This window comes from Sciurus carolinensis, chromosome 13 (genome assembly GCF_902686445.1).
Source record: "Sciurus carolinensis chromosome 13, mSciCar1.2, whole genome shotgun sequence".
Classification (NCBI taxonomy): domain Eukaryota; kingdom Metazoa; phylum Chordata; class Mammalia; order Rodentia; family Sciuridae; genus Sciurus; species Sciurus carolinensis.
Window position 1 is genome coordinate 70,851,502 of NC_062225.1, and position 1,091,327 is coordinate 71,942,828.

General features: G+C 42.4%; 9 protein-coding genes, 6 non-coding genes and 4 pseudogenes across 26 annotated transcripts; 7 read left to right on the top strand and 12 right to left on the bottom strand.

Annotated features, from left to right (window-relative positions):
- Window positions 1–8,081: 8,081 nt before the first annotated feature.
- Window positions 8,082–686,321, top strand: Alk (ALK receptor tyrosine kinase). 3 transcript variants are annotated; one of them, XM_047523055.1, is made up of 29 exons: window positions 8,082–9,628; window positions 198,892–199,011; window positions 217,469–217,633; window positions 368,177–368,378; window positions 502,463–502,590; window positions 564,999–565,130; window positions 573,182–573,313; window positions 575,566–575,666; window positions 591,370–591,539; window positions 608,066–608,160; window positions 608,331–608,459; window positions 631,877–632,039; window positions 641,985–642,135; window positions 648,222–648,353; window positions 649,106–649,250; window positions 650,678–650,860; window positions 652,024–652,122; window positions 652,606–652,758; window positions 653,715–653,819; window positions 655,782–655,968; window positions 657,018–657,108; window positions 657,216–657,280; window positions 658,880–659,009; window positions 665,614–665,711; window positions 671,926–672,018; window positions 674,454–674,555; window positions 680,587–680,721; window positions 681,320–681,410; window positions 683,521–686,321. In XM_047523055.1, exons 1-29 carry the CDS (start codon window positions 8,974–8,976, stop codon window positions 684,208–684,210), a joined length of 4,842 nt encoding a protein of 1,613 aa, XP_047379011.1. In that variant the 5' UTR covers window positions 8,082–8,973; the 3' UTR covers window positions 684,211–686,321. The 3 variants fall into 3 exon arrangements, with proteins under 3 accessions (XP_047379011.1, XP_047379009.1, XP_047379010.1); XM_047523053.1 differs by lacking the exons at window positions 8,082–9,628; window positions 198,892–199,011; window positions 217,469–217,633; ... (9 more) ...; window positions 641,985–642,135; window positions 648,222–648,353 and having other exon boundaries at window positions 649,240–649,250; window positions 650,678–650,786; XM_047523054.1 differs by lacking the exons at window positions 8,082–9,628; window positions 198,892–199,011; window positions 217,469–217,633; ... (11 more) ...; window positions 649,106–649,250; window positions 650,678–650,860 and adding an exon at window positions 650,597–650,614.
- On the bottom strand, window positions 539,375–541,011 carry LOC124963372 (phospholipase A2 group XV-like). Its single transcript, XM_047523057.1, is given in 1 exon segment — window positions 539,375–541,011. A coding segment is annotated over 1 exon segment (1,257 nt). The 5' UTR covers window positions 540,689–541,011; the 3' UTR covers window positions 539,375–539,431.
- Window positions 686,322–692,038: 5,717 nt separating the features above from the next.
- Window positions 692,039–794,407, bottom strand: Clip4 (CAP-Gly domain containing linker protein family member 4). Of its 4 annotated transcripts, none has more exons than XM_047522559.1 (16): window positions 794,277–794,407; window positions 744,150–744,297; window positions 731,874–732,013; window positions 731,039–731,132; window positions 729,684–729,845; window positions 727,817–727,935; window positions 725,029–725,265; window positions 723,504–723,639; window positions 717,116–717,256; window positions 713,352–713,441; window positions 712,288–712,431; window positions 709,096–709,230; window positions 706,050–706,173; window positions 702,466–702,530; window positions 698,578–698,650; window positions 692,039–694,308 (listed from the first exon to the last, which is right to left on the bottom strand). In XM_047522559.1, the coding sequence occupies exons 2-16, from the start codon at window positions 744,280–744,282 to the stop codon at window positions 693,987–693,989; spliced, it is 2,115 nt and encodes a 704-aa protein (XP_047378515.1). In that variant the 5' UTR covers window positions 744,283–744,297; window positions 794,277–794,407; the 3' UTR covers window positions 692,039–693,986. The 4 variants fall into 4 exon arrangements, with proteins under 4 accessions (XP_047378515.1, XP_047378512.1, XP_047378514.1 ...); XM_047522556.1 differs by lacking the exon at window positions 794,277–794,407 and adding an exon at window positions 749,744–749,942; XM_047522558.1 differs by lacking the exon at window positions 794,277–794,407 and adding an exon at window positions 748,318–748,506.
- Window positions 766,299–766,813, top strand: LOC124962903 (biogenesis of lysosome-related organelles complex 1 subunit 6-like; annotated as a pseudogene).
- On the top strand, window positions 783,378–791,958 carry Pcare (photoreceptor cilium actin regulator). Of its 2 annotated transcripts, none has more exons than XM_047522553.1 (2): window positions 783,378–787,108; window positions 791,754–791,958. In XM_047522553.1, the coding sequence occupies exons 1-2, from the start codon at window positions 783,390–783,392 to the stop codon at window positions 791,956–791,958; spliced, it is 3,924 nt and encodes a 1,307-aa protein (XP_047378509.1). In that variant the 5' UTR covers window positions 783,378–783,389. The 2 variants fall into 2 exon arrangements, with proteins under 2 accessions (XP_047378509.1, XP_047378510.1); XM_047522554.1 differs by having other exon boundaries at window positions 791,757–791,958.
- Window positions 794,408–804,945: 10,538 nt separating the features above from the next.
- Window positions 804,946–869,755, bottom strand: Togaram2 (TOG array regulator of axonemal microtubules 2). Of its 4 annotated transcripts, XM_047522975.1 has the most exons (21): window positions 869,595–869,755; window positions 869,211–869,381; window positions 849,174–849,300; window positions 847,233–847,346; window positions 845,756–846,043; window positions 844,826–845,016; window positions 843,868–844,055; window positions 839,026–839,072; window positions 837,104–837,273; window positions 834,392–834,542; window positions 833,992–834,156; window positions 830,621–830,774; window positions 829,781–829,886; window positions 828,342–828,577; window positions 827,001–827,159; window positions 820,660–820,777; window positions 820,160–820,254; window positions 818,368–818,560; window positions 817,271–817,487; window positions 808,673–808,759; window positions 804,946–805,628 (listed from the first exon to the last, which is right to left on the bottom strand). In XM_047522975.1, the coding sequence occupies exons 3-21, from the start codon at window positions 849,199–849,201 to the stop codon at window positions 805,291–805,293; spliced, it is 3,045 nt and encodes a 1,014-aa protein (XP_047378931.1). In that variant the 5' UTR covers window positions 849,202–849,300; window positions 869,211–869,381; window positions 869,595–869,755; the 3' UTR covers window positions 804,946–805,290. The 4 variants fall into 4 exon arrangements, with proteins under 4 accessions (XP_047378931.1, XP_047378929.1, XP_047378930.1 ...); XM_047522973.1 differs by lacking the exon at window positions 869,211–869,381; XM_047522974.1 differs by lacking the exons at window positions 869,211–869,381; window positions 869,595–869,755 and adding an exon at window positions 859,671–859,845.
- Trnaa-ggc (transfer RNA alanine (anticodon GGC)) lies at window positions 831,792–831,865 on the bottom strand. The gene has a single exon. It is a non-coding gene; the product is annotated as a tRNA-Ala (tRNA).
- LOC124963790 (U6 spliceosomal RNA) lies at window positions 857,795–857,899 on the top strand. Its single transcript, XR_007104825.1, has one exon. It is a non-coding gene; the product is annotated as a U6 spliceosomal RNA (small nuclear RNA).
- A 17,217-nt stretch (window positions 869,756–886,972) lies between the features above and the next one.
- Wdr43 (WD repeat domain 43) lies at window positions 886,973–932,060 on the bottom strand. The gene is made up of 18 exons (XM_047522982.1): window positions 931,810–932,060; window positions 924,455–924,592; window positions 921,730–921,851; window positions 918,581–918,701; window positions 917,434–917,573; window positions 914,415–914,517; window positions 911,561–911,625; window positions 909,709–909,880; window positions 907,750–907,836; window positions 906,214–906,345; window positions 904,332–904,463; window positions 898,681–898,767; window positions 896,932–896,963; window positions 895,924–895,987; window positions 891,796–891,909; window positions 890,946–891,015; window positions 887,841–887,890; window positions 886,973–887,743 (listed from the first exon to the last, which is right to left on the bottom strand). Exons 1-18 carry the CDS (start codon window positions 932,032–932,034, stop codon window positions 887,555–887,557), a joined length of 2,043 nt encoding a protein of 680 aa, XP_047378938.1. The 5' UTR covers window positions 932,035–932,060; the 3' UTR covers window positions 886,973–887,554.
- LOC124963321 (cofilin-2-like) lies at window positions 894,192–894,678 on the top strand (annotated as a pseudogene).
- Window positions 905,848–905,925, bottom strand: LOC124963809 (small nucleolar RNA SNORD53/SNORD92). The gene has a single exon (XR_007104838.1). It is a non-coding gene; the product is annotated as a small nucleolar RNA SNORD53/SNORD92 (small nucleolar RNA).
- LOC124963808 (small nucleolar RNA SNORD53/SNORD92) lies at window positions 907,170–907,247 on the bottom strand. The gene has a single exon (XR_007104837.1). It is a non-coding gene; the product is annotated as a small nucleolar RNA SNORD53/SNORD92 (small nucleolar RNA).
- On the bottom strand, window positions 917,992–918,076 carry LOC124963810 (small nucleolar RNA SNORD53/SNORD92). The gene has a single exon (XR_007104839.1). It is a non-coding gene; the product is annotated as a small nucleolar RNA SNORD53/SNORD92 (small nucleolar RNA).
- A 9,677-nt stretch (window positions 932,061–941,737) lies between the features above and the next one.
- Window positions 941,738–953,670, top strand: Trmt61b (tRNA methyltransferase 61B). The gene is made up of 7 exons (XM_047522582.1): window positions 941,738–942,507; window positions 945,293–945,395; window positions 947,472–947,662; window positions 951,697–951,788; window positions 952,387–952,613; window positions 953,264–953,341; window positions 953,431–953,670. Exons 1-7 carry the CDS (start codon window positions 941,809–941,811, stop codon window positions 953,472–953,474), a joined length of 1,434 nt encoding a protein of 477 aa, XP_047378538.1. The 5' UTR covers window positions 941,738–941,808; the 3' UTR covers window positions 953,475–953,670.
- Spdya (speedy/RINGO cell cycle regulator family member A) lies at window positions 950,410–985,738 on the bottom strand. 2 transcript variants are annotated; one of them, XM_047522584.1, is made up of 7 exons: window positions 985,654–985,738; window positions 979,733–979,982; window positions 976,388–976,446; window positions 974,177–974,262; window positions 969,855–970,026; window positions 959,790–960,087; window positions 950,410–953,827 (listed from the first exon to the last, which is right to left on the bottom strand). In XM_047522584.1, exons 2-7 carry the CDS (start codon window positions 979,962–979,964, stop codon window positions 953,736–953,738), a joined length of 939 nt encoding a protein of 312 aa, XP_047378540.1. In that variant the 5' UTR covers window positions 979,965–979,982; window positions 985,654–985,738; the 3' UTR covers window positions 950,410–953,735. The 2 variants fall into 2 exon arrangements, with proteins under 2 accessions (XP_047378540.1, XP_047378539.1); XM_047522583.1 differs by lacking the exon at window positions 985,654–985,738 and adding an exon at window positions 981,070–981,120.
- Window positions 985,739–993,956: 8,218 nt separating this feature from the next.
- On the bottom strand, window positions 993,957–1,033,904 carry Ppp1cb (protein phosphatase 1 catalytic subunit beta). Of its 2 annotated transcripts, none has more exons than XM_047522335.1 (9): window positions 1,033,794–1,033,904; window positions 1,033,437–1,033,576; window positions 1,013,585–1,013,716; window positions 1,011,114–1,011,344; window positions 1,008,183–1,008,287; window positions 1,006,355–1,006,426; window positions 1,001,220–1,001,371; window positions 998,441–998,575; window positions 993,957–995,777 (listed from the first exon to the last, which is right to left on the bottom strand). In XM_047522335.1, the coding sequence occupies exons 2-9, from the start codon at window positions 1,033,486–1,033,488 to the stop codon at window positions 995,673–995,675; spliced, it is 984 nt and encodes a 327-aa protein (XP_047378291.1). In that variant the 5' UTR covers window positions 1,033,489–1,033,576; window positions 1,033,794–1,033,904; the 3' UTR covers window positions 993,957–995,672. The 2 variants fall into 2 exon arrangements, with proteins under 2 accessions (XP_047378291.1, XP_047378290.1); XM_047522334.1 differs by having other exon boundaries at window positions 1,033,728–1,033,835.
- On the bottom strand, window positions 996,436–996,508 carry Trnaa-agc (transfer RNA alanine (anticodon AGC)). Its single transcript has one exon. It is a non-coding gene; the product is annotated as a tRNA-Ala (tRNA).
- Window positions 1,010,587–1,010,931, bottom strand: LOC124963008 (elongin-C-like; annotated as a pseudogene).
- A 39,239-nt stretch (window positions 1,033,905–1,073,143) lies between the features above and the next one.
- Window positions 1,073,144–1,074,176, top strand: LOC124963259 (peptidyl-prolyl cis-trans isomerase A-like; annotated as a pseudogene).
- Window positions 1,074,177–1,091,327: the final 17,151 nt, after the last annotated feature.

The window sequence follows — 1,091,327 nt, forward strand, 5'->3', positions numbered from 1 at the left end:
TTTTGATTCCTGAAACTAGATAGCTCTTCCTGTTTACAAGAATATTCTCTCTTGGGCTAAGATCTAAATATTGACCACTGATATTATATACCCTTGCATCCTGTCTGCCTTGAATCAACAATGATTGATATATAAAACCTTGACATATCTACAAAAAATGAACATTGTTGCATCTAAGCTACTTTTAAACTACCTCTGATGTCCTCTTCTGCTGTACAGCAAAATCCTAATGGACTCCATGTCCAGACTGGTGACTCTGGAAAAGATAGTCTTTGGACCTGGGTTTCCCCAGTGCTGTGCAAATCCATGTAGGTACTCAGTTCACAATAAGGGGCAGAAGCAGCGGACATTGGGGCTGTGTCATATTGAGATGAGCAAGGCCAGTACTGCATACCAGTGCTGGGGCTTATAGAACAGTGTCTATGCAGGGTCTATGCAGAGAGTCAGTTCCAGGAAGGACCATGAGTGGGAAAGGGGAAGTCCTAGCTTGTCTTGATTTGATTTGTCAGGAGCAAAGTCCATCTCAAGTTTGCTTAAAAAGTGAGGTGTTCGTTATAAGGCCACAAGTCTTATGGAAACTCTAAGTTCTTAGGATAGGGGGCATTTTGATATTCCATTATGAAAATGACTCAAAGGTCAGCTCCATGCAGTCTCTGTGCTTCCTAATTCAAATTTCAACAGAAAAGCTAATTGACTCAAACTATCCTGGGGTTGGTTTGTTCATCTCTGAAGTCTCTTGTTTGTTTCAGCTATGGTTATGGCTTAGGAACTTAGTGATGTCCCCCTGACACCTTGGCTGTGGGCATAGTCAGAAGTCAGGGAAAGGGAAGCAAAGATAGGCATCTCTAGTTCATATCCCTAGGAGAGAGGAACCACAGCTCATGTATACACAGCTGGACAGGCAAGAAGTTGACTTCAAGGAACACACTTCAGAGGAAGTGTATGACCTTGGGGAGTGTCCTGTGAATGAAGTTAAGAAATTGTGTTTTAAGAAATTGGTGTGACTTGATCACAGGCAAGATATGATTCCTTCAATGCATTAGAAGAAATAGGATTCAGAGTGAGGGGGGATTATTGAGAGTGAGTTGATGCTGAGCTTCTGGAACTCAATTCTTCCTAGGTAATACTAAGATTGCTGTCTAAACTTTGGCTGAGCTCAGTCAAAGGTATTCAGTCATCCCAGGGTCCAGATAAGAAAAGAAAGCAGAGACTGAGACCCAGGCAGGATAGCACAGAGGTAGAATGATATTTGAGATAAGACTGGTCAGTGGGAACTTTTCTTTGATCATTAAAAGAACTAAAGCAGGTCAATTGGATTTAATCTATTGTCAGAGATTAACTTGCTTGTGGTCAGTCTGATCCATCACATAGACATAACTAAGCTCTAAGGCACCAAAAGCCTTCTCCACAATGCCACTAAAAAGTCACAGGCCAAGGCACTCACGTGCCTTGGTTGAAAATCAGAAAGAACTAACAAAATGGTTACATGGATACTGCAGCTGTGGTTTGGAGCCCTTTAAAAGACTCTCCAAGAAGATTAAATTGATAACCAAATTATCCCAAAAATCTTTTCTTTCATCTTCCTTAGCCAAAAAGGATATTTAAAAAGGCAAGGACAGATAAGATAGAAGCAGGTGATGAGACCAACACTTGTTAGTTATAGTAATAGCCTTGCCCTTCTTCCCTAATGTGCAGGGCTTCAGCAAACATAGGGATTGGTGTGGGTACACAGTGGTGATCATGGTTTGCTTTTATCTCTCTTCTTGTTTCCTCTCTCTTTTGTAGATGTAAGGTTGTTTATAGTTTCCAGAAGAGACCTGCCACTCTTTGGTGTTTGGAAAAGGATTTTTGTGCATGACACCTCTTATGTCGTGCCTTAGGAGAGATGAGAGCACCGAGTTCTCTCATTGCTTCCACAATGAGGTATGTACAGACTGGAAGCAAGTTGAGGAGAAGCTGTGCTTTGCAGAGGTGGCTGGGCTCTCCAGCTTGACCAAACACCCCCCACCCAGCAGTTCAGTAAGGTCATTTTTTAGTCTGGGTAACTCTAGTCTTCTGGACCCTTCCTGGTCTTACTTTTCTTTGGGAATCAATAAGGCTGTTTGCTAGATGTTTCTGTGTATCTTGTAAATCCTTTCATTACAGGGGTGGGACCTTGTGAATATTTCCAGCCAGAGTTGTGAGTGGAAGTGACAGGTACCATTTCTAGACTACAGTATTTACTTGTTGGTACAAGAATCTCCAACTTTATAAGAATTCCACTCCATCAGCCTGGATCCCTAAAAGACTATGATGATCAGAGCCTTCTGCTCCCCAGAAATGGACATGGGTAGAGATGAGTGTATTCCATTGTTTTTAAGTTACTGATCTTGTTTTTTCTGGGGAGGGAAGGGGGAAGTCAAATTCTATTATCATTTTTTATATAAAACTAGTAAAAGCCATTTGAAAAAAAAAAAAGAAAAAAACCATAAGAAAAAAATCCCCCCACAATCCTGCCATTCTAATAAATCTATTTTTCAATGTTTTCCTCCAAGTTTTTTGTTTGCTTATAATTTTTGGTCAGGTGTAGCATAGGTATAGATTCAATTCCGTATTCTGAATTTTTAAATTATATCAAGGTCCTTGACAGTAAAAACCTAGACTATATTATTCACTACAATGTCTACTCTCTGCACATCATGCAAAGCCAGCACATAGTAGGTGCTTAATAAATAATTATTAAATTAATATTTAGTGACTTTTTCTCTCAGCATGATGGATATTAGAAGATATCTTTTATATGACTGGCCAACAATTGCAGGCCACAGGTTCAGAGCTCACGTTTGTTCACAAGCAGAGATACCTTTTAAAGATACCTTTTTTTTTCCCCTCTGCCCAGGAAGTTCACTTCTGTGTTCCCTGGAAGCTCAGTCTCCTTCTAGCACTTGTATTTCTGGTTCCCAGTCTCACATGAAAACTTTGGGTCACTTAATGAATCTCACACAGGACTTTAGACTTGTGTCTGAAAGACTACATGATTCTTCCTTCTAATGTGATATAGGAGCCCAGGTAAATCAAATGTTTTTCCAAGGTCACATAGCCTCTGAGAAGCCAGACAGTGATTATAATATTCCCATTTCCTGAATACAAATTCTTGGTTCATTTCAATGTGTCTTCTGAGTTCTGATTCTTGCTCTTGGCACTGGGTTAGTTACTCTGGTTTTGGGTTTCTAAATGTCTTAGTGATAAGTTTCCTCTAATCTCAACTCCACTGATTTTTCTCTTGCTTTTTTTTCCCCTCCCCTGCTCCTCTTTTTCCTCCCCTGCCACTCTTTTTCCTCCTCCTTTTCCCCCAACCCCTCTTGCTTTCATGCCTGGGTAACTAAGACTTATTGATTTATTGCTGAGAATCATTTGTAGGTCAATCCATTTATCCCAAGGCAGTCGGAAAGTCAAAGGTCAGTCTGATCACTGACAGGTCCTTATAACACAGTTTCCTTCAGCTAGATCACATCCCTATCCAGTCCTTACATTTGAAATCTGATCATCATTACTTCCTTCCTTTAGCTTAGCAAGTGCCTATCATGTGACATGCTCTCAGAAATTTCACATTTGTTATCATAGTTAATTCTCACAAAAACTTCATCAGAAAGAGGTTATAATCTACTTTTAAACCTGAGAGATAAGGTCCAAGAGGTTAAAATCTTTGTCTAAGACCATAAAGTTTTTGTCCAAGACATTTCTAAAATCTATTTAAAAATTAAAATTAGCCATAATAGTATATTTTGTTTAAAATGATTTTATAAAATATCTCCAATTAAACAATAATCAAGGTGAAAATTGACTAATGAGAGATTTTACATATCTTCCCATCATTAATATTTGAAATGTGGCGTGTATTTTACACTTACAGCACATTTCAATTTGGAGTAGAAGACCCACTTCAAGTGTTCAGTAGCCATATATGGCTAATGGCTACCATATTGGACAATGAGTCATGAAACTCTTCCACTAAACTAGTTATTATCTTTTTATAACTATCAAAATAAAAATCAAACTTTTTACCATGGCCTTTGTAACTCTAAATGAACTGAACCCGAGCTGCCCCTCCAGTAGTATGTCCCCATTTAGTATATTCTGACTCTATTTACCTCTTACTGTCCTCTGGACATTCAAACCTGTTGTCATCTTGGGGATTTTGCATTAATATTCCTCTGCTTAGTAGATTCTCCCTTAAGATTTTGCAAGATTACCTCCTTCCCACCAAATACAAACTTACTTCCAATTTAGCCTTCTCAAGGAGGCCTCCTCTGACTCCTTAGCTCCCCTGTTGCTTGCCCCCTAGTCATTGCCTGCTACACAGCCCAATTTATTCTTTATTTTATTATCTTAAATTACCTTATGGTCTTGTGTATTTATTGTCCTTCTCCCAGCATTGGAATTTGAGCTTCAAGAGGTGAAGGACTCCATTTATCTTGTTGAGAGACATATTTCTAGAACATAGAATAGCATTGTGTATATATTAAGGTGCTCAAGAAATATTTGTTGACCAGATGAACACCTGACTTAATCAGTGCTGTAGGTCCCAGTCAGATTTTCCTATTGTGAGTTGTGTTTTGTCTTAAGTCATACACCCTGAATTTAAAATGCCATTTTGATTGTCACCTCCCTTATTGAAAATTCATAGTCCCCCCTAAGTTGTCCCCTTTGTTTCTAGAAAATGGAAATTTCCCAAGGAGGATCTTGGAGGTCTCAGTGCTCTCCTGTTCTTTTTATTTCTTGGCACTTGGTCTACTCCTCTTCCTCCCCTCCCAGTTAACCATCCAAGTCATCTTCAAGGTGACCTCACTTGTCTCCCCAAGGCTTCTAGTGTCTACATATGCCCTCTCAGCCACTCCCACCCACTCTGTCTCCCTCTGGTTTGGGTTTTGGCTTTTTCCTCTTTTCTTCTGTCCATTTCAGTGTGTTCTATCCCATCCGTCTCTCTTATGAGGTCACCCAGGGTTTAAGATGTCCGACTTCTTACTCCGTATCCAAGTTGAGTTCAGGTAACAAATCCTGTTTCCTATATAACCTTGTTGTTGAGAAGTTACTTCTCTTGAAATTCCATTTGTGATCTGTAAAATGGAGGTACTATTGCTTCCCCTCATAGTGTTTCTGTGAATATTAAATGAGATAATGTATGATAATTATTTTGAAATATACTGGCTCATAAGAAGTGCATAAGACATGCTAGCTCTCGCAGTTCATACTTTTTATCTTTTTGTCTTTCTTTCTCCCATGTGTTCTTTTTAAATTTTTTGTAGTTGTAGATGGATAGAATGTCTTTATTTTATTTGTTTATTCTTATGTGGTGCTAAAGATCAAACCCAGTGCCTCCCACAGGCTAGGCAAGTGCTCTGCCACTGAGCCCCAGCCCCAGCTCTCCCATTTGCTCTGAACTCTTCTTTCCCATCACCTTTTCTTTTGATGGCGATAACATAGGATAAAGATGTCCAAATTATAGCTGTAGGCATGACAAAAAGGCCTAATTTGTCCCAGTGGGATGTGTAATTTGGGGGGAAAAGAATCACTGGTTTAAATTCCAACTCTTATTTACTTGCTGTTTGACCTTGAGCAAATTATTTTGCCTCTCTGAGCCTCTCTTAGCCTCTGTGTTTCCATATTGGGAATAATAATATGTGTCTCCCCCACCAAAAGCTCTTCATGTGATGTCACTCTCTCTCTCTCTCTCTCTCTCTCTCTCTCACACAGACACACACACACACAGACACACACACACACAGACACACACACACACACACTCACACACACACACACACACACACACACACACACACACACATATACCCTACAGATGCATATGTATAGTGCCCGAGTATAGGTCATCAATACCCATTCCTGTCTTCTTTTAAAAATTATATAACAAAAAGAGAACAATATTTTTGAGATTTAGTGTAATTTAATCTACAGGGAAAGGCACTTGTCCTTCCTTGGGAGACATTATAAAAACATGAGAGTTAATTGAGACCCCTGTGGCCACCGGTGCAAAAGCAATGTACAGGGTGGGACTTGTCAGGGAGACTGCTAAACCCTGGAAGCTCATCTGAGCTGCAAGCCTCTGCAGCCCCCTGGTGGCTGAAGGTTTCAGCAGTTGAATCAGTCTGACAATTCAAAAGGAGTTGATTTGCCTTTACAGAATTATACAGAGAAACAAGGGATGGAGCGGAAAGTGAAAGGACTAGCATTTTAGTGTTTTTCATATTTCAGGTATATTTTTACCAGTGTGCAAACCAGCAAAATCTGATGAAAATCCAAAGACACATATTCTATTTTAACCTCCATACGCTCACCTTTTCCTGTCTTTTTCCCCACTCCCTTTCTCCCAAGGTAGGAGCATTCTTTCTTCTCCTTGAGTTAGATAAATATTTGCCTTTAAACTTGTAAAGTCAGCTATTCAGTCTGAATTCTAGGGAGAGGCCAGATGCATATATAGAGCCAGAAGCAAGTTATTTCAGGAAGTGATATTCTGTGTCATTAGGTCTTCCTTTGGCCAAAGGTGATGCCACTGTGCTGGAAAGAGTCCCTTTCCTGGGAGAGCAGGGTCTCCACTTGGCTACTCCTCCTGTGGCTCAGTGAGCAAGATTCCACCAGACCCAGTGCTCTGATTCTGAGGAAGCTCTTCTGCTGTCAATCTTTGAGCTGTGGCTCAGTGAGCAAGATTCCACCAGACCCAGTGCTCTGATTCTGAGGAAGCTCTTCTGCTGTCAATCTTTGAGCTGGATCAGGAATCTTAACTTATTCTTAGTTCAGAAAGTTAGCACCTGGTCTGACAATCAACCTTTGAGAAGAAGAAACTGAGGGATTTGTGTGAACCAAAGATTATACTTTTGCCTGTGGTTCTAGTCAATTTGCTTGTTATAAACATCATCTGAATTCTGTGTTGGCAGCTTTTGAGGGACACATGGAAAAAGAGATCAGAGGTACAGCCTTTAAAAGTTGCTAAAAGAAGTCTGAGGTTCTGAACTCTCACTACCAAGGATGTAAGCAAGAGTGCCCCATCCTATTCCTTCCAGTTAACTCACCCCTGCACCTTCTCCAGTTATTCATGGAGGGGTATGACAGAGTACTGGTTGAGAATGAGTAAGGCCTTGGGGGTCACATACAACCGAATGACTCAGGGGATATCAATTAAGTTCTCTGCAACTCAGTTTCCTCCTCTGTAAAACGATTTGAAAATATTTGCCTTGGGTTGGAGATGCAGCTCAGCAGCAGAGCGTTTGCTTAGCATGCCCAAGACTCTGGGTTCAATCCCCGGCACCACAAGTTCACTTTACAGAGACTAGAGGAGGTGGCACATGTTTAGATACCATTCTGAGAAAACGGGGTGACTGACAGAGGTCTGGAATGCATTTGTTGTAGATGAAGAACAACTCTCTGCAAGACCTCGACCCCCGTCGCCAACTATTCCTGTGTGAATTGCGGGACCGCTAGGCTCCTAGGTATTCGTTCAAATAATGGAAAAGTCGGAGAAAATTCTGCTTCACCACCCTAATACAAGTTGGTTTTGGATTTAGCGAAGTCGCGCTGCCACCCCTCCCCCTCCTGCCTTCCATCCATCTCCAATTTTATTCCGGAACCTGCTTCTCTGAAGTTGGACCCGTTTAATCTATTAAATGCATAATTAGGGAGAGTGCTTGATTACAAAGATCTCTTCCAGTTTTCCATTTCTTCAAAACACGTTCCTGTCCGCAGGAGCAGAGAAATAGGGCAGAGAATCTGGCTGGAGGAAAGGAATCAAGCACGAGAACTGAGGGAGGGAAGGAGGGACGGACTCTGCTTTTCTCAATGAATACCAAAGCCTCTGCAGATTTGCATAGGGAGCCGACCTCGCTGCGCCATTGGTTGGCGGGCATGGGCGGGACGGGGCGGGCTTGCGTGAGTCTGGCGGCAGCAAAGAGTTGGCGCGCGAGCCCCGCCCCTGGCGCGGCCCCGCCCCCTCCCGGCGCGCGCTCGCGGCTCCGCCAGCTGCAAGTGGCGGGCGCTGGGGCAGATGCGATCCAGCGGCTCTGGGGGCGGCAGCGGCGGTGGCAGCTGGCACTCCGCGCTGCCGCTGTCCGGGGAGTCGTGAAACACCAATACGCCTTCCGGCCGCCCTCTGGTCAGCCACCTGAAGCCACTGGCGCTACCGACAGGTGAGGAGGGGACAAGATTTCGGGTTCCCTTGCCCTGAATGCTTTCACTGCTCAGTTGCCGCTGGGGCCGCTCTGTTGCCTACGAACTCGGAGAAGCCAAGACACGGACGACAGCAAGGACGTTGCAAACTTGCGCGGCGGCAGCCAGAGCCTTGACTCTACAACACTGAGTCTCCGATTTAGGTTCCAGAAGTTCAGTAGGCAGTGCTGTCCGAAGACTTCCTGCAGCAGAGGTCACTTAAAAGGGTACTAGGAAGCAGTCCTCTTCGTGATTCTCGCCCAGACTCTGGAAGAAGAGCTCAGAGGAGCCGAAAGGGAGACTGGAGGCGGCAAGGGCAACGGGTACCAGTTTAGATCCGCGGTTCCCAGCCTGAAAAGTTGCGGAGGGTTGGAGGCAGCCAGGAGAGCTGACAGACCCCAGCTCCGGCCGCGGGGGGCAGGAGAGGACGGTACCCAATTGCCACCTCCCTTCAGCCGTAGTAGTTTCTGTCATTCGGGAGCGCAGCGAGCTAGAGACGGGGGCGCGGCATTCAGCACGGAGAGCAAGAGGCATAGGGTCCAGCTGTTGAACCCAGAGCGTTTCGTGTTCTCTGGACTCGCCCCCGACTTCCAGCTCCGTCTTATTCAGACTCCTGCTTGCCTCCTTGAGCTGGGAGAAAGCAAGGGAATCAAGATCAAATGGAAGGAATCCTTTAAGACCAAGGACTGTTTGGAGCCCCTTCCTGTTTGCGGAAAAGCGAAGGCCAAGGCTGGGCCGGGAGAGTCGGGAGACTAGTATAAACAGCCCTTCTCGGACGGGATGGGAACCATCCGGCTCCCGTGGCTGCTGCCGCTGCTGCTTTCAGCCGCAGCCCTGGGCTCCACGACCGCGAACGGGCAGCTTGCGGGCTCACTGGCCGTTGGGGCACCGCTGCAGCCCCGAGAACCGCTCAGCTACTCGCGCCTGCAGAGGAAGAGTCTGGCGGTGGACTTCGTGGTGCCCTCGCTCTTCCGCGTCTATGCCCGAGACCTGCTGCTGCCGCCGCCATCCCCCTCCGAACCGAGGGCTGGCCGGCTGGAGGCGAGCGGTTCGCTGGCTCTGGACTGCGCCCCGCTGGTTAGGCTGCTGGGGCCGCCTGTGGCCAGCTCCCTGTCCCCTGCCGCGGACCCGACGCTGTCCAGGGTACTGAAAGGTGGCTCGGTACGCAAGCTCCGGCGCGCCAAGCAGCTCGTGCTGGAGCTGGGCGAGGAGGCTATCCTTGAGGGCTGCGTTGGGCCCCCAGAAGAGGCGGCTGTGGGACTGCTCCAGTTCAACCTCAGTGAACTCTTTAGCTGGTGGATCCGTCACGGCGAAGGACGGCTGAGGATCCGCCTGATGCCCGAGAAGAAGGCGTCGGAAGTGGGCAGAGAGGGAAGACTGTCAGCGGCGATTCGCGCCTCCCAGCCCCGCCTTCTCTTCCAGATCTTTGGGACCGGTGAGCAGCTCCCGCCAGAGTGTGCTGGGATTTGCCTTTTTAGTTACATCGATTTTCAACCACTATTATCTAACCTTACCCTCACCCGTTTTTCCCAAACAGCTTCTTAGCCCTCTTTCCTCATACCTAAAGTTAGACTGTACTTTATTTTGTTCCTGAAGGTGACCACTCCCTAAGGACCTTCCTTCCTCTTTAGCAGCTGAGTTGGGAGAAAAGTTTCCTGTTTCTGGTATAATGCCCTCTACGACTTAGACAAGGTCCAAGCCAGAACTAGTTACCTTTCTTCCTGGAACCCTAGAATGGTTGAAACACTCCTATTATTTCTAAGGTCCAACTTAGGACTACATCTGAAAACTATTGTCCTTCCTCTCTCCGTGTTCCTCTTCATGGTCACCCACAGATTTGGGCAATGTTGTATAATTACTTGGGAAATATAAACTTTCTCTTCATATTATCAAATGCCTCCCAACTGTAAACCCCCTCCCCTGGTGATTGACTCTTCTTTGTTAATTCCTTCCACCACCCTCTACTCTTACCTCCAGTCTGTTTTACACTCTCAGACTATCATCTTCTCAATGTCCTGGGAGAACCTCAGAGGAAATAAGGAACAGGCGACAGGAGGAGGTGTGGAAAGAGGGAGGGAAGTTGTAAAGATTGTCTTGCTTTGGGGAAGTCACTATGAAGCCAGGGAGGAAAAATTAGTTGGCTTTCTTGTTTCTCTTCCCCTTCCCTCTCCTCCTCCCACCTCTGATTTTTAGCTTGAGTGTCTGCAGCCGCAGCTCTTGATGGTAGTCTCTGGCAGCCCTGTTTCACTGCAGATCTCTCTGCTGGAGACTCCTGAAATGAGGTTTCTGTTTCATTTACTCCCTCATTTCTACCCATATTCACTGAGTTGGGTCTGCGTGTGCAGCACTTACTTCTAACTCTTCCTCCAGTATTATTTGACTGGAAAACCCGGTAGTTTTGAATGGATGTTTCTCTTGTAAGACTGCCAACGAAGAACTCCTGAATAAAATATACCATGTAAATGAATGAGCAAAGCACAGAAGAGAAATCATGTTTTTAAACAACCTACACTAATTCCATTGAGAAAACCCAGCTTCTTTTCTATCATTCTCATCATTAGAAATAAATGAAATTCTTATGCTCCACTGGCTACTAATATCTAGTATTAATTGAATGGAAAGCATTGAAAAATGGCCATTGTAGAGCTACAAGTATCTCCTCATGCATGTCCCAGCACACACACGTACTCCCCACACAGTCAATATTCTTATGCAGCAGAGATACTGAGAAGCTGAGGTTCTGTAGTCATTGTGCAAAAACATCCTGGTATATGGTCTCCAAGAAAAACCAAGAGTAGATGCATATTTCAGCATTTGAATTAGTGGCATTGGCATGTAGAAGGCCCCCTGTGATCAGTACTGGATTTTACATACTCCATAGTAAAAGGTAGGGTCTGATGAGTTTGATAGTGCCTCAGTGAACTGAGAGAGAGATTGATACAATTGTCCCACCAAGGATACTTTTGTAAAGAACAGCTGGGTTTTAATGTCATTTTGCCTTTTGTGGTTTATACACATAACATTTTCTTTTAGTGCCCAATGTTTTGTGATAGATATAAAAAAATGACTTATTTCTCTGGAAATGAAGATATTCTTCCATTTTCATGTCTATGAGCCTTTCTGGAGCTTCCCCCACCACCTCTTGTTAAATGACCATAGGCCACAGCAGTCTATAGTAACTGTTGTCACACACAGCCCCAAACTTGCTAACTATAAACATGCAGGTTGCAAGAAGCTACCAGTGGGTGTTTCTGAGAGTCATATGCATAATGCATTTGAAGAATATACTACTTCATTCAAGCCCTACATAATGAGTTGATGCTACTACTGAGGGGGGAGTTTCAGACAGAAAGGAGTATTCTCTAAGAGCTGCTCTGCTACTGACATAGGAAGTAGTGAGCATCCCAAGTCTTTCCTCAGCAGCACAGCCCATTTGGCAGCTGGACCAAGCTCTTATGCATCATTTGACACATCTAGCAATGCTGGTTTCAGAAAGAGCCAGGATTCTGCCGTTAAAAGGCTAGAAATTTTGGCCAAGCATTTTTCAGTAAGATTGGGATCAAATGATTATTGATGGGATCAAATAAGACACTAAGTGTAACTGGATGAGCTCCCTATGACCTCCAGAGAGACAGACAGCTTATTGAAAAGCAGTTCAGGCCTTGTGGTGATCACACTTGGAACAGGCTGGTCCCTCCTGTCTCTGAGGACATATGCTGTCTGCAGTTAGGCAGCTGGCCATGCAGGACTAGCCTCTCGCTTTACCATTTCCTCCCTAGCCTCATTCAGATGCAGTCTCCATTGTAGACCTTCCCATGGTGTGGACACACACTGCTATAATCATGTTTCATGTTTGGGGTAATGTGAATTCTTGTGGTTCCATTTCTTTTCTTGTATGAAAATTCAGGCTTATGTTCTGCCACAAGGACTGATTTTGCTGTTTATCCTGTTTGGGAAAATGGGTTTATTCTTTTTACATAAGCTCTGATTTCTAGAAAAGACATAAACTCTTCGGTAGCATAGGATCTTCAATCATACAATGGGAAAGTAGGCAAAGCTCAATTCATTTCTTCCTGCTTCTGCCCAAGGGGCTGGTAGTCTTGTCTAGAGGGGAACAATTGTGTGGTTGAGGCTATTTATGGGGAGAGAAAATGAGGAATGGTGGTTTTGCCATCCTTTGTGGTGAGTGGCCTGAAGCAGCCTATTTGTCTCGGATTGAATATTCAAGGTTCCTAAACTTGAGCAGGACCATGACTAGGGATGTGACAAAAATGGAAAAGTACCCAGTAAGAACAGAGAAAAACCTTTGTATTGCTTGTGGTTTGGGTTTTCTGAGAGGTCAGAAGGATGCCTGAGAGGCCTTATAATGAATGACATGCCTATGCTTTTTTTTCTTTGTGGGTTGCTTTGAATTCCTAGAGGGGATCAGGATTTCAGTCTGTAGCAATTTCCCCAAACAGTCATCCATGGGGAAGAAATACAGAGGCAGTTGCTGGGATTGTATGACTGGTGATGTGTCATCCTGGGACAGCCCAAGTCACATAAAAGAGGTCTACCTGGGGGCTAAGGCATTGCTCATAGCCCTGGTTAATATTCTGGCTTGTAGGTGTCTTGATAGCTCCTTCCATCTCCCAGGGGAAGGTCTAGAGGATATTGTGGGATAGTAGGACCTGTTTCCCAAGAAGCACTCCCTCCCCGCTCCAGGAAAGGGGCTACATGACTTGGGTCTTTACATGTGCTGTGGAGAGTTCTAAGCAATTTAGAGGAGAGGTATGCAATACAATACACCTGACCCTTGACACACGTATCAGTCAGTCTCTTCTTCCCATTTCATCTGGAGAGGACAGAGAAAGTAAAGGAAGATAGGAAATTTGAGCTCCCAGAAGGGATATCAGTTATTGGAGGTGAATTGGGAGAGTTGGAACTAGTCCAGAGAAGAGCAGAGTGCTGATTTAAGAGTTGAAGGGACTGATTTATGATGAAAGATGAAAAGAATTAAATATATATGGCTGAGTTAAGTGGTGATGGAGGAAAAGCCACCGTAACAATCCACAGATCTTGGAGGAGGGAGACTGGCAGTTAAGGAGAGGAGTTATTTAGTGTGGACATAGAAGTAATAGGATGAGACTTGTAGAAGGAAACTTTAGGTTAGATATCAGGAATCTTATTTTCTGAAATTGATATTCCTCTGACTATGGAATGGAATTCTAAGGGAGCAGGGAGTCAGGTGAGATGTGGGTCAGACAAGCCACATTGTTCATAATTAATAAGTTCTATATTTTTAAATGTTGAGAAGCCACAACAGGCAGGGGATCTGGGATAGGGATTGGCAGAGTGAATTAGGACCTTTTGGGATCTAATTCCTGAGAGTTTTTGGGCATTGGTGCTTCTAGGGGAAGAGAAAAGAATTGCATGAGTATTTCTGAAGTTGGTAGAAATACTTACAATTATATTGTTAGTGAAAAATACTTTTAAATTACTAGTTTTATTCTTCCCTACCCCCAGATTAAACACAGAGTCTTTCTCTGGATTATGGTCTATAGAAGCAGTGGGAGAAGGTACACTTATTAGAGAATTATGTATCTAAGACACATCTTTAGGGATGTGTATGTGTGTGTGTGTGTGTGTGTGTGTGTGTGTGTGCATGTGTGTGTGTGTGTTTGTATGTATGTGTGTATGTCACCGTCATTGTGCAGGGTCAGAGACCAGGGTCTTGAGAGGATGAGATTAGTTCTAGATTTGGTGAACTCCTATTAGCTACTGGAAGATTCCTCAAAATTTTGAGACTAAATATGGCTATTCCAAAGATGAAGTTTGTCCACTTCCAATTTAATATTTCACAAAACCACAAAAAATAAAAAAAGATCCATGAGAGGTTTTATGGGGTAGGGGACAAGAGTCTTACCATTAATAACAATGAATATCTTTAAAGGAAGTTGAGTGCTGAAGGTCACAGGAACTGACCCGCATGTGTGAGAAGAGAGGGGGACCTGGGTCAGCAGAAGTTGCTGCATCCTGCCACTCTTAGGATTACTGCCCGATAACCTCACTTCATGGGAATTTGCCCAGCCCGACCCATAAAGGACATTTTGCTTTCCTTTATAACCATTATTAATGTCCTGTTACAGTCGACTGGAACTTCACAATTTATAAAGTTCTTTCACATTTATTATTTTTATTAATCCTATAGTAGCTAGGGCAAGTATCTGCTTTATTTTATAAATGGAGCAACTGTAATGCAAAGGTTGAGAACACTTTTTCAGGTTTGGACAGGTACCAAGCAGTAGACCTGGAAACTTCCATTTGTGCATCAAGAGGTTATGAGAGGCTAGCTGCTGACTAGATACTGTCTAGAACCACACTTCTCCTGGTCTTCTAATCAGGCATTTTCCACTGAGAGGATCAATTCAAGATGCAAATTCTGAACAACCAAGACATGTAAATAGGTGAAAAGCTTTCCCATTGTGCTTTTCAGATGACCATGCCACGAACATTTGGTGGGCAGTAGCCATGACTTGGAAAAGTTCCTGAAAATATTTGAGACCATTTATCCTTATTAAAAAAAAGGGATAGTAATAGTTCCTAAGTGTTTCTAAATGGGGGTAGTAATAATTCAAGGTGTTGTCATGGAGATTAAATTAGATGATGTGTGTGAATCTTTAACCAAATGCCTGATGGATAATGAAGTGTTCCATCAGCATGAATCATGATTTTTTTCATAGCAGTTATATTCCATCATCTATTCCACAAGCTGTACATTCTACAACTCTCAGAGTTTCATGTACATTTTTGTCTATTTGAATGGTGCCATCCAGAGTCGCGTAATCCCTATGTGTGACCACATGTGGTGGCCTTGGCAATAGCAGCGATGCTATGGGTTCCCCACAGCTTCTTCCTGAAACTAGCTTCTTACTCCCAAGAGATGTGAGGTAGGATCCATGGGAGGTGAGGAGAGTGGCCATTGTGGTAGTATCTATTATCTCATCATGGAAGGCTTTTTTTTTTTTTTCTCCTAGAAACATGGAAAAGAAGGAAGATTGAAGTGTGATATTTACTTCATTTCTATCAACACGTATTCTCTTGTGGTCTTTTGACCTTGGATTCAGTCCAAAGATTCAAGCATTATATTTACAATTCAATTTATTTCCATAGAAAGACACCAAACCTTAACTTTGTGAGAATATGAAAGCTTATCCTGAGAAATAGCAAGAAATAGACATTATAGAATAGAAGTTTTTAATTGGTGAATCTTCCTCGACTGAGAGTGATCTGTGCTGATCAGGCTCTGCCATTTCCAGAAAGGTGCAGGACCACTGGCCTCTGGGAACTCCTTTATTCTAATTAACTGGGCTGTGTGCTTCCCTTCTGTTTCCAGCCTCACCATTCATTATCAAGTGCAAGACATGGAAGAGAGATGGACAGTACCAATGGGTTAATGGACACAAGCCCATTATGAGCAGTTAAGACTTTAAGATTCCCTGAAGACATATAACCCAGGGACTTGGTTGGGAGACTGCCTCAGGAAAGTGCTTCAACCTTAAAAAAGGTTGTTAAGCAACCACACAGCATTTTGTAGGTAATGATTTTTACAAGCCATAGCTGAGCCCTTGCCTCCATCCTTACACTTGATAATAATTTACATCTCCAGAAGACGCACATGCACATCATCTCTGTTTGGGAGCAAGGAATGGGGCATGTTGGTTGAATGGTTGTAGGTCCAGGGATCCTTTGAAAAGAGTTAAGAATAAAGCTGTCAAGGAATCTCATAGATGTTTTCTTCCTTAAAGCCATCACATTGCCCTCTGGTCTATGAAATGACCACTGTTTCTTAACCTTTTGATGACTTTGGTTCTTTGGTCAAAGTATGAAGGAGGAGTAGTTCAAAGAGAGTGTTGACCTGGTGGTGATGTGGTGAGTGGGTGGGAGGTATCCACCACCATTTTTGGTGAGCTGAATTTCTCAGAACAACTTTTTTCCCATCATCATTTTAAAATGAATTTTCCATCTGGCTATTCTGGAACTGGGTCCTTATCCAGGGAAATTCTATCAGCTTCCCTTCGTGGTATGATGTACATGTTCCAGAAAGTTGTAGGTCCCAGAACAGGACAGGAGAGCTCCCTCGGGACAGGTTCACCCAATCATTTGGTAAATTAAGTCTTATTTTTTTTGTATTTTACCTTTCTGGTTAAGTAATGGCAGGTGCATGAAGAGATAGGCAGTTGGAATTTCTTCCAGTAAGGAAAAGGCTAAAGGGAAGATTTGAAAAAAGTTTGAATGCAGAGAAGTCTGAGCATTGCAGTCATTTTCCCCAATTCCAATCTCTTATAGCAATAAATCTACGTGATATTGGGACACAGGAACCTTCCTTTTAACAATAGAAAGTGATTTTTTTAAACGTGAGATTACAAAAACAGTAGAGTACATTGAGAGTACTAATCTTGTGCATAGTTTGATGATAATTTACGTACATCACATCCATATAATAACCACCGAGATAAAGATATCAAACATGTCTAGCACACAGGAAGTTCTCTGCAATCTTTTTCCAATCTGTATCCAACCCCATACCTCAAGGTAACCATCCATTTGATTCATAAGTCATCAGTTAGTTGTAACTATTCTTGAATTTCATGTAGATAGGATTTATACCATGTATCTTCTTTTGTGTTTAAATTGTTTTACTAAACGTGGTTTCTGTGATATTCAACCATATTGCTGTGTGTAACTATATTCTTTTTATTGCTGTATTGTATTCCTTTGTATGGGTATAAATTGTTTCTTTCTTACCCCCCCTTTTCTTTTACTAACAAGAATTTGAATCTGTGGAAGAGTTAAAAGAATCTATCCCCCCTAAAATGCATAAAACGCATCACAGATCCGGGGTCAAAGTCTGGCTCTATCATTTACTGAACCAAGACTGTTTGTTTTCTTCTCTGTATACTTTAGTTTTTTTTAACCTGTAAAGTTAGAACATGTAATATCCAACTAAGGGTTATTTTGAGGATTACCTGGGATAAAGCATGTAAAAGGTCCAGACACATAGTTGATGTTCAATAAGCGTTAGTTTCTTTCCCCAATATTTTGATGGTATTTTTTTCATTTGTGGCCAGATGGATACTATAAAAAACTCTTCCCGAAGCAGGTAAGGGAAGTTTTTATAAATGAGGTCATTAGCCTGCAGAGGTAAAAGTAACGACCAAGGACTAAGAAAGGTACATGTGATAATTATAATCAGTTATTTTATGTATTAATAAATGACTTAATAAAATAATTTTTATGTTTGGCTTAAAATTAACAGAGAAAATAAACTATACAATCAATAAATAATTTTTATAACTCTTCAGTCTTAGGTCAGTTAATACAGAAAAGTATTTTATAGTGTGAGGAAAAGTTAGACAGAAAAGTAATTACATTTACCTAAAGAGAAAGACAAAAATGACTGAGAATTATAGAAACACAAGTGAAGAAAGTGAGAGAGGAATGTATAACATGTTTAAGAGGCAACCCAGGAAAACAGAAGCCATGGATTATCTTTGGGATGCTGAGAGGCATACACATGGAAAAAGAGACCCAAACTATGGCAGAAAATGAGATGGGGAGGAGGGAGAGAACCCTTGATCATTTTTAGCCTGGAAGGATCCTAATGTCAAACTCTCTGAACCTTAGACCAATATTATATAATGATTATTTTTAGCTTTATTAAAGTTTAATTTACATACAATAAAACATGCCCATTTTAACTGTACAGTTTGAGTTGTTAGATAAATACATACTTTTGCGGAACTACCACCCTAATTAGGATGGAGAAAAATTTTTTCAAATCCCTTAAAGATTCTTTTTGACCTTTTGCCATGAACCTCTTATATTGTCTGATATAATAAACTTCTGATTTGATTTCTACCTCCACAGATTAGTTTTTATCTGTTCCAGAGGTAAATGAAAAATTGAAGGGTTGCATATTCTCTTTTGTGTCTATCTTCTTTCACTTATTATAATTATAATGCTTTTAAGATTTATCTGTGTTGTTGCATGCATAATAGTTTGCTTTTTTATTGCTGAATAGTGTTCCACTATGTGCATACATGGCACTTTGTTTATCCAATCCTTATTTAATGAACATTTCCAATTTGGGGCTCTGGTGAATAAAGAGGTTAGGAACATTTTATGTACAAGTAATTTTGTGAATATATATTGTCAATTATTTTACATCCCTTGTAGAATTAGTCGGTCAGATGGTAAATATATGTTTAACTTTATAAAACACTGCAAAACTGTTTTTTAAAGTGTTTGTGTTATTTTTCAGTCCCACCAGTAATCCATGAGAATACCACTTATTCTACATTTCTGAAGATACTTGGTATTGTCAATATGTGGTGGTATCTCCTGTGGTTTTAATATGCATTTCTTTTGTAGTGAATATCTAATATTGTATAGTAAATCACCCCAAAAGTTAGTGGCTTAAAATAATAACTTATCTTCCACAGTTAGGAATTTGGAAATAGCTCACTAGATGATTTTTCTTGGAATCTCTCATTAGATTGCAGTCTGATATCAGAGAAGGCTGCAGCTTTTTCAAAGTTTGGCTGAGGCTGCAGAGTCCACTAATAAGGCAGCTTGCCCTTGGGGTTGGCCAGCTTGTGCTAGCTCATAGTGGGAGGTCTCAACTCTTCCCCAGGTGGTCTTCTCCACAGGACTGCTTGAATATCTTCAGCTTCCCTCAGAGTGAGCATCTATAGAGATGATCACATAAATTTTTCTCTTTATTTTGTAAATTTGATAAATTTTATTGTTTGATTTTCAAATGTTGAATTGGCTTTGCATTGCCAGAATAAACCCACGTGGTCATTATGTATTATCCTTTTTATATATTGTTTTCCTCTGTTATCTTCATTCTGCTGTAATTATTTACTTTAGATAGTATACATGTTCAAATATTAAATTTCCCACTAAAAAATAGTTTATCTCTCCTGAGAATTACATTTCCATCCATTTTCCAGAACTTTTATTTTTACCTTCTGGGCTTCTTTCAAGTCTTTGATAATCCCTACATCTGCATCATCTTCTTATTGGCATCTCTTGATGATCCTTAGTCCTAAGAAATGATCACCTGGTTGGGGGGCACTCTTTGTATGGTGAGCAATTTTAGAATGTACCCTGGAAATGCTGAATATTATGTGTCTTGGTCTGACCCTGGAATGGGGTTTGAACCTTAGTTTTGCACTCAAAGTCTTTTATTCTGTTTTAAGTCTATCTACACATGCATTACTCAGGTCAATAACAGGGAGCCCTGGGCTGGTTCCTTCAGAGAATTAGTTTTCTCTTGTAAAGTTAGCCAGGTTCAGGTATTCTGCAAAGCCGTAGACAGTTAAGTATCCAGAGAAATCCTTTATTTTGGGTCAAAAACCCAGAGAAAGGAACTTTGTAGCTCAGTGAGTATGGAGATATAATTCCTTTTTCCTTTCATCTCATGATGGTGATCCCTCAGCAGAGTCAGCATGGCTATCAAGGTCAGCAGTGGAAACGCTGGTATAAACCACATCTTACGGGCCAGAGGACTGGGCAAGGGGGCTGCTTCTGGTCAAAGAGTACCGAGGGAATCTCTGTTTTGTTTCTCCACATCATCTCCCTGCCTTCCCAAGGGTCGCCTTGGCTTCCCACTCAAAGGCAGTAACTACGTAGTAGTAACACAGATAAATAAAGCTCTGAGTTTAAGAAGAATATTCAAGAGATTTGGAAGAGGAAATGTGCTCCATGTATTTTTTTTTTTAGCTCTAGAGTCTATTTCCATTTTTATTTCTTTCCTAATTATCTTTATGTTTTTCTCTAAGTCCTTGAACATATTTATAATCCTTCTGCTAACTATATTATATCTTTCATTTCTACGTCTGTTTATATTGATTAGTTTTTCTCTTGGTTATAGGTGGTCACTTTTTACTGCTTCTTTGCATATCTGATAGTTCTAGATTGCTACTGTACATAATAAATATTACATTGTGGAGTGTGAGGATTCTGTTGTCTTCATTTGAAGACTATTAAGGTTTCTTTGATAGTTATTTTGCTTGCCCATCAAGTTGATATTTTCGAGGATTGTTGTTGAACTTTGAGAGGGGAATTTAGAGAAGCCTTTATCTCATGGTTAGTTTAGGCCTACTCTTATGGCTTGGCCTTTTTGGAATCTCCACCAGATGCATCAGATGTTCAATAAAGTCCCTCCACTCTGATTAGTAGGCACCTAAACATGTCCCAAACCCACGGGCTATGGAAGTTGATCAGCCTTCAGTTCCCTGGTAGATATTCATTTTTGGTAGCTGTACTTTGCTCAGACATGTGGAATCTCATCTCATGAATGAACAACTGAAGTTCAGTCAGATACTCCTGGGGATGTGTGTGCAGTTTTATGGAGCATTCTCCTACCTTTTCTCATTCTTCTTCTCCTTTTCCAATTTGCTTCCTGGAAATACAAGCTGCTCCCAGCTTCCCAAACTCCAATCTCTGGTCAGTGAGAGCATGTGCTCTACCTAGGTCTCTCCTTCCTGTGTCGCAGTCTGGTAAATGCCTCCACCCAGAGTCAGGGCAGTTGCTATGGCCTACCACATTTTTTTCACATTTTTAGATTATCATCCTGTGCTGCTGATTATCCAATCACTGAAAACACTTTTTTTCCCATATATTTTGTCCATTTTTACAATTACTTGTGTCAGAAGGACTAGTCTGGTGTTAGTTTCTTTTTCATAGCTGGGAACTTATATGATGAACTTTCAGATCATAGTCATGTTGGCCAGTCATGTAAAACCATCTGAGAGGTACTCACCAAAGAGAAATTAGATAAAAAAAAACATCTTTTTTTATAGCTGTCTGTAAGTTTGGACTTTTTCCTGAGAAAATTTATTGGTTCAGTTTTTTTTTAAAGAGTATTTACTAAGTTGAAGGAAGTACATCATCTCTTCCTCCCAGGAGGAGATTACAGACAAGTTGGGGAAAAAGGCAGAAATGCAAATAAATAACTTTCATAAAAGGCAGTCCTTGAATGGTAAACAAATGGTACAAGTGGTCATAGTGGTGCAGTGGAGGCTTGGAGTGGTCACTTTCTGGTGGGGAAATGAAGGACAGATTCGTTCTGCAGTTCCAGATGCCAAAAACCACCTTGTTCAAGGCAGATGAACTCTGCTTGTTTAGTCCATGTGGGGAGGGGTGATGTTCCTCTGAGACCAGAAATTATAGCTCTGGAATTTTTGAAGCAATAAGTGTATTGCCTTTCAGCAAGGAGTCAGGTCAAAGGATGTCTGTTGAAAATGATGAATTTCTTTTGGGATTAAGATAGAAGTTGAGTTAGAAAAACATTTACAGAATGAGGTGATTTGAGAACAAGTAGGGTCTTAGAGGGAATGCAACATTTTACTTGGAAGGAATAGGGTAAAGGGCTATTTAATATGGATCAATAACACAATGTAATGCCCAGGAGAACAATTGATTAGAGAAAGAAAGAGAGGATGAAGAAGAGAGGAGAAAGGGCTGGACAAACAGACACAGAGACAGGCAGAAAAAAGGATAGTGTGTGTGTGTGTGTGTGTGTGTGTGTGTGTGTGTGTTTGTGTGTGTGTGTGTATGTGTTTAGGAAAGTAGAACTAGCCAGAACAGAGAGATTTAAGAAATGGTGAGAATCCTGAGGATAGGTACTAGGTCAAATGTTGTGAATTAGATGTAGGGCTGGCTTATTTAGCCTGGAATTTAAATAACTTGATAAAGAGATCAGAAGGCACTCAGGTCTCCCATTGGGAAGATGCATGTTGATTATAAATTGACTACAGATTCTTCAGTGAATATATTTTTTTGTAGTAGGTCTCAGACCTGGACCACTGAGAGAGCTGGTCCTGAAGTGGAGCCCTGAGAGGCTGGTGCACTGCCTTTGGAGTAATGGAATCACAGCTGGGTCAACAAAGGCCCAGCTATATGGCAAACAAAGAAGAAGGAACCAAAAGTCTAAGGGTTTCAAATGGGGGCCTTGAAGACTTGTGGTGCTGCTGATAAAGAAGATGACCAGGAAAAGCATGTGGTCTGAGGGGACAGTGACTTGCATGATAACAATCACATCATGACATCCATCTGAAGATGAGCTTACCTGGTGTGTACATAAAATCATGGCACTGAAGGTGGGACAGGTAAGAGGTCAAGGCTGATAGGGATATGGGAGCTATTCGCACAGACTTGATGGTTTAAGTCTTGAAAGTAGATGAGTTTTCCTGAGAGAGACAAGAGAGGAAGGAAGGTCACATCTTAGATTTCACAATTAGACAAGGGAATGGAGTCAAGGCTGCCACCAGAAAGAACTTGTTTTTTAAAACAAGAAGGAGGAGAGACCTCTGGATCCCCTCTGAGAGGTCCAGGAAGCTGAATGAGGCAGATGTGTCAGATGGAGTAAAAAGGCCATTGTGTTTGGCCAAGAGAAATTCCCTAAGATGCCTCATGGAGAGCAGGCTTAGGTGGGAGAGAGTCTTGAGAGAGTACTGAAATGAAAGCAAAATATGCCTAAAGTAGTTGTTCAAGCTCTATCTGTGAAAGGAAGACACAAAAAGGTAAGAAAATGAAATATCTTTGATGTTAGAAGATTCAGCAGAATGGAGAAAAATTTTATTAAGGAGAGATGAAACTTCAGAAAAGCTAAAGTAAAGGCGATTTCAGGAATCAGAAAGAAAGGGGTTTCTCCCAGGTAGCAAGATCATTCAATCTAGGCATTGACAGTCCTTAGATTCCATTCCATCCAAGCCCCTGTCTGCTTCTGGAGTCTCTTCCAGAATTCTTTCATCTCATTAAAAAATATTTATGGGGATGCAGAAATCAGTATTTTATGAGACTGTGCTGTACTTGTGGAATAGATCTGCTGGGAAACTATTTAATAGCGACTGAGTTTTACTGCTTTGTAACTTAATATTAATTATAACAGTCACCCTTGGACAAAAATTACTTAATTTAATCCTCACTGTCATATGGTAAAGTTTATTTTAGTATTATCTCCAATTTCCAGATAAAGAACCTAAGCCTCAGAGAGGTTAGGCAACAAGGTCACAGAGTTGTTAGTGAAGGACATGATATTTGAATCCCAGCCTGTTTAACTCTATGCCTATGTCTGTATGTCTTATTGTTCTTACTTGTGACTATAATTCTGTCCCCAAGTATTGTCCTTTCCCCAACAGGGGTGTTCTTCCAATGTCTGAAGTCAGTTATCTCAAATAACCTGAATATTTTCCTTTGTGTTCTTTTCTTCCTCCTCTTCTTTCTCTCCATTTTCTTTTCTTTTCCTTTTAAATTGCTGGGTTCTGCACAGAGAATGATAAACAGAATGGACATGAGCTTTGCTGTCTGGGTTTCTGGACTGGTGAGGGAAGCACATTAAATGTACAAATGAACAACTTAAGGTTTGATGACGGGTGCCGTGAAGGGAGCAAATGCCCTAGTGTCTCTTGTCACTCTCATTCAGAAACTAGGTTTCAGAGCTCATGGTGCCTACTTCTTTCCTCCTGATGCCCTCTGCTCTTAAGGTGTGGTCTTCAAACAAGGACAGGGTGACTCTCTGAGCACAGTGAGGCCCTTGAACTGGGAGACCTTGTGTTATGGCAACTTAGAGGAGGAATGGGCAGAACCTTGGGCAGGAGGACCCCAAAGAAAGAACATAGCTTCCTTCTCTGAGACAGGAAGTCAACTGTGCTGAGGACGGCACAGAGGCAAGGGCTGGGGGCCCACAGGGTCAACCTGTTCCTCCCATGGAGTATGACCAGAGGTCATGCTAGGTAGAGGTTGAAGCCATGCCTCCCCTTACTTTCCATGGACCCTACTTTTCCCTTTATGCTCCAGCCCCTGTGCCCACACAGCTGCTTGACAAATGCAGCTGAGGGAGAAAGAACACAGGCTCACTAAATATGCCTGTGTCATTGTGCACAGCTAAGATGGAAATACGCTACAGGGAAGCTTTCTCTCCCTCTCTTCCTTCTTTCCACTGTGCCCTTCCTCCTCTCTTCTTCCTTTCCTCCTTCCCCCTCTCCCCATTCCTCCTTTCCTTCCATCCTGTCTGCCTCCTTCCCTTCCTCCTCCTTCTCTCTCTCTTCCTTTCTTATATAGTATTAGTCTCAATACCATAATTTGGGAGAATCTGGTTGGAGAAAAATGTCATGAAGCACAAATGCAGATTTGATACAACTGACCTTTCTTCCCTTCAGAACAATAAATGTCAAATAGCTTAAAATGACAGCCAGGATGGCTAGAGATTATTTATGTGCTTAAATATTTAGGCAAGAAACATAATTTAGACTTAAGCCTAATTTACATAAAGATTCTGACCTATGAGAATCTTAAGCACTTTTAAGGAACCATTGCAAGCAGTGATGTTTACTTTTCAGAACACAGAAAATGTGAAAAATCAGAACAGAATGAAAGTGGCAAATGATCCTTTAGAGATAATGAGGACATTTGATAACATCAAGAAAGTATTTGGTAGCACAAAATTGTGTTTGCATTTTTCATATCTGAGTGACGTGGCACAGTGGCATCCAGAGAAAGACTCACAATCAACATGTCCTCTGCTTTGATTAAGTACAGAGTATTTCATAGGTGCATGTTTACTTGTGTTATTTGTCCTCATTTTACTGAAGACATTTTATTGTTAAAACAGAAGGAGGGAGAATTATCTTGCTCCAGCTGTGTAAATCCTGATAGAAGTCTAATCCTTCAGCCCAGAGTATAATTCTCTACTCAACCTCAGGCTCAATTATCATCAGAAGCAGCAGCATTCCTTTCAAAGAGAATCTGAAAAGGTGGGGTTTCTGTTTTGTTTTTTCATAAATTTGTGAAAATTAGTTAACCCGCAGACTTCTGAAAGGAGATGGTGTTGTACTGCATTGAAGCAGAATCTGGAGTTGGTTCTGGAATGGATACCAGGCTCCAGAATGTCCCAGTGACAAGTTCTTAAGCTAGTAAGACAACAGGTCAGTTTTTCTGCCCTTGCCACTAACAAAATAGATATCACTATAGTGCTTGCTGAATAGGGTTCTTAGGAGGCGTGAGATAATTTTTAAAGTTTACTACAGCACTTAGAAGGTGGTTAAAGCATTGATGACATGATCCATTATTTTCTAACTTTTTATTGCTGTTGTTATTGATAGAAGAGTCCCTTCACTATATTCATGATTTCCTTTCCATATCTTCTTTACTAGGACCTAGGTATGTTTACAATTAGAGTTTATCTGATAGAAAACATAAATAAATAAAGAGCTTAAAAGAAATCCTTAGATATCATGAACCACAGCAACCTTTTTGCTCAAAGAATCGAAGTTGTCCAAAATCCAACTCTGTCCCATGGTGTATTACCTAAGCATTCCATATAGAACCAGCAAATTATTTTATTAATTCATTTATTTTTGTCAAAGTCTTTCAATTAAATCCATAAAGAGAATTTCTAAGCTCTTAAGATATTAATTATAAAATCTTTTACTTTCATAATATAAGAACCTCTTGTTTCAATAATTAATCATGAAGTATGAGAAAGTATGAGTCGAAACATTGGAAGAAAAGGAGAGAGTTCTGGACCAGGAATCATGAGATTTGGTTTTCATTTGAGGATGTGCTGAGCTGCCCCATTTGAACCTGGGAAAATCACCTGAACTTCCTGAGTCTTAGTTTCTGTAATATCAAACAAGTGAGTTCTAATCTCTATCCTTTTCATATGAAAATTCTGTGATTCTAACCTGTTTCCTGGGCTTATGCTGAAGCATTGCTGGGAAGAGATTATTTCTAAAATCAGTTTAAGGGTCAATTAGAATTCCAGAGAGCAGTGATAAGAAATGATAACCTTCTCTGATTCTTACATAATTGGTAAGCAACCAGTTATGATAAGAACTGTTTAAGTAATACACTTTAGAGACTAGGATAAGATTAAAGAAATTTATTTTCATTTCTGCCCCAAAGGAAGACTCGAGTTATTCTGGTACATCTCTGGATATATAGTAAACTCACCCAGTCTGCTCTGTTAATGGTTGTCTATTGTAATCATTTTCGCCAGTCAGATATTGATGGTATGCGTAGAGGCAATCAATCAATTAATCCATAGGTGTAGAGATAGACTGGCTAATTGAGAAATAACTACCCACATACATATATCATAAAACCATCTTTCTTCTTCACTACTTCATTAAGTTTCTGTTAGTGTTGGAACTGAAGGTTAAGGAAGTATTTGACTCATCTATCTCACTGTGAGGGATACAGAGGTGCTCAGTGGATATTTGCTGAATCGATGAAGGAAGGAATAAAGAATGAATGAGGGATGTGGACATGGTGCATCAAAAGAGCTACTTGAGCAAGTCCTTTCCATGTTTAATAACTCTCACCCCAGTGGACCCAGTGTGTGTCTTTCAAATCCACTTGCTCACTTCTTAATGGCTCATTGACTCTCCTTAGTTCAGTTCTCTATTCAACAAATAACCACTAAGACCTTCTGTATATTCAGAACTTTATAAAGGGCAAAAGCAACAGTTGTAAGATATGGTTCCTGACTTTCAACAACTTATGGTCTAATAAGGAAGACTGAAAACATGGAATTGTGAGTCAAAAGTTGGGGGTTCAGGACTTGAAACAACCATCAGTTAGTTTAATGATCTTCACTTAAACTCTCTGAGTCCTAATGAAGTGAAGGTATTGATACCAACCCTACAGTCATTGAGGGGATTAAATAATATATATATATATATATATATATATATATATATATATATAAGCTAGTGCACTATGAAATAAAAATCACTATATACAATATGCCAGCTATTCAATTAAAAATAGTACAAGATGGTGTGGACACAGGGCTAAATGTGTCTTGGAGCAAAGAACAGTGAATAGAAGTTTCCAGAGACAGCTGAGTCTTGCTGGGTCTTGGAGGATGAGTAGGATTTTGGATAATTAGGATAAGAGAATAGCATTCCGGGTGGGGAGCATGGAGCACAGAGTGTGTGTGCATGACTACATGTGTGTGCACACGTGTGTGTGTGTGTGTGTGTGTGTGTGTACAATCAATCCAGTTTGAGTGAATCAACTAGTTTCCTGGGGTATCTAAAATGAGCCTCATGCTCTGCTGGGCCCTTTGTGAAGAGGAGGTTTTGTATTAAGTGCCTTTGGATGGGCAGGATGAGGTCAGGACCTTGGAGAGCAAGCAGGGAGGTGGTCAACCTCACAGCAGCAAATAGGCAGCCCTTGGAAACATAAAGTGAATAACATTCTAGGAAGACAGAACTCATAATATAGTGTATGTGGTTGAATTTGTACGTACAGACTAGGGTCAGGATTCTGGTGTGGGGATGGGAAAATCTGGAAAGGGGTGGAATCAGTGGGATGGCAGAGAAAAGGACAGCTCTGGGAAAATCTCATGGGCCTTAGGGGCAGAGGCAGATGAAAAGGAATCCAAGATTTTCTAGAACTTTAGGTGATCAAGGTTAGAATAATAATGATTTAGTTGATAAAAAGAAAAAAAAACTTTGGAAGAAAAGAAATTGGGAGGATGAGTTGAGTTCCATTTGTTCCTGGGGAGCTGAGATGGTAGCCCTGTCCTGTAGGCAATTGGAAATGTGGTACTATGTTGGGAGTGTAAGAAGTCAGGGCGCGGCATGGGGATACGGGAGTCATCAGCACGAAGACTTCTCATAAATTATGCACTTTGCTTAGAACTTAATTTCATGTTTTTTAGAAGATAAGAGAAATGAAAAGCTTGCTGAATTATGGATTATGCAACTGTATTAAAAGTAATTCTCTCTTTCTCCCTCCCCTCCGTCTCCCTGGTGGATTCTGTGTTCTGTTCTTCCCTCTGATCCACTCCCTCTTCCCCTAATTCTTTGTAGATGGAGGGACACAATAACCTCTACTTCTGTCAGATCAGAAGATTGTCAGTGACGGGATTAGGTGATTGGGAATGTTCACCAGAAGATGATCCTCTGGGCATCCCTCCCACCCCCAGTGCTTTCTGGATCAGACGGATGGAACTTCCTCTAGTGGAAAAGCAACCATCTATATTTATAGGAGGAAATGTTTAAAGAGCTAAATCTTCAGTTCCCTGGACAGTCCCGTTGTTTGATTTGCGGCTTTTCTTAAGTAAAGTACTGATTCTCAACAAGAGAGGAGTTGCTTGGGAGATAATGTGATCAGATGAAGTAGGGTTTCCATACCTGGTGGATGGGCTGGGAGCCAGGATTCCTTTCTTGGCATCAAGCTTTCATTTGTGGTTTGATCTGAGTTAGCAAAACCAGTGAGCAAAGCTCTTAGAAGTTGAATTTTCTTTAGTTGAATCCATTTTCTCCTCCCCTTCAAAGAGAAAAATCTACTGCAATTTAGTTAGACATACTTAAGCATTACCTGGCAGGGAGAGTGTCAGACTTGACCTTATATAAGCTCATGATGGGACAGGGAGATCCATGGTGTTGATGCTAATTGAACATCTATTATGTTCCAGACAGTTTACAGACATTCTTGTTTAATCTTGAGAACTGCAGTAGATAGGTATTTCCAATTCTACTTCACAAATGAGGCTCTGAGGGACCAAGTGACTTACCCAGGTTGTGTGCCTAGTATATAGCTGCCTCAGGATTCGATCTTAAGTTTTGAAGTCTGAAGATCCCCTTCTTGTTCCAAGCTTGTGCTTCCTTCTTATTCGTGTAAGGGAAAACTTTTTTTAAGGACACTTGATTGCATGCTTCCAGAGGCCTATGGAGTAGTGAGAGAGAATCTAGTAGTCCTCATGTTTATCTCCTCCGCCACAGCCTCCCTTTCCCCTTGTCCCCTTTTCCCTTTCTGTTTCTTATACTTCTGCTCCTCTCCTAGTGGGATACCTTCTTCTTTTGCATTTCTCTGTCTTGAGGTGGACAGGTTACAGGGTAAGGGAGAGTGGTGAGGCAGTAGAGTGTCTGGTCCTTCCTTTTCCTTGGTGTCCTGTGCACTTTTCATTGACCTATGAAACCCTATGGAGAAGATGTAGAACCTCTGATTTTGCTACCTGCACTAAAGCTTCTGATTTTCACTGTAATTGCAGACAGACATTTGACTGAACTCCCTACCACATGCAAGGCACCACAGCGGGTATTGAAAAATTATTTTGGAGTGACTACATTGAAAATTCCTTCATGTTAAAATAAAAATGTGCTTAGTGTTGTCTAGTTAGAATTTATGGGCCAAGAATAAAGGAGTGAGGAAGAAAGAGGAGTAGGCAGCAATTCTTCTAAGAGGCTAATGGGTTTCTTGGTATAAAAGGCAAGGTAGGCTGGAGGCGTGGCCCTGGCCACCTGCCCTGGGCCCTTAAATGGTGGCTGCTCATCTGAAGCCCTCAAGTGTGCAGGGCTCTTTGGTAGGCAGCCCATTTCCACTGACATCCCTCAGGTGGCAATGCCATGCATTTTGTCTTCTTGCCTTTTTCTCCTCTTCTGAAATCTAGTACATGAATGAATCAATGAATGACTTGGCCTGCCATCAGAGTAGATCTGGCTATGCTTTCCAAGGGCTATTAATCTGGGAAAAACAGGGAAATCAGAGTGGGACAGAGTTCCTCAACATACTTTCAGTGCAGCCTTCCAGAGAAGTGTTGCTAATAATGAGGATTTTAGGTCACTGAGGAGGTGAGGCCGGTCTGAAGATTGAGCTGAGGTGCATGAAGCATTCACCACACACTTAGCACATTGTTCAGTGAAATACAGGTATTCTTAGCACTATGGCCATGCTGATCCTCATCCACATCAGCTAGAATGCTTTCGGCTGCAAGTAACAAAGACTCAACTAGAAGTGATTAATTCTTGAGTGGGGTAGAGATTCAAGTAAGAGGTTGAGAGTTCATATGGCTCTCAGGGTAGGTTAATCAGCAGCACATGACCAGGTCAAGGGCCCAGGCCCATTCTGTCTTTCCAGTCTAACTTCCTCAGGGTTGGTGGCACTCTTAGGGTTTCAGGTGGCTTCAGAAGTTCAGGTACTTCCACACACAACTGCTTGCAGAGACAGTTTTAAGAATTATTTTTCTAGTGGATTTCCACTGCTGTCCCATTTGCTAAGGCTGCCTCATAGGACAATGCCAAAATAAATCACTAGAAGAAATAATACCATTCACTTAGGCTCAGCTCTGTGAGTGTGCATCAGAATCACCAGGAAGGTTTGTCAAAACAGACATGAGGGATTCCCTTTCCCAGACTTTCAGTTTCTGATTCAGTAGACCTGGGGTGGAGCCTGAAAATTTGCAATTCTAATAAAGTATCTTGCTGCTCTCCGAGTCACACTTTGAAAAACATTGACTTATCAGCGACCTCCTAGGTGGGGCAGTACACCTGATGTGCACGGACGCCCCAAATCTGAACAAAGTTGAGGCTCTGTTAGCAAGAAGGGTGGAGGATCTACCTGACAAATAACCACATCATCATTTAATTTTTGGAGTTATAGATGTGCAAAGTATTCTATATGAAGCTCTGGTCTCCCTCCGAGTCATATCTTCTTGGGAATGCCCCCTTCATTTAGGACAGTCCCAAGGAGTATGTGGATTATGAACTCAACTCAGCTGCAGACAGAAAAGTGTACCATTCTGGCACACAGGCTGGTAGCAAACATTTCAATTAATAGACCATTGGATGTGGTGGAGGTGAATTCTTTCTGCTTCACCTTCTCTTCTCCCTTTTCCTTCTCTTCCTTCATCTTCACCAGAAATGTCAGTGTCATCAGAAACATCTTTCAGAAGACCAAATTCTTCCTTGCCCTGAAGTAGGCACACCCAAGTTTCCCATATGGGGGACATTTAGCTCCTTGGGCAGCACAGGGCCGATGGCCTTTAGCTAAAAGCTGAGCAGCCCCAGGCTTAGCCATCAGGGAACTTGGTACTGTGGTTACTTCTAAATGAGTGCTCATTATTGATGCTAATTGAACTTGAAGTTAATGAAAAAGGATTATTTTACAGGGCTTAAGTCGAGGCCAAAATTGTTATTACAGGTTAATTATTCTCCTTAAAAGGCGCCATTACGGCTATGATTGTTTTTTATCAGCGGTTTCTCTGGTGCTGAAAGAGATTTCTTCGAAGGCAGATTCCTGATATAATTAGTCACCTCATCTAATTCTTAATCACCAATCATTTCTCTCCAGATTAAGGTTAATCAAAGGTGTATGGGTTGGACACTTGGCCTTAATTGCATTTGATCAGTTTCAAAGAAACCCTTTTTTTCTTCTATTTTTGGTTAGGTATGTGGCATTTTCCTGTAATTTTAAACCTAAAATCTGGCAGAAGGAGTCAAAATGGGCTCACTGAAAACACCTGCCTGTTCTGCTCCTCATGGTAACGGGAGATGGGCACATCTGTTTGCCTGGGACTGGGGGAGGTGTGGGGAACCCATGGCAAAAAACTGCTTCCTCTGCTCCCTTTGTTTTCTCTCTCATTCCTTTTATTCTTCTCTTCCTCCTTCCCATTCCCCTTCTGGTCTTGCCTTCACTTCTTCCATTTTTTAATCTCATTCCCATGCATGCTCTTGATTTTGCCCTTGGATTTGCCTATGTTCTATTTCCTTCTCGAGCAAGGTGTAGGTAGCAGTACCATGCTGCTGACCTAGCAAGGAGGACCTGCCAGAGAATTCCTGCTGGAGAGTCTCTGGAGGATGTGTCTTCTCAGGTGGCCTCTGCCCCTCCCTTCCCACCGCTGCCTCCCACTTTGATGGCTGTTGTAGTCAGGTAGCAGAACAAATGCATGTTCGCTTCCTCCCTACAAGCACTTTTAAATTTTAAGCTCTATTTATAAGAGTAATACATGAATGTATTCTCCTCACTTTTTAAAGGTAGAGTGTGGACCTCTATCTTTAGTTATTTTACCTAAGGTTCCCTTTGTCCAAAATATCAACTGGGCTCCTCCTTCCTTGTCTGGAGATAATCCATTTTAAAAGTTTGGTGCATATTTTTACAAGTATTTGCTTTACATTTACATTTTACTTATAGAAACCTACTTACGCAATGTAATAACGATCATATATTGAGTACCTAATTTTTATTGTTCTATAGGATGGCATGGAAGTATACAAAGGTGCTACATGGAGAACGCACATTTTGCCTTGCTAGGGTGGCCATAATAAAATGCCACAGAATGGGTGGTTTAAGCTACAGATATTTGATTTTTCACAGTTCTTGAGGCTGAAAGTCCAAGATCAAGATGTCAGCAAAGGTGATTTCTCCTGAACTCTCTTCCTGGCTTGCAGATGGCTACTTCTTACTGTGTCCTTGAAAGACCTTTTCTCTGTGCACATGTACCGTAGGTATCTCTTCTTCTTATAAGACACTAATCCTATTGGATTAGGGCCCCACCCTATGATCTCTCTTGACCTTAATTTTCTCTTTAAAGGCACTATCTCCTAATACACTCACTATGGAGTTAGGAGTTTAACATATGTATAAGGGGCAACACAATTAAGTCTGTAACAATACTAAATTTACCCTCACAGTTCTATGCCTTTATAAAGATGTTCCTTCTTGCTTAAGGGAAGAAGTAAGGTTACTGTTTCCCCTTCCTCCCCATCCTAGGAAATGCCTTTCATAACTTATGCTTTGTGCAGGTATCAACTCTTTAAAACACATTTCCTCTGTAGCCTTGCTCCCTGCCTCCACAAGAACACCTACTCCCTCTCTGTGTTTTTCTACTACCAGTCTCACCTTCCCATTGCAGGAAGATTTTATGGATTCTATAGGATCATTCCATAAGTGTCCTTTTCTTCAGGGTAGAGAAACCTCTGCCAGAATCTTCTAGCACTAAGCACAATGCCTGGGAAATTCATAGAAGGCCAGAGAAAGGGACCAACCCATAACCACTAACCAACTCCTTTCTTTATCTAGACTTGTTGAGAATACTAGAAAGCCATGGTTTCACTCCTAAGGTCCTCCTTTTGAAAACCCATTGGCCAAAAGATAAATCTCAGGAGAGCTGATACACCAGCTGATAAGCTGGTAATTGACCTAATTGAGGCTCAAAATTAACTGTTGAACAGAGGTGGTTATGTTAGGGTATAAGAAGGACTATTAAAATGCAAATATAATCTAAAAGGAATAAAATAAGAAACTATAGCCAATCATGCGACACTCATTTACAAGGTCCATGAATTATTTTCCACATTATTTAACCAGCTACCCAGCAGGTCTGAAGGCAGCGGTATAGGATGCAGCCAGACCATGTTGTAGAGGGGTCCACAGCCAGGGCAGGGATCCTTGGAGTGGCTGGTTCCTGCTTCTATTCTCAATTCTCTCTCCACCAAACCATTCAGTGTTAGTAACTTCCAAATCATAGCCCTTTCCTTTTTAAGAAAAACCCTTGTTCATTTCCAGTGACTTTTGGAATGAAAAAAGAATTTCTAATGGAATCCCAATTCCCTCCACTGTGGTCTGTCACCCATCCACAGTGCAAAATGCCAGCAAGGAGGCCATCTGAGTAATAACTTTCCTGGAGCATTAGGATCAAACCGGGGCCCTCGTGTGTACCACCGTAACTTGCCAAACCCGAATCCTGCCTTATCTCCAGGCACAAAAGCCGCATTAAGTTTTAAGACCTGATTCAAAAACACATTATGGATAATGATGACATCTTGATATTAAGTCTTCAGAAAGGAGCCTGAACACAGGACTTGACATATTGAAGTTTTACCATGGACAGAAATGGATTTTATGGTTCCCATTGATTGTTAAGCAAATACTACATCTGTCTATAGGAAATATTGACCCCAGAAGTGCATTTTAAGAGTAAGATGTGCATGTGGTGTGTGTGCATATTTGAGGCATCACCATCTTCACTGATACCAGCATTTTATCTGGTTTTTCTCCAAATGGAAAAGCAAAATATTTGAGAATTTCAAGGGAATTCAGAGTTAAAGAATATATTGCATTTAAAAAGTTTCTTAGGAGTAAGAATGTGATATGAATTACTTTGCATTATCCTAATTAAAAAAAAAATTTCCTCATTCGACAAAACAAGAAAATATTGTCCTGGGTTAGAAATTGTGCCACTTGGGCTCTTGTTGGTCTGTCTCCACTGTTGTAGTTTGGATCTGGAATGTCACCAAAGGCTCATGTGTTAAAGATTTGGTCCCCAATGCAGCAGTGTGCAGAGGTGGGGGCTCTTGGGAAGTCATTGGAACATGAGGACTTTGACCTTATCAAAGGACTGATACACTGGTGCGTTAATAATTTGATGGCATTTTTGGGAGAGGTGGAGGCAGTAGGAGCTGGGACCCCGTTGGAGGAAGCAGGTCACTGGTCACTGGGGGTATGTGCTGGGAGGGTATATTTTGTTCCCATTGCTTTCTCCTTCACTCTCTTTGCTTCCTGGATACCACTGAGGTGAGCAGTTTTGCTCCACCATGTCCTTCTGCCATGATGTCCTGACTGACCACAGGCCCAGAAACAAGGAAGCCAGCTGACATGGACTGAAACCTCTGAAACCATGAGTCAAAATAAATCTTTCCTCCTTTTTATTTTTTGTACTAAGGATTGAACTCAAGGTTGCTTAACCACTGAGCAACATCCCCAGCCTCCTTTTTATTTTGGCACAGGGTCTCGTTAAGTTGTTTAGAACCTTGCTAAGTTGCTGAGGCTGGCCTTGAACTTATGATCCTCCTGCTTCAGTATCTGGAGCTACTGGGGATTACAGGCATGTACCACTGTGCCTGGCAAATCTTTCCTCCTATAAATCGATTTTCTCAGTATTTTGTCATAGCAACAAAAAAGGGGACACACCTAGTAACTAGTCATCTCAGCTAAGTTGTTGATGGCTTAAAAGTTAACACATTGGGTGTTCCCTCTGACCTTCCCTGAGAAAGTTAAGTTTAACCTCAGTTTCCCATATAACCCTCCCAACAACACTTCGAGGGGAGTAGTGTCATTTTTCCATTGCACAGAAGCTGATAGAGATTAGTCGCTTGCCCAAGGATCTTAATGACCTAGTGGTGGAGCTAGAACTTGTGTTCAGTGTTTGCGTGGTGTTAGCCACCACGCCATTCTTCCTCCCCTGAGTTCAATGCCACCATCCTCACCAGCTGCAAACACTCCCTGAGTGCCTACCGTGAGTCTCCTGTGGGTGAAGGAAACAGATATGGCCCCTGCCCTCAGAGTCTGCAGACCAGGACAAATAAGTTATCTCTGGATTTCTTGATCTTTTCTACCATGGGAAAAGTATTCAGATCCTTGACAGCACTTTCAACATGAACATTTATGAGTGCTTAAACTATTTGCAGTGACTTCTGGTTTTCCATTTCTTTATTAATATCACTGGCCACACACTTTTACAGATATTATGGAACTAGAAACCTATGTAATCTAGGATCACAAAGTCTGGGCAACAGTCTGTTTATTGTGGGCAGTATCGTATGCCAGGGAATTCCGACTCGAAGAGAGCCTAAACCCTGGTGTTTGATTTGTTGAGGCTCAGAATGGATCCCGGAACCTGCCCAGCTGTGAGAGTTAACACTTCGCCATGTTGAATCCCAGCGAATCCAGTGCAGGAGGTTGTTAGTTAAAACAACAATAACAGCCCCAAAAGAATGAATATTTATGCACTTCTTTATAGTTTCTCAGGCCCTTCCACATCCATTATCTCATTTGATAAGAAGGAAAGAATAATGGAATGAACTGGAAACCTGCAGACATATAAAACGATATTGAGCCTTCAAGGGAGAAGCTGTGAGCCATGAGAACAAGGAGCGGGGTCACTCGTCAGAAGCAGAGGGCTTATCTTTAAATACCTGATCAGGAAGGCAGCTGAGCAGTAGATAAATGTAAAAAGGGCCATGAAGCTGAGAATAAATGGAACAATCTTTTTCTGAATGGAAAGTAGCTGAAATTCGAGGGCCAGGGAAGGGGTGGGGTGGAAATATGCTGAAATTATGGCCCCAAAAGAATCCCTAAAGCTGTCAGGCAGCAGAGATGACAATGGCACATCAAGAGTGACCCGGAATAGATGGGGCAGTAAATCAAGAGGGGAGATGTTATGGCCACCTCCAGGCACTGCAGTGTCTAATGGGGAATGAGCCACAGGACTTTGTAAAGCTGGGTCTGCTGGGCTCTGGGTGTGACGGAACTGGCCATTTCACCCTTAGAAAGGCTCAGAATTCAGTGTGCTTTAAAAAATGTGCTTGTGGGTGCTTAGATCATTCTGAAGATCCTCAATTCATGTTTTCCCTCTCTCAAGAGTCTACTTAAACGAAAAAAGACTATATTCTGTGGGGAAGCAGAGTGCGTGTCCGTGTGGGGGTGGGAGTTCTGCAGAGAGCCAGGGCTGTGGCCTGGACGGTCTTAGCTTCAGCCCCACACTTGCCACTTTCCTGCTGCTCTCAGCCTTCAGGTTTCCCCAGCCTCAGTTTTCTCATCTGCAAAATAGGGACGATAATGTCTCAATCATTGCTCCATGTCAGGATCAAATGAGATAGTGGCAGTGAGGCACTCAAGGTCTGTGCAGAGTAAGTGAATGGGGGCAGTTATAGAGGGGAGGAGAGGGTGGCCCTTCATGCAGGAATCACAGCCCAACAAGTGGAGAGTTGTTCCACTTGGTTGTGCTGCACGAACGACCTCTTGATGCTTGGCCACAGCTTTATTTCTTATTTCTGTTGCTTGTTGGTGCTGTGGGATGGTTGCTATTGCTCCGCTCCAGGCAGTCAGTCAGTTCAGATCTGCTTGACATATCTTCTCATTCCTGAGTCAGGATAAAGGGCACCTCCCATCTGAGTCTCAATCATCTCAGGGCAGAGGATATTAGTGCAAGAGAGTCCTTACAGCCTGTTTGGAATGGTACACTGCCCCTTCTACATATGTTCCAATTGGCAAAGGACATCTTGAGGCCCAGGCCAGTATCAGGGAGGCAGAGAGAGGAGACTCAATATTTGCATACAGTAATAGAGTCTACCTTAAGAGCTGTGCTTAGGCCCATGACTGGGTGTAGAAAGTCATTTGAGTGGGTCAGGGTGGTTGGTTGCACCTAATCAAGCTGCTCTTTCATGAAGCAGAGCACATGGGATCAGAGAATCAGCTTTTGCTAAATCTTTCTCTTGACTTTGACATTATGTAGAGAGAAGCAGAGGCCAGGGGGTCTGTGCCCAAGTCCTCATCACTGTTCTCTCTGGTCTTGCTGCAGCCTCGCCTTCCTGTGACATCACATTGACCTCAGCAGCATGCAGCTCCGTGCTGATGGGAAGCCCGTGTCTCCCTGAGCAGTGGGATGTAAATGTTAATACTTGTTTCCCAGAAAGCATCGGAAGTCAGCATTTTTTTTTTTTTTTTGTAGTTCTTATGGTTCTCCCCAGAATCATAAAGTGTTCTTCTTTATAGGCCTCAGATTTGTCATTTTTAAATTAGATGTGGTACAGTGATCTCTAAGGCCATTTCCAGTTCCTATGGTCTATAACCATAATGAGTTGACAGCGCGTAGGAGGCACATATGAAATACTTGATCTGAAATTTACTGATAAATATAAGTGTAAACCTTGATCTGAAATTTACTGATATACATTGTGTTCATTTAAGGTGCACTGCATTATTCACATTACTATAAATGTGTGATTGTCCCATTTTCTCCAGGTCTCCTGTTACCCTTAGGTCATGTTTCTCACACTCACCTCTTTCTAAAAGTCTATTGTAAGGGCTACAAAGTAGGCTTAAAACGTGCATGCCTGATCATTCCTTCCCCTTTCCCAAAGGAATGACTTTCAAATACCATATGACAGGTGTATGGAAGAAGACATTTTAGGACAAGAAGGCCCTGATCTTCCTTGATTCCAATATGAAACAGATTTATAGAGCACCCATTTGGTTTTCACCTAGCTATGTGCTTTTATTTATGCTAGCTCCCTTAATCCTTACCAAACCCCCTGGAGGGAAATATTCCCATTCCTATTTTAAAGATGAGAACACCAGGCTCCAGAAAAATTAACTTACCCAAAAGTGTTCAATCAGGCACAACAGATCTCAGATCCAAACTCAAATCTCTTTCACTACAATTTACATTCTATTCTGTTCCCTTTTCATTCCATTTGGATGAGTTGTGCTCTGAGCTGAGAGTTGCGGAGGTGTTTTAGTTAGCTTTTTCACTGCTGTGACTAAATGACCCAACCAGTCCAACTATGGAGGAGGAAGAGTTTATTTAAGGGCTCACAGTTTCAGAGGTCTCAGTCCATATACAGCCAGCTCCATCGTGGTGGAAGAATATGGCAAAGAGAAGCAGTTCACATGATGATCAGAAAGCAGAGAAAGATTCCACTCTCCAGATACAAAGTATATACCCCATAGCCACGCCCCCAATGAGCCACTTTCTCCAGTCACACCCCACCTGCCTCCCATTACCATCAAGTTAATCCTATCAGGGGTTAATTTGCTGATTATGTTAAGACTCTCATAACGCAATAATTTCTCCTTCAAACTTTCTTGCATTGTCTCACACATGAGCTTTTGGGGGACACAAGATCCAAACCATTAACAGGGAGTGTCTCTTTCCAAGTCCTGAGCCTGCCTCTGGACTGTGTGACCCAGGACAAACCCGATAGCACAGGGTTGAGGCAAGGGCACATTAGCCACTAGAAGACCTTTATTTTTAGATTTAAATTTACAGCTTATTAACTCAATGACTTTGGTAATCACATGTGCAAAGTAGGTCTTAGCATACCCACCCTGCCTACCTTATAGAGACTCTGAGGGAGTTTGAGAGAATATATAAATATAAGCATACTTTGTTAATTGTTTAATATTATTCAAATAAATGGTACTATTGTTGGTTCTCCTTAGAAGAGAGTGGGACCAAAGCTAACTGTCACTTCCACTCTAAAAGAAAGTTCTGCGCAAGAAGCGAATCCTACCCCCAGATATGTTTATATTGAGGGTCCCAGGATACAGGGCAAAGAGTATCAGTTTGGTAGTTTTTTTTGTTATTTATTTATTTATTTAGCAGAAAGGACAAAAGAGAGTTTCAGACTTATTTTTAGAAAACTCAGTGCGTAGAAATCCAAATTTCTACCAAAGGCATTTAGAGACTTGGGTCCAGGCTTGTTCAGCTCTGGAAACTTCTACTTTTTTTCATTTCCAGACATTGCTTAAGTTAGGTACCAAAAGAGGTGACCAAATAGAAGACATGCCTCCTCCATTGTAGTGACATGCAGCCTGACTGGAATGGGACAGGCACACTTAGATGAAGCAGCTGAGCCATAGTGCACAGGAGCAGGGAGGGCACAGGGTGTGGGGTCTATGTGAAAAGGAACCCCAAGTTACAGACTCAGCGGAGCTTGCTTCCCTCCTGCTTGTTGCTCTGTGTTCAGCCCAAAGTGGGAACAGCCTGGAAACACTTGTTTAAGGGCAGGGAAACACATGTTTTGAAGCATTTCTCTATATAATGTATTTGTAAGCATCCTGCTGTCTTGTTTTATAAGCTTGCTTTCACAGTGGAGTTCAGTAAAATAGCTGTTGCTCTTTTAACAAGCTGGGTCATAAAGAGGTGAAATGACTGCATGGTCATCAGGGATGACCATAGACGTTCAGAGGACCCTGACCCCTGTCCACCATCTCCTCTTCTGCTTTCGTTCTCTCTCTCTCTCCCTCTCTCCTCCCCCCCCCCCTCTCTCTCTCTCTCTCTCTCCCTCTCTTTCCCTCTCTCCTCCTGCAGAGACACCATGGTACAGCTCTGGAAACATTTTGTTCTATTCAAATGTGCTTAAAAATGAAAAGGAAAAAATCAGAACTAAAAGAGGAGGCTGCCAGGATAGGTTTCTATTCAAAGTCACGTTTCTTTTACATTAACTTCTACCCATGGCTTTTAGACTGCATCTGGATGTGAACCTGCCCCCTTCCTTATTCCACCACAACTCCTCTCTTTCGTCAGTTTATACGCTGAGATTCCCCTTAGGACTTCACTTGACAAAATGTTCTGATAAGAACAAACAGCTCAGAAATCCCACATTTACACCAACGAGTTCCCAGAAGCCAAAAGAAAGGGGAGCAGGATGTTGTAGTAACACTGTTCTGATTGTGAAGAAGCCATCTTAGATACTGACCTGTACCTCGGTTTTTTGATTTTTCCAAGTCCTTTCAAATGAAGATGTGAAAGATGCAAAAACTGTGGGTATGATAAGAGGAAGTTCTTCTCGAACAGAGACATGTCTCAGAGTGCTCTGGAGCTAATTAAGGCATACTAAAAACAAGCGTAGGTGAATTCTTTCAGGTAAATTGCAGTATAGGTTTGGAGACCACTGGTACCCAGTGCCTCTGAGTTCTGAAGTGGTTCAGTAGTCCCTGGAAGTTCTGCACAGGGCAAAACCTGCACTGGTTTTGGGGAAAAAGGGGGAAATTTCCTTTAAAGAAAATATGTCCTGTAGAGCTAGAAATGTATCACAACTGAGAATTGATCTAAAGGTCACCAGGTTGTATCTAGGGGCTTGTATTTCCTTTAATCCTGTTTTGAATTGTATAATTTCTTAAACAAGTAAATGTTAGTAAACAAAGTTGTACTAAGACTGATCATTAGTTTACAAGCATGCCTGTAATCCCAGTGGCTTGGGGAGGCTGAGGCAGGAGGATCACAAGCCAGCTTTAGCAACTTAGTGAGACCCTAAGCAACTTAGTGAGAACCTGTCTCAAAATAAAAAATAAAAAAGACTTGGGATGTGGCTCAGTGGTTACGTGTCCCTGGGTTAAAAAAAAAAAAAAAAAAAAAAAAAAAAGACTGATCATTAGTTCATTTGTTTAATACATAGGTTTTTTTTTAATAGAAAAAAATATCAGTTTGACCATGTGCTCTGTGTCCCCAGATCTAACCCTTCACACTTAGGAACAACTATGATATTTGGATATTTGACTTACATTGGCATCAATGGCATCAATATTTACTGGTTTGCTACTAAGCTGAGTCACAGATATTGTCTGAGCCTCAAAGAGATGACAGACCACTGGTGAGTTCTCTTATCACAATCATTGTTTTGGACTTACTATCAACTCAAAGTAGATGGCAGAGGAAAAGTTACCCAAAGGTGTTTTGATGACCTGACCTGACATTCTTATTTGCCAAAGGTTTTCCCTTTAGCCATTTTTGACTCCCGTGTGAAATCTAAACACAGAGATGTTTGTTTCATTTGAAATAAAGGTCTTTGAACATAGCAGTCCTTCCAGTAAACATGAGAAAAGATTGGCTGGCTCAGTTTTAAGTTAAATGAAGCTTCCAGAGAATGAGACAATAGAAACAGTAAGAGACAGGATTTTGGTGCAATGAAAGATGCAACATGATGGCTTGTCAAAACCCCTCCCACTCAAAGTGTGATTGACAAAATGGCAACCTCAGCATGACTCGGAACTATTTAAAATGCAGAATCCCAGGCCCAGCCCCCGACCCGCTGGACCAGAATCTGCCTATGATTCTCAGTTGTAGTTTGGAAATGTGGGCTTAAATCCTTTTGCTCCTCCTCTTGTTGGGAGGTAGTGGGCACTATGTCTCCTCTCCTTAAATCTGGGCAGGCTTATGACTGTTTTGGACAATAGTGTATGGCAGAAGTCACCCTGCATGACTTTAGAGCCGATGTCAAAAAAGATCATGCAGCTTTCTCCTGGTTTCTTGAGCTGCTCACTCTGGCAGAAGCCAATGGCTGTGAAAGATGTCTGAGTACTAGATAGTCCTGAAGGCACTTTGATCAATAGTCCCAGCTCAGCTCAGACTTCCAGTAATCTTGACAAATTGTCAGACACACAAGTGAAGCCACCTTGTAACCCTGGTTGCTTCTGCATGGAGCAGAAGAGTGGCCTCACCAAGCTCTTCTGGAATTTCAGAAACACAGAAATTCTCAAGATAAAATCAAGTGGTTGTGTTCAGCCACCAAATTTTGAGGGAAGTTTGTCAGGCAGGTAGAGTCCTGGGTCTGCTCCCATAAAATGTGAAAAACACTAGACAAAGTAACAATGACAAGTCACTCAGGGAAATAGTCAAAAAGCAAGGGGCAGGGGTTAGAGGTTTCTATTTCAAGTGGGGAATGTTCCTCCTTCAGTCATTCTCTTCTCAACCTTACTGTGTAAATCATGGGCAGTCTTCTGATAAGAATTTGAAATGACCTCCTCAGCCAAGTGTCTATTCTATCAGGTATGGAGCCCGGGGCTGTGTTATGTCAGCTAATCTTCATGATAATCCTTTGAGGTAGGTAGACTTACTCCTGTGTTGTAAATGATGGAACTGAGTCAAAGGTGGTTATATGGCTTGTCCAGGAGGGTCCGGCTGAGATTAAATGTAGTTCTCTCTGACTTGAAGGTCCCTTTTCCCCAGGCTTTAAGGACTGAAATGCGTTTGTCTTCAGACCAGAAAGGAGTGTTAGCTAAAACTCTTCTCCCTTCTCTCCTCTTCTGGGAGGAAAGGACCAAGGCTACTGACACCAGGCCAAGTGTTGGATTTTTCTTTTTTAAAAATTTTTTAAAATTTTATTTGTTCTAATTAGTTGCACATGACAGTAGAATGCACTTATACATTTAATAGATCATACATAAATAGAATGTAATCTCTCATTTTTCTGATTATACATATTGCAGGATCACATCGGTCATGCAGTCATACATGTACATAAGGTAGTAATGTCTGTTTCACTCTACTATCCTTCCTACCCCCATACCCCTTCCCCTCCCTTCGCTCCCCTCTATTCTTCTCTGTCCCCCCAACTCACATTGTGAATTAGCACCCATGGATCAGAGAAACATTCGACCTTTGGTTTTTTTGGGCTTTCTTCTCTTTTCATATCTTCTTTTTTATATCTCTCATTCCTCTGATGACGAGCTAACACCCATGATATTGGTGGGTACACAGTACAGGTCACATGCGAGGGGTTGTTCTAAGACAATAGGCTCAACTGTAGTTAAGTGGCCTAAGGAAATTCCAACTTACTCTTGAAGGAGAGTGTAGTAGGTCCGATCCTAGTTTTAACTCCACGAAGTTTGAGTTATCTTCTCTGTTTTCATCTTTTGGTTGAGAAATGAGTTTTCAATTCAGTGTCTTCTGCCGAGCTCCCTGTGAGCCTGATGTGATGCGGGGTACTGCTGCGGGTACGATGTCGCAGCTCCCACATACTCATCTCCACATGCTCAAGATACCATGGGCAGGGGACAAGGGGTGGAGAAGAGGCTGGGAAGGTCAGGAAGTTTTCCTAGAGAAGGTCCTGATATGGGTCCTGAAGGAGTTCATCAGACAGTTGAGGTTAGGAGCAATCAGGCAGGAGGCTACTCAGAGGAAAGGCCTAGAATAAGGAGAAGACAGGTTGGGGAATGCAGGGCAGCCTTAGGCTTGGTTGGTGGGCAGTCAACCTGTTGACCCTCTGAGGGACAGTAAGGGATTCTTTAGTGCTCTTTCCTTCTTTTTCTCTTTTCATCTTTTTTCTTATCTCTCTTCTCTTCCCTCTTCCTTCCTTTCAAAAGGCCCAGTTAATGTTATTGTTGACATTAAATTTACTTGTTCTTCCATTTCTGACTGTGGAGAAAAGTTGGGGAATTAGGTAGAGTTGCCAAATTTGGCAAGTAAAAACACAGGATGTTCAGTTAAGTTTGAATTTCAGGCAGACATGTCCCATGTCTAGAATGTTTGGGGTGTACAACAAAAATTATTGGTGGTTTATTTGAAATTCAGATTTAGCTGGGTATCCAGGATTTTATTTGGGAACTCAAGGATTAGGGAACTACAAACAATCCCTTTGACTCCTCATGTCTGTTCCACAGGTGAAGTGATACCTCTTTTATATTATCCAGGTTTTATAAACAAATGAAGGTTCAATTTAACCCCTTGTAAGAGTTTATGTGGAGGCATTATTGTTTTGTTTATACATTAGTTTTTGTTTCTATTTTTTTTTAAATGACCTGCTTGCCATTGGTCTCGATTTCTTTTTGTCTACTTATATCCTCTTAACAACCATAGTTATGCCTGACAACTGTTGTTCTTGATGTCTTTCTTCCTCAAGCCGAGGTCTGCCTTGAGAGGACACCACAGCTCTCACATGTCATAATCCTTCACAACTTCTTCCACCTCTTGGCTGACTTGGGAGTTATTGAGTTTATTTAGACAATCTCACACAGAGTGCCTGTTAGAAGACAGACAAATCAGGTGGGAGCTGTGGTGTGAGATGGGTCTTCCCCACGCTGCTGAAGAGCTAGGGGTCAGGGGAGTTGGGCATAGCATAACAGGGACGTCACCCCTTCCCAGAACTCCAGTGACTCCTGGTTTCAGGAGGTTGTAAGTTGTTTCCCAAGTTGATGGCAGTAGAAATTATAAAAATTGGAGGGAATGTGGAGGAGCATTTGCAGTGATAAGAATGACAAGAGAGTGATTCATTTTGACCTGGAGAAGGTGATAGGATGGGGTAGTTGGGAAACTGGGAGAAGTTCCTTGGAGCAGGTAGCTTTTCAATTGAGCCTTAAAAAGTTGGGTAGAACTTTTGCCCCGCTCTTGCTGTGGAATCTCATCCGCTCTCCCAGTCCCAGCCTGCTCCTCTGTAAAGTGTAGAGCAGCCCCTGGAGGAGGCGGGAGACAGCCAGCAGCCTGTTGTGTCTGGATGAGCTGACAGGAAAGACCTCCCCGTGGGCACAAAAGTTGCTGCCCTGACAACGCCATCACGCCCTTTGCTCCAAAGTCAGAACAGTTCGCCCCATCTATCTTCCTGTCTTCCTGTAAGACCTAGAAGTGCCGCTCTTTAAAACTCGGTGAAAGCACCAAGCTGCCAATCAGAAGAGGAAGATCATAATTAATGATAATAGCCTGGTTTTAATTATAGCTATTTAGCAAGTTAGCAGAACAATACCAGTAACACAGTTCGACACTGAATGGGTCGGGAGCAGCCGGCTCTTTCCCTCAGCATTCACAGTGTGCCCCTGGAACTCTGCAAGGCTCAGCTCCCTGAACTGGAAGGGCTGTAAGTGGAGCTAAGCAGCCTGCAGTCCCCCTTCCCCAACGTGGGCTTCCTGTCCTGCTGGGTTTCATACAGTCTGCAGTTGTATCTGGAGTGAGCCAGTGAGTGGTCCCTGAGGCTACAAGGCTAAAGATAGACCTATATTCTTTTGAGATGGAGACAAGAGCCAGAGTATACTTTTATAGTGAGGCCCTTTAACGGAGCCATCCATTCTTGGCTTAGCTCTAGGATTGACCTAGAATAAGACAAAATTGGCTCTGGAAGGGACCTTAGACATTCTCTAATCCAGACACTTTCAAACTTTTGAAGACCAGAAAAGCTGGCAAATGAAGGGAAGGGGCGAGAGAATGGCCATAAAGCTGTGCTGCCCCGCCTCCATCTTACCCATGGCTATAGCCTGTGGTGGCCCCCTGAAACCCTTAGGATCCATTAAAGAAATAGTCATCATCCTCATTTTTAAGGTAGGAGCACTAGAGAAAATGTGACCTTCCCACACTCAAGCATTTAGATACTGGGTGAAGTAAATCATAGATCTCCCTCCCAGGCATATGACCTTATAAGAAGCTATCTTTGGTTATTCTATTTGCACTGAAAATCCAAATCTATCCATAGATTCCTTGGCGGCCTATAACATAGGAGCCGAGGTAGGTCTTTGGGCTGGGGAGAGCCACTGAGCTGAAGACTTTTAGGCTGAGGCCCATGCGTTGGGGGTCATAGCTTTCATCTCTTTTCAACAGGATCTGTGACCTCCAATATTTAAGAACCACTGCTCTGAGGTTGCGTAGCAAGTCGGTGAAGGGCTCTGCAAACACTAGGCTCAGCTTCCTTCCCAAGTCAGATCGGCACCACTGACCTGCCTTCCCATCAGCCTTCCCAGCTGGTGCTTCCTATGTCTCAGCTAATTCCAAAATGACCACAGACCTCATCAAGACAGAATCTGGCAGGCTGCAGAGGCATGGAGCATGATGGAGAGGAGCCATTCCCTCCATGGCAGCCAGGGGATTTTCACAGAGAAATGACAAAATGGCCTTGTCATTAATGAGGCAGACATCTCTCCAAGGATAGGTTGGCAAAAGAGATGGCATTTCCCAATCCCTTTTCTGACAAGAAATTAGCCTTTAACAGATGCAGAGGAAATCTGTAGGATGGAGTTCTTGGATCTGCTTTAAACCTGCCATGGGACATTGGCAACTGGAGAAAACCATTGCAGGTGACAAAGAGTTGGATTAGCATCAGATGACAATGAAGTAATGATTTGTCTCTTTGAAATCATTCAGGTGGCCTTTCTTCTCTTTGACATATTTAGCCCATGAAGTTTCAGCCCTGTTAGTTATCAAATTTGCAGAAAACTTCCTGATTGCTTCTTAACACAGGAAAGAGAAAATTTTTCCTATAAAAGAACTTTGGCCTGGCAATCCTCTTTCTTCTTCTGATTCATATGTGGGCATGTCCTCTGTGTTTCAAGGAAGGATAATGCTGCTGTTTTGGGGAGCAAAGGGATAGAATAAGCTACCCCATTGAGTCAAGCTAAGTGGATCCTCATCTAGGAGGTAAATCCTTGAGGCCCTGTTTTCCCTGTTGTCATCTCCCAGGATGCAAGTGGAAGTACAGGATTGGTTTGGGGGAGAGAAGACATTAGACCAAGGAGTTGGAGCAGAATTGTTTAAAACAGGTGGACAGCTGGCAGGCAGCTATAGATAGTCATGGGTGAGACAAGGATGAAGATCATACTCATCAGTGAGTTCACAGGTTAGTTCTATTTTCTTGGCAACACCTCAGAGGAGGGAGCAGCACGTGGCTGCCTGCTTACCACATCAATGACCAGCTCTTTGAGACGCGCTGGCTGAAACTAAGAGGATTTCCTTGAAGTGCTTTGTCCAAAGATTGAAGATTTCTAGGTCAGATTCTCTCAGAAGCCAGGAGATAGACTGGAGGAGGGATTCCCATCCTCTGGATTAGATCAATGAGTCTTGGTGCTGCTATGCAGGCCCAGGCTACTTGTGGACAGTAGACCTTTTGTCCCAAACAGTATTGAGTACCCTGGTTCACTGAGTTCAAAGGACCTTGTGACTCAGCAGTCTCAGGATGCTGGGCTGGAATCTCCTTCCCTGGAGGAACTAGAACTCCCCCAGCTGATCTTCCTGGTTTCAGTTCTATTTCTGTCTTACTGTTTGGCCTCTCTGCTTAGCCTCTACCCAACCAGCCTGCCATGTTTTCGTGAAGATTTTGCCCTGGACTCTCTCTTAGCTCCATCTACCAGCCTCACCTTTTCCATTCTGAATTCCTGGCCACTGTTGTCTCCTGATACCACTTCCTCTTCAAATTGGCACCCACCCCACCACACACACCTACCAACGGTAATGCTCTCTAATCCCTCAGCCTAGTTTTATGCTAGGCCAAGTTCCCATGCTTGGAATGATATTGGCTCCTAATCTCAAAAAAGTTTCCATATCATGGTGATTGTTGACTCATTCTCTAGAGCAAAAGGGAAATTCCTAGGCCTCAGAATTTACCTGTGTCCATGGTAATATTGAGTTATCCAAACAATGTTTTGCTCTGCTTATCTCCCAAGTTGGGATGGATAGGACAATGGCCCCTATAGATTGTAGTAAACAGGTGGGTCCACTACCCACTGATCTGGTGGTCATGTCTCTCCTCTGGGTCTGGGTGTGGAGGTTGGCCACTTAGAATCCCACTGGTAATATCAAGTTCTGAGCTGGGTAAAGTTGCATTAGAAAAATCCCAGGAGAACAGTTCAGTCTATTTGCCTAGGGACGATGGTCAGAGAACAAAATTTAGGCTGGAAATTACATATGAGGTCTATGGTTTACCAGCTGCTGAAACTCAGGCAAGTCATGTAACCCACTGAGCCTCAGTTTCTCAGTGTGTGAAATCAGGATAATTGCAGGAATGTTGTGAGGTTAGCAGAAGAGTTGCCAGTGCTTTAACACAAGGCTTGGCTTATAGTAGTTTCCATTATTTTCACTTCACCTCCTGGAGACCTCATTTCCTAAAGACCTATAACTTTTTTGTCTTTTCTCCTCAATTTTTGTGCCTTCTGCTCTTCCTCAGTGTATAGATTACTGCAGTTCCACACTAATATTTCTCAGTGGCAATCAAGTCCCTTTACAAATGGTAAACAGGTGGTTTCTTGATAAACAAATACTGTGTACTTGATTTATCCTGCAATCCAACAAAATGAAAGAGACAGCTTTTTATTCTGTGTAATAGCAGAAAAGCGATTTTTATCAAACAATGTTCTACTCAGCTTGTCTCCCAAGTTGGGGTAGAGGGATAATGGCCCTTCAGACTATAGTGAACAGGTGGGCCCATCACCCTCTGATATGGTTGGGCGTGTTTCCCAGGGGTCTGAGAAGGAGCCCAGAATCCTAGTGTTGGGTGGAGGGGACAGGGGCTTCCTTGGCTCTGCTTCACTGGAAACCAAGGGACAGCCACCATCCTAAGGGGACAGAAGCCTCCTGGATTCTCCCTTAAAAGCCAGGGATAACTATATAATGAACAACTCTCTTGCCCTGAAGGCTTGATTCCTAAACTACAGACAGGCAGAATAAAGGCAGTGTGTGGGAGGAGGGTGGAAGTAGAATTCTAACCCATAATTTGCTACTAGGTTCTGTGAAATTATGAACCAACTGAATAGTTGGTGGACTGAGGCTTTGTGAATTCATTCCATAAATAACAGACTGACTTACCCAGTGAATGAACGAATGAATGATCAAATGAGCAATTATTTATTTAATAGCCACTCTGTGCTCAGGCATCTTAGGCAATAGGAACTAATCAGAACAAATCTGTTGCTGTTGTGGTGTTTCTGTTCTACAGGGAGTGCAGGCAGTAAGCCATGAAACAGCGTGCCAGGTGGTGATAAGGCTGGGGGGGAGAGGAAGCCTGGGAGGGGACAGAGAGTGACAGGGTGCTCATTTGGGTAGGGAAGGCCTCTGTGACAAACCAATAAAAGAGCAGAAATGGGAACGATGTGAGTGACAGAGCCATGAGGATATTGGAGGAAGAGAGCTCCACGCAGAGGGGACAGCAAGTACAAAGAGTCTGAGGTGGGATGTATTTTGGTCCACGTCAATCTCCAACTTTAGTTTCTAGATGGGAAGAAAGTTACCTGTTTGTTTCTGCTATGTAAATGTAACATGGTACAGGTTAAAGGAGGCATCCATCCTAAAGCAAATTACTTCACTGAACCTTTTTACTCATTTATGGTAGAAATGTGTAGTAAGCTCCCTTCTAGCTTGGAGAGTCTGGTTTTTATCATGGGTACTGAGGGGTTAGGTATTGTAGGGAGAATCCAGGATCAAGAAAGCTGGAAGCATGGACAAGAAAAAGATTGGACAGAGCCTGAGAGTCAGTTCAAGGTAGATGGAGTCTACTATCACAGGAAGAGTCCAAAGGAAGGTTTCACCACTACCATCCTCATCTTTATCATTATCATTGTTATTACCACCATCACCACCATCCTCAGCATTGCCAATGTAATGAAAGTTTATTGTGTGCTTGATATTGTACTAAGCATCTTCTGTCTTACCTCCTTTAATCCTGACATTGATATTGATATTATGGAGTTGGGACTATTATTATCCCCATTTTGCAGATAAGAAAGCTGCACATCAGAAAGGTAGAGTAACCTGTCCAAGGTCATATAGCCTGCAAGGGTAAGGGAAAGATAGAGAGGAGAATACAATCTCAAAAGGCATCCAGAGGTCCAGAATGGGGAGAACATCAGCAGATAGAGCAGAGCAAAGCAGACAGTGATAGGAAGGGAAGTGCTTTGTTTTAGGTCCAAAGCTCTTCTTGGCTCCTTCTGAGGGTCTGACTATGGCAGCCTCCTGTCTGGTGTCAAGGGTGAAAACTGGGATCTTGAGAAAACAGCAGCTCCCAGAAGCCACTTCCTGAAGGAACCCTTAAGGTTCCTGTGTTGGATGTACCATGCACTGAGACAGACCATGAGTTAGACAATTATGCCAATAACTGGTCTTGCAGCTAGTAGGGAGAGGGGGGTTGACTAGATGATCTTTGAGTCTCTTCAGTTCCAACACATCATAAGTCTGTGAGTTTGAAAGTCCATGCAAAAGGGAGGTAGGAAGGTGAGCAGGCAAGCTACAAATGGTAGTCAGGTAGCATTCAAAATGAGTGACTTCACTTACTAAGATTACTTATTCCTTTCATGCCTGGTCTCCCAAGTTAGGAACTCACCCCTAAATATGCTGTAGAGTTTCTTCAGTTCATCTTCTTGTCTACATTCCTATTATGCCTGCTTGGCTTGGTTCTGCCTTCGTGCTGGACTGGATGTGGTAGCAGGTTCTTACCACTTTCCCTGCCTCCACAATTGCCCTGTCTCACCAATTCTCTACCCTGGATTAGGATGAGCCTGGTAAGACGCAAACCTGAGAACCTCCAACACCTCTGCAGAGGGCTGCTGAAGGGTCCCAACCAGGATCAGGACCAAGACCAGGGACAAGGTAAGATAAGAATCAGCCCTGGTCCTCAACATAGCACTGAGCTTCTCCCTTGTGAATGAGCCAAGGGTGAGAGAATAAGCCAGAAGCAACAGGAATTCATACTGTTCCTTAGAAGGCAGGCATGAAGTCCAGTTCATAGTCAAGGGAGATCGGTTAGGATGGAAGGAATATCAAAGGATTTATAGACATTTTAAAATCATTGCATCTGCTTTTTCTTTTTTTTTTTAACTGTGGGAACCAATTAAGTGGTTAACTTTGAATCCTCAGATGCTCTTCTCTAGCTCTTAGAATGCCACTAAACCATGCAAGGAAGGCACTAGATCAATGTTTGTTCATTAATTTAGGAGGAAAGGAAAGAATGGGTGGGCAAAAGGATGAATAGGTGGTCAGAGACTAAAAAGCACCTGAGCCTAAGAGATTCAAGTTTAATTGATCTTAGGTGAGATTTGAACATACATATGGTGTGCGTGTGTGTGTGTATGTGTGTGTGTGTGTGTGTGTATTCTTGTTTTCTTTTTCTGTGGTGCTGGGGATCAAACCCATGCCCTCAAGCAAGCTGGGTACTCTGCTACTGAGCTATGCCCCTAGCTCTGCACTTATTTTTTAAAATTATTTTTATTGTAGTAAAATATACATAATAAAATTTAAGATTCAAACCAGTTTTAAACGTATAATTAAGTGACATTAAGTACATTTACACTGTTGTTCCATGATTACTACTATCTATTTCTAGAGTTGTTCATCACCCCAAATAGAAACTCTGCACTCATTAAACAATAATTCCCCATTCCCCTTCCCCAGCCCCAGGCAACCTCTATTTAACTTTCTCTCACTATGACTTCAGTTCTTCTAGGTGGAATCATATTTGCCCTGGTTCATTTCTCTTAGCATGTTTTCAAAGTTCATCCACGTTGTAGAAGTATCAGAATTTCATTCTTTTTTAAGACTGGATAATATTTTGTTGTATGTATATACCACATTTTCTTTAGTCTTCATCTGTTGATGGGCACTTGGGTTGGTTCCACCTTTTCTATGGAGAGTGGTTCTTCTATGAACATGGTATACAAGTATGTTTGAGATTTCATGACTTTCCTCACTTTGGGTATAAACCTAGGTGTGGAATTTCTGGGTCGCATGCAATTCTAAGTTTAACTTTTCAAGGGACTGTTAAATGCACATATCTTTTAAAGAGCTCTTTGGGTAATTCTAATATGCAGCCAGGGTGAGAAGGACTGACCAGAGGTGAAGGCTGCCAAGGGGTTCTCCTGATGGATAGGGAAGCAAGGAGCTAGGAGTAAAGACAAGTCTTTGTAGTTAAGTCAAGGGGTTAGTGTCTGTATAAATTTTCCTCCAATGTCATTTCCAAAGACTCCTCTGATAAAGGAATTAACTAGGTTTGAATCCAAATCTATTCTTGTCCTCCTTTGTGACTTCCAGGAGGATTTTCTGAAAATGATTTCTGGTGTATCTTTTCTCCCACTTGGAAACCTGAATCATGTCTACTTCCCATCTTTCTTCCTAGTATGTTGAAAAATGACATTGGTAATGTGGAGACAAAGTCCCTAAAGAGTGTTTGAGCAACACCAACACTATTTCCTCCGGATGCATGTGGGCCGGGAGGTCCTGTCTGTGGCAGAGCAACTGCCTAAGGTAAGGATTTCAGCAGTGTCCCTTACTTAAAACATCTGACTTTTCATGTTGGTTTCTGAGTTGCTCTCAAGAGGGAAGAAAATGTCTGATCTGATGTATCTGATATTTCACTCAGTCCCTTTGGGTTCAGCTTGTCATTGCCGAAGTTCATTTCAAGTATATCAGCCTTTGTTATACCAACAGAGCATTTTTTTGTACTGGGCTTAAGTTGACAGTTGTCAAGTGATGCTTGGCCCTGTGTGATGGGGGTGTGAGTGGAAGTGGGGACCAGTGGAGGAAGTCACAGAGAAGGAAATAATCTTGCAATCATTTGAAGCCACCACAGGAAACACATCAAGTGCTTCTGGATGCACAAACCCTTGGGCAGTGGGACTAGAGGATTTGTCCATAACTTCCTTTACTTGGGCAGATTTGGTCAGTAGTTAATGGATGCTTTGATGGTGGAGTAGCTTTTACTGAGGGTTAGGGTGGTCATTGCAAGAATGACCCTTTGTGGAACTGATATTTCTTCCACTGCTAAATTTGGGTCATGCTGAAAGTACTCCCGTACAAATCAGAGTCCCATGATGCATAGGGAACCTACTTTGTTTTTCAAAGGCTATTGCTTTGTTGGGGACATTAAGAAGACTCAAAGGGACTTTGAGGCCCAGAGTGGAGGGAATTAACAGGATAATCATACTATTCTGGATGGGTATTCTGATTGTTCTGGTGGTATTTCCATATCACAGGGTACCCCAAGGGTAGCTCCATCTCCACAGGCCTCTGCTTTGTCCAGGTAGAGGCCACTATGAGGCATCTACTTCTCCCATCTGACTTCCTTTAAGACTCTGTATTGATACCTGATGTTGAATTCTCTTCCTAGAACCTTGCTAATTTAGATGCCTTTTGGACTCTCTCTGGGCAGATGTGCAGCTCCTTGGTTTGCTCCACTGATTTTCATTGCCCCTGTACCTCCTGTCTCTGATCTGGATCAAATCCTGAGCACAGTCCTTATGCCTGTTTCCCCATCACCAACACTGGGTTTCCCCTTCCCAGCATCTGTACCTGCCAAATGCCAGGATTCTGGTCCTGCCTCAGCTTCTGCTGCTCCGCTGGCACGACTGTGCTGACCTGGCATCAGAAGCTCTCTGGATCCCAGCATGCATCTTCCCTCCAGTCACTTCCTCCACCCCTTACAAATGTCCTCCTGGCTCTGGATATGATCTTGGGAGTGTTGCAGAGAAGAGGCAGCTGAAATGAAGTTATCGGATTCTGGACTTTTTATCATTAATCATGACAAATGATACTTGGATCTCTTGCCTGTTTGAAATGGGAGCCCATAGCACTGAACTGTCACTTTGATGAAACATCAAAGTCAGTGACCAGAGCCAAAGCCTGGAATGGACACCATCAGTAGTCTTGATTCCTGGAGGGAGTGTGGACAGGGACACAGCAAACTGAGGAACCCACACAGCCTAAGCCACTTCTAAAGAAGCCTTTGGGAATTCCCTGGGGCTCTTCCAGGGAGAAATGCTGTGTCTTTTAAACTGCTTTCTTTAACCTAAAAGTGAGAAGGAGAGTTGCCTTTGAAATCTATAGCAGAAATTAAAGAAGTTTAAAGAAACATGTATCTTTAAGAAACCTTAGTGATTATGTAGTTATTCTACCTGTTTTGTCTGTTTATCTGATGAGGAAACTGAGGCCTGCAAAGATCACACTCTCTTCCAAAGGGGACACCAGCTGCATACCCTACCCAGCTCTGTTCTTCAATTCCTTAGATTTGCAAGGTCCCCTGTCCTCCAGAATGAAGGATGTTTCAATATCAGTTCAGTCAGCTCCATCAGTGCTCATATATTTTGGGATGTCTTTTCTGAACACATCCAGAGCTTAATCAAGAAGAGAGTAGGTGGAAAGTGTGAGGTTTCCCAAAGCTTACATCTGTGGGTCGGTGCGTGCAGTGTGCCATGAGATCTTTATTGGCTGAGTCCTTAGTGACACCCAGCCTAGGGATGGAGGACACAGACCGCAAGGTTTCTTTAGCCAGTAGGGCATGTTAGAAAGTACACCTCTCTGACAGGTATTGTGGTTTCCCTCCAACCCAATGAAGCAGGTACTTCTTCAAAGATAATACGAAGATTTTATTAGACTTGGTCTAGGATTGGATGTGAACTTGCTGTATGAATTTGGATATTGCTATCCCTCTCTGTCCTTCAGTTTTTCTCTTATGTAAAACAAGGGAAGTTGTTGATATCTAAGGTCTTTGTGGAAGCACTGTTCCATGACCTATGTGATACTGTGGAGTGTCCAAGGCCACAGTGCATGTTCAGTGCATGTTCAGTCCCTATGTGGGTTGCAGCTTCTTATGGTCGGGAATGTAACTGAAGCCATTGGTTGGGAGCTGATTCTAGAATCAGAGGTTTTATTGCTATTAGATGTGAAGCCTGCCCTGATAATTTTTTCCCTTTCCATATTGCTTATGACTGATCCATCTAAGCCATTGGCATTTTCTCAGCCCAGGACCAGCCTTAGACTCCCCTGTGTTATTGGGTGGGCAAGGGTAGGAGAATCCTACCCTTATTCCCAATATTCCATAGGGAATATTGCTATTGATCCCATGAGGTCTGTCCAGGACATTCTATCCAGTAAGATTCAAGGAGTCAGTACAGGATAGTTGCATAGGTGTATTATGGTCTGGACACTGCTTAACCATAGAAATATCCCAGGGGAGCCCAGATTAGTAGACAAACTTCCGGTAGGCCAGAGGATGCCATCAGGGGGAGCTGGTTGGAGGCTTGACCCCACTGGGAATCTCTCCTCTGCAGTCAGGCATCCTGTCCTTAATACTTGGCTTCTATCAACTTTCCTGAAGCCAATGGGGTTTATGCCAAGGCACATGTGAGAGATCAATGCTAGATCTCTCTGTTGCCATAAGAAGCTAAAAAAGGGCCATGAAACACACCCATCCTTAAGTAAATACTGATATGTGAATGACCTGGCTTCCTCATACCTCCTGCACTTTCCTCCAAAGGTGGGAGTCTGAGCTGTGTGTGCCATGATCCTGCCTGACCTTGTGGTTCTTGTGGGCAGTTCTGCTTATCAGAGACCTATGACACTTGTCTCCTCCTACAGGGAAACTGGGACCCAAAGCTTGATAAATTGCCCTAATTTCTTTTTTTATTTCCTGAAAATACTCAGAAATGTACAGAATAGATAAGGAAATTCACCAGTAATCCCTATAGAAAATCAGCACTGTTATTAGACTTTTTTTGTTGTATAAACTCATATATTTGCATATTTTTATTTATTTAAAATTTGATTACATTTTTCACATCATTAAAAACTGTAAACATGGTTTTTATAGATACATAATATTTTCTAAAATAGATATGTAATAATTTGTTCAACTAGTCCTCTAAAGGTGGAAATTTACCCTAAATTGTTTTTGAGTTTTTTCTTTTATTATGCATGTTGCCAACTTACCTCACCAAAGGTTTTTTAAATGTATACTTCTTCCAGCAATCTGAGACTATTCTGCTGACAGTACACCATTATTATCACTTTGCTATTATTATAGATGGAGATCATTATTACCTCATTATTATTTTAATTTGAAATTCTTTGATAACTCATCAAACTGGATATTTACCATTTGGATTTTCTTATTTAGAATTTTTCTGTTTGTGTCCTTTGCCCATTAATCAATCGGGATCTTAGTGTTTTTGCTCTGTATGTTTGCTTTTTGGTATTTGTTCTTTGCTTATAATCTTGCTGCAGATATTATTCCTAGTTCATTGTCTTTTAATATTGTTTGTAATTTTTGGCATGCATTCTAATCTATCACTATTTTCCTTTGTAATTACTTTGTTTCTAAATCTGGAAAGCCTTTCCCTGCAAGAAAGAAAGTATACCTTTATTGGTATTCTTTTTTTGTCATTTAACTTTTTTATATTAAGTTTTTGATTCATATTGAATTTATTTAAGGTAGAATCTAAATTGATTTTCTTCTAAATAGTTCACCAATTGTTCCAGTATCAATTTTTAAATAATTCTTCCCTTCTGTACTTACTTGTGATACTTCTTTAACTTTTATTGAAGTTCATTTCTATGTTTTTTTTTTCTTTTGTGCTGATCTCTGTTGGGAGTCACATTGAGACTATTACATAGTTATTAGATCAAAGGATATAAAAGCATGTCAATCTTAACCTGACCATTTCTCCTCCCTGTGAAGTTCCCATGGATGATATATACACAAGGCACAGGTGAATCAAGATAACATTTTATTATTAACTGGGGCAGGACTCTATACTTTCTCTGTTATCTATTGTTATGTGACTACATAACAAACCACTTGAACTTAGAGGCATAAAACCACCATTTTATTATGTCTATAGATTATGGGTTTGAAGTTTGGAAAGGATATAGTGAGGAAATTTTGTTTCAGCTCCAGTGTCTGAGGCTTCCACTGGGAAGTCTCAAGGCCAGAGTAGAATCATCTGAAAATGAGTTTACCCTCTTGTCTGTTGATTGTTGATAGCTGTTTGCTAGGACTTCAACTGGAGCTGTCAACCAGAATACTTGAATGAGTTTCTCCATGTGGTTGCTTGGGCTTCATCACAACATGGTGACTGAATTCCAGGATTGAGTATCCCAAGAGAACCAGGTAGAAGATTTACTGCCTTTTATGGTTTAGCTACAGAAGTTATGTAGAATCACTTTTGCCATGTCTAGATTCATAGTGGAACATCAACCTTACCTCTTGATAGAATGCGTGTCAAAGTCACATTATAAGGAGACCAAGTGGGAGTGGAAATACTGTTGTGGCCATCTTTGGATGAAGGTAGAGTTCACCACTCTAACAACCTACTAACAACTCTAACAACCATGAGGTTTAGATTATTTGTTCTGTTTGCTATTTTCTTCTCCTAGATATCTACATGGCTCACTGCCATGTGATTAGTAACTTAAAATATTTGCTCAAAGTTACCTTCTCAGTGAGATCTCTCCTGACCACTATTTAAATTTGACCTCACCCACACCCAGGAACTCTGTTATTCTTCTTTATTTTACCTTTTTTTTAATCACACTTACTAACATGTAGTCTAGTTGGTATGATAATATAGTTCATTGTGTTATTTATTGTCTGTTTCTCCTCTGTAGAATATAATCTCTGCAAGAGTAAAATCTTTGTCCATTATGTTCATGGATGTCTCTCAAGTGTCTGGGATAGTGATTGATATATAGTGGGTACTCAAATTTATTCAATGAATCAATAGATAAATGAAGGGCAGGGGTTTCTCATCCCCTTTTTTCTCCTGGCCACCTCCATTCTTGGGACTCTTCTAGAAATCAAAAGAGAAACAGCCCATCCCTTCTCCTTCCTTTTCCTACCTTCTTTCCTTCCTACTCCAACTCTAACTCCGTAGCGTTTCTGCTCATTTCTTCCTCTCTAATGACTAGTGCTCACTCTGCTTCAGCCTAAGTGGGAAGTCCCCACCAGGCTCTGAGCCTCCAGGACAGACCCGCCCTCTCTAGCCACCTTGCCCTCTACCTGATTCTGCAGGGCCCAGGCTTGCTTGTCCTTCACCTCCTGATGGAAGTGAGGGCTCCCCTATTTGGTAGCTGCCCACTTCTTCTATCCTCCCCACTGTGGCTGAGGCATCACCACAACGTCCACTCAAGCAAAGCCAGGAGCCTTGATCCTTAAACAACCTCAGGGTCATAGAGGTCAAGTATGGGGCCCTCTGTTTGAGGAAACGGAAGAACTCCTCCACAGTTCTAAAGAACAGCAGGCAGAGAGAAGGTTCATTGATAGGTCTCAACTCCCTTCTGATGGGATGGCTGTGTGGCTTTGCAGCTCTAGATGCTTCTCGGGCTCTTTGTGTTTCAGTTTTCTCAAAAGGGATTAAAAAGAAATCTCAAGTTACAAGACAATTGCAAGTCCTCAAGTTGTTAGGGACAACTCAGTCTTATTGCCATTCATGAATCAGTTGAATGGCATTTTGTTGAATGTTGCAACAAAATGGTTGAATGTTTCTTTGGGACAAGTGAACCTTGTAATTTGGTCAAATTACCTTCCAGAAATACTATTTTGACTATTTTTAATACAGAAGTTACATACTGAGCAAATAACTATTTTGGTTAGGGTTCTTCTACTCCAGCTACCTTCATTCCAGAGAACTATTTTGACAATCTTTTTCTTTATTTTTTATTGTTTTTTTTTTTTTTGGCTATTGTTTTTAGGACTAAACTTCCTTGAAGGGACATGCAAACAGAGAAAATAACTTTTACTTTGCCTCCTTTGATGTGCTCATTTGAACTCTGGGCCTTGATAAAATGGGGATTGTTTTCTAGAAGGTTCCCCTTAAACCCAGCATCCTCCTGTTATATAGTGGGATATCTTGTGAAATGTGGAGCTGGCTGGAGGCTTTCTTTATGTAAATCTATTAATCCTTTCATCACCCTGGAAGCTGCCATCCAGTGCCAGCCAGATAATGAATTTTACCCTTCAAATATTTAAATAGTGTATATATGTCAGCCAAAAGGCAGAAACAAGCTTGTTTAGAAGTGCCAAAAAGAACCAGGTATGCAGAGTTTGGACAGGTGCCCTGGGGTCCTGATGCACACTGCTCTCTGTGAACCTCAGATTAGATTAGCACAGAGCCCTGAGGAGTCTTACCAGGGCACTCGCCTTGCCACATGGCCAAAGCAAGAGTTTTGGAGTTTCCAGCAGGTGAATTGGACTCCACCTGGCCCATTTTCAATAGGCCTTTCAGGCCTTTCCCTTCAATCCCGTCTCTGTTTCAGTATCTCTCAACTCCTTTCATCATGAAGTTCTTTTCATCTTCTAACTGTAATTCCTCCTCAAGTAGTTTCCCTTTACTCCCTGCCAGCCCCTGGTAAATCTGCATATCATAGTGATCAGCCTGGGGCACAGGGATCTAGCACATAAGTTTAGCCTGTAAATAGAACTGGAGTTTAAGCTCCTTATTACCATAGAAATTAAAAATTCTTCCACTCACATGTAGGTTTGGTCCTTAGACAGGACCCACTAAACCCGCTGGCTCCTCTTGGGCTATGAGAGCTCTACACCTGCCACACATAGGGTTGGCACCCTCCTCTGAGAGGCATCAGACTCTGCCAGCTCCCCCTACTTGAGGCCCCCAGCGCATTGTGTATTGTGCTCTGCAGGCATGGACAGATCCACTGCCCTTCCTTTCTCTGCAGTTATCAGAGCCAGGGGGAGTGAGCTGGGTTTCTAAAGCTGCCCTGGAGATGAGTGGTGGTGTGAAGGAGGAAGACCCCCTCTCTGGAGGGTGACATGACCTCATTCCACTTTCTGTGTAACCTGAGGAGCCCCCTGGGCTGCTCAGTGTTGGTCTGCAGTTTCCTATTGCTTGTCTTTTTTTGTCCTCTAGAGAAAGATGCTGCTCTGGTGGCAGTTCTAGAGACAGTGGAGACAACCATTTAGCTTTTTTAAAAACATGAGGAACCACTCCCTGCCAAGCAGGATTGGATCCCAAAGGTGCACTACTGCAGAGACTGAAGACAGGGGTGCCCCCAGAGGTACACTTGAACTCCAGGAGAAGGACCCTGGACGTCTGGAGACCTGGCTTCAAGCTCTGACTCCTGCCTTACTGGCAAAATGGCTTTGGATGATAAAAACAGTATCAATAATGATATCAGTTATGATAATAAGCACTTCTACTTTGAAGCACTATGTGGCAGGCAGAATGTTAGATGATTTTACATGTAATCTAAGTAGATTTGTCTTTTCAACTTTCACTCTCCTTATACTAGACAGACTTTTCTTCAGCTCGGCTCTTCTTCCACCACAGACCTAATCCCTTTACCTGTGTGGCCATGGTTGAATGATCTCAGGATGGATGTCTGTTGAAAATGAGCCCACAGTTCTTTCCCTGGGAATCTGGGGATTGAATGAGTCGTGGTGGGAGAGAAAGAATGTGAATCTGTGAGTGGATGGCAGATGGTTAAATGTAACATTCAGGAGCATTTGGGTATGTAGAGGAGGCCGATCCATACATGAGAAATAAACAAAGCAGATTAGAGACAAAAGAAGGTAGTAGAGTCCCTGGAGCTCTCTCTGCCCAGACTCCAGTTTGTTCTGGATGCCCAGCTGTTTGCCAGTGACTGGGTTTTATGAGATTGCCTGTATCCTAGCAAAATCTTCCCTGCTGGGTTGGAGCTGCCATGAATTGGGTTTCTAGCCATTGTGACAAAAATCCTAGTAATCCACTCCTTTTGTGCAAAAGGAGAGAGCTGTTGTCAGAATTAAATGAGACCATGTGTCTAAAGATGCTTTGTGCGCTGTAAAGGTCTATTTAAAATTTAAGAGATCATTGAAGGAGGAGGAGGACAACCATGAGAACAACAATGATGATCATAATTAATATTAGCATGTAACAATAGAGAAGTTAGGCTCTATATAAGATTCGAGAAGAGGAGAATTTTCCAGTAGAAGTCAAACGATTCCAGCGTTACCTGATGTTGGCAGAGGTAGACCTGGGTTCCATGAGGGATCCAGTTGCTCTCTGGATGACTTCAGAACTGGTCCAGACGTTCAAGCTCAGGGAGGGTGGAACTGGGTTTCCTTTGAGAAGAGCCCTGTCAAGTGTTACCTTGGGTCTGCCAGAGGGGATGGCTCTCCCTCCCAAGGAAGGATCTTTCTCCTTCCTGGTCCTGGAAACCCTGGACCCTAACTCTAGCCCCACTACCTTGATCTGGCTTTGACCAGCTGCTCAGGGAGAGCAGCAGTGCTAAGTAACAGTCCCATGGAGGGCATGTGCCTGGGGCAAGTCACTCAAGGGTGACAAGGAGGTCATAGCAATGTTGGAAAGCCTTCATTGAACCTGACCTTGCCTCCTCCACTCTCTGGCTTTGTTGGTCTAATTGTTGGCTTCACAGTTCTACCCTGGGCACATGGGCATGAACCAATTGAACTCAGCAGCACCAGGCCAGCGTGTGGCTAACAGGACTTGGCTGACATCTCTGACACCTTTGATGGATATCAGCCCTGCCTGATCTCCAGTGTCCTTCAGGGGAGAGCTTGGAGGTGTTTGTCATCATGATGTGACTTGCATGTTGAGCTTTTATTTCTATTCCCATCTCTACTAGGAAAAACACAGTCATTTCTCTAAGGATGGGACATGTCCTTGCAGGCTGAGACTGCCATCATCAGAGACACCCTGGCACTGGAGGCCATTTGAAGCATGTGAGGAGGGAGCTTTTTCTACTCTGATAAAATTGACCTTTCCTTTATGTTTGTTTTCCACATTATTAAATGAGATTATCTATGGGGGGAGAAATACAGGGCAAATGCATTCACTTATTCATTCATTACTTATTCAATGAATATTTATCGACTATGGGCCAGGCACTGTATTAGGCTGTATCAATATAAAAGAGAGACACATGATTCTCAGTATCCTGGGACATGCATTTTAGTGGCAGGAAGAGACAAAAACACTATGCAGAAAAGGAAAGGAAAAAAATTCTGTACCGAAGCAAGTGCTGCCAAGGAAACCAACCAGGGACAGAGGTAAGAAAACCAGAAAGGCACTACTGTGTTAAAACCTCCCTTGCCAAGACCCAAAAGAGGAGAAGGAGCTGGTCCTTCAAGAGAAGAGTGTTCCAGACACACAAATGGTGTGAGCAGAGACCAAGGGCAGGAAGAAGGCATGTTTAAGACATGGAATATGGCTGCCGTGACTGAGGGAGGAGCAGCCTGTGTAGGTAACCACAGGAAAGAGCACAGACTGGGAGTCAGAGTCCTGGGGTTGAAGCCCAGCTCTGCTCATGTACTAGCTGGTTGGTCTTGGAGCAAGCCCTTCATTTGCTTTGCATGTAGACCTAGAGCTGACATTGGAGGATCAGATGGTAGATCTATTTTTAATTTTTTGAGGAATTTCCATGCCAGTTTCCATAATGGCTGTACTGATTTACATTCCCACCAAGGGTGTAAAAGAGTTCCTCCTTTTCCACATCCTCATCAACCCTTATTATTCCTCATCTTTAAAAAAAATGATAGTGTTAAATTGAATTTAGTCTGCCTAATGTTGCTTCCACACATATTTTAAGTTTGTCCTGAAGATTTCCCCATACAGAGTGAACTGCAATCTAACTAGATGTGTGAACGATTTGTAATCTACCCTTATAACAAGTAGGTGAGTCTCAGCCAATCAGAGCAGCTGAGCAGCAGGCAACCCTAGGCAGCCAGTGATTCAAACCAGGTTTAAAAAAGACAAACCCAATCTTTAATCAATCTGGCTTTCTTTGTATCACAAATCCCTTTTCTGTTTATAAATGTTATCCTACCACCTGACAGATCCAGAGTCACTCAAACCTATTCTGGTTTTGGAGGCTTCCCAGCTCTGGAATCATTTCTTTTTCGATTAAATTTTGTTGAATTTAATATCTCTTAAGTTTTTCATATAATCATAGTCATCCTATCAGGTGCAAGGTGTTACTGTGATTTTAATTTGCCCTTTCCTTGATGGTTAGTGATATTGGCAATTTGTATGTCTTTCATTAAGAAATGTGTTTGCAGGTTTTTTGCTGGGTTGTTGTTTTTTTTTTTTTTTTTTTTGTTTGTTTGTTTTTATGTTTTTCAATTATGATCATTGAATTCCTTGGATATTTTCTGTATTAGCCCTTTATCAGACATGGGTTCCAAATATTTTCTACCCTTCCCTGGGATTCTCTTCACTGTATTTATTGTTTCCTTTTTCTGTGCATATACTTTTTAGTTTAATGGCTCTTCATTTGTCTATTTTTGCTTTGTTGTCTATGTTTTGGGGGTCACATGCAAAAAAATTTTTATTTAGACAAATGTCAGAAAGTTTTTTCCCTGTGCTTTCTTCTGGTAGTTTTACACTTTCAGGTCTTGGTTTTAAGTTTTTAATCCATTTTGAGTAGGTTTTTAAAAATATGGGATAATATGAGGTTCCAATTTCATTCTTCTGCATGTGGCTATTCAGTGTTGTTCCCAATAAATGATGTTGTTCCATCATTTATTGAAAAGATTATCCTTCCTCCCATCATATATTTTTGGCATCTTTATCAAAGATCAGTTGATCACAAATTCAGATGTGGATTTATTTCTGGGCTCTCTTTCTGTTCCATTGGTCTACATGTCTATTTTAGTTCTGGTATCATGACATTTTGATTACTATAGCATTGTAGTAGATTTTGAGATCAGGTAGTGTGATGTCTCTGGTTTTGTTCTTTTTGCTCAAGATCGCTTTGGCTATTCCAGGTCTTTTGTGGTTCTATCTGAATTTTAGGATTGCTTTACCTATTTCTGGGAAAGATGCATTGGAATTTGGATAAGGATTTTATTGAATCTGTAGATTGCTTTGAGTATTATAGGTATTTTTACAACATTAATTCCTCTTGTCCACGAATAAAGAATCTTTCCATTTCTTTGTGTCTTTCTTAATTTCTTTCATTAATGTGTTGAAGTTTTGATGTGCAGATCTTTAATCTCTTTGTTTAAAATTATGCAAGTATTTTTATGCTATTGTAAATGGGATTGTTGCATTGATTTCTTTTTCAGATGGTTCATTATTAGTGTATAGAAATGCCACTGATTTTGTAGATTGATTTTGTATCCTGCAACTTTACCAAATTAGTTTATTAGTTCTAACGGGTTCTTGGTGTCTTCAGGGCTTTCTATATGTATGATGATGTTATATGCCATGTCAATGTTATTTCATTCTTTCCTATTTAGATGCTATTTATTTATTTTGCCTGTTTGCTTCGACTGGAACTTCCAGTACTATTTGGAATAGAACTTGGGAGAATGGGGATCCTTGTCTTGGTCCTGATCTTGGAGGAAAAGCTTTCAACTTTTCATCATTGAATATAATATTAGCTGTGGGCTTGTCACATATGGCTTTTACTGTGTTGAGATACATTCCTTCTATACCCAATTGGTTGAATATTTTTATCATGAAACAATGATAAATTTTATCAGATGCTTTTTCTGAATCTATTGAGGTGATCACAAGATTTTGGTCCTTCATTTTGTTAATGTGTATATCAAACATATTGATTTGCATATATGTTGAACCATCTTTGCATCCCAGGGATAAAGTCCACTTTTAATGTGCTGTGGAAGTGGGTTTTTTCTGTTTGAGAATTTTTACATCTATGTTAATCAGAGATGTTGACCTATTACTTTCTTTCTTTTTCTCATCTGAATTTGGTATCAGGGTAATTGTGGCTTCATTAAGTGAATTTGGAAATGAAACTTTATCTCCAGTTTTTTAGAAGAGTTTGAGAAGGATTGATACTAGTTCTTTAAATGCTTGATAGCATTCAGCCAGGAAGTCATCAGGTCCTAGACTTTGCTTTGACAGAGAGTTTTTATGACTGATTCAATCTCTTTACTAATTTTTAGTCTATTAAGATTTTCTAACAGAAACCAGTAACCCATAGTGGTAGGTTATATATATAATAATCCAGTCTTTTTAAAAAATATTTTTTAGTCATCAATGGACCTCTGTTTTATTTATTTATATAGAGAATCAAGCCCAGTGCCTCACACATGTTAGGCAAGTGCTCTACCACTGAGCCACAACCCAACCCCAACAATCTAGTCTTAGCAGGTGAATATTTTATCAGTTTCTTTGGAATATTCCAAATTGTTGTCATATGATTGTTCATAGGTATCTCTTATGATCCTTTGTATTTCTGTGGTATCAGTTGTAATGTCCCCCCTTTCATTTCTGATTTTATTTGAGTCTTCTCTCTTTTGTAGTTAGTCTAGCTGAAGGTTTACCAATTTATCTTTAAAAACAAAAATCAACTCTTAGTTTCATTGATTTTTTTTCCCACTGCTTTTCTAGTCACTATTTTGTTTATTTCCACTCCGATATTTCTTTTTTTCTTCTTTCTGATAAAAACAACTCTGAGCAGGGTGCAGTGGTGCATGCCTGTAATCCCCCAGCTCAGGAGGCCAAGGTGGGAGGATTGTAAGTTCAAAGCCAGCCTCAGCAACTTAGTAAGGCCCTAACAACTTGTCTTGAAATAAAAAATAAACTCATCTCAAATAAAAAATAAAAGGGATGGCAATTAGGCTCAGTGACTGAGCACCACCCCTGTGTTCAATACCTAGTACCACAAACAAAAAACAAAAACCAACTTTGGATTTAGTTTACCCTTCTTTTTTTGGTTCCTTGAGGGGTGATATTAAGTTGTTTAGTTGGTTGTGTGTGGAGGGGTACTGGGGATGGAACCCAGGACCTCACATGTGTTAGGCAAATGCTCTACCACTGAACTTCACATTCAGCTCAGTCTTTCTTCTTTTTTAATGTGTTTATTGCTTATAAACTTCCCTCTTAAAAATTACTTTTGCTGTAACCGACAAGTTTTGATATGTTGTGTTTCAAATTTTGTCTCAAGATATTTTTTAATTTCCCTTTTGATTTCCTTTGACTCATTGGTTGTTCAGAAGTATGTTGTTTTATTTCTACATATTTATGAATTTTTTATACTCTGGACTCTTTTCAGATTGTATAAATCCTTTGCCTTTTACATATTTGTGCATTTTCTGAAATTTCTCCTATTAAAGATTTATAGTTTTATACCATCGTGGTCAGAAGAAAATATTGGATATGATTTCAATCTTCTTAAATTTGTTAAGACTTGTTTTGTAGCACAATATATGGTCTCTCCTAGAGAATATTCTGTGTGCACTTAAGAAGAATGAATATTCTGCAGCTGTTGGATGAAATGTTTTATATATGTCTGTTAGGTCCATTTGGTCTAAAGTGTAGTTCAAGTGCAATGTTTCCTTATTGACTTTCTGCCTGGATGAGCCAAGAAATCTTGATAATTACTATTGCTATCAAATCCTTGTTTTCCTGGCTTATTTTCTGTTTCTTTTTTCTCTTCCTTAACTATTTTTTAGGAAGCTTCTAGAACCTCAGGATCATACCCTTCCTCATGGAAAAGCAAAGGGATTCTTAAGAGCTGGAGTATAGAGTGGGGTTTGAGAAACACATTAAAGTTGCCATTTTTTCAAACAAATACCCATCACATTACAGGAAGTTCTATCATTAAGAATTGCTTCCTTTTAGATGAAACAGTCTCATTTGCTACAATACAAATAAATTTGGAGGTTATTATGTTATGTGAAATGAGCCAGGCACAGAAAAGTGCCCTGTGATCTCACTCATGTGTGGAATCTAAAAACATTGATCTGATAGAATGGTTACCAGAGACTGTGGAGAGAAGGATGGAGAGAGACACAGGGACAGGTTGAAAGACTGAGTAATGGGTACCATGTTATAGTTAGATAGGAGCAAGAAGTTCTGTGTGCTCCTGCCCACTAGGGTGACCATAGATAAAAATGTACTGTAGATATTTTTCAAAAGCTAAAAGAAGGATTTTGAAGGGTTTCACCATGAACAAAAATGACACTTGTTGGAAGATACAGATGTTACCTCTATTTGAATATTAAATAATGAATATGTGTACTGGAGTATTATGGGGTACTCTGTATATATGTCCAATTTATCTGTATCAGTTAAAATTTTTTAAAAAGACACACATTGTGGTTTGTCCCATGAGTTTTAGAAAGCAAAAATGCACAGGTAAAAGACTAGGGGAGAAGTTTTAAACAAGGGACACTGAGGCTGGACTGAAATGATGAGGAATCTTCAGTTCATAGGCCAGAGACACAAGAGCAGTGACTGATGTCTGTGACTGTAAGGACAAGGAGGAAGCCATCGTACATTGTGTAAAGTTAAGTGGAAACCTACTGTCATTATGTGAACAGAAATCCCACAAATCCTATTACTTAAATAATAGTTGATGAATAATTGATAATTGATAATAATTCACCAAGAAATAAATGGTTCAATTCAACAGGTACCACTGAGTGTTAGACCTGGGAGTGCTAAAAAAAATTTTTAACTAAACATTTTATCTGGAGTAAATTTAGATTCATATGTAGTTATAAGAAAGTACAGAGAGAGCTTGCAATATCCCTCTTATTCAGTTCCCCCATGATGACATCTTGTATAATAATGATGTGCAATAGCACAACCAGGATATTGACATTGATACAATCCAACAACCTTATTCAGAGTTCCCTAGTTGTACTTGTACTTGTGTGTGCATTTGTTTAGCTTTTTGCAACTTTATCACCTGCCTCATTTTCTGTATCCATCTCCACAGTCAAGAGATACAACATTTCCATCACAAGGACAGGTTGCTCTTTTATAACCACTCCCACTTTTGTCCCACCCCGATCCTTAACGCCCAGTAACTGCTCATCTCTTCTCAGCTCTGTAGTTTTGTCATCTTAATGTTATACAAATGGAGTCCTAGGTACTCTCATGTTTTATGGATAACAAGACCCAGTTATGGATGAGGAACATCCCTTGAAGTGGTAATTGAGCCCTAAAAAGTTGAACTATCTCCTCTCACAGAGCATCTCTTGTAACAGTGGGCTACATGGATGTCACCTGCAAAATTTGAAAGTATACTGCACATTCCTTAGTCTGAATCATTTACAAACAAGGTGAATGGATTTGAGTCCAGTTCTGACTCTACAGACATGCGCACTGGGCTCCTCCTGCACGTTCCCTACCTCTAGGTCTGAGTCCTGTATTTGCTGAATCCCATACCTACTGCCACCTGCCCAACACACAGCTAAGGTGACTTGACTAAAAGTTAAAAACAAAGGACCCTGGTATAACACTACAGAATCCTACAGGCAAAAATGACCTCAAGATCTAACTCCACACTCCAGCTAACTCAGCAACTTCATCTGGGAGAGAGCTTCTCGTGGGTAAATCTAAAGTGCCCTCTGGGGGAACATGGCCTGTTTCTTTTCTCCTCCACTTGCGATGTTTCAATGATTGATGCTCTACTTTCCTGGTGCTGGCTCCCTTGCCCCTCAGCCTTTTTGTGCACATCAAAGGTAGACAGGGAATTCCACCAGTCAACCCATGGTGTGCCTGTCTCAGAGGAGCCAGGCTCTGGGAAAAGAGCCTGGTGATAGAATCACAGGGATCCGGGTTAAAATATCTTTTCCTATACCGCCTGACTGTGCAACCTTGAGCAAATTATTAACTCAATCTCAGACTTAGTTTCTTCTCATGTAAAACCCATCTCCAGAGGCTGAGGTAAGAGGTAAATGAGATCACATAGATAAAATACCTGCTCCTTGGTAGGCCCTTTCTCCATGATGACTTACATTACTAATTGTGATTTTAGTTAATTTTACTGAACACTTACTATGTGCTGGATACGTTGAGTACTTTGCCTGCAAGATTCATTTTTACTCCTTTACAACAACCCTGTGATAAAGGTGCTTTTATTATTTCCCACATCAGTGCTGAGGGAGCTGGGGCCTGGTTCAGTCACTTGCACAAAGCCACCGAACTGGAAAGTGGTAGAACAAAAATTCAACCCCTGATTTTTCTGAAACAGAAGGTCTGAGTCCTAATCCCCAACATAATGCCTTCGTTTTCCTCCTCCTTCCTCCTTCAGAGAACTTCAACACATTAATCAGGCAGTCACCTCACATCTTGGTTGAGAAGAGACGACACATCAGTAAGGAGAATATGCATATTTCAACTGGAAGGATCCACAGTACTGCTCACTTGATGTTTATGTAATTATCATGAATTTCAAATTAATGTCATCTGAATAAATGGGGTCACACATTAAAGAAACAAAACATGATCGTTAGGGTACTTTGGGTTTTAAAATTTGATGATTCTATATACATAGCAAATTACAAGGAAATAAACAACTAAATAATTGAAGAAGGCTAGTTTTGATCAGGGCTGTTTCCAGTGGCCAGAAGCCATGGCCTTGCTAATATGACACGGGCAAGACCTCCACCTGTCCCATCTTCTCTGACCTTGAGGCTCTAAAGCTAGAGCAAAACTTACGCATTCCTGTAGGCACTTCTTTGAGGGAGACATGGAGATAGTTGTCAGTGTGTTGATTCCTACTAATTAATTTTTAGGAGCTCTTCTGTTAATTTTTCCTAAAGTTCAAGGGTGTAATCCTTGAATATTGACCAATTAATTAAAGGTTATGCATAGGCCCATTAATCAGAGTTCTCATCTTTACACTTCCATAACCCCAGGGGTATGTGGCAGCCATTTCTTGGTAAAAGGAAGAAGAGTAAACTCTTCCTGTGTCATTCCTCAGAAATGACGGTGACCCTAGGTCACATGGGCAGCAGCACGGTGCCATGCCAGGAATAGCCCAAGATTCTGCACTGACTCAGATATCTCTTAACTGTGAGCCTGGGGTATTCAGTTATAGAAAGGAAACAATGTTTCCATAGAGCAGCTGTGAAGATTAAATAAGATAAGGTATGCAGAAGGTCAAGAGTCCTGTTCCTTGTTGGTTCATTCCATGAATATTGAGACCCTTTAAGTGCCGGGTCCATGCCACACACCAGTATCCCAATGAATTCCGGTCTTTCCAGTGGAAAACTTTCCTGCCTTCAGGTAGCTCAGAGTCTAATGGAGAAGGTGGACCCCCCAAAAGTCACAGATATGACTCTATACTGTTCACTTAAAAAGTTGTCAAGAGGGTAGGTCTCATGTTAAGAGCTCTTAACCACAATAAACTATATACATACAAAAACTAGTGTATTTAACCACAAAAGGTATACATACATATCAATGAGTTATTAGTTACGCATTTAGAATATTTTCTGGTCCAGAGGATGCGCTATATAAATGTGTGTTGAATAAAGAATAGTTTCAAATATTAGGGCTTTATTCCAAGGGAATAACCATGGGATGCTCAAAGATTTAATTGCAAGGATGTTTAACCCCAGGATTGTTCATCTAAAGTTGGAAATAACCTAAATGTTTAACAGTGTATGATTAAGAAACTAAATTATATTAATCCATAAAGAAGAGAATACAGGGAATGTTAATGCAGATAGTTGGAACAGTGAAGGACAATTAAATTAAATCCATCCATGAGGAGTGAGCTTTCTCAGCTTGTGCAGGGTGGAGGAGGATGTGGAGGGGAAGAACATTCCAGACAGAGGGAACTGGAAGAGCCAAGGCTAGGAGGTGGAAGGGGCTTGGGAAGTCTAAAATATAAACCCCAAATGAGGCAGAAGGAGGCTGGAAGGGAGAGCATGAGGCTGGAGAGCCAGCAGGGTTTCCCCCAAGCCATCTGAAGAAGCGGAGGTTACATTCCAAGTTCCAGGGAGGTCTTTGCAGAGGTTGAAGCTGGTGGAGGACCATGCCAAGAGGACTGCTCAGGGCTTGTAGGGAGAGAGCAGATGGGGAGAAAAGAGGTGGGAGCCAGAGGTGGCTGAGAGGTCGCTGTGGAGGCTCAGGGGGGATGATATGGTGGTGTGGCAGAGTGTGGCAGGGTGTGGGGGTCAGGTGGGTAGGTGGGTCAGTCTGGTGAGCTATTTGGAGTCAGAATCATTAGGACTTGCTGATAGGGTGTATATCCAGGTGAAAGAGGTAAAGGATTAAGGATGAAGCCTGGCTTTTCCGTTTGTGTATTAGGAGGGATCAAAGTGTCATTTGCTAAGATGGGGAAAGACTGGTTCGTGAGCAAGAGTAGGGCTCAGAGGCGTGAGCCAAAGCAAGTGAGTACATATGGAGGGAGGGAGTGAGCAAGAGCCAGGGAGTGCATGTGCTCTGCGGTCTCTTTTCTTTTACAAGGGCACGGATCTCAATGAGGCACACTCCACTCTCATGACCCAATCACCTCCCAAAGGCACCACCACCAGGTGCCATCACACTGGGGACTTAGGCTTCAACATATGAACTTTGGGGGACACAAAAATGCCGTCTATAGAAGCCGACAAACATTTCCATTGGGATGTGTACCATCAGGAGTTGTTACTGAGTGACTTAGGAGAGGAGTGATATTTGTAGAGGAAGGTTCTAGAACTGCTGGAATTCTCTGCTGAGCAGGAGGTTCCCCCAATTCTAATCCCTTCAGCTGGGGCTTGAGAGCTCTATCCCAGAGCATGGAGAGACCTGCTCCATGTCTCCAAATTTATCGTCAGCAGCTGCCATTTTTTTAGGTCTGCCGGTTTGGCCCATCTTGGTGGGTGTTGATGGGTGGAGCTTCAGCTGGGTGTTGAATCTGGAGGGGCTGGGGAGGGCCGCATGGTTTCATTGTGGAGGAGAAGGCTCACTGGCTCTTCACTGGCACATCCACTATCTGTCTGAAGTTACCTGGGGAAGGCTATGATGCCATGAGCAGGTAAGAAGTATAGTCTCTCCGTCCTCACTGCCTTGGCTACCTTAGCAAACCCCCTCCAAGGAATTAAACTTGGCGCTAGGGGTTATGGGACAAATGCTGCATATGGGACTGCATTTCTTATTCCAGTACAGGCTTCTAAGGGATCCGAAGAGAAAAATCAATAAGAGTTTTCATTCTGTTCTCTATCTTCCCTACAGGCAGATATGGCCAAAGCAAAATAATAATAAGGAAAAGGTTCTCTTTGGGTTGAAATGTACAAAGATGTAGGTTCTGTGTCCCTTGTGCTGCTTACCACCAGTCTGAGCTTTTTCTGAAAGTTCCTTGGATAGCCTGAATCTCAGCTGATCCATCTGTAGAGCAGGAGAATCCTGAACCTACCCTGCCCCTGAACCAGAGCGGCTTTAAGGATGGAAGTGGATACCCAGTGGGAAGGTGTTTTAGTGATACCAAGTGCCATATAAATGAGGGGTACTTTGTTTTCATTTATTCAGCCAAGTCTTTCCCCTCATGAAATTTAGTTCTGGTGTGAAGGATAAATAACAGGAGTCACCAGGCCTGGGCCCGTGGTTCTCAAGTGTGATTCTTAGACCAGCAGAAGCAGCACCTGCGCAGGAGAGAAAACCAGACTTCCGGGTCCTGTCCTAGACCTGCTGAAGCAGAAAGCCCTCCCCCCTCTGCTGGATTCTGATTCGCACCCAAGTTTGAGAACCACTGGACCAGCCATTTGAAAAGGTGGTGCCTGAGGAAATGACTTTAATAAAACCTGAAAAATAATCAGAATTTGGCCAGGCAAAGAGGAGAGGTGGGGAGTGAAGGATGTTATTCCAGAGGAAGGTCCTGGGGCAAGACAGCTTGATCCTTTTAAGAACATGAAATAAGTCCATGGTGGGCCCAAGGAAAAAAATAGCAGGTATAGATGGGAAGGCGTGTGAGGGACCTTATAAACCAGGGGAAGGAGTGCAGTTTATGCCCAAGTCAATTGGAAGCCATTAAAGGGTTTTGAACCAGGGAAGGGCTTTTTCTGGTCAATAACATGCTATTGTAATTTTAAAACATTTCCTTACAATCCAATAAAGGCAGTTAATTGTCTTAATTAGAGCTTACACTCTAATGGGGGTGGGGGAGGCCCAATGTAACTGTCAGGCCATTCCTGGGGTATATATTAAACACTAGTTGTTTGTTTGGCCTGTTGTTAGGCATTGTAAAGGAGGCAGAAAAAGATATGCCACCTCCTTCCAAGGGATTAGTAGGCAAGGTGAGAAGATAAGACCAAGGCACACACAGGCCCACCTGGTGAGCGAAACCAAACATCTTCACCTTAAGCTCCTAGCAGCCCAGGTTGACTGTGGCAGGATTTCAGAGATGGGGTGAAAGAAATACTGACATTGTCACAGAAGGCTTCCTGGAAGAGGAGAAGATATGAGAGAATGACCTTGAATAGAGATCAGAAGGGTTTGTCTGCATGGAAGGTGGGGCTGGAACTGGCGGGAAGAGCAGGCTGATCCCAGATAGTGTAACCAGGTCTCCAGAGAGGAAGGCCCCCAGTCGGCCCTGTGGGCCCCAGACTATCCTGATGAAGCCGGCCTTGGGGTCATGGTCAAGGGCACTACTAGGATGCCTCCAGCAGGGTGTTGGGGCTGTTTTCTGCAATCGTTGCTGACAATTCCTTTTTCAGTCTCTTCCCCAGGTTCTGGGAGTCCCTTATGCAGAGGATTTCGTACTTGTTTTTAAAGTTTTTATTGAAGTATAATCACAGACAAAAGTGCACAGATCCTGGGTGCACAGGACGAGCATTTCTCCAAATGAATGAGACTGTTACCCAACTTGGGTCAAGATGCAGGACACTGCTGGCACCCAGAGGTCCCTTACCACTCTCATTCCCCTCTGGGCTCATCCCTTTCCCATGGGAATCACTATCCTGACCTCTAAGGTGCTTCTCCTTGTACTTTATGGGGTCTTTGTCTCTGGCTTCTCATCATTGCTCGTGAAGTGTATCCATATTGTTGCCTACAGTCATCGATTCTCCCTCTTTGTACCCATCCTGTGAATACGTGGCCCTGTATTTTTCTGTCCTGTTGATGGGCATCTAGGTGGTTTCCAGCTTGGGGCTGTCATTTCATTGCATTTTTAATCGTTGATTTGGGGTTTCCTTTATAGTTTGCTCAGATTCCTCTTATCACTAAATTCATTTCCTCTGTTGTATGTGTTTGGCAAACAAATAGAAAGGAATACTTAAAAAAAATTAACAGTGAAATCAGAGGGGCTGAGGGGGAGATCAATATCTGTACCAGAAAGCCACCTCTTCCTGCTCACTCTCCTTCCCCTCCCTTCCCCCTCTTTCTCCCCCTTACCTCTCTCCCTCAATTTCCTACCCTCCCCCCGGCTCCCCAGAGAACCTAGGCTAAGGGACTCTGTTGCAGCCAGCTGGAAGGTGCTGACAGTCAGGTACCAGCAAAGTTGAGCAAGGTAGATTGCTCTCAGGAGCCAGCGGAGGGCAGGAAATGTATCTTACTCATTTTTATAAATGGCTTGATGTAGGCACTTGGTAAATGTTTCTTGAATGAATGAGTTTCTAATAAAATAAAGCATACCTGTCGCCTGTGAATCTATGATGTGCCAGGTAGGCCCTGGGAACACGGTGTGGTATAAAATCTTCCTCTTGAGGATCTTTCAAAAAATACTTGGTGGAACCCTTGGCCCTGTGCCGGGCACCTTGTGGGCACTCTCCATCTCTTGCCCCCTGTGACTCTCACACAACCTGGGAAGTGGTTACTCTTTTTACTCCCTGTGTAGATGGGGAAGGTGAGGCACAGCTGGACTGAGTGCCATCTCAAGCTCATAGGGCTGGAGATGACATCCAAAGCCAGCAGCCAGGTTCCAGTTCATGCTCTTTACACCAGAGGACTGAGTGCGGCCCACAGGAAGGACTGTGAGCAGACAGGGAGTCATCCCTGTCCCCAGGATGGCTGGTGGGGAAGGCAGTCTTTCAGGGAGGTGTACCTCCTGCGGAACCTTGAAGAAGGTGACACTGAGTAGGGTGGAGAAGACAGGCAAGTCCTGTGAGATGAGGAACTCACTTGAGTCCCCTCCTGGGGGGCAGGGGGTGAGAAGGTGAGCGTTCCAGGGAGGCTGCCCTGGGGATGGGGATTGTGGAGAGAGCAGAGGCATGTCCTGATTGTACTGGACACACAAGCTCTAGGAACGTACTGTGGCAGCTCAGTCCACCGAGTGCTGCCGAGATAGAAACTTCATGTTCCAGGACCTCTGCATCTTGGCTCCCCGGTGGCCAAATCTCTGTGGCCCTGACTGGACATTTCATATGGGCTCAACCTCCCTCCCCAGCCAGTGTCTTAAGTCAGCTACTGACCATGGCCCACAGAACATGACCTTACATAGGGCCTTCACCCAAACCCTCAGAGCCATGCTGGCCTGGCCTTGCCCTCCCGGCACCCATTGCAGGGTCCAGCCCCGGGCAGCTTTTGGAGTCGGGACCTTCTGAGAACTTCTTGCTTCTCACAGACTTGAGAGCTTAGCCTCCGCTCCCCGCCCTGGGTAACCCTTGACAGCGCACATATCCATTAACATTTATGACAGTTTAGAGGCTGGGTATTAAAACGCTATGCAGAAAGCCCTGCAGGCTGCAGAATCGCTTTAGAATTCTCCAGCAGTTTGATAATTATCTTGAAGACAGTACAGTTTGAAAGCCCACATCTGCGGATACGTGTTTCCTGATTCTTTTTTCAAGTCTAGCTCAGTGACTCTCAAACTCGAAAAGCCTTTCCAAGTAAGGTGGTCCACATGGGTACGCAGGCTGCATTTTCCAGGCAGTTTATAGGATTTTCAAGGACAGTTGGGAATCTGCAATTTTTGCCTTTTGGGTCAACTTAGCACTGCTAAGGTGGTTGGGAGTCTCCCTCTTGCCCCTCCAAGAGGGACTAAAGCCCTGACACTCAATGCCCCTAAGTATCAGGGGTCCTGGCAGCTGTGTACCCAGCCTCAAAAGCAGCCTAGAGGACCTTCTTGAAGAGTTGGAAATCCTTGACACTTACGGAGGTTCTCTTTCCTCTCCTCTCCTCCTCTGGTGGCTTCTTACCCCTCCTCCCCCGTGTCATTTCTCCTCCCCTTTCTCCTCCCTGCCCCCTGCCCTTCCCTCCTCCTCCTCCACTTCCGATTCTCTTCCTCCTTCCTCCCCCCCATCATCTTCTCTCCTATTTCTCCCCTTGCCCCACCCCATGTTTCTGTCCCTGAGCACAGTACCAGCACCACACACAATCCTAGAAAGTTTGATCCATGAATGAATGGACACTGTTCTTTGGCTTCAGAGGAAATTCTTTTTTTCAATCTGGTACGCTTGGAACTAGATTGTCATGTTCACCTTTCTGTCTTTTTCATTATTCCCTGAAAGCACAAACTCAATTTAGGCTTTAGTGAAAAATGAAGAGCATTAGACCAACCTTTTAAAATTGCTTGGTCAGTACTTCCTGCTTGCCTGTACTTCACGGTGCTGTCATCACCGGGTAATTATAACATTAAGTATGTACCTGATCAGCAAGTTGCTTTTAATTAAAATCCCCTATTGGTTTCCTAGCACCTTACAGCTACTGGAGCATTCGTTCATCTCTCCCTGGGCTGCTGGCAAAATTTCAGCTCCAGTGGGGAGCAGTGGTTCAGAGACCCAGGTCAAGGTATACCCCATCCATCCCCTCTCCCAGCTCTTTCAGTAGTATTTTTATCAACTGTGTGGTGAGAAGCTCATTTGCCCACCTCTAGAGGAAGAGGCCACCCCCACAAACAGAGGTACTGAGGCCTTATAGAGGGAGGGGGAAGCCCTGCAAGCGGAGCTGGACCAGGCTTGACAATCCCTAACCCACGTCCAGTTGCAGTGAGATTCCTCCTGTGCCTCTGTTGGCGGGGTCACCTGGTCGCCCCTGTGTTTCTACACAGGGAAGATGGCACTGGCGGCGAGACCATTTTTACTCCTATTCCCTTCACATCTATTTACAAATTCTCCAGTTCAGCAAGAGTCTAGTTCTGCAGTCAGGTAGATCTGCTTACAAATGCTGGGCCAAATAACCTCGCTTTACTGAATTTCCTTTCCTCATCTGTAGCATGGAATGATAATAGACTCTTCCTAGATTCTTTTTTTTTAAATTTTATTTATAGATGGGCACAATACCTTTATTTTATTTATTTTTATGTGGTGCTGAGGATCAAACTCAGTGCCTCATGTATGCAAGACAAGCACTCTACCACTGAGCTACAACCCCAGCCCATCTTCCTAGACTCTGATAGGCTTAAATGATGTATGTAAAGAGCTTCACATAGTTTATGACCCTTAGTAAACTCCCAATAAGTGGTGACTAGTACATTATTACTAGTACTTCCTAATAACCACCCAGCAAGGAGGTTGCCTGACTTTCCATGTCTCCAGGGAAGACAGCAGTCCCTCCTAGCATGTAGACCATCCTTCAAGGTCTGGGGAAAAGGTGGGTCTTCACACAGCACTGATCATGGTCTCCTACTTTTCATGTGATCAAAGTTATAAGCACCACCTCATTGAAAGCATTCTCTTGTTCGAGTATTTTCATGCCTACTGTACACTAGTATAGATGTGAACCTCTTGTTCTCACAGAGTGTGTGTTCTAGAGGAAGGCAGGCAATAATCAAGTATATTAATAAGTGGACAAGGCGATTTTACATAGAGATGAGTATTGTGAAGACCAAGATAGGGCATTGGAACAGTAGGTGATTGGGGAGGGGCTGCTGAGAAGAGCAGACAGTGTGAACTGCCTAGCAGGTAAGATGGGAAGCAAATGCAAAGGGACAGAGGCAAGAATGAGCCCAGGTGCTTAAAGAACAAGAGTCCAGGCTGTCTTGCCTGAGAGAGGTCAATTCCAGGTGAAATCCAGCTGACCAGCAGGGCCAAATCGTGAGAGCACACAGATCATAAAGCACCATATACCCAAGTCTGAAATTCAATGTTTTTTGTAATCATGGACCAAATGTTTGTTCCAGACTATAAGTGCTAAGTACAACCTGGACCATTGGAGAAGCTTCCTCCAGGAGGCAGGATTTAACTTGAACCTGGAATGGGAAATAAGTTTTTACCTTATGCTAAGAAGAGTACCAGCAGAATCCAGAGCATAGATGCTTTTTAAGAGGAATTTGGTGAGTCACATTTCCCCAGATGTGTCTTGGAGCACCAATGCTGGGAGGTCCTCTTCAACCAAAGATTTTAGAAAAGTCTTTCAAAAGTCTGGAGAAAATTATAACCTAGATTTAAGTCTGAAGGTTAAAAACTGCCATCAAATGGTGGGGAAACTCTTTCAGCAAAGATAATGTTTTGTCTTTTAAAATCCCAAAGGTCCCAAGTTTACTTGACCATGATCTATCTTGCTTATTTTCAGAATTCATATTAACATCCCCAGAAATAAAGTATCAAGGAACAGTCCCTGGAAATCACTGTTGAACAGAAGGCCAGGGTGTGTGCAGGTCTGCGGGGTCAGTGGCTCAGGCCCAGATCCTGGGTGAGTGATTCACCGCTTGTGCCCATGGTTGTTCATGCTGATGATCCTCTCCAGCCACTCTGATCACACTCAGAATCAACTGTGCCTTACTGGTTGCAAGTCACTTGCTTTAGTGTCACTTCACTAGCAGGGCAAGGGAGTGCCTGGAAAGAGGAAGTGAGTAGACATGCGTTCGTGACCCCCCCAGACATGGCTGTCACTGAGCTGCTTGTGAAAACACCCTCAGGCCTTAGACAACAGCCCTGTGAACCCCCAGTGTTGATCGCAAAGGACCTTCCACCTGTCAGAAGCTTTCCTTAGGATGGGTGTGGGGCTGTATTAGGGCCGGCGATTGTGTTCTCAGCTCGACTCTGCTGCCGTAGCATCACATATTTTCCAACTTCGGGCTCTAATTTCCCTGCTGGTGATAGTGAACTTTGTCAATCACTTGAATGACTCCATTGTTCTTAGGCTCATGGATCTTAGAGATGGAAGGGATCTTGGTGATCCAGCCCACTCTCCCAATAAGATCCAGGACAATGGTTCTAACACTGGAAGATCATGGCCTCCTTTGGGAATCTAATGACAGTTGTGAACCTAACCCAGAGAAAAATCACAGGTGGTTATTCTAGTAACATTTTACCTTTCTGCCGTCATGGTATCCCTTGTAGTTGATATATTCTGTAATCCTTTCTTGAATATCTATTTAAATTCTCTTCATTTTCTCCTTTTGTTCTTGGGAAATGTAAAAGCATTCTTAAAAATGGTAGACACAGCCTTGAATGATTTGCCCCTGTGCCCACCCCTTGACCTTGACTGGCACCACTGGGTCTCTCTGCCCTCTGTTTGCTGCAAGTTGGGCTGCAACCCCTGGAGGACTCGTGCTCACCATGCTCCTCCTTTCCCCAGGGACTTTGCATATGCTGTTGCCTCATCCTAAAATGTCTCCCTTTCCTTGTTGCTTAGACAGCTTCTTATCCTTCAAACAGCAGCCCCGAGCTTACTTCAAGGAAGTTTCCTTGACCTTTGTCAGCTCCTTTGTCAGATTATCCATCTGGTATTCCTTTCAAAAGTATGTATTGTGGTTGAAATTCACCTCTGAGATTGACTGATTAATGTCTGGCTTCCCCAGTTTCATGATATCCAGGACTAGATCTTTGGTATCAAACAATGTGCTTTGCACGCTGTAGGTGCCCAGTGTGTGGGACAAGGGGATGCTCTTTGGTTGTGAGTGTTCACTATAGCCCAAGGAAACCCATTCCATGTCCCAGGGTTTCTGTTGGCTTCTTGTTTTGATTAAGTCATCATTTACTCCTTGTGTCCATTATACTGACAAATTATGGAAGGTTTCGTCCTTCTAAGTAAATCAATGCCTGCTTCAGTCTTTGCAAACTATTGCCCAGGGCACTACAGTACAAATTCCCTGTCATGGATCCATCTACAGGCAGAACTTGGACTTCACTCTGCCCGCCCTCAGGCTGCAGGAGTCCATGGTAACCACATCCATCACAGCCATCCTCACGTCCACACTTACATTCCCTTCCCCTTCTTTCCCTTTTTCTTCCCTTTTCCCTAGCAGTTATAGAAGCACACTCATGAGAAGTTGAGAATACAAACACACACACACACAAACACAAGCACACAACTCCTGGAGGAAATTATATGTGTGCCTGGTGGATGGTTATAAATCAGGGCACATTTTCACTACCAATGATTCGAATTCATGGTGAAACCAACTCTGCCTGGTGGTGGTGGTACCAAGACCCTTTCTAGCAAATGAGACCTTCACCTCTCTGCATGCCACCCCCCTTCATCAACACAACCTCAAAATATCAGCATGACTCAAGTCTTAAACCACAACATCTTTCTCACCCAGTTACTCTTATCTGTTCAGCCTGCCTCTGCCACTTGATCAAACTATGTCCTGCAGACTTCATACAACAAGAAGAACCTCCCCTCTGGAGTGGTGGAGGAAGCTGGAGGCCTTCCCATTCTTCATTTCCTATGTCTTTACTGCTGGGACATTTGCCTAAACTTCCCACTTCCCTCAGCAGCCTGCCACCCAAAGATCCAAGACCTTCAAGGCCCAATTTCCAGATGCAACTCACTTCCCTCCACTGCAAGAGACAAATATGGATGGTAGTAGGTATAAGAAGGAATGTTTCCACAGCCCCAGGAGCTCAGAGCACACTGCTCCTGTTGTTGAGATTCCGGGTTTTTATACAGCACTTGGTGAAGCTGCTCTGATAAAAATGAACCCTAACTGCTCAGGACTTCCTGGCTGTGTTATCCCCACCTGGTAGGTACCAATATGTGATCCCTTTTGGAGGATGGCAGTAATTGGCTGCTGCTGTTGCTGTCAGCAATTTCCAGAGTCCTGACAGCCCCTATCCACAACTAACATAGGAACTTAAGTGTCTGGCCTTGCAGATTGTGGTGATAACTTGTGTACTGGGCAAGAAGGTTCAATGTCAAGTGAGAAGAACAGACACGTGGGACGTAGCTGTGTGACTGGTGGAACCCTAGAAAGAATGATCAGGGAGCCCCTGGAACTCCCCATATTCAGATTTACTTCCCAGTTCCTGCTTTCTCAGGAATGTGATGTTGGGGACCTCATTGATTCCTGAGGTGTCCTTCCAATGAATCCCTTGTTTTTTGAGTTAACTCAAATCTCTGCTTGCTACAGGAACCTAACTAGAATTTCTCCTGAGATCTTTAATGTTTTCTTTTTAACATAAGTAAAATATAACAGATTTACTCATGACTATCATGCGACAGAATCCTTAAGGCAGGTTCTGATTCCCTGGTCAACTCTAACTTCTGATTATTTACTGGGATAAGGAGAACAGTGAGGAAGGGATGCTGGGGAGGGGGATGATTTTAGGAGGCGACCTGCATCACCTACATGTCCTCACTCTACACTGTGGCTGGGACAAGGTGGTAGAAACTGGGAAAAGTGTGAAGGAACAGGTATCAACTGGGTCTTTCATGAAGAAAGGCCAGCTAAGCCTTTGATTCAGAGCAGAGCTTTGTTTTTTGGATTAATTAGTTTTGATGGCTATTTTTGGAACCTGAGAAAATAGAAGTTTATTTCCCTACTGACTCTGCCTGTTTCAATTTGGCAGACAGATTTCTTCACCCCCTTTTGTGCTTCAGATGGCACTGCAAGGAGCAGCCCTGGCTGCTGTTCAGTATAAATGCCAAGGGCTCAGCACAGTCACCAGCAGAGGTGGCCTGCCATTACCCAGAGGACCAATAGAGGGCGCCCAAGAACACTGAGCAAAATTTGGTGGAAGTCATCACCAGAAGGTTGAAGTATAATGGCAACGGTTATCTTGGCAATTTCATAAATGAACGGGTAGGACTGGATGCGCATGGCATGGAGTAAACGGAGAAGCACCTGCCATGAATGCACTAGAATAAGTTGCTGCGTGGAGGACTCTTGGATTAGATTAGCTTTAAGGTCTCTTCAGAACACGAACCACATACTACACTGAAACAGCTCTTCTGGAATCAGCTGAAAGAGCTTTACGAAGGACTGGTATGTTGGTTGTGTTAAAGCTTTGAGTATGTTCACTGTTAACTTGGAAAATTTTGCCTAATATCTCTAGATATCAGTTTACCTATTTTAAAAATGATGGGGTAATAATTGGGTAGTGGAATCTAAAACCTTTTAAACTACCACCTTCTATTAGTGCAACTTACAGCAACTATGTTCAGGAAAAATGTGCTAGAACATGGATCTCCCCAAAGGAAGAGAGTTCATCCTGTCCTTCAACACTGTCCTAACAAAATGGTTCTATTATACATTTAGAGTGAGGGTCAACAGGGAGTGTACTCTGATGACTAGTGAGTTAAGACAGTATGGTGTAGATGAAAAAGAGCAGCCACTGTAACTGCAAGACTTAGATTAAAGCCTTAATATTATTTGCTAGCCAATCACTTTTACCTCTGAGTTTATTTTTTAATAACATTGGGATAATCCAAATACCTAGCCTACTGCAAAGTGTGAAGGTCGGATAAGGTAATGCAATAAAAATGCTTTGCATTATACAACATATTCAGTTACTAATAGATATAATAATGGTCCAAATTTTAGTGACATAGTATGTGTGAATAGCTTGGATTTTTTCTTTCTTAAATTTAATGTCCATATAAACCGTATTGTGGGCATAGTTTTTCTTGTCAATTTTTAACAAAATAAATTAGAAGATAAAGAAATATTCCTGAGGTGCTAAGGGAAACGAATTGATTTGCAATCTTGGAACAGAAGGTTGTTCAAGAGACAAGCAAATCCAGGTGATTTGTAGCCAATATTGAGACTATGTTGAAGTAGGAACTCAGCTGTCTTAATCACTTATTCTATCATTTGTTGCTCAAAGGTCTAGGAGCACAAATTTTGGAATTGGGGAAAGAAATAGAATCTCGTGATGGGATTGTCTGTCTATCCATGTCTTCAAGCATAGTTTGATGTTTGCCTATTTGCCTGATGCCAGGTCAAATGCAGGAGGTAATAAAAGATGTGTAGGATATCCTCCTTCCCTTCAAGGAAGGATATTCTTCCTGTCACATATTAAGTGATATAAAAGGAAGAAATGCATGATTTTTGTTTTTGTTTATTAAATGAGACATATGTTGAAGAGGCACTGTATCATAGTGGTTAAGAATAAACGCTATGGAGTCAGCCAGTCTTAGAGTCTAACCTGAAATCTAGGTAGACTAGCTGTCTTGAGCACATTACTGACTTCTCTAAACCTTCGTTTCCCGCTCTATAATTTGTGTGAATGCTGTCTATGTGGAAGAGTGGCTATAAGGATAAACAGACTGATGTGTGTGAAGTGCTGCACACTGAGTAGCTCATGGTAAGCTCATGGTCATTACTGCATTGGCCTCATTGTCATGACTATAGACAGACATGATACCAAGTCATACTGCATTTCACAGGAGAGGCACCAAGAACTATGGAAGTTCAAAGGAAGTACTCAGCAAAGGCTTTGTGGGGAAAGACCTTTGAGCCACTTGGAAAGTGAGAGAATTTGCCTTTGGCAGGGAGAAGGAAAAGGTCATTCCAGAGGGACACAAGCAAAGGAGGAATGCAGAAGAGGATGTGGCCAGTTCTGGGAATGGGGAGACCACCATTTTACCATGAACAAAAACCTTAATGTTGTGATCTACTTAATGTATTCATTCTGACTTTGAAATTTTCATACAGATATCTTGCCATGTCTCTCTGTGTAGGAAATTGCCTCAATTATCCTAATGCTTTGCTGGTTTGAATTGGAAGGCAGTTATGTGAAATCTTGAAGATGATGAAATTGGTTTTCTGGAACTCTCAGCTGCTCTTCTTCCACTTTTCCATCTCACTGGAGCCTCTCACCCTGCCCTGTCACCCAGAATTTCCATGTACTTAAAGAAAATCTTCATTTTTCTCATTATGAAACTAATATTTGTTTATTGAAGAGAAATTAGCACTCAAGAGAAAATCTATCTCTGTGACCCATATGGTCTTTGACCCTAGCCGTTCCTCCCTAAATACATCCTTAAAAAAGGAACTGAGATAAATTCACACTAAAGTGGAATAGTTCTCAATGTAGCCTCATTTAAGTGTTCTTTGCCATTTTCTTGGCATACAAGTTCAGGGTAAATGATTAGAGTTATCAGTGGAACGTCAGTCATTGGTAGGCATATAAGGAAGTCATTTGGGGTGGCAAAAGGGATACTAATAAAAGTATGCCATACCTGATCTATCAGGTTCAGGGTTCAGTGTTTTTATAATTTTCAAAATATTGAATTGAAAAATAATTTATATACCACGGAAAACAACTCTTTTGTGTACAGATGGGTGAGTTTGAACAATTGCATGCACCTGTAAAACCCTCCTCCCTATCAAGATGCATAATATTTCTATAACCACAGAAAGATTTCTAATGCTCCCTATCAGTAATTCCCTCTTACAGAGGTAACCTCCATTATTTCTTTCATGTCGGGTTCCTACTATCTGCTCTAGAACTTCACTGAATGGAATGGTATAGTACAAACTTCTTTGTGTCTGGCTTCTTCACTGAGGAAAGTTCATACGTGTTGTATGGACGGTAGTTCATTTCTGTCTACTGCTGGCTAGTATTCCATTGTGTGAATAGTATACTAGTTGTTCATACATCCATTGATGGAAAACTGGATATTTCTGGTTTGTAGCTCTTATGAATGAAGTTGCTATGAACATTTCTGTATAAATAATTTGTCATTCTAATGCTTTTGATGACATTTCTTAGTATGGACATCTTTGTATTTGTCATGCTGAGGTTTTATTGAGCTTTTTAGACCTAGAGATTTGCATTTTTCATCAAATTCTGGGAAAATTTTGATATTCCTTCAAAATTTTTTGGGACTTAGCATAACTTGTTTCTCTGATTAATATTTTCCCCTGGGTCACTGTGCCTCTGTTCATTTCTTTAATTTCTGGCCTGTTTCTCTCTATGGTTTGTTTAGTTCTTTTTGTCTGTTCTGCAAGATCACTGATTTTTTTTTTCCCCTTCTGTGGTTGTCTTCTGAGGATAAGTCTATCTAGGGAATTTTTAATTTCAGATAATAGATTTCTCTGTTCAAGAACTACAGTTTGATTTTTTTCTTACCATTTTTCTTTTGATTTGTGTTATTTTCCCATTAAGTTCATTGTTTCCTTAAATTATTTGAATGTATTTGTTATCCAAAGCAATTAATTACTAATTTATTCCTTTTTTCATCATTTCTGCTTTGTTTCTATAACCTGACTTTTCTCTTGGTAATGGATCACATTTTCTTGCTTCTTTGCCTATCTGGCAATTTTAAAATGTATGCTGGGACATGATTGATGCTCTATTATTGACTGCCTGGATTTTGTTGTCTTCCTTAATAGGTAGGTGAACTTTGTTCTTTGGCGATTCCTTTATTTGTGAATCAATTTCATCCTTTTGAGACTTTTCTTTAAGCTATGTAGGGATGCTCAAAGGCTGTCTTTAATCCAGGACTGGCTTATGTCTACTCCTAGACATGGACTTTTCGGGGTCCACACTACATTTATTGAATGTCGTTGGTAAGAAAGTGTCTCCCAGTGCTGTGCTAGCTGCAGTAGATCCGGAATACAATCTAGAATGGGAATAGGACCAGTTATCCTCTGATCATTTTTTTCCTTTGGTAGGTATTTTCTTGGCCTGTGAAGTCTTGCCCTGCACATGTGCAGGATAGTATTTATCCAAAGTCTCCAGGGAACTCCTGTACCGATCTGTGAATCTCCTCCTTAGCACACTTCTTTTCTTTCTGGTACCATATCCCACAAATTTCAGGTACCACAGTAGATTTAAACCCAAGTATCTCTCTCCTGGTCTCAGTAAAATCATGTTTTGGCTTCCTGTTGTGACACAATCCATCAAGTATCCCAAGATAAAAAACTGGGTCAATTGCCTTGTCTGGTTCCCTTTCTCAGGGGTTGCAGTCTTTTGCTGCCTGTTAATCTGAAAGCAGTTATTTCATACATAACTTTCAGGTTTTATAAATGTTCACGTTAGCACATATAGTTCTACAGACCAGTTAGTCTCCTATCTTGACCAAATTGAAAGATCACATAAAGTAGTTCTCTTCATTCATTTGTCACATGGAGAAACCAAGGCATTGACCATCGATGATTTAGGATCTCTGCATTACCAACCCATGGGAAACCTGGAATAGTGACAACTTTTTCAGCTCCTGTTTTCCCAGCCAACCACATAGTCTCTGGCTGAAAGTATCTAAAAGAAGGTTATAGAAATAAATTGATATTCATAGAAACTAGAGCCAAGAGATCTCAGGGTTCTAGGTTATGATTCCCTGCCACTGTCATTTGTAAACTATTTTCTTATTCTGGGACCAAGATAGTTTTGAATATCCTTTTAGTTTGGTGGGGCCCCCAAACTCACTCTGGTTAGTGAGTGGTGAACAGAGGTGTTATGTGTCAATTCTGCATTAACACTTATTGATGGTGGGTCTTCTAATCTTCTCTCTCTCTTTTTTTTTAAATTAACATTTTTATGTTTATTCTTTTTAAAAATTGTATTCATTCTTTTTAGTTATATATGATACCAGAATCCATTCTGATATAATTTTACAAGCAAGGAATATATCTTATACGTGATGGTGGAATTCACTGGGAATCACATGAGAAAATTGTGTCAGATGCATTCCACTGCCTTTCCTTTCCTTATCCCTGTTCCCTTCCCTCCATTCCCCATTGTCTAATCTACTGCACTTCTATTCCTCACCCCCACCCCTTATTGTGACTTAGCTTCCACACATCAGAGAAAACATTCAACCTTTGGTATTTGGGGACTGGCTTACTTCACATAACATGATAGTCTCCAGATTCATCCATTTGCTGGCAAATGTCATAAAAGCATTTTTTGTTATGACTGAGTAATATTCCATTGTACATATATAACAGATTTTCCTTATCCATTCATCTATTGAAGGGCACTTAGGTTGGTTCCATAGCTTAGTTATTATTAATTGAGCTGCTGTAAACATTAAAGTGGCTGTGTCACTGTAGTTTGCTGATTTTAAGTCCTTTGGGTATATACCAAGGAGTGGGGTAACTGGGACAAACAGTAGTTCCATTACAAGTTTTTTGAGGAACTCCATACTGCTTTCCAGAGTGGTTGTACCAATTTGCAGTTCCATCAGCAATGTATGAGTGCACCTTTTTCCCCACATCCTTTCCGACATTTATTGTTGCTTGATAATTGCCATTCTGACTGGAATGAAACAGAATCTCAATGTAGTTTTAATTTGTATTTCTCTTAATTGCTAGAGATGTTAAACAATTTTTGTATATTTGTTGACCATTTGTAATTTTTCTTCTGTGAAGTATCTATTCAGTTCCTTTACCCATTTATTGATCGGGTTGTTTATTCATTTTGGTGTTTTTTGAGTTCTTTTCAAATTCTGGAAATTAATGCTCTGAGGTGCAGGTGCGAAGATTTTCTCCCATTCTGTATACTCTCTATGGGCTCTTGTTTCCTTTGCTGTGAAGAAGTTTTTTTTGTTTGATGTCATCCCATTTATTACTGATTTTATTCTTGAACTTTAAGGGTCTTATTAAGGGAGTCCGTTTATGAAGCCAACAGAGTGTTGGGCCTAAATTTTCTTCTAGTACGTGCAGGGTTTCTGTTCTATTACCTAGGTCCTTGAACCTCTTTGAGTTTTGTTCAGGGTGACAGATAGGGTTCAATTTCATTCTACTACAGATGGTTTTCCAGTTTTCTTAACACCATTTGTTGAGGCTGTCTTTCCTCTGATGTATATTATTGGCACCTTTGTCTAATATAAGGTAACTGTATTTTTGTGGGTTTGTCTCAGTGTCTTCTGTTCTCGTCCATTGGTTTTCTTGCCTAGTTTGGTGCCAATACCATGATGTTTTTGTTACTATAGCTCTATTGTATAATTTGGGGTCTGATATGGTGATGCTTCTGCTTCCCTGTTCTTGCTAAGGATTACTTTGGCTATTTTGGGGCCCTTGTTTTTCCAGATGAATTTCATGAGTGCTTTTTCTATTTCCATGAAGAATGTCATTGGAATTTTGATGGGAATTGTATTGAATCTGTATAGCACTTTTGGTAGTATGACCATTTTGACAACATTAATTCTGCCTATCCAAGAACATGAGAGGTGTTTCCATCTTCTAAGGTCTTCCTCAATTTCTTTCTTTAGTGTTCTATAATTTTCATTGTACAGGTCTTTCACCTCTTTTGTTAGCTTGATTCCCAAAGTTGGTCTTTGTGTTTTGAATGGGATGATTTTCCTAATTTCTCTTTCAGTTGATTTGTCATTGGAATATAGGTATGCAATTGATTTATGAGTGCTAATTTTGTATCCTGCTACTTTGCTGAATTCATTTATGAGTGCCAAAAGTTTTCTGGAACTTCCAGTCTTTGGGGCCTTCCAGTCTTTTCATTTTATTGTGGTGATTGGCAGTGTTCAAGATGGTGACTCTATCATCCTGGGTCTAAGTAAGGTGAGCAAAGACTCCTTCCCAACTTTAAGTGGACAGGTAATATGAAAATTAAATAGTCCTCTGTTGGTTAGTCTGCTGAGATGGGGGGGGGTTCTATTTTCACAGTATAACAGCCTATCTTGAATGAGATACAGATGATCTTGACACAAGTTGATCGTTGCTGGTTGATTCCCCAGATGTAGGCCCTGATATGAGAATTAGTGAGCACGCAATCTATTACAGACATGTACCCACAGGAGGATTCTAAGAGATTGTAGGGATGCTAAGGGAAGAAACTAAGTTCAATCGTAGTCTGAGGCAAATTTCCCTCAGGCTGCATTCTGATCTTGCAAGGGAAGCTTGTAGCACAAGTTGTACCTTGTGTTGTGCAAACTCAAGCTAAGGGAGCTGGGCTTCCTTATGCCTGCACACAGCCAGGGTCAAACAGTGGAGTGGTGCACCCGTGTGGTCCACACTGTGATCACAAAGGAGGAGGAAAAAGCTCTGTACTTTCATTTTCAGTTCTGTGTAATGGGAAGACCCATAATCCTTACTAAGAATGGCATGGAGTTTAAAATGTGCTGTATGTCATTTGAAGGTGGATATGCTGGTGATTGTAGTAGTCTCAGAAGGAAATGTCTTTTCTCCCTAGGTCATTATATCTTAACTGTTATTGTACGTACTATAATCTAACCACTGACTTTTACTTCCAAACATTCCCATTCTCTCCTACTTTCTCAACCCCTGAATCAACTTAAAGCAACAGAGAACTTTGAAATTTGCCTTCAATTCTTGTTATTTATTATTTGCTGGCAGCCAGCAGGATGCTCAGACCCGTTTGCTATACAAGAAGACATGGATCAAAATTGCTTGTTTCCTTGTCACGGCTTGATTTACCCACTCACCAGCCCTGCCTGAGTGATGCTGGTTGCCTCCTGATTTGGCTTAGATTGCAGGGCTTTGGGGAACTTATCTAATGGGTGGCTTTCTTTACCATGAGAGCTGAGTGAGTTACACTGCCTTTGTTCTCTTTTGAAAGGTAAAGCAAATGGAATTTTGCCTGCCATGATTTGAAGTTGTGTGCTCCTTTTGCTGCAATTGATTGTAGTTTGTACTAAAGGTAGATAGAAAACTCTGGTTTTTATATGTTTTGGTGGAAGATAAAAAGACTTAAATTAGCTTCAGCAAAGTGGTTCAGGACCAATTACTAATTAGGGAGCATAGAAATGTAACTATTTTTCTTTCCCTCCTTTTAAAATTTAATTTAATTGTGTGTGTGTGTGTTGTGTGTGTGATTTCCCTCTTACTCACACCTCTTTCTTTGTCAGTGCTGCTGGACAAAGTATTTCATGTGGCAATCTCACTTCTTCATCTTGATTTTTCCCTGATAGGTGGTCCATTATATTAGAACTAGAGTTTGTTTACATAAACTTCCCTATTAACTTTGGAAAACATTTGCTCTCCCCTTCCACCCTGTCTAGTAACTACATGCTGGCAATGCCCTAATTGTTGATCTTTACCCTAGAATTTTCTGCCTCTAGCTCTGTCAATCCATTTACCACAATAACCTGTCAAATCAGATGAGAAAATTGAAGACATTGGCTATTTGGCATTGTGTCAAGCCTACAAATCCTGGCTAACTCAGCTGAATTTTTTCCTTTTTGACTAATTGGGTGAGCACCATGTAGACTTGCAAACATATGTGTGTTTGGCACTTTCAGGCAGAAAGAAGCATTCTCAATTTTTTCCAAACAGTATTGGATGAGAAGTCAGTGATTTTGACCTTACCTGAATGCATGACCTTGCTGAGTGCATTATCTAATGTCACTAGTATCCTGAACCTAATGCCACTAGCATACTTTATATCTTAGGATTATTTATTTAATGTTATATCAAACATTTGGTTCTTTGCAATTTATTAAAATACCTTTGTATACCTGCCCCCATTTTATCTGCCCAACCACAAGTCCTGTTGACTTTGCAGGATTAAACCATTCTTCCTGGCTTGAGAAAATGGGCAGGTTGGCCTGGAAAGCAGAGTTGGTATTGCTAATGACAACATCTACCAGAGTCTCCAGAAACCATGACATTCAGCTTCCAGGGAAATGGCATCCAAACTGTTTAGAACTGGAATTATGAGTTGTGCTTATTATTTTCTGAAGAAAGAGATGCTGTGTGCTTGAGACACTCACTGCTCAAGGAGATCCGGAGTAGATCTGGGTTCCAATCCTGAGTTGGTCCCTTATTAACCTATGTTAGCTTGGGCGAATTCTGCATCTTTGAGTTTGTTTTCTCGTTTAGAAAACAGGGGTTACATTTCTAGGACATGCGGTCTTGCTGTGAAGATCGAGTGACACAGTGCATGGGGAGCATCTGTTCTGTGCCTGCCACATAAGAAGTGCTCAATAAAAGACCCCTATTTGTACAGAGTGATCCTTTCTAATAGGATTCCTTCATTATGTTAACTTCAGTCTCTTTTAGAGAGCTTAGAATATGGAAAACAGATGACTTTGAATTCCTCAACCCAACCAGTGGAAATTCATATGACAGAGCCTGAAAGACCATTATGTTCAAAGACTGCCCTGATAACATGAAGGCAGCCAGATTTTCTTTTTTGTCTAGCGTCTTCCAGATCCAGGGCCAAGCCTCCATGATGCTGCATTATTGATGGACAGTTGATTCTTTCACAGGTGCTGTGGGGGGTGATGGAGGAAGACAAAAGATTCAGGGTAGAACTCCCTCTCCCTCATTCTTCCAATCAGATGCGTATAGATTCCAACAGAGAGGAGAATCGGGGCCCAAAGTTCACTGGCCTCCTGAGCATGGGGACGTCTAAATGACTGGAACCAGAGGTCTTGTCCTCTAGCAAGTCTGTCTCCTACAGGATGAGTCTACATCCCTGTCTCAAGTGCCCCCTGGGCTTGCCCCCCGCCACTTCGCCCTCCTTCTTGCTATGCTCTCTGCTTCTCTTAAATGTGCTCTTCCTATATTTCTTTGTCAAGTCAATTCCTACATATCCCTTAGAGCTGAATTCAAATGCTGCTTTCTCAGAGAAGGAGGCCTCTCCTGACCTCCCAGATACAGCAGCTTCCCCCACATGATCTCAGAGGAAAGTAACAATTTGGAATTTATTTCTGTGCTTACTTGATTCGTGTCCACTAGACTTTGAGGTCTGTGGGGGTAAGTACTGCCTTACTCTGAGCCTGGAACATGGTAGGTACTTTGTATGTATTTGTAAGCTGCATAGATAAATGAATGGAAATTAGGAAGCAGGCAAAATGGCCCATTATTGGCCCAGTGTGCTCCACAGAGACCATATGTATGTATATATGCACACACACACACACTCACACACACACACACACACACACATATCCACAGCATAATAAGACTTGACAGGGAAAGCTAGCACATTTGTGTAAGTCCTACTTTGCACATGTGCATTCTACACATCCCACCATTCCAGGCTTCCTGGTTATTGTTGGTTGGTTTGCCTCTTTGAGAGACCCACTCCTTCTCTTCACTTTGGTTCCCTTCGTGGGCACACCTTGCTCATGCAACCTCCTGCCAGGCACCCGTGCGATGGCACACGCACTCCCAGATTTCTGAAATTCCCATCTGCTTGCCTGACCGTCATGCCTTGCAGGTGTTCCACCCTCTCCTTTCTTGCCTCTACTGGAGAGTCCTGTGGAATTGTATCTGAACATTCTGGATCCCAAGGTAGACTCCATGATATTGAATAAGAGGTCCTCTGCTACCATCCCTGGCTTGTCTATTTCCACTGAGATGACAATGCTGACAAGAGACTCCACCTTCCAGTGTCACAGTGGTGACCCTTCTTTATTTAACATTTCTTTCCTATTGCTGAAGGTTCTTGAGAAACCTAAGTATACTGAGATCTTTGAACGATAACACCTTATCCAGTTAGAGAGTGTTGTGAAACTCCAACTTTTCTAATATTCTCAGAATTAAGCATGCAATGAAAATGGTTAGCCTATTCACAAGATATCGGCCATTAACCCAGACAGATGCTCACAAATAATGCCTTGCACTCACTGTATAATAATGAATGCTATTAAATATGAATGACCTCATTTGTCCTCCTGGCATGCATGTCCCACAGAGAGTGACACACATATATATCACCATTTAGCATCTGGGGAAACTATACCCTGGACAGGTTAAGTGATTTTTTATCAACTCCCAAGGCTAACTACTAAGTGTTGAACCTTGAGGAGGCATTGCATTTGGGGGACTTGTGCCACACCAGCTATAAATTAGACTGAGGGTAGGATGAAAATCCAAAATATAGGGAATGATCTAGGCCAGCATTTTGGGGCTGGGTCAGAACAGAATGCAACATGAACAGTAGTAGGAAGAGAGGAACTGATCAGGAACTAGGAGGTTTGCCTGTGGTGGGGTTGCCATGCCAAAGGGGAAGGAAAAAGAAGCTAGGAAGCATGCCTCCCCAGGTTATTACATTTATGGATTCCCTGGGGATCTGGTTCAAATATACATCCTGATTCAGGAGGTCAGAGGTGAGGCCTGGGACTCATTGTAATGGTGATGATGATGCTACCAGTACTGAATCACCCTGAATAGCATGGGTCTCAGGAGTCCTGGGATGGGACTGGAGTGGACTTTGCACCAGCAGGGCCTCTCCTACCTGAAGTCTCTTGAGAGCCCCAGATCTAGTTCCTCAGTGGGGTCTTGCTACATCTTAGAACTGGGAACGTAATGACTGTGAGTGGTTCTAGAAAGAGACCAATGATTTTTCTCCTAGGCTACATTAGCAGCAACCCTACTTTCTTGAAGATGGAATCCCCCCACCCCTGCACTGATTAATTCAGTTGAAAGTGGGAAGAACTCTGCTATTGGTGTCTGTGAAGGACAAAGTGTGTATTTGTTTGCAGCTTTGAAAAAAAAAATGATTGAAAATAAGTTTTCCTGAAGGTATTTACAGCCAAGAGCTTCACTAAAACATCCACTTCACGTTGAATAGAAGGGGTGATAGGCTACACAAACACTCCATCTTCAGCAAGACAGAGCCAAGTCTACGTTAAGCTTCTCGGCAGCCAGTGGCTCTGTGCCACTGCAGTTTGCCAAGGGAGTGATGAAGGATGCCCAGATTGGAGAGTAAAACCTTGGGAGAGACAGCAAATTATGGCATCAACTTAATGGAAATCTCAAATCTTCACCCAGAGGCTGACAGCTCCTGTGCGCCCATCATACCAAAGTATTTACAGAAACTATAGCTACTGAAAAGATCCAAGTCAACTAGGAAGAGAACCTCCCAGACTAGGGCCATGTTAGGATGAGGAGGAGAAACATCCACTCATAATTTGGGGCAGGGGGTTTCAGAGAATCTGAGACTCTCTTTCTTGGATTCCTGGGCTTTACTAACAGAACTCAGAATTACTAATTTAGGTTCACTGTTCACTGAGGAGTAATCTGATAAATAATGTACTGAACTTCTTAGGTGGAAATGATCTTAGTCAAAGTCCCACCCCATGCATACTAAGGCAGGTCCCCAGTCTGACTCTAAAAATTAGTCCTTCAAACATAGGTCTGAAGCACATAAACTGACTTGGTAATCGTCCTGGCAATAGGACTGAGAGTAAGAGATGTTCTCATTCTGTTTTTACAACCACTCACCTGGATTGCTTCCCACCCAGCTCCCTGACTTTGGAGGGGCCACCAGAATCTATAAGTTCAGGTCCAAAAAGTCCCAAGAGCATAGCTGCATTAGTTCAGCTTTTTCTACTTTTCATTATAGATTCTCTTGCAATACAGTGGGAAGCTGTCTTGAGCAGGAACCAGTTATTCAGTAGGAATATTAAATAACATAATATAGGATCTGAGCCTACCAATTAAGTCCCTGACCCTGCCCTTGACCAACAGGGCTCACTGAACAGATTGGATTAAATAAGGGAAATAATAACCAGAAAGCATCTCTAATTTATAAACTAGACAAAGAACTCATCATTTGGTAGCAGCTCTTAAGCAGATAAAGCCTGTACACTTAGAGAGCATCACATCATTCCAGGGAGCCACAAGAAGAAAATGTGTTTCTTATTGGCCATGTTGGACTTGACCTTTCCTTGGAGGTCAAGGGTTTTTACATTCAACAGGGGAGCAGAAATTAAGCCTCTTGAATAAATTCTTAGTCTCTCTGGACCTTGATTACTTACATATAAAATAATCTTGAAGAATTTCCCTTCTGGCTCTGATATTCTAATTTTTCTGGGCTGGAAAAGCTATGTATCTAGAGCTGCCTCTGAACCATGGACTGTTCTGACACCATTATTTGATGTCTCTAAGCCTCTCTTTTCCCTCTAGCAATATTTACTCCATCGAATGTCTTATGATCATTGGTTGAAAGATACTGGATGGAGACTGATTTTTCTGTTAGTCTCCAACACTTGGATTTGGATTCATATGTTTAGAAATCAATCTCTTGTAAGGGTGCAGCTGCTGAAGGCAAGTCTCTTTAAGTGTCACACCATTAACATACCCCTTTAAATGGGTTTGAAGTTTGACATCTGACTAATACCAGCATGGCATGTATGCTGTAAAATTGTAGCCACGAGCTTAGGAAAACACATTCTGAGTGCCATTCTAATTCTCTGTTCCTCACGGCAAAGAAACCAGATGATACCCTCTTTTCAGTACCCAATCATTGCATGGGGTCCCAAGGAGGGGTGGCAAAGAGCCAGGGAGGGTGAGATCTGATTTATTGCTCCAATTAATCATGGAGGGCAAGACAGTCATTGCTTTGATGTTGGACTTTCTCCTGGGAAAGTGTAAGAACATTATTCTCCTCATTCCTTGCACACCAGGAACATTCGCTGCTGCTTCAAGCACAGAAAGGGTTGCATAAACATTTTAATATTGCATGAAGCTTGTATAAGACTGACTGAGTATGTGAATGCTAAACCCTGACACACAAAGAGACAGAGCTGGGTAAAGACCTAAGATTTTTTTTTTTTTTTTTTTTTTTTTTGTCAATTGGAGAGGCTGTCTAGTAACTCGGAGTGTTTCAATGATTCTCATCATAGGATTCTGTCATGGTAATATATCAAAGCCCATGGTAGATCAAGCCCAAACACCAAAAGCTACTGGCACATTTCCTGTTTTTGCTCCTCACCTCCACAGAAATGTTCTAAAATCATAGCTGCTCTGTCTTTTTCTCCAATAATTGGAGGTTTTGCTGTTGGATTTCTGTAACCCCACATGTAGAGGCTGGCTTCTTGGAGATTTCAGAACTATGGTATATGTGCCCTCCTACAGAACTGTAGGTCATGCTTGGGAGGAGCTGGTTGAACATGGTAGCCACACCTGGACACCTGTCACCTGAAAGGACTCCAGAAAGCAGTAGTATAGGGCAAACTTATCTTGGTTTTGGCTGAGCATTCAGTGGGCCATAAGACCAAGCCATGGCTCTCCAGCATCCTTGGGTGAGGATTCTGTAACCTTGAGAATGTCTTTCTTTTTTTTTTTAATCTATTTTTATTGTAAACGGGATACATGTTGTTTCTGTTTGTACACAGAGTAACAGCATACCATTTGCACAATCATACATTTACATAGGGTAATGATGTTTGATTTATTCTGTTATTTTTTCCTTCCCCCCCATCCCTCCCACCCCTCTTATCCCTCTTTATAGTCCCTCCTTCCTCCATTCTTGCCCCCCCAACCCCCATTAGTGTCATTATCCGCTTATCAGTGAGATCATTCAACCTTTGGTTTTTTGAGATTGGCTTATCTCACTTAGCATGATATTCTCCAATTTCATCCATTTGCCTGCAAATGCCATAATTTTATCATTCTTTATGGCTGAGTAATATTCCATTGTATATATATACTACAGTTTCTTTACCCACTCATCAATTGAAGGACATCTAGGTTGGTTCCACAATCTGGCTATGGTGAATTGAGCAGCTATGAACATTGTTGTGGCTGTATCTCTGTAGTATGCTGATTTTAAGTCCTTTGGGTATAGGCTGAGGAGTGGGATAGCTGGGTCAAATGGTGGGTCCATTCCAAGTTTTCTAAGGAATCTCCACACTGCTTTCCAGAGTGGCTGTACTAATTTCCAGCCCCACCAGCAATGTATGAGTGTACCTTTTTCCCCACATCCTCTCCAACACCTATTGTTGCTTGTATTCTTGATAATCGCCATTCTAATTGGGGTGAGATGGAATCTTAGTGTAGTTTTGATTTGCATTTCTCTTATTACTAAAGATGGTGAACATTTTTTCATATGTTTGTTGATTGCTTGTAGATCTTCTTCTGTGAAGCATCTGTTCATATCCTTAGCCCACTTGTTGATTGGGTTATTAGTATTCTTCGTGTAGAGTTTTTTGAGTTTTTTATATATTATGGAAATTAGTGCTCTATCTGAAGTATGAGTGGCAAAGATATTCTCCCACCCTGTAGGCTCTCTCTTCGCATTGCTGAGAGTTTCCTTTGCTGAGAGAAAGCTATTTAGTTTGAATCTGTCCCAGTTATTGATTCTTGCTTTTATTTCTTGTACTGTGGGAGTCCTGTTAAGGAAGTCTGATCCTAAGCCAACAAGTTGAAAATTTGGACCTACTTTTTCTTCTATAAGATGCAGGGTCTCTGGTCTGATTTCAAGGTCCTTGATCCATTGTGAGTTGATTTTTGTGCAGGGTGAGAGATAGGGGTTTAATTTCATTCTGTTGCATATGTATTTCCAGTTTTCCCAGCACCATTTATTGAAGAGGCTATCTTTTCTCCATTGCTTTTTTTTGGCACCTTTGTCTAGTATAGGAAAATTGTATTTATTTGGGTTTGTGTCCATGTCCTTTATTCTGTACCATTGATCTTCCTGTCTATTTTGGGGCCAATACCATGCCGTTTTTGTTACTATTGCTTTGTAGTATAGTTGAAGTTCTGGTATTGTGATACCCCCTGTTTCATTCTTCCTGCTAAGGATTGCTTTAGCTATTCTGGGTTTCTTATTCTTCCAGATGAATTTCATGATTGCTTGCTCTATTTCTGTAAGGTACATCATTGGGATTTTAATTGGAATTGCATTGAATCTGTATAGCACTTTTGGTAGTATGGCCATTTTGACAATATTAATTCTGCCTATCCAAGAACATGGGAGGTCTTTCCATCTTCTAAGGTCTTCCTCAAGTTTTTTCTTCAGTGTTTTGTAGTTTTTATTGTAGAGATATTTTACCTCTTTGGTTAGATAGATTCCCAAGTATTTTTTTTTTTTGAGGCTATTGCAAATGGAGTTTTTTTCCTCATTTCCCTTTCAGCTGTTATGTCGCTTGCATATAAAAATGCTTTAGATTTATGTGTGTTGATTTTATAGCCTGCTATTTTGCTGAATTCATTGATGAGGTCTAGAAGTTTTCTGGAGGAGTTTTTTGGATCCTCTAAATATAGAATCATGTCATCAGCGAACAGTGACAGCTTAAGTTCCTCTTTTCCTATTCATATCCCTTTAATTTCTTTAGTCTGCCTAATTGCTCTGGCTAGAGTTTCAAGGACAACGTTGAATAGAAGTGCTGAAAGAGGACATCCCTGTCTTGTTCCCATTTTTAAGGGGAATGGTTTCAGTTTTTCTCCATTAAGAATGATGTTGATCATGGGCTTAGCATAAATAGCCTTTACAATGTTCAGTTATGTTCCCACTATCCCTATTTTTTCTAGTGTTTTGAGCATGAAGGGGTGTTGTATTTTGTCGAATGCTTTTTCTGCATCAATTGAGATAACCATATGATTCTTATCCTTAAGTCTATTGACATGATGGATTACGTTTATTGATTTACAGATGTTAAACCATCCTTGCATTCCAGGGATGAACCCCACTTGATCGTGGTGCACGATTTTCTTAATATGTTTTTGGATATGGTTTGCCAATATTTTGTTAAAGATCTTTGCATCTATATTCATCAAGGATATTGGTCTAAAATTTTCTTTCCTTGATGTGTCTTTGCCTGGGTATGAGGGTGATATTAGTTTCATAGAATGAGTTTGGTAGGGTACCCTCCTTTTCTATTTCCTGAAATACTTTGAGAAGTATTTGAATGAGTTCTTCTTTGAAGGTTTTGTAGAACTCGAGAATGTCTTTCTTATCACTCTGTTCCAGTCCCCACCACCTGGAAAGTTGCTCTTTTTGCCGTTCCAATTCTAACTTCTCAGTATCTCCCAGATGCTTCCTTGTTTCTCCTTCTCCAATCCAGTCCCAGTTCAACTCATTTCCTGCTGGTATCACTGCACTGACCTCCAAGTTGGCTTCCTTTCTCTTCATCTGTCTAGTCCCTGGTACACAACACAGTTTGAACACACACACAATAATGTTTTTAAAACAAAACTAATTCCATCACAACCATGCTTAAAAATGTTGAGTGATTTCTTTGGATAGAAAGTCTCATTCTGAGGCTGGAGGCTCAAGCCCTCTTGATCTGCCTTGCTGTCAACTCTCCAATTTCATCTTCCACCCCACCCTGCCTTGTGCGTCACTCACGGTCCAACCCCATTGGCTCTCCTGGAATGTATCAAGGCCTCTCATTCCTCTAGGTCTTCATACTTTGTGATATTTGTTTCTGCTTCTCTTCTTGGTTGGAATTTCATTAGGACATAGACCGAACTTTGCCCATCTTGCACATTGTTAAGCCTCTTCATCTAACAGAGAGGTTGGTCACATAAAGGACAATACCTATATGAAGAAAGGCTGGATGGACAGATGAAGAGATGAAGGAAAGAAGCAAGCCAGTGTCCAGAAGAATCTCTTTCTACTGTAGCTCCTCCCACTGAATTCATGGAGATCAGAAATGGTAGAGACCTCAGGAGAATGTAAACATCAGCTTTGTGTCATAGGCGAGGAAACCAAGGGTCTGAGATTTCCCTTAAAGTCACCCAACATCACACTCATTAGCTGGGGTAGGTCTAGAAACCAACTTTCTCAATATCTGTTCCAACATTTCTCTTATATTCTGTTTTGTATCTGCAATGATTTCACATCCATTGTCTTCTCAAACTTTAGAGATAGAATCCTTTGGAGATTTTCTAAGTGAGGGATCTTACTGAGGCTCAGAAGCAGAGGAACTTGTTCCAAGTCAGATCTTACAAACTGCCAAGTTCTAGAGAACAGGGATAGGCATCAGCTACTCAATCAAAGCTATTGAGAGCTGAATTGAAGCAACTCATGAGGCTTGTGACTTTTGACTATACACAAGGCCAGTTGATGGCCTCCAGCAAATGGTAGAATTAGATTTGGCCATGACAGTTTCATGCTTCCCTTGACCCTTCTCCCAACTAAAATACCAGCAGATGTTAAGTAGTGGTCCAAGACAAACCAGGGTGGGTGCCCAGGCCTTTGAATTCCAGATCTACCCTTGGGGAGTGATACCTCACCTCATTCACCATTCTGTGCTTTGACTCTTCCCTCAGCTGAATCAGGAGGTCCCCAGGGCCTTGGAGCTGACATACTGGATTACTGGAGAAAGTTGCATAAAATCCTTTAGGCTCCTTGGGGAAAAGGACAATGTAAATTATAGAAATCATTATTATCCCTGTCTTCAGAAGGCCTGGTTTCAAGTTTAGAAGCTAAAAAATGGGGCCTGATGAAGCTTCCTGAGATCCTTTTACTTCCCAAAAGGCCCAAAGGAATGTCAGGACAACATGTGGGATAACTACCCATCAAGCCCCAAGACCCCAGTCCAGGCTCATCAGGGAAGTAGCTGCAGGAAGGGCAGTTCAGACAAGACTGATTTCCCACATAACTGTGGCTGGCAGGCAGGAAATTGAGTTTCCCCTCTCCCCCCAGGCCTGAGGAATGGGAACAGCAAGGAGACCAGGACAATTCAATTTGTGAAATGCATTCCAGCGGTCTTCCAATTAGTGCCAGGAAGATGTCAGGAGCCGAGTGGTCTGGAGAGACTGAACCCCTACAGATGCATTTCATCAGGGGTATGTGGCTAGGGCTGGGGGTGGCACCGACTTCCTTCCTGTGCTTATTTGTGGGGGTTATTCTTGGTTCTCCCAGGGCAAGGGGATCTGAACCTCTCATGGAGAGGCAAGAACCTCTGAGTCCTGGATTCAGTCCTTTTCGCTTTGATCTCCTATGTTAAAGAAATTTGTTAGGATTAGTGCTGGTCTCCCCAAGAGTCTTCTAAGAGGAGATTCTGGAGGGGATGGGAAGGGAACAGAGGGAGCATGCAGAGAGAAGAGAGGAGAGTGAAACCTGGAAGAGACCCTGGCGGGGAAGAGGTCTGTTTGCTGTGCCTCTCAGGACCCCTCCCTGGACCTGCACACTGAGGGTGGGAGTGTGGGGGACACTCCATTATTCTCACAACCCTCCTCCTCTTTCTCTGGTACCAGTGGGTGGCAGAACAGAAGGTTCTACCTCTGGAGCCACCTTCCCCGAGTCCCCCTAGTGTCACTCCCTGGTGCTCTTCTGGTGGAGCCTTCAGCCAGACACCTCCTTTACCTGGCAGGCTCCAGATGGAGTGGTTATATTCTCTTTCCTCACTGCTTCCCTACCCCTATCCCATGACGACAACATCTGTCCCCAAGGGGAGTACACCCAGGTTAAAGGCCATGTGGAACCTGAGCATTAGGAACAGAGAGGAGAATGATTTAGGAGCATTACTCTCCCCTTTGGGTTCACTTGGCAGGTCCTGTGCTTGGTCTCCAACATGACATCATCTCCCTTCTGAGAGGAAAATCCATTAAGGGTCCCGTCCAAGGTGGCAAAATGGTCAGTGGTGAAGCGGGATCCACTGTGGCCTTCAGGCTCTGAGGTCTGTGTACTTTAAGAATGCTGAGGAGGAAAGGCTCCACGGGTCCTTCTGTTCTCTCTCGGCCTGGGACTTGCTGTTTTTCCAGCTGGATTCCTGCTCTTTCATTGCTCCCTCTTGCGCAGCATTTAGATGTTCATGTGATGTTTACAAGTCCAGTGTGTGAGTTCTCTGCTGTTGCATAACAAATTTCCCTGGAATTCCATGGCTTATAGCTACAATCTTTACTATATCTCACTATTTTGGTGGGTCAAGCATCCAGGAACAGCACAGGTAGATAGTTCTGGATTAGGGTCTTGCCTGAGGTTACAGTCTAGCTGTTGCCACAGCCATTGGCAGGCTGGGCTGGAGCTGGGTCAGGACCTCATTCTGCAGGCCTCACCATGGGGCTGCTGGACTGAGCTTGTGACCTGGAAGCCAGCTTCCCCTGGAGCGTGTAGTCAAAGAGCAAGGTGAACCTTCTGTAATCTGACCCTGCGAGTCACATGCTGTCCCCATGTTCTATTCCTTGGCAGCCAGTCACTAAGTCCTGCTCACCCTCAAGGAGAGGAATTAAGCACCCTCTCGGGAGGAGTAAGAAAGAATTTGCAGACGTATTTAAAAACTACCACAGCCTGATATCCAAAGCCTCCCAATCTTAAGGATACAAAATTTCCACTCCCATACCCAGTGAATATAGGAATTGCCTGTTCCTCACCTACATTGGGATCCCAATACCAATAAAGACACATGTCATCCTAGCCCTCGAACACAGGCTGATTTGGTTTGGATGTGAGGTGTCCCCCAAAAGCTCACAGGAAGGTTCAGAGGAGAAATGATTGGATTGTAAGAGTTTTTACCCAATCAGTGAATTAATCCCTGATGGCATTAATTGAAGTGGTAGGGTGTGGCTGGAGGAGGTGGGAATTGGGGGGTGGCTATGGGGTATATATTTTGTATATGGAGAGTGGAGTTTCTCTCTCTCTCTCTGCTTCCTGATGATGTGAATTGCTTCCCTCTTCCACACTCTTCCGCCATGATGTCCTGCCTCACCTTGAGCCCCAAGGAATGGAGCTGGCCTACTATGGACTAAGACCTCTGAAACTGTGAGCCCTCAAATAAACCTTTCCTCCTCTATCATTGTGCTGGTCAGATCATTTAGTCACAGTAGCGAAAAAGCTGACTGAAACACAGTCTCACAGAGAGAGGAATGTGAATGATACGAGGTAAGCGGTCACCTCTGGTGGCCTCTTTCAGTGTCCTGCTGACCCTACAGAGTCCAATATAGGAGTTGATGCTCGTGGAACTCAGCCCTTTAGTCCAGCAAGGCCACCACCAACAAAATGCATTCAATTGCTCTGGATTTACTTGTTTAAGCCCTTTCCAATTGCCTTGACAAACATTTCCATTTAATTGGTCAGATCAATTTTGTAAGTCACATTTTATGGCAGTGATTTTTTTCCCACTTACGATGTGGATATATATTCAGGATTGAAAACACCAGGTGAGCAGTCTTCCTCTCATGGCAAAAATAAACCAGGTCCTGTGTCAAGTAGTATTAACTGATTTCCTTCACGCAAGAATCCTGTGAAGGAAGTGCTGGCACAGATGAGGAGACTGAGGCTCAGAGGTTACATAACACACCCAACTTCAAATAAGCAGTGGCTTTACACATAACCCCAGACAAAAAAATGGGAATAAAACTGTTTCTCAATTTGTAATGTGATTATGAAGCTTCTCCTAGAATCCAGAGGAAGCTGCCAAAATGCAGATTCTGAATCAGTGAATGCCTGTTGGGGCCCAGGAGCCTCCATTTTTAACAGGTTCCCATGTTATATGGCTATACTTTAAATGTCAAGGTGTCCCTTCCCTTCCCCCACATGTCTTTTCCTTAAGGCAAGGGTTCTCCACTCTGACTGAATTTCAGAATCACACAGGTATAGAGTAGAGGATCGGGATGTTAAAAAAAACAAACGAAAAAACCTTCTGTCCATGTCTTACCCTCAGATTCTGATTCCCCCAGTCTGGGGTATTCTCACAGAGCAGGAGTGTTTTTAAAAGCATCTGAAGTGATTTTCATGTGCAACTAAAGTATAGAACCAATAATGTCCTAGGAATAAATCTGCATATTACTAAGAACTTGTCTCTGTGACCCTGCACAGGACTCACTTCCCAATGCAGATACCCAAGCCAGGATAGCCCTAAGTAGAGACTTGCAGCGCCAAACCTTCTGTCTATAACTAGGCTGCTGGAGGCATTGGGGCAGAGCAGCTTGGAGCTGCATTACTTACCCACGGCATGTTCTTAGAGTGCTAATGGACTGCTTTGCTTTGGGGGAGAACAGCAGGCGCTGAGGATTCAGACTTGGGAGCTGGGTGGGTCCAGAAAAACTGCACACTGATCCTGGCCAGTGTGTATTGGGCATGCAGTGCACGCACTGCCCGGGCTTCCTCTAACGTCTCATTTTGCATAACACTTTTGTTTTCATTATGCCTAAATTTGGCCTGCCCAGAGACCATGATTAAAATGAAAACCTTATTCTAATAGAGCTGGGGAGATGGAAGAAGAAATCTAAAAATAGACCAAGGAAAAGGAAAAAACTCAAATGGTATAATGACCGAGTTGGTTCAAACACACATACTCACAGTCATTTCTTTTGGAGAGAGAAAATAGCAGTGACATTCACGCAGGTGTTTGTATAATCCAGGTCACATCAAAACTCTTGTCTGTTTTACACATTCAAAACCCTGGGAAAAATGGAAGCAAACAGTAATAGGGCATAATAAGAGGAATAAAGTCTGTCTTCTGCCTCACATGGAGGAGTTTGGAGAGCCAAGGAGTATCTATAATTCACTTTGTTCCCTGCGGAGAAATGCTGAATGTCGAGAGGAAAAATACCGTTAATATTTGAACACAAAACCCGAGGAAGACTGGCCGTGGGCACCTGGTTTGGGGTTTCGTTCCTTCCTTTCTCTGTAATTAGATAAACCCGACCTGAAGAGCACAGCTCAAATCCAGCTTCCTCTAGGAGGCCTCTGCTATTCTCTGGGTCTAAGTTCCCAATATTCCTTCCATTTCCCCCTTAGGGGACTCTTTTCTGTAACTTTTGCTTGATCTGTGTTTGTTTAGCTGTCCCACATCTCCGTGTCTTTGGGTGTGTGGAAGGGATACTTAATATGAATGAATGGAAGGGTCCCTGGGAAAGTCATTTAAATTTGGGGGAACTTCTGTTTCCAAGTGAGTAAAGTGTTGGTGGAGATAAGTTTGGCAGATGAGCATCCTCTCTGTCTGATGCCCCATTTTGAAGGTTGTCAGTTTCCCGGATTAGCATTCCCTTCCCCTGGGAGAGAGTGGTTGTCTTGGCAGACAAGTGGCAGAAGACCTGGCCCAGACTTGTTGTTCGAAGTTAAAGAGAAGGTCACGAGAAAAGATATCATCTATAGTCACATTGCTTAGTTGTCTCTGGTCTTGTCTCCCCACCACACCCACAGTGTGATTTATGATTCGTCCTACTTCACACAGATCCAGAAAAGCTGAGCTGTCAGTTGTAGCAGAGAAATTACCAAAGGGATTAAGATCAGAATGTGGGCACCCCTTCTAGGGTGATATACCTCACCTCCTCTTTTATATAAACCTTGGACCCCCACCAGATTGGCCCCAGAGTAGATCAATAAATGGCCGTGTTGTACTGTGAACTCAAATTCCGGGCTCTGCTCCTTACCGAGCTGCAATTCCTTGAGGAAGGTACTACTTAACCTCCCTGTCCCTCCACCTTGTCCCCTGTAAAGGAGGGGGAATGATTTTTCCACTTCCTAGGTGGTGAGGATGTAATGAGTTAATACACACAAAGCACTTAAAACGGGGCCCAAAGTAGGTACTCAATAAATGTCAGCTCTTTATTACTCTCTCTGTCTCGCATATTCTCATCTCTGCCTCTGTGCCTTTATTCATGAGCTCCCACTTCTCTATTGAAATCTGATTCAGCTTTCAAGGCTCAGCTCCTTATAGACCATCGATCACACCCTGTCAAGCTGGGAGGAGCTGAACAGATAATTGAATCCAACCCCCTAATTTTTACAGATGAGAAGTCAGAGGCACAGAGAGGCACAACCACTTGCTCAAGGTCACAGAGCTGGCCATAAACCTGGAGGACCGTCCCCCAGGTTTTTCCTTCCAACTTTCCAACATAGGATAGCCTCCCTCTTTGGAACTCAGGGCTGTTATTGTTGACATCTTTCCTTTGATTCTTGCTCTCTTGTGAAGGCTGGCTTTTTTTGGTTTTGTTTTTGTTTTTTAAATATCAGGATATAATTAATGATCTCTTTTAGAATAGACTTTCCTGATGAATCTTGCATCCCTACCTACTGGCCATGTTCCTTTGTACAAAGTAGCCATTCAGCAATGATAATAATAATGAGCTATATTGAATTAGAAGGTCATTGTTTACAAAATGTTTTCATATATATTACTGTCTCACTGATGCAACAAGGCCTCAAGGCAGGGGTTATTTTTATCTCCTCTAGAGAGGAGGAAACAGGTTTAAGAAAGAAGGAGACTTTCTTGGAGCCACCTAGCCAACACAGAGGGGGATCTGTATCTGCAAATGCCCCAGTTATTCCTTCCTGTCCAAATGAATGCACTTATTTGTAAATGTTTCATGTGGATTTGTCTTGTTTCCTTAGCTAGAAGGCCTGGGCCGTGTGTCAAGAATTCTTTATCTTCTCAGAGTCTACAGTCATCACAGCAGGTTCACAATATTTATTTGTTGAAGAAATTAGCCATGGTTTTCCACTGCTGCCTCCAACCCTGAGATGGGGGTCTGTCCAACACACACATCACTCACTTGACTGTGTGGCCCTAATCCACTTGCTTCCTAGCCTGTTTCTCTTTCTTCCCTGTAAAATGTAGTTAATGCTACTTGCTTCCTTTCAAATTATTTCCCGTGCTTTGAGAGCAGAGAGCAATCTGGACATTAAACACTTATGGACTCCTTAAGCTTATAGACACAAAGCAGGGAGAAAGTGTATATGGAAGTTCCAGGGGCTCAGCCTTCGGACAGAGTGCTTCAGATTACATTAGGAAGCAAAAGTTGAAGGGAACAAGGGCAGGAAGTAGGAGGAGGCCCCTGACCCACGCCTGTTCCCTGTTTCCTGGATCTTTAATTATATCCGTATTTCATGAATTAATGATGTCACTACCGCCTTAATGTAATTCATTAAAGCAGTTGATTTCAGCAACCCTGTGTGGCCGCCCCTGTGAATCCCATAAGAGAGATCTCTCTACAATCTAACAGCAGAAGTCCTCCAAGCAAGACCTCTCTTCTCTCCTGGAGGGTCCAGTAGCAGAAGGCGTTCACCGAAGAGTCCTGATATCTCCCCAGCTGAGTGGCAACAATATTTTTAACAGAAAGAACCATTTCAATTAAGCCTATGGTGGACCAGGAAGAGCTGGGCCACTTCAGTGAACAGCCTGTGTCCCCCATCTTTATTTTGAAAATTTATTTTAAAGGAAGGTTAGTAGTGACTCTGTAAAGAACTGCCAGACACTGTGCTAAATCTTCCCCAGACTTGGACCCTCGTCCTCACAACCCTAAGGTTGGCTATCTGCACTTAACAGAGGGCAAAGGCTATGAAAACCTAAGGAACTTAGGCAACGGCATACAATTATTAAATGCCAGAAGGATTTAAACCCAGTTTAGACTGCTGTACCAGGAATCTCTGAGGTTCCAGGATCAACTTATAGAACATATTCCTCCATTAAGAGCCTGCAATATAACAGAAAGTAACTTAGGTCATTCATTCAGTCTAGATTGAAATAGGTGTTTTGTCGCTCTTGTTTGGGGGTTTTGTTGTTTTTGTGGTGCTGGGTCAATGCAAGGACCTTGCACCTGCAATGCAAGTGCTCTACCACTGAGCCACATCCAACCCTGGAATAGAGTGTTTCTCAGACTCTGTATTCTGTGATTCTGAGGCACAGCCACCACCACTACTGTCATTAATATTCTATTACTGCCTCGAGAGCATGCTAGTTGTGAGGTTCTGTGGCATCAGTATTAGCCCCATGCACAGAGGAGGAGACCTAGGTTCAGAGAAGTTAACTTGTTCAAGTCCATATAGCTAATAAGATAGACCCAGGAGTCAGACTCAGGCATGCCTGATTCTTCTCCCTAAGCAGAGGTAAGGTACAGGGTTGGAGAATGGGTGTGGTTCATCTCCCTCAAGACCACCCAAAAGAGCACCACTGGGCCATCTCTACAGAAACCATAGCTCCCTCACTTACAGTTCAGTGTGACCCGAGCAAGTCATTTATCCTTCCAGGCCCTTAGTTCATCCGTAACATGGGATAGCAACAGTACACCTCCCTCACAGGGTTGTCATTGAGTTGACGCATGCAGAGTGCACAGAACAATACCTGACATTTGCTGAGTATTAGCTGTTTTCTTTTTTTTTTTTTTTATTTATTTATTTATTTTTTTTACGTTTACATAGGGTAATGATGTTTATTATATTTTTCCCCTCCCCCCCACCCCTCCCACCCCTCCCACCCCTCTTTTCCCTCTACACAGTCCTTCTTTCCTTCATTCTTACTGCTCTTCTTAGCCTAACTCTAAACCTAACCCTAAACCTAATGCTAGCCCGTCCCACCCCCCATTATATGTCCTCATCCGCTTATCAGCGAGATCATTCGTCCTTTAGTTTTTTGAGATTGGCTTATCTCACTTAGCATGATATTCTCCAATTTCGACCATTTGCCTACAAATGCCATAATTTTATCATTCTTCATTGCGGAGTAATATTCCATTGTATAAATATGCCACAGTTTCTTTATCCATTCATCAACCGAAGGACATCTAGGTTGGTTCCACAATCTGGCTATGGTGAATTGAGCAGCAATGAACATTGATGTGGCTGTATCTCTGTAGTATGCTGCTTTTAAGTCCTTTGGGTATAGGCCAAGGAGTGGGATAGCTGGGTCAAATGGTGTTTCCATTCCAAACTTTCTGAGGAATCTCCACACTGCTTTCCAGAGTGGCTGCACTAATTTGCAACCCCACCAGCAATGTATGAGTGTTCCTTTTTCACCACATCCTCGACAACACCTATTGTTGCTTGTATTCTTGATAATCGCCATTCTAATTGGGGTGAGATGAAATCTTAGGGTAGTTTTGATTTGCATTTCCCTTATTACTAGGGATGTTGAACATTTTTTCATATATCTGGTGATTACTTGTACATCTTCTTCTGTGAAGTGTCTGTTCATTTCCTTAGCCCATTTGTTGATTGGATTATTTGTATTCTTCGTGTAGAGTTTTTTGAGTTCTTTATAGATTCTGGAAATTAGCGCTCTATCTGAGGTATGGTTGGCAAAGATATTCTCCCACTCTGTAGGCTCTCTCTTCACATTTCTGATAGTTTCCTTTGCTGACAGAAAGCTTTTTAGTTTGAATCTATCCCAGTTGTTTATTCTTGCTTTTATTTCTTGTGCTATGGGAGTCCTGTTAAGGAAATCTGATCCTGAGCCAACAAGTTGAAGATTTGGACCTACTTTTTCTTCTATAAGATGCAGGGTCTCTGGTCTGATTCCGAGGTCCTTGATCCATTTTGAGTTGAGTTTGTGTAGGGTGAGAGATAGGGGTTTAGTTTCATTCTATTGCATATAGTTTTCCAGTTTTCCCAGCACCATTTGTTGAAGAGGCTATCTTTCTCCATTGCATATTGTTGGAACCTTTGTCTAGTATGAGAAAATTGTATTTATTTGGGTTTGTGTCCATGTCCTCTATTCTGTACCATTGATCTACCTGTCTATTTTGGTACCAATACCATGCCATTTTTGTTACTATTGCTTTGTAGTAGAGTTGAAGATCTGGTATTGCAATACCCCCTGCTTCGCTCTTGCTACTGAGGATTGCTTTAGCTATTCTAGGTTTTTTATTCTTCCAGATGAATTTCATAATTGCTTGCTCTATTTCTGCGAGGTACATCATTGGGATTTTAATTGGAATTGCATTGAATCTGTATAGAACTTTAGGTAGTATAGCCATTTTGACGATATTAATTCTTCCTATCCAGGAACATGGGAGATCTTTCCATCTTCTAAGGTTTTCTTGAATTTCTTTCTTTAGTGTTCTGTAGTTCTCATTGTAGAGGTCTTTCACCTCTTTTGTGAGATTGATTCCCAAGTATTTTATTTTCTTCGATGCTATTGTGAATGGGGTAGTTTTCCTAATTTCTCTTTCTGAAGATTCATCACTTATGTATAAAAATGCATTGGATTTATGAGCATTGATCTTGTAACCTGCTACTTTACTGAATTCACTTATGAGATCTAAAAGTTTTCTGGTGGAATTTCCAGGTTCCTCTAAATATATAATCATGTCATCAGCGAATAGGGATAGTTTGAGTTCTTCTTTTCCTATTCGTATCCCTTTAATTTCTTTGGTTTGTCTGATTGCTCTGGCTAGAGTCTCAAGGACGATGTTGAATAGAAGCGGTGAAAGAGGGCATCCCTGCCTTGTTCCAGTTTTTAGGGGGAACGCTTTCAGTTTTTCACCATTTAGAATGATATTAGCCATGGGCTTAGCGTAGATTGCCTTTATAATGTTTAGGAATGTTCCCATTACCCCAATTTTTTCTAGTGTTTTGAGCATGAAGGGATGCTGTATTTTATCAAATGCTTTTTCTGCATCTATTGAAATAATCATGTGATTCTTAACTTTAAGTCTGTTGATATGGTGAATGACATTTATTGATTTCCGAATGTTGAACCAACCTTGCATCCCTGGAATAAAACCCACTTGATCGTGGTGCACTATCTTTTTAATATATATTTGTATGCGATTTGCTAAAATTTTGTTGAGAATTTTTGCATCGATGTTCATTAAGGATATTGGTCTGAAATTTTCTTTCCTTGATGTGTCTCTGTCTGGTTTAGGTATCAGGGTGATATTGGCTTCATAGAACGAGTTTGGTAGGGTTCCCTCCTCTTCTATTTCATGGAATAGTTTGAGGAGTATTGGAATGAGCTCTTCTTTAAAGGTTTTGTAGAACTCGGCTGAGAACCCATCTGGTCCTGGACTTTTCTTTGTTGGTAGGCTTTTGATGACCTCTTCTATTTCATTGCTTGAAATTGGTTTATTTAAGTTGTGTATGTCCTCCTCGTTCAGTTTAGGTAGTTCATATGTCTCTAGAAATTTGTTGATGTCTTCAAGGTTTTCTGTTTTGTTGGAGTATAGATTTTCGAAATAGCTTCTAATTATGTTTTGTATTTCACTCGTGTCTGTTGTGATGTTTCCTTGTTCATTCCGAATTTTAGTAATTTGAGTTTTCTCCCTCTTTCTCTTTGTTAGTGTGGCTAAGGGTTTATCGATTTTATTTATTTTTTCAAAGAACCAACTATTTATTTTATTAATTTTTCCGATTGTTTCTTTTGTTTCGATTTCGTTGATTTCGGCTCTGATTTTAACTATTTCCTGTCTTCTACTACTTTTGGTATTGGTCTGCTCTTCTTTTTCTAGTGCTTTGAGCTGTAGTGTTAAGTCGTTTATTTGTTGATTTCTACTTCTTTTTTTGAATGCACCCCATGAAATAAATCTTCCTCTAAGTACTGCTTTCATAGTGTCCCAGAGATTTTGATATGATGTGTCTTTGTTCTCGTTTACTTCTAAGAATTTTTTTATTTCCCTCCTGATGTCTTCTGTTATCCATTCATCATATAATAGTGTATTATTTAGTCTCCAGGTATTGGAGAAGTTTCTGTTTTTTATTCTGTCATTTATTTCTAATTTCAATCCATTATGATCTGATAGAGTACAAGGTAGTATCTCTATCTTCTTGTATTTACTAACAGTAGCTTTGTGGCATAAAATATGGTCTATTTTAGAGAAGGATCCATGTGCTGCTGAGAAGAAAGTGTATTCATTCTGTGTTGGATGGTATATTCTATATATGTCCGTTAAGTCTAAATTGCTGATTGTGTTGTTGAGATCTATAGTTTCTTTATTCAATTTTTGTTTGGACGATCTATCCAGTGGTGAGAGAGGTGTGTTAAAATCGCCTAGTATTATTGTGTTGTGGTCTATTTGGTTTCTGGAATTGAGAAGGATTTGTTTGACGTACGTGGATGAGCCAATGTTCGGGGCATAGATATTTATGATTGTTATGTCTTGCTGATTTATGCTTCCCTTAAGCAGCATGTAATGTCCTTCTTTATCCCTTCTGGCTAGTTTTGGTTTGAAGTCCACATTATCTGAGATGAGGATGGATACTCCAGCTTTTTTGCTGTGTCCGTGTGCATGGTATGTTTTTCCCCATCCTTTCACCTTTAGTCTATGGGTGTCTCTTTCTATGAGATGAGTCTCTTGCAGGCAGCATATTGTTGGATTTTTCTTTTTAATCCAATCTGCCAGTCTGTGTCTTTTGATTGATGAATTCAGGCCATTAACATTCAGGGTTATTATTGTGATATGATTTGTATTCCCAGTCAATTGACTCATATTTGTTTTTGACATGATTTGGTTTCTCCTTTATTTGGCTATTCCTTTAGGCTAGCGCCTCCTGTTGCTGATTTGCATCGTTGTTTTTCATCTCTTCCTCATGGAATATTTTGCTGAGAATGTTCTGTAATGCTGGCTTTGTTTTTGTAAATTCCTTTAGCTTTTGTTTATCATGGAAGGATCTTATTTCATCGTCAAATTTGAAGGTAAGTTTTGCTGGGTATAAGATTCTTGGTTGGCATTCATTTTCTTTCAGGGCTTGGTATATGTTGTTCCAGGCCCTTCTAGCTTTTAGGGTCTGGATTGAAAAATCTGCTGATATTCTTATTGGTTTCCCTCTGAATGTAATTTGATTCTTTTCTCTCGCGGCCTTTAAAATTCTGTCTTTATTTTGTATGTTAGGTATTTTCATAATAATGTGCCTTGGTGTGGGTCTGTTGTAATTTTGTATGTTTGGAGTTCTATAAGCCTCTTGTACTTGGTTTTCCATTTCGTTCTTCAGATTTGGGAAATTTTCTGTTATTATTTCATTGAATAGATTGTTCATTCCTTTGGTTTGTTTCTCTAAGCCTTCCTCAATCCCAATAATTCTCAAATTTGGCCTTTTCATGATATCCCATAGTTCTTGGAGATTCTGTTCATGATTTCTTACCATCTTCTCTGTTTGTTCCACTTTGTTTTCAAGGTTAAATATTTTGTCTTCAATGTCTGAGGTTCTGTCTTCCAGGTGTTCTATCCTATTGGTTATGCTTTCTATGGAGTTTTTAACTTGGTTTATTGTTTCCTTCATTTCAAGGATTTCAGTTTGGTTTTTTTTTCAGTATCTCTAACTCTTTATTGAAATGATCTCTTGCTTCCCGTATTTGGTCTTTTAACTGTTGATTGGTGCGATCATTTAATGCCTGCATTTGCTCTTTCATCTCCTCCTTCAATGCCTGCATTTGCTCTTTCATCTCCTCATTAGCTTCCCTGATCGTTTTAATTACGTACATTCTGAACTCCCTTTCTGACATTTCTTCTGCTCTGCTGTCATTGGGTTTTATTGATGTAGTATCTAGGTTTGTTTGGGACATTTTCTTCCCTTGTTTTCTCATAATGGTCAGTTGTCAGTGGGACCCTGAGATATTGCAGTTTTCCACTATTGGCTTATAGTGTCCCAGTAGATTTCCAGTGTATCACCTCCCAGCCTTCAGTAGCCTGATGTCTTGGAGGAATCTGATAAAGCAGCTCATTCGAAGAATACTGCCCCTATCCCCCTACTGGTTCCACGTTTTGGAACTGGCTCTGTGTGGAAATGCTCTCACTGTGGGCCTGCACCGTGCAGCTGGCCGTGTGGGAAGAGCCCACTGCCAGAGTGTGGAAGACTACCTTGGGAAGACTCAAGCTGCCCTGCCCGGCTCTGCTAAGCCACCTCTATCTGGGCCTGCCACCCGGGCTGAGCTTTACCCAGTGGGCAGACTCACCCGTGGCTCCACTTCAGTCCGAGTCTCTCAATGCCTCCCCTTCTTAACTCCTGGGTTGTGGAGCGACCAGAGGTGCAGTCTCCCTCTAGGCCGCCATCTTGGATCGCCCCGTGAAGAGAGCCCGCAGCCAGAGTGGGCAGAGCCGCCTGAAGAGGTCTCCGGCTGCCCTGCCCTTATCCCTGAGGCTGACTGCAGATCGAGGCTCTCCGCTGGTTCTTTGCAGGAGTACACTGCACTGCAGGGGCTCCGGGACTCGGAGCCTGCTCTGTTCAGACAGGCTCTCACTAGCGGGCCAGTTCCGTTCCGAGAACCTGGAGAAGCTGGCTGTGTGGGCGGGGCCCACCGCCGGAGTCTGTTTTCTTTTTTCATATCCCTGACCTTGTGTTCTTGCTCCTGGGGAACTCAGCCACATGTCTCTTCATTTCTTGTGCCATTGTGGAAGAAATGCACCCCAGGCTTTGGAGAGAGGTTAAAAGAGAGCTGCTTTTGATGTTACCAAAACATTAACTTATCCTTTCTTAAGTTTCTTTCAGCCATGACAGCCATGAACTCAGTAGAATTCAATTCACTGAAGTTCTATTAGTTGTGGATCTGAATAGAAGGAACTTTCTCTGGAAACTGCTCATGGGACTGACAGTGTAATGGTATTGGCCTTGCAATCGGGGATTGAAGAGTTCCAGGAGAAGAATATGCTTATTTTACTGAGCAATTTAGAGCAGCAGGTGTGGCTATTGTAGAGCTCAGGATTGGGTCTCAGTTATAAGTTGGTGTTACTACAATGGAACATTATTTTTACAGAGGCAGGAGTCCCTTATTTTGGAGAAAACATAACCTATGTCCCTGCAAGTTCTAGGAGATTTATTTATTTATATTTAATTTTTTAATTTTTTATTCTAAGTAGTTATATATGACAGTAGAATGCATTTATGCATTTGGTAAATCATATGTAACTGGAGTATAATTTTATTTACTTTTATGTCTTTCTTTCCTTTAAGTAATGAATTCAGTTGACTGTCTTGGGGGAGACATTGTCTGCCTGCTTCTGGTGCAGCAAGACTATGTGACCTTGAGCCCTGACAGGGTTATTTCCTTAGACTTCTTTCCTTCCTCTTCCTCTGTTTATTTCCTGATTCCTTAGTGCTCAGAGATTCTGCTTTTGGCACCTCTGCTGTTCCCTTCTTGGGGTGATGTTTTTGTTGGTATCAGTATTGGCCCCAAGCACAGAGGAGGAAGCCTAGGTATTCACACTCCCAAATCAGCAAATGCTACTGATGAGAGCTTACCCTCTGCTCCTTTCCCAAATTGGGTTTTAAAGCATTATCATCACACTCTTCTCCCACCCCCACCCCCCAAACCCCTGCAGGTATAGGAAACATGTAATTGGCTTTGGCTTATGTCTCTGATGGTCCCAGCACAGTGAGATGTGTGAAGGAGAACTGGGTGAATGTGGACGGGGTTGGAAGACTGCCTGTGGGATCCAGTAGTGATCTGGGTCTCCTGCCTTCCCCCTCCAGGACTCATATCCCCCCTGGGTAATATCCTGTAGGCTTAAGGAGGCAAAAAGGACATGAATTACTGCTTTTTAAAATAGGGGTTTACTTTGGCATCTTCCATATTTGCCTGTGTTTTCTCTTCCTTCATTTGTCTTCCCCTTTCATCTTCTGCTCCATTTAGACCCAGGCCTTTATTCTATTTGTGCCATAATGTTATCACATTAGCATCACAGAATCAGGAGACATTTGAACTGGAAGGGACTTATTATCTACTATCCAGTAAGGTATATAGATTTTATTCCTTGTGCCAAATTTAGCCCACTGATAGAGGTTGTTTTCTGTTGTGAGTCTACATCTGAGCTCAGTGGCAGTAAGAAACGGGATTGATTATTTATGTCTGCCAAGGGCATGGAATGTGGGAAGCAAGAATGCTTGTACTTGCAGATCCCCAATTCCATCCACCTTATGGAGAAGGTAAGAAAATTGAGATTCTGAGGATTAAATGACTTTCCAAGGGTCAAGCTTATATGTAGCTATGTTGAAATTCAAATCCAATCTTTCCCCCATACCTTACCCTGGGCTTCATTTCTGCAACGAGTTATAAAGTCTTGAGGAAAAAGAAGAGAATTGGCAATAGCATGATCTTTGAATCCAGATCATCATCAGTAATGGAGAAGCAGAGAGACGGCAGGTTCTACAACTCAATCTATTCTCCTCAGCTTGGTCAATTGTAAAGCTGTATTGCTTTTGTGCTGGAGATTCACCTCCTTGGTGTGAAATCAGCTTGTGGAGAAGAACAAGATATTTCCTGTGTGAAGCTAACAGCCTGTTGGAAAGTCACATGTCTGAAAAGTTGAAAGTTCCCTCTCTATGTAGATTTTGGAATCAGGGAACACTCACTGGAAGGACTACTAAATTTGATCTAATCCACTCCCTTTGAGAAATGGATCAACCTCATAAAGACCCATTGTAAATGTTATTTTAAAACATCTCACCAGTGGTAATCTTCCCACCTCTCATCAGTACTTACTGGGAGGACCTCTCCATTGTGCTAGCTCCTCAAGTTACTTCCACGTCTCATGCTCTTCTGTTCCAAAGGAATAGTTTAAATGTGCCCTCTCTACCTCCCTCTCACTCCCCTACAAGTTGGCCTTAGCCCCAGCACCTTACGGATGTTCTTAATTTGTGTGACAACATAGAGTTCTTACACCTCATTGCGGAAAGACCTTGTAGAGTCCGCTCAAGGCTTCCATAACCAACCACCTCAGACTGGGTGTCTTTAAGAACAAAAATTTATTTTTTCAGTTTTGGATACTAGAAGTCCAAGGTCAAGAAGCCATCAGTGTTGGTTTCTGTTGAGGCCTCTTCCTGGTTTGTATATGGCCACTAACCAGCTGGGTCCTTATGTGTGACCTTTGCCCTGTGAGCAGAGGAGGGAATGTGAGCGAACACTCTAATGGCTCTTCTTCTTTTAAACCCTTTCCTATCAGATTAGATCCCCACAGTTATAATCTTAATTTCTTCCTTTAAATATAATCGTGCTGTGAGGGATAGGGCTTCAACCCATGAATGTGGAGGAAGCACAGTTCAGTCCATGACAGACCGTTAATATAAGGCATTGTGATGGCCCTTTTGTTAGCATAGGATCTGGGGCTTAGGAAGTTCAACATCTTGCACAAAGTTGCCAGACCTGTCCGTGCTGAAGCTGAGAGGAGAACCTGAGTTTTCTGACTTTGCCTCTAACCTTTTCCCATTGTTCTCCCAGGTCTCCCAAACAAGTCATCCCTGACTGAAAAAAATACAATAGTATTTTAATACCAGTTCTATCTCCTTGACATTAGACAATATGACTACATGCCAGTTCTTTTTTAAATGATGACATTTCACAGTGATCAGGAAGCAGTGAGAGAGAGAGTCTCCATTCTCCAGATACAAAATATATACCCCAAAGTCACACACCCCAGTTCCAATTTCTTCCAGCCACACCCTACCCTGATGGGATTGATTCACTGATTGGGTTAAGACTCTTACAACCCAATCATTTCTCCTCTGAAACTTCCTGCATTATCTCACATGTGAACTTTTGGGGAATAACTCACATCCAAACCATAATAAAACCACTCAAGCAATCCCTAGGAAAATTTCAAACTCTCCTTATGGCTCCTCTGAATCCTTACCAGAATTGTCCTTAATGCTCTATTCACAGCCTTTGGATCTAGGGATTTAATTTTTAAACACTTTTTGAAGCAACAAGCACTACTTCTTGATACCAGATCACTGTGATGTAAGGTGCTTCCCTCTACCACACTCTTCTGCCATGATGTTCTGCCTTACCTGAGGCCCCAAGGAATGGAGCCAGCGTTCTATGGACTAAGACCTCTGAAATAGCCCTCAAATAAACCTTTCATCCTCTATTAAAAAAATGATGACATCTCTGAGAATAGAGGAAAAAAAAAAAAAACAACAAAAAAAAACAAGCTCAAGCTCATTTTCTATTAAACTCTCGACAGTCAACCCAGAAAAATTTTGGGGCCTCTGGTCAGCAAGAAATTTGTGGGGATTTTTCCCTACCAACAACCAATCAATTTTTTAGTGAATATCAGTTGAATGTCCTTTAATTCAGTTCAATTCTGACATCATTTGGAAATAGAATTGGATCACAGGTTGAGGACTCAGTCTGGGCTCGGTCACAAGACTGCCCAAACTTGTGTTATGAACTGATGCTAATCACAAATAGGTTGTCACCTATACTTCTGACTGACTGACTATAAATCAGAGTTCCCAATGTCCCCTCCTCTGGTTTGATTAATTTTCTAGAATGCCTCACAAAACTTAGGGAAACACACTTGCTGGTATAAGGATATTGCAAAGGATACAGGTGGGAAGATGGAAGAACTCCACGGGCAGAGACTGGTGGGGAGTGGTGTGCAGCTCCCATGCTTTCCCAGGAACTCTAGAAATCTCCACATGTTCAGGGACCTAGAAGCCATCTAGCCCTTTTGGGCTATTACATAGGCATGTAAATGAAATCATTAACCATTAAATCATTGAGCGTTGGTGATCAACTCGGCCTTCAGCCCCTGGACAGCTTAACTAGTTCCTGGATTTCCTATCTCAACTTACTCATTATAACTGCATGATGTAATGAGTTGAAGACCCCAACCCTCTAATCATACCTTGGTCTTTCCTGTGACCAGTCCGCATCCTGCTGCCGGCCATAAATCAACTCTTCCACATACAAAAAGACACCATTTTGGAGATTTCGAGGATTTGGGATTTTTATGCTCGGAAACGGAATGAAGACCAAATACATATTTCACAATGTCACAAACATTTGAAATTAAATTGTAAAGGAGAAAAATATTTCCCTTAAACCACTATCTTGACAGTATCACTGTTCTCCCTTGTCTGTTACCCTTTTTCATCCCTCTATATTAGACTCAGTTGAAATGAGTCGGTGGGGTAGCCAATCCATGGACTTGTTAAGCTCTTAAAACCTATGACTTGGGAAGATTCTAAAACCACAAATACAAGATCACAAAGTATAAACTGGCTGGAGATGGATTGGTCCTTTTCCTGGGAGGATGGATTGTCCAACAACTACTTTGTTGCTGTCTTCAAAAACCATCTGGCCAACATTAGTTGCTGTTTGGAATGTTCTGGCCTTTTGTATGTCTCTGGGTGGTAATCCTTGGAATTCAGGACAGAGAAACAAAGATATATCCAGTTCCCCACCAAGCCTATCCACTCACTGTATCTGAAGATAGGAAGTGGGTGCCATTGGAGTTTACAAGCTCTTCCAAATGTTCTGTGCCACCCCTGCTGGGGTTGTTAGGAAGCAAGGTGCCAGAAAAATGCATCAAGCAACTGCAGCCCCCTCCTGCTTTTAAACCAAGCTTCCTCTCTGAAAGGCAGCGAGGTAGAATAAATATGGTGGAGTCAGGTCAAGCACTGTTCACTCCCAACCCTGCTATCTAGTCATTCATTCTTTCATATCTTAAATAAGGTCTCAGGTTTCTTGCTGCCTTTGTACTTGCAACCAGAATGACATTCAATAAGCCACTTAACTGACTTCTAACTCTCAGTATGGTGGCAGTGCTAACAGTCATCTTGCAAGACTGTTTGGAGAGTTAAGAAAATAATATGTGAAAAACCTAAGTACAATAGATGGCACATAGTAGGTTTCCAATAAACAGTAACTATTAATATAAAATTGCATTCTGCTGTGTGATGGCTTGTGTTTACATTGCCAGGTATAAAAAAATGTCCTTCATCTACACTGCTCTTTAAAAGTCACATACTCCTGGATGCTGTTTAGTTTCTGCATAAAGTTTACATTTCCCTGGTGTCATCAATAAGGGACTCAATATTTCATTGGTTTGATAAGGCAATCCCTGGAAAGGCATTGGGATTTGGGAATAGCAGGTGATTATAGATGGGGCTAAATTATTTACTTCATCAAAGTGTCTCTGGGCTTTATCGTGCAGGACTGTCATAGGAAGCTGTTCATAAAGATAAATAATGGTCCCTTTAACTCAGGGATCTGAAAGGTCACTGGGGCCGTGGCAGACATGAAGTTGTGTTTGCTGCATACATCAAGATGCAATTGTGTGTGGATGTGCTGCATGGCAAGCAGCCGAGGGTGGACTCTCTCTTTCTGCTCTGTATTCTGGTCATGCAGGGCTGCCATGTGGAGAGAGCGATCAGGGCTCTGGAGGCCCAGAATCCTATACTTACACCAACCGGTGACTAATTCCTTCTCTGGGGGAACATTCAGGGCAGCAGGGATTGGAGAATGGACCAGCAAGTGGAGGGTAATGAGTAGCATATCCATTTTTCTGACACCTATCTCTAAGGGATCCAGGAAATTAGTGGAAAAGAAGAAAAATAAGGCAAAGTAACTAATTCCATCAGGGTCATGTGATGCACCCCAATGGGGGTCAATTGACTCTTGGTTGCAGGTTTTGGCTGAAGAAGAAAAGAACCAACTCCAGCTGAAGCAGGTGGGATCCAGAGCATCAGAGAAGTCATGTGGCTTCTCCAAGTGCCAGCCACTTTTTGGATCTGACTGTCTTTCACTTTCTCTTCTCCTTTATAGATGACTGTATCTCTGTGCCTCTGTGGGCAAGTCATTTTCTGCCCTGGGCCCAACGTCTATGTTCTCCAAACTCTAGTCACATCTGTGGCCTCCTTCATCATCCACATGCTGTTTATGTAAGATATACTTAAGATTTTTTCAAATGGATGCATTTTTAATTTCAATATATTTTTGAGACATGGCTTCACTAAGCTGCTGAGGTTACCAGGGTTGACCTTAAACTTGTGATCCTCTTGCCTCAGCCTGCAGAGTTGCTGGGATTATAGGTGTGTGCCACAGTGCCTAATAAATGTATTTTTAAATAAAAAAACACATCTTTATATGAATATAGAAAATACTTGATAGGTAAAATGAAAACCAGACAATGAGATTAAATTCTTGCTGGTTGCTTTGGTCAAATCAAAGTCTATTCCTGAAAGTTGCTTTGTCTTTGTTATAAAGGGAGTTTGGCTAGTGTTAGGGGTGGGTTGAGGACATATTAGTACTCAGTTGGAACTTCTTTTTACTGGAACACAGAAGGGTTAAAAGAGAATTGAAATTGAAATAACTTTCTTACAATGTGATTTAATGGCTTTTAATAATCCATCCTCGTGTCATATAAAGATTTCCTGGACCATCTAAAATGAGATGTCATTCCGACAGTGGTATGAATTCTATATTGTGGGGAACACTGTACTAAGAACATTTGGATCTCTTTCAACTCTGACTTTTCATCACCTCCCTCTATTCTCTCTAATGATCACTTAATTAATCATTTATATTTTCACCTTTCCTTCTACTACTTGCTTACTGGCCTGTATTAAGCTGGTATTTACCTAAACTGCTTACCTGATACTTTGCACCTTCAAAAACCTTCCAGGTGCTAATTAAAAGCCATTGACACTTTCACACAGCAAATTACTGGAGCCTGGAAGCAGGCCAAGGAACAGGCCCCTGAGAATCCCTCTGCCCGCCCCTCCTGGCATGTGCTGGGCCCTGGAGCACATTGCCCTCCTGAGTGGAAGGAAGCTTCCTCCCTCGCTTTCTTCCCGAGGGCTGCCACCATTCCAGTGAGTAATGTTTTGAGACAGATGCAAAATCGATAGCACAAGACTCACATCGCTCTGGTTATCTTCTATTCTTTTTCATTCAACCTCCCTTGGCTTCCCCAGATGAGAGTCTGGGGAGAGATTCATCTTCTCCCTTGTTTCTTATTATATCACTGTTGTAGCCACAGGGACAAGAATGACAGATATTTCTAGATTGTCAAGGGAGAGATAGGAAAGATGAGCTCTTTGAAAGCACCTGACAACTTGCCTTAAAGACCCTAAGCACTGTTTGTGGGTTTTAAAAATACTAAAGTTTTAATTGTCATCTTCAATCTGCCCAGATTGTAATCCTTGCTGAAGATGGCTCCCCAGTGAAGTTTAAAAATACTCTACTGGTCCGGTTGTCTGAGATCCCTTTAATGACAGTATGTACGTGTGCTGGTTCCCTGGCAGTTGTTCAACACCGACCAGTGGTCTTTTCTTCCAAGGCTCCTGCTTCTTACCATCATATAACTTGATACTTCTTTGGTGATTCCTTATTTTTGCTTCCCAGGTCTTAGTGACTCAGCAACAGCCAGCTGCCCATGCCTAGACATTTCCCTTGTGACAGGGAGAGCTGCTTCCAATTAGCCCCACCTGAGCTCTTTATGTTGTCCCCAATTTTTCAGCATCCTCATGGAAAGCTTTAAATATTCATCTTTTTTTTTTTTTTTTTTTTTTACCAGCCCCAATATTTTGGATCACATCTGGAAATACCCACATTGTTCAGGTAGAAAATCTGGCCAGATGAGGTCATAGGAAGGACTGCTTCCACTGGACCTCAGTAGGTTAGTGCCCCAATTCACCAGTCACTGTGCCATCTTCAGCTAAAATTGTATTTGCCCACACTGGCTTGCAATTTCCTCTCCCCAGATTCTAATTGTTTAACAGTAGGATCTACAACTATCTTCCAGTTTTGCTGGGGTATCCTCAGCTTTCTCTTATCTCCTCTTAATCTTCCTTTATCTCACTGACCCTTTTCCTTCCCTTATAAAACACTATTAATCTTTCTTGGATGCTGTTAAGAAGCTGGTCTCAGGCCCTCGGACTTGGGCCACCACAGCCTTCCCCTAGTAAGAGTAGCAGGCACAACACACACAAACACCAGGGGCCTTGGGTCTGTCATTCAGCTCCCTCTACCCCTGTACCTCAGCCTTGAAACCTCCACAAAGCATTCAGAACTTGCTGTATGTTTTCATATCACAATGATGGTGAAAAAGTGTGCTGATGTGTTTGGATTCTCATTAAACATCTGGGTACAGCAGGCTCCCCTTATCCATGGTTATACTCTTTCTGGTTTGTTACCAGAAGTCAACCAGGGTCTGAAGATGCTGTGTGGTACAATAAGATATTTTTAGAGAGACCGGCCACATTCACATACCTTTTATTATGGTGTGTTGTTACAATTGTTCTATTTTATTATTAGTTATTATTGGTAATCTCTTACTGTGCTGCATGTATAAGTTAAACCTTGTCAAAGGTATCTATGATGGGACAAATCGTAGTATATACAGGACTCAGTGCTCTCTGTGGTTTCAGGAATACATTGGGGGTCTTGGAATGTATCCTTGTGGATAAAAGCAGACCACCATGTTTGAAAGCTCCTGGAAGTTACTCATCTACTAAAGCCTGGGGCTATGTAGCTTCATCTTTAGTTTACCCAGGTTGTCACAGGACACGTGTGTGCATGTGTGCACACAGATACAGCATCTGTCTGGTTCACCTCCACACTCACATGTACATGCCTGGCCGAGTGTGTTAAATTCCTTATGGATTGGGCTCTGTAATTGTCAGCTAGTGCCTCTGTCTACCTTCCCCAGAAATATGAAGGTAGCGGTCTGATTGGGGAGTGGAACAGATGAAGACACAGGGACAGAGCTAGCATCCAGATACACACCAACAGCGGGGGAAGAGGATGGCAATGGTCATTTAAAACTGCCCGTAGGCGCTCATGCCTGTTTATGTAGGGCTCCTGCCTTGTAGCCCTAGATGAAGACTCCTGTCTGTCATTTCAGCTACCTCCGACAAGTACTCTGTGAAGTGGGCACTATTACTGTTCTCATTTTATAGGCCAGGGGTCTAAGGAGCAGAGTGGGTAGGCACATTTTCCAATCCGGAAAGTCAGAAGTAGGACTAAGCACCCCTGTCACTGGCAGCACCTTCAGCTCAACCTTGATATTCCTTCAGAAAGTAGAAGGCCTCAGAAGCAGAGTAGGAGTCACAGGTCACGGGTAAGGAGGTCATTATTGGCTCAATAACCTCTCTGAACTTTGGTAGGACTTGCTGAGTGCAGGCAGTCTTTCAGTGTGCTTCCTTACTGTCCCTGGCTGTGGCCATGGCTGCATAGGACATGAGGGTATGAAAGCTCTTTGTGACCTATAGAATACTGGACAATGTGAAGCTTCAAAGGCAAGTCCATACCCACCCCCCCGCAGGCCCACCCCACTCTCAGAGAGCTCATTAATTCCAAGTGAAACGCAGTGCCATCAAGGTGGCCTGCCCTGGCCTGAACCTCACCTGAAGCCCCCAGTCCTTTGTTTGTGGGGCCACTGGCAACAGGCAGCTACTGTTCACATTCACTTGGAAATGCACCTTTAAATTCTGTAGTTAGCTCTTGAAGGATGAGATTACTGTTCTGAAAATGTTCTAACTGCTGGCTTCACAGATAGGCAGGCTTTTACATTTTGCAATGCAATAATGAGGGGGGAAGAAAGAGATTTAGTTTTCCTGGTTTGCCTCTGAGTATTGCCTAATTGTCTTGAAAAACAATTGACTTGGTGTTTCTTACTTGGCTTCTAATACTAAGCATACATATATTATGTCTCCCAGCTTACTTATCTATTTACCACTGTTGCTTGGGGAAAGTTAATTTCTTCTCAGTCTGAGTTATTTTTTAAAAATGCATCCTTTAAGGAACACCGAGGCTAAGCCCATATACTTGTATGGGGCAGTGGAGATCAGGGAAATTTATTGAGGCATGGGCCCGCAGAATGTCTTGGAGCCCCTTTCTCCCACCCCCGACCTCCAAGCTTGAGATTCCATTATCTATCTGCATTACTGTCTTAAATCTACATTTCACTATGTAGACAACCGAGACAATGTTTATTCTACATGAATGAATCAACCCTGGTGCAGTCAATTTATTTCTCTTAGTAGAATAAAAAGACAATTTCCACATGATGGATCTGATCAGACATCAGCAATCTGAATTAATGGTTCAGAAGGTGAAGACCAGCACCTTGACAGCCCAAAGTTGTTTTTCTCTCTAGACAGAGACACAGTGAAGACTCTTCAACTTTCCACACCTTGATATGAAGAATATCCCAATACAATAATGGACTTGCACAAACAACCAATTATATTTTTATGATGCTAATAGCCAAATTACTGGTCATTTAATTATTATTAAACCACCAGTTGAATTCAAACAAACAAGGATTTGCTTGACTGTATTCAGTATTTCCATAATGGCTTGTGGGAGCTCTGTCTCTTCTCGCCCATTCTCTGTCCAGATCTGACTAATGGTCCAAGTTGTTCAGAACCTCATGTTAATGGAATCGTGACAACGGCAGACTCCTTTGGTCTGAATTACGTGGACAATTGCCCAAATTGCCACTTTATTTTGCTGGCATAGACACAGCTCGTTGAGAGTGAGTGTCTCCCTAGGTTGCTTTAAAGAAAGATTTGGCATTTAATAAAAGCACTTCCTTACATGCATAAGGGTTCAAGCCATTTAGATAATTAAGAAAGAATTCCTTTGAATACATCTTAACTATTTTTTAAAAGTTCACTTATATTTTTAAAACCCCATTTAGGTTATTTGCAAATTTACAGGAAACAGAGAAATTGGACTTAAGCCAAATTGCATGGCTTGGGAGCCAGTGTAGAGGGCATGCTGTAACACTAAAATATATCTTGGACTTTGTTTTCAACATCCTCCTCCTGATTGTTGTTATAAGCCACAATTGCTAACCCGACAAATTGGTTACAGTGCTTCATTCCCCGTTCTAGATATAGGTAGCAGTGAATCAAATAATGATGAAAAAAGCAAAAATTCTGAGCAATCTACCAGCTTGATCATCAACTCCTGAATTCAACATTGCCTATCAAAGGTCTTTTTCCTTTTCTTCCCCTCCATCTCCCTCTCCCCGCTTCCCCTCCCCTCCCCCCCTCTCTCTCTGTTGGCTAGACCACTGACAAGCCCACGCAATGAACTGCTCAACTTTCTTCTCTCATTCGTCTCCATACCTCACTCAATGAGATTAAGTGGGTGACTATTTTGGAAGACATGTGTGGGTTTCTTATGTGACTGAGCAAAACATTTAACTAAATTAAGTTTGGTAGATTTTATTTTGTTTTGACAGTTAAACCTAGTCAACATTTGAGCAGGACTATCTTCTTCCATAGTATAGCTTGCCTTATAAGACTGGAGGTAGCTTTTAATTTAGAGTCTATTATCATGATCCTCATCATTATTTATGTCCTTCCAGACCTCAGGGTTAAGAAGCTGTTAACTCTGTCATTTCCCAAATGGATTTTCCCACAACTGAGTTGCAGTATCTTTTTGGAAAGAGTGCTGACATAAGAGACAAGCGACCCAGGATCCTAGAGCTGACTCTTTGATAATAACAGAGATTCCAGGCTATGAATTCTCAGCCTCAGTTTCCTCAATAGGAACTGATGGATTACTGAAGGATTTCTAGGGAGTCTTTTAACTTTAATGATCTGCATGCTCCTGGCAAATGGACAGATAAATTTCTTTTCTTCTAGAAAAAATTTAGACAGGAGGCAGGAATGGAAGTAAAGAAGGCAATAGCATGGACTCGAAGCCAATTGCTACTGAAGACTGTGTGGCTGCTTGGATCCTTGAAGGCTGAGCAAAAAACCCAGTGTGGGCAAAACCTGTGTGTCTTAGCACAGCATTTGTAATCGTTAAAGTAAATGAGAAAGCTGAAGCCTTGCTCAGTATAGGTAGCAACTAGAATACTCAAAAAAAAAAATTTTTTTTTAACCAAACAGTCTCTGGGACTGAGTGATAGATGACTAGTCATTGAGCTTATAAAATTCTGTGCATTTTTCAAATTAGGTGCAATGAAGGGGAACTGTAAATTGGGAAAGCAAAATGGGTTATTGTTTCCCATGCTTCTTGTTTTATTCACTTACTCTAGGTGGAGGACATCTCTCACATCACCTGCTAGTTGTTATTTATTTTCTTTATTGTCCATCAGTTAAGTGGGGGAGGAGTATCTCTAGACTCCATGGCCTTCCCTGGGTTGAAGGTTGGGTCATTTGTGGTTTTGTGGGAGTGGGAGGCAGCTGCCTCAGTACCTGTCCCTGTGAGTGCCTTTGAGGCTGCTCCACCCTTGCTCTGAGGAGGACCCAGCTGATCTAGATGAGGGTAGGGTGAGATAGGGGTTCAGCATTAGGAGCCATCAAGAGGGAGAGAAAGGTACAGATCTGTAGGCAGCCAGGCTCTGTCTTGGCACCATACATCAGAGATGCCAAGCCACTAAGCCGGGAACTATTTCAGCTCCCAAAATCATCTTGCTTAGGACCCAGAGGCCCCAAGCTCTGAGGATGTTGTGGTTCTCCTTTCCACATATATTGCTTTGTGGCAGACTGGGTGGTGAAAAATTTGGGCCAAAGGACTTTCTTGGTCTCAAAGTAAAGAAAGAGCCTGCTGTTTTGACTGATGTATAGGAAACCTGGGCCCTTCTGAAAGATCCCCCTATTGCCAGCACTTCCAACCATAAGTTCCCAGCGGCCATAATCCTAATACTTCTTTGGGGAGAGGATGGTTGTCAGGAGGTCATGACCAAAAGTCTCCATTGACCCTCTGTTCCTGCTGAGAATCTTGTTCTATAACAACTTCTTCTCTGCATAGAGCTAAGTCCTCTTTCCAACTCACTTTTATGTAATCACTTTATATTGCTTCTGAAATAAATAAAACCAGTGAATGCTTTAGATTCCTCACCGGAGCTTCAGAAATTCTGAAAATGATGAAGATACATGCAAGAATTTACACCTTTGCTCAGAAGCAGCTTGGGGGCTCATTAAATCTGGAGCCTTTCCTTTGCCCAGCATATTGGTGGTGAGACCTACCATAGGTCCTGGTCTGGGATGTTAATCCTTCCATCTCTCAGCCTTGTGTACCCTGCCCCATAGGTCATTCTCTTAGACTCAGTTCAGGATCGGCCCATTCTGGGCTGCCATCATTTTTAGGCCACTGAATGCACCACGCTGATTTATAGCTGTTGTTTATTCACCTCTCCTACTTGGAGGCAGGATTCTGTACTATTCATCCTACTCTGTACTCTTATGCTACACAGTGACTAACACAGAAAAAACTCTGAGCCCTGGGACACTGAATGATGAGATGAAAGTCTGAGATACTGGCCCCAGTCCTGGTTGTTGGTCGTGTGCCTTTTTCAGGTCCAGTTTTGCATTCCTTGATCAGCCAAATGGGATTTGTTGATGACAGTATAATAACATGACTTTCCCATCTTGAAGTTTCTCTTATTATGGTTTTTTAATCCATTTCTCTATTGCCTTATTTTTGCCAATTTTCACTCATTAAAAAAATAAACCAATAAAATGCATGGTCCTTATGTGCATCCCATCTCTTCCCTACAGTCCCTTCTGAGCCATTTTGATGTCCAATTTGGTCCTCTGGCTGGATATCAATGGATTCGCTTGAAGTATATTTTTTTGTTTTTTTTAAAAATTAGATTAGAAGTTTCTAAAAATGTTTCCTCTTCAGTCATAAGAGAAGGGGAAGAAAATGATGGAGAAGAAGCTTTGGAGTGTGTCGGTTTTGTTTTAGTCTAGCTGATGGGAAGGACCATGGTGGAGCCAAGTGTCCGGATTTCAGACATTTTCAAACCCCTCATCTCATTGATTTTTCACAACAGTTCTGTGAAGTAGTTGGAACAATTTTTCTATTTCCATTTTAAAAGTGGTAAAATGGAAACTCAGAAAGGTTTAACAGCTTATTCAAGTTCTTGTGCGTTGAGAGCCCAGAGAAAGGAAAGAGCCAGGTCCCCTGACTGAGTACTGTGTTCCAGCTGCTATACCAGATGGTCTCCCTGTTCCCTCCCTCTTCTGTTTTTCAGGAAAACTCTCCAGAAAGGTTAGAGTGCTTTCTTCTCTAGAACCTAGCTTTCTAGGCACATCCCTGGGGAATATGGGTAAAAGTTGGTTCCCTACCTAAAGGGTGTTTGAAGGACAAAAGGAGTTCCTTGGATTATTGTCATCCTGCCATTCAGGGTCCATGGAGACATGACAGGTTCTAGGTATGTAGAGATGGCAGTTTATGATGCATGGTCAAAGATTGTTTTGCCTCTGGAGAGCTCCATCTTTATTTGCATGTGAAATTACATTTGCTAGAAAGAGCTGGACACTGGGAACAGGACTTCTATAATTTGCAATGGGAAGAGCAAATTCTACGTTCAGTCATGTGTCAATGATGGGGTTACATTTTGAGAAATGTGTCAGATTTTTGTCCTTGCTTGAACATCATAGCATGTACTTAAACAAACTAAGATGGCACCATGCTACTAGGCAATGCAATCTTGTGTCACTACTGTCACAAAATGTCATTATGCAATGTGCATCTATATTTTCTATCCACCACAAAATCTCTCCTTGTCATATATGGTTTCTAAATTCTGACCAGTGATTCACATTCCAGTGATATTTGAAGTCACATATTTCCAACGGCAGTAGAAAAGAATTCTCCTTAGATTTTCTTTTAATAGAACTTATGTGAATCATTTTGTCCCTGTGATTGTGCTTCCCAAAGTGGAAAGGAGTTGGTGAAGGTATTAATTTAATGGTAAAACACCCCAAATATATTCACACATGCACTCAAAAAAAGAAGATTTTGGCTACGAAATTAACAAAATGGTACAGTTTTTTTTTTCCTTCAAACTAAAATAATAAAGGGTATTGATAGGAATCTGATCCACGGCCCTTTACCTCCTCTGATCCAGGATTGATGGTAAAGCGAATGCAGTTCTCACCCTTAAGATCCCTGATCATTGACCCTCAGGCAGCTGCTCTGAGCTCTGGGACTAGCATACTGACCAGGGAGTTCTGAAGCTTATCACCAACTGTCTTTTGCAGCTAGTCCTACCCACTCATCTTTGGTTCCCTGATACCCTTTGGATGACCAGGGCTAAACTTAACCCAAATTCTCAAGCATTTGACTATATAAATTAACAAATCCAGTGACTTGGTGACAGTGAAAAACTCCTCACAATTCTCTGCTCTTTGAAAAAATAAGATAATTATTGAGCACCCACTGTTATTTTTTGGATGTGATGTGTCCCCCAGAAACTCATGTGTGAGACAATGCAAGAAGGTTTGGAGGAGAAATGATTGGGCCATAACCTTAACCTAATCAGTGAATTAATCCCCGATGGGATTAAATGAGTGGTAATTGGAGGCAGGTGGGGTGTGGCTGGAGGAAGTGGTTCATTAGGGGCATGGTTATGGGGTACATATTTTGTATCTGGAGAGTGGAGATCTCTCTCTTTCTGATCATCATGTGAGTTGCTTCCCTCTGCCACTCCCTTCTGCTATCATGTTCAGCCTCACCTTGAGCCCCAAGGAATACTGCCAGCCTTCTGTGGACTGGGACCTCTGAAACCATGAGCCCTCAAATAAACTTTTCCTCCCTAACAATTGTTCTGGTTGGGCCTTTTTGTCACAGCAGCAAAAAAGCTGACTAAAACACCCACCTTGTGCATAGATAAGGACATGAATAAGAGTCTCTGATTGAAGGAGATTTGAGATCTAGTAGTAATCACTTGATAACTATTTGGTGAGCACTTCTGTGCTAAGCACTGTCCCTGGCTTTTGGGCTTTCCTGGTACTTGAGAAGACATGGCAGGTCCCTGCCTTGGTGGAGTCTATAGTAGGGGAAGGGAGGGAGAAAAATCGAACAAGCAATGATAGCAAGGAATAATAAACAATTTGAAGGGGAAAGGAGAGAGCCAGGGTGACTATCTTACAAACTGGGTGTTACGAGAGACTCAAAGGCAAGAAATCAAATATAATTGGGGTGGGGGGAGAAGCAGAGATTAGAGGATGATTCAGTGAGAAGAATTTGAAAAAAAAAACAGTGTTTGAAAGATCCATGATTAGGAGTAGGAGGATAGCTTTTTTGGTGGAGGAAATAGCATGAGCAAATGCAGGGAATTGGGACAGTAGAGTGCGCTCAGGAAGAGTTGTCTGCACTACTCGGCATGCAAGCCAGTGAGGCTATCAGAAGTCAAGCTGCAAATAACCTTTAAATGAATTTTTTAAAATCTTGAAAGAAGTGATTCAAATCTAAAGATTTGTGTAAAGTTGCTAGGTCCATCTACCCTTCTGTTAATATTTTCTAACTCAACATTGTGCCACATAATCTCTTTAAAAATATACACATATACTGTCTCTATGTGGTTGTGTATACAAATACATATACACACGTATTTATGTTATAAATATGTATATCTGTATGTGTATATATACATATATACAGAGAGGGAGGGAGGAAGAGAGACCTGCACAAATTAAGATGTACTTACAAAAACTGATGATTACAATGTTACTATGTAGTATAATCTTATGGAACCATTGTCATATACATGGTTTGTGTGTGTGTGTGTGTAGTGAGAAGTAGAGATTTTATAAATATGTATATTTAAATGCATATGTATATAATTGTATTGTTATTAAGCCACTTGATAGTAAGTTGGGAAATCATGCCCCTGTGTGTATTTCTTAAATCCAAATTGGTTTTATTTGCACTTATTAGTCTACTTTAAAAAATTATTACAAACTGAGCATGATGGTGTATACCCGTAATCCCAGCAACCTGGGAGTCTTTGGCAAAAGGACCCCCAATTTTGAGGTCAGCCTGGGCAGCTTAGCGAGAACCGGTCTCATAATAGTTTAAAAAAAAAAAAAGGTAGGGGGCTCGTTGAAGCTTGGATAGAACAGTTGTCTAGAATGTGGGAGGCACTGGGTTCTGTCCCAGCACTGAAAAAAAGATTATTACAGGTAGCTCACTCCCTGTTGCAATGTTGTGCACTGTGCTTCCCATCTCAGGGTTTCCTTTAAGGACATAGTCCCATCTTCACCTGTATCTTCCTGAGCCTTGAAATGAACAGCTGGAGAATAGCCAGGTTTCTTGGAGAAAAGAAACAAAGTTTAAACAACTCCAAAGTCATTGGCAGTCTCTGCTGGGTTGAGGCAGACAGGGCCATCCGTGCTTCCCGCTCATATCTCAGGACCTGAAAGAAAATCTTCTCTGAGGCCCAGGAGAAAATGACATAAAATGAATCCATTCTGCTGTCAGAGATCATAATGAAACTGGAGAAGAGGTACAAAATCAATTCATTCTTATTATAATTTTCAGATTGCCATCTTCCCGTTTGTGCGGATGCAGGTCTGATGGCTCAAATTGGTCTTTGGAATATTAAGGAGCTTTTTTGGTCCCTTAATATTGGCTTATCAGTTCTAGTAATTTTACCTCCCAGAGTGAAATTGGCTGCTAACATTTGGAGGAAATCCGTGCTGTATTTTCTGGTAAGTTTTGCTGATCGTCACCCACCGGGCTGCGGCAAATGTGCTTCTGGTTTATTAGGAAGAGAGCTGGGACACTTTATCACAAAACCGCTGGTCATTCCAGGAGCTCTTCCCCAGCAGAGAGAGACTTTGTCAAGGCTTTGACTATTTTTCTCTCTGCATAGTACTGTAGCTCTCCTCTTTAGAGAAAGTCTTCCCATTTGACTGCTAGGATATAAGAGAAAACTCAGGGTGAGTGGTTCAAAGACCTGTACACCTGTAATCCCTGGAATGTGCATCTATAAGCGTTTTATAAAAGTTTGTTATTTTAATTATTAAAACAACTATTCTTAAAGCAATTTTGAAAACAGTAAAATTGTCCATACTTCTATCAACCCAAGACAACTATTAAGAATTTAATGTTTTGTATTAGTCTTTGTGAGCTTAAAACGGAGTTGAGAATATATTCCATGCATTTTAAAATGACAACATCTCCTAGGCCATTCAAAATCACTTTTGTTAGTGGTTATAGAGGATCTCTTGGATATGTGGTAATTTACTTTATCATTTCATTTCTTGCTTCAGGAATTTGGTGCCTATCCTAGTTCTGTTTTGCTTTGTTTTTCCTATAAAGATCGTAGAAATAAATAACCTCATGCAAAAAAAAAAAAAAAAAAAAAAAAGCTTTATATGTATACCGGATCATTTTCTTGGGATGGATTTCAATAAGTTAAATTACCAGGTCAAAAGGTAGGAACATTTTAAAGGCTATCTATATTTGCCTTCAGAGAGTTTTTAAAAAATGTTCTCCCAGAACAATTTATACTCCCACTAGCAGTGCAGAAGAATGCTTATCTCAATGAACACTTGCCAGAACTGAATATTACTTTTAAAATATATTCTAATTTGATAGGTAAAGAAAAAAATGTCATCTTATTTTAAATTGAAATTTTTTGCTTGCTAGTGAGGTTGAACAATTTTTCATGTTTGTTCGCCATTTGTGTGTGTGTGTGTGTGTGTGTGCGCGCGCACGCACGCACACGCATGCATGAATTTTCTGTTTATGTCCACATCCTTTTTTTACCTACTAGTCTTAGTGTTTTTCTAAATTATTTGGATGATTTTCAGAAGTAACCCTCTGTCTACCCTGTTTGTTATAAGTTATTTTCAATTAGAAAACCTTTTATGGCATTTTATGCAGTTTTAATATTTCACATGGTCAAATATTCTTCCTTTTTCTTCTAATATTATTTATTGATTTTAATTTTGAAGGTCCTCTCATCTAGATACACACACACACACACACACACACACACACACACATAAAAAATGCTTTTCTATTTCCATTGAGTTTAGTTTTAGAATAGTTTGTATTTTTTTTATTCCATCTGCCTTTTATGGTAACAGATGACTTGAATCAAGGTTCCAAAAGAATTTTTCCCCAAACAGCTCATCAGTGGCTGCCCTAATAATTATTGACTAGCCCCACCTTCTCTATGAAATGGAGATATTCCATTTATTATATGTTAAATTCTTACAAAGATCTACCTCTGTTTCTGGAGCCTACATTCAGTGCCACTGGTCTGCTTTGGTAATGGCACCACACTTCAAGGATACAAGCTTTAAAAATCCCCCAACGTAGGGTAAGAGAGTCCCCATTCCTCCGTTTACTTTCTTTGGGTTAAAACAAAGGAATTTTAGAATCAAGTCCAAAGATATTTTGGTTGGAATTGTTTAGACCTATACATGAGCACCATCTTTTCAAAGTGCCAGTTTTTATTTCCTAAGCTTATGTTATGATCAGCATTGCTGGTTCCTAATCACATGTGGAAAACACTGCTACCGACCTTCTGTTCACTGAGATAGACGTTCTGAGTGTTTGTAAAGAGTCCTGAAGTGGGACGTTCCAAGTTTCCTGGAATTTCAATTAATTCATCATTAATGATGAAGACTGTCTCTGAGCCTATATAGGGCAAAACAAAAATGATTGTAAGTTTCTGGGTGGATGAGAGGCCTTCAGTACCATCTGGGAAGCGGTTATGGGTTATGCTGAGCATTTTGCTGGGTGCTTTGCACACATTATTTAATAGAAAAAAATTAGACCAAATGAAGGGCCTTGCACTGAGGTCACAGAGGTAAGAGGTAGACCTAGACACAAATTCATGCCTCTGGAGCTCCAGGGCCTTTGGCATGCTCCATTTCCTACACAGAGACAGGTCTAAGGTTCAGGGTCTTAGAGAAGACTGATTCTTCTGTTCCAATGTCCTTGCATCAGAAATAGCAGATAGTGATGGTCACACTGATGATTATTTACCCTTGGAAAAAGATGATCAGATTCATCTTTCTCCCTAAATGGAAAAATGTTCACAAAGTCTTAGACCACAAAGGAGTATACTATTAGGTACTTGGGCACAAAAGGATTTCACATAGATTAACATTTTTTAAGTCCCATCCATGTCGATTATGATTGCATAGATCTTCCTCTTGGGGACTTGACCTGGCATCTAGTCTTTACAAGAGCAGCTCTGCTTTAATCTACTTTCCACTCTGCCACTCTCCATCCTCACAAGATAGTCTAATTATGGCAGATGCCGGGTTGTGAACTGTGGTTTACTCTTCTTAAAAAAATGACATGAACGTTACTGTAATCATTCTTTAGCTGCATACATTAGAGATTCCTTCCCCAGAGTCCCAAACACTTTGCAAATATGATCTCATTAACCCATATGCCAAACCCCTGTGATAGGTCAGGCATCTTGGTGGCATTTGGGAATTGAATTATGCAAAGAGAAAGTGGTCTTTTCAGGAGCTGCCCGCCAGTTGGAGATAGGCTCAGGATTAACATGGAAACATAGAACTGCACAGGGCCCTATATGTCACCTGGTCTGACATTCTCATTAAATAAATAGGGAAACTGAATCTTGCTAAACTCCACGGTTCTCATCCATGGATATATGTTACTATTACTTGGGAAGCTTTAAAAAAATACCATCATCCAAGTTTCACCATAGAGCAATTTAATCAGAATCTCTGGGACCTCCCCATTTCAATGATTTAAAAGGCTCCTTCAAAATAGCCATGGTTGAGATTTAGCTAGACAAAGGCAGATACAGGGAAAGGAGCTCTTCTGTCCAGCTAGGAGTGGGGATCTGTCCGGGTCTTCACTTTGCCATTCTCCACCAAACAGTCTGGTATGTGGTAGAAGTTCCTGAGGTCTTAGTCCAGGCAGGCGTCTCACAGGAGGGAAAGGAGGTGGCGACTGCTTAACTTTGTACTTTATTTCACCAGCAGAGGCACATAGCAAAGCTGTGGCATCATGGTGTAGCAGTGAGTGGCTGTGTGGTTGTGTCAAACCAGCCAACTAGACAAAATCGGATCAGCCATTGCTTGTCTGGTTGCCTAAGTGAGGCCACCACTTTTCTAAACCTTACCTTTTACCAGGAGGTGTGATCATATTTATTTTCTTTCATAAGCTAAGTGCCAAGAAGCACTAAAGATTCTCAGCACTAGCCCTGGAAAAGTATAAATGAAATCATATCATCTGGCATAACGAGGATTAGAGATTCAAGAGTTCCTTACAGCATCTATACAGTAGGTATCCAATAAGTGCTAGCCATTATGAACTCATATTACCTTAGTATATTGCAATAACCTGGTCTCAACCAGATAGACACAAATGTGCACATACATACACATATATAGTGTGCTGGTACAAAGTGCTTTTAGGCTTGGTGTTTGCAAAACTTGGCTAAAGTAGTGGAAAACCTGGCTTAAGTTCTTGGGTTCAAGAAACAACCAGTCTACTAACTCTTTTACCTTTAAGAAAAAAAAGAAAAAGTGACACTATAGAGAGTGGCTTTTTCCCTGTAAAGTAAAATGCAGTTTATTTTAGGCTTTATATGAGGTATGACTGTAATAGATCTCTTAGTTCCTATTTCTTAACCCTCCAGGACCTAAAGCTTAAGCCCTTTAACCTGCCATCTGGGATCCCTCCTGCAGCCCAGCTCAGGAGCTCTCTCCCTCTCGGTTCTACTATTTTTTTTTTTTTTTTTTTTTTTTTAACCAGCCTGTCAGTCTCGCTGAGGTCTCTGAGTTGCTGTTTCGAAGCAGCTCAAGTCTGGTTTGGTTGCCTGTGAACCTTTCCCCATCTCTTATTCAGAAGCTGGGCCCTGTCTAGTTCCCTTTCTTTCCCTGTCTCCTAAGTCCCTGAGTCCCCATACAACCTCTAAGTTCTCTCAGTCCCAGGAGTCCTGCTTTTGTATCACACAAGCAATAAAAATGGTTAGGGATAGAAAGTGAGTGATGGCCTGGCCCCCGGGACAGGCTGCTGGGGTTCTGTCTAGACCTCTCTGGTCTTGGCAGTTGGATCCCTTTCTTCTCTGCTCTGATGGGGGATGCTGTGTTAATTCATCCACTGGACATCGTCTCATTTCCTGACTTCTATGACAGTCGTAGCCCTTCTTGTCAAGAAAAATGTCATGTCAGGTGCTGTGGCCACATGGCTAGACCATGACCCACTCTCTGCAAGTTGTCAGGATGCCCTTCAGTCATATCCAGATGGATGGATGAGCTAAAAAACTCCAATGGTTGTCCCTAAAGATAGGTCACAGGCTAAGAGCCGGAGAAGCTACTACAAGGCAGATTTTATCAACTGTAAGCACTGCTTGCTTTCAAGGAACTTCTCGCCTTCTTAGAAATCTGTAATGTCTGCAGCAAATGATGATGTGTTTTAACTTCCACAACTGTGCTTATGTGCCGCAACTGACCATTATTTTTATGTACTAATACTTTCAATAAAGGCATCGATTCAGCCAGATGTGGTTGGTGAATGCTTGTAATCCCAGCTACTTGGGGGCCAAGGCAGGAGGATTACAAGTTTAAGGCCAGCCCTGACAACTTAGTGAGATCCTGTCTTAACAAAAGGGGGGTGGGTGCTGAGAATGTAACTCAGTGGTGGAGCACCCCAGTGTTCAATCCCCAGTTTTGCCCCCACCAAAGCCATCAGTTCTAATCTTGTTTTAATAGAATTACTGTTCAGAAGAGAACCCAGAGTATCACTGGTGACTTGGATTCTATTTTTCCTTGGTTCAAGATGTGATTGGTCATTGAGTTTCACCCACGTTTCAGCATCATTCAAGTCTCTGCCTTAGAGCCTCAGTCCCATGTGCTCTCTTACTGAGAGAACAGCTCCCTGTCTGTGCATATACTGCTCTTTGTGGAATGCCCTTTTACTGTTCTCTTCCTGGCCAATTCTTACTCAACCCATACGTCGGCTCCCAAGCAAAACCTTTCCTGAGTTATTCTCTTTCTCTGTGCCTGAGTACCTTTTGTTCATGCCTTGGACCACTTATCATTCTGCTTTGAGCTCTTAAGAGGCCCATACATCATTTATTTCCACATATATTATGTGCATGATATGAGCCAAATAAGTGCATACACTTTTAAGTGCAAAGTAACATGCATGGGCCTTTGATGGCTCTCTATTATTTTTGGAATCATGGAAAAACATTAAGTGCCTTGAGGAATTAAGCCCTGATGAATTCATCTCTGGATCCCCTACCCAGCCCTAGTCTTGTGTCAACAACATGGTGGTGGACAGTATGGTTCATGTATTCTAGATTAATGAGCCATCACCAGCTGAATTGCCATGATGCCAAAGTGCCTTATCTAAAAATGATATTTGTTTTGATTGGATTGAACCTGATATGGAACATGTAGAAAACTGAACTTCAGGAGACTTTCTGTTGAATGAACTTCCATTCCCTTTTCAAAGCTCTCAGGGAAATTCTCAGAGCATTCATGAAAACTCACAGAGGGAAGGGAAGAAAAGGAAACTTTTTTTTTTCAATTTGGTACCAGGGTTTGAACTCAGGGACACTTAACCACTGAGTCACATCCCCAGCCCGTTTTTGTATTTTATTTAGAGACAGGGTCTCACTGAGTTGCTTAGTACCTCGCTGGCTTTGAACTTGTGATCCTCCTGCCTCAGCCTCCTGGTACCTGGGATTACAGGTGTGCACCACTGCACCTGGCAAGAAACTTTTCATTTGCATTTATTTTTTCACCTGGACTTTGGGCCGCCATCACTGAGTCCCTGATCTCTTCCAGTTGCCGCCGTGTGTGATTCACCTTGTCTTCTAATTTCCTAGCCCAGTGTGGGATACAGCTGGTGCTTTTCAAATGTTTGCTCAATGAAATGGCCACAAGCAATCTCGACATCATTCAGAGAAGCCCTCTAGCACCATCTTTTCTAACACACATTTTGGTTTAACATCGATCACTGTGGATGCCATTTCTTCTCTTGGAGAAGTTATTTGTTCAAGTGCAACTCACTCGCCTTTGGATTGCCCTCTATAAAGGATCCCTGACAGTTGTTGCTTTAGTTAGATGCTTTAGTTAGATGGAATGAGGTGGTTTCCATTTTCATATGGTAGGAAACTGCCACTTGCGCTGGTTCATGAGTAATGGTTAGAGCTGGAGGAGGAGCCCTTGTCTTTTTAGGACTTGATAGATGTTTTTGATAATGTAAGGGAAAGAAAGAAAAGACAAGATGGGAACAAGTGGGGAGAAAAAAAAAAAACTAACCTAGCTAAAGAAAATGAATATGAAAAAAAAAAAAAAAACTCCAAGGGACATAAAAATCGGTGACATTCATCATTAAAAAAAGGAGCATCAATCACTCTCAGTCTCATTTTATTTTCATTGTGTGCATGCATGAAAGCACAAGTGGAAATGACAATGGCGAATAACTTCTAAAAGCCACTTTATCCAGGAACAGTGAATAAAGGAGATCTTTAGTTTCAACCTCACAGATAGTGAGAAAAAACTATCAACTCTAAAACATTCTCCCCCAGCTGAATGAAATTTCTCTGAATATTTTCTTTGCTTCCTGATATCAGGGGGATGGAAGAGAAGGTACTAAGGGGCAGACCGGGGTGACACCAATGTGGTTTGTGACTTTAGCTAATAGTAAATTCATTTTCCCACTGGAGGATTCATTTGAAGTCCCATCGGCTTTCTTTCTGGGTCTTAGCCTTGAGATCTGCACAAATTTCTATGTTTCGCTTTTTGTTTTACACTTTTTCCCGGGTTACGTGGGCTCATACCTCTGTAACTCTCCTCTGTTAATGCAAGGTTGTGTGAAAGGTCATAGACAATGGAACTTTTGTAAATCTAATCATCTTTCAAATGTATTCTGGAGCTTTCTATATAACAGAAGCCAGGCCGGGGTCTTGGACAAAATGAAAAAAAAAAAAAACTAGCAAATCTCACATCTAGTTCATCTCCTTTGAAAGGTAATTTTTTTTTTAATCACCCATTTTCTTAAAGCTGAACCTGACTCTCCTGAAGCAATGGCTGGATGTCTGCAATTTGCAGGACATCAATGTTCTCTTCTGCATTGGCTCCACCTGTCCTCACACCCAGAGAGAACTGTCCCTTGCTTGTGTCTGACTCCTTGTGCCTGTTAACGTGGTACACCCAGGGTGTCAGCAGTGCTTGGAGGAAGGTATGGCAGAGTCACGTGAGAAACCTGGCCGGCATCTGGGCCCTGCTCTCCTGATGTCTTAGTAAGTGTCCCTGTGTTTGTTATACCATCTGTCTGCAGCAGGGTTCATCCTCAAACGTGATGCTTCCTGTCAATGATTGAGGGCAGTTCACCTTGATCCTCCCTGACTGGGTGAGGATCACATTCAAAGTCGCTGATGGATGAAGATGTCTTCACACCTCCTCTGGCTCAACTATACTTCATACACTAAAGTGGAAGAGGGCACTGGATCTGTTGATAAACAATTGGGAGAATGGTTTAGGAGGAAGAACAATACAGCAGAAAAGCTGGTTTGGGTGCTGGGGTTCAATCATAGTTCCAATTATTAGCAGTGTGAACTTGGACCAGTTCTTGAATTTCACTGAAGCTGTCTCCCTCACCTGTAAAAAGGACATATTAAAACTAACCTCAGAAAGCTGCAAATACTGGAGAAAATGTGTACACAGCATGATAGGTGATAAATAGGAACTCTCATTATCATTAGTGTTTGTTAGCACCAAAGTTTTCACTTCATCTTTGTTTTGTCCTCACCATATCCCGCTTTGTCTAATCCCCCCAATTTGCTATTATACTTCTCTTGTGGTTAAAGACATTTTCTGTTTCCCATTCCTTCCTCCTTCCTCCTCCCTAAGAACTACACAATTTCAAAGCTCATATAGCTCTTGAAGAGTCTCAGATGCAGCTCATGCCACAACTGAAGCCCAAGGGGTCTGCCATCAGACCCAGGATCCCAATGAGTGGAAACCTGGGGGACCAGAATGGATGCCCAGTCTACTTACTTCAGGATGACTCCATCTCTGGGGGTGAACACATGAGGGACCTCTATCCTTAGGGAGCCTGGTGAGGACAGGGATGTTACAGTTCTTAGTCTCCCTAAAGGATAGTGTTTTTCTTCTTTCTAACCCCTAAGGAGCAAGCATTTTATATTTCAAAACTCTTTCATAAAACAACTAAACCAACTCATCCCCTGGGAAAGCAGAAATCAGCTGAGATTTCCTATGAAATTCTCTTGTCATTCGAATAGACTGGGGATATTTAAAAAAATTTTTTTTTCTAGTAAAAGAATCTACAGTTGCTCAGCATGGTTAATACATCATGAATGGACAGTAGTGGGCCTTTGATCTAATCTTTGTGTGTCTGATTTCTCAATAATAAATGGGATTTTGTTATGAGACAGGTTGACACTTATTGAGTTTGCTTTTTATTGGTCCGTGGTGAGTTGGGAGCCAGCTGGGGCTGTGTTCTCTTTTCTTAGTTCTCTAACAAAACTGTGACTTGACACATAATTGAACAATGTTGCTTAGGCCCTTTCAATATTCCAGGCATTGAAGAGAGAGAAAATTGTGTTCCATCCAGATCTGGGAGAATAGCATCCAAACTAAACATCAGGTGACAATTTAGCATAGTCGTGACTGATATGATCCGTCACAAAAGAGAGAAGAACTATTGATTATCATGCTGATAAAAGAAAAACACATCCCAGAGAAAAATGGTGGGGGAAAAAATAGGGAACCTATAATGTAGCCAGTTGTTGTTAAGTCACAGCCCTTGAGTAATGATAAATGCCTCACAGTGGCTCAGATTTCTTTGAATCAGCCTAGAAATGGAGCTCAAGCCTGAAGCACTGGGGACAGGCATGAGACTAGAGAAGGCTCTTTGGAGTAATGTTAATGAACAGCAGATTGGCTCAGACAATAGGCTATCTTCCCAGAATGTGGCTGGAGGACTCTCAGCAATGGGCCTGAGAATGGGACTGGGGAAGAGGAGCTGGCATATGTGTCTGGAAGCTCATTTGTCTGCACTGTTGAAGTGGCTGGGCAAGAAGCACATGAAGATGACTCTGGGGGGCCATAAAGGCATCTGGAGCTTTTCACATCAGGGTAGGTCACCGGTTCAGCTCAAACCTTGACTGCTGGAAATTGTTACTGCTTGACGACTGATGGGAAATTAGGTCTTGGCTTTCAGTTGGTGACCGAAACGTATTCCCTATAATGGGTCTCTCTTCCTGGAAGACTGACAAAGGCAGGAAAGGGCAACAGGTATGGAATAACTCAGATGCCAGAGGGCATTCTGCAGGATGGGGAGGGGACAGGTGTGGGTAGGTGCAGGGAAGGAAGCAGAGAGGAAAGACTTCATTCCTCCAACCCCGGAGAGAGTGTGAGTCAGGCAGACAGCTTGGGGACCCTAGAGAGAAAGTTGACCAGGGGAGGGAAAGCGGAAGTACTGAGGAACAATATCAATCAAATTATATTGTGATAATGTGTGCATGTATGAATATGTAGCAACAAATACCACTGTTATGCACAACTATAATGCACCAATAAAAACTAATGGAAAGAATTAAAATGATTAAATTGAAACACACACAGACACATACATATACTTTAGGTCTTAGGCTCTTACAAAGCAAAAGCTCTGACTCTTAGAATTTAACGACATTTTTTCCCCTTACTTTTGTCACCCCTCCTCTGAGGCAATGAGGTTGAGGAGGAGTCATATCGCTGGGTTAGAGGAAATCTGCAGAATGTAAAGCGTATCAGTTAATTTCTCCAACTGTTAAGCCTGCTCAACTTTATCACTTGTTTTTCTTTTGGCACTTACTCTATTCCTGGGCTTTTATTTTTAGTTTTTTAATTAAAAACTTTTTTTGAATGTGTATTTACTTTTTTCATATTTCTTGTCAGTGCGTTATAATTGTACATAATGGTGGGCTCTGTTGTTACACATTCATACGTGCACACAATGAGGTGACGCAATGTGGCCAATCTCATTCCCAGTATTTCTGGACTTTTAAAGCCTGCACCTTGGTCCATGGGGTGGACTCACCTGTGGATCCAATGCTTCCTGTCAAGAAGAAACTCAAAGAGCTGAAAGTCTGTTTTGTATAGCAAGACAGGGGATAGGAGACAGACGAAAGAGTCCATAAAAAGCTTAACTAGAGAAATTCTCTTCCTTTGCTCTTCTCTGCCCGTCACATTTTCCTTTGCAAAAAAGGGGACAGAGGAGGGGTTGGGGAGATAGCTCAGTTGGTAGAGTGCTTACCTGTCAAGCATAAGGCTCTGGGTTCAATCCCTAGCAATGAAAAAAAAAAAATAGTGGGGCAGGGCATAGGAGTGTTAGATTTGATGATGAGCTAATATTTTATGGCTTACAATGGTTTGGTCATGGGGTTGGAAGATAGAAAATTTTAATATAGCTCATCACCCATCAAAATAGGTATGCAGTGTCATTTTTATATAAATGAGATGATGTTTGCTTTGCATATTATAATGATTTGCTGCCCCTTTGAAGATGATCTCTTTCTACAAAAGTGTGCCTAGAGTTTCAGCTATGTGATCGCAGACGCATTTCTTCTCCTTGGTGGTGAGGAGTCTTGATTGTGATACGAAAGGCCCACGAGAGAGTAGGGCGGTTTGTATGCTTGAGCTATCAGTAGCCCCAAGAGAAGCTCAGAGCGTGGTTTCCCCTTGTCGCTGGAATACAGGGATTTGTGTAAAATCTTAAATGCTAAGTACAGTTCTTGGAGGGGATCGTGCTGCCCAGGCAGAGGGTGAGATGGAAAACAAAGATGATGCTTTCTGGAACAAGTTTCTGCTTCTGCTGCCCCAACTGATGCTGAGTAGCTCTTGTGTTTAGTCTCAAAGTAAGCGGGTGTGTTTAACCTTTTATAAGTTTCTCTCTCAAAACTTCTTGGACTCCCTGGAGACAGTGTCTGAAGCATCTTTGTTCCCTTCATTCAGAGCAGCAGTCAGACACATATAGAGGCACAGAAAGGCCTGTGCAAAGAATGAGTGGAAAGGAAGAACGGTACTCTGTAGCTCTGTCTTCTCTGAAGACGATGGCTGGCATCTTGGTGTACTTTCCCACCTGGCACGTTCCTCAAACTACAGATAAGCAACCAGAAAGTTATCAAAGAACATTTTGCTGAGTAGGTGAGAAACAGATCTTAAAAGTGAGAACTTAAGACTTCCATATGATGAAAAGGCCAGAGCTTAGTCAACTGTAAAGATGCTGGATATTTTTGGAGATCCTCTTACCAGCATCATCTTCTTTAACCAAATGGGCTCTTCGTTGTGACATCTGTTTCCCAGCACTCCATGGGCCATGAACTCAGCAGAGGGTGCTGCTTAGATTCCCCCCAGGGTGTTCAGGAATCAGCTTTCCCCACCTGATTTCCTCCTGCACATTCCTGATTCCATTTGACCCTGTCATGTTGCATTTAGGGCCGATCAATAGTCTTTTTAAATAAGCTTTGCCCTTTGAAAACCAGCCCTAAGCACTTTGCATTCCTTTCCTGTTTGAAAAGTTCAGTTTTGTTTCATGCTCAGTTCTAAAAATACCCCAGTGAGTGGGAGAACCAAGCTGTGCAGTTCAAAGCTGTTCCTATAGGTGAGGGTAGGTGAGGGTCCCTGGGCTTGTCAATGAGCTCATTGGATGAATTCATCACCTTCACACCTTCAGGAAATGCGCTGTGTTAAAGACAGAGTAAGAAAGTGAACATTCTGTCACCTGGCAATCTCAGCTCAGTAGAAAACAGGAGGGCTCTGTGCTTCACAGACCTGGCAGGCACCAAGAGCCTGAGAGTTGTTGAGGTGCTGGAGTCCAAATGGCTGCGACGTGTTTCATAGAAAAAAAAAAAGGTTTTTTTTTTTTTTTTTTTTCTTTTCAAGGTAAATGTGGTGTGGACATGGTATTGACTACAAGTCAATTGATAATCTTCAGCCTTTGTTTCTGATTGTGCGTGTGGAGATCAGGAGTCGATATCCATTGTCTTGCTGGGTTGTTTGGCCCACAGTTGATGCCAGTTATTTGGTTCTCAGCATTCCTGAGATCAAAGAGTCTTGTGCCAAAGTCCCATAAAGGCCAGGCTGTTTCTGGGTGTAAGTGAAATAATGTTACTTGTTTCCTTTGCTTTTAATTGTCCCGAAGTAGCTAGCAGAGGCCTAATCTCTGTTTTTATTCTGTCCGTAGAGAATGAAGGCACAATGAGATACAGGCTATTCAAGCACTAAGCTTTTACATTCTGTTTATCTGATTCTTCTGTCTAATTAAAGTTACCTTCTACACTTGATTGGTTTTTAAAGCCCAATATTTGGCAATTAAACCTTCTTTATTCTAACAACTGGGTGGCACTTCCCTGAGTGATTTAGCACATGATGTATTATCTACAAAACCAAGGACTAGCTTCCTTGGGGAGACTCTTTTGCAGAATTTGATGTTCACTGACTACTCCAAAGACCCACCAAGGAAGCTACAGATGGAGCCATGTGGATTCAACTCAAGGGTCCATGTTGCCGGTATAGGAAGGGCCTTGCTAGAATTGGGAATCAGGAGACATCATAGAATTCCCAATGAAGCCGTTCTTCTAGAGTCTCTTCAAAATCTCCCAAGATGCTCCCTTTTTTATCTGTGTCTGTTGGCCATAGCCAAAGAAAGCATGGAGGGTGTTGGTAGAGAACATGGCCAGCCCCATTATAACAGCACTTTAACCCAGTCAATCCTAGGCTGGATACTGGAAGACCTTGGGGCATACAGTTTCCAAATAGGCCTTGTTAATACACCGGAGGAAAATTCTTTTGACTTGGCTCCTCCTGGGAGCCCAGTCAAATCACCACAATGTCTTCTTTATTATTCTGTGTTCTCTCAGGCAGGGAAACCGGTAGATGGACATGTGAGGGTCAAGGAGATACCACATTGTAACCCACAGCTCCCTGCTTACCTCAGAAGAGTGGACCCTGTTTCCTATTCAGGTTTGTTTGATTTTTGGAGAATAGACTTTTAGTGCTTTTTCAGGGAAAAGAAGTAGTTGAGTCATCTTTCCCTGTCATAGGAAGGAGGATGCTAAGCAGATGACGGCCATTTCACAGAGAAAGGATCAGTGTATTTGTTGACCTCTTCCTCCCCACGGATTCCTGTTGTACGAACACATGTGGGTTCGCACACGCATGTGTGCTGATCAGCAAATCTGAGTCGTCTAGGAACACACATGCCACTGCTTCCCTCTGCTGTCCTGATCCCACTTGGTGAGAAGGCATCTTCGAGGCCAGCATTTGAGCCAAAGCTTATTGTGTGACGTGGCCCTTCCTGGGAGCCCGGTCCCGTCACATAAGGTGTTCTTTGTTTCTTTGTGTTTTCAGTCTTTTATCCTCACATATGAGCAGTGCTTAAGGGAGGCTAAATCATTGCCACCAACCAGATCGGATCCACCCTGAGGTGATTAGTGCTGCCACCTGACATGAGAGGTCTGTGGTGTGCATCCTAATGTGTTTGTTTTCCTGTGCTGAGAATGCAAATGATTCGAGGGGTTTCTTCTAGCCTCTTCATCCTTTCTTGAGGACTCCCTGGAGCTGTTGAAGACCTGCTGCAGTAACCACGGCATGTTGTAAGCTCTGTAAGCAATACCTCTCCCTGGAGCTGAGATGTCCTGCTACTGGAAAGACTGCCACATCCAAGTGTTGCTGTGTTCACCAGGTGGGCTGTTGTGTGGGGACAGCACAGAAGACAAGGAATCTGTAGGGAAGATCCCTGAGACTTTTGTTTTGGTAACTTTTAGCTGAGATGGTTCTGGGGTGAGCTCACAGGCTTGGGCAGTCAGAGATGGAAGGATCCTAGTCTACCCTTACTGTGTGACACAAAGACAGGAGACAGCTGCATCATCCAGGAGATCGGGTGCCTATAGCATATCTAGCTTCATCCTCACAGGCTGAATCAGAATCTGCATTTTAATAGGATGCTCAAGTGATCTGCAGGAACCATAGAGAAAAGAGCCAGACCCTCCTGTTATGGGATATACTTCTAGTGAATATCCCTCTGAGATATACTGTACTAAGAAACTGCCCAACCAGGGCAAGGGGAAGGAAGACTTCTGGCAAGAACAGACCACGTGGGCTTCACATGCTGGGGTCTCTCGGCAACAGAAGGATGATGTACATACCACAGGCAAAGGAATACATAGTGACAGGAGAGGTTATAGGGAGTTCTGAGCTCTGAGCAGATGCAGATTTCACCTTCTTTGACATTCAAAAATCTTTTCTTTCTCCACACACCAGCTGCCCCAGACTCTCCTCAGGTGCCCATTTCTAGGTTGGGTTGTGATTTTCAGACACTCTGGTCCCTAAGAAGTTTACTGTATACCCATTTCCCTACCCCTGCCATAGAATTAAAAATAAAATAACAGTAAACTCTAACAGGTATGAAAATGTAGTGAAATTCTGATTTTTCCCGTGGATGAATACTTTGATCCTAGCTTTAAAATAGCAAACATGTGTTTGATGTGGGAGTCCCCTCTAAGCCAGTGCCCTGAGTGCATATATAGACTGCCACTGGATCGCCAGATCATGTCTTCCCTGTGGTCCAAGGAGACATGTCTCTGAGACTCATGGGGCACCAAGGTCCTGACTGTATGGCTCCTTCCTGGTTACAGAGGCAGTTGTTTATAAGTTAGGGGCCAGCACCCTCTTTTCTGTGGTTTCCCTGGAGAGGGGCTACTAACAGGTCACAAGTTATCCTAGATCTGCCTCAGCATAGTTGGTTCCTTGAAAGAATCAAGAAAATGTTATTGACTCTCAGAACGCAACACATACTAGGACCTGTTTTGAGTGTATCTATATCTTATTCTCTGGAAGCTGATGAAAAATAGACCCAACTCAGATTTGAAATGAACCAATCAACTACCTTACTTGCTAGGGATCAAAGTGGCAAGCTGACCACCTGATCAAGGTGCTGCCATAGGTGACAGCAGATAAAGGGAGAGCTGCCTTTCCAAAGGCCATTTACAACCTGCTGTCCATCACTGATTCTTGCTCAACACCAAGTCAAGGTTGAGATTGGAAGAAATGAGTAGGGGGTTAAGAATCATTGCTCTTTTCAGTCAATTTTTAATGAATATCCTTCTCATCCATGTTTAAAGAGCCAGCTTAATCATCTCCAAGTCCTGTTGGCAGTAAGCTCTCCTTTCTGAAGTTTCATTGCATTTGTCATATCTTAGTTATATATTATAGTTTCGAATGTCCTGCTTTTTGGAGGAGGGTCTCTGAGCTATTCTCAGCAAGGAGAAAGTGACTAGCATATGTCTGATTTGGTGAAAGGTCTCTGATACCATCAGTAACACAATTGCACTGCTTCAAAAGTGAAAATTAGAAAACGTCTCTTTCCATCACTGACTATGTTGCCTTAGTAGACCTGGGAGTTCCCTAGGTTATGTCAGGTGATTTTCAAAATGAGCAAGAATTTGTGAAACAACCCACGATGCCATAACCTTTTCTTGTCACAACCTTTATGGTTCTCACTTCAATGCAACACTTCCTCACTAAAACTTGGAACTATAGCAACTGCTAATTTTGTCATTCACTGAGTGATTATTACCCACAGCCAGCTACCACGCTAAGAACTTTACCATGCTAATTCACTTAATCCAATAGATTCCGAACAGGTTCCATTACTATCGCCATTTTACAGATTAAGTAACTTTACCAAGGCTGTCTAGCTAGTTAGTGACAAAGCAGGGATTTGAACCCAAGAAATCTGCCCGGAAGACCCCATGCAATTAACTAAGCACTGTGCTATCAAAGTTATAAAGAGAGAGTTGCACTCTGTCTCCTTATTCCATTGGTTTTCCTGCAGGGAGAGGGCAACTTCTCATATGGTGCATGGTGGGCCGGGCTGGGGTGTGACATCTCGGTCATCCTTCATATGGCATGCAGGTACTTTCTCCCCTAGTGGCATGGCACTCCCTCTCTCTGGTTCCTTTGGTTAGAAAGATAACAAGACTGTCATTTGTCTTTTGGTCAAGTGTCATGGTAAGAGAAATAGTTGGTTCCAGTGAAACATTATCCTAACTTACAAGTTGAAGAATGGGTAGCTTGGAGTTAATCAAATTCTGAGAGTTGGAAGGAATTTTACAGGCTCTTTCATCCAAATTCCCATCTAATTCATGACTCTCTATAACCTCCCATCAAGTATCACTTTGTATTTTGGTTTATCGTTTAATCAGTCAAAGGTAATCTTGGGCTTATTGACATTTCCCATGATAAAATAAGAAATCTTTTCTTTCTCCATTCTGAATCTTCAACCTGGCTTTCTTGTTCCATCTTTTCTCTTCTTAGAACCTATTTGTCTGGTTGACAGGAGCATCCAGGTTAATTATATCCAGAAATAAATCTCTTTACTCAATTTTAGAATGATTATGTAAATTTAAGTTAACCCATCTCCAAGCTAGAATTTTGAAGTCATCCTTTTCAGCAACCCTTGGGTGAAGTTTGTTTCAGCTACCGATTTTTCTAGGGAATACAATTATGTTATCCATTTTCAAAGAGAGACCATATGTATGCAACAGATACTGTTTAATTACGGTCTTCAGCTTTCATCTGTCTGGTCCACAGAGCAGAGTCTTTTGCATTCTACTAGAAGAAATTTCCAGACCCATGACATTCTATTTTTACCTCTTCGTCTCACCTAAGAGTCCAAATGTCAGCACTTTGTGGAAGGTGCACTGGGCTGGAAGCCAAAACAATCGAGTGAGTTCTGGGTTGGATCCTGCAATGGGACCTTGGTCAAGGCATTAACCTTTGGGAATCCTGGTTTCATCCTTAGGAAAATGGGCATTCTGCCAGCTCTATCCTTGTCATAAGGTGATTGAGAGGCTCAAAATAGGGAATGTATGTCAGAGCATTTAGCAAACTATAATATAGCACAACTGTGTAAGGTCAAAGCCCTGGATTGCAGAATGGTTATGAAATGGGGAAGGGGGAGCCAGAGAACAAGATAACCCCAAACCTTCAACTGAGCAGTTGACTCTGGTCTATCCAGAGTGTGTCTGTAGATGTCTGGGAGGGGTTGAGATTAAGTTGCCTGAGACCTAAGCATTTCTGTCAATCAGCAATGTGTCAGTCAGGAAGTTTCAAGGCAACAGGGAGCAGAGAATGAGCTGACAGTCATTTGTACAAATTTAATGAACACTAATGAAGCATCCTGTTTGGAAATAGCAACCAAAGATAGCATAATTCAAATCTTACCTGAACCATATCGGGAGCGGCATCAGCCAAAAGTGTGTTCCGACCACCACTGTGCCTTGCCCCCAGTGGCTCTGAGCACTGGCAGGTGCCTTATTTTTATCTTTTAGATGTTTTCTTCAATACTTTGGTTCTTGGTTGTATATTATCCCACTAAGTTATGTTTTCAAGGTTTTATAAATCTGGTGTCAACACGGTTCTCAGACCTCTTGAAGTCTTCACCTTAAACATGTCTTCAGAGATCTTCCTCCTCCTCCCTGTTCCCGTCAAGATTCTGAATTAATCTCCTCCTCCTTTGAAGTCTTATTGCTTTATGATCTTTTTGAAAAGAATAGAATTTCATGAGGAAACTCATGAAGCAGAATTCAGTCATGAATGCATATAGTGCTTAATGTAATAAATATTTCAGTTGTCATTTCCATTCTGCATCCCAATGGGTGGACGCTTTCCTTGTATTGCTCAGAAAAATGAGTGTCAGTTATCAATAATTCCTAACTTTATGCTGAAGAAGCCCAACATTATTGGGTACATTTTGGCCCCCATGCTCGTCAACCTACTACCCCTTAGGGAAACTCTCCAAAGCTGCTCTTCTACAATGTCAGAACTGAGACCCTCCCTAAGGGCAGAGACTGTCTCTTCCTAAGTAGCAGAGAATGAAGAGAGGAGGGTAGAAGTCATTTCCAAGAACATAGGTCTACCTGAGGTATTGTGATGGCTAATTCTATTTCTAGTCAGGATTCCTCAGACCTCACTCTGAACAATAACTGTAGGTACAGTGGTGTGCTGCTAAATGTTTAACAACCAGCTCTCTGAAAAGAGAAGTGTGTGTGTGTACCTTTACATTATAAAAGATGTGCAGTGTACAATTTGCAAATAATATTCTTTTCTTTGAAAATTCAAATTGATAGACAACATAAGGTTAAAATTAACAAAAAATATAGCTCCTACCTCAATGTTGGCTGATATTCTAGAGGAATCCCCCTCCCCTTTCCCTTCTCCCTCCGTTTCCTTTGCAGTACCAGCGATTGAACCTGGGGCCTTGCCGTGTTCGGCAGGCGTTCCATCATTGAGCTACATCCTCAGCCCCCATTTTCCCAGAGTTCTGAGAAGAAAGAAGTGTTTCCACCTCAGTTTAACCCCACGTCCTTACATTGCCTGTTAAACCACCCCTCTGCTTTGAGCACAAGAACAGACAGAGAAGTACTATTATGGTCTGTGAGAGGAAGGGGACCTTGAAGAACTGAGATTCTCTCTCTCTCTCTTTTTTTTTTTAAGTTTGAATATTTTATGAAATCATACACATGCCCATAGCTTTAAAAAGCAAAGGGTGTAAAAGAACTGTCATGAAAATCAATAGTTCTCTGCCTCTTATTCTTGATTTCCTCTTACTCTATAGACCACTGTCAATTCGTTAGTTGATTTTGCAGGTATAAACCTCCATCTCTGGCTAATGTGCTTTATAGCTATTTCTCGATTGGGGTTTGACTTTCCACAATGGGAGGTGAGGAATCGAGTCCCTCATGCTTCACCCCTTCCCCTCCCTACCAGACTTGCTGGATGTGCCTTCCTATTCCCTCCTCTTTTCTAATAGAATTACATTTTAATTTCGTACAAATCAATATTCATTGTTTATATTACACGGCATGGCGAATGAGATTCATGGCTAAGCCTTTACTTTTTCTTTCATGCACAATCTTTGACTTTCCCTGGAGGTTTTGTTTTTGTTGTGTTTTGTTTTATATTTACATTTAGATTACATTATATCCTTTTATATTAGCTTAGTTCCCTCTGAATTTATCGCTGTTTCTGCCCCCAACTCTCAGCCAGTTGTCTAGATTTCCCCTGTGCTTCGGATGCCTCTGTTATCCCACCGACCTCATCTTTGATAAATCTCTCCAGAGGCTCTTAGCCCTGCTCCCATCTGGATGGGTTGCTCTCTGCCTTCCTGGGTCCTCCCTCCTGCCTCATCCCACAAGTTCCCTTGGCTCCAGGATTGGACCTTCTTTTCCAGTGTCCCCCTGATGCTGGAAGAACGCATCCTCAGCTTCCTGAAGAGTATGGCAGGGAAAACATCTGGGGTCTTGGATGACCGACAAAGTCATTACTTGACCTTCCTAAAAGTCATTTCAGAGTTTTAAAGTCATCCCTCCATTGTTTCCTGCCTTCTGGCATGGCTACTGAGAAGTTCAAAAATCATTCAGATTCAAAAAGTTTGGAAAGAAATCTGTATAATTTTTGTCTGGAAACCTTTTTTTTTTTTTTAAATGCTAAGGATTGAATGCAGGACCTTGTGATGCTAAGCATGTGCTTTACCAGTGAGTTACACCTTGCCCCTGAAAGATCGTTCGTGCCTTTGTCCTCTGTGTTTTAAAATTTCATGACACTGCCTTGAATCGAGTTTAGTTCATCTATCTTGCAATGTGGATTCCTTTAATCTAGAAATTCAAGTCTTGCAGTTTAGGGACATTTCCTTGCATTACTCTGTGTTTAACTTCCTTTCTGTGTGTGTGTGTGTGTGTGTGTGTGTGTGTGTGTGTGTGTGTGTGTGTGTTTGTGTGTGTTGTTCTCTTTTTGGAACTTTTCTTCTTGTTTTGGTACTGGGGATTAAACCCAGCAGCGTTCAACCACTGAGCCACATCCCCAGTCTTTTTGTTGTTTTGTTTGTTTTGTTTTGTTTTGAGACAGGGTCTCATTAAGTTGCTGAAGGCCTCTCAAAGTTCCTGAGGATGACCTCCAGTTTGTTCTACTCCTGCCTCAGCCTTCTGAGTCACTGGAATTGCAGGCATGCCCCTCAGTGCCTGGCCTGAGACTCTTTTTATTTGCATGCTGAGCATTCTAGATTGGTTACATATTTTTCTTATGTTTCCTGACTTATTGTCTCTCTCTTTTATCTTATAACCCTCTGTTGACTTTTCCCATTTCCACTATAATATTTTTAATTTCACCAGTTCTGTTTTGCTGTCTTAATGTTCTTTTTTATGCTATCCAGCTCTTGTTTTCATAAATGCAATATATCTTCTTTTATGTCTCTCAGGATATTAAATATATTCTGAATATAAAATGTTTTCTTTGCATAATTCCTATTAGGTTGCTTCTATTCTGTTTGTTTGATTTCATTTCCATATTTCGTGTTAGAGTTTCCCTCAGATATCAGGGACCTCTGGTTGCTGATGGTAGTGAGAGTGGGACACTAATAGGCTGTGTCTGATATTCCCTGGACCAGGGAGTCTCCATTTCTCCCATTCCAGAAACTCAGTGAACCTCTAGCCTCCTGGGGAGGAGGAGGGATTTGTGGGTCCCTGTGCATCTTGAATGAACTTTGATGGAGGCCTCTCTGCTGGCTGTCCTTCCCTCCCATACTCCTTGAGGTTGCACAGGCAGCCTTAGTCCGTTTCAGGGGTTCTGCTTGGAAAATAGGGCTGCCCTTAGGCCTCCACGTTCAGGGCCAAAGCAGCTTTCTGAGATCTGTTCAACCAGTTGGTTATTACTCCAGCCATTCATTTGCTGCCATTTTCCAAATGATTGTTGTGGCTCTTGTCTCCCTCTCATTGTCTTTGTTATTATTTCTGATAGCCTCTCAACCCACGCTTGTTTCATGCACCTCTTCTTTCATGTGTTAGAGTTCACTGTAAACCTGTCTGTTCTCTTCTCAGAAGAGGGAGTGCCTCTGAGGGACACCTGAATCCCACACATTTCATTGCCTCTGTGCTTGACAGGGTGCTGAGCAAGGTGGCCCTGAGGCCTGTGCAGTGGCCCAGTTAGGTACCAGCTTGGTGCCAAGCTCACTTGCTGGGGGCCCCACTCCATGTGCTCCGGGAGCTTATGGTTGGTGCTGTTTTCCTCCCTCCAACCACAGGGATGTCAATATCTTAATGGCTAAAGAAAGAAGTGACGATCAAGCGGTAAGCTTTCCTTGTTCTTCCTTTATTAGGGAAAAGGCATGGAGGGAGATGTAAGCCAGCCTAGAAAGGAAAGGCTTGTGGGTAAAGGAAGGCTGGTTGAGTGTGAAGGACAAAAGAGACTCCAACCCCTGTCCATTTTCTTTGCCTCCTTTTATATGAAAGATTGTTTTCTGATTATAAAACAGGACAAACTCAATGTGGGAAATTTGAGAAATGAAGTGTAAAGAGAAAGGTGCCGATAATCCCACTGGCTTTAAACATTGGTATACACACGCATCATTTGATGTTATCTGAATTTGGTAAAAACTATCTCCCTTCTTATTGTTTAAAGATGTTAGGTAATTATTATTACTTTATTAAATTTTGGCCCATTTTAATATTTTAAGTTTTAGCATTTTAATTGATTATTCAGAACTCCATCTCTACATGTGATCAAACTTTTTTTTTTAAATTTATCTTTTAATTGTTTTACAGACTGCATTTTGGTTCATTGTACACAAATGGGGTACATCATTTCGTTTCTATGGTTGTGCACGATGTAGATTCACACCATTCATGTAATCATACATGTACATAGGGTAACGATGTCTGTCTCACTCCACCATTTTACATATCCCCTTCCTTCTCATTTCTTTCTACATAATCTAAAGTTCTCCCATTCTTCTCTCACTCCCCACTACGTGATCAAACTTTTGTTGTGTCTTTTCTATCCATTTACTGTTTTCCTTTTGACACCTTCTGAGACACAGACATTGTAGATTTTTATGTAACCAGAGCTATCCATCTTTCTTTGCAATATCTTCTTCTCTATTAAGAAAGTATACTAAGTAGGTTTTCTGAAAAGAGGACATGAAGAGGTTTATTTCTCAATAAAACTGTCTGCTCTTCCTGAAGTCGTTCAATTGCCATTCATTAAGTCCCATTTTCTGGGACTCTGAAGTTGGCTCAGAGGCAGGACATAAAGCTCAGGCTCTTCAGAGCTCTAGCTCCCTCGCTCAATCTTTCCATTCTTCTTTTCACTATTTTCACAAAGAGGACAGACGTGCTGTCTGCTGGAAGAACCACAGACACCCCCACAGGTGCCATCAGATCGCTAAGCCGGGAAAATCCACGTTGGAGCCTCTTGGGTGGCTCCAGCTCTATCCACCACAATGTGAAAGTCACGGGACCCTCCCCAGAGGACTTGCTAAACCAAGAAATAGCAAAGATTCCTCTGGGCACCAGCTGACAGCCGGACAGTAACGAGTCATGTTTCTCTCCTTGTAGCTACCTAATGAGTAAACATCATGACTTCCCCCAGACTGGGGCGTGAGGACGAGCAGTGCTCCTTGGAGTTATGTCCTTTCATCTTGCCTGTTTGACATCCCTGTTGACAGGACTCGAGATGCAGGGCCAGATGGTGCTGGATGTGTTATACAGATGAGTGGCAGGAGTCCAGGTGTGCGGAGTGGGGAGAGGAGGCAGGGAGGAACTGGGCATTCCGTCACTGGAGTACACCAGAAAGAACAGTTCCAGCTGGGGTCTGTCTCTTCTCGAGAACCTGAGTGATTTATGCTCAGCTCGGATTCCAAGATGCCTATTACTAAGGGCCCAGGAAAATGCATACATGCATCCTAATGACTTTATCTGCCATTAGGTCCCCTATGAAGAGAGAAAGTATAATTCTTGGTGGAAAGTGCATTGTGCTGGGAGTCAGAGGCCAGGATTTGACTCCTAGGTGACCAACCATTCTGGTTTACCTGAGACTGATGAGTTTCCTAGCACATGGGTCATTCCATTTTAAAATCACCACAGCCCTGGGCAAATTAGGATGGTTGATCTCCTTATCTAGCTATGTGACCTTGACTGTGCCCTTTATCCTACTGAGCCTTTCTCATGATATCTGTCCCTGCTCTGCCTTTAAAGAGTTGAAGTGGTGAGCATCACCAAGATATTGGAAAGCAGAACAATTTATTAATTGTTTGTCTTTGAGCAAGTTATTTAACCTCTTTAAGCCTGACCTTACTGCCTGATCTCTATAATAGGGGGGATACTAGTGAATACTACATCAGTTTACCATGAGACACAAATGGAAAATGGAAATTAAATGTAAATTCTTGCATAGAGTCTGGTACACAGTAGGTCCTATTAAATGTTAGCTGTGGTTCCCATTAGAACTGAATATAGAACATTATCAAAACTAGACTACATTGGTGATATTACTGGGAGAGTTTTGGATTTAGGAAAGTCAACTCCACCCTTGTTGGGTTGTATTGCCCTTCTCAAGCGGAACCAGGTAGAATTTCTGAAGGATGGAACATTCAGAGGCTTCTAGAAGAACCTCCAGAGCTTCTTCCAAATTAGGAACCACACTCAGACACTGGCAGTAAAGATCACCTCTTCTTCCCCTGGATGTGGGTTCTGACAGGGGTAGTTCTCCACTCTTTGTTAAAAAGTAAGTGCTGCAGAGGAGTCCAGGTGGAAAGCGTTAGGCATAATTTGTATTCAGCAATCATTTATTGAGCCTCAGTTCTGTTCCACTTGGATGTGAAAATGAGGAAGACTCAGTTCCTAGGCTGTCCTTCAGGAGTCATGGTCCTGTTGAGGAGACATCTATGTGGCTATAGGTCACAGACATTTGTTTAGGTTCCCCAACTGTGATGTATGCACCATGTGGAGGGGCCCAGCAAAAGTACTCACTGCCTGGCAGGTGTCATGAAGAAAAAGTAGAGGATGATGGGAAGAGATCAAACAATGCTTAAATATGAGTGATACATGAGATCTGTATGGAGACTATGGAGTGATTCCTGATGGCTCAGGGAGAGAATGATGGAAATTTGAATGCTAGGCTTGCAGGACTGAGAGATTCCAAGTAACTCTGTAAAGGAGTTGGGCTTTCTGGGTGGCCCACAGGAACCAGCCCAAGTACTTAAGAAGGAAAGTACTTAAGAAGCAATGAAGATCATATTTCTTAGTCTGAACCATTGCTTTTTCCACCCAGATTATATATAATTATGTTCATCATAACATTGTTTATGCTAGCAAAATCAGGAGTTTATATGGCTTCTGTTGAGTCAATTATGCATTGATACAACAAAATACAATACAGTTATTTAAAAGCATATTAATGAATATGTATTCGTTGTCATGAAAAGACTTTAATAAGTGGGATATAAAGCAAGATATATCATTTCACATTATCATTTAAAATTATATGTATATATCACAGTGGTATTCTGCAGCCAACTCATATGAACTCATAAGTAATTTGTTAGAATTTCTTTCCAGGTCCAGGTTCAGTGATATCATGTTGGTAGCCTGAAATCAGCCAAGCAGAAGTATTTATCATAGAAATTGGCAAATACTACAAAGCAATGCTTATTTTCTTTTAACAGACAACTGCTGATTAAACACCTTCCAGCAAACTACTGTATATACATAAATATTGGAGAAAAACCTGGATACCACTGACTGGGTGGTGAGATGAGAAGCGATTTTCTTGCTTATCTGTTTTTTTCAAGTTTTAAAATCAACATGCACTACTAAGGTAATTTTTGTTTTAATTTTAAGAAAGAGAAAGCTTACTCTGGTAGCAATGTCATGCTGAGGGATGGCACAAGGAGATCAATCAGGAGGTTATTTCAACAGTCCTGTGAGAGCTTTTGAGAGCCTGAATTGTGTACTGCTAAAGCAAGGGAGAGGTGGGAATTGTCATAAAATTCCTGAAAGAGAGGCCACCCTATAAACTTCAGATGCTTCAGTCATATTCAGATGAGAAATTCATGGAGAATGGATACTTGGGCAAAACTTTTATGCAACCAATGCAAGGACAACCAGAAACCAATTTTATAAAAATGGGGCATCCATGGGTTTGAACATGACCTTCATTCTAGCATAAAATTTCAAATCCTCTTGAAACCTCATTATTTTTGAAGCTGATGACAAAAGCAAAATGGCTGAACTTGAATGTCTTTGCTTTTGTGAGTCCCTGCCCACCCTACTGGGGTAGATTCAGCCAGTTGCAGAACAAAAGACATAAGCATGCGAGACCCATAATTCATTTTCCTCTCCATAGTGACTTGCATAGTTCCTGACTAGGAGTGAATGCTCCAAGAGTGTCTGAAGAATGAATAAATAAAATATGGGGACTCCTCAGTGATGTTCTGTTAAAGGTCAAAATGTTTTCCTGATGCATGATGTTGACTGATATTCGTGGTGACGGCTCCCACCATGGCCAAGTTCAAGCTACAAGTGTGGTCACCAAACTTGGTATTGGAAGGAGATGAGCACAGTGGGCATTGGGAGCCTGTAGGAGCTGGCTACAGCGCACCACGGGCCCCCTTGGCATTCAGCCCACCAGTGACTACCCCCAGGCACTTTCCCGACTGTACCACCCTCTCCCCAGACACTGAGAGAGCTCTTGTATTTCCCTGGTTGTACTGTTTTCCCAAGGCCTGACTCTATGGACAACGTGGAATAGATGTTATGGTCCTGTGTCTAGGTTGCCATTAAGGGACTGGCTCAGAATAGAGAAGCCATGGAAACACTGGATTAGGGTTGAGGGAAATCTGGGTTCTGGTTATAAGTGACCACAGGGAGGTGGCAATATGTCTCTGGAGCTCTCACCTGTCTCTTAGAGATTAGTGATCTCCCCTGCCAAGGTGGCTGTGAGAGCAAAATAAGGAGGACATAAGTAGAGGCACTTTTCAGGGTCCTTAAAAATAAGCGTGTAATCATACATGTGCATAGGGTAATGATGTTTGTCTCATTCCACCGTCTTTCCTTCCCCCTGCCTCTGATGATCAAAATGCATTCTGCTGTCAGGTATAACTAAATAGAACAAACAATAAAAAAAATAGATGTGGAACACTGAACAATACTGTTTCTTTCTCCCCTCCCTTCTTTCTCTCCTCCTTTCCTTGGCACCCATCTTCCCAAAGTGGCCTGAGCCATATTGTGTAGGTTGCATATTGTGTAGAACCAAGACTTCCTTCCAATGCCTTGGGGTTAGGGGATACGAATGAATGCTTGGAGATCTCGAGGGGCTGAGACAAATCACAAGTAAGTGGTAGAGCACTGCCCTCTAAACTGATAGGGAAGGGATAACAGGACAGCTCCTGCAAACCCTCTGTGACAGCCTGTGACCTGTCAGGCAGGGCCAGCTGGCTTTCTGCAGTAGAGAGGCTCTGACAACTCCAGAGGCAGCTGGGTCTCCAACGGTCCAGGAACATGGGGGCTGAGCCTGGTTTCATGGAGAAATACTTTCCTGATTTATGCAGCACTTTTTATTAACTGTCCTATTTTATTTGTAGCCTGGGAAAATCCCTGTCCTTATAGTTCTTGAGGCCAGGATCTCCATCCAAGCTGAAAGATGCCCAGGGGTCGTATCTGATAGAAAAGCTAACTCTAAAAGCAACTAGAAGGAGAACACTGGCATTTGTGATGGTAATACTACTATCTGGGCACCATTCCCAGAGTGACCCTGCATGATGAACTCTTTTACCCCCATTATGCAGATGAAGAAACTGAGTTTTAGCAAAAGCATGCAACTTGTCCAATGTCACATGTTCTTTTAAAGAGGCACTCTTGAAAGATTCTTGGGGCTAGGGAGGGACTTAGAGCTGTCACTGAGGCTCCTTGAGTGACGAGGACACCATCTAGTTGCTTAAGCCTCCCGAATCTTCCTTTCCCTTCTGTTTCACAGTTCAGAAGCACAGTGGACTATGTCTACAAGTGCTGCTATATTGTAAGGGGCCGAATCATCTCAGCCATACCAGAGTCCCAGGCAACTCTTTATTATTGTTATTTTTCTCCCTGAAATGTGGATCTGGCATGACATTTTTCTCTCGTCAGATGAACTGAAGGCTACAAGTTGTTCCACAATATATACTCATGTGGTGACTGCAAAAGCAACCCTCTGCTCAGCTATTAAAATAACCTTCCCTCGTAATGGATTAGTTATTTCAGCAATGAGGCCCATTTGAAGGGAGATCATGAGATAATTGACTGTCAAACAGTTGAGCAATGTTAAGGTCAATTGTAGTGGAGGGTCAATTCGTTGAACAATGGGCTCGCTTCTGACAGGCTCATAATGTTGATAATAATAACTTTGGTTTAATGGAAGTGTCAATGGTGTTAGAGAAGAATGAACTATTAGATGTTCAGATTAAGTATTGTCTAAACTCAGAAGGTTTTGGAGACGGTTTGGTCATAACAAATGCAAAATCCTCGACTAGGGAAAACCCACTTTAAAGAACAGCTGGATTTAATGTCAAAGGCAAATGATTTTCTTTCCCCCTTTACCGATTGACTTGAATTTACACTGTGCAGATCGTGATTATTCCCCGACTCTGTATTTATAGCTTCTCATTTGCATTTTCCAGAATAATTAAGAATTTAACCTAGAATGGGCCATTTTTGAGTAGAGGTGAATGCTTTCTGATTTTTAAATGAACCATCTAAATTAGCTACTAAATATACATTGTATTCTCCTTGCTTCCTGCTTAAAGTCCTTCTAAACTTCTGGACTCATTACTGCAACCCAGAGGGAGAGATTGCTCACCCCATCCAAAAGTCTTCGTCTAGGAGGGTGACTCTCATCCACAGAGGTGAGCTTAGGTAGAGGATCTGAGATCTGGTGTGGAGCCAGAGGAAAACATGGCAGCCTCTTGAATAGGTTAGACACCAAAGGACTCCTCAGCAAGTTCCAGAAGACAGCAGAAGGGTAAGGCAGTTCCCTATTCTTTCCTTAAATTCCTCTGAAAATCATTTCCAATCTATTTAGCTTGCTTTGCCGGTGCTGGCTCTGACTTTGTGCTTTTAAAAGGATTTACTCCTCCAGGAAAAGTGTACCTTTGTGCACTCCTGAGGTAACACTGCCCTCAGGTTCAGTGGAGAAGGGAGAGGACTAATCCTCAGGAGTGCCTGCTTCTCCAGGCAGAGAGGATTCATGGCTTATTGCTTCCATTTAATTCAAGAGAGTAGGGGTTCCAAAGGCCAAGCCCCATGCCCCACATTACAAAGTGGCTGGAAAAACTGGATGCTCAACCCATATCTCTCTCTCTCTTTAAAGTCTGTTTGTTCTTCCTCTCTAGTTCACTCCCTGCCAAATTTGTAAATGGGTTTCATATCATGAGGGCCTCTTGGTTCTTCAGCAAGGAAACACTGTATCTGCTCCCTAAGTTTAACTTTAGCTAGCAGGCAGGGAATCTTCAAGGCCAAGTTGATCCTGCAACAGCAGGATTCTGCAAAAATTGTTTAGGGTTCACAAGATAGGGAAGGAGTTGTCTCTGGGCAGTTGGGCTTAGTGTTCCTTGGCCAGCACAGGCAGAATGGTAGAGATGATTTATTAGAACTTCCTGGGAAACCTGTGGGCACAGGCATTTGTTTCTGTCCTTAATAAGGGGGCTGAGGTGCCATGAGGGTCTAGATGGGCACACATCTGGAAACAGGCAGAAGCTCCTTCAGCATTGCAGGTTGGAGGCAGAGTGCACTGAGGTGTGTTGAGAACAGCTCATCTGGTCTTACTGTACATTAGCAAGTTGTCTCCAAAATTCTTTGCATGGAGCTAGAGAGAGAGAGAAAGAGAAATAAAGACAACAACAGAAAAAGGTGGTGGAGGAGCTCACGAAAACAGAAAAGGAGGACCAACAGGGAGAGGGAAGGAGCAGTACAGGGGAATGAAATTGATCCAATCATGCTGTCATATTGTGTACATGTACAATATGTAACATGAATCCCACTGTTACTTATAATTATACTGCACCAATAAAAGGAAAAAAGTGTTCAACTTTAATAAAATAGATATTTAAAAAATTGACTATTAAAAAAAATCTCTGCATAGTTGGGTTCCAGGGTCTCAAATATCTCTCCACCACAAACAAAATTAGCCATTACAACAGTAATGTCTGTAATATCCATTGTAGAAGAGCCAGCTGTCAGTCAAACAAGGTAATCAGTAAGTCCACTGGTATTCACCTGGACCAGGGCTTTGGTCAGGAGATTGGGACTTTATGGAATCTGATAGGTCCATTTTAATTTGAAATTTACTTGGGACATACTGGGGAAGGGCAGGCCTTGGTGAGGTCCTGCACTGGCAGAGCCTAGCAATACTAATAATACTCCTTGCACTTACCCTTGCACATGTGTTCCACGTGTGTTTTCTCACTTTATCCTTACCTGTAGGACATAAGTGCTACTATCTTCCTCCATACTACACATGAAAAAACTGAGCCCTTCAGAAGTTAAATAGCTTACCTGAGGTCACCCAGATAATCAGTGTTGGCACCTGGGACCCAGGTCAGTCAGTCAGACTAGAGACAGCTGAGCACAAGGAAGGGGACATATATGTGTGAAGGGGAGCATTAGGATGGTTAAAGGGGGAGGCAATTATGTCAACTTCACATTTTTACTTCAGTTGTGCTGGAATTCTTATAGCTATAAAGAAATAAATTGAGAGGGAAAATTCCCCAAATGAGTTGTATATACCCTCACTTTCCTCCCTCATAGTTAAGGGTATCAGAAAAGATTCTCAGTTTAAATGGTGATCAGCCATTTCTATGTGGGTTGCTTCTTATCTAGAAGCCTGATATAAAATTCACAGCCAGAGCAAAGCAATTATCAAAGCTAGTTCTCCAATATCAAGGGGGAAGAGAAAATAAAATTCTCACAAGCTCAATGAACAGACCTGTCCTGAGGACCGTCTAGATGGCACTTCTTTAGAATTCATGAATGACAGAATGAGGCCAAGCATCTCACCTGGCCTGAAAGCAGGAGTAGAACAGTAGCTAAGTAAAATACTTTTAGCTTAGTCACACTTGCTGTGACAGAAACAAGCAAAAAATAATTTCACCTCCATGAGAATGATAGGCAGGGATTTAAAAAAATAAAATCCCATAGTACATCCTTTGTTTTGGCTTCAAACATGCTGTTGATAGCAGCTGTTACCAGTGTACAGTGTGTTTATTGTTGAGTAATTATGTTTTGCTTTCATATTGGCAAAGCTATTATTTGCACCCTTAGGAGCAGCGGACATCTTGTGTGCACAAATGAATTAATGTGACAATGGCTTTCAACTTTGGAAGCAATGACTTATTAATCTACGGTGTTGTTAAATAAATATTCAGATGTGTTCATCATTGTGACTACCACTAATGTCTTTCTCCGGCCACAAATTCCATGAGATCGTGTAACCCAAAGGACCAGATTATAGGAAGAGAGAGAAAACGTATGGTCATCTCTCTCATGATGATTTTGAAACCTGTCCAAAAGCAAGAGAGTGTTTCTGATTTCAAACAGCCAGAGCAGTCAAAACTAGACATCAGAAACTCTCCAGAGAGCATGTCAAGGGGAAGATTCCTGCACTATATCCTGTCCCCAGAAGACTAAATCAAAATGACATTTCTCTCTCTGGACATCACAACGTGCATGAACATGCATGCATACACACACATACCCAGGGATCTTTGATTTCTCTAGAACTTCCTAAGGACCTGGCAAGGTCTCCGTCAATAGTATTACTTGGCTATTTTATTACTACTTATCATTTCCTTCATATCAGGCACCATACAGTTTGTTAAATCACCCATTAAATTGGCTAAATGAAAAAATAGACAGAAAAACTACGTTAGGTGAAGGATAATGAACATTCTCAAGAAACAGGAAGGTACAATAACAAAGACAAAGGTCTTGTGCAAGGATTTGCAGGCTTCCATTCACTGATTAACTTCAGAAAAGAGGTGAGACCTGCAAGCAGGGAGAAGCCAGCTTAGGGGGAGAAATGGGATGGGAAATGAAAGAGTTCCATTTTCTTAGCAAAAAAAATTTAGCAAATATTTCTGTACACTCATTCTTCCATTAAGTGAAGTGTGGATCGTAGACAGGAGGGAGGGAAAGAGACATGGCTTGTGAGGGGAGGAGAACCTGGCCTTTAATCCTTAGAGAAGTCAAGTACACAAAGAGATAGTAAGAGGTGTGTGGGGCCTGGTAGGGCCTGGTGAGAACAAAAGGCCAATAGGCTTTGCCTCCGACTCCTCACGGCAGATCTATAATATCCAGAGGACCGGAAACTTGAAGGACTGACAGGAGGAAATTCATTTTGACTGAAGTCTTTTTAATTAGAAAGAGAAGAGAGGAATACACAATAAGAGGCTAGGAAGGGCATTCTTTCTGGGATGGATGATGGATATGGTCAGAGCAGAGCCTGGGAAGGAAGAAGGAGCAGAGAAGAATGTCAGGGCCTGAATTCAAACACACAGAAGAACGGGAAGCAGAGAGGAAACCAAGGGGACTTTGACTATACGATGCAAATCCTGTTCTTCTCTGACACATTCCATGAACATGGAAACCCTGAAGTCACATCACCATCCTAGACACAACTAGGCCAAGCCAGGTCTTCAGAAAAGGCTGAAGCAGTGCCTTGTCCATGAGGAGCCAGAGTTGAACCATCATGCTAAAGCGATCAGTTCCGAGGCCTGCAGGAGCTGTTTCTCTAGCCAGTGTAGAGCTCAAGATCACAGCAAGCCCTTGCACGTTCCCGTGTCACAGTGCTGGCAAGGTGTGAATTCTGTCTCTTAAGAATGTGTGAGAATTTTCTGGGTGCAAAGAATCAAGATCTGAGTCAGATCATATCTGCTCAGTACTCAGAGCCCTTAGATCAGAGATTAGAAACTGATGAGCCCTGAGAGCTAATGAAAATTTTATACATTTCTGGAAGTTGTAAAAAACAAACAACAGTAACCAAAACCAAGACTGTGCCACAGAGAATATATGTGGCATGCAAATTCTAAAATATTTATTCTCTGGGTCTTTACAGAAAAAGTTTGCTGGCCTCTGTTCTAGAGTATTCCCACCACATTAGAAAGTGACCAGAGTTCATTATGGATTACAGGTGGCTTTGACAGATTTGACAACCACACACAAAAACCCAACAATAGCAACAGGATACCCACATAATATTTGAAATATAATAAGTAATGACTTGCTGTTTATCTCCAATTCAAATGTAACCTAGCAGCTTCCTGTATTTAATCTACAACCTACATACAGGACATAAAAAGGTGGTATAACCAGAGTATCAGCTGTGGAATCGGACTGCGTGGGTCCTGTTCCCAGCTCTGGGGCTTACATAACTGAGTGGCCAGTCAACCTTCATGCCTTAGCTTCACTGATAACTTGTGAGGAGCCTGGAAGAGTATGTGGCGTGTAGTAAGTGTATTAGAAGTGCCACCTGTTATTACATCCTCTCTTCCCAGCTACCCTCTGAATTCACCTCCCACACTTTGCTCCAGTCACAGTGCTCTCCTGGATTCTACCTTAAAGCCTTTGCACACATGACCTAACTCTGCCTATAACATTCTTCTCCCTTGTGTTCTGTGGCGTTGGTTCACTCTCTCAGAGCAAGCAGGATTCTGCTCAACTTCTGTCTTGTGGAGAGAACTTCCCTAGCCATGCTGTCACTTCATAGTCCCTTCTGCTTTACTTTGTCTTCATAACTTCTGACATCATGTATCTGCTACTTTCTCATGCACTTCTCTCCCACTAGAATGTCTGCTTCCCAGGAGCAGCTTCTTACTGATCTTGTTTGCTCTTAGGCTCCTAATCCCTGGTATAATGGCCAGCACGTATTTGGAAAATAAATAAATGATATACAGTACTTCACTGAGGCACCTGGTTCACAGTCAGAGAGGCTGCTACAAAGACATCAACACATGTTTGCAGAGGATTGACTAGGTACTACGACAGAGTGGTGGATAAACAGAAGGGGCCCCTACCCCCTGTCGAGTTTGCAGTCTAGCTGGAAAGGCAGAGACCACACAAACACTTATGAATGATGAAGAACAAAATTTGGAAAGGGCTGTCAACAATGCATCCTGGGAGCCTCGAGAGCATTTTAACAGGGAGGCCAAGGAGGGCTTCTGCCATGAACGCTCCTCTGAGCTGAGCCATAAGGAAGATCAAAATTTAGCCAAGTAGGAAAGGGGAAGAAGAGCATTAGAGTCCAAGGGGACACATGGTCCAAGGCCTGTGGGCGAAGTAAGCAAAGAATGCTCAAGGAGCACAGAGTCCAGGACTCCGAAGGGGACGGGGCTCAGGATCGCTGTGTACAGTGACCTGTCAGTCCTCAGGGAGTGCAGAGGTTTTGTGCTCTGCCTTGATGCTTATGTTGACTCCACTGAGGTAGATCTGGGCTGACAATAGCCTCCTTGCATATACTTATCAAAACTTGTGTTTATTATTTTTAAGTAATTTTAGCTCTGGTGGAAGGGGGTGAGTGGACAAGTCTGAGGATTGACCAGGGCCTGGCTATGTGGCCGTAGCTCCTTTCCTGGTGCAGGTTGACTACCTTCCCTGAGCCTCCGTTTTTCAATTTATGGAATGGGGAGGTGGTGTTGAGATGACCTGCGTACATAAGAGGATTAAATGAGAAAGGACATGATGTGCTCATTTTGTCACCTGGCCCATGCAGCAAGCCCAGAATAATGAAGCCCTGTCTATTATTTCCTCCCTTCTCTAGCCCAGCCTTCTTCTGCATGGCAGGATTCATTCTGAGGAGAGGAAAGATTTGAGGTGCGCATGTTCCTTCATGTGCCCTTTGAAATCCCAGTGTTTTAACATTGCACAAGTAGGTCCTCTGGTAAAATAGGTTCGGCAAGAATTCCTTCCACAAACCAACAAGGTTCCTTCTTGAAGCACTTGCCAGGGGATTTTTCTCACCACAAAGCCAAGAATGTGCAGGTGTTTGACACACTGGAGCTTCCTGGCAAAGTCACTCTGTGAGGCTATAAAGGTCTTCCTACAGGGCCACTCACCTATAGGGACTCAAAGTCCATGAATATAGGTTGAAGGGATAAAGAGTAAAGAAATCTTGTCCTCTAGGGGAAACAGGGTTGAGGAAATAGCCTCCAGCCTATGGTATTGGAATGGTATCACCTCTGTAGAAGACTGCCAGGGAGATCCTCAATGCCTCCCCATCCCGAGGTTTAGTGCTCTTAGAGAAGGTACTGGGGGGGAACTTTCACAAATGTTTCTTTGTAGACCACCAATCTCAAAATTGCCTTCCATACGTGCTCCTGGAGTGAGGTCTTATAAAAGAGGCTTCCCATCTGCCTATGCATGCTGGTATCCAGCATCTTCTGAGACTATTTTGTCCTACACACTTCTGTACTCCTTTTCTTCAAATGGATTTAGCAGCTCTTGTCAGTAGGAACATGTAAACTTGAGTTATGGCTCAGTGGTAGAGCAACTGCCTAGCATGCCTGAGGCTCTGAGTTCCAGCCCCTCTACCACAACGACAAAATATGGTAACCCATTCAAAAATTAGATTCTGATTGATTGGCATTATCAGTAACTACTAAGGTCTATCTACCAACATGCATGGCGTATCAAAATTCTACCTTAAAAAGAGATCTTCATTCCCAGATAGGCTTTGAACGCTGCTTTGAAATATTTGTTTTTTCCTCCTCATAGATGAAGAAACTGACTCAGGGAGTGACTGGGATCATGCCTAAAATCATCGAGGGTAGACAGAGGCTGTGGTACAGTAGTTCACGAAGTATGTGAGGGGGTCACTCTTCAAACCTCTCTGTCTTCCTCCGAATCTACTGCAGGGAGATGCAGTCAGGGCAGAAAGGCTGCTGTGTTCTGTGTTCTGTTGAGCTGGCTCATGGTCTCCCTTGGATAGCCTGAATTCAAGGCTGTGTTATCTGATGAGCCCATCCTGTGTTTGGGCTGGCAGCAGCCTACGGTGGGGCAAGAGAGAGCACAAAGACCAGCACTAGGAGTCGGAAAACCTGGACTCTACTCCAGCTCAATCATTCATCATCCTTGTGGATTTGGGCCAGGCAGTTCATTTCTTTTAATTGTTTTTGTTTTGGTTTCAACACACACACTCTGTAAGATGGGGGGAAATATGTCTTGCATGTCTTACAAAGACGCTAAGAAATAACAAGATGTAAAACACTTTGAAAACATTTAAAGCAATTCAGCCAGACTTAGGCTGTGTTTAGGTGTCAATGCCAAAGCAAACGGTTCCCTTTCTGCATGTGGAGCATCAGATTCAAGGCCTGGAATTGTCAAAAACTGACCGGAAAAAGTTTCTTGGAGTCTGTCAAGGGCACCCAGTTATGGTTCAGTCAAGTTTAAACCTTGGGAAGTTGCAGAATGAAATTGGAAATTGCCCTGGGTAATGGAGAACCAAATTGGGCCTTAGAGCAGGTAGCAGGGTGACTTATTTTTTAATGTTTCCAACATGAAAGAACACAATTGATTTTTTTCCTCCTTAATCCCTCCAACTCCCTAGCTTTTATTGTTTCTAAAATAAGATAAACCAAGCAGGTGTTATTTTAGCTCTGTAAACAATCTTTATTTTTCTGGCCGATAGGAATAGAAATGGAGAAGGAGACCAGGCTTACGAGAGGGGGAAGCCAGGCAATCAAGGAAATCATTGATCTTAACTTAGCCGGCTCCCACCACCTCTGCAAATGCTCACAGTGGTCCTGCTCCCCCCCATAACTCACCCTCGGGTCTTTGTCGATACCTCATGAAAGTGCAGAGCCTCCGGTGGAGAAATCTTCAAGTACTCTGGTTCTTTGCACGGATCAAATCACACTTGTTATTTTTTAAGATTAGTGGCAGTTCCTAAAATGACTTCACTTTCTCAATCCAGGCAAATAATTGTCAAATGATTTTATTTTAATGCTTCAGTGCTGGGAACATTGAAGGGGTTTCTGTTTTATTGCACATTCCAAACTTCCCAACCTGTTTCCTCCTCCCTCTGTGTGTTTCTGCCACGGGCAGAACCATGTGAGCTTCGAGGGCCTTTTCTGAATCAGCAGACAATCAGCAAGGTGTAGACAAAAGGAGAAATGGACCTCAGTGAGGGCCACCGGCTCTTGATCCTGGACTGAGTGTGAGCAAGTGTGCCCTCTGCCTTCAGGGGCTTGTGGCACCTGGACACGTACAACATGGAAAGAGGCCCTCTGGCCCCTATGCAGGCCCTGGCAGACACCCAACTGGCCACTGCTGCTGCGGAGACCTCCACCCAGCAGAGCCCCATCCCTCTTCCCCATCTGCAGTCTTGGAGGTTGCAGACTTGGGTGTATTCCATGTCTACTTGGAAAGTTGGTTCAGGGACAAGACTGTTTTACCTCCTTCCTACTTTAAGGCTGTACAATGCTGGTGCAGCAGTGAGGGCAGAAGCAACAGGTATGGAGGATGGCTAATGTCTGGTGACAGACAGACAGACAGACCTGGGTAGATGGCGATTACTTTGTGTTATTACCTTAGCTTCTAATCCTCAGTTTTTCTTACCTCTAAAATGGGGATAATAATATTGACACCTCTCAAATCTCAAAAATGTTAGCTGTTATTACCATCATTGTTATTTTTACGATTACTATTAACAATATTACTAGTGCTTACATATATTTCAATCAACAAAGTTTAACACTTATGGTTGAACCAGAGGACAGAATATTTGAGCTATCAGCTATTCCTGCAAAACCCTGAACATGAGGATGCAGGGGGTACTTGCTCTGCCTCTACCTTCCCTGGTCACCTCATGGAAGATGGTTACTGCCTCAGAATTGTCCCCAAGTTTTGGTAAATCAGGGTTTTGGATAAGCAGGAGCCTGAAAATTGGGGTCCTAAGTTCCCTAAAGAAACCAATTGTCTGGTGTTCAGTAATCATTAGGAATACAAGAAGTCACTGAGCTGCGCATGCCCAGTAAGCACGCAATTTAAGGCTTTCACCACCGTGGTGACCACAAGGGCAAACTTTCGCAGCCTCTGCTTCTAGCACACGCCCCCTCAGCTGATGAGCTGTTTTCCTGCCGCCTTTTCCTTGAAATTCTTCTCCAGGCTGGCTCTTCTGGCAGGGTGCCCTCATCTCTTCTGACTAAAGCTCCCCTTGAGATATTGACACAAACCTGCTTTCAAGGGCCCAGAGTTGGGCTGGGATGTAGCTCAGTGGCAAAGCGTCTGCCTTGCATTCGCAAAGCCCTGGGTTCGACCCCCAGTTCCAAAAAAGACAAAAAAAAGGGCCCAGAGTTGTTTAAGAGGAGGGGGTCCACTCTTCTGATGACTATAGGTCCAAGGAGAATGTGAAACAAGAGGATTCATTTCTCCTCTCCTTGTCTTGTGGAATCTGGGGAAGAAACAAACTAACAAGTAACCATACAGACAACCTGTTCTGCTAAGCTGAGGCTTTCCCATGTGGGTCAGTAAATGATTGAACTTACCAGGTTGGAGGTTTTATGGGCCATGGAAAAAGCCATGCCTACTACCTGTAGATAATTACTCATGAGATTAGATTTTAGTTTTTATTATGGAAGCAATCTTTCTTAAGAGTACCTTTTTGGAGGTATTAGTGGTAGATTTCTACCACTTTCTATAGGAGTTTCCCTTCTGTTCATCAACAATCAGGTCTCTCTTTAGGTTTGGACCTGAGTATCCTTTCAGGGATAGAAGGCGTGACTTGCTTGAGCCATGAGACCTGGTTAGTAAGCAGCCCCACATCTTTCTGAGGACCTGAAGATACTTATTTAGCTCTGTTATTCAGGATTAAGGGAACTTTTCTTCAGAGCGTTTGTTCTTTGAGGGGATGCTTAGCACCTGAAGACCTGTTTTAAAAGACAGCCAGCCGCCAGCCTCATACCCCCAAGGAATATCAGAATGAGGATGAACTGAAAGCTCCTCTGGGATTTCAAAATGATGACCTTTCACCTAGACTGGCATCATCAGCATCCCCTGGAAACTTGCTGGCAATGCAAAACTCTTGAATCCTACCCCAGATCAACTAAATCAGAAGCTCTGGCATGGGGCTACCACTTTGTGGTTTAATGAGCCCTCCAAGGGGTTTCAACGTACCTTAAAGTTTGAGTCATTGTCCCAAGTGGTCAGAAGTGGATGCCAGGTGAGTTGCTTCTGCCTTTGTGATAAGCCAAAGGACACACACTCAACAAGATGTCCTTAGCATCTCTTAAAGTCCCATCCACCAAACAGCCTTCTGCTGAATCCCTGGGTGCAGAGTCCTTATTAATATGCAAATACTGTGGACCCATTTTATATTTGCTGAATAGAACTTTGAGATTGGTGGCCTGGGATTATGGCCATTAAGCATTCTTCCCAAGGGCTTCTTACACCCAATGAAACTTAAGAATGACCTCAAAGCGTGTACCTCAGATCAACAGCAAGTTTATTACTTGGGTACTTGTTATCAATGCAGAATATCAGGCCCCACCCCTGACTTAATTAGAATCTGCATTTTCAACCTGATCCCAGGTGATTCATATATATATATTAATATTTGAGAAGCGTTCCCTTGGACCATATGCTTGAAGCATCTGCTGTGTGTGGGCAGCTGATTCATAGTTTAGTCAACACAGCCTTGAGTGGAAAGTGTCATTCTAGGATAAACCAAGGCACCTTAAAATATTATCTATGTCCCAACAGGTCTTGACTCAGCTCTCTTGGAGCTTGCCTTGGATGTCATTAACAGGGCAATGAATGTCTTTTCAAAGTGCTAGAGAGTTGTCCTATACCTGAGAGTCAGATTGAGGAGTACTATGTGGATCTTTTATTGTGGATCTTGCACCTTTTATAAAGGAAGCTCATGTGACTACCCTTCCAAATTGCTTTTTGTTTTCCCACAGAAGACAGGGAGATAGTCTCATCCATTTATACCTACTACCTAGCCCAGAGAGGCAGAGATTTAGGATTCACATGACTCATTTCTTTCTTTGTAGTTAGTTTCATGTGACTTTTCCAGAAAGGCCTGCCAAAGTCTTGTATACCTTTGTGTGTTGAGGGTAATTTATGTTTTCTTTGGCTCTTGCCACTTTAGAATGGAAAGCTTGGCAGTGTTTCCTATGACAAACTCAAGCCTTCCATCAAAAAAGCTATTGGCATCAGTAGATGAGAAGTTGAGGGGGCATTCAAATAGACAACCTCTGGGAACCCCTGAGGTCAGGCACAAAATACCTAGACCTGACCTCTGAATACCTCTGGCTTATTTCTTTTTTACTTTCCCAGGAGGAAGATGATCAGGCTGAGTGTTTTTTTTTGGTGGAGTTTTCCTTTGCTGGAAATTCTTTAGAGTACTTATTGAATGTTCATTCTGTGGTAGGCCCTATGATGGAAATTGAGGAGATAAGGACATTTAAGATGATGATACTTAAGGGGGATCAAAACATCAGCCCTCCCTCTGAGGTCCCCAAGATGCTCTTGTCCCCTTACTTCAACACCTAGGTACCCTGAAGGTGACCCAATAGTATCAATAAAGAATGTTCTGAAACTTCCATTTTTATCAATGTGAGGAATAAATTCATTCATCTTTCTTCATTCATTCATTCTCTCATTTATTCAACAAGTATTTTTTAATGCCTTCTACCTGTAGATAATTATTCATGAGATTTGATTTTAGGTTTTATTATGGAAGCAATCTTTCTTAGGATTACCTCTGTCTGAGGGTGAGTTTTTAAAGTTTCAGACAAGTTGAAACATACTTGTGAACCGAGCAGTGGTTAGGAGAACAAATGGACTATATTCCTTTTGGTTTCCCCAAAGGCAGTTTGAGGGAGGTCAAGTTGAAGTTCTAAATAAAGAGGCCTTTCCTTCAGTTAGCGCTGGTCACTTGTAGAATTGAGTTACCCCTTGGGACTGATTGAGGAGAGGTCAAAGGATAGGCTGCCACAGCCAGGGGCTTTGAAAAGTGACCTAGACTTTGTGGCTTCCTAAGTAACTTCCACCCTTGAGATCTTGTGAGAACCATAGGACTACATGAGATTCACCTCGGGGACTTTGGTTTCTTTTAGCCTGACACCTACATGGCTTATTCCATTATGTTTCTATATAACCATAATGAATAGAGGAGTTTGCAACTGCAAACTAGCTTCTAATTTTCTCTCCAGATATGGGAATATGGTTCAAACACAGTAGACTGATAGAAAACTTGAAAGTCTTAGAATACAATAAATATCTCAAAGCCAGCAACTGGGAAAAGTTATAAGAACTTTGCTTCCAAAATGGTTCTAAGACCTAAAGTTGTGGAGGAGGCAAGCAAGCATCCAGATTCTCACTAACCTGGCTCCAAGTTACCGAAGCATGTTATACCGCACAGAAGGGGAAGTTGCTGGAGGACGCATGAGAGCCAAGTGCTGCATTAAACTTATCCCTGGGTGGAAAATGAGAGCTTAGAATAATTTAGATCAAGTAATTCTCTTATTTTAAGAGTCCAGGCAAAGCTCAATCTGCTGCACCACTCCATATTTGCATTCTGAAGATTCAAGAAGCTCATAAATGCTATTATAATTTGGGTTCCCTATCACTAGCATGAACGGACTCTCCACACACTAAATTTGTATCAGGAATTTGTTGTCAAGTACTCAATCCTCATTATCCACAAAAATTAATTCTTTAAAATTGATTTCCAATCACATTGTATAAAATCGAAACTTTAAAGAAACCCATAGTTGGCAGAATATTGCCTTATAGCTAAGAGGATGGTCTTTCAAGTCAAACAGACCTCAACAAGAACCTTAGCTTAACTTCTTTCTAGCAGTGTTAATTGAAGGCAAAGTACAAATCTTATTTGAACCTCTTTTTCCTCATGAAAAAAAAAAGTGGGAATAATTCTAAGGCCTATGCCACCACGTTGTGGTACAGATTACAGGAGATAAGATTCTTAAAGAGCTAGAAGACTGTGTAACTCATAGTAAGTAATTTGCTAAGGACACTGTTGTTTTATCTGATTCTTCCATATTAAGCATTGAGGGTGTGAACCTGTGGACCTAGCATCCTGAGGTCCAAAGTAGAAGCTCTGTCGATCTTTAGATTTCACAGTCTAGGATCATTCATCATTCATTGTAGGATTTATTCATCCCACAAATATTTACTTAGCACAAACTCTGCCAGGCTCTATGGCAGAAGTCGGATAATGAGCAAGTGACTAAGTAGGTATGTCATTATCTACTGGAATAAACTCCATGAAGAAGCTAAATAGTGGGCAGAGGTGGAATGTACTAGCACAGGGGGACCCACTTTGGTAAGGTGGGCTTTATAAGATGTCATTTAAACTGGTTTGAAGGATGAAAAAGATCCTGCCAGGTAAAGATCCGTCCATTAGCACATGAGGTAGACATGATTCTATCAGGAACACTCCACCCAAGATTAGAGTATTGCCTTCCTCCTTGTGGACAGGAAGTAGACCTGGCCAGCAGCTAGGAGAAGGGGGTCGTTCACTTCATTGCATATGGCAGAGGGTTCCATCATATCAGAGTTGACTAAAGTTCAGCATTCTCGGGGACATTGTGTAGTGCCTGCCCACTGCTGAGAAAGTGTGACTTGTCAAAAGATAATGGGTCCATTCCTGGGATGGTCCCTGACTCTGCCACTTTCTAGTCAAGTAAGCTTAGGCAAATAATTCCTGAGTCTTTCCTCGTGTGCAAAACGTTGAGTACAGCTTCTGTCACTGTATTAAAATCAAAATGAAAGAATGCATCCAAAACAGCCAATGCAGTACCTGTAATACAGAAGAGATGACTAAACCAAACTTTCCTGTGGGATTGTTTAAAACAGTGGAAACATAGTCCTCTCCATTTGGTGGAAAAATAAATCTTTGGCATTTGCGGTGATTTTAAAACATGTCTGCAAATTCTTTAGCAACCCCCATTGAAGACTAGTCTTATTCCTTTCTCCTTCAACATGAGCTTGCTTGGGTGACTCACACCTAACAGTACGTGGTGGAAGTGACAGTATCCACTCTGCGGGTATGTTGGAAAAGGCAACATTGTTTCTATCAGGCTCCCTCTTTTTGATAAGCCCCCTCTTGAAACCCAGGCACCATGCTGTGAGAAGCCCAACAGGCCACAGGGGAATTTTACTTGGAGGAGTTCTAGCCATAACCCAGGTGAAGTTCCATACAAGAGCCAGCATCAACTAGCAGACCCTCAATTAATGATAGCCCCAGCCTTTGAATACCCAGTTTATCCTGCATGGAGAGAGATGAGCTGCTTCAAGCAAGCCCTGCCCATGTCACAGATTTATGGACATAATAAATGTGGTCATTATTTTAAGCCCTGAGTATTGGGGCGATTTGCTGCTTAGCAACAAATAAATGGAATGCACAGTTCCCTGTCTTGGTCCAACTCATCTCCTACTTGAGAGTCTCTCCCACCACACTGGTCACAGAGTAGCAGAGATTCATGAAAGGACACTATCCTCATTGGATCTTGTTCTTCCACCAACAGCCTTAAAGATTTTGGGTGAGTAGTTCCTCCTCTGTGGGCCCCAGTTCTCTGCCATGTATGGAGAGTTGGATTAGGTAATCTCCGTGGGCATCTGTAGTCTCAAGATCATATAGGAAACTAATATGGAAATAGGAAAAGCCATATTTTGGATCGTAAGCCTAAGTTTTGTGTTCTCCAGAGTCCTCTTTGTGAGTTTTCTATTGAAGACAAAATGGTCTAAGCACTCTTGATTCGCAAGGGAGGTTTTGTACTTCCGGAGACCTGTGTGTGAACCATGAAATGGGTGGGCGTGGTTGGAGCCTTGCAGGCCTGTCCTGATCCAATTGTCTAGTAATTCTTACCGAGTCCGACCGCTGCCCAAAAGGGACCTGCTGTCCTGGAGGCCCACTTAACACCTTCAATTCTCTTGAAGCTTAAACAAAGACTGGCAGGCCTCAGGCCAGCAGTTTTAAGCCCCCATCTGTTGGGTGGTTTCTGGCAGATGGTCTCTAAAGGGTTGTGTGTGTTTTATCATTTCAGTTTCTTCTGCAAAGGGATTTAAAATCAATTTAGGGGTCATGTTCAGGGACTTAGTCAAAACTACAGGCTCCACGTCAAACAGGAATAGGTCCTGGGGGGCTCACTAATGACAAAGGGAAGGTGATTCAAGCTGTTCCACAAATCCTTGTTCTCACCCCTTCCCTTGCAGAGGCACCCGTGTTTCTTTTGAAGCCTCTTCATTTACTCTTGAATTTCATTTCATGGAGGTGAGTCTCGCTGTGTTGTGTATGTAGCTGTCACTGACTATTCTGGGCTAGAATTCTCTGATGAACAAAAGCCAATCTGAAAGAGGTTGCTTTGAAGACCTGGTTTCCACGTTGAACATCACACCTCTAAATGAAACAGGAAATTCTTCCCACTAAAGGCAACTTCTGGGTAAGCTTTGGAGAGAAAAGATAAAAGATTGTATAGGCTTTAGAGATTTCTGCTAATTTATGGAATATCGATATGGAAAAATAGATTGCTTTCTCACTCTCACCCCCACCCATGGATAGGCAAATTATGAAACTCAGTGTCAGGAAAAGTTAATACTAAGAGCCCAGCATGAACACAACTTGTTTTCTTAGTCTGTTTGAGGCTGCTGTGATTGGATTAGATTCCTAGGATATTGGGTTTTTCTCTCTTTCTACTGCCTGGAGCTTGGCCATTATTGCGCTATTTGGCTGAGGTATTGCCAAAGTGCAAGAGGCATTTGTCGTTATGAGTCATTAACTGAAGGCCAGCAAGCACATCCAGGACCCTGTTCTTCTGCTGACCTTTGCAGCTGTCACCTTGGTGGGGGCTGCGATTGTGTAGGGAAGACTGTTGCTGTATGCTACTCTAGCTATATGCTGCTGGCGTTGTCTGAGAGCAAAGGAAAATGATCTCTTTGGTTTGGAAAACAGATGGAGATTGTGACACAAGTCATCCATTCTCATGTGGCTACAATGGGAATGGTCAGGTTGGACATGTCAGAGGTCTCCTACCTGGGGTCCCTGCTTCAAGTTGTGGTTGGTGGCTTCTCTTGGTAGAAGCAGTGGACTAGAAGGTCAGTGTCCAATGTTGGATCTTCAGCTGGGTTGAGGATCTGACATATGATATAGGATATGGGTAAAGTCAGAGCCAGGAAATCTGGGAAAGTCAACCTAGTCCCATCTATTATGAATTCGGACACTCAGATCAGACCTACCTACATGAAGGATTTGCACACAGCCTATAACAGAGGTGGGGCTGTCCTTTCCTCTCAATGCCAGCTCAAATCTCAGAGTGGGTCAAGCAACCTGAACACTCAGGCTGTTGATCACAAGAGTGACCAGAGGAGAGGTTTTCACTATTTGCCCCTATCTACCATGGCAAAAGCAATTTGGAGTGTTTACCCCATAGGTAAGTGTCAGGCATATTACATTTGAACCTGGCCCTGCACTCTCGCTGCAGCAAGAGGGCCCTGGGCAAAACAAACCTTCCTGGCCCCTTCATCCCTTTCACGCAGGCTCTGCCTGAGTGGAAGCAGAAGGCCCTGTCCTGTGTTCGAGATCGGGCTCAAGTCCAGGGAAGCCCTGTTAGCAATTAAGTTGTTGGTGTGACAGAGGCAGATTTCAGATTTTGTACTGAGAAAATTTAGATGTTTTTCATGGGTGAAAGAAATCTGCCAGTCCCAGCACTTTGGGTAACTCTCCCTCCAGTCCTCCAAGCCCACCTCCTCCAGAGCCCATTTCGACCCCAGTCTTACTGTGGCCACCTTACTGACTACAGTTCTTCTGCAGTTGCAGCTGGATTCCCACCTCAGTCGACCTGTGTGGCACCTTCAGCTTGTTCCAGAGAGTTTAAAAAAGGGACTGGAGACCAAAGAGGCTTTTGTAGGAAGAACCATCAGGGGTGATTCTCAAAGCCTAAGAAAAAGATTGAGCTTGGCCTCTGTCCGCTTCCCATTGACAGATGAAGGTCACTGAGGCAGCTCAGCTTAAAAACAGAAGGGATCTGGCCTTTTTTAGATTGTGTGTGGGTGTGTGTATGTGTGTGTAGATGGGTTAGCTTCAATATGCAGACTATAGAAAGTTTTCTCAAATTTTTAAAATAGACTTTAAATTTTTTTTTTTTTTTTTTTTTTTTTAGAGCAGCATTAGGGTCACACCAAAATTGAACAGGGAATAGAGATTTCCCATATGCCCTCTGCCCCCAGGTGTGCACAGCCTCTGCCACTACCAACATCCTGCACCACAGTGGTACATTTGCTATGTGTCACTCCAAGCCCATAGTTTACACTGGGGTTCACTTTTGATGATGTACCTTCTATGGATTTGGGCAAAGTTAAAATGACATGCATTCACCATTATAGTATCATTTAGAATAGTTTCACTGCCCTAAAAATTGCCTATGTTCCACCTGTTCATCCACCCTTCCCCCACCCCCACAAACCCTGGCAGTCACTGATGTTTGTACTGACTTCATAGTTTTACCTTTTCTAGAAAGTTGTACTGTTGAAATCATACCGTAGATAGTCTTTGGATTGACTCCTTTCATTTAGTAATATGCATTTTCGTTCCCTCAATGTCTTTTCCTGACTTGGTAGCTCATTTTTTTAGTGCTGAATAATAGTCTGTTCTCTGAATGTACCATGATTATAGGAATATTTAAAAATCAAATACGCTTATGTTGACATGATTCTTCTGTTTGTCATTTAATATTGACACTATTCATTACTATTGAGAACCTAATGCTTTCTCTCACTTTTAATATGCTCACTTAGTATCCCTGTGAAGTAGGTAAGAATTGTCATGGTAAAAAGAGAACAAGATAAATAACAGTGTCTTTCTCCCTGTCTTCAATTGTCCCTCTGTTTGTCATTTTGTCTGTCCTTCTGACTGTCTTCTATATATGTGACTATCATTCTCTCTCTCCCTCTTGGGACCGTTTCTTCCTTTTATCATTAAGTAAATATTTGTTCTCCTACTGTATGGAAGGCACTAGTCTTTGATAATTCATGAAGCTGATAGAATTCCTTTGTACCAATGTGGAGCTTAATGGTCAAGTAAACTGGCCCTGCAGAGGCAGGGACAGAAAACTTCTCAATGTCAAAACTGGAGACTTGAAATGAGAAACCAGCCTCTGACCTCACATCAAAATGCAATAGCTCTCTGAAGTTCTACTGAAGTAGAGAATGAATATGTATGGTGTAGGCATTCAATAAATGTTTGTTGAATTGAATGCAATAAAAATGATAAAAGTGACATTACAAATGCATTTTTTTAAAACTTCATTACATGTACTGGAAAGTGTTTTTGACATTTTATCTACATTTCTCATTGTGTGTCTGGTGCCTGGCATATATGATAGAATTCCTCACAGTACCATGTTATGAATCACCAACTGCAGAATCAAAACCCATGTTCGCCTCCAATTATTTGATTCTAATGAGGGAGAGTGAACTCACATTAAAACAGACATTGATTTGTGCTTGGTATTCACAATATGCATTTCATAAAATCTTTTAACAATCATGTAAGGCAAATTTTTCATCCCCATTAAATTTTGTAACAGATGAGAAAAATGAGGCTCAAATATGTTAATCTGCCTCAATCACATACCTGGTAAATGGTAGGGTGGAAATGTAAATCCAGGTTTATTAAACTTTATAAACCATGTAACCATGTTCTTTCCAGCCTTCCCAGCACAGCCTTGAAATCGTATGTCACAGAAATTGTTGTTTTGCTGTGTTTGGATTTGCTGTATCAATAGCAAATCTCCTTGTATATTCTAAGGTTCCATTTTGAGTCTCATGAAACTCTTGGCATAATGCTTCAGATTGCCAAGAGGGGCAGATGGCTCCTGGTTCTGCCACCACCTTCTCACCTCCATTTGCGACTATGAACGTAATCCCTACAGAGGATGATGAATCTCCCTTTGATAATCCCTGGCGAAATTTCAATTTTTCATTTGACACCCCTTTCTCACGTTGAAAAGCCCTAACATTTACATTTCTTAGAATTCTCTTGGTCTTAAAAACCTGGCAACAACCTGTAACTATAGGCAGGTCTTGTCTCATGTGCCGCGTGGTCACCACCCTGTCATTCTGGAGTGACAGCAAAGCAGTAGCTGACTGTGTACATTATAGAATTTGCCCAGTGTGCTCATAAGCTAAATTATGCTATCAAGACATAAATGTGGAAGGCCATTTTATGATAACAAGTAATGATACATAAAGTATGAGCATGATTCCTCTGCAAAGGAGCATGCGATTTGTAACGTGTCGTTTACAAAAACAAAATCCATCTGACTCTTTCCATGAACATGGACTCTATGCTTCATGAGGGCCAGGCCACTTTGGTTTGATGTCTCTGTGTAACCACGTGTAACTCCTAGGTGTAATGAAGGGCCTTTGCCGAACACTTGAATGAATGTTACATGATCTCCCTCCCTGGAGGCACATTAAAAAGAACTGCCGAAGCCGATGATCTCTTCCCTTCTCAACCCCTCCTGTGCCAAAATCTGGGTTCAAGGACCTCCTTAGACACACCAGGCTCGCATTTCTACCCTTGTTCCCTGCTGCTCCCGTCTTTCTCCCTCTTAGCTTAGTTCAGTTACCCTCCTCATGACCTTTCTATTCTTTCTGGGTTTAGTTCCAACTCAAACTACTTCCATTCCCCGTGCAGATGTGCTGTATGGTTCTGGGGAATCATCCCAGGATATTTCCTAGTTGCAGATACTTAGAAAGGATTCTGTAAAAGAAAAGAGACACCAAGATGGGAAGGATGGTAGAGGTAATACCTCCCAGCAGACTCTCCTTTTCTGGGCAAACCTAGTTCATGGCAGATGTCTCTGCCACCTGCTTGTTGTACTCTGGACTCCCTGGCCTGTCAGTTCTTTTCCTGAAACAATATAAAAACTGAATGCAATATTATCAATGTGTTTCACCCACTGTGGAGCCCAGGGGAGTCACTGCTGCCCGTCGTATGAAGGTTTTGCTTCCAGTTGTGTCACTTCACATTGGAATTAACGTCTTTTTAGCTGCCATGCTGCCTTGCTAGCTGTACAGAGCTTGGGGCAATCAAACATCCAGACCCTGTTTGTTTGTTTTCTACATGAAATGTAAAATCAGCACCAACTGCAATCCCCCAAAACACATTCTGTGGTTGCATAGAGAATAATTTTACATTGGTCTTCAAAAAATACTTCATATTCATCAGAGCATAATGAAAAAATACAAATACACTAAGCTACCCATAATTACATTATGCAAAGATATCTACCCTTAACATTTTGATGTATAGCCTTCTAATCTATATTCCATGCATTTATCTCTAGTAATCACCTATATATTTTAACCAAATTAGAATCACACTATTTATATTTTTTATAACCTGCTTTTTAAACTTAACATGTTAAAAAACCTCTCTGCAACAATAAATTCCTATAGCATCCTTTTACTGGATAATATTCCATTTTAAGGATGCCACAGTATATTTATCATCTACTTTTTACATTCAACTTTTTTCTAATCTTCAATGTTACTAAGTACAGCAGTTGTTATGCTTTATATCTGAATGTCCCCCAAAGCTTGTGTGTTAAAAGTACAGTTCTCATTTGCACAAAGTTCAGAGGTAGGTCCTTTAGGCAATGATTGGGTGGTGAGGTCTCTGACCTCATCAGTGGATTAATCCATTTGATGGATTAATCATTTAAATAGATGTACTGGGAGGTGGTAGAAACTTTAGGCAGGTGAGTTATAGCTGGAGGAAGTAGGTCCCTGGGGATGTGGCCTTGAAGACTGTAGCTGTCCTGGGCCCCTTCCTCCACCCCCTCCTCCCTCTGATTCAGGGCTGCCATGAGCTAAGGATCTTTCTTCCACCATGCCCTTCTGCCATAATGTTTCTGCCTTGGAGCCAGTCAACCAAGGACTGAACCTCTGAAACTGTGAACCAAAATAAATCTTTCCTCCTCTAAGTTGTTCTTGTCACGTATTTTGCTCCCAGCGACAGAAAGCTGACTAACACAGCAATGAGTATCATTGGGTTAAATCTTTGAACATGTTCCTAGTTATTTCCCTGGGAGATTTCTAGAATCAAAATCAGTAATTCAATTGATAAAAGACATTTTAAGATTTTTGATACATAAACAATTGATACTTTAGGTACTTTAATGAGTTTTAAATTTCATCCTGGATATGGGTTAGATAATTTCAAATCTTGACTCTGTTCTCTGTGGCATTAGTTATCTCTACAAATTCAATAAGCATTTCTTCCATGTCTTGTTATTGATGTTAAAAAAATATTGAACAAGATAAGATCACTCATTCTATAAATATTTGTCAGAAGATAATACTATGAAGGCACTCTGCTAGACCCTAGGGTAAGGGGAGTAGAAATTCAGTATATAAGCCTTAAACTTTGTTCTTTTATTTACTTACTACAGGAAACATTATTCTATTAATAAACAATTTGAGTTTTTTTTTGTTAAACTTGTTCACTCATTTCCATTTTCTTATGCACTAAAATATAAGCTACTTTGTCAAATTTTAAAATACACTGTCAAAATGGAAATAAAGGTAATTTGGCATGAACACGACTTTCATTTTTTCCACCCTGGATTTAAAAAAAAAATGACTCATGGCTTATTTTAGTAAATTAGAAAAATTCAGAAAAGTATAAAGAAGAAAATAAATGACTCATAACCAGACCATTCAAAGACAATTACTGTTAATTGGCATATTTCCTTCCAGGCATTTTCTTTGTATATTTTTCACTAAACTGAGATCATACTATATATGTAATTTTCTAAGCATATAATGTAAACATTTCCCTATGTTATCAAAAACTCTTTGAAAACATTATCTCTAATGACTCCATAATATTCCATCATGGCAATGAATTAAATATATAGAGTTTGATGGTTAATAGTGAAAGCTTTGGAATAAGACAGCACGGTTTCTTATTCCTATGCTGCTGTGGGATAGCTTATGATCTCAGGCAAGTTCCTTAGCTTTTCTGTGGACTCAGTTTCCTTACATGCAATATGGGGATGAACATAATTTTTCGTTCATAAAGGATCTGTAAAGAAGACATGAGATAACTCAAGTAAGATTTAGCTATAAGCAAAACACAAAGAGCATGCGATAAAAGCTATTGTTGTTACGATGACTATTGTCTTAGTCATTAGACCTATTGCTAGATTTTGTTTCCAACTGAGAAACATTTACTAATATAAAGTCACTGAAGACTGTAATTGTTCACAAACATTTTTGTAATTTTGAAATATTTTCTTAGGAAAGAAAGTTAAAAGTATAAATAGTCTTTTTAAACATTTATTTATTTACTTATTTTCATTAACTGTTTTTTGACAGTGAAAGTGTAAATATTCTTAAGATACTATCTATTATCAAAACTACTTACCTCTCCTTATCAATAGTACAGCACAGTGTTGTTATTCTAAAAAGGGAAATATTTATGTCCAATTCAGTATCACCTGTGGGACTTTCTGACCTCTTGTCTCTCCTCTTTCTTACCTATCCCATTTTCCCTTTCTGAGACATGTGAGAATCAGATTGTCTTGGCATTTGAACTCTTTAACCTCTTAATTTCTTCCTATGCAAAATGAAACTGTCATCACTTCTTTGACAGGATTATTGTGATAAATAAAATTATATTGCATAGGAATTTATATGTCATGAACATTCATTGTTAGCCATTATTGCATTATAATTTTAAAATAACATTGAATTTATAATTATAGTCCTATCAGGACAGTAAAAAAAAAATCTCAGTGTTCCTTATCATTGATCCTAATTATTTAAAAATGTTTTTGAGGTTTAATTTGCATTATTTGAATTATTAAAAATTATTTAAAATATCCTCAAATTCAATAAAAGCAGTATTTCGGTGTTTTAATTTGCTTTTTCTTAGCTACTAGTGTAGTTGAACTTTTGCCAAATATTTATTAGCCACTTGTATTTCTCTGTATATGCATGTTCACCAGGGAGAGGGAGAAACAAAGGAAGAGAGGAAGAGAGAAGGTAATCAAGTCGATTTATTTCATGGGGGCAGGTTCTTTGTCTTGTCCTTTCCGGGCTGGGAAGTTACTCTTTTGATAGTAAAGGTATTAGTCTGACCATGTCTTATTGCCACTGAACTATTTTTATCTTGCGATGGTCAATATATGTTTCTAAAGATTCTATGTTACTTGGTTAATTATCCATATTAGAATTTTGCCAGAGAGTATGGCCCTTGATGTTCATTGTTTTTTTTTTTTCCCAATTGAAAAAAATAATTGAAAACAAAACACAGCCAAATCTTTTACTTCTGGCACAACTTGAAATTCCAGAATTGCTCTGGACTTCCATTAGGTGACAGAGATTTGCAGCAGTTCCTTTTGTCTGGGCTTAAGTATGAGTGAGGTACGATGAATATAAAAAGCATAGTATACCTGATCTCCAGTCAGTGAATTTTGGACATGGGATTAGAAGGCAATCAAGACCTGGGCATGGTGTTGATTCCATGCCCTGTCCCCTGCTTGTTCTCCAAGTCCTCTAATTGGGTCCCTACCTTTCTGTCCATGGCTGAGTTCTCACCTTGGTAACCTGATTGACGCTTTACTGGTTCCCAGATTGATAGCCTACCTGGCATCGCTAGCCTTCCTAAGAATCACTGCTCTGGTTCAGGCATCTGCAGGCCCCTGGCTCAGCAGATCCAAGCTCCCACTGGCATCTCTTCTGCCCACATAGCTCTGAAAATCTGCCCATCCCTGTGGATGTGTCTGTTTCTCAGATCTTCACCCACTGGCTACAGACTATGTATCTTTCATAGAGATCACATGATTCTTCCCCAGAGTTTTAGAACTCAGGTCACTTAATGGCTGGGACCAAATTTTCCTGCATGTAGTTTAATTGTAAATTATGTTTTTGATAATACAAATAACATTTACTAAGCACTCACTCAAAACCAGGCATTATGCTGAGTGGTTCATAAGCACTTTCTAATGACATTGTAAGGTAAGCATGTAATATTCGTGTATTATGGGTCCTATGTTGAACGAAGACAGCTTGCCTGAGGTCACACAGAGTCTTAGTAAGTGGTGGAGCTGTGAGTTGAGTTCAGGTCAGCCTGATGTCTGAGCTCATGATCTCAGCTCTAAGATTAGATATGGTGCCATCTGGGATTCCCCATCTGGCCTCCTTTTCTCTTAATTTAATTTATAACCCCTTTTATAAATCTTGTATTTCTCTATCTCTATACCCAATGGCAGTTCAAAGCTGAAAGAGGCCCTAGCTTCCATTTCATTCTGCTTGGGTGACATCAGGTTTTCTCCTCCCTTCTCCTTCCCTTCTCCTCCCTGTTTGATTTCCAGAGAATGCGGCTGAGTTACTCATCCTCAATGGCTCTCCTTGCATGATAAGAGCACCCCCAACCATTCTGAGATGTTTTGGTGTCAGGCTCTCCTATTTGTTCTGCAAGTAGAGTTCTTTTGACTCACTTCCTAGCTTCCTTCCTGGCAGGCTGCTTCACATTCTAGTGCTTCTCTCTGTTGGGTTTATATCCACTGCACTTAGAACCATTCTTAAAAGTTGGGAGATCAGTGTCTTTATCTTTGGGTCTCCCTGTCTTAGTCTACTGGCTGCTAGTTTTTAAAATACCATAGAGTACTTGGCTTATAAACAACAGAAATTTATTTCTTACAGTTTTGGAGGCTATAAGTCCAAGATCAAGGTTCTGACAGACTTGGAGTCAGAAGGAGGACCCATTTTCTGGTTCATAGATCGTGCTTTCTTATTGTACATTGCATGGTGGAAGTAGTGAGTCCTCTCTTGGGTACTAATAAGGACACTAATCCCATTCATGAGGACTCTACCAAATGTCCCACCTCCTTATACCAATATATGAAGAGGGTTTATGTTTCAATATATGAATTTTGGGGGATCACAAACATTCAGTTCATAGTACTACCTAACACTCTGCAATCCATAAATATACCTTCTGCAAGTCTTCTCACTTCAGGGGTGAGCTCTACCGATTGGAGATATAATTGCAGGAAGCCACAGTTAGAATATATGGAGTGTGTGTTGATAACTTGCTTTCCCCAGTCTCTTTCAGAGTCTGGGCACTCCATGTAAGTGAAAAAGTAGCTTTTGTAACTGATTTTATTCCTCTTTCATATTCTGACTCTAGCAGCTTCTTGATAGTGGTAGATTTAATAGTCACAGTCTTTACTATTTGCAAGTGAATCCAAATTACTTGGTATATAATAAATTGTCATTTTGCTGAGATAGGAATTTGAAAATGTCATGCTATTAGTCTGGGTGTGGTTGTGAGTCACTTAGATGGTAATTTGTTGTTTTCTGCCTATTGTGATAATGGATTTTATGGAAGTAATGATATGCTACAACAGTATTCATGATGGCGGGGATTCTAGAAGTCTATGGATACATCCTGGACAGATATCAAGGATTACATTGTGGCTAGGCCTGGGGCAAAGTGAGGGCTCTCATCTCCTCCCCTTCCCTTCCCTCCCACTGCTGGGTATGAACAATTAGCAGGGAAATGACTTCACTTTCCTACAATACCTTTGCAGGTCACTGATGGAATCTAAGAGTTAGGAGGGCTTTTTGTGCCCAGTGATAGCAATAGAAATAGTGTTGTTCACATAGCCCAGATTTCATTCTGCTGCTCCAAATGTTTTCACCACTTAGTCCCAACTGCTTTTCTTGAGCTGGATTGACATTGTCCAGATGAAAATGAAAATCTTTGTTTTGCATTTGGAGATATTAGGGGATTTGAGGAAATATTTTCATTTTCCATTCAGAGCTTTAATATTATATAGACAGTACCTGCGTGTGACCTACACATATCTAATATAATCTTTTATTCAGCAGCTCGAAGATTTAGTTTCTTTTATATCTGGTGCTGGCAGACACCATGTCCCGTTGTTGCCCAGAATCTCCAATGACAGCAAGACCTGGGAAGTCTTAGGGAGATGAAGTGCCACTTGCAGAAAAAGAGTCCATTATCTTGGAAACCACTTCTGGACTCATTGCTCACAGCAATTTCTCAAAGTTTATACTCAAACCTTATAAGGCTCCTTCTGCCACCATGATTGAAGGAGCAAGGGAGGGAGCCAAGGCACTTTGGTTGGCAAAGGTCATCAGTCATGATGAGCCCCTAATACTGATGAGACTTCTGATAAGATGCTCATATGATGACAGATGAGGCTATGGACAGCAGTTAACTCAGTCATTTGTAATCATTATTTTTTGGCCATTCAATAACCATCCTGTGAAATTATTTTCTGAATTTCCCAGGATTAGAGAAAGGAGTCACATTTTACCTCTTCCCTTTGGGGAAGGTTCTTAGCGGTAATGCACACCTGCTGGGACCTCTGTAAGCTCCAGCTTCAAGACCCTCATTCACCTCATCACCTGATTCATGAAAGTGAGCACTGTGGACATACCTGCTCTCGTCCCGTTTGTGGCTATCCACAGAATAAGCCCAAGGAATCTTCTGCAGCCAAGATCTTTACTGTTGTTTGGAGATGTCCCCAGGGAAAGATGTAGGGCGATGGTGTGATCTGTCACTTCTTGGGATTTGACTGTGGCCAGCCACATCTCTTAGTCCGGAGCCTCCTTACCCAGCAGAGGGCAGAGGTCTTATAAGTGCTCCAGGTGAGCAACAGGTGTACAGAGACACTGAGTGACTGAGTCCCTGAGCGCTCTGGGAGGTTGGGCCTTACCAGGAGTGGCTCAAATCCTTGTGCCTGTTACCTCTAAACCACATGTAGCCTCCTGTTTACCCCAGTGGGTCATATCAGTATTTTGATTTTCTATATATATATCATGATCTAAGAAAAGGTTGGGAAGTACTGACTTAACCACTCTGATTTTCTTTTTCTTCCTCTGTAATTTAGATTTTTTTCCTTATAAAACCTTCATGAGGATTAAAAACTTGAATGAAGGAACATTAAGAACTTTCATGCATTTGTAGGATATGTTGCAGGTCAGAGATAGTACTTTATCTCCAGTTTTTCCTCATTGTCTGTCCCTTTGAGAATGAGATGGAGTTCCACTTTTCTATCCCTTCCAAGTCATAAAATCAATGTACTGTCCCTGCCATTTAGGTTCAAGCACTGATATGCATGATTTCTCTAGTGTCTGCTTCTTATGACTCTTGCAACATACGTCTCAGAGCAGAGGGCGCTGACTCCTCTGCCCGCTCATGCTGAGGATGTTCGCCACAGGGTACCTGCCTCCTTCTGGTCTATTCTGCATTCGCAGCCTAGCTGTTTCCCAAATCCACATAGAACTTCCTGCTACCCGTTAGTCTCTCCAAGCCTGTCCTGCCTTTAATGGCAGGTCCTTGACCAAGGCAGAGAGCATCCCCAGTTTCCATATTTTCAGCATCTGTGCACCAGGGTGTGAGCTGACTGGCATTCCTGTGGGTGGTTCCAAAGGATCATTTCTCTCAGCTCTGCAGACAGATCTCATGGATGGAAAGGAGTGTTCTACTGTCTTCCTCAAACTGCTTCCCAGCCAAATGCTATGTTGAGTGAGTGAAAACTCAAGTCACAAAACAACGTACCATAAAATGTTAACATTGATCCGTGGATATTGGAGTGGGTATTATTTTTTTTTTCTATATGCTTGCCTGATTTTTTTTTCCCAGATTTTTTTATAGTCAAACCGAAAATGTATTTTAAATTATATTTCTAAAAGATGTACTCAAGATGTACTGCATGAAGGCAAATAACAGCTCCGACATTCCTTCACACTTGCTGGCTCCAAATTACTGCCTCTACTTTCAGAGCCAGGCGATTTGGAGGGGGTGGAAGCCAGGAGGGAGAAGGGAAGAGCAGCAGTGTGGGCCATTGAATTTCCTCTCTTCAGACATTGCTCTGGCAGCTAATTCCAGGGTGCTCATCTGTATGGTGGCAGCGTGACGTTCATGTTTTCCCCAAGGTATTTTATGGCCTTTTTACGGTGGTGCTGTGAATAACTTTCTCTCAGTAACTTCCAAATAGTGAAAAATACCAGATGATTCTCTTTGATCTCCTCCACTCTTCTCTTCTTTGTTTCGTCTCCATTCCATAATGTTGGCCTCCTCACTGTGCTGTCTCTTCCTTCTCTTTTTTTCCTCTTCTTGGCACTCTCTTCCCCTGCCCCCTTCCCTCTTTGCCTGTCTTTGCTTCATCTTTAAAGCAAAATAAAATCTGGTGGAGAAAGCCAGGCTCTGACATCCTCAGCCCAGGCCACAGCAAGTGAAGTGCAAATCAGGACCTGCCATTAGGACCCAAATGGCTGCAAATGCAGATCCAGGGTCAGTTTCAACCCTTCCCTTTTCTAGAAGATGATTTAGGTTTCAGAGCACAAGGCAAGACTGGAGTCTGGGGTCTGGTACCTGGATTCCAGGCCCCTCCAACTGCCTAATATCAGAGAATAGGCAGAAAGGTGACTGTAAAAGCAGATCAGTCCTGCTGAGGGGGTGGAGCCATTCTAAGTGACAGTTCTATGTCATCTTCCTGGTTAACCTGGAGGGATCTGTCATTCCAAGGAAAATTCCTGCTGTTCAATTCAATGTCCCTGTTCTCAAGGGCAATCAGTACAATCTCCTAGGAGTTCTGTGCCAGATAGTGACATTGTGGTTGGTCCAAACATCTAGATTCCTCAGTGGCACCTCATCTCTCTTGGTGGGGAGTAAGAAGCAGAGGCTCTGGACTGAGAGAGACTTGGGCTTGACCAGGCTATGCCTCTCTGGCTTCCCACTCTACCCCACTCCCTTTAACTGGTTAACTCTTCTCCTACTTTAGGGCTACAACTGCAACATGGGATCTCGGTGATGGGATCAAATCCCTCCTTCATACGGTTTCACAGGGCCATGTACCTCTTTTTCATAAAACATACCAGTGCCAAGACAGTGCAGAGATGCACGGGTTGTCTGGAGAGCTGTCTGCTGCCCACCCATGCTCCAAGTTCCTAGAACTCTGGGAGGCTGGGTTTACCCGCCTCTTGCTGCATCCCAGCTATGCAGGGCAGGGCACCACACATGGGAAGATGCTTGGTAAATAGTAATTAATTGAATTAATCTTAGCTCCATCCCTGTGGATTCCAGGGCTTTGAGCATATTACTTAGCTTCTCTGAGCCTAGTTCCATCATTAGAAAATGGGAATAACAATCCTCCATTCAGAAAATTGTGTGACTCTATGTGGAACAGGGGGACCCAGTATGGGCTTGGCATGGGCCCAACATGGGCACAGCATGGGCAGAATATGGGCACACATAAAATATTGGTTCTTCCTTAGTTGCCTAACCCCCGGAGCACTGTACAGCACAGCAATTTAAAGCTTTAAAGGGCAAAAATATATGTCTCCCTATTTCTTTCCAACCTTCTTTCCTACTACCTTCTGGGTTCAGGTGAGGCACAGAAAGAAGGAAACAGAGCAGATTCCTGAGTTCTGGCTATTAAGATGACCTTGAGTAAAGTATCGTCCTTCCTGTGTTTCAGCTCCTGTCACATAGGTGACAGGAAGACATAGATAAATAGTGGGTCCAGTCCCTCCCAAATCCCTCCCTCTCAATCTCTGCAGAGAGGTCAAGAGTAACACTGACCACTGTTGTCACAGTACAGGATGGATGGAAACAAGAAGGGGATGAAGTGTCAGAGCGGGGCAGAGCGAGTTGGCCTGTTGGCCTGTCTGCTTTCATACACACGGAGTTTATTGTTGCGGCGCAGGTGAGCTATGTTTTAAAATGGATCATCCATGACAATGCCCCTTAGTAACAGCACAAGGATTTCTAGTGTACCTTTGTTCAAAAGAGCCTGAGGGCTTTGTACGTACTGTCTCATTAATTCTCTGAGCGTCTGTAAAGTTGGATGGGAAAGCAGGATGAGTTCTGTTTTATATGCAGAGAAACAAAGCTTCAGAAAGGTTAGGCAGCTTACCCAAGGTCATACAGTAGCATCATCGTTCCCACGAATCAGGTCTCTGTCTGGCACACCAGCCTGCTAGAGCACTCCGCTTCTCGACTCTGGAGAGGTGTGTAGACGTGAGAGGTCTGTGTGCTGAGCAACGTGGAGTTGGAGTTGTGGTCTCTTGGAAGATAGACTCTTTCCTGATTGATGAGTAGGTCAAGAGGAAGTTAGTAGAGTTCTTTCCCTCTTCTTCCTCTCACCCAAGGAATTCCTCTCCTTGACCAGCCAATGCCCCATGAGATGGGCCCTGGGCATCCCAGCCCATGGTGGTTGCCATGGAAACAGTGTTAGCTGAACCTGAGGCCCTGGAGAGCCAGCTGCTCTGATGGAAGGTGTGTGTTACCGAGTCTCCTTCCTGGTTGACCTGAAGGGCTCTGCCATTCACAGTTAGGAGAATACTGTAGCCTCTGTGATCTGAAAATCTCTTTCTGCTGTGTTTAATTCGATGTCCCTATTCTCTGGGGGCGTCAGCATCATCTCCAAGGGGCTGGTGTTGCAGAGTGGCATTCCTAGTTGGTCCATACATTCAAAGACTGCAATGTTATGTTCTATCCCAATGCTCACTTCCATGTGACCTTGGGTAGGGCAGTGGTGCTTTCTGAGTCCCAATTTCTTCATCTGAGAAAGAGGTTAACTAATAGGGTCATTGTGAGAATCGTGAAGGCCATCAGTGAGACCTGAGTCATGTGAAGGTGTAAGTAGCTATCATCTGCTCTTTCACATTGGAGCTCGCCTCTTGTGGCAGTAGGCCACGCCCTGCCCAGGGTCCTTGCTGTATGAGCTCAATGGTCACCATGGTAACTGTCACTTCCCAATTTGAAACATCAGGTCAAGAGAAGAGTCAGTTGTCCTTGGATAGCTTCTAACCTCCCATCTGACATATCCGGAGACTGCTGGATCCACAGTGGGTGATCAGTGCTACGAGGACTCCCTTACTCCATAAGAGCAAGGTCTTTTGTTAATGGACTTGATTTTCCAGGCTGCCCATCTTCATGTCACTATCAATTCATTAATTATTTAGTGCCTGGTAAAACTCTCTGAGATCACAAGATGAAAGGCCTAGTGGCAGTTCAAAGTCTTTCTTTTGATTATTATTCTAGTCAACATATTTTGGGGGGAGAAAATAGGCTTGAGATCACAGTGGAGTAAATTTCATCAAGAGTAGCATACAAGCAAACCACAGAAACGGACCCAGAAGAGAGCCTTGTTGCCCTGCTAACGGAAGGTCCTTGCAAGGATACAGGTGTGTGTGTGTGTGTGTGTGTGTGTGTGTGTGTGCGTGTGCGTGTGAAGAATTAGGCCACCTGGACAGTGATTCCCTCTCCATGGCATTCTTGGATTAGTCAAAATTTCAGTTAGTCTCCTATAGTTGCCGAAAGCCAGTGAGTCCACCCTGGTTAAGGAGAGTAGGGCCAATGACCAAGCACAGCTGGAGCAGGGATTCAGGACAAGTGAAGACATGGCAGGGCTCACTGGCTGGTCAGGAGCAGCTTGCTTGGGACACAGGTCATCTCCAGGAAGGTCAAAAGGTAGTGAATTGGGACTTTCCAAAGAGGGATAAAATTCTGAACACGGTATCAAATATCATACTACCTTCATTATCGATGTCCCTGAATTACATCATAAGTGGTCTACCTAGACATATTATCTCACCTGACATAACAGGTGTTTCTCTGACCCAGGCTTGCCTCTGCCCCTGCATGAGATAGAGCAACAGCCTCCATGAAAAGTTTTTCCAAATTTTTTCTCAATTTATAATTTAAAAATTATAATTTAAAAATTCAACATAAGCAACAGAAATTTGAAATTTTAAAATGAAATTAATATACCATTATGATCCATTGTCCTAAATACCCAGTGTAGCCTGAGCAATATGTTTAATAAATGGCCCGATTGCCACCGTCGTGAGGGGCAATAAACCCTCAGTGGTCAAGGAGGCAGGGGTCCTAGATCAGACTTCATTTTGACAAAGTCTGAAATCCAACTCAACTGCTTTGACAGGGCTTCAGCTCAGGGACTGGCCCCTGAACAAAGGGTATGATTTAAGAAAGCAGGGGCTGGAAAGGACATTCTAGGTAGATTAACTTGGACAAAAGTCTGGAGATGAAGGTGTAATGGGGACCAGAGAATGTGAAAGGATGCTGGGTGGGAAATAAACCTGCAGAAGTAAATAGAGGCCAAAGTATTAGGGCTTTCAATTACCTGCTTTGCCAATCTGAGCAAACCTCTTTGTGACTTCCTTTTTGGTGTGTCTCTAGTCTCAGGTAACAGACTCCCCAAACTGTTAGGGACAATGCTGACAGTTTCCTTTGTTTTGCTGTCAGTATTCCCAGTGTCACACTAGAAAAGGGGTGCCTGCTTACGTGGTGGATGATGCGCCTCTCCACTGAATGACTCCCTGGTTATACACAGGTCCTCTGGGGCCTGGGAGAGGCAAGAAACGTGTGTCGAAGCGCTGACTTGAATGGTACAGGGGAGTATTACGGGGGAGCAATTTCTGCTTCAGGACTGGAGCTATCAAGAAACAGCACAAACATTCCTGGCAGGGTGGGCGTGGGACTTAGAGAAAGGTAAAATGGAGTAGGGGTGGTTTAATTCCATTCAAATTCCGCCCCTGACACTAATAGCTCCTCTCTGAAAGAGCCAGCTGGAAGAAAGTATGAAAGCAAATTATGGAGAACCAGAAACCTAGGAACCAGAGGGACCCTAGGCAAACAGCTCACTGAAACCTTTCATTTTGCAGTCTACAGAAGGTGTGGGGAGCTCCAGGTCTTTAGGACAAAGGGTGCATCTGCTAACTCTCCCACTTCTTTTCTCTGAAATCACATCTCTATTTTTTTAGATGAAATTAACTGCCTGTTGCAACTCCAACATGACTACTAACTGTAGTAGTCATGTAAATGCACTGAGAAATGTTTCTTTGTTGAACAGGTGCGGGCTCAGCTCGGTGAATGCCAACTATTTCCCCTAGACTGAGGTCCCCAAAGGAGGCCCACCCTATCTCCTCACCAGACCAGGTCTGCTTACCACTGTTTGACATCTGGATGACTATTTATTGGGTCACATTAAGCTTTGCATTGTACGACACAAAATCATTGTAAAATAATGCATTATTAAGTGTGTTTTCAAATAAAAGGGGGAAAGGCTAGCAGGCTGTCACAGATTGTTTTATTGTTGGGAGGAAAATAAATAAGGTAAAATGTGAAGAGAAGGTAGGAGCGGTTCCAAGGAGTGTTTAGAACAGCAGCATTTGTTACATTTTATTGATGTAGGTTTGTAAAACATGCCTGATTGTGAACCCGGGGCATTCATGTAAATAACCATCCCACTCGCATAATTCTTTATTTCTCATGCTGACACAAGTGTGATATGCCCCTTATATTAAGTATGTTGGCTTAGGAATAAATGGACACACAGTGAGATACGTGAAAATAAAGACTGAAAATGGAGACATTGCTAATTAGCTAAAATTTGTGCAGTTGAGTTAGTGGACAGTTGGCAAAGTCAATAATTAACTAGTGAATAATAAAGAAATAGCTCTTCGGGAGCATTTTTATTTCTGGACACTGTATTTATTGATACAAATCTTCAAGGTATAGAAATGCACCAAGACTCCCATTCAGTTTGGATTCTAAAGTAGAGATAGAAGCACAAAACTTTAAGATTAGTATAACTGATACTTAAGCGCATCACACACACAGGTTGACTCATCTGGCCCTTATAGACCCTAGGAGGTTTTAGAGCAGGCATTATTCCTATTCTTGCCAGCATTTTCAGACAACTGAGGTTCAGCAGAGTGTGTGCTTAGCCTGAAGTTAAAGAGCTGATAAGTGCCAGCATTACTTTCTTCAGGGCTCTGGTTTCATGCATTGGTGAATATTTATTGAGTGGATACTATATGCCAGGCATAGGGACATAGCAGTGTCCAGTGTGGCAGGTGCATAATAAGCAAGTGAATATACATGACATCTTTATGTAAAAAGTAACACAACGTAGTTCAAGATGATAGTGACTTATAAGTTCTAGCTAGACATAGTGATCAGGGAAGTGCCTTCTGAGATCTGGATGGAGGGAGGAAGTGACCACATGCTTCTGAGGTGAGGAGCCTCTAGTCTGAGAGAGTTGCCAGTGCAAAGGCCCTGAGGTGGAAATGTGCTTGATGAGTCTGAGGAATAGCAAGGAAGTCAGTGAGACTGAGCTACAAGAGCAAGGGGAAAATGGCTGGAAATGAGATTGGAAAGACAACCAGGGGCCAGATATGTGGAGCCTTTAAGGGCAAGGCCATCACAAAATCTTGGAAGCTATTCCAGGGCTGCATTGTCAGTCTGACTGCTATATGGAGAGGTGACTGAAGGGAAGACAGCCAGGTATTTGTAAGCCATGAAGGCGAGAGGTGGTGGGAGCGAATACAAGAAGCTATAAGGTTGGAGAAGAGCTGTCAAGATCTGTTGGTGAGCTGGGCTCGGTGGCTCACACCTATAAGCTCAGAGACTTGGGAGGTTGAGCAGGAGGATTGTAGGTTCTAAGCCAGCCTCAGCAACTTAGTGAGGTTGTAAGCAACCTAGTGAGACTGTGTCTCAAAATAAAAAAGAAAGATGGTCTGGGGATGTGGCTCAATGGTTCAATCCCTAGCACAAAAAAAAAGTTGGTGAATTAATATGAGGCATGAGAAAAAGAAAGGAGGCAAGGATTCCTTCTTGGGTTTTGGCCCCAGCAACCAGGTGAGTATTGGTATCGGTTTCTGAAATGAGGTTTAGGTGAAGAGTGTCAGGTATAACTCATGCACTTCTGAAATGCTTACAAAATGCAGATTTCAGGCAAGTGTTGGATATATATTTTGTTCAGGGGAGGCAGAGATCCTGGAGATACAAATAGAGTAGCAGTATTACAGAGGTGGTATTTAAAGATATGAAACTGGATGAGGTCACCTTGGGAATGAGTTTAGATGGAGAAAGGTCCAAGTTCTTTAGCTTTTAGCTATCATTGAATAATAAAGCAAGGATACCCCTGGGTTATTAAAAAGAAAGATAAAATTATTTACTTGTCAGGTAAGGAGAAAGTCACTAAGGAGTCCTGAAGGGTGAAAAGTCAGGGTTTTAAAGCTTAAGAAAAGGGTTCAGCGTGAAAGGATATGTAGGTTCCTGTGGGCTTGGTTCAGACAGGCTCCTTCTTCACTGGTCAGCAAGGAGTTAGGTGCTGGGTGACTCACTGTTCTTCATTAGCTAGCGCCATTGTGATGAAATGACCGTATTCTTAGGCAAAGTGCTAGTGGACGGTGGAGAATTTTCCTCCTATACAATCTGGGAAATGGGGGAGAGCAGGTAAGAAAGAGTGAGGAAGACCTACCGCTGATGTGGGAGGTACCCAAGGAGTAAGTGGCCATCAGGATGTGAGGTCTCAGGGATCAGGGAGGGATCAGTGGGGTCAAATGCTGGGAGGGTAAGATCTGGTCTGAGACTTGTTCATGGTCTCTGCAGCCTGGAGTCACCAGTGACCTTGACCTGCAATAATGGCAATCATCTTGATTTTACTGTTATATAAAGAGTGTGGGGAGGAAAGTAGAGACAGGAGCCAAGACAAATCCTTTGACGAGATTTGGAGTAAAGGAGAACAGAACCAGGGATAATGAATGAAGAAGAGCGCGAAAGTCAAGGAAATGATTTTCTTTTCCTTTTTTTAAGATGGTACATGTTTTCTACAGTTGAGAAGGACTCAGTACGGAGGGTAAATTGTTGGTGCAGGAGGTAGGGGGACGGTTGCAATAGCAGAGTCCTTGAGAAGGGACAGGATTAGCCCCTGAGCGGGGAGGTCAGCCCTGCTGAGGAGTGTAGACACCTCATCCTTCAGAACAGGAGCGACGGCATCACGTGCAGGGCATAGTCAGCACGTGGATTTGCTGCTTTTTCCTCAACGAAATAAGAAGCAAGGTCGTTTGCTGAGCATGTGTAGGAATGAGGGAATTGGAGGAGTAAGAAAAGTTAGAAATAGCTATTCTGGAAAGAGAGTGAATTGAATCGATGAGGGAATGCAGTAGGATTTTTGGGCAGTCCTGAGGGTTTTCTTGAGGTTTCTGGTATGAATTTAAAGTGAGACTTGTCAGCTTCATTGAGTTTCCCTCCTCCCCTCCTCCCTCCTCTCCCAGTACCAGATATCCCACGACAGTTGTGGAGGAGGGAAGAGGCAGAGGAGTTGAGAGAGCACGCAGGGGAATTATCACAGAGATGGACGCTAAGCTGAGGACATAGAAGGATGATGCTTGGTGACAAAAAGGTCAGTGTCAGCAGTTTGGGGTCTTCCCTCTGCTTTGACACCCTGCATTGCCTAGAAAGGCCTCAGAACAAAATGAAGCAAGTTTAAAACCAGTGGCCAGTCAGTGGTGCCCTCAGCTGAGGCATGTTCCGTTCCTCTTCTCTACTAGGCCGTTCCTGGTCTGCCTCACAGGGGCACCTGGTAGCTCCTCCTCCCATCCCTCCCCTCCCTTCTACTCTTCTTCCCTAGGGTCCAAGAGGCATTCTACTTGAACCAGTGGGTCTTAACTCACATCATTACCCCTGATTCTGTGTTGGTGAAGCCCCTTCCACTCTGGATCCTCACGTTTTCCGGTGGAGCACCCAAAGGGCAAGCCCGTTCTTGCTTAAACCGATTTCTTCTCATGGCATGACTTCTCCTTGTGCTGGAACACTTCCTTCCCACCAGGAGTGTGGATGGGGAGGGATGAGGACTGTGAAGGGAAGACCAGACTCTGCACCCTGCACCTGTTGGATGAAGAAGTACTTTCTTCTGTACGTTCTGAGGTCATGCATATTCTGTGAACTTGGCCTAGGACTCACTGGTGTCCCAAATGTGACAAACATCTTCATTTGTGTAGGTTGTGCTTTTCTTGGTCTTCGTCTTTTCAGGTGGGGAGGCTGATCCTTTTGGTTGACCCCTCCATGAGTTCCCCAACCTCATCCAGCTACTTATTCTAGCTACCTCCTCTAGGGATCATGTGGGGATTCCTGTGGGCCTAGAATTCTGGGAGTTCCTGCAAAGGCAGGATAAAATATTCTACTTTGTTTTCAGAATTTGACTCTGAATACCAAAATTTGCCCAGCAAGTTATTGCCATTTGGTGGATCATGAAAAGCTTTAAGCTCTATCTGTAGGTATTAGCTACAGCGATATCCGTATCTCCTTTTCAGGTCATGACTGAGCCCTCAGAGACCTTCCTTTTGAATGCTTTCATATATATATACATGCACACACACACACACACGTGTGTGTATTTGTCCCTGATTATATTACTTGGCCCTCATCCACATCAAACGTCATCTGCCTTTCTGTGCCCACTCTTAGAGACATAAGTGCTTCCTGTAGTCCAGCCCCATCTGTTTGATCCTTCACATCCAGGAAGAAGTAAATACCATTCCCAAATAGAGTGTTAAGAACAATGACATCACTTGGAAACAGGGAAATATAGCTCAGGCTCGTCTTATTGTTGCTTCAAAATTACTTAAAATTTGAGCTAAGTCGGTGACTCAGACTTAGAGATGCAGGCTTTTATTCACATGGGAGTCATTGCAGGGACTCGACTGAACAGTTTTCCCAGCCCCTTCACCCTGTTGTCCTGTCGTGGAGTATGCTCAGTGGTGATTTGCAACCTTAGGCATTGCCCATGGGGGCCCTGCCAGGCACCGTGGTGCGCCAAGGACCACCCTGTACTGGTCTAAAGGGCCCAAGCAGGGTAGCAGAAGGAGCGTGGGCTTTCACATCAGGCTGACCTGGTCTGTGGACTCTGTTCTCTTGTTTGCTACTGACTTTGGCTACAGTCAAGGCATCACACCTGTTTAAGGCTCAGTTTCCTCAGCTGCAAAGTGAGGACAAATAATAGTACTTATTCACAAGGCGATTGTAAGAAGTAGATGATCATTTAAAGTATTTGGTATAGTGCCTAATTCATATGTACTTAAAATATATTACTTATTTTTTAAGTCTAATAAATTTAACTCTGCCCAAGAAAACTCATGTGGCCTTGGGTTCAACTCTGAGCCCCACTGTCGTCTATAAAACAGAGTTGAAGTGACAGTGAAATAAGATGACTTCTCTCTGCAGCTCCCTAGCAGTAACTTCTGAGTCCTTTTGGTGCATTTCCTCTGAGTCATTTTGTAGAATTGCTACACAAAGTTGTATCTGGCACTGGCCAATTTAGTTCGGATCTCTTAAATCAGAAGTGAGAAGAAAGTAAAAACTTCTTGACCAGGTACCTAGGAGCCAGCCATTTGCTATTCCAATTCAAAGTTATGGCAGATAGAGGTGGTAGAGGTCAGGGTTTTGTTGTTGTTTGTTTGTCTGTGTTTGTTTCAGAACACCCATCCTGTTCCATTTGCAGGGACACATGGCCCTGTGGTCAGCTTTACCAAAATGCACACTTTTAGAAACAGCGGAGGGGGCTGAAAGCAAAAGGTTGCCACGGGCAACCTGGCAGAGAGTTCCTTAAAGCGCATGAGGGTCGGGTTGATGCTAAAAGGAAGTCGGAGGGCTAGGGATGTAGCTCAGTGCTAGTGTGTGCAAGGTCCTGGGTTCAATCCCAGCACATGGGGGAAAAATGTTGGAGACAGGAATAAAGGACCCAAGGAGCCAGTGTTGCAGGGGTTCAGAAGAAACTGCAGGGCAGGCAGGCTAGGAAAAATAGTTCTGCTGTTCAGCTATTTCTTTCTCTTCTCCCTCTTCTTCACAAAGTCACTCCAACTGAGTTACCACTCAGTAGCAAATCAGCCTACACATGGTAGAACATGACCTTTGGGTGCTAGCTGGGCTCAGTTCTAGTTTCCATCCCTTGCCCTCTGAGTCTCAGGTTTTGCACCTATAAAATGAGCATAATCATTCCCATCTAAGAGAGTCACTGTGGGCATCATGTGGCATTGTGTGGACAAAGAAGCCAGCATGGTACCTGTCCTATGGAAGCTGCAGAAGAAACTCTGCTTCCCTCCTTCCCTCCTCCCCTCACTCAGTCTGGCTACACATCCATCTGCTAAACAGAACTCATTCTCAAATCCTTCCTTCTTTAACAGAAAAAGCTTTGCCTGCCATAAAACATTAGCAAATAGTGATTGAGTCAGAGATTTTCTGGAAAGAACTGTATAAGAGCACACAGCATGTGCTCATTTGATTTGTAGATATATTGTAATGATTTTCACCACCCAAAACCCACTGGAGGTACTATTAAGGAATGGACTAATGCTGCTCTGCTCCTTTTTCCTCAACCCATCTTTCTCTCATGCAAATCAGATACATTAATCCTTTGTGGCTCCCTGGCCTCTTGGATGTGGGGAAACCCATCTCCTAGCATCCCACACACCCCCGCCCCCCACTCCCAAACATAACATAATTGTCAAGTATTCATAACTTCAGAGTGCAATTTCAGCCTTCTCATTGATAAGGCAATAACCCAAGCAAACAACATTAGATGAAGTTACAAGTCTGAGCATAAAGCAGAGAGGGAGACATTATTTGGGCAAGATGAATATAAGTTCTCTATAAAGTTGCACAAATTCTTACAGGCAGTATAGACTTTGGATAGAGCTCTTAGACCAAGTCATTAAGGTGCCCGTCCTTCTAGTTCATCTTCCAGAGATCCTCTGCATGGCCTTGGTCACAGTATTCAGACACCTTAGATCTTGCTGCCGTTGGTAGAATATGTACAGCAGGGTCCTGAGGTTACCTGGGTCTACTAGTGTCTTGGTCCTTTTCCCCCTCATCTTTCCAATGAATATGGTGAAATCCCCTGTGAATGTGTTTTATAGTGATGAAGATATTGAGTGACAACTCTAAGTCCCATCCTAAGGGCACAGATCTGTATTCTCTTCTTTGTTTTTATGTCCAGGTCACAGCTCCTTGGAGCCAGCAACAAGCAAGCCTTCTCCTCCTCCTGACCATTTTGTGTGGAATCTCACCTGGATAATGAAAGATTCCTTTCCTTTCCTGTCTCATCGCAGTCGATATGGTAAGTGCATTTTGATAGTTATTTGTGAGGCACTATTGCTATCTTATTGTCAAGGACACTGTGAATTTCAGTTTGTGACTAATGGTGCTCCAGGGATCCCTGGGCCCCTTACATACAAAGAAATCTGACTGTGCCCCCCTCAGTCTCCCAGAGACACCCATTCCAGTTGCGTTCTGCATACTGGAGGAAGCCAAGAATTTCTTTGCTCTGTATCCCATCCCCTGCCAGCCTGTGTGGCACCTGGTATTCTCCTACCAGTCATTAGATGCATTGCTTATTTTCAGCTTGACTGTTGCTTTCTAGATATAAGGTTTTAACCTGCGGTGTTTCTAAAGATCATGCACTCTTGAGAGAGGATTGTTACTATGAAGGCCACAGGTTTCCTTCAGTGACTCTCTTACATTTGGGTAGTTTCCCAAACATGCAATTTGATATTATTTCAACTCATTTGATTCTGCAGTACCCTTGGAAACAAGGAGAACAGGTCCAATTTCCATTTTCATAGATGTGGAAACTGAGCTTAATATGATCACACAGATGGGTTTTTTAGCCACCAAGTGAGAATTCTTCTCTTAAATTCACTCCTTTTCTCAGGAGGCCACCTAAGCCTGCTGGGTCCTGTCCTAGGAGCCCTTGGGAGGCCATATTTACATGGCGTAGAGTTCCTTATTCTCAGTGCTTAGTATAACAGCTCATAGCAGCTGGGCTTCTGCAGCGCAAAGCAAGTTTGGAGCAGAGCCAGTACATTTCCAGGGGAACATTTTACTTTCTTTTGAACTCCTTTAGGTGAACCCCAAGAGGGCAGGCACTATTCTGTGTTTGTTCCCCACCTTATTCCATCACAAGGACAACACTCTGAAAGATTTGTGTATGATGAATGAATTCAGAAGGCCTCTAGAGATGGAATTCTCTCATCAGGCCTGATTCAATTAAGTATTTATGAACCCAGCACAGCACTGAGTTCAAGATTCCCTTCTGGGCATATTTACCTATTCCTGCTACTCATTCTGTGCCCTTGGGCCTGAACTATTTAAAATGCATCTAACAGAGATGTTCCACTCATGGTAGGAAAGCTCCAGTCAGAAGTCTGCTGTCCATCATCTATAACACAGTTAGTCTCGGTTCGTATTAATGGTACCTTTCATTTCAGACTTAAAAGAAACGAATCTATCACAAACCCTAGGGCAGTTTAGGATGATACTCTGTGCTGGGATGTTTCCTGCTCCTCCTAAGCATCCCCAGAGGGAAAGAAGGATCAGTGGTTCTCAGGAGATTCCAGATAAGAATTACTTCCTGATTATATTTAAGCCAGACACTGTCATCTTCTGATAAGGGCAAGTGTCTATAAATAATTGAAATCTAGTCCTTTGTATCCTTAATGCTTTGTAACCAGATTTGTAATACGACTGGTCTTCAGATAACACTTTTGAGTCTGCTCTCAAAGTCACTCAGAATCTCTAACAGGAGGGCAACTGTATGAGATATAGCATGTCCAAGGAAGGCAGATTTGCCTCCTGTATGCTACCAAGAGAAATGTTTGTTCCCTGTGGAGCATCCGGAGAGATGCGGGTGGAAAGGAGAAAACCATGACAGTTGATTAAGCTCCACCTACCACTGCTTGGCCTACTTCCTCTCTCTCTGAGTCTCACCCTCCCTATCTGTAAAATAAGGTAGGGCAACTGAATAGATCTGAATCGTTCTCAAGACCCCTTTCACACTCTCCTTGTGCCCTAGGACCTCACGATCCCCCTTCTTGGTAGAGAAGACTCAAACCATTGGCCAGTTATTGCTCAAATGCTGAACAAAGGAGCCAAAGTCAGTACCATTATTGGTATTGATTCATGGAGGAGGAAGAGCTGATTCTTGATTGGTGGCTCCTTAACTATGTGTGGTAGTGATTTTGTATCCTTTTCATCTTCCTGCCATATTTAATTCAGCTGAGACTTGTACACCTACATCCCCCGCTCCACACACACATCACCACTAAATCTGTGCTGGGCCCACACAAGATACTGGAATAGATGAAATACAAAAATGAGTAAGACTTGGCCTTGACCTCTCAGAGTTCTTAGGCTAAAGAAACAATTCTGTAGGCAGCTAGGCCCTTTGCTATGGAGAATGGCCTCTGTGGGTTGGCCTCAAATCCTAGACATTAAGGACTCACCCTGAGACCCATTGCTGTTCAGCCTGAAGACAGAGTTAAGGTTAATACTCCCATTCCCTTTAGGGTATTTCGGGGGGCTCAGCCTACATGTCTATGAACCAAAGAGGCCAGCAGGCTGGTAGGTAATAAATCCATACCTTTCAACTGCCAGGAAAGACATTTTAAGAAATGTTAACAACTTCATTAATTTTAAGGCCTCAAACTTGGGCAGAGAAATTTGACTGGAAAATTACTGCCTGAAGGGATAGTTCTTCAGACAGTGAGAAGTCCCCCAGCCTCAGCAAGTCGGTAGAGGAGTTTCACGCATGGCTGGCTGGCTTCTGCATCCTGGTGGGGAGGGGGCAAGAGTGGCATCAACAACCCAACCACAGGCATCATGATGGACAGCGCAGGCCGGTCCTCTCAAGCAAGTTGTCCTGTCCTGAATTGAACGTGGCTCTCTTCTCGCTGGTGTTTTATGAGAAGAGACGAGGTGGAGAAGAGGCTAATAAGATTTACTCACCCCCAGCCTGTAATTATCTGCTTGAGGAAAAAGTTTGACCTACCTTTTTGAAAGCTGGCCATATTTCTTCTAATTTACGTTGGGGTCTTTTATGTTGTGTAAAATATATTCTCTTCAGTGGCATTCAGTATGATTCTAGTTCTTTCTTGCCTCTGTCTTGAATGAGGAGAGCCTGCTAATTTCATGAGCACGAGCAGAGAGCTGTACATTTCCCCCGCAAGGCTTTGAAAGGGGAGGACATCCGAAGAAAGACTTTCTTTGTTTTTCCTTTTATCGTCAGCTCTGACACCTTTGGACTTATTTATAGGTCTGGCTAAAGGATTAGGCTCTAACTGGCCTCCAAATAAAAATCTGTCCCATCAGGTCACATTAGCTGCTAAGAGATTGAGGTCACTGGGCATTTGAAAAGGCAGTTTTGATCACCTTGAGTTCTGGAGTTTCTGAGACAGATGGTATCCTTCCCAGCATTACTTCATATTTGCCTACTCTGGGTGTAAGGAGAATCAGATCAGCATTTCAAGCAGAATGACCACAGGTTCTGCTCCAGAGAAACAGGAGAAAGGGAATTTTCATCTTTTAAAAAATTGTTGATAGTTTGGCAAAACCGTTCACAAGCATTTTTCACATTTAAGTTGTGTTATAAAATTACAGTAGGTGGAAATTCCTTTTTATCCCATGTTTACCAAAATGTCCATTGAGGGTCAGAGGAGTTTATTAATGTGCTCTCCAGCTAAGAACAGATGAGCAGGAGAAAAGAGTGAACCCAGGTTTTCTGACTCCAAGCTGAGGCTCTTACTGACACATCACAAAGTAATTAAAAGATGATCCCTCCAGGGGGGACACTCAGACTTCCTGGGAGACCTGGGGTTTGGGACTGAAAGATCCGTTTGATGTTTAAGACCTTGGGTAGCCGTAGGACCAAGACTTGATGTACCCAATTTAAGAAGAAGCAGGCTAGGTAACTCACCTCTCCCTAAACATGGTGGGTAGTCTTGTATAGTCTCTCCTCTTTTCCTCTCCACCCAGACTACAGTTTTGCTTATAGGTTGAGTTTAGTCTCCCAGAAAGGCATGTTAAGATCCCAATACCTTCTGTACCTGTGAATGAGATCTTATTGGAAGTAAAGTCTTTGCAGATGTAATTTAGTTAAAATGAAGCCACACTGGATTAGGGCAGGTCCTGATCTCACAGGACTGGTGGGCTTATAAGAACACAGAGGCAGAGACACACACAGGACACAAACCATGTGGTTATGGAAGCCGAGGTGAGAGTGGCCATGCTCCGCCAAGGAGCACCAAGGTTGCTGGCAACCCTAGAAGCTAAGAGGAAAGCATGGGCCAGACTCCCCCCAGAGCTTCAGGGGCAGCACGACCCTCCCAGCACCTTGATTGCAGACTTCTGACCTCCAGTGCTGTGGGAGACCGCATGTCTATTATTTTAAGCCACCCAAGTTGTGGGACTTCATTATGACAGCCCGAAGAAACGTATACAAATCTTTATCCCTCCAGCTCCCCAATGTCCAGAACATCGACTCCTAGAAAAGAAAGTATTCTTCCCAGTATCTGAGCATAACAAAGCCATTGTTGGACTTTGAATAAAAGTTCTATTAAAACTTTGTCTACTTTCTAGTCCATGGGGACTTATCCAATTTAGAGGCTGGTGCTTTGGAAAGAAAAATTAGACTTTTTAATTACTTTCCCTGCTGCTGCCACCACTACCACCCATCCTGCTAATGTATCAATTTCGTTGATTGAAAAGACTGGGTAAATTAAATATCATTCTCTCTCTCTCTCAAAAAAAAAAATATTAACCCAACACAGAATCAAAAATGGAAAACAAAAAGGCCCTCCAGCACCCTGTGGGATTTCCTCCGTAGCTCTGGCAGGAAGTCAGTTTGATCACATTTCTGAAATGACATATTTAATGTGGCTGGTCGCGATCAGCCATTCCGGCCCTCGGGAACCTGGCATCAGTGAAAAGCAGCTCCCAGATCCCTGGTGGTCTGTTGTCAAGGCCCAAAGCTTTCTTTCCAACTCCTCTGCTCCCGACAGGCCAGGTCAGTTTGTGTTCTGTTCCCAGCCCTGCTCCACTGAGCTGAGGAATCAAGTTCTTTCCTGGCTCATGCGTCTGTGTTTTTATCTATAACATGGTAAGCAAAAGGCCTCTGGATACATTCCCCAGGAAGGCTGAGTCCCAAGGGAATTGCAATGCCGGCGGGCATACAAGTCCCAGGAGCAGGAACCATCCGTCACCTCAAGCTCCACTGACCTGCTGGGAGTCAGTGAACTCCATCCATGGACATTCAATAAAAAGCAGTTGGCCTAGGAGAGACAGGTTGAGAAGGCTCCTCTTGGTCATATACCTTTAAGACGAAGATGTATAAAGCCATTCAACAAATATGAACAGTGTGTCGCTAGGCTAGTGACAAGTTGAGTCAGGAGAAGCAGAAAGAAGAGAATGGTAGACAAACTGATATGGATGTGGATAAAGCAAAAGAAATCCATTTAAAACAGCTGTCACAGACAAGACAAGACACTGGCATGAAGGAAGAGACAGATGCAGGGACTGAGGCAAGGAGGGACACACGGAGAGAGAGAGACAGATAGACAAAGTGGGAAGGAACCTACGGCTACCTGGCCTCCTTTCCGGGGATTCTTCCTCCCACTAACACGGTTTCGGCTCTCGTACCTGGACAGGCGGCTCCCTAATTCTTGCTCCAGTATCCACCTCCCCCGTGAAGAACCCTCCTGCATCCCACCTGACTAGCATTTCTCCCCATAGCATGCCTCCAGAAATAGAGAATGGGAGGGTGGGTGTAAGCATTTGTGGAGCACCAGCTGTATGCTGGTTGTGTTGTGGGCATGTGAGTGATAAAGACGAATGGGATACATTCCCTTCCCTCAGGGAACTCTGGAGGAAGAGAAGAACATGGCTGCCCTATGACAAATGCATGCCTGTTCAAAGCACCTGGGGCACAGAGGTGAGGAGGACAGCCAGCTCTGTAGAGGACCCAGGGAAGCAGATGTTCTGAAGACAGAGACAGCAGAGTCGGGGCTTGGACCCCAGGATCACTGAGACCAGTGCGGAAGGCGGTCGGACAGGGGATGCTTGTGCAGAGGCACACGTGCGGGGACAGGTCAGGTTTTGTGATACGGGGAAAGAGGAATCAGCTGGGCGTGCTCAGGGTTTGGACAGGAGCCAGCACAATAAGCGCATAGTAAGCTATGAAAAAGAGGGGCAAGAAGGAGTCTGGAGAACGCTGGATAGGGTACTGGGCGTCTACTCAGGAGAGCTCAGTTGCGTGATTAAGTAAACAGACATGCCATTCGTTGAAACAGAGAAGGGGAGAAATATTTGGCAAGGAGAGTTGGGGACCAAAAGACCTAGAGGGAGAGGAGAAAGGGACTAGATCCCTACTGAACAAGTCATATTTGAAAAGCCTTCAGGACCTCCAGGCAAAGATGGCCAGGAGGGAGTTGTAAAAACCTAGGTCTTGGAGGAAAGAAGGGAGAAGGGGATCATTGGCATCAAGACAGGTTGAAGCTGGAGGATGAAGACCCAAAGAAGATCCAGAGAAAGAGGAGCATGAAACATGGAAGTGAAGAAATAGAGAGGAGAACCAGAATATGATATAACCACAAAAGCCAAGAGAATGGGGAATTTTTAGTTGAAAGAGCCACTCCTTATCAGTTGAAGCTGTGTAGAAATGAGGTAGAACGGGACTGTAAGAGACTTCTTCCTCACCCTGCTAAACACCTTATGTGTTTTGTGTTCTTCTTCTGTTCCCCTTGTTTTCTAGCTTCTTATTCTCTGTCCCCACTTAGTGCTTTCTGTCCCTTCAACCTGTCTTCCTAAAGCCTACCTGCTCCCTCTGGCAAGGGCCAGGTGAACCTGCTGCCTGTACCACAGAGCTTTGCCTGAGCTCCTAGGCTCTCCAGATCTTACTTTCTCCTTGGAATTTTTTGATGGAAAATTTTGATAGGATTTTTTATACCAAGAGGGGTGTTGTCCTCCCCTCTTGAAATCAGATTTTAAATAGTACAGGGACTATTTCCTGATCATTCAGATTCTCCAAGAAACCCATAGGGTGATACCCATCTCATGAAACAGGCCTTTCCTTCTGGTTCTTTTCAATGAACCACTCTCCTAGTTTGTAGCTCGTCTCCTTTGTGGTCCAAGTATAAACTAGTTCGCCCCGATAAAGGAATCATATGTTAGTTTAATTTACCTAACTGGAAGGTAGAGAAGATGCTGCACACGACTTTTATCTGTCTGTCTGCCTGTCTATCTTACATTCAGTCATCCAATACACAGTAACAACTTGACCTGCTCTCTTTGCCCCTGCCTGACATAGAGATTCTCACCTATTTAATTTTTATCATAGACATGGTGGGTTCAAACATTTGGAAGTTACTTCTTAAATACTCACTGGATGATGACATTAAATGTATGTGCAGTACCCCTAACACCCCAACAGTCCCATGGAGGGAGACTCTCTCTGGGCCCAGTGACCTTGGGTACTTACAAAGAAGGTTTATTCTGTCTTAGAAAAGATGTGTGTGCCTGTCAGCTGTGTCATGCCCAGCAGCTGGTGACCACATTATTACCTCTAAATTAGACCAGCCTGCTGGTTGTGGACCTCACTCTATCCTTGTAATCTAACAGAAGGAATTTATATAATGTCTCCCCACAGAACTTCATACCTCTGACATCACACTGTTCCTAGTATCCGTTATTTGTGGTCCTGCACCTCCATTTTTCTAGACTATAAACATGTAGAAGTCATGGAATTCATATCTTTTTTTTCTTTTGCATCCACAGTACTTTCCCTAGAATATTCAAATCAGTCACATTCTCAATAAATATACACTAGAGCATAATATTTGCTGAACAATCCATAGGCAAACTAGAAGTGAACTTGGGTTTCTCCATTCCTAACCTAGAGCTTTCCAGCACCTGGAGTTCCTGTTTCAGGAAAAGGCGGGGGTGTTCCCGTCAGCCCCTCACTTGTGAAGTCATATTAATTGGTTTCAGGAAAGAGATGTGTCTAAAGGGAGGACAGTTCCTAGACTGGACTTACTTTGGTTTCGAATTCAAAGCTGTGATTTTAACAACTTTGGGCAGGCAATTTTTTTTTCTCCTCTACTCAACCTAAAAAAGCATATTCAGCAGACATGAATGAGCTGAGGAATTTTTGTTTTGACAGCTTTGGGACATCTGAGATATTGTATACAGAGCATTTCTAACCAACCTAGAAAGACATGTGTCCAAAACATATGCAGGAAAATGACTGATCAAGAGTGAGAAAAATGAGAGGAAATCCTCTTAAAATGAAATAATTTGTCAAGAGCAGCCTCAGATGCAAAACCTCATGTCAGAAGAGGCTCAGATTAACAGGACTTTAACCAGCACATTTGGGAAGATGACTAAAATAATTTGGTTGGTGAAAGATTGTGAGCTATTGGGGCCACAATATCTGGTCAAATAGCCTTGCCTTACAAATGAGAAGACTAAAACTGAACGAGATCATTGTTCTCCTCAGGGGTAGTGGCAAAGCAAAGTTTAAAACCCAGGCCATCTTCCTCGCAAAGTTCACCCCAGCTGTAATACAGGGAGGGATGATAGTATTTTTTCTCAATATTATATTTGGCCTTACTAATGATCTCCTCACATGTCAATCCCATCTACAGTTTCACACATCTAATCATCTGAATGCCTTGGGGCTCTGTCAGTCTAACAGGGTTGTGTTGTCCCAAGGACTGTTTCAGTTTGGGGTTAGTCCCTCCCTGGTTCCAGTCAATCCATTACTAGGCTCAATCTAGCTGCTTCACTGTCATCTGGAGAGCACATTAAAAACTAGATTCCCACACGCACCCATGTAATCCCAGCAACTTGGGAGGCTGAGGCAGGAGGATTGTGAGTTCAAAGTTAGCCTCAGCAACTTAGGGAGGCCCTAAACAACTTAGTGAGACCCTTACTCAAAATAAAACATAAAAGGAGCTGGGGATGTGGCTCCATGCTAAAGTACCCTGGTTTCAATCCCCAGTACTAAAACAACAAAAATAAAAATAAAATTAAAACCCTAGATTCTCAAGGTCCCTGAACTGCATGACTGGGTTTGGAAACCACAGGTCTTTAGTTCACTATGCATGGCCTAGCTAATTCTCCTCTGCAATAGCCAAAAGTGTGGTCTACTGCTTCTGTTGGAAGCTAAAGCACAGACTGATGAGAAAAGAATTTCAACTTGGGGTCCCAGCTCTGATTCCTGTGAGTTTTAGTACTGAGTCACCAGTCAGTCCACTGTCTTTGACTTTTTCACCTGTAAACTGGAAATGACCATGATTCCTGATAGACAGTATGGTTGGGAGGTCAGACTTGCAGGTGCCCAAAGCACAATTGGTTCACTGTGCTTTTAAAGAGAAAGAAGTCTTTTTTTGAGAGGATGGTGGTCTGGGTTTTGGGGTCATGACTCTACACGTAGAAGCTTTCTGCTTAAAACTCTTTAAGTCTCTGGTTTTGCCTTCTCAAATCTGAAATCATTTTTATCTTTAATCATAATACTATTCCACGCAGCCAACTTCAAAATCCATGATACAATTAGACTAAATTAAGTACTATTAGTTCCCTGACAATCTTGAACAATCTTATTCCCTCCTCTATTCTCAGCAAACTTCCTAGCTAAACCTTCGCCATCTGTCAAGATCTTTTCATCCTTCAAGTTGGAATCAAGAAGCTGCCTGTTCTTTGAGCCTCTGGCCTCCCGGGCAGTCTCCCATGTTCTGTGTCCCTATGGCCTTACCAGGTCTGCCTATCTCAGAGTTAGATAAGGGTAAATCCATCTCCCCCACTGGACTGGGAGTCCCTAACAGGCTGAGTCCATCCCAGGGCAACCTGGGTATCTGCTTGAATTTCAAGATCATCATCAGCTGGCAATCCCACATTCACAAGCGACACTCAGGTTATGTCTCTTCAGAGACAGAGGAGTAAGTGAAGAGGGCCATTTTGCGCATTCCAAGTTTCCCTTGACCGTCAGCTCCTGCTGTGACGGAGGCCACACGGCTCTTCAACATTCTTGTTTCAGGAAGGCCATTCAGACAGCTGCGGTATTGAGCAGTGGCGGAATCTGGTAGGGTTTCACCATGACCTCTGGAGCGAGCTTTATTTTATCAAACCACCCCCCAACCCACTGTGTGTGTGTACCGAATGCATATTTTCTAGAAATTGCAAAGAGAACACTGGACTGGAAGTTCAATCTGGGTTCCGGTCTCAGTTCTCTTACTTTCCCAGAACCAAGGGCATGCCACCTTGATTAAGTCACTTTATCTTTGGGGGCCTCAGTTTTTCCATCTCTAAAATGAGGAGCTGGGCTAGCTAATTGTGGTTTTAATTCCTTCCCTTATTCTGTTCCGGATTGCGCACGGAGTCTCGTTTTTCTGTAGTACTGACGGCCATGGCCGAGAGCCATGAGGATGAAGCTCTCCGCGCCTCTCCCCGCATTGTGCGCAGCCGTGTTCACGCACCTCCCGTGCGAGGCTGTGTTTATGTAATTGATTGATTGAAGGAGACTTGGCCCTTCTTCGCTGCAGCTTGATTATAAGTGAGCAAAACAGATGTCTTGCATTGGGTGATTGGTTCCCAGATGCATTCCAGGGAGCAGGGTGATGGGAAGGAAATAAATGATTTCAAATTCTGGGGCCTCATGACAAATGAATTGTGCTAGTAGGTGGGGACAGAGAGGGATCAGATTTGGTACTTAGGGTTAGGAAGTGAGTGACCAGATGTTGACGGCAGCTGGTGGATTAATATCAAAGGTGACTGTTGGGCTAAGTGCCCCCTTAGGAGCTGATCCAGGAAGGAGGAGCCACTGCCCTTTTTCATCCAAGACTGGGATGGAAGGTAGGACTCCTGGGTTGAGCATGTGATCCCTCAAGGGTCCAGGTATGGTAGAGCTGAGCTTTCAACGTGTGCAGCCTGACTCTGTGCAGGGTATGTGCTTCTCCTTACTCCCTGCACTGCCTCCCAAGGCACCTTGGTGCCCCCCACCCAGGAGTGGATAAAAATCAGGGACAGAGGAGGGTGGCACCTATTCTAGTAGGCATTCCCTTGGGTCATCCAAGGTCAAGTCTGTTCAGTGGATCCCTAAGTCCCTGGTGACAAATCTCAGGCACAGAGACATGAGGCAATGTGCCTGCATCTCAGGACCATGGGAATGAGGCCATTCATCTGTATAGCTAAGAAAGCATGTCAATGCTTATTAACTTATGTGAACACCACAGCAGAAGCGATTATTTATATCATCATCATTAGTGTTCAAATTCTCCCTGATTTAAACATGAGGGAACCAAGACTCAAGTGGGTAAATGAATTGCCCCCAAGCACAAGGCTAATTGGCCCAGAGCTGGGAGGCTTTCCAAGAATTCTCCAGTGATCTTTCCCCTCCACTCCTCGTCCAATGCTTTCTTTCACCTTGTTCACACTGTAGTTTCTGGCCTGTGAACAGACTTGCTCACTAGCAGGGAGCTTCCGGCAACCACCACAAAGCAATTTGTCGACAGAAGAGTACTTCTAGGATGAGAGAACCCAAAAAGCCTTTTTGGAGATTAGTTGAGCCCTCCAATCATTGGGAGATACTTGAAACCTAGCCAAGCATGTTTTTGCCAGCTTATTCCAGAAAAAACAAACAAACCAACAAACAAAAAACAGGGCCTGGATTTTTGGGTATTTTCCTAATTACTTAAGTTACTGCTTTGTTTGTTACCCACAATTTTAAATAATGACAATCATCATCACGGGGTTAGGAACTGAATTTTAGTAACAATTCTACAACCATTGTGTATTCTTTGGCAAGTCCCATAATATCTCTGTTTTCAGTTTCTTTATCATAGATGGTGTCCAAGGTTCCTGTTCACTAAAAGTCTACTATTATGAAATTTTGACAAAGCCCTTGTGCCTCAGAACTGGCGGCTATGGAGGGAGTTCCCCTGAGCTGGGTGCAGGCCTACAGGCCTGACAGTGTTTAAAAAGCTGGTTTCCCAGGCTCTATTTAATGAACTGTAGCTTCCAGTGCAGATGCCTCTAAAGGCCAACTGTAAAAGAATTGCCACATATGTCTGACACTTTGTGTGGTTCTTTATTGAATACACAAAGCAGGCTTGACAGGAATCCACTGGCATTTGTGTACGCCAGGAAGCAAACCAGCCCAGCTGGATGTGCCCGTGAGTGGAGCCTGAGGAGGTGGAAGCTGTGACAGAGACTCTGACATTCAGCCAGGCCAGGCTCTGTGCTCCCTGGGGAGGTGGTGTTCCCATGGCCTCCACAGCCAGGGGCACTGCCTCCACACTGTGTGTGACAAACTATAACCAGGATGTGACCCCTGCTAAGCCTTTCCCCTTGCCTGGGCCTTAGTTATTTCCACCTGAGTAATGGAGAAATGGTTGACTTCAAATGTCATCACAAGTTCTAGTGGCCTCTGATTCTGGGATTATCACCAAAAGGTCACACTGGCCTCACCATGGTACAACAAAATATGAAGGAAATGGACACCTGCCATTGTCATCTTGAAGCGGGCAGCTGGAATACCCCACACATGTTATTTCTCACAGTAAACAGAGCATGGTTATGTGAATTCCGAACCCTCCAGTCCCCCTGGGAACTTCTGCATTCTGTGGCATCACCTTGAACTCTTTCAGCGGTTATGGGAAGTTAGTGTTATCACTGGGGTCACCGAGGCTCAGAGAAAATGAAAGTGTCCCCCATCACACAGCTGAGAGGTGGCAGAATTTGAGTCAAATCTCAAGTCTGTGCTCTACACCTGTGAAATAATCATGGTGATATTAAAGTCATTTAATGAGAAAGACATATGTGGACATAGACATAGAGGAAAAGATCATGGGCCAGTCAGTTAATACCAGGCTGTTTGAATCCCTGCATTCAAATATCACGTCAAGATAATTAGAGATAGGTAAGCATTAGCAGGAAAGTAACCCAAAGACAAAGGCACAGTCCTATCACCAGATTTTAAACAACCAATAAACCTGGTAATTTTGTTTTCAGGTGCAAATCCAAGAATCCAGTTAAATGAACCCTGTTTTGGGCTCCTGCTGAACAGACCCCAACAGCCATGGAAACCTTGCACAGCCCAAACTCACTTCTGTCATTGGCACACAAGACCATACCCAAGGAGCATGGCACAATATCCTGGAAGATGTTGGGGACACCTAGATGGGCACTTTCAGCCCTGGCCTGTGCTGCAAGTGTGACCTTGATACACCCCCAGGGATTAACATTTGGATCTTGACAATGTGTACTCTGACTCACTCTTCACCTAGGAACCCCAGGTCTGACTTTGCACAAGTGGTACCAGGGCCTTCCCAGACAGCTAAGATGTTCCTGCTCCTGCCTTGCCCCTAACTTGGTCCTGCTTGTCCCTTTAGGGGTCCAGTTCCTTGCCTGCCTCACTCTGAGTCTTGACTCCTACTGCTGACTATGGCTCTGAATGAGGGAAGCTCCTTCTTCAGCCATTTAGACCACCATCCCCTGTTTGTGAGACTGAGGTCAAGACCCCAGGCACCACAGGAAGCTTGTCAGTGAAAGACCATGCAGTTTCTTCCTAGCTCAGGGCCTCAGATGTGACTTCACTTCTCTGAGTCTCAATGTCTGCACCTGTTAAATAGGGATAAGAATTCTGTCTCTTTCATATGGATCAAATAAGGGAATAAGGTTCCTGGCATGGTGTTGACCCCAGTGAGCCCGTAGTATGTGTTACCGATTATGAATACCCTTCCTTTGGGTCTTCAGAGAGCTCCCCTGCATGGAGGTCCAGGGTCTATACATACACCCCTCAGTGCTGCCAGAAATCAGAAAGCAAGTCAGACCCTCAGCTTCACTTCAGAAACACTCATGGTAAGAGACAAAAGGAGATTCATAGGCCCTTTTGTATGACTCTTATGCATACAATCTCTTTTATATGACTGCAATATTTGCTTCCAAATCTCGTGTTTGACCACGGCTGAAAGACATCATTCAGTGGGCTCCTGTAGGCCTGCCTTGAGGAGGCTGCTCCTTGAAACCCTGCCACGCGTGTTCACCTGGAGAATGATTCGTCTTGAAGGAGAGTCTTGAAAAGCAAAGGTAGCCACTGGTCCTCAACCTTGAAAGGGACTCAGGATGACCTAGAACACTAGTGATTTACAGACTGAGAGTTAAGGGAACATAAAGAACATTGGGTTTACAGATTGAGACTTGGGGAGCATAAAGAGCCATTTTGGGGAGCCTCAAGTCAGTCTGGATACAAAGGATTGTTGGGTTTTTCTTAACCCAGCCAAGGGGAGATCCAAGTGTCCAAAGGGCATCAAGTCTCCCTATGATCACTCTGTGGTGTTATGAAGAATACCTGGAATGATCCACAATCCCTTGAGTGTCCAGGTGTGACATGTGGATGTGGTTGGGAAGCCCCGTTTCTGCCTGAGCAGCTGGTACTGGCCCTCCAGGCACAGGCCAGGGCTGCTTTGGTACTGGAAGCCTCACACCCTCTAGAGACCCATCCTCAGGTTCAGCGTGTTCAGAGTGGGTGGTCCCTGCCAACTCTTCCCCAGCCACGGGGTTCTGATAAGGGGACCAGGCACCTGTTTGAGTGGGGCCACCCTCGCATGCCTGTCATCATTTACCATAAATTTCTCCTGAATGGCCGTGTTGCACAGGGAAACAGTGTTTCAAGCTGACTGTCAACGAATCCAGGTTTTGAAATGCAATTCCTACCTGGTACAGTTTCAGGATGTAGGTACATATTAATAAAAAAAAAAATGGGCATGCATACACAAACACACATACACACCCTCAGTCACACATTCATACACTCATCCTAGGATAGACAGCTTTAAAACTTGCCTGGGTTTTTCTTCAGATTGAAAATCTAGAGACAAACCAAGTTCCCTTTGAGTGTGAGATGACAGCAGGCAGAGAGTAAGGACCAATGTCGGTGGGTTCTGTTGTGTCAGGGCAGGAGGAGACTAAGGGAGTCTCTGGCCTTCTGAGGTGGAGGCCACCACAGAGATTGGGTGATCCTTTCCTTCCAGTTTTCAAGTGCAGAAATCCAGGTGTAGAAAATGTAGCAGACCCGCTCCATGCAGGGCCTGGAACCACCCTTTCTGCCCCATTACGGACGATTTCCATCCTGTCACTCGGTCCTCCTCTCAGCAGGCAAACCAATTCCAGAAGGCTCCTTCGACTCACCTTTTTTCCATGATAGAAGTGACATGAAAGTCAATAGCAGTGATTTCAACTATGTGGTCAGCAGGTTTCTGAAAAGTGTCTTTTTCTTTCTTTTATATTTTTAATTGGCACATCATTATTGCAGCTGTTTCAGTGGTCAGATTCCACTGGACCAAAACAGGTATGACTCATAAGGTTGATATCTCTGGATCCTTCTGAAGGTCACAGTCACTTTGCCAAATGGGCCTGACACTGAGAAAATTTGGATCTGCCCCCAAGAGTAGTGGATAAAGCCTTCATGCATAAAACAAGTTTGCAGATTTGGGGTCTAAGAATAACTGAAGGAAAACACCGCATATGTCTCTCATACTTTGTTGAATTTAATCTGAGGCCCTGGATTGAGATTCTGAAGTCATGGAGGAGTAATGAAGGGTGCTGGGGCTGCAGCATCTTCCATCCCTGGGTCTCATTCTGTTTCTGCCTCTGGTTGGTCCTTTGATCTTTGGGGTCAACTTTTAGGGTCAACTTTCTGAACTTCAGTTTCCTCATCTAGAGTAGAAAACATCATCTACTTCTCTGTTGTTGTGCAGATGAGACATGGTGACATAGGAAATGTATGCAGCACAGTCCTGGCAGACAGAAGAGGGCTCAATGAGCATTATTTCCCATCTCTTCATTGGGTGTTGCCTGCCTCTGCCTTTGGGTTGCTTCCACTTGAGCACTTCCTGAAGCCCTGGGTCCCTCTGAGAAAGACTTCACGGTCCCTACCTCTCAGGCCCAGTCAGCAGAGGGTTAAGGACAAGGATTCAAGAAGCACCCAAGGTTCTAGAACCTTAGAAAAGGCCCAAGGAAAAGAGGCTTAATCTGGTGTTATTAGAGAAATCGAGTCCCAAGTAATTATTGCCCAAAAGGCATTGAAGGAGGGAAAAAATGTGCATCTCAATGTTTTATAAGAAATTAAATCAGAATGTAGAAAAGCCAAATTCAATTTCACCCAAAATGAGCAGTAATGTTAACTTCATTCCTATTTAAAGCCAGAGACTACAGCTTTGACAACTAAAGGGAGGCTGCCTTGGAGCAAGAATTTCAAAACAAACTCATTTGATAATCAGGACATTTGCATAGTCTGTTTCACTAGGCAGAGCCTGGCCCGAGCACAGCCGATTATCAGACTCTTGGAGTTCAAAGATCCCAGAGTTGCTGATACTCAGTGCTGGAAGCATATATTCTGTTGTCTGTCTGTTTAACATGGCCACGTGGCACATTTGCCAGGCAATGTCTGATTTGGCACAGCATACCTCTGTCCAAAATAGAAATTGTTCATCTTTAATTGGCAGAGGCAACTCAAGAAAGAAGGTGGTTGCAGACGTTGACGTTTTGAGAAAGGCCCTGATAATTGTCAATGTGGGGTCGTGGAGAGGCTGCTCGCTCTCTCGTCTTCTCATGTGATCATGCACTAGTGTGAATGTCACTTTCTGGTCCTCCCCAGAGGACCCATGTGTCATGGCCATGCCTTTCCTTTTGAAAGTCATCCTGGTGTTGCAAAATAGAAAATGCAGAACCAATTTTTTCCCTTGTATTCTGCTATCAAAAATCAGGAGACTGGTAAGCAAGTTTTGAAGATAAAAGCCACCTGTGATTTCTGGAGGCCAGCTGTGTAGCAGCAGCTCAGCCCCAGAGTCAGGGAGAAAGTCTCCGTGCAGATAAAGTATCAGGACAGCAAGTGGCACCAACCCCGGGTGAAATCTAAGCATTTCAGCTTGTCTTTATAAAGGTGATTGTCGGATTGTGAGAGGGCAAGTGGTGTAGGAGGACAGCAGCTCCTGGGGAGCAGCTGGGGAGCATAAATCGCCCCTGACTGAGAAGCAGAAAGATACTTAATGGAAGTGTAATCGAAGGATTTTTTTTTTTTTTTTGCACTACTGGAAATTGAGCCCAGGGCCTGATACACACTAGGCAAGTGCTCTACCACTGAGCTGCATTCCCAGCTCACAAAGGATGTTTTTCTTCTCCTCTAAACTTAGTTTGGTTGGTGTCAGTGAGAATTATTTTACTCCCACTCCAGGGCAAGGCCTGCTGCCTATGGATGTGATTAAAGGATCATCCAGTCACCAGCTGTCTGCACTAGAATCAGCCCCATTTCTCTGCTGCGTTCTGAAATTCTCAACACCAGACTTGTCTTGGAGATGGGGGAAGTAGTGGCCCCAGAAGCAGATGTTAAAAAGCACACATGCTAATTGGGAGTTAGCACCCATTAGCACAGCCACACAGATTGATTTATCAAATTAGCTATAACCCTTTGGAGAGCAAGGATTTGGGAATCTTAAAAAAGTCAAATCAAGAAGGAACTTTAGAAAACATCTGCTCTAGATCTTCTGTTTAAGGACCTCAAAGCCCAGAGAAGTTGAGTGACCTATTCAAGGTGACCAGTAAATCACTGGCAAAGCTGCAGATGCAGCCCAGGTTTTACTTGGTGCTTGTTTCTAGAATCATCTACTTTACAGGTGAGGAAAACAAAGTCTACCCATGAGAAGTGACTGGCTAAGCCTGGACTGAAATGGAATTCCCCTTACTCCTTGTCCAATATTCTGTCCTTTATTATCACATCATCTGTTTTCATAACTCTGACTGAGGAGACGGATAAAGTAATAGGGGTTTAATGACTTGCGTTTTGGCCCATCTTCTACTAATGCATCAGCAAGCTTTGAGAGTCTACCACCTGTGAAGTACGTCAGCCATCTTGGATAATGGACATTGAGTAAGGAGGGGAAACAAGAAGCTGAGTGGCTTGTGTACCCTAAAAGTGGGGCCAACATGGAATGATTGGGACACAAGGATGCTCACAAAAAGATCATAAATGTCCCAGAGCATCTCTCTTCCTGCCTCTTTCTCATGATTCTCCTTACCCAATGACTCTCCCTAACCTCTCTTCAAGACACAGTAAACTGTGGTTCACATCACAGCCGTGGCCTCTTCCCTGTGGGGAGGTTGAGGGTGGATTACAGGGCTGGCAAACAACACTTTCCACATACCTTGAGTTCCCTTTGGCTCATTTCTTCTCAGGGTGTGGCCCAACTTGGATTTCCCCTGAGCTTCAACTGCTTGTAGATGAAACATTCTACCACAAGTGCTTATGCAAACTTGGGAGGTCGACATTTTCATCCCCGATGTGCAAGTGAGAAAACTGAAGGCCAGAGAGCTTATTTTTTCTTGACGGCAACTTCCAGGCAAATGTCAGAGCCAGGGTCAGATTCGTAGTGAAGTGGTTGCTCAGGTAGGCACTACTCATTTGACCTGACAGCAGGTAGCCTCTTAGGACATATTGTCTATACACAGTCAGAGCTTCTCACTGACCAACAGTTACCTCTTTTTTCACCTACCCTCTTTGTGGACACCTGCCATCCTGTGAGTTCTAGAAAGGACACATTTTCTTCTCTTAAGCCCCCTCTTACCAGTATGGAGCCCAACCACCTATGGAATTGACAGGTGAAGGTGGGGAATGAAAGGTGGACAACTTGCTGGCATGGAGGGGCCACATTTGGGAAAGAGTTTGTTCCACTAACCCTTGGCTATCATTGCAGGTCTGGAGTGCAGCTTTGACTTCCCTTGTGAGCTGGAATATTCTCCTCCACTGCATGACCTTGGGAACCAAAGCTGGTCCTGGCGCCGTGTGTCCTCGGAGGAGGCCTCACAGGTGGACTTGATGGATGGACCTGAGGCACAGCATTCTAAGGAGATGCCCAGAGGTAAGTCTGTTAGCCACTGAAAAGGGTCCTGGATGGGCCCAGGTCAGGAAGGGATGCCCATTTCTGCTTGAAATGATGAGGCTTCCCTACCCTGCTCTGCCCTGCTTCCCTTGAAACCTACCTTTAATATCTGTGTCTTTCCGTGGCTTCTTGGACCTTGCAAGGAAGGGAGAATGAAAGTTTGATTTTAAGGATCAGTCCAATCCTTTATGTTTTACTAAGTAACAGAAATAGCATTTCCTACCTCTTTCATATAGCTCGCCTAAGGTCAGATATAGGAGAAAGTGCTGATCTGTTTGTTTGAAATGAGGTTGCCAGGTAAAATACAAAGCACAGAGTTAAATCTGAATTCCAGGTGAATGACAAATGATCAGCATAGGTATATCTCATGCCATCATTGGAATATACTTATCCTAAGAGCTCTGCCAATCATACTAAAAAATTCAAATGTGATTGGGTGTCCTGCATTTTTATTTGCTAAATCAGTCTGTCTTAATTTGGGAGTTACTGTAGAACTGGGTTAAATGCTTGTTTCAAAGCCATCATGAATATTCAAGCAGCGTGCTTATTTTGCCTGGTGCTTCTAGTAGTCCTGAGCTGCTCAGAAACATCCCCTTGTGAATTTATCAGGGCCTGAAAAGTTAGGCTCTGAAGTTCCGGGTATTTGTTACTCCTTTGTGGCGTTTTAGGGGAGGAATGTGGAGGCACTGAGCCCTAGGCCAGCCTTGGAGTCTCTTCAAGTCAAACCTTAGGGCTCCCAGTTCCTTGGACTCAAAAAGCTCTACCAACCCCAAATTGACAAGCAGCATTTCTGGTTTTGTTTTTTTTTTTTTTTTTAGGAAAAAATAATAACTAAAATGGTAATAGGCTTACTGCACATTCAGAATAGCACTTTGAATTTACAAAGCACTTCCGCCTACACCATCTCATTGGATTTGAATTCTGTGAGGGAAGAAGGGCAGATGAGAAAGCAAGGACCCAGAGGAGTTGAGTAACTGCCCAGGATCAGGATCACACGATTTGAACTCATGTGTCCAGGTCTAGACGCCTCCTGTGATGAATCCTAGACAGGGGCATTTTCCCCACACTGTTTCTGTCTCTGTAGCAAAAACTATATGGCCAGAGTCTGCCTCAAGCCATGTTCATGAGCGTGATTATCTCAGGCTCACAAAACCAGAGGGTTAACAGAGACAGGGCTCAGGTGAGCCGGTGGAGGTGGCAAACAAATAATTAATGTTCTCAGGCTGATAGTGTACATCAGCCTTGAACTCCATCATGACAACAGAACTGTGAGACACCCTTCCTTTTACACATTCTCCTGGGCTGACCCTTTCTGCTTTTTATGACTCTCTTGAGATTGCTTTATGTCGATTTATATTTTAAGCTACTTTCAACTTGGATACTGATGTGTATCGTGTGTGTGTGTGTGTCTGTGTGTGTGTGTATAGGTGACTGGGTCTTAACCCAATAATGCATCAGAATCTTCTAAAGAAATGATTTAAAAATATACTTCTCAGACCCCATAACCTAAGATTCTGATTCTACAGATTTAAAATGGAAGTAGGAATTTGCACATTTTAAAATTTTAGTATGAGATGCAGCTTGTGCCAAAACTCAGGTGTAACATATATGCTCAGATGAAAGATCACAATAAGACCAGCACCTTTGTCCCCACCACCAAGCGTAGGGATTTGAATGCTATCAGTCCCTTTGCCGCCTCCTGTCTCCCACCTAGATCACAGACTTCTCTCCTTCCTCAGAGGTAAACCACCACCAGCATTTTATGTTAATCATTCACTTGCCTTTCTTCACAGTCTTACCACCTATGTATAAATAGCCACAGTGAACACATTGGTTAGGTTTACACATTTGCAACATTTTAAATGACATCATCCTGTCCTTTGTTGATTTGTCCATTTTGATACTTGCAGTTGTGGTTCATTGTTTTGGTACCATATTGAATCTACTGAATGAAACTACCACCGTTTCTGCCTTTTACTATCATTGAATATTTGGATTGGTTCCAAATTTTTGAAATTACCCAGTAAGTGGTTTTGCACATGTCTCTTGGAAGACATGTATGTCCAAGAGTTTCTCTAAAGTATGTACCTAACAGTGGAATTACCGGGTGACTGGTAGGTAATTCCATAGGTGTATCCTCCATTTCACTAAGTCTATTTTTCAAAGTGGTTGCACTGATTTATACTTTTCCAGTCTTGATGTATTAATATTTCTTACCATGACTTCATGTTCTCAGCAATAACTGGTATCGTTAGACGGTCATTTTTGTCCATCTGTCAGGCAAAATACGGTATCTCATTATCATTTTAATTTCCACGATTCTTTTTAAAAACATTTTTTGTAAGTTTCTCAGGTGATTCTGAGACATAGCTATGCTTGTTGTACTGTGGACCTGGACTTCCAGATTCACTCCTATTTAGCCACCACTAGGAATATCTTTGGAAACATGTATTTTTGATCATTGTAGGTTTTTTAAATATATATATATTTATATTCTAGGGATTGATAGTGATCACAGTTCAGTGAGATCAAGAGAAAAGGACAAGTGGCAATTATGTTCTTTGGGAATTCCACAGACTTTGTGGAGTCAGATGTTATGACTTTGAAAGTCGGTACTTTTTAAATTTTTAAAACAGCGCCAATAAATTGTGCATTGCCACTTTCTGACCTGCTTCTTCTCTGTCTCCTACCTTGTGATCTCCAGCACGTGTGTATGACACTGAAAACAAATAAGGAGGAGAGAAGGGAAGGGAGGAAAAATAAATGCTCAACTCTCAGTGTTCCTCAGTGTGGGAACACGGACACCTTGATGTTTTTATGAAGCTTCATCTCAAGGGTCAGTACGTGCACTGAATGCCGACCTTCCCCCATTAGATGAGTCAGTCAAGACCGGAATGTCCATTTTTAAAGAAAATATTGTCAACTTCCATCTCTCTGAAGCTGTGGCTTTTACGTACAGTGTGATAGTCTGTAGCGTTAGAGTGGCATGAATAACCACAGCAAAGGCCACTGTGTCTAAGCGGACCTGCTTCATCACACTTCAGGGGACGGTGTAGCCTGGGGACTCTCCCACTGACAGAGACCTTTTTTTTTTTTTTTTAATAGACCCTAATAAAGGGGTCTTCACTCAAACAGCATGGACCAGTCATGGAAGCAGAGGGACCAGCTTCCCAGCCACTGCAGTGACTCCTCCTTCAATGACACTCAGAGGTGTTGAGAACTTCCATAACAGGTGTCTCATCTCTTTTGGGGTCAATACCCTGAAGTAGGGTTGATTCTCATGAAACAGGCATGAAATGATATAATCGTGTCCCTTGCTCTTCAAGGAAAGGACCAAAGGTACAGGAAGAGAAAATGACACGCCCCTTCTGTACAGTGACAAAGCAAGTTTCCACCTTCCAACCCTAACTCCCCCATCTTTTGAGCCTCAGTTTCTCTGCAATTGGCAGAAAGCTTGCTTGTAGCCGATATAAGGAGGAGTGATGGGGTGCCCTTTAGGGTAATGTAGTCACTGTTTTATTTATTTTTTAATGGAACATTTATTGGTTGGCTGGTATTTAGACGCTATTGCAATATGTCTTGTCGGGATAAAGAAGGGCCAGAGGAAGGCAGAAAGATAATACCAATCATAGATAATGAACTCTAAGAGTATAAATTTTGAAGGATTTTAATTTATGGCCCCTATGGCTGAGAATAATAAGGGACATACAATTCAGAGCAGCAAGATAATAAAAAGTGGATCATTTTGATGGAACACAATATTATAAATTAATAAAATCTTAAGGAATCATCAGGTTGAGGCATTCTGTGACTTTTTAAGAAGTGCCAGGAGCATGTTTGATGTCTACTACTTCCAATGTTCTAGAATGTAGTCAAGGGAACAATTTTTCTTCTTCCAGAAAGCCAAAATTTTGGTCTCTAGCAAGAACCCTTGCTTTAAAATGGAAAATATGTGATCAATCCCTTCTCGAACCCCCTTCCCAGCCCCTCCCTCTTAAGGATGCACAGGGTGGATGGAGAGGAGCTGTGAAGAGTTTCAGGCTCCTGTACCCGGACTCTGATTATCAAGTTCTTGCTTTATTTATTATTGGTGGGGGCCTGGGGAACACTGCTACTGGGATTCCCCCATTCATCAAGATGGTTGAGTTTTCACATGGTTAAGAAGCATTGCCCTGGAACGAATGAAGATGCTTCCAGACATGGCCAGAGAACTGAAATACCAGCGTGGGGTTACTGTTGGACACTTGGGTGTTAGTTTCCTATAACCACTGAAACAAATTCATAAAAACTGGTTGGCTTTAAAAAGCAGAAATTTATTCTGTCCCCGTTCTGGAAGTCACAGTCTGGAATCAAGGTGTCAGCAGGGTTGGTATCTTCCAAAGACTCTGAGGTCTATCACCCTGGCCCCAGAGTAATTGATGTCTCTGTTCCTTCTCTAGTCTCTCTCTCTCTCTCTCTCTCTCTCTCTCTCTCTCTCTCTCACACACACACACACACACACACACACACACATCAGGGATTGAACCCAGGGGTGCTTAAACACTAAGCTACATCTCCAGCCCTTTTTATTTTCTATTTTGAGACAGGGTCTCACTAAGTTGCTTAGGACCTCGTTAAGTTACTGAGGCTGGCTTTGAACTTGCAATCCTCCTACCTCAGCCTCCTGAGCAGCTGGAATTACAGACATGTGCCACCATAACCGGTTTCTAGTCCTTTAAGGAGTCCCCTGGGGCAGGTTCTCCCTGCCCACCCACCTTCTATAATGAGCTGTGCTGGTCAGAGGTCCCTTCGCCAGGAGGGCCTCATAAGTCAGGTCTATCCCCTCCATTTCCTCTTAAGTTTCAAAGGCCTTTAGTCTCTTTTCTCATCATCTACATGGTTTGGAGAGGAAAGAAATCATTTCTGGGTTGAGTGTGACTGACAATACCAACTCTCGAAAGTCAAAATGTATCTTTATAGAAATTCTTGATTCCTCTTCAACAGACATACCTAAGGTACAGCATTGCAACCAGATCTTTCCTACCAGAAATCTAAAACAATTATCTTGATGCTGTCATTTATCTTGATTGAAAAATGAGAAATAATTTACATGCCCATTATTAACAAGGAATTTGTTAAATAAAATATGGAATACTTAAAATATCATGCCACCATTACATTCACACTATCTAAAATTATTTAATAATACAGGAACACTTATGAAGGCCTATTATTAGGTTTAAAAGGTCCAACAATGTATATAAAAGAAATTGTTTAAAAAAGAAAAATCCATATATGTATACTAGGGAAGGCGTCTATAAAGAAATACACCAACATCATACAGAAGTTATTTCTAGATGACTAAATTGTCAGTAATTCTTTTGCTTCTATGTCCTTTGTTATTTTTCAAATTTAAGCCCATGGACATGCATTACTATTATAACGAGATAAAAACATGCTATTATTTCTTAATATAAGGGAATCAAAAATTCTCATTTGAGACTGTATTCCATTGAATTATTTCAGACTTTTAGGGATGAAAATGTTAATCATTTTATACCACAATGACCAAAAAAGCCAGAGCTTCTGACTGGGAGACAGTCAGCAGACAGACAGCAGGCTCTTTTCCTCCTTCCTGTGCGGGGGACAGCACACTGGCCATCGGCATTGGCTCACGTATCCAGAGCATCCTTTCTTCCACCTCTTTCTGCTTGGTGTGTCTTTGAATGGTGAGAAAAGGTAGTTGTGGAAACAAATGAGCAATGGTTACAGGAATATACTCAGGGGCCAAGTGAAGCATTTAGGCAGGAGTGGCATAGAAATGTCCTACGTTATTTCAGTCCTTGTCCCTGCATACTCACCAGAGGGCTCTGGGTGTTTGTGCTGGCCTTCCTTCCTTCCTTCCTTCCTTCCTTCCTTCCTTCCTTCCTTCCTTCCTTCCTTCCCTCCCTCCCTCCCTCCCTCCCCTCTTTTTTTTTTTTTGATTCATTGTACACAAATGGGGTACGACTCTTCATTTCTCTGGTTGTACATGAAGTAGAGTCACACCATTTGTCTAATCATACACGTACATAGGGTAATGGTGTCTGTCTCATTCCATCATTCCATTACTTTCCTTCCTCTTCCCCCTCCCCACCCCTCATTTTCCTCTACACAGTCATCCTTCCTCCATTCATCCCTGCCCACTTCCAGTCATGTGTCATCATCTACTTATCAGAGAAAACATTTAGACTTTGGTTTCTTGAGACCAGTTTATCTCACTTAGCATGATACTCTCCAGGTCCATCCATGTTTCTGCAAATGCCATAATTTTATTCTTCTTTATGGCTGAATAATATTCCATTGTGTATATACACCACAGTTTCTTTATCCATTCATCTATTGAAGGGCATCTAGGTTATTTCCACAATCTAGGTATTGTGAATTGAGCTGCTATAAACAATGATGTGGCTACATCACTGTAGTATGCTGATTTTAAGTCCTTTGGGTATAAGCCAAGGAGTGGGATAGCTGGGTCAAATGGTGGTTCCATTCCAAGTTTTGTAAGGAATCTCCACACTGCTTTCCAGAGTGGCTGCACTAATTTGCAGCCCCACCAGCAATGTATGAGTGTACTTTTTTCCCCACATCCTCTCCAACACCTGTTGTTGCTTGTATTCTTGATAATAGACATTCTAATTGGGGTGAGATGAAATCTTAGAGTGGTTTTGATTTGCATTTCTCTTATTACTAAAGATGTTGAACATTTTTCCATATATCTATTGATTAATTGTAAATCTTCTGTGAAGTGTCTGTTCATTTCCTTAGCCCATTTGTTGATTGGGTTATTTGTGTTCTTGGTGTAAAGTTTTTTGAGTTCTTTATAAATTCTGGAGATTAGTGCTCTATCTGAAGTGTGTGTGGTAAAGATTTTCTCCCACTCTATAGGCTCTCTCTTCACTTTTTTGATTGTTTCCTTTGCTGAGAAAAAGCTTTTTAGTTTGAATCTATCCCATTTATTGATTCCTGCTTTTATTTAAGAGTGAAGCAGGAGGTATCACAATACCAGACCTTCAACTATACTATAGAGCAAGAGTAACAAAAACAGCATGGTACTGGCACCAAAATAGACAGGTAGACCAATGGTACAGAATAGAGGACACAGAGACAAACCCACATAAATATAGTTATCTCATACTAGACAAAGGTGCCAAAAACATACAATGGAGAAAAGATAACTTCTTCAACAAATGGTGCTGGCGAAACTGGAAATCCATATACAGGAAAATGAAATTAAACCCCTCTCTCTCACCCTGTACAAAACTCAACTCAAAATGGATCCAAGTCCTAGGAATTAGACCAGAGACCCTGCACTAAATAGAAGAAAAAGTAGGCCTAAATCTTCATCATGTCAGTGTAGGTCCAGACTTCCTTAGCAAGACTTCATGCCTTTCTTTTGACCATGACTCCTCATCAAACTGGGATCGCTGTGTGGATGTGTGACCTCTCGTCCCTGCCCCTGGAACTCACTATGGAAGGCTATTTTAATTCTCCGGTTCTATTTGCAGAAATGTGTCCTTCATCTCCTGAGCAATGAAGTCTTTAGGCCTTAGATCCGACCCATGCACAATCACATCAGTACTCTGTAATTTGATTCACTCTAATGTGATTCTAGCACCAACCTAAGTTCAGCTGAACTGCAAAGAAGGATTTTGCCTTAATGAACACCTATGTGTCTCAGAGGTGGGGTTGCTGGGCAGTGCTGTTCACCTCCCTGTCAGACACCTCCAGGTTGTGGCTTCCTTTGTCTTCTAGAGGTAGCCTCTTCCTGGGAGGGGATCGATTAGGGATGTCTATGAACATTATATCCCTTCTTAACAGAACAGTGTAACCTTACCCAGAGGGCAATGGAGTAGACATGTAGAGTAAGGAAAGAAGAACAGGAGTTGGGAAAGAAGGGGTTAGTCACTGTTAGGGACTTCACCTGAACTGGTTGGGTCTTAGGTTCATCGTCTGTAAGTAAAGGTCTTAGACTAGATTGTCAATAAAGCCGTTTCCAGCTCCAATATAAATGATGATCAAATAATTGTTACAAAATCTTTGAGACACAGAAATCCTACCAGCTAGGAAGAGAGACCTCTCCTTAAGTTTTGGCCTGTTTCTAGTATATGAATACTTAGGTGCCCTAGATCACCATTTGGACCACAGCATCAAGATGGGAGCTTCGTAACCATGTGGCACCCTGGGAGGAGGAAAGAGGAACTGCTGACTGATTTGAGCACCTGAACTTGCCTAGTTAGCTCCTCGAGGCAAGGGAACCTAAGTAGAGATAACAGTATAGTGCTGAAGACTAATGTGGTAGACAAAATAACACATGCACATCCATACACGATGTCCCAATCCCCAGAATCTGTGGATATGTCACCTTAAATGGAAAAAGGTACCTGGAAGATAAGATTACTCTGAAGTATCCAGGTTGACCCAATGGATCCACAAGGGTCCTAATAAGTGAAAGGAAGAAGCAGGAGAGTCAGAAGCTGAGAAGGAATGAGAGGACGGAAGCAGAGGTCAGAGAGAGAGATGCAAAGACGTTACACTGATGACTTTGAAGATAGAGGAAAAGACCTTGAGAAAGGAATGCAGGCAGCCTCTGAAAGCTGGAAAAGAAATGGATTATTCCCAGCATCTCATCTAGAAGGAATGCAGCCTTCCATCCTGGAGGGTAGACTTCTGACCTCTAGACTGTGAGATCACAAATTTGCATTATTTTAAGCCACTACGTTTCTGGTAATATGTTACAGCATCAATAAGAAACTAATACAGGTGATTTGGGTCAAGTTGGGAGGAAAAGTGATATGCTTTGGGGGCCAGGCTAAGTGCTTACATGGGGCACCATTCTAGAAATGGTTAAATTCAGAGGATTGACTGGACCTTGAAGACAAACTGACTCATATTAGAAGGTATCTAAATAGTCATTGCTGGGAGTGCAGTCTCTCTGCCCACTCCACTGTGAACACAGCAAACCTCTCTGTGGACCAGAAACTAACCAGAAATGCCCACCAATAGCAGCAGGACTGAGACTAGACCTAAGCAGATGTGTCTGGAAGTTTAACTCTCTAAAGGAAAGAAGGTCCAAAAGCAACCCCAGGGAGGAGGCTGGATTGCAAGAAATAGATAAACCCTTAGCCACACTAACAAAGAGAAGGAGAGAGAAAACTTAAATTACTGAAATTTGTGATGAAAAAGGAAAAATCACGACAGACACCATTGAAATGCATAACATAATGAGAAGCTACTTTGAAAATCTATACTCCAACGAAATAGAAGATATCAAAGACATTGACAAATTTCTAGAGACATATGCTCCTCCCAAACTGAACCAGGAGGACATACACAATTTAAACAGATCAATTTCAAGCAATGAAATAAAAGAAGCCATCAAAAGCCTACCAACCAAGAAAAGCCCAGGACCAGAAAAATTCTCAGTCATGTTCTACAAGACCTTCAAAGAAGAACTCGTTCCAATATTCCTCAAAGTATTCCAGGAAATAGAAAGGAGAGAACCCTTCCAAACTCATTCTATGAAGCTAGTATCACCCTAATACCCAAACCAGACAAAGACAAATCAAGGAAAGAAAACTTTAGACCAATATCTCTGATGAATATAGATGCAAAAATTCTTAACAAAATTCTGGCAAATCACATACAAAAACATATTAAGAAGATAGTGAACCATGATCAAGTGGGGTTCATCCCAGGGATGCAAGGTTGGTTCAACATCCAGAAATCAATAAAGGTAATTCATCACATCAATAGACGTAAGGTTAAGAATCATATGATTATTTCAATTGATGTAGAAATGGTGGGGTTGGAGTGTTACCTTGGACAGAGCCTAAAGGAAGCTTTGGCGCCTCCCCAGGACAGTTTCTATGCAGCCCTAGCCTGGGGTGGTTGAAGAAGACGGTGAAACCACATGGGTAGGTCCTGAGTAGGTTGTCCACTAACTCAGGACAAGTCGTGTGTCCTGTCCCAAATAAAACTGGCAAGAGGTACAAACTGAAAAGCACTTTTCCATCTGCATCATGTTCCATTCTCACAGGATGGCAAGATGGAGATTATCCGTGTCCCTAAACTACAGGTGGATAAACCAAGTCTAAATAGTAAGCTTCAAAGAGAGGAAACTGGTCTCTCTCATTCACTGCAATATCCCAAGAACTTAGCTCAAGGCCTAGTGTTATGTACACATTCAGTATTTCTTGACCCATGATTAGAAACAGAGAGATGAAATAAGTGGACCAAATCACTGAAGTTGGTGTTTGGCAGCGTCAGATCTTGAACTGTAGGTTTTGAACACTAAAATCCATGTTCTTTCCATTTTATTAAATCTGCCAAAATGCGGTGTTTCGCGTGTCTGCTCCTGGAAAACCCATCCACTTTAGTTGTCTGGCAGTATACTTCAGGCCCCATCCACCTGCCTATGTGCCAGAGTGTCTCTCTCTGTTGGGACAGAAATCACATTCATAGTGGTGTCTGCTAAGTGAGGTGTCTTTGGAGGGGTCTTGGGAAGCCCACTGTCACTGTTTTCTTTGCAGGCCAGAGGAGGGGTGCTGCCTTAAGCAGCTACAACATAAATGTCCCTGTGCAGGCTACAGCTGCTGCAATCAGCGTGAGAAAGTGGAATCGGTTACTGTGACGATCTAGGTTGTTCACACCAGCCCCGACCTTTTAGAAACGGAAGGAGCACTGTGCCGAGTCAGGCTGGTAGACCAGTCTCAGCTCCTTAACTGGCGAATTGAGTGGGTGGGACCAGATACTCCATAAAGTTATATGGACTTGTCTGTCTTATTTCCCTCCTTCCTCTTATTTAGAAGACTTTCTTCATGGTATTGGGATTTCTTAGTCTCACTGATTTCTTTATATCAAATGGATTAGAGAAGACTCATCCTAAAGAAATATGGACTCTGTTTAATAAAAGCCATGAACCACCCTGAATTTACACCTGAAAAGATATAAAGGAAAGCTAGGACTTGCAAAGCATAAAATAAAATTCTCTGGAATGGGGATAACCACAATGAAATTTTACTTAAGAGTAGGAAGATAATCTTTACTCATTTAAGATGAAGAAAGATTAGTTGACTCTACGCTGAGATCTTGGGGTCATTTTACTTCTTCGGCTCTTTTTATTGACTCTTACAAAAATCAATTGAAATAATGCACAAGAGACCATCCTGTAAACAAGAACGTGGCATAGAGAGTAACGGCCCCAAAGTGGTCATCTCAGCTAGTGCAACCTGGAGTGGATGGTGCTGCTCTGACTTGGTATAAGAGCTTTGACCAAGCATGAGGCTTTTTTGGCCCAGGTGTCTATGAATAACACACCTAGGGGTGTTCTAAAACTCAGGACTTGGTGCACATGACAGTGAACTTGTGAGAATGACAGCCTGCAGTTGCTATAATGACCATGCATGTTTATGTAAGGAATTGTAATGAGCTCAGTGTCCAGAACTCCCCACCAAAGCATTGAAGAGAACCTCTAACCTGGGGGCTGAGGCTGTGGTTCAAGTGATTCTTATCTAAAACATTAAGGTCTATTTGATTCTTCCTAATTCTTGCTCTAGGAGTCTTAGACCTGGTTAATCAAAATACGTTTGTCATGTTATCAGGTCTTTCCTAACTGAATTGTATAGAAGCCGTTAGTGTTTGGAAATATGCTAGATGCTGTTTACCTGTTAATGAAGCCTGTTATCTCTGTGGCATGGCTACTCCCTGTCTCTGTTCCAGACCCCCACTTGTGTCTTTTTTGGTGACTTTCTTCAATCCGTTGTGATCATCATTCTCTGTACTGGAGGCAATGGGAGAGGCATTTGAATTAGGGTGGGAATAAGGAATCATTGCAGGGTGCCTGAGAGTGGGCTTCTGGTTATGTAGTGCCAGGGGACAAAAGCAGAGAGATATTAAATTCACGTCTGGAGCAGTTTGGGAACCCCTGTTTAATCCCCTCATCTCCAGTATTGACTGGGCCACACAAGTACATGGTATTGTTGAAATATCATTCTTCAGATTAGATACTCCTCCTTTCCTAGGAATTCTTTTTTTTTTCCTTTATTTGTTAACATGGTAATTTACACCCTTAAAGTTTACCTTCTATATAGCGTGTACTCAGGGACTCCAGGATGGGGGTCCTCAGTGCAGTCCTGTTGTCCTCTCCTGTCCATGAACTTCACACAGAGCATGTCCTATTTGAAGCCTTTAACTATCAGTTAGATCAAGAGCCCTGAGAGTATTTTTAAAAAGTAGAGCCATATAACCCAATAAATACATAGGCAAAACAACTAAACATGAATGTTCATAGCAGCTCAATTCACAATAGCTAGATTGTGGAACCAACTTAAATGCCCTTCAATTGATGAATGGATAAAGAAACTGTGGTATATATATACACAATGGAAAATTACTCAGCCATAAAGAAGAGTAAAATTATGGCATTTGCTGGTAAATGGATGAAGTTGGAAAATATCATGCTAAGTGAAATAGGCCAGACCCAAAAAACCAAAGGCCAAATGTTTTCTCTGATAAGTGCATGACAATATATAATGATAGGGGTGGCGGGGAGAAGAAAAGAATGAAGGAACTTTGGATGGTATAGAGGAAAAAGGGGTGGGAGGGGGTGGGGATGGAAAAACAGTAGAATGAAACAGACAGTAGTATCCTATATATATGTATGATTACATGAATGGTGTGAGTCTACATTGTGTACAACAATAGCAATGAAAAGTTGTACCCCATTTGTGTACAATGAATCAAAATATGTCTGTAAAAATAAAAAATATTTTAATAAAAAAAAGAACTAAACAGACACTCCTCAAAAGAAGAAATACCAGTGGCCAACAAACATGTGCAAACATCTCTAGCAATTAGGGAAATACAAATTAAAACTACATTGAGATTTCACCTCACTCCAGTCAGAATGGCAGTTATCAAGAATATAAGTAACAATAAATGTTGGTGAGGATGTGGGGGAAAAGATACACTCATATATTGTTGGTGGGACTGAAAATTAGTGCAACCACTCTGGAAAGCAGTATGGAGGTTCCTCAAAAGACTATGATTGAAACCACTGTATGACCCAGTTATCTCACTCCTCAGTATGTATTTAAAAGATTTAAAATCAGTATACCACAGTGAGGCAGCCACATTAATGTTTATAGCAGCTCAGTTCACAATAGCTAAGCTTTGAAGGCAACCTAGGTGCCCTCCAACAGATAAATGGATAAAGAAAATGTCACACACACACACACACACATACACACACACACACACACACAATGGAATGATACTCAACAATTAAGAAGAATGACATTATGGCATTTGCTGGTAAACGGATGGAACTGGAGACTACCATGCTAAGTGAAATAAGCCAATCTCCCAAAGTGAAAGATTGAATGTTTTCTCTGTTATGTGGAAGCTAATCCAAAATAATGAGGGCAGGGTTAAAAAATAGAAGATCAGTGGAGTAGATGAAGGGGAATGAGGGCAAGTGAGGATGGATAGGACAGGAAAAGCCAGTAGAATGAATCTGACCTACCTTTCCTATGCACATATATGAATATACCACAGTGACTCTCACCATCTTGTATATCCATCAGACACTAATTTAAAAAAAAAAAAACCTTATAATAGCCAAAAGATCAGTAGAGTAGAGGGAAGGAAACAGGGGAGAGGTGAAGGGGCAGTACTGGGGACAAGTAGAATAACTTATATTCCATGCTTCTACAGTTATGTCAAAATGAATCCTAATCTAAAAGAACCAATTTTTAAAAGTAATTAATGCTGTCAAAATGAGGGTTTTAGAGAAGGAAAGAGTCTCAATCTTTTGGCTAGACGTTCCTCTAGAGGTCACTCATTACTGTTCAGCCCTCATGTGAGTGCTTGATTCTTCTTTCTCTGCTATCTGTCGCTTTACCCTCTCCCTTCTATCCCTACATGAGCAAGGGATTAATAAAGAGCATTCCTGTGACTGTGCTGGGTCTGCCATAGCCCAAATCAGGAAATCGAAGGGGCTTTGAGGAGAGGAAAAGCAGCAAGAGGCAATGCTCAGGGATACACTAGGCTATAAGGCACTTCTGTGCAAAGGAGAAAAAACCTGCTTTCTCCAGGTTTCCTGGCTGGAGGAGCTAGAAAAATGTGGCTATAGCTCAGTGCTAGATAGAAGTCATGGTTGGCATGTGTCCTCTGTTCCTATTTTCTCTTCACTTTCACCCCCTGCTCCTCCTGTCCCAAAGTCTAAAGCATCCTTCTCATGTACAACTCTGGAAGCAGAGAAGGCAGGACAAGGGGATTGGCAGGCACACGGGCTGTAGGCTTGCCCTACCAATAAAGGCAAATTCAGATGTCTGTTGGACTTTTGTGTGAACATATAAGGATAAATGGAAAAAGCATTGCTTGCTAGAGAAGCAAAGCTTAGTTGTCTAAATTGCTAAGAGAGTTAAGGTAATTTCAGAAGCCTATGATAATGAAGAAATCATTAAAATAAAAACTTCATGTGATGGTAGAAAAATATCTTAAAAGATAAGCTGAATCAATTGAGTTCTGTGTTCCTGAGGTCAACGAAAAGATGGCAACTTGCTGCCCTTCAAAAGAGATCCAGGTGCACAGATGGAGTGAAAAAAGAATCCTGAAGGAGTCCTACATCTATCAGAAGCATTTAGAAAATCTCTGTGGGAAACCCAATTAGCAATACTCTTTCCCCAAGTTCCACAAGCAACAACAGCAACCTGCAGCTTCTTTTCCAATTCATACTTTGATAAATGTATGAATTAAGTCTTTGAGCTCATTTACCCTAGAGAAGTAAAAGAAAACAATAAAATCAAAATAGAGGAGAAACAACCAAAGGGCGTGACATTAATAAAGGCCATTTGTGCAAATGTCTTGGGCCAGCTAAGTTAGAGAATTTAGCCTGCACCAAGAAAGAAGAAGAGGGTATGAAGAGAAGAAAGACAACGTGAGCCAATGCTCAGGGATACTGCTAAACTATAAGACTTCTTTGTGCAAAGTAGGAAACAAAATAAAATAATAATTTAAAAAAACCAAACCCCAAACCCTGACTTCTCCAGGTGGAGCAATTAGGAAAAGATTCCTTTTCTGGATGGTTGCAGCCCCATGCTAGAACTCATGTCTTGACAATTGAGCTGAATTTCAGCCCCACCCACACATCACTCCACACATTGGTGTAGGACACAAACCACCCAACTATTATGCAGTGACCCTGTTCATTTTCTCAAGGATTACTTTTTGTCAAGTATTTATTATACATTGCCCTATTTGAGTTTCACAACAAACCCATGGAGTAGTTTCAAAAACATGGTGATTCATGTTTGATACTGATTCGAATGAAGTTCAAAGAACTAAGATGAGATAATACCTTCAGCTATGACCCAATGAAGAGACTGGTGAATCCTCTCTCTCAAAACCACCTACAAGTTTGGACAAAACTGACATAAACAACTATTTATCAAAGACATAAAACAATCTGAGAAGCATTTATGCTTTCAAAAATTTGTTGAAGTACAGGTAAGAACTGTGGTCGTCTGTAGGGTTCTGACCTGGTACTACTTCTGTCTATTCATCTGAATCAACACAGAGGGCCTGCCAAAGTAGAGTAGACAATAAGGAACAAAGCTTTCCTACCACATTGAAAGGCTGCTCATTTGATCTGGAAGCGGGTGGGCAATTAACATGCTCAGTAGTGTTATAGGTGAAAGTTATGATCTTAACAGTAGGTAGGATGGGGACAAGTTAGAGAAAGTAGTAGTGTTCTATTAGTCTCAAGTTTGGGTCATGGATGGGGCAGGCATATGCATGGCTAATGCTGTGGATATTCCTTATGGAGATGGACAGGGCCCAAGCTAGAGACAACCTTTGAGCTAAGGCTGTGTGCATGTGCAGAGAAGACATGAAAGAACTCTGTAGCCCAAACAGTGAATGCATTCCTTAACCCACACACAGATCTATGACATATTATAGAGGTCTTACTGACTCAAGGAGTCTAAGCATATCTTTTATACAAATATTTGTAGACCACTGAATTACAGGGATGAAACCATAGGAAGCCAACCTTTAAAATAAAAACGAGTATATGAAAGAGTATCAGCAAGGACACATCAGCAGCCACACATTGCAGGGAAGACAGCTCTCACAGATATAGCTCAGACAGGTTATTAAACAAAAACCAAACTAACTAGCTACAACAACATAAAATAATACAACAATAACCATGAGAAAAAAACTCACAACAATCTTCATGGGAAAAATCAGAATCTGAAGTTGCTATAATATATTGCCCAAAATGTTCAGTTTTCACTAAATAATTAGTATACATGCAAAGAATCTGGAAAATGAGCCCATAGAAATAATTTCTGAATGTCCTCGTACTAAATTTAGAAAACAAAGCCTTGAAAAGAGCTATTGTAAATATGTTCAAGGAAAAGAAATGTTTAGGGAATTAAAGAAAAGTATGACAACAATGATCAATATTAATTAGGAAATTGAGAACTTCACTGAATAAACAATTTTTTTAAAAAAGAGCAAAATGGTAAATCTTTAGTCGAAAAGTATGGTAACTGAAATGAGGGGCTCAACAGCAGATTTAAGAAGACAAAAGGAAAACATGAAAGAATGTGAAATTAAACCAATATAAATTTCCCAGTATGAAGAACAGAGAGAATAAGTATTGAAAAAAATTTCTCAGACCTCCGGGACAGCATCAAACACTTAAATATGTGTTTAATGGGAGTTCTATAAGAAAGAAAAAGGGGTAAATTTTATAAAAATAATGACTCAAAGTTTGCAAGTTTAATGAGACAAAATCAATTTATACATCCAAGATATTCATCAAATTTCAATTAGAATAAATACAAAGAGATTTATATCTGGACATATCCAACTGTTGAATGCCAAAGATCTTGTAGTAGCAAGAGAAAAATAACTCATCATGTACAAGGGAATATCAATTATGATTAATGACTGACTTCTTATGAAAACAATGCAACTCAGAAGATATGGAATTAAATGCTCCAAATGTTTGAAAGAAAAAAAGAAATCACTGATGTTTCTACATCCAATAAAAGTATTAAAAATTAAGAAAAATATATAATTCCTAGATAAACCAAGACTGATAGAATTTGTTTCCAACCAATTTGCTCCATGATAAATAATGAAGAAAGCCCTTCAAATTGAAATGTATAATACCTGGAGGTAATTTGAATCCCTGGGAAGAAATAAAGAAGGACCCCAATGGCAAATATGTCAGATAATATAAAAGATTCAAATGCTTTTTCTCATTTCTTCTTTAACATCTTTAAAAGACATAAATTCATACAAATCCATAATTATAATACTGCATTGTTGAATTTTTAACATATATAAATGTGTACATGACAATAATAACACAAAAGATGAGGTATAGAATGGAACATGCTAGAACAAAGTTTAGGACAGCAAATGAAAAAGTAGAAATAATTATATATTTGAATGACTATGTCAAGAAAAATTCTCAAATTCATAAACCTAAGTATCTACTTTAAGAAATTAGAAAAATATCAATAAAACTCCAAAGAATGCAAAAGAAAGAAAATAAAGATTAGAGTAGTAATCAGTGAATAGAATACAGAAAAGCAATAGTGAGAATCAGTGAAACCAAAAGTTGGTTCTTAGAAAAAAATCAACAAAATTGACAATTTTTTTCTCTAGACTAACCAAAGCAAAGAGAGATGATACAAACACCAAGTTGGGAATGAAAGAGGAAACAACACTGTCAACCCTAAAGAAATTAAAAGATTATAAGGGAGAATTTTAAACATGGTTTTACCAACAAATTTGACCACATAAGCAGCAAAATGCTGACTAATACAGGAATGATATACAGTTACTACATAGAAAAATTAAAGAATCAAAATAAATTGTATTGGCTTCCTGGTCCTTGATGCCAAGAAATTAATAACTTAGATGAAATGGGAAAATTACTAGAGAGACAAAAATTATCATGACCAATTCAAGAACAAACAGAAAAATCTGAAGAGACCTGTAATAATGTAATAAGGAATTTGAACTACTAATTAAAAATCTTTCCAGAAAAAATTCCAAATGCATATGTTTTTACTATTGAATTTTACCAAATATTAAAGAATAAATAATCACAGTTCTTGACATACTCTTTCAGAAATAGAGGAATGAATACTTCCCAACTCATTCTATTTCTCTTATACTAAAGCTGGAAAAAAGACAACATAAGGAAAGAAAGTCACCAACCAGTATTTCTCATTGACATAGAAGCAAAAATCCTTAATAAAATATTAGCAAACCAAATCTAGCAACATTTAAAAAAATAAACAATACACCATGACCAAGTTGACTTTCAGAATCCAGGGTTGGTTTAACATTAAAGTCAATCACTATACTATATTAACAGGGTAAAGGATACAAAACATATGATTATCTCAAGAGAAACAGAAAAGGCATTGATAATGTCCAACACTGATGTACAGTAAAATCTCTTTACCTGCTAGGAATGGAAAGGAATTTCCTCAACCTGACAAAGTGCATCTGTGAGATGCTCCAACAGCATAATTAATGATGAAAGACTAAATTAATTTTTCTCCCAGTATCAGAAATAAAGCAAAGATGTCTGCTTTGTCACTTCAACATTGAACCCAGCCAGTAGAATAAGAAAAAGGAAGGAAGGAAGGATGGAGAAATTAAAGATATGCAGATTGGAAAGGATAAAATAAAATCACTTCTGTTAGTAAGTAACCTTATTCTTTATGTAGTAAATTCCAAAAGAATTAACAAATAATAAAACTAGTAGAAAAAATAAATGAATTTATCAAGGCACAGACACAAAATCAATATACAAAAATAAATTGTAGGGGCTAGGGAGATAGCTCAGTTGGTAGAGTGCTTGCCTTGCAAGCACAAGGCCCTGGGTTCGATCCCCAGCACCAAAAATAAATAAATAAATAAATAAATTGTATTTCTACATTCTAACAAAAATTCCCAAAAATGAATTAAGAATGTTTTTATTAACTTGTTCATTGATAAGAAAATCAAAAAAGAAGAAAATACTTAGGATAAAATTTAACAAAAGAGATTCAAGTCCTGATCATTAAAAATTATAGATCATTGCTGAATGAAAGTAAAGATAATGTGAATAAAAAAGAGAAACATTACATTCTTATGAATAAGAAAAATCAGTAGTTTCAAGATGGCATTTCTTCCCAAATTGATATATAAATTCAGTATAATCCCTATCAAAATTCAGCAATCTTTTTTATAGTTTAAACTATGTATAGAAATACAAAACACATATGAAATAGACACAGCATTTAAAACAAACACATTTGAAGAAATTACACCCCCTGATTTCAAAATTTACCATAAAGCTAAAGTAATAAAGACAGTGGACAAGAAGAGGCATATATATCAATGGAACAGAATTGAAAGTCTGAAAATAAATCCTTAATTTACAATCAACAGATTTTTTTATTTTTTAAATTTGTTATAATTAGCTGTACATGACAGTATAATGCATTTAAACATTTTGATAGATCATAAACAAATGGAATGTAATTTCCCATTTTTCTGATTGTACATATTGTAGGATCTTGCAGTCATATATGTACATAAGGTAATGTCTCTTTCACTCTACTATCCTTCCTACCCAAAACCCCTTCCCCTCCCTTCACTCCCCTCTACTTAATATAAAGTAACTTCATTCTTCCCTAGTTTCACCTGCTTATGATGAATTAGCATCTGCATGTAAGAGAAAACATTCAACCTTTGATTTTGGGGGGTTTGACTTATTTTGCTTAGCATGATATTCTCTAGCTCCATCCACTTACCAGCAAATGCAATAATTTCATTCTTCTTTAAAGCTGAGTAGTATTCCATTACACACAGACACACACACACACACACATGCACATACACATACCACATTTTCTTTATCCATTCATCTGCTGAAGGGCACGTAAGTTACTTCCATAGTTTAGCAATTGTGAGTTGAGCTGCTATAAATATTGATGTGGCTGCATGCCTAGGCACTTCACTGGAGGAAAAGTCTTTTATAGAAATGGTGCTAGTTGGAAATTTTAAGCAAAAAATAAACTTAGACCCTTACCTCACATTACATTATACACAAAAATTAAAAAGAATCATGGATCTAAATGTAAGAACTAAAACTATGAAATTTCTAAAAGAAATAAAAAAACCTCATGACCTGGAGTAGAAAAGTTTATCAGCCATAGCATTAAAATCATAATAACTAAAAGAAGAATTAATAAATTGTACTTCGCCAAGATTCAAAATTTTTCTACTTCAAAGGAAAGTGTAAAGATAAACCATGAGACTGGGAGAAAATATTTGCAAATCATATATCATATAAAGGAACTGTATGCAGAATATATAAATAACTCTTATTATAACTCTAATTATAACCTAATAAGTCTGGAAACCAATTAAAAATGAGATTCATACCACTTACCTCAAAAGGATATAATCAGAATTAAGCAAGATAATGCATTAAAGATCCCTTTGGTATGGTGTTTGCTGAACAGTAAAGACTCATCCAGTGGCAGTGATAACTGTGCCAAGTGGTGTTATCACTGCTTTGTAAATAAACCGTGGTTCCCAGAAGGTAAAGAACTTGTCTAAGGACACTCAGAACAAAAGTAGCATGGATCAAGCTGTAGCTAGAAATGTCCAACAAGAACCGAGAGGACATTACAAGTAGATTCCATACCAGGTGAGTGAAAGAATTTCCTCCTGAGACATACATCCATCCTTCAAAGCCATGAGGGATGAAGGGTTCCCCCTGTGTACCTGCCCCATCAAGCACGGCCAATCTAGGACTTCAGGGGAAGAAGAAGAGGGAAAAAGCAACCTGTGTTCATAGACAACTCTCATGAGCTCAATTCTTACTCTTTCTTACTTGATTTTCATTAATTGTCTAAATATTATGATAGTTTATTATTGGTATTATTTGAAATAGAGAAAAATTGGAAATTGCTTTAAATTGTTTAATCAACAGGGAACTGGCCACATTAAATAGGATTTATCCACAACAAATTTAATGATGAAGGTAATACAAACTGCAAAAAACTTTAGAGAATTTTATACTGATATGGAAAGCTAAGTGAAGACTGTAATATGCATATTATAAGCATATTATGGCCTCATTTTGGTTTATATGTGTTATTTAAATATAGAAAATATTCTGGTGGTATGTTTATCAAACCATTATTGTCAGTTACTTTGGAGAGTGGAATTTTGGTTGGAGAACCAGGAGGAAAACATGCTTTTGCATTGTTAGATTTTTTTCCACATATTTCTTTTATAATTAAAAACTAAATGAAAATAAATATAACATTTAATTTTTTTATTTAAACATTAAAATAAAAACAAAGTAAATTTTTTAAAGTTACAAAGTTAGTAAGTGGTATGCTCAGGACTTGAACTCAGATCTGTACCTTCTTCCACCATATCGTCATCTCCCAGAATGAACTTGAATGAGAAATCAAGAGGATCTTCCTGAGCCTAGGTCATAAATCATTGACGCAGTTGTCAAAAGAGGCTTCAGCATCTCCTGTTTGGTAGACATGCAATAATGGGCAGTGGTCTGGAATGGTTTGGAAGGGTGATCAGAGGCATTGTCCAAGTGAGTTCTGGAAGCCTCTTTCTCATTCTTCCGTCCTTCAACAGAATGAGGAAGCACCATTTTGTTGAGAATTTCAAGTTAGGTAGCAAATTGTCAAAGCAGGGGATTGAGGGGAGGGGAAGGGATCCTAGAAACAACCATCCAGTAATTCAATCCCTGTTAATATAGTGGAACAAATATTAAGAGGAAAAAAATACTATCTAGGATAATAGAATTATGAGCAATAAGCATTATGGGTTTTAAAAGAACAAATCATGCCAGACAAAGTTGATTGCTTTTTTGATTAGTAGACTAAGGGAATAGAGTAGATGCAATATATCTTGATTTTAGCAAAAGGTTTGATAGTGTCTCATGAAATTTTACTCAGGAAATTAATTGAAAATGGCCTAGAGATGAGCACCGTTGCGTGAACTCCGGCGTGGTAGCAGGGCTGCGGAGAGGAAGGAGGCACGGCGATGCTCGGCAGTGGGGAGGCGCGGGGCGGGGAGTTTCAGGCCAGGGGTCAGTTCTATTTAATTATTTCATTACTTCTCAGGAAGAAGAGGAGGCCGCGCTTACGTGAGTGAAATTCGCAGTATATCTTATCTGTGAACCGTAATGAAAAGAAATCCTTTGAAAGCTAGCCAGTCCGCGCAGCTTCCAGTCCCTGGGTAGCCTCGTTCTGGGTCCCGGGAGAAGCATGTTGATGGGAGACAACACCAAGCAGGCCCAGAATGAACTTCAACTCCCACTCCGAGAGATAGGTATAATGGCCTTAGCTAAGAGTCCTTTCTATTCTGGCCACCACATCCTTATCCTGCATACCCTTGGGGGAACTTCACCTAGAAGCCCTCCAGCTCCTCGGAGCTCAGCAATTAACGTTATAATCAATTATTTATTATCTATTGTGTACCAGGCCCCCATGGTAGACATAAAAAATAAAGGATGTATATATATATATATATATATATATATATATATATATATGGCATAAAGATAAAGAGAGTTCATGGTTTGGAGTAGGTAACAGACACATGAAGTAGGCAGTGGTGGTTGCTGTGATCCATTTTAAGAAATATTTCACAGAAAAGTCCAAGGAGGCTCAGAGTATCATTAGGGAGGAGGGAGGCTGGGAAAGTCAAGGGTTGTTGAGGCTAGCTTCAGAGAGGAGGTGATTTTTCACCAGGGACTTAAAAGACAGGCACAATTTTTATATGGGGTGGGGAAGAGATGGATGATCTAGTCTGAGGTTGGAGAATACTGGGTAAACTTGAACAAGTTTTGAACCTCCGTAATGATCTAACAGACTATGCTAGTAATCACATCAGCCCTAAATATATTTGTGAGGACAAAGTGAGAAGTTGTCTACATGGTGGGTAGCAGTGCTGAGCATTAAGACTCAAGAGTTGGAGGCCACGATGCTCCCACTGCTGATGGGTGGAGGCATGGGGAGAGGTGGGTGAACTCAAGTGGACCTGAGGATGGGGAGATGGGTTTCGAATCAGCTTGTGCAGAAGGACCTTAAAAGACATGAAGAATCCAGACATTGCTAGGCAGGCAATGAGAGGGTATGATTGGGTTTATAAACAGAGGAACAACTTGGCCAGATCTTGTCTTTCCAAGATCATCCCGATAGTGATGGAAGAAAGACTATGAGGAGAAAGTGGTCAGTGGAAGGCCAGCTAAGAGGCTACCCAAGTGACAGATGAAGACTCAAACCTACTCAAAGAGAAGTGAGAATAGAAAGAAAGAAATGAATCTAAGGTCAGTTTTGATAGCAGAATAAAAGAGAATTACTATTAACGTAATTGTATAGTTTGGGCAAGTGGGTACTTAGTAATGCCATTATCTCAGAGATGGAGCTTAGCAACAGACAAAGCAGATCGAGAGGTTTGTTTTTTAGAATCCCCTAGGAAGTTTCTAGAACAGACTTGTGCAAAGCAGGGCTACGAACTATGGTTCAAATAGCCTTCTCATCATCACTACCTTTGCTTAGAGAAGTGAGATATCAGAAGACTAAGCTGAAGCCATGTCTCTTGACTCTCAGTAGCTGGCAATGCGAGCCCTTTAAGGACATTGTAGGAGAAACATTTCAGGAAGGTTTACCTGGAGAAGAATTGGGAAAACTGTGCCAATCAGGAAAAGATGAATAAGGAACCAAGAAACTAAGGGATTTCCTAGCAATATTACCCTTCCCTCTCACTTTGTTGTTTCTACATAACAAAGAAGGGTTTTTCCTCTCCAGGTACTTTCAGCACAGAGTCAGATTTTTCTTTATTTTTTTACTTGACATATAGGCAAACACTAGAGAGAAGCATTATTAATACCCTGACCTTAAACACATTAGGTTGCAGACTAGACCTGTTAGCTGTGACTTTCCCCCATTGCTACACAGAATAAAGTCCAAACTTTTCCAACATCTGATATCCAAAGTTAGATTTCATCCTGATTTCTTTTAAACATTGAACAGAGAGAGGGGAAACTAGTTAAAGATGTGGCCTGATTCACTGCCTGTTTGGAGAAGATATCCATTATGTCTTTGATCTGAGCATGACTGTGAGTCACACGTAAAGTGACCCTGTGAGGCTACACTCAGTCAAGGGAAATTGCCTGAGGGTCTCACCAGTGCTGGTATTGCTCACATCCTTTCTTGGGCAGAAGTTGTTGAGGGCATGTGGGAGGGAGTGAGGGAGGATGGTGGGAAGAGAAAGAGAGGGAAGGCAATTATTTTCAGACCAAGAGTTTCCTTTCAGACTCTTCTTTTCCAGCTTCCACTGATTATGTTTACTTTGACTCACCTGAAGTGATTAATAAGAATGTGACTTCAGGACAGAATTTTATATCCATGTAATCAAGACATTTTTACTTAAACTTTTCTCATTGTCCCAGAGACATAACCTAGAAGCCATTTTGGAGTTATGTTTTATGGTTGCTCAGGAAGATGAGTACCATGGGTTTTAATGAGGAAGTTAGGCCCACAGTTTAAGTTGGCTCTGACTTAGGAATTGCCCTTTAAGGAACATAGTAGCAGCTGAACCTGGGTTTATGGGAGTTGGTTGTTCAGAGAGGGTGTGCAGTGAGGCAGTATTACTCTAGTAGTCAAACCTGGCCTTGAATCAATGTGTGACTCAGTCTCCAGCTTCTTGTCAGTCATTCCACAGCTCTTGAGTAGCTATCAACTGGACGCTTCTCAGCCTGGAGGGAAATACATAGTGAAGATACAATACTTGTTCTAAGAAGTTTATACTTTCATTAGAGTGATAAGGCACAGACATCTAGGTTGAAAACCGTCATAAAAGTGAGCATACAAGTTTCACTTGGGAGGAAACTACCTTTATTTGGAAAAATACCTTCATAAGAATTGTTTGCAGAGTGGCAGAGCTGAAGTTACAGTTGTCCATATTTCTTCATAAAACTAATGAGGGGTCATTTCCTGAAAGAAAAAAAAGAGGGGAACGAGGACCTGTGAAGCCATCTCTGATCAGTCCTTTCTGGAGGGACGGTTGCCATTGTAGGCACCGGCATGCCTGATGCGTGTTTTGAAGTTGTTTAGATTTCTCAGTTATAAATTCCCCCTCTTTATTGTTTTTGCCCCTTTCACCACAAGTTTTATAATAAATACACAAATTGTCTTTTTGGTGGGACTCAGGAAGGGGCCAGGTTTCACTTCTGGGCCAACTTGTTATGAAATGTACATGAAATTGGCACAAATGAGACAATCTATGAATCTGAAGTTGGAAGTGGCTGTGAACGCCTGGGAATTTTGGAAATCTTAAGAGAATTTTAGACTTCTACATAGAATTGGAGGTCAAGCTCATCTTTTCTAAACCTCAAAGTGCAGGGAGGCAGCCCTAGTCGACTTTTGGGTTATACATATATTAAAAAGTTATTTATAAAAGACACAGTATGGGAACTGGGGTTGTGGCTCAGTGGTAGCACCCTCGCCTAGCATGCATGAGGCACTGGATTCCATCCTCGGCAGCACATAAAAATAAAATAAAGGTATTGGGTCCATCTACAACTAAACAACAACAGAAAAAGACATAGTATGATATTCGCTAAATAGATGGGGAATTCTCAGCTGATGGGGAATTTCTCATGCACACCTCTGTTGGACCTCAGTTTTCTAAATGACAGGGATTATTCATTTCAGTAAGTGTTTAAGTGGATATGAAGTGGTTACAAGGATTTTGGAGTCAGACTGCTCAGTTCAGATCCTGCCTCCATTCATTGTCTAACTTTTGGAAAGATACTTTATCCTTTCTTTTAGGGTACTGTGGATTGAAGTGCAATCAAACAGGAACCTACCTAATAAGACTGCAGGGATTAAATAATAAATACCTAGCAAGGTCTAAGAATAGCACCTAAGACCTAATTATTTTTCTTTTTCTTAGAATTCAAAGTGATTTCATACCTGTGTGTCCTCACAACTTTGCCATATACTATTCTTATCCCAATCATAGAAGTGAAAACATTTACTCATTCATTCAATGAAAATGTAATGAGCCAGACAGTGTGGTGAGTTCTGGGGATGTGTCAATCATAGCATCAGTGCAAATTATAATGCCTCTCTCTTCTTAGCCTCTGACTTAACTAGTCCCTAACTAGGTGAAGAGAGGAAGCAGTAGGGTTGGCATTATGTACCAGAAATTCTCCTGACTCTGCTCCCTGCAGCTGTATGACTTAACCAAAGAACTTAACTTCCCAGAACCTTGACTTTTTCATCCATAAAACAGGAAAATATTATCTTCTTGTATGGGTGTCAGGAGGATTAAAGAATCAGTGGATATAAGCTCTCTAGAATAATACTCAAAACTCAGTTAATATTGGTGTCTTTCATCTCTTTCTATAATGGTGAGTCAAGGAGCCAGAGAAGAACAGAGGGTCATAAGTGCATTTGCCCAGGAAGACATCAACAAGAGCACTTCATGGGTGAAGGCCCAGGATGAGCACCCCAGGTTCCAGGAGAGCAGCATGTAGTCTACTCCTTTCCTTTTGTATCTACGGCAGCACCTCGAGGTGTCCGTGGAGAGGGCTGTGTAATCACATTCAGGAAGACACATGAAATATGGAAACCCAGGAGATCCCAAAGGAAAGCAGTGTGCTCTGGGACAGCTGTGTACACTGAACGAGAAGGAAAGTTCCAGCCTTCCCTCGCTTCCTGCCTGACTGCCTCCTTCTACCTGTTCTTTCCTCTCCATTTTGCCTTCCCTTCCTCCTGTGCGTCTTTTGTTTTTTTTCCTTCCCTCATCACTCCCCCTCTCCAACACTCCCTTCTTTTGGAAAGAGAGCACAGCATTTGTCGGAGGGTTGACAGAGTTGGGTGGCTGGCATTCAGAGGTAGCGCTGCCCCCATGGGAGACTTCCAGGTCAGAGCAGCATCTGGAGGGAGCAGTGGAGCCTTTGCAAGAATGGCCCACCTGCCTTGGCCACTCTTCTTGGGCTGTTTGTTCCAGACTACTATAAACAAACTGGGCTCAAGTGATTCAGCTTTAAAATGTTATTTCTATGTGTTCACAGTCAGTCCCCATCCTCTCCTTATTCAGTTGGTACTGCATCTTCTGGATCAGGGTTTAACACATCACCAAGCAGCAAGCATGTCTGGCAGTCCATGGGCACAGCCCTGGTTGGGTCCCAGGCCCCAGAGGGACAGACTCCCCATGACTCCATTTTCCACAGTACTTCAGTGGATTATTTTCTAAGTCTTTCCCCAAATTGTGTACATTAAAGGGCTGTTTTATATTATATCCTGAGAAAAGGAGTGTCGGTATATTACAAGACAGATTCTAGTGAATAATACCAGAACTTAAATTAAGGAACTTAAATTAAGAAAAGAGGATTTATAAGAAAGGACCATATTGAGGCAAGGGAGAAAGGACAGAAAGAGAAGAGGAAAGACAAGAAGAAATGAATGTGGAAGGAAGAATATGAAGTGCAGCAGACAGGAAGAGAAAGCTGGAGGAAGGAAGATCATCTCTAAGAGAATGATTAAATTGCTTGTATTAACTTTTTTTTTTTTGAAGACCAATACCCCAAATAAATATAAGTACATGCATTCATGCATGAATTAAAACTTTAAAAACGAATATGCTTTCCAGATAGATGTGTATTGGCCAGCAGAAATGCCTTGTTCTAGAGAATAGATCATTATGAATGCAAAGACGGGTTGGATTGTGTGGCAGGCTGGTGGGCCTGTTTATTGATTTAACCTCTGGGTTCTAGTTCAGCTCCGAGACCCTAGTTGATCCCCTTCCTCCACCTGGATGTCAGTCTGCCATATGTAACGGTGGTTTCGTGTCCCACCTTTTTTAAGGGGTTGCCTGTTTAAAGTGTGGTCAGGTTTGATGACCAGTCTGGTGCTAAGTCACAGCCAAGGGCTTACGGTGGGGACCTCTCCCATCTCCTCCCCTACCTTCCCACAGCAGAGGAGCCTGTTCCTGGGAGTAGTGACATCAGCCTTGCATAATTACCTTCTTGGGAATCTCACCTGCTGATTTGTCACAAGATCTGAAAAGCTGTCTATAAATGCAACACTTATTTCATTAAGTAGCATTGTTCCCAGTGAAACGGAAACTCTCCCTATCAGTCACTAACTCTTCTGTTTGAGTGGGTTTAGAGGATCCCAATCACTTCTGTTAACTACCGATATCAATGAATACAAGTACCAGGGGTGCGGGAGGAGAGGAAACGTGTAGTTCTGGAATTTGGCTAGTCTTTAACTTCCTGGTCTCTTAGTCAAGGGGAGAAGAGGGGAGGGAGGCCCCTTTTCTCCAGTTCCGAGACCCAGAGAGATATATGGGTTGGCTAGAGATAATGAACCCTTCCCTCGTTTTATTTTGTTCTTTTTTTTAAGGACTTTATAATTTTGAATAAAATACAAGAAATATAAAAACCATACCAGCCAAACAGTAGCTTAAAGTGGCTCAAAGAGAGGACGAAACGTAGGGTTGCTGCTTCAGTGTAGTTTATGAGCCTCTTTATCTTGGTCTGTTCTGGAAGTGAGTATGCAATAAACATTATATATGTGTATTATGTATTATGCAGCACACATAATTAAGAAAATTCGTATCACTTAATCCACCCTAGAAAGTAAATATACCGGTATTAATATGCAAGCTAAACAAAATGATATTCATCAAACTTGCATATAATACATGTCTTTAAAAATGCTAGTATTCTTTGAGACCAGGTCAACTCTGTGTGGGTGTTTAGTCAAACACTTTTCTAGCCCTAGCTCTCTCACTTTGAACAAGGGCTATACCAGGCCACTATGTTCTTTCTGAAAGGGTTGTTCAGAATCATCTGGCAGATACTTCACTTTTCTCTGAGAAGGGATATGTATTAGTCAGCTTTCTGTCACTGTAACAAATACTTGAGATAAATCAACTTATAAAGAGAAAAGTTTTATTTTGGCTCACAGTTTTGGAGGTTTCAGTCCTTGATTGATTGTCCTCATTGCACTGAGCCTGTGGTGAGACAGCATATCTCTGTAGTATTATGTGATAGAATAAAACCACTCCCTTTAATGGCCAGGAAGTGACAGAGGAGAAAGAGACCAGGATTCTTCAATCCTCTCTTTAGGCTTCTTTTAGGCCTATGATCTAGACCTCCATGAGACACCCCCTCTTTAAGTTTCCACCACCTCCAATAGCACCAATCTGGGAACCAACCTCTAACACAAGGGCTTGAATCCTAACAGTAGCGGGATGAATTAATTAACTCAAATTCTTAACATTAGAAGAGATATCCAATGAGCATCTTTCCATGCAGTTAGACAGTTCAAGTGGGCTAAGAAAAACCCAGAGAGATTAGATACCCTTACCATGGCTTCAGAGTTGGTCAGTGGGAAAGGTCCTATAATCTGGACTAGGATTTCATGCTCATAGTAACATATCACTCTGCTTCTCAAAGGTAGATAGAGGCTCATTTTAAGTATGTTCAGTTTCTTTGTTTCTCATGGAATGACAGTCCTTCGACTCAGGTCTAGTGGACAGTGAGGAAGAGAGAAGCTCACTTTTTTTTTTCAGCTTTGTGATTGGCTCCACCTCCTAAGCCAAGAACAGGATGTATGCATGGCCTATAGAGACACTGGCCATCTCTCCAGCTGTTCAGTTGAGCGAGACAGATGCTCTGTCCAGCAAGTGACCTGAAGTGACTAGCAAAAATTAATTAACTTGCTGTGGAACTAATAATAAGCTGATGGTTTGTTTTTTCTTTCCCTAATGCCAGTTGCCAAAGAATTTTTCATTAGAGGGTTGAATGCTTCCTTTGTAACCAGAACAGACTCATTAGTTACAGCTCTATCGTGGCCAGAGAATCAGACAACAAATCATTGTCTCCTCTTCAGCCACCATGACCTAACTTGTCATCTTTCATTGTCTCACTGGGAAGACTTTCTCTCCACCCTCACATTCTCCATCCTTTCTTCAAGATCTCTTTCAGAATTGGTTTTTGAATATACCTACCCACAGACCCACAATTTTGTTTTGTTTTATGTTTTTGGCAGCAGAGCTTTTTTGTGTGTTTACTGACCCAGGCATTTGTTGGAAGAGAATAATCATGGCTGCTATGTATCCATACTCCCAACTTCCTCAGCTTCTTTGCCCAGGCACCTTTGGCTGGAGCTGCCATCTTTGGTCTTTGCTACAACCCATGTACAATCCCCATTTTGCAGATGAGGTCTTGGAGGCCCACAGAAGACACAACTGGTATTAAGACCAGGACTTCTGACTTCAAATTGGGAACTTTGTCTAACTTCCACAGCTGCCTCACAGTCCCTTGTCTTGGCAGGTTTTGCATTCTTCCTCACTCTCACCTTTTAGTGATTACCTTAAAGCCAACAACGAGTGGGTGGTCGAACAGGGGTACTGGGTTGCAAAATATTCACTCAGTTGGCTCATCTTCCTTATAACTTCACAAATCTTGCTTCAAGCTGGGAGCTTAGCTTAACTGATACCCTAGTCTTTCACAAAGACTGTGTGTGGGAGCTCAGTGAGAAGGAGAAAGTGAGGAGGATAGATCAAGGAGACCACCTGTTTCTCACATAAATTGGAAAAAAAAATGTTGCTAAGATTTCTTCTCTGAGCAATTTTATTCCATACAAAAAGGGGTGAATTAGATGGTGAATGAGTCTCTGATGGAGACTCATGGGGTTCAAAACTCCAGATCTACCTATACACAGAGTACAGGTTGATCCTTTCCCACTTGCTGGATTCTGAATCTCTCCTCAAAAAATGCAGGCTCGGGGTCAGACTGCCTAGCTTTAAATCCTGACTTCACTACTTACTGGCTGTTTTACTCTGAACAGGTCATCTAACTTCTCTGTTTCATATTCCTCATGGATAAAATAATTTCATAGGGTTATTATATTAAATATATATATATATATATATATATATATATATATATATACATACATATATACCCACATGCATATACACACACATTCATACATACACATCCCATACAAATGCCTGGCACACTAACTATTTAATAAATATTAGCTTGTACTGTTACAATTAGTGGGGAGTTAGATTTTAAATTTTCTTTAAATATGTTCACCTGAATACAAGAAAAAATGTCTGTACATATGTTAACCAGGTTTAAATACATACTTTTGGTCATTAGCTCTCCTACTGGTGTTCTGCAGAATAGAAATGAAAGTGCTTCAGTTGGGATGGTTTAAAAATATTCACATTAGAGTTGGAAGGAATCTTACACATTATTCAGGCAATCCCACTACTATTCCAGTAAGGATATGAAAGCTAGATTTCATCATAGACTTTTGTCTTTAAGAATTTCATGTATATATGTGTGTGTGTGGCTGCACACAGATGTGTGTTTAGGTTAGGCTTAATGAGGTATTTAGTGTACAAATTTACATTTGTTAAATTCACTTTTTATATGTATAGTCTCATGAATTTTGCTAAACGATGCAATCATATCAGCATACCACAAATAAGGAAAAACATTTCCATTATCAAACAATTCCTGTTATGCTTCTTCTATGTATTTGAATTTGTATATACATATATGCATTTGACTTGTAGACAAAATTAGAGGAGGAAGTTTATGGATAGAGATAGAAGCATTTAGTGACATAGAGGATCAAGTCCTTTGACCTAAACTCCACTTGCATATGACCATATGTCAAGTGGCACAGAGAAATGCATGAAGGATTGAGAAACTGGAGATTTAACCCAGTCAAGTTGTTTAAGGTCACTCCTTCAGGCAAGAGAAATGAATGTCTACTTCATTTTCAATTTTTTTTTCCTACAAAATGTCTAGAACTATTATAATTGTTCAAAAGCAATCCATATTTGGGAGCTTATATTTCAGTGAACTTGATCTCTGAAATGAATTGAGAATTGATAGCTCCACTGTGAGGCTGGTAGAGTCTAGAGATCCTGGACCTGGGACCAGAGGACTGTTTTCTTGCCTTGTGTGGTCACTGGTGAGTCTTCCTAGGTCTCCCTGGACTCAGAGGGAGGACCTGGTGAATTCCCCATGGAATCTGTTGCTGGTAGGATTTCAGTGTTAACATGGAGTTTCCTAAGATGCTCTCTTCAGTATCTTTCCTAGCACCCAAGAAATGGGCTTGGAAAAGGTACCATGAAGAGCTAATATATTATCATTTACCATTCCATTGAACATCATGGTCTTTTCCCAAATCATGAAACACAAAACCATTCAATTAGGTCCAAAAATGTACAATTCCCAGTTTCTCCAAATCCCTAGTTTATTAATGTCCCTGATTTAGTACCTACTAACATTTCAACAGTATTCCAACACTGCCCCAAGTCCACCCACAGGAACATCCTGAGGTCACCTTTCTCTAATCCAAATACAGAAGACCTTAGACTTCGAAGGCTTGTAAATCAGAGGCAAGCATGGCTTCTTCCTTTTGGTTTTGGCACTCTCCTGTTAATATTTTTGGACATTTTCTGATTTCTTTTCCTGGAAAACAGGTCTTTAGCAGCTCAGATCCGTTCAGTTTTCTAAAGATGTCTGTAGTTGGTTAAACAAAAGAACTTGTTTTTTTAGCCTACAGTAAGCTAACAATGACAGAAGAAGCCAGTTCATCATCTTTTCTTTATTAACAATGTCAGAGTAATTGATGAAGGCTCTTTTTTTTCAACCTTTGGTATATTTTTTAAATGGATTGATTCTGGGGCATTTCAGTTCATTTACTAACAGTGTCTTAAGGAGTGGAATGTGACTATAATCAATTTTCATTATCATTGTGTAGCTAATAGGGCTAAAAATAAGAACTCTTAATTTGCTATGGCATGATTGATTACCCAAGAAGAATATGGAAATAACATCTTTTAATATGCCTAGAGAGTTACATTAGACCTTTAAAATTTTCATCTTCAAAACATATCACTTCCTATAATTTTCTATCCACTAAGTCAACAACTTGGGACTCATTACATTACTTTTCTCAAGCTCCTAGACTCAATGGGTGGTCTCCAGTTTTAATTTTCATTTTCCACATTACCCACAAACCTCATGACCCAAGATTTCTTTTTCATAGACTCTCCAACTCTGTTTCACTGTGAGCAGATTTTGGAAGCTAGATCCTGAAGATCTGAAGCAGCTTACTAGAGCACTGAGTAGAGAGCTTCTCTCTGAGCCGTGTGAGATCTGTCACACAGTTGTCATGATAGTGTGCTAAAGACAGAAAACTGAAGATTATAGGTCTCATAAGCAAAGTGCTGGGCTAGGAATAAGGAAATACTATGTCTAGTCCCAACTCTGCTCCATCAGCTAGGCTAGAGTCCCAAATTTAAGACTTGGCCTAGCTGATTATTCAGATAAGACTTCCTTATCTGAATGCTGACTTCTTTATCTCAATACTGACATCAGCCTGTCTCACAAGGTTGTTGGACTATACCAGCAACACCATGTATATAAATTCACTTTTTAAATTTATATTATTTTTATTATTCCTTTTCACATGCTTTTTCTCCCCATTTTGCATCAACTGCCCCTCATACCATTTATCTTTCCCAATTTCTTTTACTTCCTCATAAAATTTTGGTTACACTTTGTACCTGCTAAACAGTTAATAATTATACATATCTGGTCCTTAGGGAGATATTGGGGCATTTAATCCTTACAATAACCCCATGAGGTATTTATTTCCAGAATCCAGTTACAGACAAAGAAACTAACATTTGAATGGTTAATTTAGGTAAACATGAGGCAGAGTTATGATTCCAATGACGAGAACCTGGTCCTAGGTCACTGTTCTTCAGTGAGGTGCTTCTCAAGTCTAAAAGGACACTACTTCCTGGCCTGGTCATATTAGAAAAAAGATGTGATGCATTCAAAGACAACCAAAGGAATAGGAACTGGACAAAGTCCCAAACTGGTATATTAGTGACTTTCATCAATGTTGAACATCAGTGTTTCTTGTGACTTTCAAACTTCTGGGAAAATTTCATTATGGAAAATGGTAGCATTCAGTGGACACTTTCACCACACTCCTTTTTGATTTTAAATCATTATTGTAAAAGAGAACTTTTATACACTTTATTAACCAAAGTCAATAATTTGCTATACTATGGGCAGAAGACCCTATGCCAGGATTTCCCAACCTAAGCACTATGATGTGATGCGAATTATGAGAAGGAATCTCAAAGTTGATCTGTGGACTAAAAGGATAAGATGCAGATGCTTCTAGGTGCTGTTTTGCTTTTATTTTTTATCCAGATGCAATAATAAAGAATAAAATTCAATTTCATTTAACAGCATTCCTAAATTCACAAGACAGCCGAAGCTCTCTTAATTAACCTTCGCTTTACCAAGGCACTGTATTAGCTGTTCCCTCTGTAAAGTATCTTGATTGATGCCTGGAGCAGTCTGTGCCCTCAAGGTCAACAGGCTATTCTCTACCATACCTGCACACCTCTGCCATCAACAAGGAAGTTAGCTTCCTAAGAGTCTTTTGTATTCATTCTAAAAGTTGCCCTGTAAGAAAAGAGTTATTGTTTCTACGAAAATTCACTTAACTACTTTGGAAAGATTCAAGAAAGGTAGGAAGTTGCTGCTGAAGGAGGGTCACTGTACAACTCTAAGGAGCATTCTGTGAAAGTTGCCTCCTTGAGTTGTATGGGGCATAACTGCAAGTCATCATGGGAAGGCCCTTGGCTTGGGGTGAGATGACTGCAAAGGTTTGGATAGATAAGTGTAAGTATCTCTAAGAGTCTATTGAAAATGTTCTGCAAATATTTTAGGTCCTTCTTCCCTTTTCTATAAACCCAAGCTGGAAATTATAAATAATGCATTGAGGATATAATAAATGTAAGAAAGATAACACACAAGCACAGCACACAGACCTTTGGCTTGGCCCTATATCAAAAGATTGGTGTATGAATATATTTGTGTTTTCTAGTTCAACTAGAATGTCTCAGGTCTTCTATTTTATGATTCTCTTATTTAACTAGTTTTTTTCTGAATAATACTTAAACTGCTCATTCTTAGCCTTGGCTTATTCTGCATGTTATCAACCAGCAGATATTTGAAGTACAGCCCCTATCATGACAGACAGGGTGGTCTAGATGTGAAAAGTCTTGAAGTTACAAAAGAGTCTTTTTGGTGGTACTCAGCTAGTTCTTAGCTGAGTGCAGGGCTAAGTAATGCCATCATTGTCAAAGAGGGGGCTGAGATTCCTGCAAACAGACATACCAGTTTCTGAGCATGCCACAGACTCCCTGAACAGCTCACACCACTGTTGTTTCAAGAACTCCAAGTCACTGTGAGGCGACTAGCAGACTCTGCATTCTCCATAATCATGCCCAATTTTCCAATTGAATTATCGCATGATTTAATTCATTTGCTGCATCTGGAGAGCATCAGCATTGTGCAGCTGTTGCAGCTTCAAGAGCTAATTGTTGCTAAGCATATTAAAAGTAGTCCTATTGCAATGCACTGGAGTCAGAGGGGAGGGGGTGCAAACTTTCACTTCCCATTTTCCTTTTGGTTGAATCATCACCCAAAGAGCCTGAGGGGTTAGCAAGCATTTAAGCCCTGTTAACATGGCGACCTCATCGGGCATGGTTACTGTCACTGGATGAAAGCCCTTAAGTGAGTCAGACACATCCAGATACCAGAATACACAGAAACCCGAAAGCTCTATTTGGCATGTCTTAGAGAATCATGCCAAATAAGATTAGGTTAAAAACTAAAGGCCCTGTTGCAGGAGAGGAAGCACATCACCAAAAAGTACTAGGAAGCCCATTGTTGATGAAGCACCAAGACATCTAAAGACTCCCAAACTTAATTCCAATAATAAGCAACCTGCTACTGTACACATATATTCAGTTCATTTTGATATGTTGCAATAGAGTTTATCTACTATGTGTATAATCATGTGAAGGCTTGCTTCAGTTTGAAATATTCCCTGATATTCATCTCTAATCCCTTGTTATATGGTATCTTAGAGTCAGGAGTCTGAAACTCCTAAAGTGAGGAGTCAGGCATGGATTGGGTACTTCCCCTTCTTCCTCCACTTCCTTTGGTTCTAAGGATGTGTCATTCAACTGCCAAATGGTCTCAGTCCTCAGCATAGATTCATATATTCGTTCTTAAGTGAAAGATAAAAATTATAAGTTCATGAGAAAATATCTGGGGTATTATGTCTGAGCTAACAAGGAAGAGAAGTAGACCTTGGGGGCACCACAGGAGGTTAGAAGTGGAGCAACTAAGGGAAAAAATAGAGTCCAAAATGGAATATGAGGACAGATTCCAGGAGAAGGGCAGGGATAAGAGCATGAGTTTGCATCCTAGTATCTTCAGGGAGGTTAAGGGGGAGGCTGTATTCTGAATAGTGAGATTCCATCCCCTGTTCCTCTCCCAGGCAACACAACAGGGAAGTTAAGCTTATGACCCCCTTCTCAGGAGAAATTAGGAAGTTTGCTCTCTGAGGAAACTGCCAAGCCTAAGAGAAGGATCTATGGCAGATACTTCTTGAATGGTTATTTCCTGGCCTCATCACTCTTCTTTAAGTTTAAAGGGCAACAGCCCCCATCCATGCACAGAGATTTCAGTTAATGTTCAGTATTTTCTAATTTAAATAAAACAGGACAACCAAAGGTCACCAGACAATTGGTGATAGCAGTTCTAACAAAGATGTAATGATTAAATCCCAAAAGAAAATTATAGCAAAAATTTGAGAGATTTTAGTCAATATTAAATTTTATACACATGTACATACACACACAACTTCAGAAAGTGTCAACCACAACTTAACTCCAGAATATAAAAGGCACATACATAACTGCAAAATTTTAGAACACTAGAAAATAAGAAAAGATCATAATCTTTTTAAATATTTAATATTTTTATTTTTTAATTTGTTCTAATTAGTTATACTTGAGAGTAGAATGCATTTTGACACATCGTACACAAATGGAGCACAACTTCTCATTCCTCTAAATGTACATGGTGCAGTCCCACCGGTAGTACAATTATACATGTATAAAAGGAAATAAAATCTATCTCATTCCACCATCTTTCCCATCCCCACACCCCTCCCCTGCTCTCCTTCCCCTCTACACAGTCCGAAGTAAGATTACAATCTTGCAGAGTAAAAACCACAGGTCACAAACAAATGAAAGGAATTAGACTATTATCTATGTTAACATCTTCAACTTTGTGATCTAGAAGTTAGTTGATAAGTGTATTCAAAATCCCAAAGGAGAATGATTTCCAACCTAAAATTTCATACCCAACCAAACTGTCATTCAATGTGCAGTTGAGAATTATTTCATATATACAAAGTCTCAAAAAATTTAGTTCTTATGTATCCTTTCTTAAAAGGATACTGGAGGATATGTCACATAAAAATAAGGGAATAAAACAAAGAATAGGAAAGTATACAACAGAATTTAGAGGACCCGTCCCAGAAGAAAGAAAAAGAATTCCCAGAATAATGGTCAAAGAATGTCTTGTAGGCAATTGAAAGTGTTACATGCTGCAACATGACTGGAGTTTGAAGCCATAAGTTAAGTAGCCCACTCACCTAAGCATAAAAACTATGATTTTACTTATGTGAGGTATCTTGAGTAGTCAAATTCTAGAGTCAGAATGCATAACAACCATTTCCAGGAACTAGGGGTTTGTGAAAGCAGGGAGTTAGTGTTCAACAGGTGGAGTTTCAGTCTGAGAAGATGAAAAGAGTTCTGAAGGTGAGTGGTCGTGATGGCTGCTCAGCAGTTGGAATGCACTTAATGCACTGGCTAGTGGTTCCAGTGGTAAAACTGATGTGGTACATTTTGCCACAATTTTAAAAAGAAAAAGAAAGTGTTTGCTCTAGAAAGTGGGGATTAGGAAGAAGGGACAGCTGCTTTCTGTAATAAGCCTAGAGTGCCAATTGACATTTTAAATGATACGTAGATAATAGTTTAATAAAATTCAACTTTAAAAAACTCCTTAAAACTAAATCTTAGTTGTGACAGTCATCCCAGTAAAGGTAATGAGCAAAGTCAAGGAGGCATGAAACAGAGGGGGGACACCGCCAAGAAGCGCCATGTTCCTGAAGGGCATTGATCATCTGTGTAAAGGAGCTGCAGCTTCATTCTGTAGACCAGTGTCTCCCACAGCGTGGTGCACACTTACAGATGAATGTGACCTTTGTAATTTGAATTGTTATATATTTAGCTGTAAGATTCCCTTCTACTCACAATGAAAGATTTATTGGTTTTTACTTCATGGTGGTAATATAGTGATCTTGATTCCCTAAACTAAATTTAAATTTTTAAATGTGACCTAATTATTAAAAAATTAAGTGAATAATAATGAGTGAGGCATATAATTGTGGGGAAATAATCATCATGAAGGGGTACATAGATTACCAAACTAGAGGAAACACTTCTCTTGGCCATGGGGACCCCTCAGGGCTTAGTATAAAGAGGAGCAACCAGACCAGGTTTGTGTAATGGGTTGGTCAGGGGATTATGAACTGCAGTCTGCAGCTCCCTGGATTCTCTAGAGACTGAGGCAGAGACTTTTGCAGTGAGGTAGGAGAGAAAGAGAGATGCAAATGGAGATTCTCTATTCTGTATATGAGCCTTCTGTAATTAAAAAGAAGTAACCACTAAAAATAAAAAATCATAGACCACTGCTATAGATTATTCTTGTGTAGGAATTATGAGAGGAAGCCTGAGACTGGGGAGACCAGGCAAGGAGCTGTTGTAAGTGGCCTAGCAGGAGACTAGGTAGGCCAGGCCTGGGAGTATACAAGGGGAGATGCGGATGGATTAAAGACCTAGAGCTACTAACTGAAAGCCCAGAATTCTATCTGGGGCAGCTCATCTGAATTGTAAATATAGCACATATTAAGGAATAAACAGCTCTTAGAGAATAAGCCTTTTCTGCCAAAATACAGAAGTGATGACAGAGGTTCATTGCCATATTGAATTCTTCAGCAGTAGTTACATTATTAGGGACTGATTTTGCCAAGCCTAGTAGAGTGTGAAACTGGAAGCGGAGCAGCATGTTATGGTGGAAGGAATCGGAATTCAAAGTCATTCACTCATTCATTCACTCTGCGACCATTTATTCAACACAACAGTATGAAGGACTGTCCTTTCCACTGGAGACCCATCAATGAACAGGACCAACATCAATCCTGGCTTTCTTGGCACTTATGTGCTCATGGAGAGAAAGAAAAAATAAATAAGTAAAACATGCAGTATATTGTAAGGAAATGAGTACCATACAAAGTCATAAACCAAAGAAGGCAGGAGAGGTGGGGGCAGTTTTTTAAAGGGTGGTCAGTTAAAGCCTTTTGTGAGGGTGGCATTTGAGCAAAGATTTGAGGGAGTAAGGTAATGCCCCTGTCTAAGGGAAGAGCATCTGGGCAGTGGAAACAGAAAGTCCAAAGGTGCCCAAACAGAAGAATGCTTAGAATATTCCAGAAGCATCAAAGAAGCTTATATGGCTAAAGCAGAGGAGGGCAGGATAGTGGCATGAGATGTGATTAGGTTTCCGGACAGGTTGTAAGGGTCTTGTCAACTATCATAAGGACTTTGGCTAAACAAAAATGGAAGGTTCTGGAGAGTGTGGGGCAAAGGTCTGACATGTTTCTATGTGAGTTTCAAAAAGGTCCCTTTAGCTGTCATTTTGAGAGTAGACTAGTGCCACAAGTACTTGATGCCCATAGATGTATAGGAGGCATTTGCAAGACTGTAGGCAAGAAAAAAGATAATTGTATCAAACACTAGCAAAAAAGATGGGAAAAAATGGTTACTTGAGGTAACATTGGGCTATAGATAAGAGAGGGAGGGAAGAAGAGGGAGAAAACAAAAGAATGAGAATGGTTTGGGCTGGAGGGATGGAGTTGCCATTAATTGAGGTTAAGAATAACTATGGAACAAACTTGAGTGGGTGGATCACAAATTTAGGTTTTGACATGGAAAATTTGAAACACTCAATCCATAACAATATACAAGTAGCAGTCTTAAGAAAGAGCTCTCTCCTCCAAAGGGATACATGGCCCTCTAATAAACTCAGGGGAGTTGTCTGGGCTTAAGACACAACCTGATAAGCCTTCATGAAGGAGGTATTGTTTAAATCCATGAGACCGCATGAGATTCCTCAAGGAAATGAGCATTACTAACCAAGAGTGGAAGTCCAAAGGCTGAGCCCCAGGCAATGTCAACATTAACAAGTTGAGGAGATGAAGTGAAAGAGATTGTGGAGAGGATGGTGAGGTAGGAAGAAAAGGAGGAGTCCTGTGTCCTGAAGTCAAGTAAAGAAAGTGGGAAGTGGCTAGTTTTAGATAAACGCATTGCTGGTCAAAGAAGAGCATCTGAGGTCTGAGAACTGACCACCAATTTGACCACACACTCCATGGTGGGAACAGCTGAGGGGGAAGGAGAGGGCAGATTCTGAATCCCTGGGCTCTGGTCCATTCACCAAGATCCTAAGGGACTTGGAAAATCACACAACTTCTCTGGAGTCAGTTTCCTCCTCTGTAAATTGAGGAGATTTGAACTAAGTCTCCCCAAATCATTTACCTTTGAGCTTGAAAATGCTAACATTTTATGATGATTCTAGTGAAATAGGTTTTATTCTTTTCCAAAACTGATACCACAAAAGTGTCTGGATTCTGAAGCCTGCATATGGGGCTTCTCTTTCCCCAGAGTAGAGGAAAATGGAGGGAGTATGTGCAACAGTCAGACTGAAGCCATGTTAAAGAAGCCAAGATGCTGTCATTTAAGACAATTTAACATGCACGTGGGTGGGCACACAAATATGCACACAAATTTTCTGACTTTTCCCACAAGGAAAGACATTTCATTTCTATCTGCCTTGTTGTTTTTGTTCCATGTGTGATATTGATCCTATTTAATTAAGGTTTCCAGACTCTCATTAAAGAGTTTGTTTTGGTAATTTCCTGAAACGAAGCCTTTACACTTTGATAACTCCACCTTTCCAGTGGATGCACTTACCTACTACCACCTGGTGGTAGCAAAAATATTACAAAATAAAGTGAAAGAGGAAAAGCAGAGATTCCCCACTCCTCAGGATTGGACATAGGTGTTCTTTGGCAATCTTGGCTTTGGGACAACTGCAAGGTCTCTGAGGTCTTGGGATTTGAAGAACCTCATGGAAAACTGACAGCTGGAATAGCCTGGAACCTTAAAACTCAAACCTAGTAAAATCTAGACAAACCATATGTTTTAGTCAGCTTTTCCACTGTTGTGATTTAAAGACCTGACCAGAACAACCGTAGAAGAGAAAAGTTTATTTAGGGGCTCATGGTTGCAGAGGTCTCAGTCCATAAGTGGCTGGCTCCCTTCCTCAGGGCTCCAGGTGAGGCAGGACATCATGGAGGAAGAGTGTGTCAGAAGGAGGCAGCTCACAGGAGATCTGACAGCAGAAGGAGAAGTCTTCACTTGCCAGATACAAATATATACCCCAAAGCCATGTCCCCAATTCCCGCCTCCTCTAATCACACCCTACCACTTCAGTTACCACTCAGTTAGACCCTATTAATTCACTGATTGGGTTAAGACTCTTAAAATCCAATCATTTCTCCTCTCAACCTTTTTGCATTGTCTCACACAGGAGCTTTTTAGGGACACCTCACATCCAAACCATAATAACCATATATTTTCCAAATATTCCCAAGGAATGAGCCAAGTAAATCAAGGCCATGAAAATGAATCTTGATTTTCTGAAACCCCCTTAACTTCCTATTTAAGAAATTACTCAAGAATTGTTTTTTAAATTTACCTTTCAAATAAGCACTTTTAAAAATTATTTCTATGAAGTGTCCAGTTCCTTAGCCCATTTATTGATTGGGTTCTTTGTATTTTTGGTGTAAAGTTTTTTAAGTTCTTTATAAACTTTGGAGATGAGTGCTCTGTCTGAAGTGTGTGTAGAAAAGATTTTCTCCCACTCTATAGGCTCTCTTTTCACATTATTGATTGTTTCCTTTGCTGAGAGAAAGATTTTTTGTTTGAATCTATCCCATTTATTGATCCTCGCTTTTATTTCTTGTGCTATAGGGGTCCTGTTAAGGAAGTCTGGTTCTAAGCCAACATGATGGAGATTCCAGTCTACTTTTTCTTCTGTTTGGTGAAGGGTCTCAGGTCTAATTCCTAGATCCTTGATCCATTTAGAGTTGAGTTTTTTACAGGGTGAGAGATAGGGGTTTAATTTCATTTTACTGCATATGGATTTCCAGTTTTGTACAGGTGATCAACAAATATATGAAAAAGTGTTCATCATCCCTAGTAATTAGAGAAATGCAAATTAAAACTACCCTAAGATTTCATCTAACTACAATTAGAATGGATATTATCAAGAACATAAGCAATAATAAATGTTGGCATGGATGTGGGGAAAGAGGCATACTCATACACTGCTGGTAGAGTTGCAAATTGGTACAGTCACTCTGGAAAGCAGTATGGAGATTCCTCAGAAAACTTGGAATGGACCCACCATTTGACCCAGCTATCCCACTCCTCAGTTTATACCCAAAGGACTTTAAATCAGCATACTACAGTGATGCAGCCACATCAATGTTCATAGCTGCTCAATTCACAATAGCTAGATGGTGGAACCAACCAAGATGCCCTTCAATAGATGAATGGATAAAGAAACTGTAGTATATATGCACAATGGAAATTTACTCAGCCATAAAGAAGAATAAAAATTATGGCATTTGCTGGTAAATGGATGAAGTTGGAAAATATCATGTTAAGTGAAATAGGCCAAGCCCAAGAAACCAAAGTCCAAATATTTTCTCTGATAAGTAGATTATGATATATAACGAGTTGGGGGGAGAGAAGGATGAAGGAACTTTGGATGATGTAGAGGAAAATGAAGTGGAATGGAGTGTGGGATGGAAAGATAGTAGAATGAAACAGTATTACCCTATGTATATATATGATTACATGAGTGATGTGAATCTACATTGTGCACAACCATAGAAATGAAAAGTTGTACCCCATTTGTGTACAATGAATCAAAATGCAGTCTGTAAAAATAAAAAAATTTAATAAAAAAAAAGAAAATCATTTCTAATAGGTGTTGAGCTTTTTGTTAAGGTCTTCCTTCTGTGTTAGATGCCTGGTTGCTAAAGGTATAAACATCTCTAAAATTACAAGCCAAAATGATGGCTAACAATTGAATGCCCACATAGTGAAGGTTCTGTTTTCCCCAGAGAGTAGCATGGAAACAACTTTAATTTGTAAAAATTTTGGCTGCTGCAAAGACACACCAACATGAGTATAATCTCTCTGTTTCTGAAACCAGAGGAAAGGTAGAAGCAGCTCTAAGGGAGAAATAACAAAAGATAGTAGGAAACTACTAGATTTCTATCACCAGTGCCTCTGTCTCTTTCCCTCCCCTCCCTTTTCCTTGCCTACCTGACTCTGCTGAACCAGTTCAGAGAAAAGGGTCTTAGTTATAAGACAGAACCACAGTAATGAATGGCATAAGAAGAGGGGTGTTCTTCCCAAGAAGTCTATATTGTTCCAAATAACCTTAGGACTCCAACGCCAAATCAAATGAGGGCGATAAAGATGTTGGAGTTTTTCTCAATAAAAAGAAGAGATTAAATATCACATGAATTTAAGATCCCTTAAAAGGATAAGTTGCCTGGATATTTATTTCTTGAAATTGTTCTATATAAATGGAAAAAGTTTCAAATTTTACTACTTATTTGTGGGTGATGATTTTGCTAATCATGGCAGAAAATGAGAGGAAATGCTTAGAAACCAACTAATGATGGAAACATATATACTGCCCTTCAACTTTATAAGTTGATATAGAATGATATTAGAAACCATGGGAAGCCTGAATTATCTTAGTTGAAGCAGGAGGGAGGGGAGATGAATTTGGGGGTGCAGATAGGAAATGATTAGCAATTCAGCATTGGCAAGGGGAACATGTGGCATGTCCGAATGATGTCTTAGAGAGTGCCATAGCGGTCTTCAAGGTCCCCTTCACGTCAGAGTGGAAGAACTCATGAAGTTCAACTGTGGATATTTTGATCTATGCCTCCCCACTTTGGATGCAAACTCCAAGCCAGAGAAGTAGGATTATGTACCCCCAAGTCTAGAGTGAACTAGTGCAGAAGCACGATGAGAATCTGGGCCTCCCAATCACCAAGCTGGCATTCTTCCTCCCCATGCTTCAGTGCATCACTAAGCCCTTCCTGAGGATTAGACTTCAGAGGTATGTCTGATCAAGGGCAGGGAAAGCCACTCTGAAGGATGGATGGGTGGAGCTGTGGATTCGTAAGGTGACTTCAACTCCACCTTACCCACTTTAGAACATTCAGCTGAACACCTGGGGTGCTTTCCTTTCCTTTCTCCATCCAATCCTCTGGCCTCAACAACTCTCACCTCTAGACCGATGATCCCCCATGTCATCACCTTCAATCTCTTCCAGCTTCCAAGTGTATATTTCCAATGACTGGCTGAACATTTCCTCCTGAATTCGTACTAAAGCTGGCTAAACTGAATTTACTGCCTTCACTTCTAAATGACTTTCTTGATGCCTTGTGTAGTACTGTCACCCTCCTAGACACCCAGATCCCAGCTTTCAGCATTGCTTGTACTTCTTTCTATTCCCAGAAAATCTGATAAACTACAATCTAGTTAGATGCCAACTGCAGGCCCTTTTATCACCATAGATCCCTGTACCCATCCCTTCCTTCTCTCTGTCTGCTCTGATCCCAGGTCCTCACCACCTTCCACCAAGCCTTTTGAGATGCCCTTGCTATGGGTTCCCTTTAGTCTTCTACTAGTGTTTTTCTCCATGAGCTCAGACTTGACAATGTCACTCTTCTATCGAGGAAACTTTCAGGAGCTCCTATTGCTTATTGAATAAGGTTCGAATTTCTTAACCTTAAAGTTAAACCCTCCACAACCTTTCCAATGTACTTTTGTATTCCTGCAAGGGCCACTCAAGTCAACTTTGCTGTGCCTGGATGTTCACACACCCTACATACGGTGACCACTTTGATTTCACACCTGCTGCTCCTCTTGCTGTTTCTCTTTCTTTCTAGTGTCCGCCCTTGAAAATTTAACACTCACACATATTATTTTCCCTTTTCAATGTATATTTCTAAGTCATCATGACCCCCAAGAAACCTTTATTATTCTCCCTGTCCAAAAGAATTCTCTCCTTTGTCTTTCTTCCACACTGTTTTCTCTTTCTCTTTAGATCTTCACTTGTTTCTTTCTGTTAGGTATTATGATGATTCCTAAATAAGCTGTGAGTTCTCAGAAAAAAGAAAAAGGATGGATTTAATCTCACCTAGTATGATACTTAGGTTATCACATTAGTTGGGCACTCAATAAATGTTAGTTTAGTGAATGATAAATGTTACCAAAAACATTCCTGAGAACATAGACAAATTGAAAGCAAATGAAGATATCTGGAAATTACTCATGTAATACTGATGGAAGAAATTACAACAAGTTTTTGTTGTTGTTACTTATATTATTTTTTGCTTTAAAATAAAAGGGAGGAAAAAAAGGCAAAATTCAGATCTGGGATAGGAGATAAACTATGGAACATAGCCAAGGACAAGAAGAACCCAGGAAGTTAAAAGGGAGAAGGATATACAATATCCCTGAAGGGAAATTTATGTAGAGTCAGATTGGGAGTTAACCTCTGATTATCTACTATTTATATTTTTTAAAGAAATATGCACAAGATTTTAGTGCTTCCTCTTTTGTTTGTCTCCCAATATATGCATGAGCCAGCACAATTCAGGACTTGATTTACCTTTGCTGATTTGGCTTCTTTTCTCTGAGCTTATTTATGGTAGAGAGAGGCACTGTGTCCTTGCTGATAAAGGACAACTGAATTGCATTCTAGGCTCAGCCAGTAAGTTGCTGTGAGATTTCTGGAAGTTTGGCTTCTTCCCCAGCTGCCAAGTTTTCCTGAACTATAGGAAATGAGGATATGTGAAAGGTAGACTAGACTAGAGTTTCTTGAATTTTATTGCACTTTCAAATAGCCTGGAGGTCATATTGAAAAAGCAGATTCTGTCGCAGCAGATCTGGGGTAGGTCCTAAAATTCTACATGTTAAACATGTAGAATTAAAGAAGCTCCCAGGCAGACCACACTGAATACCAGGATCCTAGACTTTTGAAGATGGAATGAACCTTAGAGCTCGTCCAAGCCAGTGGTTCACAGCCCTAGATGACCATTGGATTTACTTGACAGCACCTTAGGTTCCCAGGCTGCGTACCTAAGAGTCACAGAGGGGCCCCAAAAGGTGGGGTTTTAGCGAGTTCCCTAGTTCAGTCTGATGTACAACTGGGTTTGGAAACCACAGATTGATCTGATTCCCAATCAGGGAATGACAAAACTGAGGGCCAGAAAATACTTGACTTCCATGAGGAAAGATTCTATTAATATGAGAGAGGTTTTCCTGAAAGAACTCCTGTGTACTTTGTTAGCCAAAGTGAAGTTCCTCTTTAATGTCACAGAAATAACTGGATTCTGAATGTGCTTTAGTTCTTAAGAGTTACTAGCATAGAAGACCAATTTTTTCTGCCTCTTTTAGAATGATAAATTCTCTAGATTATTTTAGTTTGGTGCTAATGGTAGGGGGTGGTGGTAGTGGTAAGGAATGGCTATTAAGCAATTATGCTATTCAAACACATCATCATTATTATTACCAAGATGAGTGGACTCATTATAATTGAACAATAAAAGCATGAATGACTTTGCATTGTTATTAGTGTCTGTCTCAGGGCCCCTGCCTTTCCCAGGGGCTATTGCATGCAGCAGATAAGATTCATAATGTACCGTACTGGCAATGCTAAACTTGCCAGCTATTGGGTGGATTTTCAGAATCCGACACGGTCCTCTTTTCTTCCTGGTACTGACCTTTTGTTCATTTTAGACTCTTGCACTCAAATAACCTACTCGTTGGAAGACTTGGTTCTCGCCAACTCCACTCTTGTTGCCTTCCCTCCCTTATTTCACACTGCAGCCAGTGAACATCAAGATTATGAACTGGCATTTTATTTTATTTTATTTTTTTGACTCTTAGAAGAATTAAAGAAAATTATTTTTAATTCTTTTTTTTTTAATATTGTAAACAAATGGGATACATGTTGTTTCTCTGTTTGTACATGGCGTAAAGGCATACCATTTGTGTAATCATAAATTTACATAGGGTAATGTTGTTTGATTCATTCTGTTATTTTTTCCCTTCCCCCCACCCCTCCCACCCCTCTTTTCCCTCTATACAGTCCTTCCTTCCTCCATTCTTGCCCCCCTCCCTAATCCTAACTCTAACCCTGACACTAACCCCTCCCACGCCCCATTATGTGCCATCATCCACTTATTAGCGATATCATTCGTCCTTTGGTTTTTTGAGATTGGCTTATCTCACTTAGCATGATATTCTCCAATTTCATCCATTTGCCTGCAAATGCCATAATTTTATCATTCTTTATAGCTGAGTAATATTCCATTGTATATATATACCACATTTTCTTTATCCATTCATCAATTGAAGGACATCTAGGTTGGTTCCACAATCTGGCTATTGTGAACTGAGCAGCTATGAACATTGATGTGACTGTATCTCTGTAATATGCTGAGTTTAAGTCCTTTGGGTATAGGCCAAGGAGTGGGATAGCTGGGTCAAATGGTGGTTCCATTCCAAGTTTTCTAAGGAGTCTCCACACTGCTTTCCAGAGTGGCTGCACTAATTTGCAGCCCCACCAGCAATGTATGAGTGTACCTTTCTCCCCACATCCTCGCCAACACCTGTTGTTGCTTGTATTCTTGATAATCGCCATTCTAATTGGGGTGAGATGGAATCTTAGTGTAGTTTTGATTTGCATTTCTCTTATTACTAGAGATGTTGAACATTTTTCCGTATGTTTGTTGATTGCTTGTAGATCTTCTTCTGTGAAGTGTCTATTCATTTCCTTAGCCCATTTGTCGATTGGATTATTTGCATTCTTGGTGTAGAGTTTTTTGAGTTCTTTGTAGATTTTGGAGATTAGTGCTCTATCTGAAGTATGATTGGCAAAGATTTTCTCCCACTCTGTAGGCTCTTTCTTTGCATTGCTGATAGTTTCCTTTGCTGAGAGAAAGCTATTTAGTTTGAATCTATCCCAGTTATTGATTCTTGCTTTTGTTTCTTGTGCTATGGGAGTCCTGTTGAGGAAGTCTGGTCCTAAGCCGACATGTTGAAGCTCTGTACCTACTTTTTCTTCTATAAGATGCAAGGTCTCTGGTCTGATTCCGAGGTCCTTAATCCATTTTGAGTTTAGTTTCGTGCATGGTGAGAGATATGGGTTTAGTTTCATTCTGTTGCATATGGATTTCCAATTCTCCCAGCACCATTTGTTGAAGAGGCTATCTTTTCTCCATTGCATATTTTTGGCCCCTTTGTCTAGTATGAGAAAATTGTATTTATTTGGGTTTGTGTCCATGTCCTCTATTCTGTACCATTGATCCACCTTTCTATTTTGGTACCAATACCATGCCGTTTTTGTTACTATTGCTTTGTAGTAGAGTTGAAGATCTGGTATTGCGATACCCCCTGCTTCACTCTTTCTGCCAAGGATTGCTTTAACTATTCTGGATTTTTTATTCTTCCAGATGAATTTCATAATTGCTTGCTCTGTTTATGTAAGGAACATCATTGCGATTTTAATTGGAATTGCATTGAATCTATATAGCACTTTTGGTAGTATGGCCATTTTGACAATATTAATTCTTCCTATCCAAGAACATGGGAGATCTTTCCATCTTCTAAGGTTTTCTTTAATTTCTTTCTTTAGTGTGAACTGGCATTTTAAGTCGCTTGCTTGAAACCTGCCAACAACTGCCTATTTCTTCTTGGATAAAACACATATCCTTAGTAAGGCTTCCCAGGCCCTGGATAAATAACCAATTCCTTCCCCATTCCCAGTCATTCTTCTGCTCCTTCACACCATACTCTTTTCAGTTTCTGGAATGTTCTAACATCTCTCTCACCTAGGGGATTTAAACATGCTCTTTCTCCCATTTATAAGACCCTTTCCCTTGCTATTTCCTCCTCATCCTTTTGATCTCAGCTTTAATTTCTATTTCTCAGGGATCCTTCCTGAACTCCAACAGTAATCCAATGATCCCTAGGCATCCCTTTCCATAAACCGTTCTTCACTGGTAACAGCATCTACACCTGTAATTACTTGCTTATTAACTTTATTCCTACACTAATGATAAATCCCTAAAGGGTGTGTTTGTCCTTTCAAATCTAATTCGTCATTGTCCAGCACATACTAACACATACCTATGCATCCCATAGGAGATGCTTAGTAGTCATTTGCTGGGAAAATGAATGTAAAACTGCTAAGCACTTGAACTTACAAAATACAATGACAGGGACATAAGGAGAACTAAGGACACTGAGCCTCCCCTGTCTCATTCCCAGAGTTAGGTGCTGAGCTTCCTCTTCTATAGCCTTATCTTCCCCATTCCTCCAGAATATGCTTAAAAAACCATAAGTGATTAAAAGCTATTTTCTCCATTAAGTTGACCATGGAGCCCCAGCATATTGGATCTCTGTTTCTCAGAACTGCTCTTGGACTAGTCTGGAACGACACATGGGTGAAATTGCAAACCTCAGCACTGTACTTTTGTGGAGATGTTGTTGAGACTGCTGTTTACCATACCCCTTGTGTAAAGTCACTCCAAGAACTGTCTCTTTTAGATTTAAATGTCAGGAAGAGCTTTACTTCCATGGGGAACCTAGTGTTTTCTTAAGTCTACTAAATTCATGTGCCACATTTTTCTCTCGCAGGTTTGTCTGCCGAGAAGCTCAGGGTCATTCTCAGCTCAGCTTTTGCAACTGCAGAAGCCTATGTCTCACACACCTGGCAATAGAACTTTGTCCTGGTCTTGATATTCTATTCTAAATGTATTTCCTCTGGTCTTGATTTATTAAATTATTTACAGCTTTCTATGTTAGAGAATGAAGTCTTGTAAGTTTCCTCAAATCCTTAGTGGAATAGGGCAGACAGATATATGAAAGAAAAAATTCATGAGGTTATGAGAAACATCCTCTTTATAGTGAGGGGGTTCCGTCCTGCAGGTGGTACTGGCAGGAGCAGTGGACAGGGTGAATACTGCCGGACAGGGTGAATACTGCCGGCAAGGGTTTTCCTCAGCCACGCAAGGTCATGGCAGGATTTCTAGGGGAGGGACCCTACAGGAATGGAATGTAGAAGCAATTTTTGTCCCTTATATCTTTCTGAAGCTATTATCAAGTATCCTAGAAGTGTGAGTAACTCTGTTTGGGGTCTGAATCCTCTTCTGAGGGTGTCTAAATAGAGTGAGCTCAGTAATCTATACCTAAAATTCTCCATGATGCTAGATTCCCATTGGGATGCACTGTCCTGTTATAAGGTCAGAATTAGAGTGTTATCATAGGCAAGACTGGAATTTCAACCACTTCCCACTCACCTATGTGCTCCACATTGCCATGAAAACCGTATTTGCCTTAGGAATCTGGCATTCATTTCTACCTAGAAGGGAGACAGAAGCAAGCATGAGGTCCAGTGTGCTGGATGCCACGTAAGCACTCCATAACCACCCTGGAAATAGCTCATTCTCTGCATATTATATAAGGTAAAAAAAGGCTCAGAGACAGACTCACCCAAGGTGAGGTTCACGTTCAGTTCAGCTCTGGCCTTGCATAGGGCTAATTCTACACTTGTTCTACAGCCCTCTGAGAAGACCAAGTGAGAGCAGCAGAAACTGTAGAACAAAAGCCAGATTGTTCCATGGGTAAGATTAAGAGCCATCACATGTAAAGCTGGGCAGGAAGAAGAGAAAGGAAGAGACATGCCCCCTGCCCCAGAACACACCACATCTACCTCCCTCCCCATCCCATCATCTTTGGTGGGTAGTAATAGGTGACAACACATTCCCCAACACCTAGGCTCTCCTGGCTCTACCCATTCTTGTCTCCACAAACAAAATGAAAATTGCTTAGGAAAAGAGCACCTTTTTGGGAAAGAGATGGTCTTGGAAGGTGGGTATTAATCACCCATGTTGATATTGGTAAGCGTAACTACATACTGAGGTATCATCATGCACTGTGACCTTCGGAGGCATGATCTCTTTTGAATTTCACAGCCACCAGCATGGTAGCTATCATTATCTCCCTACATGGCAGGTGCAAAACTGAGCCTTAACCAGGTGGCTGTAGCCATGCATTACCAAGTCTGAGCCCAACTGCCTACCTCCACTCTACAACATTGCTGAAATGCCAGAAATGGGCAGCAGAGTTCTTGAAGCTTATGGTGCCCCTTTAGGGAGAGTAGAGTCAATAAAGAATTTCACAGACCTCCACAGAGCTCTGATTTGGACACTAATTCTGTCTACTCACTTCACTGACATGAACATTGACATTTTTTCCCCAAGTTTCTCACAAAACTCCATGTTGGATTTAATTCCCACGTTCAGTGTTGGTGGCAGCTATATATATTTTTATTAAACTTATTGAGCTATATATTCATGTGCAGTTGTAAAATAATGTAGATGTTACTTCCTTTTTACTCAGTTTCCACCAATGAAAACCTTTAGTATGATTTCAGTTTCCATCATCAAAACCTTAAGTATAATATCACGACCAGAATAGTAACCTTGACGGTGTTAAGATAGAGAACATTTTCAGCACCATAAAGTTGCTGTTCATTGGGATGCTTCCCTCCATCTAATTCCTTCTTTAACCCCTGGAGACGACTGATCTCCTCTCCAAATCCACAGTTTTGTTAATTTTGAGAATAGAATCTATATCATATACAACCTTTTGGGATTGGCTTTTTTCACTCAAATTCTTTGGAGATTCATCAAAGTTTTTGCAAGTAACTATAGTTCATTTATTTTATTGCTCAGTAGTATTCCACTGTATGAATGTACCACAGTTTGTTTAACCATTCATTTGTTGAAGAACATCTGGGTTTCCAGATTGGAGCGGTTATGAATAAAGCTGCTCTAAACATTTATGTACAGGTTTTTGTGTGAACTTGTCTTCATTTTTCTGGGATAAAGTCCCAGAAGTGCAATTGCTGAGTCCTATGGTTAATTGCATGTGTAGTTTTATAAGAATGCTAAACCGTTTTCCAGAATGGCTTTCCTATTTTGCATTTCCACGAACAATGCAGGAGTCGTGTAGTTTCTCTGCATCCTTTCCTTTCAAATTACCTAAATTTAATCTTAATTGCCTCTTAAAAGTCATATCTCCAAATACAATCACATTGGATTTTAGGGGTTCACTGTATGAATTTGGAAGTGGGGACACAATTCTGTCCCTAGAACCATACCTCTACTAGTCCCTTACCCTAAGAGGAAGCCTGTCTCTCTCTCATCTCTCATAGGTTCAGTTCAGTATCATTAACTTTTGTTGACCTCATACTCTGTGCAGAGCAGACAGCGTGGCAACAGAAGGAGTAGTCTCTGACCTTTGGGAGTTTACTGCTTAGTGTGGAGGAGAGACATAGAGACTTTCTGTATGAAACTGCCCTAAGAGAGACATCTGGACCCGCATCCTGGCTCCACCAGTTACTAGTTGTATGGGACCTGTGCAGTTCACTTACTCCCATCTCTCAGTGCTGATTAGGGGCAGTCCCTCTTCTGTACTATACTACTGTACTATACTAGGTGTACTATAATTGAATGACATATGTGTAAGATTTGGAAGGGAAACACTCTAATATACAATGCATGGTTGTCAAGTGAAAGAAATGGTGAAGATATATATCAATAGAGAGGAAACTGAGGCAGGTTACATGAGATGGGACTAGATGGCATTGAGGGCTAATTAATAGATTTAATCTTCAGTCTCCAGGCAGGATAACTGTGTAGTTCAGTGCATATTTTATAACTTTCAGGAAACCTTCACATCCATTTTCATTTGATGTCTAGTACTCTGAATTACACAGGTCAGATACTGTTTTTTCAGTTTAAGAGATAAAAAAGAAGAAGAAGAAAAGAAAAAGTCTAGCAAGATGAACTAATTTGCCAAGATTCCCCAGCTAGTAACTAGCAGAGCTGAGATTTCTAACTCCTATTGTAGTCCTTTGGTCCCATCCCCATACACCAACCACAGGAATACACAATCCAGGGGGATGGGATCTAGAAGTAAAGTTCTTCTTATCCTCAGGGATCCACACATATTACTAGGACGAGCAGTGGGGGCTCCTCCTTGTCAGCAAGTTCTCCTTGATTGATCTGAACCGTCTTGAATTTAGGAAGAGTTTACAGCTCCTACCTAATGTGATAATAAAAATCGAAATTTCCTTTGATTTGTCAGTTTTGTTTAATTTGAGTTGCCCTCATCATAAGATATAGCCTGGAGGCCAAAACTGTCACCTGTTCAGTAACATTAATGAGGATTTTTCCCATAGTAATTTCATTGAGCAAAATCTGTGATATAGTGACTGCCCCGATTTCTTCCTGTACCTTAAAGTTCCATGTACAACTGTGAGAGTTGGGTGTTTACTTTCATTTGCATTAAGTCTCTACATGTTCATTTAGTGAAGTTTCACCATTTTATCTACAGATCTGTGGATTGACTTTATTTTTAGACTCTTTCACATATGTACATACCTAGGTCTTTGACTTTTATGAAGAATCTAAAGCAGCGCCTGCTATACAAATTACACCTAGCTGTATCTGTCTATGGAAGGGTTAATTATGGATGTTGATTTATGGTAGCTTATGGTCATGCTGGGATCTGTAGGACTTGCCCACAAGTAGTACTAGACATCAGTAGTTATCTAGGCTAAGAACCATGTGGCATAAATGCCAAAGTTCCTCAAAGTTGTAGATAATCAGAATTCAAAATGTAGCCTGTAGTAACTCCAGTATGAAAATATAACTCTTCATTAAGATAGCAAAGCATTAATCTAGGAAGATCACTAATTCCTGGTGGTTGGTATTACTTTTTTATTGATAACCTTATGCACAATATTTTTAAAATTATATTAAAATACCCAGTAGACTTAGGTACTTAATAATTGCCAACCTTGATTTCATCTTTTTCTTCTCCACTTTCAAAAAATTTAACATTTTCTCTCATTTCTAATAGATTGGGTGTCAAAAGTCCCTAGGCTACTATCTAACTCCCTGGTACTCAGAATCACAGACCCTGTAGCTAGGCTTAATATCACTTGCAAAAATGGAATAAAATTCCTTATCTATGATGGTTCTATTAAAACCAGAGAATCTCGAAGGTCACCTTTTAGCTATTTCTTTACTCTCTTCTTTCTTTGCAAAGAAGGGAAATTTTCATTTTCTCCACAGTGGCTTTGGCAGAAGCCAGAAGAGAAGAAAACCCACAATCCACTTTGGGTACCTCCGTGTGCATCAGTAGCTGTTGTTTTCCAACCAAGCATCCTTCTACCTCACCCTCTTCCCTGCCAGTTCCAATGCTTTAAGGCACATTAACATAGAATCAATCAAGCTTCTGTCCAGACTTTGTAATTGTGGCACCTGAGGAAGACAATAGATATCGACTACCTAAAAAAATAGTATTTTGCTATTAACTATCAGGACTTTTTATGAGAAATGGTGGAGTGAAGCCACCCTGCACTGAATTCTTCATCTGTCCACCACTGCAGCATGATTTACTGCCTGCATCTGTAAAATGGGAATCCTAACAAGACACACAACCGAGGACTGTTATCAGGGTTCACCGAGATCCTGTGTGTGATGGCTTAGCATAGTGTCTGGCAACTCAGTAATGTTAGATATTTTTATTGTTGTTGTTATTGAAGGATAGGTAAAGGTTACTAAGGGAACAGCAAATGCCTTGGATTATGATTTCTTGGAATCTGTGCATGGTGTAACAGACAAAATTATGAGAGCAATTTAAGATTATTCCATTTAGATTCTCGTCTAAACCTTAGCTTTAGAAATCCTGAAGGAAGCTATATGAGAAAACTCTGTGCTTCATTTTAAGAAAGATTTGGACACACAAAGCTATTGTAGGCCAATGTGTGTCTGCTCACTGTTATGTGTCTACTTAAAGAAACACCTGCAGTTAGAAAACAATTTTCCATTTTTGCCGTTCTTTCCTTTGAATCCCAGCCCATCTAGCATGTATATACAGAGTTATTCCATAAAATACAGTCAAGGCTTAAATATTTAGTATGAAAAATTATTTTAATCACAGTTAACAGGCAGTAATCTTGTAGGTTGTCTTTGAATGCGGGGCTTTGTAAGCACACAGACATGTGTGAGGGAGGAGAGTCTCTGTGGAGTCCAGGTCTATATCTGACTCCATTGATTTAGCGTATACATATCTAGACAGGACAGTAAGGGCTTCTTTCAAATAATGCCGTGCATATGACCTTAGAAGGTAAATGTCTTTGCCTTCTAATCACTGCTATGGGAATCTTAGTCTCCATTTTTATTTTGGTTTCTTGCATCTTCTGTACATTAGAAAGAATACCTCACTCTTTCACACAAGATTACTCTTTTTTGGGAGGTTATTCCACTTTCTAGAAAGAAAAAACACACAGTGTCTTACACATACTAAATCTGCATCCTATAAATCTCTTTATTAGAAGTTTTGTTTTGGTTTTAGTTTTGAATAACCTCTCCTTTAAACTTAATTAACTTAAAAGTTACTTGCATTGAATTGTTTGGGATTACACATGAACTATGACAAAGAATTTTTACAATCTGGTCTCTGCCAAAGACTTGGTTTTAATTATTAAGGTAGCTAGACATATTTTCTGACTCAAGCATTTTAAACAGAATTCCACTAAGTTTTAAAACAGAACCCAACAACACCAGTGTCTTTATAATACAACATAGTCAGTATTTGCTATGCAATAACGAATAAGTACAGCATAATGCTTTGAAGTGGTACAACTGAATTCTGTCCAAGAAAACTCGTCCATATGGTTCCTCCAGCTCTTGAATTTGGCTGAAATCCTAAAACATTCTCCTGGTAACTGTGGCTGCTTATACATTCCAGTCCCATTGAGTCAAGAAAAATTGCACTAAAATGAAAATTAGCTATATAGCATGTTTTAATGGAGAATACATGTGATTCATCCGGAAAATGCTAAGATTATATAGAAAATGTGTAAATTTTACTTGTAGTTTTGTGGGAGGATTTAATGCTCATGATTGCCTGATGATGAAGGCAAATGCTTGCAGTGAATCATAAGAGGTCTAAGTGGTGCTTTTATTGTATTGGGGGGTCTCAAGGAAACATATCTGTGAATTCGTAATGGAAGTCAAAGGGAAAAGAATGCAGCTTAACGTATACTTTTAAATTTTACACATAGCTGTTTGGGGATTGCCTGAGATACAAAAAGTAAGATCAAGCTTTACTGAACATACCAATTCTTCATCTGAAGAATTCTTAAACTGAGCCTCGTTGATTTCTCAACTGAATGCTGAAAGAGAATTAATGATATTTCCCAAGCCAAATCCAGGTTTGATGCTCCAATTCTTTCCCCTGTTCAGCACTTTCTTTCAACTTGGGCCCTTTGCAATGCCATCCAAAATGGAACAAGCTAAACTTTCCTCTCTTTAAACACACAAGACCTCTTCTTGCTTAAATGGTAATGAATAAATTACTTTCTTCCGCCTGACAGAAAGATGAATTGTTTAACACTTATTATGCAGCCATCTACTTAAAGCTGAGATTACAGTTCAATTCATATTTGATTCATAGAACTTGAAGTATTCATCATCCCACCCCCTTCTCCCCTTTGAAAGGTCCTGGGACATCTTCCTGTTGTAACAAACAAGACGTGACTCATGCCTCATCTTTCCTCCTTCCTGCCAGGGTCTTAGCATTAAAGCAACCAGAGATGTGTGTGCAAGAAATGAGACTTAAGTTGGATGGATTAAAGTGTCTCAATTCCCTGGGCCGTTGCTGTTCACACAACCTAAATACAATAATCATCTTCATCTAATAAATTAGGGAGTGGAAATGGGCTACCAGTCATCTAATGCAGAAATTTGCGCATCTACAGTGAATGGCATGTGGGGGGGAGGGAGTGGTGAGCAGGCAAATGCTCTTCCTTGCAAACAGTCCTGCTTTTTGAATGCATGGAATGATTGTATTGTCCTCTCTGGGTACTGTGCAGAGGGCAGCTGCGGCTGCAGAACAGGGGTGACTTTTCTGTTATAATTGGGCAAGGGAGAAATCTTTTACAAAACAAAACCACGGTGGTCTGGAAAAGGCTGCTGCCTGCCATCTGAGAGTATCTTGCCCAGCAGAGCCTCTGCGTCAGTCAGCTGAGCTGTGAAGCTCTGGCAGTGCCTGGCATTAAGCATCATTAGGGGATGATGGGCATGATTACCTGGCACTGGTATCTTTCTCTAGAAACTGTAGCCAGCCTCCTAGAAACAGGTCTAACAATGGCAGCAGGCAGATTTCAGTGGTTTGGAGGATCCCCTGAGGCAGGGGAAGGAATAAGAGGAGATTTTTTACACTGCTAGTCTCTCCTACTCCTCTGAATCTCCACATTCTGTCTCTGCAGAGATGGAGGGCTACGTCTTGCTGGAAGCAGTCACATAGCACAAAGAAAGCACATTGTCTTTGTTTCCTTTGGCTGCTATAACAAAATGCCACAGACTAGTGTCTTAAACAACAAACATTTAGGCTGGAAAGTTTGAGGTCAGGGTGCTCGCACACTTGGCTCTTGACAAGGACTCCCTTGCGTGCAGATAACTATGTTCTCACTGTGTCCTCACTGTGTGGAGGGAAGAGAATACAAGCACTGATCAGTTTCTCTTCTGAGAAGGATACTAATCCCAACCTAGAGACCCCCCACCCTGCCCCATCTTGACCCAACCTAACCCTAATTCTGTCCCAAAGTTTCCATCTCCATGTACGAACACACAGGGTGTTTGGACTTTAACCTATGCATTGGGGGCTAGGGGGAACACAAATATTCAGTCTAGAGCACAAAGCAGTGACCATGCCTTTATCTACCTTGCTTTCCTGGCAAACCCACATTTTAAGATGCTTTAGCGATCCTTGAAACCCTCCCAATCTTATCCTTAGCATGAAGTCCCCAGTGCACATCTGTGCCAGCACCCCACAAGTTCAAGTGCCTCTTCCCCATTGGGCAGGGCTCAAGCTACATTCCTCTTTGTGTCTCCAGGGCCTGACCTGGTTCCTGGTCCCAGCAGCAGTCAGGGAAGGCCTGTTGGGTGAGGGAGGGAGAGAAAGCAGGGAGCATGGGTGAACAGGAAACAGGTTCACCCACTGACTTCACCACTCAGCACCTTATTTGTCTCTGATGTTCTGTGGTTATCAGTTTTTTGATCTGTGAAATTGAAATAATTAGAATTGCTATATTGTAGAGCTATTGAGAGACTCCAGTTAAATGCCTGGAGGGGAAGAGTTTTGTAAATGGTAAAGGATGCTTTGTTTCAAACACCGGAAAGCTCTTTGGGAATGCATGCATTACGTTAGGCATGTGCCCACATACATGCACACTCTCACACGCACACACACGCAAACAAATGTGCATGTATTCATTCTTTGACTTATGGGTTTTGAAGTTGAACAGAGAGAATTTGGAAGTTGAGCTACAGCTCCTCATTGAGTAGTGTTGTCTTTAATCACTAATTTTCTCATTTTGAAATCAAGAAAATAAATAGAGGATTGTTGGTGAGGATAAAACAATATAAAATGGTGACACAGATTAGCACAGTACCTGGCATATGATTGACTGCAGATGCTCCTCCTACATCCCAGAGCCGCCAGCCAGGCCACTGCCTCCCCCCTACCCCCATACTGCCCCAGCGCTCCTCATGACCTTGCCAGTCATGATGGTAGACAGAGATCACTCACAGTTTGGGACATCAGTCATCTTTTCCCTGGGCGGTAATCTGGTCTCCCCAGCTAGTGTGTAGGCTTCTAGAGCTGAGGCACCTTGGTCATACCTGGCAGCAGACTTCACGCAGTGAACACCCTCCTGAGAAAAACCTGTCCAATGCAGGGCCTTATTTACATTGCCTTGGATGGGGGTGGAGGTCACATGAGAAGAAAAAGGAGCCCAAAGTTCTGAACCTCACGATGGCTTCCTCATTGCCCTCCTCCATGGTGCCTTGGGAATGGTCCTTCCAGACCCCCTCCTCCATTTTTCTGAGGGAGAGTAAGAGGAGCCCTCTATTCCGGGCCTCTCCTGCCCACTGAGCCCTCGCTCCCCTAGGATCTCTCTACTGGACATGTTAAACCTCCCTTCGAAGTATACCTTCTCACACAGAAACGCTTACATGGGAGGCTCAAGGAATTTGAGATGCTTGGGTTTTGTTACAGAAGATCTCATAGTAGATGAACTCAGTTAAGGGTACTCTTCCTTGAGCTCCGCAAGCAGGCAAAACACTGGTCTCTTCTCAACAGCGCCCCCTAGCCCTTCCCCCAGAGCTTGGAATAGGGTCCCTCCAGCCAGAGCAGAGACTGGATTCTGAGGAAGAGGTAGCAGCAGTTTCACCAGCTCCCCCGCCCTGCTGTGTTCATATTTTACAGACTGAAAAGCAGGACACATGGTTTGACAAAGGAGTTGTTCCTGACTAGTGAATTGATGTCTTTCTGTGAAGAGTCTTGCTAGGATATAAACATCAAATCCCATATGTTACACATTACAGGGGATATACTTTATTGAAAAGGAAAAAAAAAATACTCAAGCAGAAATACAGTTTTAGTTCTGTGTGTGTGTGGGGGGGGGTGGGTGTGGGTGTGCACATACACACACACACACAGCAGGTAACTTAGTACTTAACATTTTCTTTCAAGACCGCTCCAGCACATTTAAACCAACAACTGTTGCAGACATATGTCACAAATAAACATTCAAAGAAAGATTTCCACATCGTTATTTAATTTTTAAAGATTTTATAGAAGATATGTTTCTATTATAAAGGTAATATAAGCCCATTATAGAAAATTTTAAATATTAAAAATTTCATTCATGTATTTATAAACTTCAAAAAGCTACATGGTTTTATTTTCTTCCAAACTAGGGATAAATTTTATATCACGGTATATCACGGTACAGTCTCTACACAGAGTTTGCTTGGGTTTGATTCCAGGCTCCATCACTTATCAGCTGTGTGATTTAGGACTAGTTACTTAACCTCTCTTGGCTCCTACTCCCATGATGTATAACAAGGAGACACTAATAATGCTTACCACATAGAATTGTTACAGGATTTAAATCCCATAGAAGATATATATGTATTATATACACATATTTGTGTGTGACATATGACATATAAGGTATATAATTCATATTTACAAGTCATATAAAATTTAATATGTGAAGTATTAACTGAACCTTTTATATATTAGCTATTATTTTTATTTTATGAAGTTTTAATAATCTTATACATGTATGTTTATATCATTTTGATTAAACATTTTATCATAACTCTTCTCCATATTTGAGATAGTTTTTCATAGCCATGATTTTTTAATGGTTGCAAAACAAAACATTAGATTATGATTTAACCATTCTTCTATTATCAGACATTTAAGTAAGTTCTAGATCCTTCTCTTTTAAATAACACTGCCATGAATATATCATGGAGATAATATTTTCATAGTTTATATTATTTCTTTAGAATGGATTCCCAGAAGAGGAGTGCCAGGGTCAAAGTTTATAAAGTTGCTGTCGTTCATGATTCTTCTTGCCAAATGGCTTCCCAAAAGCCTTGAATCAATTTATATTTCTACCACAAAGCAGAAGACGAGTGCTTCACCTTACTCTCACCAGAACTGATTTCTATTTTTTTTTTTTAAACCAGAAAAGTTTATAGGTAAAAAAATGGTTCATTCACAATAAACCTTGCTTGGCTTCCTGTGTGCCAAGGACTGGGTCTCACTGGGGATACCAAGATGGAGGCTGTTGGTTCTGCTCACGCTGGAGAGGAAGAAACTGGGAAACTGGAAATGAAACCAATTACAACCTCTGCTGAGAGGTGCAGGAGAGAGCCATGCCCCTCTGGGGAGTCAGGGGTGGCCTTCTGGGAGGGCCAGGCTTAGGTGGGTCTTGAATGAAGAATGGTAGCTAGCCCCAGTAGAAAGGGGACAAAGGCTTCTTCCATATTAGGAGAGCAGCATATGGAGGAGGCTGGCTCATTTGGGGAATCCAGGAATTGGGTGTGGATCTATTTGAAGGAGTGTTGAGAGATGAGACTAGGTTATGCGCAGAAGCTAGGTTCTTTTAAAGGTATGATCTTTAATGCATTGTATTCTTTTTCTTGTTTGGTTGGTCGATTTTAATCATAAAAGCAGCCTCAGTAGAACCCTGCAAGAGAGTTTTTGATTGCATGTGAACAGATTTATCAACTGGGTCGCCCTATGAGATGTTAAGTTCGCGGTCAGCATGCTTTGCTAAATGAAATCAGCCTGTGAACCTTCAGCGCCAGAGTGTCACTAAGCGGAGTCAGCCTGGACTGCAGCTCCTCTAGCAGCACAGTGAGGTGGGCAAAGATGACCTTCAAAGTCATCCACTGACCTCACCTCACCCTCTTCATGCCTTACTTCTTCCTGTCCCCATCAAAGATTTGAGACCTGTGCTACCCAGTTTCCCTCTAAGTAACCTCCCTCACAATGCCACAGAGGATTGTTGGGTCAAACTCATCACCACTGAGGTGCTGGTGAGTCACTAAGAGGTCCAGTCCTCACCTCTCCAGAGACATTTAGTTTTTTGAGGTGGTCACTTGGAGATAAATATTCTTGCAACCCAACACTCTCTAGTGGTAGAATTTCAGGTCAAAGGGTCAGCAAGTGGCTGGAGTGAGGAAGCAGTTCCTCCTCAGCCGCTTCCCAGAGTGGAGAGCGAGACTTTGTGCAAGTCCAGCCTTCCATCCCACTGCCCAGGATTGGCTTCAGGCCTGGGATTGCATCCTTCATCTTGTCTACATGGCATGTGGGATGATTAGTGTCCTAGGATGCAGGTTAAAACCCGGATGATGGCCAGGGGCTGAGAGGGAGAGGGCTTCTGAGAAGTGGCCACAACTCTATAATCTGAAGCACATCTACCTTTGTGGCTAAGGTAGGAAAAAATAAATAAAAAGATATCTTTTCTATGTTCTAGGTAGAAAAAAATTCAACTAGGGCAGTAGGTTTTTTATTTTTTTTCCCTCACCTCAGGAAAACATCGTAATTCCCTCCCAGCAGATTTCCTAGATCTTAAATATCAACTCAAACATTTATGCATGAAAAATTAGAATCCATGAATGATGCATGTATTCTGGAAAGTCTCCTCATAAATCACCCCTCCCTCCTTTGGAAAGTCCCAGGATGGCAGCCAAAGCCTCATCTTCAGCCCCTATTTCAAAGCCACCTGAGATAAAATTTCCTATTTGTTTCTGACGTGCTCGCCCTTTGCATGTTCAGCCTCCCGCGTGACAGATAAGTCTGCTATTATCTTGTCTGAGATATTGTTCTTTTACTTGACCAGATTACAGCACGATTGTCAGTTTGCTCTTTAATAATACGACTTCACAGGGGATTTGTAAGGATTAATGAAACAATGTTTGAAAACCACTTTGAATTTGTATGCACTCTTTCTTCTGAGGCTTGGGGGGTTATTATTTCTTAGTGTTTATACTGTATCTCCCTGTAAGAAGTTTTAAATGCTTGGCAAACATTTGGAACAGTTTCAGTTAGATGATGAAGCTGTCAGCTCCTATGGGTGGAAGGCCTCTGAGACCATCCAGTATCACCCTCACACTGAAAGAAGTCCAAGGCCAAAGAACTGGGTCCATATACCCAGCGACTCATAGCCACTTAGTGGTGGAGCTGGGTCTAGAAACCAGGTGTCCTGGTGCTCGCTTCAGCTCTTCAGGTGTGTTACAGGTTGAACTGTTGCTCTCCCCAGTCTCCACTTCAGAAGCTCAAGTCCCAACCCCAGTACCTCAGAACGTGCTGTTTGCAAACAGAGTTGTTGCCCATGTAATCAGTTAAGATGTGTAGGAGAGGAGACTTGTAATCCAGTATGACTGGTGTCCTTCTAAAAGGGGGAGATTTGAACAAAGACCAACATTCAGAGAGAATGCCCTGTGAACATGAAGGCGGCCATCTGCAAATCCAGGAGAGAACCCTGGAAGAGAGCCTTCCATCGCAGCCCTAACAGCACCCTGATTTGGGCCTTCGGAGGAAACTGTCAGGCACTCAGCTTCTGTTGTGGTACTTCCATGCAGTAGCCCTAGCAACAAATAAAAAGCCTTCCCTACTTTAAAAACTCATGATTGCCTCTGAGCAGATTAAGAGACTTAGGCAGGTGGAAAGGGAGTCACTGGTCCACGACTGGCCGGCCCACAGGAAGCCAACTGATAAACCAGACTTCTGCAGCCCTTGTCTTCATGCGCCCCAGGGTTCCCTTCCCTAAGGGTCGCTGGAGTTGGGCAGCCCTGGCTTGATGTCCCTCAGAGGCCCTCATCATGGATACATCCCATCATGATACCCCAGTGCCCCAGGGGCTGCTTCTTGACATCCTCCATTCTTCTCACCATCAGAAGGCAGCAGTAGAGCTGAGTGAGGGCAGCAGCCCAGGGACCCTGGGTACAGGGAGTTGGACACCCAGGTGGGGTCTTCAGCTAGGAATGGGTGGAGATGGTTCTGAAAGACTCAGAAGTTGTTTTCCTAGGATACAGCATACCATTTATCAGGGCTAGGTTCCCAGGCTCATCCACCAGGTCCATGTGAGTCACGTTCTAGAAACTGAGTACAAGCAGCACTGCTTCTCTAGGAAGTCATCAGTGACACTGGTAACCATTTTTAAAGTGTTATATTTTTTAATCATCTTGTACATCATAATTAGTAACCACCAATTTCATAGTGTGGGCAACTCTACGCTGAGAGATGCAGATGGTGGGGAGAGGAAAATGAGGAGTATGGGTAACATCTTTGAATCCTGGGATGGAGTGGAGAGTTCGCAATCACTACTCGCAGGACAGGAGTAGAGGAGGGACCTTCTTTCTGCAAAACGATGGCCATTAGGTTCAGAGACAGGAACATCGAAAGGAGGTAAAAGAAGATGGCAAAGCTCATGCCTACTGACCTTGGTTTTTCAGTAAAACAAACTGATGTATGACAAACTGATGACAACTTGAAAGGATCACTGAGTTTCAGATTTGAAATTAAAATTGTCTTATAGTTGTCAGAGACACAAACTTGTTTGTCCAAGGGCAGAGGCCAGTTGTTTCAGAGAAAAAAAGAAAAAGAAAAAGCTGGACTTTGAACCTCAATTCTGGTTCTTAAAACACTACTATAATTGCATCTGGATTGGATTTTGAGGCTGACCTTTGATCAGAAACATTGGTTTCCTGAGATGAGGCCTCTCCCTCAATCAAGGCTGATTTGATTGCTTGGAATCGAGCTGAATGTTGGTCAGGAACTAAGCAGCTTCTGAAGTCTGGCTCAGTCCCTCTTGCAGTCACCATACTGACCTCCAGGAAAGATATTGAGGTGTGAGGCAGACTGCAACCCAGCCCCTCCCTTGGGCCCAAGAGCACCTGCCTAAGCCAACACATGAGGACAGGAGACTCCAGCCCAAATGTGACACCAGGAAAGACAATTTGTCACACGACAGAATGTGCCACCCTTTCAATGAGAAACAAGTAGACAAGTCCCACTGTCTCCTAAGCCCTGGGAGGGAGGAAAGACAATGGTAATAATCACTGGCCTGCACTGGTACATTGTGCAGCAGTGAGAAAGACCAGTCATACTGTGGTATTAGGGGTTCTACAATGGGAGAGAGATTGCACTCCTTTCCAAATCCAAAAAGTCCAATTGGGGACATATAGCCAAGGAGCAGAATGAGCGGGTCAAGGGTAGGGGGATTCTTGCTAAAGTAATTTAAAAGATTTCTTACTACAACTGGGCTGGGCAAGGAAAGGACAGGATGGGGACCAGAGTCAAGAAGAGGCCTCACAGGAGCCTGACGGAAGGTTGGTCAAAGAGGGAGACTTTGGGAGTCACAAGTGCTCCGTTGGTGCCAGGCACTGGGCTGTGCCCTTGGAGATACAATCCTCACACCTCTTATTAAGTAAGAAGGCAATAGCGGAGGAAACTGAGGTTTGCCCCTTGCCCAGGGCCTACAGCATATCAAATGTTAGAATTGCATTTGATTTGGGGGTCCTCTGATCCCCAAGCCCAAAGTTTTCCCACCACATGAAGCTACTACTTGTGAACCACCCCTTCCCTCAGAGATGTTGGTAGGAAGAGAAGACACATGTTTAGAATCATTCACTCAGACAGGAAGTAGGGGACCACACACTACCATTGCCTCACCTCTGAAACCCCTTGAAGCTTGAATTTTAAATCATCCTCCCCCTTAGCAGAGTGAACACTATGGACGTTCAAAAACTAAGTCTAATTCCTAGATAGAAACTTAAGCAAAAATGTTTGACGATTCTTACCCTGTCCTTTTCTTTTTATTTAATTGTTTTTTTTAGTTATAGCAATCAGACAAAAGAAATGAAAGGAATATGAATAGGAAAAGAAGAGTTTCAACCTATCCTTATTTGCCTTCTTTTTTATTCACTACTGATGATCTCTTCCTGTCTCTAGTCTGTCCTTCCCCTAAATTCCGACAGTAGAAATTCTGTCGCTCTCCGAATTTCAGCTCACATTCTTCCTCCTCCATGAAACCTCCAAGGAATTATGAGCTCACTTTCCCTCCTGAGAATGTTCATATCCTCTCTTGCTGTTACACCTGTGGCTACTCTCCACCTTATGACATACATATTCAGCGGTGTCTCCATGGAGTCCACCATGGAGATGTCAGCCACACCAGGGTAGGGCCCATCTCTTCATCTCTGACTTAGTGTCTTTAAGTAGAAGTCATTTAAGTGGGGTCCAGGCCCGGCCCCTGTGTGGGATTTGAGGCCATGCACTAAATGAAATTTGGAAATTCTGAAAGGCCTAAGGGCTCAAGGGTTGCTGTCACATCCTCTTTATTGTTATCTAATTTGACCCCTTGAGATAAAATGTCAAAGGAACTTCTCGTTGTTGAAGGACTGTTTGAAGACCCCTATTAAAATAAACTGCCTTGGAGGATGCACTAAACCTTTAGCGCCAATGGATACCTGCTGGGAATCCTCAGGAGTAACAGTTATCAGCACAGGTGCAGAGTACCTACTGTGTGCCATATGATGTGAACTGGAAGAAAAGTGCCAAGAAGAATAAAACCCAATCCTTGAGATTAAGAAACTTCCTGCTCTAGCACTGGGGCCTGGGGTTGGGTAGGCACAGGAACAGAGATAATCGATTATAATAGTGATAAAATGTGAGAAGAACTCTGAGAATAACAACATTGGGAAAGGAGAGGTTGTCTGTGGATGGACAATTTGTAAGAGGAAACAAAGGGGAAAGAGGGATTCTGGTCCAACTGAACCATCAGGATGATCAGATCTCACTCAGGAATGGTGGAAGATGAGGAATTTGATCAGTGGGGGATTTTGGCAGGATTCTTGCTAAACTTGTGCTCTTGGAGGACATGCCCAAGGATGAAGCCTAGTTAGTTCCAGAGGACTCTGGCAAAAATTTGGCCAAGAAGAGAATCTGTCAGTCTCCAGATCAACTGGAATGATGGAACTGCCGTCAGCCTAGAGAGAGGGGAACCTGGAAGAAAAGAGGGATCTGGATGAGCCTGTGAAGGGACAGGGGCTGGAGAAGGAAGAGTGAAGGGAGCTAACTGTAATTGAGCCTTTCCTGGTGGCTTGCCATCATGCTGGCACTTGAAATGGGTCAAAGGTATAGTTGGGAGGTAGAGGTTACTCTCCCTGTGAAGCACGTTGAACTTCCAGGTGGGGAGATGATGCAGAGCTGGCAGAAACCAGTTCCTGCAGATGCAAGTGCCCGCTGGAACCCGCTGTAGCAGTTATGCCGAGGAAGGGCTGGGAAGAGGTAGCCTTGGTCAGCGTGTACCTGAGGACTTGGTGGCCCAAGAGAAACTGGGCACTGGTACTGGTATAGGGAAAGAGCCACAGGAAGGGTGGCCCTGCCCCCAGTGCCTCTTTCTCTGAGCTGACATCCCTGAGTCTTTGTCACACTGGATTTCCCAGGAAGAATCAATGCTGGCTGGAAACAAGATAATGGAGGTAGGTAGGAAACACTGGCTCCTGTCTTATTGCTCATTAGTCCCTAAGCTGTGGAACTCACCTTTTCCCTCATTCACTTGAAGTAGATCTGTCTCTACTTAGCCAGAGGGAAAAGCAAGTCCAGCTGAATCTGCAAAGCTAAGTAACCAGGTTACCGCAGGGCAGGAGTAAATCAATCTAGATAATCACATTTGGCAGTATGCTAAGCCATTTTGCTTGGACAGTACAAATTCATTTTATGGTAAAAAAAAAAAAATGCTATTTATTTGTTGTGGAAAAACACTGAACTCTCAGACATACTACCTGGTAATCAAGATTTCCATTCCATGGAAAACAAAGTTTTCTTAGTGGGGGAGACATAGATGTGTAAGGTATTTGCGTACCTGTGTGATATAATGCCCCAGCTAAAGATAACATGTCAGCGGACATCCACGAGGAGGATCAGCGTCCAAGCCCATCAACTGTGTTTCCATTTGTACTTGTGATTTCCAAACTCGTTTTTTTAAAAGAAGGACTTATGCCTTGAAAGGAAGTGTCAACATCTGAAAATGTTAGCCAATTTGATTTCCTAAGGAGAAATGCAAAAGGGATCAAGGTGGTTTATTAAGTTAAATCTCAAATAAACCTGGACAATTAAAAATGGAAAGGCAGCCAAACCTAATTAAAAGAAGAAGAGAATGAGAAATGCCAGACATCTGGGATAAGTTTATTATTACATTTGAACACTAAATATAGCTCTAGGCTTCCTTGTGCCTCAGACATTCAAAAAATAATTTGGGTTAATAAAGTTTTTTAGGTTCATTTGCAGAAAGCCACTGACGACGGCAGTCATGGCAGAACACTTACGACTAAACAATTAGCATGGGATTGAAATGCACATGGTCCTAGGGTTCATCAATTTGTTCTCAATGCCGTTCCTTCCTGAGGAAGCACATACTCAGGCCACCCATTATGCACAGACACCCAGAGTGAAGGAAGATCATATTCCCTAGGTTTTAGATTTGTTTTGATTTCTTTCTCCTCAAGCTGGTCTGTGGTCATTCTAAGGGAGATGCTTCCAAAGGAAGGCAGGAGGGAGCACAGCAAAACTTCCCTCAGTACCATGAGCTCACCAACCTTGAGAACAACCCCTTAATAAGCATAGAGGGACTCTGTTCCCCATCATCCCCGTATGTGAGCTCAGCTAGCAAGAGAAGTTGCTATCACACACTCCAAGAGCAGATTAATCTTCAGGGCCTGGGATCCAGTAGAGAGAGAAAAGTGGGTGTCTGGGAAACTCAGGAGTAGGGACTGGAAGAAGGATGTAGTGAGAACTTGCCCCTGGACCAGCGTTGTTCCCCACCAGCTAATATACCGCTAGTTGACCTCATAATCACTTTGGGAACCAGAGAGAAATGATCCATGTGTGAAGCTGAATGCCTGTATTTGTCTTTAGCACGGAGCCCTGTAATGTGAATGTAACTGCCAAGAAAGCAGAGGGAAATGAAATTGACCAGGGACTTTGATGATCACCCAGGTAAAGATGAAAACAAACAGACCCACAGCTAAAAGTGAAGGGGGAAAACTACATGTGACATTTATACATTCTTCATTTTTTAATTTCTTCATTTTTAAAATCAGTGTTAGAAGACGACTGAGATGGTAAGCATGAAGGCATTTGAGAAGTTCAAAGGTAGCAAACAGCCTAAACACAAAGACAGTGGGGAAGGGAGAAGAAGCATGGGTCCTGGTTTCCACCTTGGTGTCAAGACCTCCCTGACACTTCCAGCCCTGGGATCTTGATCCAGTCACACAACTGGATTGACTCCCATCAGGAAGCCTGAATTGATACTACAGTGGGACAATCTAGTTACTGTCCTTCATTCATCATCCAACCTCTGTTTCTTCAGGGTCAGGCTGAGATGGTAGGCATAACCATTGATTCTAGCAAACAAACAAAAAAACCCAGGAAACTCAAACTCTACCCACCTCACAGGATTATAGTGAGGATTACACGAAGCCAGGTTTATGGAGTGTTTAATTTTTGATAGACACGTAGTAGATATTGAGTAAATGTTTGCTGAATCTGAAAATATGCAACCACCAGCCCAAGGTGGAACCAGGTAGATGCTGCCCACCTGCTTTCGGGAAGTTAGAGTCTGGCCTTCCATCCCCTCCAGGGCCATATCCTTCTGCAGCCTGTCCCTCCCTGGAGTCTCCAGACAAATTGCATTTGGTCTGATGGGCTACACTTCTGTGTGTGCCTACCCCTCTCCCACATACTGCCAGTATCAGTGATCCAGATCCCACAAGGAAACTTCTGTTCTACCTTGGGAGCTGTAGCCTGAGAAATGGGCTCCAAAGGGAATCTGGGAGAATTAATTAATGGTCCCAGACACCTTTAATAAATTTTTGAGTAGGGTCCTGGAGAAAGTACAGTGTCAGCAAGTCCAGACTGATTTCAGAATAAGTGAAATACATTCAAGTAACAAAATTCACAAGCAGAACTACAGCATGATTTTATCCAGAGTCATTTTTTTAATTATTGTTGAGAGGCAGAATCTAGTTACAGAGAAATGATTTGATGCTGATGCCCAGATTCTAGCTGTAAAATGAGATACAGGGTAACATTTGCCCAATGACCTTTTCCTTCTGCAGGACAATTAATAGATCTTATTTTTTGTAGAGCTCTGCTCTTGTCAGTTTAAATCCAGCTTGCCGACCAAACTGGAGAGAAAGCTTTGTCTCCAATAGACCAAGTGCTCCCTTCCCCTGCTGTCTGGAATCAAGTTTGCTGGCTGGTGTGAGTGGAATTTTAGCTTTGTCAGGCCAGCATTGGAGTGGAAATAATAAACATTGGACTCGAATGAAGGGAAAGCAGAAAGTAGAACTCATCTAAGAAGAATGGAGCCCTTTAAATGAAAGTGCATCTTTCTCAATAATAAGAATTCTAATGTTCTCAGAGTCGTTATTGTAATAGCTTTCTTCGGAGTATGCAACACATTAGGGAATCTGAGTTGGAGCAAAGGACAAGCAGCCCAGAGTCATTTGTCCACGGAGCCCACAGCAAGTCATTTGCTCTCTATATACCTCGGTTTCCCCAGCCATACCCTGATAATGGCGGTACTTTATACTCCTGTTGCTGGAAATAAAAAATAAAGATTTACTAACCTATGTTTACTATCAAAGACAACAAAGTTATACCATATCTAGGTATAACTATGAATAGAATAAATGCTCTTTTCTACATTGACAGGCCTATTTGAAAACCTGAAAAATAAATGGAAGATGGGATTTTCTCAGAATGGGTATCAAGGGCAAAACCAGGACCAATGTGTAGAGGACTTAGGGATCAGGTTTTGGCTCTACATAAGAAAATTTGTTTGAGAATAAATAGTTTCTGTTGATAAAAGGGGCTCAAGTGAAGATAACTCACATGTGACAGATGTGGGGGGGATTCCTGCATTGGTACAAAATGGTGGGATGATATGACATTTGAGATGCCAACCCAATTGACAATTCTGGGTTCTAAAATATTATTCACTTTGGATGAGTACATAAGTGAAAGAAGATCTCTAAACAATAGCTTTTGCTATTTCTCTTCTGTGGGCTACCAGGATGGGAAAAGACCCAGAGCCCCTGCCACTCTGCCTGCCATTGAAATCTTCTCAACATGGAAGGCTTATGATGCTTTGGACTGGGCACCACCAAGGTGGACAGAAATAAAGTTGCCCACCCAGATAAGACATAGGCATTAAAAACCGGTAATGAAATTAAGAGAGACCAGACAGTAGACACTGGGATACCTCACAAAGTACCCAAGATATCTAACTCTTAAGAGTTGACATTTAGAGAACAGAGTAAGTTGCCTTCCATACAAGGGGTAAATTCATTTCCTGCAGCAGAAGTCCTCTAAGATTTAATCCTTCAGGAAGAAGTTGGAAATTTAAATTTATATGTCTTTTGGGTCCTCTGTCTAAGATTTATGCCCTCAGGAAGGAGTTGGCAATTTAAATATACATGCCTTTTAGAAGGTCATTATGATGGTGGTAGCAAGAGGTCATGGAAAGAGCCTGATCTAGAGGCCAAAGAGTGAATTGTCATTGTCCTTTCAAAGCTAATCTTCACTAAAAAAATAAAAAGACTCCATAGAAGCAGAAATGAACCCTTTGTGCATGCTGTCCATCATGGTGCCTGGCACTTAGTAGAGACTCAGTAAATGACCAGATTTCTAGCATCAGCTCTATTTTGTATAAACCACGTGATTTGGGACAAAAGACCTAACAGCAGCTCCCCCAGCTATGAAATCATGGTGAGCCCTAAAACCCCACGTCAGGCAGTTCTCACCTCTATTCATCATAAAGTATTTCCTGAATGTCTACAATGTATCTTGCAAGGTTCTAAGCCCTGGGAATATAGCAGAGAACAAACATTCACTGCCTTCATGAAGCATGTGTTCTAGTGAAGGGAGACAGACAGCTGACAACTAACCCAGCAGATGTAGAAGACATCAGATGGTGCTTAGTGCCAAGAAGTAAAGAAAGCCCGGTAAGGGAGCACTGGGCAGCAGGGGTGAGGGCAGGTATGACTTACACAAATATTCATGGAGAGTGGCCTTGGAGGACCTCACTGAGAAAGTGCTGTTTCCACAGAAACATGCAAGCAAAAGCAAGTGGATTTCTGGGGAAAGAATATCCCACACAAGGATAGAGATTGAAATGTGAGGGTCATCAGCAGGCCTTTGGTATTTAAAGCCACAAAACAGAAAGATCATCAGAAAAAGAAGAGAAAGTGAAAAACAAGGGCCTTGAGGCATCCAAAGTGGAAGTCAGGAAGATGAAGAATCTCAGGGCAATAGCTGAAAAGGAGGTAGGAGGAGAGGCAAGAGGCAGGAGGGTCCCAGGAACCTAGAGAAGAAGGTATTAGGTGGAGGAGGGTGATTATTAGCATAGAATGCTACAGATATTCTACATACAACCAGCACTGAGCTTTGACTTTTTGGGTTAGCCATTTGGAGGTCATGGTGACCTTGCAAAAAGTGATTTCAGGGAGTGGTAGAGAAAGCCTGGTTAAGGAAAGAAAATAGGAAGAGGGAGCTTGGAGGAAATGAGTATAGATAACACTTGGAGGAGTTCTGTTGTAAATACCACCAGAGATATGGGTGGTTGCTGAATGAGAATGGAGTTCCAGCGAGGGTTTTGTTTAGTCAGAGAGTAAGGTGAAAGATACATTTCTCTGCTCATAGGGATGATCCAGTAAAGAGGGAAAATAAGAAGGCATTGCAGGGAGAATGCTGTGCCCCCTGGGAGTGCTCCCAACTTCTTTGTACACCCTCCCGGAGTGGGAGACAGGGCTCCTCCCTACCCCTCTGACCCAAGAGGAAAACCACAACCTTTCCCTCTGAAGTCATCTGCACAGCTGTCACTAGACTGGAAAATCTAAGTAAGGCCTGTCTACAGGCTTAGGAAAAATAGAAAGAAAATCAATTCAAAGCACAGTAATAAGCAACCAGATTGGTGTTTTACCGAGTGTGCTCCTTGTGCTCTGTGAATGCTGATAGGGTCAAGTGAGTCTGAGCAATGCTGAGTTAAACAAAGCTAAGCAGACATGTGTGCTGCAGGACTTCTTGGAGACTTTCAAAGGCTGGTGAACACTGTGTATTCCCAAGAGGGGCATCTGATGTGGAGAATTTCTCCCAATATATTTGGAGGAGTATCATAAGATTAGTTAGCACCATAAGGCATACAATATAAGAAACAGTTAACTTGACTAAGGGTCAGCAGATTTTTCTCTAAAGGGTCAGAGAGTAAATATTTTTATTAAGGCTTTGTGGGCCATAGTCTCTGTTGTGACTACTGAACTCCACCGTGGTACCAAAAAGAGAAACAGCTGTAGATAATAGGTAAGTGGACAGGATGGCTTTGTTTCAATAAAACTTTATTTACAAAAATGGGCAACAGGCTGGGTTTGCCTAGAGAACCATAGTTGTTTGCCAGTCATTGAGTCAGATAATTTGTTTGAAGGGATGAGCTCATTCTTCTTCAGGTATGCCCAGTTCTGCCCAAAGGGATGCACAGCTAGCAGGTGTGCCTCCATAGCAGAGGCTGTTGTTTCTTTATCTTTCACTTAGGAGCACCCTCAAATATACTTAATTTTTTGATGTTTTAGCAAGGAAATCTAAGATCCAGAATGGCTCATCTAGATTCCCATGTCCTTTCTCAGATCTTTTCCCCTTCCTCATGATTAATACCAGAGGTAACCACCCTCTGTGCCATTTCTACAAGACAAATGTTTGGTTCCAAACTGAAAACAACTCTTAATGATCCAGATAGTTGTTTATCCAGTAGGCTTTTTACTTGCTGTTTTTCATTTCCTCATTCCTAAGAGGGAAGCCAGGGAAAAGAAATGAAGTGAGTGTTGACCAGATTGGCTGCTTTGTGTCTCTGTGTAAAGTTTTAATGGAAACAGTAAACTTGGAAACATAGCATATGAAGAATGGTTAGAAAATGTTGGTTCATTGACTCTGAAAAAAGAAGACTGGTAAAGGTTATAGAGACATGGCAATGGTGGTGATTTAGTGAGATGGTTCTAGGGCTGTTTCATGGAAGAGGAATTTAACTTTGCCTTTGGGACCAAGGGATGGAAGCAAGATCATTCAGTCAGGCTTAACAGGGAGCAAATTTCAATTGATGATTAGGAGTCACTTCGATTTTGTCATAGAGGTGTGGAGGCAGCATCCTGTAAGCATCCAAGCAGAGTCCATGGAAGGGATGCTCAAACTCAGCTGTGCTGATGTGTCTTAGTTTGGGCTGCTACAACAAAGTACCACACGAAGAGCAGTGTAAACAACAGACATTGGAATCTCACACTTTTGGAGGCTGGAGAGTCTGAAATTCGCGAGTTAACATGGTGGGTTTGTGGAGAAGATGCTCTTCCTGACTTGCTGATGGCTACCTTCTTGCTGTATCTTCACATAAGAGAGATAGGAGATGGAGGGAAAGAGAGAAAGCATGAATCAGTGAGAGAGCTAGTTCTGGTCTTCCTCTTCTTGAAAGGACACAAGAAGAAAGGAGGGCCTAATTACTTCCCTAACACCCACCTTCAAATATCATCACACTGGGGGCTAGGGTTTCAACCTGTGGGATTTTAGGGGACACAGACGTTTAATCAACCAGCTGTACAAAAACTGGACAACCTTTTATGGCCCCTTCTAATCCTGAGCATTTGTAAGATTCAAGCTATTGAGTTGAACATGGATTCCTTTAGACTGTAGGTTATTGTTTCCCCATAGCATCCTGCTGCTTCCCTGGCCCCTAGTATCTTGAACATCACTTATCTTTATTGGTTGGAGTGAAATAGGCAAGAATATTCTAACAGCAGTGACTGAGGCAGGGATCGCCAACTTTTGAAAGACACAAATTAATACCAGTGTCGTCACTTTAGCATAGCTTTGGTTTGAGGAAAGAGAATTGAGGCAAATGCTTCTAATCCAGGGACAACTGTCTGCATGGACCTGTGGCCTTTGTTCCCATGTCAGAGATGTAAACAAGAACAAAAGCGGATCTGAGAGCCAGCAACATAGCATCAGAACATGAGCTTCCTGAGGTTGCTGCATTTTGTAACAGAATGAAAACCAAACTCAACCTGGACACAAACAGGATCCATCAGGCTCCTTCCAGCAGAAATGTTTTTATCCCTTGAAGTGTCTTTTCTCAAGGAGGTGTTCAAAGTGGCTTTTAACAAAGTGCCTTTTATCCCAGGTCCTCAGGATATTTACCTATCAGGGATATCTAGAAAACCTACTGTGGCGGGTCAGACTACACTCTGGACCGTGGTTTTTGTAGTCTTTGTTACCAGGTTGAAAAAATTCAATAGTAGACACCCTACAGGAGTTCGAAATATCTGAGTTTAATCCCTGGCATGTATGAACTTGAGCATGGCCCTTCTCTGCCCTTTTTCTCTGTCATAACTACTCAACTCTGCCATTGCAACAGGAAAGCACCATAGACAATATGTAAATGAACGAATGTGGCTGTGATCCAATGCAGCCTTATTTATGAACACTGAAATTTGAATTTTGTATAATTTTCACATCATGAAACATTTTTCTTTTGACTTTTTTTCCCCAACAGTTTAGAGGTGTAAAAAAGCATTCTTAGCTCTTGGTCACACAAAAAACAAGAAGTGGGCCAGATGTGGCCCAGGGTCTGTAGTTTGTGACCCTTGTGCTAGTCCCTAGGTGCACAGAGGGAACCTCAAGGGGCTTATTCCTACCATGTAGCACTTACTTATGGGAGAAATGGACACCAAGCAAAAATTTGAAGAGTTTTAATGTAATCACTAATTGCCTAGGAAGGAAAATAAAGGGTGTGATGGAGAATTATAACACTGAAATTTTATTTGAATTGGGGACTTGGCAAGTCAAATGGGAGCAGAGATTGAAGGATTTATTCAGGAACAAACAGATTAAAAATGAAAGAGTTGCAGACAGAAGGGGGTCCTAGGCTCAGTTGAAAACTGCAGTGGTTTTCCCCTCTGCAGTCCTATGTGTAAGGGCTCCACGATGTTTCCAGAGAGACTGTGGCACCAAGCCTGCCGGGTGAAGGGAGGGAATGACCTCTTCTCCAACCAGGGCTATGGCCATTGTGCAGCCACAGGAGAAGAAGAGCCCTCCACCTTCTGCAGTATGATCATGTGTTTCTGCAGAGCTTCAGCCTCTGTGTCCCGCTCATTATCATGCCAATTCTCCCCCGGGTGGCAGGTGAGGGGTCTCACAATATAAGTAAGCAAAACATGGTTCTGTAGAATGGGGAGTCAGGTCCCTGAGTTCCAGATCTCATTCTGCCACCATCTTGTCATGTGACACTTGTCACACCCCTTAAACATCCCTAAATAGAAAAATAAAGGGATTTGTTTTTTGCATCAAGGGTCTCAGGGCAGGTGGCCTGTGGGAGCTCCAGCCTCCTTCAACCAGAGCAGCCCCACTTATGTGTGTTGTAAATGTCAAGCCATTCATTCAAAGCTCTCTGGAGTCGTTGATTTCTGGCTCCTTCCCAGACCTGGCCCTTGTGACCAGAGTCCCTTCTCTAAGTCTCTGTGTTGGATCCCAGGCTAGGTCTGGGGCCCCCTCAGGGCAAATGGACCATGGAAGTGACCTGTAATGAGAACCAGGGAAAGTCAGGCTATTTTCTCCAGAGAAGTGATGAATCTTACCCTGCTGGCAAAATAGTAGGAACACCCCAAATTGCATACCCAGGTTGTTCAGCTTTCAATTGCCTCAGTGAAACCACAGGCAATTCGTGACATAAACTTGCTGGTAGCCCTTTTCTGTCCCAGTAACTTAGCATTTTACCCTCAGGCACTTACACCCTCAGGCACTGAGCCAGGCTGAGTTCTCCTCCTGTCCTACCTTCAGGTGTCTCCAAGGCAGCCCTGGGGCTCCTCAGCTCTGTCCAGCTTGAACAAGCTTCCATCAGAGCTCCAATCTCCCCCTCTGTCCTGATGGGCCAATAATCTTTGCTCTGGGTCTGGTGACAAATGTCAGGACAAGGATCTGCATCTTCTTCATTGTAATCTGTCCAGACAGTGTCTCGAAGTGCCTGAACTCAGCACCCCTACCCTGGATATTCCTAGAACCATTTCTGAGACTTTTCTGCCTGCTGTTTCTTCAGGGATCTCTTTGCTCCGTTTGCTTCACTCTGTAGAACACTCAGAGAAGCTGAGTAAGTGCCATAATCTACCTGTGCCCTCCAGGTAGCTTCACACTGAGAAAAACACCACTAGTAATCTTGACACTCCCATGGAGATGAGTAGAGTCATTAGAATCCAAGTCACAAGGCACACTGGCTTCCCTGGCTAACCCTCCACCCCCTCCCCTGGTGCCACATGACATTTTCATTCACATCCAGCATAAGGTACTCAACCCTAATCTACAGGCAGAGGAGATGTGATTATCCTCTCTAGCAGGGGAAACTGAGGCACGGGATCAAGCCATCAATCAAGGGTGGAGGTAGAATCACATCTCGATTAAGTATTAAATACATATTGGGAAAGTGCATTACTGGGCTCCTATTCCTGGTGCCCCCTGATGTTTCTGTATTATTCATAGTGGCCATTTGCCAACCTCTGAATTGGCTAGTTCAAAACTGCTTTTAGAAAGGGCATCAGAGAGAGCAAATTTTTCTACATATAGGCAGAGCTGTGTGCAAATGCAATTCTGGTTGTTTTGAGCTATTTTACGGTGATTTGAGCTCCAGAAAGGAATTATAAGACAGGTTACAAATCCAATTCTGAAACCTTTAACCCAATATAGTTGGTAACCCAAGCAACCCTCTCCTTTCCACCTAGGTGGATATCCCTCTGGGCTTAGCTGCTAAGAAATTGTCATTAAGCAATCTCAATAGAGATACTGAGTCCTTTCTTAGTCCTTCAAGCTAAGCTGCCTATTTCTAAATGTTTAGCCTGAGCTCTCTCTGCCATACCTCCTCTGCTCTATTTATTCTGATTTGCAGTTTACTACCCTACCCAGCTCTTAAAATACCCCCAGCCCTTCCATTTGGATTCTACCTCCAGCTCCCACAAGGTTCGGCTCAGCCTGAATCCTCTGCGCTCCCAGGGCCACGCCCCCTACCAGGCAACCGTTGCTATACACCTGTAGCTGCTGGCAGGTGCGCAGCCTCCCGCTGCTCAGTCTGCGAGGTTCCTCTCGTCCATCTCCCAGCGTGTTTCAATCTATTTCTCCCCCTTGCTTCTCTTCGAAGGCCAGGAGCTACCTATTAAACCTTCCTACATGAATCATGATTTAAATTTCTTCTTCTACTTTTACAGTTTTTCATTTCCAAAATTTCTAAGTGTTTTCTTTTGGCTACCACCTCTTCTCAACCCACAACCATCAATTCTTTTCCATGGATGCTATTATCTCCTTAACTCTGAGTTTTTAAAGACACTTCTTTAATAGCCTGTTGGAGGTTAGCCTGTTACCTCTGTTCTCCTGTGAGTTCTGTTTATTGTCTGACCATCATAGTTTCTCTTCCCACACAGGCCTGAGGATCTTTGGTTTTCAAGCTCATCTTGTACCAGAGGTTTCACCTCAAGGCATTCTGGGTGTAATGCCTTCGGGTCTAGTGGGGCAAAGCTCTAGGTTTGAGGGGAAGAGGCTCCCAGCCAGGCCTGTGTTGGCCACTGGTCTGACCCAGTCCTGGATGGGTGGTATGGTTTTAAGTCTGTCCTTGCTGGTACTGGTGTGGGCTCTGGGTCCTGGTGTCACTGGGTGTCACTTTCCTCTCCTAGATCCAGGCAAGCTGCTCAAAGCCACCTCCAACCTTAAGAGAAATTCTCACAGTTTAGTTCTTCAGTGAGAATTGTGACCTAGCCCCAAGTCTGGTGAGGGCGGTCTTGACCTTACTACCTGCATAAAACATTGGTCCAATTGCCCATTATGAGTTCCCTTTGTTTGTCCTTCATTTGGAGTTTAAGGAGTCCCACATTGGTCTTGTGAAAACTCTTTCTTGCTTTTTAGTATGATGAAATATATATATATGTTTGTGTGTATGTATGTATATATATAAAACATATATATATATATACATATACTTACCCTCATCACACTTACATTATTTTCTACCCTCTCCTGTGTTTGGTGTGGGAAAACGAGGTATCAGTTTATGCTCAGTTTGCCATCTTGAACAGAGTTCAAGTTCAAATTCTCTTCCAGTTCAGGCAGGTCCCTGAGAACCAGCATTTTACTGTGGAGCCCAGCACACAAAGTCCTGGTCACATTCATGCACCCAAGAGCCAACCTTTCAAACAGCTTTGTCTCAAAACCCCCTCAGTTCTTCCCAATCCCAGCCTCCAGTCTCCCTTTAATTACAACTCCACATCTCCTACTCAGGGATTTTTCAGCTTAAAAACCTGTTAACAAGTGAAAGAGTCACCATCCTACTCCTGGCAGTAAGTCTCTCATTGACTTGGAAACATTAAAAAGTACTTAAGAGCTCACATTCTTATTTTATCACATCTGGGATTGTGCCTTATACTAAGGATGTTCTTGTTGCACCACGGGCTTTTCAATTACATGGCTCTCCTCTAGGACAGAGTGTAATATTTTTTTGCAGACTCAGATATTTAAGTGAATTTTATTGTCAGGTTTTCTTTGTAGTCTTTTTAAAGCCAGCCGCAGTTTCTTAAGCTACCTCGGAGGGTAACTGATCTATTGATGACACAGCTGTATCTTTTTACGGTGTTCCACACCATACGGCTTAAGTGCCTGGACATCGTTATTTTAAAGTAGAGAAAATTTTTTCTTGGTCTGTGATTTTCTGTGTCCTTTTAGGTAGAGTTTGAGGTGTCCATATATTTTAAAATAAGAAAGAAAAGAGATGGCGTAAGGTGCTTTGTGATTTAAAACAATATGTATTTTTATTATATGAATTCTATGTTTATAATTTTTACTTTTCTCAATTGTAAGAGTTATTCATGTCCATGATAGAATATTCATTAAATAAACAAATTTATAAAACTGAGAAAATAAAAATTGTTTCTAACCTGGAGACTTATAATCATAATTAATGTTTTGAGGTATTTCCTCCCAGGTTCTTTTCAGTATATATCTATATTCCATATTTGGAGTCTGGTAATATATAGTTTTATAGCCCACCATCTTCATGGAGTGTCTTATAATTCTGAAGCCAAACCCAAGTGTCCTTTGCTTTCTGGGCCCATTTGTTGTCCCCTTCCTCCTTATAAGATGTGAAGCCATGAGCTTTCATGGAATCCATAACAAAAGGAGTTAGGAGAGAAACAATTTGCTGTAGGATCATGGAGTACCCTCGGGCCACCTCTGGTTTTCTAAATTTGTGTTCCCTTTACAGAGTACTCTCTGGACTTCTGTTTTCTGCTCCAGAATGAGGAGCTAGAACAGGAGGCAGAACCCAGGCAGAACCTGGCCATGCTGGTCCAGGTCCCCTTGGCAGACACTGGCATTGATACTCCACCCTCCTCACAAACACCATGCTCAGTCCCCCACCCCCACAACCCCCACCCCCTACCTGCCCTGCTGCCCACCTACCCCTGGAACTGGGGAAGATAAGAGAGCTTTCCATAAGCTTTCAAGGTTTTAATTAAACGTGACACTGGCCAAGCATCAGTACACGTTAAAACTTTTATTCAAAGTACTGCTAAGGTTCACATTAATCAAGAAGCCACATCTTCCCTTAATGGATAGAATTACTCAGTAGATCATGAGAATCAGTTAAGACCTCAGCTGTCAGATTTTTCTCCCTAATGCAAAATCCCCTATGAGTCACCTTCCATGTTAGGAATTAATGAATTTACTAGTATTTAATTGGTTATGGGATTTTAAGAAAAGGTTACCTGACTTTATTGAGGAATTTCTAACGATTCCATGGCAAACAGAAAGACTCTACCCCAAATCAGTAGTGTGGGCTCATACCCTTATTTGAGTTATCGTCTTTCACATGATTTGAAGTATACCAGAGATGGTGGATCTGAAATGACCCCTAAATCTCATCTCCCTTGCCACTGTGCTGACAGGGGCCACCTAAGTGGTCTCTGATTTGTGAGGCTGGCCAGGCCTGCTGTCCACTACCTAGGTCACTACCTGTCAGGAGTTTGGATTTCCGAGACTGTCCATATCCTTCCAAACTCTTTCACCCAACTTTAAATAGAAGCTGCACATTTCCCAGATGCTCTTCTGTGACCTTAAAGAATTTCATGAACTTTATCTTATTCCCAGCCTTGGAATGAGTGGGTTGTGTGTGTGTGTGTGTGTGTGTGTGTGTGTGTGTGTGTGTTCGTGTGTTCATTGCTAAGAGCTGTAGATCCTGACTGGCACATAGTTACCCAAACTAAAGACCCAGAGGATTAAAGTGGAATATTCTCTCTGGAGAGGAATTCAGTGCCTGTCAAGGCTCCTTCAGACTTGTGCACAAGGAGTAATGATGAAAAACCTCATGGAACACCTCATGAGGTCTGAGCTTATTCAAGGTGCAGCAGCTGGCATGGAATCCATAGTGTCACTGGAGGGTCCCACCCGCCATGGGTGCTCTTTATTAGGAGACAGGGCTGCCTGGGAATTCTCAAATGGCCAGAGTCCTTTCCACCATGTAACACTCTTCTAGAGTCTCTTCTCAAAGACTGGTTTGTCTACAGACAGTCCCTTTCTGTTAGAGTTTCCCACCGGATATTATGATCAAGCCGTCAATCCTCAACATGACTCAAGGCCCCCAGAATCTGGCCCTGCTCTCTTCGCAGCTTCTCCTCTCTTCTTCCATTCTGGAATTCTACCATTTCTTTACAGATCCTTATTGTCCTCTTGCCTCCCAGACTTCAGACATATGCTCCCTCCACCTGGAACCCTTTCAAGTTAAATAGAGAGGGTTTGAGGAAAGAGCTGCTGATTTGCTTTGGACATATTATACATGGGAGACAGCACATTTGAAATGTCCATAGGACACAGAAGAGTAGAACATGGGGAAGGACCCCAAGCAGTGGGTCCAAGAGTCATTTTCAGGGAGTACATTTGAAACTATCGGTGGGAACTTAGGGGCAGGTGCACAGGGCCCAAAACACAGCCTCCACTGGGGCTTGGAGAAAGAAAAATGTAGCAAAGGGCATGGCAGGGGCAGGTCCACCTGGAAGAGATCAGAAGTAAGAGGGAAATCACAAGAGTGTATCATTGAAAATATGAAAAGGAAATAACATGCATTGAGTGACCAGTAAGTACCAATACTGTGTTGGGTGATTTACAAACATGTAACCAGAATTCAAACCAGCTCATGATGTCTGTCTCCAGCATCTCCCAAGATGATACCAGTGCAAGAGACAGAGACAGAGGTCAGCAGGGTGAAAACTGAGAGCAGTCATCCATCTAGCTAAAGGAAATCACTGACATTTATCAACAGGTGCAACACTGTTGAAATGAGAACTAGTTTTTTTTTTTTTTTTTTAATAATATTCACCACCTTTGGGGCATAGTAGAAGCAGCACTGGACAAATACAGAGGTTCCATTCTTTACTCTTCCATTAATGAGCTAAGTCACTCATGTATTTGAACTCAGTTTCCACAATAATGAAATCATGTACATTATTAAAGGTCTTGGTTTTCCAGCTCTTACTGGGATCCGTAATTCCAATTCTGTTCATTTCGCTAGAAAGTTGTGTGCCTGACATGCTACAGGAGTCAGAAGCATTGCTTGCGTTGCTCACTGTGTGTGAACTAAGTGCCCAGAATGGTGCCAGAACCTATAGACACTAAGTGTATAAAAATAAATATATGTGTCATATAAATAAATGCAGTCATTTTCAATAATTTAACATAAAAGTATTAGCATTGTCATGTTGGGAACTTGAATGGTTTAAGACTGTATGTTGACATCAAATTTCAAGAATAACAAAGGTAAAAACATCATTCTGAAATTCTTAATATAAAATTAATATCCAGATGTTTCATTTTCGGTATGAGAAAGCGTGAAACAAGTTGAAATTGAGGAGGTGGGAGGGAAAGGAAGTACAGGAATCATTGGTCTAAGTTGCTCTGCCTTTGAGATAGTCTAATCAGAAAGCTGGAAGCCAGTCTGAGCCTTCGCTAAAGAGGAAGAGCCAGGGTATCAGGGCAATTGGAAAACAAGAACAAACCCAACAGCAAACATCCCGGACTGCGGGAGGACAGTTCAGCGCTGCATTTTAGGTAGAGCATTTTAGGTTGTGCTGCAAGCATGGAAGATACAGACTAGGTATAATAACTTTTGTTTATCTTCTCTTTTTAGAAACAACCAATATTTTCTTTTCTTAATTTATTTTATTTTATTTGTACTAATTAGTTGTACATGACAGTAGAATACATTTATATATTTTGATAGTCATCTATCTGTGGAATATAATTTCTCATTTTTCTGATTATACATATGGTAGGATCACATGGGGTCATACAGTCATACATGTACATGAGGTAATAATGTCTGTTTCACTCTACTATCCTTCCTTCCCATACCCCTTTCCCTCCCTTCATTCCCCTCTACCTAATATAAAGTAACTCTATTCTTCTCTGTTGTGAATTAGCATCTGCATATGAAAGAAAACAGTTGGCCTTTAATTTTTTTGGGTTTGGCTCATTTTGCTTAGCATGATATTCTCTAACTCCATTCACTTACCTGCAAATGCCATAATTTTGCTCTTCTTTAAGGCTGAGTAATATTCCATTGTGTGTGTGTGTGTGTGTGTGTGTGTGTGTGTGTGCGCCACATTTTCTTTATCCATTGATAAAGGTTGGTTCCATAGTTTAGCTATTGTGAGTTGAACTGCTACTTTCCCAGTTATAAATTAGTCCCTGTCATGGTAGAACATTTTTAAACTATGGAACTATAGAAAGAAGAAAATAGAAACTACCCATAACCTAGCTAGTATCATTACCATCTTACTACTTGGAGTGTCCTTTCTAGGATATCAGTTTTTGTGTACCCCTCAAGCGGAGGTTGATTTGGCCATTAGTGGGGGACCAGCAGGTGAGAGGCCCCCAATAGCTTAGCTCTGCACACTGCACCTCTGCCTTCTGGGACAGGAGCCCAGGCTCAGTCTTCTGGCCTCCTGGGATCTTGGTGGACTCTCTCTTACTCAGACCTCCCCTTACTGGGTTCTAGCCCCATTTTCTTATTATCCAGCCAGCTTGTGGCTCCCAGAGAACAAGACAGATGCCTCATCTCCGTCCACGTCATCTGTCATGGCCCAGGGCTCCCCTGCTTCCTGCCTTCAGTCCTAGAATTCTCTCAGCTTCAGGAAAACTTTTCCCTGTGTTTTGCCTTGGAAGCCACTACTTCGTCTCATCAGACTTGTTTCATTCACTTATTTAAAAATCAGTAATATTCTCCCTTTACTTAAGGAGGTTTTCTCTTTCTCCCCCACCCTTCTGCCTATGCTTTCTTATATGGAGAAACTCTAAATCCCTTACCACATCCAAGAGTAATCTCAAATTCTGCACAAGACAAGTAAGCGAATTCGCATGAGGAAGCCACCATATGGTGACCTGACTTCCACTTGGCTCACTCTGAAGCCAAGCCCTATGTTAGCAAAAGTAGAATTGTTTTCAAATAACTAAACCAGAAGAAAAAGTGGGAAATCAACTTAATGTTTCTCAATATTGAGCTATTATACTTCATGTAATCTAAATATTCAAATATTCATCTACTTGACATCACAAAGAAGAGACATCTGGGTGGAGATTGATTTTTCCCTTTCTGTCCAGATGTTTTTATGGTGTTAAAAAGTTGGATGCATGACTTCCTTTCCACTTGAAATAATTTCTTGTAAATACTCTATTCCTTCTGGTCCTTCCTTTTACATCCCTTCCAGGGATTTCATTTCATTTTCTAGCCTTCGTTGGCCCCTTCCCCTATTTTTGTTTAGAAAATACGAGATCTTGAGTTCACTTTATTTTTCTTTTTTAAATTTACTTTTATTGTAAACAAATGGGATACATGTTGTTTCTGTTTGAACATGGAGTAACAGCATACCATTTGCGTAATCATACATTTACATAGGGTAATGATGTTTGATTCATTCTGTTATTTTTTCCTTCCCCCCTCCCACCTCTCTTTTCCCTCTATACAGTCCCTCCTTCCTCCGTTCTTGCACTCCTCCCACCCCCCATTATGTGTCATCATCTGCTTATCAGTGAGATCATTCGTCTTTTGGGTTTTTGAGATTGGCTTATCTCACTTAGCATGATATTCTCCAATTTCATTCATTTGCCTGCAAATGCCATGATTTTATTATTCTTTATAGCCGAATAATATTCCATTGTGTATGTATATATATATATATATATATATATATATATATCACAGTTTCTTTATCCCATTCATCAATTATATATATATATATATATATCACAGTTTCTTTATCCCATTCATCAATTATATATATATATATATATATATATATATATATATATATATCACAGTTTCTTTATCCCATTCATCAATTGAAGGACATCTAGGTTTCTAGGTTGGTTCCACAGTCTGGCTATTGTGAATTGAGCAGCTATGAACATTGATGTGGCTGTATCTCTGTAGTACGCTGATTTTAAGTCCTTTGGGTATAGGCCAAGGAGTGGGATAGCTGGGTCAAATGGTGGGTCCATTCCAAGTTTTCTAAGGAATCTCCACACTGCTTTCCAGAGTGACTATACTAATTTGCAGCCCCACCAGCAATGTATGAGTGTACCTTTTCCCCCACATCCTCTCCAACACCTATTGTTGCTTGTATTCTTGATAATCGCCATTCTAATTGGGGTGAGATGGAATCTTAGTGTAGTTTTGATTTGCATTTCTCTTATGACTAAAGATGGTGAACATTTTTTCATATGTTTGTTGATTGCTTCTAGATCTTCTTCTGTGAAGTGTCTGTTCATATCCTTAGCCCATTTGTTGATTGGGTTATCTGTATTCTTCGTGTAGAGTTTTTTGAGTTTTTTATATATTCTGGAAATTAGTGCTCTATCTGAAGTATGAGTGGCAAAAATATTCTCCCACTCTGTAGGCTCTCTCTTCGCATTGCTGAGAGTTTCCTTTGCTGAGAGAAAGCTATTTAGTTTGAATCTATCCCAGTTATTGATTCTTGCTTTTAGTTTTTGTGCTATGGGGAGTCCTGTTAAGGAAGTCTGATCCTAAGCCAACAAGTTGAAGATTTGGACCTACTTTTTCTTCTATAAGATGCAGGGTCTCTGGTCAGATTCCAAGGTCCTTGATCCATTGTGAGTTGATTTTTGTGCAGGGTGAGAGAGAGGGGTTTAGTTTCATTCTGCTGCATTTCCAGTTTTCCCAGCACCATTTGTTGAAGAGGCTATCTTTTCTCCCTTGCATATTTTTGGCACCTTTCTCTAGTATTAGAAAATTGTATTTATTTGGGTTTGTGTCCATGTCCTCTGTTCTGTACCATTGATCTACCTGTCTATTTTGGTGCCAATACCATGCCGTTTTTGTTACTATTGCTTTGTAGTATAGTTGAAGTTCTGGTATTGCGATACCCCCTGTTTCATTCTTCCTGCTAAGGATTGCTTTAGCTATTCTGGGTTTCTTATTCTTCCAGATGAATCTCATGATTGCTTGCTCTATTTCTGTAAGGTACATCATTGGGATTTTAATTGGAATTGCACTGAATCTGTATAGCACTTTTGGTAGTATGGCCATTTTGAAAATATTAATTCTGCCTATCCAAAAACATGGGAGGTCTTTCCATCTTCTAAGGTCTTCCTCAATTTCTTTCTTTAGTGTTTTGTAGTTTTCATTGTAGAGATCTTTTACCTCTTTGGTTAGATTGATTCCCAAGTATTTTATTTTTTTCGAGGCTATTGCAAATGGAGTTGTTTTCCTCATTTCCCTTTCAGCTGTTTCATCGCTTGTGTATAAAAATGCTTTAGATTTATGCGTGTTGATTTTATAGCCTGCTATTTAGCTGAATTCATTGATGAGTTCTAGAAGTTTTCTGGAGGAGTTTTTTGGATCCTCTAAATATAGAATCATGTCATCAGCAAATAGTGACAGCTTAAGTTCCTCTTTTCCTAATTGTAGCCCTTTAATTTCTTTGGTCTGCCTAATTGCTCTGGCTAGAGTTTCCAGGACAATGTTGAATAGAAGTGGTGAAAGAGGACATCCCTGTCTTGTTCCCATTTTTAAAGGGAATGGTTTCAGTTTTTCTCCATTAAGAATGATGTTGATCATGGGCTTAGCATAAATAGCTTTTACAATGTTCAGGTATGTTCCTACTATCCCTATTTTTTCTAGTGTTTTGAGCATGAAGGGGTGTTGTATTTTGTCGAACACTTTTTCTGCGTCAATTGAAATGACCATATGATTCTTATCCTTATGTGTATCGACATGATGGATTATGTTTATTGATTTATGGATGTTAAACCATCCTTGCATTCCAGGGATGAACCCCACTTGATCGTGGTGCACGATTTTCTTAATATTTTTTGGATACAGTTTGCCAATATTTTGTTAAGGATCTTTGCATCTATATTCATCAAGGATATTGGTCTAAAATTTTCTTTCCTTGATGTGTCTTTGACTGGTTTGGGTATGAGGGTAATATTAGCTTCATAAAATGAGTTTGGTAGGGTACCCTCCTTTTCTATTTCCTGGAATACTTTGAGAAGTATTGGAATGAGATCTTCTTTGAAGGTCTTGTAGAACTCGGCTGAGAATCCGTCTGGTCCTGGGCTTTTCTTGGATGGCAGATTTTTAATGGCTTCTTCTATTTCATTGCTTGATATCGATCTGTTTAAATTGCGTATGTCCTCCTGCTTCAGTTTGGGAGGAGCATATGTCTCTAGAAATTTGTCAATATCTTCAGTAGTTTCTATTTTGTTGGAATACAGATTTTCAAAGTAGCTTCTCATTATGTTCTGTATCTCAGTGGTGTCTGTCTTGATATTTCCTTTTTCATCACAAATTTTAGTAATTTGAGTCTTCTCTCTCCTTCTCTTTGTTAGTGTGGCTAAGGGTTTGTCTATTTTGTTTACTTTCTCAAAGAACCAACTTTTTGTTTTGTCAATTTTTTGAATTGTTTCTTTTGTTTCAATTTCATTGATTTCAGCTCTGATTTTAATTATTTCCTGTCTTCTACTACTTTTGCTGTTATTCTGTTCTTCTTTTTCTAGAGCTTTGAGCTGTATGGTAGGTCATTTAGTTGTTGACTTTTCCTTTTTTTCTGGAATGCGCTCCATGCAATGAACTTTCCTCTTAGTACAGCTTTCATAGTGTCCCAGAGATTTTGATATGTTGTATCATCATTCTCATTGACCTCTAAGCATTTTTTTATCTCCTCCCTGATGTTTTTTGTTATCCATGTTTCATTCAATAGCATATTATTTAGTCTCCAGGTGTTGGAGTAATTTCTCTTTTTCATTTTGTCATTGATTTCTATTCTCAGTCCTTTATGGTCTGATAGAATACAAGGCAGTATCTCTATTTTTTTGCATTTCCTAAGGACTGCTTTATGGCATAACATATGATCTGTTTTCGAGAAGTTTCCATGTGCTGCTGAGAAGAAAGTGAATCTGCTCATTGATGGATGGAATATTCTATATTTGTCTATTAAGTCTAGGTTATTGATTGTGTTATTGAGTTCTATGGTTTCTTCAGTTGGTTTTTGTTTCGAAGATCTAGTTAGTGGTGACAGCAGTGCATTAAAGTCACCCAGAATTATTGTGTCGTGGTCTATGTGATTCCTGAAATTGAGAAGGATTTGTTTGAGGTACAGGGATGCACCATTGTTTGGGGCATAAATATTTACTATCATTATGTCTTCCTTATTTATGGTTCCCTTAAGCAGTATGAAATGTCCTTCTTTATTCCTTCTGACTAACTTTGGCTTGAAGTCCACTTTATCTGATATAAGGATGAAAACCCCTGCTTTTTTACTGAGTCCATGTGCATGGTAGGTTTTTTCCCATCCTTTCACCTTTAGTCTGTAGATGTCTTTTTCTATGAGATGAGTCTCTTGCAGGCAGCACATTGTTGGGTCTTTCTTTTTAATTCATTCTGCCAGTCTATGTCTTTTGATTGATGAGTTTAGGCCATTAACATTCAGGGTTATTGAGATATGATTTGTATTCCCAGTCATTTGGCTTATTTTGGTTTTTAAGTTGGCTTGGTTTCTCCTTTGAGTGGTTTTTCTCTAAGGTAGTTCCTCCGTTTGCTGAACTCCATTATTGTTTTTCATTTCCTCCTCATGAAATATTTTGTTGAGAACATTCTGTAGTGCAGGCTTTCTATTTGTAAATTCTTTTAACTTTTGTTTGTCATGGAAGGATTTTATTTCATCTTCAAATCTGAAGGTTAGTTTTGCTGGGTATAGAATTCTTGGTTGGCAACCATGTTCTTTCAGAGCTTGAAATACGTTGTTCCAGGCCCTTCTAGCTTTTAGAGTCTGGGATGAGAAGTTGGCTGCTATCCGTATTGGTCTCCCCCTATATGTAATCTGATGCTTTTCTCTCGTAGCCTTCAAAATCCTCTTTATTTTGAATGTTAGGCATTTTCATTATAATGTGCCTTGGTGTGGATCTGTTGTGATTCTGTGCATTTGGTGTTCTGTAAGCCTCTTGTATTTGATTTTCCATTTCATTCTTCAGGTTTGGGAAATTTTCTGATATTATTTCATTGAATAGGTTGTTCATTCCTTTGGTTTGTATCTCTGTGCCTTCCTCAATCCCGATAATTCTTAAATTTGGTCTTTTAATGATGTCCCATAGTTCTTGGAGATTCTGTTCATGATTTCTTACCATCTTCTCTGTTTGGGCAACTTTATTTTCAAGATTAAATATTTTGTCTTCATTGTCTGAGGTTCTGTCTTCCAAGTGGTCTAGTCTTTTGGTGATGCTTTCCATTGAGTTTTTTATTTGGTTTATTATTTCCTTCATTTCAAGGATTTCCATATGGTTTGTTTTTCAGAATCTCTATCTCTTTATTGAAATGATCTTTTGCTTCCTGCAGGTGCTCTTTCAGCTTATTGGTACTATCATTCATTGCCTGCATTTGCTCTCTTATCTCATCCTTTGTTTCACAAATCATCTTAATCATGTATAATCTGAAGTCCTTTTCTGACATTTCTTCTAACATACTGTCATTTGATTCTATTAATATAGAATCTAGATTTGCTTGGATCATTTTCTTCCCTCGTTTTTTCATGTTGTTCATGTATCTTCCCCTCTAGCAGTGCAGATCTGGGGTATTACAGATTTCCCCCATAGGCTTATAGTGGCCCTATAGGTTTCCAAAACCCTTTCTTTAAGGGGAGATCAATATTAGCAGTGCCCAATACAGACACTATGCAATCCTAGACCAAATAGCCCCTATGAGGACTATAACAAAATTGTCATAATAAACAGAATGAGTTCAAATATTATCTTCAGTAAAACAAACAAATTTGCAATAAGGTCTGCAGTTTCAAATGAAGGACAAATAGGATGCAGAGGGATGTAGAATATGGATGTAAATGGGATAAGAAAAGAATATACAGAAGTTCTGGATAATAGAAAGGGTGAGAGTGTAATCAAAAGAAATTGGATGTTAGCATGCAAAAGAGGGAGAAAGAGACTCTGAGGGAACAGGTAAACAAAAGGAAAAGAGAGCAAGAAAAGTAAAGAAATAAAACTTAATTTTTTTCAATAAGGAGAAAAAAGAAAATCTACAGTATAACAGTCATATAGTAATGAAACCTCCCAGTCTTCAGTAGCCTGATGCATGAGAGGTACCTGACAATGAGCTTCAAGCCTCCAGCAGGCGTCTCAGGATGGGATTTGCCCCACCTAAAGATCGGAGCTCCGGCTTCCAGGATTATCCAAGATGGCTGTTCTGGCTTTGAAATGTGTTGGCAAATGGGGAGCTGCAGCTCAGGGTGTGGATGTGGTCAGCTGGAGGTCCTGCAGCTACTGTAACAGTGAACTTCCAGGCAACAGCAAGCAGCTGGTGCTCCACTGGTGGTCAGCAATCAGTTTGCTGACTGTTGTCGGACGATCAGGAGGTGAACCTCGTGCATTGGGTGATGGATAGGTGTAAGGCAGGTGACAGACAGGTGAGAGGCAGGCAAATGGCGGATGATAGGTGCTTGACAGTGAGCAATCTGCACTCAAAACACACATCGATATGCTGGCAGACTGCAGGTGATCACAGCAGACAAATGGGGTAAACAGCAGGGGATAGATAAGCAGCAAAAACTGCCTCACCAAGAAACAGATATCCTCTGCTTGAAACCAGAGTTACGGAGCGACAAGGAACACAGCCTCCCTCTAGTCCGCCATCTTGGATCACATGACCTTATCTTAACTCCACTTTATTCTTTTGAGAGAAGCCAAAAAGAGAAATAGAAAATTCCCCCTTTCCCCATACTGGGAGGGACTGCAAATTAGTGCAACCAATATGGAAAGCAGTATGGAGATTCCTCAGAAAACTTAGACTGGAACTACCGTTTGACCCAGCTATCCCACTCCTTGGTTTATACCCAAAGGACTTAAAATCAGTATACTACAGTAACATAACCACGTCAATGTTTATAGCAGCTCAATTCACAATAGAATCTATGGAGCCAACCTAAGTGCCCTTCAACAGATGAATGAATAAAGAAAATGTGATATATGTTCACAATGTAATATTACTCAGCCATAAAGAAGAATGAAATTATGGCATTTGCTGGTAAGTGGATGGAACTGGAGACTATCATGCTAAGTGAAATAAGCCAATCTCCAAAAACCAAAAGCCAAATGAATGTTTTCTCTGATATGTGTATGCTAACACACAATAAGGGGTAGGTGGGAGGGAAGAATAGAAGTTCACTGGATTAGACAAAGGGGAATGAAGGGAAGGGACAGGGGAATGAATAGAAGAGACAGTAGAATGAATCGGACATAACTGATCTATGTTCATATATGAATACATGACCAGTGTAACTCCCCATCATGTACAAACACAAGAATGGGCAGTTATACCCCATGTATATACGATATGTCAAAACACTCCACTGTCTTGTGTATCTAAAAAGAAAAAAGAAAAAAAGAAAATTCCTCCTCCCCCACAGACACCCTACACCCATATCTCCAGTGGAATGCTAATTAATATTTAACAAATTATTATCTAAAAATGTGAGGTGGTCTCATCTATAGTGTTTGCCTAGTCCCTTGATGTAAATATCCCTCCTGTGACCAACTTTAAGCTATTGACATGATTTTGCAGAATGTGGAGTTGGGAAGAAATATATAGTTTACACCATTATCTAGTATTTCTACCAGACAGATACAATACATGTAAGATATATAACCAAATCTGTGACCCCCTAAAGATACCAGTAAATCATTAGGAAGTGATGAGCTGAGTTTTGGATTATTTATTTACCTTTGTTTTTACTATGTATAATTTATTTAATTCAGAATTTCTCAACCTTGGTAATGTTGACATTTTAAACTGGATGATTCTGTGTTACTCTGTGATTATGGGATGATTAGCAGCATCTCTGATCTCTATGTACTAGACACTAATTATGCCCTCAGTTGTGACAACTAATAAAACCTCTATAGACATTGCTAAATGTCCCCTGGGGTGCAAGATCACCCTTGGAGAGAAACACAGATTTACTTCTAAGTTCATATAGTTTGAGAGTGTCTGTATTCAACAATGTTCTCTCAAAATTCCTGAAAATTGCACAATTGGCTTTGAGAGTTGATATGATACTACCTGCTCTAGTATACTGATGGCTGCCTGGTCCACGGGAATCAGGTCATAAAAATCCAATAATGTTTCACAGATTCATAGCGTATCAGAGAAAATAAACAGAGGGAGGGTCCGCTACACTTCCTAAAGTTTTTGATTCCTACATATAACCCATCTTTATATGCAGAGCGCCATCTTTTCTTTCTTCGTCTGTGGTTTCCTTTGAATTACAGTGTCTTGGCCGATTGCCTAATTTTCTTGCAAAGTGCACAGCCCTAGAGTTCCCTCTAAGGCAAATGTGATTTTCTGCTCTGTCAAAGTTAAGAACCTCCCCTAGGTCCTCTGTGCTTTCTGAGAAGCCCGCTTGGGGTGGGGGGTATGCTCTAGGGCAAAGTCAGAGTGAAGTAGGTCCAGCTCCCCCATTCTCAGGGAAACTGTCCTAGGGCAAGAAATCCAAGTCTGCCCCAATTCTCCATTTCCTGTTTCATCTGCAGGCAGTGACTTAGCCTTTGCGAAAAACTAAAATTGTCTCCAACCATCTGCCTCTCTGGGCCTTCTCTGCCTTCCTGGTCCCTGCCCCCCACAATCCTTCCTTCCTTGTACAAGTTGGCCTTCAGCTTAATCCAAACTCCCACTCCACATGCCCACTGGGCACTGGGGTAACAGAACCTATGGATGTGTGAACACCAATTCATAGCCCTCAGTCCTGTGTGTCATCAGAAAATAATCTGTTATGGGTAGGATTTGCCTAGGGCACATACTAGTTTCCTGGGGCTGCCACAATCAATAACCACAAACTGAGTGGCTGAAAAACAGCATAAACGTATCCTGTCATAGTTCTGGGGGCTGGAATTCCAAAATCAAGTTTAGCAGGGCCACATTCCCTCCAAAGACCCCAAAAGAGAATCTATTCTTGCCTCTTCCAGCTTCTGGTGGTTCCTGAGTCTCTGTTTCCATCTGTCATTCTTTCCTGGGTTACTGTCTCAAATTTCCTTTCCCATCTCTTAAAAGGATACCAGTCTTTGGATTTAGGTCTACTACCTAAACTTAATCACATCTGCAAAGACACAAAATGCAGTCACTCTTGCAGTAGAGCGTTGAGGACCAGTACATATTTTGGGGGTCACACAGTTCAAATCACTGAAATGGTTGTTTCTCTTCCACAAATTATTTAACTGGTCTGTCTATCCAACACTGAAAACAGCCAGGAAATGAGAAGAAGTAGACTCTGTGGACTCCTGCTCTCCCTGTCCCATGGTGTGAGAGGGAATGAATACTCTTGCTCTTTCCTCCCACCAGTTTCCTACTGGAGAAACAGCCCTGAGAGTCCATCAAGAGCCACACTTCCCAACCCCAAGCAGCCTGTTCAGGCAGGGTAGTGTGAGCAGCAGAGAGGGTTTTCAGGCCTGAGCTGCACAGGGCAGCCAAGGGGGTGTGGCTGAGGCTGGGGAGAGCCTGAGAGTGTACTGGGGACAAAGGATGGAAATTGGGAGGGATACAAAGGACAAGAGGAGATCCCAGGCCAGCAGAAAGGATTCTAGGTACATAAAGAGGTGCCAGCCGCAGGTACCTCAGAGGCCCTGGGCCTTCACCCCCCACACCACTCCCTCAGTCCCCTCCACCCCCGCCCATGAGACTCTGCCCTCTGAGTTTTTGGAGAACTGGTTCTCCAGTGATAATATTCCCAACCTTTAATGTCAGCAGCCTTGACGTTGCACCTGAGTTAGAGAGTTATCTTAAGAAGATTGGCAGAAAGGAGTCGTAAGCCATGAAGGATAAAGTTGGATATATGAGAAAGACCGCAGAAAGAGTGAAACCCCGAAAGAACGTGGGCACTGGAAAACACTGGGAAAGCCAGAAGTACTCATTTCAGCTCTGATAATAGCAGGATTGAGAAAGCACAGCCACCACTGAGAGAAGGCCATGGAACGTATAGAACCGAGGCTCTAGAAGTTGATTTTGAGGAAAAAAACCTATTACTTTGTCTTCCTTCTCTTATAGGCAACCTTTTCCCTTTTGCTTTCTCCTCTCTCTCTCTCTCTCCCTTTTCTCCCTGCTCCTTTGGTCCCTTGCCTCCCTCTTCTCTCTTTCAGTGAGAAAAATCCAAACACAGTCCGAGGTGTTGCTTTGGAGCTCCGTGTTGATTTTCATCTCTTTAAATTCCGGAGAGCCCATCTTCAGCCAGGCGCCTCTGGTGTTTGATATTCTTGCTCTTTCTAGTCATCAACTTTAATGTCTCTCAGCCCTGATGTGTAATTGAGGAGGTGGCCCTTCCCACCTGCCTCCCGGCCGCCTCGTACCTGTTTCTCTGCATTGCTTTCTGGTCTCCTGTTTGTTTGCCATCTCGACTGTGGCAGCCGGGATGCATCAGTGAGCAGCACCCTCTTTTTTTTTTTTAATATTTTTTTTAATTGTCAATAGACCTTTATTTTATTTATTTATACGTGGTGCTGAGAATCGAACCCACTGCTTCACACATGCTAGGCAAGCGCTCTACCACTGGGCCCCAACCCCAGCCAAAACCACATCATCTTTGAGGTTCCAAATGTAACAGGAACTTTAAGTCTTTGAAGACTTTAAGGCTTTCTAGTGACAGAAAGGGGAAACGTGGAGAATTTAGCTTGTCAGAAGCAGGAGCTTTCTAAAGGGCCTGATAAATGAAATTAGTTTAGATGGGTGTTTGGTTTAAATATGGGTGTGACTGTGTTAGAGAAGAATGTATGTAATGACATTTGTTAAAGCAAAAGAAGACCAACTTTACTGAGGACCATTGCAATTGGTGTCGGGATGGCCTCCCTCTGCTGTGGGAGAGAGGTTGAGTCAACTCCCAATTAGCATGAGTAAGGGGGAATTTATAGCCAAAAAGCATGGTGGGGTCAATGGGTAGTATACGATAAAGAGGATACAGTAGGGTACAGGGGATCCTGGCTAAGCCAAGCTAACAGGATTCTTGCTGAAGAGAGGCCAGGGTGATCAGCTATTACAGGGGGTTAGTGGAGGATGAGGAATACAGTCAGATATGGAAGGTGATCAGATTATCAAGAGTAGAGGGGTTTTGCTGAACTGAATTTTCAAGGTTCTTGCTAAAACTGGATTTTTACAAAGAAGTGCCCAGATGGGCTAGTTTGATCAAGGAAGGAATCCTTGTCAACTGAAGATGAGCATGAGTTTAGATATAAAAAATTTAACCTTTATTTTGGTCCCATAGTTTAGCTACTGTGAGTTGATCTGCTGTAAACCTAGATGTCCTTCAACAGATGAATGGATAAAGAAAATGTGGTATATACATACAATGGAATATTACTCAGTTTTAAAGAAGAATGAAATTATGGCATTGGCTGGTAAATGGATGGAGTTGGAGAATAACACGCTAAGCGAAATAAGCCAAACCCAAAAAACCAAAGACTGAATATTTTCTCTGATATGTGGAAGCTAATTCACAGTAGGGGTTGGGAGGGAGAGGGAAGAAGAGAATAACGTTATATTGGGTAGAGGGTAGTGAAAGGAGGGGAAAGTATATGAGGTTGGGAATGATAGTAGAGTGAAACAGACATTATTACCTCATGTACATGTATGACTACATGACTGATGTGATCCTACAATACATACAATCAGAAAAATAAGAAATTATACTCCATTTATGTATGATTTATCGAAATGCATGAATGTACTCTCATATACAACTAATTAGAACAAATAAAAAATTTTTTAAAATTTAACTTTTAAAAATGACCAACTGAAAACAAACCCAGAACCACATAATTTGGGCCCAATGGTGTAGACTAATTAGTGCAATACAAATGAGTGATTGATTTTTAAGGAATTAAAATAAAATAAAACTACCAGTAGCATTATGTTCAGAATAATTCAATTGTTCCATGTTAAGAATGCATTCAGTCTTCTTAGCGTGCCTTCAGGTCATAATTATATGCATCAGTTACCATTGTCCTATAGATTATGGAATTGTTGGCTGATAAAGAAATTCTTTTGACGACAAGCATACAAACTAGCTGTCACTGTGTACGGATCACGTTCCAGGGGTGATTTTCCTGCAATGCATTCAGTAATGTCTTATTCTCTAGCACATTAGAGAGCTTGACACCATGACCCCCAATGTCCTTCCTGCCTGGCATTTGGACAAGTTTCCTAGAGGCACTTGGTTGTTTGTTTTCTGTTGTGCCAAAGTGCTTCTGCCTGGCAAGGGGACACCTACTTCCTGGCAGTACTTCTGATGTATGGAAGTGCTTTATGCCAGTTCTGGAGAGCAATTAGAGTCTTTCTGGCTGAATAATAAGATCCTGAAGATACAATCTACTTATCCATAAACCCGGGAATACCTGTGTCATGAAGGAGAAGTTCCAACTCTGCAATAATGACCGAGGCAGCCAGGCTCTGGATGTTGTTAGAGTCATAGTTTGAAGACAGCAGACTGTGTCACTGAGGCTTCTGTGAGGTCCACGACACTCAGAGCTGTCATCCTAATGGAAAGCACAAATCTCAGGACTGGATGGACCTTCTTATGGTCCCAGGTCTACTGTTCCTCAGCTGGATGACCTTGAGCAAACCACTCAGTCTCTCTGCTCTGGAGTCCTCGTGGAGCCCCTTCGGACCCCAGCTCCTTTGCCAAACCTTTCCTGCAGGGCTGCTGTGAAGACATTTTCCCATCTGAAGAGGGCTGAGGAGAAAGGGAGGGGATCCTTCATCTTCTCTCATTGGGCAACTCAGAGACATCATGGCAGCTTGTTCTGCTGGTGACCCTTGATTGTCAGTTATTTCACGGAAGACCACTTCTCCTACCTGGAGAAAGCAAATCAGAATGCAAGTGAGGGAGAACAACATTATTATAGTGAGAGAGTCAAATCTGCTTTCACTTATAAATAGGCATAAATCACTCGCAAGCCTCGGTGCTTTATTATCAGTAGGAAATTACTTATGATACATCTCACCTGTCACTGCTGGAGCTGTGGTTGAACTGCAGAGATGCTAGTGTTCTTCCCCCTCTAGGGCTCTCAGACCTCATGTGTGTGTGCTGGGTACATAAATACAAATGTCGATGACAACGATACCCAGGGTGGGCCGAGAGGCACCCGGCATGCTCACCAAGGACTTAGAAAAGCACAGGGGCAGCTGCAACCTGCGACCCCCTCCCCCAGCGAATAATGGTTTTTACACTTTAAAGGAAGAAAAATCCAAAGATGAAAACTATTTTGTGACAACTGGAAATTATATGAAATCCAAATCTCTGTGTCTATGAAGTTTAGCTGGAACGCAGCCAAGCTCGTTTGTTTACACGTTGTGTGGGGCCACTTCTGTGCAACAGCTGAGTTTGGTGTTTGTGCAAGAGACACCATCTGGACCACAAAGCCAAAAATATTTACTAACTGGTCCTTTACAGAAAAATTAATTGCCAACCTCTGGAATAGTGGGTGACTCAACTTACCTCAATCCCCAGTTCTGGAGAGAATAAAGAGAGCATTTAATTCCCCTCGCATCTCTTTCTCCATGAAAATCTAGGATAACTCTATAACGTATTGCCCCCGTGGAAACCTAACAGTGAAAGGACACTGTGAAGAAAATGAGACAGTCCTGGGAAAGCTGGGACACTGGGATCACACTATTTTAAATCCCTAGTATGAACAAGGCAGAGTAAATTTGGGTAAGGTAGGGATGGAGGGCTTTGACAAACTGAAGGATTCATTGTCTGGCTTCCTGAGCTAGGCAAGGGGACTCTTGACTCAAGAATGGAGGGGAGTGCCAGGCATGGTGGCACACACCTGTCATCTCAGTGGCTCGGGAGGTTGAGGCAGGAGGATCACGAGTTCAAAGCCAGCCTCAGCAAAAGCAAGGCACTAAGCAACTCAGTGAGACCTTGTCTCTAAATAAAATACAAAATAGGGCTGAGAATGTGATCAGTGATTGAGTGGCCCTGAGTTCAATCCCCTGCATCCCTCCCACTCCAAAAAAGACAAAAAAAAAAAAAAAAATCACTCCCCCCTACTCCAAAAAAGAAAAACAGAATGGAGGGGAGGGCGGGAGTCGGGAGGGTGGGACTGCTCTGCAGAGCTCTGCTTTAGCTGCCCACCTCTTGGCCCTGCCCCAGGCCCTCTATGTTTAGTCCATATTTTGAAATTGCTCTACATTTTTGCTTTTGGAGCAATCAAGAACTTTTTTTTAATTTTTATTTTTAGCACATGAAAGAATATTGAATATAACATAAGTATTCATTCAGCTTCACCACTCACGATCTAGTTATTTGTCTGGAAGTTCAGGAGTTAAAAAATCAGAGAAAGAAGCCAAGCTACTGACAGTTCCATGTTTTCAGGGAAACTCAGAGCAAGATGCTAAGTATTTGCAACTGGCCGGAGAATTCAGCTGAACAGGAAAGGAAGTGGGTTTTCAGAGACTGGGACAGCTGAATCCTCCAACTGCTTATCTTGGGAGAAAAAGAAAAGAAACAGCTGATTCACTCTTGCAGGGGAAGAAGAAACGATCTCTCAGAAAAGTAGGGTCGGTATCATCTTGGGCTTTATACTTCATTGTGAGGTATAAAGTTGTGCTAAAAAATAAGCTTAAACCAGTTATGACAGATACACATAACTTACATCAAACCATAGCCAGGACTCAGATTGTTGCACCAAGAGACCAGGGGCTTGGTCTCTGTGCCCAGCTCTGAAACACAGGACCATCCTGTTCTTCTTCTGCACCCAGAGAGAATATATTACCACCTCTTCAGTTGCCCTGGAGTATGGCCTAGTCTGACGCCCTCAGAGGCTCATGCTGTTGCTCAGTTTAGGAGGCGCAGGAGCAGGGAGATGCGGGTGGAGAGCAGTGGTCCAGGACCGGCCCTCCTGGGGCAGGTCTCTCTGCACCTACCTCACCCTCTCCTATCCTCCCATTCCAATGCTCTTCTATCCTGGATTTTGTCCCTCTGAGTCTAGGACTCCGCTAAAAGTCTTGCAAAATTATCACCATGAACTCTGGGTACCAACTCAAGGATTTTACTTCCCTGGCTTCTGGTTTTTCTTTCTTTATTTAAATCTGGTAGAAAGAAAAGGGATCCGTGTATAGTGGTAAAAGTTGGGCACTGTCCCTGGATGTTAAAGGACCACATATTGTTTAATAGGTGAGAGTGGGGAAGATAGGCCTTCCTCATTCTCTTCCTGTCACTTTGCAAAACTGTCACCTGCTTTCTTTCTCCAAAGAGGTGTGCCTCATGAATGCTAAGTGTCGGTCCTATATCCTAGGTTAGATAATAGAGCCCCTAGCCCAGATCTCAGGAGAAAACTAATGTATTATCCTGGGCCCTGGTCTCACACCTTCAACTACAGTCCAGAATATACCAAGGTTAGTCCTGAATTTTCATGAAATACAGTTAAATCTAAAAGATCAGAGCATTTTTTAAACTAAAAGAAAATATTTGTGGAAATTTATTTCATCCCCAAATGTAGATAAGGAATAAACTGAACAAATCGGTTGAGATGATAATATGAGAATTTAAATCCTATAATCAGAAAGTTACAACAAAATGGAAAAACAAACCCATTTCCCAAAATAATAGGCAAATCTTTGATGTATTTATACATAAAGAGCCTCACATGAATAAAAAAGAAGCATTAATACACCCAAAATAAAAATGGGCCACTGATATATGAAGTAACAATTCAAAGAAAAATACATAAAAAGGATGGATAAAGGGATGAAAAATTGTTGAACTGACTGGTAATCAAACATACAAATAAGAAAAGCAAACCGTTTCAGTTACTAAATTAGCAAAGGTTTTAGTGATAGTAACACAATAATTCCAGTGAGGTTGTGATAAAATAGGCAAGCTCAAACAGGAATGTAGTCTGGGGCAGGACTCCCTAAAAAAAACCATGTACACTATTGACCAAAAGCCTTAAACATGTTTTATATCCTCCAAGTGACTAATTCCCTTGGAAGTTTATCCTAAGAGAAAAATTAGAAACTAGAGGAAAAAATACATTCTAGAAAGATCTTTAATACAACAGTTTAATAGCAAAAAAAAAAAAAAAAAAAAACCTGAAAACATGCTAAAAGCCCCCAAGAAAAAAAGTTAAAATATAGAGGATACTTAAAATCAAAGAAAAATGCTCACAAATCTGTGTGGGGGGGGAATAAACAAACTTATGTGTAATGTTTGATTCCAGTTTTCTAAAAATGATTATTATTAAAATAATTATTTTATTTATTATTATTATTAAAATTATTTTATTTATTATTATTAAAATAATAACATTGCATGACTCTCTGTAGGTGTGGAGATTATGGTTAATTTTTACTTTCTTCTTTGAACCTCCACTTAGAACATTTAAACATTTTTAATTATACATTCACACCTTGCCTTATTCTAAAAAGAATTTAGGGTTTAAAATATGAATAATTGAGCAAAGTAAAATAAAGCTAATTAGGAAAGCTGAAGGAGAATACATGGAAAAGAAAATTACTATGAATGTTGAAATGTCCTCCATATGAAAAAAATATTCCATATAGCATGACATACTGGATAGAGGAAGATACACATTTGATTGTAGGTTTCTTGGCATCCTGCACAAAATGTGAAATGCTCTCAGTTAGAAAGTTCACAATGTGTCTGATGTAAAATCATGGCTTAGCAAAACAGTGTGGTCTGAAGCTATGACCATGGAGAAATGTTTTATATTTACCCTTAAAGGGAGGCCAACCCTCAACAGCATCAGAATAATGATCATTGTGATGGACTCTAGGTGGCATTGCTTAGAGTGACCCTTACATATAGTCTGCTGTCACCATACTAAGGGGCAAATCAGAAAACATTTTGATCATGTGACTCAACCCAGCAGTGAACCTAGGATGCCTACAGCAGCCCTTCAAGAAAGGGTTCTGCAGATCCCTGATCGGCATGTGTTTTCCACAGTCATGTGGGCTTGTGGATGCCCTCCGACTCCAAATACCTCTCAAGAAACTCTGAGCACATTACCAATTCAAACTGTGGTTATCAGATTTCTTTGATTAATTTCTTTGCAGAATTCCTGTTAAGGTCTAGGTGAACCAGTCATTAGCTACTCAGATTTTCTTTGGTAAAAATTGCCAAGGAACACTCCTTGCTATAAGACTTAGCAGAATATAACAAATAATGAAAGAGAAAGTTGGGTCTCATGAAGGACTGGAACTGAGCTCCTCATGTACGTCTTGCCCTTGCATTTAATCCTGCCAGATTTGACTCAAGGGAGGCTCCTAGGGACTCCTCGTGGAGGCCGAACTTTGATTTGGTGGGGTTTGTTGTTAGTATACTGAGTGTGGGAGGGCTCTCTCTTTCCAGCCTCCACCCCTCTTGCCCCACCCCACCTTGCTTTTGCCTTTGGTATTCTGCACCCCCCACCACCACCACCAATGCTCCAAGATTCAAGAAAGACACAAGCCAGGTTTTGTTGTTTCATCCTATAGCTGGCGTGTCCAGGATGCAGAGCTGAAGAAGCGGGTGACTATTGATAGAGGAAATAAATCAGGCCTTTAATTAAATTTATGTGATAAATACATAGTTTGTCTCATTTATTTAGTAAACAAATTTAGGCAGATAATGACAGTTCAGCAGGAGACTGTACAGTGCCCCAGAGGCTGTGCCAGCTAGTACCCTCTTAACATCCAACATTTTCTGTACGGGAGCTTACCTGGTTCATCACAAGAGATGGAACACCTGACAATGAGCAAGAAAGAGAGGCCCCTGGAACAGGGGACTGTCTTTCCATGTGTGGCTCTGAAAAATCAGAGAGGAGTGGCCCCAAAGCAGAATCTAGGGAAGAAGCAGTTTCCTCATCGTAATTGGAACTGGGAAAGGAGGAGAACTGATGGAATATGTTTATCTTGGCATTAAAACAGGAAACATGGATCAAGAAAGACTGAAATTAGAATCAAGACATGTCTGACTTGTGTTCTTTGCAGAGAGGAATCTGCTTTGACTGGAGGTCTAGTGAAAAGACGAAGTTTGGTGACATCAGGGAAGTTTTCTTGAATTAGTAGAGGCATCCTGCATGGTCCCCCATTAACCGGTGGTCACCTTTGGCAAGTCATCCTGCATCTGTGTGACTTAGTTCCTTCATCTCTAAACAGACTGATAATGGTGAAAGGAACTCTTTGCAACATAATGCAAACATTCAGTTTTATTATAGTATATGAGTGACAGTAGGAAATGGTGTGGTGGGAAGACATTCTAGATTAAGAGTGCTGGGCTTGAAGTCTGAGTTTCACTCTTCGTGTGACGATGTTGTTGAAAAAGTTCTGGTCTGCTCTGATTCAGTTTCTGACTCTTTGCATCTGTGCCTGGTGCCCACCCCTGCCCTGCCCCCAGTCCCTCTCTCCCTCTCTCTGTGAACCAAGTGTGACCACATCTTGGAGGGGAATCTGGATGCCAGGTTTTGGGAATCCTGTTCCTCAGAATTACTGTGCAGGTGAAGGCTATTTGGCACATCAGCACAGACACTAACCAAGTTCGATGGCACCACGGATGGCTTTCACTTGCCACTTCTGCCCTGCAGAAGCCTGACAGGCACAGGACAGGAGAGAACATCCAGGGTCAGGTATCTGGACTCAGTCCCAGGCCCCAGGTTTTTTTTTTTTTTTTTCCCAGTTGCAGAAAAAGAAATTATTTTAAAATAATCACAAATAATGCCACCAGAAACCCTTTGAGTTCTGGTCTATGCCAGAATAAAAATCAAGGGACACATTCACCAGTATGCAGTATGGCAACTACAGGTGGGGAAGAGCATTGAGATTCTAGGAGAGGAAGACAACCAAGAACCAAGAGTCTTTGGCAAAAATATAAAAAAAAGTGATGTTATTATATTCATTTCATTTATGTTTACAAGGATTTTTATATTTCTTCTAATTAGTTACACATGAGAGCAGAATGCGTTTTGACTCATTGTACACAAACAAAGCACAATTTTCATTTCTCTGGTGGTACACGATGCAGTTGCACCATTCATGCAATCATACACATACTGTTTGATAATATCTGTGTCATTCCACCATCTTTCCAAACCCCATGCCTTCTTCCCTCCTCTCCCCTCTGCCCAATTCAAAGTGCCTCTATTCTTCCCTTCCTGACCCCCCATTATGGATCCACATCCACATATCAGAGAAAACATCTGGCCTTTAGTTTTTTGGGTTTGGCTTATTTTGCTTAGCATGATATTCTCTAAATCCATCAATTTACCTGCAAATGCCATAATTTCATTCTTCTTTAAGGCTGAATAATATTTCATTGTGAATATGTACCATAATTTCTTTATCCATTCATCTACTGAAGGGCATCTAGGTTGGTTCCACAGTTTAGCTATTGTAAATTGAGCTGCTATAAACACTGATGTGGCTGCATCACTGTAGTATGCTGACTTTAAGTTCTTTGGGTATAGACCAACGAATGGGATAGCTGGGTCAAATGGTGGGTCCATTCCAAGTTTTCTAAGGAACCTCCATACTACTTTCCATTATTATTGCACCAATTTGCAGTCCTATCAGCAATGTATGAGTGTACCTTTTTCCCCACATCCTCACCAAAATGTTATTACTTGTATTCTTGATAATTGCCATTCTGACTGGAGTGAGATGAAATTTTAGAGTAGTTTTGATTTGCATTTCTTTAATTGTTAGAGATATTAAACGTTTTTCATATATTTGTTGATCGATTGTATTTCTTCTTTGAATTGTCTGCTCAGTTCCTTAACCCATTTATTGATGGGGTTATTTGGATTTTTTTGGTGTTAAGTTTTTTGAGTTTTTTTTATATATCCTGGAGATTAGGGCTCTCTCTGATGTGTGTGTGGTAAAGATTTTCTCCCTTTCTGTAAGCTGCCTCTTCACGTTACTGGTTGTTTCCTTTAGCTGAGAAGAAGGTTATTAGTTTTAAATCCATCCCATTTATTGATTCTTGATTTTATTTCTTGCACTTTAGGAGTCTTGTTAAGGAAGTCAGCTCCTAAACTGACTTGATGAAGATTTGGCTCTACTTTTTCTTCTATTAGGTGCAGCATCTCTTCTAATCCCTAGGTCCATGATCCACTTTGAGCTGAGTTTTGTGCTGGGTGAGAGATAGAAGTTTAATTTCATTTTGTTGCATATGTATTTCCAGTTTTGCCAGCACCATTTGTTGAATGGACTATCATTTTTCCATCGTATGTTTTTGGTGCCTTTGTCTAGTACGAGTTCACTGTATTTGTGTGGGTTTGTCTTTGTGTCTTCTATTCTGTATCATTGGTCTTCATTTCTATTTTGGTAACAATACCATGCCGTTTTTGTTACTATAGCTCTGGAGTATAGTTTGAGGTCTGGTATTGTGATGCTTCCTGCTTCACTCTTCTTGCTAAGGATTGCTCTGCCATGGCCCCAATTTTAGCTCCCAGACTAAAATCATTAGACTGGTTTTATAAGCTCCTGCCTCAAACTCCCACTCCAGATTCTGCTCCTGAAATACAGAACAAAATCCATCCTGCATTTAGGAAAACAAAATCCCACATAGAAAGAAGGTATAGTGCCCAAGCTTCCAGAATTTGAGATGGAGTTCCCAGGATCTGCTCAAACGTTCATTCCTCCACTGCTTCAGCAATGGGACTGCTCCCTGGACTGAGCCACCTGGTGTTTAGTTCCTTACAGTTCCAGGTGCCCTTTCTATTCTGCTCCTGCAAGCGTGGTTCTGTCTATGTCTTCTCTTCTCTAATAAAGGACAGCCACCAGCAGATTAGGGACTACCTGGGAGCTACCTCAGTGTCTTCACAGTACTGGCCCCATGACTGGCACAGGCAGGGCTCACTCACTGTTTGAGTGAGTGGCCAACTTGAGTCTGCACATAAGGTTGAGGTAGAGGCGGAATCTGGCAGCAAGCACCACTCAACAGCCCGCTCTTTGAGGCCAACACATACTCCTTCATGCCCACTTTTCTTTTCGTCTTGACCTCTCCATACCTTTCCCTCTGCCTAAGTGACAAAGAAACAAGGCGGGATAGACATTTAAGCCATCTCCAAGCAGAATCGTGGCAGAGACAAATACCTGGTCTTCTCAGGCATTATTCCAACATGCTAAGAATGAAAACAATAAGAAGAGAGAAGAGACTCCTTTCTGCTTTGGGGATTCAGAAGCCAGGCCCCTCACTTTACCTTAGTCATTTATGCTGGTTATTTCCAGGAACTCTGGGTCTTGGTCCAAGTGATTCCTATTTCTCTAGCGTTGACCTGCAACCAAGACCTCAAGGGACACCAACCAGCCTTCCTCTTCCCAGCTTCTCCTTCTTCAATGCTCTGGCAGCAGCGCCTGTCAGGAAGTTGGCACAGAAGAGTGGTCCTAGGGGGTGTTCCCTTGGTGCTGGAGTTACAGGTGCATTCCACCAGGTAGGGCCCTTCCCTTGAGCTGTCGCTCTGTACAAGCCCCACCTACTTCAGGTAGTTCTTTAGCAGAACCACATGGTATAGACTTAGAGACAAGCAGAGGACCTTGACCTTGGGAAAAGAGACACCCTGTGGTCACCCATACTGACTCATCCCCCCATCCTGGCCGTTGGTACTTCTTTCTCTCTGCCTGAGAAGTGAGGGAGCGTTGAAGCCATCACTCAGCAAAACATCCCAGGGTCAACCACCACTGAGCCCTGGGCATGAGCTTGCTGTTCCGCTTCTTGGATTCCCCTCCACTGGACACGTTGGGTCCCGTCTCTGTTCAAGCTGCACCGAGCTGCCATGTGGACGGCGACTTTCCCCTCCACATCTGTTTAGCATAATTTAAAAATCACAGTCCTTGCACCTACACGAGCAGCACCACATGTTGTCCATCCTCCTTATTATCCCCAATTAAAGTGTCGCCTGGTGTCTGGATTTTCTGTGTTCCCTCTAATAACAGCTCTAATCTGACTCCCAACCAAACTTTGGGGGAAAGCACAACAAATGGGAGGGGTCTGTGCAAACCTGGTTTCCCCTGAGTCACATGTGAAAGGGGACCTTCGCTGTGGCTGGCCCTGAAATCCTAAGCTTTGATAATGATGGCATTCAGATGCCAGGACTGGTCTTGTGGTTTGGCTCCTGTGTGTGACGGAGACAGGGAGAGCGAGAGAGGACACCAGAGCGAGTACATCTGGGCTTCATTAGTTGAAATGTAATTTACAAAAGGCAGCTTTTCAGATGTTGGGATAATCAGTAGGCTGTTACCGAGGTAGCGCACGGTAATCACGGGTTGACATGAGCAATCCATGCTCGGTGAGATAAATGGGTTTGACTGGCAGGGCAGCGGTTGGACTTTAATAAAAAACAAATTGAATTTTTTTTCCTGTGGCTTAATATAAGGATCATCTGGACATATGCATAAAACCGACACAGTAGCAAAAACCCCTGGCAGAAAGAAAATGCCACAGTTCTGGGTCTCAGAGCCAATTTCTGTGTTATAAATTCTGCGGATGTTTGGGCAGTGGTTGAAGCTGGGGTGGGTGGGGTGAGGAGGAGAAAGGAATGCAGGGACCTCTCAGCCCAATCCCAGCATAAATCACAGAATAATGGACAAGTAATTTAATACCATTCTGAAGCCTCAGAGTGAATCATTGCTTTTTCCTACAATGAGTCTGGGCTGTGGTGGGTGAAGAACTTGAAGCTGTTGACTTCTAGAATTATGCCCTCTCTGGGAGCAATATATCCACGTGCCTCGCGTGGCCAAAATGGAAGTCTTTGCGGAGGGGTCTGTTAACCTTTCCTCTACATATGTGGTCTCCAGAGCACATGGAACCTTCTGTTGCCCACACTGTCTCCACACCCCAACAGCTCCACGCACCGTCCTTCCATCCCTCAGAGCACCTGCTCCTTAGTCTGATGAGTTGATTTCATGGACAGTTTCTCCAGGCCTGGCACATAGTGAGTGCTCTTGAAGAAGCCTCTGGATGGCTCATGTATGCTGAGTTTGTTTGCAGGGCTTAAAAAAAGAACAAAATATCAACCAAGTATATAGAGGACATCGCTGAGGGGATGTGGACAGGCTGCTGGGGATTTTTTTTCAGAGGACAATACACGTGGTCATCAAAGTCTGGCTAGACTTTTTTAAATCATGTTGTTCCCAGGTGGACAAGAATTTCACCTTGTTGAATGTCAAATTAAATAAGCCATGAGGATCTCGAAGGCACCTGAAGTTTGGAGAAATAGATCCCTATTTTTTCTGGCAAGTGGATAAACAGCCATTGGTACAAGGATGAGGTCATCTTTAAAGGTCAGACAATTCTAAAGCTGGAAAGGATATTAGAAATAATCAATCCGTAGATGAGGCAATTCAAAGACAAAATTGCCTGCCTGAAGTTACATGGCAAATGGGCTTGAACACTGCGCTCTGGGCTCTTTGTGTGGTATTTCTTAAAGTTCTTGGGTTCCAAGATGCATTCAGCTGCTTAGGGATGTGGAAGACAGAGCCTGGCAAACCAACCACACCCCAAAACATCACTGTGCAGCAGCTGCTACTTCAAGATGGTACAGTCTTCTGTCAACAGTGCCAGACTTCTCCCTTCTACTCGGGAGTCTGTGGTTGTGCTTCCTGGCAACACCAGCGGGAAAAGCGCAGATTGCCTGAAGGGCAGGCTGGATGGGAAGATGTGGACTAGGTGGGAGAGGCGGCACCAGTCTGGGGTCTGAACTCGCCAGCTGATAATCTTGGGCAGGTCTCTTCAGTTCTCTGACCCCCAGACTCCTTCGACTGTGAAACAGGGACAAGAAATCTACAATCCCTGTGGCTTCCATGACGTATTATACGTTTCGCTGCAGTGGAATCCCCTATTCCAGATGAACCCTTCATTGACCCCACACTCCAGCAAAGAGAGAAAGAGAGATGGTGGGATTGTTCTGGGTGTGGTCACTCCTCAACCCAGGACTCCACAAAGCATGCCTGGAAAAACACTGGAATAAGCTCTCAGCGTTATGAATGGCATGCCTTGTTTTCCTTTGGCTATGTGGATCTTTACTATTTTACTTTGCTTTGTTCTACTTTACTATATGGGACTTTACTATATGGACTATTATATGAAAATTTCAGTGTTATGTGTGACTGTGCAAAAACCCAACGATGTAACCCTAAAAAGGTATCACCAATGGAGACCTCCAAAATGGGGTGTAACCAATCAGAAGTAGCTTAGAGCAACCACACCCAACACCCCCAAGTGTCTTCCACCTTATTGAGCCTAGACAGACACAAGAAGAACTATAAGAAGACATGTCAGAGAGCAGGGGACAGGACGGTGGAGAGTTGAGACCGTGGGCAAGCTGAGCTGAGGACCAGATGAGAAGCCACCAGCCTCTGCTTCCCCTGTGGTGAATTCTCCACACACCCTCTGGGTCAGAGCAAAGCTGGCCTTAAGACACGTCAGGTGGTGGGCACTGGCATGTTGGATGTGAGATTAGAGTTAGGTCAGGACTAGAGTAGATCAAATAAAGTGTGTGATTGTGTGCAGCGAATAAACCAGCATTTGAGAAATTACCTGACTCTCATGTCTCATACTTTAACGGCTTATGACACTCAGGCCCTTGTGGCTTCAGTGGTTTCCAATTCTTTAAGAGCCTGGACTCAGGTGTTTGAACAGAGACCATGTAAATACAGGGCACATACCCTGCGACACCTCCTTTAGCTATAACAGGTCTCTCTCTTGCACCTCTTCCCAGAGAAGAGCCCAGTGCAGCTAGTAGGTGCCTCCCTGAACTTCCTGGTTCCTCTTTCCTCCAACTCACCTCTGATTCAAGGATTGCAGACCTTCTCCTGTAAGAAGAGAGCTTCTGTGTGTCTTGAGAGTTGGGTTAGACTGTCTGTTTGAATCTATGGAAAAGACTCATCACCTGGCAATTCACATGAGAACTCGGACAGAGATTCACCAAGCACATGATTTGGTCTCAGAGGAGTGTTCCAGGCCATGGGGGAAACATGAAGTTGTAAGGAGCTGGACCATGGAAAATGTTGTACTGGAAGAAGTCTTGTGATGAGCAGTGATGCAGGGAGCCGCAGCATCCCCTTGGACCAGACCCTTGTCAACTTTCTCTACCTTCACAAATTCTTCACTGCCGTGGCCCTGAATCTCTTTGTGGCTTTACCAGCCTGCGTCTCCCTGGGATCCACTACTATTACCTGTTATTTAAGGCAACTACACTCATTCCCAGCACTGGAATGGTTGTGTATTTCCTCCTTGCCTTTGTTACACCTGAGGAAACAAAGGCTGTCTGGATTATTGAGTGACTTGCCGGGTGGAAGTCAGGTACACAAGGACCATGACAAGTGTCCTGTGCTTTAAGCTCATCTGCAGTTAGTGTCTTTATTTTCAAATGAGGAAACTGAGGCTCAGAGGGCTAAAGCAATGCAAAGAGAATTTTGAGGTGAGCCCAAGATCTGAACCCAAGCAATTAGAGCTTATAAGCTTCCAGTGCTTCTTCCTGCAAGAACATAGATAAAGCCTCGGACTTCTGAGGAAGGTGACACACAGGCTGACAGGCAGTTAAAAAGTCCTCTAGAGGACCCGTTGGTGGGAGCCTTTAGGGGCCTCTGCCATCAACTGATGGTTTCGCCAAGGGCACTGTGGGGGATTGTTTCTACAATCCAATCAGGGAGGGACAAACATTGATGTAGCATCTGCTGAGGATGCAGCCCCCACCATCTCCAGGTTGGCATTGACACTGGCTACCTGCCAGGTAGCCTGCAATCAGAGGGTAGTGTGCACAGCATTAGGTAGGAAGCCAAGCGAGGGAGATGTAGATGCTGCCCAGACTAGAGTCTGCAGGGCGGCCCTGAAGGAGCAGGAAAGAGCGGCTTAGGCTTTTGCTTCTGGTCTCTTGAGAGCTTAAAGGGCAGATGAGCTTGGGACAATGCACACTTCTAAGCTGGAGTGTTTTTTACTGTCTTGTGATTATTTGGGGATATACTTCCAGCACATCATAGTTCTCTTTTTTCATTCATTCATTAGTGTCTAAAGTGTCCCTCTATTTCAATTCATATGGCCTTGAACAGCAAAGTCAGCCTCAGTCCCTTACTCTACAACCCCACAATCTTATAGCTGGCTCTTGTCTGGAGTTCTTCCTGTTCCTTCTCAGCAGCAAGACATGCAGGAACTGATCGGCAGGTCTGGACTGGGGAGACTCAGGAGGTTCTCAACTATGAACATTCCAATCTCATCGCTGTTCCCAGAGTTCACCTTTCATGAGCACATCAACCATGCCCCTGATGCAAAGCCCCCGGATTCCATTCTGGTCCATGTTTGGTGACCCTGGGCAGGCTTGGTCCACAGAAACACCATTTTAGGGCCACAGCACTGCAGTAGAGCCATCTTCTGCCCAGAAACTTTCCAGAGGACTAGGAACTCACTTATCTGCTGGTAAAATTGCCAACTTGGGGATTCGGCACAGCCTCTCTGCAAACACAGGCGTTGAATTACCCTGCTCTTAACAAATGGTTGCCCAGCTCTCCTAAAGCTGCCAACACAAATTGAATTGTGTTTTTTCATTGGTGTATACAGTGGGTGTGCTCCAGAGCCAGCACTAATTTCCCCCAAGCAAGATAAATGCACGGACTTGAGCCTGCCTGCTTACATTCTGTCTCATTCTAGCAAATTAAAATGTCACAGAGCTACAGCGATCCTTTAGGAGACACAGTCGGACGGGGGGCTGTGGTGGGGGCAGGGAGCCTATCATTTGCTCTCACACTTCCGTGCAACCTAGATGACTAAGGAGAATGAAAACTGATAAAACCTGGTTAAAACATTCACAGCTTGCTGTAAAATAAGTCTGCAGACCGGTGGTGTCGATGGAATCTAGCAAGAAGCAAAAAGCTATTATTTGGGGCAGTTTTCTCAAGAGTTATTTTTACATGACTGGTGTCCTTGCATGGATTTCCATCTGCCTCCTGTTCATTCTTATCACTGACTGCAATCAATTTGCTTTAATTGAGTTCTATGAAAATTTTCACCCAGAGTAGCCACTTCATGAATCAAAGTTCATCAGCAAACAAAGTTCAGGTGATCAGAAATGGAGTTTGATTTAGAGGCTCTCCGAGGGGAATTGCAGTAAGAAATGGAATTGTGTGTGTAACTTGAATACTGCTGGTTGCGCCTACCTGAACTCTCTGAAGTCACTGCAGAAGGGTATTAATAATGTAACACCTGCTACTCACACGGACTTTTCTGGCAGGCATCTCCCAGGCATCCACATTCCGGCAAGCTCACCTCCATCCTGAGGAATGGGTGTGTGTGGGTTGTGCCCCATCCCATTTTCCAAAGCAAAGACAGACCCATAAGCACCTCCCTCGTACCCAAGCAGTAGCTGAGAAGAGTCCAGAGCTGCCTCCCCTCACAGAAAAATGGTGGAAAACACTGACCTGCAGGAGCCCCTGCCTCAGAGAAATTCTATAGACCCTTTACTCACTCCTCCCCAGGCCCCAGAGATCAGGCATTTCTCACCAAATCTTCATTAACAAGGACCTGCCAAGAGGCACTTCCTGTGAGAAGCAATCGGGGAGATGTAGTTTGGAAGCTGAAATATGAGACTTTCTGGGACATTTCAATGGTTTATAGGACCAGCAGGACCAAACATAGGAAATCAAGGCTGTCCCAGAAAATTCAAGATAAATGGCAGCCAACCCAGAAGGGCTTAAAATCAAAAGCAGACAACACCGACACAGATGGGCAGAGAGAGGCCCACGGCGGGGACGCTTACCCCCTCGCATCCAGGCCGGTTTAGAAAGAGCTGTGGTCGTCTTGATCTCGCTCGCTTTCAGGGAGGTGGAAGGGGAAGAGAGGTCATAGCCTGGCTTTACCGGCAGGCAGCGGGGCTGAGGTTCAGGGGTGTGGAGCAGCAGAAGCAAAGATCTAGGATCGACATACAGGTCTTCAGACACTGGAGCCATGTCCTAGCCACTGGACCACACTCTGTCACCAGCCAAGATACGCACAGTGGAGCATGCTTTCTCTGTTCCAACATCCATGAGCCCTAAAACGAAATTCTGCTGATGGAAGTTTCTGGCCAGGGACTCTCCTCCCTCAGGGTCCCTGCACTTGTTTCTCCGTCTATCTGAAGTTCATTCTCGCATGTACCCATGTCTCCCTTTGCATCCTTCAGGTTTCTCTTCAAATGCCAGTTTATCAGTGAGACCTTTTCTCACGACCTACTTGGGCCTGTCAAATTGGTCCCTCTTGTTCCCTCTCCTCTTTCCCTTTTTATTTGTGTATTATCTGCCTCCTTCCTTAAAATCCACTTGTGAAAGGTGAGACTTTGTCATGCTCATTGTTCCACTCCCTGAGTCTAAATCAAGTGTTGGCGGCTTCCAGAAAGGGCCTGATAGTAAAATTTTTTACTTTTTTGAACCACACGCTGTCTGTTGCAAGTATTCAAACTTGCCATGGAAATGTGAAAGCCCTCAACAATATGTGTCTGAATGGATATGTCTGTGTCCCAATGATATTTTGTTGACAGAAATTATAATTTGAATTCGGTGATTTTTACATGAAATATTTTTTTTCAACTACTTAGAAATTTCTTTTAAATGTTACCTGCAGGTTGTACAAAAATAGATATTCACCTGAATTTGGCCCTGGGTCCATAGCTTGCAGACCACTGTTCTAAATCAATGATGTACAAATACATAACTGAACCTCTTCATGGCTGATAAGTCTTGGTCATCAGGTGTTTAAGAAGCAGAAGATACCCTGAGAGTGTTCTGGAAGTAAGATAGGGCCCTATCTTTGCAAGCCATTGTTTTAAATGTGAAAGGAAGGAGGACTGGAAAGGAACTGTAAATTTCTTTATCAGAAAAAGAGAAGCTGGGGGTTATCTTATGTTTCCTGAAGTTTACCCTAGAAATCAGGCTTCCTCATAAAAACTGCCTTTGGACCTAAACAGAGACAGGATGCCAAGTCAGAAGTGGGCCTGAGGTGGGCAGTGCTGCCTTGGAGACACTGTGCTCCAGAGAGATGCAAGGATACCACCATTCTACTCTCTGGGGCTGGGAGAAGGAATGTACTGGAAATGGAGAGAGGGCAGAAAAATAGGCTCCTCCCACAGCCCAGAGAAACAAGGAGGGTCAGAGGCACTTCCTCAAGAGGAGGGGTTTGAGAAAAGTCTCCTTTCATAAATTCCAAATTTTGAGAAGCACTGAGATAGGAGCTGAAGATGATGTGCACATGGTCCTTCCCTCTTCTGAGTCGAGAGGGGCTCATTAAACACAATTCCATTCAATTTGTGATAGTTGTTATGAAGAAGAAATAAGGGTTCCATGAGAATATAATAGGTACCCAGATTCGGGAGGGGTATGGATTTGTCTGGCAGAAAGGCATTCATGGCGCTTATGAAGAACCCCAGGGGCATGAAAGAACCAGGCCAGGTGAGTTCAGGAACTGAGCCATCAGTCTGGCTGGACTGTGAGAAATGAGGTGGGAAAGGGGTGAGGATCTTCCGGTGACAGGATGCCCAGCTCCCTTGGGGCCTTGAGTACCTTCCAGGTTAAGGAGTTTGGGTTCAATCTAAAATTCTTCATTTGAATGGTCAGCCACCTCCCTGAAGGGCCCACCATCTTGAGTTCTCCATGAAAGGTTCAAGGCCTGGCAACAAATCCACCTCACAGGGCAATTTCTCAGAGAGGTCCTCATATAGACTCAGGACTGAACAAACCCTCAGCCGCAAAGTGACATCAGTTGAGATATTCTAAATAAAGCACCACAATTTGGAACTGAGATGTCAGACACCGGTCCAGACTGTTTTCCTTCTGAATGTAATAAGACTCCACCCACTGGCTGGGTCTGGTCAGGGCCAGAACATTCTTCAACTGGGTTTTCCTTGTGTTTGCAGGTGTTCTTGTTATAAGCCACTTCTGTGTGTGACTGAACCTCTCTCTGCAGATCTCTGGATGCCTCTGGGTGTCTCAGACTTCACTGTGTGGCTTTGTAGGTCCCTCTGCAGAACTATTCAACCACATCTTTAGCGGAGGGTGATGGAAAGCACGGGGGGAGACCCCCCTCTTCATTCATATATTTTCCCCTTCCAACCTCCTCTTCCCACTCCTTTTTCTCTTTCTCCACTCCCTGAGTCTCTGCTCTGTGATTACCCATAGTATAAACAGGAGATTTTATTATTTTGTTAAAATTATTTGAAAAGATTTTATGCTTCCTCTTTCTAGTTCAAAAGGCTGCTAAGAGAACGGTATTCTGTTTGTCTTTCAGAAATAGGTCAACAAAAGTTTTTCTTTGTGGATGAGCCCTCACTGGATAAAATGTTCACCATCTGCTCTCTGCACAAGGATGTCCTCTGCAGGGACCTCTATTCCTGTTGACATCACTGCTGACCAGCAGCTTTACCATAGAGGTCATGAGGAGACAGATCATCTCTGCCAGCCAGAGGTGCTGAGGACCCTGTCTCTAGATTCAGATTTTACCAAGTTCTGGGGAAGAGATTTCTCCAAGGGTTTAGCCTCTGAGTTCACTCCTGCTGAGACTGTCCCCACCCTAGTGGGAGACCCAGTTGTTTGCCTTAGGTGACCCTGAGAGTCTGCAAATACTTTCTATTCTATTTTTCTCCACCCAAAATACTTCCAGAATTTTCTGCCTCGCACTGTCAGTCTGAACTGGGCAAACTTGCCAGGCTCCCTTGGAAAGGAGGTCCTAAGAGTTAAGCCAGTTCCTTATGCACAGATGACTACATCACATATATCAACTCTTCCTAAAACATCAGTTTCAAGGCCTAGTGTCTCTGCGGTATCTTGAGAATTGATCACTCCTAGTTGTTTGTCTTCCTCTCTGTAGAAATCTGTTAGAATCCTAGGTTTTAATAGTTGTTTCCTGGATATAAGGGGTTTAATTGTGCAGCTCTTAGCATGCCCTGGGGACTCTAATGAGAAATAAATAATCCTAAGCAGCCTCCCCTAGGAATGAAGGATAAACTCTACGCAGAGGCTCTGTGGCTAAGGAGATTGGGTAATTGTTTCAACAGTGTTAGGCTACTCCCCAATTCACTAGGAGTTTCCTTTAGGGCTAGGGTCATTTCTTATCCTTCTAGGGTCTTTCCTGATGTCCCCACAGTCTGGGCAAGGATGGACTCTGTCACCACTTGCAGAGTTAGTGCTCAGTAGTAGAATCGGTGCTGCCCCCAGAGCCCTTTTGTGCTCCCTCCTGGTTTCAGTGATGGCTAAGGAACCCTGTCGGCTTTCTTGTGCCTCTGTGTCCTCATCTATAAAAGGAGACGGTGTATCTCGACCTCATTTTGGAAAAGAAAGTCACATTTATTGAGCACCTACTATGAGTCACATCCTATGCAAGGTAATTTGCCATGTGTTGTTACCCCTAAACCCACAAGGCACATTTTAGTGTCCCTTCCATTTTATAAACAAGAAAACCAAGTAGTGCAGATAATAAGTTATAGAGGTGGAACCAAGTGATTTCATCTGTGTAAAGACCTAAGTGGGTCCTGGAAGGGCTTCATAGGGTCTTCCCTATGAACTGCTTCTGGAGGCCAAGCTATTTGATTATCAAGCCCCTGCTCCAGGGAAGAATGAGGGGAAACTTCATTGAGACAGGAAGAGGAGGCTTGCATGCTGAATGAAATTCAAGTAATTTAATCCACATGCGGGTTCAGATTAACAGTCTGTGTCCAGACGGCTTGAGGGGGTGACGTGTTTGGAAGCCCTCTGGGCACTCAGTCTCTGGCCTTACTCCTTGGGCATAAAGAGAGTTCTGTGGAGAGTCCAGGATGGGGACTCCCAGCAGTGAGAAGTGGAGGAAACCAGTCTAATTTTGGAGGATACTGCCATAGAGCTCATACAAGGGTCAGTGTGAGGAGCTGTCATTGACCAGGGTTATGCCACTGACAAGCAGTTGCTTAGGCTACCTGAGAAAATACTGGCAATTTTACATCAATTTTATAGAGAGAAAACAGGAGCCAGAAAGGAAGAAGCGTGTCTGTTAAGTTCAAGTTAACTCTCTTCCTCTCTCTCACCGTCTCTCCTAACCAGTGACCCGACCACCCACAGTTCCCGTCCCTCCCTCTCTCGGAAGCTGTGGGATCAGTGGGCACATACAGCAGGACGATGAGGGTGAGAACTTCTGCACCCAGGCTCTTCCTCTCCTGGAGCCACCGTGGTGTGTCCAGGGACCACTGAGGAGCCCACATTTGAAAACCCTCTCAACCTACCCTTTGAGTTGCCCCCTGAGAAATACACTATGCCTTTGAATTCCAGACTGAAGCCCATTCGCGATCAGATTTTCTCTGCCCCATCTTATTCCCCTGGTCGAACTTAGGCAGTGACACTTGTAGCCGCTACAAAATGTGGCAGTTGGGGAAAAAAAATGTCTCTATGCTGTTGACAAAAGAGGAAAGGCACTCTGTTCAATCAACTGTGAGAGAGACTGAATTATTTATACCGCTTTTGTCAGTCACTGCAAAAGGTAATTTCATTGCTGAATTTTAAGTTTTTCATTAATTAACCACTTTTTCAGTTCAGTGCTCCCAGCTAGGCATAAACCCACGGCAGAGCCATTTCTGAGGAGGGCCAGGGGCTAGGCGGAGGACTTGGCTTTGGCCCCACTGCTCCCCGTGACATATGGATGTTTCTGTGTTTTTGTTTTTCTGCAGTTACTTTGACCGTGTGCTGGTACAGATATTGGATGTTTCATTTAAGACTCGGTCTCACCCAAACTGTCTGCAATTTAATATGTCACAATATATACGTTGGTAAATCATCTCTGTGTCATCTTTCTCAACGTTCTGTTATTAAAGCCCATTTTTCATGGTAAAATATTCCTCCAAGAGATGGCACGAGGTACACATATCCCCAAGCCCAGTATTTAATGCTAATAGGCTCAACCATCTCTGAAAGTAAACCAGGAATTGAGAAAATGTAGCAGAATGAATCAGGGAAATGCTTTCTTGGAAATGGAATGGGATTTAGACTAGAAAGGGGATTCAAAGGAAAGCTGACATTTTATCTGAACTCTCCAGATAATTGCTTCATCTTTTCCACTTCTCTTGCAAAGTACAAACCCAGCTGGACTTGCCCTGGGAATGGTTTCTGTGAGTCTGTGCAATAATACCCCCTAAGGTAAAAGCATGCAAAGTTTCCAGGACTTTTACAAGTGTGGCAGTCAGTTAATAGTACTACGTGATTGTGAAACTTCTGTCCAAAGACATCTTTGGGGTAAAAAGTCTTTCAAATATCAGTCCTGCTAGAAAGAGAGTGGATGAAAGTCATGTTCACTCACAGGAAAAGTGCTGGGCATGTGGAGAAGAACATGAACCAGGTCCCAGGCCATTTATGAGGAACTGGAAAGAGATATAAAACATCAGCAGATGCTGCTGATTGACTCTTGAAAAAGCCAGTCTTTCTAGGGCTTCACCATGTGATCTCACTGTAGAAATAAGCAAGGACAAGTAATCTGTTAACAAGGATATATGGAATATTTATTGAGTCCTTCATATGGTGAAAATACAGACACCCAGTAGGATAACCAAAAAGTATTATCTGGATTCTGTGGCCTTTGGTCACCCAGACAGGTTGGTTTTCTTAAAGACCTGTCTTTCCCTATGAATTCTTCATTTACACAAACTACCACACACAGTTTCTTGAATCTTAAAAAAAAAAATCATATAGTTTAATAAAAGTAACATTTATTATAGAACATCGAGAAAGTAATGATAACTAGAGAATTTACTCATAGCTTATGACTTAAAGATTTCCACATTTAACATTTAGGTGCATATCCTTTCAGGCTTTTTTCTTTGCATATATTTATGTACATAGTTTATATATCATTCTGCAATTCTGCTTTCTGGCTTTTTTATTACATAGAAATATATCACATTGGGATTCCAGGTCATTCAAAGCTCTTTTTCAGTTTCATCTCCTATTCCCATTGTATGCATGAATCACTTCATTTAACCACAGTCCTTTTTATGCCTTTTATGGTTTTTCTATTTTTTTTTATATTAGAATCAATAGTTTAAAGAATATTCTGGAACCTAAATTTTTACACATCTCCATAACCATTTTCATTAAGAAAATTTTTGATTTGCTTTGCTGAGGATAAGATCTATGCCAAATTTTAAGGGTAAGGGTCTTGCCACATTTTCTTCCAGAAATTATCAGTTGACACACCTACCAACAATATATGCAGTAACTTGTTTCTCTGAATTCTTACCTTGGTTCCTTGGACTTCTCAAGAGTTTACTTCTTAACAACATGCTCAGTATATTTGGAATAACCTGCCCCCAAATACCATCAAAGTTCCATGCAGATCTGAGTGAATACACTCAAGACATCTTACTTATTGTATGGGGATACAGAAACTTGATTTTACTACTCTTCTTGGTATCTAACAATGAGACAAGCTAGCAACCCTCATTGAAGCTCCAGAAAACTCTATGTATAGCTCTAAGATGTACAGATACGTATGGTGTGGCTGAGCAGAGCATCTGGATTTTTTTTTTTAATGACCAATGAAGATTCAGTAAGTGGCCATTACCAACATGTGGAAATAAATTGGATACTCGTAAAGGGAGCCAGGCAGGGTGGCCATGCAGGGTGGCCCTGGCTCTAGTCTTCACCTGCTTTTCTGGTCTGGCTTTCCTCTCTGCAGGCATATAGCTCAACCAGGTTTAACTTACATTAAGAGCAATGCCAAGTGACACTTTATAACCACATCGGAAGAATCACTCAAGGCAGTAAAAGCTGATTGGTTTCTGTCATGTGAAGTTCTGTGTTAGCAGTGGTCCCCTATACCTGCTCCTAGCTTTTCTCTTTTATCTTGTTTTCCTCCTCCATCTTTTTAACTGCTCTAATTTAATCTCGCCAGCATTGAACACATATTTGAGAGGTAATAAAATCCTTTTAAGAGTAAAACAGAGTTTATGTTGAGAATACCGATATCAGTTTTGCAAGGTGCTGTTAAGTTGCTGCTGTGCAGGGTTGACCTGGAGAGGTGAGGCTAGCTGCTTTTTCTTATCACTTTCCACGGGAGGAGCCAAGCCCAGGGAAACATGGCTGCTAGCAATTAGGAGAGGTTGGCCACCGCCTTGAGGAGTCTCCATTGAATAATCTGACCCAGAGGTGGATCCAAGAGCTCTTCCCATTTACTCAGGCTCTATTCAGTGGCTCTCAAACACGACTTTTCTACAGTCCACCTGCTCGATGCCTGATTTCTAACATTCTTCATTTTCCTTTTGCCTTCCATTGCCCATGACGCCCTTACCAACTGCACCCTTCACTTAAGCTTGCTAAAGAGCTAAGCAGGGTCTTATGTTAGACACCCATTTATCTCCCTGCCCTTTTGTGCCCTTCATGCTCACCAGCAGGCAACTGTCTGCTAGTAAGACCCAGATTCAAATCTCAGTTCTGCCCCTGAGGGTCTTCAAGTCCTTGGCTTTTGTTCTTTGCCTCAGTCTTTTCATCTGCCAAAACCAGTACAGTAATTTTCTCTCTTAGGATTTGTGTAAGTATTCAATGAGAATATATTAGATCATTTGTCACAACTGCCCATGACCTCAGAGGACACTGCTCACATTGTCATCTGGAACTGTGTTGAGCAACAGTACCTTACCCAGATCTGTTCTGGCATAGAACAATAAATGGAAGCTGCTGTCATTACTACAGTTTTCTACTTCTTTCTGAAAGTAGCCTTAAGTCCTTAGCTGTCCTGTTATCCTTCAAGGATATTCTAGAAAATGCCCCTACTTGTAACTGACCAGCAAGCTTGGGGTCTCAGGGAAAGGTTAGCTCCTGCCTCTCTGGGAAGATCCATGAAGGGTAGGCCTGAAGGCAGATAAAGCCCTTTCCTTGATGGAAGAACAGAGGGCTCCTGAGGGCTCACCTGGTGCCCATCATGCAAGCAGAAGAGTCTCGTAGAAATGTTACTCCTGTGGGAATAAAACTGGTTCCCTTGCTTAAAACCTCCTCCAGTGGGCCACCAAGCTTTGCATGGAGCCCCTTGATCAGCTGCTGTGGTCAGAGTTTAAACTAATCAGACCATCAAACTGTGACGTTTCTGGGTCGCTTCTAAAAACAATGCTCTCCAACGGTTCATCCCAGGGATTCCCAAACTTATCTGCATATTAGAATTTCCTTTTTTTTTTTTTAATTTCAAAGCCCAGATCCCATGCAGGTCAAGTAGCCACATTCTTGGGGATAGGACACAGCCATCAGTATTTATTTTTAAATTCCCAGGTGGTTCCCATGGCAGACCAGTTTGGGAAACACTAGTTTAGCCTAAGATGGAAAGAAGGTCAAGGGTATGCAGCAGCTCGGGGCCCAACTGGCTATTCATTACCTGGTCTGCCATAAGTTCCCATCCCCCACCAGGTTGCTGGGAAATTTGCTATGGGGTTTGTTTGGGTTTTGATCATGAGACTATTAGGTCTTTTTCTGAGGCAACGTTACCACCACAAGTTATGACCACACGAACACTTCAAAGATTAAAGCAACAACCCCAAATTGATAAAAGTGGCTCAGCCTGTCTCTGACTCACACTAAAGCCTTAGATGCTACCCACCCTTTTGGGGCCTCTGGGGCCTCACTCATAATGATCTCAGTGTTTTCTCCAAGTTATACATTCTAGGACTTTACAAATACACATGCTTTTAATTCCCTTCATTTATTTTCTAAAGAGGGAAGGGGAGAGAAAAGGGAGATAGTTGGAAGGAGAGGCTGACTAACCCATTGTGAGGCATCTCCTCAAAATGACCTCAGTAGTGACAAGAAATCTTCTAGGAGATGGGCACTTCGCCATATGGTCTCAGTAGAGCTAGTAAGCAAAGTCTCTTCCCTTATTAGAGACAGGAGGTAATAGTAAAGATCCTTTGTTCCAGGCCCAGGTTCAGTACGCTGGGCTCATCCATTTTTGTTGAAAGACCCATTTGGTAATGTCTTTTCTGCTGCTGATTTGATTTTGTTTTGATTTTGATAGTTAAGATAGATCAGACAGGTGAAGAAAGTGTCGGCATTCCTTGAGCCTTTGAGAGTCCAAGTTGGAACAACCTACTTGCTGGGCCAGAAGGATTATGGCAGGGAGTTGTGGCGAGGTAGCTGCCCACAAAATCATAAATTTCTCTCCCTTCACCTTGTTTGTCTTTTAGCCTCTACCATGTCAGTCTATAGAGTTTTGCTGAGTTCAGGTGAAGGCATGACCTACCTGAGCAAAGTCACTGTGGAAGGGACTTTAAGGTTTAGAAAATGGTGCTTTTCAATGACTGTCTTCAAGAACAGGCAGAATGACTCTTCCTGAGTTTTTCTAGTGCTCCCCTGATCCTCTCCTAATTCCTACATCAACCTTCCATCCCCCCTGAAGTTCATCGAACCTTTCTGAATAGGAACAGGTATTTCCTTTTTATTCTACAATCCAAGTTACCCCATCACAACAAATCAAAAACGTTTATGTAATAAACCATATGTAAAGGCACCCACCTAGGTACCTAGCACAGATAATGAGTATTCAACATACATAAGTTGAATTTGAAATGAATTCTTTGGAGAGAGATGTAGGTAATTAAACTGGCTAAGAATCTGGGCCCTGTGCCAACAGAGAGGAGTCCAACATGGCCATTGCGCTTTGGGAGGCCATGTTTTTTTGTGCGCGAAGCCATGTAAGGCCCAGCTTCCGTTCTCAGCCTGGAATCTAAATGGCCTATGCAGATGGGGGATGTGATTTACTTTTGATCTTAGCTTATCTTTGGGAGCCAAGTCATTACCCAAATAGAATGTGCCCTGTCTAGGATAGAGCCTACCTTTTCAGATCTGCAGCAGCCCTTTGTTGAGTATTGTCTTTTTGCTATTGTCCCCAAACTTTGGTCACTGAAACACTTGGTGGAAGACTAATAGTTAAGAAATAAGTTGAAACAATGAGAATTCCATTCTGTGCTGACAGTCTCTCCATTCTAGTAAATTGGGTCCATATTCACTTGGATGAGTATTTTGTGAAGTGCTATACTCAAACGCTTAAAGTTTATAGATGAGAAATTTCAGGAATCTAGCTTTCCATTTTTTCCCCTTCTTCCCTCTCCTCTTTCCAATTGTTCTGCTATTGAGCCAATGCGGTGTGGTGGTTACATTACTAGGACTGTAATGGCCTTATCAAGGAATGTAATTGTCCTGCTGTACTGGCCCTGGGCAGACACCATCTGGAAGATGAGCATTTGGAGGTTTCACATTTTAAAGGGGAAATTGTCAAACTAGTACTGAGAGATGGTTACAGGTCTAGGAAAGGGGCCATGCAGTGAACAGATCAAGGGACTGGGGATGTTCAGGGTAGAAAAGAGAGAGGTGGCAGGTCTTGATAGTTGTTTTTAAATAGTGGAAAAACTTTTGTGTGGGACAGGATAGACTGACTCAGTCTTGTCCAGATGGCAGGATCAAACTCCATAAGTGGACATTAGAGACTGGCAGGTTTGAACCAGGACAAGGAGAGACACATCTAACAGCAAATCTCTTGCCTAAAGCAGAAGGAGCTGTCTCATGGTAGCATCCCTCTTGATCCAGCAAAAGTTGGATGTGAAGGAAGTGTCTAGTTCTGGCTTATGGGGAGGATTGTGAAGTGTGCTTGGCTGTGGGATTCTGAGTTTCCCCCTTATCCATCTCATCCTCCTCCTCTTTCTATTAATGCAAAGTCTATCATTAAGGACTTGCTGAGCAAGGCCCTGAGTTGTTGATTCTCATTAGACTCTATTTGAAAACCTTTCAAAATATCGTTACCAAAACTAGGTAAGTCAAAATATCTCAGAGTGGGAATGCAGGCATCTACATACTTTAAAGGACTTCTCCCCACTGTGCCCATGTAGTTTTCATGAGAGTTAGGGCTGAGAACCTCTGATCCAGTCAAGGACAGAATGTGATAATGACCCTGTTCCTCCCCTCCAGGCCACTAACATTATGCACTGAACACATTGTATGGATATTGTGGTTAAAAATAAAATTCAGTCCAGTCTTAATAAGTTAGTACCATTTAAACATAGATCCTCATAGACACTTTGAGTAGCTTATATTAACTTAGTTTAGCAGAGAGCACTGGCATTGAGAGATTAAAAGAGTGTATGGCCATTTGGATGGACAATGAGTGTGATCTGTTTTCAGACATGATGGGTGTGCTACTAAAACTAAACTTGGCTTCCCCTTATGCTCCTGTGCCTCAACTGGCAAAGGGCCAGCACCTTCCTCCACATCTAGTCCAACGCCCTCTAATCACCAGGGTACTGTTGTATCATCAGGGTACAAAATGGTGGCAATCTGGGCTATTTTCCCCTCTTTCAGAACCTTTTTAAGGATGCAAGGTCTGTTACTGTATAAGGTTGGCTATAAGTCAAGCAAAGAGGAAGGACATACTCTAAAATTAAATGGAGGGATGGGGATCTTTTAATTGATATCATGGGAACTTCTCGATGCTGTCCAATAGGAATATTGGATGTAAGCTGCATACAAATTTAGAAATTTTTGAGCAACCATATTGAAAAAGTAAGGGGGTAAAATTAATTTTAATGATGTATTTTATTTAACCTGGTCTTTTCAAAATAGTGTTTCAACATGTAAACAATGTAAATAGCATTTCATTAAAGTTATATTAAGAATTATTACATTTTAATGAGAATAATAAGTGCTTTAAAATTACATTTACATTTATAACATATTATTGATATTAAACATAATTTACCTACCTCAGAATTTACTCACTTTAGGTATATAATCCAATGATTTTTAATAAATTTACATAGTTATGCAGCTATCACCACAATATAATTTTTTAACTGTTCCTTTTGCCCCAAAAAGAAGCCTTCAATACACTTGCAGTAGTTCTCAGTGCCAACCCCAATCTATTTTTTTGTCTCTAAAATATGAGGTCATTTATGTCCATCTGCTTTCATTTAGCAAATGTTTTTGTTACTTATTCATGTTGTAGCACACATCATTCCTTTGTACCTTTCTTCTGCTGAATAATATTCCATTGCAGATATACCACAATTAATTTACTCACTTGTTGATGGGCATGTGAGTTGTTCCACTCTTTGACAACTATGTTTAAATCAAACTGCTCTGAACATTCACATAAAAAATTTTACAATGAATCAAAATGCAGTCTGTAAAAATAATAATAATAATAATAATAATAATAATAACGAAGACACACACTCCAAAAACATTTTACATAGACTTACATTTTTATTTCTCTAAGGTAGCTGCCTAGAAATGAAATTGCTTGGTATATGTTAACTCCACATTTAACCAATTTTTAATTTTTTATTTTATTTTATTTTATTTGTTCTACTTAGTTGTACATGACAGTAGAATGCATTTATACATTTTGATAGATCATACATAAATAGAGTGTAATGAAATTCTGGCATTTGCTTGTAAATGGCAGGAGTTAGAGAATATCATGCTAAGTGAAATAAGCCAAACCCAAAAAACCAAAGGCTGAATGTTTTCTGATATGTGGATGCTAATTCACAATAAGGATTGGGAGGGAGGGGGAAGAATAGAGTTACTTTATATTATGTAGAGGGGAATGAATTGAGGGGAAGGGGTGTGGGGGAAGGAATGATAGTAGAGTGAAACATTATAACTTCAGGTACATGTATGACTGCATGACCAATGTGATCCTGCAATACGTACAATCAGAAGAATGGGAGATCACACCATTTTAAGAAACATCAAAACTGTTTTCCAAATAATGAGATACTTTACATTTAATAAAACTACGTCGTCCAAGTCTCCTGCATGTATTACACTCTGACACATCTAAATGTGGACTAACATGTTACAAATGCTCACTAACCACGTGGCACCTGAAGAGTCACTGTCTGGGACAGTACAGGTCAAATGTCTTTGCCAAGATATCTCATCTTGAATCCTAATCCAAGTCAGAAGACTGTGTCCTGAGGGCTAAGACACACATACATGTAGCATGCACACACTTTTCCCAGCCACACACACCATAAACACATGTGCACAATTCCACTCGCCGTTTCTCCTCAATTGTGATTTATTCATTTGCCTTTACAGAATGTCACAATAATTAGATTGTGCTAAATAAATATGCCTTACAATAATTTATCCATGTCCTGCTGAAACACATTTCTCATGGGACTGAAGTGATAAATTAACAGAAATATACCCCACAAAATGAAGATATAGAACCTCATTAAGGATTGATGGCAAATATTAAGAATGTGGAGAGACAACAAAGATTAGAAAGCTGAGCATATTAAAAATCATGTCATAATTCTGGGGTCTCTATTACTTGTCAGGGAGGCCGCATTCCGCGGAAAGCCTCTGTCACGCAGGAGATGGGGCTCTCCTCCTGCTCACTGCCTCACCCTTATCCAGTTACCCATGATCTCAAGATGGTTGCTCTCTGGATTCTCTGAATCTCTAACAGTCTTTGATATGATTCTGACCTTCCATAACCACCTACAGAGTGAGGTTCTAGCTCCCTCAGATGGGCTTCCTGCAATATACACATTCTTGGAATGACCATTCAAGTTCATTTTGGGGTCCCTATCCCATTTCCAACAGCTAAGCTGAAGTCCATCCAACTTTTCAGGAATTTCTCTGCTTTTAGATCCAGGTAGACCTTTCTGAACCCTTCAAAGTGTATCCATCAAATATTGACTAGAAAGATAGCCTGCCCACTTCTGCATGTATGTGGTCATGTTTATGGACAGAAAATTATAGACAACCCTCTTAAATGTTTAAGGAAGTTATAAATGCCCTGAAGTTTCTAAACCTACAGTCCCTTTCAGTTCAATTCAGGAGTCATTTATGGGCATCTACTCTGCTAGAGGACTGGAATAAATTCTGGAGAGAATGAATGCTGAGTGGATGAATTGTGATTCAGGATCATGGGAAGAACACATGCCAGCTAGAGACATGGGCACACCGTCATAATAATGCATTAAGTTTTAGAAAATATTATACACAAAATTATAGGCTAGAGGAAAGGAGAACAAGACACACTTTGAAGAAGTTGGACAGGACACTCCAGAGGATCAACCTTTGGGCCTTGATGAGTGAGTAGGAGATTTATAGGTGGAGGTGAGGAAATACAGAGGACATGGTGTGTGCAAAGACTTGGTGGCCTTGAGGAGAAGGACACCCTTGGTTGACGGTGGCCATCCTGTGGACTGGGGGGTCCTAGAGTAAACTGAAAGACCTGAGGGCAGGAGGTGTACAGACAACCTTGCACCAGGCTGCAAGTTTTAGGCTTCATTCCCCAGGCAAAACTAAGAGCCAGAAGAAGCTCCTGGGAGAGGCAGTGAAGTCATTTAGCCCAGGACTAACCATGAGATGAACAGGACTCTGTTAGCTTGGGATCAGAATTTTCCAATTCTAAGAGGCTTTCCCAGTCTACAGTTCTCTGATGATGTAAATTATCTCAAGTCTTAAACACAGGCTACAAACAAAGAGACAGGCTCTTGATTAAGGACAATCATGGAATGATGGCCAGAGATGCCAGAAGGAAGACATTTTTAGACAAGATTTAGTTGACATCAATCTTTTCCAACAACCAGAAGACTTTTTGAAACAAAAGGAGTCCAACAAGGAGTACAATGTAAACATCACTAGCCACAGGGAAGAGGAAAGAGACAGTCTTTTATCTCTAAAGGAGCTAAGTCCTCTCAGCCTAGAAGATTCCTGTGACGGGACTTCAAAAGAGCAATGACAGCAAGCTCTGGTTCCCTGGGTCTACCTGGAGGAGAGGGGACAGGAGATTGGACCTATGCAAAGGTACAGCCTTAGACTGATAAACTAAAACCCCAGCTTCGTTACAGTCAGGGCACCACGACCTGTCTGTGCCTGTCGTTTGTTCTCATTTGTCTTTCCATTCCATTCCCTAAGGACAAGAAGGGTGTCTATACTCTTTTATAAACCCTGCTCAACATGATGCTACATCTAGGAAGTGCTTCAGATGTTTCTTGACCTATTCATGAGTGTCACAAATGAAGAAGAATGCCCCATTTGGGAGTCCTGGGTTTCATGTTTTGTCTCATGTTCACCTGTCAATTAAAAGGTGCAGACCCATCTCTGCTACCCGTTCCCAAACTAGTGACCTTCACATCTCTCTTGCTCCAGGATCTACCAGTGAGCTGGGAGCCCTGAGCCCTGAGCCCTGAGCCCTGAGCCCTGAGGTTCTGTCGAGAGTCATTTCAGAGGTAGTTCTCTAAGAGAGTAGAGAACTTTGGCTAAAGTAGGAACACCTGCCTTGCTCATGACCATTTGGTTCTCAAAAATCAAGCACTTTCAATATGCCTAAGTACTTCCAAATGTGCTATTTGATGATTTGCTCCAGGCTACTTATAAGCAGAATTTAGAGGACAGGTCTCAATTTCAGGGAGATACTTAGTTCCCTTATTCTTTTTTTTTTTTCCATTAAAGAATTATTGCATTTGTGGGTTTTTTTTTTTTTTTCCTAGCCATCAATCAGTCAGTGAACATCTACCTGTTTAGGACCTACACAGTACTTAAAGAACAAAATATATGTGCTTTTATTACACATTTGTGTGACAAATATTCCTATCCATGGAATAGACCAAAAACTTTATGAAATATAATAGAAAAGAGTCAGATAATAAAACTGAAGCTTTTGTATAGATATTTTTGATTTAACTAGTTCGTATGAAAAGAAGAAAGAAATCAAAATATGGAAATGTAATTTAGACAAATTGTCTGGAGGAGGGATATTTACAGCTTAAAACATAGACTAAACAGTGTGAGTTTAAAAGCTCCAAATGGAGGCTACCTTGTCCCTTGAGGCCTAGTTTAACAAGCCTGGAGAAACCTAGGAAATGTCATCAGCATAAACCAGCGTAGGTAGAATATTGATCCAAGAACCCGAAGCTGTATGTCATTTCCAAGTTTAAATGAAACCTGGGTAGTTCTCAAAGGCCCTACTAAAATCACTAGCAAAACCTAAGACTTCTCTATAATAACTTCTGTGTTTGAATATGAGTGAATCTGTGAACTCACAATGGCTGCCTTGTTTCCCCTGCCTTACCCACCATCATTTGGCTCTCTATGTAGTGACCATGACCTTGAGAATTTGTTTCTGCTGTGTTCTTGTATTTTTCATCATTGGAAGTTGCCTTGACAGCAACACAATCACTCAGGACAGGCTTGTTGGTGACAGGCGTGATCATGATGCTATTGAGGAGAAGGAACTGTTACGGAGCTCTAGCCAAGGGTCAGACTATGCACCAAGCCCTTCTATATTGGTTTCCTCTATGAATCTTCTCCAAAATTCTGTAAGAGGATTTTATCCCTGTCCCTATTTTATAGATGCTTTAAGAAACCACATACCTTGTCCTACAGTTAAGATTGCACCAAAAGCCAGGCGCTGTGGCACACGCCTATAATCCCAGAGGCTGGGGAGGCTGAGACAGGAGGATCTCTAGTTCAAAGTCAGTCTCAGCAACTCAGTGAAATCCTATGTCTAAATAAAATACAAAAAAAGGTTGAGGATGTGGCTCAGTGGTTAAGCATCCCTGGATTTAATCCCTAGTACCAAAAAAAAAAAAAGATTGCAATGAATATGTTAGAACCAGGATTTGACCCAAGTGCTGATAACCACTGCAGGGGTAAAGGGAACTTCCCCTTTGCCCTCTGAAGGTTCAATAATTTAGTCTACCGAAATAAACTGATGACAGCTTAGCAAGAAAAAAAGTATAGGGCTTCCTTACATGCATGAGACCATCGCAGGATAGTGATCACCCAATAATCAGATAGGGTTTAGCACCTATATACTCTTATTCACAGGGAAGAAGGACTAGGAGGATATGGATAATTCAGAGTTAGAGTAAGTGATGTTCTGGGGAGATGAATGGGCATGAAGAGTAGGTCAAGCCGGGCATGGTGGTGCATGCCTGTAATCACAGAGGTTTGGGAGGCTGAGGCAGGAGAACAGTGAGTTCAAAGCCAGCCTCAGCCACTTAGCAAGGCCCTAAGCAACTCAGTAAGACCCTGTCTCTAAATAAAATATAAAACAAGGGCTGGAAATGTGGCTCAGTGGTGAAGTGCCTCTGAGTTCAATCCTCAGTACCAAAAAAAAAAAAGAGTGGGTCAAAATCCTAAGACAAGTTCATCTGGGTTCCAGGTGTGGCATCAGTTCTAATCTAATCCACATGTGAGTTAATCCTCTGGAGGATCTGGCCTTTAGGTGATCAGAGAACTGCAGAGAAAGTCCCCTTCCTGCACTTCAGGAGGGAAAGAGGGGCAGAAAACAGTGGCAGAAGATCAGAGAGACCCTGGTTCTCCTTTAGGTCCAAGCACTCAGTGTGCCGCAGCTGCAGAGGTGGGATATCATTTTCTGAAGCCCAGCCCCACCTTTGCCACAGCACCTCCCAGGGAGGCTGTGACGGGAACCAGTTGAGCCATTGCAGGTTCAAAACCAAGTTCTGAGAAGGACCCATTTTGACCACATCCTCGCTCAGCAGGATATATCTGCCCAGGATTCCAAATTCAGCCTCTCCTGTTGGGATCCTTCCACCTGGCATTTCAGGTGGTTTCTTTCCACTCAAAACTGTACCCATAATGCCTTGAAAAGACATTTTTTTTTCTTCCACCACCAATTTTTTCCCTAGATTTCTAAATATTTAACAGTTATCCTTTTCATTTTCTTTGGTCATAAACATCTGACCAATCTTTGGCCTGTTTCTCTCTTCTTCGTCTTTTGATTTTTGATACTCAAAGCATTCCTGCTGTCCAAAGAAATTGACAGTCTGCCCCCGTTGATTTACCATTATTTCCTGTGGCTATTGGGATATAAGATGCAAGATACCAACAACTGCATCTTTAGGTTGTTTCACTGGGTCATTTCACCATCCACTTCTTTAGCTGTGTTTTAGTTACAGAATTTGGGAATTGAGGTCAACGTCAATCATATTCATTAGACTGAAACCAAAGGGGGCAGTGAAGAAAGGGAGGGGATGGGCAGAGGTACAAGCAGACAGTAGTTTCTACTTCTAGAAATGGACAAATCAAATACTCACAAGTTAACTGTTCCCAGTTCAGAAAAACTGGATTTAAATTTAATCCCTGTAGCTCCATGATTGGTAAGATTACTCAGAATGTTTCAGCAACCTGATCTGAGATCCTAAGCCAAAACTCAAATACCCACAGAAGCCTGACATGGTAAGATGGTAGATGGCCACTGAGCTCAGCCTCAGTGATGGGGACCTTCAGGAAAGGTGAGAATGGGGGAGAGCTGGAGAGGCATGGCCCTTAGAAAGGGTAGCAGATACTCAAAGCCAACTAGCTATTGCCACCAAAACCCAGGCCCAGTGTGGTGGTTAGGTTTTCCTTTAACTTCCCCTCCCTGGAGCAGCTTGATAAGCAGATATTTATATGATTATGGCTTCTTGATTTTTTAACATTGATGACTAATCCAAATTTAAAAGCCAGTACTTGCCCAAATCTTGGACCAGACAAAAACCCATTCACGAACAATCTACTCTGAGGGCAGATGATTGGCAAGCTCTTTTCTAAACCTTCTTATCCTCCAAGCCTGCCTACTGTTTTGCAATTTAGATCTCTTTGAAATTTAGGGCTTTTTTTTCTCTCTCTCTAATAGCTAAGGAAGTCCTAAAGAAATCTTAATTTACAATACAAATTCAATGACTCCTCGCTTAGGTTTTTTTCTTTTTTTTTTTTTCACTTAATGATTCCTATGAATATAATTATGCTTAAAATTTTCAACCAATGATTCATAAAGCAATTGGGCCCCTTTAATGTGATTATTCTTATCAAATATTATTGAAAGTAATACTATGGAAAGCCATTATAGAACGCTCGAGTTCATAAATATAAGAAGGCAAGTTGGTAAACTTTATATATAAGTTTGAGAGCATAAAATCGCTCAAGTCTCTTACATTAAGAATCAAAATTAAAGGGTGAAGAATAAAGAGGAGTATTTACTTTAGCAAATATAATAGAATATAATAGCTAAAGGGTTAATAACCTAGTTTTGAGATGTTCTTACAAATCAATGAGGAAAACACTGTGCCTCTAATAGATAACTGAACAAAAGGAATGAACAGATGATTCACAAAAGAGGAGAAACAACCAATTAAAGAACATATGGGGAAATGACTCAACCTCACTAGTAATTAAAAGCATGCAAATTGAAACAACAAATATTATATAATTCCCAGTTCAGACAAGGGTTCAATGAAACAGGTGCTGCCTTGCATTACTGATAGGAAAAAAAAAAAAAAAACACCAAATCCTCATTGGAAAGCAGTTCTGTAGTTAGTATAAATCAAGAGTTTAGTTCTGCGAAGCAATATCGAGCTCTATGCGCTAGACATTGAGTGTATGCAAATGACAGAGGCACACCCCTATTCTTGAGGATGAGCAAATGTCAGAGGCACCAAAAGCATGTGGCATATGCATAATTAAGAGCCCAGCCTGAGGGTTCAGAAGGTGTTTGGGTCCGTTTGTGTTGCTATACCAAAACACCCGAGGCTGAGCCATTAATAAGTAATAGAAATATATTTCTTACAGTGCTGAAGGCTGGGAAGTCCAAGATCAAAGTGCCAGCAGTGTTTGGTGAGGGCTGCCCTCTGCTTCAAGGTGGCGTCATCGCACGGCAGAAGGGATGGAAGAACAAAAGGAGCCTAAGCTAGTTCCTTCCAGCTCTTTAATAAGGCACTCATCCTAAATCAGTCCCCCGAAGGCCTCATCTCTTAATACCACCACAATGGAGATTACATTTCAGCATGAATTTGGGATGGGATACATTCAAACAATAGCAGAAGGTTTATTTGAGCAAATGATCCTGAGCTGAATTTCAAGGGTGATTAGGATGAAGAAGGCACATGAAGGAGGACAGTGGGAGGGAAGAGAAGAATGGAAGGTACAGTGTGGTGTCTATGTTAGTCTAGGGTGCCCAGAAGAATGGCTGCAGCATCAAGGGTGAGGAGGAGGAGCCAGTTAGGAGACTGGAGAGGAAGATGGTTCCATCTGTGGTCAGGCAGAGTGAACTGCATCCCACAGGCTGTTGGAGGTAGGGGAGCAGGGAATGGATGCAATCAGATCAGTGTTTTTAAAAATCATGCATTAACATTTGTGTGGCTGTGTCACTGTAGTATGTTAATTTTAAGTCCTTTGGGTATACACCAAGGAATGAGATAACTGGGTCAATGGTGGTTCCATTCCAAGTTTTCTGAGGAATTTCCATACTGCTTTCCATAATGGTTGCACCATTTTGTACTCCCACCAGCAATGTATGAGTGTACCTTTTCCCTACATCCTCACCAACATTTTTTCTTGCTTATATTCTTGATAATTGCCATTCTGATTGAAGCATGATGAAATCTTAGAGTAGTTTTGATTCTAATTATTAGAGATATTCTAATTATTAGAGTAGCATTTCTATAATTATTAGAGATGTTGAACATTTTTTCATATATTTGTTGATCAATTTTATATCTTCTGTGAAGTGTCTGTTCAGTTATTTAGCCCATTTATTGATTGGGTTATTTGGGGTTTTTTTGGTGTTAAGTTTTTCAAGTTCTTTATGTATTCTAGAGATTAATGCTTTATCTGAGGTGTATGTAGTAAAGATTTTCTCCCAGTCTGTAGGCTCTCTCTTCACATTATTGATTGTTTTTTGTTGTTGTTGTTGTTGAAAGGAAGGTTTTCAGTTTGAGTCCATTCCATTTATTGATTCTTGATTTAACTTCTTGCACATATAGCAGCTCATTTCACAATAACTTAACTATGGAACCAACACAGATGCCCTTCAACAAATGAAAGGTTAAAGAAAGTATGGTGTATATATGATGGAATATTACTCAACTTTAAAGAAGAATGAAATTCTGGTATTTGCTGGTAAATGGATGGAGTTAAAGAATATCATGCTAAGTGAAATAAGCCAAACCCCAAAAAATCAAAGACCAGATGGTTTCTCTGATATGTGGAAGATAATTCACACTAAGGGAGCAGGGGAGAGATATGGAAGAATAGAGTTACTTTATATTAGGTAGAGGGGATGAAGAGAGGGAAAGGGGTATGGGGGAAGGAATGATGTAGAGTGAAATAGACATTATTACCTCATGTACGTGTATGACTGCATGACCCATGTGATCCTACAATATGTATAATCAGAAAAATAAGAGATTGTGCTCTATTTATGTATGCTCTATCAAAATGTATAAATGCATTCTACTGTCATGTACAACTAATTAGGACAAATAAAATTTTTAAAAAGAAAAAATCATGCATAAGAGACATTGTGATTTATTTTCTTTTAATTTATAAAGTAACACATGAAAACAAACCACTCAATTTAAAAATGGGCCAAGGACTTGAGCAGACATCTCCAATGAAGATATACAAATGGCCAATAAGCACATAAAAAAATGTTCAGCATCACTAATCATTAGGGAAATGCTTGTCAAAATCACAAGGAGCTACCACTTCACACCCATTAGAATAGCTATTATTTTTTAAAAAAGTAAATTAACCAATGTCAGTAAGGGTGTATGTAGAGAAATTGGAATTCTTATGCATTAAATGACCTGCTGCTATGGAAAACAGTTTGGCAACTGCTCATTAAACACAGAATTACCATATGACCCAGCAATTCCACTCCTAGGTTTGCACCCAAAAGTACTGAGAGCAGATTCTCCAGCAAGCTTGTATCCCAGTGTTCATGCAGCATTATTCTCAATAGGTAGAAAAACCCCAAATGTCCATCAACAGATGAGTTGGATAAACAAACTGTGGTACGCACAACAGACTCCTATTCAGCCTTAAAAAGAAATGCAATTCTGATACATGTTTCAAATTAATAAATCTTGAAAACATTATACCAAGTGAAATAAGCCAGATATAGAAGAAAAATATTGTAAAATTCACTTATCTGGGATAGGCAAATTCACAAACAGAAAGCAAAAGAGAGGTTACCAGGGGCTCCACGGAGGGAGAAGTGGAGAGTTATTGCTAATGGGTACAGAGGGTTTGTGTGGGATGATAAAGAAGCTGCAGAACTGGACTCTGGTGATAGTTGTTCATGCCACTGATTTGTACATTTAAAATAGTTAAAATGGGAAATCTTATGCTGTATATATCAGGTCACAATCAGAAAGACTTTTAAAGTAAGAGATGTTTTGGAAAACTCAAACAATACAAAGGAAAACACTCTGCCACCTGGAGTTATTCAGTTAACACTTTGGTGAATCTCCTCACTTGTTTTCTTTTTCTAAAGGCAGATTCATCTATTGATTGCCTTTTACAAAATTGGGGTCACCCTATGCCTGCTGTTTTGTCACTGCCCTTTCTGGCCAACAGACTGAACACAGTAGGTATTTTTACAGCATGATGATTATGGATGTCAGCTCTGGAGACACACCAGGGTTTGTGATTTGATTCCATTGCTTGTTTGGTCACCAGCTGTGTGACCTTGAGAAGTCACCTAACCCTTAGGCTTGTTCCCTCCTCAATAGAAAGGAGATGTTAACTTCAGACACATAGAATATAATTTCTAAATATGTATAAGCACAGTGCCTGGTACCTAACTGATACCAAATATGAAAGTCATTGTCATTCATATTTAATAATTCTCACCTATTCTTTAATTTTTAATTTGTTCTAATTTGTTGTACATAACAGTAGAATGCATTCATACATTTTCATAGATCATACATAAGTAGAGTGAAATCTCTCATTTTTCTGATTATACATATTCAGGATCACAATGGTGATGCAGTCATACATGTACATGAGGTAATAATGAATAATGAGGTAATTATTCACTCTACTATCATTCCTTCCCCTGTACTCCTTTCCCTCCCTTCACTCCCCTCTACCTAATATAAAGTAACTATATTCTTCTCTATCCACATTGTTATTGTGAATCAGCATCCACATATCAGAGAAAACATTTGACCTTTTGTTTTTTGGGTTTGGCTTATTTCGCTTAGCATGGTATTCTCCAATTCCATCCATTTGCCTGCAAATGCTATAATTTCATTCTTCTTTAAAGCTGAGTAATATTCCATCTTATGTATACACTACATTTCCTTTATCCATTCATCTGTTGAAGGGCATCTAGGTTGGTTTCATATTTTAGCTATGGTGAATTGAGCTGCTATAAACATTGATGTGGCTTTGGCTATGTCACTGTAATATGTTGATTTTTAAGTCCTTTGGGTATAAACAAGGAGTGGGGTAACTGGGTCAAATGGTGGTTCCATTCCAGGTTTTCTAAGGAATCTCCATTCTGCTTTCCATAATGGTTGCACCATTTTGCATTCCCACGAGCAATGTGAGTGTACCTTTTCCCCACATCTTTGCCAACATTTATTGTCACTTGTATGCTTGATAATTGCCATTCTAACTGGAGTGAGGTGAAATCTTAGAATGGTTTTGATTTGCATTTCTCTAATTATTAGAGATGTTGAACATTTTTTCATATATTTGTTGATCGATTGTATATCTTCTTCTGTGTAGTGTCTGTTCAGTTCCTTAGTCCATTTATTGATTGGGTTATTTGGGTTTTTTTGGTCTTAAGATTTTTAGTTCTTTACATATCCTAGAAAATAATGCTTTATCTGAGGTACATGTGGTAAAGATTTTCTCCCAACCTGTAGGCTCTCTCTTCTTTAATATTTTTGATGGCTTTATGTAGCACTTTGTTACATAGATACACCATATCTTACCTAAGAAATCTTCTATGTTGAGCATTTACCATTTCTAAATATTTGCTCATGTGAATCATGCTTAAAAACTTTGCCAACGAGTCTTTTTAAATAACTCTTTTCTTTAATGTACATTCCTAGAAAGGGAACTAAGTCAAAGAATACACACAGTTCGAGGTTTGTGATGCACAGTTTGAGGTTTGTGATGCACGTGTGTGGACTAACCCTCCAGAAAGAATGAAGACTATAATAGTTACAGAGGCAGGAAAATCACTGTACCTACAAGAGCAAAAAACAGAAAAGGAACTAATCTAATTGTCTATTGTCTAAGCTAAGTAGTTTAAATGTGATATCTGCTTATTAGAATATGAATATTTATAAATATAGCTGCATATCCTACACAAAAGCACAGAGAATTCTTAGACCATAATGTAAGTTGACAGAGCAAGATAAAAAAGTGTGTTTAGTAGAGTTAGAAATGTTAAAAAAAAATCCTATGCATATGGAAGAACATAAAACAAACAAAATAGAAAGTTTGAATAGTGGGACTCTAGATTGCTTAATCCTCTTACCATTTTTTTCTAAATTGTATTTAATGAGTATAGACAATGTTTACAATGAAAGGAAAATAATTTTCCTGGGAGAGTATGATTTATTCCTGTATTTGAAGGTTGTTAGTGAAATTTAGTTTCATACTATAAGTAGATCTTTAAATAAGTACCCATAATAATAATAAAGCCCAAATTTCAATTTTCTGGATGAGAATTTTTCAGATACAGTATCACCTTCTTAAGCCTTTGCTGTATCCTCAAAGACCATGGAGCTTGGGCATTTCTGTCACCTAGTGCTGGGATCAGCAGCAAGATCAGGCAGCTGTTATTCCCCAAAGGAAATGAATCTTAGTTACATTCTGCCTCCAAGAGTCCAGCTGTCTGGGAAGGACCAAAATCTGGGAAAGGCCCTCATTTGTTCAGTCATCTACATAGACCTCAGGCTCTGGACCCCTTGGTCTGCACCACCTCGAGCTGACAGACAAGTTAACTGATCTCTGAGTCTCTGTTTTTTTTTCACCTAAAAATGGGCACAGTAATCAAATACATACCTTGGAATGTTGTTGTGAAATCAAATGCAGTAAGACTTACAAAATGTTAATATAGTGTTCACGACATGGTAAGCACTTGAAAAATATTAGCAGGTAAGCAAGGCCTAGGGACATGTAATTACTGTAGTTCAGTTGGAAGAGACATGGATTCAGAGTCAAGTGACCTGGATTGTAATAGTGGTTGAAGCTCTTGCTTCTCCAGTGGCCTAGGGCAATATACTTAATCCATACAGCAGTGCTGTTCAACAGAAGTAGAATCTGAACCAAAAATGTGTAGAATTTTCTGGAAACCACATTGCAAAAAGCAAAAATAAACAGGTGGACTTAATTTTAATGATAGTTTGTTATTTAACCTAAAATATCTAATATTATCATTTTGACACCTAAAATAAACAGGTTAACTTAATTTTAATAGCAGTATGTTTTAACCTAAAAAAAGTCTAATATTATCATTTTGACCCATAACCAATATCAAATTTACTAATGAAATTTTGTATATTCTTTTTTCTGTTCTAACTCTTTGCAACCCAGTGTGCATTCTGCTGACAGCACATTTCAATTTGGAAACTGAGTTTTCAACCAAAACACTTGATCAGTATTTCATAAAATTTTATATTTGAAAAATTAGACTCACATACTCAAGTTGCTCCAAATATATTTTTCTAATAATTGAATCAAGTATTCATTTTTAAGTTTAAATTATTTAAAATTAAATTAAAGATTTCAGTTCCTCAGTCTCATCAACTGCTTTCCAGGTTCTCAATAGCCACACAGCTGCCGCTGGGGACAGTATCTGTTTCACTGGGTTGATGTAAAACGGTTTGTGTGAGAGTTTTATAAATCATAAAATGCCATCCAACGAGATTACTTCTCCTCCAGAAGTCACCCCACTAATGAGAGGTGGCTCAGGGACCAGAACTGGGCCAGGGTAATTCACTGTAATTTCCACACATGGTGATTTGAAATTTGAACAATACTCATCTTGATACCAGCTTTCAATTTAAAAAAAAAAATGTAGCACACAATAAGAAAGACATTGTGCATAACACAGGACGCATGAACCTGGGTGAGCGTGAGTGTCAGAGTGTGTACATACAGATCAGCTGCCCTATTTCCCAAAGAAGAGTCACAATAAGGATGCCTTTAAATTTCATCCATTTCTTCCTTCTGCTTATCTCCTCCTCCTCTTCCTCTTGTCTCCTGCTGATTTGATGCTGGTCATGACCCAATAAATTGATTTCATGGCCCACTAATGGATTACGAGCTACAATTTGAAAAACGCTGGTCTTAAGAGTCCAAATATCCAAGCATTTAAAAAATTGATTTGTTCTGTGTTGTAAATAATAGCCCTTCTATAGCCACCAGTCAGTTCTAAAGGGAAAAGCACCCTCTCCCGTATAAATAAAAAGTCTGACACTATTTTAGATAAGATACAGGAAATAAATGAATTTCCCCCCTTTTTTCTTCCATATCATTTCTTTATCCAGCAAATGTTTACTGAGGGAACACTGTCCTCGGGATTGTCCTAGGCATTTGACAGCCAGCCTAGGACAGACAAGATCCCTGCACTGGGCTTCAGTTACCATCAATATAGGCCCTCCATAAAGTGCCTTAGCCAGATGAGGATCTGGGCATTTGGTTTTCTCATACCAAGAACACCAGAGACAGGCAGTTCAGTCTTGGTGCAGATATCAGACCACACTATCAGTGACCCGAGTCTCATTACTCCCCTATTCCCTATGCTCATGCTCATCACTTCATGGTCACAAGATAGTTGCCACGCCCCCAGGCATTATATCCATGATCCAGGCATAAAGAAGCAGGAAGCAGCACAAAGGGGAAGTTTCCTCAAGAGCCTCCAGCACATAGGGTTACCAGTTAAAACAAGATGACTACTTAAATATGAGCTTCAGATAAACAACAAATTATTATTATTATTATTATTGATTATTATATTATTAATTATTTTTAGTATAAGAATTCCCCATGCACTATTTGAGACATATTTGTTCTAAAAGATTGTTCATTAAGACAGGCACAGTGGCTTACACCTGTAATCTCAGTAACTCAGCATGCTGAGGCAGGAGGATCGTAAGTTCAAAGCCGTCCTCAGCAACTTAGCAAGGCCCTAAGTAACACAGTGAGGCTCTGTCTTTAAATACAGTATTAAAAAGGGCTGGGGATGTGACTCCGTGGTTAAGGGGCCCCGTTCAATTCCTGGCACACACACACACAAAATTGTTCATTATTTATCCAAAATTCACATTGTACAGGTATTTTTATTTGCTGAATCTGGTAACAGTATAAGTACAATTTTGTTTATATTTCTCTGCTCAGAACTGTGTCACATGGCAACTCCTACCTGCAGGGAAGGCTGGATAAATCAGGTCATTTTTTTTTTAAACTTCCAGTCTCAAGAAAAGAGGAGGGCAAGAAGGGAAGAAGTGGATCTGGGAGCCGAGTGGGCTGCAAGGTGGGACCTGCCATGGCCAGTTTCTTGCCGCCCTTTCTTGTAGATCAACTGAGCCATTGGATTTTAATCTTCGGTCAGTGTGAAGCCACTGCGGGGTTTAGAAGAGGAGTGGCAATCCAGTGGTGTGTAGCGCAAGGCAGTAGCTGCTGTGTGCAGATGACGTGGGGGTTGGGTAAACTAGAAGTAGAAGACCAGTTAGAAGAAGCCCAGGTCTTTCTAGAACCTTCGAGAACTCAGCCTAACTGCCTTTCCATGCAGAGTCCTTGCCGTCTGGCACCTGCATTTCCTCTTCTGAACAATGCAGAGGATTAGGGTGTCTCCGAGTGCCCCATCCGGCTCTCAGAGTGGCAGGCAAGTGACACGGCACACGGCCCTGCATCCTCAACCTCCCTTGCTTCTGGGCTACACGGCTTGGTTATTAGTTTGCCCGCGGTTCATCCGCCTTCAGCAGCAGGGTGTCTGAGAGACATCTGCGGGATGTCAGAATTTATCATTATGAGTCTAGGATCCTGGGAGACTCCTGCAAGGAAATGAGTGCAAACATGCTTTTCAAAATTTTTAATTAAAATAAAAGTCAGTGAAATGCCCTGAAAAATAGCAAAAATTTAACAAGTGGCATGGAAGATTTTTATAGTGTGACATGTAGGACTTACAGCAAGAGTTGAACAATCCGATCCCAGAGCTAAGAACCCGAGCAGGAAAGGGAAAATTCCATCTTGTGCTTCTTTCTTTCCAAAGTGGATTTTGTCCCACAGAACTGCTCTGTCCCCTGACTCCCTGCCCACCCTACTCCTCTTGCAACCGGTGCTGTTCTCTCTCCTTCCTCCAGTTTCTCATTGAATTAAATCAATTGTTTCTTTCTCATTTCGTTCCCCGTTCTCGCTCTCGTCAGATCAAGTGCTTTTCTATTTTCCTTGAGGATTACCAAAATGAACTCTTAGGGAGAAAAAGGTTTCTCAGCACTTTAGCTTCTGTTTCCTCCTATTTATTTGCTTTGCTTTTTATTATCTTTTTCTGCTGACATCCCAGGACACATATTCAGTATGTAGAGATCATTGACTTTCCCTGGTCTTCCTAAATGAAAATCTGTTGCTTTAAGAACACCACCTATGTGTCTCCCCTGAGCTTGGTTTATTCTTTTTAATAGGGTCACAGATTGAAAAGGAGAGATATAAAAATATATACCACATACATGCCCACAGATTCCCATCCACACGTGTGCATATACGTATCTATGTGGGCACCCATTTATCTCTCTACATACATACACACCCAAAACACATTACTACTCATGCGAGCATAAATATCTCTGATCACTTCTAGGGCACTTTTGCTTCAGTTATCTTGGGCCTGAGAGGTTGTTTTGCATTTTGCGTTTATAGAATTCCACTAAATGTGCAAATATATCAATATTTCTAGGCTACAACTGAATTCATTGTGTTAAGATTAATAACACTATCAGGAAAACTCAACTCCCTCTACCTCCCCCCTCCCTTAATGAACACACTGGTTTTTCTAATCATTTGATCACAAAAACTGATAGCATTTCTCTTCCAAATGCTTCCAAATTAAGGTGCAGAAAAGCAATACATTTGAGCCCTGGTGGTAGAGGGTAGCAGAGCTAATTCCAAATACATCACATGGAGACAGAGTAAGACACTCAAAGTGCACAGAGGCCAGACCTCGCACATTCAGCCACTTGCTGGGGAAGCAAATCCCTTTGCACTACTGGTCTGAACTTCCTCACATCTAGGTGAAAGATTGGACTGAATGATTTCCAAAAACCTCTGCATCTTTGGCATTCTGTATTTCTGTTACCCCATTATTAGGCAAAGCATGCCTATTCCTTCTTCTAAATTTCAGAATTCTGCTTTAAAAACTAAAAACATGAGTCAAGACTGCGTAGGATAATAGAATTCAAATCTGAAAACTAAACAATAAGGGGACTCTTCAGTGGTTCCATTTGCTTTGGCCAGTTTATAAGACCACATGAACAGGGAAGACCCTCAAATACTGCCTAGCTATCATGGGGCCACACTAAGCCTCTGAGAGTGAATTTAGATGGAGGATGAATCCTTCATCTGTGACCTCTGAGCACAGTCAGAGAGAAGAGCTTCTGCTCAGCCTGAGCCTAGAGATGTGAAAGTGAAGAGAAAGGAAAACTGGAGTCCGCGGTGCCCACAGGGCATTTGACCGAGGACATCACTGTAGGTTTCTAGCACACACTGGCAGATACCCAGTATTCTCCCCCACAGGGATTCTGAATACCTTGCTCCAAATCCCAGATCCACCACTAACATGCAGTGTGACCTTGGACAAGTGTTGAGTGCCTTTGCTCCCTGGTTTTCTCCCCAGCACAACAAGCAATTAAGTGATGTGATCACCATGTTTGCTTTTATCTCTGACATTCTCCAAGTCGGATATGGAATGTAGTAGCAGGGTTTTTAAGTCTCCTCTGAGACAGCAGTGCAATAAGTCAAAGGAACCTTTCCAAATGCATGATTGTGATACAAGGAGTCCTGATCGTGTTGAGAACAGCTGGAAAATCAGAGAAGACAGAAGAGTTGGTTTAGATAGAGATACGAGGTAAATTGGATATAGATATATTATTTGCCTTTGCTTTGCCTTCTTTTTCCTGCATATTTTTTTCCTCTTACTTTCCATAAATGGTTTCTGTAACAAAAATAGTCTGGAAGAAGGTTTCCAAAGTATGTTCCACGGTACACTATACATAATGGGAAAAGGGTTCCATGCGCACAGGATTTTGGGCAATGCCTCACTTGATGTTCCACTCCTAAAGAATCACAACTCTTTTTTCTTAAATTTATTTTTATTTTAAACAAATGGGATACATCTTGTTTATCTGTACATGAAGTAGAGGAATACCATTTGTGTAATCATACCTTTACATAGAGTAACAGTTTTTGATTCATTCTGTTATTTTATTCCTTCCTCCCACCCCTCTTTTCCCTCTATACAGTCCCTCCTTCCTCCATTCTTGCCCCCCTCCCACCCCCATTTTTTGTGTCATCATCCACTTATCAGTGAGATCATTCATCCTTTGGTTTTTTTGAGATTGGCTTATCTCACTTAGCATGATATTCTCCAATTTCATCCATTTGCCTGCAAATGCCATAATTTTATTATTATTTATGAATGAGTAATATTCCATTGTATATATATATACCACAGTTTCTTTATCCATTCATCAATTGAAGGGCATCTAGGTAGGTTCCACAATCTGGCTATATGAATTGAGCAGTAATGAACATTGATGTGGCTGTATCTCTGTAGTATGCTGATTTTAAGTCCTTTGGGTATAGGCCGAGGAGTGGGATAGCTGGGTCAAATGGTGGTTCCATTACAAGTTTTCTAAGGAATCTCCACACTGCTTTCCAGAGTGGCTGCATCTAATTTGCAACCCCGCCAGCAATGTATGAGTGTACCTTTTTCCCCACATCCTCGCCAACACTTATTGTTACTTGTATTCTTGATAATCGCCATTCTAATTGGGATGAGATGGAATCTTAGTGTAGTTTTGATTTGCATTTCTCTTATTACTAGAGATGTTGAACAGTTTTTCATGTATCTATGGATTGCTTGTAGATATTCTTCTGTGAAGTGTCTGTTCATTTCCTTAGCCCATTTGTTGATTGGGTTATTTGTATTCTTGGTGTAGAGTTTTTTTGAGTTCTTTATAGATTCTGGAAATTAGTATTCTATCTGAATATGAGTGGCAAAGATTTTCTCCCACACTGTAGGCTTTCTCTTCACATTGCTGATAGTTTCCTTTGTTGAGAGAAATCTTTTTAGTTTGAATCTATCCCAGTTATTGATTCTCGCTTTTATTTCTTGTGCTATGGGAGTCCTGTTAAGGAAGTCTGATCCTAAGCCGACATGTTGAAGATTTGGACCTACTTTTTCTTCTATAAGATGCAGGGTCTCTGGTCAGATTCCAAGGTCCTTGATCCATTGTGAGTTGAGTTTTGTGCAGGGTGAGAGATAGGGGTTTAATTTCATTCTGTTGCATATGGATTTCCAGTTTTCCCAGCACCATTTGTTGAAGAGGCTATCTTTTCTCCATTACATATTTTTGGCACCTTTGTCTAATATGAGGAAATTGTACTTATTTGGGTTTGTGTCCGTGTCCTCTATTCTGTACTATTGATCTACCTGTCTATTTTGGTACCAATACCATGCTGTTTTTGTTACTATTGCTTTGTAGTATTGGCATAAAAAGCCTCTTTACATCTGGTGTCCCCAGGAATCCTCACACTTGTTTGATCACAGAGCTTTCCCACAATTCCTATTAACACCATGTGGGCTGTTGTTCTGTGGAAGGTTCTCTGGGTGCTGGCACAGTTCTCCTGCTGCAGGCATGGCATTTTCACTGTCGCTGAGTCTGGAGCGTGCATTAGTATGAGGCCAGTACACATCACGTAGCACTTCCGTCCATATTCCAACCCATTAAACTTCTGCCGTGCCTCAGTTCCCACCTAACATGAACAGTATCATGATCAACTGGATGAGTAATAGCTTGTAATAATGATTTAATCATTTATTGCAGTGTGGACAATTAGCCAATGATGCCAGGATTGTGTTTTATTGATTGAGATGGAAATTCATCCATCCATGAATTTGTTTATTCATGTTCTCACTCAAAGAATATGATTAAGAGGCAGAAAGGTGGATTGAGCACACATTTGTCTCCTCTCCTGAGAGCCAACTGAAGTTGCATTAAAGAAGTCAACAGAGGAATAAATTCTGAATAGCAAACAGAACAGGGAGGAGGCGTGAATGATTTCTCATGCACAGAAGGAGACAGAAGCTGTCCATGGTGGAAATATGGTGGACGTAGCCCAGAATGTGCAAAGGGGTGAGAGCAGGAGGGAGCCCACCTGCTGAGGCCTCACCTGGGGAGAAGCTAAGCAGGAAGAGGAGGAAGGAATGTTTCTCTGGTTAACTGCAATGACCGCTACCCACTTTTTGATCCCATTTTTTCAAGAGCAAAAGGGATCAGGTTCTTAACTGTAGGGAGAATTTAAAGAAGAAGAAAAAAAAATGTCTCTGAAAGTAGAGTGAAAGAATCAGAGCAGCCAGTGGGAGTGTTCATGCCCAGAGTGACATCCTTCATGTCCCCAGGGAACAGGCACCTGCAAAATGGTCTGCCCCTAACACTTTCCATTAGCCAAATTCTGGCATAAAGAACAAGGAGCATCTATTGCATGTAGTTCCTAACAGGCTTCCCAGTCTCTCCTGTTTAAACCTCAGGGGCTCAGCAAAGATTGCTCACATACCATCAACCCAGCAGCATGAGAAAGAAAGAGCGATGCAGAAAACAGAGATAAATCACATAACAAAAGTTAACTCAAAAGATAAAATGCTTCAGAAAGATTCAAGACTGAGAATATGGGGAATTAAATTATCAGAGAAATAAGAAAACAAGATTTGCCCAGAGATGAAAGTGATGTGTGTTTTCTGATTTAAAGAGCCCATCAAATGCCACCAGACCTAGATTCATTGAATGAAATTTCAGAACTTTGAAGAAAGATTTTCCAAATTTCCTAAGAGAAAAAAAAAAAAAGGATCAACTACAAAGAAATTACAAATAAAACCAGCAACCGACTTTCCCTTGATCCCACTGATACTAGAAAACATTGAAGTGAGGCCTTTATAGGGCCGTGGCAAAATTTCTAAACTAGAAACCATAGCCAGGAAAGCTATCAACCCAATGCGATAGTGGAAAAAATATGTCAGATATTCAAAGATTCACAAAGAAAATTCCAGTCTGAGGATGTCTCCTAAGGATGGTAGACTAACATAAGAGCCCAAGAGTAAAGCAATTTTAGAATAATAGCTGTATCAAAGACCCACAAAGCAACTGGTATGGATTAAAAGAGGACATCAGTGTTTTCAAGGAGAAGGGATGGTTTTTCAAGGGATACATACAAGTGTTAGTGATACAATGAGAACAGATATAAAATAAGTGAAAGAAAGAAAGGAATTAGACATTCCCAGTTTTGGGGGGGAAACCTACCCAAATAAATCCTAATGCCAACATAAGGCAAATTAAAACATACCACTGTTTTAATAAGCAACAATGCAATAGAGAGAGAGAGAGTGAGGAAGAGACTATACATTTGATCCTGCTGATACTGGAAGCGTTCTCCTTGGAGTGGGGCATATTTTTGGACCTATAGAGAAGACTAAATATAACTCTTATTCACTTCAGTGAAAAAAAATATAGTCATCAGTATAAAAGGTCTGTTTATTGATTTTCAATGTTCAGCATCAACCTACAAACAGAACACAAAAGCTTTACTCGTTCTTACACAACCTTGACAAGGTAAATAAAAAGTGCAGCTGGCTTGGGTGGTTGCATATGGCAGGAGACAAGTACAGGAAAGGGTGCGAAGGACAATAGTCTCATCTCACAGCCAGGTCTTGGACCCGTCTGACGGAAGCTGATGGAACAGGCAATGGATGTTCCATGTGAGGTTAAACAGGAAAACAATAAAAAGAGAAAAGGTGATTTAAAAACCTAGGACATCTTAAAAGTCGAAATTAGAAGGGGATGGTGTCATTTCCTTTTTTCACCTTCGATGTAAAATGTCTGTGGCTCTTGCACCTAAAACTAACATGATCATCATATTTAGAATTACAAAGGTGGCCACCTAAAGAAATTAGAAATCCGTAGATTAAATTAGAAATTCCTTCCAGTATTTGGGACTTGGTTGGGAAGAGAAGAGTTTGGAGACAGTCCTCTAAAAATTATTATAAGCTATTCTACACTCTTTGTTTCATTGTCCTGTGTGTATATTACTTTGATTTTTTAAGATCATTGAGTACTGGCCATATGGCAAGCATTGTGTTAGTTACCAGACAGTTAGAGATGATAACCAGCCTTGGAGCAGAAGCAGCTACAGAAAGAAATGACTAGGACAGGGAACACTTACTAGGTTATATTTGTGTAAACTGGGAGAGCAGAAGACAGAGCTGGGAACTGCAGTTTGCATCTCAGCAGGAAAGTTCATGGTATATTTGACCAATTGATTGAAACTGTTGGTATAGAACCCTCAGAGAGGTGAATTAAGAGAAGAAGTGTTTAGGGCTTAGGGACTTGGAGACTTGCCTCAGTTCCTTTACATTGATAACATTCTGGTCAAGCAGATAGAATTACTGACAGTTTGGAACTGCAAGAATCCTTAGAGAGACTCTATCCAACCTTGCATTTTATAAACAAAGGAAGTTTGATAGTGGCAAAGCAAGAGGACTGAATTTCAGCCCTGCGTCTAAGTTTGGTCCTAGGTTAAAGGAGTTCTAGGCTGAGAAGACAAGCCTCTGACAGGACACGACATTCTCACATGTCTACCACAGACCAGGCACTGTCCTGGCTTCTTGGTGCACGCTACTTAATTTAACGTCATAGCAGTCATATAAGGTAGTCATATAAAGTAGACTATACCCATATTAAATTTGATCAAACTAAGATTTACCAAGCTTAAATAATTTGTCTAAGGCCTCTGGAGAAAGACAGCCTGGATCTGAAAGATACTATCTGACCTCTAGGTTTATGACCTTTGGCTGCTGGCTGGCAGTGTGTGCCCAGCTTATTGAGATAAAATAGTACCTCCTTGTATCATGACCAGAAGTAGAAATAATAATCATTTCATTTTTAATCATTGAACATATAAACACAATCCAGTAATACAGGGAAATACCATCCCAGCACCAAGCGAGGAGGGCTCTCTGATCTGCCTCTTCACTCCCCCATGACCACCCTGGGTGAAGGTCTAGGTGCTGCCAGGCCATCCTTCTTAATTAGAAGGGACCCCAGGAGTCTTTGCTTAGCCCCAAGCTATTCTGAGCAAAGTAAACAGGAAACAGAAAAGAGGGAGAGGAGAGATAAATCCTTACTGACTTTAAAAGATTTATACTGACAATATCCCAAGGAGCTTATGAAATGTATTTTTTCCTTTTTTTCTCTTTTGGTGGAGGAAAACTGCTGATGAAAAGATAGCTCTCAACTATAGAGTTTCATTGAGAGTGAAAATACTTTAAGCTCAGTCTTTTATTGATAGTCCGGTTGCACAAAATAAAATTCATATAAGCATCATCTCACATATTAGAACTAGAAAAATAATCCATCTTCCAGTCAGTTTTGAAAGAGTCCCATTATTGAGGTACTACATTACTGAATTACAGAGGCAGAATTTACATGCTTCCCACACCTGGGAACCAGGAGCAGGAAGGCAGGAGGAGCTGCAAGCCCCCACACGCCAACACCTTCAGGTTGGTTTTTGAGGTCCCCGTGTGTGCCATGCGCACACACATGAATGCTTGCCTTCTTTCTGAGGTAAAAGGGGGAGTCCCCTTGATTTAGTCCACATTCTTTCCTTTAGTTGTTCAAATAACTGCTGATTTCAACCCAAATTTCTACCAACTTGAATATATTAGAGCCAAGTCTCAGACCAGGGTGTAGCTATTGCTCTCTTATGTGTAAATAGCCACATAGGACTTGAAACAGGTGCCATCCTGACCTCAGACCATATCCCCAAAGAGTCTATAGCAAGACTGTGTCACCAGAGATCCCTCAGGGACCCTCATCTGCTCTGGACCGATTCATACTAATCTAGAATTGGAAACCCCAGTCATTTCCAGAAACCATTCTCCAACATGGCACCTTAAGATTTGCATTTAGTCACATCTTTGTCCTTCTGTGGACTGGTGGTAGAGGACAAAGTTGGGTCAACTAGCTCTCCCCTTTTCTCCACATCAGATCAGCATTCTCTGATGGTATTCTTTTCCTACTCAAAATTTCAGACTCTCTATTATCTACAAAATAAAATGGATATCTTCATTCAGGAATGACATGTTCCCTGTTCTGTTACCACCACCTACCACTCCGACCTTCCCCACGTCCCACTCTTCTCTCCACGTGTCCCCCTCTGTAGCAGAACATTCTCTAGCTTTATGTCTCTACTCCTTTTCCCTTCACCCTGTGCATGCTGGTTCTGCCAATATCTTTGTTTTCCTTCCCCTCTAAGACCTTGCTCGAAGGTCTTTTCTTTCTGAGTCTTATCACCTGGACCTAGGCACCTCCCCAGGTGTTTCAGCAGCATTTGTGTGATGACTTTCTAACCTCTACTTCTGAGTACAGGTCTTGCTGCCTTCTCTTGACCCCTACTAGACCCCCTGGAGTCCCTTCAAGTCCAGAACTGTGACTGGTTCGTGTCTGTTTTCCCACAGCAGAGCCTGAATGTTTGCTCAAAATAGGCATCCAAGAAAAGGGCCGTGCGAGCATAAAGAGTAAGGGAGGGTGTGAATGTGGATTTGGTCCAGGGTCCATCTGCTCCTGTTCCTCCCTAACTGCTCCTCCGAGTTGCTGAGCTACACACCCTGGACACAGATACCATGGTCATATTTTAGGGGGAAGGACACTGTGTAGGGGGAGGAAGATGCCAGGGAAAGAACACTGCTCAGAATTCCAGAGACCTGGCATCTGGTCTTAACTTTCTCACTAAGACTTCAGACAAATCATGGCCCTGTTTTGAGCCTCCAGTCTGATTCTCTAGAAAAGCAAGGGATTGTGGTAGATGATCTGTCCACCTCTGAGTCTGTGGTTTGAATCTCTTTCTTTCCTCAGTGCCCATGACAAGAACACTCCCTCTCCAACACGCACACATGCACACTCTGTAAGTTAGGGATAGAATAGAGCTTATTTACTGAGGGCATTTTCCAAATGCCCCTAAGCTGTGTTCAAATGTTCCAATAGGTACAGAGGGTTCATTTCCTAGCACTGCCCCCACCCCCTGCATCCCCGTTGCAGTTCAGAACCAGTCTTGTGCTAACCTCATCTTGATCCTAACCGGAAGTTACTTAGACCCACTTTGAGAATATTGCAAATCTCTAATTCCTGACTCAATGCCTCCTTCTTGGAAGATACCATGCTTCTGGCAGGCATCCATCTTTTATCTGCATCACTCTTTACCACAGGCTGCAAGGTCATTTGCCCATGTGGTAAACTGAGTTATCTATAGAAGGAATTGCGTGGGACGCTGGTTTAAGAAGGTTGAGCACTCGTTAGCTGTTTTCCACTGGGGAAGTGGGGGATCACATGGAACAGATTTCCACTGCAGCAGGAGCAGCATCTACTTCCCTGTAGAAGTGGAGCAAGTAAAATGAACGCATCAGAAGGACCGTCTGGAACAAGTGTCTGGTGCTCCGCTGCTATGCTGATGGTAATCTCTACAAATGTAGGTTTTGTGGAGGTCATTTGGCCTGTGCTACCAGAATCAGGGTTGGCTTGTCCCACAGGGAAACTCGGCTACAAGCATGGCACCAGGGAGATTTGTAGAGCTTTCTTTGTAGAAACCAGTTACAAATCCACATGCCTCATAGACTCAGAGTTGAAATGGATCTTAAGAGATTGTTGAGTTCAGCCAACACTTCTCACCTTATCTTACAAACAAGGAAACTGAAACCTGAGACAGTAAATGCTTTGCCCAAGATCACTCAGCCGGTAAGGATAGGAGTAGAAGTTCTTTGAAAGACAGGTTTTGTTCCTGTTTCACAGATGAAAAGCTTGAGGACATGGAGCTTGTAAGTAACAGAGCTGAGGCTAGACCCTTGGTCTGACTGATTATAAAGCCAACTGGGGAAATTGCTGTCCCATTTTATCAGGTCTTAATAATTGCGAAACAAAACAAACAAACAAAAAAACAACAACTAACAAAGAGGAGAGCTGAGTGTGTGCAATGAAGGTGAGAAAGGTCTCCAGCATCTCTGACTTTGGATGCTCTTGATCTCTGAGTCCTACCACAGAGCTGCTGCTGGTCCACCTGCCAAGAAACACCTGCAGATTCATTTTCCTGTCTCCTTCCAGGTTCCTTCCTCCTCCTCAACACCTCCGCAGACTCCAAGCACACCATCCTGAGCCCATGGATGCGGAGCAGCAGTGAGCACTGCACACTGGCTGTCTCGGTGCACAGGCACCTGCAGCCGTCAGGGAGGTATGTCGCCCAGCTGCTGCCCCACAATGAGGCTGGACGAGAGATTCTCCTGGTACCCACTCCAGGGAAGCATGGGTAAGTCCTTCCAGCATCCAAAACTGATTTTATAAAAGATGATTTGGTTTTTGGCTGCAAATTTTTAGACTCAGTGACGTCTACTTAAAACTCACAATTGTCCTTTAATGGGTAGGTCCAGATTGAACCATTACTGCTAATACTCCCTGGGTAATGTCTTAGGCATTGATCTGTGGGTCCCCCTGACTGCCCTGACTAGTGGTCCTTCCAGAGGCCAGAGGACCAGCTGTCAGAGTGGGCATTTAATGTGTAGATGTTAAAGATATTCATTTCCCAAAGTCCAGATGGAGCCAGAAGAAAAGAGCTAAAGAGAATGTTAAACAGCTGAAATTAAAATAATTTAAAATGCTAGAAATGGAGTATTACCAGCAGAACTTGGGCAGGAAGGGAAAAGACAAAATACTGTGGCCACCCAAGAAGGTCTTACCATGGTGTGGGAGAATTAATTAGGGATAGCACACTAGTGTTAATTCAGTAGAGATTCGAACAGAGCTTTGTACTAGAACCTCTGAGGCACACACAACCCTAATGGTACACCCAAAGCCTGTGACAGCAAAATCCTCTGAGATTCTCCCTCACTCACTCAGAGTTTCATCAGGCCTCTACTAGGAGTGACATGAAAAATCTAACTTCATTCATTTCATCATTATAAATACTATCCCAGGTTTCAGCTCAGAGGGGCCCCAGACTTGTTAGCTGTGTCATCAAATGGTAAAGGATCCTTCTTTGTGACATGTTGATAGAGGAAGATCCCAGGTTTGTAGTTACGCTTAGACTTGGCTTCTTCTAAGAAAATGCCTTTTCAGAGAGGTCCCATCTGAATGACAACTGTTAGCCGTCCTCCATTCCCCTGGTGTGCACGGAGGGGAGTTCAGCCTATTGCTTCTCCAATAAGGTCATGTAAACTTCTTGGTAATTTCTTGGCAGTCTGCTCCCCACTGTCCCCTACTGACCCATCTATTCCATTGTGCTTGGAAGAAATATAAGGGACTAAAATCCCAGCAGGAAGGGCACCTTGGCATCAGAAAGGATGCTCTCCCCATACCTAAATTCACATCCTTCCTCTGGCCTTTGAAATAACTCTCTGCCTGGGGGTAAGTGCCTCTTGCCCTATAAACCAGCAATCAGGAGTGCAGGTAGCTGGGCTTCCCACTGCTTTGGATGAGCTGTCCTCTGGCCCCTTCCAGCATGTCCTCTCCTTCCAGTAAGTAACCCATGGGCAGGGCCTGTGGTGGCCTGTGCTGTGGTCCAGTCTAGAGGTACTTGCCCAGGTTTATGAGCTGTGTGTTCTGACTCAACCATCCCCTCGCCACCTAGCCTGGCAGAGACAGGAAGCACAGGCTGTTCCGGGCTGCTGAGCCTGCAGGCAATTCTTTGTGGTGCTGTGTGGGTGAAACGGGCAATTACTAATGTCCCAGGGGCAGTGGAGTTAGAGACACCCTGAAAGGCAGGCTGAGAGTGTCCAGCAGTGCGAGAGGAACAGGGCCAGGGGCTTTTCAGCACCTCCTGAATGGCAGTGCCAGTTCTCCTCTGCAGCAGAGCCAGGGGCTCAGGAGCTCCTCCTTGGTATGACTAGCCATAGGGACTTGCAAAGGGTTTTCTCCTCTTTATCTTCCTGTGCTGACAACTATTCGGTAAACCCATTTAGCATATGAGAAAACTGAGGCAGAGAAAGGAAATAGAAAATGGCATGGTTCGAACTGGATTCAGGGTCTCCTCTCTCTTCATTTGTGCTGTTTTCAGAAAAACCAAAACCACTCAGCAGAATGAGCCCAGAGGCATATGGCACTAGTGCCTTTGGGTACTACCTTCCTTCCACAGGTAGTGAGAACAGGTGGTGTGGGCAGGCCATGAACTTCATGTCGAGACTGCCATGGCCACCAGCTCAAGGTCCACCTAGCTGACCAGCGTATCCTCTTCCTGAGGTGACTTTTCCATAACCGGAAGGGCTGACCTGTCCTCTGGAGGGTGTGAATTGAGGCACAAGAGGGGGAGCAGGGTTATACTGGGGTGAATCCAGGGACTCCACTTCAGCTAGGGCTGTCCATATATCTACAGGAGCTCTGCCATAGGCCCAGGTTCTCTGAATCTCAGGTATAGAGATGTCCTCCCTTAACTCCGGCAGAGCCATCTTAGAGTTTAGTGATGAGCAGGAATGATTCCAAATTTAAATTAAAGATGCCTGGGCCAGACTCCCCACTTCCCACAAGATCAATGCGGCTAGGGTGGAAGGTGGTTGCTGCAGGGATGATCAATAGCCCACTCGCTGCATCGAGGCTCTGGGCTCCCCTGGGCATCCTGGCAAGCGGCAAGACTCGAGGCACTGCCCAGCAAATCAGAGAGCTCTAGGTATTTGTATAAAGTTAGACCAGGCTTATTTCAGTCCCATGTTGTTGACATTTGGGGCAGAACAATTCCTTCCTTGGGGGCTGTCCTGTGCATATTTGCCGAACCCCAGGTTTCCATCCAACTGAACGCCAACAGCACCTCCCCCAGGTGTGACAATCAAAACCACCTCCCGGCATTGTCAGATGTTCCCTGAGGGGCAAAATCACCCCCACTGAGAACCACTGAGTTAGACAGACCTTTTGGATCTGGGAGGAACAATGAATTTTACCTGGTTCATCCTCCTCAGGTGTGGGGACTAAGGATCAAGGGAGGGAAAGGACTTGCTCTGAGTCACATCATAAGTTTCATTTTTTGGTAGCTGAGTGTCTGAAGTCTTACATTTGGGTTTATGCACCAATCACTGTAGCAGATGCCGGATTACAAAGATATACAAGGCCCAGTCCCTACTCTTGAGTAATAATACCTATTGCTAACATTTGCTTAGCACTTCCTAGATCCATTGCCCCCTTGCTGCTATGCACATTAGATGCTTTTTCTTATTTAACAATACAATCAATTAGATTATTGTTATTATTACCCATTTTCCAGATGAGGAGGCTCAGCCAGTCCAAATAACCTACCCAAGGTCACAGACTAGACAGGCTGGGGGATTCAGGACCAGCCAGCCAGACTTCAGACTCATTTTATCCATTGCTGTAAGAGCCCAATTAGGCTGTGGTGGTACAGCAGAAAAAAACAATCATAACACACAACTGAATAGGAAGCCCTAAATCTAAATCCTAACTCACTGCTCAGTTGTCAGTTCAATGAATAATCATTTCTTGAGGACTTTCTATTTGCTAGGACAATCAAGGTACCTGGAATACAAAAGGCAAACCCCTCTATCAAGATCGTTCTATGGCTTTAGGCAAATCCCATTCCCTCTAGAGCCTCAATTTCCCCAACTGTAAAGTAAGAATAATGATGCTGGCCCTGCCCCCATGCTGTTATTGGATCAATGTAATATAGGATGAAAGAAATTTGCACACTCTAAGTATAATGCAGACACATAAGGGGCTATTATCGAAGATCCTAATGTGCTTTGCTTTGCTCAGAGTTTGCGATCATGAGGGATGAGATTTCTCTGCTTTCTGATTATGAGACACTGCTGCATCCAGAATCCAGTGGTTTGCCTCACTCAAAATTCACTTCCTTTAATGTCAGAGATGACCTCAGGAGCAATGTGCTCAGAGCATCAAGGGGGACACAGTGATATCCTGGTGATGTTGTCTGTGATGATTCCAAGTGATGCGGGCTTCCTCTCATAACAGGAAATGGTGGTTTGGGGACCAGTAGTTAGAAAGCAGCATTCAGTGTTTGCAGTCAGAAGGGAGGAAGTTGTAATAGGAAAGTCATCAGGGGAGATCCTGACTCAGAGGAGTGGGTTGAGGAAAGTCACGCCAGACGCAACTGAGTCCCCAGAAACCCCTGAGTCGTGAGCCTACCATGACAGCCCTGGGCACAGCAGCTGCCTGGAAGCACTGGGAGGCAGAGAAAGGCAGGCTGGGACACACGGCAGCTGCTCCCTTCCAAGTGGCCTGGAAAGCAGCAGAGGGTACGAGGTCTAATGATCCTCAGAGTATGAGCAACAGTGTCTGCCAAGGTGGCATGGCTTCAGCAGCGTTCTCCCAGGGGTCAGACAGACGAGTGCTAAGCCTGCTCATCTGCCCCACAGAAGGACCACAGAAGCAAGGAAACAGAAAGCAGGGCTGTCAGACAGCCCAGACCTGGCTGGCCATACAGTCAAACAGGCATAAGACATCAAAGCTAGAAACGAGTGGCCACAAAGTCCCCATGAATTGAATGAATGTGATAATACCTATTTAATATGGTGAGTTGTAAGATGGCAGAAGGAAAATGGCTGACATTATGCCTGACTAGCAGGTGCTTAATAAATGCTACCTCCTTTTCAGTTCATATATTCTTTTCACAACCATGGACTGAGTGCCTTCCAAGGAATAGATGCCAAAGATGACACAGCTGAAACATGGTCACAGCTTTCAAGGAGCATTCAGTCCATTAAGGAAGACACAGTGAAAGAGCAATAGCACATGCTTATGCTGATGTTTTTAATTGAGGCCCAGAAATATTAAGACCTTGAGCTCAGATCAGCAGCAGGCAGAGTCAGCACGGGTAGCCTGGCTCTGGCCTCTGCCCAGTGAGTGGCCTCTGCACCAAGGTGCCGTCCTCATGTGCTTTAGAAAGATGGATCCAGCGGTGATGTGTGACATAGTGCCCTTCCGGGTACAGGAATACAAGCTTGAGGGTTGGTGTTTGGGTCCATCAAGACAATCTCCAAGGGCTCCTTCCTGGACACCTGCCTTTCCAAGCACACAGCTTTCTCCTGCAGCTGCGGGGTATCTGGGGACTTTATTATGTGTGACCAGACCTCACAGTGTGTGGTGGGCGGAATTGGGCCCTGAGGGGATAGAAGTTGTCAATCACTTGAATTACTAATACTTGAAAAGACGTTTTAAATCTAAAGGATTTGGTGACACTTGGGCTCAAGCCAAGGCATCAGGGGCCTTTCACAATGCCAAAAGCACCCTTGTAGAGGGTGGGAAGGAACTGAGATTCTCCTCTGGGACAAGCCTCACCTTTCCACATGACCTTGGCCCCTGGACCCAGAAGATATTTGAGTTCACTGCCCCCACCACATCAGTTTCCTGACAGGGAAGCCGAGGCCCAGAGGTGTGGCATGATACGATGAAAGTCAGATTGCACACTGGTAGCCAAACCAGGACTCATCTCTTTGCTGGCACTTGGAGCCCTCCCACGCCCTCTCCTGTGGGCATAGCTACAACGGAAGCCTTGACACCCACTGCCCTTGGGTAAAAATCTGCAGCCATCTGCCCCAGTGAATAAAGACCTGGGTGGGGACTGGTTACTCACATAGCTGTCACTCTTACTTAAGCCAGTCAGTTCTGACCCAAGATCCCAGCTTTACAACCAGTAACGGTGCTAATGGGAGGCGTGCCAAAGTAATGTAATCCAAAGAGATCGATCTGTGGGCCGCAGGAGGTGCGGTTTCAGGCCTGACTTCGCAGCTGATTTTCAGCAGGGCTGGGAGCCTCCAGACCACTTCCCCACCACAGCCTGACTTGTCAAGTGGCGACCACAGCGGCGCTCTGCTGTTTCTTCCACCCCTGCAATGCCAGTCGCCCCTTCTCCCGATGCCACCTAGACTGGGCCAGCAGGAAATTATGCTCTCCACCTCTCTGCCTTTGGGTCCTCCCAGTCTGTCAGGACAGGCTCTCTCTCCTGACTGCCAGAGACCTTCTACCCTCAGGGTAAGTAGACAGGGTGGCTTCAACAGGCTGAGGGATGGTCTCAGCGTAGGCACAAGTGGAGAGATGCCAGAAGGCATCTGCCTCTGAAGAGATCCCTGATTGCTTTTCCCAAAGCTGTGTCGGAGTTAACTTCAGACCTCCCAGGACCATGTGGAAAGTCTGGCCTGCGTGGGGAAGTCGGAGCCTGTGGCGTTCAGCATTGGCCAAAGTTCTCCTCAAATCCTGCCTGCATGATGAACAGGATCAGGAAGAAAAAAAGGTGATCATTTATTGAAATTGATGCCCCCGAGTGGCAGTGTCACAATGATTTAATTTCAGGCCCAGCTTTTTCGTACTTTCAAAGTCATTCATAGTGTCAGCTTCTCTCTTTTTCCCCTTGGTCTGAATAACACACTAATAAATATACAATAAGGGCTTTAATGTCTAGGTGATTTACACTAAAAAGAGAAAGCCATTCAAAGGCTTTAAAGATAATTTTTAAGAGCCTTAAAACTCACACCCAGGCTTGTCAGGGGCATATTTCCCGGATATCCTGTCGCAGGAACAGTTGTGTGACTGAGTTCTCTGAGCACAGGAGGTGATGAGACTTAGGGCCTAAGTGTTCCTACAGCTTGGGGGAGTCTCTGAATGTCTGCAAGCCTCAGCTTTCTTATCTGTGAAATGGTAATAATCGTGCGACCTCCTTGGGTCATCATGAGGATTAAGTTAGAAAATCTGCAGATCGGATGCTAAAGTGTCCCTCCACCTCCCTGGCTGTCCCTTGGAGAGGTCCAGATTGCCCAGGGTTGTGGAGAGTAGGTATAAGAGAGCCAAGATTAGGAATAACACATGCTCCTCATTTCTTGAAATGACCACTTGTATTCCCTAAGAGGGACCCTGAAGTACCAGTCCCACTGACTTCTCCAAGATTTGCCAAATTCCTCACCATGAGGGGTGCTTATACTGAAATAACTTCTAAAGTGTTAGTCCTCCTTGGGGGAACTTGATCTTCTGCCATTAACATGGTAGGTCTCAAGCTTTGATGGTACAAGTCAGTCACATATTTTATAAAATTCTTATGACCGAGTCCCATTCTGAGCCGTTCTGATTTTATTCATCTTGGCATGGACATGAGCATATGTATTTTTAGAAAGCTCTAAGGGGATTCTGGCATGCATCAAAAATTAAGAATCATGGCTAACGTCTCTGTTTGAATTGGTTGATCACGTAAGCTGGTGGCTTTCTATAACCCTTTACGAACTTCTAAGTAGGAAAGTGGAAAGGAAAGCTTAGAGACGTGAGCTGAAGGGCTGGGCAGGGTGGATAGTCACTTTTCGGCCATCTGTAAACATAGTTGGACAGGCTAGTAACAAGGCTGTTTGACCCTGGCCTTATCCTGGGGTGGCTGGGTGTATCTCAGGCCAGGAATGTGGCTGGTGTTCTCTGGTGGGTGTACTCACAATACCTCTGTTATTCTGAGTCCAAAAGGGCTATGGCTCTGAAAGCCATAAGAGATTGAGAAGAATATAGCGTAGACTACAGAAAAGCCAGACCAGAATCAAAGAAAGTCTCCATCCCCTTTGTGCTTCTGAATGTCTGGCATTGACTCTCCTCCAAGTCCAGGCAATCCACAGAGGCATGGTCCTCCTACGTGTCCTCAGGAGGCATTGGTGGCGAGCGTCTGTACGGTCATTTCATCTTCCCTCAACTCTGAGTCCTACACATTATTCTCCTCACTTTACAGACAAGCTAACTGAATCTCAGAGAGGGTTAGTAATTTGTCCACAGTCATGGGCAGCACAGGAGAACACAGATTCTTCTTGGTTCTGTATTCTTTTCTCGGCATTTCAGCAAGAGGGCTTTGCAGGTAAACCCTGGCACCATGCTGGGCTTTGAAGAAACTGAGAGCTTCTCATTCATTATGAAAAACTCTTTTCAAGGACACTCCTCTGACATTTGGCCATCAAATCCTGGGCCCTAAACCTTGAGCATAGAGATCTTGGCTTATACATTTGTTTGATTCCTCAGCGTCTGGCATATAGTAGGTGTTCCATGTTAGGTGGAAGGAGCTCTTTACAGTAGTTCTATGCTGCAACCTTCTTAAACTTAAACTCTGGGTCTAAAAATTAAAGCTCAGTCTGAGATCTCAGAAGAGTCTTCAATCAATGGAAAGATGAAAAGCACGTTCTCCCTGCCCTCTATCCACACCCAGGGAGAGATGCAACCCTCCCTGGGGCTCAGGAAACAGCTGTCAAAGTGCACCTCAACTGTGAAGGTTGCCACTAAGTACAAAGGACAATTCCTCTCCTGGCAGGTAGAACTTTTACTCACGATTGCGTTCATTGATGGGCGTCAGAAAATAAATAAATAAAATAAATGAAAAGACCATCAGCTTCTGCCAGATTTGACCTTCAAGATTTGAAAGCAGAAGCCTTGTAGTGGGACTCTTCGGAGATGGTTGCTTTTGTTTCCTCCTCTGCCCTGGATATGTGATGGATGGAACACCAGGAATAGGAGAGAATTGCAAATACCTATAACCCCTTGGTGTGTCAGAATGGCATCCAGGCAAATCCCATAATGATAAATACATGTTGTATACAAAGAGAAGTCAAAATGGACAGAAACAATCACTTCTCACCTCACTGAAGTTCACCATTTCCCAGTGGGAAAGGAGATATTCAAATACAGGGATTTAGATGATAGTCCACTGGTATCAAGAAAATTTTTCATTTATTTGTGCACTCTTTCAACAAATATTTATAAGCCTTACTCAGTCCTAGGCACTACTGGGACTCTGGTGGCTCCTCCTGTTTCTAAGCTCACAGGGAGGTCTGGAATTGGGCAACAACAGATAATTATGGTGCTGCAGGGAAGGGGCAGTAATGGTTGTTGTGCGTGAGTGTCATGGGAGTGCTGGTGGCCTTTGGACAAGGGGGCCCAGAGAGGAGAACTTGAACTGGTTCCAGAGGGAGAAGGGAGTTGGTCAAGTGACAGTGAGAACAAGGTATCCTGTGTAGACAGCTCGCCTGCACCAGGGCCGGGCAGCCTGAGAAAGTAGCCACAAGCTGCGTCTGTGGGATCCTTTGAGTTTGTTACTTGGAAACCACCTGCTCCCCACCCTGTCCCCTCACGTGCATGTGCTGGCTTGTGTAGTGACAAAACTCAACCCCTGCCATTCAAGGCAGTCTCCAAACAGAAAGTCTCTTCCCCAGACCTCACATCCCCACCACCTCTGCCTGGAGCAAATGTCCTGGTGCAGAAGCTCAGAAGACCCCCCCTGGGTCTGGACTCTATACCTTCTCCGCCTCTCTGCTGGAAACTTCCTCCCCATGAGGACTCCTCCTATGTAGGATTCATGTGTGCAACAGGGTTTTACCATAGCACAGGTAGAGTTCAGAATACAAGTTATGAAACTTTTTGGTTATGGTTGGCTCAGATTCCAGAAGTTTTCTATTATTCCTTCCCTCCCCACTTTGCAGAAAGAGAAGCTGAGGTGGTTATTCCTCATGGATTGTCCTTCACCCCTTTTCCTACCAGAGGCCCTTTTACCTTCTCCAGCATTCAGAACAATGTCCCTGCCCCTTAGAAGTTCTGCAGGGTTTTCAAGCAGCACTGGGTACCAGTGCCACCGGGCAGTCTTGTGAGAGTCACCACTGGTTACTGGCCTGTCCCTTCTGATTATCTCTAGGGACCCAGTGTACTCTTCTGTTGGCTTCTAAGTGCCTATGCACAAAGGATAGGGAAAGGATGAGGCTGTCACGTGGGGAGTCACTCAGTTCATCCACCCTCCCCCATTCTCAGCTGGCATAGAGACAGGAGAAGGAGGAGGAATAATAGTAGTAATCACACAATAATAGCCATATAATCACCTGGTGCTCACTCTCTGGTGCCAGGCATTGTTCTAAGTGGTTGCCATGCCTACCCCCATTCAGCAAGGAAGGTGCTCTCATTATTTTTCTCAAAGTGAGGAAGCTGAGGCTCAGTGAGGTTAAATAACCTGCCCAGAGTCACACAGCTAGTAAGAAAGAGACTGAAATTGAACCCAGGTGGTCTCATGCCACCATCCATACTCCCAGTCACTACTAATGGGCCTCCCTATCACCAAAATGTATAAAAGCATTTTACTGTCATGTACAACTAATTAGAACAAATAAAATTAAAATTTTTAAAGGAATAAATTATTGTGAACCATTATTTATTCTTCATTCACATCCAGCTGCATATTTTTCTGTGATTATACAAATATAATCCTTCCAATTCAAAATAAAGGATAAAATTCTAAGTCCTTGTTCACAGAAGTAACCCATTCTAGAGAGTGGGCAGTCCTGGGAACCTAGTCAAGTAGGCATTATGCCCAGTACTACTGAGGTTCAGAGAGTCCACCTAGGGACCCAGGTCTCAGCTGTCCTGTTTCCTGAAGCTCTATCCAAGGCCCAGGCCCATGCCTTCAGAAGCCAAGTCTGTCCGTGGTGACAAGACAGGACCAGGTGATGGAACCACAGCTCTTTCAGTTGAATAGAAATACCCAGACAGCTGGTCCTGGTGGCTCAGGAGTGTAGATGCCCTGTGGCCTGCACAGTAGCCCAGTTCCACTTGCCTTTACTCCTGGCCTCAAGGTAAACGTCTGTGTTTCTGATTCCCTAGCCTGCTTCTAAATTTCCCTTTGCCCCCTCTGTTTTAATAGTACCATATGAACATGCGTAGCTAAACTTGCTTTCACAGAAATGCATTTTCTCATGGTTCAGAGCCTTAGTTAAGAGTTGTAGCAACCATTGGATTTCAGCTTTAAAAGACTACACACAGATTTGGTGCAATGTCTTTTCCTGAGAAAATCTAACATCGCTAAGCACAGTGAATGAGTGTTCCCACTGCTTTCAAATTACTGACAATTTCCCCTCTGCCAATGGGTGAGTCTAGTGATGTAAGGAAGGGGAAGGCACTTGAGGGAGACTGCAGAGTGTAGTTGAGATGGGGCTGGGCCTGGGGCATGAGAGCTGCTGCCATCCATTGCCAGGGGCCTGGGATAGTTCCCAAGTGTTCCCAAGGACACAGGTTTCTGAGGGTCCAAATGGACCTCCACCCTGAAGCCAAAATGTCTGTGAATAATGGGAGTCCAGGGAAAGAGGGCAGGGCTGTGCTGCCAGTTTCAAGACTCAAACTTCCAGTTTCAAGAGAAGGAGTGGGAGAGAGAAGGCAGAGTCAGGTTGCTTTTCTATCACATGCTAATTCTGTGGAACAGCCCCTGAAGCCCTTGAGAATAACCTCAGTGACTCTTCCAGGACTTTAGGAAGTCCCCGGGTAGAACATATCAAGACCTTGATGAGACAGCTGGCAGGTGACTGTTGCAGGCTATTCATCTGCCTCCAACTGTTCATAGACCCCTGTCCAGCCAGAGTCAAATTGGAGCTCCTTGCAAGCCTGGCACGTGAACCGCTGATCTGGCCACCCCTCTCTGGAACCTGGCTCAGCCCACCTCTGCACACTCTGAGCATGCATATTAAACCTTCACAGACCCCCCCAAGTGAAGCAAACCATCTCAAGTTCTCTTGCCTCCCCCACCTTCCTGATCACCAAGAACAACCCTTCTGCTTCAAGAAAGCATATGGCTCCTCTCCCACAGCCTCTCCTAAGACCTCAGACCCATTCCACTTGGTTACAGGATCCTATGCATGAACATTTCTTGCCTATCCCACATCTAGTGCTATAGTACTGGACCACACTTCTTCCTTACATGGCTCTTGCACCAATAAGGCTCCCCAAGAACAGGATGGGATTGTATCTCCAGTGCCTAGCACAGCACTTGACTCACAGTACCTGTTCAGAGAATGCCTTTTGGAATGAACAGATTCCTGTTCATTTAGACCACACACTCTTTGAAGACTAGAGACCTGGTTTAAGAAAAATACATCTAGAAAGTTCTTAACCAAAATTTCATCTCTATGCTCCATAACAGCTCACTTCCTTCTATGTCAGTCTAAATGACTGTCCTCAGCTGGATCATCTTCATCTGTAGCCCTGACCATCCCACACTGACAAGCAAATGCTGGTCTACGTGAGCCTTGGCTATGAGATTGTTCTGATACTCTCGATTGCCCCTTCTGTATTTCTTTTAGTTCCTCCAATTTTCTGGGTTATTTCCTATTCTTCCACTCAAGAATTCTACTTGGTATTTTTCCCCCAATTCCTCTTTCTCCTTAAAGGCTTACTAGTCTTTACACTACCACTTAACTACGCAGACTCCTGTTCAGTGTTTTATCTTTTCAGACAAGCTAGGGTGAATTCCAATTGCATTCTCTCCAACGGTTCCTTAAAATATTTCCTCTGTTATTTTGTTTTTCTCTCCCAGGACTGAAATTCCTCCCTGGCTGCATGAAATTCTAATCAGTATTCTATTGGTTGTTTGCCTGCAGACCTTGGGCTGACCCCTATTGTCTGGAGTTTTCCAGTTTCCTTCCCAGTAGCATGATCACCTTCCCTGGGAGTCCCCTAGTACCCACTGGGTCAGCCTTTCAATAGACCCAGACTACTTCCATTTCTAAAAACCCTTGCTTATCTACCAACTTCCTTGATTAACCCTCTGCCACCTTGTCTAACATAAGACTGGTCTCTAGGGTTTGGACATCTGGTGTTAGCAGGTTCATTGTACATGGAACATGAGCCAGGAAATTTAGTGATTGGCAAAACCAGAGTTCAGATGGAAATAAACCCCTGCACCATATGCCCATAGCCCTTGGGTCCTTGACTTTCATTTGTGGCTGCTTCTCCAATTTTACATTCCCACATGACTGTTCATGAGTTAAAAGTCACAGTCCACCTAGTAGAACTTGGAATATATTTTGATCATAGAATCATGAAGCATTCAAGAACCTTAAAAGTAATTGAATTCAACCTCTTTACCCCAACTACAATCCAATATCAGTACCTCTTCTGATATTCAGTTAACTTGGACTTTCCAGGCTCCAACCAACAGGATGCTCACCATCTTGCAAAACAAATCACCCCTTTTTAACTCTGTGTTAGCTCTTTGGAAGAACTTGAGAGTAAGGCTCTTGGTTTTATAACTTTAGAACATTATTGAATGTCTCTGAAAAGTTATTCAATATTTCTAAGCCTCTGTTGTTTCATCCATAAAAATATGGATCGTAGGATCTTTGTGAGGCTGTCGCCTTTAACAATGACAACAAATGTGTATTGAGTGCCTACTGTGTTTTCAGTACTAAGGTCTGTGATTGCATTTGATACTGCAATGTCCTAGGAAGTAGTCTTATGATAATGTTTATAAAGTACCTAAAATTATTTCAGCACTCAATATATTGGTCGACCTTTTATTTGTCCTGCGGAGTCACAGAATAAGCTCACTTTTCCTAGCAAGGCTATTAGTCATCCCTTTCAGGAGAGTTTTCATCTCTCTTTTTTTTGCAGGCTAAATGATTTGTTTCTCCTACAGCATATTTTCCAGGGGCCTGTTCTCCAGATGTGATCTCATCAACACAGGGACCACTGGTCTTCAGTCATGTGGGATCTCCTTGGCTGATGCAGCTGAAGTGTGGCTTACTGGCTCACTGGCTGCATCCTGGCCACCTGAAAGTTGGCACCACTTGGATTCGTGAATCCTGTGAGAGCATTTCACAAAAACCATTTCTTAGACTATTTGTCTTTCCTTCCCAAGGGAGAATCCTCAAGGTTCTCATGCAGGCGAAGAAGGCCTTTCTTGTTTGCTCTTGACATTCCCAAAAATGTCTGATGCAAAAAGAAATTTCATTCTGGCCCCAGCTTCCACGTCATCTTGCTTTGTTTGTCATCCCTGTAGCCTGCCAGCTTTGCCCCTTTGTTCCCCTAATTGCCAGAGACATTTTTATACTGAGTAAATTGCATCAGGCTCACTGCAAAATGAATCAATTTGGGAAGAGTATGAGCTACACTGTTGTCTTAAGTGTGCATTAACATTTAGATGCGTTATTTAAAACAGGTCTGGGGTTAATGCCAGGGAGACAGCCTCATGACTATTCTGACTCATTCCCCAATGCCGGACTCCGCAGAAGGGAATGGGGGAACCCTGCAACCCATCACCAGCCCTGTCTTATTCTCCGTCTCTCTAGGGAGGGCTTGAACTGGGTGGAATCTTTTAAAAGCTCAGATTTGGGGATGTAATTGACAAACTGAGTTTGACCCAATGATCTCAGAGAGAAATCAAGACTGGCGAAGAGAAAAGAGAACCTCTTTCATTATACATCAGATACACTCACATGAAATTCAGGTTTAAATACAGATCACACGGCCAGAAGTCTTTGGAGGTAAAACCAAGCAACAACAAAGCAGAGGCACAGTCCACCCTCTAGTTTTAAAATTAAATAATGTTATGGAACTGGTGAGAAAGCAAAGCTACAGTCCCGATGATCGGGTGGTGATTTGATGAGCTAATTCTTTTATCATCAAGAGAGTCAGATAATATCTCCATTAGTAGCAGAAGGTTTAAAAATTGGAGAGAGCGGCAACACCAGGACAATTGCCTGATTTATGCTTTTTCAATCACCTGGGCTCATGGCCTAAACTGGTAATGGACTCCATCCATCAAAAAATTATTCTATCTGGCATCCTGGTTTCTGAAGAAATCTGGACGTCCTCATAGAGAATTGGTTAAATGATTTAATGTGTGCGAAAGCTCTTAGCACAGTGCCTCAGTAAAAGCTGGTTGAATCTATTCAGTCTATTTTAATTATATGCTCGAGATATCATGATCCATTAGATACACAGGAGAAATAAAATATTAGTCGTATAATGAAGATCCTGAAACCCCGAGATGTATAACTATCAGCAATGAAAGCAGGCACCTTCTTGGGGACGTTAGCCTGAAAACCTCTCCCCCAGGACCCCTTCTTTCTGGGCCCCTAAGGCTCTCTGTGAGCAGCAGACCCAGGTTCCTGAAAACTCACCAGCCATGTGCATTTCTGTCCTTTCTCCCATTAGTGCCTCAGCTTTGAGGCATGTGCTGTACTTTCGTTTCGGTGTCCCCAAAGTCCAAAACAGTGCCTGATGCAGAAAGAGGTATTCAATAAGTGTCTGTTGACTGAGCAGTATAACAATACCTAAAAATAGTGGAATGCTGATTTGGGAGTTGAGACTGGGGACAGGAGTGGTATCTAAATGCATTTGTGCCAGGCAAGCCTACGGCAGAAAGATCGCTGACCAGAAGCAGGAAACTGGACACGTTCCTTGCCAACTGGGCTTCTTGGTTTCAAATGACAACGGCTTCCATTTTTAGCACTTGGCATATGCCTGACATTATTCTCAATGTCTTTACCTTTTTCTATCCATTTAATACTCAGACTGGTCCTGTGAGGTAAGGTTTTATTACTATCCCCATTTGAAAGATGAAGAGATTGAATTTGATTCAGCCACACAACTAATAACAGAGTTGAAGCTTGAGCCCACAGAGTCTTGCTCCAGAACCCATGACCCCTGCACTACATGATATGATCTCTCCAAAAGAGATGTGAAGAGGTGTACCCCCGCCCCAGCAAAGGATTTCACAGTAGCCCTATCAGGTAACATGTCAGGTGAACGGGGGCAGATACCAGTGAGGAGAGTGTCTCCTCTACGTGTCCCATATGAAATAGCATCTCTACAGCCTACCCAGTGGGCCCCATTAATTTAGCTACCACTGGGGCCCCGGAGGGAGAGCCCTCTATTACCCATTTGGGAAAACATAGTAAAATGATCGCGGGCTTTCACTGCAAGCAGGAGACATGTTTCCTGCCCAGCCCTGCATCCTGAGGACGTGAATGGGGACTGGGAACACACCCATCTGATCTGCCCACTAACCAAGTGCCCAGCTGTGCACTTAGTAGAGGACTTTCATTCTATTCTTAGGCAAAATTGCATAAGAAACCACCAAGAGAAGGGAGGCATGCATAATGTATTACTGGATAAACTGAGGCAATAAGGAGTTGTCTGCACGCATTCTGTGCCATGCCAGAGTTCAAGCTGAGCCAGGCCCTGGGCTCCAGCTCTCACTGACTGAGCTCTCACTCAAATCACTGGACCCTGATCTCTCCCCAGCCTCACCCCATCAATGTTGAACTGGCCTTTCACAACTGTCTGACCAGGACTTCTAAAAGCTCCAGAAGAAAAGTGAAAAAAATTTCATTTTTCCAATTCACTTATGAAGATATTTTCCTCTAACTGAACTTTCCCCTCTGTCCTCTGTCTTTGGATGCCTGCAATGAATGCTTGAAACAGGCAGCTGCTAGGATCAGAGATTCATAGACACATCTGAATCTTTTGCACTGCAGCTATTTTATCAGGAGCTTCTAAAGCTAGTCACAGGTTGGTTTTGATAAGAGCAATGCTAAGTCCCACCAGTTTTGTTATGATTAATAGACTGCTCATGTGATTAGAGAAAGAAAATTATTTAGCAATTGTCAATTCACAAAGAAAATCAACAAATGTGTTTCTCACAAGGTCATGATTCCATTTTGACTCTCCTGTCTTGGCAGGATCTGACCCCATGGTCCATTCCCTCCCCTCCTTCCCATCTCATCCAGGGTTGCCCTTCACTTTGACTTCATTCGCTCATTTCCATAGATACTCCTATGTGAAGAGAAATGTGTTGGAGGGTGGAAATAGAGCTGGGGATAAGCAGAAGTCATCATTATCTTCATGAAATTTACATTCTAGCACAGGAAAGGAATGTTACATTGTAATTACATGTGTAATTATGCAATTATGCACCTACTGTAGTGATACATGGTGGAAGAGTAGGTTTCTGTGTGTTCTTGTAAGAGGTGACTTGACCATACCAGAGGATAAGGGTAGCTTTTCCTAAAAAAGAGACATTTGAACTGTTTCTGAAGGACTGGTGAGAGGGACAAGACTCTTTCTAGAAGTGGGAGCAGCATTTGAAGGTCCAGAAGGGAAAGAGGTGGCACAGTTTGAAAGAAACCAAGGAAAACTTGCATTGGGGACTGAAAGAGAAGTGGGGTCTATTTGGAGATGGCAGAGGGTTGATCACAAACATTCAGTATCATAATCTTTATCTTGAGAGCCAACCAAAGCCAGTGTAATTTTAAGAATAGGACTTGAGTGAGCTGGAAGTAGGACAGGAGTGGGATGGAGGCCTCTGACCTTTGCAGAAGCCTAGGCCATAGTCCTGACTGGAGAGAGTCATATAGACAGAAGTGCAATGGACAGGTTAGTGATGGACTGGATACAGGTGGGAGAGAGAGCAAGGCTTTGATTTTCTTGTTTTGATTTTGTTTTTATTTTCTCTTTTACTTGACCAATTGGTTGGATGCAGCCATTTGATAAAGCAAGAAAAAAACTAATAAAGGAGGCACAGGTATGGAGGGGTTGGAGTTTACAGGAGAGTTCTGGGTTGGAGGAAGAAACAGGAGTAATTCCTGGTAATTGACTGGTAATGAGTCATACACCTAAACATAAACCCTAAAGCTAAAAAATTTCTAGAAGGAAATTTCTAAAAGAAAGTCTTTGAAAATCTGGCTAAGCAAAGGTTTCTTAGCACACATACTATAAAAAGCATAAACTATAAAGCAAAATATTGATCAGTAAGAATCTACTAAAATTTTTAAAATTGGCTCCTCAAAGAATTCCATTTTAAAAAGAAATAGCCAAGTCACAAAAGGGAAGAAAATATTTGCTGGATCTGACAAATAACCTGTGCCCACCAATTAGGAAATAGGCAAGAGATTTTCATAGACACTGCATAGAAGGAGATCTACAAATGTCCAGTAAGCAGAAGAACACAGAAAAAGATGCTCAATATCACTAGTCACTGGAAAATTAGATTGCTAAAATTCAGAAGATGGATCCTACCAAGTGTTGGCAAAAGTATGAAAAACTAGAACTCTCATGTACTACTGGTTAGAAGGTAAAATGGTATGACCACTTTGGAAAACAGTTTGGATGTTTCTTTTAAAAGTAGACATATACCCAGCCATTCCACTCCTAGATATTTATACAAGAAAATAAAAACATACATCTACATAAAAACTTGTGTATTAAAATTTATAGCAACTTTATTCACAGTAGTACAAAACTGGAAACAACCTAATCATTCATCAACAGGTATGTAGATAAAGAAATCTATGTCATGGTGCATTATCCAGTACTAAAAACCAAGTGAACTATTGATACAGCAACGTGAATGAATCTCACAATCATTATGAGAGAGAAAGAAGACACACAGTAGGGCTTCTTATATATCATTCCAGAAAATGCAAAACGGTTCTCTAATCTGTAGTGCTAGAAAGCCAAGCAGTGGTCACCTGGGGAGTAGGGCAAGATGGCAGCAAAGGCAGGAGGGAATTTTGTGGTGGGAAGGGAAAGTTGGGCATAATGGAAATGTTCTATATTCTCAATATGGCTGTGGTTTCCTGGTATAACGGTTATTATAAATCATCAAACTATGGACTTTAAATGGATGTCATTTACTGCACATAAATTATACCACAATAAATTTGACTTTTAAAACATACCTAGAAGAAAGTGGGAAGACCAAAGAGCCAAGAGTAAAATCTGTGAGAAGAAATGAGGAAGTAGGATGTGCAGACAGATAAAGTGTGCCAGGAAGCTTTCAGTGTGTAGGGTTAGTAAGAGATCAGGTGGCAGCCAGAGTAGCACTGAGGTCAAACCTACCTCTCTGTGTCCCTCCTGTCCATCTGACATGCAAGGCTCAGAGACACAGCAAGATGCCGCTGGAGCTCCTGGCCCCCCATTCTTGAATCACCTCCCTGGAGAAAGCTTCCCAAGATACTTCAGTTCACGCTGTTCCCTTCTTTTCTCAACTCCTTAAAACTCGCTAGACTACAAAGCAACACTCTCATGTCCCACCTGCTCAGAGGATGCCCGGAAGTTGTTCTACTGTACTCTTTGCATCTTAGTCTATCAATAGCCAGGGCTATCTTTGTTCACAAATTGTAGAGGCGTTTCTGGTTTCCCTAAAGAGATTGTTTTTACAACTAGTTATTGAATTTTTACTATATGCTAAACATGTTACATATATTGTATATATTGGATACTTGTAAAACCCTGTAAAGTAAATATTATTAACTTCCATTTACAGGGAATAAAACTAAGGCTCAGAGAAACAATTGTCCAAAGCAATAGAACTGAGATTTGAACTCAGGTCCTTCTGAGTTCTAAAATCTATTCATAAACATCATAGAAACAGGCTCCTTCAGGCTAGGGCCATGTTTTATGCTTGTTTTTGCACAATTGGAACTGGTGTGGTGCCAAACACATTGCAGATGATAAACAAATATTGATTTATTTGTTGACTGATTCCCTCAACCTGTATACACTGGGGATTGAACCTGGTGCTTTTCCCTAAGTTACATCCCCAGGACTTTTTATTTTGAGACAGGGTCTAGCTAAGTGGCTGAGGTTTATCTCAAAATTGCAATCCTCCTGCCTCAGCTCCCAAGTCACTGGGGTTTCAGGTGTGCACCTCTGTGCCCAACTCAACTAATATTTTTATGCTTTAAAATAGCAACCACCTGCCACCAGGGACTCTTAGGGGACTTTAAGATGCTAATTACTAGGGATATTTTATTCTTGCCAGAGCAAAAGAAGGAATTAATTAATTAAGGGAACCCCAGAATGGATGGGAGGAGTGAGAGGTGAGTTAGCTTCTCTCTGCTCCTCCATCTGCTTTATCACATCAGAGACTTCTTCCCCATATCCAGAAGAGAAGTCATAGGAATGTTGGGAGATTCTGGCTATTTCCACTGGTGGCCTTGGTCCAGTCCCAATGCAAAACCTTCCATTACATTCATGACCCCATAGGGAATCCTGGGGCAGGCAGAGGAAACTGAAACCACTACTTGGTTTTTCCTCTTCTGATTGCAAAGTGGCTAGTCCCGAACCCAAATCGCAAACAGATCACAACTGCTAAACACAAATACTACCCCTCTGTTGTCTTGAAATAAAGCTCCCTCTCTAGGGCTTTCTTTCTTTTAAAATGTCTCTCCCCAACCCTACCTTTGTTCTTTGTGACTCTTTGTGGTCCCAAAAGTCTGCATTATGTTTGTTTGCCTAAAAGATTTTTTTTATTGTTTTAAAAGACATTCTATTCGAAATAAATTGGACCATAAAAAGAGAGATGTGTAAAGAAATCTAGGATTCCAATTTACGCGTCCTTGATTTTTTCATAATTTGAGGTGAATCACTTGTCTTTTGATGAATTCATGGGGATAAGGATTCATTCATGAATAAAGGTTTCCAAGGATTCATGAGAACCTAGAATAAGATACTTGCCCAAAAAGTAGAAAAGCTCTTTTATTCCACATTTTAGACTTTATAGTCATAAAAATGCACGAGAGAAGGAGGAACTGGAAGGGATTGTACGAGTGAGTGCTGAAAGCTTTCACTGATCTAATTTACTCTTAAAACAGCCTTCTCCATGGTTGAAGGAACCCTTGTTCTCCCCATGATTTTCTACCTCAGCTACATTTTTTAAAAAAAACGAGCTCCTTTTAATGTATCAGGGGAAACCAGGGATAGATTGAAGATTTCCGTGAGAGATGAAGCTGATGTCAGCGATGCTGAGAAAGGTCAAAACTAGAAACGCTATTTAAACACCGAATACCCAGAAATTTACTACTGGTTGCTTATAAACATTCACAAAAATCTCTGCCCTTTTCTTCCAGCTGTTTTCATCACAGGGAAGTTTCCCACACAGACCATGGGCACTGTGGTCAGTGTGTGTGTGTGTGTGTGTGTGTGTGTGTGGGGCCCCAAAACAAGAGTGTTTTGGTAGCAAGCCTTGGGTCTCCCTTCTCTGTCCACAGATAGGGTACCTGCACACACTACTCACATCTCATTTCAAATCCTTCTCCTTTTCCACTAAAGTAAAAATACTTCTTAAATCAGAACCGCTAAGAGGGGAGCCTGGGCATCTCTCTAATAATGCACCCTTAGGTGACGCCTGTGGTTGGAAAAGCTTGGAAAAAAACTGAACTTCTGGCCAAAACAGAGCTTCTCGATGTTTATTGTGCTTACAAATCACCTGTGAATCCAGTCAAAACACAGATTTTGATTCAGTTGGTCGGAGGTGGGACTGGAAGTCTAGATTTCTCACAAGCTCTCAGCTGATGCTGATGTTGCTCTGACCTGACCACTTGGGGTAGTGAGGTTCTAAAAGGAAATGCATCTGAATGTCCACACAGATGTTAATCAAGGCCAGAGGCTAGAACAATTCAAGAGAGAATGTGTGTACTTTCTGCTGTCCTTGCAAGTTGGCTGATAGAAATTCCTTTCAAGAAAGCCAGCAAGACCCTGCAAGGTGGCCATTTATCAGTGCCCTCACCAAGTTCTAGATCAGACCTTCACTTTTGCAGGATCAGGCATGCTCAGGACTTGAGCTCACCACACTCCCAAAATATACATGCAGTCATTAATGTGACTTTGAAATGTCCAGTAGAACATGTAACAATTAATGTAAATTCTTCCCTTGGACAATCAGCTCCCCAAGGACAGCCAAAATCCTATGTTGTACCAGCTGGTGGTGAGTAGGCCTGCAGAAGCCTGAGCCAAGTGGCTTTAGTAGCCTCTCTCTTTACTGTGGGGCTCACCTTAAGCCAGGTCTCAATCAGCTTCTCCTGTCTCCCCTCCTATGCTGAGAAGTTCCTTCTTTTCTAGAGGTTTGGGTTCTACTTTCTTCATCCGTCAAACACTAAACTCTCCTAGGCCCCCACTGTCCTGGGCACTGAGACCACAGAAACATTTGTGAAACTTCAGCCCTGCTATCTGCTTCTTTTAAAAAATTATTTTAATATTTTCATAGTGGTAAAATACATATAATGTAAAATTTACTGTGGGAACCCTTTCTAAATGTATGGTTTGGAGTGTTAAGTACATTCATATTGCTGGGCAGTCGTCAGCACATCCATCTCCAGAACTTTTTCAACATCCCAAACTGAAACTCCATACCCTTTAAATAATAATTCCCCATTTCTTCCTTCCCTAGCCCCTGGCAAACATTGTACTTTCTGTCTATATGAATTTGACTCTTCTAGGTTTCTCATATAAGTGGAATCATACAGTATTTGTCCTCTGGCAATTGGCTTATTTCATTTAGCATAATGTCTCCAACATTCAAAATGTTGAAGCATGTGTCAGAATTTCCTTCCTTCTTTAGACTGGATAATATTCCATCGTATGTATATACCATGTTTGGTTGATCCATTCATCTGTTGACAGACACTTGATTGCTTCTACCTTTTTACTACTGTAAATAATACTACTTATGAACATGGGAATACTAACATCTCTTTAAGATCCTGATTTCAGTTTTCTTGGATAGGTAACCAGCAGTGGAATTGCTGGATCATATGGCAATTTTGTTTTCACCTTTTAGAGGAGTGACATCTTGTTTCAGTAGTAGCTGCACCACTGTACGTTCCCAGCAGTACATTTGGATTCCAGTTCTTCCATTTCCTCACCAACACACCTGTCTGTAACTTCAAGCAGCTTCCACACCTGTAAGCAGGGCCATTACTCCAATGTCCCACCTTAAACACACTCCCAGTTCTTCTCTGCCCCCTCCAAATCCTTCTCAACTTCTAAATCCAAGTCCCACATTTTAAAAATATCAGACATATTAACCCCTGATGAATCATAGTATATGTACCTGAGACCATCCATATTTTCCCATGATGATAAGTATCTCATTCTCTAATCACCCCCTATTGTCCTATTAATAGTCATATTCTATGCCCCTTGGTTTTTCCTAGCAGTAAAAGCAATTGGTATTTGTTGTAACTTGTTTAATGAAATAAAGAAAAACAAGAAGCATGCAGAATCAGAAAAAGGATTAAATGCTCAAAGTTTGATTCCATATCCAAAAACTGTACATGAAGAAAATAAACTGAGTCCTATTGTCCCCAGAAAATCATCTCTGGCAGAGCCTCGGTAAGAGTCTCTGTGAACACCTGGTTGGACATCCTTCCCTCGGCTGCAGTCACCTTGGAAAGCACTGACCCTAAAGATCATCTGGTTAGGAGAGATGGCTCTCCAGGGAAGACTGAGTCTGGGAGGGTAAGCCACAAATCTGTAGCAAATCAGAATTCATTGGTTCAGGGGATTGCTGTAGGAGTGTGTGTGGGTTTTATTACAATGTCTGAAGCCACTTATATTACACAGGGCTGTTTTCTTCCATATCTATTCACCCCTTGGTGAATACAGGTAAACAGCCCCAATGGGGCTTCTCCTGGCCACTGAAGCAAACCAAAGGTATTTTTCCCCCAATTAATCTGTCCCATTTGAGTTTGAACTCTTCTCAACCTCCCATTGTCCTTTCTTCAGGGATGCTATCGTGCCTCTTGGCTGCCTTATATTATAGAAAGAGCGGAACAGTCCATGTTGGCCTCTTGAAATGAGGGTTTCTTGCTACTCCCTGAATGCTGTGGATTTATGAGGTGACTGTTGTGGTCTCTGGGTTGCCCTGCACCCATTTATTAACATGAAACAATTCTGTGAAGCCTGTAGCCACACAAGCAGGGCCTAAGAGAGCCAGGGGCCCAGTTCCAGTGCCCTTTCAACTTTTTTCAACCAAAATGGGATTCCAGTTATCTCAGGAGTACATGATCCAACCTAGAGCTCTTCCCAAGTTCAGTGAAACCTGAGAGAAACTAGACGCTCTGGCAGGAAAGAGACTTCTAGGACATTTAATACAACTTCTACCTGGAATTTGAAGCCCCTGCCAAGTACTAATCAGTCTACATGAAACTCTCCTTAAAGATAACTTTCTACCCCCAAAGATAGTTCAATCATAATTAGTACACTCATTCTGGAGCCACTGATACCCCAGGAGGGTGTGGAAGAGCAGGTCCCTGTACCCTGGTCCCCTCTCTGTAGTCTTGGAGAAGGTGTATGTGATGCCTAAGTGACCCAGAGGGGTAGAGAACAGATCTCAGAGTATACTACCCTGTAGGGAATTCCTCAACTTTCCTTCCCGAGAATCCCAGAGCAGTCCAGTTAGGCCATACTGAGTGACCCAAAGGCTTTTGAATTACTCTCAGCCCAGATGGCTTTCCTTAACCAGGTTCAATTACTAACACACCTCCCTGGCAGGAACCACAGTTCCTTCCTTATCCCAACAGGACCGGACCCCTGGGGCGACAGCCCTATTTCAGGCCCTCATTACCTCTATTGACCTTTCCTTCACTTTACACCTGACTGTCGAGACGTCCATCTAAAATGCCAATCTGAGCACATTATTACTCTGTTGAGCATCATTTAGTGCCTCCTTATTTCCAGGGGGGTCAAGTCCAGCCTTGCTGATGAAACCTCGGGGTGTCTCCAGTTCCTCCCTGCTACTGTGCCCCATCTGCCTCTCCCCACTTCAAGCATCACCCAAGGCTATGCTGCGATTCTTCCTGATCTCCTCCTTTGCCCCTCACCTCATGTCCATGGTGACAGCAAATCCTGTCAATGCCCCTTCCAAAATACCCATTTACCCCCTAACCCCCTCTCTCCCACCACCTCCATACAAGTCACCATAATCTCTCACCTGATACAATGGTAGCCTCCTAACTGGCTCTAGCCAACTTTCCCTGTTTCCACTTTTGGTCCCTTCTAAATCATTCTCTAAATAGCAGCCAGAGTAAACCAAATTATGCCAGTATGCCTCTTTACTATATAAACCCTTTGGTCTCAGAATAAACTCTTGGCCTAAGACACTGAATGGCCTGACTTTGCTTACTTCTCTGACCTCCTCTCACACCATTCTCCCCATACTTGCTTCCCATTTGACTTTTCAAGTCTTAGACTCTTTGCACTTGCTGCTCCCAACATGGAACACCTTTCCTTGGTTCTATAATTGTCATCTACTACTCATCACCTGGGTCTCCGCTAAAATCCCGCCACCTCAGGAATGCTCCCTGTGTGTTTTTCTGTCTTAGTTGTCTTCTGTTTAGTTGTTTTACCACTACTAGAAATATACAATTAATGAAAGTCTCCATGTCTAAGTCTGAGCTGCTCCATTAGTGTAAGAATCTTACCTGCCCCATTATAGCCACAGGATCACCAGCATCAAATGCAGTTCTTAGCACTGGGGTAGGTTCTCCATCAACATTGTCCACTGAGTGCTACGTGAATCCAGCCCGTGCTACTTCTCTACTCTTCATCTTCTACCACTCCTCAGCCCCTACACCCACATTACAGCCATGTTACCTGAAATTCTCTGAAGATTCTGGCTATTTTATGCCTCTGTGCCTTTGCACACATTTCTGGGCCAGGGTTCTTATGTTGCTGTGTCTCCCTAGAAAATTCCTCTAATATAAATGTCACCTCCTCTCTAAAACCCTTCCAACTTCCCCAAGCAAAGTTCATCCCCAGACCTCCATGTGCCAGGGTACGGTGCCCATGCATCCATTCTTGCCCTTGGAAACTTGGTTGAAATGATCATTTTCACAGCCTTACCTCTGTAGTCTGGATATCCCTGTGGAAAGAGTTTCTGCCTTCTCCATCTCTGCCGACCTTCCTCACAATCAAGAACAATGGAACACATTAACTGCTCAACAAATATTTGTTAAAAAGACAAATGAATTGAGTGGAAGAGCAGTCCCTGGCTGTAAATTCAATAGATCATGTTACCAACTCCCTGGTAACCTGAGTGACTCATAATGCCATTTGTGTCTCGGTTTCTTCATTTGCAAAATGGGAATAATAATTTATTAACTCCCTATTTTATAAGGTTTGTTTAATAATACATTAAAATAACAAATACAAAAGCAGTCCAAAAACATAAATTCATTCATTTAAAAATATTTATGTAGCCTTTTCTCAGTGCTGAGGCACTTGATACACAAATCTGAAGACAAATTGGTAGGGTTCTACTTGAAGATTGCATTATTGCTAATTAGTTACTGCCTTTAAAGACATGTCTACCTCTTGTAGTCTTGGTTCTTGGTCTGCAGCCTCTTTGCATCTTTGCATTAATCTTTTGCTTGTAGATTCACTGCACACCTGTATATTCTAGTTTTGCTGGAGTTCTCTGCATGCTTTTCAACTGTAATCACGGCTGAATGATTCCCTCAGCAATCCCAGTTCCACTTCAAGAAAACTGTCAGCAGTACACACAGCACCCGGCCCATCCATCTGTGTAAGAGATAATGTAATTCTAAGACAATATTTAACATTGTAGGATGAGGCATAAACTCAATATGTTTTCAGGCAGAGTGGAAAAAAATATGTGCCCCATCTCATTAATCACAATAAGAATGAGGGATGGGGCAGATACCCAGGCCTGTGCTGTTCCCTCCAAGTTAATCTGTCTTAATACTAGGCCTTTGATAAAAAGAATGCCCATGTCGTTGTTCTGCTTGTTCATTGGCAATTTACATTGGGGGAGCTCAAGATTTATGGAGTAACAAGAATTTCTCAGTAATAAAAGCTTGAGTGATCCATGCTGTATTTGGAGGTAACTTCTACTGCAAACACTCTCTGGGGAAGAAACTTCAAGAAAAAGATTTCAAGTTACGCATTTATAAAACTGATCTACTTGCAAGTACTTATTGAGTTTATTCATTTGCTCATTCAACAAATCTTTACTCAGCATTAATTCTGCCAAAAGCTCTGTTTAGGGTTTGGGGACCACAAAGGAGCCAGCACTGGTTTGTAGCCTCAAATGACTCACATTAGGGAAGATGTAACTCCAGGGCACTATGTGGGCTGTAAGCTCCACTAGGGCAGGGATTAGTTCCCAGTGTGTGCCTGTTCCTATAATAGACCCTGGAAAAGGGAAGATCATTTAAAATATGTTAAGTAATGAGTTTTCATCAACACACAAATGGTTAAACAAAATGTGGTATATACATACAATAATGGAATATTATTCAACCTTAAAAAAAATTCTAATGCATGCTGAACAGGATGACCCTGGGAGACATTTCAATACATGAAATCGACTGGTCACAAAAAACAAATATACTTACTACATGGTGCGACTTATAAGTAGTGCCTGAAGTATTTAAACTAATAGAGACAGAAAGTAAATGGGTTGTTGCCGAGGACAAGGGAAGGACGAGGACAAGGGAGGACGAGGGAAGGAGGGAGTAGGAAGTTATTGATAAAGTGGTATGAAGTTTCAGTTTTGCAATATGAAAAATTTCTGGAGAAGATGGTGGGGATGGCTGCACACCCTGTGAATACACTTACTATCACTGAACTATTCACTTAAATGACTAAAATGCTTAATTTTATGTTTATGTATATTTGAGTATGATAAAAAGTTTGTAAAAAAAAAAACTAGCAAGAAATCCAGAGAGAGCCTGAGCAAAAGATGTAATAGAGGCTTCCAAGGAGATGCAGCCATGGGAAGGACCTTTGCCTTCCCAGCAAAGGTGGAAGAAGAAGGCATAGAAGAGTCCTAAGGATATACTCCAGTGTCCCCCACAGAATAGAGTGTCACTCCAGTGTCTTCCCACAGAGGCTATGGGAAGAGTGGTGGGAATTCACAGCAGCAGCTGACCAGTGAGGAACAAGTCAATGAAGGGCTGGAAAACTTCAAGGAAGCCCTTTAAAAGGATGATATTAGCAGACCAGGAACCTTTGGATTTAACAACTAGGAGGTAACATGTGACCCTGGTAGAACATCTTCAGAGAATCGTGGACATGGAAGTGAGGCTGCAAAGGGTGAAATGCCAAGTGAATGGAGAATAAGACTTTGAAGTTTGATACAAAGGAGAAATGATTGTAGAAATTTGAAGGAATCTCTTGAGGGGAGAGAAGGAAGACTCCTGATGGTCTGAAGGAAGACAGCTAATGAAAGATCTGACCAGTTGCAGGTGAGACAGATTCAGCAGCAGACCAGAAGGACACGCTTCCCCAGGAGCATAGATAACACTGATGCCCATGAAGTCCAGCTGGAAGATGAGGAAATCAGGATCCAAGAGAGCTTGGAAGACATGGAGAACTCAGGGACATGGGTTCTGATGAGGGCAAAGCTCCAGGAGAAAGAGCTAGACCAGGTGGAAAGAAGGGAACAAGTGGCCAGTGAGGAACACTGGAGTCTGGAACTGTGGCTGTGGAGCTGCTGTGTGTTGGGACAGGGCCCCAGGAGATGTGCTGACAAGGAGGGGCACCACCCAAGCTTAAGTCAAGGCATTTTGAGGACCCAGAATGTGGAGAACGTTAAGATGTTCCCAGTGAGGGTGACAGACTGATGAGGTGGAGACAGATAGTAGATGAATAAGAAAAGCAACCACTGGGAAGGGAGAGGATAGGAAAAGGCAGGTTCACTAGGCCAGACAAAAAGAGAAAGAGCTTGCTGAAAGCCAGAGGCACTGGAAGAGGTAGTCAGCCAGGAAGACTGGCAGGGAGTGGGCTTCACGGAAGAGGGTTCACTGTGGGGAACAGGTGAGGCCACTGTGAAGGAACAAGGGACAGAAGCGGGAAGCTGAAGTTGGGGACTTTTAGTCTAAACAATAATATTGAACTGCTGGATGAAGAGACATGTGAGAGAATTCCAGAGAGTAGCCTCAGAGAGGCATATGTGAGGTGACCAAAGATTTAGAACTTGAGTGTTTGGGGAACAGGGCATCCCTCAACCTGAGCATGGAGGGAGACCAGCAGAACACCCAGGTTTTGGATTCTCAAATGCCACAAAACCAGAACATGAGCATCTGCCTTGGGAACCAAGGACTCCCGCTTCTAATTTGTAAACCTGCTAGTCTGGATACCAGGGTTTTCATTCCAATTGCCTCCAACCAACTTCATGAACATAACCAAAAAGACTTACACCTTTTCTTTTTTTCAGAGGAGGAAAAGTTTACTCTGGAGTCTTGGACTCCTTTTCTGCAAAATGGGAGTGTTTGAAACAGGCGATCTTCCTGCTTCAAAATGCCACACTCCCACTGAATCCGTGTCCGTGGCCTCTCCCCGCTGCTGTTTCTGACTGTGCTCAATTAGAATGATGATCCAACTCCACTTTCTCCCCACTGGTGGGAGGAATAGACACTCATTAGGAAAAAGTGCTTTCCTTTGGCTGAATGATAATGCCCTTACATACTTATCTCAATCAGAGCAGCTGTGAGCACCAACAGCTCCTTCTTGCAAATTAGAAAATGTCCCCCAGCTCTTGGCACACAAAAGAGCAAAGACAAATGAGCAAAAGGCCATGGCTTGGCAAGTGGAGTCCCGCCACACTGGGGCACCTCTACCCCTCTGCAGGATGCTCCAGCACAATGCTCACCCTGTACAATACACAATGGCGCCCTTGACCCTGCTTGATGACCAAAGTATCATCAATGGTAGAGTGCCAGCACTTCCATTTTACAGATGAGGAAGCCAAGACATAGAAAGCTTCAGTGATTTCCCTGTATCTCCAGCCCTGCCCCCACTCATGTACCCTATAAATGCTTTGGATTCCCAAAATGGATTACATTTCACAACCATTCTGTTTTCATGTTTTCATAGTTATCAGTGAGTGTACTTCCTTGCCTAAATAGCTTGACACTTAATGAAGGATGTCTCCCTCTTCCCCCCATCCAGTTAAGAGTGCCTCCCCTTCCAATTTTCAAACCATATTTGGACATTCATCATATCACTCACAGTCAAAATGCCATCTCATCTGGAAGGAATATAGCTGCAATATTGGGAGAGCAAGGAATAAATACTGAAACCCATAATTCTTTATCCTCCTCTCAGCTCCCATAGGCACTTACTGAAATGCATTTGGCCAAACTCGGGGGGAGGAGGAAGAAAGGAGTCCTAAAGAATTTAATCGTAATAGCATAAGAAATTGTATTTTGACTCATACCATTATTACTTATTATAAGTGATAGTATTATAAAGACTTCAGGAGCTCTCAATTAGTTTTGTGTTTTTGGGCTTAAGAGAAAAGAAAAAAATTAAATTTACTTTCTGGACCAAGAGAGCAATAATCATTTTATGACTATATTCATTTTCTTAGCCTCAGATGAAAAAGGTGACCAGGGACTAGTTATAACAAATGATCAGACCTTATTTTCCAAGGCCCCCTACATGACCAAAACAATATGGTTTGTGGATTTCCATGCCAGCACAATATTGAACTTAAAAGGAAGAAAAAGACTCTGTCTTCAAGGGATTTGCCCTCTTGATAGGAATATGGGGTCTAGACACACAGAAGAGTTATAATGAGTTTTACAAAGATTTGCAAATCGCCATCCAGTGCTGATTAGTAGAAGGCAACAGAGCCTGGGTCCACATGGAGCGTGTGGAGGACAGCAGGGAGCCAGGGAGCAGTGGTCAGCAGGAAGGGGTGCAGGGCTGTGAGTCCATGAGGTCCTGGTCACCGGCACAGGGCCTGACACCGACCAAGGCTCTGTTCAGATTTGCTCAATGAACTGAGGCAGAGCATCAGTGGGTGAGGAGGGAGTCAGGTGTGGCCAATAGAGAGGCTAGTCTGCAGAGACACGGGGACATCCCCAGAACTCTCATGCAAGTTTTGTGTCCTCATCATGTTCCAGGCCACTGTAGGTTCACCAGTTTGAGCTCCTTATTATGACATCCCTCTTGGGTAGTGGCAGGAATGGAAGTCAGCCCACATGCCAACCCCATTTAGCAGGAGTTGCCTCCAGATTTGGCGACAGAAGGAGTCAAGGTTGTTAAAAGGGACTTCCATGGGTCAAGAGTGCTCAGGTATCCACTTGGCAAATATTTACCCTCTCTATTCTAGGGGATTCCCATTGATTAGAAAATAGCATTAAGTTAAAGGACAGCCAGAAACTCACAAAGTTGTTTTTTTATGAAACTAGGAGAAGGACATACAGTGGAGTAGGGAAAGGTCTCCTTCCCTTAAGCCCTTAAGCTATTTTATTTTCATTTGTTGTAAAATTGTCAGAATATACCAATTTTAACAGAAAAAAAGCCTCGTCGCTACCACATTCTGGAAAATTGACATAAAGAATGTAAAAACCCACAGCATCTGCAGTGTGCATACCCTTAGATGTGGCATCCCAGTGCAGGACACACACTGCACAAGTGTATACAGCAGCCCTGAACCAAGATATGAGTCTCTGTTGTTTATACTTGATGTACTACCCTACACCTTTTATGAAAAGTGAGTTGCAGATGAGTGGCATTGAGTTTTTACAGGATCTTAAAATTTGGGCTGAAAGTTTTGCATCTGATGTGATAGGTGGACAAAAGGCATATGCCATTCTTAAATCAGATATTTAAGGGTTGCATAACTGTAATGCTTTACACTTTATAAAGCACGTTATACTTGAAAAAATGCTTCAGGTAAGTTATTTAATTTGATTCCTACATGTAGAGCTATAGCAGATTCCTGAGCAAAGAACTGGCATGGGACACAGAGGTTGGGGCCTGGAAAAGTTATCCCAGTGTATAAGTTTTACAAAGCTCCCCTCTTTTAAAAAGGGACTGTGAGGTTATGCTCTTTTCCTGAACCAGGTTTGAATCCTCTTAACTGAAACTGAAATGTGCATTTCATTATTTAATTTATCAGCATCTTGAGTCGACTTGCTAAATCATAGCTCCATTCATTGGCTCTGCCAGCATAATTAATTACACTGTGAAACCTCCTGACAGCATTCTCTAGGGACTGAGGGGAAAAGACTGAGCAGGAGAAAACAGAAAAATCTGGGTCAATTTTCTAAATATCCATCATAGGCTTCTTCAAGCTGAGTCCTTTCTCTCTAGTTGAGTAACCTTGAACAAGTCACTTTCTGAGGTTTCTCATCTGTCAAAACGAGGAGGTTGGTATAAATTATCTTTATCACTAAAGGCCCCAGGAGGAGAGAGGCGGTACATTCAAATTGGATAATTTGAGATATTTACAAAGGAGTTTCTTTTCAAACATATGGGAAGGCAGAGAAGAAAACCACCAGAATAGAGCAGGACCCCAGGGCTGGTAACCATGAGTCACCACCAGCCCGGTCCTGAAGGGCAAGTCATGGTTACTAGAATCCACAGGGAGACCTTGAGAGGGGCAGTCACCTTAGCTCGGGCACACACTGTGTGATGCCTCAGGAGTGCCACAGGAGAGGTGAACAGCCCAAAGCCATGCTCCTCCCTCCCTCCGGTCTCCTGCTACGTTCCCATTGGCCAAACCCAACCAGAAGCCAGAAAGCAAGGGAGTCTGGTGCACTCCATGCAGTTCAGCCTCCTGCAGAGAGAAGGGGAGCAGAGGAGATGGCAGTAGGGACATAGCCGGAGTCCCCCACCCCACCCCACCCCCACCTGGCTCTGGGAACCTGCCTAAGGCACAGCGAACACCCTGCTTCCCATCATGCCCAGTGTTAGGAGTGGTAAAAGAAATTATTTTTAGTAGAAAAGATATTAGCAACTTGGGGGAAGAGGTCATAAAACAAAGTATGCTGTAGCAGGTAAGCAAAATACATTTGTAAAATGAACTGATGTGAAATTTTAAAAAATAGTTCCAAATGAGATTGAATAGCAAGGAACTCTGAGGTTACAGGCAATCTCTCTCTCTCTCTCTCTCTCTCTCTCTCTCTCTCTCTCTCTCTCTCTCTCACACACACACACACACACACACACACACACAGTACAGAATCTCTATAAAACTTTACATTTCTCACAATAGCATGGAATCAATCTTGGGACTTCAGTCTTAAGACAAAAATCACCGAGACATGCAGGTTCCATTTTAGGTCTGGGAAGCCTTGAAGGAACCGCTAGTCCAAGTCACCCCTTTGTGCTCCAGGTCAGCTCACCCTGTAACCGCAGAGACTCACCAGACACCCATGTAGACAGGACAGAGCCTCCTGTTGGAGCCGTGCCCAGCACCTGCTTACCTTCTGCCCCTTTATGACTCTCTGCCCTGCTCCTAGTTCCCTCCCATCCCCATGCCCTGCTGTTGCTAAAAATCTCAGTACCCCAAACAAGGGGGTGGGCCTTCCATGGACCCTCTGATTGGCTGAGCTCTCATCATGGTTGTCTCCTGCAGCTTCTGTCCAAGGGATTTTTAGCTGGGTCTTCCCTTCCCATCAACAGAGAGCTTCAAGGGAACTAACACATGCCGAGTCTGAACACCTCAAGGCTTAGAGCTGTGCTCTTGATGCTGACATTGCTATCAATAATGATAAAAACAAAACTCCAGGAATGCAGCATTTTCTAGAAGCCAGGCTCTGATCTTTAAATACATTGGCTCATGGAACCCTCCCCCAACCCAGCAAGTTGGGGAGTCTGCTTCTTATTGCTCTTAGGAGGAACCCAGGAGGGCCCCCTGAGCCACTAGGCAATCTGCCTGAGATTTCACAAGTTAGCAGAGGGACCGTGCATCCTGCATTACCCCACTACCCGCCTTCTGCTCTGAGAGGAGTCTGTTATTGGTGGGACTGTGTCACTAATGGATCCCCACAGCTCTACCTGGTTCCTGGCTGAGCCTGTTCAGCCAGCTTTCAATGTGCTCCCTAGACCTGGGTGCTGAAAGGCCAAGGGAACTAACCTTTATCGAGGGTACACAGCAGACAGGCCATATTACTTTGTAAAGTAGGAATTGCCATTACACAGAAGAGGAAATCAAGAGTTATTCAAGGAGAAAAGAGCGATGTCAGTTCTGTTTTGAAAGTTAACATTTTCACGACATGCTGCTCCCTCAGAGAATAAAAGAGAACACAGGGAAACTTGGGAAACCATCCTACTCAATCTCTTCCTGATGTGGTGACTTCCTGGAAACATCCTAACACTAAGGACCTAAGGACCTGCACTGCCCTTCCAAGGCAGCTCACTCTGACTTGGGACACTGGAGGAAATGCTCTATATCACTGTCTAATGAACATGCTAGGGCCTTGGCTAGGTTGGGGAACAGAGTTTAGAGATGAGGGGAGACCCACCAGGGCAACTGGAGATAGCAAAATCTCAGGACTGAGCTACTGAGAGAGAGCTGTTTGAAAATCCGATGAGCCAGCCTTCCAGTCCTATCCCAGTGATGGATTTAAATTAAAAAAAGAAAAAGAATGTTAGGACAGGGCGGAGGACACTAAGACATTAATCCATGCTCCTCACTATAGACACTTGAGTGACTATAAATCCACTTAATATTGTTATCAACTAATCTGGATCTATCTTATTACTCCAAAAGAAAGCAGGAGAGATTTCATCAAAAGCTGAACTGAGATGCAAGCTCTCCACTGCATTCCCCAACCCGCTGAGTGCCAAGCCTATCAGAAGAGAAAATGAGATTTGTTTGCATGCCTGGTTCTGAGTTTACCCACAATGGCTTTTCAATGATCCCAATGTTCTTTCCTAAATCCTCCCAAACCATCTGGTTAGAAATCTGTTTTTTAAATTTGGTCAAGCATCTATGACAATGCTACTGCTAGGAAGATGACTTTTTCAAATCAGAACCCTTACCTACATTTACTCTGAAACTGGCATCTGCATAATCGGGCAACCTTGGGTTACCCTAGCCTGGACAAGCACACCCTTGTGTTGTATCTGGTCTCAAAAATCATCTTTAAGAACCTTTATGAATTGGGCATGGTGGTGCACACCTGTGATCCCAGTGACTCAAGAGGCTGAGGCAGAAGGATTCCAAGTTTGAGAAGAGTCTTGGCAACTTAGTGAGGCCCTGTCTCGAAGTTGAAAAAAATTAATAATAATTTTAAAGAACTTAATGAAACAGCAGTTCCCCTGTCTGTGCTCTTAGTTTCATTCTTAGGCAGAATTACTGGGCCACAGTGAAGCCATCCAACCTGGGCTAAGGGTTCACTATTTACCAGGAATAGCTAGGCAGAGGAGATACACAGCACTGAATAGGGTCCAGTCTAGGTTGATGTGGAGTCTCATACGCAGGCCCTAACTCTTTATCCCGTTCTTTTTAAGCAACCTTGAGCTGAACTATCAAGGATCTGTCCTTGTCTCTTCTCTCTGCAAAAGCAAGGACTGTTTTATTTCTCAGTGCATCCCCAGTGGCTAGCTCCATATCTTCCATGGAAAACACACTCAAATGTATACTTTTTACAGTGATTACAATGTTGAAGACGGGTTGCAGCAAAAAGAAGCAGCCTAAAGATACATGGGTTTCTGATTCAGAAGGAAGGGGCTATGGAAACACATTAAACATAGTATTGCCAATTAATATGATCGAGTATTAGAGCGAGCCCTGCAGTACCATAATTTGGGATGGTAATGGTAGCATATTCTTCCAGTCAGACCAAGGGTGATATTTCCCATGATTAGCTTTTGATGAATCCTTCTGGATAGATATTTCATTTACAGCCTATACATTTGTCCTTAAGAGTTTAATTGATTATACAATTTATAAGCATTAGAATTGCTGTTATGTAAATGAATTTCCAGCATCCAATTCACCTTTAAAGTAATTAAGTTAAGTGTGGTTAGTTAAGAACATTAGACACCTATGAAAAGCCCCTGAGATAAATTTGGCTTGCTCAGAAGAGAGGGAGGACTTGGTGTCTCTCGCCTTGTTCTGCAACTCTCCTGCATTCTCTGCAGCCCCTTCCCATTTGTCACTGCCTCCTCTCCTGCTGGCACTAACTAATTTGTCAGTTAAAGGACACGCAATGAGTGAAAGCAACAACCTGTTTCATAAACAAGTTTAACTGCTTCCCAGAGAAACCAGAGGGAGTCCTGCTCCTTGCTGAGAAGCTCCTCTTCTCAGTTTTTTGTTTTCCAGATTTGATGGAATAATATAGCCCCTGATATGTGTATTCAACATCAATTTTAAATCAAAGCTCAGTTGCCGGGTCTAGCAGATCAGGGAATTGAACTTACATTTTCCTACCTGCTGGATGAATGAGGAGCAACTCCCACTTTCCATAGCAGTCCAGGAGAGGTGAGGAGTGAAGAGATAGGCCAGCTCGGCTTCCATCCAATCCAACTCAATTCATTCATCCATTCATTTATTCAACAAATGCTTATTGCACATATAGTATGGACCTGGCTCTATTCTTAGCACTGAGGAAATGCTAATGGATCAGACAGAAAAACCTGATTCCACAGGGGCCTTGAATCTGTACTCTGCCATAACCATGTAAGATAGTGGATATGTTTCTGCAGTTCCCTGAGCCTCAGTTTCCTTCTCCTTAGAATGGGAATGTTAAGAATAATATTGTTCAAAGAATCAAGTAAGATGATAGCTATTAAGTACTTGTAGCAGGGGTCTTAATCCTAGATCCATGGATTCTCATAGGACTCTGGATAGAATCGAGGGGTCTATAGACTTGGATGAAAATAATTACATCTAATTTTAACAATTTCTCACTATAATTTAGCATTTCTTCAATTGTGAATATATTCAACCAATCTATCAGTTCAGGATAGCAATTTATGTGATTTTGTCACCAATGGAAATCACAGAACAGTTGTTGCAGAAGATCTTGAAATTCCGCTTAAGTACATCACTACTTCAAAATGACAGATGTTATTAGGCCTACCACAAGATACTGTTACTTAATGTATTAATAAAGGATTACATATATTACTGTATCATAATTTTTATAGCTGTATTTCACTATAATTCCAGACAACTATATTTCAGTATAATTGGTTTCCTTTGTAGTTCTATGTATTTGAAAATATTCTCCAAGAAGGAGCCTCTAGGTATCACCAGACCATCAAATGGGCTCATAACGTCCAAAAAAACAAAAAATGCCTGACTTAGACATTATACACTACAGTGGTTCTCAAACTTGATCATGTTTGGGGATCCCTTGAAGGGTTTTGTTAAAATAAATTGCTGCCTCTCCAACCCCTCCCAAGTGTCTCTGACTCAGTAGGTCTGGGGTCAGGTCTGGTAACCTGCATTTCTTACAAGTTCCCAGGTGATGCTGATGCTGCTGAACCAGGAACCACACTTTGAGAACAACTGACTCAAGTATTTAAATGATCTTGCCCACATTGATCTAGCACATGAACACTTTTCAGGTCACTGAATCTGAAAATTGCTGCTATGTTAGCAACTTTTTATATAGCATCACTACTATGTTAGTAGCAGTAGTTGCTACTATGTTAGTAGCTGCCAACAATCTGGAATAACACACAATCTGACTGCTAGCCAGGCCAGGCTGAACTTCAGCTCTTTGTCTGCCCATCAACAAGGTCTTGTGACCCTACTGCCTGCAGGCTCAGCAGTCCAACCCCCACCTCCATATCTTGCTCCAACTGTGACTTGGTAGGGGCAATTTAAGAATCATTGAGTATTTTGGATTTAGAATCAAGGAATATTGCTGCCTGCCCATCTCTAACCCTTGTCCCTTGTACCCAAACATGATACCTGGCATCTGTTTTATTGCATGGTCCAGGAACCCTTTACTCCTTAAATAAGAGCCTGCTTCACTGCTCAGGATTTGGATTCCTAACCAAGATGTAGGACAACAGCCATGTCCCTGCTTCTATAGATTTCTTACCTCCCTACATTTATGAGCATTACCTGCTACTGGTCTTCTTGTTGACCTATTTCTCTTTTCTGAGGACTGCTTCCCCTGTAGAACACCCACAAAAACAGTCATCTACTGCTATGTCCTTCAGATATCAGATCTTGTGCCTTTCCCATGATCAGTACCAAAGATAGCTCCCCATCCTAGAGTAAGAATCTGTGGTCCATTTTTCAGCCTATCTCAGTTAACTCAACCTCCTTGAGTTCACTGTGACATACATTGTGCCCCAGATAACACATTTATCCCACTTTGCTATTTTTGGGTAGTAGGAAGCATTCAGATTAACATAACATCTTTGGAAGAGCATATACTTGCAAGATATTGAACTCAATTAATCATTTATCAAGTATCTATTAAGTACAAGGCATCATGTCAAGCCTTAGGGATAAAAAAGGGGGAAAATTAAGGCACAGACCTTGTTTTAAGAAACGCTGAAGCTAATATAGAAGTAAACATATAAATAAATAATTTCAGTCTCCTTTCATCTCCTTTGCATGTTCATTTGCATAGTTCTGCTCTAGTTAATAATCCATCTCAAATTCTCCTTTAACTGGACCTTTTAAAAACTCTGATAATGATCAGATTGGGATTCTCCTTTGTCTGTCTTTAGCCCTCTTGCTTTGTTCTCAGAACTTGTAGCCTCCCTCAGCACCCCAGCGATTGCTGGCGCTGAGTTGGCTAATAAAGTGATGTTCCTCTCCTTTGCTCCATGAAACCAAAGTAATGAACTTAAACAAAAACAATAGCCTTCCCAGCTGGAGGGTGGTCAGACTGTGCTCAGAAGGGCTCCACTAAATCCTACCTGGTATTCCCACTTCCAACCCCACATCTCCCTTTGAATGCATACTGAAGTTATGGAGTTCCACTGAGACCAAATGACGTTAAGTCATCACAGATCATCAGTAATAAATAAGAGGTGGAGACTATGTGTAAATTATGAGCTAAAAGAAGGCTAGAATCATTTCGTTTCCATTCTTTCCTTTTCCTACCCAACCTCAGTGAAATTTATGAAATGTGATCATGAAGGCTCTCTGATCCTAACTAATATTATCCTGCCCAAGCCAGTCCTTCCACTCAGTACCATCAGTCAGGCCAGGGAGCTTCCTGACATAGCCTGAACTATGGCTGTTCTGCTCCAATGCCACTGTGATTAATTAGACTTTCAGGAGAACTGGTGAGTCATCAGGGTTTGAGTCTCAGTTTGGGGGGTTAGGGAGTGACCCCAGCATTCTGCTGAATACAATAGCATGATGAAATACTACTTACATAACAGGAAGTAGAGAATGGTGACAGATTACTAAGGAGAAAATAACAGAACTTTCCAGTTACCTGAATAGCAGCCTGCAAAACTGAGAGAAGGCAAATCATCTAACAACTTATAAAGATACATATCCAAAGCACCTGCCTTGTCCAGAGAACTGTCCTGGGGTTACCCAGTACTGTGTATGAGGTGATGCCTGCTGCTATGAAGTTGAGTCCAATAGGCAGAAAGAATGTAAGGAAGTGTTAGTGTGTATCTGTAGTCCGTGCCTGGGTGGATAAGTATTACGGAAGAGTGCAACAGAAACACATCACAAGCCAAGAAAATGAGCTGAGCAGAGACGATCAAAATAATTCCAACCCCGCTGAGCCCTTCCACCTTTGAGTGTGTGTGAGCCCCAGAAACAAGCACAGGAGATCCCAAACCTTTGGGGACAAGGTAGATACGCAAGTTGAAAGTTCTAGATCTGGCCCCCATCTGTAGCCCTGATTCTGTCCCACTAAAATGACGTTTAGGTCAATAAATGGATAAGAAATGAAATGTCTAGTTCCCACTAAGGTAACTGGTACATAGTTGGCATTCAGTAAATGTCTCCTCCTCAACTGATAACTTATCTAAATATCACATGAGACAGAACAAGATGGAGATCAATGACCCCATTTTCAGAATAAAATCTTGAGCCTCAAAGCATTGAAGAAAATTGCCCAAGGTCACAGAACTGTTAAGCTTCAGAGACAGGATTTCCTACCTGGAACCTGTTGCTCTCTGGATGGTATACCAGGTTGCCTCTCATTTCACATTTTCATGCATTAACCAGTTTAAATAGAAGTAATTAATTAACTATTAACTATTTATTTACTTATTTCTGGTGATGGGAATGAAACCAGGGTCTCACTCATGCTTGCAAGTGCTCTAACAAGTACAGTCCTCTTTTCCATCAAAGTCAGAGTTCATACACAGCAAGATCCTGATCAGATGCAACTGCTTCTCCTCGAAGTTCAAACTGGGACACGGAAGAACAGTCTAATCTTTTTGTTTCAACTGAGTCCTATGCCCAGTGGGTGTGGGAGGTCTCTCTTACACCATTCTCCTGCCTCCCCTTCCATTGCTGCCCTGCCTGCAGCCCAGAGCTGGTAGGAAGTACCCATTCAAGCCACCTCCCCACATGGTAATCTATTCATTTCAGTCCCTTTTGAGCCACAATCCCAAACTGGCAATTCTTAGAAATGCAGTTTTGTCGACTTTTCTGATGACTGTAGAGTTCAGGAAGTTAGAGTATTGCTTTTTCATTAATTCTTATTTCTAGAAGCTCAAAATGGCACAGTCCCACTTATCAGAGGGAACTATTCCTTCCAACTCTACTGGAAAAGGTATATGGATAAGTTGGCTGACATTGTTTTTGGTCATTGTAATTCTCTCAGGACTCCACTTAAGAAAAACTTACATTTTTGAAATTGCTGTCATTTAATTCCATAGGCAGTTGATTTAAGCTTCATATTTTTCCCATTAAATGAAAATTAAATTAAGCTCATTATTGTATTAGACAGTCATTGATTGTACCCACTTTGGTTTTAATTAAATGATACTATTCATTATTTCCTCCTCGGTAGTGCTTTTAATTTTCTTTGGTATATAATTTGGGGTAAGAACAGTATCAGTAAATTGTCCCTCATAAATAATATTAAAAGAGAAAGACGTACCAAACACACTGAGGAAGCAATTTGAAGGCATTTGCTTATTGTTTTTAATTTACTGGTAGTATACTTATCAGTGAATACTTTTCCATGTTGCTTCTTTGTGATAAAACAGGGCATGCCCATATCTCTCTTAAACAGCTTTGACTTGTGCAGTTAGTGGCTGACTTCAAGACGTCATTGATCTTAAAAATGTGCTGACTTTATTGCAACACGGAAGCTATGGTCCAGGGGGTACATGCTTGAATTTCAATCTAAGAACATTATCAGGCTTAAAAAAAAAATTGCCCAGAGAAGTTTTTTGTTTGTTTTCTCTATAACATTTATAAAGCACTCTTTTCATGCCAAATAGTTTCCATGGGTTCTGAAAATTCATGGGAGGAGACAGAACCATAGTCTCTGTTCTTCTGGTACTTTCTTTTTTTTTTTTTTTTTTTCCTGTTAACATTTTGTTTTTATTTATCTATGTACTTATTTTTGTGGTACTGCAAATCAAACCCAGGATTTCATGCATGCTAAGCAAACACTCTACCACTGAGTTACACCCCTCGTCCAAATACTTGTATTCTGAAAAGATAAGAAATAATACTAATATGTACTGACCCCCACCCCCATCTCCCAAGAAAACAAAATTTTCTATTTTTAACCTGGTGACTGTGGTGTGGGCCTTTCCATGAATCTAGACATTGAGCAAGATATTTTATAATACCCTGCTTTAAATATATCATAATGATAGATAGCAGGGAAATGACATATCGAGCACAGAAATGAATAAAATGCATTGGCAAATTTTAAAGCCTTATAATTAATCCCTGATTGCAAGAATTAATAACTTTTAGTCTTAAAAAAGTAAAACTAAAACTCTAGAAAACAAAACAAAATTGGAGATGGTGTTCAGTGTGTACTTAGGACTTGCTAATCTTGGGGGAAGAGGAGGGTTAAAATACTAAAAATGAATTAAATTTAGTTTTGTCTTCAAAACTAATTATAGTTATATGCATATAAAAGTTTAAGGGCTGGGAATATAGCTCAGTTGGTAGATGGCTTGCCTCGCATGCACAAGGCCCTGGGTTCAATCTCCAGCACCACAAAAAAAATTTAAAAATAAATAAAAAATTTTTAAAAAGTTAAAGAGTGTTTCAAAGAATAGAAAGATAATTGACAGTTTCCAAACTAGAGATGAGGATGCAGGAAATATACAAAGTTTATTGATCTAACAAAAGGTAAGGGAAATTTTTATTAAAGGAAACATTTTTTTAAAAATTTTTAAATCATGATGGCAATTGATAGAAAAAAATCCAATATGTGAATAATTGCCCCCCAAAAGTAAACTGACTAAATTCACCTAATTAACAAGGCAGAGTACCACATTGAATTAAAAAGACAAACAGAACGCAACTGTCTACTCCTTACAAGATGTATACCTAAAACAAAACCAAAGAGTAAGATTGAAGATAAGGAGGTGGACAAAGACCTATCATTGGACCAAAAGAAACAATTACTATTAATGAAAAGGAAACTTAGCTGCAAAAACTCATAAGGATGAGACAGAAAGGAGCAGGGAGTCTTGCAAGAAGATTTAGTAATGGAAAACTTTCATAGACTCAATGGACTTGTATGTATAAAACCTGAGAGAAAACTTGGAGTTACCAGCAGTCACCCTATCAGAATGTGGAGATCAAACAGAAAAATAATTTGTAAGTCTATAGATTTGAACAACAAAATTAACAAACAGCATCTTCTTATGAACATAAGAAGTCCATGGACATATGGAATGATTACAAAAATTGGCCACATTCTATATCCAAAGGAAGTCACCATCCTCAAGACATGCCATAGGGATTGTGTTCTCTGACCACAGAGCAATTAAATTAAAAGTAATAATAGAAATAAAAGACTAAAAACAATGACAACATATGTCTGAAAACATAAAAATGCCCTTCTAAATAACTAATGCATTAAAGAGACAATTGAAATGGAAATTGCTAGATATTTAGAACTTGGAGACAATAAAAGCACTAATCAAAATTTGTGAATGCAGCTACAGTGAACTTAGATCAAATTTATCACCTTATGTATGTTTTTAAAAGTTGAAAGATTTAACACAACAAGCTATATATAGAAAATCTAACTAAATATAAAGAAAAAGTAACAAAGTAGTTTACAAAGCTAGTTCTTTGAAAAAAGTAACAATTGAGACAAAAGAAAAGAAATCAGGCAATAACTAGACACAAGAAAATGTTTTTAAAATAAATGAATAAAATGATTTTTTATCAATAAATTTGAAAACTGGATGAAATGTATAATTTCCTAGAAAAGGATAAATTACCAATATTCAAGAAGAAATAGAAACTGTGAGTAAACTGATAACCATTAATGAGAAGGAATCACTAATAAGCCTCCTCCAAAGTCATACAAAGGACACAAGACCCACATGCTCATATATGCAACCTTTCCTAACACCAACCCAGAAACAGACAGATCCTTTTACAGGCAGTTAAAAAAAAGGCAAAACTACCCAACTCATTTAATATGGCCAGCAGATTCTTAGTACCAAAAACTGCATTAAAGACTTTATACTATTTTACTCAATACCATAAGCCCCAGGTAAAGTGCTAGCAACCAAAATAAAATCATAGTAACATATGGATTTGCTTAATAGTACTTTATTTTATTTTATTTGCTAACATATATGTATATAATGACCTAGCAGGATTTAGCTCAAGAATACAATAATAATAGGATCAACAACTAATCAATAGGCAACGTCATTATAGCTCGCCAGCTAGCTAGCTAAAATACCTACCTATATAATTATGTTACTGAGGTCAGGATCATGACTACATCTGTGAAGAAAGTCAGAAGCATGGGATGCAGGAGGAATACTCAGAGAGACTTCAACTGATATTATATGCAATTAAATTAACAAAATTTAAGGCAAAATAGTAAAAACAAATGATTAGATAAAGCCAGGTTGGGCACATAAGTGTTAAATCTTTCTGTATGTATTTCTATATGTTAAAAATATTTTACAATTAAAATTAAAATGTTATATAGGGGTCACCTATCTTGAGGTCTCTCAAGCTTGGATTGTCCATGAATCATTTGAAAATCCTTTTGAAGCACAGGCTCCCATTCAGTAGGTCTCTGGGGTAGGGCCTAAGTTTCTGCATTTTTTAAAGCTGCCAGACTACACTGCTGCTACTGTTTGTGTTCAGACTATACTTGGAGGGATGAGAGCAGGTCTCAAACCTACATACATGAGAATTTGCTGGGGAACTTTAAAAAGACCCCGGGGCCTGTGTCCCTCCCGACAGATAGATTCAATTGATCTGAGGTGGTGCCTAGACCCTGGTATTTTTGGAAACTCCTTAAGTAATGCTAGTATACAAACATGTATGCTAAAGCCATTAGTCTACATGTTTTAAAACCATTGAACTAAGGTATTCTCTCATTTTGTAGCTAATAAAGCTAAAACCCCAGGAAAGGCAGATGCTTACCATGGTCATACAATTTGTTAGGAACTAGAACCTACTCCTACAACTGCTATTTCTGCTCTCTTTCCAAGTACAAATTTGTACTGCCATCTTTCCCAAGGTCTGAGCCTTTGGGTCTCTTACTCTAGAGCACCTGTTGCTCATTCACTGGTCTTAGTCCAACAGCTGTACAGACCTAGCCTAGTGAAGGAGAATGGGCAGATCCTTAATGCACAACCAGAAACTCTCTAGGGGATCTTCCTGCTACAGACTGGTATAAAGCATGCAGTCTCATGGAAGACTAAAGAACTTTCTTCTCAAAGACTGGGTCTGAGTTTTTCAGTTTGGGGCGAGGGAGTGTTGCTTTCTCTCATACAGCCATTCCTGCTGTCTCATCAGTTGAAGCACCAGATTCTTGAAGTTAATCACATTGCACCAGCCACTCGTTTCTGTGCAGAGGATCAGTTATATGGTATGGCTACTGAAGAAGACCAAAGTACGTGGCCTCATATCACACTATTGGTGTGGTGCCAACTTGCAGCCTTGGATAACCCTTCCCAGGTGTTTCCAAACTGCCGCGCTTCTCTTTGAGTCTTCACCTATCTTCCTTACTAAACTACCCTGACTTGATACCTCCTCCCTCAGATACAGGTATAGACATCTTTCTCCCTCTGTTCTCCTTCATCTTGAAGAAGTGGGATTTATGCCTCACTGTCCAAGTTCACTTCCATACACAGAAGCCTAGAACTTGAGACTGTTTAGAAGTAAAGAGACTAGAAAAATCTTATAGACCTACACCTTCGTTTTATGAAACAAAGGCCCTGAGTGGTAAAGTAAATTTCCCCAGCTCATGGCAAGCTATGCAGTAGGATATCCCATTCTGATTGGCTGGTTCCTACCCTTTCCAAGCCTAGAGAGAGTCTTGATGACCCTATTATGGATTGGATATGAAGTATCCTCTAAAGGTTCCCGTGTTAAGAACTTGGCTTCCAATGCAGCCGTGTTCAGAGGTGGGACTTTCAGGCAATGATTGGATCATGAGAGCTCTGATCTCATTAATGGATTAATAATTTTGTGGTATTATGGGGAGGTGGTGGAAACAGTAGAGGGTAGGACATGGATGAAGAAGTGGATCTTTGGGAGTGTGCCCTTGGGACTATGTCTTGTCCATGATCGCCTTTTCCCCTTTCCCTCTCTCATTCTCTCTGCCTCTGGGCCACCACAACGTGAGCAGTTCTGCTTCTGCACACTCCGTCCACCATGATGCTTGGACTCCTTATAGGCCCTAACAATAGATATAACCTGTCATGAACTGAAACCTCAAAAACATGAGCCAAAACAAATCTTTCCTTCAAGTTGTTTCTTCCAGGTATTTTGTTCCAGCAAGGAAAAGCCAACTAACAAAGGGCCCCAATGCTACTGGGGTTCTCATTCCCAGTATTGGTCTGAAACCAGGCCTGTCTCCAGGGAAGGAGGCAGTGGCTGGGCAGAATTTACCCAGGCAGTCTTGCCAAAGAATTGTGCCTGGTCTATTTGAGGTCCGTGGTCACAAGGCAGGAAGAGAGTCACAATTGGCTTGATTAGAGAGACCTACTGCACTTGACCACATTCTTTCTTTTAAGGCAGGCAGGACATGGGACAATTAATTACTTTCTTTCTTTGTGGGAAGAACTGAGGCTTAAGAGCTTTTGAAAATCAAACAGAAAGTCATTCTGTTGCAGGGTTTTAAATAGTACCTTGACCCTCTTTCCTGAATATAAAGTAACCACTATATCAATAACCCTTCTGTTCGCTTATCACTTTTCTGGACAGGAAAGCTGTGAACCATGTAAAGAGAAAAATGACAGCTGGAGAGAGGAGTCCCAGAAAACCATATTTAAGGTACACAAAGAAGAAAAGTTTAGACTCAAAAACTATTAAAACTGAAAAGACCTTAGAGACAGTGGGTCCAACACCATTTTTAGGTGACAAAAAATGGAAGCCTAGAGAAGAGGCTTTGCCAAAGTCAGAGATTCCAGAATGCTCAAGGAACACAGGGACTCAGAGTCTGGCAGGGACAGATTAATGAGTTAAGGTGGACCTTTATGTATGTAGTGTGTGCTGATAAAATAGTATATATAAATTGATTTTGGGTAAAATCAAATTAGATATGAAGTCTATTACAGGAGCTTGTACTTTACAGGAATCCTAAGATAAAAAACTGAAAAAAAATATATAATTTTTTTCTCTTCTCCTTTGCTCTTCTATTTTAAGTCTGAACTTGCCTACCAGGGAGTTTCTTAAAGTTGCATATATGTGTAATTTAATGAATTCTTACTATTTAGTTGTTTCCCTACTAAGATGAAAATGATGAAATAGTAAAATAATTAAAGCACTAAACTGCCACAAGGACTCCACATTGCTAATCCAGATTTACCCCTAACCAACTACGTGGTTTTAGTGAGTAACCAAAATCCTGTGAGTCTTTATTTCCTCACCTGCTGTTCTAGAACAATCACTTGGGCCTCCCCTTCACTAAATGTGGAGCTGGTCCACAGATAGGAGCATGGGTCTCCGCTAGAGGAATGCGCCATGAAATTTGAGGGGTAACTCAGAGGACCGTTCTCAATCTCTTTTCCTTCCTTAGGATCTCAAAGATCCTAAGCTTGGTCTCTGGTCCAGCAAGTGGTACTAACTCAGAGCTCATTAGAAGGGCAGACTCTTAGGCTTCACCCAGATCTGCTGAATCAGAGTCCGGAAGTTCTCTGGAAACTGTGCATTAAAGTGTGAGCTGCAGCCATAAAGAAGAATAATATTTCATTCTTCTTTAAAGCTGAGTAACATTCCACTGTGTATATATGTGTATATACACCACATTTTCTTTATCCATTCATCTGCTAATTCACAATGGGGGGATAGGGAAGAATAGAGTTACTTTGTATTATGTAGAGGACAGTGAAGGGAGGGGAAGTGGTATGGGGGTAGGAATGATAGTAGAGTGAAACAGATCTTATTACCTCATGTACATATATGACTACATGACCAATGTGATCCTACAATATGTACAACAAGAAAAATGAGAGATTACACTCCATTTATGTGTGATCAATCATAATGTATAAATGCACTCTACTGTCATGTACCACAAATTAGAACAAATAAGAAGAAATTTTAAAAAAGAATAAAATTATGGCATTTGCAGGTAAATGGATGGAGTTAGAGAATATCATGCTAAGTGAGATAAGCCAATTCCAAAAAAATCCAAAATCCAAATGTTTTCTTTGATAAGTGGATGCTGTTACATAACAGGTGGGAGGGGCAGTAAAGGAAGAATGAAGGAATGTTGGATTGTGTATAGTGAAATGAGGGGAGGGGAGGGGATGGGGGAAGGAAAGATGGTGGACTGAGACAGACATCATTACCTTGTGTTCATGTATGATTACACAAATGTTACGACTCTACATCATGTACAACCAGAGAAATGAAAAGTTGTACCCCATTTGTGTACAATGAATCAAAATGCATTCTGTTGTCCTGTATAACTAAATAGAACAAACAATGAAAAAATATAAAGTGTAAGCTGTATTGGTTGAGGTCACCTCACCCAGTTTCCCCAAGGATAGCTGGTTCCTCTTGGGAGCTTTCCCTGTTTCTCCTTGTGCGCATGCCTGTGTATTGCTGGAAGGTGCCTGTTGGGCTCTTGAAGGAGCCAACCAGACCCAGTTCTGCTTTCTTTCCTGTGGCTCACTGGCCTCTCCTCCCGGCTGCTGTGTAAAATAAGTGGGTAGGTTGACTGACGACAGCAAGAAATGCCAACATGTTCCAGGGGAAAGGGGATAATAAAAAGCAGAGATAATAAATATAAAGAAACAACCACCTAGGCCCACAAAGCTTAGAGATAAACTGTCTCTCACAACCTAGAAAACTGAAAAGACAGCATTTAACACAAGTCCAAATGGCATGTGCATATATATGTGTGTATGTATATAATTATATAAATATATATATGATTTTAAGTGATATTTTACTTTTAATCTTGAAATGTTATAGACCTACAAAAAGTAATATAACAAATGTAACAAGTACCCACGTACTCATCCCCTGTAATTAATAGAGATTATTTTACCCTAATTGCTTTGTGCGTTTCCCCCTTTTCAATAGTACTAAATCCTCACCCTATTCTGCCTTCATTCTGTCACTCTCCCAAAGATTCTAGGTTTTATTCCACATGAGATTTTATACTTCCCCTACACATGCATGTGTCCGTAATCAGTGCACATTCTTGTTTTTAACATATCTTTTGAAATTAGTATTTATCACGCCACATTATATTTTGGGTTTTCTTTTCCCCGGTGGTGAAATATGAAAGAGCGTATTCATTCTCCTTTAATTTCTGTTTAGTGTTTAACTGAATGAATAAACAGGGAGGGACAGTTTGGCTGAAGGGAATGGGAGGGACACTAAGAAAATTCAAGCCAATTTTACTTATGTCTTAATATACTGTAGATCAAAGTGTGCTTGTACCAGATTCCAAGAATCCCATGCTCTTATCCTGATCTAAATCCATCTCTTCTACCCCTGAGATGAATGCTACCCTCTAGCTTTTCCTAACTTCTTCCAAGGTCATTGCCAGAGCAAAAAGCACCCGTACTGCTGGGTAGTAGGAGGAGGAGAACAGGGACAGGCCACCCTCAGGACCCACAGCCAAGCTGCCTCATATTCCCCTGTAGAGCCCTGTGATCTTCAATCAGTGTCCAAGACTGGAGAAGCCTCGACTCCCTGCACCCAGTAACACATGGGGGAAAATGCAAACACTTTATTGCTACGATTTATCCTAAAGGAGATTTGCAAAGCTGCATGCCTGAGATTTATGGTGTAGCATCCAGAGATTTCATGCACTGTATTTCTCATTTATGGGCCTCAATTTAGTTAAGAGAAAAGAAGCTTTCTAGAGCAAAAACACCCTAAAGCTTTGGTAAAATGGGATATTTAATTAATTCCAAAATCATCAAGCGGGTAAAGAACGTGTTTCAGGGCTATGCGTTCAAGCATCCGTGGGCTCGCTATTAGCGCCCTCCTATGTCCTGGCCAAGAGCTGTGAACAAGAGGGGCTGAGGCTGTGGCTAAGGACTCAGAGCCTATGACTCTCCCTGGCTGCAAACCTGGTGAGTCCGGGGTGGGACCTTCCTCCAGAAACGCTTAGATCTGCCTGCTGAAGAGTGAACCTGAATTCAGGCATATCGAAGGAGGCGTGCAGGGAACTTTGGGTGACCCTAGGCCCCAGAGATCTCTTTCACACACCTCCTTTCTCCTCAGTGTGAGGAGGCTCAGTCTCACAATAGCTGAGGTATTCTTTCTCTTATACCAGCCTGGGGTACTAATGCTCTGATAAGGAGACAGGATGTCATGGCACAGCCTCATTCAATGGCATTCTCCTGGTGAGTCACTTCCGTCTGTCTCGGTTTCTTCCAGTGCTCTGGAATCAGTCAGTCTCTGCCTGAACCATGACCAAATTCACTAGTTAGGTGTCCTCTCACCCCTCTGCACTTGCCTATGCTAGTCCAGCAAGCGGGGACTCCCTCCTTCTTTACCTTCCCAAATCCTACCTGCCCTTCCACACCAACCTTAAACACTCAGGCCTTCCTTGAAGCCTCTTCCTAGGCATTTGACCTTGAATAACCTCTTCTTTCAAATTTATTACTTATCATTAATATGTATTGGATATATGTATTGGACATCTCTCCTAAATCACATTGTGATATAAATTGATTTGTATATGCAAATAACTTATTAGTCAGTCTATAAGAGCCCCGAGAACACAGAATAAGCCCTTTGCTTCACATCTCTCCTAAAGTTTAGCACAGAGCTGGGGTAGTGGAAAAAAGGCAGCAACCACCAGAGAGGGGAGTCTCCACCTGTCCAAGGCACTTTTTCATGCACACGGCGATGAGCACACTTGCCCACCCTCCCTTGCCTTGACTCATAGCAGACCATGAATGTGAAGGCAGTTTTGAGGCTGCAAAGCACTTTCTGCAAAGTAAGGACCATGCTAGTCATGTGCATAGAAAATGTGGTTTGTTGATTGACTCTAAATGAAACCTGGAGTGAGAGTTGTCCTCTCCCAGAGATCAGAGGAGGGAGACAGGGACCATATTCGTATGTACGTTTATATTCACATGTGTAGTTTGTATTCATATTTCTATTTGTGAGTATATTAATATTCATATTACTTTCTATTGGGTCTAGAGCCAAAAGCAATGAACCTGGGGAGCTCTGGGAAGCTGAAAGCGAGACAGTCTCTTCATTTTTTATGGATGGAGACACATACATCAAGAGGGGCAGCGCTTTGCTCAGCTTATCAATATTGAACTCAGACTCAGGAAAAATAGTCTTTCTTCTTTTTTTGTTTAAAATCAATGTGCTATCTGCTGGCAAAAGATCTTTCCTTGCTTTGCCTATCTGCTCCCACCCAGCAGCTCCAGCTAGGACCCAAGATTTCAGATTCTAAGTCACATTCAGATTTGGATTGCCTTTCCTGACTGCCAACCATATGCTGGCCTGGTAAGCAATCTGCCCCAAGTCATCCAGTCACATCCTAAGTCCCCAGATTGCGCCCCCACTTGCCCCTGAGTGCCCCCATATCTGCCATCATGCACCTCTGAAACTGGCAGCAGGTTCAGATTTATGACTGCAGAACTGCTTTTTCCCAGAGCTGGAAACGCAGGCCCCTTTGGGAGGTCATCCCTTTAGTCCATGATCTTCAAGACCTGGGAGCCACGTTGGGTTATTAAGAATCATATGCAGTCAGGCCTCTGATAAAACAGCTCAAACCAAGCGTGGGGGCTTACTGAGTGACGTCAGTCGGAGAGACAGAAGACATCCGATGAACAAGCTTTCGTGCTAAGGGCTGACCCAGGCAACTGCATAGCTTCAGTCTTGCTGCATCCTCCCCACAGCTAGAGCTAAGTATTGCAATTTTCTATAATATGGAATCTCAGAAAAGTTAAGTTAATGTGCCCCAGACCACACAACTGGTGACAGAGCAGTTTTCTTCTTTGTATGATACTACCTCTGGGTAGCGGGACAGGGACCAGTAAGTGTGTTAATGGTGATGTCTTCTCCAGGCCTCCTGGCTCATTCCAGTCTCTTGGACCCACTCCAACCTTCCACACCAGGAATCATCTGCCTGTCCCTCTTCACCTACCCAAACCTCACCCAGGCTGCAATGCTCAGTTCATCTCTCACTCATGGATCACCTCTTCCTGTGAACACAGCAACTTTTGTTATCTGGGTGTCCCACATTCTATACCTCCACCTCACCCCTCCTGCATCCTCTGCCCAATTGATGTGGGGTCCACCTCCCCCTCATATCACTGACTGCCTGAAGGCAGAGGTCAACGCTCAGGAGAAACTTGAAGTATGGAACCTATGATGGAATAGGCTCGCTCGGGTTGGCTGGAATTCCACTCTTGGCATTTATTTGTTTGGTATAACAGTTTATTGTTGCTAAAAGGGGAACTGATTATGCACGAAACCTTATTAGGCATTGTGTCACTCTTTGATTTCACCTTATGAAAGCAGTTTTGATGAAAAGAAGAATCAGCGTGAGGACCACTGGAGTTGTCAAGGACAAGTAAAAAAAAGCTGAAGAAAGAAGGACACTGAGGGAGGAAAGGGTAAGAAAGGCCAAGAACAACTGCCCATTGTGGAAGTTGACCTAAGGGTCAGAATAGTTGTTGATGGACTGGGCAAGGACCGCAAAACAGGAGAAGCAGAAGAGTTCCTAGGAGTCATTGAGACCTGTTCCTGAAAGTTCCATAGGAACCGTTAAGATCCATGGGAGGCAGGGGTTGTCTTTTTAAAACACAAGTTCAACTGTGTCGCTCTATACTGCAAACTCTTCAGAGCTGGGGTGGCAGCAGCCAGCCTCCATCTCCACCAGCATCAGCCTCGCCCATGCCACACACCCACTAACAGATGCAGTCTGTGGCTTTTTTCCTGTACAGTAATGATTCGGTGCCTGCGACATCCCAACTATGACATCCCAACCAAGCCTTTAAGGTTCAACTGAAACCGAATTTCCTTAGCGATTTCTTTACAGTTCTTGTCCTACTTAGCTGTCCCCATGCTGTGCCCCCAGAACTATTCTTTCAATGTTTGCTGCCATTTATAAGTCAACATCTTTTGGTGTGTTTTATTCCTTGAAAGGCCACCCCTCTCACCCCAATACACTATCAGCTTCACGAGGGCAGGGGATCGTTCCCCACGGTGAAGCATGTCCCTGTCTAATACATAGACCCTCAGTAGATACTTATTAAGTGACTAGGTAAATGCAGTGTGCTAGAAGGTGAGGCACCACAGATGTGGAGATGGAGATGGACTCTGCGTGCGCCGTGTGTACGGTCAGCCTGGGCCGGGAGGGAAGGCCGCCTGTCTGGGGGAATGGGGAGGCGCGATGGATCTTCCGGGCTGGGCCCTGCTTGGTCCTGCCCTGTTCCCACAGCTCTGTGAGGTGCACAGTGACTTCCTTGAAGCCCTGCCAGTGTACACCAACTATAAAAAGGCCACTCAATCAATACCTGGAGAGTCATTAGAACCAATTACCAGCAACATGTCTCACATCTAATTTCTGCAGTGTGACACCACACTGAGAAACCGCACAGGGTGAATCCCGAGCTCCGGTAAACCTGCCTGATCTTCTCCCACCTCTCTCCCGGGACCCTCAACACCCTGGACCTCAGCTCATGTTCCAGGCTTTCCTGCCCCTGCTGTAAGCACCTTCCCCTCTACCACCCAGACACTTCCCCTCCTCAAAGGGCAACTGGCTCACTCTGTGTCCCCACCCACATCCAGCCCCTTCCATGTCACTGGTTACCTGGGTGGAAAAAACACTTGAGCCATCTACCTAAATATGCGGTGGTCGTCTCTGCAGAGTTAAGTTTTTAAAATGGTTTTTAAAGTTTCATTCTTGATACTTTGATACACTTTCTCCTTTTTCCTTAGTATCTTTCTTTAGAGTTATGTTTACCAATGGGAAAAAAAAAGTTGATGCTTAAAAGTGATCACAGGGCCTGGGGCTGTAGCTCAGTGGTAGAGCGCTTGCCTAATACGTGTGAAGCTCTGGGTTCGATCCTCAGCACCACATATAAATAAATAAATAAATAAATAAATAAATAAGTTGTGTCCATTTACAACTAATAATATTTTTAAGTGATTATGGTTATTTTGCCTCTTAACCCCTAGCATACTACTTTGGGATTGTCCAAGCCATAAACCATGTCTCTCTCTTTCGTGTGTGTGTGTTTGTGTCTTTGGTGTGGTTTTAGAATCTAGAACGTGCTCACTGAGTGTCAGATGAATGAGTGAATAGAATAAATACATGCTTGGGGAAATGAGGGCAGATGAGTTGGCGATCGAAGACAGGGATCTGAGCCCGTCCCATCATCTGTAAGGTGGCCACATAGCCTACTGGCCTCCTGCAGAGTCTTGTGACCATCTCCTCCCTCCTAGCACAGCAAGCACTGTGGCACGGGCTGCTTCCTGGCGGAGGTCCCGGCCCCACTGTCTGGCTCCTCTGGCTGAAGCAGCCCTACAGGGGATGACTGAGACTTTTTGATTTCATTGCAGTTGTGGGACTTGATGTCACCGGTCACATTTGCCGCCTGTCTGGGATTTTATAGACCTGCTTTCTGTTTATTGTGCTGTCAGTTTGCAGTTTCTCTTCCAGCGCTGGGAGCCTCCCAAGCATGAGGCTCCTGGAGACCAATGAGCCTTCATGGGGCCCGGGGCTTTTCACCCCATGGGAGCCAGCTGTGCTCCTGGCTGCCTTAAATTTCTAGGCACATGTTCCAGACCTTTGAGAGGCCAGGACCAAACAGAGACTGGCCTGGGGGCTTCCCGGATATCTAGCTAGAGAGAGCAGGGGATTTAGCCACTCACGGAGGGAGGAAATGTAATGATAGCAGGCAGCAGCTGCTCACTCAAGGCTGTCCTGGAGGTGCTTGGGCATAACTTCCCGCTAAACCAGAGCAGCCAGGAAGGTTCCCCAGGACGTGGACCTGGAGGCTGGAGGGCCCCTTCAGAGTAGAGAGGGGCCCTGGGAAAAAACAGAGGGAGAGGCAGATCCTGCCGCTTATACAGTCTGTGACCTTGAGCAGGGGACTTCTTCCTTACCAACTAAATGGGTCTGTTACCTGAGACAATTCAGCAAGGAAGCCCTCTTCTTTCCCTGCCTGCTTTGAGCTCGGAGGCCTGGGATGTGACTCTGGTTCAACAAGGAGCTTCCTCCAGGACTCGCTGCTGGGCCCCTGGCCTCTCTTGAGCTCTGCACCACCCCACAACCCCTAGTTTTGTGTCCACTCCCCTCTCTCCCAGGCTGAGGCTGGGCACTGCACTGCCTGATGCTTCTCCAAGAAGCAAGCGGAAGGGATCAGAGATTTCCACGGAAGAGTTGACAGCAGACTGGGGAGAGAAGAGGAAAGAACACAAGAGCGGGGACTCCAGATTAGACAGAGGAGCCGGGCGGCTTCTGCAGGAACTTCAAGGGGTCCCCTAAGGTCTCTCTTCAAAGGGATGCCAGAGCCTGGGCCCTGACAAGTGGCAGGCATGGTGGACAGGCCTCGGCCGGCAAAGCGCTTTGAGCAGATAATTAGTTCAGGCTCCTGAGCTCTTCTGTCTTCGCCTTTCCGCTTGGTCTGATGAATCACCCCTCCCCACACCTGCCTCCTTCCCCCCACCTTTTATCCCTCTAGAAACCCAACCTGAACTAAACTTCCCCAAATCCAACAGAATTAGAAATGAATTCAGGAGCAAGCTTCTGTGCTGCGAAGCTCTTGTGAAGGAGCGTGCATTCCTGCATCCACAATTTTTTCCCAGAGGCAAAATAGTCAGAGAGTGTTGCCATAGACTTAGTCACACCGTAACTGGAAACTGACACTTGATTGCTACACAGAGCCAGTAAGGCAGGCATCTGGAAAAGGTTAGACACACACATCTCCCTTGGAAACAGAATATCATTTCTGTTGCCATCTGCACCCCAGCCACCCTCAGTGGTTCTCCATTTCATGATCTAAACTCATATAGATAGATAGATAGATAGATAGATAGATAGATAGATAGAGATAGAGATAGAGATATATAGATATATGTACATGTATATAATAATAACCACGCATCACTGGGTGAATTTTTACAAAACGAAATCCTTCATGTAGCTGTTCCCTAGACCAAGGTATGTAACATTATCAGCACGGGAGAAGCTGCCCGATGCACCCCTCAGTCAGTGCAATTCACCCTTAAAGATAATAACTTGACTTCTTTTACAAGAGATTGGGTTTTCCTGTTTTAAAATTTTTGTTTAACTGTATATGAATAATTATATGAATATTATTAACTACTTTATGTCTGTGAGATATTTCCATTTAGCTGTGGTAATTCAATTTTCATTGTATAATATTCTGTTGTATAAATATGCCACAACTTAGCCAGTGAATTAGGTCGTTCTTGTACACGTCTTTTGATGTTCATATGTATGCATTTATTTTGAATATTTACTTAGGAGGTGAAAAGCATGAATCTGGTGAGCCTTAGAAGATATTCCTGAATGATTTGCTAAGTCAACTATTTCAACTTGTTCTTCTGGTAGTATATTTAGAATATGCCCCATATTCTCAACAACTGGGTAGTGTCAGTTTGTGTTTTGCTCATTTATTTTTAGCCATACTGGTGGGTGTGAAGTGGTATTTCACTATGGTTTTTATTGGCATCTCCCTGATGAATTAATGATATTGAATACCTTTTCATATGCTCACTGGATATTCCTTTTGCAAATATTTTGCCTTTTTATTGTCATATTATTTGTATTTCTCTTATGGATTTTAGGAGTTCTTTATATATTCTGGACAAACGTCCTCTATAAGACGTATGCCTGGTGAATATTGAAAATATTTTCTCCAGGTTGCAGCTTGGCTTTCCATTTCTTTGTCTTGTAATGAAAATTTTTTCCAACTCACCATTTTATTTTTCTTCATGATGAGTGCTTTTTGTATGGTGCTTAAGAAATCTTCACCTACCTCAGTGTTATACATGTGTTCTTCCATGAGATCTCTGGGAAATTTTTTATTTTTCCTTTCATACTTAAGTCTATAATTCATTTGGAATGGCCTGTTGTGTTGGCATGAAGTAGAAGTAGAGCCTCAGTTTTTCACAGAATGGTCCAGTTGACCAAGTGACCTCGGTTGAAAAGATCATCCTTTCCCTATTGCATTACAATGGCATCTTTCTTGTTAGTAGGTGATTATAAATGTAGATTTCTTTCTGGACCCCATTCAGAGTTTTCTATCATCTATCTTTGCACCAATACCACTCTGTTTTAACTAATGTATCTTTATAACACGTCTTGGGTCTGTACTGTCAGTACACCAAATGCATTCTTCTCCAAGATTGTCCTTGCCATACAAAGTCCTTTGTGTTTCTATGTATATTTTAGAATCACCTTATACATTTCTGTATTAAAAGAAAACCTTCTGATATATTGATTTGGATTATGTTGAATGTGTACATTAATTTGAAGAGCTTACATCCTTACAGTTTCTAGCCTTCAGACCCTTGGCATAGTATAAACAGCCTTTTATGTATTTAGATCTTTCATTTCTCTCAATAACATCTTGTAGTTTTCTTTGTGTTCTTGTTTCTATTTCTTTAGTCTTATTTTATGGGACTTTTAAGTTATTTTTAAAATTTCATTTTTCTTTTGTTACTAATATTTAAAAATACATTTTTGTTGTATATTGACTTTGTATCCAAAGACCATGGTAAGTTATTAACAATTTTAGAATCACTTACTGATTTTAAGAATTTTAGGTTATTTTGGATTTTCTCTTCTCCTATCTAATAATCTTGTCCTGTCTTTTCCAAGTAGTATATCTTCTATTGCTTTTTCTTGCCTTACTCTGTTGGTTAAGAAAGCTAATGAAGTAGGTACTAAAAGAGTGAGTAGCATCAGTTCATTCAACTTAAATCTTTCAATATTTCATTATTAGTATGATGTTAGCTGTAGGATTTCCACAGAAAACATTGATTAGATGGAGAAAATTTTCTTCTGTTCCAGTTCCTACAGTTGTATAACAAATTATCCCAAAATGTCACAGCAAGGAAAAACCATTTGTTAGCTCACACATTCTGGGGGTCAGGAATTGAGAGAGTCCAGTAGGGAATGCTTGCCCATACCTCACAATGTCTCGGGCCTCCACTGGAAGACTTGCAGTTGAAGAGATGGAATCATTTGGAAGTTGGTTCACCCAGAGCTCTGGTGGTTAGTGCCAGGAGCTGAATGGAGGCGTCTGCTCAGACCTCTCCGTAGTCTCTCCATCCAGGCTAACGCAGGCTTTCTCATCCATGGCAAATGGGTTCCCAGGATGAGCATGCTGCAGGAAGGACGGGTGGGAGCTGCATTATCGTCAATGATCCAGCCTTGCATTCTCTTCAATGCGGTGGTCGCAGCACCCTGCAAACTCTGGGAACGTGTGTGGGGAACAGAAATACTGCTATAGCCATTTTTGGAAGAATACAGTCTGCTTGACCAACCTTTATTCCAAGTGTGCTGAGGATTTTAATCATGAATGGGTGAGGAATGGTATGAAATGCTTTTTTCTGTATCCATCAAAATGATCGTATACTGTTGATCCTTCTTTGTATTAATGTAATAAATTATACTGATGGAATTTTGACAATTAAACCAACCCGGTATCCTGGAATAAGCTGAACTGGTTTTGATATAGTATCTATTTTATGTATAATTCACATTGATTGCTAAAATATTACTTGGGATTTGTGCATCTATGTTCAAGAGAGATTGTCCTATAATTTTCCTCTTTGTATGTCTTATTAGCTTTTATTATTAAATGTTATGCTTTTTTATAAAACAAAATGAGAAATCCCCCCACATTTTTTTTTTTTTTTTTTTTTTTTTGGTACCAGGAATTGAACCCAGGGACCTTCAACCACTGAGCCACATCCCTAGCACTTTTCTTTTCTTTTCTTTTTTTTTTAAATAGGGTCTCACTAAGTTGCTTAGGGCCTTGCTAAGTTGCTGAGACAGACTAACCTTGAACTTGTGATCTTTCTGCCTCAGCCTCCTCAGACATTGGATTATAGGTATGCACCACCAACCTGGCTAATTTTTATTTTCTGTTAAGGCTGAAACTGATTTTAATGCAACCTTAAATATTTGGAAGAATTCACTGGTATATATACTGGAATATACTTTGCGGAAAGGTGTTTATGTATCCTATTAACTCATTAGTTACATATTTTTTTGGCTATGTTGTTAGTGGTTACCCCAGAGGTCATTACACTATACCTTAAATTAATGTGTTTGCCTTCCTGAACAAGGCAAGGGAAGGCCTTAGAATATTTGGTCTCCATTTACCTCCATTGAGTCTTCTGTCCTCTTACTGTCAGGTATTTTACAGGTAGGCGTATTTTAAATATCTCAAGATAAGATTCTTAATTAGCCAGGTCAATTTAAATATTCCCACATTGCTTCCCTTTCCAGCATTCTTCATTCCTTCTTGCCTTACTGAAACTCCATGCAGAACCACTTTCCTTTTGCTTCAAGAATTCGTTTTAATGTTTCTTTTAAGGAGGGTCTGCTGGCGAAAAAAATTCTCAGCAGTTTTATCTGAAATGTCTTATTCCACCTTCATTGCTGAAAATATTTTTGCAGGGCAGATAATTCTTAGCAGGCAGTCATTTTTGTTCAGCACTTTAAACATATCACTGTTGCCTCTGTTGAAAAGTCGATTGTCAATTCTATTGTTGCTTTGAGGGAGATAGTGTGTTCCTTCCCTCTGGCCCTTTTTCAGATTTTCTTTTTGTCTTTGATTTTTCAGCAGCTTTACTGTGATGCAAGTAGGTGTGGTTTTTTTCTTTTTGTTTTTTGTTGTTGTTGTTTTTATTCTGTTTGGGGCTTACAAAGAATTGAAAAATTCTCAGTACTCAATGGTTTCCTCTGTCCTTTTTTCTCTTTCCTGCCTTTCTAAGACTTCAAATTACATGTATTTTTAAGACTTTTCATGGTCTCTCACATATCTTGGACCCTTTTCTGTAATTTCTGCATTTTTTTTCTCTTATGATCCACCTGGGTATTTCCTGTTGACACCCTCCCCCTTCCTGTTTACTAATTCTCTTTTCTGCTGTGTCTAGATTTATTAACCTAGGTAATTATTTTTTTCATGTCTAGAATTTCCATCTGATTCTTACTTTATGGGATTTTGTTCTCTGATTAAAGCCTTTATCTATTTTCTTGAACATATTCTTCCTGTAATTATTTTTGAGTCTATATCTGACAACTCCAATACCTATAATTTTCCTTCTTGTCTGCCTTCTTATCTTTTGTTATCAAAGTTATGCTAACCTCATAAAATGAGATGGGAAATCTTCCTTAGTTTTCTATTTTCTATTAAGACTGTGTGAAATTGGCTTTACTGGCATCTTTAAATATTTGGATTTCAAGATCTAGTTTTTTCTTTTGCTTTTTATCTTGGCTTTGAGTCATCTGACCTTGTTTCCTGTCATTGCTGGTAATATTTTCTGAATTCTAGAAGCTCTGGATGGTGTTGTTCTTCAGTGAAGTTTCATTTTCTCTCAACAGGCAGAGCACCTCGATCCAGTCAGGATTGGATGATTCAGGGCTGTGGAGTCTCAGTGAAAGACTGGGTAGAATTGACAGGAATCAGAAACTTATTGAAACCTGGTGGGAATTGGGGCGATGATGAACTGGTGGTCGGATAAGTCACACATCCTGAGGCCAGGGGACCTCTGTGACAAGAAGGATAATGCCTTTAACAGAGCTGTTAGGGGGACCAACATCAGGAAAGAGGAAGGAAGAACTGGATAACCACAGAGGTAAACCGTGCCTCTGAAAGAATTCCTGGGTCTAAATAAACAGTGGTTTTTATCTTTCTGGGACAGAACCCATTTAACATGGGTCTAAAATTAAAGTGAGAGAACTCTCAAAGTATGAGGCTAATAAAAACTGTAATATATGAAAACCACCTGCTTCCTTATTGGAGCCACTGATTCTGTTCAGTAACTGTCAAATTTGGGGCTCTGGGTATTGAGAGGTAAATTTGGCACAAGATCATGGCGGTGAGCCCTGATTTGGCTAATTCCTTGTGCTGGCCCAACCTATCCACAGATGTGGAATGGCTCTGAAAATTCATCTTCTCATTATTTTGCTGACCAGGTGCCTGCTTCATCTCTCCAACTGGGGATCAGAGTGGTTTCCTTCAGGAAGGTTTCATGGCATCATCCTTATTTCAGGCCTCATTAGAACTGGCCACTTCCAAGACAGATTGGTCTGTTCCATCGGTAGCGAAGTAATTACTGGTTTGTTTGGTGCCAATTCAGTTTGAAGCAGCAACATTTCTGTTAGAATAGGAGAGAGATGTTGATGTGCATCAACTTATTTTGTGCTCATACTTCCAGTCACCTGGTATTCTTCTCATCTATACCTCCATGGCTCCTCGGTTTCACCACAAAATATACCTATTGACCACCCCCAACGCCCCCGCCCGTGTTCAGTATTGATCTAGATCAGCGTTTCTCAAACTTTTTCATCTTGGTACTCCTTTAAACACTTCAAAAGTATTGAGACCCCAAAGATTTTTATTGATGTGAGTTATATCCATTGATTTTTTGTGTATGTGTGTGTGGTGCTGGGGATTGAACCCAGGACCTTGTACATGCGAGGCAAGCACTCTACCAACTGAACTATATCCCTAGCCCTTATCGATTGATTTTTATCAGTAGACATTAAACCAAGAACTTTTTAAATAAATATCTATTTATTTACAAATACTATTACTATTTATAAATTCATTGCATAACACACTAGCATAAATATCCTATTCTAACGAAAAGCAGATATATTTATCAAAACTGAGCAAATTTAGTGAGAAGACAGGCACTGTTATACATTTTTAAAAGTCTATCTGATGTCTGCTTTAATAAAAGCCTCTAGAAACCTCTACTATACGTTCTTGAAAGAATGTGTATGAAAGAGGCAAATAATATCTTAGTATTATTATGAAAATAGTTTTGGCCTTGGGGGCCCCCTGAAAGGGTCTCAGGGTCCCCCAGGGGTCACTAGGCCACACTGTGAGATGCACTGATTTAACTAGACTGATAGGCCTTCTCCAGAAAGAGAAATTCAGAGCTCGGTCTCAAACCAATCATCCTCTTAGCTTTTTAAACCAGAATTAGTAGAGAATGTACTTGGATTCTTTCAAATTACAGAAATCTCAGATAAACTAATCAAAGTTGGGAAAGGAACAATAATTGACTCTTATAACCGAAAAGTCTAAAATAAAGGAATGGGGCTTTCGACAAATGACTTAACCAATCAAGTGTAAGCTCAGATTATCAGATGTAAAATATATGATCTGGTCACTTCAGTGATTCAGATAAGTTACCTGCCTGTCAAATTAACCATCAAGTGATTGACTTATGATCATTTGATATACTTTCAGTCCACAAGCCTTGGAAGAAACACTTTGGCTTTTTTCTGCCTCACTTTCACCAAATGGGAAACCTGTAAGAGTGTTGTTGGGTTGTCACACCACCGAGAAGCCATCGTTAAACGTGTTGCTTAGAAGAGAGTCTCAAACTCAAGGCTAAGTCCTGTGGTACATCACAGGGGTGCCATGGCTTCCAGCCTATTCAAAATTGAGGAGCCCTCAAAAAAAAAAAAAAAAAATCTAATAATAATAGCAATTTTTTTAAAAGTCAGAAAAGTAAGTTCCTGTGGGGGAAAAAATAAATAAAAAGTAAGTGTATAAAGCAATATCTATATAAATCTCATTGTGTCCATAATGCAAATAATTTTTTTTACAATACTGGAATAATGCAGGTAAGTAGGAGCAAAGTTACATTAGAGTAGGAAAATGGTACCATTATGGTAACTTGAATCCATAGGAGTAAAGAAAACAGAAAAAAAATTGAGAAGCCATTGTAATGACTTCCATGTAGTAGAAATTAATTCTTAACCATGATTGATTTGGGGGAAGAAAAAAACGTACTCGCGCTTTAAAATAGATTTGCACCCTGGTATCATTTACATGTGTTTGAAAATTGTACATTGTACATACATTGGTGAGACCTTCATTCCCCAGATAAAGTTTGGTAAAAGAGAGAGAATGAGAGAGAGAGAGAGAGAGAGAGAGAGAGAGAAGAGAGGTGTGTGTGTGTGTGTGTGTGTGCGTGTGTGTGTGTCCCATGACTTTCTGGACATAGACAATGGACTTGGAGAACCATGATGTGTTAGACAGGTTTGTGAGGTTTTTTTTCCCTGAGGCCTATGCTGATGTTTTTATAGATTTCTAAATAGGAAGAAAGAGAGCTTTCCACATGATTTCCAGGAACCCTGGGGCAATGATGGGCTTCAGACTACTTGAGTATTTTTGTGTGATTTTGTGTTAGCTCTACCTATGATTTGTTAGCATGCATTCTCTTTCTTCCTTTATTTCTTAGTGGGTGTTTTGGAGGATTTTGTGTTCATCTTAAATGTCTTAAAATCTACCCTTAAACACTGTCACTTCTTGCACAGTACTAAGATTCTTATATTAATCTATTTCTAATCCCCACCTCAACCTTTGTCCTATTGTTGTCATACATTTTCATCTACATATAAAACCCACAACGCATTGTCATTATTTTTGCTTTAAACAGTCAAAGATTTCTAAGGGATTAAAAATGAGAAAAATGTGGCTTAAAAAAATTTACCTACACACTTCCCATTTCTAGCATATTTCATTCCTTTGTGTAGATCTAATTTTCCATCTGGTGTCGTTTTCCTTCTGCCTGAAGAACTTCATTTCATTTCTTATAGTGAAAGTTTCTAAATTTTTATCTAAAAAAGTTTCTTCTTTATTTTTAAAAGATGTTTTGCTGAGGATAGAATTATAACTTGATAGTTCTTTCTTTCAGCACTTTAAAGATGTTTCTCTATCATCTTCTGGCCTGCAAGATTTCTAGCAATGAGTCAGCTGCCATTCTTTTATCTGTTCCCCTATATATTGTGTATCTTACTTCTCAGGATGCTTTAAATGCCTTTATCACTAGTTTTACATAATTTGATTTTGATGGGTCTTTATGTGATTTGTTTGTTCAGATTAGATTTCATTGATCATCTTGGATCTGTGGATTTATAGCTTTCAACAAAGTTGGAAATGTTTCTATTCTTGTTTCTTTAAGCAGTTATCTCCCGTTTCCGGGAATCCAATTATATGTAGTTTAGATTAGACTGTTCAATGTTATCACTGAAACTCTATTAATGTTTTAAGTCTTTTTCTCTCTGGGCTCTCTATTGGATAGTCACTATTACTTCAAGTAATATTGATCTTTTCCTCTATAGCAGATTTTCTCAACAAAGGCACTATTGACATTTGGGGCTAGATAATTCTTTGCCAGGTGTACTTTCCTGTGAATTATAGAATATTTAGCAGCATCCCTGGTCTCTACCCTCTAGACAACAACAGCACCCTCCCCCCATTTGTGATAACAGAAATTATGTCCAGACATTACAAAATGTCCTCTGAGAAAAAAAATTAATGCTTATCAAGAACTACTACCTTATAGTGTCCAAATTGCTCTTAGTCCCATTCATTATGTTTCTTATCTCAAGAATTGCCACTTGGGTCTTTTTCAATCTTTCATTCCTCCCCTGATATGTCCATGTCTTCCTTTACATTGGGTCAACAAACTACAACACGCAGGCCACTGGTCTATCACTAATTTTTATAAATAAAGTTTTATTTGAACACAATAATGCCCATTTCCCAAAATATTATCATGGTCACTTTCATGCAGTTATGTAGTTGATGACTTGAAAAGCCTAATATATTTAGGTATTTATACTCTAACTCTTTTCAGGAAAGGGTTTTCTCATCCCTGCTGTACTTTATTGAGTATATTTATAAAGTCTAGAATAACTATTTTATGATAATTGTTTACTAACTTATCTGTATCCCTTCTGGCTCTATTTCCTTTGACTGATTTTTTCTTCTAATTGTGGGCCAGATTTCCTTCTTGGAAATCCTAGTAACTTTTGATTGGATGCCAGATGTTGTGATTTTACATTTTAGGGACTTGATTTTGCTGATCCTTTTGTTTTAGTCATTTTTTTTTTTCTGCTGTCACTTCAGGACCTGAACAGAACAAGTGTAGAAGAGGAAAAGTTTATATGAGGGCTCACAGTTTCAGAGGTCTTAGTCCATAGAAAGCTGGCTCCATTCCTCTGGACTCAAGGTGAGGCTGAACATCATGATGGAGAGTGTGGTAGAGGAAAGCAGCTTACATGGTGATCAGGAAGCAGAGAGAGAGTCTCTACTCTCCAGATACAAAATATATACCCCATAGCCATGACCCCAATGAATCACTTCCTCCAGCCACACCCACCACTTCAGTTACCACTTAGTTAATCTTTATCAGGGGATTAAATCACTGATTGGGCTAAGACTCACAACCCAATCATTTCTCCTCTGAACCTTCTTGCATTGTCTCACACATGATCTTTTGGAATACACCTCACATCCAAATCATAACACCCTCTGAGAGTATTGAATTTTGTTCTGATATACTGCTACATAACATCTAGATCTATTTTATCCTTTTGAGGATAGTTTTTAAGTTTGCTGTGTCAAGTTCAGCATAGTCTTTATTCTGAGATTAATTTAACCCTACTATTATTTTTTTTTAGTAGGGAGTTTCTATTTTATTTTTTTGAGGATGTGTGAATACATCAAGGGTATTTCTTTTTTAATTTTTATTTGTTCTTTTTAGCTATACATGACAGCAGAATGTTTTTGTCCTATTATACATACGTGGAGTATAACTGCCCATTCCTGGGGCTGTACACGATGTGGAGTGACACTGGTTGTATATTCATATATGAACATAGAAAAGTTATATTTGATTCATTCTTCTGTCTTTCCTATTCCTATCCCCTCTCCTTTACCTTCATTCCCCTTTTTCTAAACCAGTGAACTTCTATTCTTCCTTCCCCCACCCCCTTATTATGTGTTAGCATCCACATATAAGAGAGAACATTCAGCCTTTGGCTTTTTGGGACTGACTTATTTCACTTAGCATGATACTCTCTAGTTCCATCCATTTATTGACAAAAGCATAATTTTATTCTTCTTTATGGTTCAGTAATATTCCACTGAGTATATATACCATATTTTCTTCATTCATTCGTCTGTTGAAGGGCACATAGGTTGGTTCCATAGCTTAGCTTAGCTATTGTGAACTGAGCTATAAACATTGATTTGGCTATGTGACTATAGTATGCTGATTTTAAGTCCTCTGCAGCCTTACTATTATTAAATTGAGACTCTGCTAAGGATGCTACTGAATAGCCCATCAATTAATAGGACTATCTACTCTATTTGGTATAAAGATTACTTATAGAATTGACTCTAGGAATTGTTTACCTGCATGCTTATATAAATTAGTACTCAGTTAAAGACTCAACAGACCTCTTCTGCGGATCCGCAGACCTATCTCTTCTCCCCACCACCTTAAGTTGGGCACAGTCACCATGCTCCGTTTAGTGTCATTCTTTCTGTAGTGCAGCCTGGAAACTGCATCCAGACAATCATCTGGGAAAATCATAAGCCTCACTTCATTTATTTCCCTTCTCTTAAGGATCATATCCTTGTGCTATCTGTTGTTCAATGGTTGAAATCCACCACTTTATATAGATTTCCAGTTTTCTAGTTTATAACAGAAGAGTGATCCCCAAAGTAGAAGTCTCCATGAGGAGCTTTGAATAAACTAAGAGCAGCAGCAGGCTTTTACATTTAAAACTTTTTTTCCCCATATGAAAAATACCACACCTATTCCTGTGGATCTGTGAACAACAGTCGTCATGTCCCTGGTATTTCAAGCAGTGATCTATTTGGAACACTTCTGCTTGCTGCAAGAGTCAATCCAAGACAAGGGATTCTTGTCATAAATTCTAATTCCCTCAGATATTCAGAATTAGACATAAATTCTAATTCCCTCAGATATTTCATATGAATAAGAGAAGTGAACTCCTAAATTATGCTGTGCAAATCCACCCAAATTTTCAAAGAAGCAAATAAAATTATCATTCATGAGATATTGTTGGTTTTGTATGGTTACATGTTAGTTTTAGAGCAGATTTATGGTATAGATTTTTATATTTATATGTTATATGACTACTTTGATTATACAATAAGCCCAAATGTGCTATAATATGTTCAATATATGTCTTCCCATTTTATGGGACTTGGATCATCCTTTTACTATTTTAAATGATGTTACATTTTGCTCTTGTGCCTTGTTATTGGCTATATTTATAATTAATTGGATCCTAGATTTTTGGCTCAGAGGTCAACATTTTTATGACAGAATTCCCATGGGGAAAATCAGAATCACTGTATAATGATTTGCTTTATAACACTGTTTTCAGGGACATATTATAACAAAAGTTGCTATCACTTTGAGAAGGTTTCAGTTTTAACTCTTGCATTTCTCCTCAACTTGGTATGTGGATATGCCTTATCTCCTCAACTGGGAAACAAATGCTAAGAAAAATAATCAGGTATTGTACTCTTTGCACCTACCATGTCTTATATATAGGAGGAAAGCATAAAGACATAATGCTATTTTATTTCAGACTTTTATTTTAATCATCAAAACTTTTCTTGAAAGCATATCTTCTATGAAAGTCCCAATTTAGAAGATAGATTTTTCAGGAATTCTCCTGGGTAAAGCGAGATGGGGAACCCAGACCCCTACCTGCCAGCTTCCTCCTCCTCCTATTGTCTCCTAGTCATGAAAACCCTTCATCGTTGAGTGAAGCTCCAGAGTGGAGGACTTGGACTCAGTCCATCCGAGCTCAAGCCCAGGACCCACGATCTACTTGCTGAGAGAGCAAGTCCCTAATCCTCTTTGAGGCTGTTTTCTACAAAACAGGGACTTGAATAATTATATTGCTTCCATATCGGTTAGGAATGCTTTTAGTTGAAAATAACAGAAAATCCAGTTTATAATGATCTAAACAAACTTATTTTTCTTACTTGAGAACAGGTTCAGAAGTATGGAGTTGCTGAGGTTTTGTTTTTAAAATTTGTTACTATTGGGGACCTCAGCTCTTTTTATCTTTCCATCCTACCACATTTAGCACTTTTGCTTTTTATCCTTGTTTGTTGCTTTGAAGTCACAATATAACCACTCATTAGTAATTTCCAGAAAGAAAGAAGGATCAAAGGTGTTTTTTAACTTCTGGAAAGTTAAAGGGAAATTCTTCCCCAACTCACTTCATTTTGTATCTCATTAGCTAGAACATGCCCCTCCTGAGTCAATCAATTGCCAAAATAACCAGTTTGTACTGCATAAAAATTTTCCTGAGGATGAGATAGGGACTCTTCTCCCAAGTTTCAAGGAATCTCCTTCCTGACTCTTGAACACATCAGGATCCTATTGTCAGAAGATAAGTAGTAGAAGAGGAGTGCCCACTGGCTTGTCCACGTCTGCCCACAACCTACTTGATAAGAGCTTAGAAGGTTATTGTATGCTTCAAATATGTTTGTGAAAGTGATTTTCCAACAATGGAAGTGCCATATGAATGAGAATCTTCATCATGCTAACTTCTTAATAAATGTTAAGGAGTGAATGAAGAAGAAAATTTCAGCAGAGAATAAGAATGACCCTGAGTATCTTACATCAGTGATTATCAGAGTATAACCCCATGATGCCTCCATTAGACAATAACAGAAGTATTGGTCATTTAAAATATAAATTTGGACCTACTAGAAGTGAAATTCCAATGAGTCCCAGGAACTTGTATTTGGAAACATTTCCTAAGTGATCCTTATGCCATTAAAATGGAAAACCATGCAGCCCTGCAAGATGGGGACAACCCAGTGAGGCAGAGCCAGATATTATTGGGTAGATGTGCATCTGAGTGGATGTTCTGAAGCATGAAAGAGGGGAACACCAAACAAAGGAGGAGATGGCTGAATCATAACTGTGCCTTCAATTTAGCACAGCCCCTAACTTGATGTAAGCACTCAATAATGTTGGTCATGTTTATTATTATTGACAATTTTCTCCAGCACCAGGAGACCTAGACTTTAATGGATGCCTCAGCTATGGTTCAGTTGTTTGGTCACCATCTGTGAAATGAAGCCACTATCATCGAGGTCTGCTTGCAGTAGACACCATTGAAGTCTCCTAATTCAATCCACAGGGAACAACAGGATATTTTCAATGCATTCTCTAGGTCAATAAAAAGGTTTCAAGCCTCAAGATTGTTTTGAAGGCTTTTGCAAGATTGATGCAGTATCTCTAAAGGGTATAGAGTCCCTGGAAAGAAAGACAGCAAATTCAAAGAATAATGAGTGGCATCTCCTTAGCCCAGAGTGTTGGGAAGGACAGATGATGAATTGCTACAAACCCTTAGCAGAATGCTTATTAGTTCATGTGACACAATAACGTAGCATGAGTGAAGTTAAGTGACTGGGTGTCCCTGAGCAAATGTTTTCCTGGTTGGTTTTGAAACAAATTAATCAAGTTACAGGTGATCTTTCTAGGCTGTGTTTCCTAAGTTAGATAACTGGACCCAAAATGATTGTCAATTGCAAATATATGATGAGTTCAAGCAGGAAGTTGACCTCGTCAGAAGACCCTCTCCATATATGTATACATACATACGTATGTATATGTGTGTGTGTATCCACACACGGTGTACAGTATGTACACACTATAAAAACATTGTGGGACCAAGTGCTCAACATGGTCATGGGTTGAAAAAACAGATTTTATGTCTCCATTTGTCATTCTTGTAATCTTCTCTTATGAGCTGAGCATACCACTAGGTTTGCACAAAGGTTATTTAAGAGCAGCCTCTGAGACCTTCCTAAAATGTTAGGAACACTGTGAGGATGCTGAAAGATGAGGGTGGCCAGGGGAAAATTGTATGAAGTTTTTTTTTTTTTTATCTTGGACAAGACCTCTCTAGTGTTTAGTTTCTCATCTGTGACTTGGGGATAATGCCATTGTCAAAGAGTTGTGATAAACTAATGGATATAAAGCACCTCATACCATCTCCGACACTTGGGAGGTCCTTGACCCACCACTGTTAATTTGACTTTTATTTTCCTCTATAACTAGATGTGATGGGTTTGAAGAGGTAATTTGAGCCTGAACTCTCCAGTTCATTGGGTTTGAAGGAGGAACAGAGAAGGCTGAGAGCCCCGGCCTGATCTAGTCAGATGCCTGGTAGGGCTCAGGGCCCAACACCTGCAGGCTATAAACTGTCCCTACATAGAGGCAACAGGTACACCAAAAGTCAGATTTGGAAGAAGCCCTGGAGAAGCACTCTTTGGCATCATTCCCTGAAGCCCATGTCCCACCAGTGAGAGAACCCTCCCCACTCCTCATCCGGGGACATGGCGGCTGGCTTACCCCATCACTTGTTTCTGAAGGTCTGCTGAAACACCACTCAGCCGGGTGGGTCCAACTCCAGTTCCCACACGGAAGTCAAGCTAACACTGAGATGTTGGCTGGCCTAGTGGATTTATGTAAGAGAGTACTTTCCTTTTATTTTCAAATCCAGAAAAGTATCTCTCTACTCTTGTTTTAAACTCAAGAGAAATTCACAATGGCCCTCATGTGGGCCTTTCTGCTTTTGAGTGTGCTTCAAGAACTTGGTTGTTTTTAAGGCATATCATGGAAGAAAGCAGGGTCTCCGGAATGACCTATGATTAATATCTTCCTTCTTTGTGCTCATGGTAGGATAGAAATCTCTCTCCGTGTGCATGGTTGCTCTTAGTTCTAATCTCCTGACTGAGAAGGCAAGGAAAGACTGTGTAAGTCTGTATTCTGTATCCAGAAAGAATCCAATATGTATAGAATAATTGCTATGTGGTGGGAGTTAATCTAGATATTTTGCATATAGCATCAAAATAACCCCATTTTTATTGTGGTTAAAATGTATGTATGTACATATGTATGCATGTATGTATGTATGCATGTATATATATATATGCACACACATAAATATATATATATACATATATATAAACACACACACACACACACACACACACACACACATATATATATATATATAACACAAAACTTACTTAAATCATTTTAGGCGTGTACTTCAGTGGCCTTAGGTACATTCATGTGGTTGGGCAGCCATCCCCACAATCCATCTCCAGAACTTTTTCCTCCTGTGAAGCTGAACTTCTGTACAATAACTTGTTTCCCTTCCTCCAGTTCCTGGCAACCACCATTCCACTTTGTCTATTTTTGATTACTCCAGGTCCCAACTATAAGCAGAATTACATTGTATTTGTCCTTTTGTGGCTGGCTCACTTCACTTGCTATAATGTCTTTGCGGTTCATCCACATGGAGCATGAGTCGGAATTTTCTTCCTTCTTAAGGCTGAAAGTATTGCATTGTAAAATGCCACATTCTGTTTTTCCATGCATCTGCCAGTAGACATTTGAGTTATTTCCTCCGCTTGACTACTGTTAACAATGCTGCTATGAACATGAGTGTACGATTGTCTGTCTGGGTCCCTGCTTCCAATTCCTGAGTCTATACCCAATAATGAAGTCGCTGGAACATATGGAAAGTCTATGTTTAACTTTTGGAGGAACTGCCAAATCGCTTCCCACGGCCACCACACCATTTTACATTCCCAAAGGCAGAACACGAGGGTTCCAATTTCTCCACAACTTGTCAACACTTACTACTTTCTGAGTGTTGTTGGATAATAGCCATCCTAACAGGTGTGGAGTGGTATTTCCCTTTCTAGGTGAGGACACTGATGTTCAAAAATGATGGGTAACTTACTCAGCATCAGGTTCTTGTTAAGCTAAGAAGGCTCCATTGTAATCTAGAAGGCTGCAAAGTTTTTGCTAAATCCCTTCCACCAGCACAATGCTAGGGATACAGGATTCTTGGTAAAACCACACAGAGAGCCTATTTAAGAGAAGAGCCTGGTTGAGTCTCTTCTCATTTCCAAGAGCCACCCAAGGATGGAGAGCCTATCTCTGCACATAATTGCCTGGTCAAGTGCACAGCCGGAAATTTCAGGTTCTACAGTTATAAATAGAAGCTTTTGAAATCTTGCTTCTCTTACTTCTCTTGGTCAGTCAAGTGGTTTTTGACCTTTCGTTCTTGCATCTGTACTAAGGTTCCCCCAGGGACTTTGTGCATGCTCATTTCTGTAGCCAATTAGATTGTTTTGATTGTGGAGTTAACAAAACAGTTCTTATTTGAAACCTGAGAATGAGAGAGACACAGACAAGAAGAGACAGAAATAGAAGCAGTGAGAAAGAAGAGAGAGAGAGGATTGTAAGATTGGCAAGGCACAGCATTTTGGCCGTTTAAACAGCTTCTGTATCCATCCCTGGTATACAGGAATCTCCAAATAGGAAAACAGACTTAAAGCCCCACCTTGCTGCTCTCCCAGGGTAGTGGTGGGCTTCCCTATCTTCATCATGCAACAAATGGAACACCTAAGGTTTAAAAGGGCAAACGCCTCGACTGACCCCACAGCTGAAATAATGCAAGAGAGGACCCAGATCTGCCGACCATACCCCAGGGCTACCTACACACTCTTCCTGCTGGCCCTCTGCTTCAGCACCTTGTGAAAGAGAGAATGGCCAGGGCCCTTCCTCTTAAAGTCTAGTCTATCTCATCTTCAAAGTCCATTAATAACAGGGTGGAAAATGGGACAAAGAAGGATAGATTAGATGATGTCTGAGACCCTTTTGAAGAGTTTTGGATAAGAGAGAGCTGGGTTTGAGTTTCTGACATCATGACTTTACTACTGTATAAATTAAGAGCAGTGAATTCACCTCTCTGAACCTCAGTTTCTTCATCGGTGAAGCCGATACATTAACCTAAGTTCATAGGATTTTTCTTATGAATAAAGAAAAGATTGTATAACTAGATCTTAAGCATATGATTAGCAGATGATGTATGGAATTAAAATAATATACAATAAATTTCACTATCTGTACTGGAAACACACCCCAGATTTTGAGCCCTTCTTGTGTCCTTACATTTGGAGGACAGCACAGAATTGTATATACCCTGCAGTTGTATAAATTCAGTTCTGTAGGTCATCCAGGATGGGCAGCTGCCCGGAATCAATCTTGCTCCTGTTTCCAGCAGTCTATAGAGGCCCACTTAAGCAGGCCTTTAGGACCCACGCCTTTGACTATGCCAGCTTCCCTCAGCAGTCAGGGTTGTTAACCTGCTCACCAAAAGCTGGAGGATGCTCTTGGGAGGGTAATAACTTGTGAGCCCAGCCATTACAAACAGTCCAAGTCATTACCTACTTGAACTAAATCAAGTTCAATCAAGTACCTAGAATGTACTGGGTGCTGGGTGCTGGGTGCTGGGACCTGCCTTGGTGAGAGCCCCAGTCCTGTGTGGTTCGTATGGTGTTGTTTAACATTTTCTGCAGATTGGACTGAAGTTTGACATCATTGGGAGAAGATTATAGAAGGGATGTCTCCTTTCAGTGCATCACAGCAAGGGGGTCCTGATGTCGACATGTGTTACTCTTGGTGATACTAACCATCCTGGGTTACCAGTGGCAAAGTTAACCTTTGGTGAAGTGGTGGTTTGATAGAGTTCTCTTCTGGAATAAAGCTACTGTTTTCCCCTTTTAATTAATTCATATCTTGTGGGAAGATACTTTGAGACTGAAAATACCCCGTTTCTCATCATGCCTTTACCCACAAATTTTATTACACACAGTTTTTTGAGCATTTCCTTACTCAGGAGGCTTCCTTTTATTAGGAGTTAGACAAGGAAAAAGTAATAAGATAAAGTGGATGGGTTTTAGGTAGTAAAAGTGACAGTGTAGGAGGTGGAGTGAGAGAAGGAGAGAAGGGTCTCCTTTGCTGGCACATCAGGGAAGTCCTCCCTGAGAAGCTGACATTTGAGCTGAGAGCTGAATGACAAAAAGGCCAGCCTGGGATAGATCTGAGAGAAAAGCACTCCAGGCAAAGCACACAGTGAGAGTGAGGGTCTGGAAGCCTGGAAGAGCAGGGCCTATTTGAAGAAAGGAAATCAGCCAGGCATGGCTAGAATGACGTGAACAAGAACTAGTGGCCTAGTGGCAGGGGACATGGGCATAGACGGTGGAGAAATCCAGATAATCCAGATCAGGTGGGGTAGGGAATTGGGACATTGTCCATGAGCATTGCAATTTCTTTCATTAAATATGTCCCCTCTCTGTTCTTGTCCAATAGGGTAGTCATTAGCTACATCTCCTACTTAAATGTAAAGTTTGATTGATTAAAATCAAATCAAATTTTAAAATGCAGTTCCTTACATACCAGCCACATTTTTAGTGCCCAGTAGTCACTCTTGTGACTAGTGGCTATCCCTCGGGATGTCACAGATGTAGAACATTTCCATCATGGCAGAAAGTTCCATGGAACCACATGGTTATATTCTGCAGGCATTCATTATGGTAGTTTCTAGAGAAGATACACAGATGGATGAGTTATAATCCTTGTTCTCCAGCAACTTCAAGGTTAGTAGACAAATATGCAAATAAATACAATGCCAGGCAGTGTGGGTTAAGAACTATGTTTGGTAAAAACTCTCCATGAAGAAGCAGCACTTAGATGTCTAGAAGGATGATGGAGATTCTTCTGGGTTGAGATAAAGAAGTTACTCCTGATGAAAGTTTGGTATGAGCTGAGATTTTAGAGACAGCAAGTGCAAAATGAAGATTGCATTAATCTAAATCGGCTGGAGTTTGGACGCATATAGGAGGAGGAGAGAGGGAGATTAGCAGGTATGTGGGTGATATGGTGTGAGGGACATTGGAGCCAAACTAAGGAGTTTTATCTTCATCCCAGAGGCAGTGGAGGAGCTATTGATGGTCGTATCCAGAGTAATGTTACCAGGGTTGTGCTACAGCAAGAACAGGCAGCCCACCATCTTCGAGTTGGACTCTGGTTAGGGAGAAACAGACCACAGGGAGAGGTTTGGAAATCTATCTGCCACAGAGCAGGAGTGAGGTTATTCCCATTCTAGTATGTATTTTACTGAAATCTAAAAGCATCCCAAGGCACAGGAAGATAGGTTGCCTGAAATACAACATTTAAAAATAAACCTTGAGATATGAAAATACACCAGTGACTCTTTATAGAGAGCAAACTTCAGACTCACGGAATTTTATTAAGTAATTTGGCTTTAAAAGAATATGGTGGGTGTTTATTCACCCAAATGGGTATTTTCTAAACTTTAGTGCTCATAAAAATTACCTTGGGCTAGATGTGGTGGTGTACACCTGAAATTCCAGCTATTCAACAACTGAGGCAGGAAGATCATAAGTTGGAATCTTAGTAGTTCAGTGAGACTCTGTCTCAAAACATAAAAAAGGCTGACCTTGAGCAGTTAGTTTTAATGCAGAGTCCTGGGCTCCATCCCCAGAGACTGACTTAATATTGTCATGGATGGGGACTAAGAATCTGCATTTCCATACGAAGATGCCAGGATTAGGGTGGTCAGTGACCTGAGGAAAGGTGCCTGAGAAACATACCCAGCCCCCCTTCCTTTTAAGCTTTTTACCCTCCAGGTAACAGGTTCCCTTTCCGTTCTTTACAGGGTGTAGACCTAGGAACACGAAGATGTCACTCTCCATTATGCCTTTCTCTCCCGCCTCCATGAATTAATTAGTAGACTTCAGAGAAACACAACACATTCTTTTTCATTTACAATGTCTTTTTATTTTATCAACTTAATGAATTATTCCTTTATGTTCTTCTTTCCCCAAAAGCTGATTTCCAGAGCTTCATCTGTCCACCTTTCATCAACTGTTCTTCATATTGAGATTGGTTTTGCTCAGCCCTGTCTGTCTTTTACAACCAGAAATTGTCTCTGAGCATAAGGATCTGCTGGAGTCACTTCTAGAAAACCTGCAGGGCTCATCCCTGGGCCCCAAAATCACCACAGTGAGCACCTCCTCAGGGCTCTAGCCCACTGGGACCACACACACCCCGTTTAAAGTGGGGTTATTACCAAAGCAATTTTGCAGATGTAATTGCTCAGTCTCTGAGGGTATAAGTGGTGTCCTCAAGGGTTCACAGGAAATACCTGAGTTATTTGTAACCTTGGTCTCTGAACCCAGCGTCCCATAGGTTTTGTTCTGCACCAGATATAGCCTTGGAGAAGGTAGATGAAGGTAGGGAAAGAAAGGTTTGGTACAGCTAATGTTTTTCCCCAAGGTCACTATAGATACCCTAGGAGGGAGCAGGAGGGTGAGTCTTTTCCCCTTTGTCCTTGAGTTTCACTTCTGCCATCCATTTCCAACTCTGGCACTGCTGGTTTATATTTCTTCAACGCCCTGTGCCCAAGCATCCTCAGCACTGCCAGACAGCCATCCCACTAGCCCATCTTCAAGACCAGCCTTCCCAAGGCATAGGTACCCGTGAAGTCCAGGGAGCGATAATTCAGGATCTTTTCTCAGATTCCAAACAAGTAAGGATTCTCCACAACTTAACTCTACCCCTTTCTTCCAAATATGTCACATTGCAGACAAAATTCTTAAGAAAGGATCCTCAAGATTTCTTTGGCAACCCATGCCTCTGCATAACAGATGGGGGTTCTTAGACCAGAGCCTCCTCTGAACAGGCAGTTCCTGTTGAGAAGTGACTTGGGAGGGAATAGAACTTGCATGAGCCCTCAGCTCCTGTGGCTAGTCTCTTGGGGCATTCACCTCTCCCCAGGGCTTCTCTGCTCCAGGTGAAGCATAACAGTTCTGGACTGTGAGTGGCAATATACCCCCTGCTGTATCTGTCAGAGCCTTCATTAACAGAGACCCACGCACAGTGCTGGGCAGAAACCATTGTGCAAATATAATGATGAATTTGCCAGGCAGCTTGCAGAAAAGTTCCAGGACCAAGACCACCATTTTGGGAGGCCACTGGGCAATAAATATGCTTTCCTGCAGGCCCTTGGGGACATGGGTTAGACCTTCGGTCATGAAAGGAAGTTCAGATGAGAAATTTAAAATATATGATTAGATGTCTGGTTTCCCACTATAAGAGCAGATTCCATAACTTTTCCATCTGGTATCCCTCAACTCTGGTTTCTGGCACGTAGTACATGCAAAATATATATTCATCTAAATGAACAAACAAATATATTAATTGTACAGCATGGCATGGTATAACAACTTTCTGCAGCCAGTCATGCAAAGAGAGAAATGTTTGCCCTCTATGCATGGCAGATAGAACTAGAATCCAGCATTCCTGGCTACAATTTTGAAAAACAGAAAGCAGAGGGGTTTAGTTTTTGTTTTTGACAATGAGGACCTTGAGAAGTTGAGATTGGTCAAATGTCTTGAGGGAGGCAATGAAAACCCCACCATGGAAGTCATTTAAGCCAGAAAACAGGGAGAATTTGTAAAGGTGTTCTAAGGTAGGCAGATTTGGAGGGGTGACCGGTCTAGACACCTTTAAGGTTTCTTCCAACCTTGAGACTCCGCTTTCAGGATTTGTTTTTATTCACCTGCATGGCTGCTTTATTGGTCTGAATATATATGGGGATATTTTTCATCTTCCAAAGTAATCCAAAGGCAGCCTCTCCACTTACCTAAGGAGATTTTGGTGGGAACCGTGGATTGACTTATAGTGTGGCTGACTCGCATGTTGTGTGATTCACTGTGCTCTATAGATGCCCCCAAACACATATATCATTGTGTCTGCCGTTCCAAGATGACACTGTTATTTCCCCACCTGTGCAAATACAGCTGTAAAAAATGATGCATGGCCAGCGGTCTCTTCCCCAGAGTGTAGACAGAGCACACACCCTCTGCCTGAACACGCCCACAAGGCACACACACCCTTTGTGAATTCCAACACTCTCTAGCTCATTAGAAAGAGAAGAAAATTGCAAATGAACTCACTTTACCAGCTAAACCAAACCAGCCTCCCTTGGGAATCACTGTGCACATTAAGTCTGCCATCTACAGAAGCTTCTGTACCCTCTGAGGTTCCTCAGAAAATCAAAAAGGTTTCCAGCAGTTTCAGTAAACACGTAGGCTCTGAGCCTTCTCTCTTTGTTAGGATTTGATTCAAACTGTGTCTGCTAGCAGTGAAATACAAAACGGGGGGAGAAACCAGTATGGTATTGCTCTGAAATGTTTCACCAAGCACCACGGGAAAGAATAATAAACCATAAATTGCTGCATCTGGCCTTAAATTTATCAAGAAAACAATGATGCAAGAAACCAAAACTGTTACTTTCCTTTGTCATTTAAAAAGAGAGTTTCAATCCTTCACTTTCTGTTCACCCTTTTACTTTGCCAATTGCAAAAGGGCAGCGAAAGCAATACCCTTCCCTCTGCCTTTCATTCAGCAAGCAACTCTGCTCACAGAGTCATGGAAATTTAAGCAGCAAAGAGTTCGTAAAAAGTTGAGAGTAGTAAGGGCCTCCATCCGCAAAGACAAGATATGTGCATTAGAAAACAGATCCAGAAGCTGATCCTGACCCTGAGGTTGACCATGACCCTCTTAGATCAATCCGAAGCCCCTCCTGTCTCCCCTGGTCACACTCTGTACCAGAAGTGCTATCAAATTGTGTCATCACCTAACAGAAACAGACTGTGGAGAGAAGGTAGGGGTCTGACTCCATTTTTTTTTCTTCTATGTGTGACCAGCAAGCCAAGACCAGTTCTGTTAGCTTGTGCTCATTGGGAGCAATCTCCTTGGACTGCATTATAATAAACACATGGGATTTTCCTCCCTCCCATAGCCACTGCTTGCTGTGCTGCTCAAAATAATTTCTCAGTCCAACAAAAGCACCACCTGTCAGTTGACCTGCTCTGCATGGATTCTGTGTCCCTACCACACCCAGATGGTGTTGTGGATTAATCTGATTGCTCTCTGCCCAGGGCTGTTGCACCTGCCAGAAAGACTTCTGAAAAAATGTAGTGGACAGTGCTAATGAGCAATGGCAAGAGGCCCTTGGTTAAGTAGAGAGGATAGCCCAGTGGTTGTTCAGTGTCCTAGGAAATGAACCAAATGTAGTATGTCTTGGTAACAAGGTCAGAGGATATCTGGAGGCTCTCCAGGTACAACAAGAGACCCTCAGCTGACCTCTCTGCAGCCTGTCTTCTCCAGGTACATTAAAAGTCTCACTGCCCAGGCCTCACCCCTGAGAGTCCAGGGAATTTCCTGGTGTGGAGTGTGAGCATGGATGTTTCAGATCTTCCCAGGTGATTTAGGGTGCATGATTGAGAACCTCTAATCCAGACTCTAGGGGAATGCATGAAGGTTACATGGTACCCTACCCAGAGTTTAAAATATGTGTAAAGTCCCTCTCATTACTATTATTATTATTAACCCAAAGGCTATTGTGGTAATATCTTTATTGTAATCCCTTGGAGGAAATGGCCTTGTCTAGAAATTTAATGTCCCCATAGGAGTTTCTACTCAGGGTAAGTATTTACAAATGTAACCTGGCTTGTTACAAAGACCTCTAGCAGGTAGTGAAACCAGTCTTGAAAATCAGAATTGGGTCCTCGTTCCCCTAGTGTTGAAGATTAGATACCCGAGAAAAGCTGAGGCGAGAGAGAAAGAAAATTTTATTTAAGAAACACAGAGAAGTTGGGGAGTGGGGAGAGAGACTCCTCCGGAGAGGAGAGGGTGTTCAGAGCTAGTGTCCCAGGAAGTGGAGGTATCTTTCCCCTTTTTATATATTTCAGATTTCCTTTCTTCTCATGCCCCCTCCTCCCACCCTGCCTACCTGACCAAAAGTGCAGAAAAGGAGCCACCCAAGGGATATTCAGTAACAATTCCTTGCTGGGAAGAACAATTCCCTGGAGGCAGGTGACCTTGGCAACAGGTGACTGAGGAGGGGAAGTACTCTGGAGGTATTAGCTTTTTATTTCCTTTTGAATCAGTCCCCATCTTCCCAACCCAATCATTCATTATCTATGGGGTCTATCTGTCCTTGCACCAGTCTCATTCCCCCCTCTGATTAAGGGAACCCCTACTGCTGCAGGGGAAGTGGACAATGGCCACTCTGGCTGCTTCAGGCTGGGAGGGGGCCACATGAGGCAAGCAGTTTGGGTTTCCCTTTGATGCATGTTTTGGATCAGTGGAGGAGTCCCTGGTTTGGAAGGAACATTGTAAAGTCATCTAAGAGGTGGGTGCTTCTATGAAAGAAACAAAAATATATGATTACTGGAATGAGAATAATACAAAATAAATGTCACAGCCTCTAGAACATGTCAATGATAGCATGATGATGATAGAAACCAATAATTTTTTGCCAGGAGGTGCAAAGTTAAGTAGTTCCCACGACCCCCAGGGAGAACATGGCCTCTTTGGGGAATGTAAATCATCAAGGATATTACATTGTCAGAGTTATCAGGAATGTAAACACAACACTTAGTTTTTGTAATGTCACAGATGCCCCCATAAGATGTAGTTAAGATATCTAATGTCACCTGATTTTTGTAAAATACCTTTCTACAGGCATAACTTCAGTGTTTAGTTGAAATTCTTTTATTTCTGTTACTTTGGGAGAGCAAACAGAACAAGTCTGTTTATGTAGGAGGTTAGGATGATCTGTAGGCCTTGACAAACAAGCTTTTGACTCTGATAGTCTCTTTTAATAGTTAATAGCACTCCTGTGGAAGAATCCTTTTTCATAGTCTCCAGTTTTATTTACCATTGGTGGGGCTGACACAAGCATACTTCTTAAGTTACATGAAAAGAACTATTGTCTTTCCTTTTAAATATCCAAGTATGGCTATACTTTGGTTATAACTGTTTTGCTAGGTGTTTAAGACCAAGCAGGTCAAATTGACCTTGTTCCTATCTTGTTATTGTTAAGTCACCTGAGTTCCTTCAGAGGTCACTCTTGGGAACTAGTGAGCAGCCTCTTAGCTCCTCTAGTGCCATTTGCCAGGATAGGTCAGGGTCTTGTTGACCACATGGCTTTTCTTGGAAGCATTAGGGGCAATTCCTTCTCCAATGACCCTCCTCTTTGCAGCATGTGAACTGGTAGGTTTTCTGTTCTCCAAGGTCTCATTGATCCCCCTGATGAGGAGGTCATGTGGCCCAGAGTTTTGAAGTCCTCAGAGAAGTTCCCTTGTTCCCTGGGTTTAAGGTGATTCAGAGGGGAAGAGCCAAATATTGGCTATTTTTCTTGACCCTTTGACTTCCTTAACTTTAGTCTCCAAGTTTTGGTTTTAAACATCCAGCAATCCAGTTTCACCAGTCTTAAAGTAAGTGTACTGGGTTTAATGTCTATAAATCTACAGTTATTTACCCCTTCTATTTAATTGGGGTCAGTATTAGTATTGAAGTCAACCTCACATCTTGTCTGCTCTATAGGTGATGACCTATTATCTCAAATTAACTCAGGTTGTTATATTGAAAGTTGTACTTTTGTAAGGCCTTAACAAATAATAGTTATAAATCTTTCAAGGAAAATACAAAATGAAATTAACAAGAGTAGAACATTTTAGTTCATAAAATAGCTATAAACCAAGAAACAATTTTTATAATCCCAAATTTTTACTCCAAACTTTAGTTTGAAGAACACCAGCTTGGTAAAATGTTCTTCTAAACCTTATATTTTAAAGACCTGCATACTTGGAAGATATGAATATATCTAGTATAAAAAGAATCTAGTAACAGTACCACAATTAAACTAATGTTCTTATATTTACCAAGTTTTGCTTTTAAAGAAAAATTCAGAATCTGTAGAGTTAGTGTACTACTCTAAAATAACAGTTGTTTAATCAGAATTGTACAAACCCTGATTTCTTTAAGACTAGTTTCTCTAAGTAATAAAATTGAACAGATGCAAGAAATTATCTTGATAGAAAAGAGCAGATTAATGTTTTAAGAAATCTTTGTTACTGCAACACATAAAGGATTAAACTTTGGTTTATATCAGTACATTAATATGTGACCTTAGGAAAAAGCCTTAAATAACTTTAACTGATTGTGCTAATTATATATAACCAATTTAGTTACACACAAACTTTTTGAAATATACCCTCCACAAACCTTCTGTAACTTACTTAGATGTTCTACAAGCTCTTGCTTTACCACACAAAGATTTTCTCATCCAGAAACATTTCTTTTTCCTTCTACCTCCCATACTAAAATATATTTCCATATCTAGAACCTTCTTATTCCTTTCCTAGCTATTGACCCCTTTTGTAATGAATTTTGATCTTTCTGTGGTGAGCCTCCCATTAGTAAATGAATTTTGGGGGGACGGGGGGATCTGGCCTCACTAAGAATGGAGGATCAGAGTTGAATCTAATTTACATTTTTGACATGATTTGGGTTTTTTGTTGTTTTGTTTGTTTGTTTGTTTTTAATAAGGTCTGAGAAGTCTTAGGCCTGCACATGGGAACCTCAGACTATTTCCTTCCTTTTCACAGAACAGGCCAAGCTGTAGAAAGGTATTAAAATTTCCCTCTGATGGCCATGATTCTCTATTGGATAGTTTGTATTGAGACCATATTTGGCAGCAAAAGAACAGCAGGGGTAATGGCTGGAATAGAGAGTTTATGCTCACTATAGGCCAAAGGAATCTCCAGAAGGTAAGGAGAACATTTAATGGTTGTCAGACATTAAAGCCCTTTTCCCAGAGGAATCTAAGCCAAAGGTGAATTGAAAGGCTGTGGGTGTAATTCTCCCTTTTTGCAGTCAAAGAAGCTATTGGAGCACACAGGAACACAGAAACAACAATGCAGAGAATCCCTACAGGCTTAATAGGAAAACAAAGGGAACCCAGGCATTTCCTTATGAACCACTCCATGTCCCTCTCACAACCCTGGAGTCTGAACAGCGAGAGTCTAATCAATGAGAGGTGGGGAGTGCTTGGGAGGACTGAGCACGGGAGAGTGCAGTATGGCTCATACAGAGGTGCACGTGCTCCTGGGGGATTTCCTCAGTGCTGCTTGATTGACCAGTGCCACAGGATACCCCATAAGGGCAGTTGAGGGAGTAGGTCAGCAAAGAAACCTTTAAGATTCACTGAGTAGTGGCCCTGGGCAGAATCTTAGAGTTGATCCAACTCTTTGTCTGTCTCCAAGCATCCAAAGGCAAACTGAGATTAGGGATACTGTCTACTGATACCAGATATGCTCCAAGCCTGGATGGGATAGTGAGAACCAGCTTTGGCAGAACCCAACATGCCTGACCCACAGGACAGGTGATTAGGAGCAACCTAGGCTGTGAATCCTGTCACCCAAGTCTTGCAGGATGGCAACTTGCACTAACTGCATTTAATTAGCCAATGGGTACCCATTATTGTCCTCCAGGAAGAAAGAAAGAGACAGAAAGGCAAACCTCAGAAAGACAGAGGTTACTTCAGTGAAGATCCTGAATGAGCCTCCATCTGAAGCTGGTTTTGAAAATCAGTACCAGGTCCTTGTTCCCTTAGTGCTTAAGATTAAACACCCTAGAGACACCAAGGCAAGAGTGAAAAGTAAATTTTATTTAAGAAACAGAGCAAAGAAAGGGTGGGGGAGAGAGAGAGAGAGACTCCTCTGGAGAGGAGGGGGTCCAGAGCTGGTGCCCCAGGGAGTGGAGATGTCTTGCCCTTTTTTATAGATTTCAGGTTTCCTTTCTTCTCATGTCCCTTCCTCCCAACCTGCCTAGGTGACAAAAAGGACAGAAAGAGAACTGTCCAGCACCTTTCCCTGTTTTCCATATCTGCATGAAAATGCAGAAAGGGAGCCACCCAGGGGATATTCATTAACAATTCCTTGCTGGGAAGAACAATTCCCTGGAGGCAGGTGACCTTGGTAACAGGTAGCTGAGGAGGGGAAGTGCTCTGGAGGTATTAGCATTTCATTTCCTTTTGAATCAACCCTCATCTTCCCCACCAACCATTCATCATCTATGGGTATTTCTGTCCTTTGCCCTAGTCTCAGCAGGTCAGCTCATTTTTTTCCTTCCCAAGCCCATGTGCTCATGGATATATGCCATGACTATCATCTGTTTGCTGTGAAGAGTCCTGGAGTTGATCAGGACACCTGGGCTCTTGTCTTACTCTACCACCTTGGTCAAGTCCTGTCCCTTCCCCAAGTCTCAGTTTATCTATTTGTAGAACAAGGATATCAAATTTGGGGATTGGTCACTATAGGTCTACCTGTTTTAACTTCCTATGACTTTCAAAGACTAATTCAACAAAATGTCCTTTGTTGTCTGCTAATAGTAGACCCACCCCAGGAGTAATGATATGATTCTCTTTGGTATTTGGGAGATGAGAAGCATCAGAGGCACAGAGAAAGGTCAGGGGCAAAACTGCCAGGCTTGTTTGGAAGAATGCTAAATATTACATACCAAGTGCCTGGGAAAGCAGAGATAAAATGAGGAGGGGGAGTAGGAGATTCTTGGTGGAAATGTCAATTGGATACAGCTTGTGGAGAGCCTTGGGTTTCTTGATCAGACCAGGTATTTGGACTCAGTTCAAAGTGGAATCAGGCACCACCCATGAAAGTTTGAAAGGAGACTAAGGCCAATGCTGGCAGCCATGTTGCTCTGGAGGTCTTCAAGGATGGGCTCAAACCTCACTTGTCTTCCAAAGAGTAAGTGCCTGGCACCATGATGATTAATTAATGAATAAAAGGTTTTACTTAATAGATGTCAGCTATCCTGATGAAGACTACAAAAATATATATATAATTATAATGCACCAATAAAAAAAGGCAAAAAAAAAAAGAGTGCATAGCTGATAAGTTAGGAGATAAATGTTAGTTTCCCTAATATCCATATTTTTTTAAACATCTGGAAGAGTAACTGAATAAAATATTTCTCCTGATTCTTGTGATGATATAAACAGCCCTTGGCCACCAGATTTTTCTAAGCCAACACAGGGACACTATTTGCACATTATTTTGTATGAAATGGAGTCATTTACATACATTTGCATAGTGCTTTCAAAAAGCTTTAATTCCAAGTATGTCAAATAAAAACAAATTAGTGTAATCTACTGCCATTGTATGGCAGCCCGGCTTTGAGATCTGACCACCCCCACTCAGTGTGACCAAGGGTAAACACACAATAAAGTCTGAGTACAGGGGCCTCTTTGGGTCAGGGTGAAGTTGTGAGCACCTGGACCATGTTCTGCAGTTCCCAAACCAAGTCCCATTTATATCCCTTACTTCATTAAAGCCTCAAAAAAAAAAAAAAAAAAAAAAAAAATCCTATGTGCTTGGTAGGGATGGGATTGTAAGGAAGTTTTTAGTCAGGGGATTATAGAGTTTAAGTGACTTGCTCAGTTACACACTCGTAAATGGTCATGCCTAGATGTAAACCTAAGAATTCCTCTTGGACCTCAGAGAATGGATGCTCAGAGGATTGATTCAGAGTTGCCTCAAGAAGAGGTAAAATATTCCCACTTGCTGCTGATCCAGTGTCTCCTCTTTAGACACCACACCAACATTGGAAGTGGTATAAGGGAACCCCTGATGGTACAGGGACAGCGTCCCCCAGCCTGTATGCATATGGCCCTAGTAATTGCCTTTTTATCATTTGAGACACTTATTTGAAAGTTATGGTAATGGGGTGAAAATATAAGCAGCTTACAGTTTACTAGAACATTAATCCTCTGGGGATGATTTCTCTTCTCCTCTGTGCATCTCTGTGGGGCCTTCTCCATTGCATTAAGTAGAAATTATTTTTAGGCTTTTTTCCCTGTGATCTACCATCACTGGTCCACCCTTGCCTAATGATGAGTGTCTGCATTTGCTAAGATCTACAGAAATGTTTCCAGGCAGGTCCCCATAGAGGGCCTCAGGTCTGAGGTTGGGCTATGCAGCAGCAGCTCAGGGGAATCAGGTGGCAAACCATGGGCCGTGGAGCCAGGCGGAGCTAAATTGGAATCCTGGCTCCTCCATCTGTGATCACTTGACCTTGGCCTCTCTGATATTCAGTTTCTTCATCTTTAAGGGCAATCATGCTTCTGTGCCTCCTAGATACTCAAAGAGTTGTTTTGAGGCTAATTCTGTGAATCTGGGTGATTCTGGCCTGGACAGGCACAGTCAGATCTGAGAGCTCAGCTGCTTCCAAGTCTCATTCATCCACCAGAAACAGAAGGCACAGTGTCTACAGCCCCATTTTATACTATTTTTATGGTTTCAAGTAAACTTTACAATGTTTTATAAAATCAGAAGAAAAAAATAAATGCTTAGGTTGAATAAAATTATTTAATATGTAGTTTAAATTTATTTTTCTTTATACTCATGCAATTATAAATAGAATTTTTAATATGATTTTGGGATGAAGGGTCCCATGAAGACCAAAGTGCTAGGGACCCCCCAAAAGTCACGCTGAAGCCCTGGGTGCTCCCATCCAATCTTCTGGATCTCCGGGCACCCATTCTTCATCTGCTCAGTGTTCATCTGCTCATTTGCAGAAGTGCATCCAAATTAGCCAGTTGTGGGCTGACCTATCCCCCAACCTCTCAAGAGGCCCAGTGAGAATCTATCTTTCTAAGAAGGTCAGGTTTATCAAGTGACCTTTGGTTTGTTCAAACTCAGCCACTCGCCTGCCCTGCATCTTGATCCAGTCAGTATTACTCCACAGTCCCCATATCCCCTCATGTTGCTGTCCACAACACTCAAGGACCACAAGCCAAGCAACAGGAGAGGAAGGAGGTGGGCAGAACTGGAGGTCCACCATGGACTCAGTATCCCATGGCCGCACCCATGGCCGCACCCAGAGCCTCACCCAGGAACCGTTCAGGAGGGTGAATAAATACCTTAATGGCAATCACATTGTTCTTTTTTTTTTTTTTTTTTTTTTTTAAAGGTGGCAGGACTGAGGGAGACCAGGACACAGATGGCTCAGGCATCGCAGCTTGGGTGGCCCCATCATCAGGGATCTGCATTCAGCAACTTTGGGGAATCTGGAATTATAATTTTTATTTGGGCTTCATCATTTTAGTCAAGAGAAGGGAGAGGCCAGGTCAGGGAATGCTTCTCAGGAGCCATGTTAAACCAAATGCCAGAGAAACAGAAAAAATCTTTTCACTAAAACCACATAATTACCTTTCCTCTTTTATTTTGCAGTGATTAAGAGAGAATTAAAAAACCCTCAATCACATTGTTCTTTACCATGGTTTATTCAGTATCAACAGTCAAGAAAATAGGAGAACCAATGGTGAGGCACCATGTGGCTTTTGGTGCCTCAGTGTCTCCATCTGCAAGTCGGGCCTGCGAAGAGCAGCTTTGTTAGAGGAATGGGAAGAGGAGCAAAACTGTGGTTGGGAAAGCATAGAACGCCCCCAGGAAGAGTCATCCTGGCTAGGCTCGGGGTCATTATTAGCATGATCATCAGTGAGCTCAAGAGTCTCAGAGTATCCAAGGCAGAAGGACTTCCTGTGATTATAGGGCTAAACATCAACCTCCACTTCCTTCCTAAATCACCATCCATTCATTTCATCACTACAAAAAGGACCCTGGTTTTCTGTTGTTCTCATTCTACACCCACAATCTGAAGGGCCCAGTGAGCCTGAGATTGGTTCCCTCCGGAGTCCAGTCCACTCACAATGGCCCCTGCAGGCCTGCGAGTTCATGGGGAGGAAACAGGGGCAAGGAGAGAAGTCAGCAGGAAAAATGGGGCAGAGGCAGGTCAAGAGGAAGAAGCAAAGTACACAAAGAGAAAAGATACTTAAAAAATGTCACAGGGACAGGAAAGGATGATCTCCACTGTCTAACGTCACTCAAGGTCTGTGTCCTCATTCTGTATTCCACAGCCATACTTCCAGCACAACACTCAGGAAACACTCCCAGAGCCCCTGCACCCTGTCACATTGCAACTACCGTATGGCAAATGACCAAGCCAGTGGGACAGCCACGCTTTGAATTAGAAGCCGAGGTCTCGGAGCTGAAAGGGACCTTGGAATCATTTGTCTAACATTGATTTTTTTTCACACTTGAAGAATGTGAATCCCAGAAGCTTACAGTGCTTACTTATTCAGGCTTACACAGGGAAGACAGCAGCACAAAAGCCTAGGTCTTTTGGGCTAGCGTTCAGTCCACTGCATGGGCACACCTGCCACTCCTACCTGCTTGGGAGTCTAGGTATGACTTCACTTTTTACTTCTCCTTATGTCCACCAGGCCTGGAAAACAAGTACTAAATCCTGCTTTACGAGTGAGGAAGCTGAGGCTCAGGGAGGCTGAGGGAGACTGTTCAAGATCACCCAGTCAATGTAGCACAGCTGGTGTGAAACCCAACTCCTGACACCCAGTCAGCGTGCTTCCCACCACCCCACACTGCCTCAGTCAATTGTCCAGCACTCTGTGGTTTGGGCTATTATGAAGAAGCCAGGATTCCCATCCATATTTATAGGAGAACTGCATTCATGCTTAGAAGTCTCAACATTTTTTAAAATTTATCAGAGGAAAGAAAGTAACAATGGAGTTGATGGGCAATTTGTGTAATTAACACCCCAAAGCTCCTAGTACTATAAGGTTTTGGATTCAGTACATTCTCCCGACAGATGCTCTTTTTACTGGTCAAGTGGCATTATCATGAGGATTCTAATGGAGGAGAAAAAAACGCCTGCCAGAGGAGAGTGGAGGGTAGGCATGATTTGGGCTTATCATTAGTGACCCTAGGTATGCTTCAGGTACCTGTGAGACTGCTTCCTGCGAAGATTTGAACGATGAAGCCAGTGAGTTCCAGAGAAGGAGTTGGACATCTGTTTCTCAATTAGTGTTAATTTAGCTTGTTTGGAAATGATTTGTGCCTGTACAAGACAGCATAACTAAAAGTTGTTTTCTTTCCTATGACCATAACTTTTTACTCATCTCACAATGGGCCAGATGGATACATCAGAGGGCGTTGCTGGGCTGCAGAGGAACGGTGGATATTCCCGTTCCTGCCAACGTTTGAAAAGACACTGTTACCCCTTAATCTCAGTACAATCATAATATTCAAATCAAGGTCTTGAGAAATGCCCAGCCCCTTCTGAAGCATTTCTTAGATGCCATAATTGGCTCTTCTGTGGTTTTCATGCCAGGGCTGATGTTGGGGTGGAATACACTGCTATAGTCATGCCAGTGATTAAGGCATCCACATGTTTCCAGATTAGCAGGAAAATAGCCAGTTCTCCAAGTCCTACTAGTCCCTCATCACTTCGCCAGCTGCCCCACTCAGTGGGGCCTGGTGAGCACTGGTAAGGAGGTGCCCTGGCACCCAGATACCACAGACCTGTCAGTTAGGCCCCGGGGTTCCTGCATGCCTGCCCCACTCCTACTTGTCTCCCAACCATAGTGAGCCCTGCCCTGCTGAGAGAGATGGCTTCCCTTACAGTTATGCTGGACCCCACCAGGCAAATGCCTACTCCCAGGAACACTGGGAAATGGGTTGCTAAGTGATTTTAATATCACACTCCGTCTTAGAGTTTCTTAGTGAGCTTCTCAGGGAGACCTGAGCTGTTCAGAGGAACCCATGCAGGAATAGTATGCTCTGTACTCTTGTTGGCTCTGCTGTTGACATAGACAGGCCCAAAGAGTAGGTCCTGGCCCTGGACAGGGCATGCCAGCACAGGGGCCCTAGAGGACATTGCTGGAAGCTGACCACCCAGACCCTGCCTGCAAGAGCTGACTGGGTCAAGTGTCATGGGAAACAAGAGTCCTCAGTTGATTTCTGAAGCTGGAGGCTCTTGATCTCAGGTTCCAGGGAGAAGCAAGAGTCAGAAAATCCAGGAAGGCAAGAGAGAATGAGAAAGGGACAAAATCTAAGTGGTTTTGCTCCTCAATTCAGAGCTCATGGGTACACAAGGGTCTATGAATTCTCTGTGATAATTTAAATGATATGTTTTCATTTTGAGGATAATCTAAAGGAAAAACATTTTCTCCTCTACTCTTTGGGCTTATATTTTCAATCATTTTGGTACCCCAAAATGGTATTTAAATTGTTGTGATACATGAAAAAAGAAGTGAAGTGGATTTGGAGTTTACACCCTTGAAGGCCAAATGATCTCTTGGTAAGAGAAGGATTTGTAGCAGGTGGTATCCCAAAAACTCTTCATCACATATGCCGTGCAATATGGGCATATCAACCTGAAAAGACCAGTGTTGGTTTTCTAGGGCTGCTGCTAACAAAGGGTCGTGCACTAGATAGCTTATTCTCTCCTGGTTCTAGAGGTTAGAAGTCCAAAATCAAGGTGTGTCAGCCAGGCCATACCCCAAGCTGAGACTCTGGGTAGAGTCCTTCTTACCTCTTCCTACTTTCCTATCATGGATGTCAATCTTTGGTATTCCTTGGCTTGCAGCAGTATCACTCCAGTCTCTGTCCCTGCATACATGACCTTCTCTGTGCATCTCTCCCATCCTTACTGACACCAGCCATGTTGCATTAGGGCCAGCCCAGTGACCTCACCTGAACTTGGTTACATCTGCAGAAACCCTATATGCAGCCACATTCACAGGTGCCAGGGATTAGGATTCTAACACATTTTTCTGGAAGACACAGAACCTGAGCAGGAGTATTCTATGCTCTGCTTGCCCTGTGAGTAGTGACATTGTTTCAGTAAATAGTGCCTTTCATCACAGCAAATTGATCTGTTCATTTGAACAATGTGGTTTTGTACATTTCTATTGACTTTGCATTAAGTAATTATTGAATTATTATTATTATTTGGGTTTAATAGTTATGCTAGAGCTATAAGCACAGGGAGTTTATATTCACTCTTATCTTTTATGCTGCACATTTTAAAATAGCATTCTAATACATAATTTGTCAGCTCAGGTAGTCCTTCACAATTTTCCCCTATTCTATTTAGAGTAGCTGCATGTCATTTCAGTGCTAGAGCCCCTGGGGTCTAGATGAATTCCAGGTATGGGAGAAGACTGTGCTTTTCCAAAACTTGTTTGTGTGCACAAATACAGTAAAAATAGCTTACATGCTTGGGCACACACAGTCAGCTTTCCGGTTCCCTAAAGGCCAGTGTATCCCTCAGGACCAGCAAATACTCCACGGTAAATTTCAGGTTTTGAAATGGTTTAGAGCCAACTTCAGTTCTGAGACCATTAGAGCCCTCTATTCCCATGTCTCTCAGTAGAAGGATCTGTGCCAGAGAGGGCTCAGATTCTGGGTTAGAGTCCCCCAGTCAGGGCTGGTCTGGAGATAGCCTACTCTGTGGACCTCAGGGTCACTGTGTCTGAGCTTTGTCTTCCACGTTCATGTCTGATAGAATTGCATGGCATACCTGTGAGTGCTGGGACAGTATCAGGAAGACAGGGGCCTCTCTTTTCTTCTTTCTCTCATTACATATGTTCAAACTAACAGAATCTCTGCACCACCATTGTTATGGTTTGGGCGTAAGGTGTCCCCCAAAAGCTCATGTGTGAGACAATGCAAGATGGTTTAGAGAAGAAATAATTGTGTTATAAGAGCCTTAACCAATCAGCAAATTAATCCCTTGATGGGATTAACTAAGTAGTAACTGAAGGCTGGTAGGGTGTGGCTGGAGATGGTGGGTCCTTGGGTCATGTCTTTGTGGTATATATTTTGTATCTGGTGAGTGAGTCTCTCTCTGCTTGCTGATCATCATGTGAGCTGCTTCCCTCTGCCATACTCTTCTTTCATGATGTTCTGCCTCACCTTGAGCCCCCCAGGAATGAAGAAGCTGTCTATGGACTAAGAACTCTGAAACCATGAACCCTCAAGTAAACTTTTCCTTCTCTATAGTTGTTCAGGTCAGATCTTTTAGTCAGAAAGAAAACTGACTAAAACAACCATGGGCCTACATAGTATTTAGAAAACAGATGTACTCAGTGTAGGTAAGAGAGAGAAGGAAGAATGGAGAAACAAATCGAAGGAGGAAGATGTGTGTGTGTGTGTGTGTGTGTGTATGTGTGTGTGTGTGTGTGTGTGTGTGTGTGTGTGTTGCTGTGGATTGAACCCAGGGCCTGTGCATGCAAGGCAGATACTCTACCACTGAGCCAAATCCCCAGACTTGGGAAGAATATCTTAAAGGGGAAAAGAAGTTTTCCTTTAGTTTCTGTGTGCATCCACCAAGATTCTCCAAGAGTCAAGGAAGAACAAAACTACATTTAGTTGTTTCCTCTTCAAAACAGGCTTCCAATGGGGCAATCGCCAATGGTGAGCCCAGAAAATCCCAACACCCTTTGATTTCTTAAGGGTACTACTTCAGTCAAATCATAGGATTGGTTATAGATCTGATATTTTTGACATGCCTAAGTACTTCTCCCATTCCTGCTGAATTTTGTGTCACATAGATCTTAGGGTGCATGCTTCCTAAATGGTTTAAGGAGAAAGATTCCAGATCCATTTTCTCCTCTGGCTGATCTGTGATCAGAGTGCACAGATGTTTCATAAAACTTAAAATGACTAAGCCATTTGCCTCAGGTGGTTAATCAAGCAGGTTTAAAGAATTCCAAGGTATCAAGGAACCACAAGTGCAGAGTGGAAATTGGATTGCAGTCACAGATACGGTTTGGCCATTAAAAGCTGAACTTGATGGGCTAATAGAGAGTTATCAGCTGATGAGCGAACATCAATATGATAGCAACAAAATTGGCCTCTGTTGAAAGGGGCTTTTCTCAAAGACCTCATGGTACCAAGTAGAAGATGAACTCTTGATACCTGCCGTAGCTCAGTTAATAGCTTCGGCTAACTCAGATTAATTTAAAGGAGCTAATGAAAATGATGTAGGAGAAGAGTTTGGAGATAATAATTTGATGCTGAGATATCAGTGGAAAAGTGATGACATTATAAAACTAGTCCCCTGGGGGAATAGGCAGAGAGAACTGGGAAATGATAAGGAAATGGAGGGTTCCTTTCTCCTTTGTCAGTCCACCATGCCTCGCTCAGACAGGAACATGTGGCAAAATTGATTGACATTTATCAGTGTATTAGTCTTTCTTTTTCTTTCTTTCTTTCTTTTCTCAGTTACTATAACAAAATATTTGAAACTGGGTAACTTTGTAAATAAGATGTTTATTTAGCTCACAGTTTTGCAGGCCAAAAACACAAGATTAGGCAGCTCCATTGGCTTGGCTTCTCATGAGGGCCTAATCACTGATGGCTTCATGAAAGGAATGTGTGAGGGAACCAGAAAGCAACTTAGGGGTCAAGCTAAGGCTGTTATAAAAACTCATTCTCATAAGAACTAACTCGGAGGTCCCATGTTAATCCTTTCTTAGGGCAGTGTCCCCATTAACCCAAGGACCTCGCACTTAAAAGTCCTGCCTCTTAAAGTCCCACCACCTCTCACATGGTCACATTGAAGACCATACTGCAAACAGATGACTTCTTGGGGGACAAACCACATCCTAAGGATAGCAACCTGTAAGATTCTGACTACATTTTTATTGAATTACCATGAAAAATTAACTATTCTTCTGCCTTTTCTTTCTCCTGTCATTTGTTTCTTCCTATCAGTCTTTGGACCAAATCTTAGCATTATTAAGCCTGTATCTCATACAAAAATTAAAAATGAAAACACCAAAGATGAAGGTAGAAAGATAAAACCTTAGTGAACAAATGAAAACCACCTTTGATACCTTCAGGCTCAAAGCTGCCCAGGTCTGTGTAACTGACTGCTCAACACTAGTTCCTCAGTTGCATTGAAAGAGAGGGAAAAGCTTGTGTTGCCCTTGGAGTCAAATTGACCTGATTTCAAATCTTACTCCAGCTTTTATTACCACTGTTTTCCTTGAATAGACTTCATAAAACATTCCCAAACTTCTGTACAGTGTTTTTAAAAAAATTGAGGGAGTGGGCAGTACTTCTGTATGTTACTGCTAAGCTAGAAGAGAATGTGGATATGATAGCACCTAGCAATGAACTTGAATTTCTAAGACCTTTTGATGTTATGCTATTCTCAGTGATCTTCTTGTTCATGGCATCTAGCAGGACAACCTCTGATAGGTGTATAAAGACATTTCTCTTGCATTAGAATAGTGGATCTTGGTGACAAAGACTCCTATGAGTTTTTAGAAGTGAGCTTTGAAGTACCAGACTGGAGAGCTCAATAATTTCTCAAGAATTTAATCATTTGAGTACTAGGCACGGGCTGGGGAGATAGCTCAGCTGGTAGAGTGCTTGCCTCCTAATCACAAGGCCCTGAGTTCGATCCCCAGTACCGCAAAAAAAAAAAAAAAAAAAAGAGTACTAGGCACACAGTAGGTTTAATACATAGTTTGTGTTATGAATGAATACTGAATAGTAGAGACTCTATTTGTTCTCTTTAATTGATTAGTTCATTTTTGCTTTGTTTTATGTCAAAGACAAAAAAAAAATCTATTGGTAGTCAGGCTAATGGTCCACTAAATGGGGAAGTTCCAAGGGCTTTGCTGGATTAAGGTCCAGTGTTTTCTTGAACTGCAGTGGCCTAAACGGCCCAGAAGATCTGAGTGCTTAAAATAATGGTGAGACCTTGGGGAAACCAATTCTCTAGCTCTCAGTTTCCTTATCTATAAAATGACAGCTTTGGGCTAGAAGATCTCTATTACTCCTTTCAGTTCTAATGATCTGTGGTCCAAAATTGACTGTTTCCTTGCAAATGGATCCCCCACTGACCTAATGGGAAAAGGCACAATTACCTCCTCATTCAACCATGAAACCAGAGATGTCCATTAGAATCGGAAGGCAAGTCTCTGTTGTAAGTGGTATGGGTTGAGGGGCTGATCAATGCCTTTCTTTTGTGGGTTAAGTGTTATTTTGATAAATATCTATCTTATGAATTTTAATCATGTGGGTTGTCGGCACTCCTTAAGCTCTTAAGACCAAACCACTGTTATTACTTATTGACTGATTAACAACCAGGTCAAAGAAACAAGCCCCAAACTTGGCAGTTGCAATATTAATGATGCAACTCGAGTTGCTTCCAAGTCACGCACACTGTGTTCAGGAAGAAACACATTATGGCAAGCCAGGACTTAAATTGATGAACATGTTTCCATTTTAACCATGCAAATCATTCATCAGAGAGCAATCAATATGAATTTGATATTCTTAGGCGACAAACCAGGGGTGAACCTGGGTCTCTGGACTAATTCTGCTTTCTCAACTTTCAGAAAGGGAATGAGCTATCCCCAATATCCCACACTAGCTCAAATCCCATTTCATTAGGCCATTATGCTCCTCTGTCCTTTTTTAAAGGACAACGGGCCTCCTTGGAGTGTGTCACACAAATATAAAAAGTTGAGATTAGGAGTTTTGAAATATGCAATTGAAAACTTTATGCATTTCCTTTTCAACCAGAAATGATGCAACAGGGATTCTGTACAGGTGCAAGTCATGAAGTGGTGAGGAAGGTTTCCTTTATGAAACTCTGGGCAAAAGCCAGCCTCCCTGCTCCACACTTTGCCTTTCCTCTATGAAAACTCATTGACTAGTTTCCAGCTATTGGGAAGTTGGGTTCAAAGAAGCTCAGAGTTTTAAAATACCTTGTTGTAGGTATTCAATTAAAGTTGGTCCAAGAGACCCAGAAAGTTATAATTGCAGGCAGGATGAGGTGTGATGTTACAGATGGGGAAGCCACTGGGGTTACATTGCCTTGGTGGATAAAAAGTAAAGAGATGCTTTATCTCCTAACCTTCAGCAAAAGAGTGAAACCCATCAATTAGTGATCAAGCATTTCTTGGTACCTGCTTTGAGCAAGCACTAGAGGTAAAAATTTGTTCACATTTTGTATTCTCTCAGATATAGAATCAAGTCTCCTAACACTGCTCTCATGATTCCTCATCAAAGCCCTGTAGAATCTTGCTACTCAAAGTGTGATCAACATCAGTATTACCTAGGAGATTGTTAAAAACATGGAATCTCCGGCCCCACCCCAGATCTACTAAATTAGAATCTGTGTTTTAACAAAATCCTGCTGTCACGTACATGCACCTTAAAGTTTGAGAAGCACTGCTGAAGATGACAGGGGTCTGAGAAACCAACAGTCATTCAAAGAGTGTTCACAGGGGGCATCCACTATTGTCATAATGGCCCTTTATAGGCACTGAATATTGGCACATCATTTGGAAATAATTTAGGAATTCTCTCTAAAGGCCCAATAAAAAGGACATTTTTTTGTTTATTATATGAAACCATGGATGGTATAGCCAGAAAGGATTTTACCAACTACCTATATCTTCCCAATGCAGATAAGGAAAACGCTGAGCAGGGGAAATGATCAATGGTACATAGCTAGTGAGCAGGAGAGCTGGGGCTAGGACCGGGGTTTCTAAACTTATTATTTAATGCTTATTCACCTCCACTTCACTGAAAAATGAAGACAGAAGCTGAAGGGCATGTCTGGATGAATCACTTACAAATCAATTGTTGTGCAATGCATCAGATCAGTCAGTAAAAAATGGCTGCATCTAATTTTCCATCAGATGATCCATTGCTTAGAATCAAATTCTCAAAGGGAGAAAATGGAATCACAGGAACATGGCCAGTTTATACCATAGGTAGTACCATAGATGAGTCAAGGGCAGCATGGAAGCTGACCAAGTTCAATCATCACATAAATAAGCTAGTTATCATGCAGATCTGAGGTTATTCATCCCCTGACTATCCTGGGGCATAGGTGCCAAAAAGAGGCCTGCCTGTAACCTAGGCCTCAAGGATAGAGGGAGTCTCCTCAAAGTTTCTTTTGTGCCTCAATGTCCTTCCTCAAGTCCTATCCTTCAAAGCTTAGCTAAAATGCTGGGAATGGAATGGAATGAAATAGTCTCTTTTCTATTGGCCAGGGAGCTCCCAAAGACAGACTGTGCATCTGATTCAAATCTGGGCCCCCAAAGTGCCTGCTACACAGTAGGCCCTCAATTCTCTCTGTTTGGTGGGACATTTGTGAATCATAATTCTCAGGCGGACTCAGCTTCTATCACAGGAATGACTGCAAGAGTTTCAGGGTTCCCAAATCTGCTGGCAGATACAGTCCTTCCTGACCATCTCCAAAATCCCTGTTGCTGTTCTTGCTCACAGTTGGCAATGCTACAGATTCCTCTTACCCTGACCTCCACTGAGTCAAGGGACAAGCAGGCAGTTTGCACAGTATCGTGAGCGCAAAGAAAATTTAACCAAATTGATTTGTCAGTCCCTGTGTGCCTAGAATAAGTCATTATAAATGGAAAAAATAAATCACTTCAGTGATTTTTATTTGTGATTTGGTTTTGGCTAAAATTCAGAGTCAGGCAGTTACAAAAGTCAAGAAGATTGACTCCCATCTCCTACTTAATCCATTAGCCTGAAAGTTCAGGCTGGCACACTTGCACGCTGCTGTCTTCTGTCCTGTAGACACAGACAAAAATACACATTAATGACTCTTAGGGGACACAACCTGAGAGCAAGGTATCTTCCCATATTTATCATTTGGTTTGATTTTCCAGCCTCCTAAGTCCCTTCCTGGCCGAATCAGAAATCATTTGATTGAATCACCTAAATCAATTTTCCTTTCCTTTCAGCTAGCATATTGTTGTCCTTTCTGGCTTCTCGCCTGCACTGATCCTCTGGTGCCTGGCTTCTCCAAAGCTCTCTTTCATGGAAGGGATGGTTTCTAAGAACTCTTGCTCTAATCCCTGGGTCAGAGAAAAAAGCCTTCCTTCCCTGTGCTGTGCAACCTCCTCTTCTTCACCTTGCATGTCCACCCAGCTGCATTCTGTCTGGAATGCTGATAGATTGGATCAGGGCTACCCTGGCTCAGATTTTTCCTCCTGAGGTTCCCAGTCAAGGTGCCCTGAAACAGGAGATGAGGGGGCTCGCCAAAGGGAGTGCTAGGACCCACACGCAATAAGTGGCCTGTGCCTTGGCTCGTTCGTTTCTCCATCCATTTGTTAAACAGGAATCATTAATTGTCCTCTTTGTACCAAGCAATAAGCACTGTCACACTCTGGGTGTACCCATGGACCCTGTTTTATCTCTACAATGGAATTCGTAGCAGGACCTTATTTGATTTTTTAGGAGTTGCTCTAGGGCAAAGGTTGGCCCACCGTGGCTTGTGTAAATCAGCCACCTGTTTTTTGTGAGTAAACTTTTATTGGAACACAGTCATACTTACCTGTTCCATATTTTCTGTGGTTGTTTCCTTATGGCAATAACTAAATTGCATAGTCACATTAGAAACCATGGCCTTTCATGGAAAAATTTCCCTGCCATTGCATTATAGCCTTCTTTGTACATTTTGAAATTTGATAGTTTTTTTAATTATGGAGTTGTAATTCTTTATGTATTGTTGATACAAGTCCCTTAATCGATAAAGGATTTGCAAATATTTTCTCCATTCTGTGGGTTGGCTTTTCACTTTCCTAATGATATTCTTTGAAACACTGAAGTTTCGAATTTTGATAATTCTAATTTTTCTATTTTATCTCTTGTTGCTTGTGCTCTTTGTTTCATACCTAAGAATGCATTGCCAAACCTGAGGTCATCAAAATTTGTTCCTATGTTTTCTTCTAGGAGTTTTATAGTTTTAATTTTACATTTAAGTTTTGACAATTTTGAATTTATGTTTGTATATAATATGAGGTAGGACTCCAATTTTGTTTTATTTCATTGACTATCCAGTTGACCCAGCAAACTTTTTTAAAAGACTATTGAATTGTCTTGGTATCTTCTCAAAAATCAATTAACCATAAATGTGAATGTTTATTTCAATTCTATTCCATACATTTGTGTATTTATGCATATGCTAGAAACACATTGTCTTGAACATAGTTGCATTATAGTAAGTTTTAAAATCAAGAATTATGAATCCTCCTACTTTGCTCTTTTTATTGAAACTATTTTGGCTAACAGGGTCTCTTATAATTCCACATGAATTTTAGAATCAACTTGTTGATTTCTACCAAAGAATCATTTGGGATTCTGATAGAAATTGCATTTAATCTCTCTCTATATATGTATATATGTGTGCATATGTGTGTGTGTGTGTGTGTATTCCCCATATATATATGCATATATATAAATAAATTAAATAATTTCTGTTCTAACAGTATTACATCTTCAGATCTATGAACATGCATAATTTTCATTACTGAGAGTTTCTTTCAACAATGTTAGAAAACAATATAGTTTTTTCAGAATGTGTCAGCTTTCTGTTACTGTAACAAATACCTGAGCTAATTATTCTTACAAAGAGAAAAGGGTTATTTTGGTTCATAGCTTTAGAGTTTTCAGTCCATGGTGAGTTGGTCCCACTTCTTTTGGGTCTGTGACAAGACAACATAACATGGTGGGGAGTGTATGGCAAAGCAAACAATTTACCTCATGACTGGAAAGTGAAAAAGAGGAAGAGGAAGAGACTGGAGTGCCACTATCCTCTTGAAGGGCATGCCCCAATAACCAGAAGATCTCCCTCTAGGCCACACCTCTTAAAGGTTCCACCACCTCCTAATAGTACCACACAGGACTAAGCCTTTAACACATGGGCCTTTGAGGGATACTTAAGACCAAAGAGTAAGTTTTACATTTCTATAAAATTTATTACCATTTAATTTTTTGATACTATTGTAAATAGGATTGTTTTCTTAATTTCACTTATAGATTGTACATTGCAATTGTGTAGAAGTGCAACTGCTTATTTTATTCTGAAAACTTGCTGAATTTGTTTATTAGTTTGAATACTTACAATATCATGTCATTTGCAGAGAGATAGCTATCCTTCCTTTCCAATCCAGACATCTTTTGTGTCTTTCTCTTGCTTGATTGTCCTGGCTAGAACTTGAGTACAATGTTGAATAGAAGTGACTTGAATTAATCCCTTATCTTTTTCCTGTTGTTAGAGGAAAGCATTAAGTCTTTCAAAACTAAGTGTAATGTTGGCTGTACATACCATTTTATTAGCTTGAGGAAGTTCCCTTTTATTGCTTTTTGTTACATATTCTATCACAAAAGAGTATTGGATTTTGTCAGATGATCTTTCTGTGTCTCCTGGGGTGATTCCTGATTTTGTGTTTTATTCTACTGATTTTGTATATTACACTAAATTTAATATACAAATATACATTATCTTACAACAAATCCCATGTGATCTCATAGCATATAATTTTTTTATATCTTGCTGAATTATGTTTTATGATTTTGTTGAAGTTATTTGTATCTATATCCAGAAGAGATCTTGGTCTGTTGTTTTGTCATATCTTTCCAATTTGGGTGTCAGGATCAGTCTAGTCTCATAAATGAACATACAAGTGTTCCTTCCTCTTCTATTTTTTTGGAAGAGTTTGTGAAAAAAAAAATGGTAGTATTTCTTTAGATATTTGGAAGAATTCAGCAATGAAGACATCTAGACCCAGAATTTTCTTTGCAATTATCTAAGAAAAATCAATTAAATTTCATTATTTGTCATATCTATTCTTTTTCTTTTTGAATCAATTTAAATAGTTTGTGTCTATCTAGGAATTTGTCTATTTCATTTAAGTTATATAATTTATTGACATGTAGTCTTTTAATTGTATCTATTATAATCCTTTTATGTCTATAAATTTGGTGACAATATTCTCTCTTTCATAGATGATTTTAGTGATTGAAATTCTTTTCATTCTTGGTCAACCTAGCTTTGGGTTTATTGATTTTTTGATACTGGCAAAGAACCAAATTTGCTTTTGTGAAATTTTCTCTATTTTTTCCTATTTTATATTTCATTAATTTTTGCTCTAATCTTCATTATTTCCTCTCTATGATTGATTTAGACATAGTCTATTCTTTTTTTAAGGTGGGTGGTAAGGTTGTTGATTTGAGAATTTCCTTTTTTAATACAGGCAACTGATCTATAGATTTTCCTCTAAGCACTTAAGCACTGCTTTCTCTGCTTCCCCTAAGGTTTGGTATGTTTTATCTTTATTTTCATTCAACTAAAAATATTTTCTAATTTTCCTTGTGAGTTTTTCTTTGACCCACTTGCTCTTTAGAAATGTGTTCTTTAATTTCCACATATTTGTGATTTTCCCAAGCATTTTTCTGCTATTAATTTTAATTTTGTTCTATTGTGGTCAGAGAAAATAATTGGTATTATTTCAATCCTTTAAATTTATTGAGACTTTTTTATGGACCAGTTTATGGTTTAATCCAGAGAATGCCTTAATGTGCATTTGAGAAAATTTTGTTTTATATAGAAAACATATAGATGGATCTTGGTTCTCCCCCTGCCTGACCCCCCACACAGTCTCACATTTCACCATTTGGTCTATTCACGCTTAATGTTATTGATATGCCTGATTTTATATCTTCCATTTTATCAATTTTCCCCATGTTTATGATGCCTTTTTGTTCTTTTTATTCCCACATCATCTTCTTTTTATTATGTTAATATCTTCTAGAATAACATTTTAATTTACCTATGATTTTTTTCCATAACCATTTGAATTATTTTCTTAGTAGTTGTTTTAAGGCTTACCATATACATCTTCATTTATCAGATCTACCTTCAATTTATGCTAAATTCTGGTGAAATTCAGAAACATTGCTCTTATATAGTTCTATTCTCCTTCATTTTTTCATTTAATGTTATTACTGTTATGCATATCACAACTACATATATTACAAATCCTACAATAAATGCATTGTTATAATTATACTTTATGTGATTTTATGTCCTTTAAATAAACTTGGAGGGAAAAGAGGAGAGTGAGCAAGTATATATTTATAGTGTTACTTACATTGAGAATCTTATTTACCATTTCTCTTAATTTGTTTTCGTGGATTAAAATTGCTATCTTGTGTCATTTCCTTACTCCAATTCAGCCTTGTTGACCTCATCTTTGTGCTTTTATTATCAAATATATTTTATTTCCATATGTTATAGTCCCCAAAACACAATTATGAACATATTCTTTTATATGAGTGCTTTTTAAATTCATTAAAAGAAGTAAGGAGAAAAATATACGTTTAAAGTGTTTTTTATAATTACAGTTTTTTTTTCCACTAGTGTTCTTTCTTTTTTGTGCCCATGTGTGGAATCACTATCTGGTGTTATGGGCTCTTGTTCTGAAGAAATTGCTTCAGTATTTCTTGGAATGCAGGTCTTCTAGCAACAAAAGTTCTGATTTGGTTGATCTGGGAGTGTTTTTATTTAATCTTAATTTTTCAAAGATAGTTTGACTAGATATATGATTCTTGGTTGACAGAGTTGATGCTTTTTACCCCCAGAACTTTGAATATAATTCCATTGCTTTTTAACCTCCATTGTTTCTGAAGAGAAGACAGCTGTTAATCTTACTGGGGTTACTTGGTAATTGTAGAGTCATTTTTTTCTTGTTAATTTCAAGATTTTCTTTTCATATTTTTCTTTCATTATTTTTTACCATGAGTCTGTGTTTGGATACTATGAGTTATTATGTCTCCCAAAAAGATACGTTAAAGTCCTGATCCCCAGTACCTGTGAACGTGAACTTAATTGATTTTAATGAAGTATAATTTTCCACAGTTAATGCTTTTAATGTCATACTTCAGAGGGCACATCCTTGGGCATATGCAGTCATCTTAGGATGACAGTAATTGCAATAGGGTTCTCTGTTTATTTCCCTATTCTCTGTTAAACTGTCTGCTTCTATTGGCATCACACCCAGATGTTGGTGTCCACAAACAAATTGTCAGCTGATTGTTCCATAGTCTTTGGCAAAGTTTTGTATTGCTCCACACTCCACAGTCTGGTTCAGTTAAATGTGAGTCCCTTTGCAGGAATAGTTTTCGAGGTCAGTGTTTGAAGGTTTGGGGTGTTTTGGGTTTTTTTGTTTTGTTTTGTTTGTTTAACCTCTCATCCTAAGAAATATTTTGGCTATTTCATTCTGTGTTTCTCTTTTCGTAAAAAATAGCTCACCTACTATTTAGATCTTTGCTCTCCTGAATTTACCAGTCTCTTCCTGATTGCTTACCAAAAAAATTACCATCATTTTTTATAGCATCGTTAGGTTTGAATTTATTCAAAATGTTTTACTATTCATAAGTTCATTTCCTTTGGGGTAATCTTTCTTCTTGTATTCTGCTTCTTTCCCAGTGCAAAATCTGAATCATAGCTCTGGGCTGGGGCAGAGAGTTATGGTCTACTTCTCTTAGAATGACACCTTGCTTTCTGGGTATTTAGATTATCTTCTCAACTTGCCTCTTTCAACTTGGAAACTTCATCCTACAAATGAGCTGTAATAAGGGTTATCAGGGCCTCGTATTCTCTGCATGCCATGTCCAAGGTAGAAACTCTACCCTGTAGATGAGAGCTAGCCAGAGTAAAGGAACCTTGGTCTCACCTAAAATTTAGTGACTGCCATGTGTAGCTGGGGAAGATGAGAAATTCTGTGGTCTTTTTCTTCTACCAGAAGAAAAGAGGTTCTTGACTGAACCTTTCTAGAGTGGAGTTTCTAGCATGTGGAGTTGGGAGGGAGACCAAGAGAGCAGATCACAGTTCAGATGTTACAGATTCTTTGTTCTTACTAAATCTATTAAAGATTTTCTTGAATAAATGCTTTCTGTTTGGGTATTTCCTTAGGAAAATTTCCAACATGACTGTGTTTTTAACAATAATGTTCACCAGATAGGCCTGTTTCTCTGGGCAGCAGAGTTTTTATGTCACCATTCTGAATATGGAATCCTTTGCAATTCTTTTTTTTTTTTTTTCTTTTTCTCTCTGCCATACCAAACAATGAGCTCCTTTAGAAGGAATCTGTGTCCAAATAATACCTGCCTACATTGACTCTGTGTCAGGAACTATCATAGGTATTCTGTAAATTTTTATTTCTGATTTCCTCAATAGCAAGTTTGTTATTATCACCACTCCACAGTGGAGGAAAATGAGGACTAAGAGGTTATGTGACTTGACTTAAATCTTACTGGTAGTAAATGTTGGGGCCTAAAACCCAAAGCAAGTTTCTTTCTCTAAAGTCCCTGGTCTTCCCACTCTACAATGCTATCACTGTGTCTCTAGCACCTAACAGTACCTAGGCTACAGGAGCTAACTGAATGAATGGAGAAGTCATAAGTGAATGAACAAATAATTGAACTCTTAAGCACATGAAATCTAAGAATGTCAGTACATGACTATCTTCAACCCTTTCTCATTTTACTTTCAGGCTGATCAACCTACCTTCATGGCAATTTCCCTGACTTTGCTAATTAGTCCTTTTGTCTTAATGATCATCATAATATATAACAACACCCTTAGTCCTGAATTCACTAAATTAAATCACTTGGGATTATGTAGCTACAATGTCCTAGAAATATAATGATAAGCCGTCTGAAACTTGTAAAGAAAAAAATCTTCCCTTTGAGCTTATTTCAGTGCCAGATCATAGTAGTATTCTTTTGTACTACTTGATTTTTGCATAGTTTGTCAGTTTAGGTATTTCTGGGTCAGTTATCTTTAATGCTGTATTGTGAAGAAACTCAGGTCAGATACACCATTCACACTATGATTGTGTCTGAGTCTATCTCTAACAAATACGTTTATCTATTGGACTCCCTAAAAGTTGAATTAGTAGTTTCATTCCAAAAATGAAATTAATTTTTAAAATTCTACTTTATATTTCTCTCTTCCTTTTTCTGGCTTAGAATTAAATTTTCATTACTCTGGCAACACATGAATTTATTCTCCTTGTGATAATTTCTATGAATACATATCTGTATGTAGGTACCACATGAAAAAAGTCCTGAAAATCTATGTTTTCATCTTACCATCATGGTTACTTCTAGGGATGGTAAAGGGAAGGGTAGAGTCTGCTGGTTGCAAAGAATGTGAGGCATATCTGAAATGTTTTAATATTTTACAAGGAAAATGTATTCTCTTTCTCTATGTATTCCCTCTGTTCATTGTCATTCTTAGTGTGGATGCATGAGAGTGTGTACATACCCACATGTGTATAAGGTAAATTGAGAGTGTGTGCATACCCACATGTTTATAAGGTAAATTCAGTCAAAATTTCCTAGAGGGGAGGTACCCCCCAGTTTCCTGAGGGGTCATTCACATCTTCTTAATTTTTCTCTCTTAAACAGGAGAAAAGGGGAATCATTATTCTCTGTGCCTTTTTCTACTACAGTGTACATTTTCTATTAGCTTGGTCTGTTGCAGTTTATGGCAATTTTATTGCTTAGATTATTTGCCCAGTAAACACCAGCTTGATCATGAAGAAGCAGAGAAAATTGAAGAGGTGCTTCCAAAGGCATATTCTGTTACCAACAGCAAGTGGCTTCCATGCTTGGAGATTCAAGCTGAGGCAGTCCATGGCAGCCAGGTCAGGATGTGGCATGATCCAGACATTCATTCCGACTATCTCCCCTGCTGGCACCAAGGGCCACAGTGCAATTAGACCAGAGGACGGGCGCTGTTAGCCCGGCTGTGCCATGTGGTGGAAGGCCCAAGGACTTGAGGGTTTCTATCCTGGTACAAATCTTAATTATCTCTATTACTAGTCAAAGGGCTCATAGGCACGTCAGTTTCTTTTCAATAAGTCTGTTTCCTCCTCCTTACCCACTCCTCCCCTTCTCCTCCTCCTTCTTTAAGAATTAAATGAAATGACACATGAAAAATATGAAAGAATATAGTTCTAGGACAGCAGGGGCACATAAAGTGGTATTCCATGACTGACTGCCAGTTTATTTTCCATCTGCTCTCTATTTTTCCTAAAACATGTGGGGAGCAGTTTGCACCCATGCCCATCTCACCTGGCACTGTTGGTAACAAAGGTAAACCCCATAGGTTAAACCAAGCCTTGATGCAGGGGAAAAAAATGTACCAAGTGCTGTTCTGATGGAGGTCTGGAGCTGTCATGGGCCCAGGCAGAGCTTCTGAAGCCACTCCTGAAAATCTTTTAAGGTAAAAGGCTTCCAATATCTGGAGGGCAAGGAAGGCTTGGGCCCCTCAGCCATGCCAAAAGCCTCCATCCTTTAGATGAGGACTCTCATGAAGAAACAGCAGCTGGCAGGCAATGTCACTGGCCGGTATTCCTTATTCCATAGGATGGGCTGTGTGTAAGTGATATCTAACAAGTCTCAGGAAAACAGAAAGAAAGGCTGAATAAAACCCCCCTGAGTGTGTGTTGCTTCCATCAAGCACTTCCTCAGAAAGTAAGCACTAGAGAAGCTGGAAAAGGGACAAGTCATGCCATTCGGCTCAGCCCCTGACTCACTAACGCCAAGGCAATCCTCAGCTTTGCAGGTGAGAAACCTGGGATTAGAGAGGCCTCCTAAAGAATCAGGGCTGTTTCTCTGAGTAGATCCCCACCAATTTGGGACCTGTTGTCAGTTATGCATGAGACTGTCCCTCTGACAAAGGGGACTGTATTTGTGTTAGGGAGAAAGTCAAGAGACCCTTAGAAACCCTCCTGGATCTCATCTGCTTTTGCCAGGTTCTTTGGGTTTCTTCTGAAAAGGACACAGTTATCATGAACATTCTTTTCAACCTTTTAGTTCTATGATTCTGGTTTAGAGGGGCCGAGCTCTTCCTTCCTTCCCTACAGTTTTCTAAAAGACAACCCTGGTTTGGGCCTCCAGACTCTCATTCCTTGTCCTCTCCTCAATAACAAGGCTTGTGGGGCATCAGTGGAGAAGCCTTCTAGGAATGGAGTTTTCTGGGAAAATTTCCAGAAAGTCAACCTAAAAGCTAATCCTGTACACTCTTGGGGGTTAAGAAAGAGAGGTTGACTGAAAGATGAGTTACTTTCCTAGAGTTTCTTGACAACAAATGCTCTTCCTCAAGGAGTTGCAGTGGGGTATCCCGTGGAGTTTGTGATTGTAGAACGGGGCCCTGGAGGAGGTTCGCATACAAGGCTCTTCTTGACCCCCACTGTGGCTGCCATCTGGGCAGAGGTACTCAGGATGACTGACCGGCGATGATGTGCTGGTCTCTGAAATACAGGAGGCAGCCAGGCTGGACAGGAAATGGTGAACTGGGAGTCTCATCTCTGATCTAGTGCTTACCTCTGCTGTGGTCAGTGGCCGGTCACAGAATCATGGACTGTTAGAGCTGGAAGAGGCCCTAGAGATGATATCCAGGCCTGCACTTAAAGGAAATAGCCTTTCCTAATTCCTCTTTCAGTCTCTCCTTCAGGGGGCCCATTCCTCTTAATGCTCACAGTTACCAGTACTTTTCAACACATTATAGGTGCTCAACCAATGTGGAAGGAATGAAAGTACCTGGTGCTGGTGACCTGGTGGCATAGCTGGGATTAGTATGCAAGACTCTCCTTCCTACCCCGCCACTCAGCACTGGGCACTGCTTTGCACATTCAAGCACAGGCACCGGCAGCCAAATGCGGGCTCAGGAAAGGTGGCCTCTCGCCTGTACTCAATCTGGACAGCTTTTCCTCTCATTGCTGTGCTGACCTCTGGATGGCAGGGGCTGGGGCTCTAGCACCAGCAGAGGATATCCACTGCCCACTGGATCGGAGCCAGTTTCCCCTTTGGAAGCCAAGACAGATGGAACCAACTGTGCTGCTGTGCCTGGGTCGAACTGAGACTAGCAGTGTGGAGGCCAGAGAGACCATGGGCCATCAGCAGCCCCTCAGCCATAGCTTCCCTTGCCAAATCCCGTGAGGTGCAGCCTCCATAGCGGATTCCGTGCGTCACTGCAATGCACAGGGGCAAGTACATAATGTAAAAGTCCACGGTCCACCCAGCATTCCATTTCTCCAGACTTTTAAAATAACAGGCTGCAGGGCTAGCATTTCTCCTCTCTGTGGTTATTATCTGTTTCTTTTTGCAAAGCAAGACATTCCCGTGAAGGGCGCTGGGACCGTCAGGCAGGTCATAAAGGGTGACAAAGCAGAAAGAGAGTCGCCCGCAGTCTCCTCTGCCAGCGATTCACTCCGCCTGGTTATTCATCCGCACAGAGGAGTCGTGGGCCTCACTCTTAAATGGCTTCATTCATGATGATTGACTTCGGAGATTTGCCAGTGCCTTTTGCAGAATGTTAAGCAAGAAAGAATTTTTCCCTATTTTGAACCAGCTATGCCAGGAGGCCCTGGTTTCACAGGCCTGGGGTGAGGGAGGCTGAAAGGAAAATTCCGTCCTCCACAGGAATGCTTTTCTCAAATGAGAATAACCACTGAATAAAGATGGCAATGAACCTGGAAGCAGCCTCCTCAGGATTAAATTGATGTCTCTTAGTGCTCAGATGTATTTCTGAGCAATTCTAAGAAGCTTCGAAAACCTTCAAATACCTGTACAAGTTTGTCTAATAAGATATCTTCACTTCTATTAACTCTCTTTGGTCCCTAGATTCCAGAGGTTGGGAAAGATCTGAACTTCACTGTTGTTCTTTAGAAGTTCAATGGCAGGTGGATTTTTTATGATGCCTTGGAGTTCACTTAGGTATGGAAGCTATGGCTGAGAATCTTTCTAATAAGATTCTCAGCACCCCCATCCACACCTTCTCCAGGCAGAGTGTGACACCTATGGTCACTTCCCAATGTGGATCTGTTACAGTCTTCACAGTCCTCTCATCTCTATCTTCCTCACTGCTGAGGCCAAAACATCTTTCCTGTGGATGACTTTATGTGCATAACTTTCCTGATGAGGACATGTCCTGAGCTTCCCATTGACTCTCCAGTGAAAACCAAGCTCCTTCATAGAGTAGTTCACTCCTTTACAACCAACCCACCATTCTCAGTTTGTACCTCATTAATTCCAGCTCTCCAACACTTCCTCATACTTGTTTTTCTACCTGGAAGGCCCTCACCTTCCATCTCCACCTGTCACATACCAAAGCATGCTCTAGGTCATGAAAGTTTTGAGAAATCCTATTTGGAAACTCCTTATATTGTTTGAGTAAATGTCTTCCCTTCCCCACTGGAAAATAGGATTATTAAAAGCAGGGACTGTGTATACTTTTGGACTTCTATCCTACCTTCTCACCTTTGAAGCCTACTGCTCTACATATTGAATTCACTTTCAAAATAGTGTTTAAGTGATAAGTAAACATATGAGTAAATATTCAAAGTACTTAAAATCAGCATACTATAGTGACACAGCCACATCAATGTGTATAGCAGTTCAACTACAATGGCTAAACTGTGGAACCAACCTAGGTGCCCTTCAAAAGATGAATGGATAAAGAAAATGTGGAATATACATATATGATGGAGTATTACTCGACTTTAAAGAAGAATGAAATTATGGTATTTGCTGTTAAATGGATGGAGTTGGAGAATATCATGCTAAGTGAAATAAGCCAAACCCAAAAAACCAAAGACCAAATGTTTTCTCTGATACATGAAAGCTAATTCATAATGGGCGGGGGGGGGGGGGGGATGTAGGGAAGAATAGAGTTACATTATATTAGGTAGAGGGGAGTGAAGGGAAGGGAAGGGATATGAGGGTAGAAAGGACAATAGAATGAATAGAATCTTCCTCACTACTGAAGTCAAAACATCTTTCCTGTGGATGACTTTATGTGCATAACTTTCCTGATGAGGACATGTCCTGAGCTTCCCATTGACTCTCCAGTGAAAACCTCATGTACATGTATGACTGCATGACTAATGCGATCCTACAATATGTACAATCAGAAAAATGATAAATTATACTCCATTTATGTATGATTTATCAAAATGAATAAATGTATTCTACTGTCATGCATAACTAGAACAAATTAAAAATAAAAAAATATTTATTAATTCTGGACATACTTTCCTTTAACCTTCAGTCTCTATTTTCCTATGCTACTCAAAGCAAAGAAACTCTTCTCTAAAAAGAAAGATTATAAAATGTGTTCCTAATCTTGTTTTTTTCCTCTGGTTTCCTAAATTGCAAAAATACTTTAAGAAAGTAGAGCATAAAAAATTAAACCTACAGTCTGTGTTTTCTGTTCTTAGGAATTCCCAAGGAGTATTGAGGTATATGGATTAGAAAACATCAGAAATTAGATCAGTTAGAGTATACAAGAGGTTGACTACTTTTTGGTTGGGGTGAATATTTTTTAATTGCAGAGTTGACTCAGCCATCAAAGGTCATAGATTGGGAAATCTAACTCTCTGTGGTTTGCACAAATAAAAAAAATGTTAAAGGACTAAAATAATTCAACCTGTAAAAGAAAACTACTTCTTGTGGGTTGCAAGTATAGAGTTTTCTTTCTATTGGAGCCACTAAAGTGAATTTTTTTTCTGTGTCCTGACAATCTCTCCAAAGTCAGATAGTCTGTAAAAATCTTTAGTTCCTTAATTATTTTTATAGAAACATGTTCTGTTAATAATACTAAGTCCTCTATTGGCGTTTATAAAAATAAACAAACATTCTGTTCAAAAAAAAAGTATTAAGCCCTTAGAAATCCCTTCTGGAAAACTCAAAACGAGATCTCTGAAGCCTTAGATATATTTCTTATTTCTAAACCCCAAAATAGAATTTAGTCATATTTCAAATTAAGAATCAGGTAGTTACTTAAAGAAATAGCTTAAAAATGACTTTCCTGTAAATTGGAGTTACATTTCCTAATCCCATTCTTATAGAATTTGCATGTAAGGATTCAGAGACCTGGCAGAGATTGGGAATTTGTATAGAAATGACTCCCAGACCCTCCTGATCTGCACCCTTAAGTCCTACGTACTTTTGTTAGTGCAGGTTCTCCAGAAGAACAGAATATGAGATAGAGCTATCTAGATATCAAAAAGGGAAATTCATTATGGGAATTTGTCTATGTGACTCTGGAGGCCAAGAAATCCCACAATGGGTTGTCTGCAAGCTAGAGGAGTAGGAAAATCAGTTTGGGTCTAAGAATCAGAGGAGCTGGTGATATAACCTCTAGTCCAAGACTGAAGACTCAAGAACCATAGTGGGGGAAGGCACTGCTGGTCCTGGAGTCCTGTGTTAGTCAGCTTTGTATCACTGTGACCAAAATATCTGGCACAAAAACCTTGGAGGAAGACAGGTTCATTTTGGCTCACAGTTTCAGAGGTTCCAGTTCATGGTCATCTGGCTTCAAGGCAGAAACATCATGGCGGAAGGTCATGGCAGAGGAAAGCTGCTCAGCTTATAGCAGCCAGAAAGCAGAGAGAGAGAGAGAGAAAAAGAGGAGGAGTGAGGGACAAGATATAGTTCCTAAGGGTATGTCCCCAGTGACCTACTTCCTCCAATCATGCCCTATCTGCCCACAGTATCTACCTCCTCCCAGTAGTCCATTTAAATTAGTAAGCCATCAAGTGGATTAATCCACTGATGAGATTAGAGCTTTCATGATCCAATCACTTCCCAAAAGCCCCACCCCTGGACATTGCTGAATTAGGAACAAAGTTTTCAACACATAAACTTTTGGGGGACATTCTAGATCAAAACCATAACAAGTCCAAAGACTGAGAACTAAACTCTCCTAAATTCAGATTAGAAGATGAATGTTCCAGTTCAAGAGGAAAGCTAATTCATGGTGCTTCCTCCTTTCTGTCTTATTTAAGCCTCCAATGCCTTGGATGATGCCTTTCTCCATTAGTGAGTGCAGATCTTTACTTGATCTATGGAGTAAGATGGGTATCAGTGCTGATCTCTTCCGGAAACATTGTCATAGACACATCAACACTAATATTTTACCAGCTATTTGAGCATTTCTTAGCCCAATCAAGTTGATAAATAAACTATCACAATCCTTAAAACAGTGGTTCTGACTGGGAATCTATCTCATTTCAAGCTTAAGGTAACTCTTTGCCCCCTACCTTCTATAGTGCTGTAGGAACAGTGATCTGAAAGGTCAAACCGATCAGGTGGGGAACTAGGGGAAGGATAAGGACCTGAGTTCAGACTCAAGCTTATGTTAAAAAAAAATGAAAAGAGTTCTCAAGGAAAACACACCAGGCTAGGTGACCAAATAGAGTTTCAGCTAAAGAAACTGGAACCAAAAATAAAGAATATACCTTTGGGGCACAGTGGAACAATAATGGGGTTGAATGCCAACTCACCTTACCAGCCATATATTTTGGATCTGTTAGCATCAGTGCCTTCCTTTATTGAATGGGGATAATAATACCTCCCTTGGAAGGTTGCGAAGATAATTGGTAACCTAGAGAAAAAGACAAGTTTACAATAAAGGGGACCTGCTATATTTTTGCTTTATTTGTATTATCCCTCATGAATCAGGTAAGAGTTCAGACCCTGGTATTCCAGATGGTGAATTGTTAGTGAGAAAAGGAAAGGTAAAACTGTGACCAGAAGCATGCATTTCTTTTCACATGTACATACACAAGGGTGGGAAGGTCTGCATATATGTGATTTATGTGCCTGAGTGACCATGTCCTGTGTATCCACGCATGCCTGTGCATGTTCCTGGGCCCAAAACCACATCTTCATGCAACACTCTCTGGAGTGACTAGAAGTTTTGATAACTTCCCTTCTTGTGCAGGCTGCCTTGAATATGGCACTTTGAGGATCCCAATTATAGACTCTTGTCTCAAAGCAGCCTGGAAAACATAAAGACAAGGCTCACAAACATTGTCTCATTAGTTCAGTAAAACCTTGCTAATTTACCCTAATTGTGGGGAAAGATCATTTGCATGCGGGAAATGTCTGGAAGGGGCCTGCTTTAATAAATAGACAGGACTTATTTGTAATTAGTGGTGCCACTAGCACACAAACAATCAATGTGCTCATGTCCTTAAAAACCATTTGTTTTTATAAGTGGGTTGTACATGCCCAATGTCATCTTGAAGCTGCTAATGCAAAGAACGACCTGGGAGCAAGGGTCTTTTATTTTCTTGTTTCCCAAAAAACAGCCACATAAAATGTGGCCAGAAGAATTAAGCTAAGATCTACTTGCAAGGAGAAAGGGAGACAACGAAGGCAAGGCAGAGGGTTTTGGCAAGATTCAGGACTCAGAAGACCTAAATTCTTATCCTGGCTCAGTCCCCAGCCTCTCAAGTTATTTCATCTTTCCAAGTTCCCTTCTCATCTTCCAAAAGAAGGAGTTTAGCTGAATGGTCTTCCAGAGTTTTAAAGTCACAGCACTTCAGAACTGTAGCAGATCATCCAATTCAACCCCCCTCAGTTTACACGTGAGCACAGTAAGTATTCTCCTCTGAGGTCCCAAACAACCTTATGAAGTTGACCTTATTTTTTAAGTGGTGTCTGGGACTGAAAATAAGTCTCAAGAGAGGTCAGCTGGAAGAACTTGACCCACATCACATTTTGAGCTGAGAACAGATGAGCAGCCAACAGGGTACACAGGAAAGGCACATATGGACAATGGGGTAGAGGAATGGGCAGGAGAACCCCAAGATCAAGTAGCAAAATAGGCCAGCAGTCACCTGTGAATCAGGCAGGCAAGTGGGAAGTCCACTAGGAATCAAGGACACAAATTCAAGTCTTGTCAAAGAAAATTAAAACTCAGCAAGAATATTGGGCCCTGACTTCAGGTCACCAAAAAAGAGGATGAAGCTTGATAGAGAAGCATTTGTACTACCATGGTGGAAATTAGAAGCCTGCAAGTCCAAAGATATTTCCTCTGATTGAAGGAGATCAAGGAGCCCTGAGCTTGTGAATTGCTTCCTCCCCTGTAGAAAAAAAGCAGAGGGACAGGCTGATGATTGAAGGAAGCTGCACGGAGAGAAGTGCTTCCAAGTAGCAGGAAACGCACTGCTGATGACCCACGTGTGCTCTCACACCAGAGCTGGAGCCAAAGATTTGAGTATCATCCCCACGGAAAGCAATGCTGAGCTGGTGACAGTGAGTGGGCTCTCTGTATAGAGCATAGAGGAGAGTAAAGGAAGGTCAAGGACAGTCCCAGGGAACACCCCCTCTGGTTGGGTGAATAAATCCAAAGAGGACCTATCTTCCTACCTTTCTAGATAATAGTGAGGACAGGTGGGGACAAAAAGGCAAATGGCATTTTAAAAGAGACAAGAATAAATACGGGCTCACCTTCTTGGGTTGCATATTCTCGAATCCACCCATCCGTGTCTCTCCTTCACTTCCATTATTGTTCAGCGATGAGGTGGCATCTCCATTGTCTCCACAATACAAACTAAAACAAAGCAAGGTCCCGGTCTTCTTTTTCTTCAGCAAGCAGCGTGGGTTGAGATGTGGAAGCCACAGAAATGAATCAGCCTCTAGGTGCAGAAATTTGTGAGTTTCCTTCTCCCAGGGCAATCCCATTCCAAGAGAAAGATTAGCAAGTCTGGCTCTTTTCTGAATTCTGCTTTCTAACTGTGCATTCTCAAGTTCAAGACTGGTGACCTTGAAGTCATCTGGGGCAGCAATCTTAGAAAGGTCTGTCTACTTCTCAAATGCCCCCCTTCTCAGCCTGAAATTCATAGAACTAAAAATTCTCACCTATCCAAACTCCTCTGCTTTAAAAAAAAAAAAAAAAATTAGTAATGAGTCCAGAAAGAAGAAATGCCTTGCCCAAGGTCATTAGTGTATATAATGAATTAGACAGCATTTCGCAAATCAGAATATTGGTATGAACCTCTTTGAAAAGAGAAAAGACTATTTTATGAGTCCCTGAAATGCATGCTTATGCCTCTGGGGAACCCCAGACTCCAAGCTAAGAAAGTACCAATTAGTTCAAGGTGCCTCCTGAGGGACCTGGTGCAGATATGTTCCGTGGTAAGTTCCAGGTGGCTCATTGTCCTTTCTGACTCACTCCTCTCCTGAGCTCCTGGCAGGCCCTATAGACAGGACTTTCCTTGAGTACTTTTGCCTTCAGGAATCTTCTAAGCCCCATCCTGTAACCTGCTCACTCTTTTTCTCTTGACTTGGGTGATACAGGTTTTCCTCTAATTCTAAGGCCTCTAATTCTGAGGGCCTCTGTGACTTCCTGGCTTTTATAACCACCCCTCTCAGAGTTGACCTTTACCAGGCTCTCAGATTGACCCTCGTTTAGAAGGTGAGGAAGAAGTACATGGAGGAGGTTGCCAGGTGATGTGATGGCCAACTGGGTGACTATAGCATGACACAAAAAGGAGATACTGTGCAGTAGAAAGATCGTCACTGATGGCACCTGGACTCATTTGCAAAGCCTGCATGGAATTGAGACAGTGCCCAATTCATGAAACTTCTATATCAGGAAGTTAAAATATTCAACCCCAGAAAGTGGGATAGAAAAGATTGCCGGATCACAGGGTGTATGGGTATTGATTCACAGCACATGAGAACTGGAGGTACCCAAGAGAATTCTAGACCTACTTCCTTCTTTTGCATATAAAGACATTCCCAGAGACCCAGAGGGACCTGCCTGGATCTGTGTAGATTAGGAGATGAAACTAGGTAATGGTGAGAGCAGTGGTTTTAAAGCCAGGCAGATCTGGGTCCTGAGTTCAAACTTCACATCTGTTACTTGCTGTGTGATCTTGAACAAGTCACTTAACTTTCCTGAGTTTCTGTTTTCTCATCATATTAGACCCACCTCATATGGTTGTGGCAAAGATTAAATGAAAGGATGACTTTGGAGTACTTAATACCTTGTCTTCCATTGGTTGGCACTCAGTAAAAGTTACTGTGAATAACAACAAAGATGGAATTAGAAACTCAGGTCTCCCTTATCCTTCATCCGGATGTTGCTCATCTCAACAGTAAGAGACTAATCTGATTCACGGATTTATTTACTGTCAAATCAGCAGATAATATGCTCTGTTAAAAGATAAAATAAACTACCACAGATCCAAAAGTTATGAATTCTAGGCAGTTAGCCATGTTTGCAAGAGAGTTAAGGGATAGTTCTACCTACCCAGGATTGAAGATGAACTGTAAGTGACATGGATGGGCTTCACTAACAAAATCAGATGTGCTGCTAAGGGACAGCTGATGAGTGGACAGAACCAGTTATGTGCCACAGGATGGGAGCGAGAAGTTCTGCCTCCAGATCATTATTTCAGCCAGTTCTTTCCTGAAAATTTGAATGTTTTAACTTCCTGATAAGTTTCATGAATTGGACACCGTTTCAATTGCATGCAGTTTCTGCAAATAAGTAGAGGTGCCTCCAGTAATTGGTGAGTTTGGATTCAGTGGTATGAGACCTCTGAGCCAAAGAGGGGCCTCGTGTTCACTGAAGGCAAAGTAGAAGACAGGCTGGTAATTATTCCACTCATGCAGCCTCATAGAGTTTCATTCGTCTCAAATCCTAAGGAACAGAAATGGGGAGGTGGAGGAGAGGGGATTTGGGGGGTCAGAGTTCCTGGAGAAGCCTGGGGAAGAAACGGGGTGGCAGGTTTGACAGAATGATGTGTTCCTTTTCCTCTTTTTTTTTTTGGTGGAGGACCACCAACCCTCCCTGCATTGCATCCTGGTGGAGCAGTAGGGAATGACTTGTCCCAAGGTCATGCTCATCAGTGATAGGGATGGAGAAATGTCACTCTGGGTCTTGTGGGCTCTGCAATTATTCAAATGCTTTGCTTATAATACAATCACAGCTCCTAGCTCTGATTATTGGCATCATCAGCATCATCTACTAATGGGTTTTGAGCTCCTCTGAGTATACGGTATTGTACAAGATACTAAAAGGTGCCAAAAACAGACTTAGAAATAAAAAAAGAGGGAAAAGTGCAGAAAGTGGACCAAACCAGGCATCATTCTGAGTAGCAAGATCTAAATCAGCCTGAATCCATTTGTATGAGCTAATCTTAAAGGGCCAGGGCCTCCTAAGTTCCACAAGGGCATTAATTATTCCAGAGTCTTCTTTATCATTCTTGTCGTCATTATTTCAGCTGTCTATTTTTAACTAGAAGTATTTAAGCTTCCATTAGTTTTCCTTTTATCCCTTTTGTTAAGTAAACTTTCTCTTTATCACCCTTCTGCCTCTCCTGGTGTGACTATCTGCAGGGTGGAGAACTAGAAAAATCTAATAGAACAAAATGAATAGGTAAAAGAGGACTTGCCTCCAAATTGGCCAGGCCTTGCTGTGTTTGCACAGTGGCACCTGCATACCTGGTGTTTCTACTTGATGGCTCCTTAGGAACTCAGCATAAAGTGGGGAGACACACTTTGCTGGAAATGCCCATCACCCCAGCGTGAAACGTGCTCGGCTCGCTGCAGAACTCCAAACAGCTGTTCTGCTGCCTTTCATGCATGCGCTTTTCAGCTGATGGTGGGAGACAGAATGCCAAAAACGTCTTCGTTTCCACCGAAGACATATTGTAGGTTAGAAGGCAGGCGGCTGCTGCTGTATTGAAAACCTGCTCATCAGAGTTTCTAAAAGGAACGAATATGAAAGGTTCAAATGACCCCTTCAGGTTTTCTCCATCTAACCAGGCCCTGAGCTCTGCCTCTCATTAATCTTTAATGAACAACAAAGAAAATGTGTTGCCGGCTAATTATTGTGTAGGGTGGCAGATGCTTCGTCCCCAGAGTCATATCATTTAAAGGGACACTGTCAAAAAGAAAGTCTTATTTCAAAACAAATTCCCTAACCTATAACATCATCTCTTTCTTTTACACATGAATTATTCTTCTTTTAACATTTTTACTAGTGTGTCTATCTGGAGCATTTGAACTTTAAAATTCTGAAGCAATCAGGTGCAGGGATCCCAAAACACACACACACACACACACACACACACACACACACACACACACATACACACACACACACGCACACACACATTTTCTGTCTCCTCCCTTTTCTTTGTGCCAAGGCCCCTACCTGGAATGTCTCTCCCTACCTGCACTTTCGAATTCCTTTTTCTCCAATTAATTTAATCCTGTCCCATGCTGGGCTGGATTCTTGACTTCGAATTTTCTCAGCATTTAAACACTCTCTCTGTGAAAACTCTTGAATGTAAGTCCCCTAGGGCAAGGGTCACGTCTCCTATCCATCCAGTACCTACCTCCGTGCCTGGCACACTCCTTGCTCAATAAACGTTGTTGAATTCAACGAAATTGCTTATTATGTGCCCTGGGCTTATTTGCTTTTTATTTCAAGCTACTCTTCAGTCCTCACAGCTAAAAATTCCTCGAGGGTAGAATTCTTGTCTTATTCTCTCTTGGTTCTTCTGCTGAAGCACTTACCGCAGGTTTATGGAGCAGGTCCTTCATGTGTTGAATGGCCGTGTTAATTGTTTAAAGTCACTCTTATATCAGTTTAGCCTGCACTATAAAGTGTTCTTTTTGAATAAACATTTACAAGTTCTCAGTTTAAGAGGAAACTAGGCCGATTAGATCTCTTTTTTTAGAGACTTTTTTTTTTTTTTTTTAAGATTCAAATGCAAAGATCTCAATGCTGTATTTTCAGGATTTTGTTTCCTTTGGGAATCAATCAATTTTTTAATTTAAAAATATCAAACTCAGTAACATATTATCCAAGTTGCTGTGGGAGGAGTTTTGAAAGCTTTACAAGAATGTGACAATTCCAAAGACTATGGGAATCAACACAGACTTGTCTAGAACAAGCCCTTCAAGAACCCTCAGTGGAGTCAAGAGCTTGGTAGGAGGGGGTGGCTGAGAGTGGGTGTGTGCCGAATATCTAGGTGGGGCAATCCACTTGACAGTGTTTCCCTCAGTATCCTGATAGGTGCACCCTCAGCAAACGGAACTCTTTTATCCAAAGGTTCAGTGCCTGAGCATTCCATGTGGAAGCCTGCCATAATAAAATGCTGGAAGATCCTGCTTTGGCCTTTGGCACGTCCTTGTTTTAACGTCTGTTGAGCTGGTGGCAGAGAGGGAATCTGACATTTACTCAGCAACTACCACATTCCAGGCACCGTGTGAGCCGCCAGATGTGCATGATTGCATTCCACAGAACGCTGGGTCAGCTGGTGACTTAAGGCTTGGAAGGAGAGTCAATGCCACAAATGACAGAACTTGTATTCTGGAAACTATCAGTTAAAATTTTCTGCAGGAAGTGGGATGGTCCTGCCCTCAGGGTCAAAACACTGAGCTCCTTTGATCCACAACCTGTAGGATTTAGAAATCTAGTTTGATAAGAGTTTACATGGAAAGGATTGAGGGTTAAGGTGGAGAGGGATGGAGAGGAGGAGAATTTACAATGAACACCTGTGAAGAGAGCAATGGTGTGTTGAAGCTGCCTGAGAGGTCATGTAAGAGGCTGCAGGTGAAGAGCCAAATCCCAGGAGAACAGGCCTGCGTACTCCCTGCACTGGCCAGACTAGTGCAAGATACTGTCGTTGTCCTAGTATCCAGGGGCCGAAAGGAACCATCCAGCTGTTTTACTGCCACCAAATTTTAGAGGAACACATGAAAAGTAAGCCCAGTGAGAACAACCGTATCTAATGGAACTGACAGACTCCAGAACAATAGAAACCTATTGCAGGATATGTTGTTGTTGTTGTTGTTTTTCTGGGTACCAGGGATTGAACTTAGGGGCCCTTGACCACTGAGCCACACCCTCAGCCCTACTTTGTATTTTATTTAGAGACAGGGTCTCACTGAGTTGCTTAGGGCCTCACTTTTGCTGAGACTGGCCTTGAATTCCTGGTCCTCCTGTTTCAGCCTTACCAGCTGCTGAGATTCCAGGCATGAGCCATCACACCTTGCATAAGCTCGCTCCACTCATTCTGCCACTCCATCCTTCTAAGTCATACAGAGTTGATAAAGTAAGGAATCATGAGCAAAGGGGTGGAGCAACTTGCCCGAAGTTTTTCTCTAGCAAGTTAACTTTTCCAGACTATCCATCCAGCATTCACCCTCCAGGACCTGCTTGACCAGGATAGATGTTGAGGGGCAGAGGCTGTGAAGAGTTTGATCTGCAAGGAAGTCTACAGAAGTCTGGGGGAGGCCAAGTTTCCCTCAGACTGGCCCAGAGAGGCCCGTTCAAGCCTCTGGCTTCAGCAGAGCTTGGGCTGAAGTTCTCTGGGGAGTGGTTCAGCCGCGTGTCGCTCCAGCCCCTTCCTTTGCTGATCCCCTATGAAGACAGGGATGTACCACACATGCACCCGGTGCTAACCTGTAGTTCAGCAGCCCAAACCTCAGCGCTGCCTCTGCTCCCAGAAACAATACCCTCATTATCATTCATTATTTCTACTTCTTAGTATTAAAACCCTTTTAATATGGCATTGAAGACCATTGGGGAGTTCTAAATTTCATGTCAGACCAGGATTTATGGGCCAGTTCTGAAATTTTACCTCTGGGCTCGATAATTGCAATTCCCTTTTAATCGTTCTCGTAGACACCTCTGTTAAAAGACTTCAGTTATTTCCACACGGCAGCCCATGGGACTCGGGCAATCTGAATGCTCCACTGTGTCACCTCCTTTTGGAGGCCTGCGTGTGAGACTCTAGCCATGCAGCTAGGAAGAGCCCAGGTCCGACTTGCAGTCCTACCAAGGAGCCCTGGGGTCCTCTGGAGGGTGTTGTGAGTTTGGGAATTGTGTCTCCGTCTACCCCAGCCCTACCAATCTCTGGCAGAGAGCAAGAAACAGATGTGTGCTCATTTTGAAAACTGTACAATTCTGTGGACATGCAAATGAATGTTGGGGATCCTTCCACGGGAAATAACTTAGAGGAATATGGTGCTGGGAACTCAGGAGGGCCAGGGAGGGAGAGATCCTTCCACTGAGCTCCACAGAGCCCTGGGATACTTTGGGGAAAATAAAAGCAGATGCTTTCTGGGGGGGATGTGGACTTTTGGCAAGAGACACAGAACCAAGGACAGAAGGAGAAAAGAGAAGCAGCAACAGCCTGCAGAGAAGCAGCCATGCCATGTGGGGAGAGAGGAGCAAACTGTTGTCCTGCTCCCCAAAGACCCGGATGGATCAGGCTGTTGTGAAAGGGGCTAAGAGGATGCTGGGGTGGAAGTAGCTAAAGAAACCACCTCAGGAAAGCCATTTAGTACTTTGTAACTGGTGACAGCAATTTGTAAGGCAGAAATGCACAACTCTGTTTTCAGTCACTAATTACAGAAAGAAGGCGTGGTTGAGACCAAAACATCTGCTTCTGTTGGGTGACAGCGAGCTGAGTGAAGGACGGAGCTCAACTGTGAACAGGGGCAATGAACCTAAGGGGAAGAATAGAGAATCCAAAAGTCAGGGGCTCACACACAGATGATATCTGTCCTGTCCTCGGGTAGTAGTGGCCAAGAGGGAATGGGACTTCTCAGCCTGGTGAGCAGGTGTCCCCAGAGCCTCCATCAGCAGCCCTGTGCGGTGACATGAGGGGTTACCTGCATTGGTAGGCACTACCTTTAGAAGGCTAGATATCTAACTGGAGTGGACCCAATGGGCTGACCCAAAGCAAGAAGGGTCTTCCTCATGCAGAGCGTGAACTTCCTGAAAGAGCAACGGACTAAGCTGGTGCCTCCCAAATGGACGTGGTCATCCCAGGGTGTGCAGCATGAGACGCTGGGGTGCTGCTAACATGGCTTCTTGTACGTATTACTTATTATAAAATAAGGCATTAAATTGCATTAATACTGAATATCAAGCTGAAAGGAGTGCGTTTTACACTGGAGGAAAATAAATAATAAACTCTCTGAATCAGATGATGTGGTTAATCCCAAAGGATTCAGTGGCATATGATTTGATTCAAGGTGGGGTTCCAGACCCCAGCCCACCCTCAAGTCCACACCACAGCCATCCACAGAGCCAAGTAGCTGCAGATGAAGTCTAAGGGGCCCCAGTTGCCTTTGCTCAGTTGAGTGAGAGACTGTAAGGACCAGGCCCAACACCACCCTAGGATCCTAATGTCTGAACTCTTGTCCTGCCTGAAAAGTTGCATTTCACTTCCTTCTTCTTTCCATGTTTATTTTCTGGTTTGAAAAATGGGAGAAGTTGTGCCTCATCCCTTCCTCCAAGAATCGATGTTCTTTTTCACCCATGTGGAAATGCCAAGCAAGGAGGAAACTCCCAACCTGAATTTGTCCCAGCCCTCCTCACCCCCACCACACACCAGCCCGCATGTCCCCCTGCCCTGCCATGACTCTGGAAACAGGAGACACCTCACCGATCAGGCTCCAACATGGCAGGGAAGCCCCACACTCTGGGACACTTGGGTTTCTCAGGAGTCTTCCAGGGATGGAGGAGAGACACCCGGCACCACCTAGCTCTTCCTCTGAGTGGCTCTTCAACTCTTCGTTCTACTCTGCCCAGCTGGGTGACAAAGGAAAAAAGAGCACCCTGTGCCTGTCACCCAGGGTGGCTATGAGAGTCAGATGAGAGAGGTGTGTGTGTGTGTGTGTGTGTGTGTGCGTGTGTGTGTGTGTGTGTGTGCGCGTGTGTAGAAATACGAATCCCTCAGGTGGGAGCAACTGTGCCAAGCTGAGGGCTTCGTGACTACTCCAAGGAACACTCACCCTATAAAACAGCCTTCTGCACTGAGGATCCCTCTCTGCCCTGAGCCTAGCCCGGGTTGGAATCTTCTGATGCACTAGGAAGGACTGTGGGCCCTCAAGAAACTACTCTGTCTCAACCATGGCTGGGATCCCTATGGACTCTGAAGCTGTGGGAATCTGAGTGTGGCTCCAAGTGTCTGATTCCCGTCCTTCCCCGTCCCATCCCCTGTTGCGTCTCAGGTTGCATTTGCTTCCATGCAAAGCTGGAAGTTATGGACTTGGAGTTAGGTAGGTTTAGTTTGGAATCTCAGATCTGTTCCTTACTCTGCCTAGAATAAGATAATTTGTCTCCTGGAGACTCAGTTTCCTCATCTGTACAACGAGGGTAACAATTTCTACCTCTTACAGGTACGATTAATTCTCTTAATAGGATTAAGTGAGATAATGTGAAGAATTCCTTTGCAGTGTCTGAAAGAGTGTCAGCTGTGTTATGGGCATTATGGTAATTATGATCTAATGTCAATGCAATAATTATTACCATCACTGTTGGTATGACACTAAGCAGCAGGTTTCCAAAGTCAGAGACTCTTGCAGACCACAGACCCCTTCTACAGCTTTCAGATCCACCCACGGCAGCACCTGCCACACAGAACTCACTCTGCAACTTGAGGTCATGTTCACTAGCTGCCATATTCAGAGGTCAGTAGCCATCTGGGGCAAAGGCTCAGAGCTGGTTTGGAAACCACTTTTCCCCAGCAGGGCTGGGGATGGAACCCAGGGCCTTGTGCATGCTAGGCAAGTACTCTACCACTGAACGGCACCTCCCATCCTCAGAGCCATTTTGAATGGAGTTTCTGAGCCATCTGTAGAACTTTAAAACCAGAGCTCACATGAAGCCAGAACCCGTGTCAGACTCCATCTTTCCAGCCTAGGCCACAGTTTCTTCTTGAGTCCTTTACCCTTGGAAGAGACTGGAGGCTGGGAAGGAGAAAAGGGTTTCTGCTCTTCCACTCAACTCCATAAAAATGTGCCAAACAACTAGACACCAGCTTCCATACTCTATAAAGACCAGGGCAAAGAGGTGGATTTTACAACCTCAGCTAAAATAAAAACCAATTTTTATTGACTCTTTGGAGGTTTCCACGGGTTTGTTCACCAGTGGCTGTGGTGACATTTGTAAACAGTGTGTATCCAGAAAGCCCTTTCTTGAAACAATTTGCATACATGTCTTGGAAGCCACTTTAAGGATGATGGCCTATTCCTGTTTTGTAGGGGAACATTCCCCAAACCCTTATCAACTAAATGTATCACTGAGGGCTGAAGCAGCCAAAACCTAGAAGCCTGCCCTTTCCTGAAAATCACAACTTCCAGTTTATAGGGCCAGGGAGAGTGTCAACGGATTCTGAGTGTTGAGGGTTTTCTTATTGTAAATATTCAGTCAGAGACGATTCACAAGAGGAAAGACTGGCCTGGGCCCGGGGTCTCCCCCCTAGCCCAGCCCCCGCAGAGGTCTTCCTGGCTCTTTCACGTGCCTCTGTTTCTGGTGCAGGCTCAGAATCTCTTAAAAGTTTCAGGTTGTGGTTTTGAACTGGCCCTCTAAAGTCATGTGAAACTTGGCAGTGGTAGTTCTAGCCCCGGAAAAGGACTCCCAGGTGAATGCACCATTGGCACCATCTCAAGGCCTCTCAAGCGGTTCTGTTCACCGTGTTCTGGAAGGCTCCCACTTGGCTGAAACATTAGAAGCCCGAGGTTCAAACTCCATTAGTTTCTTCAAGCATGACAGAGGTGTAATGTTACCCTGGTGCACCTAAGGGGCCCGTGGTTCCTGGCTCTTAGCAAGCACTTCCTCCTGTCATTCCACAGAGGCACCTTCCTGAGGGCATACTCCTCATCTTCCTGAGGAGATACTATTCATCAGCAAAGCAGAGGTAAATGTGTAGGAAAATGTCCCATGAAATTTCTGGCCCCCAGGAAAATGGGTCTGCTCTGTGAGAAACGAGTGGTTTTCAGCAAGGCTATCTGTCTGTTTGGGTCAGCTATTTCACGCTGTGACTAAATGATCTGACCAGCACAATTTTGGAGGAGGAAGGGTTTATTTGAGGGCTCATGGTATGGACTTCTTAGTCCATAGAAGGCCAGCTCCATTCCTTGGGACTTGAGGTGAGGCTGAACATCATGGCAGGAGAGTGTGGCAGAGGGAAGCAGCTCACATCACAGTGATCAGGAAGCAGAGAGAGAGAGAGAGTCTCCACTCTCCAGATACAAAATATATACCCCAAAGCCACACCCCGATTCCAATCTCCTCCAGCCACACTCTAGCACTTCAGTTAATCCCACCAAGGATTGATTCACTGATTGGGTTAAGACTCTTACAACCCAATCATTTCCCCTCTGAACCTTCCTGCACTGTCTCACATGTGAGCTTTTGGGGGACACCTCACATCCAAACCATAACACTGTCCATGTAGGTTATCTGTCCCTGGACCCAACATCACACAGAGATGATGCCATTCACCCCCAGCCTGTAAAAATGCTTTGCAGTTTGTTTCTGCAGTTAGTGAGGATGATTTTGAACTACCCACCTGGATTAGTTGGTGAGGGTTGCCATAACAATTTACCACAAACTAGTGGACTAAGCAATAGAACCTGATGTTCTCACAGTCCTGAAAACTGGAAATTTAAGATCAAAGTGTCAGCCTGGCTGCTTCCTCCTGAGGACTGAGAGGAGAACTTGTTCCAGCTTCTGGTAGTTTGCTGCTTAGAGACCCATCCCCCCAAACTCTGCCTTCATCTTCACGTGGCCTTCTCCCTGTGTGCACATCACCTCTGTATTCAAATTCCCCCTTTTTATAAGAACACAGTCACTGCACTGGACCCACCTTAATGACCTCATTATAACACGATTACCTTTATAGAGACCCTACTTCCAAATAAGATTACATTCTGGAGTAACAGTTAAGACTTCAGCATCTCTTTGGGGCAGGGGTATATGTGGGGACACAATTCAACAAATGACACTGCGTTTCCCACCCACACTACTAGGACCAAGGGAGTGCAGTCAATAATAGCAAATGTTGCCACCCTTTTTTTTTTTTTTTTTTTTTGGGTGCTGGGGATCGAACCCAGGGCCTTGTGCTTACAAGGCAAGCACTCTACTGACTGAACTATCTCCCCAGCCCCCGCAAATGTTACCACCCTTGATGGACTTTTCTAAATCCCCAGGCAGGATTAGGCACCTCTAGCCCTTGTTCTCCTCTAATTACCTGATCCAACCTGGGAGTTGTGATACTAAGTTGAGCCTGGAATAGCAAAGACAGCTGAGGAGATAAAGGGCAGAAAATGGATTTGGGGTACAAAGAGCACCAGAAGCAAATGTACAGAGGCATGAAAGAGCCCTGGGATGTGCAAAAGCCAGAGGCAGGGCCTGAGGATACTGGAGAGCCCTGTTCACATTTGGGCTTTAAAGAGATTATTCCAGACACAGGTTGTAAAATGGAACCCTCCTCTGGTTGTAGAGTGGAAGTTGATGTGTCTACGGGGCTCAGTCCTTCTTGGCCATGTGAGAGGATTAGACACAATGATTTCCAAGACATATGCTCGTCGTAACATCTGTCAACCCTGAAATGACATTGTCATCCATGATGCTTGCTGCACTACAGGATAGGTGCTGTGTAGCCGAGCTTGGGAGTCCCCTGCCTCAAGGAGCTCAGGACTCCAGCCATCAAAGCCTCTGACAGTTACTCCCCTTCCAGGATAGCCACCCCAGAAAAGGGACACAAAAGGTGCAATGGGCGATTACAAGCTGTGGGTTCTTCTTACCCCATCTTACCAGTCCCCCTCCCAGCTTTCCTGGCTGACAACTTCTCCCAGTCCCAGCATTTGCATGTGGGACCATTGTTCATGACCAAGGCCACCCCGTGATGCAGTTTTCAACACAGTGACTTGACTTGGCCCGAGATTTAGGACTGAAATGGAAGCTCTGAGCTTGGGCATCTGCATTTTGCTTGGCTCAGAAGCCTGTGTTCTTATTCCAACCAATCAATACATTAGTGCATTAAATGGCACTTAGGCTGCCTCTCTGGGGAGCAGGATGAGCTGCTGGGAACCCTTTGAGCATGGGCAGGGAAAACTGTTTCAAGGCCGGGAAATCCTGGGACAGGGCTCTGAGTGGGGCACCCAGGATGGATGCTCCAGCCCAACCCCACTCAGGTCGCAGGGTCCAGCAGAAGGCAGACGGGACCGAAGCGGGATCCTACAGAAACAGCTGCCTGCCAACTTTCAGTGCTGTCTCATCCTTCTCCATGGGAGTGACATGTTTAAAATCTAAATAAGCTAAAAGAAACTGACACACTGATTTGACTTTAAAAAAAAAAAGATTGTATTAGAAAAGAACAGATGGTGCAGAACAGTTACTGGAAGGAAGAGAGTTAGAAAAACAGACTCCAGGTTCCCACTGGCCACTGGTGTTAATGCACCCACACCTCCTTAGAGAAGGAATTAGAAAGGCAAAAAATGATCACCTGGGACTCTAACCAGAAAAGCCACCAACCCACCCTGCCAGAAAGATTGTCTGGCAAGTTTGTGGAGTAGGAAACCCTACTGGAATTCCCTCGCTTCAGTAATTCTTCGTGGTTTCTGAAATACCAGTGCCAAACAAACTCTCCTCTCACTTTCTCTGCCCAGATTCCAGCCAGTGTGCCCTGCAGCTCCCTTGGGAGGGGTACTGAGCAGATGCTGGAAGAGTGGCCAGCATGAGACTTAATCCAAAATTCAGAGACAGGAATTTCTGGATTCTCAGGGTGGCTACTCTTGATTTGAAGCTTTCTGTTACTTGATTTTTTTTTTTTTTTTTTTGGCCTGGATAATCAGTGTTCCTCCCCTTTAAAAGAAGAAGAAAGTGCTAGTGAGTTCCCTATGTATTACTTTATACAAACCAGAGCAAAGAAGAACCCCTCTTAGACGGTAAGATTGGGATCAATAATCGCTTGGGAATCAACTCACATCCTGAAACATTTTATTTTAAACTGCAACTTCGAAATGCATGCTAACCCACCAATTTTTGATGTAAGGTCAAGGCCTTTGCTTCCAGGGTGGTCTATTCTTTAGAGTTCTGGGTCGTCATTAACATCAGTCACATTCGTGACTCCTCGCCCTTGATGTTCAGGTACAGTTTCTTTAAAATGAAAATAAGGTTAAAATACTTTTAAAGTGTTCCAGAGGTTTTCCGAATTTTTTTTTCAGCACATAATTTACTTTTATTAAACAGGGTATTATCTTTTTATTTGTACACATTTATATCGGTGCATTATAGTCGTACATAATGGTGGGATTTGTTGTTACATGTTCATACATGCACACAATACGCAATATAGTAACATAATTTGACCAAGCTCACTCCCAGCATGCCCCCTCCCCCACTGCTGCTCTCCCCTTGATTCCTTTCTTCTACTGATCTTCCTTTGATTTTCATGAGATCTACCCTCCCCCCACCTTTATTTTCCTTTTTTCCTCTCTGGCGTCTGCATATGAGAAAAAACATTCGACCCTTGATCTTCTGGGTTTGACTTATTTCACTTAACATAATGGTTTCTAGTTCCATCCATTTTCCTGCAGATGACATAATTTCATTTTTCTTTATGGCTGAATAAAACTCCATTGTGTATGTCTACCACATGTTTTTTATCCATCCATCCACTGATGGACATCTAGGCTGGTTCCATCATTTGGCTGTTGTGAATTGTACTGTTATAAACATGGGTATGCAAGTATCACTGTAGTAAGATGCCTTTAATTCTTCAGGATAAATATCAAGGAGTGGAATAGCGGGGTCCATGCCTAGTCTTTTGAGAAATCGTCATACTGATTTCCAGTGTGGTTTAATTTACAATCCCACCAACAGTGTAAAAGAGTTCCTTTTTCTGTACATCCTTTACAGCATATAGTATTAATTATATTCTTGATGACTGCCAGGCTTTCTGGATTTTTAAGAATCTTTTTCCTGATCTTTTGTTGCCCCATTCACACCTATTTCAACAGCAATTATTTGTAGCTGTCTTATCAAAGTATGCAAAAATTTCTCCTGCCTATTGCATTTATTTAATGAATACAACTGCTTGAACAAATTTGTGAATAAGCACAACTGATTCTCAATGGGTGCATAACGCGAGTGATGGGAATAGAAGTTGCCGGGGTAGTAAAGAATAACATTCAGTAACCTTGACCATTCACAGGGAAGAGAGGGTTCACTGAATATAAAACATGCAGTTTGTGCTAATTCAACAAGGAAATAGGCCATGTGGAGGCCCATTTTTTACTATAATTTTTCCCTACAACTCTGGCTCTGAAGTTTGGGCACAGAGAGGGTTAGGTTAGGTAGCTGACCTGAGGTCACACAGCCAACAGGAAACAATTGAAATTATGAAGCAGGTGGCTAACTCCAGAGCTTCTGTTCTTAATCATTATATTTCTCTTAATAGAAGGAATGGAAAAGGGAGGGAGGGAGGGAAGGAAGGAAGGAAGGAAGGAAGGAAGGAAGGAAGGAAGGAAGGAAGGAAGGAAGGAGGGAAGGAGGAAGGAGGGAGGGAAGGAAGGAAGGAAGGAGGGAAGGAGGGAGGGAGGGAGGGAAGGAAGGAGGGAAAGAGGGAAGGAAGGAGGGAAGGAAGGAAGGGAGGAAGGGAGAAAGGGAGGGAGGGAAAGAGAGGTCAAGAAAAAAGCCCAAACCACTAATTTTTGCTTTGTTCCAAAGCATAAGAGAAGAATTAGGGAAACAGTTTAGGACACTTTCTCAGTTTCTATCCCAGGAAAACTGGGCCACCTTCCAGGGTCTAGCACCCATACATCTCTGATGAATTATATGGCTTTCCAGCTGCCAAATGCTGTCTCAACCAGTCACCATGTGGCTCCAGGGGGGCACCCTTAGCCTCAGGGCTCTCCTCCATTCCGGCCCAGTGGGAACCAGACCCTGACTCAATCTGAAGTCTTGTCCTCATCCAGATCTGATCCTCTCTAGAAGTTCTGGAACACTGTAAAGGGCAAGTGAGTAGCAAAGTCAAGGGTACCAGGATAAGAGACCCCACGCCACGTGTCACACATTGTTATTACAGAAAATTAACAAGCAACAAAGGCCCTTACACCAAAATCTGGCATTTTTTCCCCTGCTATTTCCCATAAAAATGCTTTAAATGCAGGCTGATTTAATGAAAACGATAAAAATTGTGCTGAATGGTTTATATTTGCTGCAGAATTACTATAAAGTATATTTTAAAGAAAACTTGAAAGTTATGTGTGTTTTTCCTGTAGGATAAGATTGGGGAAGAGATGTAACTGGCTTTTCTGTTTTGCTCCCCGTATTGATCTGGATCGACTCCCACAGGCTCAGTTCCTTATTTCTAACAAATCTTCACACCTTCACACTTGTCCAGGCTCTCGTCAAGAGAGAGCCTTAGTAAAGACACATGTAGAGGAATGTCAACAGTGCAGCCTGAGCCATGACAGGGTCATGCTTCATAATAATCATCGTCGTCATGTGACAGAGCTCTCTGTGACAGGGACTTGGCTGGTTGTCTTATTTATGTGGCTTCTGTCATCCTCAACCTAACTCATGGCATTGGCTGCCCCAGCTGGAGGGTCCATCACCACCTAACTGACATGGCTTGTCATGGCCAGTACAAAACACAAGGAGGGCCATATCTTGTAGCTTCAGGTCCCCAGCTGAGTTCACCTGTGCCAGAAATTGCAGCAAAGCCTCAGGAAGACAGATTCTGACTTTAATGAACTTAGAAGGGCAGCATAAGGTGGTATACATACAGATTATAGAGTCACACTAACCTGCATTGAAAATTTAGCTCTATGCCGAGAATACATAGGCTGTCAATTAAACATCAATGATGCTTTATTATTGGTGTTGCTGCTGTAGAGCTTGTTCACATGAACTTGGTCCAAGCCTGACCTGCATTGGTAGAGAACATCTACACATGAGATGGGAATTCTTCTGGTTGAGAACTCAGGTTCTCCAGGTCTCAATTACTGTAATTTTCTGGTTCCTTCTAATTAGCTCTTGGCAAATGTGGGGCCAATAGCCATGTGATAAAACATGCAGTCACATGAGCCACCTCCTTCCCAGAACCCCCCAACTCCCCAGTCCTTAGGTTCCTCCTAACAGGGAAGGCATCATCCTTACTCAAATGGTTGGCATAAACTTATAGATAACTTCAGTTCCATTGCCTCATGAATTTTGGCCAAGAATGTCAGAATCTTGCCTGATTTAATGGAAATCTGCTCATGCACTTGTCTTCTCATTCATCAAATACTTTTTGAGCATCAACAGCGTTTAAGATGCTGGAGACACAATGATGGACCATCCATCCCCAGCCATTAAGAAGGCGGGAGGTGAGACACAGAGGTCATGCTTCCTGCAGAAACCAGTGAAAAACATTCACTCCCGCCAAACTGGAACACCTGTTCTCTGAACATACACGGAATATGTGACCTCTGCTCATGGCCCACGCAGTCCCCTTCTGCATTGCCCTTTTCTCAATCCCTGTCTCCCGCCCTTTGCAGCCTATCCTCAAGATCCCCCGTCCTGATCACCTAGTCTGAGACCTCACTTTGCCCTCTGTGCCTCGGCAGCACTTAGTGCCTGCCCCCCTCACCTAACCTGGATACCCTACCATTTGTGTCAATTTCAGTACATAGTTTTATTTTTTTTTCTCACCAGTCTGTAAGCTCCTTGAGTACAAGCTAAACCCTAAACCCAAGTGTCCCCAGAGAACCCAATCCTCTCTCTGGTGTGCAACAACGAGAAATGGAATCTGACTCAAATTCTAACTGAGAAATAGGCACAAAGCATCTTTCCACTTGCTAGAAAATGATACGGAAAGTTGCAAAGGCAAAGAAAAGATTTGATCCTAAGTGAGATAGAGGCCCTTGGAGGGTTCGGAGAAGAATGTCAATCTGCTACCATAGTCAAATTCTAACATGTCTTCTTGTAAGAGGTAATTTCTTGGGGTTTTATTTATCCTATGACAATTCACTTAAGTTTTTCATTTGTTTAAACAAAAAGGGCAACTGCTATTGAGAAATTGTAAATGCTTTCCCACCCTCTTTTACCTGCATTCCACCCCACCCCTCTACCACAACCCTACACCTTGAATCTCTTAAATGAGTTGAGCTACAGATATTTGCATGAAGCAGAGTGATTCCATGAAGAAAGCTGCAGTCTTCTGTAAGCTCCCCTTACTGAGGCCCTATCGTGTGCTTAGATCTGCTCTAATTACTTTGCAGCTTCCTTCTCACCGATCCTCATCCCCTTTCAACAAACTGGATGTTATGACCTCCATCTTTAAATCAGGGAAACTGAAACTCAGAAGTTAAATCCCTTACCTAGTGGCTTAGCCAGTAGAGCGGGGAGCTGAGATCTGAGTCCAGCCTACCTCATACACGGCAGCTGCCAAAGCATCTCAGAAAGCGCCTTCAGTGAGTGGCTTGCAGGAGGCCAGGGCCCCTTTTGTGAGCCAGCTCTACATCAGTATTATGCCCACTGGGATATTGCACAGCAGGAAAGTAAAACACGTCCTCCGTCTTGTCAACTGCCACCCATGCCCTCACATGCCATCACAGAATGCCCCTTCATATCTGGACTTAAAATAACTTGCTTCACCCTCCTAAGTCACAGCTGCCAAACCTTCAGTCACATCAGCAGCTTGCCTTGTGGCAGACATGCCAGTTTCCTTTAAACATATGGAAAGTAACCTGGTAGGAAGCAGTGGGAGTCTTAGAGATTCTTTTGTTTCTATGTCAGCTCCTTGGGAGCTTTTGGTGGATTTTCTGACAGTATATGCCACCATCTGGCTGAAGTGTCTACCCTCAAAGTCAGACTGGTGATCCCTCCAGTAACACTAAATAGACTCATTCTTCTCTATTTCTAGGGTACGAAATGCTATTGAGTACAGGGGCTGGGTCGGTCCATAAGTTGCATTTTCTCTTGTTCTTATGATCTAGGAGCAGTACTGGTTTTTTTTTTTAATTTTTAATTTTTATATTTTATTTGCTCTAATTAGTTGTACATGACAGTAGAATACATTTAACCTTAGGTCTGTAAGTAACCCAACATGTGACCCTGGGCAAGATTGTACTTCCCCCAAGAAGGTTGGTACTGGGCATCTTTGCAAGAATACATCTGGATTTTATGACTCACTGTTCTTCTCCCACCTCTGTGAGATATTATTTGTTAATTACAGCTTCTAGGACTTTCATCAAATATTTTATCACTAGGACTCCTGCAATCTGATAGAGAAATACAGACATGAGAACAGTAAGGGCCCATAGAGAACTCTTAATTCAGTGTCCACGTTTCACTAATGAAGAAACTAAAACCCAAGGAGAGGCAGAGATTCACCCAAATGCAAGCAAATCCAAGAGCAGAATTCAAGACTCAGTTCCCAATTCAGTGGTTCTGTATACTACTTCTAGCCTCTGGGTCAGAAATAGACTTTGATATTCACAAACTAACCTTCCTGCCTTTTTTAATGGCCTCTGATTTGTTCATTAGGAGGAATCACTCAGCAAAAGTGGGTGGTCAGTTTTTTTCCCAGAATATTGAAATCAAAGATGCTTTCCCTGCTTCAAAATACCGCTGATCAGAAAACATCCAAAATCTCAGGCATTTGGAGAAAAGTGCCTTGTTTAAAATCATCAGGCAAATTAGAGGCAGAGGAGGCAGAACTGGAACTGGAGAACTCCAGAGAGACATGCAAAAGATAATGGATTGTGACAGGCTGTCCATACAGTCCTTCTGGCTTCCTAAGGTCCAGGTGGACACCCTGCACTGTCAGATTGATTGATTGAAGCACCAGTGCTAAGAGGGTCACAAATCCCCAGCACATGGATACAGTTGCACTGTTTCTAGGAGGCTCTAGGTCAGAACGTAACCTCCCCAACCTCCCCCAGTGCATGCATTAGCGGAGTTGCCACCAGCCAAAGCAAGGACAGCCAGACCCTAATGAGCCGGTTTCAGACCACTGGGATGTAAGCAGAGAAAATGGAGGCAGGCAGAGGAAAGAGCTTGGATTTGTTTTTCACTGGGTTTTGGCTGTCTCTTAAACAAATCTGACCCTAGGTGTTAGTTTGCCCTCTTCTAGTCCCAGCTTCCCTGGATATAAAATACATGTTTGGCAACTGCTCTGAAAGTTATTAAAGTTGCAGCAGTAAACTATGGGAGGCCAGAGAATTTCAGACAAAAGTTATTGCATCGGTAACTCAGAAACTAATTCCTAAAACTCCTGACACATTTATCCAGAGGGCTAGTGCCAATATAGAAATGGAAATCATTGTCAAGGGCCACTGTGTACCTGGAATTAAAATCCATCATTCCTCAGAGCAGAGAGCTACGATTTTGGCAGAATATGAATGCTCATGCCTTTCACTACCATCCTTCCTCGAAAATAGGGTCCTTTATGTTTCAAAAGAACAAGAAAAATTCGACTTTGTTTTTCCTTAAGAACCCCTCGTTTACGTTTTCTTTTCAAATATTTCTTTCCTTGACAGTCCCGCATTTGAACCAAAAGGACTCCTTTTCCTTATTCAATTGCACCGGTTTTATTTTGGATAGAAATCCTGCTGGGTACAGTAACGGAGAACAAACTTTACAGCAGCAATAACCCCTTCTACAGTATCTATTGTGGGGAAACTTAATACACTTTTATTAAATGACTGAGGAATTGACTCCAGTGATCTGAATTAACTACAGAAGAGCAGAGAGGAGGGGCAGAAATACTTCCTTCCTTCAACAGATACTCCCTGCATGCCCAGCAACATACCAGGGACTGAAAACATAAAACTGCCATCAGGAGCACCGCTTTGAGAAGTCACTGATTGCCTTGGGTGACACATTCATCAGCCAACAGCTAGCCAAGACAGCAGAGATCCCAGGGGACTCAGTGCGAGCAGGCAAATGTGGAAATGGGCCCCTGGATTTACCACGGGAAGAGTGGCAGGAAGCCTCAGAGTTATAAATAGGCACACACTTTGACTCAGATTCTAGGACTGTCCTATGGCAGAACCTAGATAAACGCATGGCTAGCTTCAGCACCATTATGACGGAAACCGGAAGTAATGCACAAGTTGTTAAAAATGCAGTCAATGAGAAGATATATAACCTCTGTTTGCTGCCTCATGACATACCACTGAGCAGGCCAGGGCAAGCACAGAGAGCATGTACAGTACAGTCTCATTTATGTAAATGAGAGCTGGTGGGTTGCTCACCGAGCTCACGACTGTGTCTACGGCTGGACAATGAGGTTCTGGGTGACTTTTCTATTTTACAACTTTTCTCAATCATCGGGCTCTATTTTTACAATGAGCATGACTTTATATTTGGGGGAAAAGGTTAAATTTTTTTTTAAATGAAAAGTTAGTTCTCCACCTAAATTCCTTACCACTTATACTATCATACCTAAGCCCACCCTAGGGGTAAGAAAATATGGAATGCTGTGATAATTTCAAGGGTGGACACCTAAGTCAAGTCCATCAATTTATACATTTTAACTCATCAAATTATATACTTTTAGAACATGCAATTGATTGTATGTCAATTATACCTCCATAAAGTTGTTTGTTGAAGGAAGAAAATAGCCCAGATAATTTCCATCCTCACTCAAAATTGTCCATATACGCATATACATATGTGTGTGTGTGTATGTGTGAGTGTATCAATGTTGAAAAGTAAATTTGATGTTCTAATCAGTGACAGGAGGCTATTCCAAGAGGTTAATAGTAGGAGCAAGGTGTAAAAGTGTTCGGTTAGCTTATTCTCTGGTCTCTGACGGTGTCAGTGTCCTTGATTACAGATGGATGCTGAGCTCACCATTTGACCTGCTTCTATCTTCTTCTGATTGCACTTTTTTGCAAAGTCCATGTCAATCTTAGGTACCTTTTACCCCAAAATACATGCTTGGTTGCACTTTAATTTTCCTGCAGTAAATAAATAGCTCTTGCTAGCTTCCCGTAAGTAACTACATAGCAGACCTGAAGGTTCTGAGACTGGTATCAGATAAAATTCCAAAAACCAAGTGGTCTTTCCAAAGAGAATGATAAATAGACTGACAAATGTTTTGAAGACTTTACCTCAACTCTGCTGCCAGCTTCTTTCCATTATGTAGATTCTTCCTCTATAAGACTAGCTACTGAAATAGTTCAAAGACCTGCAATTGCCTTAAAAAAGAATATGACAAAAGATATGCCTGTGGCCAAAGTGGGTTTGAAAATTGTGTCTCTGCGTTAGCTGGACAAGAAGGAAACAAATGTTTACAGGCTGCTATCCGGGTCATCATCCCCAGGACTGTGGGGTCGGGGGGCGGGGTCCATCTCTTGGTGCCTGTGAAGAATGTGAGCCCTGAAGTCGCTGCATGACCCTCTCTGCAGGTGGGGCAGTTTCTCATCACTGTTTTTTCTATGCTTTCCTCCTTTGCTTTCCCATGGAACCAGTTGGACAGTGCTGCAGGGAAGAATTGGGCGCCCAGAGAACCCATTCCGAGTGGCCCTAGAATACATTTCAAGTGGAAACCGAAGTCTGTCTGCAGTGGACTTCTTTGCCCTGAAGAATTGCAGCGAAGGTATCTGAACCCAGCTTACCCTCCATTCCTTAAGAACCTATTGTTATTTGTGTGTTAATAACCTGCAACTGTGCTTAGTTTGGAAGGTACACACTTACATACCAAAGTCCATGGTGCTTAGGAGCTGATTCTAAATATTACCAAGTGCACCACAGACCAGACGATCCATTTTCAAAGATCCAGAATAAAATGATAACTACTTAATCTAAAGCTGCATCAAATAGAATCTGGTCTTTGCTAAGTAACATAGAAGCTTAACTTCCCTGACTGACAAATGTTTATGATTATTTTTTAAAATATTTTACTATGGAAAATTTTAAATGGACACCAGATAATATAATGGTGTGGTGAGCCCCCAGGAAGCCTCAGTGCAACTTCAACTGTTATCAAGATTCTGCTGTTTTTGCGTCACCTGTGTCCCTACGCACTCCTCATCCTCCCCATAACTTAATGCTAGTTTGCTTTTTCTTTTCTCTGAGGTTAAATTTGCAACTAAGTATTATAATGGTTTTACTGAAGCTATTATTGAGAGACCACATGGGAAATTGTTATATGTGAAATCTTTAGCTTATTTTGTAAAAGCCATTAGGGTAGGGTCCACTCTTGCCATTGAAATCCTTTTATATAAGTCCCACATTGTGAATTTATTTCAGGATCTATTACCGAGAGAAGGTAATTTGTTGGGTTTTTTTTTTTTTTTTTTTCTCCTTTTTTCCTTTGTTGCCAGGAAACTCTGAACTAAATGCAATGCTCCATCACGGTAATTATATCTGTGTAATTACACAGATATAGGTTTTTGATAAGCTCTTCTCCTTTCCTCTGAGAGTTTTTGATCTTCTGTTCCTAGTTTCAATATTGTGTTTTACATGTAACTCTATTAAACATTACCTCAACTCCGATTGCGAAGCAGGATGGCATGGATCATCAATAGATATATGAGGATGGTTTTCCTTGATTCCTCAGAAGACCCAGCCATAATTATAAGCATCCTTTATTCCCCAGATGTCAAGGGTAGATGAGCTTTAGTTACACCAACTTCAGGAAGAGTCGTCTCATTATTGCTGTATGCCTTCCTTTAATTCCTGACTCTACCTGGAGGTCGACTGAAGGGTGCTTTAACCTGGGCCGTGAAAACTGTGGTCTGAGGGGCCAAAGAATGAAGTGCATATGGGAAGGAAGTCCAGGGTGCTCTCAGACCTAAATTTCCAGTTTTGACTATTTCTGAACAATCCTGAAGGCCATGACATAGAGAGGCCCTCTGTTGCCTGTGGAGGCCTGGATTTGAACCTGGTGCTTCTTGGAAGTGGGGTAGGACAGAGACACCCTTAGTTCAGGAGCCCCAGTGGGAACCCTTCTCCTTACACTGCTATAGTTTCTCATTCACTGGGGGCCTCACAAGAATTTTCACAAATGACTTTTATTGTTGTTTTCGTTGTTTTAATTAGAACTAAGTCATGTGTGGGGAGAAGATAAATCGCCACAAGATGATAGATTGAACTTTAGTTCAAGTTGAAAATGTGGTTGACCTGTGACACGGGGCGCTGTAGAGAGACACATGGTTTGGAAGCTAAACAGGAGTTTGGACGTGTGTTTCTGTGCTCGTGAACGTAGGGATTTGTAAATGTCTCTGGAGATCATCAAACCTCGCAGATGTCAAGGGTCTATGTACCTTCCAAAAGAAGCCATCTGTTGAAATGGAACCAGTTTTAAGAGGAATGTGATAGAGAGAAGGTATCAGTTTCCAGAACTGGCTTATTTCATTTGAGCAACATTAGGAGAAGAAAATAAGAGACTTTAAATATCCAGATATTAGGCCCAGCACAAATGCTACAAAGATTTCCTACCCTGCAAAAATTCTTTGTACATTCAAATTATGAATTTCAACAAATGTACCAATTTTTTGTTGTTTGTTTGTTTGTTTGTTTTGTTTTGGTATCAGAGATTGAACCCAGGGGCACTTAGCCACTGAGCCACATCCCCAGCCCTTTTTTGTATTCTATTTAGAGACAGGGTCTCACTGAATTGCTTAGGGCCTCACTGAGTTGCTGAGGTTGGCTTTGAAATTGAGATCCTCCTGCCTCAATCTCCCAAGCTGTTGGGATTACAGGCATGCCCCACCATACCCGGCTATTTTTATACAGATATTTTATCCCTTACCTTGTAGCTCCCTCTCACCTATAAAATCTGTCCCTTGGAGCTTGTGTAGCATTTGCAGTCAGTCTGTTACAGAGCTTAAGAGACCTGTTCCTGGTCTGATTCTCTACCCTGATGAAACCAATGGAGTTGACCTCTTTAAGCTTTCTCTAATGATCCAGAAAATTGCTGCTGGCAGGCACCCTCTTAGGGGAGGGAGAAGACAAACCTGCCTCTGATTCCCCAGGGAAGGCACCATGTTCTCCTGGTCTACCTATATTCCAGGATCCAGGCCCAGAGGCTCCAGATCCAAGGAGAGATGATCCTCATGAGGAAGCAGTTGTTCTCTGCGCTCCTCCTCTCACTTGGAACATGGCCACCAAGGGGTGTGAAGAGATTGGTGAGGCGTTTGAGAAAGAGCAGAGAAGAGCAAAGTGATCCCAGAGTTTCCTTAGAACTTCTGACTCTCCCTGCCATAGTAGAACAAATTCAGGTGGTGTGGGCAAGTTGTAAGCATAGGAAGCAGCCTAAAACTACACCCACTTATTTAAAGGGAAGGTCTTTTTATGGGGTTTTGTAGGAGAGGCCTATTTGAGGACTGCGATGTAGACTAGTATCTGTTTTCTGGGGTCATTGCTTTGGTTATAATACAGAGAAGAGAAAGGGAAAGAAATAGTACCTTCCAGAGGCAAGCAAACCTGGTGACATGCTAGTCAGAGCTGTAGGTGTTTCTAGTCTATTTTCTGAAGAAACTTGGTCTCCTGGTAAAGCAGCACAGATAAGGCATGAAGGGAAGTACAACTAGACATCCTTATGGCTCTTCTTTGGTCCACATGAAAAGAGATGCCATTTTGGTTTATCTGGCAAAGACTCACAGGAGACACTGGGAAAATTCTCCCTGCAGAGGTGAAAATATCTATCTGTTGATATCACCAGGACAGTGGCCATGCTTATTTCCTCTTTAAATCTTTACATCTATCACAGCATGCTGAGTTAACGTGGGCAGACTGCAACTGGCGCTAACCTTGATGGAGCACTCCCAAAGTGTCAAGCCTTGTACAGCATGTTGTCTCATGCAGACTTTAACATAAAAGTTAAGGCCATAAAGCAGGATGGGCCTCCTCCTTTTACAAATAGGGAAACTGGGTTCACAGAAGTTTCCATGGTTGTTCAGTTGGTGAAATGTGGGGCCAAACTGGATCCTAAGTGAACCTGACCACAAAGCCAGTGTTTCCATTCACAGTCCTCTGCCATCTCGGTTGGTGTGCAGAGGCTGGGGTTTTATTGATTACCATATTCCTCCACTCCATGGGCCATAACCTTGAGACCTAGGCTTGCTGCTGCCTCGTGTTCTATCTGTTGCCGAGTGCCACTATCGCAATCTCTTGCATTTGCCCTTCTGACCTTGTTTTCTTAGCCAAGTGCCTCATTTTCTTACGTTCTTCCTATATGTCAACTTGGCCTTTGGCTGTCTAGTGCCACCACCATCTCTTCCCATCTTGCCAGACAGACCTCCTCAGTATAGCATTTCCTTGTGGCATTCACATTTGACTTTGGTCACTCCTTATTCCCTCACACATCAGAAAGTAATCAAACATAGGGGTTACACTGAGCCACCTCACTTGGTTTCTGGGACCAGGAAATGTCATTTGCAGGTACTGTAATTCTGTTTGGAAAACATTGCTGTCTGCATCTAAATTTAGTAACTGCTTTACAACTGTTTCCCAATTAGCCATTTTTGGATCCTAACTTGAGGTTTGGGACCTTGTCCTATATTTCTATTATTTCTTGAGGGAGCAGTTAGCTCAGTACTAAACACATAGGAAATGGAACATAAATACTTGTTGATGGATTGGTTAATCAATCAATTAATAAATGCTGTTCCTGTTTTATGGCCTTGGGCTATTGCCCCACTACTGTGAGGAGAAATTGCTTGGGATAATTTTTTCCCTGAAAAGTCAGCGAAAGAGCAGTTTGTACATTTGACACAGCCAAAAGGAACATCAGGCCCCAGAGACACCCTGGCCTGGGCTCTCAGGGAGCCCTTAGCCCATTCACAAAAGCCTTTCTTGAGCCGACAACCCAGGACAATAGGATTGCAGGATACTCATTAGACCTCTGAGCTTCAGACATGCCTACAAAAAAATCAAAGGCCAGAATAGGCAGGATAGGTTTCTTGAAAAGGATTTGAAAAGGACCAGCATGCCTCTGAGCATCTCACAAAAATGCATGATTGCAGTACCTAGCACTTCTGCATACCAAGTCCTTTTCTGAGTGTATTTTTTATATTAACCCAGTTCACTCTTTCAACAATGGTGTAAGGTACACATCATTATTATCATCACTCCAGTTATAGGGCAATCAAGGCACAGAGAGGTAAGTAATTCCTCCAAAATCACACAGAATGCAGGCGATCTGCTCCAGAATCCGTGCGCTTAGCTACCACATCTTGCTGCTTTCTATGGAAGTTCACTGCTAGAAGCACACCAGAAAGTATCTAACCAAGACCCAAAGATTGTCCCTGAAATTTGACCTTGTAAATTACTGACTAGTCGAATGTGCTTTTTGCTTCTACCTTATGGTTAAGTTCTCAGTTTTTCCACAAAACCCATTCACTATTTCCCTCTCCCTGCCCAGATTGCTCAAAGGCAGAAAGAGCCCTGCCCACTGGTCAGCATGATCTCAAGGGGCTACACAGGAGCCCACCCATGGGAAGCAGAGAGTTGTGGGTGATTCCTGCCTGAGCCTAAGTGTGCTTTACTGCAGGTCACCAGCAAGAAACATCTGCAGGTCCCCAGGCCCGAGCCATGCTCAACTTACAACAGATTCTCAACAAGAAGCAATCTAGGCCCCTGACACTGCTGAGACACTTACATACACATTACCTCTGATTTATCCATTAGAGAAGGTGTCCTAATCTCCCCAACCCTACCACAATGAGGAGTTACCCCACTAATTTTTCAAACTCAGGAATAAAGAGGAATGCAAGGTGTCACACAGAGTCCCACTACCTCAGATGCCTTGAAACACATGTCCCCAGCATTAGAGGACAAATATCTGAACTTCTCTAGGGCTGCATTAAAGTTATTTAAACTAGATTCAGCTTTGAGAGGCCGAATCCTTACTTCAAAGTCTTATACAAGAGTCTAGGATATATAATTATGCAAGTAGAAATGTCTTAAGGAAATGAGGGTAGGGACCCAGCACCCATCATCACACAATCCTTAACATTTTCCATGATCGGTTTTCATGAAATACAACTTGAGGACCACTGGATAGTCTTTTCTTCAATGCTCCTGTTAGCTCCAGCTCTTCTAATGCTATGATTCTGTCCTTATTTAAAATATGAAAGACAAAACTAGTTACATTAGCCATGTGTTCTTTAAAAGTTCAGGAACTCTCACCAGGCTCTGATACTTGGAATGCAGGTCATTTTCTCAAGGCAAGCTCTTTCTCAGATGGGTTTCGAGACACTAGGCACTTAGTATGAATATTTATAACAGTTAAAAATGGGTGACATATCCCAGCCTTGACACCTCTCTTTCCACCTACTGCACCAAAAACACTAAAAGGCAATGGAGGACATCTTCTGTAGGCCCAGTGGGGACAAGAAAAAAAATAGAGAAAATGAACAAACATATTCTAATTTTTGTCCAGCCATGAGGAGCCAATCAGTGTTTGGAGTAGGCTCCAAAAATCCAGCTGGGTAAAATGAGGGATTACTTCATGGGCTCCTGGCAGCCTGGCCCAAATTGGGCATTTTTTGTTCCAGCAGCAAGCAACACCCCAGCAGGATCCTCGGTCTGTGTTTGTAAATGGAGATTACGGTGACATTCTGTCTTGGGGTTGCCAGCAGAAAACTCTCTCTTTATGTAGCAGATTCATCTATCCCTCCACCCATGCATCCTCCATTCATTCCACAGACATTTGCCCGGCAGATACTAAGCTGAGCACAGACAGACACCGATATAAAATTGTTTCTGTCTTGGGCAGAGTTTTGGTATGGTGACTTTAAGTTGTCTCTTCTTTGTACAGAAACTATTCCCCAGCGGGCATCCCTGACCTGTATTTATTTTGCGACGGAGGAGTTGACCAGGTGCTCCATTTGTCAAGGTGTCTTCCTCCAAACTAGTACCATTTTCCTTTCTCAGAAAGACCACAGAAGGAACACTGAGTCAGCAATCAGAAGTCCTGGATTGACGTCCCCTGCCCCCTTTATTTTCCATAGCCTAACCAACTCTTCAGAGCCAAAGGGACATTAAAGGTCTCCTCCAGAATTGACACATTGACGGTTTTTTAATTGAAGGTGACAATAACAGTATGTCAATGGTTGTCCTGGAGTTGACCTTGACAAGAGAGTACATGGGAAGGTGACCTTGAACGTTCACTATACATGAGGCCGTGGGCTACCCAGCCTCACGGGCTGGACCTTTCCTGGCCTGAAGTCTTTAAAATTAAGTAAGCTGCTCCCTCCCTGTTGCTCAGGTTCTTATGGAGAAGCTACCACTCAGAAACTAATTGGCCGCTCTGACACCTGCTGCAAAGCTTGGCAAAGTTAATTAACAACCAAATGCCAAGGTGGATGATGGGAGTCACACGTTGCCAACCTGAGAGGTGCCACAAATGGAGTGTGTCTCTTCAAGGGACTGAGTCAGCTCTGCAGTGGTGGGGTCCATTGCTCAGAAGTGAACCCAGAGGGACATCACAGCCACAGCATCCAAAAGAGCCCTGTATGTGGTTGGTGAACTCTCTTTTCACAATACTCCTTCACTACTTATTTCCAAAGTCTCCTGGCCTTAATTCATCTGTAGACTGAAATATTTAAGATGAGCATTAAAATTATGATTTCATATAGTCACTCGGATCTTCTCACATTTCTCCCAACAGCCCCCAGGCAAGCTTGTTTCCAATGAGATACTTCAGTGTGCTCTGTGGAAGTCCTGCACGTCTTCCAAATCTCAGCTCAAATACTATTTTCTTAAAGAATTCTCACTTCCCAATTATGTTCCCATACATTTCTGTTTTAGAACAATCTATTACACTCCCAAGTTGCTTGTGCGTTTCACTTAATAGATGTTCCTAGAATCAAAGACGGTTCTGTATTTTTAATCTCTGCATCTCAATTAGCAACGAAGAGTACACTGTTTTCATGGTGAGCGCTCTATAAAGGTTTACTTATCCCAGTAGAAGAGAAAGATTACAGGCTTTAAAATCAGAGAGAATGAGTGTGGAATCCCAGCTCCATCACGTCCCACCTTTGTGAGCTCAGAAGCATTTCTTAAATCCCTGGGTTTTGGTTTTCTCATCAGTAAATGAGCTAACAACACATAATTATAGGGATTTTTGAAAATTAGAACAGATATTGTATGCAGAGCCCCTGGCTAGTGCCTGACACAATAAATACTCTCCAAGATCCCTTGATTAAGCTGAATCCCCTCATTCTGGAACCAGAGCTGAACAACTCTGCAGTTCTTAGAGGGATGTTTGCAGTCTCAGCCACCTCCTACTTTCCATCTGCACCTCGTCAATCCAATTCTAGCAGAGACTGATAGCCCTGATCTGCTTTCTGACCTCCAAGGCTGCTACTTCTCTTTCCCCACCAGCCACCCTTTAACATCTGGTAGAGTTGTTTTCTTTATCATTTTGTGATTGAATGCCCAGACTTCTTTGTGCCATGCAAAGGAATAATACTGTTTAATCCTCTGAGGATGGTTGGAGGTTGGGAAGTCATTTGGACATACTTATCACACTTCCTTTCTCCCAGAAAACTGGAATCCAAAACAGCCAGGCCAGAGTGCTGGAACCGGAAGGAATTTTGCTGGCCTCTCTTCTCCCCACCAGTGCACAGTTACTGTTGGCAGACTCCCTTACTTTGGAATGGCTTATTCATACTCACTACTAAAGCCAATTACAAATGCCCACAGAATGCTTAGGGACAATAATGATTGCTTGGAAGACTATTTTAAATATCCGACCATTGGAACTCACCAGGAAATGGAGGCAGACACAAAAGATTTTTAAATATAAATAAATAAGGAATGAATGTGCTGAGGTCATTGTTCTCCCAGAAGAAAATTACTTTCAAATTACAACTACATAAAAGAAATAATTGAAAAGATTAATCACACTAAAATAATTGGTCTATTTTACAAGTAATTTGGAGCAATATTCAGTCATTGACATCAATGTCGAGTAGTAAAATAGTAATGAATTTCATTCTCTGACTAATGTATTTATTTTATTAATGGTACTAAATGGTGTTGTTACTGCTTATAAATATTTCATAACTTTTAATTCATTAAAATGTTCAAGGAATTTCCAAAAGTATTTATTAGTTTTAAATCATTCTTAGTATTCAATATGCAATCGCCACTCTGCCCGGGTAATTAAAAAAAATTATTGTTTTGGGTAATGGGAATCTCTTTGAATGGGGAGGATTAAGCCCCAGTTATTAATGAGACTGATGCTCCAGTCGGGGATGAGTGAGGGGCTTAGGGATCTGCTTCTTCTCCATGTCATTAAGATCCCTCTGCAGCCATGCCTTAAAATCAATGACTGTGAGGCAAACAGGGTGGACCCAGATAAATTATTGCCAGAGGAGATAAGAGTAATGTCAGTTTAGACACTGGTTTCAATCCACCCCTTCTCTCACACCCTCTCCACCCCCCTGGAACAGCTGACAGCAGCAGAACTTAAACATCACAACCTCACTTCCTGTTTCTTTCATTCTCCAAAGGAAACCATAGAGAGGGAAATGGCCGAAAGGCAACAGAAAGAAGAGCAAAGAATAATAGCAGCTTGAACCATGAAAAGATTTAGATAGGATTTGGGTAAGGAAAACACAGATTTGATTTCTGAGGCATTTGGCTGCTACGCAGCCATGACATAAAGTATTTTCATTTAATTTGTGTGAGAAATGAAGATGGTGATGTCTACCCCAAGGTCCCTGTGAGAATCAAATATGACAGTGTGTGTCCCCCCTGACAGCGGCTAGCTCATGGGTTAGTTCTAAGCCTCCCTACACCAGAGTGTATGGTTGACCAATGAATGGCCTTGGCAACTCTTCTCTGATAAGAACTTTTGGTAGGTGTCATCAAGAAAAGTGGACCAATGTTGGTGGCTATGCCATGCGGACTCGCCAAGATGGCGCTTGGCAGCCAGCCAGAAACTGTTTTGATCACAACGGCAGTACGCGTGTACAGGTGTTCCGGAGTGCTCCTGCTCGGGCCTGCTCGTGATTGGACAGCTGGCTCCTCGCCTGATCTCAACTGGTGTGGCCCCGTCCTCTGCCTCTTGGAGGGAATATAAGCGGGCAGTAAGTAGAAGGCGAGAGCAGCAGCTAGCAGAAAGAAGCAGAGAAGCCATTAGCAGAAAGGAAGAAGAAGAAGCGGCAAGCAGATAGAAGCAGCGAGTAGGGGCAGGGCGGAAGGCAGATCGCAGAGTGGAGAACTGAGAACACATCTTTAGGTTGCAGATCACAGATCGCAGTAGGCGGGACATATCACTAAAGCACCTTAGGTAGACGCAACCTTAGTTCACAGGATGCAGGACGCACCTTTAAGAAGAAGCAGCAGAACTAAGAAGATATGGATCTCTTAAGCAAAGTCTCTCTTTCTCTCCGATAAGCAAAGCCTCTCTCTCTCCTCTTAAAGCAAGTAACCCTTATTTCCTCTATCCTCTATAAACAAGCAAGCAAGTAAGGAAGTAGCTCAGAAATTGAAGTGGCTCAGTTTCCAGTCACCACCCATAAAGACCCGTGCAAATTGTTGCTGCAGGCGGTGACAAATATCCGCGGATTTGGTACCGCAAAGAGCCAGCGACAGACCAACAGTGAATTAGTACACCCCAATGGACAGGGGAAGTCCAGGCTTTCCCGGAAGGAGTACCAGGGCTCATCCCTGGTCCCATAAGTCTGAAATTAAGCTCCCTGTAGTACCTCTAGATCCTCATCTGCAGGGAGAGGTTGAAAACATTTGCCATGGGCAGAGTAGGAGAGGCCAGTGAGTAACTTGGGGTAACTGGGACAAGTGCCTCTCACACCTAGATATCGTACCTGTAGGATACGTGGTGGTGTTCTGGAAGGGGGTCAACCACAGAATTGGTAAGGTACATCTTTCCAGAGTTTTAGTTTTACCAAAAAGATTGGAGTGGAGAGACATTTTCATATTAAAACCATCATGATGATATATCAGGTTCTAATGCAAACTACACACAATTTTTAAGATAAAACATGACCTAGGAAAGACCTTTCCCATTCATAGGAATACTGGAAAGTGACTTACCTATCATCCCATGTAGGGTGCACCAGGGGACATTGGTGAAGTATCACTCCAGGGGGACAGAGGAATATGGTTAGGAGAAGAAGGTATAGCAGGCCTCAGGTTGCCATCTACAGAGCTGAGGCCAGAGGGGAAGGTGTCCTGTCAGTGCAAGTCATAGGTGGAAGCACAGTGGGCAGTTCTGAGGGGACACCAGAGACTAGAATTGGGGCCCAAGGTCCCAATTAGGCAGAGAAGACCAGGTCTTATCATTTCCTTTAAGAACAAGGCCGCAACATCCTGCTGGACTCTAAGTTCCAAGCACATGGGTAGATGGACCTTCATGGTACCCTAGGGATCCTCTGGAGCCACTAGTGAAGGGATCCAGAAGGGCTCTGCAAGGCTACCAGCCCACTAGGGTGCCTTTTCTGCTCTAACAGGAAGGATGAGCCATGTGACTGACCAACAGAAGACGAGAGGCTCAGTTCCTGAAATTGACATACCGTGTCAGATTCAAACTCACCAAGTGTTAGATTTGAAAGTTCCCCTGTGCATTGGCCTAAAGTTTCTTAAATCTTCCCAAAGGACTGAGTTGATTTTATTGTTGGTGTGGTTGGGTTTATGTTTTTGTTTGTTTGGTGGGAACAAAGGAGGGAGTCCTGAACCTTAATCTGAAGACCCTGCCGACACTTTACCTCTTCTCTGCCCAGACGCCTGAACAGAGCTGCTCACACCAAAGGCTATGGGAACCACCTGCCAAAATCCTGCAGAGAGGAGGACATTGAGTGGGGGGTGGCGGGGAACCTTTTGCTAACTGAGGGACATTGACTGGGAGCACAAGCGATGCACTGCTGGGACTTGGTGATTTTTCTCTTGGCACTCATGGTTATTCTAAAGTTTTGACATTCTCTGTCTTCAGGTTATGCTGAGAGCATGGTTTTTGTGGAACTTTATTTTACCCTTCTTGTTGCAATTTGTTTTGGGAGGAAACTGGGAGACAGTTACTGGGCAGCTGCCCAGAAGGTCCCTTAAAGTACACTTTGCAAACCACAGAGCAAATGGTTTCTGAGATTCCTACTTCACTCAGCTCCAGCATTCAGGATTCTGTGATCAGCATTTGGGGGGATGTGAAATCTTTTGGATTTTGCCACTTCTGTGTCTTCATTGCTCTTAGCCAGCATTTTGTGTCTGTAAAGCGATTAACAAACATTGACTAATTACCCTTTATTAATCATTCATGCAACTGGTAGACCAGAGTCTTATAATTTTCTTCAAGAACACAGCTGCAATATCCTGTCTGGACCCCAAGTCCCCTGCACGTGGGGTAATGGACTATCATGGCCACACTGGGTTCCTCGGGAGCTCACCAAGGGAGGGGCCCGGAAGGTGAGCAGGGCTCTGTGAGGCTACCAGCCCACTAGGATGCCTTTTCTGCTCTAATTAACAGGAAGGATGAGCCACATGGCTGACCAATAGCAACTGAGAGGCAATAAGCTTTAATTAGAGGATTCTTCCTGGAAATTCACATGAACACATTAAGTCTGTTGTCTTAAAAGGTCCAGAGAGGTTGAATGCCTAAACTAGTCCTTTCAATCATTTGCAAAATTTAAATATAAAAAAATACTGGCTCTGGACAAGAGCTCTGATTAGCTCCAGTGCTACAGGGACAGGTGGCCCCAGTCTAGTGTTGGAAAGGCAGCCAGTCTATATCCCATTGAGTCTGATCATAGGTCTGTAGTTCAGAAACACACAGTAGGGCAGGTGAATGAGTTACTGTGGACAGGAGCAACAACAGAACTGCCCCTGGAGAGGGCCAATTTGTCTCTGGGAGTGTTGGGTAGCAAGCAAGCCTCATTCCCCAGAGGTCAAGGAGAGCCTTGAGTGGATCAAAAGACTCTGTCCTGTGGACCTGGGCTTATGATATGTAAATCTCGGGTGAGAACTTTCTAGAATTACACTTATGTGGATCAGAGCAGAAAGCAGAAAGTTTTCCTTCTTATCATCTCAGGATTAATATCTTTCTTGTTAGTGCTCAGATACAAACTCACGCTCACTCTACAGCGTGCATGCGTGTACGGATGTGTGAGAGCTGTCCTCCTGTCTTCTCTGTTGTTCTTCTCCTGACATGGCCTTGTGCTGCCTTTCTGACTGTGGCTGTGTGTAACGCCAAAGCATCTAGTCAATTCAGTCATTTTGTTGGTTATTCTGTGGGATAATAAATAAATAAATGCAGACGCTCATCTTCTGCCTGTCTGTTTGTTTTGGCATCTCATGGACAGCCTTTCCCACGTCTCCCCGCCCTCAGCTGCAGCCTCTCTTCGTGTTTCTCTCCCAGACTCTGGGTGTCTTTGTCTTTTTGCTCATCTCTGAACTCATTCTCACTTCTTGACTTTCTTCTTTTCCTTTGTGTGAGGGGAAGAAAACCAGACTGTGGAACTGGCTGTCTGATCCCTGTGACCACCTCAATTATAAGAGAAGCTTGCTGTGTCCTGGCTTCAGGCATAGACCTGAGGCTCCCTGTCTGTGGACAGGTGGCTGAAATGATCAGATGGGCCACCCTGGGGCCCAGCTCCTAGGTGTGCACATGGAATCTTCTTCTCTTTAGACGTAGGGTCACTGAATCTCTTTCCATTCCCCCGTTTTCTCTTCTCCTGTTTCTTTCTACTCTTTATATGCCTGTCATCACCTCATTAAGAGACCACCTCACACACATATCCACACACACACAGGGAGGGAGTTTGTGAGCACTGGGACAAGGTAATCCTGCCAAGTCTTTAGTTTAAATTTTTTTAAATTTTAATTCACACACAGTAGTTGTACTATGTATGTTATAGCTTGACAGGTCCATACACCTGTGCAATGTGTCATGATCAGATCAGATATGTATAATTGACCTATCACCTCAGACATGTATCATTTCTTCACATCGGGCTCATTCAAAATGTTTTCTACCAGTTATTTTCAAATATTCAATTAATTATTATCCACCATAGTTATCCTACCATGCTGCAGAACATTAGCAAGTATTCCTCCTGTCCAGATGCATCCCTGTACCTATTATCCTTGCTCTCTCCATCACCTTCTGCCCCAACACACTTTCCAAGGTTTGGTAATCACTATTCTATTCTCTACTTCTTGGAGAGCGATTTTTCAGCTTCTATATGTGAGAACACCATAATATTTGTCTTTCTGGGCTTGACTCATTTTGAAGGAGGTCTTAGAAAAGGCTGAGACCTTTCCTAGCATGGATCACTTCACAAGGGCAAAAATGAAGACAAATAAGAGGGTCAGTATTTTCCACTATGGGTCTAGAAATTAAGTGGCAATGAGCTCGTGGCTACTGGAAGCTGGGATTGCTTTCACTACAGAGAAGATACTAGAAACCAGCAATGACATCCTGAGCAGCTGTCTTCTGTTCTAGATCAACACAGCAGAGTCTAAACTCACTGTTGAGTGCAGGAGATATTTTTCCCCCTGTTTCTTCCCAGTCTTTAGTAAAGTCATGTGGAACATTTCAACTTCTCTTGGTTGTGCTCCCAGAGTTTTAGTCTGGGATTCTGCCAGGATTTTTAAGGGTTCAATTGTTGACCCCAAGAACAGATTGATGATGGAAGTGGTGATCCATAGGATTCTCCATGGAAATGGCAAATCTCAGAAAAAGAGGGAGGATGGAGGGGAAGGGAAATGGGAGAAGGCTATGAGATCAATTCACTCCTCACCCAAGAAGTTCAACTTTTGTGCCCAACCTGTAGGCCCTAAGCTTGCACTGGTTAAGAAAGGAGCAGTTTCCCTGCCTGGTAATGTCCAGATGTGTACTCTGGGTTCCTCATTTCCCTACCATGTAGTATTGGATTTTACAGCAAGCATCTATACTTCCAGAACTGAGGCAAGAGACCTAGACTCTTTGGATTTTTTTAAAAAATTTATTTGCCTTTCCATGTTATTATATTATCTGGTGTGACTTCATTCCAATCTGCTCTGGCATCTGAGGTGCCACCTACCCCTATCTGCAGTTGGTGATATTAATGATGAAAAATGGAAAGGAAGTCACAGAGTCACCATTTGGTGAGCTTCTTTTGTCAGGCATAGAATTCCTTCCACTGCATCCCCACCTTGGCCCTTGGTCCCGACATTCTGACACCTTGGCGTGCTATGAGGACAGCCCGATGTTTGGTGGTGAAGCTTTCACAGGTTCAAGCAAGGCTTCCTGTTACTCAGGTGGATCATCCCAGCAGTATTTCTAGTTTTACTTCTGCTTCTGTTATTTTCCCCTCCTGCTAAATTGTGAGACTAAAGTGAAGTTCTGCATCTCCAATGTTTAACTCCAAGCCTGGCACACTATAGGGACTCTAGGAATTTTTGGAGAGTGTTGAATGAGTGAATAAATGTATGAGCCAAAAGGACAAGGCCTGGGGAACTGTCTGTGAATGCAAAGCAGAGTGGGACATTGAGATCAGTGGCTAGAAAATGGAGAACAGGCAAATATATCAGCATTTGAGATCATTTCAGATATCCACTTACTTATGTGGGCACTTGACTTTATAATTATAGACAAAGACAAATAGACCCAGTAGTGTAAGCTTAAATTCTAGATTCCCTGTGGCCGATAATTACCATAAAAATAATTACAGGAATGGACCTTCGTGTACACACCATCTAGAAACTTCCTCCATACAGGCCCAGCACTGCCAGGACTTCCTCAGAGGTGATCAGCAATATCTGCACCCACCTGTGCTTTGTTGGAGGTAGGACTCTGTCTCTGCTCTGAGGATGCTACAACAGAATCTAACACAAATGTATGAACTGTAATCTGTCACCTCTCTTGCCCTTTGGGGCTTCAGTTGACTATACAATTTTTCACCGTTGAAAATCACAAGCTTCACATAATTTAGTACCAGGAAAGGGCTTAAAGGATTTTTTTAAAAATCTTCCCTCCTTCTTTATTTTACATATTAGCAGAATGAAGCCCAAAGTAGTTAAGATTTTACTGGTTTTATGTGACAAAGGCATGACTTTTGACCTTCTAGCCCATTGTTTCTCTCGTCTTTCCTTGCTACTTCTCAACCTTGGCAAGATTAGAAAGTCACTTTAAAATCTGCGTGTATTTTGTTGTTGTTGTTCTCACCTGTGAGCTTGGCTCCTGATCCTCACCATCCAGGACAGAACCTGGCACAGACTCGATGCTCAGTCAGTGGTCTGTAATTGAAATAAATGGAATACATGGCATCCTGATTAAGTATCAAATGGGTGATAAGCATACTGGGACCTTATATTTCAGTTTGATTTTCAAAAAGAGACCAGTTCAAATAAGCCCAGAGAAAGAGCATATTCAAGAAAGGGTCATATCCATCACCTTAAACATTTATCATTTCTTTGTTGTGAGAACATCCTAAATCCTCTCTTCTAGCTATTTGAAAATGCATGCTTTATTGTTAGCTCTGATGCATTATTGTGCACTATAACAATAGCTAACAATACTGAGCATGGAGCCCCAGAACTTACTCCCCTTCTCTAATGGATATGCTAATCACCCTGATTGGATCATTATACAATGTATACATGTATCAAGATGTCACATTGTACCCATAAAGATGTACAATTATTATGTGTCAATAAAGTCAAAAAATAAAAAGAGAACAATGGTGAGAGGAAGAAAATCAGACCAGTTGTGATAGAAGAGATTCAGTCAATTGGAAAGGATTTAAACAGCATATAAAGGTTGTAAAATGTATATTTTATGTACAAAAATTAAAATTAAACTTTGAAGGAGAACCTCCCTTTTCCATTGATGGCAAACCATTTAGTGTAACCAATTTAAAGTACATCTGATTCTTGGGAATTTTCTTCCTTCTTTGTGGATAGATAAAAAGAAAATAGAGGATTCTTCCCTTTTTTATTCTTCTTTCCATTTCTCTGGGTTTAACTGGAAATGAGAAGCCTTCTGTATCATCTAGTAATAGAGTAGCCATCTACTCCATGGTGTCTTTGGCCCTCCTGTGAGTGTGACTGAGGAGGCCTTGCTTACAGGTCATCTGGTCTACCTGAATCACTGGCTCCAGCCACAAAACTTCTACAGGTCTTCCCACATCCTATCAGCCTCCTCAGGCCCCTCACAGCAGGCTCTGAGACCCTAGAAGCTGTTTCCTTCTGCCCTGGGTTCTGGGTTCTGTCTACAAAGAACCTCCTGGCTCTACCTACCACTCCCGGGACTCTCCTGACTGAACTGAGACAGCCCAGAACTATCTCAGGGTACAGTGTCTGCTGTTCGCAAGGCCCCTCAACCTTTCTGGTCTTTCTCTCCTTCCCACACCCCAGCAGGTACGGTCCCAGCTAGGGAAGGCAAAGGCCTTATGGTCTGGCACAGCCACTGTCTTGCTCTCTTTCACTCCCAATCTGTATTTTCCACACCATTGAACATTCTGCCTCCCTCTGTGTATTTTTACTACAGATCTATGTTTTGGGGTCCATCTTGATTCCAGTTTTTTAGGTTCAAAGATCTATTTTACTCACAAAAAGTCTAGATCTTACTGTTAAAAACCTGTATTTTTCAAGTGTATCTATTCACCCCAACCCAAAGTAGTGCAAGAAGAAAGCAGTGAAATTTGACTCAGTGAAGTGACCTATGTAACACAGAAGCACAGGAATGTTTCTTAAAGCTGAATCTCCTCCTTCTTTCCCTGGGAGTTCTCCATTTCCTCCTCCTCCCCGTCCTCATTCACCAAAATGGGTACCACCAACTCCCATGATGGCACAAGGCCTACAACATAAATTCTCCACAAAGAAGAGCTGGATGGATGGAAGATGAATGGATGAATGATTGATGGGCATAAACGGCATGTTAAGATTGCTCCATTACCCACGCCTGCTCCCTGCCTCACATTCAGTGTCCACTACAGCAACTTCACTCAGCCATTTTACTTAAGGAAGAGCTTGGCAAGGACCCCTGAGCCGGGTTTTGGTTCCCTTTACAGTGAAACCCTGGGCATGAGTAAGGCATGATCCTTAACTCTTTAAGTATGGTGTGTCTTTCTGAAAGAAAGGATTGCTATCAGAACCCTATGCCTCTTAATACAAGTGTGCTGGGAGTTTCCAGCTTTTCCAATCAGTAATGTGAAACCCCTGGTGAGACAACCTGGTTAGCTGGTCCTTGCCGCATTTTCACCTCTGACCTGTATCCTAGAGAAGTCACCATGGCAACTCATGCCACTCTGTTTACCTTTCTTCCAGGAGGAAACAGGGAAATAAGAGACACCAAAGCCTTCAAACAGCCATGCTGGGTGTTGTCATTACCCAAGCTGGGCATTTATTTCCCTGGTCCAAAAACACAGATATCTTCCATAGAGCTTGGGTAGCCATTTGAGATGCATGTATCTCAATAACCTACTTTTAATTAATCTCCAATCATGAAGGACTCTAATTCAATGTAGAACATTAGTTCAGTCATATTTAGACTTTACCCATTTCGAATCTGAGTTTATAGCCCATAATAATGAGAGACTGTGAGGCTGGGTGACATTTTTAAGGGCTTAGATTTATTTCAGCAAGACCACTGGAGGGTTTTGTAATCTCACTCCCAATATGGAAGGAAGGAAGAGGTCTCATATAACAGGGAATGTCTCTTCATGCCAGCATTACCCAGTTTCCAGCTAAGGTATTATATTCTCCCTATGCTTTCAAAAAGCAGAATGCAATCTGGGTTCTTCAATATGTTTCTTAATAAGTTTTTGAAGAGATGACTGAGTCTGAATTGTTGGCTCAACTTGTATCAGCTTTCCAAGAATCTTGCTTTCAGTAGTGGGAATGATGAATTGAAGAGTGATTAATTTGAATTTTTTAAATGGGTCTACCATTGAGGTCCATAGACTGTGTACAAAGATTAAAAGACATAATTCCCCGAGAAAGATAGACTGAGTGACTGCAAGCAGGCCCAGCCATCTACAGTCAAGACATTCATTCAATCCAGTCCTTTTTGGTCCAGAGGAGGTAGTGGCCCCATAACCTCCAATAGCTATAGGACACATCTCAGTGGAAGTGACAGGTTCAGGAGGTTATGAGAGATGAGGTCAGATAATTTCCACCTACACTTTCAAGTCACAAGATAGACTTCTTTGAAACTGAGTGGTATAAGCTCAGAGAGGCAGCAATCCATGGAAAAGGTCATGCCTCCAGTTCCCTGGATATGGTATTATCCAAAAAATAGCCCAGCAGTAATGGATGAAGACCCCTAGCTATTATGCAAGAGAAACTGAAGCTAACTTATTCTCACTCAGATCCCTGGAAAGAGAACAGACAGGTGCGAAAAAAACCAAAAGAAATAGAGAGAGAGAGAGAGAGAGAGAGAGAGAGAGAGAGAGAGAGAGAGAGAGAGAGAAGGAACATGGAAAGAGAAAGAGGCCAGGCAAGGCAAGCATGGATCCTGATAAAAGTTTTTTTTTTTTTTTTCCATTTTTCACACAAAATGGTGGTGATATGATGGAAAAACTGTACGGGGATTTAATTGCGGTGGTAACCTATGTGAATGGGAAGCAGTAGAAGAAATATGACATATGCCTCACAGTTCATTCAACAACTGTTTTGTTCTGCAGGGGTGGGGTTTGTACCTGCCGCTTGCTGGTGCCATGCTAGGTCACAGGTAATTAAATAAGAAGGCAATTCACCCACGTTTCCTGGCCTTAAAGAGCTCCATCCCTGTGCAAGACAGAATGGGGGGAAGTGATTCCAGTGAGTGAGACCAGTGTGGGTAAAGCTAGTCACCGAGCAGTGAAGCGTGGGGGACCTAGTGACTGAAGCAAGAGCATGCTAGAAGGCAACAGGGAGGGAGGTACTTAGCAGGAGCTGCACCGGAAGCCTCCCTCCCTGTCCCTGTAGGGCTGATCCGGATGGTGCACTTCCCTCTAGGACAGCCCCTCCACACTTGTCACACGCGAAACGCTCCGCCTCCTCGAGTACTCTGTCAACTGCGGGCACTCAAGGACCATGTTTTATTCATGTCTGCCTCTTTAGCACCTAGAATATTGATGCCAAGGATTGTGTGTCAGTGTGGGTTGCTAATTAGTGTCTGTTGGAAGGAAAGAGAAAGAGAAGAAAGGAAGAAGCGAAGGAAGGAAGAAAGGGAGGAGAAGGATACCTTAAACTTCCAGCACTCACTTCCATAACCTGCTGTCATTCTCCTGCACTTACCCCCTTTTTTCCTCCTTCTTCAAGTCTGTCCCCCGTCCCCATTCTCTTCAATGCTCCCTCCTCTTCCTAGCTCCCTCGTGTCTGTTCTGCATCCCTCACTCCATAATTCCCCAGTAGCAGGGCCCAAGGTCTGAGATGGCTCCTAAGGAATACCGATGTGGAGGACAGGATCGGTGAAAGAGCATTTGCTTCAAAGACAACTAATCTTAGGCCTTGGGTCAGTGACAGACAAGGAAGAACCAGGGCCCAGTGCCTCCACGTGGCAGGGATAGGCCATGACATGCAGGATCAGGTGGCCAACTGGTTTCCAGCCCATAGCAAAGGCCATGGAGAGCCCATGTTCTGCTGAAAAAGACCCCACACAGGGACCCCAAATTACAGATCCCATGAGAACCACCTCTCCCATTCTCCTCACTTTAGAGCACCAGAGAGACTAAGTGACTTGCCCAAGGTCACACAGAAAGTCATGGCTGGGTTGAAACCAGAGCCTGTCTCTCCATTCCTAGCCCAGTGTCTTGGCCCCTCTAACGCATGGCCAGGAGCTCCATCAGGCCGGCGCCCACGACCAGGATTGATGCAGCTGACAAACAGGGAGCCATTCTTCCTGCTGAGCAATGCCTCCAGTTAGGGGGAGGAAGGTGACAGCTGTTTAATAGCAGCTCTGTGGGATGGTTCTGGACTTAGAATGAGGAATATTATCTCCCGCTAATGCGTTCAAAGAGACGAAGGGAAACAGAATGTAATTACCCAAACGGCTGTTTTTCCTGGATACCAAAACCAATTTTCCCACCCTGGTGAATAATGCTGAGGGGTCTTTAACAATTGGTTTATGCCCCATCTGAAAGCTGTCACCACTCCTAATAGCACAGGGACTCATTTGCCAATCAGGAATATCGATTTGAGATTGCCTTGGAGGTCTGCCTTTGGTTTCACCAGGTTCCTAAGGGCTCCTGAAAGAGACACTCTCCAACCAGAAGGATCCCAGAATCTCTGCTACTCGGCTCCTGACAGCCTGACCTTGGGGACCCCCTCAGAGGTGGCCGTTCTTCTCTGCTTCTTTGCATCCCTCACTGAGCCCTTGGCGGCCTATTTGGTTCCGAGCCTCAACAACTGGGGCTGGGGGCAGGGAATAAAGGGGATGGAGAAATACCCAATTCTTAGAACAAATGGACTTTCTGCCCTTCATCTTTAAACAAACCTCAGACACCAACACCAGCTATAAAGCGCATAAATTAAGCATAATTAATTCATCTCGTCAACCTAGAAATAACTTCTCCTCCTCTAAACGTCTGGAGGCTTTTATTTTTACCACCATTATGGTACTTATGTTTTACCACAATTCCTAATTATTTGTGTTCCTGTCATTTCTGCCCAAAGATCACAAGTCTGAGGATAAGAGTTAATGAATCATTTCTGCATTCCCAAAGCACCTACCACCTACCAGAGCCATGCACATAGGAGGTGCTCAGTAAATAAAACCTCAGAGCGTGAAGGCATGGACACATACATCTTGAATACAGAGTTTTAGAAGAAAGTGTTCACTCTGTGTGGTGTTTCAATCAACTTTGCATTGCTGGGACCAAATACCCAACAAGAACAAACCAGAGGAGGAAAAGGTTATTTTGGCTCACTGTTCCAGAGGTTCGGTCCATGTGACTGAGTACATTGCTCTGGGCCCGAGGTTAAGCAGCACATCACAGTGGACATGATATGAAGAGCTGCTCCTTTTGTGGCAACCAGGAAGCAGAGAGAGGGAAAGGACTGTAGGGCAGATGGACCCTTCCAGGGCGTAACCCCCATGAGCCACCTTCCCCAGTCATGCCCCACCTGCCTACAGTTATAATTCACATAAGGTTATAGCTCTCACCATCTGATCATTTCACCTCCAAACGCTCCTGCATTAACCCAGGAGCTTTAGGGAGATACCTGATATGCAAACCATAACATACAGGGATGAGCCTTAGGTAGAAGACTCTAGGTTATGAGCCCCCTTGGGACTTCCTGCTCTCCAGAAGCCAGTGAGTAGGGAGGACTGACTGACCACTCAGGACAGCATGCACGCTCACAGTAATGCATTATCCAAGATGGACGGAAACAGAGCCTCATTCTGGCTCAGTGGAGACCAGGACCTGGAGCGTGTGTCACGGCTCTGAAGACTCTGCCTAGAAGGAGAAGGACGTAGGCCACTGAAGGCCAGCAATGTCAAAATGGCCATGAATTGTGGTTTGTAAATATGGTTGGAGCTTTCAGACTCTGGACACTTTTAGACTCTGCACACTTCACTGCCTTGGATATAAGAAGGAAACTGAAGAAAAAATAAGCAATCCAATTAAAAATGGGCAAGTGATCTGAATAGACATGCCTCAAAAAAGAAATACAAATGGTCAACAAATATGTGAAAAGGTGCCCAATATCATTAGCCATCAGGGAAACATAAATTGAAACTACAATAAGATATCATCTCACCCCAATCAGAATGGCTATTATAAAACAAAAAAAAGTAACAAATGCTGGCAAGAATGTGAAGAAAAAGGAAGTCTCATGCACTGTTAGTGGGTATGGAAATTAGTGCGGCCATTTATGGAGAACAGTATGGAGGTTCCTCAGAAACCTAAAATAGAATGACCCTCTGATCCAGCTATACCACTTCTGGGTGTATATCCAAAGGAAATGAAATCAGCATACTGAAGAGATACCTGCACAACCATATTTATTGTGGCATTATTCACAATAGCCAAGATATGGAATCAGTCTAGATGCCCTCAACAGATGAATAAAGAAAATGTAGTCTATATACACTATGCAGGACTATTCAGCCCACAAAAAGAATGAAATCCTGTCATTTGCAGCAAAATGGATGAAACTGGAAGACATTATGTTAAGGAAATAAGCCGGACGCAGAAAGATAAGTACTGCATATTCTTTCTCACATGTGGAAGCTAGAGAAAGATGATGTGAAAGTAGAATAGTGATTACTTGAGATTGGGAAGGGGGTAAATTGGGGAGAGTGAGAAGTAGGAGGTTGAATTTGGAAACATCACACTGAACCCCATGAAGATGTACAGTTAAAACATGTTAATAAAAATTTGTTTTAAAAGGCGTTGGAAATGTAGGTCTTCTTTCTCGTGGCAGTGAGGAAGCATTTGAAGAAGGCTATAAGGTCTTAGACACCGACAGGTCTGTGCTGCTGAGACTCTGGGTTAAGTAAACCTGTCTCAAGATGGAGAGAGGATGTAAGGTGGGTGACCGTCAACCAGACTAGCTGTCCCTAAGATTGGAAGTCTGGAGACCTCTGTGAGGTGAGCTCTCAACATACTAATGGTATGTTGAGAGCCTTTATGAATTGAGTATCTAGAAGTCCAACTAGAGCATGTATTGATCCCAGAGTCACCCTCAGGTGGAACAGCCATAAATTACCAGTCAGCTTTTATTAGGTGAGAGACTTTCAAATTTTTGGAGCCTGACTTTCTCCCTTTTATTATCCTAATGAAATACCAGAAATTGGCCCAGTCTCAGCAAAGTACCCCAGTGAGGGAAGCAAGACTTCTAAGCTAATTAACTAAGCTTCTCACTGAGAAGCCTGGGACACCAACCCTGCCAGGATCCCTCCTCTGTGTGGGGACAATGTGAGAGAATCACACACCTTCTGTGGAGCTCCAGGAGGTAGAGGTAGGGAAGCAGGGGTGCAGAGAAGAAGCCCTCTTCAAGGGACTGGCTGCAGCACGAACCTTAACCTGAACCGGAGCACAGTATGCAGAGATGCTACAGGGCCAGTGGAAATACTCCTCTGAAGTTCTGATTTGAGTCTACCCTTCTAGATTTACCTAGAATTTTATTTTTTTAGTTTTTATAGTTATTATTATTATTTTTCTCTGTATTTTTTTAAATGAAAATCTTTTATTTTTACAGACTGCATTTTGATTCATTGTACACAAATGGGGTACAACTTTTCATTTCTATAGTCATGCACAATGGAGATTCACACCATTCTTGTAATCATAAATATACATAGGGTAATACTGTCTGTTTCATTCTACTATATTTCCGTCCCCAACCCCTCCCACCCCATTTTCCTCTACACCATCCAAAGTTCCTTCATTCTTCTTGTAATGGGGCGCAACTTAAGAACAGACTGATCACCACTGAGAAGTTCAAATTTGAGAGTCTTTATTAAGCTGGCCAGCTGACTGTCTCACACAATGCCCCAAAAAATGGCTATTGGGAAAACAGTCCTGACCCCAGGGTTGTAGGGGTTCTTATACCAAAAATCACATTAATCATAAGTGTCTGTTGCTATGATTCGAAATTACACATTAACATCATGAGATCATCGACAGAGGGGGAAGTGGGTCAAATGACCCTTACCTAGGTACAAACTAAAGAATGGTTACTAACATCCACACAATCACTGTTTACTGGTACATTGTTTAGGAGCAATAGGAATCAAAAGAGAGTAATTCTTTACTATATAGGAGTTGCCATTTTATATTATTAAACATGTCACACCAAGTAATTGATGATGGGTACAGAGGTGGAGTGTTCCCATGGGAGAAGCTTATTTCCTATGTAACATGTAGTCTCAGAGCAAAATGGAGTCTGTTTAGTCATTTCCCTTAGAGTCTGGCCTATAACATTCTCATGGAGCCAGATCTGTCAGCCCATCACACCCCAGAAGCTCACGTGTAAGACAAAGCAAGAAGGTTCAGAGGAGAAATGATTGGTTTTGAGAGCCTTAATGCAATCAGTGAATTCATCCCCCGATAGGGATTAACTGAGTGGTAACTGAAGACTGGTAGGGTGTGGCTGGAGGAGGTGGGCATCGGGGGCGTGGCTAGGGTATATATTTTGTATCTGGCAAGTGGAGACCACTCTCTCTACTTCCTGGTCATCATGACAGCCACTTCCTTCCACCACACTCTTCAGCTGTGATGTCCAGCCTCGCCTGGAGTCCAAAGTCAAGGTGCCAGACTTTTATGAACTGAGACCTCTGAAACCATAGTCCTCAAATAAAATATTCCTCCTCTACATTTGTGCTGGTCAGGTCTTTTAGTCACAGTGGGGGGAAAGCTTACTAAAACAACCAAGCTCTCTGGAAGTCTTCAGAAGCCTCTGGAAGCCCTGATTCTATTCTCCACTTGTAGAAAGCAACTTTTTTTGACTCCACACATATGAGATTATGTGCAAAATATTCTTAATTGTGCATCTCTAGCTGAAAAAATCCTATATTGGAACCCAATTATTTACCAATCATCTACAAATGTGCATAATAGGGAAATGCCGATCCTGATGAGCTTATGAGGTGGTAAAGAGAAAGGCTATATAACAACTCATTAGAAGGAAATTAAGTGCCACCATGGGGGAAGCTGTGAAGCAGAGAAATGAACAGGTGATTCCAAGTGGGAGAAATTGTATCACTGCCTCTCAAGAGGGCCCCAGCTTGTTTTCTGGAGATCAGATGAGAAACCATACAGAAAGCTGGACACCCAAGGGCAGAGTAAATCCACAGTCAAGTATAACTGGTAAACAATTGACTTTCCCAACACTTGAGCAAACCTAAGATTAAAAAGTTTCCTCTGGAGCACTTGGGAGAATTTGCTGTCCACCAGACTGCTTCCAGGGAGGCACATGCTGGGAGACATTTGTTCTTATTTGGAGACAAACAAGTTGGAGGGCCCTAGACAGAAATAGGCTGAAGCCCCATTCTGTGTGAGGCTCAAATATTGACCTGCTGTCCTCTCCACCTTTACTTTTCCCCAGGACTGGAACATTTATTGAAAATTGGAGAATTTGCTCAATCTTATCAGTCATATTTCAGAGATTTAAATTTCCAAATAAATGAGACAAAATAACTTACGAGGACAGCCTTGCTATTTCAAAGACCAATACCTATCTCGGCGTGGTTATCATTTTCTTAGAATTTCTTTGCAGTTTCCTTGAATGAATTACTCATCACTCACACATACACACACAAAAAGTACACCCCCTTCAAAAGTACACCTGACAAACTCAACATCATGTCAGTTAGGAACTCTGGCTTTGGACTCTGATATCTCAGGCTCCAATCTCCATTCTTCTGTTGACCAGCTGTGTGAACTTGATGGTGCCCTTTGCTTCTCTTAGCCTCGGTTTGTTAATTTTAAAATACTGAACTAAACAAGTTATTCCACATTCTGTGTTTATCACAGTGATTAGTACACAGAGAGATTTTTACCTTTGACCCAGGAAAGGGCCAAACCCTTGAGATACCATTGTGCATCTCAGAAATCAAGGGTCTGGTTTCTGAAAAACACCCTTGACCACCATAGGCCAGAAAAGAACTCTTTCCTCCATCCCTTCCAGGAAGGGTGCAACTTACTTCTGACTGCTAACCTCCTGCTAAGTAGCCTGCAGACTCTACAAGGATGAAAGAGGATCCCAGGTGGGATCCCATCCAGAACATGACCCTGACATGGCGAACTGGGGCTATTCCTGTGGGCAGGCAGGCAAGGGAAGACCACATTTCCAGAGTCAATGAGACCTCAGGGTCTGCCACTGCACTCAACTGTGCTTCAGAAGACAAAATGGGCATCTTCAGAGGACAGAATGGGCTTCTTCAGAGGACAGAATGGGCATCTTCAGAGGACAGAATGGGCATTGACTCCGGCCACAGTGTGGCCCTAAGTAGCAAAGGCTCTGCCTAAAAGTTTGCCAGGACGGCTGAGATTTCAGAAATAATATAGCCAGTCCTTCTGGAAGCTAGAAGGAGTTGTGGTGTGCTGTGTGAAGGGTTAGAGAGCCACCTATGCCCTGGAAATCACAGAGGTCTTCAGAGAAGAACGGTGGAAGCTGGTGCTGTGTAATGAATGTGTCCCTTCCAACATGACAGTGTGAGGAAATGGGGTCTTAAGAGGGGATTAGGCCCTGAGGGCTCCTCCCTTGTGAACAGGGGTAGGTGCCCCTATAAAAGGACTTGATGGGAGGAATTCCTCCCTTCCTGCCCATCTACCTTCCACCATGTGAGGACACAGCACGAAGGCCCCCATCAAATGCCAGTGCCTTGGAAGGTGATCTTGGGCAGAGGGATTTTATATATATATACATATAGCAGCATGAAGAGACTGAGCCTTGCCAGGGGCTAGAATTTGGACCAAAACCCTAGGGAATGTTCCAGGAGCTGAGGACAGAAGGAAGGAGACAGGAGAAGAACTCACACCAGCATCTCCACCATCAGTCACTCTTATTTGGTCCTGATCAGGTACCTAACCTCGTACTGAGCACTTTAGATGTGTCACCAGTAAAGTGACACAACCCCTGTGGTAGCTCATTGTCCCAATTTTAGAGAACTTAAAACGCAGAGGCTTCACTTACAGCCAACGTGTAAAAGCAGCAATGAGACCCGAGGCTCGATCGTGGCCTCCATTTACTCACTGAAACGGGAAAAGTCTGGGGCTCCCTCAGGAAACTGAGTAGTTCAGTGTGGCCGAAGCTCCAGAGGGTGGGACTTAGGGTCTTTGAGGAAATGCAGTGAGGGGCAGCCCTGGACTTGGTGGGGAGGGCCGAAGTCACCCGTCGCTTTCGGTTCATACCCGGGAACCTGGAGGATCTGTTAACCTCAGCTGAACTCAGGCCTGTCCTCCGTCCAAGACAGCCCAGAATAACAGCAGCCAGCAGCTGCACAGGCACCCATGCTGCGTGCAGGGCCCAGATGGTGCACTTGATTTCCTTTATTAATTTAGATGTCATTTCCAGTGTGATTGAGTGAGTCCATCACCCCAGTGGGTCTGCTCAGTCTCCCATCCCAAAATCAGACAGGAGGAGTGGAGTGAGTGAAGTTTCTGAAGTATACTTATCACTTATTGATTAAGTTGACTCGGTGAGCAACTCTGCTGAATTTCAGAACCCGAGGCAGCAGAGTGCAGGAGGGTAGATGGAACGCTCAGGGCGCACGATTAATACTTTAGTAAAAAAGTGTCATGTAATTTTCTAATGTCCTTTGCCTGGGAGATTGTTCTGAGTTCTTCTTCGTCTTCTTTTTTAACCAAATTAAATCTAATGAAGAGAAGCAGCATAACATAGAGGTTAGGAATGTGAGTTAAGAATCAGACTGCCTGAATTCATAGTCTAGTGCTACCTTTATGAGCTGTGTGATTTGAGATGAGTGCTTAACCTCTCTGAAACTCATTTTCCTCATCTGCAAAAAGGCATTTAATAATGCTACCTACTCTTAGGGTTCTAAGTAGATAATATGAGTTAATACTTGCAAAGCCTCAGCACAGAACCTGGCATGTGTTTAGTCCTCAGTAAAGACCAGCTGTTATTCTGTGGAAGAGACAAGAGCAGGGTTTCCCAGGTTGCATCAAGTCTGGGACGCCTGCAGTCCTGTCCCTTCATCCTCTGCCACACTCCCTGTGCAGGGTCTGTGGCACCTCATGGGCCCTGGGCAGTGGCATGCTGGCAACTGTTTAACCAGGATGGTGGGAGGACAGAAGCCTGGATTTTACCATCGGCCAATTTCTGTCATATAAATACTTCCACTGTAAGTTGCCACCATGAGTCACTGAACGTGGGACTGGGAAGAGATGCACGTGTTGCTCCTGCACGCCACCGGCCCTAGGACTCTGAAGGGGCTCCTGTGGAAGCCAGGGAATCTTGGGACCCCACCCATCTCTGGCTCCATGCACCCTGATGAGGGGTAACCCACACTTTGGAGTGAAGCTCCCCCCAATACCAGGCAAACATAAGGGAACGGACAGAGTGTGGAGCAAGAAAGAAAGAATTTGGAGAGTTCAGGGTCTTAGGTTTTAATGGCTAATCCAAATGGCAGTGAGTCTGACAGTTCAGCGACTCTTAATTAGAGGAGACTGAATCGGCAGAACGGCTTCCTGGAGCCGAGAGACTTTCCCACCGTGCAGCCGCTCAATTACTGCTAGGGCCCACTGGGCAGCCGCCTTGGCTGAGGGATGGGATGGTGGCATAAGCACATGCATCACAGAGTCCTTCAAGGACGAGGGGGCAGGGTGTGGCGCCCAGACCAGGAAGGGCTGGGAGTCTTAGGCGGAGGAACTCGGGAGGAGGAACCTGAGAGCCAGCACCAGAGATTTCACAGAAGCACCTCTGGACTGGGAATCCAGCACGGGCTTCATGCCCAGAGCCAGGTGACTTCTTCACGTTTCCCCTTCTGAAAATAGGGAACTCGTGACGCCCTCCATGCCTTCCCCGCAGGGTGTCGGGGATCCAGGGGATGCAGACCTGTGACAGCAGATGGACAAAGCTCAGCCTACTCATCCGAGAGGGCTGGGCAGCCATGAGCTGGCCAAAGGCCTCCATGCCTTGCTAGGGAAGGCCTCAGACGCCAATCCTGTCACTACAAGAAAAGTGGGCACATTGGAAGAGTGTTTAGGGCTGGGGCTGGAGCCAGAAAGCCCCGGGAGGAAAGTGGCTCTGCACCTCCCTCCTCAGCGAGAGGCGGTGCTCTGGATTTCAGCTTCTCTGTCTCTCAGCAGAGACAATGAGGCCCAGGCTGAAGAGCAAGGCTCATCCCAGGCGCCACGTCCTACCTTCTGCTGGGGCACTGCTCTGCTCCCCTGCCTGCTCCAATGAGTTTCCTCTGAACTTCAGCTGGAACCTGGCCCAGAAGGGCCACCTCTGCCCCCCAAATCTACCCAGGACCTTCCACAGCCAGCCAGCACTATCTCTGCTTTACAGGCTGAAGAAAGGTCCAAACCAGACTTTTTTAAGTAAAGCCACATAAGTCACAGGTCATTGCCAGAAAGAGCTCAAATGGCACAGAGACAACAGGGCCACTTAGTCTGGAAGGATCCTCTGGGAACCAGTAGAGGGAGCAGGCTGCAGGAGGCCTTTAGGACCCAGCTCCAGTCTTTCCAGGACTCCTTACACACTCAGAAGTAAGACTCTGCAAGACCTAGTCGTCAGCACAGGCGACCAGGTTGAAGGTCATGCCAAAGGCACAAAGGTTAGTGAGACGAGAACCTGGGACATATGAGGTGCGGAGGGAGAAACACCTGTCTTAGAGTCATGGCTCCCCCGCCAGTGGGGACCAACAGGGCTGCCCCTGTGAAAAGTGTAAAGAGCCATCAGTTTTTCTCCCTACCTTGGAGTCTCCATATCCTAAGCAGACAGAAAGACGTACTAAGATTTCCCTGTGACCTGTCTGTGAAGATTCGGCAGCCTATCTCTGAATACACTGGGTTGACGCACATGAAATTGCCATTTTTATGGGTCTAAAGTGGTTCAGCATGGGCAGTTTTATCTGGTTCAACCTAATAGGAAGTTTTCAATACGTACTTTTCCTCTGGACCCTCACTCTACCATGACCTCATCCTCCAGAAAGTATTGAAAGTTCAACACACTGCTTTGGGTCATTTACAGCTCAACATAAGTGTGTAATGGACCAAACTCGTCTCCCTGGTGTACAGACAGGAACAGGCTTGAGCTCCAACACCACCTTGTAAATTCCCTGCCCACCACCCTCCAGAGATGGAAGCTTGCCATGCCTAGTAGCCAGACCCAGACTCAGCAAAAAGCAACCAAAGCTCTGGGTTCTCAGGTGGGAAAATTCCAGAGAAGAGTCTTCAGTTTAATCATGTCATTTTTTTCTCTTCCATGAAAATTAGGGTAATTGCAAATGTTAATACACAAAAAGTGAAAAATTGATTATTGATTGATGGGGAAGAACAACAGGTCAAGCTCGTTCTGTTCCCTGGAGCAACTTCTCTCAGCAGAGGTTGGGCCTGGTGGGAGAGGCGGAGACAGAGGAATGGGTTGGGGAGCAACGTAGAACCCAGAGAACACTGACCTGTATCTAAGTCAGCAGCCAGCATGGGGGACTCTGGACTGGTCCCTTTCCCTCTCTGAACCTCAGATTCATCTTGTGCAAAATGAAGAATTGACCAGATGTCTCATTCCTGTTTAGCACCAACAGTCCCTGAGATAGGGATGTACACCATCCAGATAACCTTAGACTAAGAAGGACAGCCAGGGTGAGCCAGTGTAATGGTAAATAAGAGGTCCCTGCCCATTTGCCCCCATTTCTCTGGCCCCTTCTGAACTTTGCCCCTTTCCAGACACCCTCTCTCCCCAGGCACTATTGGACCCTGCCCCATCCCACATGCCCTCCTGTCCCTCACTACCCAGCAATCTCTTCTTTCTCGTTCCCATCCAGTCTAGGTATCTTGGGGTCACTATTGTAAATGGATCTGGAGGTGCTGGACTTGCTGACCACTGATGAATCAATCAATATCATATGTCTTATCACCCCTTTGTGCCTCTGTTTTCCCATTTGCAAATTAAGAAAACTGGATGTTGAATCTCTAAAAGTCCCCTGAACTCTGACGTGTGTCTCCTGTGTCTTTGTGTTGGTGTATTCACCATTGCCACCAAACAGGCATGAGACACTGTGGGTGATGTGGGAAAACAAGGCTGGGAATGACCTCAGGCAGGGCTCCCCTTCCTCCACGACCATGTGGTCCTTGTCAGCTGAGACTGGCCCTCTTGGCTTCCCCAGAATTGCTTACCCCTCCTGGTTTTCAAAAGTTCCTCCTTCCTACATTTCCACAACTAATAGCAGTAATAAATCTACGCCACTTATGACATTTTACAAAGGGCTTTCGCACACGTCACCTCGTTTGCTTATCCTGCATCCTCGCTGTCTGCAGCCTAGCAGTGCAGGTGTGAGACAGAACAGGCTGAAGCGGTTAGCTCACCTGGAACCAGAGCCCAGGGGACTGGCTCCAGCCCTGGGGCCTCTATGTGACACTGCACCTCCCTGCTCCAGGATGGTCATCTCTTCCTCCTCCTTAGGCCCAGGGAGGCTGCAAAAAGAGACCATGGCTGCCAAGGCTGGGGTGCTGAGAGAACTGCCTTCCCTGTGGCCTGGACAGAACTTCTGAAAACCAAGGACCCAGCAAGAAAGTTCTTGGATCTTAAAACCCACATTCAGCTCTGCTCCACGGGGGATGAGCACCACTCCTCTTTGGTTCTTTGCCCAGCTAGAGGCCTCTGCTTAGGAGTATCAGCTTCCCTCATCCCAGCATCAAGCTTCCACTGAGATAGCCAGCCACACGGGGCCCCCCTTGGACTCCCCAGTCTACTTCACAACTTTCCAGCTACAATTGTCATCATAAATCATCAAGTCTTTCCAGGTATCTGATCAGATTTCACAAATGGAGAATCCAATTGCTCTCATTTATCTCCTAATACTACACAAGTCGCAGGCTTTCCCCAGCCTAGGCATTGGTTGCCTCTGGCTTGGTCAGTCGTGGCAGGTGCAGAAGTGGCCTTCCAGGAGGCAGGGACTCTGGGTGTGAAGACTGCAGGGCTGGCATCCAGTGCAAGCCCTGTCACTGTCCCTCATGCCCCTGCTTGCGTGGGATACCTTCCTGCAATTATCAAGTGATCCCCACTGACCTGTCCTTGTGACGCCTTCCAGGAGAATGAATCCTCCTCTAAGTTTCCATATGGAACTCCTTGGGTTTCATGTCTCAACCCCCCAAAAAATATCAGATCAAAGAACAAACATTTTTCATCTATCTTTAATAATTCTTTATGTGAATTCAAAATAAAAACCACAATATCACTCAGTATTTCTCAACACTGTTGGGATAAAAAACTGTCCCATGTTCAAATATGTGTGGTAAATATTGAGTTTTTAAATGTTGCCCACATTTCTCCAGGGAAGTACTTACAAAAGCCTTTAATTTTCTGATATACACTATGAATTTCCAAGAGGAAAATGGAATCCACAGCCTTCCTGGATTTGTTGCCATGAAATCACATTTTCATGAAGCATCAAAAACAGTTCCCAGAACCAGTGCTTTGTGGTGGCAGATCCCAAAGTATCAAAGGTGTGGACGGACTCAGGTGTGGACAAGCCACCATTCAAATTCGGTTCTACATCCTCAGACAAGTCACTTAACCTCTTCTGATCTGGGTTTCATCGTTTTCTTTTGTTAAACAAAAATAATAACCTCTACTCATCAGGTTAGGTAAAATGACACTGCATCCAGGGGACTTGTATAGTATTCGGTACTGAGCAGGTGCAGGATTAATGGTCACTGCTGGTTTCTTGTTATTCCTCCATTTCTGAGCTTCCTCAAGAGGTTTCTTGTTATTCCTCTACTTCTGAGCTTACTCAAGAGCAGGTACTCCAGAGGTACTCTTTAAAAATTATGAAAAAGTTCGGAAGGTTCCTAATAACTCCTGAAACCCAGCAAGACCATTCTCATGTAACATATGGAATAAAATAATATGGTCATTTGCATCTGCATAACTCCTTCAGGTTCACAGGGGAATCTCCTTTATGACCTCTAGCTTATCACCTCTACCAGATTGCATAGACCTCCCACAGAATACCCTGGAGTTATAGAACAGGATAGTTCTGATCCTACCAACCTTGTTGGATAGGCAGAATAGGGATTATTTATGCCCCCTTTATAAATATGGGAAGTAAGACTTGGAAAGACCAAGCCAGGTGCAGAGTCTTAGCCCAGAAGATTAGCAGATCCTCAGCCCTGCCTGCTAGAAACGCTCTTACAGATTAACAATAGCCCTCCAGGGCTTTCCACCGTGTCCCTTCACCTTGACTGGGTAATGCTCCTGACCCATGATTCCTCGCTACCCAGGCCAAATATCCCAGCCAAGTCCCTCCAGACTAGCCCTCTCTGTATCCATGGTGACAGGGACTCAGCAGGTGCTGGTTTTATTTGTCCAGCTTGGAACCTTGCACAATATACCACAGGCTCTTCTTCCTAGAGCATGGTGTATACCAGCGTCGAATGTATAAACCACATCTCCAGCCCTCTCTTCCCACTCCTGTGGTCCCTCCCAGTAAGTTACTTGACCACCCTCTCTACCTCCTTTATGTCCTCCTCAAGAGCAGGAAATAATGAAAGAAGAGACCACCAACCACGGAACAGGCTGCCCATGGTTTTTGCGCTGAAGGTTTAAAGCAGCCCAGGGGCCTCCTGGATGTAGAGTTGTTTTGTGTGGAGATGAGCCTCCCTTCAGCCACTGCCCCTACCCTTGTGGACACCACACGGAGCCTATCGCCTTAGCATAATGCACTCTGATTTCCCCACTGTGATTCGTAATGGACTATTAAGCCCGTGTTGCCCCATGAATCTCAGCCTAGAAGACATGAATCACAAACAAGCAGTTTGAAATGACTTTTCCTAGATGAGGCCACAAACAAACAGAGATCAAAACCTAGGCTGAGGCTACTGTCAAGCACACTAGCCACAGTGAGGTCAAGAACGAGCAGGCAGGCTGCCCCCAGACTGGGAATCCCACTGCTGGTTGGTAATTAGGACCCAGTGAGTCCCATAGAAGAAGCCCAACTCCACCATCTTCTCCAAGCCTGCAGATGGCAACCCTGTGACCCATTTCAAAAGGGAGGAAGGAGACATCAGCAAGACTCACTAGGTCAGGTACCAGGGAGAGCTCGACGGACACAGACTCTGGCTCTTCACAAAGGCCTGGTGAAGAAGGTTCTCTCTTGTCCCATTAATCACATGAGAAATGGAGTCTTACAGAGGGCAAAGCACTACCCCAAGCTCACAGGGCAAGTGTGTGTTGGAGTCCAGAGTCAAACTCAGGCAGCCACTAAAGAGTCCTGATTGAATCTGGGTCCCTTCAATGAAGAACCTTCAATGTCCACTGATAACAGAGCACTGAATTAGGGTTCTGTCCTTACGATGGGAGCTGACAATAGTAGAATGTGGATGGCCTTCAGTCCGTCTCCTTCCTTGTGTGTTCTGGACAAGAACCAAACCTCATATTGACTTCATATCTACCTCAGAGAACTGTGACAAAGATTAAATGTCATCACATGTGTCACAGTGCTTCATAAACTATGATGTTTATCTTAGGAGTCACTAGTGCTTGTGGCTGTCCTCTAAAGAGCCAGCATCTTGCCCACGGCCCTGCTACTCAGTAGCTAACTGAAATGGCCCAGATGACTTTGTGAATTGGTATCTCTGAGCTTTGACTTTTAAAACATAGAATGACACTACTGACACATGGCCACCTTCTCCCTTTGCTTTCTACCGACTTGATTGTCCAAATTGTAGAACCCCAATGAGCTAAGGCACCCAGGTGCCCAGAGGACACACTGCACACCATATGAACAGAAAGCATTTATTATTATAGTAATTGTGCTAAGATGTCCTCTCCAGAGAGCTGCCAGCACTTTACAGACACAGTTCATTCATTCTCATAAGCAGACCCAGATGGACCACCCTGGGGGACCATCTGGCCTGGTACCCTGTGCCAAGTCAGCCTTGGAGAGTTGGAGATGTGACTCAGTAGAATGGGGGCATAATCCTACAGCTCCTGCTTCCAGTCCCTGCCCAACCTGGCACAGACCATGTGCCTCCGAGAAAAGGGAGCAACTCTTTCACCCCCAAGTCTCCCCTTATCCTTGGAAACCAGTTCCTCAAGCCACCCAAGTTGATGGGCAAGTCATGGAGACAGCGCACGCGCATACACCCTTGCAGCAAAACCCTCGCAGCAGAGATTCTCAGGGTGCAGTCCCAGGATCAGCACCATCAGAGTCTGCATAATTAGCAATGCAAATTACCAGGCTCTACCAAGACCTACTGATTCTTGTTTTAAGAAGCTTGACTTTGAAACATGCTGAAGTTTGAGAGTCCTTGCTTAGGGTAAGTCTGTTTCAGGTGCAAAGGTGATCCTGGCTTATAGGAGGCCCTTTCTGCAGAGGTAGAGGGTTAGCCCTGTAGCAGCTCATTTACTGAGCTATCAGTCCCAGGCTGGAGCCTGAAAGGCAGTGGAGGTTAAAGTCCCCACCTGTCACCTCCTGTCCTACCACTTCATTGCCCAGTTAACCCCTGCCTCTTAAGAGTGGATGGGACCAAACCGCAATCCAGTTTTTTTTGTTTTTTTGTTTTTTTGTTTTTTTTTTTTTTTACAGCATTCAGAATATTTTTATTGCCAGTATCAAGATACAGCCTGCTCAGAGCCCCATACAGGGCTCACCACTCAGGAACAAAGGAAAAGACAGATGCTGGGCATGTGTACAACATGGAAAATCTAGAGTTGCGGAACCCTGTGGGACAGCAACAGAGTCCAGCCTGAAGGTGACTTTGGACCTAGGTCTCAGCCTTTAGCCAGGTGCCCATTTGGCACCCACTGCCATTAAGCAGGTCCAGATTCTCCATCCCTACTATTATAGGGAAGCCATACAGCATCCCTGGGGCAGACAGAAAATCCCTAGATGGGCCCTAGGCTCCTGGCTCTTGAGTCTCTAGGCTACTCCCTGGAAACGAAATACCACTCAGCTGCCTGTGAGGAGGTGCTGGGCAATGGGTCAGAACCCCCCCACCTCTCAGCCCTGTGCCAGCCCAGCTAGGTTCTAAGAGACCCTAGCAGGGTGGCAATGTGGTGTTAGGGTTTGTAAGAGGGCAGCTCAGGGCAGCTCTGAGCAACCATGGTTGTTTCCTTCAGTTCCCTAAAAGGTCATGGCACTGGGCACTGCTCCCCTTGAACCACAGTCCCAGAGTCAAGGGAGCCAGCTTCAATACTAGGACCGACACAGCACAACCAAGTGGATCAGGGCTTCTGGGACACAGCCCCCAAAACTGGGGGACCATCTGCTGCCTGATCCAGACTAGGCTGCTCCTGGAGGTAAGAGAGGTAGGAGTGGAGTATATGCCTCTGGGTCTGGGAACCATGGAGAACAAAACAAATTGCCTCTGCCTGCAGGGGGTATCAGGTTACCCCATGAAGCCATAGTCAGGCCACTGAGTCTACCAGTGAGGCCACAGGGAAGCCAGTAGCTCTAGCCACCCAAGGCCAACAGCAGGCCTACTTGAGGCCAGCAAGTGAAAAGGGTCACCTGAGGGTTACCCTGGTACCTGTGGGCAGGGACCATTACTAAGTAATATCTCTCACAGGAAGTCCAAGGCCTAATGGGCATGTGTGAAAAGGCCATAGGGGTAAAAGGAACGTATAACCCCCAAGTTGGAGATGGGGGCCAGGTGCCAACCAGTCCACCCTGCAGAGCCCAGTTCTGAGGTCACAACAATCCAGCAGCAGTAGCAGCATTCTTTCCATCAAAGGTCCCTTGAGTCCATGCTTATTTCCTCCTTCTTCACTACCACAGAGGAAGGATAAGAAACAGTGCTTCCCCAAAGCCCAAGATCTACAACCTTGAACGTTCAGTCACAAACTTTGCTAAACTTATAGCCCATGATAGCCCCAGAGACTGGGGAAAACCCCATGGCCAAGCCATTCAGCAGCCCTGCCCAGCACAGAAATCAGGGCCCAAGGAGTACACGTTTCAGATAGGCTAGGGTGGTGGCATTGGCCAGCATCTCAATGTGCTCACTGCCTGGCAACTCCTGCAATGACACTTGGTGCTCCTGGAGGCCGTGCCAGGCCTGGCACTGCAGGGCACTCTCCAAGTTCACAGTGCCATCACCATCACCAAAGCAGATTTTAGGGTCGTGATCAGGGAAGTTCTCATAGTAGAAGGAGTCTGGTGTGGGGACACCAGTGCCATAGAGGCAGTGTAGCTGCACACCAGGTGGCATCATGGCTTCAACCAGCCCCTCTGTGTCTTGCCGCATGAGCCAGCCATCTTCAAAACCAATGTCCTGGAAGAACCGGTGATAATCCCGCAGTGTGTAGTTGGTTGTAGGTGTGTGTACAAACACCTTCTCAGGTGACCAGGTGTGGTTGTAGGGCAGCAGCCAGCTGGTGGAGACTGCAGACCGCTGCTGCTCCCAGATCTTCAGAGGCCCAAGGACAGGGATACGGTTGTTGTCTCCTGAGGCCAGGACGCGCAGGGTCTTGGCCACGCCCCTCCCCCCCCCCCCCCCCCCACCGGGAGCTCCCAGTGCCACAAAGGCATGGATATACTTGTCCTTCCAGGCCTGCGGTTGCCGCTGCAGAAAGTAGAGTGTGTACATGTTGCCCATACTGTGGGCAACCAGTACCACAGGGCCCCCATACAGCTGGTACATCTCCTCGATCATCTCTCGGAGGGCCAGGAAGTAGGGCCCGTTTTCACTTGGCGCTCGGCGCCAGTCATAGGGGGCCCCTCAAACATCTTCACCCTGTGTGTAGCCCCAGCCCACAAGGCTCTCCACCATGGTATGGAAATAGGAACCCACACTGCTTTTGCTAGGGTCCAGGAACTCCAATGAGAAGGTCTTCCCAAAACCAGGGACACACACATCCACACCATCAGGAAACTGGGTGGCCCGGGATGTTCTGTTGTAAATCAGCCTGATATTGTCAATCCAGCAGTCAATGATGATAGGCAGCAGCAGTTCGAGGTTTAACCAGAGAGTGAAGTAGCTGTCGGTCCTCTTGGAACAAAGGTAGTGTACTACTGTCGGCTTGTCCAGCTTTGCTTCCAACTGGTTGCCCAAATCACCAGGCACCAGCACTACTGGGGGGTTACGTGGGGCCTGGAGCGCTGGGTCCGCAAGCAGCAGCAACAGCAGCAGTTCAAACAGGAGGCCACTCGGAAGCAGGGCCTTGCGGCAGGGACAGAGGCGGAGGTCCATGGCGTGCGGCGGCGGCGACTGCAGGTCGGAGGTGCGGGTTCAGCGTTCTGAGCTCGTGCCTAGGCCGGGGGTGGCTAAGCGCTTAACTCCACCGACCGCGGCCACTCTGCCAATTAGGGCCCGCCTCCTGCAAACGGCCTGGCCACCAGAAGGATACCGGGTCCAGAGCTCACAGTGACTTAACTACCCCTCGCGGTTCCGTTCAACCCCAGGAACGAACAAATATTTGAAATTCCATACTTGGGGGTGGGGCCAAAGAAGCTACGATCTCCCCTCCCCGCGCGCAAGATTCGCTTAGCTGTTCTGGGAGTGGGGACACGCGGGCAGTCGCCGGGATGGGCGGTCATAAGAGGAGTTGCTGTGCATCACTGCAGTCCTTGGGGAACGTTCTAGTCACCCTAGGGCCACCTTCCACTCCGTCTGGGTCGCCGGGTTGCAGCGCCAGTCACATCCGGCCGAGAAGCCTCAGTCTCTTCATCTGCCAACTGGGGACACGCTGCAGTGTGGCAAGGCCTAGAAGTCAACCCCTCCATCCTGGGTTCCCCTCTCTCCTTGGGCTGCGTCCCTTCCCTGGACATGAGCTGAGGTTGTGTCCACGTCCTCCGCTGTCTTGTTCACTGGCCCAGACGCAAGGCCCCAGTTTTCTGAACGTGCAAGGTGCGGGTCCAGCGTGGGGCGCGGGTCGGGTTTGGCAATTCCACGTCTCTGCCCCTTCCAGACTGCAGCGCTTCCCGCCGGATTACAAGTTTCTCAATCACATCATGGGAATAGGGAAGTACTGGGCTATCCGAAAACGTGTGGTAAAGGAGATTCACCAAGCCGCGGGGGACGAAAGGGACTATTTGGAATTGGGCTGTTGACCCGGGATGGAGAAGGGATGAAGTCCGCAGCCCGCTCGCGCACGTACACATCACCAAGAGCCCCTATCGCTAGCACACTCATAATCTCCAGGAAATCCGACTGTCGTCCAACGGAGCGACGAAAACAGGCAGGCGCCCCTACGTGAGGTAGGACTGAAGCTCCAGGTCTGGACCATTCGGCTTAGCCTCGTCTAAAGTGCTGCTCTCGGGGTTTGGGGAAAAAGGGATTCCTCCTACCCCAGCGTTAAGACCGGCCCTCGCATCTATGCGGACAAATCGTTTGCTGTGATCTGTGGTTGACTGTCCACAGCTCTAGGACCCCTGACCTCTGCCGCCCTCGCCATCTCCATTCTCTGGTGATCTCCCCCATAGGCCTCCAAGGGATACCCGGTAACTCTCACGGCCCCCTTGGACCCTTGGTGACTTCCATCAAACCCAGGCGGGCCGTCGTGACCCCCACAGCCCCTGGATTGCCTCCTGGTGACTTCCACAAGTCCAGCGTGACCGTCATGAACCGGAAAAGGACTCAGGTCTTGCACGTTCTTTTGCGAAGTCCAAAAGGTTCCAGCGAGAGGGGGAAAGGAGGAAGAATGGGTTCGCTTCAGGAGTTGGGCAAGATCAGACCAGGAAGTAGGGGTCCAGATCCTGAGCGCGCCCCCTGGTCTGGAGTGTGAGTTCTTGCGTCCTGGGCTGGGTTCTGGCCCTCCCCCAAGGTTTCGCAATCCAGTTTTTTTATAACGAAAAAGAAATAAAATGAAGCAGACTTCCCAAATTCTCTGCTTGAAGGTCTAAAGTTTGGACTACATCTCCTCTCTGTCCTTTAAGTTAGGTACTAAATTCAGTGCAGGATGAGCCCAATAGCTCAGAGCATCAGCCCTGTCACTTCCTCCCCACCCAGACCCCACCCAATCCAAGCCAAATGGTTGTCTTTAGAGGCCCTGTTCAGTGTTTCCCCAAAATGTTCATGAAAATGCTTACTTCTCATTGCTAAGCGGGGAGTCCATTTTTGACAGGTAGTTCCAGGTTAGTTAATAACTGCAGTGTGGTCAGAAGCAAGCAGATACACTCTCTGTTGAGTCTGGAATCCCCAGCATAGTGACATATCTGATTAAAGCACCTCAGGGGCAGAGACCATGCTGAGGCTCATTTTTCTCTGTGGTCCCATATGGCACATGAAGGTGCTCTGTCATTTTGAAATGGGAGAAATCTTCCCTGGGTTCCCTGGAGTGATATTAGCAGAGCCCAGGTAAAGAAATACAGTTGGTACCAAGCTGTGACCCTGTGGCTGACAAAGAGAAACCCTGGGAGTGTCGGGGTACACTTAGGTCAGTACCTGGAAGGATGTGGAGTGATTCATGACTTAGGTGAGGGTGAGCCTGAATCAGATCCAGATGGGAGCTTGAGACTGGCTGGGGACACACAGAAACTGCCACCCAGGTAATAGGATTGGTCAGGACAAAGTCAGAGGCAGGTGGATGGAATGGTCAGCCAGAGCCCTGCAGTCTGGCAGTCTGTAGGGTGTTGACCTTGTAATGATCCATGCTCTGGAAGGAGCCTGGGGAAAGTGTACCACCGGGCTGATTTACCCCTGCTGAGACTCTCTCTATGTGGGCTCCCTGCAGTCCAGGGGTCTCCTCCCAGGGCCTTGCAGTTGGAGTTCCCTAGACTCTGTGAGCTGTGGAGAGTCCCTGGCTTCTCTCTGTGTTTCTGATGAGAGGTATGGGAGAACTGTTCTCAGGCAGAATACAGTGGGTGCATGTGTGTGTGCGTGTGTGTGTGTGCGTGTGTGTGTGTGTGCGCACCTGTAACTATGTGTTGGACACTGGCCATCATGGAGAACACACCCTCTTCCTCATCTGTCAGGCACCCTCTTCCCATCAGAAGGCAGAAGGCAAGGCCTTGGGAACATTATACTTCGGAAAAGAGCCAGATGCAAATGTTGTTGATTTCTGCTCATGTGATGTATCTAGAATTTTACCACAGTTTAAATTGTTTTTTTAGTATTAAAAAAGGGGGTAGACACCAGCTGTTTCAGAATTATGTGACCTGGTCAGTGCCTCTCCACTACCATGGTGGCCCACCTAGAAAACCAGATTTAAGCAAAGGGAAGGAACCAGGCTCCAGAGGTGGTCAAGCAGCAGCAGAGGACCCACCCTAGAATGGTCTAGAAGGAGCACTGGACTGACATCCCAGAGACATCAGTTCTAGTCCCTCTTACCCTTTTGCACCTATCTGACCTTGAGCCATTTCCCTCATCTATAAAATGGCAGTGGCAGTACCAGGCCACAGGGTTGTTGTCAGGATTAAACAAAATCATTTGTGCTGTTCACCTTCAATAAATGAAGAGTGCTGTGCAAATGAAGATCTTTATGATTCTGAGTCGATGCTCGAGAAGACACGTGAGGTCAGGGAAGCAGATGGAGACCATCAGGGCAAGAAATTATGAGGGAGATTGTCCCATCAATTGAAACAAAGACCAGGAAGCGTGTTGCAGAGCGAATAGCCAGCTCTTGGGGACTGCCTGGCCAGGTCAGCCGCCTCTGCTTCATGTGTCCCCTCCCAGTTCAGACACTCTGACAGATGGACGCAGGAATTGCTTCCTAGTTCAGTCAGTGAAATGGATGCTCTGAATAGTTTACAGTTTACCCCTGAGCCTGTAAATCCAAACTCCTCTGCATTGTGTTTTGCCTGGAACACATTAAATCTGGCAGAAGACAGGACATAAAACATAACGGTGTTTAGTTGATTTGTTAATTTAGCTGTCAATGGAAATCAGATGTTGAGATTCACTATGGTGCGAAGTAGCAATTTGTGCCTCCGTCAGAAGTACCAGCCTACACTGTGATTTAGAAACCTCGCCCCAGCACCAGGGCGTTTGGGGAATGCAGTGACCCTGAGAAGTGCTCACAGAGCGGAAGTCCATCCAAGGGTAAGATCCGCCCCCCTGCCCTGCCAACCTCATGTACCCACCTGGACTCCAAAGGATGCTCTCAGGAACGGGTCCGGGTGTAAATGAGGTGTGAATTCCTGAGAATAAAGCAGAGGCTCCATTCAGATGACACCTTCCTATATCATTTTTTTTCACTCTAAAAATGGGTCCAATCCTCACTCTGCCAGTCCCCTGGATTGATTGCAAGAAACTAATAAAATAATAGATGTGAAAGTGCTTTGAAGAGTTTTGTGAATAGAAACACAGGGTCAAACGGGTACCCTTTAAATGTGAATATCTGTCTAAAGAGGGAGATAGGAGATGGATTGACTGGCTCCAGCTTCTTTAGAGCAACTTCCTTTTTTCCGATTATAAAAGATATATACATATATACAATGGGTATATACCCATTATAGAGCACATCACTTCCAGATAGTATAAAAAAGAAAATTCAAAGTATTCATGATCATCTACATTATACACAACCATAGAAACGAGAAGTTGTACCCCATTTGTGTACAATGAATCAAAATGCAATCTGTAAAAATAAAAAATAATGAAATAAAAAATAAGTAAATAAAATTATATTATTAAAAAAAAGAAAAATGTGTTTTGAACTTCCTGGTTTCAATCAAGATGTGCAAAATTTACTTTAGTAAACCTATTAAACAAATAAAAAAATAAGTATTCATGATCCTCCAGCTCAGAGGTAACTTTGGTTAACAATTTGATAAATTCCTTCTAGTTATTCGCTCTGCATATATAAGTGGGTTTTGCCATGGTTTTCCAATAGCCTTACATAGAGGCAGGTTGTTTCTGATTTTCGTTTTGTTTTGTTGCTGTTTTTGCTTTTTTGGTTTTGTTGTTTCCAGTTCATTGGTCCTGCCCTTGTTTTCAGTGTTAGTAAAACTCCTCAAAATCCTGTCTTCATGTGATACAGGCATTGGTTTTGAGAACCACTCCCTTGTCATTGGACTTCTTGGGTTTCTGTTTTCAATTTCATGATACTCTGATCTGCGATGAGTATCTTTGGGACTAAATATCTGTATAACTCTCAATTTCCTCAAGGAAGTTCCTCCACGTGGAACTTTGGAGTCTACAAGATTGAATAAGCTTGTAAGGTTCTTAAGACACATTGCCAGACTCTTCTGGAAAAAGTTCTTTTGGTTGCATTCTCACCAGCAGTACGAATGGTCCCCGACTTTGAATGGTTGGCTGTACAATTTTTTTGACTTTACATGGTGCAAAAGTGATACATGTTCAGTGGAAATCAGACTTCAAATGTTGAGTTTTGTTCTTTTCCTGGGCTAGTGATATGTACAGTGGGACTCTCTTGTGATGCTGGTTAGAGGCAGTGAGCCACACCTCCCAGCCAGCCATGTGTTCACCAGGGGAAACGACAGATACTCCGTAGTGTGTGCTGTGTTGTGAGCTGTGATGTTGCGTAGATTAGGTTGATTAAATGCATTGTCAATTTACAACATTCTTAATTTACGATGGGTATATCAGAGTGTCACCCCATTGTAAATCAAGGAACATCTGTATCTAAAAATCCCTAACTCAATACATCGCTGGTACTGATTTTAAAATCTTTGCAGATTTGATGCAAATCAATTTTTAAAAATCAAATTCTCAATCGATTTGTGTACTTCAGATATAGTATTCTAAGAAACGGCTGAATGAACTTGCCATTGTGTTGACAATATAGATGCAGGTTGAAGATTTTTCATCTATAGCATTTATAAAGACCCATAATATAATCTCTTTTGCAGCTCAATGTCAGAAAAAACATTCATTTTTCTATGAACACTTTGAACTTTATAACTGATCCTGTTTCTTTTTTCCTTTGGCTGCTAGGAAGCACAGAAATATAATTTAGGCAGATTGTAGTCATTATGTAGAAATCTTATGGCATCTTTGTGCTAGAATATTGCCCTGTCACCCTGATTTATTTGTCCATATTTAATATCTTCACATTACATGTAGTTGTAGGTCACCTCAAATACTTCTGTGAACAACACAGAAATTACAAAGTATTTTTTTGTTATCATCGAAGGCTTGAGCTTGTCTATTTTCATTGACAAAAAGTAGCTTTGTCATCAGTAAAGTGGAATTTATAAGATCCAGAAGAGAACTCACTGTAGTGACACTGTGGTGCCCACATCGCCCATCGGTCCTTGACTATCTGGCTAGTGGCCCTCAGCCCATAGTGACCCTCACAGGACTCCAGTCTCAGACTCTGTACTGAACTAGTTCACGGCACACCAAGCCTTCCCCTTCTCCTCCCCACCTTCCTCCCACCCTCCATTGGCAGGATGTCTTGGGGCTCTTGATGGCCATCGCAAGGAGTAGGATGCTTAGCCCAAAGATGTCCTGTGCCCAGGCCTCCCCTAGGGATCAGCTTGGCAGAGCCTACTTTTGATAGAAGACATCCCAGGCCAGCAGATCTGACCCTGTCAATGACTTGGATGATCCCTAGTCCTTGACATTGACATTGGCTGAGCCAGTCCAAGGTCCAAAGTCTGCAATCAGCAAGGACACTGCACATAGGCAATGCTCGAAGGAGATCCAGAAACGCCTCTGCTGCTGCTGCCCACTCAGGGGTCAGAATGCAGAGCTGCCCGCCCCCATGTGGTCTGAGCCAGCATCCTCCCCAGCCTGGCACCCGCCTATTCCCCTCTGGTGAGCCAAGCGTGTCAACAGACAGCCATGAGGGGGGAGCCAGAACAGAGGTGGCCTTCTCCGGAGACAGGTCCCACAATCATCCAGGGAGAGTCAGGTGTGTGCAGAGGGGAGAAAGGGAGCTCTTGTCGGCCCAGAAGAGACGCACAGACAAGCCCTGGCCGGGGCTGAGTCTGGTCTGTGAAGGGAGCTGCCTGCTCTCCAATTGGTAAGATGGAGTCCGAGGTAGGAGAACAGGAGAGGAAAACACCGACCAGCCTCTCTCTGGCTACTTTTTTAAGCTCTACTTAATCCTTACAATGACACTGCAAAAAGAAAAAAGATATGTATTCTCCCCTTCTTACACAAGAGGAAACTGAGGTGCAGATATTGGACACATTCAAGTCCCACAACTAGTAAGCGGCTGAGCTGGCTTGAACTCGGTCTGCTGACTCCTCAGTCTTTACTCCTCTTTCCCTCTACTCACTGAGTCCTGAGCAGAGGGGGAGTGGGTGGCTATGACTGGGAGGCCTGTGACCATCAGGAGATGGTCATGTCATCTCCACCATACCTTTTGCCACAGGAGAGGGCAAAGTCCAACAATGACGTGGTCGTGGGCCCCTCCCTAGACCTGAGAAAGCCACTCCAGGAAGGTGTGTTCCACAAAAGGTAGGCGTGCCCAGGGGACATGGGGAGAGTGTTGTCTCCTTCCCACAGACCTGGGAATTTACTCAGCCCCCTTCCTCGGGAAGACACAGGCTTTGCTCTGAAGCTGGGTGGGCCCTTGGAGCAGAGGAGGGGAAGAAGAAGGCATTCCTCCAACTCCAGGCAAGTCTCTTGGTTTCACTAAGAAACCTGCAACACATAATCCCTGGCAGTGACTTCCAGGAAGGGAGGGTCTGTGGGACCAGGTATCAGGCCCATGAGTCCTGGCCCTGTGGGGCCTTTCATCTGCTCTTAAAGAACTAAGGCCCCCCTGTCCTGGTGCAGAACCCGGGGTGGGGTGGGGGGGCAGTGGGAAAGAGCAGCAGGAATCCACTCGTGGTGAAGGGCCACCACATTCATGGGGACCAGAGCCAGCTGAGATGGCAAGACTGTCTCTCCAAACCTTGTCCTCTGTCGCCAGTGGGCACATGTGCACACAGGACACCTGTGCCGCCTGTCCCAGAATGCTCCAGCCACAATCAGAACCCTCCAGGCACGCCCCAAGCTTCCCATCACAGCCCCACCCCCTAACCTCCCTGACACCACAGCAGAGGCCCTGCGAGAAGAAAGAGTGGGACAGTCCAACTCGCTGCCCTCGATGAATTGCCCAGTGGGGAGCAGCCTGCTCCTCTCACCTGCCTTGTCAGATAAAGGCCACACAGCACAGCTGCTTAAGCCTCATGTCATCTTGACCTTCTTCCACCATCTCTTAGTCCCATCCTTAACTGTAGCTTTGAAACACCTCTCCCCAGCCTTCTCTTCTCACCCTCAGCCCTGCCCTGCCCCAGGCCTACTTGGATCCCCACCACAGCCCCCTGACCACCAGCATCTCTGTCTCCTCCTCTTTTCAGCCTCTAAGACATGATTCTAGTCGTACCTCCAGCTCTGGTCCTGTCCCTTCTGGAATATTTTAGATGCCCTTTGTCCCCCATGGCTTTGCAGTCCACAGCCCTTCCTCATGTTTATTACTGGTCTTCTACAATGACCTTTTCCATCCTGGTGGGTCTAGCATATTAAGAGTTTGGGTTTCTGAATCAGACATAAAATCCTTGCTCTACCAATGTTTTATCACCTTGGGGACAATTTCACAAATCCTTGCATTCCAGTGTCCTTCTCAGTAAAATAACAATGACTTCATATCTAAGATAATGCACACGAAGCCTGAAGTCCAAATTCTTTGGGATGTCTTTCAAGTCTTTTCAAGAATTGGTTCTTGCTTGGTTTCTCAACATAGGTCCCTCCTCCACCTCTTCTGACTCATATCGTGGTCACCCAAATGGCTCCCTATTCCCTCTTTCCCTCCAACTCCCTTGTTCTTTCTCCTTGTTTGATGAACTCCTGTCCATTCTTTGAGTACAACTCAGGGTCACCTCTTTTCTAGACCCTTCCTGTGGCCCTCCTTGGATGCTCATCGGTCATACATTCTAGTCATGCCTTCTCAGTAACAAATACTCCAAAACACAGTGATTTAAAGGACCCACCATTTTATTGCATCACATGGTTTCTTGGGACAATAATTCAAGCAGGGTTCAATGAGGTAAGTTTTTTGTACTTTGTGACTTTGGCAGAGGTCTCATGGTAGTATTCTGCTGGCAGATCAACTGGTACATGAGACCCAAGGTGGTTTTGCTTTGTGTCTGCTACCTTGGCAGGAAGGCTGGGCTCATGCTGAACTGTCACCACAATTTGCATTTGACCTCTCCAGCATGGTACCCTTGGGTTGTCAGACTTACACAGGTACCCCAGGCTCCAAAGCAAAATGTATCCATAAGGAAGGTGAGAGCTGTATAGCTTTCTATGAGCTAGCCTTAAAATTCACCTGGTGCCTTCCATCCTATTCTGAGTCCAAGCAGTAACAAGCCTGCCCAAACTCAGGGGAGAAGGCAGAGATCCCCAGTCCTCAATAATCCTCCCAAGAGGATTTTAAAAGATTATTCAGATAAGTTTAAAACACACATGCACACACACACACACACACACACACACACACACACACATTTTAGCACATATCATAATTATTATTTACCCATATGTGTGCCTAAAGCATGCTTTATTTTTTTATTTACCATTTACTGAACAGTTATTATGTGCCAAGCATTGAGGCTTGCCTTTAGTTTTTCTAAATCTCAGAAATGACCTTGTGAGATAGTGAGACTGATGCTGAAACTCAAGACAATTGAATACCTTGTTCAACACCGAGTGGTGGCACCAGGGTTCAAATTTGGTCCATCTGTCTCCCAAATGCATCTCTTTTCTTTAACCTCTAGTACATGCTCAGTAAATTTAAAAGACCAGTGTAAATCAAAAGCATGCAATTTAAAAAATTTATATTGGGTCCATTTAAAATGGAGTGTCCTTGTACTACCAACGGTTCCACAACAAACTGCTGTCCTCTCAGGACCCTTCCTTAATGGAGAGAAGACACGTGTCTGTGCCTGTGCAACTCGGTAGCTCTGCTCAAGACCTGTGGGCATGAATGGAACCCATAGACATTCTCATAAACCTGTCCCATCAAGTCTTATCTGTTTTCACACCTATTTTCTCTAAATAAAATTGTAGGCTCTATTCAGTAGCACTGCACTCTTTAGTACAGTACCTGGAAGAACCATTCCCCCACCCCCAGGTGTTTGGGAAATACTCATAAAAGTAGAAATGGAGCCCTGTGTCTCTGGGGACCTGCTGGGTGGAAAACAGCCCTCTGAACAATGTTCCCCATGTTTAATAGCAAGATAGGGGGCCCAGAGGATTCTAGCTGAGCTGGGAGTCTCCCCAGAAGCTTTCCAGAATATAATCCACACTTATCACTGTCACCAGACACCCCTCAGCATGTTCCCTCTACATACACAGACCTTCTTCACTGTCCCCTGTGGCTGAGACCTTGACCACAGTTGGGGAAGAAAGACCCTTTCGAGCTCACTTGGTCCAACCCAACATTTCACAAATAGATTAAAGTGGAGAGAGGCAAAAGCCTGGTCTCAGGTCTCACGACAGCATCAGGGTAGTCTAAGGACTCCTCACTGCCAGCTCTGTGCGTTCCAGCTGGTCCGCTGGCTCACACACCAGCATATTCCACTGAAAGTCAAAGAAAGCGGGGACTTAAGAAGAAAAATGAAAGGAAGAGACTGAACTTCTTGTAGGGCCACAGCAACAGGTTTTCTCAGCAGGCCATCCTGGTTTCTTTTTGCCCTATTATCTTCATTAGGTGTTATGGTTCGGATGTGAGGTGTCCCCCAAAAGCTCATGTGTGAGATGATGCAAGGTTTAGAGGGAAAGTGATTGAGTAGTGAAAGCCTTAATCCAGTCAGTGAATTAATCCGTGATGGGATTTGCTGATTGGAAACTGAAGTTGGGTAGAGTGTGGCTAGAGGAAGTGGGTCACTGGGGTCATGCTTTTGTGTCTGGCAAGTGGAGTCTCTCTCTCTCTTCTTCCTGATCATCATGTGAGCTGCTTTCCTCCCCCACACTCTTCTGCCATGATGTTCAGCCTCACCTTGAGCCCAGAGGAGTGAAGCTGGTTGTCTCTGGACTGAGTCCTCTGAAACCATGAGCCCCAAATAAACTTCTTCTCTACAGTAGTTCTGGTCAGGTCTTTTAATCACAATAGCAAAAAAGCTGACTAAAACATTAGGGCTTATTTTCAAGGCCAGCATAATCAATCATCTTTATTTTTTTTATTTTGGAAAACACATATAACATAAAATTTATCATCTTAATCATCCCCGAGTATATAGTTCAGTAGTGTTTAGTATATTCAACATTGTTTAAACAATTTCCAGAACTTTTTTATCTTCCCAAACCAAAACTCCAAACCCATTAAACAACAACTCCCATCCTCTTCCCGTCCCTGCAACCACTGTGCTACTCTGTCTCTATGAAGTTGATGCTCTGGATACCACAAATAAATAGATAGAATCACACTCTTGTCTTTTTGTGACTTGCTTATTTTACTTAGCATAATGTCTTCAAGTTTCAACCATGCTATCTATATACATGTATGAGAATTTCCTTCCTTTTTAAGGCTGAATAATATATGTCACATTTATATTGAGTCCATTTAAAATGTAGTGTCCTTGTACTACCAGGGGTTCCACAACCCCTGTGTATATGTCACATTTTGGTTGTTCAGCCATCCATAGATAGACATTTTGGTTGCTTCTACCTTTCAGCTATTGTGAATTATGTTGCCATGAACATGGATGAACAAACATCTCAAGACCATCTTTTCTGTTCTTTTGGATATATGCACAGAAGTAGAAATGTTGGATCATATTCTATTTTCATTTTTTTATTGAGGGATCACCATTCTGTTTTCCATAGTGGCTACACTAATTTATATTCCAACCCAAAAGGCAAAAGAGTTCCAATTTCTCCATATATTCACCAATACTTATTATTTTTCATCCTAAATCAGTGATCTTCTTGCATATTTCAGTGATCTTCTTGCATAATTTCAGTGATGGCCCTTCCAGGAATTGAGAGAAAGATAATACAAAAAATGACTGACATATAGTAGGTACTCATTGACTATTGTTCATTATTATTACTATTATTAGTTTTTACCTTTGAACCTTACCTATCATCTCTGCTTTTCTTCTTTAGTGGATTTCTCCCAGTTTTGGGGTTATGAGATCAGACCTCTCCTAAGAGTCTTATAAGAGAACTGAAACAAGAACATGAGTTCCTTACTCCTCATGGAAGCTAGCTACCTTGACCTTTTCAGGGGAGACTCCATCAATCCTCTTTCCAGATTTCTTTGCTGTACTGTGCCTGTCAAATTGAATAACATGGAAGCTCTTCACATTTCTCTTGAGCCTAACTGGAAGGATGGACCCTACATTACACATTGCTGGATGGGGACCTGGTCATAACCTCCCTCTTGGTTTTGTGCCTGAATGGGAAGCTCATGCTGACTGTCTCCCAGCCTCTCATTACTTTCTGTGAAAGAGCCGTCACTTCCTCCTCTGTGTGACACAGCCCATGATAGCCCATCCCATCTGTCGCATGGATGAGTGTGCAACTGTTGTCCTGAATGGAGACAATGGTACTGTTCAAGGTCTTTAGAAAAGGTCGTGATCACTGCAGTGAGCCTCTTGCCTGATTTGCTTTTTATATGGACAACTCCTAGCTTCATACACATGTGGCCATGGGAGTTGGGGCTATGTGAAAGTTCTCTTTGCTGACTGCCTTTCCTCTGAAATGCCAACCCTAAATTGTGAATGAATCGTAAACCCTGTCTGAATCCATTACCCTACAGTATTTATTAAAGAGCATTATTCCTGAGAGCCCACTGTGCCAGGCATTGTTCAGCAAAAACACTTACTAAGCTCTCCATCCCCCGAATGCTAGTCAGGGAGAAAGATTCCAGCAAAACTAATAAGGAATGTGAAGAATCCATTCTAACTAGCAAGTAGAAACAATACAGCAAGGGAGATATGAAGGTCTGCCCTTCTAGGTGGGGACAAAACAGAGATATTTTGGTAAAGTCACAGGGAAAGCCTCACTGAGGAGGGAATATTTCAGTAAAGACAAGAAGGAGAGGGTGCCAGCTTCTTATTGGTTTAATGAGATACTATATGAATGTCGACAGACAATATTACAAATAAAATCTTAATAATTTTCTAGCAGTAGGTGGTTTACAAAGTAATTTTCCATAATTATCTCATTTGACCCCAATGATCTCTGACAGCAGTAAGATTTTGCCTTGCCCGTGGGGACAAACTATTAGCTCTAATATTCAGGTCCCATTTTAATCCCCTGTGCTTGGACCTTGTCTTAGTACCTACCTGGTATGTCATCCCTCTACATTCTTACCAGCCCTTTGAGAGTTTAGAATCCTACTACAGAATCCCAGACAGCCTCACCCCAGGACTCCTTGGGTCACTGAAACTGCCAACTTGCCAGCCTGGTCTGTCTTAATCCCATGGGACTCATTCTCCCTGGCACTCCTCTGGTTTGCAATACACAATCCTCCCTTGTTTATTCCTGGGGCTTCTAAAATGGTCTTTCTCACCCTGGTGGTTCTAATCTATCGATTACAAACATGAGCTTCTGAGTCAGGCAGACATAAAAATTCTGTCCTGCCAATACACTTATCACCTTGGGAATGCCTTTTCAAATCTTTGAATCCCAGTTTCTTTCTCACTAAAAGGAGATAATAACAACTACTTTATATAGTTTCTGTAAATAAAATAATGTATATAAATCCTAGGGCAGGACCTTATAAGCACTCAGCAAATGGCGAGGGTGCCATCATTATTATCATGGTTAATGACCTGCATTAGCACCCACTGGCTATACCATCTCTTCATCAAGAGCCAGACCTTCCACCACGGCTACCATAGGTGGAGCCAATGGAGACAGGATGGCCTCCCATATACCTTCAGGGAGCTGAGTCCAACTGTTCTAATTGGAGGTACCTAGAGGCCACATCTTATGATCCAGTGGCCCTGTCTTTATCCCTCCAGTTGACTGGTCCCCCCTGGCCTTGGTTCTCACAGCCTTCTCCACTGCACCACCTCAAGCCTGGTTTCTGCGTCAGTCTCAGTTGTAGCTGTAATTGTTTGTGATTAGTATTAATTCTCAAAGGTACGATTGGAATTGCTCATTGTTTACTGAACAAACAAGAGAAGAAAACGACTTGTTTTATGGGGAGCTGTGGCACGGAGTGGTTAAATATCATCATTTTTCAGGGAGATTAATGGCAAAACATACACAGGGGTCATTTATAATATTAAAAATAAAATTATTGGTGTGTCTTTTCAGCAAAAGCAATGAAGATAAATGTCGAATAGGGAAACCTTAGGGAAAAGACCAGGCAACTAAATAAAGAGACTTTTGAGGCTACAGAGAAATAAGAAAAATTTTAATTTCTTCAGAGTTCAACCATGGAAATAAAACACACTCTGCCTCCCTGTGATGGCCTACAGGAATCTGTGCATTCCAGTGAATGCATATGGAGACCGATTCAGTCCAAGGTACTGGAATTTGGAAAGAAGCCCTCAGGGGTCCTTTCGTGTCCACTGGCAGCCTTGATTGTGTCCCAGTACCATCCTTCATGTGCCCCCTCTCTCACCCTCACCTCTAGGCCACCAGACACTCCCATCAGGGTCCCTACCAATATCTCACTCACATCCACTTCCTTCCCTTCAGCTCCAGGTCACCAGCCTCACCCAAGCCACCTCCATGACTTGCTTGATCCGCTTCAACAGCAGTCCACCAGCTGGTTTTCCCACTTGGACTGCCCTCTTCAGAACATTCTCCCTGAATTGCTCAGAATAATCTATTTAAAGACTTATCATATGCAAATATCTTCAGTCTCTTGTTTAAACTTCTTAAATAAAATCCATATTGTTCACCAATAGGGTCTCGGCTAGTTGGGCCTCTGCCTCCCCTTGCAGTCGCCCCTCAGGACCCCTGGGACTCTCCTGAACCATGCTGGTGTCTGTTCTGTTTCTAGAACACAACACCCTTTCCCACCCCCAACTCCTCCACAGCCTTTCACATGGTGGGTTTTTTCATATCCTGTCCGTAGAGATGAATCATGTGACCACCTCATCAAACTAGGTCACTCATGTTTCCCTCCCTTCGCTCCTGTCACCCCAGTGCTAGGCACATGACAGAAGTCCTGAAAACAGTTGTTCAAAGATTGAATTGGACTGGGGGCAAGGGAGAAGGTGAGTAGAATTTCTTTGGTACAACCCAAAGGAATCAGAAATTCCTAGGGGAAGGCAAGGAAAGCCCACCTCATGACATCCTTCTCCTTGGACTTGGTGAACTATTTTGTCCTCCTTTAACATAAGTTCATGAGCACTCACCATGTGCCAAAAACTCTCCAGGAGATAAAACAAGTGAGCCAACCCCCTGCCTCAGGGGTGTAGTGGAGAAGTTAGCAACTCAGATAAAAGTATCCATCAGAATGAGGTAAGTGCACAGGGGAAGGCACATAGCCATTTCCAGAACACCCCAAGGGGAGACATATGGCTTCCTTCAGGGAGAAGAGCAGGCAAGTGGGAAAGGGATGTCTGAGGTAGGAGGAATTGTTCAGAGGGGACGACTCTAGATGGCCCCACCAGGCTACACAAAGTATGTGAGAAGTTACCAGTCATGGTGTTTCGTTAAAAATTCAAAGGGACATTACCTTTCAAAGCGGTCCACCCAACTTGGACTGAATGCTGTGGAAACCAGCAAAGGTTTATGGTAGGACTGGACCCTGACAGAACTGGGTTCAGAAAACTAGCTCTGACGGTGAGGTGACTCCAGAGACCTCATCATCAAATAATGCTGAAATTTCATCTTGCAAATGTTATTTTTCTTAGTCATTATTTGTGCTGGAAAAGCTTTTGGGTTTGTTTCCATTATTGTTTTGCTGACAGGGTCTGACCCTAGAGCCTCAGCTCCACCACGTGATGTGAGGGACGTCCAAGCTTCTGTCTGTTCCTAAGATTCAGCCTGTCCAACCCCTTGCTGATCCCTTCCCACCCATTCCTTATGCTAATTCTCCCAAAGTCCTTGGGACAGATTCCAAAATTCAAAATAAGAACTCACATACTACTTAACATATACATGATTTCTTGGAATTCTCACCAAAATCTCGTAAGTTAGATGGCATTCCTGGTTTAGAGAAGGGAAAACCATGCCTTAGGGTCAGACAGAGTTCACCCCTCTGAAAAACAGAAGAGGGGGACTGGAACCTAGTGTTATTTTCTCTACATTTTAGGGATCTCATCAACACAAACTGAACAGAGTGGGACCTTGGGCCTGCCAGAGTCATCACAGAAATGCAATCTGGGTGTGAAAAGAACAGCATGCTGGGCCGTGGAGAAACTCAGCACAGAGAAAGCATGGGTCCGTGCATGGTTGTGGAAGGCCTGGGATTCCTCTAAGAGGAGAGGAACTAAAGATGCATTTCCCTAACACCGGGGGTTCACAGATTTTCGTGTACCTAGTTATCCCGCAGAGAGCTTGGGGAACACGCTGGTTCAGGTCCACCATCCTAGACGTGCTACTCCTGTTGGTCTGCAGTGGGGCCCAGGAAGGAGTTGGACCACCAAGCTCCCGCATGATCCTGAGTCGGGAGCTGAGGGCATACCATGAGTGCAATGGCCTCAGCCCATGTAAGTGTGGAGGGATGGCTTTAGACGGTCGGCAAGCACGGAAATTGAGGCCCAGAGGGGAAAGCACTTGCTCATAGTCCCAGAGAGCTAGTGGCAAGGCTGGGCCTGTGCCAGTTCTCCCACAAGGCAGAAAAGCACTTTCTTCCCCAGCCTGCTGCTGACCATCCATAGCTAGGCCTCTTCCTGGCTGATTGACATTTTGCATTGGAACCCAAGATGCCAGTTCTTTAATGAGGTTGTACACTGTACAATTTATGAGACCCAAAGCCCTCTGCAGAACTGGTCTCTGCCAGGCTTAATTTACACATTTGCAAGCCTTCCAATACCCCCATTAACGTCAACAAGTGAGCCACAACTGGTAGACTGGGCACACAATTTGACTACATCCTTGTCATGTCACCATTCATTTTCATGGCTCTGGGCTTGTGCATCCTTGAGCACCTGATTCTCCTAGTTAGTCCTGGAAAATATTAAGTTTCCACCTGGCAGGCAGAAGGCCAGCCTAGCCCCACAGACTCCAACTCCAGCCCCAGGCCGGACCCTACATCCTGAGTATACGACTCCTCCACTCCAGTCTCCCCTTCACTCTAATTTAAGAGCAAGACCCCCTTCTCAGTGAAGCAGCACTCAGTAACCACCCCACTCTTAATGAGTGTCATCAGTTAAGCAAGAGCAGGCAGGTGGGAGATGGCCAGAAAACTGAGACAAATGTGCCTTTTTTTAATGCCACATAAATCACCTTAATTAAAAATTAATTAAGTGCCCTAAAATTTGACATTCATTTAAAAAAGAAATTTGAGTTAGGAGAGTTCTGGAGATTTTGTAGCATCCTATCTCCAAGACATGATGGAAGGAAGGGTGTATGTGTGGGTGCCTGTTTTGAATGTACAATTAGGGAAAAGGAAACATTCCCAGCAAGTGACCCCAATAAGTCACCCATGGTGTAGAACAGCAATTCACATAACCTGACCTGGGTTATGCATGTCACCGATGCAAATCTGCACTAATTTCTACTGCATCCACAGAGAAGACAAATGGGCAAACAAATGTGACATGCTGTTTTGGGAGAGATGTTCCAGGATGCAAATGACAGATGACTGAGACAGGAAATGCCAACACGAGGCAAGTGTGCTGGGCGAGTGGCTTAGTAAAGATGCACAGGAAGGCAGAAGGCTTGCTTCATGGAGTGTCACCAACTACAGTCTGCATCAATCAAGATGGCACTAACTACATCAAATCCAGCTCATAAACAAATAGGCACAAACAACCATTGTCCAGAACCCTAGAATCAAGGCATCAGAGGTGGAATGGGTCTTGGAGACAGCAGTTGAGGTCAACACCCTCACTGGACTAGAGGGAGAGGGAGGTAGAGGTGAAGGAACTGCTCAAGATGAAAATGATCTTTCATTTTTTTAAAAAAATTGTTTCTTTTGGCTTGTAGGCAATGATTGAAACATATATGACATTTTCCCTGGCCTTGATTAATATAAGCTGCAGATTTCTCCAGTCCTCCATGGAAGCATACCTAACAATGCACACCTGAGAACTGCCATGGGAGCTTTTAAAAACAACAATGCCCAGGTCTTCTCCCGAGATACCCATGCCAATGGTCCAGGTAGAGGCTGAACATAAACAGCGTTTCTCACTTCCCCGGAGACTCTCACAGGTGTCAGACCACTGTTCCTGGAAGACTAATCTGACTTGTGTGAAGGATCCTGCCCTGGGATCCTCTGACCAGGTTCTGAGCCTTCGCTGTGCTTTACTAACTGAGAGACCTTAGGCAAAGCACCCAGTAAGTGACTGGTTATGTGTCATAGTGTCTCACTGTTTAAAGCAATGTACCTTGTTTAGGTTCTTGAATCTTCAGTCTTCTGATTAATCAAGAGGGAATAATAACTGTTCTGCTGGGGTTTTATGCAGTTCAAATAGGGCAGAATCAGGAAAGCACATTGTAAATGGTTCAAGGGCTATGCAAAGGTAAGGAACAATTCACCACCCCCAGTGACTTATGTTGTTCGTATGGGAGGAACTGCTGTTTCAACGGCTAATAAGGAAATTTCCACAAAGACCCTTGTTAGTGGAAGATCCCTGAGCACCAACTGTCCTGTGAGTGGCTTGATCTCAGAACTCTTACCTTCCTGCAATTAGGGCATTGGGTATTTCAGTGGTTACTGGGAATCACCAGCACCCATGAGCATGTGGTATCAGAGGAGCCAGCAGGAAACAAGGTGTTATGGTTTAGATACAAGGTATCTCCCCAAAGCTCATGTGTGAGACAATGCAAGGAGGTTCAGAGGTGGAATGGTCAGAATATGAGAGTTGTAACCCAGCAAGTGGATTAATCCACTGATAGGGATTAACGGGGTGGTAACCACAGGCAGGCAAGGTGTAGCTGGAGGAGACATGTAGCTGGGGGTATGCCTTTTTATATTTTGTCCCTGGTGAGTGAAGCTCTCTCTGCTTCCTGTTGCCTTGTCCTGAGTTGTTTTCCTCCACCACACTCTTCCACCACAATGTTCTGCCTCACCTTGGACCCAGAACAATGGAGTCAGCCATTTATTGACTAAGATCTCTGAAACTATAAGCCAAAATAAACTTTTCCTCCCCTAAAACTTGCAAGGTCTTTTGGTCACAGAGGAAAAAAAAAGGGCTAAAACACAAGGGGTGCCTGTTTATGTCCAAACCCCTGGAGGGACTCTGGAAGTAGACTACAGCCACCCAGGGCCCCAGGGTACTCTACTCTGTAGGCCAGAACAGTCATTTCACAACCACAGAGACACTGCTGTTCAGGAAGCTCAGGCCCTTGATTAAAACCATTCACCAGGGGTGCTTTCCTCCTTGGAATTTATGGGGCCCATAAAAAAAAGAACTTGAGGAGACAGAGCGGTTGTTTTTGTTGCGCCCCATTAGTTCTGAGTTCAGGCTAGCACTAGAGATCAGAGTATCAGGCGTCCATCTAATTGAATCTCTCATCAGCATAAAGCTCCCTGGGTGTGCAGGAGGCTCCACCAGGGAGCCGGGAATGCTCCAGCTGGGGAAGAAGATGGAGAGGAGTTGGTGGAAGTAGGGCTGAAAGAGTTTCTCCAGGCTACTGCTATGTCTTAACCCAGGGAGAATAATAAAATCCAGGGCACCCAGAGGGTAAATAGAACCCTGCCCACCACTCCTGGGCCCCCTCTTCACTGAGACTTGTGGGTGAAGCACATGGATGCTGACTTCCTGCTCTTCCACACCCACCATCAACACTCCTGAGGACACACATCTCCTGAACGACCTCTACAGACACAGCACAAAGGACAAGGAACAAAGTTCAAAAAGCCATGAACTCCCACCATCCCTTAGCAAGCCAGTGTGACCACTCCAGGCCTTTATCTCAACTATCACGTGGTTTTAATAACTACCTTCCTCAGATGATACACAGGACCAGCTCAATTCCCTAATATTAAGGTGGGGGGAAATCTATGTACCAGGCACTGGTGATGGACTCTAAAGCTAAGACTTGACACCTCCCTTGGAGTCACTTGAAGTTGGGTGAGGAGGACAAACATACAAACAGCTAGTAATAATACTAGGCCGACTGCCCATTGTGTTAAATACAAGAAGCAACGTGCTACAGATGTCCAAGTGGAAGGACTGTCCCTGGCGGGGGAGAATGGGAGAATCCAGGAAACACAGGTGAGGTGGGAAGATCCTCATGTCCATTGCTGAGGGGTGAGGAGCTGTGGGAGTAGCCTACTTCCCAGGGGTGGGCAACCCCAAAACAGTAAACGGTGGCTGTACCATCCTTCAGGGAACAAACTATCTATACATCAGAAAAGGGAAGTGGGGTAGGGGCAAGGAGGAAGAGGAGAAGGAGAATCACCAAGGAAAATCTGGAGAGGTTTAGATTACATCAAAAATTGTAAATACCCTTCTCCAGAATACATCATAAGCAGAATGACAATGAACATGAAATACATACAAATAAAAGATGTCACACATATTAGATACACTTTCACCTCCTTATTAATGATCTCCTACCACACAATATGGAAACATGAAGGAACTGGCAGGTATCTCAGTAGGAGAGCATTTGCCTACCATGAATGAGGCCCTGGATTCCACTCCCAAGTACTGCAAAGAAGAAGGAGGAGGAGGAGGAGATGAAGGAGAAGAGGTTAATAAATAAATTGGCAAAAACAGTGGACAATTTCTTAAAACCAAAGTTGGAAAAATAAAAGAAAATGCTGGTAATGTGAAAAAAATTCAACCTCACTATCAAAGATATTCAAAATAAAACAGCAGGAAGATACCTTCAGTTAAAAATAAAAATTAGGGTAACACTCAGGGCCAGCCAGGATGGAGCAGGAAGGACGTGCATGTGTGAACACAGCTGGTGAAGAGTGTAAATTGAATTAACTTCTAGAAAGCAATTTGGCAATATGTATCAAGAGCCTTTAAAATGTTTATACCTTTTGATTCAGAAATTCCACCTCTGGGAATCTATCCTATGAAAATAATCTGAAATGCAGGCAAAGGTTTATGCACAAAGATATTCTGCAAAGTGGTATTATAAACAGACTAGCAGTCCAGTCATTAAATAATGCTTAAATAATGATGGTGCATATCACACTGGATTATAGCCATTTAAAGAAATTCATAGAGGGAATGTTTAAGCCCTTGGAAAAGCTTGTGATATAACCTTAATTATCTCAAGTTCTATAACATGGGACATGACCGTACACACTTTTAAGCCATAGGCAGAAAAAAATAAACTAAAGATAAATCAAGGTTAAAAATGGTGATCTGTGAGTGGCTGGATTCTAGGTGATGTTTTGTTTCTTTTTACCCCACTTTCAAACTTTAGACAACAGGTTTATGTTTTTAGAATAAAGGAAAAAGAGCTATAAGACCCATTCAGGAATGACAAGTGATTGGTATGTGAAACCCTCGTGTGTTCATGAAGATGTACAATGGACACACCACATGAATGAAACATGACCCATTGGTTGAGGGAGACTTTACAGATTTTTAAGATTGCTTAATCTAAAGCTGCAGTGGATTTTTGTTGACCAGGCCTCAGCTGCCTTAGTCTGTGATTTCAACTGAAGTTGTGTATTAATTTCCTATTGCTGTTTTCTGTAGTAGGCCTGGGAGTGAGAGTAATAAAGACCTACCTGTGTTTAATTATCACAAAAGGGAAAAAAATGCTTTGGAAATGAAATCATCAAGCAAATGTGAAGGAAAACTTTTCTCATTATCCTAAATACCTTAGTCTGTTTTCCATTTCTATAACAAAATAGTGAAGGCAGGCTACTTTATAGAGACAGCAGGTTTATTTAGGTCACAGTTTATTTAGCTCACAACTGGAAGTCCAAAGGGCATGGCACTGGCTCTGGCAAGGGCTCCCCATGGCTTCATTATGTCATGGCAGGAGCACCCTGTATCTGTGTTTGTCTGATCTCATCCCTTTTCTTCAAAAACCAATGAGGATTGAATCATTGAAGCTGCACCCTAATGCCTAATCTAACTAGTTCCCAAAGCCCCACTTCTAAACATCTTAGTGTGATTAAGTTTCCACTCTCTTAATAACATTAACATTTATCTTTGGGGATTAAACTCCTTCGTGAGTTGGGGGAAGGGAACAAACCTAGCAATATCCTTGCCCTGAGAGAGGGGCAGAGAGGATAGGCAATGTCATCGAACTTCCCCGTTTCCTCCTACAAAGTGGAAATAACGAAGCCTCCTGGTCCTTACAAGTGCCAGGCAGTATTGTGTCTGCTGTGCCCTTCATTCCTGGACACAACCCACAGCACCCCAGCATCGGAGGAGCCTGAGCTTCCCCCAAACAAGATTACTAGGAAGCACTTTACTGCCAGCTTCCAGTAGGACACAATTGGAATGTGGAAGCTTGACCCACAAAATTAAAGCTACAATTTCACATCTTGGCTTTTTAAATGAGCATGGGTCTATTTCTGCTCTTCCCTTGGCATTTTATCCTGCGTGTTATTGGAGAGTATTGGGGGTAGGAGGAAAGGTGAGTTTTCACTGTGCATATCCCTGTGTTTAGAATTCCTAAACTACCTGGGAGATACCATGTCGTAGGTTGTCTCAAGGCGTACGGACAGATGGGTGGCATTTTTCTTTCCCTGTAGGGAAGAGAGGCATAGAGGTAGCAAGATCAAAGAACTAGTCCAAAACCAAGTTAAAGAACTAAGAGGTCAATCTAAAGCTGCAATGGACTTCAGTTGACCAGGGCCTCAGTTGTCATAGTCTGTAATTTTAGCTGGAGTCAGGTTAGATGGTGTATTAATTTCCTATTGCTGCTGTAAAGAGCTACCACAAACTTAATGGCTTAAAACAACACAGATTTATTCTCTTACGGATTGGGAGGGCAAACGTCTAAATCCAATTTCACTGGGCTAAAGGCTCCCTGTTGGGCAAGTGGGCTGATTCCTTCTGGGGACACTAGGGAGGATCCATATTCTTGCTTCTCCCCCACCTCTCTGAACCTCCTGCACCATGTGACTCATAATCCCTTCCTCCCATTACTCCAAGATACTGCTTCCAATGTCACATCCTCTGCTTCTTACTTTGGCTCTCTTGCCTCCCTTTTATGAGGACCATTTTGGCCCCACTGGGTCCACCTAGATAATCCAGGAGAATCTCTCCACCTAATGAGTCTTATGCGTATCAACAGAGTTCCTTTTACCATAACATTCATATTCATCTTAGGTTCTGGAGTTCAGATGCAGCCATTTGAGGTCAATTAGTCAGCTGACCCCAGAGAGATGCCTTCTATGCAAGTATCCCAACTAGAGCCGAGGAAGAGCCAGAGGCTTAGACAACTTGATGGAAAAGATAGAAATTTGTCCATGAATTCCAGAGCCAGGCCAAATGAAGCCAAGGCCAAACAAGTGTAGGGATGAAAGGGTGAAGGTTGTCATAGGTAGAACCTGTGGGCTGGGCCTGGATGGCTAGCAGGTTATGGGGTGCACCACCACATGACCATCATATGACACTGCAGCTCAGAAGACTGTCAGAGGCACCAGCTACCATGGCAAGGGAGCTAGAAAATGAGGTAGAAAGTCAGGCAGCTTCTACACTTAGAGGAACCCAGGCAGGGACTCTGCCTACTCATCTCCAGTGAAGGCAGAGGCTTCCTGACCCCACGCCAACCAAGAACTGAGCAGCAGGAGGCACCAGCAAGGTCCTTGCCTGGTGATGCTCAGGCAAAGCCATCAACTCAGTAGGCAGGTGCTTCCTTCATATAAGCTGGATCTATGGGGCCTGCAGAGACTCACGTGGCCAGAGGCTAATTAATTATCCTAATGTATCATGCTTAGTATAGAAGCTAATAACTGCTAATATGTTCATTATGGCCCACCTCCTCTCCTTTCCCTCCTGGATAATGTAATTTATCTAAGAATTTCAGAACTGGAACAAATCTTAGAGATACACTCAAAATACCTCCTTTTAGAGGAGAGATGGGCCAGATAGACAAGGGACAGGTCAGCCTCACACAGCCACTCATGGAAGAGCTGGTCCAGGCCCAGGGTCTGACTCTCAAAGTGGTGTTCTTTGCATTTCACAACAGAAAGCATCATATGTCTTTAGAGTCCACTCAGCAAGTCACACTGAGGTCAAGAACAGGGAGGAGACACATGGCATCAGCTGGTGCCCTGAATTCGACCCTGAGGATAGAGCTGACTGTGCAGATGAGATGCTACCTGGAGACTGTCCACCTGGCATGCTAAAGCCATGTGTTTGAGGACCCCAGAGTGTTTGGGAAACGTGGACCAAACCTCGACCACCAGCTACTCACGGTTGCTGGACTGTGAGATAGATCCCCAGCAGGCTTGGATATATGTGAGGGGCTTTGACTTCCTCTCAGTCTGCTGGGCTTGACCTTGGGTGTGCTCAGGTTGAGGCACAGGTGTCTCAGTCAGCCATGGGGCTTTGAAAGTCAGGTCGGGGTGAGGCTCTCCTGTGGCCTTCTCTGGGGCAGCCAAAGCCTGGGGCCAGCCAAGCTGACGAGGAATGTGTGTCTGTGTGCTCTCCAGGAACTTCCCCAGGCTCCAAGATGGCCCTGCAGAGTTCCTTCACTTGTTGGAATGGGACGGTCCTCCAGCTCGGGCAGGCCTGCGACTTCCACCGGGACTGCGCCCAGGGAGAAGACGAGGGTCACTTATGCAGTGAGTAGACGGGGACTATCCCACCCTGGCCCACACCCTATGCCTCTCCTGTCCCCATCACCCAAGCTCGTGTGCTTGGACAGCCTTCCTGACATCCAGGGGCACTGGCGACTGCTCTCCTGGCCACACAGAGTGTTCCAGAGATGGAGCTGTGAAGTGTGGTCTAGTAACACACAGCCCTCCGTGGCCCGTGGTTACAGACATTAGAAAGCACGCAAGATAAGCCCTAACTCTGTCCTGTGACATTAGCCACCCTCTCCGCCCACGCTTCCCATGCTTTCCCAGACCCATCTTTCAGCAGCCACCTGCTACTGTCAAACTCCCCAACCTCTGTGCACCCCAGATCCAGCCACACCCAACCATTTCTCAGCTCTCTCGCATCTCCCTGGCTTTGCACATGTGGTCTCCCCTGCCCAAGGCACACTGTCCCCTCTCAAGTCACTCCCACTCCTTCAAGACTCACCTCAAGGACCAATTCTAAGAAACCTCTGACCATCCCCCACAAATACAACTGGGTCTTCTTCCATCAGATCCTTTCCCCTTAATTCAGTATATCCCACCATTTATAATTATACCCATTACTTTTCCTTTTTCGAGATAAAGTTCATATACCTACAACTCACCCCTTTAAAATATATATACAATTCAATATTCCTTAGTATTATGGTTATAGGGCTAAACAACCATTACCTCAATCTAATATTAGAACATTTTTATCACTCCAAAAAGGAGCCCCTTGCAATCTCTCCCCACTTTCCTCCAACATTCCTGCCACTAACCATAACCATCAAAAATTTTCTGTTTCTGTAGATTTGCCTATTGTAAGCATTTCATAGAAACAGAATCATACACTATGTGATCTGTTGTGATGAATTTCTTTCACTTAGCATGATGTTTTTGACGTTCATCCACATTGTGGCATGCATCAGCTCTTCATTCCTTTTTACTGAAGAATAAAGTTGCATTGTAGGGTTAGACCACATTTTTCTTATCTATTCATTTGTTCATTGGCATTCGGGTTGTTTCCAGTTTGGGGTTATTGTGAATAACAGTACTATGAACATTCATGTACAAGTTGTTGTGTGGACAAGTGTTTTCAGTCCTCTTGGGTATATACCTAGGGACAGAATTCCGGGGTCATATGGTTAAACTTTGCATTGAACATCTGAGAAACTATTGAACCTTTTTCCAAAGCAGCTGAACATCTCACAAGCCCACCAGCAGTTTGTGAGGGTTCTAGTTTCTTCACTTCCTTGCCGACACTTGTTATTATCTGTTCTTTTCTTTGAGCCATTTTGGTAATCATGTATCTGTTCTGTTTCATGGAGATGGTTTCCACTGTCTCTCTGTGGGCAGTTGGGTCTGGTCATCTTTCCCTACCAGTATCCCTTGTAATTCTTGGCACAGGGTAGGTGCTCACTGACACATGGATGATTAAAAGGAATGAAACTTGAGCTGTATAAAGGAAAACGAGTTGTGGCCACACTGGTATTTAGGAGCAGAGTGGCGACGCCGCCAGTGCTCACTCTACATGAAGACAGGGCTCCTGGAAGCAGAGTCAGAGCGATGGCGGGTGCTTACAGAACCTGTACGCTGAGCTAGGAAATGTGGTCAATCCTGGAGCAGGGCCAGGATGAGTCTTCTGTCCTCCAGGTACCAAAGCCCAAAATAGGTGCAGAAAATGAAGCAGCGGAGACTCAGCAGGAAAAGGTGAGGCAGCATCACATCAAGGCCCAGTCAGGAGCAAATGCCTCACCTCTCAGACACTTACACCCTAAGACACCGCTGGCCTATGCAGAAGTTTGCAAAATAGCTTTAACATCTTAACAGTGTCTCCCAAGGCATCTGGACTCCTTGCAGGGGCAAGGGTTTCAATTATACTCACTTAAATGAAGCAATAAAGTCATCCATTTTTCCATTTTAAAAACCTTGTTTTTTACATGAAGCTTTCAAATGAAGTTCTGCAATTATAACAGAATTGCTTTGCAGTGTGTTTTAGATAAAACTCAGTGAAGAGTTGCAGGAAGCACTTGGCTTGTCCCACACTATTTTGCCCCTGGCCTTTCTCAGAGTTCTCACCACACATGTGGCCTGAAATACAGACTGGCCAGCCCACAGTGCTTGAAGCAGTAGTCTCTCTGTGCCTCTCTAGTTAATTTATGCCTACGGTATTTCCAGCAGTGCCTGTGAGCTGTGTGATTTTGCAATTGCCTTTTTAAAAATTTTTGATACCCACTTCCCAGTTGGGACACAGATCAGAGAGGCCATGCCATGATTTACAAATGGGAATGTGAAAGCACAGAGAAGGTAATTGATTTGTTCAGGGTCACACAGTATGTCTAGGGCAAAACTGTGATTAAAGCCTGGAGCCTTCAGGATGCAGCCCATTACTCTGAGCTCAGGGCATTTCCCCACCACTTCACAGGTTGCCCTCAAGAATTTCCAGGGCCAGCTCCAAGCTTCAGACAGCTCTTGGGGAGAAAGAGCAAGAGCCTGGGGCCCAGTGACCTTTCTAACCACATTTTAAAGTTGTTCTGACCAGCTTTCCGAATGACAGCTCCATCCTGGACAATCCCCCCACCAGCTCCTTTGCCGCAGAAGTCAGTGGCTAGGAGGAGAGGTTCCTTTCAGGAGGACAGTTATTCCCGTCTTTTCCCCACTCTGTTCTTGGCAGAACTCCTCGTGCATATCCTTTTCCTCGTGTGTGCTCTAGTCCCTGGCATTTTTGCTGTTTTCCCTATCATGCTGTTGATTCTGGACACCATCCCCGTGAGGATGACAACAGTCAGAGAGCTGGCTAACGTTTATGGGGCGTTTACTATGTGCCAGGAGCGGCTCGAAACACTTCGGGTACTAACTCGTTTCATGCTCACGACCCTCCCTGGCGATGCTCACACACCCATCTCGGGCGAGAGGAGGCTGCTCCATAACCAGACTCACCCAGGGGCCGAGCACTGATTCAGACACAGTCTGCGTCCACATTCCAGACCACTGAGACGCGGCTGTTGTATGAGTCTCAGCATTTGGCAGTGCTAAGCACTAACTCTAGCTACTCACCCAGGACAGAGGGACCAGGAAGTCAGGGAAGTCCAGGTCTCTGCTGCCTCCTTTCTGTGGAGGAGCAAGAGGGGGTTAGATCATTAGCCCCCACTCTCCACGTTTGTTTTCTCATCTGTAACATAAGATCTGTCAACATCCCAGCATTTTCAATAAAAAACATTACCAAATCCAAGTGAGACATCCCAGACGCTGTAATCCATTGAAGGGTGTCTACTGGATTCCCTGAGTGTCCAAACAATGGCCTCAATGGCATGTGGCTCCCCAGAAAGGGGACAGGTGTCCCCACTTCACTCCCTGAGGGTCCCAAGCTCACAGCTTTTGCATTCCCCTCCCTGGACTCAATAATCTCATCTGTTTCATGGGGATAATCTTCCTTCCAGGCAAAAACAGTTTTTTAAAAGTCTATTTCTTTATTGGAAAATAAAGCGTGCTGGTTGTAAAATACTTTGAAAATCTAGAAAAGTGCACAGGAGAAAATAACTATTGCCCATAATCCTCCCTCTCAGACATTCAGAGATAACCGTAATATTTTGATGTATTTCTTCTAGCATTTTTCCCATGACTCCATATTTTCAAGAAAATGTATAATACGTATTTATCAAAAATGTTAACAGAGTTGTCACACAGAGAGGAAAAGAAGTAGTGTCATTTGGCCTGAAGTTTATGCTTGGCAGCTCCTGCGGCTGTGGCTGAGGTCACATCTCTGTGACTTTACCAATTCGTCTCTCTTAGAGTGGAATCAGGTGTCATCATTGCCAAATGTTGGGGGACTGATTGACCCACACACAGCCCGACTCACCATCCAGTCAATGACATACTTAGCTATAGCCCAAGAAGGGGGTGGGCAAGAGTCATGTTTCTAGAATATTGAGGTAGGTAGGAATGATCTGGAAAGCTTGTTAGAAATGCACATTGAGCCAGTAGGCGGGGTAGCCCCTGTGATTCCACACCTCTAACAGTTCATAGGCCAAGTAGCAGCACTGATCCCCAGACACCATTATGAGTGACAAGAGATTAAAGAATTGACCCCCCATTTCATTCTGTAAATAAGCATTGAAGTCCTACAATGTATCAAGCACTCAGTAGGTACTCAGGATGAATGGGAAGAGGATCATTGAAGGATGAACTGTCACCGGTAGACCCAACCTAGTTAGTGAGCCAACCTTACACTCAGCAGTTGGTCTCAGCATTGATTCCCCAAACTGGGCCTCATCCACCAGGGTCTTTGTTTTGACCTCCATTCCCACCAGCTCCCTCTGGGGTGGCCTCTTGCTGGGCCTGGCTGCCCTGATGTGCTTAAGATCATGGAAATCCTCAGCACCTCTTCCTCCCATTGAGATTTTAATTGCCACATCAAGGGTCAAGAACCTGTCTTGCTCTGTCGCCTGCCCCTCTCCCCTCGTTCTGTCAGTCAAAAGGAAATAGGGCTTCCACTCCCAGCTACCGTGGACCCTGGGCCAGCTAGGACACAGGTGGGCTTCAGAAGATAGAGAACGTCACTGGCTTTCCTCAGTCCTGCCTGGTGGAAGACACTGCAAAGCTGCCACAACTGTGACCTCCATGAGGCCTTTCCAGAGCCAGCCTAGGGATGTGTCTCTGTCCCTCCCCAGGTAGTGTTGGAGCCCCCACCCTGATGAGGGCCCTCACTCAGGTATGAATGATCATTAATAATACTACCACCGTTTTATATTTGGACAACTCTGTTTACAAGGTATTTCCACACTCCCTGATTTTGTCCTAAAACCTGTCCTGTGGGTCCATTCCAAATTTTCTAAGGAATCTCCACACTGCTTTCCAGAGTGGCTGCACCAGTTGGAGCCCTCCGGTCCACCAGCAATGTATGAATGTGCCTTTTCCCTCACATCCTCGCCAACACCTATTGTGTTCTCTTTTTTTTTTTTTTTTTTTTTTTTTTTTTGGTGCTGGGGATTTGAACCCAGGGCCTTTTGCTTGCAAGGCAAACACTCTACCAACTGAGCTATATCCCCAACCCATTGTTTGTGTTCTTGATAACAGTCATTCTAATTGGAGTAAGATGAAATCTTAGAGTTGTTTTAATTTGCATTTCTCTAATTACTAGAGATGTTGAACAGTTTTTCATATATTTATTAATCTCCCGTATAGCTTCTTCTGTAAAGTGTCTGTCCAGTTCCTTGGCCCATTTATTGATTGGGTTCTGACCCAGTTATCCCACTCCTTGGTTTATATCCAAAGTACTTAAAATCAGCATACTACAGCAATGCAGCCACATCAATGTTCATAGCAGCTCAATTCACAATAGGTAGATTGTGGAAGCAACCTAGATGCCCTTCAACAGATGAATGAAGAAACTGTGGTATATATGCACAATGGAATAGTATTCAACCACAAAGAAGAATAATATTATGGCATTTGCAGATAAATGGATGGAATTGGAGAATATCCTGTTAAGTGAATTAAGCCAATCCCAAAAAACCAAAACCAAATGTTTTCCCTGATAAGTGAAAGATGATACAAACTGGGGATGGGGGGTGAGAGAAGAATGGAGGAACTTTAGATTACACAGAGGGAAATGAGAGGGAGGAGGGGGTGGGGGTATTAAAGATGATGGAATGAAACAGACATCATGACCCTATGTACATGTATAATTACACAAATGGTATGAATCTACATCGTGCACAACCATAGAAACAAAATGATGTACCCCATTTGTGCACAATGAATCAAAATGCAGTCTGTAAAAATAAAATAATAATTTTTTAAAAACCTGTCCCATGAAACAGACATTAATATTGCCTCATTTTACAGATAAGGAAACTGAGGCTCTAAGAAAGGAAGTGGTGGTCCTAAGGTCACAGAGCAGGCACTACGACCCCTAGCCACCGTAAGGCTAGGACTGGAGCCCTAGCACTGCTGTGGTGCCAGTACCCAAAACTCAGGCTCAGTTCTCCCTCCAGCTCCTGAGAGGGTCAGGAGGGAGTGACATGTTTGCAACCTCAGCTCAGCCTGCCCACTTCTCCCACCAGCCCATCACCTGCCAGAATCTTCCATCGCGATCCTCGGTTTTTAAAGCACCCTTGTGGAGGATGTTCCGGGGAAGGTCACTTCTGGATGCCAGTTGGTTTATGCAGAAGTGGATATGGGATCCCTTGAGGGGGGAGTGAAAAATAAAACAGAAAGATCTCCTTAGCTTTTGGATTTTTAATCAGAGGAGCATGCAGGATGGGGGGAAATGTTTTCTTCAGGGGGGTATAAATGGGAAGAGATGCTCAAAGTCAGTGACGGCCTGTTTTAATTTATAATGCTGCCTCTGTGAAATGCACAGAGAATCGAGGGGAAATGAGAATAATTCACTGAGGTGCTGTCATAGCCAGGAAGCATTCGGGCCCTCTTTGTCAGCCTGCTGCTGCTGAGAGGCTGAGACAGAGGAAGGACATAGCGAGCGGTGGGTCTCTGCTAGGGGGCTCCTCTCCCAATATGGAGATGTAGCCCTGCTGCTTCTCCACAGCATGGCCTGGAGTCATGGGGTGTTGGGACAACCTGGAATGGCCTGGAATGGCCCAGGAGCTCCTGGAACTGAGTTTCCAGAGCTGTTCTCTGAGGAAGCTGGAGAAAGTAAGCTCTCTTTAATCCTCTTCTCCTTGCCTCCTCCTCCTGTGAGAAGCTAAGAAACACGGACCTGAAAGCTGACTGTGGTTTCTTTAATGGGACTTAAGGTCAGTCTGGTGTAGAGGATTGTGGACCCTTCCTGCTGAGCCAGCAGACGAGAGAGAGGTTGCAGGACTAGGAATGTGAGGTCAGGTTATGCTGCAATAATGATAAAAAAAAAAAAAAAAAAAACCCTGCAGTGGCTTATGGTAACCATTACAGAATCCATCCTTTGAGGGTCGGGTGGGAGGGACCTCTGCTCCACAGGATCACTCAGGGACCTAGTCTGGCAGAATAGAGTAAGAATAGAATAAGAATTCCTCAGCCACTGAGGCAGGGAAAGAGAAGGACTGCAGGTTTACACACAAGGGCTTTTCACAGCATCATCCAGAGGAAACACTCACCTTTCACGGCCTAGAGCTAGTCACGTGGCTTCACTTTACTGCCAGGAAAATAAATGTAAGCAAGTGGAAGGTTTCGAACCATAGGTGTCTCAGCAGACGGGGAGTATTTGAGAGAGCCAAACCAAGCCCAGCTAGCACTACCGACCACACCACACTCTTGTCATTGTGTCGAGTCGGCCACTAGAAATGTATTCTGGCCAGGTGCAATGACACACTCCTATAAGTCCAGCAGCTGGGGAGGCTGAGGCAGGAGGATTACAAGTCCAAAGCCAGCCTCAGCAACTTAGCAAGACCTGAAGCAATTAGCAAGACCCTGCCTCAAAATAAAACATAAAAAGGGCTAGAGATACGACTCAGTGGTTAAGCACCCTTGAGTTCAATCCCTGGTACCAAAAGAAAAGAAAAAAAGAAAGAAGGAAGAAAGGAAAGAAGGAAGGAAGGAAGGAAGGAAGGAAGGAAGGAAGGAAGGAAGGAAGGAAGGAAGGAAGGAAGGAAGGAAATGTATCCTAGTGATCTGCTCACTGCCTTTTCCTGGGATAATAGTCACAGTGGATTGATATTAAAAGCACAGAATTCAGAAGCAGACAATCTGGATTCTGTGCTCTTGAAGTCCTAACTGGATTACCTGCTAGCTGCTAAGGCTTGTTCAAGTGTTTTGACATTTCTGAGCCTCTGCTTTCTTGTGTATAAAACTGGGCTGACATGACCCACACTATGGAATTATTATTATTACTATTTTATTTTCTAAAGATCAGAAAATTGTAAGCCAGCATATACCCAAGCTGGGACCTGAGACATCTCTTCACTGTAGCCAGTATCATTAGACATCCAGCATCCTGACCAGGAGTTGTTATTGATGAAGAGAATGTGGTCATGGCTAGCTAATTTGGCTTGGCATTGCATATCTTGCCTTTGGCGGTCCTAGAGGTGACCGTGTCCCTGTGCTTTCTCTCTCCACAGGTAAACTACCTGCTGGTTTCTACTGCAGCTTCGAGCATGGCTTCTGTGGCTGGACCCAAGGAACACTCTCACCCCACATGCCGCAGTGGCAGATCAGGACCCTAAGGGATGCCCGGTCCCAAGACCAGCAAGGTACCCCTCTCTGCCCTCCTCCCTGGTGTGTATTCCAATGTCCAGGTGGACAGATGAGAGACGTAGGGCTCCACCCCACCCTATAGGGTGCCTGCCCAGAGCTTGCTGACGGCGCTCACACACAATCCCGTCCTCCTTCCTGCTTGAACTTTAGAATGATTAAATCTGGCCAAACTCAATGTTACCTTTTGCTACTCAAAATGAGAACTTCAGTAAAGGATTAAAGTTAAAAAATAGTAACAACAATAATAATCCATTTTTTTCAACAAGTGTTCATGGAGGTCCAACCATGTGTCAGGCATATAAATTTCCTGAGAGGCAGGGAAAGCCATAACCCTCTTCATGACCGAGGAGATTAAGGCACAGGCAGGCCTTGAGTCATTTGCCAGGCTTGTGCCTTGGAAACTGTGCCCCTGCGTCTGGTTCATTCCCCGAGGCCCAGCCTCCTTAGCCATCCCCCCATCCCCATCCCTGACTTCAACTGGCAAATCCTGTGTTCCCCTCCTCACACACCTTCTTGACTGCCAAAGGAACCAAGGACCTCCACACAGCCAAGAGACAGCCACACACACCTGAGTAGTCTGGCTTCAGATTCAGAGATACAGCCCAGGCTGGGCATGGGATTAGAGAAGGTCTGTGGGCAGCCCAGCTGCCACAGTCAGTTTGCTAGAAAGGCCAGGCTATCTAGCCATGGCCCAGCCTTGGCCTATACCTAGTCAGTTGGGCAGGCCCTGGTGCCCAGCTCTGTGCAGCATAGGACTGGCAGGGGAAAGGGTCTCTCTCCTTCCCTCCCCCACATTTTTCTTCTCCTTTTGGAACTAAACACCCTCTTACAAAACCCTTCTCTTTCCAAGCAAAGATTGTACATCCTATGGATTATTTAAAGAAATAGTAATAAATATTGAGAGGACAATATCCAGATCAACTATGAAGGATCCCAGAGCCCACCCAGTTCTGTTTTCAGTCTTCAGAACTAGCTGCGTTGGAGTGAGCTGGCTTTGGGCCAGGACACTCTCACAGTGGCCCTTTAGAAAGAAGGCTGAGTTACCACAGCCATGGGGGAGATCCGCAGGGACCCCTCACCAGCTGAGGAGGCCAGGAGTTCCTACTTCTCCCGGTCTCCTCACCACACAGCATCCTCCTTAGCACCCTGTCTGCAGAAGGAACAGAGAAGAGAAAGGGAGCCCAGGATCAAAGGCGATCTTCATGTCTGCCCCCAGTTTGATAATCCCCCCTCCAGCATCACAGTGGATAAACATCTGGCCCTGTTGGATACCACAGGTGACAAGTCTCCCACAGCTTCCTAGAGCAGCCCATTCCCTTGTGTGACAACTCTGAACCACAGACCAGTTTTCCCTGCCTCAGGCAAGCTCTACCTCTGAATTCTCCTCATGGAAAGTGACTTTCCCTCCTGAGCCCTACAGAATTAAACTACCCCTGTCCTAGAATGGAAGGCCTTCACATATTTGCAGACAGCAATTGTGACTTACCCACCCATGGGACGGCTTATCTTTCCCCAGTCACAGAACCTCAGTTCCTTGAATCTGCCTCATGCTTGCTAAAATCTCTGGTCTGTACTGGTAACTGCTCTGGACCCACCTGAATTTATTATTCAGTGGAATTCCACAACGGACTTTACTAAGAGATGTTGAAGGTAGAAATGAGGGATTCAAGCCATAGTGTTTCACAGGCTCCTAAAATGTTGTTAGGTCACTCTGGCTCCCATATCCACAGCACTGACGATCTCTAAGACTGTCCTTCGGTTCCGGGAGGTTTAGTGTTTTTCCTTCCTGCCACCATATGGGGTCAGCAGCTTATGGTCTCCCAGGTTTTCAGGCCAAGTGGTGCTGAAACAAACACAAGAAATGAGTCTCCCTGGGCGGGACATGGGCCACAGGATGACTTGGGTTCCAGAGCGGGGAGAAGAGACTGAAGGTCATAGAACCAATGGAGGGCTGACCAGTAATGGGGAGCGTGGGGCTGGGGAACCCTTTGCATCAGGCTGTTCCTGGTGTAATAACCAGGCAAATGGTGCTGTGTCCTCATAGGCAGTTTGGAATGAAAGTCTTTGCATGAGCCAGGGCTTGTTGACAATAACAAGTAAGTTTCCTGAGCCATTATAGGTAAGAAACCAATGTCCTCAAAGACGTTCCTAGGCTAGATAAGAATGCATAGTCTGTTAATTTTGTACTTCCTGGGCCCCTCAGTTCAAGAAAACGGTGTGTCTGTGACTCTTCTCCTCTCTCCCCTAGGCCATGCCCTGTTGCTCAGCACCACTGACGTCCCCACTTCTGAAGGTGCTACGGTGACCAGTGCTACTTTTCCTGCACCAATTAAGAACTCTCCATGTGAGGCAAGTCTCAATATTCCTCTAGTTCTCTCTTCCAGATGAACCCACACAATTAAGAAAGGAGCCTGCATGGCTAGGCTGGTCGATTTCCTGGCAGAAGGACAAGAAGGCCCATTTGCTATGTTTTAGGCATATGGCACCCAACAACACAGTAAAGTTCATCTGCAGAGAATCTCACCTTTAATACCCATTCTCGGCTGCACTGAACTGTTCACAGTAGGACCTTAATTTAAGCAAACCCTGAAAATGTTTCCCAAGGCATAACAGGGAAGGGTAACAAGGATCTACATAAGACTTTTTACAGAACGCTTTGTAGAAATAGCAAGCTCTTATAATACATTTCCAATATTATAAAGCATCAAAAGTTTGATTTATATAAATGTCACTAAGACATCAAGGGCATTCCATTGAGGATCCAAGGCCTGGCATCGTGTTCCTTCACATACGGTCATATCCTCAAGGGACCAAGAAACGCACTTAAAACCCCAGTGTGGCACAATGATTAAGCTCCTGGACTTCAGAATCGGTGACCTGAGTCTGAGACAGGTTCCACCCTGGTTGGCTGTACACTTCATGTGAGCAGCTCATTGACTTCCCAGGGCCTCAGTTTCCTCACCTACAAACCCTTGATAGTGCCTGCCCCAAAGAGGTAAGAATTAAATAGGTTGATATATGTTAAGGGCTGAGACAAGTGTCTGGCACAAAGTGAGCATTACAATAGTTAGCCAGCGGTGCCTGGAACCCTGTCCGAACACTCAAAAGGAGAATGGGGGAAGAAGAGGGCATCTGACAAAAATCAGACTTTCAGCTCAGAGTGCAGGCCTGGGGTTTCCTTGCACTGCTCCTGGGTACCTGCATGTCACACGTCATAGAAAGCCAACTCATAGCTCAGACTTGGCCAATGCCCTCTTTTTGGAGACTCCAAGGAGAAATCCCTAGGTTTACAAAAAATTCTGCATCCTCTGACCAGTTGTGTCCATTCAAGTTGTGGACGTTACAAAACTTAGCTTAACTTCCCCTCCTTTGGTTGGTAGAAATTCCAGGGATGAGGGGTTCTGGCCTACAGAGGTACAGACAGCAGGACTCTCCCTTCTATGAGATGAAATTCAAGTTCTCCAGGTTGCTTTGAAATGAAAACTCACAGGCATAAAACAAAGAAGAAGGGAAGAGATGTATACATGATTTTTTTTTTAAATTAGAGGAACGGTCAAACTAAAGTTGAGGCTCCCCCTTAAACAGTAAATATGACTTTATGATGTGCACTTTGTAGCTGCCCCTCTCCTGGTGATTTCACAACTCAACATTTGCCCCACCTTCTTCCCCTTTTCTAGTTAATGTTATCTTACTACATTTTACGTGTCTCTGAGCTACCTTAAATCCTTTTATGGAAGAAGTCTGGGCAGAAATAAATGAATTCATTAAATTAAATTGTATTTGAGAAACCATGCTATCTGCTGCAGATGGTGGAGTTCGAGACATTGTTGGTATTTCTCAGATGCTTCAGAGCAGGTACCTAGAAAGGAGGGCTTCTTAAGAGAAAATCTGAACAAGGACAGATGGTTGGCCCACCTGACAGGACAGGAGGATCCTTAAAAGCATTTGGTCTTAACATCCGCATATCAGAGAAGTGGGATAACTTTAAATTTATTCTTCACTAGATAAGCCTACTTTCAGAAAAGGAAATGTCAGGGCAAAAGTGGTATTTTTCTAATACTCCGTGACTTCTGTAATAACCTTTGAGTTGATCAATAGCTGAAACATGTGGGTTCTCTTACTGGTCTGCTTTATTTTTCCTGCAGTCAGATTTGCTCTAGGCTATTTCTACTGTTGCTTGCCCTTTTCCAGAATTTGGCTCAGCAGGTAAAATGAAGGAAAGGGAGTGAGTCCATCCCACATTCACATTATTCATATTTTTATATATATGTACTTTCACAGTATTTCACATTCAGGTTTTCAGGCCATTCATCTGATGCTGATGGGCCTTTGAATTCCCAAGGTTGGAAGCAATGTTTTTAGAAAAATAAATAAATAACCAAAATAGAAATATGAGTTTCCAGGTTTATAAGCACCACCATTTATTTTATTCAACTACTAAATGCAGAAGGCAGGAAGTTGATTTTCTTCTCTCCGGTTGGCCAAACTCTGGCGGTGGGGAAATGAATGTGGCATTGCTATCGGAGACTGAGAGAGGTTATCTGAGAGCCTTCAAACTACACTCCTCAAGGGTCCTTCTTCCTTGACTGTGTGACTTGAGTGCAGAAATGTGAATACTAAATAGGGTCACGAATGGAAGTTCCTAATGAGGGTCCTAGCAGGGACTGGCAGCTGATCTGCCTGAGCCCTAGGGCGGATGCCCACCATAGAGCATCTTCTCCAAACCAGATGAGTCCTGATCTCCAGGAAGTGAATATATGTCAGCAAACCTCAAAATGTTTCTTCATGAAACCCCACAAACATTGGTGAGTTCTCATGTGCAACGACTTTCCAGGAACGAGCTCACTCCTAAGTCTGTTTCCTTCCACCATCACCCAGGAAGTGTGATAAATGAGGATTCTTGAGTCCCACCCTGGATCTCCTGAATGGCATCCCTAGGCACAGCCTGGGACTCCGCATTTCCAGCCCTATCCCTGGTAATTTGGTTGTGTACTAAAACTTGAGATCTGTCTGGCCATAGGTGTGTCTGCTAAATGTGGCTGAAATTCGTTCTCAGCCCATTGAGAGAGTTTCCCTTCATTACATGTGGCCCCAAAGAGTGTGACTTGTGACATAATTCGACTTTGAGAAAGATGAATCTGAAAACGAGCTAGAAATGATAGATCAGAGGCAGAGGGGACGAGAAACTGGAAGAGCAGAGCACATGTAACCAGGTCAGACCCTCCAATAACAGAGACAGAGCCAGGGTGCCCCTTGTATCCACCCCAACTTCTGGGGCCTTCCAGATGCAGGCCAGCTCCCACCTCCTCCCTCCAGCTGCCTGCAGTCACTGCTGCCACCTCTCCCTGGCCAGCCGGCTGCTGCAGACGCTGCCTCCTTCCTTTCTCCACACAGGGGCACATGGGGCATGAATATTTAAAGACCTCGGCCTCGCCCAATCACAAACAGAGAGAGCATTGTGAGGTTTTTTTTTTTTTTTTTGGGTTGTTCCTCCCCACAAGCTATTCTCTGCAGGAACCTGAGGAGCCACTTACAATATATTCTGATTTTGTTTTATTTTTATTTTTATTTCACCGAGCTCCAGTTCGAATAATTAAAGTTGCCACCGGGGAAGGAAACCTTGCGGTGGCTTTCACATGCCTGCTCATTGTCTGACCTGCTCCCATCCTCCTTGGCTTTGAGACACCCTGGATGTGTCTAGCATTGCAGCTGCTGGTAATAAAGAGGACGCAGGATAGTGGCAGGGGCCCTCTCCCCCCTCCCGCTGCCTTTCACACACCCTGGAAGCCCGACTGTCTCAACAAGCCCCGTGTGGTTTGTAATTCTGTTTTATTTGAATAGCCTGCCTGTGACTAGAATAATTTAAACCATGTTCTCAGGCCAGAACAAGGTCTGGGGGGAGGGGGATGAAAAAGTAGGCTTTCCTGGTTTTCTTTCCTCTCAAAAATCTGGAAGCAGTGTTCCTTCCTGTGAGCTGCAGGAATTCAAGGGACCCAGGAAGTGGGTGGTCACCCACTGTTTTCATGATAGTCAGTTCCCCACTGCTGATTTTCTTACCTAGCCAGAGCTAGGGCCACCCCTTCCCTCCCTACACACACGTGTGTATACACACAACTGGCACCCCGGAGCACAGCTGGGACCGTCACCCAGACATCAGTCCAAGTACTGAAGAGAGACTCTGATTAGCTGCAGGCAGTGGCTTTGTACATGGCAGACACAGCAGTGAGACTTCTCCAGGTTTGCTGGCCTGGAGGGAAGGGGACCCACATTCTGTGTCATTAAAACCAGCAAATGTGACCCAGAGAGGTTCAGGGGAGCAGATGACATCTGGAATTGCCCGCTGCCATCCATTAAGCTCTGCTCAAAGCCCCACTGAGATGTCCCCTGTGGTGGCAGGCTCTGAAGGCAGGAGGCCAGGGAGTTTTTCAGTAAATTGCTCTCTGGTTGATTTTGTAAGACTTTTCAGGGTGCCAGCGATCGTTCCTGGAAAAAGGCCTTTCCTCTCCCTCTAGCCTCTCAGTGTGACTCAGTGGCAGACCAAGGTGAGAGTCCCTCCCGGCTGTTGATTGGGCTTATTCAAGCTTGCCCCTGCTTCTCCCCGCAGGCAGATGAATAAGACTTTCGGGATGGGAAAAAGAGAGGAACTTTTCTAACTGCTGTGTTAAGTTTATTAAACTCAATGGCAAAGTCCCCTGTGGAAAGGCAAGGAAAGGAAGATATGAGTAATAATAATTAAAGGACGGCTTGAGGTGGAGGAGGAAACAAAGGCAGATGTGCTCTGGCAACAGCCCCCAAAACCCTGGGCGAAGTAGGGCCAGGGGGATGAGCAGGAATATTTGATTCTCTCACTTTACCGAGCAGATCTACCTATCAGGGTCTCCCCACCTGTGATGTGAGTCGGGGTGTGTGCTGGGCTGCCCAGACAATGGGAGCAGCCCATGACAACAGGACAGGAAAGAAATGTACCTAAAGATCCAAACCAGCAAATACAAATCAAGACCAAACCCAGATCTCATGACTCGGAGCTTCATGCTCTTTCTGTCACACTGTTCTTCCAGGACAGATCAGTCCTTCTCAAATTAGGGGGAGCTGATGTGACACTCCACAGCCTCAGGTCTCGCACTCACCCAATTTAAAGCCCCCAGCACCCCAACATGGAGTACTTACCAGCTAAGATGGAAAGGAAGCACCACCCTGTGTTGCTGAGGGTTACTGCTGCTCACGTGTGGGACTCAAATGTTAGCCATTCATTGTATGTGGCCCAGCATGGTCTAACTAATGTTAGCTAATTAGGAAGGAGATGCTATCCCAAGGCATCATGGGCTTGATTCTGAATAAGGTTGTCATTTCCTGGATCCAGTTTACCTTTTGCATGAAACATGTGTCCATCCAGTGAAAAGGAAACTGCCCCCTCACCTTTCTTTCTGCCCCCTCTCTTTCTGTGCCATGACTGACTGCTGACCAGCAGAATAAGCTGCTCTACCAGAGTCAACCTGGGAGTAGCCTCTGCTCTCATATGGTCAAACAGTGCTACACAAACACTTTGTGGTGGTTGTAGAAACCCTCTTTGTAAATAGCCAGGGACCAATGCCAAGCTAGAGGGGATTCCAAGGTAGCTTCAGCCCTATTTCCCCTCCCACCAAGCCCAAGTCCCATTGGTCAGGGATATAAAGACAGAGATACCCATCAGGCAGAGTTCTCATGGCCATCCAGCCTCCATCTCCTCTGATGCTCAGACACCTTTGCAGCAACTCGGTGCAATTTAGGCAAGCTTCGATGTTTGCCTAAATTCGGAGCAAGTGCAGTTGGTCTTCACACTCACGGCTCTCTGCATATGCAGTGGGTCTTCAGGAAAAGCCATTTGGAAAATGCCTTCCTCCTACACTGGGACCAGGGTCAGGACCTCATGCTTCCTGTATGACATCTATCTGGACCTCATGCTTCCTGTATGACATCTATGTGGATGGCCCACTCTCCTCCGCCCAGGAGGATGTCATTCAGATCCCCGTAGGAAGCACAGGGCCCCTCTGGCTCTTGCAGAGTGATGCTGACATCTGAAGAAAGTCACGGCCAAGGTCCTCCTGGGCTTTCAGATGCACTGTCAGTTTCAGAGTGATTCATGGGGTGGGGAACAGTGCCATCTCTCCTCAGTGGGGGTTGAGAAGTCTCAAAATTGCTGCCTCTTCCCTGACCCATGGCCCAACAGCCATGACATCCCTTCATCCAGAGGAATCCAGATGGCCAGGTGGGGTCAGGGCAAAAGGAGCCTCATCAAGGCAGCCAGGTCTAGTGGGAAGATCAGGGGCTTGGGGTCACTTTCTAGCTGGAAGACTGAGAAATTTGCCTCCCTTTTTTCAGCTTCAGTCTCTTCTGAAGGACATCCAGGAGAAATAAGTGAAACAGGAATTAAGAAGTACTCACCTGGATCTAGACACAGTTAGGGGCTTAATAAATAGCACATATGATTCTTGCTACCCTCTGGCTGCTAGTACCATTATCAGATTTTTGCAGCAATTCCAAGATCACTTCCACAGCCTACTCTACCCAAGGAGCCTGAATCTGGAGAACTTGACCTCTGCTCTGCCCTCAGTAGCCTGGTAATAGCAGGGCTGAAGGTAAAGGTTCAATAACCGGGGTCCAAGGAAACAGCAGATGGACCCCTGTCCCTATTCTCCACCATCCCCATCAGCTCCTCTCACCACCCTACACGGACCTGGGGAGCACTCTCTTCCAATCCAGCAAAAGTCCCTTTTTCCCACTGCCCACCCCTTTCCCTAGCAGCAGACATCTAAAAAGAATAATAACCATTTACCCTTAAGTAGCCCCAATGTGTTGACAGAGGGACCTTCCTTACCAGTCCCCTTGAGATGCCACTGTCACTCACCCTGCAAGTCACTCTGAGCTGACAACCCATCTGAAACACCAGGAGGACCTTAACTCTGGCACCTGTTATTGTGTCCTCATGATGGACATGAGGACAATTTTAGGAAGCCTGTACCTGGGGCCTAAGCATATGCCACTTTGCTTTGGAAGGGACAGGGGAGGCTGGGTTGGTTCTCGAGAGGCTTTACAAGTGACTTTTCCTGAAGAGCCACTGAACAAGCCCCGCTTTAGGTCTCTAATGGCAACATCCCACACACCCGTTAACAACATCACTGTAATAAGAACCCCCTTAGTGTCAAGGATTACAGACCAACTCCACCTCCCCGCATTCGCCCTACGATGAGTGAAATCTTCTCCGTCCTACAGAAGAGGAACCTGAGCCCGGTACAACCTGACTGGCTTGGGTGAGCTTACAGACATCAAGAGAGAGGTGACCAAGAGGGGTCACAGAAGGCCAGTGAACCAGTAAGTACTGATTTCAGACCTACTGGGTGACCAGCCATGCTAAGAGACAGACCATAGGAATCTGGAATATCTGCCAGGTGTTTATTCAACAGGAAAGTTAAGTGTAACTGGTGTGAAAGGTCCTGGTCTTCAGGAGAACTCAGCTGCATTACACTAAAACTCAAACCAAAAGTCTTCCTTAGAGCCTTTGCAACGTGGGAGAAAGAAATCATCCCTTAGTCTGTGGCTGAGGAAAGACACCCTTACTATGTGCAAAGCCAACTGAGGGTTTTGTTTGTTTGTTGGTGCTAGGGATCAAATCCAGAGCCTCCTGCTTGCTAGGCAAGCATCTGCCACTGAGCTTCTCACCCCATGACCAGGATATATTTGTAAAATATTGATCCCCTGGCCTAACACTGGCACTGTGCTGAACATTTCACCTCCATTCTCACATTATCAAACAGACTCGTGAAAAAGTGTAAACCTCCTTTACTGATGTAGACCTGGGACTAAGAGCTTATGTTCTGCCCAAGGTCAACCTGCTAGTAAGTGATACAGCCACCGTCCAAACCAGGTCAGTCCAAGTCTACTGGACTTGACTTACGTCACTGGAGCCCCAATTCCCGCTCTGTGCCACTAAAGAGCCATCTGACCATGTTCCCTAATTGGGGACAAAAATACCTGTTTTACTTGCTGCCTGAAATTGTTACCAGCATCAAATAAAAATGTGAAAACTCTTTTGTAATCGTCACAATACTTTACAAATGGCAGCAATTGTTAGGATTATCCCTCTTCTCTGCCTGCTAATGGGCATTGTGTGTTCTTATTTTCTTCTCAGTCAATTAGTAACCTGGGGGCAGGTTGGGAGCATTATTTTACTAGCGGTTACACTGGGAAACCATGCCCAATAAACCCACTTAATCAATAATTAATTAATCAATTAATTGCACAGCCCCTTAAAGATAGGGGCTAGCAAGAAGACTACTCATTGACCCTTAAGGATCCAACAAATGAGGCCCCACTGAGATTTCCAAGCCAAAATAATTCTTACCTCAGCATCTAGAGCTAGCAGGGCACTGGGGAGCCCCACATTCTGTCACTACTTATTGTGATGTGGTTGACTCTGCCAGGATACATGCTAATGGGCTCGAGTAATCAACAGCAATTGTAATTGCAGTTGGACATAATTAATTTAATACCTCTGAGCTATTCAAAATTAATACCTCTCCCATTACACAATGAAACTGAGGCATATGAAGAATTATTGTCAAGGCTCAGGGAGTGAATAAAATCTTTCTCAGCCCTTGGCACAGACTTGGGTCCCATTCAAAAGCGGTATAGTAATCACACAGCCTTGTGGCTCCCACTGGTGCTCATTATAACACATTCATGGGTCCCAGATTCAGAGTACTCTAGTGAGAGCACAGATTCCCCAGCTGCCAGGGAATCATATTCCTGGGGGGCTCTGGGCCCCTACAGACATTCACATGCCTCCAATGGCAGTCCATGAAAGCATAGAGTGAATCCTGTTCCCAACAAGAGGATTACAAAGTTATTCTTCAGCATCATCTCCAATGCACACAGAGAAACTGAGGCACAGAGGAGGCTGTTTGTCCAAAACCACACAATTACATTGTAACTCAGAGGAAAACATCATCTTTTTCTTTCCCTGAGACTGGAAAGACAATTCTCTAAGGAACTAGAAGGTTAAAATATAAAAGTGGACTGAAATTTTTATTATAGCATCCTTCACTCTATCCTATTCTGTTTTTCCATGAGCTATATATTTCTAACATGGTGTTCCATACCTGCCCTTTCCAATAGAGGAGAACAGAACTGACATTTATGAAATGTCCTTGCTAAGCTGGGCACTGGGTCATATAATTTGGTTAAAGCCCAGGAGTGGATCTCCAGGGAAAGCACAGTAGCCCCAGTTCACAGATGAAGATACTGAGATCTGAAATATTCTGTAATAAATGAAAACCAGCCCACTCTATTTCCAAAGCCCATGCTCTGTCCACAGCACTGTCCCACCTGGTTCTTCAGGAGCCCCAGCCCCTGACTCTAGGTCCCTCACAAAGCACACAAGGACAGAGAACTCAACCCACTCTTTTCCTACTTTCCAACAACACCAGAGTCTTCCATCACTGCCTTTTTAAATGTAGCACTTTTTAAGTTTTTCTCTGATTATAAAAGTATTCTGTTCATTGTAGAACATTAGGAAAATACAGTGAAGTATGAACGAGAAAAGTGAAATTGCCCACGGTCCTACCCCCACGAAAGATCACCCCTGTCACCATGGTGGCACATTTCCTTCAAAAGAGAGAAAGGGAGAAATCCAAGCATACGTCTACAACCAAGTTGTAAATTAAGGGTTCACATGCATTTGGTATTATACCATCTAACTATTTTGTGTCTCCTTAGTTCATTTTACATTTTTGTATATCAATATGATTCCTCACGAACATGCTTTTAACCTATATTCTGAATTTATCATATAGTTCTGTTCTAGTTATCAAAAGTTATAGGTTAAAAATCTGGAAAAGACCCCACAATAAAAAATAAATATCTGTAACTCTCTAACCTCACTACCCAGGAATTCCAAGGTCATTATTTTATATACATAACTTTCATGTTTCTCCCCATGTTTTTAAAAGGAGTCATATGGATATCCCCAGCTGGATGTCCTATGGCTTTGATGTGATGTCTCAGAAAGAAAGATATGATGAGGTGGTGTCTTCAGGAAGGATTCCTTCTTTGGCATGACCAGGAACCCAGCATTTCTTAAGCTTCTGTAATTGCAAGTACTTGCCAGCATCACATTTTATTTGCTTGTTATCAAAAAATCTGCATCTGGACAGCTTCTTGCTGTGTGGGGTTGATTTTTCATTAGGCTATTTATAGCTAGAGAGCTGGTGTTTATTCTTTCCAGGTGAATTAGAAGATGGTGAACAAAAACATTGAATTTTGCAATGAGTCAATATTCTTAATAAGATAGCATGCTGAAATCAGGGAACTCTTAAAATTACAAGCTCATACCCACAATCAAAACCCCATGTCATCTTAGGTTGGAGGGGAGTCTTGACCCCCATCTTGGCCCCTGCTAACAATTTCAATCCTGATCATGAATTCCTTTGTCTCCCAGATCACTCCCAGTGTGGGGAGTTTCCAGGATGCCTGTCACCTGCCAAGCAAGCTCGTCTTTGCACATCTCTGAATGCTACGACTCACTTTCCTGTGTTGAAGGGAAATGCACACTATTGCATCCACCCTTGGTTTTGTCTCTACTCCTGAAACTCTTGCAGCCCTTCATAAATTTCAAAAGATAGTGAACCTTGCCACCATCTCCACCCACAGCATTTCCCACCCTTATGAGTGTGATGTGCAGTATAGACATTATTAGATACCAGAGTCCCCTTTCAGCTTAAATTTCCTTATGATCTTTTCTTGTGGGTTCAAGAGCTTGTTCTGAAGCTGCCACGAGGTGTGCATAGCAAACACAGGGCATATTCTAGACATAAAATTGCAGTAATTACCTTCAGAGGAGGAAAGGGCCATGAGAGAAATAATAGCATGAGGCCTAGCCACAATGAGGCTCCTGCTTTACATACAGGACCTTAATTAATAAAATGACAAACACTGGTCCCACATAATTGGAAAGTCTATCAGGCCCCACAGAGAGGCAGGGAAAAAAGGCCCTTGTGAAAGGGCCAGCTGGAGCCAGGAGATATAATTGCGGGTGGCGTGCTCTTGTTGCTGTTTCTTTTCACTTGTCTCACTTGCTGTCTGCATATAAAAGAGTCTATTAGTCAAAAGCTGCCATTAGAACCTATATCTATTAGGATGCGCCCAGGAGGATCAAAAATTGTATTGTTACAGGCTCCAACAAGTGTTATTTTCCATAAATATAACTTTAGATATGTATATGATTCTTCGAATGTACACAAACACACATGTACACACACAAACACACACATACACAACTGGGAATTGTCTGACCAAGACTTTGGTTATAAATGGCCTAAAATCCACTATCCCCCTAATTCCTCCAATATGAAAGTATTTCTCAGATCAGACCTTGTTAAAATATAAATTCTGATTCAGTGGAGCTGGACCAGGACCTAAGGTCCTGAATTTCTAACAAGTTCCCAGGCTAACCATTGCTGCTGGTTCACAGCCCTCATTGTGAGCAAAAAGAATCAAGAAAGTTTTCACAATAGACACCGATACATTAAAGAATACCATAACATGTTAAGTGTGGATAGCACTGCAGGGTGGTAGAAACAGTACGGAATGGAATTTGGGCTCCAGGTCCTCAGTGTTTGGGCCTACAGCCCACAAGGGCCTGGCTTCACCTCTGCAAGCCTCAGATTCCTCTTCTGAAAAATGGGAGTAATAATACTTACATGAAGGGATGCTGTGAGTATACAATGAAACAGCATATGTGTAAGTGCCTGGTGCAACTTTCTGGTATTCAATAGTCAATCAACAATGGTTTCCTACCCTACAGGTCACACAGATAGAAATGGGTGTTAAGATCAACTTGCAGGAGTGTTTTGTGCCTAGTGTGGGCACTGGGATCTTACTGGTAAGATGTAAGGGTGTCCTTGGCATGGGTAACTAGAATGATATCAGAGGAGCTCTGTGACCTAGGACTGGATAAGAGAAATGTCAGCCTTTGAGAGGGACTCAGGACCAGAGTGCTCCACACACTTAGACACAAGTGATTAATAAGGAAGTCTCGGGAAGACTTGATATCAGCCCTTCTCAGTAAGACTTGACATCAGTCCTCCTGTCCCAATAATTAAGAAATTGGTGAGAACCTTGTTCTGCAAGAGCAAGAGAAGAGCTCTGACTCAGGTCAGTTCTGCTCACCCAGGGGTCCCTCATTTTCTGGCTTGTTCTCAGTCTTTGCTTGGAGCTGATGTGGCAACCCCATGAAAGTTCTCTGCTGAGGGCTGTGTCCTCCTCTCTATAGAAGATTCACCCCTGTAAACTTTGGTGATGGTGGGCACATTTTAAGCCACTTTTTAGTGATTAAGAATAGCTTCAAACTAAAAGTCCAGGATGAAAATGGACCCCTCAGTGAGAAGGCCAGACTACTTTCTGCACTAAGTAGCCCCATCTCCCCAGTGGTCTCAACCCAGGATGCACTTTAGAATCACCTAGAGGGATTTTAAAGCCTCTGATGTCCAGAACCTAACCAAGACTACTTAAATCAGAATCTCAGGTGGTGCCCACACACTGGCAGTTTGGAGAGCTCCCCAGGCGACTCATTTGCAGCCCAGATGGAAAACTACTGGTTTCACCAAGCCAGGCACAGCGTCACCTGGGCTCTTCCACATTCTTTAACCCACCCAGTATTTATAACCACCTTTTAAGGTGGGCAGGGAAGTATGAATATGATCACAAATTTGTCTGCAACAAAATAGAGGCTCAGAGGAGGCTAAGCAATAGTCTTAAGGTCACATAGTCAATGCACTTGAACCATGGAGCACAAACTCCCAGTTCTGCCATAGTCAACAAGCCAGGAAATGAAATGGTCAGATGAGCCCCTGGAGAATAAGTGTTGAAGCAAAGGGCAGTTGTTTCCAGTGCATTCTGGAAAGGCGGTGAATGAGTCAGAGGAGCACTAGGACAGAGTCCCAGAGGCTGCTCTCTAAATCAGTGCTTCCCTGCAGATTCTAATTCTAATTCAGTAGGTGTGGGACCCAGTCAGAGCTTCTGCATTTCTAACAAGCTCCCAGATAATATTGAAGATATGGGTCCAAGGACCAAAATCCAAGCAGCAAGGCATTCACTGGGTCTCACAGGCAGAATCTGGAAGTCACAAGGGACATAACTGCAGGTGAGAAGTAGACCAAGGCAAAGATGGTGGGTTCTGGATTGATTGTCTTAAGGAAGAACATCTGTCTGGGTATATCCTTACAGAGTACTCAGCAGATAAAAAAGTTAATAATCCTAAATGTACATTTACTAGCCACTTATTGACTGCCAATCTTATTCCAAGACTTTTGCATCAATTTTAGAACTTGACACTGTTGAAGCTCAGACAGTGCATGCCTTGGCTTGAGTTATGACCTTAGATATGTGGTTTCTGCTATAAACTATAAGTGGTACCATTATAAGACGAAAGGAGGGGTTGCAGATGTTGCTCAGTGGTGGAGCACATGCCTACTATTTGTGAAACCCTGGGTTCAATCCCCAGCATCACACACAAAAAAAATGAAAAATGAAAGGAAATTAATTTTTAAAATTTTCTTATTTATTCATTGCTCTGAACAGTTGGGTCCAGTGGCTGTCTTGCCCAAGGTCTTGATGGTGTCAATGCTTTGATTGTCTTATGTCTTTCACATTGACTATCAAGAGGCTCTGATTACTTCATCTTTTGTTACACTCAGCACACTTGTAATTATTAGTTTAAATTCTAACTTCCTGGCTGGATGATAAGGTCCCTGAGCACAGGGAAGATATGCACAGTATGCAGCACAGAGTAGGTATACAGTAAATATTTGTGAATGAATAGCTGATCACATCCCTCAAAGGTTGATACCAACCAAGAAGGCTATTGGTGGACCTCCTCAAGATAAGGATGCTAGAGCCTTAGCACCATAATGTAGGTTCTCTCCTCACTCCTCTCTCACAATCCAATTGGCCTAAAATACAATGCAGGAAGATGAAGAAAGTTCAGCAGTCAGCTTACCCAGCGTAGAAATGACAGCTGTCTCACAGACATGCTCATACCATTAGCAGACTCTGCTTCTAACTGAATATTTCCTAAGAGCAGCTAAGAACTGGGCAATTTAGAATATAGTCAGGTGACTGAGAAATAGGAGATTCTCTCTTCTTCCCTAGAACCTGACCGCAGAATGCAGGAAAGTACAAATGAGCTTCAGAGGATGGAAAGTTTGTTCACCATCCCAGAGCTGGGAACTGGGTAAAGACAGGAGTAGCTGCCTATGTTTGTATACCTTTTATTCATTCTGACATTGACTGGCTCCAACCATGTGCCCACACTTGACAGTCACTGAATACAAGATAAATAAGACAGTTCCTGCCTTGCAGTAAGGGAAAACAAGGTGGCAGGGCTACATCCCATGAGGATCCCAGTCACCTCAGTTATAGGACTTCAGAGGAAGAGGAAGTCGTTTCTGAGTGGAATGATAAGAAAAAACTTCCTGAAAAGGAAATCCATTTCCATTTTTTTTAACATGGAGAGAAGAAAGGGGAGGTAGAGGAAATGGAAGGATCAAAAGTACAGGAGCAGAAAAACATAAGGCAGGTGCAATCTTGCAAAGTGTAGGGGAGTCTGGGAGCCTTTGTTGAGCTTCCATGTACTTCATGGGGTCCTGGGTGAAAACTCAGGCAGACTCCACTTTGTCTGGTCACTCCAAGGTGATGCAGACTGTTTTCAAGTTTCTTCAAAATGCCCTGTCAGTCAGAACTTCAGCCCAATCTAATATCAGGCCTTCTTTCCCTCCCCTGCCCCAACCATTGATGGTCTTGCTGCAAAGGGACAGCCTGTACTCAGGGAAGGGTGTGTTCAGTGACATTTCTGGTTCCCTATTCAGCCTTTCTTTCTATTCTGTCATCTTGTTGACCTCTGACCCTTCAGGGTTGTAAGCATAAGAAAAGAGAAATAAAGAGACCAAGAAAATTCTTACTTGACTGAGGACTCTTGTGGTGATCTGGCATTGGTGTTCCCTGCATGTGACAAGTGTTTGAGGCTTACTGTTTCTCACAGGAACACTTCTGTGGTTCCTTTGGGGATCTGCCTTTCTCCCTGCCATGACTAGAACATATGTGTCTCAGTTACAGGTGCTCACTTCCTCCTCCCTCTGCCCTGGGGCATCTCAAGGTACCCGCAGTTTTTCTGCTATGGTCTGTGTAACCCTCTTAGACAAGATCTAAAATGACACACAAGGCCCACTTGTACACTTAGCTCCCCACTAGACTGTGAAACATTCATGGATTTCTTTGCCCTGGTAAACTCTGGGAATTTAGGTTTTCTAGATAGGAAAACTGTAGGTTGTCCAGATAGACACTAACTCACTCTGCTCCCCAAATTGAAGGCAAAAAGTATCAAATCATTCCTGAGGTATCATAAAACCACTCTCTCTTGACTTGGGATGAAGTTCCCTTCTTCCTTTGGAAAAGTGGGCATCCTCATCTGGAAAATACCACATTAAAAGACTTGACATAAAGGGTTTTATCAAACCTTACCTACCAAGTCTCAGGATCTCCAGTTAACTAATACACAATGTGGTACTGCTGTTCAAATAAGAGTATTAGAATCTTTGGGGAAGGAATAAAAATCTATTTTACCTGAATCACTCAAAGAAATTGAGTCAAAAAATCATTTGCCTAAGATCACAAAGTGAATTGGGGCCATGGACAAAAATTTGGGGCTACTCTTTAGGAAGTTCATTGAATACTCCACTGATCCATCTCAGAGAAAGAATCTTGTAAAATCTGGACTATCAACCTGAACAAAGCTCCAGAACTGCTCACAACTTGTCCCTGCTCAGCTTTTTGAACTTAACAAAAGTCACTTTGGGAGATAATGAACAAGGTCAGGCAGTGGGTGCCCTGCTGTCCTCACTGGGCCAACCTCAGCTGAGTTTCCAGGAAAATCCTTTGGACTTTAATTGACAGTCCAAAAAGGGGACCTAAGATTTCCTTTCCATGTTAACACCTCATCTTCTGGCTCTTCTCTCCCTGACAGCTCCGAATGTCCTGGCTTATCCGTGGAGTCTTGAGGGGAAACGTGTCCTTGATGCTAGTAGAGAACAAAACTGGGAAGGAGCAAAGCAGGATGATCTGGCATGTTGCCACCAATGAGGGCTTGAGCCTGTGGCGGTGGACAGTGTTGCCTCTCCTCGACGTGTCCGACAGGTGGGCCTCTACCCGACCCATCCCCTCCCTTGCCCTCTACCAGCCACAGTGCTGAAGGGCACCGCGTCTTCCCTCCCTGGCCCCATGCCTTTTAGAAACATACACATGCATGCACACTTTCTGCAGGTTACCAGGAGCACAGAATTCTCCAAGGCATTTGGGTGTGAATGGGCATTCATCTCCCACATCTCTAACCTGGTCTGATCGACTGCCTCCAGTATCTCTCTGTAGGAAGAAAATAAATTGAACAACTCACATTCCTCCCAAATAAGAATTAGTCTTTATGTGTATCTAGCATTTTTTTTCTTACTTGGTGCATTTTATTTTACTTTCCCATTTGACATTTTCTTTTCTCCTTATTAACAACAAAAGCTTTAAGGAAGTAGGACAGGCCTTATCATCCATCCCCACTCCTGTCCTTTTGCAAAGGGATAAACAAAGAATCAGGGATATGAAGTGCCAGGCATCAGAGTCAGGACTGGCACCCAGGCCTGACTGAGTCCCCTGCTCTGTGGAGTCAGGTCCTGAGGCAGGTTGATGAAGACAGATGACAACAAATTCATCTGTACACAGGGGACCTGTTTCCTGTTTGGATTCTATCACTAATGGCCTCTGTGACCTTCAGTATTTCGAACCTTAGTTTCCTCACCTTTAAATGGAGAGGGTTGGGCTAGAAGGTTGTTAACTCTGCGTGGCACTGAAATGGAGCAGTAACCCACAGAGTTCAGCTGCCACTTGTCTCCCCAGGATGGCACTGCTCTGCCACCTGCAGTCAGTCTGGAGCAAGCAGAGTATGTGTAGACAGACTGGCACAGTAGCACGCATGTGACACTCTGCTGTGTCATACTGAACACTCAGTGGTTGGTGCTGACCTCTTCCTGACCAAAGAGCAGGGAGAGGTCATTTCTAAAAAAGGGAACCAATAAATGGACTGGAAAAGGAAAAACAAGATCTTTCATAAGCCAAACATCAAACCCACAGTCCAGAGCAACCTCCACGCTAGTCTCCTAAAACATAATCAAATTATCATCTGATGGCTTCACCTTTGATATAGGAGGGTCAAGGGCTCAAGGCAAGGTGGAGACTGATGCCAGTCAGCATACAGCTTTGTAAGGATGAAGCTAGGTTTCCAACTCTCCACCCAACCTCAGAGTCTGCTGATTCAAGGGCTCATCACTGGAGCTCTGCTGGCACAGGAGGAAGGCACCTTCCTTACTCTGAGCACCAGTTACCCACTCCTTCAGTTGTTCGAGTTAAAGATCAAAGCCTGTGGACATCCCAAGGCAGCAACCCAAGGAAAAATGGATTTAATTAAAGTGGAGGAAGGGGGAAGTTTGAGCACTACCCACCACAGACTCCTCTTTTGTCCTTTGGAATCATGAGACTATGCACAGGATGAAGAATAAGAGGGTGATCCCAGAGCCCTCCCTCCTGGGAGATGCAGAATTCATTCAGAAGAATCAAAGGATTTTTTTTTCTCGTTGATCCAGCAAGACCTCTCTCTTTCATAGTCACTCCAGGGAATTCAAAGAAAGTAAGATGTTGACTGTGTTCACTCCCATCCACCAGAGTTTCATGTGAAAGAGACTTTGTTCTCAGCCTCCCTCCTCCTGGTAAAGACTGTGCACCAGATTGACATCTTCAATATTGGTACTGAGACCAAACTGTCCAGCAGAAATTCAGACAAAGGCTAGCTTGGTTTGATGATGCCTTGTGACCCAAAAAAGTGTGCAATTGCAGAAAACCAGAGTGCCTCCATTCATGGTGAGCCTGTATGCTACTGACATGTGTTAGAAGCAGCCCCTCCATGCTAGAGTTGATATGGGAGGCGTTGAGACCCAACGAAAATGGAACTGCAGGAGAATGAGGAGGCAAGCTAAAAGCAAACTAGACTGCACTTGTGACTGGCCCATAAAACTACAGAAACACAGGATGACAGAGCAGAGACTTTAGAATCAGATAGTACCAAGTTTTAAAACTGACAGAGCCAATACGTGTTGTGTGACCTCATCCAATTATTTAACCTCTCTGAACCTCAGCATCCTCATCTTTAAAATGAGAATAACAATAGAAAAACTTCACAGGATTGCTATGAGACCACATAATGATTGTCCAAAGAATCCATGAATAGAAGGTATCAATGAGTTTTGTTTTCTGCATCTTTTATCCTTGTCCCTTGGGTTTGTGGCCTTAGTAATAATGTATTGAACAAATAAGCACAAATCACAAACACTGAACTTCTGATTTGAGTCATGTTCTGTAAAACAGAGATAATAAGTCTTCTCTTGAGTCTCAGAAAGTAAAGTACTTGGTGAACTGCCTAGGCTGCACTAAATACCTAATCAGCAATAACTGATAATAACAACTATAATACAAAAAAGACAATACTCCCCACACACGCACTCAGAAAAGTCTGGGATGGCCCATTTAACAATAATAACCAGTAATACAAACCTAAGATAATAGTGGGGTTTTTATTAGTCAGTTGTCATCAATGTTCTGCTGATTCCTCATAAGAAGTCCCTGACAGAGCAGGAGGAAGAAGCACACTCTTCTCTCTTCCTTTCAGGAGATGGGCTATGCTGCCTGCATTGCCACAAAATGAAAGTGGGGAAAGGGAGAGAATGGAGAAATAAAATAAATAAAGAGGAGAACGAAATGGATAAAAGGCAAAGAAAGGTCAACCCCCTCCTCTCACCCCCAAGGTGGGCATTAACCCCAAGCTCCACTTGGATTCAACCGGGAAACTCCCTCAGGCACCTCCTTGCTTCCGCTATTCAGCACTGGCCTGTGGACAGCTCCCCAATACCTGATCTTAAAGGTGTCAGGAGCTTTATTCCCTCCACTATCCCAAGACACCCCTGCTACCAGGTTCCCCAGCCACACACTGCATTTTGTAAAGTAGATTTATCAGGGCTTAGAGGTTAGCCCTAAAGGGGTCCTGGGCTCTAGACACTAGTCATAGCCCCTGGGCATTACATGAATAATCTTTTTAAACATAAATCTAATTATTTTCCTGACTTCCTGCAGGTTTTCAGGTGCCTTTCAAACTCTTTAATAAGACCTTTACTTAGGCCCATGTGTGACTTGTCCAATCTTAATTTCACCAGCCCTTCCTGACAGCATTCTCTCCCCCTCATTCTGCCCAGAAACCACACAGAACTTTCCAATCATTTGTGCCGTGCTAAAAATTCTTACCTCTGGACCTCTGCATCTGCCATTCTCTCAATTGTAATATTCTTTCTTTATCTTCCATATTCCTAAGTACCACTCTTCTTCCACTTTAAAAAAATCTCCCAAGACCCCTGGACTATATATTAACTTACAATAACTTCTCATGGCTCTGGAGATATCCCTCCACTAACTTGTCATTCTCTGCTGTTTTTTTACATATCCAAATATACAGACCCACAGAGCTGGTATCATGTCTGTTCTATATATCACTGCTTCCTGAACCTGGTACCATGCCTAACATGTAGTATGCCCATGAAATCTCTGTTGGCAGAATAATGTATTAAGAGAAGTTATGTGTACTTCCAAATTCCAACTGAATGAACTGAGAATTTCACTTGGTAGAATCTGTCATTCCTTCTCTGTTCAACCTTTGTCTCACAAAAGAGACAAAATCACTTTGTAATAATAGTATTGCAAAGAATTCTGTATATCAAAGCAATACCTGTGTCCTGTCAGATGAACCCAAACAGCATTTGTTACTCTGGTGACAAGGAATCCTCTTTAGGGACTTGCCTGGTACCTGTGCTTTCTTTATCTCTGGTCATTGTTCTGTCGGAATCACTTTATAAGAAAGACTTTGATCCTAATCATGTGCCCTGGTCCTTGTGAGTAGACAGCTAGAACTGGGCACTTGAGACAGAAGAGCTGTAGTTAGCTCTTTTCCATCAGGCAGTCATCCTATGAAGGCCTATAAAGGGGAGATGCAAAGAGGCTGGCAACAGGGGACATTGATCCATAGAATGATATTCCTTCTATTTACAAACATGCAGAGTGATAGAAGTAACACAATAGTCCATCATCATTATGAAATTATAGGAACTCTACAAAAAGAGTAACAAGAAAAATCTCCAGGAGCAGAGCTCAAGCTGTTCTGAGCAGTGACAACACCCCTGGAATACAGATCTACGCTCTCAAGGTAATTTTGAAGGACAACACCAATTCAAACAGGGGCTTGGTGTGTGGCTGGAAGTTACCTTGTTACTTGACATCCACCTCATTTAACTACTATAATTTTCTTCATTTTCTTCCCACTTCATCAGCATCCTCCTAGCCCCGCTTCCAGTCACCCTTCTTTGTGCTGGAATTAATTTCACTTGTTCTCAAAGTGGAAGAAAGGCAAGTTCTCTCCCCTTAATTCAAATTGTCAGTCTCTTGCAGGGACACACTCCTGGTTTTCCTCTTTATTATCATAGATCTTACTCAACTAAATACAATTTCCCCCACCATCCTAAGCTTTCATGTGCTTACAGAGCAGAAGCTGCTAAGTTCGACTCATCATGAGATGGATTTGGAAATACCATGGATCAAATCATGTCCCACAAATCATTGCAATTTGTACAGTCAGATGTAAAGTACATAACTTACCACACCTGGGTAGGCTCTATTCCCCGGCACTGTCATTAGAAAGGCTTTTAGCTGTACTCCATATACATAGTCTAACAAGAAAAAACGTTCCCTCTGGAGATATTTAAGATTCCTGTTCCTTTTGCATCCTTTGTCCTAAACGATAAGTGGTGTGTTTCAGAAATGCATCTTTCAAATGAGATCAGTTAAACCACGAGTTATGTCTTCATGCCTTTAGACCAGAATCTCCACAGAGCCAAGATTTTTATTTCCTATTCAACTTTTGTTTATCATCCACAGAATCCCCGTTTTATACAGGGCACTATTGACAACAATGTTTCTTGGTGTAGCATCCTTCTGAGAAGAGAAAGACATTAGAAGGACACTTTCATTACTCATTCTTGCTTAGATAGAGAAGTAGTAGATTCCAGTGAGTGGAAATCCAGAGTCTGGGTAGACTTCAGTTTACAGGTCTACACATGCCTCTAGAAGAGCTGTGTTGAATTTCCATTTGCCATAAATTGCATCACAGCTTCCTCTTACAGCCTTGAATGGTTTAAAATGATGATTAGGGTTCAAATTTGTTGAGCGCTTGCTGCGTACCTGTCTTTCTAACAAGTACTTACCATGCATTATCACCTTTCATCCTCAAAACAGCCCCTTGGGAGAGATACTACAATTAATCCCCCTTTTTATATGAGGAATGTGAGAGCTAATGAGGTCAGATAACTTTCCCTTCCTTCTTAGACCAGGTTGCTTGCTATGCACCACCTGAGGAAATGATGCAGAGTGCTCATAGAAGAAGGAGGGGTCAATAGCAGCTCTTATTATTGACAAAATAGCTTGGTTCTGGGTTTTTTTTAGGCCACACCTCTTATTCACTTCCAGTTAGCTATGTCTGTTTTTCATTTGCATCCCCCATAACCCACCACCTTCATTTCCCATTTCTACATGTATGTATGCACTCCCAAATGGAGCCCAGGTTCTGATGGGCCTCTGCTGTTTGCAAATGTAGTAAAGTTCCACCTCTAACAAAGACATAAAAATAAAATGCATGTACTTATACTTTTAACACATCACCCTGTCGCTGAGAATAAACTTCATTGCCGAAAGGACTGATGCAGGAAATCTAACCAGGAGGTTGGCACCCTGTGGGGAATAGAGCCCCTCTCCATCCCTAGAAGAATGCAGCATAGGCCAGGCTCTGCATCCATTCTTTCCTCTTATTCAAGTTTCCAAGTATAGCTCTTTGCCTCCACCAGTTAGTCCTTCCCCAGGAGGAGGCGTGCCTGTGGGGAGGAGCAGATGGCAGGCCACTGCAAACCCCATGAGCCAGTGCCTGCTGCCCTCTGCAGGACAGACTGCTGTGACTGCCAGAGTGGCTCCTGCGCCTCCTCACTCTCCACACCCACAGGGGCCATGCACTTCTGCCTAGGGTGCTTCACTCCTTCACAGCATGAGGTGCCCATTCAGGCCCACTACCAGGCGGCCAGGGCAGATGTCCTCCATTTTTAGATGAGGAGACTAAAGCCCAGAGGGTTTCAATGACTTGCCAGAGGTCCTACAGGTCACTAGGCATGGTGGCTCCTCCATAAAGGTTCTGCTTCCACCACCTTCCCCTTCACCAGTCCGCATCCTGTGAAGATTCTCCAGCATGAAATGGAACCATCCTTCCTAATTATCCAGGCATTATGCATCTGGTGCCACATGATGGACTTGCCTAGACAAGTAGCGCAGCCCCAGCTCTCAAGGTACACCATTTAACACGGCAGCTGGCAGGAAAACAAGACTGCTGCACGGCATGAGAGCTGGACGTGGGGGCCCAGGGAAACGGAACGGCACAGGCCAGTAATTCACAGTCATTGGGATGCCTCACTTCCCAACAGGAACCCTGGTAGTTGCTGTGCAGAGTCCTCCTCCACTAGATATGCCCATACCAACATAAGGAGAGAACAATTACCATGGCTCAGAAACTGTGGCTCAGAGTAGTTAAATAACTGTCCAGAGACACACAATTAGCAAGCAGAAGGTTCAGGATTCAAGGCATTACTTTCTAGTTCAAAATCCCATTCTCTCTCAAAGCCTTGCCATCATGATCAAAATATCTCTTTCTCTACCACAATAGGCAGCAGGTGTCATCTCATCTCAATTGATGAGGGGGAACTGAGTATGGAACCTGACCTGAGCTGCCTGGAGGTTCTGTCAGGAAGCTGTCAACCATAAGGTCAGCAAACATCTGCAGGATTCAGCCAATCAGGCAGGATCCAGACAATGCCTCTGGTCTGTAGGAGCAGGCCAGGCACAGCCTTGGGAGAACTGAGCCACCAGATAGTTCATCCCTCTAGGGGTGTGGGCATGTGGTCAGGACACAGGTAAAAAGCTGAGAACCAGACAAGTATGGAGGCCTCTGTAGCATGACAGAAACCTGATAGTGATCCTGAAGCCTGTGCAAACAGCACCCTTGTGCAAGAAAATTGTATTCATATCCCAGAGCACTAGACCAGTCTCCTTAAATGCACCCTACCTATCTCACTAGGGTGCCCCTCTCCTAGAGTAGTAACAAATGTTCAATGAGGAGAAAACTGCAGCTGTGAGGGAAGGGTACTGTAGGGTCCCGCAGCCACCAAGGGTAAAGTGTACCCATCACCACAGCCCCACAAGAAGTTTAGTCATCATCCCATCCATGCCAGGTGAGAACGCCTGAATACTTAGGCTTGCTCTACATGCACTATTAGTTGGGGTAACACTACCTGACATTACAGGAAATGTCTAATCCTCAGAACTATAAATAAATGAAATACATTTCTTGCTCTTATAAAATCAAAAATGAGTGTGCTGGTTGATGAGTGACCTTCCACCTAGTCATTCAGGGCCCCAAGCTCCTTCTACCCTGTGCTTTCTCCAGCCTTGGAATCCTTTGCATTCAGACAACCAGTGGAAAAGAACATGGGGGTCTGTCATAGGAAGATTTTGATAAGCCATCACTTCTGTTCACTTTCTGTTGGTTAGAACTCAAGCACATGGCCGCACATACGCAAAGGCTGCTGGGGAATGTAGTCTAACTGTGTGCCCAGAGAAGTGGGTTAGATTTAAAAAAAAAAAAAAAAAAATGAGATGTTGTGTCATGGAATAAGCCAAGGAATACAGCTCCCATCTGTGGGCATCTATCAGTATTACTTGAGAATACTGCTTCCTCATTTAGCAACTCTGAGCATTGATCAAGCTTCTTCTCCACAAAGCCTCATAATTCAAGGCTGAAATCAATTCCAGGATCTATTCTGAGGTATGAATGTTTCATTCCCAAATTTTATGATGCGGCAAAAATCTTATTTTCTGGCAGAAATCACCCCAGAATTTTTCTCACTGAATTTTTCTTTTCTAAAAACAAAAAATAAACAGGAAAAAAGTACTTTTGAAGAATCTTAAAACTAGCAAAACAGCATAGGGCAATGGTTCACAAACTTGACTGAACATTTGGTCATCTGGAAAACTCTCTTCCTCCCCCTACCACCAGAGATCTGGGTCCCATACACAGAGATTCTGATTCAGTAGATCACATTTGGTTTGGTATGCAACCACATTTGGAAGTCACTGGCATGAAATGACAAGTCTCTTGAGGGCAAGACTGGGAAGCAAGAAGTATGTGGAGAAGTGTCATAGGCTGTCACATTCTTGGCAAAAATATACAAAGCCCCCCATTAGGCATGAGGATAGAAATGGGTGTGTAACCAGCCTCCTGCTATGTCACTGAACCTGAAGGCTGCTGAGAGCACAGGCACATCCATTAAGAGGCAAACAGCCACACACCGGCACTGTGCAGGGTCCTACAGAGCATGGCTGGTGTTTAGATGGTACAGTGACCTCCCAATACCAGAGCAGTCCAGAGAATCCTCATGTGGGAATGAACTAATAAGTCAGTCCTCAAGAAAAATTCAGGTATTAGGGAAAGGGGAAAGGGACAAGGGCATTCCAGAAAGGCCATCAGGGCAAGCAGAGGCTTAGAGACAGGAATGTTTTCTATAAATTCAAGAACAGTCAACTGGATTGCATCAGAGAATCCCAGGTGGTCTCCTTGGAGGATAATGGATGGGTATTGGGTGTGTTGGACTTTGGACTGTGGCTAATGGAGAGCCATTAAACCCAGAGATGGACTGGAAGTGGGGTAACTAAAGCCTGGAGGCCATTGGAGACTTACAAGAGACTAAATGTGAAATAATTGGACTTATAAGAGATTAAGTGTGAAATAATTGGATCCTCAAAGTGGTGCTCAAAAGAAACTCAGAAGAAGAAGTCAGAGAAGAAACCCCTCAATCTGCTGCCTTCCAGGTAGCCCTATTGGTTCAGGACAGCCTTGGTTCAGCTGTCTGAGAAGAAGGGAAGAGATGTGACCAGTGGCTCAGCATGCAATGTGCAACCAGGCATTGATATGTACAAATCAAGCATTCATAACTCTAGAAGGATCTGGCCCTGTTTCTTTCTCAGAAAATATCCCAGATCATTGGAGCAAGGAGTAGATTAGCAATTCTGAGCTTTAAATCCTATTTCTAACACTGATTTACTGTGGCGTTTGGGACAAGCTGTTGCTTTTGATTGCTAAGTTTCCACAATCAAGAGTGCAAAGCAGTGAGACAGATCAGACCCATGAGCCTGGTTTAAGAGGCAGTCGTTCAAAATGGCACTAAGTGAACCCCTTTAGAATAACGGGTGTTCAGATCTGCTCAAAATTTTCCTGGTAATGTCCATAGCTTGGTTACAAATCAACAGATGCATATGTTTTTCATAATTCTAAATGCCTCTGAAAAATGTAGCTCTGTGTTCTCAGTCCTGTCTCCCACTAGGCATGAAGTCTGGAATTTAGGGTATAATTGATCTTGTATTTGAAGCAAAGCAGAATTCAATTCTACATGTGCTGTCCCCCAGAGCCTCATTGACACAACTCCCACTCTCACTTCCATATAGATGATTCACACATCTTCATTTCCACCTGAGTCCTATACCAAGATTTCAATCTGCCTGATTGGCATCTCACCCACACCTTCAGCATGGCCCCAACCAGCATACACACTCCCAAGTGACACTTTTGTCCACAGCTCTGCCAGTCTCTTAGATATTCTGTACTTCAAAGTTCTTCTTGACTTCTTCTCTCTCACTACCCAGATTCATTGTGGAAAACATTGCATAGAACTTTGTGGAGATTCTAATCTTGTAGGGAGCAGAACTAAAAGGACTAAAAGGAATTTCAGAATTCCCCCAGTAAGTGGATGGTATGAGTTGTATGTCTGATGGAAATCCTTGCAGGCAAGGTCCATGACTTACGTATCCCTATGTTCCTACCTTCAACCACAAGGGTCTCACTCATGACAGGGGTTCAAATAACCTTTGCTCCAAGACAAAGAAGAATATATGTAATTTGTAACACTGCCTGAGGAAGCAGAGGTTTCTAATAAAAACAATATGAAATGGGAACAATGAAGTAGAATCCCACGCTGAATCAAGTCTTCCACTGTGGAAATACCATGTTACACAGGTTTTTTAAAACCAAGATGGCACCCATACAGTGACTTGCCCAGGTCACACAGGTCCACCAAGCATTCAGCCCAGTATTCTCTCTCCTCTCTCCTCACCCACCAAGCAGAAGACTAAAAAAGAAGACTACTCAAAAAGATGTTTTTGTCAAAGGAGTAGAAATCTAGCCACCACCATTTTTGTAGGCCTTCGCCCTGTTAGGGACACCATCCCTGGTACCATGTCAGCCCTCCAAGCCACAAGCCAACACAGAGACAGAGGCATAGAGGAAGCAAGTGTAGGAAAGGTCTGTGTACCCTGAGAAATGAGAATTAGACAGCCCAGTCTCTAAGAAGAATGGATGCGGAGATTTCTAGGTCTAGACAGTCCTCCACAGCCCTGGTTGTCCCAAGTAGCTTCTTTTTCTTCACTAACAGTGTAGACTGTATTTGAGACTAGATGATATTAAACAAGTTCTGCAAAGGATGGCAGAAAATGGCCTGGGAAGGGAGAGGCCTGAGATCTCATCTTGCCTCTGCTATGTAACAACATGTATGTAACCTACCAGATTAATTGATGCTTCCTCTATATCTCTCCATTCCCTGCCCCTGCTTTCTTCTTCCTCCTTCTTCTCCCTGCAATCTCCCTCCCTCTCCTTCTATCTGCTCACACCCCAGGGACTTGGCACAGTCCAGCCTGTAGGTCAGATATTTTTGTTCATAGACACCTGCACTGTTGGCTAGGTCTCCTTCTTCTTGCCTTGCCCCTTAAAGCTTGGGGTCCCCACAAGAGTGCATTGACATGGCACAGATTGAGAGAATGAAAGGCCAGAGGGGGGACTTGCTAGAAATGGGCTTTCACCTACTCTGTAGTCTGGACCTTCCTTGTGGAGGCTTTTCCAATTGATGACATATCAGGGCACGTGAAGGAACTGGGACCATTTGGAGTCAGCCTGCAAAAGTGAGCAAAGAGAGCTAATGCTTTGAAGCCTCAGCCGAGAATGTGGATGTGTCTGGGTGATTCTCCATGCCTGCTTAGCCTAACTGAAAATTCATTTTCTCTCTTATTTCCAGAAGGACTTCCCTTATGAAAACAGACTCATTGTGAAATATCTCCATGGCCCTTGGCAGCCCTGGAAGGTCTATGTATTGACTTTTCCTCACTGTTCTTGGTGTTATACCCAGAGGGGAAACCAAGTCAGGAAGTAGTAAATTACTTCTGAGAGAGGGACAGAGTAGGATGGGGAATGTTCCCAACTCCTGAGTCTGCCTGTAACATGACCTGGCCCACTTTACTAGGCAGGACCCAAAGACTCATAGTCAGGACCCACTTGTTCTGCTTTGGCCACATTGAACCTAAGCAAGACTGATCCCAGGAATTCAGGGCTGTCCTTCAGCCCCTCCTCTTGAGCCAATAACTGAAGCCAATTATGCAGATAATAAGATGAGGGTGGCAGGGCTTTTTCATCACATACGTTATTCTAATAGAAATGCATACTGCACCCTGAGCCTCGTGACAGTCCATTTTAGAAGATTTTAGCCAAGCAAATCAACGGCGCAGTGAGAAATTGGAGAAAGTGGTTTTTCTCAGCAGTATCTGCCAGTTCTATCCTAAGCAGCCAGATCCCAGATGAGCCCCAGCTGCGAAAAGGGATGCAGAACACTCCCTCCTTCCAAGGCCACTAAGTGGCCAACGGAGGAATCTGAGACCCTGCGTACATCCATTGCACGCTTTTAACCCTGTCCAGACATTCTTTCCTGCCCTCTCCAAAGCATTGCTATACCTTCCGTCTGCATTCAGACATGCACCTTTCTGTCAGCTACTTAAAACCATTAAGTGAACTTAATTAGGTTTGTCAGTCCCTAAGGCTGAATGGGTGGCAAATAAGGCCTTATATTCACTGTCCATTAACAGTCTGTTGCCTGAATGAGATGGTGTCTTTCCGAACTGTGCGTGAGCAGCATCCACATTTCCTAGGCAAAGACCTGCTTGATGAGTCTGTGAGGCACCCAATTCCAAAGCTGCCCCTCAAAACCTGGCCCACTGCCCAAATGGCTACCTCCCAGAATCCCCCTGGGCCAGTTTTCAACAGGCCTCTCTGTAAAGCTGAATGAGTCAGAGTGGATGCATTGTTTATGCAAAGCCAGGCTCCAACCAAGATCTCTAGCCAAGTCTGTTTTAGCAACAAGCTCCAAATCCCTCTGGCAAAAAGAAAAGGGAAAAGCAACAACAACCCATGCAATCAGAAGTATCTACTTTGGAGAAACAGAAAGAGCTGGACAGGTCTGAACTATGAAGGGACAAGGAGCGAAATCTCCATTTCTAAGGAAAGAGGAGCTCACCTGCCACGTTCTTAGCACAGATCAGTGAGCAAGCAGGAAGAACACTTGCAGGAACTCGCTCTGCCTCCTCCTTGACCAGGTTGCTCCCCAGAGGAAGGGGAAGTCCCTTCTAGTCATGGGACTCTGCTTCCTTCCCCACCAGAGCAAAAGCTCTGGATCAGGGGAGTAATGTACCTTCTTAGAACCATCTGGACCCTGAGATTTGGCGTGCACCTTGCTTTCCTTGGTTCCCAGAGTGGTTCACTAGGAGCATATTAGAACTTTCCCTTGGTCCCAGCTGTTTCCCTCAGTCCCACCTATTAAAGTACTGTGACCTGAGGCCACAGATGACTCTGGAGAATGATTAGATGTTTGTTCCTTTTGGGAAACTCAACAGCAAAGAGCAGATGAACCAGAAAGATTCTGAGAGTCTTAAGGAAGACTGGCCCATCTCCAGCAGGGAGAGAGTAAGCAGAGCTAGGAGCGACCTCTGCACCACCTAAGTTTCAGGAGAAAACACACAACCAGTTACCATTCAAAATAGAAAAGCCTAAATCTGGAAGGGCCTGACCCACCTGGTCTCTTGGCCAGTCACAGAAAAGGAACTCCTGGACTGGTCCTGCTGTCCCTTCCCTGTCCCATCACCTGCCACTCAGACCCCATTCCCACTTCACCCTATCCTCTTCCCTCCTGCCATGGCCCACCTTCGTCTCACCTTCACCCTGCCTTTGTCCCACCTGACCCTTCCCTGAGCCTCTGGAACCTGGCCCCGTGGGGAAGGGTGGACAGTGTGGCCCCTGGCTGGACAGAGGCAGCATCATGGCTTTCATGTTGTCATCTGATGGAGTCTTCTCGGATTGTGGTAAGAGCTCCTGACTCCAAATATGTGCAATCCCCAGTGTCAGCCAATCTCTCTTAAACAGCGACTGTCACTGCCGTTACCTTGCAGAACACTTTAGAGACTCTACCATTGAGAAACCATCCCAGCCCCAGCTTGCACCATACTATCCACGCTAAGAGGCCCAGCAGCTGTTAGGGAACTTTTCAGATCTCTTCTCTGAGTAATAAAGAATGCAGGCAGAGAGAGGAGCAGGGAGAGCAGAGATGGGAGGGAGACATGCAGCTTCCCAGAAGGGCCCAGGGAGGGGACAGTCAGGATTTTCTCCCTCCTCCCACTGCACAGGCATACACACATCACGTACTTGCTCAGACACCCCGAGTCTCCTGGCAGGTGCTTGCACTGAAATCAGTCCCTAGCCTGGTCCCTCCATCTGTGGATGACAGATGAGGAGATGACGACCTGGGTGGAAATGGGAATGGTGGGCTGCTGCAGGGCCCTTGCCCACCACAGTGCAGGAGCCTCAGGCAGAGGTGCCTTCCTGACGCTTCCACCTAGGAGCATGATTCCTTCTACTCATCCTCTCTCAGGAACTCTAAGTGCCTGTTCTCCTGCTAATGCTGCCCTAGAGTTTGCATCTGCTTTAAAGAGAACAAGGCAGCAGTATCAGGGCCCTCGGTTCCCAGATAAGTTTCCCAGGCTGGGCTTTGTGCAAGGTGACACAGGCACAAGCCAGGAAATTATCCATAGACTGTGCTCCCTGTAGAGACCTGGGGACATCATGGCTGTGCCCTTGCCAAGGCTCAAGGAGAAACCCCATGCAGGTGTGTCAGGCAGAAGTGCCTCTCACTTTGCAGTTGCCCCATCTTGTCTCTGTACCTTTCATTTGTCCTCATCCTGCCAAGGTGACCCCGTTACAATTATCCTAAAAGGTCTCTTTGCCTTTGAGACTGTCCGGTTGGAAACTTGCAACGACCCCACCACCACCACCCATTTTTTTATGAAAGGACAGTAGAAACTCTTCAGCATGGCCTCCAAGCACCCCACCATCCTCACCTCCACCCACGCCCCTCACACCAAGCGGGACAGGCCCTGTCTGCTGACAAGTCCCCCGCAGCAATACCTTCTCCCCACCATGCTCTATCCTCGTGGCACCTACACCTTGGAATCCTTTCCTGCCTTAAGCCAACTTAAATCCACTTCCCCTGCGAAGCCCTCCAAGCTTACCAGCACCAGGTTCCTGTGCTGTCCACCCTCTCGTGCCCGCTTACCCAGCATCCTCAGGTGTCCCAGGACTGGCTGTGGGCTTCTCCTCCTTCCACACCCAGCCAACCACCAGGCCTCCCTGATGGCCTGTCCCACTCAGGGGTCATATAGATCCCACTGTGGGGCACATGGTCCCAGGGGACCAGGGTGTCTGACCAGGGATACAATAGATTCAGGCATTTCTTCTTTGGATTCAAAGCAGACTTGGGTCCTCTAATTTGGACTATCAGACAAAGAGGATTGTGACCAGATTTCACAAAATGAGTAAAGGCACAGACAGATTGATGGAGTAGTTCTGTTAGGAATAATCAATCAGAAATGCACTATTTAGTTAAGAGTTTACTTTTAATTTTAAGGCTCTTCTCCATGGGAGGCCCTGACTGCTCTCTGACCAAAATAACCCAGCCAGCATCTGCCCCTTCTAGAGGGTGACCCGAGGTCATCAGCTCATGGTCTTAATGGGGCTTCCCACCCTGCGGCCGTTTACTTCTGGCTCTGGCTTCCCTCCCTCGTAGCAAGCCATGTGACCACACCTCCTCTCCCCTCCTGTTTCTCCCTGTGTGACTTTCTTCCCTCCATGAACAGCTGTCTCTGCTCATTCCTGCACCCCTCCCTACCCTGCTTGCTCCACCCCTGCCCTGCCTGGTTTTCCACTCCTGCCACCCCATGCTACCTGGGTTTCTCTCTCTCTCTCTCTCTCTCTCTTTCTCCCCCCCTCTTCCCCCTTTTCCTAACAACTTTATCAAGCTAAAATTTCCTCACCACAATATTCACCCATTTTTAGTGTACAAGTCAATGACTCTTAGCAAACTTATAGAATTAGGTACAGAGCATGACAATCCAGCTTTACGGTATTTCCATCACCCCAAAAAGCACCCTCATGCTAGTTTGTAGTCAGTATCATTCCCACTCCCAGCCCCAGGCAACCACTAATCTGCTTTCTGTCTTTATAGATTTGCCTATTCTAGATGCTTCCTGTACATGGAATTGTTCATTATGAGGTCTTTAACTTATTCTGGCTCCTTTAATTTAGCATAATGTTTTCGAGATCCATCCTTTCGATAGCGTGTCTCCTGGCCCATTCTTTTTTACTGCAGAGTAGTATCCCAGTGTATGGCTACATGCCAATCACCAACTGGCAGGCATGGCTTCCCTCTCTTTGTATTTTAACATCCATGCCATAGACTGCACACTATTCTGCAGGTAATTCTGGATAAACTTCCTGAAGAGCGGGAAAGGTTTTTAGGGTGCTCAGAAAACCTTCGCTTTACAGCAGAAAAGAGCTGGTTGGCTGATTGCCTTCCAGGAGGGTGATTTCCCAGGAAATAAATGAACCAAAGGTATTTTTCTGTTTATTTCACTCTAAAGTCTTCTCTGGTTGCAGTCTGAGGACCTGGCCCTCCAAGGCTGGGAAAAGGCTGGAAAGAAACATTATCTCAAGGAGTCATTATTAACTCTTTATGACCCTCTCTGGTCAGCTGCAAACACTCCCAGGGGCAATAGCCAAATCACTTCATACTTAACAACCAGTTGGGAACTGCAACTGAGGCAGGCCAGATCCAGGATACTTGAGACCACAGTGCACCAGAGATTAACCCTTTATTTGCTGGTTAGTGGGGAAACCCAGGGGCACCAGGGAAGGAGCTTCAGGGGCACTCAGGACCAGTGTTCTTTAACAGTCAATACAGAGCATTTTAATCTTTTAATAATGACTTCAGCCCCATGAGTGGGCATGAGCTGAATATCTAACCCAACCTCACCTACCCACCTGCACACCCAGAAAGCAAGAGAGGTCTCTTCCGGTTATCAGGGAGTTCTGGGCCCAGTCCCTGGACTCCAGATTGATTCTAAGGACTGGGTGCCAGCCATCAGCAATCCTTCTGAAAGGATCATGCTCTGTGCTGGAGAAGTAGCTCAACTAAAGTTCTGCTGGGTGACCAGCTCACAAATGCTGGACACAATCCTAGGGCATGCCCCACCCAGATTGCTCCTAACTCATGTTCCTTTTGACACTACAGGTTCTGGCTGCAGATGGTTGCATGGTGGGGACAAGGATCCCGGGCCACTGTGGCTTTTGACAATATCTCCATCAGCCTGGACTGCTATCTCACCAGTGAGTTCACCCTGCCCACCCCTCTGTCTCCCCAACCCCAATGACCCATGGCCGCACTACCCCCCTTAACCTAAACCCAATCATCTCTCCCCACTTCCCTCTGTGAACTCATGTCTCTCCCTGAAATTGAGCCTCATTTAACTCATCCCATGGGGTCTTCTCTATTATAGTCAGCGGGGAGGACAAGATACCACAGAACGCAGAACCCAAATCGAGAAATCTGTTTGAGAGAAACCCAAACAAGGACCAGAAAACCTTGAAAAATATATCTGAACAACCTCCCACCTTTGACCCTACAGGTAAGGATTCAGCTCACAAATTTGAGGATTATAAATTTTGTTGCAAAAGGCAGAAGAAAGGTATGTGCTGTGTTTTGGGGTCGGGGGAGCTAAGGTCAAAGAATAAAATGGTCAACCTTTAGGAGGAACATCAACTGCTTTTTGGCTAGGGGACCCTAAGAGGAAACCGTGTGGGTCTTATATTGCCTGAGCAATGGAAGCCACAAGAAGTTGTGTGGAAGGAGCAAGTTTCCTCCATGCCTGGAGAAGCCCAGGCCGCACACATACGAGAGAACCAAACTGGTACTCTTTCCTGAACTCAGTTCCTTGAAACTACCCCCATCTACTGAAGAAAGCAAATCTGACCACCAGATTTCCTCTCTTCAAAAAGGGGTTTGAGCTCAAGGCCAAGGCTGTCACAGAAGAATGGGTCACCCCACCACAGCAAAGCCCCAGAGGCCTCCCCAGAGCTGGATCCCTGACAAAGCTCTTCTGATCAGTGTCCCCCAGGCTAGAGGACTTGTCATGGGGATTCTTGTTGCTTCAAGCACAGGTCTCTTCAGCCTGCCATAAACCATAGGTGCAACTCCTTAGTCACTCTTCCTATCCAGAGGACATCTCTCAGAACCAGTCTCCAAACCCAGTGGATGCTCCTGGTGGTTATGAGATCAGAGACTGGAAGCCTAACCCCTCAGAAGCTGAAGTCATGGAGACCTCATCCCAGCAAGTGACAGGGTTCTCCCAGGGGGCCTCAGGGTCTGGGCATGTGAGGCTTCTTCAGACACCAGTAACCTACTGAAGTTGCTGTAGGACATGCAGTTCACCTACACTCCTTTTCTCTTTATCCTGTGAAACATAAGTGTTTATCAAAATGACAACAGACATGATAAATCTCTAATTTCTACCTACGATGCAAAGTTCTTATACAGTGCAAAGGATTAAAAAATAAGTTAGAGGCTATAGTTTTGCCACTAAATTTACTCACTTATTCACTAATGCTAGTTTTGTTTTATCTTTGAAGAAATTCTTTCCTTTCTGCCCCCCGCAAAAGCTACCTTAAGGCTGACCCTCACTCATCCCTATTTCCTGCCTGATCCAATCCAACCACCAACCCCAGGGGAAAGTCAGTTGCTTTTCCTGTTATTTCTCACCTTTCCTGCCATCTTTTACCTTCTACTAGAACCTTCAGATCTTTCCATTCTTCCACACAGAGGGGAATCCAGCCTGCAGATGGCCAGTCCTCTCTATTTCTCCACATGCCCTTGTGGTTCATGGAAATGTCTAACCTGAGGGAAGTGGCCTGCAACCTTCCCCATCCAGCATCCCCTCCTGCCTCCCAACCCCAATGATTCCCCTCCATTTACTTGTAAGTCTTTAACCAACTACTACCCCCTTGTGATAAAATCAGGAAATTTGCAAATTTGTAACTTTATAAATTTAGGGGAAAGATCAAATTTCCCTTTTCAATGTGCTAAGAAAACATGGCAGCAAACCCCCGCTCTGGCCTAACCATCAGCACTGATTACATAGCAGGGCTCCAGAAACATCTATTGATTGACTGGTGGGTGACTGGAGGCTGGAGCTGGGATCTCAGATGTCAGCAGCCAGCAGCCCTGCAGCCGGCACTTAGGACATAGCTGTCCACCCTGCCTGAGTCTGAGTTTATTGCCACATAATGCCCACTGTCCCTAAAAGGTTAATCAATAAGTGCCTGCCCAATGGCCATTCAGGCTAATGAAATCGCAGGATGGCTCAAAAGCGGGGAAGACTCCCCACCACCTCCAGATAGAATTAGAAGTGAGCGGAGTCTGAGGGGCAGGAGTGACTTCCACTGAAAGGCAAGTGTACTTACCTGCCAAGTATCGCCACCCTCAGTCCTCAGCCGACCTCAGAGCGAGATGCTGGCAGTGACTCCTAACCAGTGTTCTGTCCACTTCTGGATGGAGGAAGATGTTGAGCCAGATCATCCCTGGGCAGCCTCATCAGCCACCTGGGACTCCTTGAGAAGGCTCTAGGACACCTAAGAATGAGCCATGCTTTCCCAGGAGCCAGTGCCACATGGAGAAGCCACTTGGGTGTTCCTTCAGCAGGGGCATCCCTTCCATCATGACTTAACACCCTTCTTTCATCTTGCTATAGATTCCTGCAAGTGTGTGGAGGTGGGGTATCTCTGTTTTGGGGAGGATTTTCCAGGGAAGGTTCACTGAATCCCTGAACTCAGCCTCATGGTCAGGGGGATTGGTCAACCTAGCCCTAGCCTCACCTGGCTTTCCTCCACCCACCTACCTGCACTCCTTGCTCACTTGCTCTGTGGCCAGATCTGGGCTCAGAGATGCTGAGCAGAATGTGACCCAGGCAAGGAACTCAGAGCTCCCAGTCTAGAAGAAAAAAGGGTGAGTAGACAAACAACTGAACTAGAGTCACTTGCCCCCAACAAAGAGGGCCAAGGAGGGGTCCTGGAGGATTCCTGAAGACCAAGGCCAGGGTTACACCCCTTCAGTAATAATCACCCAACAAAATTGTGCCCTTGGCACCTCCCCTATGCCCAGCACTGGGCGTGGCTACACAGGGATGAGGCTGACCAGACTCGCCATTCTGGGCCATTCTGGACCATTCTGGAACTTCTGGCCTGGGAGAGCAGCCTGTGAACCTGCAGGATGGGCCAAGTGTAACCTAGCTCAGAGCTTCTACCTGGCAGGGAGTCCTAGAGGAGGACAGAGGGACAGGGCCTGGGAGGGAAAAAGAAAAGGAACAATCACTGAGTGGCCCTGATCCTGGGCCAGGTGGCTGTGTCCATCAACTTGTCCTCCCATTGGCCCGAGATAGTTGCTGTGTTACCATCATAGGGAAGAAAAAAATGGCCAAAAAGGAATTAAGAGTCCCTTGGCTGATAGGGTATGGGGTCAGGATGTGAACCCAAAGTCCACATCCTCTCACCCACTAAACCACTGCTAGGTACGAACATCTCCAATCACAGATAAAAACCAAAATGGAAAAGAAGTAGGGAGTCCCCAACAAGAGCCCCTGCCTGATCAGTAAACGAATCAGCTCCCAACGCTTTTACAAAGAATCGAGGAGACAAGATAATAAGATTTTCTTTCTAAAGTTCAGGGCTGTCAGTTTCTGCTGAGCTGGAACAGGGGTGGCTGGTGGCATTTCTGCTGTCTTCAAGGTAGGCGTTAGAGCAACCCCTAAAAACACGAAGGCCAGATCTGGCTTTTTGGAACAGTTAACTCACAGAGCTTCCAAAATTTCCCTAAATACGTCTCACATGCCTCAAGCCACTCAGCCTGACTCTCTTGTTTAGAAGTTCCCTCGTCTCCAGCCCAGCGGGGCAGACTGCGCCGCTGGAGCAGCCAGTCAGGGGAAAAGGCTGTCCAGGTGCTTCACGAGGGGTTCTCGGAAGCCTCTGAGTCACTTTAGCTAATCAGATGAAGAAGCTGAAGGAGAAAATGGGGCAAGTATTAAGTCCAGGGAAATTACATTTGTCAGCTTTGCACATGCAATTACGCTAACCAAATGGTTGGGATAATGCAATCACGCTGCAGAGCTGCCTCTCCCTCCCCTCCCTTCCTCTCCCCTCCCACCACCACCTCGCCCTCTCTCCCTGTCTCCACCTCTGTTTCTGTCTGTCGCCATCTCTGGTGTAAGAGGCAAAGTTCGAGGTGAGGGGGTGTAAGCATGCCCTACCTCCTCCCTCCCTGAAAAGCCCAGGTGAGGCCAGGCAGCCTCCAGGGGCCGATGCACCTCCGTCTCTCCTTGGGGCTTAGAGGCTGCATAGGAAGAGCCAAAGGGCATCAGCACAGTGAACATGAGACCCAACGCCACAGCTCCGACTGTGGAATCCTGACATCGGAACCACATCCTTGCCTCCAAAACGTCTGGTGACAGTTTGCGTCACCGTTTTCTGAGTATAGTGTGTATCTCTTCCCAAGGGGAGGGGAAAAAGCAATGAGAAATCTGTAGAATCCCGTAAAGAGGAGTGGACCAGGAGTCAGAAGCTTGCGATGGGCCTGGCTGCTTTGCACTAGCTAGCTGTGTTCCTGGGGCTGCTCCGCCTCTCGGGGCCTCCTGGCCACGTCAGTGAGTCTGCCTGTAGCAGATTAGCAGCCCGTGTGAGAAGGGCTGATGGGAACACAGACAAGGGCAGATAAGCTTCTGTTTTCACAAAGTCAAGGTCTGAAGTAGACTCCAAGTCCCTTCCCATTCCCAGCCCCACCATGCTGAGGGCTGACAGGATTTGGCATAAGGAAGCCATAGCTTTATTTAGCCCATCTCTCCAATTAACCTGTGGCCCAGCTAATGTGCCCAGGAGTCGGGGTGACAGACTGTCCATTTCCACACATGCTCCTGAGATTCAAGAACAGATGCCAATTCCAATGAGAAAGTTTTATGTGTTTCACATAAATTGATTGGGTCTATTTCTGCTAAATGCATTATCCATTCACCACAGAACAACTATTAGAGTTAATAGAATTTGTAGCTAGAGCCATTATGTTCCGAGCACGCCCTTCTGGGGATGACGGCATTATAGGAAGGCAGGCTTCATGGGCCACCCCCTCCCCAGAACCCATCTCCTACTCGGTCGTCTTTGTTTCCCTCAAAGCCTTCTGCACACAGACCCTGCCTGCCTGACCAAGTTCACTTCAGTGACCCGCCCTGTAGTGAAGGCCCCTTCCCTTCCGTTCACCTGCTCCTAAGTAATGTGTTCAAATCCAGGTCTAAAATGTCCCATCATCTCATCACTTGTTGGCATCACAGACACCGCATGCCAGAGTGGGGGTGGAGAGGAAGCTAAGATGCTTTCTTTCAGTCTTCACTCTTCACTATATGCCAGTTTGGGAAGCAGGAAGTCCAAGATGTGAGTGGTCAGGGGACAAGTTAGGGCGGGGACCCAGGGAGCCACTCAAGTTAAACTCCTGTCATCAACAGCATCCCAGGATCACCCAGTTATGGGCATAGTCCAGGCCTTTCCAGAACAGCAGTGAGCTAGTCAGCCATCAGGGAACTGGGTGCAGGCCAGGGGTTCCCCAAGCCCACCCTCGCCTCATCTGCTCCTGGCTCCCTAGGCTGAGTGGGCATCCGCAAGTGCCGTTTATTAAAAATGCAGATTTCTGGGCCCCCCAGCCCTGTGGAATGCCTGAGAGCGGGAGGTCAGGATTCCCATTTTAACTAACACTTCAGGCAAGTCTGGTCAATCACAACGCGTACGCTCTTCTTGATCACAGGAACCAAAAGGCCTTTATCCCACAAGTGTCCGACTTATATTGAGAGAACATCAGCCTATCAGAGAGTAGACTACCAGGAAAGTCAGCCTATCAAGGAACAGTCTCCAGGCAGATACCAGGATTGCCTCATGTACAACAGCCAACCAGAGTTACTTCCTAAAACTTGTATATGAGTGCAGCTATGTCTGGCAAGCTGCCAGGCGCCATCTTAGAGATCAGGCCACAGTGCGGCTCTGGGGCCCTCAGAGCCCGCCCCTGACACTGGTTAGCAACAAAGTTTAGCAGCCCAAACTCCTCGCTGCAGAGGAACAGCCTGGGCCTTGGGAGGTGGGAGGGTGGGCTCAGAGCCACACAGCATCTTTTAAGTTTCTGTCAGAGAGCAAAGGCCTGGTGTTATGTCATTCTCTCATCACGCAGCAATGGCAACTGCTGTCCCATGAGTGTTGCTGGGAGCAGAAAGTGTGCTCATTATCTTATTTGTTGGTTCCATAATATTGGCCCCCTTTTACAGATGAGGAGACTGAGGTCCAGAGAGGTTAAGTAATTTGCACTGTTATATAAAAGTCTAAAGAGCATGTTTCTTACAAGTCATGCAAAAAGTAAAGTTTTCTAGGCCAATAATAATATCTAGAAGGGCAAAGATGTGATAAATAACCAGAGAGAGATCTCTCCATTCTGAAAAACCCTGCTTCTCATATGAGTTTTTGCTTAAACAGAGCATATCAGCATTTTTACTAACATTCAAGACAATGCATCAGGCAGGCAGAGCGTCCACTCCTGCAAGAAAGCTGATAACTGCCCCTAACTGGCATTCCTCCGTGCACCCCAGCCTTCCTGGGTGCACCTGGAGGCACTTCTGTTAGCACCCATTCAACTGAGGGGAACAACTCTTTAAGGAGGGCAAAGCTGCCGGCAAGATGCCTCAACGCCATGGCGGGCCATAGCTCCCCGAGCAGCAGACAGGAGCCATTGCCTCCCTATCTCTCGCCTGGCCTGAGAAAACCCTAGATTCAACCCTTGAAAACTATTAGGGCACTGGTCACGCCCCTGCTCAACCCCCTGCTGTCTATCCATGTGCTGCGTGTTCTTTTATTTTGCTGATTTTAGCTCATCGCCTATTTATAGCAAGCATAGGAAGGGTGACACCCGAGTCGCCAGACTTAACGAGGCTTAGACTCCCAGTCACTGCGGCAAATATGGCACCTGCCCCCTTAGAATGTCACTCTTCATCCGGGTGTATCTTGCCACCCCCAGGAGCTAGGGTGACTGTGCTCTGCTCTGGTTAGAGAGGTTTAGGGGACTTGGTGATCCCCGTTACAAATGTGAAGCGTCCCTTCCAGTGGAAGAGGTCCTGCATATGGGAGAGCCAGTCCGCATCCCCAAGAGGTGGCCAACTCCAAGGACCAAAGTCTGCTTGGTGGTCAAGGGAGAGAAAGCACTTCCCAGGGACCTGCTGACAGTGGCATGGTGGAACTGAAGACAGGGTTGAAGGCAGAGCACTCGCCAATAGCAGAGCTTCCTGGTGTATGTGCCACCATTTGTCCGTCACCAGGTTCCATTTGTACACAGAGGGACTGACTGTTCCTACACACACTGGGGATCCCTCTCGTGTGTTTCTCACAGAGCCCTGAGGGTAGACCCCACTGTGAAGAAGCAATGTGGCATGGGTTTAAGGGCACAGGTGCCCAGGTCTAAAGCCCACCCAGGCCATCACGTGACCCACCTCCCTCCTCCATCCTGCGCCTTTGCTTCCTCATGGCAACACCTCGTGTGTCTATTATTCACACTTACATTGCATGGGTTTGACAGGAGGTCATATAAATCAATATATGTCAAGGGCCCGGAGAGGTGGCTAACAGAGTGAGTTTTACGAGGTATGGTTATTGTCCCCATTTTAGAACAGATGAAACAGAGGATCACAAGGTAGGGGACCCCCTAACAATCCACTGCAGAGCCAGGGTTCAAAGTCAAGGCTGCAACTCTGAAGCCTTCCTGCCTAGGAGCAATACCAAGTGTCACCCACCCTACGCTCAGCAACACACAGGAGCCACTCATGCGGGCTTCCACGTGGGCTGCATCTCTTGCCACTCAGGAGACTCGGTTCAGGGTTAGAACACACAACATCACTGCTCTCCCCGAATCCCAGTCCTAGAAAAAGAATTTGGATAGACGACAGTTCAATCTAACGAGCCTGCGCTGGGAACCGTGGGGCCTGCGACTCTGACCAAGACAAGCACCGCTCTTGGCAAATGGACCACCCAGAGCTGTGTCCACCTGAGCCCCAATGAAGCCATGGTTCTCCCAGCACAAGAGAGACTCTGGTCTCTTTTTCAGCCTCTAATTTTGATCCCATCCAGAATTAGAACAAGTGCCCCCACGCCACAGCTCCGACTTTATCCTGCCCTGGACGGAGCATGACAAATTATTCTGAACCAATTATTTCCGAAAAGAAACCCAGTGTCCTGCGAGAAAGCAAGGCCTCAACACTGTCACTTCAGAACCCTCCAATCAGCTCAGGACTCTGGAATGCCTCAAGAACTCCAGCCTAACACTCTGTGCTGGTGAGTCTAGGCCACAGCTGCCAGCAAGACACCTCAACGCCACGGCGGGCTGTAGCTCCGCCGAGCAGCAGACAGGAGCCATTGCCTCCTTATCTCTCGCCTGGCCTGAGAAAACCCATTGTTTTTTCCCATTTGTTTCAGTGACAGGTTACATAAGTGGGAGGTAACAAATGATCCAGGAGCTCCAGGCTCAGCACGACTTGATTAAGACCATTTAGCTCAGAGACCAGCAGCGCACAGAGGGCCCCTCATCAGCTCTGCGCACTGAGCACTCGGTGTTTAGGAAGAGGACTTTTCCTCATCCGTCTTCTCCCAGACTCACTGCTTCTGCCCGGAAAGCAAGGCCACATCCCCTCAGAGCCCGTCCGCTCCCTGCTTGCTGCAGCGAAGCTTCAGGGGCCTTGACAGAGGAGTGTCAGTTTTTAAATTCATCCAGGGCTGAACTGGACAGAGGATCCAGGAGGACAAAGGCTAAAATGCTAACCCTTGACTACGAAAGGGGGTCTTTCCTGCTCTCCCCTCCCAAGAGGAGAAGAAGAGGTGAAACTACCTTAGCTGTCACCAAGTCAAGGAGAAGAGAAAGCCCAGGTAGAATTTGGCCCAGCCAATAAGTACCCTCCCTGCTGGATGCTTTAAAAAGATGAGGAAGCCAAAGAAAGGACTGGCTTTGGGACAGGGACTTTGGATGAGCAGACAGTTACCTATTGCCTTGAAACAATCTACCATAGACAGAGTGGCTTACAACACATCTGTTAACCTGTTTCTTATGGGTTAGGAAGCCAGGCACGGCTCAGTCAGGTGTTCTACTTCAAGGTGTTAGCCAGGGTTGGGGCTCCCCCACTGGGGGAGGATCCACTCCCAAGCCCACAAGGTTGTTGGCAGTTCCTGTCTAGCGGCCACCCTTAGTTTCTCCTGGCCAGAGCAGCTTGCTTTATTGGAGCTAGTGGAGTAGAGGGGAGGGAGGGAGGGAGAGAAAGCCTACTAGCAAGACAGAAGTTACAATCTTGAAGTCACAAAAATGACATCCCATCACCTTTGCATATTCTGTTGGTTAAGGCAACTCACACATCTCACCCAAGCTCAAAAGCAAATGCATTCTAATGCCATGTACAACAAATTAGAACAAATAAAAAAATCTTTTTTTAAAAAGGCAGGGGATTAGGCAGGAGGTGGACATCAGGAGATGTAGACCATCTCAGAGCTGTCCAGAGATCCCCCAAGCACCAGGAAACCTGAGAGACCCCTGGGGATTCTCACAGGTAATTCCAGCAACTGGGGAGGCTAAAGTAGGATCGCAAGTTCAAGGCCAACCTGGGCAATTTAGTGAGACCCAGTCTCAAAATAAAATTTTCTAAAAGGGACTGGGATTTAGCTCAATGGTAAGACAATTGCCTAGCATGCTTGAGGGCCTGGGTTCAATAACCAGTACCCAAAAAAAAAAAAAAAAAAAAAATTTCTTAGAATCCAGCTCAAACCTGATTGTTCAACATCCCACAGACACTTATATATTTGAGAAGCACCTGCTGAGTGCCCCAGTAGAGCAAAGAATCCTAGAGACCATGGTTCTTTCTCAGAGCTGTATATCATAGTGAGCAAACAAGATCATTTCTAATGGCTTTGAAGGTCATAAAAAATTTTCTAATATAAAATGTTGTTGTGATACTGCTATTAACATTATTATCAAAATGTATAACCAAAAATACTGGGGCAATTCACTCAACTCCATGTTGCCATCTCTAAATATTCAATGTACTTATGATCCTCCTCCTCCTATGAGCTATACATTCTTGTGTATACACAAAACTGTGTCTGGATATATTTTCCTCAATTTTTTTGACAGAAGTTTCAAGCAAATTCTTTCCCCAGAAACTCGGGGGAGAAGGGGAATATTTCATAGTTTGGGTCCTCTCCTTCACTGAATTCCCCAACCCAATTTCTAGGTAAAACCTTCATGCTATACTCCAGATAAATAAAAGACTTTGGGGTAGAAGATTGCTCCCAAAGGACCTAGGCATCACTATCAATGGAAGGAAGAGCTCTTTAGTCTTTCAATACTTGTCAAGATATTGGGAATCAGGAGGCTCCAGAATCTTCTCCATGAAGATTTTTTTACACAAATGCAAGTAACTAGATTGGAGAGAACCGATTTGTTTTTGTAGTAAATATTGACAGGGACTTTATAATAAGATGAGAGCAAATTGGGTCCATCTAATTATTATTTTTTCTGTAAGTGACTGGCAGATTAAATGATCATATTCCAGGACTGACATTAACACGTAAAGAAAATAAAGCATAATCTAGCAACAGAACTGAGAATCAGAAAATCTCCCCAGGGCTCAGAATGGCTGTCTGGAGGAGGAAGTTTCTTTCCCCTCAACTGGCTTCCTGATTTTGATCCTGCTAACCAGTTCATTCAGTCTCTCAACCGGTCAGTTCCATCAACCGTTGGGGTAGTGGGTGTTCCCACTGGTAAAGAGTGGCACTTCATGTTTTCTCAAAGACTGCAGGGCTTCCTGTGATTCAGCTATGTGTGTGCTGGGTGTGTGTGAGTGTGTGCTGGTGTGTGTACATGTGTACATGTGATCAGCAAGATGTGAAGGTGCATGTCTGCTCCTTGGGAGCCTACCTTCTTTTGTTCATGGCTAACACGCAAAGTAGCTTCCATTAAACATCCATTTACCACCAGAACTATTCTGGTTAACCCTCCCTCATTGCCCCAATATGAATACAGGAGCTCGCAAGGGCCAAAAGTCCCACTGATCCTTCTGAGTGTATGACCTCCCCCTTCTGACCACCCAAATGGGCTTGGGCCTGGTAAATGGCCTAATCTCATCTTCTTGTTTTGTTTTGTTTGGGTTTTGTTTTTCATTTAACCAAAATGTATTAACCCCTTTCTATGTGACTGACACTTTCAGGCCCTGGACACAAAGCAGGGGATAAAACAGACTGAGCCCCCTACTCAGAGGGTGTACCCGCTAGTGCTGACAGACAGCAAAGAGGTACACACATGATATAGTTTCAAACAGTGACATGCTTAGAAGATAAGGAAGGTGACAGAGATGACAGTGGCAGAGCATTGTGGTGTGTGTATGTGTGTTGTGATAATGGTGTTTTGTTTGTTTGTTTGTTTTTTAGTACCAGGAGTTAAACCCAGAGGTGTTTAACCACTTAATCACTGAGCCACATCCCCAGCCCTTTTTATTTTTTTGTTTTGAGATAGGACCTTGTTAATTTGCTAAGGCTGGTCTCAAACTTGCAATCCTCCTTCCTCAGCCTCCTGAGCCACTGGGATTATAGGTGTGCACCACCATGCCTAGCACAATGGAGTACTGAGCAAGAAAATGCCAGGGTCCTTCAAGTGTGTATCAGAGCAGAACCAGGAAATGCTACAGTTATAGATATTAGGGTCCCAATTTTTGTTCCTAGCTGGTGTGACCTGGGGAAACTTTGAGGCCTTCCACAACAAAGCTACCACACTCATAAACTCTAGAGACCTTGACCATGAAGTGAGCTGAGACACAGCAGAGGGTGAGTGGGGAAGGGGAGTGTGCCTCAGCTGAGCAACCTGGGTCAGCGGGAATGACTCAGGAGCTGAAGGCCATGCGCAACATCCAAAGGACAATGGGAACCTGGCCTCCAGCCTCTGGCTTTGCTATTTAAGAGACAGCAGCAGGAGTCTCTGGTCAGTGAAGTCTTCATTGCAAGTAGGCTGGAGGTCTTCATTTTAGGATGCTCCAGTCAGGCTGAAGGAAGACCCAACCTATGGTTGGGGACCCAAGAGTCCAGTCACTTAACAAAAATTATTTTATCGATGACTACTGATGTTAATCCAGTGACCCTACAAGCAACTGTGATCATTATTTCAGTGCCTGATAATGTCAAGATTCACAGCGCTGTGGTCCTCTTGGTCTTTTCTTCATGCTTATTGTCCTGCAGTTACAAAATCCCTATTGCATCTCCAGTCACCATGAGTAAGAGAGAACCATCTCTTCCCTCCTTTCTCTGGCCTATTGATCTTGCCTTCTTCACCTTCTGTTTGACCTGCTGTTTGGTCCTAATGCCCCACCAATTTCCTTTCTACCCTTGACTTTAGGATTTCTCACTCTCTCCCTGTGTGTCCCATGTCCAATTCATCTGCGATGCTCAGGGACCTAGACCTGGCAGAACATTTGTCCTTTCTAGCTCCACATCCTCTGGTCAGCTGGGCTGCCTGCACCTCCATCCACCCATCTGCCAGGGGCGTTACAGTCCCAAGGGCCTTTGTAAGGATTTCATTCATTGTGAGGTCGGCCAAACAATATCCTCTACAGTACACAGTGAGGGGGCGTGGACTCCTACGTGGTTGCCTCTCTCTCAGGAGGCAGTGAATCCTGATGACATAATCCCACAGATGCTGCACTAGATCAAGTCTTCTTTCCTGCTTTTCATGTAAGAACTTCTGAGAGCAGAAGTCCATGACTCTTCAGGCCTGAGTGGGGCAGAGCTGGTATCTGAAGCTCCACCACTTCCCACTTAAGCCTTGACACCAAATCCATGTGTGTAGCCTCAGATGGGTGAGTGGTAGGTACCCACGTCAACATCAAATGCTTTATTAGCACAGCTTGGCCCAAAGCCAACTTGGGAGTAACCACATTAGCCCTAAAGCCTCCCTTAACTTAATTTTTACAGCTCTGCTTTCAGGATAGTGTTTTTTCTATGACCTTTCTCTTCTCCCATGTGTCCATGACTTTCCCTCGGGGAGCAGGGGGTGGCTAAGTACACGACACATCAGCCATCACACTCCTGCAGATTGCTGGGTGTCAGAGCTGTTTAGGGTAATTCAGCCCTGAAAGCAGCTTTTATCTCCACAGCCCTGACTTGCCGCCCTGTTGATGGGGAGCCAGCTCACTCGCAGGTCTGTCTAGCTCCCAGCAGGAGGAACGTGGGCTTCAGGTCTTTGTCCCCTGGGATACCTCAGCATCATCAGGCATCTCTCCTATCTAGAGGGACAGAGTGTGGTACAAAGGAGACCAAAATGTAAAAGTCTAAACTAGATCATGTGTGTGAGCTCATCCAGCGAAAGGCAGGATTGGTGTTATAACTAGACTCCTCACCACCTTAACGTCTCCACAGCCAAAAAAAAAGAGCAAGAAAAACAACCAGAAAGCTTTGCAGGAAGGATTGGGGAGAGCAGAGTGAGCTGTTCATACAAATACACAGGTACAGGTGCACACACAAGCACATCTGCATGCATGTGAACGGGGCACACATGTAAACACATGATGCACACATGTATACACACATGTATATATGTATACACACATACATATGTGCAGGAAAATTCAGTCTGAGAACAACATGGAAAATTCAACCAAAAACTATGTTGTAGAAAGAGCCAAAATGACACCCCACTCATCCTCAGGTTGGCTCTGTAATCACAGGCCTATTGTTAAACTTTTCTACATGATTCACTATCTTATGAGACAAAAGTTACAAATTCCCCCATTCTTATCTACTGACCTAACATGATTGTGAGGAGTTAAGTTTACTACAGGGTGGAGATGCCACACAAATGTACTGTAATGACATATATTGGAATGGAAGACCTTAACATTTCCCACCCTGTTCATTCAGAATCATAGTCAGGTCCTGTTCTCTGAGGTTAAACTTCCAGTACCTTCCACCATTCACCAAAGATGATTACCAAAATATAAATACATTTCACAACTGTGAAATAAAGACTAGGTACCCTTCAGCCTGAAACAGAGAAAGGAGGACCAGTCTCACCTGACATTGGGTATAAGTAAGATTAAGCGCAGGAAGACATGCTGAGATTCAGAGGAAGCAGAGAGAGAAGAAATGAATCCATATAAAATATTTATGCTTGGGATCATTTAGCAAAGGGTCAGATCACCCTCAGTAACTCATTAAGTCTGGGTGGCCCTACCAAGAAAAGATAAAATTATACTTAGTGAGCTACTTCCAGGAGAGGCAGAAGATGCTGTAGCAGCAGGTTCAAGGCCATGGTCACTGGGGACGTCCCTGAGGTGAAGGTGAAAATGAAAATCCAGCTGACGTGGGAGTAGAAGAGCAGGTAGGGGAATCTGACCAGATAAATGCTATAAAGAGGTTAATCATAGCAAATGAGCTATGATTTTTTTCAAGCTATAAAATTTTTTCAAAGACTCTTAGAAAAAGGCAGGGATGGTGGTAACAGCATAGTATTCTTATCACTCTGAATCCCTACATTAAAACAGAGGAATCCCATATAAAATCCAAAACCTTTCAACTACATTGACAACAAAATTCAATGATTAATTTTTTTCCTCAGACCTCAAAATACAAGTAAGTGAGGACAAAGCTTCCCTTCACATCACACCCAAAATGGCAGCCTTAGTACAAGAGCAAGTAGAGGGCAGGACAGGAGGCCCCAGGGAAAAGCAGGTGCTGAAGTGGGAGAGACTCTGTCCCACCCAGACATGCTTGAGCACAAGGGACCCAAGGAAAGATCTGAAGGGCCCTAAGGAGTCTGGCCACCATGTCCCCTTCCCAGGAAAGCATCCACAGTGAGAAGAAGTTTCTAGAAATTAAGTCAATATTGAGTAGGACGGGGATAGCAACAAAAACGAAGAGGATGTCCAGATAAAGTGAGCAGAGCCAGAATCTTGGAGTGCAAGCTGCCATGTTCTCATGTTCACAGGAGAGAGTAGAGGGAGCCCTGGGGAGTTCAAAAAGTTTCTGAACCCCAAAAGCTCAGGAAAATTAATTTCACATAAAAATGCGTAGCAGATAAATATCAAGGTCAAATCCTGTACAAAATTATAATAAGAAAACAAAGAATAAATAATATCCCTGTGGAAAATATAGCCTACCAGAAAGATTCATCCTGGAGTGAGTCAAAATTATAAACTCTGATTTCAACATGAGCTAAAAGACACTGAGACCATGACCCAAGACATAAAAATAACATGAATCAATATTTTAAAACCTAAAAATTAGGTGGTGTAGCTCTCAGAAAAGAATTTGAAATAAAAGAAACATTTTCAGAAATGAAATATTAAACTAAAAGGAATGAGGGAGCAAATAAGACAGTTAATGCCTTACACAAAATAGAAAGTGAAAAGAGGACTTTTTTTCAAAATAAATAAGGTGACACACATCAAGGATGAGCAAAGAAAATCCACTGTACAGGTAACAGTAATCCCTGAAGAAGAAAACCAAAGAACTGGAACAAAACCAATACTTAGAGCTGTGAGTCAAGGCAACCATCCTTATCAAAACTGCTTATTAGAGGAGTGCACCGCACACCCAGGATATTGACCCAGAGGAGCAATAGCAACGCATGTGCTGGTAAAATTGCTGGATGTCAAAGAAAAAGAAATAAATAAATAAATATTGGGCACCTAAGGAAAATAGCAAGTGATATATTAGAGAAGGAAATTTAGATTATCAGAAGTTTTAAAACAGTAACAGGTCCAGTCAGAAGAAAATAGAGTAGCATATTTAATACACTCTAGGGGAAAAAATATTATCCACATCCAAGAATTCAATAAATATAACTCCCAGAGGCCCTTTCTTTGGAATCTACTTAAAAACAAGGTTCAGACAACAAAAATAACAAGAGAAATATTAACATAAGGACTGTCATGAACATTAAACACATGGTGCTTATAACAAATAAGGGTTCCACAGCCAAGAGTGGCCTGTGTGACGACAGTCTGCCCCAACGGTGTCATGATAGGAGAATGAAGTGCAGGTACCGAAAGTGTTCTCTAATTGTTGTATTGTTACTCCAATGCCGTTGTGTGTATAAGGAAAGATAAATTGATAATTATAGGATTTTCTAATGCCATTATCATCTGTGTTCTTGAGAAACATGATTCTCAGTGTGGAGAAAGAAATTCAGATGTAATACAGAAGAGGTTAAATTAAAAACCCTGAATTCTGAATATGAATTCACAAGGCATAAGTGTGTTTCATGCAGATGTAAGCTTATACCGATGACTACACTCACGTGGATTTCCTGGCTCTGCTCACTAGAACAACCTAGAAACAATCACCCACCCAGTATCAGTAAGCGCTACAGCACCTGGATCTCCTGTTTACAGTACTGTTGCCGCTAATGGAAACCAAGGCTTTGAAGAAAATATCTGATTTCAGGTCTGGAAAAGGAATATTTTGTTGTGTCATGTCTTTGACGATCATGTCAAAAGGACACTGGAGGCTCCCACTGACCAAAGATGTGACAACTTGAGCTTCAACAGGATAATAATTGTAATTAATTAAAACTCAAAACTATATTTAAATTCATGGATTCATAATGATACACAAACAATTATTGGGGGAAGATTAGAGAGAACTAATTTCATATGTTGAAAATTGTTAATAAGGAGAAAGAATTGAGCATTGGTAGTGTGAACTGAGTAACTGAATTGAAATGAGAGCTAGTATCCTTTATAAATATATTCCAGCTTATAAATTAGGATAAAAAGATATAATTAAAATAGCATTGTTTTGCAGCTCCTGATTAATAAATGTACCTCTGTACTGAACTCCAACATGTGCTAACATTAAAGAAGAGAGTGATAATCAGACATGAAGTGCCTCCTGATAAAATAACCCCACCTAAAGTCTTGCAAAGAGATCCAGCTGGTAATTTGCCGGAGAGAGGCACTTGTTGAATTGTACCATGGGGACGCAATCAGCAAAATCCAAACTCTGAGAGAAGATACAAGCCAAATGGTCCAGAGTCTTCAAAAGATAAAATAAGGGAAAGAAGAAGAGGAGGATTCTACAGATTTGAAGAAACGAAAATTTTTTAGAAAATTTTAATGGGCAAGACTAAAGACCATACCTAGGGGCGATATACATTTGGGTAATAAAACTACTGAGAAATGCAAGGAAGTGATTACGATAGAAGCCAGAAGAGAATTCCTTTTAGGAGTAAGGAAGGGTCTTAGATTAGAGAGGACATCGAAAGTCTTACGAAGTCAGAGGCAAAGTTCTGTTTCTTGACCTGGGCAGTGGTTAAAATGGGTATTTGCTTTATAGTGACCCATTAAGTATGCACACATTTGCTTTGTGCACCTTTCTTGGTGCTTTATTTTAAAATTAAAATAAAGGTTTAATATTTTTCATCGTTGAAGGGTCTTATCTTGCCATTAAATAGCGAGAACCAGTTTCATTCTCAAGTGCATACTTACAAAAAATGGGTTCCTTTCTTTTTTCCCCCCACTGGCAACAGAATGCAGAAATAAAACAAGAATTTTAAAACTAAAAGTATTTGTTATCATAATATATACCAGCGGTCTAATTACATAGTTTTCCTTTGGTGGTTTTTGAGTTGCCTGTCTAATTATAGAGCCAATATCAGATTAAATACTGAAGAAAGGCACACCACTCTATTGTTTAAAGAGTTGAAATAGGTGGTAGAGGTGTTTTAACTCCACAGTGACTACCTTATTTTCATTTTGCTCTAAGGAAAAAAATTGAGGATCACCATGTATGAAAAAAGTTCACTTTTTCTAATTTGTTAGTCAGTCTTTTTTGCTGTCACCAAAAGACCTGACAAGAACAGGAGACAATTCCTTTTAGGAGTAAGGAAGGGGCTGAGATTGGAGAGGCCGTTGAAGGTCTTGTGAAGTCATGGGCAGAGTGACTTAGAGGAGGAAAAGTTTATTTTGGTTCAAAATTTTAGAGGTCTCAGGCTATGGTCAGTTGGCTCCATTCTCTAGGCCTGAGGTGAGGGAGAACATCATGGCAGAAGGTATGGCAGAGAAAAACTGCTCAACTCACGTCAGTGGAAACAGAGAGAGAAGAGTGAGCTAGGAACAAAATGTAATTCCCAGCTCCTCCAACCATGCCCCACTTGCCTACAGCTACCATCCAGTGATCCATTTAAATTATTAATCCATCAAATAGATTAATCCGCTGATTAGGTTATAGGTGACATAACTTGATCATTTCATCTCTGAATGTGTTCTATATTGCCTAACATTGGGGTTTTGTCTGGGGGGGCTCACGCACCTCATATCCAAACCACAATACAATCTATACCAAAGAATGGTGTCATATGCATTTATGGATGGGTGATTGATTATATTTACTTGGATTTTGATCTGATACTTATTCAATAGGGTATGGGATACCAATCAAAATGGTTCAGTATGTCATACCTTTCAAGAAATTTAGCTCAGTCAATAGTTATGAACAAAATCCAATTCCATGGATCAGAATCAAAATGGTACAAATTATCCACATGAAACACTGAGTGCTTTTCTTTGGCACAACACTTACAGGCCTTCAACACGAGGCAGATCCTTATTGTTGTGATTAATAGTGATAGTTGAGAACTTATTTTCCTTTGTACCACGCTTTATTTCTTCGCATTGAATTGAGTAGATGAGATGGCTTAGCAACAGTAATAAAACCAGTACAATCGCTGTCTAGCCTGTTTTTTTAACATTGTGCTGTATATTACTAATTGATTTGTTTCTTCTTGAAGGGCTCTGCAATATACTTAAAATGAAACCCAGTGCTTAATGGATTTTTCTTTACTCAGCTGTCTATAACCAATCAGTATTTTCATGTGTGTGGGTTCTTTATACAATTTAGGTGTGAATGAGCACTAAACTACTTCCAGTGTGTGGTGTGTTGAAGAACAAAATAAAGCCATCCTTTTTTTTTCTTATAAGACTTTTAATAAAATAGGGATTTGTTTAAGTAAGAGAAGAAAGGAGCAGGATTCCTCCCTTCCCTATCCCCAATCCTGGTTCCTTCCTGAGGGCCATCTGATACTCCTGTGATTCCACAGAGCTTCAGGGCCAATGCAAACCCTCTGCAGGGGAAATATAGAGATCCTTGTATCCTCAGATTGACAGCTCAGCATCAAGCCTGTGTCACTGCTGGTCTCACTGTGACCATAATCTCCCCAAAACTACAGTTTTGCCCTTTTGCTTATGGTACAGTTCCTCTTTCTTTTATCTCTGCTTCCTGACCTTGTGAACATTCCAGTTACTAGATTCCCTTTTGACACCACCTGGCCCAGTGGCCTCTTCTAGAACTGACCATGACTACCTGGTTTCCTTGGCTGATTCTCATGACCTAGTAAAGCCCACACTTCACTAAGCTAAACTACTATTGGGGTCACTGTGGGATTTTCTGAGGATCCACCCGCCACTGAACTCTGACCAGACTCTCACCTGTCCATTCATGGTGCCCTGCCTACTCTGTGCCTGAGGAAACTTGGTATAGTCTGTCCTGGCTTAAACTGAGCCCCAGGCTCAGGAATTAAAAAGGAAAAAAATCTAACATTCAGAAAAGGTCCATGGGAACTTCCTCATAATCCTAGCACCATTTTAAGCCTTGAACTTGGCTTGGCAAAAGATCTACATTTAATCCCTGTCTTAACTAATTATCCATTCACTCCATAAGCTACAGAACAAGCCCTCAGCTTCTCTGAACTTGATTTAAAGGGAATACTACAGCTTAACCTTCAGCTACACAGAGTTTCAGAATGCATTTAATACATGTATGAAAGCATAGTGCCTGAGTCACGTTGGGTGGGCAGGAAATATTGAGAGGTTTTGCCCTCTTCATGGGGTGGAGTTACCTCTTAGGTATCTAAGGGTCAGGTCCCTGCACAACACCCAGAAGAAAAGACAAGACAGTTCAGAAAACAAGCAGCTTCCACCTGCAGATCAAAGCTCACCTTGACCTCACTTGCACCCTAAGACATTTGCTAATTCTCCTGCCTCACCTGCCTGCTTTGATCCATAAGGTTGGGTACAGTGCCTTCTACTCTGGTGACAGTGCTGAAAATCCACCTAGCACCTGCCTACCCTCTCATGGTTCCAACCTACTTTAGTTTAGAGCTGATCTTTTGTCTGCAGGACCTGCTAAATCCTTCCGACTTCCACCATTCCCTCTTCCAGATGTTTCCTGTGGAGCTTTATTAGGTCCACAACACCACCAGGCTCAGAGCCATAGCCCAGCTCTTGGGTAAGATCTGGAAAATATTAAAGTGAGTTCCAAGCAAGCATCTTCAGAGGGACTCTAGAAATAAAGCAGAATAGCAATTATCCTCACAGGTACCCACAGTCCAATGGACCCATCTCAAAAAAAAAAAAAAAAAAAAAAAAAAAAATTTATAGCATTAAAGAAGTTCCTGATGAAGACAAGGGAGATCAGGGACTCATGTAGGGATAAGCTGAAAAGGTTGGAAGTCTTCAAGGCAGAAAGGAGAAGGAATGATTCTCAATTTGATTCCTTCTTCATTGCTAACAGACTCAGAAAAACCACTTGCTCTGTCTAGAATATTCTTTCTTCATCTGGACAATGAGGTATGTGAAACTAGTCTATAAATCTGGTTGAATATCAGGTTCTCTTGGAAAGGTTTTATACAATACAAGTATTGCCTTCCCATTCCCACCCAGGTAAAACTAAATCTGGATTTCCAGAGCCCTGGTATCTGTATTTTGAAGGTTCTTAAATGGTTTGGAAACCACTGATTTGGTATTTTTTTAAGTTCCCATCTTTCCATAATATTCTATGATGTCTACAAGATTTCAAACAGAATGAACAAAGGGAACCAAGGCATGAAGCTTGAATAAGACACAAGAAGCAGGATAGCCCTTGCACAAGGAGCAACAAACTCAAACTCCACACCCGAAAAAGTGCTGGTGGGATACATAAATTGATCCCAAACAAAGTTGGGCAGATTTATGAGGGTCACAGCCATCCAAGAGAGCAGGGAGCATCATCATGCCTCAAAGACTGCTGGGAGCAGAAGATTTCTGGCTGGATGAATCATGGGCTTGACCTGGGATGGCAAATCCTCTGTTCCCATGGAATCCACTTTAGAAAAAGTTGCCTCTCTGGGCCTTTCCATAAGAAATCACTGAAAATAAAAACAAAATTTTGTGTAGACAAACCACCTGAGACTAATATACATTCATTGAACTGGGAAAATACTGGTCCCTTTATTGAGAAACAGCCCTAGAGTCCCTCCTTTACAGGATGGGGACATAAATCTTGAGATTGGGTGTCTGCTTCCCACAGTGAGAACTTGAACATGAAGTTACACACTATTTAAACTCTATTCATTAGACATCTCTAATGCTGAATGTTGAGCAAAGCCCTTTGCCTAGGTCATCTTTTCATTTTCACAGAAAGCCTAAACAGTAGATGGTATAATCTCCATTGTTCAGGTTAGAAGATTGAGGTTCAGAGAGGTAATATAATCTAATCCAGGTCTCACAGCTGGCCAGGGGCTAAATCCAGGAAGAAAAAATGGGCCCATCTGAATCCAGAGCCCATGCCCCTCTTCCTATCTCACCAGATATCCCACCTGGTCAAGAAGTAGAAGACCAGTATTCCTAGGAATGTCTCAAAACCTTCTGAACAATGTTGGTTAAGCTAGGCTGAAGTCAAAAGTGGATGCCTCAGAAGATGAGATGCTGAGCAGGGTGCCACGTCTTCAGCTCTCTTCCCCAGCACACTCTTAAGGAAATAAAAAAGTTAAAGTAAATAAATATAAATATATATGCATTCTTTTATTTCCAGTTTTAAATTCATTGAACAAAGCACCATGCTTCTGTCTCCAGGTAGATGAGGCTACTCCAAAACCAGGCCACTTGCCATAGGTGTAGATGGGTCTGCAGAATAGGCCTCAGGTTGGACATAATGGGAGATGAAGATCTATCAACTCACTTCCCGAGTTTTTCTTTTTCTCCCAGCCCCCATCCTCATTCCCAACTCACTGAGTTTAAATTCCCAGGTGCATGGGATCCATAGTCATTGAACCTCCCCTGGACACATTTCCATTCGTCAGGAATAATACCAGTCTTGAATACGGATATGTGCCATTGAAACAAGTCAGATTTTTAGAGTTTGGGACTTCACAGTGACCTTTTATATCCATCTGCTTCTTTTAACATGCCAATCCAGCCCCTTTGACAGATGAAGGAACTAGATCGAGGTCTTACAGTCAGCCGTTAATGAGACTGTCCCCAAACCCAGGTACTCTTGTTGATTCCCGTTGTGGTCCTTCCACTTGCCCCTGTAGTGCAGTCCATGTGTGGAATTTGGGCTCTGGAGCAGGTAAAAAGGCAACTGGCCAAACAAGTTTTGCTAAAATACATTTTGTAAGGAGTTAGTCCTTGGAATTAACAGGTTGCCCACTTTATAACCCAAATAGATCAGAAAGTTAACCATTAGCGATACATGCATACCAAAGGTAAATGGACTCACTACCTCCCAGTCTTTGAAATGACTTTTAGAAACCAAATAGACCCTTAATTTGAAAAAAAAAAAATGAATCACAAGTGCTGTATTGAATAGCCGTATGTATCGGAGCCCCAGTAGAACTTCTTGCTCCTGACCTTGGGGCCAGGGCCCTGTCACAAAAGCCCACAACTGGCCCAGTTTTCTGGTTATCAATCCTGCCCAGCATAATCTCAATCTGTTTGTTTATAATTGGCAACCCCAATTAATCTTTTACTTTCATCACTAGATTAGTTCAAAGTCTTCAAATTTTTTTCACTTTAATATTTTAGTGAACAAAGTTATGTATACTTAAATTAATTCTTCCATCATTTCCTGTGGGTAGAATTTGACCTAATCTCTCTTTAAAGAAAAGTAATTTTGACAATCTGATAATGAGATTTTTTTTTTCTTTTAAGTAAAAATAATTTATCAAGAATACTTTTTTTTAAAGTTCTTATAAGTTGTAAAAACTATACTAGAATCATGACCAAAAAGAGATCTGAAAACTCCCCAAGGTCTGGCCTGGCTCAAAGATGGAAAGTTTGAAAGGAAATAGCTCAGTAGTTGGTAATGGGATGATGGGGGAGGGTTTGTGCTGAGTGTTCCTAAGGTGCCCCCAGAAAGTCACCCAAGGATATTGGACAAGGACAGAGCTCAACAGGAAGTAGGCTGAGGAGAAAGAGACAAAATTTGACAAATTTGACCTGTTTTCCCTTTTTTTGTTTTTAATACTCTCTTTTGCATAGAGAACCTAAAAGCTACACTCATTGAATTTCTAAACCCAACTTGATTATAATAAGGAAGCTGAGGCCTGCCCTGTTCAGGGTCTTTTACCCCAATCCCAACTCCATGGTCTTCCACCAGGGCAAAGTCAGGCAGAAGGAAGCCATAGCCAGGGAGTGGGAGACTTCCTGCTCCCACCTGCCCTGGGTACCTGGGCCAGTGGTGGGGTCATGGGGCTGGGACTGTGTCTAATTTGCATTTTCTATCTTCTCAAAGCTATAAGGATCCTATATGCAGATGCCAAGCCTTTGGAAGCAGGTTAGATGCAGTCATAGAAGCCCAGATGGAGCACCTGTAATTTGCCCAGTGCTGTGCTGGACTCTATGAGAGATCAGGAGAATTCTAGATTATGTCTTAGTCTATGCCACATGAAAGGGGACTTCACTCCCTGCTCCTTAGACGGCTCATAGCACAGTGTTGGCTGGATCTTTCTATGGCTTTCTTCCCCACTTAGTAGGTTCAAGAGAAGTTTCCAATTTGAATGGCTGATCAGTGTTTCTTGACCAAACCATGATACCATCTTGGAATGCATGTTTGAGCCTACTGAACAGACAACTTGGAGACAACCCAAAGCAGCCTATAGCCAGCCAAGTGAGTGACTCTCTCTCCTTTTGTGCCACAGTTCACTGGCTGTTCACCACATGCGGGGCCAGTGGGCCCTATGGCCCCACACAGGCCCAGTGCAACAACGCCTACCAGAACTCCAACCAGAGTGTGGTGGTGGGGAGTGAAGGGCCCCTGAAGGGCATCCAGATCTGGAAAGTGCCAGCCACTGACACCTACAGGTACGTAAGGGAGAGGGGGAGGTCGAGGGGCAGACCCATTTCCCTGAAGAGGGTTGGGGCCCTGCCTGTGCGTGCATGCCCCTGGGGTGCCTAAGCATGCCAAGATTCAAGGGCTGCAGATGGCAGCCTGTGGTAGGGTGTGAGGCCCGGAGATCAAATATGGCGACAAAGGAGTTCACAGACTGTTGTGGAGATGGTAGGTATGCATTAGTTAGCTACTTATATATTACTAATAATTATAATTATGATGGACTATTTTTTGAATACTGTTTGATGTTCTTCAGGTGAGACAAGGTGTGTAAAAATATTTGGAAAACAAAAATACTATGCACACAAAAGCTAATGCTCTTCAGCTTGCCCTTATCCTCTCCTGGGCCTTCACTGTTAACATGTAAAGCAAGCCATTCTCTGATGCTCAACCTCACCCCAATCCCAACTCCACGGTTTCCCACCAGGGCAAAACCAGGCAGAAGGAAGCCTGATTCCTCTGTGCTGTCTTGAGGTCATGGCACTAACAAAGCTTGTGGTGAGACTCAAAGGTTGGTTAAAACCCAGGTTTCCAGAGTCTGATTCTGTATGTCTGGGTGGGTTCTGAGAATCTGAATTTCCACCTAGTTGCTAAGGGGCGCTGGTGCAGCCTTTGAGAGCCTCTGAGTCCCTTTGGACCCAGGACTCAGTCAAGCCTATAGAGTCCTCACCTAGGCTCTGTGATGTCAGCACGGCCCACCCAGCAGTTGTACAATTGAGGAGACAAACTCAGAAAGCCTGAGGTGTCCCCAACAGTCACATCATCGAGAATCAACCTCCAACCTCAGACATCTGAGGTGTGGCCTCACTGCAGGCCCCTCCACCCAGCCCTGCACAGAAGCATCCTCACTGGGCAGTGTTGGTACCCGGGGGGTACTCTCCTTCCCCTCCTGCTGTCCCCCCTACGCTTCTGGATAGGGGCTTCTCAGGTTGACGTTTTTTCTCTCCAACTTAAGGGTGTTTTGTGATATCTTGATCCCTTGGCAAATGTGTTCTGGGGGGAGCCCTAAGTGCTTTTTAAGAGACATTCTTTGCAGAAACACAGTAGCAAGGTTTAGCTGCAATCAGGTTAGCTGTACCAGGTCCCATCCACCCTCCATAAATGTCCCAAAGACCCAGTACACCAAGCAAGCCAGACCTGCCTTCCTGCCAACGGGAACCTCCATGTGCCCTAGGACAGGCAGGAAAAGATTCCTGGGGAGAAGTGGATGAAAACTTGTTGAGAATCCCCTGGTATTTCTCCTGCTTTCAGCCATGAAGCGAGTGGTATTGTTATTGCTGATACCCCTATGTTTTCATATGAAAAGACTGGAGGCGGAGAATCTCAGCCCCAGACCTCAGGTACACAGTGACAGAGCTGGGAATTAAACCCAGGGCCTCTGGCCTAGAGTCTGTGCTCCTACTAACACCCACATCTGGGAGGCACACAGAGGACAGAAGGGACAGGGAAGGAGATCAAGCACAGGAAGCATCTACAGCCCATCTCCAGGAAGCCTCTGGAAATGAAAGCCCAGGAGGAGAAGCCAAATCACCAGAAGGGAGCTGTGAGGTGGCAGGATCCCGTTGTCCCCTCCCAACCCAGGGCAATTCCAAAGCCAGATTGGCCAAGACTCTCCTGCTGCTTCTCCCACAGAAGCTCACAGTCAGGAGAGGCCTGACGTGAGGTCCTCTTGGGCTGCAGTCCCCCAAGACATCAGGCCCACTTCCACATTTGGAGGAAACTCTCCCCATTTGTAAGCAGCAGCGGAGTGCTGGCACCTCCCAGCTGGTTGTGATGACCATGTGCCTAGCACAATGCCCCCACCTGGGAGGAGCTCCCTCGCCTGGGGTCAGAGAAGTCAGCAAGGACAGTAGCAGGCAGGCAGCTGCAGAAGCATTTCAAGGGACAGACCCATTCCATAAGCATTAGCTCCAGGTTTTTCTGCGTCTGATGACTTTAGTCCGACTTCTTCAGATGTGCTTTTGGTTTTGAAAGATTTGGTCTGCCAGAAGAACTAAATTTATTAAATAATAATTAACTCATTCCCATATATTATTCATCACAGCCATATGTAAATCTAGTCAGGTTTCTGATCTGCATGAAGTGCCACAGAATTGCCACATTGCATTGATAGAACCCCAGCTAATGCTGGAGAACCATTTCCACCATCTCTTTGAAATACTGAGACTATCTTCTAGTCCTCGCATTGACTGGTGTTTGTCTCATTGGTAACACATACAAGGAGCTGTTCTTCTTTTGAAGTAGGTGTTTTAATCAGCATTTGTGACCAGAAGACATGACAAGCACAACTTAGGAGAGGGAAAGTTTATTTTGGCTCACTCTTTCCCAGGTTCAGTCCATTGTTCTGGGCCCCAGGTGAAGCAGAACACCACAGCAGAAAGGCGTGGTGGAGGACAGTTACTCAGCTCAGGACAATCAGGAAGCAGAGAGGTCTGCTTGACAGGGACAAAATTTAAACCCCAAATACACACAGCCAGTGACCTGTTTCCTGCAGCTACATCCTACCTGCCTATAGTTACCACCCATTCAAGTGGACTAATCTGCCATTTAGGTTACAACTCTCATAACTGAAATCATTTTATCTCTGAACATTCTTGCATTGTCTCACACATGAGCTTTTGGGTTTTATCCAAACCATAACAGCAGGAGACATGATCTGGCTAAGATGGCATCATATCAAAATGGAAGAGTCAAAACCAAAAACCATTGGGTTTGGGGTTTTATCATTATTGTTGTTGAATTCTTGGGTTTTAATCAAAGAATGGCTCTAACAGATATTCCTGACCCTAACCTCATTCTTGACCCTGGACAATGCTCAGGGCAATGTCTACAGGTCACAATAACTTAGTAACCAAAGAAGCAGATAGTTCATGATTCACTTTTTAGGCCCTATCTCCAAGTCAGACTATTCTTACTGAGAAGTCAATGTCCTTTTCTGGAGAACTTTTTCTCCTTCATAATCATTTTTATTTAGTAACTATAATTCGTCTAGTGGAAAAAAAATTTAAAAACATGAGGCATGCCAGAGGCTGTGAGGAAAAGATCCTTGGAAACAGAAAAGGTAGCAATCCATCTATCTGAAGCGTGGTGCTCAGCTAGTGCTGTGTGGTGGCCACCTGAGTTCTGGTCCTATTACATCCCCAAAGGGAAGGGGGATAACACTTACCATGTGCCAGGGTGGGGCCCCCAGTGCCTGGGGCTTCCTCTGGATGTATGTAGGTGAAAGCACCCTCCACTCTTAGGTGGGCCCATTCCCTACCCTCTTACCCATTTGCCCACCACAAAGGAGGAGACCCAGAGAGAGGGAGCTAAGGAGGGGCTAGATAGGACAGAACTGGGGCTCCGCCCTGGAGCCCCCAACTCTTCCCCCACCTGCTTTCCTGCCCTGGATTTGCCTCTTCCTCTAACAGCAAGAGGTGATGGGGTCACACGCCACGCAAGCCCACCTGCCCTGGTGTCAGTACTTGCTCCCTCCCGCTGTGCAAATCTCAGTGAGCCACAAGTCAGCTACAGTCAGGAGCCTGTGCCTGACCCCAAGTTTACCAGTGAGGGAGAGCCCGCCCCAGCCCCAGCCCCAGAAGAGCTGCAGCCCTGGGGACGGTGGACATGGGAACAAGCATTTCCATGTGATGGAGAAGAATAAAAACGGATGTTGACTCAAGGTACCAGTGTCAGAGGGCAGGGGAGGCATTTCTCCCAGTCTTAGTTTGTGACAAGCTTCCTTGAGGGAGCAGAAGCCAGAGTTCCATCTGAAGGCAGCAAGAGTGGTCTCCAAGGTGGGGAGGGCAGAAGGAGCGGGTGGCAGGTGCCTGCCGTGCACCATGAGTCTGGGCCCTGCAGGGAGCAGGTCAGGCTGGAGGCCAGACAGCTGGAGCCTCGCTTCCCAGATGCCTTTAGCTCCCTCTGGTGACAGTGGGAGAGTGGGAGGGACAGAAAGGAGCCTGCAGGCAGGCAGAGCAGGTGCACAGCGTGGCTGTCATCCAGGCAAGAGAGAAAGGGACTATAGCAGGGCCGGAAGCCAGGATGGAGAGGAGGGGGCGGGGCTGGGAGGGCGGTGGGAGGTGGGGCGACCGGGATTTGAGCACCCAGCGGATGGTGTGGACAACACTCGACAGCAGCACATTTCTGGCTTGGGGTTGCAGGGAGCAAGGGGAGCGAGTATCAATCACTCTCCAAAGGAGCTTGATGAAGAGGGGAAGGCAAGGGTTCGGTACCAGGGACAGGACACTGCTTAAGGGGGACTTCTGAGCCAAGTTGGTCTGCACCAGACAATGTCAGGAGTGTGCCTGAGGAGGTGGGTGGCTGCAGGAGTGAGGGCGGGAGGCCACCAGAGCCACAAAGAGAACATGGATTGTGGGGCCTGTTCTGGAGTGGGGTGGGGAGGCCGGCGGCAAGAACCTGCGCCTCATCAGGGAATGGAGATGCTCCTTGGCAGAGCCCCACTCTGAGGACTGGGAGGGGCGTTTAGAGAGTGCGAGGCGCCCACGGAGAGGCAGTCGCTCAGCAGACAGCCCGTGCCTCTTGCTCTTTCTCACTTCTCCTGCTTCTTGATCCCTGCCGAGGCCTCCAGCCCCCGTCTTTCCTGCCTGCCTCTGTTGGGTTCAGGACCCCTCCCGGCCCTGCCCCCACCCCGGAGCACACGTAAAGACATTTGTCACACATGGCCCACAGCTCCTGTTGGCAGTCCTCGCACAGGTCAATCACTCTTCACACACCATATCCAAGAGGCCCCGGAACCCAGCTGGAGCCAGCTGGCCGAGGCCACAGCTGTTCCTGATGGTCTCCATCAGTGACATTCACATTTTTACCTGGCTCCAAGGACCAGTGTGTGCAGCTGGATAACACGGTAATTCAACCCAATCCACAAACTGCCATGGAGCCACACACACACACACACACACACACACACACACACACACGTCAGCCACTGAGCTGCGGGATGCCTACTTTGTGCTTAGCACTGAACCAGGGGGATCCTATTGTGTGCCAGGCACTGAGTAGGTACCTCAGGACTGGAGGAGATGACTGAGACTCCAAAGTCTCATGGTCTCCAGAAAGACCACGGGGCAGGAAAGTTCCATAGTAGCCCACAATTCCAATCAAGCCCTGGACACTAGCAGAAGCGACGTCCCAAAGCACATTGAACTGCTAAGTTATTGCACAGGGATGAAGGGCACGGAGCAGGATGGAGTGTGGGTCCAACTTCTGCCGCCAACACACCACGTGACCTTGAACGCTGCCTTTCCTCCTCCGCAGTGTGAGGGTTGTAGAGAGGTGGCTGAGCTTCCCTCCAGTCTGCACTGTTAGGAGGGTGCTGAGGGAAGAAGTGGACCGGACCAGGTGCCCTGCTCATAGATGCAGTAGGAACAGGACCAGGTGGCCCCCCCCGAGGAGCACAGGCCTCCACGACAGGCCCCTTCAACACCAGCCCCCAGGGGTGTCAACCGATGCTCAAGTGACCCATTTGGATAGTACGACTGTTCACCTGATCAGGAAGCCCCGGCGGCCCAAGCCCAGGCCACACTGGCAGGCCCGCCAGATCTTACCATCCTGATTTCACAGATGGGGAAAGTGACACCGAGGAGGGAGGGACTCGGCCCAGGCAGCAGTTGGGAGTCGGAGGCCTGAGGTCTCTCTTGGCGTGGTCCACCCAAGGGTGGTGCAGGAGAGAAATGGGGTGCCCTGTGTTCCACTGAGTGGGGTCTCTCTCCTCCCCCTCCTAAGTGGGTACAGACACACCGACCTGCCGCACACCAGCTGCGCTGTCGTTTCTGGATCCAGCAGGCAGCCGCTCAGATTTGCTGCTAATTCTTTATTTAAAAAAGATTCACAACTCAATTACATCAGGTAACAATAGCTCACAGTCAATAATACAAAATGCAAACCCAATAAACATCCATTCTGACCAGGGGACATGGATTTAGATGAGGGGGAAAAAAAAAAACCAAAAAATTACAGCATCAACTCTTTGAGAGCCGAATCGTGTAATTTCCCGTAAATTGGAATCACTGCAAGTCATTTTCCCCACTTGAGTGGCAGGTATATTAATTTCTTGTCATTTGTCAACCATCAAAAATAAACTGTTTACAAGGGTAGGGGAGAGCGCTTCAGAGACTCGGGCTGCGGTTATTATTCTGGCGTGAGTTTGTGTGATGTTATTTCCAGAGTTTGGGTCTTCAAAAATACTCAGACTGGCTTGTGCTTCCCAGATTCTATACAGAGGTGGGTCCCAGGGGAAGCTTACAGCCTCCACCCACATCCCCTTGGCCACACTCTGGTCCACCTACTGCCCCCCCTCTCCTTGGTTCACCTTCTCTGCCTCCCAGAAACCACCCCCAGGAGAGGGGTGGACAGGCTCACCTGCAGGACTGTGGCTATCACTTGTCACTCTCTGGTTACCCTCTAGGCACCAAATCAGACCTTTATAGGAATTATCTCATTTAATTCTCACAACTATTTTTCAAGGTAGGCATTATTATTATCTCCCATTCGTATTCAGGGAAACTGGGGCTCAGAGAGGGTAAATAAACTAGCCAAGGTCACACAGCTAGTGAGTAAGACTGGCAGGGCCAGAACCAGGGAGAGATAAACAAGGCCTCTTGGGCACATTTCAGGAGGTTCTGGTTCTGGGGGCAGCAAGTGCAGGGTGAGCAGCTAGAAGGAGGGGCTGCACAGGCCTCGCCCGCTCCTGGTCTGAGTAGCAGAGTTTGGATTTGGATCCAGGTCAGTGTGTATTCTAACCCTACTTTTTTCACTGTGGCCCATCCCACTCCCAAGCAGATCAGTCTTGTAGTAGCAACTAGAAGCTTCCAAAGGACTGAAGCTCTAAATGGTGGGTTTCAGGCCTCAGGGCTGATGAGGGAGCCACTGCTTCCCAGGGCCCCAGCAATTAGTCCAGGCAGGCAGCTGCCTGTCCAGTGACTTTAAGCCAGTCCCTAGTCCAGGATGGAAGTCTGGGGGCTGAGGCCACCACCCGGCAAAGACGACTCTGGGCACTGACACCTGATTGCCAAGTTCTCCCGCCAGCCCTGGAATACGTGGAGCTGACTCCAGCCCAGAGACACCCCTAGTGCCTCATTTGCAGACTTTTCCAATCAGCTATTTACCCCATATATGAAGCAGGGTTGTGACCTCATTTCCTTCTTTGATAGTAGAAGCTGAGGCTCTGAGAGGTTGACCAATTGTCTCAGGTCATACAGCTCCATAGCGAGGACTGTAAGCAGCATGTGACTCAGAGCTCAGGGCTCGCAGCAGCCTACCCCACTGCCAAGAGCCGGGTCAAGTCCTAGAGGGAGCTGCCGTTCCAATTGGGTTGAGGGACAGGAGAAACAGAAAAGGTTTAGTGAGAAAAAAGGAGTCAAGAACAACTTCTAAAATATAATAATTTGACTAAATTTAAACCTATGAAAGAGTTCAAAATGATTCATAATGCATGCAGATTGATGCAAATGACTATGCAAATGAGGCAGAAAGGAATTAGCTTACCTCTCAGCCATAAGCAGGAGTGGGCAGGACAAGGACGTAGGCAGAAGTTTTCCAAGCAAACTACACCTTTAGGTTGAAATGACTCTTTCGTGCAGCCTGGCCAAACCCCAGGAGCCTGGAGTAGTGAGTAGGACAGGGTCCAGGTCCCATTTCTGTCCCCAAACTGCACACTCTCTGGAAGCCACGCTGCCAGCCCCCACCCACCAGGCTTCCCTTCTTTGAGCTAAGTAACTTGGCTTCCTCTCACCTTCTACCAAAAAAGTTTCCTTTTCCCCAGTCTGCCAGCTCTGTCCATCTTTAAAGGGTCAGAGGTGACTTGAGGGTCAAAGGGACTTAGAATGAGCTGGTGTCTCCTCAGGCCTTCATCTTTATACCTCCACATCAGTCTCCTAGGAGCATACAGGAGAGGAGATGGCCTCTAGGAGGGAGATGTATGAGTCTGGACCAGAGTCTGCCAGTGGCCAGCTTCATGACCTCGGATGAGTTATTTAATCCCTCTGAGCCTCAGTCTCCTCATCTGTCAAATGAGATTAATCCTCTCCTATTTATGGCTATTGGGATGACAGATGCATGTCAGCTTGCATGCTGCCCAGCGTGGTAGGCAAACCTACAACCCACCCTCCCCATCCCAGCTGCCTGCTGCAGCCAGATGTCCCAGAGTCTCCCTGTCCCTTCCCTCTGGTCACACAAACCCTGACTCCTACCCTCCACCCCTTTCTGCTTGTCTGAGAGCCTCCCCATCGGTCAGCCTCACCATGAAGCCAACCTTGGCCCTCCACCCAACCCCAGCCCTTCAACCAACAGAGGTCCTGGCACCTGTCACATCCTCCAGATCCCTCCTGGGCCTGATTACAACCCACACTTTGCAAGGAGACTTGCAGCATCGCCGGACTTTCGTGCCAGTGTCTCTTCTTGATGTTGGATGGTCACGTGAGCCTGGAAGAGAATATGAGATTCTTTTGCTGTCGAAGAGGCTGGACCTCTAAGAGGACTCACAAGTAGCCAATGATCCACTCTGACCTTGAAGCCCCAGAGTCCCCTCCACTTTGCCTCTTCAACATAGCCACCCTATGGTGAAAGTTCTCTTTTCATAACTAGGACTGTGTCCCCGGTTTCTTGGTAAGTCCTTCGAGGATCTGGAGCCCATCTCAGGTCTCTGGTCCACACAGTCTGACACTGTTCCTGACAGTCACTATGCTCCAATTGGTTTCTAAGCACCTGCCAGGGCCCTGAACTGGGGGTGAGAGTCTCTGTTTGCATTTCACAGAGAAGGCAAGTCCTCGCCTACCGAGTTGCTAATGTCTCAGTCTCCAGGCTCAGCTCTGCAGTAGAAAGCAGAGGACTCAGCCTTGGGGGAGCCCCCAGGAGGCTCTTCCCATGATCAGAACATGGGCAGTTCCTAGAACTGTCCATGGAGAAGCCACTGTGTATGCATGTGGGCAAAACTGCCTTTCATCTCTTCCCAGTTGTTCATAATAGACCTTGGATCAGAACGTATGGGAACATGCAAATCCTCCCGAGTCCCTCTCCCTGGCAGCTGGTCTCTGGGGAGCCAGCTGTTGGCATTTGTTAGCTGGTACACTAGCTGTCTTCAAGACGGGCTGCTCTTCTGACACGGTTCATGGATCCAGTTCTTTCTCTCCCCTTCCTTGCTTGATTTCATCTCAACAGTCCTAAGAGGCAGCAGATATAATCCCACATCCCCACACTCTGTTTTTATTTTCATCATGGTTGGTTGTTTATTGTCTGCACACAGATTGCTCCAGAAGGAGTTACTGGCAGGATGAGAGTAAACAGTCTGTGCTCACAAACATGTTCTCCTCAGTCTCTGCTGCGGAACCTTGATTCTGGACCCCGAGGGGTGACTGTGTAACTTTGCACAAAGTCAGCTACTTCTCCGGACACTCTTGCTACTGATAACAAATATTCACCTAAGGCCTATTTTGTGGCAGCCACAATTCTCAGACAAACTGTCTGGATTCCTTTAATCTTCATAACGTGTAGCTAGGAGGTAGATTTTCTTACTGTCCCTATTCTACAGATGAGGAACAGAGAGATTAAGTTACCCATCCAAGGTCTTTTGAGTCTTTTGATCTTGGATTGAGAAATCCAAAATAGCGAAGACCTAGGCGTTTGAGAAGTCATCGCCCCAACCTTACTCTGTGCCTATGTGTTCCCTCCTTCTCTCTCTGTTTCTTGACATCTTACTAGTTTCTCACTCTCCTGACTCGACATCCCTCTGAACTTGACTGTCCTCGCCTGACGGTAGAGGAGGAATCCCTCCCTATCCGCCTCGCCAGGCTGATATGGGCAAGAATGCTCAGACATGCCCATGGCAGCGATGCACCCGGGCCCCTGGAAGCCACTGGTTGGCAGGAAAGGGGTCAGTCTTCTGACTGTGGCCGGAACCAATGTGCTTTGTCCCATTGCAGCATCTCGGGCTATGGAGCCGCCGGAGGGAAAGGAGGGAAGAACACCATGATGCGGTCCCACGGCGTGTCTGTGCTGGGCATCTTCAACCTGGAGAAGGACGACATGCTGTACATCCTGGTCGGGCAGCAGGGGGAGGACGCCTGCCCCAGTGTAAGTGCCCAGAGCAGGGGTTTGTCCTCACCCAGCATGGGGAGGCCTCGTGGAGGACACCAACATCCAGCATGCTCCTGGGAGTTCACTTCCAAAGACAGCAGGACTTGCCCCTGGTTCTGCCTGCAAATGCCCCTCTGCCTCCAGAGTCATTTGGGTGCACAAGAAAGTAGGTGGTATGTGACCATGGTCCCCACAGGGACCAAACTTGAAGCAAGGGTTTCATGATTGACCCTTAAAACTGAAGGACTGAGCCAGGCATGGTGGCTCATGTCTGTCATCCCAGTGGCTAGGGAGGCTCAGGCAGGAGGATGGTGAGTTCAAAGCCAGCCTCAGCAAAATAAAAAAGCCCTAAATAAAATAGGACTGAAGATATGTCTCAGTGGTCGAGTGCCCCTGAGTTCAATTCCCAGTACCCTCCCCCCAAAAAAAAGAAAGACAGAAAAGAAACTGAAGGACTGAAGGCTATTTAAATGAACTAGTCATTATTCTTCTCTGCAGAAGTAAAAGTCAGAGCCTACTTCCTGAACTTCCTCGCTAGGACACCACTATCTTTAATCATGTTATTATAAAGAGGAAAATACCAGCTTAAACTTCTTGTTCAGCTGGATATCACAGACTTGTGGCCACATATCGATGTACCTAAGTGCACAAAAAAAGTTCTGAAAGATACAGCTAACAGTAGCTACTGCTAGGAGGGGACTGAATTGGAAGAGCTTGATCAATAATGTCTGGAATTGTTACAAAAAGGATTTTTCACATATTATTTATTATGTGTGTGATTAAACAAAAAAAAATTAAAACATAAACCAAGATCCAGAATAAACTGTGCAGCCCAGTTCCCACATTTCATAGGTGAGAAAAATGGAGAAGGGACTTGTCCAGAGTCATTCACAAAGTGGTCCAGAGCTCTGGGCTCCTGTTTTCCTATGCCCTGCCCCTGCCTCTGTTTTAATAGACGTTCCCATTTCCATCTCCACACATGCTTCTGCAGTCCCAGAGACAGCCCGACATTGTCTTTCTGACCCTCGCAGGATGGGGTGACCAGCTGTCCAAGAGGGAGAACTCCAACAGCAGAAGCTGAGAAATCCCAGAGTGGCCTAAAATTGGCAGGAGGATGGGACAGTGGCAATTAATTAAGCAGCAGCAACCCGCAGATGCCCTAGGTGTCACCTCCTGCCTGTCTGTATTGGGAGAAAGGGACAGGCCCCTGGTAGTGCTGACTGTCCTAGAAGAAACTTGAGATGCCACAGGGAGGGTTGAGCCAGACCCCAGCCTCATCTGAAGCACAGCTTTGCTTGGTGCAGGTGGCTGGGCATGGCGCTGGGTTCCCATGCCCAGGGAGGCTCCTTCTCCAGGACCATATTAGAAAGCAGCCTGGGAGGACAGGCAGAAGAACAAGGGCTACCCAGCAAGCAGTTCAAGTCACAAAATAAACCCAGAGCTCCTAAGAGCCAGGCTGTGGCTGGGAGCCCCAAGAGTGGCAAGCAAGAGTAAAGTTCAGCCTTCCTCCCTGCCCCATCCCTTATGAGATGAAAGCACAGAACAGGAGCGAGCTAAGAGGAGCAACCTTCCACCTGAGAAAGGTCTCCACTCCAACTTTTATCTAGCAACTATAATCAGGACTTCCCAACCTCTTATAATATATTAAGTCTTTAAATTACAGGCTGCTGTAATTTTCACAGGAATTCATTGAGTGCTAATGTAATTCTTTCATCTAAGCAGAAAGATTGCATTGACTTCTGCAAGGAACTTTTACTTGATTGGATTGTAATCAGTTATGTCTTTTCACAGGAACGAGTCTTTTTGTTTTAATTCAATTGTAATCTACTTGTTCCTCTGGGTTGCTGCCCTTTATCATTTTTGTTAATCAACCTACTTACTCTCAAACTTAGTGGATGCACAGGGAGAGTCCCCAGGGCAGGAGGAGGCAATTCTGAGTCAAGGACAAGAGAGCCCCCTCTACTGGTCAGGTGGGGCATAGCATGGGGAAAGTAATTGGCCTTCCCTGGTTTTTCCAAGCCTCCTGAATTGTTGGAAGAGGGAAAAATACATTTTCAGTTACTACCTCTGTCCCCATTTCTGTCTAAGAAAAAAAAATGGTGTCTAGAGACCATCTTGATAGAATGAAATAAACTCTAAGAATTAAACCACAGGATTTGGCAACTTTGCTGTTTCAACGGCACATTTGTGGGAGTTGCTCTTTTCGTGTGCCTGGCCACTCCTAAGCATGAAGTGGGCTCCAGCCACTGGAACCCCCCACACACACACAGACACACACACTCACCTGGCCTCTGCTCCTCCATCCTTCCAGACCCTACCTGGCAGCAGAAGTCTAAATCAGGTTTCCTCACCAGAGGCACTGCTGGCATTTTGGAGCAGAAATTTCTTTTGGCAGGGAGTGAGGCAGAGCTTTCCTGTACATTGCAGAATATTTAGCAACATCCTTGTCTCTTACCCACTTGATCTCAGTATTGTCCCCCAGAAAGGACAATCCAGACAGTTCTACGGGAGCAAAAGCACAGGTCTACGAGTTAAATCCCATCACCTCCATCGCCCAGCCAACAACTATTAAGAAAGGCCACCGCATGAGCCAGAGAGCTCTCAGTTCATTCAAATGTATTCCACAAACATGTGTCGAGCACCTACTATATGCCAGTCACTGTTCTAGGAACTTGGAATGTACCAGTGAGGGGGAAAAAAATGTCGTTATTCACAAGGAGTTTATAACAAGCAGGGGGAGGAGCAAAACGTCTGGAAAAAGCGCAACCCAGCAAAGGCCTAGTCTCAGGTGGGAGCATGTTGTATGCCCGTGGGATGCAGTGGAGGGAGCAAAGAAAGGGGACGTAAGAGAGGAGGTCGGGGAAATGGGGCTGAGCAGCCCTGTCTAAGGACACGTTCAAGCCATAGGAGGGTGCTGAGCAATCGGGAGACCATATGATATGTGTAGCAGGAGGCCCGCTCTGGCTTTGCTGTGAAGAACAGACTGCACGGGCTCAAGGGAAGGGTCAGGGCAATGAGTCCAAGGGCTGTTGCCCTAATCTAGGCAAGATACCAGGGTGACGTGGACCAGGATGGTGACCCTGGAAATGGTCAGAGTGGTTGAATTCTAGGCCTATTTTCAATGTAAAATCCAAAAGGATTTCCTGCTTCATTAGATGAGGAAGTGAGAGAAAGAAAAGAGTCAAGGATGACTTCAAGAATGGAGCCTGACCACCGGAAGGAGGGAGCTGCCATCACCGGAGGTGGGGAATGATGTGGAAAGAGCATGCTGGGGGCAAGATCTGAAGGTCAAGGTCAGGTTGTACTGACATGGAGGTCTGCAGGGGGTCAGTGGAGACGCTGGGTGGACAACAGGAGGTAGGCCGCTGGAGCCGAGGAGAGAGGTCTAGGTGAAGACAAAGTCTGGAGAAATCAGCATAGAGCTGCGATGGGATGAGACCATCCAGGGTGTGGCGCGGGTAGAGAAGACCAAGGAGGAGCCCTGGGACCGACAGTTAGAGGCCCGGAAAAAGAAGAGAACCAGCAAAAGACACCAAAAAGGAGTAGTCGGCAAGGTGGGAGAGGACGGTGGAGGGTGTGGGCTCCTGGACGTCAGGCAAAGAAAGTATATCAACCCTGCCAAATGCTGCTGCTGGGTCCAGTAAGGTGCAGACTGAGAGTGGACCATTCCTCACCCCACTACCAATTTAAGGGGTGTCTCTGGAGCAGAAGCTGTAGAGGATGGACATGGGTCCCCATTTAGTTAAATAAAAGGCCATCCTCAAACCCCACAGCCGTCTCTTCCTCACCCCAACAGTCTCTAGACTCTGTTCTCTGAATCAGGCATCCCCAGCGGGTCGAGGACCCACTGCTGACAGACAGAGAAGAGGAGGAAAGGGAGCAGGGCCTGGGCGTGGGACTTCTTAGCACTTCTGGTTTAGACAGGGCAGCACCTTGATTTCCAAATGGAGCCAGCCCAGGGATGTGAGGTGCCTCACCCGCATGGCCCAGCAAATCTCTAGCAAGAGCTACCAATAATCCAGTGCGGACCCAGTATCCTGTGCTCTGCACAGGTGCAAGCCCACATTTCCTCTCTCTTCGCCTGGACCCGGCCTCAGGACAAGCTTCCTGCAGCCCACGCCTGCCCCAGGCCACCATTATCAATGCCCCCTTCCAGCAATCTCCCTCCAGCCTGAACAGAGCTACATATGCACTAGAGAGAGGTTGATTCTCTACAATAGCAATTCAGAGCCTTCCATCCACACCAAATCCACTCTAAAAAAATATCAAATTATTTCCATCATTAAATCCACAATGCCATAAAACAAATTGCATCTCGGCTGTTTATCTGGAAATTTCTGTAGTACTCATTGCTGGCATCCCTGAATGCTTTAGCATAAGGAGTGGCTCAAGATGAATTGCCATGTCCACTGGCTGGTTACACAGCAGCATTTGATGGAAATTTGATGTTTTATTGGCTTTTTTCCCCAGTAAGTGAAAGGAAAGTCATTTTCCTCTGAGGTCAGGCCGGTGTTTGGAGAACCCATTTGAGCTCTGGTGGCCGACAAGCAGGTGTAGCTATTCTTGAAGCACTACCCTGTTTATGCAGGAATTCCAGAGATTTCCTGCACAATCCCAGGGACTCCTAGATCTCTGAGTCCCACCAGGAATCTGTGGGATCCAGAAGTGAATCCAAATAAAATAATAACTGCAGCCAGCTCTCCAGGCCCTAATGTGTGAGACGCTGGCAATTACTTGCTGTCCCACCAACCTGTCCTTCATTTCTGTCCCATAATGGAGGACCAGAGAAACCAAGTCACCCAAGGTAGGTGGTGAGTGTGGACTGTCTGACTCCAAGGCCCACAGGGAAGACAGAGAGCTCTATGTAGGGCTGTGCCAGGGTATTTTAGAGACAGGAAATGGGACATTACCCAGAAGGAATAAAATGTCGTAAGTGGAGAAATGACTTTCCCAAAGGTGAGTTGGGAATGAAATCTGAGTTCATCCTTCCACTGTGTCTTTTGGGTTTCACTTTGCTTTGTTTTTCTTTATTCTTCCCATGATTCTTCAGAACTGCAGCTTCTCCAGAATCTTCAGTGGCTCCCCTGCCTAAAAGAGGAATTCTGGGTTGCGTTTAAGGGTTCCTACCAAGATCCGTTTTGTACCCTTAGGCCTCTCTCACCATACGGGGCCTTCTCTTCCTAACAGGCCCTCCAGAACCATCTCTCTGCCCTAGAACGGACTTCTCTAAAATGGACTTCGAGACTTTACCTCAACACACCCACCCTTCCCCACTGGATCTCGGCCGATTTCTCCTCCCGGAATGACAGAACTCCCCTACTCTCTGTGCTAAAGCCCACCCACCCTTCCAGTCCTCACTGACCACCAAAAGCAACAAACCTCTTCCTGGCGCTCCCTGCTCCTCATGGCATTTTGTATCCAAGCTGACCTTGTGCTCCTTCCCTAATACTGCCCAGAGGGACAGGTATTTGTGTATCTCTTTTGTCTGCTCATCTGCGGGAAGCCATCCATGAATGGTGTGAGAACCGAGGGAAGTAAGAGCCATTAGACAAGGAAAGCTGGTCTTAGGAACTCACGGTTGGATGTCCACTGTTGGAGAATGCTTGGGTCACGTGGTACCCTGTTCTAGCTCACCACTCAAGGTGCAAGCACAAGCCCCAGAGAGGGGAGTGACCCGCTAGAGCCAAAGGGCCTGCTTACCCCGCCCCATCCTGTTTTTCTTGAAGAAGCTTCTGTGGACCCCTTTTGATCTGTACCTCTATAAATAAAGCAAGCATGGGCGCCTTCCTTTGTTAGAAGCCTGTACCTCCCTGGTCGGCCTAACTTGTCACTGCCCCCGCTCTTCAGATAAATTTCTGTTTGTTGATTTCGTGACATCATTTTCATAGCTTTTACTTCACAGCCAGCCCCTCCCTCCGACAGGAATCCTTTCCCTCGCCCACGCAGGACGTGAGCAAGACTCAACCCAACTACAGGCTATTTGAGGAGGGCCAGATCCTGACATTAAGCATACAAGATCCGTCCGCTGGAAACTGAGGAACCCTGATTTGGATACAAACCTAACATGCTTCTGGTTTCTACAGACAAACCAATTGATCCAGAAGGTCTGCATCGGAGAGAACAACGTGATCGAGGAAGAAATCCGCGTGAACAGAAGTGTGCACGAGTGGGCAGGAGGAGGGGGAGGTGGAGGCGGAGCCACCTACGTGTTTAAGGTAAGGTCCACTTGGCCAGATTCCCAAGACAGGGACTTCTGGGTCTCATGGGGTAGTAGCCCAGGACAACTCTGGACAGAAAGCCCTGAGATGCTCTATCCCCATTGAAAGATGAGAAGCTGAGACCTAAAGCAAAAGGGGCCCGTTGTTCCAGAAAGGGCGGCTCTCCTCTCACATTCTTCAGCCCAGGTTCACCTTGCCAGGGCTTCGCCACCCTGTTGCAGGGCTCCAAGAAGATCCTTCATCCCTCTTAGGCCAGTTCTCTGTTCTAAGGCAGACCTTTCAATACCATCAGAGCCAGACCAAAAGCTAAACTCAGGGAACTTCTGCCATGGGGACAATGAGGCTCAGGGTTTAATCTTCAATGTGGAGTCAGAGTCAGAGATACCTAAGAGTGGAGAGGAAGGGGAGAGAAGAGAGACCTGCTTCTAATCACCAGCACCCAGACTCCAAGACAAGTCTGAGAAGCTTCAGGAAAGGGACTGGAATAAGTGGCCTCAAAGATCCATTCCCAGCTCCAATATATGTAATGTGACCATATATAACTACGCATCCATACACATTTATGTATGCCCTGACTTTGCTTCTCGGATAGAATCCCCACTGATACAAGAACTGTGAGGGTGGGGTTATTATAACCTAAGTTTGGGGTTCTGCAAACAGCCAGGTTTAAACATTAAACCATGAGCTCGAGGTCTCCCGAGTGCATGCCCAGCTCAGTTTCTCAATCTCTGAATGTCTCCCCTGGCCAGATGAAGGACGGAGTGCCAGTACCCCTGATCATCGCAGCCGGCGGTGGTGGCAGGGCCTATGGGGCCAAGACAGACACGTTCCACCCAGAGAGACTGGAGAATAACTCCTCAGTTCTAGGGCTGAATGGCAATTCCGGAGCCGCAGGTAAAGCCCATGAGCTCCCCACCAGAAATCTCCCACGGACTGTGTGGTTTTAGCTCACCACGCTGCCATTAGACACCTGGAGGCACAGTAGCCACTGGCCCCTGAGATGCTGGGAGCTCTGGCTGCTGGTGCCAGCATCAAGCAAGGGAAGACAGACAGCACCCAGGGTCCTAATGCCTACCTTTCAGTCAGCCATGTGAAGCCCGCACTCGGCACCCTCGCCCTGAAGTTCCCAAGGCTAGCAGTCCCCACAGTCCACCTGAGGGCCTCCACTCTGCTCTGTTGACTCCACTGCAGATCCCAACTTGTGACTGATGTCAGCTTCGTTTTCTAATCCTGGCTCCCTCTTTCTAGCACACAGTCATCTGTATCTGAAGCCCCCTCACCTACCCACTCTGGGCCCCCTCTGGGTAGGGAGAACCTCAACCCAGAGTTCTTCCCCAAGACCCTTCCGGGAGGGGACCTCCTCCAGTTCAGCAGACACACACCTGGCTGAGTCTGCTCTTTCCGCACGAGACTCCGTGCCATCACCTGCTGTGCTCTTTGGAAGTAGATGCCTGGTGAAATGTCACATGGAGCAATTAGGGACCTGGAATGTCAAAGACCAGCAGGAGAAATTGGTTGTGGTCAACCTGAGCCACATCCAACCTCAGCTCTGTAGGTTAATTTCCTTGGCAGCAGCTGAAAGCAGCCCCAGGGATCGGGAAGCGTTACCCCTCCCGCCGGCCTTCTCTGCTCCTGGCCTTGGGGTGGCTAAAGCACACGAGCCAGGGCATGATGCCACCTGACCTGTGCCTTTCAAGCCCCCGATCCCACACTTGGAGGTTTGCTGTGCATTTCACACACCCACTCCCCACTGATCATAGCATCAACCCCATGAGGTGGCTCGTCTCATCCCCAAGTTACAGGTGAGACATCTAGGCTCAGAAGGGGGAAGTTCAAGCCCAGAGTTTCACAGCCAGAAAAAAATAAAGTTCCTGGCGCTATCCGGTGCCTAGTCCAGGATTCCTGCAAAAACCAATGCAGTGACCTCTGCAGACCTCTGACACTCGGCCGCCCAGAGACTCGTGGGTCCAGTTGTTGTTGGGGTGGGAAGCAGCCAATGAAAGGAAGCTGTGGTGCCTCAGGGGGGTGGGCATGGGGAAAAGAGTTGTCTGGCTACCTGTCCCCACCGTCACAAGTCCCTGAGCACACTCCCTGCTTCTGAGCCAAAAAAGCCTAAAAGGAAGCAGAGGGACCAGGCAAATTCCCTAAAGACAGGCTGTGGCCAAACGTCTCCCTAGCCCAGTGGCTCACTCCTGGTTTTCCAGCTGTGGACTGTGGAACCCTCGGGACCCACTGAAGTCACCCAGGAGCTGCGGCAGGTGGGAGTGCCCCGGGAAGCATCCAGTCTCCTTAGGAGGCCTTTTCTCCTCTCTCCCCTGCAGGTGGTGGAGGTGGCTGGAAAGATAACACTTCCTTGCTCTGGGCCGGAAAGTCCTTGCTGGAGGGCGCTACTGGAGGACATGCCTGCCCCCAGGCCATGAAGAAGTGGGGGTGGGAGACAAGAGGGGGTTTCGGAGGGGGTGGAGGGGGGTGCTCCTCAGGTGGAGGAGGCGGAGGATATATAGGTAAAGATGATTCGTGTTCAAGGTGTCACTCCCTCCCCCACATAGTCCTAGGCATCCCCCTCCCTTGCCCATCCTGGCCCCCTCCCCCACGTCCTCCCCAGTGTGGCCTGTGATGTAACTGCACGCTCCCCGCAGCCTGGCTGGGCCAGCCAGAGGCAGGGTGTTGGCTTTCGAGCTAGCACCCCGCCTGCAGGCTTCCTTGGCCACAGCATCAAGATCCCAGTGATCCTTGATCTCCCTCAAAGCCGAAGATGAGGAGACTTTGGCTTCCCCCACTACCCTTTGAGCCACTGCAAGGACCCTGTGGCCTGAGAACCTTGGAGGCCACACTCCCCCAGTCCCATGCCTTCCTTCGAGTGGCCTGGCCAAGCCAGCACCTCAAGGGACTTTTTTGTGGCTTCTCTGGCTCCTCACTCTGTCCCCTGCCCAGCCCACCAGCTGCCAGAAGGGCACTGTTCTCCATGCCCATGGAGCCACTCCTGAGGGCCACTGCAGCAGCCCCAGCCCAGCTCTCCAGCAAGCAGCCAGTGACCCAGCTGCCGTCAGCAGAGGCTGGCTCCCCCGCCCCGCCCCCAGATTAGGCCACACTGCATGCCTGCCCCGTGCTGTTCGTGTCTGTCTCGCTTCCACGCGCTGTATGAGATGCTCGTGTTGACCACACGAGGGTGGGTGGGAGGAGCCCGGGGGGAGCCCCAGATAACCCAGCCCCAGATGAAAGGAGGGACAGGAGCCTGAAGGCACAGGGGCTCATCTCCCCCCACGCCCCAGCCCTGACCCAAGGGGACTGGAGAGCAAGTCCTCACCTCAGTGCTGTTGTCCCGGTTGGTCCTGAAAGAGGCCCCAACCAGCCTGGAGAGACTAAAGCTTTCTGGACTCTTGTTCATGTCATTGGCTTCTGGTGGGGCCTCAGCAGAGTGGTAGACTCCCCGGGAGAGTTGGCCCCAACCTGGAGGAGAAGGAGGCCCAGACACCCAGCATCCACTGAGCCAAGTCCCAAGCACAGCCTCTGTGACCTGAACCTCCCTTCCCTCCCCACCTCTCCTGCCCCTGAGGCCCCCGCGACCCCTGGCTTTGGCCAGAGCTGCATGCTCCGCTGACGCGCATGTGTGTTGAGATCTGGGCACCCACCTCTCTGTGTTCAACTCTTTTCTGGTTTGCCACAGGTGGCAATGCGGCCTCAAACAATGACCCTGAAATGGATGGGGAAGATGGGGTTTCCTTTATCAGCCCCCTGGGCATCTTATATACCCCGGCTTTAAAAGGTACCCTCTGCCAGGTGCTGGAAAAAACTTCCTTGGGCCAGTTCTCCCACCAAGCTAAAACCTCAGGGTCACTGACACGTGTCCAGGATACAAAGGCACAAGTATAGATCCCTGGCAGGCAGGTCTTCCTAGGCTCATCTCGCCGAGTATTCTGGAAGTCAGGATGTGTGGTGTAACATGGACATCTAGGCTGGCTGGTCCTAGAAATGCAGCAATAGCTGGCACACCGGTACCTGCCCACCTAAGGGTCCTGAGTGTGGAATTTCCCCTCGACACACAAAAATGTCACATCCTTTGTCTGAGCTACACTCACCAGATGCATGGGAAAGCTTCCCTACACAGAGATGTGCTTCCAGTGGGACCTAGGAACAGGGCCCAGAGACCCTACAGTGAGCAGTTGGACATAAAGCACAAAGGCAGGAGGTGGGGTGCCGGGCGGTCTCCACAGGCTCAGCCCGGTCTGACCCTCCCCCTTGTCACCAGTGATGGAGGGCCACGGGGAAGTGAATATTAAGCATTACCTAAACTGCAGTCACTGTGAGGTAGACGAATGTCACATGGACCCTGAGAGCCACAAGGTCATCTGCTTCTGTGACCACGGGACAGTGCTGGCTGAGGATGGCGTCTCCTGCATTGGTAAGGGGACAGGATGGGAGAGGGGAGGGAGCCATACCTTGAGCAATTGATTTCCACACTGACTCAATTCTGAAGCACCCTGTCCCTGCCCTGCCTGTGCTGTGGCGACTAGCCAAGGGACCTTATGGGAAAGAGGGGTTGCAGCTTCTGAAGGAGTCTTAGAGTCATCCATTCCATCCCTCACTCAGGACATCCCCACCAAGGAGTCCTCCCACATCCCCTGCAGCACCCCAGTGACAGGGACCTCGGCACCCCTAAGGCACTCCTTGTCTCCAGAGTTTGAGTCAGGGCCCTGTTCAACTCACTGCGACCTTTTGAGCGCAGGTCTGAAGACAGGACTTCCGTCTTTTTCCTTTAAACCTTCCCCAGATTAAATATTCTGTTTGTTTTGATCATACAGATACAATCGTGTGCCCTGTCCCCCACCCTGCTGCCCCTCACCTGCATGTGTTCCAGGTGCCAATGCCCCTCCAGAAGTGTGGCTGGTACCCGGCCAGACACCTTGGTGTGGTTGGCTAGCAGGGGGAACCTGGGACCCTCCTCCAGGTGTCCTGGGCCCTGGAGCCACACAGAAGCATCTCAGCCTAAGGGCTCACTGAGGGCACTCTACTCTTGGTCCTAGTGAATGTGGAGTCCCCGCAGGTCCTCGAATGCCTTCTACACCCACTCCCCTTTCTCCTTCCTTCTTCCTATACTGTACGGTGGATGTTTTGGACCAACACCCAGAATCTGATACTCATTTCCGTTCAAGTTTCCCTCCACCCCAAAGCTAGCGTCGTGGGCCTGTAAAACCAGCATGTGCCTGCTTTATACCAGTGGTCCCCAAAAAGGAGGTGTGACCAGCTGGAAAGTAGCGGCCGACTTTTGTCCCAGCTAGGGAGGGTATTTGGGACTTGAGACCAACTCAGAGGAGACGCAGTGACATTGTCAGCGCCCCCTTGGGACTTGTCTTCCAGTGTCACCCACCCTGGAACCCCATCTGCCACTCTCGCTGATCCTCTCTGTTGTGACCTCTGCCCTGGTGGCCGCCCTTGTCCTGGCTTTCTCCGGCATCATGATTGGTGAGTGTGGCGGGGCCTCGGGCTTCCAAGTGCAGCAGGCAGGACTGGCAGAGATGAATGTGTCTCAGGCTGTGTAGTGGACACCAAGATGTCACTCTGTCCCACTAGTTCCTGTATACCCCGGTTTTACAAGGTACCCCCTTAGTGGTGAGGAAGGTGCCTGGATCAAGCCAGAAAAGAAACCCCCAGCCCCTCTACCCACCAGAGTGGCAGTTCCCTAAGGAGACCCTGAGCCTGACCCTCAGCCCCAGGCGTGGCCTCCTGGCTGCTCAAGGTGGTGAGGGGTACTACTTGGTGGCAAACCTGTGGGGCCCACAGGAGAGAGTGGGGCCCACGCTCTGCCTCCACCCCCAGACTTGGCCCTCGGCTCTCGTGTGCTTCGGCAGGCACAGGCCCCGCGTGGCCCAGTCCCTACAGGCCACTCAAGCCCACTACCCAGGCCCTCCCAACCGAGCAGAGAGAACAGGAAGTGGTTTCCATGGGTTTTCCATTCGGCCAAGGCGAGCTGACCCGAGGTCCCAGAGCTCAGCATGATCCAGCTAGGCTTTCTGCTGGCAGCTAGATGCCCGGGGCAGATGGACAGGGGCAAGAAGACGGGCGAGGGAAAGGCTCTGGCAGCATCTGCAGGCCTGCCCACAGGGTGAGGGAAGCTGCGGGGTACAGGGGGATGGCAGCCCGTGTTGCGTCCCCGTATGGTGCCATCCTTCAAAGGGACAGAGAATAAGAGATGGCACTCCTTACACGCTCATCGCGTGCAAGTTTGAGCATTTCAGATCATTAAATCCGAGGAGGGGACTCTGAGAAAGCGGGGCAGGGTCCTCTCTGCCGCCTCGGTCCTCGTTCCGCTCACTCCTGGTGTCGACCGTTTTGACTTCCCACACCCTCCTGTTCCCGTGTGGCCCTTCATGTTCCTTGTCCTCCACGTACAAGGCACAGCCTCTTCTTTATTCCTTCCCCATCAAGCAAATAAAAAAGCTGTGTCATGGCTGGTGCATTTCATGGACGACGGGACTGAGCCCATCACGGCTGACCGTGGGCAGCACTTGCCCTGGCCTGTGAGCGGTGGGGCTGGGCCGCACCAGCAGAATCCGCTCCAAATCCCCATTTCTCCCTGCCCCTGGAGTTAGGCTTGGAGAGCATCCTCAGAGGCGGCAGTAACGTGATAATGTCACTCGCACGGTAGAGCACTTTGGAACTCTTCAAAACCATTTTATGTTGGTGAATTCATTTCATTATGACAACCCTAGGGGGTGAGGAGTGGGGGGCTTTGGGGAACAGGGAGGAATCACTGTCCAGAGAAGGACAGCGAGGTCCAGAGAGGTCAAGTGGCCAGGTCCGCCTCATGCGGCTCCAGGAGAAGCCACATGACTTGGCAGGTCTCCTAGGGCCACAGGGAGCACGGTTGACCAAGCCCACAGCTGCTGCCAGTCCACTGCTGTGTTTGCACGGAGGTCACCTCACCCCACAACTGGGCACCTCAGAAATGCAATGGTAGGCCTGGTTCTGGGACACCTGGGACTTTTCTGTGGGCCCAGGTGGGCCTCAGAACTCCCCGAGAACTTCACCAAATGTCTGCTAGTGTACTGCTACGCGACTGCTCGTCCCTCCTTCACGTGGGCTCGGGCTGCAACACGGTCTGGTGGGTCTCAGCCTTCCCCAGCTCCTTCACAGGCATCTCCCCTGACAACATCCCAGCAAATCTAATTTTATCTTGCAACCCAGACTAACAGAACTCTGCCCCTGTATGATCAATAAACTCTTTTCCATTTATGCAATTTTAAACTCTCCCTGTGCTTTAAATGATGTTTTAGTAAAAGGACACTTTCACAAGTTAGTAAGTACAAAGAAAAAGTTAAGAGCTCAGGGGAGGAGATTGAAATCCTGGAAGGCTTCCTGGAGGAGGTGGCCCGTGCTGGGCTTCAAGGGTCAGGCCCCTTGCGATGGGCCTTCTTCTGTCTACAGTGTACCGCCGCAAGCACCAGGAGCTGCAAGCCATGCAGATGGAGCTGCAGAGCCCGGAGTACAAGCTCAGCAAGCTCCGCACCTCCACCATCATGACCGACTACAACCCCAACTACTGCTTTGCCGGCAAGACCTCCTCCATCAGTGACCTAAAAGAAGTGCCTCGGAAAAACATCTCCCTCATTCGGTGGGTTGGGGGCGTCTAGGGAGTTGGACACCATCGCAGCACCGTGGATTCCTCTAGCCTCAGCCATCCCTGGTGGTACCCCCAGCCTCCCAAAGAGACAGGGCTCAATGTTCAGGGGCAGGTTGTTTAGCACCCTGGGTATGTATGGAGTTCATACGATGAGAGGAACCAGGGGTCTCTTCAAATTCCACTGGAGCACCCCATCCCCGCGACCCCTGGTCCCTTACCCCTCTGTGGGGCAGAATGCTCCTCCTCTTAGCATCCCGAGCACCTGTCCATCCCTGTCATTCACCACAACACTCCCCAGCAAGTGTCTGCCAGCGATCTGTGACTCTCCCAGGTAGTGCAAGCCTCTTCCAGGCAAGGGCCATGTCTTATTCAGCTCTGTGTCCCTGGCAAATACCAGAGATCAATAACTAGTCACTAAGTGAATGAACATTTGAACTTCACGATAAATCCCTGGTTCAAACCTACATTGGTCCATTGGCAATTGGTTATTGCCAATAACACAGTACCGAGGCTGGGTGGGTTATAAACAGAAGAGTTATTTTGGCTCAGCGTTCTGGAGGTACAAGGTCTAGGGCCACACTTGGTGGTGGCCTTCTTACTGGCAGGGGCAGTGCTGGACATCACTTGGCGAGAGGTAAGGAGCGTGTGTGTACCCTTTGGACTCTCCTTTAAAGGCAGCAGGAGCCAATCCTGGGGTCTCCACCCTGACGACCTAACCTAATCCCACTGACCTTCCAAAGGCCCCACCTTTAATCATGATAGTTGGGAGAGTTTCCACCCTCTTGTACCTGCGATGGGGGTTAATATTCCACACACGAACCTTGGGGACACACTCAAGCCATATCCAGACCATAGCAGGACCCTTCTTACCAGATTCAGAGAAAGAAATAGAGGCCCAGGATCTTGGAGCAAAGCCAGGGCTGAGTGGGCGTGTCAGCCCGAGCCTCTTGAGGTGCCCACGAAATGTGACCCTTGGACTCAGGGGCCTCAGCTGCCACTTTACTGCGACCCACTTAAAATCTTATCTTCTCTTTGCACAGGGGTCTGGGTCATGGCGCATTTGGGGAGGTATACGAAGGCCAGGTGTCTGGAATGCCCAACGACCCGAGCCCCCTGCAGGTGGCTGTGAAGGTAAGAGGTGGCTCCCCATTGGACCTGACCTTGGCCTGTGGTCGCTGTCGGCTGCAGCTCTCAGCCCACAGCTGCCTCCTTCTCCCCTCCCTCCCTTCTGTGCCCAGACGCTGCCGGAGGTGTGTTCTGAACAGGATGAACTGGACTTCCTCATGGAGGCTTTGATCATCAGGTAAAGCCACAGAGAGACCCCGGCCTGCCTCCCGCTGCCTCGAAGAACATGAGAGGTTGCTACAAACATCTCCAAGGGACATGTCCCCAGCATGTCCCCTCCACCCAAGGGAAAACTTTCTAGTGTCGTGAATACTTCTTACTAGAGGGTACAACCCCCCATGGTTGTCTCAAAAAATATCTGTGTGGCCTGATCATCCAACTGCTGTGACCACCCTGGAGACCTCCATTGGTTCTTATTTCCCCCACTTCTTCTTAAGAAATAGAGCACGCTGGTTTCTGAGAGTAGAAGATATAATCTCGCTCCCGGCGACTCTTCTGGAACCAAGGCCCTTTTCCCACCCAGCTCATAGATCTAGTATGAAGGAATCGCACCCTTAATGTAAGGGAAGAACAGTCACCCGGGGTCTACGATGGCACCACTGAGTCTTAGTCAGCTGGATTCTTCACCCTGTGGCTCTGGGTCTAGGTTTTAGCTGGGATCTCGGTGCTTAAGGCTCCCGAGGCATCTGCTCTGACAGCAGCTCCTCTTAAGTAGGCAGGAGTTTGAACTCCATCTGCTGGGAGCTCATAGCCTCCTGTGCCACAGAGAAGCCTCTATACATCCTGACAGGTGGGGCGACTGGGATGTCCCCTTGGTGGATAGTGACAAGGAACAAAGTCAGATCTGTGTGAATGAGGAGCAGGTGGCTCTGGGGCCCCAGGAAGATAGGCAGTAAGGACTGCATGTTGCCTTAAAATAATGTTGACTTTCTGATTGTACGTGTGACACATGATTATTGGATAAAATTGAAAAGTCTAAGATTAAACGGAAGGAGAACCAGTCTCATTGCTTGCCGATAGCCATTATATTAAGTGTAGTCACCCCGTCTCACAAGTGTGTGTGTCCCCACCCACGTTGACTGCCCTGGCCCCACCGCCCTACATATCCTACCAGGATCATGTGAACAGAAGACCCAAATCGCAAGACCTCTTGTCCAACCCCTCTTCCTGGTTCCAGTTCACATGCTGTCACCAGACAGTCCTCTAAGAAGCAGTTCCTTCCCTTGTTTTGTTGTTGTGTTGTTTTGTTTTTCGGCACTGGGGATCGAAGCTAGAGGTGCTTTACCACTGAGCCACAGCCCCCTCCTTTTTATTTTTTGTTTGTTTGGGTTTTTTTGATTCTGAGACAGGGTCTTGCTAAGTTGCTTAGGGTCTGGCTAAATTTCCCAGGCTGACTGGCAATCCTCCTGCTGGGATTACAGTGTGTGGACTGCCCCTGGCAGTTCCTTCAGCTGGGGACTGAGGACTTCCTCAGAGAACTCCACAGGAATCTGTTCATCTGAGAAGGACCCCGTCCTGCTCCCGGCAACACTCACATGCATTCTCACCCCAAGGCCTGGGCGACATCCTCCCACTCCCACCAAAAGCCGTCCTGCAAACTGAACTCCTGGCAGGCTGGCCTCTTCTTCCCCCTTCCCTGCAGGGGACCCGCTGCCCTCACCCACTGGACTTACTACAAATGTGGCTGCCGAAAGCATGCCTTTGTGTCTTGCTTCTCTCACTTAAGATTGTCCTAGACCCAGCCAGTTAAACTTGGTTGCACCTCTCTGCTCTGCAGCAAATTCAACCACCAGAACATCGTGCGCTGCATCGGGGTGAGTCTACAGGCCCTGCCACGATTCATCCTGCTGGAGCTCATGGCAGGAGGAGACCTCAAGTCCTTCCTGCGGGAGACGCGCCCTCGGCCGGTGAGTGAGATGTCTTCTGTCCGGTGGGTGAGTGGAGGAAAGGAGCAGGGACTGGAGGAGCAAGAGTGGGCAGCCTGGGAGCGGCATGCTGGACAGGACCCTGGGAGCCAGCCCTTGGGCTTGGACAGTAGGGTTTGGCTGGGACAGAATGGCAGAAGGCGAACAATGGCTGAGTCCAAGCCCCTGGAAATGTCTGCAGGCTTTGGCAGTGACTTCTGTGGGCTGGCTCCCTCCTTATGGCCTATGACGCTGGAACATCAACCCCAAGACAAACTCAGAGGGGGCCTTTGGTGCCAGCCATGTCACTAACACGACAGACTGACCTGGGGCAGGCCACTCCCCATCCACTCATTCCACCCCCACTGACCTCATCTCCCGATATCCTGACCCTGCAGTTTTACTACTAAAAGAAAGTGCTGGAATGTTGAGGAAGGTACTGCTTGTCATAGACAAGGGGAGAGAGCTTGGAGAGCAAAGAACTGGGGTGCCCAGGAAGCCCCAGTTCCAGCCCTGCGTGACCACCGGATGCCATACCTGGTCCTGGCAGGGGTTTCGGGAGACGAGCGGCATCACACTGGGGAAGAGGCACAGGTCTGGTTTTCCTAGTGGATGTGCCTGAGGCTTAAGGAAGCAGAGGGGAGAGAGACTCCTAGTAAGGGGGGCTGGGAACCTATGGCTTCAGTAGTCTGAGACCTTGGGGCGGGAGCGGGAGGAGGGAGAGGGACTTTTCTGTCTCCTACCAACAAAGGTGGCTCTCTCCTTGGAGGATAAGGACGGTGTAAGACTTAAACATTTACACATGTCCCACAGAACAAAGCGCCAGTAAGGAAAGGCAGAACTCTCCCTCTGCCTCCCCCAGAGCACTACTCGGGAAGGTCAGAGCAGGGACCTGCTACCCCAGGGAGGCCCACGATAGGGATGACACCACTCTTGGGAGAGTATTATAGTGCCACCAGCTTCACTCGCTGGAGTACAGCCCTCCAAAGCGGCTTGTGCTAATATGTTTGTGGCAGCAATTTCCCCAGGGGTTCAGGGGATTTGCTGGGCTTCCACGTGATTCTCAGGACTGAAAGTGGCAACTTGGAAAGATGAGCATTAGTGGGGGAAGGAACATCCTTTCTAGGGGCAGAAGGGGCTGATACCAGTACTTCCTCCAGAGTAAAGAAGCAGATGGCCAGAGGACACGGGGCGGAGAAACAGATCGCCTAGGGAGAAGGTGGGCGGAGCTGCACCCCCGGTTCTTGAACTCTCTGGCTGGAGCCCTGAATGACACAGGATTCACTTGTGTGACTCACCCAGAGACCCTCAGGGTTCTCCTGATGGTCTTTGTGTGCAGGGACGGGGGCTGAGGGCAGACAGACAAGGGCTCCGGCTAAGACTCTGCAGTTCCACAGAACTTTTGTCAGGGTCAAAGTCCCGCAGATGGTCTAAGGGGCTCTGGCCTCAGATACAAGTGTGTAGACATGGAGTGACAGATGTCCAAACACAGTGGACGAAACAGACGCCCAGACCAACCATGTCTGCCTTGGAAGTGAAATTAACAGGTACAGATGAAAACGTTGCTTGAACCTATGATCCCACCTCTCCGAGAACAAAGGTTCCTATTTAATGTCAAAAAACTGTGTGCAGAACCAATATTTATTCAGCAAATATTTATTGAGGGCTTACTGTATGCCAGGTACAGGTAATAACTGTCTTTTAGTATCCATTGATTCTGTGATGCCAAAATCCATTAGAATGTCAGTGATTTTTGTTGTTGTTGTTGTTGTTTTTTGTTCCAGCAGGGATTGAACTCTGGGTCGCTTAACCATTGAGCTACAGCCCTAGCCCTTTTTTCCATGTTTTATTTTGAGACAAGGTCTCACTAAGTTGCCCAGATTGGCCCTGAACTTGCAATTCTCCTGCCTCAGCCTCCCCCGAATCAGTGGGATTCCAGGGTGCCACTGGACCCTGCCTCAGTGATTCTCTGTTGCTCCCTGTTGAGCAACAAGGTCCGATGTCTCTCCTTAGGGCCCGCCCAAAGGAGAATACGGGCCGAGCAGGATGATGAGTGTCAGCGGCTAAGGAACCACACCAGAGCCGGGAGGTCTGTCAGCGCATGTGGCGAAGCAGGAACTCCTTTATTGAGGAGGTTACACAGGTTTTATGTAGGGTGGGGGCTAGGTGGGAGCTAATTAGCTTAAAAATTAACAAGGCACGGGGGATTCACGCAGGGGAGAGTTCCATAGGACTATATGGCAAGCACGAGTTGGTCACCTTCGAGGAACTGCTACTAACCAATCCCTGACAGTAGGGGGTGGAGATAAGCAGACCAACCAGGGAGTCACACATAACTGGTTGCTGGGTAAGAACTTACTTCCAGGTTTCAGGGGAGGGCGGCAGTGCAAGGAAGTACGAGTAAACTGAGTCAGGCAGTGCCACGTATGAGGAGGGGGTCGCCATGAGGGTGCAGTCGCCATTATAGGGTGTGTCCCCTATAATTCTCCTTACCAAAGGTGTTGGTCATCAGCAGCAGTAGGGTCTGTATCTTTTTGGATCATGGTAAAACCTATAGGTAATCACTCCAAACACGTTGCTCAGTGCACAGGTGACTTCTTGGGTCCTACTTGTCTGGGGGTGAGACCTTCTGATTTGGGAACATTCTCAGCTTTAAATCTTTGACTCTGGCTCCAAATGCAAGCAGGGCCCTCTGATGCCAAGGAAAAGTTGGGCCACATCAGGAGGCAGGAATCCTGAGGGACCAGGAGCACAAACTTCTCATCTGCTTTAAAAATTTGCCTTTTATATTTGGGGTTCCCTGGATACATTCTTTGCTTCTTTCATCCTCCCCATTCATCTTTATATGCATCAGTTTTAAAATATGCTCCATCCTGGTTTTCACTTGGTAGAAGAGTTCCTTCCCCATGTCTTGCGGTCCTCCAGTCGTGAAATGGGAGCGGCTGGAGGCGCGGTTCCATGGTAGGGCGCTCACCTAGCACTGCACTGACCCGGGTTGATCCCCAGACCTCCCCGCAGAAAAGGAGGAGAGATACCAAGATTTGTGTATCTTTTATTAGTAATGTTATCATTTAGGAGCAGCCCCTACTTCCTCACCTGGAAAAGAGGGGTATCAGCCTAGATAGTGTCCCTAAAAGGAATGCCGGTACCCTGCGGAGCGACACACACACACACACACACACACAAACACACAGGAATTCTGGGGCCTGAAAGACTTTCAACGCCACAACATAAAGACTGATCATTCATGTCACAAAGAAACCTACCTGGCCAGGGATCCCCATGCCTCTTTCATCTTCCACTTCCGACCCACAAACCCACTTTGGGAAATCCCAGACAAGATCCTCGCTGAGCCCTGCAGCATCTGTCCACAACTGTACTGTGAGAAGAACATCTGGTAGCCAAAGAAATACCACGGTCCACAGGCAGATGGCGGGTGAAATCCTGATTCCCACTCCTTCTCTGCCCCGGTCGATTACAAATGGCACCAGACACAATGGCTGGCTTCTCTCTGCACTGCTAGTTTAGGGGCTGGTTTTGCCACAGTGTCACACCTCACCCTGCCCCCTCACACCACCGAGCGCCACACACACACACACTTACACCCTGTCTGTATGCACCACACCCATACATATGCACAAACCACACCCACACACTCCCCACATCACAGGTTGCTGACCCACGGCTATCCAGGCTGCTTAGTGCGGCAGGGAGTTTGCTCCGAGCAGTCCCAGCGAGGAAGCCCTGCACACCTGGCCCTGTGCTAAGGCCTGGAGAGCTGCAGGCCCTGCAGGGCGCAGGCCTGGGGCATCTGAGACATCCTGAGTGACAGAGGCTCTGCTTCCTCAAGGCTCTACCACAGCTGCGACCAGGTCCCACTTGGGTGGGAACAGAAGCATTCTCCTGAAAAAGAAAAGATATTGCTAATACTTAAGCGAAACGGATGACTGTTTTCTTGGAAATACGCTGCTTTTATTGTCCCCAGGAAGTCATGCTGCCTCTCACAGTGCCCAACACCGGAGGGGCTCCTGATCCCTCCCAGACCGCCACCCAGGATAACTGCAGGCCCCGGATGAGGCTTTCCTCCCGGCAATCCACTGTGGCCCACAGGACCATGCACTGTCAGAGGAGGAACCTGTTCAGAATAGGCTGAGCAAAGGGCCCCAGATCGTATGGCTAGTAAGAGATGGACAGGTAGGGCGAGCAGGTCAGCTTGAATGACCCCTGCTGTGTGTTGGTCTGTGTTTGTGCGCTGTGTCACATTCTATGTTCACTGTACTGTACCCTGTATACACACATACTCCACCCATACTCCAACAGTCTTTGTTAAGAAGCTCAATTTTAACTACTTGAATCCTGCTACCACCAACTCAAATTCTTAAAAGCTCAGCTCTGAGCAGTTTGGGTTCCACCTCAAATGCTGTGTGCCCTGGAGTGATCACTTAACCTCTCTGAGTCCTTCGCATTCTCACCTTTAATATGGAGCTATCCTTCTCTACATACCACACTACCCATTGCATCAAAGGAGAGTGTCTACACAGACTTGCGCTATGGCATGTAAGGGAGCAGCAGGGAGCAGCTCTCCTAAGTTGTCCACCCCATGAAGCATAACCTAGAGAAGCAGGACCCCCTCCCCGCTCCTCCATACTCAAGCCATAGCTCCTGGAGTCCTGGGAGGCCTGACCTGGGGCAAAGTAAACCTCTCCAGGCAGACTTGGGTTACACTTCTACTGTCTGGTAGGTGCCTTCCCTCTGGGTTCCTCAGAACTCAAGAGCACAGTTCTTGTCCTACCCTTGGGCATTCAGTGCAATCAAAGGTAAAAGGCCTCTGAGAGTCTCTTAGGAGGAACAAAACAGAAGAGCTACAAACACAAATTTCCTATAGGGAGTTTGCCCATGTGACCCAAAGTCACTAGCTTCTACCTTGACTTCAATAATCCAACACAGCCCTAAAGGGGTGTATTAGTCAGCTTCCTGTTACTATAATGAAACAACTGAGGCAATTATCTTACATAGAGAATAAGATTATTTTAGCTCATGGTTCTAGAAGTTCTAGTCTGAAGTCAGGTGGCCCCTTGCTTTGGGTCTCTGGCCAGGCATTATGGAGTGCTTGGTAGAGCAAACCACTTACATCCTGAGCCAGGAAACAGACAGACTAGAGACTAGGGTCCCACAGTCCTCTTCAGGGCCACACTCCAGTGTCCTAAGTAAATCCCTCTAGGCCCACTGTCTCCAGTACCACTCCCCTGCAGACCAAGTCTTTAACACATGGACCTTTGGAGGACACTCATCCAGACCACACCAGAGAATCTGATTCGGTGACCTGCCTATGCTTCTTCATTGAAACACACCCCTGTAGTCAAATCCTAGTCCACAGAACTATATTCAACCAACTGGCCGCCAATAATCACCGAGCACCCAGAATATGTCCGGCAACATGGGAAGGGAACCCTGTGCACTTGGGAACATGGTAAAATAAGTACAGAACAATAAGTAATGTGGTAGGACCCTGCGCAACAGTATGCTGCTACAATCCTAGGAATTGGGGGCACTGAGAGAGACCAAGACAGATATCACCTTCAGAAGAGACTTTACAGCCCTCAACAGGCTGTCCAAGGGGCCAAGAGGGATGTGCCCCAAGGCAGGTGCTGTTTACTTTCACACAAAAGAGATCTCATACAGAGCAGCCTGAGATGGCTCTTAATTGCCCAGCCTTAGCCAGGCATGGCGTCACACACCTGTAATCCCAGTGGCTAAGGAGGCTGAGACAGGAGGATCGCGAGTTCGAAGCCAGCCTCTGCAACTTAGCGAGGCCCTGAGCAACTTAGCAAGGTCCTGAGCAAGTTTGCAAGTCTTTGTCTCAAAATAGAAAATAAAAAGGACTGAGGATGGGGTTCAGTGGTTAAGAACCCCTGGGTTCAATTCCTGGCACCAATAATGATAATAATAATAATAATAATAATAATAATAATAATAATAAATTGCTCAGACTTTTCTAAAAGCTTTTTTTTTTTTTTAGATCCACTTTAGGACTAGATCTTGAAGTTTTAGAAAATATTTTAAGACATTTAAATAGAGCATTTTAAATATGATTCTGCTGGTCAGTTTCCTCACAGGCTTGTTTGTAAATCTGGGGTGTTCAAATGTGCCTAAAGCTTGAGATAGGATGTGCAGAATAAATTAAAAGGGAAAGGAGGGCTGGGGAGATAGCTCAGATGGTAAAGTGCTTGCCTTACAAGCACAAGGCCCTGGGTTCAATTCCCAGCACCACAAATAAATAAATAAATAAATAAAAGGGAAAGGACACGGCCACATGCTAGAGTGCTGTAGCCTGAGCATCTGAGGCCCTGGCAAGCAGGGTAGAATCCCTGGGGAGCTTCCACACGTCCAAAGCTGAATCTGCCCAGAGAGAGGGAAGCCCGGGAGCGGGTGGGGGCAGGCATCTTTGTTTTTACAAAGCTTCCAGCTGATTTCCAGTGTGCAGCCAGGACAGAGACCCCTGTTGGAGCGGCATGTCTGCATCCAGCCTCCTTGAGAGCAGAAGCCAGTTCCCATCTTCCCTGTACCCCAAGAGCTTCATCAGTGGACGACATCTGTCTCCCCACAGAATCAGCCCTCCTCCCTGGCCATGCTGGACCTCCTGCACGTGGCTCGGGACATTGCCTGTGGCTGTCAGTATCTAGAGGAAAACCACTTCATCCACCGGTAAGTAGACCCCCTGCTCTTCCTGCCGCCTCCTGTCTCAAGGGCCGGGTCTCTCCCTTCGGAGCGGAAGAACCAGTCTCTCTCCAAAGCTGTTTGGACGGTTCAGCTGTTTCTACTGGGAGGAGACTGGCTCAGGGCCTCCCTGCCCGTGTGTGACACGGGCATGTCTCACGCTCCCTGGCCTATAAGCTATCCTGCACCCCCTCTGGGGACTCCTGCCTGCATCTGGAATGTTCAAGTCTTGTATCACCTATGGTGCCCCATTTAGAACACTGGGCTTCTTGAAGGAAAATGAAAGGGTTCACTTTTCACATATTTGACAGCCTGTAACGCTAAAGCAAAAAACCCCTGGGGGTTTTTGTTTGTTTGTTTGTTTTGCTTTTGCTTTTGGCTATCTAAAGGTCTATTTGCTAGGGTGTTAACTATACAAAAAAAAAAAAAGGACACTGTATACTTTAAAAACAAATCTTGCACTGATTTACATTTCAGCTTTTTCTTTTAAAAGGGTTAAATACTCTATAAACACCAAAAAGAAAAACCTGCACCAGACCAACTAATTGTCATCATCTTCTTCATCTTCCTTCTCTTTCCCTCCTCTTTGTTTTCCTCCTCTTCCCTCTTTTACTTGCCCCCTTCAGCCTTACCCTCTTCCCTCTTTTGCTGCACCAGGCTTCCCTTAGCCTGGGCACCAATATCCCTTCCGCATTTTCCCTTCAGCTTCTCAGTCTTCTTTTCATAAGGCTTCGTCTGCTGCAGCGCTATTTCACATCTCTCTCAGCTTCTTTGCAACATTACCAAATCCTTTGATGTGGGGGCAACACTCAGAACAGGACAAGAATGAGGCCAATGCAGGTCTCTCAAGTTTGTTAGGATTCTTGATCTCCTTTATGAATTCCACTGCAGGAGGGATTTAGGTTTTCATTTCTCTTTCATAATGGACTTCGCCTGCCTCTGCCGTGTCTTCAAGTTTCTCTCTTTAGCAGACAAGGTCTTTCACCTATCTGAGCACTTCAGAAAAATTCTGAGAAACTGACTGATGCATCTGGGTGCTTCTCCTTGTGTGCCTCCCTGTGAGTTTGCACAAAGAATGTCTACGATGACATTTTGCCTCTTGGTTTCTTAGGATCTCCTTTGCCCATGTGTTATGGTTTGGATGTGAGGTATCCCCCAAAATTTCATGTGTGAGACAATGCAGGAAAGTTCAGAGGAGAAATGATTGGGTTGTAAGAGTCTTAACCCAATCAGTGAATTAATCCCTGATGGGATTAATTGAGGTGGTAGGGTGTGGCTGGAGGAGGTGGGAATTGGGGTGTGGCTTTGGGGTATATATCTTGTATCTCTCTCTGCTTCCTGATGATGTGAGCTGTTTCCCTCTGCCACACTCTTCCGCCATGATGTTCTGTCTCACCTTGAGCCCCAAGGAATGGAGCCGGCCTTTTATGGACTAAGACCTCTGAAATTGTGAGCCCTTAAATAAACCTTTCTTCCCCTATAACTGTGATGGTCAGATCATTTAGTCACAGCAGCGAAAAAGCTGACTAAAACACTCATGTTTACCTGCTTTCTTTGGGTTTTGTTGTTGTTGTTGTTGTTGTTGTCATTGTTGTTTTGTTTTGTCAGTGAGACTGAGTTGCCCAGTGCCGGCTGAACTCCTAACTACCCCAGCACTGTCTCTGTGGAGCTCAAAGAACAGCAGTGGCCATGAGAGCAGAAGCCAGATGCAGCCTCCTTTCTCCTTCCTCTTTGTAACTAGCAGGTTTTTTGTGACTCTTGAAGGACCCACCAAATGACTAGGCATGCATCAAACATTACAGAAACATAGATTGATGCTTGCAAAATTGTGTTGGTCAGCATTCTGTTACTGCGGCAACATACCTGGGAAGAGTCAACTTGAAGAAGGGAAGATTTATTTTGGTTCTGGTTTCAGAGGTTTTAGCCCATGGTTTGGTCATCCTGTTGTTCTGGGCTTGTGGGCGAGACAGAACATCACCATGGGGAGCATGTAGTGGAGCAAAGTAGATCACTTCATGGGAGTTAGGAAGCAGTGTGGGAGGGTTGGGATCATAATAGTTTTCCAAAGGCATGTCCACAATGACCCAGCTTCCTTCCCTAAGTCCCACCTCTTGAAGGTTCCAACATCTTCCAATAACAACACAGGCTGGGGACCAAAATTTTGTCATATAAGCCTCTGGGGGACATTAAAGATCGAAACCATAGAGTAATTAGTTAATGGAGACTGTCTTGACTCTCTCTGCCTGTTTTCTGAACTCAGTTCCATTCAAGTGGTTAAGAGTCAGACAACCAGATTGCACTCATGCCCACAGTACAGTGGACTCCTTCTAGAATCCTGGGCTGTGAGGTCATGTGAGAACTAAAGGAAAACTGGTGAGAAACCAAGGGAATGTTTCCAAATATCAGGTTACTACTGTTATCAATATTTATTATCTTTTATACTGTGGTACTGAGGATCAAACCCGAGGCCTTAAGCATGAGCCACATCCCCAGCCTAATGTTGATTATCTTAGCTAACGCTCATTGAGCCCGTACTCTGTCACACGGAAACCTGAGTGCTCTGCATTGAACAGTAGTTACGGAGAAGGAATCATTATCCTTATTTCTCAGATGAAGAAATGAAGACTTAGAGAATCAAGCAGCTTGCTTAAAGTCACAGAATGGCATTTTAAGTGACTGGGATTTGAACCTAGGCCTGTCTAAATTTATACCATGTGTTCTTGACAGGGGAGATGCCTTTGCTGTTACATTACTATTGGGAAACTTTGGATTCAGCTACTGTCAGATCTTGCTACATGTCCAGCATGGGCAAAGGAAAGGATTTCTGTTGGAGGGATGGGCCAGCTATAAATTAATCACTAAGAAATGTATTTAATAGAAAAAACTACAATTATCTTTTGAATCAAGGGATGACGGATTGAGCCATGCTAAGGATCTGGCTCTAACAAAGGCTTGAGCCCACGCTTGGTTTATTTATAGCAGTTCAGATCAAAGGGGGGCTGGTAGGAGCTTCTTCCATGAGAAACAGGATGGAGGGGTTAAGCAAGTCATTTGGCTCTAGTGGTTCATTGGGCACATGTAGGACATGCGAATTCCAGCGGTGAGCTACTCTGCATGGAAACCACATACTTCAGGCCATCTGAAACAATCTCTCATGACTGTCAGTTCCTGAGAGCCAGATTTCTGTGTCTGATGGCTTGACTGAGCTGATGTTGCTAGTCATAGATGGCACCCCGCAGTCAGAGAGCTTAGCTCAGAAGATTCTATGAGTGCTATTTCTGAAAACTCCTCCATCTCCAGCTTGCTCTTTAAACTTCACTTAATGCTGTTTCACATTCTCAGGAAGGACCCTGTTTTATTCATCTTCCTATCCCTAACATACAGTGGGGGCACAATAAATGTTTTTTGGAGAAATTAATTTTTCTGATATACTCTGAAAAGAAGTGTTATCATGATTTTCTTTACCCCTCTCTCACTTCTTTTGCTAAATAACATGCTTGTGTTTAAATGTGGTTAAGACCGGGGCATGATATCCACCCTTCATGCTGGAAACACCACACAGCACAGATTTCTTTCCTTATGAATGTTGATGACAGTTTGATCTGAAATCCAAAAAGCAAATAGATTCTTAGGCTCTTTTCAAAGCTCTTCCTAAAGATTTGTGTCTAGTTTAGTAAATAATAGCCTAGTGGACTCACAAGTATTCATTAACCCATGAATTCAAAGAATTGAAGACATGTTCATAGAAACTAGAATATGTAAGCTCAAAGCAGGAAATGAGGGCCACTTATGAGTCTGGAAGTAAAGAAGTATTGCTATGGAACATTTCTTTCCCATAAAAGGGGGAAAACAGATCAGGAAGTACGCGTGCCTAAGTTCCCAAAGTCGCCTCTGAAAGAAGGCAGGAGCCTCCCTCGCACTAGCTCACCTTTTCCTGAACTCCATCTCCATCTGCAGTTCTTCCTCTTGATTCCAATAAGTGCTGCCAACTTGGGGGCCAACTGGCTTCAGAGAAATAATAGAAACAAACTATTGTTTACCAGTCCTCCGTGTCCTCGTGCAAAGCCACGGTCTGGCGCCGCAGTCCTGTTCCTCCCCTTTTCCTGTCCCCAGGGCTTAGGGGTTGCTCGGTCAAGGCCAGCCTGTGCTCCGTTTGAAAGTCATCCTTGGTGAGAGCCCCCTCTCCATCCTTCTTCCATGTCCTTTAAGTCAAGACTTATCTGAGGGCAACCACGTGTCACTTGGGGACAACAAATATCTCCCTTTGCTTCTCATGGAGATCACGTCTGCTTTTTCATCTTCACCCACACTTGACACCATGGCCTACAGTCTCCGCTGAGGGACGGTGTTCATGGAACCTGCTGTCCTAGAGTCGCGACCTGCCAGGACCATCTCCAGTGCTCCACTGTGGACGATGCGATGAGAGGATCACATCCTCTCAGGAGTCCATCACTTCCAGATCTGTAAATGGTCACTGAAGGTCAGAATAGGTCCCAGAATAATAGTCTGTGGATTTTTGGGGGGTTAGGGGGGGTTTTTTAAGAAGTTAAAGGATCAAAGATCAAATCCAGAATGTATCGATGTCTTGTTTAAGCAAAAGGAAACTCCTGGCAGAAACGGTCCAACTCCAGCAAAACTTTTCTTCTGGGATCATTTGGTCTTCGGCACCAGGAAGGCATCTCCAATTGTCCTAATGAGCTGAGAGGCCCACGGCACCTTCCCGCGGCACGCTTCCCTATGCTTCCCTCGCCCTCCACCTCACTCTGCCTTTGAGATTTATGGACTTCCATAAGTGTACACCTCTGAATTCACAGGGACCCATTCCCTATAGCCACTTGCTCCCCACTGTTCTGCTTTCATTAAATTCTTTTCCTTTGGCCACGGTGTACAGCAATTTCAAGAACAGTGTGTCACCCTACCGATTCTTGGTGTCTTCTGTAATACTATAATACCTTATCAAATTCAAGATCACTTTTTAAAATAACTATTCCATATGCATCGGTGTAAAGACCTTTCTGGAACCCTACATGCCGTTCCTGGTCCACTTTGCTAGATTTCTTTTTTGAGAATTAATGGCTCTATATTCAACAGGTTTTCTTCTTTTTGATGTCATTCCTGTAATGCTTGTATGGTTTTACTGAGTGATTTTATGAACCACTGCCCCTCATATTTCAACTTAAACCTTAGGGATCAGGGCAGTTGAATGAATAACATTCATTTCCCAACTCTGCCATTGTCCTGGGCCTTATTTTTTTCTCAGTATTATCTTAACAGTTAGTTGTTTACTCTCCATTCCAAAGTTCTTTCTCAACCAAGGATCAGAACCTTCACCAAGTCAATTGAAAATAGAAAAACACTCTCTGTGCCCCCTGAGGTACTTCTTGTTTTTTCTGCATAGGGCTTTAAAAAATATTAGGGACCCATTCCAGACTTCTGGCTGCAGCTTTGACACCCACATGCATGTCACTGGGTCAGCAGTGGGAGAGTTGAAGCGGACAGTTTCAGAAGGCTTCTGATCCTGCCTCAGAGGCATGCTGCAGGAAAGGGGGCCACATGGAACCTGATGACAAGGAAGCCAGCCTCGTGACCAGAAAGAAGTGACACTCCAGTCATGTAGTTTAGAAAAAGCTGGAGGTGAGGCCGTGGCTATTTCTTTAAAAATCAGAAACATTGGGGTATATTGTAACTTTCTCAAATCTGATATCATGGAAGTCATGCTGTTCCAGAACACTCCTTCAAGCAACTGGCAAAAACCAACCCCATCGTCTGTACTTAACAGCAGCTTAAGGTCAAAAAGCATTTCTTATGCCTGTGTATCATCTGCTTTTAGCTCGAATTTTTAATAAAATGAAGATAATTAGAGCACCCTGTGTCTTGCAGAGTTGTGAGAATTAGACATGAAACACCTAAAACAATGCTGAGCACATGGTAAGAGGCCAATAAATCACTCTAGTTATTAGAGTTATTTTCATTACTATTGTCCCATTAAGCATTTTCAATTATTTCCCCTAATCCTTTCCCATTTCCCTGTTAGTTTTGGGGCCTGAAATTGGCATAGCTGTTTCCTTCACACTCTAAGAAGTGCAGGGCAGAGGAGGGGACCGTTTGAACTCCAGGTTGGAGGTGAAAAGCCTCGTCACGGATATCATACACATATCTTCACTGGAAAAAATGAGGAAACCCATCTTGGTTTTCTTCCCAGGGACATTGCTGCCAGGAACTGCCTCTTGACCTGTCCCGGCACTGGAAGAATAGCGAAGATTGGGGACTTTGGAATGGCTCGAGACATCTACAGGTGAGTGAAGACCCTCAGTCTCCAGGGAGCCTGTCTCTACCACCGCATCTGAGGACTGACCTGTGGCTGCTTGTACCTTACATCATTTCCTGGTACCTTGTCACCTTTCCACATGAAGTTTCCTTGAATTCCTTTTAGGATACGGGAAACCTTAATTAGTGCCGTGCCTGAGGTCTAATCCTAGGACACAGCTGCCTACAGGAATTGACACCAAGTTCCTAATTGGATTGTCTTTTAGTTCCAACTCTAATCCTGCCATGTGGTGAGACAGAATAATGGGGATAGCAGATATGGAAAAGCTTCCAAGTGAACCTTGTCGCTTATTCAACTCTCCCCTTCTTGGTGGAGATCTAATGGGTACCATCGCCTCCCCACCTGGGCAGGATCACCCAGGGCTGACAGGACACCAAGAGACAGGGGTGTGTTGATCACACCACAGGCACTTAGCTCCGCTTCATTGCATCTTCCCTGGTCTTTCTCAAGGCTACATAAAAAATAATAATTATTAATTTTTTAATTTTAAAAAGTAATAATTGCACTTTTTCTCACTCTTCTATTCCCAACTTTGTTTCTTCTTGTTATAATTATTTACAACAGTGACTTGCTACATGAGGTAAGTCGCTCCTCTGCATGGTCACTAATTAACCCCTACATTAACCCATAGGTGTAGAGCAAGGAGATGGTTACATAGAGCTTTAGCTCTTTGGAGAATAATCAAGATGCCCTGGACACCCCTAAGGGTGAACTGGTAACATTCTCCACATGGAAGAGGGTGCTGCTGCCACTTGGGACCCCAGGAAACAGCACATGGGGGGCTAAGCCAGTGAGGGCCTCTCTGGAGCTGTCTACCACTGTCATGATGTAACTTTCCAAGGCTCCACTTTCTCTTCTGCACCTGGAGTCTCAGCACCCCTTCCTCTACTTCCTCAGAACACCCAGGGTTGCCTCCAGTTTCAAACACAAACACTGCAGCATGTCACCCAGCTCTTCCTTCCTTACTAGGGCCTTTGCTCTGACAGCTCCCCATGTTAGTCAGTTTTCTGTCACTGTGACAAATACCTGAGATAAATCAACTTATAAGGAAGAAAGGATTGATTTCAGCTCATGGTTTCAGAGATTCCAGTCCATGGCCACTTGGCCCTGTTACTTAGGACCTGTGGTAACCCGGTACATCATGGCAGGAACTCCTGCTGGAAGAAATTGCCCATCTCATGGCAGCTGGAAAGCAAAAAGAAAGAGAGAGGAAGGGGCTGGGGTTCCAAAATCTCCTTCAAGGACATGTCTCTAGTGATCCAACTTCTTCCCAGTAGGCCCACTGCCTCAAGTTCCTCTGCCTCATAATAGCACTACAGGCTGGCGACCCAGCACATGGATTCTGGGGAAACATTTGAGATCCAAACTATACCAACTCTTCATCTGGCTTCACTAGCTTCTGCTAGCTCACCTACGGTCCCACAGGTCTCCCTCTGCCCATCAAGTTGAAGGGTCACATATGGTTTGAGAGAGTTCCATCAGGACCTCTCTCTGAAGCTTTCACTGTACCTGACCCTGTCTCACATAGAGCAAATCAATGGTCCACTTGTGTCACTGAAGACCGTACCTAGCCACACGACTCTGGATGTTGTTCTGTGCTGCAGTTATGGATCTATCTGTTCCTTCCACCAAACTGTATCTTTGGGAAAGAGACTGACTTAGGTCCTTAGCACATGAGTTACTGACACATACTAAGTACTCAATACATATTTATTGGAGTAATCAATTAATGTTGGCAGCTGGCAAGAGGCTGCCTCCCATAACACACCCAGACAGAGAATATGGCCTAAAAGGTAGACGAGTCCAGTGATTCATTTTTATCAGTGAGTTGCATTAGTGACATTACTGATGAAAATTAGAAAATTAATTCATCTACCTTTTAAGTCAACTCCGTGTCTAGTCCTGTGTCCTCCCGACTGGGTGCATCTGTGGGAGGCCAGCCTTCTAGGTTATTTGCTGAGTACCCACATGGAACTAAGTGCTTCCTGTGGACCCTGGAGGAGCCAAATGAATAAGACACGGCTCTCGTTTCTTCCATTTCGCATCTTGTGTTACCGCAGGTCATCAAAACACACTGTACTCATAAGGTTGGAGTAATGTTATTCATTGTGAGTTATAATAAACAAAACCCAACAGGGAAATCTAAGCATCTACTAGCAGGGATCTTAGTCATTGCATAGATCTTTTCTTTTGTGCCTCTAGTGGGCCATTAAATGGCACCAGAGTTCTTAACTAAATGATCTGTGTTCCTCTGCTCTCCTTTGGAACCACCAAGGACCTCTCATTAATTTCAACCCTTTAATGGGTAGATGACGTTGTTACCACTTTCTCAAGTTTCTTGACAGGGCTTCTGTGTAGTGCCATCTCCAGATCCGAGCCTGGCTTCCTCTTCTTCCCCACAGAGCCAGCTACTACCGAAAGGGAGGGTGTGCCATGCTTCCAGTTAAATGGATGCCCCCAGAGGCCTTCATGGAAGGAATATTTACTTCTAAAACAGACACATGGTGAGTCTCTCTGCTGCCCTGTTCCAGGTATCACCGTGACTGTAGGTGGTGCTCTTGGACTAAATGATCCACACTGTCCTCCGGGAGACCCTGAAAAGATTCGCTATACCTCACCATGGTGGTACTCCATCATTGGCATACATCACAATCACCAGGAAAGCTTCTTAAAAGATTCCACCCCAAGAGTTTATGATCAGAAGGACTTGGGTCCAACTGAAAACTTGCATTTCTAATGAGTTGCCCAATGATGCTGACTTTGCTAGTTAGGCAACCACATGTTCAGAGCTCCATGTCATTTTAAATGGAAGATTAAACCCAAGCTCCCTCACAAAGCGCGCGCACACACACACACACACACACACACACACACACACACACAAGTAAGGGACTCTTTTTAATTACGTTGAACTCCACAAGGGCAAAGAAGACTACAAAGACAAAATTTTGCACACTGGAAAGTTCATGGAGAAGTGGCCTCTTACTGAGGAGAACAGAAAGTAGACATCTTAACCAAGAATTCAGGTCCAGAAGTAGGCTGTGCACTCTGCCTGAGAGCCCCAGACAGGCCCAGGAATTGAAAATAGGGCCACAGGAAAATTAGTTCAAGGTCTGTTCAAGAAGTATCTAAGTCCTCTGACCCAACCCCTCACCAACTAAAGAGTGTGGATGTTCCCTCTTCTGCCATCAAGACTGGGACTCTCTCTCCCAGAGATTCAAGTGAAGTCCCTCTGGTCTTGGGGACATAAACCTCACCAAGGGGGAGGAGGGTTCACTGTTCACAGGAATATTTCTTTAAGTCTACCTGCTTAAGGGTATTGGTCCCCTTTGTTCCCTCAGCACCAAGAACACTGGCAGCCAGGCAGGAGATCAGAGAATCCCTGGAGGCACTGAGCAATGAAGAGAAAATTATAGACACTGCCAAGTGGGGTCGCCAGTGTAGCAGACTGAATAATGGCCACCCCAAGGCCTGAGGTCCTATTCCAGAAGCCCACAGTTGTTAGTCAAAGAAGCTTCCTAGAGGGAATTAAACTGAGAATCTAATAGGAGGTAGTTTCCTGGGAGGTCAAATGCCATCACAAGTTGTTGTTGTTTTAACGAGAGGGAGGATGGGAAATTTCACACACAGATAAACATCAGGAGACGGTGTGACCACAGAGGCAGAGACCAGACCAATGTGACCACAAGCTGCCACAGAAGTTGGAAAAAGGAACAGAGTCTCCCTCTGAGTCTCGTCAGGGAGCACAGTCCTTCGGACTTGTCAATTTGGGCCCAAAAAACTGGTTTCAGATGTTCAGCCTTCAGAACTGTGAGAGAATGACCTTATGTTGTTTTAAGCCACCAAGCCTGTGGTGATTTCCTACAGCAGCTACAGGAAAGGAACACATCCAGTGAAACCATCACACAGCTGTCCACAGATGGCAAGGTCCCCTCCCGGAAACTCCCACCAGCTTAAAACAGGGACAGCAGGCAAGCATCAACAAATATTTGAGAAAAGATTAGAATCTGAAGAAAACAAGAGAAGGAACTTAGAGGAAGAAAATGTAGAAAGGACAACTTTTTTTAACTATCAAATCCTCAGAAAGAAAAAAACTATTGCAATAAATGAAGGACTGAAGGTTGCTTAAAGCAATATTTTTATTAGAAAAAAATAGCTCTTGGAAATAAAATATGATGATAGGAATCCTTAAGGGGATGGAGCATAACTCCTTAGAAGCATGTGTGGCCACAAATAGCAGTGTCCTTCCAAAGAGGACAGGGGTGGGAAGGGAAAGAGAGACTTTACAGTGGAGAAACCAGACAAATGCGACCTCAGCCAAGGTCAATAGCAACAGCACCGCCGTTAGGCTGAGAGCGCTTGAGATGATGTGACAAAATGGCACTTTACCCTTGTGGTCCCCCCTCCCAAACCCACAACCCCAGTCTAATGATGATGAAAACAGACCCAATTGAGGAATATTTCACAAAATTCCTGACCAGTTCCCCTGTCAAAGCCATCAAAAACAAGGAGAGTCTGAGACACTGTCAACAGTCAAGAGGAACCTAAGGAAATTTGACAACTAAATGTAACATGCTATTCCTAATGGGATTCAGGAATAGAAAAAGGAACCTCAGTTAAAAAAAAAAAAAAAAATAAGGAAATCTGAATCAACTATGGTTTTTAGTTAATAATGTCTTAATATTGGTTCATTGGTTCATTAATTATAACAAATGTACCATACTAATGTGATGCTAAAAAGAGTGGAAAATGAGTATGAGTGTGGGATATATGGGAACTAACTATATTCACAATTTCTTCACAATTTGAACTGTTCTAACAAATATGTTTAGTTTTAAAAATATTCTGAAAGGACTGTAAAACTAATAGAAGGACTGGGATAAAGAGTTAAATAAATCCTCTGGAAAATAAAAAAGCTATAAAGAGGTGGGATCCATAGGAAAGAGAATTAAGAGGATTAGACCAATAGATCCAAAAAGCTGACAAAATAGGAGTCCCCGAAATAAGGAACAGAGAAAGTGAAGAGAATAAAAATATCAAAGAAATAAGACAAGATTTTTGAGAATAGAACATAAATCTGCAGAATGAATGCAACCCAAGTGCCAAGCACCATGGATAAAAAGAGCCACATAAGAGCACATCGTCATGAAATTTCAGACCAATATCATTCTGCAAGCTTCCAAAAAATATAATAATAACAACAGAGATAAAAGATATAGAATCCATTGGCATGGAATAGCTTAACAGGAAACACAAGAAAACAATAGATGAATAGCCCTCATTCTGGAAATCTTGCATGGAGATAACAACACAAGATGGCGCAACCACAATGGCAATGCCCCTGGTCCCACGTTCACTAATGTGGGCAGGAGCTTTTGTTCTTCCTAAGTCAGCTCTGTCTGAACTTAACCCAGAGAATCTCTAAGTGAGGACCATGGGTCGTGGGCATCAGCAACACCTGGGAACTTGTTAAAAATGCAAATCCGTAGTCCCCACTTCAAACCTAATGAAACAGAAACTCTAGGGTGGGGTCAGCAATCAGTTTTAACAAGCCCATCAGAGGATTCCAAGGTGCACCAATGGTAAAGCACCAGCTACCCAACCCATCCAGAGGCAGAACAATGTAAGTGGCTTAGTAAGTGTTCTGAGTCATATCCTATGGCCCATCTGCTCTTCTAAGTTTCTACATTAGAGAAAGTTTGACACAGATAGACTTGGGCAAGGATGTTCATTTGCACACTGTTTACAGTGGGGAGAAGGCTTCAGCCTGACTCTCCATCAAACAGAGGCTGGAAAAACAAACTGGTTCGAAAACTGTTTGGCAGTATAAAAAGTGTAAAAGCGGGCTGGGGAGATAGCTCAGTTGGTAGAGTGCTTGCCTTGCAAGCACAAGGCCCTGGGTTCAATCCTCAGCACCGGGGGAAAAAAAAAATGTGTAAAAGCACATGCTAAGCCTGCTTGTGTTGACGTGGACACATCACAGAAACAATATAAAGAATGTCACAAAAAGGAATAGGATAACATTTAAATATAACTATGCAGTGGGAAAGATAAGTCCATAATATACATTCTCTGTTGTTTATGCCTTCAGGTGTTGTTTAAAAATGTGAAAACACATAAAGGAAAATACATTCTTATGTCAGTAGAGGGGAAGAAGAAGGGTTGGATGCAGGGCTTTCCTATGTCTAGTTTATTTAGATAATGTAGAAGGAGATGAGAGGGAGGGGGGTATGAAAAATGGTGGAATGAGACAGACATCATTACCCTATGTACACGTATGATTACATAAATGGTGTGAATTACATCGTGCACAACCACAGAAAGGAAATGATGTACCCCATTTCTGTACAATGAATCAAAATGCAGTCTGTAAAAAATAAAAAAATAAAAAATAATAATTTCTAGATCATAAAAAAAAGAAAGGAAAAACTGACACAAAGAAGGTAAAATAATAAGATCTAGATTTCATTTTAAAAAATGCAATAACCTCTACTTTCTATCATTTATCATCTATCAAGCTATTTAAATCTATCTGATAGGCAGAAAACATACAGCTATAACTATCTAGGCCTTTCTGTCATTTTCTTGCTTGATCTTGCCTGCTTTGCTTTGCACTGGGGGCAAAAATACCCCCAGAGAGAGATAATATATGTGTCAGAAAATTTGTAGGTAGCAGAACCCAGAGATCTAATTATCTGCTCCAGTCTGTTTTGAGGCAGTTGAGTTGGAATCTCTGCTTCAACCCTTTCAACCGAAAAATATGGAAAATACCTCTGCCCAATGCAACTCACCAAAGTCTTTGAAATGTTACCAAGATGACAATAAAAGCATTTCATGTTCCTTAGAAGCATAGTTCTGTACAATTTTTGTGGTGATTTTTATTAATAGCAGAAAACTACACCAGTACACAACAACAAAGACAGGCTTTCTTTGTCAAAACGCTAATTATTAAATTCAGAGTTTAAAATAAAGTTATAATCAAAATATCAAAGGACATTATTGGGACATGATTTTAAAATCTCAAAAATAGTTTAAAATAAATAACAAACAAGAACTTGAAAGGACTGTATAGATGGAGGGGAAGGGGGGGGGGGAGGGGGGGGGGGGGAAGGGGAAAAAGTGGCAGAATGAATCAAATAACATTACCCTATGTAGATTTATGATTGCACAAATGGTATGCCTTTACGCCATGTACAGACAGAGAAACAACATGTATCCCATTTGTTTACAATTTTATAATAAAAAAAAAAAGAACTTGAATACATTTTTTTAAAAAGAAAGAAATAGGAGGAAAAAAATGCCTTACCAGATAGGAAAAAAATAAACAAACTATAAAACAGAATGGTATCAATATGAGAAGCAGTCAAGGAGATGAAATAATTAGCCTGGAAAAGATGTAATTTTAATCATTATTCAAGATTAAATTTCAACCAAATTTGAGTAGAGAGTAGAACAAACACAACTAGAACAGCAAATATTTACCTAATCTTTGCTGAAGGATTGTATAACTAAAAAACAAATGGAGAAAATCACACACGCAAAAATTATTAATAGACTTTACCTACAAATAAAAATCTTTGGTATGCTAAAAAAGTAGGATTAGAAAGCAACTCATAGAAATATTTGAATTTTTGATAAAAGTTCAACATCTTTGATACATATAAAGAATGTCTACAGTGCAAAAAAGACAATTGATACCAAAATAATATGACCCAGTGGATAAAAATGGGCAACAGACATGAACAGACAATTTGTAGGAGAAAAATTGAAGAGGCTTATAAAAACCTAGGAAGACATTCCACCACATTAATTAACAAGTCAATAAACATAATTTAAGACATTCCGCCATTTTTGCTTTAATGTCAGTAAAAGTTCTCATTATTAGCAAGCATATTCAGTGTTGGTGAGAATGTTTGCTGTAGTCTTGTGCTGGCAGATGAAGAGTGAAGCATTAGGAAATCAAATTGACACTCTGTATCAAGAATTTTTCAATGTTTGTATTTTGTGATCTACTTATCATAACCAGAATTTTTCTTTATTTTACTAAGTTATTCTAACGCAGTAAGTCAGAGAATTTAGCCTAAGGAAATCTTCCTTTTGGAAATGCATAAAGACGTTCATCATAGTGTTGAAGATTTTGAAAATTGAAAACAATGTCATAAGGTAAATTAAGGCACAATTATCCAATGGACTATTTTATAATCATTTCAAATTCTGTTTATAAAATTAGCATGGAAAACGTTTATATGCTAAAGTGAAATACACGAACGCATCAAGGTTCAAAATTACATACTGAATATAATCGCAATTAGGTAAGAAAACAAAAACAGAAATTTGACTGAAATAAAAAGTCCCACATCGGCAGTAGTCATCTGTCAATGGAGCATCACGTGGTACTTATCATTCCTTTCATTTTTCTATCTTAAGTTTCCTCTATTATGGATAAAGGTGTAATGGGGGAGAAATTAAAATTCTACATCTGCGTGCATATGCACACATGTCCACACCCATCTTGTGTCTTCTGTTGGTCCCCAGGTCCTTCGGAGTGCTGCTGTGGGAGATCTTTTCTCTGGGGTATATGCCATACCCCAGCAAAAGCAACCAGGAAGTCCTGGAGTTCGTCACCAGTGGAGGACGGATGGACCCACCTAAGAACTGCCCTGGGCCTGTGTATGACTCCTTCAGGGCACTTCTATTAGTCCCCGGGCATAGTTTTTCCTTTTAAAAGTATCTGAAGCTTCAAAGGCTTTCTTAACCTGAGAGAGGCGGGTGTCTGTAACTTCAGGGAGATGGTTAGTCTTCCAGCCCCTCAGGGACAATAATGCCATCCTGGCCAGAGGTTGAGGACTCACCAGGTCCACGCTCCTCAGACACCCCAGGACATGTGTCCCAGATTCACCCCTCCTGCCCTACACCCTAGATCCTGAGGCTCCTTTAGTAATAGTTCTGTTATCTGTTTTCTCTACTATCCTTTCACCTCCTTCACCTCATGTCATAAGCAAGGCAGATAGAATATTGTGTCCCAGAAGTTTTAGTTCAGAAATAAATATTTGTTATAAACACCAGGATGTCTGTATTAATGAACACCTCACATCAGGCCCTGATTCCCTAATCCACCGGCAGGGGGCAGCACATACTGCCTACCTGGGTCCTAGATAAGTTACCACCCTCAAAAGATAGATGCCAGTCCTGGCCCCATCTAGAAGTGCTGGGAGAAATAGATTTTTCATCCTGTGCTTTTCCTGACTTTAATTGCTTATTTTTTTAGATACCGGATAATGACTCAATGCTGGCAACATCAGCCCGAAGACAGGCCCAACTTTGCCATCATTTTGGAGAGGATTGAATATTGCACCCAGGTAACATCATGTTCTCCCCTTGACCATCATTAAAAATCCTAAAGATGGCAAATACAAAAGTAGGAAATGAAAGGCAAACCTGTCAGAGAACAAGACTTACGATCATGAGAATGAATATTCATTGCCTCTAAAATGAAATGATCGTGTCTCAGTTTGCCCGTTTCATACAATAAATACTAGTAACTTCTGGTTTCTTCACCAGCATGTGATACGGTGCCAGACAGTAGTACTAGAAAATCAATTCAATTCACAAGTATTAACTAAGTCCCTGCTGGATACCTAATGTTTTATTAGGTGAAACTGAAGCTTCAAAAAAAGGATGAAACACTCCTGCTCTCAAATAGTTTATAGCCTGGCTTATGAAATAACAACGTGTGAACTAAACAACAGTATACAATTGCTAACTCACATGCCTAAGAAATATTAAGGGAATAAAAATTCGGAATAATCTGGAGAAAACTTAACATCGTCTCTTGTACTTGTATGGATTTATACTCTGCAAATCACTTTTCATTTATTTCATTTTATCCTTATCGAGGGACATGAGACATCGCATTTCACAGAGGAGGGGTCAGGCCAGGAGAGGTTATCCAAGTCACAGAGTTGCCAGCGATCCTGTACTGAATGTTCCCTTCTCCCTGCTCATCTTCAGCAGTTGCCTTCCTCCCACCTCATCAAGCAGACAGGCCATCGAGGGAAAATTCCAGTTTCCTCCTTGACTGTGGTGCAGGCTTGCCTGTATCTGCTGCCATTCTCAGCCCCACCCCCACCCCCACCATTCCTCCTTGTCATCCAGGTGTCACCTGCTGCCCCTGGGGGCTTTATCATCAAGTCATCTCCTCTCTTCCCTCTCATTCCCTTTCTTCTGGCTCTTGTTCTGCCAGAATTATCTATTGATGAGAAAATTCAGAAAAATGCAACAATGAACTAAACTCCCTCAATTGGGACAAAAGATAAGCACCTTTTCCAAACTAGAGTCATTTTCTAGCCTCTTAGCTCAGTGGGTGAACTGGCATCTTCGTGGAGATGGGCTTCATTGGTGGAGTTACTGGGGTTCTGTCAAAAAACTTTGTTTGATGACATTTTAGGTTACAGTGTTGTCACACAAATGGAATACATCCACCTAAATAGAGATTCCTACCCTGGAATGTTTTCCTCCAAAGTATATAAGAGTCCTCTCAAAAGCAGGCACTGTTACACATGCATATTTTAAATCACTTGCTATAGAAAGTAATAATAAACAGGGAAGGAATTGAAGGATTTTTTAAAAAAAGAGGACGGTTATTTTTTGTTCTTAAACTCTCACACTGACGAAATCTGAACCAATGTGCTCTTCTGTTAAACTCAAGTTACGGGCCTTTTTCTCCATTTGCATGAAACATTAATGAATTAGATTCCCCCAGAGTTGTCTTCCACGAATTTCCCTTAAATCTCTAGCAACTGCCTCTGCTTTTCGATGTTACAATCTATTGCTGTAAAAATAATCTAGCACAAAGTTGTTTTTGCAAATGGTTTCCCTCATAGCACCTCAGTACTTCCTGAGCGCCCCAAAGGACCCATCACATCCAAACCACTCAAAAACACTGCATTGTGATATCAGCACATGGAATGATGAAATAACACCAAAGAAAGTCATCATCAAGCTAGCCCACCCACGTAGGATGGAAACGGGAGAGGCCAGGAGCCCACAGCCCTCTCTCTCCCCTCCCCTCGGCACACACACAGACTTTTTTTGAGTTGGAAAGAAATATTTTATTGAGAATAGACAGGAATAATTTTAAAATTACAATTTTTTTTAAAATGTATTAATCAGTCAAATTTGGGCCAGGGGCTCCTCCTCTGCAAAGTGCCACTCGGCTGTCCCAGGCAGTGGGGGGCTTCCCTGCACTCCTGCTGGGGGGTTCACAGTTGCACCAGTGCGCTCTTCCAAGACCTTCGAGGTCAAGGGCGATGCCTTACTGGGTTCTCACTCCCGGGGGCTGTGAATCGATGTACCCTCAGCAGGTACTGGGTCCCCTTGCCTGTGGGGTCTAGTGCGATTATTTCTTCGGGATCTTCCAGCCCAGCATTTTCTGTGATTCGGTTTTCACCAGCCCTCTCCCCTCCCTAGGACCCGGATGTCATCAACACGGCCTTGCCCGTAGAGTATGGCCCGCTTGTGGAAGAGGAAGAGAAAGTGCCCATGAGGCCCAAAGACCCCGAGGGGATGCCGCCTCTCCTGGTCTCCCCGCAGCAGGCCAAACGCGGGGAGGACCGCGCCCCGGCCGCGCCGCCTCCCCTGCCGGCCCCTTCCTCGGGCAAGGCGGCGAAGAAACCCAGCGCGGCCGAGGCCTCCGCGCGCGTCCCCAGAGGGCCAGCCGCGGAAGGGGGACACGTAAACATGGCATTCTCTCAGTCCAACCCGCCCGCCGAGCTGCACAAGGTCCAGGGATCCCGAAACAAGCCCACCAGCTTGTGGAACCCAACTTATGGCTCCTGGTTTACGGAGAAACCCGCCAAAAAGAACCACCCTCCAGCAAAGAGGGAGCCGCAGGAGAGGGGACGCTGCACTGTCCCCACCGGCGCCGCTCCCGGCAGACTCGCGGGGGCCTCGCTGCTCCTGGAGCCCTCCTCGCTGACTGCCAACATGAAGGAGGTGCCTCTGTTCAGGCTGCGCCACTTCCCGTGTGGGAACGTCAACTACGGCTACCAGCAGCAGGGCTTACCTTTAGAGGCCACCACCGCCCCCGGGGCAGGAGCAAGTCATTACGAGGACAGCGCTCTGAAAAACAAGAACAAGGCCAACCGCCCCGGGCCCTGAGCCTGGGGCCACTCCCTTCTCGCCTAGAGAGCCCCCGGGGCAGGGGCAGGGGAGGTAATGGCCCGTCACCAACCAGAGACCAAATGTCATTTTCATTTTGTGCCAACTTGTTTTGAAGTGCCACATTTTAAAAAAAAGCTGTATTCTCAAAATGCTTTAGAAAGGTTTTGAGCATGGGTTCATTCTATTCTTTCAAACGAAGAAAATATAAAAACTGATCACTACAAGGCCCAATCGGTTGCATAAGGTTTTTCCGCATGGTGGTTGTGCTTCTTATCCTTCTGCTTCTTTTAACTTGTGTGTGCTCTGCTTCAATGTAGTCAGAACCAGCTGCTTACGTGTCTCGTGGTCGGAGTCATGGACGTTCCTTGTTGATGTGGACATGAACCATTGGAGGGGCGAGGGAACACGAATAAAGGAGCTACTTGTAATGATTCAGCATGGGGACAGACTTTCTTGACTCAGAAAAATCATAGACCATTAACTGAGGTATCACTTTAGATGATGGGTACATGCTAATTGTTCTGATTCATTGCCAATTATTTTTTTAAAAGTGTCGTGAATAGTTCAGTAGTATAGAGAAAAAAAAATGTATGTATACGCTCATCTAAACAAAATACATACATCCCAAGTGCTTTGAGTATGATAAAACACCGGTACAGATCCAGAGATTTAAAAACGCCCTATTGATATACCTACCTCATGCCTTAAGAAAATCCTCCTCCTAAAAGTGAAAAACTGAGTGTGAGGTTTCCTACTAGATTTGAAATCAAGATTTAAATTACTTGCTTTCAAACTTTTCACTAATTCAAATCTGTTCATTTATTTAAAAACAAAAATCGTAAGCAGCAGTGATACATCCAAGTGTGGGAACATATCCATTTGGAGGCATATGTTTCAGTACATCTCAGGCCAAAACCTTCTAGCAGGCTCAGTCACAAAGCCCCCCATGCTGAAGTTCTCCCTGTAGTGATGGACAGGGTCACTGGAGGATCAGGCACCCCAGTGGTCCTAGGAAAGTACTAAGACAATAACCTCCCTGGCCCCATTCACTGAGTTTTCTGTTCCTTAATCATGTCATCCTAGTATATTGGGACCAAATATGTTGTATAGCTGCCAATTGCAGATTAAAACAAAAACATTTTCCTTGCGATGAGAAAAGCAATTAAGGAATACTTGGAGTTGGGGGTGACACATTTTATAGGGGGAGCGTTACACCTGGTTTTCACAGATGAAATTTATTTCTATAAAACTGCATCAAGAACCCATTAAATTTTATATACACACTTAAGGAATGTTTCGATCTATAAGTTCTCATTTCATTCTTTCTGCTTCTCCTCTATGCTCATGTCCAATCTGTTTCCTGGGGGTAGCCATCTCTTTGGGAGGAAAGCATTTTTTATTACTTGCTACATATCATTCCCAAGCAAAGGGACTATGGTGTGTGTGTGTGTGTGTGTGTATGCACATGTACCTTTCTTCCAATCTTCTTTTTAGCTACATCAAAAGTATCACTTTGAATGTAAGAGAGACATTGTATTCTACACCAAAAGCCGAAAACTATTCATTTCCCTTAAGGCAGTTGCCTGTGGTCCTAGAATTGGTGGTTCTGTATATCTGTGGATGCACTGGTACCTTGGAGACTACTTCTATTTATCTGCCAAAAATATTTTCATCAATATACATGAAGATGAAACATCAATGAACTCATCTCTAAATAACTGTATCAGTAAAGTATGGTTCGTGCCAGGTGCACAGTAATCACATAAACTCTGTTCCAGCTCACAAACCACCCAAAGGGCTCTAGAATCTCATGCTGAGAAACACTCTCTCCTAAAGGATAACAGAAAACAATTCCATTTTACATCGGTAACACCAGTAACCAGTTAAGAAGGGAGTGCACCACATGGTTAAATAGCCAACTCTTTATTGTAATTAATGGGGGATGGATCTTAGCCCTTTTCACTCTTAAAAAACACAAATGCAGGTTGTGCCTTACTACCATGGAGATTGATTTGTTGCTTTTCTCTGATCGTCTTTATTGATCAATGTTCATGTAAATGACAGTCAAATCTTAAAAGCCTGTGTACATGGATACATAAATAAACAACTCCACACTGAGATATGAGGCCCTCAAGATGTTTCATTGAAGTTGGTGTAACCCCTAGGTACTAGCACAATTAATGTGGACTACTGTCCACTAAATGCTTCTCTGGCCATATGGCTACAATAATCCAGACAGATGCTGTGGACTCTAATAAATTCATTAACTGTGATAACAAGTTCCACCTAGAAAGTGAACAGACACAACTAAACTTTGCAAAAGTCATGTTAATTAAACCATAAGCTAGCATAATTATTTATATCCCACATCAATTATAAAAACCATCAAAAGTTCACAATGTTTCCACTGGGAAACTAGTAATTTGTGAGGAATGACCAGTATGTCAATACGTGGCATCTCAAAATTATAGCAAACAAAAGGAGCAGGAATACACCTTAAAAAAAAAAAAAGTATGCTATACTTAGCAGTTAAAAGACCAAATCTTCTTCCACCAACTAGTGTCTTGCATTGAGGTTCCCCTAGGGTTATCCAACCCAGTGATCCCCCCCACATATTAAAGGAGGACAGTAATGCCCCTGTGCCTTATGATCACCCTGAGGGAGATCACAAACTGTGAATGCACAGCGCCCCTTACATCTGGGGAATGACGTGAGGCCGGGTGGGGGGGGGGTCAGAGTCTGTGGACCTCCTGTCCTCAAACTCAGCAGTTCTTGTCCACCCAATGGAAAAAGAAGAATGGAACCACACTACCACATGTAGAATAAGTTCCAAGTGTTAAAAATAAGCACCACAGAACGGAAACTAATCAATCGGAGCAATTATTTTAAAATATTTTTGGCATATGATTAATTCTTGGTGAACCCTAGGGCTGTGTAAGATATTATGTAACTGCAGATTGACTTTATTCTTTAAAACATGGGGCATCTATATTCAAATTTTCTAGGGCACACCACTAGGAAGTTCTAATGACTGGGCTATTTTAATAGATTTTCTCTAGTAATACAGCAGGATTAGTTTTGCAGACCCAAAGTTAGATGCATATGAATCCAGACCACTCCAAGTAACAGACTCCCCATGACAGGATCCATAAAATTGTATGAAGTGTGTTGTCAATCTGTCTTTGGCTAATGATTTTTTAAATGAGTCCCTAAAGAATCCACAATTTGACTTTGCTAATTTAATTGCAGCAGATGGTTTCCCAAGTTGTGTGAACACACAAAACCACACCCACATGCCTGCGTTCCTCAAAAGGACATCCTGGAATCAAAGAGGGTGACTGAGAACAAACAAAAAGGCTGTTGTTTAGTGTGTTTTCACTTGGTATCCTGAGCAGGCATTTTTTATTTTTAATGGACTTCTAGGGTACAAAGCTATTTTCCACCTTCGGCTCATGGAGGAGAACACTGGAGATGTTTACTAGGAGCAGACAATTAATGGTGGTAGCTACGTGATCTATAACCACAACGCTACAGCAACGTCCTCCCTGCAGCATTCAGGGCACGTACAAGAGTGCTCCCCTCTCAGGTGACAATGGCACCACCAGTTACTCTCATAAAAGCTGTAGATACCAAAGTCTGCTGTTAGTGTCATTCCACGTCACTTCTTACATTCCTGATGCCCCCTCAAGCCCTCTCTGGGCTCCCATGATCTAAGGCCTGCTGCTTCCTCCTAAGCAATCACTTGCAACTCTTCTTCCCTCTGTCACTAATGCTCCTGTGCTAGGCTCATTTCTGCTGGTGTCAATTGAAAGGCCATCTTATTCAAGCAAGCCTTAGCACAACTCCCCCTGGAATATTTACATTTTAATAGTGGCAATTTAGATGAATATCAGAGCGATGAATTCCAGATGTGTATGTCATCTTGGATGGTTTGGCACCCACCAATTACTTGAAAAACAGCAGACTGAGCAGGAGTCAAGAGACTGGGTACCAGACTCCAATTACCTACCTAAGGAACTCAGGCAGGTTACTGAAATGCTCACTTCAAAAACTAGGGGTTTGGTCTTAAAGGCCTCTTCCAACTCTGAAGTCTGAGATTCTGTAAGATTTTAACTATGTAAGCTAACACCACCCAGGCCATACTCAGTAGGGTGTGTGTGTGAGTGTGTGTGTGTGTGTGTGTGTGTGTGTGTGTTCTTGGCTCCTAATTCATTTAGAGCCAAAGTCATATAATTCAGAGCACAATCCCAGTGAGCCAATTATATAGAAGCCAATTGGAAAGTCTGGCCTCAGTTCTGTGTTTTCCCTTTCTATTCAAAGATCTCCTTAACCAATCATACAACCATTACCATACAAAATGAAGTCAATCCGGAGAGATACGGAAATAAGCAGTTGGCAGGACTGTACAGCACGTCCTTTTAATGACCATCATGCCTTCACTGTCACACCACTTATTTCTTTCAGGTTACATTTGCTACAGCTGCAGCCTCATCAGCAAAGTAAAATCATAAACTCATCTTTTGAAGCTTAGCTTTCACCATAGAGAATATCTGACAAGACACCCACGCCCTCTGTGGGAAGTCAATTTGCACCTCTCAATGCCCATCCCCAAAGCCAGGCAGCAAAGCCCAGAATAAGCCAGGTGTTTGGGACCAGGTGATGTCTGGACCCCGGTGTTCCTCAACAAGTGTGTCCTGGTGCCATTATGATGAGCAGTCCTCTCTCCCAATCACCTTAGAAGAGAATCCCTCCTTTCGGGTTTATGTAGCTATTCACCACTGTTGGAAGGCAATTTTTGAAAACCCACTGTGAATAACGCGGCTTTATAAGTGGATCTTGAAATGCAAAATCCAAAAAGAAAGCCAATTCAAGTATCCCGCAAAGACAAGACTGAAGGCTGTAGGCAAGTTTCCTACATGTTAGTGCACCTAATAGTTGAGGAAAAAACAATTTAAACCTTTTTGCATTGTTCTCAAAGTAACATTTATGTAGTATTTCCCAGTTCTCAAAAGAAATAATTTCAAAGAAGTTCCTTCTCCTCATGTATGTACCAATAAGCAGCTGGTTATGTTTTTAAAAGGATGAGAAACAAGCGGAGCATCACACTGGATTTTCCTGTCACACACCAGGGAGTGTGAAGTGAGGCTGCAAGAATCTTGGGCTAATTCTTAATTCCCTAAATTCTATTTTCTTCAAGAAACAGAAGATCCCTTAGGGAAAATTATGTATTTTTTAACTGATATGTATAACCCATTGGAATTCTCATTAGAAATCCCTTTTTATCAGCAGGTTCATAAAGGGTACCCATACTCTTCTGCTCTATGATGCTCTATATTGTCTATAATTAACAAAAGCCATTCCCCCTACCATCGATATGAGCCTTGTTGTGACTATTAAAATTCATTTAAAAATCCATTTTGGGATATTTCCCCAAGGTGTCAAAGGGTAACACCTATCCTTAACAACAAGAACTGCCAGGGGCAGCCAATGTCACTAATACTGTTGACGGAGTTTTAAGAAAAATCTGAGAAAAAGTAAAAGGAACGGCTGGAAGCTGTGCGTATCATTTCAGCATGATTCAGTTCCACGTCAGTCTGAGTTGATCTGTTATGTGAAAAACAATCATTAGTTCCGTCTTCAGTGAGGCAATCTACTTTGAGCAAAGCCATGAAGAACCCGAGCTGGCTGTAACTAAAAGAACTGAACCTCTGCAGGACAGATGTGGGTCCAAGAGGACACAGAGTTTGGGTATTTAAACCTCCTGCACTTCTTAAGGCTCCCATTTCATTTCATTTAGCCAACTGAAACAACTCTGAGAAAATACCCAGTCTGGAGACCAAAGGGGTCTGTTGAAGTTCACATGCGTCATTACCTACTTCACAAAAGACTCAGATCTGGATGCACTTTGGATTTTAGGGCTGAACTTCAACCGGACTTATCAGCACCTTGTAAATGACATTGGCAATCACTGAAGACAGGTTATATGTGAAGTTACAAGCCTCAATTAAAACATTTAAAATATCTTTACATAATTCAAAACTCTCTGCCTCTCCACAGCATCACCATGACCCCATTTCTTTATTTGAAAGGTGCAGTAAATGAGAGGACTTGCTGCTGACTGGCCATGAAGTCTCTATTCATTAGAAGACACACTGATAAGGTAAGAGGGAAAAGTCCCCCCCAGGCCTTGGCGCCACTGTCCTCAATGGAGAGTTATAAAAGAGGAAACCAGACTCATGCCCATCAAGCAGAGTGAAGCTATATTAATGTCAGTGACATGTGCCCGTCTAGTCTAACTCTATCTTATGAACTTCCTTCCTATAAAAGGAGAATTTGCAAAAAGTTTGATAGAAAAATATTTTTGCCTATGCAAAAGCATCATGTCCCACCTGTTATAAAATCCAAACATCCTAAAGTTTAACCTTGTCAGTCTACTCACATGCTTCATTAGGAATGTTTGATGTATATTCACAAAGCTCATGTGACACTGTAAATAAGAGCCAATGAAACAAGGAATGTTAATAAACAATATTTAAAATATATGTGATAATGTGAGTATTGTATTAACTACTATACTCGTATTATAAATAAGTATAGTGAATCAAAGGACATATGAAGGAAAATTTTAAAATAAATTCTCCCCTTGGCTTGCAATGTGGTGATATGTGTTATCTACCCCTGGGTCAATCATTTAGACAACAGATATTCAGTAATTGTTAAAATTTCCACATGTTTCTCAATTAAGAATGATTCCTAACACATTGGTCAGTGTTACTGACATCACACATTCTAAATAGGGAGCTTCCAAATGAAACTCTAGAATAAAAATATTTAGTACTGGGGACCAATGTTGTGCACACTTGCACAGGATCCAGTTCTTTCTCTCCATATTATACAACACATATTGTCATATTCTGTAAATTATCACGTCAAAAGAGAAATTCAAAGACGGCCCCAGCAAAACAGACAGGGAGCCTTCTCAGTGACCCTCTTGGGTTTCCCCCCTCCCTCTTCCTGCCACTCAACATCTTTCAACCTCTTACCTGTCACTCTTCAGGGATAAAGTTGGGTCACTGGTCTCATACCTTTCTGGTCCTCTTTCCTCCCTTACCTACCTGCCCCATGGCCTAGTCTCTCAAAGCCACCTCTCTGATGTAGGTAGCTATATAGCAACTGTATATTAAACAACCAATCACCTCCCTGGTCTCTGTTCACTCAACAGACATTTGCTGAGCACCTACCAGTACCCCATGTGCTGGCAGATAAAGCAATGGACAGAGCAGTCCCAAATCCACCCCTCAATTTAGGGACTAACAAGAGAAATAATAAACAAAAACTTAAGCATGACCAAGGGTGGTGAATGCTAAGGAGAAAATGACTTGTGATGGGGGGGAGGGGGCAGGGGATTTGTACCAAGCTTACAAGGTCTCAGTCCACACTCAGTCCACATTCAGCAATCTTCTGTATCCAAACATTTTTAAGTATTTAAAATTATTCCCCCAACTTACCCTAAAATACAAAAACAAAGTTTTTTAGTAGAAAGAAGGTGATTGCTTCTTGCCTCAAAGAATTCCATCATGTTCTAATAAACAATGAAACCCAGCCCTTATGAAACAAAGTGATCTTGCAAAACATTCATCAAAACAATACCACCGAAGGGTGGCTAAAAACACAGTGTTCCTTGTTGAGTAACAAGCATGGTACTTTTTAAGACTGTTTATAGGGACAGGACAGCCATCACTTGGAGGGAGAAAAGCCCAAAGTACAGGTGCCCCTAGTAAATGAGAAGAGGAAAATTCCGAACAGGGTAAATGACAAGATACCATTCCAAAACCAAGCAGCTTCCCTTTTTATTAATGCTCCAGAAGTGAACTTTGAATGACATTTAATAAGCAAAACACAATGGAAACACCTAATTTGTATGTATAGTATATGTAAACATACATGTTAAATGGATTCAATAATCTTGATCTAAGTATGAAGAGAAAATTGGTTCTTTGACATCAAAAATAAATTCAGTGTTGGCATTACTGTTTCTAACTTGGAGAGTTTTATATTTAACAGAATTATAAACTTCAAGTTCAGTATAGTCATGGATTTCATGTTAAGGTATAAATAGTTTTTAAGAAATAATCTATATAATAAAATAAATCTACTTTTAAATCGCAGCACAGTTATTTTCTTCAATCAATAAAAATAATCCTTGGTTATAAAGCAGCCTTATTTTGCAAATGTATTTCAGGAAAATAAGTCTAGCAGTATTTATTGACATACCACACTTTTTTAAAAAGGCAACAATGTAACAGAATTTAGATTTAAAATAGTATATTGCAAAATAGTTTGGCATATTTTATTTCTAAGCACAAAGCAAGCTCCATTCTGAAGGATACTTTTATAAAGTAAACTGTTCCAATATTTCTGTGGTAGTTTGAAGTCTAAATATTTACAATAACAGAAATCTTTACACACATAGGGCAGACACTTCAATACGTATACACAAGACAGACTCTGGACGTTATTACGTCACTCTGGCAAAGCTGAGTTTGTAACATGTACTCCAGGAGGAACATGAGAACAGGACGCAGTTCCGCAGCTTTGTAACAGGCTGACCCCTGCAACCACTGGGGGCGCAGAGTGGCCACTGCAGCAAACTCCACCAGGTCCCCCAGTGACAGAGCAAGCGAGTTCAGGAACCACACACGTTTACATGAACAAGACAGACGCCCTTCCCGACACACCTTAATTTTCTCTTTTCTTTTGACTACATTTCTTTAAAATGTTTTTCATATTCCCAGGAAGAAAGAATGGCAAATTCTCTACAAAGATGAAAGTGCATCATGTTTTAAAAGTGCTTTTTGTGTGTGCATGTGTGTATAAATGTGTGTGTGTGTGTGCGCGCGCGTGTGTGTGTGACAGACACTGGTGAAGAAGTTAAGTAAGTACGTGCAAAACATTCTGACTTGAATTCCTAAACCTTAATTGTGGGTTTTCTGTAGTTCATACAGATTAGACAGCCAAGCAGCAGAAGAAAACGCTGAGGTCACCCACTTTGCATAGAGGGAAGAGCACTGAGCCACAAGTTAGGAGATCCATGTCCATTACTAGCTTTGCCAACAGACTAGTTAGTGGTCCTGGGATTCCATTTCTATTTTGAGCTAAGGGCAAGAAGCCAAGCCAGATAGCCCAGGGCTCATCTACCCCACATCCTAACACACCTTGATGTGACCCAGTCCTGAAGCAGCACGTGATTTTTATCAATATCAAAAATGCACCTAGTTGCTATTACCTTAAGGTACTTGTTAGTAATAAAGCTCAGACAGAAAGGAAAAATTGGAAAATGTGTGACAGAAAAAGGTCAAGTGAACACTGAGTTAACCAAAGCTAGTGAAAACCTTCACAATTATGACACTATGAAAAATCCAACATCATGTGCAAAAGTGGAACACAATGAGCAAAGCAACACATCCATCGATCACCTGGTGGCACATTCTTTCCTGTCTTTCTTTTTTGAGTCCTGCCATTTTCTTGGGACCTAAAGCTTTAAAAGCTTTAAAAAGTGCTTATTTTGAAACTTTTTAAAAGAACCATGATTTCCAGAGCTCATGCTTGTGACCTTTTAAAGGAATTTCTCTCATTGTAGTAACGGTTTATACGGAGATGACTATACACTGCATTTTTCAAATTTTAAATAATGGCTAAATAAAGTAAACCATATGCCATGGACACTTTATTTTACACCATGTGCGTGTGAGCTCATCTAATATTTTAGAAGTTTAACAATTCTCATCCACAAGCTTGGACCCGTTAATTCCCCGGTAGGTCACTCTGCCTGGTCTAACTAAGACTCCGTGGTTTGGCTTACAGGTGAAATAGCGTTTGTCACCCACGGCACCATCGTTCTTCCCCTTGGCGCTTCGGAGCTCCAGTCCAAGCCAGATCCCTGAGGCAAAGTCCGTGGGGCCCACGTACCTAACGGTACCCATCTCATTAGAGCTGGTGAGCAGGACCTGAGAGCCCTGGTGCAGCTTCACACGCCCCTCAAGGCCACCTGCTGTGCTGGCACTGCTCCAGCTGCGGCGCAAAGCGGTCTTGGACCTGTCCAGGAGGGAAAGTGAGAACAGTCCTTAGGTGTGACAGCCACAGAAGGCGATTTACCATATTTATTCCCCGGACAGATTCAGAATTCATCACTTTAATTCACAAAAGAGAATACTTTAGGGTAACAGCTGGATTTGTTAAAAAATGCAAAGTAGCAACTACTTCATGGGTTTAGCAACCTACCTATCGCTAACACTGAAGGAGGTCTGGGGTGCCCTAAGCAGGACTCCTTCCTTTTCCCTCCTGGGTAACAAAACTCACAATGGACTCTAGATGCCTTCCAGCACCTGCTGCCAACATGGCCTGGTAATGAAACTCTGTGGGACTCACCGTGAACTCAACCAAGTTCCCTCCACAGTCTGCGGGAAGTAGCTGATCCTGATGTTCACCCCCAGTGGGGACACTGCTGCCCAGATCTTGCTGCCTCTGACCAGAGAACTTCCAGAACGGCAATCCAGAAACCACCAATTCTGCCTGCACCTTCCACCTGCTGTCCCATGCCACTTCTCCAAAAGAAACCCTTCTCCCCACCCCACAGCAGATACAACGCAGAATCTACTACCCGAACTGCATAGATCGCACTGGAAACAGAACCTGGGCCCTACTTATTTTCTACTTATTTCATTTTATATATTTTTAAATACTCTATCATACACAGCATCTCATTTATTAACCACACTGAAGAAAGGAAGAGGACATTAATTTTATGGTTAGAAAGCTGAGGCTCAGAGACTTATTCTAAGTTACACTTGCCAATAAAAGTGACAGAATTCTAGTTAGAAAATACTTAAGTTATTATTTGCCATGTCAAATGCACAAATACAATAATAAACAATGTATAAGAAAAAGTATAAATCTTTACTGAAGAACATGCAAAAGAAAAATTAAAGCTTTTTTCTAAATAAAAACATATTTGTTAATTTTCCAAATTTGTCCCAAATAGATAATTTTTGCAACATGACAAAATTATTGTAATCTCTACATAATGACAGTGAGTTATCACTTCCTAAGCGCTTACTATAGCTAACACCTCAATATGAACAAGGTCAGATAAGTATCCAGCATTATGATCTTTCAGTTCTTTTTTTTTAATTATGCATTAGCACTTAAATATATTTGGGATTCACTTTTATGAATGGTGAGATCATATTCATCTCTCCCAAACAACGAATTTTCACAGCACCCAGTGCTTGCCTAGCAGGCAAGAGGCTCTGCGGCCTCTTCATCCAGAAAAATTAAAAATACACATAATTATTTTATGTGATAAAAAGTAAAACTTTAGAGCAATGGTAAAAGAGTGAACACTGAATTAGGGATGCTGGGAAAATCAGTTGTTTGGGAGAGAGGAATATGTTTCTCATCACTCATATAAAATCAAAAAAAATCCAAATATGAATCTCAAATACATTAAAGTGCTAATGCAAAAGTTAAAAAAAAAAAAAAAAGAACTGAAAGAATATAATGCTGGGTACTTATCTGACCTTGTGCAGAGCATGCATGCACCCACACACACAGGGAGCGGGGAGGGAGAGGAAGAGATCGCGTTTTAAAAGTTTGGTATCAAAAAAAAAAAAAAAAAAAGTTTGGTATCTATTATTAGTTATGACTTTTTTCATATGCTATTATGATATAAAAAAAGTTTCCATATCATAGTGTAGTCTTTTAAAAAACACTGCCAAAGTCAGTGAGGAAAGATATTAAAGAACATGGGATTATGTTCATGATATATTTAAGGAAAAAACTTTATAAAGGGTATAAACACTGAGTTTGATCCATCTAACTTTGCCAAAACACTCAGACATATGCGTTAGGAAAAAAGAAATTGGAAAAGTATACACCAAGGTGTTGACAGAGATAATCCCATCTAAGTGACAAAATTACAGATGATCTAGGCATCTAGTTTTCCTTATTGTTTTAAATGTACACTCAACTTTCCTAAACAAAAGAGTTTATAAAGACAGTAACCAGTAACAAGTGAATTCACTATCTAAATAAAAATTAATGGTTTGAACAAACACCAAACATTCTAATAAAAATGATTTTGATTCAAGTTATGTCAAAGCTCAAAACCCAGGGGAACTGAGAAACTCAGAATCATAGTATGCTTGAGAACTATATGAATTCACTCCAAAACATTCATTGGCCACCTATGAAGTAGCAGGCACAGGGTTAAGCTCTAGGAATTCGTAGCTAACAAAGTACTAAATCGTTAGAAGCTACAATAAAGACTGTGGAAGGTGCCAAGGGTGCACGGGGGAGGGAGAAATCTCTCCTGAAAGCCCAGGGAAGGCACCTGGCGGGTAAGTGATACTAGGGCTAATCAGGAAGGTCGTGGACAGAAAGGGGAGAGCAGAACACATCAGGTGAGCAAAAGGCATGCGTCACAGGTTCTAAAGAAGGCCAGCACTTGCAAGGACAGCCCATGGGATAAGGGAAGAGAAACACTAAGGTGCCATCTGTGGAAGCTGCTGTAGGCTGTGCCCATGAGTCTGGACCTCACCCTGCTTAGAAGTTCAGAAGTGTGAAGAAAGGCAGAAAACACTGACCCTCGGTGTGAAATATGGAACCTGTGGCAACTGGATTGCAGAAGTTTGACGTAGAAACTTAAATCTGAGCTGAGCTCTGGCCCATGGGCAGTTTCCACAGACAGGAACCACACTTGTGAGCAGAGGTTCATGATAACAGGAAGAGGAGCTGAAGCCAGCTGGCAGGGAGGGGATGAGATCCAGGTCACAGATCGGATGCGCACAGTAGGATGCACACAGGAGGGGACGAGCGCCTGGTGGTGGTCAGGTCCCTAAGCTCCTATGGTACGGTTTAAACTCATTCTCTTTATTACTCCCATTCCTGGTATGAGACGAACACGGGCTTCTGAGGAGCTGCCTCCAGCCCTCTCAATCACCGTTTCCTCCGAGTCAAGTGCATTCATCATTCCACCTGCAACACCATCTAGAAAAACCAACCTGCTCCTCCATGAAAATGACTTCCCCATCCAGTTCCCTTTCACTCAGCCCCAAGTCCTGCACAGGTCTTACCCAGTTTTCACCACTGCCCCCTGCCCCCCGACTACATTTTCCACATTTCTTCTGGAAGTATGATTTATTCCCAAGAAAATAAGCAAGAAAACAGCTTAGTGTTTGCAAGCTCAATAAACTCACTTTCTCAATACAGAATCTTCAAAATACATTACAATTCCAGATCAACACCAGCGGGACACACTATCAACTGCAGGTGGAGGTCCAGTCGCTGCATGTCTCTCTTAGTCCTAAGATAAGGGGCCCATTTCCTACCAACTGCCAGCACCTATAAGTCCTCTGTTCCTGAGAACACTGGTCACCAAACACTTGGGTCACACGCTCTTTAAGTAAAAATAAAACATGATTCTAAAAATGGGTTCTACATCTTCAATCAAAACACATTTTTTTAAACAGGTACTAGTGTCAATCTGTATCCATATTAGTAAAGCTTCATCTCTATTTTCATCGGAAACAAGCGCTGCCATTTCCTCCCTGGGTCAAAAGCCCATCTTGAGCGTGCCCATACCTGCTGGTAGGTCATTCTCAGGGTTCAGCTTTTCTCCTTTTCTGCTCCTCCCCTGGCTCCTCTGTATCATGTTCTCACTCACCATCGTCTCGACACTGATTTTCCTACCTCTCCTCCCTTCAGAAGTCTTTATCTCCTGTTGTAACATCTTCCACTCTGCCTAAGAACTCTTGAATGTCTTCCACAGACCGGCGCACAGAATTACTGCTGCCCTTAAAGTCATTCAGCTACTCAAGCGAGAAGACCAATTTCAAAACTCTCAAAACTGGCAGTGGCTTTGAGCAGTACACTCTAGGAGGGGAGGGGTGCATGATTTTTAAAAAGTAATATTTTAAGATTACCTTATGTAAACTGGCCTTAGGTTTCTTTCATGTATTGAGCATATTAAGTCAAATCTCAGATTAATTTAGTAAGGAGTGTTTAAAGTAAATCCACCCTACTCAATGAAAACACAAAATGTAAATTCCTCCAACTTTTATTAACAGTACTAACCTCTAAGAAGAGAAAATATATGCAGACTGCTATTTTTAGTCACTGGTGACATTTTTAATTGAGCTTGCAAAGGAGGGAGGAATAACTCAATACACTGATCACACCTTCTCTCTTATGTGTCAAAATTCTACCAAGCAATGTACAAGACAGAAAATTCCACTTTTCTTCCTTCACAGAATCCCGTCATGCTCATCTTGAAAGGTGATTTTTCTAAATCTTCTTAATACTCACTTGGCAAAAGCATTTCTTCTGTTAATCTCTTTTTGGGAAGAAGCAGAAGTTGTGCTGAAACTTCTCCTAAAACCTAAATATGAAATTAAGTTCAGATGAGGAAAAACAAGTCATACATTTTCAAGTCCTTATTAAAAATGCTATCTTTGATCATTTCTTCTACAGATGTTCTATGATATGAAATGTTTCTTTTGGAAAAAAAAAAAAAAAAGTGTAAACTCAGGGCACAATGGCCATTCAGATCTCTTGACGGATTCTTACCTTTACCTTCCTGAGCAACTACACTCATATGGGCTAAGTTAAGATCATGACAGTACTTCTGGAAGTTTTTACCATAAGATTTCTCTAAAAAGAAGAAAAAAAAACTGAATTGTATATTGATAAAGTTGATTCCTTTTAGGATTGAATACTGCAATCTTGAAAATCATGAAAAAAGGATAAAATGATTTAAAACATTATTATTAAAGGTACTCCATTTATAAAACAATGAGTACTAAACTTCAGAACTCAACTGCTTGATTGCTCGATTGCTGCCCTATCCACAAAAGAGTTTAAAAAAAAAAAAAAACTTCACAAAAGATCAATTCTTACACAATTTCTAGTTCTGGCAGTTTTGGCAGATCAGATGTGCTGAGTGACTCTCTTGATCACAGCAACTCTAATTTTTTTTCCCCCCAGTGCTGGGGGATTGAAACAGGGCCTTCATGCGTGTACTCAGAGTCTCCAGGCCACTGGTAGGCAAGCACTCTACCACTGAGCCCCATCCCCAGCCCCAGAACAACTCTAATTTAAAACAACTATAGTTTAAAAAAAAAAAAAAAAAAAAAAAAAAAAAAAAGCACTGATGAACTTACACAAAGGCACGATTTCAAAGAGACTTTTAAAAAAGAGAAAGAAACCATGAGTGATCACCAGGCATCGACACAGCATACCAGCGAGTTTTCGCTTAACTGTAGGAACCCAGGATCTTGGCTTTCTGGCTGCACAAGGGACAGGGAAGGAAACAGAGGGAATCTGCCCCAGGGGGACTCTCACAAAAGGAGACTCTGGTTAAAGGAGCTGGCACTCAGCATAATTATAAGTAAGAAACAGAAGGAAGCACCACTCCAGAGAAGACAAAGGAAAGGGGTTTGTGTAAACCTCACACTCAGTAAAAGGCAAAACTTCTCCCCTCACAGTGTGTGACCATGAGTCAAATTCACACTATCTGTGTGATCAAAAAACGCTGCACAGAACATAAGTTAGAGTCCCACACAAGCAGAGTCTCCAGGCCACTGGTAAAAGTAGACATAATCTCAGAATGCATCCACCCAGGCCTCAAGGAATTCTCATCTTTTAAACTCCAAGTAAAATAAGCACTTTATAATAATAAATTACAAAACTCACAAGGAAAGAAGGCACCACAAATTAGGCTCAACAGAAACAGATGCAGAATTAGACTCACAAAAACTTCAGATGTTTATTCTGACACAGAATAAAAGATATTTTAAATGTTTAAAGATAAAAAACAAACGAAAATATGGGGAAAGAATAAATAATAGCAAATAACAACCAGATTTTCAAAAAAATAAAGAATAAATTTCTACAATTAATAATTTTGTGGCTAAATTAAGCAACAGAATAAACGTAGCTGAAGAGAGAATCAGAAAACAGGAGGATAACTCTGAAGATATCCAGAATGCAGAGGACAAGTCATGAAAAAATAAAAGAGGTATGGGAAAGAAAGTATAAAAGTCTAAGGTAACAACTAATCAGAGTTTCAAGAACAAACAATAAAGATTATGGAGGAGAAAATGACTGCAATATAAAGAATAAAAATTATATCAACCTGAATAAAGATCAAAGATACCAATTCCAAGATCCAGGAAGACTCATGATACCAAACAGGTTAAAACAAAAACAAAAACTAAAACTAAAAATCCTCCACCTAGACACATCATATAAAGCACCACCAATATAACAGGGATCCTTAAAAGCAGCCCCCAAACTCTGATTAACTTGAACTTCATTAAATTTAAAACTTCTGCTCTCTGAAAAACACCTTTAAGAGAGTAAAGACAAGCCATGGATTGAGAGAAAATGATTTCAAAACTCATGTCTTATTGATCTAGTATTCAAAATACACAAAGAACTCAATAATAAGAAAATAACAATCTAACTGAGCAAAGAACGAACAGAGCTTTCCCCCAGCAGCAAGGTACACATGAAAAATACTCAACATTTGTCAGGGGCCCAAATGGGTCCCCCAAAATTGATATGCTTAACCCCTAATCTCCAGTACCCTCAGAATGGGACCGTATGTGAACATAGGCTTTAAACAGGTAATTAAGGCAAATCAAGGTCCTGGTGTGGGCCCTAATCCAATGCCACAGGTATCTTTACTAGAGGAGGAGATCAGGACACCAACGTGGTGAGAGAGACCACGTGAAAGTTTCAGGGAAGCCACTGCCAGCCAAGGCAGCTCCAGCAAACTAACCCAATACCACATGTCCCCGGGGAACTCCAAATTTAAACACATCTATCAGGATGGTGAAAAATTCATATGGCACAAAGTTGATCTCAACAAGGACTTAAGGACTGGCATTATAGAAATAACTCTCTCACAGGCAGTTATCCATGTGGAAAAGAAAATCCAATTAGATCCATACCACCTGCAAAGTCAATTCCAGGTGAACTGACAACAGACATGAAGAAGGAAAATACAAAACTTGTAATAACAATGTAGGAAAATACCTTTATGATATCTGTCTTAGGAAATAACTCCTTAAGACAAAAAGATGTAGGCCTCAGAAGGGTTAGCTCTTTTGACTACATAAAATTGAAATAGATTTTCTTAAAAATGAAAAGTCATCAAGATATTACAACCCATAAAACTGAAAAAAAATAGCACCTAAAATACACAAATAAACCTACAAATTAGTAAGATTAAAACACACACACACACACTCCAAAAAAACAAAAAAATGGGGCAAGAAACTTGAACAGGTACTTGGTAAAAAAGAGGAGAGGTATATGGCCCACAAGCTGAAAATAGGCTCAACCTCATCTGTAATCTAGAAAGTGAGAATAAAAGCCACAGCAAGATACCATTTAAAATCAGCAGACTGGCAAAGATTTCTAGGCCAAACAAGATCAGTGCCGGGAGGTACAGAGGGCCGGAGTGTGCACTGCAAGCAGCTGGCACTCCCTGGAGAAAGGCCAGGATGTGACGATCCGCACCTGGCAACCTGGAGACTGCTGTGCACACAGTATGGCTTGTAATAACAAAAAATAGGGCATAACCCAAAATAACCATCCCGTATTTTAATGGAATGCTACATAACAAGATAGCAAGCACTAATCAAAACTGAACATTACTTATTGATATACACATATATATGTGATAATATATAAAGAAAAATCCAGGAGATAATTAACATAGTATTCAAGGCTCACAACCTTAGGAAGAGATATATGATCGGGGGGCAGATGAGAAGCAAGTAGGTACTCGGGAGTTCCTACAACACAGGGAAGCCTCAGCTGAGGGTGGGTATGGAAGTTTGCTCCATGATTAGAAGAACTATACAAATGCCTTTCATGTACTCTTTTGTTTACATACACTCTTCACAATACAATAAAAAAATTGCAACGAACTAAAGCAAAATGACTTTTTTTTCCCAGTAGTAGGGAAAAAATCAACAGCCTGGCACATGCTATGCAAGCAGCTCTACCTCTGGACTACCATCCCTAGTCCTTCTTTTTCTCTGTTTTGAGACAGAGACTTAAGTTGCCCAGGTTGACCTCAAACTTGTGATCCTCCTCGCCTAGGCCTCCCAAGTACCTGGGGTTAGAGTGTGTTCGATTACCTTTGGCTACAAATATTAGGAGAATAAAACTACATTGTCTTACCAGGATAAGAATGATTCTGTTTATTTGAAGAAATTTCTGAAAGAGTATCCAGGGAATCTGTTAGTCTATAAACAAAACAAACAAAGCACACCTCATTAGAAGTAGCAGTGTTCAGGTTTAAGATTGGTTCTCAACTGAGGTTTTCACATCAATTGTTATCTGTTATTTCTTTCATTCAACAAACATTTATTGAGCATCCATGCAAGCCAGGAATGAGCTTCAAACTAGCGTGGGAGATAGGCAATACTCAAATGGAAGAGGTCAGAAGTATGGAAAAGTCAATTTAAAGTAAACTCACTTTACTTTAGTAGGAAACTGATTTTGTTTCTTTGGAACTTTATTTTCAAAGGAACTAAAAAAATATGAAAATAAGTTTATTAAATTTAACAAGTATTAGATTAAAATTGTAAAACTATCACTAATTCTTAAGTTGGAAAAAAAGATATTGGCCGAGTTTGTGTACGTGTCTAATTTTCTGATATAACTGTGGGGCTAATGTAATTCAAGGCCCTTTATAGCTGACTCTAAGCACAATCATAAAGGTCACCTTCCCAATGGGTTTCCTCTTCATTTTTTGATATTCAAATCATTCTTTATTTTTAAAAGCCAACCCTGACAGCCTCATTTTCTTTCAACTGCTTACTGACCTAAATCTGCAAGGCCTCCTGTGTCAATCAATTCCTCCAACAGGCTTTGCTTCCATCAAGGAATCCTGCAACTCTTGCAGCATCTGCAGCTCCACACACAATCCACATGAATCATTTAAAATATGATATACAACACACTGCAGCCAATGAGGACCGAGGGACACAAAGAACATGACTTGATGAATGGCAAACAGGACAGAAGCTTGGATGAAGAGGGGATGGACAGTTGAAGAGGGTGATCAGTTCATTAGACGTGCCTACTGGTAAGAACTAAGAAAATGAATACTAGCCTATGCTGACAAAGATCATCTGGTCTGTGTGCACACATGTGTGGGTGTGGAGGGGGGTGGTTAGAGTTAGGGAGTTTCTTAGAGTATTTCTCAAAAAGAAATACTGATTGATTTGTATATTGACCAAAAACAAAGTATTAACTGAATGGAAGTTGGGTAATGATAGGTGAGACTAGAAAGCCAACCAAGAAGAGGAAATAATATGCACAATTCTGGGATAGGGGGCCTATTGTTTTAAATGGAAAGGGGGGGGGAAGGCAGCTATGCTTCCAAGGAGAAAGATGCAAGGTGAGGATGTGATTGGTCACTACCCTGTTAGGACTGTCCTCAAGCAGTCTCTCATTTAAAAATCCGTCCATCCTGAAGATCAATGGGGTCTTTCAACAGATCAAAAATGATTTAGATTAGAAACTCTTCAAAATCAGAGACCATGTCTGTTTTATTTGCTTATAGAATGCCTAGCACAGCACAAAGTGCTAAAAGACACTTAATAGTATTTGATGATGATGAATGAGACAATCAGAAGATGACAGGAAGACAGCTGGATTGAGATAGCAGTTCATTTAGAGACAGCCCTATTTCTTTTAAGAGGGAGCTGCTTTTCAAATGCACCACCTTAAAGAAGGCCAAACAGAAGGCAAGCAAAACACAAAGTCAAAACAAAGCAAGAGAAAAAAATGATGCAGTTTCACAATACAGAAGAGGACAAAAAGCTGTTCCTGTATAAAAGCACTGAACTGGGAATTGGAGCTGATCAATACTTACTGTGCCTAAAAAGCACCAAACTACATAACTCTGGGTAATGGAACATGAAACGAATCCCAGTCCCCGAGACTAGGCAACAAAATTTGTACAAGCCTGTAGCAACATGCCAATGACAATTTTCCCAAGTAGCAGAGCACAGAGAAGCTTGACTGGTAGCTCAGTAGACCTCACATTCCCAAAGCCACCCACTGCAACACAGTCTCCTAGGGAGTCCCTGGAGCTCCTTTACCCACCAGAGCTATGGTAAGAAGAGTACAGCCTGATTCCAGAGGGCCAAGGTTCAAATCCCTGCTGGGAACACAGCTTACTTCACCTCTCTGGGCCTCGCAGTCCTCATCTGTGAATCAGGGACAATTACAATGCCTGACTCACTGGTGCAGAGAAGTGAACCATTAATACACGGGCAGTGCTGGAAACGGTGCCCAGAAGGTGTGCATGCAACTCATTGCTAGCATTTCTTTTCTTCATTTAAAAAATGACAGAAAAGGAAGAGGAAGAGGAAGAAGAAGACGAGGAAGAAAGAAGAGGAGGAAGGAATAGGAAGAAGAAGAAGAGGAAGAGGAAGAATAGAAGAAGAAGAAGAAAAAGAAGCAGCAAAGTGCCTAAAAGCATGAGCTTAGAATAAGCAACAATAAAATAACAATCCTGGGCTGGGTCCAGCTCCTCCATTAACTAGCCATATGACTTTAGCTAAGTTACTTTATCTCTTGTAACTTGTTTTTTCACCTGCAGAATGGGAATGACCATAATGGCTTACACTGCCTGGGCCTAGGGACAGAGGAGTCACAGTGACATAAGCAGCTAGACCACACATTATAGAGCCCATTGCTTATTAAATGCTCAATAAATGTTTGTAACAGGTATGGTTATTTTCCAGCTTACCTGACCAAACGCTTACTAGGATCAAATGAAGTAACATATAACAGAGGATACTTTGTGAACTACAAAAGCACTTTTGATAAGCTGAATGCTTATCAAAAAGAAGAAAATGACAATACCAAGTGCACTGTAAAAGAAGGAAATTAATATAAAAAGTATATGTAGTTACTCAGTAGATAAAACTGAGATAGAAAATTGAAATAAGAAACTAAAATTCATTTGCCTGGAGGGAGTCACCATCTCATAAGGGAACCGGAATGCAATCACAGTTCTAGACTTATGAATATGATTAGACTGTATATGGTTCTCCCTTATTTAAAGATTAGCAGCCCATTTCCCAGCCACTGAAAAGTATACCAAGCCAGCTTTTCCAGCACATAAGAAAAGACACTCCACTCTCCACCTGGAATTTCATGGGGATTTGTTTCTGCTCAAGTTATTTTCTAAAACCAGAGTAAGGTGGCACACAAGTATACTGTCTTATGAAGAAAACACTGAGGAGGTTTATTATATATAAATCCTTGAAACTTCACTTCCCCCAAAGATCTACTGCCTATCTATTTTTGAAAACTAAAGAAATCAGAGGAAAAGCCATTTTGGTTCCATCAGGTTTGTAGGAGAATGAATGGGTGCCTGCTGGCAGGAAATTTAATGTAGTTAGGATGTGACTGAAGCAATCAGGGAGCATTTTACTTTTGTTTGCATGACAGATTAAGCTAGCTGCTCTCACTGTTCTTAGCTGCAAACGCCACTTCTAATAGCCTACACATACTCATAGGGTTTGCAAATGAGGAAGAAAGAAGGTTCTTAAAATTGCAAATCCTTAGCAAGGCAAATTTAGCTTTCCATGAGCCTTCTCTCTGAAGAAGGTGGCTGGTTAACCCTTAGAAAGAAGGCATGAGTTACACTTCGTGTGCATCTTTCAGATAAAATTAGGGTGTCTATGTGCAACTTCAGATTTCAAAGCATTCACATGAAAACACACAAATTCCATTTTTCTCACCTTTGTACCCTGGATGGGGGAGCAAATATTCCATATCTTGGAGAACAACTAAAATACTGCACACCTCCAACTGAACCATCGTTCTTGCCATGGGGTTTTTCAAGCTCTATACCGTACCAATAGCCTAGAACACGAACATTGCATTTTAAAAGCGTCTGCACTTTACTCAAAATCATTATGCCATTATACTAACCCAAAGTCTGGATGGTTTAACGTTTTCACAAATGACCAAATTGATGGAATATCATCACCATCATTAAGCTTCCAAATGATAAAATTATAAATAAAACTTGAAAATTTGAAAAGTGGGGAAAACATTTTACCAGTGTAATTGCTGAGCAGTACATTAAGGGAGGAAAATAAAATGTACAAACACAAATTGGAAAGGATTAGCTATTATGCAAGTAGAGTACAGCCAAAATGTATCTTAAACTATAATGAAAAAGAAACTGTCCTTGACTGCAATACACTGTGTTTCACAAGAGAAGTATAATATAATATCAAGATGTATGATCATACAGTGAATGTATAATCTTTTCATTTCACTCTCCCAATATTAGAACACCACCAACAGTTCTTAAATAATTAAAGAAGGACAAAGATAATATGGAAAATACCACCAGACATCATGGTGACTCTCTTTTTTGGTTTGGGCTTTTTGGGTTCCTCCCCCCTCTTTCTTTCCACTTTTTCCTTTTAGAAGAATTTTCTAAAGATTTTTAGTATCTAAAGGCCCACTCTGAGGAAAGTGATAGGAATTTAGAGAGCCTAAAACTGAAGTAGCAAGCAAGGTTGCCTGAGGATACCTTAGACCAGCTTAAAAATGCCCAAGAGTCCACTCATTTGTGATTTAAAAGGAGAGTACAATGGTAATTGCATTTGGTCTCCTACAATCAATATCAAATAAAAAATGAGGACATACACATCAAGAAAAATACTGCAGATTACAAAACACAAAATATTGTTTCTCTCAGAATACCAGCTGGGAGAGTCAATTAAAGGGCCAATAAAAAGTCAGCCCAAAACTTATTTAATCTTTCCTCTTATGCTCAAAAAGATGATACCGGGGCCCATGTCCAGATACTGGGATTTGGGCTGGAAAGGCTGAAGCATGACCAGTGTCTGTTTGCAGAACCCTACAATGTCCCGAAACAGAGCCGTGTCTACACACCGCCCCGCACCCCATGCAGACACACCCATGCAAACAAAATCACATTCCTCACATCCTGAGCCAAGTTACTCTGGTTAGCGCTGTTACTTCTCTGAGTACCACAATGAGGACTTTTCAAGTTCTACTTCCTCCTGCCTTTGAAACTTGCTTATATAATTTTTGCATTTTGCCATTTTAACTTACCATATTACAGCTACATGTTTACCATATAGCTTTTTAAAATGTGTAACATACAGCAAAAATACATATACACTGATTTCACATGGTCTGGTAGTGGTATGGTATGGATGTCAATTTTCTTTCCAACGTGGCAATGAAAAAAATGCTCAAGAGGTCAAACATAACCTCTTTCAGATCTAGATCTTATCATCTATAAAACGTCTAGATTATCACTGTACTATAGAAATGACTGATCTAAATTTTGATGACACAAGAAGTATATGCTACCACTTCCTCAAAGGACTTTAACACGACAGCTTCCAGAATTTTATTATATTTGCTTATTACTACCTAAGTTTCTAAATGCTTTACCATCAGAAATTTAAAAATTAAAAGTCAACCTAAAATAATGAATTGTATTCAAAGAATCAAACCATCCTAGCCTTGTTTAATAAGGTCAGAGAGAGGGAACGCCAGAGAGATGGGAATTGTGAAAAACCACCTGCCTCTGAGTTTCCCAAGATTTTATTTGAGAACTGTTAAGTACATCCTAAAGAATCTTAATTACTGCTATCTGGAGGCCCAAAGGAGCCATGAATTATAAACATACAAGCTGTCTCAAGTCAATCTACTGACTTGCAATTCTGAAACAAGAATGTGTTGGAAGACAATTCTCCATGGCTCTCTTGTGTTTCTAAACGTCCAACGGACAGTGACACTGACTCTTTGTTTCAGACTATCTTCCCATGGCTGTGTGCATAGGTTCAGACTCGTTGAACTCATAAACCACCAGTCCCACCCAGCTGAAACTGGAGCTTACGCTTGGGAAACAGGGCAGGAAATGCTAATTCTCTGGTTACTTTATTCTTGTAAGTACCAAGGTCCTTTGTCTCTTATGTCTTCTGTCAACATCTATGAAACTATGGCAGGCTAACTTGATAGTTTGCAAACAGGATAAAATCTCGCATCCTCCATGGTTCTTGAAAGAATGCTACACTAAGAACTTTTTTTTTTTTTTTAATCAATGTTCTAGGTAACCTTTTCCTAAAATGCTGCAATGCCACCATGTGTTAAAATAGCATATTGCTATTTAAAACATACAATTTCATTTGAAGCTTCAGTGTCAAATTATAATCTTTGAAAATGTAAAAGAAACTAATCCTTACTTTTGGAAAAACAATATAAAGCACAGGTAGTTTGGAATGAATATATAGCAACAAAAACATGCATTTTTAAGGTCCCAGGGTACACAGAAGCTCTTCATTTTCCTCTGCTTTTCTCTCCAAGTCACTCTGTTAAAAAAAACTGTGCAGTTAATTCATTACCTACTCACTTTACAGATTATCCTTGGAAAACACCTAATCCTGAAAGGTTTCTCCTGACATTTAGCACACTCAACAATTAGCAAGAATAAATTTGGGAAATGACAACTAATTTTTAACATTAGACAAATGGCAACACAATCAGCAAGAGAAACTTATGAACACTAGACACCAGTCAATCCAAGCAAACATTATGAGTCTGTATCACTGTGCGTGTATATGTGTGGGTGTGTGTGTGTGTGTGTGTGTGCACGCGGGTGCACATACTATTGCTATCATCCACAAAAACTGTTATTTAAGAATTCCATATGATTAGATTTTATTTATTTATAAAATTTTAAATCTTATATACTCTAAAGAATTAAAATGAGCAAAGAAAATTGAGATGAGTTACCTGGAGCAAAGTTTGTTGTCCCAAAGAACTTAATGGTACCAACTCTCTGGCCAACCACCAACACCCTATCTCCAAGGCGGAGCTCCCCTTCTCGACGGCTATTATTTGCTATAGATGTTGTTGAGGAATTCAAACCTGTTGAGATGGTGGGTGGGAGACAGGAGGAAAAGAGGAAAGGGAAAAAAAACAAACAAGGAAAAAACTCAAAAGGCACATTAGTCAAAAAAAAAAAATCACTATGTATTCTAACTAGCTGGAGATTTCAAAATCAGATACCTTCATTATATGTCATCTGTGATTGTGTTTCTCACAGGGAAGGTCAAGGCACACAGAGCAAATGTGTAAGGGTTTCCTGAGAAAATTATTGCCTTAGGGAATTCACACAACTTGATTCCTGGCGGAATCAATTCTGCCAGGACTATCAGTAGTATTCTCTACTAGCACAGGGGCCAGTCAGCTTTTTATATGAAGAACTAAATAGTAAATAGTTTAAGCTTTGCAAGCCATACTGTCTCTGTCAGCTTTTTATATGAAGAACTAAATAGTAAATAGTTTAAGCTTTGCAAGCCATACTGTCTCTGTCACAGTGACTCAGCTCTGCTGTGGAAGCATGAAAGCAGATGTACGTAAAGCATAAAGGAACGGGCACAGCTGTTTCCATAAAACCACAGTTACAAAATCAGGTGGAGGTCAGATTTGGTCATTGGGCAGCAATTTGCCACTCCCTACTCTGGTGAAATGCTGGAATTACTGTCATTTACCTGGATTCAGTGTAAATGATGTGCACAGAAATTTGATTTGAAGATAAAATTGCTAGTTAGTAATAGTTATATAAAAATGCAGAATGCAAAATACTCCAAAATCCAAACCATTTTGAGTACCAATGCACAGGTTCCCATTCAGAATAGATTGCCAAAGCTCAAGGAAATTTCAACATTCAAAAGTCTCAGATTTTGAAGCATTTCAGATTCGAGGTTAGAGATTCTCAACCAGTTATCTATGTAAATATTCCAAACCTCAAAAAATAAAAAATCCAAAATACTTCCTAAGCATTTTGGATAAGAGATACTCACTCTATAACTCATCCCAATTACTCCCAATTTATTTCCTAATTAAGAACAAACCATTCTCTACTTGATTCAGAACTAAACCCTACAATGCACCCTATTAGATAGCAGAAATCCCAGAGAAAGAAATACTATCTCCAAACTATTCAATTACCAAGGACGGCAGAGAAGAGGTGGGCCCTGGGCCCTGTTTTGTGGGCTTATGGTAGACTGAAACCTGTCCCCCAACCCCAGGAAGTCTGAAGAACCCAAGGTGAGGGACTGGGAGGGAACATCAGTCACTCTGTGAAGAAGAGAGGCTGAAAACACAGCAAAAAAGGAAGGAACATAAGCCCATGGAGAAGGAAGGTCCTGATCTGCTGCTGACTGAGAAATCCTGGGCCCTCCTAATAATCCATAGTTTACAGCACTTCACAGTTTACAAAGTGCCTTTCATAAAGCTACAATGAAAATAAGACACAAACCAAGGTATTAACTGAGACACAATGTTCAAAGGTGGTACATCCAGATTAGCAGAAATCCTCAGCCCTGTCCCCATATTCCTGCCCGCAATGGCCCAGAGGTGGCAAGAGCAAAAATGGGACACAGTGAGGCCAGCCCTGAGCAGAGACTCCCTCCCCGCCCCTCCCATTTCTCTAAGCCTTCCTTTCTGCTCTTCTGATTCTTTAGCCTATCTTGTCCATTCTCTGTAGTTTACGTTTCTTTCAAATGCAAACATCTATAGGAAAAGTGGAATATCTACCCACACTCTGGACAGATTTTTTTAAGGAAATGTCATTAGGGTTCCAAACATGGACTTCCTTGCACCCACACACACACCTCCCACCATCTGTCCTCTCTCCCTTTGAAAGGTCCTCTTTCCCACTCCGATCACTGTCTTCATCTTCACTATTATTTATCTACTTAACACTCAAATTTACAAAAGGAAACATGGTAAGTGCACAGGCACACTAGGACTACCACTTATAAAAACTAAAATATGAAAGGTGATTGCATTCTCACATATACGTTTAAAATCAAGAAAAATATCAAAAGTCTAATGCTAAATGAAGGGGACCTTAATCTGTAAATAAACACAAGTAGGACTGCCTCATCATCGTACCTTCTCACCTCTACACCTCACTGCATTAAGGGGACATTGGGTGGGTGAACGAGTCCAGGCAAACTTCCAAGTTGGGTTCCCCACTTTTAGGGTCCCAACTTTTAGATTCATTATGTCAATGTCACTTCTGGGTGTCTGGGTTTTCTTTTTCTTTCTTTCTTTCTTTTTTTTTTTTTCTTTTTCTCCCATCAATAAAGAATTTTAAAGAGAAAAAAATCATGTCATGAACATTTTCTATAATAAAATACTAAATGAGTTCAAGTATTAGAAAGGAACTCTGGTAATATCATGAGTTTATCGTGAGGGTCATTTAAGAATAATTTGGAGTCGGGCATGGTGGCACATGCCTGTAATCTCAGCAATTCCAGAGGCTGAGACAGTAAATTCAAGACCAGCCTGGGCAATTTAGTGAGACTCTGTCTCAAATTAAAAAAATAAAAAGGGCTGGGGATGTAGCTCAGTGGTAAAGTATCCCTGGGTTTGATCCTCAGTAACACATACACACACACACACACAAAATCAATTTGGGTCAAAATGGACAAGTTTCTGGACAAGTTTACTATATAAGTAAATAAGTAAACTGCAATAGACACAATCTGTTGATTTCAACAAGTCTAACTAAGAGAGGAGAGGCTGCCATTGGCATCTTGGAAGGGGCTCTCTGACCCTGTCTTACATAGTTTTAAACAATGACTTGAGTTAAAGCAAAGAAAACATCCTTTTTAAATATGAAGATGACACAGAAGCAAGTGAGAAGGCTAATAGGTAAGACACAAGAAACAAAATTCAAGTGGAATGAAATCGCCAGGAGTAAATTAAGTGAAAATCAATGCAATGTCTTATATCCAACAGCAAAACGAAGAGACCTGGCTTAAGGCCCAGGGGGAGACAAAGAAGAGGGCAAGTAGTTCAATCTGACTGCAGTAAAGAGTTCCTTCTACACATTTAAAAAGAGCAAATCTACTTACAAACAAACCAAGATAAAAAACACCAAGAAAGCCTGGTTGAAAAAGCCATAGATACCAGCACTGGCTCGAGAGGGCAGAGAAGGGCTTTTGCTCATGGTCTTCTTGTTATTGCTGCCTGCATTCACTTTCTTGGGGTAGCTCTGTTTGTGTTCCAAAGAAGATGTTGAGGAGGAGCTGCTGATGGATCCACGCAGGGTAACTAAAACGGGGAACACAAAAGAATACATTAAAGTGTAGAAAATAAGAAGTGGGCCAAGGAGATGCTTTTCTAGGCAAATCCTTTGAAATGCTCCATTGAGCTTCCTCAACTCTTGGATTATCTAGTGTCAAATTAAATATCTGATTTCATCGAAATACATTGTAGTTTACACATAAAAGATTTTGGCGCACACCTGTACTGAAGTAGGAGGATCACAAGTTCAAGGTCAGCCTCAGCAACTTAGCCAAGCCCTAAGCAACTTAGCAAGACCTTGTCTCAAAATAAAATAAATAAATAAATAAAATTTTTTTAAAAAGGACAGGGGATGTAGCTCAGTGGTAAACTGGTAAAGCATTCCTGTATTAAATCCCCAGTAACAAAAAAAATAAGATTTTATACATAAGCAATAGTTTTTTTAAGGACTCACACTATAAGATCGCATCTTAAATAGGGGTGCTACTGTATCTGTTAATTTTAACTGCCAATCCAATCTGACTACCACACTCACCTCTCACCTTAGGCAAATACTGACAGTAGAGTCCCATTTTATTTACATAAAAAAAATGCCATTAATATGTTTTAAGGTGGCAAAAGTTCAATACTGCTCACCTGATGATTTGACAGCTAAGTCAACTTAAACCTTTCTGTCAGGCAATCTATAACTATGTAATCTCCTTTTATTCCCTCTTATAATCTAGTCCAGTAGTTCTCTAGGTCTATCTACATAAGAAACACAGCACAGAAATTTATTTCTTTTAAAGTATACACTTTATTATGAGCTGCTTAAGAGATTTTCAAGAGTAATATTCATTTTTCCCTTACCAACTTCAAAATTTAACCCCCCTGTAAGCTGTTTTTCTATGATATTAAAAATCCGCCAGTAAATTAAATTTTGAGAAGTAGGTTATAAATTATATTACCATCTTTCTCTGTTACAGTTTTCAATTCTTCACCAGGAGGCACTGAAAGTGCTGATTCAGAAGCACTATCTTTTTTTGATGTCATCAATCCTAGGATATGAAAATAAAGTAAGTTCAGCAAAAGAGAATTTTCTTTAATATAAAAAATGCATTTGTTTTGAAAAATACATGCAACCCTTATTAACACAATCTTATCCTCTTCTGATAACATGCTGGATAACAAACACACAGAAACCAGTATTTCACCATTTAGAGGAGAAAGAATGCATGTCCAGTCCATCTGAAAGCCCCAATTTCATGCTCTGCTAAGGATTTCCAAGGAATGTGAAGCATGTGCAATACAGGTGCCTAACGGATGGTTAACACACCCATTAATGAGTGTGTCTGCATCATGCTAGCAGGTATGGCAAACCAAAGACAGGGACATACAGCTGCCACATCTCGCTAGAACCTGCAAACAACTAGTTCACCAATGCGTACACACAAATTCATTGCAGCAGGTTTTCTATGCAGATAGTGAATTTGGGGAAAAAATTTTGCCAATTATTATGCCAACTATTCCCATTTATGAGAGTTCAGATAGTAAGAAGTCCTATACTTTACCAATGGTATTCTGAAAATTATTACCCCACTCTATCACAGCCTACTCCCACAAAACTTTTACTTGAGGGGAAAAAAAAGCTCTTAAGTAAAAATCTACCTTATTAAGACTTGTTTCAACTGTACAGAACTAAATAATTTAAATAAGAAATCAAATGGACTACACACAATTTTAAGTTCTGTGAGGTAGAATTCTATTCACTTATGAAGTACTTCTGATAAAGCACTGTCCTTGGGATTTGAGTATCACAGACATCAACAAGACATGGTCCCGCCCCTGAGGAGGACCTGCTCGATTCAGTATGGTGGAGAGACATCAGCCTGAGTAAAGAGAGAGGATACTTTTCATGTAAGCACGAGGACAGGAGGAGGAGACAGTGACTGTGGCTGCAAACATGAATGAGTGGTCCATCAACAAGGCCACACACTGAGATGGGCCTTGAGGAACTGGTGAGATCTTTCCCCAGAACAATGGCAGTATGGTCAGGAAGAATTAAGGATGGGAGTTCAGGATGGACAAAAAGAAACTCTTGCAGAAAGACACAGAGAATGGTAAGTACTTGGCTGGAATGGAGTATTCTTTGGATGGAGAAATAAGACTAGACGGACAGGCGACAGCAGACCTCACGGGTAAGAGTGCCTGCCTGAGGAACGGGAGCTCTTCTGTAGAGAAGGAGCCTCCGTTGGGCTTTAGAAAGGAGCACTGTTCTGAGCAGAGGAGTCCTGGTTACGTAACAATTCTCCAGCTCAAGGTCTAGAAGGAACCAGAGGAGAGGCTGATGCAGAAACTCGGGAAGCTATGGCAGCAGCTGGGGATGAGGTCCTGTACTAGACATCAGAAATGGAATGAGAAGCAACATGCAGGCTAGATTTCTTATTTTTTAATTATTTATTATGTGTTTCAGTTCTAAAACATCTATTTGGTCCCTTTTTTCCTGAAATTCTTAATTGAGATCATTGGAAATTCATGTTATAAAAGTAATATAAAAAGATCCCTTGTACATTTTGTCCAGTTTTTCCAACTTATCTTTGTTTTACAAAACTATAATATCCCAAACCAGGAAACTGGCATTGATATAATCCAGTGATTTTACACAAATCATCCCAGGTTTACATGTACTCATGTGTTGTGTGTGGGGAGTGTGTGTGTGTGTTTGTGTGTGTGTGTGTGGTGTGTGTACATGTGTGCAATATTTGACTCTTTACATCTTCTGTTCTCTGGTGAAACTGTTTTTCCATTTGTTTCAAGAGTGTTCGTCAATTCTTAGAGCATGGTCACAACCTATTCTTTAAAGTCTTTTTGTGTTAGTTGCAACATCTGTATCATCTTCGGGTTAGCATCCTTTGTTTTGTTATAGGACAATGAGTTGTGTTTAACCTCTGCAGAGAATGTTGGCTTTGTTGATCATTTTCATTTTGTCTCAGCAGAAGTCAAGCTGGTCAGATCCAGGCTAAAAGTTCCTGCCCACTTTCCGTGCACAACAGTTTCCACAGCCATTGAGTTTCCAATACCATTGCAGTGACATTCAAATCTATTTCATGATTTGTTCTACCAGTAGTCAGTGGGGCCTAGGAAGTGATGCACCCAGAGACAGAAACCTTTGGTCAGATTCATACACATCCAACCTGGGAACAGGCCCAGGAGTTCATGTCCAAAATTTTAATGTCACTGTCTTGAGCCCCTCTTCTCATGATCTCCCCGACAGCTCCATGGCACTCCTTCCTGGCACCCCAAATACAACACCTCCCTTGGTTTTCATTTCCCTGCTCTGTCGTGCAGTCTGCTGAGACTGATTCTGCCTCTAAGGTTCAGCTATGATAAAACAGACAAAAACACTCAGGATTCCATGCGTGTTCTTAGGACCACAGTTTCTCCATTCAGAAACAAGAGTTGCTATTCCTTGGGATTCTGGCATTCTTGCTCATGCACTGCTGCTATTATAGCATATAGGATTGCCAGGAGACTGGGGTGGGAGAGAATTAAGAAAAAAAAAAAAACTGTATTGAGATATTTTTTAAAAAACATAATTAAGTAGAAAACTATTACAAGCTCATAATTAGAAGACTGAGTATTGTAAAGATGTCAGTTCTTTTTAAATTGATTTAAGGTTTAAATTTAAGACCAATTAAAACCATAGCAGATTATTCTTTAAAAGAAACTTAACTACTTATTCTGAAATTAATAAGGAAGAATGATGTATAAAGCCCAAAAATAGGCAAGACAATCTCCAAGAATAAGGTGGGAGGCTTTCTTCTACTGGATATCAAGATTTATTAATTTTAAATTAGAGCAATTGTGAAGTAATCTTGACACAGCAACATTCAAACAGCCCAGTGAAACAGAATAAAACACCACACCAAGTTTTTGGATACAATTCTCCAATCATGGTTGAAAGTCTGTTTGTTTCAGTTATTGATGAGTTAACAAATTATTTATTGAGCCCCTATTTTGTGCTGTGTGCCACACTGACTAGAAAAGGGTAGAAAGTCTGATGAAAGAATAATAGAATTGCACAAATAAAGCAAATCGATGGATAAATCCAGGTAATAAATCACAATTGGATAGCATGAGTAAAAATAAGTACAGGGCTAGAGAACGAACAGAGTAGGTAAGCGTCAGTCCCCTGGGGTTTCCTTGGAGAAACAGGGTGTGGGTAAGGAGGCAAGAACAGCAAGGACCCAAAGGCAGAAGTCGCACCCCTGCGTGAGATGGGGCTGAAGGAAGGAGCAAGCACGAAGACTGCAGAGACAGGGAGAGATCTGGCAAACCACTGCTCAGCTGTGGCAGCAAATGAAGGAGGACTCTGCTGGCATTAGAGTCAGGACATGCTGACAGGGTCTCTGCATTTCCTTGAACAGGTGAGGACCAGGAAGTGAGCTGTTTCACAAAGGCAAGCTGGAGGTACCAAAGCTGGCTCTGAGTTAGATTATGGGGTGTTGGAGGCATGAAGACAACAGAAAGGAAAGGAAGGGACAAATCCGACACAGCCTCTTAGACACACAAGTCATTAATCAGACTGAGGCTGAAAAACAGACATGCAGGTGTATTCAACTCAGGTTTCACAGCCAGTTAACAAAAAAGAGCAGAGCAGCCTAGATATCAGGAATCCCAGGAATAACATAAAAACCCCGAAGAAGGTGGCTAACGTTCTGGTTTGACCTACCAGTATTCACTTTTGAGGTGACATGAGCTACATCAACTCTCTGGGACCTGATGAGAGGCACGGCTTTCGTAGAAGGAGTATGTGTTATGTTCTTCCTTCGATCTTTCGCTTTACTTATCTTTGAAAGAGGTGCAAATATACCTAAAGGAGAGTGAATAATTTAGGTCAGTGTTAATTAAAAGCACTTCAAGTAAAGGGGCAAGTATAAACACTTGGTAACATAAATCTGCAAGTTCCTTCTTAGAGCCTAGTACAGGTCCTGTAGTGAGGGACAGAAAAATATGTAAGATGGAACTTTCCCTCAAAGAGCTTACAATCTAGTTAGTACACTCACACCAGTGATGGTTTAAGAGTTCATAAAAGATACATAATCAGGTGGTAAGAAACTGAGGGAAAGGGAAATGATTTAAAGTAAGAGTGCTCTATTATTTCTAAGCTACTGGCAAATAACAATACAGTATATAGCATAAAAACTTCCTCTCCCACATCACTTTGTATCTCCTCAGGATTTATGTTTTCTCACATTATAAGACTTTTATGCCATGTCTTACCCCTCTTCCAGACTTCATATCTTTTAAAGACAAAATTCAAACATTACTCATCTCCACATTCCCCCACTGTACCTAATTACAGTGCCTTATGCATAGTAGAGATGTATTTTTTGGCTATAAAATATAGTTTTCCTGAAAGGCCTGGCCCTCAGTTCCTGACAGTCCAAGCAACCCAGAGTGTGCAGGGGGAGGTGGGTAGGGGCTGCCTGTCTGGGCACTGGGAACACAGCACTCCTCCAGAAAGGCATTTACAGGACAAGAGACATCCAGGGCAAGTATGCATGGACGTCAGAGACAGGAGATACCAAGCCAACCTCCCAAGACATTTAAAAAGAGAAAGTAAAGTCATAATATGTATGTTACACTCTTTCATTTATTGTCTACAACCTAACAAATACACATGATGACTAAAATGTAACATATTTAAAACACTTGTTTTAAAGCTGGGTAGAAATGCTCCGGACAGTACAAAACCTGAGTGCACTGTTCACAGATTAAAAAGTGCCCACTGGATCACTTTTCTGCTTATCTTGAAATGCTTTCCTGCCTTGGATCCCATACCTCACCCCGGCTTTCCTGCCTCTCCTTCTTTTACTTATTTGCTATTTTCTCTCTTCTGTCTCCTACCCATGAGCTTTTCCTTGCCTCTCTAATCTTCTGAATCCTTATCATTGCCTAACACACACACACATGCACACACACACACACACACACACACACACATTTTAAAGCCCAATGATGACCTCTGGGGTTGCTGAGGGTTTGAAGACAGCAACTGTATGCTCTGGGAATGAAACTTTGTACAATCTTTCTGAAACATAAAAATCCTGATCTAATCAACTGTATGGAATTAATTATAAAGAAATAATTATACTTAGAGGTACAAAGATTAGCAGTTTACATTCGTGTATTCTAAGAAAACAGATTTCACAATTTCTAGTTACTAGAATGTCCTAATTTTTAATTTACTACTATGTCCAATCACACCTTCAGAAATTAATTATGAGGACATAATTTGAGTAGGAGGAAGACTGTACACCTAAACATGTCCTCATTGCAACATCATTCACAAGGAGGAGAAAACAAAGTTGTCCGGCAACAGGATGAATCACATCTGGGAACTACAGAAGTCCCTCCTTATCCACATTCCACAACGTTCCGCACATGGCTATCACAGGCAGTAACAAACCCTACAGAGATGGAGGTACTTTCCTATATATACTGAGCTACATAAAACTTTATTTATAAATCAGGCACAGCAAGAAATCAACAACAGTAATAATAAAATAGGACAAGTGTAACAATATACTGTAACAAAAGTTGTGGAAATGTGTTCACTCCTCAAAATACCATACTACGTTGTACTGTATTTTTGGTCTGTGTCTGATCATGGGTAACGGAAGCCACACAAAGCAAAACCAAGAATGAGGGGGACTGCTATGCTGAATCACCACTGATAAATAAGACATTTATGTAGTATCATAGAAAATATGAAAAGTAAAATCAAGAAAATAAAAATCAAGTTATATGTTTCATTACATTATTAAAATCCAATATTACCTTTACTTAAAAAATTCCGGGCTGGGGAGATAGCTCAGCTGGTAGAGTGCTTGCCTCGCAAGCACAAGGCCCTGAGTTCGATCCCCAGTACCGCAAAAAAAAAAAAAAAAAAAAAAAAAAAAAAAAAAAAAAAATTCCATGTGTGGATATAGGAAAACAAACAGAAAAAAACTGAAAATTAGAACACATAAAAACAGCCCATGAATAATTTTTCCAATTTAATTGATTAGTGTCAGTAATATCATTAGAGTTCAATGAGTTTTGTTTTTTTTCTTAATCTCAGGGAAAATATATGGTTTTTCTTTCATAAATTTTCCATAGGATAAACTGTATTTGGGCTTTTTTTAATTAAATATTTTTTTCAATGACAACCTCATTTATAGATAGAGACATCCCTCTTCTTGACTTTTTTTTTTTTTTTTTTTTAAGCTAAGCAAGGATAAACCAAAACTAAATTTAAAGCCAAGACTGGATACCAAGCCCACAGTGAGCACAGTGTACAGGTCTCATTATTTGGTCACTCAAGTCAACCAAAGTTCTGATGAGATTTTCCCCAGATCTTGACACATAACTTTAAGGTTTAACTAAAAATAAACAAATAAGGAAGAATTATTTTCAAAGAAAGGAGTAAAGTTGGGCATGAGGTGCATGCTTGTGCTCCTAGCTACTAAGGGGACTCAAGCAGGAGGACTGCAAGTTCAAGGCCAGTGTGGGCAACTTAGGGAGACCCTGGTTCTAAAGAAAATAAAAGGGGCCGGGGCTGTAGCTTAGAGATAGAGCTCACCTGGGTTCAATCCCCAGTAATGCAAAAAGTTAATAAACTAAATTAAATAAAGAATAATAAATTTTCAGATAAATATGTATTTAATTCCAGTTCCTCCCAAAACCCCCACTAAAATATCAAGAAGGAATAAAAATAGTATGAACTCTAAAAGAAAATGCTGAAAAGAAGGAAAAAATGTTAAAAACTTCCATGAGAAGGAAAAAGGTCAAAAATGAAAGAAAGACTTTGAAACTTCTAACTGGCAATACTGGAAGCTCAAGAAAGTAGTTGACAAACTATGACCCAAGAGACACGTCCTGCCCACCATCTGTGCTGTGAAGTTTTCCTGGCACAGTTTACACACTTTCTATGGTTGCTTATTCACAACAGCAGCAGAGGCAAAGCTGTAGCCCACAAAACCTAAAATACTTACCACCTATCCAAAGCTCACCAAACTCTACATTAGACAATAGAACATCACCTCCAAAATACTGAAGGAACATGTACTCAACATTCCTTATCCCAAACTATCATGCACTACACAATGGTAAAAATAATTTTTTTTTTTTTTTTTTTTTTTTTTTTTTTGCAGGACTCAGGACCTCATACATCCTAGGCAAATGCTTTATCACTGAGCCACACCCCTGGTCCTTATTTTAATTTTTATTTTGAGACATTAAGTAGCTGAAACTAGTCTCAAGCTTGCCATCCTCCCGCCTCAGCTTCCCGAGCTGCTGCAATTACAGGAGTGTGCCACCACACCCAGCAAAATAAACATTTTAGAATGGAAAGTCTCAAAACATTTTCTCTCTCACGCATCCTTTGTCAGAAAGCTACTGAAGAATATGCTCCTGTAAAACAACAAGAAAGAAACTGACTTAGAAGAATAAGAGCACTGAATTTCTAAATCACAGTACCAAGTCAACGGATGTCTAAAGCTGGAAAAATCAAGAAAGACTCATAATATATTATTTACAAACATGAATACTAATATCAGAAGATACAGCTAAAGGAGTTGAAAAAGTTCTTGCCTCTAACGTGCAGGAAGGCAGGGAAAGATAAGTCCAAGGAGGGTTTTGATTTGTTTAATAATCTTTACAGTATAATTCAACTTATCAAACTAGGTACATGTATTCACTTTGGGAATTATTAAAAGACATTAAGCCAGTATTACCATCAAGTATTAAAATGTATTATAAAACTTCTACAATTTAAAAAAATCTATTGTGTGCTAGAATCAAAAGATCATTAGAACAAAGCAATCCTGAACAAACCACAGCATTTATAAGAACTTCATTTGTGATAAAAGGGAAAATGACAGATTTAGAAACAGAGAAAGAGAAACCTTGCTAAGAAGAAACAAATGTTCTGGCTTCTGGTTTGCAGGGGATTCACCAACTCCTCCAAGTAGCTTAGAGAGGCCTGGCTGAGTTAGCAGAAAGGTTTACTCCCACCTTCCCGCATCCAACACAGGATCCCCACCCCAGCAGGCCTCAGTATGGAAAGCAGGACTGGTAGTCCTTGGGTGTTTAGCTGAATCAATACCTGCCCTTGGAATGATGAGTCTGGGAGTCTACATGCAATCTCTAGAAATCAAACTATTTCCCCTAATCTGATGTACACCTCTCCTGTGTGTAGCTAAAAGTTTTTGATCCTGCCCTTAGTCTGCGTGACAGTTACCAGAATGAGCTATCAGAGGAAAACAAAAATTAAAACCTTAATCTCATGCCACTAACCAGTAAACTTAAAGTGGATTACATAATTACATGTAAAAAAAAATTCAAACATTCAAAGGAATAAAATACCTTGTTACTAATATTTGGATTAGAAAGATCTATCAAGGCATGAAAGCAAAACAATTTATAAAGGTAAAGTCTTTTAACTATATATAACTAGATGCCCCAAAACACTGCAAGCAAAGTTCAAAGGCAAATGATAAACTGGGAAAACATCTATAATAAATATAAGGACCAATGTTCTAAATAATGTATTTTCTAAAACTCTTTTCAGTTTCTTTAAAAAAAAAAAAAAAAAAACACTAATATCTCAATTTTAAAGGGCAACTGCCAATAACACAAGAATACATATAGTACAACAAAACATTTTAAAATATTCTATTTTGCCACAACCTGAGAAATATGAATTCAAACAAAAATTTTCACCAAATTAGAAAAATTAAAGGAAATAGAGGCATTAAAAATCACATTTTCAAATAATACTTTAAAAAATTTAGGGAGTGCTTCTACAGAGAGAGAGATGCTGATCTGAAGCACAGCCATCAAACTGACTGCACCACCGGCTACCTCTCCTTCAGGAAGTCACAGTGGAAGTGGAGTCGCTAATATTCATCCTTATCCAGTAAAAACCTTGGCAGCTGGCTGGCTCCCTGCCCTCCTCCCCTCCTCTCCTCCTGGCTTGGCTCATGGTGACTGCCACACCCACCCAGGCAGCCGCCTAACGCCCAGGCCGTCTGTTCCTTGCGCACGTCCCTGCCGGAGAGCTTTCCCTCTGGCCCAGCTCAGCCAGTCGGGCTCGTCATAACCTGTGTAGCTCCACCATGTGTGTTGGAAGCATCGACCGCTCCAGGTCATAACCCCAGCACCCCTCGGCCTCTCCACCGAATCCCAACAGCCAACCTCCTCAGCTCTCGTGGTCTATCTCCCAAGGGCATCCTCATTTTCTCCACCAGCTGTCCTGGATTCCACCATTTGTCATGCTAACCACTCTCCTAAAATCCTCAACTCCTCTGCCTAATTCCTTCTGTTGGAATTTGAGAAAAAAGAACCCTGGTGAAACCAGACTCTGCTTAATCAGAAGCTATACCCAAACACTTTAAAATGCCTGGGAAAAGAGACACCTAGCCTTGCATGCTGGTCTCTCTCTAAGTCTATGACCACAAGCTCCCGGCGGGCACTCAGCAGCACCTGGTCATCCACCACATCTCCCTGATCCAGCTGCATTCTCATTCTCCTCCATGAACTTCTTGAATCTCCTCTCTCCTCAAACTTCCAAATACCTTCCCTTTCCTAACATCAGCTAATGGTCTCAGCTTCTGAGAATACAGGAAACGGTCCAAGGAGAACCTCCCCATCTTCCCAGCACTTGTCTCCTTGGGGAGGGTGAGCTATGCCCGATGCAATACCAGTAACCCCTGCCCTGGCTCCCAGCCCCTTGTACTCTCCAAGGGCTCTCCTCCTGTGACTGCCCCTTCCTCTCCTACAGCCTCCACTCCTCCTTTGTATAATTCTTATCAATATGAACGAACATGCTATAACAATTCCTATGTTTAAAAACTCCTCCCCAAACCCACATCCCCCTCATCTATTATTTAAGTAGTCAGGAGAAAAGTTTCATTCAAAAACTATAAAAGAGGCTGGAGGGGGGAGTATGTGCTTTGCATGCATCAGCCCTGGTTTAATCCCCAGCACCACCAAAAAAAAAAAAAAATCTATAAAAGAGTAAAATCTGACTATTTTTAGTTACTCCTTAGGAAGTTAAAGAGCATCAACCTTACCATATTTGGGGGAACATTTAAAGTACTGGACTTTTCCAACACTTCCATTGTTTTTTCCTTCTGGTTCATCCAATTCAATGCCAGCCCACTGCCCACTTGCAAATTCAGTTGTTCCACAAAATCTTAACGTCCCAACCTAAAGAAAATACACATCAAAATAATTTTTAGAATTCTTAATAATTCTAAGTGTCCTACTCCTGCAAATTTACAACAGAAGTCTTAAAAGTTTCACCGTCTCAAAGTAGTCTTCCAAATAAGGAACACTAAACTGTGACATGAAATAATGACAAAAGAGTTAATTCTTCAAGAAGACCTAAGAATTGTAAATGTGCAGGCACCCAATCAGTGAGGTTCAGACACGAAGCTCTTTACCAATGGAAATGAAAGGAGAGATAGACGTTAAACAGCTGGAGACTGCTCTTCAGTGCAGCTAGAATTAACCAAAATGAAAAATAAAACAGAATAACTCACTCTCTTAAGGGTCCACATTCTCAGACACAGCTATAGGAATACTACTAAAGATAACTGCTCAATCTAAATTAATCTCTTGGTGTTTTAACTCCATGACAGTGAAAAACTAATAAATGTCCTGTGAATGCATTATTTTGGAAGCTGGTGAATGTCACTCGACCTAATTGTTTGTAGCTTTAATTCTAATTGAGTCCATTTTCTTAATATATCAGGCCTCTAAACTGCAATTTTCTGAGAAATCTACACCACCCCCCATCCAAATACTGATATGTAAAGATGTCGAGAATTTTAGCATCCAAGCAGGTATTCCCTGTTTCAAGCTCCATACTAAGTTCCCTAATGATCTCAAAATTAAAAAATAAACAAAAATGAACCTCCAATGGAGGTTCATAGCTCAGTGATAGAACACTTGCCTACCACGAACAAGGCCCTGGGTTCCATCCCCAGCATGGCATAAAGAAAAGAAAAAAAATTTCACATAAGGTATTGGAAAACTAAAAACTGAACACCACAAAGGTCACACAGAAGCTGCAGCTCTGGAGAAAAGGGATCTGCAGTCTGTGGCATATTCAGTTGGGTAGGGTGGGGCGAGGGAGGAGTCTTCCTCCGCACAGAACTCTTTACTGTCAGATTATATTTCCCTGTTTGTGGGATCTTGAAGCCTAACACTGAAGAACAGGAGGGGTCTCCATCCCTTAGTTTCTGTGCAGTTGCAGTGAGAAAAGCCCATGCAGGTTGGGAGCAGAAGGAGGGAGCTGCACAGACAACTAACTGGGTAAGATCACTGCTCAGCTCATACCCCTAAATGTACTCAGCAGTTATACTCTGCTCCTCTTTTTCCCATGCAAACACAGACACCTTCACTATCAAGTTCTAATAAGTTTTTATCCATAAATCAGACTTCACAGTAAACTCACATCTAAATTGCACATTTTCAGTCAAGCCTCTTCCTACCTACATGTTTTTACAAAAATTTAAAAATCTGACCATGCTGCACACACCTTAGAACACAGGCCATGGACATAGGTTCAGGGCCTGCAGTTACTTACTGTACCTTCTGTCCGGCGATGACCACACGATCCCCCAACTTCAGGCCAAGAGACATGAGCATTGACTTGCTAGTAACATGATCACAGTTTGGAAGCAAGGCCTTCGTGATACTACATGACAGAGGCACTGCATCTAGAAGCATCTGCTTGATCTCCTTAGCAGTGGCTGCAGCATCGGCCATTTCCAAGGGCATGTCCACTGGGTCTGGAACAACGTCAGCAGGGATTTGTCCTTTTTCATTCTACAAATAAACAGAGAATCTTCAACTCGTACTGAATTAGAGCCGTGGATGGTCATATAAAATTCTTTTTTGAAAGAATTTTAAGTTAAAGGCATTCATCATTTATTTATTCAAAAATATTTACTGAACACTTACTCTATGCCAGAAGAACACAAATTCTGGTGGGAGAGAGAGAATGTAAACAATTAAACAAGTAAGTTATATGGTGTATTAAACAGCAGTAAGAAGCAGAGAGAAGGGGAATGGAGACCCTGGGCACAGAGGGGGCTGTAGGAGGAGTTATTAATACAGAGTGGCCAGGGAGGGCCTTCCAGGAAGATGTGTGTGCATGGAGATCTGCAGGAGATGAGGAAGAAGAGATGAGGGAGAAGAGTTCTGTGCACTGGGAAGGTACCAAAGCCTGGGTGGACAGCATGTCTGATTGCATAGGTACACAGAGAGGACAAGCTTGGAAACAGAAATCACAGGGCTGACTGGCTTTCCATTCCCAGACTCAACCACAGCCATGCACCACTTAATGACATTTTGGTCAATACGGGACCATATACACAACAGTGCTCCCACAAGACTGAATCACCAAGTGACAGCATAGCCTCTTCGCTTAGGTAAGTGCACGCTATGATGTTTGCACAAGGACAGAATCACCTAGTGACACATTGCTTGAAATGCATCCCCATCATTAAGGGACACATGACCACATTCCACCACTCCAGTGCCACCAGCCCAGTTCTGTGACCTTGACCTCCTGTCCACTTATGCAGTAACTCAGATTTCAGAAACAGAAACTATAGTTCTCATTTTGCTAAAATTTGGGTTATAATCAAGAAAAGTGCTCTTTAGCACTATAAAGAGACAGTGGCCTGGAATTTATCCTATGACAAGATAAAACAGCCAGACACAAGTCCACTTCTTTAGCATGGTGTTTAAGTAATGAAAAACCTGTCATACAAGTCTTCTCCCTTGGTTCTAACATCAAGGAAAAGCTTGTTAACAAAACTGAGAGAATCCCTGCCCTTTAAGAGTTCATAGTAAAGTGGGAGAGACAATAACCAATTAAAAAAAGATAACTGAAACTTCCAGTATGCCAATTAGGAAAATCGGAGATAGAGCGACTAATGGCTCAAAATCATTTATATGATTTCCGGCAGGAACGACGTTACAATCCAAGCCATCTGCACCCTAACCTCAATCCACCTTGCCTTGGGCCTTCCTATTCACCACACTACCCTTCCCTCAGAAAAGATACCTTCCTCATTTTCCCCAGCCAAAAACTTTGGACTTTATAAGAAAGTCCAGGTTTCAGTCTTCTAATATGCTGAATCAAGATAGTTTTGTTAACTGGAAAACTATTTTCCTCTGCTGATAATCTTCGAATGATCCATACAGATTTTTTTAAATGAGGCTCTAAGTTTACAACTGCCCAATATTTTTTGTTTTAAAATCCAAATCAGTTTGGTCCTAAGTAATAGGAGGGAAGACCTGTTATCCGATTTCTGGGATAGTGATGTACTATTTAAATCTCAGAGTTTGAAGAAAAATACAAAATACAAGGAACATATGTATAGCACTGATGTCTACTCCTGGAGAGATGAATACATGTGGGGAAAACAAAAAACAGGTTAACCACTGTGCTGCTGAGTCATAAACTGTATTTACTTTAGACTTGTCGGGTCCTCACTTTTTTTCTTTTTTGTCCTGGGGATTGAACCCAGGGGCTCGCTACCCCTGAGCTACAACTACAGCAGTTTTTATTTTTTTATTTTGAGACAGGGTCTCACTAAGTTGTCCAGGCTTGTTCTTGAACTTACAGCCTCCTGCCTCAACCTCCTGAGCAGCAGGAATTACAGGCCCATGCCACCATATGTGTCCTCACTTTTGAAAGTTGCACATCTGTTAATTCCCATGAAATTTAGCAACTGACACTTGCATTAAGAAAACAAAATAACAGTCACTACAATAAAACAACAACAATGGTGATGTCTTCCTAACAGGAGCAGGCTTATTCATGATGGAACTCCGTTTTCTTCTAATGCGGTGGCTATCACCCTGTGCTCCAAGGGACACTGCTGACTCACACACCAACTGTGTTTTTCAAATGTTTACTCCATTCTTAAATGGTATATTTAAGTTTAAACTTATTTTAACTTTTATTCTTTTGGTATGAGTTTATGTATTTTAAAGTATTATCTAATTTTTAAATCACCTTAATATATATTTTTGTATTTAACAGTTAACATTTCATAAAGATATCAAAAACCTAAAGGAAAGATCTTAAAACTCAAAGATTATGATACTTTTGGGGGGGTTTACTTTTCTGAATGCAAGTTTTATAGAGCTTAATATAAAAGAACTGAAATTCATGTCTTAAAAATGTATTTAAGATAAAGGATTCTCATTATACTCATTATATATAAAGGATCTCATTTTATATAAATATAAATTACTCACTCACTCACTCATAAAGGAATTCTCCTACTGGTAACAACATCTGAATTCAGTTCTGTTGGGAGATAATATTAATTTTTTTCATTCTTTTACTTCAACCTCTTACCCTAAATGCTGGGTTTGCTCCAAGCTCCAGTAAGCATTTTATAGCACCTGCACACAAGTTATATGCTGCAATATGCAGAGCTGTTCCAAAATTAAAGTCACTGCAAGTGGCATCCACATCTGCAATTAAACATGACAAGTATATTAACTAAAAATTTAAATTTAGCTATTATAATTTAAAAGGAAACAGAAAGCTTGAGGGCTTGGGGGATTTTTAGCCTTTTATAAGAATTAAATTAACCCACCAGAATGGATTAAAATATTTGTGTTACAATCTGGCCAAAACGATCAATTGGTTATTTTTCTAGTACAACAAAATTCATTATTAAAATGGAGTGATACTATCATGGATTTTCCAGCCATCGCAAACTAAATCATATTAAAAGTAATGAATGGCAATAATTCATATTGTATAAGTAACGGCTTTCCCAAGACTTCTCACTGAACTCTTGCAGATCTGCAGTGACAACCCCAGTGGTGTAGTAGGGTTTAGGTCGGGGGTCAACAAACTACAACCCATGGGCCAAACCCACCTCTCCACCTGTTTCTAGGGTTTATTGGAACATGGGCACATTCATTCATCGACATTTTTCTATGGCTGATTTCATGCTTACAATCATGGAACTGAACAACTGTGACAGAGATCATATGGTCTGAAAAGCCTAAAATATGTATTTACCGTTTGGTCCTTACCAGAAAAAGACTGCCAACTCTTCAGCTCCTACTATGTAAAACAATACAGAATTCTCTAACCAACTGAAGACTAAACATTTCCATCAATCCATCCATCCATAACACTCTATTCAACAAATCATTATAAGAAAAGGAATTGGAGTTCATTACAAGAAAAGGAAATCTTGAAATTCTATGGACTTTTGATGGCTTTCAATAAATCATCATTATGCATACTTAGTCATAGGAAATCCTCCAGACTTGGGAATCCCATGTTGAATGTTTTCGATAACACTTTCCATAATATTTCTATTTAATATACCTTTGTTTCTGCAAATCTATCTTAATCTATACACCACCACCCCTGCATGCCCTACCTATAACTGCAAGCAAGCCAGATATGCTCAGGACAAACTCTCTTCAACTATTAAAGACAAGACCATCAATAGAGGCTTTTTTCCCCAATATCATTAAGAAAGTGAAAGGGTAGAATTTCAAAGAGAAAATTGACCATTGTGTGAATCTGATGTTAGAAACTAACAATCCATTTACCTATGGAATCTCTAAAACATATCTTCTACAATGGGGGAAATTCAGCACATACTCTTTTATTAACGGGAAGCTTTTCACTTGCTCTCATATTTTTCTCCAAAGAGAACTAACTGACCCCCAAGAGAAAAATCAAAAAGTCAAAATACTAGGCCTGGGATTTAGATGTTAAGATACTTAATTTTAGTATATAACCATCAAGATTGTGGAGGCAGGGGTGCTGAAATTTTATCTGTTTCATTGAATCAAAGAATTTCAGAAATGAACACCATCTAAAAGAATATCCTTTGTTACTTACATGCCTACCTCTTAAGATTTTATTGCTCTATTTCTGGCTACCCAAGCAAGACAAAAGAATTATAAAGCACAGAGAATCAATTACACATAAAACTCATGTTAGACTGGAGAATCTGAAGAGATAGGAAAACCCAACAAATACTATTTTGTGTCTTTTTATACTAAGACTTATGTGAAAGAATAGTAATTAATCTTCAAGAAAGAAATTCTAAACTATCTCAGAAATAAAATGTGGTAGGAAGACATATGACACAAGATGCATTAGAAGAAAAATTACTTTGAACTATACTTTTATGCCACTATCTAAATCTCCAATTAATAACTTCTAACAGTGATCTGATAATACTTGCCTTTTGGCTTTGAGGTCTTCAAAATCAGTCTTATAAGTTCAGGGACATCAAAATAAGCAGCATAATGCAAAGCATTCATATTTGTCCAGCGACTCCGCAAACTGACATCTGCTCCCAGGTCAATAAGTTGAGCTGCAAATTTCACAGCTGTCTCTACATCACCTAGGGAAGATTTTCTAAATTATTTTCTTTTTCCAGTACACATTTTAAATCCCAGTGGGTGAGACACAGCACACTAAATATACATTTACATCTCAAAAACTTCACTTTCGGGAAATTATTCTAAGAAAATAATCATACACGGGGGTGTGAACACTCATCTGTAAAGATGTTCATCACTGCACTGTTTATTATGAATGAAATTCTGAAACAACCTAAAAGTACAATAATAAAAACTGGTTGAATAAATTAAGATACCCATATTATAGAATACTATGAAGCCTTTAAAAACAATGTGCTGATCAGTGCTACTCCTGAGTGCGTGCTGTGGCAAAAAGATCACAGAGGGAAGGGAGCAGGGGGTGGGGAGAAGGAAGGGGAAGGAGAGGTACTACTAAGGTCTGAATTAGAACAAGATGTATTCCATGCTTGTATAATCATGTCAAAATGGATTCTACTGCATGTATAACTAAAAGGAACCAATACAAAAAAAACATATTCTAAGGGAGGAGGAAAAAGGGAGAGAGTGCGCTATGGACACAGAAGTCCCAAACTGTAATCTGTCTATAATTTTTGTAACTCTCTTTTCCCTAGTTAATATTTCTTCTGACTATGTTGACTAAAATGTAATTTTATGCCTTTTAAAAATATTGGGGTTTTATCTCATTTTTATATTGAAAATTCATTTTTACTTTACCAAAGTATGTGTCAATGATGGATTATGGAGGGGGCGGGGTAAGAGTCTTGCAGCACCAAAAGTGTAAGGCACTCTATATCAGACAACTGAACAGGGAGACATAATCACGATCTATAGTTTATCTAGAGGCAAAATATGCCCAGATGTTTCCTAAGTAGGATCACACCTCTGACAATCCTATCTGGGGTCTGTAGGGATTGCTATGCCTGGAAAATGGACTTTGAACTGACCCTGCTGGAAGTCCTCAGGAAAATTACCAGCTATTCTCAGTTGGGAGAGCAATTAGACAGGAAGTCTGCTATAGAAAAGTTGAGAGACATCCAGAGAGTATAAAACTGCCCAGAGAAAAAGGAACAGGATTTGGAAGGAGCTAGCAGAATCCTCACTGATTTGAGGAGGGCCGCCAGCTGAGTGCCCTCCCAGGTCTTGGTCACACAGAGAGGTCATGTGAGCACAGATGCAGATGACCCAAGCAAGCAATAGATTACCACATACTTACCAATACCGTGAGCTCCAGACTTGCAAGTATAATGTAAAAGAGTCATATCCGTCAGTCCATCTCTATCATTCACATTGCAACCTCTCTTAAGAATCTGAGAAAGTCAAGGAAAACATAATTACGACCTAACTACAGAAGTACCAGCAACCTCCAAATCAGTGCTGAGGAGCCAAGTTAGTCTGTCCTACCTGAGTTACACTCCACACCCCGCACTCAACAATAATGAATATTAAACTTGCCACCGCACTGAAGGAAATTCTTAAGAAATTACTCCGAGATAATTTGTTACTCCAAATATTGCTCCTTTCAAAAATGAGTAAAAAAAAAAAAAAAAAAAAAAAAACACTTTTTCCCCATGGGTAGACTACTACTTGAAAAAATAATAAGCACTCTCCTCCTATAATCATACAACATGTGGGTCAAAAAACCCTCCCTCCAAGAATCAAATATTTTTTTTAAGTTATATTTAAAAGCCCTGATCTTTGCCAAATCATCCAAAATTGTAGACAGAATGTGGTGGTAACCAAATACCTTCCATAAATTCATGCAGGTTTGCAAAAGTTATCTGTACAAAGTGGAAAAGATGAAAAGTGCTTCTCCCTACCCCTACCAAAAGTCTCCAGTGCTGGAACCACAGGTGTATGAGGAGAGCACAGAGCATGAGGAGCAGGAGGACAAAATCAGAGCACACCCAATCCCTGCCCTGAAAACCTGGAAATGAATGGCAAAACAAACCCTTGGAGGGCTTCATCACTACCCCGCATCCAGATGGGGGGGGTCTACACCATTAACAATGCAACAATGCAAAACATAAAATGTAACAATTTTTTTTTACCTCATTTCCAATAATGTCAATGTTTTGCTGGACCTGAGGAACCCACTGTCTTAAAATGGCAAATAATTCTGAGACAGAAGTTTTGGGATCAAAGAGAATTTCCTGGCACGACGCATCATTAGGATCAAAGAAGGAAAACTCTGAAATTTTAAAAAAGGTGGAAGTCAGACTTAGTAGAAGTTTCAAATATATTGAAAATAAATAAACAGAACTAAAATTCAAGTGACACAGATATTTTTAGACACTAGGAAAAAAAGTAGGTTTAACCTTAAATAATTCTCAAAACCAGTGTCAAGGTGATCAAAAACAAGGCAAATCTGAATCACTGAGACCTCTACATATCACACTATTCTTTATCTTAGATGAAATGAAATGTGAGTACACATATCTCAACCTGAATTTTCCAAGTATTTCTCCTAAGGCACAGAAAATATGTCAAATTGTATCAGTAGTCTTCCTCTCAAAACACAAAAGTCATGAATAGTTGGATCACATCCATGATTACAACATAAACAAAAATAATAAATATGCCAAAAATTAAGTGCGCTAATTTGTAATTTCAAATGTTCTTTCTATTTTACTATTTCCCTAATTTTCTATAATACACGAGCTTTGCTTTTTGCCCACTGAAGAAGCCTAAAGAGAAAGGCTATTCCAACCTGGGGACAAAATGGCTGGGTTACTGTGGAATCAGTATCAGTAAAACTATTGAATACGAGACAAAACTGACTGTGTAGACATTTCTTAAAATATCCTCACAAAGAAAATAAAAAATTTCAAGGGAAAAAAATCAATTCTACTGTCTTCATCAAAAAAAAAAAAAAAACTGCAAATATAAAAAGGAGAAGTACAAAGGGAAACCTTAGGAAACTAAAGTCTGCTGAACACTTAGAATTTAACTGCCACAAACACCTTACTTGCCAGGTATTGTTATTCTCGTTTTGTGTATTAAACAACACTGGCTCAAAGTCACACAGCTACTAAGTGGGAGATCTGGGGCGGACAGCCAGGTCCATCTCTGTCTTCTTTCCTCCCGTAAGCTGCTTGGCCGAGATAACTCAGCTGAGTTCTGACTGCAGCACAAACACAAGCAGTGGGGCTAATTTTTCTTCTTTGTATTTTTACATATTTTTCCAAAAGCATAAGATGTACACATAATCCTTATTTTATAGAGTTGGGAGAACAAAAATATGAAAGGAGAAACACCAAACTAAAGGCTTGTGAAAAAGGAGAGCAGCATCCACAAGAGAAAAATCAACTCTCCAATTTTGGGGGTTTTTTCCCACGTGCATGCAGCAGGGAGGCACTGGGGACTGACCTCGGAGAGTGTACCTCTGAGCTACAACCCACAATACTTTTAATATTTTTATTTTGAGACAGAGTCTCCCAAAGTAGCCAAGGCTGGCCTTGAATGAGCCTCCCGCCTCAGTCTCTGGAGTCTCTCAGATCACAGGCCTATGCCATGTGAATTTGGCTGAGTGGCCTCTGCAGAAGTTCCTTGGTCAGTCATCCTACTCTTTCCAAATAGGGAAAGAGGGGAACATGTGATTCCCAGGGTTGCAGAACGGCTGTTGAAAAATGGAACCTTGAAGTCAGGCATGTTGGCACAAGCCTGTAATAAGAGGCTCAGTAAGGTGGGAGGATCATGAGTTCAAATCCAGCCTCGGCAACTTAACGAGGCCCTAAGGAACTCAGGGAGACCCTGTCTCTAAAGAAAATACAAAAAAAAGGGCTGGGGATGTGGCTCAGTGGTTAAGTGCCCCTGAGTTCAGCCCACCATACCAAAAATAGAAAGAAAGAAAAGAAAAATGGGATCTCACACAGTTAAGAATCTACAAATGTAAGAATTCTTAAAGAATGTAAGACAAGGAAGTGTTCCAACTGGTCCAAAACCAACAATGGACCAAGAACTTGTGCCTTTTGGAAAAATGGATTAACTTTACAAAGGATAACTTGGAATTACTATGAATACTTTGGGAAACCTTTAATTTAAACAAGATAGTTTTTTTTTTGTTGTTTTTTGTTTTTGGCACCAGGGATTGAACTCAGGGACACTCAACCACTGAGCCACATCCCCAGTCCTACTTTGTATTTTATATTTTATTTAGAGACAGGGTCTCACTGAGTTGCTCAGCCCCTGGCTTTTGCTGAGGCTGGCTCTGAACCTGAGATCCTCCTGCCTCAACCTCCTGAGCACAGATTACAAGGCATGCACCACTACTCCTGACAAGATAGTTCATCTGAGCAGTACCCTTGAACAGGAAGGATCCTGAAGCTCTGAGACAATGGAATACATCCTTTGACTTGGATGCAGAAACTTCTAAAATAAAAATAACTCAAAATTACCTTCTCTAAAAGAAGGTACAGGATGCAAATGAAAAATCTCTGTTTTGGCCATTGGAGTGAAGTTCTACCTGCCAGCAGCACAAGATGGATCCAGTTTCCTTTATAAAACTAGAAACTTTGTAGTGTTGGTCAAAATTTTAAATGAAAGCTAAAACATCTCTGCTTATGTTTATATATATTTACATAAGTTAAACAGACATAAGTAAAAATCTCAAGTGCTTATACTAATGAAGTATTCCTAAAACACTCAGAAAATAGGAACTAACTCAAATGCCTTTTAGGATCACATTACTTGAGTAATCTTTAGTAAATAAAAATACTAATGGTTTACTTTTAAAAAAAAATATGTATATGCCTGCAGAGTGTTTGCATTAAATATGACACAGACATAAACTTTTAATTCTACCTGCATTTACTATTCAAATAAGCTCATGTTACATAAAACAAGTGAATTACAAGTAAGTTCACGCTGTTACAAAGTTTCTCAGCAAGAAAAAACTTAAGATGATAATGAGCTATTTAATGTCTTATGAAATTTTTATGAGTAATCAAAGTATAATTGTTAAAAAGCAAGTTAATTAAGTTGATGTAAGTTCACATAAAACACTGAAACATTAATTGCTGAACAAAAGTTTATCTGCTTTTGGACAGATGAATGAAAGATGTCTAGGTGTTAGTAAACATACTCGTGCTACAATGAGGAAACATGCTTCTAGGAATTATGAAAAGGTATATATTCATAGATTTGCCAATCTACATAATCCTAGCATGACAGTTAAGAAAAGACGTGAGGACATGGCTTTTGTTGAGGAAAAGGAAATGAAGGAAAACTAAATGTCTACAGGGAGTTGGAAAGGGATTCCTGCATTGCCAAGCAAGCTAAAATTGAAAGAACGTATGATAAATTTCAAAATGGTGCAAAAACAGAATGTGAGCTCCTCTCAGTTAAAATGATAAAATTTATCTTGATAGGAGAGTGTGAAAAGTTTGGGTTTAACTTCTGAGTGGCCCTCTTAGGAAACAGATTCTGGGTTTTGTCAAGACAATTTCCTGTGCTTCACGTTGTCTTTGCCAGGTCTTTGGTAACTTAAGTTTTTCCATTAAAAGAGCCAAAGCTTTTTTGTCTTTTTTTTTTTTTTTTTTTTTTTTTTTTTTTTTTTTTTTTGTTACCAACTATATGGTTTCCTGTATTTACCTTTTAAATTTTTGTCATTTTGGTTAAATGGATAACAACATACACATGATCCTATTCAATTAAGTGTTTTTAAGTCTTTTGACATTTTTTACAAACTTCTCAAAACTCCAATTCTGGATAAAGAGTTTCTGACCTCAGACTAACTTTGGGATTTTTCTGAAAGACCCAAAAATCTCCTCCAAACAGAGAGAAAGAGTTGTTAAAGTAATTCAGTTATTGGCATGGGAAGAATTATCAAGCCAAAGTAAAACCAATTAGGCATGAGAAGCACTATCAAATAAAGGCTATCCTTAGCCCTCCTTATAATTGTGTAGGTATGTTATTAATAAGTGGTCCAGAAACTATATGAAATTCTTAAAAATTTGATAGGTCCTGGTATAATATTATCAGTCATAATTCCATTTATCTTAAAATATCAAAGAAATGACCAAATTTCCTCACCAACTGTACTATAATGAACTCCCATTAATCTTTATCCATAGCCCAAGGTTGTCATCATCCACAGGCAGTTATTATTTTGCTCTGATATCTTCCCGAAAGCTTTTACAAGCATCTATGATACAAAACTACAAGAAGATTCACGGAAAAGACTCTAACAAGTACAAATTTCTGATAATTTTAAAATCATACCATTAGACTGGATAAGAATTTCCAGACCGCTAATGAAAAACTAATGGATTCATGAGACTACTGGACCAAAATCAAGAATTAATTACAGGGGACTGAATAAATGGATGGACGATTATAATTTCTGTGACTTTGTTCAAAGTATTTCTGGTTCTTCAATGTTCTGTTTTCCAGACTTAAAGAATCCTTCTCTTGGGGCTGAGGAGATAGCTCAGTTGGTAGAGTGCTTGCCTTGCAAGCACAAGGCCTGGGTTCGATCCCCAGCACCACAAAAAAAAAAAAAAAAAGATCTGTAACTTACAACAATTTGGTAAAGCATACTTTTGTAAACAAAAATTAAACACTTTTTTTCTCCCTACCTGACCCCTCCAGAGTTCATAAACTCTTACCAAATATTCCTTATTTTCATGGCAATATCTGTATTTATATACATTCAATAAGGATCTCTTTTCCCTATAATCAGAGATACATGTATAAATAACGGGCTCATTTTCTTAGCCTGAAATGTCTTTTAATAGTCTAATAATCCCAGCAATTTCACAAGTTCAAAACCAGCCTCAGCAACTTAGTGAAAGACTTAGTGAAAGACTCTTTCTCAAAATTAAAAATAAAAAGGGCTGGCAATGTTGCTCAGTGGTAAAGTGCCCCTGTATTCAATCCCCATTGTAAAAAAAAAAAAAAAAAAAAAAAAAAACTAATAATATTTCTTATTTACCAGTTTTAAAAAAACTTGTAGAGTCAGTTAGGACACTTGGGATACTGTCAAAAGTTTAACTGGATGTCATATCTAAGAAAGTGCAAAGTCACATTTCTTCCCATATTTACATAAATAATAAATAATCAAGCCAAGTTTAATGAGACTAGGTATATTCACACACAAATTAGTATTATTGTGATTATTTGTGGCAGAAATGGAGATGACTATAGAAAAAAAATTGTTTCAGTAGAATACTACACTGCAACCACTGTCAGATTCTAGTTCTGTCCCTTTTATTTTTTGGTCCAGTACTGAGGATTGAATCCAGGGGTGCTTTACCAATGAGCTACATCCCCAGCAGAGATGTAGTTAGACTACATCAAGATTTTGAGACAATGTCTTGATAAGTTGCTGAGACTGGCCTTGAACTTGAGATCCTCCTGCCTACAGTTGGTTTCAACCAAAAAGAATCGAACGAAAATTGGTGTTCAATCTGGAAAAGCACCTTGCACATTTCTTGGACCTAGATGCAAGTACAACCCATCATCATCAATCATAGTTAACAGATCTTCTTTTAGTTTAATTCACTCATCCACTCAGTATTTAGTAAACAGGGCAACAGGCATTTTTCTAGTGGAGAAATTTCTAAATCTATACCTAAAAAAACTTTTCTGCATGTGTCCCCAAAGAGTTGTCTACAAGAATGCTTATTCTAGCACAGATCATGTAGTAGGGAGAAAAGCGTGTAAAATGAAATGTCGCTCCAGAGGAATACACAAAATGTGGTACTATCCACAGAATGGCCTCTATACTTATTTACAATTAAATGAATTAAATATCTAAGTCATGTATGGAGAATGACAGATATCAAAAAAAAAAATCTGAAAAAAAAAAAAGAAAAAAGAAAAAAAGAAAAAAAATTAAAATTTAAAAAAAATCTGGTGGATAAATTAAGCTGCAGAATGATACAATAACCTGTCATTTACATAAAAATATAAATACACAAAACAATACTCCATACATGCAGACCCTCGTACATGTAGCAAAAGTATAACAATGTGTTCACACTACATGTAAGATTCTGGGAAACAAAAGGATGATACGGAAAAGGAAAACAGAAAAAAATTTCAACTTTTTAAGATTTTATTTCTAGCTGGGCGTGGTGGTGCACGCCTGTAATCCCAGTGGCTCAGGAGGCTGAGGCAGGAGGACTGCAAATTCAAAGTCAGCCTCAGCAAAACTGAGGTGCTAAGCAACCCTGTCTCTAAATAGAATACAAAATAGGGCTGGGGATCTGCTCAGTGATCAAGTGCCCCTGAGTTCAATTCCTGGTACTTTCCTCCCCCCTTAAAAAAAGATTTTATTTCTTTTAACTAAAAATACAAGAGCTAAATATGACAAAATGCTAATATGTGTTCATTCTGATGGTGGATATATATGATATGTATTTGGCTATCACTATATTTTCTATATTTTATATATTTTATATATTTTTTCCTATTTTAAAGAGAGAAATAAAATGAGGGGAAAGATCCTATGCAAAGTAACAAACATGCCGATAAAGGTGTGAGGCTTATTTAAAGACAACTAAAAGTGAGTGGGGAAATTTGATGTAAAGAGAAACACTTCTGGATTGAGAAACAAACTATTTAAAGCTGCCAATTTTCTCAAGAACGAGCTTTCAATTAATTTTAATTCCTAATGAAACTTTACTAGTATTTGTGAGAGGAAACAGAGGAGGACCTTCTTATTTGTGCCAGAGTTTCTCCAACATCAACAGAGGCAGCACCTGGGGATTCTGTTACAATGTAGATTCTGACCCAGTAAATCTCAGTCGGAGCCTGTGATTACATTTCTAAGTCTCCCTACACTAACAATGCTGCTAAACTAAGGACCAGGTTTGAGTAGCAATACCTAGAAAAATAAATGTAAGAGAAATAAAAAGAACTCTTGGAGCAAGGAAGAATAACAGTGAGGGAGTGGGAGTGCACAATCAATATAAAGTATAAAATGATGCTTCAATAAAAAATATATGCAAGTTCAAAATAAAATTCCTTTGGAAACATAAAAGGCCCAGAGTAACCAAAGCAATCCTTAGTGAGAAAAGCAACACAGGATGCATTGCAATACCAGATCTTAAATTATACTACAGAGCTATAGTAATAAAAACTGCATGGTACTGGCACAAAAACAGACATGAAGACCAATGGAACAGGAGAGAAGACACAGAGACATACCCACATAAATACAGCTATCTCATTCTAGACAAAGGTGCTGTGATCATACACTGGAGAAACGATAGCTTCTTCAACAAATGGTGCTTGGAAAACTGGAAATCCATATGTAGTAGAATGAACTTCAACCCCTATCTTTCACCCTGTACAAAACTCAAAGTGGATCAAGGACCTAGGCATTAGACCAGAGACCCTGGGCCTTCTAGAAGAAAAAGCAGGCCCAACTCTCTATCAGGTGAGCCTAGGAACCAAATTCCTCAACAAGACTTCTAAAGCACAAGAAGTAAAATCAATAAATGGGATGGTATCAAATGAAAAAGCTTCTTCACAGCAAAGGAAACAATCAAGAACATGAACAAAGAGCCTACAGAATGGGAGAAAATCTTTACCACCTGCACCTCAGATACAGAATTAATCTCCAAGATATACAAAGAACTCAAAAAAACAAATAACCCAATAAATGGGCAAAGGAACTAAACAGGCATTTCAGAGACAAAGAAATACAAATGGTCAAAAAAATATATGAAACAATTTTCAACATCTCTAACCATTAGAGAAATGCAAATTAAACCACACTGAAATCCCACATCACTCCAGCCATAATGGCAATTTTCAAGAATACAAGTAACAATAAATGTTGGCAAGGCTGTGGGGGAAAAGGTTCACTTAGACATTGCTAGTGGGACTAAAATTGATGCAACCACTCTGGAAAGCTGTATGGAGATTCTTTAGAAAATCTGGAATGGCAAAGGACAAATGATCTTGCTGATAAGCGGATGATGACATTATGGAGGGGTTAGTGTTAGGGTTAGGGTTAGGCTTAGGGTTAGGGTTAAGGAGGGGGGCAAGAATGGAGGAAGGAAGGACTGTATAGAGGGAAAAGAGGGGTGGGAGGGGTGGGGGGGAGGGAAAAAAATAACAGAATGAATCAAACAACATTACCCTGTGTAAATTTGTGATTACACAAATGGTATGCCTTGGCTCCATGTACAAACAGAGAAACAACATGTATCCCATTTGTTTACAATAATAAAAAAAAAAAAAAGAAAGAAAGAAAGAAAACCTGGAATGGAACCACAATCTCAACCAGTTATTCCACTCCTCAGTTTCTACCCCAAAGACTTAAAATCAGCATACTACAGTGCTACAGTCACGTCAATGTTTACAGCAGCTTGATTCACAAAAGCCAGGTTATGGAGCCAACTTAAGTACCCTACAACAGATGAATGGATAACAGAATATTACTCAGTCATAAAGGACAAATAAAATTATGGCATTTACTGGTAAACAGATGGAATTGTAGAATATCATGATAAGTGAAATAAACCAGTCCCAAAAAAACAAAGGCAATGAAAGACGGGAACTTTTAGGAACAGGATACAAACCAGCTGAGTCCTTCAACAGCCCCAGGTCACTAGTAGCTTGGGAAAGTGTCCAGGTCTCAGGGCAGAAAAGGGGAAGCAAAAAAAAAAAACAAAAACAAACAAACAAAAAAAAAATGCTATGGACACCCTGACTTGAGGAGACTGAGTTGAGTGTCATGGAAACAAAGGTGGCAAGAGGTCACAGGGCAGAGTTGCAGAGGATGGTGGGGGGTGGGCACCAGAACCCCAGAGATCTGCAGAAGTGCCTCAAGTACTCAGCAGGATTACAGAATCAGTTCCTGCACCCACCAGAAAGACTGAAAAACAAAATCCCCATAATTCGAAGGGTGCTGAAGAGAGTATTGAGGTGTGGGGAATAATTAACCACAGAACACAGCTCAAAAAAAAACTTGCAAAGCTATCCAGCAAAATTTATCCAGGTAAAATTCACAGCATCTGACATCTCGTTAAAGACTACCAAGCATGCAAAGAAAGAGGAACACTAGACACACAATCAAGGGGATAATAAATCAAAACAGTACTGGAGTTGACAAAGATTTTATGATAGGAAAGAACACTGAAACAGTCACTATAGCTAAGACCAAATGTTCAAAGATTGAGAGACATGGATGACATTTAAAACGACTTAAGTCCAACTTAAGAGATGAAACTCCATTTGAAATGAAAATGACACTGGATGAGTTCAGCATCTAATTAGACACTGTAGAAGAAAAGGCTGATGATCTTGAAGATATCACTAGTAGAAATAATCCAAAATGAAACAGAAAAAGAGATTTTAGAATATGAAAAATATATCAGAGAGTTGTGGAACAACTTCGAGAAGTCTAACATATAGGTTGCTTGGGTGTCTGAAAAATGGTAAGAATAGAAAAAAGACCTGAAATAATGATTTCCCAAACTTGATGAAAACTGAAACCAACAGACACAGGCAACTCAACAGACTCCAAGCACAAGAACATGAAGAAACCTGTACCAGGATACATCATAATAAAATTGCTCAGAACCAGTAATAAAGAGAAAATCTTCAAAGCAGTTGGGGGTGGGAGGGGACATACACGTCACATGGGAAACAATGCAAGAGGGGACACCACAGAACAGCATCTTTAAAATACTGAAAGAAAACAATTAAGGACCTAGAATTACACACCCTGCAAATTTGTTTTTCAAAACAGAAGGTGAAATGAAGACACTTTTGGACATGAAACAGCTGAGAGGATTCATCACTGGTACACTGTCATAAGAAAATTAAAGGAAGTCCCTCAGGCAGAAGGAAAATGGTACCACGGAAATCTGGGTCCACACAAGGGAATGAAGAGCACTAGAAATGGTAACTATGTGAGTAAAGAATATTTTTACATTCTCACTTAAATTTCTTTAACAGGCAATTAAACAAAAATGATAAGAAAGCAACATGGTGCTTATAATATATGTAATGTGTACTCTGTGTGAACTGGCTCTGAAGACATTTCAAAGCAAAAGACTGCAAAACTATCCTGTGTTAGGATGGCACAGAGTTCACAGGGCCTCACCTGGAGGTACACAGTGGGGCCCACAACTAAGCCCCCAGTTTGGGTGAAACTGTTTTGTTTCTTGGTTTTAATCTCATTAGGGCCACTCAGGACTGCATGACTGGACGTCTCTCCAACTTTATCTCCTCCATTCTGCCCCTCAACTGCTTATCTCCTCAGCAAGAGGCCTTTCATTAATTCTTAGTATACACCAAGGTTTCCCCCAGTTCTTCCTGGAATGTTCCTCCCCAGACCCTTCTTCAGAGAAGACCCCCCCCCGAATCTAGAGTAGCCACCCTGCCCCATGACTCCCCACCACAGCACCCACCTCTTTTCTCCATAGAACTCATTACAGTCTGTTTTTGTTTTATTTAATTCATGTGTTTGTTTATTGTCTGTCTTCCCTTCTAGAAGATCTGCTTGGTCACTGTGGCAATCGCAGGACATAGGGCAGTACCTAGCACATGAGAACTCAGTTGCAAGGCTATATGCCACTTTTTAAGGGGACATTGACTACAACTGAAAAGAAAATAACTAGGAGGAAAGAGTCTAAAAATCATGACAATGAGGGGCTGCGGGGGGACTAGAAATGTGTAGCCAAAGGATGTACAGACTAAGAAAAGGTTCCATTATCTTCAAACACTTGAAGGCTGTCATACAAAGAAGTGTTTGTCCCACATATCAAACTGGTACCAGTTGGCCAAAGTTTCAGGGAGGCAAATTTTCAGTCCATTTACAAAAACAAATTTATTGCAACTAAAGCTCCTGAATGAAGAAATTAACTATTTTGTTAGCTTCAAACTAGTGAAGATATGCAAGAGGCTGGATGGTTATCTGTCAGAGAGCCTGCGAATGGAACTTCTATACTGGGAGCAGGGAGGGACAGAGGGAAAACTGAAGTATGGGACCACAAAGATTCTCAGGATGTTTGTGGCCATGTTTAAGTTCAGTTATACAAATTATATTCATTATCACCTTTCATTCAATATATTTATTCAACAAATGTTGAACAACTAATCTCAACAAATGGCTGTTATCAGTCTTTTTGAGATAAGCAAAAATAAAACACGACTGCCTCTCCATCCCAAAGACCTACAGTCTAAGAAAGGAAATAAGATGATTCTAATTTAAGATAGAATAAGCATCATAAGCAAGGTAAAAGCATCATAAAGCAAGGTGCTTTAGTTCAAGGTTTCCTCAGTGCAACTGATTGTGTTATAACTGAAAATAAACCTAGTCAACTTTTATAAAAGCTTCAAAAAAGCCAGGCACAGTGGCATATGCCTGTAATCTCAGCAACTTGGGAGGCTGAGGCAGGAGGATCGCAAGTTAGAGGCCAGCCCCAGCAACTCAGTAATCCCCAGTCACAAAATAAAAAATTAAAAAGGGCTGTGGATGCAGTTCAGTGGTAGAGTGCCTCTGGGTTCAATCCCCAGCACCACAGGCAGGGGGAGCTGCAAGTAACTCCCAGGACAGAGGTACAGACTTTAGCTAATACTCTGGATGAGAGCTATGTGTAAACTCCTAAAGAACCTGAATATAAAAAAGGTAGGAAATTTGGAGATGAGAAATTACTAGAATGAATATGAGTAAAAAGACAAATTCCCAATCCAATAATTTTATATCTACTAATAATTAAAGACTGTATTATTCCTACCTCCAAAGACGATTTGAAATAGTGACCCAATATTTTACCTCAAAAACTCTAAATTCAAATGTAACAATTCTATCAAATTTACCTCCTGGTTTCCTTTTTTTAAAATTTTATCAGCTACTTAATAAAATATAGTCCTAGGGAAATAAATCAAAATAGACAAAAACTAGGACACTTCTAAATTTACAGTTTACAGAGGAGAATTAAATGGACCAATTTAAACAGGAACCAATCTCATTCCACATTCCAGGGAAAGGTCTCTTGCAGTCTTCGCCTCGGTACATGGCTTTTTTAGCAATTTAGTGTATTTAACCAAAATAAATACATCAATAGCAGAAGAATGCTTGATATCTAAGCACCATTACATTCTAAAAATAAAATCCTCTAAATCCATCATGGTGCTTAAAATTAACGTTTTTACATAATAAAAATGCTGACAGCAGAAATAAAGCATTTAGCTTAAGAGGCAGAAAATGCAATAAGCGATTGTATTTTGAAAAAGGAAAGCTTTAGCAATTTTGTAAAAACCAGAGCAAATGGTTTCAGAAAAAAATTATGAGTGCAAAGAGGGCATAAGACAGAAGTCAAGTTTACCAGTTTACAAAAAGCACACAAGGCTACGTAACGTACCGCAGTCTGAAGGCATTGGTGCAGCAGAAATGGAAAAGATAACTGGTGTATCAGAACCTGAAAATAAAAAGGGGTATCTTCCAATCAAAGGATTTCCTTCCAATGGAAACTCCGGAAGGTCCTCTATGGTCATCTTCTAGGAAGCCACCTATAGTGGAAAAGAAAGGGAAAAAAAAAAAAAAGCATTTCTACTTTATTTATGTGCAACTTTAAATGATTATCTTCAATCACAGAAATGCTTAAAAATCTTTTAATGTCTAAGCTAGTGACATTTTCAACTTCAACCTTTAAGAGTCTCTTTTATGACAGGAAAACAGTTCTTGTTGCAAAACTTTTGTGTAAAAATACACACTGCTTCACACTGCTTCTTATCCAGTCAGCAGCATACATAATCTCTCTAGACAAAGTTCGAGAGTAACGAAGTATAATCAGTAAACATATCTTTCCCAATAATAGGTAAGAGAAAAAAAGAACAGTTTAAAATGCTGAGCTAATCTAAATAGGTGATATCCACTTAACTCACGGTAAGAAACAAGGGCAGATAAACCCTGCAGGAGGATCCTGGACTCCTTAATAATGCTGACATGGGTTATATCATTTGTCATCCAGTAGCTGGTGCCATGTGCTCATCCCATGAAAATAATCTAGTTTAGAATGTTTCCATTATTTTCTGATATCCCAGAAAACTTTACTGAAAATGAATCATGTCGCTTTCACAAACGGAAGAGCTTACTGAGATGGTTCCACTTAATGTACCAAGGTCTATTTATTCTATCCGAGCAGAAGATGGAAGGCCATGCCTTTAAACCATATCACTTTTATTACCTCTCTTTCCCAGAAAACACGAGTGCTTAGAATACATTTGCTCTAAATTAGACTTGTGCTACCCTAGCCTACATCTCAGAAATGACATAGAAAGTAGAGAAACTGCTAAGTAAACTACGAAGTTAAAAACTTTAATTTCTTTTGCATCAGATCTTTAGTCTGAAATGTTTTGCATCCTTACATTTATTTTTTAAATATAAGGAGTAAATCATATTATAAAACCAAATGAAAATGATTTTTAGACTATTTTCAATAGACAGAGTAGAATAAGTTAGGAAAAAACTTTGATAGCTCAATCTAGTAGCAGATAATGCCATACTAGATATTACTCAACGTGAGCTCTATTCTTGATTAACCAACCTTATACTTACTTAATCATTTCTACCATCCTACCCCTCTCCAAGAAAACTAGCACTGCTCTGAGTTAACAGGTTTCTTTCCAATTTGACTCAACGCTAGGGGGAAAAAAAAAAAAAAAAAAAAAAAAAAAAAACTGGTGAGAATAAAACGCTTTCTTTTTTTTTTTCTCAAGGAGTATGCATTTAGATGACCAGGGATATTGTATATTAAATAACCTAAACAAGTTGTTACTATTTTATAGGTATTCAGATTTTCTTAGGTGCTAAATTATTACTTGTCACCCAATACTCTAAATCATTTTGACATGAACCTTGCCACATAACTAGAAAAATGACCAGATCAAGGAATTGGCGTTAGACAGCAATTGTGATCTTCCTCAAACACTGTCAACTCCAAGCACAAGGACCATCCTCCTTCACACTACAGCTTCACCCCAACTCAGGATTTCTACTTGCTGGCCCCTGCTTGCTTGGCAGTAAATATGGGCCCATATTCTGCAAAGGCTAGGAGGCCTCCTTTAGAAGTAAGAAACAAAGTTTAACAAATATCTGGTAAGGAACCACTACGTGGCTCAACTATCTTGTGATTTTTCAAAGACCCCTGATTCTGCCTTATCCCAGAAGTAGTAAGAAATGTCCACCAACTTCTTCCAAGTGGTTCAGGGTTGACAGAACCCAAAAAAGAGTCTAACTGATTTATTTGGAATACAGTTAAGAGCAGCATCCTCAAGCTGCTTAGCTAACAGGAAACTCAAACTGTGCCCACAATCTTTGGAATCATAAGGCCCTTTCATTCAATCACCCACGGCAATCTGTCAAGAGTCTTTATTTTCATGAGATTCCAAAACAAGACTGACATGTGAAAAGCACACCTGCAATCATCCTTTCATTTGCTACCTACAAAACATCTGTCCGATCACTAAGCAAGTGTTTACAGCATTGAACACTGAGCCCTAGGCCCTAAAGAGAATATCAAAGTAAGACACCTGCCTGCAGGTCCAGTTATGCATTCAAAAAATACTGTTTCTTACCAAGCCCTACACTGGACTTAGCAAATGTAAAGAAAATGGATTTGTCTTTGCCCTCATATAGACTTCAGCCTAGCCTTGGATTTCTACAGAAAGCTGCAATTACAGTATAATAATAATGAATGCTGTGGCTAAGCACAGCTGGGAACTATGAGCACAGATTCAAGACGGTTAGTGAAGGATATCCGGGATATTAATAATTAAAAGCTGTGATGTTCAACCAGGTAGCCACTAAACACCTATGGCTATTTAAATTAAACTTCAGATTCAGTTCATCCATGGCTCTAGCTCCACTCAGGGGCTCAAAGGCTCAAGCTGTCTTTGGCTAGTGCTACCATACTGCACAAGTGCAGAAAGAACACTTCATCACAGAAAGTTCTACTGAAGAGCAGGAAAACAGTACAGCTTACTCTCTAATATGAAAAAAAAAAAAAAAAAAAAAAAAAAAAAAAACAGATGCCTGAAACAAGAAGAAAAAAACAAAGGCTAATCCTCTAAGCAAGTCCAAAACGCATTATTGTAAATAATTAATGAGGGAACTGTCAGACTAAAAATAAGGAGATAATTGTAGCTTTAAAGGAGAAAGTGAAGCTGACCCTATAAAGATCACTAATTTATATATTTCAAAATTGGGGTTGTTATAAGCAATAAAACACTATATAATTATCACTTGCTTAACAGGTCTTGCTGGTGGGACTATATCTGGTAATCAGGAAATGTTGGAAATAAAGTCTACAAATAGTATACCATGTGCTAAGTGCTCTACAAAACAAAAATAAACACATTCCAAGATTCAATCTTTCAGCCCAGGTAGTCCATATCAAATGGAAGCATTATGAAAAATGCATATTCACATTAGCAAATTAGGATGGAATCAAAGGATTTTGCATCATAAAATGGTGGGGAACAGACTTCGGCTATTTTCAAGTCTCTGCTTTCCCTCCATGTCCTGTACACTTGTCCTCTGCCATTTAGACACACTTTGAATTGTGCAGGAGATTCATAATTGACAAGTGTCATAGTGAAAGTGAAGTATAAAGTATCTGATGGATGTTTTGTGGAGGAAGGTGTTTCTTTATTGAAATATGTCAAAGGCACTGTTTTATACTATTACAAGATGAACCACAGTCTCGCTTGAAACATACAGAAAGTAAGTATCCCATCGAGTATCATCCTCTGATAACATATCAAAACATTGTCTCAGAACAGAGTTGAAATCCAAATGGTCTATGTACAGTCTCTGGATAAAGTGTACAACTTCACACCTCATTCAAAAGAACGCTAACATTGTAAGCCAATCAATCTAATCCATAAGGACGCGGGCTAAAATGTGAGTTTAGGTCTCAATTCAGGTGTTCTTCCAACTTCCCTTCCCAACGTAGATGATTCAGAATTATGAATTGCAAGGTAGGAAAAGACTAGAAGGAAAGTCATATGGTTTAGTTTTGAATACCCACTAGGAAACGGTTTCTCAACAATGTAATAAACAAGGGGGTGTGTGAAGGTAGCAAGTGAGAAACCGGAGGAGGCTGACGTCTGAATAAACGACGACGGATGGTGCACAGCAATGCGCCCGCGAGGGACTCGGAGGGCGTCCACGGCGGTCACTGCAGGGGCTGCAGAGCGTGGGCCAGAACCCAGCTCTGCCTGACCCCCCGGACCCGCACAGTCGGCGGCACCTATCTCACGCTAAAGTTAAACAGCCTGACAGCTACGGAAACCAGAACCCCACATCCCTGCCGGGTGGGCCGCGCCACCCCAGGGAGGCCTCCCTGCGGCGGGCGACACCGGCGCTCACAGGAGGCGGCCACGCGGCTTCCAGGGTCCCCAGCGCCACCGGGCCCCCTCCCCGAACCGCCAACGGCCCCCAGTTCCCCGCGCCGCCGCCCTCCCAGGTTTGGAGCCTGCCTCCCACCCGCGGCCCAGGAGGCCCCGCGCGCCCCCCGCCCCACCTGCCTCCTCCAGGTCCTCTCCGAGCGCCAGCTGGGGACGCGGGGGCGCGGAGGAAACACCGAGAGCGCGCTTGCCGCCGGGCGGCTACGTCCGGTGGCCGCCGCGGAGCCTACCGCCGTGCTGCTCCCCGACCTCTCCCGCGCCCCTCCCGCCAGCAGCCTCCGCGCCGCGCGCGCCGGAGCCGGGCCCCACGCGGGTCGGCGCGCGCGCGCGCGCAGTGCAGCAGCCCGGCTGCGCGCAGGCCTCGGCCTCAGCCCGGCGCACGCGCCTGCGCCCGCTCGCCTCCCGCCTGCGCCCCTGCGCCCCTCAACAGGCGGAAGATCAGTCGCACGCAGTGCGGCGGGTCCTCAACGCAAGCAGAGTCTGGTGGGCTTCGTGAGTTTCCCTGGCGTGGGCTGCCTCCGCGGGGATCTGTCCAGCGCAGCAGAGCCAGGCTGTCGCAGGAACCCCGCCTGGCCAGACGGACATATGGTGCAGCAGTTCATGGTGCTGTGTATACCCTCATCTTTAGAGCCCTTTAGCTAGCCCACCTGGGCTGCTTTGCTCACTTATATCCCGGGCTAGAGGCGCCCCCTTTCCGGGTAATCATGAGTACCATGCATGGTCCAGATTAGAGCCATCAGTCCATTATCTATTTGCAGCTCTGGCTGTAAAAAGCCTGGTCAGTGCTGTTCCCACGTTGAGCAGCGTGAAGGCAGAGGGGAGAAGGGAGAAGTCACTGCAGCAGTTTGTGTCTCCTGCTCCCCTGCTTTATATCCTGATCTCCTTCTCCATCTAAGAACTTGAGAATGGTGGAACTGTGACACCTAACAGCTGTGGATGCTGACCTCCTGGTTCTGTCTTTCAGTGAAAAGAAAGGTGTTGACATTTTACGTGTCCCTTTCAGGAGGAGGACTAATGAAAGAGACTACGACTGAGGTTTTTAAGCCTCAGTCAATAGTGTTACACCATAACTCTCTGAAACATACAATATTTTACTGCCCCTTCCGTATTCACCAAGCACGGTGCCTGGCAATAACATGTTGAATAAATGAATGAATGAAGGAATGTCACCAGCGTCTCCGGAAGAGCAGAGGTGAATGCACACCACACACTAGAACATCTTGGTAGAACCACTGATTCCAGAGACTAGGGGAGGGGGAAACCTTCCAGTTGCTGGATTCTTTCTTACAACATCTTCCCTAGTGACCATAGTTGAACACCTCCAGTAACAAGGAACTCGCTACCTCTTGAAGTAGCCAATTTGTCTTGGGCCAGCCTTTTGGAATTTTTTTTTTTTTTTTTCCTTCCATAGGAGGTAACATCTGGCTCCCTGTACCTCTTCCTCTTTCGGTTCTTTCTACCCTGGGAACTTAGATCAAGTCTGACTCCAATTCAAGCATTTTCTCTTAGGCGGCTACTTATATAACATGGTTACAAACCCACTCACCAGCATGCTGAAGGAGTCCTCGGATGCTTCACAGCTTGTCTTGAGCCCGTTTAAATGTGATGCCCAGGAATGAATGGGTGGCCTGTTGAAATGAGAGGAGTGAGCCTGCCACCTCTTTCTGCGCCTATGCTTCTGTTAACGTAACTCAAAATATGAAAGTGGTTGTTTGTAGTAGTCACACCACATTGTTGAATTGGGTGGAGCACACTGCCAACTAAAACCCACGGTGCTTATGCAATTTTAAATACCATCACCATCCCACGTCCCTGGGCAGCTGCCAACTTCTCTGTCCCTGCAGGCTCTGCATCTTCATGCACTCTCAGAGATAATGTAACAGAGATGCTTCCTCCTCCCTTTGAGGACTCCACCTCCCTTTCCCTGTTTTCATCATACCTTTTTCTTGTCTGACCTACCCACCTCCTCTTCAACTGGTTAAAAGCAGGAAGGCAGTCTGCCTTTGGTGAACTTTAAATACCTGTAAATGAGGACTATTGTTACTGAACCACAGAAACTCATAAAGATTTATTATAACAGAAGGAGCTTGTTGGTAAAGTCTCCACAAAAATAAAAAAAAAGTTTACTTTTATGCTGATTTAAATCATTCCTCTTAAGATAGTACTATTAGTAGGTGACAGGGTGTGTCTACTGAACTGGCCTTAGCTATAACAAAGGTCTCTGTTAGAACCAGCCAGGTCACTGGCTTTTTCTGCTACACCCAAACACCACACAATACATAGACAAATTCCCAGGACACCAAGTCACCAGAAAGAGTTCCTCACTCACCTGGTTGCTTTTATTCCAAAAGCTGAAGTTACTCCCTGGCCCATCATCATGAATACAAGTACCCATTGGACTGATGCTCCCTGGAACCACCCCCCACAACTCCTTTCAAAGTCTTGGAACTAGGTATTGCCCAGTTAACAAGAACAATATTGGAAAATTGTATGGAGCCAGAACTTGGAGCTTGAACTATTTATTGGGAAGGCACATGGAATATGATCCAGAGGCAGCTGCTGAGATGCAACTATGCCTGAAGTTGCAATACAGCAACAAACCACAGGGCCAGAAAGGGGTCAAGCATGTGGTCAACAGTGTGGAGAAAGAACAACTTCTGACTGTCCCCCATGTGTCACTTTACCTTGAGGATCTTACTAGTGTGTTCACTTTACAAATGAAGAAATGGACTCTGGGAAACTGCTTCACCTACCCTGGTACAGAAATAAGATTCAAACCTCAGCATGTGTTGAGTCACTGTTTTGCATCACCTACATAAGGTGTCCTTCTAGGCAGTAAGGACCCAGAAACAGCTGCATAGAGCAACAGGGATCACTCAGAATTCAGTTAGCAATCAGGAAGGTCTCAGCAGCTATCAGGACCCCACACCTTGAGAAAGGAGTTAGAGGAAATAGGCAAAAGAGGGCCACATCATTGCTCTTCCATGGGCAGGTACTAGGCAGGATGTCATACACAGGGAAGAACAGAACTCATTTCCACAATTTGAGTATGTGGAGGACCAACGCCTTAGAACCAAATAGACACCCTGCTGACAGAATCTAAGCACCAGATGGGAGCACAACTAGCAGAAGTGATTAAATGCAAAAAAGCAGAGCACTTGACTCAACCCCTAAAATCTTCCTCACATGCTTGCGAATGATATGATTATCAGCATATAAAACCCTAAAGAATCAACACACTACTAAAAGTAATAGGTTGGTTTAGCAAGGTTGCCAAGTACAAGATCAGTTGATAAAAATCAATGGTTCCCATCAGGAGCAAGCTGTAGGAAATATAATAGACAATCAGAGACCATTCACCATAGCAGTAAAACTTTAAAGCACAATATCCAGGAATTAATCCAAAACTTACAAAAACTTTATGGAGAAAATTTTAAAACTATTTAAGGACACAGAAGAAGACTGAATAAATGAAGAGTGAAACCATGAAGAGGTAAATTTTACATTGTAAAAAATGCCCCCATTTTGTCTCTGAATTCAATGTTTTGGTATAACCAAAATTCTAGTAAGGAACTAAAATTTTAAAGAACTCAGTGACCTTATGTATAAAGAAATATGATGTAAAATAGTTATGTCAATTTTGGGGTTATTTTATTAAAATCTTTTATTTTTACGAACTACATTTTGATTTATTGTACACAAATGGGGTACAACTTTTTATCTCTATGGTTGTATACAATGTAGATTCACACCATTCATGTAATCATACATATATATAGGGTAATACTATCTGTTTCATTCTACCATCTTTCTGTCCTCCACCCCCTTCCACCCCATTTTCCTCTATACCTTCCAAAGTTCCTTCATTCTTCTCTTCCTCCCATCACCCCCCTTGTTAAATATTGTCATGCACTTATCAGAGAAAACATTCAGTCTTTAGTTTTTTGGGGCTTGACCTATTTCATTTAGTATGATATTTTCCAACTTCATCCATTTACCAGCAAATGCCATGATTTTATTCTTTAATGACTGAGTAGTGTTCCATTGTGTATATATGCCACAATTTCTTCATCCATTTGTCAATTCAAGGGCATCTGGGTTGGTTCCACAATCTAGCTATTGTGAATTGAGCTGCTATGAACATTGATGTGGCTGCATCACTGTAGTATGCTGATTTTAAGTCCTTTGGATATAAATCAAGGAGTGGGATAGCTGGGTTAAAATTTTAAAGAACTCAGTAACCTTATAATATGTATAAAGAAATATGATTTAAAATAGTTATGTCAATTTTGGGGTTTTTTATTAAAATCTTTTATTTTTACGAACTGCATTTTGATTTATTGTACACAAATGGGGTACAACTTTTTATCTCTATGGTTGTATACAATGTAGATTCATACCATTCATGTAATCATATGAATAGGTGGGTCCATTCCAAGCTTTCTGAGAAATTTCCATACTGCTTTCCAGAGTGGCTGCACCAATTTGCAACTCCACCAGCAATGTATGAGTGTGCCTTTTTCCCCACATCCACACCAACACTTATCATTGCTTGTGTTCTTGATAATAGACATTCTAATTGGAGTTAGATGAAATCTTAAGGTGGTTTTAATTTGCATTTCTCTAATTACTAGGAATGATGAGCACTTTTTCATATATTTGTTGATCCCCTGTATACCGTCTTCTGTGAAGTGTCTGCCCATTTCCTTAGCCCATTTATTGATTGGGTTCTTTGTATTTTGGGCATAAAGTATTTTAAGTTCTTTATAAACTTTGGAGATGAGTGCTCTGTCTGAAGTGTGTGTGGATAAGATTTTCTCCCGCTCTGTAGGCTCTCTTTTCACATTATTGATTGTTTCCTGTGCTAAGAAGTAAGAACTGCCCTGCTAGATATTATGTCATTGCCACATAGAAATAAAAACAAAATGGTACAGCTCCAGGGACAAGAGGAGCAGTGAGACAGGACGCAGAACTCAGAGGCAAACCCGTGAATGGATGGGACCTTGATTTATGCAAGGTGATGCCTTAAGCCAATGAGAAAACTATAGAGTATTTAGAGATCATGTTGAGGAAAATGGCTTAGTTAATGAAGAAAAATTAAAGCCGTGTGCCCCACATCTGCCACATACAAAGAGAACTCCAGATAAACTGAAGACCTGCATGTAAGAGAGAGAAACTGTGGGAGACCATCTCTATGAATATGGGGTAAGGGTTTAGGTCAAAAAATAAGACTGCAGGACCTGGGATGTGCCTCAGTAGTAGACCACATGCCCAGCACATGTGAGTCCCAGGTTTAACCCCAGCATAGAAAAAAAAAACATGAACCTTAAAGCGAAGATTGGAGGATTTAAAATGCATCACAATAAGCCTCCCCTTCAATTAAAAATGCCATTAAAAACATTAAAAGAGCCGACAAATTGGGAAATGATATATACTGTGTACAAAAACAACTAGAGATTAGTATCTAAAATACATAAGGAACTTTGGGGAAGTCAATAAAAAGCAGTCAGAAAATCCAAGATAAAAATAAGAAAAGGGTAGGAGCAAGCAGCTCATGGCAGGGAAGGCTAGGATGGCAAGCAAGCTCAGAAGAGGTGCTCAGACCCAAAGAATGGAAGTGTGGTGTGACACAATCACAGCCACCACTGGTACAGACCTTAACACCAGCTCCTGGGAGGGGGCGGGAATCCTCATTTGTACTATTTGCTAATTTCTGTGCTGCATGTACCTTCACCACCCCTGATGTCAAGCTACCAGTGTGAGTTCACTGGGCGAGAAGTTGGGAAGAAATGTCCTCACTCAGTTCTTGTGAGCTGCTTGTTCAACACACCACTGCTTTACCCATGCATGTGGCAAAATGTCAGGAAGATTATCCCACCTACTGCCAAGGATATGGGGAAATGGTAATCCTCGTGCACTGCTGATAGGAATTTAAGCTGGTACATTTCTTCTGTAGAGCAATCTGGCTGCACTTAGTGAAAAAAAAAATAATAACAGTATGCTTTAGAACTCTGCAAGCACTCTCCTCGGCACACCTCAGAAAAACCCTTACAACGTAGGAAGAATCTTCTTCACATGGTTTTCGGGAAGTCAGTCTCTCTCCACCAGGTGATCTTATACAGCTGGTGGCTTTAAATACCATCTGTAGTTTCATAATTCCCAAGTTTATATTCCTTCCTCTGAACTTTGTACTATTGTTCAACTGCCTACTCCACATCTACTCTCTGGTGTATACTACACAGCTCAAAATAACATGTTCACAAGATGGAACCTCCCCCCAAGTGAGCAAATGGCAGCTCTGTTCTTGTGTTTGTACACTGAGTCATTCCTTCTGGGTTCTCCAAATGAAATCCACCGTTCTCATTCTTTAAAAGTTCATGACATCATTGAGGAGATTCATCAATGCCATGGAAATCCTTACAAATCAATAGCCACTGGAGACTCCAGGAACCTCCTACTGCTTCTACTTGGGCTTATCTTCCTCTGACCCATATCTCCTCTTTTTTCTCAAGGTTGCAAGTGAGGACCTCTTGCTGAACTACATTACGAACTGTAGAGAATAATTTAGCAAAACTGTGCAAGTCTTACTATCTGAATCAGGGGTGCTCACTTCTGGTTGCACATTTGAATCACTTGGGTCTCTTTTGCAAAATAAGCCCTGAAGACCTGTGAAGACCTCTGATTCACTAATTTAGATTCATGCTATCCTATAAGTTAATTTTCCAGTTAATTCTCTCTTCGGTTCTCCCCAGAAGATACTAACATGAAATTTTCAAACCCAGCTTGTTCCTGTGTGGAGCGCTGCTCCCCAGGCCCTCCAAATACCTATAACACAACCACTTAAGCCAGGTCTGGTGGGGCACACCTATAATCCTAGCTACTCAGGAGGCTGAGGAAATCACAAGTTCATAGATCAACCTGGGCAACTTAGCAAGACCCTGTTATAAATAAAATTTTTAAAAAGGGCTTGGAATGTACTTCAATGCTAGAGTGCTTGCCTAGTCAGACATAAGGTCCTGCTCAATCCCTAGTATCAATAAAAGAGAAAAGTCTTTGTAGGCCAGCATAAAGGAAGGAAAGGGAGATTGTTTCACAGCATCAGGATAAGAACTGTCACTGTGACACAAGAACTAAGTTTTTCATACCAACCACTCAGATTTTTAGCAAGCATGACGTCAGTGGTACACCAAAACAGTGCCAATTTCTGTGAGTGTATTAATTTCAAGGACCATCTGCCTTGCCCCCCACAATTGAAACTAGCTCTAATCAAGCCTCTAGATATAACTCTCATGGTATAGAAAAGTTGGAGCAAGAAGGAATATCATTAAAAACACCATTCAAGATGCATTCAGCCAAATTCAAACTGCAGAAGCTTCCACGGGGTCAATAACCCATACCTACAACCAAGGAAGTACTGTGAGGGTTAAGAGCCCCATCGAGAGTGATGTTGGCCAAATTATATTGTTATATTATGTGCATGTACCAATATGTAACAACAGATCCCACCATTATGTACAACTGTAATGCCTAAAAATGTGGAAGGAAAAGAATAGAGCCCTATCCACAGCCTATAATGCACAGATCTTGCTTGGATCTGGATTCAAACAAACAAATGTAAAATATAATTTCTTGAGACAATTGGGGGAAATTTAACCCAGATGAATGTTAAATGATACCAATGATGTAAGATATGATAATGACATTGTTGGTTACATGAGAAATTCATACTGAAGAATATATGATAAAATGTTTCATGTCTGGGATTTGCTTTAAAGTGTTCCATTAGCATTAAGTGTACAGTGGGAACAAACAGATGAAAAAAATAATAAAATAGTAATAATTGTTAAATTATTAAGTATAAATACTTATTAAAAGTAAATGATGGGGGTTGGGGAGGTAGCTCAGCTGGTAGATTGCTTGCCTTGCAAGTACAAGGCCCTGAGTTTGATCCCCAAGTACCACAAAAAAAAAAAAAAAAAGTAAATGATGGGTATATTATTCTTTCTTCTTTTGTATTAATTTGAAAATTTTTTCATACCAAAAAATTTTTTAAAAGGAGTTCCAAAAGGGCAGAAGTTTTAGTCTATTTCTGTCACTGCTATGTCCCAAGTGGCTAGAACAGTTATCAGGTATATAGTACAAATTCATTAAATATGTGAATGGACCAGTATTAAGATTTCAGTCTCAATCAAGATAGACTATTATGTCCAAGGCATTTAGAAATCACAGAGGTTGCCTGTGTGTCACATGCATGCACACACTTGAAAATGCAAAGCATTCATGTATCACCAAAACTCCATTGTCTTTTCAATAGCTTTTTACAAAACCAATCCAGTTTCATTCTAATTCAGTATAAACCATCAATGACTTTAATGACATCTTGATTAGGGGTTAAGAGAATGTCACACCCACAAGAGCTACCACTGAGTTTGCACCTTGTCAACAATGGATCAAATGACTCACCTAACCAAAGAAAGTCATTGACAGACCAATTAGCTGGTCCTAAGTCATGAGAAAGTCTCCTTTGTGACAAACAGCATTGATAATAAGATTGTTTCTGACATTTCTCATATAACCAAATTCAAAACAACAGGGGACAGTCAAGGTAAAAAGAAAGGAAAATTACTGTTTTAGATTCACATGGAGATCAACACAAGAATAATAAGTTAGATTCTATCCTTTTAAGGTCAAAAATATATCGTGTAAAGTCTTTATCAGCATCTAGAACAACAGCCCTGTTGGGGATGTATCTCAGTGGTAAAGCACTTGCCTAGCATGCATGAGGACCTCAGTTCAATCCCCAGTACAAACAGGAAAGAAAAAAAAAAAAAAAAAGATAATCACAGTCCTAAGACTGGATAGCATTTATAAAGGCAAACAGATTGCATGTGGTCCATCAAGTCACCAGAAACACATTGAGTGCCTCCTCCTCCAAGGTCAGAGTGGAAACCCTAATCAGGTGTACACTCTGACTTTCTGGCAAAAGAGGGAAAGTGTCATGGCTGCCATCATGGGCAGCCTAAACTGGAATCCCAGGATCGTCTCTCACTAGTTGTGCAACCATGGAGCCTCTCTGAACTTCCCTGAGCCTCAGTTTGCTTCTTTGTAAAGTGAGATAAAGAGTTCCTTCCTCTAAGGGCTCTGCACCCAATACTCTGAGTGATGCTCAGTGAATGCAACTCACAGAGATGCTTAATAAATAGCTGTGATTCTAAGACACAGCATGAGAAAAAAGGCCAACCGCCTGCCAAAGAAGCCGTCCCAGTTCTCAGGATTTCCAAAGAGGGGGAACATATGGAAGGATGGGGTGATCTAGAAAGGTTTCAAGGAAGAGACATGTTTCGAGCTAGGTAGACAGGACATGAGATTAAGTTATGTAGATGAGGAGATAGCATTTATTGGGTGCTTCATATGTGCTGTACATGGTTATAATTTTTTTCATTCATTTTACACCTGCAAAATAAATATAATTTAAGTTTCATTTTTCCAATTGGAGAAATCAAGGCACAGAGTAGATGGGCAACTTGCCCAAGAACACCCAGCCAGTAGTAAAACCAGGATTTGAACCCAAAGAGTCTAATCAAAGATTAAACTCTCAACCATGATGTCAGCTTTGCAAGAGAAAAGACTTGGAGGAAGAAAAGCTCAATGTGTGTTTAGCTGATGATGGTAGAAGAGTCTAGGTCTTATTTCGCTCAGGCTGCTGTACCAGAACACATAGACTGTGTGGCTATACACACCAGAGACTTATTTGTCCTGGAGGTTGGGAAGTCCAAGATCAAGGCACAGGCAGATGTGGTGTCTGGGGAGCATTCTCTTCCTGATTCACAGGCAGCCATCTTCTCAGTATGACCTTATGTACTAGAAGGGGGAGGACCTTTCTGGGGTCTCTTTTTATAAGGGCACTAAATCCCAAAGGCCCCATATCTCCAAAATCCTTCACCTTGGGGACATAAACATTCAGTCCATAACCATCTAATTGGAGCAGAGCCTGTAGTAAGAAACTAGTAAAAGAGTTAGAAAGATAGATTAGTGTTAGAATGACTTTGAATGTCGCACTAAGAGCCTGAAAGACTATCCTGTAGGGTCAAGGAAAAGTCACCTTGAGTTTCTAATGAAGCAAAGACAAGAATCTGTCAGCACGGTTCAAAATGGAAACTCCTGCCTACCCTCAATGCCCCCATACCAGTTAAACCCTTTCCATAAAGAAAACCCTGAAGATCACAAGCATATGAAAAAATTCAAGCATTCTGAAGTGAAAATTAGCAGCTGAAAATAACATTGCCTTGAGATCCTTAGCCTTTATCAATTCAACTTAGACTTTTAAAAATAGCAAATCATTTTTACAAATGATTTCTCCAGAAACAGCTTGTTGTTTTTTTTTTTTTTTCTTTTGGTTTTTCTTTCTTTTTTTGGTATATTTAATGTGTGCTCAATAGCAACCTGCATTCAACATAAACTGGAGACAAATGATACAGATGCCCTTGGGAGATAGAAATCTATTTTTCCTGCCTTTCCCATCACACCTCATTAACCACCTTGCGGCATAACAATAACACCCACATATCATCATCTTACCCACTTGGTTATATAATAATTTAATAACATATAATCTTTGGGAAATGTGCCTATTGGATCAAAGCACAGTCCCAGCAAAGAAGCAGCAGCTGCACTACTTTCTCAGGTCCCTTCCCATCCAGCAAGGTGCCATCAGGCTGGCTGCCCATCCTATATACCCTGTTCCACATGGCACAATGGCTTTGGTTTCTCCAGTTTCACTCACTGCCTGAACCCAGACTTCTCAGCAGGGAGCTTCTCAAGTTCAGCTTGCAAAGTGAGACACCACACACCTGCTAGGGAGCTGCATTTCACCAATTTAGAGGCATGGTTTCTGGTAGCAATAGTCGAGCATCTTTGCAAGCAATATCCAGTGACTTTATGAAAAAGTGTGTGTCGCTAATGCAAAGACCACAAGCCATGCTCAGGTCTCAGTTGAATCTGAGATTGGACACCCACAGCACACTGACCCACACAGTCCTCAGTTCTGCCATCCAAAGAGACCCAAGAAAAGAGGCGTGGTCTATGAACAAAGCTCCTGCTCTCATTTGTCAAGAACCTGCCAAGTAATCCTTAGTATCAGTGAATACCACTAGACAAGCACCCTGTCCTCGGGGACTTCATAACATAACATAGAGCAAAAGTAAAACTCACAAGGCTTGGAAATAGGATAGAATCCAAGGCTTTCAAGTCAGATATCCAGACTTTGCCTAGAAATGAGGGGGCTCATAGGATGTGCAACTCTGAATTGTAAAAACAGAACAGTGCCAAGGAAACCAGAACAAGTTGTTCAATCTACAAATTCAAGTTCTTAATTATCTTTGGGAATGTGAACAAAATATAGTTAAAACCTCTCAAAGACTCGGTTTCCTTATTTATAATAAAATGGACATCATAGTACTTCCCACTTTATCCCATGTTTCTTCCTAGAATTCAATGAACTTCCTAGATTTCTTGTATGAAAAGAAAGTCTTAGCACAGTGTCTGATAATGAGTGTTTGCTCCATATGTGTCAATACTGTGTATTATAATTAAAAATTGAAATAGGTGTTTCCGGAACTACAAAATGGAGAGCAGAGAAAACTGGGCCATTGATAAAAGGTTCCATAAAAGTAGGATCAACATATAAAATCTCAGTTGCCCAAACAAGCTTAAATTTCATACAAAAAAAAAAGATGATACGTTGTATCATATTTTTAAAAAGTTATTTTTGTTTATCTGAAATTTAAATGCAACCTGATATTTTTATTTGCGCCAAATGGCAACCCCACATATAAAAGGGAGAACACAAGTTGTTATTTGGAGGAGGAAAGAAAAAAGGACAGACCGAGGGAGAAGCACAAGCTACCGTGAACTAAAGAAGGGAGCACAGTTTCAAAGGGAACACCTTGAGATCCAGGCCAAAGAGGCTAGATCTTATGCATGGGAGAGTCAGAAGTAAGGTGTTGGGGATCCCATAATAAGGCAGAAATAAAAAATAAATAAAAAGAGATGCTTTCCAGGAAGAACGAATGAATCTTCATAAAAGAAAAGAATGGATCCAAGATGCCACCCATGTTTTGAACCCAGTCACTGTGAGACAGAAGATTAAGTCTGTAGCTGCCTTTGGAATCGGATGGCTGCCTGAATTCAAGTGTTGGCAGAGGAAGTAGGGAAAGAAAAAGAGGAGGCGTGGATGCACAGATGCATTCTGAAGGAAGGTGATGTTTGTGGAGTCGTGTGACCAAAGCTGTGAATATGAATGTGTCCTATTGCTGTCAGAACTTTCTTAAGTAATGTAGTTTCATCACTGGTGACCCAAGGAAGCCATTACATGTAAATATGGAGAGGCCTCTAACCAAGACTAAGGGGTGGCGGTCAGGGTGGGTTGGGGATAGGACACTTAATGCTCTCCTTGCTCTTCCCCTCTTAGTGAGAAGAGATAAAAGATTAAAGAAAGGGGATTTATTCAGTCCCCCTCATTCCTTTCCCCCCTACCAGGAGATCCCACAGGGTTCTCTTGCCTACAGAAATGACAAAACTCTCCAAAGTGTGATTTCAATGCAGATGAGGGATCGAGAGAACTCAGGGCAACTTCTACTTGAGGTCTGCGTCACTACTTTTTATCTGGTTACTTTCTTTCTTATGTGTACACATAAAATTCTACTCTTGTGGCAAATGAAAAAGACATGGTCCCATTTGGTAACTTTTCCCCAGAAAGGCATTGCCTCTCTTTATAAATGCTCCTTGGCATGAGTCTTTCAGTTTGATTCAAAGAAACAAATTGTGCTGAATATCTGCATAAAGATAAATGTGAAACTGCAAACCAACAGTCCCCAAAGAACCAGACCCAAAGGATCTGCTTAGAAACTCAATTCTAAGCATTTATCTAGTTCTGATTACTCATACCAACATTCAAGCCCCAGTCTTGTTTGCTCCTCAAAACTTCTGAGCTTTCCTACCTCTCACTTCTCCATAACTACAACAAACTACACTAATTTCTCCCCTTGGCTAAGGAAAGACATATATGAAAACCCAATTGTACACTATTTTGTATTAATTGCTTACATGGAAGCATTTTGCCATGACTTCTCAGTGCAATTATAAACTCCATGAGGGCAAAGAATATACCTAAATGTATTCAGTATCTCTTTGTGGTAGTAAACTTGAAATTGAATGTACCACACTGATGCAAGATATTAATAGGAGGAGAAAATGTGAGTGGGTGGGGGGATATGTAGAAATTCTCTGTATGATCTGCTTAATTTTGTATAAATCTAAAAATAATGTTTATTAATTTTAAAGATTAATTTAATATCTTTCTACAAATTCTGACTTGCCTTCTTTTAACAGATCATGGGAAACAAGGAGAGAAAAAGTCCAAAAAAAAAGCATTTAATACATGAATTGGTATACAAAACTCAATTTCTTCCTCTATACCAGCAACAGACAATAGGAATTTGAAATTTTATTAAAAAAAAAAAAAGATTTGGGTATAAATCTAATTTTTTATTTGTTATTTTTAGTGATATGTGACAGTAGAATGTATTTTGACATATCTATACATGGAATATAACTTCCCATTTTTGTGGTTGTACATGACGTGGAGTTACACTGTCTAGATTTGTGTATAAATTTAATGATGTACAAGATCTACATGAGAAGAACTACAATATTCTGATGAAAGAAATCAAAGGAGATCTAAATTAAAGGAAAGATATTCCCTTTTCATGGATAGGAAAACTCAATATCACTAAGTTGTCAGTTCTTCCCAAATTGATCTACAGATTCAATGCAATCCTCAAAAATTCTAACACATTGTTTTGCAATACAATCCTACTCAAAAATCCTAACATATTGTTTTGCAGATATTGCCAAATTTTGAAACATATGTGGAAAATTAAAAGGCCCAAACAGAACATCACAGTATTGAAGAAGAACAAAGTCAGAGAATTGGCACTCCCAAACCTAAAGATTTATTTTAAAGCTCCAATAATCAAAATAATGTGGAATTGGAAAAAGATTAGACAAGTCAAAGGTAAGCTTAGAAATATACCTCTACCAATATAGACCATGGATCTTTGACAATGTGAGCAAAGACAATTCAATGGGCGGTGGGGGGAGGACAGCTGTCCAAAAAATGCAGAAGAAAATAACAGCTCTTTATCTCTGGTTGCTGGTATGAAGTCTTTAAACACAGGGGATCTTAGGATGCTTCTACCTCTTGCAGAATAGCTATAGCTGAAAATAATGTTATAGTTTATTGATCCTGTATGGGCCATGCCTCTTAGTTCTCCAGCTCATATTGGGGAAACTAGGACCAGAATATATGAGAACTCTGGGACAATATTAAAAGATCAAATTTAAGACTCAAGTCTTAAGGAGGAGTGAGAGGCCAGCTAATGGCATAGAAACTCATTCTGTGAAATAGTAGTAGAAAATATTCCTAATCTTGGGAATGAGGATATGTAGATACTAGAGGAACTTAGAATTTCAAATAGACATGATAAGAAAAAAACTGCTTCATGATATATTATACCTAAAGTTCCCAAAATTTAGAACAAAGAAAGAATTTTAAAAGCTTCAAGAGAAAGGCATCAGGTCACTGACAAAAGTAAATCCATCAGAATAACAGTAGATTTCTCAGCAGAATCTCTAAAAGCCAGAAGAGTATGAAATGATGTACTTCAAGTCCTGAAAGAAAATAACTGCCAACCTATATCACTATTTTCTACAAAGCTGTCCTTCAAAATTGAATAAGAAATAAAAACCTTCCAAGAAAAGAATAAACTAAAAGAACTCATGACCACTATGTCAGCACAATAGAAGATATTTACAAGAATCATACACACAGAAGAAGATAAAAATATCCAAGATAGCATGGGAAAGAATAAATCTCATTAGAACAGTAAATAAGCAAATGAAAATTAGGAACAAATCAAATATTAGAAATAAACAAAATGACAGGAAGTAGTATATACCTCTCTATAATAACATCAAATGTGAATGGTCATAATTCTCTAAGACACAGAGTGGTAGATTGGATTTAAAAATAAGACCTAACTGTATGTTTTATGCAAGAAATATACCTTGCCAGAAAATATATTCATAAACTGAAAGTAAAATGATTTAAAAAATGATATTTTATGCAAATGGAATCTGAAAACAAATGAGAATCACTATTTTCCTAACAAAACAGACTTCAAGCCAAAATTAGTCAGAAAAGACAAAGGTTGTTGCATATTGGTAAAGGGAACAATCCAACAAGAAGAAATAATGATTGCAAATATCTATGCCCCAAATGTTGGTACATCCAATTTCATAAAACGAACGATACTTAACACAAAAGAACAGGTAAGCCCCAATACAACAGTAGTGGGTGACTTTAATTCAGGAAGTCATCTAGACAAAATAAAATCGACAAAGATACTATAGCCTTACCCTCTACTATAAATCAAATGGACTTAACACACATCTATAGAACATCTCATTGAACAGCTAAATACACCTTCTTTTAGCTGTGCATGGAATTTTGTCCAAAATAGATCATAAAATTATGCCATAAAGCAAATCTTACCAAATTAAAAAACAAATAATTTTTTGCATCCTATCAGATCATAAGGAAATGAAATTAGAAATCAATAGCAAGTAAAACTACAAAACTCATACAAACAAATGGAGATTGAACAATACACTTTTTTAGGGGGTGGCCACTTCTCAAAAGAAATAGTACAGTTATATCCAGCATGGCAGCAGGGTTTCCAGCCTTTCTGCTCCAAGGAGGTCAAGGTGCAACTTTGGTTTTCCCAAATCTGGGTTCATCCAACACCAGCCGCCACCACGCCACCCAAATTCAATCCCAATAGGATCAAAGTTATGTACCTGAGGTGCGCCGGTAGCAAGGTCGGTGCCACATGTGCCCTGACCCCCAAAATCAGCCCCTTGGGTCTGTTTCCAAAAAAGGTGGGTGAAGCAACAGGCAACTGGAAGGGTCTGAGGATTACAGTGAAACTGACCATTCAGAACAGACAGGCCCAGATTGAAGTGATACCTTCTGCCTCTGCCCTGATCATAAAAGCCCTTGAGGAGCCACCAAGAGACAGAAAAAAAAATTAAAAAACAGAAAAACATTAACACAGGGGATAATATCACTTTTGAAGAAATTGTCAACATTGCCCAACAGATATGTCACTGATCTTTAGCTGGAGAACTTTCCAGAATCATTAAGGAGATTCTAGGGACTGCCCAGTCTGTGGGCTGTAATGTCAATGGCCACCACCCTCATGACATCATAGATGACATCAACAGTGATGCAATAGAGTGCCCAGCTAGTTAAGAAGTATATGAGAAAATATTTTAACAAAAGATCATCTGACAACCAAAAGAAAAAAAAAAGAAGTACAAGTGGCCAAAAATTATATGAAAAAAATGTTCAACCTATTTAGCCATCAGGGAAATGCAAATCCATCTCTCCCCAGATAAAATGACAGTCATCAAGAACAAGAACGTAAATAATAATAAATACATGGTACAGGAAATATAGAATAGACACTGTTGGAATAGTGAATAGTGTGGTGCTGGGGAAATCGGTATATAGATTCTCCAAAAAACTAAAAATAGTATTACCATATGAACCAGCAATACCATTCCTCAGTACTTAAGATCTGAAGTCATCACACTACAGAGATATCCACAGGTACTACACAGATGCACTACAGAGATACCCATGTGTCCTGTTTATGTGGCATGATTTACGATAGCCAAGTTAAGGAATCAGCTGAGGTACCCATCGATAGATGAATAGATAAAGAAAATGTAGTATATAATGGAGTCATAAAAAGTGAACAAAGTTATGTCATCTGCAGGAAAATGGATGGAAGACACTCAGAAAGATTAGTACTATATGTTTCTATCATACGTGAAAGGTATGGCAGGGAGAAAAGAGAGAATGCTGTGAACATCGAAGGGAGACCGTCAGTGAAGAGGAAGGAAATCAGGGGAATGGGGAAAGGAGCATAAGGGGAGGTACTGGGGAATGAAATTCATCATATTTTATGTCACAATGAAACCTATTGTTCTATAAAATTAATATACACCAATAAAAAATGAATCCTTACACAGATCACATACCTTTCACAAAAATTAACTCTAGACACAATTTTTTCCTTGGTTTATACCCAAAGGACTTAAAATCAGCATACTACAGTGATGCAGCCACATCAATGTTCATAGCTGCTCAATTCACAATAGCTGGATTGTGGAACCAACCTAGATGTCCTTCAGCAGATGATTGGATAAAGAAACTATGGTACACATACACAATGAAATATTACTCAGCCATAAAGAAGAATAAAATTATGGCATTTGCAGGTAAATGGATGGACCTGGAGAATATCATGCTAAGTGAAATAAGCCAAGCCCAAAAAACTAAAGGCCGAGTGTTTTCACTGATAAGTGGATGATGATACATAATGGAGGGGAGTGGCAGGGAGGGTAAGAGAAGAATGGAGGAACTTTGGATGGTGTAGAGGAAAATGGGGTGGGAGGAGGTGAGGGGAGGAAAGATAGACTAAAACAGACATCATTACCCTATGTACATGTAAGATTACATGAATGGTGTGAAACTAAATTATGTACAACCATAGAAATCAAAAGTTGTATCCCATTTGTGTACAATGAATAAAGATGCAGTCTGTAAAAATTTTTAAAAACTATAATAAAATCAAAAAATCAACTCTAACTTTTATATAAATGTACAATTAAAAACCATAAAACTTCAGAAGATAACAGGAGAAAATGCAGGTGAGCTTTCAGATACAATGTCAAAGATACATCCACGAAAAGAAAAAATTGTCAAGCTGGACCTCATTAGAATTACAAACTTCTGCTCTATGAAAGACCCTGATATGACAATAAAGACGAACCAAAGACTGGAAGAAAATCTTTGCAAAACTAATAAAGAACTGTCATTCTCTGTGGCCGTCCAAGTGCTAGAGGTGCTGGGTTCCTACTTGTATCTGATAGTCCACCCAACTGTCCCTTCCCTTTTCCCAGCAGGGGGGCACATGAGTGTCCCTGGGTCACAGCCCCTGGATGGGATACTGACCGGTCCCCCCTGACATCTTGGAGGCCAGCGAGCAGATGCCGGGTTTAAGTGACACTTCTCCAGATGAAGGGTTAATAGAGGACTTGACTATAGAAGACAAAGCAGTGGAACAACTGTCAGAAGGATTGCTTTCTCACTATTTGCCAGATCTGCAGAGATCAAAACAAGCCCTCCAGGAACTCACACAGAACCAAGTTGTGTTATTAGATACACTGAAACAAGAGATTTTGAAATTTAAAGAATGTCACTCTATGCTGGATATCAATGCTTTGTTCACTGAAGCTAAACACTATCACACCAAGTTGGTGAACTTAAGAGATGCTGATGCTTCATGAAAAGACATCAAAGTTACAGAAAAGGGCACTTCAACTGCAGCAAAAGAGGCAGAAAGAAGTGTTGGAAAGGGAACAGCATCGAGAAAAAGAATTTGAAAGAGAAAAGCAGTTAACAGCCAAACCAGCTAAAAGGGCATGAAAAGTTGTGTATCTGTGTGTTTTCTTCATGTATCCTATACTCCTTGGATTTAAGAGGACCTAAGTGTGGAGTGAGGTTCAGATAGTGTCCTTATCCCTTTGTGTTATGTTTTGAAATCTTCATCCCAGGATTGCTCTGTCTTCATGTCTTATTTAAGCTATTTAAGGAGCCTTTCTTTCTTAGTAGTAGACACAATGTCACTTGGTTTTGATATTTATGTGTAACTTTTTCAACTTTTGTTCACTTATTTTATAATTCATTAGTTTGGCTTCCTGTCATTTATAAACTGAAAAATGCTTTGGTTATTAGGGGAGCCTAGACTCTTAAGTAGTTCAAAATTAGTATGAATTTTTAAGCTTCTTGATTATAGATTTAAAAGATCCAGTTGCTTATTTTATGAGATGACTTGCCTTTCTGGCATTGAAACACTGATTTTGATAATTGGTTTTTCATTACTTAGTTAAGAAAAATTGCCAGTTTTTTAATCACATCTGCCCCTGGAAAAGAGCATAAGTCTTTGTGAAGAAAATATTGGGAAAGTATATACACAGGAAATAACAGCACCTTAGGCATAGGTTAGGTGAGCAAGATGTCAGACAGATTCTTCTAACCATATATTCTTGCTTCTTATTTTTGTTGCTTATGTACTTTTGGGGTTCAAAGTAGATGACATCATTCCTAAAGTTTCACAGGGGTGATGGAGCTATCATACACTCAAATGCCCCTATGGATTTATACCTAGTTATTAGGCAGTGAGATATAGTTTCTGTGCTTTTAAATCTCAAAGTAGAATGAAAAGTACCAACTACCTGCTTTACAGATAATGACAAGATTGGTAGAAAATTAGTATTTAACTTCAAAAAAGAGGCAATATGATACCTTTAGTGTTTTCTAGAATTGTTTTCTGATCTTATAGGTAGGAACTTACTATGCTCATTGTTTGAAATTGAAAGTGCATTATACCTTTGTTTTAGTATTACTTAACGTCCAAATGGTCTCCAATCAGAGAAAGTGAATTTTTTATAATCCACATTACATTTTTGGTAAGCTGGAACCACTACCTCTGTTCACATATCAGGTTAATGTATAGAAAGCAATAGGTTTAAATTGGGCGCTAAGAACTGGTCTGTTTAGAGGTTTAAGTAATTTGTTTGAAGGAGCCTTCTTTAATGAATGAATTATAGTCTCACAATTCACTTGACTTTAACTTAAGAATATAAATATATTTGAAAAGGCCAAGTGTTGCCATCCATCACTTGCAAAACTGCCTATGGAATTATTCACCAGGGCTTGCAGGACAATGTCACCTAAATTGCTGAATGTACTCTTTTATAATACGATATCTGACAAAGGTTGTGTGTTGTTTGTCAGATTGGTTTTGACCAGTTCCAATGGTGGTTTAAAATGCTGGTTCCCAGTCGCCAGTCTCAATCTACTGAAGCAAATCTATTTGTTTGGTTTGTTTGTTTTAAAAGTTTCCCCCAGTGATTCTACTGCATCTTGAAAGATGAGAATCACAGATGTAGTGGCTAAGGTCATGGTTTCCCATACTAAGTACCATATTGTTTGTGCCTGGGAACTTAAAAAAATACATTCCGAGTTCTTACAGATTAGTTTTGATAAGAGTCAATGTATTTTCAGGGCACTCCCCAGATCATTCTGATGCTAGGAACCACTGGTATAGACTACCTAGTGATTTATGTTTATAAGCAATAAAATAGTTTAAAAGCTCTCTAGTAATTTTGGGGTTAACTTATAATAAATTCTGAATTGTTTTTAATATATAGCCAGATTTAATATACAGTGAACCCTAGTAGACAGGAAATACAGAATTCTGGCTAATTAATTGAATTTATGTGATCTGTATTAAATCATGTTTATTGAATGAACGTTAAGGTACATGAGCTTCTTTTAGAATTGTATTATTAAGTTTTGAAGACTTAAGCAGAGCAAAACAAATATATATCAGCATCCATTATTTGAAGGTAAATGGTAAATCAAAAGTACTGTAATCTTGGTTATTAAAAATCTAAAATAGCTGTAAGTCAATAACAAACATATCTTGCTAACTAAACATAAAAACCTTATAATTAGTCTTGCTGTATTTTTCACAAAATGGGATTGGTTGAAAAAAGTTGCCTTTGTTTTGAAACTATCAAATATGTACTGAACTGAAAGATGCAAATTCATTGTGTTTACTCTGCACTAAGTATCATGCAAATATGCAGATGCTGAATGTAATATAGATGTGTCCACAGTGAGTGTTTGGGTGGATACAGTTTATAAGTGTACTAATTATATGCTTTCATACATTTGTCTGATTTTGAACTTGTAAACTTGTAAAGTGAGGACTATTTTTATGCATTTAATTAAAAAAGATCTCTAAATTAAAAAAAAAAGAACTGTCATTCAAAATTTACAAAGAACTCTTAAAATTCAATAATAAAAGGCTCAATTTTTTTAAATGGGCAAAAAAAAATCTGAACAGATGTTTCACCAAAGAAGATAGAAGGACAGTAAATAAGCTTATGAAAAGATGCTCACATCATATATCATTAGAAAATTGCAAATTAAAACAAAACCGAGATACCTCTGCATATCTTCTAGAATGTCTAAAATTAGAAACACTAACAACAACAAGTGCTGATGAAGACAAGGAGAGGGGTACAAAATGGTATCATCCCTCTGGACCACAATTTGGCAGTTTTTTACATGGCTTAAGTACAGTCTCACCATGATACATTTACCACACTCCCAGTCATTTGCCCAAGTGACTTGAGAACTTGTGGCTTATGTGTACACACACACACACACACACTTGCACATGAATCATTTCCAAAAACTGGAAACAACCAGGATGTCCTTTAATAGGTAATTGATAAACTGGTAAAATGGAACATTATTTGGTGACAAAAACGTAATAAGCTATTGAGATACAAGAAGACATGGAGGAAACTTAAATGCATGTTGTTAAATGAGAAAAGACAGTCTCAAAGGGCTGTGTATTATAAAAGATTCCAACTACATGGCATTCTGGAAAAGCAACTATGGAGACAGTAACGGGCAGTGGTTGTCAGGGACTGGGAAGAGTGAGGAAGGATGAATAGGTGGCATGCAAGAGATTTTTAGGACAAGGAAACTCTTCTGTATGATATCCTAATAGTGGATATGTGACATTATGCACTGGTCAGAAAAAGTAAAAGGTACAACACAAAAAAGCAAGTCCTAAAGCAAATTGTGGGCTTTCATTAATAATAATGTATCAAAACAGTTCAATTATAAAAAGGGAAAAAAATGGATTATGAGGCATCTTTAATACTTCAGTTTCGCAGCAGCAAACTGACATATTTGAATCTCTATAAAATATGTCTCCATTGTCTGACAGTATCTACAACCGGTGACTGAAACCCACATTCACTTGTGTAAAATAATGCTATGCTTCATTCAGGTTACTCACCTCTGCCTTAGCAGAAATAAGTATCATCAGAGGTGTGAGCAGACAGGGGCGTTTGTTTTATAATGAGACTTACCCCAGTCATGTGACTATCTTCTCAAATGTCACCTGGAAAAAGAATTTTCAGTACCTTATGGGTCTTCCTCAGCGAGAGTACAAATCGTTTAGGGTGTTGGTTGGGAGTATATGGAAATGGGTGTTTTCATAATGGGCTCCCCTGGGCCTCTCCACGGATTCCAATTACAGAAAGCCAGAGTGGTGATGGCAGGCTCTGGCTTGCCTCTTTGGTGGAGCCCTCCTTTGAGTGCCCAGGCAGTGTTCTGACAGGCCACAAATACATAATAATGACATGACCTATGGTGCTATGGATACCAGATTTAAAGGGCCAGAGACTATTAATTGTGATCCTAAACTTTCCTCCTAGACTTCCAGCAGTAATGGCAGAGAAAGAAGAACAACTAAGGGGACCTGGCTCATCATTTCACAAAGAAAGAAGTTCAGGAAGTTTTAACAGACTCTTTCAAAGTCAGTGTCAAGTTACTAAGGAGCTCCATCACCCTGAATTCTAACTCAGGGCTCTCTCTAATACCAATTTTCCTGAACTGTTGTCCACCTTCTTCCAATGGGCTAAGAAGAGACTATTCTCAGAACTGGGTATTTAATTACATCCATAAGACATAAGCATCACTCATGTGGAATCCCAGATGGTGAGAATGTGGCAGTCTATTTGAGGTAACAAAGCCCCTTTGGTATCTGTGGTGGCTGCTATCAGAGGCTCAGTTTTCAAAGGCAGAACAATTCCTACCTCTGTCCAAATCACCACATCACCTAGGATTGAGCTTCAAGGTTTCTCTGACTAATGACAGGCACAGGGACCCTGGAGCGTTTTGGAGCCATGCTCTCCCATCAGGATAGAGAAGGGTGATAGCATTTGCTGGGTCTTTTGTAGGTCTCTCTTCTACAAATAGATCAACCATCACTTCATGTTCAAGGCAAGAAATGCCCTCCAACAGCAGGCCCAGAGCTTCGTGGGCTGTGGCAAGACTTTGAAAAGATAAAGTCTACCATTCAGCTGAAAATCACCTGCAGTGACAATTTTCTAGTCACCACACTATAAAAGTAAATCTGACACACCTGACACAGTGACGGCTCTAGCTCTTAATAAAGTGCAAGTCTTTTTAACCCTCTGTTACACTGCCATATCTAAGAGGAAGCTGGGCCCTCTAAAAAAAGGAAAATTCCAGTTATCAGAATGATAAATCTATTTTAAAATAAAAAGTGTTTAGTTAGTGGCAGAGGAACATTGAATTAAGGAAATATCCCTCCCTCATATCAATGTGAGGGAGGCCTTAGAGCTTCTAGAACTTTCTTCAATCAGAAAACTGTTGGCTAGGAGCTGGAGAGATTGTGGTTTCTATTGAAATAACACTGCAGGCCACAACAGGACACGGACTCCTCCCAAGTGACTCCTCCCTTCCCTCTTTCGATCCAAATGTGAATTCTTAGCCATTGTCTACCTAATAAAAATCCTTGGCCAAACAGTATTGACTGCTCATTCTAAAAAGAACATCTATCCCTTTAGTATCCAGAATTTTGTATTGGTTATTATTTTTTTCACAGCTATAGCAATAGTCACTATTTTTAATGAATAACCCATGAGTTGAAAGATTTCAAAGTATATCCAGAATCATGCACAAAGGACTCTAGAATTTACTAAAATAAGTATGTCACATAAGAAATCTTTAGTGCTCTCCTTCAGGGCTTCTGACTCAGGGCACAAGGAGAACATACTCCTTATACTACAGGTCTGCATGAACTACTTCCTCAGCTCCATGCAAGTAGCACATAACTTTCCATAACTTTCCCCAAAGGATTAATCAAGATACCTCAGCAGACTCAGTAGGGAAATGAGAGAAGAGTTTAATAAAGGCATGATTTTCAGGGGATGGACAAAGTTTTAGGAGACTCCCAAGGGAAAGAGCAGTATTCTTGGGCAATATTAATAGCATATTAATACCCCAGTCTAAAAGCAAGGAGAGAGCCATGGTTGGAACTCAGAAGAGAGCTCTGTGGACAAAGTTGTCTTCCAGAGAGGGCTCCCAACTCATGGAGACCAGGATGGAAAGATGGGGGGTCAATATTCCCCACTCATTCTTCTCCCATCCTCTGAGACAAAGCCCTTCAAGGGCAGGAGCCCTGGTGATACATCCATAGGGATCTGCCTCCCAGGACTCAGCAATGTGTGGGGACAGGTGTGCAGAGCAGACCTGCAGGGGCCAACAGGAGACACCTGTCACCTGGAACTTCATATTTTCCCCCTTTTGGTCATAGGGTTATAACTGGTCTGGGTGTCCTCAGAACTCAGGAAAATACATACATTTTCTACCCTACAAGACTTGGTTCTGGTTTCTGATTTTAAAAGAACATTTTGAACAGGAATTCGACTGGGTTTCATCACAATTTCTGATAAAACACTGTGCTGATCTTTTGAGCTATAGCTGCAGATCAGGTAATAACTTGGGAGAACAGCACATAGATTCTTTGGTCTATTCTTGAGATTTTACTGACACCTGGCTGCCTGTAATTATTGGAACCAGTACAAATTTCACAGTCACTGACTTGTGTGTGCAAAAACGTAATTTTCTCTATTCTCCTATAATTGAGTGTAATTTCTGCCTTGAGCCTCCATTCTGCCTCAAAGTGGAGAAAATTTAATCTAGTCACTTGCAGATAAACTCATTCAAATTCAGTCATGTCTCAGTCAATTCAAATTTATAATTCAGTCACAATTAAGTTTAAAATTTGTCTTTTTTCCCCCTGTCCCCTTCTTCCTTAAGTCTAAGCCCCTCAAGGCTTATCCAAGGGGTCCCCTTCTTGGTCCCAATTTGTCCTGTCTGGCTCTGGGCATCGCAGATGTCAGGTGTTCCCTTGAAATGTGACACAACATACATACATAGTCCATGGGACACAACATTACTTCTCTGCATTCGGTGCAGTTATGTCCTTACCTGATTCTCACAACTTGTCCTGGGCTGACGCACTCTGAGAAACTTTGTTGTACCTGGAATTCTTCAGGACACTGTGGGTGCCCTCCCATATCACTCTGATGGAAGGCTGCTTCCCCAGTCTCCCATCTTTGGTACCAGACACCATTCCTACTCTGTCACATCAAAGTGACATGAGTCAGGTCTCCCCATGGCCTACACTCTCCCCAGCTTTAGGCTTTACCAGGAAGAGAAGCACAATGGGTATCCTTCTTCTCTCAGTGTCCTTCAGAGGAGACCTTGTGGTCAGAGATGGGGCACAAGGAACCCAACACTCACATCGCCCTGAAACTTCTCTCTAAACTCTCCCTTAGTCCCAGGTCTTCTGTCAGCTCTCATCCCTTTCAGACCTTTTCCATCTTACAGCTGAAGTCTTTCACTGTAGAAGTCAAGGATTTGTGAACTTTAACCAGGTATGGTGGCACATGCCTGTAATCCCAGTGGCTTGGGAGGCTGAGGCAGGAGGATTGCAAATTCAAAGTCAGCCTTAGCAACTTAGCAAGGCCCTAAGCAACTTAGCAAAAACCTGTCTCAAAATAAAAAAAATTTAAAAAGGCTAGGGATGTGACTCAGTGGTTAAGCACCCCTGAGTTCAATCTCTGGTACCAGAAAATTCAAAGACTCTGCTTCTGTGTGAAGTCACTTGCCCCAAAGTAGTGGCTGCCATAATGGTGTGGACAGGTGCCTATGGAACACCAAGGAATCATCATCTGATGAGCATAAGGAAAGAGCAAAGTGCATCAGAAAGTTACTATATTTAGAGATCAGGTCCTTAAAGGGGAAATTAAGGTTAACTGAGGTCATCAGGGTGGGCTCTAATCCAATGTGACCAGTGTCCTTATGAGAGAAGGCGCTGTAAGGTGACTCCACTCTTCCTTCCCATCCTGGCACACACAGACACACAGAGGATGACCAGAGGAAGTTACAGGGTGGCCTCTGGCTTCCAGCACTGTAAGGAAATACATTTCTGTTGATTAAACTGCCCAGTCTGTGGTCCTTTGTAAGGGCAGACCAAGCAAACTAATAGAGATATTGAAAACACTAGACTCCTGACTTCACAAGCACAGCTCTTATCCTGGGACCCTCTAAAGCTTATCTCTTGCTCAGGGTCTCACACACACACGTTTCCAACTCTCCCTTTACTTCACTTTTTCGTTTGTTTGTTTGTTTGACCCAAGAACTTAGCATTGTATGTCAGACAGTTCACTTCCATTTTAAGATTCTTTGAAACATTAAACCTCTCCTGTAATCCTGGAGAGGCTATAATTTACAGCTAACTATCTTGAAATGTCTCCTCTCGCCTATCTCCAAGACAAAGTTCAATCCAGTCGAACCAAGGTTTCCCACATCATGTCTCTGCTTTTAAAAATAATTATTTTATCAATACACATTGATCAAGATATTTTACTAAATGTAAATTTAGCCTTTCTAAATATGGCAATAAAGATAGAAATTATAAAGAAAAATCAGATAGTCAATTTCATGAAATGAAAACTATACCACGATATCACAAAAGTCAAAGGCAAAAGGAAAGCAAATAAACAACAAAACTAATAACACAAGAGACCAGACAAGATGTTAATATCCTGAAAATTAATAAAATAAAAATAATGAACAAGGATATGTTACAGGTGATACATTGTTTTAGACAGTTTTTTTCATTGCTGTGACCAAAAGACCTGAGAAGAACAATTAAAGAGGAAGAGAAGTTTATTTGGGGGCTCATGATCTCAGAGGTCTCAGTCCATAGATGGCTGGTTCCATTGTTTTTGGCCTGAGGTGAGGCAGAACATCATGGCAGAAGAGTGTGGTGGAGGAAAGTGGCTCAGAATATTGATCAACAAATATATGAAAAAATGTTCAACATCTTTAGCAATTAGAGAAATGAAAATAAGCCAATCCCAAAAAAACAAAGGCTGGATGTTTTCTCGGGATATGTGGATGCTAATTCACAATAAGTGGGGGTGAGCTAGAGTTACTTTAGATTAGGTAAAGGGGAGTGAATGGAAGGGAGGGGTATGGGAGGAGGAAGAATAGTAAAATGAATCAGAAATTATTACCCTATGTACTACATGACTACATGTATTATATGACTACATGACCGGTGTGATTCTACATCATGTACAACCAGAAGAATGAGAAATGAAGCTTCATTTATGTATGATGTGTCAAAGTACATTCTACTGTCATGTATAACTAATTAGAACATATAAAAATAAAAATAAAAAATAAGAAAGCAATTAAACCATCATATGCTAAAAATAAAATGTTTTACTTGAAAAATACATATATACTTTTTAAATACACAAACTCTCTAACAAACCAGGAAACGCAAATTAAAATGAGATGCCATCTTTTCCTTCTTTCAAATCAGCCGAGACTAATGCCCGGCGCTGGCAAGCTTGCAATAAAGTGGATTTTTTACACCACTGCTGTGGATTAAAAACTAGTATAATTTTTCTGGAGAGTTATGTCACAATTTGTAGCTAAAGCCTTAGAAATGTTCATATTTGGGAGGATCATACCTCCCACATCTTACGTGTCGCTACAATAGTGACCTACTTTCACAGAGTTCAAGATGGCCAGGGAAGGCGGAGTAACCTCACAATGGGGCCCCGCGGCACACACCACTACAGTCAGGGGATCAAGGTCAAAATCGACAGTCATAAATTATGAAGTATGTGCTCTTGAAGTGCTTGATATAAATGACAGAGAGCCTCTGTGACCTTCCTTCCAAAATCCCACAACCCCAGTTTAGTCATTAGAAAAACACAAGACAGCTCTCAACTGAGCGATATCCTACAATGTACTTGATTGAAACTCCTCAATACTATCAAGTTCACCAAAAACAAGGAAAATCTGAGAAACTATCACCACCAATAGGAGCCTAAGGAGAGTGCCTGTTAAAGGTCATGTGATATCTTGGCTAGGATCCTGGAACAAAAGGAGGATATAGTTAAACACTGAGGAAGTCTGAACAAAGTATGGGTTTTAATTAAAATGACATTTCGATACTGATTCCTTAATTGTAATAAAAGTACCATAGTAGCATAATATGTTAATCATAAGACATTATTCCCTCATGTACATATATGACTGCATGACAATGTGATCCTACAATATGTATAATCAGAAAAATGAGAGATTATACTCCATTTATGTATGATATATCAAAATGTATAAATGCATTCTACTGTCATGTATAACAAATTAGAACAAATTTTTTAAAATTTAAATAATAATAATAAGGCAAACTGTGTAGAGGGGAAGAGGTACCCAGGAATTCTCTGCTTCATTTTTAGTCAATCTAGAACTATTCTAAAAAATAAAAATCTATGATTTTTTTAAAAATTTACATTATTTAACAAGACAAGTCCACATTCTAGAATGTACCTACAAGAATATTTCAGTATTATCTACATTAGATCTAACCTAAATGTTCAAAAGTAAGAGTCTAACCAAAGCATCTATCTTTCTTCAAACAGAATACTGTAGCCTTTAAGAATGCATAGAATTTACATATGAATGTAAATTTACAAAATATTAAAAGAAAACCTAGGTTACAAATTGTATGTAGAATAAGATTCTGTATTGAGTCAGAAAGAGGATGGATAGGTAGGTACACACTACATACATAGATTTTCATTATCCTTCAAGTTTACTTATGTTTTCTAAGTTTTTACATAGCATGTATTGTTTTTCCATACATACCATAAAATTTACCATTTTAACCATTTTAAAGTGTACAATTCAATGTCATTTAGTACAGGTACATACAACCATCACCACTATCTAGTTCCAGAAAATTTCCATTACTACAGAAGAAAACCCTGTACCAATCAAACTGTCTCCCCTTCTCTCAGCCCCCAGTGCCTGGCAACAACTAATGTGCTTTCTATTTCTGTGGTTTTGCCTGCTCTGGATACTTCATACAAATGAAATACAGTATGTGCCCTTTTATATCTAACTTCTTTCACTTAGCATAATATCTTCAAGGTTCATCTATGCTGTAGAATATATCAGTATTTTATTCCTTCTATAGTTGAATAATATTCCACATACACACCACATTTTATTTACCCATTCATCAGCTGATAAACATTTGGGTTACTTGCATTTTTAGTTTGCATAGTGCTTCTGTGAACATTCATATACAAGTTTTTTAGCATATTGCATTTTTAATAAAAATATGCTGCTCTTAAAAGATAGTAGCTAAAAGTTGTACTCCTTAAGTCTTCCAGTCTGTCAGTACTCAAAAATTCCCTAAATTTGTTCACTTATGTTCAATGACCCAACCTTTCATTCATTATATATGTGAAGTTTCTATTCTCAAATAATCTAAAAAGATGTTAAATAATACTTTTATTAAGGAAAAGAAACATTTACTTCTGAGCAAGTCAGTTAGCTTCCTGTGTTTATTTTCTCATTAAAGAAAAAGATAATGTTAGTATCCACCTCCCAGAGACAGTGAGTTAGTAGAATCCTTGGTAATTATTTAAAAGTACATGTGATTCCCTTAATAAAGTTCTTACTGTTTAAAACAGTGAAAAAGAAACAATTTGAATGACTCATTTTTTCAATCACAACTCACAACTTGAATTAGATATGGTTTTGCAAGAACTGATACAATAATATTTGAGATTATTATGTTTTACATTTTCCTTTGGCTACTTCGGAGGGGAAAAGTGATGTTTATAGTCTTACCCATAATTACTGAAGTTCTACACAATATTTTGCATCATATAGGCAATGATGAAGAAAATTAAAAATTGCATTTAATGCTCATATTAACAGTAGGGTATTTTGAAGTTGGTGGTCAGAGCTAAAGGCAGACTGGTTTAATCTTTATTTTAGATTACATACAAGTTTAACAAATTCTCTAAGGAGAAGTGTAAAGCTATTAATCAGAAGTTAATCATGTGAAAATACACACACCAACATAAAGGTATGAATTATTGATGCATGCAACAACATGAATTACTCTCAATATTAACTGTTGAGGGAAAAAAAATGTCAACCCAAAAAAAGCTGTAGGATTTCATCCATATGTAATTCTACACAATGCTTCAATGGCATTTTGTCTTAAATCAAAATTGGTGCCACATTGGAACCATCTTTTGTTGATCAATTAGTTCAAGGTTATTTGGACTTCTAACGTCCCCTGAAAATGTATTGAAAACCTGGTCCCCATTACAGCAAGGTTTAGAGGTGGAACTTTTAGGCAATGATTATATCTTAGGGAATATGAACTCATCAGTGGATTAATTCAATTGATGATTTAATAATTTAAATGGTGAAGCATGCCTGGAGGAAGTATGTTACTAGGGGCATACCCTTGGACTATGTCTTGTTCCTGGTGTCTGTCTGTCTGTCTGTCTGTCTCTCTCTCTCTCTCCCTCTCTCTCTGCTTCCCAGCTACCATAAACCAAGGAGCTTTGCTCTGCCATGCCTTGCATTTCTACCATGATGTTCTGCCTCATCTCAGGTCCAAAGCAATAGAGTTGGCCAACCATGGACTGAACATATGAAACCATGAGCTCAAAAATCTTTTCCTCTTCTGCGTTGTTCTTGTCAGGTGTTTTGACCATAGTGATTAAAAGCTGATTAACACAAGGACCAAATGACCAAAATGAGGTGAAACTTATTTAACATGCAAAAGGACAAGAACTAGCACCTTATAAACTAATGTTTACTGTATATAATTATGATTGGATGCCATGATTTGATCTATGATATTCCTAGATATATTTTTTGAACCCAGGGATGCTTACCCACTGAGCCACATAGCCAGCATTTTTTATTTCGAAACAGGATCCCACTAAGTTGCTTAGGGCATCACTAAATTGTTGAGGTCGACTTTGAACTTGTGACCTCCCTGCCTCAGCTTCCTAGTTGGGATTACAGGCATGCACAACTGGGCCCAGCTGGAATTTTTTTTTTTTAGTCACCTTTCAAAGTGGAATGTAATTTTCTCCTTCAGTGTGATTGCCTCTAAAAGATAGAGTATGGATAATGTGAAGGTGACTTCTGAGATTAGGACAAAGAGACTTTCAACTTGCTTTCTCTTGGACCACATGCTTCAGGGGAAGCCAGTCACCTTGTTGTAAGGACACTCAAGCAGCCCTATGAAGAGGCCAATTTCCTGAGGAATTGAGACCTTCCATCAACAGTTATGTGGGTGAGCTATCTTGGAACCAATAATCCAGCTGCAGGCAAGCCTTCAGATATGTCTGTAACCCTGGCTGGCATCTAGATTGCAACCTTACAAGAGACCGTTAGCCAAACCATCCAGCTGAGTTTCTCTCAAATTCCTAACCCACAAAAACTGAAATAATATGTGTTGTTTTAGTTGCAAAACTTTGGGCTAATTTGTTATGCAAAAATATACAACTAAAACATGGATCCTTATCCAAGGCTAATAGCATCGTAGCTAAGACTCTTTTAGGCATAAAGCAAAGAATACAATATTGCATTTTAATTTGGGATAAATGTGCAATATACGTAAAGTACACAACTGTAAAACTCAAGGAATTTTTACATCTCTCTCTATATATATGTATACTTTTTTTTTTTTTTTTTTTTTTTGGCAGTGCTGGGGATTGAACTCAGAGCCTCACACATGCAAGGCAAGTACTTTTAGCACTGAGCCACAATACCAGTCCTTCCATATTACTGTTTAACCACCACCAAGATTAAGATATAAACCATTTCAAGTACCCTAAGAAATTCTTTCATGTCCATACGCCGTCAATAGTTCTTCCTAGAGATAAACACTCTTTTGAATTCTGTAACGATTAGGTTAGTTTTGCCTGTTTTTGAACTTCATATAAATGGAGTATTTTAATATGTTAATAACCTTTTTTTTTTTTTTTTTTTTTTTTTTTTTGGCGGTGCTGGGGATCGAACCCAGGGCCTTGTGCTTGCAAGGCAAGCACTCTACCAACTGATCTATCTCCCCAGCCCAAGTATTTTAATATGTACTTTTTTTTTGGTACTGGGGACTGAACCCATGAGCACTTTGTCACTGAGCCACATCCCCAGCCCTTTTTCTTTTTTATTTTGCAACAGGATCTCACTAAGTTGTTTAAGGTCTCTCTAAGTTGCTGAGGCTGGCCTCAAACTTGCCACCCTCCTTCTCATGCCTCCCAAGTCACTTGGGATTATAGGTGTACACCATGACACCCAGTTCAATGGGTACTCCTGTGTCTAACTTCTTTCATTCATCATGATACTTTTAAAATCTATCCACATTGTTCAATGTTACAGTAGTTTATTTCTTTTATTGATGGGTAGTATTAGATTATGTGATTATATCAAAATTATAACTTTTCCTATTTCTAGGCATTTAGAATGTTTCCAATTTGAGAATATAATGAATAGAGTTACTATGACTATTCTTGTACCAGTCTCTGTGGTCATATGCATTTAATACTTTTGGGTAAATTCTTTTTTAAATTTTTTACAGACTGCATTTTGATTCATTGTACACAAATGGGGTACATCATTTCATTTCTATGGTTGTGCACAATGTAGATTCATACCATTCGTGTAATCATACATGTACAAGTAGAATTGATGAATCATAGGTGTATGTTTTAATGTTAGTTTTCCAAAGCAATACCATTTTACAAACCCACCCAAAAAAAGCTTTTTGTTTTCATTTGAAACAGTCTCAGTTTAAAAAGAAAGAAAACAAAAGTTGGTCTTAATGAAAAATGAATGGCGATGTATAAACAGCTTCCTAAATTATTTGTAGTAGTCAAGGAAAACAGTCTAAAAGGTACAAAGCTATCTGACAGCTGATCCTCCAGGCAAATATTTTTATTTTGATCATTGGTTTAGAAATAATTTTAATCACTTAGATCAAAGGTTTTCACAAAGATAATTCAAGCAGGGGCCCAAATCCCAAGAGGAGAAAAATTTACATTAAGCATACTTCAGATGAGCTTGTCCCTGTGTTCAATGCAAGACCCAAAGGAGAAAGAAGAGTCTCTCACACAGCATCTGTCTACCAGCCAGCCCGGCACTGTGACAAATGATACAACATCTTGATGCCTGACATGGCTCGCCCCAGGCACTGATACAGCTTGTGTTTCCCCTGAGTTCTGCTTCAAATAAACAGATCTGGGAACTTTAGTGATGATGCACTCTGGGGCATCACCCTTGATCAGCATCTCCGGGGCTCTGCATGCAGCCCCAGTAGCCAGTCTCCAGCTTGCTTGAAGCACAGGAAGTGGCTCTAAGTCCTTGCTCTTTCTAGAACATCCTGACACACACCGTGTTATTATTACTGGTTGTGCAGGGTTCTGTAAGCAAAAGCGACTGCAAAACCAGAATAACAACTCTGATCTCTGCAACTCCAGGAGATGCTTAGAGATGCCCAGAGATGCTCAATGCAATGTTTTTGTATTAGGAGAACTCAAAATTGGCAATGACCTAGATGTTTAAAAATGGAAAATGGTTACTAAAACCTCAGGCACATAGTGGGAATAGTTGTGCTTAAGAGGAGAGAAATTGCTAAATGAGGCCTTAGAAAACTCCTGATGTGGCTATGCACTAAGCACAGGGCCACCCTGTACAGATGCAGAAGAGCAAACCAAGCAGATTTTGAGGGCTCCAAGCCCAGCAGCAATTACTTACAGACAATTCAGGAAAGGACTTGAATTTGGTTCTTGGCAAACAATTTTCTTACGACTTATTATTATAAGTAGCTTACCTTCCAGAGAGAAAGGAGTAAAGGACCACTTTTTTCCTCCTTCGTCTTTTTTTTTTTTTTTTTTTTTTGACTACCTAGCATTCACCAGGCACTTACCAAACACTGATTGACCTAATGCCCACAAGAGCTCAGTAAAGCAGATGCCATTGTCCTCCTTTTAAAGACAATCTCTGCCTTAGCAAAGTTAAATAACTTTCAGATGTTCCCTCAACTCAAAGGTGGAGTCAGGATCTAAGCCCATGTCTCTCTACTCCAAGTCTATGCTCTAGATTTTACTGACAGCAAATAAGGTTTAAAAGGAGTTTTAAAATGGGCAGCTGCCACTGTTAGCCAAAGGCAAGATGCCATTGAAAAGAAAAACATTTATCCCTTTGAGTTCTACTCCTAGAAACTTAATAACTCTCCGGTGCCCAGGTTTAGTTTGTTTTCCTATGAGAAAGTTTTAATAAAAGTTTCTTCCCAGGAAAGCACTGCCTCCTGAGTTACTGTGGCCCATCATGACTGGCTTTGAGCTTCATATGGTGATAAACTTTCTTGTTTTCCCCCTCCAAAGCAGGAAGGATAGCTCTCCTGCTGTCTGACTCTATTTTCTAACACAGAGGAAAGCAACCCTGTCTTCTTCATTCACCGTCTAATTATTTAGGAACATTGTCTGTCACTAGAGTCATGGGGATTTACAAGCAATACAGACAACAAAGTATGGCTTTGGGGTCCCTGTCTATGTTCTGGGATCTTCTTGGTTGCAGCAGGTTGGAACACACTCGGCTGGTTTGCCCTTATTAAACTGTGAAGGTCACTTCTCTTCCAGTGTCTATAATTGGCGAGCCCTCACTTTCCTTCCACAAATGTGTCTCTTCCAGAGCCTTTTGCAATTAAAGCTTATTTCTCTAGGTTTCATATGGCAGGCGTCTGAACGGAATTAAAAGCATAAGCACGTGCAAAAATAATCCGCTTCCCAAGATAGTAAGTGCTGAGAAGTTCTATATTAGAACACACAGTGAGTGCTGACTGGCTAGGGCATGATTAACCTAATAGGCTTAAAGCTCCACTTGCATCCACATCTGTCAGGACACAAGCAAAACACAGGCCCATAATCCCGGAGACTGAGGTCCTTTAGAATTGTCCTGCTGCTCACTAACAGCAGAGGGTTCAAAACTTAGAAGGATAAGAGGATGACAAGCACCTCTCCCTCTTCACCGTGGGGCCAAGGAAGTAAAGAAAGCTGGCTCCAAGTTCAAGACCTCGTACCATGAACTTCAAAGGAATCTGCTCTGGAATTGCCTGGATGGACTAGTTTTGTTCCTATGTTCAAGATGATTCTCTGAAAATTTGGAAGGCTGGGGTGGAAGACAAGCTGCCACCATGGGGTGTACACCTTCACACAGTGACATTGTGAACAACCTGGCTAAAAGTGGTGTTCAGTTTTTGAAAAAGCCCACAGCTATTTTGCCGGGATGTCATGGGCGCAGTGGAAGAGGTTCCATCCCTTTGCTGGTTAAATGTTCCACCTGCTATGACTCTTGGTGGGGCCTGCCCCAGGAACAGAGGCCAGCAGAGGAGCAGCTGAGTTCCAGGAAGTTCCAAACCATGGCTGAAGGTCTTGGTCAGAACTTGGGAGATATGGAAGAACTAATCTCTGAAACCAAAACTTCTTCATCCTGGCTGAACAAACCACAAAGCCACATTCCATTCAAGAGAAAAGGTACCCTTGGGACACAAGGGGCAGCCTTTTCCAGGGAAGAGAATATGGAGAGTACGACCCTGGAGACCTCCAACTGGGAAAGGAAACCAACATGCTATTGGTCAGGCCAACAGGGCCACTGCAGCCAAACCATCCTCCCTGCTCCCGAGTCAGAAGGCAAAGTGGACTTCCCTGAACCCCTGGTCAAGGCCCACCAGCATGCCTATACCTACCTGCACTCCAGCCTCTCCAAATATGAAGCAATTCTGCACCTGGTCCAGCAGGCCAGCCAGACCCAGGAACTCCTGCAGCCCATGCTCAGCTTCCTGCTGCTGTGCTTTGAGGAGGTGGGCCAGCTCCTTGGGGAGATCTCCAAGGATGGAGACCTGCTCCTCCAGGAAGTTAGGGAGGATCTGGCGTGGCCATTGCGGAAAGGAGAGCCCCAGGATCAGCCAGATCTCTTGCAACAGCTCCTGCAGTACACGGTCAGCAAGCTACAGGTGCTCCACAGCACAGTGGCTGTCCTCACCGGGAGCTTCCTGGAGAGTTCCAGCAGCTATCTCCACTCCACGGCGAACCACTTGGAAAATAAGCTGAGCACAAAGAGGGGTGTGGATGAACATCTCCTAAGGGCTCTGGGGCAACTGGAGAGCCTGGCAAGTGGCCACGATGACCCTGGGCTGCAGGATCTACCCTTGTGCTCTGAGGACAGTGGCATTGGGGCCGACAGTGAGTCCGTGAAATCTATGGACAAGCTGGGTAAGCAGGCCAGCTGGGACTTTGCACCAGAGGCTGTAGCATGGAAGCCAGAGATTTCACCCCAGATGGAGGCCAGGCTGTCAGAACAGGCCTGGCAGCAAAGCACATTCCGGATGGGTTCCGACCGACCCCAGGACTGTCCACTGTCAAGGTCTCCCATGGCAAAAGTGCAGCCAGCAGCACAGGGCAAAGTAAGGAGTGCAGGCACCCCCAGCACAGGCCCAGAAACTCTGACCTCCAAGCCTTCCGAGGTAAGCAAAAGTGCTTGGTGCGATTCCCTGTGGACTGGGATCCCTGTGGAAGTACATGTTCCTAAAAGTTCCGGGTCTGGAGATGTTCCATCCCTTAGTGAAGGCGAGGACAGCAGCCCAGAGGTGGAGGAAGATGAAGTTAGCAACATGAGTCCATGGGAAGGGCAGGAAAATGTTCCACGTTCCAGGCCTCGGTCTTCACCTGTGGGCTGGGAAAGCCCACTTCAGTCACACTCCAGGAAGCTTAGGAGCCCCCAGGCCCAGGAAATGATTCTGAAGATGAAGGAAGCCATCAGTGAAAGGATCAAGTTTGTCCCTGCACCTTTGGGGCACCAGGACTGGGCTGAGGAGGAGGAAGGGAGGACAGGGGTCCCACGGAGACCTAGCACGGCCAGTGGCAGCAGGAGGGCCCCCGAGAGGAGGCAGAGGTCCCAATCAGAGACGTGCCTTAAGAACCACATGGGGGACCCCACCCTCCAGGAGCTGCGGAGGGTCCAAAAAGACCTCAGCCAGAGGCTGGAAGCATTTTATGCCCAGGGCGCCAATCGGAAGGAACAGAGGAAAGAACAGATTGCGCAGCCCAGAGCAGCAACCACGTGGCCCAACAGCAACTGCAGGGTGAGCTCCAGCAACACCATCAGCAAGCTCAAGGCATCCCTTACCAAGAACTTCAGCATTTTGCCTAGTCAGGACAAGAGCATCTTGCAGAAATGCAGTCCCCACTCTGCACTTGAACAGCCCTGGCCGAGGAGAGCTGAGCGGCTGCCAAGTGCCGTTCCGTCCCGTGAGGACGAGACCCCTGGGGCCAAGGACTGCAGCATCAGGAGCTCTCCCCCCAGAACATCAGTCAAGAAACTCATCGAAGCTTTCAGTCCCACTGAGAGTGTGAAGACACTGGGGGACTCCAGGAACTCAGGATCAAGTCCCTGCCGCAGGAAGTGGGGAGTCCCCATCATGCCTCCCAGATTTCCCATTTACAGGGGCCTTGCTCCTTTGTATACTAAGCCCCAAATTTCTCCAGCAGGAAGCAGAGAATGTCTCAAGGTGAGCTCAGGCTGGAGACCCTCAGCACCAGCATTTCCCCCTCTGCCTACAGCAGAAGCGATCAAGAATGAGGACATCTACGGTGAAACAGAGGAGGGCGCAGAGCATCTCCCTCCGCCACCTCTGGAAGTCCTGATGGATAAATCCTTCACTTCTCTGGAGAACCCAGGAAGTAGAAAATCAACAGGGAGCTCCCCTGAAGGGTCCCCAGTACCAGGGCTGGCACAGGCCGGCCCTACCAGAAGAACATGGGCTTCCCCAAAGCTGAGAGCTTCCATGAGCCCCCTTGACCTGCTGCCCAGCAAGAGCACCTCCAGCCCCACCAGGCTGTGCAGCACAGGACCAGGGAGCAGCAAGAGTGGCAGCAATCCCAGAAAGCTGGCCCAGGATCCGAACCTGCCATCTGCAGCCAGCCCCGACCCAGAGGCAGAGAGCGGGCCTCAAAGTCAGGCGCAGGCAGAGAAGGCCACAGGCCTCTCCAAGCACCACCGGAAGGCAGGACCCTGGCACCCCACCAGCCCCACATCTGGGCAAAGCAGGACTTCAGAACCCAGCCTGGCCAGACCCACACGTGGTCCACACTCTCCTGAGGCCGCCAGGCAGAGCCGAGAGAGAAGCCCCCCAGTAGTCAGGAAGAACTCTCCCACCAGGGCACACTGGGTACCCCAAGTAGACAGGAGGCAGCGGAGCCTGCCATCGTCTCCTGGACCCGCTCAGCCAAGCGCTATGCTCAGCTCCTCCAGTCCTCCACTTAGCCCTGGAGCTCCCAGCCCACCAGCAAGCCTCAGGACACTGAGCCCACCAAACACAAAGAAGCGAACTTCCCCACCACCCCAGCACAAGCTGCCCAGCCCACCCCTGGGGAGCCCGCCTGCTCTGCACAATGTCTCCAGTCCTCCTGCCCAGCACACAGAAGCAAGCCCCCCTTCCTCTGTTCCCTCCGCATCCCCCCCAGAGTCCCCCTCTCAGGGCTGTAAAGAGACCAGAGACACTGAAGGCAGTCAAGCCCCTACAGCCAAAGCGTCTGGGAACACATACTCCATATTCTGCCCTGCCACCTCCTCTCTCTTTGAAGCTAAATCACCATCCTTGACAGCCCATCTGCGGACCCCCACATCCCTGCCACCAGAACCTGGGGGCACTCTTGGGACCCCAGCAGGATGCTGGAGAAGCAGCTCGGGGTCACAAGTGAGGGCAGAATCACAGAGGAGAATGGCCCTGGGTGCCCTCAACCCTCTGCCTTTTGTCAAAAGGACAGCTCCCGCCTGCCACTCTGGTGTCCGAATTCAGCTGCCTGGCTCCAGCTCCACTGGCTCCTCTTGGGAATCCCAGCTTGGCCAAAGCAGGTAAGGCATGAACTCAGGTTGCTGCCCTTCAGTTACTTGGACTGGAGAAGAGCAGAGGCAGTGGGCCCAACAGATTGTCTGGGTCAGTAGTTTTCAAACTCTGCTCCAAGAGAAGAGTCAGTTGGGCAAAAGAGGTGTGGGGTCAGAGTTCAGTCTCCTCGCCACCAGGAGTGACTGTGCTTTTTTGTTTGTTTGTTTTAGATTTTACACATTGTACATTTTATTAAATACTGAGCTTTAGTACAACAAATTTACTTCTGATAGACATTTCATTTTTTAAAAAGGTGGCTGTGTTCAAATTCCTACCTGACCCTGCTTTCTGGAGAACCATTCATTTTTACTATTTTTTACTTAATCGTGAGCAGAAAATTAATTTTCTCTAACAAAACAAAGGAATTTCTAATGGTACAAGACTTAATATGTGGAAGTGGATGCTCCCAAATGGTAGATGTGACTACAACAGACTGTGGACTGTGCTTTTAACTAGTACATATTTTGATTCCTGAGAAAGATTTTAATTGAAAAGACCCTCTGCTGCATTAATTTGTGTGTGTGTGTGTGTGTGTGTGTGTGTGTGTGTGTGGTGCTGGGGATTTGAACCCAGGGCCTTGTGTTTGCGAGGCACTCTACCAACTGAGCTATATCCCCAGCCCTGCATTAAAATTTTTTTAAAAAATTAAAAAAGCTTCAAACAACCAAGTCAGCCCTACACCCCATAACCCTTATTTTATAGATGGGGAAACTGCTACTTACTGATGAAATGACTGGCCCCACTTACTGCAACTTTGTCTGGACCCTGCAGTTGGATTCTGGGAGGTTCTATAAACATCTGATCCCAGGACCCCTTTAAACTCTGAAAAAATACTAAGAAGCCAAAAGAACCTTCATATATGTGGGTTACATCTACCCATTTTTACTGTGTTACAAGTTAAACACAGTAAAGAGAAATTTGTAAAATAGTTATTATTTTTTAAAAAGAATAAACACATTCTCCATTAACAGAGATAATACATTTCCATGAAAAATACTTTTTGTACAACAACAAAAAATTTTAATGAGAAGAGTGGCACTGTCTTATATTTTTGCAAATTTTTGGTGTCTGTCTCAACAGGAAGACAGCAGAGTGCTAGGTCTGTTTCTGTAGCCAATCTGTGGTGACATCCCACACCATCATCTGTGACATGTGTAGCAGCACCAAGAGAATGGGTAAAAAGGGAAGCAGCATCTTTGTATTAAGATGAAAATAGGTTTGGCCCCACAAGTTCCCTTGAAAGTGTCTCGTGGATACCCAGGGATCCCCAGACCACGACTTCAGAATGGTCTGTGCTGGAGGTATGGAATATAAATATCTGGCTTCCCAGGCCCTTGACAACCTGACTCCACTTCTCCATCAACTTCAGAGGTTTGTAGATTAAGAACAAGATCCTTCCTGAAGGCTGAGGACCAGAATCCAGGTGAAGGCTGCTGTCCCCGTCCTTGGCAGACTGATTTCTAAGTATGCCTTTCTCAGCATGGGCAAGTAAGTGACTTGCATGTCACTGGCCCAGCCTGAAGACGGGCCTGGGCACACAGCTGCAAGGGGACATGAGTCAGTATAGCCATTGCATAAGCAATAAAACAAGGACTCATGCTCAGGTGATAATTTTACAGAATGCATGAGGAAAATATCATTCTGAGGATCGTTAAAGAAGAACTCCCTCCAGTATATCTTAATAACAGATCAGACAAAGCTCAACCAACACCAGTCTTTGCTGTCTCTGCATTGCCTGCAATTGTGTAAATCAGTAGTTAATTTCTGCCTGAGTGACACATGTTTCCAGCTTCACAATCTGTCCAGCATAATGGTAATTTTTTACAAAGTACTCGGCAGTCAATTTTAAATAAAGATATTATCTCAGGAAAGTTGCACATTATAACAGTTATATAAACTTCCCCAGCTACTTGAAAGAAATGAAATATTGATTATTTTTGCAAGAATCTTAATGTAACGTTGCTCTTTTCTTAAGTCTAAAATGAGCTTCCTACAGCAGAGTGGCTTTCATCTAAGAACCTCTATAAATGTTAATGCATTATTCCTCACACTTGCTCCTTATTCAGTTATTAGATTTTTAAAACTGTGCCCTTCAGGGGAAGAGCTTGAGAGAACAGGGACAATAAAATGGCATTAATTAAAAACACTAACATTTTAAAACAGCAGGAGCTGTAAAATTGTTCAAGAACATAAAATTGTTCAAGAAGAAAATAATGCCTTTCTCTCAGGTTTCTCCTCAGAATAGGGCAGTCTAAAAGTTGTTTTATATCTTGAATCTCAATACTTGGTGTGCACATAGCCTGAAGGAGGAACCTGTTCAAGGTCACATGGAGGGTCACTTAAAAACTTCCACCCATCCCAACTGTTGGTATGACCACACCTTTAAGCCACTCCAAATTGTGCATAAGATGGAAAAATGCTTATCCCCCACCAGAGCCTGCCCCAAGGTATGAATTTGGTGTCTGTTAGCAGAAACAGGCCAGCCTTTGCCTCTGTCCTAGGAAAGCTTATTTTCTCCCATTCTGCATATGAGAAAACAATAGCAGGAACCAGCATCTGGTTTCCCCAAGATCAGCAACAAGCAGATGCTGGAGATCTAGAGACTGCTCAGAACAGGCTCTTTCTCAAGCAAAGACTTTCAGGGACCTGTCAGGCCCACTGCACAGCAGCCCAGACAGGCTTACAGGATCAACTGGCCTGCACTTGGCTTTGATTCCCTTCCTGTCACTGCATGCTTTAGCCTCTTGACCTTTGGGGCCTGGGGGTCAGGAATAGTTCTCGGAGGCTCTAATGACTGAGCTTCAGTTGTTAGGACTAGCTGAATCCCCTAGTGAGGTACCGGTCTCTAGGTCTCAGAATGTTGGGGCACTCAAGACTTTCTCCCCTCATTGCAATCCTTTTCATCTTTTTCTGAACTGAACTGATGAGGCAGGGGCTCTCTGCAGCCTGGCTCAAGTGGCCCAGTGGCCAGCAGGACAGCAGTTGGACAACCTGCCTGCCTAGCAGTGCCAAGAAGAGGTAGAATCCAAGCCACTGGGTAACAATCAGGAAAATTAGCCTCCTGGCCTGAACTTCATGCAGGCATGGAACCTGGATGGGGCTGAAAAAGAGGCTCCATGTCAGCCTCCAGAGTGGTCTGCCCAGCCTTTCCTCTGAGCGAGTGTCTCCCCTTCCTGCCAGTCCTCCAGGTGGGGAGCAGCAAAGGCCGGTCAGGGAAGAAGTGCACCCTGCTTCTGCTTTCCCACTCCCCAAGGGGCCCAGCGAGAAGAAATCAGTAAGGTGGCGACTGCTGCCCACAAATCACGCTGGGGCCTGAACACCTGCAAGGGCCTGTGATGAAGCCAGAGCTGACATAGATGAGACCAGCTCTGAGGCACAGGGTGAGGTTTTCGCTGCCTGAAAACCAAGGATGCATGTCCATGGTGTCCACGCCCTACTCCTGCTCTCTTGATCTTGTTCAGATTCAGTTGCAAACTTGTGCTCCACTGATTTGGTGTCTGATGCAGAGCTGAGCATATTTCCCTCCAAAGCTCACAGAAAAGTCGAGAACATGCTGTCAGTGGAAGAGAGCAGGGCCCTCTGGTCAGCCTGTGGGGAGCAGAGGTCTTGTCCTGGTCCTGAAGTGACTGGTGAGAGCTCTGACCAAGGCCCCACCTCTCTGAGCCTCGGGTGCCCACCAGTAGCATGATAAGGTGGGCCCTGGAGCGCTTTCCAGGTGTGACTTCTTATTAATTTTACAAAGCAGCACCATAGTGACAGTTACCCGTTGATTACGCACTTACGTGCCATTTCTATGCTAAGAGTTTTACATCCGACATAGATACCTATGAGTGCCTGATGAGATGGATACTATTATAATTTCTATCACAGGGATTAATTAACCTGCTACAGGGCACATAGCCGGTAAGTGGAAAAGCCGGGACTTGAACCTGGGCACCAGACGCCAACCTCCACCAGGACTCCTGAGGCCAGCCTACTAGCAGATAGCCAGTATGGCTCTTGGAGCTGGTCCCTTCCAACTAGACTTGCTTTGTGACCCCCTCCACTCTGCTCTCCAGAAGGATGCCCAGTCAGACTGGAGACCGTATGGGGTCCCTTTCCCATACACAGCCCCACCTTGGCCACATCACTCAGCAGCTAGGAAGCTCTGCTCTAGCCAAATGCCAGGCCAGGCAGGCCGAGCAGTTTCCATTTTATTCCATTCAGGAAAAGGGCGGCAGCTGCACGAAGCAGGCATTTTCCTCTGAGTTACTGTTGTTGCTTTTAATCCGACTAGCTGAGCCTAGGCCTTCATTAAACAAGAAGTGCTTAAGAAACAAAAACAAAACAAAGGCACTGCTCCAGAGCTCCTAGCAGCGGGATCCTGGGCATGGGGGAAGGAACAGGACTCAACCTGTCAGCGGAGGCCCTGGGAGCTGCTTCCCCCCAGGCCAGACCAGGCAGGCAGGCCCAGCAAGGACTGTCCAGTCCCATGAGCCCAATGGAGAGTTAGAGGCCTGGTATCAAGGGTGAGCCCACTGCTGCAAGAAAGGATGGGAAGGGACAGAGGAGTGCAGGAAGGGAGCCGGAAGGAACAGCCGAGGAGTGTCTGATCTGCTCTTGTCCTTCTCTCAGCAGCAGCAGTGAGGAGAGCCCCCAGCTGGATACAGAGACTTGGAGCAGCCCCTGTGCCCCAGAACTTCCGGGTGGCAGCAGCAGGTGTGCATCGCCCCCAGAGCTCTGTGTGCTGGGCCATGGGCTGCAGCCAGAGGCCCGCACCAACCACGTCCAGGACAAACCCCAGTCAGAGACCCAGCCCCAGCCGAAGGAAGTGGCCTGACCATCTAGCCAATGGGGTCACGCTGACAACAGTCACCCCAGAGGCACAAGGTGACAGCCATGCATCCACACTGCCCTACGGATGGTGTGCAAACAAGCTCCAAATGAGGAATCCTGGAAAGGTTTTGAAGATGCTCGACTCTGGCCATGGCCAGTCCCAGGTCCTGCTTTGCTTTGGAGTTCAAAGATTAACCAAAACTTTAGATCCCCGCAATGACACTTTTTTAACCCTTCAAGTGCTGGCCTTAATGTAGGGAGGAAAAAGATTAATTACATGCTTAGTGGGTCAGGGTTTTACCTGGTAATCCAGCGCAATCGTGAAATCATTTAATGCCCACAACAGTGAACGAAATAAATAGAATTCTCCAGTTAAACAGATAAGAAAACCAAAGGGTGAGGTCCCGCAAGTGTCTTGCCAGAAGTCAGACTGATAAAAAATAATCACAATAAAGCAACAATTGGTACAGACCTAGGTGGCCCTAGAATCTATGCTTTTCCCATTACATTGTTGCCTCTGTTTTTTGCATCACCCCAGCTGCCTACAGCATTCAGAGCTGTACAATTGGTGGGAAAGATTTGTGTTTTTTTAAGGTTGAGTGCTGGCAAAGCATTGAAGTCTCCATTAAGAGCTTTGTTTCGAAGCTAATTGCCCCTGACATGAGAAGGCTGCGGTGGATTAGAACACACACCCCACCCATCCTCCCTCCTGCCCCAGCTCAGTCCAATGCTATCAATTCAAAGCTTCCAGTTCCCAGCCAGGGCCATGCTGCCCTTGGCCTCAGTGTGTATCAAACACACGTGCTATGCTGCCCTACACAAGCTGCCGGGATGCTTCTTGGGCTGAGTGGACACAACCGAGCCTCCCAAACAAGGCAGTCTATTCTCCACATCCGGTGGATACTAGAGCTGGCAAGATGGGGTGGGTCACCTCATGCCTGTCTCCCCCTGAGCCTTCTTGGCCAAGTTTATTCCCAGGTCATCTTCAGACCTTCTACTGGAGCTGAAATTAAAGCAAAGAACGGCCCTTCATGCCAAAAAACTGCTTCTGCCAATGAGCCAGATATTTGCTGCGGATCTTGGAATATTTCCATCAGAGGCTGTGGAGTGCTTTCTATTTAGAAAAGAATTTGCAGTAATTGGGTGATTCAATGCCGGCTCAGTGGGTTGTCAAAAGACAAGAATTCTCACCCACGGGTACAGCTAAGGGGCAATCTTCCAGTTCTGCTGCAAAGCTGATTTTTAAGTTTGGGAAAATTATAGACCTCAAATCCTTTCTTGTTGAAATAGATCGTGGGCTCAAGAACATGTTACCGTGGGTGCTAGGGACTCCAGCTTCCGCCCCCAGGGATCAGCTATGACTCCAAGTAATGTGTCTCCAAGTAAATGGCTTGTCCACTTATTAAAATGGGGGCAATGGACCTTGTCTCTTCAAAGACACCTAAAGAACACTTTCTTGATTAGAGTCCCAAGAGGGCCACACCTGCCGGTCTATGGGATCTGTCTCTACCCATTTTTTCACATTTCTAGTGTGACTGCGCTTATCTCAGAGCAATGCTCAGGGCACAGCTGGACCAGTTCTGGGGTGGAGCCTCACCCCCAGTGGAGAGGCACCTGGGAACTGCCTGGGCTGCAGGCAATAGGCGGGTGGGGCAGGAACCTGCAAATGGGCCAGGCTAAGGAAATGTGCTTGCTCTGGATCTGGGTATTGTCCCCAAATGATTGGGCAGTCAAAGGAGGTCAAAACAAAGGTGGGTCCTGGCCGAGCTGGGTCCCAGCTGAGCAAGCAGGAGGTAGTATGGGTGGCCCCTGAGACCCAGCTCACAGGTAGGTGGCTTCAGAGATGACTGGGCAGAAAGTGTGCCCTGCCCCGCGTAGAGTTGGAGCAGGATTCCTGGAGGTCTGAAGAAACAAGGCAGAGAGCCAGCTGCAGGGACTGAACAGAGACACTGTGGATGAACAGGGTGCAGCGTGGGGTATAACCACAGGGACAGCAAAAAGTCTAATTTCTGGAACCTGGATATGAAGTGGACCCAGGTCATCCTGAGGGGAGGGAGGGGAGCCATTCTCCCTGGCCTCCTCCTTAAAGGACTGTGTGGTTCAGGCTGGCTTGAGTGCCCCTGCCGAGATGGTAAGAGATAAGTGGGCATCCGGGAACTAGGCATCACGTCACATCGTAGAGAGGCAACATCATAGAGAACGCCCTGCCGGAATCTAGAGTGAACTACTGTGGCACTCCACGCCTGGGCACGGCAGAAGGCCCCCTGAGACCTGGCATCACCCTCCCCCAGGCTAGACTGGTAAGCAGCAGCAAACACTCACCCCTGCCATGTTGCAGGCAGCAGAGAAGGGGACAGCAGCTTCCAGGTCCTGTCATCAACCACAGAGTAGCCTGTGACACTTCCTTATCCCTCTGGAGGATTTCTTTATTTACTGAGAGTCTTAATGTACCAGGACAGTGCTAGTTCCTGCACTAGGTCCCTGTGTGTGATGTAATGGGAGGCTCCAGCCACTACCAGGTCCAGGCAGCAGTGACAATGAGCTGGTGTCACCATTGTGTGGCTCAGTAGCACAAAGGCTATGGGAATTCCAAGTCAGCTGCTCCCAGGGCAGGCGGGCAGGCAGGCAGGGTTGCCAAGGCCAAGGAGCTGAGGGCTGGGGTTGGGGGTGGGGGGTGAAAGTTCAAGGTAAAGCAGTGCTGAGCTGGCCCAGGAGAAGATGGGGCAAGATGTGGGGTTTTGGCCACCATGCTAACCTCACCTAACCTGAGTTACTTGTAAAACACACCTTGTACTAAAAGAAATTAATTCCACCACAACAAACCAGTCTTGTGGCAACAGCTCAGTTTTACCCCTCCGGGAGACCAGGCCTTTCCACCATCCAGGGCTATGGTTCTGCCTTGGAAGGCACAGGGCTGGTGGCAAACACAGTACCACAGCCTCCCACATGGGCCACTCTTGCCTCACTCTCCTGCACCCAAGAACCTTACCCTTGCTGGACCAATCCACTTCCTTCACTAAAGAGAAAAAGGAAGGCAGTTTTTCTTTGCTGATTAATAAGCTAGTGCATACCCGATCCATCAAGGATTCATGAGTCTACACTTTTTCTTCATAGAGTTCGAAACCAAGAAGGAACGTTGGCCTTCACAGACCAGAAGGGTTGCATACTGTACCCACATCCTTATTTGGGCCCACTCCTTTCTGGGGGTTACAACTTTCCTCCTTCATACCCATGGGGACCCCAGAGCTGTAAGGAGGGAGGTGCTCAGTCCAGCCTTTATCTAATGCATTAGTAACATAGCAAACAGATCTGCCCCAGGGGGAAAACACAATTTTCTGATTCCATCAAAAGGATTCATGGAGGGGAAAAAAAAAAAAGCAAATATAATATTCTGGCAGAACAGTGATACCTTTTTGCAAGTATAAATACAATCCTCAAGATGAAATATAACCTCTCTCTGTGGTGTGGGTCTGGGCTGTTGTTTACTATAAGCAGCATCTATTTTCTTTCCTCATGTCACATATCCAGTCCAGAGCCTAAAATAATCCATGTAGATAGAAAATGCAGGGCAGATAGACCAGAGAGACTTTTTTCTTTCATTGTGAAGAGCTTATGTTTGACAAGACTTGCCTCATAAATCCTACAATGTGAATGAAAGGGACTGGGGGAAATATATTCTTTTTCTAAAATAAACCAGTGTTTTGCATGTAGCAGGGGAGCCAGTACAGTGAATTATAAGTGTTGACATGTTTGTCAATTGATCATCTGGTTGACTGCCTACAAGCTGCCAAGCACCCACTCTATCTTCCAAAGGAAATCTTTTGGAAGGTAATATATTTTTAAGTAGCCCCACATCAAAGATTCTGTTGAACTGCCATAAAGTAAATGTGTTCTGAACCTATATTAACAGAACATGTTATATTGCACTATCGTTTACTCTCTGTGCCTACCTAAAGTTTAAATAAAGTTCCATCCATCCATCCAGACGTTTTTATGAAATGTAATTAAAGATGCATTGCACATGGAGAGAAGCAAATAGTTAATTCACTCAGTACTCTAATTCAATTTTATGGAGGGCCCTGGATTCTGCCAACTTGATTACACTCATGGATTTCAGAAAGTCTCTTGGCCAATGGTCCTGGGTCCCTCATCAGTTGACTGTAACCTTCTACTGATCGGACCACCTGAGTGCTGGATGCTGTCATTCTGGGTACCATTGATGTCTGGCACAGGAGACAGCAACTGGTTTTGGTTGAGATGACAAAAATGACAGAGCACAAGCAGGACTAATTACTGCTCATGGACAGACCTGATAAGCCTCCATGGGAAGAAACACCCAGATAGGAGGCATGTTAGAGGAGGAGATAAGGGGCGTGGTCAAGGTGAGCCTCACTCTTAGGAGTCACAGTTAATCACACTGCTGTCCACTGGGACCAGGACACAGGAGGCTGAGTCCTGATACCTGCATGACCCCACTCCGTGACCTCGCTTCTCTGGGCCTGTCTCTTCAGCTATAAAGCCTTCTCCTGCTACCTGCAAGACACACGGGGAACACCCATCTTTTCTAAAGCACCTTTTTGAGCCATCTTGGACAACTGAGTTCAGAATCCCATTGGCCCTTTTTGCTTTCATTTTCTTCTTTGTGCTTTGTTTTCAGTGTTGAGCTCCACCCACCTCTGCACTGTTAGATTCTGATTAAGAACATTTCCCCCTCATTCCAGAGCTGCACATTGGTCCTTACAGATAGTTAAGAAAAGCTGTCAAACTCCGTGAGCATTGACTTCCTCTTTTGAAGGTTTTGGTGTCTTTCAAAATGAAAAGACTTTAAAACATTTTGCTTGTAATCACAAGTCCGTGTGTCAAATATCCCAAATGAGAAAAAAAAAAATTAGGCTTCTAAATCTCATTCGTCTTCATGTGGAATCTCAGGATCATCTCTCACTTAGATGGATGGTTGGCAATTATTTTGGCTCCTGAACAGTTCCGCTACAGAGCGCTGGGATAAGGCTAGAGTTAATAACAATTATACCTTTTTCTTTGTATGTAACACACTTTTTCAAAATACAATTATTGACACTGTTTCCATGAATTTTAGGGGAAAAAAATCCTTTGAGATTATGAACAAAATATTTTTCCGATACCTTTTACAACTGAACAAAAAAGTGAGGCTGAGAGCTCATGCCGTATTTTGCTCCAAAGACGTGTCACCAGGTGGCAGAACAGGCCTCTCTGCCCTGGGCCAGCCTCTATCCCCACACCTGCTGCAAGCAGCATCTAGATGATTCTGGGAGGCAGAGAGGCAGCTCTGAAAGGAGATTATCACAAACTTCTTGGGGGGAAAAAATTCTCCATTTTCTCCAATGATTATGAGTAGGAAATTGTTTTTCATGTCCAACCAAAGTCTAGTTATAATTTTAGCTATTCATCTTAAACTGTCTTGGATGGAAATGCAAAATTTCCAAGAGAATTTTAAACAAAAGTCCGCTCTACGAACCCCAACCGCTCCAGCCGCCCCAACACACACATATTAAATTGCTCCTAGCATTAAGAAAAAAAAAAAGAAAAATCTTTCCCAAAACCATCTTTGCTCTTCATTGCCATGAACCCACATAGTGGCTGCCAGGTGACAATCCTCCGGCAAGAGCAGCTGCAGACTCCTTCTGGAGACAGCACTGACTTTACTACCAGTGCCCCAAAGCTGTGAAAGCCAGCAGATGAGACAGAAAGGAAATATAGACCCTGGGAAACAAATTACCTTCATGAAAATTATTTATCTACCTTTTTTTCTCCTTTCGAAGGAGACAGGATTGGCTGTGTTTACAAAACCTGGTGACTTTGGAAAGCTATTGTTTAGTTAATGGCTTCTGACACCAGCCCCAGAGGTGCTGGATCACTTTCTGGATGTAAAAATTCTCAAGGAGAACCCAAGGTGATGCTAATAGCAGCTGTCAACCCATGGAGAGGTAATTATAAAGCCATGATTAAAGCAAAACAAACCCTTCAAATGTTTTAACCTTCTTCACTAAAACACCAGTCGATACAATACTGGAAAGGAGACCACCCCTTGAATCAGCCCCAGGAATAAAGGCCTGGTGCAACCCCCACCTGGTCCCCGACTCAGAAACACCCACCTAGGGAGCCCTGGTGTGGAGTGCTGGTAATCCCACCCAGTTGTGCAGAAGCTCAGCTGGGATCAGGTAATTGGGTTCCTCCTCCAACCTCCTTCATCTTAGGACCCACCATTATTTGCAGATTCCCAGGTCCTTCCCTTCAGGAACAGATCTATAATGAGGCTAAGTGTAATGTATAAAGCTGCTCCCCCGCCCATTCCGTTGCAGTCATTTTCCCTGCCTCCCAACCCCTTGTCAATCTGTGAACATCCTAGCTAGCTATTGGTTCATCAGTCAGCTTGCAAGTATCTTTCTCCGATATTGGTCCCATTAGCCCGGCGGAATTCAACCGCCATCTTTCCTCTCTTGCTTCTCTCTCCTACACACTTGCTTTTCCTCCTCCTCGCTTTCCACTCTCTCTAGCGTGCACCCTTTCTCTTTCCTTTCTCTTTGCCTCTCATTTTCTCTCTACCCTGCAGGGAGACACTCTGTTTGCTTAATAAACTCCCTTATGTGATTTCCCGTGTCCGACGTGGTTCCGTGGGATTTTCCTTACACTAAGAATCTGAGTTTTTAACAAGCACCATCCCTGTCTTCTCTCCCACCCCAAGAAAGTCTTTGCATAAACCACATTTGGGGAAACCTGGCTTAGGGTGGCCAACTCCTGGGTGTGAGCAAACATGGGAACCCAGCAACCAGAGCATTAAGACTGGCAGAGGTCCCCAACCCGGAGAGTATGGAGGAACGACTGAGATTATGGTCCAGTTGTCTGGAGCACAACCCAGGGGCCTGCACTTTACCAAGTACCACAGATGATGCTGTGGCAGGCCGTTGTCCACCCTGTGTCTACCCTGTCCATGCCAACAGCCTCCAGTCAAGGCACGCCCTCAGCTTCTCTTTTCCCACTGCAAGTCTTTAGCATTCCCCTACCTGCCTCTGAGTGTCCAGCAATCATGGCTGACTCCCTTGCTGTAGCAAATTCTGGATAATCTGTGATTTTATCTTCAGGTTGGTCTTCATTTCTTAGCAAAAATTGCACAAATCCTATGCCCAGCAGAGGTCATGGTTGGATAGCCAATGCCCACAGCATGTTCTGATGATCAGAGCTGATGAAGCAAACTCTCCCAGCCCAGAAGTTATGGGGGCAAAACTCTGGAATCAAACTAACTGCAGAAATCCATGGGATTTCAGCTGATCCTCTCAGAGGGCTCTGACTGACTCAGGGGAAGGTGAATCTCCTGGAGCCATGGAGCATATTGGACAAGGTCAGGGGCTTTAGAATCAAACAGACCTAAGCGCAGATCCAAGCTCCAGAGACTTTCTAGCTGCTTCTTAGGGTCTGACTCCTAAGGCGGAGATCGTGCCAGGTCTGAAGCTGTGCAGCATTGACATCAGCTGGGAGCTTGTGGGAAATGCAGAATCTTAAGCCCAACCCAGACCTGGCAAATCAGTCTGCCCTCTAGTAATTCCCAGGCGGCCCCTATGCCCTGGCTGAGGAGCTCACTAGAGGACTCTCTGGGACCCAGTGTCCTCATCAGGAAATGAGGGAAATGATCTCCTCCTCCAAGGGGAAGAAGGACAGACCCCAAACACCACAGACATTTAATTGGAAGCTGGTTCTTCTTCCACCTCCCCTTTCGGGATCTGCACCTTCCTCTCCCCACCAAGAACAACAGAAGACATGCTTTTTACTCTCACCACCCCCCGTTTCTCTTCTAGTGGCAGAGCTGAGTCATAAAGGAGATGCTTTGGTCCAGAAAGCACTCTACTCTCCTCTAAATCCTTCTGCCTCCAGCTCCAAGAGTCCAGAGGAGTGGCGGGGAGGGAGCAGCCTGGCGGGCAGAAGAGCAGCCAGTGAGAGTGTTCTCCAGTGAGGGTGTTCCTGGAGGGGGGGACTAAGGAAACCCACTAGCTTCACTTGCTCTTAGCTGACTTTTAAAAATCACTTTTTGAAAGTCACACAGCTGGCACTACATTATTAATCTCCCATTAGATTTGCTTCAAGATCACACCTCTGACTGGTGGGTTATGATGATAATGCTTGCCTGGGATAGTTTCCAGGACCTCAAGTTTGCTTTTGCTGCAAACACTGACCCTTCATTGTGCCTACAGAGGTCTGCTGGGTAGTTGGAATGGGAAGACTCCGCGTCTCTGTCTTTTGCCTCTGTCTCCCTTGCTGCCTTAACTTTCACGTCAGGTTCTACTCAGCTCCCGCAGACACACTGATCGTTTGAGACTTGCTGGTCCTCACCCCTCCCGCTTCAAGGCTCAAGATATCTCTATCAGCCTCAGTGACCAGAAACACCAGACCATGACAAGATGTGGCACCCAAGTTCCAGGATGATCTCTACTTATTCCCAGAAAAGACAGATCTCTTCTTCCCCTTTATCAGCCTCTTTCTCACTCATTATTCCCATCCCATATTCATAGTCCCTCAATCCCCTGGAGTCAAGAAGTTGATTTGCAAGCATGGACTCCCACTGCCCTTCTTTGGCCACTGAAAAAAGCCTTCCTTAATTCCCAACTCTCATCGCATCTCTCAGATATGGGTTTTTCTGTGGGATGATCTTCCACAATTGAGTTTGGTAACAGGAGCGAGAGTGGGAAATGCCAACAGTAGCTCTGAGAGCCTATCAAGCAAGGACAGAGGGTTGGGCAACCAGAGAAATGACAAACCCCAAAAGGTGAGAGTGGCCCTAACTTCCTAGAGGAGGGGGCAGAACAGACCTATTCTGAAGCCAGAATTGCGGACAGGCAGTCAGTGCAGGAATACGAAATCAGGTCAAATTGAGAAAATGGAGGCCATAGAAACCATCTGGGTCTGAGAAGTTAGAAACCGCCCCGGGAGAATGAAATATCAAAGACCTCAGGAGCCCATTGATTACCAAATTTACCTGCCTTTACCATCCTTTTCGCAAAAGACTGCAGGAAAGGAGTTGCTCATCGATGCCCCAGGCCCCAACCTGCCTACATCACTCCATTTGGCCCTTCCCCCTGCCCATCTGCTTCTCACCTTTTTGCCATCTCACCTGCATCTCCTGGGCCTAGTCATGTAGGCAGGAAAGAAAGAGATAAGGGGGAAGGAACAGGAGAACAAAACCTGTAAAAAGGGCCAGATTTGCCCCTCCCGTGATTCTGCCTTTGGGTTCCCTTCTTCCACTTGGGAGAAGTCTGTTCTACTTTTCTTAATAAAGCTTCTTATGTTGTGCCCAAAGACTCGAGACCCCGCAAAGACCACCAGAGACCACGATCAATGCAAGCAACAAAGAGTCATTTATTAGCAAGCTCGAGCCTGGTCCTCTGCATCCTTAACCAGTGACGCTAAGAGGCCCCGAGCCCTCATTAGCAGGGTTTATATAATAAAAGGCAAGCAGTTATACAGTGTTCTTCCTAATTAGTTAACATATACAATTGTAAAGCATGTTATCTTAAGTTCTGAGTCGCCCTGACCTCCGAGAGGAGGGTTGTCGTTAGCAAGGTTCGTTCTCGGGTCAGCTCCCCTGGCCTTCACAGATAAGATGAGAGAAGGAAAATTCTTTACCACTTTCAGGAGGCTGGGGGCAGTTTGGGGAAGCCTGTGTTTATACAGGTGCGGGCTCCCTCTATCTTTCACTTACTTTCTACTCTACACTCGCCTGGGCGTGCTTCTTTGGTGCTATTCTTCAACATCTGAGAAAGCAGGACTCATCAAGGTAACCAGCGGTATCACCTCTAGGTAAGCCCCCACAGCTAACAGTAAGTCTCAGGTGCCACAAATTCCCAGCACGTTGCCGCTTCTTTCAACACCAAGGTCAGCAGAGCTGACCCCCATCCCTCCTGCTCCTAAAGCTGTGACCCCAAAACATCACATCCAATGCTGATCAAGCGTTCCCTATGCCCCTGGGCTTGTGCTAAGTACTTCACAAGGTTATCTCATTAATCTGCACAGGGTTAAGGCAGGTATTGTTAAACAACCATCACCACCTAACCACACACACACACACACACAACCTAGATCGAAAAGGAAAGTGAAGGACAGAAAGCTTGACAAAGGGTCCAAAGCCACACATCAGCAAGCCATAGAGCCCGGACTTAATGAAGCCCAGGCCTCTCTGACTCCAGTGCCTGGCCTCAGTCTGTCTGCAACCCCAGGACATTCCAGGGCTGTGAGGTGAGGGGAGCTGGCAGGCCTGGATATCACAGGGCCAAAGCCATTGTGATTTCTGAATATGGCCACAGATTAGAATCACCTGAAGGGAAGAAGGAGCAAGAGGAGAAGGGGGAGGGAGGGAGGGATGAATCTAACTGGCCCCAACCCAGACCAACAGACTCCTGGAGAGGGATGGGGATGTGGTTCAGTTGTAGAGCACTTACCTCGCATGCGTAAGGTCCAGGGTTCCACCCCAGTACAAACACAAAAAACCCCAGGGGAGCCCAGGCAAGGTACCCTTTGTCTTGTCAGGTGGTTCAGATGAGACACATTAACTGCCGGTTAACCAACCCAGAAGGTAGGAGCTGAACAAGAGAAAACAAAGAAGCAAAACCTGAAGGCAAGGGCCAAAGTCTTCTAAAATCTCAAAACTTCCACTGGAAGGGGAGGAAGAAAAGGAAAGGGAGAGAGGAAGAGATTTGCCATAGCCAGAGGCTGTGTTCCCACCCCAGGAGCATCTTACGTAAGTAGAATTTCTGGTTAAGCACAGTCAGCAGAGAATGGGATGGTCCAACCCAACCTGGCTCCCGGGACCATCTTCATTGCCCATGACTGACCTTCCCTTTGGCTCTTGCAGGTATTGCCCACAGTCTGGGCCCCGGTTACTAATGTGCTGTCCTTTCTTTGTTTTATAAGGACTAATGTGGGGAATCTTTTGAGACTGAAATTACCCAAGTGACACCAGAACCACTCAATCCTTGCCTAAAAACCATGTGCCAGGGGTATGGCCAGCAGATTAAAACTTGAAGTTATATAGGAAAACAGACTAGTGCAAAGATTTATTCTTTACTTTTCTACTAATTTTAATACCTCCAACCCTGAGGATGGGTACAGAACTTGGGAGACAGGGAGTTTCATTTTTGAGATAGGAAAAGGCCGTTGAGCTGAATTTCTGCCCTCAAAATCTCTTCCAGACTCTATGTCCCTGGGCTCTTATCATCCTAAAAATTTCTGAAATATTCTGATCTATTCTCAGATCTTGACAAGCAGAAAATTCAGGTCTCCCAACCAAAAAAAAAGTTTGCTCAGATAACAAGCAAACACAATCAATTATATTGTTTAAGACTAAAATCAGTCTCTTGGGCACATTTGGCTGGTTCCCTTCTCAGTAGACCTTGAACCTGGCTCAGTCAGAATTGATCAAGAGGAAGGTGGTTGTCAGGGAAGCCCTGCTGGGTCAGCATCAGGTGAGAAGCAGCACACAGAGACAAATTGTTCAAGGTCACACTTCAGCAGTCTATTGAAAGCCAGGATCCAGGATGACTTGCAAGTGTCCAACTTCACCCCAGGGGATAAAGAGGGCCCCTCTGATTTCTGCCTGGCAATAGGGCCTCCCAGGGTCACACAACCCAGGAAGAGTAAGAAAGGTGGCATGGAATAGCTGGGTGTGGTGTGCCCACCTGTAATCCCAGCAACTCGGGAGGCTGAGGCAGGAGGATCATGAGTTCAAGACCATCCTCAGCAATTTAGCAAGTCCCTGTCTCAAAAACAAAAAAGTAAAAATAAGAAGGGCTAGGGATGTAGCTCAGTAGTAAAGCACCCCTAAGTTCAATCCCCACCCCCCAAAACAGAAAAGAAAGGTGGTGTGGAACTGATGTCATACGTGGGGGCAGGTGACAGTGGACAGGGGTTCCTCTGACAGGACCCACCAGAAAAATTGCTGAGCTATCACCCTTCAGTCTTCGCCTTACCGGGTGTGTCCCGGCCCTGTGTTTGAGGTAATGACCTGAGCTCTACTTCTTTCTGGTCACACTGTTGTTAACTTGCCGCTGGCCCCACCAAGTCAGAGTCCACAACAGACCCCCTCCCCCTGCCAGGACCCCTTTCACTGGCTTCTCCAATGACTGACACCTCTCTCTGCTTCCTCACGTCCTGGCCCATGCTGTGCCCAGCTCACCTCTCCACCATCATGATTCAACTGCAATCATCTGCCCAGTTTCAGAGACACCAGGTACCAGCACAGTGCCAAGCACTTTAAGCTCTACCAAGCATTGCCATTTGCAATGCTTCAAGCCTGAAGTACCTTCTAGTTGTAGTCCTCGACAGAGTGAGCCACGCTGCCAACTTCTAGAGAAGGCTTTCGGTAACACGAATGTCACATTCCCTTCGCCTTTTGACAAGACGAGCAGATCCTACCAGAAGGTTCCCTGTGCTGAAGATTTTGCCAGGGAGAAGCACAGGTGTCTGGAGAGCTTTGATGCACTTACCTCTAATCAGGCCAATAACAAATGGACCAGATTAAAGTGACCAGGTCTGGGTCTCTGGGTCTTGGGAGTCTTCTTGTCCAGCTGCTCACAGAGGTTCTACCCACGAATGACCTGCAGCGTGGAGGCCTGTGCTACAGTGTTAGTCAGCTTTTCATCCCTGATAAAAATACCTGACAAGAACAGCTTGGAGGAGGAAATGTTTATTTTGGCTCAGTTTCTGAGATTCAGTCTATGGTTGGTAGACTCCATCACTTTCGGTTCAAGATGAAGCAGAGTACCATGGCAGAAGAGTATAGGGAAATTCATGGTAGATGCAAGCAGAGGGAAAGAGAGAGGGAGGCATGCCCGCAGTGACCCACCCTACCTGCCCACAGCTACCACCCAGTACAGTAATCCTTTCAAATTATTAATCCACCAAATGGATTAATCCATCAAGTGGACAAGTGGATTAATCCATCAGATGGATTAATTCCCCAACTAGCTTACAGCTTTCATAATCTAATCATGAGATTTCAGGGGACACCTTATATGCAAACTATAACAGCTACCCTTTTTTTCCCTCGTTCTTTGTCTCAATTGCATCTGCAACTAATTTCGCAGTTTTCATGTTTCATTTTGTTTGTTTCATAAACCTACCTATTGGAAAATTCTCTGAGGTTACAAAAAATGCAAGATAAGAAAACCTTAGAAAAATAAGCGATTCTTTTATTTCTACTTCAAAATAGACTATATACATCTGGGACTCTAAGGGTGAAAGTAGACCAGGAGATTATTCCATCATAAAAATAAAATAAGATAAAAAATAATAATGGCCCATTTCAGGTCCATCTTTAATCCAGCTGAAAGAGGCATGAGCTGCTAGTCATCTTGCTGTCAGGTGGCATCTCCCTGTTGGTGACCTTGTGGCTGCCTCCTGGGGATTCGGTGTCTAAGAGTTCCTGGAGCATTTTAAGGACCTGCTTTGACTGCCCAGTGGCAAAGTCCTGCAGGCGGGAGCCCATTTGCTCCTGGAGGCTCCGAGACAGTTGATACACCACCATGCGGACGTTCCTACCACGCCCTGGCAGGATGCCATTCCCGGTCATGCTGTTCAGGAAGTACCAGAGAACAGGAAGAACATGCCGCTCCACAGCCTGAGGCTTTCGGGGATAAACTGAGGCCACCAGCACTGTCAGGAAGAACAGAGGGAGGGTCACTTAAGCTGGGGAGCTCTCTCCCCTCCCGCCGCCCTCACCCGACTCTGTCCTTCAAAGGACAAGCAGACTAGCAGGGCTGAACTTCCCCTGTGCACATGTTCAAGGATCATGGCACCATTAGGGGCCCAGGAAAATGTTTTAATTTACTTTAGCATCAGAAGAAACAAAGATGAATATATCCAACCTGGCTTATGTTTGTTATGAAATGTACTTTTCTCTTTTATGGAAGAAGGAATCTGCAAAGGCAAAGGTGCACAGAGTCCATGATTATGATGGCTCTCTGCGGCCGGGGGTGGTGGAAGGCAGACCCCCTGGTTACTATCCTAACTCTGCTAGTCCTGTGGGCCTGAGGAAGACACCCAGCCTTTCTGAGCCTTTTCCACACCCGTGAAATCAGGATAACAATCCCAAACCAAGCTCTCAAGATTGTTAGAGATTTGATAAATACATGTCAAGTGTCCACCTTTAGGTAGGCAAGTGACAAATAGTTGCTAATATTAGAATTGCATTAATCCACAATGCCACCTATGAAAGTCCCCACAGAGAAAAGCTGTGCTAGGGACAGAAGTCAAGATTCAGGTAAAAAAGCTAGCAGGGGATGAGGCCAGTATGGCCCTAGCATCTGGTCCAACCTCATAAGACCACAGAAGTCCATGAGTGAACATGTGTGTAAACCATCAGGCTCTGCACAGACCCGCCTCCCGGTGATGAATCCCCTGAATCCCCTCATCCGCTAAGCCCAAGATACACAGCAGCCAGCTGACCCTGCACCCAGGCCTCCTACATCAGAGCAAATGCCAGGGCTGCCGCCCACATCGAAGCACATCAAAGGCTATCCCAGGTCACCAGGAGGGGTGGCTGTGACTTTGGGCTGTGCCCAAGTTACCCGAAGTGCCTTACTGCCATATCCCTCCTCTCCCGGAACCCCTCCCTCAGAGCAGTAAGGAGCTTTGACACCCAGACCCCAGAAAGAGCAGCAGCCTTCCTGCCCCAGGCCCTTGTACCTCCTCTGTTCACATCTTTGCTAGGAAAACTCAAGCTGCCTCAGAGATACATTCCCCAGGCCCAGGGATGCAGAGGTCACCTGGCTGCCTAGCTCCATCTCTCCAGCTGCTAAGGCACAGAAGCCTTTCTGCAAGCCACAGTGAGGGAGCAAACCCCATTAAACTCAAGCTGAAATGGCCGCTGAAGTCATTAGCAAAAGATTAAGCTGTGCTATACTTAGTCCACGCTTTGTGTCAAAGGAAATTTTCTTCTCTGTTCCTAGATGACACCAAGTTAGCTGAAGAGCTCTAGAGAAACACACTTTTGAGGTCTTTTGGAAATAGATGGGGGAATAAATTACAGTCAGTGGAGAAAGTGAGGCTACTCACCCAACCCTGCACCCCCTAAATAACCTACACAGGACCAGTAAGGGTTTCCCTCAGAGAACACTGATTTTGAGCAACAGAACAGGGCCTGGTCTCCTGGGTGGTCTTAATTCCACGCCCCTGCTCTCGCCTCAGGCAACCACAGCTTTACACAGTGACTGCCATTGCCCCCAGTCCTGCCTCACTTGCCCCACATGTTTGGGGAAGGTCTGTCACCTGGATATGAGGTAGGAAGCCACTCCAGGGACACAGGGTGGACTGAACCAGGGAGCAGAGGCAAGGCCAGCGGACAGAGGATAAACCAGAATGAGTAGCTGGCACCAAAGTCCTTAGTAAGGCCACCTGTACTAGGTACCCCTGAGTGCCCAAGGCCACAAGGCCCTGGAGAAGGATCATTTGTGATGCTCCATGGGATGCACTCCTGAGAAGTACACAGAGAAGGGAAACAGAGGGGATGATGCTAGGACAAAGTGGGTATCACCCAGGTGGAGAAAGAAGTTGGTTTTTCACACAGAGGGGCCACTTGTGGGCAGAAAAGGGCCAGAGGAGATGAGGGTGGCATGCTGGTACCCAGGAGGCAAAGGCAGGGCCAGTTAGGGCCTGTGCATTTAGAGGGCTCAGGTCTACAGCCAGCCTCCTGGGGACAAACCCTGGATGACTCACCAAAGGACCTTGTATTTCATCTCTGTGAGCTCCTTTTTTCTTATCTCTACCCCAAAAAGGCTTTTGAAACTTCTGTCTTCTTGAGGGCTTGTTATACACATTAAATGACCCAGGGCATGTGACAGGGTGTGGGCCCAAGGAGACCCAGAGAGGGAGCAGGGTCGGGCCACTCCAGAGGTACTGAACCATCTCCTAAGACAGTTCAGGAGGCTTTGGAGAATTTAATGGGGGCATAGCATGGTCCATCTCCATGATCCAGTCCTCCTGCCTCCTCCAGAGGAGGGACCCTCCCAAGGTTGAGAGGAGGATTTGGCAAACAGAAAAGATGAGAAAACTAAGCTGAGTACTGGTGGGAGGCAAATGGGTCCATGAACCCCCAAAACCCTATGCCCTTTCCATGCTGCCCCTCAAGACCACAGGAGCAGGCACCAGCCTGGAATGAAATCACCCAGACTTAATCCTGCAGACTCGAAGCAGAAGTAGGACTGGGGGGAGCAGTCTTGCCTCAGTTGAAGCTGGCACAGGCGGAGAGTCAGCCTGAGGCCCCACTTTGCTGTGATCAAGGTCCAGCACCCAGCCAGGAGCCAAGTGGGCTTAGATCAGCCCACCCTCTGTTTGCCAGGCCACAGAAGGGGCAGATTTTGTAACTCTCAGGATAATATTGTCTGCTGATCAAACCATGCCTCCCGCAGGCGGGGTCTAGCTGGGCTCTTTTTCTGATTCACACAAAGACTCAATGGCCTAGAGGAAGCCTGGTTTGCAAAGAGGAAGAACTACATACTAGATTCTTAAACTCTGTAGTTATGCACATTCCTGCATCATTTTGTTCCAAAACAAAAGATTATCTTCTGACAATGTGGAGATTGTCACAAAATATTCAATTTAGAAAGAACATTTTAATGACCTGTGGGGATCACCTCATGCCAGAGAAGCAGTACAGAGATGGACAGATGGCTGGGTGGAGTAGGGCTGGGGAGGCTCACCTGACAGGCGTTCTGTGACATCCAGTATTGAGCGGCCACTCAGGAAACGCAGCCGCCCAGCAAACGCTTGTAGGAGGCCAACATGGTCTGAAAGAGATGGAGAGGTCAGTGGCATGATGCTGGATGGACCACCAGGACTGGGCATTCACAGCGCCAGGTGCCCACTAGCCCGCACAGGGAAAAAGCATTCTGGGAAGCTGAATGAATGCTTCCAGGTCACAGTCGGGCCACTTAAAAAATAAATGCACGTGGGACATTTGGGGAAGAGGAGTGTCCTGAGACAGTTAGAGGCTCCCAAACAGTCTGCATTTATTCCCACAGATCTGGTTCATATTGTTTGTGATTCTCAAAACTGCTGGGAATTTTGGGGCAAAAGAGGGTAGATGAATCATTGATAAACAGAGAGATGATACATATATCAATAGATGGATATATAAATATATTTATAGTTATAGGGGAAACAGCCATTGAACCATGGTCAAAGGTCACACAAAGGGATGGGGTTAGAATTTAGAAGTCACTGCTCTCCTCAAAGCTTGAACTTGTGATCCAATCAATAGGACACACCCACACCAGGTTTCGTTTATTCCCACAGTGAACACTTGCTGATATCCTTTATGTAATATGCACGGAGCTGGGAAATAAGTAAAACAAGGTCTACCTTGACCCCCTCAGGAGGCTCCTTTGATAAGGAAAGACCTTACCTTGAACCTGACCCAGCATAGGAGGCCCTGTGCTCCTGTAACAAAAGCCTGGGGTCTAGTGCCAGGGTGACCAACCAGATTTGTTCTGCCCAGCATTCTCCCAGCTGCAGCAGTGACAGTATGGGTCCAAGGACCCAGGATGACTGGTCACCCTATCAGGAGCAGATTCACCTGGCTGGCTCTGGTGGGGCCTGTCCCAGGCCTGACTTCCTCCTTGCTTGTTAAACCCAGGCAGTGTGAGACCCAGGCCCTGCAAGAACATACATTCCAAGATGGCGGTTTACCTTCCATATGCCCCAATTCATCTTTCAGGAGATTTGGGTATTTTTGAATCTCTTCTTTTTTAACTTGTCCAGTACTCTCCATCTGCCCAGTTCCACCAGCCCTGCAGCCACACCCAGACCAGGGGCACAGCTCACCCAACTACCCAGCAACCACACCCAAAGGTGAAGCACTAGCACTGAGCACCTCCCTGCTTGAAAGACACTAAAATGGTGCAAGTGTTTATTGCAGAGATGAACCACTAATGGTGAAATCTCATGTACATGTGGTGGGGTGTCTCTGGGATACAAAGACTCTTGGCCTCTTGGATTGTGTTTCCAAAGCCAGCTGCAGCAGGAGCTCCCATGTACTGAATTGAGAAGCTCCTCATTTCTCCCCCGTCTAACTGATATTCCCTGGCTTCTCCAAGGATTAACTTGAAGACCTCGCAAAGACACCAAGGTGAGGAAAGTGGATGCTTCCTGAGAAAGGTGTGCTAACCGAGAAATGGTGGCGATTGAGCACTTCTGCTTTGTCTCCACACCGCCTCCACCATGAACCAAGGAAGCCCCAGCATGCCAAGTTCCCGGCATTTTGCAACCATGTCTCGGCATAATTGCACAGGAGCCTGGGCGAGTAATGAGATGCCTTTTTCTGGGATGTGGCTATGGGGCTTGCCTGCACCTGTCAGGAGGGGTGGGTGAGAAGCTGGTGTCACCACAGTGGCCCAGCAAGTGCGTCCTGGTGTCTTAGTCAATTTTCTGCAACTGTAACAGAAAACCAAGGACTGGGTAATTTATAAGCAATACAAGTTTATTTGGCTCAGGGTTCTGGAAACTGGGAAGTTCAGGAACTTGGTTCCAGCCTCTGGCAAGGGGCTGCATGCTGGGTTATCCCATGGCAGAAGGCAGAAAGGCAAAGGAGTGTGGGTGACAGAAATAGAAAGGGGCCAATCGCATCCTTCCTATCAGGAACCCACCCCACGATAAATAACCCACCCCCGCAATGACAGCATTAATCCATTCATGAGGACAGAGCCCTCTGACCTAGTCACCTCTCGAAGGGCCCACATCTTAATACTTTACCATGACCATTCAATGTCAACATGAGTTTTGGAGGGGGCCCTCAAACCACAGAACCTGGGGGCCAGAGCCCATATCTCAAGGCCAACTTCTCTTGGGGTGGGGCGCAGAGCCCAGAGACCTGCTGGAGGCCAATCTTTACAGACATCCCACCCTCTCCCAGCTCCTGCAGGCTGAGTAGGGAGCCCAGCACCCCACGGGTGTCTTTTCACAACCCATATTCTCCTGTGGGGCCTCAATCAGGCTAAGAGCCAATTCCCACTTCCTTGCTCTCGTCCTAGGGTTTGTGAGGGATACAGAAAAGGACATGTTCACAGGTGCTTCTCTGCTGTTTGCAAAGCCCCAGCCACAAGGTGACAAAGAGTCTTTAAGACAATTTAAACTGGGTCAAATGGTGGGTCCATTCCAAGTTTTCTGAGGACTCTCCATACTGCTTTCCAGAGTGGCTACATGAATTTGCAACTCCACCTGCAATGTGTGAGTGTGCTTTTTCCCCACTTGTGTTCTTGATAATAGTCATTCTAATTGGAGTTAGATGAACTCTTAGGGTGGTTTTAATTTGCATTTCTCTAATTGCTAGGGATGATGAGCACTTTTTCATAGATTTGTTGATCACTTGTATATCTTCTATGAAGTGTCTACCCAGTTTCTTAGCCCATTTATTGATTGGGATCTTTGTAATTTTGGTGTAAAGTTTTTTTTAAGTTCCCAAAGACTTAAAATCAGCATACTACAGTGACACAGCCACATCAATGTTCATAGCTGCTCGATTCACAATAGCTAGATTGTGCAACCAACCTAGATGCCCTTCAATTGATGAATGGATAAAGAAACTGTGGTATATAAACACAACGGAATACTACTCAGCCATAAAGAAGAATAAAATTATGGCATTTGCTGGTAAATGGTTGGAGTTGGAGAATACTCTAAGTGAAGTAAGCCAAGCCCCCAAAAAAACAAAGACTGAATGTTTTCTCTGATAAGTGGATAATGATACTTAATGGGAGGGGAGAGTGGGGGGAGGAAGAGAAGAATGGAGGAACTTTGGATGGTGTAGAAGAAAATGGGGCAGGAGGGAGTGGGGGAAGGAAAGACAGTAGACTGAGATAGACATTATTACCCTATGTACTTGTATGATTACATGAATGGTGTGACTCTACATTGTGTACGACTATAGAAATGAAGAGTTGTACCCCGTTTGTGTACAATGAATCAAAATGCAGTCTGTAAAAATAAAAATTTTTAAAAATGATTTGTCCTAGGAAATAAAAAGATGCCAACTTCTAGAATATTGCAGTTAGCAAGAAGTGGTCTCAGGGTATCTTGGTAATGCTGAAATTGTATAAGAATAAGAATTGTGTAAGAATAGGTTTTATATCAACATCAACAGTACTAATGCTTCCAGGGGCTTCCATTTGTTCCACATGCCCTCATCATTGACCATGAGTTCACATTTGAAGACACAGGACTTCTCCCTCATTGGCCACCTCCCACAATGCTCAGTCCAGCTCCTGGCCCCTGACCGTAGCCTCCCAGGTCCAGAAAGAAGTGCACCTAGGGAGTGCATGAAAGCACACATCCGGCAGTATCTGTACCAGATCATGCTCAGGCACCTAGCACACAGTAGGTGTTTGATAAGTGCTTACAAAGTACAGGGCAATGCTGAAACAGGACGGCTTTCCCAAGCCAGCTTATGACCCCAATGCACTATGCCCAGAGAGCTGGTCTGCCTTCCTCTGGTCACTTTCATAGCAATGCCTCACCTTTTGGGTCACACCCAGGTTTAATAAGAGGCCATAAATCATGGTGGGAAAAAGGTATGGGCTCTGGATGCAGATCGCCCAAGTTTAAACCCTGAATTTTCCACATTTTACTGTGTAACATCGGACAAGTCACTTATTCTCTCTATGCCTCAGTTTGCCCATCTATAAAACAGGAATGATCCTAGTATCTTTCCTATAGCGTTGTTGCAAGGATTAAATGAGACCTTGCCTAGAGTATAGCTACTACACAAGCTTCGGCTGTTGTTCTTACTATTATGGTTATTACCCTGAAATCCTCTGAAAATCCAGCAATATTCAGGGTGGAGAAATCAATTAAGAGACTAGAATATAACTCTTGAAAGTTTAGAAGCAAGGCGACATTAACCTAGTCCAAGTATCCATAGGCTCTTCTGCCTCACAAGGAAGTCAAGACTGAACTTGCAAAGAAGAGAACATTTTAAAAGCCATGAATTGGGGAGAAAATAGTCACTGGTTGGAAGGCCACAGACCCTGTCCTCCCTAGACTCAGGATCACTCCTTCACAAAGGGGTAAAAGTCTAGGGGCCTCATATCTGTCCCATTCAAACTCTGAGGCCACCAGGCTTCATCATCTTGAGGATACTTGGAAGCCAGAGAAGACCTTAAAAGAAAATGTAAGCTGAGCAAGATGGTGCACACCTGTCATCCCAGCAATTTAGGAGGCTGAGGCAGGAAGGTTGCAAGTTTGAGGCCAGTCTCAACTTATGGAAACCCCATCTCAAAATAAAAATAAAAAGGGGTGGGGATATAGCTCAGTGCAAAGCTTTCCTGGGTTCAGTCCCCAGCATCAAACGGAAAAAGATGGGTGTTTTTTTAAAAATGGCAATGTATACAGTGGCAGTAAGAAGAAACTAGAATCAAGCTGGACTCCCAACAATAAACACAAAACTCAGTAAGTTCTGGAATGCCACAGTTCTCCATGGCTGCCCAAACCAGGCATGTTCATCTCAGGAAAAAAAGGAATGATCCACTCCAGCCAGCTCCAGCACAGTCATGAGGTGGAGCTGCTAAAAGGGACTCCAATGTGTAATCATATGCAAATATTCATGCCCTTATTTGTTTAAAGCAAGATGCAAATTCAAATGGATATGCAAGTTTGCAAATATGCACAGAAAAACATTTAAAATGAAATGTGCCAAATAGTAATAATGGTTTCTTTTAGAAATTGACACTCTAAATGAGTTGCTTTGTTTTTTCCTTTCAAATGCTTTTTTTTTTTTTTCCATTTTCTCAGTAATTAATAAGTAAGACTCTTACCATGGTGAGGGTAAGCTTTATATTTTCAAGTTAACTAGAAAGACTATATGTAAGCATGGGGAAACTGGGCAGTGCTAACCAAAAGAAGCATTAACAATTATATTTACATTATGATGTGTAATTAGGGACACTTACACAGGTAGACAAGAAATAGAGGATAGATCTATTTTTTTAAGCAGTTGCTATGTTGGAGAGGCATCATTGATGAATTTTTAATTCCATTAACAATATAGTGTTGGTCATATGATTTATATAGGGTAATAAGCTTAAAGTCGGAGAGCAAAGTAGGGAAAATAGGTCTGAAGCCTTCCCTGTTCCAGCTTATCTGCTCTCTCCAGCACTGGCCAGGGGCTGGGCTAATTTAAGAGCGCTCCTCTGGGCTCTGAGAAACGTGAATGTGAAGGTCATCTGGGAGAGACTGAGCTGCTGGAAGCCTGATGTCTTAATTGGTGAAGTTTCGTCTGTAACTAACCCAGTAAGTGAGTCCAAAGACAGGGCGGGTCTGCTCGAGAACCTCCTTAATCCCCAGTATAATTCCCCAGAAATCCGAAGATCGCGGTGCTGAGTAGGTAAGATGCCACAGAGCTTCAAGATCCAGAGCCCCCAAGATAATGACAAATGTCAGAGATCAGGGGAAAGCTGTCCAATGCGTCTCCTCCCTCACTTCCCCCTAAAAAGACAGGGGCAGAAATCCCCACCTGCTCTGTCACCAACACATCCCTCAACCACACCCACACTCAGGAAAACCAAGGAACTACGAATCATGAGTCCTCTTCATCACCAGTTCTAGTATCCAGAGGGATCTCAAGAAGCCCGGGAGGAGGCTCACTGCCCATCTGGCTGTGCCATCTCTATTTATGTCAGAAGATGGCCCAGGACCTCGCCTGGCATTGTTCTTGATGCCCACAGCCCTGCAGCAAGCAGAGCTGTGGCTTTGTGACTTTCCACAATTAAACATCATGGCATTTCATGGTCCATCTCCAGCCTGGACCCCAGAATCCCCAGGGGTCGGAGGTGCATAAAGAAGCAAGCTTTGAGAAAACTCTCCCCATCAAAGGGCTCCTCCAGGAGGGACCCCTAAGGACCACCAGAACCACCAGGCTCAGTTGGGGCAATTCAGGAAGACACACGCCCCTTCTCTTCTGTCCCCACCTGCTACTACCACCCAACCCCCTGGGGAGGAGGAAGCTTAGGTCCTTGCATCCGTTTTTCCCCCTTTGAGCCAGGTTCAGACCACTCCAGGCAGACATGAACCATTCCTGGAGACAGCTCGATTCTACCCTTGGTCCTCCCTGAACCCCTCAGGATCTGGCCTATGTGCATTGAGAAATCAGCTTGACAGATGGTGAGGAACACCTTCAAAACCAAGTTTCTGGTCGGACTGAAAGGATTGGAGCACAGCAGAGCCATCTGACCCAGATAGCTCATTACCACTCCTCCCCCAGATCACCCAGAGCCAAGCAGGGGACCTCACTCCAGAGGCTCCGCAGGAGCCTTGGCCAGGAACTTATTAGCTCATTCAGTCCTTCGAGGCCAACACCATTCCATGCCAGCTGGAGCACTGATCTGAGGATTAGAGAGGAAGTCAGCCCCCTCACACCTGCCTCCATCCTCCCCAGGCCGAAGCCTCTAGCTGACGGCCAGAAGGAGACCTCTGAGTCACATCCAAGGAGACCCTGTCCCAGAAGGAAGGGGAAACCGTGAGCATCGTCCTGGGAGCGGCCACTCTGCCTCGAGGTGTGGTCAGACCACAAAGTGGGCTGCTCTGATTTGCATATAGTTTGTTCCCTCAAAGTTCATGTGTTGGAAATTTGGCTCCCAGTGTGGAAATGTTGGGAGGTGGCAGAACCTTTAAGAAGTGGGGCCTAGTGGACAATAATTTGGTCACTAAGGGCATTGCCCTCAGAACAGATTAATGATGGTCTGGAAAAGTTAGTTCCCACGAGAGTGGGTTGTCATAAAAAGAACAGGATTCATTATCCCCACCCCCCATCTCTGGTTTCCTGTCTCTTTTGCATGCACTCTCCCTACTGTGATGCCATCCTCCGCTCCTCCATGAGGCCCTCACCGCAGCTGAGTAGAAGCTGATACCATGCTCTTGAACTTCCAGAACTATGAGCTAAACAAACCTCTTTTCTTTATAAGTTTCCCTGCTATTTTGTTACAGCAAAGGAAAATGAACTGATGCACACAGGCCATCTCTAGGCTCCCCAGTTTCCCCAGTTTCCAGGGTGCCCAGTCTAGGTTGGTAGAATGGGACTCTGAGTCAAGGGGACCTGAGTTTTATCCCCATAGGAGACACCAGATTCTGTTATCCAAAGTGCCAGCCTCCGCCATACTCAAGGAGGTTGACCCAAGGGCAAACATCAGATACTGAAACACATGAGGGAGGAAGAGTTAAGACTCCTCTCCCAGGATTCGGGTGTCATATTCTCCAAACAGCTAAAGTGCATTTTGCTTGGTGCAGGTTATCCCAATAAATCCAGGGCCCATGGTGATTTACCAAGAGCCTTGGTTATTGGCAACAGCAATCTCACTTACCCAGAGCAGCGCTGAGAACAAACCATAATTTAGAGTTGGATTTATATTGTTTGTTCTACAGCAACAAACTCAGCAAATCATAAATTCCCTCTGAGATGAAATGCGGAAATTGACAATATTTATGAACTCAAGAGATAGAGAAGGGCCTGACCAGGCCTTTGATTTGTAACTGAAACTCCTCCTGGTGGTTCCAGTCAAGGACATGCTGCTGTCCCAGCCCCAGGAGCTGGGCTCCAGCCAGGGCGTGGGGAACAGGGAGGGGCAAGTGTGCCAGGTGTTTCCAGCCTTGCAGTGGGCTGTTCAGTGAATGCCAGAGGCAGAACGTCACCCTGTGCTGTCGGGACACACAGCAGCAAGGCCCACAAAGGTGATCTCAGATCAGAAGCTTCTGAGCATCGCGGGAGACACTTTGGTGAAACCTCACTACTCTTGTGGCTTGGTCGTAAGTCTACCCATGTCCTACTACCTCGGCACACCTGAAGTTTTAAACTTGCACTTCTGTCTACATACTGGATGCACCAAATATCACCTTCTAATCACCCGTGAAAGGGAAAGAACAGACTTGGACCAAAAATTCCACCCTAATTCCAGCCCCCGTCAACTTCCCCTCTGCCCATCACCGCACCCTCCTCAGTTGAGCCTCGCTCAGCACTCAGCCACTGTGGCGCCATGTGACCCTAGACCTGTGTGTGGCTATGAGGAGGCTAGACCAGGCCATCTCCACGTCTCCCCTGCTTCTAACCATTGGCACCTAGGTGGATAGGACATGGAGAAGACTCTCACCGCCCCTGGGACACCAACACCTGGCCTGCACAGTCTCTGGGGAAGCCCTTGGCCCAAGAACCAACCAGGGCCATTCACCACTCTGATGATTCCCAAGCAACAAGTCGCATGTAGAGATTCGGGAGTTACTGCCTCCAGAGCCCCACGGGGCCGAGGCGGGACACTCACCCAGGCTCTCCACCATTGCATCCAGCACAGCAGCCGCAGCCGTGCAGATCCCTGAGTTCTTGGAGTTGAGATTGTCTGCAGCAGCGGTGATGAGGGAGAGCAGCGTGGGGTGTATGCTGTCTTTGAGGAGAGGGATCATCTTGGCCAGGGACTCCAGGGCCCACTGGGTCACTTTCTTGTTGGAATCCTGAAGCCTTGGGGTGAAAGCATCGAAGACCTATTGAGGGAACAAAAGCCAGGAGCCCATGGGAGCTCAAGTTGAGCAGGAGTCCCTGGTGCCAGGATCTGGGAGCTCACCCAGCCTGACCAACCATCCTTGGCCAGGACACCTCCTGCATCCTCAAAAAGAGTCTTCCAACCTGTGCCAGAACCGTTCCAATCGTGAAGAACTCGTCTCCTCTAGAGGAAGGAGGGTAAGGAGGAGGAACGAACCTGCATCGGGCCCTCCTGGCTTGCCAAGCCCCCAGCACCATGGAGGTTCTCCGTGCTCTTCCACTGAATGACCTTGACAACCACGAGGTGCATGTTACCCCCTTTTCCCATAAACCACAACTGAGGCTCCAAGGAATTATTAAACGGTGTCCTCAGATCACACACTGGTAAGAAACCTGGATGGATACCAGCCTGCTGACTCCGCCTGTCTCTACTCTGCCACAGGAATGAGTGTCAGCAACCTTGCTCCAGGAAGAAGCAGGCATTCACCCTGGTGTTCCGCCTGTGAGAGGCCCTACCGACCCCTCATCCACCCATGCATCCAACCCGGCCCAACCACAGGCTCTGCCCCAGACGTTATGGAAATAACTAACCAAAAGCAACACAAGATCTGCCCCACAGTGCCCTCTACCTGTACTTCATAGCTTCCTCATCATTAAGCTGTCAGATGAGAGACACCCAAGAAATTTCTGAACATTTCCAAGGCGTGGTCAACCCCATAGCCACATTCAGGTCCCCATTTGGCATTACAAAGACCCACTGGAAAGCAGGCCCCTTCCACCCTGAGAGGTCTGGCACAACATTCAACCTTGGTTCAGAGTTTTCCAAATTAAAGTTGCACCCACAAGACAGAGACCGGCCAGAGGGCGGGGGGCAGCGCTCACCTGGACCAGGTTGGCGACCACGAGCTCCGGCTTGGTCTTGCAGTGCTCAAGAAGCCGCCCCACTCCATCCATCCGCGACTGGCACTCCTTGGCCTCCAGCAGCCGCACCAGCTCCCGCAGCTGCTCCTCGGCCTGCACGCCTCCCCACGCCGAGGAGCGCAGCCCCACCCGCCGCGGGCCACTGGAGCCAAGCCTGGGCAGAAGGAGGGACGAACACACCTCTGTACCACACGCCATCCCACTGGTAGACGGGGCAAAGACCACTGTGTCGCTGCAGCTTAGTCCACCCCATGCTGCTTCTCTACCTGCTGCTTGGGGACACTGGCCTTGGGAACTCTGAAAGTCTCTTCCTCAGAGGACAATGATGTGGTGCCTCGTTCCCCATCCCTTGTCAGCAGGCAGAGCTCTCTCTTCCTGCCTTTTCCCCTCCTTTCAGGAGACACGTGCAAAGCTGGCGGGGAAGGCTGGAGTGGGGGGTGAATATTCATGAAAAGATAACTGGGGCACCTTTCTTTCTTCTTCCTTTTTTCTTTTGTGGTACTTGACCCAGAGTCTCATTCTAATGCTCAACCACTGAGCTACACCCCAGCCCAACCGCTGCACATTTAATCCAAGAGGGGGAAAGGTTTCTAAGGTCATCGGGCCCCACCTTTTACCTGGGGGCTGGATCCTACACCTGTTGACCAGGTCTGCTCTCATTCCTCGTAACTGGGGAAATGTTATGAAGCTCTGTCCCCTGACATTGGGATCACATGCCCGTCTGAGCCCCCTGGCCTGATGAAGTCGGCACCAGAGCAGTTCCATAGAGAACTCCTGTCTCCCACCCCACGTTCAAAGTCAGGGTCACTGAGCTCATACCCTACCCCCAGGTCCCACCCAAAAGGACTCAGCCTCATCCATTCTGTCACTCATTTCTGCACCTCACACTCTTGCCTACTGAGTACCAAGAGCTGTGCTGAGCAGAGAGAAAGATGAGAAGCACAGGGTTCACCTTAAGGAGGTCGTGGACCAATAGAAGACGGTTACAAAGAAGAGGGGCTGCTGTCCACCCTGAGAATGAGGGTGGGATTACAGAGTGTCAGAGAGCATCTGAGAGAAGGTATCAGGTGAGCTGAACCTGTTATGCCAATAGGCACATCCCAGGTAAGACTGCCAAACCTAAACAAAGGCACAGCAGGGAGGGGCAGGGACCAGGAGCTCCTGGGCTGAGAGCCTGCTGGGAGAAAGCAAGAAGCTGCCACGGAAGAGGGGAAGGGCCTTCTTCTGAGGCCCTACTGAGTTCAGATGGCATCCTCCCAAGACATGGCAGAATGGTTGAAATGCTGAGGACAGCAGTGACCATCAGCTTCCTGTCTGGTTTCTAATTGCTCCCAGGATCCAGCCTCCAACCCCTCAGCCCAGGCCTCCTTATCTGCTCTGCCTCTGAACTCATCCAGCAGGCCCTAAGACCTTGGCCATGCCCAACCTGCACAAAAGGATTTGCTGATCTAAGTGAATGAAGAGAAGCTGACCTCACCCAGGGCCTGACCAAGTGGAAGGGCACTAGTGGAAGGGCACTCCCTTGGCCAAGACTGCAGGAACCAACTGCCAAGCCCAGGATTTGGCCTGCCCGAGACGTGGGTGGGGAAACACATCGTTTAAATCCATCTGTTAGTACTACAGACCCAATTAGGTCTCGGCTGTCCACCAGATCCACACGTCTACTCCAGAGCAACCCCAGGCCACGGGCAAGCAAGATGCTTCTGTTGGCAGTTTTGAACATGAAGCCCCAGAGACACAAGAGCAGCCATACCTCTCCTCAGTGGGTAGCCCATTCTCACACGCCACCAGACTCCTCAACACCTTGCGACCTTTGGCAGATGGAAGTTCGTGATTATCTTCTATTCCCTTGGGAAAAAAACACACACCAAACATGAGCCCAAAGAAGTTGCCCTCGAGGGAATTGCCTGACATTCTGGTATAAACAATAACATGAGGAATCACCCCTTTGGCCTGGGAGAGCACCCAAGGTCACAGTTGAGCTTCCCAGAGCCCTGGAGGTTACGGGGCAGAGACCAAGATCCCCACTTAGCAGATGAAGAAGGTGTGTAGGCCCAGAGAGCTCAAGGATCTGAGGCTGTGAGGGGCAGAACCAGGAAGGAGCACAGGGGCCGGAAGTCACATTTATCCCACCTCTCAGGGGCGATGGATGGACTCAAAGCCTCTGGGATCCACTCTCTACTCCCCTGACCCCCTGAGGGCCCAGGCTCCGCTCTGCTCCCAACAACTGGGAGTCACACTGCACCAACTCACCCGCTGCTTGATGGCCGCCATGACTTTCCTCAAGTCATGTGACGGGAGGGACTGCTTCAGAAAGGCATCGAACTTGGCGTTGGCCATCAAGATATTCACCATCTTCCGGCCATAAAACCTGCCATAGCGGAAAGAGCAAGGTGAAGCGACAGCGACAGAAAGGCACGAGACATAGGCTCTGTGGCTTTAGGGTTTTCCTAATTGTAGTAGGAGAGTTTTTAACACTTCTTCTAATTACGGAAGCAATTCCTACCCACTTAAAAATTAGATTCATAAAAGAACAAATATCATCCACAATGACATTACCAAAAGAAAAATCACTATTACATTTTTACATATTTTCTTACAGCCATTTTTCTACACGAATACATTTAAGTTGATATCAGAGTGTATACACGCCTTGCATCTGGATTTTTCACTTTATCATTCGTCATTTAAAACTCTTTGTCAGCATCCTTTAAATAGCTACCCAATATTCTGTTGAATTCTATACAAAAATGTACTTAACTTTTTTCTAATATGCCACATTTAGAAGTCTGAAGGAAGACAGTATAGGAAGGAATGATTTGCTCTATCTGGAAAATGGAGGTGGTGGGGGAGGAAATCAAGGAGGGCTTCAGAGAAGAGATGACCCTTGGATTGGGACTCAAAGGATGAGTAGGAGTTCACAAGTGAGGTGGGACTAGGGAGTAAGTAGGAGGAGAAAGGCCACCCAGGGTTCATAACACAGTCTGACACATCAGCAGGAGATCAGTTTGAGGAATTGTAAGCAGGAACTGGACACAGGAAGAGATCAGCCTGAAGAAAGCATGCCCCGTTTAGGAGACATGAAGGAGTTCAGCTGCCGGCAACAGGAAGCTGAGGAATGATAAGCTTTGTGCATTAATCACAACACCTCCAGCAGCAATGTGGAGGTGATTGGTGGAGACAAGCCTAGGGGTCAGGAGACGGTTAGGAGCCTGTCCTCAGGGGCCAGGCAAGAGATGAAGACCTGAAATGAAGCAGCAGAATGGGAATAAAAAGGGGCAATCAGATTCATTAGAGCTGTTAAGGGGTTGAAACTGTAGATTTGAGAGCAGGAAGCATCTAGAATTATCATATTTCACCTAACCTAAGACTCCATGATTGTACAACGCACCATTACTTTATTTTCCATTAAGGAAAATCAGAAAAATAAAATGCTGGCGATTTCCACCGTCTTCAGTCACCCTGCGCCATGTGCAAAGTCTGCATCAGAAAAAGGAGGGAGCATTACTTGTGAGTTTTCTTCTTGGGTTAGGGAAAGTTCTGGGTGGCTTCTCTGCAGAAAATGTGAAATGTGGGCCATTCCTTCAACAGTGAATGATTGCTTCACGGATGTCTGCTCGATGCCCCGTTTCTTATTTCCACCTCTTCTTGTACACAGTAACCTTTCATTTCAATGCCAAATACTAGTATAATGTTTCTAAGACATTTTAAACCGTAATTAAACTCAACAATTTTCTGCAGAGCACCCAAAATGATTTCTGTAAATAAATCAAAAGATCGACAAGGAAAGAAAAGCGTATAGCTCAGTTCCTACAATGCAAACTTGAATCCCAGAATTTGCAAATGTGCAAATAATAAAACCCAAGTTGTCATCACTCGGGTTTATAACAGCAACTGAGAGGTATCTGATCGGAAGACTCAAGCCAATTTCAAAGGTCTCACACTGTGGGGGAGATGTGAGTCTTAGGGTCAGTAAAGTACAGGGATTCCTGTTTTGCATCCTGTGTGACTTGGTAAATAATGATCACTTGGAACAGTGGAGGGAACACAGCCAAAGAAGCAGACTTGGGGAGATGGCAATGAGCTCCTTGAGGGACACCTTGCACTGAAGAGGATACTGGGACACCCAGTGGCAGGGCCCCTAGAGGTGTTAGAGGGGTGAGACTGACACTCAGTCTGGTCCAGAGGGAGAGAAGGGGCAGCGTCAGGGTGTGCTGGTGGCTGCGTTCATGAGAAATGAGAGCCAGAAGAGGAGGATCAGGAATGACTAAAGACACTGCAGTCACCTGCATGCAGAGGGCAGGCAGGGTGGAGAAATGGCTTGGGCAGAAGGAAAACCAGGAGGTCCAGTGACCAGAAACCAGAAGGTGTGGGGTTTCCAAATTGGAAAATGAAAGGCAGTCAGTGTCTTCCAGCATAAAAGGGAGGTCAGAAGGGAGAGAATATTAGACCCGGAAGGAGATTAGGCCCTGATTTTTTTTTTTTTTTTTTTTTTTTTTTTTTTTTTTTGTACCAGGAATTGAACCAAGGGATGCTTAACCACTGAGCCACATCCCCAGCCCTTTTTTGTATTTTATTTTGAGTCAGGGTCTCACTGAGTTGCTTAGGACCTTGCTAAATTGCTGAGGTTGCCTATGAACTCACGATCCTCCTGCCTCAGCCTCCCGAGCCTCTGGGATTACAGGCATGCGCCACTGAGCCCGGCGAGATTAGGCCTTGATTTCTATCGCCTACCAACAATGACAAACAACCCACCCCAACCTTCCTTTCCACCAATATTCCTCACTTCAGTAAACAGCACCCTCATTCACCCCGTTGTTCGGTTTAAAAACCTGAGAGCTTCTTTGATCTATTTGTCTCTGAAACTTTCCCCACCCATCTATATCCTCTGCCTTCAAAATGTATCAGAGTCACCCACAATCCCCGCCCAGGCTCCAGGACCCCTTGCGGGCCTGTGTGCAGCCATCGTCTGCTGTCCACCCCACATCCTGGCTCCTTTCCCTAACTGTCAATCCTCCACTGAGCAGCCAAAAAGAGGTATTTTTATTTTTATTTTTTTTTCCAGTAAGATTATAGCTGAAAAGGTCTCTTTTCAACTATCAGTACTATTTTTTTTTACATTTTTTTTAATTGTAAACAAATGGGATACATGTTATTTCTCTATACATGGAGTAAAGGCATACCATTTGTATAATCATAAATTTACATAGGTTAATGTTTGATTCATCCTGTTATTTTTTCCCTTCCCCCCACTCCTCCCACCCCTCTTTTCCCTCTATACAGTCCTTCCTTTCTCCATTATTGCCCCCCTCCCTAACCCTAACTCTAACCCTAACACTAACCTCTCCCACCCCCCATTATGTGTCATCATCCACTTATCAGCGAGATCATTTGTCCTTTGGTTTTTTTGAGATTGGCTTATCTCACTTAGCATGATATTCTCCAATTTCATCCATTTGCCTGCAAATACCATAATTTTATCATTCTTTATGGCTGAGTAATATTCCATTGTGTATATATATATATATATATATATATATATATATATATATATATATAAATTTCTTTATCCATTCATCAATTGAAGGAAATCTAGGTTGGTTCCACAATCTGGCTATTGTGAATTGAGCAGCTATGAACATTGATGTGGCTGTATCTCTGTAGTATGCTGATTTTAAGTCCTTTGGGTATAGGCCAAGGAGTGGGATAGCTGGGTCAAATGGTGGTTCCTTTCCAAGTTTTCTAAGGAATCTCCACACTGCTTTCCAGAGTGGCTGCACTAATTTGCAGCCCCACCAGCAATGTATGAGTGTTCCTTTCTTCCCACATCCTCGCCAACACCTGTTGTTGCTTGTATTCTTGATAATTGCCATTCTAATTGGGGTGAGATGGAATCTTAGGGTGGTTTTGATTTGCATTTCTCTTATTACTAGAGATGTTGAACATTTTTTCATATGTTTGTTGATTGCTTGTAGATCTTCTTCTGTGAAGTGTCTGTTCATTTCCTTAGCTCATTTGTCGATTGAGTTATTTGTATTCTTCGTGTAGAGTTTTTTGAGTTCTTTATAGAGTCTGGAGATTAGTACTCTATCTGAAGTATGAGTGGCAATGATTTTCTCCCACTCTGTAGGCTCTTTCTTCGCATTGCTGAGAGTTTCCTTTGCTGAGAGAAAGCTTTTTAGTTTGAATCTATCCCAGTTATTGATTGTTGCTTTTATTTCTTGTGCTATGAGAGTCCTGTTGAGGAAGTCTGGTCCTAAGCCGACATGTTGAAGATCTGGACCTACTTTTTCTTCTATAATCTGCAGGGTCTCTGGTCTGATTCCGAGGTCCTTAATCCATTTTGAGTTTAGTTTTGTGCATGGTGAGAGATACGGGTTTAGTTTCATTCTGTTGCATATGGATTTCCAGTTTTCCCAGCACCATTTGTTGAAGAGGCTATCTTTTCTCCATTGCATATTTTTGGCACCTTTGTCTAGTATGAGAAAATTGTATTTATTTGGGTTTGTGTCCATGTCCTCTATTCTGTACCATTGATCTACCTGTCTATTTTGGTACCAATACCATGCTGTTTTTGTTACTATTGCTTTGTAGTATAGTTGAAGTTCTGGTATTGCGATACCCCCAGCTTCTTTTTTCCTGTGAAGGATTGCTTTAGCTATTCTGGGTTTCTTATTCTTCCAGATGAACTTCATGATTGTTTGCTCTATTTCTGTAAGGTACGTCATTGGGATTTTAATTGGAATTGCATTGAATCTGTATATAACTTTTGGTAGTATGGCCATTTTGATAATATTAATTCTGCCTATCCAAGAACATGGGAGATCTTTCCATCTTCTAAGGTTTTCTTGAATTTCTTTCTTTAGTGTTCTGTAGTTCTCATTGAATAGGTCTTTCACCTCTTTTGTGAGATTGATTCCCAAGTATTTTATTTTTTTCGAAGCTATTGTGAATGGGGTAGTATCCCTAATTTTTCTTTCCAAAGATTCATCACTTATGTATAAAAATGCATTGGATTTATGAGCATTGATCTTGTAACTTGCTACTTTACTGAATTCACTTATGAGTCCTAAAAGTTTTCTGGTGGAATTTCCTGGTTCCTCTAAGTATATAATCATATCATCAGCAAATAGGGATAGTTTGAGTTCTTCTTTTCCTATTCGTATCCCTTTAATTTTTTTGGTCTGTCTAATTGCTCTGGCTAGAGTTTCAAGGAGGAAGAGGTATTTTTAATCAAACAGCTAGCAAGCATATGGAAAAGAGAAAAAAAAAAAGCACTTAAACTCATTAGTCATCAGAAAAAAACACTCAGAAACAACGATGAACTGTCACTTTCACCGGTGGGATTGATAAATATTAGAAATCCAAGTACTGTCACATGTTGACTGGGCCACGAGGAGGCAGACAGCTGGGCTGGCAGAAGGGAGGCCCATGGAGCCAGCAAGCTGGGAGCCCCAGCTGGGCTGGGCGACAGGAGCGCACATAGCCCTGGGTATCAACCACATCCCGCCACCCGCCTGCTTACAACCCTCTAAGACCTCCTCACACTCCAACCAGAAAATCCTCTGGTGACCTAACTTCATGCAACCCCGAATTCCAACCCTGACCTCGGCCTCCGAGGCCCACCTTGATCTGAGTACCTGCCCACTATGCCCCTGACTCGGGTGCTCCACCCAGTCTGGCTGTCCTGGTCCCTGAATATCAGGCAGTTCCAGTCCAGAGGCTCCGAACCATTTCCTCTGCCTGGATCCAGCGCCCACACTCTCCGAAAGCTGGCTCCATCCAGCTGGTCAGTTCTCCCATCTCCCGAACCTCAATCTAAACTTACTCCCAGCTCCTTCTCCAGTCTATCTTCTTGTTTGTTAGTGTTTACTTTTGCATTCTTTATCTGTGTCTAAAATGATCTAATATTCATTCATTTATTACCTGTCTCCCTTAACTAAGAGTAAGACAGCAGGGACTTGGTTTTCCCAGGTCAATGCTGTGTCCACAATGAAGAGTGCTGGTGGGGGGACGGCGGGTGAGGAAAGCTCATGGAACGAGACAGACATCACTACCCTACGTACACGTATGATCACACAAACGGCGTGACTCTACATTGTGTACAACCAGAGAAATGAAAAGTTGGACCCAATTTGTGTACAATGAATCAAAAATAAATAAATAAAATAAAAAGAGGGGCTGGAGTCGTGGCTCGTGGTAGAGCACTTGTCTCACATGTGTGAGGCACTGGGTTCAATCCTCAGCACCACATAAAAATAAAAACAAGAAAAATAAAGGTATTATGTCCAGCTACAAAAAAAAAAAAAATAATAAATAAATAAAAAGAATGCTCATTACCTCTCAAGAAAATGACTGAACAGTCTTGTAGGGAACAGAGCTGGGGTGGGGGAGGCAGGAGCGACTTTGCAAGGAGTAGAGGGGGGATGGAAGTGGGGAGAGGGGACGCAGGGGAGGCACTGACCACTCCTTGAACAGTCTTCACAGCCACAAGGGAGAGGGTGGGACAAGAGCAAAGGAAAGTCAATAACCCCAGGGACGCTGGGCTGTGTGGGCCAGGGCCCCGGGGCCGGCTGGTGGCTTGTCTGCTCTACCTGGTGTCCTGGTTGGAGTCCTGAGCCAGCCTCACCAGGTTGTGCACCAGCATGTCGGTGCTGTCCCTGGGGCCTGAGAGAAGTTTCTCAGCGCCAATTTGCTCCAGGACGACTGAAAGGTGCTCAGCGGTGCATTTCCGGACTAATGGGTTCCGGTGGCTGAAAGGAAATGAGCACAGCCCGGTGGTCAGTCACAGGATGGGGCTGTGGGTCCCAGCTGGGCCCCAGGGATCTACAAGTGTTCAGGCCAGCCCCCCATGGCTCCCAAACATGGCCGGGGAATCCTGGAAGGCAGAGCGACCAGTTCCTGATGACAGGGCTGAAGGCGATGACAGTGACTATGGGGAAGGAGGAACAACTCTGCAGAGCCACCGATGCCCCGTGCCCAGCGCTCTCGGGGCCTACCCGAGCGCATTAGAAAACAAGTCCCACCCAGCCAGCATCTCCTCTCCTTCCCAGCCTCACAGGACACTCAGATGTCCCTTCGAGGTGTGCCTCGCCCCAGCCGGCTCAGGCTGCCAGCTCCCTGGGAAGAGACCAGGTCTCCGCTCCTGACTGCAGGAGCTACTGCGCGCCTGCTGAACTGAGGTGGGGAAAGGCGTGGCCATCCTGACAGGTGGAACCTGAACTCTGATAAGAGAAACACATCAGGAGGCCCAGAGAGGGGACGCGACAATCCAGAATGGGATCCAGGCAACGTGGCTCAGGAGCGCCTCAGTCTCTGCCAGAGACAAAGGCGCGCTGGCTGCAGTGACCGGCCTGGCGCCCCCTGAGGGGCGGGTGCCGGTTGACCTGTGGGGGACGGAGGGATATTCTGCCCTGTGGGACGAAGGGCTTGGGAAATGCCTTTGGTTTTGCTTTTGGTTCTTAAGGGAAAAGCAAATCCGGCTCCCACTGCAGCCCCTCCCCTGCAGTTTCGGCCTTCCTCTCCTCACTGGCCCAGATTTCATCAGAAAGAAGCAACACGTCCCTGGGAGGGCAGGAGCCCCTGGGGCACAGCCCAGGTTGCTGGGCAACCAGGTCTCCCCCGAGGCGTTGCCATGGCCACCATGCTCCCCAGCCTTGGAGCAGAACAACAGCACCCCTCCTCTTCCAGCAGAGCTCACCCCAGAATCCCAGCCTGGTCCAGGGAAGGTGGGGAAAGCCGCTGAGAAGCAGGGGTCTCCCTCCCCCAGCGACGCGCGGAGCCTGAGGGGGCACCGTCTGCTCCTGGCCCTCTGCAGCCTCCCTCGTCGGCCTCCTTCCCTCTGGGTCCCGTCCTCCATCCTTCCCTCCTTCTCTCACATCCCAGGGCCTCTCCTCTGCCTGCCTCCATGACCCTAGACAACAGGCACCACATACTAGATGCCTGCCGAGGTGAGGGCCACAAGGGCACGGGCAGGGGTCACGTTCTCCACCATGGCGCCCAGGGCCCGGTTGGCCGCCCGCTGGATGAACTCGCTGGTGTTCCCCATCTTCTGGAGCAGGCAGCGGGTGATCTCCTCCGTCTCTTGGTCCATGTTCTTCTTCAAGGCCCGGAAGAGGTCTCCCAGGGTGCTGATGGCCAGGCGGGACACCTTGGAGCGGAGGTTGGAGACCTTGGAGAGAGAGAGGAGAGGTTCCTCCGGGACTGCCAGAGCCGGCCTAGGGCTCCAGAACCCAGGGAGGATGGGAAGTGGACCGGCCCTTCCGCTAACCCTTCCCCACCAGCCCCCACCCGCAGCCCTCGCCACACCGGCAATGGAAACCCTGCAGCCGCTCTGGGCAAAACAGTCCCATTTTGTAGTCAGCATAATTATTCATTCCATCATTATCATTATCATCTGAAATTTGACAACACTTAGTCTTCAGGGCACATTTATTTATTTTTTTTAAATGTCACAACTACTGTAAGAAGTAGGTGTATGACACTCATTTTGCAAAGGAAGAAACAACCCCAGGTCACATGAGGGAAGCACAGAGCCACAACTGAGCCCAGCCTGCATGCGTGTTTATACCCCACCCCACTGAAGCGGTCCATCTGCAAGACCAAGCGCTGCGGATCAAGCGCATCTGACTGCCTCTCTGGGCCCAGTCTAGGCTGAGTCCCAGCCCCAGACAGGCCTTGAGAAATGCTACAGCTGTCCCAAAGGTGGGGATCTGGCCCAGAGCATGCCATCCCTACTCAGGCAGTTTGAGTACAAAGAACAATACAGAATGTGACAAATGGGCACACTCAATTCCAAATGTTTCACTTCCCAAAGATTACACCTACAGAGAGCCCAGGGCTCAGTGCTCCACTCTGAAGAAAGCATGACTAGTCAGGCACAGTGGTGCACACCTGTAATCCCAGAGACTTGGGAGGCTGAGGCAGGATCACAAGTTCGAGGCCAGCCTCAGCAACTTAGTGAGGCCCTAAGCAACTTAGTGAGACCCTGTCCAAAAATAAAAAATAAAAAGGACTAAGGATGTGGCTCAGTGGTTAAACATCCCTGGGTTGGTTCAATCACTGCAAAGAGAGAGAGAGAGAGAGAGAGAGAGAAGGAAGGAAAGAAAGAAAGAAAGAAAAAAAGAAAGGAAGGAAGGAAGAAAGGAAGGAAGGAAGGAAGGAAGGAAGGGGGAAGAGGAGAAGAGAAGAGAAAAGATAAGAAAAAAGCAGTGACTCCCCCTACCTGGGTGGCTGAGGCTGAGCATAGCAGCGATGGCCACGTTCCAGGGAGCCACGGCCCCTCTGGCTGCTGTACCTCACCTTGAACTGCTGCACCAGGGAAGGGGAGCAGCTGGGGGAGGGGTAAATCACAGAGTCTGTTAGGAGGCCTCACCTCCCCAGTCACTGCCAAGGACACGTCGTGCAGCCTCCCAGCGAGGACCTCCGAGTGACAGGCCGCCAGGCGCTGGACGCTCACCAGGCCCTTCTCCTTCATCTGCCTGAAAAGCAAAGCCGGGCCTGTCACAGGAGGATGAGGAGGAAGAAGCCCTGCTCCTTCTACAGGGACCCCTGCACACACACACACACACACACACACACACACACACACACACACATACTTGCACACAGCAGGTGGGATTCCTCAGAGGAGCACTGCCTGGAGAGTCACCCTGTCCTGAAATCCTAGACATCCAGTATGAGCCGCTGTGAGGGCCCTGGCTGGCTCTTTGCTCTAGCAGCCCTGGGATCGGTGCCCAGACCAAGACCTATTTGGGTCCTTGACACAAGGCAGACACCTTGAAGGGAGGGCACTTGGAGTGAGGACTGAAGACCTGGAGGGCTTTCTGCAAATGTCCTGGCCTGCGAGCACGCCTTCGCTCATGATTGAGAATCTGCGTCCCACGTGCAGGTGAGGAAGACTCAGCAAATTAAACTGAGTTGGAGAAATAAAGGCTGTGCTCTCCCTTAGTCCCTGTGTTCTGGAGTCAAATTCACAGCTGTCAGGCCTACGCAGATCAGTGCACAGGGCCAACTGGAGGGAGCCAGGCTCAGGAAGCCAGACACACACACACACACACACACACACACACACACACACAGATGCAAGCTTGTGCACACACACGTATGTCCCTCCTTCCATGGACAGTAGAGCCACTGGGGGACAGGAGCTCTTCTGCATGTCCCACTCCGCACCCAACTCCCCCTAGGCCACGCAGGGAAGGTGTCCCCTCACCAGTCACTGCTGTTGAGGCACTGGAGGGCGTCCATCAAGCCCAGCTCTGGGTTCGAGAAAGGCCTCAACTCCCTGAAGGTTCTCAGATCCATCTCGTCCTCCTCTTCCTCCCATTCAGGAGACCCCAGAGTGAGCATCGCAGGTAAGGAGTTAGCTGCATCCACAGAACAGAAAAGAAAGAACAATTTTTCACCCAGGAGGACCAAAGGAGGGGCAAATGTCCCCAATGGCTGCTTCTCCTGACACTCGCCACGCCACGCCCGGCCCATAGCTCAGAGTCCACCATGCATAGAGGAGGGACTGATGAGTGCCGAGAAACCAGCCCCAGGCCTCATGCCAGGGGACCAAAGGGGACAATCTGACTCTGCCTTTTGTTGACTTCCTCCATTCCCACCTTGCCAGTCTAACCATGATAGACACACTGGCTTGTGACATGCTGCTTGATGCCATGTGACAATGCCCATGGAGCCAGGACTCGCCCCCAGTCCTGTCCTACCTGGGGTTGGGCTGAGGCCCTGGAAGTCTCTTAGCAAGTGACTCCCTGTTGGCTTTGGTGGTTCTGACCTCACTTCCACCTGGAGCCCTGGCTCCTTCCCTCCTACTGTTCACCCACTTGTGAGGTGCCTGGCCCAGAAAGCTCTCGACAGACAGCGGGCTGGAAGAGGGCAGGGAAAGGTAAAAGGCACTGGAGGAGAAAATGTCATAACTGGCACTGGCAGGGTCAAGATGAGGCCAACAACAGACAGCAAAGTGGTTAAAAAGCCAGAGCATGTGCGTGCACTGGGTGCGGTGACACACGCCTACAATTCCAGTTACGTAGGAGGCTGAGGCAGGAGGATTGCACATTCAAGGCCAGCCTCAGCAATTTAGCAAGAACCTGTCTCAAAATGACAAAAAGATCAATGGAGGGAAGGGAACAAGGGTGGGGGGAAGGAAGGGGAAGGAGAGAGACTCAAAACTGAATTAGAACAAGACATATTCCATGCTTGTATGATTATGTCAAAATGGATTCTACTCATATGAATAACTGAAAAGAACCAATACAAATATTTTTTAAAAATAGAAGGACTGAGGCTAGATCAGTGGTAAATCACCCGGGGTTCAATTGCCAGTACCAAAACAAAGAAACAAACAAACAAAACAGCAAGTTTTCTTTTTTTTTTTTTTTTGGTGGGGGGTACCGGGGATCAAACCCAGGGCCTTGTGCTTGCCAGGCAAGCACTCTACCGACTGAGCTATCTCCCCAGCCCCCAACAGCAAGTTTTCTACACTCTCCTTCTTTGTGGACAGATGCCAGACTCATGAAACCCCACAAGAACAGGAAGGAATCTCAAAGACCCTCTTTCTAGCCCAATGTCCTCACCACACGGTGGAGTATCGGAGGCCCTGGAAGGGCCAGGGAAGGTCTCCAGTCCAGAACTCTCACTCCCACGTCTCACTCCCTGGCTAGCTCTCCCCACCTCCCCAGATGATTGTCACTACAGCACATCCGGGCTTCCCTGGGCAAATCTGAGTGGAGAAGTAGCCCTTAACTTAAAACCAGACACAAAGACATCCTTCCTGGATTCTCCGCCATTGGCATGTGTAATGGCGTCTTAGCCCTGGGGTCACCATCTAGGAGGCAGGAGGTAACATCCAAACTCCCTGTCTTACCCTGCCAACCTGGGCCCGAATTAAACACTATCTGTGAGCTTGCAAGAAGCATGGGTCCATTCAGGCGAAGACACAAGCTGGCCTCCTGCCAAACCACCTGCCACCACCTCGTCCTCCAGTGACATTTATCATCCAGATTTCAAAACACACGAAAGGCACCAGCAGAAGCCACTTCAGCTTCCAGTCTCTTAGGGTCTGCGTCTTCTTTAGCTTTGCCTGGTCCCTATCCTGACAGTTTTTCAATAATGTTCCCAGCATGCCTTGTGGTCTAGGAGTTTCCACTCTTTGCACAAATAAAACAAGAGGAATTGAGTAGACATATTTGAGCTCTCCAAAACCCACCTGGTGTCCTAAGAAAGGCTAGAGTCTTACAGGATTTATTTGGAAAATCAGGAGGATAACCAAGTTTACAGTCCTGAAATTCCATCATTTCCAGCCAAACCAAAAAAAGGGGTGTAATTTAAGTGATTCTCTGTTGACTATCAGGAGAGAGGAAAAGGAAGAAGGCGGAAGATGAAGATTTGAATTCAGCTCCCAGGGAGGACATAGAGGAGAATGTGGGGTTTTTCTTAACTCAACAACCCAACCTACTTAAAGATCTTATTTCTACCCATCCACTCATCCAAACATACACAGTTTAAATAATGAGAGGCAACAGCAGACACACTGGATCAAGAGTCACTAGCCAAAGTCTTAGTCCTAGGGGCCACCATCACCTTCAGAGACTTTGGTAACTTTGGGGTTCTGGGTCTCAGTTCCACTATCTATAAAGTGAGTAGGTTGAGTTAGATAGATCGATATTTCCCAGTATCAATCATTCAGTTACCACTTCCATGATCTTTTTGCCAAATCTCTTAATTACCTATACTTTTCCTTGCTTTGCACTTTTCTTCAAGTTAAGTCTCTTTCTAAATCCTAAGTAAATTTATTTTAAAGGGAATTTTATGTCACTATCATAAAGGATAAACTAATATTATTTGTCATAGAATATGACATTTGTAATAAAAGTACTTTAAAATCCTAGCTCTTAAATTAGAGCCAGTTTCAGACACGTCTGAGCCTAGAGGATCTCTTCACCAAAAAAGAGGGATTCTAAAAACCCCCAATTAAGTCTTTCTACTTGATACAGAAAGGTTAAATGGAAAATGGAGGTGAGTCCATATGATCTGTAGCACCAAAATTATGTTTTGGTCTCCAACCTTGTCCACCACATCCCACTGAAAGAAACTGGACCAGACTGATTATTTTCAAGTGCTTTTTAGTAACAAAATCTTTTCAAATGAAAGCTCACGTAATGTCTTGTATGCAAAAAACTGAGGCAAAAGACAATGGAGACAGAGCCTCCCCTGGTCCCTTGGCCCCTTCCCTGAGGTACCCTGCTGGGACCTGTGGATCCTCTGATCCACCCTGGCAGGAATCCCTCTCTTCCTCCTCCTCAAGCTTCCTCTGCTTCCCTAGATGCTGTTTGCCAGCATCTCTTATCTTGGTTTGCTAATAACTCTGCTAGGCTATGTCACACCAGGTGTGATCTCTGGGTCCCCAGCCTAGTCTATAGACAGTTATGAGTTCCAGACACTCTTCCTCTTCCTGACAAGCTGACCCCCGACCCACCCATAGGCGACTCCTCAGTCCCACATGGGTAACAGGCAGAGCATTTGATATCCCCTGTTTGTGCTCCAAAGCAACTGAGGTCACACAGGCCGAGGTCTGAGCCCCACCTGAGGCATGGCGGGCAAAGCTGGGCTCCTGCTTGCTGACAGGGATGCTGGGCAGAGAGGACCGGTTGGCCCGTTTCCTCAGGATGATGCCGATATTGTTTCTGCGTGGGCTGTTCAGCCCAGTGGGTACAGACAGGGTCCCACTGCCCCGCAGAGGAAGGAGGCCTGTGGACACAAAGAAAGTCCTAGAACTGAGCTGGTCTTACCTGCCCTGGGGTCCAAGGTCCTCTTGGAAATGGTCCCATTAACAGACTATGAGAGAGTGGACATGGGCCCCGTCCAGTCTCTGGATGGGGAGGGTGGGGTGCTGCGAACGTCCCCTCTTTAGAGAGTTGAGAACCCAGGTATTGGCCAAAAAGCTTCCCCAGTCTGAAGGATTCTCATCCTGTGCACCCAGTACCTTCCTTCACTAAGGTTCTCCGTGAGCCTGGGTTCTGGGAAGCAAGCTCCTTCTCCCTCTCGGGCTCCTTCGCCCTGCGGAACAACTCCATCTCCCTCATCTGCTTCAGCCGCATCTTTTCCTGCGCAGACTTGGAGATGGTGACTTGGATCTGGCACAAGGTCAAGACAAACTCCATTAGCCCTGGGGACTCTGCCACGCTTTCTATCCTTCATTCATTCAGTCATCAAAAACCTGAGTACTTCCTATGTACCAATCGCTGTTCCCAGAAGGAGCCGAAAAGACAAAGTCCTTGTCCCTAGAGCTTCATGAAATGAGGAGACAGACGAGAAACACACAAACCTCTAATGTCGAGCGAAATGCTAAGGAAAAAATAAACAGAAGGAGACAGAAGCGAGGGTGGCCCTTGCTTTAGATCAGGCCTAGAAGGACCCCCTGGAGCTGAAATTTAAGCAGAGACATAAACGAAGAGAGGAGCAGGACACACAGTTTCTAGGAAAGAAATGTTCTAAAATGCAAAGGCCCTGGGGCCTGAGCATGCCCAGTGTGGGGGCCCAGTGGGGAGGACCCTGGCGGAGCGCTCTGAGTCACAGCAGTGAGAGGACGCCAGGTCGGGGGTGGCAGGATCTCATCCACACTGGGCCTTGTGGTCCACGGAGAGGACTTGAGTTTTCCTCAGAGGGACACAGGAGGCCATTTAAGATTTGAAGCAGAAGAGTGACATGATCCGACTTCCATTTGGGGGCAGTGGCTTCTCCCTGGGTGATTTCTTTTAACTTTTTGTTTTGAAATAGTTTGAGACTCATAAGAAATCATAGAAGTAGGACCAAGAGTCCCCACGTAGCCTCCCCAGCCTCCTCCAACAATACCATTTTACACAACCCAGAACATTCTGACTTCCACATCCCAAGCACAAGGGTCTTGAGTAGGCAGAGTGGGCAGGGCAGATCAGAGACAAGTGGACACACAAGCACAAGGTGGGGACTTGGACCAGGAACATGGGGATGGAGAGGGCAGTACCGTCAGCCCCTGGGCATATTTTGAAACCAGACCTGGTTTTGCTGACACATGGGATACAGGGTGACAGAGAAAGAGAGGACCCATGGATGGGCCCAAGATGTTTGACCTGAGGCCCTGGAAGGCTGGCGTTGCCTTTTACTACCATTCCCTGAGTGGGGACCCTAGAGAAAGAGGAGATTTTGTGAGGTAAGGATTCAGGAGTTGAGCTTCAGCCTGGTAGCTTTAAAATATAATTAGATACCTAAGGGAAGATGTTGAGTAGCAGCTAAATATGTGCATGGAGGTGAGGGGAAGGTCGGCTGGCAAGGGTGCTTGGGAGTTCTCAGTTTAGAGATGGTACTCGACGCCACAGCTGGAGGTCCTGGGGGCGATGAAAATGAACTAGGGGACCAAGCCCTGGAGGGCTCCGCCTCAAGAGGCTGGGAAGGTGAGCAGCCAGCAAGGAAGAGCCAAGACGAGCTGCCTTTCATGGAGGCACAGAACCAAAAGAGAGCCACCCCACCTCCAGCCCTCCCTCCGTGGAGAACAGAAGAGGACCACACGGGCAGCTGAATCAAAAGCTGTGGCTGCTGCTGCCACCACTGGGTCAAGGTAGATGAGGACTGAGATGTGGCTGCATTGAGGAAGGAGAAGGTCACTGGCAACCTCAAGGCGGGGAGGCCGGGACTGAAGTCCGACTGGAGGGAGCTCAGGAGAGAACTGGAAAAGAGATGTGAATAGCTTTTCCTGGTTGTGCAACATTTTCTTAAGAGGAAAGAGAGTGACAGAGAGTGAACGTGCAGCGGGGGTGGTCCGATTTCAGGGAGAACTTTGCTGATGCAAGAAGGTGAACCCTGCAGGGCTGGAGCACTGGGTGATGGAGCCAGAGCAAGGACACGGGGGTAAGCGCATGGGACACTTGGGGTTGGGACAGTGTGCAACTGTGCAGCGGGCGATTTGTAATGCCAGGGTCTGAGGTCTGACCGTGGAGTGGGAGGCTGAGCCATCTCTCTGCGTGGAATTCTGAGGAGCCCTGGTGTCGTCGCCCTCTCCAGAGCAGTGCCTGGCCCTTCTCACTGCCGGCTCAGAATCCCACCCCTCCACGTGCGGATGGAGTCCGCGTCTAGATGTGTTTACTGAGCTGAACTATTTTATCTCGATTTCAAAGAATGAACACAGGCCCCCCTCACAGTGACTCTTCAAGTTTGATTAAATCCATCCCAACCAGGGAAGAGAAGCCACCTCCCCAAGTTCACCTCGAATGCACAAGGGATTTGTCAGGTTGTCAAGCACAGGCTGAGGCCCGGCAGTTCTGGGTCAGCTGCCTCGCAGTTGCTGTCTCGCCTGGTAGGTCAAATTACTCAGCCTGGTTCACCTAAGCCCTCTGTCCTCTCCCCACATCCTGCTTCCTTCCGACCACGTGTGACCTTCTTCTGCCCTTCCTCCTCCCCGCCTGCCCCTCAGCAACCCTCTGTACTCTTCCCTTCACCCAGGGCCCACCCCCAGCCCTGTCCTGGTTTCTCCTTCTCTCCTCAGCCCTCACCCCAACCATCTACAGTTCTGGCCTGAAGGGTTTGACGCATCTGCTCAGCTCTTCCTGGCTCTCCTCCCTTTCCCACGGGCCAGCTCCACACTGCATTTCAGAAACACACTTAGGTTTACCCAGTGGTCCACTGTGACCCCAACTTTATCTTCCTCGGACTTCCCAGATACCTTGGTGCTGGTCTCCTTCTGGTCCTCTTCTTTTAACAAGGGGTGAACTTCTTTGGCATAATCGAAGGAGAAGGTTGTCAGTGCAGGAGCAGACTGTGAGGAAGCCAGGACAGGCTTCTCGGAGGAAGTGGCAGACCTGTCTCTGATGGGTGGGGCTAAAGGTTTGGGCTCTGAGGAGTCAAGAATAGGGATGCAGGTGAGGACAATCAGCACCTGGGCTACGCTCCCTGGCCCTGTGGCTGATGCCACTTAACTGCCCAAGCCCTCCACCCTCAGTTCTCTGTCCAACACTTCCCTGCTGGAGGTTAGATTTCCTCTACTGAGCCACAGTGCCAGGGCTGCCTAGGACCACATCATCCCCTTTCATCCATTCACTTATTCATTCACTCAGTCGTTCATCATTTGTTCAGCAAGTACTACATGCCTTGTGCTAGGATAGGGATGGGGCTGGGTAGGAAATAGGATCAGGGCTGCCCAAGAACTGGAAAGGGAATCGTGACTCTAGGACTCCTGAGGAGCTCTCTGGTCCCTTGGTCCTCTGTCCAGTTTCTGCCTTCTGATAAGGATCCCTCTCTTTGGGGCAGGGAGGGTGAAGGGACAAGGGGGATGTGAAATTTCAAAGCCTCCATCTGCCCAGAAGTAAGAGGCAGGGCAGAGGATGCTGGGGACAGAGGCCAACTCTCCAGGGCCAGGTCTATAGGCATGCCCCAAGATTTGCAGACAATATTATAGGAGTCCCTACTATGTGTTAGACATATTACAGATATCAGGCAATGTTGTCCCAGCTGACAGCTGAAGGTTCAGGCAGCATGTTAAAGACTTTGCTCTCTGTATCCCACTTCCTCACCTTCACCCCTAAGGAACACCTCAAGAGGCCTTGTCTGAATAGCTGGGCTCTGGTGACAGGATCTCCTGGCCCAAACCCTCATGCCAGCAATCTCAGGGGTGGCCCATAAAGGACACCTGAGGTGCCATGAGTGTGGTCCCAGGCTGCCTGGGCTCACCCTGTTGCAGCCCAGTCAGGGAGCAGGGGAGAAGCAGCTGTCACCAAGGCTTCAGTGCCAGGTCTGTCTCTCAGGTCCAGCTCTGTGTCCTGATTTGGGGGCCTCTTGGGCAACACCCTGCTCCTCTGCCAACTGACCCACCTGCTGAGCTGACTAGCCAGGCAGGCCCCTGCCAGGAAGCTGGCCACCCTCCTGCCAGTTAGCACAGTGACAGGCGGCAGCGCCCCCTACCTGCAGCCGGGCTCAGGGCGCCCCACCCACCCAGCCAGCAGGCAGGAGGGCCGAAACCTCGCTTCTCCTGCTGCAACCATAACCTGCCTCTCCACAGAGGGAGATCATCAGGCCCAGAAGGAATCCCTCCCCCTCCCTCTTCCCTCTTAAGAGCCTCCTGTCCGGCCCCTCTCCTTACTTCCACCCGGGGGGTTGGCCCTGCTCCCCTGACATTTGGGCCTGCTGGGACCTGCCCTGACGGAGGGTTTATGGAATGTGATTCCATACTCTGCTAGTGAGGTCACCTCTGCTGGCTTAAAACAGAGGAAAGGTCCCCAATGCAAATCTGATGGGGCTGTTTTCCACATTCCAAGGCCAGGAAGGACATCCAGCACTCTGAGCCTCAGTGTCCCACATCTGCCAACTGGGAACAGAGCCATCTCTCTCATCTGGGCCATCATGAACTAGTGAGCTGGTGTGTGTCAACCGCGGCAGAGCAGACACCAATACACGCTTCTTCTCCAGCGCCTCGCCCAGGCCTGCCGTCACCCACCAGCAAGGGACCACAGGTGACTCCAGCTTCCCCGTCTGTGAAAGGCGGGGCTAGAAAATGAGAACCCTGCGGTCTCCTGGGGCCTGACCAGTCCACGACCCAGCCCCGGAATACGAAGAGTCAAAAGCTAGGGCGTGCTCATGGAGAATACCTACCCAGAGATCTAGGGGTCTTCTCCCGAGGCCCACTCTCCCGAACCAACCTTAAAAGAATGGGGAAGGAAAAAGAAGAGTGAGAGAAGGCAAACCAGAGGCGCTGCGGGGAGCCCAGGGTGGCTCCAGGATGAGGAACAGACTGGGGACACGGGGAGGGAGCTGGGTCCCCTAGCCAAGGCACACCCAGGGGAGAAAAGGGCAGGAGACACCTCCTGAGCGCCCAGGGTGGCTAAGGGGCAGGCCAGGCAGGCCGGGAGCTCAGACCTGAGCTCAGCCTGGCCTCCTGGCTGCGCCCGTGCCCTCATCTGTCCCCAGGCAGCCGGCACATGGAAATGAGTCTTCAAGGAGGACCCCACCCGCCATTGTGGCTTCCTGAGCCTGGGGCAGCACAGCAGCTGCTTCAAAGTGTACATTGTCCCCCAGCTCAGAGAACTTTGAACACAAGTTCTACAAACTGCCCCCACCTGGCTCAGTGACCCCTAAATACTCCTCCTCCCCTCCCTCACCTCTCCAGAGGAATCTAGAGGGTTGGTCCCCTTTGCTGTGTTGGGAAATCGCCACTGTTTTGTACTAGAAAGTCAATCTTGGTGGCACACAGGAAGGGTTAGATGGGGACGTTCCTGGCACTGGTTTGCACTGCAGTTTTTCTTTTAATTGAAAGTACCACTTATTCATTCATCAGATGTTTATTTACTGAACACCTACGATGTGCCAAGCTCTGTTCAGACACTGGCATTAGAGCATCAATGCAATGAACAGACCTGTGCCCGCATGGAAGCCAGCTGTACCCTGTGTCCCCACGGAGGCCAATTATTCCATGTCCAATGTGATTTCTCTTCTCAACCAGCAAGTACATAGGCATCAAGACCCCCTGGAGCTGACAGGGTCACCAGCCACAGCAAGAGGACTAGGACACAGCATCCTGGCTCTGACCTCAGCGGATTCATCAGCAGAATGACCCAGGTCAGGATGGGCCTGAGAACACACAGCAGGAGAGCCCACTTCGGTGCCTGCCTTGACCCAGGGACCTTGATCCAGATGGCCACGGAAGTCGGGGGACCCTAGGCCTACTGGGGAACGGAGCTCCATACTGGGTGCAGACCAGCCAGGACTCCCAGCTTCTGCCTGGAACAAGTCCAGCCTCTTGGGTGTGGACCGACCAGAGGGCTTGTGTGGGCTGGAGACAGAGAGCAAGTAGCCCCAGGTATGCACCCCAGGTCCACTGTCCACTGCAGGAGAAGTGAGGTGGGAAGTGAGGTGGGAAGATGGCTTCCAGGAGCTCCTGGGGCCCTCGGGCACCTGACTGAATGCAGGTGCACAGCTCAGTGCCCCGTCCCTCCCTTGGCCAAAAGTAACTGAGCATCTTCCCCACCCCATGGGGAGGGGTTGGAGCGGCTAAGCCCAGCATGAGCCCCTCCCTGTCACACATCAAGGCTGGTGTGTCCCAGGGGGCAAGGCAAGCTGAGCCCGCCAGCAGGTCCCCCAATCTCTCCTCCTTGCTTCCTGCCTCCCCCGTCCTCACCTCACCCCTGCAGATCCTTGCTTGGCCTCTGCCCTGCTGCAGCCCTCCACCCTGCCACAGACTCGCCTCTGTCTGCACAAGCTCCACAGTTGCCAAACTGGCCTCTTGAAATCAGAACCAATGTCACCTCCACACCAAAAAGCCTCGAGTGACACCTCATTCCTCCAGGACCAAGCACACGCTGCTGGAGGACCACCTGTGACTCGCAGCCCTGCTCACCTGGCAGCCTGTCTCCCAAACACAGGTGAGCACTGCCCACTCCCTCCCGCCCTCCCTCCGCCGCTCCCTAAAAGTCTCCTGGGCTCCTCCTTGAGTCTCTCTCCTCCGGCTCACAAATTCCCCCTCAGCCTTCAGAATTCCTCCGGGAAATCTTCCCAGCATGACGCAGATGGTTCCCTACTGGGCTCCCAGCAGGCAGGTGGCCCTCCATCTCACACCCGGATGTGGACTCAACAATTTCCTCCTAAATCTCTGCTGGGCCCTGAGAGCACACAGTGCGGGTCTCATTTGACTTTGTTTCTGCAGCACCTGGCACATAGTAGGTGCTTAATCGCTCTAACTTAAGAGAATAAAAGGGTGGATACGTGAATGAGTGAGATGCAGGTGGAGCCTCCTTCCCACCCATTGGCTAGACAGCCTCACGGAGTCCGTGAAGAGAAATCCAAGTCACCACCAGACAGCACACGGGAGATTAGGTGACCAAGCCTCGGCAGACACCAAGCTTGGCATCACGGGAGTCACAGAGACTTTTAAGAAATGGCCCCTTTAATGCTGCAAGTTCAAGACGAGAATGTGGAGACAAAATAAACACAAGAAAAATATAAAAAGAAACAAAATAAATCTTGTTAGGTCGGAATTTAGGCGACCGTAGGGGGCAGAGCTGAGCAGCTGGAACAAAGGTCAGTCCACCAAAGGTGACCATCAAGTGGGCTAGAAAATTCCACTGACACTTCACATCCACCTGTCACTCAGCAGGACCCCCCTCCCATCCCTGGGCAGCCAGGACCACGTGCAATTTTCTCCAGGTCCCTACTTGAGCTGTACCCCCGGGGTCTGGGAATTTCGCCTGAGAGCCAAATTCCAATAAAGCTTGCTCCGGCCGCTTTCTGTCCAGTTTTATTTGGCCACTAACTGTGCCCGCGGAGCTTACAAATCTAATTAGGCAAAATGTGTTGATCACATTTAAATGAATAGGGTTGGGTTGTGCCCCCATGGTCGTGCGCTTGCTAGCACAGGTGAGGACTGGGTTCCATCCTCAGCACCACATAGAAACAAATAAATAAGCTAAAGGCCTTGTGTCCATCTATAACTTTAAAATTTTTTAATAAATAAAATAATAAAAGGGTGTGGTCAGGCAGTCCATGGGCTGGATGTCAAGTGGACAGTGCAGAGATGGCCACTCACTCACAGCACCCCAGCAACCCATGAAAGTCACTGTAGATGTGGATGGTAGAGACAAAATTGGGGGGCAAGAGCTGGAAGAGTAGCATTGGGGTGTTGGGTGTCAGGATGGACCAGGGGAAGCACCATCCAGGGAAGCGAGGCACCCGTTCAGGAACCAGCGCACACACAGAGGGGTGAGAGTGTTCCTACAGAGCAGCACAGGAGAGAACTGTGGAGCGGGGTGCAAAGGATGCTCCCCAAAGTCAGACCAAGGAGATTCACTTAGAGGCCACCCAGGAGAGGAGAGAGCACCAGGAGCTCAATAAAGGCAAAGGTCATAGAAGAGTTGTTCAGGGGACGGTGGGTGTGAGGAGGCCAGGTGAGAATGGACAGAAGGTCGGGGGCTGTTGGGGGAAGTCAAGAAAGGGCTGGAACATGCAAACCCCAGAGGAAAGGGTAGGGCAAGAGTCACACAGGAGCTTTCCTGTAAGTGTTTTTGTTGTTGTAAGAAAGACTTGAGGGCACGTGGCCATCTGTGAGCAACAGGGGGCACTGGGAGCAAGAGTCAAAGATGATGCTGAGATTTGAAGACCAAGGCAAATGTCTGCACCTTGATGGAAATAAGGGGGCCCCAGGAAAGGAGGTGTGGGGAAGCATGAGGTACTCCATATTGCCTCCCCATGCTGATCTGCATCAGCTCGGAGAACTGGAGATGCCCAGCTGGAGGATGGACCTCTGGGAAGAAGTCAAGGTCAGAGCAGGAGGGGTGAGATCAGTCCACCCACAGGACCCTGAGACCACAGCACAGAGGGCTGCAGGAGAAACACAGAGGGCCCTAGGACGAATTTCAGGAATGGCCGAATTTAAGAGACTGATGGATGAAAGAGGGCACGCAGGAGGCCACCTGGAAGGTCTGGAAGCAGGGATGCAGGAGTTGGGAAATTGAGGAAGGAGAAAAGTTTGAGGACAATCAACAGCCCAAATGACGCAAAAGGGCCACTGGTCTGGAACTAGAGAGTCATGGCAACCACGGATAATGCCGAGTAGAGACGAGGAAGAGGCAGGTGTCTGAGCAGGAGAGGAGGAAGGGGAGGAAGTGGAGCAGGCGAGGTCTGAGGAGGCTGAGGGGAAACTGCGCAGAGAACACAGATCCAGGAGCCAGTGTGTGCACAGGTTCCCACACTAAAAAGGCTGGAGAAGGATGGGGACACAGACACAGGTAAGGAGAGCAGCGCAGGACGGGACAGCAAGGAAGCTGCAGAGAAGGGGAAGAACGCAGAACATCAGGCAAAAGCAATAAGAAAGAAGTCACAACAGGAACCTGCCAGTGACCATGCTAGGTGAGCCAGGCCCATAGGCACACACACACACACACACACACACACACACACACACACACAGACTTGCTGCCATCTCAGTCTGGACTGACCATGGGATATTACTGGCCATCTGGAGGGCACTGCCTGTCCTACTTACAAACCATAAACCCAGATTCCTTACAGCGCAGAGACCCTCTGGGAGTCTCAACCTTTTATTGGATATGAAGACTTCTTTTTAAGTCCAAAATTTTGTGGACTACACACACGTACACAGGCACCCATACATGCACAAATTTTTAGTTTCCATCCATTAAAAAAATACATAATAAGAAGAGCCGCCATGAACTTAACCATGGTCTAAAATAATTTGCATTTTCCTTCATCACTGCAGCAATCATACACATTAAGAAATCGTAGAAGAGGTTGGGGACAGGGTTCCATCACTCCCAGCTTGCGGCAGCCCAGTATCAGGGAAGCCCCAGTAATGCTCAGCCTCCGCACGTCTGTGGCTTCCCATCCTGGGCCCCAGAGCTCTGCCCTGGCGTGGAGGTTCAGCCACGAGGAGCCCCTGCGGATCCTGGAGAGATGGAGGGAAGGAAGATTGTCTAGACTTCTTACCGTGTGGGTGGGACTCTCAGTCCTGTGAGGACGTGCTGGCCTGGAGGCAAGGGACTGGGAAGGGAGCCAGACCTACTGGAGGTCCCTGCAGGCATCCCGGCCTTTGGGATGGGTGGGATCACGATGCCTCCCAGTGACTTTAGCATCTTCTCATCGTTGCAATGCAGGTATTGTGGGGAAATCTGCACCTGGGAGCAGAGGGGGTCCTGGTCCATGGAAGCATCCTAAGCGAGACACTTAGCTCCTTCTGCCAGGAGCCACCTGAGGGTGGAGTGCTGGGAAGTCCCTGCAGATTTCCCTTTTCAGTCCCATGACCCTGGGGCCAGACCCCCAGTCTCCAGGAAGCCCCTTACTTCCTTATCACTCCCAATGAGAAGGTTGGCTTTTTGGTGGTTGTGATTATTCTTAGTATTGTTGGTTATTTTTTTCTTTCTTGTTTCAGAAAACTCCTAGAACATCAGAGCTAAAAGGGACTTTGAAAACATCTGGTCCAAATCTCTATTTTTATAGATGTGCCTTCTGTGGCCCAGACAAGGGAGTGACCTGCCCACAGTGACACAGCCAGTGAGGAGCAGAGCAGAAACCAGAGCTCCAATCCGAGTCCTGGCCCAGCATTCTTTTCCCTCTTCCACTCCCTGGCTTTTAATGGAGAGGGCCAGAAAGCAGGAGGGATTCTGGACCAGTTGGACCAACAAGGACAGTTGGTTGGGCAGCCTCTGCCCCTCCACTGCAGCCTCCCAGAAGTCCCAGCTTCCCACGGTTGGGATGCTGCGGGGGAGGGGAAATGAGGGCCCAAACCTCTCCTGGTGCCACCCCATCCTTGAGGGCAGCCCCTGAGACACCTGCAGAAACACGGGAACAGGGACTGGTAGAGGATGCTAAGAGGACAGAAGGACAATCGCAGAAGGGCAAATTCAGAGTGGCAGAAGCACTTTACCTCCTGGGCACTAGCTCTCACCTCCTGGGGACCCTGCCCACTCCCCGGCAGGTCCAGGCTCTTCTCTTTGGCTCCGCTGGCCTCTGGGGTGGTGGGGATGCTCTGGATGGGAGGCATCGGCCTGGCCACCTTTAGCAGCCTCTGAGAGGCGGTGCGGGGGATGGTGCTCCTCAGAGGAATGCCTTTGGGGCCTCCACCGGGATCCAGAGAGGCTGTACAGGGGTGGATGGGGAATGAGTTAGTCCCAGGACAGCGGGAAGTGTGGGCAGACTTCAGAGCTGCACCAGGGCCTCATGTCCTGGAGGAGGCGGGATGAGGAGGGGAGAGGGCAGGTCTCCCCACCGCCCCACAGCCATCAGTAAACCGAGCCAGCAGATGGTACCGTCCTTTTCCATTCCTAGAGAATGGCAGAAATGCCAATCCAAGTGAGAGGCAGTGTGGGTAGGAAGGAGAACAAAATCAGTGCTGGGACATAGGAGCGAGGACAGTGGGTTCTGGCCCTGGATAGCAGCTGTGTGACCTCGGGCAAGTCACTGTGTCTTTGGCCCCGTGTGCTCCTCTGTAAATGGGATATTCACAGAGACTCAGTGACATCACTTACACAGAATGCCTAGCTAGTGCCTGGTACGTGACAGGCCAATCAATTCTTTCTGGACCCACCCCCACCTTCCTATCCAGCCACCCATGTGTGGTGACAGCTGTCTTCACATTCCTAACGTAGCCTAGAAGACAGACCACCCTTTTCTGGCCCTTTGTTAATACTTTAGGTGCCCAACAGATATCCTTACCACCCCGGCCCCATCCCACCCTGAAGAGCGGCATCACCTTGGCAGGTGCCCACTAAACAGCCCCAGGGAACCCTGAAAGTCACGGGACACCTGCGGATCCTCGCAGCCTGAGTGGCCTTGGGTGCCTGATCTCAGGATAGTGGTGGCAGGTGGCAGGACTCACCTCTTGAAGATGCTGCCATGCCCTCTGAAAGCCTCCGTTTCTTGAGCTTGTCCTTGATCTGGATGGTGTCACGGGCCACGCTGTGGGCCTCTGACTCCAGGGAGGGGGCAGGGGCCGGGGGCCGAGGCCCTGAGGTCAGAGCTTCGAGGTTCCTGGGGTGGCCATTCCTAGCCTGCCAGTCCTTTAAAGGGGTGTCCAGTTTGAGGTTGCCTGCATCCCCACGGTCACTCAAGAGCTGTGGTGGCTTCTCATTGCTCAGCAGGACACTTGGCACAGGCTGAAGGGAGGCTGAGGCGGACAGAGGCAGGAGTGGCTAGGCGTGCAGGGCCCAGTGGCACCAGACACCAGCAAACTCCTGGGTATTGCTTCCTAGGAGGAGCTGGTCTCTTGTGTAAGGAATCTGTCATCCAAGGTTTCAGTCCTTCCTGGGGCGATCTATCCATCCCACAGTGTCTAACAAGCACCTGACCCAAACAAGACCCGCATCATGAGGTACTCAGGGAATAAAAGGGGATCAGTATGCAGTCCTGTCACAGCAGAGATGAGAGGCCCTAGTGTTTAGCAAAGGCCATCTGCCCAGGGACCACTGCCCACTGATCTCCAACAAATCCTTTCAGTACCATGGAGCCCTGGTCTACACCAACCACAGAGGGGGAAGCTAGTCATGCTCACAGGGGGACACAAGCTTATCCCATTATTCTTTCAATCAGCATTTAATAAGCACCTACAAGGTGCCAAGCACTGTCTAGGCAGTGGAGGTACAACAATGGGTGAGGCACCATCTGCCATTAAGGGACTTTGGATCTGTTGGAGGAAGAAGATGTGTTCATAAGTAGGTTCAGTATAGGGACACGAAAGAGGTCCCGTGGTGAGAGAAGCCAAAGCCCCATGGGGTGATGCCCTCCAGTGCACTGAGGGGAGGGGTGATGGGAAGACCTTGGTGAAGAGGTGGGGCTTGAACAGGCCTCAGAGGGGCCAAGGAGGTGCTGATGGGGGAGCTTTCAGCAGCTCTGCCGCGTGCAGGAGGCCTTCTCAGGATCTCTTAAGCCAAGCCCTAAGAGCGGCACAGAGCCAACAGACCTGCCGAGAACCATGGGTGTTGTCAGCAGGGACCACAGTAAAACAACACCCACGTAACCAGGCCTGGTGGCAGGCACCTGTCGCCCCAGCTCCTCAGGACACTGAGGTGGGAGGATCAACTGGGCCCAAGAGTTCAAGGCAGCTGGGGCAGCACAGCAAAACCCCATCTCAAAGGCAAAGAAACACAGAGGAGCCACTTGGCTTGAGAACACCTGGGCACCCAACACCCTCCTCGCCCTCCAGGCTGGGCCCAGGCTCTGCCCTGGGGTCTGTGGCCCTGGAGGGGCAGCTGCAGGGGAGTTCCCTATCCCCTGCCAACGTGCTTGGCGGGGCCACACAGGGATCTCAAAGGCCACTTGGTGTAGCTGAGTCACCAGGCTGGGTCCTCCCATCTTACCGTCTCCGTTAGTCAGCAGATTGGAGTCGAAGCCTCCAGGCGGGGGCCCTCGGGGTCCAGCACTGGTCCTAGGGACACTCCCACAATACACAGCCACCGGGGCCAGAACCTTGGCTAGAGACAGAATCACAGGAGAGCTGCCCCTTAGAGTCCTCCAAGGCCAGCACCAGGAACAAATCCAGAACAAATGCAGACATCTGAGCACTCTGCCCCTCAGGGTCTCTGCCTGAAAGCCCACGGCCACTCGGTCGCTCAGCCCTCCACCCCCACCAGAGCCTGGCCCGCAAGCTCCATCAAACCCCACCAACCCTCTCCCTGCAGCTTCTCAGCCAGTACCAGCTCCTGCCTCCCACTCTGCCGGCTCTCGCGCTCTGGCTCTGCTCCAAACCCTCTGGCCATGGCTTTTCAGATTCCTGCATCATCCAAAACGGCTGGCCCCACGGCCTGCAGTCCCGGTCTCTGCCAAGGCACAGGTCATACCCGCTGCTCTCACTAGGCCACCTCCTCACTGCCTCCTGCTTCCTAACCAGCAAAGCCCTGACTAACACCCTAGTTGCAGAGCATCCCGTTGCCTGGCCATGCCCCCTCCCCAGCATCCTTTGTCCCTCAGTAGACATTTATGAATGCCTGCTCTGTGCAGGGACTCTGTCCCTCCAAGTCCTGACACACAGTGGTGGGCAAGGCTGACTCAACCCGCAAGCAGGGGAAGTCTGAAGGGGAAGGCAAGGATGAACCAGAGGTGGCAGTGGGCCAGGGCCAGGGAAGGCTTCCCAAAGGAAGGCACCATTGGACGCAGACCAGAGAAGGAGCCAGGAAATGAGGAGGGCCCAGCTCAGTTAAGCCGTCCCTCTTTTCAAAAGCTCCCCCTCCTGTGTCCCATCGCCCGGGCACACCTCGCCCTGCTCTCTTCCCAACCTCTCTCACCCTCTGGCCTGCCCTGTGGCTTCCTTAGCACCTGCCATTCAGCAGGCACCTAATAACGGTCAATCTTGCACTCTCCTAGCTCAGCCCCTTCCAAACACACCTCAGGGGCCCTAACCTACTTCTCAAAGAAGCCCCCACTCAGGAGGAAACCCAGCCTGCCTGCCCCAGGGTGCGGTGACCCAAGACTGGACTCAGGAGTCTGCGTTCTCATTTCTGTCACTGTGTGGCCTTGAGGAAACTAGTGAACCTCTCTGCATCTCAGTTCACGTGTGAGTGAAAAGCAGCTGGACGGCACCAGGGGTTCCCACCACATCTTCATTCACTTCCCCACGAGGTCTAACGTCAGGGGCTGATTTACTCCTGAACAATGCCGTTGCTTTCTTATTAATCTGTCAGAGCCCTGGGGTGTCCTGCCTGAGCACCATGCCTGGTCTCCCAAGATGACCTGCTCTGACCACCCTGATTCTCCACCTTCTGTCCAGCGGTCATCTGGCCCTTCAGGGTTAACCAGCTCTGCACCTTACAAGTACCCATTTCACCTGAGGCAGGACCAACCTCCTCCTTTCCCAGAGGAAACTAAAACACACACAGCAGGTTCCCCAAAGGCAGAGCCCTGTCTTCTGACTGTAAGAGGCTGAATGGAGTTCTTGCTCCCTTACCTGGTCAGCTAAGGAAACAAGTCATCCACAGTCCCCAAAGCCCCAGCCCCACAGCCCCCACCCATCCACTCACGCCTGACTACAGAACAGCATCTGCCTTTGAGGAGTCGCCCACTCTGCCTCAGAGAGTGAGGCAAAGCCCAGGCCAAATCTCCAGAATACTCTAGGCCCCTGCAGGCCAGGGTGTCACCCAGAGAGGCAGCAGAGCAGGGAGGGTCAGTGCCAGCAAGTGGAGAGCTGGGCAGGCAGCTGGAAAGGCACAGCCAGCTCCCAGAGAGAGCATGGCCCATAGGAATGTCCAAGGAAGGTCCCCCACCCTGTAAAAGGCCAGGACTAGGCCTCCCTTGGAGCCTCTCACCTGAGGGGACATCGTCACGGGTGCCCATACCCCCGGTGGAGAGGCTGTCCAGAGGCAGCAGCTATTCCTGGGCCCTGAGTGCAGGCCTCAGGGGTCCAGAGACTTCTGACCTGTGTCATCCAGGGACCTGTGGTGGGAAGAGCAGAGAGAAGGCAGTAAAAACAGGTAACAGCCCTGGGGCTGAAGCCTTGCTGAGGTGAGCCGATCTGCCTCTGGCCCAGGGACACCCAGATGTCTTTTCTGACATTTCGACTCTCTCAGACACCTCAGAGTTTCCCAAGTCACGCCCAAGGCCTCTTGTGGAAAGAGTTCACTATGGAGAGTGTCCGTGAAGCCCAGTCAACCTGCCATGGCTTTCATGGACACCTTCAGGATCTCGGGGAAGGTGGAACTCGGACACTTTCTTCCATCGGTTTCTGTTTTCGCCCAAAGCCCTTCACTCCACCAGCTGCGCAGAAGCTCACGATGAGCCTTGAACATTTGTGCTCTCCCACCCAAGCGGCCGGCCACAGGTGAGCTCTTGTCTGTCCCCATCTGTGTGAAGGTCTGGGCCCTCGTGTTCACCTCATTGAACAAGCCACACCTGACCCTCTGCCATCTCGCTGTCCTGTGGCTGAGGCTTGGCCACTCCAAGGCTCTTCCCAGCCTCCGGGTGGGTCCTCAGCTCTTGCTTTCAATCTAAATTCGCATCCCCTGTGACAAGGTCTCGCTGCAAGCCTCTGTGACTTCCCACAATTTTATGAATGCTTAGCTGAAATAAGGGTCACAGGACAGTCAGAACTGGTCAGTGGTACAATAATGTCCTAGTTTCTACCCAGAGAGATGCTCCCTCAAGATGCTCTCTAGTGACAGGGCAGGCTACTGTGCCAATTCCCTTCTGTTGAGCAACAAATCCCAACTCAGGAACTGAGAAACCTGCCTTCTGCCTGGAAGCCAGCCTGTCATGGTCCCCACCCAGGCCCCAGAAGGCAGGGCAGCACCTAGCAACCCCCTGGCCAAACAGGAGGCAGCTCAGCCCAGCTGCCGCAGCCTAGCTCAGCCCGGCCCAGTCCCCCCACTGAGCCCCTCAAGTTGCATGTCCCTGTCCAAAGGGAATCTCCTCACGGAGCCCCTTGTCTAGTGGCTACTGGGATAAGAAGGATGTGGCCACGAGGGGTGGACGCAGTCATGAATGGCAATGAGGCAGCACTTGTCACAGTCAGGTGGGAGGATTCTATTACACAGGAACCAACACCCCAACCTTCGGCCCAGTGAGCTGGGAGACTCAAGGGGTTGGCAAGGCCCAGCAGGAATGGTCTGTAGCTGAATTAAAGCCAACAAGCTGGGTTCAGGGCTTTGGGGGCAGCGAGACTTGCAGGTCCCCCCTGCTATGCATCTCTCTAACCCAGGAAACGCGTCCTATGAAACTACGATAGCAAGACCGTGTTCAGCCACAGCCCTGGTCTCAACCTGTATCGCTGCAGACCAGAATCACCTGGAAAATGGTTGACATTGCAGATTCCAAGACCCCACCTCAGGTCCCTCACCAAAGTGGTTCTTCTAGGGTCTGTTTTTACGTTTTGATCAACTCCTAATTGATTTTGATATTCAAACAGGATCGAGAACAGCTGGGCTAGAGTTCAAATTCGTTTTGTAAGAAGGACTCAGTCCTAGTTCTCACCTTCCATTGTCAAGGTGGTTATTGCTGCCTCGGTTTCCCCCAAAGGTCACCCTCTCTAGGAGAAGATCCAGAGCTACCCAAGAGCACAGATCACTACTGCACCTGTGAACAAGACTGCCCACAACCTCCCAGGCTGCCAGAAGTCAACAGGCCAAGACAGCCCCACCTCCTCATCGTCAGGGACGCCTGGGTGCAGAAAGAACACCTGAGCCACTCACACTAGCCAAGCCATCCCACCAAGCAGAGCTGCATTGAGTCCCATCAGGTCTGCACCTTCAATCCCACCGGCCCTACAGGTCTAGAGAACAGGATCTCCCAGGCACCTGCCCAAGAGGAGGGGGCCACAATTGCTTATGGACAACCACCTCCGACACGACAGCAATGAGTGGCTCCCCCGGAAAATCACTCGGGCCCAGGGCCATGCCCTGCTGGGGATAGTTGTGTGCACCTGTAAAACCAATGGCTCTGGAGGCTGAGGCAGGAGGATCGAGAGTTCAAAGCCAGCCTCAGCAAAAGCGAAGCAACTCAGTGAGACCCTGTCTCTAAATAAAATACAAAGTAGGGCTGGGGATGTGGCTCAGTGCCCCTGAGTTCAATCCCAGATACCAGCCCTACCACCTCCCAACTAAAAAAAAAAACAAAACCTAAGAATCCAGCTGTAAGAATCAGAACCAGAAATTCCAACACGCACGTGGACAGAGCTTTGGGTTTATCATGGACACTCCTTAGCACCTGGCCCCCAAGACACAAGTCAGAGGCCCCGTTTGCCCTGTACTGCTCCGGGTTTCTCTCCCTGCCAGAAGAGCCAGCCCCTGACCTAAAGGGCTGAACAAGTCAGTGGACTGTGGTGACCACAATTTTGTCCTCATTCCTTGAGGCCCCACATTGCCCCAAAAGGCTGACTGCTCCACCCTTGGCCTCATCCCCAGCTCAGGGAACAGGGTGGCTCAAGATAAGTGACCGTTGCCTACTCCTTCCATTAAAGCTGTGACTACCAAGGTTCCATGGTAACTGGCACCATAGGAATGAAGTAAGGTGACAGAAGGGACTCAGATTTCAAGAGGAGAGGAAACAAAGCTAGGACTGACCGGGTAAAGAGTGTTGGCCCCAAGGACAAAATCCACCTGCCCCCCTGCCTCACACAGTCCACAGGAGCCAGGACCCCGTGTCCACCTTGCCTTGCTCCCCAGGGCCTGGGCAGAGCATCGTCCCTGAGAGACGACAGAGACAGGAGAGCGAGGGAAGGGCCCCGGGAGGACAGGCACACACACGTGCACACGCAGACATGCAGTCTCACCGTCTGTGAAGGTGTGGCAGGCCAGCCCCCCACCCCTACCAGACAGTCCCAGGCTACACAGATGCCCGTCAGGGGGAGATATGTCTGCAGAGCAGGAGGCTCAAACTCGACAGGCCCTTGACCTCCTCCAGCTGCCACCATGAGCCCTGTTCTAAATGAGTCCTCACTGTCACAGCAGACAGGGAGGATGGATGGATGGTCACTGTCCCTCCAGGCAGAACGAGCGAGGATTCACCATCACACCAGGCAAAACGAACACCCACTGTAACACCAGGCAGGACTAAGGGACTCTGTCACTCCCGGCAGTGCGAGGGTGAGCCGCTCCGTGCAGAGACCGTGCACCGTGAGAACCGTGCTGTCTGACCAGGCACCGGGGACGCTGCACAGAGCCGGCCACACCCTGCTGGCCTGGAAGGAAGCAGGAGTGGGGTGGGGGGTGCGGGTAGGAATGAGGAAGGACATCCCGGGAGTCTGGGGGCTGGGAGGCGGGGTGCTGCTGCAGGGCCCCCGAAGGCTCTGCAGAGTCTGGGCTTGTTCTGCAGCCCTAAGGAACTCTCCCGGAGAGCAGGACATCCTTTGATCTGCATTTTCTGCAGACTCTCAAGTGGGACTCTGGAAGAACTGTCTAGGGAAGCAGAGGCTGGGACAGACCCTAAGGACTGGAACGTAGAGACCCTTGGGCCAGCCTCTGCACTAGGCCCGGAAAAGAAACAACCAAGACGTGCCACCAGTGACGGCAGGGTCCAGAAAGGACAGAACACGCCCGAATTCTTCCTGAGGGCAAGGAGCGGCCCCGCCCTCCTCCACATCCGAGGACCACACTTCCCCACCATCGGGCCCTGATGCAGACCTCAGGGATACCCCCAGCGTCCTCAGGTAGCCTTCTGGACTCTGGCCTCCGGGGTTCAGGCTGTCACTGAGGGTCTGAGGTCCACTCATTCATCCCACCGTATCACAGGTACTGGAATGTAAAGGCGTGAGGCCAAAATCCAGCCCCTGTGTGACGAAAAGTTCACCGCAGAACTTCTCTGAGCCCCAGTTTCTTTAAATGCAAAAATGCAAATAATACCTATTTCACTTCAATAGTGTATTTAATAAATCAAGGCAACCACTTAATACTCTGGCCCCTAGTGAGGAATCAATACACACTGGCATTCGTAAAATTGCAATTGACAAAACCCAGGGCAGCAGCGAGTGGAGGAGAGACTTAAGTGGACCAGGCAGGAGGCTGTGGCCATCATCCTGAAGGGAGGGGCTCAGCGAGTGATTCGGGGGCTTGGTGGTTCAGTGTGGAGAGAAAAGTACCCCAGAAACACGGGAGGGAAGCTGACGGGGCGAGGAGACAGATGGGACGAGGGCAGCCGGGAGTTCTGGGCTGAGTCTGGGGTTCTGGGGTGCCATTCCCTGATGAGATGGTAACATGGGAGCAGGCGCCAGAGGCCAGGAGACAGGGAGTCCCGGTCTGGGCAGCATGGTTGGTGTCTCCTCTGGGAGACCCGGGTAGAACCATCCAGGGAGCAACTGGTTCAAGGCTCCACAGAGGAAGGGCTGGACTTGGAAGTCCTCTTGAGCGACAGCAATGGATGCTGCAGAAGACCTGCAGGAGACAGCACCAGCGCAGGGAACAGCAGAGGGGGCATGGGAAGGGAAGCCATGAGGGACACAGAGCAAGGACAGCCAGGGGAGTCAGGGGAGCAGCAAGGGGTTAGAAGGATCAGCTTAGCAGAGATGGAGGTGGCAAAGGACCAGGGACACTGACAGGAGATGACCAGCCAAGAATCTGCCAGGAGGCCTGTGAGGTCATCTCTGTGCCCAGGGGACAGAAAGCTGCTGCAGTGAGGAGCAGGTGGAAGGTTGAGAGCTGACAGGGGCAGCGTGACAATTCTTTGGAAGTTTGATGGGACCGTCAGGAGAGGGTCGGGGCAGCAGCCTGAGAGCCGAGAGCCGAGAGCCGAGAGCCGAGAGCCGTGGGCGTGGATGAGACCAGTTGTGACTTTGTTTGCATTTTTTTTTTCTTGCTATACTGGGGATTGAACCCAGGAGTGGTCTCCCACTGAGCTACCTCCCCAGCCCTTCTCGTTTTATTTGGAGGCAGAGTCTTGCACAGGCTGGCCTTGAATTTGTGATCCTCCACCTCAGCCTTGAGAGTCTCTGGAATTACAGGCATGCTGTTCTCTGCTTCTTTAAAAGTAGGAAATCTTGCTGGATGAGATGGCACAGGCCTGTAATCCCGGTGGCTCGGGAGGCTGAGGCAGGAGGATCGAGAGTTCAAAGCCAGCCTCGGCAACAGCGAGGCGCTAAGCAACTCAGTGAGACCCTAAAATGCAAAACAGGGTTGGGTCTGTGGCTCAATGGTCGAGCGCCCTGAGTATCCAAAGAAAAAGCAGGAAACACTCTAGCATATTAGGGGGAGGAAGAAGAGCCAGAAGGGGAAGGTTGGATACAGGACGAGGGAGGGGGTTAGGGACAGAGCAGGATCCCAGCATTTGCTGCAGGGAGGGGGCCTCAGGTGCCTGGAGGTGGAGGGTGCTTGTAAGGGGAGTGGGGACGGGACAGGCAGGGGAAGGGTCCTGGGAAGCCACAACACTGCCCGTGGGGGAGGAGGGAAGGTGCTGAGGTGAGAGCGGGGGCTCTGGAGAGCAGTGAGACTCTAGAAAGGTCATGGAGGCTGTGTTCTGACTCCAGAAAAACAGATTGATTCCATTCTACCCCCGACATGCCTCCGTTTTTGGCAACCTGGGCTGATTTGTGCCGAGGTTCCCATCTTCCTGATAAATTTGCAGCCCCTTCTAGAGCTGGGGTCCTGAGAGCCATCTCTGTCCCTAGCCAGGTGTCTGGTGCCCACACCCACCAGGCCCTGGCTCCAGCTGTGACTGGCTCCTGGGCCAGCAGGAAGGCCTATCACAGAGGAGATGGCCCCCCTGCCAAGCCAGGCCCCCTTGTCAGCTCGAGAGCACCCTCGCTGGCTGCAGGTACCATCGCCCCTGCCATCGTGGATAAGGTGAGGCCAATACTCCTGGAGCCCCCTGAGCTCCAGCAAATACGAGGTGCGGGTCCGTCAGCAGTCACGGGTATACAACGACAAGAAGACCCAGTGCCAAACACAGAACCTGGCACAGAATTTTAACTCGGTGTTACAGCATGAGTGAATGAATGAATCCAAAGAGGGAGTGCGTCTTTATAGATGGTCTTGCTGAGAAGAGACTAAGTGAAGGAAATTAAATGTTTCTCAGTTCCATTTGCCAGGTGCTGGGCTCTGGATGATATGCTTCCAAGCATTAGGCTACTGAACTTCAGAAACAGAGCAAGAAAGTAGAGGTGACTGCCCTCGTTTTATAGATAAGACGATTGAGGCTGATCAAGGTCACAGAGCTGCTAAGTGGAAGAGTCAGGACCATGGTCTCAGCTCAGGGAGGGGGTGTCACATGGCATTTCAGAAGGCTTATTTGGGAGTCAATAGAGGTGAGTTAAATGCCATTGCCTGCTAGCTGTGTGACCTGAGGCACATTATTAAACTCTCTGAGCCTCTATTTAACTGCAAAATGGAAACAGTACCAATCTCACAAGACTATTGAGAGTGTTCCATATGAAAAGCATTTACAACTGCATCCGGCCCTAGCAAGTACTCCATAAACAGCCATTCATGACATTGCTTGCTTGGTAACTGCTGCAGAGTTCAGTTCTCAGGGAGAGGGGGACTGTCCCTTTTGAAAGCCTTTAGGACAGGAGGCTGCAGAGGCCTAGCGGGGAACGGGTGGATGCTTCTTGGAGCAGGGTGGCCTGTTGTTTCCTAAGTTTTCTGGGGTGAGCAGGAGGCAGCAGGCAGGCTGGGACAGGACACTTAGGGCCACCTTGGCAGGAAATGCTTAAGACACCCCTTCTTAAGAGGTCAGAGGTACAAGGGAGTTAACAGCTTAATGACCTCCCAGGATAGGGCAGAACAAAGCAGTATTTCCTAACCGTCTTTATGCCCAACACAAGTAAGGAAGGGGACCTTCCATTTGTGACAGCAGTTCAGTGCCTGAGGGATGAGTGGATGGAACAGAGAGAGAAGGAAGAGGGCTGCATATACTTATGTCCAGGGTCACAACATTTGAATAGCCCCGTCACCCCCACCCAGGGAATTCTGATATGAGAGAGAGTCATTGGTCTAAAGGACATTGGAAAGTCTGTGAGTGAAGGTTGTATTTAGACTGTTTTTGAAAAGCAAAGAAGTTAAGGCTGCCATGTTTGATGATCCAGGTTGTGCACTGCACAAGGGCACCATAATTAAGGGGACATCATTCATGCTGCAGATTCTACAAGATTTCATATTTACTACAATCTTCTCCTGATGAATAGAAGTAAAGTGTCTTGGGAAAGAGGCTTCTCTTTCTAATTCACAAAGGGAGCTGCGTGAGCAGGCTGTAGCCCTAGGACAAAGGGTATGTAGTTTAAACATAAATTCACAAAATTCAAAATCTTCCAAACCGGCCCATGTTTTTGTATATCATGTTGGTGCAAATATAAATTACAGATTGGTCAAAACACGTGCTAGCAAATGAACACCATTGCCTGTATCTGCTTCTCCTGTCACTAAATTTCAAGCTGTGAGGGACCTGGCAGCCAGCTGTCCCTCACTTGTCAAAGAATGATCATCAGAGGTTCAAAGAGACTGCACCACATACTGTCTTAGTCTCCTTGGGGGACTAGAACAAAGTACCACAGACCGGATGGCTTAAACAACACAAGTGCATCTCCCACGGTGCTGGAGAATGGACGTCCAAGATGGACATGCCGGATGACTCAGTTCCTGGTGAGTGCACTCTTTATGGGCAGAGGGCCATCTTCTCTCTCTGTCCTCAATGACACAGAAAGAGGAGAGAGCAAGCTCTCTGTTCTCTCCTGAGGGCACTAATCCCATCATGGAGACTCCTCCCCACACCCAGGCCCATGACCTTTTCTAAACTCATTACCTCCCAAAGGCCTGGCCTCCTAGTACCATTGGGGATTAGGGTTTCAGTGTGTGAATTCAGGGAGACACAAGCATTCAGTCCATAAGACACACCCGAGCCAGTCGGACAAATGCCTATCCCCGGTACCTCCTCCAGACATCACGCTGGCCACCAGCTGGCCCACCCTGGAGGGCAAAGAGGAAAAGCTCCCTTCAACTTTCCACCAAGGCCTCCCCACCGGTCCCACTGGGCCTGCAGGACCCGGAGCGCTTCCTGCATGCTTGGGCTGTTCCAGGAGAAGCCCGCGTAGCTGCAGTTCCACTCTTCAAACTGTGGTCTGCGAACATCCATCGGTACCAGAGGATCAGAAGAGACCGAGAAGAAAGCGGAAATAAAGCATCTTTTCCTCTCAAAGTCTCAGGAGAGTAGTTTAGTCATGACTTCAGCATCTGAATGACTGTCACATTCCCCAGCAGGGCTCTTGACCAAGTGCCCAAAAGCTCAGGGACTGCAGACCCAGCTCTGTCCTTTCCCCAAAGGCCCATGAGACTGTTCTTGAATGACAGCCAGGGTCACGTGTGTGCTTTCCCAGGGGCGTAGACTGGCTCTTGTCTCCCACACCAAGATGAGCACCATGGAGGGCCATTTTTTTTTATCCTATTTTACTGAAGGGAACTCGGAGGCCCAGGAGGAACGTAAGCACGTAAGTGGAGCCAAGAACCAGAGGTTTGTGCTCGCCGGCAGCATGGGTACTGACCCTGGAACAATGCAGAGAAGACTAGCATGGCCCCTGTGTAAGGATGACACGCACATTGGTGAAGCAGTCTGTATTTTTACGACTGATTGTCAAATAAAGTCATAAAACTGAAAAAAAGAAGAAGAAGAAGAAGAACCAGAGGTTTTGAAATGTGGACCAATTGCCAATCTCAGACCTGCAGACACCCGGCTCTGGAGCCTGGGTCTGCAGCTCGAAGATCCCACAGAGGAGTGACGCTGAGTGATGGGAGAGAGGGACGGGAGGCCAGGAGGGCAGAGAGCAGAGGAAGGAGGCGCTGGACAGCAAGGAAAAGTGGGTCGGAAGAAAAACGGGCAGGCACCCAACCTCCAGAACCAGAGGGACCCAGACGCGACCCTACTCTGTGAAGATTGGCATGAGCTAAGATGAGAAGCAACAGCAGGTGTCGATGACAGTGTGAAGAAAGGGACTCTGGCCATGGCCGGCAGATGAGGTGCCAATGGGACTGTGGACTTAATGAAGCCAGAGAGGCACAAACCTTGCACCCGCAATTCTGCTGGGTCACACCCTCAGGAAAATCTTGCCCCCGTGATCCAGGAAAGAAGCCCAGGGGTGTTCGTAGCAGCTCGATGGCAGCAGCCAAAATATGGAGACAAGCCCAACGTCCACCAGGGGTGGGGGTGACGGTGGGGTGCTCGCGCTGTGGAATGGGCACGGCGTGCACGCCCGCAGCAGGTTAGGCGAGACGCCAGAACCAAAGGACTTCGGAGCGTGCGGCCCCTGGCAGGAGGTTCGGAGGAAGGTGAGTTAAACTGAGGGCTTAGACGTGCAGATAGAGATGCTGGAACTTCACGGGGAAGCGAGTTAACCGACCCCTCGGGCGGGGGCGGGGACACAACCGGGACAAGGACAGGGAGGAGCCCGTGGAGTGGGTGCTGGATGTGGCGGTGTCTGCACCAAGACCTGGCCCGAAGCCACCGCACATTCACGTTACAACTGTGCCCTAAGCTGCTCGTGCATCCCACGGAACATTCTGCCGCCTCACGGCCACTGGCCCCAGGGAAGCCCCTGCCGCCTTCAGAAGCAGATTTCCCCCAAGCTCGGGTTGGCACCTCCCTGTCCCTCATTCTCCCTTATGTTTCCCTTTGTTCAAATCTGCCACCCAGGCTCCATGGGTGAAGCCGAGCCAGTGCCGGGAGCCAGCCAGCCTGTGGCTAGAAAGGGGGAGGCCCTCGCTTCGGGGAGCAGCGTCGGGGAGCAGCGCCGGACCTGCCCTGCACACCCCACGCAGCCAGGGGCCACCGCTCCACAGCCACCACACTGACACCCTGCAAGCACAACCCCCTGCCCCCAGTGCTCCTGAGCAGGTGTCAGCTCTTCCAAGTCCCCACCTGCATGGGCCTCGTCCTGGAAGAGGGGGCAGCGGGCACCGCAGGATCAGGAGACTCAAATCTGCCCCAGAAAGGAAGACGATGACCTCCCCCCCCGCCCCGTGAAGACGACAGCACCACAGGCAGCAGCTGCCCGTGACCACCACGAGCTGACCCTCCTGCACCCCCAAGAGGCGTGATTGAGCCCCAAGTTCCAGATGAGGGAAGGAGACAGCCCAGGGCAGCCATCCTGCCTTGGCTTGCAGCACTCAGAGAGCATCAAGTTCAACCTAGAGTAGATACATGAAGGCCCAGAGAGGGACAGGGGCCTCCTGCAGACACACAGCCTCCACACAGTGGTAGGATGACTTTCCTCTCAACATGCCCCTTGTGCTAGGCCAGGTCCTCATCCTCCCTCCAAAGACTTCAGAGGTCCTAGCCTCCCCTCCCCTTTTTCCTTCCTTTCCCGCAAACAGCTTGGTGAACACACTGCCTCTCACCTCTCTGTCCAGAGGCCAAACCCCTGCCACCAGAGGAATCCGGGGTCTTAGTTTCTTCAGAGCCAATGCAGCCCCTAGGTCTGGGGAGGCCCCATGCCTGGCCTTCCCTGGCCCTGGCCCAGCCTCAGAGCCCTGGGCCAGCTTCCTGTCTGGACAGGTGCTGGGCAGCCACAGCCTGCTGCTAGCAGCTTCTGCGCTCTGCCAGGCTCGCCTTGAATAAACACGGCTGCGTAGCAACCACTCTGAAGGAGCCCACAGCTCCCTGCCTGGGGGAGAGACGGAGCCCGGAGACTTTTCCCCTCGGTCTCATCTCCCCTGTGGCTTACCAGGCGCTGCCTCCCTCGAGTGGCTGGGGCCAGAGGGAGAGAGCTGGGCCCCACTGCATGGCAGCCACTGCCAGTGCATGGCAGCCTTGGGGCAGAGGTCATGGGCAGTTGATACCCTGTTTTACTCAACTGGCCTCTGGGTCCCTTCTGGTCCTCTCCTGAGCTGCTCCTACAGACAGGGCAGCCATGGTCGGAAGCCAGGCCGTACCCACTCACTCGGCAGTTGCACTCTGCTGCTCCAGCTCTGTGCCCCCTAGAGGGTACTTCACCTTCTCAGCCTGTTTTCCCATCTAGAAAATGGGTGTAATAACAGTACCGACTCGCTGGCCTGGTGGCGCATGCCTATAATCCCAGCAGCTCCCGAGGCTGAGGCAGGAGGATTGTGAGTTCAAAGCCGGCCTCAGCAATGCCAAAGCACTAAGCAACTCAGTGAAAGCCTGTCTCTAAATTAATACAAAACAGGGCTGGGGATGTGGCTCAGGGGTTGAGTGTCCCTGAATTCATTCCCCAGTACCCACCACAAAAAATTATAGTACTGACTCAACAGGTTGCTGTCAGGATTAAACTAGTGCCTGAATCAGGCCTGTGATTTGTCGAGTACACAGGAAGCCCTCCACTACTTCCCCAAAAGTATTTATGTAGAACGCCTGGGGCCTCCTCCCCAGCTAGAATTTTCATCCCTGCTCTGGGAAAACATGAAACCTTGCAGCCCAGTATGCCTCCTCAGCCAGCCCTACCCCTAGGCAGAAAGCCCAGGCCAGCGTGCTCGCCTCAGATGAGAACTGCTCCGCTCCTCTCGCTACCTTCTGTCTAACCCTCACCCTCCCAGGTACACAGTGGGAGCCAAGGTCTTGACTTTATTCAGTCTTGCAAAGAGTCACTCGCTCAAAGACATTAAGAATTTTTCCAGGTGGCTCCTCTCGTGTTCCTTACAGAGGAATCAGCAGCCATGCAGAATGAGGAGCAGGGAAGGTGCGGTGTCACTGGTCATGCCACCAGGAAGCCTGGCCACTGGATAATTTCCTGGACTCTCACCTCTTGCCCTGAAAAAGCAGCCTCATTTAGCAATCTAAGGGACCAAAGAGATGCAGCCAATAAAGACGGAGAACGAGATCCACCTGCAGAGGGCGCTGGCCAGCCAGAAGGCAGAGGGACTACAGGTGATCTGGACTCCGGGGCTCCCTCCAGCAGAGCCCAAGAAGGTGATGCCTCCTCCAAACCTGAACCAAAGGCCATGTGTTTGTGTTAAGCATTGAATTCCCCCAGGAGACAAGTCCCAAGAAGCCTACAGTTACAGATGGGGAAACTGAGGCCCAGCAAGTTGCACAACTTGTGAGAGCAAGTCACCAGAGCCCAAAAAGGATGGGCACTGACAGGGCAGGACTTGGTGTCCCTTACCTCTGCCAGAGAGAGGAGGTGGGAACTCTTCCTCCAAACCCCTCCTCACATCACAACCAGAAGCAGAGCTGCTAAACCATAGATCTGAAGGTCACACTCCACACTGGTTCCCTCATGACTCCCTGACCTTGGCACTGAGACCAAGGAGCCCCTCAGTCCAGCCCAGCTCAGCGCTCTTTCCCCACCTCCTCTCTGCCCACCTCGCTCACTCACAGTACTCTGCCAGGGCCAGGTTTTCCTCATGGTCACCTGGGCAACAAGAGAGAGCACAGACTGTCCTCCAAGCCAAGCCACAGAAAGAGGCCCCAACAGGTGACCATCACCCATGCCTGTGTTACTTGTAATAAGAGGTGGGATTTGCACAGCTCTTAAGAACTGGAGTTCTCAAGATGAATGCAATGTTGAGGCAGGAGGATCTCAAGGTCAAGACCAGCTTCAGCAGTTTAGCAAGACTATCAACAACTCAGTGAGACTCTGTCAAAAAAAATTTTTAAGAGGGTTGAGTGGTAGAGCACTTGCCCAGCACGCACAAGACCCTGGGTTTCACACCTAGCACCGTGCACGTGTGCACGCGTGCACACACACCCACCCCACCCCCACACACGAATTGATTCCCACCCTAAAAATCCTGTGGCCTGAGTCAAGAAACAGGCTCCTGTGCCCAGTCAGGTGGGTATGAACCACAGGGGTTACCCCTGGCCCACAGCAGGCACTCAGCACTACTCACATGCCCACCAGGATGTGCATGTGACATGAGACAAGGCTGAAGGGTAGAAGCCAGCCAGGAGATGGACACCAAAATGCAGGCACTGAGGAAGCCTTGGGTACTTGGAGTGACCATGATACAGGGGCCCCAGGTGACAGGGAGCCAGGTCACCACCTGGATGCTTTCTGGTGACTCGCCTGAGGAGATCTCACAGAGAGAGACTTGGACATCTAGACATCTGTGATTTATCACTTGAAAGAAATATTTTCATATCTGACTGTCTTCTTTCTTCCTTTTTGTGACACTGGGGATTGAATCCAGGGGCGCTCTATCACTTGAGTTACATTCCCATCCTTTTTCATTCTTTATTTTGAGATAGGGTCTCCCTAAGTGACCAAGGCTAACCTCAAACTTACAATCCTCCTGCCTCGGCCTCCCAAGTAAACAGAGAAGCTTCAAGTCTCACAAAACCTGGAGGAACCCTGGTGGGAGAGAGGGTAGACCTGGAAAGAGATTGAGGAGGCCCAGAAGGAGCTCTGAAGGAATTCAGGGCAGCAGCTTGCAGGGAGAGAGGGTGGCAGACTGAGAGAGGAGACACCAAGACACAAGGGCCTGCTTGGCTGTCTGAAAGCACATGGTTCCCAGGCCCTGAACATGTGGCTGGCTCCGGGGCTCTGAGTGTGCACTCAGCTCCGCCCGTACTCAGCTGTATTCAGTGCACATACACACACACACACGCACACACACACACGTCTGCCTGATGAAGTCCTACCCATAGTTCAAGGCAGAGCTTGTTATGGTTGGATTATGTGCCCCCAAAATTGACGGGCTGAAGTCCTAGTCTCCGGTGCTTCTGGATGTGAACTTCTCTGGAAATAGTGTCACTGCAGATGCCATTGGTTAAGTAGAGGCTAAAACTGCAGTAGGGTGGGCACCAAATTCAGGAAGACGGTGTCCTTCACAAAGCAGGGTTCCAGGACTGACTGTCACTAGCTTTACCGTGTGACCTCCAGCCCCTGACTACCCTAGGCTTCCAAACTGTCACTTATGAAATGAAGGGCTCAGACATAGAATGGCCTCCAGGTCCCTGAGGCCCAAGGCCCTGTATTCTAGGGAGGAAGGCTGGAAGCCTCACTTCCACCTGCCAGACACACCCGGCAAGCAGCACTGTCCACAGGCTGCTCCTGTGGCTGACTGTCCACCACGCTTTGCTCGTGTTCTCTACCACCCCCCACCTCCTCGGCGCCCGGCCTGTGAGAACAGGAGGCGCCGACAGCACACTAAGTGGGGTGGGGTGTGCAGATGCTGCCAAGGTCACAGGAGAGGCCCCACACAACTGGCATCCCCCTGTGTTGGCTTGTTCCCTGGGAATTTTCTAGGAAATTCCAAAATAATCTATGCAACCTAAGCCACAGGTCAGAGAGGACCCAGCCGAACCCTTCCTATCACAGGCGAGAGAAGAGGAGACCCAGAGGGCTGTGCAGGAAGCCAGTGGTTGTGACAAGCCAGGGACTGAGGCCTTCTGAGTCTGTCGTTTCTGGCCCCAGCTGCCCTTTAGGGTCTTCTTCCAAGAGAAGCTCATCCATCACCCCACATGGGCCTGACCCTCCTGCTTTCTTCCCCATTCTCCTAAAGAGTGTCAGAGAAGAGCTACTGCCGCAGAGCCACAGGAGAGGACGGGAGAGGGTACCCCTTCTTCCAGTGACTGGCGGATGATTGGAGGTGGTCCAGTGGGATGGGATTGGATAAGGTGGGACAGGATAGATGGATGGGGTAGATGGAAGGGAGGAAGGACGGAAAGGGGGAGGGAGGAACACTAACACATTAACAAATGGATCAATAAAGAATGAACGTGAAGAGAATGAATCATTCTGGAAGCTGATGGAGGAAAATAATTTGAAGCATAAGAACATGCAAAGAAAGGAGAAAATTCTAACCAGGAGCAACAGCACATGCCTGTAATCCCAGTGGTTCAGGAGGCTGAGGCAGGAGGATCACAAGTTCAAAGCCAGTCTCAGCAAATTAGCAAGGCCCTAAGCAACTTAGTGAGACCCTATCTCAAAATTTAAAAAAAACATAAAAAGGGCTGGGGATGTGGCCCAGGGGTTAAGCACCCCTGGATTCAATCACTGGTACCAAAAAGAAATAAAGAAAAGAAAAAAGGAATGAAAAAATTCTTAAAACACTTTCAGTTCCCACACTTTCAGTTTGCAAAAATTCCTCCAGATTATGTTGCGCATACTTGTGATATGTGTACATTTCTGTCTCTATGTTGCCATTTTTTAAAAAGGCTCTACCCAGCAGGACCCAGTGGGGAGTAGAACCTCTGTCCCCACCCAGCTCCAGCAAGGCGAGGGTTGGCAGTGGGAGGTAGGGACCTGCTTTTGCTGAGATGGTGTCATTTGGGAACTACACATCCATCCCCACCTGGATCTGTGTGCCACCTCCAAACAAGAGAGTGACCGTAATAGAAGGTACAAGAGTATCTAGAGTCTCATAGCACAATACCCCAAATGTTCAGCATACAATAAAAAATCACTCATCACAACAAGAGCAAGCAAAATTCTAATTTGAATGGGAGAAGAATCAGCAATGCAACATCAATACGACACAGATGCTGGGATATCTAACAAGGATTTTAAAGGAAACTAACATAAAAATGCTTCTGTGAACATGATGAACATGCCTAAAACACATAAAAATATTTTTCAAAGTCTCACCAAAGAAATAGCAAAGAAGAAAACGGCTGGTGTGATGGGCTGACAGATCTGACTCCATGAGAATGTTCTAGGCCAGACTCTAAGGGAAATGGCTAAACAGACTCCATTCTGCTCTGAGACTCCATGTTATGTAGGAAATAAGCTTCTCCCATGGGAACACCCTGCCTCTGTGCCCATCATCAGTTACTTGGTGTGACATGTTTAATAATATACAATGGCAACTCCTATGTAGTAAAGAATTGCTCTCTTTTGATTCCTATTGCTCCTAAACAATGTACCATGTGAACAGTGATTGTGTGGATGTTAGTAACCATTCTTTAGTTTGTACCTAGGTAAGGGTCATTTTGACCCACTTCCCCCTCTGTCTATGATCTCATGATGTTAGTTTGTAATTTCGAATCATAGCCACAGACACTTAGGATTGATGTGATTTTTGGTATAAAAACCCCTACAACTCTGTGGTGGGAGCGGTTCTCCCAATAGCCATTTTTTGGGGCATTGTGTGAGACAGTCAGCCGGCCAGCTTAATAAAGACTCTCAAATTTGGTCTTCTCAGTGGTGATCGATCTGTTCTTAAGTTGCACCCCATAACACTGGGCATGATAGCATACAGTCATAATCCCACCTATTCAGGAAGCTGAGGCAGAAGGATTGCAAGTTTGGGCCCAGCCTGCGCAACTTAACAAGAACCTGTCTCAAAATAAAAATAGATTCATGAAAAGGTAGTTCAGCTGGGTGTGGTGGCACACACCTATAATCCCAGCAGCTCTGGAGCCTGAGGCAGAAAGATCACAAGTTCAAAACCAGACTTAACAACTTAGTGAGTCCCTAAGCAAAAGTAAATATAAAATATATATAAAATAAAATTCTTTTATTCATTTTGCCTCAAAATAAAATATAAATGGGGGGAGGATGTGGCTCAGTTAAACCAGATTTAACCCCTTGGTTAAATACTCCGTACCAAAAAAAAAGCTCCTTGGTAGGCATTTCTACCACTGAGGGATATGGTAGAGTAACCCTGGGCTCAACTCCCAGTACTACAAAACAAAAAGCAAAAAAATTAAAAAATTAAAATAAAAGAAACAACAGCAAATGGAAATTTTAGAACTGAAACACTAAATAAATGCAACTGAAATAAACAATTCAATATGAATAGGATTACAACAAAGAATCAGTGAACTCAAAGATAGAACCATAGAATTATTCAAGATGCACAAACAGAATATAAAATAAAAATAAATGAACAGTTTCAGGAGCCTGTGAGATTATAATAAAAGATATTACATTTGTATTATTGGAGTTCAAGAAGGATAGCAGAAAGGGGGTGGGCCTGAAAAAGTGTCCAGAGAAATATTGACTGAAAACTTCCCAAGTCTGGTGAAAGATACTAATCTACAGATTCAAGAAACTGAACAACCCCAAACAGGTTGAACCCAAAGAAATTCACATCAAGATATATCCTAATTAATGTTCAGAAAATAAAAAACACCTTAAAAGTATCAAGAAAGAAATGACCCACTGTCTACAGAGGACCACAATACGAATGACAGTAGACACAAACCATGCAGGCCCCAGGGAATAGGCACAGGATTTTTCAAAGATTGAAAGAAAAACTGTCAACTCAGAATTCTATACCCAGCAAAAAAGATGAAATGAAAGTGTTCTAAGAGAATTTGTTACCATCAGACAAAAGAATGAGGAAATTTCTTAGTATAGAAAGGAAATGATAAAAGAAAGAAATGTGAAATGTTAGGAATGAAGAAACAACAAGGAAAGAATAAAAAATACAGGTCAACAGTTATACCACTTGTAATGGTTAATTTGAATTGTCAACTTGATTGAATTAAGAGATGCCAATGATTAAGAGGCCTCTGGGTGTGTCAATGAGGGCATGTCTAGGAATGATTGGCATGTGGGATAGTGAACTGAAGTGGAGACCCTCCCTAAGTGTGGGCAGCACCGCCCATGGGGTAGGATGGTGGCTTGGATGGAATAAAATCTGGAAGAACAAAGAAGCAGATGCAGATGCAAGCTCGGTTCTTCTTGAATGGATTCTTAATCACTGCTTCTGTCCTCTGAGGATATTGGGCTCTCACTTCTTCACTCTTTCAAAGTGGACTCTGCCAGTGATTCTCCAGGTAGTTTCCAGAAGTCTTGGTCTCAGATTAGGGTAGCGCTGTTGATCTTTCTTGTTCTGGGGCTTCTGCATCTTGGACTGTACAGTTGCTGGTTCTTCCAGCTCTCCAGCTGCAGACAGCCATTGTGAACTACCCAGCTTCTGGTGGTGTAAGTCAACCTAATGAATCCCCTTTCGTAATCATACTTCCTGTTGATTCTGTTCCTCTGGAGAACCCTGACTAATACACCACGTCTCAGGATTTACCCTGAAGAAATAAAGTCATCTTACTATAGTGATACATGCACATCCATGTTTATAGCAGCACAATTCACAATAGCAAACTATGGAACCAACCTAGGTGTCCATCAATGGATGAATGGATAAAGAAAATGTGGTAGATATACACAATGGAGTTTTATTCAGCCACAGTGAAAAATGAAGTTATGGCATTTGCAGGAAAATTATGGCATTTTGCAGGAAGCTACTAAATTCAAGACACATTTTGTGCCTTGTTATTTTCTTTGATTTCTTGTCAAAATGCAGGACCTAGAAACCACCATGTTAAGTGAAACAACCCAAACTCAGAAGGTTAAGGGTGGTATGTTTTCTCTCATATGCAGAAGACAGAGAGGAAAAAAGAAAATGAAGGTGGGTGCATCTCCTAAAAATCAAAGAGAAAGCAGTAGAAGAAATGAACAAAGGGCTGGGAGGCAGGGATGGAGAGGGGGAAGTGCTGAGGAGTGATATTGGGTGGATGATGTTGCTATATTGTGTGCATGTACAAATATGTAACGGCAAATCCAAATCCCATCACTATGTACAACCATAATGCACCAATAAAACATGGGGGGGAAAAACAGTTCAATATAACAGGGTACTCTTCTCTTCCCTGAAGCTGAGCAGGCACATGCAGTGAAGCAGTGCCCTGAAGACTTGAAAGATCCTGTGCACGGCACCTACAACTGGACACCACCAAGAGACAAAGCCAAAGGGCACATCTGAGGCATTTTGAGCCACCGCATCAAACAGCCATCAAGCCCCACCATTGCCTGCCCGATAGCAAGGGAGGTTTTCTGTGACTTGAAGCTGACAGCTTCCTAAGTGACAAGACAGCTCACTATGACTAAGACTCTGTGTCCTGTCGAAGACACACGTGCTGAGGAGAAAGCAGTGACTTAAAGGTCTCCAGGAAGGCTGATCACAAGGCTGAGAACCTAATTCCACCAGGACAAGCACAATCACATCCTGGGTGTGGACTTCAAAGGACCTTTCCCAGCACATTACAGTTGCCTCCTGAGGAGGAAGGCAGCAGGTGGGGACAGATGTGACCTGCCTGAGCCAAAGCCTGGGGGCAGGCGCAGAGGGAAATGCCAAGCCAGGGTTCAGATCTGCTTTCTTTTCCCGGCACCACGGAAAAGAGGTCAGTAATCCACGGCCCACCCAGAAGGGTGAGGATGGGACGGCCAGCAAGGGGCTCCAGGCCACATCACACAGGCAATGGTGCAGACATAAAGACAGAGACTCAGAGGGGAACACGAGAGCGTCATTCAGCCATTGGCAAGATCACAAGCCCCAGAGTATTGGGTTTGGCCGTTGGTTCCAGGAACCGGGCTGCTAACTAATGGGGGTGCAGAATCAACTTCTTAACAAATGGGTCTAAGGATGGACTTTCACGGGAGGTAGTGCATCCTCCATCCTTAGAGGTGTCCATGAAACCCGGCAGCAAACTTCCAACTTCCCTTCCCTCAACCCCACCAAGCACCTTTCCAGCTCAGGGATTCTGGAATATGGGGGAAATGAAAGGTAAAGTCCCCCAGGTTGAAAGTGGATCCTATGTTCTATTCCAACTACTCTGGAACCATGCCCTTGGCCAGACCTGCTCAGGGCCAGTGACAGTCTCCAGCCCAGCCCTTCCTAAAATGTGTTTCATGGAACAAATGTGAATGTAAAAAAGAAGAAGAGAAGGTTCTGATGGTATGGAAAGTTTGGGAAGCATGGGTTTAATTAACGTTGCTCTAGTTTTAACTCTCAGAGTCTTTAATATGCTCTAGGTATTTTGACACTCCCAGAGGGTAGCATATGGAATGATTTCCAAATCCACATGACTATATAGACCTGAGTGTTCATGAACTATTTCTTAAGACAAGAGTTTTAAAGTACACACACTGTGAAACTCTGTTCTAATCTGTTTCAAAGTTTCTAAGGCAACTAGTCCAGAACTTGAGCACAAACCAAATAACAAATTTATCCTTCAATTCAATAATATTTTACCTCTTGGAACCATCTAGAAAGATGAGACCACCAGTCAAGATGTCTCTCTCTCTCTTTCTTCAGCTGGTCCAGGAACGTTCTTATGACTTCCCTCCGGAAGAGGCATCACAAACAACAGGGGAAGTAAAAACAGTCAGAGAGAGAAATACCTCAGAGAAGATGGAAAACCAGCTTCAATGACGAGAAAGAGAGAGAGAGAGAGAGAGAGAGAGAGAGAGAGAGAGAGAGAAAGAATGTCTTCTCACAATAGGAGAGTTGACAGGGACCCCACACGCACCCCACCAATCCTTTCCCAAGGGACTATAAACTACCACCAAACACAAGCCTGCTTGAGCTTTTCGTCTCCTCTGGAATATGACTGACAAGCACAGTTCCAGCTGTTACCTGAGCAGCCAGCCTTCAGGTTCCTGTTTCCAGGTCTGCTGGTCTCAAGTGCGCTCACACCATCAGCCGGGGCTTCCTGGGAGGGATGGGGGAGGGGGAGAGGACACACACATTCCCCTCAAGGAGACCAGCCAGGGCTGGCCAGAGGGAGAGCAGCCCAGTGATTTCTGAACCCTGCCTCTGTTTGATGTGAATGGAAAGAAAGGACTCTTGTTTCTCACTCTTTGCCGGGGTGACAGTTACCATGGATATAAATCAATTTTTGGAGCCTGTCAGTCGCCAGCTGAATATAAAGAACATGCTCTCATGTTCTGCCACAGACAGGCAGGCAGGCAGAGTCACACAGGGACCGAGGCTGACACCAGCTCAGGTGTGGACACGGGAGAGGACACAGGCAGGCACCTGGCTCCAGGGGAGCCCATCCTGGGCTTCCAGCTCACCCTCACTGCCAGGAAGAAGTAACTTGCCTAGGTGGCTAGAGATTAACTCCCTTTCCCCACATTAATATGCAGGACACCTTCCAAAGTGACCAAAGAAAGTATCCAAAAATAAGCCCCTGAAAATGGACCTCATAATGGCTCGATTTTATTTATTTATTTATTCATTCATTTATTTTTTGGTACCAGGGATTAAACCCAGGGGCTCTTAACCACTGAGCCACATCCCTAGACCTTCTTTATATTTTATTTTGAGACAGGGTCTCATTAATTTGCTTAGGGCCTCACTGCTAATAGCTCAATATTAAAACAGTCAGAACCAGCACCTGCTATTGGCAGCATAGGCAGGTTTCATGCTAACTCATTGAACCTATAAACCTTGGGGTGGATTCTCCTGTTATCCCCACTGTTCAGATGAGGAAATTGAGGCTAAGAGAGATCACTCGACTAGTACTAGTTGGGTCAAGGTTAAAACCCAGCCTGTCCCATTCTTTAGCAGTTGATATACATGGTTAGAACTTATGGAATCCAGACCCAGCTCCATCCCTGAGACCTCAAGCAAATTGTTACACTTCTTAGAACTCATTTTCTCACCCCTAAAATGAGAATAAAAATATTTCCCCAGCCTACGTCCTAGGATTGCTATAGGAATCATGAAAAGGCAATCCAAATGGAGAGAAAGCAAGAGCATTAGGGAAGTTAACACTCATTAAGTACCTACTGTGTGCTGTGGCAGATATATCGCTGTGCACATCGACTTACCTCTAATTCTGCAGGCAGAGCGAGGAACCCAGGAAGAAAGGCAGGGTCAAAGAGCACCAGGGTCAGGAAGTCAAGAGTCTGGATTCCAACAGAGAATTGATGGGTTCCAAAATGTTTGTGTTTTGTGGCTTTTATTTTTGCTTTTGCACACCAAGATGTCACAGGCATGCTAATTAAAGACCCATTCACATTAATGACCCATGTCCCCTTGGTCTTTTGTTTTCTGGAATCCTCATTTGCCCCCCAGTTTGGGTGTGTGCTGACTCACTGGTCATAGAAAGATTGCAACTTCCAACTTCTGCACTTGGGACAGGAGCATACCTTGCACCAAAGCCCCCGCCTCCAACCCACTGCCGCCCCCACTGCCGCCCCCTCTGCTGCTGTCCCACATGCTGCCAGACAGCCACAGATGCTGTGTGGCCCTGGGTTAAGCCCTTGACCTCTCAGACCCCAGTAACCTCATATCTAAATGGGGCTAGAACCAACACTGAAGATCTCCATGGCAAAACTCAAAAGTTGCTCCCCACCCTGGGGGTGGCCTGCTGCACAAACCTGGCTTGACGATCAGCTAGAATCCTCCTGAAAGCTCTCAGTGCTCAGGTTGTCCTGACGCTTCATCATTAAACACAGGTGCACACTTGGCATCCTCTCTGAGAACAGTGGTGAGAGCAAAGAGCAAATATCCCGTATTCTTCTCATGCTGATCTTCCTCCCAGGGCTGCCCACAGCCGGCCTCCTCCATCCCTCCATCCCTCTATCCCAGCCAGCCAGCTTTGAAGCATTAACTACCCATGGCAGAGCAATGGCCCTTTAAGGGCAACACAGGGCACTGCTTCCCCTGGAAGTACGTTCAGCACACACTGTTCCTGGGGTGTGTATGGTGAGAGCAGGAGGATCAGAGTATACAGGAACACGTGGCCTCATGGCAGATTACAGGCAAGAGAGAGGAGAGGAAGACAGAGGGAGAGGGGAAGGAGAAAGAACTGCGCAGTTATGATTTGAATGTGGTTCGTCCCCACCCCCAAACTCAGGTCAAAATGTAATCCCATTCTGAGACATTAAGAGGTGGGGACCAAGTGGGACCTTTAAGAGGCAGTAAGGGCTCTGCCCTCATGAATGGATTAATCCATTTTTACACAATTAAGGGATTAATGTATTATCTCAACTATAAAAGTCAGTTTGACTAGGTCTGTCACCAAGTGATACCCTGTGCCACCTTGGGACTCTGCCACCTAGAAGGCCATCATCCAATGTGGGCCCTTGACCTTGGCCCAGGACCATGAGCCAAAATAAACTTTTTCCTTTATGATTTATAGAGGCTGAGGTGTTGTATTTTTAGCAACATAAAATGGATCATGACAATAGTCACATCTAAAATTTGTTATGTCATAGCAAAAAATATCAATTTAACTATTAAAGAGAGTTCCTTGATAGGGAATAGATGAAGGTGGGGGGACACATGTTCTTGGGATTGGAAGCTGGGCACTGTGGGGTGTGCCTGTGGTCCTAGCTCACAAGAGACAGAGGCAGAAGGGTCACTTGAGCCCAGGAGTTCCAGACCAGCCCAGGCCACAGAGCAGCCCAGGCCACAGAGAGACCCTGTCTTCAATGGGGTTGAAAAAAAAAAAACAAAAAACAAAAAAACTTTAAAATGTAGATTGGAAGAAGTGACTTTGAAGTTGATGACTGACTGACTGGCTCCATGGCCTTGATCTATTTTCCTAACATCCCTGAGGTTTTTACTGAGTGTCTGCCTGGTGCTGGTCTCTGGAGGCTTTGCAGACTCCTATTTCACCTCCACAGCCACCCTCTGAGTTGCTCTTATCTTCACCTTGTAGGTGAGAAAATGGACCCTCACAGAAGGTGAGTGACTTTCCAAAGGCCATGGAGTAAGTGCTTGAGATGGGATCCTGGCCATTCTAACTCCAGAGCTTTGTGATACTCAATTCAGGCACAGGAAAAGACCCCCTAAGGGCATCCTGTGCTGTGAGCCCCAGCAGGGGCATTTCACAATAAGAGGCACAGAGCTTTAATCTGTACTCTTTATTATTTTTTATTTTAGCAGAGTGATCTGTTTGTTTTTATTGCTTTATTTTTAATATTGAAAGAATTGAATTAACAAACAGCCCAGACATGGGAAAATTTCTTGAAATCTGACAATTCATAAAAATATATTTTTTGCCCATTCACTTATATAATGCTTTTAATGTTAGCACCCTGAGAGCTTAAAAATATAATATGAATTTTTAATACAATTTTTCTACTTACAAACTTACATTTGCAGACTTGCAGACTTTGAAAAAATTTTTTTTAATTTGGCATCATTTATGAAATTTCTCAGACCAGTGTTACGAATGTCTCTGAATGCAGTAAGCTCTCCTGTGAAACTCATAGGGTATCATAATGCAGACAAAATATGGCCACCATTTCTGTCTCCTGCTTTCCTGGGGAACAGGCAGCCCTTGCATTATATTATACCTTGTGGTAGGGATAGTATGGTCTTATTTTTGTACCTATATATACATATGAAAAAAGAAAAGTGTGGGAGAATGTATGCTAAAACATTAATTTTGCTTACATCAGAATGGAGGCTGTTATGGTCTGGATATGAGGGGTCCTCCAAAAGTTCCTGTGGTAATTGAGCGATGTTCAGAAGTGAAATGATTAGACTGTGAAATCTGTAATTTAATCAGCTCATTCTTGTGGAGGCAGATGGGGTATGCCTGGAGGAGGTGGGTCACTGAGGGGTTCATCTTCCCTGTGGCCCCTTCCTCTATTCTCCTACTCTCTGCTTCCTGAACCACCCCCACACCCTGCCATGAGCTGACCAGCTTTGCTCTTCAGGACCTTCCCGCATGATGTGCTGCCTCACCTTGGGCCTACAGCAACAATCAGCCATCTATGGACTGAGACCTCTGGAACTGAGAGCTCCAGATAAACCTTTCCTCCTCTAAGTTGTTTTTGTTGGGCATTTTGGTTACAGCAATAAAAAAGCTGACTGAAACAAAGGGGATGATGGGTGATTTTAATTTCCACTGATATTTCAAGACTTTCTATGGTGAACATGGATTATTTATACACATTCTTAAATTATTACCATAAAGACTATGAAGTCATGTAAGTAAAATGGCTTAATAACCAAAAGTTAAGTGAGACTTCTGCTTCTCGTATGGTGGGATAACTTGGACCAGAACTTACCCTCCCACAAGAAATGTAGAAAATGGGATAAAATACATAAAAAACAAACAAACATATTTTCAGACATTGGACAATAGGCAGCATGTGATTCCTAAAAGGAAGAAACAGATGAAGGGAGGCTCACAGGAGCACTAGCTTTCTGCAGAGAGGCACAGTCCAGTCCACAGAGCAGAGAATGGGAGTACAATCTAGTTGTTAAAGAGACAAAGATTGGAGTTCAGAGAAGGGAAGACAACTACAAGTCCTGGAAGATATTTCTGGAGAAGAGGGAGGTAGACAGAAAAAATGCTTCCCTGAAATCTGCTTAGAAGTCCCTGAGTCTTTAGTAAAAACTAAGATGTGCACAGCAAAGGTCAGACAAAGAGCTATTGAAATATAGTGAACTGCATGAGTTCCAATTAGTCAGAAAGGGGCGTTCTTGTTGATAACTCAGGACATCCATATCATAAGGCCCAGAGCCAACTCTTTGAAAATAAAACAAAGAAGCAGAACTAACAAAACAATACTGGTACTACTGTGGAATTTTTAAAATACTCAATCCAAAATTCATAAAAAGGGGGGGGGGAAGGAGGAAACAAACAACAGATATGACCAAAAAATGGCAAAATGGTATGCTTAATCTCAATCATACTATTACATTAAATATAAATAGTCTAAACATGTAAATTAAAAGGACGAGAGAGTTGGATTGGATAAAAAGAAAGATGCAATTGTGTGCTACTTCCAAGAAGAACACTTTGAAATTAACATTACAGATTAAAAGAATGGAAAAAGGATATATTATACAAACAATGAACCACTCCTGAAAACTGGAGTAGCAATATTAATATCACATCCAGTAGACATTAAAACAAGAAACATTCCAAGTACAAAGAGGAACATTTTGTAATAACAAAAGGGTCAATTCAACAAGAAGATATAACAATCATAAAATGTGTATGCACCCAGTAACAAAGTTTAATAGGTAGCAAACACTGGCAGAACTGATGTAAAAACAAATTCTCATTTATATTTGAATTTTTCAAAAGGCCTCTTGCAGAGTAGTGAGAAGGGCAGAAACCTGTAGGGAGGGAGCTGGTTCAGTTCCCTGAGTGTGAACCTCACCACCCAAGCCTTTTCACCCTTCCTCCATCGGTTTGCCAGTAGCTCCTCACCCATACATGGGCTTCATATTTATGCCTATTGAGCATTACCTTTATTAATTCCAGCCTACCTTCGTAGATACCTAAGTATGTTTTGTTTTGTTATCTTGAGGTTATCCTACAAGGATCCCAGAGTTATCAAAATTATAAACTCTCTTGCAAGTCTTCACATCTCTGTCCTTATCACTGGGAGGAAGTAATCGTGTGGGCAGGGGCTGCATGCAGAAGCCGTTCTCAGGCTAAAGGCAACTCTGCTGTGATAAATGTTCATATTTCTTTATTTTGACAAGGATAAGATGTCCTATTAAATGCTTTTTGAAGAGTCTAAGTACAAAGAAGGGCTCTAAAATATTCCAGCACTGTGACCTTGGGAGGGTCACCTATCTCCTCCATGTCTCTCCATTTGTAAAACGAAGATCACAGTATCTATTTTGTAGAGTTGCTTTAAAGATTAAATGACTTGCTACAAAACCAGAGTGATCTCTAGTACAGAGTTTGAACTAAATAAATGTTGGCTATGATCCACGTTTACATAAAAAGACCTCTTTCAATAATTGATCAGATATGTAAATACAAAAAGCAAAAAACCTATATACTATCAACTTGATCTATTGATATTTATAGAACAGTCCACCCCAAAATAGTAGATAACTAATTCTTTTCAAATGCATATGAAATAGTCACCAAGATAGATCATCTACTGAGCCATGAAATAAGTCTCAATACATATAAAGGATTAAGTAATATAGAGTATGTTCTCTTACCACAAGAGAAATAATCAGAAATTAATATCAGAATGATCTCTAGAAAATATTGAAAATTAAAAATCACACTTCTAAATAATCTATGGGCCAAAGGAGAAGTCATAAGAGAAAAGAGAAATTAGAGAATGTCTTGTGGAAATTAAAGCACAATATATCAAAATCTGTGGGGTGCAGCTAAAGCAGCATTTTCAGGGAAATTTATCCCTCAATATTCAACTGGATGGCATATACCTATAATCCCAGAGGCTCAGGAGGCTGAGGTGGGAGGATCGCAAGTTCAAAGCCAGCCTCAGCAACTTAGCAGGGCCCTAAGCAATTCAGTGAGACCCTATCTTTACTTTTATTCTTTTTCATTTTCTTTTCTTTTTTTTTTTTTTTTTTTTGGTGGTGCTGGGTATTGAACCCAGGGCCTTGTGCATGCTAGGTAAGCACTCTATCAACTGAGCTATATCCCCAGATGAGACCCTATTTTTAAATAAAATATTAAAAAAGGGCTGAGGATGTGGTTCAGTGGTTCAGTGGTTAAGTGCCCCTGGATTCAATCCCCTGTGTGTGTGTGTGTGTTCAACCGGAAACAATCCAAACCTCCATGAATGGAAGGGAAAAACATGTTCACACAAATTCCACAGGGCAATAAAATGAATAAACTACAACAATATCAATGAATCTCAAAAACACTGACTATCCTGGATTGAATTAAAATAACAACAGAGAGAAATCCAGCTCATTCTGTAAGACAACTGCCCTGCTCTCTTCAGAGTATCAATGTCATAGAAAAATCTGTGGGGCGTAAGGGCAGGGGGAGAGATTGTCCTCAGAGCAAAAGTGACTGAAAACAACAACCAAACTCAGAGTGAACCTTGCCTGGATCATTTGAAAGAAAAAGAAAAAGCCTACTGAAAAAACATTCTGGGGACTACTGGGGAAAACTGAATAGGAACTGGATATTTGGTAACATTAAGAAATTACCATTTGATATTTTTGCTGTAATGACAGTGTGGTTATGCAAGACGTCATAATTTTTAGGAACTCAACTGACATATTTAAGAATAAAGTGCCATGCCATCTCTAATTTACTTTCTAATAGATCACCAAAAATAAATATGTGCAAGTAAATACAGAAGAAGCAAAATATGAACAACAGGTCACTCTAAGTGGTATGCATACAATTATCCTTTTAACTTTTCTGTATATTTTAAATTTTCAAAAGTTGGGAAGCGAGGGGTGGGATTGTAGTTCAGTGGTACAGCACTTGCCTGGCATGTGTGAGGCACTGGCTTTGATCCTCAGCACCGCATAAAAGTAAATAAATAAAAATAGTGTATCCATCTACAACTAAAAAACAAAAAATTTTAAAGTTGGAAAATGAGGCAAAAACCAAAATTCTCCACCCTCCCCCATCATTGAAATAATATGAAATCAAGGTTGCCCTGGACAAAGTGTACAGAGAAAATTAATTCATTGTAGATGGTGTGGGTGATTTATTATGACTTTTTAAGGAAATGAGGATGGGAAAACATGGATTCAAGTTTCCTGCACTGGGCAACCATTACAGACCAAGAGCTGCTTCGTCCGCTTGCTGGAAATTAGACCAGGTTAGTCCAGTCCCAAGTCCAGAAGTAGGTAGACCAGCTGCTAGTTGGGGATACTGCCTGCATCAGTGAAGCTGGAGGTACAGCCCAACACCCGTGGACTTGGTCTCCTCAAATCCGGATTCATCCTGGGTCCCTCTCATAATCCATATTGCTGGGCAAGTCATTCCATCACTGTTTTGGAACCCAGATGCCAGAAAAGAGCACCGCCTAGGTAAAAATTTGTACAAACCAAGGCTGACACCTAGCGGTTGTTTTTTCATTTTGACGACTGTACTTTTTTTTTTTTTTTCTGGTGCTGGGGATTGAACCCAGGGCCTTGTGCTTGCAAGGTAAGTACTCTACCAACTGAGCTATCTCCCCAGCCCTGATGACTGTACTTCTAACTCAAGAAAGTAACCAGGACAATCCAGATAATCTAGCAAGGGAGGACATAAGAAATACTGCTGGAGCACGCTGGTTCTAAGTGATCCCATGAAATTCACCAAACTCAAGCAATACACAGATGTGTGCTGTAAAATCCAAATTCAGAAAGTCAACTGAGGGAAAGGACCACTTGGGGAAACTGAGAAATTTTTGTCTTAGGATCTCCATTTACCAAAATTCATTTTGGTTTCTTAAACTAGATAATCTCCCACACTTAACCAAAAGACCTCAGTTCTAAGGTGTGTGAGTTATAACTTCCTAGAAAGTACCTATTAAGCATCTATTTGCCCCTGGCTTTCACTGTTCTGCACTGCTGAAAACAGAGGAGTCTCTCCTGAGGCTTCCACGGCCCTTCACTTGTGAAAGTCAACATTTAGTTCACTCCATCTTGTATCACAATTGGTTGCTCGACTGTCTCCTCACCCATCCTATGCCGAAATAACAAGTGCCACAGCTCCACTTCCTGGGACATTCCAACACTGGGCATCAAATGCAATCACATGTCTGCAGGACCCCATGTACACAGCTGCAAGGAGAGTAGCTAAAAAAATTCCGAATCATTGAAGAGGCTCCCACCTCTGCAGACCCAAACCTTCCCTGTCCTCATGAAATAAACATTGAAATAAACATTGTCATGCATTCATGAGGTTAAGAGCTTGGCAAATACTAAGAGTAACAGTCTGATCTACTTTGCTTAAACGGAGATGTTCAAAGCCACAGACTCCTAGAGGAGCATCCTAGATCATTTATTCCAGTGTAATTACCCAGCTCAGGGAGGTAGAAGCAAGAGCCATAATTTCCCAAAATTAAAAAAAAAAAAAATCATTATCATTGTATTATATTAAGTTAAGTAAGCAAAGTCAAATTTCATAATATTCCATCAATAAATTGACCTGTTGGCTGATCATAAACCCAATCAATATTCCCATAGGATTAATTTGAAACTTGGGGAGGGGTACACTAAAGTCCATTTGTAAATTGCTACCACCATACTGAGAGGCAACTTGACAGAGTCAGTGGAAATTTGAAGTATGTACTGCAACCACAATTCCACCTCTTGATGCCCACCCTGGCAAGATCCTGGCGTAGGTGCATAAGCATCACGACCAAGGTCACTGCAGCCTTCATTTTACTGAGAGACTGGAAAGAACCCAAACATCACCCATCAAGGGATGCCTCCTGAGTCTGAAGCTGCAGCGGTGGCTCTCACAAGTGAGAACACAGCAGCAGCAGCAGCAGCAGCACAGGGAGCCCACAGCCAGGCATTCCCTGGCTCAAGCCCGGAGTCAGAACACCAAGGTGGGGCAAAATGGCCTGAGTCTTATGGTCCTCCAGTGGACCCTAGTGCAGCTTTAATTTTTTTTTTTTAATTCTATGTTCTTTAATGTCTAAACAAATGTAAACTTCTTTTTCTGAATTATCATGAAAAGTGGTGGGATAGGCATGGAACTGTTCTTTCTCTTTCAAAAAAACATCAGCCGCTGGGTGCTGATTCCAGTGGCTCAGGAGGCTGAGGCAGGAAGATCTCGAGTTCAAAGCTAGCCTCAGCAACTTAGCAAGGCCCTAAGCAACTCAGTGAGACCCTGTCTAAATAAAATACAAAAAAGGGCTGGGGGTGTGGCTGAGTGGTTAAGTGCACTTGAGTTCAATCCTCAGTACCCCTCCCCACCCCAAAAAACTCAGTCAAGTTTGTCCATCAACTCTTCCAAGAACTTTTGTATACATCAGGCATCATTTTTTGAGTTGTTAAACCTCGATGGGAAGCAGTACCTCTGTTGCTTGAATCCTGAGGCATGAAAACAACTGGAAAGCAGCCCTCCTCTAAGCCACCACCTTCAATCTCCCCGGGTGCAGTTTTAAAGAATAAAGTATTCCATATTATTAACTTGGAAAGTTCTCCGAAATACATTGGATTGAAAATAAAAACAAAGTTGCAATATGTTACACACAGTGTATCTCTTATGTGAGGAAAAAGAAACCACTTGTTTTCCATGAGTACATCCAAAGTAACAGTGTTTGGTTATCTCTGCATAGAATTGTTCTAGGCTGGGATTCTGGAAGGGGATCAGGGTTAAGCAAAGAGTGTTTGATCTTATCATCTATAACCTTTCATCTTTTTTTTTTTTTTTTTACTAGAATGTATTTTGGCATCACCTAATTAAAATCAATTAGATGCCTAGAGTAGTCAAATACATAAGAGACACAGCAGAATGGGGGTTGCTGGAAGCTAGAGCAGGGGGCATGGGGAATTATAGTTTAATTGGTAAAGTTTCAGTTTGAGAGAATGAAAAAGTGCTGAGTCTTGATGGTGGCTATTGTAGCACAAGACTGCACATGTACTCACTACCACGAACTGTGCAATTGAAATGGTAAATTTTCTATTATATATCTTTAACCACTATTTTTAAAAGAAATATTTTGATAAATGCTTAAGCTCTGAAAGGTAGGCACCAGTTCGTTCACAGAGCCAATCCAGGCTTAAGACTGGCCTCTTCCCAAGTTTCCAGCATTGTGTGACCCTATCTCCCGCGCGGGTGACTGGACGGGTTAGCCAAAATGCAGCCTAATCAACAGACCCTCCCAGAAATTGGCAATTTGGATTGGCTTAGGTTCCCCACAGGAAAGATACATTCCTGAGGGCAACAGAGTTTCGTGAAGGGACTCATCACATAGGTGTGGGTGGAGTTAAGGGAACCAAGAAAGTGAGGCACCCTGGGGCAGGCTAGGGAGGAAGACCACTAAGGGAAGGGAATGTTTCTGCGCCCCACCAGGAGCACAGGCAGAGGGCCATGCTAAACCTGGCCTGGTAGAACCCTCACCAGGAAATGGAGACACTGACCCACACCTCCCACCCCTCATCTTTCCCATGGGAGCTGGGCTAATGCCAGCAGTGAGACTCAACCTCCTAAGGCAGAGAGAGAGGGTGACAGTAAATCTACAGGGCAAGGAAATCCAGCAGGTGGCTGGATGATAACGTCATGACCCAGGAACAGTAAGAAACCAAAGGACAGAGAGCAGTGAGGTGGGGGAGAAGGGGCCAGAGGAAGGCTCTGATGGCTCTCTCCCTAGTTTGCGTGGGAATCCCACGTTAGCACCTTCCCTCGGGGAACCCCACAGCCGCACATTTTCCTTTGCAACCTAGTATTCGTGAGGGAAAGAGGAAGGAAAATAACTCAAACAAAATGCAAGGAATTCCTGTCTAGTTCCAGAAAGAGGAATTTTTTAAGCTTAAAAATATAACTATCATTGAAAATAGAATCATGGGAAAAAATGAAAGGCAAAATAGAAAATAATTGTGACATGTTTGGCAAGGGATGATTATCTTTTTAAAAACTTAAGAGATAAAGAAGACAATCCAAGGACAGACAGGATCTGAACCCATAAAGCACTAAATACCAATGGCAGTGAACATGAAAAAGATTCTGAACCAAGTCATGATGAAACAAAAATAAAAATACTATGCAACTAAAAACTGATATAACTTTTCTGGAAAGGAATTTTGGCGTATTTCTTAAAGTGGTATATCAGTGATATACCACTCCTAGAAATAGTTCGTAAGAATATATTTTAAGAAACATACAAGCAGGCCTGGTGGTACACACCTGTAATCCCAGCGACTCAGGAGGCTGAGGCAGGAAGATCACAGGTTCATAGCCAACCTCAACAATTAGCAAGGCCCTAAGCAACTTAGCGAGACCCTGTCTCAAAAAATAAAAAGGGCTGGGGATGTGGCTCAGAGGTAGAATACTTGTCTAGCATGCATGAGGCCCTGGGATCAATCCTCAGCACCGCCAAAAAAGAAATCATTAAAGGGGAAAAAAATATATTATGTTCACTTAAGCATCTTTAGAAAAGGGGAACTGTGTCTACCAAAAACGCTGGCTGAATTTAAAATGACAGAATCAAAAAAGCCTTTCTCCTATCCTTATGCCTTATCCTCCCTTCCCATATTGGAAAAATGTCTAACAATTGATCTGAAAATGGTTAGGCAGGGGCTGCACTTTAATGATGTGTTCCTAGACACAGTTCCCTTTGGGTTTTGCAGCATCCTTGAGCCAGGTGGCGCTGTTGTTACTCTCCTGTTACACACACACACACACACACACACACACACACACACACACACACACAAAGGAAGGATACTAAGTAGGCCCATCATTGCCACAGTAAATTTAGTCTCTTTCGACAATAGGCTTAACTGTATTTCTGTTGGCCCATCTTTCATTTCTTGCACCTAATATTATCACAAGTCACAAATGAAAAGAGACCAATTCAGTGGCACAATAAGACTATGCAAAATGACATAAATGTACACCTAAAAATGGTTAAAAAGTTCATTCTTATGTGTATTTTACCACGACAAAAGGAAAAAGGGAAACTTCCAGACTGAGAAATAATTAACATGACTGGCTTCACTGCAATCTAGTGAAGTTTGTTCCTTAGGTGTAACCCCATGTTCTTTGTGGACCCATGGTCACCAGCAAAATATCCCCTGAATTATTACCTAACCAGCAGCTGTAAGTGGTGCCAAATTCCAGTCACTGTCCCATTAACAAAAGCAGAAGAGGCCAGGCGTAGTGGTGCACTCTGGATCCCAGCAGCTCAGGAGGCTGAGGCAGGAAGATGACAAGTTGACAAGTTCAAAGCCAGCCTCAGCAACTCAGTAAGACCCTGTACTAAGTAAAAATTAAAATTTAAAAACAAAATTTTTAAAGGGGTGGAGGATGTGACTCAGTGGTTAAGTGTCCCTGGATTCAACCACTCGTACCAAAACAAAAAACAAAAAAACAGGCAGTATGATGTGAGGCACTAGTACAGCATGAAGCAGTGCTGGCAGGTTCCTAACCAATTCACTTCTTACTCCAGTACCACCCTGTGGTTCAAAAACAATCTTCCAATTGTAAAACTGGATTAGTGGGTGACTTTCCTGTTTAGAATGAAGTCACCACCCCACAAGGACCACCTGCTCCACCTGAGATGATCTTCCCACAATAAATACACACACCATGGAAACACCACTTTTTCTTGGAAGCCTGGTTCATAACTCTGCTGTATGGAACTGATCAACTCCGTGCATGAGCTTTTTGAAGCTGCAAAGCATTGGCCCAGCTTGGGAGCCTCAGGACCACACAGGCTGCTCCACTCTCCCCCGCCAGCCCAGGTGGGAGGAATCTAACTAGAGCAACCTGAACCACAAACAGGACAAGCCTACAGCAAAATGTTATAGTTACCTACTTATTTCTACTAGAGAATTCTTTTTAAACTTTAGCACTCAAAATGTACTAAATTTCTTCCCTCTTTAAGCCATTATTACCTAGAACATGCCACACAACTTAATGTCATTAATTTTCAACTTTTGTCCCCTTGAAGTCCCTCATCTAATGAGTGAAGTTATAACTCCATCCAAGCAAACTGCATTTTGCATGGCCCTCTACACAGATTTATAATTGCTCTGTTCTCAGGAGTATTTTCATATTAAAAGTAATCCACATATTCATGTAAATCTGCCACAATGTTGAGGAGTCAATCTAGTTTTCTCACTGGTCAGCACAGTGCAAAGACTGCATGCTCTCTAGCCGCCGTTCTTTTCCTGTCTCCTCAGTTTGAATGAAACCTGCTAATCCATTCACACTGCTGTGGCCTCTCATTCTGCAACCGCTTTGTGATCCAGTGTACAATTTTGTCAGCACAAGAGATAGTGCTGAGGTGCCACAAAAGTCAAGACCACTACATTGGAGTAAAAGAAAAATAGAATTTTATGCCTGAGTTACCTTCAAAGAAAGATCAACGAATGGTTACTAAAAACCATTGCAGCCTATGTGACTTCACCAGTAATCATATCAATCACAGCTGAAAGAAACTGTAGCTGAGGGATACCATAATTCAAATTTGAAGGGAATGGAAGAAACAAGGTCAGTTCCTCCTACCTCACTGTTTGTTGGTGTCCCCTGGGATTTCTCTTCTTCCTGCAGCAATGGAGCATCAGGCCTCAAAGCTCCTGTTTACAGGACTCCCCTTGGGAAGCTCACACTGGCTCAAATTTCTATCTCCACCCATCTTCTCCTCCCAGGCTGAGCATGTATTTGCAGAACTGATCTCGACAACCCAACAAGTTCAACTGTCCATCTCCCCTCAAACCTCCTCACCCACAGCAGCATGCAGGCACTTCTCACTCTGGAGTGCAGACACCTCTCTTTTTCTCACACCTCACAGGAAACCTCATTAGCTCTAATTTCAAAACAATCCCCCCAAAACACAGTATCACCAGCTCCACTACTAACTAACTGCTGGTTCAACTCAGCACCATCACTGCTCCCTTGGATTACTGCATCCTGCTGGGTTCTGCCTACAAAGAAAAGTTCTTCCTCTTTGCTCACCACAGGACACTGAATTCTCAGTACAAACCTGGACTGTTCAGCTCAAATGCCACAATTCTGCATTTCTCAGAGCATACACCAATGCCTACAAATCTGCAAGGCCCTACGCAACCCAACTGCTCAATACGTTTCTGACCTCATCTCTCCAACGCACTCTCCCTTTCTCAACATCCATATTGACCTCCTCTCCACATTTCTTCAATACAAGACATGTGCTGGCCTTTAGGCTTTTGAAGACTCTTACCCCAGATATCATGCTTAGCCAACTCGCAGTCCTCGGGTCTACGTTCAAATCCTTCCTCAGTGAGCCTACCCTGACCACTTAAATCTGCAACCTATACTCCCCAAACCCAACAACCTGCCTAACTCTGTTTTTCTTCACCATAGCAGTTACCATGTATATTAAAAGTTTATCACTCATCACAGATTGCTTATTGCCAGAATCTCCCTGGTAAAAGTCAGCTCCTCAAAGACAGTGTTTTAAGTTGGCTTTCTATCACTAAAATGAAATAATGGAGGCAAAAAACTTGTAAGAAGCAAAGTTTTATTTTGGCTCACAGTTGTGGAGGTTCCAGTCAAAACCTGAGGCCCATTCTCAGAGCCTCTGCCAAGGGCAGCACATCATGGTGGGAGCATGTGGAAGAGCAGACCACTCACCTCATGAGCCAAGAGGTCTCTTCAGATCAAGGTCCCACAATCCCCAGGGACACGCACACTAGCTACCTCCTCCTAGGACCCAAAGGTTCCGCCACCTCCCAAGAACGTGACTCTGGGGTCCAAGTTTTTAAGACACCAATGTTTTGGGGGGCACTTATCCAAACCACAGCAGGTGGGTATCATTTTTTCCCCACTGTTCTGTGATACCAAGCAATGAAATAATCCTGAGCAGAGAGGAGGCAATCAATAAGCATTTGTTACAATGAATAAATGCCAAAGTTGAGAATTAGTCCCCACAAGAACCTACCAATGTCAATGAACCCAACGTTGCATTCACCAGGTCTCAGGTCTGACCTTCAGGCACCAAAGCCTTGCCATCTACATATACAAAGCATACCTATCTACTGAACGTCCTCATCTACACCCAAGGAATTTACTTCTACAAATTCATTTCAAACACAAGCACTATTTAGGATTCTTGCCCAAAACATTTCAACAGAATCTGATCATAAGGAAACAATCGGACAAATCCAGAATGCAGGACCCTGTCCAACACAATTTATGTGAACTCATTAAAATATCAATCAAGACACATACACAGTGAGGGGGAATAGGAATATAGTGGATTATCAGAATATGACAACTAAATATGATGTACATATGATTAGTGACTTGGTTAGAGGGCTAAAATTTTCAAAACTAAGAAGTTGGGGAGAAAAATTAAACTCAAAAAAGAAAACACACAACACTTCATTTTCTGAATTGACCACAAGACAGCAAAATACCCATGACCAGAAAATTCTTTTCATAACAAGCCTAATTAAACTCTGGACTTTTTAAAGCCAAAAATAATAATAATAATAATAATAATACAAATCAATAAATTAGTAAGAGATCATCACATGGTTATAATTTACTTCTTTAAGTCAGTTGGGGTAAGGGAAATGTGACTCCCAGGACCTACTCTATCAGCACACAGGCCTCTCCCTTACTGTCACTACAGCCTAGCCACGTGGGACAGCCTCAAGAAATCACCAGTTTTACCTGACACTAGATTAAGACAAAATTCCTGGTTCTTTCACTTCATTTAAACCTGTAGGTTATACAACAAGCCTTGAAAGCATTTACCTATTAATGCTACTGGAATAAAATCCCTTTTAAAAACCTTCACACCATAAACGCAGACACATGACTGAATTCCTCTACATATACCACAAGACAAGCACTGGGTAAAGATGAGTATTTATTCACTTTACAAAGAGATGGTATTAAATTGCCATAAACAGCTCCATTGATAAACAAATACCACTGTACATCACACCAGCAGCTCAAACTGCATTCCCAAGAGGGCTCAGGGCTCTCCTAGATGAGCAGAGAAACCTCTGTTCTGCCACAGATGTTAACAAGTCCCTCAGAGATAATGGCTTGTTTTACATATTCACAGGTGGGAAAAGATTAATCCATCTGCCCAGCCCTACCTAAATACTGGCTTATTCTTTAAAAAGAAAACAAAGCAAATTCCCAATACTCTGAAAAAGCTTTTGTGGCACACCAAAATACTTATTTATACATAAAAAATCTTGAGTTGAATTATTTTAAAGATAAACAGATACCCTAACACTGCCAAGTTGGCAATGAAAAAGACAAAAAACATTAAAATTACTGAATTATAAAATATTTTCTTTGGAAAAAAAATTCCAACAAGGTTATCATTAATATCTAAAATGAAAGAGAAAAAAATAAACAATAGTCTTTGATCCATTAGTAATTTAAATAAAAATGAAAACCTCTTCAAAAGCAGCTATGAATGAATTTTTTTTTTAAAAAGTTGCAAGTAATGAGCATTTCTAAATCTATGTACACTGATTTTTTTTTTTATAGGTAATCTTCAGACAAGAAAAATTCTATGGCTAAATCTTTAGTTTTTTAATTACCGTAATTTTCTGTTTTGTTTTAAAAAAATATTTCACATGACAGTTTAAAAAATAAGTGGTTGTTTTGAGGAAGCACTCCAAAACTTCAGTTGGACTCAATTCAGATAACTACCAGTTAACAGACAAGCTAGGGACATTGGTGAAAAGGTTTTTTTTTTGAATCACAATAATTCTTAACTCCAGTTTTTAGTTATTCCTTCATATTTTATTAAAATGTACCAAATTAAAAACTTTTCACTGTGCTGCTTCACATCTGGATTTGATGAAAGATACCAACCTGAGAGAAGAGCTGACTCATTCACAAGCGTCCAGTTTCAGAAACCCCGTGGGATAGGTCTGTGTCTTAAGTCAATTCCTGATATAACCAATCATACTAAGATATTATATTATAAAAATATACCATATATTGGACACTCATGTCAGTACATTGCAGAAAATGTGTCTATTTACTGTGTAAAGTTTATTAACATTTGAATGAAACACTCTTATTTACACAGTTAAAAGTCTGGGGCGCTCAGGACAGCAAGGTGGCATGGGAATTGCCGCTGTGAAAGTGGAAATGTGCAGCGGTCCTTGGCATCCTGGCACGGGGACAACCCTCCCTAGGAGGACTCTCAGCAATGGGCAAGGTGAGCCAGGGTTCACAGTCTGACTGGCTTGCTCTTCCGTCTTCACTCTTCTTCACTTTCATTCTCAGGATCTAAATCGGAATCTCCATTTAATTCTTTTTCACTCGCCCCATCTCTGTCCTCACCATTTTCTTCTTTTTCTTCAGCATCTTCATCTTCCTCCTCATTCTCATCATCAATGTCCTCATCTCTTTCACTTTCTTTCTGTTCCTCGTCTTCGTCCCAGTTATCCTGGTAGAAATGTCAAGGAAGGAAAACAATCATGACTGGCTCATTCTCAAGAGTATGAGGCTATAAAGGCAGATTTATGTATCAGGAAACAACTCACATCAGAATCTTTATCTGCTATTTCATCATCAGACTCCTCTTCAGATGATTCTGTAGGGAGGGGGAAACCCAGCTTTAATTTTGTGAACAAAGCAGAGAGCACATCACTAAAAACTAAACAACACCAAATTACTAAATTGGTTTTTAGGAATATTTATATTTTGTTATCCATCCAAAGATAACATTAAATTAATAAGCTTATCTGAATAAAAATGCAATGTATTTATACCATTCCTTCAAGGTGCCATTGTAACAGACTATGTACCAAAACTCCTACAAACCCTCAACTTAAAATACAAGCCATTTCTGGGCCACCAAATAAAGACAGTGAATGTAGAAAAGTTCTATTAAAAATGTTGGCTTATAAACAGAAAAAATGTGAAAGCATTAGCATTTTTAAAACCATAACAAAATACTAATTATGGAATTATTATTAACTGACATGTTAAATGTATGGCTGTGAGGGGGCAAAAAACCATTCAAATGTAAAAGAAGTAGCAGAGCTATATTATTTTCTAAGCACCTTGGGAAATAAATGGAGAAGAAAATGTTGTCACTGATCTTAGTATCATTAATGCAACAACAAGCACAGTGTGGCTCTTGGACGGGATGTCATCTGAAAACACATCTACACTGATAAATCCCCACAAAAAAATGTGTGACTTAAAAAATTTGACCAAACTTTAGACCTTAGGTCAAAATTTAGAGGTTCCAACGAAATGAGACAGAAAGGAAGCAAATCCACAAAGAGAAGGTAAGGAACCCTAAGAAATCAACTTCCTGTCTCTTCATCATGTCAGTATCATCTAAGGTGGAATTCTCAAAGACTTTAAAATACATTCATAAATGGTATATGAATAAACATTTTGCACATACACAAAAAAAAGTAAAATAATTTTAGTACCAAAAAGCTGGAGAACTATGGCTTTAAAATGTGTGCAAACAGAATTGTATAGGTATGTGCATCACAGTCTTATATTTTTATAAATGTCTTTAGACAGCACATAGTTCCTCTTAGGGTACACTCCTAGAAGGAACTCAACATATGAAAGGATTCGCACACTCTGAGACTGCAAAGAAGCTCTCCACACAGAATACACACACTCCTACCACAGCATCCGAGCTCCCATTTCTCCAAATTCTGGTCAATGCCTATTTTCAGAGTTAATTATTTAATGTATCAACTTATTGCGGTGTGAAATGTTATCTCATTGATGTTTTAATTTACATTTCCCCAAAATGGTCATACCTTTTTTGTGTTTACAGCCATTCATTTCCTCCCAAGAAATTCACTTATATATCCTATGATCATTTTAATGCTATTGTCCTCTAATAAAAATTTCTTTTAACACATTAAGGTATAAAAAGGAAATGGTGATTTGCAATGTTATGTGGGCACAATCTTGTGTTCCATATGAATTATCAGTTTTTCTAGTAATTTGTTCAACAGTTATCCTTTCCCCTGATGTCAACATAACATCAATGCTAATACGCCAAGACACGGTAGAGATCTATGGCTCTTTCTGTGCCGATCTACTGGTCTATCTCTGACTATTCTTACACTTTAGCTTTCTAAGTCTTGATACTCCATAGGGTAAGTTTCCTTACCTTGTTCATCTAAATCACGAATATTCTCTGTGTTGACCCAAATTAGCAAAATACTAAATTTATGCAATATGGAAATTGCATATGGAAATTAGTGTTGACTTGACAATACAGAATCTGTCTTTTTAAAATTAATAGTTTATTTTAAATTCATTCACATATAATTTCTTATCCTTCAATTATGTTTTGTAATTTCCTCCATAAAGTTTTGCTTCATTTTTGAAGACATATTCTCCAGGGTTCATATTGTTGCTATGAATGAAACCTTTTTCTGATTAGTTATTATTGACATATAATGCTACTATTTTTTGTTCATCTTGGTACACTTGTTTGTTTGCATAGCACCTATTAATAAGTGTGACTACAGATTCTATTTTTTTAGTGTGGATAAGAAAAATATGTGCAAAGTCCAATATCCTAGAATTCATCTTTCATACCATACCAGCCAAGAAAAGCAACAGCAATGTTGCTGACTTTAGTGGACATGCTTTTAAAGCTTCACCATTGTGTAGGATCTGTTAAAGGATTTTTAAGTTTAGGAAATTTTCTTAAATTCCTTGGATGCTTAGATTATTTGAGACACATAAAGACTTAGTACTTCTGAATTACTTTTCTATATCTATTTAGAAATTATCTAGTATTCCCCAGTTAATCTGTTCATGATATATTAACAGATTTCTTGATGTTAAACCACCTATAATCTTTAAGTAAACTACTCAGCAATGCCACACTGTTTTACTTAAAATACTCCTATAATCAAATTGCTACACAGGATTTCCAAGTATACTCTAAAATGTTCTTTGACTAACTGTCCTTGTCTGATTTTAACTGTAAGCGAGATTATAGTTGACTCATAAAATGCCTCAATTTTTTATTATGTGAAAAAAATGTTTTGTTTCTTGAAGGCTTGATATCACACATAAAACCTCTGGGCCTGTTGGGCACATCGGCGCAAGTCTGTAGCCCTAGTGACTCAGGAGGCTGAGGTAGAAGGATCACAAGTTCAAAGTCAGCCTCAGCAACTTAGTGTGACCCTGTCTCTAAATAAAATACAAAAAAGAGCTCAGTGGCTGAGTGCTCCTGGGTTCAATACCTAGTACCAAAAAATAAACCACTGGGCCTAACATCCTGTGAGAGGTTTTGATAAACTCAATTTTAGAGCTATTGAATTTTTAATCAATTTTGATTATTAAAGATTTCTAATAAATTACTAGTATCACCAATAATTTTACATGTGCTGGCATAAATTTTGCTCAGAATTCTTCCATTTAAATCTAATTTAATTTTTCCATTAAATCTCTCCCATACCCAATGCCTTTTCTGTCACTAGGTTATACTTGTGCCTTCTCTTTTATCATAGGTTTTTGCCACAGGCGTGACTATTTTAAAAGAGCTATGCCAAATCAAGACTTTATATGAATGTTCTCACAAGTAAGATAACTGAGTCACTGTGAAACATTTCACTATTCCAATTCCATATTCTCCCTCCTGCCACCTTTACCTTCTTCATACACCAACTTTGCCTTCTGTCCTGGGGAAGTCATTCCCTTCGTTTTCTCTGATGCTGTAACCTAAAAGATAGAGTAGAATTTTGAAGTAAAGTATACGTGTATCCCCGAATCACAACCACTGCCACACCCACCTCCCACCATCACCCATCCATCCTCCCACCATCACCCATCCATCCTCCTCCCATGAGAATGGCCTGAACACAATGTGGAGCAAATGCCGTGAAGGGGGGGAAGCTTCAAATACCAAGAGAAAAGAATTACTTTGTAAAAGTTTGGAAACTCTCTGAGGTGATTAGAGTATGTTTCTTTGGCAAAATTTTAACTGTAGCAATAACCTGTAACTTGATCATAGTAACACGATCAACCTAGATATATTAAGAACTGAAATATCCTGGTGAGAAAAAGTTTGAATACAAGTTGAAAAAGGGGCATAACTAAGTTTTCTAACTGTGAAATACAGAATACGTACAAGGTAATGCCTGGATTCAGCATACCACTTTCCAGCTGAACGAGGTAGTCCTCTATTTTCAGGTATTCCATCTTCCCTCTACTTTGGGAGGGAGTGGGCATGTAACCAGGAATTGAATCCAAGGGTGCTTTACAACTAAGCTACATCCTTGGTCCTTTCAAATTTTTCTTTTGACACAGTGTGAATTGCTGAGGGCCTCACTAAAAGTTATTGGGCCTGGCCTCAAACTTGTTATTCTCCTGCTTCAATCTCACAAGTCACTAGGATTACAGGCACGTGCGACCATGACCAGCTTAGGTAAGCAATCTTAATTATATCTCCATTCCTATCACAACCAAAAGTGTTAGCTGGAAACAATATGATTTACTCACTTGTGTGATTAGAAGGATAAGCTTTCCATGAAGGTGTGAGAGTTTCTGAAAAGTTTTGACTCTGCTTTCCATTAGCTGGTAGAGTGTCCCCAGCTGGTGTACCAGATCAGGCAACTAAAAAAACACAAAATGATTGTTTGATATTATCATCACATACTAGAGCTGAGAAAATTATGATCAGATCATCTATGCTTCAGTACTGAAATACTACATAAGCATCTGCTAACAAGTACTTCCAGTGGCAGTGGCTGCTAGGGACACAACCAAATAACACCACAAATCTTCACAGAACATCCTCAAGGTCCCAGCAGGCAAAAAAAAAAAAAAAAAAAAAAAACTCTTAAAAAATGATAAATGTTAGGAGGGAGAATCTGCCAGGTAGGGCAAAACTACAGGATCAAAGTTTTTTGGTTTTTTTTGTTTTTGTTTTTTAATTTTTATAGTTGTTGATGAACCTTTATTTTATTAATTGATCAAATGATTTATATGTGGTGCTGAGAATCGAACCCAGTGCTTCACACATGCTAGGCAAGCACTTTACCCCTGAGCCACAATCCCAGGCCAGGATGAAAGTTCTTTATATTGATAAATAATTCCAGGTAAAATCAATATAAAGTAAATACTTTAAAAAATACCTCCATGACACATCTCTGACTGGAGGCGACTCTCCTCTGACTCTTACCCTCCAATGACAGCACATTATCTATCCTTAGCATAAGGCCTCAGTGGGTTAGAGGGAGTTTTTCCCAGGTCCCAAAGACTAGGAAGACTGAGTAAGAGAAGAAAAAGTTGACCCACATTCCTATTATTGAATCCTACAAATCATTAGAGGAGAAAATCTTTAATTTGTCCATGTAGAGCTATAGAAAAAGGAGCCCTAAACTTTCCCCTTTAATGAGCCTTTATTTACCCTCCTATTTCTGACACTTGAACAAAAAACAGCATTTCATTTCTGTTTATAAGTTAAACAGAAGATAGGCAAGCACAAAAATAAGTAACACAAGGTTTACTGTGATTACATTTCAATTATCATCATCTCCCATTTATATGTTCCCATTCAGACTATGAGATCCAAGAGGGGATCAGAGTGCCTTGCACAGTATTGAACCCTAATGGCTAGCACAGATGTTGGCTTAGAGAATGTACTTACAGGTATCCCTAAGGAAGGAAAAGAAGAAAGGCACTGCTTTCTCAAAAAACGTAGGCTGTAGAACACTCCCTACCACACTTCTTTAATCTATGATGCTCAACTCAGTAGATGATTCCAGAAGAGATTTCACTTCAAGGCCTCTGGGCCTCTTGCTTTTAAGCAAGTAACTGAGGTTTAGTGTTACTGTTTTCTAGTCAGAGTCCTAAAATATGTTTGCTTTGATCATTCCATGCAGATCACCATGCTACACAGCTGCTCCACACACCACTGCCCTCAGTTCACCTCCCAAGATCCCTGCAGGCTGGGACTCCATTGCTTGTCTCTCCACCTATCTAACATGTTGGCAGAGCCGTCCCTGGACACACAAAGAACACACAGATGACCTCAAAGCAGGTTATCCGACAATTTGCACTATTTCAAACCACTAAAGGTTAAAGGAATCTGAGACAGAGAAAAGGGACAGTGACCAGTACAAGTTGGATAAACTATGTTAAGAAAGGAAGAACTACAGTTTAAAGAGTAAGGAGCCGAACAGAAATCGTGGTGCATGCCTGTATTCCCAGTGACTCAAGAGGCTGAGGAAGGAGGACTGCAAGTTTGAAGCAACTTAGGGAGACGCTGTCTCAAAATTTTAAAAATAAAGGGCTGTGAATCTAGCTCAATGGGTGAGTGCACCTAAGTCCAGTCCAAAAAAAAGAGCAATCAAGGATTTCAGTGATCCACTAAAACTTTAAGAAAATTTGTTGGGTCGAATTTTACTGTTATATTATATGCAGGTACAAATATGTAACAACAAATCCCATCACTATGTACAAGTATAGTGAACCAACAAAAAAATGTGGGGAAAAAATTTATTGTGGGCTGAGGATGTGACTCAGTGGTAGAGTGCTTTCCTATGCGCAAGGCCCCAGTTCAATTCCTAACACTGCAAAAGGGGAGAGAAATGTATTAGTTAAGTGCTAGACAATCAAATAAAATAAAAAGTATATAATTTTATTTCTAGTTTAAAATATAACTGATGAAATTGATAGCAAAGAACCCAACTCATATAAAAAATGTTTTTTGACATTAAGATTTTATCCTCCTTTTCTTCTATCATATAAATAACTCACAGAGCAATGAAAAAGTTTAGAGCTCCTGGTGGCCCCGCACTTGCAGCCGCCTGTCTGCCTGCCCGCCCTCCTTCTCCTCCCCGAGCCACAGAGCTAGAGCTGCTAACACAGTCACAGCCTCAGCCTCAGGCACTATGGCATCTGGAGTTACAGTGAATGATGAAGTCATCAGTTTTTAACGATAATAAAGTAAGGAAATCTACACAAGAGGAGATCAAAAAAAGAAAGAAAGCAGTTCTTTCTGTTTAAGTGATGACAAAAGACAAATAACTAGAGGAAGCAAAGCAGATTCTGGTGGGTGACAGGTGGTACTGTAGAAGACCCTTACACATCTTTTGTGAAGTTGGTACCTCTGAATGATTGCCAGTATGTTTTGTACATTGCCACATATGAAACAGAGTCTAAAAGGAAAGACTTATATTTATATTCGGGGATCCTGAAACTGCACTCTTAAAAAGCAAGATAATTTATACTACCTCTAAAGATGCCATTAAAAAGAAATTTACAGGTATTAAACTCAAGTGGCAAGTAAATGGCTTGGATGATATTAAGAATCATTTGACACTTGGAGAGAAATTGGGAGGCAATACAGTAGTTTCACTTGAAGAAAAATCGTTGTAAAATGATGGTCAAATGCCATCTGGCTCTTAAGGGGATTTCATTTCTCCAGCTCAATCCATTGAAACAGCATTAGGTGTTTTTTGGTTTGGTTTTGTTTTTTTCCTTTCCACTGGGCCCTTCCAACACAAGGAATATAGGGGATACCATTTATTTAAACAGTCTATCAGTGATTGCCATTAAACTCTTTAATACGGTTACTTTTATGTAGAACCAAGGAATGCCTGTCTTATTTTAGCCAAAACAACCGGTTATAGGCCTCCCTTGCAGCAAACACTACAATGAATGTGATAGTCAACATGAAGAGTTTAGAATACTGCAAAGGGTAAGCAGACTGAATGCCTTGCAAGTATTATCCAGTGGTCAGATGGCGAACTTTTTCCAGTGTTATTTATAGTTGCATCTGATTGTAGTGCCGTTAGGCACAGGAGCATTCATACACCTCACCTGCCTTGGCAAGCCTTCTTTTGTGACACGGCAGCATGAATATAACACTATACATTAAAAGCACTTTGTTAGAAAAGGAATGCCAATTAAGTTTCATTAACTGTGTCATCAATTTATTCTAGTACCTCAGTGTTCACTCCTATTACCTATCTTTTTAAAAGAAATAGCTGTAATTAATGCCTTTTTGTTTTCCATTGAGGGTATACTACTGAATAAGCCTAAGAGTTTAATGTTCACCATGTGAGTCTTGAAAAGCACTAAAGATATTTTGAATATCAGTCATAATGGCGACTTCTGTACAAAAGAGCCTTCAATGGAACATTGTTTTGAGATCAAACTTCTCAGCCTCACAAAAAATGGCCACACTGCAATAAAAACTGTGGCCTGGTTTAAAACACACACAAACACAAACACACACACCAGTTAGTTATTTTACATCATTTTTATCCTCCTGGGACAAAGCAAGACAGACATGTCAGCATATATGAAAGCTTTAAAACTTGGTAATGTTTTTTAAAAGGAGGGTAAGGATTAACATATAACATTTCTCCTTTTATTTTTCAAAGCCCTCTATACAATATACATTACTTAATTCAGGGGGAAAAAAAGACCAATTTATTAAAGGTCACAACGGTTTCATTATGAAAAGATTCATGTCAATTCATCTGGGAAAAAAAAACACAAAATCTCTAAAGGAAGCATTTAGTGGGTAAAGGAAAAATACAGGATGGTTCTATCAGTACTTATCAAGGTTTATAATCCTTATCAAAACCAAATTATTGATACTCAGAAAAGACTTACTGTGGATAGGTATGATGCATGAACCGTTAACACACATTTCAACCACTGAACCATTAAAACAGCACTGGAAAAGAAAGAAAGAAAAAAAAACTCCAAGTAAATATTCATAAATTCAAAACTAAATACAACTGAGTTAAAAAACTGAAAAATACAGTGGCAAGGGAAGATCTATAAATTATACTGTGAAGATGACCATATTAAATCAACAACTGTGCATTAATACTCATTTTATATTTTTCACTGAGTTTGAGATTCCTGTAAAACACTAAACTTCTGGGGTAGAAGACTGGAAAAATAGGTGAAAAATCTGTCCTTCTAAAACAATTTCAGAATGAAACCTATGCTTTACTTCATAAATAACTGATACTAGGGCAATAAAACTGAGCCCAACTGATTTTGCATTTTATGTTCATGATACTTAAACCCACAATCTGATATTCATTGTTAAAAACAAACAGCAAAGTCTTCTACACCAACATTAAAAGGCAAATATCGATCCAAAGTGAAAGTCAGTTCTATTTCTGCCTCTGCACCACATTCCCAGTTCTGTAACATTTCTTTATGGCATCTTACACACCTACTAGAGGTTGGGCAAATACTATAAATTATCAATTTCACAAACAGTGATTAACTCATTAAATGAGTCTAACTCCTTATATGACCTAATAAAATCTGAAATATCTACATAGTTTTCTTTTTTTTTTTTCCGGTGCTGGGAATTGAACTCAGGGCCTTAGTGCTTGCAAAGCGAGCACTCTACCAACTGAGCTATCTCCCCAGCCCTCTACATAGTTTTCTAAAAGAATAAAATCTTAGAAACAGGATCGTTCAATCTAAAATAGGGGTGGAGGTTAACATTTGACTTTTGAAGACTCCTACTGTCAGAATTTGAGGTTACCTAATATTTAATTTCACACTATCAGACACTGCTATTTTTAACAATAACCTCTAATTTACTTAAAAAAAAAAAAAAAAAAAAAAGGCAATTTAGTCACTTAAACATCTTACCTATTAGGATGTCCTTGCAACCTCTTTGTAAGCTAAGGGAGAGAACAACACTATTACCAAGAGCACTTTAGAGGCTAGCATCTCCATCAGTTCCCAGGATACAATGACTAGAGCTGAAAATTATTTCATTTAGTAGTCTATTTTCAATCAACTTTCAATTATTCCCACAAGAATAATAATTACCTAAAGAAATTTAGAAATGGATTTATATGAATCAAAGTCCAGAACAGACAAATATATGGAGACAGAAAATAAATTCAATGATTGACAATACTAGGGAAGGGGAAGTGGGAGTTACTACTGAGTACAGGATTTCTTTTGGGGATGGCAACTGCATGACCTATGAACGTACTAAAACTCACTGAACTGTACACCTTAAAAGGGTGAATTTTACATAAGAATTTTATCTCAATTTTTTAGATACACACAAAAAAGCAGGGTGAGGCAAATTTTGTTTTGGAGTTGATAATATTCTAAAAGCATATGATCTTTTCTAATCTAATATTTATTGATTGATTGATTGACTGATTGATTGACTGACTGCTGTTCAATACCTGGTACCGTAATCAGGCACTTAACAACTGAGACATATCCCCAGACCTTTATATATTTTATTTAGAGACAGGATCTTGCTGAGTTGCTTATGGCCTCACTAAGTTGCTGAGACTGGCTTTGAACTCAATCCTCCTGTCTTAGCCTTCCAAGCCACTGGGATTACAGGCGAGACCACCTCACCCAGTCTGATATGCATTTTTAAATACAGAGGTTTCCACTACCAATAATGGTAAACTTACCCCCAATATTAATAACAAAACCACTCTCACTTCAGCATGTTAAGTAAATGCTATCCAAACATGATTACTAATTACAAAGAAGACTTTATCACTAGAGGTCTAATTTTTAATGATATGTACCCACTCTTTTAAACCTTCAATGAAATTATATGTTTTTAAAAGAAACCAAAAAAAGATTTTCCTTAAGGTAATAACGGTTACAAAATTATTGAATTCTGCTGAATATGCGACATACTTAATGTACCCAGAATGGTTCCATACCCTGGGACTTGCCTGAGCTGAACTTATCTGTCCTTAATGCCACTCAGAACTTTCTGATCTCCACCACTCCCTGGTTCTGCTTTCTTTTGTCCAGCTGCTACCTACCCCTTCCTTTATTTAAGCAAAGACAGGGTAACCACTTGTCAGAGACAGTGAAAGTTAGTCCTGTACAGGCCAGAGGCTGAACTAGATAATCTTTATGCCCCTTATAGTTCCATACTGCCAGGCATAAAGATTAACAGCCCATCTGCACTACGGAAAACCAAAACACATGCAAAAATCATTTCGATGTGAGGTTAGAGCACCTTATAGGACATAATGGAAAAAAACAAAGTAAATATGGGGGTTTCACATTTGAGTTTCTATTACAGTCACCCCGTGCAGGTGATCAACTATACAAAAAGCATTCTGCAGTTCACCTTAAAGTTCCAACTGCATTCTACATAAAGAGATGTACACTCACTGCTAATGGAATAAAGGTAAAAATGTCCATCATATTTCCTTTTATTGGTTTATAAATTCACCAATTTTTCACCTTTCTTTTTTCTTCCAAACCACTTTCCTCCAAATCATCTGTCATTCACTCTCTAAATGCCATGCTATGGGTAAGTGTCACAAATCCTATCCTCTAGACAGTGGCATTTCCCTTTAATTCAGAGCATTAGGACCTTGAAACAAAAAAAGGAGTCGTTACCTCTTGCAACAATGGAATGACAGCATGCAAGGGTATCCTTAACACAGTCTTCTTTATCAGGTTTAAATTCCTAGTTTGAAGTACTTTCTGTGAGAAAATAAAAGGATCATCAATTTAACTATAACAAACTAGGACACTACAGGAAAAATTGTCTGTAAAAATGACTTAAAAAATAGACCAGAGCAATAAACAACCAACTCAATTTAGCAAATCAAGGTTGGAGGCAATGAATGGAGAATGAATTACATCGTGTGGCTACCAGACAAGTACAGTCCTCAGACATCAGGAAAATTATTTCTCATGCAATTTTTATATAAAACACAAAGGGATATATCTAGACGTTTTAAGTTGCCCCTTTTTTTGTGGGGGAGGGTAACCAGGGATTGAATCCACAGGCACTTAACCACTAAGCTATATCCAAGCCCTTTTTATGTTTTATTTTGAGACAGGGTCTCACTAAGTTGCTTTAGGGACTTAACTACTTATTGAGGCTGGCCTTGAATTTGCAATACTTCTGCCTCAGCCTCCATAGCTGCTGGGATTACAGGTGTGTGCCATCATACCCAGCTGCTCTGGACATTTTAAATACAGGTATATACCATTTCAGAGATCTTCCCAAACCTCCAATTTAATAAATTAGGGCTATATCCACACAAGTGAACAAATGAAACAGTAAAATCACACTTAGCAAGAAACCTCTTCAAATTGTTGACTTTTTGGTAAAATCTTAAACTTAACAAAAGATCACCTAAAGAGTGCTTTGATCAAAATCCTTTAAGGCAAAACCTATAGGAGAAACCCAGTGCCCAACCTGGGTGGTAACAAAGGGGACAAAACAAATTGATACTGATTTTGACCCTTAAAAGCTGTACCTTCTTGGGCAGGCATTATGGCTTCTCTGAGCCTGACATGCTTCATTCAAGCAAGATGGGGGCAGGGGAGGGGAAGAAGACAAAGGTTCTTTCAGGTCTCTGATATCCCCTTTTTCTTAATTTCTCTGAAGTACAAACATCAGAGATACCAAACAGCAAACACAAAGTTAGTTTCTAATGTATTTCAATGGTTCTTAATATACCTTTTCAGAACTCTACAGATTTTATTTTCTTGTGAAACCATCTTTATGATAAACCTTTCTAAATCCATCAAGTACCATATGAAAATTTATATAAATTATAAGGTTTCTTATGTAAAATAAATAAAACATTTTACACACAATTATTTGGGAACTGAGGGACTCTCCTGATATTATAAATCTCAACTAACTTAAATTTTCATTTTTAATGTTTAAAATAGAAGATTCAAAGCAAAATGTTGTTACAACTTAACACAGAGGGTGCAAGATGACACTAAGTATTTCTCAAGTTACTTCCTATTATAATTCTCAGTTACTACAAGGTTCCAACGATCAAGAAGCTATAATAAATATTCTCTATGAATTATTCTGTAAATTATTTTTTGAGATACATAATTCTTTTTATTAGGAGTTGCAACTTTCATAAGCTGTTCACCCAAACCACCAGCTTCACTGTCTTTTCTTAAACATAGTAGTTTAGCCATGCTCCAGGTTCGTTGCTGCTGTTTACAGAAAAAACTTGATTGAGAAACATAATGGGGCTGGGGGGTGTGGCTCAGTGGAGTGTTTACCTAGCACATGTGAGGCCCTGAGTCTGATCCTCAACACTGCAGAAATAATAATGATGATGATGATGATGATGATGAAACATAATGGCAACCTGAAAGGTAAGATTTGTGAAATCCTCTAGTGCTCTAAATATAGTGAAGATATTATTTGTTGTCTAAAGTGGGGCATTCTTGGGAATGGAAAGGGTCACTATACTCCATTATATATGATATATCAAAGTGCATTCTACTGCCATGTATAACTAAAACAAATCTAAAATTTTTTTTAAATAATAAAATAAACAAACAAATAAATACTTCAAGATGAGCAGTACAAACCAGAACTTTAGAAAGCAAATAAAAGGAGTATGGGCTTTGCAAATCAGAAGCTATCTTAGACTGCAGAGCAGAATAATTTTTAACAAATTCTTGGATTCTTCTTATGCTCACTAAAGAGACACTAGAGTAGTAATTTCAAATTTAAAATTTGCAAATAAAAATACATCCAAGCTAGCCCACATGATAAAGGACAGGGCAGTCAGCAACATTAACTCCCAAGGACACATTCAAAGAAACAACCCTACTAACCACAGTTCTAACTTACTAGGAAGATGATGTTGAAGATGACATTTTTCTTTCACAACTTCACTGCACTACAACTGAAGCATAACAAATAGCACACATTTAAAAGTACACTATTTGATCTGTCTGATTAAAAACATAAACCCATAAAATAAACACTATGATAAAAAAAGTAGTCTATTCCCCTTCATGTTTCCTTGGACCACTTTAAAATTTATCCCTTCTTCAACCTCCATCCCTAGGTAGCAATGGACTATATATACACTGCTCTGCATGTTATAGAATTTTTATACAAACAGAATTATAAAATATAGCCATTTTTTGACTGGCTTATTTCTCATAACACAAATTTGAGTTTCATCTATATGATTAGCCCATCAATAATACATTGCTTACATAGCTAAACAATTTATCCATTCATCTACTGAGGAGCATTTGGTTCCTTTCCAGTTTTTGGCTATTATTAATAAAGTGGCTATGAACTTTAATATACATATCTTTGTATGAACACAAATGTGATAAATACCTAGGAGCAGAATGGCTGTATCATATGGTAGGTATATCCTTAGTTTTTAATGAACTGCCAAACTGTTTTCCAAAGTAGCTGTACAATTTTATATTCCCACCAGCAAAATGAGTGTGAGCTACTCCACATTCTCCACAATGTTATACTATCTTTTTAATTTTCATCATTCTATAACAGGTATGTAGTATTATCTATGGTAATCATTTGCATTTCTGTGATGATTAACGATACACATAATACTTTTATGTATGCTTATTATTAATTGAAATTCTTCTGTAAAATGTCTGTTTAAATCTTTACCAAATTTTTATTGAGTGAAGTCTTATTTCTAAGTTCTTTAAATATTCTGGATACAAACCCTTTGATATAAATTGCAAATATTTTTGCCAGCTTACAGCTTCTCTTTTCATGATTTGAACATTATCTTTAATGTCAAAATTTAATAAATTGGATTTAAATATTTATTTAATTTAAATAAATTAAACATTAAATAAATATACCTGTTCTTGCTCACTTTCCTCATTCCTATTTTAATGTCCTCCTATGCATCATGTATCCTTGTAAGGCAGCTTCTGGTAAAGTCATTTATGTGAGAGAAAACATTGTTTTTACTCCCTCGCACCCCTTTTGGTATGAGAAACTGAACTCAGAGGTATTTTACTATTGAGTCATATCCCTAGCCATTTTTAAATTTTTTAATTGCTGAGGCTGGCCTTGATCTAGCAATCTTCCTGCCTCAGCCTCCCAAGTAGCTGGAATTATTGGCATGAATCACCAAGCCCACACATGCATAATCTCCTAGGCAATATATTTCCATTACTTTTAATACTGGGGGGTTACTGGGGCTTGAACCCAGAGGCACTTTGTCACTGAGCTCCACCCTCAACCCTTTTTATTTTTATTTTGAGATTCGGTTTCCCTAAATTGCTGATAGTGGCCCTGAATTTACAATTCTCCTATCTCAGTCACTCCAATTGCTGGGATTACAGGCATGTGCCACCACACCCAGTTTACTTTTCACTTTCAAAAAGAGGTCATTTTAAAAGCCCTTCACTGTACCTTTACAATTTTTTCAAGCAGATAATTTATTCAAATTTCTTATACCTAAGTAATTCAAATACCTTTATGATTTAAAAAGTACTTTCACTGACAACATTTGTCCTTCAAACAACCTGATAACATCTGATAAAAGTTACATATTGTGCTGGGATTGTGGCTCAGTGGTAAAGCACTCGCCTATCACTCATGAGGTCCTGGGTTCAATCCTCAGCACCACGTAAAAATAAAATAAAGGTATTGCGTCCACCTACAACTAAAAATTAAAAAAAAAAAAAAAAAAAAAAAAGTTACATATTAACACCTTTGAGAAGTTCTTGCCAAAGGAGATTTAAAATTGAATGTCTTTAAGTTCCTAGATCTAACTACTGGTATACAGGAAACAAGATGGACAGAGGAACACATTAAAGGAAGGACACCACAGAGATGGAGTAGGCAAAAGCTAGAACACGGGACTCCCTATTGGACAAATAACATAAATTCTCCAAAAAGTAAATTACAAAACATAGAAGGGGCCTAACAACCAAGTATACAATATAATTTGTTGAGATTCTGTTTAAAGAAAGCAAAATTTAGAACTTAGGAGTTTAAGTTTATAAGACAACCAAAGAAATATAAACACTAATGACATTTGATAATTTTAAAAATTACTATTTACTTTTTTATGCACAATAATGGAGTGTGGTTATTTTTTAAGCAATGGATTGTAGCTGTTTTTAATTTGAATAGGTACATGTCTATGAATGAAATGGCATTTGATCATTTCTGAGATCTGTTTCACTGTAACCTGAAGAGGTATGCAGGTAAATGAACCATGACAGATTGGCTAGTATTGATAATTTCTTAAATTGAATGACAGTGATTCACTGTCTATTCAAAAATTGTTTGAAATGTCTCTTAGTAAAAAAGAAAAAGTTTGTATCTGATTCGCCCATTGAGGAAAGCTTCAAAACATAGTTACATGACAGTTAAGTTACATTATATTTCAAAAATAGCTTCTTCCTTATAAAATCCTCACGTGGGTTTTTTTTTTTTTTACATAGTATATTAAAACTACTTTAAACGTAATTTGCAGTTTTTAGACCTGCTAGTTTCCTCTCTCATTTTGTAAAACCACCTTTAGACACAAATATAAGATATTACCATTTAGATCAAATAAAATCAGACACTATTCATAAATTGCAAATTATAGTCACAACTATAATGACTGAAACTATGATGGTGCTGAATCAAGAATGCATGTCACAAATATTCTATACAGAGCACTATAACATTATGAAATTTAAGAGGACCAAATTGAGTAACTTCATACAAGCAGTCACCAACTTACACAAAAACCATAAATGGCTCCTTTCATACAATTTGTAGTACTTTTGCCTTCATATATTTTACAACATAACCCCCAACCCTCTTGAATCTCCCCCCAAACCTCCTACCCATTGCCAAGGTTCCACCTCACCGCCCCCTCTCACGGCCAGGGGGAAATAAGTTTCTGGAATCCAGAGTAAAAACTCAGGAACGCATTTTCCTACAGAAAAAAATATAAATTGTGATCTAGAATGCTGAGTATTATAGTTCAGCTACACTATTTTTTAAAAGGCTTTTGTGAACTAAAGCCTAAAAACTAACAATTCAGAACAATATTTCTATGAGAAAATGCATTCCAGATTTAAAGGAAATCAACACAATCCCACTGTAGGTTAGTGACTGTCTGTATAATGCCACCATATTGTATACATTTGACTAAAATCACAAAATATTAATTACGACCTGCTATATAACATGATTATTCACTCTGTCATGTACTGTATCACTTCCTAAGAAAAACTAAGTATTTAATTCATTGAAACACTGCTATAATACTTACATTTAGCATTTCGAAATCATTACTTTCTAAACCCTGCGTGAGAAGAACTGGAAAGCTATTCGTCTGCAGATGGTCATCTTTTCCTTCTTTTGTATCTATATCCATTGCTCCCAGACGTTCTTCAATGCTAACCTACAGAACAGAAATGACCTGTTAAGATCAATCAGACAACACCTAATGTAGTTGAGACTCCCCCCAAAAAAAAAAACCTGATTAATTTACTAAAAGTCTTTTTTCTTTTCTTTGTCTCATGTTAATATTGACAAAAATTCTTAAATGTCAATGGATCTGTTATTATTTTTCATTTTTTAACTTGTAAAATAATTGATAAAATCAGTTTTGAGTTCTTAATATATCCCTGAAAAAAAAAATCAGTTCAACCCCCAAAGCACAAACACATTCATTTTTATGCCAACAGAATCTCACTACCACAAGAACAATGTGGAAGATAAGTGAAGTGAAACACCAATTCAAATTTCCATATGCTAGCAAAATATATGAATGCCAAAGAAGAATTATTTGAAAATGTAATTCATAAAAATCCCTCTGTGAGAAGTTTCAAAAGAGTTAAGGAGCTGGGCCCAGTGGCACACCCCTGTAATACTAGTGGCTTGAGAGGCTGAGGCAGGAGGATCTCAAGTTCAAAATCAGCCCCAGCAGTGAAGGGCTAAGCAACTCAGTGGGACCCTGCCTCTAAATAAAATACAAAATAGGGCTGAGTACGTGGCTCAGTAGTCAAGTGCCCCTGAGTTCAATCACGAGTACCGCCACCCCAAAAAAGAAATTAAGAAGAAACGACCTCCCCAGTCTATCCCTTGGCAAAAACTTCAGATCTGTAAAAGGAAAACAAATATCAACAGAGTGCACTTATGTTCCCAAAACAATTCATAAAACGTCTTTTCTTTTATTAGTGATTCCAAATGATGTTTTATTAACTAGCATATGCTCTACTACAGTCAAGTGTTCTTGATAACATTTCTTAGTCTACATATACATAAATATGATACAAAAACCCAACTGAAAAGAACTGATCCCTGATTGAAACCATAATTTGCCAGGCTACTTAGTAGCAAAGTCAAAATATAAATTTGGTCTATGACTAACAAAGCAAACAGATGTGTTCTGGAAAGCTCCCTACTTGAATTATCCTAACATATGGAAAACATTTAAAAGGAAGGAAATTAAAGAGATGAATCTAGGCCAAGCTAAAGAAAGCTCATACTTTTATTTATTTAAGGTCAGATATCACACTACTGAGGAATAATGTTTATGAACAGCTAGGTTATCTCCAACCTCTCCAGCTAAAGAAACAATCTTTTTCTGGGATAAAACAGATAAAATTCTAGGATACTTAGACAAAAGTGAAAATTGTGAATGAAAGATGAAAAAGAACTCTGCAAAGAAAGTACAATAACTACAGAAGGGTTTTGAGAGTGGAAAAAAAAATGTTTATAAGCATTTTAAGTAATTATAATCACCATTTTTTAAAGACCAACTGGCACAAAACCAGCCAGGATTGCTCAGACAGCCAAGAGAAAAGAGGCATCACTGGAACTCAGCAATATGCGAAACCCAATGAAAGTCATCATAGCAAGCCCTGGCTTATTCAATTTTATGTTATCCTGTTAATTATTAACAAATGGCCAAAATTTAGTTACTTAAAAAAATTCCCATCTTCTCTGAACAGTGACCAAGTCAGTCTTACAAAGGTGACAATGTGGAATTTGGGGACCAAAATTGCCTAGGACAAACAAAGCAACAGTAACAATCTCAGTACATTCCTTATAAAGATCAGCTTTAACTCTATTCAATATACTATTACACTCTCCTAAGCGCTCTTGAAATTTCAAACTCTAGTATCTGGTCCAAGGGGTTGTAGTACCTCATTTCCTCCTAATTTCCTCTTGCTTTCCACTTCCTCGGCAGGTGGAGGAGGAGGCCTGATAGCAGCATGATGCCCAGGAATCCCAGGCACCAGAACTTTTGCTTCAGAATTCATCACTGGAGTTCTCACCTGTCAAACGCAGTATCAGGAATGTAGAAAAGGAAATTATGCCTTGATCTTTATGGTTCAGGTTCCTCAATAAGAAAACAAAACTTTTAAAATGTTTTTTTTTTCCTATTGAAAAACTCAAATAATTGCCATGATAGGAATACAAGGTAAATTTTAACTGAATGTTGGCAAATTAAGTTTTAACATGATAATCTGAGACTTTGTGGCTTTGAAACTTCCAAAAACTTCTTAAAACTAAAAAAAAAAAAAAAAAAAAAAAAGAAAAAGAAAAAGAAAAAGCTGGGTGTGGTGGTGCACACCTGTAATCCCAGTGGCTCAAGAGACTGAGGCAGGAGGATCTCGAGTTCAAAGCCAGTCTCAGCAAAAGCAAGGGGCTGAGCAACTCAGTGAAACCCTGCCTCTAAAGAAAATACAAAATAGGGCTGGTGATGTGGCTCAGTGGTTCAGTGCCCCTGGGTTCAATCCCCCGTAACCAACCAAAAAAACAGCCAGGCCTGGTGCAGCAAGGTAAGCCTGCAATTCCAGTGACTCAGGGGGCTGAGAAAGGAGAATCGGAAGATCGAGGCCAGCCTCAGCAAATCAGCAAGGCTCTCAGCAACTCAAAATAAAATATAAAACGGACTGGGAGTGTAGCTCAATGATAAAGTGTTCCTGGGTTGATCCCCCAGTCCTCCCCCTCAAAATAAAGGAGTAAAAAATAAGAAAAACCAAAATCTACAGATTACCCAAGGACACACTGATTTTGAAAATGTTGAAGAGCAAAGTTACACATTTTATGACCACCTCCAGAAATCAATCTTTGCCAGAAATGCTCTTTGCCAGAAATGCTCAGACAGCCAAGAGAAAGGTGTCATCTCTGAAACTCAGCCAGAAGCGAAACCACATGGTTGTCATCATAGCATGTCTTGGCCTTCCCATTCCCCTTACACTGCTAAATACAGGACATCTACCTATAGACACCAAGTTACTTATATTCAATGTACAGCACCACAATGATACTCTTATGTGTCGGAATAAATTTTAGCCCCATCATGGTTTTACTGCACCCTAAAATACCAAATTCTTCTCAAAAAAGTTAAGCTTTTTTCAAGTAATGTGACCGAGACCCATTCATTAACAAAGTTGATATTCACTGCTACATACTTACCTGGTCAGATAATCATACACATAGACAAGGAAGAACTAAACCCAAGGGGTTTAATTCCAGCCATCCATCCACGCACTCAGCCAACAAATCAAGAGTACAGAAATGAAGTTTTATAATATTGGTATTTAAAACCATAACCCCCAAAATTTCTAAGACAAGATCACAAAGTAGAGAATAAAAAAGATAAATGTGTTTAATACTATAGAACAATTCCCCAAATGTCATTTTACTTAACTTGGAATTCGTAATGTACTCACCTTTGTTATGGCCATTTCTACTTTTGGGGCCCAGCAGTTTGAAATATCTCTTACTAAACACATATGAGCTTCTTTGGAGTTTAAAGTCTGGGAATATATTTTTTAAAGGGAGATGGGAGAGGAGAGAAAAGAATGTCAAACAAAACAACTGGGAATAAGAACAAAATAACAATGATTAATTGTGCATTTTATAAAAATATAAAAATTAAGCTGGGTGAGGTGGGCACACATCTGTAATCCCAGCGGCTCAGAGGTTGAGGCAGGGAGATTGCCTGAGTTCAAAGTCAGCCTCAGCAAAAGTGAGGCGCTAAGCAACCCAGTGAGATCCTGTCTCTAAATAAAATACAAAACAGGGCTGGGGATGTGGCTCAGTGGTTCCATGTCCGAGTTCAATCTCCCATACCAAAAAATAATAATAATTAGTGTGGAAAGCTTTCTCACTAAACTGTTGGTCAATCATCACTCTGACAGCAACTGAGGAAATGGGTAAACTCCTAACACACTGCATATACTTTACTTCCCTCAGTTACAAACTGCTTGAATTTTTCATTTATAAATTTAAAGAGCAAACAGACATTTTTCTTCTTCATTCTTTTTGGCAGTACCTGGGACTGAACCCAGGGACACGCTACCACTGAGTGATATCCCCAGCTCTTTTAAAAAAAAAAATATATATATATATATTTTTTTTTTTTTTTTAATTTTGAGGCAATGTCTCACTATGTTGCACAAGCAGGCCTCAAGTTTGTGATCCTACTGCCTTAGCTCCTGAGTTACTGGGATTACAGGCATGCGCCACCACATCCAGATTTTTTTTTTTTTTTTTTTTTTTTTAATGCAGAAGATTTTAAGAAAAACCTATCAGGTTATCATCCTTCTGAAGAAAAATCTATGCTCAGAAAAAATGGTCCTACCTTAAAAATTCCTACAATCATCCTTTCCACAAACAAGTAAAATACGGCACTGCTCAATCACGGTATGTTGAGGTAGACCAGTATGATCTGATGTGACATGAAATGAGGGGGAAGGGCCATATGCAGCAAGTTACTTATGTACCAATAAAGGATTAAGGTTATATGTAATTCTACATGTATATATAATCAGTCAATATCCACAGAACACAATACAGGTAACTGGCTGAATCTGGATAGATGGGCTTTACATACACCAAGGAGGCATCTTAACAACTTATAACCTCTCTGCCTTTTTTTTTTTTTTTTTAAGTATCCTCTGGGTTGGAGATGTGACTCCATGGTAGATGCATGAAGCCCTGGATTTCCCAGCACCAAAGGAAAAAAATAAAGGTGGAAAAGGTACTTTTTAACTCAACAGGTGGTGGCCATGGTGTATTCCACTCAGTTTCCCAGAGGGCCTTGTTAAGTAAAAGTACTAAAAATGCAAGCTTAAGTAATTACCTATTTGGACATGCCAATAATTCACAAGTCTTCAAAGAAACTTGCATAAAATGTTAAGTCATTGCACTGCCCATTATATTTCCACTTAGAAAATCCAATGGGTGCTATTACTAAGGGCTCTTACGAAGATTTATATTTTATGTAACTAGGCAAAATTCAACACAAGTCATACCTGTGCTAACCAAAACAACGGCTACTAGGAACACGTGGCTCCTGGGCCCTAATGTAAGGCTAATCCCAACTGAGATGTGTAAGTGTAAACTTAAATGCACACCAGAAGAGAGACCAAAAGAGGGAAGTGTAAAGTGACATTAAATATTTCAAAACAATAACTTATGTCAACGAGGTATGAAAATGTTATTTTAGGTATACTGTGCTGAATAGAACAGACTTCTTACTAATTGAAATAAACCACCCAGTGAAAGATCCTATTTCTCCTTAAGTATTTCAATGAGTAGCCAATGTGTTCTTTTTTTAAAAAATCATTCTTTCCCAAGGATGGGTTGATGCCATATTGGTATTCTCCAGAGTAGCATCTACGTACCACTCGCTCAATAGTAGGCTGAAACCAATTGCCATACACAAGCAACAATGACATTTTGTCTGGGCAAAAGCCAGCTGCTAGAATAGAGATGGGTTTTGGTGTTGATTTCTTGCCTTTCCCAGGTGTTGTTATCTGAATTGTACAGTTTGAAGTCAAAGGCTTTTTGCAGTGTCTAGGAAGAGAGAAAAAAAATTAATATTAGAGAATTTGAAATAATACCTCTTACTAATTCTTTGAAGCTGGCACTTAGTCATGGTAAGTAACCCTGCTCTAACACAACCATCACTACCTGCAGCATGAATATGCCTTTTGAGATTTCACATGCCCCCACCAACACCTCCATGCCAAATGGTCTTGAGACCCATCTGTCCCTCTTCCCTACTTTGTCAGGCCCCAAAGGAAAGTCCCAAAAGGAGGCCCCAACCAGGCATGGTGGCACATGCCTGTAATCCCAACAACTAGGAGGCTGAGGCAAGAGGATCCCAAGTTCAAGGCCAGTCTTTGTAACTTAGTGAGGCCCTGTTCCAAATTTTTTTAAAACACAGGGATATAGCTCAACGATTAAGTATCCCTGAGTGTAATCCCCAGTAACAAAAGGAGTCCCCAAGTTCCCAAATGATTTCTCTCCCCATCCCCCAGTTTCAGCCCTTATAACACACACTTCCAGTCAGTCCCATCTCCAATTGCTCCTAACCCTGAGAAGCCTCACCATGACCTCTGGAATATAGCTCCAGGAACAAAATTATGTCCTCCATGTCTTCTCTAAGGACATTTTTAACCTTCTGTTCCCTGGCTAATCCTTGCAAACCTCTAAAGTTGTAGTTGTTTTCTCTCCCACACCCTGTACCAGAGATCTTAGATTTGATTTATGTGTGCTCCTTGTTTTCCACTGACACTTCAAGACAACGGTCTCTCCCTCTTTCACCTGAAAACTTTTCAACTGTTGTCAGCAACACAGTTCCTGTTGCCATCTATGGGTCACTCCCCCTATTTCTAGAAAATTTCAGGGGCTTCCTTCTTTCTTCCCAACACTGCTCCCTAATGAATTCCTTTCTTGTCAGTTGCCATATTCCATGTCCAAGCTGAAGAGCCTTCTGTACTCTGGTCTCTCATTTCCTGCCTCCAATGATCATGCCCTTCACTGTATTTCAGTCACACGTTCCTCGCACCCTAGACATCTTATCACTTATTCCATAAGTGCAGCCCTCTATCATTTCAACTTTAAGCATCCCATTATTGCTATCTTTCCAACTCACTCCCTTCCAGTATAATGACTTCACGACTATCCCTAGAATCCAAAAATTTCCATCTCTGCTTTGGCTTTTACCTCCCTTAATAGTCTCTTTAGGCTATTTCCAACACATCACACAGAATGACTGCCTTAAAGTTTAGGTCAAATTCCATCAATGTTCTGCTTAAAGACTTTTAATGGTTTACCAGTGCCCAAGTCCTCACCAGAGCTCACTACCTCTGGGCCCAGTTCCTTTAGGTCTCAATTACACATTCCATGTACACACACCACTATGTAAATAAGTCTCAAGGGCTATGCACTATGTTTACAGTTACCTCTAGGAGAACTCAGTGGAGGGAGATTCAGATTCCCTGAATGTTTTAAAGTGAGTACATACTACTTTTATAACTAGTCTATAGTTAAATTCCTATACTAGTATTTTAAAAATCACTCTCCTAACCACAAACAAATGAATGGTCCATAACTCCAAAAACATGAGTTCTTACTGTACTCATATAAATAAAGAAACTAAATTAAAGTAATATAATGAAGAATAATGAGGTAGAAATATGAAAAAGAAATGGAAACAGAAATTTCTGACTAGGAAAACTTCTTACTTACCCATTTAATATGTGTTCAAAAAGATGGACCTGACCATCTCTGCAAACAACAGCTAACTTGACAGGCTAAAAGAAAAATGTAGCTGATTAACTCCAATGAATAATACATTTCAGTCCCCAATCTAACTTTTGAAAACTCAATTTTCTTCCCACACTTTTAAATAACCAGAGGAAAAGAAAGCAAGGATCAACTTAAAAATGATTACCTCTGGCAAAGTAACAATCTGTGCTACTGTCAAAATTCTAAATAAATGTTTAGGCCATGAGGATGACACAGGACTTAAGGGAAAACATAGCCTTTAAAATTGGATGAACGAAGTTATCGCAGAGAGCAGAATGAGCATCTGACATGCCCCACATGTCAGGGTTGTAAGGACTGCTGCAAGGGCTACTTCATATCTATGTCCAGGAAGGGCCAGGAATGGAGCTCATCCCCTCATCACCTCACTCCTTCCTGTCAATTCTTACAGCATCACTGCCTGAGGGCTCCCACCTACCATACTCACTGTCAACCTCCTGCCCCAAGGATCTATGCAGTATTTTTTTAAGGCTCTGAAGCCTTCTTAAGTTTAAATGAACACTTAAGCACTTCCAAAAAGCTGCTATCTCTGTTCTAAGTCATAAATTCAATGAGAAAATTCAGGGAGTAGCTGATATATTGGAAGAAACTGAAATATATAAAATGTGTTAAGATCAACATGGCATTGCAAAAGCACTGGAAAACTTTGTTATATTTAAAGAAATCTCAGGAGAGATGTTCTTACAAAAAATTTAATTCTTTTTGAGGATTAGAAGTATATGAGGGGGCTGGGGAGATAGCTCAGTCGGTAGAGTGCTTGCCTTATAAGCACAAAGCCCTGGGTTCAATCCCCAGCACCCCTCAAAAAAAAAAAGAAGTATATGAAAGTCAGAGGAGAGTCATTTCTCTCCCATCATTAACTTTTCTAGTTCCCCTTTCTGCAGCACCTACTAAGAGATATCCAAATCTGTTTCCAAACTGTCTTAGAGATGTTGGTAACATTTTCAGATAATACAAGCAAAATATTGTGCAATACCAGAATTGAAGTTTTGTTTTAGAATTTTACTTTAAAATTACTGTTATAATAACTACAATTTGGGGCTGGAGAGATAGCTCAGTTGGTAAGAGTGCTTGCCTTGTAAGCACAAGGCTCTGGGTTCGATCCCCAGCACCTCCCCCCCCAAAAAAAAAACTAGAAAAAGAGTCAGAATTAGCTAACACTTGTCAGAATTAGTTTCTTGAATCATTCATTTTAATAGCTTTAAAAATCTTTTTTAAAAAGTCCTGTTTTATTATTGACAATTTAAGTATAGTGCCAGTATTATTTATTACAAGATAAAAAACTTAAATCTAAAAGTAGCAACAGAATTCAGTCACAAAATAAGAAAGCAAAAGTTCAGTCCATTCTTTAAAGTGACTGGACATGATTTCTTATCATAGAAGTTATTTGAATTTAGATTCAAAGAACCTACTTCTAAAGATCATACACATACATACACACAAAGTTTAAAAGTTTTTGGCAAGTGATTCTGTTTAATAACATGGGAACAAATACCAAAGTGTTTTGCATTATATCACTTTCCTTTGATCAGAACTTCTAATTAATATGAAACAGTGCACCGATCACAACGAATGTTCTCAAGACTACAACTTTATAAAGTAGTATTGTGGTTATGTGTTACATTCCTAAGATAGTTTTCTAAAAATACTTAAAATTCATGCATCTCCTTGCTACCTGAACTGGACTCCTAGAAGACAAAACTCCTTATAGGCAATCACTGATCTAATCAACAATCCTATCCACTAAGTCAATTTCACATTATAAAGCCAAGTTTGTGATCAGCACAGAAACATGCACCCATAATCCCAGATATTTCAAAGGGCTGAGACAAGAGGATCCAGCATTAGAGGCCAGCCTGGGCAATACATCAAGCCCTCATGTGGGAAAAAAAAAAAAAAAAAAAAAAAGACCAAAACAAAGAAAAACCTTGAGCTTGACAGCAGCACAATTGATATCTAAACCAGTCTCTTAGTTTTTTAAACCAATGCTCTTTCTACTATAGTACTTTTCAAAACTATTAAAACATGATGAAAATTCATCTCTAAATCATCTCTAAATCCCAAAGAGTTGTGTAACATACAAATTTTAAAACCTGGGTTATGAAATATCCTAAAGCTTTCTTAAAAAAAAAAAAAAAAAATTCCAAGGATTTTGCTCAGAATCTTCCCAGTTTTAGTCAAACAGGAACATGAACGTGAAGAACTTCAGTAAGTCCAGTTTTATTTAATGCTTAAGATTAAGATAGGTAAATCATAAGATCCCTAGTTGTTTATATAAAAACTTATAAAATATAAAGGATGCTGTGGTTTCCCCTCCCCGTTACAAGGGATTAAATACAGGGAGGCTCTACCAGTAAGCTATCTCCACCCCATGACATTTTTGAGACAGTCACTAAATTGCCCAGGGTGGCCTCAAACTTGCAATCCCCCTGCCTCTACCTTCCAAGTTACTGGGTTTACAGACATGTGCCCCTGGGCCTGGTGGGATGTCATTCTTGTAACAAAACACATCTTAGGATCTATAAGATTTTATAGCCAAAAAAATGCATCTGCTATAACAATTTGTTAATTAACATAATGACTTAAGTATATACTACCTTTGTATATAAACTTTCCCCTTCCTCTCATGAGAACTTATCACACTGATGTAATGTTACTTCCACAGTCTAAGATTTTTTTTGGTTACAATTTCGTTACTACTCCCTCACATCCACTTTGGTTTTAAAAATAAAGTTTGTAAAATCCAAAAGCAATTCTCAAAAATCAGGCAACTTACCTCTTCTTTGTTTTCTGACAAAGTCAAGTCAATAAAGACAGGTTCATCAGTGACTGTAAAAGACATCACTGCATTCTTTTCTTTGTTTTCTGACCGGACCTGCCTAGAAAACAAAACCAGCCATTCAATAAGGGGACAGAGTTACCCAAGGGAGAAATAGCAGCATTTGCATCCCAATAGTTTTTTTTTTTTTAATTTCTGAAAGCTAAGAGGATTAAAGGTCAAAATAAAGGGAACATTCATGCCACAACCTTATTAATGCAGTAATACATTTCTTACAAATTAAACAATAAGTAACATTCTCTATCCTGTTCCACTGATCTATTTGTCTATCTTGATGTCAATCGCAATGTTTTGATTACTACAGCTTGAAATCAGACTATGCTAATCCAAATTTTTTTCTTCTTTTCCAAAGTGACTTTGACCATTCTTATGATCCCTTCATCTCTATTTGAGTTTCAAAATCAGTTTGTCAATTTCTGTGAAAAAGGTTGATGGAATTTTAACTAGTTTGCATTGAGTCTACAGTCAATTTGGAAATAATTCACTTTATAACAGTGTCTAGAAATAGACATACAGTTTGTACACCCACTTCCACACACTCACCTTCTCATTATTTGTGAATTCTGTATTTGTGAATTCACCTACTTGCTAAAACTTAACTTGTAACCCCAAAATTATTATCTGTGAGCTTTCATGCTTATTAAGTCATGTGCAGGAGAATGAAAGCTGCAAGTTGCCTGATGCTCAGAATTTCCAGAAGACTGAACGAGACTTCATCTGCTTTTTTTCAGTTCTTACACAGGTCCATTTAGTGCCATGTTTTTTGCATTTTCATGCTTTTTGTTAGTGATTGCACTGTTTAAAGTTACCCAAAAGCACAGTACTAAAGTGCTGTATATGTTCCTAAGTGCAGTAAAGTTTGTTGAATAAGATTGAATTATTGAGATAGGAGGCTAATGTTAATCAAAAATACATACTAAATAAAGTATCTTTAAACAGAAACACACATAAAACAAGGTTATCCGTTACTCAGATGACAAAAATACTAAGACCAGAAGATCCTGATAACCTAAATATATTTTTCCATCCAAGGAGTTACAGTTCAGGACTCACTAAATCAAAGTTCATAGGGACTTGACAGAATAACTATGAATAACAAGAATCAACTGTATGCTTGTCTGAGTGTGTGTGCACACACATAGGCAAAATCAATTTAGTGGAAATAATCTCTTCAAAAAATAGTACTGCAATCATTGAATATCCACAATATAAAAATATGAAGGGATGGGGAGATAGCTCAGTTGGTAGAGTGCTTGCCTTGAAGCCCTGGGTTCGATCCCTAATACTGAAAAAAAAAAAAAAAAAAAAAAACCACATGATCGCTAGGCATTAGGGAAATGCATTCCAAGTGTTGGTGAGAATGTGAAGATATTAGTACTCTCTTACACAGTTGGTGGGAATATAAAATGATACAACCTCTTTGAAAAAAAAAAATGACGAGTTTAAAAAAAAATTAAATGTTCACCTATCATACAATCCAGGCACTGCACTCCTAGGTAGGTATTCACCACAGAGAAATGAAATTATGCCTGTCCAGACTTGTACACAAACATGAATAGCAGCTCTAACTGTAATGACCCTAATCTGTCAACAAGTCTGGAGACTGGGGTGGGGAGAGATTAGCAAAGGACACAGAAAACTCCAAGCAATGCACATGTCTCAACTGTGGTCAAGGTTTTCAAAATATATACATATACATCAAAACGTATCAATCTGTATATTTTAGATGTATGCAGTTTATTTAAGTTACACGTTAAACTTTATTTTGTATAAAAATGAGTAACAAGTGTGATTTACAAACACTATTTAAAATCAGCTTTTAATCAACTTGTAAAACTTCCATTTTACTTCAAGAAAAATCTTTCAATATTTTTGAGTCTAAAAGAAAATTTGTAAAAATTGATTTAAATTCTCAATGCTTTCATTTAAAATTGCATTCATTTAAAAATGCATCCTTTTTAAATTCTTAATAAGAATCATAGTAACACAGTCATTCATACTGTACATGTTCAAAATCTCTAACATCAAACCACCACATACAGAAGAAACTGCTATCTTAGCCCATCATTAAGAGATAACATCATTTCCTCAAAATACTGGAACTACAGACACATGCCACCAAGCCCAGCTTGGTGAGTTGCACTTCTAAATGAGCACTGTTTTGTAAACACATATTAACTTTATATAGTCAAACCATGCTCAACTAATAATTACTAGAATGAGAAACTATTTCCATTTTTTAAGTCTCTTATTATCCATGAATAGCAGTTGAAAAAAAGGGGCACCATCAGATGCTGTCATAAAATCCAAGAAATTTCTCATTTAAAAACTCTTTAATGACTCTTTAACATCAAATTAATTTTTATTTTTAATAGTAACTTCTGAGCAAATTAATAACTACTACTACAAAAAAAGGGGGTTATTAGGAAATCTCAGAAACAAGATAGGAAATCTTACATCCTCAGCAAATCATCTGTAAATAGATATTACTGCATTAATCCAGTGGCACCATTTATTCAACAAAATCAAGTTTTCCTTAAAAAATATTTTAGGGCTGGGGTTGTGGCTCAGTGGGGGAGTGCTTGCGTAGCATGTGTGAGGCACTAGGTTTGATTCTCAGCACCATGTGTGAATATATGAATAAAACAAGGGTCTGTCAATATTTTTTAATTTTTTAAATATATATTTTTTAGTTACTTTTAAACTGGTCAGTCACAAAAATACCTAATCCGCTGCCATTTCCAAATAAGTAGAGAAGGTTATATTATGTAATGTTCTTGAGGACTTCTCAAAAAGATCCCTTTTTCAGGCAGACTCAATTCTTTATTACAAGTCAAGGTAATTCCAACATTAAATACAATAAAGCAGGTTTCATTACTCTTTTTTATTAACCACATAAGCTATGACAGGTTTTTTCAAGGAAAAGCTACCTCTCATATTCAAAAAAACTACCTACCAGACATTAAGTAACCGGTCATGCACTGCTCCAGATAAGAAATAAAGACCTGTAATTCCATCAAAGGGCTGGCTCTCATTAGGAGGTCTGATAGTAGTGAACATAAGTGATGAAACTGGTGTCGCATGTCCTGTGAAGTGCTAAAGAAATTAAATCTCATTTAGGAGAGGATGGATTCAAAGCACTACAAACATTAAAAGTTCCTATGTATCATCATAAACAAGCTATATATGATACATATCTAACAAAAGAGCTCTACAGGGAAGTAACAGTTCAATTTAATTGTAAGCAAATGATATTATTTGTATAATCCTGTGTTCTTAAAAATAAAAAAACTCTGGAAATTAAGATGTTCCTTTTAACTCCCACGAACCTACCACATAAACTTTATTTCTTCCATTTTTGAATTAAAGAATCCCACAGTTCTATCCATTTTTTTTGTTTATTTTTTAACAATGTTGGGCATTAAAACAAAGGGTATCTCACATGCCAGGCAAGGGCTCCACCATGGAGCTACATCCCCAGCCCTAGTTCTACCCATTTCTTAAGTGTGCTCAGGTGCTCAGACACAGCCAAGGAATTGTAGGTCCTCATTTTACTCTCAGTGAGTCGAAACCACAATTTTAAGGCATCATCACAGCACCAAAAGTTCAGTAACCCCTGAGTGCAACTGTTTTTCTCTCCTAATACTAATCTCCACAATTAAATACTATAAATGGATCAAATGCTGGATGCAACCAAGAAAACAAAACTACCATAATCCTTGCATAGTAGATTTAAGTTCAAAGTCCATTTATTTGTTTTATTCATTTTTCCAAAAATGCAGACATGTCTAATGAATTTAATTTAATGAATTAAATTTGGAAGCTAATTTTTATCTATTTGATGTCCCTGAAAATTAAAAATCTGTTTGGGCTGGTGGGGGGATTGTTTGAGAAGGGGGTCTCATTAGGCTGCCCAGACTGGACTCAAACTCCAAGGTGCAAGCAACCCTGCTGCCTTAGCCTACCAAATGCTGGAGTTATAAGCACATACCACAAAGTCTGGCTAAGAATCTATTTATGAAACAACATTTCAGGGCTCAAACTTCTTTCTCTTACATACTCTGTGTAATTGTTAGCTTAGAAATATAATTTGATACACTCACTCTGTAGACTTCTTTGGTCTCCAAAACCCATAGCTTGATTGTTCGACCAGCTGAAAGCAACATCTTTCCATCTGGGCTGATACATAGGGAAGTGACACTGCTATTGTCACCTTTCCACTTGCTGTACAGTGAAGAGAGGCAAACATATCTCACCAACAGGGCAAAGCAGCAGAAAAAACCATGACAACAATAACAACAATAAAAAAAGCAATGAAAATACCATTTAAGGTCGTATGGCAATTGCATTCCCTACAATCTTGTGTTAGGCACTCATAAACTAGACATACTGCTAGCGTGGAGTCTCCCTCATAGGTTCCTCTCAACATGGCATGTTAAGAGGCAAAGGAAAAAAATTGACATTTTATAGGTTTTTGTAAGTATTCTTCATATTTTGAATAATGTGCCATAATGAATTAAAGCACTAGAATGGAACGTTCTACACAGACTGAGATTTGAAGGCCTTTCAATCAAGCCACAAATAAAGCCCCAACAATTGAAGAGTCACACACCCACAGAAAAGTCTTCCAATCAGCTTTAATTTTTTAAGAAGCAACAGGCCGCCAAGGATCTCCAGTAATTTGAAGAATGCCTTCAACATGAAAAACAGACTAAATCAAACAAACCACAATCACCCTCAACAGATGATGTAAAAAAAAAAAAAAAAAAAAAAATTAAAATATAATTATTATCTTAAGAGAACTAAAAAGAATGCAATGAAGAGTAAACGGGGGGGGGGGGGAACCTCCTAGAAGTTAAAAATACAGGAGAAATTATAAATTCAATAGAAGCTTTTTGGTTTTGTTTGTTTTTCCAGTACTGAGGACTGAAATCAAGGGTACTTTACCATTGATTTACCTACCCAACCTTTTTTTTTTTTTTTTTCATTCTTTTAGCTTTTTATTTTGAGACAGGATATTACTAAGTTGTTTAGGGCCTCATTAAGTTGCTGGCCTTGAGCTTGCCTCAGCCTCTTGAGTCTCTGGGATTACAGATGTGCACAACACTGCGTCTAACTCAATGGAAGGTTTTGAAAATGAAATTGAGAAAATCACACAAGTAACAGATGAAAATGACAGAGTGGAAAGTCAGAGAAAACAATCCAGAAATTTAAATAATCAGTCCAAAAAATACAAGATCTGAAAAACAGTATGTAGTAGCAGAGAGTTTAAAAAAAAAAAAAAAAAAAAAAAAGTGAATGGAATTATCTAATAAACAGTACAAGAAAAATGAAGCACACAAATATCCAAACTACCAGGTTAAATGGTTTCATCCAGCACCAATGCAATTCATTAGAGAGCACAGAAAATTATAGAATACTCAAGATAATTAAGATTAAAAAGACAACAGAATAAAAGCCTTCTAAGTCCTAAAGGAAACCAGGGTAATCCCAGCTACTCCAGAGGCTGAGAGGTGAGAGGATCACTTGGGCCCAGGACTCCAGAGAGAATCCTGGGCAACTCCATGAGAACTTGATCCAAAACAAAACAAAACATTCTGGGGAAAAATAATTTCAAACCTAAAACTTTTTATACTCAAACTATCAATCAATAAAGAGGGTGGAATTAAAGATACTAATGAATAAACAAAATCTCAAAAATTCACCACAAATGCACTCTTCTCCTTAAGAAGTTATTGACTGATGTTCCCCACCACAAGAGGATGAACTAACAAAGGGGAAAATGTCATCCACACAACAGAGTCTCTAACAAACCAGAGAAATTTTTCAGAAGAAGGATGAAAGAGAATCCCAAAATAATAGCTATTCAGCAAACCTAGGACAACAGAAATTCCCCAAGAAATTAGTAAAACTAACTGATGTGTCTAAATATAACTAGAAGATTTACACTACTGTTAAGAATGAGAGTTAACATGAGGTACATATTAAACTGTGTGAAGAAAAATAGGTGATAAACTCTAAGAAAAGAAAAATTTTGTACAAGAAAATACAAACCCAAACCTCAGCTTTAACAATAAGGAGTCATAATATAAACAACAAATACTGCTGAACCAAATCTGTGATAAAATAATAATAATAAGAGAAAGAGGGGAGATAAGAGTTAAATCCTCATCTTCCATAGTAGGAATTCAGTAGATAGTATCTAAAATGGGGGAGGGGTTCAATTAACAGCAGCATAAGAATGTTAAGGATAAAGTTAGATACAATTATTTTAAGACAGCATAGTTTAATGGGCAAGAGGTCAAGTTCTTCTATTTCTCAACTGTAAAATAAGGACAAAGCCAATCTCACAGCGTTATGATTAAATACAACGATGTGTCTAAAGTGCTGAACAATGTGCCCTGAACATTACTGGTCTCCATGTGAAGAAACCAACCTCATGAACTCTCACCCAGAAAACAGTAACACAGGTCCCACCCCAGACCCTCTGATTCAGATGGTATTTCCAGAAGGTCACCAGTGTGGAAACTACTGTTGAAGTAAATGGAGTAGAAATACCTACTGACCCTCTAGACATGATTTCCTCACTGGTACCTCCAGCCCTAAGCCCTCCCTTAAACTCTAAGTTAGTCACCATGCCATTTGCTAGGTCTTGTCTTTCACATAACATGATTACAAATACAACTTGTCTAAAAATCCAAAAACACTTCCCTCTTCTGATTCTAATTTTTATTAATTTTCTATTTCTATCCTCTACAATGTATGATCACCTAATATGCTCTCCTTTAAATTACTCAGCACCACATAAATGTTTCACTTTTCTATCTCCTGGCCTTTGCTCTTGCCATCTACTCATATTCCTTGACCCACTATTAAAAGGACTCTCTTGTCCTCCTCTGTCTAAAATTTATCTGTCCTAGAAGGTCCAACTGACATGCCTTCTATTCCACCAGGACCTAAACAGTACTGTACTCATCTGAAAAATAATCACATGCTACCTTATAACATCGCTTATACAGTTATTTTCCCCTTGTACCATTTCACTTTTATGTACTAAAATCTTCCAAGCCCAATTTGATTAAAGGTTCCCTGAGAACAGTCTATAGCTTTATTAACACGTACATTCCCTACTATGTCTAGCAGAATTTGTCAAACTCCAATGTATTTCAGAGTTATTTATTATTAAAAGAGATAACTATTTATTACAATAAATAAGTCCACTGCCAATTCCAGAACCATCAGTGTTACTCACCACTTCACTTTGCATGTCTGTACATTCCATTCCACAATATATTTATCATCTGAACAACTATATAAGCAGCCACTGTCTTGATGCCACTGTATGCAATTGATTCTGTTGTCATGTCCACCACTCTGCAGATTAAAAAACAAATTAAAGAAAAAATAAAAATTGTCTCATAAGATAATATGAATCCACTACCAGTTAACCAAAGTCTTAACTAAGCCTTAACCTACTTCCATCCATTCTAGTTAAAGTAATCACTCAAAATCATGGAAGCTATGTTCAAATAAAATTACTCTTACTTCCAAAGAAAAATATTTTAAAACATTAAGTTCGATTATTTCTCTTCCCTTTTATCAGCTGTCTAAAGTACTCAGTCCTATATTATACACAAAGAATTAAACGAAGTATATGAACACATAAATCCCACAGAAATATCTGCCATATGTATCAAAATATTCAACCTTGTTAGCAATCAAATACAAACCAAAACAAAGTAGCATTTTTAGTCTGTTCATCTAGCAATTTACCATTATACTGCCCATGCTGGTGACATTCTAATAAAAAAATGGCATTACAATATATTGCTGGTGGCAGTGAAAATTAGTGTCCTTCTGGAAAGCAATTTAGCAGAGTGTCATTCATTCATTCACTTACTCATTCAACAAACATCTACCAATTACATGCAAAGCACTTTCAATCCACTATTATGTCTAAGTCATGCAAGGCAGGTTGTCTAATACCCACTTAGAGAGATGAGAAGTTAATTTGCCCATGATCACTCAACTAGTAGGAGTCAACCTCAAAACAGACTAGCTCCAAAGCCTGCATGATCCCTTTCTATTTTACCAAACCATCACAACACCATTCACTCTGCCTCTCTGGGCTCCATTGTGATCCCTCTTAAAGGTAAACTTATAATCCTATGTGGTATTAAAATGACTTAAAAGGACTTTTAGGCTCCATCAGCATCATATGATGCCCAGGGCCAAAGCAACCATTTCAGTGTCCAGGATGGTACAGATCTGTTGCCCACAAAAACTGACCAAAGGATGGGTTCCCAACTAGAATGCCCACCTGATGATAACACTCAACCGGGAGAGAAGAAAGAAATAAAGGGAGAGTTGTTTCCTGCTATACAGATCTTGAATGTGTCACCTTTTTTCACAGTTGGATGTTATTTATATAATTTGTTATACACATACAACTTCTAAAGGTATTTAAAATTAGATAAAATTTTCACTTACAAATTAATTAGGGATCTTTTTTTATTGCTGCTGTTTCCGTGGGATATTCATGGACTATATTCATACTGAGATATAGGTACTATCTTTCCATTGCTTATACAAGTACAAATTAAGGAAACTTTCAGAAATCAGTCATAATGCTCAAACTTTTGACTCCCTAATTTTAAGTAGGAATTCAGGGATTTCAAGGGAGAGAAAAATAAAAGTCATTATTTTGCCAGAAAAAAAAAAAAAAAAAACTGGAAATACCCAAAAGGTAAATAACGTTACATGACAAATGGACTATCCAATTCAGTGGGAATTTAGACAGTCATAATCATTAAAAATATTTGTAACTAGTTCTTGAAAACATGCTAATTGCTTGTTGTTGAGCTGGGCGCAATGGCATACTCCTGTAATGCATACTCCTGTAACTCTAGCAACTCTGGAGGCTGAGACAAGAGGATCGCAAGTTCAAGATCAGTTTCAGCAACTTAACAAGACCCTGTCTCAAAAAAGATAATGACCCTGGGTGAGATCCTGTGTACAAAAATGAAAAAAAAAAAAAAAAAAAAAAAAAGGAAGAAAATTGCTCATATTGTCATTTAATGAAAAAAAATCAGATACAAAATAGATGAACAGAAAAAAACCAACTATATTTTTTAAATAAATGTACTAAGGAAAAAAATACACAAACTATTAACAGTGTTTCTCTTGGTGATATATTTAGGCATGAAGTTTTTTCACTTTAAACTTTATGTAGTCCCAAATTTATATGGATAGATGTTATCTAAAATGGAAAACTTAGTCTTCTGTTCTTTCACACAGAAGCATTCCTATACACAGAGGCGTGAACAACTAAAACACATCATAATAGATAATGTCTGAAGGAAATTATGCCACGTTACTGTCTTCTAGCACAAAACCAACCCGTTACAGTATATAACGCTGGGCTAGGGCTCTACAAACCACATTTCTGCTTTGCTAGCTGGATCTATAGATTCTGCCAACAGGGTGTGCGAGCAGAAAACATGGCTGGAAGGGGAGTAAGAGACTTGTTCCTTGTCTACATCACAAAGTTGTTAAGGGCCTCACTAAGTTGCTGAGGCTGGTCTTGAACTTGCAATTCTCTTGTGTCTCGGCCTCCTGAGCCAATGGGATTACAGGTAGGTATGTGCCCAGCCATACCTTCCCTCTCTTAACCTCCTCCCAGACCCCTTCTTCTTCCCTAGCAGTCCTCTACTACTTTCAGGTTACCTCTGGTTTTTTTTAAATTCTAGATTCCTCAAGTGAGAGAAAACAAACAATACTTGTCTTTCTGTGTCTGGCTTATTTCACTCAACGTTATGATCTCCAGTTACATCCATTTTTCTGCAAATGACATGATTTCATTCTTCTTCATGGCTGAATAATAGTCCACTGTTATTACAGCAAGCATTTTTCAATAAACTCTAATAATCCATTTCCTTGCTATATCTTCTACATAAAATATACATTAATATACTTACTATTAATTTACTATGCAATTCTCCTTTAACTGTACTGTACAACAAAATGCTACCAACTGCTGTACCAAGAGCCAACAGGTCAATCTGGTCACTCGTTCCTACAGCTTCTGATTTCCTTTTTTTCCTCTGGTGACTTTCCTATAAAAAGATTAAAAACATTGTTTTTATTTAGTATTTCACACACTAAAACATCATTAATGCATAAACATTAATGCCCACTAGCCCACAAAAGACATGATAAAAAGGAGAAAGGGCAGGGATTCACTCATGTGATTTTTCACTACTTTAAAACACACAGACATATACACACACACACTCCAATGGGAAGGAAAAATCCTGTCCCTCTCTCCTACCTCTCTGAAAGGAAGACAGCAAACAGGCCAGACAAAGAGAGGCAAGTTATGTTTTCTCTTGGTACTCTCTTAACAAGTCTAAGCTGCCTCAATGCTCCTTCCACTTCTCAGTAATTGACCAATCCTGACAGGTACTAGTGAAGTTTCCACTCCCCAGGTAAAGAGACGCATACCCAAGGATGTATGAATCCACAGATCCATACCTAAACAGACAACTCTTCCCCTCCCCCTCCCAATCTTTCCTCAAATTTTAGCCTAGTTTTCAAGAAAAGGAATTCAAACAATTTTATATTTATAAGCATGCATTAAATTCAATTTCAGTCAACAAAACAGTTATAACTAGTAGAGCAGCTCAGAGCACACAGGGAAGATGCTCCAGTATCTGATCAAGGGCCTGAGTTCCATGCTGGCTCAGTAATTCTGATGACTTAAAAGGCAAAAGTTTCCATTTACTGGCAATGCTGCAAGACTTCTTTGATTTATTTCAAATGTGATGCTAACATTTCATGTTTTCCATCAAAAAGACAATCAGTGATCACAACTAACAAGTACTAGATCTGAGCTCATAATTCTGAAATACTTGATTTTAAAACTTCTCTGCCTCATTTTTTTTTTTAATTAAAGCTCACCAGTCTGTATGCTTTGGTATAAAATAAGCTCTGAGAAATCATTCTTTTAGCATAAAACTTTCCAACAGAAAAGGGAACACTTTCTTAATAGTGTAGGATCTCTCTGCTCTGTAGCACAAAAATCCAGGAAACATAAAAATCTACTCAATCGAAGAAACAATGAAAACTACAATGTTACCAGTGTATGAAGACTATCAGAGTAAATTTCTAAAGCATTTTCCATTTTCTTCCTTTTAGTTATCTTTGGGAAGCTTACATTTGAAGAATTAGATTCATTAGACACACTTAGATGAACAAAAGCAAACAAAAGTAACTTTTTATTACAGAAAAAATAACATTTAGCCATTCTTTAGCAATGTATCTACATTAACAAACCCAAAAGGGAAGTTACAATTAAAAGACAAAGTTTAAAGAGTCTAATCTAATGTCTCATGGGTAACATTTTATCTGCTTGAAACACTGAAACTTTTGCATTAGGACTTCTCCCAAGCCCCAACTTCACTTACATGAATTTCTAAAGCTATATGTGAATAATCCCAGAGTACAAATATGGCTTCTGCATTAAGGTTATAAGCATAAAACAACCATTTCACAGAGGCAGTAGGAGGAAGTATACTAAGCATCCATAATCTGAGATTTTGAAATTTTGTAGCACTTTAGATTTCAGATTTTCAGATTAGGGATGCTCAAATGGTAAAGTCTATGCAAATATTCTAAAATACAAAAACTTCTGAATTCTGAAACACTTCTGGTACCAAGCATCTCAGGTAAGAGATACTCTATATGTGCCACCTTATAAAAAAGCTCTAGAAGAGAGTTAAGAGAAAAGTCTAGAAAAAACAATTTATCTACGCTGAGGTTTTTTAAATGTGTAGAGAAAGACTTGTACAAATGTGCATATGCTTGACCACAGATTTAAATGTGCATTAAACACCGAGAGAGAGAGAGAGAGAGAGAGAGAGAGAGAGAGAGAGAGAGAGAGAGAGAGAGAGGGGGGGAAATTAAACACTAACATACACAAAACCATGATTTCCCTATGTGCAGAATCTATTTTTGGTACAAGCAAGCAAAAGCAGGCAGGAGTACACAGCAACTCTGAGGATCACTGTCTAAAGCTAAATAATCCAATTAATTAATCTCAAATAGCTATTAACTTGCATGTTTTCTTCAGAGTTAGATGATATTTTCAAAGTTACTTCCCACTCAGCAGGATGAGCATGTCCTAACATGTAACACATCAACCAGATAAGAAGTTTATATAACCAATGTGCATTTTTGTGAAATCTAGTATTGTAGGTACTACCCCACATTAAATATTTCTGAAACCAAGAGGTCTGCACTACTGATTCCAATTCTATCCATACATCACACTCCTTACACATGTTTAAACTTCCTCATTTTGCTTTTCCCTTCTCCTACTCATCTCAATTTTCATTGGTTAAGAATCCTATCCATGCTTCAAAGTCCACCTTAAATACCATCTCCTACAGAAACCTCTTCTTTCCCTTAAGAAACAAGTCATGCTGTGCATCACAGACACAGTAAAACTGAATTGTCTTTTTTCTTCTTTTATCTAAAGTCACACAATTGTTTCCTTTCTAAAGTGACTAGCAATGTCAGGTCCCAACTGATCATACATGTAAATAAATAATGAGAAATGTTGGCTGAGAATTTAGTTCATATATTTGTAACTAGAAACTCGAAGTGAAGGTATTAGGAATGAAGACTAAAAGAATTAATTTCTTATACTAACAAGTCCTGTCCAATCTGAGGGCAGAATGAGTTATGCAAGAAATAGCAAAAATCTGTCTGATGAAAGCTTCTGAACATTAGACCCGGAAGGCAATAAGAACACTGAGGGAGCTGAGCACAGTGGCACACGCCTACAACCCCAGTGGCTTGGGAGGCTGAGGCAGCAGGATCATGAGTTCAAATCCAGCCTCAACAACAGCAAGGTGCTGAGCAACTCAGTGAGACCCTCTAAATAAAATACTAAATAGGGGTGGGGATGTGGCTCCGTGGTTGAGTGACCCTTAGTTCAATCCCCAGTACCAAAAACAAAAAAACAAAAAAGAACACTGAGGAGTTCAAGATGTAGCTCACTGGCAGAGTGCTTGCCTAGCATTCTACATACATAAAATAAAAACAACAACAAAGCACAAATAGTGAGAGAGAATCTGAATGGAACATATGCTTGATTTATAATGCAAAGAACAGTACAGATGATGCGAAGAGACCATGAAACCTTCAGGTGATGAGAAGTTTGAGTTTGATCCACAATTAAGCAATGGCTCAGACTAAAATCTCAGAGTAAGCAGTTTACATACACATGGAGAAACCAGTACACACTCATAAAACATTATACATATAAGTGAAACAAGCTCCACAGAAAAACTTATTATGAGTAGCAATTCTCTGATATTTTCCATTCCATCTCATTTTTTTAATGTGGTCACAACCCACTATAACTATTTCACAATACACTAATGGAGCAAAACTCACTTATGAAAAATACTGACCCTTATACACCAAAAATTATGACCAAGTTTACATTTTTACTTGGCAAACAGTTTCCTGTTCCAGTTCTTGGCTTATCTTACTGATACTTATTCTGGGATATGTGTAAGTATAAGGCAAAATAGTGGGGGGAAAACTTTACATTTTACATAAAATTACAAACAGTATATAAAACAAAATAATTAAATTCTAATACACAGAAACATCTATTTCTTCCCATTGAATATAAACTATGACCTTTACCTTCTTTTGAAGCTTAAATACTGGAAACCTCAAGACAGCACAGCAACACATTTGAATTGTGCTACACCTCTAAGATATAGCAATGGTGAAACCCAGCTCAGATTTTTTCCCTAGAAATACACTTAATGCTACCATGTGGGCTCTGTCCAATGTCTCATATGCCATGGGCTATAACCAGTAAGTACTAAGCTGTGTAGGGTCATTTAACTGCATTGAGATCAAAACATGTACTGTGGTAGCCAACAATAAAATCTATTCCTCTAGGGCTCTACAGTCAGTAGGGAAGGAAAGTAGAAAAGTTTGAGAGACTCAAGGGGGCAATGAAACAGGATCAGTTCCTAGGTGGCCCTGACACAGACATCTCAGCCTCAGTTTATACACAAAAACCTGGGAAACTAAAACTACTGTGGCATAAATACAAAGTATTATCATCACTCTGTAACCAAGAACAAGAAATGGCAATCTAACTATTCTAAATATTTATGAACCACTACATTAACCCATTACTTAAGAAATCCAACACAAATTTCTTTTCACATTGGTAAGAATATCATAACATACTTTATCTCTCCTTGGGTAGCAAACTGCCAATTAATAAACCAAATGCAGGATGCTCTTATAAAATTTACATTGTGAATACAACATTAAAAGATGAAACCTGACAGAACGGTCATGGATTCACTCAATAATAACATTTATTGAGTACTTATTATGTGCCAAGTTTTACTACATAAGTCATATATGCTGAGGACTCTGAAAGGTGGGTGGTAATATCTCTACTTTCAGGTTTGAAAGTGGACCACATGCCAAGATCTTAACAAAATGCTGGGAACATGGGCTTTGTAATAAAGTTTGTAATATCCTTTTCATGCCTCACACTTTAAGCCTCAAGGATGTAAAATAAAAGGGTTTAATAAGAAATAAGCACCTTAACACTTATGTAGCAAGGAGCATAACCCAGGGACCTGGGAGCAGAGAATGAGCAGCTACTATGAACAATTACTCATTTTGTACCATCAAAAATCACTTGACAGCCAGGCATGGTAGCACACACCTATAATCTCAGCTACTCAGGATGAAGGAGGATTACAAGTTTGCGGTTAGCTTGGGCAACTTGACACAATCTTGTCTCAAAAAATAAAAAAGGACTGGGATATAACTCAATGGTAGCAGTGCCCCTCTCCCTCAAACTACATGACCTTTTAATTCTACAACAGGTACTATAAGATTGTTTTAATACAGGAAAACTACCTCTCTCGTTTTTCAAGTAAAACTGATGATTCAGGATGTCACATCCCCAAGATGATAGGAATTGGGTGTCTCTATAATCCTCTCAGCTCTCAGGCGTTACTCCACAACAAGAGGAAGAGTATACAGGCACTGAACCAGGAGTCAAGACTACCTTGACCCTAGTGGTCACAATTACTTCATTAGTGACTAAGGTTTTGGTTAAGTCATTTAACTTTCTGAATTCTGATCCCCAATCTGTTTTCTAAAATTTAATTAATTTCAGGGCATTTCACATTTATAAGGCTAAAATAAGAGCATACAGGTACAGGAATCTGAAACCTAGACACTTTGTATGTGAGAAGATGGGGGCTGAACACATGCTATACCACTGAACTGCATCCTCAGCACAACTTCCAATTTTCAACAAGGCCTTCCAAATTAAAGCAACTTAATAGGACCAAAGGAAATCAGAACTGCTTGCAAGACCAAATCCAGTTGTTTTTCTACTGTATTGCCATGGTGTATGAAATTCCAAACTATCACTCTTCACTTGAGACTAGGAAAAAGTCTCATTCCTGGCATTCAACATGATTGGAAGTCAACAGAAAAGTGGAGAACAAGTTTTGGCCAACATAATATTAACTATGTGTTGCAGAAAACTAAAAACTGAGTTTAAAGATCTGAATTCTAGCCCTGGTTCCATTTTTTGGTTTTATGCAAGTTGTTGTGTTTTAACTACCTTGAAGGTCTAACTATATAAATATAAGATACTAATAATACTCAACATTTACAGCACTTACACATCAAGAATTATTCTCAGTGCTTTCCACATTAAATATATTACCCTTCACAACTACTCAATAAAGTAGGTAATATATTCCTCATTTTATAAATGGAGAACTAGAAGCACAATTAGTATGATGAAGGAGAGCCTGGATTCATATATGAGCCATAGAGCCTGAGTAAAAGTACACCTAACTATCCATCGCTCCTAATTTCTCTCAGCATAACCAGCATTACCATTTAAGAGGATTGTTAAATTACAATTGAAAACAACTTTAAAAAGGAAAATATGGGTTGGGGTTGTGGCTCAGTGGTAGAGCACTTGCCTGGCTTGTGTAAGGCCATGGGTTCAGTCCTCAGCACTGCATATTAATTAATTAATTAAGGGTCCATTGAGAACTTAAAACAAATTTTTTTAAAAAGGAAATATGCAGTATGTTGAAATTCTAATAATGACAACTAAAACTTTACAAGTCTGAGTTTTGTGCCTGATTTGTGACCCTTGATAAGTGTCCTTTATCAATCAACAGGAGATACAATATAAACACAGCTTAAAGTCTGAAAACTATCTAAAAGAACTCACCCAAATATAGCATAAAATAAAGATGTATAAAATAAAGATGTATCCCCACTTTCACCCAAAAACTTAGCATAAGGTTCCTCTGGTAGTCAAACAGAGTAAGATCTAAACAGAAGTTTTGAAATTTGGCAACATAGTTATGACAAAATGCCACCCTTCAGGATACAGGATGCTTCTAAACCACGTTGAAGTGATTCGGTTTGGCTACTCTATAACTGCAGTAAGCACGTGCGAGCGAGTTTTGAGTGGATGTAATCCTGTGACTCAACAGTGAATTTACCTGACAGTAAAAAAACTTCCCTAACTCGGCAGATTCCCATCTAAGGGAAACTTCACCTGGCCTTACATCATATTCACTAAGTCAAGCTACTATACTTTAACTCCAAATGCTAATTAAGACTTCAAGATGGGAGGAGAACTAAAAAGAGGGAGCCGAGCAGAAATTAAAGATAAGAAAGTCAGAAAGGCTGAAAATGAAAAGGAGACTGGGAAAGTCACGTTTAGAGCGTGAGAGCCCTGTAAGCCAAATGCGTAAGAGAACACGTGTTGAGTCTGCACACCAGGGAGAAGGGGGTCCCGGAAACAAGAAAACAGACTTTTTCATTACAACTGTCCAAGGAAAAGCCAATACTCTGAGTCTGCGGTAGGGAAGAGCAATATAGTCCCAAGATGGGGCTCTGTCAAAAGACAGGGCTCTGATGAGCGCATGCGGATGAGTAGGGCCTGGCTGAAGGAAGCCACCCCTGGGGGGTCAGGGGCCTTGACGAGCATGGCGGCCCAGCGACAGTGGGGCGCAGACCGCATGGAGCCTGCTGGATCGAACCGCGCCCTCACTGCCCTCCCGACAGGCGGTACACAGGCGAGGTGAGCCCAGTGCGCGCCGCCGCGGCGCTCCGTGCCTCCTCGCCCCGAGGCAGCGAGGGCCACAAGCGATGCGGGGCCGCAGGTCGCCCAGCCGGGGGGGCGCCAAACTCCAAACCCGGCGAGTGCCCGCCCCCACCAAGGTCCCGCTCGCGCTACCTTGGCCTGCAGCCGCGCTGGCGCCCAGGCCAGGCAGGTGCAGGTACCGCTGAGGTGCGCGGAAGGCACGTATTCCTGATGCAGTCGGTTGTTGGCTGTCTCCCACACTCTCAGGTGACCGTCGGTGGAGGCCAGAGCGAAGTAGGCCTGTCTGTCAGGGGAGAAGGCGCAGGGGACCCCCGCGGGGACCAGGGGGTCGCAGCTACCGCCACCACCCGCCGCCATTGCTGCTCTGGCTCCGCGGCAGCCACGTGTTCGCCCGTGCGCAGGCGCACCGGCGCGGGGCGGGTCCTAAAGGGAGGAAGTAGGGCGGAGGGAGCGCCGGGAGCCGAGGGAGTGGCTCGTCACGACGCAGTAGAGCGTTGGGCGGGTCTACTCTGTGGACGGTGGCCCGGTGGGGCCTGTGGCTAACATTCTGGGGAGGAAGAGCGAGCGGGAGGAAGTGGCTGTAGCGTACAGAGCAAGGCCCGTTGCTTTTTTTTTTTTTTTTTTTTTTTGGGGTGCTGGGGATTGAACCCAGGGCCTTGTGCTTGCAAGGCAAGCACTCTACCAACTGAGCTACCTCCCCAGCCCCCGTTGCTTTAAAAAAATGTATAAGATGGTTGAATGAAATGTTTACAAGAAATATTTACTAATAACTCCATGATTGTGACAACTGTTTTCATTTTCCCCTATTCATTTTACCTATTCATTTTCAGGCTATATTTAAGTACACACACAGTAATAATGTCTTCAATTGTAATAGTGTAAAGGTAATGGTATGAGCAGCTATTTCCTCTTACTGCTTTGAGAAGTCATCCCATGTTGCTACAGCAAATAGTCAATTTTTTAAGTGTTTCTTTACTAGTTCACCAAACCAATGCATTCCAATTTTAAAAATGCCAGGTTCAAGGACTAGGGTATGGCTCAGTGGTACAGGGCTTGCCTAACTTGAGTGGGGACCTGGATTCAATCTCCAGCATCGCTGAGGGTTGGGAGAAGTCAGGTACTGTTTGGCCCACTCAGAGCTCATTGCTTTGCAGTCACGGCAAAGGACAGTGGTGGGTAGGACTCTGATAAAGCAATGAAACTGGTGAAAAGTGGTCAGAGTTCAGATGTAATCTAAAATTAGAGTCAAGAGGACTTGCTGAATGGATTAGTTGTGAAGGGTGAGAGAAAAAGATGGGTAAAGAATGATTTTAAAATCTGAACAAGGGCTGGGGCTATAGCCCACTGGTAGAGCATTTACTTGCCTACCATAGCTGAAGCCCTGGTTGATCCCCAGCATCACAAAAAAAGAGGGAAAAATCTGTACAAATAAGTGAATTACCATTTTATGAATTAGAACTTGGAGAAAAGGTCACAGAGATAACAAATTTTGGCTGCTTTAGAATACTGATACTATTCAAAACCATGGGACTGGAAAGGTTATTTCAATGTGAATAAAGAAGAGAACTTAGTCCCAAGCTAAGAAGTCAGGAAGAGGAAGAGGATCCAGCAAAGGAGATTGAGAAAGGATGACAATAAAGTAAGATGAAAAGCCTAAGAGGATAAGATGTCCTGAGAAACAAATTTTAATGACAATTTCAGAAACAAAACATGATAAAGCCCTATCAGGTACTGCAAATATAAACATTAAACTAACTAATGATTTTGGAAAGATCAAAATCATTGGTAATTTTTAAAAGAGAAAAAAGCGAAAGCAGATATGAGTCTACATGAAAGAAGGTCTGTCTGGGTTCATAGTATGCACCTGTGATCCCAGCCACTCTTAAGGTTTAGGCAGGAGGATTGCAAGTTCAAGACCAGCCTGAGTAACTTAGTGAGACTGTGTCCCAAAATAAAATACAAAGGACTGGGGCTATAACTCAGTAGTAAAACACTTGCCTACTATGCACAAGCCCCTGGGTTTGATCCCCAGCACCAGAAAATAAAAAATAAAAATAAAAGCTTATTGTACATTCTCTATATGTTAGGTAGTATTCTAAGTAATTTCTGTGTATTGATTCACTTAGTCCTCACTCAGCTCTACAATGTAGAAACTATCAATATCTCCATTAGTTAAGAAAAGTGGTATTTAGAACTAGGAAAGGACGAGCTACATTTCTACCCAAGTTATCTTTGGACACTGACTACCTTGTCTGATGAGTCCACATAGTGTTCACATAAATGACGCTTCCATACCCAAGCAAATCAATTCCTAGACCTGCTTGCCTTCAGTGATCTTGGTTTCTGCTCTGCATGAGCTATTCATTCTCATGATCATATCCCTAACCTTGTCATTATGATAACTGAACCACCTCCATAATCTCAATTTCCATACCCCAGTCTCTTACTGCCATCCCTTATATTTCCAGCTCACTCATTCTGGTTTACAGATTACAGTCAATATTTCCATCATCAATCCCACAATTTTCTCATCAACCCTCATCCCTTCTCCCTTTTTTATTTAAGTTGTATGGTTGTGACCCTCAGCTCCCTTGCCTCTTTCCTATATTATAGTCCTTCCTTGATAAAACTGTAAGCCTGATAAAGTCTTACTCTCCACACACAAATACCTGAAAATGACTAGAAAATGACTAGAGACAAGCCACAACCACTCTAATGTGATACTTAGCCACTTTAAATTCATGATCCAAAATATTGGTCCCTAGTTCAGTCACTTCCACAATCCAAGACACTAAGTCTTATCTTCTAATACCTCAAATATCCTAATCCATCTGTGTTATGGGTAGATGACTTTCCTTCCTATTTTCTGGGCAAATAGAAGCAATTACAAAATAACTTCCACAAGCCTCCAGTACCTGCAACACTACCCACCTACATTCCATCTCTTCTGCTACTATGGATGAACTGTCCATGTTCCTGCCAAAGACCACCCCTCCACTTAAGTTCTTGATTCCATCTCCTCTTGCCTATTCAAATAAATTATTCCAAAAAGTCTTTTCTCTTTCTGCCTATCAACTTTCTCCTCATAAACATATAAACATACTGTTATTCCCCTCTCTCCCAAGCACTGGGGATTAGACCCGCAGTACTTTACCACTGAGCTACATTCCTACCCCTTTTTATTTTTATTTTTTTTAGGGGGGGGGGGGTGCTGGGGATCAAATCCAGGGCCTTGTGCCTACAAGGCAAGCACTCTACTGACTGAGCTATCTCCCCAGCCCCCCCTTTTTATTTTGAGAGGAGGTCTCACCAAGTTACCCAGGCTGACCTTGAATTTGCTATCCCCCTGCCTCAGCCTTCCCAACCCCTATCCCCAACAGTGCAGGGAATCAAACCCAGGGCCTCTAGCATACTAGGCAAGTGCTCTACCACTAAGCTACATCCTCAGTCCACTCCTTGATAATGCTTAGACTCCTGACTTTAAAAACCATCCATATGCTGATGATCCCAAATGTGTACCTCTAGCCTGGGTCTTTCCTCTGAACTCCAATTTTGCATTACTTGAAAATTCAATTCTCTATTCAACATCTGTGCATGGATGTTGTGTTAGGTTGAATTGTGTCCCCCCCAAAAAAGATACATCCAAGACCTAACTCCATAAATGTTTGGAAATAAGGTCTTTGCGAATATAATTTGATTAAGAATCTCAAGATGATTTAGGGTGAACCCTAAATCCAGTGACTGGTATCCTTCTAAGTAAAAGACTCCAAGACTCACACAGAGGAGCTAGAACACAGAGAAAAAAGAAAAAAGTCACAGAAGATGGAGGCAAAAGCCAAGGAATTCTGAAAGAAACAAAGAATTCCCCCCTCGGAACTGGGGATGTAGCTCAGTGATTAAGAGCTTAACTAGCATCAGTAAGGCTCTGGGATTTTTTTTTTTTTTGGGGGGGTGCTGAGGATCGAACCCAGGGCCTTGTGCTTACAAAGCAAGCACTCTAACAACTGAGCTGTCTCCCCAGCCCTGGGATTTATTCCCAGCATGGCTAAACAAAAATAAAAATGAAGAATTCTCCCCAGTATGTTTTGGAGGGAGCATGGTCCTACCAATACTTTGGTTCTGCACTTCTGGCCTCCAGGACTGTGTGAGAATATCTATGTGTCGTTTTAAGCCACTATGTTTATGGCAGTTTGTTGCAGCAGCCCAGGGAACTAATACAGATTTCTAACAGACCTCTCCAAGTTAACGCAGCCAAAACAAATTCCCAACTTCAGAAAAGCTTTAAATGTAGTAAGTATGCATCTTAAAAATCGATAGATTACAATAACCTCTAAGAAATAAGGAAAGATGTTGCATCATTTAAATAAAACAATGGTCCTTTTTTGAAAAGAAACATTCCAATGACAAAGAAAAGCTAACTGGGGGACTTTTTCAGCAGTCTTACATCTGAATAATAAGTACCTGAAAGAGAACAGAGGGAATAAGGGGAAGAAAATATCAAAGGAATAGTTCAGAACAGGTTTTCCAGAACTGAGGGCTATGTTAGTATATTGAGGGCCCATAAAACAAATAAATGATCTGATTTTAAATTAGGCAAAGAACTTGAATAGACATCGCTCCAAAAAAGTATGACCAACAAGTACAGGAGTACAGGAAAAGATGCTCAACATTACCAATCTTCAGGGAAATACAAATCAAAGCAGTGGTGTCACCACACATCTGTTTGGATGGCCATTAAAAAAAAAAAAAAAAAAGATAAGTATTGGCAATAATGTGGACACTGGTTAGTGGGAATGCAAATTAGTGCAGCCACTGTGGAAAATAGTATAGAAGTTCCTTAAAAAATTAAAAATAGAACTAGCATATGATCTAGCAAATCCACTTCTGGGCATAAATTCCAAAGAATTTCCAAAAGGTTCTTAAAGACATATCTGAACTCCTATGTTCATTAAAGTATTATTAATAATAGCCAAAATATGGAAACAACCTAAATGTCCGCTGGTGAATGAATGGCTAAGGAAAATGTGGTATGTACATACAATGGAATATTATTCAGTCTTTAAAAATAAGAAAATGCTGCCATATGCCACAATATAGGTGAAACTGAGTGACATTATACTAGGTTAAATAAGTCAGTCCTAGGATACACACTGCCTGATTTCATTTGTATGTCATAGCTAAAATAGTTAACTTATAGAAACAGAAAATAGAATGGTGGTTGCCAGGGTTACAGGTAAGGGAAATAATGTAAAAGAATTAATAAATAAATGCTGAATACGGTGAATGAAATTAGACTTAAAGGCACATTACTGAAAACAATTCAGAACAAAGACAAGAGGCAATGAGATCCTACAAGCTTCCAGAGTGGAACAAGAAAAACAGTTAAATGCAAATGTTCAGGAACCAAATGAAATCTGTCTTATTGACACAATGGAAGGTTTAAGACAATGAGGCTAAACCTTCAAAATTCTGAGAAAAAAATAGAATTCTCACCCAGAAAAACTAGATATTAAAGGTGGTATAGAAGAAAGATGCTTTCAGATGTTCAAGCTCTCAAAATATCTTCATTCTTTCGTTCTCTTTCTCTGGAAGTCATTGAAGGATGATGCTCTTGCCAAAACAAGTGGGCAATTGAAAGAAAGGAAGAGGAGATGTAGGAAACTCAGAGAAAGGACAGAGAAGAGCATTCAAGGGAACCTCCGGGATGATTGAGAGCCCAGATGACAGGTAGACAGACTTGTAGAGGAGCAGGTGCAGAGTCTCACTGCGAAGTTTAAGGTAGGGGAAAGGGATATAATAGCTAGTGCATCTGAAGATGTTGAATGGAGATTTATACAACCAGGATAATATGAATTGGATAGAGACAAATCCCCCCAAAAAAACTATACGAAGATGACAAAAAGACAACAAAGATTACTTGTGCAACAGAGAAAGAACAAGGATAGTATATTTTTAGAATTTTTAATCATATGACATTGCTAGTATTCAAACTTTTTTTTTTTTTTTTTTTTTTTTGCAGTACTGGGGATCAAACCCTGGGGTGCTTTACCACTGAGCTACAGTCCCAGCTCTTTTATTTTATTTTGACAGAGTCTTATTAAACTGCCCAGGGTGGCCTTGAACTTGCGATCCTCCTACCTCATCCTCCCAAGTAGCTGGGGTTACAGGCATATGCCACCATGCCTGGCCATGCTGTTTGGAGCTGGGTACATGTGTATAAAATAAATTGCATTGGTTAATAAAAATTTAGAATGTAAAGAAATTTTGTCATCATTTTGTCCATTTTACAGATAAGAAACTGATTGCTCTGAGTAATTAAGTGGCTTCAGAAACTTCATGGGCATTGATTTATTTTCCTATGCCACCTGCCTCACAGGGAAATGCATTCTATAAGGTGAACCCTTGGAGGAGAGGACTGTGTCCTAATTTCACAACTTTCCTTCATCCATTCCTTAGAACTTAGGGATGTGATGGGGAATAAAGGAATTCTGGTTTCTGACTTCAGGATCTTAGTGAAGTCTAATGGAAGATGTGGGGACACCTTAGAAAATAATCTCACCTATTGGTGAATAATGGTGATAAGTAGGAACAAGGAAAAGCACAAGGTACAGGAGAAGGCAGCCTGGAGAGGAGGGATGGGTCAGGGAGGCACTCTCCCAGGAAACAACTGGGAAACATTTAGAATGACACTTTCTCACCCATGCACAAAGCCACGCTGTTTCAACTCATAGACTGTCTCAGACAGTTGGGGGTCCCCCCAAATTTCTTTATTTGGTGCTAGTGACTAAACTCAGGAGTATTTTACCATTGAGTTACATCCTCTACCTTTTTTTTTTTTACTGTAAAACAGACTCTTGCTAAGTTGCCCAGGTTGGTCTGAGACTTTGGATATTCCTGCCTCAGCCTCCTCAGTCACTGCAAAGGGGGCATGCACCACCACACCTGGTTAATGCACTTCTTTTTTTGTCACTTGGAGGCAAAAATAAAACCAAAGATAATACAACTCATCGAAGATTATTGAGTGCTGTTTATACTCAAAGCAGAATATGATAAACATAAAAGAAATGGAGTTGGATTGCTAAGGAATTGAGAGCATGATAACAGCTAATTCAGTTCAGAAGTATCTGACAAGGTGAACTTACAGTAGGGATGAAAGTTCTTTTATTTATTTATTTACTTATTTACTTACTTACTTATTTATTTTTGGTACCAAGGATTGAACCCAGGGACACTTAACCACTGAATCACATCCCCAGCCCCTTTTAAATATTTTATTTAGAGACAGGGTCTCACTGAATTGCTTAGGGCTTCACTAAGTTGCTGAAGCTGACTTTGAACTTGGGATCCTATTGTCTCAGCCTCTGGAGTTGCTGGGATTACAGACATGTGCCACTGTGCCCAGCCTCCTAACCACAGTTATTCTGGGACCTGCTTTTGCTCAGACCTGTAATTAATGCTCTTCTAAGCTTCTCTCTGCTCCTGATTCCAGGCAGGCCTTCATCCAATTTACCAATTGACATTTTAACTAATTTTTATCAGTCCTAGATAGTCAGTTCAGGCACCTGGCTAGGTAATGCACTCCTATAATTCCAGGGTCCAGGGAAGCTGAGGCAGGAGGATTGCAAGTTTGAGGCCAGTCTAGACAATTTACCCAGACTCTCAGCAACTTGCCAAGGCAGTTTCAAATAGAAAAGTTTTTTAAAAAGGGACTGGGTATGTAGCTCAATGATAAAGTACCTCTGGGTTCAATTCCTAGTACCCCCATTCAAAAAAACAAACAAACAAACAAACAAAAAAAAAACCTCAGACAACTCCAGTTTCAATTCAAAATGCCTCTGATTCTTAATAAAATATCATTAACCATGTCCAGAAATATATATAAAAAAGTTAAATACCATGATCAAATGGGATTTATTACAGGAATTCAATATTGGTTTAACATTCAAAAATCAACAAATGTGCTGGATGTGGTGGCACATGCCTATGATCCCAGTGACTCCGGAGGCTGACGCAGGAAGATGGTAAGTTGGAGGCCAGTTTCAGCAATTGAGCGAGACCCTGTCTCAAATAAAAAATAAAAAGGGCTGAGGATGTGGCTCCATGGAAAAGCACCCATGGGTTCAATCCCCAGTGCTAAAAAAAAGAAAAGAAAGAAAGGAAGAAAAAGAAAAAAACAATAAATGTAATACTAATATTAATAGAATTAAAGATAAAACTACATGATAATCCCAAAAGGTACAGAAAAAGAATTTCATAAAATCTAATATTCATTTTTTCTTAAGAAAACAAAATTTATTTTTTATTTTTTGGTACTGCTCAGAAGCTGCAACAGTGGGAGCACAAGTTTGAGGCCAACTTGGGCAACTTAGAACCTGTCTCAGAATAAAAGATAGGGTCTGGGGGTGTAGCGCAGTGTGCTGTGCCCCTGGGCTCAATCTCCAGTATGGGAGGTGAGTGGGGGAGCCAAAGAAAGGAGAAAAATCCTGATAGAGTTCATGGTGACTGATGTCCTAGAAAGTATGGATTATAAAGTATAAACTTATCTCAGTAATATCAAAAGTTATTCTATCAAATTTATTTTAAAAAATTTTTAATTGTCAGTGGACCTTTATTTATTTTTGTGTCACTGAGAATCAAACCCAGTGCCTCACACATGCTAGGCAAGCACTCTACCACTGAGCCACAAATGCAGCCTATTCTATCAAATTTAAACCAAATCATACGGAATCCATAGCCCTTTGATCATGCTTGGACTTCAAGTTTAATTATACCGTTGACCAGTCTTTCCCAAAAGGTGTCAAGGTACGAAGGGAAAGGGCTGTTGAATCTGACTGACCTGGAATAGGAAACCCTGCCATTCCACTTGTCAGCTATCTTGTCAGGGATCTTGCATGAACCATTTAATCTCCCTTGGTCATTTTTCTTCCGTATAAAACGGGGATAATTTCTAGATGAGTTGTAAATTTTAATCAGTCTCTAAAGTGCCTGGTATTGCCAGGCCCTCAATAAACTTTTGCCAAGTGAACTACTACTAAGCAGACAGGCTAGTGCTCTTGAAGGTTAACTTTGGACTCCAAAGGTATCTTTTCCTGTTTTAAAAAAGCTTCTTTAGTTTTGGGGAGGCTAAAAGTCTTACTTAAAACATTGTTTAATAAGCGCACAGTGAATACTATCACTTTAATAGACCCTCTGTGCCTGCGAGTGGGAACCGGTAGGAGGTCACAACCCAGTCAAAAGGGATTTGCAAGCGAGCTTGGGAGATGGGGGCGCTGTAGTGGGCAGCTAGGACTGGAGCGCCAGACAGCGGGCGGCGCATTCCACGTCGTCTAACAAACGCATTCGTGATCACGATTAATAGCAAGCCAAGTGTGGTAGAGGTCTTTACAAAACGCTTTAACAGGTTTTGTCTTTTTTTTTAATTAAAATATTTTTTTATTTTTACAGACACATTTTGATTCATTGTACACAAATGGGGTACGACTTTTCATTTCTATGGTTGTACACAATGCAGATTCACACCATTCATGTAATCATACATATATATACAGGGTAATACTGTCTGTTTCATTCTACTGTTTTTCCGTCCCCATCCCCCCCCACCCCTTTTTCCTCTACAGCATCCAAAGTTCCTTCATTTTTCTCTTCCCCCAATCACGCCCCCCTCGTTTTATATTGTCATGCACTTATCAGAGAAAACATTCGGCCTTTGGTTTTTTGGGCTTGGCCTATTACTCAGCCATAAAGAAGAAGAAAATTATGGCATTTGCTGGTAAATGGATGAAGCTGGAAAATATCATGCTAAGTGAAATAGGTTTTGTCTTTCTTAATTCTGTCCCCGGGAGGGCCTAGCGGAGATTGACCAGCGGTAAATTCTTTACTCTGCCTACACTCGGTGGAGGACACCGGTCCCCTTGCGCAAGCAGACAAGCTCCATGCACACTTCTTCCACCAGGCCCCAGTCACACGCCTCACGCCCCGCCCATCGCGCCCCTCTGGACGCAGGCGCAGTACCGCGACCCTTCCCGCGCCGCTGCGGAGTCCCGGGGCAGTGCCTCAGTGCGCAGGGCACCGAGAGGCGGGGGCTTGCCGGGCTTACGTCACTCCCCCGCGACAGCGCCTGCGCGGGAGATCATGCTGTGCGCTGGACGCCACGGTCGGGACCTGCTGCTGCTGCGGCGTTTCCGAAGGCGTCTGGGGCTCGGGACCGGTTCGTTCCTGCGCGGCCTTGGGCGACCGCCTTACGAGGAAGCGCGGTCACTGTGTTGCGAGTCCTCGACAAGAGAAGTGCGAAATGGAGACAGAGAGCGCGAGGCGACACAAAGAAAAGCCCCCGAAGCAGAATCGTGCCCTTTTCTCCCGCTCCGTGTCCAGGACAGCGGGACCACAAGTCTTTCTTCTCTGGCGACGCCGCGGGAGGAGTCACCCCCTCGAGATCATCAGAGCTCGAGTGGACAGCCGGGCCAGTCTGGTTCCGCATACTGGGAATCCGGGGATCTCTCGCTGACCACCCTGACTCAGTCCACTTTTGAAACCAAAGAGCTTCACAACTCCTCTTCCTTCTCAGCCTCCAGAGAAAGACCCTTTCGGGCCGGGGAGCTGATTTTAGCTGCGACTGGGAAGAGAGAAACACATTATAGAAAATTATTTAGGTTGAGCAATGTCGGGCACTTAAATAGTAGTTGGGGGTCAGTCGCGTACAGCGAGATCGTGGGGAAGTTCCCAGGCCAGATACTGACCAGTTCCTCTGGTAAACATTTCATGCTGATGAGGCCGGCATTGGAAGACTATGTATTATTGATGAAAAGAGGGCCTGCCATCACATATCCAAAGGTAATGAGAGGGATTAAGTGCGTATTGGTTCCACGAAGAGCAAAGACCTGGGTTCCACAGTCCTCATGAATGAATTCAAAGCACACCTCAAAACGTTTGAAAATTTTCTTAGGTTTTTTTTTCAATAAGCCAAACGGATATGACTAACGTATCTTATATTGCTAATTTTAAGAGGAAGCAACCAGATTTTAGTTTGGTAGCCTCCATTTCATTTATCTATAAAGAGTATGCCAACTTAGAGTGATGGGGACTCACTTGGCACAGAATAAGTACTTTTATTTCTTTTGCATTACTTTAAGTTTGCAAATTCATTACTTGAGAGTGTTGACAATTTTGTAGTCCCCTTATAGTAGTATTTTGATGATCATATTTAATTTAGAAAGGCATGTTACTAGAGGTATATTTTATGTCTTTTTCTTTCTTTTTTATAGTTTTTGCTTACTAGAGGTATATTTTATTAAAAATAGATATTAGAGCTGGGAATGTAGCTCAGTGGTGGAGCAGTTGTCTGGAAAGTGTGTGGCCCTGAGTTCGATCCCTAGCACTGCTACTATAAACAACAAACAGTAAATATATTACTATGTTTTTCCGTTTAGGAAAAAAAATAGTTTTATAACAAAACAGCTAACATTAAGCAGTAAACATAAAATGATTTTATTTTTCTCTTCTGTTTTTGCAGTACTAGAGATTGAACCCAGTGGCACTCTTTAACACTGAACCCCATCCCCAGTCCTTTTTAGTTTTTATTTTGAGACAGGGTCTCACTAAATACGTGAGGCTGTCCTCAAACTTGTGATCCTCCTCACCTCAACCTCCTGAGTGACTGGGATTATAGGAGTGTGCCACTGTGCCCAGTAAAATGAATATTCTTTATAATGAGTTAACTACCTAGTGCCTTGTTTGAATCTTGTAGTAATCATCCATTGCTAGTTGATTCAATCCTCAGTCAATCATGGCATTTGAGTAGAATGCCCAGCTCTCTTTGCTCTTTTGACTGCTCCAGCCTAGTCATAATAAAAGACTTGTAATTTCCTCTGGCTTTCTTGCATTATCTCCCTACTGACAAAACAGAGAGATTATATTTTATAAAGATAGATCTCTAGTTCACTTCCCACCTTTTGTATTTGTCACAGATAAAAGTCAATGGTCTGCTCTAAGAAGGAATTTAAATACTGGACTTGCCAGGTACTTACCTCACTTTTTATTTCCCAAGTAGTGACTGGGAAATTAGGAAGTTTGACTTCGACCTGTACAGCTTTTGTTGTTGTTGTAGATGGGCAGAATACATTTATTTACTTTATTTATGTGGGGCTAAGGATCGAAACCAGTGCCTCACACTTGCTAGGCAAACATTCTACCTCTGAGCTACAACCCCACCCCTGACCTGTACAACTGTGAAATGCTTTTTTTTTTGGTACCAGAGATTGAACCCAAGGGTGCTTAACCACTGAGCCACATCCCCAGTCCTTTAGAGACAGGGTCTCGCTGAGTTGCTTAGGACCTTACTAAGTTGCTGAGTGCAGGTATTGAACTCATGATCCTCCTGTCTCAACCTCTTAAACTGCTAGGATTACAGGCTGCGCCACCATGCCAGGCTTGATTGTAACTCTTAAGAATGCATGGGCAGGGCTGGGGAGATAGCTCAGTTGGTAGAGTGCTTGCCTCACAAGCACAAGGCCCTGGGTTCAATCCCCAGCACCGCAAAAAAAAAAAAAAAAAAAAAAAGAATGCATGGGCAATAGAAATTGTTGCCACTCAAGTCAATGTCAGTTATTAAATCCTTAGGCTGAGACTTAGATTTATATTATTGATCAGGAAAGAGGTTAGAATGCCTGTTGAAAAAAAAAGTCTTGAAGGGTTGTTTGAAAGCCCAAAGCTTTAAACTGAAGTAAACTTAGTAGTAAAGTGATATTTCATAACTTTGGAGGACTCTCCCAGCACCCTCAAGTTCACTTCGAAAAGCAGGAAAATGAATGAATGTTAATGCCCCACCTAATTTTGAATTGAAACTACTGTGTTGTATGTATAACCTAGAAAGCTCATTCTACTGGGACCACATAACCTAGATGGCAGGAAGCAAAAGCTAAAGTGTGCTCAAATTACTTTCTAATGTACCAGGTTTCTGTATCTTACATGAAAGGACCGAGAAAATAGAAGTACCTTCTTTAGGGCTTTCCGTTGAAATGACTACCCAAGCTACCTTACACTCTATTAACTGTTATATACAGTTGTGTGTACCTCTTCCCATCTGTATTCCAAGATGCCCGGCACATAGAATAGGATATGTACTTCTGAAAGACTAAACCTTTGTGAATGAGACTTTTCGACTAATACAACTTAAAAGTCATGTCTGTGTGTCATTTGGTCCACAAGCCTTAATCCAACAACTCAGAAAATACATTTTAGCTTTGAAACTACTATACTTTGTAAAATATTTACATTTTCAGTACTGGGGATTGGACTCAGGAGCATTTTTTTTTTTTTTTTTTTTTTTTTTTTTTTTTTGAGGCAAGGTCTTGCTGAGTTGCTAATGGCCTTGCAAAGTTTCCCATACTGGTCCTGAATTTTCAGTTTTCCTAAATCAGTCATTAGGATCGTAGGCATGCACTCCCATGATTGGTTTGAATTCTTTATGTTGTTAAGCAATATATAAGTTCTTTGTAAGCAGGACCAGAAGTCAATCCTTATTTAAAATTTTTACTTCTTTCTCCAACATAGCATAAGAGTGGATGCTTAGTACATCTTTATTAGTCACTGAGTCACCCATACCATATTTCAATCATAGGATATGAATATGATATTATCGATGATGGACATCAGCCCAGGTGATACTGTTTTGGAAGCTGGTTCGGGTTCTGGTGGAATGAGCTTATTTTTATCCAAAGCAGGTAAGAGATTGGGATAAATGAGCTAGATCTAGATAACAAAGCACTCAATTTGTTCATGATAATGAAGAGATAAAGGTATCTGGGGAAATACACATGAGTATGGTGGCACATACCTTAATTCCAGCTACTCAGGATGTTGAGGCAGTAGGCTACAGGTTCAAGACCAGTCTGAGCAACTAGGGAGACCCTGTCTCAAAAAGAAATTTAAATAAGGCTGTGACTGTGGCTCAGTGGTAGAGTGCTTGTCTAGCATGTTCAACTCCTGGGTTCAATCCCAGTATTGCAGAACAGCCAAAAAGATAATTGGAGAAATAAATTTGTCATTTGCATTCTCCTGAAAACCAAATGGAGGCCACTATTTTTCTTTGTGTTTTGTACATTTATTCCAGTCACATTTTTTAACCCTCCATCCGTTTCTTTCTCTTGATCTCTCCATTCTCTCTAATGCTGTCCCTCTAGCCTACCTGCCTACACCCCCAGGTTTTGGGGATAGAACCCACAGGCATCTTACCACTGAGCTACATTTTCTGACCCTTTTTATTTATTTTGAGAGAGAAGCTCTCTAAATTGCCCAGGCTAGATTCAAACTTATGATCCTCCTGAGTCGTTGGGATTGCAGGATGTGCTACCACATCTCACTTGCTTCTTCCTTCCCTTCTTTCATTTGTTTTTTCTGTTCTTTCCTTTCTTCTTTTCTTTCATTTAGACTCAGGGGTGCTTAGCCAGTGAGCCACATCCCCCTTTTTATTTTTTAGGGTTTCACTTAGTTACTGAGGCTGGCGTTGAACTTGTGATCCTCTTGCCTCTGCCTCCTGAGCCACTGGGATTACAGGTGTGTGCCATCATTCTCAGTTGCTTGTACCGTTTTTTAAAGTAAACTTTTTATTGAAGCAAAAAGTACACATTGTAAGTGTATACCCACATGCATTTCCCCGCCACTGCTCAGGATCAAACCCAGGGCCTTGTGCATGCTAGGTAAGTGCTCTGCCACTGAACTAAATCCTCAACCCTTCCTAAATTTGTATATAGTGACCACACTTATGTAGTTATTACCCAGGTTAAGGAAGGGTATGTTTGTGCATCACAGATACCTCCTCTTGTCCCCTCCTAATTGCCTTAAGATATAGTATTCTCTGGAATTGTAGTATCACTTATGTTAAACAGTTTGAAAATTCATCAGACACATATCAAAATTCAAATACATTTTTAAATATATGAAAAGATCAATTTCATTCATAATAAAAGAAATGTAAATTAAAACTACAATGATAAACTTTATTAACTTTTTACATTGACACAGATAAAAAGTTTGATAACTGTTAGAGAGGGTGTCAGGAGAAGTAGGTACTCTAATACATTGTTGGAAGTATAAATTGGCACCACTTTTTTGGAGGACAATTGTTAATATTTAAAAAAAAAAAATTCACATGCCCCTTAGACTAGCAATTCCATGTTTAGGACTGTATCCTATAAACTGGCATATGTTATGAAGACTTAGGCAGAAGAATGTTCATTGCAGTATTATTTGTATTAGCAAAAGATCGAAGCTAAATGTTCATCAGCAGATGACAAATAAGTTATGGCATAGCTGTAACTTATCAAATCTTTAACATTTGATGCTGTAAGTTTTTTAAAGTGGGAATATACTTGTAAGCACAAGGCCCTGGGTTCGATCCCCAGCACCCAAAAAAAATAAAAAAAAATAAAGTGGGAATATAGTAGCTGTTAAGAAGAATGCAATGCACCCATAACTACTGAAATGACATTGGTAAGTAAGAGTGAAGATACAGGACAGTGTATTTTTGCCATGCTATGTGTTAAAAGCAGATTTACTTGCTTGCTTGTATCGGCACCCACTAGTGTGAGAAGGGTAAGTAATGGGTAATATGGCTGCCTCCAAAGAGGAAGATGGGAGAGATACTTTTGTAACCTTGAACTGTGTGAATTTTTTCACATGTTTAATACCTTTGCAAAATAGATTGACACTTTACATATGTTTAATACATTTGAAAAAGGTTATCACACTTTTTAAAATAAATTAATACTATGAAATATAAGTTTGTTTTTTTATTTAAGTTGGATCACAAGGACGAGTCGTGAGTTTTGAAATACGGAAAGACCACCATTATCTAGCCAAGAAGAATTACAAACTCTGGTGTGATTCATGGAAATTAAGTCACATAGAAGAATGGCCAGACAATGTGAATTTTATTCATAAGGATATTTCAGGAGCAACTGAAGATATCAAATCTTTAACATTTGATGCGGTAAGATTTTTAAAGTAGATCCTATTACTTTGAGTACAAGGAAAACAGGCTTCTTTTGTATGGGCAGTGGTTTTCATTATATTTGCCCTATTTCTATAACTAGAGATGAGTATATTTCTTTAATACTTTTTAATATCATGGTGGGATTTGGGGCAGAGAAACTGAGTCAGGTGCCACAGTTGTCCATGAATGTCAGATGATGACCAAAGATTAGGAGGAAAAATTGATCATCATAAATCTCAGCATTTCCAGGATAAAGGACTAATAACTAGGAAGCAGCATTGGGAGCATTTTGAGACTACTGCCTAACCTCAGTTGTGAGAAGTGGGGAGATAGCCTCCAAGATAGATTTGAGAGGGAATAGGTCAACAGGATCTTTGGAAGTTAAAGTCAGGATATTGACATTAAAGGTGTTGAGAACAGAGTAGAGATTTACATCGGTGAGAGGTTGACTTAGGGAGAAGTAGAGTAGTATGAAAATAAAAGGATAGATGAAAAGAAAGGATGATATTTTAAACTGTAACCAAAGATGGTAGAGATGTGGGATGTTGGTGGTATTAATTGACTTCAAAGTTTCAGATTTACAGTGTTGAGATGCCTTGTTCTTGGCAGTGTTATTCAACACTCATAGCTTGACACTATGATCTTAGGCCTGGATAAGGGGTCTTCCTTGCTTTCCTTAACTGGTTGCTATAAGGCTAGATTATTTCAGTGAACAATGAAGCAAAGTTCAGCTGGGCATAGTGGCACATGCCTGTAATCCCAGGGGCTCAGGAGGCTGAGGCAGGAGGATCAGAAGTTCAAACCCACCCTTAGCAATTAATCAAGGCCTCAAGCAACTCAGTGAGACCCTGTCTCTAAATAAAATATAAAAAAGGGGTAGGGATGTGGCTCAATGGTTAAGCACCCTTGGGTTCAATCCCTGGTACCTCCCCGCCCCCACAAAAAAAAAAAAAAAAAAAGCAGAATTTTTGCTAAGCCCATGGCCAACATCATTCTTTTTTTTTTTTTTTTTTTTCTTGTGGTGCTGGGAATCAAACCAACAGCCTTGTGCTCGCAAGGCAAGCACTTTACCGACTGAGCTATCTCCCCAGTCCAAAAAAAGCAGAATTTAAAGAGGAGGGAAAATTATTTTTACTAGTACTCATTTCTCTCTCAATATAACAAATGCCTATAGGTTAGCGACCACAGTTCTTTTTCCTTATCTGTTTGGCTTGTTTGTTACAGCTCAATAAAGGGAAGGGGCTCTACCTTGGCCATCCATAGGAATATCAAAAACACCTGGGAGATTAATTGGCCATCTGAATTTTGCTTGATGAGCATAAAACACAACAAAAGGGTGTCTTTGGGCTGGGGCTATAGCTCAGTTGGTAGAGTGCTTGCCTTCCAAGCAATAAGGCCCTGGGTTCAATCCCCTGCACTGTTAAAAAAAAAAAAAAAAGGGTGTCTTTATTTTTTTGTCTTGGTACTGGGGATTGAACCTAGTGGCACTCTACTACTAAGCAACATCCTCAGTCCTTTTTGATTTTGAGACAGGGTCTCACTAAGTTGCTGAGGCTGGCCTTGAACTTACTACCCTCCTGCCTCAGCTTCCGGAGACACCAGGATCACTGGTGTGCGCCACTGCCCCCAGCTAATTGGCATGTTCATAATACCACTGTGTTCTGTGCTTAAACTTTTTTTTTTATTTATTTATTTTTTTTTAATTGTAAACAAATGGGATACATGTTGTTTCTCTGTACATGGCGTAAAGGCATACTTTTTTATCTTTTAATTTTTTAGACTGCATTTTGATTCATTGTACACAAATGGGGTACGTCATTTCATTTCTACGGTTGTACAGGATGTAAATTCATACCATTTGTTTAATCATACATGTACATAGGATAATGATATCTGTCTCATTCCACCATTTTTCATGCCCCCCCTCATTTCCTTCTACATAATCTGAAGTTCCCCCATTCTTCTCTCATTCTCCACCCCCACCACCCCCATTATATATAATTCTCCACTTATCAGGGAAAACTTTCAGCCTTTGGTTTTTTGGGATTGGTTTATTTCACTTAGCATGATATTCTCCAATTCCATCCATTTATTTGCAAATGCCATAATATTATTATTCTTTATGGCTGAATAATATTCCATTGTGTATGTATACCAGTTTCTTTATCCATTCATCTGTTGAAGGGCATCTAGGTTGGTTCCACAATCTAGCTATTGTGAACTGAGCTGCTGTAAATATTGATGTGGCTGCATTACTGTAGTATGCTGATTTTAAGTCGTTTGGGTATAAACCGAGGAGTGGGATAACTGGGTCAAAAGGTGGGTCCATTCCAAGTTTTCTGAGGATTCTCCACACTGCTTTCCAGAGTGGCTGCACCAATTTGCAACTCCACCAGCAATGTAAAAGTGTGCCTTTTTCCCCATATCCTCACCAACATCTATTATTGTGTTCTTGATAATAGCCATTCTAATTGGAGTAAGATGAAATCTTAAAGTTGTTTTAATTTGCATTTCTCTAATTACTAGAGATGTTGAACACTTTTCATATATTTATTAATTGCCTGTATGTCTTCTTCTGTAAAGTGTTTTATTGTTCACAAGTTTTTAAAAAATCAGATCATGTCATTCATTGAAACTCTCCAGTGACTGTTCCTTGAGTAAAGCTAAAGCCAGCAAAATTCTATATACTCTGTCTCCCCACTACTTCTACCATATCCCTATCATTTTCCCCTTTTTATCTCCCCTGCCAGCAATGTGGTACCTTCAGACTCCCCAAGTAGCCCACTACCTCAGAGCATTTGTATTTACTATTTTCTCTGCCTGGAGAACACTTCCCCCTAACTTTCCATTATAAATCATTTTCTTCAGGTTTCTTCATTGACCAACCCATATATAAAATGGCCCCTTTCCATTGCCTGACAGTCTTTGTCCTCTTATTCTGCTGTATAGTTACAGTTCATGTCATTCAGGATTCTCTTTCTTATATATTTACTAGATCTTTGTCTATTAGAATGTTAAGTTTTCACAAAACAAGATAGAATGTAATTTCCCCTTAGATAATGTCCCACTTAGGAAATTCTTGGCATGTAAAAAAGGTGCTGAATAAATATTTGGTAATTAGTGAATGATGTCCCTTGGTCTAATGTACTGGTGGTGTTTTGTTTGTTTGAATTTTTGAAGTGCTGGGGATTGAACCCAGGGCCTCAGGGATCCTAATCAAGCACTCTACCACTGAGCTTCATCCCCAGCCCCCATCATACTGTAGTTAAAAAACATAAACAATAATACATCAATCATTTGGTCAACAGAAGTGCCAACAACTCTAAGCTTTCTGGAGTATCCAGCAATAAATGTTACTTTATTTCTATTTTGACTGAATTTTTTATTTTTAATTAATTGTTTACTTGAAAATTTCAATCATTCATTTACTCATTGTACTTATTTGTCATCTTTTGTGAGTTTAGCCCTGTAATATACAATTGAATAAAGAAAGAAGAAATAATGGGCATGTTTCCTGCATTTTTAGACCCTCCAAAATTAATATTTAGAGCTTCTCCTTTGAACGTAAAATATTAAAACACATTTAAAATGTGAATTTCTACTACCAAAGCTGAACTAAAGCACTTAAATTTATTAATTTTAGCAAGAGAAATTACAAGACCTCAAATATATTTTAACTTCTTATGGTGTAATACCATGTCTTACACAAGGCAATATTAATAGAAAAATTTTTGTCCATATTCATGTACACATAAATAGCCAAAGAAAGATTTCTGTATTAATATTTGCCAAATACAAGATATACCATTATAATTTTTATGTACAGTCAAATGCTATGACAAATTGTATAGTGATAAACACAGCCATTTGGGGAGCAGTAAAATGACAGTTAATATTCTCATAGCACTATATTCAAACAAATGAAATACCTTAACTGGGTAATAGCTTTCCAAAATTGTCATTTCGCCACAATTAAAACCCATACTTTAAGCAATCAGACTGATCCATTTTTCTTTCCTCCTTCCCCACAGATAGCTTTGGATATGTTAAACCCTCAAGTTGCTTTGCCCGTTTTATATCCAAATCTTAAACAGGGTGGTATATGTGTTGTATATCTAGCAAAGTAAGTAACGGGGCCATTTTTCTTTCTAATGTGATTTTTAAATACACTTTTTCCCTAAATACTGGGTTAAAATGTTTATATTGTAACTAAGGTATATATGTTCATATTGTAACTAAAGCCATCTCCTAAAAGTGTTAAAAATATGACACATGAGGCTGGGGTTGTGGCTCAGTGGTAGAGCACTTGCCTAGCATGTGTGAGGCACTGGGTTTGATTCTCAGCACCACATATAACTAAATGAATAAAATAGGGTCCATCAACAACTAAGTATATATACATATGGTCTAAATTAAGTTATATTGCTATTTAAATCATCCTTTACATTAATAAGATACTTATTTCTCCCAACAATTGGGAAGAAAAGTTTTCAGATCATAATGTGAACAGAAATGTTAATGTCTGTTTTTTGCTTTGTAGTCCCTGAAATTACTTGTGTCCTAACTTGCATTTTTAATCCCTTCCCCCTTGATTTAACTGTATATAGCATTTAAAATTGGGTAATATCACTTAAATTTGGGTAAGAGGTACAGTGAACTTAAAATAAATGTAAAATTATTTAAGTAGAAATGTAAAGGTACACTTTTCATTTTTCTGAAAGCATCACACAGGTTATTGAACTTTTAGATGGAATTCGCAACTGTGAACTTGCTCTCTCATGTGAAAAGATAAGTGAAGTCATTGTCAGAGATTGGTTGGTTTGCCTTGCAAAACAGAAAAATGGAATTTTAGTTCAAAAGGTAGAACCTAAAATTGACAAAGACTTACAATTACATTCCCAAAAGGAAACTGGAGTTGAAAGTGGGGTATTTCAAGAGGATGACCATGGTAAGCTTCAATTTTATTTTATGCATCTATTTGTGATAAGTGGAAAATGAATTCCTGAGTGTACTGATCATTATGTAAAAAAAAATTCCCACAAAAAATAGGAAAAATAATCACTTTTTGTACTTTTACAAAATTCTGGTATCTTTGAAGAATTGAGCATTGTATATGATTCATATTTATTATTTGTCACCATGAGTTTGGTTTGTGAAATAATTTAAATGTACTAGAGGATGTTTAAAACGTAGATCACTGATTATTATTGCTGAAGGGAATGAATTTAATATGACCTGATATGCAAATAGTTATTGCAAAAAGCATCTCATAAGATGCTGCTGGAATTCTTCAGAGAATTAAATTTAGCTTGTTGTATTATGTATACATTATTTAGACCATGAAAAGTTTTCCGATATCCATTGATTTATGATATGGGCTTATCCTTTTGGTTATAAAACCATATTATAAAGTTATCATAAATATTGACAGATTGTTTCTGTACAGTATCTTGGCAGAGTAGATCCAAAATAAATGCTTAAAAAAAAAGTGTGAGAGGAAAAAACTTAAAGGGATAGTAATTAATATTTTAACAGTTACTATAAACAAATTGTAAAGTATTTTTTGGAGCTTATAGTACATATTTTGTTCTACAACAGAAGAATCACATTCTGATTTTCCATATGGATCATTTCCCTATATTGCCAGACCTATACATTGGCAAACTGGTCATACAGGTGAGGAATGTTTTCAGGCCATATTAAATTATTTTTTCTTCTAATTAATGTAATATAAATGACCTTATATTTTTCTTCTCTTAAATTAGCTTTTCTTGTCAAGTTGAGGAAGTTCAAACCACAACTTAACTGAGTACCCCAGATGATGGCAACCTATTCGAAGATGGAAAAGTATCAAACTAGAACTTCATGCTGTAAATCACTACTTTCATAGATTATTTTTAGCTGTTACTATGATTTGTACAACTTTTACGTATGTTTGAAATATAACAAAAGGTAAAAAAAAAAAAAAAAGATGTGCAACATTGCAAAACTGCTTAAATGTCCCATTTTGACATTTGTCTTGCATTTAGTTTTTGTAGCTAATGATTCCAAGTTGCTTAGATGAGCCATCTCATTCTTCACTTCCTGTAAACCACTCCAAGGATTTGTCTTTCTTCATGAAATTAGTGTTCTTTCCTTTGTTTGATTGATGGTCATTGGCTACTGAAATAAAATGCATTTTAAGATAAATTTGATGTATCTGCATATTTTAAATATATAATTGCTCGTTATCTTAAAAACAATGAAGAAATCTGGGCTATAGTAAATAGGAGGATAGTAGGCACTATGGCATGTGCCTATAATCCCAATAACTAAGGAGGCTAAGGCAGGAGTATTGCACGTTTGAAGCCAGCCTCAGGAACTTAGCAAGACTCTGTTTCAAACTAAAAAATAAAAAGACTTGGGATGTGGCTCAATAGTAAAGCACCCCCCCACAAATAGTAGGGGATAAATTGATAAAATGATATAATCACCTTAAAATTTCTAACAAAAGATGTAATTTTTTTTCTTTTTTTGGTTATGGATATTGGCTACAGGGCCTCAAGCCTTGCATATGCTAAGCATGTGCTCTACCACTGAACTACATCCCTAAGATGTAACCATTCTTAAATCTTTTTTTATACCTCTCAGAATCTTTTGAACCAGCTTGAAAGAACATCAGAACGACTGTATATAATGTTTAGAGAAATACACTTTAAAAATATGAATTAGGAATTCTTATTCATAAGTACCAGTTATTTTGTTTACTATCTACCATACATTGTTTAAAGAACTTTATTAATTACAAACATTTGCAACTCATCTTTAAGGTTATCCATATTTTATGAATAAGGTTAGAGTGATAAGGTTGTTGTTTAATTGTTTATGTTTTACAGGTCTTGAAATAGTAATGCCAGGGCAGATAAATACTACTATTCGGATTTATTCCTTAGGCTAGAACTATTTAAAATTTTGGTGTATGTGTGTATGTGTAAAACAAATTTTTTATAACATTTTATAGAACGTGAAGAATTTTAACCTAAAAATCTCTTGCCTTTACAGAGTTTATAGTCCATAACAGAGCCAGACAATAAATAACCACACAAATATAAAACTAAAACTATAATAAATGTTCCATAGAAATAGAGGGTACTATGAGCGGTCATAATAAGGGGCAGCACTTGAACTGAGACCTGAATGGTAAATAGACATTGAGTAGGCAGGGAAAATAAGAACAAAAAAGGCCAGTAATGCTAAAGTTGTGTGAAAGAGACAGAAAGGTACACAGGGATCAGGTCATGCAGGATCTTCTGGCATTTTGAGGAGTTTGTCTATCCTAAGAAAAAATGGAATGCCATTGAAGGATTTATTTAAGTAAAGGGTAATATGCTTAGATTTGTGTTTTGGAAAAAATCACTCTGGCTGTATCAGAGAACTGATTGCACCTAGAGCAGAGTATTCTTTCAGTGTTATAACTATAGTTTCAAATGCCCTTTATGTGTCAGGTTCTAATTGTTTACTTGTCGAAGTGGCTGGATTAAGAGCAAAGGAATAGCACATGCTGTCCTTTAATTCTGTTTTATGTAGGACACTTCTGTTCAGTAGATACGGAATTGAACAAGATCTCTTACATGGTTACCATTCTAAATTTGAGTTGAAGACCAAGCAAGTAAGAATCAATCAAGTCCCAGTTTAAGCCCTTTCTCCAGCCCACTGAGAATGTTGACAAACTGGTTTATAGTACAGATGCTTTGTAATACTAGTTTTCTGTGTCTAAGCCTGACTCTCATAGATCATACTGTAAACTCTTAGAGATCTGGGATGACTTAAAACTGTCTTCCCATTGCTTTTCAGAGGTATTGCTCCACCTTTCCTAGACAGAAATTGGTAAATCAGTTTGCTGATGTCCTTAAACCTGCGCTGGCTCATGGAATGTTTCATCTGTTGTCTGAGTTGGTCTAAGGAGAAGATTTAGATATATATAATTCTTGAATTGTGGATGGCTTTTTTTTTTTAATATTTCAGATAGTATGAATTTCTGAATGTTCCATGGTTATATAAAAGGAGATACTGTAAGAAAGTTAAGGCAGGTCAGCATCCTGCACCAGTAATCTCAGGTAGGATTGAAAATTTGAGGCCAGCTTGCACAAAATATATAATTTGTACTAGGGATTGAAACCAGGGGCACTTTAAAAAAAAGACTAAGGAAGTGGTAAATATTTTTTAGTTGTAGATGGACATAATACTTTTATTTTATTTATTTTTATGTGGTGCTGAGGATCCAGTGCCTCATGTGTGCTAGGCAAATACTGTACCACTGAGCTGCAACCCCAGACCCTCCTTTTTATTTATTTTTAATTTTGAAATAGGGTTTCTCTAAGTTGCTGGTGCTGGCCTTGAACTTACGATCCTTCTGCCTCAGCCTCCAGAATTGCTGGGATTACAGGTGTGCAATGCTGTGCCTGGCTCAAAATTTTAAAAAGGGATAGGGATTAGCTCTACTAGTTGTAGAGTGCTTGCCTCTACAAGGCCTTGGGTTTGGTCCCCAATACCACACAGACACACAAAATGCTAATTTATCAGTGGTTCTGAGTATTTAAAGGAAGGAAAAATCCTGTTGTCAGTGATTTCATAGTAATATATAAAGTTTTGTTTTGTTGCTAGTGGTACTGGGAATTAAACCCAGGAGCATTCTGCCTGTGAGCTATGTCCCCAACCCTTTTATTTTTTTAAATTTGAGATAGGATCTCACTAAGTTGCCCAGGCTGGCCTCAAATTTGGAATTTTCTGCCTCAGCCTCCCAAATAGCTGGGATTAGAGGTGTGAATCACCATGGCCACCTATATTATTCATTTATATACCCTGATAATGTCTTCATTAAGTGTAAGGATTTTCAGCCTGTATAATGGGTAATGACAAAAATAAATAGGAAAACGCAAAGTAGTATGTATTTTTGAGAAAAATTATTTGGGTCTAGAAATCAGTTGAACTGTTCTTTGCCTGCCTACACCAGTACTAAGGCTTGGTACCATTTTACCCCTTGGCTTCACTATAAAATCTCATGGGTCCTCAGATAATACATAATAATGCATCCCATGTTTCAGTTGGACCAGCTTAGGTGTCATGTAGCTTACCATAGCATAAAGAGAAACAATAGTAGTTTGGTTAAATGTGCTGTGGGATTTGTGTAAGGCTTTGGGTTCAATCTCCCACACACACAAAAAAAGGTGCTGTATATTCAGATAGAACTGGGTTCCCATCTTGGTTTTTGTTGGTATTGTTTTATTTGGTAATGGTGTGACTTTTTTGTGCTTGTTTTTTCATCAGTAAAATGAATAATGTAATGCCACTTCAAGATTTCTTGGGGGATTGGGTTATAAATGAGATTGGTGAGCATGTTGTGTATAAATCTGTGACGAAGGTCTCATCTATCTCCTTCCCCAAAGTGAGATGTTTTGACAGTTTTCATTTTACCTTGCCCAAGTGAAAAATATTTTTACAAGCAATTCAAACTTGTTTTTTGAATTGGGGATTGAACCCAAGAGTGCTTTACCTCTGAGCTACACCCCTAGTCCTATTTAGTTTCTGAGATGGTCTTGCTGAATTGCTGAGACTGGCTTCAAACTTGTGATCCTCCTGCTTCAGCCTCCTGAGTAACTAGGATTGTATGTGTGTACCACGACACCTGGCTCTTTTTTAACGTTTTTAAGACAAATTAAAGATAAACATTTTCACCTGAAAATTGAGGCACTGCTTTCTTTTGTTTGAGAGAACGTTATTGCACTAATAACTACGTATGCTAAGGTTTAGCATAAAAACCTGGAACAGAACATCAGCCATTTGTATCCCTCCGGGTGAATGCTGGATTGAGTTTTCTGCAACCAAAACCAGGTGATTCCAACCTTATATAGACTGTAGGAAGACATTTCTTTTTTTTTTTTTTTGGGGGGGGGGTGTTGGGGATCGAACTCAGGGCCTTGTGCTTACAAGGCAAGCACTCTACCGACCGAGCTATCTCCCCAGCCCCGACATTTTTTACTGCTAGAAATCATCTGCTTAGGCAGTGAGAGACTGACTCCTGATAACAACATGTGTTTCTCTACATTATACTCGTAACCTTCTCCCCAGTTAGCTTACTCATGTTAAGCCTACTGGAGGAAACTGTAGATTTTTACTGGTCAAATGTGTGTGCGATCATTAATTTTTCTTTGTCAAGGTTACAGTTAACCTTGAATTAATACTCAAAGAATAAACCAGTGGTGGAACAAGATGAAAGCACATTTCCTTAAGTTAAGACCTCTTTTTTATCCACAATCCCTCAAAGACCTGTGTTTTTATCAAACCATACTGACTGGCAGAGTCCCTTACTCCCTATGTGCACTCCAATTTCCTGTTGAGATGGCAAGGTCTAGAATATAGTGTATACTACTGTTGATGTCTACAGGGACTAGTCCAAATAAAATATACTGATTCTGTTCCTCTTTCTGTAAAATCTGTTCAAATTGTTAAAATTCTCCCCTAAGTCACTCCATATAATCTTTCATGAAGGATTCAGTTCTTAATGATTTCACCACTTCCTTTGCAGTCTGCTAAAGGCTTCTACTACAGCTTATTTTCATGCCAAAGGCAGGATTTCATCAAAGGGGCAGTACAGCATAATAGTTAGGAATTCTGGCTCTAATCTAACAAAGCTAATCTAGAGCCAGAAACTGTCTAACTTGGGTTCACTGTCTAACTTGGGCAAATTATTTATCTTCTCTAAGCCTCAATTTCCTTATCTGCCAAGTGAAGATAACAGTGTTTACCATATGGTTGTCTGTGAATATTAAGTGATATTATGACTGTAAAATGTTCACTATCATTGCCTGGAACATTTAAAAAAATCAGTTCGTCTCACCTGTTACAAAGACCAAAGAATGTAGAAATAGGGGAGGGATACTAAAAATTTTTACTTTATAATTTTGGACTATCGTAGACCCTGTTTATCTTCAAATATGAGTTAAACAACAAAAATTATACTGTCAGTCAAATTTGTTGAGTGATTACTATGGCCAGGGAATTGAACTGAGGCACAACCTCTACCTTCTAGTGTCTAAAGTCTAGTTTCTCCTTTAGTAAAGCTGGAATAAAAACAAATTGGTAAAGTTCTTAAGTAATGCAGGACAGTTAATTTCTCATGATAGATTCTTTTTAACAGAGAACTATATGAAACCTGTCAATCCTATCTTCAGATGGGTGAAAATCCAGAAGAAATAGCCAGGTATGATGGTGCACACTTGTAATCCCAGCAACTCAGGGGGCTCAGGCAGGAGGATTACAAGTTGGAAGCTAACCTCAGCAACTTGTCGATACTATCTCAATAAAATAAAAAGGGCTGGGGATGTGGCTCAGTGCTAAGAGCCTTTGGTTCAATCCCGGTACCACCACACACACACAAAGAAAAAAAAAGAAAAAATCTGGAGGAAAGCTTTTGTAAGTAACAGATTCATATTACAGAATACTTTTCTAGTGTTACTTAAAATTATACATGTCAGAGAAATACTATATAAAAAATAACTTGAAAATTATAGTGTGGTTGTATTTCCAGTTAATAGAATTACTTTCTAATTAACATAAGACCATTGTTCAAAGCACTTAAATCTCAACAAAAGTGAAATATGCACATAAACTATGGCACTTGTACCACATCAGGATTAAAAACAGATTTCAAAGACTACATGACATAGGAAGATGCTTAATGATAAATGAAAACAAAGCTGGCTTAGATATAGTATGGTTCTAATTTTTTTGGAAATGGAAAAGTATATAGAAGGAAGCCAATAGTTAGATGGTAATATTAAAAGTAAATTTATTTTTATCTTGAAATCCTTTTTGAATAAACATTTCAAAGAAATGGTTCAGGCAGTAATACTTAATGCTCATGGTGCATTAGGTTTCAATTTAACATGTCATATTTAAAAATCCTTTGTTTATGTAGACTACCACAAAACATGGACACAAAAGTGGTAACTGAAAAGGGAAACTTTCAATACTAATTTAATTATTTGTAATATATAAATTATCATGTATCCCTACCTGTAAGAACTGACTAGAGCTCAGTAAATAACATGCATAAATCTAATTCTGTCTTATCACTAAATCATACCTTGAGAATAGCTATAAGCATGAGAAGGAGCACCTATTATGTCCTTTGATAATGAGTTGTGTGATTCCCGAGAGTGTTTTTCCATCACTTCTCCTGTGTCACTGGATGAAGATGATGATGAAGACAATCCCAGTCTAACATATCTTCCTTTTTTACCACAGAGTGAACAATCTACTGGCGTGGCACTAGGTCCCCGAGGCAGCTGAACTTCATCTCTGTCATAGTTTCTTACAGCTCCACTATGGTGCACAGAGCGTTCTCGTTGCCAGATATAATGAGTTGGTGCAATGGCCATAACCTATAGTGGAAAGCTTACTTTTAGAATTTTAATAAGATTTTAAAATTTAATCAAATAAAGTACAAAAATTGTAACTGAAGAACAGCCACTGCCAGGTGCCTGTCATTCTTCTGCACATGCCTGTAATTCCAGCAACTTGGGAGGCTGAGGCAGGAGGGATCACAAATTCATGGCCAGACTCAGTAACTTGGCAAGGCCCTAAGCAACTTGGTAAGAACCTGTCTCAAAATTAGAAAAAATAAAAATATAGGGCTGGGAATGTAGCTCAGTGGTAAAAATACCTTCAAGAGGGCTGGGGATATAGCTCAGTTGGTAGGATGCTTGCCTCAAATTGCATGAGACCCTGGGTTCAATCCCCAGCACCAAAAAAAAAAAAAAAAAAAAAAAAAAAAAAAAAAAGGCACCTCTGAGTGCAATCCCAGGTACCCAAAACAAAACAAAAAAATCCTCAGCCATTTCTGAGATAAAAATCCAAGTTACCACTTTAAAACAGCGATAAAATATCTTCAGATATTGACTTAGTATTTAAATTATTGCAAACAGGAAACAATTGAAGCAACCTTCCAGGTTGTCAGGGTATTTGTTTTCAAAATTCTGTATAAGTTTAGGAAAGATAATATAGTTAGCCTAAAAAAAACACATAATTCTTAACTTTGGAATATGTTGGGTTAAAAAAAGTTAATTAAGGTTCTCAAATGTGTATGTTAGTCTTAAAATATCTGCCATTAGGAAAGAATATGGTGAATAGCGCCAAAAGTAAATTACTTAATCTCCGTTCCTCAGTTTCCTCATCTGTAATATGTTGAGAGGGCCACTGTGAGGAGTAGATGAGATTACTTATAAAGTATTTAAGAGTCCTTCACTAGCAAGCATTGTTCTATAAGGTTTGTTAAATAAAACATGGTCTTTACAGTCAGGATTGACTTAAGTTTCTAATCCTGGCTCTGCCACTTCTGTGATACTAAGTTATTTAACCTTTATAAGCCTCAATTTCTTCACCTCTAAAATGGGTATTCTATCTATCCCATGGGTTGTTCTGAGATTGGATAAGAGGTGTATAAAGTCCTTACCACATAGTAGGCATCTGGCAAATGATAGCCATTTAAAAGTCAGACCAGGGAACCTCATGAAATCTACAACTTACCATTCTAAGCAAAAATCTTCCATTGTATATATCAACAACCAAAAGTAAATGAGAATTATAACATTTGAGATTTAGACAGAGCCTTAGTAAATGCCTAGACCAGTGATTATCAAACTGTATAGAAAGCCCTAGGTTTCTTAGGGATGCCAGGAGGGGCAAGGGAAGACAACAGGCAGAGCAACTCAATTTGGGGGATTGTATGTTTAATTTTGTTTGGAAAGAAAGAAGGTTTTTGCTATTAAAAGTAAAAAAAAAAAAAAACAAATTTAGACTAGTTTCTTGAACAAATCGGGTTACTGTAACTTTCCCCAAGATAATGACAACTATGCTAATATTTTCTTTTTTCAGTACTTGGGAACCAGTCCAGGGCCTCAAGAATGTACATGCAAGGCAAGTGCTCTATCACTGAGCTACCTCTCCAGCCTCCTGTTACTTTTTAAATATATTTTAGGATTGAATTTATTTTGTAACTCACTTCTCAAATCCTTCAAAAAAGTTTTCAACCTAAAATATGTAAGAAGTCACATATAGTTTAAAAAGTAGAAGCAAATACATATAAGCATTTTTATAACAATGTAAACTAGGTTCAAAGCTTTGTAAAGTGAGGAAAATATTAGAATTTCTTTCTTTTTTTTTTTTTTTTCTATTTTAATTACTTTTCCCTCAATACTTCTGTAACTCCACTTCCCATATCTGGAATGTTCTCTCCCTTAGTCTTAGTTACTTCTCCCTGAAGACTCAATACAAGTCCCACCTTTAAAATAAACTTCAGCTTTCAAGTTTTCTTATCATAATATTAATGCTACTTTAGGGATTTTAGCATGTAACTATCTAGTTACTCAGATGATAGAGGAAAATAAGAGCTCGCTGACATTACAAACCTTAACATGAATTTTGTAGTAATCCTACAACAAGAAGAGTGAGAAGAGTGAAGGGAAACAGAAAATAAAGGGCACTAAATGCAAAGTTTGGTAAACCTATCTTTGCAATAAATGAGTTATCATAGTCTCTCTTCATGCCAACCCAGCTAAAATATATATATATATATATATATATATAAAACCAACCACACTTATTTTTAACATGTCTACATATTCATATATATATACATATATAATTAGAACATTAATTACTGAATTAAAAAACTACTAGGGTCAAGAGAGCTTAATTTGGCCTCTTATCCTTGGTTCTATGACCTTTGACAAATTACATAACTTTTTGGGTCACAGGGTATTTTTTGAAGATGTTCAGTCTTTGAATGCTATGATTCTATGGAAATGACTTCTCTAAAGCATTGGAAGCAGTTGACCTTAAACATTTTTTCTCCTTTTTTCATTTATCTTACACTTCTGTTTTTTTCAGTTACTTGGGTTTTTTTTTTTTTTTTTTTGGTTTTTTTTTTTTCCTCCTGGGTGTCTTTGGTGGGTGTTTCTAAAATTTAATACTGTTTTTACAGGCCCTCTGTTTTTCCCTTTTTACTTCTCTGTGATCTCGAGTTAATATAAGTATAAAAGTACTGACTCTGGAGTTAGACAGTTCAGGTTTGAATACTGGTGTGCTGCTTTACTAATTATGTACCCTTGGAGAATTCATGGTACCTTAGCTTTCTCATCTGGAATTACCTCGTTGGCTCTAAGAATGGTTGTAAAAAATAATACATATGCAGTACTCACAGCAATGCTTGGCAGGTCCTCAAAGTATGAACTTTTAACTACTATGCTTTAAATATCACTTACATGTGATGACTTATCTTACCATATCTATTGACCATCTAATTAATTGTCCAGTTTTCACTTCAAATTTGTATGTCTAAATAGCAGATTTCCTTATTTTCCTGATAAACCAGCTTGCTTCAGTTTGCTTCACTATTTCCATTATGGAATCCATCACTCTTCCTGTATAGATTCACTTCTTTAAAGATCTGAAACTAACAGCTCCTTCTCTTACATGCCTTATATCCAACTCGTCACCAAGTAGTAACAATTATAATTCTGTAACATTTCTAACATTGATTTCATTTTGTTAAGCACTGCTATCTAGTTCACATCCTTGCTTCATGATGTCATTGCATTATTCTGTCCAAAAACACTGTTTACTTCACTGCTTTCTAAATTCCTAATCAGGAGTCAAGTAGAAGCTAAAAGAACTTGACTATGAAGATATTGTGGCATCTAGGTCAGGATATATAAGTGGAATAGAGGAACGCTTCCTCTCAATTTGCTGTCTTGTATAATGCATAAAAGGGGCTGGAATTGGAATCTACCTCTCTCATTATATAGGCATCCTCCCTAATCTATGAACCAGTCTAGAAATTAAGACATCACCATCTACCTCAAGGGATATGATGTCCAAAAAAGATAACCTTATCGTAAGAAAGTAAGTTCAGAGTGAGTAGGGAAATAGTCTTCACTTTTCTAGAGAAGCCCTACATATATTTTTCAACTTAATGATACTCCATGTATTTCCAAGAAAAGGATTTGCAAATAGCTGACAAAAAGAGAAAAAATAACTCATTAAACTGGGACCCAAAAAGAAAAATTGGGCTAAAAGGGGAAAGCAGGCCCGCCGGTAATAAAATGTAGCACAGCTGGAGAGAGGGAGAGAGAGGGAGAGAGAAAGAGAGAGAGAGAGAGAGAGAGAGAGAAAGAAAGAATATACTACTGAATCCCCAAGATTAAAAAAAATGCATTTTTCTAAACTAAATATAAGAGGTTTATACAAAGGCTAGATAGAGTAAACAGAACATTGGGCAGTCATTAAATGTGAAGACAAGTTCTGGCTCTGCCACTTACTTTTATGATCTTGAATAAATACCAACCTCCTTGGTTCTCGGTTTCATTAGCTGTAAAATGATAATCCCACCATCCTCACAGGAATTTTTGTGAGAATAAGAAAACAATTTATATGAAAATATTTATAACTTGTAAAGCACTAGGCAAATGCAAAGTATTATTATTTTAAAGCTAATTCATAGCTATCCCAACTTGGGTTCATTTTAGGATGTGGGACTAAAGAAATTTTGATAAGCAGTATGCTAGTTCCAGGCTTTTAATAACAAATGCATAGAATGCATAACTAGATTTTTAACAGTCTACCTTGCTACTTTAGATATGGTAAGTCATCACATGTAAGTGATGTTTACTTAGTTTATAATAACCCTTTCCACACCAATGAACTTGATGTGTTACTCATAAACTAGCTGTTGAATGAATACTTAAAAAGAGAACAGGTTAAAATTTACTAGATAGTTGCCTTTTCTTTTTTCTTAATTTTCAAATAAGGTCTCACTAAGTTGCCCAGGCTGACTTCAAACTTGTCATCTTCCTGCCTCAGCCTCCCAAGTAACTGGGAATTGCAGGCACATGCCACCATGCTTGACTGGTAGCTGTGTTTTCTATACCCCAATGATTCAAATGTACCTGTTCGGAACAGCCAAAAAATAGCTTATCTAGCTGTCTTGGGTGCAAAGTGGGCTCAGTGAAGAATATTTTATAGTTTTTTGGGGTTTTAAAATGTTTTTCTACTTCATGGATAAAGAGATATGAAAAGGATTGGAGTCTTCAATTCCATGCATTCTATCAGCAAATATTTACTGAGTACTGTGTGCCATGTACTGTTCATAGCAATGTATATATAACAAGAACAAAATAAAGACCCTGCCACACACACACTCAGTAGATTGAAGCAGGAGGCTCTCTTTAGCCTAGACTGGGCAATACAGTGAGAACCTGTCTCAAAAAATCTGTGTGTATGTATCTGTATCTTTTTGTTTATACCTATCATGGTGAATGTGAATTGATAATTCATTGTGGTTTTGATATGTATATCCCTGATAGTTAATGACTTTGAACATCTTTTCATGTTTTTTGTTGGTTTTTTTTGCCATTTGTATATCTTCTTTGGAAAAAATATTCAGCTAATTTGCCTACTTTTTAACTGGGTTGTCTTTTATTACTGAGTTCTAAGAGCTCTTTACATATCCTAGATATAAGTCCATTATCAAATAGATTTTTTGCAAGAAAAATTTCTCCCATTCCCATTTTGTGGGTTGTCTCTTCACTTGGCATCTTTTATTTGTATTCTTTTTCCCCTTTTTATTGGTTCTTCTTAGTTATACACAATATTAGGATTCATTTTGACATAGCCATAAAAGCATGGAATATAATTTTCTCTAACTCAGCAACTTGGTATCTTTTAAAAAAGGACAAAATTTTTTATTTTGATGACATCTACTTTATCCATATTTTCTTTTGTTGCTTATACTTTTGGTCTCATCTAAGAAACCTAATTCAAGATCACCAAGATTTACCACTACATTTTAAGAGTTTTACAGTTTTAATTTGGACATTTAAGTCTTTGATCCATTTTTAGTTAGATATTATATACGGTATAAAGTAGGTACCAAACTTAATTCTTTTGCGTGTCAGTTGTCCCAGCACCATTTGTTGGAAAAAAACAAAAAACAAAAAAAAAACAAAACAAAACTATTCTTCCCCCATTGAATTTTCTTGGCAACCTTGTCAAAATTCAACTGAACACAGCAATGAGGGTTTCTTTCTGGACACTTCAATACTGTTTCTTTGAGGGAGATATTAACTTTATGTAGGGTAATAAGGAAAGATCTAAGGTGACATTTAAGCAAGATCCTGGATGTAGTGAGAAAGTGAAACATATTCATATCTAGGGAAAGAGCATTCTAAGTAATGAGAACAGCAAGTGCAGAGACCCTAAGGTAGGAATGTGCCTGGTATATTTGAGGAGTATGGCAAGGAGGCCAGTGTAGCTGGAGTGAAGTGGGCAAGGACAGGAGATGAGGTCAAAGTGATAAGAAAGGAGAGTTGGTAGACCATGTAGAAACATAAGAACTTTGCCTTTTACCCTATGTGAGTTTGGAAGCCACTGGAGGCTTTCGATGAAAGGAGTCATGATTCACTTACTTTTTAGATTTACTTCAGCCGCTGTGTGAAGAATAAAGTATAGGGAAGAAAGATTATAAGAGAGACCACTGGGAAGGTGATGGAAATAATCAAGGCAAAAAATGACAGCAGGGTATTAGGGGTGGAGGTCATAAGAAATGATAGGATGCTAGATATTTTTTCAAGGCATGGAGGTGAGAAAAAGAAAAAAACAGTCAACAATAATGATTTTTTGGCCTGAGCAACTAAAAGATTTCGTTTCTTTTTACTACTATATGGATGACAGCAGGAGGAACAGGTTTGGAGGTCTGTGTTGAATATGGAGTTCAAAGGCATGTTAAGTCAGATGTATTATTTAGGCAATAAAATGTGAACAAGCAATTTGATATGCAGACCAGGATGTAGAAGAGATGTTAGCTATTCATGTTAAAGCTCTGAGAGTAATGATAGTAGATAATACCAATAAAGGAGAGAAGTAGTCTCCTAGGACTGAGTCTTGGAGCATACTACTGAGGTTGGTGAGGTAAAAAGGAACTGACAAATATGTCTGAAAAAGAAAAAAACCTGGTATCCTTGAAACCAAATGAGAAGAATGTTAGGAGAAATGAATCTATCAATTGCAGCTACTAAATTGAGGACTAAGAACTTCAGATTTGGCAATATAGAACTATTTGATGCTTTGACAAATTTTTGTGGAATGACAGAGAAGATTTTAAATAGTTTCAAGGAGAATGGAAAGGAAGTAAGTAGAGACAAGAGTACAGACTCTTTAAGGGATTTAGTTAAAAGAGGCAGGGCACAGAAATGTAGCTGGGGGATGAAATTTTTTAATTTTTTAAAAATTGGTGGCAATCTTAGAGCAATTTTGTAATTCTGATGGCAGTGGTCCAGTAAAACAAAATATGAAATGCTGGAAAGAGAGACAATTACTGGACTCAGGTCCTTGAAAATGCAAGAAAAAAATGAGATCTAGTGCACAAGTAGAGGGAATGGACTTGGATAGGAGCAAAGATGGCTCTTTCACAATACTGAAGGGAGGCAGAATATACAGGTAAACATACAGGTAGAATGGCAGATTTGATGGGAGCATATTGACATTCTTTTCTGATTGCTTTACTTTCTCAGTAAAAGAGAATGCATAATTGTTACCAATTGAGTGTGAGAAGAGAGATGGGAAATATTAGAAGTGTACTAGATGTTTGCCTTCATTAAATATTCAGTTTATAGTTTAGATAATAGGCAAGTAAATAATGACAAAATTTGTTCGATGATATAGAAACAAACAAGATATTGTGATGGAGGATAAAGGGATTAAGCTGATTTAAATAAGATGAACTTTTTGATCAAAAAGTTAGAAGAAAGGATTTTTAAAATTTGTTTAGAAGGATTTTGAAATGTTTTTGTCAAAAAGAAGTGATAAGAGGAGATAGATATGTTTAACCTGATTATACAATGTAATCATATAATGAAACATCACATGGTACCCCATTAATATGTACAATTTTTGTTTTTCTGTATCAGTTTAAAAATAATTTTAAAATGTTGATATATTTTTAAATTATGTAAAAGCTTAAGGGATACTACAGCAATCATCCATATTTCTACCACCTAGAATGAATAAATGTTCTTGCTATTTTTGCTTTAAGCATTTTAAAATTAAAAGCAATACTTCCAATGAATGAATGAATTCTATCAAACCTTAAGGAACAACCTAGCTTGCCCAGAAAGAGCTCTAGCAATAAAAATTTATATAATTTTGAACTCTCAAAATTTAAAGTTAGGAAGAACTTTAGTGACAATCTAGTTTAATTTCTTACCTACAGCATGAATCTTCTCTATAACAATCAACTGCTTGTTTTTAAAAAATCATCAGTGCCAGAAATCACTGCCTCTAGAAGAGTCTACCTCATTTTCACATAACTGTTAGAACAATTGAACTATTATTGACTTTTAGTTTTTCAACTACAGATCTTAATCCTCCGCTTACATTAAAAAAGAAAAATCAAATATATTTTGTCACAGTCCTTTAAATATCTGAAAACAGCTAGCAAGCTTCCCAAATCTTCTCTTCATCAAACTAAAAATCTCTGATCCTTTTTATTAGTCTAAATATGACATTTTTCTTTTAAGACCCTGCTGTATTCTAGTTACTCTCCTCTGGATATATAGTTGTTCAATATTCTTCAAGCGTGGTATGCAGAACCAAATGCAATACTTTAGCTATAATCAGACGATTACCTCCTCTTTTCTGTAGCTTAAATCTAAACTTTCCTGGAAGTGCCACTTCATAACTAAATTTTTAGCTGCCTACAATGTTTTAGTCTTTTCCATTCATATTATTAAGTCACAGCATTTTTTTGGCTCTTTTACAATCTGGTACCAGCAGATGAGGTAATTCCAGCTCTAACAGAATATATTAACACTGCCACAGTGAAAATGCTAGTGATCATATTTGAAAGTTGGAGGTGGTAGTGGTGAGCTATTAGACAAGCTATTGCCAGTCCTGGAGTCTTGTTCCTAGTGCCCCCTCTATGCTGTTAGCTGAGTGTTCCACAGGTTCTGAAGCATTTACTTTGAAAAAATTAGTGTGTTCAAATATGGCCCCTCAAGGATGACAACAGATATGCAAATTACCCACTCTTAAATTGGGGAGGGAGTGACAAAAATAAAGAGGCCTCTTCCAATGTCCATAATTGGAATGAGTCCAGTTCAAATACCTTACTGAGGATCCATTAATTTGAAGGGACCTTGACCTCATACATCCAACTTTTCATCTTTCTCTACTGAATTTAATCTTATAAAGGTTTGACATACTGTGTAGTCTTCTAAGTTATTTTTTGAATCTTTTTCCAAGAGTCAACAATCCTCTTTAATCTACACATATGTATATCTGTTGTCTCTTCATTCATTAATAAATATAATTTAAAAAGTTCTAGGCAGAATTCTGTAACATACCAGTGAAGTATTCATTTAGGTATGACACTAATCCCTTAATTGGTTCCTTTCGCCCATAGTTGTTTGACTGCATAGGATGTCAATTATAATTTTATCTACCTTGCATTTATCAAAATTTCTGAACTAACACAAGAACTTACAATGATCACTGCTCTCCATTTAGTTTTATACTCTAAAATTTTCCTTTAGTTTGAAGCATTAGCTTTCTTTATTAAAAACCAAAATATTTGGTCAAATAATTGTTTTTAAAATTTTTAGAGTCCTGCTGGTTTACCTTGAAATCTGGCATCAAGGAAATAATGCATTCTATGGGAAAAGAGGTATAAGTTTCAAATATATTTAAGTTAATTAAATTATATACTTCAATCTTGGGAAATTGAAATATTACATATTTAATATAAATTATTATTCAATTCCAAAGTTATTAAAATCCTTAATAAGGATTTTGGTATGCCCATACCACTCTTTCCTAATATAATGGTGATCTTTTAGACAGGACAAGCACACTAAAATAAAAATACCACAGAAGTAGCCTGCTCTGAAAAACAGAAATGACAATTTTTAATTATTATGACACAAAATGCAAATAGCAATAAAGTAGTACAGGAATGGTACTCAGTAATGGTCAGGTTTATGATCTATACTTACATATACAAAACAAAAAAGAAACATTAGAACTATATTAAAAAACAAGAAAAATTAAATAAATAGAAGACAAAGGTTACATATATAAAGCATTTTAAAATCCTTACCTCCTCACAGCATCGCCTGCTTACAATAGCCCTATAGTCAATTCTATCCCAGAGTTGGTCCCTTAACTTTAAGAAATTAGGGAACAGTTTTCTCCAGTTTTTCCCTAGAGCCCATGGAAAAATTTCATACTTGGATTCTTCCTCATCTTCTTCAACTGTATTAGCCAGATACCTAACAAGAAGACCAACAATCCCCCCAAAAAGTGGGTAAGGACAGGAACAATAGTTAACAACAACAATAACAGCAAAGAAATACAAATGGCTTATAAACACATAAAAGATGTTCAACTTTACTCATAATTAAAGAAATGCATTCCAAATAGATATACAGTGAATTTTACCTTGTTAAAAGATTCTGGGTATTTTTGTACTCCTATAAATCTTGATCTTTGTACTGGGATGCAGTTAAGTTACTTGGAAACAACTGGATCCTTTCAGGTCCTGATTTTATGATTTCTTAGATGGATCTGGAGCAATGTTCAGTCTGTGACTAATTATTGATCACTACCTGAGGCAAGAATTTCCTGAGTTCTTAAAACTCTAAATTATGAATTTTCAGCCTGGCTGGTAGAAACAGACATTGTTCTCAGCCCTATGTGAATGAATTGTTAAGCACTGTTCCCCTAATATTTTTTTAATAATCTTTCCCTAGACTCAGGTAGTTTCCATATACACATATGGAAATAAGTATTCTACCAAATACTTGAAGGGGACCAGGCATGCATAGAAGCAGGAAAACAATCCATAATAAGAATAACCAATCAATCAAAACCAGTCCCAAACCAATGTAGACAAGGGCATGAAAAGTTAAAATTATTGATTCCATATGCTCAAAAAAGTAACGTATATCCAGACATGAAAATACAATGCATACAATGAAACTACACTGAAAGATACCTGTAATCCCAGCTTTTAGGGAGGCTGAGGTAGGAAGATTTCGAGTTTGGGGCCAGTGTGGGCAACTTAGTGAGGAACCCATCTAGAACAAGGAGGGAAGGAAGGAGGAGAAGGAGGGGAGAACAAAGAGGAGGAGGAGGAATAAGAAGGAGAGAGGAGGAAAAAGGAAGCAAAAGAGGAGGAAAAGGAAGAATGGAAGAGGAGAAAAAAGAAGAAAATTATACTGGAATTAATGGCAGATTAAATACTACAGAAGAAAAGATTTGTGAATTGAAGACACAGAAACTATTTGAAATGACATACACAGAAAAAATGAACAAAAATCATGAACAGAGCATCATTTAGATGTGGGATACCCCAGAAAAGTCTAGTAAGGGTGAAATTAGAGTCTCTTAAAGTCAGTGAGTAACAGAAGAGATATTTAAAGAAATAATGGCTGAACATTTAAAAAATCTGATGAAAATTATAAATCTGCAAAACTCAATGAACACCAAAGCATAAGGAATAAGAAGAAAATTATACCAAAGTACATCATAATCAAGTTGCTCAAAACTAATGATAAAAATAAAATATTAAAAGCAGTCAGAAAAAAATGAGACATGTAACATAATATAGGAACAAAGTTGAGGATAGAGCAGATTTCCCATGTGAAATAATGCAAGCCCCATAGATGACTTTCCAGGAGAGATGGCTGACATACAACAAAAATATTACAAAATACACAAGGGAACAAGGAACCATGGACAGAAACAGATCCTGAGGCCTGAAGATACTGGAATTTAGTCGAAACAAAATACAAAAATAACTATGTCTAATGAGTTAAAAATTAAAAGTACCTTGTTAAAATAAGGGAATAAGTACATTTGAAAAATACAGAAATTCTATAATGTACTTTGGAGCTATATTAGGACCACACCATGATTCTACTCTTAACAATTTTTCAGGCTCAGTATGACAAAGTATCTATCACATACAAAGATCATCTCCTCTAACTTGAAACAGATTTTCTTGGCACAGAGTCCATATCTTTTGCACAATAACTATGTTTATTGAAATAAAGACTTAAGAACCTCCTACTTTAGTCATTGAAGGATGAAATAAATAAAAACAAGATAAATGAGCTGGGTATAGTAGGGAGTGTGTGTAATCCCACCTACTCAGGAGGCTGAGGCAGGAGGATTGCAAATTTGAGGTCAGCCTGGGCAATTTAGCAAGACTGTTTCAACATGAAATTTTTAAAAAAGGGATGGGGATGTAGCTCAGTGGTAGAGCACTTTCTTGACATTGAGGCCCCCAATTCAACCCTTAGTATGGAAAAAAAAAAAAAAAGATACATGTTCCTTGATCTTAAGGAGCAGTTAAGAAGAGGAGGCAAGTAAGTATGAAACAAATAACCATGAAAGAGAATATGGAAGAGTGATAACAGAAGTTCAGAGTGTTATAAGAATATATTGAAAGGAAACATTATAAAATTACACAGAAAGGAAAAGAATTTGAGCTGTAGAACTGTGGCTAACAGAAAATATACAATGAAAGGAACAACTGAGTCAGACTATACAAAAAGTTATGATTAGACATAGAATGGAAATTATAATTCATGTTATTTTCAACATAGAACTTATAATACAACATATGATGCAACCTTCCAGACTACTATATACTATACTACATTGTATAACTCTAACAAGTGTTTTAATTATAACTTTACAAAACAAGTGAAACAAATCCAGTTTAAGGTTTCCAGTAAGATTTAAAGCTTCGGGTTAAAAAAAAAATTCTCAGGTGAGAAAAAAAAACTATAATATAGATATTACATCAACATACAGACACAATACTGAGACATGTAAATAATCATTTAACTTAGTGTCAACGGCTGAATTTGGCTATTGGTAAATCACAGCTGAATTTGTATCTCATCTCTGCTCCTAACTTCTGTGATTTCGGAAAGTAATCTTTCTAAGTCTGTAAACTGGTGATTAAAAATACATATATTTCAAACCAGGCATGGTGGCTACCCCTATAATCCTAGCTATTTAGGAGGTTAAGTCAGAAGGATCTCAAGTTCAAGGTCAACCTAAGCAACAGAGTAAGACCCTGTTTCAAAAAATATTATTTCATAGGGAAAACTAATATGTTAATATATAAAAAATGTCATGGTGCCTTGTATGTAATACTCAATATTCACTAATACTATTATATTCTTCCAGTTTAGCAATCATCACCAAATTTTAAATTGAGTTCACTTTTTCCTATTTCTGGAAAATATGTCTCTTTAATGAATGCAGTGATCAGTTTCTAGTCTTATTTCTTTAATAACTCTTTGATTCCAAATTAAAACAGACTTTAAGTAAAAACTTACTCTTTGGTGCTGATGTCTATTGTGATATGTAACCTAAATACCTTTGCCTGCAGTTCCTAGTTAAGAACTTAAAGTTACATTCATAAGTTCCAATTGTTGCATTATATCCAGATATAAGGCAGAAAACAAAATATATTCTTTTGTTTTTTTGGTCCTGGGGATTGAACCCAGGGTCTTACAGATGCTAGGCATGCACTCTTAGCACTGACCAACACCCTAGCCTTATACGTGTGTGTGTGCTGTTGATGGACCTTTATTTATTTATATGCAATGCTGAGAATTGAACCCAGTGCCTCACATATGCTAGGCAAGTGCTCTATCACTGAGATACAACCCCAGGCCTCCAAACATATTTTTAAATTACATTTTTATTAGCTGAATTCTGACTTATAGACTGGAAAACCACATCACTAAAATCATTTAACAGATCACAAAGTTTACATGAACTAATACAAAGTCAATGGAAAAAACGGAAAACAAACTATATTCCTTTGTCAGAGTTCAGTGTCTTCAGTAAGATAGTGGATATTAAAAGCATTAAACATGAATAACTCCTATCTTATAGACATAGATACACAAAGAGTATATATAGAATATTTTCCACAAAATGTTCAATGTAAAAGGGCAATTATAGTAATAACTTTTATTACATATTAACTGAAAACTTAAAAAAGAAAACCCTATGCCTTGCAAGCACAAGGCCCTGGGTTCAATCCCCAGCACCAAGGAAAAAAAAAAAAAAAAAAAAAAAGAGAAAACCCTACCTTTAAAAAAAAAATCTAAGTCATAAAGAAGAGAATTTGGGATCATTTATATGGGAACACTCTGAAAAATGTAAAAGGCACAATACAAACTCAAGAGGAATATTAAAAAATAAGTCTTAGGCTTGCAGCATGATAATAAGGTCAGTGAAAACATAAAAATATCGTATTAAAGTAAAAAATATATAGCTTTTATACAAGAAGGACTATTCAAAGATATACATAAAATTTTAAAGTTTCTGTTTTAAAGAAAGTATCGCATACATTATAAATAACATAAAAATCGCAGTAGAAAGCATACTTACAGAGCAATAAAGAAATTTATCCTGGTATGCTCATTTATAGTAAATTTAGCTCTCTTGAAATAAACAAAGGTCATAGCCAAAAGATACTATAAGGAAAAAAGTTAGAAATCAATATTTTGCTTCATAAATAAAATAGTTAAATTTAAAATTTTTTGATGAATAAGTTAAAAAGCATTTATCTTTATTATAGTATCACCTATTTGAGTACTTTTTTTATTTCCTATAACCATCCATGTCAACAGTGATAGTTATTAACCATTTATTAACTAGACTCCTAAATTTTATTATAGTCAATAATTTTTTGAAAACCCTACTTTTCTAACTTAAAATTCAAACCCAGAGAAGTTGAATATTAAAATGAATAACTATACATCTTTCACATAAATTCACCAATTTTACTGCATTTGCTTGATACCTATTTATATGTGTATATACACACACACACACATATAAACACTTTTCCTCTGACCTCTTCTATTTGCAGATATCCATACTTGCTTTGCTTTTTTTTTTTGGTTGGGGGGGTGGGGGTGCTGGTGATTGAATCCAGGGCTTCATGTATGCTAAATACATGCTCTACAACTGAGCCCCTATACTCATTTTTTCAAATAACTTTTAAGAATTATTTCTAAATAACTTCAGAAATTAGAATAAGATGACTACTTCCATGGGGAAAACATTTTAAACGTATTATTCGAAAGCAACATGTCTAGCCTGTTATTAGAACACATCAGAATCTGACTGTTCAAATTACAAAAAAGTTATAATTGTAATATTTATCTCTCATAAAATACTTATTCATCCTATAGTCACAGGATTGGGTGCCACGGTGATTCCAAGTTTCCATGTGACTTCTAGTAAAGGATTATAAAAAATAGTGAAGATACAATTCTCTTTTCAACCACTGCCCCCTGCTGTCCAGCAACTTTAAATGCATAGAAAACCATAAAGTTCAAAACAATTCCACAGAAACTGAATATTTGATATTAAAGCATTACTGTAAAATTTAAAGTGTTATTGACATTGTGATTATGTTTTAAAATCCTTTATCTTTTAGAGATACTTCATGAAATATTTATGGATCAAATGCTAGGATGTCTGGAATTTGCTTAAATATAATCCAGTCTCATGGTCAGGGATTTAGAAGAAAAAAAAAATGGTCATGAATTCATAACTGTGGTAGCAAGATGAGAAGCATCCAGTGGGCCTTCATCCTTTATGATTTACTTTAAGTTGTATATATTTGAAATTTTCTAAATTGAAGTTTCCAAAATTAAAAATTTTAAACACTTTTTGTTTGCTATCTTAAGTGGGAAATAAAAACATTCACTTCAATATTTAGTGGTGGTACTTAAACAAAAGCTAAATTCCCAATCATTCCTTTTTCTGTTTGCACATTTAAAGTGTGATGTGAACTTATGCTGAACTTTCTACATGATTTCCTAGTCTAAAATGGCACTTACAAAGCTGAAATTGTAACTATTTAGCTAACTCAAAAAGCATAGAAACATATATTGAAATTTGTATCTATAAAAAGAACATAAAACATCATTGTTTGGAGAATGTAAGTTAGACATTATGAAAACTTGAATCCCTAAATAAAGAATGTTAAACTAATTTTACCCTACAAGATCACTGGGATTTTGGCGGGGGTCGGGGTACAGGGGCACTTCACCACTGAGTCACATCCTCAGTCATTTTTATAATTTATTTTGAGACAGGATCTTGCTAAATTTCTGATGTTGGTCTAGAACTTGCAATCCTTCAGCCTCAGTCTTTGGAGTCACTGGGGTTATTCATGTGTGTCACCAAACCAGATCTGTTTTATCTTAATTACAAAATACTGACATATTTAAGAGACTGCTATAGTAAAGTGAATCTCAAAATATTTTCCCCTGCAGCCTGATAAAAGGTAATAATTTTAATAAAAGTGTATTTAGTCTATATTGATTCTTCTTTTCAATAAGATATTAACAAACTCATTTAAACCTAATCAATAATATTCACTACAATATATGCAGTATATTCATTCCAAAAAAGTAATGTGTAAGGATTCTGCTTTGAAGAAACACTCCAGGCTGTTTTCCTACCCTTAGTTAGTAAAATGAACTCTTACAGGGGCTCATTAAAGTTCTGATGGTCTAGTAACATAATAAATGCTAATGATTAATATTGTTACCAAATTTATATTTATATTGTTACCAAATTTACCTTGTCTGCAATTTTACAGCAGCAGTCCATCCACAAGAAATCTTGAATTAAATCATCATCTACAACAAAAGACAGCTATGACTTACCTTTTAATAATAGAATATTTCCTTTTGAAGACTTAATTTCTATATCAGGATGTTATAAATGATGCTTAGAAATCCAACAAAAATGGCTAGACCAGTGTTGTCTAAAGTGTACTTGTCAGTATTTAGTATATTTGTCATAGCAAGGACCATACAAAAAGGTACTGCCTTATCTTTCATCTTCCCATCTGATTTGCCTTCCATGTGTGTAGCTCAGCTTTAAGGAAGAATGATATGTGTTTTGTTTAATGAATATACCTAATAGCATATTGTGTAATTCTAGCTCATCCTTTCCAAAAATCAATCTTAACTAGAAATGAAATCTGATAAAAATAATTCAGTTTCAAAGAAACAATGATTAAATGAATATTGTTCTTCTTGTTTTTGTTTGGTATGGGGGATTGAACCCAGGGGCGCTTAACCACTGAGCCACATCCCCACCCCACCCTTTTTTTTTTTTTTTTTCCCTTGAGACAGGCTCTCATTAAATTGCTTAGGGCCTTGCTAAATTGTTGAGGCTGGCTTTGGCTTGTGATCCTCCTGCCTCAGCCTCCTGAGCTGCTGGGATTACAGGTGTGCACCAGCATGAATACTGTTTCTCCTTTCAGTTTCCAGGGTTTTTAGTTTTGGATTATTTTTCTCTTCTATTTATCTGTTTCTCTTATCTGTTATTCAAATACATATGAAAATATTTATATAAAGAGGTTCAAAATTCACTAGCTATTTGTGATTAATATTTAATTTGGGAAAACTTTTGTTTTTTTTAAAACAAAAAAAAAAAAAGACCAAGCAAAAGTGTTAAGAACAACATCCAAAAAGTAAATAAAAAACACTGATTTCAATTTCTAAAGTATTTTTTAGTTGTAGATGGATATATGACCTTTATTTTATTTACTTATTTTTTTATGTGGTGCTGAGGATTGAGCCCAGTGCCTCACATGTGCTAGGCAAGTGCTATACCCCTGAGTTATGATATGACCAGCTCAACTGATTTCAATTTTAAAGAGAAAATAAATAATCTCAAAATATATTGGTAGTTATCAAGATATAATCGAGGAAAATTTGCTTTTTTCCATTCCTCTACCCTTTCCTTTTATTTATATTTCTTTTTTTTTTTTTTCCTGTGGTATAAGGGATTGAACACAGGGGCACCTTTCCACTGAGCTATATTCCAGCCTTTTTTCTTTTTATATTGCTAAGTTGCCATGGCTGGACTTGAGTTTGTCATCCTCCTGCCTTACCCTTCCAACTAGCAAGGTATGCAACACTGGTCCCAGCTCATTCCCCCATCCCACATTTTATGTAACAAAGCATAATTTCTTTATAGTCATTTTACTAGCTAAAAATATCATCAATGTAATAAAAATTTGGAAAGGTTCAAGAATAACTACTGATTTCCTGAGAATTTCTGGCTTTGGGGGGTGGTGGTGATACTGGGGATGGAACCCGGGGTGCTTTAATACTGAGTTACATCCCAGTCCTTTTAAAATTTATTTTGAGACAGTGTCTTGCTAAATTGCAGAGATTAGTCTTGAACTTGTAATCCTCCTGCCTCAGCCTCCTGCATTGCTGAGATTACAGGTATGTGCCACTACACCAGCTTCCATTTCTATTTCTTGTTACCAAAGCTAAAAAGTAGGTATTTTCTCATGTATCTGATGACCAGTTATGGGTACTAAAGAAGTTTATAGGTAATAATTTTATCCTATTTTGTTTAAAATTTTTTTTCAGGTACTGGGGATTAAACCCAGGACCTCACATGTGCTAAGGAAGCACAGTACCTCTGAGCTACATCCCCAATTTTGTCCTATTCTTAATAAGGAGAAAGGGAAACTTGTGTTAATATTCTAGATCCTGATGAGGGAACATTTTTATATCTTCTACTTATATCCCTTACATATTTTTCCTTTTTCTTCTTTTTGAAGATCTCATTTTTTCATTTTGCTTTTTTATATCTTAACCAGCTTGCCCTAATGCATCTGGCCTTCCTCTCTAAACAAGGATTGTTACCTGCATCTACCAAATTGTGGTATCAACAGACTTGATTTATTCCCAAAGGTACTTCCCAGAACCCATCTAGTCTACCCCTTTTTCTTACTACCATACCTCCAAATAAAGATCCCTTTTCTTTCTTGGCTAGTAAAAGTACTATAAAGAAGTTTATTTTTGCCTATTGCAGAATTTATCAGCATAGTAGCACTGTCTCATGATTTGAACAAATTCAAACTCAATTTCATTATGTGAACATGATAAAACATTTGTTAATTTTTAACACTATTCCCAGGATGTAATACTTGTAATACTGAATCTTTTCTAGAGAAAAAAATGTCTGTATGCTTGGTTTTAGCTATGAAAGTCCTGGGAAACCCTTAGGCCCAAACTGAATTGGTAGCTCACTTGAGTATTCATGTATTGTTTTTACTTTAGGTCAAACAAAATTCATGCTATGTTCCCAAAGTGCCCTACATTTGACACAACTGGATTTAAGTAGTTTAGAAGCTAGATGAGTCTGAATTTATTGATTTATTTATTTTTGGTACCAGGAACTGAGCTACATCCCCAGTCTGTTTTTTTTTATTTTTTATTTTTTTGTTTGTTTGTTTTTTTAATTTTGAGAAAGGGTCTCACCAAATTGCAGAGGCTGTACTTGAACTTTTGATCTTCCTTGAGTTATTGGAATTACATGTGTAATTCCCACTCTAGATGAATCTGATTTTTTTTTTTTTTTTTTTTTTTTTGGCACTGGGGGTTGAACTCAGGGGCGCTCAACCACTGAGTCACCTCCCCAGTCCTATTTTGTATTTTATTTAGAGACAGGGTCTCACTGAGTTGCTTAGTGCCTTGATTTTGCTGAGGCTAGATTTGAACTTGCAATCCTTCTCAGCCTCCTGAGCTCCTAGGATTACAGGCCTGTGCCACTGCACCCAATATATGAATTTTTAATCCATTAGCAAGCAAAGCAAACAAAACCCCAACATTTAAAAAAGACTAGTAAAGGGAAGGGATGTAGCTCAGTGACAAAGCATCTGCCTCGAATTTGCAAAGCCCTGGGTTCAACCCAGAGTTCCAAAGAGACAAAAAGAACCGCCCCCCCCCCCAAAAAAAAAAAGACTAGTAAAAACAAAAGCATACTTGGTTGGAGATGGGAAATTTGACACAGAAAATAATGTTACCCTTCTAAGTCATTATGAAAATGATAAAACAGATTTTTACATTCTAGTTTAACATATTTTATAATTACACTATTAGATATTTTACCTACCAAATAATTTAAAGAAAGCAGTCATTTCCTGACGCTGTATAACCAGACAAGGTCCTTTAGGGCGTTTAGATTTGTTATTATATGAATTTTTTTCAGATGCTTGCCAACTATCTTTAAAAATAGGACGCTTCAGATTAATTGTTTTTTTAGGCTGATGTGATCTATTCGGCCCTGATTTTACATGAACAGTGACAGTAGGTGGTGTCTCACAACACATCTGATTGTGCCTCATTTTGGTTTCCCAAGATTCCTGTAAAAATAAAACATTAATTATTTATCACACTCATTCATTTCTATATAAAAACTAATTGAGTAATACTACTGGAAGCAGTCATATGAACTGTTACAGAACTTGCTATTAAAAATGTTATTTGTGACAGTGACTCACATTAAGAAATTGCTTTTAGAATTCAGTGCTAGGAAAAGCTGTGCTTCTTTTGGGTAGCTAATATACTTCCTCTTTCCAAATAATAAGATACTGTATACCATTTTGCTTTGACTATTCTGGAATTTAGAACCAAATTTGAAAGTATAGAAACTATGCTGAGTTCATTTTCTATTTGTGGTGTTCTTTTTTCCTGATAATTTTATTCTGCTTTAACTGGCATAATTTTATTACATGGTTGTTAGCCACCACCTCAAATACTTTTATAGAACAAGGCAAACTATTACCAATTATAAAACTGAATTGGTTCCATAATTCTCTTCCCTCTCTTTTGGTTCCCTCCCCTCCCCCCATCCTTCTTCTTAGATTCTAATGTCCAGTCAAATTGGAGATAATTATGTTGTTGGGGTGGGGGTGATATAAACACCAAAGAAAGATGAATAGGTGATAAATTGAGATTTGAAACTTGTGTAACAACTAGAATTTAATTATTGATGTCTAGTGATGTATTAAAAAGCAACCTCTTCCACAAAAAATCTTCTTTGTAAAATCCTTGTATGTTACAGTTTGCTTATTCAATAAGCATTTATTGTTATTTATTGAACTGTTGAAAACAATTCTAGCAAAGAAATATATGATGTGCTCTGGAGGATCTTCATAAATTGTTCTATTTTTTTAAAATTGTGAGTATATGATCATACTATTGGAATAGCTGATTATAAGTGCATATGAATATACATTATGATCTAATAAAATCTGAAACAAAATTAATCCATCAATATTTAACAATATGCATGAACATTACTTTGGTGGTGACAGCTAAACAAAGCTACTAGTTGTTATTACTTCTGTGGTCAATGTATTTCTAGGGTACTGGGAAATGAAAGTATGAGTGGGCAAAGCAGGATACTACCCTAAGATCCTAAAGAGAACCTCTGAATCCATGACTCACAGTGACCCAGGCAGCCATGCCTCCCTTGGTGTTCAAAGATTTAGGTTCAGATTCTCCTTCCTGACCCTCAGAAATTTCCCTGCTGAAGGAAGGAATGGAAAATAAGATTGGGTGTAGTGAGGCTACAGCAGCACTGTCCAATATAATGAGAGCCACATATATAATTTTAGAATCACATTGAAAAAGAAAAGGCAACCCAATATACCCAAAATATCATTTTAACATGTAATCAATATAAAAATTAATATGATATTTTACATTCTAAGTCTTTGAAATCTAGTGTGTAATTTACAGTTTCAGTATATCTCAATTTTGGTGCTAATTTTTAACAGTTTACATGAAATGTAAGTCCTATAAAAAAAGGAAGTAGTGTGTAAAGAAAAATATTTTATACTCCTTCAGTTTTTTTATTTAAAGTAAAAAATTCTTCAGTTGCACCAGCCACATTTCAAGTATTTAATAGGCACATGTGGCTTGTGGCTACTGTGTTAGACAGTACAGGGCTAGGTTACAAAGAACTTGGCAGAGGAAATTATCCTTAATTCGTGCTATAATTGTTTCTCTTCTATTTTAGTTCCCTCCCTTCCCCCTATCCTTCTTCTTAGATCCTAAGGTCCAGCCAAATTAAAGGCAATTATGGAATTGGGGTAGGGGTGCCACAAACTCCATGAGCCTTGAAACGTGTAAGAACTTTCTGCTCTTTCGTACCCACTTCATCTGGAGACAGCTGGAGGCCTCATTTGCATCTTTTCCAAGTAAGAGCAGTCTTACATCTAAATGGAAAAAAACTTGTAGTCAGTCTTTTCAAACTGGGTTGGGCTCAGAGGTGGGATGTATCAGAATACAGAATAGCTATGGCACATCTTTCAGAAGATAAGTTTTACTCAGTAGTAAATAATTTTAAGTAGTGGGGGTTCTTTTTGTGTGTTTTTTGGTGGTACTGGGAATTGAACTCGGGCACCACATCCCCAACCTGGTTTTGTATTTTATTTAGAGACAGGGTCTCACTGAGTTGCTTAGCACCTGACTTTTGCTGAGGCTGGCTTTGAACTCGAGATCCTTTTGCCTCAACCTCCCAAGTCGCTGGGATTTACAGGCATGCGCCACAGCGCCCAGCCTAAGTAGTGTTTTTATAAGAAAACAACTATGAATAAATCATGAAATAGAATGCAAATTTTCTATCAATCAAAAAGGCAAAATATCATGCTCACAGTAGGCCTCTTTACATTAGTCCCTGAAATCCTTGGTTATATATTGGGATATTTAATGTAAAATTTGAGAAAAAAAGAGAAGGAAATGTCTGAAAGTCTCAAATAGAGATTCATTGATGTTAATAAGCAAACAATGATAGGAAGATTGTGGAACAAGGGCGTAAGATGAGGAAATAGCAATGTTATAGTCTTGATCAAATTCACTTCTTAATTTTGTTTTTGTTTAGATATACCTAGAGAAAAAGGTTCTGCTTGTAAGTAAAAGGAAAAGAATGAAAGGCAAATCCAAATACAGGTCATTTCTTGAGGGCAAGAGCTAGGTAAAGAAGGGGAGTAGGAGAAACTATGCTCTTACAGTAAAATTCTTTAATGAATTTTTATGTGGATTATACTAACATTTAAAAAATCTTAACCAAGGTGCTGAAGAGTGGCTCAGTGGTAAAGCCCTCTGGCATGGTAAAAGGTATGCACAAGTATGCACAGACGCTGGGTTCAATTCCCAGCAGCACAAAAAAGTAAAAGTAAAATTCATATTTGAATAGAATCTATGGGACTTAAAATTATATTTTGTAAACATGTCTCATCAATTCTACGGGTATCTGAAATAATTTCTTCTCTCTGGTGTGATGTCCGCAGAATCATAACATAGAAGCAGAAGTAGTTTGGAGATTCATTTCTATATGAAATATTTAACAGCAAATCCACTAGCAACTCAGAGCAAGCAGGTAAGCTTTGGCTGCCTCATAATTTCAATCACACACTGAGCCCTTGATATGTGCCAGACATAATCTCATTTAATTCTCAAAACATGTCTGTAAGGTGGGTATTTTATCTTATTTTCTAGATGAAAAATTTGAGGCTTAGAGAAGTTAGGATATTTGCCCACAAACAGCATAATTAGTAAGTGATAAAAGTAGAACTTGAATCCAGGACTGTTTCACTTCAGTCTCATATTCTTTAACAACTATATAACTGTTTTAAGAATTAAATGAGGGGCTGGGGAGATAGCTCAGTCTGTAGAGTGCTTGCCTTGTAAGCATAAGGCCCTGGGTTCGATCCCCAGCAACCCCCCCCCCAAAAAAAATTAAATGAAATCATGTGTCAAACACTTGACATACAGAAAGCATTCGAATATTACTTAGTATCATAACCTTGCCAGGAAAACATAAAACTAGCTATAAGGCAAACTCTACAAATTTAGTTCTAGCTACAAATTTAGTTCTAGCATTTGCAGTCTAGATGCACACCAATAAATTGTGACAGCAGCTTTTTGTCTTTGGGGATCTCACTATATGATTTTTTTTTCTTTTTTTGCAGTGCTGGAAATTGAACCCAGGGCCTTGTGCTTGTGAAACTAGCACTCTACCAACTGAGCTATATCACCAGCCCAAGGGGGATCTCACTATGTTGCCTATGCTAGACTGGAACCCCTCAAATAATTCTCCCATGTTAGCCTCTGAATTAGCTGAGATTATAGGCAGGTGCCACTATGCCTGGTTTCATTTAGTGTTTAAATAAATCATTACTGTGAGGAAGCATCACTTTTTCTTTCTTGGGATTGAATCAAGGGCCTTGTACATAATAATCTTTTTGATAAAATACCTCTTAATTCTTTATTGAAATGACTACCTCATTTATCTCTATCATATGGTTATGATATCTAATTATTGAAAAATAATACAGCAAATTGAGGGAAAATATTATGGCAAATTGCTGGTAGTTTTGCTAGGGTCATTATTGAATCTCTGCAATTTTGATGTTTTAAATTATTTCCAATTTTTAATCATCTAATGGTTATAAAAGGCTTTTGACAGCCAAGTGCTAGGTGCTAACACATTTGCAAAATAATTACATAGTACAGCAATTTTGATAAATTAAGATCTGATTAGAAATCAAATCCATCAGTGAATAAAGGAGTATTATATATAATACATTTCCATGAAGTTGTAGGAATAAAAGGAAAATCAGATTAAATAGAATTAAAGTGATGTTAGAAATGAAGCAGGAGGTATGAATGTGCAATGATTAGAAGAAAGAAAATGAACAGCAGCTAGAAGGGACAGTATTCAAAAGAGAGTTTTTTGTTTTGTTTCTAAAGATGAGGTATTTAAATTTGTCTAATGACAAAAGGGACAGAACCAGTTAGAATACTGATTCTGGATTTAAGACTTATGTCTCATTAGTCATGTGACCTTAGGCTATTTAACTTCTGGAAGCCTCAGTTTCCTTACTCATGATACTGAAATAAAAGCACTTAGGTTTACTTAGAAACCAGTAGATAATAAGTACTCAGTAAAAGTGACATATTAGGTATTGTTATATTTTGTACAGTCTGTGAGAAAAGGAACCATATGGATAACACCTGGCACAGTACTGGATGATTAGCAAAAACTCACCATGTAGCAGCATCATTTTTATATCTTATTTAACAGGAAGGGTGTCTTTCAAGGAAAGGAGGCTTTGAATATGAGAGTGGGCCAAATTTCACCTCGGGCATTACATATATTTAAACGTCGTTATTATCGGTAACGGAATTCGCTGGTATTTTACAACATGCTTGTTATAGAATTTGTAACCAGACGTACACGCTCTCAATTTCATCATAGCATGTTAAATTACTTTACCTCAGTTTTTTGTCTTTTTTGGGGGGCACTGGGGACTGAACCCAGGGGCGCTGTACCCCTGAGCCATATCCCCAGGCCTTTTTTAGACAGGGTCTCGCTAAATTGCCCGGGCTGGCCTTCAACTTGCGACCCTCCTGCCTCGGCCTCCGGGGTCGCGGGGATCCCTACTCCCGGCCACGTTAGAGGCTTTTCTTAACGACCTGAAGCTAGGCGGTCCCCGCCCTCCGGAGTCAGGTAGGGGGCAGCTGCACAATTCCAGAAACAGGCTAAGCACAGCCCTGCGCCACAGCGGGTCGGCGTGTCCTGGGACCCGAGGCGGAGGAGGGGGAGGCTGGACGTACTCCAGGGCCGCCGCCCCGGCCGGGAGCACGCGGGCGGGCGGGCGCCCCGACCGCCCACGGCCCCGGGGAGTGCGTGCGGGGACGGTCCCTCCCGCCAGCCCCCTTCCTCGCCCTGCCCAGCTCCCCCAGCTCCGCGCCAGGACGGCCGCCCCGCCCGACCTTCTCCGCCCTGCGGCCCCCAGGACACCCGCCTCTCCCAAGGCCCTGGCCGCAGGCGCTGGCGTGCGCTCGAGGCCGCGAGGGCACCCCGGAATCCACCGGTGCAAGGGCGTGGGACCGGGCCGCGGCCACCTTCTCACACAGGTGGGCGGCGGAGTTGGCCGCCAGCGGCCACCGAAAGGCCAGACACAGCCGAAACTCTCTGGAGGCTGGTCTGCCGGCCCGACCGCGCGGTCCGTGCAGAGGTACCTGCGGAGACCCGAGAAGGGTGTGCCGCCCGCCTGCGCCTCAGCTCCCGGCCTCGGGCGGTTGCGCGCAGGTCGCTCGACACCTCACCACCCGCTAGCTGAGCGCGCGCCCGCCCGCAGCCGGCAGCGCGTGGCCCGCGGAGCCAATCAGCGCGCAGGGCCGGCCGCGGGGCGGGGCTGACGCCAGCGCCTCGCCCCGCCTCGCCCCGCCCCGCCCCCGCCCGCGCGGAGCCTGGCAGCGCTACCGGCTCCTACCGTTATCCCGCTGCTGGCCGCGGGGCGAGGCCCTGGCACGGCTCGCGGCACCTCCCAGTTTGACCCCTTTCCCGGTGACACTCCTCAAAATCAGTCCATGTTGAGATGATTGGCTTCCCCACAACCAGACGGCGTGGCCCTGCAGGGCTGGGTCCGCAGGTCTTTTCTCATCCCTACCTAGGCAGGCTCCTGGGAGAACGCTGCAGCGCGGTCACCACGTACGCGGTCACGTTAACGGCTCAAACCACAAGCGAGAATATAAGTGGCTTTTTGTGTGAGAGTAATGTTCTAACTCCTAAATTTCGCCTACCGCAGGACTTTGCCGCCCCGACCCCGTGCCTGGGATGTAACAGGAGGTGCTTAATACTTGCCGAATCAATAAAATGATTCTTCACAGCTTTTGCCCCTCAACTCCTTTCCGCTTCTCTCCCCGTAGAGCCTGCTTTGCTTCCGTTCACACATAACGCCCTTTTTTCACGTTGCTAATCTTTCATTTGGTGGTACTGGAGATCGAACCCAGGGCCTACACATGCCAGGCAAGCGCTGTATCACTGAGCCACACCCCCAGCCCATCTTTCCTTCCTAATGACTACGTAATATTCCAGAATGGAGGGTCGTATTTAAATCGTTTGATACTTAGATGGTTTTCAGATTTTTTGGCTACTGCAATTATTACACTTAAAAAGCAATTTAGCCTTGCCTATTTGTGGTACTTCCCAGCAACTAGTTCTTCAGTCAGCAACTTGGAAAACCCAGTCTACCTTGTTAGCAAGATGATGGCAAAATCACCTACAGCTAAGAAGAGGGGGCAATCTTAGTAGCTAATTTTTCTTTTTTCTTTTGACAAAGTCCTCTGGTATTTTCTTCAAGGTCTTGAAATGGAGGAATGGGTCAAGAAGCACCAATTGGTTGTGCAATTTTTCAGGAAAATGGCTGCTTCCAGGTCTATTTTCTCTTTTGCAACGTTTCAGGGTTACCTGTGATTATCAATTTCCAGACTTTTGTTTTTGTTTCTGTTGATTTTGGTTTATTGAATAATGACTATCCACTACAAGGACAACACAATGTAACAAACTGAAGGCAAGGAAAATAGCACGATACTGAATACAATATGGTGCTACACTTCTAGAACTTTTTACACAGATACAGACACAAAAAATTCAAGTTGAACTGTGCCATAGGGAAATGTACATACAATGCAAAGGAAATTAGGTGAAAGTACTCCTTACAATTCCCAAATCTTTGCAATTCGTATTTTACAAAATTTAAACTTATTAAACTTAGCAAACACAAGTGTTAAGTTGTTGGGGAAGCAGCTTACTGAAAATTATTTAACCTTAGTATAACCTCAGTAAATGGGTGATGATATCACCTGTCTTGTAAAAGTGGGACAATTTCATTTTGTGGATTAACAGTTAAGCAATGGTTGGGAACATATGTAGGTTTTGTTAGTTTCTTCCTTGTATCTTTCATTTGACCTGAAACTTGGACAAGGAGTCAGGCATTTAAACAGACTCTGAACTATTAAGTTCTTTCCCTCTTCTTAACCCATCCAGTACACCATCTCTCAAGCATGGCCCTACTTCCTTACTGAAAAAAAAAAAAAAAAAAAAAATTGCTGATTGCCCATAACCTTGGGCATTTTCTGCACTGGGTCTGCAATATCTCCAGTTTGTTCCCATTCTATTTTCCCAAATGTATCTCTCTCCATTCTTATCAGTAAGAATTCTTTAACAGATTTAACTGATATGCTTGCTTTTTTCTGAGCATGTCTTAAACTTTCCCACTTCTTAGGTCTTGCATATAGTATGCTCTCTTCATTACCCTTGTTTAAAGTTTCTATCTGGTGTCCATCTTTTAACACCAGCTTCTATCAGTCATCCATCCCATCGTCACTTGAGTAAGTGCAGAGCTTTGTGTCACCCTTGAGTTCCTGTAATGTTTTCTGCAGTTCTCATTTGTTTTACAGAAGCTTATTAACCAGTTATTTTTAAATAAAAATTATTTTATGTATATACTTTTACATGAAGGAATCTGTATACATGTCTTTTAAAAGGACAAAAATATATATGTAACATATATGAACACTGACGCATAATAAGACAAAAACTCACGAAAGCACCATCCACCAAAACCATGTAACATAACAGTACTATTTAGGTTCTACATGGTTCTCTCCTTATTAGTCTCTAACAGGTCACTTTTTCCCTGTTCCCTTTTCTTCAGATTACTCCTAAGTATCCTAAAACACAATTTTATTTGTGAACTTAATACTCAGCCTTTGTATTCATCATAGATTTGACCATGCTAATGCATGACAGTGCAGATCACTATTACAGTCTATCAATACACTATATCAGTGCTCCTGTCAGGGGACATTTGGGTCTTTTTTTGGCGTGTGTATGAATGCATTGAGCGTTCTCATACACAGACTTGGTCATCAGTTGCAACCGCTCTGTAAGACGACATTCAATGTTTATAGCTGGCACAGGGTCTGATTGGACAGTGTTCATGGCTTAAAGTCAAATAGTTTTGGTACTTCTTGTGTATGCCCTATGATGCACACATGCATTTTTTCTATAAATGCTTCAAAATAAAACTGATGGGCTACAGGGAAATGCACATGTTCAACTTTACAAGGTTGAATAGAGGACACCTCTGGATTTTTTCAGCACTCCTTTTCTACATGTTCTACCCAACCACCCAAGTCATTTGGGTGCAGGGATAGTAGCTACATTCATGCAGTCTCCCTCCTTTCTTCACCTGTAGGAGTCATATGGGCTTATTTTTTGGTACTAAGGATTGAACCCAGGGGTACTCTATCACTGAACTACAGCCCCAGTTCTTTTTGAGATAGGGTCTTGCTAAACTGCTGAGCCTGCCCTAGAACTTGCAATTCTCCTTCCTCAGTCTCCAGAGTTGCTGGGATTGCAGGTATGTGCCACCACACCAGGTTTCATATGGGCTCTTGATTCAAGCTTGGCCAAATTCCTTTTGTGGAATTTTGAATCGGGACCAAGCATCCAGCCTGGATAACTACTCTTAAACAGAAGACATATAAACTCAGGGTTATTAGTAATAATCAATCTACCAAAATGATAGAACAGTATTAAATGTCTGTCTAGAAGAGTTTTCTCCACTGTATCCCTTATTTTGTTCCTTACTGAAGTATTTGTTTTGTTTTCTCCCTGTACTTCTGCCTATGACATAATCCCTATTTGTTAAATGAAGCATCAGCCTCTCCACTTTGAAGTTTTTATTCCTGGTTTTAAGTGCTCTTACTTTTGGGGCAAAATTTGAAAGAAAATATCACACAAAGTATACTACTTTCCTAAAAAATGCGAAGTGGCTTTAAGATCAATAAAAAATGTACACTGCAGAAAGGAAGGCAAGAAAGTAATTACAAGTGTCCTGAACTGTTTGGTTGGTTTTGAACAGACGACTTCTTCAATGTGGTTGTCAGATGCTAGTTGCAAAATATTCAAGTAATTCAACACTTTGACTTCTTAGATTTACCCAAATAACAGCCACAGTTTTGACAATGAACCATTTTGGCAGCATATACTCAAATCAACTCTCCCCTGAGACTTCTTTCTTGTCATAATAAGAGACACAAAGAATTACATGAGAATGAATATTGAGCTGTATTATTTGTAGCAAATTTCTTCATAAGGCCAAGGTATAAAAACAGTAATACAAGCAGTCAGTTTTGAAACTCCCTTGCCATTCATTAAACAAATATTACTACTGACAGACTGATACCTTTTCTACCGTTTATACTTATAAAGTGCCAAGCACACTCTAGGAGATGGGTCAGTGACCAAAAGAGAAAAAGATCTCTGCCTATTAGCTTACGTTCAAATCACATACAATGAGATTGATCTAGACCTAAAGATTTGAAGGGTCAAATGTTAACAGTCTTGAAGCAACACCCAGTATCCTAATGGATCTAATAAGGAACTATGATGGAAAATGGAATCGATTACAATTTGTGTTAATCTGACAGTGAACACACCCCAAGAATTTATGGATTTTGCTTGCTAAAAAAGATTAGGTCTTCCACTCAAAAGAGGTGATGCAATACAGTAACAGGAAGATTTTAACTTAAATCTTTGATTAGTTGAGTTAGGTGGAGTCACCAAGCCCCAGTGAGAGATGGGCTATAAGACCTGGCAATTATCCTGGGAGACAAGAGATTTGTTTCTAAAATCTCTTCCTGAAGTCAATATGGGTAACGGTTGTATGTGCTGAGTTGGATCCTGGGTCTCACACAAGATTTTGAGGTTAATAAGTACTTTACTAATTTTAATTTGATAAACTGATTGGATTCATGAGTTTTACCAGACATAAAACTCAAGTAACTTCACCTTCACATCTATTGTCTCAGGAATCTTTATTAAACCAAGAGTGAGAGACAAAGTTCATGTTAACCCATGAATGATAGAATAGGTTACCAGTTCATCAATAACCTCTTAAGTGGCAACATTTTCAGTCACTGTGCAGGTTATCAGGGGGAATATGCTGAGGGTAGCCTAATGTAAAAAGTTTTATCACTCTAGTTTGTTTTCTCAACATACCGCTCCCACCAAGAAATATACTAGGGGGTTTAAGACTTATGTTTCAATAAATTTGTATAACAATCTGTAATAGTTCCAGATGTGTAGCCGTGATGTCACTGCTTTGGGGGGGAGGGATAATTTTGGCTTGTACATCTATTGAATTACTCAGATGAAGCAGCTGTAAAAATTAACATACATTTTTACTTGGCGATGCCAGGCCTGATTGAATTGAAGGTCCCCAGAAATAGAACCTTAGATTACATCTTTTTACATGTAACTCTTGAAGGGAATGCTGAACTTAAGGAGCTGCAGGCAATTAGTTTCTCTCTCATTCTCCCTTTCTCTCTCTCTCTTTTACACACACATGAAGTCCCCCCCAGACTTGGATTCCCACATTCTCTTGGTGTCTTCCATCCTACAGACACCCAAATCAACATGGTATCACAAGTAGGATTTTATAACCACATGAGCTGTCCAAGATACCTAAAGGAAAGAAGCAAAGATTTATGGCCATTTCTGTAAAAATAAGCTTTAATAAAACACTAGCAATCTCAATGAGAAATTAAGGAAATTACAATCAGAAATTAGAGAACCTTATGATATAAGTCAACTAATATAGGAGATGGTGGTTGAAGGAAATAAACTTGGACTTTTTAGATTTCCTAACCAAGGGTTTTATTTAGAAATTCTCATATTCAAACACACAGGTAAAATCCAAATTTAACAGATCAAAGTTGTTATACTTTAAGTTCCTTTGAACCGAGGAAACATAATAAATGTAACTAAAACTCTACATTTGTATGGAACCAGTTTGTTTCCTGTTCATTTTGCAATGTATGCTCTGTCACTTCAAAATTCTTACCTTTTTAGCTATTTTAGGATATTATAAAACACTGGATCTATTAGCAAAAAGGGTAGTCAGAGCGTATATTGTTTCTTCTCAGGTGCAGTTTTTTTTGGTAGTGGGGATTGAATCCAAGGGCTTTACCACCAAGCTACATCCTCAACCCTTTTTGTTTTTGAGACAAGGTCTTGCTAAGTTGCTTAGGGTCTGCTGAGTTGCTGATCCTGGTCTTGAACTTGCAATCCTTCTCAGTGTCCCAAGGTGCTGGGATTACAGGTGTGTGTCACCTTGTCTGGCTCAGATGGAGCTCTGATTCAGGTGTGATCTCACAAAGAAAGGGAGATGGAAGATTAAGTTGGTAGTAATAGCAAATTTAGCCTGATCATCATTGTTCTCTAAATGCATTTTTAGTATAAAGATGTAAAAAAGATAATTTGTTCTTTTGGCTCAGAAGTTTGGGCTCTTATAAAGAAAAGGGAACATACCTGAACTTCTAAAACTGAGACATAGTTCATTTCCTTGGCTGAATATAATAGACTTTAATATTCTTAAGAGATACAGCATAAGATGTTCTTGAATTGCCTTTGATGAATTCTTTTGAAAGTGTATTGCCCCAAACACATTCATCCTTCAAATAATCTATTTTTTCCCTCTAAATTTACCTGTTTATTTAAGCAAAAAATAAATAAATGAGGTAGCATTCCTTTTTTTTTATTTTGCAATCTTTTATACCTTTGTAAATTATTTTTATGTGGTGCTGAGAATCAAACCCCGTGTCTCACACATGCTAGGCAAGCGCTCTACCATTGAGCAATAACCACAGCCCGCTGAGGCAACATTCTTGAAGCACAGACGATTCAGAGCTCTGCCAAGGGGTAGGCACTACATACAGAAGGAAAGGACACACAGAAACAGCTTGACTGGTTATGGTTCAGCATTTACCTTTTATGGACATTTCTGGCAGTTTGTAGGCAGTGACTGGTTGAAAGCTCATTGTTATGATTAGCTGAGACTCAGCTGTTCTACTTGTTGCAAGGACAGATGTTTCTATACCTCCAACAGAGTTATGCCCTAATAAATCCATAAGAACTTGAAAATATCCTAAGTCTAAAATGCATTTAATACAAAGGACTGGTCTGTGCAAAGGATGCACAGTAGAGTATAATTCATTTACTCTCCTGATGGTGTGCTGTGTGACTGGGAGCTAATGGTCTCTGTGCAACATCAAGAAACAGCATTTTACCATTATTGCTAGCCTGAGAAAGATCAAAATTCAAAATTTTAAGTATGGTTTCTACTGAATGTTTCTGAAACCAATGTAAGTTGAAAATTTTTAAGTCAAACCACTTAAGCTCAGGGACTATCACTCAACTAAGTCAACGCTGTGAATTGTGAATTGTGTATGGATAACAAACATATCCATTGGATACTGACAGAAGGTAGTGTTAGTGCCTAAGGTTGTATGCAATATCCCAAAGCTGAGAGGCTTGATTGAAAAGATGGGAATTGTTTAACTTCAACTAAAGCTGCCTCTGTACATTGCAAACTGTTAACAACTTAATATGTAAAGAAACTGCAGCTTAACTTGGGAATGTATTTGAAAAGTCCCACTGTAAGTAACTTCATGCTTTCTTCATGTTTTTGTCATTCTAACTAACTGTAATAAGATAATTTTGATGTAGCACCTATTTAAAGGATAGCACCTATTTAAAGCTTTTAAAGTTTTCTTCCTGGCATTTTTCAGTTAAAAAAAAAAAAAACTTCAGGAATGTGAGTACTCTACAAAAATAAAGGAACACTGAGAAGTAAATGACTTAACTCTGTACCAATCAGTCCTTGGCTGATGATTAAAATTTTTCCTTGGACAAAATTAAAACAATGTTAAAAAGTTTCAAGTCAAAAGATCAACTGTAGTTGGTTCTATCAAGAATAAATAGATATTGACCATAATAACCCTGCCTTTTCTAATCCATGTGATCCTCTATTATTATAGTACCTATCTAGTATGTTTAAGGATTTTGAATATCATAACATTTGGGTTAAATTGTATACAGAAAATCACTACACTGAAAAAAGTACAGAAGCAACAATATAAGTCAGTGACACTGGAATTCCACATTATTTTCTCCTAAGAAATTTAGTTTTAAGTAGCAAATTTACCACGTTGTGACGAACACACTATTTGGATGTGAATAAAAGTTATTAAAGTGCTTTTAAGAGTGCTTGAATGATTTCTTCAACATGGTAAATTTCTAATATTTAAATTTATGACCAATATTAATTTGCTTAGTGACTATTTTTTCATATTTAGTCTTGACTTAGAGAAGACTTTTTACAAAAAGCCAGTCAGTAGGATCCAGATTAACGTGAATTAACAAATATTGATGTAAAGACTGCTCTTTTCCTGCTAAAGTCTTTTATTGTAGATGTACTTCAGTGTGAAGTAGATATCTTCAAAAGAATGCTTCTATTAGACATTGCACAATTTATACTTCAATCAGGAAGTTATTAAAACTCATTAGATAAAAGCATGTGTGAACTAATCTAATATATATGCAATGTATTTTCCGAACACTTTCAGAAAAGATGTCAAAATATGTGTTTAAATGTCTCAATGAAAAGAAAAAGCAAAATAAAAATACTCAGTCAGTCTTCATATCAATTAGACAACTTTTACTAAATGAGAAAACTACATTTAAAATGTGCTTTAAAACAAAATGGAATTAGGAAAAAAAGGCATATGCATTTTAAAGAACTTTTGCACTGTGCTGAAAAATCAAATATTTCTTGCAGTAATACAATGCGCCAATCCATAAAATGTAAGTTAACAGAATTCTCAATTTAACATTTTCAAAGACAATATTAAGGTCAAAAATTTCACATCTATGGTAGCACATATAGAAGAGTATTATAAATATGATGTCCATCCCTGTGAAGCTTACAAATTTGACAATGCTCAATAAAAGATTTTAGAATCACATCCAATGAATCACAAATCTGTGTCCTGTAAGTTCTCCTTCTAAAATCTTTATGTTGCCTTTTCTACTCCTTGCCATTTGTTAATTCTAACCCTTAAAACAAAAAAACAAAACAAAACAAAACAGGAAAAGAAATGCTGCAATAAACTCTTGATCATGTACAGAAATTATTGCTACTATAGTTCACTACAAAGCATATCTATACAATATCATATGACCTTTGATTATGGAAAACCAGAATAAAAATCTTTAGTGACACAACCTTACAATCGTATACAACATTCACATAGCAATATTAGACAGTGAAGCACCCAATACCCATAGTTGACAATATGTCCCACTGACCAGCATCCATTTAAATACATCCTTCGTACAGAGGGAGGAAAAGAGTGTCAGCTTTCCAAGGCTTGTCAAAAAAGGATTCTCATGTTCTGTGGATCTAAAAACAAACAAACAACAACAAAAACCCCAAAAACAAAACTGATGCAGGTGAGGGTGTTATCAGGAAGTTAGGCATGCCAAAAGGTGTTTCGTGCGAATTAAAACCTAAAGCCAAGGTACCACATAATCACATTACCAACTAGTTGGGTGATACTATATGAGCCTTATCTTAAAATTAAATGAAATGCTACTGCACAATAGAGCATCAATAAGTTAAAAATTAGAGTGCACAAATCCAAATCAGTGGCAATTTCTGTAAAAAGCAAAATATTCACTATCAGCTGTATGTTTGCCCAAACGGTTTGATTAAAAATTATTGGATTGGATAGTTTGCATATTTTTAAAAACTATCAATCTCTAAAATTTCTTTTACTGTAATGAGGCATAAGTTTTCTTAGTAAGATCAAATAGGTACATAAGTAGATAAGTAAAGGAAAATAATAGTTGGTGAATGTCTTTAAAGCTCTTCCCATGTTTCACTTTTAAAAATGTCTCAGGAAAAAAATTAAAAGTAGTTGCCATTATTCTAGCAAAAACAAACAAACAAAACAAGCCCAAAATAATTAAACAACCAAGCAACACTAAAACCACATTACACAGATGGATCATCATGCTTTCATCTGATTTAACTATCACATCTAGTTTAACTGGGATGCTTTTCAACTTTAAAAATTGTGATACATGAAGATGTAACTTTAATGGATAATTTTGAATTTGGATTTAACTTCTTTTGTTGAATATTATAACAGAGTATACTTATTACAATACAGTGTAGCACATCTTTCTATTAGAAAAAAATTTAAGATCCTTTACCCGTCTCCTTAAGTTAAAGGTGTGACATCATAAAGGGTGTCAAATGGCTGGATGGTTTTACAGTGCACACTTATATATTATGAAGTATGTCCTTAACAAATCTGATGGTTTCTTTATAGAATTCCTTTCTTCACCTTTTCTTCGGTGGATTAGCTGTTCGAGGTGGAGTGACAGGACGTCCAGAATTCAGTCCACCATACTGGTACTTAGCTTTCTTTTCAGATGGTTTCAATATCTTAAAGTAAATAATTAACAATATTATTCTTTCAAAACATTTATCAAAATGCAATAAAATGTAGAATAAAATAGCTAAGTTCCATAAACATTTGAAGAATGTGCAAGGGTACAGGTGTAACTCAGAGTTAGAGTGAGTGCCTGGTATACACAAGGCCCTGGATTCAATCTCCAGCACCAAACAAAAAACAAACAAAAGAAGGTACAAATATCTGAACACTTTTTGTGTACTATTCCATTAAATATTTTAGTAAAAAACTTGAGTACACTAACTCTATCAAGTACCCACTTGAAATTTAAGACTTTTCTCAAATTATTACATCTCACGAGTTTAAAAGTCAAAAGACCCAAGTTCTTACCATAATTCTGACATATTTTGTTTAGCAGGGTAATTAATCTTCAAGTCATAAACTCTTTTTTTTTTTTTCATAAACTCTTTAGATCTTACTGGTTATGTATAAATTCTTTTTAAATTAAAAAAAATTATTTTTGTGTTACCAATTGGTAGTAAATAGATCTTAATTTTTTAAAAAGACCAGCTTTACTAACACATTTTCCATACCATAAAGTTTATCTACTTCAAGTGTTCAAGTCAAGGTTATGCTTTTTTTTTTTTTTTTCTTGTTGTCGATGGACCTTTATTTAATTAATTTCTTTATATGCGGTGCTGAGAATCGAACCCAGGGCCTCACACATGCTAGGCAAGCGCTCTACCACTGAGCCACAACCGCAGCCCAAGGTTATGCTTTTTATTCTGTGGCACTGAGGATTAAACTCAGGGCACTCTACCACTAAGCTATATCCCCAACTCTTTTTATTATTTTTATTTTGAGACAGGGTCTAGGATGCAGAGGCTAGTCTCAAACTTGCATCCTCCTGACTTAGTCTCCCAAGTAGCTGGGATTATTAGCATACACTACATTGCGCAGCAAGCCAAGATTTTAGCACCCATACTTACAGTTAACAACCATGGCCATAATCTTATTTTAGAACATTTTTGTCCACCCCACCAGAAATTTTGTTTTTATTAGCAGTCACCCACCATTTCTGCTCTCCATCTCCCTCCAACCATAAGCAATCACTTAATTTATTTTGTTTCTGTAGATTTGCCTATTCTGGACATTTTTTGTAACTGGCATCATAAGTGGTCTTTGTGACCAACTGGCTTCCTTCACTTATGTTTCCAAAGCTCCCAAAATGTTACAGTGTGTATGAGTAACTCATTTTCTTTTATTAGTAAATTACATTCCACTGAATATACTACATTTTACTTGTTATTCCAATGGGCTTTGGGATTATTTTCACTATTTGGCTATTATGAAGAATGCTGCTGTGAACATCACGTACAAGATTTTGTGTGGACCTGTTTTCACTGTTGCATCAACTCTATGTTTACCATTTTGGGGGGCAGTACTGGGTACGGTTAACCTTTTGATGACTACCAAACTGTTTTCCAAAACACTTATATTACTTAAAATTTACATTACCACCAAAGTTTAAAGTTTTGAATCATTCCATTTGTTGCAAACACTACCTTTGACTTTTTTTTATTATACTCAAACTAGTGAGTGTAAATTGAACCTATATTATATAGAGAAAATATCATGACTTTAAAAGAAAAACATATAGAAAACATTTATAAAGTATTTCTTAAAACTATTCAGAGCATTATAATGCCCTGGGGAAATGAATGTATTAATCCAACTCCTCTACAGCAAATGTTAGGATAAGACCTGAAAGAGAAATAGAGTTGGCCCTAAGTATTTATGGGCTCTGCATTTAAGAATTCAACCAACTGTGGACTGAAAATATTCAGAAGAAAAAATGTGTACTGAATATATAGACTTTTCTGTCTCATAGTTATTCTCTAAATAATACAGTACAGTTCCTATTTACACCGTGTATGCATTGCATTAGCCATTATAAGTAACTTAAAGAATACTGGAGGATGTGCACAGGTTACATGCAAATATTGTGCTGTTTTATATAAAATGACTTGAGCAACCTCAGATTCTGTTATCCATGGGGAGTCCTATAACCAAAAACCCCAGGGATACCAAGAATAAATGTATAGTGTGTGCATGGGAAGGCCATAAAATAACTCTTATAAAACTAAAGTACTAGAGTTGTTTTAAGTCAGTGAACAAGAATGATCTGTAAGCAGCACACCAAAGCTACAGCTGGTCCCTTTTCAAAGTATTAATGTTTCTATGTTTATAATAGGTACTTTAAGATGATTTGGAAAGTACCTTTTGAAATTGCTACTTTATTTTCACATGAATTTATAATATAATTCTTTCTCTTCCCAATGTCTATCCCACCTGTCCATCTTGCAAAAGAAAGCAAAACCCTTAGTTATCCATTGCCTTCTTATTCTTTTAGTAGGTAAAGCCAATATCCAATAGGTCATATGGGGGAATTTAACAATTTAAACATCTCAGGATCACCTGATGAAATTCATATTTCCTAAAACTCTCACATGGGATGTTATACCAAAAGAGGCTGGAAACTTTTGTGATGAAAAGTAGGATCTCTAATGAGTCTCAGAGGCTATAGTTCCTCCATTAAACTGATTTTCAACACTTTGCTCAAAGAAAGATCACAAATCTAAAGAAAAAAAATTATTCTGACAATAGTTTTAATTGTTAAAAATTTATATCATACCTGAAATGAACACATCAATGTTTCATCCACACTCATCATTCCACCAGCATTGTCAAACTCACCACAGTAATTTGGAGCTGAAAATAGGGTTACCAATTGTCGTTTAGCAAAAAATTCATATCCATCTTCTACCACCTGTCAAAGGAAATGTTAAAAGTGAAAAACACTAAAAAGCTCAAGAATCATATTTTCAACACTCATATGAAAAAAAAAAAGTTAGTAGATATAATGTCCACAGGGAACTGGAATACCAAGTACTTCTTTGATGATAATATTAGAATCCAACTACAGAATCTTAGTTAAATGAGCAAAAACAAGAAAGAGACTTTGCAAAGAGCCTTTTTCTTGTTTCACTTTTAAACCCTCTATTAGTACCATACTGAAACATTGAAAACATTTACTAAGTTGGGGTTAAGTCACACAGATCATGCTCCTTATGTTAGCTGCTGATAAATTTAATTTTATAAAAATGCTTTTCCTTATTGATTTAATATGATTTCTAAAATCTGTTGTCAATTCCTAAGTGATTTAAACAATTTGTTTCTCAACTCTACAAATGAGAGATAGGCATTTTATATTTATTTATAGTAGGAAGATAACTTTTTTGAAGTCTGTTTTAGATATCAATATCTTCAATAAGAAAATTACCCTACAATGTTTGCTAATATTAGAAAGAGCCTCAAAAATCATTTACTTTTTAAAATAACTCCTACCTTTCAGTACTCAGAACATATTTCTGTTAATATTTACCTCATGGTAAATTTTAGATATTATCCATTTCAGTTTAAACTGTGGCCACCTCTTCTATTCCCAGCTCATAGTAGTGCTGGGCACCCAGTATATGTTTCTTAGTTGTTTGTTCATTCTTTCAAATACTTTTTTAAAGCAAATATTTGAAGTTTGTGTTATTTCCTTTCATAAGCCTCCATTTGTAGAAACAACATGACTGAAAACAAGCAAAACAGGGGGCGTAATGGCACAGGGCTGTAATCCCAGACATTTGGGAGAAAGGAAGGAGGACCTCAAGTTCAAGGTCAGCCTGGGCAACTTAGCCAAACCCTCTCAAAATAAAAAATAAAGAAAGCTGGAGATGTAGCTTAGTGCTAGAGCACTCTTGGGTTTAATCACCAGTACTGCCGAAAAAACAAAACCAAAACCAAAAACCAAGCAGAATAGGATTTTGATGGTTTCTGGAAAACAGCAAATAAACTAGTTAGTTCAATAACTTGGAAGCTTTAAAAATCATTATTGACATGTTTTAAGACCACTGAATAAGAGATCTATGGTTGAAAAAAATAATTACCAGTGGGGATTTTAGTTAGGAAACTTAGCAAGTCTGCTCTGAAACCTAATAGAATGCTTAATTATCAAAATCATAAATAGAATACTTACTGATTAAAAGACAATCAGAAGACAAAAGGAAAGGGTTTGGGAATCTCATTCAATAGTATGACCAGAGAAACATGTGATAAGTATATAATATACAGAGAACAAGAAAACAGTCATTTTTATCACTTAGGATCACACAAAGAAAGAGAAGGAGTCAAGCATCATGGGGAATAAACTAAAGAAAAGGGAAGTACTATGAATAGTAGTAAATTTTACTTTAACAAATCAATAACAAGGAATCTTAAAAATACATTTACAAATTTAAAAAAACCCAGTAGCTTCATATGTGGCTAAGAAAGATTTTTATCTTTCCTCTCTGTTTTTCTGGTTTTTATTTTTTATTTTTTTTTTGCAGAGCTTTGGCTAGAACGCAGGGCCTCCACCATGATATGCAAGTGCTCTATCAATGAGTTACATTTCCAGCCAAGACTGACTTTCCAAAATGCCTTTTGATCAATGTATCTTACACTAGTCATGTTTAGAGTATGAACACTTTATTGAAGAACTGAGTATGCATTTCTGGAAAACATGGAGATTCTTCTTACATAACAATAATGATTGAATCACAGCTAAAACAATGATCACATTCTGATATCTAATATCCAGTCTAAAATCTAATTCTCCAGTGTCTACTTTTTTATAGTGTAGTTTGTCATTATCAAAAAACATGATCCTACATGTACAATGAGAAACATACATTTCTGTATGATTATCAAAATGCGTAAATGCATTCTACTGTCATGTATAACTAATTAGAACAAATAAAAAATTTAATAAAGCGAAAATGACAAAAAAAAATACCAGAATTTTGTCAAACTGTTTTAGTAAATTCTGCTCTACCACTTTCACATGTAACATTCCTCACTGTTGCCAAATATATTGGTTTTGAAAGATTAAATGGTGATAAAACTGCCTCAAAAACAAACAAAAAATCCACGTAATTAAGGACAACCATTTGACTCTTGTCCATAATATATAAAGACCATATAAAAAATCTAGACATCATATAGAAAGCTTCAGGAATGCACTGAAAACAAAAAAAAATTTTTAATGCGTTTTTTTTTTTTTTTTTTTTTGCAGTGCTGGGGATTGAACCCAGGGACTTGTGCGTGTGAGGCAGGCACTCTACCAACTGAGCTATATCCCCAGCCCAGAAAATTCTGTTAGGGTTGCATTATACTGTGTACAAAAACATTCTTTTGAAACACTTTATATTAGAGTAAGAGAAGGTTAACAAATCAGCTATGAACTGTGAGATCTAGGTACTTGCTCTGCCTCTCCTACTGTTTTCCTTGTACTAAGTCACTTGAGCTTTCTTAGACATTTTCTTGAAAATAAATAATGCGAGGTTAACAAATAATAAAATATCCATGAGTCTTCCATTTCATACCTGATGAGCTCGACAAATCAAGTCTAAATCATGACGATTCAGAAATTTACTGACTACATCAGCTCCAAAAGTAAAGGAAACACCACGATCATTTTCTCCCCAGCCTTGCACATCCTTATCTGGGTCAGACCACAGCAAATCACAGAGCAAACCTTTAGAGAACAACACAGCCATGATAAATACAAGTTTAGAATAAAGCATTACATTTCACTTCTACCCTTACGCCCTTTAATAAACAAAGTCAATCACTTGTCCCTGAGTACCCCAACTCGTTTCTCTTACCCTTTCCTTCCTAAAGCAACCATGCAAATATAATCTTGCCTGGTCTCTTAAGGCAGTACTTTCCAATGTTTTACACATACAAGAAATATGTGTATGACACACTCTGAGCACAACAATACATGGAAATCTGCATATAGTTTCTCCATTTGAATAACCAATTGATGAGTATCATTCTCTGAATGGTTAGTTCATCCTTTCCTTAAGACATATACTGTGTTTCTTGAGTATTGTGTTCTGTTCCATTAGTATATTTTATTTATCCCCCAGCCACTAACACACTAAGGTTTTTAAATAAGTTACTACATTTGAGAGGGTTAGAATACACTTAATTTTTTTTTTCAGGATTATTTCAGTTTCCTTTGTTTTTCCACATAAATTTCAGAATCAGGCTTGCCTGATTCCACAAAAAACAACTGCAGTAGCATTGGAATTACATGTGGTCGGCATGCCAGTTTGAAGAAAACATTTTCTACTAAGACCTGGAGGATTAAAAAAAAAAAAAAAAAAAAAAAAAAAAAAAGTGAGGGAACAAAATCAGATCAAATCCTTGACTTTAGTAATGTTCTGGGTCTAGCAAAAGAATTCAGGACAAACTATTTATTTGGGTATCTTGATATTAATAGTAGTAGAAATGGTAGGGGGGACTCATATCACCTTGGGAATATAAAGACTACTGAATGAACTCTTAAGGAATTCAAACATTAGGTAGGCAGAGGAGTGGGAATAGAATGAGCAAAAAATATTGAAAAGGAATGGTCAAGACAAAGGGAAGAGATTAGATTAGTACAGGTATTCTGAAAATAACCATCCACAAGCAGGAAAGAGGTTTCAAGTGCCACAAATAAGTGAAGTAGGACAAAAAAATAAAAAAGTGCTGCTTATAAGCAGACTATCAGACCCTATTAATAAAGGCAATTTTTTGAAGGTCAAAGGTTAAGAGTGGGTATAAGTCAAACTATAGTAACATTAAGAGTTGAGCTGTCATGTACAACTAAAAAGAACAAATAAAAAATTTAAAAAAGAATCTTATCTGGTACTACCTCTATGCCTGGATTATTACACTTAAAAAAAAAAAAAAGAGAGAGATGTGGAGATGGTGATCCTAGGTAATATTCTAAGAACTACAGTGGTTGAAAGTATTATAGAATGATTCTATCTTCAGATTTTTTTAAATGGATTCATAGACTTCATAATATAGTTTAGTTGGGAAAAAAAATCTTCATTTTTCAACCTGTCTTGATAGACAAATTACCTTTGGAGAATTAGTGGCAATGTACTCTCAATTTCTATCAATAATTTACTGCTAGGTGCAGTGGTGCATGCTGTAATCCCAGCGGTTTGGGAGGCTAAGGGATGAGTATCACCAGTTCAAAGCCAGACTCAACAACTTAGTGAGGCCCTAAGCAACTCAGCAAGACCCTGTTTCTAAATAAAAAAAAAAAAAAAAGGAGGCTGGGCTTGTGGCTCAGTGATAGAGCATTTGCCTAGCATGTGTGAGGCACTGGGTTCAATTCTCAGCACCACATACAAATAAATGAATAAAATAAAGGTCTATCAACATCTAAAATAAAAATCCATTAAAAAAAAAAAAAGCTGAGGATGTGGCTCACTGGTAAGTGCCCCTGGGTTCAATTGTTTAATTGCCCGTACCAAATTTACTAAGCTCTCACTATGATGTTTTAAGAATATATGGGGGCTGGGGAGATAGCTCAGCTGGTAGAGTGCTTGCCTTGCAAGCACAAGGCCCTGAGTTCGATCCCCAGTACCTCAAAAAAAAAAAAAAAAAAAAAAGAATATATGGGTACACAAAAACCCATGGGGCTAGTCTTTAGTTCTGGCTGATGACGACTCTTGAAAAACCACACACACTTCCAGTCTTCTATAATGCTTCTAATTCCAGTCTGTTTTCAGGGATGAAGCAGTGAGCCAAAAACCATCTTATTAAGAATTTATGATTTCAGAGTTACAAAAAAACTGTACAAAACTAAAACACAGTTGTTTAAGATTTAGGGAATGTGATAGGTTGGTTGCATAAAAAGTGAATCAGAACAGTAGCAACAAAAATCTGAAATTCTTTAGTCGGGCATGGTGGCATATACCTGTAATCCTGGTGACTTTGGGAGGGTGAGGTAGGAGGATTGGAAGTTTGAGGCCAGCCTAGGCAACTTAGCAAGACCCTGTCTCAAAATAAAAAATAAGAAGGACTGGAGCTATAGTGAGTGGCAGAGCACCGCTGTACCCCAGTACCACCACCAAAACAAACAAACAAAAGAATCTGGAGTCAAGATTCAATGATTAAGGACTGATTAATGAGCACCACCATCAATCAGGATACTATTTCAAAGACTGTGTTAATTTATAAATTTAATTTCTGTAGGCTGCACAGATTACCAAAGATCAAAATAACCATTTTTCAGCATCTCAGATATTTTCCATTAAAATATGTTGAAAATAGAAACAATGTCACTGATTTACATCTGAACAATAAAGATAAATTATAAATAACTAAAAATACATATGGCTCATGTGTAGTCACGAACTGCATTTAGAGTGGTATTATCAGGTTTTAAGTACACTAAGCAAAACAAGCCTATGATAATTCAAAATGAACAACTTAAATGTATGTTAAGTCCAATTTAGAGGTTTAGCTTTGTTTTACTCAGGTACTGAACAAAGAATAATTTTTAATGCTTATCTGTCTTTGAATCTTTAGAATAGGAAATGAACTTGGCTACCATCCAGCCCAACACTTATTTAATGAATAATCATCCTCCTTTAAAAAATTATAAATAAACAATCCTCATCAGGAAGTTTAAGTACTTTTCTTTTTCATATATAGTTATGTTCCTAATAGAATTCTGAGTCCCTCTCTTACCCCAGATAATTTTCATGGTGAATATATTTAAATTTGCTGAGAACAGATGAATCCAATATATAAGTGGTAGATCTGATTACATAAGTAACAATGGAATGATTAATAACGTAATTTTTTTTGGGGTGGGGGGGAGTCTTTGGCCAAAACAGGAAAAAAGCAGTTTTACTAATGTTAGCGTTTTTTTTTTTTTTGGGGTGCTGGGGATCGAACCCAGAGTCTTGTGCTTACAAGGCAAGCACTCTACCAACTGAGCTATCTTCCCAGCCCCTAATATTAGCATTTTTAATACAAGTATAAAAGTGAGATATAATAAAATGATGTTTTGTCTTTGTTCCCATCTTGTCCTGGCACAGATCTCCTAAACCCTTGCAATTTCCTGAAAGGTAAGACTTATCTTTTGTTTTCTGTACGGAGGCCCTTCCTACCACATCTGAGTCTATGGTAATGAGGTGATTCATGCAGGAGCTTCTAAAAGACATCAGGATGAGTGCTGGTCACCAGAAAGACCAAACATGTGAGTAGAGGGTTGGATTTCTCAGCCCTTCCTTCTCTTACCAGTTCAGGCCTGGAAAAGATTCTACTAAACAGACTCTTAAACACCCAACTTGGGGAGCTTCTGGTTCAGGGAACACACTGACATGCTAGGAAGGAAGCCTGCCTGGAGAGGTCCCAGAAGTTGGGTTAGCTGCCCCCAATATCTTTTCTTATGTATCTCTTCCATTTGGCTGTTCCTGAGTAATATACTTTATAATGAAGAAGAAAATATATCAGAGGAAGAGGATGTGCTGAATTCACAGTCAGCTGCACCTAAGTGTGGGTTACCCGAGGACTCCACATGCAACTAGTATCTCAAGTGGGGGCAGTATTGTGGAATGGTGCCCTTAATGTGTGCAATTTGTGCCAATTCTGGGAGTCAGCATCAGAAATGAACCAGACACCAGCTGGTATTGAATAACTGGTTGTGGTTTGAAAACCCACATACATTTGTTATCAGAAAATGCAATACACAAAGGTACTGATGTTTTATTTAACCCATTATGTTCTATCATTCCATATATAAGACACCTATAAAATTACTGGGCCTGTGGTGCATGCCTGTAATCCTAGCTACTCAGAAGGTGAGGCAGGAGAATTCCAAGTCCTATAAATTATTCATTTTAAGTCTTTTAAGTGTCCTATATATAGGGCAATGGGACATAATGAGTAAACCAAAAGTTCACCTTAGGAAGCAGAGCAATTTAACTACATTCAATTCAGTGGCATTTTATAATACAAATGCCATGGTTAGAAACCATAGTACATAAACGATATTCAAATATGAGCGATGTTTTAAAACCAAAAGAGATGTTACAATAAGTGACAACTGTGCCTATCATCTATTTATAAAGTTACATTAGGCTCATTCATTAATTCAGCATTTTATCTCCAACTAGAACTTACTTGCTTTTTTCCCCTACTTGCTTCATTTTTTATTTGACTTAAGAGTTGTTCTTAATGTTGTCAATGATTTACACAAAAATTCTTAGTAAACTTCATATACAATTTTCACAAAATTAACCATATCCCTAGAGCTTTCAGAGCTCTAAAAGTTTGAAATACAGATGATGCAAAAAATAACAAAGAGAAGGCAACTATCCTTGGCAAAGCAAGAAAGATTATTTTAACTAAAAAACTTTGGACTGATTTAATAGTTTTTGAGGAACATAATGCATGTCACTATGAATGAGGGAACTTAGAAAAGTAAGTGGAATCAACAGCAAGATCTTTTTTTGTATGAAGTTTGAAAGAACCATACTAAGGTTATGTAAAATTTTAAGTTACACACTTTGGGGAATGATTAATGGTAATATTCTGTAGTTAGCTTATGACTATAAAAGTGATCTCAATTATTTATTAAACCAATCCTACTTCCACTAAATATAATTAGGTTCAAATATGCCAACATTTTTACGCAAAACAAACTTCTCTATATACGTACCTGTATCAGGGACATCAGTGGGTCTCATAATTCTCCGAATCTGCTCCATAGATTGCAGGTCTGGTGATAGTCCTACAAATAAAAAGATAAAACATAGTCCTGATCTAACATAACTTGATTGTTATGTTGTCTTCTCCATGTTCCCTACCAAAGAAATAAAATTTTATTTATTATATTTCAAAAGATTTCCCAAAGAAAGACTCCTTTTCTTTCCAACCATTCCCTGCCCTTTACAGGAACATACTGAATTACAACTCTTCCCACCACTTACCACTTTTTGAACTACCTAATCTTAAACATTTTTACTTCCAAGTTAAATTGCCTCATCGGTTCCCTAAGAATCTTTTCTCACATCCCACTCCAACATGCTCATTATTTTCATGAAGGCAGGAACTGCTGACCAGAAGTATAAACAATAAAAAACACATGAAAATACTTTGTAATCTTTAAAGTAATATACAAACATAAGCTATCAATTCTCTCTGGTAGGCAAACCAATATCATCATAAAGAACAAAGTTAACCATTCATATTCTATATTGCTATATTTCTATTCTTAGCTATACTAATGTGTAAGAACTATAATCCCTTAAATGTTTAATATCTACTGGAAAACATGTCTCAATATAGCAAATTATGTTGTCAGAAAATAAATCATTTATTGCCTTTAGCCTAATCAAGTGCATCTATCTTTTTGGCATTTTCCACTTTAATTCTTTCCATACAGTGATGAAAAACTAACTTTCTTACATTATATTCACTAAATTACTTCCCTATACAAAATCCAACATGGTGGGGCTGGGGAGATAGCTCAGTCAGTAGAGTGCTTGCCTTGCAAGCACAAGGCCCTGGGTTCGATCCCCAGCACCAAAAGAAAAAAAAAATCCAACATGGTTATTAAATCACTTAACAAATTCCTTTGCTCAGTATTCAAATCTCTATTTATCTCCTCATTCCCCAATGTGTACTTGACATTCTAGTCAGGCCACACATTCCCTAACTAGACAACATACAGACTGCCTCAAGTCCTTTTCACTTCTCTACAGTCCATTTACCTTCTAAAACTCATGCCTCCATAAACACTTGCCCTACACTTTTCTCCTTTTTCTGATTTCTTATAATAATGTACTGTCTCTAGAAGCACTGACATAAGTAAATCCTTTATTACCCAATGTTTTTTAAATAAATGTATTTTATCAATAGGTCTTAAAATTCTTCAAGATGATCCATCATACATCTACCTAAGTGCTAGACACATGTTAATTATTCCAATGAATTTTTACAAATTCAAGCTTATTTCAAGACATATAAAATAACTTACATTCTACCAAGAAATTACTTCTAGGACTAATGGTGACACATTGCACAAAGCCTAACACTCTTAATATAAGTGAAAATTTAGTTCAATTACATTTGGATTCTGATAAGAAGTATTTACATAGGCAAGAAAGTAATGATCCCCTCATTTTTACTGACAGGCTGGGGATGCCGCTCACTGGTAGAGCACTTGCCTAACATGCATAAAGCCCTGGGTTTGGTCCCCAGCACCGCAAAACAAAGAGGTGAAGAGAAGACATTTATAAACAAAACAAACAAAAACCACACTCTAGTTATCTTTATATGAGAATTTTTTTAAATAATTAGAATTTTTGTTTTTTATACATATCACAAATTTCCAATTGTTTTAGCTCTGCTTAATACAGTTTTAATTACTTCAGTTTTCACATAAATACTACTTAGTTTCCCCATGGTATCCTAATTATTAAAGGTTTTTTCTGAGTAAGGGAAGAGCAGTAAGGAAAACTCCTAAGGCAAATTTATTACTCTACCTCCATGACAACAGAAGATCTTCTCATCCACAATGGCAGCTATAGGCAGACAGTTAAAACAATCAGTGAAGGTCTTCCACAATTTAATATTAAACCTTCGTTTGCCTATAACGAGAACAAGCAAAATAAATTTAAAAATCTAAAAGTTGTTCTCATTACTTCAAAGTCACAGGATTATGAGTGATTCCAATATTCTTTTGTTTAAACAAGCACTTCTTCCCTACGTGTACAAGTAATATAAGAAAAAGAATGATGGGCTGGGAATGTAGCTCAGTAGCAGAACACTTGCCAATCACTTTTGAGGCACTGGGTTTCAGTCCCAGCACTGCAAAGTTTAAAAAAAAAAGGGTAAGTTTTATTTTAATACCTTTAAAAAGGTAACAAATATACTAAACACTCAGCACCTTCACTAACATTACAAAGAGTTCCAAGATTTTGTTGGGTGTTTTATGAAACAAATACATCAAACAATTTTGTCTTTTAAGGTCAATATGATGCAGTAGTTTCGAAATAGCCTAATAGACTATTAGTTTATCTTTTTCCTGCAACATTAGCACTAAGTAAGTAAGCAGAAGTGAAAGGGGTACCTCTGCAGACTGTCCATTTTAACTTGAATGCACTGAGCAACAGTATAAATTTACTGCCCAAAAAGAAAACTTTCCAAGTGCTTAACTTGGTATTCCTTTTTGACTTAAATATATCTTGGCACTACATCAAGTGTAACAACATAAAGGCTATAATTTTCCTGTAGCCTAGCTTAAATAGCTACAACAAAGATGACCTCAAGTGCATATTCACCTTTTTAAGACTCACTTGATTTTCCTGGTTTGGCTTTAAGTTTCAACAACTAGGAAAGGGATGAAAGACACAGGTACTAATCTCCTATGTTTTTAGGGTATAGCCTGCCTCTTAATGAGTAATTGTAACTCAAAGCACTGTTTATAAGCTGCTCTCCCAGTCATTATTCTATTTGAAGTCATTTCCATCCTCAAGAATGAATATTCATACCTACATTTTCTTTTAAGAATACACCTATTCTACTCTGTACGTAGTTTGAGGAAGACATGGTTTCATGTTCTTCAACCTACTTCCCCTCTACAGGTCTGCTTTAAATAATCCAAACCACATACTACATCACAGAACTAAAACTATAATATTAAAAAAAAATACAGAATCATTCCCATTAGAACACAAGCTCCATGAGAATAGAGAACATCTGTCTGGAGTACTGCCACATCCTTAGTGTTCAGAAATAACTGGTGTGTGTGTGTGTGTGTGTGTGTGTGTTTGTGTACATACATATATATACACATACGTGTCTGTATATAAACACGTGTGTGTATACATGTGTACACACACATTGTCTTCAAACACTTGTCAAATCATGGAGATACAAGTTTGATTAGGACTCTACCATATTTAAGGATGGAAAAAAGCAAGAGTAGATTCTAATGGGGAATTCTGCAATGAAACAGAATAAATTCAATTAGAAAATCACTGGAATTAATTCTAAATTATAATTAACTAAACATGCTCACTCCCAGTCACTCTAACAAAATCAGCAGACAAAATTTGAATGTAGCAGGGTAATGTAAATAATCATATTTAGACTACTACAGAACAGCAAATCCTACTGATGAAAGAGAGCACAACAGAATAAGGATACCCCAGAGCATTTAGTAATGGTCTTTCCGCGTTTGTAAGCATAGATTAAAATTCTAAAAATACATTTTGATTTGGTGGGGGGGTTTACTGGGAACTAAACCCAGAGGAACTTTATCACTGAACTACATTCCCAGTTCTATTTATTTTTTCTTTTGAGACTGGTTTCACTAAATTGCTTAGGGTCTACATTGCAGAGGCTAGCCTTGAACCTGTGATCCTCCTGCATCAGCCTCAGGATTTGCTGGGATTACAGACAAGCGCCACTACTACTGGTATAAACTTTGACTTTTAAATAGTTTAACAGAATGTCTCAGTAGTTCTTGTGACACAGGGCTAATAGGAGTTTTGGTCAAATCACAAGAATGCTGTGAGCTAAAAACTTCCTGGATATTAGAAAACCTGGAGCCACTATTGACAGAGATCTGCTTCACTTGGGATAACTTACTAGGTAAACTAATTAACACAGGCCATTTCAGCTAAGGAAGCTACAGATAATCTGAAACAACATGACCAAGGAGATCCCAAGAAACCAATTTCATTAGTAATATGGTTCCCAGTTTCAGGTTCAATTTCCTAGGCCTGTATTTTTTATTAAAAACAAACAGAAACAAAAAACAAACAAACAAAAAAACTTTGAATTGACGGAACTCTTTTGATATGGAAAATTATTAGGAAAATGTTTCTACTAATTAGTTTTCTTTCATTTAAAAAAAAAAAAACAGTTTGTATTACAATTTGTTTAACAATCCAGGAACTTTGCAGACATCAACAGTTCTGGTGTAATTTTGGATGCAGTTTGAAATTTGGGAATCTTGGTGGAGCAGTTAATGTAGCAAGCCTTGTAGGTAAAATACATGCATACTTTTGATAGCACACGTAAAGGAATCTCTCTAAAATTCATTTTTGGAAAAATGACCAGGGCCACTCAACATGGCTTTAATTGTTCCCGATGTTAGCATTTTATTCTTCTTCTGTTTTTTTTTTTTTTTTAAACAATATATGCATGACCATCAGAAGATATCAATCTGACATATATGGCAGCAGGGCCTTCATAGCCACCATAGGTTTTCTCCCCTTTATCCATTTTGTTCTTATAAAATTCTCCTTGGCTCCAAAGTACTTTAGTACTTTCTTGTTAGCTCTGTGGCCACTATGACTGTGTCCCCCACATACACCATAGCCCCTACTCCAGGATTGCTCCCTACCCACCAATTGTCTTGCCCCTTTCTCCATTAATTTCTTTTGAAAGTTTTTATTTTTACTTACATTCATCATAGAATCCATAAATGCGATTGATGCTAGCACACTCATGATTTCCTCTTAAGAGAAAGAAGTTCTCTGGATATTTGATTTTATAAGCCAATAGCAAACAAATGGTTTCCAAAGACTGCTTTCCTCTGTCCACATAATCTCCTAAGAAAAGATAGTTGGCTTCTGGTGGGAAACCTCCATATTCAAATAATCTCAGTAAATCTGTATACTGTCCATGAATATCTCCTAAAAAGAGAAAAAAAATCAGTTTTAGAAAAATTGATTACTGTCATAGGCAGCTTCTATGAAACAGCCATCAGTGTTCAAACTCTTGTGCAATACTCTCTCCTGAAGCACTATTCCTAGTGACTTGTGACACATAGGAAACAACAAAGATGAGATGGGTGAACACTTGTAAGATCAGGTTACAAAAGATCGTAACTTCTGCTTACATTCTTACACCTTCTTCCCTGACAGTGGTCTATGGAGAAGATCACACAGCAAAGAACTGAGGGAGGCCTCTGGTCACCAGTTCATTTGAAACTGAGGCCCTCAGTCTATATCAGTCTGTAAAAACTGAATCCTCTCACACTGATCCTTACTCCAGAACCTGAGGACTTAGCAAAGCTGTGCCAATTCCTGACCCACAGAAACTGTGGGATGGTAAAGTATAATGTTGTAAGCCACAAACTTTGGGGGCAATTTTTTATATAACTGATAACATAGTTACTCTTACTATATAATAGTTTTACTTTGATCTAATAAGAACTAAGAAATACATAGTATAAATAATTTCTACTACCTTTGAGTTTTTTCTACATTAAAAAATATTTGAAAGAGTACCTTTAAAAAGTACAGGTGGTACCTGACTAATGATGGTTTTAGTTACAATTTTATGATGCTGCAAAAGCAATATGTAGTTAGTAGAAACCACACTTTGAATTTTGCTTTTTTCCTAGGCTAGTGATTAAGTGATACAATACTCTTTCAAGACGGCAGGCAGCAGCAGTAAGCTGCAGCTCCCAGTTGGTCATGCAGTCCTAAGGGTAAACAACTGATACTTTACAGCATACTGTGTTGCTAAGCCATGAGGTTCAGTAGGTTAGGTGTATGAATGTATTTTTAAGTTACGATATTTTCAGTTTATCATGGGTTTATTGGGACATAACCCCATTATAAGTTAAGGAGCATAATAAATCATTTTAAGATCATCTATAATTAACTACATATGCTTCATCAAATTCATAAAAGAGATTGATCATTTCTAGAAAATTCTAAATGACTACCTCTTACGGGTGTTACTCTAAGCTAATTAAGTAATTCATTCAATAAATACATACTAATATCTCTTATTTGCTGGGCACTATACCAAGCAATACCATGTGCAGGATTTAATATAAAACACACAAAGAAAGAGAATATAAAAAGCATTTAAGGACCATACTAAGCATCTGCAAGTAACACAGTGCAAATGTAGATCATTAAGAAATATGCCAGAGAGAAAATTTTTGCAAACAGCAAACTATCCTTGTTTGAGGAAAAGCATAAGCCTATGAAAGCAATGTCATATACACTAATAACCACTAGAAAGAATACCTACATCATCCAAGCAAAAGCCAGTATGATATAGTATTTATACTACTTCTTTCTGTTACATGAAGAATAGAAAAATGTTACTTTCTATCGAATAATTTTTCTGGTTTTAACAATGGGAACACTTGACTGAAGTTCATAACTTTATGCTTTTAGTCAAAACACATCAAACAAATACAAAGTATAAAGTAATAAAATCTGTAAAATAAATTTAAACACTACAAAGTCAGAAGACCACTGATACTGCTGTATTGATCCTCCAAATTCTGTATCTTTTTAAAAGTATTGTACTGGAATGTCCATTTCTCCACATTCTTGACAACATTAAATATCAATCTTAGACATTTTTTGTAATCTGATTGGAAAAAGGGACTTGCTTTATTTATTTTTAATTTTTGGGTGGTACTGGGGATTGAACCCAGGGCCTTGAGTATGCTAGGCAAGGGCTCTTCCATCAAGTTACATTCCCAGCCCTTTTCATTTTGAGACAGGAGCTAGCTAAGTTGCCCAGACTAGCCTTAAACTTGCGATCCTCCTGTCCCAGGCTCCCAAGGCGCATGGGCCTCCTAGTCTGGTTGGGACTTGTTTTAAATTGCATCTCACTGATTATTAGTGAGGCTGAGAACTTTGCTTAATGGTCCTTTTAATTTTTTCTAAGATTGGCCTCTTCATATCTTTTGTTCTTATTGTATTGTCACTTTCTTACTTCTAAGGACTCTATTTATTATGAATTTCTGGAGGTTTTTTTATCTGTTGTATGTCACAAATATTTTGTCTATAACAGCATTTTATGAAAGTTTCAATTTTACAATTGAAAATACAAGTTTCAATATAAATAAAGGAAGAAAAACATGATTCAAAAGACTTGCTTTCAACTTTACCCATTTACATACCACAAATTTTCAGTGGTGCTTCCAATTCCAAAAGAATAGGCTGGCTGAGAAAGATTTCACGAGACTTGATACATAAGCCCCGAACTTCTGCTTCAGTCATCTGCACAATCTTTCCTGGACGACATCCTCGTACTGATAAACAATGAATACAATGATCAGTTTTCTAAAATATAAAATAATAATCCTGCAAAAAATAAAAAGAGTTATGCCCCTAATTTGAAGTTCAGAAAAGTCACACAAGTAGCAAACAACCCCACTGGGGTCCTATGGCTAATAAAGTTATTCTATGATTTCTGGCTTCTATCTCCAAAGTTGCTGGCTCTTGACTATGTTCCTCAAGTCTGCTGAAATGAAATGTAATCCTCCTCTTTGCTTTTCAGTGGCCAACTTGAGGTCTAGCAGTCCAAGAGACCCAGACAGTTTCAGAGACAGCACTCCCGAGGGTCTGCATACGCTCTTACCAAAACAAGTCCTGCATCTAGAAAGAGGCAGGAAATGTATCACTTAGTGGCTATGAAGAAAGGGAGATTAAAAGTTACTATAAGTGATTTGGCTTCACATAATTCCTTGAAATATTATCAACAGCCCCAAGAATTTTAGCAACCACTACTTCCATTTGCTGATTTAAAAAACATAAAATGTGCCAGATTGCTCATTAAATTTTATAATATCATTGTATTCATAATAGGATATTATATTAAGAGCTCTAAAAGGCTATTTAGATACGAAGTAAAGTATGTTTTCACGTGAGTGAGCAATAAAATTCATAAAATAGTAAGATTTCTAGTAAGTTTTGCAATGGGATGGGATAGAATGGTACATATAGAAAGAATAGTTATTTGCCCTACTGTACCAAACTTGTAATCATTCCCTTTCATAATCCTCTCTACTGGTTCTTTCTCTTTAATCTTTAAACACACTAAGCTCTCAGTCTTAACTGAAGTGGCATTTAAAAAGAAGAGAAAGATTGCATTTCTAAACACCCATATTACTTCCCATTTATAATTAAGTACACACATTTCTTACTAAAAATTGTTACAATTCCTTGTCAGGTCAATAAGGCAGGCTTAAAGAAGTCAGGACCTCATATTTAAAAGCTGTATATTCCATTAATACATTAACATAAAGGTAACAAGAAGGACATAATAGGAGACAATGTACAAATGTGTGTTAACAAAAATGCCAAAGTCAATAAGACTAACCCTGAAATTCAAAACAATAATCAACAAAACTGCTTTATCACAGGAACTTAACATAGATTCCTCATCAGTAGTACCTCTCAAACTTATCTACTTCTAATGCACATTTGGGTTATCTAAGATCAGAATGGACATTTAGCTTTGTACTCTCTATTAAGTATCTGGAATACTAGCTTAGATTCAGAAACCTTTTTTTTTTTTTTTTGGTACTGGGGATTGAACCCAGGGGAGCTTACTGAGCCACATTTTTGGTATTTTATTTAGAGAAAGGGTCTCATTGAGTTACTTAGCACCTCACTAAATTTCCGAGGCTGGCTTTGAACTCGCAATCCTCTTGCCTCAGCCTCCTGAGCTTCTGGGATTACAGTTATGCACCACTGCGCCCGGCCTCAGAAACAATTCTTAATTTTTTTTTTTTTTTGCGGTACTGGGGATCGAACTCAGGGCCTTGTGCTTGCAAGGCAAGCACTCTACCAGCTGAGCTATCTCCCCAGCCCAACAATTCTTAATCTTAGCAGAAGTTTTAAATGGGGTAATTTTGGAATCCATCTTGAAGGATTGAAGACCTATGGTTCCTTTCAGATGACAAATACACAGCTAAAAGTGACATTCAGAAAATTTATTAACTCATTCAACAAATACTTGAAAGCCTGCTGTGTGTTAGCTGTTAAATGTAATAGACCCAAAAAATGAAACACTTGGCTATTATAAAAAATACTCAAATCCAGGACATGGTGGTGTGCACCTGTAATCCCAGATACTGAGGAGGCTTTGGCATAAGAATTCAAGGCCAACGTGGGCAACATAGTGAGATCTTGTCTAAAAAATGAGAGTGAGAGAGAGAGAGAGAGAGAGAGAGAGAGAAAAGTTATTGAAATTTAGTTGTAACTTGATGACAATTATTTTTTAAAACTAGTGTGGGTCACTTCATTTAGAGTCCATTTAAAGTGTCCACATTATAGTTACTTTCTCTGTAACATTTTTACAGAGCTTAAAATGCTTCAATTTTATCAATTATGATAATCTACAAGAGTTAAAATTTACCAAAATGAAATCACATTGCACAAACCCTCTTATATTTCCCCCATTCATATCTCTGAAATTGTGAGATATTTTGTAATCAATACCTTCATATTATTGTAATTGCCAGTGGCTTTACCCTGCTTGGTGGCACATAAGAAGCATGTATAATCAATCATATTTTAAAAGTCAATTAAACGCTGTCAGAGAAACTAAAGGTTCTTCCAAAGGTTAATAAGAAAGTCTTTGGCAAGTGACCAAATCTTAGAAATGAATTAGTCAAATGTTTGACAAAATAAGGTAGAGAGCACTTTGCATTAACCATTTCATTTAGTCCTTCAGATATTCCAGGAATCAAGAAGTTACTTTCACCATACAGTAACAGATTAGATAACGATATCCGGAATTTACAAGACTGGAGAAGTGAAAAGCAGAAGAGCACAATTTAGAACCAAAGTCTTAAAACCCAAAGGCCAGTATCCTTTGCACTTTGCCACATAGAATTTTGGGACCAAAAGTTTCCTGGGGAAAAAAAAATCTCGGTATATAATTATTTCAAGCCTGTAAAACCTTGTCACCATAACACATATTACTAAACAAAATATTTTAAGATGTTATATACAAATAATAAAGTGTACTAAACTTATAATTCAATGAATTTTTAACTATCATACATCTGAATAACCACCCAGATGGAGATATAGAATACTTCTTCCTGCAGTCTTCAAGTACCCTTGTGCCCTAATTAACAGTAATACCAATGGTCACTAATCTTATTTCTTTCACTATAATCTGATTTATTTTTGAATTTTAGACAAATAGAAATATATTCTTTTTTACTCATTATTATATCTGTGAGATCCAACCATGAAATTTTATTTAGCAGTCACTTAAAGAATTCTATTGTATGACTATACCACAATATTTGGGTCATCTCCATTTTGGGGTTACTAGGACTGCTATGAATCCAAGGACATTTCTCTTGGCTATGTCTATGGCATAGGAGTGGAACTGATGGGTCACAGAAGGCTTAATTAACTTAGAAGTTACTAGTGGTTTCCCCAAATGGTTATACCAATGTACAATTCCACCAACATTGGTGCTCCATACCTTTGTCAACAATGGGTACCACCAGTATTTTTTTTTTTAGTATTTTTTATTTTAATAATTTTTACTGGATATATAGTGGTGTTCACTAAAATTTTAATTTTACATTTCCCTAATGACTAAGGTTATTGAGCACCTTTTCATATGATTAATACCATTTGGATAACCTTTTTTTAAAAATCAAATTCATTTTACGGTCTTTTGTTCATTTTTTAAAACAAACATTTTTAATGCTGCCTTGTTGGACACAAGTTATTTATTTCAATGAATCTAAAATTAAAACAATCTTAAAATTTAACCAATCTTTCATTGATTAGTGCTTTTTGCATGTTGTTCAAGAAATCTTCACCTTCACTAGGAATATCTCCTCATGAGTCCTTCTAGATGCTCTAATTGTTGCAGCCCATTTCATTCTATAATCCATCTCACATTAATTTTGTATGTGGTTTGAGGTAACAGGTGAATTTTCATCCATACAGATACCCAGTTGATTCAGTCCCATTTATCAAAAAGACCATTCTTTCCTCCACTAACTTGGAGTGGCAGCTCTGTAGAAAATCAAGTGACCATAAACAAGTGTCTGTTTCTGGATATTGTACTCCATTACTATTTTGTCTATTTTTACATCAAAACCACACTGTCTTAAACGATGCAGCTTTTCATAAAGCCTTAGTATGTGGAAATATACTAACATTCCATTTTAGCCAAAATGAGTTTATTTAAATTTATTGACATTTTATCATTATTCTTAAAAATATATATTTTTAGTTGTAGATGGACACAATACCTTTATTTATTTTTATGCAGTGCTGAGGATCCAACCCAGAGCCTCGTGTGTACTAGGCAAGCAACCACTGAGCTACAACCCTAGCCCCCAATATTCTTTTTTTTTTTGCGGTGCTGGGGATTGAACCCAGGGCCTTGTGCTTGCAAGGCAAGCACTCTACCAACTGAGCTATATCCCCAGCCCCGCCCCCAATATTCTTAAAAAAAAAAAAAAAAAAAAATTACTCTTCTCTGAACCACTTGAGAATAGGCTGCATATATCACACCACTTTATACCTTAATACACCAATATCTATTTCCTAAAAACATTCTCTGATAGCCACAATACAAGTTCTCTGGTTTATGATATTTAATGTTGACACAAATATTTAAAAGAAGATACAATTTTATCAACTGTTCCAAATATGTGCTCTACAGAATTTCCTTGTACCCAAGAGTAAAATTACACATTGCATTTATTTGTTCTGCCTCTTTTGTCTCTTTTTAAACAATATTTTTAGTTGTAGATGGACACAATACATTTATTTATTTTTCTGTGGTGCTGATTGAACCCAGCGCCCCACACATCACTAGGGAAGCATTCTACCACTGAGCCACAACCCCAATCCCTCTTTTGTCTCTTTTAATAATGATGTTTCCTTTATCTTCACTGATAATTTTTTCAATTTTTCCAGTCTTTCTAGGTTTAAAATTATAATAATCTTCCTAATAATTTCATTTTAAAAATATCTGCTTTATGCTTTATTGATTTCTGATTTTTATTACATCCCTACTTCTACTTTCTTTGATGGTAATTTGCTTATTCTACTGTTTTCAAATAGAAGCTTAAGGCCCAGTCTTTTTTTTTCCCCCTAATACTTACACTTAAAACTATACATAAACCTCTAAGCACTATTTATAGCTGCAATCACACATACTTTGACATATACTTTATCATTCAGTTCAACATATTTTATCACTTTTGTTGCTATTTCATAACATATGTTAAAGAATACAACTTAATTTCCAACTATTAAGAATACAACTTAATTCCAATCTATTACTGATTTCTAGTTTACTACAAATGAAGCCTGCAATTTGATTTCTTTCAAACTTACTGAGATTTGTTTTATGATACATTAAATGGTATACTTTAGTAAATGTTGTTACGGTTGTTTAACACATACTTTAAAAGCACATATATCCTGTGTGTCCTATTAGGTCCACTGAGGTGTGTTGTTCAAACTGTGCTCTTGCTGATTTTTCCTATTTGTTCTACCAGTTACTGAGAAGGTATGTTAACCCACTATGGTTGTGGGTTTTGTCTTCCTTTTAAATCTATCAACTGTTTTGTTCTAGGTCTATATTATTAAATACATTTTAAAAATGTAAGATTATTATATCTTCCAATTGAATTTACCCTCTGAGCATTATGCAATACCCTTCTTTAGTGGTACTTCTTAGCATACAGCTTTTCCTAACCTATAGTTTGGTTAATGGGTGCATGATGTTATTTTTTATTATTTTTTATTATTGTAAACAAATGGGATACATGTTTATTTTTTAACTTACTCTTTGTGTTCTTAAATTTTAAATTCTTCCCTTGTAAACAGTATATAGTTTAGTTTTCTGAGCTTTATCTTAATGTCAATATCTGCTCCTTCTATATTTACTATAATTATTGACCAAGTTTGGTTTAGATTTGTTTTCATTTTGTCCCATGTGTTCTTTCTCCCCATTTTTAAAATTGGGGCATTACGGGCTGGGGAGATAGCTCAGCTGGTAGAGTGCTTGCCTTGCAAACACAAGGCCCTGAGTTCGATCCCCAATACCACAAAAAAAAAAAAAAAAAATTGGTGCATTACAGCCATACATGATGGTGGAATTTAGTTGCACATTCATACATACACACAATTTAACAATATAATTTGGCCCATATCATTCCCTGATACCATCTGTTCTTTATTCCTTTCTTTTTTGGCATTCCTTGGGAATAATCAATTTCGTATTTCATTTTTTTGTCTATTACTTTTCTAGTTACATATTTTTATTTCTCATTTAGTGGCTATTTTCGAAATCACAAATGTCCTTTGTTCTACAGTTGTTACATGTCATTTTCACATATTTTAAATTTCACAAGCCAAAATTACTATTTTAAACAGTTCAAATTGATCTGTTTACTTACATTTATCCTTACTATTCATTTCCTTATGCAATTCTTTGCTTTTACCTGACACCATTTTCTTTCAACATAAAGAACTTCCTATAGTATTTTCAAGAGACAGTTTATTAGCAATAAATTCTCAGTTTTAGTTATCTTTATTTTGCTTTTACTTGTGAAGGATATGCTCACTAGATTTAGAATTTAAGGTCAGCATTATTTTTTTCTTTCGTGTTTTAAAGAAACTGTTCTATCCTTTTCTGGCTTCCATAGTTTTAGGTGATAGAGCAGCCACATTACTGTTTCCTGTAAGGAATGACTTCTTTGATTCTTCTCTTTTTCTTCTAGCTTTTGGCAATTAATCTATTACTGATTTCAGTATGGTTTTCTTTCTATTTATCTGATTTGGAAGCCACAGAGCTTTTAAAATCTACATTTCCATCTCTTTCTCTGGTTTGGAAACACATTGTTCCTTGGTATTTCTTTTATCTTACAGTATCTTCTCTGAGAGTCCTATTATACATTAGATGCTTCCACTGGGTCCCACATGTCTTTCATTCTCTTTTCTGCATTTTTCCTCCATTTGTTTTCTCAGTGCTGAATAAGTTCTATTGAACTCTTTTTCCTAGCACTCTATCCAACAACCAAATTCTGAGTTGTAGTTACCATATTTTTGTTGTTATTGTAGTAGAGTTTCCAAGTCTCTGATAACAAATTCTTTATCTTCTTCCTCTTCATTATGAGCATATTAATCATTATTCAAAAATCCCTGTGTGATAATTCTAATATTTGAATCGTCTGTGGATCTGTTTCCTTTTTTCTGCTTTTGGTCAATTTTAGTCCTTTTAGCATGTGCTATAGCATTTTGCTGAATGAAATACTGGATCATGAATAAACACTGCAAAAATTCTAGGTGACATCTTCCTCCAAAGAGAGTTGTTTCGTTTTAGCAAAGTAGCAGCAACTCACCCACATTTTCTTGAGAGATGTTCTATTTCAGTTCTGCCTACAATCTTAGAAAGTGGCCGTGATAGAGTCTCAATGGAAAACTTGGGATGTAACAAGGGTCTTCTAACTTGGTGTAAGTCTTGAACATTTGCCTCTCTGGCACTAGAAGAATGGTGAGGTAATTGTTCAGATCTTTGGTTTCCCAGCTACTATCTTCTGCTGGGTTTCTTATAATCTTCTCTTATACAAGTGTACCTTTGAAGTCAGCTAATGACTTTAAAGGACGAAAGGTTTTTCCTCTCTTTGGGACTGGGAACTGAACCCAGAGGTGCCCTACCACTGGCTACATCTCAGTCTTTCAAATTTTTTTTAAAATTCTGAGACAGGACACTGAGTTGCAAAGGCTGGTCTCAAACTTGCCTTCCTCCTGCCTCAGCCTCCCGAGTTGCTAAGATTACTGGTGTGTGCCACTCTACCTGGTCTAATTGAGAGTTTGAGGTTAGTTTGTGTGTTAGTCCCTTGTCTCCTGGACTTAAGTTTGAACTACTTTAGCAGCCCCAGACTTCTTTCTTCCTTCCCTAGCCCAGTCTCTCTACACAACATGTTCACATAAGAATGGTGGAAAAACTACACCATAGTTTAGTAAACTAAGGCCTGAGGCCAAATCTGGTCCATTAAGGATTTTGGACTGGCCTGTGACCTAAGAATACACATTTTTCAAATGATTGGGGAAATGCAAAATGAAAGAACAATACTTTGTTATACATAAAAATTGTATAATGAAAAGTTCTTAAAAATACATGAAATTCAAACTTCAATGTCCATAAAGCATGTTTTACTGAAACAAAACCACTCTCATTTGTTTTATGTATTATCAATGAGCTACCATGCTACCAGCAGAGTTGAGCAGCTGCAATAGGAACCACATGTGGCATTACTTTTCAGAGTACCACATATTACAGAGATACCACTAAACCTTGATAGCATGAAGTGTTGTGCTTATTGTTATACCATGGTATTTTATTTTACTTTTATTAACAATGTATACTCAATGTGATTAAAGTGGACTCTGAATGTTGAGCTTAAGAATGGAATTAATTTTGTTATTTGAATAAAATCAGGCATTTATTTGGTTCATCACAGAATTTCTTCATTAAAAAAAAAAAAAAAAAAGTTACCGAAGCTTCCAACTGACTCATCTGTTAGCCAAGTGAGGAAAAGCCATTTTACCAATGGTGGGTTAATTAAATTGTGTTTCATTTGAAAATCAAAGAAATTTGAGACAATAAATTTTAAGGACTATTATTAGCCTTTCTGTAAGAATAGTAATTGAAAACTGGAAGACATTAGGAGCAGTAAGAGCTTAAAAACAAGACAGATGATTTTGAGCAGTTTTCCTTGGTTCTTGAATAAATGACAAATATCATCAATACTTCTGTTTATGTAAGGAGTCAAGCCAATGCTGACTTTGAAGTGGCTGAAAAGTTAGCTTTTAAAGAATAGCCTGTGTGGAACACAACTACAGGCAAGGATATTTTCAAAGAAGCTGAGAAAATTTAGTACAACCTGAAGTGTGATTTTCCAAGACATGTTATTAACCAATAGTGGTATAAATATACATGGAGCATAAAAAGACTTAGTTTGACAATTTTAACTTGTGATAATATTGGGTGCTTAAAGGCTATGGTGCAGTTATTCTGTAGAAAAGTATCTTAATCTATCATGTATTATACCAGTAGAACTGACAGTTAACTTCATTGATAGCTTTGTTGTGACTTTTTTTTTTTTTTTTTAACTCAGGGTTTAAAATGAAATTTCTGTGAATGGTAAGAATTATCTTCATTATTACCAATCAGAATGGTTTTAGGAATTAGATTTAGCCACAAACCTGATAATATTTCTTAATAAATTCAACCCTGAAATATAAGAAAAAACCCCACCCTTTTTGTAAATATACACTGTGGTAAAAGTCATTTGAGAACAACTAATCCTGTTTGAATCACAAACAAGCTGCTTTTTACAGTTCCCCTGCTGCCAAAAGTTGTAACAAGTGAGATCTTTATTCCCACACAAAATTGCAGTATATTTTCTATGCTCAAAATATGGCATCCTTCAAACCTCCATTCAAGTGCAAAATAAATTTTGGACATCAAAATCTGTGCAGATTTTGGAAGTAATTAATCTCAAAGTAATGACATGTTAAATGGCAAATATCAAGAGAATTCTATAAATGCTTTGTAAGTGATGAATATGCTCGACTAAAATCATGCTCATAGACTAATAGTAGTATTGGGTAGTTTTAATCTGTGTGAAGACATCTTTCAAGATGAAATGCATAAAATCTCATTACAAATCACTATCTGAATAACACTTGCAATTTGGATGGAGAACACTAACTTGAACCTAAATTAAGCAAAATATGATCCTTGTCCAAAGAATTCCATTTTTTAACATATTACAAAAAATTGTACTCAACCATTATATTCCAACTTTATTTGCATAAAAAAACTTTCCAATGTAGGCTTGCTTTTTAAATTACAAAAGGTGTGTGATATATGCTGAGTGTTGAATGCACACTATAATGTTACCTTTCACTAATTATCTGTACTTTCTCCAACAGGTTCTTACTTAGAATTATTTTCTCTAAAATAGGAAGGATGGCGAGAAAAAAGGAAAAAAAAAGAAAAAAAGAAAAAAACCAAACCCTAATTCTTCCACCTATACATGTCTGCCTCATGAAATCTTAGTAATCTTCATTAACCACTGATTTTTAATTTCCTTTTACTCTAAGTGCCCCCCCCCCCCCGCGCTGTTCATTCAAGGTTATATACTAATCGATGACAGTCAAATCTAGATTTTTCTAAATTTGTGGGGTCAATTTCTCCATGTGTAGCATAAAAGTCTATAAGCAACAAAAAGAAAATTAAAATTTTACAGGGTTAGGATTGTGGCTCAGTGATAGAGCACTTGCCTCACATGTGAGTCATTGGGTTCCATTCTCAGCACCACTTAAAATGAATAAAATAAAGGAATTGTGTCCATTCACAACTTAAAAAAAAAACAAAACAAAACACAAACACAAACACAACTAACCAGGCACAGTAGTACATGCCTATATAATCCTAGTGGCACAGGAAACTAAGGCAGGAGGAGGACAGGTTTGAAGCCAGCTTTGGCAACTTAACGAGACCCTGTCTAAAAATAAAAAAGGGTTGGGGATGTAGTTCAGCGGTCAAGCACCCTTTGGGTTCATCCCTGGTACCAGGAAAAAAATTTTTAGAACTAGTAAAAATGTGGAATTTTGGTTTTAAGTTCAAGAATTAGGCAGTTGCCATATTTTCAATTCATCCTGAGCCTGCCTGACAAACTGCATAGTATGCCGAACATCTGTAACATTGTACATGTACATGAATATTTTTGAGAAGGCCCATGACTTTCATGGATTCTCAAAGGAGTTCATGATTCAGCATAAATAAATAATCATTCCAAACACAATGATTAAAAAAAAAAAAAAAGCTGGTATAATAATAAAAGAGTAAATAAGAAAACAGAGAGGTGAGCCCTGGACATTTTAGAAAACCAAGGAATATCTTAGCTCTGTGGTTCTCCAAACATGAGCTGCTTTTTCATGGTATTGGCATCTGCAATGATGGTGTGAAAGCAATAGTGGTAAAATCACTGGCATCTCAACATACACCACGTCAAAGGCACCAAACAGCATTTACAGTCACTGTGTACTGTTCACTGCAATGCACTTAACAAAGAAACACAAAGGTTAGTTAAACCAACAATGCCCTTAATGAAGTAAAAATTGACTTTATTAAACCTTAACTCATGAATATATGTCTTTTTCATATTCTATATGATAAAATGGAAAGTACCCACAAAAAGCACTACTACATACCGTAACACACTGGTTGTTGTGAAGTCTCAAAAAACACTTGCAAGACTGTTTTAGTTCTAAGATGATCAAGTTACTTTTTTTTTTTTAACAGAACACTTTTCCCCCCAAATACTGGGAATTAAACACAGGGCCTTATGTTTGTCACTAAACACTTTTTAATGAAAAGCACAACGGATAAAACTACAGTTACTCAAAGATACTCTTAAAAAAAAAAAACAAACTCGATCTGTCATTTCAAAGAAAATAATAGATGGAATTTGTTGCCAAGGATAAAACTGAAAGCTTCAAAGTAAAAATTAGGAATATTTGCATCCAGCACCATGAATCTGATGGCTTTTCCATACTTATGTACTGTTCTCATGAGATTGTGTTATAGTATTAACAAATGTAATTTTTAAAAATCCATTAAGTCCTATAGTCCCAGATGTGGGACACCGATAAAAACTTAAACTGAGCAATAAACATACCACTTACAGTAATTTTTGAAATAAATACTGTTTTTAAAGTTCTATTCTTTTAAGAAAAATAGGTGAATGATAAAATCCCTCAAAAATATATTTCCATATGTATATATATGAAAATATAAGAGATACATAAGCTCTAGATTATGATTTGCAACTTATTTTAATGCACCTGTGTTAATTTCACTAAAATATGTGAACTGAAAACTTGAGATTTTAAAAGGTTAACATTGTACAAGATGTGTCAACATTTGGAAATCTACACAATTCAGTGGAACCAATTTCCAAATGACTAACGTATGTTATGAGATTCATTTAAAGTACAAGATCAATGGGCTTCAATGTATAGAGAAAAAGATTCACTGATAATCATTTCAGATTCATCTTACAACTAACCTTTAAAAACTACCACTTGCTGATTTTTGATACAATATCAAACAATATCCATAATTATCTAGAAAAGCTACTAAAATGCTACTTTTTCCAATTACATTTTTATTAATGCAGATTTTCTTAACATACTCAACCAAACAGTCTCAAATTAGCCTGGAGAATTCAGTTGTCTTCTATGTAAAAGGACACTGAAGATTTGCATAAATATAAAATGACAGCACTCTTCTCACTTTTATTTTTGTTTTAATAAATATTTTTTCATGAAACTTTATGCTAAAATATCTCAGGTTATTATTACTTTAAATGAAGAGTAGATATTTATAAATTTTTAATTTATGTGAGTTATTGGTAAATAAAAGCTTCTGTCTTCAATATTTCTAAAAAGTATGGGGAAGCTAAGTGTAAAGGAGTCCCAAGTTTGAGATCTAATGACCTAGTCCCTAGTCAAAAAAAAAAGTTACAAGCCAGGCACATGCGTAATTCCAGCAACTTGAAAGGCTGAGGCAGGAGGACTGCAAGTTAGAAGCCAACCTCAACAACTTAGATTCTGTCTCAAAATTAAAAATAAAAATAATAAAAATAAAAAAACTGGGGATATAGCTCTCCTGAGTTCAAACCCCAGGATTAAAAAAGAAAAGTTATTTAACACAGCTTCTAAAAGAACTTTGCATCATTTTATTCTGCCCAGAAATAACTCTCCCTGTTCAGCGCCAAAACTGGAATGACAGATCAGATTGTACGTTATGGGATATGATTTAATGGGAAAGAAAATTCTATACATGTATACATACATATGGGAATTGTGGTTGTATGCTATGAACACAAGTGAAAAGACACATTAATCGGTACTCAGAAATTGCCTTCTCAAAAATTAGTACTGTATAGGCAAGGTATAAAACTCAGCATCATCAAGAGTTCTCTATTACCTATTAGCTCAGGTTTGTACTAAGCAATAATAATGAACATTTTCTAACTTCTTATGTGCCAAGAATTGTTTGAAGTGACTTACCAGTTTAATCTTAACATATACATTATAAACTAGGTACCTACTATTATCCCCAATACGCAGAAGAAACTGGAGCAGAGCTGAAATTAAGGTACATGTAAAACCTGTATCCTTAACCTTATACAACATGGTTTCCCCACTGCATCAAAACTTCCTGATATTTCTTGGATAAGCATTTAATTGAGTAAACATCTGGTTATCATTTGGGATTCACATAACTATTGCAGTTGGGGTCTGACACTCACAAAATCTGTTACCTTCCATCATCTACTTTAGACCTTATTTTCTGATGATTTCCAAGTTTCTCACTCAGAAATTTGGTCATTTCTCTCACTACTTTGGCTCCATTATCTGATAATCAAACAACATACACATCGTTTAGTTATATTACAACATATATGAAGTACCTATGAAGGTTCCTTTTCAATTTACTGTTTAAAATTTTATACTGAACTATTATTACTGTTAGATATAAAATCAGAGAAAGCTATGTAATACCAGATATTCTTAAATTTATTTTGACAAGTTAACTTTTTTGATTTCTCTTAATCTTGAAAATAAGAAATAAGACCAGGGGAAATGGAAATGGTATTGGACAAGTACTAAAAGAAAGTATATTAGTCAACTGTAACTGACCAGATGGGAACTTCTGTTACTAAGGGATATTCTGATTAACATGTTTGGAATAAAATTCCTTCATAGTGAAATAAGCTGTGTCAAAACCTCCAATTACACAGTGTGGGCATGCATCAAGAATGAAAGGTATAACCCATTAGGTTAAGCACATAACCTAATACTTATACTTGTCCTTGAATAAATGCAGGTAAATTTGAGAATGGAGGGCCTTAAGGCCAGTGAATTTCAGGAAGGTTACACATACCCTCATGAATCACTCTACACCAAACGCCAACAATGCAGAAGCAGAATAAGGTCACCACTGCCTTTTCCCTACTACACGACAAGTACCCAACTAGACCCAAAGATTGATTTCTTACATCAAACCAGGAAAACACTAGCTACTAGTTATTTATACTTAACTTCAGAATAAGTTTCTTTTTGGTCTTTCTACCTCTAGAAGCAGAATGGTTTTGTCTCCATTAAAGTATCTTCATCTTATCAATCTGATGAAAACGCTGTTAGATGGTATACTTCAAAGAATGAGGTGTAAAGATTACATTTTACCCACTAATAGCCATGACTTTTGAGAACCCAATTTAATCATGGGAATAAGGGGAGTGGTGTAGGAAGAAAATGAAGAGTTGTGATCTTGACCTTTTTTCCCTCCTACTGTCATCAATTTTCTATTTTCCAGGAAGATAAGCCTTTTATTTACAGTTGCTAGTGAGACAAGAGTCTCTACCTAATGGTATAAATTTGTATCCAATGAAAATTAAATCACAGAAAACTCAACTGGGAGTCCCCATCCACCATCCCACCAAACCGCTGTCAAGCTCGCTGATATTTACAAACCATTTCTTCCCCTTGCCTCTCCCTATCCCACACTTCCAGGATTATTCTTGGTTTCAGAAACACTAAGATTTTAGTCAATATTTTAAAGTATCTTACCATTTCTCTATACTTATTTTATGGCTGATATAACTGAGAATACACACCATTGAAATGTATAGTCTTTTAAATGATAAAAGCGAAGTGGAATATAAAATATAAAATGAAAAAAACCTACTAGATGCAATTTACTATCTTCCTCACTAATCCTAAATCTTAATACAATACTGTCTCAAATTTAAATAGATCTCTAAATTCCCATGAATCCTTATCTTGGACTTAAGACACCATCCAGAAAAGCTCTGGTTCTACATTCAAATCACAAAATAAAAACATTTCTGGGCTACTTCTTCAAACTGTCAGATTCTCTCACTTGCTGGAACTATTAACCAGATGGGTGGAACTCCCTAATCTATGAATCAGTTATCTAGTCTCTCATTCAGAAGAATCAAGTGATGAAACAAACTATCCTTCAGGTGATCCTTTTGAGTCTCCAACCTGCTCTTTTCTACTAACTCTTGCCTCAGATTTATATACAACTTTCACTGTGGAAGCAGAGGTTGCCAGGAGCAACTAGCACTTCCTCAGTCAGAATTAAACAATTCAATCCATACAGGCGTTAGTTCTTCAAATGCTAGTTAGCATATGACTCAGCAATTTCATTCCTAACTATGTATACAAGGAAGCTGAAAACATAAGTTCACACAAAAGCATGCTGAGGGCAACATTTTCACAATAGGCCAAAGGGAAAACAACTCAAATGTTCATCAACTGATAAACGGTGTATGTTCACATATCATTTAGCTATAAAAAGAATAAAATGCTGATACATGTTATTATAACACATATGAAATTTCAAAACATTTTTAAAAAAGTCACAGAAGACCACGTTGTATGATTTCATTTATATAAAATGTCCAGAATTCAGTGAGACAGAAAGTTGATTCGTGGTTGCCTAGGGCTGTGGGGGAAAGGGATAAAAGGAAAATGGGAATGTCTATTTCTGGGAATAGGGTGTGTGTGTGTGTGCGTGTGTGTGGGGGGGGGGGGGTGGGGGGCGGGGAGAGAGTGAGAGACAGAGAAAGTTCTAAACCTGATTATGATGCCAGATGTACAACTCTGTGGATATACTAAAAACCCACTGAATTACACACTTCAAATAGGCAAACTATGTGGTACATGAATTATATCTCAACAAAGCTGCCATTTAAAAAGGAGGGGTCTTTAATGTGGTTTCATTTATCTATTTCATTTTGCAAATCCATTCCTTTTTTTAACCTTTAAAAAGACACCAAGAGAAAATTTCCTACTTGCTTAGTTTGTCAGCCTAACTAAATCTTAAGATTATGTGATCCACAAGGAAGGAAAGAAGATACACATTCAACCACAGCAGTTCCACAAATTCAGATAGCTGATAGGTCAAAACAAAATGGGAAAAAAAAAAGAACAAACGTATTCCAAGGGTTTCATAAAGCTATTAGTGGGTCCAAATAGAGACACATTTTTTTACTATGTAGGTTTATGTAGTGTTACTATTCAACAACTGGTAGTACATAAAGCCTCTGTACAAGCTTTCGTTTGGGCTTGTTTTTTGTGGCAAAAAACCCCAAACAACAAAAAACCTTAAGAAAGCTAGTCTATCACAGACTAATTACTTTTGAGATACTGCTGAAGACATCTCAATGACAAGGAAAAACATTCATGATGTACTACAAGGAATATCTTTGGATTGTGGAATTATGGGGATCTTTCCTCCCTTTTATACTTTTCAATTTCCCAAGTTTTCTACAGTAAGAATGCTTACTATCATAATTTGGAAAAAGGCAAATCCCAAATACATGGTTTCATATGTAATACTGAAGGCATGATGCATAATAGACAAGTTATCAACTAGCACAGCTTAGTTTTTAAATACTTGGATCATGTCTGTGGTTGGCAACAGAGATGGCACTATCTCAACCACCCAGCAGCAGTTTAACATACTAACCTCCTCCCAAATGCATCAGATTCTACTCATCCCATTTCCCTTCCCCCAAAATAAATTCAGCATTTATAGTTTGAACTAAGTCCCCCAGGTGATTCTGCTGTACTCCCACTCTCACCCTAACTCCTCAGTGAAGAGCTAATCTGAATAAAAAGCTTTTACTGGGTTTTCTGGGTTACCATACAAAGAAGTTTCAATTTAGTCAAGGGCACTACGGTAAGCTACAGGAATGTGGTAGCAGGGGATTAAGTGGTAGAAGTCTTTGGCTTTTAGTTCTAAGTAAAATTTAACTCAAGAAAATATACTAAAGAATCATGTACTGTCCAAATAACCAGTATTATTGTTTTACATTAAATAGCATAAATTTATTAAAATGTCCAAAAGGTTCTCTGATTAGATAATATGACCAACCAAAAGAGAAAAAGCAAAGTAGCTCATAAAATGTAGTTACTAAAACTGTGTACACCTGATTGGCAATTCGATATAGTAAAAAAGAAAGAAGAGTCAGAGGTGGTGGTGCACGCCTGTAATCCCAGCAACTCTGGGGACTGAGGCAGGAGGACTGTCCCAAGTTCAAGGCCAAGCCTCAGCAACTTATGGAGCCCCTAAGCAACTTGTCCAGACGCTGTTTCCAAAAAAAAAAAGGGGGGGGGGCTGGTGATGTAGCTCAGTGGTAAAGTGCCCCTGGGTTCAATCCCCCATACCAAAACCAAACCAAAACAACAACAAATCCCTCACAAAAACAATAACAACAAACATAAAAAAGAAGAATCAGGAATATATTATGGAACTACAAAAAGCATTTTAAAATGAGATCAGGTCCTGCTGAATTTTTTTTCCTTATTGTGGAGAAATTCCAGTCAATTTTTTAAATTGACAAATAACAATATGTTTTTATTGTGCACAAAGTAATGTTTTAAAGTGTGTATGTATATGTGTGTATACACACACACACACATATATACACAGTAGAGTGTTTAAATCTAGTTAATTCACAAAGGTCTACCTAACATGGTTATATTTGTGGTGAGGGCACACATTCACTGTTTTTCAAGAATACAATGTAACCTCATTAACTGCAGTCACTTGACACTATAAAACTCTTGAAATGTATTCTTAACTGTAATTATGTATCTTTTGTTGGTCACACTTTCATTTAACAAAAAAATCTAACCATAGCTATTTTGCTCTAGGCAGCTTTATAAAATACCATCACTTGAATCTGAGTTAAATTTAATTAGCACATATCATTACTGAAAACCAAGGTAGACAAAATTTTTTTTTCTTTGAAGCCTAAAAATAATTGCAAGAAAATCCAAACCTGCTCTGGGCAAGTCCTTAGATGATCTAGATTTGGGAAGGTGGGGAGGAACCTGTAATACTTAAGAATCTCAGGGAGGCACTGTCAAACTAAATATGCCTCTGCAGGATTAAGAAGTAATGCAACTTCACTAATGGTACACTGAACATAGAAACAAAGAGGCTGGGAAAAGTCGAAACATTACTTACTTAGACTGGGATCTCCTTGAATGAGGAGACTGTGTCTTATCTTTGGATTCCTTGTGCCTGGCACAGTGGAGTTCAATAAACACTTTGCTAAATTAAACCAGGAAAATACATCTGGACTAGAGTTCTTGCAACAAAATGGAAAGATTACCCAAAACCTGAACCAAACATGTAAGCTGGATTCACAATGAAATCACCCAGGCTACTTTCCCATGTGTCCCACCCCCCCTCCGCCCCATAACCTCAACCCCCACTAGTGAAATTACTTAAGGATATGCAGTCATAAAAAGGTACATTTGTCTGACTTGAAAGGTTCTAGATTGAGCACATTTTAACACAAATTTACTGTTTTATGCCTATAAGTGTATGTATATGGAAAATAAAAAAGTAAGTTCATACAAATATCAGATTTTTTAAACATTTAAATTTACCAGCAGTTTAAAATATATAAAAATGATGGCCAAGATAAACTCTGAAGACTAACAAGATACAAAAATTTAAAAGTAAGTGTAATTTCCTCATAGGGCAATGCAAAGTACAATCCCCCCAAAAAAGCTAAACAAAACAAACACATTCACATCTGTGAAAGACTACAAAGTCTTTAGTGAACACTGACTGCAAGCACCAGGGGGCCTCCCAAGAATAACTTCATAGTAAAAGAAAAGGTAAATAAGCGTTCCTAGTAAAACTTTTGCTTCCTATTCATTCTGCAGACTGCTGGAACGCTTTCACATCTGGGGTGAATATATCAATTTAGTTACTCAAGGGATACACACGAAACGATGTTCAAAAATTTTAGATATCAACGCTTTAGTTGTAAAAAGGAACTTAGTACCTCCCCCAAAGTCATACACTCTTCTTTGATGATTTTCCAAATGTAAGTACATACTGCTTCGCTATAGTAAACATTTACCTTCCAAGCAATCCTTGGAAGATGTCTTGACAAAGAGGACTCTATTTTAAAAGACTTAAATTCTTTCCTATATACAAAACAATGACCATACAAATTTTAGGGTAAAGGGACCCTTTGGCAGAAGACTGCGTTTAACTTCGCATAAAATCCTGAGACGAATCGATACAACTGGCCTTTCCACCTCTTCCCTTTCCCCCTATGTTCTAACACATAACTAATCAAAAACACCAGGGCCCTGAAAACTTTAAATGTTGCGAAGACTTGTATGCAAATACCTTCTCAACCCATGAGAGGCTTTACAACAGACCTTCACTAAGTTTGTACAGAAATCAAACTCCGTTCAAACCTCTTAAACGTTCAAATCCCTAAGTCAATTGCTTAAACAAACGTATCTCTATGTTTCCCCTTTCTTAACATGTATCTTCAACCCGATCAACATTGTTTCACTTTTTTTCCCACGCCGAATAATAAACTGTCGGTAAACTCCCGCTAATTCGATCCTTTCCTTAAAGAAGAGTCCGTTCTAGCGCATCGTGTAAAAATGCAGAGCAGATGAAACAGTCCTACCGGAGAGGAGGATTTTTAGAAAATCTACTCCCGGAACGACAATCGGAGGCAACCAAGGGCAACGCACAAAGAGAACAGAGAAGAAATACACATTCCAGGGACACACAATGCCCAGCGGCAGGCACCCTCGCCCCCTCCTTGGAAGGGTCACCGGAGGCTAGCACGACGGCCCCGGGAGCCCCGAGGCCCTTTCCCCAGGCTGTCTCCGCAGATGGGCTCGTCGGCCTCGGTCCCAGGGCCCGGCCCCTCTCGCCCGGCCGCTCCAGAGGCCGCCCGCCCGCGCCCCCCGGCCTCATCCCCCCTTCCTCGCCCGCCCGCCCCGCCGCCCTCCCGGGGACTGATGCCCGGGCGGGCAGGAGCCCCTCCGGCTTCGCGGCGAGGGCAGCGAGGGATGCCGGGCGCCCGCACTCACCCTCCAGCAGGCGGGTGATGAGGCTGTCCACGTTCAGCTCCCCGTCCGCCATCTTGTCGGCACCAGCTCTCCTTCCCGGCAGCGGGAACAAGGGCTTCTCGGCGGCAGAGGCTGCGGCGACGGGCTCGGTGTTCTCTCACCTACAAGTCACGCGGCGTTTCGACCCCGGCTCCAACTCCCCCTTTTCCCGGGCCCTCCCCCCACCCCCTCCCCGCCGAGCAGCGAGAGCGCGCGCACACTCGGAGGCACCCACAATAAATAAATAAATAAACAAGCAGGGCCCCCACGAACCCGGCCGCGTCAGACCCAGGCCGCCACCTCCTCCTCCTCGGCACCGCCCAGCTCCGCAAAGCTCACCAGCGCCGCCGACGGCCCCACCCGCAGCGCCACTCACTCCCTACGGCCCTTGCCCGCCGCCGCGCCACGCCGCCCTCCGCGCAGGCGCGCCGCGCGCTCCCTCGCACTCCCCACCCCTCCCAGGCCTTCGCGCAGTCGCAGGGGACGCGGTTCGCCCGCCGTTGTCGACTGAGCGGAGGTGCGTGGCCCTCCTTTTTACACGTCCACTGCGCCGAATCGCCCGGGCGGCGCAGGCGCGGGAAGGGATACCGGTTAGCATAGCCGAGGAAGGTCCCATTGCGCAGAGGACTCGTAGGCAGAGCTGACTTTCCCCCTTCGCTGCACCCCCGGGCGCGATCGCTTTGCAGGCAGAGTGGTTGTTGACCCTTCCGCCTTCGTTTTCTTTTCTTTTCGTCATTCTCTGCTTTTGCGAGAAATTTCTCACGTTTCCGTTAACCAGGAAACATGGACTGCAATTTGAACCCCAGATGTGTGTAAGCATGAAGGGGCTACTCTGCTGAAAAAGTTTGACTTAGTAAACAAGGGGTTTTATAACCCACTCTTCTACAAGACTAGTTCCCCAGGTGTTCCTGGATGAAACAAGCATTAAAGTGGACCCTGGAAGAATCATCAGTAGTAAAAATATACATGGGTACTCTTTTCTATGTTCTCATTAGCGCGTGCATCACACTTTACAACCATATTCACTCTGAGGATACCATTTTTCCACCGTGCCTTTCTGTTCATGCCTGTGTTTTATTGCTTAATCTTCCTATCTTGTCATTATTTAAGCATTTATCTCCCACACTCACTCAACTCCCAGAGGCGAAAAACACATTTATCTTTGTGCCTGCAGCCCCCACCAAATCTCTTGTCACATAGAAGAAGAAACATGGGATCTAGGGAAGGTTAGTTGCTCAACTTTCCTTCCATCACATAATACTGCCTCTAAAAAGACAGGAGAAAAAGTATCCATCTAAAGGATCTAGGCAAGCAACTGTATTTAGCCTGCTTTGGCAACTGGTCAGATGAATGGCCTTGACCCATTCCTTGGGTGTTTTTCTTAAACTCGGACATAACCCTGCCCCAAGCTCAAGGCAGGGCTCCTTCCTTTCATGTATCACTAACAACAATTAACATTTACTGAGATTTATGTTTGTACTCTGGCACTGTTTTAAAGGAGATAACATGTGTTATCTCATTTAATCCTTACACAGCCCTTACAGGTACCATTATTTTTATTTTGTGACTGGGGTTAATCCACCTACCTAGCTCCCAATCACACAAATAAGGCGCAGAGCTAGGATTCAAACCCAGACATCTAGTGCCAGCATCTGCACTCTTAAGGTTTGTCATATAGTCCCTTTCTGTGTGTAAAGTTAAAACAGTCAACCAGTCATAACCGTGTTCTGTCTGGAGTAGATTTCACAGACTCTGCAATTACCACCAGTTCATTTTGGGCCTTAAGGTATAAAGAAATGGCTCATCACCACTCTATATTCTTTGTTGTATATTTATTCATACCCAACTTCATCCCAGAAGAAAGGATTCAAGGTAGCTTACATAAATGTATGCAGCAGAGTAAATTAAAAATAAGTTCAAGAGCCAGGTGTGGTGGTGCACACTGGTAATTCCAGTAACTTGGAAGGTTGAGGCAGGAAGATCAAAAGTTCAAATCTAGCCTTAGTGACTTAGTGAGTCCCTTAGCAATTTAGTGAGACCCCGTCTCAAAATAAAATACAAAATAGGGTGGGAATGTGGCTCAGTGGTTGAGTACCCCTGAGTTCAATCCCTGTTACCCTCCCCCCAAATCTCATGAATATTTACATTATGTAAAACAAAGACAAAAATTAACCTCATGTCAGTTCAGGTCAGATTTGCCTCTAGAGTAGGTACCCGCCCCCCTCTTTTTTTTGTCAGAGCAAAGATGTATTTATTGGAAGAAATTTGGAAAATGAAGGAAAAAATATAAAAATCACCTATAATCTCACCAGTCATAGATAGTTACTTTTCTGTCTTATTTCTGAATAATGGTCCTTGAATATTTATCAGCACATCATTAGGCCTAGGGAGACATCTCTGTCACATGTCAATATACTGGGGTAATTCCAAAAATGTCTGTGAAGGTAAACTCCTGCATTTTATTTGGACTTCCTGGTTGAAAGGGGCCTAGGGCTTCATAACTTGGGGGGATCTTAATAAAATCATGCCCTTATTTTTACTTACTAGTAGGTAATGTCTGGGACACCCTAGTGTTCATTAGAAAAAAACAAAAAACAGTACTTAGAGAAACCCAGCAATCACGTTGTTGAGAGCAGAGCCATGTCCCTATGGATTTGTCCTCGAAGAAGGCACTTTGGAACACAATGGACAGCAGCCTGTGACTCCTTACATTAAACACAGCAAAGACTTTCATTGGGATGCTTTTCTTTTATGCCACTCAATATTGGTCAATCACCAATATTGCGTGAAACTGAGTAGGAATAGTAGCAACATGTGGAGGTTGTGATATGTGAGCTCTTTGCTACCCTGGCTTAATCCAAGACAGGTTTTAAGTGAGTTGTCAACATTTAGTCTGTCTTTCCGTCAATAGAAATCCTTTCCATCAAGTCTTTAATAAAGTCTTGAGTCACATTAAGTTTAAATTTTATTAGGTATACCTGGAGGATAGCCCTTCCTTTCGTCAAATGTCAAAAGCTTTTGTAGTCAGCTCAATTCAAGGAAATTAAAACATCAAATTTGGATCTGTCAACATTAGTAGGAGATCGCCCCTCTCAATACAATGCCAGGTTCATGTGGTATACCTGGTCAGGGTCAAGATTTTTTCCTTAAGATTTAGTTTTGATTTAATTTTAGTACACATACAAGAGGATAATCAAAGTGCCAAAATTATCAACTAAGTCATAAGACATGTCTTCAGTTATTGTAGCTCAATTTTTAAATTTTATTATTATTATTATTTTGGTACTGGGGTAAACCCATGGCGCTTAACCTCTGAGCCATATCCACAACCCTTTTAATATTTTATTTAGAGACAGGATCTCACTAAGTTGCTTAGGGCCTTGCTAAGAAGCTGAGGCTGACTTTGAACTCAACAGCTTGGAGCTCAAAATCCTCCTACCTCAGCTTCTGGAGACTCTGGGATTGTAGACGTGAGCCACCACACTGGCCTATAGCTCAAATTTTTTAAAGCAAATATTTCCAAATGCCCCTTTCCCTGCCCTTGATCTATATCCTCCCTTTTATCCCAACACACACACACACACACACACACACATTTTTCAATGGAGTATTTAATCTTAAACTAACTTTCTTATACATTCAACTGAGTGCAAAATAAATGCCTAGTAGTTGAATGAGTTAACTAGCTATAGATAACTGTTAACTACAAGGCAATTAAAGTTGGTTGAATAACTACCACAAATAACAACTATTTAACTACATCATTTAATAGTTGAAGTGTTGTCCTATGGCCCTTCATTTTATCATGTAATGACAGTACAGGGCCAGGGTATATTTAGGTCAGTCCTATTTTGTTACAATGAAACTATGTCATCTACAGATGTGGAATTGTTTCTATCAATGTCTTCCTATCCTTCAGGCAAGATACCAGGAAATAACTAATAACTGTTTGTTTCCCCCCAGAAAGGATACAGTGTGAAAACTTGTTTCAAATGAAACAGTTTAACTGTTTTGTTTCTAATAACAGTTGCTCTCTTCTCATTGAACGTATCCAAATTATGTATGATGTACTTTTTCATTTACCTCTGAATGTTTTTCTCAGTCTCTGTTTTAACTGGTTTTGATAAATCAGACAAAAAATAAAAATAAAAAAGCATTGAGTTTTCTAATGTAGCTATAAAACGAGTAGATTCCCACTAAGAACACATTAAAACTAATGGCATGTGTCTCCTAAAACTAAAACTAGATGTATCTGTAAGCTGTGAAAAACATGCATTAGGTTAGGGTTATATCCAACACCAGTGAGGACTTTTATACAGAAAATATTGCTTAAATAGGATATGTATGAAACATTATTTGAATCTTGATATAAAGCAGATCCAGTGTATTATAAATAAAGAATTAAAATGCCCAGTGGGTACTTGTTGTTTTAAGGAGATCTCATAATGAATAAACCTCTAAAGTGAAGTGTATAATGGGCCAATTAAGTATGTATGAAACACTTAGTGTGTTTGAATCTGTACTGGAGAAGGCATGACCTCCCAACCTTTAAGTAGTTTAATGACTATGAGGGAAGATGACCACAAATGATTTGGCTAGTGCAAAAAGCATTGGCTTCAAAATGGGTGACCACTGTAGTTGAATATCCTCAGACAAGTCTGTCTTTCTGAGTCTTGGTTTCATACCTATAAAATATGTCCATTATTCAACAATCTCCAATGTTTCTTCCAGCTCTAAAAAGTCTTTTATTCTAAGACACACAAATGAAGTTCAAAATGTAACATAATATTGTACAAGCTGTCCCCAAGTTAGGAACTGGATCAAGTCCAAAAGGTCAATTGTTTGGAACACAGAATATATTTTCCCACAGAGACTGTGGTACAAATGGTGGTTAAATTCCCAGATCAGTCTGCAAAATCAATTTAATCCTTAATGCAACCATAGAAAAGTATCCATGGTGGTATGGACTCTTACCGCCAATTAACACAAAGTTTATGGGGAAAATCCATTGAGGATTCTAATTTGATATGGCAGAAAACTCATCTCTACTTCTTACTACCCTGAGCAATAGGCATGAATACAATTCCAATTCCAATTCCCAAACATCCTTGGGCCCTGTATGAGAGACAAAGCTTGAACTAACAGATGAAAGAGTGAAGATGCTCAGATACCTCTGAGTCTGCAGGCAAGGTGGGCTGAGCACAGGTCATGGTGTCTGGGGTTTAGTTGTTAGGTAGTAGTTGGCTCCCAAACCAAAGGATAGGGAGCGTAAGGACAGAAGTTAAAAGGGGAGCATATTGTGCTGGGAACTTTTTTTTTTTTTTCTCTTTCTTTCTCTTTTTTGTGGTACTGGGGACTGAACCCAGGGCCTTGTGCTTTCAAGGCAATCATTCTACCAACAGAGCTATATCTCCAGCCCAGTGCTGGGAACTTTTTATCTAAAGGATGCAATTACTTTTAATCTCATTTGACTTTGCAGTTGAGGGAGTTGATATCTAGAAGTTTTAAACTGAATTGACAATAGAAAAACTAGATCTTGAATCTGGATCTCTTTGTCTCCATCTCTCTGTTGCTTTCAGATTTTTACTAGAAAGCCACTACACTATGTGAGAACCTCCTCTTTTTCTCCTCTGCCCAGGAATTCTCTGGAATCTGGCATCCCAAGTTCAACCATATCCCAATATTTTATTTCCAGGGCAATTTGATCAACAATTAACATAGGAAGTTTCTGCTGTGTCCCCACATGTTTTAACAGTGCCACCAGCTCAGAGTGACTTCCTAGTTGCCTAACCCAAGGTTACTCTGGTCCCTCATATTCTAGTCTTGGTTTGAACAAGCCACCCAGAGATTGTAGTTGTACAATCACAAACTCTGATTCCATTAGGGTGCTTTTCATAGCAATGCTACTGTTAAGAAAACTACACTGGTTGGGAGGGCCTGTGCCCACTGATAGGCTGGATATGCCATGTACTGGAAATATTTTTTCTCCTGGTATTGGGGATTGAATCCAGGGGCACTTAACCACTGAGCCACATCCCTGGCTTCTCCTCTTAAAAATATTTTATTTAGAGACAGGGTCTCTCTGAGTTGCTTAGGGCCTCACTAAGTTACTGAGGTGAGGCTGGCTTTGAACTTACAATCTTCCTATCTCAGCCACCCAAGCTGCTGGGATGACAGGGGTGTGCTGGGAATTTTAAGTGACATTATTACATTGAATGCCTCCTGGAAATGCTCTGCGGCAAGGCTCTTCTCTTTTTCAGATGTGGGAACAAAGCCTCCGAGGCTTTAGCTTGTTTCTAGTCAGCTTCGGCTAGTTAGGAACCAGCTCTAGGGCAATGTTGTGAGAGGAAGAGAGAAACAGTGAGTGGGGGTAAGGTGGGTCAGTGGATGTAGTGCTCTGTGAGGGCAAGCATCATGAACTCACAGCAGGAATGGAGCAGGCAGAGTGTGGGTGACTGGCAGTAGGACAGAGTCTTCAGGAAAGGAAGAAGAGGAGGTCACTCTCAACTACCTCCAGGGGCAGGATGGGGATCACCTGTTTTCCACCCCATGCACATCCCTGGAGCTCCCTGACCAGACACATAAGCATCCTCATTTGTCCATATTCTTAAGTGGCTCTTGTGTGACCACTGCCTGAGGGTGTGGATCAGATCCTGAGATTTTTTTGAATTCCAAAGAGGGAGAGGACCACAAGATTAGAAAAGGCGTTTATAGCAGTGATGCTGCAAAAGGATTCAAACTGGGCTGTGAAGTATTGTAGGATTTGGATCAGTGACTTTCTGTTAAAGTAACTGTATGTTTATTGTCAGAATCAACACTGGAACTTTTTTTTTTTCAAAATACCAATCTTTGATTTCCCCTTCTCCCCCCAAGAATGTCATAACTAACTCTCAGCATTGGGAGTTAGAGGAACAAGTATTTTGAAACAATGCCCCAGGGAATTCTGATAGGGACCCATGCATCCCTCCCCCATTTTTTTTTTTTACTGTTGCAAATCTCAAAAGCAAAACAAAACAAAGCAGGTCAAAGAGACTGCTTCAGGAGAAAGAGACAGGGGAGGGCTCTTCATGGGAAGAAATTGTTTCTGGTGAAGTTTGTGGAAGAGCAAAGAGACTGGAATACGTGGAGAAGATTGTGCATCAGGAAGTAGCAGGAAATTGGGTGAAATAATAAGAAAGGCCAGGTGCAGAAGGAAACGATGCTGGGTAGGAGAGTTTAAACCTGATGCCATTTGACACAGGAAACTATTCATGCATTCATTCAATACATATTTATTAAACACCTACTCTATGCTGGGCCCTGTATCATGTGCTGGGGATACAACAGAGAGCAAAATAAAGTGCTTTCTCTCATCAGGCTTATTTTGTGAAAGGAGATGGATAGGGTGATCAATTCATCTTAGCTTTTGCCAGAGATTTTCCAGGTTTCAGTACTGAAAGTTCACTCCAGAACCCCTTGGGCAAACCAGGATGGTTGGTTCTTTAGGAGGTAGTGTGTGTGTGTGTGCGTGTGTGTGTGTGTGTGTGTGTGTGTGTAAAGGTCATGAAGAATGGTAAAGCAGGATAAAAGTTTGGGATAAAGAAGAATGTTGTTCTTGATAGAGGTGTCAGAGAGGATCTCTGTGAGGAAGTGGCACATGAGCTGCAGTCTGAATGAGAGAGAGGGTTGTGTAAACATCTGAGGGCCCACTGGGGAGAGGTGATTATCTCCAGCCTAAAGAGCTACCATGCAAAGACCCTGGAGTGAAAACATACTTGGCATAGACGAAAAATTGTAAGTAATCAGAAAGGTTGCAGAAGCAGAAGTACAGAAGGACTCAATGAAGTAAGCTGCATCAGGATCATGTTCCCAGTGTGGTGAGGATCACCAGAGGTCTGAGGAAAGAGGCCTGACCTACTTGCTCAGAGGGTGAGGGAAACCAAGCATGGAAGCAGCAAAACCCCTTAGAAAGCAACTGCATTAGGTAAGCTTGAAGAATCCCTTCTCAAAAATGTTTGATCCAGGAAACAGCAGAGGATGTATCTGTTAAAGTACAGACCATACTGAGCAGGCCACTCTACAGTGATAATGTTGGAAATGGAGAGGAAGCACCCAGACTTCTCTTGGAGATGAGATTCCCTAAAGTTGGTGGACTAGTCTATTTTGTGATACTATAACAGAATACCACAAATGGGGTAGTTTCTAAATAATAGAAGTTTGTTTGGCTTACAATTCTGGAGGCTGGGAAGTCCAAGATGGGCTACATCAGATGAGAGAGAGAAAGAGAGAGAGAGAGAGAGAGAGAGAGAGAGAGAGAGAGAGAGAGAGAGAGCCCTGAACTCACTTTTATAACAAATCTACTCTCTTGATAATTATTATTAACCTGCTCCCTCAGTAACAGCATTAATCTACCCTCATGATCTGATCACTTGTTAAAGGTCCCATCTCTCAACTCCTGCACTGGGGATCAGGTTTCTAACACATGAACATTGGGCCTCACTGCAACCACAGCAATAGGGGAAAGAAAAAATGATGAGTCCAAGATGATTCCAAGCTAATCTTTCTCTCATTGCCCAAGTTTGAAGTCTCTCTCAGTTGTCATGATCCAAATGTCATGGGGAAAAGGAACATGATATAATCTTTCCCATTAAAACAAAGGTCCCATGACAGAGTGGCAAGAGTAGGAACCTGGCACCGTGCAATGCGAACTCACACCCCATCTCCACACCCTCCAGGCAGCTCACCTAAGCTCTGGAATCTCAGCATTCTCGCCAGTAAAATAGGAATAAGGTGCCTGATTGGCAGAGTTGGGAGCACTGAATGACGTAATGTCATAAAGAACCTAGAGTAGGACATGGTGAGCCCTCAGTCTAGGTTCATTTTCTTCCCCTATTTATGCTCTTAGAGCTCGGTGTGTATGATTCACCAGTAATCAGCTGTATGTATATGTTTATATAATTTACATAATAAATATTTATATAACAAATATTATATATGTATATGATTTTGTGCTTTTCATGCCCACTCTTTATTCTGTGAGCACATTTCTGTTTGTCAGTCAGGCCCACACTCTTCTCCATCACTGGGACAGCCCTGTTCACTCCAGCCTTACTGTCCCCCACCCTCCAACTCACACTTCACTAGAATAGTAGAATTATACCACTTACCTGCTCACATCCTTCAGGTAACCCACACCATCTTCAGGATAAAATCTATTTATTTTTGCTTGTTTAATATGCATAGTGATACATGAATATCATTTTAATTTTCATTTTTAATGAGTTTTCTTTTTTATATGATGATTTATATTTATAATAAATGTACAAACTTCCTACTCATTTCTTTGATTACTTATGGAATATAATTGGATACTGACATTGCATATTGAATTTATATATTTGTATCATTTTTCATCAATATATTTTGGATGGGAAATTCCTATTGCTTATATTTGGCATATGTAACTTTCTTCTTTCTGTGTTTTCCTTTAAATATGTCTTTTATGTTTTATCTGTTTTGTTTGTTGAACTCATCTATTTCATCTCTACCAATGGACTCCATTAGGTCAAAGAGTGAAATATTAGTCTGGAGGAACTTCATCACCATGATCCTTATTCTCTTTATAGATGAAGGAACCAAGAATCTGAGAAATTTACTTACTCAATGCCACAAAACTGTCATTTTTTTAGTAGCTAAAGCTTTTTCTCCTTTAACTAGAGTGAATAGAACATTTTCTAGTTTCTAAAAAATGTAATTTTTTTTCCTTTATAGAATGTCATTTGCTACAGCCATGAGATGTATATAATGGAATGTTTAAACTATTCAGAGTATGAGAAAAACACATTTGTTTAACACCTTCTGCCTACCAACTATCATACTCTGTGTGTGTGTGTGTGTGTGTGTGTGTGTGTGTGTGTGTTTTGCTTGTTTTTCTGGATATCTGAGAGTGGTAGGAAAGAGAGAAGGAGAGAAGAGGAAGATGGAGAACATGCTTGTCTTTTCTCCTCAAAGTTCCTTCTAGGTCTGGGGCTATAGCTCAGCAGTAGAGCACTTACCTACCATGCATGAAGCCCGGGTTCAGTCCCCAGTATGCCTGTGCATAAACTCACACAATTTCCTTCTATATAGCAGTCCCTTTACTCTGATATGATACACAATGATGACTATCACAGTGTTGCTCTTAAGAATGAAAAATTGGAAACAAATCATATATATATATATATATATATATATATATATATATATAACCTATGTTATATATGTTAAGGTGTAAAGATTAAACTAGGATTAAAGAAGACCTAGGCAAACAGAGTAATCTACCACACTCATATTCATAAATTGGAAAATGTAGCATCCGTATGTCCATCTTTTCAAAATTGATCCATGGATTCAATGCATTCCTAAAGAAACCTCGAGTGCCTTTTTCCTGCTTGAGGAGGGACACAATTAACCAGCTGACTCTAAAATGCATATGGCAATGCAAAGGCTCTAAAATATATGAGACAATCTTGAAGAGAAAGAATAAAGTTGGTGGATCACACTATCAGATTAAAAGACTTAATATAAAATTAAGACATTGTATCACTGGTACAAGACTTAGCAAACTGATAGAAGAGAGAGTATAGAATCCAGATATATTATCACAGTATAGGGTGTGGGGAAAAGAGAGAGGATCTTTTTTAATAAATAATTCTGGAACAATTGAATAGTCTTGTGAAAAAATGAGTTTTAATTTTTACTTACACATGAAAAATTAACTTAGGGTAAATCATAAACGATAAAACAGTATAGCTTCTAAAGAATATGTAGGAGAGTATCTTCATGACTTTAGGACATCAAAGATTACTTAAGCAGGGTACAAAAAATGCTATCAACAAAAAGAAAAATTAATAAATTGAACTTCATTAAAATTAAGAACTATTGTGAAAGGCCAAGTCACAGGCTGAGAGGAGATTCTTGCAATATATGTAAATATATCAAAGAACTTTATATCCTATAAACCAATAAGAGAAAGACAAACATCCCAATTAAAAACTGGGTGAAACAGGCAGGGTGGGGTGGCTATAATCCCAGCTACCAGGGAGGCTGAGCAGGAGGATCACAAGTTTGAGACTAGCCTGGATAACTTAGACCCTGTCTCAAAAAAGAGGATGTGGGGGTGGGAGGGAGAGGGTGAAAAACACTTGTATAAGCATTTCATAGAAGAGAATGTGCAAATATCCAATAAATGTCTGAAAAGGTATGCAACCCATTATTAATCACCAGAGAAACAAAAATAAAAGCCCTGAGCTATCAACCCTTGCTCTCTTGAATGACCAAAATCAGAAGGACTGATGATACCAAGTGTTGATAAGGATATAGTGCAATAAGTTCCCTCACGCACTGCTGTTGGGTCTCTAAAATGGTAGAGCTGTTGTGGAAATAAATCACCCAATCTTAAAGCGGGAGACTGAACCATTTTTATTCACCAGCTGGCTGTCCTGATTCACCAGCTGGCAGGATGGACATGATGGAGGGCAGGTTTCAAGTCTGCACCCTTTGACCCTCTCCAGGGGTTAGAATATACCTTTTATACCATAAGTAAAGGATATCAGTACATTAATCATAAGTAACTGTTGCTATGATTAAAGAATGGTTACTAACATCTAGACAATTCTGATAGGGTACATTGTCCAGAAAAATGTGAAACAAAAAGAAAAATGTGAACCAATGTAAAATACAATTTTACATTGTATAAGAATTGCCATTTTGTGTTGCCAAACATGCTATGCTAAGCAACTGTTGATGGGTACTGAGGTGGGATGTTCCCATCGGAGAAGCATTTTTACATGACATGGAGTATCGGGGTAAAATGGAGTCTGTTTGGTCATTGCCCACATAGCCTGGCCCGTAACAGAGCCACTTGGGAAGAACTTGTACATCTTTAAAAGTGATCATTAAACCCACTCTATGAGTTAGCAATTCCACTCCTAAGTATGACCACCAGGAGACATGCACAAAATGTTCATGGAGGTTTATTTCTAGTAACCAAAAGTTGGAAACAAGCTTACTGTCCCTCCACAAAGGGATTGATAAATCAATTGTATTGTGTTCATATGGTGGAATTTTACAAAGTAAACAAAACCCAGTCAAACAAACCCAATCTACTACTACATGGAACACCATGGATAAATATCACAGTCATTACAGTGAGTGAAAAGAAGCAGATATAACAATTGTATACTGTTTTATTCCATTTATATAAAACTCAAAGGAGAATGGGATTTACCTCTGGGGCATATGCATTTTACATTGACTGGGAAGGGGCAAGTGGAAATTTTCTAGAGTTCTGGAGTGTTCTTTATGTTGCTGTAAGTGATAGAAAACAAATGCATACTTACATAAAAGGGTACCAAAAGGTACATTCAAGATTAGTGTGTTTTGCTATATGTATAGTGCCTCAATAAACACTATTATAGGATATTTTTCTCTTCTTTTTTCTTTTTTCATATATCACCCTTCTCTTGGCTATATTGTCCAAAACATCTAAAATGAAAACATGATAAATTGCTATCAGAAGAAAAAAACAGAAGTTATTATTAAAAAGAAAAAAAAAAAACAAAAAACTAAAGTTTAATCTCAGTTGCCTATCTCAGTTTATTGGCCTGAGCCCTGGACCTAGCTAAAAATAGTTCCCTTCCTTGCCAGCTGGGAACTGGGCTATGTTTAGCAAAAGTGGCAGAGAGAAAAGGGGCGGAGCCAAGTGGACAGTGCTACTGGGACGGAGGGATGATTCTTAGCAGCCTGATTAGGCCATACCTGTCACCAGGAACTCAGGCCAGCTGCAGCATGTAGGATTTCAGTCTACTGGGAGGTGGAAATGACAGAGAGAGAAAAGTCTCATGAGAAGCAAGCTGGACATAAAAGCAACTCAAAGTAGCTGAACCCTGCCTAATCACGGAACCCTCATTAGGCTTTCAAGTTTTTGTTTTTGTAAAAATAGATTCATTTTTAAACAACTTGGTTTTCAATGTTATTCTGATGTTTGGGGAAACCAGGTGCAGAAGTGTTTAGGCTGCAGTGATGAACAGTTCCCTGGGTGGTTTTACTGCTGAATCATCTTAACCTGGGGACTTCAGGTCACCTCTTCCTTCTTCATGCCTGCATCTAGGAGGCAGGGATGGCTGGTGTAATTATCCACATCATAGAGATGCTTTGAAGCTTAATTAATGTTCGTAACCCACTTTGAAGTGTTGAGATGAAGGCAGTTGATAGGAATGATGCCGCTCTAAGTTCTATTTACAAACTCCGGCAAGCTCTGAAGCATGGGATGTGGTGTCCACTTGCAAATGTATTAGCAGGGCACCTCCTAATCCCTCCCGATTTAATTAGAATTGCTGTCATTCAGCCAACTGAGAGGCCTCTATTTCTACATTTTTTCATTTTCAAAGGTGGGTAGAAATACAAGATAAGTCATAACAAGTGACAACATTTCAAGGATGGCTTAACAAGTTGATACGTTGCTGTTGTTAATGAAGAACTTTTAACCCCAAAGTAGGAAGCAACTCAACACTTTTGAGACAGAGGGAAATGTGCCAAACCCTGAGATCAAAGGTAAGCCAAATGCTGTGGATGTCATCAGCAACCTGCCTGAAAACCAATTCATCCTTCTGTATTATTTGGAAATAGCTTAGAATACCATCTTTTCCATTTTTCAGCTTATTGGTTCTTCTCCCAGGTGCCGGGGATTTGAACCTGGGTCTGTGTACACGCTGGGCGAGTGCTCTACAGGATGAGCTATTCGTCCACTTCATCTTTTCCATTTTTAAGAAGCAGAAACACTAAACTATTACCAGTAAAAAAAAAAAAAAAAAAAGAAAAAAAATACAGTTTGGAAAATGGTACTGTCAGGAGTGTGGTCTCTCTATCTAGTAGCCGATCAACTTGGTTGTGCTTGATTTAAAAAACAATCAAATCTGTGTGCAAACAGGAATAGGGTGGACCAAATAAATACAATGAAAACCAGGATGATGTTAGTGGCGATGATCACAAGAGTAACAAGCATGCTCTGAAGCTCTAGACGCTGTTCCAAGGGTTTCACATATCCCTGGATCCCCACAATCACCCTGGAAGATAGAACATATTATATACCTGTTTTACAGACAAAGAAACTGAGGCTTGGAGAAGTACAGTAATTGTACATTACAGCAATTAACTGCTGGGGATATAACTCAGTTGGTAGAGTGCTTGCCTCACAAACACAAGGCCCTGGGTTTGATCCCTAGCACTGCAAAATAAATAAATAAATAAATAAAATACAAAATAAAAAAGTTACACAGCTTAGCAGATTTTCAAAGTCTTCATTACATTGCAGTCCTCCAGAAACTGGTTAAAAGTTATATTCCCAGCCCAAGACCAGAAGATCTGATTCATAATTGTGAGATGGAATCTAAAAATAAGTGCATTTTTCAAAGAAATGCATTTTTAATAAACACCCAAGGCAAATCAAGCCTTTAGATTACCCTTTGGGAAGTATTGACCCAGACCTAGGGGAGAGAAAAAAAAAAAAAAAAAAGCTGGGAATAAGACTTTGTCAATTGTTCTCCAGCTCTGACTTTCCCTGTCTTGCTGACTAGGAGGTCGTTTGCCCAATTGGGACAAAAAAAAAAAGTATCAGCCTTCCATTGTTGAATGAAAGTGGTCTTTCAAAACATCCAACTTGACTGGTCTAGCTCCCATATTTACCATTTAACCTCTGACCTTAATTTGGTCTCTTCAATAGATTCTCCTAACAGGAAGAATCTGCTGACTAACAGACATGAATTTCAACCTGGTAGTTACAAGTCTTGCAGGTAATGAATGTTTTACTCAGCTTTTTCACTGCAGTGACCAAAAATAAACAAACAAACAAACAAACAAAAAAACAAAACACAAAAATCCCAAAACCTTAGAAGAACAATAAGAGGAAGAAAAGTTTATTTCAGAGGTCTCAGTTCACAGATGACCAGCTCCATTTCTTAGGGCTTGAGGTGGGGCAGAACATCATGGCGGAAGTAAGTGCTAGAGGGAAGCAGGTCAGGACATGGCCACCAAGAAGCCAAGAAAGAGAGACTCCACTCACCAGGGATAAAGTATATATCCCAAAGGCATGCCCCTGATGACCCACCTCCTCCAGCCACATCCTACCACCCTGAAGTTAAGACCCAGTTAATCCATCTTGAAGGATTAATGCACTGATTAGGTTAAGATTCTCATAACCCAGTCATTTCACTTCTAATTTCTTGCATTGTCTCACTAATGAGCTTTTGGGGATCATCTCTTATCTAAACCATAATAATGACTAAATGGCATTTCACTCTATTAATCAGTCCATTATAACCAGGGTTAATATGAATCAATAATCTAGAGTCAGTTCTCTCCTAAATGAACAGAGAGCAGTGAATTTATGAACCTACAAACCTCAGGGTCAACACACATTCCAGGGCCTGGTTTACCCTTCCTTTAGTGTGCGCATAGCACTGACCTGAAAGGCTCCTTTTGAGACTCTAAATCCTGAACTTCCATCCCTACAAAAGGGTAAGTTTGTTAAGTTTAATATAATAATTCCTAAAGAGTCAGTCACCTGGGTCCTGCCTTTTCACCCTTGACTTTAACATCTGTGACCTCTAAATGTTGAGGAACACAGTGACAAGTTTTTAACATCCTTGCACTTTTCCTCTTTTCAAGTACCACTGGTTTGATTTGAAGCATAACCCAGTAAATCTGGAAAAGACACACAATGAACTTGACCGGAGATAATGCTATGAAGACTGAACCAACCTCCTTTCATGCACCCTCCTTTCCTTATATGCATTTTAAAAGAAGGCAAAAAAAAAAAAAAAAAAAAAAAAAAAATGAGGCTGGGTGAAGCAATTGCAGTTTCCGCGGCCTCCTAAATGAAGACATTATTGAAGGTATTTGCCCCTTGTGCCGTTGAGGGGAGATTACTCTTATTGCTGCCCTCCCCAATATCCTCTCTTCCCTCCCCAACATTCCTCAAGTCTGTTCTCCCTTTTGGACTTTTCTTGGCCTCGCTCCGCCTGTCATGTTCTTTATCTCCAGGCTCCTGTGACTGACTCTTCTTATGATTGGCTCCATCACTCAGGTCTCAGTTGAACTGTTTGTTACCTTCAGAGAGGCCTTCACTGATGACCCCACCTAAAGTAATCACCCTTGAACCTAAAGTAATCACCCTTGATGATGTCATTTAATTTTATTTTCTGGATAGCCATTGCTAATATTTTTCTTATTTGTTTTGTTTTTTCTTGTAGCCTCTCTCCCCCAGCTAGAACGTAAGCCCCAAGAGGGAAGGATTCTTTCCTTACATCTTATTTTCCCTGTGATATTTACATTGCCCCACATTGTGCCTAACATGGGGAAGATGCTGTATACATGTTTGGGGAGACAGGAGAAAAGATAAAAGAAAGGAAGGAAAAGAGGGAGGAAGAGAAGGGAGAAAAACAGAAAGGGAGTAAGAGAGGAAGGAAGGACAAAAATGAAGATGGTGAGGGAAGGCGCTTCTGATTCCTGAGGCTGATGCTTGGAGGCATCCAACTGGTTGTGTCTTTGCTTAACAGTAAATTATTTTTATCCACCTCCTTTGTAAACAAATCAGAGCTCTTAAGGATGTGTTGAATTTATTGCATAAGACTATTGAACAGTAGTTAAGAAAACAAATGAGTTACACTGAGAGTCTTCCTAGATATTTGTCATTATTAGCTCAGTCCCATAATTTATTACAATAAGAAACCAGGAAAAACTGCTTAAGTGGTTGAATTCAAGGAGCTAAGTTTCAAAGTGGAATAAAAACAGTTGCACTAAAGATTTTCTTTCAAAACAGCTCAAAAATACCTTCTTGGCAGCAAATGGGGATAACAATAAAGTGTCTTCCAAAAAGCCTGGAAATAGGAAATAAGGTTACCATCTGAGAGTCAAACCAGTAAGAAATGCTCGGGCGCGCGCGCGCACACACACACACACACACACACACACACACACACGCAGAGAGAGAGAGAGAGAGAGAGAGAGAGAGAGAGAGATGAACGGAGGGAGTTATCAGAGATGACGAGTGTGTACCTGTACTTTAGGGACACCCACAACCTCAGTTCAGGTGACCTAGGTGTAGAAAGGCAAACATTAGAAAGATCCTGTTAATTTAACAGGGGGAAACTGATCAACGTATGGGGAAAGCCTGCATGATCAGAGGAGGTAGGCAGGGGAGCTGCCCGACAATATGCCTGGGAAACATTCGCCTGAGCAGTCCCTGCTCAGCACTGTTCAGGAGAGAAGGACGTGCCCAAGGACATGAGCTCCCAGACCTCTATGGCAAGGAGATCCTTTGACAAACCATCAACCTACCTCCTCCTACTCAGATACCTTGCTCTGTAAGCAGCCTGGCTCCTGGGTGCTCCATTTGTATACAGGGAGCACGTGCCCTCCTATGGTGATGTGATGGCCCATCTGTTCGTTGGTTGCATTTATTTGTAAAATGGGATAAATTTGACTTCTGGCTATTCAATAGTTTCTGTGGCTTGAGTTAGTGTGAGTCTTCTCCTCCAGATACAGCCACAGAGCAGAGTGGCTTATGACTTCTGTAGGGCCCATGCTACATGGCAGAGAATGGAGCAGAATTCATACAGTCTGAAACACATTGGTGCTGAGAAGACACCTCCACTAAGGGCTGGTCTAAGTTCTCTCAAGTTCACTCTCATATAACTCACATGAGTTAGGGGAAGATGAGAGGCCAGGGGTATGACTCTGGCTCATCTTCTAGAGCCCACAAGGCCCAGACAGAGATGTGGATATCTTAGTTCAGGAGTCAGGAAAGCTTTTCTATAAAGAGCTAAATAATAAATATATTAGACTTCACAGGTCATATATAATCTCTGTTACATATTTTTTTGCCATGGTCTTCTTCTTATTTTTTATGACCCTTTAAAAATATAAAAACTGGTTTTTGCTCCTGGTATGAAAATAGGCTTCTGATTGGATTTGGCCTGAGGACCATAGTTTCTGGCCCCATTTTACTTCTGATCTGGCCCCTCGTTATTGGGGAGACCTTTGGGAAAAGTTACTTGAACTTGTTCACACATTAATAGACAAATGGTCAATTTGTACACCTTATTCCTCTCCAGGCTTATGGCTACTATCTTTGCCAGTCTGTGAGGCCAGATGGTCCAACGAGGAGAAGCCAAGAGCAATGTAATCAGTGGGGGTGTGAGTGTAGTGGGCTGGGGGGTGCATGGGGGATAGCCCAGGAGATGAGGTGTTGTTTGAAGAAAGTTTCAACCAAAGATGAGACTTTGTAGAGAAAGCTAGGGAGAAAATGCCTTTAACCAGGGATGAGCTTAGCTCAGGTCATTGGTGGAAGTACCGAGCCCAAGGGATCTTGGAGACACCTCCTGAGAATCTCCATGCCACAGGCTTGCCTTCTGTGTGTTATCACTGCCTGGCTCTGTGGGGCCCCATAATATTCCCAAATTGCACCCAGTGAATGGGCATTCCTGGAAACTGGATCCTCCAGACCCACATACAATTGAAATCATCATGTCCTCAAGAGAGGAATAAGACTTTCTGAAAGAACCCAACTTAACCAACTTTGCTATTTTGTATGTTTATTTGAGTAAATATAGTAGATACTATATTTCTAAGAGAGCTTATAGATAGGAGTGATGGGAGGGGAGGAGATCTGGGGATAAGAAGGATAGTAGAATGAAACAGACATTATTACCTTATGTACTTACATGACTGCATGACTGATGTGATTCTACAACATGTACAATCAGAAAAAGGAGAAATTGTACCCCGTTTATGTATGACACATCAAAGTGCATAAATGCATTCTAAAGTCACATATAACTAATTCGAACAAATAAAAAACATTTTTTAAAAAGAGCTTATTCATTATATATTTCATTCTTTGAAGTGTGAATCACTTTCAGTTTTTATTTATTTCAAAATATGAAGACGAACAAATTCATGGAATTGACTAGTAGGTAAGCCAGGATCACAGGGCAGTGGGGGAGTTGGTGACAGAAGTGTAAATGGAGCCTTGGGTTCCATGTTCTAACCTCCCTCCGCTTTCTACTCTCTGCCGTGGTAATTCTCACATACTGTGATGGACAGGGATGGGGCAGGGAGGGTGAGGAGGGCAGTGCATTTTGAGAAAGTTCTTAGCCCTCATCACCTGAAGTTAAAATTCACTAATCTATAGCTCATGTCATTTTGCTTTGAGTCTTCTTGAAACCTCCTCAAACAAAACAAAACAGGACTTTGACAACTCAAGGTAGAAAATGATTCTGCTTGTTTTGAAGTGACCAACAGAAGAACCATAGAAAACATTCATTCTTTGTTGAAAGCCAAGTTTGGATGATTCACAACCAAAGGCAATGGCGAAGATCAGCCTCCTTCACTGGCAAGGAGCTATCCAATAAATCACAAGGTAGAATCAAGTGAAGGCCTCTCTGTTTTAAAACAGAAGACAGGAATGTGTCTCAGACTCATTGTATTCATTTAAAAAGAATCAAAACCGAATAGCTGTCTCTCCTCCTCACTTTCTTTATCCTCCTGGCTTTCACACTCTCTCTAGCGCGTACCCTTTCTCTTTCCCTTTCTTTTCCTCTCATTTTCTCTCTTACCCTGCAGGGAGACACTCTGTTTGCTTAATAAACTCCCTTATGTGAAAAAAAAAAAAAAATTAATACATCCTTTTAGAATTTGAATCTGTGGCAAGTAACTTAAGATGACAAAAACATTCTACACCAAATGAGAGTGGATTGAAAACATACTCATAATGAAACCCTGCTTCCAAGAATAAAAGGTAAATTTTTTTTTAATTTAATTTTTTAAAATTTTAATGTAGGGTTTTTAAGGAGGGTAATAGAGTTGCAAAAACATTAAGAGACTCCTGAAAGAGACTTAAGATTCATTCTGGCATCAATATTATAAAAGTACTACTGATATATGCAATGCAGTAATTAAACACTTTATTTGAAAATGATATGAAACCTAGAGTCATCAGCTAGAATTGTATACATATTAGAGTTTGGATGGAACCTAGAGAAATTGTCCAGGTGGAGAAACTGAATCCCGATTCTGGACTCTAAATCTGTAAGTTGGACCGGACCAGGAACCTGTGCTTTTCCCTGACCCACACTTACCACAGTCAACAGGACACTCACATTGTTGGAATCCTTGAGATTAGGCTCCTTGACTGCAAAGACTGTGCTTGTTTTTGTCTTTCAGGATTGAAATTGAACCCAGGGTCTCATGCATGGTAGGCAAGTGTTCTACCACTGTGCTACATCTCCGGCCCTTTTTATTTTATTTTGAGACAGGGTCTTGCTAAATTGCCCAGGCTGTCCTCAAACTTGGTGAACCTCCTACCTCAATCTCCCAAATAGAAGACCATGTTCTTTATCTTTCAATTCCTAACATCCAGTATGGTGTCTGGAACTTAGTAAGCATCCAAAAAAAAAATTTTTTTTTTAAAATACTATTAGAAGAAGCAAGAGTCCAAAAATAAGGGTAATATGAAAATACTTGTAAAGTGAAGAAAATCCTTCTTTGATTCCCCATGGTATGGCAGGGAAAGATTACCCAAAAAGCGAAAGTGAACTTGACCTCAAGTGCCTTTTCTTAAGTGAGCAACCCAGGTTGCAGGCAGGCATCTGCCAGACTGCTCACTGATACCACTTCCATTGACACAATGAATCTGTCTTGCTCATTTTGTCTGATCAGAGTATTAGATGAGTTCACACCCAATTAAGTTCCCTGCTTTAATTATAGCAGAAATAAAAATTAGGTAGACAAATGACTTTCATTCAAGTATTTCAGAAATGTTTTCCTTTTGAAGTCTGAAGAACTAAGGGTAGATAAAAAGAGCATTTTGTTTGAAGTTAAAAGTACAGATGATCTCATCATGGAAAAAGATTAAACATGATTCTAGCTACTTTATGATTATAATGGTTCATCAGATTCAATAGCTGTTGGGAAACAATCATATCTTTTCTGTATCTAAATTATTTGGTTCTTTTCTCTGAAAAGACAAAAAAAAATTACTGTAAACCCTTAATTTCAAGAGCACAAAGAATTGTGCTATTTATAAACCACCCACAGGACAAAGGAGAGCAATAAAGAATTAAATGTTACATTCTCTTAGGAAATATTTTCTTTCAGTATTACATAAATATCTTTGTTCTCTTTTGCTTTCTTTTTGAAATCAAGTAACCCTATGACATTTCAAAGTGAAATAACTACACACACAATTTTTACATAGAGGCAAGGATGACTTTTTTTAGAACCAGTATAATTAACTACACACACAGCATGTTATTCATTGTCCTCTGACCTTTTTTATTTAATTTCATATTCTGAATATGTTTGCTTCTATATTTAGTTAAGAAAATGAGGGAATGTTGTGGTTGCTTTGCTGGCTCTACATTATAGTGGAGTGTACCTAGAATAGTTTTCAAATGTGGAAGTTAAAAAAAAAATACATACATATGTGTGTGTGTGTGTGTGTGTGTGTGTGTGTGTGTGGTTTATGTGCTTTGGCTTAGTACTTTGGATTTATCTGACTGGGACTGATTCTGCAAGGAGGAAAGGATACTTTTATATTTCCTCTGAACAGAAGGGTTGTAATATTCTTAACTGGCACAAAGTCTTAGGTGTTGGCAAGGCCCAGACCAGAGTCCGTGGATGTTTCTGGAAGGGCTTTGGATTCCATGCCTGCTCCTGTCTTCCTGTGTTCCCTGGGCTTGCACAGCTCCTGGCAGGAAGACAGTCCCTAGGATCAAATTGAGGAGCAGCATCACCAGGACTGTCATGTCCTCTGTGAACTTGAGGCAGGGAGGAAGGTGGGAGGCTCTGAGAGAGACCCCCCCCCCCCCCCGCCTGCCCAGAAGCATTAGGGTGGCTACACTTTTCTGCAGAACTTGGGAGTAGACTGGGCTTGTTTCTTATGCTCCTCATCCTCCCTCTGATCACCCCTTCTGTGCAAGGAGAAGACTCTAGCTTCTTCACCTCCAAGGCTTTGGGGGTTGGGTTCATTTTCCTTCTCAGGTGAAGCTGCATGTTAAGTGCACTCAGAAAGGTATAACACCCACAGAAATTCCTGGAATTTTTAGTTTGGGAGTGAAAGACAAAGATTCAGTCCTTGTTCTGAACTCCTCAGTGCATTGCTTTGATTTACCTCCCAACCTGGACAGCCTCAGGAAGCAAGGCCGCCCCTTCACGCAGGCCTGGCCCCCAGCACAAATGGGGACATAGATCCTATGGGCACACATTCAAAAGTAGGATATCAAGCCAGAAAATGATAAATAAAATATTCTCTGCTCTTCTATCTTGACAAATCAATGACACCATCCAAAAACATTTGTAAAGCTGTGGTGTTTATATGATGAAAGGTAGCAAAATATCAAAGATGACTGAATTTAATTATTATTGTGCATGTTTGGGGAGCTAGTGACACTCTGTATGGATGATAAAAGACACATGTAACTCATGATTTATTCATTTATTCTACAACATTTCTTTTACTTCCTGTATGCCTGCAAAAATCATTTTGTTGTTACAATAAAAGTTTTTGTATACTTTGTGTTCAACTGATTGCAACAATGTGACAGATTAAAAATAAAGCGCAATTGTATTCGAAAAGCTTAAAATTTGAGTATATTTTCATTGAATTATAAATTAAAGTGAACATGAAATCTAAAATTATAATCACTGCATATTTTCAGTTATTATTCTAAAATATTATATTCCTATTAAAATTAGAAGTCAAAATGAAAAATAATACTTGACTATCAACATCCTAAATAAGGTAAGTAAAGCTGAGCCTTTAAATTTAACTTTTAAAATATTTGGTTAAATCTTTTAAAATAGATTTATTTATTTATTTTTAGAAGTGCTTTATTTATTTACTTATTGGTACTGAGGATTAAACCTCAGGAGGCTTACCCACTGAGTCACTTAAAATAGATTTATAAAAAATTTGCATCCAAAGGTTTAAAACCCATGTGGTTGTCAATATAAAGAATTAGTGTTCTTTCATAATACTACACCCTTATCTGTACATTGACATATTTTCATCATGAAAGCACAGTCAGTATTCATCCTTTTATCTATGGGGGATATGGTCCAAGACCACTAGTGTGTTCCTGAAATCATGGGTAGTACCAAAATCTACATGTGTTTGTTTCCTATACATTCATACCTACAATAAAATTTAATTAATGAATCAGGCAGAGTAAGAGACCAGAAACAATAACTATTCATAAAATGGAACAATTATAATGATATATTATAATTAAAGGTATTTGAAATTTATTAATTCTTGGACACAGTGGCACTTGCCTGTAATCCCAGCTACTCAGGAGGCTAAGGCAAGTGGATCTCAAGTTGGAGGTCAGCTTCAGCAACTTAGAGAGGCCCTAGGCAACTTAGTAAGACCCTGTCTCAAAATAAAATATAAAAATGTTGAGTAATATGACTCAGTGGTAAAATGCCCTGGGGTTCAATTCCCAGTACCAAAATAACAATAGCAACAATTTAAGAATCATTCTTTTCTGAAAATTTCTACTTAATGCTTTCAGACTACTGGTTGACCATGTGTAACAGAAAACCAAGGAAAGTTAAACCCAGTTGGTAGGGGCTACTGTAAGAGGAATTGTTTGCTATTGCAAATATCCTCAGTCCTCTTGCAAATGCACCAAATGCCTGAGTACCTCTGGGCTGTGAGCTGGGACACAGAAACCAGAGAAGGAATGCTGAGCACTCCTGGCTGATGACACTTCCTTATGCAAGAATCTGTTGCCTTCACTCTCTGAGAAGGATTTGACAACTTAATTAATTTGTCATTTCTTGCTTAAGAGCGACCTCACTCAAATCTTTCCAAAGCAGTTTTTATTTCTAATGTCAGCAGCAACACAATCCACAACGCTCCACTGGGCAAGGGAGGCACAGAAGGGCTTCAGGGAGTCCTAGATGATGTCATCTCAAGAGGAAATGTTTGGGCTCATGAGATGCAGTGGGGCAGTGTGTAGTGCTGCACCCCCAGGGCCAGAGGTAGACGGTGTGTGTGTGTGTGTGTGTGTGTGTGTGTGTGTGTGTGTGTGTGAGTGGGTGGGTAAGGCACAAGGTGGAGTATAAGCTGGGGTCTCTGTAGTCTGGCTCTTGGGTGGTACTCTCAGGAAGTTGAGGAGAAATCATTCTGAAAAACTGGTGTCAGAATTCAGAAGTCCATTTAATTGAGAGCCCATTTTAATTAGCAAATTACAACTAACAGGTCTGCTAACAATTCACTTTTCATTTTGCTGTGAGAGTACGTCTTTCTTTTTCCTCTTTGTCCCTCTTTCTCTCTTCCTTCTCCTCCACATGGGCTGCTGCCATGAATCTAACTTGGATTGGGATCTTTCAATTAATTTGTTTTCTAATCCTGGTGCCAAAACCCTTTTTTTCTTTTTTGAGGTTGGGGGCAATGGCCTTATTGAGACATAATTCACATACCATACGCATTACCCTTTTCAAGTGTACGTGTTGAGTTTTTTCTCTTCGTGTAGCTCCACAATCAACTTCAGAACAGTATCATCATCTCCAAAGGGAATACTGTGCTTACTCTCACCCACCTCCCTGTGTCAATCTACTTTCTGTCTCTATAGATTTGCCTCTTCTGGATATTTCATATAATTGACATCACCCAATATATGGTCTTTGTGACTAGCTTTTTTCATCTATGTTTTCTCCCATGTTATACTTTGGATCAGTACTTCATTCCTTCTAATTGCCAAATAATATTCCATTGTATGGATATACCAATTTTGTTTTTCCATCCATCAGTTTAACAGACCTTTGAGTTTTTTCCACTTTTTAGCTATGAATAAAGCTGCTATAAGCATTTATGTACATGTTTTTATGTACATATATGTGTTCATTTCTTCTGGTATAAACCTGGTAGTGAAATTACTGAGTCATACATTTACTTCAAGTTCACACTTTGAGGAATTGTTAGCCTATTTTCCAAAGCAACCATACCATTTTACACTCCCACCAGCAGTACAACAGGGTTCTGATTGGTCCTCATCCTCACCAACTCTTGCTATTATCTGTCGTTGTTGGTTTTTTAATGTATTTTTTAGTTGCCGAAGGACCTTTATTTTTTATTTATTTATATGTGGTGCTGAGAATAGAACCCAGTGCCTCACACATGCTAGGCAAGCGCTCTAACACTAACTACGATCCCAACCCTATTATCTGTTTTTATTATAACCATCCGAGAGGATGAAAAATGATATCTTCCCAGCGTTTCCCTAGTGGCAAATGATGATAGTTCTTTTTTTAATTGGCTATTCCTGAAAAGAGAGGAAGAATACAAATGTCTGTGAACAGCACCACTTATCACTGTGGTCAGGTGTTCAGACAAGAGACTAATTCATGGACTGCAAACATTGAAAAGGACCTGGAATGAGGATAGGACCCCACTTTACAGCTCACTTGCAGGTCAAGTTCTTAGTACTTTTACTTGTCGGGAAGTTCTGATCTTCAGTAAACTGCCTCCCTCTCCTCTTCCTCCTCCTTCCCCTCCTGCTCCTCTTCCTCCTTTTACTCCTCTTTCTCTTTCTCCTGATTTTTTCAATCTGAAATCTTTTCCTGAATCTATCTTCCTTCCTTCCTTCCCTCCTCCTCCTCCTCTTCCTCCTCCTCCTTCTCTCTCTCTCTCTCTCTCTCTCTCTCTCTCTCTCTCTCTCTCTCTCTCTTTCTCTGCTGAAACTTTTGGTCACTAAGTTGAACTTTACTCTGAAACAAGGTAAAAATGAGGTGAAGCTCTCTTTTCAGGTCCAGCCTCCCTCTCCTTCACTTGACTAAATCCACAGATGTATTTTTAAAGACACGCTGTGGCAGTCCACTAAGCTGTTGCTTTTTTCCTTTCCCTTTTGAATTAATGAGCCTGCCTGCGTTACGCAGCTGTGGTCAAACTTACACTCCCTCTCCCCGCCCTTGGGCAACTCAGCAGGAGTTCTCCCTGAGGTCGGGGGGAGGTTAGGTAAGTCCCCTGCTAGGTATAGTGGGTACAAATCAAAAATCTGAGCTGAGGGGACATAGGTAACTTGAAGAACTTAAGGTAATATCTTAGTTTGGTTTTGGTCACTGTATTTGTTTTGAAATTTCAAATCATTTAAAAGAGGGTATAGGAGTTTTTATTTTGCCACAAGGAAATAAGTGTTAAAAATATGTTGAAAAAAAATGTTGAGAATGCAGTCCATAAAAATAGGAGTTCTGCCAGAAAGGCACTTGCTTTGCTGTGTGCTCCTTAGATTGCCTGTGTACTTTTCTGGGGTTAGTGCTGGTTGACCCACCCCCAATCCTCTATGAACTTGGTCTTCCCTCTCTGGTTCACCATGACCCCCTTTCTCCCACTTTAGACCTCTAAAGAAGGAAGATTCTGGAACCCAACATTCTGCTGGCTTCGTCTCTGTTCCCTGTTCCCTCCTAGACCTGGAGACAGCCCTTTTTGGATTGTGGGCAAAATGCCTCTCACCTCCAGCTAATTTTTAAAATTTCCTATTTCCTCCATCCTTCCTAGCCCAAGTGAGGACTTTCCCCTTGAAGACACCTGCCCTACCCTTCCTGTTCTTGGACTGTATGGCCCACACTCCTCCCAGAGTTTTTGCACTGGAAAACTTGCTTGGAAAACTGGGCTCACTCCCTGTCATTACTCAGGTCTCAGCTCCCATAACACTTGCTCTGGAGGCCTCCCCTGATGTCCTCAAACATTACTCAGTGACAGTTGGGACTTCTGTCTGTTTTATTCACTGTAGCGTTCCCAGCATCTGGAACAGTGCAGTTGGCAGGCACTTGATGAATCTTTGCTGAATTGTTACAATAAATCAGCTCTGTAAAAAGCACCAGGTTGCATAATCTCTGCCATTTTGTGTTAGAAAGGAACTAAGGAATGAACAAAGAAAGGAGGAGCAGACAAGGGACAGGGAAACAGAGCTCCTGGTAGTGCAGAAGACAGAATGGATAGTTAATTGGAGAGAAAATAGGAAACAGGGAATGAAGTCTGCTCACTTGCTTTGAGGTGGCAATTGCTTTCTGCTGTGATTAAAGCAAAAACTAGTCTTAACTTAAAGAAAAGCACATTTTGAAAGATGCCAGAGAAGGTTTCCAGTTTTTTTCATGAAAAATTAATTAAAAAAAATGGTTAGATAGGTGTCATTTCCAACTGCATATTAGACAATCACTTACTTAAATACATCAGCATAAGTGGGATCCAAACGCAAGGGACATAATTTTGTGTGAAAGAAAAATAAAAACGCAGTCCCACAGTGCACATTGTTTCCTGAGGCCTTTTCACTACCTCTAAGGTGCTTTGTTCACAGTTAAGTGACTTGCCTGTCATGGTAAGAAACCCACAATACATAAAGGATGTTCCCAACTCAGAACCCCATTGGGCAACCACCCTTGACTTCTTTTGCTAAACTGGATCTTCAGCTTCCTTTGCCAACTGAAATCAAGTGTGTTAGGTCACAGCACAACTATGAAATAGTTTCCACGCTTGTTTTTCTTTCTCCCTTCTTATCCTCTGCTCATTACATCGAACAAGTCAGATTATAATTATGAGGAACTGAGGCAGCTTGCTAGCAGGTCGAGGCTGAGCAATGCTTCTAGTGTTGTTTAAACTCCTGGTGACAGCCAGAGGTATTAGTCACATGACTGTTTGGGTTATGCAATCATCCAAGACTAAAATGACATCCCCAGAGTGAATTCACCTGGAATTTAGCAGCATGGGATATGCCAAGGGACAATGAACTATTAGCTTTCCCCACCCTCTTCCTATCCCTCACACGATTAGCATTATTTGTATAGTGGCTTTTGTTTGATACTGAAGAGGGACCTCATCCAGTTCTGGTACAGGTAAGTGTCACAGAGACTAAGGCTCCATAGATGTGAAGTTGTTACTGTTACAAATGTTATGATTTTTCTTTCTGGAAGTAGTTAACTCTTTAGACCTCTGTACATGCTGTTCTCTCACCTCCACCTTTGGGTAATGAGTTTCCTCTGGCATGTCCTTTTCCTTTCCCTCCCTTCTGCCCCTGTTTATCTGGTCAACTTCCACTCCTTCAAATGCCTTCTCCTGAGTGAGTTTTCCTTTACCTTCCACTTGCACTTCAGATAATAACTCCCTCCTGTCTTCCAACGCTCTATCTTGTATATTCCCTGCATAGCCTATATCACATTATACATTAGTTATTTTCTTATGGAAATTTGTGAGGGCAGAAATGATACCTCCACACTTGTTTTCCCAGTGTTTGACAAGGTCTTGCAAATAGTAAGCCCTCCACAGATGTTGGTTCCTTGTCTCTTTCCTTCTTCAATTATTTATCCTCATTATTCTCAGTTCAAAATGTGATTAAAATTTCATTACATTTTAGATTACATACGTTGAAGATATATTATTACGCATATGTAAGTTTGGAGTTCCTGTATCTTGCTGATGAATTAAAATGTATCAAAACATAGTGACTTGCTTTGTTCCTAATAATGCTTTTTATTTTAAACTCAGTTGTCTGATGATCGTGATGGCTAAATTGGTTTTTTTGAGGGGATATTTTCCAGCTCTATTTTTTTTTTCTTATACTTTTACTTTCTATCATTTTGGATCCTTATGGTTTGACAGGTCTTTCATAAAAAGTATATATCTGAATTTCTAAGATTTTTAAATTGATTATTTCTTTATCTTGAATAAGCAAGTTAAGTCCTTTTACATTTACCAACTCTTGGTTTTATTTCTGTGATTTCCTTTTGTGATTCCTATTTGTGCTGCTTTCTCTATGTTTCCTTCTCTTCAGCCTTTTCTAGTGGTGTACCACATTTAAACTTTGTGAGTCTTTTTCACAAACATGTCTGATGTGCTACTCATACGGGAGGATTGATTGAAGCAGGTTTCTATCTTGTTTCTTCTTTTAACTAGGAAAATGAGAAGATTCCAGAGGAGATTTAGAATTATTCATTGCATCATCAATAAAGAGGAATAGCTAAGGGGAGACTTGGAGAAAGAAAAACAACCAACCTTTTATTTCTTAACAACTCTCACTGGGGACCACAGCAGCTGAACAGCCTAGTTAGCAGCTAGTTCCCAAAATGATGAGTCAGTGAATACAGAGGCATGGAATCTGCAGTGTATCTATTCCCAGGGGAGGGTGGTCACTACGGGGAAGGCCTTGTGAGCTCAGTGTGCTACATGTGTTGCATGGCTTTATGAGGAAGCATTTCTCCCAGGGCTTGTCTCCGTTTGTAGCAAAAACCTCATTCATTCAGTGTGCATGATGGTATTTGATTGCTTGGTTAAAAATCAACGATAAACAGACACAAAGGGGAGTCATTAAATAGTACGGCAGGACTCCATTATAATTGCACTGCCTGATCTTGTAAAACACAATTAATAATAATTAGATGGATTTTTTTTAGGATTATTACTTAGGTAAGGATACACAATTTTAATAGAGTGTATTGCTTTGAGGTCTCATGTTTGGATTGTTCCCTGTAAAAACAAATATGCTACAGCAGTTAATAGTCTGGAATATAGGGTTTCATGCAGACTGGATTTAGAGTTTTGACTATTCCTTGCACTAGCTACATGATCTAAGACAAGTACTTAATCAATCATGCTAAACTTCAGCTTCCTGATATCTTAAGTGAGGCCAAATTGATAAATAGGATTGTCATGAGAATTTACTAAATTAACACTTTGGCCTAAAGTTAATGCTTTTTTTTTTTTTCATAGTAGCTTTTTATTATTTATTTATTTATTGTGAATAAGGAGCTCCTTGAGAAGAAGCAGAGGAGGTCTGAGATGGAACTGGGTCTAGGAAGTATTGGTCTCTTTGCTTCAGGGATTTAACCTGAATATGATGGCTATCCCTTCAAACTTTCCAGCTGCCCCAGGAGGTCGGGAGTGTGAGTTTTTCCTTCTTGCGTACCATCCAAAGCTGGCAGATATCAGGGATGCTGGTAAACTCTTGGCTTCTGCATTCATGGCTTCCATGATAAGGCCAGCACGGTTTCCAACCCTCAAGTCCCTTTCTCCTCTTCAAACTCAGTCAGAAAACTGTCACACACTCTATTTCTGGAGCTGGGGGAGCACTTCCCTGGCCTGCTGAGCACAAATTGGAAATGTATTTCTTAGGTGCTCACAATTATCTGTAGGTGGTATGTATCATTGAACTCAGCACTATTAACACGGGCTGAAGTGAGGCCCTTAGGACCTAACTTGAGATCCCAACCTCTATAAATAACATATTTTCCTATGGGAAATGTGTTCTCGGTTCCAAATAATTGATATACAAATAAAACACTGAAACATAACCTTAGGAAAGCAGGGCTACATCCTTCACATCTTTAGTGCAGGAAGAGGAAAGAATATTCCTCAGAACAACTGAAGTGCAAAAATAGTTGGGCACCATGCATTTTTCTGAACTGGAAGGTAACCAGGACAGAAGATGGGCAGTTTGTTGAAAAGAGCAACACTGACTCCTTAGTGACCATCAAATAAGGATGAATTCAGCTTGTTCCCACAGTCGCCCTGTGCCTTTTATTAATTGGAGAGTTCTCCTTGGAGGAGAGAAGGACATTTTCTCACCCAGGACTTTCTGGAAGCTTCTAGAAATTGCCTAGAGATAGTCTCTGTGCCTACAGTCCATCCTCGAAAATTGGCCTGGCCAGTGACAGCTCTTCCAACTCTCCTTGCCAAGATCCCTCTCCAGCTGTCTGTGTTTGACTGCCCTGGGCACAGACCTCTCATCAGACAGTTAACAGGTAGATACTGAGTCTACTATAGCTCGGGATGACTTGAGGCTCCGTGAGAGGACAGAAGAGACAGAATCTCTGCTCTCAAGGAATTTATGAACTAGTTCTGGAAGCAGTATATCCTACCTAGCAAAACACTGGATTCAAGTCAGCCAGCCCTGATCTGAATCTACCATTTCTTAGTTGTGAGCTTTGAATCTCAGTGTTTTCATCCGTAAAATGGGGATAAGAATAGCAATCTCCTATGGTCACCATGAGGAGACCTATGTTTCACAAGATAAAGTACTTAGCAGGGCCTATACACAGTAAGTGCTCAATAAATGCTAGCCATCATTATTATCATTTTCCAAAATTCAAAAATGAATTATCAACTACTCCCAGCTGTTGAAGGAACCTCATAACTCTTCCCTCAACTCCCTGCTTAATCATTTCAGACCTGGAGGAGGAAGCGGTGCTGTTCGGTCACAGAAATGGGTAGGGATGAACCAGGGCAAGAGGGGCTTTGGGGACCTATGAGGAGCTGGTTCTGCACTGGACGTCTTGTTGGGCTGGGAAACCAAATGACTGGAACTCCTCTGCTTTGAAGAATTTGCCAGCTGAGTGGGAATTCAAAACACACACACACACAAGGCATAGCTTGAACACAGCAATAAAGCTGCATGTTAATTAACAAGAACAAAATGACATGGTAAAAACTTGATGTACCTACGAGGAACATTTAGGGCAGGAAATGCTCATTGGCAAATCTAAATTCTGAACTTCTGGGTAAAATTTTCCGGACCCGTTAACACCTCCTGTAGCTCTTCTGAAACAACAGCAGTGGGGCCCTTCTCTTCCCTATGTCCCTCCAAACCTGTTTCTTTGTTTTCTGGGTCTGTTTCTCTCCCCAGACTGTCGTCAGGAAACACATTTCTGCTCCTGCCCACAGCCCCAGTGGTTTTGGTGAAAGGCCAGCGCCTTAGGGTCCCGTGTTTGCTTTCATATTTTCAAGCAGGCACTGGCAGAGTGATGGACGGTGGCAGCTTTCATTTAAAGAGGCACTGCTGACTTGAAGCAACTGCTAGCCGGGCTTTTGCTGAGGATGATGTTTACTCTGCAGGCTTAACGACAGCGCTGGCTTTCTGGGAGTGGTGCAATGAAAGAGATTCAGACAGAGGTCAGCATGAACCTCCTCTGGGCAAGGCTGCCCCAGCGGGCATCTGAGAGCAGTTCCAGGGAGCCTGGGGTTCCAGCGTGAGACACAAACCTTTTGTCAGAAGGTTTTTTCTTTTTTAACCAAACGACTATGTCATTTTGCCCTCTGGATAAATGTATGTGTTCGGCAGCAACCTACCTCCTTGCTTCCTTTTCTCGGTTGATGAAGTGATGGTGAGAAGAAATGCAAATACAAAATGAAAAACATGACTGAAACTGTTTTAGTTCAAAATATCCCTGTGGGATTTGATGGTACCATTGAAATCATCAGCAGATAAAAAAAACCCTGAAACCCAGAGAAGGGAAGCACCTTGCTCAAAATCACACAGCAAATGACTACAAGAGCAGACTGAAATCCAGGTCTCTGGTTTTCTGGTCCTATTCTCCTTTTATTATTCTACATCTGTTGACAACCACGAAGAATTCTTTTTCTCTTTTGCTGGATTCTTCTTCTTTCCAGAAACATACAAAGTGTCAGGATGATCCCAGGAAATTCAGGGAATCCTAATTCACTTTCAAAACCATTTTGTTTTCTGTTGGCCAGGCTGTATGGATTGCTGTTTCAATTAAGTTCCTCACTATTTCATATGAAAGCATGCAAATTACCACTGATTCTAAATAAATCAATTTAGGTATTCGGGGTTTATAAAAATAGAGAATCTAGCTTTCCCTCTCATTCTCTCTTCTCTGGCTCTCTTCCCTCCACCCACTTCCATTAAGATGCATTTTTTTAAAAAAGACTTAGAATACATATTTTGGTGAAACCCTTAACATTTTTCTTCTCAATTTTTATATTATCATCACCATAATGTGTTATAACAATTTACATTTTATAATTTTTTTTAGCATATTACGTTACATTGTAACTGTGTCAAGGTTTCTGATGGGGGAGGAGGAGGGTGCAGGTGGGATTAGGAGGAGAGACTTTTGAAAATGTGGGTAGGGTGCTTGTGAATGTTTGGGCAGTGGAATATTTATATGGCACTGTGGGTGTTTTGAACTCTCTGGAAACCAACAAGCAAGCTCCACACATGAAGTTGATGGAAGTCCTCCAAACTTTGGACAACACAGAGTCCTTTCAGACACTTGAATGGAGTCCAAGTCAAATTAGAGCTCAGAGAGTCGATGCAAATGGGAAGCCAGCAGGTCAGAGAAAGTGACACTGGTCCAGGACCCCAGGAGATCAGGGCCTGGTGCTGGTTTTTACCACTGGATTTTGTTTCCTAGTCTGTAAAAAAGTATAATAATCGTTTCTGCCTCATGGAGTCGCTTTCATTATAAAAATAAAATAATGTGTGTAATGTCCTAAGCCCAAGACCAGGCACAAAATAAGCACTTGATATTGCCTGAGATGCCAATAGGCTTTTGGGGAGAGACTCACGAGTGCTGATGGTTGGTCTCTATAAAAGGACCCCACTTGGGCAGGGAGGCACCAGGGTTATGGTCACAGGCTTTGGAGGTAGACAGATGTATTCCTAGATTCCAGCTCTAGCATTTTCTAGCTGTCTGAACATGGACAAATTACCTTCTTTCAGCCTCATGGAATTATTACATGAGTTAGTGATGTAGCCAAGGTAGAGCCCCCAGTTTGGTGCCTGGTGTGGAGTAGATGCTCAATAAATCATGATTATTGGACCAGGTTCTCAGAGAAAGGGGCTAAGAAAGCAGGGGAGCCAAGTGGATAAGACAATTAAAAGCTAGTGAGATTGATAGAAACTAGGAGAGCAAATTCAACCCTCTTGGGATCTGGATTAGTTTCCTGTGGCTGCTGTGACAAATAACCACATACTTGGTGACTTAAAACAGTGGAAACTTATTCTCTCATAGTTCTTGGGGGTAAAATTATGAAATCACTCGCTGTGGGTCAAAAGCAAGGGGTCACAGGGCTGTGCTTCCTCAGAGACAGCAAAGGGGGACCTGCTTCTTGCTTTCTCCAGCTCCTGAGGGCTGTTGGCACTTCCTGACTTATGGCTGTATCCCTACAGTCTGTGCTTCACATGGCCTTCTCTGTGTGTCCGTTTCTAAGTGTGTGTAATCTCCTGTGTTCTGTAGCCTGTAGGACACTTGTGATTACATTTGCTGTTGACCTGATTAACCTAGGATAAGCTCTCCATCTCAGGATCCTTAATTTAACCATATTGACAAAGATGATTTTTTCCTTATATAACATTCACAGGTTCCAGGGATTAAGACCTAATATTTCTATAGGCTATTGTCCTGCCTACCACAGGGACTCGGGCACCAGTGGTCAGGAGAGGACTCCAGCTCACTTTTCCCTTGAGTGATGTGGCACAGACAGTTGAGATGAAGATAGGAGGAGAGATGTCACCAGGGTAGGAAGAAAGCCTAGCCTGCGTGGTTAAGGACAAAGCCAGGGACATAGGGGAGGTCGGTGGGAATCACACAGGGTCTGGCAGGGTGACATCAGTGAAGCCATGTGACAGAGTGGGACTCAGCACAATCTCTGTGAAGGGCACTTTAATGACCTTCAGGACAAGGCATGAGTGACTTGGACACCTGACTAAGGAAAGGAAGAGACCAAGGCATGCCTCGCTGAACTGGAGGGACTGAGTCCCCAGACGTATTAGGCAGGGTGATGAGCGCTTCAGGTCCTACAGACCTCGCTGCAGTGAATAAGGCACAGTCTCCCCTTTGCCACTCATGAGTTGAATGACCTCAGGCAAACCGCTTCGGCTCTGAGCCCCATTTCCATAAAATGAAGAGAGAAGCATCTTCCTCAGAGGGTTATCTGGAGGCTTCCAAATACAAAGGAAGTAGTCTAAAAATCAACTTACTCAAATAATGTTAGTTTCCTACCTTCCTGATAGGTAAGGCACTTAGCCTGACAGATGGTCACTGGAACAAATGCTCTTCCTACTGTGGGTGGGACAATATTGCTACCTAATGCCCAAGACCTCACACCTTACTGGTGGAACTTGTTTTCTCAATTGTTATTTCCCCCTCATTCCCCTCCCCTCTGTGCTCACAGGAAACACCAGGAGGGATTCCACTCCATCCTTTGCACCTCTGTCTCTCTAAAACTTAGCCAATCATGGCTCACTCCTGAAGAAAAGGGAATCTCTCAAAATGGTGGCACTAATAAATAAAGAGGCAGACCTTGACCCCAAGTCAATCATCAAACTCCATCATCCTTGACTTTCTGGAAGCAACCCTCCCTCTATAGCTTCCAGGCTCTTGGCTCCCTCCCCCGCCCACGCCCACCATGCTTCTGAGAGTCCAGTTCTCAGGGCACTGCCATTCAAAGACTGGCAGGAGCTGTATCAGTAAGGTAGTTGAAAGGTGGGATTTAGGGCAAGAGAGAACCTGGTTCAAGTGTTGATTCTGCTATTTGACTTCTAAACCTCCGTTTCTCTGTCTGTAAAATGGAAGAGCAACAATTCCCACATCCTAGGGAATGTTACAAGGAAAAAGGAGATGTTTGTCAATTGCTTAGCACGATGCACAACTACCATTAAGTAGTTTCAATGGGAAAAATTAAGCTTAGAAAGAAGTAGAAGTTATTTAGAAAGTCATGAAGAGATAAATGGTTAAGGAACACTTCCAACTCTCTCATGACTTTGGTGAGGAGGTAACAGGGACAAATTCCTTGCCAGTAATGAATTTACGGAAGGGCTGCAGACAAAAACTTCTTACCAAACCTATCTTCTTCAGGGACCTGGATAGGCCTAAAATTCCAGCCCCTAGAGAGACATTCTTTTAACCAATGCCCTCAGTCTTCTGGAATTCTCTGCTCAAAAGAGAGGTAATATTAAATCATTAACATTTTTGCTTAAAACATTGGGATCTGAGGGAATAAAGCACAGAGCAGGTAAAATTTGACAGAGGAGATATAGTAAGTTGAAAGAGAGCCCCAAAGAGATGCCCAGATCCTGGAACCTGTGAATGTGACCTTATTTGACAAGAGGATTCCTGTACATGAAAGTTAAGGATCTGGAGATGAAATCATTCTTGGTTATTCAGTGGGCCCTAAATCCAATGATAAACATCCTTATAAGAGATCTAGAGAGGAGAGAGACATGGTGAAGAACAGAGGAAAAACAGCCCTGGGGAGGCAGAGGCAGACACAAGCCAAACAACCCAGAGCCACCAGAGGCTGGAGAGGCAAGGATTCTCTCTTAAAGAGCCCCAAAGGGAGCACATCCCTGCTGACTCCTTGATTTCCACTCTGAGATACAGATTTTGAACTCTGGTCTCTAGAACAATGACAGAATAAGTTTCTGTTGTTTTAAGTCAGGTTTGTCCTAATTTGTTACAGCAACCATAGGAAACTCAGGCTCTAAGAAGAGACAGCAGGTCTGAGGTATGTCGGACTAAAAGTGCTGAGCACCAGGAGTTAGGGACAGTTAGGGCGTTTGCTGAGATGTTGTACATACGACCGAGTCTGATTCCAGTTCCTTCATCTTGCTTACTCACGGGCGTCTGCCAACTTTGACAAAAGCAAGGACAACTTATATTCATGGAAATACTTCCTGTGTGCCCACCAGACCTGCTCGAGGTCCTGAGCACACAGCAGTGAGAAAGGCAGGTCACAACCTTTCCAGTTTGGAGGAACCGGATGAGTCTCAGCCTGTCTCTGCCACTCTGTTCTTGACGTCACTCAAGTTTGGATTTGACCTTGGGATTGCAGATATGTTTTGACCTTCACCTGTTCTTGTTCTACTTGTTTTTAGCTTTGGCTATTTCCTGGTCCCTGCTCCTCTTCCATCAGCTCCCCTCCCTTTCCAGGGTTGGCATTTGGCTCCTGCTGTATGCCTGGCCCAGCCTGGCACTTGTGGGTCAGTTGGCACAGACTGCTCCATTCAGCCAGCACCCTGTCATGGATCTCACCCACAATTTGCCATTCTATTTTCTGACCTGACCTCCTAATATCTGGCCTTGTTTGCCTCCCGAGTGTGCCTTCCCGTTTGCTTCACTGGCTTTGACTTCTGCTTGTTCTCTTGATCCTGACCATGAATCCAAAGGGTTGTCAGTAATTCACAGTTACTGACCTGCCCCTCTCGCCTGGCTCTAGGACGATGGGTCACCCAGAGCATGTTAAAGCAGGCCATAAGGAGCTGGGTGAGATTTCTGTGTTTATTAGGGTCTGAAGCCGAATGCCCGCCACACCAACAGTTAAATTGTCACAAAGCTTCCAAGGAAGGAACACTTTGCTGGCTCTTTCTTATCCACTTCAGCCTCAGCCAGGTGAATAATAACAGCCTGTAAACAATCTCTGCTCAAAGCGCTCTGTTGATTTTGGTGTGTCTGACACAATAGTCATCCTGTATGGCTCTTTACAACTTTCTCTCCAGTTCATCTTTCATGTTTATTTTTTTCCTCTTTCCTAGCAAAGAGTAGGAAAGGTAAAAAAGAAAACTTGAAAAATTTTACACAGAAGAATGCAGGTCTGTGATTTTTAATGACCACGTGCATCTCCTTTTAGAATAGACTGTGCTAACCAGACCAGAGTGGATCTTTCTATTTGTTTTCCCATGATGCCATGAAGCAAAGGGGTGGGACAGTGAGGAGGGGCAGAAGGGAACTCACTGAGTATCTTTCAATGTAAGGCTCTGAAGTAGATACTTTGCAGATATTATCTCATTTAAGGCTCACAACAATCCGTAGAGTTAGGAACTATTATTTTATTATTTGTGTATTTTGGGTACTGGAAAGGGAGCCCAGGGGTTCTTTATCACTGAGTTACATTTCCACTCTTTTAGTTTTTAGTTTTTATTTTGAGATAGATTCTTGCCAAATTGCTGAGGGTCTCCCTAAGTTGCTGAGATTGACCTTGAACTTGTGATCCCCCTGCCTCAACCTCCCAAGTTGCTGGAATTACAGGCATGCACCACTGTAACAGCCTATTATTTCATTTTCTAGATGAGTCAATCAAGGTGGAAGGTCACCAGACCTACCCAAGGTCATGCACTTGGGATTGGGGGCTGGGACTTGAACCCAAGTGCTAACATAGGTGACTAAAACAAATGGCACAATACCAATGAAATGTTTTTTTTTAGAAATCAGCCAGGAATATTGGCAAAACTGTAGTCTAAACACTGGGCCATACAATCTCTGTGCTGGAACAAGGATTGACATGGGCCTTGAATTTTTTTCTTGATGAGATTGAGAGTAGGAAAGGAATTGCAGTTGTCGCTAGCCTGTCTGTTGTTTTAGATGGTGTTGCTCGTTAATTAACATTTCCAAAGCTCTTTGACAACAGATGTCATAGGTGTGACAAGGGTGACTGTGATACAGTCCACAAGGTCAGGAGGCAGTCCAGGCACTTCAGTCAGGGCCTGACTGATGCCCAGGAGGGTCCCAATGTGTACCTGGCGGGACTTCTCCAGGGAAGACCCTGCTCTCAGGAGCAAGCACCCTCCCTTTAGAGATGAACCAACATGAAATTGGGCAGGGTGGCTTTGGTGCTTGGGCAGAAGTTTTGAACCATTTAAAGATTCATGCTCTTTCACCTGAGAGAGGAGGAATTTCAGATTCTGTCCAAAGATTGGATCTGGTTAGAAGGAGAGAAAACCCAAGGGGTGCCAGGCATGGTGGTGCATACCCGTAATCCCAGCAGCTTGGGAGGTTGAGGCAGTAGAATCGTGAGTTCAAAGCCAGCCTCAGCAACTCAGCGAGGCCCTAAGCAACTTAGCAAGACCCTGTCTCTAAACAAAATATAAAAAAGGGTTAGGGAAGTAACTCAGAGGTTAAACACTTCTGGGTTAAATCTGTGGTACAAAAATTTAAAAATAAAAAAAAAAGAAAAGAGAAAACCCAAGGAGCTTGGGTTCCAGGGACTGGGAGTAGGGAGGTTGCAGCAGGCTGGGGGCATGAGAATGGAGAAGTTGAAGACAGGTTCTACCCAACCTACCATTTTGCTTGAGGTTGGTCCTTATGACCAGACAGGATTTTAATTCTCCAGTTAAAGGCCCAGATACAGGTATTAGGTCTAGGCATGAATCACAAATAGGGTCTGGAGCCACAGGGAAGGAGGAAAACTTCCAGAGAAAGAAAACAGAAACACAAAAGATGAGAAAAGGGTGGAAAGGTAGCTCGAAAATGATTCAAAATGATTCCCCAGGGCAGCAGAGGAAGACAGGGAGTCAGAAGAAAGCCATCAGGGCTCCACATGAGCTGGGAAGGAGATTTAGATCCATCTAGCACTTTTTGGTTCTCTATGCCAAGACACAGAATGTGTGCTGGGTTGCCATTTACACTGTCATGGCTTCATTTTCTTGAGGACACAATCCCCAGAGGTGGGTATGTGACCCATTTTTCATGGGGAAGTTGAACTTCAAAGCAGGACTGACTTGTCCAGGTCTCAGTTAACAAGTAGAAGCTGGAACCCAGGGGTCCCCCCTCCCTGGCTTGTGCTCTCTCCTCCTGCCCCCACTGCTTCCCACATGTATCAACAAACCAAGAGAGAGGAACCTGACTCAGCAGAAAGACCTGAGCTACAGGTCCAACAGATCTGAGTTTGAATCTTGGCACCAACACCCAGTTGTTGCCTGGCTTTAGACAAGTATTTAACCTTGAGGTTCATTTTCTCTATCATTCACTTCATACTTGGAACATAACATAATGGCCAGATGATGATGATGATGATAAAATTCATCATAGTTAACCTTTTTGAGTAATTCTCAAGTACTAGTCTAAGCACTTCCCATATTATGATTTAATCCTTACAATAGCACTTTCAAGACGCCGCTGTCGCCTGTGGTCGTTCTCTGTCAGCCATGGTCAACCCTACCGTGTTCTTCGACATCGCCGTCGACGGCGAGCCCTTGGGCTGCGTCTCCTTCGAGCTGTTTGCAGACAAAGTTCCAAAGACAGCAGAAAATTTTCATGCTCTGAGTACTGGAGAGAAAGGATTTGGTTATAAGGGTTCCTGCTTTCACAGAATTATTCCAGGATTTATGTGCCAGGGTGGTGACTTCACACGCCATAATGGCACTGGCGGCAAGTCCATCTATGGGGAGAAGTTTGATGATGAGAACTTCATCCTGAAGCATACAGGCTCTGGCATCTTGTCTATGGCAAATGCTGGGCCAAACACAAACGGTTCTCAGTTTTTCATCTGCACTGCCAAGACTGAGTGGTTGGATGGCAAGCAGGTGGTCTTTGGGAAGGGGAAAGAGGGCATGAACATCGTGGAAGCCGGGAATGCTTTGGGTCCAGGAATGGCAAGACCAGCAAGAGGATCACCATTACCAACTGTGGACATCTCTAATGCATTTGACTTGTGTTTATCTTAACCACCAAACCATTCCTCTGTAGCTCAGGAGAGCACCCCTCCACCCCATCTGCTTGCAATATCCCATAATCTTTGTGCTCTCGCTGCAGTTCTTTGGGTTCCATATTTTTCTTATTTCCCTCCCAAGTCTAGCTGGATTGCAGAGTTAAGTTTATGGATTATGAATAAAAACTAAATGACATTTGTTTGTCCTTACTTGGGTTAGGGTGCTGATATAGGTCTTACTTTAAGCAGCAACAGGATACTTTTTTTTTTTTTTTTAAAGTGTGCTGGATGTTGAACCCAGGATTTCTCATCTTAGCAAGTGCCCTAATACTGAGCTATACCCCAGCCCAGCAATAATAGATTACTTAGATACCAAGTATGCCACAGGGTACTTTGTTTTTGCTTTCCCTGACCCAGGAAGTCTTAATATCACTGAGTAACCCAAGCTAAGGTTGTAAGTATAGTACTAAAAATGTAGGTAAGGGTAGGGAGAAACAGCCAGAACCAGGTTAGACCAGTGCTCCTAAACATCAGTGAGAAATTTCTACTTAGCACATTTAAAGGTATTCAGAAAATTACTTTCACAAATATGTCATGGCATACTTTCTTTGACAAAGCCTAACTTGAAAACATTTGGATTCATTGTGAGAATGTGTCAGGCTTCAACCTCTAAAAGAAGGATTCTTGGAATCATGTTTCTGGAACAATAAACTTTGAATATAAAAAAAAAAAAATCCTTACAATAAGTCTCTTAGAGATTATTCCCATTACACAGATGAGGAAACTGATGCATGTGAGGTTAGTTTAATTACACAAGGCCCCACAGATAGTGGGAAAGTTACATTCAGGAGCAAAGGCACAGGGGCTGGGCTCTGACTGGGGGCGAGGACACCTGCAAGAGCTGAGGAAGAGCTGGCCTTGCGCCACACCTGTTACTCTTGCCGTCTTGGCTCAGTGTGGGAGGTCAGCAGGGTGTGTGGACATTGATTTCTCCTTCTGGGTCTTCCCCACCTTGGTCGTCTTCCCCTAGCGCTTTTCTCTGTCCCAGGCTTTAATTTACTCTTTGCTGTTTTTCAGTCATAGCCCTTCTGACCCAGTTTACTTTTCCTGTTGACTGTTTTTTTTTTTTTTTTTTTTTTGAAAATTTTAAATTGCAAAATGTAAAATTTTAAATTCAAGCCTATTTCTGGGCTCCCCAACTCCTTCCTATCCTTCTTCGTGTCTGACCTTGGGAGGAGGCATGCACTGCCTTCGGTTTTGCCTGCGGGAGCCCTGGGCCCAGGAGGACCTGGCAGAGACTATCAGGATGTCTGCATGTCAGAGGAGAAAGTAGGAGGTTGCATGTGTTTGACCTTTAAGATTAGTCTGTTTCCAAGCAACTACTCTACAACATTCAGAGTTTGCGAGTGCTAGGCCTCATTTAAGGAAATGGAATTGAAGGCATGTGCACCTGGAGCCTCCTGGTTCCTTACAGTCAGTTCCCAGGCCCTACATGCACCAGGAGCATAAGGTCATGCATTTTCAATTCCAAGGGCAAAACCATGCACTTAAGACCTTGGAAGTAGATTAAGCTCCCACTCCTGGGCTTCTTGTTGTCATGCAACTCTCCTTATCCCCATTATCTGAATTTATTTAAGAAGTTACAGGTAGTGGTGGTCAAGTTATTGAGAGAGAGAGAGAGAGAGAGAGAGAGAGAGAGAGAGAGAGAGAGAGAGAGAGAGAGAGAGAGAGACCATTTTGGTTACATAGAGCAAAACTGAAAGAGTAGAGACCCAGAAAAGCCCACTGCCTAAATACACGTTAAGAGAGGGATTGGAACCTGCTAGCAGAAAGGTGTTGCACTAACTGGACTGCTGCAGGGTGCACAGCAGCTTTGGGTGCAGCCTCTTTTTACAGAAAGCCTCTTTACAGAAAGAGGCACATCAGCTTGCCTGTGCATCTGGGAATGTGTGGGCTACCTGGAGCTTTGCTGCTCCATCCCAGCTGCCACCTCTCCAGCCACGAAACCTCTCCCTGCTGCAGGCACTGGTGTTTGCACCGTGGGCCTTCCTGCGGGTGGAGCAGCCTCCTACCCCCACCCCACCCGGGGCGCAGCTCCGGGCTCTGGGCCTGGAGGAGGGAACAACTTGACTGATTACACTCGCCTCCCCCAAAGCTCCTTTTAGCGAGCTGGAGCTCGGGCTGTTCCACATTCCCCGTAGCTTAGCAACAAGAGCCCCTGACAACTGATTTATTGGAAAAAAGCTTAACTTTCTCCTGGCAGGTTTGTTTCCTTTCTTTCTTTTCCCCCTCTCTCCCTCCCTCTCCTCTCTTTTTCCCCTTTTCTCATCTCCTCTCTCTTCTTTGGCAAATAATCAAATCTCAAACGTCATGAGGTCCTGGGAGTTCCTCTCAGAGACACTGATTCCACTTTCTTTTGTGGGGACACCAGCTTTCTGTGTCCACCCTGTGTTCCACCCTCAGGTCTCGCCTCTGCTCCTCCTTTGTCCCATAGCCAGAGCCATCTTGCTAAAGCTCAGTTCTGATGAGCTTGCTGCTACAACTTCAGTGTTTGTTTGCTCCAGAGGTTCATAAGTAGAAATCCTAACCCACAAGGTGATGGTATTGGGAGGTGGTTCCCCTGGAAGGGATTAGGTGAGGAAAGTGAAGCTCTTTTGGAAGGGATCAGTGTCTTCAAGGTGGGCCCAGGGGAGCTTGCTCACCCCTGCAGACACTAATCTGCTGGCGCCTCCATCTTGGGCTTCCCTGCTCAGTTAATGGCATTTTGCCATGGCAGCCTGAATGGTCTAAGACACTTCCTTTCTTGCTTAAAACCTTTTGATGGGTCCCAGGAGAAATATCCTCAATTATCCCTGCAGCAACCAGCCCTGTCGGTCTGACGTCACCTGTCCTTCTCCCTCTCTTTGCACTCTGCCCCAGCAGATTATACTTCGTACAGACTGTTTCCGTGTCTGGACACCCTGCTTCTGCTCTCTAACTATGAAGTGTTCAGGATTCTGCTTCTGGGGGAGGCCTTTCTTGCCTACCCCAGGCAGCTCCACCGCTGCCTTCGTGTTCCCCCACCCCCATGCCTCCTTCTGTGGGTGCACGTCTGGGTCCACATTGCACAGGCCTACTCTGTGGGAGACTGTCACTAGGGAGGTTCTCCCTGAGGGGGATATTTCTCATTCTCCAACATGTCCTCGGTGCTCAGCACAGTGCCTGAAACAGAGCGTACATGAAGGAGGGAGTGAATGAGAAATAGCTGGAAGGATGAATGGGAAGAAGGACCGTAAGACAGAAGAAGCAAGCCTGAGTGTTCGGAGATCAAGGTTCAAGCGGGGCTGGAAGATGAAGCCAGAGTAACATCTGCTCACCAGGATGAAAGCACCTTCTCTCAGATTCCTAGCCCCAACCTTGTTCGTTAAAGGCATGGCAAGGTGGACTTTGATGTTCCTGGCTCAGATACATGGTAAGAGAAAATGCACAGCCAAACCCACTGGGCCCATTTGCTCCAGATATCTTTCTTGTCCCTCTCTTGTTCTATATCAAGGAAGGTTGACCTCTCAGACTCCATGTCACTTGCTTTTGTCTGGGTTGGACCAATGGGTGGTGCCAGAAGGAAACTGCAGGGTGGAAGGAGGGGAGAAGCTAGGGTATTTCTTCCTTTCTCTTGGTTGTGGTGGCATTTCTGACAGCTACTGTCTCCTTTTGTGTCCCTGGCTCCTGTTGGGTAGGCCTGCTGCAGTCCTGGACTCAGGTGACATTGCCTCTAGCTTACCCCTACCCCACCCCTGAGGACTTAGAGGTAGAGGTTGATTCTGGTCACTCTGGATTGCCCTGGTTGATTTCCTAGTTCCTCTGTGACCTGTGTTACCAATTCCCTGCATTAAACCCCACCCTACACCCTGTAGTCGTAAAGATCTACAGTAGCATCTGTTTTCCTGGCTGGACCCAGTTTAGTTTAGAGAGCTCCTTAGGGGTGATTCCACTAAGGAGGAGGAGATGGTATATATATTTTTTTCCATCTTTTTCTAGATTATTATGTGGAGGAGGAGATGGTATATATATATATATATTTTTTTCCATCTTTTTCTAGATTATTATGTGGTGAGGATGTGTGATGTGCATGTTTTAAAGCACATGGGGAAGGCTGAGGGCATTTGGTCTGCCAGGTCACTTTGCTGCTTGGTTTGAACCCTGAGGACCACTGTGTAAGCTTTGCATAAGTAATATGCATCTAGGTTTCAGTGACTCTGCTGACCCCTGCCCCTGCCTTTGCCCCCTGGGGAGAAGATGGGTTTCAGGCCTTAGCCCCTGAGTTCCTTTTGGAAAAGAAACATAAAAGAAGCAAAAGTTCCTGGATGCAAGGAGCTGGTGAGAAGAAAGATTGAGAAGCACAAACAAGAAAGGAGAAGAAAGGGGAAAGATGGGGGAGAGAGAATGAGACAGGTATTTAGCTCAGGTCTGTAGGTATAGGTTCAACTGGTTGAACGACTGAAAGAATAAAGGAGCCAGGCATGATGGCCCATGCTTGTAATCCCGACGATTGAGATTGCAGCCTGTAATCCCAGAGACTGCAAATGCCACAGCAGGCTGAGGCAGGAGGATTGCAAATTCAAGCCAGTCTCAGCCATTTAGCAAGGCCCTAAGCAACTTAGCAAGACCCTGTCTCAAAAAAAAAAAAAAAAAAAAAAAGTCAGCTCAGTGTTAAAGTCGCCCTGGGTTCAATCACTGCTAACCCCCAAATAAATAAATAAATTAATGAATAAGAAGAAGGGACAGGTGGAGTTTGTGGACAGTACTGGCAAAGATTAAGTGGAATTTTGTCTCCATTCCCACACCTTCATCTTCCTTCAGGTCTTCTGAATGGCTCACCTATGACAACACCCTCCTACTGTTTTCCTGACCTCTTATGCTCCTGACCACAGCTTCAGGAAAGGTATCCAAAGACACCATCTTAGTTGCTTGAGCCAAAATGCTTCTGTGGCTCCTAGATATGTAGTCCTTAACTTCCGCTATCTACTAGTGGACCTCGTCTTCTATTACATGCTTCCAAACCTGGGCCCGTCCAGTGGTTCTCCAGGGCCTGAACTTGTGTGGGGGATGGTTTCCTTGGAGGGCATTGTTCTTAGGCACAGCCCTATTCCCTAAACCTGGTTGGTTCATCCTTTAAAGCCTGAGATCCTCCCCTGTTCTGAGTCAGGGCTGGGGAATAGGAAGTTGGGTAACTGAATTCAGTTCTGCCCTTGACCTCATTCCCTGCCCTCCCCCCACTTCTCCCATAAATTCCTTTGGCTCTTTGCCAGTCTGGGATGATGGCCCCACCCCAGTAGCTTGGAGGTCATTCACAGCTCTTGTCATTCTGGGCTCTCGAGAGCACAAACTGCCAGCCTCCCGTGGGTTTTTGTTCACGCTCAGACAGGTCTCCCGAGCCTCTGCCAAGCTGGTGTGCCAGGCCCTGACTCTGGGCAAGTGAGGAGACAAATGAGCCGATCAGATTGTGCTTGCCCCAGTTTCAGCCAGGCAGCCCCTGGCTGCACCGGAAGCCTGGCCAGGACCCTGAGATCCTTTTCCTGACTTTGGGGAGAGATGGAGGACACCGAGCTCAACCCCATTCCTGTATTCGATCCAATGAACATTTGCAAGCACATGAGTGTTGCAGGGCAGCTGCGTTTTGCACAGAGCTGGGTGTGAGCCCCTGCTCTTCATTTACCAGTTACATGGACTGGGGCAAATTATTTAATCTCTCATTTCCCTTTCTTGTAACATGGAATGATAGATACCTGCCTGAGAACTCTAAGTGTTTTGTCCTTCATAAGGCTTCACTAAAGGGCATGATGATTATTATGGCTATTAATTTATTTTTTGAGTCCTCTGGGGGTTAAACTCTATGCTTGGCCTCAAGGCTAGAGTATGAGGGTAGAAGGGTGAATAAGATCTTGTCAGCACTTCAGGGACTTAGCAGTCTTGAGCAGGCATGGGCAAACTACTGCGGGAGGGTCAATTCTGGCTCAGTTTCTGTTTTGTAAATAAAGTTTTATTGGAATACAGCCATGCCCATTCATTTACATATTGTCTATAACCAGGGGACTGAGTAGTTTCAACAGAAGTCATATGACCCATAAATTCCACGGTATTTATATTTTGGACCTTTACAGAGAAGGTTGGCTGACTTCTGGTCAAGAGGAGAAGATAGATGTATAATTGGGCTGAGGCCAGTGGTAGAGAAATGGAGATTATCTCAAATGAAGGCCTGACCTGAGAGAGCATCAGGGCTTTTGAGGCCAGGAGTGAAAATTGAGAAGGAAGCTGGGAGTAGGGGAGGGAGGGTGTGGGCATGTCAATTGGACAAGGAAAGTTTTAAAGGGTATCAGGCATGTGAAGATGGAAGAGACTTGAGGTTCAATGACTCATCCAAAGTCATGCAACTGTGCCTTGAAGAATTTGATTTCCTATTGATATATTGTTTTTTTTTTTTCTTTTCTACTTTTTTTTGATATATCATTTCATAGAACGCAAGACACATTAACACAAATATCCTCAAATACCAGCTTTGAACTCCTAGGTGAAATGTTATTCCCTTCCCTAAATATTTCCATCTCTCCCATTAGTTGACTTGTATTAAAATTATAATTAAAAAAAATTACCTATCAAATGGAATTTCACCAATTTAAAATAAAACACCTCACAACCACACTAAGAAGTAGGTATTGCTAGTCTTATTTCACAGAGGAGATTAAGCATCGCTCAGGCATGAAGTGGCATTTTGGGGCATAGAATCCAGAGAAGGGACCTATGGCTGTGGCAAGAGCACAAAGCGCACGCAGTTCCAAACTCTGTCATGGGAGTTCATGTGTGTGTCATCGGGTTCCCTGATGACATCAATGACAGGCCTACACAGACAGGGGGACTCAGACTCGCACACTGGCGGGTTATTTAAAATCCAGAATGTCTTTAGTGAAGTTCTGTTGTGTTTGTTCACAGACCATGATGCTGTGAGAAAAACTCAGAGAAGCATAAGACAATGCCACCCTTAGTCTTCCTGGGGATGTGAGCTTAGTTGGGGACATAATCCTCCGAATCTCACGATGGCATGAGATGGTGTATGCCAAGGTCAACCACGCATGGTGCAGGCAACATGGGCTTGGGAGTTGGCAGCTGGGACCAACAGGCTCAGGAAGGGCTAGGAATTGCAGCCAGGTTTAGCTGATCCTATGCCCTGGGTTAATTTGGGCAACCATCTCCTCACATTATAAAAGCCTCATATGCTACAGAGCTGGAAGGGATCCCAGGTCTTCCTGCCAATTTACAGATGGGAGAATGGAGCCTCTAAGAAAGGACTATATTGCTGATACAGAGCTTAACCCAGATCTCCCTCTGCAGACCAGGGCTCTTTCTATAGTCCGGTTTTGTCCCTTTCCTCTGAATTAACGACCCCTCCCCAGACTTCAGTTCTTCTTTTTCCTGTTCAAATGTGTAACACAGAGGTGACAACGCCACAATCTTCTGTGCTGTGAGTCTCTCTCCCTGCTCTGTTCCCCCAGCACCTTTAACACCACTGTCTCGATAGAGACCAAGACCTCAGCTGAGGGGTTGTAGTGGGTGGTGGCTGAGACAGAAGGTGTTTTCTGGGTTTGAACCCCTGCTTTACCACTTAATTATCATGTGAGCCCAGACAAGTAACATGCTTTCTGTATGTTCGTGTTGCCGTCTGCAAACTGGGTGTAATATCCTCACTGTGTTCATAGTAGTGGCCTTGCAGGGTTGTGAGGAATCAATGAGATAAACCTCGAACCTGTAGCATCTGGTATTTGGTAGGTACTCAGTAACTGTCAGCTGACATCATTTCCATTAGCCTGGTGCTTGTTGCATTTGAACTCCAATCTGGCCACCCAAACAGGTTTACTCACTGTCTCTTATCAGCCACTCGCTGTTCCTCCCTTTGAACCTGTCATTCTCTCCACTCTCCTTCCTGTCTACCTGTTTTATTACGTGCTGTTGAGTCACATTTCCTTCTCAGAAGTCCTACTGCTGGCAGCCTGTCCTGCTGCCACTTTCCATCTTGAACATCCATAGCCAATCCTGTTCAGGGGACAGGTGTTCTGGGTTCACCCAACACGTAACGCTGGATTCTGTGTATGGCAGGCAGACGCTCATCCTATGTCTTCATTTATTGAGCACCTACTTGTCAGTCATTGGGGGTTCAGGAGAGATGAGCTCATCTCCATCCTCACAGAGTGCTCAGGAGCACACTCAGGGGAGCCCAGGCAGGGAGTGAGTACTTGAGGAGTGTTTGAGGGTGATGGCGAAGAAGGGTGATGGAACTGGAAAGGGAGGGGTCATTAAACCTGAATGGGTTTGGCACTGAAGGAGAAGGAGGGATTAAAAGTGGTTCTGGGCTTTCCAGCTGGAAAACAGATGCACTTTGTTGGAGATGTGCCCGAGTAGCACTCTGCTGAGAAGGGAGCCTTTTGCTCTGGGTTCTCCTGCAGATATGCCAGGGAAAGGAGGGAGCCCAACCTGAGGTTGGGAAATAGCAAGAAGGGTGAAAACCAGGCAGGAGAGTCCTGTGCCTGGCACTGGACGGGATGGCTTGAGACGATGGGTGGGGGGTAGGGCAAGGCTGGAGGGGAGACAGGCATGCGCAAGGCAAAAGGGCATTTGGGGATGAATTCTGAGAGTGTCCATCTCACCAGTGCCTTCAAGCATTTGGGAACCTGGGTTTCGATGGCCCCCATGGGCCCTGGGCAGAAATAGGAAAGTTCAGAAGAAAGTTTTTGCTTTTGGATTTATGTAAATCCAAAGGGAATCCAGGCATTTGGGGAGCTGGGCATGCCGACTTAGACATGCTAACTGATGTACAAGCTCCAAGGCCCAGAGACTAGGGAGAGTCTGGAACTTGATTGTTGAAGTTTTCAGGACTACAACATAGAAGAGATGGCAGCAGCTGTCACGGTGAGCCTATCCTCTGAGGGAGAGAAGCTTTTAGTGAAGCCAGAAGGAGAGCAGGAAGATGGCGGCTCCCATCTCAGGGAGCACCCAAGTTGTCCGGAAGAGAGGTGTGGCCGAGGTGGAGTTGCCAAGGGACACCAGGCAGGCATCAAATGCAGGGAAGGCAGAGGAGGTAGAGGTATGCCCAGAGGTGGGTGGCGTGGGCAGGAAGGGAGCCGTTGTGGTGGATCAGGGAAGGCTCCGTGAGGGCAAGGGCACTTGAGGCTGACCGGAAAGAGTGGGCCAGATTTTGACAGTGGGGCCAGGACAAGGTGCTCCAGGTGAAGGCACCGGCTTCAGGGTTCAGAGTGCAAGTCCTATCTAGCATGGATGGAAATAGAGTCCTGGGGACCACGGTGACCTAGAAGCCTGTTGCCACAGTCTACCAATGACCTGAGCAGCTTATTTTCCTGACGGGGCCTTTGAACCTCTTTCCTGGCCTTCTTGCTGGGCTGACCCTCACTCGCTATGCCAGACAGGACTCCTGATAAGGCGGACAGGGTTACATTGGTCAGTCTGCAGCAGGCAGGCAGTGTGTGTGTCCCAGATAAACGGGGATCCTCTCTCCTGTTTGACCTTAACCAAGGCCAAGCTCTCTGGGGGAGAGGAGAGGGGATCACATAGCTGCACCTGGTTCTTCCCTTGCCAGTTGGGCCTCTGCTTCAAAACTAAGGCTAATTATGAGTGCTCGGTGGTCTTGGGGTGTACCCTCCTTTGAGATTACTTGATGCTTTGTGTTCCCCACTACACATTTACTTTCTAGTCTTAGGGACTACCTCGAGTCAAGAACTGCCTCTGTTCCAACGTTGTAAACCCCACACCACTACCATGTTTTGCACATAGTAGGAAGGTGATATTTTTGCCGGCTTCAAACCCAATAAAACAAACTCTCTCTTGCCCCCCAGGATTCTTTATTCCTATCCCCAGATGCTCAGAGAGATCCTCACCCTGGTTAACTAGCCCTACAGGGTCTCGCAAGAGGAAAGCTAGATAAAAACTAAATGAACGTTTCCTCTTGGCATCAGTGAATTCCAAGCACAGAGGAAGAATTGTTCTTCGGTGGTTGTAGAGGTTGGTAAAGAGTTCATTAATCCCAGCATCCCCTTCCACCTTAACCCTCACCTCCTCTCTGCCCTTCCACCCAGAAGGAATGTGGGAGTCATGCTGGGAAGCAGGTTTCAAGCTAGATTCCAGGGCCAAGGCTAAGGTCCAGGGCTGTGCTGACACAAGGAGATACAGGTCCCTGGGGTGACTGAGATGATGGTGAGTGCCCAGCCTCCCCTGCCTGGCCTGTGCCTGTGGTGGAGGGTCCATGGGAGGGGAAAGAGCTCCTGAGTAGGGGAGACTTAAGACAGTGATGTCGCTCCTAGCAGCGGCTGGCCACTGAGGGCTCCCTCCCCCTGGGAGTGGACAGCTCTTGAGGACACTTGGCCATGGCAACCAGCTGGATGGCTGGGCCTTGAGCACTAGGCCCAGGTGCAGCTGATACTCATGGAGGCTGACCATGGGCCAGGATCCAGGCAAGGGCTTTACCATGCTGGATCCTTACACTACCTTTTGGGATAGGTGTATTTGTCTCCATTTTTAGTTTAGGAAACAGAGGCTCTTGGAGGTTAAAGTAACTTACTATGATTACACAACTTGGTGGCAGAACCAGGACTCAGGGCCAGGCCACAGGTGCCACAGCTCTGAGCTGTTTCACTACGTGACCTCCTTCAGTGAGCAAGGCCATACTGGTCCGTAGACTCCATTTGAAAGGAGCCGTTTGCTTTCCTCTGGGGGTCTCTTACCATGGAACAGAGTCTTTCAAGGCCCCCAGTGTTGTGATCATCCTCCACTATCTAATGCTAGAGTTGGGGACCCTGTTTTACTCCTTGGTCTGGCCGATCTCTCAGAAAGACTTGGCACAGATAATATCTTTCTCTAAAAAACCTGTCTCTGCTCTGCCTTCTGTAGGATGCTTCATTGCTCCCGTCCCCTCAGAGGGAAAAATGACCTCAACCCCTCCTGTCTTCACTTACACACTGACTCCACTCAGGAGAGAGACAGATTTTGTAGAATCTTTCCAAAAGAGCAAGGAACTCTTCCCCTCAGGCACCTGGCAAACCCTACGTCTCGTTCCAAGATCCTGAGTTGGGTTTTGTGTTTGTCCTTGGACTGAAGGAATTGCAAGTCCCCATGACAGGTTTGTGCCTGGAGTCCCCGCCCAGGGTCAGTCACAGACTTGAGCAAAGTTGAAACTCCACCAGTTCTCTTGGCCTTGTTGAGTAATCCCTGGTCAGCTCCCATCTCTTGACCTTCAAGCCAAACCTATGGACCAGGTGAGGCTGCTGATGGTCTCATTGAGCCCCAGTGTCAGACCAAGGGAGGGGCTGGCTTCTCCCAAAGGCCTGAACTGGTCCACAAGGAATGGTTGTGGGGAGGCAGGCACTTGTCCTGCATCCTCTGTCCTCTTGGCTTTTGCCGTCCCATACCTGCTGTATAGCTTTAGCATCCGTTTGTCATTAGCTGAATACCCAGTACTAGGTACATAGTAAGTCCTTGAGAATGAATGAACCTAGTGGACCCACCTTTAATCAGAGCATGGAAGAGACAGCTCACTATCTCCTCTCAACTTCTCTGGCCCTATGAAGGGCATTGAGATCCCTTGGCTTGCTTGGCAGAAGAATTCCTCTTTTCTCTCCTCTCTGCTGGTCCGTGTTTACTTGTGGGAAGACTTCCCTCAAATATGTTTATTCTGTGAAGCCTTACTACATTCATTCTCTCAGCTATGGGTGGATATGGGCAGATAATTACATGGTGCATGTGTGGCTGGAAAATATTTTTTGTATGAATCAAAGTTTTGTTTTGTTTTGTTTCTCCAAGTATCTCATTCCCCCGTGTATCCCCCTACCCACACAGTTGGGCCTTTCTGATTCTGTGGCCTCTGAGGTGACGGGGCAAAGGAAGAAACAAGGTGGCCTCTGAGGGGTGGGAGAAGAACAGTGGTCAGGGATTGCTTGGCAGGGGCTCAGAGAACTTCCAGTCTTAATGTGGCTCCACTCTGGGACAAATCATAAGGACTAACTCCTTAATTATTCCTTAATCCATGATGGAATTTTTGAGAAGAGTGGCACAGCTACACAGATCTGACCCGAGGCATAGTCCTGGGCACACACCTGCTGGGAGCATGGGGACCTTCCATGTCCTTCACTTCCTAGGTAGTGTCAGCAGAAGTAAATGGGTTTTCCAAGCAGAACCTAGAGTTCAATTTCACTTGCTTGAGTTACCAAATGCATCCCCTCCAGCTCAATCCCTTGTCTGTAAACAGTAGCCAGCCCCCTGGTGACAGGGTTCCTCTGGGATTTGGTCAGGTGGGCAGTCCACATAGCAGGTGCTACCCAGTCCTTCCATTTCCTTTCTTCCCTTCCTGGAGGAGCCAGGAGAGGGTGGTTAGGAAAACTCCAAAACCAGACAACTGGACTCTGCATCCTGCCTTGAAAGAGATGGTACATGTGTTGTTTGCCCCCTACCTGCAACAAAATTTGCCAGATGTGCAGGTGCTTCAGGGGTGCAAAAAACCTTCACCCTCCCTTGGGTCACAGAAGGGCAGGATCTTGTTTGAGAGGCACATATTGTGTTTGGAAGACATTATGCACAGCATCAATATTTGACTAGGCCTTAGGGGTGTGATCTGGCTGACTGATCCATGCTGTGTCCTGTGCCTGGGGTGGCATGCCAAGGTCCCAGGTCCTCAGGGAAGGAGCAGCACATTGTCCTGCAGGGAAGGTGACTGAGGGGGAAGTGGACAGGAGGGGCGAGGTGTATTTGGCTGGGGGTGGGGCGAGGAGTGGTGTATATCTGGCTCCAGAGTGGCCATTCTCCTTTTCCCCTGTTCTTCTGTTTGACAGGAAAATAATGCTAATTCTTGCCAATTACTGACTGCTTGTTCTGTGCCAGATGTCATCTCTGCAGAAGGTTCATTTGAGGAAATGGTCGAACACATGGAGACCTGCAAAATTCAGAAACTTGCTCAAGGTCAAATGAGAAGTTTGGGTCCTAGGAGGGCCGGTGAACAAGAAGTAGCACGTCAATCCAGTGGACCCAAAGAGTAGGGTCTTCAGAAGCAGTGATTTCACAGAAAGGGGCTGTGAAGCTCTGGAGAATCTTAGGAGAATGGAAAAAGTAGTGAGAAACCTGGTTCCCACATGCCTGCCAGCCTGCCTCAGCCAGAACACTAAAGAATCATGGGATGGACCTTCATCCTTCCTTCAGTTTTAAGTTGAATGGAAAGAGAATTCTATGAGCCCAAGACTGAGCATTCGGGGGCTGACACTGTCCATGCAGCAGATTCCAAGGAGGGTGAGAACTCTAAATTACAATCTGGTTTTCTAGGCCATTGTGGATATATATTTGTCAGGAACGAATGCTAGAACATATTTTATTTAAGTCATGAACTTGATCTATAATTTTAAAATATTAGAATTTCATATGCGGGACTACATTTGTACTTTAGTGTACAAATGTTGGGGGGCCCATGTCACAGTGATCTGAGAGCCCTGATAACAAGATAGAATCACCCACTGAGAAGGCTTGGGGAGCGTGGCTGAGTGCTTCTCTTCCTGTTTCTTTTCCCCACTGTCCCATGGAAGTTCAAACACATCAAAAAGCACCAGTAATAGTGTGAGAAATGTGAATGGGCTGTACACCAGGCCTGGGAGGACCAGCTGTGCTGTATCATTGCATCCATTCTTGGAAAGAGGTGTCTCTCTAACCTTTGGATCAATTTTACATGCAAGTGGAAGGAACCATTTTAAAACACTCCTGGGCTTTCATCCAGACCCACAAGGTCTGGAGCCAGGAGCATTTCAGTGCAGAGAGGGCGTGTGCTTTACCTATAGGTGTCTTCTCCCTTTTCCTTCTCACTTGGATCAGTTCCTCAGGCCTCAGAGGTGAAGGGATGGACACCACTGGGAAGGGCAAGGTTGGAGCCTTCATGCCACTGGGTTGACATGAAACCCAGTGGTGGGAAAGTTCTAGCAAGCTCCTAGCTTGTCTAGGAGCTGGGGAGCTGCTGGGCCGCAGGCTCCGCCCTTTTCTGTAAGGGGACCGCACCCTGGGTGCTGGAGCCTGCGAGGCAAGGTTTATAGGAAGCTGCACTCGGGGGGCTATTGTGCTACCCTCCCTGAAGGAAAACCTCCTTCCCTTCCCACGAAGGGCACGTTCTGCCATCTCTATTTATTGCCTTGCCCAGCATCCAGTTCCCAGAACTCCCTGGAGGATTCTCAAGCCTCAAACAATAAGCCGTCTCATTTGCAGCAAAAGGAGAAGTGTGGGAGTCCCCCAGGTCCTTGTAGACACAATTCTACAACTGACCTTGGAATGGCCAGGACTGTTTGTTCGTGTTTGACTGAAGTCACCCATCGGGGCTCAGGGTTCTGACCACAGTGCCAGAAAGAGGAGTGGTGGGAAAGTTCTAGCAAGTGCTCTGGGCCCCCTGGCTAAAGGCCCGTCTTGAGGTCAGGAGACGGAGTCCAGTGACTCCTCAGGCAGTATCACATGCGGTAGTTACTTCCCTCGAGTCTAAGCTGAGAGGTTGACCTCCGGCAAGATGATGAGGTCAGATGAGTTTCTTTTGGTTAAAGTACCATTCATACCTCTTCCCCCGATCCCAGGTGATTACCTTGCTGTCCTGGCCTCTTGTCCAGCCTTGCTCATGTCTCCCAGCCCCCAGGGCTGACACTGGGCTTCCTGGGTGGGTCTCGCCCCACTGTCCTCCCCTGCTATGCCCTTAAAGACTAAGGGCCACACACTTGTGAGTGAGTATGTGTAATATATGTGTATTGAGCATGTGTAAGCATGTCTCTCGCAGTCTGTTTCTGTCTCTCTCTCTGTCTCTTGTCTCTCTCTCACACACACATACACACACACTATAATGGTTTGGGTCTGGAATGTCCCTCAAGTCTTGTGTTGAAAACAAGGTCCCACTGGAGCAAGGTTCAGAGGTGGGGCTTTTAGGCAATGATTAGATCATGACAGCTCTGATCTCGTCAGTGGATTAATCCACTGATAGCTGAATGGACTACTAGGAGCTGAGTTGGAGCAAGTAGGTCACTGGGGATGTGTCCTGGAAGGACTCTCTCTAGCCCCCTCCTCTCTTTCTCTCTGCTTTCCAGCCACCAGGAGCTGAGCATCTTTCCTCTGCCACACTTTTCTGTCGTGATGTCCTGCCTCATCTCAGGCCCAGAGAAGGAGTTCACCAACCGTGGACTGAAACCTCTGAGACTGTGAGCCAAAATAAACTTTTCCTCCTCTAAGTTGTTTTACCAGATATTTTGGTCACAGCAATGCAAAGCTGACTCACACACACACACACACACACACACACACACAGTCCACCTGTTGGCATTTCTTCTCTCCAGGGTCACATTCTATTTACAATCGGGATACGGCTGAAGAGTGACCCCCCACCCCATTCCAGGTAGCATTTGTTCACCTAAACACTGATAACTTTTTTCTGACCTCCAGGTAAAGGATGTGCTGACTCATGTGGCAGCTACACCACCCCCACCAAGCCCCTCCCTCTGGGCAAGTACAGGCCTTGGTGGGTGGAGCTTGGGTTGGATCCTGGCACCTACTTGCCCCTTGCCTGGACTTCCCTTTGCACTGAGCTGTCCCACCACCAGTGTACTCCAGAGGAAGGATTCTAATGGGAAGGAGTCTATTTCAGGAAGGGGGCAAGTTATAGGGACAGAAGAAGCTTGAAGATGCCTAGTCAGCTCACACACATTTCAGTCTATCCCACGTACTCAGAGTGAGCACTACGAGCTGACTGTGCTTTGTGGACTTGGCAGAATTCACTGCTAGAGCCCCTGCAAACAGCCCAACACACCAAGTAGCACTGATGCTTGTGCCATGGTTTGAATATGGTTGGTCCCCTCTGAAACGCATGCTAAAATTTGATTGACGCTGTAGCAGTGTTGGGAGGTGGAGCCTTCAAGAGATGTTCAGGTTGTTGGGAGGGATTAGTGCCTTTCTCAAGGGACTGGCTTAGTTCAATGAGAGCAGGTTGTTATAGAGCAAGGCTGTCCCTTGTTCTGTCTCTTCTGCATGCAGCCATTTCCCTACCTTCTAGCATGAGGAAGCTGGGCAGATGCTGGTGCCATGCTCTTGGATTTCCCAGCCTCCAGAACTGTAAACAAAATTAACTTCTTTCCTTTATAAATTACCCAGTCTCAGATATTCTGTTACAGCAACAGAAAACTAAGGCACCCAGTTCTGTGAACTTTGACAATAGGCCACAGTTTTAGAAACATGACTTTTTTTATTTGTTCGAGATATACAAGACAGTAGATTGTATTTTGACACATTATATATACATGCAGTATAACTTTTTTAGAATCCATTCTTGTCATTGTACATGATGTGGAGTTTCACTGGTGGTGTATTCATATATGGACATAGGGGAGTTATGTCCAGTTCATTCTACGGGAGACATGACTTTTTTGATCATTTGATCAAGTTTGATCAATCAAGGTTGACCTGTGACAACTTTGGAAAACAGACAGGGCAAGAAGAATATACCCATTTTATAGATGAGAAAAACGGAGACTCAGATGAAATGAGATGCTCACACTGAGTTGGAACTGTGACCTTCTGGCTTTATCAGTTTGACCGTTATGCCTATATTGCACTTTTCCACATACACTTACAAAAATCTTGCTTTACACCTAATTCTACAGAATGTACAAACCTTTGAGAGTCCTTTGCATTTCCAAAATATGGACCTTTTGCCTCACACACTCTCTTGCATCCTACCATCCGTTTTCCCCCACAGTCTTACACATCTGTTTAACTTTTGGTGTTTTAAAGAGGTTATTGCTTTTTGCGGCAGCCTTAGTGGTTGGCAGGCAGGTATTCTGTCCCTGACAGCTGAGCAACGGTGCACGGCTAAGCTCACATCCTGATTTGGGACCATCACCCAGGTCTCCTCACTTTTACATCCAGCCAGCTTTTAGCTTTGTCATGCTCCTCTTCTCCAGAGGGCTGAGGAAACAGAAGCAACTGCCTACAGGAAATATGCTCCAGCTTCCTCCACAGACACAGAGTTCCAGGAGAGTCAGACTCCATGGAAACAGAAAGCAGAGGGTGTGTACGTGGCATTTCTTATAGGCCCACTCCAGTTCTCATTAGAAACCGATGAGCTATTGCATGTTTTCATGGTGGGTCCATCATCATCCATATTCTCAGAATAATTCCATCTCGGAATACCAGAAAAGTATTCTTTCTGGTCAAATGCCTTCCAGTCACAGATGAGGAAATAGTCTGAGGCTAGAGTTGAGACAGTTTAAATGACTTGCTCAAGGGCTAGTTATGGGTAGAGGAACTATTCTACCATCTCATGTTGAAGTTGTTAGCTTGGTTTCCACCTATATACACCCACAATCTGGAAATAAGGTCCTGAGCAAGGTGAGTGACTGTGGTCATTTCAATCCTTTCTCGGCTCTGAAGAAGATCCAGGCTATGGAATGTAAGATTTACATCATATTGGTAGCTTTCAGCTTGAAATCTGGGCTCCATTGGTTCCCCCTGATTATCTGCAACCTGGTAGGATAAAAAAAAATCTGTTTCTGCGTTGACCTGGGCTTAGACCTGTGCTACATCCCCTGCAAATTTCCACTTGT

What these genes read in the sequence shown, in the direction of transcription:
- Ppp1cb (XM_047522335.1), bottom strand. Translation starts at nt 1,033,488, where the DNA reads ATGGCGGACGGGGAGCTGAACGTGGACAGCCTCATCACCCGCCTGCTG. An exon ending in AGCACCACTGAAAATTTGTG is followed by an intron (nt 1,011,345 to 1,013,584) that starts GTATGTAAATGG and finishes TTCTCTTTTTAG; the next exon opens with GAGATATTCATGGACAGTAT. An exon ending in GATCTTCTGTTGTCATGGAG is followed by an intron (nt 1,006,427 to 1,008,182) that starts GTAGAGTAATAA and finishes TTTTATTTGTAG; the next exon opens with GACTATCACCAGACCTGCAA.
- Trmt61b (XM_047522582.1), top strand. Translation starts at nt 941,809, where the DNA reads ATGCTGTGCGCTGGACGCCACGGTCGGGACCTGCTGCTGCTGCGGCGT. An exon ending in CTTATTTTTATCCAAAGCAG is followed by an intron (nt 945,396 to 947,471) that starts GTAAGAGATTGG and finishes TTTTTATTTAAG; the next exon opens with TTGGATCACAAGGACGAGTC. An exon ending in TGTGTTGTATATCTAGCAAA is followed by an intron (nt 951,789 to 952,386) that starts GTAAGTAACGGG and finishes TTTTTCTGAAAG; the next exon opens with CATCACACAGGTTATTGAAC.
- Pcare (XM_047522553.1), top strand. Translation starts at nt 783,390, where the DNA reads ATGGGGTGTACACCTTCACACAGTGACATTGTGAACAACCTGGCTAAA. An exon ending in TCCCAGCTTGGCCAAAGCAG is followed by an intron (nt 787,109 to 791,753) that starts GTAAGGCATGAA and finishes TCCTTCTCTCAG; the next exon opens with CAGCAGCAGTGAGGAGAGCC.
- Alk (XM_047523055.1), top strand. Translation starts at nt 8,974, where the DNA reads ATGGGAACCATCCGGCTCCCGTGGCTGCTGCCGCTGCTGCTTTCAGCC. An exon ending in AGACGAGGGTCACTTATGCA is followed by an intron (nt 565,131 to 573,181) that starts GTGAGTAGACGG and finishes CTCTCTCCACAG; the next exon opens with GTAAACTACCTGCTGGTTTC. An exon ending in GAGCCACCTACGTGTTTAAG is followed by an intron (nt 648,354 to 649,105) that starts GTAAGGTCCACT and finishes TCCCCTGGCCAG; the next exon opens with ATGAAGGACGGAGTGCCAGT.
- Togaram2 (XM_047522973.1), bottom strand. Translation starts at nt 849,201, where the DNA reads ATGGGCACCCGTGACGATGTCCCCTCAG. An exon ending in TGCAATGGTGGAGAGCCTGG is followed by an intron (nt 808,760 to 817,270) that starts GTGAGTGTCCCG and finishes CATCTCTTTCAG; the next exon opens with ACCATGTTGGCCTCCTACAA. An exon ending in TGTCACAGAACGCCTGTCAG is followed by an intron (nt 805,629 to 808,672) that starts GTGAGCCTCCCC and finishes TCTTCCTGACAG; the next exon opens with TGCTGGTGGCCTCAGTTTAT.
- Spdya (XM_047522583.1), bottom strand. An exon ending in ATAAATTTCTTTATTGCTCT is followed by an intron (nt 970,027 to 974,176) that starts GTAAGTATGCTT and finishes TCTTCTTGTTAG; the next exon opens with GTATCTGGCTAATACAGTTG. An exon ending in TGCTTATAGCTATTCTCAAG is followed by an intron (nt 953,828 to 959,789) that starts GTATGATTTAGT and finishes ATTTTATTTCAG; the next exon opens with TAGCCAATGACCATCAATCA.
- Wdr43 (XM_047522982.1), bottom strand. Translation starts at nt 932,034, where the DNA reads ATGGCGGCGGGTGGTGGCGGTAGCTGCGACCCCCTGGTCCCCGCGGGG. An exon ending in CAGCGCGGCTGCAGGCCAAG is followed by an intron (nt 924,593 to 931,809) that starts GTAGCGCGAGCG and finishes ATCTTTTTATAG; the next exon opens with GAAAGTCACCAGAGGAAAAA. An exon ending in GGAAATTAGGAGGAAATGAG is followed by an intron (nt 904,464 to 906,213) that starts GTACTACAACCC and finishes TCTGTTCTGTAG; the next exon opens with GTTAGCATTGAAGAACGTCT.
- Clip4 (XM_047522559.1), bottom strand. Translation starts at nt 744,282, where the DNA reads ATGACCATAGAGGACCTTCCGGAGTTTCCATTGGAAGGAAATCCTTTG. An exon ending in TTGACATTATTGGAAATGAG is followed by an intron (nt 731,133 to 731,873) that starts GTAAAAAAAAAT and finishes TGACTTTCTCAG; the next exon opens with ATTCTTAAGAGAGGTTGCAA. An exon ending in GAAGACCTCAAAGCCAAAAG is followed by an intron (nt 727,936 to 729,683) that starts GCAAGTATTATC and finishes GTTTAATTGCAG; the next exon opens with ATGTGGATGCCACTTGCAGT.